The sequence below is a fragment of the Lagenorhynchus albirostris genome, chromosome 10 (assembly GCF_949774975.1).
Source record: "Lagenorhynchus albirostris chromosome 10, mLagAlb1.1, whole genome shotgun sequence".
Lineage (NCBI taxonomy): Eukaryota > Metazoa > Chordata > Mammalia > Artiodactyla > Delphinidae > Lagenorhynchus > Lagenorhynchus albirostris.
In genome coordinates, this window is record NC_083104.1 from 73,201,182 (window position 1) to 74,352,410 (window position 1,151,229).

At 41.7% G+C, this 1,151,229-nt stretch overlaps 3 protein-coding genes and 1 non-coding gene across 15 annotated transcripts; 2 read left to right on the top strand and 2 right to left on the bottom strand.

Moving 5' to 3' along the window:
• Window positions 1-100,022: 100,022 nt before the first annotated feature.
• On the bottom strand, window positions 100,023-549,192 carry SUPT3H (SPT3 homolog, SAGA and STAGA complex component). 5 transcript variants are annotated; one of them, XM_060163028.1, is made up of 13 exons: window positions 548,999-549,192; window positions 539,014-539,114; window positions 327,452-327,536; window positions 270,018-270,104; window positions 266,683-266,773; window positions 261,648-261,787; window positions 227,484-227,559; window positions 222,106-222,218; window positions 220,924-221,031; window positions 217,303-217,470; window positions 207,560-207,670; window positions 127,631-127,716; window positions 100,023-100,409 (listed from the first exon to the last, which is right to left on the bottom strand). In XM_060163028.1, the coding sequence occupies exons 2-12, from the start codon at window positions 539,112-539,114 to the stop codon at window positions 127,675-127,677; spliced, it is 1,122 nt and encodes a 373-aa protein (XP_060019011.1). In that variant the 5' UTR covers window positions 548,999-549,192; the 3' UTR covers window positions 100,023-100,409; window positions 127,631-127,674. The 5 variants fall into 5 exon arrangements, with proteins under 5 accessions (XP_060019011.1, XP_060019013.1, XP_060019012.1 ...); XM_060163030.1 differs by lacking the exon at window positions 100,023-100,409 and adding an exon at window positions 104,159-104,347; XM_060163029.1 differs by lacking the exon at window positions 100,023-100,409 and adding an exon at window positions 120,829-121,070.
• On the top strand, window positions 499,958-813,894 carry RUNX2 (RUNX family transcription factor 2). Of its 5 annotated transcripts, XM_060163020.1 has the most exons (9): window positions 499,958-500,095; window positions 500,296-500,419; window positions 586,998-587,353; window positions 595,992-596,148; window positions 601,904-602,008; window positions 656,962-657,135; window positions 677,053-677,214; window positions 707,292-707,357; window positions 708,963-709,522. In XM_060163020.1, the coding sequence occupies exons 1-9, from the start codon at window positions 499,958-499,960 to the stop codon at window positions 709,439-709,441; spliced, it is 1,761 nt and encodes a 586-aa protein (XP_060019003.1). In that variant the 3' UTR covers window positions 709,442-709,522. The 5 variants fall into 5 exon arrangements, with proteins under 5 accessions (XP_060019003.1, XP_060019005.1, XP_060019004.1 ...); XM_060163022.1 differs by lacking the exons at window positions 499,958-500,095; window positions 500,296-500,419; window positions 707,292-707,357 and having other exon boundaries at window positions 586,982-587,074; window positions 587,156-587,353; XM_060163021.1 differs by lacking the exons at window positions 499,958-500,095; window positions 500,296-500,419; window positions 707,292-707,357; window positions 708,963-709,522 and adding an exon at window positions 813,284-813,894 and having other exon boundaries at window positions 586,982-587,353.
• Window positions 813,895-1,015,388: 201,494 nt separating this feature from the next.
• CLIC5 (chloride intracellular channel 5) lies at window positions 1,015,389-1,125,921 on the bottom strand. Of its 4 annotated transcripts, none has more exons than XM_060163039.1 (7): window positions 1,125,565-1,125,921; window positions 1,069,296-1,069,405; window positions 1,065,409-1,065,534; window positions 1,057,481-1,057,587; window positions 1,030,523-1,030,707; window positions 1,026,658-1,026,817; window positions 1,022,874-1,023,045 (listed from the first exon to the last, which is right to left on the bottom strand). In XM_060163039.1, exons 1-7 carry the CDS (start codon window positions 1,125,625-1,125,627, stop codon window positions 1,023,005-1,023,007), a joined length of 792 nt encoding a protein of 263 aa, XP_060019022.1. In that variant the 5' UTR covers window positions 1,125,628-1,125,921; the 3' UTR covers window positions 1,022,874-1,023,004. The 4 variants fall into 4 exon arrangements, with proteins under 4 accessions (XP_060019024.1, XP_060019023.1, XP_060019022.1 ...); XM_060163038.1 differs by having other exon boundaries at window positions 1,026,658-1,026,901; XM_060163041.1 differs by lacking the exons at window positions 1,022,874-1,023,045; window positions 1,026,658-1,026,817 and adding an exon at window positions 1,015,389-1,015,807.
• A 3,035-nt stretch (window positions 1,125,922-1,128,956) lies between these two features.
• LOC132528275 (U6 spliceosomal RNA) lies at window positions 1,128,957-1,129,062 on the top strand. The gene has a single exon (XR_009543158.1). It is a non-coding gene; the product is annotated as a U6 spliceosomal RNA (small nuclear RNA).
• Window positions 1,129,063-1,151,229: the final 22,167 nt, after the last annotated feature.

A 1,151,229-nucleotide genomic window follows, 5' to 3' on the forward strand; every position in this document is an offset into this window, starting at 1 on the left:
TGAAAGATGATCTGAGCTGGGCACACCAGTCTCTGGAGAACTTTCCAAACAAAGCTTAGTCCTCAGTGGCTTGACTTATTACTTATTAACCAGTCGGTGTAAAGTTTGGAGTGACGTGCGCCTTTAATCTCTCCCGTGGAGGTGTGGTCAGAGTCACTGCACACAGTGCAGACTCCTGTTCCCAGACCTGCAAAGACTGAGAAGCTTGGAGGAAGTGAGAATGAAGACATTCCCTCCATTACCCTCCCCACCATTGCTCTGCCCGTCCCCCTCACACACACCAAGAAAAACAAATCCTACTTTCACTGGGTCACTAAACTTTAATTATTACCTGGGTCATTGTCTCCATCTCCCTACATCTGCTGACGAAAGAAGGAACTAACAATTATTGAACACCCTCAGTGGTCAAGAACTTGGCAGGACTTCTCATTTTAAATCTCATGGACCCTCTGAAGTGGGTATGGTTCCTTTTTCTCAGAGAAAGAAACTGAGGTTCAGAGTGATGAAAGTAACTTGCCCATGATCACGTAGCTAGTAAGTGGCTGAGATAAGACATAAACCCAGCCTGGCTCCTAACTGATCCTTTAGCCCCAAATTTCCTCTCTCTCTCTCTCTCTCTCTCTCTCTCTCTCTCTATATATATATATATATATATATATGTCTGTTTATTAAAAACAAAACAAAATAAAACACGGACTGGGGGCCTCTGAAAGCTCCTTGTGCCGTGTGAGAACCAACCCAGAGCACAGCGTGTCCTTTAGGGCAGGGAATGTCCCAAGTTAGCTGTGCCTGCTTCCCGACTGTAATCCAGACCAGCCCCACCTTTCACCACAGAGCCTAAAAGAAGAGCAGGAAAAACAAAGACAAAAGCAAAAACCTCCTGTTCTTTCCACTTGGCTGGAACCCACCGGCAGTGACACTCTTGGACACCAGGTGGCGCCCAAGTAAGGCCAAATGGGGAGCTTCAGGGGAGGCTCTTTCTGAGGGGAAAGAACGACCCACACACTGGCAGATGGAGTGGATTAAGGTGACCGACAGCCAAAGAGAGGTGTCCCAGCTCCGGTCGGGTGACACTTCGGTGAGCAACTACGTGAGGGTGTCCTGTCTCAGCATTAAGCCCCCGAGGCCACTCTCCGGCTGCCCCAGGCAGAGTGACCAGGCAGGGGTTGTGGCCGCAGGGTCCTGCCAGCCAGGTGAGCGGCACAGGACGCGGAAGGTGTGTGTGAAGGGAGGGCTCCTTCGGTTTATCTGGGACACCCCGTTCCCAGCCCTTCCTTGGCTCTGGGTGGCCCCGACGGTGCCCTTGTTGGATACCAGCAGATGCATGCAGTTACATCCGAGAGGCCAAGCTTGGACCCCAAGCTTCTAATCTCAGTCCAGGGAGGGCAGGAGAGGACTCTGACATGGGGGCTGCCCCTCAGAAACGAGGCTTTTCCATCCATGGCCCCCTCCCCTCTCCCACTGTCCACAGAGCCTTGATTCCAGCGTGGTACCACGTTTGGGTGCAAACATGGACATCTCGGGTCCAGGGAACACGACAGCCCCCATAACGTAGCAACGTAGCTCGAGTGGAGAAAGGATAACTTGATGTGTCAATATCCCCCCTCCCTTCCCCGTCACCCCATTACTGGCACTATCTCAGCCCTTCCAGGACATGTTAATTTCAGACGTCCCAGCTTTTCTCATAAATCACTGAAAATAGTCTAGAAAGCCCAATATTCAACATGGTAGTTCCCAAAAAACTTCTCTCAGCCAGAAGTAGAATAGAACTCTTCCGTCAGCCTAAATGTTCTGGGGTTTGGTTTAGATGGTAAGGTCTCCCAAGGCGCATGTTATCTTCCTAAGGGCTGGGAGCTGTGGGGCAGGGGAGGTGGCACTCTTTCAGCCATGGCGTGCCCAGAAGGACACGCCCCCTGCCACCTAAGCTTTCAGCCTGGAGACCCTTACGTTGCTCTCCATCTTCATGTTGTGGATTCCCAAGCCAAAGATCTTCTAGTCTCATAGAGACTGAGTTCATTCAGAGACTCATTAATTGCATGGCCAAGGGAAGGAAGGGGAAGGAAAAAAACTCATGAAAATGTTCATTTAATGTTAATTACTGCCCATACTCTTACTAATTGAAGTAGCTCTGTTGGTTTTCACTCACCTACCTGTGTGTATTTAAGATGGGATGTTGCACAGTATAAACTAAGCCACATCACAACCTAACGATCTGGAAAATCTCCGTTTAATAAACAAAGCTGGCTTTGAGTTACTCAGGAGAAACACCCGTGCCTGGTCTCTCTCTCTCTCTCTCTCTCTCTCTTTCACACACACACACACACACACACACACACACACACACACACACACACACACACACACACACTCGCCCAAAGCATGGGAATCTCAGACCTTCTGCTCATGTCTTTTCCTCCATCGTTCAAATGAAACACGGTCTCCATCCCTTGCTTGCTCTCTTCCTCTCTCTTTCTCTTATTAAATTTATTTTTAACAGCACCTTAAAAAAATAAACACACCCCTCTGTGCCACTCTTCTGCCAGGTGTAGCCAGGGGCACATTTTTACAGCTGAATTACATGACCTGAAATACAGAGCACATAATGAGGACATTGAGAGACACCCATCCACAGCACCGGGGCCAGCAGCTGGTGTAATAACATTCCTGGATAGAGCAGTAGCCGGGGCAGCGGTGGAGTCAGGGCTGGAGCCCTTACTCAGCACGAGGAATTATATATATCTTGGAACTCTTTCCCGAACCTAAACATTATTGCTAAGAAAGGGATAATAGTGTGAGCGGCCATCTCTCTCCAGCCGGGGCTCGCTCACTGCTGCATTTGTGAGTTTCCACGCGAGGCTGAAGGGAACCCACCAGGCCCAGCTCGGCTCAGGACAGGGGCGAGGACGCTGCTGACCGCCTGGGAAGGCCTTGGCCTTGGAGTGGCGTTGACACGACAGTAGGATGAAGCTTGGCCCTCTGCGAGCCCAGGCTCCATCACCCAAGGGCCCCCGGAAGGTGTGATGGGCTTTTGAAGTCTTGTGAGCCGGCTCGCTGTGATGACCAGGCATCACCCTGCAACCCGCAGCTATCTGGAGCTCAGATCAGAGCCGCCTTGAGCTCAGCCGTCTGTGATCACAGCAAGAGCTGGGAGGGATGGAGAGAGTGACAAGCTGCAGGGATTACAGCAGCAAAGATGGCTTTTATCAGGTGGCCCATCCTAGTTAGAGATTATTTTTTTGAGCTAAAATTCACATAGCATAAAATTAATCATTAACCATTTTAAAGTGAACAATTCAGTGGCATTTAGTACATTCAAAATGTTGTGCAACCATCACCTCTGTCTAGTTTCAAGACATTTTCATCACCCCAAAAGGAAACCTCTTACCCATTAAGCAGTTACTCCCTCCCACCACCCTGCCCCAGCCCCTGACAACCTGTGGTCTGCTTTCTGTCTTTTTGGATTTACCTATTCAGGATGTTTCATACAAATGGAATCATATGCTGTGTAACTTCTTATGTAAGATACAGACTTTAAAAACTTTTATTGATGTATAATATACATACAGTCGGATCCTAACTGTATAGCTTGACAGATTTTCATCAATAGACCCCCCCCAACTAACCCACACACAAATCAAGAAACAGAACATTGCCACCCCCCAGAAGCCCTTCATTCTACCTCTCAGCCCTGCTCCTCATAAAGAACCACCCTCCTGACTTCTGTGTCCTGGATTACTCTTACCTGTTTCTGTACTGTTGTGTGTGGTTGTAGCCTGTTCATCTTCATGGCTGTGTAGTATTCCATCGTGTGCCTACACCAGGATTTATAGATCCATTCAACTGCTGATGAACATTTGGGTACTTTCCAGCTTTCAAGCTATGTTTTTTTGTTTGTTTGTTTGTTTTTGCGGTACGCGGGCCTCTCACTGTTGTGGCCTCTCCCGCTGTGGAGCACAGGCTCCAGACGCGCAGCGGCCATGGCCCACGGGCCCAGCCGCTCCACGGCATGTGGGATCTTCCTGGACCGGGGCACGAACCCGTGTCCCCTGCATTGGCAGGCGGACCCTCAACCACTGCGCCACCAGGGAAGCCCCAAGCTATGTATTTTTAATTGATGTTCAAGTCTAATAACGTGTTGAGTGGATTTCTCAGACAATAGCAGATGAAAAGCATCGAAATAGAGGGGGTGGGGACATGTTGGTGGAGGAGGTTGGATTAAATGATCCCTGAAATTTCCATGGCTCAGACACACTATGATTTGACTCACAGTGAGAGAAGCAAGGCACCTCTCAGCATCCTCTTCCTAAATGAACTGGGGACCTTTATGGGTAAAGGGTCAGAGTTAGAAAAGCCCAGACCAGCTCCCAAGTTTCAGTCACCTGTTCTCCCCGTCATTTTGGACCCCAAACGGACAGCTGCTTCCTCTGCCCACAAGGGCACACCTCCAGGCCCACGTGGCCGTCTTGTCCTCTGCAATCTAAGTCATGCTAAGGGACAGAGAGCTCAGCGCACAGTGGGGAGAAGGTCTGACCAACTGGATAATTGGTGGTCTGGGGGCTGCTCAAGGCAGTGTGTTATGAATCCTGGTTTGCCCAGGGCTCACAGTCCTAGGATGTGGTAAGCTCCAGCTCTCACCCAAACCTGGCCACTGTGCACAGAAGACATGCTGTGAGTCCGTTGTCCATTTGGCCTTGGCCAGACCCAGGGAGACGCAGAAGGCAACCTCCAATACGTCCCTTTACAGTTTGGCTGAGGTGTGTTCTCAAATTATCCCACTTTAGAAATCAGTAGTACATCAAAATATATTTCTCTTTCCATATATGAAATTGTGCCTTTTCCTGTTACACGGTCTGTCTCATTAGCTGCACAGCTAAAGCAGACTTTTCATCTGCAGCTTCTGCCTTGGCCAGTCCTATTTCTGGAATGAAGAGGGAGAGCCCAGAGCAGGGCCCGATCTCTTGGTGACCTTGGCTCTGCTTGCTGTTTTGTCTACTCTGCTCATCCTTCAAGGTTTAAATCATCTCTGTTTCCTAGGAAACCTGCTCCAACTGCCCCCTCCCTCTGTGTCACCTCCACCTCCTGCAGCCTGGCTATCCATGGTCGCTCACTGGGCCCTTGGAGTTGCACTATGGTTTGTCTTTCCTCTGTATTTCCTTTCTCCCTTCCCAAATCATAAGCCCATTAAGTAGGAGGAGGAGGGGGGTGAGTGGGCCACATCTTTTGCCGGTACCTCAGCTCCTATCACAGCCCTCAGCAAGCCACAGAGTTGTTGATAACGACAGTGCGAAATAATGGTGTGATTGGGGTTTCTCCGGTGATATAGTTTTGATCAGGGCTTTTAAATTCAGCATTCCAGGAAATTGAAGGCCAGAGATAGTAAGGAGGTTTGAGTTCCCTCTGCTGGATTGTGGGGGCCTGGGACCCTCTGTTGAGTACACCCAGTGTGGCTGGGCTCAGTGGGGGAGGATGCTGAGATCAATTAGCAATGTCTGCTGTGGGCACAGAGCGGTAGGGAGTAGCAAGTATGCCACAAATTTGCCATGCTTGATCTCATCCAACTGCTTCATCTTACAGTGGAAGAGACGGAGGTGCAGAGAGGGGAAGTGACTTTATCCAAGGAAAATCAATTTCCTAAAAGGACTTTGCGTTCCGGGCGATGAGCTAACACATTGGCACCATTCACACGCGGCTGTCTTGAGCGCGGTCTCCCTAAGACTGTCTTCCGCTCCCCTTTGAGGTGGTGGATTTTGACACGGGAAGACATATTAGGAAAAGGCATGACTCAGATCTTCTGAAGCCGCTAAAGAGCATATTAAGCCATCGACAGCTTTTTCTGATTTTTGGTTTTCTTGCAGTAGTTGAACTGATATTTTTTTCTTTTTAGTGTAAACAGACTTTCCCCTCTGCAGCCAGCCAAGTACCCTCGGTGAATCTGTTCGAGTATGGCGGCTTTTATGACTTCACAACTCAAAGACGTGAAAAAAAAGCAACTAGATGTCATAAGAATTTGTGATGCTTTCACTGAGATCAGTCCCCAAGGTTTCAGCTGGGATTTTGCTCTCTTCATTCCTCGAAATCAGCCATCGCCTAGAGTCTACTTAGCATTGGCTTCATTCTGAATTATTTTCACGACAGTTGTCTAAACATCTCTGGCCCCAAGTGGACAGTGAACTTCTCAAGGGCAGGGACCTTGACTTATTTATTACCATGTCTCTCCCACAGCCCAGCAGACTACCTTGAACTCTGCCCATTCACGAGTTCATTCATTCACGGATGCCCGCATGCAAAAACCATCTGTGGTGTGTCTACCTTGCACTGCCAGGACTCATTGTGGAGAGCACTGCTGGGATGAGATGGGCCACGCAGATACCGTTGACTGTTAAAATTCTCATGAGGCAAGGACTCCGCGGAATGTGATTTCTCTTCGCGCAGCGTGATGCCTTTCAGGGTGGTGAGCGCATCAGCACAGGAGCCCAGAGGGATCTGATTAAAGGGCAGATTTGGAAAAGCTGGGGAGAAGTGACAGCAGTTCTTTGAGGAGAAAAAGGTATCTCCAGCTTCGGAATCCCGGCTACTATTTCCCTTCTTTTATTCTTTTTCTTTCTTTTACATATTTTTATGTGAAAAATTTTACACACACACACAAGAGTAGAGAGAAGGGTGTAATGAACCCCATGACCCCACCAGACATTAATGATCCTTAACTCTTGACCAATCCTATTTCATCTTTGTCTCACTCTCCGTCCCCCGCTCTGGATTATTTTGAAGCAAGGCCTGGACACCGTAGCATTTCATTCATATGTTTCAATGTGTATTGATAAAAGAAAAGGACTATTAAAGATACCCGTAATGCCATTACATGTAAAAATGAATGACAATTCCTTAATAAACTCAAATATATAGTTCTGTAGAGTCTCATGAATGTTTCCTTTTTATTTTTAAACAGTTGAATTTTTACTTGCTTGACTCAGTATCCAAATAAGATCCATGCATTGTGACTAGTCAGTATGTTTTTTAAGTCTCTTTTAGTTTATAGCAGTAGTTCTTAACTAAGGACAATTTCGCTTCCAAGGGGCACTTGGCAATGTCTGGAGACATTTTTGGTTGTTGCCGTCGGTTTGGTGGGGGGGATGCTACTGGCATCTAGTGCATGGGGGCCAGGGACGCTGCTTACATCCTACAATGCTCAGGACAGCCCTCACAACAAAGAATTATCCTACCCCCACGTCAAGAGTGTTGACATTGAGAAACCCTGACCTGGAGGTTCCACCTCTCTCTCTTTCTTCCTTGCAGTTTCTTGGTTGAGGAAACCAGTTTGTAGAGGCCCTGCAGAGTCCCCCTGCTCTGGATGTGCTCCGTGTACCTCTGTGATGTACTTCAACACATCCTTCTGAACTCGGAATGTTCTACAACTTGGTGATTCAATCGCCCCACGTTTCCTCAAGGTGGGTCCTGTGCCTGGGCCCCTCACACACACGGGCATGGTCCTCAGTGGTTGCACCCCCTGCTCGCCTTCAGCTGGGTCCCTGTGCTGTTGGCCGACCTGCCTTGCAGTCAGGGCCCGCCTGTGGGAACCGCCGCGGGAGCCCTCGGGTCACAGGAGAGGCACTGGCGGAGGGCACGGACTCTCCCGGTGGCCCCATTTGGCCTCCCTATGCATCCATCTCCCAAGAGGGCGAGTCATCCTCCAACTTAAGCAAAACATCTGTCCTTTTGTGGTTTTGAATTTGACACTAAGAAACTTGACATTTACACAGATGCAGGCTTTCAAAGCAGGTTCCAGGAATTAAAGTTATTCTTAATCAAATTAGCCCTTAGAACAACCTGGAAGCTCTGGTTTCTGCAGTGGGCACGCTGTCTGTCCCCAGATCTACAGGAGGTATTTCACACACAGCCCACCCAGCGTCCCCCACCAGTTGTCCAAAAGCCAGATTCCTGCCACCCCAACAGTTGAGGACAAAGCCACAGAGACAAAGGTAGAGAACAAGGCTCCTGCATTGGGAGGAAAACAGCTCAGGGCTCTGCAAGTTAGTTTTTAAGACGGGAGAGGCTCTCCTCCAATAATTGGGCATGAAATAAGACACAGGTCAACAGCCAGAGGTGAGAATTGACAGCAGAAGAACAAACAGGACTATTTTAAAGCCCCCGTGATCTGAGCCTGTTTAGGGTGGTGATAAATAGCCTTACTCGTGTAGCCCCAGGGCTGTAATTACGACCGCAGTCATCAGAACTGAGGGCGCCGTCTAAGGCATCAGAAAGGAAGGAAGGTGGTGCTGAGAGGATGGAGGGCTGACTGGTTGGTCATCACTGCTCTGAGCGCTGAGGAGCACAGGGAAAGGACAGCCCCGGCCCTTGAGAGGTTCAAGTGGGCACACAGGCGGGATTTTAGTGGGGTGAGATGAATTCCCTAGCTGAGGAAGCCCCCAAACCAGGTGGACAAAATGCAATCTTGGAAAGCTTCCTGGAGGAGGTTGAAGAGGAGTAGCCAAGTAGAAGGGGGACGAAAGGACCCAGTCACTCTTACCAGCAAGGAGTGTGGTCTGGAGTACTGCACACAGGCTGGAGGGGTGGGGTGGAGGGAGGGAGGGGAGGCCGAGCTAGGATGCTCTGTGCAACACACCAAGCATTCAAAACTTGTTCTCAGAGCCAGAGGGAATTCTGAAGATTTTAAGCAGGGGAGGGACGTAGTGTGATTTACATTTTGGAAAGGTTATTTTGGACGAAAGCATCAGGGAGAGGAGAGGGACAAAAGCAGAGGTTAACTTAGCTGTTGGCGGTAATCCAGGTAAGCAAGGGAGAGTGTGTGTGCAGGCAGAAGAGACACAGAGGAGGGAAAGGGGATGACAGGATTATGTCGTTTAATCCTCCCCACACCCCTGTGGGTCAAAACCTTCTCTTTGTGAGGAGACAGCCTCCTGGAACTGTCAAGGTCATAGATAGTAAGTGATACCGTCTGGATCTGAACCCAGCTCTGACGCCCAGCCCTAAGCCTGCTGCAGGCCACCAGGGTCATCCTTCATTTTACGTCTTCAGTTACATTATGCTCAACACAATCAATATGCAGGAAATAAGGCAGAAAGGCACAATATGTTTTAGAAAGATTTCCATAAAACAAAGTATCCAAGGGCATTGTCTGGGGAAAACCTGGTCACTCAGGAGCTGGTGTTCCCAGGCTCAGTGGGGACTGTAAAAGCCGTGTTCCAGCCACTGGGAGCACGGGCTCCCGGAGAGGCCCTGTCCTTCCTGGCAGGAGAAGGGGAGTTGCCAGGGCCGTGAGCTGATCCCCTAGAAGGCCTGTGTCTGACCTAGAGACTCATGGAAAGCAGAAAAGTCTTTGGGAGAGAAGGCCTGTGTGGGTGGCCTTTGTGGAGAGCACAGACCCGGTGCTACTGCTGCAGCAAGGGGCTTCCCGGCCGAACCTGCCGCCATCAGACCCACCCCCTCAAGGGGCGCTTATTGGAAAGCACGGTGGTGCTGTGGGCAGAGGAGAATGGTATATTTCAGCCACACACACACACACACACACACACACACACACAAACACACACAATCTTTGAAAATGTAAAGAGCAAGGGGAAAATGTCTCTTTGCACCATCTGGCTTGTTCTTTAAATAGCTCATTCCAAGAAAGAAATATGCTCTCCTTGCCTTAATTTATGTTTCTACCTTTTCCTTCCAATAGGCCTGCAGAAGGAAAGGGGGACGAGGGGGGCAGGTCTCATGCCTTGCAAGGATTCGGCAATGGCTTTGGTATGCTGCTGCCTACACAGCAGTATTTAACCCAATTACAGGATAATAAGGGCTCAGACAAATTATCTGCAAATAGATATGTCTATATGTAAACCCTCGCATTTGGAACATGCGTCTGGGGCCAAAGAAAAGTTAAGCGCCTAGCCCGAGAGGGACTGAGCTGAGCTCATGGCTTTTTTTCTTTTTTCCCCCAGCCCTGTACATGGAGATATTTGAGTTAGATAAATAAGAAATCCCAGGTACAGTCTAGATGGGCCGGCCTTGAAGCTGTCCAGATGAACAGTTTGGCTCTGAGACTGTTGCCTGCGCCGGCCCAGTGACCCGGGGGACTGAGGGCCTCTGGCGCTTGGCCCGGCGTGGCCTTCACACAGGCTGCAGCGCCCCCGAGGCTGCCTAGCCACCCTTCTCCGGCTCCCTTCAGAGCCACCAGGACAGCCCTCCCCAGAGAAATGCTCACAGCCTGTCCCAGATGGAAAGCCTAATAAGAAAAGGCAGCGGGCTGGGCTGGAAGGGCATGGGGGCAAAAGTGTAAATTGCAAAGGAGCTGAAGCTTGCATTTTATGGTTTTAAGCCACCACCCAATGCTGAAAGAGCTTTAAAATTTCACTTTAGAGCAGAGCAGGAAACTGAGGTCCAGAGACAATGGACTTGCTCAGGCCACCCAGCTGGCTGGTGGGGGAAGCTGAGACAGAACCCAGGCACCGGGGCCCCAGTGCTGGTGCCTCTGCAGGACCCGTGCTGCCCTCAAAGCAAGGCTGGGGGTGTTGAAAACGGTTCTCGGCAACATGGCTCTGTTCTGGGAACACACTTCAAATGAGAAACTGGAATTCATGCTCTTTTTCTCCCCTAATCATTTACACCCAGAAGAAAAAGATTTTAAATATGAGGTATATAATGGGTAAAATAAAAGTACAGATCGCATGATGCAAAATTCCTTTGTTGTCATGGCAGGGGAATGTTTGCATGTGCACGTGCGCACGTTGTGTGTGTGTGTGTGTGTGTGTGTGTGTGTGTGTGCGCGCGCGCGTGTGTGTGTGTCTGCAAGTGGGTCCCCCTTCTGCCCAGCACTACGACGTGTGAACCGTCCTGTTGGTTTAACAGTTCACACCTCTAGCACGGGTCTCCATCTGCCCCTCCATGACTTGCCTGTCCAGAATTTTCTCCATTATGGTGTGTTCTGCTGAACCTTAAAAACTGTCTCCCTCAGACGGGCTGTTTGCTATCTTACATAGGGCAATCGACACCAGCCCACATCCAGGCCTTGGAAAATAGTTTTGGTTCCCAGGGAGAGAGAGGTGGAGCAGCTGTAACAGCTCTCCCAGCGGTCAGGGGAGAGCGGGGCTTCTCTGGTGAGGCCTGCTAAAGACACCTTGACAATTTCCCCTGTCATTTCCAGGAATGTCTTAAATCAGTTTGAACATCTGCCGGGCTTTGAGGATGGTCGTGGCAGGGTCTGGGGGGAGGCTGGACCCTGGGGAGGGGGGTGTGGGGAGGAGGGGGAGGGGAGGGAACAAACCCAGTGGCCCAGCCCCAAACGTCCCCTGTCTGACCCCTTGCAAGATGCCCCCCACCCCTGCCACCACCCAAATCTGCCCAGGCCTCCTCTGGCTGGCTTCTACCACCTGTTTTTGTTTTCAATTCATTTCAGTTTCCAGAGAGCAGGGCTTCAGCTGAGCATGGAACGGGCCGGAACGGTGGAAAGACCAGGGTGCTGTGTTTGTAGACAGGAGGCCTGGTTTTCGTTGGACATGAGGAGGTGCCCAGGTGTTTTCATGCAGCCCCCCGTGCAGGCCTGGCCGGCCGGAGTGGATTTCAATTCTCCTTTGCCAAACTGCACTTTCAAGAGGTGTCAGATATCGAAAACCTTTTCCCCAAGCCAAAGCAAGCATTTGGGGGAGGAAGGGTCCAGCAGGAGCTAGGGACGGTAAGAGAAGATGCTGGTGAAAAAAAAAAAGAAAAAAAAAAAAGGAAAAAGCAAAAGCAGAAAGAAAAGTCCCTTCACATAGTGTTCCAAGTGGGCTGTTTCTTTTTAAAATAATTGGTTAAGCCGTGCATAAAGCCAGGTAAGTCTGTTCTGCATTGCAAAGGAGCCTGGGCAGACCGAACCAGAGCTTTGTAGGACAAGGGAAGGGGCTGTGTCCGGTGACCCAAGGTGACCCGTCCCTTAAGAGACATCCAGAGGGAGAGAAATGGCAAGAGAGTGTGTAAGGGAAGTACTAGGAGGGAGGGAGGGAAGAGAAGGAGAGGGGAAGGTAAAGGAGGAGGGGGCAAGGGTGAGAGTGGGTACAGGTCTCAGGCCCCCCACCTGCAGGATAGGCCCACAGGCTGGGCCTCTCTCATGCGAGCCTCCAAGCCTCGGTCCTTAAATATCACTCACTGCTGACTGCTGCCCCTTCTAGAGAGGGTTCAAAATTCTTCTCTCTAATGACTCATGAAAGCATAAAATTAAGACATTCTGGGAAGCCAAAGGAATCTGGTTGAAAATGTGTGTTTGGGGAATGGAAGGCATTAAAAGAATGCTTGTGTCTGGACTATTCTGTTGTTTTCTTCTCTTGTTTTCTCTTCAAATTAATGAATGAGTCACGGTCGTCTTTAGGCCTTTAAAATGCTCCAGAAAGGAGAGTTGGGGAGGGCTGGAGAGCTGACGATCTCATTTTCTCTGGCTTCTCCGACTCTTCAGACCCGCTGCTGTTTCTCTCTTCCTCTTTGTCTCTGTCTCCTGAGAAGGGCTCTTTCCCATTAATAAGGAACACGACTTGAGTACCTTTCTCCTCCCTCCTCCTGGCCCCAGGACGAGACCGCCCACCTTGGATAACATCCAGCCAAGTTACAGGGATGTGTAGCCGGCTTCTTCCAGAATCTGGGAGGCCAGGCCAACCCCATACCTCACTGCGGAGGGTCTTGTTGGAGTCCGGCTTCTCACCACCACCTCTGATTTATCCCCTAGCGTCTGCCTTCTATCGGCTCCCCAAACCAAGGGTACCCCCTCTGGGGGAGGAGGACTGGCCCTACTCCATCAGAGGGTTAAAGAACAATCCCTTAGCTTCTAGAAAGTGCAGAAGACCTCCGTCTTGCTTCTGGAGGCTTCCCCCAGCCTCCCTCCTATACCTTAAAGACCACCTTCTCCCCGCCCCACCCGAGCCCACTCTCCAAGCCCCTTCTCCCTGCTACCAGGCCTGCCCTGCTGCCTCTCTGCCCCCAGGCATCACTCAGCCATTGGGCACTTCAGAAATACTCCACATCCCATAATTACTTCTGGAGGGAGCCTCTTCCTTCTTCTACCCCCATAAAAACGCCTCTTCCCTTACTGCTGGCGCTAGGAACTACTCTGAGAAGTAACCGGCGGGGAAGAGGCAGGTCTCACATCTGAACACCCCCACAGAGGACTCCTCAGCAGAGCTTCCCCAAAGCCCTGTGTAGTTTCTGCTGACGACGTCCGGGGCCTGCCTCCCGTCCTGTGCCCCTGACCTTGCTGACGGGCTTCTGTGGCCTCTTAGCTTCTCTGGGGAGAGAAGGGAGAGGGCATGACAGACTTATTCTGTGCGCCCAGATTTACATCTTTCTGCCCCACAGATGCTGAGGTCGCATCACGGGGGCCCCTGAGCCTCGTGGAGGTTGCTAGGGTGCTCGAGGTCACGTGCCTGGTCCACACCTGGCCTCGTCAGCCTACAGGGCAGGAACCACCTGTCTCCTGAGGCCTCAGAAGCATCTTCCCAAGCTCTGACTCATTTTTCTTCTTCAGAAGACAGGACTGGGCATCCAGGGCCCACCGTCCTCGGAGGCCCGGCCCACAGACTCTGCCCCAGAAGCACATCTTGGAGCCGGAATTCGGCCTCCATATACCGGTACCGAATTGAATGTCAGAGACAGAGTTTTGGGTGAAGCAGAAAAGATCCCCGCAGGGTCCTGCTCAGTTTCAATGTTACCTTAAGGCGAGGCAGCCTCCCGTGCCAGGATCAGACCCGCTGGGGAGGGATGTCATGGGATAGGGCTCGGGGAGGCCCCAAACCCTCCCCGCCCCAGCCCCCGCCCTATCCCAGCCGATGTCCAAAACGCTTCCAGTTGTTATGCCCAGCATTTACGAAGATCATTGATGCCTTATTACCAAGCTGCCTAGCAACAACTACGTAAATGATTAAATATGTATCAGGTTCACACACTGTAAGTTTGATTTAATTACAACACTGCAGTTCTACATACATCTATTCTGATTTTATAGGTTCTTGCTTGTTGAGTATGGTCATTGGCTCAAAATAAATTGAGGGAACGCTGTTTGTATTTGCCAGTTTCAGAGCCAGGAGAGAAAAGCTGATGTTTATGCAAGCTGTGATTATAAAATAATGACTGTGTTTTTTCAGCAAACAGACTAGGACTCCAAAGACATTCCACTGGAAAGCTCCGTCCTATTCCAGGGAGGCTGCCGTTGCTCAAGTACCGTGTGGCATCTCTTTCGGAACTGCCTTCAGAGTCCATTTGTGTGGGCCACATGGAAAAAAAATAAACCACTCTGCCTCACCTCGTTATTGACCAAAAAATTCTATTACCCAGTTTGATTACTCACCTAATTCCCCGGGATTGGACTCAAATGGCTTTCAATTGCTTCTAAAGATCAGATCAACCCTCCAATAATGAGAACTAGCAATCTTTGGAGGATATTTCCAAGAATGCTGAGCAGGCTCTGGGAGCAATTCCAGAAGAATTGAGATCCCGGTGGGGTTGGAGGGCGAGGCCAGCACTGAGCTGAGCCTTGAAGGGCAGGAAAGCTCTGAATGATGATACAAACCCTCTACAATTTACCAAGTGCTTTTCTCACCCATTCTTTCTTTGGAGTCTCACAACCAGGGCAGGTGTCATGACGGTCACCCGATTATAGATGAGGAATTTCAATCCCAAAGGAAATCACGTGTCCCAGTTACACAGCTAGCAAAGAAATAACAGAGTCGGGACTTGAAATCAAGCTTTGTATGCCTGCATGCACAGCACCCACCGTTCCCCTATCTCCGTTCCCCTATCTCCGTTCTCCGTTCTCCGTTCTCCGTTCTCCGTTCCCCTATCTCAGGAGGCAGAAGCTAGTCAGCTCGGCTGCCTGGAGGAGAGGATTCCTACAGAGAAGAGGTAGAAGGCCAGGCCGAGGGAGCAGGTTGGGCAGGCTTCTGGGAGGCCTTTGGAGCAGATCAATGAGCACGGCCGACGCTGACGCTGTAGCTACTGGCTATAGACCAGTGTTGGGGACCACGCAGGTCCTGTAGCCTACCTCTTTCATCTGGACGTGGATGCCAGCCCCACAGGCCGGCTCACTAAACATCTGCCCCACCAGCCTTCCTGAGTCCTAGGATCTAACCTGTTGTAGCCAGAGTTCTAATGATGGCCCAGGTATGCCAAATGATGGTCCCACATAAGGCATGGAAGGCAGCAGTGAGCGAGATGAGGCGGCTGCTGGGTGTGGGGACGTCAGATTCCCCGGAGTAGGCAATTTGTCTTTTTCTGCAACCGTCCTGACTGGTCCCCAACATCACAGGTGTGGAGTTTCTACTGAAATTGTCCTACGGTGTGGTTGGGTGTTTCCTCGGTCTGAATTGTTCCTAGCTTGACTCCTTGGCCTTGCAAGACATTTTACAGACTCCCCAGTACTCTCTAATAAATCCTTTTTCTGTGGACCAGTTAAACTGGACTCTGTTGTCTGCAACTAAGACCAACTCAGGTCGATCCATCCATTGACTCAGGTCAATGTATCTGTTCATGGCCCAGACAGGTTCTTTTCTTCAAAGAATTTATTCAGAATCTACTGGTGTCAGAATTTGTGCTTTGACGCACATTTTTCTTATTTAATATGACAAGTACCTTGTGACATAATTACTCCCACTTAGAGAGAAACAAACTGAAGCTCAGAGAGGTTAAGAAACATAACTCAGGTCACACAGCTAGATGTGGACAAGATTTTGAATTTGCCTACCACTCCGTGACCTAAAACTTGCAGGGTAGTTTTGAAAGAAGGGTGGATTGGTGAAGGTATATGTGTATACCTGGATGGAGGTATATGTGTCTTTTAGAGAGAGGAGGTCCAGTATGCCAGTCTGGGGGCATTTGAGGGACCCTGGCTGCACAACTTTTAGAAGGATTAGAGGCTGAGCTGCTGAGGGAGGGACTGGAGAGGAGGCTAATTGAGGCCATTCTCCTGGAGATGTCATTAGATGTGCTCTATCTTTGGGTGTGCCTTGCTTTCTAATCAGCGATCGATTTTGTAAGAAAGGGGACCAGATTCCTGTAAACTGAGACCTATTTTGAAGACCCTTGAATAGCTCACTATTCACAGGACAACTATACAACCTCTCTTTGTCACAGAAAGCCTTATGTAATCATGCTGGCCCCTCAGTTCTTCTTTGTAATTCCAGACTTTCGCAGCCAGTGTCTATGTACATGGGGCCCCTTTCATCCTCTGGAGTCTCACTGAAGTTCTTCCCTTCACTCTCTGGACAAAAGGCTGAGGCAGGAGGTGTGGGAGCATTTTCATTCCATTGCCTTGTCCCTGAAGCAGGTGAATTCTTATGTTTCTGGAACAAGGGTCTTGAAAACCCAGGGCTTGCTTCCTCTGATTAAGCAAAGAGGAACTGAAAATATGGAAAGCAAAGATTTGCGTCAAAGGCTCCGTGTTCTCACTCCCGGTCGCCCCCCCCCCAAACCCTGCCCAGCAGGTGTGGGGTTGGCCGGCAGCCAGAGGGGCTCTTCCCAAAGCCGGCTGGCCTGGGGCAGCCCTTGGGAGGCCGCCTCCCCCAATTCCTCACCTTCTTCAATTCCTCACCCCCTTCCCTCCCATGCCCCCTTGCCTCCTTCGTGGGCTTTATCTCCCTCACCCCCTTATTCTCTCACCCCTCACTTTGTGCAACTCTTTAGCTCCATCCTTTTGTCCTTCCCTCCCAAACGCTCTCACCCCATCACATCCCTTACCCTTCTCAGGCTCCTACCCCCTTACTTCTCACCCTTCACCCCCTCAGCCTCTTCACCCTTCACTGCCTTCTCTCATCCCTCACCCATCACCTCCTTCATCCCTCACCTGCTCACGCCGGCTCCCTTTGTTCCCCTGTACCTTGGGTCCTCCATAGGACTCTCGATCCCCTCCATCTGCAATCTTCTGTTAGAAGTGACAAACCCAGCCAACTTCTTGGAGATTCTGGGTGTGATCATTTCTACTGCAATTATTAGAAAACCCAGCTCAAAAAATGACCTGAACAGTGAGGAAATAGTACATTAAGGAATGGAAGTCCAGGAGTGGTTCAACCTTCAGGCGTGGCTTTATCAGGGATTTCCCAGATGGTGGCAAAACAGCTGCAACAGTTCCAGGCTTCACATCCCCATACCACACCACAGAAAGCGAGAGAGAGAGAGAGAGAGAGAGAGAGAGAGAGAGAGAGAGAGAGAGAGAGAGAGAGAGAGAGAGAGAGAGAGAGAGAGAGAGAGAGAGAGAGAGAGCTTCCCTGGTGGCGCAGTGGTTGAGAGTCCGCCTGCCGATGCTAGAGGACACGAGTTTGTGCCCCGGTCCGGGAAGATCCCACATGCCGCGGAATGGCTGGGCCCGTGAGCCATGGCTGCTGAGCCTGCGCGTCCGGAGCCTGTGCTCCGCAGCGGGAGAGGCCATAACAGTGAGAGGCCCGCGTACGCCAAAAAAAAAAAAAAAAAAGAGAGAGAGAGAGAGAGCTCTCCTGCCCCATCTCACGCCCAGATATTCAACAAGAGTCCCATACTTCACTCTGACCGGGCCAGCCTGAGCCAGTCACTGTGGCCTGGAGAACGTTGAGGTCTCATTGGCTTAGGCCTGGGTTCCTTCCCATCCCTGAACAAATCACTGTGGCGAGAAGGATGAGACTGTGCTGATTGGTTTATGGATCTGGAAGAGGGATTAGTTTCCCCAAACAAACATGGCTGCCCCACGTGGGAGAGGGCTGGAGGGGGTGCTGGAAGGCCACCACACTGTCCACCTCCCCAGGGAGCTGGTCTTTGGTCTTAGATATAATCTGAGCTGGAGGGCATGGGCTATAGGTCCTGACAGACCCGATTTGGAGCTCAAATCATTGGAGCTTGAAACATTTGGTCAGTTACTCTCAGGTTAAGAAAGCTTTAAAAAGTCACTTAAACTCAATGGGCCTCAGTTTTTTCAGTTGTAAAATGGGCATAATTCTATCTGCCTTCCAGAGAAGTAATACATGCAGATCTGTGTGATGCCTGGACACCAAGGGCACCTGATAGGTGGTAACAGTAATTGTGATATGAGAAGTTTTAAACTCCTGAGCTCAGTGGCAGCCTCTGTCTGTCCCTTGCCCACCCCACCACTGCCCCCTACTGGAAGGAAAAAGCCCTGTGGGCTGCATCTGAGACAGAGGCCAATTCAAAAGCCTGAGGGGACCTGCTGAGCCTTTTCCAGTCCTTCTGGCATTTGGTGAGTCAGGGACCATGGAGATACAGCTGATCCCCACATCCGCTACCCCAGGGCACCCTGGGAGAGGTTGTTCCAGGTGACATACTCAAAACTGGCAGGCACGAGGCTTTGAAAACCTTGTTTGCTTCCAAAGTACCAAGAGAGATTCTGGGAAGAAATAAAGGAGCAGTGCTGATTCTGGACATGGATGTCATGCTTCAGGAGATGAGATGGGCTTTGGGGTTAGACAGCCCTGGTTCCAATTCCTGTGCTGCCATTGAAGAGCTGCATGGTTTTGCCCAAGGAATAATTTCTTCATTCGCAATAAGGAAATAATAATGGGGCTCACTTCATGGGTTTGTTGTGAAGACTGAGTACAATAAGGCATGCAATCAACCTAGGACTGTGTCAAGGAGTAACGGATTATAGATAAATATTATTTTTATTATGGTCAAATGCCAACAAAGTATTTGTATTTGAAGGGCCTCTCTTCATTACAGCTATAATATTCTAAGATCTTTTTTTTTTATTATATATGGGGTTCACTAAGATTTATAGGATGCTCATACCATCCTCTCAGGTTGTTGAAGTTGCATCAACAGGTATTCATTCAACCAATATTTGCTGAGCACCTAGCAAGCGCCAGGTACTTTGGCAGGAGCTGAAAACACCATGAGCTGCCATGTATGGTTGTACAGGTTGTGCACTGCACCATTCCAGGTGTCCAGTCACATCCTAATCTAAGTAAATGACCCCCTAGCACAACCTGTACAGCCACACAAAGTGCTCTACACACCCTCTACTCAAAACACCCACCACTATATAATTGAAGACTCAGATTCATGCAATGAAGAAAAAGTAAGGAGTACGATGAGATTTTTATCAAAGGAGGGCTTGGAGTGAGCGTCAAACCATGCAGGACCTTATCGGCGGGGTTAAAGATTTGAGTTTTTATTCCTGAAGCAATGAGAAACCACTGGAGGATTTTTAAAGGGAAGCAACACGATCAGATTTGCATTTTAAAAATACCCGCTGGCTGCCATGGAGAGAATGGATTAGAGGGGAAAGTGCAGAAATAGAATCCTCCATGAGGTTTTTATGGGAGAGAAATGGTCATGACTCGGACTAGGGTGGCAGGAAAAACAGAAAGGAGGGACAAATTCAAGAGTTAAGTGCTGGGGTGGAAAGAGGGAGAACTTGATGGAGGCTGGTGAGTTTTTCTGAGAGAAGGAACCTGGGAGGAAGCCCATGAACGCTCCAGACTTCCTAATACGCATCTGTGAAGGCCTTTATGGTGATCCTTATATTTCCATGCAGCTGTAAGAGCTGAGCTCTAACGGGGGAGCAGACCGGACAGGGTAGGGAAGGAGGCTCGGGGGCAGAACCCCAGCCCAACAGCCCTGCTCAGAAAGATGCTATGATCTCAATGAGGTCAAGGCCTTGCCTCTGTCATGAGCTGTGCTGACAGCCTCAAACTGAGCAGTGATCCTCGCCCACAGATGATAGCAAACCCAGCATCTGAATTCCCCAAAGGAAGGTGCCTTTATAGAAACCTGCCCAGGGCTGGTCAGATGAGTCAATCCCAGGCACCAGGTCAGATGAGTCAATCCCAGGCACCAGAGTCTGGGAGGATTGAACCAGCCTCAGGAGTTTACTTGTTAGAAAGTCTATTATTAGACTCCTAAATTGGCCTTAATCCAGCCCACAGAGGCGCACCCTACCTGGATGCAAGTCTCCACCCTTCACCTTGGGGCCATTAGTCACCCATGTCTCCTGGCTTCCAAATGTAGTTCTGCTCCACAGAAATGACCCAGGGTAGAGCTGACACCTCCGAGGACAAAGGTCCCACACAGATCAACCGCTCCGCTTCTCCACCACAAGCTTTGATGGAGAACCACTGCCTGGGACCCACGCAAACAGGCCACCTTCTCCTGGACGATGGCTGGACCTCTGAGCACCTCTCTCTCCAAAGCTCTGCTGTGGAGATGCAGACTCAAGCCTAAAAGCTGGGCTCAGGGGTGAGGGGCCTTCAGGATACTAGATAACCCAATGGATGATATTTCCAAAATGGCCTGCACTCTGCCACATCTGGGAAAAAAAGCTCCAATTGTCAGAGCCACGCTTTACCAACAAGTTCAATCTCTCGAAAAGAATGACAGTGAGATGTAGGCTTTCCAATGAAAGAGTCCAAAATACTTGCCTTTTATTGTGTGGTATTTCTCAGTTCATTTATCTGCTCATGCATTCACTCAATCATTCGGAAAACTTCAATCGAGCACCAAGCATCTGCTGGGCAGCGTGCTGGAGACAAAGGGAAAATGAAGAGAGCAGGATTGCCACCCCCATGGATTTGCAACCTAGTACGTTGAAACCAAACAGCCTCTCTGCCCAAGCTCTGAAAACTTCCGCGTGCTGGTCAGATGTGTCCCTGTCACTGTTCCCAGGCTTGAGGAAAGGTGCCTTTTTATGTTTAAAATGAGCAGTACTGTCCTTGAGTATAACGATAGCCACCCAGCAGGAATAAGGGACGCTCTTGGAATACGCAGCCAAAGAAGATATCAACCCTGAACTCAAGACCCTGTGGCCAGGTTTCTAGAATGGACTATTAAGGGAGAGCTTTGCCTATACCTAGAGAAGCAAGTAGTAAAAATAATCGCTAATACTTGGGCTTTCTATGCTCCTTCAATCCTCACAGCCACCCTATGAAATGGGTACCGTGCTTACTTCGACTCTGCAGATGAGGGTAGTGGGGCAGAGGGTGGTTAAACAGCTTGCCCGGTGAGCAGTTAGGACACACGGACACACAGCCCGACTCACATCGGGGGGCCCAGCGGCAGGGCCTGGGCCCTAACCACTGCACCAAACTTTCTTCCCCATGAGTGCCTCTTGGAGAGGAGCTTGACCTTCTAGGAGCAAGTATGTCAGTCCATCTACGTTGCGTTCCTCGACTGGGTTTCAGGACGAGCACATCAGTAAGAGTAGAAATCTCTTTGTTTCTGGCCAAGACTGAGAACTCTGCCCATGTGCTGCAGTTGCGGGGGAGGGTAACGGGTTGAACAGCTCTATTCATGGAGATGCAGAGACTGGATGGGTGTCAACCTGGAGGGCACATTCTAGAGGAGAACCACATTCTAGAACGTTGGAAGCAAGCATTCCGGCAAAGCTGTCCTCAACTCTGTCCCAATGAGCATTTTAGTTAGTAGCTTGGATGGAGTGGTGTGGCTGTGCCTGTGAGCCAGCACAGGCAGATGGAGAACCAGTGGGCCGTGTAGATCTTTGTCTTTCAACTTGGTCGTCTCCCAGGAGGAGGAGATGATTAGAAGCTTTGATGAGAAAACTTCCGGGAAACAAAGGCAATCACCACTTAACATAAGGAGGCATTTACCGGCAGGTCAGCCCTGGCTGGATCCTATGGGGATGCTGGCTTTGTGGTCTCCTGCCCCAGTCCTAAACACCCCGGAGCCTGGGGTTCAAATCCCATAAGACCCAGCTGAGTCAGCGGAAAGGGTGCGTCACTCAGCCTGCAGGCGACTTCCGGTGACTGGATCTCTCCGGAGTGATGCAGACGTGAGATCTATAAGCAGAGGTGGGGTTGGGACAGGGGTCAGCTCGGATGGCTTGGCTCGCACCCCCGCCCTGATGCCTGCCAACGCCACCGGCAAGTCTCCTACCCAACCTGCTCCAGAGCCTCAGCCGGAACACAGCTGCGTCACTGCCCTTTGCAGGTTAGTAGTCATCAGTTTATGATTCCCAGCCACGGGAGCACAGAATGGAGAGCGGGTAGTGTAGTTCTCCTACACGGTTAAGGAAGCAGCCAAGGCATTAGCCAGCGGGGCCCTGCACAGCCAGCTGGGGGGAGGTATCTGTTCCCATTGCTGCTGTGACATCACCACCAACTCCGTGGCTTGAAGCAACACCCTTTGTTACCTCCAGTTCCCCAGAGCAGAGGGCTGGCACGGTGTGGCTCAGCCGAGGGTCTCACAAGGCTAAAGTCAAAGCGTCCATTGGTCCAGGCTCTTATCTGGATGCTCTGCGGGAGGTTGTCGGCAGAATCCAGTTCCTCGTCGGATGCCAGCTGGGAGCCTCTCTCAGCTTCCTGAAGCCACCCCATTCCCCGTCATCGTGTTCCCTCCAACTTCAAGGGGCAAACGTGAGTCAAGTCCTTCTCAGGCTTCGAATCTCTGCCCAGAGAAAGTCCTCTGCTTTTGAGGACTCGTGCCTGGAATAGGTCCACCCTGATAATCCAGACTCGCCTCTCTGTTTTAAGGTCCCTGGCCGTAATTACATCTGCTAGGTTCCTTTTGCCACGTGACATAACATATTCACATGTGTTAACGTCAAGAGTGAAGGTCATAACGGCCAAAGTCCTGTTCCCCTGCTTCCCAGATCCTTCCTACTTTTGTGATTAGTTCACACCTTGTCAGAATGCAGGCTTCTCGCTTCTTTAACAATTAGGTGTATTGTATCTGCTAAAATGCCCTTTTAAAACCCACCTCCTCCAGGAAGCCTTCCCTATTGCCCCAGCTCTACCCTGATGCCCTATTATTTGGTGTCCATTAGCAAGGGGGCTTTTTGTTTTCCACTTGTGGTGTCGGTTGCTCTGTAAGCAGCCTCAAGCTAATTCAGAGGTGTGCAATCAGACTTGCCAGTAGAGTATAAGCGCCCCAAGGTCAGAGAGTACATCTCAAAATTACCGTTATTATTATCATTATTATTTGTAGCTCCTAAAAAGGCTACAATGAGGCTGGGCACTTGGTGACAAGACCCAAAGCCTTAGTCAATTATTGTAAAGATGTGACAGTGAGTTCTAGAAAGGAGGTGAGAAGGCAGAAGAGGGGTGGTGTGAAGCTGGGTTTTTTACTTCCCTATCTGAAGTGAGGATGCTGGGGATGGAGTTACTAAACTCAGGTCAAGCACTGGCTTCCCAGGTCTTCCACTGACCTGCTGCTGTGTGGCCTTGGGAATTTTATCCTAATCGGCCTCTCTCTTTCTCTGAGCCTCGCTTTTCTCATCCCCAGATGAGGAGACTGAGCCCACCTCAGTTAAATGAGAGCACACAGGGGTGACACACGAGAGGCACACGGCTGCTCCGTGGCTGTGCCTGTGGCCGTGTCTCCTCGCCTCCACACGATGTTGGAGTGTTTGTTCTTGGACTTTGTTTTGCTCATGGTTGTTTCCCCAACATGGAGACCAAGCTCTGCATACAGTAGGTGCTTAATGTTTGTTGAATGGAGAGACCTTTGGTACATCCAGCTGTCAGAGAGCAGTTACTTCCTATCACACAAGTGGAGAGCTTTCTGGGGGCCTGTTCCACTCCCTCCCTGCACCTGCGGCCGTTCATCCTGCTGGGGCCCCTCATTCATTCTCCAGTGTGGGCTCTGACCCCCATGACCCAGGAGCTCCTGGGCATCTCTGGCCGCGGTTTAAGCACCCCCTGCCTGCCCCCCCACCCCCCCGCCCTGCTCCACCGGGCAGGCTGCTCTTATAAGTCAATGCACATTCTCTGACCCAGCTTGTCCCTGTGCTCTGATCCCAGCCCTGTGGTCGCTGGGTCACCCTGTGGTTTGCTGAAGGTCAACCCTGGAGGAGTCTACATTTTCTTAAGCAGAATCCAAATGCTACCAGCTGAGAGTCCTCGCGAAGGGCACCGGTGCTGGGTCCCGCCCGGAGCGCTGGTGCCTTCCTCCAACTGGGGCCCACCCCACCCCACCCACATACCCAAGAGGCACCCAGCGTGGAAGGGGTCCCTCTCCTCTTATTTCTTATGCTTCAGCTCAACTGTGTCCCAGCCAATATCGTGACTCAGGAGAGGGAGTCTGGGCCAGCAGACCTGGATCCATTGGGGGGTCCCACGTCTTTCCGGAAAGAGTCATAGGGGGCACCTTCTGGTTCCCCAGAAGGGAAAGGGGAGCCTTCAGCAGAGGTAGGTGGTCCTTTCCTCGCAAACTCCACGGCAGCATCCTTGGTGGCGACCGCCATCTCTGCCCATGCTAGGGAGATGACCTCCAGAGCTCCTCGGCCAGAAGTCAGCAAGCACCCCCCCCCACCCCGACCCACAGTCTTCAGACTCACTGAGGATCTGGGCTTTCCTCTCCGTGGGATGGTCGTCACCCCTCCAAGCCCCTCAATAGTGGCTCCAGGGACGGAAGCCCAGACGTCAGTCCCAAGCTCTATCCAGGCTCCTGTGTGTCACTTCCTTCCCCTCTGCTTTCTTGTCGCTCCCTCCCTCCCTCCCACCCTCTGGCTTGCAAAGCCGAGGCTGGACTCCAGCCATAACTCAGACTTGTGACCGGAGGGCCAAGCAACTGAGGTGAACTCCAGTCAGTTGTGACATCACCCTTGTTCTAAAAACCTCCGCTTTGGCTCCTCTGACGAGTTCACATCCACTTTAGGGTTTGGCTCCAAAGCCACTGGTCTTACTTACTCCATATTACCTAAAAAGAGCTACTTAAGTTCTGCAAACCTCCCCAGCCGCTGAGGTCAACTGCAGCTCATGTAACGACCATTCCAACGTTCTGAGGGAAAGGACCGAGGCCCGTGATGCTTTTGGCTCCTTGGAGCCCTTCTGCGGAAATCCCTGCAACCACCAACCAAGTATTTCTCAAATCCCCTTTAAATATGTTCGTATTTTCAAAACATAGAAAGCAACAGAGGAGCTTGGCTGCTCGCAGGCTACACCAGGAGGAGAGAGGCAGAGCTCACCCCTCACCACTTTCATCCCTCCTATTGCAGGATCTAGTTTTCTGCCCGGAGTCGCTCATTGCAGTTTGTGTAATAAGCTTCATAAGATCGGGTACTTGGATGGTGAGGTTTGATCCTTATCTTTGGGGAGGGGGCCAGTAAGGCCACAGTAACAGTAGTAAAACAGTATTTCTGTAGCTCAGAACTGTGACAACCCTGTCTCAGGTCCTCCCCCAGCTCCGCAATCACAGTCATCCTGGCCATTCTGTGACATCTTCCTGTGTCTTAGCCTCGTGGGTCTCTGGCTCCAAGGCTGCTGCTCCACAGAGAGGCTTGGGTGACTCAGTGGCTCTTTCACTCAGGGTTCTTCTCCCCCTGACATCGGCCGGGAGCTCCCAGATTGCTACCTCTGTTTCAGTCCTGCCTCTGTGCTGAGTGCCGATGGACTACAGTGAACAAACATGCTTCCACCCCTTGACAGCCCCAAGGTGATCAGCTGTGACCCTGTGACACAATCCTTTTTCTCTCCCAACCTCTTTTCTGTGGAACTCTGGGCCAGGTCCAGGTAACTCATGTTGGAAGACTTTGGGTAAAGGAGCATGAAAAAGAGAGGATGATCTGAGTTACACACTTTCGAATTATTTTAAGAATTTCCTTGCTCCTCTGGACACAACCCATTGTCCTTGCACCAAGCATATGCATTTGTACCTCACTTCCCTTGGAGAAGTGATTCTCAAATGTGATCCTGTAGTAGGAGCACCCGGGGGAATTTCCAACCCTTCCACGCTTGCACAGAGTCTGACCCCTGCACTCTGCATGGGTGTAGGAAACACTGCTATTGTCTCCGAGGCAAATGGACTCTTGGTACTCAGCACCATTCGGGCCCCCATCTCCTCTGGAAGGCAGGGGCTGGGAGCCTGGGAACTACATTTCCCAGAATCCATTGCCAGCAGGCTTCCCGCTTAGATTCCCCAGTGAAGGACACTCATCTGAGAACTGGAAGGCAGAGGGGAGACACTGACCACATTTTTCTTCCCGCAGTGGTGGGCAGACACATTGGTTTGGGCAGATGTGGGTTTTGCAGCCACCTCTGGTTTTTCCCCTGTGAATCACCTGCATCAGTGCTATGGGTAGTTCTAGTAGCTGGAGCTCTAGAATTAGTAGTGGTTTCCTGTGGTAGTAACTTCCTGATGTCCTGAAAGCTAGCAGTGGATGTGAGAGCCAGCACCAGCCTTCCTTTCCCTCCTTTGGTCCTTTCAGCAGTCTTGTAAACACTCAATTCCCTGTATCAATTCTCTTTCTCCTTGAACTACATAAATTGGGTTCTGGTTTTCTGACAGATACACATATTCAATACCCTTCATACCTTCATACCTTCTTCCTTATGAATAGAATCCTGATTTTATCAGGGCAGCCATGTCCAAGCACTATTCTGACCAATAAACCACGGCAAAAGTCTACTGGAGATTTGGGGGAAACATTTTGCTTTTCCGATACCAGTATTGCCCCCTTTTCCTTGTTCTTTATTCCTATTTTCTACTTTCTGATTAGGATTTGGACTCAGTGGCTGGAGGTTCAGCAGCCATGTTGTGACTAGGAGGGAAAGACCAACGAAATTGCTGAGACCTCAACCTTGGAATCCGTAACCCCTGAACTAATACTAGGAACTTCCTCTTCTGGACTTCTTGCTTTGGGAAGGATAAAACCTCTATGAACAGAGGAAGTAGTAGAAGCTTTGTGAAAAGAGAATTTTATTTGCCTTGAATTATAATACCTACAAATAATGTCTCAAAAAAGGCAATGAAATGTAAAATGTAAAATTTTGCCAAAGCTGGTTAAGGTTTTCTGGGAAATAGAGCAAGACAATAGGAAAAAGACTACTTACTTTTGATTTAGGATATTTTATAGATCCATAAAGATAAGTGTTAACCCTTAGAAAACTAAGAGTGACACAAATGACTTTTGTCCAATAACAATGTAAATGAGTCTGGTTCAGAGGAGATACAACTAATTCTGTCTGGTAGAAAAGATAACTCCAAAGATTACAGTGTTTTTGCTCTGTGGGATATTAACCAGTTATGTTTCTAAATTAGTCGGTATAAATAGTTTACTCACTCCCGTTTTCTTTGAATCAGTCTTACCATCTTGCTCGTTCCACTAATGATACATGTTCACTTAAAAGCAAACAAAACCCTGAACACTCAGAATGAAAACACATCAAATTTGCGATAAGTTTCTTAACGTTCCTTTGAAAATATACATGCGAATCTTCTGACTCTGCAGGAAAACAAAGAAGATAGGATATTAATCATCAACTGTAGCCTGGAACATCTCCCAACACCATGCCACAAACCCAAACAGAATGTCTTATAAATATTGTTGAAGTATTGGTACAAAATAAACCAGATCATTTATATTGCTGGAATGAAAACCAATTTACAACTTGATTATTTCAACAAGAATGTGACTAGCTTATTTTGCTAGTAATGGAAATGTGGGATGCAAACAGTGCTCAAAAACTGCACCATTAAAAGTTGAAAGTGCTAAAAGCTTTATAACCAGACTGGTAATTCTCTTCCAGTGAAGCTCACGGTCCCGATAAAGAAAGTTTGCAATCATCAGGGAGGACGGAAGTAAAAGATTACCGGGAATCAGTTTTATATAAAACAGCATTTGAAATCATCAAAATTTGTGAAAAAAAGTTTATCAGTGACTGTCAATAAAGAAATAAAAAATTTGGAAATTACGATTAATTAGACTTTGTAACAATATCAAGTGGTTAGTTCAAAAAAACAGTATTTTCAGATATAAAATATCTAATAGACTTCAAAAACCAGTCATTTCAATATGGGCATATTATTATAGTCTAGATTTATGGTCCTAATTGTTATAAAACATTTACCTACTAAAACATGAAATTGTTTTTGGAAAACACGTATCAAAGCAATAAAAGGTCAGCCATCGCTGACAAAGCTTCAGCTATGTCACATTGAAGTGTTGTTAAAAATTTACTGATATGTGAAATTTAAGACTTTGAAATTAGTTTAATAGATTTTGTTTATCTTATGGAACTGGAAGTAGTATCACTTGAAATAATGTATCTAAACATCATCAGTGCTTAAGAAGAATAATTTTTCACTGAGCAATAATTATACGAAAATCTCATTGGATTTTGTACAGAGTACCAGTATAATGCTATGGAGAACATCTGAGATTTCAACCAAGGTTTTAGAGAAATTTCCAGGCGTTTTAACTTGGTAAGTCACTGTGTTCAGATATCTTTGAAAGATGCAATGAAAGATGTAAATAAAGTAAGTCACTTTAAACGTTTCTTCCATAAACTTTTATTCTGCAAATAAAGCGTGATTAGGGGTTGAATAATACGAAAAGCTCAGAATTTAAACAATAAAAGCTGGAAGAATATTGAGAGCTTGAGAGACCTCTTACAGCGTAAGAGCTACAAAAGCAGGTTGAAAATTGTGTCAACGTTTGGATATTTTTAAAGAGAAATCATGGATAGCAATAGTTGAACATTTTGAAAATAATTTTGTAGAGATTCAGCATTAATAAGTGGTATCCTAACAAAAGTACCAATTCTTTCTTGAGCTTTATAACAAAGAAAAAGTTTCTGTGATTAATTTGGGGACAGTATATACAAGTAAATACGGGAAACTAGGAAAGAGAAGCAGAAGATGTCACAGAGACAAAGCAGGTGACGCTCTTCTTTGTCCCCAGAGATCCTCTCTCCTTTCTTCTCTGCTCTGCTCTCTGTCCTGGCAAAGCTGATCTGATGGGGCTCATCGGGCTCCCAGGCACTCAGCCTGCCCATGGGATTCGGCAAATTGGAGGATCAGCAAGAGGTTTAAGAAAGGAAGAGGTCTGAAGTCAGAGTGATCATAGCAGCTTCCCTCCCTGGGGGAGTCTGACTAAGGGCCAGCGGCCGCCCTTCCCACCCAGCTCACTCTCCCTCAGGCCTGGGCTGAGTGAGGTCTCCCCACTGCTACCAGCTGTTGGGTGCCACACGCTTCCTGGCTACCCTCCTGAGTCCCTCTGCTAAATGCTACTCCAATCACCCAGTTTGAGTGTGAGGTCTGTTTCCTGCTGAGACCCTGACTGATTTATATCCATTTGAAACAACAAAAAAAAGAGTATCTATTCCAAGGGGGGAAGAAAAACTATTAGACTTTTTAAAATTATTTATTTACTAAAATTTTTATTTTTTATACCATTTGAAAGGTTACTTTCCTTTTATAGTTATTACCAAGTATTGGTTCTATTCTCCATATTGTACAATACATCCTTGAGCCTATCTTATACCCCATACTTTGTACCTCCTACTCCCCTACTCCTATATCGCTCCCCACCACCACCGATAACCACTAGTTTGTTCTCTGTGAGTCTGCTTCTTTTTAGTTATATTCTCTAGTTTGTTGTATTTTTTAGTTTGCTGTCTTTTTTAGATTCCACATATAAATGACAGCATACTGTATTTGTCTTTCCCTGTCTGACTTATTTCACTTAGCAAAATGCCCTCTGAATCCATCCATGTTGCTGCAAATGGCAAAATTTCATTCTTTTTCATGTCTGAGTAGTATTCCATTGTGTGTGTGTGTGTGTGTGTGTGTGTGTGTGTGTGTGTGTGTGTGTGTATACACCACATCTTTATCCATTCATCTGTTGATGGACACTTAGGTTGTTTCCATATCTTGGCAATTATAAATAATGCTGCTATGAACAACAGGGTGCATGTATCTTTTTGAATTAGTGTTTTTGTTTCTTTCAGATACATACCCAGGAGTGAAATTGCTGGGTCATTTGGTAGGTCTAGTTTTAGTTTTTTGAGAAACCTGCATACTGTTTTCCACAGTGGCTGTACCAATTTACATTTCCACTGGTAGAGTACAGGGGTTCCCTTTTCTCCACATCCTTGCCAACATTCCAATAAAAACAGTTATTTGTGTTAGTTTTTTTTTTTTAAGAAAAACTGTTAGACTTTTTTTCTTAAGGAAGAAAAATATCTATTGTTTAACAACAAAAAAATGAAAAAGATAATGAATGTTTATTTCTTTTGATTTATTGAATTCTGAAGTATGACTAAATAAAATTTGGGTTAAAAGTGAACAAAGTTAATAAAGTGAGGCTGATTAATTAAATATGACATTCCAGTAAATGATTTTGTATGACTCCTTCAATAATGGAGATGTAGAGTGTATAAAAGCATTAAATTTATAATATATAATGAGTGGTTGTATATTTTTATTAGTGCCCATGCATCTACCATAACAGAGGGTGCTCCTAATATAATAATAAGTGATAGATGGTAGAAACCAATTTAAGTACAGGAGAACTTAAAATAACACAACCCACACTTTATTGTTTTTCAACAAAGCAATATTCCGATTTCTTTTGGTCATTGTCTGGTGTTGAATCATAACCACAGTTTTTCATAAAACTTAGGAAATAGTTGAGGGAACAGGATCCATGATTGTTTCCAGGCATAGGTCTCAGGGGATGGAAATGGACTCCCCATCTTTGCTGGGAATGGAGACCCCTGACTTCAAGCCCAGGATGCTGTGCACAGCTGTAAGGACAGCAGGCCTCCTGGGATGGCAGAGACAGGACCCCCCAGAGAGAGCCTGCTCCCTAGGTCTCCGCAAAAGAAAATTGCTCCAAATCGGCGATAATCTGCTTCACCACCTTGCTCCTCCTGGGAGACCCGAGCTCCAAGTCTGGAAGGTGCAGGCTCTTCTCCAGTGATGTGGGGTGTCACCCGTCATGGGGATGCTGCCTGTTTCATTCAGACAGGAGTCTCCCTCCAGCTTCTTGTTGGCTCTGAGCCCCACCAGCTCACGGGGGACATCCCACAATCCTGGAGCGAGACCAACACGGACACAGGCCTGTTCTGGCCTCGCCGGGGACAGCGCACACCAGAGTCTTGTCTGCAGCGACTGCATGAGGCTCAACCAGACCCGCCAGGTCTGATGAAGTTCCTGAGTGAGGGGGGGCTCCCATGGAAACTTCTGACACACATCCAGTGCAGGAGGTGTGGGCTGGGGAGGGGGCTCAAGGGCAGGGAGGGCGGCGTGCTGGGGTGCAGAACAGGAGGAGAGGCCGGCGTGCTGCCGTGCTGCGCCTGTGAGGCTGGTCTCCAGATGTGCCTTTCCAGATGTGCCCCTCCTGGACCATGGATTCCCTTCATGCTGGAAGATTGGGGACAGGGGGTCTTGAGAGAGGAAAAGCTTATCACAGTCAGGACCAAGACCTGGACAGGACCCTAAGGACCGTTCATGTATTGCTTCAACCCTTTCTCCTACCCCGGGAGGCCAGAGGGATGTATGTCAAATGTTCATGGCTTAGAGTGGTGTGCGCGTGCATGCGCGCGCGTGCGCGTGCACACACACACACACACACACACACACACATCAGTCACGCTCCCGTTTTGAGAATGTCACTTACAAATGGTTTTAATGTGGCTGTGATGGTGACATCCTTACACACTGGAAAGGAATTCTTCAGGGACGCAGGCAGCTGGAGGGGGTAATAGGATGGGGCAGACAGTCGTAATCCTCCTGTGACTCTCAGAGCACACAGAAGAATCTGTCAGCTCTTTAGCAACCACAGTGTCAGGCCACGATGCCCCACGAGGAGGCTCAGAGACAGTTCACGAAGAGCGGCCCACGCCCGCGGTTTGGAGATGTGTCTCTGCTGAGCCGGCTGTCGGCGCCCAGCCCTGAGCATCAAACTATCTCGGAGGTGGGCCTGGGCCCTGGGGCTCCTCTTCTCAGGCTGCTAATTCTTACATCACCTCTGGAAAGAAAGGCGTGGGCAGCGAGGCAGTGAGCTCCCGGGCGTGACTCGGCTGGGCACACGTGACTTCTCTCTCTCAGGGGAGGGAAGGTAGCGGGGACAAGGCGGGCACCACCTCCACTCCTGGGGGATGACCGTGCACATGAACGTGGCTGCCTGGCCCAGTGGGCATGGAGGACGGAAGCAGAGAAAAGCAGCCGCCTTCCTCAGCTGTGTCCTCTGTTCGGGAGGGCTGGCCCCCCGCTAGCGGTGGCTGTGCTGTCACCCCCCCCCCATCTTCCCTGGGACCATAGTATCCTTTTCCTGGTAGTGAGGACAACAGCCTCTATCCACTGCACCAGGAACCACCAGTTCACATCTCCCTACTCGGCCTGGCCTGCTCTCACTCCACCCACTCATGTATTCAACACACTTATTGAGCACCTACTGCATACCAGACCCAGCGCTAAGCCTGGGAAGCTCATGAATTCAGGTGGATTTAGGTCCAGATTCCAGTTTGGCCGCTTACTAGTTGTAGGATCTTCAGGCGTTGCCTGACTTCCCTGAGCCTCTGATTTCGTAAAAGGGGGACAGTCACACATGCCTTAGGATGCAGTTGGGAGAATTAAGTGAAATGATACTTGTGGGGTTCTTAGCACAGTTGGCAACCTCTCTAACTTTTCTTCCTCAGTTCTCTTTCCCTTCCTCAAAGGTAGAGGCCTCGCTGTGCGTCCCCAAGTACCGGCAGCACCTAGCACGCAGAGAGCACCCCGCAGAGACTGGGTGAGGTCCAGACGTTGCCTGGTAATGAGTTGGGACGGAGGAATCATCCATGTGCCTTGTGCTGGGGGATCTCGCTGCACCTTGCAGCCCTGGTTATGAGCCTTAGGACGGTAGATGTCTTTAGACACTGTCACTGTTTCTTTGTTTTCTTCTTCTCCCTTTTGTTAGCAGACGAGCCAATCAGGACCCAAGGAGGTGGCAACTTGCCAAGCAGTGGAGCAGGGAGCATGCTGGACGGGGTGGGAGATCTGGTGCAAATCACGGATACTACGTGACCTTGGGCATCTCCTCTCCTACTCTTGGAACCCAGAGGCTGTGCCAGGTCATTGTCATGTCCCTCTGGGATTTGGAGGTTGACAATGTTGAAACCCTCCAAATCGACTTCAGCTCCAGACGCTTTGGAGTGACAGTCTGTTGGCATCACACTCGTTGGTTGCTTTAGGCCAGCCTTTCTTGGCGATCACCCTGGGGGTGCCTGGGGAGGGCTGTCTAGGCGCTTGCCGCAGCCCACATGCAAGGCACCAGTGGAGGTTGCAAGCACGTATTTGAGAGGAACATAATTGGCCTTCAACACAAAGTCTGGCAGGTGCAGGAGATGTAGGTCCCTGGTCCAGGGGTTTTCCAAGCCTGGTCAGACTTCTGACTCCTACCCAGTGTGTTTCTGCACCAGAGCTGCAGCGAGGGCAACCTTCTGATTCACCCACTCGCGGTTCTCGATTGGGGCTCTTGACAAACCAGCAAGTTACCCATCTTTCCGACCCCTCCCTGCTGTTGCATGCTGTTTTGCCTCTCAGTAGTCCCACATCGCATCCCAGCCCCACAAGGCATCACAGAGAATCAGGGGGCCACAGAGCCTCTGCACTGGAAGAATCTAGAAGCTTGATTCCACTGGTCTTTAAATCTTTCCACTAGTTTTGTCAAAAAAGAAAGTGAAATCACCAAAAGTGATACTTTTTAAAGTTCAATCTTATAACATTGGTGTATTATACAGCCCATAAATGAGCACAGGGGTGCTGTTTTGATGGACCTCAAAATGGAAAATTCGGGATTAGGGCTGACGGTTATAATCCCATTGACATCAGCATTCAATTTAATCTGCAACTGCTGTTGTTGCAGGTCATTAAGAAGGTAAGTAGCTGCAAATGGTAATTGTTTTTAATTAGCTTCAATCTTAGGTTACCCTTCAATTAAACAGAGAGAGCTAAGAAGCATCATTTGAGGTCTGTTTAAAAACAAATTCGCCTGTCCCTTTGGGAGTTTGGGTGGACTGGCAAGTTTAGAAACCACAGATGAGGTTACTCAGAGTCATGAACATGCTTTCCACATCTGTATCTCTCAGTGCCCAGCACAGCACCTGAAACCTGATAAATGTTTGTTGAATGAATGAACAGATGGTCAGTTTACTTGATGTTTTAAACTTGAGTCTATCTTTCTGCCCAACTTTCCACCATATTCTCAGTGAAGATGATGATATAGATAGATGGTAGATAGATAGATGATAGATTGATAGATAAATAGATGACAGGTAGATTGATAGATGATAGGTAGATAGATGATAGATAGATGAGAGATGATTGATTGATGATAGATAGATGAATGATGATAGATAGACAGACAGATAGATAGGGATCTAGGAGTGTCTCAAAGTCATCCTTGGAAGAATGAACTCTCATTGTCTAGCGCTGTCAGTGAAGAGCTCACATCCACATTTTTATACAAAACCTTAACTCCTGCAGTGACAGACCTTCACCTTACTAGAAACCACATTGCTCAGCCTCCCTTGCAGCTAGGTGTGGCCATGTAACTAAGTTCTCTGGTGGAATATGAGCAGAACTGAGGTGTGTAATTTCTGCATCACTTGTACATGAAAATAAATCGCCCTCCACTTCTACTATGAAAATAAATTGCCTTGTTTCCTGTGAGCAAAAGCTCTGACAGTATGGATGAAGACAACTCTCTGGAGGATGGCAGAGCAACGAGACAGAAGGAGCCAGGGGGCTGAGTGAACATGTGGAGCAGAGCTTCCCAGCTGGCCTGGGCCCCTCACCTCCAGGCTGTCATGAGACAGAGAAATAGTCTTCAGTCTAATTGGGCTCTTGGTTTCAGCAGCTTACACAGCCTCCGTCATAAATACTACCCCAGTCTGGGAGGTACTCCTCAGTTACTTTTTGCAGAGGTTGTATTTTGCTAAAACTATAGAAGGTCAAGGTCAGGGTGTGGGATGTGGAATCCAAGAGGAAAAGTTAGATCCCTCTCACCAGGATCCAACCTTTCAGGGACATGTAGAAAGGACCAAGGTGATGAGATACCAGCAGAAGAGGGGGTGGTTCTCAGGGATTTGGAGGAACGATACTGCAGGGGTCTCACGGGCCTTCCATAACCCATAGCTCTGACCGCTCACCTGAATCCCAACCAAGTTCTAACCTCAGAAGGGTGGGAGCAGCCTTTCAAAGAAGCAGTGTCTTTAAGTCCTTGTCATCCCAGGACTCCCCTCTGAAAGCATTACCAAACATCCCCTCTTGATGCAGAGCGAGAGAGAGAGAGAGAGAGAGAGAGAGAGAGAGAGAGAGAGAGAGAGAGTGTGTGTGTGTGTGTGTGTGTGTGTGCATGGGTGGTGCTGTGAGGGCTAGCTAGAGAGGGCTGAGGTACAGGAGCTAAGCAGTGCCCCCACAGAAGGCATGCTCTAACTTTCATTCTCTGTGTCCATCGCCCAGCTGTGATGGATTGTGGCTCTCACACCAGACTTGGCTTTTTCCCCAGACCTCAGGGGACAGCATCACTGGGTGATGCACCTCAGAGTGCAGGTCCCCTGGGCCCAGCAGGCAGCCCCTTCTTGGCTAGGACCTTCCACCTCCAACACCAACATACAAGGCCACGGAACCGGTAGCCCAGCTCGCTCACAGGTCCTCCCACCTGTTCCCTTCCAAGGGCCTATTCTTTCCTTTTTGATCTTTCTGAAGTTGACACAAAACCCCAGGACTGTGATGGGACTTCGATCTGAGTCATAGAATCAGGCAGAGGGAGACAGTAACATACGCTGAAAAGCCTTTTCGGCTGGCTTTGGGTTTGGATGTGTAATGAGAGCAAATTCTGGAAAAGCCGGGAAATACAAACTGAAAGATGTAAATAGGCAGAGAGATTATCGCTGAATTCTTGTAATTGTCTTACAAGTCCCTCTGGAGGGGCAGACAGTGACTAAGAAGGGACTCTGACATGGGATGACGATTAGGGCTTGGCAGGCAGAGGTGCGGTTAGAGTTGGTCCTGAACGAAGCTAAATGTTCCAATCCGGGTTTTTTCTATCACTGGGTTTGTCAGTTTTCCTCCTCCCGCCCCCGGGCCCGCAGGCATGTAAGGCGTGAGTCAGGAAGGGGATGCCCAGGATCTACGGAAACGGGCTGGGTCACTCCCGCTTAGCTGATCCCCACACGGAAGGGCTGGGTTGGTCCTCGCTCTGTCCTAACCAGTCACAGGAAGGGACAAAGGTTTCCTTTCACCTCTGTAGGCCTCTGCCTCCTCATGGAAAGGGTGGTTCCATTCACCTCTTACCATCCCCGTTGGCTTGTTTTTCCTTTTACCTGTGTGCCTGCCCTGAGCTGGACCCCAGCTACGGGGCCCACGGAAGGGGCGATCTCAGGTCAGGGGTGCCGCCGAGGCTGTGAGGCCAAAAATTGCATGAGCAACACCTGGCTCTTATCTGGAGTTGACCTGACCTCATCTGGCTGGGTGAACTTGGACATGTTACTGAGGAGTTGTGAGTATTAACATTTAGAGCAACGTGGATGGACCTTCAGGGCACCGTGCTAAGTGAGATAAGTCAGACAGAGAAAGACAAATACTGCAAGGGGTCATTTACATGTGGAATTAAAACAAATCAAACTCATAGAAACAGAAAATAGAAAAGTGATTGCCAGGGGATGGGGGCGAGGGAAATAGGGAGAGGCTGGTAAAAGGGTACAAACTTTCATCTATACGAAGAATAAGGCCTGAGTGTTTAGTGTGTAACAGGGTGACTACAGTTGATAACGCTGATTACATAATTGAAATTTGCTAAGAAAGTAGAACTTAAATGTTCTCATCCCACTAAATTTAAAAAATAAAGGTAGTGATGAATGCGTTAATTAACTGGATGGGAGGAATCCTTTCAAAATGTATACATATATCAAATCATCATGATGTACACTTTAAATATGTCATGATTTCATTTGTCAATTATACCTCAGTAAAGCTGGAAAAATGGGCATTGTGAGAATTAACTAGAATGTTCCGCATAATATGCATCGCATAGTGCTTGGTTGAGCACTACTGCTGCTCTTTTTTCTGACTTCTTACTGGGCCAAGACTGCTTCCTGCCAACCAGACCTGGCCTCTGGATTCTTCAGCGTCTCCCTGGCCTCTGACTCTGAAGCTCAGTGTTGACCTTGGTAAAGATGGTGTCACACAGCTTTAAAAGACTTCCCTCCCATCAATAGCTACCCAGCACTGCAATAGCCACTTTGCATCCTTATTTCCAATTCTTTCAGCATTCTCACAGGTAAGGCATTAGTTTCTTCATTTTACAGAGAAGGAGACTGAGACTCAGTGAGAATAATTGAACTGACCCAGGCCACGCACAGAGAAAGTGCGGGAGCCAAGATTTGTACCAGTTGGGTCCGGTGCCAAAGCCCACAGAACACCATCCCCCACCCCCCTGGGGACCAGATGGGCCCTTCCAACTTCACTCCATCCTCTGAGACCAAGTGTACAGTGGCTGACCTGGGCCAAGAGCACAGGACGGGGCCTATGGGTTTGAGGGGACACAGCAGGCCAAACACCTGATTCTGGCCACATGGACCTCACGCTCCAGGCAACGGAGCCAGACTGCAGGCTGGAGTCCTCCCAGGAACACTTGGAGAAGAAATAAAGACCTGACTGGCGACATCCATCCACAGACCCACAGAAAGATGATGGTGCTTCACTAAGGTGGAATTTTAAATTTGGACAGAGGCTGGTAATGAATTGTGTCTTGTTGCTATCTAGAAAGAACGAACTTGCCAAGCAAATTAATAATGTCAACAGGATTTCCCAGAAGAACCTTTAACCCATGTAATCCTTTACAATTCAATAAACGTTTCATAAGTGCATTGAAGATACAGAAATGAATGAATCTTTCCCTTTCAAAGGGAGCTCACAGTCCAGCCCAGAGACAAGCATCTAAGTGCGCGCGCACACACACACACACACACACACACACACATACACACACCATTTAAATTTTTTAATCAAAAAATCAAGTTCTGCATGAACACAGTGACCAGAGGAATGAATTGGGTTTGGCAAGGTCCAAAAAAGCTTAAGCCACAATCACCAATTTTAGAAACACATTTCCTTCAGAAACACTTTTAATTTGAAAGATTAACTTAGTGATTAGAATTATTCCCATCAAGTTGGATATCAAAGCAAGAGATCAAAAGGCTGATACCACCTCAACTTTAGTAAGCCTAGTTGAAATTATTATGTGAGCTTTTAAATAATAAGACTTGCCCCCTCCTCGGGATGTTCTAGAATTTAGATGCACATTCAGTTCAAACGTACGTTCCCCTAGTCCAAGTTAGTCCAGCTTCTCTGTGGGCCATGAGTAGAAATCTTCTGTTTTCTATTTCTCAGGGGGTCCCAGGGCGGTTTTTTGCAATGAACATTTCCCAGAAAAACATGGAGAATGTGGTACAGAGGGATTCAGGGTTAAGACCAAATGCAGAGCACGTGTGATGGTACCAAAGGGATGGGAACTGGACCATGAACTTGGCATTTAACCAGATTTCTTGGGGCAACAGAAGAGGAAGAACCTGGGTGAGGATGTTAAGTCAATAGATGCCAATGTCTGGAAGCAGAGTTGGCGAAGAGGCCAGAACAACGGAGCGGGAAGGGGCTCTGGGTCTGAGGCATCTACTTCGGAAGGTGGTTGGGAGGCCACGAACCCTCGGTGACAGACACTGGAGCCACAGGAGGGCCACACGACCAGTGGGCGCCCTCCGCGGTCACCTCCCTGGGCTCAGCCCCAGTTGGCCGTTCCGGTCACCCCCTCTCTCAAAACCCAACATCCCTCCTTGAAAGTTCACCCGGGCCCGACTCCACTGACTCAGCAGGCCGTGGAGCACTGAGAAACCCTTTGGGGGAAATCCAAAGCCCAGCTCTTATTCTGAGAACCTCCCACCACCGGAAGGAAGCAAAGATCATGACACTCAGCACTTTCCAGACACCATTCCTCTCTCCAGTGGTGGCACCGGCCGGGGGCTGGCGGCTCTGCAGTTATTTTTACCCTCCGATTTCCGGAATTGCCGACTAATCTTGGTTACAGGACACCACAGTCAACGCCACTCCGTCCACAGCAATCAGCCACAATGCGCAGCTGTGCACGGCCGCACTCATCCTTACCCTGGCCGTGGGGCCCCGGCCATGGAGCCAAGTGCCAAGGTCCCCGCTGGATGGAGAGCGGGCATGGGGGTGGGGCAGCTCCCTTGTGCCCATCAAGCGTCAGACGTGACGTGACACGTGTCTAGCCAACAGCCTCTGCTGGTCGGAGGATGACACCAAAGTCCAAGCTGGTGTTTTCATCCTTCAAAGCTGCGTGTTCTGATGGTTTGTGGCAGAGCCAGCCCAGTAGCCACAAAGAGCTACTTTCTTGCTCCCATCCTGTGTTAATAATCACCAACGCCACCATGGTTCCTTGCCCCCTGACCTCTCACCTATGAACCTCCAGGCACATTACCTTTTGTTTTCCATCTTCGCCTTTCTGTCTACAGACTCTCTGAGGTTCCAGGGGCTGGTGTATTTTAAGAAAGAACTACTTCCTCAGTGTAGATGGAAAAATAATGTTAAAGCTGGAGAAAAATTTGAAACCAAGATAGGATTTTCCTTCTGCCTGGAATATAGGGGAAAGAGTCCTATGAACTGTAAGCTCCCACTCAAGGCAGTTTCGGGCTGGCAGCAAGGAGGTGTTGAAGGGTAATGAGAACCATCACCGTCGTCTCTTCTCCAATGGCAGCCACGGGTTGATGGCTAGACAACAGGCGAAGAATAATTGCTTATAATTGTTAATAACGGCAATTATTACTGTAATAAGGAGAATCCTGCCTGAGGCCAAAGGCTGGCCCTGCTGTGCTCTCAGCCTTCTCCCGGGAGGAGGGCCTCACACTGAAAATTCCCCTAACTCCTCGTGATCAAAATGTTGTCAACCAAAAGCCATTGAATATCCAAACCACCATTTTCTCTTCTGTTATTGACCAGTGTTGTTTAAGTCTCAAAACACCACTAAATTAGAAAGCCTTTCCCTGTCGGATTTCCCGTAGAAAATTAACTTGGATCAAGAAGGATTCGGTGTGGGTCGGACTTGAAATCCGCCCGGCTCAGGGAGCTCAGATGTTGGCCCACGGCCTCCTCTCCCTAGGTCCACTTCCGGTGACTGTTCATCACAGGATTTGCAGGGCAGATGTTCTCCATTTCAGTTACCCGAGCTGGGACTCACTGGCTGCAGAGTTACCAGCCCCCCGGCCAAGGGCATCGCAGGGCTAAGGCCGGGCTGAGGGTGGGAGGAAGAGAGAAAAGAAAGTCACAAAAATAACAGACTTGATAGGTCCACTGTTTCATCATGCAATATTCAACTATTAGACGCTGGCCCAAAATAGCTGCTCACTTACTGCCTTTTCCTTTTGCGTTGGCTCCAAGAAACACGAAATGAGAGGTAGCCGAACAAAATGCCTCATTCATGAGAGTCTGGCGGATGCAAGCGAGTTCATGACTTGATAATCCCCGACAGCCCTCATTAAATCAGGGAGCTGCAGGTGTGAAGGCCGCTGGGGGCGAGGGCTGTAATCTGGGCCAGAGCACTGGGGCGCTGTCAGTTGAGGGACCTTGTCAGGATGGGGCAGCCTTCCAAGTTGATAAGGGAACAGTGCCAATTCGGAATGAATGCTTAAGGCAGAAGTCTCTTTTCACGGCAAGAAGTCAGAGGCTGTTCTCTTAATCTGATGTGTGTGCATAAATGCTTGGTTTCTTCAGCAAAATTGAACTCCCGATACCCCAAACCTGGCAGAAAGGGGGAAAAAAAATCTCCTGGTGGGTAGGAGTTCATACTTCTCCCAGGCCTGACGTTCATCCTTCAAAACTTAACCTTCCAGGGCTTCCCTGGTGGCGCGGTGGTTGGTGGTCCGCCTGCCGATGCAGGGGACGCGGGTTTGTGCCCCGGTCCGGGAGGATCCCACATGCCGCGGAGCGGCTGGGCCCGTGAGCCATGGCCGCTGAGCCTGCGCGTCCGGAGCCTGTGCCCCGCAACGGGAGAGGCCACGGCAGTGAGAAGCCCACGTACCGCGGAAAAAAAACCCCCAAAAAACCACTTAACCTTCCTCATAGGGACCAATCCCAACTGCTGTTTCCTGCACACCCACTTCAGGAGACAGCCTTCTTGTTTGGCTACAGGGAGAGAGCATCTCCACTTAGGAAGGAGGGCCTCCCTCTAGGGACCCTCCCTCCTCATCCATCTCAGAATTTTATTAGCGAAGTGAGTGCACCTCAGGGCATGTTTGTCTGACAAAGAAACAGTTTTATGGGATGGGTTGGTGCGGGTGGGAGGTGGGGGGCAGGATTAGCTGCCACCGTTGTAGTGTGATTTTAGGAATGCCTTTAGGAAAGTTTAAGGTCAAAACAATTTCTCCCATCCTGCCTTTTTTCACGGATCCCTGAAATCCCTCAGCCTAAGATTTTGTTAATTTTGGTAAATTGCAAGTACTAGTGAAAATCGTAACTCACTATGCTGTTTCTAGTATTACAAGGTGCCAAGAGGGGACACCCAGGCGTGAAAGAAACCAGGTCCTGGACCCCCACCAGCAAGCTTTTGATTGGCAAGGCAGAGTCACAAAAGAGAACTGAAATCTAAGGCAGCTTTGACAACCTCTTTGATCCTTAGTTTCTTTATCTATAGAATGGGGATGATGATAACAAAAACAGGACCTAACTCCAGAGGATTGTCAAGAAAATGTAATGAAGTCCAGAAATCTGCATGAGCACCTCAACATTATACTGGTCAAGTGGAAACTTCCTACTGGCACCATTTTCCAGAAAAGGGGATCCAGGGAAGCACAACCTTCCAGGTGGTTTTGGTTACTGACCTATATTGATCTAGCAGAGGATGTGCCCCCCAGGGATGGAGGCCACAGCCCGCGCCCTAAAGATCTGTCTTTGTGAGGTCTCAGAGTCAATTGCTCCAGAGAGGAAATACTGGCTTCTGGGTCTCTTGGCACACAAATTGTCTTGTATCTATGGGAACATCAGATTTTCAACTTCAAAATACACATATAAACCTATACTTAGTGAAAATGCCTATTACTAATTAACTCATTCACCTGGTCACCTAGATAGCAACCAGTATTTGAGGAACTGGGAACAAAAACACAGAAGTCATTTAAAACAATCCAAACCACTGAAATTCAACCACCGTGGCAACGCACTTTGCAAGCAGACAAGAAAAATGTAAAACTGAAGCTATTTCTAATGGCTTTAGCTAAACAAAATAAACCTAGAGGGGAAAATAAAATGATTTCTTCCAACTGGAGTTTTTACAAGGGGAGAAAAATCAAATGCTTTCCTTAAACTCCACAAAGCAAACACAACCCTTCAAACGTCCATGAGAAATGGCAGGTATTTCAGTGATTAAGTTTGAGTGGATATGTAAGAACTGTTTCTGGAAAACTGTGGGGAAGCGGGCGGGACAGCCCTCGTCAGAATCATCAGGGTTTGACAGTATTAGAAATGCAAGCCTGGAGCTACAAACTTGAAACCCAGGACTTGGAAACTGAATCCATTCTTAACTGCCCCCTATCCTCACCTCCCAACAGAATAAAATCCCAGTGTCCTCAGAAACCTATAATTGTTGAGAAATAACAGGCAAAGTATTTGAAATCATTAATATTTACTGGGGCTTTCCCTCTCTGTTTTTCTAATTGGCCTTTCTCTGTGTCGTTTGCTAGGGTTGCCATAACAAAATACCACAGACTGGGGCGGCTTAAACAACAGAAATTTATTTATTTTCTCACAGTTCTGGAGGCCGGAAGTCCAAGATCAAGGTGTTGGCAGGTCTGGTTTCTCCTGAGGCCTCTCTCCTTGGCTTGCAGACAGCTGCCTTCTTCCTGTGTTCACACCTGGTCATCTTTCTGTGTACGCTCATCCCTGGAGTTTCTTTGTGTGTCCAAATTTCCTCTTCTTATAATGATACCAGTCAGATTGGACTAGGGCCCATCCTAACAGTCTCATTTTAACTTAATTACTTCTTTAAAGGTCCCATCTTCAAATATAGTCACAGGCTGAGGCACTGGGGGTTAGGACTTCAACACGTGAACTCAGGGGGACACGATTCAGCCGATAATACTCTGTTCTTTTTTTTTTTAAGATTTTTTTTTTTTTGATGTGGACCATTTTTAAAGTCTTTATTGAATTTGTTAAAATATTGCTTCTGTTTTATGTTTTGGGTTTTTTTTGGCCATCAGGCATGTGGGATCTTAGCTCCCCGATCAGGGAAAGAACCTGCATTGGAAGGCGAAGTCTTAACCACTGGGCCACCAGGGAAGTCCCAATACTCTGTTCTTAATCTCTCTATATCTTTGCACTGGGAAGATTCTGCTGGGAGCTCTCTTGCCTGTTTTCAAAAATCTGATACGTAATTTCTATGTGCTTATTATGAGTGATGGCAACAGAAAAATACTGTTCTTGCCCTCAAGGAATTTTTATTCTAGAAGTTGAGAGGAAATGTGACCTCAATTAAGCATAATATAAAGGCAGACGGTGATGAACACCATAAAAGACTAGGGCAGAGATCGGCAAACTTCATCCTGAAGGCCAAATTTGGTCTGCCACCTGTTTTAATAATTTTTCACTGAAACACAGCCATGCCCATTTATGTATATATCCTTTACGGCTGCTTTTGCAAATTTGCATAACTGTAACACACACAGCCAAAGATATTTATTATCTGGTCCTTTACAGAAGCAATTTGCTGACCCTTGGACTAGAGTCAAATTTTATCTGAGATGAGAGGCAGAAGGAAGCCCATCTGACCTTTGTCCCGAGAGTGTGAGATTTAATCTGGGCTTTGAGGGATGAATAAGAGTTCAAGAAGTAGAGGTGGGAAGGGGGTTCTAAGCAAAATGAACAGCATGAGCAAATGTGTGAGGGAGTAGGAATTCAAGGCATGGTTGGAGCTCTAAGTGAAGACCCTCAGACATCAAGATAGGAGGCTGGACCTCTCTCAGACGGCTCTGGAGCACCTTGGAGGGTTTTGGAGCCAGGGCTAACTTATAACTAGCCCACTGTGTGAGAAGCCTGGCACAGAATTCACAGATGAATTAGACCCAATTCCTGCCAGCCAGGAGCTTATGACTCTAATGAAGTGAATAAGACAAGTTCCCAAACAATGACCGGACAGGGCAGAATACTGCCCCCCTGGGGGCAACTTAAGTTAGGAAAGAGTCAAAGGGGGGTTCAAGCAAAGTCAATGATTGGGTGGAGGATGGATTATTGATGACAATAATGATAGTTCAGGTTCACTCAGCCTATCATGTGAGTCAGGTCCTCTGCCACCTGCTCTACACACACAACAATCCTGTGAGCAGATACTCATATTATCTCCAATTAACCGATGAGGAAACGGAGGTTCAGACTGAGAGAGATTCAAACCCAAGGTAGAGGTAGATTCAAACTACTATGGTGAAAGGGAAGGCAGGGAGGTCCTATTAAAGGACTTTTGCAAAAGTCCATCAGTTGGAGACAAGAAAACAGGAAGATTTAAGATTCACAGTTTACAGTTAGTGTTCGAGTAGGCTCCGGTTTTTGAAAAAAAACATTTCAAAGTGTAGAAGGATGACTGATATGCCTCAGTGTGTATACTCGTCTCTGACATGTGGTTTGTGAAGGAGCGGATTCCCTGCTGCTCCTGTGGGTGTGATGTGCACCTCCATTGTACACACGGGCCCCAGGGCTCCCTGGAGAGACAGGCAGAAGGAAAAGCTGGACCTTCCAGGGGGAGCTCTAGAGAGGTGTAGTCCTCGATACCAGGCCGATAGTGTGTGCTCAGACCGTAATGTCTTGTGCTTGCATTTAAGGACCGTAAAAGTACTCAGAGAAGTCCCTCCGACCCCTCCCACCATCCACAGGTCTACCTTGGATGCTGCAACAGCTCCCGGAGATGCCTCCAGAGGCTTGTGCTTCTAAGAACCAGGACAGAGCAGGGGGCTGGCGCATCAACGAGGCGATATCCTCGGGGCAGCGATTCCAGTTGGTGGTAAAACAGATGCCATGCCATCCTGACAACAGCAGGGAGACAGCAGTGCTGCTTGGCTCCCCCAGGGTCCTGATGGGGAAGGTCAGGAGCTACCCCCAGGGTCTGAGGGGACACAGAGAGGATTAAACGTGGGAACTCAGTAGCTCTTGGTCCCCCCACCCCCGACCCCCTCGCCTCCTGGGTTCCTCACATACCACCAGGTCCTAAATGACAAGCTACAATTACAGGAAAGTGCTAAAGTTACAAGTTGATCTAAACACTATTCGACAAAGAATATTCAGTGAAAAGGAACCCCAGGCGGTTATAAACCCTTTTAGCTGTGTTGAAACCATAAGGTTTGCATCCAAGAATGTGTTGTCTGTTTGAGGCCGGCCTTTATTCTTCCCGTCGGGTGCCAGTGGCATGCATTTCAAATGAGCAGTTGTCTGTGGCCCCAGAGTCTGTGGCCTAGGCATATCTAATCGGGTTGAACAGCCGTTCATCCCAGCTGTCAGCTCGCTGGAAATCAGAACATTATCTGCAACCGCACACGACTCCAATAGAAGGTTGGCGCTCGGAGCCCTGAGCCTCCAACTCCCCCTGACCTGACCGTGGTGGCCCCTGGTTTTTCCTTTTCTTACGTGACTATGTGCAACAGTAGCAAAGCTATTGTAGGCATTAAAACAGCTAATTGCAGATTTCCATCAGGGCCAGCCGCTCAGAACACAGGTTTGGAAAGCACGTTGGTGGTCTCTGCCTGTGGGATGGTTTTGGCTTGTTTGCTTGAGAGGTCGCTCGTCCACACCCCAGACCCACAAAGCTGTTAATTGGAGGCTCTTCCATGTGAGCCGCTTGGTTCTGGGCGTGAGGAATTTAGTGTGAAATAGCGTGTGATGTTTTCTTGGCCCTAAATGCATGGCTGGAAGGGCCTTTAAAAGTCATTTCTTCAGCCTGCTTACTGGATAGATGAAGAAACAGCGGTTCAGAGAGGCCCACAGCTGGTAGGGGGCAGAGGTGGGAGGAGACTGGGTTTCTGGACTTCCTTTATCGTGTTCTCTCTTCTGAGATGTCTGCACAGTTCTGTCGTGTCGCTTAAAAGCTTCAGGGAGGGAGTAAAACAGGCTGGTTTACATCCAGGCCCTTCCATGCACAGCAAGCAGTACGACCCTCGGCGAGTTATTTAACCTCTATGAACCGTGCTTGCACCATCTATAAAATGGGGATCCTAGGCCTGCGTATCAGGGTGGTCAGTTTTACATGAGCTCATGACGCTTAGTGGCCCCCGACAGTGCTCAGTGGACCTATTACAAGTGTCACTATATGTGGCTGCTTTTGCTGAGGGAGACTCTGCAGCTTCTCCACGTGGGAGGGGATGTACTGCAAGTTGGTTTTCATGCCGTGACCCCCTCCAGCTTCCGAAGTACTTCCCATCATTTCTAAGAAGTGGCCTCCACAGGGTCAGGGAACCCAGCCCTGGGGACACAGGGGGATCAGAGAAATTCAGGAGAAAAAATATGCTACTTTCCACCAAGAGGTTATGAAGGTCTCATTTATTTTTTTTTAATTTATTATTTTTTTGGCCATGCCATGTAACTTGGGGGATCTTAGTTCCCTGACCAGGGATTGAACCTGGGCCCAAGACAGTGAAAGCACCGAGTCCTAACCACTGGACCACCAGGGAATTCCTGAAGGTCTCATTTATATTCCAATGAAAACAAGACCTTAGACTTAGGGGCCTCCCTTTTCTTTATAGTAGCGTAGATGTGCAGGATAATGTGCTCACCTCCCGTTCAAGGTCCTTGGCCTCTCGCAGGAAGCAGTTTGCGTCTCTCCCCCACCAGCTCGAGGATATACTGTGTAGAGCAGCAGGCAGTGGCCAGGGAGGTCTTCCTCCTCCAGAGAAAAGCGTTGCTTTCACGAGAAAGGAAAGCTTCCTGCTGTGCTCTCTCCATCTTCCCCGACTGACCGGGGACCAGAGAGGATTCAACATGGTCCGAGGGGCATCGAAGATCAGGGCGGGTACAGGACATGGTGGAGACCACCTGCCCCTTCCACCATCTGAGGACAAAGTCTGCAACCCAGAAGAAGGCCTTCACCGGCACGGTCATGTGTGCAACCTGACGCTGAACTGCCACCCTCCAGAACCGTGAGAAACACATTTCTGTTGTTTATCAGCCACCCAGTCTATGCTCTTTGGTTATAGCAGCCTGAAAGGATGAAGACAACCTTTTTTTTTTTGCGATATGCGGGCCCCTCACTGTTGTGGCCTCTCCCATTGCGGATCACAGGCTCCGGACGCACAGGCTCAGCGGCCATGGCCCACGGGCCCAGCCGCTCCGCGGCATGTGGGATCTTCCCAGAACGGGGCACGAACCCGTGTCCCCTGCATCAGCAGGCGGACCCTCAACCACTGCGCCACCAGGGAAGCCCAAGACAACCTTTTTATAAACTAGAAATAGATGGGTGCTCCCTCAACCTGGTAAAGGTCATATACGTCAAAAAGCTATAGTAAACAACATATTTAATGGAGAAACATTAGACATCCCCTTTAATATTGGAATAAAACAGGGATTTCACTATTTCTGCTGTGACTTAGCAAAGTACTAGTCCTGGAAACAAAACTGTAAGTACCCTCCCTTCTCCTTCCCCCGCCCAGTAGACACAATGGAACAAGTCAACAATAAGAAAAGGCATAAAGATTAGCAGAGAAGAAATAGCTATCCTTACTTGCAAAAAAGAAAAAAAAATCAGCATGGGAGAAAATGTTTGCAGATGAAGCAACTGACAAAGGGTTAATCTCTGAAATTTACAAGCAGCTCATGCAGCTCAATAACAAAAAAACAACCCAATCCAGAAACGGGTAGAAGACCTAAATAGACATTTCTCCAAAGAAGATATACAGATTGCCAACAAACACATGAAAGAATGCTCAACATCATTAATCATTAGAGAAATGCAAATCAAAACTACAATGAGATATCATCTCACACCAGTCAGAATGGCCATCATCAAAAAAATCTAGAAACAATAAATGCTGGAGAGGGTGTGGAGAAAAGGGGACCCTTTTGCACTGTTGGTGGGAATGTACTCTTAATAACTGGGAAAGATACTCCATACACTTAGTTGGGATGGCATAACCTTATAAGGTTGAAATATCTCTCCCAAATGATCTACAAATTCAATATGACCTTAATGTATAAAAATCTGTTGCATTTTTTGAGAAACTCAATATATTTATTCTAAAATTTTTATGGAGACAGAGAAGTCCACAGATAATTATATCAACAAAAGATGAACAAAAAGGAGAGACTTACCTTACCTGACATTAATATATATTACAAAGGAAACCCAAATAGAAAAAAAAAATAGGCAAAGGATGTGAATGGGCAATTTACAGAAAAGGGAGACCCAAATGGCTGAAGAAGCATGGCAGGTGGGGAGTGCTCGAACACATTAGAAATCAGAGAAATTCAAACTGAATCAGCAATAGTGTAACACTTTACACGCCCTGGGATGTCAAAATTGAAAAGCTGGATAATGCCAAAGTTGCATGGGTCTGGGGAAATAGGAAATTTGTGGACTCCTGGGAGAAGTGCAGATAGGTGTACTCATGCTGGAAAACCACCGGAAACAGTCAGTGAGGTGTGTTTACGTGTTATGTCTCAGCAGCCCCACTCCTGCACAGGTCGCCCAGTGAATTCATCCTCCAGGTCCATAAGGGAATACGTACGAGCATGTTCACGTCAGACTGCTGTGGAAGCAGGAGGTGGAGGTAACCTTGATGTAAACGAGTCAAATTGGTGAACGCACACTACGGAGTACGGCATAGCAGGGAAGCGTGGCCTGACGTGAGTATGTCTTAACAACATGGTGTTCAGTGGGGGTGACATCTAAGAAACAGAATGAAGTTCATGGGACCGTATCATTTATACAAAGTAAATATTTGCATGTTTAAATACAACATTGCACATTTAAAAGTGTGTATCCAAATTCAAGGATGGCTATAAACACACTAGAGGGTTGCCTACGGGGACAGCGGGCTGGGAGCAGGCCATGGGGACTCAGTGGATCAAGGACTAGACCTTGCAGATCGGCCGGTGACAGGTGCTGTGAACTGGGCATGATGCTCTGCACTTGGGGTCTGTAATAAATTCTAGAAATATTTTTGTTCTTTTTTTACTTTTTACTTTTTTGTGTGTGTGTGTGGTATGCGGGCCTCTCACTGTTGCGGCCTCTCCCGCCGCGTAGCAACAGGCTCCGGACGCGCAGGCCGGGCGGCCATGGCCCACGGGCGCAGCCGCTCTGCGGCATGTGGGATCTTCCCAGACCGGGGCACGAACCCGCGTCCTCTGCATCGGCAGACAGACCCTCAACCAGTGCGCCACCAGGGAAGTCCTGTTCTTTTGATCTTTGAGTGAGGGTCTGTGAGTTATAAATTCTCTTAATCTCTGTATTACTGGAAAAATCTCTATTTTAATTCCTTGAATGATAGTTTTTCTACACATAGAATTTTAGATGGAGTTATTGCCCATCAACACATTTAGGCTATTATTGCATGTTTACTGGTCTTTATTTATTTATTTGGCCATCACGCAGTTTGTGGGGTCTTAGTTCCCTGACCAGGGATTGAACCCAGGCCCTCAGCAGTGAGAACATGCAGTTGTAACCACTGGACCGCCAGGGAACTCCCGCCTTTATTATTGCTTAAGGAAGTCTACCATCAGTCTGTTATTCTTTTAAAGGTATTTCCTTTCTAGTTGCTTTTGTTATATTTTCATTGACTTTGGTGTTCTGGGTGGTGGATTTATTTTTATCTAGCTTGCTTGGAACTCTGGTCAGTTTCAGAGACATGATCCAGACACCCTAGTAAAACCTGGGACCTAAACAAGATCTACCCCTGGGCTGGACAATGCTGGACAGTGGGGGGCATGGTATGCATGGTACCATGGTGGGGGTACCAAGAATGGAGCTTCCACACAGGAGTTGAGAACCGGGGTCACGTAAGTACCTGGTTTAAACTGCCGTCTGTAGAAGACCCTTTTACAGGGCCCTTTGGTGCCTGCAGAATTGGACCCTTGGGTGCTGCTCAGGCTTGACCATCCTTGTTTTTCAAATAACAATCCTAGTGACACATTTTCCATCCGTCCATCCCTGTGCCATGGTTGGTGTGTTCATCCTGGACTCACCGCTCACATTCAGGTCCAGGCCCCATCCCCTCCTGGTGGTCTATCTCAATAGGCTTGGTGAGGGCTAACGGACTTAAGCCATAGAAGACACATAGAATGGGGTACATGCCCAAGAACTATTCCCTTTTATTACCAGAAGGTAGGCAGAAGAAAACAGTGATGGTTATGAGCATTTGCTTTAGAATCAGGCCATCCGGGTTTGAGTCCCAGGTTTTAATCCTCAAAAAACAATCTAATCTCTCAGACCCTCTGTTTTTCCTCATCTGTAAAATGGGGATTAAAAACTCCTACCCCTTGGGGTTGTTATGAAGATGAAGACAGTCAAGGTGAGTAAAGAGCTTAGCTCTGAGTTGGCACAGGACGGCCTGCATGCACAGAAGGTATAATAATAATGATCACGATGACGATCCTTAAGGAAACTGAAGCTTTGGGAGGTAAAGTGACCCGTCCAAGGTCACTCAGTCAGGAAATGGTAGAACTGGGTCTGGAACCAGGTTTTCTGAATCTCCCTTGGGAGCTCTTGCCCCAATCCTGGCACTTGCCTTGGAGGTCACTGCGTCCTTTGATGCCCAGTGTCCGGGAGTTTCATCTTTGTGATGCAGTAAGATGCAGGACCTGTTTTGAACCCTCAAGACCTTTTACTTTGGGCTTAGAGCAGCCATCCCAGCTCAGGAGGCAGCATCTTGAGCTAAGTTCAGAAGAGTGAATTTCCAGTCCGGGGACACCTTGCAGGAGAAGTGGGTCTTTAACAGGGTAAATTCTTTTGGAAAGAGAAGGGAGCCGTGAGAGCGGGAGAAACACAGCAGGCCTTTGGGTGAGAGGCTGGACCTGGAGGACCTGCGGGTCGAACTGGGCAAAGGTCTCAGGGAGACCGTCCCCTCGCCCTGGGAAGCCAGACGAAAGCTCTACCTGGTTTGTGCTCCTCGGAGTTTTTCCAATTGCCATGTGGAACTACCAACGTTTTCCACATTAAGAACAAATCAAAAGAGATTTTTCACTAAGCATGAGTTAGGGGAAGGGAATGAGAGCAAATCAAATTCATGCAAAAATAGAGGAAATTAATTTTTAAAAAGTCCAACCAAACACCCTGTAATTTTCGTGATTTCCTTTCAGGGAAACGGACCACTGTCACTATAAACAAAACAGAGAATAAATAAATAAAAAGGGAAAGAAGCTTGTGTCTTTTTTTTCTCCTGGCCTCCCTGATGGATGGTTTATAGAGGCCTCGGGATAAAAGTCAGACTCTAATTGTTCCCAGATGGCGCCTGCCTCTGCCCGGGCTTCGGTGTTTCCCCGAGCCTCGGCCCCAGCCTGGCAGACATGCTGGTGGTGACAGGAGCCGGACCCTCGTCCCCTCGGCTGTGGCCACAGCCAGATGCACAGGGGCAGCAGAAGGTCGAGGCCATTGGCAAGAGGGGCGGATGGCCACAAAAACCCCACCACCATCATGGAAGTGGCCAGCCACCGAGCCAGTGCCCTTAAGAGCGGCTGGGCTCCTGCGTCTGGTCCTCCGAGGGGCTATGTGCCTCCTTCCTCTGAGGGTCCCCTTCCTCACTTGCTCGTGGCCACGCTCTTGGGGCCCACCAAGTCCGGCCACCGAGGAGGGGCCTGGCTGGGCAGAGGTCCTCTCCTGACTTGGGAGGACTCTGCCCTTCCAGTGTACTGCCTGTATTGTGGCCTCTGGACCCGTTATTATAAGCAGCCTTAAACCCTTTCTGAAATAAGGCAGGGTGTTTGTCATAATTAGAGGAACCATCCCATATCATCTTTGGTCCTGTGGGGTCGGAGCTGGGGGTCTCCACGGATTGCCCTTAGCTGGCACCGCTGCCCCATCCGCTAGGAGCCCCTCACCCCAAGCTGCCACCCCCTGCACCACCGCTGGCTTTAGCACGTGACTCTAGGGTGATCACTTGGGACGTGTCTGCTCCCCCCTCCCTGACCCTGCGTCCCAGGAATGAAGCCTGGAACCCCACGTGAGCTGGTCCCCTTCTGATTCCTCCACAACTGGGACTTGGCAAAAATGGGGGTTAGGCATGCAGTCAGGTTCTGAACCTCTATTCTCACCGTCTCAGCTCCTCTGCTGACTCTGTTTTAGGGATTCGGGTACTTTGACAAGATCAGACACTCTTCTTTGCCTATGAAGAATCTGAAAGTAACTTTTTAGTTGTTGAATATCTCTTGCAAAACAAATATCATGATGAGTTGGGGTAAATGAATCAGAAACAGATGGATAAAATTTATCTGAAATACACAGAATTTCAACCCAGAGGGAGGGCGTGGGGAGGGGGAGTGTTTGGGGTTTCCATGAGCCCAAATACAAGACGAGGGGCTTGAGCCACTTGACTGATGAGACCAGCTCATCTGGGAGTCTCCAGCCCAGCGTCCGCAGCGGACATGTGCGCAGCCCTCCAGAAGCGTGGTTATCAAGAACCAGAGCTGCTATCAGGTTTCTAAGACGTGGCTTCTGAAAATAAGCTGTTCTAATTTACAGTATACCTTCTCTTAACGACGCCCCTGCAGTACATGGCCCCATGGGAGATGGAAAGCATTTTGGAGATAGCCAGTTGCTGGGTCTGGCATCCGATCTGCAACCGTTACATGTGTGGAAGGAGGCCCTGATTGGTGGGGTTGGGAGTGCGCTGGGGGAGCGGGGGCGGGGGCGGACACATCAGTGGTTTCAACAAGAATGCGAAAATACTATATTTTGTGACAAAGTTGCTCCAGGGTAGGCAGATTGCTCACAAATCGGTTACAGATTTCCCTGAAATATGTAGGGACTTCTGTGCAGAAGAAAGGGCGTTTGGGGCCCAAATGCATATGGGGTTCTGTTGAGCTCAAAAGTGGGAGTGGAGTTGGACACGATGACTCGTCCCAGCAGTGGCCCCTGGGCTCGTCTTTGCTCTTCCTACACACGTGGCCGCACTTGTTCCATATCTGCAGGGTTCTCAAGAGAAGCTACTGCCCCCCTGGTTCTCCAGTCTGCTCTGCAGGGTGACTCTCTCTAAAACTGACCCAAGTCTGTGATTACCACCTCCACACAGCTTTCTTCATCCATCAAAGGCCAAGCCTGCTTTCCAGTTTGGGATGTGGTATTTTGCAAAGGACAGCAGAATGAAAAGTGCTTGGAGATCACTCCAAGTCTGTCCTGAATTTACCCTTCTACTGAAAATTTTAGACACTCCACCGCAGGCCTAACTGTGGTCCTTCCATGAAAGTCAAAAACATTCATTCATTGATTAGTTCCCACTGAACCCATCTAAACTGTGACTCTTTGTTTCTGTTACTGTCTTACATTTCATCTCAGATTCCTCCCTGATTGTTCTCTCTTGCTCATTCCTCAGATCCAGTCTATCAGGAAGCCCCAGAAGTGTAACTCCCAGGCCCCCAATATTCTTGAATCGTCCAGGCCACCAGCGTCTTCTGCCTGGATAACCTCAATCCCCTCCAACATGGCCTCCACCGTCTCCACCTGCTGTTCTGCCTGCCTTTCCGCCAATTCATCCTCCACAAAACTGCCCCAGGGGCCGTCTTTCTTCTCAAAACATAATTCAGATCATGATGCATTTTATGCATTTCTCTGAATAAAACTGCTTAGTGGCTTCCCACTGTAGTTAGAATTAAATCCAAACTTCTCACTGTGACGGTTAAACCTTGCACCACCCAACCCCTGCTTCCCTGTCTTCCTCTGCACTCCATCCCAGCTTCCCGGGGATCACCTACGCCCCGTCCTTCCATCTCAAGCCCTTCACAGACACACATCACTGGTTCCTCCTCCTGCTTCCTTCAAGTCTCAGCTTAAAAGCCTTCTCCTCTTTGTTCATAGTTAATAATTATGACCCAAAGCCCCGAGACCTCTTATGGAACTCAGCTATTGATAAGAGTTGAATATAGAAAAGTTTTCTGGCACCAATCTTAATTTCTGTTTAGCCTTTGATACATGTTAACACACGGGTGTACGTTTGCCTGCACGTACACAAACACACAACATCAACACATGACACGTACATTAACTCCTGACCCCGGTGAGGACTGCACTGGTGAAGAGGGGCTGACAGGAGCAGTGTTGGGGGTCCATGAACAAATACTCACAATGAAAACACCAACTGTAACCCTGGACCCTCCCAGCTCAGGAACCCCTGGCCATGGTGGTCCTGTGAGCAAGGGCCTCTGTCCTCTTTCCTGGCAGTGGAAGATGGGATCCTGGGACACCGGCTGTCACTGGTGAATGAATTGGGAAGCATGAACATTCCATTGCACAGGGGGAAACAGGACAGTGTTGTCAAATCCAGATCAACACTCTGGAGCATGAAGGGGAGAAAGAGAGGGTGGGAGGAAGGCGGACCTGGGACAGACGAGGGGCGGGGGTGCCTCTCAGGGCATTTGACATTTTCTTCTATACCCGATCCCCGTTACCAAACAATGCATGCTGTCTTGGAAACTTTTAAACATTACAGAAAATTAAGATCTGTGGGGAACAAATCTCCTAGAGCTCTTATCCAAAGCCAACAATTGCTATTATTTTGATGCATTTATTCCAGCCTTTTCTCTGCAGGTTTTTGAAAGTGTTACACAGCAGACATCATATTGTATATATAACTTTCTGTCCTGCTTTTTTCATTTAAACCTAAACATTTTTTAGGTTATTACTTTGTCACCAAAAATATCAGTATTGGGACTTCACTGGCTGTCCAGTGGTTAAGACTCCGAGCTTCCAATGCAGGGGGTACAGATTCCATCCCTGGTCGGGGAACTAAGATCACACATGCCTGGCGTGCAACAAAAAAAGAAAAAAATATATATATATATATAATTATTAAAGGGATGGATATACTCAAGATTCAGTTTATCTTTCCCCCGTGAATGGGAATTTACTTTATGTCTCATAGTCAATTATTACACATAAAACAGTAAAGCAGTGATTAACATATTTTGCATAAAAGATTTAGAATGACTTTCTCAGGAGAGATGGATTCTTTAGGTTGGGCTAGTTATTTTAACCTGTAACTTCACATTTATTTAGTTCATTGTGGTCAGGAATCATTTTTATGTCTCTTTCTCTCTTGATTTCCTTTCTTTTCCCTTAAATTCTTTGTAAAGTGACTACCAAATGGTTTCAGGAGGTCTCAGGGATCTGTAGCTGCTCAGCAAAATCCTTTCTCTCCTTCTTCCTGGGACATGACCGGCCCCATCTCCCGGCTTCCCTCTCTGGGAAGACGTGTCACGCGGTTGAGTTTTAGCCAAGGGAATTCAGAGGAAGTGAGGTGTCCCACTTCCAGCCCTGATCATAAAGTCTCCCATGTGTGATCCACCATAGTTTCCTGCTTCCATGAGACAGAAAGAGCCTGGGTCCCTGAATGAAATGGAAGAGAATCACCCTACCTTTCTGAACAGCTGTCCAGAGCTACCTATGTGAGCAAGAAATAAGCCTGTATTGTGTTGAGACAGGACGGTTTGGGTCTATTTGTTACAACGCTTTAGCCCACGCTCACGAATACAGGGTGCAAATGGAGCCCCACCAACGTTAATAGCCAACATTCAATGGCCCAAGTCCCTATCAGCACGAGTGGAGGACCTTGTCCTCCTCACCCAGGTATTTCTGGAGGTCCTGGGCTCAGGCACAGGAACGGTTCTGCACATCCTCATCCACCTGCCTCTCTAAGAAATCCTCTCTCCTTCTGCAGGTCGATAAAGCACGGCTGTTATCCACCACCCAGGGGTGTGTGTGGCCTTGGAGTCGAGAGTTAGAGGGACATGCTTTGAGTTCCTCAGGGATGAGTACTGTTGGAGGTTCCCCTTGGCCAAAGGTTTAGGCCCCTCCCCTGAGCTGTCCCCTGGGAGGGGCCCCATGGGCCCAGGAAGGACCCCTGGGCTGCTGGATGGAGCCAGGGAAGTTCCGAATGGCATTGCCCAAAGCAAAGGCAAGGATGACCAAACGCTAGGCCGCCTTGAGCCTCTTTACTGAGAGGTGGGTGGGGGAGGCAACGAGCAGCCAGAGACAGCAGCTGAGGAAGCAGGATGAGCAGAGGAAGGGGGAAGGGCAGCATCCTCGAGATGCCCAGGAGCTCCACAGCGGGGCCTGGGGCCTTGCTCATGGGAGCGGAGGGGTCTTCCAAGGTGTCAAATCTGTTTAAACATGTGCCACAAAATTATAAGCTGCTATTTCCTGAGCTGTCTCATTTAAAAACCCACATCAATGACAGGGTAATAAAAATATCATTTCATATTCCACACATGATGAAAGCTTCCTCAGTGCCAATGTTTCCGCTAAGGAGCCTCTTGCTCTGTCCCACTTGTACAGTTTCACGGGCTGCCTCTGTCACCCGGGAGGTACAGCAAAGCCGTCAAGCGTGGCTCTGGTGGCTCAGCTAGTCGAGGGTGACTTCCTCACCTCCCTGTGTCCTAGTTTCCTCTTCTAAAAGATGGGGATAAAAATGGAAACGGTCTCATAGATATAGGGAAATTGAATGAATAAAATCATGAGAAGTCACCTAACTCCCAGGAAGACGACTCTTATTATAAGAAACAGGCTTTCTCTGACTGAATTCTACAGCTTAACGCAGACTATGACCTTATACTTACCAGACACCTGAACCAAGAAAAATAACTGTCTGATGTGGAGAGCACTTTGAGGCTTTGTTTTTGTTCCAGTTCAGGTTTTTATTTTCATTTTTTAAAATGTAGACAGGTCCAATTATTTTTTGCAAAGTAGGTTTGCTGGGCTGTTGGAAAATCTTTGGTTTGGTGAGTGGCAAACTTTGCAAACTAGCCTTTGGGTTTGGTTTGGCTCTTAGCTGCAGGGAGAAGCTTGGGCTGATTTGGGGGGCGCACAGCTTGGCTCGAAGTGGGATTTTAATACTCTTTCTCTGCTGCTCACCAGAGCACTCCCAAGAAGAGAGCAAAGTGAGGCTCTCGCGAGAGGTCAGCGCATCTGCGAGCCTGCAAGTTCCGGGGTCTCAGGCTTTTCGTCAAAAGTTCCTTGAAAAGCATGGCTCCTGTGCGTCTCGAAACACGACAGCCTTAGCGGCCTCAGAACCATGTGTCTCCCCCATGGAAGGACCACAGCAGAGACAGTTTTGGTTTTGCCTTTTTTTTTTTTTTTTTTTTTTGTAATAAGCAGCGTAAGAGTTTTACCTCCAAACCCATAGGCACCTGGGAGAGTCTGAGGCAGAACCAGGTCTTAACCTGAAAGCTCAGCAGATATCTGCTCTAAATTCATGCCCATTGATGTATTTTAATTTCCAGCTTTACCCTATGTGAAAACTGCTGAATTTATAGAAAATGTTGGCACCATCCACTAAAAAGTTGCATTTAGACATATTTTCCCAACTACTTTGAACCAGAGAGGTTAAGTGAATTTCCAAGTCACCCCACGTCACGTGAGGGCACGAGAAATACCAACGGGACTCCTGCTGTCTGGTGTCTGCTCCAACCGCCACCATTTTCTTGTCTTCAGGAGGGTGGATACATGTCTTAATAGGATCCCTTAGTTCCCTGGTAAGTCCCTGGTGATCCATCAGCCAGGAGTGTGTTTTCGAACTTTCCTTTAGCGTATCTCAAAAACTGAACAGAGATTTAGGTCCCTAACAGAACAACCATTAGTAATTGAACATCCTGTGATTTTATTTACATCACTTTTCCAGGGCTAATTCTTTTCCCCAGGGATCCCCACGTCCCCAGGCTACAAGCACGGAGGGAGGGAGGCCCACAAATGGTAAGAACCCACATCTCTCTCACTGGCTGTCACCTCTGTTTGCTCAGGAAGGATCCCTCTGCCCTGCCCTGCGGACTCTCAACCACTGCACCACCAGGGAAGCCCCAGTGGCCCCCTCTTATTTGGGATTGTCGAAGCCTCCCCCCGCTGCTCTGCTTCCAGATTTTGTTAGTGAAACATCTTTTGTTTGCCCTCAGCCTTCTATCTTCTTAGGTCCCCAAAACGAATCGATGTGTGTTTCAGAGGTGACAAACAAGGGTCACAGATTTTAGGCACAAACTCTTCAGAACCCTGGCTTCCCTCTGACTCCGGTGGGTGTTTTCTTAACTGGGTCAAGTTGGTCCCATGTAGCTGCCTTGTTTCTTGGGCTGTGTTCCTTCAGGTGTTCCCTGTTCCTCTGGTCATATCTGCTTCTCGTGACCCTGCCCGTGAGCTTCCCAGACACACCCAGATGACTCCAAATTGCATCTGAGGCCTCTTCTGTGTGTCCTGATGAAGATAGACAGTGGTTGTGGGTAAATAAAAATATCATGAACTTAGAGCCTGAGCTGTCAGCTTCTGAGATGGATTTAAATCAGACATATTAAATAAGTAACGGCAAGGCACACGGCGAACTTCAAGTGCTCTGCCAATAAAAGACTGATTGGCCAAAATTCAATTGCCACATACTCTGCTTGCCGGTGTTTCCCATCTCTCTGCAGTCCTCATTTGGAAGGTGTTGGAGGATCTGTGCCCCCTCCTGCCTTTGATCAGGCTGAATTACCTACTAACCAAAATTGCGTTTCTATTAACTACTTATTATGTTGTCAGTAATGAACGTTGCGTGAAATGGTTTCCGCAGCTTTGAGGGTTTTTCCTTGTTTTCACTTCTAGTTTTGCTAAGGTTTTCTGAGCTGGCCTATGGGAGAGGGGTTCCAGAGATCCCGCCTTTCAGAACAGCAGAGGTGTCCTCGCCTGCCACACCTTGCACCACGACTGCGCCTGTGTCTCGCCCTCACACACACCTGGGCGCAGCCTTCAAAGTCTCCCACGGAGACTGTCACGGATCCTGCCAGCTTGGAGCGCACTTGTCATTCCTGGAAAATTGTCCAGGGGTAAGGCTTATTCTTTTTTTTTTCCAGCTGTTTAATTGCATAAGAAAATACGAATACCGATATTTAAATACGTATTTGTTTTACAAGGACTTCGAGATGTTCAATTGAAAATGATTACAAAGCATGTCTATGTAGTGTCAGTCTGAGTTATGAATGAATCTGGTCCTGGGGCACACGTGGTCTTGTAAGACTATAATCTTCAGAAGTGGTCCTGAAGCGTATTAGTATGAGGATGTTAAAGCTAATGCGTATGGGATCTGCAAGTATTTGAATATTAGATTTCTTTTCCCTCTGTATTGCTTTTTTTAAAAAAAAGACTTATTCTTATTCGGGTAGATTGTCTGCAAATACAATCAATAACAACTCTTCCCATCCCTATGGGCATCGAGAGGGAGGGTCTATTCCTTCTCCCTTGAATCTGGGCTGACTTTGTGGAAGTGACATTCTGGGACTTCTGAACTGAGGCTTTAAGAAGCCTGGTGGCTTCCACTGTCTGAAACTCTGAGCCACCCCATGGAAGTCAGACTGCCTTCCAGAGAGAAAGGTTCCATCAGCCCTGGGCTGTTCCAGCCGCAGCAACTGAAGGGCCAGGCGTGCGAGTGAGGCTTTCCTGATTTTTTCAGCCTCAGTGCAGCCTCCAGACTATAGAATCGTGAGCAAATAAGTGGTTCTTGTTTTAAGCCACTAAGTTTTGGGGTAGCTTGTTACATAGCAAAAGATAACTGATAGACCGTCTATAGCAGGCTGACTGCCCTGGCAGCTTGCCTATGACCTAACTTGAAACTTACTGGGAAGATGTGACTAAATTTGCATAAGGAACCCAGGACCCTGCTGGGAGAAACCAGAATGTAACCTCAGTCCCTCTTCCCAGAGATGTCAAGTTGTGGACATTAGTCAGGATGGAGCTAAACCCCAGGCTATAATCCAGGGATGCGGGAGTGCATAACCTCCTGAAATAAAACCAGTGAGGAGGGCTGTGATCAGGGCTCAGGACTCTCATTAATGGCCACAGTACCTCCTACACTAAGGCAGTGGCCGTAAGCAGAGAGGGAGTCTCTCACTCCCTACATAGCTAGGATCCACTGGGCACAGCCAGACTGACATTTTGGAGTTTCCTTGACATACAAGGAAAGAGGGTGAAGAGAGGGACGGGCTTGAGAGAGAGACTTAACACACCACAGTTTCAAGCACTGCCTTTGAGGCGATCCTGGGGGGTTATATTTTGACTCCCAAACTGTGAAATTAGACATCCCAAGTGTATTCCTATGACAATTTTCAGGTTAATTTTCCATCTTCAGATATTTCATCTTGAAGAGGAAAAAGCTGTTGGGAAAAAAAAAATAAACACCAGTAACAGAAGTTATAAAGAAATATCCTCCCGTTCCCAAGCAATGCCACTCTTTCTTCCCAAATACATAGTGTGTGTGGAGCAGAACACAAAGAAATAATTTTTAGCATATGAGGAAAATTGTTCATAATAGTCCCACGACCTAATGTTTGAAAATAAGCTCTTGCCCTCCATGGATACGTGAATGGTTAAAATATTCAATTTTTTAAAAACAAAGACTCCAATAAGATGAGTGATTTTTCTCTTCTTTCCTTTTCTCCCCCGCAAAACTCAACAAATCAGAGCACACCTCCACCTTGCTGAACTTGAACTCCAAATGTATGCTTAAGGGAGACAGGGCTGACAGCCCAGTGGCTTGAGGGTCCCATTAGCAGTCACCCACACCCATTACCCTGTCTCTCTGGATTTCCTTTCATGCCACGGTTCCCACACTCTTTGCGAAGGGAACCGGCAGGCAGGTTCTGAAATTTGCATGCAGATCCTTCTTGATAGTAAAAATGCTTCAAGATGTGGCTGGGAGGACTGGCTTGTTGACTTCTGGGGCTGCGAAAGGCCCTTCCTGGTCTCAGCCTCATTTCTCACCGTGGCGTGGTACCCACGGTTGGGCCTCCGGAAGAGCAATCCCTCACCTCCTCTGCAGTGAGGGGTTCCCAGAAAGGACCATGTGACCTGGGGGGTGATGTTCTCCAGAGCACTTGGAGGTCAAAGCTCAGCGAGGTGGGATAGGCAGCAAGGGACTGCAGAGGGCAGAGTGCACAACGTTCTGCAAATCCTGGCCGGTGTATTTCATCATGGGTTGAGTTCATCCAATGACCAAAGATGGACTTGGGGTAACGGGAAGGACATTCACCTGCCAGGTCTCTCTGCCTTGTCACCAGCATGGTTGGAAGATGGACTCACACATCTGTCAGACCTTTTCCTTTAGCTTCAACCTGTCAAATTTCTAAGATTCTCCCCCAGGGATGTCCCTCCAGCACAGGTCTTCCGAATCAGGGGTTGAGATTTCAAGGGGTCCCCAATTTGGATAAGAAAAAAAGTACATTTTTATTTTTCTCTCCTCAAATTGAAATTTAGCACTCCTTTTTTTAAAAATTGAGATATAATTGACACTTAACATTATATTAGTTTCAGGTGTACAACATGATAATTCCATATTTGTACATATAATGAAATGATCACCACAATAAGACTAGTTAACATCCGTCACCACACACAGATGCAAAATTGTTTTCCTTGTGAATGAGAATTTTTTTTTTTTAAATTTTATTTATTTATTTATTTTATTTTTGGCTGTGTTGGGTCTTCGTTTCTGTGCGAGGGCTTTCTCTAGTTGTGGCGAGCCGGGGCCACTCTTCATCGCGGTGCGCGGGCCTCTCACTGTCGCGGCCTCTCTTGTTGTGGAGCACAAGCTCCAGACGCACAGGCTCAGTAGTTGTGGCTCACGGGCCTAGTTGCTCTGCAGCATGTGGGACCCTCCCAGACCAGGGCTCGAACCCATGTCCCCTGCATCGGCAGGCAGAGTCTCAACCACTGCACCACCAGGGAAGCCCAGTGAGAACTTTTAAGATCTGCTCTCTTAGCAACTTTCAAATATGCAATATAGTATTATTAACTATAGTCACTAGGCTGTATATTACACCCCCGAGGACTGTCTGGTCTAAAAGTGAGGGTGTCCAGTTTCTTCTGAAAGCATCCCATATAAGGGAAGGCCACTCGTGGGATCAGCCTGGTTTATAAATGGGTCTAAAGCTACATGAGACCTAAGATGTTGGGGTGCTGGGGTAGAGGCAGAGGACCACCTGGGAGACAAAGCTGGGGGCAGGGGCGTGGTTGGCTACCGCCATGTCTGCTCCAGCTAATCAGAGTGATGCCCTGGCACATCCTGCATGTCCTTAACCCTGTGCTGCCCCATGTCCCCACCTCCTACCTCTCAATTCAAGGGCACAGAGACAGGGAGACTGTCTCCCAAAGCGGAGACTCCGCTTCGGTCGTCCTGAACAGGATGGTACCACCAGCCAGCGGGCCAGGACTGGCATTTAGCAGGTGGCCAAAGGATGCCTGCCACCTGCCATTCCTGAGACTGTCCCACAGAAGGAACTGTCCCTTGGCCTGAACAACTGTCAAATGCCCAGCTTGGACAGTCATTCCGGGAGGCGGAAAGCCTGCTTTTCTCATCTTATACCAGAACCCAAGAAATTACTTTCGCATGGTTTTACAGTACATTCCGGGAATGCAACCAGTACCTAAAATTGTACTTCAACAAGGTTCAGGATTTAGTTAAATTTTTTCCCTGATAGAAATGCAGCTGGTAGCTGTTGAGTCCCAGGATGACCCACCTGCATCGCTGTGCATCAGTGGTGTAGCTGGTTCGGTGGGGAGGGTGCGGGAGGGGAACCAGTCCCAGGTACCACCAAGTTTCATTGGGGCTTCCAGAAGAGTCATGCCCGGGCATTCGCATGTGGCAACGCATATTAATTTATCATAAATTGCTTTCTTTTTTTTTAGAGTCAAGATGTTGTCGTTTTGAAATTTTGTACGTAGAAGCATATTACTTTTTCCTTTCCTTTCTGGGCAGTAAAGGAGCATTATGAACTACTCGTAATAGAGGAGAGGCATTGCATTTGAGAAGGCTGAGAATCCCTCCTCTGAGTAAAGGGAAGTTTCCTTCTTTTCCTAAGAATCATAGGATTTCAGGGTGGGAAGAGACCTTGAAAGGCACCCGGTCCTGCCCCTGCCTCCATCCAGGGCTCAAATCCGTGCTGTAGGAGTGAGGACTGGGGGTCTTCACACCCCCGTCTGCTTCCTTTCTCCTGTGATGTGACCCCTGTGATGCAGCCAGGATGGGGCAGAGCCCGAGATGAGCCTGGAGGACCAAGGACTCAAACTCCACGAGTCTTACGGGTCTCGGCAGGAGGTGTTATAGATGTTGGGGGTCCAAGAGCCACTTAAGATGTCCACTGAAAGCTCCAGGCACCAGCTCAGTGGCAAAACCCAGGCCTGCCTGCGAAGTGGAAATACTCTACTCTCAAATGCTCAGTCCATATCAGGGATCCCAGAACTCCAAGCTGGTGGATAAAAACGCTGTGTCTCAGCGCAGGAACTCAGTGCCTGAGTTCCGAATGACACCGGGAGTCTGATTCTCAGGAAGCACTGGGCTGGGTGGAGATGGGCTAAGGTCAGTGCCAACTGGAGAGCAACTGAGCGAAGGTGTCTACTCTTGGTGGTTTATTCCAGAGTCAAGCATCTCTGGCTCCACATTCTAGGATAAAGGGACTATATCAGAAGGTGAGCTTCCGCCAGGGCCAGCCCAGTGTTCTGCTGACTCAGTGTCCCCAGAGCTGCCTGGACAGGAGAAAGACACTGGGAGAAAGCATGCCTTCTGCATTCGGACTGTGTCAGCTCGCGCCACGCTGGTCCACACTCCATCCTCTCCCCTCCTTCCTCCTTACCTCCCCCTCCACCCCACGAGTTTGCAACTCCCTTGTCCAGCCCCACGCCCTGTGCGCTTTCCATGGGGCGTGGACAGCCTTCCTCCAGCCCTTCCCACTGCCCCCGGGGCTGACACAGAGCCCTCTGTCTTCCTGTGGAATGCAGTAGCGATTCTGAGCCTGGTGTCAGACAAGGAGTCCAGCTCCCCCTATAAACTTTTTATAGCTTAGGAAAATAAACATGCGGTTTAAGGTCTTTGCATAGGCAGCACTCGCCGAGTTTGAGCTTGCTTTACAGAACTACAAAAGAAAATATCGGTAGAGCTAATAAATGTCTGAGCCAGCCAAGGGACAGTAGTCCAGAAATCCTGGGGAGGGTTGATGGTTTAGGAGATGAAAGGAGAAGTTATCTCCGCAGCTGTCATCTCATCCACTCCCACTCAGAATCTGCCCGCCTGAGTGATGCGACGAGGTTCCTGAGTTCCCTGGGGCCGGAGCGCAAGGAGATAACTTTACAAACGAGGAAGCAGTGTCCAGAGAGAGATGTGGTGGAAGTGATCTGCCGAGTCACACGGTTCGTTAGAGCTGGGACCAGAGGACTTCCCTCAAGCAGCTTTCCAGGCATCTGCTGTGTGCTGGCAGGGAGCCCTCTTGTCGCACGTGCATGGAGAAGGGCAGCAGGGCTATTTCTTTTTTTATAAATTTATTTATCTTATTGATTTACTTTTGGCTGTGTTGGGTCTTCATTGCTGCGCACGGGCTTCCTCTGATTGCGGCGAGCAGGGGCTACTCTTCGTTGTGGTGCGCCGGCTGCTCATTGCGGTGGCTTCTCTTGTTGCGGAGCACAGGCTCTAGGTGCGTGGGCTGCAGTAGTTGTGGTGCATGGGCTTAGTTGCTCTGCGGCATGTGGGATCTTCCCAGACCCGGACTCGAACCCGTGTCCCCTGCATTGGCAGGCGGATTCTTAACCACTGCGCCACCAGGGAAGTCCCCAGCAGGGCTACTTCTGAGTTTACTTCCAAGGTTTGTGGAGGAGCAGAGACCCTGGGAGGAGGGAGAGTGACCAGCAGGTTTCCAACTGGAGCAGTGGGTAGTAATGACAAGAATGATAATAAACCTTGCTCCTGTTACCACGTGTTAAGCATTGACTCTGCATTAGGGTCAGAAGTCACCTCACTGAATCCTCACAGCCCTGAGAGGCCGGGATTACGATCCCTATTCTGCAGCTGGGAAAAACCGGAAGTCACTTTCCCACAGTCACCTAGCTGGAAAGTGGCAGAGACAGGAGTCCAACCCAGGCGGCCTGACCCCGACGCCTGGGCCTCGGCTCACGCAGCCTGCAAGAAAGGTGAGGTCAGGTTAGACCGGTGAGTGCGAGGCCCTTGTAGGACGGTCTGGCAGAGATGAAGGTCCAGGCGGGAGGTGGGCATCAGAGCAGGATGTGTGGATTTGGGGTTACCTGCTGGGCAGTGGCTATCAAAGCCGAGGAAATCCGGTGTGTAGAGAGGGCTGCTGGAGGGTCAGGTGGGAACCTGGGGCACATCAGTGGTCACGGGCAGGCAGAAGGCTCCTGGGGCTTTGAAGGTGGCTTTGGCCTTGCTCGCTTTTTGGGGGAGAGGAGAAGGCCGCACCCTGAGGACGTCCCTGCTCAGGGTGTCATGGCTCTCAAGGCTGACACGATTGCCCTCCAGTAAGGAAAAGGCGATCCCCACGGCCCGCAAAGACATGGGAGGACGTGCACCTGTCCCTCTGCTGCTGTGCCTCTGAGGGCTGCTCGTTCTTTCCAGGCCAGTCCAGCAATATCCGAACCAAACAACCCTAAATCTAGGCCTGCGTGCTGCACCTGGAACTTCCACTTCTAGGAGTGCGCTCGGAGGACATAACCAGGGACACGGGGTGAGGATACTCAACGCAACAGAATATGTGCATGAAAAATCCCAAATCGTATAAACGTCTCACACTAAGGGATCCGTCAAACGAGGAAACGCATACATGTAGCCAGTAAGGTCAAATTGAGGAATATTTATGATCAACATTTTCGACGTATCATTGAGTTTTATTTGACAGGCTGCGAACAGTATGAACAGCCTGAGACAATGTTTTGTAAAGAAGAGAATGGACACGTGTGGTATTTCAGCGCCCTTGCCAGGTCACTGGGCTTCTCTTTGGATGCTGGGATAGTGAGGGTGCCTTTTTTCTTTATCAGATATTGCAAGGTTGGTTTGTTTCTTTTTCACATCTAGTCTATATTATTTTTGTAAGTTGGAAGAAAGTTCTTTCTGTGAGGATTCATCATGGGTAATATTAACAAACGCCTGTGTGGTGCTTGTTTCCTGCCAGTGCTGTACGGGGATTGAACCCTCCAGAGAATTCAGACAGGGCACATGAGGCGCAGGAAGGTCGGGCAGGTGGCCCAGTTTCACAGAGCTGGTGTGCGCAGAGCTGGAGTGTGAAGCCAAGCCATCAGACAGCGGGGTCCATGCTCTCTCTTTTTTTTTTTTCGGTACGCGGGCCTCTCACTGTCGTGGCCTCTCCCGTTGCGGGGCACAGGCTCCGGATGCGCAGGCTCAGCAGCCATGGCTCACGGGCCCAGCTGCTCCGCGGCATGTGGGATCCTCCCGGACCGGGGCACGAACCCATGTCCCCTGCATCGGCAGGCGGACTCTCAACCACTGCGCCACCAGGGAAGCCTGGGGTCCATGCTCTTAACCTCTGCATGATATTCTTGTTCCCCACGGACCACAGGGTGTGGGAGGACCAGCATGGGCTGCTAGTGGTAGCAGGCGTGGCCTTGTGACACCTTGATCCCCTGAGTGCCCTGTGACAGCAGTGCTCAGGCACTGTATTCAGTGAACGAATGAAGTAACTAAAGAACGGAGGCATGCACGCAAGTGACAGGCCCCGCTTATTCTCCAGGATCCGAAAAGAGATCCCGGCATGCTTTATGCAAGATTTGAGCATGACCGTGATAAAGACTGGAAGAACCTTCCCCCATCTCGAGAGTGGGTAACTCTAGGGACAGTCTCTGTCTGCTGAGAAACCTGCCCTGTGCTCTGCCTCCTTGGGAAGAAGGGAGGATGGGGCAGGGTATCATGGCTTTGCCCTCACCAGGGGGGAGACCCACCAGCTGGTGGCCTCCAATGGACCACGTCTCCCAGAATTCACACTTTCGTGTGGTCCCTCCCATATAGACCCTGGGGTTGGCCATCTGGCTTGCTTTGGCAGAAGGGACATGAGCGAATGTGAAGCAAGCAGGGGCTTAATAAGGGCTTGTACGTGGGACTTGTCTTCTCAGGATGATCCCTCTGGGAACCGCGCCACCATGTTGTTAGGAAGTCCAGATGAGACCACAGAGACCCAGTCCAGCTCCTAGGTGAATGCAGCTGCTGAGGGAGCCCAGCCAACCCACAGATTCATGAGAAAGAATAAATCCTAGTTGTTTTAAGCCACTAAGTTGTGGGTGGTTTGTTTAGCAGCCACAGGTAACTGAAATACTATCTTCCTTTCTGGGACAGCTCTTGGAAACGAATCCACACGCATTTATGAAGCACCCGCTATGTGCCCAGCACTGGGGGCTGATAATGAAAGGACTCTGATGAGGAAGGATGAATCTGGGGAGCCAAGACGGCTGCACGCAGTCAGACTGGAGAAGCACCACAGTAAACTCACTGCATGGGGAGGAAAGACAGCTGATTTCCCCAACGTGTCACCGCACAGCAAAGCTGTTCTAGCTGATGTGTTTGGTAAACAAGGATGGAGCAGTTGGACACATTGACCTGTTACTTCATTTAGCCATACACCCGCTTTGCTAAATGATATTCAGGTGGCAGGACACTTGATTCCCCGTGAGCTTAAAAGGGAACCATTTACATGGGCCCGCAGAACAAAGAGAGCGGCTGAGATGGGGGACTGAGCAGTCGGCTCCGCTGTGTGTGGACTGCAACACCACCCTCATTCTTTAGGGGGCGGGAGGGGGACTCGCTGGTGCTTCTTGGCTCCGGCTGGGACTGGCCTGCCCAGAGTTTCATGAATATGCAGCTGCTCCTTGAAGACCCACAGCCTGGAACATGGAGCTGAGAGACCAGCGATTCCCGGGGCTGATGTCCTCACTGTAGAGAGAAGCACTCTGAGGCCCAGAGCCGAGAAGGGCTCCCTGGAGGGCACGTGGGTTTCCAAACGCCTCCACCCCTCAGCTCAGCTGTGGTCCGAGGGCCTCTCGGCCCCAGCTCCCACCCTGCTCTCTTCCCGTCCCCGGCTCCAGCTCAGGGTTGCTTTGGTGGCCAAGCCAAGCTGGATGGAAGGGGACAGCTCCAAGCAGGACTGGAAGAGTGCACCCAGTTGAAGCAATGCTATATACATTAATCTCTGCTTCAGACGATGCACAGGGTGCTGCGTGAGTGTGGACATACGATCCCACTTGAAGCAAACCGTGGAAAGGCATAGTGAGAGGAGTCCTTTCAGAAAGCAGGCAGCCTGTCCTTTACTCTCTTTCTTAATTGATTTTTAAGCTGGGTGCGGCTTCCAGGGAGCCTTACCTTCGGCACACATTCGAGGAAATGTGCGTTGTGCTCGGACTCCTACGTGTTCCCGGGCGGCCCCGTTTCCCACCTGGCCAAGCCAAGCACAGCAGGGGTGGTGGACACCTGGCTTCGGGGACCTCACTGCAGACACTGGTCCCACACGTCCTCCCTGAACCTCCCTGGTCACTTCTTTTCTCTGTTTCCCAATTTCCTCCCTGGGACCAAGTGAGGAGAGCCAGGATGGCGGGCAATCCCGTGAATCCAAGACGCATCTGGAATATGCTGGAGGGCCTGAGAGGCTGTGAAGCCAACCGTCACCATGTCACAAGCCGGGGAAGTACAGGTAGAAGGGCAGGGTTTTCTCAAGGCTTCGGGCTGGTGGCCTTCCTGCCGGGAGGAGCCTGGCGGGTGATGCTCCCGGCTGGAGGGCGGGATGAGTCAGGCCCTGAGGTGTTTTCCTCACACGGTTTCAGTTCTCAGGTCAGGACCTTGGCGGCCGAGGGGAGAGCCTGGTCCAGGCGGCCAGGAAATCCTCAGCGGCCGCAGCATCGCCCTTGGATCGGCGTAGCTGGGAGGAGAGCGGGCTGCCAATAAGTGATTTACAGCCTGTTCCCTCGTGTTTTACATTTTCATCATTTCATGTTGCAGCCCAATCCCCAGTAATGGGATCTGCAGAGGTGTCCGGCTCCCCAGACCACTGCCTACGGGAGAAGCCCAAGTGGGGAAGTCTGCCCAGTCTCGGGCACTTGGCCTTGACGTTCAGCGTGGCTCTGTTGTGTCTCAAAACTCTGTGTCCCAGAACCCCTATCATGACTGCCTCCCTAGAGCCCCCCTCCCGCCTCCCCTTCCTTCTCACTTTGGACTCTGAGGGCCTCTGAGCCCACATTGTGCTGGGCACCAAAGGCAGGGAACTTGGGGGCCCTGGGAACACCAGGTAGGGGTCCCATCTCAATCTCCTCCCCAGAGGAACCCTCCACCACTTGCTACCTGTCTGAGGATCCTCAGGACATTTCCACAGTGGAGACATAAATGACTCAGCCCCTGTGGAAAACGTTTCAGCACTTGCTCAAAAAGTTAAACATAGAATTATTACATCACCCAGCAATTCCTCTCCCAGGTATATAAGAATTGAAAGCAGAGACTCAGACAAACACTTGTACACGCATGCTCATCGCGGCATAATTCACAGCAGCCGAAGGTGGAAAAAAAACGTCCAACAGACGAATGGATAAAAAAAGGCGGCATCTACATACAATGGAATATGATTCAGTCATAAAAAGGAACGAAGTACTGACATGAGCTACCACACGGACGAACCTCAAAAACGTTACGCTAAGTGAAAGAAGACAGACACTAAAGGCCACATGTTGTAGGATTACATTGATATGAAACGTCCAGAATACGTAAATCCGTAGAGAAAGCAGAGGGGCTGGGGGGAGGGGGACAGACAGTGACTGCTTAATGGGTGCGCGGGGTTTCCTTTCTGGTGATGAAAACGTTTTGGAACTAGATAGAAGTAGTAGATGCAGAACATTGTGAATGTACTAAGTGCCCCTGAACTGTCCATTTTAAAATGGTTAATTTTATGTTGTGTGAATTTCACCTTAAGAAATTTTTAATCAAAAAACTTTTCCCACTGCCTACAAATCTCACGCGCCTTGGCATACACGTACGTCGTGCACGCCTCCAACTCCTCACCCAGAACTCCAGATTCGTGACAGGAGGTGGCTGGGAGGTTGTCAAGGCAGGAGTTTGGGACTGGCCTGTGACAGGGCCAGCAGGAGGCAGGGGGCGGGCCCACAAGGGCTGCTCTTAGCCAATGAGGGCACAGAAGCCGGCCCAGGGCAGGCCCTGCCCCTCCCAGCTTCTCTTCTCTCCTTGTCCCCAGGCACATTGGCACTGCGTTTTGAGGGGGGAGTTAGCATATGCACTAGTGGTGGCTGAGAACTGGGGGAACAGAGAAGTCCTGAGGCACATAACGCTGTGGCCCACTGGGAACTATTTGAGGCCAAATCTTCGGCTTGGGCTTCCAAGCTCAACTGCTGGGTCCCATCACTCCCTAATATCACCCACCTCCTTCAGGAGGACACACTGTCCCTCCCCTGAACTTCCCAGGGTCGTTACTACTGCCACACCTAGGCTCCCATGGCGCCCCCAGCAGGCCCGCTCCCTGTTTTACATAGCACCGCCTCTTCCAGGAAGACCCCCCTCCAGCCTGTGAGGTAACTGTCTGGACCTCCTCCTTGGTATTTACTCTACCCAGGTGTGGATGGAGGTTGGTCATCTGGTTAAAAAAACTCCAGCATCAAACACGCTTTGCGTTTGGTCTTTGAGAAAGTGAACTGCATGTTATGCATTGATTATTTCTTTGGCGCTTGGTCGGTATTCAGTACCAATAATTGCTGTTTAAATGCAGACCTGCAGCGTGTGGCTCCCTCCTCCGACACCAGGGTTTCAGGTTGGGCTTCTCAAATGGGCGATGTGACCTGGGCCTGTCGTCCCTGGACTGGTGGAGGCAACATCTTTAAGAGGAAAGCATTTCCCTGCAGGGCCATGATGGCAAGAAAGATGGAGCAGGGAGGCTCCGTGGGGCTGGGGATGTGGACAGTGGGGGATGCCAGAGGCCCCCCAATCCCACCCAAGGGTGAGTCCCTCTTGGCAGGGCTCCCAGTCTCACCAAAAGAAACCCCAAAAGAAAAGTACTGTTTCCCAGGAGGGCAGAGGGCGGTGTCCTAGCTCCTCCTGAGCTGCTGTGGAAGGTCCCCATATTTCCCTCTTTAGATTCCTAGTTATCCTTTCTATGACGTCAGACTTTGGATTTGGAAAAAGAAGGCCTCAGCGTGAAAATGAGCAAGGAGGCAGATAGGGCCTGGCAGAAGGTGGCACACCCAGAGCTTCAGAAAGAGCCAGCCCCTTGGCTATCTTCTCTCTTGTAGTGGTTTTGAAATTGGTTTTCCATTTAGAAGGAAAAAGTCCTTTGGCTTCATTTGAAAATAATGCAGAGGATTCATCTCATGGGGAGTTTCATTAGGTCCCATTTATTTATTTTTGTTTTTATTTTCATTTCTCTAGGAGGTGGGTCAAAAAGGATCTTGCTGTGATTTATGTCAAAGAGTGTTCTGCCTATGTTTTCCTCTAAGAGTTTTATAGTGTCTGGTCTTACATTTAGGTCTCTAATCCATTTTGAGTTTATTTTTGTGTATGGTGTTAGGGAGTGTTCTAATTTCATTCTTTTACATGTAGCTGTCCAGTTTTCCCAGCACCACTTATTGAAGAGGCTGTCTTTTCTCCATTGTATATTCTTGCCTCCTTTGTCAAAGATAAGGTGACCATAGGTGCATGGGTTTATCTCTAGGCTTTCTATCCTGTTCCATTGATCTATATTTCTGTTTTTTTTGCCAGTACCATACTGTCTTGATTACTGTAGCTTTGTAGTATAGTCTGAAGTCAGGGAGCCTGATTCCTCCAGCTCCGTTTTTCTTTCTCCAGATTGCTTTGGCTATTTGGGGTCTTTTGTGTCTCCATACAAATTGCAAAATTTTTTGTTCTAGTTCTGTGAAAAATGCCATTGGTAATTTAGCAGGAATGGCATTGAATCTGTAGATTGCTTTGGGTAGTATAGTCATTTTCACAATGTTGACTCTTCCAATCCAAGAACATGGTATATCTCTCCATCTGTTTGTATCATCTTTGATTTCTTTCATCAGTATCTTATAGTTTTCTGAGTACAGGTCTTTTGCTTCCTTAGGTAGGTTTATTCCTAGGTATTTTATTCTTTTTGTTGCAGTGGTAAATGGGATTGTTTCCTTAATTTCTCTTTCCGATTTTTCGTTGCTAGTGTATTGGAATGCAACAGATTTCTGCACATTAATTTTGTATCCTGCGATTTTACTAAATTCGTTGATTAGCTCTAGTACTTTTCTGGTGGCATCTTTAGGATTTTCTATGTATAGTATCATGTCATCTGCAAACAGTCAGTTTAGGTTAAGACGTCCAACTCTGTCCTTCTTTGGCTCTGATGTCGGGGCGGGGGGGGGGGGAAGGGGTTTGGAATGCGGGAGGAGAGAGCCAGCAGGCAGAGGGGACAGAGAAGGTGGACCCGGGGAATGGGGCTGTCACTGGGACAGGGGGCTATGGCCTGGGGGAGAAGACCGTGGAGGGTGCAGGACACAGGGAGAGAAAAAGGAAGAGAATGGGGGGGAGGGGCGAGAACCCAGAAGGAGGCTTAACCCTCCCCCACCCCTTCCTCTGCTCCTCCAGACACTGACGTTTGGGCTTCCCTCTCACATATGGGCCTAATTCAGGTAGAGCGAAGCCTTGCATTGCTCTGGTTAAAAATTATTGCTTCGGATAATGAAATCTTTGTCATTGGAAACTCTGAAAGAAAAAAAAAAGCTTTTGGAGCTGTGACTTATGGGCAGCGTGGTGATGGAAATGAATTCATCATCCCATTTTCCCGCATCGGAACGGGAGGACAAGCTTGATTCATAACGGGGCGTTGTGCGTGGGTCCCAGCGGACAGGGTGGCGACTGTGTGGGCGGGGCGCCGGCAGGGGAAGCTCCCGGGACCATGCTGGGACCACGCTGCGGCGGCGGAGAGTGAGTGATAAGCATCTCCTTGGCATGCTCTGGCCTCCGGTTTCCCTGAGGATTTGCCTGAGCTGTCAAAACATTTCAGGGCTGCGCAGACCGTCTGCTCCTACAGAGAAAATCCCATAATAGCTCTATGAAATGGGCTGCGTTTTCCCTTCAAACCCTAAACCTCACACCCACATAGAAATCGCCCAAAGCAATGTGACCTGCAGGGGACAGCAATGCGGCTGTGACTGTCTCTCTCACCGTGGCGCTTTTCATCTGAGATGCACAAGTGCTTCCAATTTTGTATTTTCATCGGTCCCCCGCCTCCCTGCAGGGCAGGTAAAGGAGCCCAGGGGATGGGTAGCTTGTGTAGAACTAAGGGCTCCCCCCAGCCCTCCCAGGCCTGCCTGCTTTCCTCCTCCCTGACTCCCTCCACCCTGAATCCTGTTGCCTGGGAGCCACAGCCTTGCCTTCTGCCAGCCTCTCCCCCCGGGGCCCTGGCCTGGTGGTCTTGGCCCAGCGCCTACAATGGGCTCTCTAGATCTCAGGATTGCCTGTTCCCTCGGGACTCCAGGCACCTCTGCTTGCTGCTTGGGCCGTGCAGACCCCCTCTCAGAACCACCGGTTCCTCCTGCTGTCCCCCCCTCTTACAGGTCAAGGCCTTAGCCAGGCCCAGGGTCAGTCCAGGAGGAAATGCAATTTTGTGTGAAGACAGATCCCAGTGGGATCCCAGCTCTGCTCCTTACCTGCAGTGTGACCTTGACTAAGTTACTTAGCCTGTCTGAGCCCAAATGTCCTTATCCGTAAAGAATGGTATTCTGAGAGGAAGAAAATGACCATTTCACCACAACCTGCATCAGTTTCACTTAGGAAAGGAACAATCTTAGTTTAGGAAAGTGCACAGACAGGACATTTAGAGGTGGGAGGGGGCTCCCCAAGGGAGGCTGGAGGAAGAGGAAGAATAGAGAACATCCCAGTCTATATAAGAAAGGACCAGGAGGTGATCATGGGCGTAGGGGAGAGAGGGCTGGAGCAGCGGAGAGGGAAAGAATTCCAGGAACTTTTAAAGAACTTCCAATTCCGCTATTTATTTTCTCTGCAGCTTGGAGTGAGACGGATGCCTCTTGCTGTTGCCCCTGAATCTTCAGAAAAATCTCTACACCCAACTTCCATGCCTGACTGTATGCAGAGGCTTGGGGTTCGGGGAAAAGTCTCCTCCCATTTCTGGGTCAGTGCTGGGGAGGCATCACAGGAAGAGCGACAAAACCCAGAGAGGAGGACATTGCAGCAGAAGCCTGGAATCAGAGCCAGAGGAGGCCAGAATAAATGTGAATCTCCAAGAATTCCCAAAGGCTTGGGTGGGGTGGGGTGGGGCGGGGCGGGGGGGCGGCCCTGGACGAGCCTGTCAGGTCTGTATCATGAGGGGCAGCAGGGTTATGTCACCTTGCAAGTCTTGGGGGAGGTTCGATGGCTTCTATGGGAATTTGTATTGTCCCAGCTGGGATTCTGGGGCTGGAGCCCCATCCTGGTCTCCCTCACCTGGCCTCTGCCGGATCGCGGGGTTCTGGCGATTTCCGTGAGTGAGAGCCGTGTCGGCATCTTCCCTGGAGCGTGCTGACGCTGGCTGGCGCCTTAATGCCTCCTGACAGCTCAGGGCCCCCGCTGCAGCCTGCGAGTGTCAGGCCGAGCCCTGGAGAGCAAATGGCACACACTGACGTGATTTCTGCTCATTTCTGCTGAGGGCTGGCATGCTGCGGGACCTGCCGGTTACCTGAGCAATGAGAGCTGCCAAGGAATTCCCTCCTGTCCGAGTGTTTGTGAGGTGGGGCCCCTCAGAGGGGGTGACGCAGCCAGCTTCTGAGAGCGAGCCGAGTCCTCCAGCCCCAACGGCCGTGTCGACGATGGGCTGGGGAGGTTGGGGGGCAGAATCTCTTTGACACAAAAGTCTTGGTTCTAGGCTTGGGGCTAAGAGGGAAGCCAGATGTTCGGGCCCATCCTTGGTCACCCTGGTGGCCCTGAACCAACGGGAGATGTCATCTGGTCTAACGTGGGGACAGGAGACAGAGGAGGGAGATGACATAGAGACAGAAAGAGATAAACAGACAGCTCTTGGCGTAGAAGGAAGGTCACACTTCATTATTTGCTGTAAATCAATTTAAGCCTGACCTTGAGTCCCCATTGCCACTTGGGGAGCTCTTCTATTGGGCTGACACCAGAATCAGGGAGTCTGTGGGGCAGAAAACTGGGGCAGGGTCACTTTTAGCTCCTTTTGGTTGTGGCCCACAGTTGGAGGCCCTCACATTAGGGTAAGTGGGGACACCTGCCCCACCCAGGGTGACCAACTGGGCCTGGTTTGCCCAAGACTTTCCCAGTTTTAGAGCTGAAAGTCCTTTGTCCGGGGAATCTCTTCAGTTCTGGGCAAACTGGAACGGTGGGTCACCCTCTGCCCCCCTCCATCACCGAGGTGCCCTGGGTGACCATATCTCTGGGACGTCCTGTCACCCCCGTGGGGTGGGAGGTGGGGGGCTGAAGGTCCTACTGACTAGGGGAAGTCCACAGGCCACCTCGCCTCCCTGCTTCTTGCCCTCCCTCCCACTGCCTGATCCCCTTAAGCTTCTCCGGTTTCTGGAAGGCAAAGGCCTGGAAGATGGATTGTCCCCAAGCAGCCTTTACCCCCCAGCCTGCACTGCCAGCCTCTCCAGAGGAGCAGGGCACAGAGGCTGCCTACGTGCCACAGAGAGAGACAAACACAGCACGCGTGAACGTCGCAATGGCTTCTCCCCCAATAAATCGCTTCAAATGGCTCAGACGTGGGACATAGGAGGGCGGCTGCAAGTTTGGGTTGCCACAAGAAGGGTTTTCCTGGGACCTCTGGGAGCACAGCTCCTTGAACCCAGGGCTTAGAGAAGGCCCTTCGCTGCAAAAATGTAACCTCAGGGGACCCCAGCCTCCTCCCTGAGCACCTCCACCTGCAAAGGGTGTTTGCTCACTCCCTGCACCCTTCCTGACTGGAAGGGTTTCCTCCACATGCACACAGTGCTAAAGTTACTCAAAATCAAGACCAGGAACCTCAGACACCTGTGTTTGCTACTGATTCGAGAAATAGTCTATGATTTAAGACAGTTCTGGGCAAGGTGCAGAAGCCAGCCTAGAGAAAAGGATGCGTGTTAGCAGGGTAACATCACAACTGGGGAGAACCCAGGGGTGGCAGGGAAGGGGGGAGATTGGGCCAGGGCTGCCTGTTTCACTGACTGCAGAAAGATGTAAGGGGGAAAAAAGAAAGATGGAGGACAGCTGTTTAACGCCCTTAAGAGAACAAATACCTTTTAAGTACTTTAGACACATTGTTTACACGTGACCAATTGAGGTGCTAATTCCACTTCACTCTTCACTGTTGCACCAGAGGCGGCACCACGGCTCTCTCCTGGCCAATAACCTGTGTCAGGCTGCTTTCTGTCCTTAGAAGGAATAAGCTGTATTTCTTTAGACAGTGTTTGATTGCCTTAAGAACAGTCTGTAATTGAGAGGTTTTTTTTTTTTTTTTTTTTTTTTTTTTTGCGGTAGCGGGCCTCTCACTGTTGTGGCCTCTCCCGTTGCGGAGCACAGGCTCCGGACGCGCAGGCTCAGCGGCCATGGCTCACGGGCCCAGCCGCTCCGCGGCATGTGGGATCTTCCCGGACCGGGGCACGAACCCGTGTCCCCTGCATCGGCAGGAGGACTCTCAACCACTGCGCCACCAGGGAAGCCCTGTAATTGAGTTTTTATGAAGTCCATTTATTTCCAGTGAGTTCACAGGCAGCAGGCCTATAATGATTGCCATCCAGCTGTCCCCAGGTCCCCTCTGATTTCCAGCGCCAGAGGCAGGGTGAGGGGGACGTGGCTGGAAGATGTGGTGACACCGCCTTCAAGAGGTGAGGGACATTTCCGAGCATATATAGCTTCCTGACTCTCGGGCCCCCACGTGTCACCTAAGAGATGATGTGGGTCTTCCGTGAATCCCCAGCTGGGAGAACTCGTCCCCACTTCCCCATGGAGGACATGACCTTCCTTTGATTTTCTGGAGCTCAACTCCATGGCCCCCACGGCAGAACCTTTCATATTAGACTCATGGGGTCGGAGTGGGGTGGATGCTGGTGTCTGTCTGCTCTCCTTGGACCTCACCCCACTCAGCTTCAGGTCTTGAGGGAACAGGCCCCAGGCTCAGGCTTCCTTTCCTCTCCTCTCACTTCTTTTTGGTCAAAGCTGCCCTTCTCTGCACCTTCTCGAAATTAACCACAGGCCAGTTCTTGGAGGGTTGGCCTGACCTCCAGAACCAGATGAAAGTTACTCAGCACAAAGGTTACTCACTCGCCAGGATTCCCAGTTCTCCTTCCAGGCACCTGGGAGGGTTACATTTCTCACCCCTTTGGAGCCAGGCTTGGTCAGGTGACATGCTCTGACCGGAAATATGTGAACCCAAGAAGCACGTGTCGCTTCGTGGTGGAGGTGTTAAGAGCCAGCATGTGATTTCCACGCCCGAGCGTCCCCTCTGCCATGAGAGTGGAGGCTCAGGAAAGCTGCTCAGCCCCCCAGGGGGACATAGTCTCCAAAGCTCACTCCTGACTTGGTCAAAGAGGATAATGAGAGACAAAGAATCTTCCAGACAGCTGATCCAGAGGTCTCAGAAAGCAACGGGAGCTTCTCCAGAGAGTGAAATCAGGGCCTAAAGAGGAAACAACTCGTCGGAGGATGGGCGTCCTTAAGCTGGGACCTTAGCATCTGCACAGGTCTCCCTTTGCTCCCGATCAGCATTGCAGTGTCATTCTGCCCCGGGGCCCCTGGTACCTTGGGGGTGTGGGGCAGATAACTGCCATCAAGTTCTCGGGAAGAGCCACACATAGACCTGGCGAGGAGCTACTGTGCATCACCCAGAGCCGCTGGACCTCCACCAGACGTCTGAGGGGACTTTCCAACTGTCTCCCCCAGGGAGGGTGAGTCACATATTCTGTGAACAGAAGGGCAGACTATGCCACGATGAGGACTTCCTGACCTCCCTCTGAGCACACAGGGGATTGTTCTCTCCTGGTGGTGCAGCCTGGTGACTTGCTTTGCTCAAGGACATGTGAACAGAGGTAAGGAGGGGCACTTCTGGGCAACGAACAGCTCAGCATTCTCCAGCTCTCCCTCTGCCATGATGGCAGGCATTGGTCCAGATGATGCTCCATCCACCCGAGTCCAGTGTGACGGCAGTTTAGAGCTCCAGATCCCTTTAAGGACATGTTTCACGAGCAAGAAGGCAACCTTTTGTGTCTATTCTAAGCCACTGGGATTCTGGTTTTATTGGTTACCACAGGATGACCTAATTCATTCTGACTAATACTAACACGTACATGCATTGTTTTATTGAACAAGTGTTGACTTACTATGTGCCATCCTGAACCCAGAGGAGACAGAAATTAATAAAGCTCAGTCTACTGCCTTTCAGGAGCTCACCATTTGGTAAAGAAGACAGACAGGGCAACAGACAACATTTTCCATTATCCTTCTATCTCATACATATATGCATTAGACATTACCACTCTTCAGCACTTTTCTGACTGTATTCTAGTGATATCTGCACATCTCCCCTCCACCCAGACTCAAAGCTCCTGGAGGACCAGGATTGGTTAGAGGATGTATAGATAGATGATGGATGGATACATGGATGGATGGATGGATGGATACCGGGATGGATGGCTATATGGGTGGATGGAATCAGGTGGAGCTGGTCCGATTGAAGAGGCATCTTCCCAGGGCCCATCCTGTATCCTTTCTCTACACTATATCAAGTTCCACGGCAATAGGAACAATGGTGTGGTCCTTCTCGGGCTCTCAGGTATTAGCAAGCCTGATGTTATTGATTCTAGAAATTTACCCGAGTGATAGCAATACTTACTTCTCTCACTTATTCATTCGACAGACCTTTATTAGGCACATTCTATAGCCACTGTGCCTTTGAAGGGCCAGGAATGATTCTTGAACAGATGGACCTCATTCTTGGCCTCTGAACAACTTCCTACAAGAACTCCCACCCCCAAACCCCTATATCCCACATTTATCTTTTCCATTTCATGCCACCACTGACTTTTAGGAATTTGGGGCAATTCCAGGAAGCCTTGAATCTGTCTTCTCTCCATAGTTGCTTATGACAGGATGGGTGAGTCTTTTAGGTCGGACTAGCACATCAGCAGGCAACTTTTAAATGTTTTGTTTGCTTCTGAACACAGTTCGAGGCCATTCACCATAAGAGTATGTTCTGCAGTAGGTGTTACAGTAAGAACAAAATGTTGAGAGCTTTTTGAGAGGCTGGTAGGATAATTTCAGGTGGGACTGGTTCTGGGCTAAATTGTGAAGTCATAATCACGGTCTTCAACCCTATTTTCCACATCCTTATCTCACTTATATCTGATGGTCTCCCCGATCCAGCCTGGATGCTAGAAAGGACACTGGATGGGAGGTCAAGGAGTCTGGGTTCCTCCAGGATCCGCCAGCAACGAGCTGGGTGTCACGTCATGACCCTTGACCTTGCCCTCCTCCTCTGTGGGAGTCCAGGGTCATAACTGATGCCCTCTCATGGGCAGAAGTCTAAAGTTTTGTGACTCATATAAGAGTAATGTTTTTAGTTCAAATTAAATGTTACTTACGACTGAGCAGGTAATACAATCGTGTGGTTCAAAACAGAATAATATGAACAGATATACCATAAGACGTCTCATCTGACTCCACCCCCAGATACCACATTCCCCTCTTCCCCATCTAGAACTGTGGAGGGTCTTAGATTCTACCCTCCTTGTGAGCTAACAAGTAACCCTGCCACTTTTTCATGGCAGGAGACACGTGACAATTCGGGAGAGACAGGAATTTCACTACCCGTGGCCCAGCAGGCAGCAAACCCACTGCTCACAGCGGTCCTCTACACCCCCCAGGTTCCATGGGGGCCACGTGGAGAGGCCCAGGTAGATGCCGCACACGCAGCGGTTTTGCCTCACAGCTGAGGAACACCGAGCTTAGGAGCCCCCAGTCTCTGACACCGGGCTGAGAAAAACAAACCTGCCCAATCTTTGCCCTGCAGGCAGATATTAACTTAATTTTATCAGAGAGCAAACAAACTTGTTTTCTGCTCTGGAGGGAGACACTATCTCTATCTTCTAAGGCTGTTTCTACACAAACGTCTTTGAAAACATAATTCACAGCAAAACAGTGTCGGGCCTCTGATCAGAAGATGTGCAGAGATTTGTCTCTCAACACCCGGACTCCAGTCATCCGGGTGACGGCTTTTCCTAGTTTCTTGAGTATCTGCCCAGGGCTTCTATAGGCAACTGTAAGCAAATATAAATATGTTTTCCAATCTTCACCTGTTGCTGCTAAAAGCAGAACCTGCACTCATCATTATGCATTTTGCTTTTTTTAGTTAGTAATCTAAGTTTTTCTCATTCTTTTTTACTGCTGTAGAGTAGCCATTGTGTGAATATCACTTAGCCAGTCCCCTATAAATGGACATTGTTTTGCTATTTCAAAACATGCTGCAATTGATTACCTTGAACATGTGCCATTTAGAATGAAGAAGGGTTGATTATTGGGCCAAACGGTCACTGGATTGTAATACAGATATTGTTAAATTGCTCTACGTAGGAGTTGTACCATTTTGGGCTTTCACCAGCTTTACCAATTTTATCAGTCAAGGGCCCGGGGTGATCCTCTCAAGAACAGTAAACGAGCAGGAAGCAGGCAGGAAGCAAAGTAGGTAGGAAGGAGCTAGTTCCTCCTCCCTCCTCCGACCTTGCAGGCCCCCTCTAGCGCCCCCTAATGGCAGAGATTGAGAGAGAGCTGCTGGCAAAGCCGAGGTGAGGTTTGCAGAGTCTCGGCCTCAGCGTCACAAAGGCGAAGAGAGAGGGGGAGTTTTGAGCTGAGTGAATAACTTCATAACCGGCACACCTCAAAGTGTGTTGTCAAACGTTTGCATTTTTGCCAACCTGATAGGTGAGAAATGGTACCTCAGTGGACGTTTCTCTTAACGCTGAGTGACACTGACCACTTCTCTCTATATGTAGGGGTCCTTTATATTCTCTTTTCTGTGAATTCACTGTTCATACCCTTTGGCCATGTTTCAGTCGAGCTTTTGGTCCTTCTTGGCAACATCTCAGTCCAGGTAAGTATGGGTAGCTGAGTGATTCCTCACCCAGGCTATGTTCATGTCAAACAGAGAGAGGAACCCAGGGGAATGCAGCTCTTCTGGGGGAATTTCAGACATGGTGAAACCCGGCTTGGGAGACCATTAGGCCTCCAAGTGGACCCCACTCATACTCTCTTAGCTTAGCCTATGTTCCTTGTGTCACCAGGCCCTGACCTTGGAAGCCACCTGTGACTGCCCTCTCCTCCCGCTGGAGCGGTGCCCTTCCACCCCTCAGACTGTGGCTTGGATGGTGGTTTGCATGCCTGTGGCCTCCTAGGTGAGTCCTTCCAAGACACACACCGGCTCCTTATTTATGTCTGAAATACAGGTGGTCCCAGCCAATGCCGCTTCCTCAACTGACTCACTGGGGTGGGAAATTCTGTCACAGAGCAGTTTTTTCAAAACCTGGAAAGTCCTGGAGAGTTTTACTCAAATTCAGGGCATGTGGCATTGCAGGTGAAACACACTTTCCAAAGGGGTAACAGAAACCTGTACCAAATGGTTAAATCACGCAACACGCTGGGAACTCCCTCAACTACTCTCAGCTGAGACTTGGGGAGGAGGCAGAACACCCAAGCCGCCGAGAGATCCGTGCGCCTCCCTCCCGCGGTTGAGCCCCTCAGGCCTCCGGCCACAGCCTGCTCACTCTTCCGTAGATGGGAGAGCAAATGCCACCAGGAGAGGAACCTTGGGCTTCGAATCGCAAAAGCTACCCTTCACCGAGTGACTGCACCCAGCGGTACTGCTTTGCAAGTTCTGTTTCTCATGCCTGACGCACTGGTGAGGCGGCGGGATTATCCCCATTTTACAGATGAGAAATGGAGCTCTTGCGGGATCTGGTGACCTGTTGCGGGCACACGTGTAGGAAGCCTGCAGCCAGGTCCGTTTCTGGGGATGAAGGCTGAGAGGTGGAAGAGTGTGCTAAGGGAGGGGTGGGGCTGTGTTCAGTGGAGGACACACTGGGCCCTAAGGCGGCCCCAGGAGACTTCCTGAAGGCAGTGAGGCTGGAGTGTGGCCTGGAAGGCTGGGGAGGACCAGGGCGGGGGGTGGGGGAGAAGAGGAAGGAGAGTGATGCTCAGGGCAGGGGAGCCCAGCGGGGGAAGGTGGTGGTCCTGGCTCAGTGGGAAACTTCCGGTTCCGGTGGGCACTTACCACCTGTGCGGTAACAGCCCCGGCACTGCCCATGGGTGCTCTAGCACTGCCTGAATTAACGGTGTGCATGGAGGGGACCGGGCCTGACACTGTACAGTTAGAACAGGAACCGAGGGGACGTGATCTCCAGACCCACTGCTGACCAGAGCTATGGCCGGGGGTGGGCGGCCTGAAGCCCTCTGAGCTTGGGCATGAGGAAGGGCCTTTGATCCCCATTTCAAAGGTGGGGAAGCTGAGGCTTTGAGAGAGTCAGTTAGACTGCCCAGGTTATGGACTTTGAGTCCTTAGTCATTTTGATAGGCTGTTGTTGGTCAGAGATGATGTAGGTCTGTGAGCGGTATATGATCTGTATCTTACGTGCCCCCCTTTTTGTATCTTCCTTTCTCATCTGACAATACAAGATGTCTATTTTCCTGTGTCAGTAAATATTCTTCGACCACACAAGTTTTAATGTCAGCATTTGGATGCATGATTTATTAACCAATTTCCTGCAATTGTTTCCAACTATTTTCTCATGTAACTGAAGCTGCTGCAAACCCTCCTTTAGCCAAAGCCCTGTGCACCTCCGGGACAATTTGTTTACAGCACACCTGTAGTTTAGGAATTAAGGCTTCAAGGGGCAGGTGTGTTCGGAAGACTTTTGATACAAACGGCCAAACTGCCTACCGAGAGTTGTGACAATTTAGCCGCAGGAACAGCTGTCTTACAACATCCTTGGTGATGCTGGATTTATATTTCAAAACATCCTCGCTGATTTGATGGGTGAAAAGCGGTTGTTGTTTTGGTTTGGTTTTTTTTTTGGGCGGTACGCGGGCCTCTCACTGTTGTGGCCTCTCCCGTTGCGGAGCACAGGCTCCGGACGCGCAGGCTCAGCAGCCATGGCTCACGGGCGCAGCCGCTCCGCGGCATGTGGGATCTTCCCGGACCGGGGCACGAACCCGTGTCCCCTGCATCGGCAGGCGGACTCTCAACCACTGCGCGACCAGGGAAGCCCGGTTAATTGTTTTTTAACTGTGTCTCTTCCACTCCCAGTGAGGCTGGACAGGGTCCCAGAGACCTGTGGTCCTCACTGCTGGTTTCCCTCTGAGTCTCTGTGTTTTCTACTGGAAATGAAAAAGTGGTGACACCAGACCCCTTCCCGGGTCCACAGGAGACTCCGAGGTCCTGTAGATACTCTAGATACCCCCAGGAAACGCTCCTAATTAGGCCCCAGGTGGAACCACTGAAATGTTCTTTGCTTGGCCCCTTTGAGGTTTTTTTTTTTTTTTCTTTAATACAGGATGAAACAAATCCACTGTTTGTTTTGGGGCTTATCCACAAATTTCATCAGGTATATAAAGCATCCATTACATACTCTCCTATAGGGAAGGATGAGGAAAAGAAAGAAAAGGGAAAACGTTTCACCCCTGAAACTGTAAGGGATTCTCAAGCACAGACAAAGTGAACGGGGAACCTTCGGAAACAAGATCCCTTACTCCCTAGGGAGGCTACTCGGAATTTTCCTCCTCCCCCGCCTCCTCAGGAACTGGACTGTGGCTTAGGAGGTGAGGGTGGAAGCTGAGTTTGAGCAGGAAATGCTAGACCCCGCCTCCCCTGGCAGTCCCGCTGTGGGCAGCTGCAGAAGTGACAGTCTCAGGGGCCCTGGCTGAATGGTTCAGGCTCCTGCCCTTGGTGTCTTCTAGGGCAGAGCTGGCCCTGGTGGTGGATTCCTAAAGTGGTGCTAACATCCTCCAGCTGGAAAGCAGGCAGCCTGGTGGCACGAGGGGGACAGGTCTCCCTTGACCTTCGCCTTCTCTCTGGGGCATTCGGTGCCTCTTTGGAAGCTTCCCCGTCAGTATGACTCACGCAGCACCGGACCCTGCAGGGTCCCAGGATAGTAGGGACCCAGGCGTGTTAATGGAGCCGTGACTCTCCCTCTCTGCTGCCGCCTGACGGCTCAGCCGGCCACCTGGAAGCCACACAGGCACCTGCCAGCTGCTTTTAGTGCAGGATGCTGACAAGTGATTCCATCTAGTAATATTCCTGGCTCAGTGGACGATAGTGTACACTAGTTAAGAACCAGCTCCATCACTTACTACCTGGGAGCCTTTCAGCAAGGGACTTAAACTTTCAAAATCTCGCTTTGCTCACTCGTAAAATATGGGTAGTAAAGACTCTCAAATTACATGCAGGGTGGCCATATTGGTCAGTGGGTAATTTCACTCCTCCAGTTTGCTTAGATCAAAACCTCATTGATCTTCTTGACCCTTCTCTCAGATTCCTTATCCAATTTATCGGCACATCTTATTGGCTCTGTCTGCAAAATATCCAAATATAGCCAGGATCTGAGCATTCTCCAGCGTGTCCACTGCTTCCTTTCTGGTCCAAGCCACCACCATCGCTTGCTTGCATCATTTTATTAGTTTCTTAATAAGTCCCCCATTTCTGCCCTTGGCTCCCCACACAACAGTGAGAACGATCCCAGTTAAAATGTAAAGTTAGACTCTCTCTTGTATCACTTGCTCTGGGGGAAGCCAGCTGCCATGTCGTGATGACACTTAAGCAGCCTTAGGCAAGGGCCATGCGGTGAGGAATGGAGGCCGCCTGCCAACACCCATGTGGGTGAGTCATCTTGGAAACAGGTCCTCCAGTCCCAGGCAAACCTTCTAACGACTTCGACTTCTGCTAATATCCTGACAATAACTCTGTGAGAGGTCCTGAGCCAGAACCTCTCAGCTAAACTGCTCCTGAATTCCCGAACCCCAGAAAATGTGCGGTAATGAGTGTTGCACAGTAATCCGTAACTAATACAGACTTTTGGTACCTGGAAGGGGGGGCGTCTACCATAACCAATACCTACAAATCTGGGAGTGGCTCTGGAACCAGGAAGTGAGTAGAAGCTAGAAGGACGTTGATGAGAGTGTAAATGAAAGCCTAAAGTGCCTTGAACAATCTGGGTGTGGAGAAGGCTCCTGGTGTGGGCTTAACAGGAAATGAGGAGCATACTATTAGAAACTGGGTAAAGGAGAGTCCCTGATATGTAGTGGCAGAAAGGTTAGCAACAGTGTCACCTGTAGTTATGTGGCAATAGAAGATGCACCCAATGAGCTGGGTGAGCTAGCTAAGATATTTCTAGCCAAAGTGATAAAAGTTTCCCTGATTCTTGCTCCTTGTGCTAAAATGCAACAGGAGGCAGATGCATGAAAGGGAAGATTATTTAAACAAAAGGGAACAAAGACTTGCTGATTTCGAAATTTCCAAGAAACTCCAGCAGCCAAATGGTTGTAAGGTTAAGAAATATCTTTCAACCGAAGAGCAAATTATGCCAGAAAAACATGGTCGACACATAAAGCTGTGGATGTGGCTATTAAATCCTTTGTTAAAACCTCAGAAAGACCGAAGAGAGTGCCTTAGAGTACCATTCAGCTAGACAAAAGGTGCTCTGACGTTTGATTCAGGTCCTCTCAATCAAACATAGGGCTTCTAAGAAGCTTACAGGTAAGCTTAGTCATTGAAGTAGAAGCCCAAGGTAGAGAAGAGCTTATCTCAAAGAGATTTGTGTGTGTGGCTTTTGTCTAATGGAGAAACCCCCAAGATCATTCATAGGAAAACCACACATTTTTAAAGTTAATTATATTCACAAAAATATCTTCAGGTTGGACTGAAAGGGACAGAGACAATACAAAATAGAGGTTTGAACCTCTAAAGTTCTACCAGCAAGAAAGAAAAAGCAAAAGGTAAAGGATGACTCAGAGGATGAAGCCGAGAGCTCCAGAGAGTAGAACGAAGACCCCAGAAGGTAGAGTCAAGAGGCATGGAGAATTATTTCCTGGAAGAAATAGGACTGAGTGCTTATCAAGGAACTTTCAACATTTTCTCTACTGGATTTCAGAATTGCTATGGGCCAGTGACTCCTTTGTACCTCCCATTCCCTGCCTTTTTGAACTGGAACACCTATAGTTATCCTACCATGTTCCCACATGATCTGTTGGGGGAATAAGTTGTCTCTCTTGTTTGGAGGTCTTAAAATAGAAAGGTACTGTATTCAAGGAGCTTACCTAAGGAACTATGTTTATACCTAGACCTCATTTATTATTTTATTTTATTTTTTATTATTTTATTTTATTTTTTTACATCTTTATTGGAGTATAATTGCTTTACAGTGGTGTGTTAGTTTCTGCTGTATAACTAAGTGAATCAGTTATACATATGTTCCCATATCTCTTCCCTCTTGCATCTCCCTCCCCCCAACCCTCCCTGTCCCACCCCTCTAGGTGGTCACAAAGCACCGAGCTGATCTCCCTGTGCTATGTGGCTGCTTCCCACTAGCTATCTATTTTACGTTTGGTAGTGTATATATGTCCATGCCACTCTCACTTTGTCACAGCTTACCCTTCCCCCTCCCCATATCCTCAAGTCCATTCTCTAGTAGGTCTGTGTCTTTATTTCTGCCTCGACCTCATTTAGATAATGAGATTCTGGACTTTGAGCTGATGCTGTACTGGGACGAGACGTTTGGGAATCTTGGGAGGGGGTGAGAGTGTTTTGCATGTGGAGGGGATATGGATCTAGGGGAGGGCAAAGGGAAGACTGTGGTAGCTTGTCTCATAGATGACCCCCATTAGGAGTCATCTTGTCTGGAAATACCTGGGATGTTACACCTGCCCCTGGTGTGACTCGCAGTACACCTGGCTGATACTGGGATACAGAAAAATGATCTCTTTGACTGTAAGAGGCATAAGTAAACTTTTGGTATCACCCATACTGCAGAGCACCCCATGGGATCAGAGGAAGTCTAGACTTCAGCTGAACCTATCTTTTGCCGAATTTCATCCCCTGTCCTATCCTGTATTCTTCACTCCCCCAAGAAAACACTTACACATAGGATCCTTGTCTCAGGTTTCGCTTCTAGGAAATCCAACCTAATAATTATAAAATGGTGCTCATTCAAGATATGTTCACTCTATGATGGAATTTTGGGACATTTAGCAAAATCATCATGGATACCAAGAACAAGAATGAAACAGCCTTGAATGTCAAGTTCAGGGATTTCTCATTGAGGTAACATTGGCAGCTTTTGTTTGTTTGTTTTGTTTTCCCTGTTAGACTTCAGGAGCGGGCTAGAGATAATCATGTGCCCTACTTCACTGTGTACCATCTTCACCAGCCCCAGCAAGACCCTTCTCTCATTCTATTTTATTCCATGTCCACGTTTTCTTTGACTCACATTCTCATTTATTTCCAATAGGTACTCACTCTAATGAGTTGGATGAATATCCTTAAATTTGTTTGTCTTTCTGATCTGAAAGGGAGGGCTTCTGGAATTTCAAAGGGCACCTGGGATTTCTGCAAATTCTTTGTAGATGTTCTGTGTCAGACTTAAGAGTTCTATTCTTAGTTCTATTCTTAAGAACCGTTGTTTTTGCACGAATTTTTGAATTTTACCTAATGCTTTGTAAGGAATTCATCCTCTTAGCCTCCTCAATGAATTGAAGAGGAGGGGATAATTTTCTCTTACTTTATTCCTTGGTTTGTATTGGAATGATTGATTCTTTAAATGACTTACTGAACTCACCATAAAGCCTTCTGGACTGATGTTTCCTTTTTGAAAATTAAACTAGCGATTCAATTTCTTTAATAGTTATAGGTTTACCCAGATTCTTTATTTGTGCTTAAGTCAGTTTTGGTTAAGTTTTCTAAAATGTATCTATTTCATCTGAATTTTTAAATTTGCTGACATAAAGTTGTTCCTGATATCCTCTTATCTGTTTAATCTCTACAGTATCTGCAGGTATGTTCTATTTTTCCTTCTTAAACAAGACCAGTGAGCCTTCAGGTGGCATTAGAATGCCTTCACACTCTTTCCACTACACAAGTGGTGGCGTCTCAGCGGAGACAGGCTGATCCTGGGACTTGCCCCACAGTTGACTGCTGGCCCGCGTCCAAGGCTGTGATGGGGGAAGGGGTGAGCCGCTTGAGCAGAGCCAGTTTCAAAATGGTGAATCCAGGTGTGTGGCCACATGTGAGTCTCTGCAGATGCCTGCAGCCTTGCTTGTGCGTGGGGGGGGGGTGCTTGTCAGGAGCGGAGAGGGAGCTCAGGGCCCAGGCCACCTTCCTCTTGTCTGGCGCCACCCAGGGTTTTGTGAAGGGCCACATCCCCCCAACCACCGTCCCCTTATGCATCACTGACCTAGACTGACCCATCTCACCCCCACCCCGCTCAAGCCCCCTCCAACTTCCCAACATCACTGATGACTCAGCACATGCCCAGATACCCACTGTAGGACCACTAGAGGCCTGGCATGAGCAGAGGGGCAGGCAGGATGACAGGGCTGCCCCAGGGGCAGCTTCCTGGAAGATGTTTTAAAGACAGAGCCCGACTCCCAAGCCCGGTCTCTGTGATCTTAATTTGTGGCTTTGTCTGATGGGATTTGCTTCCCTCTGCATCTTAGTCTGGCTGTTTATTTGGGTAAAGGATATTCTCCGCCCTTTCATGTCTGAGTGGTTTCCTCCTGCTTGTGTTCCTTGTGAGGTCTGTACTCCTGGCCCCGCAGGGAGGGCTGGATGGGTGCTTCTCTGGGGAAGGGAGCCCTCGAGGGCGAGGAGGTCAGACAGACCCTCCCTGAGGCTGCCTCCTGGGGGGCCACCCCTGCCCTGTGGACCAGCCCTGCACATCTGAGTGAAACTCTCGCAGATTTCTTTGGACTTGGGCTAATAAGATTTTTCCTCTGAAAGGAACTTTCCATTGTTTGTTTTAAAAGTGAAATGAGCATTTTTTCCAACCACAGAGGCAATGCTGAAAGAGCCTGTAATTTCTAGGATCCAAGACTGGAACTTAAAAACAAGAAGAAAAGAAAAATGAGAAAGAGCTTTCCAATTAAAACGGGTCTCTCCCTCCCTCCCCTCAGGCGCTCTCTCATCTTCAGTCTCGCTCAGGGCATCATCAGGGCTCGTATTTCTTTCCTTCTACCCCAAACTCTAATGAACGCAGTCTTCCGTTCTCTTTCCACCATTAAAGAGGTACCTGTGGCTAATTAGACACGGGGGAACCGGGTCGAATCTGAAACTGACAACGTCAACGCCGCCCAGTTCAATGCACACCTACTAAGTGCCATTTGGTCCGCACTTGACACTTACCCACAGCAAGGCCCCTGCTCTCCAGCGATGCACAGCCTAGTAGGGAAACTCGACTATCCTTTTTTATTTGCTACAAAAAACTGTAGCAGATAATCACAACGTGGAGAGATTAGAGCCACAGTGCAGGATGAAAAGGAACAGAGGGAGAGGGAAGAGGGCCCGGTAACTGTTGTTTGGTGGTTTTGTCTTTCTTTTCCTTTTTCCCTCCCACAGCAAACCAGTGGGTGCTCGCCAGGCAGGGTACCAGGGTGAGGAAGACGCAGTGTCTGCCTTCAGGGGGCCACAGGCTTTGGGGACCACAGATCCACTCACAAGTCTGGATCAAGGCAGTCGACAAAGCTCTAACCACCGTGACAGAGATGAGCACGGGGTGGGGGGGTGAGCGTGAGAAGGAGACCAAGAGCCCAGGGGTTTCCTGTAGGGGGAGAGGGTGCTGGCCTGGGGCAGACACACAGCTGGAGTCAGGGAGGTTGGCGGGGCATTAGGCTGGCATGGTTCCGGGGGAGAAGTGAGGACCCTTGCCTAGAGCTGCCCTGGGCTGAGCGCTCGAGTTCATTACCAGTCTCAGTTCTACCTTCCAGAGTCTGCCGTTCGGCTGGAAAGTTTATGAGAACTGGCTTATTCTCTGGTGTCTTGGCACCTTCCCTTCATGTCCTGATTGGAACCAGGGAGGCTGTAAGTGCAAACGTTTTTGTACCTTAGAGTAAATTCTATCTGCGTTCCTGGAGGAGGCCACGGTGAAAGTATCTCTTGTTTCCAGTGGCCCCGCTCTCCCCCCTAAGGAGACCTGAATTCCAAGCCGGCGCTACTATAAAGTTGATGAATGCGTGCCAGGCCCTCATCCAACAAGCAATTCCCCATCTCTCCTCCTCTCCTTTCTGCGGGGAAAGGAAGCTGGATTTTTAAATAAGGTAATAGCACCTCTTTTATATTTTCCTTTCATAAATTAGAAAGAATTGAAAGCAGAATAAGGCAGCAGCTTGGCATAATGGAAAGATTGCTGAGCTGAGTGTAAAGTGGTACAACCACTTTTGGGGAGCAAACTGGCAATAACTAGTAGAGCTGAAGCCATGCCTGTCCTGGAGCCCGGCGATTCCTCTCAGGAGAAGTCCCGGGAGAATCTTGGGGCCACATGTCCGGGAGATACTGCAGCACTGGCGGGGATAGCAACACACTGGGAAGAACGCATCCATGGACAGGAGAATGGAAAAATTTTGTCCCCCGAATGCTTATTGCAACATTATTTGTAACGGTGAAGAAATAGCGCTTAAATGTCCATCAACGGGAAGATAAATAAATCATGGTATCTGAGTAGTTAAAATGATTGAACCAGCCCTGCATTTATCATCATGGTTCAATCTCAAGACCATAATAGCAAGCTGCAGAAGAACCTGTGCAGTGTAATGCCGTTTACATCAAGTTTAAAAGCATACAGAATGATTCTACGTACTGTTTAGAGATCTATACATGTGTTGCAAAAGTATAAAAACATGTGGGAATGAGAACCACCAAATTCAGGATGGTGGTAACCTCTGGCAAGAGGAGAGAGGAATGGAATTGGGGAGGGCACCCAGGGACCTTCTACTGTGTCACAGTGTTTTATTTAAAAACAGAAACTGTAGCCAATTTTTGCAAAATGTAAGAATTCAACAGAGCTGGGACGCAGGTATATTATTCACTATACTTTTCTGTCTGCAGGTCACTGGGTGTCCCCCAGCTCTGTGACTAATTCCCCATGTGACTTGGGGCAAGTCAAGCCCCTCTTTGGGTCTTGGGTGCCTCATTTGTAGAATGAGAGGTTTGGACCAAATCATCTAATGTCCCTTTCGTGGCTCAAAGGCCTGACGGAAGCTTGGGGGTAATTACGTGATGAGATTCCGAGCAGGTGTCCAGTGGGACCGAGGAAGGGGGTCTGTGCAGAGGGCCGTCTGCAGCAAAGAAGCATCTGGTGCCTTCCTGTCCTGCCCAGGTCCTCAAACTGGGGACCTTCCCAGGGGATGGAGGACAGAACTCACAGCACTCAGGTGGTTTATTGCTCAGCCTTCCCAGAGGCCCACAGGTAGGACACGTGTTGTATGTGGTTATGACGGAGCACTGAACTGGGGGTCTGAAGATCTGGGCTCCAGACCCCCGTCCTATCAACTGGCTGTGTGACCTTAGGAATCACTTCACCCCTCCTGATCCCCTCATTAGTGAAAAAAATGAGGGATGACCCTTGTTCTCCCTCGGGAGGAGGTTTGTGACAGCCAAATAAGATGACACCTGGGAAAGTGCTACAAAACGCAAGGCACTGCTGCTTTTGTCCTCTCTCCCAGAGCCTCACAGCCAGCTTTCCTTCTGTGTATACCCAGCCTGGACTAGGTTCCCTCTGACCCCCACCCATTCTTGTCTTGTGCTCGTAAACCAGACTTTCTTTGAGAAAAGAAAGACTGACTCCAGCTACATATGAGTTTGTGGATTCCTTCATTCAATAAATATTCGTTGAATGCCTGGTGTTGGGGACACAAGGTCCTTGCTTTCATAAAAGTTGTTTTTGGTGAGAGGAGACTATAAAACAGTCAATTAACAAGATAGTCGTTGAATGATATAAAGAAAGGAAAAGAGTGTGATGTGGCAGAGGCTGAGTGGAGGGGAGCCTCGGGCAGTCAGGGAGGGATGCTGAGGAGGGGACACTGAGCTGAGATATGAAGACAGGAGGGAGCGACCACGTCCTGTCTGTAGGGAGGTAGGCACCGCAGCAGGGAGTTACTGAGACGATTCCAGGAGCTCAGTTCAGAAGTAGCGGGGTCTTAGGTTAGGGATGGTGCTGTGAAGATGGAGAGAAGTAGATGAATAAGGGGACTTTTTTGGCTTGATGTATTGGCTATGAGGTTTGGGGATAGAGGATGACTGAGGATGACGTCTTACATTTTGAATTCAAGCACCTGGGTGGATGTTGGGGACATTTGCTGAAAGTGGGAAGAACAAGTTTCTGGCATAAATTTGGTAAAGAGTTATCACGGACCACGTGGAGTTTGAATCGGATATCCAAATGAAGATGTCATGTAGGCAGTGGATATATCAGTTTGATGCTCATTGGAGAATATATCCTCACTGGAGGATATCAATGTGGGAGTTGCTGGCAAAGAGATGGTGCAAAGCCATAAGACCACAGATGGTCCTCGACTTACGATGGCTCGACTTACGATGGCTTGACTTTAGGATGGTGCGAAAGCAATACGCATCCAGTAGAAACTGTACTTTGAATTTTGATCTTTTCCCAGGCCAGGGATATGTGGTATGATCCTCTCTGGTGATGCTGGGCAGCGGCTTCGAGCCACAGCTCCCAGTCAGACACTCAGTCATAAGGGTAAACAGCCGATACAACCATTCTATACCCAGACAACCATTCTGTTTTTCACTTTCGGTACAGTATTCAATACATTACATGAGATATTCGACCCTTTATTATAACATTGGCTTTGCGTTAGATGAGTCTGCTCAACTGTGGGCTAACATAAGCATTCTTAGCACGTTTAAGGTAGGTTAGGCTAAGCTATGGTGTTTGGTAGGTTAGGTGTATTAAATGTATTTTTGACTTATGGTACTTTCAACTTAATAATGGGTTTATTGGGATGTAACCCCATCGTAAGTCCAGGAAGATCTGTAGGTGTGATCTCTAGGGAGACACTGTGGATGGAAAAGATCAGGACCAAGTTTTGGGCTTGTCAACAGTAAATGTGTGATCGGAGGAGGAGAAACCAGCCAGGAGACTGAGAAGGAATAGCTCCCGGGGTCGGGGGAAAGCCAGGCAAGGATGGCATCGCTGACGTCAAGAGAAGAGAGTATGGAAAAGTGGGGAGTGGTCAGCTGGGCCGCAAGCTGCTGAGAGGCTAAGGAGAGGAGTGGCACTGAACTTGGCAGTGTGGGGTCACTGATGACCACAACGGCAAGGGGTGAGGCTTGGACAACAGGTTTTGACATGGGGGGAACCAGAGCGCGTGCCGTTGGGGAGGAAGCTGTAGGCCAACCACAGATGGGAGGTATAGGAGGCTCTTGACCCAAGTTGAGCCAACTGGATTGTCCGTCCGGAGCCTGAGGACTCAACGCAGTGATTCCAGCTGATGGATCGGTGCCTCTGTGTCTGGGGTGGCTGGTTTTGTCTAAGAGGGCAGCGTTTCACCATTCTCTTCGCTTAGGGAAGGGTCCTGGGCTGTTCAGTCCCATGTAAAGGAAGGTGCTGGGGGCCTTCACTTCCATACTCTACCCCCTTCTGTGTGTCACTTCCGTTTGGGGAGCTCATGTGTGTCCTGCGCCATTACAGTAGATGCAGTTAGGATGGGCTGAGCAGCGTCTTGGGGCGTTACTCGGGCTGGAAGGCTGCTGCCAATGGAGGTACTTGACTTTAAATGAGACTCCCCACTGGGATTCCGGGCAGGCGATAGGACCCAGGAGTCTTCAGGCACTGGCTTGGCCGCCTCTAGGTAATGAGCCCACTTCCATCCGCTCACCCTGGACCCTGCCGATTTCCCTTTGTCTGTCCCGTCTGTTTCCCAGCCTGTGGATCAGTTAGTCTCTGGGACCTGGTGGTCTCTTTCCTCTCCTAGTCATCGAGGCCATCAGTCTAGCCCATGGCATAAGAGCTCTTCAGGATTTTGCCGTTTGTGTTTCCTAAATCTGGTTTTTAGAGTGCAACAGACTCTTTTGCTCCCACAATAGCCTGGCTCTTGCCAATCAAAAACCCTGGCTTTCAGCACTAATGTTTTTGCTATTAATGTCAGAAGTCTGTTTTCCAAAACCGGGCATTGATGGTTTCTGTCTGTTTCCCTTCCTTTTAGCTTAACAGCCCCAATACTCCGAGACAATGGATGCCACTGACTGAATAGGATCTGGTCCAAGGAAAGCAAATTGTTCAGCATGTTATCCCGCCATACAAGGGAGAGAGCACTGGTGGGCAGAGCTGGCAGAGAGAAGTTGTTGTGTTTCTACAGCCAACTCGGTCCCAGTGGCCGTCCCTCGTAAGGTCTGCCCTAGCTACTGCCCTGACCCCTCATTACCAAACCCCCTTTTCCTTCAGCCAGTTTGAGAGAATGTTTACTTTTTTCCCACCTGAGGTAGTGTGAAGGGTCCAGGAGCTCATGTGGCTGGAATGGGTGCCAACCAGGCTGGTGAGCACACAAATGCTTTTCATGGGGTGGGGTGTGGCCAGGGCTGGATGGACACAAATTATTCTCCCTCTCAGACACAAATGAGACCTCACTCCTACCTCTTCTGCCAAAGGAGTGTGTGATTTCAATGAGCAGGCCTTGAATTCCGCCATCTTTCTGGTTTACATTTCTGTTTCTTTCATGAGGTCAAGATCTTAGAGCACAAGGGCTCTGTTTCTGTTTCTTTCATGAGGTCAAGATCTTAGAGCACAAGGGCTCTGTTTCTGTTTCTTTCATGAGGTCAAGATCTTAGAGCACAAGGGCTCCGTCTAGCGATCAATGCCACAGTAGGTGCTCAAGAAACGTTCAGTAAATGAGTGATTTATTGTGCTTTCTGGAGAGAGCCCTTTACTCCTGGTTTGGTCCATGCAGAGAGCATTCAGCATCACGCTGGTGACTAGGAGCCAGCTCTCTAATCCACGTAACGTGTCACTCTTGGTGGTCTTTGGTCTGAGACCTCTAATCTCATGCTGTACCATGAAACCATCCTGTCCTTCAAACCCTCTCCTTCTCCCCTCAACTACTCCCCACCCTCCAGTCATTTTTCAAAACCCTTTTATTGTGGAAATTTTCAAATGTAGAAGTAGACAGAATAGTATAATGAATCTCAAAGTACCCATCTTCCAATTTCAACAGTTATTGATATTTTTCTAATCTTTCATCTATTTTTCACTTTTTTTCTAAAGCATTTTAAAACAGATCCCATATGCATTGTTTTCATTTACTGCTGTAACAAATTACCAAAACCTTAGTGGCTTAAAACAATACAAATTGATTATTTTATAGGTGTTGGCAGGGCTGTGTTTCTTTCTGGAGGCTCTCGGGGGAAATCTGTTTCCTTGCCTTCTCCAGCTCCTAGAAGCTTCCCACATTCTTGAGTTGTGGCCTCCTTCCTCCATCACTTATGTGATTAGACTGGACCCATTCAGGCTATCCTTCCATCTACAGATCCTTAACTCAGTCATATCTGCAAAATCCCCTTCGCCTTGTAAAGTAACATATTCACGGGCTCCAGGGATTAGAATGTGGACATTTTGGGGGGTTATTATTCTGCCTGTCACACAGGGACATCATTTAATTTCACCCTGAATAATTCAGTGTCCATCTCTAACGCTTAAGGTATATCTCTGTGACATCATGTTTTAAAAGTTTAAAATTATATCTTTAAGATCAGTAATAGCCAGTCCACGTTCAAAGCTTCCTGATTTGTTACAGTTGGTTTGTTCAAATCCAACCAAGGTCGACACATGGCACTTGGTTTCTATATCTCCCAAGTTTTTTTAATTTTCCATTCTTCAAAACCTCCCCTACCTACCACCCCCACCTTTTAATTTTATTTTATATTTTATAATTATTAATATAATTATGGGTGGGACTTCACCCATAATCATGTGAGCCAGTTCTCATAATAAATTTCCTCTTACACAGCTACATGTACTGGGTTGGCCAAAAAGTTCGTTCAGATTTTTCCGTAAGATCCTATGACACGAACTTTTCGGTCAATCCAACGTATCCTATTGATTTTGTTTCTCTGGACAACCCTGACTAATAATACACACATGACATACTTGGTGTAGAATTTTTGGTATTTACCTTAAACTGTATTCTCTGGGCTTCCTGGATCTGTGGTTTTGTGTTGTCATTGATTTTTCAAAAACTTTGGCCGTTATTACTTCAAACATATTTCTGTTCTGTTCTTGCTTTTTTTCTCCTTCTTGTATTCCAATTATGCATATGTTACACCTCTTGAAGTTGTCCCCCAGTCGATGGATATTCTATTCACCTCTTCATTTTTTTTCTTTCTATTTTGATTCAATTTATTTAAACTGAAAAATAAAAACAGTTCCCCTCTTTCTCCCAGCCCCACACCCCACCTCTGGCAACCACAAATTTGTCATCTGTATCTTTGATATCTGTAAACTTTTTTTTTTGGCCATGCCACACTGCACGTGGGGCCTTAGTTCCCTGACCAGGGATTGAACTTGTGCCCCCTGCAGTGGAAGCGCAGAGTCTTAACCACTGGACTGCCAGGGAAGTCCCTCTATAAGCTTTTTTATTTTAAAGGTTCCATATAGCTATAAGAGAGATCATATGGTATTTTTATTATTTGTCTTTCTCTGTCTGACTTATTATTATGCTTATTTCACTTAGTATAAAAAGGCCCTTGAGGTCCATCCATGTTGTTGCAAATGGCAAGATTTTGTATTTTTTATGGCTGACTAATATTCCGTTCTCTCTCTACACGCCACGGTTTCTTTATCCATTCATTCGTCGATGGACAGTTAGGTTGTTTCCTTCCCTACCTTTTTAACGTCATCTATTTGGTGGAGAAATCAGGTTATTTGACCTGAAGGAGGTCCCACACTTTCAATTTGGTTGATGGTTTTCCCTGATTTTTTCCTCTGTCCGCTGGACTTCCTGTACACCGGTAGTTAGATCTACAGACTCAGATTCAAGTTTGTTTGGTGATACTTCATAGGGGTACATCACATCATGAAACACACTGTGTTCAGCTGTCCCACCTTTAGTGATGCTGTGATTGACTGGGGGGTTGAAGTGGTGCCAGCCTGACTCTTCCATCACAAAGCTCCCCACCAACCTTTTACCGAATGATTTCAGCAGCCTTCAGTGATTGTTGCTAGATACGTTATTTCACTGAGTTTCAAAATGGTGATTTTTATACTTCTATAAGTCTTTCTTGCATTTATTACCTGGAATAATTCTACAAAGGAAAACTTTCCCCTAACAACAACTCGGTTATACCAAAATGCAGCAAAGATGGGATAAATGGTTAATTCCTCCCAATTTTTAAAAGCAAATTTAAAAGCAAATTTCGGAGTTGGTGGCTCAGTAACCTGCAAAGAGGTAACGTGTGATTTTTTGTTTTAGAATTGTTTTAAGCTTGTGGCTGAAATGTATATATAGACTTGATGTGTTTTGATCTTTGTGATGTTCAAATTATCCTTAGGCCAAGAGAAGCCCCTTCAAGAAGACTCTTTAATGTCCTCGGTTCTATTGAATAGATGCATTAAAATTAGTCTTTGGTTGTTTCCTTGCTTTCTTGTGCAAGATATCCAAGGCTCATCTTGTATATCTCTTGCCTTAGACCTGGAATCAACCATTTCACCATGAATCTTTGGCTCCTTTATTGTGGTCACTAAATCAGATTTAGAGACCACAAAACTAGGAACTTATTGCTACTGGGTTGTCAGCTTCTAAGCCTTTTCAATGGCTAGAGAGAGCTAGGAAATATGTTATTTTTTAAGAGAAAAAAGAATTATGAACTCATATTAATTTTCCAATGTAACTTTAAATTATAAGAAGGCTACTGAATAAATATTAAGATTTCTTCATGGTTCTTTTTGTCCTGGGAATATATCTTACTAGGGATGTATAATCAGAATACTGTATTTAAAAAATGACCTGAAATATTGTTTTCTCTGTGTGGCTGTTTCACCATACAATATTCAATTAAGATTATTTCTTTCAGTTTGAGTACTTTTATTTTTTTTAATTATTATTTTTTTGGTGTGGTACGCGGGCCTCTCACTGTTGTGGCCTCTCCCGTTGCAGAGCACAGGCTCCGGACGCGCAGGCTCAGCGGCCATGGCTCACGGGCCCAGCCGCTCTACGGCACGTGGGATCCTCCCGGACCGGGGCACGAACCCGTGTCCCCTGCATCGGCAGGCGGACTCTCAACCACTGCGCCACCAGGGAAGCCACAGTTGAGTACTTTTAAATGTTCATTTATATGTTCAATCATACATCTCCTCAGCAGTTATTACTCTTTGGGACTTACCTTGTTCATCGTTAGTCAGGTTATTATTGACCTTCCCCCTTTAGCAGGTAAGCTGCACAAGAGGAAGGTCCCTTTCTAGCTTGTTCACTGTTTACCTGCAGTACCTAGAATAATTCCTGGCACATAACACACCCACATAAGATGCCTACAATATGGTAACTGTTGACATATGAGAATATGTCATCCCAACCATGAGAAGTAGGTATTATTATCCCCAGTTAAAAGATGAGGAAATTAAGGCTCAAACAGAATAATTACTCATGCAAGCCCTCACATAAAGTAACAAGTGGAGACTTGGGTGAGGTTGGGCTGGTGGATGAGATCCGGGACTTACAGTGATTCCAGATTTGGATTAATTCCATCACTTACAGAAACAGAGGCCCTAATTCTCTGTGTTCCTGGAAAAGGAAGCTATAGCAAGAGTCTTCCAGCAAGTGCAGGAGGCAAGGCAGGCCTGGGTCACCTTGCCACCCAACTCTCATAACCTAGGCCATAGTCAAAAACTTTCCCTCTTGGATTTGCAACAGGGAAAAGGATTTCTCCCCGAAGAGGTTCTTTGTGGTGGAAGGAGCACTGATGTGGAGTCGGAGACCTGCTTTAGAGATCTGGCTTCACGTGTCAGCTGTGTGCCCCAGACAAGCCACGCAATCTCTGCGAACCTCGGTTTCCTCATTTGGAAGATGGGCTGATGGTCCCAGCTCTGAGCACTACCCAGGGCTGCTGTGGGATGAGCTGAGGCTGCAGGTGAGGAAGTACTGCATCTGTGAAAGGCTTTCTAGGTAGAAGGGGGGTACTATCCCTCCCTCCATTCTCTTTCCCGGTGGTATTTAGTAGAAGCGTGTTCTCCTCTGTCAAAGGCTTTCAAAGAAGTTGGCAAGGGATACGTTCACCCAGGAGCCAGGCAAAACGCTTTTCTGGAGGAAATCATCAAATGAAAAACAAAAAACAAACAAAAAACAGGGAGTAGATGGAACATTTGGCTTTTGCTGATTACTTAAAAGAATCTTCAGAATAAACCAGAAAGTTGGAGAATCTGATGAAAGCTGGAGGTGGGGTCACAGTGGCACCACTCAACTCCTGTGAGGTAGGAATTATCTCCTCCCTTTTATGGATGAGGAAACTGAAGCTCCAAGAGGTCAGGAGACATGCCCAAGGGTGCAGAGCTGACCAGGACCAGAGCCAGAACTCAAAGCCTGGAGGGAAGTTCTCACTCCTTCACCTCGTCACCATGTCCAGGAAAGTGCAGCAAACTCTGGTAGGCAGTAGGGCTGAGAGAATCACACAGTGAATAGTCTACACTGAGACGAGCTTCACTTTACTTGGCTGAGCAAACACTGCAGAAGCTGCATCCTTCCTGTGCCACGTGGCACAGTGCTTGACACATTGAGGGCTCACGGAATACAAGAGAAAAGGCTGTTTCAGAGGGTCCTGGATGATCCGCAGGAAGATGGAGTGATAGCCATGCTTGCAGACACTGGTAACAGCCATAGGAGCTCGTCCGGGGCCAGCAGTCGTATTTGGCTTCATGGCCTTGAGGTCAAAGAGGATTCATGGTTTCAGAGGAAAGGAGAGAAGCCCAGAGGGAGTCAATGAAAGGCCACATGGATCCACTCTGGGAGGGTGCGGTAACGAAGGCTGTCATTTTACCTTCTCCATCCCAGGATCAGGTAAAAATGCTGACGCTGCTCCTCCTGGTTCCATCACGTCTGATTTCATGAGAGCTGGACCGACAGGAGAGGGGAGACCTGCTCCAGGTTTGGTTTCAGCACAGATTTATGACAATGCCCTCGGCAAACCTACAACGCAACTCAACTATAACTGGACAAGACGCAAGATCACCTCTGAGCACTTTCTTTTTTTTAATTTTTACATCTTTATTAGAGTATAATTGCTTTACAATGGTGTGTTAGTTTCTGCTGTATAACAAAGTGAATCAGTTATACATATACATATGTTCCCATATCTCTTCCCTCTTGCATCTCCCTCCCTCCTACCCTCCCTATCCCACCCCTCCAGGCGGTCACAAAGCACCGAGCTGATCTCCCTGTGCTATGCAGCTGCTTCCCACTAGCTATCTACCTTACGTTTGGTAGTGTATGTATGTCCATGCCTCTCTTGCGCTTTGTCACAGCTTACCCTTCCCCCTCCCCATATCCATCTGAGCACTTTCTAAGCTCCTTAGGAAAAGGTTGAGCACTGAGGCCAGGTTCTATTATTTATTATTTATTTGCTTGTTAGTCTCCTGACAGTAGGGGGATTTGCTGCTGTTACTGTCTTTAACCTCTAGCTTTGCCTCCCTGACTCCTCGGAGCCCGCTTTTCTGTCTAGAACCACATGGAAATCTCCAGTTTGTTCCATGGTTGAATCTGTGTGGTCTTAAACCCTTCTGCACCCCAGACTTCCACCTGTAAAATAAAAATAACAGTATCAATCTCAGAGCGTTGTTGTAAACCTTAACTGAGAGGGCTTCCCTGGTGGCGCAGTGGTTAAGAATCCACCTGCCAACGCAGGACACGGGTTCGAGCCCTGGTCTGGGAAGATCCTACATGCCACGGAGCAACTAAGCCTGTGCACCACAACTACTGAGCCTGCACTCTAGAGCCTGCGAGCCACTACTGAGCCCACACGTCGCAACTACTGAAGCCCGTGTGCCTAGAGCCCGTGCTCCGCAACAAGAGAAGCCACCGCAATGAGAAGCCCGCGCACCGCAACGAAGAGTAGCCCCCTGCTTGGCCACAACCAGAGAAAGCCCGCAAGGAGGAACAAAGACCCAATGCAGCCAAAAATAAATAAATAAAATAAATGTATTAAAAAAAAGATTAAATGAGTTACAAATACATACACTTGTGTGTGTGTATATTTTAGATAACTTTATGTGGAACAGATGAGTACTTTTAGAGAGCCTTCTCTCTCTGTTCACTGGAGAAAATTCTGTCCCATTCTCTGATTCCCTTTCCCATGCTGTCATCAGAACACAAAATGACAAGGAGTCAGGTGGTACCTGGAACTTCTGATTCAGAAGTCTGCACTTGAAATCACAATAAGGAGAAATGTTTTCCTCTGGTTTGAGAGAAAGGGAAAAAGAATGATGACTGCAAGGGGCTGGAGTTTAATTATGTATAATTATATATTTATTATATACAGATACTTTTGTTACTTTAATTTTGCCCTAGAGGGATGGATATAAATGACTTAATTCTCTTTCCATTCTTTTCCTGATTGGAATTTTTGCTCGTTGGCCTCCCTGCCTATTTATCTTATACAACATATCTCAGGTGATGAAACCTGGGAGCTGAGTGAGCAGCTTGGGAAAACTTGGGGCTTCTGTGGAGAGCAGCGAGCCATTGCTAGGGAGGCTGGAGGGAGTGTATTTGTTTAACATCCTTCCTCCTGCCTTGTCAAGTCCAATGGCATGTTATTTCCACTGGGTGGGAGCCAACGCCGAGTTCCTCCCTGTTGCGTCCAACCTTGAACATTGCTCTGCGATTATGTTTCATCCAGGGATTAGCAAAACACAGAGGGGAAAAAAACCTGAGAAGGTGTTTGGCCCGGGGCTCAGTGCTGCGTTAGCACAATCCACGAGCATCCTCGGCTAATTGCAGAACAGCAACAAACAGACAGGCTCAGAAGCTCGCAGGAGCGCTTCGTCTTAGGTTACTGTCAATGGTTTATTTATTGTGTCGAGCTTTTCTGTGTGTGTTTTTGTTGTTTGTTTTTTATAACCCCCCCCAAGGAGACCCCAAATAAACAAGCAGTTCGCACCCCCTCACCCTGGCTGTACCATTTCTCAGTGATCCAAACATCTGGGAGCAGAGAGCGGGCAGCGAAGTATTCTTCTTTTTGGACTTGCCAAGTGTCATCATTCTGTCTTGAGCAAATCTTGAAGCGGCATTTTTCCTTTTATAAGGGGATACTGCTTCACTTAGCTGTTAAAAGCAGAAGACCCAGAGATTCCCAAAGAGACTCCTGAAAGATCAAGTTCTGCTACTGAAGTTCTGCTACCGGCAAAAGAGGCACAAAGGGGGCATTTCTGAGTCAGCCTCACTCTGCCCGTGGCCGCCCCTCCAGGGCTTCAGGGGAGCTGGGCTGCGGGCAGCGGATGATGTGTGAGGGGAAGGACAGCGTCCTTCTGAGGATGCCTCGGCATCTCTTTTCTTCACCCCAGAGCTGGGCCCTCTTGCTGTGGCTGCTGGTCTGGAGCACGTGGCCCTTAGCGAAGGAGGCGTCAGAACGAACATGTGCCAGGGAGGAGGAGAAAGGAGGCCTTCCTCTGTGGGCCCAGGAGCGTGAGTGCCACAGCCTCTGCCCACCTCTCAGAACCCTAACCTTTTACAGCCCTTTTGGGGGCCCGGGGGCAGGGGAAGCAATACCTTAGCAGGTACTGAGCTGCCCCCAAGTTGCTACAGACCCAGGAGCTCCAGGTCAAGTTATCAAAACTCCGAGGCATGGGGTTGTGCTGAAATGGTTTGCAGCACAGTTGGGGAGTGTGTGAGGTCACCAGCTGGTCCCATAAACGACTGCATAAGGGTTACAGTCTTGAGAAAACGCCAACGACCCTGAGATGTTGAGACGACATCAGGAGAAGGGGGAAAACGTTCGTGGTACCAGCGACAGGTCTGGGATTGAACGCGTAGCCGAAGATTGAAGTGCGACTGTGGAAAGGTTCTGTAGTTTCGCCTATGCAAGAAGGATGAGAGTCTGGCAGGTTAATTTGGTAAATCCATAAATCAAGAATGGGATTTTGACTTTGAACCATTATATTTACTGCATATTAGTTTAACAGATTCCACAGAAAGAATTCACTTGTTACAATAATGTTTTTATAAACGTCAAGGGAACGTTGGCTTTCCTTTCAGATACTGCCTTGCATTCACTAATATTATATTATTCTTTTAATATTACAGACCCACCTGAGACCTGACCAGGACACCACCCGATGAGCCATTGTGTCCTCTGCCCAAGAGTGTGGCCCAGGATTCAAATTAGGTGACGAGGAGGCCGGAGCACGTTCTCCTGTCCTGACAGACTTCTCTGAACTTCTCGCCACTTGCTAATTAAGCGACCGAAGGGACTCAGGTGAGCTGGAGGAAAGCCCTGTCTTTCTCCAACAGCTAGAACAAGGTGGCTGTTTTCTAAGACAAATGTGGGTAATGAACAGAAGGAAGGCCAGCGGGCCGATCAAGTTCTATAAGAAACACATGCAAACAGCGCACCCTTCCATGACACAGGCTCACAGGGATGACAAACCGAGTGTGTGAGACACGTCCCGAGCAGGGGCCTGTGTGACCCCCGGAGCAGTGGCGGGAAGCGCAGCTCAGCACAAACCACATGCGAGATGAGTTTCATTTCCCCTCTGGTGCATCCTGAGAGCGCGCTGGCAAACGAGCGAGTCTACTGTTTCTTGCTTCTCAGCACCTGTGACATCACCGCTGAATAAGTCAGGGAATCACAACCATATTTCAAAGAATCATTCAGTTTTCTCATTAAGAATTCTATAGGAATTTTTTTTCTTCCACAGCAACAGCCTTGCCAAAACAATGTTAAAAATAGACCTGGTAATACCTTTCACATTGGTAGGCAGCCATGAACGTCTAACAGCGTATATGTCCGGCAGAGGTACATAACTGTAGAATTAGGCACTGACTTTTACACAGTAACATAGAGGACATATATTTGCCAAAAGGACTTTTTAAAAAATGAAGCAAAAAACAAACCTTGGGCTTAGGTTGACCTAAGGGAAGCAAAACCTGTTAGCTGCTTCATTTTCTCGTAGGAAAGTGCTTGTTCAATGCACAGAGTATTTTGGGGTAAATGTATGTGTAAAAAAATTCAAAAGTGGTTAAAACTAGATATTTTGACTCATCAGCTCATATGGTAAGTTCCCCAAATTCAAGGGTCTGAATCCTGGCTCTCAAAGTATAGAATTATTTTTGAGACAAGAGGCATCATATGCTTGTCTGGGCCTGCACTGCTTGGGAAAGGGACACAGTTAAGTTGCAAAGTGGTTAGGGTCAAAGGACCCCCTGCTGAGAAAATATACTGAGTCTGACAGCTATGAATCTTTCAGCAAGATCAGGCCTAATGAGACACTACCTAAAAAGAGGTAATGAAGTAAAATATAATGATTAGAAAATGTACTTACATTAGTAACTATTCGAGGAGTGTCCTTTGTGAGTTCCAAGTAAACCACTGGCTTCCAGAGAAAGGGCTGAAAAATGGGCCAAGCTGGCCTCAAAGAATCTTCCTGCTTGACATTGGAAGTATGGGAAATATGCCTCCACACATTTGGAGGCTGGAGACATGGATGTTTCCTGAGTTCTCTACTTTTTGTCAGTAGTTGGAACTGATCAATAGATGATAAAGAATTGATGGCTTTATAAACACAGCTCTTAAATGTAACACAACTTTCGGATCAGCCTTGACTGGAACTTTTTAATCTCTAGAAGTACATCCACCAGTGAAAGTTTTCTTGCTTTTTGGGCAACAATATAGATGGAGATTAACCCTGTTCTTCCCACCAGGCTCTAAAAATTATTTTGGCCAAAATGTTTAAGTCAGGGGTTTCAGGCAGCTAAAATGAGCTTAAAGAGCTTAAATGAGTCATTAAGAATTTTACTGCTTAAAGTAGGCATATCTTTTCCTAGTAGACATAATGACATAACAGTAATAAAAATGTAATATTCAAGTAATTGCTGTAATGTAATTATAGTTTGGTCATAAAGTAAGATTAGAGGTCTGGGATGGCTGTTTGGTGGGTGTGTATTTCAGTGTCTGAATGTAGTCTTCAAGGTGCCTGTCCTGTCTCCCTGGAATGCTGGTGCAGTTCATCACGTAACCAGGTAGCCAGGAGCCCAGCTGAGCCAGCAATATCTAGGGGCTCTGTTTACCCCACCTGCCCTCTCTGGACACCAGCATCCTGCCTGCCACAGATACCTAACCACCACAGTAACTGGAAACAGTGTTTCTGGTCTTATACAGACAACACAAGGAGAAGTAAAGAAGGTCAGAATCCTCCCTAGGGGAGGCACCAGATGTAGTTCAGTGGCCAACCTGGAAGGGCCACCTCTCTGCCCACCCCGTGCTGTAGCTCTCGGGCTCCCTCTAATCCAAGTGCGGGGGATGAGGGGGCGGGTGGGTTCTGCTCCCTCATGTCTCTGCTGTGCTGCGGGGTTAGACTGATCTGGCTTTCGGAGGGGAGAACAATTTCATTAGGTCTGAACAAAAAGAGTGGAATTAGGCGTTTACCCAAAGTGTATCTTATCAAAGGATTTGTCATCATTGGAGGTATTCTTTGAACTGTTATACATGAATTTCTGTCTGCATTTCTTATTTAATGGCGTGACCTCAAGAAAGACAAAATTCAAGCAAAAGAAATGCTTAACATTTGTGACCCAAAATAATAAAAATAATTAATTAACAATATTTACAAGGAACAACCGAAAGAACATCAGATTTGTTGTTGTTGTTGTTACTAGTTTTCCTTTGTAACTAACAGGTAATTTGTGGGGAGGTAATTTGAGACTATGTAAATTTCTACTCCTTATCAGTCTTTCTCCCCCACTGATGATCTTTTAATGCCTAACTCCAGCTATATTTATTAGTTGGCATTCTATGGCAAAGAAGAGCTTTCATTTTCTCCCTTATTTACTTATTTATATTATTTATCTTATTCTATGCATGATAACCCATCACTATAATCACATTTTCCCAGATTTAGCCAGTGGGAGCCTCTTCAGGCTCCCATTTGTGATATTTCCCTGTGGTTCCTTGAGCAACTCTTTATTTTCTGGTGAATTAGGATGTTCCAGGCTAATTTTTCAAGGCCTCTTTCCCTGCCCCAGTCCTGGAATCAATCAGCCGTTTTTCCAAGGAGGCTGAATATCAGTGGAGAATACTTAGAAACTAAGATCTGGGTACTAGATGCGAAAGAGTATCACTTTTTAAGTGTGCAAAATTTATTTCCAGTGTGATTGGTCAGTTTGGAAGAATTCAGGGTGTCTATAGAGAGCTGAGTATCCAGAGGTGAAGGTTGCCTTTGGATCCTGACAGATCCTGGAAATTTAAAAGGAAATCAGCCCCTCACCCCCAGTATTACAGGTCTGTCACACAGGATGCCAATTCCAGTCTCAGCAAACTGATACGATCCTTAGGCTTTTCTCCCTCTGAGCAAATACTGTTCTCTAAGCCTCTGATAGCTCTAAATGTCTCTTAACCCATGGTTCAGTCACAAATCAGCAATGTAGAATACTTCACAAACTCAACTTCTTGCCAATATCTGTCACTTTAAATATCTGTGGTCTCTAAATGCCCTCTTAGGGACATGAATCTCACACCTACAAAGGCTGGCCATGAATACAGGTAGCTACCTGTGCACAAGTGCCTCATCATTCCTGCTTGTGTGTCACCTCAGTAAGCAATGTGTAGAGTCTCATTCTGCACCTTGAGTCTGCGGTCCTGTTTTCCACAATGGTGACTGCTGAGCTGCGGCTTCAGGGAAGGTGGGAGGGCCAGAGGGTGGCAACGGTGGCCAAGAGCAACGGTGGGCGTACAGGATTTCCTCTTCTTCAACTCCGTTGAGCGAAGTTGAAGGAGGGCAAAGCGTGGGATTTGACTGATCCTGGAGAGCTGCTGGCTTCTACTTGGCATCTACACTCTTAGGGCTTGAAAAATGTTATTTTTACCCTAAACTTCTATTTCATTAATCTTGTGTTAAGAGTGGTCTAACCCTGTTAGTTGGGTAGGCTGCTTCTGTTCCAATTAGCATATATTTCCATAAGTGTTGAGTGGAGAAGGGGATGGAAGAGGCAGAATTTCTAAACTATTGACCTTGGAGGGACTTGTACGAAGGTGTGTCTGACATGAGTGTAATACAACTGAAAAGTGTAATACAACCGGAAAAGCTCCAGTAAATGGTAAGTTATAGTTGGCGCTGATGATTTATGCTAAACAGAATAAACTATGATGGGAACATAAAATATTTCTAAGCTTACACTCTATTCACTCAATACACATAACATTCAATCTTCCTCCTTAAAAAATAGATATTTAGAGCACTGAGAATCTCCAGAGGAAATCAGGTTATTTACTATCTATCTTTGTGTTCGCCCATGTCATACATTCCAAGTTTAAGAGTTGGAAATGCTTTGATATTCTCAAATGAAAGGTACTGTGTGATGCCCCCATTTAAATGTAAATCCTACTATTATATTATCCCTGCCATTACATTAAGTGACTTTCCTTTCCACTGACAATTTGAAGGGGGAATGTCAGAACAAGTCTTCAGTAGCCAAACTGTTTCATTGTTCAAGTATTGACAGGCCAGTTGCCTAACCAGAAAATGCAGAATTAAACCAAGGAAGCTTATTTTGAGAGCAGGTCTGTGGCAATCTACCATATGTAAGACCAGGAGGTAAACAGGAAGTACTGAGTTGGCTTGGTCTACTCCTACAGGCAACAGATAGAAATAAAATCAGTGTTTACCAAATGGGAAAGCACAAAGCTGGTACAGAGAGAAATGCTATTTTCATGCTTCTAAAAAGGCATTACAAATAACACGAAGTTTCAAACCTATAATTAAAAACTATTTTTAAAAAGCTTTGATTAGGTTACCTTCAAAAATAGACATTGTAGGCCGAAATAAACTTCTTAAAGGTCAACTTTCACCTATGCTGGTTTCCCCTAATCCATTCTCTCTAATGCCCTCTTAAACAACAGACTTCAAAAGTAAAAAGAGTGTCTCAGAATCACTGAGTAGAAGTTCAGTGCTCCCACTTAACAGATAGGTAATCCAAGGCCCCAAAGTTAAAGCAATTTATAAAATGTCACACAGCTAAGTAGGGGCAGGGGGAATTTAGGATCTGAGTTATTCATGAGGCAAAAGTTACGGATAGACTGAACTTAGTGCCAGACACAAGGACACAACCCTTTTGGTAAAGGGGCTAAATGCATTGTTGGTGTAGTTTTGACTACACCAAAAGAGAGGTACCATGCATTCAAACTGAATAGACTCCCCACCTTTAGAAAGGACAAGACCCTTTCCTCTTTTGTTGTCAAAAGCCTCAACTGAAAAATGAGGTGATTCTGCAGTTCTAATATTGTGAATCTGAGAAAAGAAAGAATTGAAAAAGGTGATATGATCTAGGGAAGTAGAGAATAAACAAATGGAAATGGAGATAGATTTTTTTTTGGTGAGAGTAATTCATAATATTTAGAAATCTAGTTGGGTTGTTTGAGGTCAATTAAACTTTAGTAACCCAGTTTTCGGACCAACATCAGCACTCAACCCAGGAATAGCCCAAGAGAGGAATGGGCAAAGTACAAGATTAGGCAATTCAAAAAAGAACGGCGACACATGGCCATAAACACATTCAAAATATTCAACCTCAATGGTATTCAAAAATGCAAATAAATGAAGTGGTCAGACCTTCCCCTTCTTTAAACTGGAAAAGATTAAAAAAGGTAATGATACCTAGTGTTGGTGAAGGCACAGGGAAACTGACTTTCAAACATTGTTAATGAGAATGAAAACTGGAAAAACCCAACTGGAGGGCCATTTGGGTAAGTCTCAAGCTTTTAAAATGAGGCATACCTTCCATGGAGCAATTCCAATTCTGAGAATTTGCCTTAAAGAAGATAAAAAGAGATTTCCACAACCAGTTTAGTGGATTACAACCGGGCACAAATTCTTTGCTGCTCTTCTTACCAAGAGATAGAGCCTATTTCCCTTCCCCTCTAACCTGGACTGGGTTTGTGACCAGCTTTGACTGCAAAATATAGAAGTGATGCTGTGGAACTTCAGAGCCACACCTGAAGAAGAATCATAGTTTTCATTGCATCCCTCTTGGAAGACGACTGCCTTTCTTTTTTTTTTTTTAAATTGAAGTATAGTTGATTAACAATATTGTGTTAGTTTCAGGTGTTCAGCAAAGTGATCCAGTTATATATATATTTATTAATATATTTCAGATTATTTTCCATTATAGGTTATTATAAGATATTGAATATAATTCCCTGTGCTATACAGAAAATCCTTGTTGCTTATCTATTTTATGTATAGTAGTTTGTATCTGTTAATCCCAAACGCCTAATTTATCCATCCCCTCCCTCCCTTTCATTTTGGTAACCGTAAGTTTGTTTTCTATGTCTTTGAGTTTGTTTGTAAGTAAGTTCATGTGTATTGTTTTTTAGATTCCACATATAAGTGATATCATATGATATTTGTCTTTATCTGTCTGACTTACTTCGCTTAGTGTGTTAATCTCTAGGTCCATCCATGTTGCTTGGAAGGACTCATTTTTTAAAAATGTACATTTCTGGTCTCTCGCAACTACTGGATGTGAATCTCTGAGGGATGAGCCTAGAGACACACACACACACACACACTTCCCCATGTGCTTTATAAATGATCGTGGTCATAAAAGTGTGAGAGCCGTGGTGCAGAGGGAACACCACCAGCATCACACCTGACCAGCTGGGCATTTGGACAAATGCCTAGAACATTCTTGCCCTGAAGTTAGTGCTTCCTGGGCCACAGATAGAGTGCCTCTAGGGGCACTGAGGACCCCTCCTCACACGGGAGGACACTGGGAGTAGGAGAAGCCATGCCTACACCCTCTTAGTATGATATTCTTTAGGTCCATTCATGTTGCTGCAAATGGCAATATTTCATTCTTTTTTACGGATGATTACTGTTCCATTGTATGTGTATACCACATCTTCTTAAACCAATCATCTGTTGATAGGCACATTATCTTTTCAAATTAGTGCTTTCATTTTTTCCAGATATATACCCAGGGGTGGAATTGCTGGATCAGATGGCAACTCTATTTTTAGATTTTTAAGGAACCTCCATACTGTTCTCCATAGTGGCTGCACCAATTTACATCCCCACCTGCAGAGCAGGAGGGTTCCCTTTCCCCACACCCTCTCCAGCACTGATTATTTGTAGGCTTTTTGATGATGGCCATTCTGACCAGTATGAGGTAATACCTCATTGTGGTTTTGATTTGTATCTCTCTGATAATTAGCGATGTTGAACATCTTTTCTTTTTCTTTTTTTCTTTTTTGCGGTACGCGGGCCTCTCACTGTTGTGGCCTCTCCCGTTTGCGGAGCACAGGCTCCAGACGCACAGGCTCAGCGGCCATGGCTCACGGGCCCAGCCGCTCCGCGGCATGTGGGATCCTCCCGGACCGGGGCACGAACCCGTGTCCCCTGCATCGGCAGGCGGACTCTCAACCACTGCGCCACCAGGGAAGCCCTACACCATACACTTTTAACCGTATTATTAAATCCTCCAAATAAAGACAATAGCAAAATGCTTCCCCCTAGCATGACGCATGCTAACCCTCTCCTCCAAAGAGGATATGAATACCTTTGTGGTCTTCCTCCTGAAAATCTATAAACTCAGTCTAATCATGAGAAAAGCATCGAACAAATCTCAGTTGAGGGATATTCTACAAAACACCTGACTGTACTCAAAACGGTCAAAGTCATCAAAAACAAGGAAAGTCTGAGAAACTATCACAGCCAAGAGGAACCTAAGGAGACATGTCATAAGGAAATGTAATGCGGTCCTAGGTGTGATTCTGGAACAGAAAAAGGACATTAGGTAAAAACTAAGGAAGTCTGAATATAAGTATGGGCTTTAGTGAATGATAACATATCAAAATTGGTTCATTAATTGTAACAAATATACCATACTAATGTCAAATAATAATAGGAGAAACTGGGTGTGGGGTATATAGGAACTTTGTATTATCTGTGTAATTCTTTTAATAAATATAAAACTATTCTCAAATTAAAAGTTTTTTTTTTAAAAAAGGATATAGTCCAATATGACACATCCATTTAGGGTGATGTTTGTTCTTTTCTATGAGTTGATATCCTGCAACTTAAATACGGAGATATATGGCTAACCACTATTAATACCTGATAATAGGGGAAAGGGAGAGGGGGAAATAATAAAGAATTGTTTAATACCGAAACAAATACGCTGTATTCACATTAAAGTAAGGAAGAGATTCTCATAACCACTCCTGTCATCATTTCTGTAACAGGTCCAGTGGTCATAGCTAGAGCTTATAACTTCCTTCTTCCACTAGCCAGTTCATACTCCCTTAGCCCTCAATAAACACCTCAGCTGGTATGGTTCCTTGCTTGATGGGGTGAGCCTGCCTCTTTCTGTTTCAGTTATATTTTGCTGTATAACAAATCCCCCCGAAACTTAGTGGCTTAAAACAACAATGATTTATCATTTCTCACGATTCTGGGGAGTCAGAGATTCAGGCAAGTCTTGACTAGGTAGTTCTGCTCCGTATGGCATCATCTGGTAGTTATCAGCTGCATTCAGCGGGCAGCTGAGCTGGACCAGAAGGATCAAAAAGGCTTTGCTCATCAATTTGGAGATTTGGAGCCTCAGAGCTCCCCATGATCTCTCCTTTTGCTTCTGACAACCTTTGGCTTCCTCACACATGATAGTTTCAGGGTAGTTGAATTTAAAAGACAACTGGCTTCACACAGATGGCCAACAGGCACATGAAAAGATGTTCAGGGCTTCCCTGGTGGCGCAGTGGTTGAGAGTCCACCTGCCGATGCAGGGGACACGGGTTCATGCCCCGGTCCGGGAGTATCCCACATGCCACGGAGCGGCTGGGCCCGTGAACCATGGCCGCTGAGCCTGCGCGTCTGGAGCCTGTGCTCCGCAACGGGAGAGGCCACAACAGTGAGAGGCCCGCGTACCACAAAAGAAAAAAGAAAGAAAGAAAAAAAAGTGTATGGTGTATGGATACCAAGTTGACAAAGGGTAGACTATTCGGTACTGTGTCAACTTGGTGAAACTGAAACTACATTTCCAGAATTCCCTTCCCTATATGGTTCTGAGTAGAGTTGGCCAAAAGAGAAATTTATGCAAGATTTGGAAGATGGCAGTGAAGCAGTTATTAACCTTTGAAGTTCACTGTGGTTAGATGCAGTTACTGCCACAGAAGTGCTGGTGGTTCTAGCTTATCCTCCCTTTCCTCCACTCTCCATCCAGCTCTTCCTCCTGACTGAGGATCCTATTTCCCAACAAAGGCTCCAAGCTCACTACCAGACACTTGGTGGTAGACCCACAGAGGGAGCAGTTCTACAGAAGCATGGCTTCCTACAGACCTTTCTGTAAGCTGTCACTTTGCAACTGCTTTGTCAGGTGGTTGTGCTTTGCTTCCCAAATTGATGGGTTGTGGACTTTTTCTCTGATCCTCCAACTTCCTTCCTAGGGTTTCACTTTCCCAAATCCTCCCACAGCTCTGGAAGATCTGATTCCTATAATAAAACCTTTATCCCATAAGCACAGTGGTTCTGACTCTGACTGTACTGACTGATATATCGAGACTAATTGTTGACCTGAGAACAATTAGAAAAACTGGACAAAATGCAAAACAATTGTGTAATAGTTTTCTATGCTGCTGTTACAAATTACCACACATTTAGCGGCTTAAACACACATGCATCACCTCACAGTTCTATAGGTCAGAAGTCTGCTATGGGTCTCGTGGACTAAAATCAAGGTGTTGGTAGGTATGTTACTTTCTGGAGGTTGTAGGAGAGAACCACTTCCTGCTCAGATTGTCGGGAGTTTTCAGTTCTTGGCTGTAGGACCAAAGTCCCGGTTTGCTTACTGGCTACAAGAGCCATTTTAGAGCCCACCACATTCACTGGCTCATGACACCCTTACTCCATCTCTAAAGCCAGCAGTGTCAAGTCCTTCTGATGTCACACTATCTTCCCCACTTTTCTGCCTCCCTCTTCTGTTTTTAAGAGCTCATGTGATTAGATGGGGCCTACCTGGATCACCTAGGATAATCTCCCTTGATTATCAGTTGGTCAGCAACCTTAATTCCAGTCCTGCAACTTTAATTCCCTTTTGTTATATGACATCTTCACAGGTTCTGGGGATGTGAATGTGGACATCTTTGGGAAGCACACTTTATTTGAGGCATCAGTAAAAAGCCAAGGCAGTCAGGGTTTGAGGCACTAGAAATTGAAGAAGAGGAAAGTTCATTTTTTCCTTCAGGGAATTTGCCAATTAAATGTGAGAGTAAGAGAAGCTGCATGGGAAGCAGTGGTCTAGGGCTTGCGGCAGTCTCACTGGGCTGGAGAGGCAGAGGTTGGAGCTTGGGGCTGAGGTACAGAGATAATGAGGGACCACAATCTCAGACAGGAGGTAACTGCAGAGAAGTGAGCCTATAATTCTACATGAAATTTCTCCTTGAAATATACATCAACTCCAAAGCTGCACATGTATGGGGTAAGAGTAGAAGCTGGGAGGCGAATGAGGTGAACAGAAATTTCATCCATCTTATGGGTCCAGGGAGTCAGGGGCTGGATTTCAGTGCTCACCAAGGTTGAAGGGTCTGGTAAACACCACAGGCTCTCAGCTGAGACCCTATACCTTCTATGAATACGGGCAAAGTAGAAAAAGATCAACCTTGATCTGACTACATCCCTGTCGGCTTGCCAGAAAATTAAATCCTCTCTGGAAGAAATCATCATCCAGAGCTTCTACGTTTTTTCACATACAAGGTCTGGTATTCAGCAGAAAAAATCCTAGGCATAGTGGGATACAGAACAAAGTGATTGAAAACTAAGAGGAAAAAATCCCAGAGTACAAAAGCAGGTCTATAAGCAACCCAGACACTGGGGTAATCAGAAAGGGACTTTAAAATAACATTTTTTAAAAAGAATCAAATGGGGACTTCCCTGGTGGCCTGTGCTCCACTGGAGAAGCCACCTCAATGAGAAGGCCGTGTGCCGCAACGAGAAGAGTAGCCCCAGCTTGCCACAACTAGAGAAAGCCCGTGTGCAGCAACGAAGACCCAACGTAGCCAAAATAAATAAATTAATTAAAAAAAAAGAATCAAATGGTGATTGCATAACTGAAAAAAAAAACCAAACCAACCCTGAAATTAAGAGTTCACTAGATGGGCTTAATAGAATTTTGGATGCAGCAAAAGAGAAGATTAATAAAGATGGGTCAGTCAGTAGAAAATATCCAGATTAATAAAGAAGAGAGAAAAAGAGATGGGAAATTTCAAAAAGAGCATAGGAGACATCTTGCACATGGTGAAAAGTCTGACATACATGTAATTAAAATCCTAGAAGAATATTTGAAGAATAGTGGCTGAGACTGTTAAAAAAAATTGATGAAAGACATCGAGCCTCAGATTCAAGAAATTCTATAAACTCCAAAAAAGATAAATCAGATACATCTGAAGGAAACGAAAATGCTAATTCAAAAAAATACATGCATCCCAATGATCATTTTGTAATGTAAATAAATATCAAATAACTATGTTGTATACCTGAAACTAATATAATGTTGTAAGTCATTTATACTTAAATAAAAAAATCAATCAATGCAATGTACCACCAAAAAGAGAGAAACTATATTATCATCTCCAAGGATGCAGAAAAACCATTTGATAAAATTCAACATCCATTCATTATAAAAACACTCAGCAAACTAAGAATAGAAAGGAACTTCCCTGGTGGCACAGTGGTTAAGAATCTGCCTGCCAGTGCAGGGGACACGGGTTTGAGCCCTGGTCTGGGAAGATCCCACATGCTGTGGAGCAACTAAGCCTGTGCACCACAACTACTGAGCCTGCGCTCTAGAGCCTGTGAGCCACCACTACTGAAGCTCATGTGCCACAACTACTGAAGCCTGCATGCCTAGAGCCCATGCGCCGCAACGAGAAGCCAGTGCAATGAGAAGCCTGCGCACCACAATGAAGAGTAGCCCCCGCTTGCGCAACTAGAAAAAGCCTGTGTGTGGCAATGAAGACCCAACGCAGCCAAAAATAAATAAATAAGTAAACTTATTAAAAAAAAAAAAAGAAAGGAACTTCCCTCAATACGATAAAGAAGATCTAAGAAAATCTTGAGGCTAATTTAATGATGAAAGACTGAATGTTTGCCCCATAAATTCAGGAAAAAGGCAAGGATGTCTGTTTTCACCATGACTGTCCAATAGTGTACTGGAGATGCTAGTCACTGCAATAAGGCAAGAAGAAGAAATAAGAAGTATACAGATTAGAAAGAAAAAAAAACTGTCTTTATTTGCAAATAACAATCATCTATGTAGAAAATTCCAAAGAATACACAAAAAGAAAACAAAACAAAAATCCCTGAGAACTATTATAGCTAGTAAGTGAGATCAGCAAGGTTACAGGAAAAAAAGGTTCATATACAAATATTGATTTTATTTCTATATATTAGCAATGAACCAGAAATGGAAATATCTATGGATAAATCTAATAAAATATGTACTGGATTTACATTCTGAAAACTATAAAACCCTGATGAAGGAAATCAGAAAAGACCTAAGTAAATGAAAAGCTATTCCACATTCATTGATTAGAAGGTCTAATACAGTTAAGGTATCAATTCTCCCTAAATTGAGCTATAGATTCAAAGCAATTCCAGTCAAAATCCTAGCAAGTGTTTTGTAGAAATATGGACAATCAAAGAACCTAGAATAAAAAAAGATTTTGAAAAGGAAAAGCTGAAGGATTCATAAGACCTGATTTTATGACTTAGTAATCAAGACAGTGAGGTGCTGTCTAAGGATGAGCATATAGATCAATGGAACAAAACAGAATCCAAAATGGACCCACACATGTATGGTCAATTGGTTTTAGACAAAGGTGTCAAGGTAATTCAATGAGGAAAGAATAATCTTCCAAAAAATGGTGTTGGAACAGACATCCATGTGCAGGGGAAGAAAAAAAAGGGATCTTAAACCTTACTTTGCACCATATACAAAAGTAAACTCAAAATGAATCAAATACCTAAAAGTAAAAGTTGAAATTTAAAGTGTCAAGAAGAAAACATTGGAGAAAACCTTTGTGAGCTTGGGTTAGATCAAGATTTCTCAGATAAGACACAAAAAAGTATGATCCATAAAAGAATAAAAATTGATAAATCAAACTTCTTCAAAATTAAAACCTTCAGCTCTTCCAAAGACTCTTTAAGAAAAGTCAAGTCCCAGACTCAGAGAAAATATGTGAAAAACACATTTCTGTATCTAGAATACATGAAGAACTCTTATATTGTAATAAGAAGACAAACAACCGATTTCTGAAAATAGACAAAAGATTTGAACCAACAAAGAAAATATATGGATGGTAAACCAATACATGCAAGTGCTTAGTATCATTAGTCACCAGAGAAAAGCAAAGTAGAGCCCCAGTGAGATACAACTATTTGCTTATCAGGATGGCTAAAATTAAAACAAGACAAAACAAACAACAGAATAGATCATACCAAATGCTGGCAAAGATACGGAGCAACTAGAAATCTCATATTTCTGATGGTAGTGCCAAATGGTATGGCACTTTGGGAAAACACTGTCTGTTTCTTATAAAATTAAATATTCACTTACCATATGACTCAGTGATCCCAATCCTAAGTGTTTACCCATTACCGATGAATACATAAATCTACACAAAGCTCTGTCCACCCATGTTCATAGAAGCTTTATTCTTAATAGCCAGAAACAATCAAAAGGTACACTTAATAATGAATAGATAAACTGTGGTGCATCCACACCAAGGAATATTACTCAGCAAGAAAAGGAAATGAACTACTGATACACACAACCACACGGATGACTCTCAAAAGCATTACACTCAGTGAAAGAAGGCACAAAAACTTTACATCTAAATTTATATAGAATTATTCCATTTTATGTGATATTCTGGAAAAGGTAAAGTTACAGAGACAGAAATCAGACCAGTGGTTGCCAGGGGTTAGTGATGAGTGGCAGATCAATTACAAAGGAACATGAGAGAACTTTCTGGCACTCATGTATCTTGATTATGGTGGCAGTTACACAACTGTGCTTATTTGTCAGAAGTCACTGAATTGAACCATACATCTAAAAACGGGTTATTACTATATGTAAACTATACCACATTAAGCTTATTTTTTAAAAAGAAATAAATATATGTGCTGTGTCTAAAAAAAACCGACTGCAACGTAAGAGGTAATAAATAAATGCACTTAAAAAACTGCTAACCCAGGAATTCCCTGGTGGTCCAGTGGTTAGGACTCGGCTCTTTCACGGTTGGGGCCTAGGTTTGATCTCTGGTTGGGGAACTAAGATCCTGCAAGCCGTGCGGCGTGGCCAAAAAAAATTGCTAACTTGGAGTTGTGAAAAGAATTTAATAAGTAGTGAAATATATCAAAAACTTTGAAATAATGTTAATGAAAAACCAAGTACATCATAATAACTCTTGCTTGTGGTGGCCAAATTTCTCATTCTGTTGAAGATGTATTGTGAATTTGGAAGTACTAAAATGTAAAAAAAGAGTTATGTTGAAGAACACAGTTGAAGAAATTCAGAGGACTTTGGAAAGTCAAGGGAAAGCAAATAGTTGAGGCATGGAGTCAGACAACAAGCCAGGACAGAAGTGAGAAGAAACAGTTAAAGGATGGAGAAGAACCAGAGAACAATGACATGGGTATAATGTTGCAAGAATTTGCAGAAATAAGGACTGATCAATCATTCATTTATGTTGGAAAATACTGACGGAACATGCACTAGTGTCAGGCCCTGCTCTAAGCGCTGGGGACACAACAGTGGACAAAACAGACCATAATCCTGAATCTCAGACAGTCTATACATTCTAGAGGAAGGAGATAATAAACAAAATAAATAAGTCTAAGAAATGGTACGAAAGCGTTAGTGATAAAAAGGAAAACAAGGAAGCGGGATATTGTAGGTAAGGCAGAGGCTGGGGCTTCAATATTTAAAAGGGGGCTTAGAGAAGGCCTTATTGAAGAACAGGTACTTGAGAAAAGAATTGATGCAGGTGAGGGAGCCATGAGGAGAGCTTTTAAAGGTGGGTGCTTTTAAAACTGAGTTCTCATGGTGTACTCAGCTAACATCCGTCCACTTTGCTGAGACCCATTTAGCTTCCATAATAATGATATAAAAAGATACCACTTAATGTGATAACTGGTTATGTCAGTTTATAAAAATGATTTACAGAATAAATATAATCTTCATTTCAACCAAACAAGAAATATTAGAAATCCAACTGAAAGAAAACCACACACTTCAATTTATTTTCAACTACTACTACCTCTCCTCTCTCAAACCTGCCCTTCTTTCAATTTTCATTATACATGATTCTGAAAAAGCTGAATGGAACAGTTTAATAAATTTTTGAGTATTAGCTAGGAAAGGGGGTTAGAAAAAACAGGAGGAAATAGCCTATCCATATGAAAATAATAATCACATAATATTTATTGTCTGGGATTGAAATGTTTCAAATATGCAAAGAAATAAAATGTCAGGAAAAGCAAAACTTCCTAATGTTAAAAAGATCATAAATTTTCCCCCAAATAAGACATATGAAAAAAGTTCGGGTGATACTTAATGTCAAAAGAAAAAAATACCCTTAAATTTAAGCTAAAGAAGCTTAAAACCTTCAGAGGGCACAACTTACTCACCACTGAAGGGCTGCGGAGACAATGGCAGTTACTGCAAAAGCACAGAAGACAAGAGGGATCTCTCTCTTTTTTTTTTTTTGAGCTTGAGAATCACTTTTTAACCTTAACAAATTCCCTGACTCATGCATTCTATAACTTGTACCTTTGCTACCTCTTGAATGAAAAAAAAAATGTAATGTCAAAAAGCTACAAGGATTCAGTGTCATTTTTAAATAAATTTATGTTTGTATTTTATAAATGACAATGGCATGTATGTAAATATTTAGAGTGGCACCCATATGGGCAAACCATGTAACATCTTTAATCTATAGATAATTTAATGTAGGTGGCTTCTTGAGCCCTTTTATGTAACTCTACGGTTCCCCCTAGGGGAACCCCTTGCTTCACTGTTTGGGAACTGTCAACACCATGTTGATTGTTTGGCTTTCATAGGTGCTAAGAAAATTTGTTTTGAATGAATGAACAGAGATAAAGAAAGCAGACGTTTTAGCTGCAAGCTACTGTTGGGTGAAAAACTGTTGCTTCCGGTTCACAAAATCTCATTATTTTCAGTCTAAATAGATCTTCATATTTGCTCTAAGTTCAGTGAACATGTTATTTCCATTACCTTTAGGGAAATCTCATCCTAAAATAGCTTGCTGTCTTTAAAGTGAACTAGTGGGAGGCCTAGCAGGCTTTCAAAGATGCTGCTATAAACAAAAATGGAGTATGTCTCTAAGTCTTTTTCAAGTTTGTATAGATTCAAGTAGGACACAAAGGTTCTTAGGTCTTTAGTAGTGTACCAATGTGACTAAGGTTACCTCCCTCCCTGAGGTCATTAACCCCTTCAAATAAGACTGTAGTCAGAGCGACCTACTCATAAAGGCCACAAGAAATCTGACTCATGGCCTGCTTTGAATTGCTTTCTCTGAGACACTGTATTATTGTCTTTAAGAAAAAGGCTGTGATCATCTATAGTTCTTGAGATTTGCAGCCAAAGAAGTCAAACAAGCATCAATAAGAGATTAAACAAAGACTTAACCAAAAAAAAAAAAAAAAAAACCAGAAAGAAAGAAAAAGAAAGAATTTTGTGCTCACGTTTGTTAAACAACCAAAACATGTTTATTGAACACCTAATATGTGCATGCGGTGATTACAAAGAGGTACAGATTTAAGACTTGCCCTCAAGAAATTCTTAATTTCTTGAGGCAGGCTACAAAGCACACGGAGAGATGATTAGGGACAGAAAATAGGAAGTATAGAGACCAACAGGGGCATAAAAATTCAGAGGATGCAGAAGGCACTCTGCCCTGATAGGCAGGAAGCTTTATGGAAAAGAGCTAGAGAAGGAGAGCACCTTGAAAACCTAGGGAGGAAGAGGCGGATGGATTTTTCGTATGGTTCACAGAGACACATGACTCTGTATAGTGCAGGGGAAAGGCACCCTAAGTGACCTTGCATGTCTCCATCTGGATCACGTAGGCAACGTTCCACTTCACTCTGTGATCATCCAAGGGATGCAGCAAGACAGCCAGTCTTGGGAGGAGCTGCCACAAGGATCATCTGCCTCCCTGGCTCTGGAGAGACATGGGATTTTCCACCTCGACCTCCTTTTAGGTATGGACGAAAGCTGGAAAACTGCTTGACTGTGGTTTAGCGTTGGTGCCTCCATGACACAGTGACCCATCACTCTGGTCTTCTGGACCCTAGATCTGGTATATTCCTTTGGGATTACGACCATGGAAAGTTGACACCATGCTGATCTTGCTTAGGCTGCCCTGTAAGTCACAAACTCCCTGCACCATCTGGGCTCACTGTTTCCGCCCAGGCCAAACCTATGGAAGTGTGGCTGGCCAGTGTGCAGGAGTCACTGCTGCTTAGAGACTGCTCGATGGGTTGGCACATACAGGTCTGGAAGGAGTGATTAACTTTTCCCAAGTAAAGCGATTGGAAGAAGTAAATCAACGCCATTCAGAGGAGAAAGCTACAGGTACGTAGTACAACAGGCTGCAGTACTGCTAGTTGGCATCTTAACAGACAAAAATCAGAAAGCGACTTGTTCTGAGGCAGAACAGACCTAGGGTTGAATTAAAGAAGTTGCTAGTCACTGATGAGGGAGGAAAACCATCATTTCTTTCTTTCTTTCTTTCTTTTTATTGGGGTATAGTTGTTTTACAATGTTGTGTTAGTTTCTACTGTACAGCAAAGTGAAGTAGAGTTCCCTGTGCTATACAGCAGGTTCTCATTAGTTATCTATTTCATACATATTAGTGGATACATGTCAATCCCAATCTTCCAATTTATCCCACCTCCCCTCCCCCCTTGGTGTCCATACGTTTGTCCTCTACATCTATGTCTCTATTTCTGCCTTGCAAACTGGTTCATCTGTACCATCTTTCTACACGATATTTGTTTTTCTCTTTCTGACTTACTTCACTCTGTATGAAAGTGTCTAGGTCCATCCACGTCTCTACAAATGACCCAGTTTCGTTCCTTTTTATGGCTGAGTAATATTCCATCGTATATATGTACCACATCTTCTTTATCCACTTGTCTGTCGATGGGCATTTAGGTTGCTTTCATGACCTGGCTATTGTAAACAGTGCTGCAATGAACACTGGGGTGCATGTGTCTTTTTGAATTATGAAAACCATCATTTCTAATTCAAATTGTTTTCAGCAACTTTCTTTCCACTTTCTTCCTTTCTCTGTCCACCACTCCCACCAAGCACACACACATCCTGGGCTAGAAGAAACAATGACTATGTCACAACTAACGAGCAAACGTCTAAAAGGGACATTTGTATAAAGTCGCAAGGGGTTGCCATATGTACTTCTGTATCTGCCACTGCAAACACATGTACACAAGTTGGGGATTACTTTATAACATGAGATAAATACCTTGTATGAAAGCATAAAATAGTAGCCTATGTAATAAGAGCCTTCTGGAGAAGTCTGGTCTCCACAAAGGAGAGGCTTTGTACACATGGATTTTTGAGGAAGTTTTTCTCATAAGTTGTACAGGGATTCTCAGTATGTGCATTGATCATATGTATTTATCTTAAGGTTTAAGATATTACAGAGGACTTGGCATCATTCTATATAATTATAGTCTATTATACATTACATGATATTCTATTATATACATAATACTTGGCCTTAGGGAAGGAATGTTAAGTTAAAATGAAATTTTCTTGTAATCAAGTTTTTTTAGTAGAGAAGTGCTTCTAGGTTCAGGGCAGCAATTCTCTTTAATATGTTATCAGAACTCTTTAGTACAATCTGTGCTGCACAACTGTGGTTAAGAGCACGAGCTCTGGGGTCAAAGTGCTGGGTACAAATGCTAGCGCCATCTTGGGCACTTCTGCATAAGGCAGTGAAGCTTCTGTTCTTAAATTTGCGTTCTATCACCTCTGGGCAACAGGGAGAATGACCATGCATGTCTCATAGTGGGGTTGTGAGGATTTAATGAGATAGCCACACAAAGTGCTTAGTATAAAGGGTGGCACACGGTGTCCTACAATTATTATGTAAAACTTATTATTAAAATACTGATACAATAAATCATCATTTTTGATAGCAAGTAAATTGTTACTTAAACAGTTATAAGTTACAGTTATATTATATAAGTAATCCCCTTGTATAATATATAAGTATATTATATAAGTAATCCTCTTGCTTCTTGATTTTTCCTATACTTTTTTCTATTTTTATCTTCCTTTGAATAAAAGGGAACAGTGAATGAGTGGTGGTGATGAGCAGAAAAGGGAACATGAATATAATACTGTATACAGAGTTACAGTGGTTTCCAACAATGAAATACTGTATCTGGGTTTCTCATGACTTTGTAGGAATTGATTGTTTTAAAATATGCTTCAATTGCCAAAATTCCCATGACTTATGACAGGCTGAATATTTGATATTTTCTTCCAGAAGACAAATGTAAGTCTCTTTCTTTGTTTCTTCTTCTTCTTCTTCTTCTTCTTCTAAAGTGCTATAGTATCACTATCCTAGTCACGACACTAGAAACTTACTTTAAGAGATATGACTTTTTAATATTTGAGTTTTTAAAGGCATCTGGCCCTTATTTAACCATCACATTTACATCCAATTTCTGCAGGCATGGTTTTGCTGTTTAAGCTTGGCTTGATGCCCTCTGCAGAGAGCCTTTGCTTTAATGAACACGACCCCACTGAAACTGCTGGAGTCCCCTGGTCTGCCCCCTTTCCCTGCCCCCAACCAACTGTACAAGAAGAGCACAGAAAGTTTCACCTTGCATTTCAAATAAGAAGATAAAAGTAAGAAAGTAAATCGAGGGAGAATCAGCTTTATGTGGCTGCCACTGCTATGACATATTCAACTTGATGCCCTTATATTATTTGCAGAAGTGTTTATGTACTATGAAATGTTCAGCCAGAGCGTACAGGAGACTATAAAATATTTTATGAGATGTATACATGGTTGATGGTAGAATTTTAAATGCAACTTGGGAAGGTTCTATCTAAATTCCAGGAGGGCAGATGAGGAAATACTTTCTCTGTAGTGACTCAGTTTTACATAAGGGGTTATATGAACTGGAAAGAAATACCTGATTTGGGAACTATACAAAATTTTTTTCATAAAATTAAATTTTATAATTTATAGGCAAGTAAAATTGTTTTCTTTCAGACCAAGAATCACAAGTTATGTTTATTTGTCTTCTACGTGGTAAAAGCATTAAACGTGGATTGCTTATTATTTTATAGGAACAAAGAACATGCAGTAATAAATGAAGAATCCTCCCCGGATATAGGAAGTATATACACCATTAAAAAATATCTGTGCTTCTGATGGTTTTTAAATAACAACTTTTGGTTCTAAAACTGGAACATTATTTTTGAATCTCAACTATTGCAATATGTGAAGGCAGAAGGTTAATGACATATCCTCAAAATGGCATGTTTAGAAAGTTGCATTTCCAAATTCAGGTGAAGGGAGAAATATATTTCTGTTTCCTTTATCCTCAAGTCTATAAGGCAGTGCCAATTTCCCATAAGAGAAGTTATTTATTTACTTATTTATTTTCAAATTCCATCTCCCAAACACAGGCCTACGGAAATAGAAACTATTTTGTGCATTCACATTTGACTTACAATTAAGCCTGACTTTTTATTTTTGTTTTATTTATTTAAAATTTTAATTTTATATTGAAGTATAGTTGATTTACAATGTTGTGTTAGTTTCAGGTGTACAGCAAAGTGATTTAGTTATACCTACACATATACCTATTCTCTTTCAGATTCTTTTCCCATATAGGTTATCACAGAGTATTGGGTAGAGTTCCCTGTGCTATGCAGTAGGTCCTTGTTGATTTTATATACAGTAATGTGTGTATGTTAATCCCATCCTCCTAATTTACCACCCCTCCTCCACCTTTCCCCTTTGGTAACCATAAGTTTGTTTTCTAAGCCTGCGAGTCTGTTCTGTTTTGTAAATAAGTTCATTTGTATCATTTTTTAGATTCCACATATAAGTGATATCATATAATATTGGTCTTTGACTTCACTTAGTGTGATAATCTCTAGGTCCATCCATGTTGCCTCAAATGGCATTATTTCATTGTTTTTTATGGCTGAGTAATATTCCATATATTTTTATGTGGTATGTAAGTATCACATCTTCTTTATCCATTCATGTATTGATGGACATTTAGGATGCTTCCATGTCTTGGCTATTATAAATAGTGCTGCAATGAACACTGGGGTTGCATGTATCTTTTTGAAGTATGGTTTTCTCCAGATATATGCCCTGGAGTGGGATTGCTGGATCATATGATAGCTCTACTTTTAATTTTTAAAATTTTTTTGATTTTTTTCAATTTTTGGCTGTGCTGTGCAGCTGGTGGGATCTTAGCTCCCCGACCAAGGATCAAAACTGCGCCCCCTGCATTGGCAGTGCGGAGTCTTAACCACTGGACCTCCAGGGATGTCCCTACTTTTAGTTTTTTAAGGAACCTCCATACTGTTCTCCATAGTGGTTGTACCAATTTACATTCCCACCAACAATGTAGGAGGGATCCCTTTTCTCCATACCCCCTCTAGCATTTATTGTTCATAGACTTTTTTTTTTTTTTTTGCGGTACGCGGGCCTCTCCCTGTCGTGGCCTCTCCCGTTGCGGAGCACAGGCTCCGGATGCGCAGGCTCAGCAGCCATGGCTCACGGGCCCAGCCGCTCCGCGGCATGTGGGATCTTCCTGGACCGGGGCACGAACCTGTGTCCCCTGCATCGGCAGGCGGACTCTCAACCACTGCACCACCAGGGAAGCCCCATAGACTTTTTGATGATGGCCATTCTGGCCGGTGTGAGGTGATTGTAGTTTTGATTTGCATTTCTCTAACAATTATTGATGTTGAGCATCTTTTCACTTGCTTTTTGGCCATCTGTATGTCTTCTTTGGAGAAATGTCTATTTAGATCTTCTGTCCATTTTTTGATTAGGTTATTTGGTTTTTTTTTTTTATATTGAGCTGCAAGAGCTGTTTGTATATTTTGGAGATTAATCCCTTGTCAGTTGCTTTGTTTGCAAACATTTTCTCCCATTCTGTGGGTTGTATTTCTGTTTATGGTTTCCTTTGCTGTGCAAAAGCTTTTAAGTTTAGTTAGGTCCCATTTGTTTATTTTTGTTTTTATTTTCATTGTTCTAGCATCAACATCACGAAGTCATTGGGAAGATAAATGAACTACCAACGGTAAGGTTCCTGACACAAAGTAGGTGCTCAAAGTATGTTAATTCCTCTCTCCCCTGCTTACAGACCTCTTTTTTAAAATTGATGTATAACTGGCATATAACACATATTTAATTAACATCACAGTCCCTCTGAAGAAGATTTTAATATAACGCTTATGCTTCAGGATGTGTCCATAATTAGAATCATTTAAAAAATAAATCTAGGTTATTGTCTAAGATAAACATGCCATAAAACCCTGACGTGTCTTGGTAATATCTAATGCAAACCCAGTATGGTGGAGTATAAGACTAGATAGACTGATAATTAGGGTCCATGGTCTGGTCTCTGGTCTGTCATAGCATTGCTGAGTGACCTTGGTAAAGTCAGTTTCCCTCTCCAGGCCATCATTTTCCATCTGTAAAATGAGTGGTTGTTTCCAATGATCTTTAAGACCATCTTCCACTCTGACAGCTTATGATTCTACATAACAATTTAATCTTTAAAGAAATTTATTTAAGTCACATTTTCTGAAACTTTCCCTTTATAAATTTTTTCCCCCTATACTCACTGCTTAAGGAAATTTTATTTCACTTCAAATTTAGTGTTGTGGAAAGAGTCAGAAAAAGAACCTAAGTGTAGAAAAGAAAAAAAAAGAATTACAAATATTAATATTGAGCCATTACGGGGACATCTAGGCTGGTTCGGGACAGACATAAATGACCTTGTTTTATTCTAAATTCAGCTCACTGGCTTATGATGAAAAGTGAAAGGTTATTATATGGACTTACTGGGCAAAACCAGATTTTATAAATAATTACCTGTCAGACTGTTCAAGATAGACAAACATACGCCAGACCAACAAAAACACAGACCTGTCATATTTCTGAGAGAAATGTACGTTGAGTCTTCCTTCTCTGGGACTATAAGGAGATCAGGTAGAATAAAATGAAGGGGAAAAAATCTAAACCCTATATTTTCTGCCTTGTGCATACTTTAAAATGTATAATGTGGGAGAGGAGGAATTTCGATGTGAAAAATCGGCTCCTGAAAATTTTACACATCTATAAGCCTGGCATAGAAACCAAATACAATAAATGCTGTCGTTTTACAAGTTAGAATGTTTACTGCAAGCTTGTAATTTTCCATGATTAGGGATGCCAAGAAAAATAAGAATGATGATAAAAAGAAAAGTTTAATCATACATTTCACCAAGCGCAGATGGAACATCAAAACCCTTTGGCAATTTTTTGATATTATATATCTGCGTTTTTTTGTTCTTGACATGAAGATTTTTTCCAGAAGGACTAACATAGAACAGGTAAGTGATAGTTAACAAATGTGAAAATATGGCACAATCACGCTAACTGAGCCTCACTACGATTTGGTCACAGGAGGGAAACCTTGCATACTTCTCATTTCTGTTTTTATTAATTCTTTACAAAGGCTATCTCAGTGTGTGTAGAAACCATGATAAAAGTAAAATTATACAAAACTCCTAAAGAATTAAAGAAACAACTTCCTCCTTTGCAATTCAAGTTCAATCAAGAACTGTATATAACTGCTGTATTTTGGTTCGCTTCGTTACAGTTCCTCGTTTACTGGAGAAAGTACAGATGCCAGAAGGATAACTCAGCTGCTACCAGCAAGAAACTGCCCAGCCCACATTTCAGTCTAGGTGTTAGTGCTTTGGAGGGAGAAAGCAGATTACTTGGCTCCCCATCCATTGATTCTAACCACTTTGCTTCTAAATGGGTACAGCGTGTGTGTGAGGGCTGGGCCTGGGGATCGGAGGGACAGGGGAAGGAGAAAAATGAAGATGGGGAAGAGGGCCTACGAGGGGAAAAACACACGATAGGTACACACTCAGGAAGTTGGGAAGAGGCCATGAAAATGACACATATACTACACGTGGGGTGAAGGGAAGAGAAGATGGGAACAGACAGTTAGTTCATCAGGCCAATTAGGTCTTTGATTAGTGTGAGTTTATAAGATGGACATTTGTCTGTAAAATACACGTAGATCTAGACATCAAATGTCAGAAGGTAGAGTTGGTGGGACAGTCCAAGGGGAAAACTGACTGTTCTTTTAATTTTGTTTCCTTTGTCCTAAACCTGGATTACAAAATGCATCAAATAAAACATAGACTAAACACTGAGAGAAAAAAAGTCACTGCTTTTAAGTTATGTGAGCTGAGAGCAGTAAATCTATTCCAAATTAAAATCTCAAAACTGTGTGATGTGCATTCTTGTCCACCTACACACCATCCCAAACATCCTGCCATTAATTGGCTAAATGGCCCATCTAGTAAACAAGACTAAGCGTTGAGGGGGCTGGAAAAGGGCTGGAGTCAGCCAGTTGATAGTCACAACAAACCAACCCACTCCCAAGGATGCGGAGAAGGTAAACTTGTCTTTTATTTTGCCCAAGGAGGGGAACAGAAATCACCTTAATATAACACTGCCTTTCCTGTTGTCTCAGTCACAGTCACATCAGCAGGCCAGAAAAGCCATCCCATTCCTGCGGTAGGCACTCTGTCAAAGAAAAAGAAATCTGCAGTGAATTATCACATGAAGTCAAACCAGGAAAGGAAGCAAAAGAGCAAACAGAACTTTCTTCCTGTTTTGTACACTCTGCTGGCTGCAATCTAATAGGGTGCTTAATCTGAACATTTCTGGTGGCAAAGCTCTAGCAGCCACTTTGTTAAAAAGTCAGTGTGGTTAACAAGTGGTTAGTGATTCTATTTTGGGGGAGTGGGAGATACCTAAAATAAGACATCCCATTTTGTTAATTGATTGGGCTTGGTTAGGCCCAAGACATGTTGTGTTGAATCTGTTTGTCCTTTATAAACATGTGCTCTCTATTGGACATGCCCAAGAATCACTTCTAACTAAGTCTCTTAATAGTCTGTAAATTACTGACTCATTATATCCTTCCCAGGCCTAATTTACAGTCTCAGCGAAAAGGTATGGGAACAGATACTAACAGAGCCCCCCCCCCCCGCAAATATGGTGACCTCTAAGCAGTTCTGTACATTATAGACATTACAGAAAACCTGAATCTTACATAATTTTATATATGTTCATGTACATATAGATGTATAAATGGATATTCATGATGGGATAAAAATACTCCCATAAAAGAAAAATGGGAAAATAGATACTAATTGCAATAATGCAATATATTCCAGTAAAGAAAGTAAAATGGCGTGATTTCTCACCCCAAGAGAAATATTCTGCATTTCAGAGTCGGAAGAGCTGGGCCATACAGGGCCTCTGTGACTCGTCCTGATTCTCACAATGAGACCCAGAGTGAAGCAGAATTAAAATCCGGGATTTAGGAATAAAATACCCCTTTTCACCACCATAGTTTTCATTATTTAAACTAGGAACAGCAATGTTCAGAGAATTCATAACCCTCAATTAACTGGAATTTTTCTATAATCTGTTTTCAGAAAAATGGAAAAAATGACAAAATCTCATATCAGGGATCTTTTTTTCCTTTAAGCTAGTAACTCTGGGCTGTTCTGGAGTCTGTAAACTTTCGGTCCAATAAATTTACCTTCAGTAGCCATATTATAGGAAATACAGAATAAGCTTTTATGGTTAAGATAATGTTATGAAGGTGCTGAGAGTTTTATTCTAAAAACATGATTATTTTTAATTATACAAAAAAAAAAAAAAAAAAAGGAAAGTGGACCCAAGCTTTTTAGAAAGACTTCTACCACTACGAGGTGAAACAAAAATGGTTTTCCAGATAACTTTCTGTTAATCATAAAATTCAATTAACTTCAAAACCCTTCCCTTCAAATCTCCTGCTTACACAGGATTTACTATGGTTGTCAGGCTTTGGCGCCCTGGCTGAAATTTCATCGGTGGGTTATGCTGTTACACAGTTCACTCCAGATCAGCATATCGAGGATGAGAAAACAGTGGCAGATTCCAAGTTTCCTTTCTCAGGGATCTCTGGGAGCTCCACCTCACCATTGGACTCTTTGTGCCACAGGGCACTTTCAGATTGAAGCAAACATTCTAGCAAAGGCTAGAAAATTCCAGCTCTAGCTCCTAAGATCGTGCACCGGAGAACAGTGGTTAAGTGAGCTCCTTGGAGAGCCACAAATAAGTTGCAGGAACGGATAAGGTGTCTTCCCACAACTACAGGCAGGGGAGCCTCAGGCCTTGAAACAGCCCCTTCCACCACAGCCGCCTTCGAGAGGCTCACGCCAAAGTAATACTTTCAGCTTCTTAACCTTGATATTTTACAGTTTACAACCACAGTGACAACCTTTAACATAACATAATATTGAAAGCACAGGGATGGTTTACATGGAGATAAATGGACCTAGGACTAAAGCTGGGTTCCTCTTAAAGGTAAATGGTTGAGGTGAGCCTTCCTTGAAACAGCAGTCTTGGCTCGGGAGAAGACTGAGTCCTGGCTGAACTCACCTGAGAAATTACCACATTAAATCTTTCCAGGGTGGGCGATATGAAATGGTTTGCTCCAGTACTGAAAAGGTCACTTTTCAAAAATCTAGTCACCTTCACAGATAACTGATTACCGTTGTTTGCAAACAAGTAAAAGATGATGGGCTTATTTAATAACATAGACACTCAAGTAGCCAAGTTTAATGAGAAAACCAAAGTTTAGAGCTGACTCAGATTTCTGGAATAAGTTCTTCTAATTCTAAAGTAAAGAAGAAACAAACGAGCATGTGTAATTAGTGAAGAGCAATTTCAGCAAACCAATCCCCTAGGGTCCTCCACCCTGAGTCACTGCTTTTTCCTTTTTATGTATAAAGGATGTATGTTGTCTGTCTGTGTAGGGTAATTATGGGAATGTCCCAAATTTGGCATCCCTTCCAGAGTAAGCAACTTGAAAGGAAGATGGATGAAGACAACTCATCTTTGTGTCAACTGTGAATTTCTCTGTATTTGTGTTGCGAATGCTGAAACTAAATTTAAACATTGCTTGGTGTGAGGGCCTTCCAGAGGCCACGTTCTCATGAAACATTCTGTATTCAACTCACTCTCTACTGTCAGAGCCTATGAACGATTCACAGACACCCCTAGTTAGTAAAACCCAGACCTTGACCAGCAAAAGCCAGGACCTCCCCAACTACTGAAAAGTATAAATTAATCAATAACACAGACCTCGCCCCCCCCCAAACCAGCTCTTACTGCTATATACCACTTAAGCTTTACTTCTTACTTAATAGAGCTCTGTTCTCAACTACTGTTGGCTCCTATGTAAATGCATTGAACAGCTCAGATATTTTAGCATCTCCCAAAGTTACCAGCAAAGATGATATATATATATATATATTTTAAAGGGCCAATTGTAGTTCTTAGGCTTTTTTTTTTAATTGAGTATCAAGCTAGCTCCCCATTTTTGACATTCTTTTATCCATTCAGTTCAAAATTATGACCTTTTACTGGAATCTCAATCTACCTGGATAAACAGACATAGATTCTACTTGCTGCACTGGGCACTGGTGGGGAAATTAACTAATTAAGGGTGTACTTTAAAAATATGGCTTAAAAAAATCATATGGACAATGAACAAGCTAGAGAAAACATTTAAATCCCAAACTGGTTTACTTCTGCTTTTTTATGGTGCATCATAAATTACACATTTTAAGGAATGCAAATTAATATTAAAAAGCAAAAGGTTAATATTTATCTTAAGCAAAAGAAGATAACTATGCTATAAAACATATCCTGCAGTTTGAATATAATTATATATGTGTTATTTATGCCATTAGCCTAATTAGTAAGGCTTTAATTATAGATAAAACCACGCCCCTCAGTTCAGACCTGTATTTTATTCTTACTACCACATTTCCTGATTAATTTTGGCATCACTGAGGCTGAGCTGTTAGGACCAGAGTTAGGACTTTGACCCACCATCCCCAGGATGTACTGTTGCTGCACCCTGAGCTCAAGCCACTACTGTACCCTGTCACCCCCCAGCTTGTGCCACTGCTGTTCTCCCCACCCTGGGGCCCAAATCACTGTGGTAAGCCCCAAGAACTCAGACCCTGGGTCCTTGGAAGATATGCACATGCCTGCACCTCAGACACTGGCACTACCATCACTGCAAGTGCACCTGTGCCCCAGGACCAAGGCAGTTCCACACGTGCCTGATCCTAGAACCCCGGCTCCACTGCCACTGAGTGCCAGCTCACTAAACCTGGTACCAAAATGGATCCCCTTGGCTGGAACTTCCTTTCACAGGCAAAAAAGAAAGACCCCAGCAGCAGCCTCTGCCATCGGGGACCCCAACAGCCCTAGGTATCACTGCCACTTGCAGGACCTCTGCAGTCTGGGCCCCTGCAGTCTTGGCCCAAGTTGACCTCAGCTGATGGAGCTGCACAGAGATTATGCCACTGTGCTTTGCCCAGAATCAGAGCTGCTGAATCCCACCCTGCCAGAGCCCTCACAGACACCTTCAGGTGAAAGTCTTTCCCCTCCAGAGTCAGTCTGAAAAGGCTGCAAGAGTTGACTGCTCCCTCAAATGTGCAAAGCTACTGGAAACGTGGAAAAGCAAGGAAACGTATCACCACCAAAGGAACGCAATAATTTTCCAGTAACTAACCATAAAGAAATGGATATCTGTGAGTTACCTGGAAAAGAATTCAAAATAATTATTTTAAGAAAGCACAGTGAGATTAAGATAACTGACAGACAACTCAATGAACTCAAGAAAACAATGCATGAACAAAATGAGGAATTCAGCAAAGAGACAGAAGTCAGAAAAAAGAACTAAACAAAAATTTTGGAACTAAAATGCAAGAGAGAGCTTCAAAAACAGAATCAAGCAGAAGAAAGAATGTGCAAACTTGAAGACAGATTTCTTGATATTATCCATTAAGAGGAGAAAAGAAATAAGAATGAAAAAAGGGTGAAAAAAGTCTGTGTAAAATTAGGGGACACCATTAAGTGAAATAATGCAGTCAGCCCTCTGTATCTACTGATTCCACACCTGCAGATTCAACCAACCAAAAATACTTGGAAAAAAAATTCCAGAAAGTTCCAAAAAGCAAAACTTGAATTTGCTGTGAGCTGGCAACTATTTACATAGCATTTACATTGTATTTACAACTATTTGCATAGCATTTACATTGATTTAGTTATTATATGTAAACTAGAGATGATTTAAAATATATATGGGAGGATTTACAGAGGTCACATGCAAAAACTATGTCATTTTGTATAAGAGACTTGAACATCTGCAAATTTTGGTATCCATGGCGGGTCCTGGAACTAATCCCCCACAGATACTGAGGGATGACTGTATTTGATTTATGGGAGTCCTAGAAGTAGAAGAGCGAGAAAGGGTCAGAAAACTCATGTGAAGAAATAAGTTCTGATATCTGGGGAGAGATATGACCATCCAGAAACATGAAGCTCAGGAATTCCCATATAGATTTAGCCCAAAGAGCTATTCGCTGAGACATATTATAGTCAAACTCTTAAAAATCACTGACAAAAAGAGAATTTTGAAAGCAGCAAGAGTTTAAAAAGAGTCATCACATACAAGCAAACCCAGATAAGGTTATCAGCAGATTTCTCAGAAGAAACCTTGCAGGCCAGGAGAGAAAGGGATGATATATTCAAAGTGTTCAAAGAAAAAAACCTGCCAATCAAGAACACTTTACCCAGGAAAGTAGTTCCTGTGTAGAGATAAAGACTTTCCCAGACAAATAGAAGCTGAGGGAATTTATCACCACTAGACCTGCCTTACAAGAAATGCTAACTGGAGTTCTTCAAGATGAAACAAAAGGATACAGCAAAAGCAGTTCTAAGAGGCAAGTTTATAGTGATAAATGCCTACGTTAAGAAAAAATGAAGATTTTACGCACCTATGGTCACCTAACCTATGACAAAGGAGGCAAGAATATACAATGGTGAAAAGACAGTCTCTTCAATAAGTGGTGCTGGGAAAACTGGACAGCTACACCTAAAAGAATGAAATTAGAAGACTCCCTAACACCATACACAAAAATAAACTCAAAATGGATTAAAGACCTAATTGTAAGGCTGGACACTATAAAACTCTTAGAGGAAAACATAGGCAGAACACTCTGTGACATACATCACAGCAAGATCCTTTTTGATCCACCTCTTAGAGTAATGAAAATAAAAAGAAAAATAAACAAATGGGACCTAATTAAACTTAAAAGCTTTTGCACAGCAAAGGAAACCATGAACAAAACAAAAAGACAACCCTCAGAATGGGAGAAAATATTTGCAAATGGAACAACTGACAAGGGATTGATCTCCAAAATATACAAAACAGCTCATGCAGCTCAATATAAAGAAAACCCCAAACAATCCTATCAAAAAATGGGCGGAAGATCTAAATAGACATTTCTCCAAAGAAGACATGCACATAGCCGAAAAGCACATGAAAAGATGCTCAACATCAATAATTATTAGAGAAATGCAAAATAAAACTACAATGTGGTATCACCTCACACTGGTCAGAATAACCATCACCAAAAAAAATCTATAAACAATAAATGCTGGAGAGGGTGTGGAGAAAAGGGAACCCTCCTACACTGTTGGTGGGAATGTAAATTGGTACAGCCACTATGGAGAACAGTATGAAGGTTCCTTAAAAAACTAAAAATAGAATTACCATATGATCCAGCAATCCTGCTCCTGGGCATATACCCTGAGAAAACCATGATTCAAAAAGATACATGCACCCCAGTGTTCACTGCAGCACTATTTACAATAGCCAGGACATGGAAGCAGCCTAAATGTCCATCAACAGAGGAATGGATAAAGAGGATGTGGCACATATATAGAATGGAAGATTGCTCAGCCAGAAAAAAGAAGAAAATAATGCCATTTGCAGCAACATGGATGGACCTAGTGATTATATACTGAGTGAAGTAAGTCAGACACAGAAAGACAAATACCATATGATATCGCTTATATGTGGAATCTAAAAGAAAAGGGTACAAATGAACTTATTTACAAAACAGAAATAGAGTCATGGATGTAGAAAACAAACTTATGGTTACCAGGGGATAAGCAGAGGGAGGGATAGATTGGGAGACTGGGACTGGCGTATACACACACATATACACACTACTACTAAAATAGATAACTAATAAGAACATGCTGTCTAGCACAGGTAACACTCAATACTCTGTAATGACCTATATGGGAAAAGAATCTTAAAAAAAAAAGAGTGGATATATGTCTATGTATAACTGAACCACTTTGCTGTACACCTGAAACTAACACCACATTGTAAATCAACTATACGCCAATAAAAATTTTTTTAAAAACGGAAGATTTTAAATAAACCAAACCTTATATATTATATAACCTTATATATTTCAATTATCCCTCAATAAAGCTGGAAAAAAAGGGGGAAAATTTCATTATAGCAGGCCTCAAATTCACTTACAAATACTTCATTCCTCAAAGGCCTAAGACAGAAGATTTTGGTTCTGTTGTCTGAATTCCTATAAATTTGCAGAATTGGATTTTAGCAACTCTTTATTTAGAGTTCCAGCTTGGTGCTTGGTGGTGCTTGCTTGCACTAGCACTTGTGCTTGGAGGTGCAAAGGACACAAGGATAAGTAACACAGTCCCTGCAGTCACTAAAGCTTCCAATTTAATGCTAATGGTTTAACCACCACAAGTAAAATGCATTGAGAGGTCATTTTCAAGGGTGGGAAAGAGAAAAAATAAGACAGCCTTTTTGTTTTCTCTTTTCCTTTTAATCATAATATTTAATTTCGAATAACATTTAAAAGGGCATGAGATTGTATATTTCTTAAAGCGGGGGGCAAATATTAAAAAATACTACAATTTTAAAAAAATGGTTTATGAAGTACAATACTTTCATGTCCATATCTAATTTAGCCTTACCACGACTAGCAAAAAAAAAAAAAAGGTCTTGTTATTCTCCTTTTTAAAGTGACATGTCTAGTGGGTGATGAGTAGATTTATGATTCAAAACCCAGGGCCGGTACTCTTTTTATTATACCACACTGTCTTACATTAAACAAAAGAAAACAAAAAACCCCCTGAAATCTGACCTAATTTCTTCCATCCTGATTACTATAGATACACATATTCTCCTAGTCCTCATAAACTCAATTCTTGCTAAAGATCACTTGAAGTAGTTAAAATGAACTAGATTAGTCCGGCACAATCCTTCAGAGTGCAAAGACGGGACCTGAATCTAAGTCATCTTCAGTTTGGAGGCACTCTCAACTGGCGCTTATTTTCCAGACTAATTTAAAGAATAGTGTATAATAAAAAACACTGTGCACCCAAATAACTTGGGGCGCTTTACAAAAATAACAGATCCTCTGGCTTCACTTCTTTAAAGTCAATTGGTCTGAGTGGAGTTCGAGTTTGGAATGTTTGAGAAGCAATCCCAGTGACCTGGATGCAGGTGAGGGCTGGGAATGGTGGTGGAATAGGTGAGTACACCATTAACAGGATCCCAACATGGTTTGATCAATAAATGGAACCCTCTCAGAATCTGTCATGATTATACAGTGAACAATATTTCATAATGGAATCCTAATCTTACCATTTAATTTAATACAGAAGAAACAGAAATTAGGTTTTTGGACCGTGCCTTTTACGCAGACAGCAGACGGGTTACCTGTTACCTCTCACGTTTCTTACTTGTGGGTCATCTGTACACTAGTCATTGTTTTTCTCCTTCCCAGATGCTGGGATGCTGCTGTTAGGCAGCACGGTCCTTCAGACCGCCACACCGCATTTAATTCCATAATGACAAAGGGATTTGGAAATTGAGCCTACTAAACCAAGTTGAACAAACCTTTTGCTTACATCTAAAATCAAGGAACAATAAAATTTCGGAATTGGAAAGTATCTTTGTGAACTCCTCTAGCCCAATTCCTAATTTAACAAATGAAAAAACCATTGCCCAGGGAGAAAGAGAGACACATCCATGGTCATGTGGAGAGAACCCAGGATGGTTCTCATTCTGCCCAAAGCTGTGTGTTCAGCTTCTCTGACCTTAATGGGGAAAACAGATGTAGGGGAAAAAAAATCATTTTTCCAGATGAAGTACCCTTGGGAGCAGAACAAAAGTGAAGAGACTGGGCGAAGGGAGGGACTTCATGATGTCCAAAACAGGACAGCTGAGTAGTTAGAACAAGGCAGCGATCATGAGCTTTTAGTTCTACTTCTGCCTCTTCTGCTATATGATTAGCTCTCCCTTAGAGAATCACCTAATATCCCTGAGTGCCCCAAATTATAATTTTGATAAATGGATGAAACAGCAAACTAATTAAGATAAACTTGGCTGAAAGGTCCCGTGGCAAAAGTATGCACCTTTAGAACCTTCAAGGGAACGACGTACCATTTGTTCATGCTGAGGTCTTACTAAGGCTGTGCTCAGTGTCTGATTTAGGGCCAAGCAAATAATGTGGCCTGCCTAGGTCTGTCTGGAGTTGCCGAATTTGGGTTAAATCCAGTAGAAGAAGGACAAGGAAAAGATTTGGAGCATACATTCACCCTGTCCCAAACTACCGTTAACTCCCAATTAACTAAGTGTAGGGTAGACTCTCTGCATTTTGGATGATTTGTGGGCCACAGGAGCCGCCCTGGCTACCAAGGGCCTGGTGGTTTCCCAAAAGCTCTTTTCCACTCCACAGCGATGAAGAGGGCACAGAGGGCAGAGGTTCTACAGCTACTGGCTTGGCTTTGCTGGAAGGAAAAGGTGAGGGAGGTTGGAGAGTAACCGAAAGCAACAGTCTTTCCCTAGTCCTTACTAATTAAGTTAGCCTAAGTGTTCTATTTGTTGGAACACTCGGTTGGCTGGGGTTGGGAAGGTATGTACATCTCTGCATCTCACGTATAAATGCCGTTCCGCAAGACAGATGAATTAGCCCTCCGCTCTGCCCCAACTCACTCCCAAGTTACGTGAAACCAGCTGTGCTTTTATCTGGCCTTTTTCTACCTCTCTTTCGGTAGCAACATCGGAGACTACACCAAGTTGCCTCAAATTCCACTGCTCCCGTAAGCACAAATTCAGCCCTGCCCTCTGTGGGGTCACTGGATTCAGAGTCCAAGCCCTCTCTCGGCTCCTCCATTTGCTGAAGGAGGTGACAGTGCCCTGAGAGACATACTGTTTTGCTTTAATACTCTAAATCTTTGGACCTCTGGAGCTTCATATCAAAGCTACGTAATAGCTTTTGAAAAGATAAAATATGCCCCCTTTTCTTGCTGCCCTTGTGTCTGCGTGTGGGCAAGAGATTTAATTACAATGAATAAAACCGAATGGTGGTCTGAGACTCTTAAAATCAAAGTGGGGATCATGGCTGAAATTCATTAGCAAACATAAATACAAATAGGCACATCTTGTTTGTACCAATGCCATGTGACTTTCCCCTTTTTGATAATTTCATTCTAACTCTGATATTTCAGAGAATCTAAATTGAACCATATGATGTATAGCATTGTAACATGCAAAGCTCTTCATTAAACATTTTCCTTTTTTGTGTACTTCCGCATGTTATAAATATCCAGTGAAAATCATGGAGGGCAGCTTGTCAGACAGCAGAGCCTTGATTTAAGACAGTGGAGGGAGCCCTGCCCTTTAATAAGAGGTCTCCTCTGGCTGGCAGAATAGGAAAAAGACATAGCATTAACTCCCGTTCTATTCCAAGTAACTGGAGCCTATAAATCTTGAGGAACGTGTCATTTTATGCATGCTTTTCTCTAAGTCTGTATCATATTCTTCTTATAAGTTATTTCAGGATTCTGAATATAAACATCTCTAAATGAAAATTTAATTATTAAAAATTACCATTTCTAATTGCCCAAGTCATTGCAATCAAATTATAGGAGAGATGTATTAATTTCTTGTTGTTGCTGAGAAAAATAATTATGTGGTTGACACAAATAGCATTGCATTTTAGAGAAAAGATTTTTGTGAATGTCATTTTTAGCAACTTTACATGAGTCTAACTAAAAGTGTGCCATTTCTATGTTTAAACTATTCTTTCCATGATATTGTATGCACTTAAATACATCTATGGTAATAATAATTTAATGGCAATAATATTAAACTTTTCTTCAGCTACCTATACTGTAAACAACACAGATGTCCGAATTGTTCCAAGCTGCAAGCACATATAAGTATATGTATAAACAGTGCCAAACTGGCAGGAGTTAGTAATCAGAATCTCCATTTTTGGGGGAGCAGTTTAGTATAACAACAGTTAATTCTCATTTTTCTTGTTTGACCCAAAGCTCTCCAGAAGGCAGAAAGTTGCTATTATTATTATTATTTTTTGCGGTATGCGGGCCCCTCACTGTTGTGGCCTCTCCCGTTGCGGAGCACAGGCTCCGGACGCGCAGGCTCAGCGGCCATGGCTCACGGGCCCAGCCGCTCCGCGGCATGTGGGATCTTCCCGGACCGGGGCACGAACCCGTGTCCCCTGCATCGGCAGGCGGACTCTCAACCACTGCGCCACCAGGGAAGCCCCAGGAAGTTGCTATTTTATTTATCTCTGTATGTCCAGGGTGCAACCCAATGCACAGCACCTATGTAGGTGCTCAATAAACAAACATCTAACGAATGAATGCATTTGACTTGCAAGTACCTTAGTTCCCTCCGGACAATGAGAAATGCTAACATGTGTTCACCATGAGAGCAGGAGCTAGGGTATTCTCAGCTCTGAAAAATTAGGTTTAGACCACACACTTATCATTTCACCAGATAACCGTCAGCAGCAATTGTTAAGAAAAATAAATTAGTGACCTTAATAATTCAATCATAAGCAATGCAGCAAAGCAAAGGGTTACTCTGATGTTAGTTCACAGCTCCCAATGGGAGCATTTCTGGGCTTCTCATTACTCTTTTCTGCCAAGAGTAAAAACTTCTGCATCTATGGAGCCAACTGCATTGTTTGCCAGAAAAAAAAAATCCAAGTCATCTAAAACAACACTGTTAAATTGTTTTGTGGCATCTAAACATTTTAAGTTCCAATATTCTGTTACTGAAAAGTTTATAGTAGTATAAAATAATTTTTTAACAATCGTGGTTGGGTGGCAATGTTACCCAATTGTATTTCCTATTTTCAAAGTTGTCAACAATGATACAATAAAAATTAAAAGAAAATACTGCCTCAGTGGCCTTTGCCACGTCAAAAAACACAACATGAGAATAAGAACACGAATAGCAACAGCTGTTTACCCATGGTCAAGACACCAATTTAGAAGAGTAAATAAATTATAATTAAGATATTCAAGAAGTTTTGGAAGACAGTGAATAATAAAATTATGACACAGAACTATCAGGACACAGTAGTTAATATCAATCACTGAAGTAGCCACCTGAGAAGGTATATTTCTGGATGAAGCTACTGTCATTCATTCATTCATTTAATAATATAGGCTGTGAGGTGCAGTGGTGATCACAGCAGTGATCACAGAAGCGGTTCCTACCCTTCATATGTTGAACAGTCTAGTGGGGGAGACATATTGAATAAGAAATGACAAAAGTAATGGGAATTACAAAGTGAGAATAGAGTGTAATGGGACCATATAAGGGGATAGTTGAGGTGGGTGGTGGTGATCAAGGAGGCTTCTTGAAGGAAAAGACACTCAGCTGAGGCCCGAGTTGGGGATGGGAGGGGAATGCGTAGCAGGACAGAAAAATGTTCTAGGTAAGACCCAGAGGAGAGAGAGCCTGACTTATCCTATTCCCAAATGCCAGTCTACAGGCTATGCTTGTCACAATAAATATTAAATCCAAGACACCAACCCACATCATTTACCACCAACCACTGAATTTTTATCAAAATTCAGGCAAGAAATGCTCATGTTATATAAACATTCAACCAGTTCTTTTGAATCATTACTTTAGAGCCTGATACAAACTCCTTATATTAAATCAGAATAACTGGAGGACTTCTCGCTTCTGAGGTAGCACGTAAGAGGCTTGGAAGGTGCCACTCTGTCCTAACAAGTAAAAGTTGAACAAACAGAAAAATCAAAAATTCTTCTTAGATCCAAAGGAGAAGCGAAATGACAGGGAAAACCAATGCCCTTAAAATCAGAGAGACAGACAGGCAAATACAGAGAGTCACAATGTAATGGAGCACAAATCTATAAGCAAAAACCTCTGTGGGGACCAGTGCTGGGGTAGGGAAAGCTGAACTGTAACTGACAAACTGCTAGGTTTGTAGTGTGGACAAACCTGGGAGATAAAACTCCCGGGGGACTCAATCATGGGGGATGGGGAAGGGGACCACACTCTTCTGAGTTTCACCTCCTGGAACTCTACCAGGTTCTCAAAGTGAGTATCACAGAAAACTCTCCTCATGCTTTGGGCAGGGAGAGGGGTAAACAGCATTTTGAAATACACCAAAGCATACTGTTCTTCTTAACAAGGTCTACCTACAGGAGGAACTATTTAACCAGAGCTTAACCTGCAGAGGTTTTCTAAGAGCCTACCTGACCTGGGAAAAGGCAAATACCCAACTTCAGTCCACTGTAGCCACCTTGACTAACAGGCTGGTGGGTGGGACACTAAGAAGCACTTGTGAAGGTCACAGTTCAGAGGCACAGGCTCACTAAAAGACTAAGACCTAATCATAGTTGTATAGAATGCGTCCCCTCCTCCCACATCTTACCACCATATTAATAAAGACCTATTTATAGTTTTTCCTTTTACCCAGTATATCATGTCTGGGTATTAAGACAAAATTACAAGGTATATTATAAGGCAAAAAACAGTTTGAAAAGACACAGCAAGCATCAGAACCAGACCCATTTATGACAGGTATGTTGGAATTAACAGACTGGGAATTTATAACAACTATGATTAGGATGCTAAAGGCTCTAATGGATACAGTAAACAGCATGCAAGAAAAGATGGGCAATGTAAGCAAAGAGATGGAAATTTTAAGAAAAAATCAAAAAGAAATGCTAGAGATAAAAAACCACTGTAACAGAAATAAAGAATGCCTCTGATGGGTTTTGGGTTTGTTAGTAGACTGGATATGGCTGAGGAAATAAACTGAGCTTGAGGATACTGCACTATAAACCTCCAAAACTGAAAAGCAAAGAGTAAAAAGACTGGAAAAAAAGAACAGAATATCCAAGAACTGTTCTCTAGGAACCTCCAAAACTGAAAAGCAAAGAGTGAAAAAACCAGAAAAGATGGAATAAAATATCCCCAAACTGTAAGATAGCTACAAATAGTATAACATATGTAAAATGGGAATACCAGAAGAAGAAAAAGAGAAAGGAACAGAAGAAATATTTTAAAAAACAACATCTGAGAATTTTCCCAAATTAATGTCAGACACCAAACCACAGATCCAGGGAGCTCCGAGAACACCAAACAGAATAAATACAAAAACCAAACTACACCTAGGCATATCATACTCAAACTACAGAAAAATGAAAAAAATTAAAAGATGCCAGAGAAAAATAACACCTTACCTATAAAGGAGCAAAGACAAAAATCACACCTAACTTCTCCGAAACCATGTAAGCAAGCAAAAAGTGGAGTGAAATATTTAAAGTGTTGAGAGAAAAAATCCACCAACCCAGAATTCTGTGCTCTGTGATGTAATCATTTAAAGGTGAAAGAGAAATAAAGATTTTCTCAGACAAACAAAAATTGAGGGAAGTTTTTTTTTGCTAGTAGCCCTGCTTGCAGGAAAATGTTAAAGGAAGTTCATTAGATATAGTTCAGAAACCTGGATATACATAAAAAAAGGAAGACCACTGGAGGAGGAATAAGTGAAGGTAAAATAAAAACTTTTATTCTTAATTGATCTAATAGATAATGGTTTGTTCAAAATAATAGTAATAATGTATTCAATTACATTGCATATATACCCATGTTTCTGTATATTTATGTATAAGTGAAACGAATTGCAGTAACAATAGAAGGGACAGGAGGAAGGAATCAATCTTATTTTGTTCTTATAAGGTACTAATAGTACCTGTGAAGTGGTGAAGTATTACTGGAAAGTGGACTTTGATTAGAGGTCAATGTAAATTGATACAGCCACTATGGAGAACAGTAGGGAGGTTCCTTAGAAAACTAAAAATAGCATTACCAGATGACCCAGCAATCCCACTACTGGGCATATACCCAGAGAAAACCATAATTCAAAAAGACACATGCACCCCAATGTTCACTGCAGCACTATTTACAATAGCTAGGTCATGGAAGCAACCTAAATGCCCAATGACAGACAAATGGATAAAGAAGATGTGGTATATATATATATATATAAATATATATATATATATAAATATATATATATAATGGTATATTACTCAGCCACAAAAAGGAACGCAATTGGGTCATTTGTAGAGATGTGGATGAATCTAGAGACTTTCATAGAGAGTGAAGTAAGTCAGAAAGAGAAAAACAAATATCATATATTAACGCATATATGTGGAACCTAGAAAAATGGTACAGATGAACCTGTTTGAAGGACAGAAATTGAGACACAGATTCAGAGAACAAATGTATGGACACCAAGGGGGGAAAGCAGAGGGGGTAGTGGTGGTGGTGCTGTGATGAATTGGGAGATTGGGATTGACATATATACACTAATATGTATAAAATGGATAACTAATAAGAACCTGCTTTATAAAAAAAAAGAAACCCACTTTAAATATAAAGACACATATAGATTAAAAGCAAATGGAGAAAGATGTGCCATGCTAACACTAATCAAAAGAAAGCTGGAGTAGCTATATTAAACTCAGACAGAGCCAACTTTACAGCAAGAAAGTTATCAGAGACAGAAGGCCATCACATAATGATAAGGGGTCAATTTCCCAAGATGATGTAACAATCCTCAACAGATATATGGCTAACAATACAGCATCAAAATACATGAAGCAAGAAGTGACAGAACTTCAAGGAGAAGAGATGAACCCACTATTGTAGCTGGAGACTTCAACACCCCTCTGAGAACAAACAGGTCCAGCAGGCACAAAATCACTAAAGACATGGAACTCTACAAAATCACCAATTAAGTGGACATAATGGACGTCTTTAGACTATTCATCGAACAATCATAGATTATAAATTCTTCTCAAGCTCACATGGGACATTCATCAAAATAGACCACATTTGAGGGCATAAGACATATCCTAACAAATTTAAAAGAATGAAAATCATGCAATGTCAGACCATAATGGAATTAAACCAGAAATCAATACTGGAAAGATAGCTGGAAAATCCCAAGGTATTTGTAAGTTAAACAACACACTTCTAAACAACATAGGGGTCAAAGAAGCAATCTTAAGAGAAATTTTAAAATATTTTGAACTAAGTAAAACTGAAAACATAACATCTCATAACATTGTGGCATGCAGCAAAAGCAATGTCTAGAAGAAAATTTAAAGCACTGAATGCACATATTAGAAAATAAGAAAGATCTAAAGTCATTCATTTAAGCTCCCACATTAGGAAACAAGAAAAAAAAGAGCAAATTAAGAATAGAAATAATAAGATGCAGAAAACCTCAATAAATCACTAGCAAACTGAATCCAACAATACATTAAAATACATGATTACACCATGATCAAGTGGGATTTATCCCAGGGATACAAGGATTTTTCAGTATCTGCAAATCAATCAGTGTGATTCATCACATTAACAAATTGAAGAATAAAAACCATATGATCATCTCAATAGATGCAGGAAAAGCTTTTGATAAAATTCAACATTCATTTATGATAAAAGCTCTCCAGAAAATGGGCATACAGGGAACATACCTCAACATAATAAAGGCCATATGTGACAAACCCACAGCTAACATCATACTGAACAGTGAAAAGCTGAAAGCATTCCCTCTAAGATCAGGAACAAGACAAGGATGCCCACTCTCGCCACTTTTATTCAACATAGTTTTGGAAGTCTTAGCCACAGCAATCAGAGAAGAAAAAGAAATAAAAGGAATCCAAATTGGAAAGGAAGTAGTAAAACTGTCACTGTTTGCAGATGACCTGATACTATACAGAGAAAATCCTAAAGACGCCAAGAGAAAACTAGTAGAGCTCACCGATGAATTCGGTAAAGTTGCAGGATACAAAATTAATATACAGAAATCTGTTGCATTTCTATACACTAACAACAAAATATCAGAAAGAGAAATTAAGGAAACAATCCCATTTACTATCACACCAAAAAGGATAAAATACCTAGGAATAACCCTACCTAAGGAGTCAAAAGACTTGTACTCTGAAAACTATAAGACACTGATGAAAGAAACTGAAGACCATCAAAACAGATGGAACGATATCCTGTGTTCTTGGACTGGACCTAAATATTGTTAAAATGACCATACCACCCAAGGCAATCTACAGATTCAATGCAATCCCTATCAAATTACCAATGGCATTTTTCACAGAACAGGAACTAAAAATTTAAAATTTGTATGGAAACACAAAAGACCCTGAATAGCCAAAACAATCTTGAGAAAGAACGGAGCTGGAATCATGCTCCCTGACTTCAGACTATACTACAAAGCTATACCATAATCAAAACAGTATGGTACTGGCACAAAAAAAGACACAGATCAATGGAACAGAATAGAAAGCCCAGAAATAAATCCAAGCACGTATGGTCAATTAAGCTATGCCAAAGGAGGCAAGGCTATGCAATGGAGAAAAGACAGTCTCTTCAGTGAGTGGTGCTGGGAAAACTGGACAGCTACATGTGAAAGAATGAAATTAGAACATTCTCTAACATCATATACAGAAACAAACTCAAAATGGATTAAAAACCTAAATGTAAGACTGGATACTCCTAGAAGAAAATAAAGGCAAAACACTCTGACATAAATTGTAGTAACATATTTTTCTGGATTCATCTCCTAGAGTAATGGAAACAAAATAAAAAATAAACAAATGGGACCTAATTAAACTTAAAAGCTTTTGCACAGCAAAGGAAACCATACACAAAACAAAAAGACAACCTATGGAATGAGAGAAAATATTTGAGAAATATTTGAGAAATGATGTGACCAACAAGAGATTAATATCCAAAACACACAAACAGCTTATACAGCTCATTATCAAAAAAACAAACAACCCAGTCAAAAAATGGGCAGATCCACATCTTCTTTATCCATTCATCCGATGACGGGCATTTAGATTGTTTCCATCTCCGGGCTATTGTAAATAGAGCTGCAATGAACATTTTGGTACATGTCTCTTTTTGAATTATGGTTTTCTCAGGGTATATGCCCAGTAGTGGGATTGCTGGGTCATATACAATGGAATATTACTCAGCCATAAAAAGAAACGAAATTGAGCTATTTGTAATGAGGTGGATAGACCTAGAGTCTGTCATACAGAGTGAAGTAAGTCAGAAAGAGAGAGACAAATACCGTATGCTAACACATATATATGGAATTTAAGAAAAAAAAATGTCATGAAAAACCTAGGGGTAAAGCAGGAATAAAGACGCAGACCTCTTAGAGAACGGACTTGAGGTTATGGGGAGGGGGAAGGGTGACCTGTGACAGGGTGAGAGAGAGTCATGGGCATATACACACTAACAAACGCAGTAAGGTAGATAGCTAGTGGGAAGCAGCCGCATGGCACAGGGATATTGGCTCGGTGCTTTGTGACAGCCTGGAGGGGTGGGATGGGGAGGGTGGGAGGGAGGGAGACGCAACAGGGAAGACATATGGGAACATATGTTTATGTATGACTGATTCACTTTGTTATAAAGCAGAAACTAACACACCATTGTAAAGCAATTATACCCCAATAAAGATGTAAAAAAAAAAAAAAAGGGCAGATCTAAATAGATATTTTTCCAAAGAAGACATAGAGATGGCCAACAGGCATACGAAAAGATGCTCAACACTGCTAATTATTAGAGAAATGCAAATCAAAACTACAATCAAAACTTACACCAGTCAGAATGGCCATCATCAAAAAGGCTACAAATGATAAATGCTGGAAGGGGTGTGGAGAAAAGGAAATCCTCCTACACTGTTGGTGGGAATGTAAATTGGTGTAGCCACCATGAAGAACAGTATAGAGGTTCCTTAAAAAACTAAAAATAGGGCTTCCCTGGTGGCACAGTGGTTGGGAGTCCGCCTGCCGATGCAGGGGGTGCAGGTTCGTGCCCTGGTCTGGGACGATCCCACGTGCTGCAGAGCAGCTGGGTCCGTGAGCTGTGGCCGCTGAGCCTGCATGTCCGGAGCCTGTGCTCTGTGACGGGAGAGGCCACAGCGGTGAGAGGCCCGCGTACCACAAAAAAACAAAACAAAACAAAACAAACTAAAAATAGAGTTGCTATATGATCCAGAAATCCCACTCCTGGGTATACATCTGGAAAAGGAGAAAACTTTAATGGAAAAGATACATGCACCCCAATGTTCACAGCAGCACTATTTACAGTAGCCAAGACATGGAAGCAACCTAAAGGTCCACTGACAGATGAATGGATAAAGAAGATGTGGCACATATATACAATGGAATACTACTCAGCCATAAAAAAGAATGAAATCATGTCATTTGCAGCAACATGGATGGACCCAGAGATGATCATACTAAGTGAAGTAAGTCAGACAGAGAAAGACAACTGTCATATGATATCACTTATATGTGGAACCTAAAAAAAATGATACAAATGAACTTATTTACAAAACAGAACTAGACTCACAGACATAGAAAACAAACTTACGGTTACCAAAGGCGAAAGAGGGGAGAGTTAAATTAGGAATCTGAGATTAACAGATACACACCACTAAATATAAAATAGATAAACAACAAGGATTTATTGTACAGTACAGGGAACTACATTCAATATCTTGTAATAATCTATAACAGAAAAGAATCTGAAAAAGAATGTAACTGGATCACTTTGCTGTGTACCTGAAAAACACCGTAAATCAACTATACGTCAATTAAAAAAGTATAAAAAAACTAAACTGCTGTGTACTGACTGACAATGACAGGCATGCCTCCTCCATGTCTTTGTGTCTCCTTCCCTAATTAAGTGTTCTTGAGGCACTATGAACACATTTTTGTGCATATTATACACCTCTATTTCTGTAACAGAGTTGTTTTAATGGAATTTGCCACAGACATTTACAATCTGCCTTAGCCATTAAAAAAATTTACCTGCAAGTATCGTAAATAACCAAAGTGTGTTCTCCAGTGTGAAAGATTAATTTGAACAGAGGTATCATATTAAATGACTAAATCTCCTGAAGTATGGAATCACTCCACATCAGATATATTATTTCTACAGCAGTGACAGTGCTCATGTTATTGGGCATTATGCTAATTAACCCTAAAAGTTGGGCTATTCGGGTCATGGTAACTAGGCTACTGCACTGGTTCAGATCACCCCTATTCCACTGTTGTTTGAGTCTACTGTTTACTGGTTATTCTGTCTCTCAAAAACACTGAGAAGGTTTAGATTTAGCACGTTAAAAAGCAATGTTCTTAATTTCACTTTTAACAGAGTTATTACTATTAAAAATACTTACTTTTGAAATATTTTATTAGTCACCAGAAAAATTAAAAAATAGATCTTCAAAAGGCCTATGAAAAATTCAGCACCAATCATGGACCAGGGAACTAAGAAATCAGTTGAGATTCTTGTTGGTGAAAGTTGAGATCAGAGACATCCTTCTGAAAGAATGTGGCTGTTATATTTCAAGAACTCTTACCCTGATTTCTTTAGGAAGGGCTGCGTGAATTCTACCTTTATGTATTCTATTCATGGAGAACTCAAATGGAATGTAAGCAGGCATTCTATAAAGCATAGCCTCAGGATGTGTAATCTTTACTTTGAAATTAATTCAATGAATCATTTCAACCAGGTTTTAGGAAAGGGAAGGGAAAGCTCTTTTGTACACGAGTCTCTCTCTGTCTGTCTAGTCCATGTGGTGGTAGGAGCGATTGAATGGGCAGGTCCCGTCATTCCCAGGGTCCGCTGGCCCCCTGTGCATGCAGCCCGCCTCTTCTTGTACACCACAGCCGTGGGAGGTGAGGGGAGGTAAGCTAAGGCATGAATGGCTGCCAGCAGAAAAGATGGAAGGGAAAAAAAGCTAAAGAAATATAGTATTTCAATCAAAGTCTGAAATTTGTAGAAGTGGTTTTGGTCTCAATATAGTAAAAATATTTATCCAAGAAACTCCTACTCGGGTGTGAACATCCTACTTCTAGTGGGATTTTGTTTGGCAAAGGGCTGTGAAAGAGTGGAAGCTAATACAGAACATGTCTATAAACAAATTTATTTAGTTAGTACAGATTGACACATTCACTAGAGGATTTGAGCAATTACATGTGTAAAACTATTTCCTACAGTGGTTTCCTTTTGTGATTTTGCTAATTTATTCAATCTAGACCATTTTCATGCATTGACTGTTATAAGCCATTTAGCCACCCAGGCTGAAATGAACATATGGAGGCTCTATGCCTCCTTTCCAATTCTTCATGTAAACATAATTATATGGTGATATTAAAGAGTCAAACTTATAATGAAAAAAAGTCAAGTAAGGTTGTAATGCCTTAAAATACGATGTTGCAATCTAACTTTGGAGAAGAGAGATTTGGAAGTTTTGGCTATGATAAGGCACATGCAAGTATTCGATAAAATGCGAAGCCCTGTATAAGGGTAGGGCGTTTGGATTTGTATACAGTGTGTATTATTATCTCAGTTATAGTTATAATGATATATAATCAAATCATAAGCTTGGAGAATTTTTTAAACAAATGCGTATTCACTGAAATGCATATTTGCAACTCTGGAAGCACTTTGATTATAATTCTCTAATAATACATATTTCTACATGAAAAGGTTAATTCAATATATTAATTAATAACTTCTATCTTTCAAGCTCTGTTTTGGCCATTATTATAGATCTCATAATGCCTTACATTTGGATGCTCAATAAATATTTGGTAAATAAGAAAAAGCCTATTTAAACTTGGGTAGTCCTCATGTAAAGAAAACCAATATAGGTGGACACTTGTATGTGCAAAATGATTTAGTTCATAAATTGAAAATTTTAACTTCTCAAACATATACTACTTTATATTTGTGATTAATAAAACAAAATGCAGAGTAAATTTTCCTAAATAAAGGGTTGTACAACTGCTATTATGGGGAAGGAGGTAGGTATCCATAAAATATATTTATGTGAAGTCCTAATACTACAAATAGTTGGGAATCAGTGGCCTTGCCCCAGAGTATGGATGGGCCATCCAGGTAGGGTATGGCAAGAAATGGCAGGGTCCTGGCATTCAAGGGCAGAGGGAACTTGGGAGAGCTGGACGGGCCATGAACATGGATGGGCCATGCTCCATGGCCCATGGATGGGCCATCCATGTAGGGTATGGCAAGAAATGGCAGGGTCCTGGCATTCAAGGGCAGAGGGAACTTGGGAGAGCTGGTTCCTTGATTAGGCTGAGTGACCAGCTCCTAAAACCTCCAATCTGGACTCAGATCCTAAGGCCACCTGAGTGTGCTCTGTGCTGAGGCTGAAAGGTGTGATGAGACGATATCAATATCAAAGACCATTCTCGACTATAAATGAGCAGGTGGAGGGAAGGTATTCCATGACTGCATTGTTCTAGAGTTAGGTTGTACTGATATTTTTTCAGTCATTTTGAAAATTCTTATTAACAATGGAGAGGTAATGATGGTAAATTTGTTTACCCCTCATTTTAATGTTCCATGTTAAATTTCTTCTCCTTCTTCTTCTCATTATTTGTTTCATCATAATAAAATCAGCAAAGCCATTTCTATGGCTTTTATGCTGAGACTAATTTTGTTTACAATTACCATCTTGATATAATGGTAAGGAGAAGGTGTTACTGGTTAGATTGCATCCTCCAAAAAGAAAAGTTGAAGTCCTAACTCCCAGCAACAGTGATTGTGACCTTACTTGAAATAGGGTCTTTGCAGATGTAATCAGGTTAAGATGAGATCATTAAGGTGTTCCTTAATCCAACATGGTGACCTTTAAAGAAGAGACAGACACACAGAGAGGACACCATGTGAAGACAGAAGCAGAGATTGGAGAGATGTATGTACAAACCAAAAAACACCAAGAATTACTGGTCATCACCCAAAGCTAGGAGAGGCCCGGAACAGATTCTCCCTCAGAGCCCTCAGAAGGAACCAGCCCTGCTGACACCTTGATTTCGGACTTCTAGCCTCTAGGGCTCTGAGATGATAAATTTCTGTTGTTTCAAGCCACCCAGTTTGTAGTACTTTGTTATACAGCAGTCTTAAAAAACTAAGGTAACTCACGTACATCCACTATTTTCTTTTATAGATCAGTATGGTTTTAAACAAACAGTCTGGAAACTAAGGCCATTGCTGAAATCCTTTCCGTCTAAGAAGTAGAAACAGCTGCTTTTGCAAGAAAAAAAAAACAAACCACTACTTTTCTGGGCTGAGAGGGTCAAATGAGATCAGCTCTGCTTCCACTTGGCCAGACTTTTATCTTTGGCTTTCACAGCAGGTAAAGGGGTGCCACGGCCACTTGAAACAAAATGTATTTTTAAGCAAGTCTTTCCTACATAATAAATCTGGGGGGGGGGAAGAACTTAAAGTGATATCTTCAAAACTGTGGCATTTTCATCTCAAACACTGTGTAGAAGTATAAGAAAAGAGAATATCAAGGTATTGGCCTTTAAAGAAAGAAGTCTGAGATATTTTTAAAGCTAAGTTCCTGATAATGGCCACTGTACCATAGTCCTCTGCTTCAAGGCTAACCTAATAACTAAGATCGAGTGACTTTATTTATTTATTTTTTTTAATTTATTTTTTATTTTTATTTTTTTTTGCGGTACGCGTGCCTCTCACTGTTGTGGCCTCTCCCGTTGCGGAGCACAGGCTGTGTCTGCACAGGCAGGCTCAGCAGCCATGGCTCACGGGCCCAGCCGCTCCACGGCATCTGGGATCCTCCCGGACCGGGGCATGAAGCCGCGTCCCCTGCATCGGCAGGCGGACTCTCAACCACTGCGCCACCAGGGAAGCCCCCAAGTTACTTTATTTTTGACCTAGTGAAGCCTAGGATCAGTAATTCCCATCTTTATAACATATAAGAGAATATTAAAAACATATATTATGGTGAAAAAATTTGTGTATGGGGAAACACTTTAAAAAATTTAAAACACATATGGGAGTTGTATTTCAGGTAGCCACTTTATAGATAGCACTTACGTCTGTGGGTCTGGGGATGTCCCATTCTAACTATAAGGCTCTTGGGGAACTCAGGTTCACAGGTTTGAAAATGGTCCCCCCGGCTTACATTTGTTTATTTATTCATTTACAAGTATTTACTGAGTGCCTACGACATGTCATGTAGTGTTCTAAGTGCTGTGAGGCACGCCATGAATATACTAAATCTGACTTTCTAGTAGGTAAGTCAATAAATACATACATACATACATACTATGACAGTGGTGATAAGTGCTATGAAAACAAATACGGTAGGGGGAGGGGACAGACAGAGATGGGGTGGAAGTGTTGCCTCTTTGAAGTAAGGGAGGGAAGCCGTGCAGACACCAAAGCGCAGATGGCCTATGAATCATAGCAGCAGTGTGTGGGGGGCATAAGAGAAATCATATTTGAAAGGGAAACCTTCGTATGACAATGGTAACGCTGAAAATATCTTATCTTCCTTTCAGCATTTTCTTGTGTATATCCTGCGTGAAAGGCACCTGGTAGGCTCTGAGGATTTGAAGCAGTGATCCAATCATGGCTCTTCTTACTAGGATCCTGCTCTGGGTCAGCGGGAAAGGAGAGGGGGGAAGTCACTTAGATGTATATGTGTATGCCTGTGTGTGTATGCACATGCACTCGCACAAATAAACTATGAGACACAACCTTTTCTAGAAGGTTGGTTACAGCCTGGCTCAGTCCCATGTGAGTGACAGAGTCATAGGTTCAAATTTAAAAAAACAAAAACAAAAACAAACTGGTTGTTTTTCAGAGTTTGTTCTAATGCTCATTGGCAAGGGCTGAGTGTGAGCTCTCTAGTAACATATTTGCAAATGAGAAAGAAACCACCTTCCAAATAATTTTTAATGAAAAAAATCTCTCAATACAATTCAAGCAGTTAACATATCTTTCCCCAGAGATGGTTAGATTTTTAGTGATACCTTTCCCTCACAAAGTCCTTTAAACCAACCAGTGCCACACAGCATGGGAACATCAACATGCCAAGAAGGAAAATGTGCCCTGATCTCATCTCCACTGTGAAGTCATCTGGGAGGAAGAGATGGTGTATATCTGGGGCACTTACTTACAGCTCTGACCCAGATAGACCAGCCTACAAATATCACTTTTACGAGGAAGTCAAAGTACATCATACATTATGCATGACCTGCCATTTCTTTAATTTTGAGGTCTCATAGAGAGCTCATTGATCCACAGCAACTAATACAAACTCTTTCAATAGGAGACACTGGGGGTTTTAGTAACTGTTGAGGATGCTAGGGCATGGATAGTTGAAGTCCTATCTAAAGTACCTTGGGCTTACAAATAAATGTGAAAGTTCTGCGTCCTATAGAAAAATGGGTAACTGGTATCAGTTTAGTAAGAAATCTGTGAGAACACGAGATCATGAGGCTGCTCAGTGCTGCCCAATTGGGATTATTTCAATATAAGGAAATGACTAGAAAGAGACAGATATTACCAGCCATAAATCATTCAAAGGCTTCCCATGCTTTCATGTACCTATTTAAAAATCATATATATATATATATTAGAAAAATATATAAGAAGATATACAAAGATAAGAAAATTTTTTTAAATGATACTGATATAATAAGAGCAGTTTGATGGTCAGTGCTTTCACACAAGGAGATATGATTACTGTGTGGTAACAGACAGGCTTGCCTATCCAGTTTCCTGTAAGATACGAGGGGACCATGTATCATATTACCGTATATCAGCAAAGGTTATGGTAGTGGCTGTGAATAAATGCTCACATCAGAATGAATCATTTCAAATGTTCAATGATGTCACTTGCTTTTGGTGGGAACAAAGAGACATTGCTCGATGAAAAAGACTCAAGTCCACTGACTTTTGAAAAGAAACAAATTGCTACGTGGAAGGATATTGTTACCTGGGCACACTGTGGCCACCTAGATAACAAGATGGATTAGATAAGAAAGTATCCAATACTGGCAGACATTTTAGAAATATTAACAACTAAAAGTCTAGTTTCAGGACAGATACACTTTGGCATGATAACAAAAGTCTCCTTGGTGGTAGAATTACAAGCTGTTTTGTATTAGCACCCTAATGACATACATAAAAAAGACTTAGAAATTCCAAATGAGGCATACACATATACACAGAAAAAGACAGACTAAAAACAACAGTGTTTCTTAATCTGATAAAGAACATCTATGAAAAATCCACAGCTAACATCAATTTTAATTGTGAAAATTTGAACACATTCCTCATAAGATCAGAAATAAAGCAAGATATCTACTCTCATCATTCCTATTCACTATCAATACCAGTGAAATAAGTCAATAAAACAGAAATAAACAAATTAGAAATACTGCAATAAAACTGCCTCTATTTACAGACAACACAATTGTCTACACAGAAAACAAGAAAGGACCTAAAAAATAGATAGTAGAACTAATGAGTTTAGCAAGGTTTCAGAATGAGGTCAATGTAAAAATCAATTTTATTTACGTATTCTAGCTATGAACAAGTAGAAAATGAAATTAAGAAATTACAAAAGCATGAAAAAACATGATATACTTAGGGAAAATTTTAACAAAATACATCTAAGACCTGTACAATGAAAATTACCAAATGTTAATGAGAAAAATTTAAAAAGATCTAAATAAATGAAGAGCTATACCATGTTCGTGGATCACAAAGCAGTATTGCTAAGATATTCTTCTCCACAAACTTATCTATAGATTCAGTGCAATTCCTTTCTAAATCCCACCAGGCTTTTCTGTAGAAAGTGACAAGCTGATTCTAAATGAAAAGGCAAAGGACTTTAAACAGTCAAAAAACCCTGAAAAAGAATGAAGTTGGAGGACATACACTACCTGATCTCAAAACTTAGTAGAAAGCTAAAGTAATCAAGTCAGTGTGGTAACAGCATACACATAAAGATGTAGATGGAACAGATGCGAGAGTGTCAGAGCCACATGTATATGGTGCACTTATTTTCAACAAAGGTGCCAAGATAATTCAGTGGAGGAAAGAATAATCTTTTCAAAAGATAAAACTCAAACAATTGAACATCCATATGCAGCCCCCCCCCACAAACCCTTGATCCTTACCTCACACCCTATACAAATAGTCATTCCTTGGTATCTGTTGGGGACTGTACCAGGAGCCCCTGAGTATACCAAAATCCGAGGACACTCAAGTTCCACAGTTCACCCTTTGTATCTACGGGTTCCACATCAGTGGATTCAACCAACCTCAGATGGAAATTTTGATCTTTGGTGTGTTGAGTCCTCAGATGCGAAACTGGAAAATACAGAGGACCACTGTATATTTACTGAAAAAACTGCATATAAATGGACCCACACAGTTCAAAACCCTATTGTTTAAAGGTCAACTGTATTAACTAGAAATGAATCACAGACCCAAACATTAGAAACTATAAAACGTCTAGAAGAACAAAGGGGAAAATCTTTGGGATCTTACGATAAGCAAAGATTTCTTAGCTAATACTTAAACACAAAGAGAAAAACTGACAACTTGGACTTCTTCAAAACTTACAGATTCAAGGGAAATGAAAACATGCCCACATAAAGACTTATGTGTGAATGTTTACATATTTTAATGTAAACTTTATTCATAACTGCCCTAAATTGGAAATAACTCAAAATGTCTATTAATACATAGGTAAAGAATGGATGGGTTTTGAATGCATTATGCTAAATGAAAGAAGTCAGACTCAAATGGGTACAAATGTATGATTCCATATTTATACGACATTCTAAAGGCAAAACTATAGGGTCAGAAAACAGATCAGTAGTTGACAAGGCTAGGGATGGGAGGGGAGAAGACTGATTTTAAAGGGGCATGAAGATTTTTTTTTTTTTCCCAGCAGTGGAAATTCTTTGTATCTTAATTGTGATGGTGGTTATATGACCACGTACAGTTGTCAAAGCACATCAAACTATATACTTTTAAAGAGTGAATTTTATTGTATGTAAATTATACTTCAGTAAAACAACAACAACAAAAACCAAATAAATATGCTTTTCTGGGGATGGTCAGGATATCTACATCACAGGCACGAAGACTATTCGGACTTGAACAGTGTTAGGAAATGAAAGACGACACTTAGTAAGTTTCCAAGGCAGCATTGTATGTTTTCATTAGAAAGGTCGAGTTGAATAGAAAAAATATGTGGCTACAATTACTTTGTTAAAACCAAAGTTAAACGTGTATGTATTTATCAAATCAATTCAATTTGGCAAACATTAATTGAATGCCTACTATGTATCAGGCACTAGCTGAGGCACCATGTGGGAGGAAAACAGATGAGGCATAAAAAGCATCTCCAGGGACTCACATGTAGCAGATCTAAGCCATCCATTCACACCCTATCAGTGGAAATGATTAGCAATCAGTAAAATGCCCTGAAATGGTACTGCTTGGTGGAGTGCCTGAAATCTAATTCTGGAGAACTGTCCTTTGATAGAAAGTGCATGAAGCAGCAGGCTTTGAAAAATTGTTTTGGACCATCTCTGACCCTTGGTGCTTTTCACCAATTGGCTCTCCAACTTTGCTCCTTTCTGCACTATAATTTTTGACTTGACAATCATGAGCTTTTCCTCAACTTAATGCAAAAGGCTAGTTAAAAATACAAGCAGTTGGGTTCTCTGATCTCTTCAAGAGCTAGACTTCCAAATATCCCAACAAGCGAACCACAGATGACAGTGACAAGAGGCTGGCTCCGCAGTAGTATAGACACCAAAAAGCCTTGGGGAGGAACTTCAGTGCCCAACAATAAACCACGTGGAGCAGACAGCAAAAGAAACAAAGAGAGCTTTTAGAATTCGGGAAAACTGGGGAAAGGAGGTAAGATGGAGACAGGCGTGTATATACTACAGGGAAACTGAGAAGGGTCTTTGCAGAGAACATGGGAAGCCTGGCCCTTCCGAATATTTTTGTCTTTTCCCAAATGAAAATATTTTTTAAAGGAATGGAGTTTTAAGCATTACAATTTCTTTGACTTTATTGGCTTTTTCTGTGTTTAAAAACAGAACTTGAAAACACATAAATGTAACTTTTTCCCCGTAACTGACGTTAAGCATCAGATTGAACCCTTGGGCATAAATCAGGACAATGCTCTGGGAACTGGCCTGTGAGCACCGCAATGAAAGCCTAATACTTTGTTTCTTGCATTTTATTTTGGGACTGTGCTAACTACTATATACTTTTCCAAATGCTGATACAGTTACTTTGCTAAGCATAAAATGCCGCTGTCTTTCTTGCGGAAAGACTCTTTTTTGGCATTTCTGTAAATGACCTGAGACTACAAGTCTGGTCACAAGCAAAGTGTCTGTGCATTAAAGGGAACCGGCCATGATTAGTTATAACAACTCAGATTAGCCGTTACATAAATATTTACTAGAGGAAACAAGAATTGTGAAAATAACACTTAATGCTCATGTTTACGTATACCTATTGCCACTTGACTTACTCTGTAGCTATCATATTACTGGCTGGAAACTCATTTTTCAAATGGAAACTTGAACAATTCTGAGAAGATTTTTTATAACTCCCTCTGTCTTTTCTTCTCCTGCCCTTATTTCCACCAGGGGAGATGCCAGCTAAGCTCCTGTAAGACTACTGTTGGAGGCCTATGGGTCCCAGCAATTTTCTCTACAGTCATAAGACACATATATTCTTCTACTGCTGACAGTTACCTCTTTGTGTCCATAAATTTCATCTTTATAACTAGACTTTTAGAGATTTTTTTTTTTAAATCTCTCTAGCACAGTGATTTTTCTCACTAGCAGCTGACTCTACATTAGAACCACCTTGGAATCTTATAAAAATCCTAAGGCCCAGACGGCACCCCAGATCATGGATTTCTGGAAGTGGGGCAGGGGCATCAATTCCAACATTCAATCAGGGTGGAGAACCACTGACATAGGGGAAAAACAATTAAATCCTCTTTTGTCTTTCAGGCTCATTCTGAGTTTTAATTCCCTGCTGCCTGAATTCCTTGTGATTAAACACAAATAATACTACAGTTATATTCCGTGTACACTGTTGTGTGAATATCTGCAACTGGCCTCTACTCATCAGGGTTTTCCTGTCGGTTGGCTTATAAGTGAACTTTTTCCATTAGATGTTAAAGAAGTCCAAACTGCTTGCTTTTGAGACATTTTCCTTGATTTATCTTCATCATTTAGTTTTAGCTGGCACCAACGTTTTATGTCCATGTTTGCACAATGGTTTATGGTTGACAAGGTCCTTCTATAAGAATTAGCTCATGTGCACCTCACCATAATTCTGGAAAGCAGGCGGGATTATTATGCCCATTTTACATCAGAAAACTGGCTCAGGGAAATTAAATGACTTCTCTAAATCTCAGAGTTCAGGAAGGACTAGGGCACAGACACAGGCAGGACTAGAAGCCAGGACATCTAACTCCCAACCCAGCACAAATTCCGTGATTTCATTCCACCCGACCTTCCTTTGAAGGAGAATAGAGGTGAGTGAGAGATGACTTTCTTGTTATCTTGTGACTCATTTCATTTCAAATGTGATATTAGAGGCTAGGTTATAGCTGAAGCACTGGGTGCCGTATATGGAATCAGTTTAATGTAATTGAATGAGGTTCCTGGAATATAGTATGAGGTCAACAAATATTTGTTGACTGAATAAATGTGCAAAATCCTACTTACTTCTGGCAATGGATATGACCTTTCTATAGAGAACAGCTGTAGAGATAAGCACTCCAAATGAATCCCAATTTTCATCTTGGTTTGATCTGCCTATAACCCTAATGATCTGGAGAAAGGGTCAGAAAAAGTAATTCAGCACGGAGGCTGAATTAATCTTGCAGGAAGACAGAGGCAGACTAATGGACAATAAGACACACAGACACGGTTCTCTATAGGAAGTAACTAAATGTGTGCAGGAGAAAATATTAACTGACAACAGCTTATAAAAAGCTACATATTAAATGAAAATCACTGAGCAGGAAGAATAAAGGATAGCTATTCTGGCCGGTCAACCAGATCTATGACCTGAAGTACAACTATAGAGGCTGCGTATTCATACATTCATAAAAGCTAATTCATAGTGTTGGTGATGTATTTAGCTGGGGAGAAGATAGTTATTATGTATTTGTAATAAAGCTCCCAACACACCTGGCCAGAGGACCACAACTGGCTGACATCTGGAGCCGTGCACAGATGCCACTTCCTCTTCAGGCATTTCAGTCTGAGAAGTTGCAAAGTGGATATGAGGCCAAGAATTGGCCAGAGATGATCTGAGCATCAAAATGCTAGTTTGTGATAGGACAACTTCTAAGAAAATGAATCAACTGTTTTTAAAAATTACTAAAATAAGATGTATGAATGTTCAGATTAGATTTTAACAGAACAAAAAAAAGATTTAAAGAGGCCTAAGGGTCGATCTCATTCTTGAAAAATAAAAACTTACATAAAATAAACAGAAAGTTGTTTGACTCAGTCTCCCCACTTCTCCCTGCTCATTTTTCTTGCTTCTTTTCAGTTTCTTTAGTCTCTCAGAGAGTTCCTGGTGGGGTTTTGGTGGGACACACACTTCTTGACATATATTAGGCAGGTCAAATCCAGATGTATGTTTTTTGAATTAAGATGGCTTATTTAAAGCAATAAGAAGCTGCCACAGAGTAGCCAAAATGATAGATATTAGGGGTGGAAATGACCTATTAGATCATCAGATCTGTCCCCCCAGGGTCAGTGCTGGAGAAGCAATCGAAAGAAAATGACCCACTCACTCCAACTGTTCTCTGTGGTTAGCAAGACAAAAACATTCTCAAATAGAAATGAGTCTTGGAAATTTACGACTGAAATACTGAACTCTCTTTTTTCAATTATCTTGTTCTTTGTCAGAGTCTGGGGAAGCTGGGCTTATTTTGTTATTGGTTTAATATACTATCCATCTATCTATCCAAATGCATCTGTATTGGTGTGTATATACAACACATGTACAGGTGCTGTGGAATCACCACTTATCATGGTTTTCAGTTACCTCTTGAATAATCACATGTTCATAATAAGCTACTGATTCATCTAGCGTTACAGATTCAGATAACGTTCAAGATTTGCTAGCGAAGGGATCACACCCATAGAATAAGTCTTCCCCTTTTTGGGAGATCAAGATTTAATGAGGAGTCTGTGACCACTGGCAGGTGATATAAAATGAACCCCGAATGTTGTTTATGGGATGGAATTCTAGATATGAGCATCAAGACGTGAAGACTTGCCCATGTGCAGAGACCATAGGAAGGGAATAGCTGTTAGCTTTCCTCATTGGAATGGTTCCAATCATTCTGAATGACATCTTTCCATGAGGCTTTTTATCAATAGATATATTTTTTGAAGAATTTACATATAAAATTTACCTAAATACAAGAGCAGGATAAAGCCACACTAATATCTAAGGAATAAAGAGAGTTTCCCAAACTGGCTGGGATGAGTGGAACGAGGGGATACAAGAGATTCTCTTTCATTGGTAAACAGGAAATCTTGGAGGGACACAGATGTGACTCAGGGCAATGAGCAGGCCTGTGTTAGTATCCGCAGCAGTTACGGCTGGCAGTACAGATAGACTTATAAGGCAATTATGAGGAAATGAATCGGACCTCAAATTCCTCCACCAAAGCACTCATTTTCTAAAACCTGTGCTGGTTATAATGGAATTAGCAATGAGAAGAGTGTGATTTCTTTATCAAAGAGCCATCATTCAGTGGCCCTACATCTCCTTCAAGAAACTTGTCAAAATATTCTCCAAACAGCCTTTTAAATTTCCATACTAAGGCAGACATATTGTCGCCTTCTAGTTCCTTAAAATAAAAATGTGATAGAAATAATTTTTTAAAAGATTCCATATGGTCTACTATGACCTTACAGTAAAAATACATAAAAGTCTTAAGTTTTGGAACACCAGAGCCCCTTCTTTAATTGATTTAGTTGATGAAATCTTGGTGTCTGGAGTTACTTCTATAAAAAGCTGGGCATCAAGCCCTTGGTGAAGAATATAAACTCCTACTGAACACTTTCTATGGGAAATTTTAAGATTGACTCATACCATTTTGACTTGTCAGGTCTTTTCCGGGAACTTAACCTGCCAAAGGGATGAAGATTGACTCCTTGTTTAAAGAAGAGGGGCCCACAGGCATTTCCTATAAATTTGGATGCCAAAGGAAATGGAAAATCCATCATCCTCTGACATCTGAAGACCAATTCATGGTAATGATACCATATCTCCTATTTTCCAGCCTAGGGAAACTCAAAAGACCTTTGCTTCTAATTTTTATTGTATTCTAGTGAGGAAGGAAGAGGCTCAGAACCAACTATTTAGAAGTCGTTAAGCCAGAATAGGAAAATGGGCACCTGAGGAAAAGTAATTATTGATGACACTAGACAAACGCCCCACTACAGTCACTTTTTCCATTTTGCTTTCTTTCACCTTTCAACTAATTCCACTCTTCTATTTTTCCCCTAGTTATGCACTGTGCTTGGCTGTGACATGCTTAGACTTTGGTCAGCTTCATTAACTATCCTGAAAGCTACACCGTGGAGCTGTGAGGCTATAATACAGCACCCACCTTAAAACAGCTTTAGAGGTCGAGTTTTAGCAAGGCTTCCATGTTGCATTTTTACTTAAACTTCTGATTGTAAGGCTATTGAATCTTTTGAAAAACTGAGTGGAGAAGGAACCCTCTCTTCTCTTATGCCTCTTCCTCTCACTATGCCCCCTTCCAACCACTCCACAATAAACAGTACTCATGAACATCAGAACAGAATGAAAACATTTTAAAAGTTATGCTATGTTTACCTATTCTTCTAATTTGCAGATTATTTTCACAGAAGAACGGTTATGATATATTCTCTATATTTTTTACCTTTCAGTGTTTTATTAGTGACTATCAGCACACATAGAGTCCTGTTCCCCCACAAAACTCGCAGTTAATTTGCGTAAAGTGAATGCTGCGTCTTAAGTATTTTTCTTTGCGAGCTGACCTTAGGAGAGGCAGAGGGAAGGGGTGCTGGAGCATCATCTCACTGCCCAACAATGGAGTTTCACCCTTTGTCTTAGGGAGCTTCCATTCCACTACCCAGTTCAAAACTATTCTAAACAGAAAGGTTTAAAGTGATACCTTAAACATTTCTAAACAATGTCCTAGTGGCTGTCGAAGTATTTCACCTAGTGGCTGCCTTGCTCTTCTGGAGATAAAAGAGAAATAAGCTTTTGTTTCTTTATGATAATTATAAAGGCTAACATACTGTGTCTCCTTTGTGCCAGGCACTGTCCTAAGTACTTTAGTCATATTAACACACGTAATTCTGACAACAACTCTAGGAGGTGGGTGCTGTTAGGAAGGCTATATAACGTGCCCAAGGTCCCATAGCCACTAAGTGGTGGAGCCATGATGTGAACCTAGGCAGTTGCTCCAGAGCCCATGTTCTCAAGCTGTATTTCATACTGGCCTTGAATCACTGACACCCTCAGGAAGCTCTAAAATCATCTCAGAAACACGCACTCACTGAATGCATGCATGTAATAAACGCATGCTGAGCGTTGAATCTATCCCTAACCTTGGGCTGCGCACTAGAGATAGAAGAATGACTGAACAAGGCACAGACATCACTGGCATGGCATGTGGTCATTTCAACAAGTGAATAGTTACACAATGCCTGGGGCTGGGAAATGCACGTAGGGCAAATTACAAAAGTAAAGACAGAGGTGGCCCCAAGTAGGGGAATAAAAGTGAATGCAGAAATGGCAGTAACAGGCAAAAAAAGAACTGGCTGAAATCAACTTTCCCAGAGCAAAATACACTGTACCAACATCTCTCTGTGGACTCTTACAATAACCTCTGAACTCGTCTCCCTGCTTTTCTTCTGGCCTATGGGACACTCTCTTCACAGCAGTCAGTGACCCTGTATCATCTACTTTGAAAAGAAGCAATCAATCAGTCAGGAAAAACGAATACCGAACAGTAGATACTGTGAGTCATTTGGTCCTTGGTTGAACCTGGTTCCTACGTAGTGGGACTGCGTAGTGGGGTCGACATCACTGAATAGCTTCCCTCTGCAGAGGTTCCTCCCCTGTCCCCATGTGCTACCTCCCCCCAGCTAGAGTCCCCCTTTCTTCTCTTTATGCCTCTGTAGACCTGGCTCCAACCTGCTTTTGCCAGCCTCTCTCTGCGCCCTGTTCCTGTCTCTGCTCACGACCAAAAACACACTAAAGCAAAAGTGCAAGCATTTAAAATATATCTAAAGGGTGATTTAAAAATATTATTCATAGAAAAGATAAAAAGAAACTCATTTACCATTTAGATAATTCTTTTATCTTCTAAAGATTTTCGAACAGAATCTGGGAACAGGATAGCTGTCTTCAAATACCTGAAGATCTAGCTTATGAAACAGGATTAGCTGTATCCCTTAAGTTTCAAGAAGCCCCCCAGAGATAGAAACAGTATTTCCTTATCTGAAAGATAAAAATGAAAAGGAGGAAGCACAAAATGTATTCCTGATGAGGTACATGTTAGAATGAAAACAACCATAGAGTTCGTTCTTTTCCACTCAGTTCTGCGACTCACAGTTCTTGGGTTATCACAGAACAGTCAGGCCTGAAGGAGGAACTCATGTTTTCTGATTTCAAAGCTTAGGCTCTTTCCATCACACGGAATTGCATCTAAACACGTTGCGCTTTCTTGAGAGGGTCATAGGACACTGCACGCTGAACTCTGCCCGCCACCACCTGGATCTCTCTACCGTGGAGGAGGGGGCTGCTGATGGGCTTGAGCCCCATCTCTTGGGTTGGCCAGTTTTGACTGGCGGATGCTTCTACTGAGACAGCAGTTTTTCATCTCCCGGGCTTGATGGCCCACACTGTAACAGATAAGGGGTAGCAGACATCCTGTCTCTAGGGCGCTCAGAAACAAATGCAAACTAATGCAAAACAGAATCAGAAGGCACGGTTTTTCTTATTTTGCTCTCCTAATGAAACTGTCATTTTTAGTCACAGAATGGCTTCTTCACATCTTGCCATTCCTCCTACTGTGCAGCCACAGGTATTGACCTGAAATGTGCTGTATTTGACCCCTGGACAATTCCAGTTTCTCAAATACTGCAGGGAATCAAAAATTAATATACAGCAATGGTCACTGTGACAGAGATGGTGCGTGCATGGTCTTGTGAGCATGTGTACATAAGGCAGATAGATGTCAAATATATTCATACATTATACACACCCCTTATATAAGTGTTCGCATTTTTTTTTCTGTTTAGGTTCAAGAACAGCCTTTAGGTTTCCCCCTCCTTCCTATGATCAGGGACATTTCTGACTGTCTAAAAGGCAGTCCGACATTTATATGACCGTTACACTTATTTAATAACAAGACTGAAGAGCTTCCTACTGTCTGCCACTAGGCCTACTCAAGCTGATCGCCTTTTAATAGTTTCAATGGAAGTTGTGCAAGGAAATAATATTCTACAATCGTGGGTCCCCAGGGAAGAATATGGTCAGTCCCATAAGACAGCGAGACTTCGCTGAATCTGCTACTTTAGGAGTAAAACAGGAAGTTCAGTCCTCTTTTATTGTACCTTTTTCATTTTTGAAAAGCTGCCCAAATAGTTCCAAGTAGAGTTGAAGCAAAGTTATTAATGTCAAGAAGCCAAGATCTTTCTCCATGGTTTGCTGAATGAGGAAGGAAGAAAACGGTTTGTACTCAGCTGTCCTTTGCTTCTTCAGCTTGAGCCAAAGAAGCAGGAAGGAGAAGGAATGAATAAGCGAAAAGAGACGGTGTTTATCTTTTAACAAAATCATGATGTTCTGCACTCAGCTCCGGCAGTCAGATGTGGCCATGGCATCTTTAAGACAGAGAGTCTCTCCTCGGAGAGACGACACCCTAATTATAGTGCTGCTGCCAGAGGGAACTCACACATGCAAACCATTATGTAAAATATAATTTCTTTTTCTTTAAGAACACTCAAGATCATTAGACATGGTTTCTTCAATGCTAGAAAATCAGGCCAAAAATGAAAACAAACAGTTTCAAGTATTTGCAACATAATTCCCGCATACATTTATGGAAACAGAGTAAAAGTGCCCTAAAATGTGGTTTGACATTTCATGCTGCACTGTTTTTCTATTTTTCCAATTCTCTAACATTTGTCCTCTTATCCTATATCACTTGAGTTTCACTATATTTCAAATATTCACGTAGCAATAGCCACAGTTATTACCAAATAGCTGCACTTGGAGGGAGCTAGCAAACAACAGGAAGCAGCCCAGAAGCTTGTTGTAAATTAAACAAACTCCTTGTAAATTAAACACGGTAACATATGAACACAAACGCAGGGCACGACCACATGATATAACTTTTAAAAACAGCAATTAAATGTACAGCATTGCTTTCCCTAATGATGTGCTATGCTAATTTAAGGCTAAGGTGATGATTCTGTTAATTTAACAGTTTAACATGGAGCTCATGAATGAGAATAAAATCTGTAATAAAGAAATCTTGGGGACTGTAGCATTTATGAGTATAAAGTTAGGAATGTTATTATATGGGGGAAAGATATACATTTCAATTCAATCAATTTTCTATATCATAAACTAACCTAAAACATTTAGGCTGAACGGTAAGCAGTCTTTTTAGATTGAAAGAAATACATCCCTCTCTTAAATATTCAGGTGCTCAATGGAATACTGATGGGTAAATTACCTTTTTCATTTTTATTGTCTATGTTTTGCTTATTCCACACTAATTACCTTTTTAATCTTTCTAAAATAGATATTCTGAAAATACAATAGAAAAGTAAGACATCACTTACAATATCAGTATCAAACATAAAGTACCATAATGCACATTCAAGTTCTACCTCAGTAAGAGGACAAAAGGAGAAAGAAAAACATATCCTCTGAACGCAGATGGGTTTGGTGAAGGAAAGGGATGGTCTGTTTGGGGGAACAGTCTCACTGGAAGGGACCTGACTACAGCAATCTTTTGCATTCACTGGTTTACTCTGTTCAAGAGAAGAAAAAATCCAGATCAGTCAGGTTGATGTCCATGTTTTTAAACGCCATGTTTAGCTCAATGTTAACTGGCTTTGTTTTTTAAAAAATGTGCCTGTTGATTATTCAGATAAATGGGTCATCCAGCTTCTACAATCTTACTACTATTGCTATTATTATGTGGCATTCTGAACAGATTTTCTTTCAAAGTCCTTTTTTTATTCCAGAGGTCAGTTTTTTTTAGTCTATTTTTCCTACCTAGGACCTTTGCTATATAAAAACACCTTTATACACGTAGCCACTTCTGTACAGGACAAAAACATTATAGTTAGAATTCCTTGGTAAGAGCTCTCAAGCTATCCGAATTGGCAACTGGTAATAAGCTCTTGATCAGATGGGTAGAAATCATATACGTTTCTGTTGCGGTGGCAACAGATGAAACCTGCTGATGGATGGGGTAACGAGAGCGAAGCAGGAGGGAATTAGTGACCTCGCCTTTCGTTCCCTGCTCGGGGCCACATTTAACGACTTGCGGGTCTCCGAACACATGATGCTTCCTCTTCCTCAGGCCTCTATACTTTTTACTCATGCTGATGAGACCCGATCTTTCTGGTTTTCCTTGACTAACTTCCACTAATCCTTTGGGTTTCAGAATCTTCCCTGACCGTTATGACAGAGATAGGATTCACCTACGTGTGTCCCCAGCACATGCTGACCCTACAGTAGGCATTTACCACACTCCATTATAATTGCCACAGACATGCTCGTAAGCTCCTTAGGGTAGGGAATACAGCCTCTTCAGAAATTTGGTCCCAGCACCACTCAGCCTCCCATGCAGTCAAATACCAATAAATATCTGTTGAACAGATACATTAGTAAGATGCTGAGAATGACGACAATGCTTTATAAAGGCTAAATTTATTGAGCGCTTATCGTGTGCCAGGCACTGTTCTCCTAAGCCCTTTACATTCAATGTTCACAGTGATCCTCCAAGGCAGGCATCATGACCATCCCCATTTTTTTTTTTTTTTTTGCGGCATGCGGGCCTCTCACTGTTGCGGCCTCTCCCGTTGCGGAGCACAGGCTCCGGACGCGCAGGCTCAGCGGCCATGGCCCACGGGCCCAGCCGCTCTGCGGCATGTGGGATCTTCCCAGACTGGGGCACGAACCCGTGTCCCCTGCATCAGCAGGCGGACTCTCAACCACTGCGCCACCAGGGAAGCCCGACCATCCCCATTTTATAGATGAAGAAACAGAGAACTTTCTGCATCTTTGTGAGTTGCTTTGTTTTGGAAATCCTTGTCAATTGAGGTGAATTTAGCTAATAGGCTGGGAACAAAGTTGAAATGAAACAGATCAAAATAATTATTAGGTTGAACCACATGAAACTGTTGACTTTCAATTGGTTTTGACTTACAAATATGGCAATTTCATATGCTCTGACCTCACGTATGGAGTTCGGCTATAGCTTAGTCCTCATCCATGTGCGCCACCCCATTCACCCACAGCTGGGGAAACACCACAGTTCTACATACTGTCATGCTGGAGAGTGACAGGTACATGATAGGGACCACAGAAAGCATTTATGCATAGGATTCTTTTAAACTGTGTCAACAGAGCCTTGTTTCTGCGGTTGTCTGAGACTTAATGATCTCTTTGCCTGTGAACAATGACATTGGTCATGATACATTCTGCCCATGTCGACCAAGCCAAGGGCCCAAAAAAGGCGTAAAATCAGTAACAACATGTTTTTCCATAGTTTTAACTCATATACGATGACATAAAGCCAAAGGTAAAAGAACAAAAAGAATCTGGAGTTGAAAATCATTTAAATCTGCTCATTTCCAGCACTTCTGGAATACTGCCAGGGTTAATTTGGATTGGGCCTTGTGGAGCCTGCATTGCTCCAACCTGGTGTGGCCTAAAAAATGGACTTGATATAAAGAGGTTAAAAAAAAAAAAAAAGTCTACCTTTTTTTGAGTTCTGTGTAACTCAGCACAACTGACAGTCTGTTCTCAAGTTGCCCAGCCCTGAATAGGAATGTTTTATTTGTTTCACTCCAGAAGAGGGTGATACTGTGTCTCTTAGTGAAAGGTATTTGTGATGAAAATAATTTATAGGCTAATCCCAAACTCTGTAAGGCAAATGCTCACAGGAGGGAATAGAATTTGTTTTCAAGGTGGAAACATTTTTAAAGTTCGCTGGAGATTTTTATTTCGAAATCTCCAAATTCAACAATTCTTCAGCCTCTGTAAACTTTCAAATGGAAAGCTTCGATATTTAGAGTAAATAATGTCTAAGCTTCCCCTTCATAGCAAGTTTTCTTTTTCTCCCCTGTCATAAGAGTGTTATATCCTGGCAACTGAAATACAGAACCCCTTTGTAGTAAAGCTATCACACTATACCACTCAGAATGTGTTGCTAATGAGGTTATTGCTTAATAGGACCATAGAAGGACATTGAAAAAAAATACCCTGACAAATATGTTGACCAAAGGATGCCAACAACTCTCCCAGGGTCCTGTCCGAAATTCAGGGATTTAAAAAAAGAAAGTAAAAATGAACTTTACTGTATGTGAAAAATCATAACATTGAAACATAAGTCCATTTATCTTTTAACTATTTTTCTAGTTCTCTTCCAAAATTTTACTGGTTATTAAAACACTGCTGTGTAAATAAAAATGTTCTGCTTTATAACTCACCCCCTATTTCTTGTCCTTACACTATAATAATGTCATTGTTTGTTACATCACACTTATTCTTAAAGTAGTAGGGCTTGATGTGAAAGGACTTTAAATAGCACGCTGAGGAAGGGCTCATGCAGAAAAATGAGATTGGGGAATCAAAAACAGAAGGGGGAGTTCAGAGAAGGACTCTGAAGGACTTCTACAATTCTGAGTCTTGAAAGAGTTTATATACCATGATTTTCACAGAGATAAGCAGAGCTTTTCGTAAACATCCTCCTACCTGCTATGTGGGCTGTCCAAGGCTGAGTTGTCCATTGATAAGGTCACGGGGAATGTATTACTAGAATTTCAGTGAAGCCACTCAAATTCCCAGATTGGGAATATAGTTGCAAATAAAATTAACTCATTCATTAGCATATATCCTTTGCCTGATGAGTAAATGAGTAGATGCCCACTTCTTTTACAAGATATTCATAATCAGCTGCTTCATGTGCCCAACTATCTTGAGTCTTTAGGACCACCAAAAATGACAGCTTATGGCAGTCTATAAAACATTAGCACTCTCAAAGATAAAACACAACATGTGCTGTAATTAGAATCACAGACTGCAGGAGCTGCAATGGGCCTTTGAGGTAATTTAGTTCAATCTTCCCATTGTACAGTTGAGCTTGAGTGACTTTTCCAAATGTTATTCAGCCAGTTAATAGCTGGACTGGGAGTAACCAGGTCTCCTGACTCTTATTCCACTGCTTTTGCCATTAGAACAGGCTTCAGCCATGACATACTATTTAGACAAGGTTGGTAAACCCAGGCACTATCAACACTTAATGGGGGGGATTCCAATAACAAGAGGCCTTAACAGTAAACTCCCTGTATCTAATTCCTACAAATTCAAGTTGACGGATAACTTGGTACTTTCTCAGCATGAAAAGGCAAAGGGAACTGTATAAACTGGATCCAGTTCTAAAACAATCTAAAATGTTTAAAAAAAACCTGCATAAAATTAATAAGCATGTACTAAATGTAGAAAATTAACTCTAACTTGGACAATTATTGATATTTTTCTTTGTCTCATATATTGCATCTGCATAACAGGAGCGAGGAATTTCTGTTATATGAAATAGTAAATTTTTCTCCAATGATAGTATGTTATACTGAAAAAACCCCACTAAATTTGGAATCAAGAGACATGGTTCTATTCTGGGCTCTTCCATGAATTATCAATAGTTTAGATACTCTAACATCCTGAGTCCCAGTTTTCTAGTCTATAAACTGAAAGATTTTTTGTTTTAAAGTGTGCTCAGAAAAGCCATGGAGGTTCTATGACGGTGCCCTAGGAGCTGGCAAAGGGGCCAGGAGAAGAGTGAGGGGGGACCAAGCTAGGAAGCTCTGAGTTTTCCACCCCAACCTCAACTGCGCAGCTCCGCTTTGATCTGATTTTGATATTAAGTTAATATGTAAGATTTTGTTTGAAAAACAAGTTATGTGGTAAAGTTTCAAAACCACCAAAAAGTTAAAGCACTACAATATTCCTTCTAACTTTGATATTCACTCCCCAGCTTAAAGGTCCTGCAACTACACCCCATCAAGGATACAGTCCAAGCTCCTAAATACAGCATTCTCCATGCCTCAGCCCCCATCTCCCCTCTTTTCCTCATCTCCAGCCATTCCCACCATGTATTCCATGTGCTAATATTTTCAAACTGTTGGTCATTTCCTGACCATGCAATGCTGTTTCATACCTCCTTGGATCTCTACTTTTGCTCGTGTTCCCTCTGCATCTCATCCCTCTGCTTGGCTAAACTCCTCTTACTCTTCAAACTTCAGCTCAGGCAACCCTTCCTCTATGAAGCCTTCTCTGAACAGCCAAACTTGCTCCCATTTGGTCCCATGATGGATTATCAAAGTAATTAAACATTATAATGAAATCATGTAATTCTACACTGTCTCTTTCAACTGGGCTATAAACATCTTCTGAGAAAAGCCTTTCTCTTCTACATTTGTTAAATTATTAGTGCCTAAAAGTTCAATAAAGTCATTGAAAGGGAATAAAAAAAAATCCTGAACTTGAACAAAAAATTTTCATTTCAAAAATGCTGGGGCTTCCCTGGTGGCACAGTGGTTGAGAATCTGCCTACCAATACAGAGGACATGGGTTCGAACCCTGGTCTGGAAAGATCCCACATGCCGCAGAGCAACTAAGCCCACGCACCAAAACTACTAAGCCTGTGCTCAACAGCCCTCAAGCCACAACTACTGAAGCTCATGTGCCACAACTACTGAAGCCCGCATGCCTAGAGCCTTTGCTCCACAACAAGAGAAGCCACCACAATGAGAAGCCCATGCACCACAATGAAGAGTAGCCCCTGCTTGAGCAGAAGCAAGATGAACTACAATCCTGCAGCCTGTGGAACAAAAACCACATTCACAGAAAGATAGACAAGATGAAAAGGCAGAGGGCTATGCACCAGATGAAGGAACAAGATAAAACCCCAGAAAAACAACTAAATGAAACAGAGATAGGCAATCTTCCAGAAAAAGAATTCAGAATAATGATAGTGAAGATGATCCAGAACCTCGGAAAAAGAATGGAGGCAAAGATCGAGAAGATGCAAGAAATGTTTAACAAAGATCTAGGAGAATTAAAGAACAAAGAAACGGAGATGAACGATACAATAACTAAAAGGAAAAATACACTAGAAGGAATCAATAGCAGAATAACTGAGGCAGAAGAATGGATAAGTGACCTGGAAGACAGAATGGTGGAATTCACCGCCACGGAACAGAATAAAGAAAAAAGAATGAAAAGAAATGAAGACAGCCTAAGAGACCTCTGGGACAACATTAAACACAACAACATTCGCGTTATAGGGGTCCCAGAAGGAGAAGAGAGAGAGAAAAGACCTGAGAAAATATTTGAAGAGATTATAGTTGAAAACTTCCCTAACATAGGAAAGGAAATAGCCACCCAAGTCCATGAAGCGCACAGAGTCCCATACAGGAAAAACCCCAAGGAGGAACATGCCGAGACACATAGTAATCAAATTTGCAAAAATTAAAGACAAAGAAAAATTACTGAAAGCAGCAAGGGAAAAACGACAAATAACATACAAAGGAACTCCCATAAGGTTTACAGTTTCTCAGCAGAAACTCTACAGGCCAGAAGGGAGTGGCATGATATACTTAAAGTGATGAAAGGGAGAACCTACAACCAAGATTACTCTACCCATCAAGGATCTCATTCAGATTCGATGGAGAAATCAAAAGCTTTACACACAAGCAAAAGCTAAGAGAATTCAGCACCACCAAACCAGCTCTACAACCAATGCTAAAGAAACTTCTCTAAGTGGGAAACACAAGAGAAGAAAAGGACCTACAAAAGCAAACCCAAAACAATTAAGAAAATGGCAATAGGAACATACATATCGATAATTACCTTAAATGTGGATTAAATGCTCCAACCAAAGACACAGGCTCTCTGAATGGATACAAAAACAAGACTCATATATATGCTGCCTACAAGAGGCCCACTTCAGACCTAGGGACACATACAGACTGAAAGTGAGGGGATGGAAAAAGATATTCCATGCAAATGGAAATCAGAAGAAAGCTGGAGTAGCAAAACTCGTATCAGATAAAATAGACTTTAAAATAAAGAATGTTACAAGAGACAAGGAAGGACACTACATAATGATCAAGGGATCAATCCAAGGAGAAGATATAACAATTATAAATATACATGCACCCAACATAGGAGCACCTCAATTCATAAGGCAACTGCTAACAGCTCTAAAAGAGGAAATCGACAGTGACACAATAAGAGTGGGGGACTTTAACACCACACTTACACCAATGGACAGATCAACCAAACAGAAAATTAATAAGGAAACACAAGCTTTAAATGACACAATAGACCAGACAGATTTAATTGATATTTATAGGACATTCCATCCAAAAACAGCAGATTACGCTTTCTTCTCAATTGCGCATGGAACATTCCCCAGGACAGATCACATCTTGGGTCACAAATCAAGTCTCAGTAAATTTAAGAAAACTGAAATCATATCAAGCATCTTTTCTGACCACAACGCTATGAGATTAGAAATCAATTACAGGGAAAAAATGTAAAAAACACAAAAACATGGAGGCTAAACAATACATTACTAAATAACCAAGAGATCACTAAAGAGATCAAAGAGGAAATAAAAAAATACCTAGAGATGAATGACGACGAAAACACAACAGTCCAAAATCTATGGGATGCAGCAAATGCAGGCTTAAGAGGGAAGTTTATAGCTATACAAGCCTACCTCAAGAAACAAGAAAAATCTCAAACAAACAATCTAACATTACACCTAAAGGAACTAAAGAAAGAAGAACAAACAAAACCCAAGGTCAGCAGAAGGAAAGAAACCATCAAGATCAGAGCAGAAAAAAGTGAACTAGACACAAAGAAAACAATAGCAAAGATCAATAAAACTAAAAGCTGGTTCTTTGAGAAGATAAACAAAATTGATAAACCATTAGCCAGACTGATCAAGAAAAAGAGGGAGAGAACTCAAATCAATAAAATTAGAAATGAAAAAGGAGAAGTTACAACAGGCACCGCACAAATACAAAGCATCCTAAGAGACTACTACAAGCAACTCTATGCCAATAAAATAGACAACCTGGAAGAAATGGACAAATTCTTAGAAAGGTATAACATTCCAAGACTGAACCAGGAAGAAATAGAAAATATGAACAGACCAATCACAAGTAATGAAATTGAAACTGTGATTAAAAATCTTCCAACACACAAAAGTCCAGGACCAGATGGCTTCACAGGTGAATTCTATCAAACATTTAGAGAAGAGCTAACACCCACCCTTCTCAACCTCTTCCAAAATACTGCAGAGGAAGGAACACTCCCAATCTCATTCTATGAGGCCACCATCACCCTGATACCCAAACCAGACAAAGATACTACAAAAAAAGAAAATTACAGACCAATATCACTGATGAATATAGATGCAAAAAATCCTCAACAAAATACTAGCAAACAGAATCCAACAACACATTAAAAGGATCATACACCATGATCAAGTGGGATTTATCCCAGGGATGCAAGGATTCTTCAACAGATGCAAATCAATCAATGTGTTACACCATATTAACAAATTGAAGAATAAAAACCACATGATCATCTCAATAGATGCAGAAAAAGCTTTGGACAAAATTCAACACCCATTTATGATAAAAACTCTCCAGAAAGTGGGCATAGAGGAAACCTACCTCAACGTAATAAAGGCCATATACGACAAACCCCCAGCAAACATCGTTCTCAATGGTGAAAAACTGAAAGCATTTCCTCTAAGATCAGGAACAAGACAAGGATGTCCACTCTCACACCTATTATTCAACATAGTTTTGGAAGTCTTAGCCACGGCAATCAGAGAAGAATAAGAAATAAAAGGAATACAAGCTGGAAAAGAAGAAGTAAAACTGTCACTGTTTGCAGGTGACATGATACTATACACAAAGAATCCTAAAGATGCCACCAGAAAACTACTAGAGCTAATCAGTGAATTTGGTAAAGTTACAGGATACAAAATTAATGCACAGAATTCTCTTGCATTCCTATACTAATGATGAAAAATGTGAAAGAGAAAGTAAGGAAACACTCCCATTTACCATTGCAACAAAAAGAATAAATACCTAGGAATAAACCTACCTAGGGAGACAAAAGACCTGTATGCAGAAAACTATAAGACACTGATGAAAGAAATTAAAGATGATACCAACAGATGGAGAGATATACCATGTTCTTGGATTGGAAGAATGAATATTGTGAAAATGACTATACTACCCAAAGCAATCTACAGATTCAATGCAATCCCTATCAAACTACCAATGGCATTTTTTACAGAACTAGAACAAAACATCTTAAAATTTGTATGGAGACACAAAAGACCCCGAATAGCCAAAGCAGTCTTGAGGGGAAAAAACGGAGCTAGAGAAATCAGACTCCCTGACTTCAGACTATACTACAAAGCTATAGTAATCAAGACAATATGGTACTGGCATCAAAACAGAGATACAGATCAATGGAACAGGATAGAAAGCCCAGAGACAAACCCACGCACCTATGGTCAACTAATCTATGACAAAGGAGCCAATGATATATCATGGAGAAAAGACATTCTCTTCAATAAGTGGCGCTGGGAAAACAAGACAGCTACATGTAAAAGAATGAAGTTAGAACACTCCCTAACATCATACACAAAAATAAACTCAAAATGGATTAGAGACCTAAATGTAAGAGCGGACACTATAAAACTCTTAGAGGAAAACACAGGAAGAACACTCTTTGACATAAATCACAGCAAGATATTTTCTGATCTATCTCCTAGAGTAATGGAAATAAAAACAAAAATAAACAAATGGGACCTAATGAAACTTAAAAGTTTTTGCACAGCAAAGGAAAACATAAACAAGAAGAAAAGACAACCCTCAGAATGGGAGAAAATATTTGCAAAGAAATCAATGGACAAAGGATTTATCTCCAAAATATATAAACAGCTCATGCAGCTCAATATTAAAAAAACAACCCAATCCAAAAATGGGCAGAAGACTTAAATAGACATTTCTCCAAAGAAGACATACAGATGGCCAAGAGGCACATGAAAAGCTCTTCAACATCACTCATAGTTAGAGAAATGCAAATCAAAACTACAATGAGGTATCACCTCACACCGGTTAGAATGGGTATCATCAGAAAATCTACAAACAACAAATGCTGGAGAGGGTGTGGAGAAAAGGGAACCCTCTTGCACTGTTGGTGGGAATGTAAATTGATACAACCACTACGAAGAACAGTATGGAGGTTCCTTAAAAAACTAAAAATAGAATTACCATATGACCCAGCAATCCCACTACTGGGCATATACCCAGAGAAAACCAGGATTCATAAAGACACATGCTCCCCAATGTTCACTGCAGCACTATTTACAATAGCCAGGTCATGGAAGCAACCTAAGTGTCCATCGACAGACGAATGGATAAAGAAGATGTGGTACATATATACAATGGAATATTACTCAGCCATAAAAACGAACAAAATTGGGTCATTTGTAGAGATGTGGATGCATCTAGAGACTGTCATACAGAGTGAAGTAAGTCAGGAAGAGAAAAACAAATAACATGTATTAATGCATATATGTGGAACCTAGAAAAATGGTACAGATGAACCGGATTGCAGGGCAGAAATTGAAACACAGACGTAGAGAACAAACGTATGGACACCAAAGGGGGAAAGCTGCGGTGGGTGGGGGTGGCGGTGTGATGAATTGGGCAATTGGGATTGACATGTATACACTGATGTGTATAAAATGGATGACTAATAAGAACCTGCTGTATAAAAAAATAAAATAAAGTGAAAAAAAAAGAGTAGCTCCTGCTCCCCGCAACTGAAAATAAAGCTCCCGCGCAGAAAAGAAGACCCAACGCAGCCAAAAAAAAAAAAAAAATTCTGAAAAAGCCCTTGAAAATGCACAGCTTATTCTCTTGTTGTGAAAATCCTATTTCCAAGCTAATGAAGAAATGAGTCTCGACAAGGATTTGACTATTATTTTATCTGTTTGTTATGAGGCAGTAGGAAGGTTCAGTCAGAGAGAACAGCACTCTATTTAAAAACTGTTTTAAAATCTTTCCTCAAAGAAAAAAACTGAAAAAAAATCATTAATTAAAAACCAAAACCAAAATAATAAAGTTAACCAGAGAAAGGGTCAGTATGCATTCGTAGAGTATTTATAATGTATCTCTATTATATCTTGTAGCCAACCATTCGTTAATTATTTATCAAGCACTCTGCTTGGTGTTGGGAATGCATCTGTGAGTAATATAGGCAAAGTCCATGCCCTTATGCAACATATTACAGTGGAAGAAATACACAACACACAAACAATACACACATGGTATGATAGGGTGATAAGTGCTATGGGAAAATGTTAAGTTGGGAAAAGGCAATGGGGACCCTGAAGAGGGGATGGAGTTACTCTTACATGTGACTAAGGAAAGACCTGTCAGCTCAGCTAACATTTGATTGGAGACCAAAAGGAAATGAGGGAGTACGTCATGCACATATAGGACAAAAGAGCAATCTAGGTAGAGAGAATTACAGGTGAAAAGACCCTGAGGTAGGAGACAAAGTGAAGCATCTGAGGCACAGGAGACAGGCTGGCGCGGCTGCAGCAGAATGAGCAGGAGGGTGGGGATGGGAGATGAGTGAGGAGAGGTTGTCAGGGGCAAGTTCATGCAGGGCATTAGAGGGAGGACTTGGAGCACATCACACACACGAAGTAGAATGTTCTCCAACCTTCTAACGAGTTCTGTTGGAAAAGGGCAGTAATAGTAATAGTAAACTGAAATGTCAAAAACAGAACTCAAGACAGGGAGAGGGGAGTTCAGGCTTCCTGCTTGACGAAGCAGTGAGTACTTCTTCCTCAGAAACAGGTCCAAGAAAGAAAAAAGAAATTAAACTACAGAAATTTTGAGGTGGAGAAGAAAGTAATTTAGAAAGCCTACATTTGGCCTTGGGTTTCCTTTTTTTTTAAAGCAAAGCAAATCACCCGCCTGAGAGTCATGGGGGCAAACCTGGGGGCTTGGGAAGAGTTGTCAGTTTGGTATAGTTCCTATTGGGGATGCTAATGACATATAAACCCTTCAAGTGTCCATACTTCCCCGCCCCTGACTTAAGGGGAGATGGCACAAAAGGTCTGCATGAATCGTGTTTTACTGTTGAACTGGGTAGCTGGGAAGAAGGAAAAGATTAAAAATGATGAAAGCAGAAGGTTTTAGTGTAAGTTAAGTGAGGTTCAGTCTTTTTCTGTACCAGCTGGGGTGACAACTCCTTTTCTGGTCCAGGGGAAGCACGAGAAGACTTGAAACTATTTGCTCAACATAGGTCCTAAAGAAAGCTCTGGCTACATGTATTTATTATTCCCCACAGCCTTCCATGGCTGCTTGAGTGGAAGTTCTAAATTATTCTTCAGCTGGTAAAACATTAGCTCCCAGTCAGGCAAGTAGGAAGGAGCGATTGAAATCAGTACAAACACAAATCATTACCTGGGCTGCTCTTAAGTCAGAGGAATAAAACATTTAGTTAAGAGAAATTCCTCAGTTGCAAAGAATACCCAAACCCTATATATTCTTAGATATTATGGAGAGGAAAGTCAAAGGAAGCATCATCACTGTCCTTTAACTGTAATTCCAGTTACAACTGGAAGAAAGTATTCTATTTCTCAAATGAAATGAATTAAAAAGTCACTATAATTACTGAAATTCGGGCCACAGATAATTAAATCTTCAAAGAACTTTTTAGATAGTTGCTTATAAAGGAAGACATAACTTTTATTTTTAGTGAAATAAAAACACATCAAGATAAACGTCTACTAAATAGTCAATCTTCAACTCAGAAAAATTTAAATTAAATATCTTCCACTACAAGTATGGTTCACTAACATCTAAGGAAGATTCAGCTAGTCAGAATTCCAACCACCCTTGCTATCTCTTCTGGCAACCTCTTGGTGTTTTGTTTTGTTTTGTTTTGCTTTTAAGTGGTGATAAGCAATCCCACCCCAATGCCGATTTGCAATCACAGCTTGTCTGTGCAAGCCCGTGTCACACACGTGTGTGACACGTGGCAGAATCTCATTGGTTCACACCCCTGCAAAAACCACAACCCCCCAACCTGCGAGAAAGCAGAAGCCTCTTAACCTAAGGGCACCTTAACTGCTGGCTCAGGCAGGCTGGATGACACGGCTGCCCCTGCAGCTGGCAGACTCGCCACAGCCAGGCCCTCATTAAGCTAGTGAGTTTCATTCCAGGAACTGTTCAAACACATTCTTCATTGTACCAGAAAGTGTATTTGTTTGATGCTGCAACTTTGATTCTCCCCCTCCCACGCTTGCTCCATGCTCCATACCCCCTCATCCCCGCACCCCTGTTTTGGTATTTGTTCCCATGCTAACATACAAAAAATCAGTAATTCTCAATGGATCTCCTGGTCATTAGTGCAAATTAGTGAGGTTTCACTGAATATGGTCAGGTTTGACTTGCCAAGTTCTTTTCCCGTTAAGGTTTTAAACCCATGTGTATTTCAAGGGAAATCTAATTTGTAGGTTTCGGATTCATTTACACTCAACTCACAAACGTGGTTCTGTGAGCGCCTCCATAGCTGGTGTACAAGAAGCCACAGGAGCTGGTTTCCCTTCCTTTTAACAAGTTCTTGTTAGAATGCTTGCTTTGAAGTAGGTATTTGGATCGTGCTGGAAGCAAATAGAACTAAACCCCAAGAAAATGTAAAGTAAAATTTAAAAACCAAGTTCAAATGTTTTTTTCTTGCCCCAGTAATTATACTTTTTAAAGAAAAAACTCTTAAGCATGGAACCATCCATTTCAGCCTTTTAAGGATGATGTCACCACCTGCCTGCCTAGACGAGGCTGCGTCTCACAATGCTTCTGCCTTGCAGGATGACAAGAAAATCATTTGTGAGTAGGTGACTTTCTCTGCTCGGCCCCTGCCCTGTGCACTTTGCCACTCCACTGACTGTGCAGCTGCTGGGCCACCCACCCTGCTCCACCATTCCCAATGGGACTCCACTGCTGGCATCCTGTTAGCTGTCCTTTCTGCCATGGGCATTCCCATACCTACTGACTCCTGCCTGTGTCCCTATCTTTGGAGCTCCTTAGTTCTTGCACTTCACCCCAGCCACAGCTTCCTGTGCCCCAACCTCCTGATAGGATAGATTCCTTGTCACCCAGTCATAGATCCCCAGTGCTGCTTCTTGTCTGAGGTCCACAACTGCAGACCGATTGGTGCAATCCTTGATCCCCGTGCTTTGGCCTCAAGGCAAGGCTTCTGTGATGACGACTTCCTTGGTAACTGTCTATACCACCCCAGATGGAGGACCTACTTGCTGACTCTGGCTTCTCTCTGTCACTCTGGATTGCTCTGAATAAAAGAACCAAATGTCACCGACATTTCCATTACCCACTTCTACGATGTGAAGCCATCAGCAGTAGGATGAGAGTGTTGATGAGACTTCGTGTCCCTGTGGATGGCATGAGCAGTGCTTAAAAAGGCAGACCCTCTCTAGCAGTGCCAGCTCTTGTCCAAACATCAGAAGTAAACAATTCTCCACATTGAGAATATGCTGGTTTGTCTTTTTTCCTCCCCTCTAAGAGTGCCTGCTTGGAATAGCATATCACACCCCAAGGACTGTGGCAATTCCAAAACAGTCCTTTACCAACTGTCGCCTATACAAACAACTCCTTCCAGTGCTTTGGAGTTCACTTCAAGTGACTTTGCAGAAAAATAGCCCTGGATGCTGCTAAATGCTGGGATGACTCATTAAGACAGTGGTGAGCTCTGAGTGGTGAACAAAGAGCTGAAATATAAACCACTAAGAGCAACTAAGACTCCAGCAGATTCAGACAGACTTTAAACTGCAACTGTTTTGAGGAATCTACAACTAATTCAGGGACTAGCAAAAGAGGCCCGTTGATGACTACTCCTAGTATGCTCAGACAACGTGTGTCTGTATATAACTACAAATCCACATATGTTACATATAGCTGTATTATTTATGTTATATGTATTACTGTATATAAAAGCAACAAAGCTAAGCCAATTATGCATGCCTATGAATGATAAAGCCCTTTTCTAACCTGCCTGGAATCCCTTACTCTCACAGTTTTAGAGAGGGCAGTGCATGATCCATCAGAAGATAATCGTAATTATCTCACAGCCATCAGTTAAGGAGTCCCTAGAAAGGACTCTCTGACTGCTCACTGACGGTCACTCATTCATTTTCACTCATTCATCTATCCATCTTTACAAGGTGACAGCCACGTGTTAGGAAACATTTGAGATTCTCTCTTGGTTGAGAAAGAATTTCTAGGGATAAGAGTACAAGGAGAAACAACATCTTTTTTCCATTTCCCTATCTTCACATTTACAAATCAAAGCAAAGGTAGAAAGCAAATTATTTATATATGTATGTAAACAGTGCTCAAATGCCTGTAACCTGTTTTTTCCTAATCACCTGCCAAATTTGCCTTTTATTTAAAAAATAATTTTGACATTTTTCATTCTCCTACTTCCCAGCTTGGTCCTTTTTGGTGACTGAAATAATGATGCTTTCAAAGACTAGTATAAGTTATAAATAGCTTCTACTAATGGAGCAGTGTCTCTTTTCTCATAACATTAACTCTTTCAGTTAACATGTATATACAACATAGCATGATTTAAAATGGTGATCTAAAAGAAAAAAAATTGAACGTTAGCAAATAATATGCATGCTTAAGTACTGATGTCTGGAACTTACTTTGAAATGCTTAAAATAAAAAGAGATGGTTGATGAATGAATGGAGGATGGACAGATTTGCAACAAAACAAGAAGAGTAAAATATTAACTGTGGATACAGGTGGTGGGTATATGGGTGCTCACCATAAAATTCTATCAACTTTTCTGTAAGCCTGTGTGCTTTATGTTACAAAGTTTCCATAGTAATGTTGGGGAACAGGTTCATCAAAAAGTCATTTCCACTTCTATTTCTTTTACACATTTGTTGATGGTATATTCATTATTTCTCTGATTTTGGAAGCTTGTGAAATTTTATGTTTTTTCTTCTTAACCTAAAAAGGAGGATGGTGAGTACAAACCACCTGGAATGCAGAGAAGGTCTAGAGGGAAATATCGAGAGGAACTGCTATCGATTAAACTGTGTTTCCCCCTCAAAATTCCTATGTTGAAGCCCTAAGCCCAGTGTGACTCTACTTGGAGGCAGAACTTTTAGGAAGTAATTAAGGTTAAATGAAGTCAGAAGGGTGGGGTCCTAACCTCATAGGATTGGTGGCTTTATAAGAGGAAGAGGGGGATTTCTCCCATTGAGAAAAGACCATGTGAGGTGATAACAAGAAACTGGCCATTTGCAAGCCAGAAAGAGAGCTATCACCAGGGACCAAATTGGCCAGCACCTGGATCTTGGACTCCAGAACTGTAAGAAAATAAACATCTGTTGTTTAAGCCACTCAGTCTATGGTATTCTGTAATGGCAGCCTGAGCTGACTAATACAAAGCCTGGAAGTTAACCATCTGTGGATATTTAAGTAGTCTGCATGCAATTAACACAGAGGGAGAAGATCTGAATCAGTACATTCAGAATTAGAATGATGGAATGTTGTAGCTGGAAGAGGTTTCAGCAACCATGTCGTCAAAACTCTCATTTTACAGACGAGGAAACAGAAGCTCAAAGAGGTCAAGTGATTCATCTGAGATCCTTCTGAAAGATTAGTGGCAGAGCCAAGGATTTTAAGCCCAAGCCTCTTGACTTCTGCTCTTTTCACCACACCACACAGCTTCAGTAAATCAAACCCCTTGAGCCAAGTGTTAGCAGCCAAAAATCTAATTTCTTTCCTTTTACTGAAATCCATTTCAAGAATTTAGCTCCATTTTTCTGACTTTGTACTTTTCTCTCTACTCTTATTTTTTTTTATTACAAATCAATTTACTCACACAGAATAAAAACTAGAGCAAAGTCTCTGAACAAATAAAAGTGAGTACACAAAAGATAAGTATACACGCAAAAACATTTAAATTTGGACAAATGGTGACTCAATTATTCATTTACAGCAGAGGCCTGTGTGCCCAAAGATAGCATGCGTGTACATTGGAAGGCATCTTACTTCCCAACAGTCGCCTATATAACATACAAAGGCATTCTAGAAAAATAATAACAATGTATTCGTTTTCCAAATTAATCATTTATAGTCTAATTTAGCACAGTATTACATCTTTACAACATTTAAAATATCCACTTGATAAAACACTCTCATAAACAGACCAAGAAAACCAGGTTAATGAGCTTGTGTGTTTTATAGGGCAATAAAAGAATACGTTTTTATAACTTTTAAAAATAATATAAAATATAAAAATTGAACAGTATAATATTTGAACATTATTTTTTTAAAAAAAGTTCTTACAGAACATTTTATTTAACTTTTCCACTAGGTAAACTGGAGTGTGTGAAGATAAATATTCTTAATGATGTGGATACTGTGGAAATATGCCAGTGACGTCCAAAAATGGTAATAATCTATTATTACCAGTCGATATTTAAAATTTTTTCTTTAACATTTCTTTAATTTTCTGCATCAACTTAGTTTCACTATACACAGCTACTGAATTGAGCCACAAGACAATCCATTCCATAATTTTTCTTTTCATATTTATGTCAGCAGTAGTTTGAATCTACAACTATATGGTGTGCTAATAAAATAACTGATTCGTCACCACTGAATCTTTTCAAAAGAATGTGTTGCAAGCTCTGAAGATAATTACCAAAGAGTAATTTCAAAACTATTTTGAGTAAAGGCAGCACTGTTTGGAACTGGAGAGCTATTCAAGGACATTTAGTTTTGAAAGACACAGCCTCTGAGCAGTAATGCTCTGGTTATATTTGAAAATAAAACAAACAACAAGAATAATAAAACTAGTCAGATTGCTTCTAGCTTCCCCTGCCTTTTTAACGTGGCTAGAATGATGTTTGCATTGTCTGGGGCTGTGGTCCACTCCTAAGGCAATAACTGCATTGAAGACAATGAGATCTTGCTTTTCAAGCATTCACCCAAAGCAGAATCACGGTTAGTGGAAAAGACTGGAGAATTGGAGAACAAAGAATCTATTTTAAAACCAAACCATTATTTACTGCTTTAATGGGCTGTACAGTCTACAATGAAACGCATCCTCCTTATCCAAATAAGTGAGAAACGTGAAGACGTAACTGAGGTAGGGTAAAATGAGTGATTACCTCACAGGCAGTGTTAGCGCAACTGAGGCAGCTCAAATAGTCCTTGGAAACTAAGTAGGATTCTCTTCCACCTTCCTAGGTGGCGATGCCCTGGTGGGACTTAGTTTTAAAGGAGGCATTGCCATATGTCCCACAGACTCAGAATCCTAGGGACAAAAAACAGCTCATCTTCTCATTCCTTACCTTCTTCTGTAAGACAATCTTGGCGGAGCTGTTTAGATGCTGTGAGAATCAATTCTATATTTAAAAAATAGACAACAAGGTCTGAAAGATACATGCACAAGTAATGTGGTTTAAAAGAAGACCTGGGGCTTCCCTGGTGGCACAGTGGTTGAGAGTCCGCCTGCCGATGCAGGGGACACAGGTTCGTGCCCCGGTCAGGGAGGATCCCACATGCCGCAGAGGGGCTGGGCCTGTGAGCCATGGCCGCTGGGCCTACGTGTTCGGAGCCTGTGCTCCGCAACGGGAGAGGCCACAACAGTGAGAGGCCCGCGAAAAAAAAGAAGACGTGAATTCAAGTTCCAGCTCTACTACTGTGTGAGCTCAGAAAAAATTAACTTTCATGAATCTCAGCTTCCTCATCTGCAAAAGCATAACATCATCAGCATCACCATTGCTAAGACTAATGGAGTTCTTACTACATTCCAGGCACTGTTCTAAGGGCTTTACACATTTTAACTCACTTAATCCTTAACAAGCCCATGAGAAGGTACTATTATTAGTCACATTTTCTACATAAGGAAACTGAGTCATGGAGTAATCTGCTCAAAGATAACTCTTATTCCATAGGGTTGCTGTGAGATCAAATACAAAATCAATCAGATGATGAGGGATGAAAGGGATCTTTATGACCATCTAGTCAAACTCTGACTGTAAATACGAGGCATCTAAGGTTCACAAAAGAGCTTGTTAACTGAAACCACTGCACCTTCCTACATCTTATTCTAGTGGACTTTTAAAAGCACCTCTTTCCCATTTTGTTCTTCTCTAAGTAATTTTCATAATAGTCTTTCACTTACATTTCTCTAGAGTAGAAAAGTCTGAAGAGCTGTCTTCTACTTTTTAAAAAACAGGTTAGAAAACTCAGGATACCTCGAAGTCAGCATGTAGTACAGCTGGACAGAAGGTCAAGGTCAAGTGTATGATAGTGATAACGACAACACAACTAGGATGACTCTGACACCACCTTATTTATCACAACCTGATTCTTTTTAGGTCACTGTGCCAAAGCATCTTATGTACACTATCTCATTTAATGCTAAATCTACCTTAGAATATAGAACTTAAAATGTTATTAGCTTTAAAATCAGAGAATGGCTGAGCCTGAGGTTTAAAAAATGCAGACTTTCTGGCGTCAAGATTCCAAATCCCAGTTGTGTTGACTCAGCCCAAGGTCCTACGAAACAGGAGAAACTGAAGGCCAGGCAGATTAGGTAGTGTGGAGTTTGGGCTAGTCATGGAGAACGGAGCCTTTTCTCTGTGGAGAAGACACACAGGCCCTTCAGTACTTTTCAAAGAGTGGGGGTTAGCCTCAACTCTTTCAGCAGAATGTCAGCTTTCTTTGCCAAGATGGATTTTTAAAAACAATGGCTGAATTACCCTACAGTCCATTAGTCATCCTACAGAAATCTAATGATAGAAAAATGTTCACTTAAAATTTAGTGGGGGAAAAACTGAACCCATTCAGCAATTCTTGGCTGTGGTCCTTCACTCAGTAGAAATGTCCTCCTTTAAAATCACTAGTTATTGGATGTAATATGGCCTAATCTTCAGCACTTGTACTTCTGGTGATGAGATGAAGCTTCTGACTTTTTGTCGCATTTTTGTTGTTGTTGTTGTTGTTTTTTAAACTGAGCCCAAATTGCTCTTTTCCTAAAGACTATATCCTGCTTGGGTTGCTATGGCAGCCATCTTCCAAGACAGCGCTGGGTAATTCTTGCCCCCTGGCATTCCTGCCCTTGTGTAGCTCCCTCCCACACTGAATCAGGGTTGGTGAAAGTAACAGTATGTGACCTTTGGACTAGGTCGCAGAAGGCCCTGTGATTCCCACCATGCTCCCTTGGGTTGCCAGCTCTTGAATAAGCCAGCTGCTATGCAATGAGGACACTTAATTAGTCTCATGGAGAACTGAGGTCTCAGCCAATGGGCAGCACTAACCATGTTAGCCATGTGAGTGAGTCACCTTAGAAGTGGACGGTCTGGCCTCAGCAAGCACCTGGCTGACACCTGACTGCAATCTCATGGGAAACCACAAGCCAGAACTGCTCAACCATGCTGCTCCCAAATTCCTAGCCCACAATAATTATGTGATATTAAATGATTACTGTTGTTTTAAGACACTAAGTTCTGGGGTTGTTACAGATATTACAGATATGATACAGCAGATAATGAATACTGTTGCCAACCTTGAGAGCATGCAACAGCTTCCTGTGATTCTCTTATCACCCATAGACCACCATCATTCCTTCAGTTATTACAGACCCTACTACTGTTAATGATCACAGTTGGCCAAAAAGTCAGCAGTTACATCATTACATCCTGATTTATATTTGGTTGTTATAGGCATTATTATTTTGGGAAGTGATATTTTTCAAGATGATCATATATATAACATGGCTGTCTCCATTTTCTGAGATGCTGACTTCATGGGCTTGCAAAATTCCCAATTTGATACAGTTACTGGTAATATATGTTTATCTGTATTTTCTCCAATGTTAAGTTTTAAAAAAGAGAAAATGCTGAGTTTACTTTTTGAAGATAAGTTGTGATGTCGTGGCTCTGACTGTAGGGGAGTGAGGAAGGACCAAAAACAACAAGGAGAATTTGAAAGAGCGGCAAGAAACAACTCCCTCCGCAGAAATCCAGTCAGAAGTGACTTCCCAAAGGAAGAAATTTTAACAACTTCCCATGTGTTCAAAGGGCTTCATTTCAACCAGTGCAAAAATGTAGCAAGGTTTTCAGAAAGATAATTTAAAAACTAAGCACTGGGCATTGGATCTCAATTCTAAACAGAAAAGAAATGCTACACATGAATTCATGGAACTCGCCTGCCTGCCAAAAGTTTGATATTTCACACTGGTACTATGGGGAAAGTATTTAAGAGGACTGCCAACTCTGCAACCCTGCTTCTTAAATTAGACCCATTCCATAGTAAAGGAAAGTTACCTTCACAATCCAGAAACTCTTCACTACAAGCCAACTCTGTGCCCGGGACTATGCAAAGAATTGCAGAAAGGTAGGCTTATACAACTCCTGATACATTAAATACCAGTACACTAAAATACCCGAGGAAAAGTGAAAAAATCATCAAGATATTTCCTTTGTAAAATTTCCCATTGGCTCTGCCTTACTCTGAGCTACTATTTTCTTTAAAATATTTAAAAATAGGTAATACTTGAAATTGGTTTAAAAACTTCAAACTATAGCAAAGGGTAACATTAAATAGTACGCCTCCCTCTCATCTCTGAACTCACTCATTGACAACCACTTTTACCTTCCAGATAATTCTTTGCATATACAAGCATATGTGTATAGACAAAGACATATTCGTATAGACAGATATTCTCCTCAATTACTCCTCTTAATATAAATAATAACAGAATATACCTTTCTGTTGCTTTATATCTTAGGTTTTTTTGGTGGTTGTTTTGGTTCAGTTACAAACATATTTTTGGAGATGATTTTTCTATCTTTATCATGTGTTAAATTCACCATCCATATTTGGGTATATTTTTGGTCTTTCCAGGCTTCTCAATTAATCTATATATGCACCAACATCAAACTTTGAATTACTATAGTTTTGTACTATGTTTTAATATTTGGCCTGGCTAATTAATACTCCCTCCCCCGATTATATTTTTTGAGGATTTTCCCGGCTATTCTTACCTATTTGATTTTCTATATGAACTTTAGGATTGCCTATTTAGTCCATCCCCCACTTCAAACTTGGATTTTAAAAATTGGGGTCAGAAGTGATGTATCTTTATTTATGTCTCACACAATCCTATAAAGTAGGTACTCAGGTTAAGTTCTACCATATGCTATGCTAATATAATATATACCAATTATCTTAAAATTTACATTTATCTAGCATTTTACTATTTACGAATATTCACTTTTATCATGTCCTTTAATCTTCTTAACCACTCTGGGACTCAGCAGGACCTATATTATGACTCACATTACAGATGGAGAGAGAGGCTCGTGGACTTGTCCTCATGGCTGGGGGGCGAGGGTTCTTCCCCCCATACCATAGGCAGTGTGCACTGTGATTCTCCAAGGAACATTTTACAGACAGGGATGGTTTTAGTTTTAGTGTCATGCTACATTTTAGAAATGTTGGCAGACTATCAAATTATTAAACTTTTAATGAAGTTTAAAACTTATAATAATACTGGCATGAACACAGCGAAATTTGAACTCTCACAAATTGCTGGTGGGAGAGTAAACTGGCATAGCCCTTTTAGAATGCATTTGGGCGATACATACCAGAGGTCTTAAAATGTTTTAGAGGAAAAAGAAAACTGCTACTGGGATTTCTGGGCCACAGGCTACACTTCCCTCCACTGTGACCTCAGATCCTTTGCTGCAGTTGGGCCTGTTTCCTCCCTGTCTTCTGAGTGCCTGGAGCCATGGCTCATCTCTCCCCTATGTGCAGAATCTCCCTGCCTCTTCCTTCTTCTTCCTGCCTCTTTTCCCTCAGACTCTGAATCCTAGGGCTGTGAAGGCCTCACTGAATTCCCACCTCCCCTGTTTCCCAACCTTTCGCATTAGCTTCTCATTCTTACGTGCCTCTACCCCTTTCCCAATCTGGTTATCTTCCAAAGCTTCTCCACCACATATTCTGCTGGAAACAACTGTTTATTTCATATAGTTTATACTTCAAAATTAATATTGTTCTCCAAATTAAATGATAAACTTTTTCAAACGATGCCTATCCCCTTACTCACCCCATAGAATTTAAGTAACTTTTCCAGAAATAACAACAAAACAAATAAAGTGATAAGAGATTCATTGAAATGATTTTCTTAGAATAATATACCTTGATCTATAATAAACAGAAAATATTTTCTACAGAAATTAATTGTAAGATTATTTGTTTGTGAAAATTCTCCTTCATAATTAGGCAAATATTTTCATTTCCTTGTTTGAATTTACCTTTGATTTAGAAAACTATTTTCTTTTAAATTAAAAAAAAGTTAACTTCTTTTATAAGTGAATTAGCCAAACTTAGATATAATTTTTTGGTAAGCTTTGTTACCATTATTCACAATAATCAATAGTTCATACCAAGTAACTTGTGGATAGCACAATTTAAAATGGATTTCTTTTTCCTCCAAAGACCTTGGTTTATTCTTGATTTGAGAAACTTCTGTCATTCTCTTTTTGGTGCATCTTGTATCTTCTCATTATCATTCGATCATTAAATAGAATCATTTTAACTGTTTTTAGTCAGCATTCCCACCATGTGTTTGACGGTGATTGCGAGGTCAAATTTGATATCTATTTCATCAAGATGTTCTTTCTTTGGGTAGATCCAGAAAATATCATAAGTAACCTTCAAATTGTTCCAAAGAATGTCACTGTTACTTGCAGAGTCGTGACCACAACTTCCAGTAACAAATTCAAAAGACTATGCATTGCGCAAAGCATAAAAAAATACTATGGGCATTTTTCCAAAATTCTGTCATGTATACCTTTTTCCTTTACTAGCTGTGTTAATACCATTGTGATGGCCTTGCCCTTGATATGTTTTTAAATTATTTAAATAAAATTAAAATTTCTGTTTTAATTTTTTGAGAATTTAATGGAATCATTATATATTGTTATTAAGATAAATATATTTGCAATGTGAATGTTTAATGCCCATCTAGTTGCCAATATAAAGAATGACTACTAAACTTCATGCACTTATTATCTAGACCTACAAATATAACAACGAATTTAAGAGTAACATGAGTCATACTGTTTTTCAGCCAACACACGCAACCACTGTGGATACTGTTTTAATTTATGAGTATATACTGAATCTTGAACTAGAACATGAAGAGAAGGAGGATTTGATGAGTTAATTTGCCTTTTCTCTTATTAAAAGCTTCTGCAGCTCAAACCCTCCTCTTACTCTGACTTAAGCAACATCCCCCCAAGACTCTGGCAGCAGCACAATCCAGACCTTCATGGCATTCAGCAGTGGCTGCCGTTTTTGGGGGTGGGGAGAGTGAAAAATAGATATAACAAAAAAATTGCCTTTTTAACCAGTTTTAAGTGCATAATTCAGTGGCATTAATTATATTTACAGCATTGTACAACTATCACCACTATTTCCCCAAATTTTTCATCACTCCAAACAAAAGCTCTGTACCCATTAAACAATAATTCTCCCTCTCCTCCACCCCTGGAAACTTCTAATCTACCTTCTGTCTCTATGAATTTGCCTTTTCTAGATATCTCACATAAATGAAACCATGTAAGATATGTCCTTTTGTGTCTGGTTTATTTCACTTAGCATGTTTCCAAGGTTCACGGCTGAATGACAGTCCACTGTATGCATACACCACATTTGTTTACTCATCCATTAGCGCTTGCCTTTTGATTAAGGGCATGGTATGGAGAAGGGGGCCTGAGCAGTGTTTGTGATAGGAGGTTCTCCACACAATGTGGGGTCTAAGGCAGGAGGTCTTCCCACCAGGGTTTAGGGAGAGTACTGCTACCCCACAAAAATCACCGATGGAGATTCTTGATTAATCCAGCTGTATGTTTCCCTCTGAATTCCTAAAGCACCTGTAATCAATGAAGTAAAGTGTAATATTTATCTACAGAGTTACTGTTGCCCCTCCCCACCCCCAGCTGAACTTCAAGCTCTCTTTCTATTCCCAGGCGTTGGTGCTGGTAGTTAACAGAGAAGGAAGTGAAGACTGGCTCTCAGCCTGCCCGTTCCTGCACTAGGTGATGGCTCTCAGGAGATGTTCATTTTTTTCCTTCCTCTCTTCACCAGTGTCTAACACGGCACTAACCACATTACCAGGAATTCAAAACTATAGCTGATGAATCAATTAAATGGAAAATGATTTCTTCCTAACAAAATATGTGAATTACTCATGACGTTTATTCCTCCCTGCCTATCAGGGGAACTGATTTCCCTGCCCGGTGAGAAAAGTCGAACAAACATACCCGTCAGGGAAAAGACAGAGGGCGCAGAGAACTGGGTTTCCTAATTATATGCAGGAGGGGTGATTTCTTTTCCTTCCCAAGTCTTATCTCCATCTGCCTTTGGAACAGAATCACCATCCTTCCAGCTGACAGTGTACATCAGGACATATACTCCTTTGTGCTATTCTTCCTTTGTTACAATCCTGAGAATTCGATTTCTCCCAAAGCAGAATCACAGCATCCCTGTGGATGTCTGCTTTTCTTTGGCATAAAAAGAAAGATGAATTCTCCAGTGAGGAAATGTGAAGCTTCATCTTCAAACTGTAGCTGTCCAGTGATTTTCTTTAGTCTTCTAGCACAAAATATTATCTGCTGGGAATGTATTTCTTAATGGGGCGAGAGAAAAGCTGATCACTAAGAATGCAGACAACTACAGTCTGTGTGGGAACCTGACATATTTCATGGTAGCATGCGAAGCTGTTATCCAATGAGAAAACAGTTCTTCCAAATTTGAAAACAAGATGTCTAGACTCTTTTCCTAATTGATGGCCATGCATAAAAATGTATCATAAAAATGTGTCTGAAACTGTACAGGAGCATACCACTAACAAAGGCACTTTTATCAAAAACGTTAGGCTGTGTCTATGGGAATTCATAATCATCTAACAAACAGATGCATCTTAATATCCAAATAACTCTGTTATTTTTGGGTTCTTCACATCTTATTTTCTGAGTGGTTATTTCTGGTGCCTATAATTTTTCAGCCAAAAGCTTCCTGAATGGATAGCGATGTTTCATGCCACCTCTACCAGGGTATAGTTCCATATTTATAATTGTTATTAAAAAAAACCCAACCTATTAACTATCAACTTTAGTCCTCCTTAAATGTTATCAGTTTAATAGCTCATAAAATAGCCATACCAGTAAAATCTGACTTCATCTACAAAGAAGAATTTTCTATAACAAGGCTACTTCTAGAGCCCAATAATTGGGCATTGCTTTCCTGGATATATATATAAAAATATATATATAAATCTTGCCATCAAGAACAATTATGTAGGGCTTCCCTGGTGGCGCAGTGGTTAAGAATCCGCCTGCCAATGCAGGGGACACGGGTTTGAGCCCTGGTCCGGGAGGATCCCACATGCCACGGAGCGACTGGGCCTGTGTGTCACGGCTGCCGAGCCTGTGCTCTAGAGCCCCTGCTCCACAACAAAGAGAAGCCACTGCAATGAGAAGCCTACACACAGCAACAAAGAGCAGCCCCCGCTCTCCACAACTAGAGAAAGCCCGCGCGCAGCAACGAAGACCCAATGCAGCCAAAAATAGTAAATAAATTAAAAAAAATAACAATTATGTAAACAAGATTAGTTTCTGTGATAAAAAATAACAACTGTGAGGATTGGATGTTTTATATATATTATCTAATTTCCTAAAACCACTCTGCAAAATGATTGAAGAGTGATGTTAAAAGAAAATCCTTGCAGCCTTACGACCGATAGCAAAATTCCTTCTTATTGGTTATGTGGGGCTTTGTTCCTCATTGCTGATCAAGGTGCAGAGTGCAAAGGTCAATCAATTAAACAGGTATATGTTAGCTCTGATTATGGCTCCAACATGATGCTAGGAGCTGAGCTTCATACTTTCCCAATACCTAAGAATTCTTCAATATGACTGGTACATAACTACCCATCGAATAAATTAATTTTAAAATAGATACTGCTGATGAGATAACTTGGGCATTATTTTCCCTTAGATTCCAGAGGTATCAATGATTAATGCTGGATAGTAATAATGAAGCAACCATATTATTCTTTTTACTGCCCTGCGGTGATCTATAAACTGTTTAATCAAAGGTAGTGGAGTATCCACATTTATAGGCTATACCAAGTTCAGGGGGCCTAAAACTGATCAGGGAAATTAAGATTGGACTTTGTCCATTGGAAGGTTGTTCTCTCTTCAGACCATCATTTCGTCCATCTGTCCATCCATACATCCTTCTTTTATGTTGAGCTCCAATTAAGCAGAAAGCATTGTACTTTACTGAGGGAGATACAAGATGGTTAAAACATGGTCGCTTGGTCTACTGCAGATAGGTCCTCAGTAGGTTTTGATCAGACTGGGAAATAAAAAGTATCTTGGAGGAAAGTGGGTCGAAGTTTAGAATTTGGCTCTAAAGGAGAAAACATTTCAGAGAGAGTCAAGGAAATAAGAAAGAGATGGGACTTGACCCTTTCTACCACGCCCTGAATCACCAGGAGCTCCCTGGGCTTAGATCTTTGCAAGTCTGGAAAGGTTTCCTCCTCTAGACCCCAACCCCTAAAAGTATGGGTGTACAGAAGCTGTCTCGAGATTAAAGTGGAGACAGTGACAAAATTCTTCCAAGCGAGTGTGAGAAATACTGCTACCAAAATTAGAAAGGGCCTCAGAGAGTTTGTTCATATAATATTATAGTATTTCTCTTTCCACGAAGGAGACATAAAGAAAAATTTTCAATTTAAGTTGGAAGAAAAGTGTGTAAGCATTAGATACTGGAATAACCTGGGAATAGAGATTTCACAGCTAAATATTTAGGAGGGTTTTGGAAACAGTATAAATTCTCATTTATCTTGAATAACTTAAGTAAGATCCTACTGAAATGGACTGAGAGAATGCACCAAGACCATACTAGTTACTAAACCTAAAGTATCATCACCAAACAATTTTGTTGAATTATGAATCCTTTCACCTAGATATCTGAAGTTAAATCTTCACATGGATACAAAATATATTTTTAAGAGAAGTCAATGACTCTCCTAGTAGAAGTTTAGGAATCAGTGAAAGCAGGAGTAGGAACTTTTCTAGGTAAGGGTCCTTCCCTGATCCTCAAGTTGGAAACATAATTAAAATCAGTTTGCAATGTACTATACATTTGATTCTTTCCTTTCAATCTAAATCTTCCAACCTCTCTAAGCTCTCATTCCTGGAAAAGCTTTTGGCAGTCACTTTTTGCAACCCACAATTTCTGTAGCTTTTCATCTTTTTACCATACTCTTTCTGCATCTAAGCCTCACTTCCCATATGTGGTCAGTAATGCCACCACCACCGGAAGTAAAATGGTCCTCAGCATGGGCCTGTTTGCCCATACAAGGGCAGAAATATGGGGCAGGAAAGGAGTCCAGCGGTCATGAATCTCAAGGTACTCTGAAACTATAAAGAACACGTTATTACCCATTTTATACATGTGAAACTGGACACAAAAACAGTAGGAATTCTCTGAAGGCTACAAAGAAAGCCAATCAGTGGGTGTGGGTCTCCACCCCAAACTCACATATCAGACTGGGCCTCCCTCTGCAGTTCTCAGAAGGGCATTGTTGGGAAACTAGCCTTGTCATCTCTACTCGAGTTCTGTTCAGATGATAATCATTTTAAAAGAAAACACTGTGTTTGCATTTTCATGTTCTATATTTTAGGCACAGTGCTAGGAGCTTTCAAGTGTTATTACTAAATATTGATATTTGCTAAAAATCGCTTATATTTTACGAATGATTAAACTGAGGCTCAGGCAAGTCATCTGACTCTAACCATCAAAGACAGCAGAATGTTAAACAGTGATTTCCATGAAACAGCATCAGTGAAATTTTCGGTTCATTTAAAACAATCTTTTAAAATATTTATTTATTTAGGATACTAATAATCATGCTATCTTCTAGGCTGTTGTAATGATTAAATGATATCATACATTTAACACCCTTAGAAGACACTTTTTATTTATATTTTTAAAATAAATTTATTTATTTATGTTTGGCTGCGTTGGGTCTTCGCTGCTGTGTGTGGGCTTTCTCTAGCTGCGGCGAGCGGGGGCTACTCTTCGTTGTGGTGCGCGGGCTTCTCATTGCTGTGCCTTCTCTTGTTGCAGAGCACAGGCTCTAGGCGCGCGGGCTTCAGTAGTTGTGGCTCGCAGGCTCTAGAGAGCAGGCTCAGTAGTTGTGCACAGGCTTAAGTTGCTCTGCGGCATGTGAGATCTTCCCGGACTAGGGCTCGAACCCGTGTCCCCTGCACTGGCAGGGTGAATCTTAACCACTGCACCACCAGGGAAGTCCCAAGACAATCTTTTTAAATGAGACTATATATATGTGTATGTGTATACATACACATACATATATAAATTAAACCTATCTAAAACACTATATATACACACATGTATATTTTTTAATCAAAGTGACATGTTAATGGAAATACATTGCTCGCATATCTGGTGCTGATTTCCTAACAACCGCAGTCCCCCACGTCTCTGAAAAGCACGCCAGGAGGATGACTGACTAAGCTGTGCAAATGTGACTGACATACTCCTGAGACATCTTTCACCTTGGCAGAAGACAGGGAGCCCCGCCCAAAGTTTTAGAAGTATAAATGAAGACTCCTGAGTGTTTTGGAATAAATACCTCCAGGCTTGGTGGGACCACAGCAAAGTAGCCTAGAAGCTCTACCCTTTGCTTCCAGTAGTTTGTGAACTATGACACTGAGATCTGTGTAATCCAAGTATTTGAAATGCTTCCACATCATTTCAAGTACAATCATGAAATTTAAAAATACTCCCCTATCACCACATGGAACAGAAAAAGAGCAGCTCTTTGCAAAGCTTTTTTAAGTGAGATATTTGCATGTCTAAAAGCTATTTTAAAAATTCTATCAGTATTGCTTTGCTCTGTCAGCACAGTACTGGCTTCCTAGTCAGCAAATTCACCGTAAGTATTAAGGTTACCCCCTGTGGTGATAGCTGGTAACCTGCAAGATCAAGTTAAACGGCATGTTCAGTGACCAAAGAACTCCTGGAAAATTCGTTCAAAATGATGCATCATTTTGTCAAACACTCTTAAGAATTAGCTTTTCAGGATGTCTCTTCAGAAACATGAAACCCCTCGAAACCACTACCACGAATAGCCAACATTTAAAATAACTGCCAAGCCACCTGCTTTTCTCCAGGAAACATCATAAAACTCACAAGTTAACAAAAGACTTTACAAAGTCTCAGTCTTTCTGATGAAGTTTACTTATTTTGTTTGAGAGACTTTATTTCCCCTTTTCTGAGCAATGAAAAGTCCTCACATCAGATTCAGCTCAAGGCACAGACTTATGTGTAAAAGAAGGTCTCAGAACAGAAGGGGATGCTAAAGAACACTTCTTTGTCACTTTGGTCTTGGCACAGTGTTTCAGATGGTATTCATTTGGAATAAAGAGATCGATGACATAACATGCCCAATCCTCCTCTATAAGTGGCTTTACTAGAAGTGGGTAAGGGCAGAAAAACATAAATTCATCTGTCTGTAGGCAACCCCAAACATACCAGCTCGTCTTGGAGTAATTTAACCAGTAAGATGATTTAGAGGACAGTTCAGTGGCACCATTTTTGGAAAGTAAAAGCTTAGCAGAAGGAGCATAAATCAAAGGTGACTGGCAGGTAAAGGATATACGCAGCAATCAGCCAAACCACGTGCACACTGGCGCAAATTCAATAAGATCATTTATAAAATTTTTAAGTCAGGAGTACACAAAAGGGGGTCTGGTGCTAACTAAATCCACAGATAGCTTACATGCCACTGAAATAAACACTTCCAGATGCGGGTGTACAAAAACCTTTCACAGAAAGAAATGTTTTCTTTCATAAATCTGAAGGAGGGAGTCATAGCAGGGAAGGGCAGAAAGTCTGAAATTGAGACTGTGCTTCTTACAGATGGACGTGTTGTTGAGGAGGGAGTGTAGGGTGAGGATGAACTGCGCATAGCGCGTCTCCATTTAGAAGCATCACTACCATCAGTAAGACTGGATTTCTGTTAAAACAAGGGGAAGATGCTAATGACATATCATTTCATCAGTCCTCCAAAATCTGGTGACTGAGTCAGTGCTGCTCCCATTACTTCCCTTAGTTTCTTTTTTTGGGGGTGGGGTGGGGAAGAGATACTGGGGTCACACAGAGATGAAAGCCACTAATCAAAGTTTAGAAAAACGATGCTTTGGAACTTACACCAGCACAAAGCTATTGGAGGCATGGCTTTAATGATGAAAATATTTTCAAAATCTGCCTTGCTTATAGTCATCTTTCAGGAATGCGTGACCAAATTCATTAATGGATTAGAAAGTCAATTTGCTCATCCAAACAGCATAATAATTTGTGGGACTTTCTGGTCATATATCTAAACACTCCCAGAAGTTCAAACAGAAAGCTAGAATGTCTGTGTTTGTTTCCTTTTTTAGGTTCAGCTGAACTATGCATTGAGCTTTCCCCCCTTCCCCCAAGGAAGTCCTCTTGAAATTAGTTCTCTTGTTGAATCTTTAAACTTCATGCAAATTCTCTGTAAGCATCTGAGTAATGAATTTATTCTTGAGACTACTTCTAATTATCTGTTTTATGCATTGACCCAAATTACCAACTTGTCATCTACTATTCGTCTTTCGTTCAGGATCTTGTTCTACTTATTCTTTATGCCAAGTATCACTTGAATACATTCCATCTTCTCTGGTCTCAACATCACCGCCTCAACAGAGGCTTTTCTGCCCTCTTGCCTGCAATACTGCGGCGGCCACCCGATTGATCGCTCTGCCAATTACATCTCCTAACTCCAGTCCCTCCTCCATCCCATCAGCTGAGTTATTTTTTTAGAATACAAATTTGTTCATATCAATCCCTTGTTCAAAAACTCTAAAATCACTCCTTGATGACCGTATCTGTTGTTTAAAAAGAAATTTTCCAAACTAAATCTTACTGAAAACTCAATATTTATCAGAGATAAAAATTGATCTGTATTAATTAGGGAAAACTCCTTATTATTTTGCAGAATACCTGTAAAATAAGTCCGGGTTTCTGCGGAGCACGGTTAGATAACTGCTGGCCTGCGTCATGAAGGCCACGTGACTCCAAGTCCCGCTCACATTGTCATCAGCCTCCCTTTGATGCTTCACCTCCCCTCAGTGGACTCCTCGGTTCCTCACCTTGGCCCAAACAGCCACTCTGCTTTCCTGCATTTCCCCCCCGCTTCTTTCTGCCTGAATTATTTTTTCGCAGTTCTCACTCATTTCCCTCACCTCTGTCTCATAAACTCAGTTCAAACGTCAGTGATCCGAGGAAGCTTCCTTGACTTCCTCAGGCAGATCTCGGTCTCCCCTGCGCCAGAGGCACTGTGTCCCACCCCCCACCCCCCCTCCCCCGCAGCTACAGTGCCAACCACACGGCAGTGCTTGTACACACATCTCCTTCACTAGACCGGAACACCCAGCTACTCATCTCCATATCCCATAGCCCCCTTTCAACAGATTTCTAAAACAACGCTTGGCAATTGTTCATTGAATTAATAAACGGAGATACCAGAGCTATAAGGATCTTAGGCCACGTAGGGATGTCGCCACTGTCCTTCCACTTCTAAATCATGTCTACTTCAATCTTACCAATGAGGATTCGGCCACATGGACTGTCATTACCTAGTCCAAACTCAGAAAGGAAGTACTGTCCTTTGTATGTGAAGGGTGTCTCCATCTCTCAGGAAGGCAGGTACTTCGCACTGTTTTTCGGCAGCTGCAGGGGACAGACTGACTTGGAGCAGTACAGTCTTGCCTTGCCTCCTTATTCATTCTTTCTCTTAATCATTTGTGAGCTGGTTGTGTGGGTGAAAGATACTGCTGCCACCAAACGGAAGTGTAGTTAGTTTACCCACATGAGGATCAATCCCTAATGCTGTCTTCTTTAGACAGTGGCTTCAGAGAAAAGCACAGTGTGGAGCCTAGGCTGGTTTTCTTCCTCCTCTCCTCTCCTCTCTTTTTTCTCCTCTTCTCCCCCACCATCCCCTCCCCCGCTTTTTTAAACACCAAAAGTTTGCTTCAATGAGCAATGTTGTCAACTATAACTTATTTACTTATTAGGCTCTTACCTAATTAGTCCAGAATACGGGCGTGGGTGTTTTAGGTTAGATCAGGAATGTAGAATTAAATCGGAGCCAGAAATATAGTCTCTAACTTCTCTCCTGGAAACTATAAAACCTGCACAAGTGTTTGCATTGGAATCGACAGGAACCTGTGGGCCAGGCTGTGAGCTTCAGGAGCCTGAGAGGCAACTCAGGTACTCCTTCCCTGGTATTTCCAGCAGCGGCACAGCTGCCCAACTGTCACCTTGAATGCACCTGGGCAAATTCAGACACTGACACTGGGCTCTGCCCTCGTGACCTCTGCCAACTAATCAGCCAAAATATTTCCAGATCTGGAGCGCCTACTCTGCATTTTGGGTATATGCCCAGAACTGCAAATGCACTCCAGTCAGGTGGGAGAGCCTATCCAGGTGCCAGGGCAAGAATTAACATCTGACTGACATATGGGCTATGAATTTTCTCCTCTCACAGCTTGGGGTCATGCAGAGGTGGTGTGTGGGAGTGGAATATTTGATCTGCACATACAGAGCCAAGGGGATTTGGTTTAAATCAAATCATAATTAAAACACCCGTCAGGAAAACAAGGCATAATTATTTTTTTCCTGCGTTTTTTTTCCTACCTTGGATACAGCCTTAAATATATGTTGGGCACAATAACAGCTAGGTATCAATTTTGTTTTTGGAAGGTGTAAACTTTCCACTTAAAACAATCCACTTATTATGTTGTAGGATTAACTCTGCAACTACATCAGTAAATTAAATGACAGTTCAATGATTATATCTGTGTGACTAAAGTGTGTAACACTATTTAAGAAATCATCAAAAAGTAAATCATCTCCAGTTCAACAGGCTCTCATCATGGCTGTTTGGAGGGACTTTTTGTCACACTATCAATAAAACAGTACCCAAATGTTTCACTTAAAACAAAACATGCTTATGACTGTTAGATGTTTCTGGCAATGGTTAATAAAGAATCTATCCCAATAAAACCATTGTGTTCTTTTCTAATATTCATCTAGTTTAGATATAAAATGTTAATTGAAAAATTTAAATGGTATTTTTGCTAGGTGAACCTGACCAATGTAATGTATTGAGTTTATGTCTAACTCAGTGTTTACAATCTTATTTATAGACTTAAAAGGAAAATTTCTTGCCATTTGCAGAGCATAATTTTTAAGTTTAGAAATATCTCAGCTTAGTTTAGTTCCTCCCAACTAATCTTCTTGCTGCTTTCATGAATTTGTGAGTTAAAAGAGTCCTGTGATTTTTTTTTTTTTTTAAAGAAAAAACAATTTCCTTTCGGGAGTCACTCAAAATATTTTTCTATTCTATCTTCATTCCCTCAGAAGACTGCAAAAACCTAGAAACCATAATAACACATTCAAATCTCAAGATGTGGTCCTTTTAGAATATTTTGCTCAAAAAGTTTCTCTTAGTTGTCAACTACTCCTTTCCTTGTACTCATGTTCAAATTCCTCTGTTCTCCATGATACAGCCTGCCGTTTACAACGCATAGAGATATGTTACCTTCTTGAACAACTTCAAATTCATGTCCCCCATTAGAGAACACTGATTGTCTCCTTTTCAAATTATATTCCTGAAAATTCTAGGATTCTCTGCAGGACTTTTAGGGGCCTCATAGATGTTTGACGAGAATGTCCATTTCCAACTTTTTGTGCTACTCGAAATAAAGGTTCTGTCATCTTCTGTTTTATATTGAACTTCCTGTAAATGTTTTGTTGTTTAGGAAATTATGTCTTGGAATTCTGGCCTGTTAGTTTTGTTGTTTGGTATTTAAAGCAGCCCGAATAAATCCTCTATGTAAAACTGTGCAAGTGAGTACGTCACCTTAGAGTGTGTAGCCCATGCTGAACTGAATGTGAGGTCTTTACTGCTGATATAAAAGTGAAGGCAGAAAAAAGCAAAATGTGTTTGAATAGTCCCTGTTTACTGAAGAGACAAACCAGCTGTTAATAACATCATAATTTTTAAAAATGGAACTGGATAACTCTTTGTAAACAAATTCACTGTCCCAATTTAAGGTGTTGCTGCAGAAAGTTCAAATGACATAAGATCTCTCTCCCCTTCTCCCTGCATTCTGCCTGATGATTAAAAAGCATTAACTAAACAGTTTTACAATGCAACATGATTATGCCAACACAGAATTATGATGCTGTGCTTACAACAGCAGAAAAAAGTATCAGTAATGAATTCAGCAAATTTGGATTCCACAGGCAAAGCAAAATAAACATGACCCTGAAACTTTAAACAAGTATTTTTCAGGGAAGGTTTTTCAGGTGACTGAGATTTTCTTTATGACATCTTTGAATAGCTTATAGTGTTTTTAAGATACCTTAAAAATATTTCCAGAAAACCATGAAGAGTTATATACTGGATAAGAAATCCATATATTGACTCCCTTTAAACATTATCAGTTTAAAAATGTGAGCACTTGTTAGATACTGTTAGTGAAACAACTTTTGAGCAAAAAATTCTTACTATTTCTCTTTTGAGCCAAGACTATTGGAGGTCTGTGTAGATCGTTATTAAAAACTGCTATATCTGTGAATGAAAACTTCTCAAATAAAGAGAAGTGAGTAAATAAAATACAATATGGAAATAAAGTAGATACTGTGATGAATATAACATTACATCATAACTTTGATTTTCAAACACCTTCACTATTCGTATTGAATGAGATTTTAAGAGTGGATCTTCTACGTACAGAGTTGCTGGAATATTTGATAAAGAAACGCTTCTCTTATGGAGGTTTAATACCTCTTGCAACACTTGTCTTCTACGCAATGTAGTTTAGGAAATGCTATCTCACATTTTCAGGATAAGATTGCTTAAACAGTTAAGAATAGAGGCCAGTCTGCAAAGATGGAGTTTAATGAGGAGGATTAGTGAGAATTCATTGAAGCCTGTGGTCCCAGTTAACCACAGAGTATTTAGCTCCTGTCCACAGATAGAGCTCTGGTACTTACAATGTAACCTTCAGCTGGTTACTTGATTTTTCTCTTAATATCCGTTTTCTCATCTACAAAGTGGGGATAACAACACTCATCTTGCTGTGTTATAAGAATAACACAATGCAGGTGAAAAGTTTCTTTAAAAATATTATATAAGTTATTATTTGATCACCCAACACTTTTCTCGGATTCTAATGATTTTCTCTCCCAAATTCTTCTAATGTTTTTATTACCACATTTCGAACATTCTATCCCTAATTCTAAATTGAACACTGTGTTAGTTGAACCATATAAAATTTCTGATACTCAACTGTTTATGACCTAGGGAAACTTATTTTATATAATTTGACAGAAAAAGTTTTATAACTGTAATTTCCGCCCCACCTTATTTTAAAATTAAAAACAACTAAATTACAATATTTACATTTTTTTCTAGAGAAGGCCCACTTTTAGGGTATTCTTATATGATAAATATACCACGTTAATTTTTTTCTGAGAACCAGTGGCCCATAACTATGAAAAAGTACTCGGTTCCAACCTATAACGATAGACTTAGTACTTCCAAAAAATTTATTGAGAAATTCTTACTTCCAGTAAAAAACAAAATTCTTAAAAAATATTTAAGAATTCGTACCCAGTTTCTAATTGGTATTTACATTTGAGAAGTACTCTAATATTTTGTGACATTTAATTTTCCAGGTTGAACACATAAAATGCAGACAAAACCTAATACACTCAAGACATAAGAATTATTCATGAATGTGAAATTCTAGATCAAAATAGTCAAAGCAATCTGCTATGCCATTTTTGTTTTGAAAAGTTTAATGTGAGGGATTCTTAAAGGAAATTTTTTATTTTGATCCTTATTTGTCTATTGTGAACACTTCTGAAGGACCAATGATATGAGAGCATCCCTAGCACCCCTCATAGACATATATACATCAAGCTAAATGGCCACAGTGGAAGAGCAGTCAGCTGAGAGTCAGGAGGCTGGATTCCAGGGTCAGCCCCGGCATTCACTTACAAGGTGCCACTGGGTACAAGGCAAAGCATCTCTGAGACTGAGTTTAACTGATTTTCTCAAGTCTTAGCCAGTTTTAAAATACTTGGCCAGCTGTCTCACAATTTAATACAGTTGAGTGGACTTTGAAGCCACTCACTTCTAGGGATGCATTTAAGGTACCATTCAGATGAATGACCATGCTTAAATGAGAAATTTTATTGTTTTGCTATTCTACTTCAATAGAAAGACACCTGATAATATGGAAGCTTAGGGGGGGTGAGATATTTTTCTACTGTGAATATCACTCAGGAGAAACTAAAATATATTTAGGCGTTATACACGGGATTATGTCATCCCATTTGGTGTACACAGTTTGCTTTCTCTGGCTTTCAAAATTATAGACCTGGTTTTCTATCAGCCATTTCCAGCACTTCTCGCTGAGCGCTGGGATTGGGCTTCAGAGTAGGTAACCATGGGCACCACCCACTGCTTGTACACAGCAAGGATCCAGATAAAACACATGTCTGACCATCTTTTTCATGATAGACAACACAGTCCACTGGGTTACTCTTTGGGGGTATTTTCTCTGAGAGAAAAAACAAAATGCTCTAACTATAAAAGTCTACTTCATTCTCAAAATTTTTAAATGCTTCTTCCTTCTAGACCCACATAATTATAAGAATTTTTTTAAAAAAACCATTACCAAAAGCATTTGAATTTTTAGGCTGCAAGAAAATACTCTTCAGTTAAATAATTAAATTCAATTAAAACAATTAAATACCAGTTAACTGTCTGATAGGACAATTCATTTAAAGCTTTCGCTAAACTTTTTTTTTTAGGCCCTGAAGCTCTTTTTAATATAAGTTTTATTTTATCCTTTATTTTTCTATATTTTCTTAATTTTCTAACATCCTAGCATTACTTTCATAATCAGTAAAATGAGGAAATTTTAAAAACTGAGAAAAATGAGGCCAGTAATAATTAATGTTTAAAAAATTATCACCAACTTTGATATACACATCAGTCTCTGAAAACCTTTTTTAGTAACTTACACAAATATATAAATTCATATAAACTGAATGTGATGCAGCTTTATAAATCTGAGGCCGTGCTGTCTGTTCCTTAGATTTCTATTTCACAGGAGCTAGTGTGCAAAAATCCAGTGGAAACTATGTACACTCAGTTACTGAGACCTTATTTTTTAACATGACAGTGGTGATAAAAAAAATCCATTAAAGTTCCTCAACCACGATTAATTCAAAAAGTGAAAATGAACATTAATTTATTCTCAAGAACAATAATCTTTAAATAGTATTTAAGTTTTAATGGTATAAATTGTAAGTCTGTAAAGAAATCACATTATAATTCGAGTTTTAGTTTCTTCTAGCATTACAAAGTGAGGCCTCTGTGTTTGTTTGTATGTCTGTGTGGTTGGTGGTGGGGGGAATGGTTTCTACTTTAGTCCGTTTGTATCCTTATCTGAAACCTTTTAGAAAATATACTACAGCTACTAGTGCTATGATGACTTCCACTATTATTAATATAATACATTAAGAGCTTACCATTCAAGTTCATAGTACTCGTTGGATTCTATCATGAGGTAGGTTCTATTCTACCAGAGACAGGTTAAGAAACTTCCTTACGTTACTTTGCTAGTAGGCGCAGAGCTGGGATCTGAATCTGGGCAATTTGGCTCTAGAATCAACAGTCTTAATCACCACACAATATAACCTCACGTAATGCCAACTACGATGAGTAAAAGGACAAGATAAGATGACAAGCATCAAAATGACTTAGGACACCCCCAGTTTGCATAAGTACTCTAAAGTAATGACTACACATTACAGACTGAAGCGATTTTCAGAATTATTTAGGAAAAAATAAATAATAAGCAAAAGGTAAACTAGTCTCTTTGAATGTTCTTTAGCATGTGCATATGGAAGATCAGGAATACAGGGGTGGGAACAGTTGCAAAAAAATCTAATGAAGAGCTTAATGTCAGGAAAATTACTTTAATCTTCTAGGTATGATACTCTCTTCTGATCTTCTGCATAGGATTAAGAATAAATAAGAACACAGAAAAGAAATAAGTCATCAATTAAAACCAACATGCCAAAGACAGCATAGTTATAATTGGTTGAGTGGGGATGGGTAGTTTATAAGTGTCTCCACAGTCCTCATATGAGTGGCAGGAAACTGATGTTTCCGTCATGAGGCCCCTTCTCTCTCCACTCCAGCAGCTACTCAGTGCAAAGCATTGTTTGTACTCTTTTCTCCCCTCCACCTAATGTGGCTTTAATTATTCCTTTCTTCTATCATTTCAACTAATTCCCAAGGGGAAGAACTCACTTACAATTCTTTATACAATAAATTGTATTCCTGAATTTGATCATCGAAAGTCATACAGTAGAAGACAGAATGACGCCTCACCAAAAGCAAATTTTTCTTGGCTTATTGACTGATGTTGGAATTCAGCTGCCATGAAACCTACTGGTTCAGTCATTTTAATTCTCCAAATCAATTTCAAATTATTGGGAATTAGCTATATATCAATCAAGTTACAGATATTCTAAATTAGACATCTCATTTATATATACATTAGACAAGCACTTGAGATTTAGAATGAAATGCTGCAAAGACAAAAATCTCTGTTTCAAAAATGTAAACTAGTTATTCATGGCCATTTTAGTTTACAAAGGAAATTTTATACTGGAGGTAAGTTAGTTCAGCCTTTCTGTATAAAAATTCAGTCTCAGTCTATGATTGCTATAGACACAGCCCACATGCCTCCTCTCAGGAGCCGCAGCTCAAAGCCTAGGAAGCAAAGTGTCCCCAGTGCAGCATAAAGTATCGTCTCAGGGAGTGGGCACCAGGGAACTCAGCATCAGCATCTCCCCAGCATCAGGAGCACCTCCTTTTAGCACTGAAGGTAGGAGGGATCCAGGACAGGTGTTCACACTGTTAACATACACAGTCTGCAAATCTATTCTACTTTAAAGAGAATTTTTAACTTTAAAAGGCAGATTTAAGTATTGTAATATATACCAAGAAACTGTGTCTGCCTCATCCTACTACTCATGACATAAAATGGAATAGGTATATTCAGCCCTGTAGGCTGGGCAAATTCTTATAACTCCAGGTAATGGAGTAGACCTTTCAAGGTGGGTCCTTTCCTAGGAGTGATGAAAACTCAGTGTCCTTCTGTGGTGGAGTTCTTTCTCATCTGCTGTTGATTTTGCTCGTCTGTTCTGGTAGCAGCTAAGTGAAGCTTCAAGACCATGGCTTATTTGTTCTATTTTCCAGATCTATTTAAACTAAGCATTTTAAAATTGCATTATTAGTTTTAAAAACCATATTGGTTATATGTTTGTTAGACAAAAATTAGCTTAAACTATATCTGAATATATATATTCTGAATATTTCAAGTATATTTCCTGACCATATACTACAATCTTAGATTATAAAAGCAATAATACATGAGTAATAGAGCATCAGGTTAGACATGGAAGAATGAATACACATGTACACACACACACACACACACACACACGTCATCAACCAAGATGGTTCTCAGGTGATCTGTCCAGTCTTTTTAAAAATAAAAAAACTTGAAGAATTAAACAGCTACCACTGCCACCACTTCCTTTTGAGGAAACATCACAGACTTCATGATTAGATTTTCCCCTTACATTAGATATATTTTCCTTTATTTAATTTTATCCATTACTTTTAGTTACCATTTTAGGTTATTTCTCAAAAATCCTGTTTCCCCTTGCTACCCTTTAATTACGTCTAGATATTATCGACTCTGTCTTTTTCTTCTCTCTCTGCTCCACTGCCTCAGCCTATTAGTCATTATTTGGCTCGTATCTATGGATTTGATATTTTTAATCCTTTGTTATAAATTGGTTCTTTCAACTTCAGTTGGTTCTTAAATTCTTCCAATCATCTCATATTTTTCTAAATTTCATCTCTTTTGGCTTATTGCTTTAAATAGCCTCACCTGTCATGTAGGAAAAAATAAAACAAGAGATATTGATTTCATTGTTTTCAATTGTAATAATCTAAAACCATTCATGCAAAAGGATATATTGCTTAATCAGCAACATATGATTAATATAAATAAGATAAATCACGTTCTTATAATATATGACAAATTTAAGATATTAGTCAGAAGTAAAAATAATTGTCACCATTACAAAAAGCTTCTAGAGACATATATAAAAAGCTTTGACACATTCTTGCTGTCACACGGAGAATGCATACAATTAACAATAACAATGAAAACAAAGAATGGTAAGAAAGCATTCTCTTTAACTGAAACATAAGAAAAAAGGAGATGTTATAACTTAGAAGAACTCATGACTCCTATCAACAGATAATAGTAAAATCCACTCTTAGGAAAAAACACATATTATTTTCTGTACATATGTATGTGTAATATTATACATATATATTCTGCTTTAGTATGTTAAAGCAGATGTGAGTCCAAAAAAAAACCTAACAGGGCTTCCCTGGTGGCGCAGTGGTTGAGAATCTGCCTGCCAACGCAGGGGACACGGGTTCGAGCCCTGGTCCGGGAAGATCCCACATGCCGCGGAGCAACTAAGCCCATGTGCCACAATTACTGAGCCTGCGCGCTAGAGCCCGTGAGCCACAACTAAGGAAGTCCGTGTGCCTAGAGCCCATGCTCCACAACAAGAGAAGCCACTGCAATGAGAAGCCCGCACACCACAACGAAGAGTAGCCCCCGTTCGCTGCAACTAGAGAAAGCCTGTGTGCAGCAACTGAGACCCAATGCAGACAAAAAAATTAAAAAAATAACAAAAAAACAAACAAATGGTAAATTCTACTGTTCGTTAGTCATAAATCAAACCTAACTTTCTGAAAATCAAACCAATTCCTTATAAACAGAGAAGGACTTGGAGAAAGTTATACTGACATGAATAAAGATTTTTTTAAAAAGGGCCACAAGATGAGCACTTAATTAAAACACACACACACACACAGACACACACACATGGATACACACACTTTCTTTAGGCTGTTGAAATATAAAGTCTTTAATTCTCCATTAAAAAAAAACCAAAACAAACCTTGATTATAAGCTTTAAAACCATTTGAAGATGTGGAAGACTGTCTGCCTTTCAGCCTACTTCAAAGCCAGTAAAGAAATCATTTCTTCTTCTTCCAACTCAAAGTATGTTTAGGAGCAGAACATCTGATAGAAGTGGTATTGCCAATCTAACCAATTTTAAAATATAAAGTGTTTCTAGCAATATTTGGATACATATAATTTGACAAAAAAAGTTTTATAAACCTAAGCTTTAAAAAATAGAAAATATAAGCCCCAACAAAAAAAGCATAATTTGTAATTGAAAGAAAATAATATTTTGTAGAAAAAAAGTTGTCCTTCCAAAAAGAGACAAAAATGACTAACTTTTATTTCCCAAGAGAATTATGCCACTTTTATACAACAAAATTACAGTCACCACAAATTGCTTTCAACAATTCCACTGCTGCTTCATTTGACCACTTGAAAATCAAAATTCTTTCAGATTATAAATATAACTTTTTATAACTCTGTTATTACGTACTGTGAATGGGGAAAGGGGGCCAATCTTGTGGCCGTAGCGTCGAACGGCCTCTCTGATGTGGCAGGGCTGGATGGCATCGCTGTGAGCCTCAACACCACAGGCCGCAGTGCTCTGCGACAGAAAAACACATAAATTGTTACTAAATCAAAAACACACAACAGAACTACAGTGTATAAAATATGAAAATAAACTTTCATAAAATGGACGGTTTTTTCCCTTAGGATGCACATCATTGCTGCCATATACTACATCTAAAAAAAAATTCCATTAACAAATCAAAGATGACTTTTACATGACCCCTTCCTAGCAGACCAACCAAATGCAATTTTTATGCCCCCAATATTTCACCTGGGCCTACATGTCAAGGTACAGAAGAATACAGCCACTTGCGTGCAGATGAAAAGTGTCATAGGGGCTTGCTGAAAGAACCACAGGAAACTATTTTTTTAAAAAACATTTAAACATTTATTATTATAAATGTTTCTTGGGAGCCTGTTGGACATATTTCTGAAATAACTTGAGGGTCATCAATTTTAAAATTAAACATGTAAAATTGCTATATATTTATTTATAATACTGTGGACCGTCATAAAAGATCATTTCAACTTGGTTCCTAGTTTTCTAGGTATCCTCCATGCAGAAACAAAATAAAACAAAAACTTTCTATTTTAATCTGCCTCATCTGCAAAAGGCAGGTTTGAAAGTACAAAGAAACACAAGAAACAGAAAGATTATTTGCAATGACTATGGATATCAACTCAAGAAATGTGTGCAACATGATTTAAAAAAAATAAAATAGGGGCATTATAGTCTCATGATTCAGTTGTAGGCTCTGGCTTCCCAAATACCTGGGTCCAGATCCCAGCCATATCAGTTACCAGTTCTGTCAAGTTATGTAATATCTCTGCACTTTAGTTTCCTCATCTGTAAACTGGATAATAATTATAATTGCTCTATAGGGTTGCTGTGAAAATTAAATGAGTTGATATGTGTAAACCACTTAGAACGGTGCCTGACACGTTAGCTATTAACAACATTAGGCTATTATTTACATTAAAAATGGAACCTCCATGTTCTTGAAATGATAAGCTAATTTACTTAAAAGTGCAGTGGATACCAGATGCCAGGTCATCAACATTAAAGAATCAAGAGAAAGAAATAGTAGCCTGTGTGTTACTATAACTCTGGTCTAGAGGTACCACTCTCAGAATTCCTTATAGGAGTATATCTAGTACAACCTCTAGGGATAGCAATTTGGCAAATCTTATCAAAATGAAAAAACACAACCCTTTTTGACCCAATAATTTCACCTCTAAGAATTTACCCTACGGACACATTACACGGTACAAAATAATAGATAGATAGATAGATAGATAGATAGATAGATAGGTAGATATTCACCGCTGTGCTATCTGAATTCATGAAGCAAATGTTCATCAACGAGAGAACAATGAAGTCAATTATGATACATTCATTCAGTGCAACAGAAACCACAGCAACACCAAAAAGCATGAAGCAGTCCCATACACATTCCTGTGGAGGTATCTCTAAGATACACTGTTTGAAAAAATACTAGGTGACCAACTGGATAACTATGTTAACCAGCTGTTTTTTTTAAAAAAGCTGAACATTATATGCTCATTTAAGCTTAGAATATTTCCACAAAGGTACCCCAAAAATCAGTAACAGTGCTTATCTCTTGTAGTATAGGTGGGTGTCTGGAGGACATGGGTTAGAGGAAATATTTTTCATTGTATATCCTTCTGTACCTTTTAAATATACTTTTTGTGCTTCTTCTATTATAAACTAGTAAAATAATTGTAAAAATTCCTATGAAGAGCATCAGCTAATTATCCAAGCTGAACCTGAAATAAGACTTAAAATATAAAACAGAACAGATCTTGATTATTTTTATTATTTTAACAAGATTTGAAATAAGCCAGATAGGAATTTACTCTAGGCTATCTTTCTCAATTTCATTCCAACAATACCCTAAATAACATATCAGCTATGCCCACAATAACAAGGATTAAGTTATCTTAACCCCTCACTTTGGCACTCATATAGAAGTGCACACACAGAGTTTTTTCTTTCTTTCTTTTTTTTTAAATTGTGCTTTCCTGATTCTCATTCCAAATACTTTGTTTCAGTTGGAATATATTAGAATAAATGCAATTATCAGGTACCCAGTAAGGCTAAAGACTCTTCTGTGAAGTCCACTTGGCTCCAAGATGTGAACATGACTAATACAGACTCATTATCTGCTAGGGATAACAGATACTTGTGAAGTCGAGGCATTCTACTCATTTGTGGAAATGAATGCAAATAATTATCTGGATTTGGAATCTAAAGTTAAGTTTTCCAGTGGAAACTCAAGTGGAAACACAAAAGGGGGACATCAAGAGGGTCAATAACCTGCAGACTAAGTGGGTGAGGAGTCCTTCCAGCGCATTCTTCTGTGGAAGCTCCTTTCTGCTTGAAAATTGGATTTATTTTTCATTTCTTTTCTCCATGGCCAATGGAGAGTCTACTCTTCCTCTACTTTCCCCAATAAATTTGGTTCTGGTGTAGAACATTTTGGTCAAAATCTCTAAGAACCTCTGGCATGGCGATCCAATGGGACTTCAGCACACTGAAGTAGGAAGCATAAGTTAGAAACTACTTGTGGTTGCTATTTGTAAGAAGTGGTAACACGTAAGCCAGGCCTGTTTGAATCATGTTATTGCTGCTAAAAAGAAGCTAACCTACATAAAAATAAAAATATTCACTTTTGTGAAAAATGTCATTAAAATTTCTATCTTGCCAGTTTCAGGTTTACCTGCTATAATTAAGCAACTGCAAACATCAGCATAAGTTACTATGTGCACTTCTACACTTTCCTGATTTGCCTATTGAGTTCTTTGGAAGGAAACCTTTAAATCTAAAATGTTGTATTTGCAGTATGGTTTCTACCGCAATAAGTATCTTCTCATTTCTGTAAATATCTAGTCCCTCACCAAGGTACTCGAAATCTCTTTAAATTCAAAATTCATATTAAGTTTAGAATTTTTACTTCAGCAGTGACTTCATAAATCTTGTAAGAGTCTTCAAAATTGTTACAGGATTAGCATTAAATTTGTGTATTTGCTACCTAATATAAAAATATTATATGTTATAAATACATATAAAGAATATTACATTTATGTACCAATTCAGCTTTCTCATTCTGCTTGTGCCCACATTATAGAATATTCTTTAAGTTTTCAAAAATGAAACCCACATGTTTGATAAAATACTGAGTGCTGTTGTCTATAGTGTGTTTGTCAAAATCTCTGTGGGGACTAAACTCTTTATTTCCTAAAGTAAAGTACAAGGTGCTTCATAAAGTTCTTCATATGTCAGGTACTCTTCCTCTTGGCTGCATTCATACTCCATTCTTGTATTCTTCCATTTCATTTTTATTTATGTCTTTTTATTCAGAAACTGCTGCTGGGTATTGGAAGCTAAAGTATCATATAGAGTCCTCCATGCTTCCCACATTTGAGTATTGTCCCTCTGCTTGTACTTGCTGGCTTGTATTGAATAAAATTCCCCAACAGCTTGAACTCTCAACTGTGGTACAAGAAGTTACATTGAAACTTTGGTTGCCCCAGGATCTCTTACAAAAGTCTGTACCTCTCCTGACTCTTTTCTTCTGAACTTAAGAGTTGTTGGGAAGAAACAGCTTTTAAAGAAATTTTATCCTTTCTCAGCCTTCCCCTTGCCGGTAATCTAATATTTAAGAAGGATCTGGAATCTCAGATAATTGCCTCTTATTCTTTTCACATCCATAATGGTGGACTAGATCTTTTGTTAAACTTGAAACATTAGATTTTACAGAGGAAATAATACGTATCTCAGGTTAGAGCAAGTGAAAGGTTAGTAGCACTATTACTGACTTCTGTCACTCACCGACCACATGGGTTGATGTATGACTTCTTTCTCCTCACTCTCGTACATAGAGCTCTCTCAGTGCTTTGTGTCTATAGAGGATTTCTTTTCAGATGAAGTTGGGCCATTCTTTGGCCAAAGGCTATAGTATAATACAGTTAATTTTCTCATTTCAAAACTTAATTGAGATGTTAAATTTGTCATTCTATATAACTAGGAAGAGATTTTTTTTTAACGAAGGAAATTAAAACTAAAAAAGGTATTGAAGAGAAGACAAGAAAGAATCACCAAATTCAAGGATTCATAATTATAAAATTTAGAGAAAAACACACTATATTATCTATTCTAAACTTCTCCAACTCCTTCCCTACGTTATAGATGAGAGAGTGAAGATAAGGGACACTCCCATGATTAAAATGATAGTATTAAGATATGGTTATACATCAAATCCCTTGGCTTCTAGTACACATAGCTAGTATATAATAGAGGCTTTATTATTTTACGTAGAATGAACTGTACCATGTTACCAACATAGCTGAGGTTTCCAGTGAGTAAAAATCAAAATATAGCAAGAGCTTGAATGTAGAAAGATGTGGATGAGTAAATAGAGAAAAAATTAATTATTTTATGTATGCATAATAACCAGGTTAATTACAACTTCCTACATACTTTGTAAAGAAAATCCACTGAAGAGGTCTTTTAGGTAACACTTTATTAGCCTAGTTTTATTTATTGAATGAGTTGGAGAGCACTACAGCTGAAAATCTTTAAAACTACTTTATAATATAGAAGTTCCTTATAGTTCAGAGTTTCCCTTTATAAATAATCAGTGAGCTCTGTCATTTTGAAAACAAAAGGGGGAGTTCAGATGTGAGGATGAAATTTAAATCTGCTTACTATCAGTTATAAAATTATATCTTGGCATAGCTCCACTACTAGTAACGGCAAATGGTTCCTATTGTGCCAATGAACTTGTAGATAAAAGTATAAAGTTTGGACAAATTATAAAAAACAAGTATCTGAAAGCAAAAGAGACTGATCTAACACAGGCAGAAACTGAAAGGCGGCATACCCATATTTAGAAGAAGGGAATGGCTGTGGGTTGAGTTTTCTGTTTTTACTGTTTTAGCCCAAGGATAGGCTCCAGTCAGTATAGGGAGGACATGACCTTAGAGGCATGAAGAACTATAGGCCAGAGTTCAGGGCAACCATAGTATGTGTAAAGTGAAAAAGAAAATCCCAAAAAGGACAGAATCAAAGAAGGGAAGTTCCAAATTCAGTGTATAAATTTTACCCAGTCTTTGACTAACTTCTTAACTATTCCTTTGTGGTACCAAATCCAAAAAACCCAGGTAATCAGGTAAAGTTAAGTGAAGTGAAGAGAGAATCTAGCTGCTGAAGAGGAATTTGAGTTTGGACTTTAGAGTTCAATCTAGAAAAGTAAACTGCCTGCTTAGCACACATATGCACACACCACCACCACCACCAACTCTCTTCATAGGAATATAACAGAATCTGAAATCTCTACAATATATTACTCACAATGTCCAGGATATAACTTAAAATTACTAGACATGCAACAATACAAGAAACTGTGACTTATACTCAATGGAGACTAAAATAATCCAGGTATTTAATTTATCATACAAGGATTTTAAAGCAGCTATTATGAAATAAAATAAACTTGTAATAAATGATAAAAAATAATAGCACAGGGAGATCAGCTCGATGCTTTGTGACCACCTGGAGGGGTGGGATAGGGAGGGTGGGAGATGCAAGAGGGAACAGATATGGGAACATATGTATATGTATAACTGATTCACTTTGTTATAAAGTAGAAACTAACACACCATTGTAAAGCAATTATACCCCAATAAAGATGTTAAAAAAATAAATAGTAGAAAAATGTAAACTACAAAAAGAAATCAAAAGGAAATTATACAACTATAAAATAAAATATCAGAACTAATACATTACTGGATGAGTGTTAAGATTGAAGCTGACAGTAGATAGAGTTTGGAACATAAAGGAAGATCAATAGAAGTCATCCAATCTGAAGAACAGAGAGAAAAGATTGAAAGAGAAATTAAACAGAGCTTCAGGGATATGTGGAACAATATCCGAGTAACTAACGAATATGTACTTGGAGTCTCAGAAGGGGAGAAGAGGGAGCATGAGGCAGACAAAATATCTTAAGAAATAATTGCTGATAATCCCCCCCAAATTTAAAAATATTTCATTTTCAAGAAGCTCAGTGAATCCTAAGCAGAATAAATACAAAAGAAAACCATTTCTATGGATATCATGGCCAAACTGCTGAAAACCAAAAATAAAGATACAATTTTGAAAGCATCCAGAGAAAAATAATACATTACATACATAGAAACAAAACTACAAAATCTACTGACGTGATTAAAAGAAAAAGGATGCTAGAAAACAGTGGAATGATATAATTAAAGTACTGAAAATGAAACTGCCAATCCAGAATTCTATAGCCAGAGAAAATATCTTCCAGAAATGAAGGAAAAGTAAAGATATTTTCAGAAAAATGAAAATTAAGAGAAACCACCACCAGCCAGCATGTGCTATAACAAGTGCTAAATAAAATTTAGTAGAACAAAAAAGGAAAATGATACCAGAAGGAAAGTCTGATCATCGAAAAGAAATAGAGGGACAGTGGAAACGGTAAATGTTAAAGTCATTTGATTACTTAAGGCAAAAATAGTGTTATGGTTTATAACATGTCAACGTAAGATGTATATCAACTATAGCATAAAGAACAAGACTAAAGTAGATAAACCTATATAAATATAAAAGTCTTACATTTCATGTGAGTAAAACAGTACAATAACAACTCTAAGTACATTGAAAATTTAAGGATCTATATTGTAGTCCTTAGCATAGCCACTAAAAAATGATGCAAAGAGATATCACTAAGAAATCAGTAGATACATTAAAATGGATTTCTAAAGGAGTGTATAATTAAACCTAAAGGAAGATAGGAAAGAAAAACAGAAAAAAAATAGAGAAAACAAGTAGCAAAATAACTGACCTGTATCTGAACCATGTCAATACACACATTAAGCATCACAGATTTAAAGACTAAAATTAAAAGATACAGAAAGAAAGGAAAAAGAAGAGCCAACAATTTTTTGTTTACAAGAGATGTACTTTAAATATTAAACATACAGATATACTGAAAGGAAATGGAGAGAAAAACATATATCATTTAAATAGCATAAGAAGGCTGGAATAGCTATATTAATCAGATAAAACAGTTCAAGATGGATAGTATTCCAGTGATGAAAAGAGAGATTTCATAAAGATAAGTAAATGGAGAGATATGCCATGTTCATGGATTATAAGACTTGGTATTGTGAAGACATTTATATCCTCAAATTGATGTAAGATTTCAATCCAAACCCCTTCAAAATCTCACTAGGCTTTTCCTTTTTCTTTCTCTCTTTCTATATCTCCCTCTCTTTCTTTCTTTTTCTGGGTAGAAACTAAATTTTAATTCTAAAATTTACATAGAAATGCAAGGATACAACATATCCATATTAAACCTGAAAAATAAAGTTTGAGGACCTACACTACCTGACTTTGAGACCTACTATAAGCTACAGTAATCAAGGCAGATGACAATGACAAAAGAACTGACAAGTCAATAAAACAAAATTGAAATCCTAGAAATAAATCAACACAGATATACGGTCATTTGAATTTCAACAAAGCCACCAAAGCAATCCAATGGGAGAAAAGAGTCTTCAACAAATGGTTCTGCGATAACTAGATATATGTAAAAAAGTGAACATGGCCTCAACTCATAAAAGACACAAAACTTAATCTGACTCGGTTAATGGAACTTAACATAAAAGGTAAAGCTAAAAAGCTTCCAGAAGAAAACACAGGAGAACATCATCATGAATTGGGAGTAGCCAAAGCCTTCTTAGACAGAACACAGAAAACAATAAACAAAAGAGAAAATTGGATAAATTAGACTTCATTAGAAGTTCAAAACTTCTGCTCAACAAAATACACCATTAAGACAATGAACAGGTGAACTACAAACAGAGAGAAAATATGTGAAAAACATATATTTGACATAGGATTGTTATACAGAATATATAAAGAACTCCTACAAATTGTAACAAGAGACAACCCTACCTCAAAAATGTTGTGTAAAATATTTGAAGAGACTCCTTCTTGAGAAAGATATATGAATGGCCAATTGGCACATGAAAAAATGCTCAGCATTATCAGTCACCAGGAAAATACAAACTCAAACTATAGTGAATTATTATTAAATACCCATCAGAATGGTTAAAAGTAAAAACAATGACAACACCAAATGTTGATGAGCGTGTGGAGCAACTGAAATTCTCATATATTGCTAAGAAAGTATAAAATGATACAACCATTTGGGAAAAAAGTTCTTGCAGTTTCTTTAAAAACTGAACACGTAGCTACTCTATCACCCGGTAATTTCATTCCTAGCTATCTACCTAAGAGAAATGAAAGCATGTGTCCATAAAGACTTGTACAATAATGCTCATAACAGGTTTATTCATAATACCTCAAAAACTGGAAATAGCCTAGGTGTCCACCAAAAATGAGAATGAGTAAACAGATATATACAAGCAACTTACTCATCAATAAAAAAGAATAAATTATACTTATACTGAAAAACATAAACTTCAAAAGTGTCCTGAAAGAAATTTCACACATAAGAGTATACATACTATTCTCTTTATATGAGGTTCTAGAATGGAAAAAACTAACGTATGATGAAAAAAACAGAACAGTGTTTGCCTTTCTGAGGATGGTGACAGGATTGTCTGGAGGAGGTATGAAGGAACTTTCTGAACTGATGGTAATGTTTTTTATCTTGAGAGGGGATTAGAAAACAACAAATTTATACATTTGTCAAAATTCATCAAATGGTATACTTAAGAATTGAGTGGTATACTGAATATAAATGTTACCTTTAAAAAAAAGGAACCATAAACAAATTATACATAATGAAGTGTTTAGGAATGAAAAGTAAGCTGATGTATGCAGCTTACTTTTTTCAATGTATTAAAAAAAATGAACAGATGGATGGATTAAAGAACAACTGGATGCATATATATAGTAAATGCAAATATAGTAAATATATAGTTAATATATTAAATATAGTAAAATGTTAACTGTAGGCTTCCCTGGTGGCACAGGGATTAAGAATCCGCCTGCCAATGCAGGGGACATGGGTTTGAGCCATGGTCCGGGAAGATCCCACATGCCATGGAGCAACTAAGTCCGTGCGCCACAACTACTGAGCCTGTACTCTAGAGCCTGTGAGCCACAACTACTGAGCCCACGTGCCACAACTACTGAAGCCTGTGCACCTAGAGCCCGTGCTCCGCAATAAGAGAAGACACCGCAATGAGAAGCCCGCGCACTGCAACGAAGAGTAGCCCCCCACTCGCCGCAACTAGAGGAAGCCCGAGTGCAGCAGCGAAGACCCAACACAGCCAAAAGTAAATAAAAAAACAAACAAAACAAAACAAAAAAACACATTGAGATACCACTACTCAAAAAAAAATACCTTAAAAAATGTTAATTGTAGAATCTAGATGGCAGATATATGGTATTCGCTCTACAATTCTTTTAACTATTTTGTGTTTGAAAATTTTTATATTAGAAAAACTCAATTTTCTTGCTGTAAACTGGCTGCTTCTAAAAATTAGATTTATGAGAAAAATAGAACACATTTTCCATACTCAACAAGACCTCTCCATTCTGCACCAAAAAAGAAAGGAAAAAAAAAAAGAAAAAGAAAAAATATCACTGACCTTTTTTCTCTTCCTTTGTTTGGTTTTAGCTGAGTCTTGTCCAGCACTCCCATTCCCTAGGGATCCTGATGTGGTTCTCCCTGAGAGCTGTGATCCAGATGATGGAGTGCTCGGTGTAGGAGGAGGTGTGTTCTCAGGAGAGTCTGGGTAGGACCTTAGGCAAGACCCCTGTCCAAAGAGATGTGGCTTTGAAATCAAGCAACCAGAACTTCTACTAACATTTGAGTTTGTTTAACATCTCATGAATTCAGTAATATTTGGAAGTTATAAAAACACAGTTTATTATTATCCAGTCCACAGAAATGATGCCACCATCTTACCCCTAAGGGTCTAAATATATTAATTTTTAACCTGTCTGATCATTTAGATAAAAATCAGGATTCCTCAGATACAGCTTCCAAAATTTCTGCTGATTTTGTCAAACAGAGATATTTTTACTGAGAAGTTTTGTCAGTGTTTCAAACTTACTCAAAAGGAAGTTCTAAACTTTCTCCCCAAACAGGATGCCTTCTAGACATTCTTTGTAACATGGTGACCAGCCTTCGCCTAGTAACTCAAACTCAGTGCTTTAGGGTCACTGTAGATAGATCTCTAGCTCCTCCAACACCTAGTTCCTTCCTTCATTCAGAATATGCCTCCTATCTATCTGCTTTCTTTGGTTATGACTGCAAGTCTGTTCTCTCTTCCATGTGGAAGCACTTCAAATACTGAAGACTGTTTATTTCACAGCCTCTTCTCTTCTATAGGTCAAACACCTCAAGTTCCTTTCACCACTTATTATGAGACATGCTTTCAGGTTCCTCCTCCCGCCCATTACTCTCCTTTAGAGATCCTTCACTTTGTCAATATCCATGCTACAGGATGGTGCCTAAACATTGAAACAAAATAAAAAACATTTTCTTTTCAGTAACATCACAATATTGGCTCCTAAGAATTGTATAGGCAAATAAAAGTTTCTAAGTCTTTTTCATGTATGGTATTGTTAATTCTACATTATCCTCTTACTATCTACTGGCCTACAATTCTCTGTAATGTATTTTAAAAATTATGTTAGGCTTGGTAAAATGTTTTGCTGAAATTCAGATATTGTTTTCAATAGTATTTCTTTGATCTTCTTGCCTAGAAACATCAAACAAGAAGGAATAAACCTAATGTGGCATGAGTTGTTCTTAGAAAAAACAAGGTAACTCCTAGAGATCATTGCTTCCAGTATATGAACCATATATTAGAAAACAAAATCTAGAAAATTAATTAAAATTAACCTTGATAATCTGAGAAACCCAAGCTTAACTAGCTCAGTTCCTTATATAGTTAGTATTCAAGAACGATAATTATTAAAATAGAATACACTGTGTGAACTCCATGCCTTGAGTTTCCAATTCCAAGCTACTGTACATAGCACCTCCATCTGGATCTTCTTAAAATACCCTTTTGAACTCATCAACCTTTAGCCAAGAAACTTTCAATTCTTCCTTAATAACTCTAAGCGTCTAAGGCCTTTATTTTCTAATCTAACTCCCCACTACCCCTTCTCAGTGAATTCTTGGCTTGAATATTTTAATCACAGTTTCTTCCCCCCAGTACAATTACACTTATGCTGCCTCTGAGGCCTAGAGTATTTTCCCCACTTTTACCATCTCATAAAAGTCTTATTTTTCCTTCAACACCCAACTTCCTCTCTGAAGTCTTCTTTCATGGTAATTAGGGAGTTGTTTTTAATCTCTGAAATTTCTGTCTATGCCACTCATTTGGAAATTAGTACATACAATCTTGAATTGTTTGTCTGCTCGTTAATTTACTTCCTTGGTTGTTTTACAGAATGTTCTATCTCCCTAAATACAGATCATATTAGTCTCAGAGCCCCCATTTGTACCTAATTTGGTAAAGTCCTTAAAGCAGGCCTTTGATAGTGGTGGCTGATTTGCAATGTTGATGTGTATGATTCCTTCTCTAGAGTGGCCATTCTTTTTGTGTCGTGTCAGGTAATAAAGGGTAGAAAGACTTCCAGTCTCTCCGAATGTTCATTCTGACCACCAGTCACGTTGAAGGAGGGGTGTCTGGCAAGTCAGGGAAAAGCTTGAGGCTTGTACTAACATATTTAGCCAGGATACTTCCGGACACTCATGCTCCCACCTCCCAGAGAGCCCAGGAAATTCAGCACACATAAGCCATCTTTCTTAACGGCCGGGTAGCTGGGAATAGCAGCTGTGGTTGCTGAGCAGTTGCCCAGGGCAGCTTGGCCACCCTGGAGAACCGAGAAAGTGGGAGGGACATAAAGAGTTTTCCTAGCCCCGTAAGCAATCCCTTGAACGTTAAGGGAAAACTAGGCTTGTTATGTTCACTGTAAATTTCTTCAATTAGAAATGTTACAACGAATTTGTCTGATGTTAATGAAAAGCATACTTATACACATATTCATAAAGTGAACATGTATCAAAGACAGTTTAAAGGGTGTTCTTTGACATCATAATTTGGGTTTGTAACATAAAGAAAACAAATAGTGTTTAATCAACTGGGTAAGCTTTAGGGACTTTTAAAGTATATTCGCTGATAATAATGTATGACCTTTTCCAAGACAAAAATGGATTTTTAATGAGCATAAACATTTTAATTCTTACTTTAGTTCTAAGCCAATCTGGTTCTACAAGGGGCATAAAAAGATGTCAAACTTTTGGCATGTAATAAGATATAGGCATATATCTTTATATATTTTATATGTATCCTAGAGCAGAGATATACCTAAATTTGGAGTTTACTGGGTTCACAGATCCCTTATATCTGCAGAATGGTTTCAGAAGGTCTCTCAACACCCTGAAACTGTGTACAAAATTTGCAAATGTCTTTACGGAGAAAGGATTTACAGTTTTCTTCAGATTCTTTGAATGGCTTAGCCATTTTCAGGTTATATGTTTCACCCAACTTGATCCAAAGTTCACTTCACAATTATACATGCAGATGTTAACCTAACCTCCTTGCTTCCTTCTCTATGGTTATTAGGTTGAATTATATGAAACTGATGTTTATGTTAGTAAAAAAAAGTCAAATTATTGGCAAATTCATTAAATAGATATTACATTTCTGGTTTTTAGGCACATGCTGCTTAAAGAGAATATTTTTTATGCCCAAAATGATACACAGTTATTACACAAAGTCTTAAAGTTGGCAAGATGAATTTATAGTCCCCACAGGTGGGGATCCCAGCAACATAAATGGCATCAGAAAGGAAGTGATTATCATATGATAGGGCCAATTGAAACACAAAGGATAAACGGAGCCATGCTTCTTTAAATCATGTTTAGAGATAAATCAATAACTGGAAAGTAAAACTATCAATAAATGCCAGGAATTATTATTACACGAATAATAATGATTCTCTCATCTTTGAAGCAAAAAGAAATAACTTTTCTCAATGTTATTCAATTACCTAAACCAGGTGTTTTAGGGCCAGATTGTTAGGGCCTGGTACATAGTACGTATTTGTTTGAATGCTGAATGTATTAAGATTCTTTGACTGAAGGCTATATATTCCTACACAATCTTTTTCTTAGAACTACATGTAAATACCAGACGTGAGAAAAAAATCCACAGATGGGTCAAAGACAGATTTTTTTTAATACTTACCTCAGCAGAGCTGTGATACTGAATGAAGGTGGCAGAAATGGCATGGCTGAAGGGGTCTCCTGCCTTGGTTACCATGTCCTGCCTCACAAGAAGAGCCAGATCCACTAACTAGAAGATCAGAGCAATGAAACTAAAGTCACACAAATGGAAATAATCATCAGTGTCACTGAAATGGTAAAGCTAAAAGCAATATATCCCAAACGTTATCGATAATACTGTCTGCCTAAAAATCTGTATTGTGGACATGAACATATGCTTTCATTGGCTGGCAAATGGACCTACCCATGAACATAAATGATATATTCTGACCTCCTAGTGGAGTGGTTCTCAAAGTTTGTAATCACTAGGGAAACATTTTATTTAATTTTTTAAATTAATTAATTTATTTATTTTTGGCTTAGTCAGGTCTTAGTTGCAGCCCGTGGGATCTTTCACTGAGGCGGGGGCTTCTCTCTAGTTGTGGTGCCAGGGCTCTCTAGTTGTGGTGTGTGGGCTCCAGAGTACATGGGCTCTGTAGTTGTGGCACAGGTGCTTAGTTGCCCCGTGGCATGTGGGATCTTAGTTCCCCAACCAGGGATCGAACCTGTGTCCCCTGCACTGGAAGGCAGATTCTTAACCACTGGACCACCAGGGAAAACCTGGGAAACATTTTAAAATACGTATTTCTGGGTTCCAAGCTCCAAGATTCTAATTCAGTAGGTCTGCTCTGGGGTGTAGCTGAGAAATTTACATTTTAAACAAGAACCAAGGAGATGCTGATGCTTGTAGTCTAAGAACCATGCTCTGAGAAACTAGAGGGCAGTGATTCCAGACTCAGATTTTGGTAAGCACTCAGTAGACTGTACATTTCTAGAAAGCTGCTTTTCAAAGCTCAAAAATAATCTCTAAACAAGAGAGATGTGTACTTAGAATTCAGTGTTGAGGAAAAGTATGCAAGTATTCCATTTCTGGTTTGGCTAAAGTTGCAAGAAACAGTCACTTTTAGCCTAACACCCACCGGTGCTGAGGATGCAAATAAACATAACTGAACTAAATTTTAGAAAATGATGAGATTATCATAGGAGAGAACTCATGGCTGTTCTCATTCCTGGTAGAGCAGCAGGTGGAAGAAGAATTGATGATGGACAGGGATAGGGAGAAAGGAGCTATATATGGCCTGATACGACAGATTAGAATTCTTACCTGTGCCACAGTTTCGTACGCTAAATATGCTAAAATTTCCATAGCGACAACATTGGGCTTTATCTCCAAACTGCTGCAGTCCAACCAGTCTCGAAATTTGGAGGCTTTTTTGGCTAGCCATTAAAAAAAAAAGTATAGAAAATTTAGCTTTGGAAGTGTTTTAATACTGCATATTATTATCACAGAATGAAAAACATTTCTATTGAAAATTGCATATGAAAAACAATGCATATAATATGCAACGTTTTTGAACTTATATTCTAGCCCCCCCAAAATCCCTTATACATTTGCGTCTTTAGTATGTCTGCTACATAACACTGTATACTAAATCACTTAATGTTTAGCACTTCTTACAATGTGTCAGAATAAGTTATCATTGGCCATAGCTTATGTTATAACAGTAGTCAGAGAATTACTTGCTTGATGTAACTTTAATTTATTCTTGTGGAAAGAAAATCCTGCAAGAAAGAACCTGTGATAAAAAAGGAACATATAGAAATTGTATTTTTAATACCTTTCAAAATGTGTCTATTACTTGAATAGGCTCAAAGTTGTGAATTTAGACTTAAATAGAATAAACTGATATCTGGCCTGATCTAAATCCCTGGTTACATTTTCCTGATTGCAAAGATGTCCAAATTCTTCAGCCTGACTCTCACAACCACCCAGACTGATTCCAACCTGCCTTTATATTATTCCCTATTAAAATGTCACTGGCCTTGAGTATAATCCTCTGTGTTCACCCCTGCATGGGATTCTCTATCACTCTGTTTCATTCATATGAATCCTGCCCATACAAGCCAAAGGTATACATCCTCAACTCTAGTCATTTACTGAACACTTATATCATCAGAGATCCTTTTGAGTCTGCTTATAATTTCTCAAGCCAAATTACAAGTTTTTTGTGGACCAACACCATGCGTCACGTCTCTCTGCATACCTAACAGTACCAAGCACATATGGAACCTTCTGGTAAATATCTCTAAACCACCACAGTGCTAAGCAGAATCTAACTTGACATAGGTCCTTCATTAGATATTACTAATTTAACTAGTGACCCAGAGGGAAAAGATTGATGGTGAAGATTTTATCATATCTATAACATAATCATCTTTTTAAAAATCCAATGATTATTCTTTTGATTAATCTGGTCCCACAGGTCTATAAAACACTTAACAGTAACTCCAAGCATGATGTTTTGATCCTTATAGATAAAGTCTTCATGGATTCCACATACAGAAGAGTTTTCTGTGAAATAAATCACAGGAGACATTAAGCCCTGCTATCGAAGCACATATCCAAAGCTGTCAGCTGTGGCAGAATTATGATAATCCCGCTTAAAGCTATCTCCCTAAAGTAACCAATCTTCCCAATGCTCTCTGACATGCAACATTCCATCTAACTAGTAAGCTGCAATAGCTCACAAACACTTGGTTAACATCTGTGGGATACTTCTGAAGTTCAAGTCAACAGGCAGCAATTTGGCAAGATCAGTAAAACTTCTGATCACTTCTCCCTTTGCAGACAGCAACATGGAAACAGGTATTTTGTGACTGTGCTCTAAACACTTTATTTTAAAAGTAAGGGAAAGAAGAGTTCTTGGTATTCTGTCAGATCTGCCTACCTAAGCAACAGAATCGTCAGCTTTCTCACTAGATCTTACGTACTGAGAATGCAGAGGTGAGGACCATGGGTCCACCATGGTATCCCAGCACCCAGAATAGTGCCTGACATTAGCACACTCACCATAAATATTTCTAGAAGGAAGAAATGAATGAATAAATGAAAGATATTCCTTTAATAAAAGGGTAGGGTCCAAACTTTTCCATACATCAAAAAAGATGCATAAGACCACTTGGGTTACTACTATGCGAGCAATCTTCCAGGTGAGGGTTCTCTGAGCTAATTCCCTCCCTGTCACGTGGAGGACTGTTTCAAAGATGGACCTTTCCAGGGTGACGCTGGTTCCAAAAAAAAGAGGCACAGATACTCTTAGTTATGATAGTTTGTTTTCACCAGAAGTAAGGGGGCATGAAACTGAATGAGTTCCTTTTCCTTCACCCCTCTTCTCAATATATCAGGAGAAAGGGTAATCCTGGAAATTGATCAACAGTCTAAATAGAATCCTGACCAAAGGTCAAAAATTCCTGGGATTATCCTCTTTCTGACACAACCTGAGTTTTCAGCCTGTGCTGGAAATAAAACTACTTTACTTAATAATTTCATATGGAAATTTAAGGTTGTCAGTTCTCATACACTTTATCTTTCTCATCAGTGATCAATGGCAAAATTCAGGTTCCTCTCAATATTCCATCCTCTCACCCCTGCACACTATTTAATTATTTCTACCACATCCCTTCTCGCCAGCCTTTCCATTCCTGATCCTTCCCGCAAAGCCCTCTGTAATGCTCATTCCACTTCGAAGAAAACCTTCTGCAACTTCTATCTCTTCACAATCACTGTTCTTTGAATAAATTGAAAATAACCTTCCTCAGAGGGCATGGTTTTCCCTGGAAACTTCTATAGTAGGGGTTCCTTCTTTCTTTTCTTTTATATATATTTATTGATCGGCTACTGATTGCCAGCCTGTTCATTTCCCCATATACCTGAGGGTATATCTTCATTCTCTTTCTTTCTCCCACAGGGAAAACATAAAACAAGTAGACATCAGATTTCTAACCAACGACAGAGGCTAAAAGACAATGGAATCATGTTTTAACCAATAACTATTAGTCTACAATTTCCTACTTAACTAAACTATCATTTAAGTATGAGGGCAAAATAAAGCCATTTTTAAGACAAAAATGAGTGCTTTAAGCACTTACGGAGGCTTGGGAAAAACAAAATTAGGCTGAGAAGGGAAGTTTAGATACAGGCATACCTCAGAGATACTGTGGGTTTGGTTCCAGACCACCACAATAAATCAAATATTGCAATAAAGTGAGTTACACATATTTTTTGGTTTTCCAGTGCATATAAAAGCTATATGTACACTATACTGTAGTCTACTAAGTGTAAAATAACATTATGTCTAAAAAAATAGCTTAATTAAAAATAATCCTGTTTGAAAAATGGCACCCATAGACTTGCTTGATGCAGGGTTGCCACAAACCTTCAATTCCTAAAAAAACACACTGTCTGTGAAGCACAATAAAGCAAAGAGCAATAAAACGAGGTATGTCTGTAGTTACCAACTTAAAAAATTTTAAGTCAGGGTGTACTTTAGAAAAATTAAGGATAGCAACTAAAATAACAGCAACAGAATATATAATATACAAACTGGTTGATGAAAAATGGAATGAAGAAAACCCAATCAATCCAAAGAAAAGGAGGAAAACCAAATAAAAAATCACAGTAAATTGAAAACAAAATAAGACAGCATATATAAACCCAAATGTATAAGTAATTAAATATATATAAATTAAACTCATCAATTAAAATACAAAGAGACTCTCAGATTAACTAAAAAGAAAATTTAGGTATTTGTTTACAAAATCCACACATAAAACAACAGGTTGAAAGGACTGGAAACAGGTTTATCAAATTATAACTAAATTAAAGCTTTGTGAATTAATATCAGATTTTAAAAGACTTTAAGGGAAATGACTATCTGACTTACGTAAATGTAAAAACAAAACACTGGTGAACATGATCAGTGTCCTGGTTTTACAACTTACCCTCAGCCTATAAAGTTATAGACATGTTATTTTAAAGTGCACCAGTAGTCTCAACTAGTGAGTGCTATGATCAGATATTTAAAAAGACACAAATGGCTGGATCACAATTCCTATATCTTGGTAATCTATCAGGTAAGGAATGCAAAGAGTCTGGTTCTGGAATTGCTGACCCCCTTGGACTGAGCATTCCCAACGACAGTATTGTGGCATATAATAAAACAGATTCTTCCACGAAGGTTTCATGATGAAGCACTTATGGGTACCATATAAAGAAATATTCTTAAATGCACAAATTCCTCTTCTTTAAAGAAAAAAAAAAACTAAGCATAAGATACTCTTTATGCTACAATTATTTTATACAGAAATGGAATGTATTAATTTTTAATCTACTAAGTTATGAATCAAAAAATTGTTATAAAAATCAGATTTTTAAACAAAAGATGTATTAGGACGCGTCAATGACTACATGTTTTAGTGTGAAATAGCACTTCTGTTCCTTTAAATAAATTAAATTTAAAATATGATTTAAAAAAATAGTTCAATAGCACCAAATGTTACTTTATAAAATGGAGATTTATGCTTATAAAAGACTTGAATGCCATTTTTAAACCTAAAATTTACAATACAAAAACCTCTCATTTGCTGAAATTGCCATGATCTGAAGTGTCATTTACTTAATGCTTCACAGATGTATGATGCCAAATTGTTAGTCAGGCTGCAAAGTATATTTAGTTAGGAAAAAAAATCTTCCCAAACATGTTTTCCTATATTTTACTGACATTTACATGAGGCAGTACTTGAAATGTGTCATTTATTTGCACTTTATGATCTATAAATGAAGCTCTCATTTTCTTTTTCCAAATCAAATACATTGTTATTGTGACCACATAATAGCTTTTCGTTTAAAGACACCATTGTGTCCATGATCCCCCAGATTAGGGTCATGTGCTACTTTGTCATATTTTTAACTGGACTTTTCATCACACTTACGCTTTGACCATCACCCCGAGAGTCTTAGTCATCACTGAACTGTTGCTGTAAGGATGTTTTGTACACAATCTAGCCCACTATTTATCAAGAGCCTTTATTCTTAGTAAGCTGTGTGCAGGGGTGGGACAGCACTCATTTTGCCATAGGTACAAGAGCGTGGACTAATGAATTTGCTAACGTGGAATGCACGCCACAGCAGGAGCTTACAGACAAAGATGGAAGAGACTGTTTATGTTAATATGTTCTATTGTGGTAATATGAGAATGTACACATGAAGGGAAAGTGTGGTGTTTATTACTATTAGGGGCTTTTAAATGTCATGACTGTACTACTACAGTCCATTATGGGTCAAGTACAATCAGCAATGCTAGTGTAAAAATGACTAAGAAACCAAAAAAGAAATTTAAATGGGAATATTACAAAAATTGGAATTTTTCTGACTAAAAGTAACGTGAATAATTAACATGGCTTTCTGTGTATTACCAGCACCCTTAAAAACCTCTTAACACTATTAACTGCAAAACAGCAGAGTGGGGTAAAACCTTTTATAGGCTCCCCTACAATGCAGAGGCTGTTTCCATAATAGTTATAACTATGCATATATGTATTAAACTCGCCAATTTCTAAGGAACACAGATGTTGCTGTACTTTAGTGTATCTGTAACACATAATCTCAAAAGTATAATGAAGCAAAGTTAAATGCTTACTTACAGAAACTTAACTGTCGACTTTCACAGAATTCTGAATATTGAGCTGAATCCATAATTCGAGTTTGTCTTTCTGCTCTCTAATAGATAAAAATAAAAAGACACACAATTTTTAAAGCAAGTAGACTTTTATGTTTTCACAGCTAAAACCCAGAACTGAAGTTCCATTTCCTTTTCTTACTCTAGGTGAAGAGTTTAGTACCACCATAAATACCATGATACATAAAATTGTGATAACAGTAGTTTTGAAGCTTGTTTCTCTTGGAAATAAAGTTTTAAAACCATTTTCCAGTCCTCTGTTATTTTTATTACAGTGGAAGAAAAAACTAAAGGACCTCACTTCTTAAGACTGTGCACTTCTAAATTTTCTTTAACTGTACCACACTCTTGCAGAAAAAGAAAACTGTGAGGTGTAACAAATCAAACAGAAAATTTGTTATGAACTCTTATTGCCTATCTGCCTTAAAGCTGGGATTTTTCAATGTTAAAGTAGGAGTCAACGAATGGAATCCATATATTTCCCCTCAGTTAGAACATAGAGCCAGAGCTAACAAATCCATATTTTAAATTGCAAAGAAAATAAAGAAAAAGGTAAACACAACAAATCCTTTAATCTGAGTCCAGGTATGATTCACAGTTTGGTATAGTTTCATTCGTGGGTTTTTGGATTCAGTATAGCAGATGTTTGCTGCTTCATTGTCCCACAAGAGGTAGGATAATTATAATTCACCCATAGTTTGGTGGGAAAGAATATGACCGCTTCCGCTTCCTTGGCAAGAGAAGCATTTTGAAATGAGACAGGCTGGTACTTCTTGGAATGAGTTCCTGGCCAGTAAAGGAAAAAAAATTCCCTGAGATTTAAAATTTTTTTCTGCTTTGGAAGGACTTTCAGCAAGTTTTCTTTATCACAGTTGGTGGAACACATAAGTACCACTTCTAACGTCTACGGATCTTTTTGTATTTTTTTAAAACTGAAATTATTCTTTTTCATCTTGTTTGATTTGGGTGAGTAGACAATTTAATTCCAATGATCTATCAGTTGAATGAATAATGGCACACTAGCTGCAGTTCCATAGAGAAAAGATAGACGGGGGGTGGGAATTAAGGCAAAATTTACTAACTACTGTGGTTCCTGCTAAGACCACTGATTATTTTTTCCCTTCCTTCTCTCCCCTCCACCTTTTCCCTCCTAACCTCCTCCACACATACTCACAAACACAAATATGTGTTGACACAAACCCAGACTTCTCTTGTTTATTTATTCTCTAGGTTCAAGTATCCTTTTTGAACACGTACAAGTAAATATTACTCCCACACACGTGCAGGTGTATGTATGTGTTGTATGTGTACATGCATCCTGCTGTGTGTGTATCTGAAACATCATGTTTCCTTAAGGGTATATTACTGGATAAATTTTTATGTACTCAAAAGTATTTTTTGATATATGAATGCATGATTTAGTTTTGTCCTTTTTAATGTATCTGATACTTGACTCAATAAATGTTTGCTAATGGAAAACAGGAAGTAAGGAAGGGATAATTTATGTGTTTTGAACATGACAAATCAGTTACTAATGTGTTTATTAAAACAAAAAACCTCTGAGACTGATATCTTTAATGTATGTACATATTACGTATGCATGTCTGTATGTGCATCTGACTGTCTGTGTCTGACTATAGCAGGAATCTCTCAGGTTTGAATTTCTAGCTCCTAAGAAATATCTGACACATGGTAAATGGGCAATAAAACATCTGTGGAATAAACAAATGCTACCATCTTGGTCTATGATGCAGGCAAATGGCTATAGTGCAGCCAAATCCTTCATTATCCATGCGTTCCTCCAGGTCTTCTCTGCTACTCTCCAGCTAGGTAGCCTCATCCACCAAACACATGCTAGACAGAAAGGAACCAGACGACTACGGAAAAAGAAGGTTCCTAAGGAGATTCTTAATACTAACTTTCCTCCAAAAAATGGACATTCAAGATTTGGCTTCTGTATACATTCTTAGATAGCTTAGATGGTTGATGTATTTTATTTATTTATTTTTTCATATTTAAAGATTTATTTTTTAGAGTAGTTTTAGGTTCACAGTAAAATTAAGAAGGAGGTACAGACAGCTCCCAAATACCCCATGCTCCCCCACGTGCACAGCCCCCCCATTATCAACACCCCCAGCAGAGTGGTGCGCTTGTTACAACTGATGAACCTACACTGCCACATCGTTATCACCCCAAATCCACAGGTTACATTGTGGTTCACCCTTGGTGTTGTACACTCTATGAGTTTGGACAAATATATGACATGTATCCATCGTTATGGTAAGTTGATGTATTTTAAGTCCTCTAGCCTCTACGCAGTAACCTTTGATCTCGGGAGCCCCGTGAAGCTACTAGGGTATGCGAAGAAATTATTCACCAAGCGCCTAGCATACAGCAAACACACAATGTGAAGCAGTTGACTCAACAGCAAAGATTTATAGGCAGCACAAAATCACGGCTAGAGAGCAGCATAACGTTCATCTTGTTCAATCTCTCTCTTCTAAAGATAAGGAAATTAAGGTTCGGAGGGAAATGATCTGTGGAAGGTGACCAAGTTAGAAGTGAAGCCCGGACTCTCAATTCCTTGAGGAAGCCTATTTTCAATATAAAGGGCTGTCTCGAACATACAGTAATTGTTCACTCCAATATTTTTCTTTGGGTCCTCTAAACTCTACATTATCTTACTAAAAGGTATTATGGAGCCGCTGTAACTAACATGCCCAAACTGTTCACGAGAAAATGAAATTAGTGAGGCCCTGGATCAGCAAAGAAGGCAGATCCGGGGATAGCCTAGTACAGAGTGTACAAACTGTAATGTACCTGACAGTACACGGGGGTGCTGCAAACACGTCACAGGTGGGATACTGTTTCCCCTCAGCCTTCTGGGTGCCTCACAAGGCTGAGGCAGCAGAAACCCCAGGCTGGTAAATGTTATCATTTTCTATGCGTGCCATGACATAAAAGAGGTTGGGAAGCACTCCTACTAATGTCCTCAGAATATACACTGCATGTCACCGGGCATGCGTGCTATTCACAGCACGGTCAAGTGCGCTCAACAGGCAATCAGAGACACCAACTGGGACTTGATGATGAGGATGGTTCAGATCTGCTCCTCATGCTAATTTTTGTTTACTCCTCTCTTCCCCAGGACTTGTTTCAAATAACCAAAAAAATGGGACAAATTTGGTCTCATAAAAGCATCCAAATCATTCAGCATCTGATTACATTCTCTCCTGATCTTACACTATCACCTTAAATACCGGGAAAGTCAGAAAATACCTAATCTTCATGGACTATGTATTCTTCAAAGATAGTAACTATATTTTGCTTCTATAATGTCAGTGCTGGCTGAGATTTCTTAGCTTGGATTTACCTGGGCCTCGGTAAACATGTGCTGGCCGGCTGAATGACTGGGCAGATGGATGGGTAGATCGAGGCAGAAGAAATGCATATAAATCCTTGATGGCTGATCTCAAAACAGGAACTGTAATATTTGTAATCAAACCGTACAAATTCCAGAGAGGGTAGACAGTTTTTTAAGCCAAAGACCCATAAAAAACAAGACACTGGCCAACAATGAACTGAGGCTGGCTCTTATTTTCTGTGTTGTCCTAAATCCACGCCCCTTCTGCCTCTCTTCAGATCACCCTCTGTAATTCACACTAAAGTACACGGTGGCTGTCCTTTTCTATTCCTGGAACTTTAAGAAATCTCTGGAAAAAGATTCAAGCAGGAAAAAAACCATAAGCCTAATAAAATAGCATGACCAGAATAACAATGGCTACTCTTTACATAGAGCAGCACAATAACCTTTAAGATAAACAGGTTTTTTTCATAGCTCCATTTTAGAAGTTGAGCTTGAGCACACTCAGATGTAGAGAAGTAAAAAAAAGAAAAAAAAATTAAAGTATATAGTTAATAAAGAGGCAAAGTGAGAAGTAAAACTTGGGTTGCTCTTGAATGACCTATTCTGAGGTGTATCACTAAATAATCATATCAGGTTAATCACAGCTTTTATTCTTCCTGAACATCCTCACATGAGGATGATCGCAGACTGCCACATAAATGTCAGGTCATCTCTGGATTACTCATGCTTTTGCATCTGCAAGTCCAGTTCGTCTTCTGCTTAATCTGGTGCTTCTACCCACTCGTGGCTTTCTTTAGGTATCAGCAGTGCTTCTGAACGCTCCTAAGAATATGCTAATAACTCAGAGGTGTCTCTGAAATTGAACCTTACTGATACTACAACATAGCAAAGTATTACCATGTAGTGGCATACATGGATGAAAGAATTATTCCTAACATTTTCCAAATACCCAACAATATTTCAAAATTTAATTGAAATAACTTCCAAAAAAAGGTAATAGAGAATAGTTATGCTATAGTCATTCATCTCATTATCAAGGTTACAGGTCTTTCTGGTTATTGCAAAACAGAAGGCACAATTCTGTGTCAGATAAACTTACTTTCTGGGTCTTACCTAAATGAAACCAGGGGAGCAAATATCCCTACAAATGCAGTATGTAGTATAATTTGTTTGTTCAATACCTGAACACAACAGTCTGTCAGTATATAACTGTTAATTTAAATTTTTAGTGATAAGTTTTTATGCCAGTGGATGTGAAATTGCCGTGTCTTTGAAAAATACTTTCAAGGACAGCAGTGACAATCACCATTTGCCCTGCCTATATCAGTTTGAGGTATGAGGCTGGATTACTTCTGCAGCATGCAGTTTCATTTAAATTCTCTGCATGCTTTCACTGAAGCATACGTAGAGGTTATAGAAACTATGTGCTGGCGTATCTCTTGGCAGCTTCTCAAGACACATGACTTTCTTCAGCAACACAGAATCATAGAACATAACTTTGAAACCAAGATGAAAGTTTTCATCTGCTTTCACTTCCACCTTGAATTTTAAAAAAAATCTTATTTTGATTACACCTAGAAGCCTTACAATTGAAATGCAAAGTCTTTTCTGCATGGAAAAGGCCAAATGTCAATGGTAATCTACCAAATACCTCACGTGAGGCAGGAAATGGTTGCTGAACTTGAAAACTTCATACAGAGTGGCCGCAGCAGCACGAGCAATGTGACAACACGTGAAGTGTGGAATGTGTATGTCCACGTATGCTGTGGTCCACAGCAGAAGGGTACTCACAGATGAGTAAACGCGACAGAATGCTGAAGCACCCTGGAACCCTCATACACCTCCGACTCACTGTAGATAAGGAAGCTGAGGTCCAAAAAGTTTTAGGGTTTATCTGGATCATCGCAGAGGCAACCCGGTACGCGGGTGAGTGTCGGCTCGGCTTGCTGGGTCAGTTTGTAATTTACTAGATTCCCCTACCCAAGAGTTAGGTGAGTCTCCCTCAAAACATGTGGTAGCTTCCCCTGCTTTTAATGCCCACTGCCGTGCTCACCATTTTGGGCCTGGAGTACTGCAACAGGTTTCTGCTGGTTCCTTCCAAATATCTGAACTCTCCCAACCCATCTGGGTACAATTACTTTAAGTAAAAACAAAGAGAAAAGACCTTGGCACAAAGGTTACTCTTTGTCACATCTGCCATATTTTGCTGTCCCCTGCCCCTCCCTCATGATTGTGCTGGACACCCCCACTTCCATCCCCATGGTAATTTAACTCGTTCCCTTTCAGCATAAGTACCACCTCCTCTAGCAACTTTTCCCTCAAGATTCCAGGTCACATTGATTCCTCTCTTCCGAATCATACATGTTCTTCGAGATAATATCATACCCCTGCACTTTTCTGTGTGTCCTACTTCTGTCTCCCCTCAGAGATTATAGCTGCGAGAATGCATTATTAACTGAAAAAAGCAAGTTGAGAATCAGAATGTAGGTACCTTGATCCCATTTACGTTTAAACACACAAGCGTGCACATGAGACATACATACACGTATGCAAACATCTGGAAGTATATACATTATGCTTTTAATAGTATTAATCTTGGGGGTAACATTATAGGGAACTTTTACTTTTTCAGGTACACATTGCAGTAATTAAAATTTTTTTTCTTAACTGAATTACAATCAGGAAAGAAAAGATTTTTGAAAGTAAAGAAATCTTGTCTGACTTACAGAAGGTCATTAAATAAATGTCCATATGCAGTAAAATAATCAAAGTGGTTACTCAAGAGGCAGAAAATCACAGAGAGATAGCAGAGGCTTGGATATATGTTCTCAGTGAGATATAGTGAAAGAGGGAGAGAAAGGAGAATGTTACTGCAATGTTAAGGGAGCCAACTCGGAATTCTGACTGACGTAATCTTGAAATCAAAAGTTCATTTAGGTTTGATCCAGAATTTTCTAACTGAATAAATATACAATATATTTCCTAGCCTAAAAATAAAGGTTTCCGTTGGTGTTGATTTGCTCCCCCAGAGGGATTTTTATAATCCCCCAGTTTTATGTGTCCAAGGTATTAAGAATGTATTGTAATAGCTACATGAAGTTTCCCAAGGAAATAGCTGTAGACTCTAGGAGAACATTCAAGGGATTTAAAAGGAATTTTGTGCTAAAAATAAGTGAGTAATTCTCAGCAAGTACAAAGCATCAGTGATTGAGAAATACACAAAAGGATATTTGTGACATTAGTTCATAATAGAGTTGTTTCAAAATATTGGATTTTTTTGGGTCTATACTACTCTTTGGGTCTAAATATCTTAATGTTAACACAGGAGTTTTTTTCTTTTCTATATATTTTAAACTATGAAGAATGAGCATGATTGGTTATATAAGGAAAATAGAGTTGTTATTAAAAATCAAAATACTACACTTCAAATTGGGGTAATGCCTGCTTCAAATTTTTTAATCTGAATTTATTAAGCTAGTAGTGGGGAGAATTGTTCCCAATAAAATATTTCCTGTCTTGGGATAAAATGTGTGCTAAGCAAAGTATCACTTTTTTCCAATAACTTAGTACCAAACAACCTAATCCCATGTTTAGTTGTAAACCCTCACGTATTATTAGTACTAATTTTTACTGATGTTTTTCTGAAATTGTAAACATGCTCTGTAATAACTAAGTTGGCAAATACTATAAAAAGCTATGTGTTTCTGCCCAAACTAGTTCTTTAAAGTGATAGAAGACTGACTTCTTTTTTATGTTCCTGACTGAGGGTGCTATAACGCTTTTTTGTGGTTTCTATTTGGCTGTATATCCAAAAGTGAACATATCAGGTTAATGTATGTAGGCTCTTTAGGTATTCTGAATAATATTCCTAAAAATTCTCATAGGTTTATGTAACATCCAGATGAGTCGACATAACTTTGGAGTCTAGCAAATGTACAAGGATACAGTTAAATATTTTGGTCATTTAGGGTTAAAACTTTACAACTGGAAAATATGTATATAAAGCAACTATTGCACAAAATTTAATTCATACTTTCTCTTCAACCTTGAGTGAGAGCTGCAGACCTTTCCACTTTGATTTAGTCAAAATCAAATTCTCAAGCAGTCCAACGCACATACTGAGCGCAGGCTGGCTTCACTTATATAGCGGGAAAGTCTGGCACCTTTAAAATAAAATCCTGTGAAGCAGGGAGCCTGTCAGTGCAGCATGGCCCTCACCATCCTCTTCAAGGATCCATGGAACTCTGCACAGAACAAGGGAGGGTCCCCCTTGGAACTTCCCTTTGTTGCTACTATGTGATACATCTGAGTGTTTTCACCAAGGATTTTTTTTTTTATATATGAAAATAACACTTTTTATCTTAGTTCACGTCATTGATTAATTCCCTCTAAGCAAGTTCCATGAGCTCTACCTTTATTTTTATTTATATGATTATTTTTTAACATCTTTACTGGAGTATAATTGCTTTTCAATGGTGTGTTAGTTTCTGCTTTACAACAAAGTGAATCAGCTATACGTATACATATATCCCCACATCTCCTCCCTCTTGCATCTCCCTCCCACCCTCCCTATCCCACGCCTCTAGGTGGTCACAAAGCACCGAGCTGATCTCCCTGTGCTATGCGGCTGCTTCCCACTAGCTATCTACCTTACCTTTGGTAGTGTATATATGTCCATGCCACTCTCTCACTTCGTCCCAGCTTACCCTTCCCCGTCCCTGTGTCCTCAAGTCCATTCTCTACATCTGTGTCTTTATTCCTGTCCTGTCCCTAGGTTCATCAGAACCATTTTTTTAAAATTCCATATATATGTGTTAGCATACAGTATTTGTTTTTCTCTTTCTGGCTTACTTCACTCTGTATGACAGACTCTAGGTCTATTCACCTCACTACAAATAACTCAATTTCGTTTCTTTTTATGGCTGGGTAATATTCCATTGTATATATGTGCCACATCTTCCTTATCCATTCATCTGTCGATGGACACTTAGGTTGCTTCCATGTCCTGGCTACTGTAAAAAGAGCTGCAATGAACACTGTGGTACATGACTCTTTTTGAATTATGGTTTTCCATGAGCTCTACCTTTAAAAATATATCTGGAATAGACTACTTTTCATGCCCTTCCACTGTCACTGCCACTCCTCTGGTCCAAGCCATCATCATCATCATCTCTCCCCTGGATTACTGCGATAATCTCCTAATGGGTCTTCCTGTTTCCACTCTTCCTCCTCTCCTATCCCCATCCCTGACCATCTATTCACCAAGCAATGGCCAGAGTGATCTTTTAAAAAATGAAAATCAGACTATGCTATTTATGATCAAAACTTCCACGTATCTATTCCTTCCAATATAAAATAAAAATTAAAACAAACAAATAAAAACTTCCAAGAGCTTCTCATCACACATAGAAGAAAAGCCCAAATCCTCAGAATGGCCTATAAATCCCAGCGTCATCTGGTTCCCTATTACTCTCAGATCTCACTCCTACCACTCCCCTTCTCACTCCACTCTAGCCACACTGGCCTACCCTGAACTTTCTTGAAAATGCCAAATACATTCCCACACCAGGGCCTTTGCATTTATCATACTCTGTCCAGAATATCTTAACCCCACATCACTGTCTGGCTTGCTCCCTCACTTCCATCAGGTCTCTGTTCAAAAGTCACCTTATCAGAGAAGCAGTTTATGGCCACTTAATATAAGATAGCAGCTCCCCCAGGTCACTCTCTATCCATGACTTTGCTTCATTTTTCTTCATACCTCTTACTACCATCTGCCACAATAACATTATATACTTATTTGTTTATTGTCTATTTCTCCTCAACTAGAATGTAAGTTCCCTGACAGCACAGACTATGTCTATTTTATTCAGTGCTAAATCCTCACAGGCTCTACAGAGCTTGACACATAGTAGTGTTTCATAAATATTAGTGGAACAAACCCATAAATACTTTTTTCTATATGTTTTAAATATAAAACTTAATATCTCTAAGGCAGGGTTTCTCAATCTTGGCACTACTGACATTTTGTGCTGAATGATTCTTTGTCGTGGGTCTGTCCTATGCCCTGTAGGATGTTTAGCAGCAACCCTGACCTCTACCCACTAGATGCCAATAGCATTTGCCCACCACTTCGTGGGCTGTGAAAACCAAAAATGTCTCTAAACATCGCCAAATGTCCCACTGGGGGCAAAATCACACCCAGTTAAGAACCACTAGTCTAAGGCGAAGGGGACTAACATTGGTTGACTCACTACTATGTGTGGGTGCCACACTTCATCCTTTCATTTTCTCTTTCAATTCTTCCAATAATCTCAATGGGCAGATATAATCCCTGTTTTTAAAATGAGGCATCTATGGCTCAGATACGTTAGGTAACTTACCTAAGTTTGCTAAGCAGGTAAGGCACGTGCATTCTGAAACCAGGTCTGTCTCACTCCAAAGTCTATGCTCTTTTTACAGTGAATCCTCATTAATGAAACTGTTAAAACAGAGGCGATAGAAGGGAGGGAAGGAGTCTTAGAGCCTCCAATTTTCCTTCTCCTCTGCAAGATATTTCTCAATGTAACTCCAAAAATTGCAGGGCAGAACTTGAAAAGCACTGTGCTATCCTATGCTGCCTGCGCTTCAAGGAACAAGCACTGTGCCTCTACATCTGGTTTCAAAACAGAGGCCACTTCACCTGTGAGATTCACGGAATGACCACGATACTGAAGGAACAACTCATCCCCACATGCCAGCCAGAGTGACCTTTTAAAAATGGAATCATGTGTCATTTCTATCAAATCCCTCCTTGGTTCTGACATCATGGTCTGTTGCAAAAACAACACGCTTATCTGTGGAGCACGGACGAAAGAGAGCTCTGAAAACAGGGACCACAACAAACGCTGCTTCTTTCAACCCTTCTGAACCAATACACCAGGACCTGCCCTCGCCTCTCATCAGAATCTTATTCCCTATCTCAAAGCTACACTACTGCTACCAGAAAAGTTGAGAAGTAGCAGAGATAACTGGCTCAGTGATGGATTAGGATAACCAGTTCACAGTCTCCGCTTCCTATAATTTATGTTGATAGTTTCAATCTCTTAGTTTATAACACAATTAAAAACTTGGCACTTCAGGACTTCCCTGGTGGCACAGTGGTTAAGAATCCGCCTGCCAATGCAGGGGACACGTGTTAGAGCCCTGGTCCAGTAAGATCCCACATGCTGCAGAGCAACTAAGCCCGTGCGCCACAAATACTGAGCCCACGGGCCACAACTACCGAAGCCCACGCGCCTAGAGCCCGTGCTCTGCAACAAGAGAAGCCACCACAATGAGAAGCCCACACATCGCAACGAAGAGTAGCCCCCGCTCACAACTAGAGAAAGCCCATGCACAGCAACGAAGACCCAACGCAGCCAAAAAAGAAAATTGGCACTTCATATAGTAAACCTTAAGTACTCTAGGTAAGAAGGTATTCTAGTAAGATGGCTAAATTCTTCATTTAGGAATTTTCAACTGAAGGAAAATACTGCTGTAAACAAACTGTGAGATAAACAGGGATACAAAAAACCACGTTTAATGATAAATCTGAATCACACATGCTTTAAAAATTAAAAAAGAACAAAGACGAAATTATGAAAAGAGGAATAATGAAGTCTATTACATTATGCACCAGTGAAGAAACAAAGTCACCAATGTAGGAAAAATTCTCAAGGGAATATGTTATAGAGGAAAAATATGCTTTTATAACTGGACACCATCTGAGTTAGAAACAAAACCAAATTAAATTGTTTATTCCCCTGAAGAGAATGCTCTTAATCATTTTAAAGCTGACGTTTCTTTTCTCATAACTGGCTGAGCTGTTTTCATGAGTCAGAAATGAGCAAGTTCATCAACAGAAACCTGCCACAGAGACTGATGTAGCTGCAAGCATGAGTTAACCCCAAACAAAAAGAAAAGGATTTCCTGACTATGCCAAGATGTGATCACTGAAAAAAACCCAGAAACAGACTTGACCAAATATGACTATAATGAGAATACAAGAGAAATCATAGCTATCCAAATTGCTTTTGTTTCAAATGCAATAAACGAAAATTCCTAAATTATTAACAGGAAAAAGCAGAAATGTCTACACACTAAAAAAATTAATGTCTATTTTCACTTCTTACCTTAAAAAACTGTACCTAATTTAAAAAAAAACAAAACCAGAAATCATCTTTAAGATAACTGTGGGTTCAAAACCTTGGAAAGATGAAATCCTGTAGGGCCTTATCTCCTGAAGAAGCCCTGGATGTACTTAGATTCAGTATTTCAAGCAGCCTGAATGCTATGACAGCCTCTTGGGCTTCAAAGAATGCAGAACAGCAAAATCCCCTAGAATCATAAATGTAAAACCTATAATTATGGTTATTTAACAAAATGGTTTCTATTAAGATATTTGATGATGAAATTCCCATCCTCAGATGTCGGTGCCCAAATTTAAATCAGCCTTTACTCATGAGTAAATGTATCATAACTGTTATTTGATTAAATGTCAGTGACCATTAGGCTGGGTTTTTCAGTAAGAAGGCTTAAAGAAGGCATGCCACAGAGGGTGTGGAATGGATTACAAAGAGAGGAAGAAAGGGGAATTGTTTTAGTAACTGGTGATGTTAGGCAGTGCTTCACCTTACATGAAGTAACTACAAAAGTTTTAAAGAAACAAAGACAACTTGGGCAGCAAGAAAAATGGAAGATCAGAGGTGGTACAACGGGTGACCTCAAGTGAGGAAGACTCAGCGCAGAAGAGCAGCATTGTTGAGTTTTAGGTATTGCTTTACTTGCTGATTCTTTCAACTGTGTGAGGTGGGAAGCTCAGCTATTACTATTATCACCATTGTACAGATGAAGGCGCTGATGTCACTGACCCTCTGTGGCTTTTAAAAAACAATCTCTAATTTTGAAATAATTCTAATTTACAGAAACTTTACAAAAACAGTACAGAGAGTTCCTGTACAGTACAGAGAGTACTCTTCCCCCAGCCTCACCAGCCCAAAGACTTCTTGTCCCTTCTGATCTCAAAAGCCAAGCAAGGCCAGGTGTGTTCTGTTCTTGGATGAGTTTCTGTGGCCTTTCCTTAAGGTAAGGCATATTGCTAGAAAGAATTAAGACTGCTTCTTCAAAACCAGTGCTCTTTCCACTACATCTTGACTTCTAGAACAAAATTCCTTGCTCAGATCTAAAATTTTCTGCCTGAATATAGATAGAATTAGCCAAGTAAATTTTGCCCAAGTAAAATTATCCAAAGAATTCAACTGGAGATTGCTACTACATGTTATAACTCTAGACACCTATAAGATGTGCAATAATCTAAAAAATTCTACCCGAAATCCACTTTAGTGGCTCCGAAAACCCTAAAATTTGAGCTATGTGTGGCTTTGATAAGATTTAGAAATGCATTCTAACATAAGATATTTAACAAGATATTAGTGGACAAATGCTACAGAATTATCTTACATAGTGCCTTCTGAAGATACACTGTACATCTTCTGAGTCATTTTACTGAGAGATAGCAGTCAAAGTTAGAAAGATATCCCAATAACTTGATCTTTCATATATGTTGTAAATTCTTTGACCGGTTCTGATTGTAGTCACTATGAAAGGAAAACGGTACCTAAACTATATTCCATTTGTATGTATATCCACGGGAATGTAGCTGTATTATACATTTTTATAAAGAAGGTTTTGTCGAAGACAGATACTGTTTCTTAAGCTCACATGTGCCGGGCACTGAACTAGGTACGTTACATACGTTTTCACAAATCCTTCCCAACAGTTCTGAGATGTGCCTCCAGTTAAATAATCTGAGAATCAGAAACGTTAAGTAACTTGTCTAGGGTACTAACAAGGATACCCTAGACAAGATAAGGGAGGGAACCATGATTTGAGTACTTAGGTCTGTCTGACCCCAAAGCTGATGCTCTGATCATAATACCATGCTTGGTAATAGCTTGGTAAAAGATTTGAAAAAACTGTCATTCTATAATAAAGACTTTGTACTCTTTTGTGATGACTGACATCCTTGATTAGGAAAATGATGCCAAGGAAACAAATACATTGGCTAAATACTTCGAGAACATGTAGAGAGAGAGAGAGAGAGAGAGTGTGTGTGTGTGTGTGTGTGTGTGTGTTGTTAGTTTGTAGGGGTTTTTTTGTTTTAATAAATTTATTTATTTATTTATTGAATTTTTGGCTGCTTTGGGTCTTCGTTGCTGCACACAGGCTTTTCTCTAGTTGCGGTGAGCGGGGGCTACTCTTCATTGCAGTGCGCGGGCTTCTCACTGTGGTGGCTTCTCTCGTTGCAGAGCACGGGCTCTAGGTGTGTGGGCTTCAGTAGTTGTGGTACGTGGCACGCGGGCTCAGCAGTTGTGGCTCATGGGCTCTAGAGTGCAGGCTCAGTAGTTGTGACGCACGGGCTTAGTTGCTCTGTGGCATGTGGGATCTTCCCAGACCAGGCCTCGAACCCGTGTCCCCTGCATTGGCAGGCGGATTCCTAACCACTGCGCCACCAAGGAAGTCCAGTTTGTAGGTTTTAAGTGGGGAATGCACTGTAATGACATAAGCATGTTCTCATCTGTCTTGGATGATTCTCTTGCAAAGAGTAAGAAGCAACAAGAAGGCTCCACGTGGGAGGATCAGGGTGAAAGTGAGGTGGGGAGAGCAGAATTTAGTTAGCCAGTTAGAGAAGTCCAATAATGCTTATGATTACTGGGGTTTCATATTACAGGTTTCATATTACAGGTTTCATAACCAGATTGCCCAAATGTTAGAGGTGAATTTAAAAAAACAACAACACATAGACAACATTGAAATGAATGATGACATTTGTTAATGATGACCTTAACAAAATAACACATTAACATTCTTCATAGCACAAAAGCAGTCCTCTAGAGTTGTTTTATATTGGTGCTTTCCTTGTACATTTACAATATGATGAAATAAACAACAATTTGATTTATATACAACTTTTTTCTTTTTTAATTTTATTGAAGTATAGTTGATTTACAATGTTGTGTTAATTCTTTCTGTACAGCAAAATGACTCATATATATATATATATACACACACACATACATATATATATATATATATATATTCTTTTACATACTCTTTTCCATTATGGTTTGTCACAGGATACTGAATATAGTTCCTGGTGCTATACAACAGAACCTTGCTATTTATAAATTTATATACAATTTTTAAGTAATACTCCTATTTACCACATCAGGTATCCCATAAGTATAGTTAAATGAAGCATATGCCTTGTTAGGTTGCACACCCTCCTTTGCATAGTGTTCTTTAGAGAAGGTAGAAAAACACACAGGCCAGATGGTACTTATTTTCTACAGCCCAGTATATTAATTTCTTAAGTAGCAGGATGGATATTTTGAATAACAAACAAAAAAATCTAAAATCAAATCCTTTCCTGTATTTTCCTCTGGAATTTAAGCAGGAAACATATTAATAAATGGTGAGTGATTTCTTCAACCTTTTGATGTTGGTAAGTTTTGATAAACAAAACTCTTGTAATTAATACGAGACTTAGGCTGAAACACATCAAGATATTAATGCTTGTCCTGTGGCTATGACAGTTCTTTGAAAATCACAGGCTACATGACAGAATATTCCTTCAATATGAAATATAGACTTAACTTGTCAATTATATTGGAATTAACAAAGGGGAAAAAATCAATGCCCTAAGTAAAAGACCCAGACCAGGTCTACCCTATGAAACGAATTCCTTTCTAGAAGTATATTCTCAATTTTATCAACCTAGGGGTCTCATTCACAGGTTTTACTAGTTAAATATTTTTGGCTGAATACAATATGATTACAAATTATAGTTTCTTAATCAAGACAGAAGTTTATTTTTCCTCATATATATGAATTCTGGAGGCAAGTAGTTCAGGCTTAACATAACTGCTTGCTGACATCGTGAGAACTTCAGTCACTTCCAGCATCTGTTCGGTCATTTCTAAGCTGTGGCTTTTTTTTCACCTTTTATTTATTTATGTATTTATGCATTCATTCATTCATTCCCCGTCACCCCCTCCCCTGCTTTACTGAGATACATTTGATGTAAAAAATTGTATAGGCTGTAGCTTTCCTTTCATTATGCAGAATGGCTTCTAAAGCTCCAGATATCACATCTGTATAAAGTAATCAAATATAGGAAGATAAGAAAAAAGGTGTGCCCCTTCCCTTTTAAGAAAACTAACAGAAGTCCAATCGAATATTTATACTTATATTTTATTGGCCACAACTCAGTGGTACGATTAAACCTAGCTGCAAGGTAAGAAGAGGGATGTTATACTTAGGATGGCAATATATCCAGCTACAAATCAGAGTTTTGTTACAAAGAAAGATGGAGAGGATGGATATTGGGTGACAAGCAGCTGTCTCCATCATGTTGGTGTAAGACGGAAGTATAAAAGTCATTACACATTTATGTGATCTATTATATTGATTTCTAGACCTGATTTTTAGTAGTCGGAGGGATTGTGAATGAGCTTAAGAGTGAGGATTCTCTCTTCTCACAATACTCACCAACATTTTTTAAAAATGCAACTTATTTTATATATTTTTTAACTTCAGGGAGTGCGTTCAGGGGATAAGGACAGGACAACATTAAGTCAAACAAATAACCAATAATGTTATCCTAACTCCAGAAAGACTGAGATGCTCTAGTTTAAAAAGAAATAGATTTACTTCCATTTACCTATTCACAATTAGGGATAGCATAAAACAATTCAGCAAAGGTGAGTGACTTGACAAGGGGCTTGACAAACAATTCACTCCAACGGGTACTTAAATGTCTTTTTTTTTTTTTTTTTTTTGCTGTATGCAGGCCTCTCACTGTTGTGGCCTCTCCCGTTGAGGAGCACAGGCTCCAGACGCACAGGCTGAGCGGCCATGGCTCATGGGCCCAGCCGCTCCTTGGCATGTGGGATCTTCCCGGACCGGGGTACGAACCCGCGTCCCCTGCATCGGCAGGCGGACTGTCAACCACTGTGCCACAGGGAAGCCCACCATTTTTAATCTATGCATCTTACATAAATGTTGGCTGGCAGGATGGGGACATTGCTTTTTTTTTTTTTTTTTTGGTGGTACGCGGGCCTCTCACTGTTGTGGCCTCTCCCGTTGCGGAGCACAGGCTCCGGACGCGCAGGTTCAGTGGCCATGGCTCACGGGCCCAGGCGCTACGCGGCATGTGGGATCTTCCCGGACCGGGGCACGAACCCGTGTCGCCTACATCGGCAGGCGGACTCTTAACCACCGCGCCACCAGGGAAGCCCGGACACTGCTTTTGACCTGTCCTATTTTAATGCTTTACTGGCATCCTAGATATAGCCAATGAAAAGCCACCCATCTCAAACTTCATCAATGAGAGACAGGATGACTGAAGCAGACTGGGAGTGGTGAGGGCTGAAGTGATCCTGAGAACAACAGAACTTGAAAGTAATAAAGGATATCTTGAGAGATGGATATAAATAAATGCAGGATGGATTTTAATGAAGATGCAGGCCATAATGACTGAAAAATACTGCTTCATTTCTTAATGAAAAACTTAAAATTGCCAAAAAAGAAAAGAAGGGCAAACACTGTATACTTCTCAAGAAGTTCTCCTTTTATGCAGTTTTATTTTGATGATAAAAGATACAAACAGAAAGCAAATAAGATGGCATTCAAGATATATTTGAAGAGGAATGGATAGGGTACATTATAGGGTTAATACAATTCCAATTCAATCTCTATATATTCTAAATCAACAGTTCTTAATAGTAACTACTGAGTTTTAATCATAATCTAAAGCTCTGATATATATTCTTATATAATACTGAGATTCATTCTATTCCATCAGAAAAATACTAAAGTGACCACTGAAGAGAATGCTGACCTGGGAATCAGAAGACCTGTACTTTAGGTCTTGTTTTGCCTCTAACACAAAATGGGAATCTCTAGGTTAAGTTGCTTCATCTTACTGTGACTGAGCTCTCTCTTCTTTGTATAGAGCTGATGTTGTGTGGTTCTATGTGTATCCTGTACTTAGGGAAGTCCTGAAATCTTTAGAAATACTTCAGAGCCATAGTTCCTAAGATTGAAGAGATCAGACAAACTATTCAAGTCCACACAGGAAAACAGCCTCAGTCTATTTGCAGTGATTCTTATATAGAAGAAATATCACTGGGAGAAGCCATCAGGTTCCTAACTTCTGGGAAACGGTTACATATTTCAAAACTGAAAACGTGTGTGAACCACTTCACCTGTAGCAATGAGACAGCTATTTAACTACTGCACCAACTTTTGTTATGCTTCCCTTCTCTCACACAGAAGGGCACTGGATTTAGGAAATCAGGAGGCCTTGTAATACTGATAATTGAAGAGAGACTGTGGCATTCATAAGAATCTGTACTTTCATTATAGATGGAGAAAGGAAAAGGAATTCTAGGTACACTTTTTCCGGCAAGTTAAAGGTTAGGGAGATCACTACCACTTATGGTTTCAAATACCTCCCCCTCAAGGTGCTCTTACTGTAGTGAGTCAGGTCCAATATAAGAAACCTAAGATGTACTAATAAGCTTTGCAAAAAGTACAAGCCACTATGCAATTCATATGAAGGCTAAATAGTAAATCTACCTTTTTAAAATAAATAAGATATATGTTGAAAGTTATTAGTTCTTTTTAGAGAAGTATATCTAAGAGACTACAATATTCAAAGGTATACAAATGTTCTTTGAAAATAAGAACAAAATTTTCAAATGGATATTTGATCACATAAACATAGATGAGCAGAAGGAAAGGGAAACCCTGTAATCAAATAAATTACTGTAGCCTAATACTTTTTCATTGTACTAGTCTATACGGAGTCACTTGTTAGATAAAACTAGACACTCTACAATATGAGAAAAGTCTTTGGTATTTTGATTGTAAGGAAATAACAGTGAGGCTTCAAAAATGTAGGCAAATGTAGTGGACACGTTTTAAACTTCCTTTAAGAAAGTTAATGTCTATTTTCCAACAGCTAACAGAGTAGATACCTTCTGTAGGTAGGAAATGTGAATATACCTTTGCATATTCCTTAAGAGAAGCATATCCTTTACCATTAACTGAAGAAAGAAAAAAATCCCTACCAAGTCCCTATTAAAAAGAAATCAGATTTGGTATGCCTGTGACACTTTAAAGAACATATTATGTGGGAAAACAAAATAAACATTTAACCTGGCAAATGAAAATGGATTTGGAGTTTCAACATATTTGGCAGACAGGTAGAATTAAATTCAAGTCAAGTATTCAGAGAAACTAATATAGTATTTAAATATTTGCTTAAGTAATATAGTATTTAAAATAACATATTTGAAGAAATGTTTTTGTTGAAATGTTTTACAGTTTTAAGTGAGGATATTTTTTATGAGAAAAGGCTTGACTGAAGAATATTTTACTTTCTTTGTCATTCTGTGAACTTCAGCGGGATTTTTATATTTACTCTTTCATTAGCCATTTTCTTTTAAGTCTAAGATAACTGGATAGTATCTCCTGTAGCTTTTAAAATGAAATTAGATTTAGATTAAGATAATCATTTTTGAAGTGAAATACTCATAGTCTCAAGGTCAACTCTACCATATGTGTGGGCACGCTGTAAATGATGAGCGGATGAATGGAGGGAAGGCTGGGTGCAGTAAGCACCTAACGTACTGGCTGCCAAGTGTTGCTGCCTCCATCACTACAAGGCTGCCCTACAAACCTCCACAGCAGAGAGGTTACAGCATGGCCCTGGCTTCCACGCACGCTGCCAGGCCCCAGCCTGGACACCCAACACAAACCGGGTCAATCAGATGTCATTTGCTGAGGTTTGAGATTGTTATCCCAGAGAGCTGGGTCTGCCTCTCTCTAGGTGAGGAAGCTAAGTTGGGAGCATCTGCTGGTGGAATATTATACAAGCAGTAAGTTGACAGCAAGAGAAAAATTAAGCCTATGCAGATAAAGAGAAGCAAGACATCAGAAACAGTGAACAAAACATTGATTTCATTGGTGTCTGAGTTGCAGTTCCTGAGGCTCATCTCTATTTCCATTTTTGGGTTGCTTAGAAGATACAGATCCTTACACAATAAATTTGTCTATGTGCAGAGCTAAATATTTTTCTAAACAACATATCAAATGGGTTATAAGTGAATGAATGAACAAATTTAGCTTGTCATCCCTAGGCTCTAAATGAATCCATGATGTTTGTACAGTCTGTACACCAATCACAGAAAGAACAGTGGTAACTCTTATTGAAGTGTAACTCCCATGACAACTTTGCATCACTACCCTGAAAAAAACTGACCTCTTTCCTATATGTAACCAACACTTTTTAAATTTAATAGCACACTGAATTAATATACCTCTTTAATTCACCATCAGGACATTGCCAATAGCTTGGACATAAATTATATAAAGTCCTAAATGCAATCATGAAGTCCTTCACTCAGTAGGAAATATGATCATCCTAAATAACCTTACAAAATGTCAGGTGGAGGTGCCAATTTTTTTTACTGGTCTCTAATACCAGTAGTTTTCTGTTTCCAGAGAAAACAAGCCAGATAAAACAGTTTCTAGAGATGATAAGCATCCTGTTGCACTGAAAACGTGGAACATGTAAAAATTCACTTTGAAAACTAAAATACAAAATCCTCCAACTTATATCCTAAAAGTTTGTTCTAAATTCGGACTGTATCTTCTCACAGAAATATTATCTTAAATGGTGGGTAGATTCCCAAGTAATCTTACAAAAACCTCTTTAACACCCACATGCATCTGGACTATATCCAGTTTATGTTAAGGATCAGAAGAGGCATAATTAATTGAGAATTTTGTCCATGTCCAGTATTATGCAAAATTATAAAAACACAAAGTTGGCGTTTGACGTCTTCTCACTTTATTTCTGAAATCTCAACTTCCTAGCATATCTCTCTTGAATTTTCTCTTTCCTGCAAACATACAATATAGCACATTGCTTAATGTTTTCTACTCTTTAAATTTCTCTAAAGTTCAAAACTACTTTACCTATTCTCTTTGCTGATCTTTAAATGTCTTTAAAGAAAGACCCTTTCAGCTAATGATTAAGAGGTAAGCAATATGATTCACGTCAGTATGTAAATAACTGAGTGTCCTTGGCCCTGCATGTGTTTTTAAAAATTTTGAAAGAAGAAACAGTAATCTCTTATCAACTATGGCTTTGAAAATTGTGGATTTAAGATAATGAGGTTTCACATTTTTAAAACAAATATGAAAAAATCTGTTATCTTTAAAATGTGTGATTCTGTTCAGACATTACCTGAAATGGCCAAAGAAAAGCAAAAGTAAAACAAATAACTTTCTTTGCCTTGAAGCTAGGGAGGCTAGTAATCATATACAATATAACTCAATGTCTTCCAGATACATTTTTCCAGGTTGGAAGAAATAGGACACTTTCCTGCTATTTTCCTTTTCCAGATAGTGCTGGTACCCATGAATTTTCCTTCCCAGCACTTTTGCTTTGTAACTGTGATCTTCGGCAAGTGCTTTAGGGTCCTCATTGCAAAAGGGTAATAATAACAGAATCGACCTCATGAGTAGACTGTGACGTGAGCTGATGTCTGTGTTAGGATTTAGAACAGTGTCTGGCACTGTGTGGCAGGTACCGCATAGGACTCTGTTGTTATTACTACTATGTCTACTTCTCTGGTATATTACAAGTTCTGTCAAGAAAACAACTGTATTGTGAACACTACTTTATGTCCCCACGATCTAGTACAGTAGCTGGCATAAAAAAATAAAATAGGGACTTCCCTGGCGGTCCAGTGGCTAAGACGCTGCACTCCCACTGCAGGGGGCATGGGTTTAATCCCTGGTCAGGGAACTAAGAACCCACATGCAGTGCAGTATGGCCAAACCAAACAAAACAAAACAAAACCCGAATTCATTTTTAAGGTTCATAAACTAAGACATATAGATTTATGATTCCTCAGAATTTAAAAATAACCATTGAAAGATTTAACTACAAGTTAATTCTGAAACTACAGTTTAAAAAAAATGAAAGGAAACGGGCAAGGAAGCAAAAAAAGCAGAGGAATACAGTAAGATAAAAACAAACTAAAAATAGAATTACCATATGATCCAGCAATCCCACTACTGGGCATATACCCAGAGTAAACCATAATTCAAAAAGACACATGCACCCCAATGTTCATTGCAGCACTATTTACAATAGCCAGGACATGGAAGCAACCTAAATGCCCATCGACAGGCGAACGGACAAAGAAGTTGTGGTACATATATACAATGGAATATTATTCAGCCCTAAAAAGGAACGAAATTGAGTCATTTGTTGAGACGTGGATGGATCTAGAGACTGTCATACAGAGTGAAGTAAGTCAGAAAGAGAAAAACAAATATCGTATATTAACGCATGTATGTGGAACCTAGAGAAATGGTACAGATGAACCAGTTTGCAGGGCAGAAGATGAGACACAGATGTAGAGAACAAACGTATGGACACCAAGCGGGGAAAATCGCGGTGGGGTGGGGATGGTGGTGTGCTGAATTGGGCAATTGGGATTGACATGCATACACTGATGTGTATAAAATTGATGACTGATAAGAACCTGCAATACAAACAAACAAACAAAAAACAACTAATACTGAACTTTCTTTGGGTTATTTGTATGGAAATATGTTAATATAAATGTTTCAGACATTACATGAAAGTTCTAAAAATCTTACATGTTCTGGTATAATGTTATAAGTCATAATTCTAGTTATTACTTTAAAATGTATATCTCAGAAATAACTAAATTTCCTTGTCAACTGCATTATAATGAACTTTCATCAAATCTTTGATCATGGTCATTTTTAAGTCTTTTGTCATTTACAGACAGTTCTGGGTGTACTCTGATGCTTTTGCAAAAATGTTCTTATAAAAGGGTTTCATCTTCAAGGAATTCACGGAAAAGACTGACAAGTACAGGTTTCTGGTAACTGACTATACTGCTGAACTGAAGTAATAAGCATTTTCAGAACTCTAATGGAAAACTGATGAATTCATAAAAGTGCTAACAAAGATCAAGATGAAAAAAAATTAATTACATGGGACTGAGTGAACTGATGAGAATGATTATAATTTTTGTGACTTTGTTTGAATAATAAAAAAAATTCCACAAGGACTCAGAGGCAAAAAATATACAAATCAATTTTCACTGCAAAGTAAAGGAGCTGTTACAGTGGAGGATTACTGGACTGAATGTCAATATTATGACATAGTATGAGTGTGTTTCGTGTGTGGTAATTTCAATCATTGTTGCTTTTGTTGTGGTCATCCATTTACAATGCTTGGTGTCAGTTTATTTATCTCTTGTAAAAATAAAATACAGTGTGTGTGTGAAAAAAAATTATAGGGAAAAGAAAAAGAAGTAAAAAAAAAGAATCTGAAAAAGAATGGATATATGTATAACTGAATCACTTTGCTGAAACTAATACAACGTTTTAAATCAACTATATTGCAATATAAAATAAAAATTAAATTAAAAAAATAGTAAAAAGAAAAAACAACATATGTGCTATGTAAATAAAGGTAAATAGGGTAATGTCATCAACTGAAAGAAATTAAAGGAAATAATCTTAATATACTATTAACGACAGTTACATCCAAACTAATTGGTTCAGAAAGACTAACAGTAAAGACAGGCGAAGATATAGCAAGCCTGGTATTCACTGGACCAAGAGAACCAGTTTCTACTGATGAAGAGTCTATCAACAATGAAGAAAAACTCTTGAACTTCTCCCTCCTAATGTAGGAGAACTGGACTATATACAAGAAAAATGGTGGGACATTAAAGGTGATATTTACAAATACATCACAGCAATAAAAGGCTTACTTTTAAGAAAGAAGATGAAAAGCAAGGGAATACTATTAATAATAATGATCTAATAGATACATAAACATCTCCCTAGCCTGTCCATAAATCATTTACAAAAAGTCGCAACATATTAGGATAGGATACCTAGTAAGTTCTAATGAATTCCTAACACTAAAAAGAATATAGCTAACAATCTGACTACTATGCAATAAAGCAACTAAAACACCCAATAGAGGCTGAAACAGACAAAACATCCAGCCTGGAAAATATATACCCATATATGTCAAATATTCTCCTACATAAATTAGGCTAAAGGGCAATTCTAGAGGATATTTACAAAACAGTATTTAAATCATAGAAGTATTATATATTGTTAAAATCTATGGGCTATAGCAAAAGCTATGCTAAGAAGAAACTTTACAACTTTAATATTTCCACTGTTAAACAAATTTTTCTATAAATAAACAATGATACATTTGATTTTTCAAAAAAGTCTCTGTTCAATTATATCCTTAGTATAGTACCTAGAAAGGCAATTTCTGGATCAAAGGCATATAGGGTTTTTTTAATTAATGCGTTTGATAGAGATTGCTACACTTTTCTCCAGAAAGCTATGTATCAACTTATGCTCCCACTAGTATAGTCTATTTCTCCACACCCAAGTGAACATGAAATAATCCTAGGTACAATTTAAACAAAAACATTTTCTAGGTTAAATACCATGTGATTTCTGCACACCCCCCCCCCAACTTTGGTTTGGTTTCTGGGAAGGAAGAGGGTAGATTGAGAGATGAGGTTCAAGATTATTAAAGTGTATTAAAATGAGTTATAAATTTTCTTGCCTCAGAGAATCCACAATTCTTTGAATAACTCCTGAATACAACCAGCTGGCCTACAGTCATTAAATATGAAAGTACCCAAGTCCCACACAAGTGGATGGAAGGATTTAAAATAATACCAAGGGGTACTAGTAGAGGAATTTTTTAGAAGAGTTGATGAGTTTGAGATGACCGATAGCCCAAAGAAATAATATCCAGGCCATCAAGATACCTCATCACTCTTTGGTTACAATAAATTAAATGATGAGTTTCTATGAGTCACAGGAAAAGTTTAAGCAATATTTAATTATACAAATGATGTACTACATTTTCTACTTCAAAACTATATGATGGGGCTTCCCTGGTGGCGCAGTGGTTAAGAATCCGCCTGCCAATGCAGGGGACACGGGTTTGAGACCTGGTCCAGGAAGATCTCACATGCCGTAGAGCAACTAAGCCCATGAGTCACAACTACTGAGCCTGTGCTCTGGAGCCCGCGCGCCACAACTTACTGAAGCCTGCGTGCCCTAGAGCCCGTGGCTCCGCAAAAAAAGAAGCCACCGCAATGAGAAGCCTGCACACCGCAATGAAGAGTAGCCCCCACTCGCCGCAACTAGCGAAAGCCAGCATGCAGCAACGAAGACCCAATGCAGCCAAAAATAAATAAAAAACAAACAAACAAAAAACATATGATGGATCATCAATAAGAACTGCTTAAGGGACCTCCCTGGCAGTCCAGTGGTTAAGACTCTGTGCTGTCAATGCAGGGGGCACGGGTTCAATCCCTGGTGGGAGAACTAAGAACCCGCATTCCCAGCCGCCCCCCCCCCCAAAAGAACTGTTTAAGAGGATGGGGGAAATTCCCAAAAATTTCACTTGAAGACTTTTTGTTTTTTTTTAAACTAAGAGTGATAACTGTCTTACATTAGGCTATTTTATTTTATTGATTTTAATGAACTTATTGTAGGGCTACAAGGAACAAATCTTCCAAGATTCAGATATCTTCCCTGCTAAACCCAGATGGATAATAGAACTTTACACAGAGCTACCATCTAGGGAAAAAGGCTTCAATTCTTTCTTTCTTCCTCTTTCCTTCTCTCTCTCTCACTCTCTCTTTCTCTCTCTCTGTCTCCATCTCCCTCTCCCTCCCTCCCTCCCTCCCTCCCCCTCCCTCCCTCCCTCTCTTCTTAGTCCTCTTTCAGTCTCTCCCTCACTTGGATAATTTCTACAGATATAACAAAGGAATACAGAAGTATTTTGAGATATTTGTGTACATACTGAATTTTGGTAAATAAAGTCTAATTTTAAATTACTTAAAAGCTCTGATAGAGCTTTTATATAATAAGATATTTTTTCAAAATTAAAACAATTACCTCAGTGATTTTGGATTTTTCCACAGTGTGTCTTCCCAAAGGTGGTCACTTCTGTACTTACAGCTTCTCCATATTTGAGAGCAGGTCAATAAACCCACTATTAATGGCTGTCTTCTATTTAAGGTGCAGAATTACTACAAGAAATAGATGTCTTTTCTTCAAAGACTTTTGAAAGGACTTTTAAAATTTAAATTCTTTTCCCATATAGGCCATTACAAAGTATTGCGAAGAGTTCCCTGTGCTATACAGTAGGTCCTTATTAGTTATTTTATATACAGTAGTGTGTATATGTCAATCCCAAAAGAGTGGATATATGTACATGTATAACAGATCTACTTTGCTGTACACCTGAAACTAACACAACATTGTAAATCAACTATACTCCAATTAAAAAAAACAACAACTCCCCATGTGACTGGGAACCACTGATCTAAGCAAATGATATTAGACTCATCTGAGAAATGCAGCAGTTAACCATACTCAACATGAGGAATGATAAAGACCTATTCTGGTTGAGATTTTTTACAAAATTTTAATAGAATTAACATAATCTGTTGATTGATTTGTACAATGATGAGTGTCTAAGATATATTAAAATTTTCAAAAGAATGGAAACCAAAAGAATAAAAAATTTAAAAAGGGCGTTTAAAATAAGATTTAATAAATATTTTTAAAGAGTAGGATAAAATGCCCAAATTGTTATTATTTGGTCACTTTAAAATTAAATACCACACTTTAAAAAGTTCATTACATGGCTATGTTATTAACTGTGGGAGTATGGCAAAACACTTCCCTTTGTAACTGAATATAATAGCCAAAGTCGTGATGGTAAAAATGAATGATGAATGTAATATTAATTTGAATTAAATATTAAATTCAAGCCCACAGTCTTATCAATATAGTAGATGAGGCAGATAAATGCAAAAGTAACTTTTGTGAATCTGGTGATTTGTTGGTCAATTGTTCCTTAGTGTTAGAAGGACTGAGTGAAACAAGTTTCCTATTGTATGAAGTAGAATGAATGGAAATGCAAAATTTCCATGCCACAAAAAATTCAACAGTAACCTAAGGCATATGCAAATTCAAACTATTGATATTTTCTAAGTAGAAATCAACCAATAACTAAAAGAATTGTCCAGAGGAGATATTTAATGGATCAGAGAAGTGAATAAGCATATGTTATTATTTGAAGATGCTAAATCATAAGATCTTATAATAGCAAATACACAAGGAAAAGTGTATACCATTTACTGCCAAATGTTCTGAATTGGTAACTAGAGAGAATGAACCAATAGTCACATATGGTATTGATCCATTTGAAAAAAAAGTCTGCTAATTGAAATTAGAACTGATGCTCAGTATCAGCCTGTAGACAGATCCGGAACACTGCAGGTCAATACTGAAGCAGCGTGGTTAGGAGAACTTCTACAGCTAGAACTGTGGAAAAGCCACTACTCTAATTTGAGCAGGAAGTTATTCAAGCAATGAAAACTATTAGCAACTGGAAAGCACCTGTAAAAGATGTGTTGAAGAGCTCCTGACACAAAAATTTCATAAAGATCTATAGCTTTCTTTGTAATCCTACGTGAATCAGAAGAAAAGACTAACTTTATACACCCAGAAACTGCATTCTTTAAGCAAAAGAGAAAAGAAATTCAGATCATCCAAAGGATAGATTAATAATACTTGCATATATCACCTATTTTATTCACCATATTTGGACAAATATTTAATGAAAGTTTGTAATGTTCAAGGCACTGTGCTGGGTACAGAAGATATGAAAGTAAATAAAATAAGTCCATGCTTTCAAGGACCTTATTTAGTAAGTCAAACTAAGAAAAAAACTACTAGTTACAATCTATCACATACTAAAATATCAGAACTGAGATGCTGCCAGATAGAGAAAGCTCAGGGGAAGGGAAGAAAAGCTGAATGCCTATTTAGGGAACTATAAGTCCGAGGGGGTTCCTTAAATAGTGTGTGCTGGTGGTGGTTGTGTGTGTGTGTGTATGTGTGTGTACATGTGCCTTTTGGGAGGTAATATGGGAAAAGCGGGGGCAGCAGGAATGGTGGGAGATGAAGATGAAAAAGTCTGTTGGGGCCAGATCATGAAAGATGCATGAATAATGTGTTAAGGACTTAAGTTTCTACTGTAGAAAATGGAGTCATGAAAAGCAGAAACCTGGCAGCACCTGATCTGTCCTTCGGACCAATGCTTGTGAAAAGGAGAGTTCCCAACAGACATCCACATGCAACAGATTACACGGATCACTAAATATTTACAGCTTACTCCAGAATTCTAAATGAGGAATACAATGAGCTAAGAATAAGTCTAATTGCATTAAGCAGCCTGATTTGCATGATTTCCCATACAGTGGTGAACAATAAGAGCTGATGTTAAGGCAGCAAATAAATGAAGGGATAGAGGGTAATTATCTATACCAAACAACTAATGATCTGTTAATGCCACAAAAGAAGTGATAGCGTTAAAAAGACAAAACTCTTTCCACAGAATAAATTTATTTTCATATTTAGAAGGACTAACTTGTTGCGATTAAACCAATAAGATAAAAAAAGGCCAGACTGTGTAACAACAATCTGCCCGCCTACTGTGGGGAATGTGGGTGAAGGAGAAAGAATCGGGAAACATAATCTACAAAATATTCAGGGAAAAAACATTTTGGTTATTACAACAGCCACAACTCGAGAACTACAAACATTAAATGTAAATTAGTGGTAAATCCTGTGGCGTTCTGAAATTCGATGATATTTTAAAACTCTTCCCCGCCAAGGTGTTTTATAAACAAGCTGGTGGAGTGATCTCTGCGAAAACCCCTTGAAATGTATCTTTTAAAAGAGAAGGGTTTCATTTTCAAAAGGACAAACGGAAATTATTTGAGAAAGAAAATATTGATTGATTCTATTAAAAACTTAACTGGACAGTATATTCAGATGTGCTAGTCGAATATCCACTTAGCAAGACTGAACAGTGCAGCGCAGTAAGGCCCACGCCGGCACATCAGCGCTGGGAGACACGGATGATCAGTGTGCAGTACTGGTGCATATCTTCACCCTGGAAAGGATTCTCTACTTTACTGAAGCTGAAACTCCTCGGTGGGGAAGGTGGAAGTGAATGGCAATCACTGTTCCTATGTTTTACTACCAAGGCCTGATTTAAAATATGCTGTCTCCATAACAAAAGATACTTGTGGACATCGGATCATAAGCCCTGATTTGGATTAAAGGAAATATGACTACTATGAGTACTGCTTCAATGCTGTTACAATGTATTTTACTCCTCAATAGACTAGGGAAAGGGCAGGGAGAAGAATCTTTTAAATTTCACCCACACTAAATAGTAAAAAATTCGAAATGGGTCTGAGGGTGGAAGACAAAAATGGAAGTGATGCTAAATATTTTATCATAAAGATGGTAGTTATTTGACTGATCTTGTTCTAAAATTTTTCTATAGCAAAGCATAACCCAAGAGACTGATTAAACTACTACCGCCACCACCCAAGCACTTCTAGCTTCACACCTGGTATGTGGGCACTCTGAGCAAAGCAGAAGTCTGACTCTACCCTCAGTTCACATGGTTAAGAGCCCAGAGTTCACATGGTTAAGAAAAGCCTAAAAGAATCCCTTGAGAACCATCTGTCAAATCTGATGTGTTAAGCTATAGAACGATAAGTACCTGGGTAAGAGTTAGGGAGTGTTCTATTTTTATAAGATCTGTAACTTACTTTTCATGTCATTAATTGAAAAATGTCTTCTTCAGATGTTTTATGGCAATGAATATACAGATCTCTACCATTACATAATCAGAAGGTGTGGATAAAAAGTAGTTTGATAGAGTTGGAAATCAGTTTCAGAGCTCCACATTACACCAAACTTTGGGTTCTCCTAAAGTCACGTAATACTCCCTGTTCTGCAGTTTCTAGGCCAGAAAAACATATACTAAATTACATTAATTCTGCTCTGTGTAGCTAGAATTACCAAAGGTTTTGGGTGGTATTTCTATTAATATTCCCTGAAGAATGATTTCATAGAGTATTTTTAAATTATCTGAACAGAAGTTACTTTCAAAAGAATAAAAGACATACTGATGTGTTCTCTTGAATCTCTTTCAGAAACTAATCCTGACGTATTACACTATTTCAGGTTTTAAAATGGAGCCTACTTCTCATTTTTCTGTTCTGTGCCCTCTTCAGCAAACCACACTGAAGTTAATTCTATGGACCTGTCTGAAGTTAATGATCAAAAATTTCTTGAAGATGTAATGTGCTTTACTTCAGGATAAACAAAATTTCAAATAAAATATCAAGTGAAATAGAATATACATGGCTCCATCACACAACCAATAACCCACCTAGAGGGTTCAAAATTCAAGATCAAATAGCGTAATAATAATAAAAATGGCAACCATTTATTGGGCTTGTATTCCCCTCACCAGAGTACTTAGTTACCTTTTGATTTGCCAGTTACTACTAAAGGATTGTGAGGGCAGAATCCATATTTTGTTTTTTTATAGTCATAACCTCAGGACCTAGAAATAGTGACTGATTTACAAAAGAAGCTCTAATAAATGCTGAATGAATTAAAGAGTGAAAGGATGGATGCATGGTTTGCCTGAATCCAAAGAAAATGATTTCCACTCATTCTAACATGCTGTCTCTTCGGGAAAACTTCCCAGAGATCTGAGCAGAGAGTCAAGATTGTGATGCACCACTCTCAATTCTTACACATAACACAGAGGTACTTTACACTTAAGAACCCTCGTGGCTGCCTTGCCAGCATCTATTCCTTCTTGCGAAAGCTTCAGGGATCCACGCTTTTACAGAGGTTAACTGTACCCTCTTTGGAGATGGAGCATATGACTTAGGCTAAGCCAATCAGGGCATGTCATTCTATCAGCTGCTGTGGGTGGGATGGGTTTTGGAAGATACATACGTACACATGTACACATGTAGGCATATATACACATGTAGGCATAGTATATGCATGTGTGTAAATATATATGCATATTTATATATATCATGAATGTACATATGTATATAAACTATATCTCTCTAGTATATAAATTCTGCATTTCTTAATCCCATATATATGTATATTTTAAACTTTGTTTTGGGTTTCAGTTTTTTAACTCAATCTTTTCAATGTTTTTGGTATTTGTAAACATTTATCTTATTGGGATTAGCCTTTTTGTGATAAATCTTATCTAAGATATTATATTTCAACTCAGTCTTGAAGGCATTTTATTTTACTTTACTTTATAACTATAAAAACCACGACAGATAGAAAAGGGGAAGTGCTGAACTACCACATTTCATAAACAGGAGAACTTCTATAGTCAACCACCTCTCTCAACGAGGTTCCAGTCTACCTAGCTCCAAAAACTATAACACTAGGACCAAAACCCCCAGGGATCATAAGCTTATTACACTTAGAGCATAACTGAATGGTATACCTGATTTCTGTGATCATTCAACCTTTACGAGAAACTTTGTATTTAAAAATCTATGACTAGTCACTTCAGGTTAAATTCAGATGACCACCTGGGATCTTACTCAACTTTCGGTCAATTAAACAATTTTTAGGCTGCCTTACATTTTATGTATTCCATTCTGCTTTTTCTCTAGATTCCAGGATTAGGCTTCTAACTTGAAAACACAAGATAAACAGTCACTGGGGATTTTCAGCCCCCTACGCTGTTTAAAGGCTGCTCTTTGGTGAGCTCTAATCTTTGTTCTCCTGTTTATTTTACCAGTTTGAGGGTTAGTCAGAAGGTAGAGAGCTCACCCAATTTTTTAGGCGTTCCTTATTTACATCTTCTTCACAAAACCTAGCAGTTCAGTAGCCCAGATATTTTACTTGATTAATGACAAACTTGAGCTTCTCCAAGTTCCTTCACAGGAGAGCAGTAGGGTTTTAGGCAAGCTCTTCTGTGAGTGACCACAGGTCCTCTGGTAAGAAAACACAAAGCTACCTGCAGGCTTTAGTGACCCTTCCTTGGCCTTTGGTTGACTCAGTCACATTTAGTTGATTAGATCTCAAAAATTTAGAACGTGAGAAACAGGATCAACAGCAAACACACGTGGGTCACTCTGGGGTGGGTTTAGGGGGTCTGAGGGGTGGTTGGAGGGGAGCTGTGAGCATTTATATGTATTATGCTTATCATTCCCCTGCTTCTCTTTCCCAGCCCCTCAAATACACTAAAGCAATTCTGAACATTATTTAATCTTTACTTGATAATTTAGAAGGGTCTTCAGAGGTCATGGATCACAGATCTCTACTACACACACACCAAAGTGTTAAAAATTTGGTGCTGGAGAAAAACAAATGGGGTAAGTAAGCGTTAGTTAACTTAATATGATAATGGACTAGCAAGTAGAAATGGATATAAAAATTCAGACATTTTTTATATTTCAAATCACATAATACTTAATGAAGTAAATTATGAGTAAAACACAAAGCCAGGCACACACAGAAATCAGCTGAAAACAATGGGAAAGAACTCAGTTTTTCATATGCTTGCTCAATATTCTGAGAAAAATCTAGGGTCCCAAGCGAGCTTGTATCTATAAATTTTTTTCTCTTCTAAATTACATTTAAATAAAAGAAAAGAAAAAAGAAAAAAAAACCAATAACAAGCTTTGTTGGTAGGTCTATACCATTTTCATACATTCTAGGGGAGAAGGTAGTAAACAAAGTTTCTACAACTGTAAGTGATGCTTAGAGGAAAATTAAATCACTGAGTGATGCCAGGACTGATTATTCTACTGCACTTTAAAAGCAAGGGATTGCAGTCTGTGAGTCCAAAGTGGTTTCATATGGACTGCCACAGTTGTGGTTTACGCTTGAAACTATAACCTGTCAAATTAGAAGCAGGCAAGGCCTATGCTCTTAACGGTTCCACTTTTTACTGTCTATAGTTATGTCTACAAGTTCAGCATTTTTTTATCCAGTTTAAACTCTGTTATTTGGATGAACAGAATCTCAAAACTACTCTTTGTTATCCTGGTTAGAGATTTTAGTTATGATACAAAGCTTAGAGAAACTGCCAATCTAATTTTTATTGTATAGGTGAAGCTGACTTTCTTGTAACTATTTTTATCAACTATTGATATTTTATTATCCTGGTTACCACTATGTAATATACAATATAACTACAGGGAGAGAAATATAAACCACATAAGCTCCCAAGCTTTTTCTATCCTGCACTTCCAAATATTTTATTTACTTGAACTTGTACCTTACTGGCTCATCACTCTTCCAGGCCTACAGTAGCCTGCTATTATGAGCTCAGTGTTACAACATGCTCCATTTCTTCCCTTCTCCTTGACTGTGAAATGCCCTTCCGGGCAACAGGCGTGGTTGACAGAGATCTTCCTGTCAAAACTGAAAAGCTACTTGTTCAATTTTACTACTGTTTTCTGTAGAGTCCTTCCTTAATAAATTTTTCTTAATGCCCGTTTGTATAATATAAAAATGTTTAAAAAATAAAGCATAAACAATATTTGCTCTCTGTGTAATGCATCGTAAGTGAAACCATGCCACGAAACAATCATATCCTGTTTAGGCCATAATGACATCAGAAATACATGTTTATCATCTGCTTTGGACAACTTAGCATGTTTTTGGCCCAAGGCGAACTAAAATCATTTGCAGTTGCCTCAAACCAAGATAACCACACATTTCTAAGGTAATTGATACCTAAGAAGAACATTGCCTTTAGATCACAGTTCATGATCTAAGCATACTAATTCTTTAAAGAAGGTGGTTAAATTTTATAAAGCATATATGTCTATTGGACTTCCTCCAAAATTTAACATGAAATAATTATATTTTTAGCATGCACAGAGACTATGATAAAGTCAGCACTTAGCACGATCTTTCGGAGCTCTGGAATTACCTCTCTTGACCAATTTAAAGAGAAGGGGAAAAATGGAGGTTTGTTTTTTTACATGTAAAAGTATTATAAGAATAAGAATGATAAGAATAATGCCTTATATTTTAGAAGGCACTCAGATGAAATCAATCACTACTTTTATTTTTCCACAAGTATTTAAGGAAACCATTTTATGAATAGAAAGCTAGGGTAAATAGAAGGCATACAATTTTCATATTCATTGTTAAAACATACCCAGGGAATCCAAACACATGTCACTAACTGTGTTTTACAGTGATATAAAGCATGGAATTGCCCTGGATCCTACCTTATCTGGTGAGTCCAACCAGAGGCTGCAACTACAGCTGGAAAAATAGCTCTTCACACTATATGCCAACGCAAAAGCAGTAAGGATTACCTTTGTCCACAAAGATAACTGGATGGTTTGGTACAAAAACTAAGTAAATATTTAATTATAAACTAGCTTCTATGGAATAAAATAGTTTCAGTAAAAGTAAGATCCAGAAGGAAGCTTAGGGAAACCTACTCATATTCAAAGGAGGAAACAAAGAAACAGAAAACTGAAGTTGTTTCCCAAAGCCAGCTATGAAGGCAGAGTTTAACATCCTTTCCAGGGTTACTCCACTACACAATGCTGCCTTCAGACATGAAACCACTGATTTGGACATTTCAGACCACATTTAAAGAACATAAGAATAGAACCAAATAGTATATGCACTGCAGTTATTCTATTACCCTAAAAAGGGAAGCATGTACTATACCTCCATTCTTTCTTGTTTAACTTCATCAATTTCATCATCTTCAAACATTGCCAAGAGTTCTCCTGTTTGGTCAATGGAGTTGAGAAAGTCTTGAGCGATTTTTTGTCTTTTGTTCGCATTATTACTGCCACTCAATTTGTCTTCATGAAGATAAGGGAAGGAAAAAAGAAATGTTCTTAAATAGGTTTACATCTGCCCCAATCATATGTATTGAATACTGCATATAAAATTCAGAACTGGAATTCTCTCATAATAGTCTTCGTAAGGAGAATCCTTGTATCCAAAACAAAAGCATAAGTCATGCAGAATTAAATCATCTATTTATGTCATGAATAAGATTGAGAGAATAAAACCAAATGATCAATTAGCACAATAAGTGTGAATGGATTAAAATTCCTTACAAAAAAAAAAAGGAAAGACTCTCAGATTTGGAAAAAGAATCCTGCTACAGCAAGCCTAATTAAGAAAGTAAATAAAAACAAAGACATAAATAAAAAACATCAGGATTGAGACATGAAATTAAAAGAAGAAAATACTAGGTACACTACTGTGGCAATATATTTGAAACCTATGGGATGAGATCTTACTCTTTTTCTCATAAGAGATAAAACTACCATACTTATTTAAAAGCAAAACATAACTCTGAGAAAGTTACTGCAAAAAGTCAGGAAGGAAAGTAATGTTGCAAAAGGTAATTAATACAGTTTAATACACAAAAGTATCAGTGTGAATTAGTGAGGAAGAGCTACATTATTTTTTAATGTGACAAATTGTGTGCTCCTATACCAAATAAAGACAACCCAAACATCTTAGAGTGAAAAAATGCCTGTCACTCCTTACTCCGATACAGTTTTGTTACCACCCACCTCAATTATGTTGCTACTATCAAATATATTATACATCTATATATTATAGACACAATATTACAATTATATATCTTGTTTTATACAATTGCTTTTAAATCTATTAAGAAAGGAAAATAAATAACACAATTCTATATTCTCTTATATTTACCTACATAATTACCTTTTAGATACTCTTTGTTGTGTGTGTGTGTGTATGTGTGCGTGTGTGTGTGATGTGTGTAGGTGTGGATTCAAATTATTGTCTGGTACAACTTGCTTTCAGCCAGAATAACTTCCTTTAGTATTTTTTATATGGGTCTGCTAGCAAAAACATTCTCCAGTTTTTGTGTATCTGAGAATATCTTTATTTTGCCTTCATTTTTGAAACACAGTTTTGCTGAACATGTTTCTTGACATATTTGTTGTTGACAGTTTTTCTTTTCAGCATTTGGAATACGTCATCCCACTGCTATCTGACCTGCATTGTTAATGAGAAGTCGGCTGTTAATATTGTTGAGGTTCCACTGTATTTGATGAGGTGATTTTCTCTTGCCTTTCACGATTTTCTTTTTGTCTTTGCCTTTCAGCATTTCTACTAGAATGTGTCTGAGTATGGATTGCTATAAGTTTATCCTACTTGGAGCTTGCTGAGCTGTTTGAATGTGATTAATAATTTTCATCAAAGTTGAGAAGTTTTCCATCGTTATTTCCTTGAATATTTTTTCTGCTCTTTTTTTTCTTCCCTTCTGTAGTCCCATTGCATACACTGGTTCACTTAATGGTGTCTCATATTTTTCTGAAACACTATTAATTTTTCTTCATTCTTTTTTCTATTTGTTCTTTAGACTGTATAATCTTTAATAATCTGTCTTCAAGTTCACTGATTCTTCCTTCTGTCAGTTCAAAGTTACTATTGAGCCCCTCTACTGAATTTTTCATGTCAGTCATTGTACTTTTCAACCGCAGAATTTCCACTTGTTTCTATAATTTCTATCTCTTAATTGATATTCTCTATTTTTGAGACACAGTAACCACACCTTCCTTTTGTTATTTGCACATGGTTTCTTTTAGTTCTTTGAACCATTTATAATAGCTATTTAGTTTCTGTCTGCTAAGCCTAACATCTGGACCCCCTCGAAGGCAGTCTGTGTTGTCTGCTTATTCTTCCTGTTTTTATGGATCATACATATCTGTTTCTTTGAATGTCCAGTATTTTGTTGTTGTTGTTGAAAATGGACATTTTAGGTAATATATTGGAGCAACTCTAGCTAATAATTCCCTCTCCTCCCTGGGGCGTGTTGTTATTGTTTGCTTGCTTGGTTGTTTATTTGTTTAGTGACCTGGCTGGGCTAATTCAGTAAAGCCTCTTTCCCTCGCGGTATGCAGCCTTGGATGCTGCTCCTCAGAGGGTACAGCCTTGAGCATGAGAACAGTCTCCTCAATCACCAGGGATGACTGTGGTTTTAGTCAAGTTCTCTTTAACTGTCACTTTTCCTGATCTCTCCACTAAGTTTCTGGCTGGTATGACTCTATTGGTATGATACACAGCTGTTATCTTCCACTAACTGCTGGCTGACAGTTCTATTGTTTTGATAATACTCTTGTGCATAAATTGCTCCACAGATTGATCTAAGTGATTTCAGGTCACTCTGCAGAGTCAAGGTTGGCCAGCCTTTGAGTTTTGCTCTGACCCCAGGAAGACTCTTTTTAGCTATCTCTTTCCTTTGTTAAACTTCTAGCTGGTGCACTGTTTTGTTTGTTGTTACTAGTATCACAGAGTGACCAGCTTCCCCTTAATTCCTCCACCAGGATCTCCATTGTTTTAAAACACCCTTAGCCATGAACTTCAAATGCTCTTTCCCAAATAGTCATTCCCTATAGGGAGAGCTGCAGAGCTCTCTGATATTAAGGGCTGGCTCTCTCTTACAGGATGAATCTTTGTACTTCTGTACTAGAGCTGGGGTTGGGAGTAGCAAGCAGCTTCTCTCTGAAAGACTTTCCTGGATCTAAGAGTGAGGATCCGGACAGAGGTGGTAGCCCCTTGTCTTCAAGGCTTGTCTCTTCTGGTGCGAAGCTTATTCCCTGTGAGCAAGCCAGGATGTGGCAAGCAGGGTCCATCTGGGGTAGAGCTTCCCTATGACTAGAAGATGAGAGGAAGGCCCAGTCCTTTTAGCTGTGCTTGCCTAGCACAGAGGGTCTGCAACACAGAGATGAAGGAGATGAGAGATGCTGATCTCCTGCCCCTCTTGGGGTGAACCTGTCACCCTAGATTGGGAGGTACAGAAGCAGATGTCCATGGTTCTTGGACACATCTGCCCAGAGTAAAGCTTCTATCATTTTGATCTGGGGCAGCAGGGTGGGAGAGGAGGAGAGAAATGAGGGGAGTATATTGTGGCTCAAACACAACAGAGTCTCATTGTTCTTAATGAGATTTAGTAGATTTTTTTGAATATGTTCCTCCATTTGCTGTCTGCCCTTAGGACAATTTCTAAAGATTTTAAACTATTATTTTTAAAATGTTCACCAGTTAAATGTGTTTCACTGGGAAAAGAGTCTACCACATTCCTCACAAGGCCACTCTAGAACTCCCATCTCAGTATTAGATGTATTTTACCTGAGTATTTTACCTTACAAATTATATCAACTACAGTGAATCCTTGAAGAACACAGGTTTGAACCGCGTGTATCCACTTACACATGAATTTTTTTCATTAAATACGTACTACAGTACGTGACTCTATGAGGTTGGTTGAATCTGGGGACGTGGAACCGCATACATGGAGGGCCAACTGTAAAGTTACAGGCAGATTTGACTGTTCAGACAGTTGGCACCCCTAACCCCTGCATTGTTCAAGGGTCAACTGTATTTTAAAACTTTATATGAGACACACAAGATTAGAAAATTTAAATGATAAAGAGGAGAGGTTTGAAATAAATAAGGAGGTGAGGACATAAAACTGATATGATATAAAACGGAATACTAGTCTCACTACTCTGAGCTTGGTATTCAAAGCATAGTATTAACAGCTATCACTTATTCAGTGGTGGGAATGTATCAGGTGCTTTTCATACATTATGTTGAACTCTCATGGTCAGTAGTATAATTTATGACTTACAAATGAGAAAACTGACCCTCAGGGACACATAGAAAGAAAGCAGAGAACTGGGATTAATAGGAATTTAGGTCTGTTTTGCTCCAAGTCTAGATTCTTTATGCTCTCCATAAAGGGAAGCATTAAATTCATTTGGAGTTAAATTCTATGAGAACTGCAGGAATACTAAATAGACAACACTGATTAGACATTTGATCAGAATTTTTTTTGGCATGGCCATTACACTTGCTGACTTACTGAGGATCAATGAGAGTAACTGGGTCTCTTTCAAAGTTAGTTAACTCTTCAGTTGGTTTTTGTTGTTTTTTGATTCAGTTGGTTTTGAGCAATTTTCTGGAATTCTTCTGAATACAGTAGAGTTTGTTTAGCTACTTTAGCAGTGTATCTACCAGCAAAGGATACTACCATGCAGTGACTATATTCAATACAAAATAGATGAATTACTTCAAAAATACAACATATTTATTTTGATTAATAAGTATTATTTAATAATTATCTATTTTCAGCTTATCACTATTTGATTTTGCAACATAAATATTTTCTTTAAATATCCTAAAATGGGGAATTGAGTTGGAAAATCAGCTAAGGAAAATTTCCCATTCTGTGTCAGACTTTTTGTTAGATTTCAAACAGCACAGAAATAACACATTAAAATGAGGTGACTTTACATTATAAGACATATCAGATACTTTGTATAATAAATTAACAAAAAAACATACATGCCAATTTCAAAAATATAAAAGTTCTGGCTCCCTCCATTCAGGACAGAAAAATTATGCTTGCTAAAATCAATTATGTTTTAAATCAACACAATTTTCTTAGTTGCATGACATTCTGGTGTAAAGCAGGTCATTTTATTAAAAAAAGAATTAAAATACCAGATTACTCTGAAGTCACATAATTGGAAAATACAAGATTTAACTGCCAACTATATAAATATCTACACAGTTTCTAAACTACATTATTTAACAGAAGTACATATATTCTACTCTGATGGGAATATCTACATTGACATTGTATAAATGTGTCATCAGCATACATGTGTTGTACTGGTTTTAGCTTAGTGCTTTAAGTTACCTTCCAGAAGATCATCCTCGTCGATGCCTTTGACAATCTTTGATTTGTAGTCTCGGAAAAACATGTATTTTAGCAGTCTTCTAAGTTTTTTCTATTAAAAATATGAAATAAGTAAATAAAAAACCTTACACATACATTCGTTTTATTGATTAAAGACTACTATGATAACTAAATTTAATAACGTGTACCCCAGGATCACTGTGGGGGGGATATAGCAATTCTCAGCATAGTACTGTGAATACAAAATTTAGTCATCAAATTAAACATAAAAGCTACAACACTAGCATTTTTTAATTTTATTTTATTTTTTTTTGCGGTACACGGGCCTCTCACTGTTGTGGCCTCTCCCGTTGCGGAGCGCAGGCTCCGGACGCGCAGGCTCAGCGGCCATGGCTCACGGGCCCAGCCGCTCTGCGGCATGTGGGATCTTCCCGGACCGGGGCACGAACCCGTGTCCCGTGCATCGGCAGGCGGACTGTCAACCACTGCGCCACCAGGGAAGCCCCAACACTAGCATTTTTAAAAGCACTTTTCATTTGCAAGTATCCAGATACTCCAGAATCACAATGATTTTTGTTTTGGGGGTTTTTTTGGTTAAATTCCTTCTGAAGATTGTGATAAACTTTCCACACTATGCCGCAAATACTGACTTTATGGAATTTTGTACACATTCAGAACCAAATTTTATTTTTTAAAATGATTTACAAACAGCTAGACAAGGAGTTTGTAACAACTGCTTTAAAAAGCCAAGCACTCTCCTTTTTATTGTTTTTTTATTCTCTGAGAATCTTTTCTTTTATTTAGAAGAGTTGGTTTATGTTTTTTATTTCTGGAAAACATTCTGTAATCTGAGAAACATATTTTTATGAAACTCAAAGCTGATGAATGATAGTTGAGTCTTAATGATGGCTTTCTTTAGGTTTATTAGAAGACTATAATACTGTTTAACTTTAAAAGTAACTGATAATACTTCGTCATCTGTTGTATGCTTACATTTAGAATGGATTATTACTGGTTCCTGGTCTTCATGTTTAAGATTCCTAATGACAGCTGAAATAAATTGTATTTTACAAAGCTCTTTTACATGCATTCTATTTGAAATTTTCAATAGCCCTGAGATACAGACAAATATAATCATCTCCTTTTTATATATAGGGAAACCGAGGTTAAAGATAGTCTCACAACTGAAGCTTATAGCAGGACCAGAAGTAGAACATGACCTCTGAACCCCAGTTTCCTTATTTACAAAGTAAGTAAAGTACTTACCTTAGAGGACTATTGTGAGGAATAAATGAGAAAATGAGTGAAGCTGCCTAGTGCAGTATGGAAAACACAATAGGCAGTCAATGACTTCTGCTTGAATATAAACCAGCATTATTAAGAGAAAAAACATATACCTGTATATAGGTGTTTGCTATCCTTTTTTTCTCTTTCCTCTGATTCCTGAAAATTCAGTACTTTAGATTTTATTTTGTCTTATATTACAGTCATGTAAACTACTTTAAGTTCTGTTTGGAACACACCAGCATATAAATAAAATTATTATTTTGAGGAGAAAGATGAGAATACTGGCAACTATCATATTACAGCTAGGCTCTTGGTTGCTAAAAAGGTTCTGATTAACAGTCCTTCTAGACAATAGAAGGGTTTTGACAATCAGTGTGTATTCCTGAAGTTTCCATAGGATTTAAAACTTTGACTTCCCCGAAAGGCAGGAAAAAGTGTCAATGTGGACTATTTTTTGTGCTGGCTTGTTTACCTCTGTCGATGGAAAAGAAAAACTGACTGGACATATTCTGTAAAGTACTGATGCGAACTCCACTGCCCTCCAGCTGCCTTCGTAAAGGATCTTGGCTCAAGGTCCCTGTTCCTGCCAACGGCACCTTCAGGCTCTTTCCTCACAGCACCACTGCTATATGGTGCCTACTTCCCCGTCTTCCTAATGAAGTCACTAAATCCTGAACATTCTTACTCTTCACCATCTCTCTGAATTCTTCCTTCCCATCCACTTTCAGAGCCATCATACTAATCACAGTTTGCCTTGATTACTGAGCCTGCATCCTGGTTAGTTCCATTCTACATATAGCTGCATACAGCTGCATGAGTCTCACCCTAGGCAGAAACCTCCACTTCAACAAATCCTACAGCCTCTCCAATCTAATCACACAACCTTAAAATGCTGTGAGTCTCAAAATGCTTCTTCAACTAAATCATGCAGATTTCCTAAACCAGATTATAGCTTCTTGATAGTGAATACATTTCTTTTCTCTTTATAGTCCTCATACCATATAAGAGTTAATGAACTAAAAATTTATAAAATTTAATGGTAGACTGGTCGAGGTGCAATTTGTAGATCTCTGAATCCCACTGCAGAAGGAAGAGAAGTTTAGGTATCCAAGTTTAGTCAATCTCCAGTCAGTCAGAAGGAAAGCTTTCACAGATATAAAGTAACTGGGTATCACAGAAAGAATGTTAACCAGGATATCCAGAAGGTCAGATGGGATGCCTTCTGATAAAAACCAGAGCCACAAACATACAAAAATGGGTAAATGTAATTAAAATGCCAGGGGAAAACAATGGAGAAATGAAAGATGGAACATTAGGAACTAAGCACCGCGTGCTCACTTGGGTTAGAGTCTACCATAACATGCTGTGGTTATTCAGTTAGTTTTTCCACATGTAACTTTCAGATGAAAATTTTATTAAAAACATGCAAAATGTCACAAAATATTTTCAAACTAGCTACTCTTGGAAGATAGTTATGACAAAATTATACATGTAAATACCAGCATAAATATTTTAATGCCAGAGTTCAAAGAGTAAGAAAGATAGATCTTTAACTATTAAAAAACCTAGATATTATGGTGTATATTTATCTTATACAATATTCATCTTGATTGATTTGCTTTTTTCCTTTTAACCAGTGTCACAGAAAAAACTTTGTATTTCAAGTGAAAAAACTATTCTATGAAAGCCTGTATAAAATTAGAAGAAAAATAAATATGCCACTTAGTTATATCCCAGTTACCAAAACAAAGCACCTGGTCAATATCTAGTGAACATTATGTAGCAATGAAAATGTCTAAATATATATTTAAGGATAAGTGAGAATTCGTTGTCAGCATACTTTTATATAAGTGCCCTTGTCCATGTAAAAATAAAAAATAAATTCTTTTGTAGTAAACCATTTTCTTATGCAAACTATGAGGACTCAAACATTAGTTCAACAGTTATGATTCCAATGTGAAAGCTATAAAACAAGGGTAGCTTCCTTACATAAGTGTAATTAATCACCAAGCTTGGCATTTCAATATGATGAAATTATTTTATATTACCTTATCTTTGCGTATCAAAAACAGAAGATCTTCAGCAGAGATTACCCTTGCTCCCCGGAGCTGAGAAACTTCAGCAGCTTGCTGCAACTAACAACAAAGGAAATTTTTCTCAATAATCTAAATTAAATATACTACAGTCATGATGTCTCAAGAGAGATAAACATTCTAAGAGTTAAAAACCTTTGGGAATAATCCAGCAATCACAGTACTGCTTTTGAAAGCAAAATGTCTTATGTTTTAAGGTATAAAAAAATTGCAATTAAATTAACTTATACGCCTACCTGTAACTGATACAATAAAGAGAAATCCTTGACTTCTTTCATGCAAAAGAAAAATCATATGCAGCTTCCAGAAATGCATTAATGCACCTGAAAATAATTTTATGAAATTTTATCCTCATATCCATGTGAGCAATGGTTTCACTCAGTATCACTAGTTGAATAAGTATATTATTAATCTGAGCTCCCATGCTGGTATGATTTGAAATAGGCCCATTCAGAACTTTAAAAGATCAACAAAAACAGTAGCTGTTTCTAATATCCAAAGGAAAAAAAATAGTTTTAGTTTTGGCAAGTCTTCAGTGGGCAAAGGATTCAGTCCATAAATCATAATACTGGACTGCATTAATTTCTTTCCACACTAATCACATACACACACAAAGTTAACTGTATCTGGAATGCACAACACAAAACATACTGCATGAAAAGTTAGATTCCCCCTGAAATGTTCATCTGGGCACTTATATCTACAAAGTTGAGAGTTTTCTGGGATTCAGAAGTCCTAGAAACACAATCTTACTTGAAAATGACCTGGAAAATAAAAGAATGTGAAAAATGATAGTTCTATTTTTTGGCACAGGCAAAATCAGTTTCTTATTTTGATTAGTTAGAAGGAACATAAAATACATCCAGCTGAAAAAAATGAAGATGCTGGAGAAAACACTGCAAAAATGTGCCTGTAACTTCTTCCAAATTTGATCAAACCATGGTGATTGCACCAAACCAACTCTATCCAATATTATAAAAATATTTACATATAAAAGCTGTTCTTGAATGCATCTTTCTTTGAAAGGAATAAATCTAACACATATTCCTAAGAACTAATCTTTAAAAAATGACACACTGTTATCTTAGCAAGTATAAGAAATCAAATAGTGCATTTGTACTAAAGAAATTCTGAATGGTCAAGAGATTTTGCTAAGTAAGCTTCAAACCTTGTCTAAATACACAGACTACAAAATAGACTATAAACTCCCTATGTGTCAGCCTTACCACTGAATTTCCTGGATACTGGTGGTTGGTATATAAACATAATTCTACCTAAATATAGAAATTTAAATTTAACTGTGAACCATTTAAAAAGAAATCTTGGGGGAAAGGTTTTTCAAAAGATGATATATCTACCCAGAAAGAAACTAAGTTTTCAGTGGGAAAAATGTGAACATATTTTTCTAAAAACTCGAAGAATGTCAGGGAAATATGTGTACATGTGTTTTTTCAAACAAAAACATTTCTATGACAGAATAAAATACACATAATCAATGTGGAGAAGAATATGGGCTCAGTATCCATTTGTCTGGACACAGAGAACCAGGAGGCCGCACTGTCAAGTAACTTTTTATTTTCTTAAATGGAGGATGGTGATGATTTGAAAACTCTAAAATACTATACAGATATAAGTAATTTTACTCATGTTAAGAAAGGACCAGGATAAGTGTACCTCCCTAAATTGTCTTCCCAATAGATCAACTGTTTATCCACAACACATGTGAATAATCTGTATTTATAACACTCTCCAAAATGTCAGTGTATAAACACATTCAGTCGGAAAAAAAAAGAAGAAAATGGAAAATAAACACATAGAAGAGTTAGCCATTTTAAAACACCTTTTCGAAACCAGTACACAACTATTGTAGAGATCTGGATCACAGTTAAGTTGTCATAATTAGCAGGAAAGCTTTATCTTTAGCTTTCATCTACCTTATTTACTAATTTCCCTCACCCAACCTAGTGCCCTCACTAGCACTGGCACTGCTAGCACTCTCCAGGATGCCTTGGACTCCCACGTAGTGCGTCCTCAGGGCTGAAAGTTATCATTGTGTTACTGCACCGCAAGCCCATCTGGCCCTGACGTGTCCCACACTCCAAAATCTTCTCCTCCACACTCTCACCTCCTCTTCTCTACAAAGTGAGGAGGGCGAGCTTCTTAACTAATTACAGTGATCACACTAAAGTGTGTATTGCCCACTGGCTAACTTCTAGAACTTTTGTCTACAATTACCAAAGAGACTAAAGAAACTTCTCTTTAACAACGTAAGCTTAAAAAGCAAGTTAGCAGCTTGGCAGTCCAGTTCCACAAGAGGCTGAGCTCAGGACCAGTGCACTCAGTGTGAAAACAATACTAGCAGCAGGAAACCAAAATCAAGAAATATTTCTAATACCTTCAGTGTTCAAAAAAAGAAAGTTGATTCTATCAATATATCGTAAGAAACCCCTCAATTTTTTTAATCCCTGAAAATAAACGGAAGTTGTACTTCATTATTCACTGCAGCAAGTCAAGTATTTCTGGCAGTAACTAAAATGACATGAAATGATAGTAGATTTTATGATTTTTTTATTACAATGAAAGTAGTATACATTTAATTGCATTTATAAAATATGCAAGAATTGACATAGCAGAGGAATCCTTTAAGACCAATTACTGGTTGAATGGGTATACAAATTTTCTTAACTATATGGACAAAGGTATGATGATAGTAACTTTATAGAGATTTATTTGTAACTTAGTAAAATATTTTGCTAAAAGCATTATTATACAACAGGAACACTTTTACAGCATTGATTTGTTTCTGATAAATATTATTTCTATTTTTCAAAGTAAATTAAAAATATTATACTTGCAACAACTGTTTCAAAGAAAAAAATTTCCCCTAGCATATTAACACTCATCATGTTTGCATTTTAAATATTTTATGATGCTTTATTTGCAGGTTGAGCATAAAAGGTACACTTTCAATTTTACATCTTTCAGCCCACAAATAAATCTCTTCTCAATTTCTCATTTCTATCAATGACACTAACAATCGAACAATTTTTTTTTCTCTATTTTATTTTCACCAACTTCTGTTGATTTTGTTGGTTTAATTGGCTCAGGGTCTTGAATTTGCTCTCTACTTCCACAGTATTCATCTGAATGTAGGCCTCTGGGGCGTTTTGCTTACTGCTTTCTAAATCTCAATGTCTCCAAATGGTGATGTACCCTAGATTAAGTGTTAACATGATCTTCTTCAAATATAATGGCCACAATTCTTGTTCCAGGATCTATGATAATTCAGTGTACTGACTTCAGTGTGGTCTTTAAAGACTGACTGACTCCAAGATTTTTTTCCGTATACCTTCATTCTCTTCATTATATTTCTTGTTTTTCTGTCATTATTCTACATTTAAGCTCCAATAATTTCAGTTCTATCTTAAGCCTTTGTGTACTTGTGACAGTTAATTTTATATGTCAGCTTGACTGGGTTACAGGGTGCCCAGACATTTGGTCAAATGTTAATTCTGAGTGTGACTGTGAAGGTATTTCTGGATGAGATTAAGATTTGAATCCCTAGGCTGGGTAAAGCAGATTGCCACTCCCCACCGCCAGCCCCTGCTAATGTTAGTGGGCCTCAACCAATCAACTGAAGAGGTGAACGGAACAAAAAGGCTGAATAAGAGGGAAGCCCTCCTGCCTGGCTGCCTTGAACTGGCACATAGACCTTTCCAGCCTACTGACTTGGACTAAACCGTCTCTTAGTTTTCAGGTTTTTGGAAACTTAGTTGCACGAGCAACTAAGCCCGTGCGCCACAACTACTGAGCCTGTGCCCTAGAGCCTTCGAGCCACAGCTACTGAAGCCCACGCGCCTAGAGCCCGTGCTCTGCAACAACAGAAGCCACCGCAGTGAGAACCCGCGCACAGCAACGAAGACCCAATGCAGCCATAAATAAATAAATTTATTAAAAAAAAAAGAGGGCTTCCCTGGTGGCGCAGTGGTTGAGAGTCCGCCTGCCGATGCAGGGGACACGGGTTCGTGCCGCGGTCCGGGAAGATCCCACATGCCGCGGAGCGGCTGGGCCCGTGAGCCATGGCCGCTGAGCCTGCGCATCCGGAGCCTGTGCTCCGCAACGGGAGAGGCCACAACGGTGAGAGGCCCGCGTGCCGCAAAAAAAAAAAAAAAAAAAAATTATTATCTAAGTTAAAATGTATATAACAATAAAAAGTCAAACAATACTCTAAGTTTTATAATGACAGACAGAAATACCTAGCCATACTTCTTTCCAATCTGTAATTCTACTTCCGAAGGAAAATACTTTCAACTTTTCTAGCTTGTTCTTCTGTTATTTACCTCCACATTTGAAATACGCTTACAAGGCTATTTTATTTTTCAGCTTTAAATACTATCGATTGACTTTTTACTACGGAAGATGAAGATTTAGTGTTCACAGATGTCTCATATTTACCATTTCCTCCCTCCCCTCTTGATATTATTTTAAAAATGTAATTTTTTGTTAAATTAGTATCTAGTGTTTACATTATTATGACTGCATAAACACTGTTACAGCTTGGCCACCATGATCAAATTTCTTTTTATAAATTAAAAAAAATGTTTTTGTAGTTCAGAATTTCCTTTTCTTTTTTGCTTTATTTATTGTGAATCTAACACTATTTCATCTACATTATTTAAAAGATTTGAAACATGTAAGGATTTCTTTCAATTTCATTGTTTTTGTTTTTCCCCAGAGACTCATCCGGAGTCTGCCAGACTCTCTTCAACAATTACATTTTGGATTTTTGTCTTCTTGATCCCATTTTGTTCTTAATTTACTTCCTTTATTTTGGTAGAGCACATTCCCTGGATGTTTCTCTTTTTTGTTTTCGAGCGTAGCTATAATATTTGCTTTATAAAGTCCCTGTCTGCTATTTCAATACCTGGGTCATCTTAGAGTCAATCACCAGTTTGTCTTTTCTCTTGGCTGTGAGTCATGCTTCCCTGTTACTTCATATTTTAAGGATAATCTGTGATTTTATCTGAGATATTATAAATGATACATTGTAAGGACTCTGGATTCTGCTATGCTCCTCTGAAGAATATTGATCAATTTTTTTAAACAGGCAGATAAGTAAAATGAATTCAAACTGCAGTTATCTATCTCCTTCCTCCAGTGGTGGGCTGCAGCCTGAAAAATACCTCTGACAGGTTCCTGAGAAAGGGTGCATGGAAAATAAAGTTTTAAAGATCCTATGTCTGAAAATTCATTTATGCCACCCTTATATTCAATTTATAATCTACCTAGATATAGGATTTGAGATTAGAAATAATTTTCCTTCAGAAATTCAAAGACATTGCTCCATTGTCTTCTAGCTAAAAATGTTGCTGTTAAGAAGACAGGTGTCTTTTTTTTTTTTTTGATTCCTAAGCCTTTAGGTGACTTCCCCCCCACTGCCCACCCCGCCCCCCCCCATGAGAAACTTTTGCTACTGTTCTCTTTATACCTGAAATTTTAAAATTTCACAGTGCTATGCCTTGGTGAGGCTCTTTCTTCATATATTTTCCTGGTACTCACACGGACACTGCAACCTATATATTCTTGTCCTGCAAGTCTGGGAAATTTTCTGGGATTACTCTGAAAATTTCCTTCCTTCTGTTTTCTGGATTTTTTTCAGAATATCTATTAATCAAATGCCAGTGATCTTTTGTGCCTGGGATCTCTAATACCGGAGTTCTTTCTATTCAACCTCTCCAGAGGTAAACCTACATTGTTTTGTCAGAATGGCAAAAAGGTAGTTGACTGCCTATGTGGTTGTGATAGGGCATTGGAGTAAAACTGCTCCTTTACTTTCTACCAGTGCTCCTGTTTCTTCAGAGGTATCCTGAATGCTGATTTTTTTCTAGGTTCCAAGGTTTCATTTTTCTCAAATCTGTTAAACCTTTAAACGTTTCTACCCACTTTTAAACTTCCATAATTATTTGATATGTCTCATCTGCTATTTAATCTCCCATTTTCTTGATCTTCATAGATTTATGCTTTTAAAAATTATTTTGCTGTCATTTAGTAGGGTTTTGAGAAGGTTTGGAGATAAGCAGTGAATCACCTATGTTTAAACAGAAGCTGTTGCTCCTTTTTGTGTGCTGACATTTACTGAATGTACTATCCTGTGCTTCCTGCCTCCTATACATCATCTCATTTAACCCTCACAACAAACCTGTGAGAGATGTCCAGGTACACAAAACTGGTACTAATTAATAAATGCTTAACATCAAGCCATTCATCTTTCTCTCCAAGATTAATTTCTTATTCGGAATACAGGAAGGTATGTAAGGCTTAATGAAGTTTTACATTGCATAGAAAATCTACCCACAAAAACATTTATTTGCCTTTCAAAACATTTTCATTGCTGGCAAATAAATGGTTGCCAAAAAAAAGGTTTGGATCAAAACATTCAAGTCAGTTGCTTCATGCAGACACAGCTTAAGGATTGAGAACTCAGCAAATGTTTGAAAGGAAAGGGATTTGTAACTAAATACAGTCAACATTCAGAATACTATAAATGTAAGATATTTGACTTAGTCTTTTCCTATCATATGATCTCCTTATTCTTTTTGGTGACTAGTCTTCCACTGTCTTAGACATTTGAAACATAAACAAGTATATAAATTGATAAAAGATGTGCCTAACTTTTGAGAATTTCATTTTAACTCTTCTTTTTAGAATCGTAAGTCAAACACAGTTAGTCAAGTTTTTAAAAATATGATAAGGCTATAATTATCAGTATCTCATGACTCAAATAATTCATATTTATTTATATATGCATTTTAAACAATGACCAAGACACAATCAATATAAGCCTGCAATGCTTAAAAAATGTCCAATGAGAACAGCACCCCTGAGAAGAAACTAATTCTTTGGTTATTCTTATTTAAATGTGAAAGTGGGAGAACAACAGCCATTTGAAAGTTTTCTTTTAAACTATTTTGCATATAAGTTATTCATAAGCAATTTTCAAGTCTAAACACATCAAGTTTTGAAAGCAAAAGGATATTTTGAAAATTTTTTAAGGCTGAAATTAAAATAATAAACTAGACTATAATTTAAATATTATACTATACTATACCTTAAATACTATACTATACTATAAATACTATGCTATTAACTAACTACAGTTAATACTAATTAAAATTTATTTACTATTTAACTATTTAAACTGCTACTTATTTAAACTAAAATACAATTAAAATTGTACAAAGATGGTAGCAGATCTTCAATTTGTTCATGTTATATACAGCTATCTTTCCATTAGTCAATAACTGAAAAACAATAGTTTACATGTACAAGTATGTACATTTCATTTGCATTTCTTAAAATTTTAGAAGCATAATTTCTGGTAGCCTACAAAATGTATACTTTCTTTATCTACAATTAATAATGTCTCTTTTTTTTTCTCTGCTTATTTCTTGGCATCTTTGTGTCTCCTTCCATGTTCCCTTCTGTTCACACTTCTAAAAAGGCATCTACCAAAAGAACTGCAGCCATTACTTATTTCTCCAAAGGACAAAAAAATAACAAATATAAGACTCAGAATTCAAAATTCCTTTTCTTCAGAATGCTACCTAATTTTTCACATGATAACCTGGTTTCATTTCACCCTAGAATGTTTAGGAATAAACACAGGTCTTGTCCTAAATCTTCATGTTTAGATCAGGGTATTAAAAGCACTGAATTACACCAGACCACACACAGACCAATGTAATGACTGGAAAAATTACCAAATGGAAAGAATAATGTGAAAGAATTATCATGAGGAATGAGGAAAACTGATTTCTAATTTTATCTCTGTTACTATCACCCTTACTTTGACAAAAGCAATTTTATAATTTTGTCTTTTTGCTGAGAAAATATATGGATAAAGTGCCAACTTTAGAATTTTAGAACTGCACCCATGCTGGGTCTCAGAACCTCATCCATGCACAAGGAGGGCAAGGGTCTGCTATGAAACTCAGTTAAAGTTTGGTTTTCTCTGTCAGTACTGTGTATGCTGAAGAGAGTTCCAGAGAATTTAGATTATTGCCTCCATTTTAAGATCTAACTAACTCAACAGATTATCTCCATGTAAGGCACTATACAAATTGATTTCACAAGTAGTTTAATAAAGAAGCTTTAAAAAATCATTACTTTAAAAAATTTTCCCAAACCATCTTAACTTCTTTCCTCTCATAAAATTTTTAAAAATGCCTACAGTTTGATGTTTAAGGGAGATTATATCATGCGGCATATAGTAAGCCCTGAATAAAGGCTATCTACATTTATTTAGAAATGAGAAATTAAATTTCAGGTTCATCATAAAAAAGTTTATAACTTCTAGGCTACTATTGGACTATTACTTAGCACTTATGATTTTACCATAAACAAATTTAGAATGTAAATAATTTGTGTGGATAAGTTATATGTGTGTGTGTGTGTATATATATATACACACACACACATATATACATACATATATTATTTGTATGTATATACACACTCATATACACATGTGTATATATCACTAGAACCACTTTCTTACAAGTTTTAAGAAAGTAACTCTACCTAAATTTAACGGGGAAAACTATATGGACTTCTTTTGATAGAGAACTAATAGCTTCTCTAATAAATTCTCTTGTGGAATCAACTCACCATGAAATACAATGCATGTGTTAGTGTGCATACATTTTTGAAACTATACTTTTGAACAGAATAGCTGATCTTTCTGATCCTCAAGTTCTTCAAGTGGGAACTGAACAGATGTGAACAATGAAAAGGCTTTTGGCTTTCCCTTTCTGATTCTAGTATTTAAACCTAGGTGTACTTTACTTTTGGATCCATAATTAAGCACTTGCATCAATGAGAGAAGAAATAAAAAAGAAGAATGCAAGGAGAAATAGTACAACTTGGTGAGAGGCAGATGAGAGTCGATTTTCAAAGGAAAATCCTCTTAGTTATACCAGTGGAAATGGCAACCAATCCAACTATCTGTATGAGTGTGGCACAGGTGATACAGTTAACTATTCCAGGATCCTATCCAATAGTTCCAGATACATTTGAAAGCCAAAGAGAGCTGCAAAGTGGGATTAAAGCAATGCGGTTACTAATGCATAGAAGAGACTGATCTCTATCCATTTCCACTGTGCCCTATGCTTTTATCATATGATGAGCAGAGGTAATTTGTATATACTTCCCCCTTAGTCTGTCAGAGAAAGTAGCCCTTATTCAAATTTTGTATCCAAACACTGCTTACACAGGCAAACCAATCAATGTTGTACACAGTACTTATCAAATTTGCTGTAGTATATGTAAAACTAAATGAGAATCAGGTTTCCGGGCTCAGACGTCAGCCCCATATTCCACTCAAGAATTAAAAAGGTTATTTATTAAAATGGGCTCAAGAAGGTGATATAGTACAGATCTTGTTACACTCATAGGTCACTGTGAAGATGAGATGAAATGATGTGGGGCAGGCACTTGGGGAGCTACCAAGCACTCTGCCAGCATAAGATACTGTGTGGGGATGAATAAGGTGGAATAGCAGTCGACATAAGAAAAGAAAAAAAATTTACCGATAATTTGGTAGGCAGAGAAAATTTTAGGTTTGCTATTAAAACCCAAACCAGGATATTCTTAAAAGATTCATTCACATCAGACATAAAAGGTACAACTTTCCAACAATATTCATACAGTACATCCTAAGAAAGCAGACAGCATAGAGAAGATGGAACCCTACGTCCTTCAAAAATGCAAGGTAGATACGACCCAGCAGTTCCACTACTGGACATATACCCTGAGAAAACCATAATTCAAAAAGAGTCAGGTACCACAATGTTCATTGCAGCTTTATTTACAATAGCCAGGACATGGGAGCAACCTAAGTGTCCACTGAAAGATGAATGGATAAAGAAGGTGTGGCACGTATATCCAATGGAATATTACTCAGCCATAAAAAGGAACGAAATTGAGTTATTCGTATGAGGTGGATGGACCTAGAGTCTGTCACACATAGTGAAGTAAGTCAGAGGGAAAAACAAATACCGTATGCTAACACATATATATGGAATCTAAAAAAAAATGGTTATGAAGAATCTAGGGGCAGCAGGAATAAAGACACAGATGTAGAGAATGGACTTGAGGACACAGGGAGGGGGAAGGGTAAGCTGGGACGAAGTGAGAGAGTGGCATGGACATATATACACTACCAAACGTAAAACAGATAGCTAGTGGGAAGCAGCCGCATAGCACAGGGAGATCAGCTCGGTGCTTTGTGACCACCTAGAGGGGTGAGATAGGGAGGGTGGGAGGGAGGGAGACGCAAGAAGGAGGAGATATGGGGATATGTGTATATGTATAGCTGATTCACTTTGTTATAAAGCAGAAACTAACACACCACAGTAAAGCAATTATACTCCGATAAAGATGTTAAAAAAAAATGCAAGGTAGGTGCCACAGCCTCTGAGATCTCCTCTAACTCAAGCACAGACCTAATCATCCCCTTTCCATTGTGCTTCCGGGGGACCTTGTATGACTTCAGTCAGCTTACTATTATCACCGTATTTTGTAAAGATCTTTTTACGAGATAAAGGCTTCCCTTCCAGAATGCAAACTCTCCATTAAAACGTGTTAGAGAAAAGTGAAACGGTAGTTAAGCAATTTGGCAAAAGCCACGTAAAACAAGAAGCGGCATGACTGGTGCGTGGAAATTGGCACAGGGACTAGAGGAAGAAGGCTGAGGACTGCTGATCCTAGTATGAGCTCTGTGTGAATGTGGCCAATAACTAAACATAACTGAGACTGTGCTAACCAAAACAAACAAACAAATCCAGGAAAAATAACAGTTAACTTTTAACATCCTTTAACAGGGATGTTAAAAAGAACAAGTGAGGAAGAAAAAATGAACACAGAAAAGATAATGCCTAAAACATAATTCTCTGCCCCACAAATATTAGTCTTTTATTTCCTTCTGTGGATTTGCAGGACAGCGATATTACAAAAAGAGAAGCCACGGAAGGGGAGCCTTTCAAACTGTAGTCTTGTAGGTGAGGTGAAAATGAAATAAGTAAGCATGGAGGTTAAAAATCTATCACTTTTAATTGAACACTGGCCCTTGGTTTGTTCAATACGTATTTATTGAGCACCTAGTATAGGCCAACCACTGGGCTTGGAACCGGTCAGAAGCAAAGCAAGCAAGCAAACAACAAGAAAAAATATCAAAACATGGCTCCTAATCTCATAGATTTTATAGACTGTGCTTATTTTTTAGTAAAGATGCATAATAAATAATAGCACATATTACAAAAATTTTATTTAAAATAAGTTAAACAAGTTAATGCTGAAAATCAAAGAATTGGGAAATAAGTACAATAACTTGTATACTGTGTTGAAGAGTACAATCAACTAACACCTTTGCAAATGTTCCACAAGGAAGCCACACACTACATTAAGGTTATTAATCTGAAGAGTCCCAAGACATTGCTACAAATTATCTAAAATGTCTAAAAAATATATCCTGACTCCATTGGAGTCAGTTCAGTTAAAATATCAGCCACGATCAATTTCCAGCCTAAAGGCAAATCAAATTGTGCCTCCTAGTCTCTAATCAGGATTTAGAGAAAACCTCAATTTTTAGAATTTATCTGGCTGAGTCTCAGCTAATGTATGTATGTGTGTCTGGGGCATCTTTGGGGATGACCCACATGGGATTGTTGATAGTTATTTGATGTTTATCAGTCAGGGGCTTGGAAGGAAAAAGCATAGTTAAACCGGGAAGCTGGAGGAAGAGCTGAAACAGAAACTATTCACAAAGATGAGAGCAGGGTTTTGGGAAATTCCAAGGGATAGTGTGGTATCCTCCTGGATCTAACAACAGCAGGAAACCACTGTTAAATTAGGCTTAGAGAGTTAAGGGAAAGGCAGTTGTCCTATGAACCTAGAAGCTGGAAAAGTCACCTGACAGGGACACAAGCAACCTTGGCCTTACATTCATACCACTCTCAGGTCTCCTGCTGGTGTCTCCCACTGGCCACACTGAACCAGAAGTGAGAGGGCAAGCAGATTAAAAGAGATGAGCCTCCCAGGTTACAGAAAAGGAGGAAGGGTGAATAGCGGATCTGGAGGGACAAACATGAGATATCGACTATCACTGAGTCTTCAGATTTATTAAGGATAACCTTACTAGGGCCACTTTTCCCCCAAATACCTAAAGCAGAATGTTTTTCATCCCATTCCAAAAATATTTCTGTTCAGACAATTTAAATATAGAAATGGGTGGGAGGTGTTCTCCTCCAAATAAACTATGTGATCCAGCGATAGAAATTGTAATTACAGATTTCAATACTTAATTTTAGAAAGGATAGCACCAATACTAAGAGTAACAAGAACATAAACTAGCATTTATTGAATACGCTACAAGATGTCTGACATTTTTTACATATTTTAAAAATTGTTAGTTTTTCTAATCTTCACAAAAATCTTACAGGTTAAGCGATATTAGTATTTTGAGGATTTGTTATAGATAAGGAATCAGCAGCTCAGAGCATTAAAATGACTAAGATGGGATTAGACCAAGTCTGTCAGACAATATCTCTCTGTTTCCACTGTATCCTACAGCTAGTAGACAGCTAACTTTTCCATTTTCCTCATGTAAACTATACTTAATAGTATCCTTATATAAAATAATATTTAAATACATAAAATTCAGTAACTCGACCAGTCAACATGTAGCACTTTCCAGGACTTAGAATTAGCAGTTCAATATAGATTTAATGGAGTTTTTAAAGTCTCTGATAAGTTTCTGTAAATATTTTTGTGTGTGTTTTGTTTTTTTGGAGTAGAAAAAGAATTTTTCGTATGGCCCATACAGATCTACTCTTAGACACATAGCAATTATTTTAGAAGTCTTAACATGCTATTAAGACAATTATAACAAAACAGAAACAGACTCACAAATACAGAGGTCAAACTAGTGGTTACCAGAGGGGAGAGTGTTGGGGGGAGGGGCAAAATAGGTGAAGGGGATTAAGTGATACAAACTACTAGATATAAAATTCAAAGTTACAAGAATGTAATGTACAGCACAGGGAATAGAGTCAATATTTTATAATAACTTTGTATGGCATATAATCTATAAAAATATCAAATTACTATGTTGTATACCTAAAACTAATAATATAATATCGTATGTCAACTACACTTCAATAAAATAAAAAACTTTAAACTCAAAGTTACCAGTTGATGCTTCAGATCTGATACTGACTGTGTGACCTCGTGCTCAGTCATTAATGTGTCTTACCTGCAATTTCCCATTTTTAATATGGATGTGATGACATTTGTATTTCAGGATTGTGTAAGGACCATATTAAATTATATATGCAAAGTGGCTGGTACCATTTCTCATATCAAATTCTCAAGAAATATTCATTCCTACTGTACCTTAGTCATTTTCTTCCCAAAAGGATGTATGTAGGAGTTAATGTGAAAACTACTAGCACAGAACCTGACTAGAAGCTCTTCTCTCTGCCCCCTTATAGGTAAGGGTGGAGGGCGGAAGGGGAATTTTCACCAACTAATTGGATTCAGGTGTTATATACTTATAGATTTCCCTGCCCCTATCAATATTTACGACATGTATTTGTTTAAATAATTTTTTTACATATGTATTGCCACAGTCATAGCTATGAATTAGAAACGAAAAACCACCCCAAACGATTTACTTCTGTGATAATGCCAGTTGGTAAATAAATATAAGTAATTACTATAGATTAAAAAATAATCGTAAGTAGAAAACTCACTTTGCATTTTTACTTCTCCAACACACTTAACCTAGTATATAGTATAAGTAATTAACTAAGAAATGAAAAATTAGAGGATTAATCCAGGTCTACCATCCTGAAACAGAAGTCTGGAAGAGAAAAAGGAGGTGAAGAAATAATTCAAGAGAACTTCCCAGAACTGAAGAACAGAAGATTCCAAACTGAATCTACTAATTGCTCAACACAATGGATGTAAAAGGGCACACCAAGTCACATTCACTTATTCATTCATAAATTTCTACTGAGAACCAGGCACGATTCTAAGCAATACAGCATTGAACGAAATAGACAAAGTCTACACTGTCATGGAGCTTAAATTTTAGTGGTCAGGACACGAATAATAAATAAATTAAGATGTCATAATAATCCCTTTGCCAAAATAAAAAGAGTGAGTAGGATAAGGTGTACTGGAGGGGTGGCTGTGGGTTGTTATTTTATCATGGTGATCAGAGAAGGACTCATTATTAGTGTAACATTTGAGCAGAAATAAGGGGGTGAGCCCCACGGATATGTGGGAGAACATTCCATGCAGGGGGAACCAGAAGCACAGAGGCTCTGAGACAAGACCATGCATGATCATGCTGGAGGAAGAGAAAGGAGGCTAGTCTGGCTGTGGAGAGGAGAACAGTCAGGGTTAAAATCAGAGAAGCGGCCAAGGGGGAGTGGTGCATGTCATGTAAAACATTCTAGATGTATCATTATGAAATTTCAGAATTCTGAGGACAAAGAGTAGATACTAAAAACTTACAAAAGAAAGGAAAAAACGAGGTTACATGTAAAGGTTAAATAAGAATGTCATTACAACAACTTTTAACACCAGAAAGTAATGGAGAAATGCCTTCAAAATCCTGAGATAAAATAATTTCTAATCTGTAAGTTTTCACACATAGGCAAACCGTCGAAAACCTGTGAAGGTAGAATAAAGTAATTTAAGACACGCAAACTATATAAACATTCACCTTCCGTGGACTCTTTCTTAGGAAGCTAACGGACAATGTGTTCCAACAAAACACGGGAATAAACCAAGAAACAAGAAGAATTTTCCTTGATTTACTGTCTTGTAGGAAGTAATGTAAGACATAAGTGATCCCACAGAGAATGAAGGACGTTCCCATGATGTGAAAGTAGATCTACCCAGGCTGGCAGATGTATAACGAGCCGAAAGAGCAACCTCTCCAGACTGGAGGGAGCTGGGAAAGGTGTTCCTTAACAAAGATGGAATTATGGGACACACACCTTTTTTATTTATACTGAAAGGAGATACACACTTGAGGAGATCTGGGTAGGAATTACTGGTAGATAAATATAAAACTAAAAAGAAGTTAAGATGATTGTTTCAAGGAAACTAAAACAAAAATTACAAGTAAGAAAATGCAAATATGGTATACTACACAACTCAGCTAAGAAGTCAGGTGATCTGAGAGTCAAAACAATGTAAACAATGACTAAAAAACTTATAATTGTAATCTGTAATTACAATTTCTATCGCTGGATCACATAGTTTATTTGGAGGAGAACGCCTCCCACTTGGAGTCGAAGTGGCTGCAGTGAAAGAGGGGTGATAGATGGAGGGAGAAAAGGAAAGGCAAAGGAATAAAAAGGAAGAGGTTATGTGTGAAAGTAGAACAGAACAAGAAATAGATGAGGATTTAAGACAGAAGGAAAGGGACAGTTTATTTCAGTGAGAAAACAATTTTTCATCAATGGTTTGAAAAACAGCTAACTATCTGAAGAGAAAAATGATTTTATCTTTTTCAATACAAAAAATAAATTTCAGATGAATTGAAAACTTAAAATGGCAGGAAATGGAAGCAAAGGTTCTCAACTGTGAATGAAATTGAGAAAGGTAGTAACTATTCCTCAGCAGTTTGATTAGCTAGATGTGTTAATATTGAATACTTTTGGAACAAAAGAGTAGCAGTACTCTTCAGGTCTTAACACATAGGATATGCACTGATAGAAAAGCACAGAAGACATGGCAGAGTTTCTTTGTACATTTCACTACTGTCCCAGGGCACTGCTGTCTCTAGTGGTCATTTTAGGTTTGTGTTTGGATCTTGTACAAGTACCTTTTAATTTCAAATGTGAGAGCCCAAAGAACTGATTCTTTAATTTTACTTTTTTGCTAATTTCATTCCAAAGTTAGGACAGGAGACAGCTAACCTGACTTCCATTTTATAAATATTATAAACTGTTTTTCTTCAGTAATAAATAGGGAAGGAAAATAAAACCATGAACTATTTTGCATATACATATATTTGTGTATATATATATATATACACACAATATACATATTTTTTCTAATTGTTTTTGAAGTTTGCTTATTAGCTTAATACTTTATAAAAAATTTGTCTTTGCTAACTATTGATTCATACAACTCAGATTTTTAATTTTACCTGTTTAATGAAAATTTAAAAGTCTTATTTCAGAATAAAATGATTAATCAAATGGAATTATGGTTCATGTATTAACTGGCTTAAGTGACCATCAAAATAAGGGCATACAGTTTAGTTTGGATGGGAAAGGGAATAAGAATTGATTTCTTTATATTTCCCGCCTATTTCCAAAACAAGATTTGAAGTGTCTTCGATGCTGTGGAGACTAGGTAATGTTCATGGAAGATACGTAGTATTAAAACAGTTTTCTTGGGAGTAGGTTTTAGTCTGAAAAGGGTGAAGATATTTATGCTGAGTCACGTTAAACAAGTAATTTGGGACCTACAAAATCTGGCAGAAAAAAATTAATGAAATGGTTTTGCTAAACATGATATTCCACTTGAGACAACTGAACTTTAGAGTAAATATGATAACTAAATAGGTTTGAAAACTTTATTCAGTAATAATTTTTGTCTCATGTAAAATGATTTAACATTTAATTTTTACCTTAATTATAGCAGCGTTTTATTACTTTACCTTCTAGGGCATTTTAATGTTTAGAGAAAGACTGTGTAAGTAAACCATAGGAGTGATTCTGTCTATGGTAGTAATGAAGTTTTTGGTGCTCGTTTTGATTGTCAAACATTTAGGAAAAGCAGAAAAGGAACCCCAAAACCAACCTTGTTGGTGCACCTTATAGTTAAATGAATTGATAACCTTTAGAGTGGTATTACTTTTTGTGTTTCAGGGTTTATTACATTCTGACTGAATAGCTTTCTCTTTTCCCCTCAGTGTTAATGAAAGGATAAGGATTTTACTTACATTGATTTTCACTTATATTGAGTGTGTCTATCATAAGTAAAGGATTTCCAGTGACTCATGTCTATGAACCAGGAGTTCAAATGTTTGCAGGATTACTGCACTTCCAAAGTCGACTAGAAATGCCATCTGTACTCTCCACTGAGAAAATGAACAAAGTCCTGTGTCTTAACAGCTATGCTCTTTTTGAAAGCTTCTGATGTAAGTAACACCAGTTGAGAAATGAGAAACCTTTTACCTTAAATATGGTTTGAATGATGGAAGGTTTCCTTTGTATTTTAAAACATTTTTACAGTTGATTGTTCAAATACTGGCTTTCTGTAAAAACATTATCATGTTAAATTTACTCTTAGTAGTGCAATACCAATAAATTTTGCTGCTTGGGCAGTTTTAATTACTACCTTAAAAAAAAAGAAAAACTTAAAATGTAAAAGACAAAATGATAAAAATCATGAAAGATTATCTAAGGAACTATATATACAATCCAAAAGTATGGAAGACATTTGTAGGCGTGGCTAGAAACTCACATAGAAAATGTAGATATCGTGGTGGCTGGTCTCCAAAGAAGTCCCTCATGCCCACATGCCCTCATGTACTTCTCTCCAGCACTGAATCTGGGCTGCCTGCAACTTGTACTAATGGACAGAGTGTAGAGGAAGCGATGCTCCAGGACTTACCTGCCTAGGTAAGCAGGTAGCTGCGGAAGCTTCTACTTTCAAACTTTTGGGAGTTTGGTGATACCATGTAAGACTCTTTTGACAGACCATATAAAGAGACCAGACCAGAAGGAGAGGAGAGGCTGTGAGTCTACACAGTGAAGCAGAGAGGTCCAGCCTTCCTAAGAATACTGGCCAAGACTCCAGATGGCTTAGCTCCAGGTGCCACCAGAGCACAACCATGTGAGAGACCACAAGCAGGACGAGTGGAACACCCAGTCAAGGCAAGTCATTGAACCATGAGAAACAATAAAATAAATTCTGATTTTAATCCCACCATGTTTTGAGGTAGTTTGTTACACAGCAAGAAACAAAACAATAAAATCTTACAAGATGGTCTAGGACACAACGTATGCAATCTAAGTTTTAGAAAGACATCCTTACTGAAAGCTGGAAGTTCAAAAAGGAAAATATAAACACAATTGATTATATAAAAATTTAAAACACTTTCATGGAATATTTGAAAAAAAATTGCAATGTAAATTAAAGACATGTAATATATGTAATAAAAGTTTTTAGAAATTTATAAGAAAATAATCCAATAGATAAATGGACAAAGAATAGGAACAGGCAATTTAAAGAGTATCAAATCCAAATGTCAACCAATACAAAGACGCTCAGAGTTACCAGTAATCAGATTGCAAATTCAAGTAAAATGAGCTATTTCTTCCAGTCAGTATTCAGGCAAAAATGAAAAGGAGTTACAACTTCTATTGTTAACAGGAATATGAGGAAAAGAATCTGACTATATATTAAGATTAATCAAATAAACTAATGATGAAAAAAGAATGCTTATCAACAGAGGAAAGGTAAATAAATTATAGTGTCCCTATGTCATGGTACATCCTGCAGTCATCAAAGAACAATGAAATAGAGTTTCACTAGTTGACTGAAAGGAATTGCTATGAAGAATTTTTTAGCAAGAAAAACAAGATGCAGAAAAGTGTATATAATATTGTCCCATTTTTATAAAAAAAAGTAACAATGGGGGAAAACCTTATATGTGTTGATGTCTCTGTATATTTATACATACATAACCTAAGTATATTATGTTATAATATACATATATAACATAAATAAGTGAATATAGCATATTAGATAAAAAATACAATTTGAAAAGAAGGCATGATTTTTAGAAGCTTTAAGTACCTGCTTCTCTTGGTATAAAAACTAAGACTTACTTGATAAGGATTAAGTTGGCAACTAGTGAAATTACACCTCACTGTGTATATATTATGGCACTGATTTTTAAATGTTATTAAAAATCTTAGCATTATTTTCAGTGTAGCATTTAACTTAGATTTAACCATTAGATATTTCAGAAAAAAATTACGTTTCTGTTCTTAAAGTGTATTTTAATTAACATTCATTTTCCAAGAACACTGATTTGAAAGGGCTATTTTACTTCCCTTTAGTGCAGAGAGAAAGGATCCCATTTAAACTTTAGAAGGGCACAGAAAAAAATAAACAAGTCTGCTGAGCATAATTTCCCCTTTATTCCTTCTGAAAAGTTATGAAATAAAATCTATTATTTAATTACACTGGATCAAGAAACAGGAAGAAAAAGATGCATTTAAGTCACAACACCCCTAAAAGAATAAATTACTATACTTCCTCTGGGAAGAAAAGTGTTTTACTATGTGGATAGGCATTGCCTAAACATTTCAAATCTACTTTCCTAAGGTGTGAAAGGCTTTCAACAAAAATCAACCATAAAATAGCAATGTCAAAACTGAAGGAAGAAATAAAAAACTGCTTGTTAGGATTGATTTATGTGTATTTCTGTAGTATTAAAGAATTTAGGTTTTGCTCTGAAATGTTTCCATCAGTTTACTTAAAAAACAAACAAACAAAAAAACTCTGACATAACACAGCTAAGAAAATTTTATTAGACAAGTAGGATTTATCTTTGCCATGCTTGGATAAAATTTACAAGATGTACCAAGTTCAGGACAATGGTTATGGAAATAAGAATAAAGGCTTTCAGTTTTTTTAACCTGCAAGAGGATTTTGGAGTTGGCCAGACTCTAGCAGGGCACTAAGCAGATGAGCAGTGATGGACAGATCAGACGCGGTCACAGCCTTCATATGATCTGCAGCAGAGGCCAGCAAGCTCTTTGTGTAAAGGGCCAAAGAGTAAATATTTTCAGCTCTGCAGGCCATACTCTCTGTCACATCTACTCAACTCTGCCACTGTAGCACACATCTAGCCACGCACAATATATAAATGAATGAGCATGGCTGTGTTCCAGTAAAACTCTATTTACAAAAATAGGCAAAGGGTCAGATTTGGCCCACCGGCCATAGTTTGCTGGCCCCCGGTCTAAAGTATCATGGGGAAAATATAAAAATCTATTGTGTTAGAAAAACAATGCTATTCTGTAAAGTAAAACAAAATTTAAAAAAAGCACTCAAAACCCAACACAAACGTAAGAGTTTAAATATGTAATCCATGTATGTACATGCAGATACAGAATAGTCGGAAAAACACATGATTAGTTATATTAGCTGTTCAGAAGTTTTGATATGATCTTATAAACTATTTTATTAAAATAGCGTTCAGAACTTTTGAACTTTATTTGAAAAGTGTATACTTGCCAAGTCCTATTTCCTCTGAATGCTTTTACTCTTACACAGACTATAGCACCGAAAACAGAAACAAAAACCTTTTTCAAATAGAAATTTGTACTCTTGAGCAACACACTAAATATTGTATTTCTACTATATTCTCCTGATACTGATTATCAATAATTCTGCTGAATGACAGAGAATCACCACAACGTTAAGATGCATAATTGATTAAATATATTGCCAGTGATAAGGAATCCAGAATACAACCCCCCAATGGGCCAACAGCTTTGGGTTTGTTACATTTAAATTAATTATCCCCTCTCTCTCTCTTTTTTTTCTTTAAAGATTTTAAAATTTTTTTGATGTGGACCATTTTTTAAGTCTTTACTGAATTTGTTACAATATTGCCTCTGTTTTATGTTTTGTTTTTTTGGCCGCGAGGCATGTGGGATCTTAGCTCCCCGACCAGGGATCGAGCTTGCACCCCCTGCATTGGAAGGCGAAGACTTAACCACTGGACCTCCAGGGAAGTCCCAATCTCCTCTCTCTTGAGAGATTTTTCCTCCTTTGTATGTGTGGTCAAAAAGTTGGATGTCAAGATCTTGATGTGTCATTTATTTCTTCCGTTTCAAAAGTGAGTTAGTATTGATTTTAGCCAAGAAATCTCAACTGAGAACAGGTGGCAGTTTTGTGTCATGTCTTATAGAAGCAAGACTAAAGCAAGCTTTGGCTTTCCATTTGTCCTCATTCATTCATTTATTCAACAAGTATTTATTGAGTGCCGACTACACACTGTGCTAGGAGCTAGGTTACCATATTGAAAAAAATAGCCATGGTCTCTGCCTTCAAGGAGATAGATGTGTAAAGCTAAACTCAGATTTCTGGATATCTACCTCCTTAGTTTACAAAGACCAATATAATCAATAACATAAGGTTTTCATAGATTTGCAATATTTCATTAATTTACAAGTCTGTAAGTTCAAAGTTTAACTCAGATGCATTTCTTTATAAACCTTCAAAATTAATAAATTGTAAATGGCAAACTTTCCAAATCAGAAAATTGCTTATGAAACGGAAATTTCAAGGAACACAAAATGAAAAGAGAGAATGTGCCCTTATTCTTATCCTGCATTGATTGATAAAAAAAGAAGTCTAAACATCTCCTCCTCACTACTAGTCACAAGTCCTGAAACCAGGTAAAACTGTCTTGTGCCAATAGGACATTACAAAGGTATTTGCATATTCTTAGGAATCAGTGACTTTGTCTTTCTGGGCCTCAGTTTCCTCATTTGAAATATGAGATGATAATAATTACTTCTCCTTAGGTTATTAGAAGATGATTATGGGCTTCTCCTATAAGGGTACAAAGATACTCCAGAGACCTATGCAATAAGGTAAAAAAAGCTAAAGATTAAGAAACATGCAGCACATCTTCCAGAAGTGTCAACTGTATTAGATAGTAAGTACAGAATACATTACATTATGGTACAGAATTAAATTTCATTATTAAAAGATGTTTAAAAAGTCAAACTTACTTCAGAATCCATTTAGTCTAATTCCCCCTTAGAGTGGTAAATGTTTGCAAAATGCCTAGAACATGGTTTAAGACTGCTTACTATCTGCCTGGAACAGGGAGGGCACACCAGGTAAGGTATTATTAGGGAAAACTACCTTAGTGCTTAAGAAACTACTAGTACTAAGTTATCTACATGTAATTATTTTTATTAAAGAAGTATCCCTTTCTTAACATTTTGTCCTAAAAAGGACTTTACAAAATGGCATTATCTTCCTTTTCTAAATATTTAAAACAGTGTAGTATCTGACCTACATATGTAAAAAGGATCTTTTCTATCTCCTTGGTTATTTGGACTATCACGTAAAATGCATTCTGTTCTGGGAGACATATCTAAAAAACAAACAAACAAAAAACCAAGACTGACTACAAAGAGAATTTAAAATCCTTAACTCAATGAATCCCCATTTAATTGCCTTTTATTCTCTATCCATGAAAATAAGATAAACAACAACACCCATACACATAAGCACACACACACACACACACACACACACACAAGTAGAAATAAGTATTTTAATGTTGTTAGTTCTTTTGAAAAAGCCCCTCTCCTCCTTAGGCAAAATTCCCACAGGGAGCAATAATCAGACTTACACGTTAAGTTAAAAAAGACTTTCTTGACAGAATTCTGAACATTTGCTTTATTCTCCTTGCAGAGCACTATGTTACATGCTATGTAGAGTTAAGAATAAAAAAGAGTGGAAAACTGCAAAGCATAAAACCCCAGCCTGCCTTCAGGGAACCTATCCCATCGTGGGAGCCCATACATACGTCTCAGAAGCTGAAAATAAACATACAGAAATTCATAAATAAAGATGACCTGATTATAGCTCTGCATAACTATTATTTGATAAAATCACATTAATTTAGCTTTCACTAATTTCAAATTTGTAACTGTTGGGACACGCTGGTCATGGAATTTCAGGTTTTACTCACTGAAGAAAACTGACTACTAAATGTACTGAAGTTACAAACAAGCCAGCCTTCCAAGGTGGAAGGGCTTTCAGGAACCACGGAACCACTCATTCATTGCCTTTCTAAAGAATGAGAAACTCAGAAATATGTAACTTAGGAAGAGAATCTAACGATTTCAGGTATGTGAGTCAAGGAAAAGACATTTTTTCCTCTATGTGTACTTGCAACAAAGTGAGCTGCTACAGTTCCCTCTCATTCATCTAGCCATCTGAAATGATAATACTAAAATAGTAGTGGCAGTGTAGTATCTAGTTATTGATTTCTGAAGCCCCTGTCCAAATCCAATCTCTATCTTCATTGCCTACCCCTCTCCCCAGCCACTGTTCACTGCTACCAGGCCAAAAGCTCTCCACATAAGTCCTGCTGCTATGCCTTTGAATCTCTTGTTCCAGCAGGCTTGAATAACCTTTCCAATTGTGTCTAGCTGACTCCTACTCAATCTTCAAAACTCAGCTCAGACTTCATGTCCTCTAGGAAACCCCTCCTAATCCTCTGTTCTCAGAATGCCTGGAGCACTGCTGAATAAATGATGGCTCTGAACCAGAAGGGTAGATTTCCATTTCTATCTGTACCACTTATCTGCAAAATTCCTTGAGGTCAGGAATCACATCTTATCCAGCATCTAGCATTAGAATACACATTCAAAATATTTTTGTTGAATGAATGAATGTGTCAGGCACTATTCTAGGAATTTCAATGTGGCATAATAAATACTTCAACATTTTATGAGTAATTTCAGAGAGGGAAAATAACTTGATTAAGGTCTCATAGTTACTAGGTGATGGAATCAGGAATAAATCTAGGCCTGCTGGGTTTCAGGCCAGGTGACCCTATGCTGCCAACTGAAAGTATGATCTTAGATTCTTAGACACGATTTCTTCCAGTATGAAAATAGAGCCACCACCCTCTAGCCAGATGAAGAGTCATTTTAAATCATGCAAACTGGCATTTCACTTATAAAAAAATTATTTTAGTGTTTCAAATTGCCAGTGAAGACTTCTCAAAGCTTTAATAATCATATAAACAGTTTGCTATCTCTAAGGTAGCCGTTCTCAATTTCACCCTGTGGATTATTTCATGAGACGAAAAAAGAATGAGTGGACCACCAACCCCATCTATACTCACTTGCTACTGAAAAGAAACCTCATCATTACTCATGGGAAGAATGGCATCTGAGAAAATACTTTAGAAATGTCAGTAAGTAAATTACTAATCCAGGCCATAAACCAGACTACAGACACTGTCATATTATAAACCTTAGAGGAAACCAGCTGGGAGACCACCCAGAGACCCCAAGGAGCCCGTCAGCGGTCTGTGGGGACCACACTTTGAGAACCACTGTTATAAGAAATGAAACTGCTTCCTCCTCAGTAATTCAGGAACTCAATTCCCCACCCCCTTGGGGGAACACACTGTCCTCTTAAGCCAAAAACACCAAAGTATTAAAGACCTTTAAATTCTTCTAAAATACTGTCATAACCCCAAACTACCTTGTTTGTGGGACGTAGTTATACAGTTGTAATTAATAAGGCACTGAACTTCTAATATGTGTGAACATCGATATCTGTATAGAATATGTACACATTAACGTAGGTCATATTTAGCTTTTTAAATTTCTTTCTTTTTTAGCAGTGGAACCACCAGTCATTCTGGAAAAACAGGACTTATTAAATGAATTTTATCAGATATTCCTAATGTCAGTATCTAAACAAAATAAAACCAAACCAGTGTGTCACTTAAAGCAGCCTGTCTAGATGGTTATATTCTTAGTCTATAAGGCTGTCATCACTGAGAGCACTGCCTTCTCTAAAGGTTTATGAGCCACAGGAAAGCAGTCTTGATACTCTGCAGTAAGAACCCAAATATTTATCAGTCACTGGATACGTGCCAGGAATATTTAAGGAGCCGAAGATACAACAGTGGGAAGAGAAAAGAAAACAGTCTAAAATCATTTTCTCACCTTAGAACTTATATTCTAGTAAGGAAAAAGAGGTAAATAAATAAGGAAAAGACAGCAGTATGACAGGTGATCGTAAGAAGCGCCACTGGGAAGGAAGACGGATACTGTTGCTGTCAACAGAGTAGTCGGAAGAATTCACTGAGAAGGTGATTTGTAGGCAGTGAGGGAAAAAGACAGGCAGGTACCTAGGGAAAGAATGTTCTAGGCAAAGCAAATACAAAGGCCCAAAGGCAAGGAACAGTACGGAGGCCCACGAGGCAGGAATGCAGAGTAAAAGTCGTAAAGGATGAGGAAATGTGGCGGGAAACTAGATCTTGTAGGGCCTCACAGGTGACTGTGAGATTCTGGTTTTTATACTGAGTGAGATGAGAAAACAGTGGAGGGTTTTGAGCAGAAGAGTGACACTATCTGACGTACATCTAAAAAAGATCATTCTGTCTGCTCTGTTGAGAGTAAACTCTAGGGAGGACACATGAGAAGCAGAGAGACGAGTTGTAAAGCCTACTGTAAACTGGATATACAAGTCTGGAGACCAGTTAAGAGGTCTGGGCTAGAGATACAAATTTGGGACTTACCAGCATATATCTGGTATTTAAAGCAGTATCCTAGAAAAGGATAGCCAGGAGGGAGAGTAAAGACAAAGCAAAAAAGTGCTAAGACCGATATCTGGGAAACTCCAGACTGAGAAGAACAGCCAGCAAAGGAGCCTGAGGAAAGTGAGGCAAAGGAAAATAAAAGGGTGTAGTGCCCCAGAAGCAAATTTAAAAACTGTTTCACAGAGGAGAGAATGTATAACTGTATCAAATATGACTGATAAGTGAGATGAGGACTGAGAATCACCACCAGCCTCAGCAGCATGGAGGTCTCTTGTCTCAATAAGGGCAGTTTCAGAGGAGGTGGGGGAGGGTGAAATCTGACTGAGAGAGTCTAATAAAAATTGGATTCAAACAACAAAATGATTCAATAAGGCAACACAGATATATAACATTAAGATACAAAAATCAATAGCTCTGTGATGCACAAACAATAACTATAAAGAGATAATGGAAGAAAACACCCTTTTTCGGTGAAAAAGAAACCACTTTAGGACGAAACATCATAAAAAAATGTGCAAAACTTATAGGAGGAAAACATTTTTAAAACTCCTAGAAACTATTATAGACTTGAACATATGAAAAAAACATTCCTTATTTATAGATAGGATGACTCAATAGTATAAAGATGTCAGTTTACCTAACATAATTTATCAAGTCAAGGAAATCCCTATAGAAACACCTATGTGTTTTTATCTGGAGCCAAATTTATTCTACAACTCATGGAGAAAAATAAACATGCAAAAATAACAATAAAAACTTGAAAGAGAAGAACAATGAAGGAGGACTAGCCCTACCCAAATTATTAAAATATACTATAAAGTCTCTATAACTAAGAAAGTGTGGTATTAGCATATGAACAGCCAGAAAGACTAGCATAACAAAACAAAAAGTCCCGAAATGGATCCAAGTACATATGGAAATACAGTATGTTACATTTTTAAATGGTATTTCAAATCACTGGGGTAAAGGTAGAAATTATTAAACTCCATTTGATAAATGAAGCTGAGACAACAGGACAGCCATTTGGAAAAAAAAATTGGATCAATATTTCACATCATATACAAGCATAACCTCCAAATGGATCACAGATATGAATGTAAAAAAAATTTAAGTCATACAATACCTTAAGAAAATATGAGTAAACTTTTACAATCTGGTATGGAGAAATGCTTCCAAACTGTGATTTTAAAATGTGGATGCAATAAAGGAAAAGATGGTACATTTGACTACAAACACAAAAAGCTTTTACACGCAAAAATCACTGTAAGAAAAACCAAGACAAATGACAAACTGGGGAAAAAATACTTGCAACATATGAACGAAGAACTAATACACTTAATTTGTAGAGAACTAGTAAAAATCCAAGAAAAAAAAAGAAGCTACTCGAAAAATAGGCAAAAGATACTGACAGTTCATAGAAATGGATCTACAAAAAGCCTTTAAACATTGATTTCAACCTGACTCGAAATGAGAGAAAAACAAATTAACATTGCACTGAGATACCACTTCTTGCCTACAAGATGAACAAAAATTCAAAAGCTTGACTTTACTATCCAGGATAGAGAAATAGGAACTCTCAGCCATTGCTGGTAAGAGAGTAAAATGGTACAAGTCCTGTGGAGGGAAATTTGGCAACATCTAACAAGACTAACACATTGATTTACCAGGCAAACCCACTTTGAAAACAGACCCTAAAGATACAACTCCAATAGTATGCAAGAAACGTATGCTCAAATTATTCACCATCGCTTATTTTGTATACAAAATACTGTAAATACTAAAATATCAAAATAATGGAAACCACCTAAATGCCCATACAATAGAGACTGGCTGAATAAACTGTGGTACAGTTACATAATGTAGCACTATTTGGCTATGGAAAAAAAGAATGAATTCTCAACTTACAGAGAACTGATATGGAGTCATTCTCCAGATATACTGCTAAAGGTTAAAAAACAACAACAAAAAGGGGCAAAAAATTAATAAAGAATACTATCTTTGTGAAGATATCTACGTTATTTATATAATATATATGCACATGTATGCATATATGTAAATATGTCTGAATATGTGTATATGTATGTCAGTATATACATAAATATAAAAAGCATGGGACTTTACTGGGAAAACTCTTTAATATGTTTTTGACTTCTGAATCATCTTAGTGTTTTATTATATTCAAAAAATGACACTGAATCAATGAGATGTGTGTGGCTGGGATGAGGAGGGGCAGAAATGAACTAAACTGATATTCACTGATAACAGTCAAAAGGAAAAAATACCCAAATATGTTTTTTAAAAGTCAACTGTACTAAGGTATAATTTACATCTAATAAAATGCACGTTTTTAAGTGAAAATTTGATGTGTTGAAAAATATATACATCCTTGCCCTAACCACCACAATCAATATCTAGGGCATTTCTATAAGCCCCAAACCTCACAATGCCCCTCTGTGGTCAATCACTCCTACCCCCCAGTCAACTACTGATAGATCTTCCATTACCGTAGATTAGATTTCTCTGTTTTAGAGCTTCATACGAATGGAATCGTACCATATGTATCCTTGTATGGAGTTTTTCATTCCGAATAATGTTTTTTGAGATTCATCCTTGTTATCTGTGGTATCTTTAGTCCATTCGTTTTATTCTTGAGTAGTATTCCATTGTATGAATATTCCACAATTTGTTTATCCATTGCACTTTTGATAGATACTTGAGTTGTTTCCAATTTCGGACTATTATGAATAAGCTATTTAAAACCATCATGTAAAAGTAATTGTGCAGGTCTTTTTCTTTTCACTTGGCTTTTCGTTTCTCTTAGGTAAATATACAGTAGAACTGCAGGGTCTTATGGTAAGAATATGTTTATAAGAAAATGCAAAACTGATTTCCAAAGTGTTTGTACCATTTTACATTCCCATCAGCTCTTCATCCCCACCAACGATAACCATTTTCAACCTTTTTATTTTTAGCCATTATAATGGAGATATAGCAATATCACATTTTGGTTTTCATGAGTTTTTTGGTCCGTTTTTCATTGGATTGTTTGAATTTGTTTAAACACAGAGGGGAATTTCTTAGGTAGAACACAAAGGGGAATTAACACACATGCAAGGGAATGATTATAATTATTTACCATGAAATCTAAAAATAAGTGAGGGATAACGGGAGGTGGTGACTGGAGAGCAGAATACTTTAAAGTGAAATTGTAGAGGGAGTGCAGTTATTGTTGACAAGGTCCCAGGTATGACCATGGGAATTCTGGCTGAAGCAGGCTGGATGACCGTATCACTGGAGAAAAAGAAATGAAAGTGAAAGGCCAGGGTATTGGAAAGATCATGTATGTAACTACTGAACTGACCAAGAGAAGTATGATGGACAGGAAAATGAACCACATCTTTTAAGAAATCAGAGGGAATGATCTAGGTATTATTGATGGAATAATATTTTTAGTTATAATAGGGAGGTGAACAAAAAGGTTTTTTGAGATGAGTCAGTGATAGAAGACTTAAAACACATTTTCTGAAATGGGATAATTAATGGGGTGGAAGAATTATGCCATTATGGAGTTGTAAGTTTGAAAAAGCATATTTAAAATAAGATTGTTACAGTTTGTTTTGCCATATTTGATTCATTCAGAAATTTAAATTAACATTACAGAAGGGCATAAGATTTTGTTTCTCAGAGGTGTTAAGAGCTAACTAAGAAAGATTGTTAAACAGATACACATTCATACCAAATTTCACTCAAAGGTTCTCTAGGAATGTGCTGAATATAATTTCCAAATTATGGCATGAATATGTTTCAATAGCTTTGCAAAAATTCAGTCATACCAATGGTAGAATTTTGTACAGACTACATTTCTCAGTAGATGATGATTGTCAATATAATTAAACACCTTGGATGCAGACACTCTTATTTAACCAAGTTTAAAGCAATAGCAAAACAAAACCTCTACATAAATATAGCTCTTAGAAAATGCCCCATTATTACTAACAGACATTACCTTAGTCCTACTGTCAGGAGAAGCAAATCCACAGACTGACTGTACCTTACCTCACGCTCCTGAGAGGATCTCCAGTGTACTGGACGCTACACCAGAGGCTGGGAATGCAAAGATGACTAAAATGTGGTCCTCATCCTCAGGGAGGTCATATTTTGATGGGCAAGACAGACCAGAAAAGGAGGGATAGGAGAAGAGTATGAAAAAGAAAAAGAGTGCTCTAGGCATTAGAAAGTATAAGCAAGGCAGAAGGCAAGAAAAAGGTGTGTGTGTGTGTGTGTGTGTGTGTGTGTGTGTGTGTGTGTGGCGCAGGCAGAGAGAGTGGGGAGTAGGAGGGAGACGGGGAGAGAGTGAGGGGAGAGAGAAGGAGAGAAAATAAGAAGTCAAGGATGACTTTATGGTTTTTAGTTTTATTAACTCGGTAAAAGGCAGTATCCCCACATGAGAAATGAAACATTTGCTGGCAAAGAGGAATCTGAAGGGAAGCTAAGGAATTTTGTTTCAGATGCATACGTGAAGTGCTCATAAGTGTCTAAGACTAGGGAGACAGGCTCAGGCCCATCATAATACAGATGGTATTAACAACGAGAGCAAAGTACTTAGAGTAGTGTCTGACATGACGCGTTAGAGTCTACAGAGTGATTCTCAATTTTAGGGAGCACACATACCTGAAAGGCCATATTAGATGTACCTGTGGGGCTCTTTAAAACCTCACATACACATTGATTTTCTTTTATCCTAAGGTTCTAACCCTTCCCACTAAAAGGAGGGCATAATTGTCATTGAGAAACATTGAGAAGTCTAATAGTATGACCCCAGCTACTCTCCAGTTTCATTACCCTTTTCCCCTCATCGTTTTTAGCTCTAGCCAAACTCATTATTCACTATTTACTAATTAGTGAAGTTGTTCAAATGCACATGTTCACACTTATCTATTCCTCTTGGCCTTGAATGTCTGCCCTCTTCATTTATCCATCTTTCCACTTGAAATCCGATTCAAAACTCACCCCAAAATCCCCTATGCATTATAAAGATGTTTTTGATCTTTTAAGTAGATCTGATCTCTCCCTTGGTTGAATATCTAAGTGCCTTGTATTCTTCTATGGTACTTATAATGTTTCATAGAAATGAGACAGGAAGCATCAGGTGGGTAGGATCTGTGTTTTGCTCATCTGTGCTTTGCTTTCCTTCAACATTTAGCACAATTTTTGGTAGACTGCATAAGAACATATCCTATTCAGAAATTATCAATTGTTGATACTTTTAAAACTAGAATTTACTACAATGTATATCCATAATTTTTATTATTTTAAACTTTTGCAATGTTATATGTGTATAATAGTTTAAAACTCCATTATATATGAGTATATAAATCAACATTAGACTAATATATTTTAAATAACATTCATGTCTAAAGCTTTTTATCCCTGAGGTGCTTTTTTGGCAAGAGCCCAAATTCTAACTGAAGGGGATTCAACTGAGTGATAATGTGTTGTATGAACATCTACACACTGTTAAAATGAAAGAGTTATTCCATACCAAATTTTCTTAAACAATTTAAAAAGCACCCAAAATCAATCTACTTCCAAATATAGAGTACACAAATTTTCATATGAATATACACCTTACCTAGTGTTTACACTGGAGTCTGAAACGGTAAAGGATACAGATGCGTCTTTTAAGCTAATCATTCAATCCAGCCCATGATAAACTCAAGGCTGTTGTAGCACTTTTTTCAAAAGTTGAACCATGTATCTTACAAAGTAATTTATAAAGTACTTATGAAATAAAGTAACACATACAACACTGCAAAAATTAAAATAATAAAAATTAGTATACTGTAATAAATTCAATTTTTTTTTTTTTTTTGCCGTACGCGGGTCTCTCACTGTTGCGGCCTCTCCCGTTGCAGAGCACAGGCTCCGGACGCGCAGGCTCAGCGGCCATGGCTCACGGGCCCAGCCGCTCCGCGGCATGTGGGATCTTCCCGGACCGGGGCACGAACCCGTGTCCCCTGCATCGGCAGGTGGACTCTCAACCACTGAGCCACCAGGGAAGCCCAAATTCAATTTTTAAAAGCATAAATCAGAGCATGCTGGTAACTATCATAAAATTATTATTCTTAGACAAATTCCTTAGCATTATGAGATACTCACCAACATTACAGCCAACAAACATTATATGGAGCATCAAAGCAGTTCAAGTTTCTTAGGAGTGTATTTTACAGCTTTCGTCTGTGAGTCCTCAATGTACTTTACAGTGCCCAGAGCACAGCAGAGGGTCAATAAATATAGAATATGTGACTACAAAATGCTGAATTAGAAGTTGGGGAGATAAAGAGAATTATGGATCCTGTCACCAAAAACATTACAAAGATAGTAAAACAAGGCAGCAAATTGTGAATACCACCATGATAGTATCAACACAAACAAAGGTATTAAACGAACCAAAGCAGAAGGTGTTAAACAACAGTATAGCATTCTGAGTGGGAGGTGGGGGGCTCGAGTGTGTTGGGGGGAGGGTGACATGATAAAAGTTGTGTTTACGGATTAACAGCATGTATCAGAAGGGGAGCTAGAACCGAAATCCAGAGATCACCGCATGGACTAATTTTACAGTCATAGGAAGAGCGAAAAAAAAGGATGGATCTGCGGTCCTAATACTGCTCAGATTTATCGGCCCGTATAAATTGGCACAGCATATTTGGCCTGGTTTAGGAAGTCTGGGAGGGAAAGCATGTACGTATGATTCATATAAGTACATGTAAACTAATGGAAGGAAACAGTATACTAATAGTCGCCTCCATATTTCCTAGAAAGTTCCTGTTAAGAGTTTTAGAGAGTAACTGCTTCAGCACTATACCAAAAGAATCTGAGATATATGAGTAGAGTGGGAGGAAACCACCAAAAAATACACAGTTTAACAACATTATATTTTGTAGAGAACCCTTAAAGTAACTGAATTGGTTTTATTTTTTGAAAAATATTTGGTAATATTGAGCTACCTTCTCCTCTTCAGGTCTTAGGTAACTATCCTGACACAAAGGAAAAACACAGTAACTCCGTTCCACATCTTCAATTATGCCTAGAGAGGAGATCACCAGTAGCTACTGGTAGCAGCATTTGTTAACTGCTGGGAGAGGGAAATGGCTCCGCTCACTTCAGCAAAGTTATGCAACAAAGTGGCCACATGTAGAAGAGACCACAGATCAATGCCATGTATCAATACACTACGTTTGGCCAGTTGTTTCCAAGAAAGGACTTCTAACAGAGCCTGCTCTGAAGTTACCGAATGCATTGAAGAAAATCTGCTCATTTTCATTGGCTATGAATCTAGTAAATAGCATATCATTATTTATTTCATATAATCTGGAAATTTAAGGGGAAAAAGATCATTGTTTACCCAACAAACCCATGTTATCCAAGGAACAGTCACTATCTAGATGGGACTTAAAACACGTTGAAATTTATGAGAATTTATAGAGCTTTTAGATCAAAAGTAGATTTCTGAATTTTTCAGACCACCCCAAAGCCAGTCTGTAAACTATAGGATCAATCTATTCTTATTCAGTGTTCAGAGACATAAGTTTCTGCTGAAGGGGTTGCATGCATGGACAACAGCTGGGAAAACGAAATTCTTTCATCTCAAAATGGAAGCAATTTCTTTTTACAAACTGGAGTGATGACATGGAAGCAACTGCCACTACCAGTATACAGCAAGACGCCCACGAGTTCAAAACCACCAATGAAATCACAGGAAATGAAGCAGATGTATAAACAACAAACATCTGAGCCACAAAACAAACTTCATATTCCTTTACGTCTTCTCTTGCCATTTATTCTTAACATAATCAGTACGTTCACTATACTTAAAATAAATGTGATAAAGAGTAATAAACCTTTGATTGAAAAAGAAGTTTTTCAGTATTTTATTTCTGCCTACCCTTCTGGAAAATGTAAGATGAAGAAAAATGGATAAAGTAATAGAAAGATATGTATCTTCTTTTCAGGCAGGTTCCTATTTGGCAAGAGTTTCAAGTTTATTGAGTGACAGGAATAACGAATCCATGGTTAAAAGACATCTGGGAAACCCACATTTTTATTCATTCCGTAGGACAGTGAACTGAGGATTCCTTAAGGTCAACATCAAGAAGCTCCAATCTACATTTTAAAATTATTGTTCAGAAAACATTTAGAAAAGGCTGCAAAAGTCACAGGTGAGGAACCTACCTAACCAAATAACTCTTCATTAGTTGCCTGTCTTTGCCTTGCCCATTATATCTATTAAAGACCAGTAACCTGCAAACTCAGATCTTCCTAGGTATGGAGCCAATGAGAACGAGTCATCAGCCAAAAAAAGGCAAAAGAGAGTCTCTTGTTTTAGCTTGATCACCAGTGTGCACAATAAGTTCTTATATGTTCACATGTCAACCAAGACACAGCTTTCCCAGAACTCTGTCATGTATACCATACCTCCTGACCAGGTACCTCTTCTGGTTATTAGCATGCACTCCAGTTTTATTCTAGGGCTAGAGTCTTGTCATGAACATCAGTCTCTTAAAACTGAGTCCTGGTGACCCATCTTAGCTTTTATTGGATCCCTTTCCCTGGAAAGGCAGATCTTGACTTTGTATTAATTGCTTCCTAAAGACCTACTTCAGCCCGTATAGAAACCCTTCTTAAATCTGACACAGATACCTGATGCGCAGACCTACCAGAAGAAACTCACAGGCTGTTGGTATTCCCTGAATTAAACCTGACTTTACTGGTGCTTGATAGCCAGCTCTACAAAGAGAGGTAATCTCCTGTGACTTTTCCCAACTGGACCTAGCATGCTAATCACTCCTCTAAAGTGGCCTGTCATTGAGTTCCTAGGATAAAAAGTCTGGGTGAGAGTCACAATATGGCTTAATATATGTAACACTCCTACTATGTCATGCCAAGCAACTGCCATGAATTTTCTTATTTAATCATCAAAACAATGCAATGAGGTTAGGAATGATAATATCCCCACTTTACAACAAGGAGATTGAGGATACAGGACTTGCCCCCAAATTAATGAGGCAGTCTGACCCCAGAAACTCTGGTTTCAGAGAAATTATGCCATATATACCAAATATTTCATCAAACCTCTATTACCATCAAGTGTTAAGATCACCATTATTTTAGCACTAAGAAAAAAAATACACTGCCAATTAAACTGATACAATGCTTTCTTATCAGCGCCACTCAAAATACGGGCCCTGGGCTTCCCTGGTGGCGCAGTGGTTGAGAGTCCGCCTGCCGATGCAGGGAACACGGGTTCGTGCCCCGGTCCGGGAAGATCCCACGTGCCGCATAGCGGCTGGGCCCGTGAGCCATGGCTGCTGAGCCTGCGCGTCCGGAGCCTGTGCTCCGCAACGGGAGAGGCCACAGCAGTGAGAGGCCCGCGTACCACAAAAATAATAATAATAATAATAATAATAATAATAATAATAATAATACGGGCCTGACTAGCACCACACCACAAACTGTTGTCAGTCTTCAGCAAGACAAGAACAGAAAATGAATGTTTAGAAACTTTTATAATATTTTGACATCACTATGATTTTTTATTATATTTTATAAATGTGGTAAACGTAAAAAATACCAACAATAACAATAAAAACTGGACTTTTACTTCAAATAGTTTAAGAAGCACTGACTTAGAATTTTGACTCTTCCGAATCTGTTTCTGATGCAGAGTCATCTGTACTCATGTTCCTCTGTTACCAAGGCTGCTCCACAGTCAGCTCCTGGGTTTTAAGCCCAGACAGACAAGCACTCTTCAAACTTGGATCCCCTCTTTATCTCACAAGAAGGACTCAGGCAATGAGAACTGTGTCACTACACATTCAAACATCTGAAAGTTCCAGGGTAAAAAAAAAATCAGCTCAGAGTTCATAAAACAATGGTATCATTTGTTCCCCTGTCATTTCTAAAATTTTTTCATGCTCTCAACTGTTTATTTACCCAAATAAAAGTTTGAAAAAAATTACTTTTCCCCCTGTAGTCTGTTTTTCGTCCCTCATAAGCAACATTTTGGCTGATACTTCAGCAGACAGTCTTCATTATCTACATAGAAGATGTATGGGTAGTCCACAAGCAGTATTATTTAAATATACAGATCTATATAGCCCAAACAATATAATTAAACACACCAACTCAAAGCATTCTAGAAGCCCAATTTTCTCCATCTTCTATTTACATTAATTTGAAAATTCATTAGCCAAAATACTCTGATATCTAAATATGTCCTGTTAGTTAATTAGGCATTGACAGAAGTTTAGAGAACATATTCCACTCTTGGACATTGTTAATGGCTACTCCTTCTTTCCTGGTTATAAAAGTAATACATGTTTATCAAGGAAAGCTTGGAAACTATAGAGAAGAATAATAAAGATAAAAATCAGCTTTAATCCAAAGATCAAATTAATTATAATCAGTTAATAAGTTAAGTCTAGGGTGAAAATAGACTAAATTAAATAAGATTATTTAATTTGAAAAACTGCAAATCAGTGTTTTGATAACTTCACTTATGGGAGTCATCAAAATGTTTCTAAAATGAACACAGAAACCTAAGAAATCTTATATAGATGAGCAACTGGGCTTCAACCATTACATAACACTACACAACATTACATTACACAACCATTACATTACACCACACCTAAAACACGTCAGGGGCATCACGTTCGAAAAATTCAGCTGAATAGTTTCAGAAAACACTTAAGGTCTTATGGCTTGTGGGGATCGTCTTTACACTTAGCTTTGAGAAGAGTGGGAAAAACAGATTAACTGAGGTTCTGAGGAGAACTTTAAGATAGAAGTTAGATACAAATTCACCAAAAGTCACTCCATACTGACAAACAGAAGTAATTGGTCTACGAGTATACAAATGGAAGAGAACAGAGAACTAGAATGCATGATGACACGAACTCGTTGAAATGCTGTGGGCAGGTATTGTTTAGTGAATTCACTAGTGGACAAACTGTAATTAAATTAAAAGGAGCTAAGAGAATTGAAATGTTGATGAATTGTACAAATAATTTAAAAGTCATATGGTCTTTTATCCAAAATGTTGCTGAAACATGGGTAACAAATGTGGTTGTAACTACTGGATGGGAAAAATAAGCTCCAATATTTATCTTCTTCCACAAGTAAAAATTAATTCAATGTAGATCACAGACTTAAGCATAAAATCAATAACCATAAAAATACCAGAAAAAAACCTGAGAGAGAATTTTCATGATCTTGGTGTACACAAAGATTCATTGGACAAAGCACGGGAAGTACAAATAACATGAAAAAAACAGACAAAAAAACTGAACAGATATATCACAAGGTGAGATGTATGAATGGCCAACAAACATATTTAAAGGTACTGAATATAATTCATCATTAAGGAAACAGAAATAAAGGTACTGAATGTCATTCATCATTAAGGAAATATCACACTGAGATAACAAGACATACCCACTAGAATGTATGAAATAAAAAGACTAACAGACCCAAGGAAGCTAGATACAAGAAAGTACATTCTATACAATTCCATTTACATGAAATCTAAGAGCAGACAAGCTAATCTATGGTGAGAGCAATCACCTGGGGGCAGCAGGCAGGTTGTGACTGGAAAGGAGAATTTCCGTAAGGAATGGAAATGTTAGTCCTAGTTTGGGCTGATGGTTACTCGGTAATATAGAATTGTAAAAGCTCCCTGAACTGAGCAACTAAAATGTGCATTTTCTTGTGCTAATTTTAAATGTACAAATTTGTATATTTACTTATATTACATACATGTACATATTTATATATATTCTTTCTCTGCATATAAAACATATATATATATATGTAGTCTAAGAAAAAGTATTGAGTTTAGCTAAGCCTTCTTTACACAATGAGTAACTTAATAGACATACATATACTGAGTTCCTAGCATGTGCTAAATTACCTGTTTTTGTGTTAGAAATGAACATATCTTAAATTGACTTAAATGTTCCAATACAAATACTATGATTAAAGTAAAACACTCTTTAAATCTCCCTCCTAAGGAATGGTAACTTCTCAATTCTCTGATGGTAACATTGTTCAGTACTTCTTCTGCATACAAGAAAGATATCCTATATCTTTTAAAAACAGAATACGCCCCTATTTGCAGAAATGAAAACTACAATTACATTATTTTAATAATTATTAATGTTTGCTGTCAATTACTTTCTATTTATGTGCTTATACATTTTAGAATACCTTTCTAAAGCTAGATAGTTAACCAAGGCCTCAGAAAAGCACCTATACAACAGATTGTCAAATCTTGGTCACACTTGATATGGTGCTATACTTGGATGGTCAGAACTGTCCTTGGCTTCTCTGCCTAAATGGTATTTGTGAGCAATACTTAGGTTGCTACAGACTAGAACATTTCCAACAAAACAGTGCTAATCACTTGCAAAAGAACCACTGAATTTCAAAATATTTCTTTGGTAGAGAAATGCTTACTGTCTTCCGCCTAGATTGTTATGCCTGAGTCATTACATTATCTGCTGCATTTTCTTGATAGGAAATTCCATTTCATGATAGCAAATCCTCAATACTGTTGTTACAGATATTTCAAAAGTATGTGCTATTACAAATCATGTGCTTCTTTGTGATTTCAAAATTTCTATATATATAACAACTGCAAGTTCCAGGCAGAAGAAACTGTTATTAAACATACACAATGTACCAACAGTAGGCAAAACACGGCCCAGAATGTTCCGATTTCTCCAAATTCCTTAGTTCTTCTAAATTCAATTAAAGAAAACAAGTCATCTTGATTTAAAATTCTCTGAGTCATTTCTTATCATAACCAATAATGATCTAAAATTACTGTTTTGGCATGTATCTATAATTATAATAAATGCCATGTGTCAAAGGAGGTATTACTAGAGTAATTTTCATTATCTATAGAATTAGTTCACATAATACATTTAATGGCCTGTTACGTGTTTAGCTGGCGAGTTTCTACATTTACTAACCCCATAATTTTATATTAGAAAATTATATTTCAACCTACTGTTTTTATTTTGATTGGATCCAAAATATATTAATTGTGGCACATATAGTTAATAAATGAGCCATTATTTCTCCAAGGTGTGTAAAATACATACATAATGATGCCAACTGCATTAAATTTTCCTGCCAAACAGGAAAACAATTAAAGTTGTGTCAACTATAAAGTCAGGATTACATTTATTTTAATAAAAGGAAAAGATTTACCTTATTATTTTTTTTAAACTTCAGACATGCAGTTATGTGAATGGTAACCTAATGCTGACTGTATAAAATATGAACTATGTAAAGGTTTTACAGCTGGTTTTGATCAGCTTCCTTTGTTTAACATTAAAAGTTAACTTCCAGAAGACACATACAAGCTACAGGTAATGACTACCAGATGGAGATGTTCTTCCTGTTACTATGTCTGACATCATAGAGCATACGCTATATGAAGGGAAAAAAACAACTTGGGCAGAGATTCTGATGTTTTCTGTGGTACAGATAGGCTCTCCCCACCTAACACTGGCCAGCAAAGTCAAAGATTCTTTAGCGTCAGAAGGCTTTTGTACTTTTATAATAGAGTGAAATAAGGTTACAACCAGCATACATGGCCAAACGTTTAAAAAATTTACATGAACACTTTTAATTATTAGCTCTTCTTTCCTGTCAAAGTGATTAAGTTGCAGCCTATTGAGTAACATTAACGTTTGCTTACAATCAGCTCAGAACAAAAGGTTCGCTCTCCACTGCATATGCCATGCTCCCACACCATATCTTATAACCATCTAAATTAAGGTCAAGCCCTGGGAGTCTAAATGCCCAGTATCCTAGCAGGGCCCCCAACAAGAGTCTCTCTGCCCCAAATTATTCCATGTACTGATATTAGGTTGTCATCTAAAAACAGCAACTGAAAAAAATAAGGTCAAAACTTCAAGAGACTCTCAATTTCTATTAAATATGGTCTCAGAGTTTTAAAATTTCTATTTCGTTTCTCTTCATGGATGCTATATTTCCCTCAAAATGAACTACCCCTTTTTCTCGAACTATTCTCCTACCTATACCTTCCACTATGTAACTCCCAGATTATTTCTAGTCTCTTCGAGATCAGACAACATTAATTCCTAAGCCCAGCACAAAAATTATTTCCTTCATAAGGTTTTTCCTGATTCTTAGAGGAAGAACTAATTTCTCTCTCACTGAACCACTATAACATCTCATATATTGCATCTTCGTTAGTAGTATATTCATTTAATAATTTATCATATCCTCTGCTGGACTATATATAACCCCTCCGGTAAGGTATCCATAGAAGTCATCCTATATGGTACCTGTTGAAGGTTTTAGCCCTCATTGTACCCCTAAAGTATAATATAAGACTTTCAGAAGACCTCAATACAGTTGAGCCAAAGGAATGACTTAAAATCAGGTTTTGCTTTGCTTTTTGAGAATGTCTAAATTATAAAATAATACCTTAATCATTTTGTAGAATGCCAACCTACCTCACATTATATACTAGAAAAGCAAATCCTACTATATTAAAATTCTTCCCCTAAGTATAACCAACAAAAATGTGTTTATCAAAATACCTGTACAAGAATATTCACGTGAGCACTTTTAATAATAGCTCTAAATTGGATTAACCCAAGTATTTATCAAAACTGATAAATAAATTGTGTCAAATTTATACAATGGAATGCCATCTTGCACGAGAATAGCAACATGATGAATCTCACGAACATGATGTTGAGTAAAAGAAGCTAGATTCAGAAGAATATACACTGTAAGATTTCATTTATATTATTAGATCCATTAGAATAATAATCAGGTTCACTAAAATCCTCCCTTGATACCACATCCCCTCTCAGTCTTTGACGGTAAACGGAGTGCTGATAATAATTATGCTAGGATGATAGGCACCAAGCAGGACTCCCTGAGCAAGCCAGGATGCGTTTATACTAGTTTTAGAGCAAAAATCCCTTCAAGATTGACTATTACTTCTGCCTTCACTTTCTCATCTCCAGTGCTCTTGGTAATTAATTCTAAAAAGACTTTTTGTTCCCACCACTGAATTGGAACTATTCTTGCCACAACTTATCAAATGCAATAATCGACCCACTGTCCTCATTTTAGTCAACTTCTCAACAGGATCTGAAACACTCTCTTCATTTGGCTACCAGGATACCATACAGTTGGTGTCACTCATCTCCTGGCCTGTGTCTTCATTTCTTCAACTTGTGTGTGTTGGGATACCTCCTGGGGCTGCTCTCCAGTCTTCTCTCTTCTCTTCCTAAGAGACCTCATACCACCTTATATGACTTTAAATCCCATTAATATGCCAATGACTACAAAATTTTTACCTTTAGCACCAACCTCTCTCATGAATTCAAGTCATATATTAAACTGCTTACTCTACTCCTCCACTTAGCTGTCTTACAGGTTTCTCAACTTTAATATGATAAATGCATTTAACACATAAATGCTAAAATTTGGCCCCAAACCGCTACTCATCCAGCTGTTCAGATAAACATTCTAGAGGTCATCCTTGATTTCTTCTGTATCTTCACATCTAATATCCACTCTGTTATTAGCAAGTCCTGTTGATACCACCTTCAAAATAAAGCCATACTGGACCACTTCTCACCACTACAGTGAGTGAGCGACCAGAAACCACTACTGAAGTCTCTTAACCAGTTAGTCTCCCTGTTTCCACTCCGAAACACCTACAGCCAGCTGGAGTGATCTTTTAAAAATCTTAAATCATCCAGACGGTTCTGGGGATCTGTTGCACAACAAAGTACATGTGGTTGAAAATACTGTACTGCACATTTATAAATTGCTGGAATGGTGAAAAAAGAATTAGTGAATTTACTTCACTTGGACAAAAATATTTTTGAAACTCAAGTGCTTTTGTTTCAAAGTCAAATAAATTCTAAAAAAAAAAAAATCCTTAAATGAGAGCACAAATCACTCCCCTACTTATAAACTTTAGCAGTTTCCTATCAGACTTTGAACAAAATGCAACTCCTTAGCAAGATTTATCAATGTAAATTAAACCTTTTAAAAACTTCTGTCCGGGGCTTCCCTGGTGGCGCAGTGGTTGAGAGTCCGCCTGCCAGTGCAGGGGACACGGGTTCGTGCCCCGGTCCTGGAAGATCCCACATGCCGCAGAGCGGCTGGGCCCGTGAGCCATGGCCGCTGAGCCTGCCCGTCCGGAGCCTGTGCTCCGCAATGGAAGAGGCCACAACAGTGAGAGGCCCGCGTACCGCAAAAAAATCCCAAAAACTTCTGCCCGTACAAAGTCAAACAGCGAAAGTGACACAGAGAAACACAATGCATGCATAATCTGGCCCCTGCCTCCCTTTTACACATGATCTCCTACCATCTGACCCCACTCACTTCACTCCAAATGGCCTGATATTTCTGTTCTTGAAGCACATTCCAGTCTCAGAACCTTTATACCTCCTGTCACTCAGTCTAGAATGCTCTTCCCCTAGATCTTTGTATGGTATTTTATTCAACATTATTTAATTTTTTACTCAAATACCATCTCCTCTGAAGTAATCTAACTTTACCTCTCCCTTTCCTTATCCTGCATTATCTTCTTCATAGCAGTTCACATTATCTGATATTATTTATTCATTTATTCATTATCTTTCTTGCACACCAAAAGATAAGCTCTATGGGGGTAGGGGCTTTATGTACCATGACATCCCTAATGCCTGAAACAACGCTTTGGCACATTCATCAGTAAATCTTTGATGAACCAATGAATGATGGAACCCATGTGAGGCTAACAATCCCATCCAGTCTAACTCAACCTCTTGTATATACAGTATATTGAGGAGACAGGATTTTACTTATATCAGAATCCACATAATTATACACTATTTTTAACAGAGTTCTGCCTTGAGAGTAGCAATATAAAATTGCAGTAGTTGCAGAATATTTTACTATTGGGCCTGATAAAACATTAAACCAGAAACTATGCTAAAATAACTGCCTGTCCCAGCAGTTTCGACCAATTTTTGCGGCTGGAACAGAAAGGGGAAAGAGCCAGGTGAACTTCTACTCACTTACATGTGAGTGTGATGCCTTTCTTTAATTTTATTTGGGCTTCTAAATGAAATAAGCAACTTGAATAAAATGGGAGCCAGTGAACTTATAAATTTTAAAAGTGCCACATTATGCATTTTAATTAAGTGCCTGGGAAAAATGTGATTTGGAATCCTACTGCCCTGACTTACAACAGAAAGACTTAAATATTTTACTAAATATTCTGAAGTATCTATACACAGAGAATCACTGTATTTATGTACATTATCTACTACTGCTCCAATCTTCATGCAACATTAATGGATGCTGATATTCCAAATTAAAAACTTCAACACATTTAAGCCAAGGAAAAACCATGTACTCCACAACTGCTACCTACTTCATTACTCATTTTTGTTATATCTGACAAGGTCCTTTCACGTCACATAGTTAAAGGGACCGGGCACCTCTTTTCCAAGAACTTGGTTGATTTGGGGGTGAACTTGATAATCCTGAAAACACTAATTCAGAAATGTATTGAAATCTAACCCCCCAAATAATGTGAGAAATATACTGGAAATTATTAAAAATGAAGAAATGGTAATCAAAATTCTTTTGTAATTTCTTTCTACATTTCTTTATTCTTATCATTTCTGTTAACCAAAACAACATGAATGAAGACCTCATTAGACACTTATCTCAAGCATCAAAAACAGTATCTATCAAATAGCAGATGATAAATGTAAATTATAAATATTACATAATAAATATAAATTATATATAAAACAACAGCTTATGTGACAGAGTTCCCCTCTCAGAGTTCTTAGATTACCTAGAAACATCATAACTATTACTAACAATAAATCTAATTCAATTATGATTATCTCCTATATTTAAAATGTTTGACTTTTACTTACGAGAAAATTATATACTCCATTGAAAGATACATTTCTATATTCAAATACTCTGAAGTTTGTAGCAAATTAAATTAGAAATGACTTGAAATTTACTCTTGTCACTGACTTTGTAAATACTTAAGCAAATTACATGTTCAAGCTTCTTTAAAATTTTCATTTTACCAATATCATTCCCTACTTTAATAAAAAATATAAAAAATGAAATGAACAAATTTCACTATGTGCACTGGTCACCTGGATTTCTGGTTTATGCTTACTGCATAAATAAATTTTCTCCAACTTATATATACATTTTCACTTAATTGCAGATAATCTGATACTAACCTTCTAGATCTTTAAAGTATATTACCAGAAAGGCTGGAGTACTTAAAATCATCCTTAGGAAGTCACAGGAAATAGTAAACACATAACATCACAAGGTCACCCATTACAAAAATTAGAAACTGTACAGCATGGTGACCATAGTTAATAATACTGTGTCGCAAATTGGAAAGTTGCTAAGAGAGTATATCTTAAAAGTCCTCATCACAAGAAAAAAAATTTTTTTTAACTATGTATGGTGACGAATGTTAACTAGACTTACTGTGGTGATCATTTTGCTATATATACAAATATTGAATCATTATGTTGTACACCTAATATAATGTTCTATGCCAATTATACCTCAATAAAAAAAATCAAAAACAACTCAGTCTTATTTCCTGGTCAACTACTAATATCAAATCTTAAATGCTTACATGATTAAATCTGATTTGTTACCTCTATCACCAAGGAACAAAACTCACAGAAACAAAACCATCCACTTGGACTTGAAGGAATTGTGTACATAACAAAGCACTGGGGTCTTAAGAATCTTGGTTTTAAAAACCCCCTCAAGTTCCTTTCACCTCTAAAACTCCATGCTTCTTTGAGCTTTGCTGTGTTCAAAATAGTCTCAGCAATTGATTCATAATGGTGTCACATACATAACTAGAAAAAATTCTGTCTCACTGATGTTGAAAATAGGAGTTATTGGTCTGTGAACAGGTGCACTGCTAAAAAAAAAAAAAAAGAAGTTTTAATGTAATTCTAGTTCCAGAGCTATTAATAACTAAATTTCGATATTCAAGATATCAGGAATAGTGAACACTAGGTGTCAGTGTAAGAAATGGAAAAATATTTTTAAAAACTTGTTTCCAATCAGGTGTATAACAAAGAAATCAAAAACAGCTGTGACCACATTTACTTATAATTGCATAATTCATTTAACAAGCTCTTTAAAACAAAAATTCCTGTTCCAAAACCATCAAGAGTTTAAGATCAGATTAAGCTGATTATTAGAAGTTACAAGTCTTTTGTAACTTCAGTTACATAAAGCACAGAAAGTACTTTTACTTTTAAGAATACATATTTTGAAGAATGGTGTTAAATACCGGTATAAGTATGGAAGTATTATGTTGCATGACTTTAGCTGGTAGAAAACAATTATTTAAAAAAACAATGCTGGATGATTAATTTGAAAATACTGAATTTTAACTTTTTCCCCGAAGTCTCCTACATAAATACCAAGGCATTACAAGTTAAGATGCTTAAAGGGTCAATTCACAGAGAAAAGAACACAGGAAGGATGATTGACTCTCCCCAAATTTTGGTACCTAGAGGTTATAACTTAACTATGAATGCTAATACTGATAATAAAAACTGCATCTATTAACTATAACAATATTTCAGATAAAAAGCTTTCTCTATAGACTCTTCAGGGTAAAGATTTTCAAAATAGGTTTTGAAAATATTATTATTAGCAATAATCATAAAATATAGTGTCTCATATTTTATAAAGTATATTCATAGTAAATACCTGATTTAGGCCCCAAAATAATTATATAATAAATCTATACTCATTAGCACACTGGTCACTTTGGGGGCTTGAACTCTCTTTTCTGTCCTCTGAATCCTCTCTCACCTACCCATTTATCCACTTCTCTGTCTTATCTCTCAAACTCCATGTTACTATCTACTTAGTAAATCTTTCCATGTGTTTTTCAAGCATGTTGGGAAACTTTTTCATACAATATTCTGAAAGTCATTCATTTGGGGGAAAGGAAAAAACTAAACATAGTAGTCATCACTAAAATACAAAATGTTGGGACTCAAAAAATCATTTAGGAGAACATTCAAGTATTTGATGGAGAAACTCTTGTTTCACTGACAGTTAAGTTCTATTTGAACTGCAGTCATAAGAGGAGAAAGCATGAAGCTTATGGAAAAGCCTTCTAGGTCCCAGGATTCAAACAAAGGCAATTTAAACCACTCTGTATCTGATGGTTTCTTCTCAGGGACATAAAGTTAGATGGGAACAGACAAGGAAGAACAGGGAAATTCACATATAACAAATGATCTAAACTGACATCTAAGAATTTTAAGACATCTAAAGCATACCAGGAGTGAGAAGTAGAAGTAGGAGAAATCAAGACAGAACTGTATATAGTGTGACATTCAAAGCCAGGAAAGTGGCCCCAGAAATACATACAGCATATGATTCTTCAAGCTCTCTTCTGGCTCTTTAGTGTCTTTGCCCTTAACACTGTGTCACTCCAATTGTATAGTTTTTTGATTAGAATTTTGGCTGACATTAATTAAATCATGTTTTTATCAACAGTGTCGATGAGTGCTAAGCCATTTATGTACATCATCTTATATAATGCCTACGAGGTAGGTAAATTCCTACAGATGAGTAAACCAGGACTCAAAGGGATTAAGAAGTAATGCTCAATAATGCATAACTAGCAAGTTATGAAGGAAGCCAAAATTCAAACCCAGGGATGTCTGTCTTCAAAAGCTTTCCACTCTACCAGCATTTCCCAGCTGAAGGTTCAAAAGCTCTTGTGGGTTTTGCAAAAGTAACCAGGAGAGTCACATTTAGAACAAAGACTAGTAAGTGAGAATATGCCAAATTGGTACATCTAAATGTACTCAGAACTCAGAACTTCTACCTGTTTTTTACTCAAACACTGATGTCCGTCATAATGGATTTGATTGATATATTGTTTTGAATTTGTTTATTCTTACAGATACAGGATTTAATTTACAGCCATAGTGGATTACTGTTTACAGATGGCAAATGCAGTTCAGAAACCTGTCACCATCCAACTCAGAGGTAGTAATATCTCTCGCCTAAATACTTCAACATCCTTCTTCAAACAGACCTCTCTGGAAGTGGCATCTTGAGTCTTTCACTACCTTATATAAAACAGCCAGGTTATTTATTCACTTTCTGTGAATATTTATTGTGAATTTTTATTCACAATAAAAATTGTGAATAATAAATAAAAAATAAAAGTGAATATTTATTCACTTTCCTGACTGTGCCACTTTCTAAAATTTTCAATATCCCCAGCAATCTATAGAATTACATAAAAATTCCTCAGTTTGAAATTCAATGACCTTGAATATCCAGTGCCAACCTTCTTTTTCATCCCTTTCTACAGAATACATTTAAGAAACAATTATATTCCAGTGGGAAATCCACATGGCTTGATCAAGGTGATTTCATATAAACCAATGGCTAAATTTGATTTCTTGGCATAAAATGCAAGCTCTGGGCAATTTATATGATATTTAAAAATAGGAATTCTACTCCTGACAACATCTAAAACTTTTCTTGTTGAAGCCAATGACCAACGCAAGCAGCAAATGGTAAATTTCCAGAAAAGTTCACAATATCTTAAGTATCTTTTTTGAGTATGCTTTAATCTCTTCTTTCTTAACATTTAATTACCTTTGTCCAGAGACCTATCAAATGATGCCTACTTTAATGTTATAAAATTATTCATTATGCCCAAAATGTTTTGCTGGATATTACGACCATTTCTCACATTGAAGAATGTTACTTTTTCTCTTTATAGACTTAAAATACAGTTTATCTTTATAAGATACTTGATATTGAATTTGTATTTTCCACACCAAAAGAAGGTTCTACTTACTTTTCTTGGGGCTTCTCTTTTCTAACCATTTCTTTTTGTTCACTATTCTCCATAAACCCTCTGCAAAATATGAATCTATTCTGAAATCAATACTTTCACTACAGAGAACCACAGAATACTCAAAAGTAGAAGGGACCTTAGAGATACACAGTAAATTCAGTCAGTAAGTACCAGAATAAAAGAATCAGAATTTTTCATCCTAAAGACTCCTCAAACTCTCTGAAAAAGAAACTACTTGAATTTCACATCTCCTATTTTATAAACTGTGCGACTTTTGCCAAATTGCTTAATCTTTCTGTTCTACAGTTTCCACACCTACAAAATATTTTCTAACTATCCAGGTTTATCGCAAATATTAAGTAAAATGTTTATTATAAGAGATGTCATTCTCAAAGTATGCATAATTGAAAGTTTAAAAAGAAAATATACTTTTAAAAATTTCTTAAGGACATTACTAAATCAAGGAATCTTTATACAAAGTTTTAGGGAAAAAAGTTTTTTGATCTTTTAAGAAATATATGCTATATTATATATAACTAAATTTCCAGATTAAAAAAAATAAACTTTATTATTGAGAGACATCTTTCTAAGTGTATCACACACTATCTTTACTATCAAAGAGTATCCTGAATGTATCAATTTTTTCTAATTGTTTCAAGCCTTCAAAATGAATATCAATCAATATACTGGCTGTATATGAGTGATGGTCTCTACAACCAAAGAAATGTATTAGGAGACGTTAGGTATTTAAATGCATATTTTCTGAAATATAATTTATAAATTGTTCTCCTAGACCAATTAGATACTATAATTTTGTGTAGTTGTGTTTTTTAGCAATCATTTCCCTCTTAGCTCCTACACTCTCCCAACTTCTTGCTGCTTCTTATCAGCACCTGCCTCCACACCATTCTCCTGCATCTACTCTACTGTGAAAAAGAAAAATATATAAACTTTTAGATTAAACCCACTCTGAGCAATGAGCATGATTACAGTAGTGTCTATTGCCTTTCTGTCGCTTACTGTCAGATTCTTAGCTGGATTAGAAGTGCAAAGTCAGTAAGACTCTACTAATAATAAAACATTACTTTCAAAGTTAGTCTCAAAACATTCTTAACATGTTCTCTTAAGCCTTTTCTAATTGACACATTTATTTGATGGACCTTATTCCTCTTTCCATTCACTTTAAAAATCTGAAGTCAATTTTATATCAGTCTTCAAACATAAATAATATCTTTTGAATTTCAGATTATCTACATCACTTAGAATTTCAGAACCACTTACTCCAGAGAAGTATCTAAGGAGAGTTAGTGCATTCTTAGGAAACAGAATGTGATTTATAAATTCATCGAGAGATATAAAAATGACTAGAACATTTGAAATTATAAGCATAAACAAATGGTTCCCTATCACAGTCAGTAAAATAAAACCCCTAATAAAACATCAGGATGAATGTGAATATCTGAAGGGATAAAAAACATACTTAAAAAAAAACTGTTACATATTCTTCATGTGTAGACTAATATATAATACTTGGATCTGGGAAATAAATAAAGCTGTCTAATGATATCTATATAACACATAAGGCCATGTCAAATTGGGTTAAACTACGTTAGAAAGCTACATAGAAATAATAGCTGTTATTTTTTTAAACCTGGAAAATGGCCTATGTATCTACAATAAAATAATATATAAAAAATGTTTAGGAGACTGGTTGGCACATAGTAGATATGAACTAACTTTTATTTCCTTCTTCTCTACATAATCTCCACACTAATCAAGAGAAACAGCATCTCTCGGAAAAGAAGATATAGGGCTATGAATAAATAAAAGACTTTCAAAGACCTTGGAAAAGGTACTGAAGAACAGGAGTCTGAAAACAAGTCTCTTGGTTCAGATACAGAACAGAACACAAAATGCGATGAAGGAGAATACAGTAGTTGGGAGATACTTGCCAAAGTAAAAGGCATTAGAAGAACAAACAGATAGGGGAGGAGAAACTCAGTGCCTGCTAATCCAGATGGGAGGTTAGATAGTTACTCCTCACACATATTAAGTTTATTCTTTACTAGTTTTCATAAAGATTATGAGAATAACTTTGACAACCAATTCATATACACAGAATTCAACAGATTGCATGGTTTGCTACTTGGCTGATAAATTCATATAGTGAAAACCCAGTATGACTTTTAAGTAGAATGGTAGATAATTATATTCTGTGTATAAAACAAAGTGATTTTTCTGATATTTAACTGTGAGTAAATAGAGAAATAAAAGTAGCTATACAGCCATCAAAAATTATATTATTTTTTGAACTGCAAAAATGGGTACTATCAAAAGCATATTATTGACAGCATATAATATCAATTCAGTCACACAATTTCCAGTTGGCACAAATCTGTACCTATTTTAATTAACTGATGCAACTCAGTCTGCAGAGAGGGTATTTTATGAATGGTCTGCATGTCTTTGGTAAATCTGAAATTCTTGGAAACTACACATTAGGCATTTAATAGGAGCTGCAGCCAGAACTGAGTTTCAGCACAGGTCAGAAATCCAAACTTGGCATAGGATCCAAGTAGCCAGCAGAGCTTAGCTTAAGTTAGGTAACAGGATACTAGCTGACCGGCAGCAATAAATGAAGAACACTAAAGGAAAAGCCTTGACACACATGGAAAGGAGGGAAGACACTGTTCTATACCTCTGCTAAGAAAACCATGTATAATAATATGAAACAGTGCTTTTAAGTTACTTGGAACTATAAACAATTTGTACTCTGAGATTCTCTTACCTTGAAGAGTTGAACAATTGACTATTAGTAGAATATACTACAGGAAGAAAAAGAAGACATGCTGAGAGTTGGGAAAGGACTGGAAATTCTTTCCTGGTTGGTCCTCTAGGTTATGCCTGTAGCAAATTACCCAGGAGAATTGGCGGGGAAAACGTAGCTAAAGAGGCGATCTACTTAGAATATGCCCATTTTGTGTCACAGATTAAAAACTAAATATCTGTCATCTGCAATACAAACATTATTTCTTAAAAAAGAGAAGATACAATACTATTTCTTGAGGTATGAGGTAGTAATATGAGGGAAAATCCAGCTAAGTAACAGAAAATATTAAGAGCAATCGATCAGAAACAAGTGCTATTCAAAGCAATTAGTAAATTTTCCACAATACACTCTTTAAAAAGAAGCAAAAAGGAAGGAAAGGAATCACTTTTCAAGACATACAATGTTCTACATTTTGAACAATGCTGTGTGTGTATATGTGTGCACATGTGTGTGTATATTCCACAAAGCAGGTGTGCTTTCAGTCTGTTTATGCTAAATATGTGGTACTTCATTTACTCTACAGTAGAAACAGACAAATAAGCCAAGAATTTTTTCCCAGATGGTATTTGTGAATTTCTCTGTCCCATCCATGTAAACACAGAGTGGTGTGTTCCGGTTTGCTGAGTTACATATCCACGCTCTGACTTAGTACAAAGTCTGAATGTTTAGTCAGCTAAAAGACTGTTTCCATTCTGTGATTCATTAGGTCCCCATGGTACCTCTACTTCCTTTACTTTATGCAATCACAAATTATATTAGTTTGTCCTATTTTTATAACCCTTATAACTGAAGTTCTGCACAGGAAATTCTATTGCTATTTTAAAACATATTCATAAACCATTACTGAGGTGACATAAGTGACAGCCCCACAGAAGTGGTGATGAGGACTGAACATTGCCTTGCATGAGATCCTTCTACCAGGAAGATAAACTGTCGAATTAAAAAGCATTACAAGTAAGTGGGGTGGAGGAAGGGATGACTCAGTGTATGCTAATCCAGATGGGAGACTTAAGCAATCACTTTTGACATATATAAATATGTTATTAATTTTCATAACTAAAGACTATTAGAATAACCCTGAGAAAGTGGTTTTGATGTGAAAACAGTACAACAAATTGAGGAGCTTACTAGTTGCCTGGTAGATTATATAGTGAAAATCCAATATGTTCTGAAATGGAATGGTAGATAGTTATACTTTGTGCATACAATGACGAGGGTCCTCTGATATTTAATTTTGAATGAATAAAAAAATGAAAGCAGCTATACAGCCATCAGATGTCATGACAGTTTTGGAACTTGAAAGGATATTATTATTGACAGTATCATAATAGCAACTCTATCACACAATTTCAAGTTGGCATAAATCTTTACCTATTTCAAATAGATGTAGCTCACCCTGTGGAGTGGGAGAAGAGGGAAGCTTAGGATATGAAAATGTTTGCATCTTTCTGGAAAATTTGAAAGAGCATTTCAATGGATTTTTTCAATCCAATTCTAATGTAAATCATGCCATTAAATAGCCCTGTTATCTTAGAATTAATCACGCTAGTAACCATTTACTACTACTAACTTAGAGAAAGGGTACTATGCCTCAGAAACTTCACTAAGTCTTTAATATACAATATATCTAATTTTTATGACCCTCTATAACCACTGTAAAAAGTAAATATTAGTATTGTTATTTTACAAAATAAGAAAATTAAAAGTTTTGAAAACTCTCTCTAGTGACAACTAATTAGTATTGCACTGAATCATAAAACTGCTGATATTCAACCATTCATGACTTACAAAAAAGGCAATTTCATTTGGTTCAAACTATTATATAACAAATAATTTCTGAAGTATAATTCAACTTTAAAATCCTATGACTTTAATATTCTAACTTGTTCTTGAATAAAGTGAAAAGCTTTATATAGATTTTAAATTATATGTTTTCATGATTTAACATATTCTATAATCCTCACGCAGAACTCCAGTGAAGAACAGTTAACTGGGGCCTGAGCTGGTCACAACCTAGCAAGTGGAACAGAGTAGAGTTAGGTGGAATCACTCAGACTGGAAGGCAGGCCTGGCTGAAGAATTGAGAAAGAATCAGGGGTAGGATGAGAGGACACAGGTCTCAAATGGGAATCACAGGTCCAAGAAACAAGAGACAAAAGATTTAAAGAAAACCTCTTCCCAAATGAAACAACACGCAACCGCTGGCAAAATGATCCAAGAGACTGAAGAATGGATTTTCTTCCCCTTTAAAGTTTTAGATTAAGGTATTAAGGGCCGGCAGTTGAGGAAGGAACGAGTCAACTGAAGTTCTAGCTCACTACCCCAGTACTTAAAGGTGCTTTTTGAACAGGAGACACAGCACCACAGAGGTTGTAAGAGTGGAATCACTTTCTTCCCTTCTAAATAGGCTGTAGCAAGAATCTAAATGCTTTTTATTTCTTCTATAAGTTGTGTATTCCCTTTGATAGTACACTATCAAAGCACTTTGACAGATCACTCTGGCATTAACAGAGCAAAGTCATAGGGGGAAAAAGTATATCACATAAAAACAACCTCCTTATTATATTTGTCTATGAACTTCTGTGACATACATAACACTGTTTCCACAGCTTTTGAGGAAAACTAAAATTCCTTTAAAAAACATCATTTTCTTCCAAAATTAAAAAGTATGTTTTCTTGAAAAATTGAAATTGAAGATGGATATGGGAAATACAGCAACAATATGCTATATAAATCCATTAACACTGAATACTTTCCTGGTTAAGCAAACGAAGCCGGCCTGGTAAAAACCAGGTAGAAGTGGCTCCTGAGCTCAGATTTCCATATTAAAAGACATACCTATGCTGTCAAACATTCCAATTTTAATCTTTCAAGAATAGCCAGAAATCCTAAGTTTTTATGTAAAAGTGATCTAATTTTAAAATGTTGGCAACTAAATTTGTATCTTAATATAGTGCAAGTAAAACCAGATTCTATGCTACAGCTATGCATACTCCAAGAGTTTTTTACCTCTATTCTGATGCTTACTTTCCTCAATTAAATTTAATAAATATATTAAATATATTTATTTGAATCCTATGAAAGATTTAACATATACTTTTATATAGACATGTATATACAAAAACAAGAATTCCAGGCTAGATACCTCTTGTCAAAACCCCCATCTCTCCCTGTGAATATCAGCATTACCAGTTACCATAAAGTTTAAAAATTAATTTATTTAAAAAAATTTTTAAATTCAATTTATTTAAACTAAAAAACAGTTCATCCCACTCCACCCCCTGCCTCTGGCAACCACCAATCTGTTTGTTTCTATGAAGTTGATTTGTTTTTCTTTTAGATTCCACATATAAAAGGGCTCATATGGTATTTGTCTTTCTATGTCTGTCTTACTTCACTTGGCATAATATCCTTGAGGTCCACTCACGGTATTGCAAATGGCAATGTTTCATTATTTCTTATGGCTCAGTAATATTCCACTGCATAGTCATACCACAATCTCTTTACCCATTCATCCAGAGATGGATACGTAGGTTGTTTCCATATCTTGGCTACTACAAATAATGCTGCCACAAACATGGGCATGCATACATCTTTTTGAGTTAGTATTTTCATTTCTTTGGATAAATACCCAGAATTGGACTTGCTGGATGATATGGTAGTTCTGTCTTTAATTTTCTGAGAAACCTCCATACTGCTTTCCATAGTGGCTGCACAAATGCACAATCCAACAACGCACAAGGGCTCCCTTACTCCACATCCTCACCATCACTTGCTATTTTTAGTCTTTTTGATGACAGTCATTCTGACAAGTGTGAGGTGATCTCTCATTTGGTTTTGATTTGCATTTCCCTGATGGCTAATGATGGTGAGCATCTTTTCAGGTACATGTTGGCCAGCTGTCTGTCTTCTTTGGAAAAGTGTCTATTCAGATCGTCTGCCCATTTATTAATTGTTTATTTTTTACTATTGAGTTGTATGACTTCTTCATATATTTTGAATATTAGCCCCTTATCAGATATATGATTTGCAGACATTTTCCTCCATTCAGTAGGTTACCTTTTCATTTTGTTGATGGTTTCCTTTGCTGTGCACAAGCTTTTTAGTTTGATGTAGTCTCACTTGTTTATTTTTGCTTTCGTTTTTGGGGTCAGATTCAAAAAATCATCGCCAAGACCTATGTCAAGGAGCTTAGTGCTTATGTTTTCTTCTAGGCATTTCATGGTTGTAGGCCTTACATTTAAGTCTTTAATCCATTTTGAGTTAATTTATGTGTACAGTGTAAAAGAGCATCTAGTTTTATTCTTTTGCATGTGGCTCTCCAATTTTGACTGCTTTCTCATAAATTAATTGACCATATATGTGGGTTATTTCAGGGCTCTTATTCTGTTCCACTGATCTACGTGTATGTTTTAGGCCAACGCTTGTTAGAATGGCTATTATGAAAAAGACATGAGATAACAAGTGCTGGTGAGGATGTAGAGAAAAGGGAATCCAGTACTTTAAAACTGTTGTGCTATTTCCTTCTAGTCTCCATATTTTCATGAAAATTCTGCTGTCTTTCAAATCATTGTTCCCCTATGGTAATAAATCTGGGTGCTTTTAAAATTTATATTATGCCGTTCATAGTCAGCAGTTTGAACATGCATTTCTTTGGGCTCATCCTTTTTGGAGTTTGCTCTGCTTCTTAAATCTATAGATTTATGTATTTTAGTAAATTCCAGACGTTTTCAGCCATTATGTAATTATACAGAAAGCCTATTTGCAATAGCAAATAAGAAGGTTAAATACTTAGGAATATATCTAACAAGAAATACGTGAAACCTATAAAAAGAAATGTTAAAACACTCATGTAAGACACAAAAATAGTCTTGAAAAAATGTAGACATTCCTTTTTCTTAGGCTGACTCAACATTAAGATGCAGTTCTCTTTAAATTGATTTATAAATGCACACAATCCCCATAAAAATACCAGCAAGTTATTTTATGGAGCTAGAAAATTCAATACTAATGTTCACATGGAAAAATAAACATATAAGAATAATCAGGAACACACTGAGAAAAATTAGAAGGGGCGTCTAGCTGTAACAATCTTTAAGATATACCATAAAACCAATATAATTTAAAATGTTGTATTAGCACATGCGTAGACAAATAAACCATTGGTATAGAATATAAAATCAGAAATAGACCCCAATACATATGCTAATTTAGTAATGATAAAGGAGGCATCTCAAATCATTAGGGAAAGTAGATACTTTTTAATAAATGATGATGGTATAACTGGGTAGTCATTTGGAAAAATCTATAGTTAGATCCATATCTCACACAATAACAAGAATAAACCACAAATGGTTAGGAATCTAAATGTTAAAAATGAAACCATACAGGTACTAGAAAACAATATGGATGAACTTCTCTTTAAACTCAGTATAAGAAAAGTGTTCCTAACTATAACTCAAAATCCAAAGGAAATAAAAGATTGATGCATTTGACTACATTAAAATAAAAATACTTGTATACCTCCCCAAAGCTCATAAAAACAAAGTCAAAAGATAACTGTAACTGACACAGAAGAAGAATATATTTGTATCATATGCCACAAACAAAGGACTGATATACCTAATATTTATGAGACACAGGACCAAAAACTTGATAGAAAAATGAGGAAAGGACATGAAAGCGTTCCTAGTGGCCAACACTGAAACAACTTGAGAAATAAAAATAAATAATAGTATTACTGCATAATGAACAAAAGAATAAAATTTAAATACACATTAGTCCATACATACGTACATTAAAAATTTAATAAATAAATGGTGATAAAGAATAGCTATTTCTTTCAGAATAACTGCAATTAAAAGATAAAAGGAAAGAAGAAAATAGAAAATCATTACTATGCAAATACCACAGTAATAACGGTCTCAGACTACACCCACTGATGAATGTTAAAATTAATAGGCAAAATTTTTCAGAGAAACAGTATTTGCATAGTAACAAAATATCTCCCACAAGACATTTATTAACAACAAAATGAAAAAAAAAAAAAAACTTCACTATAGTGGAAAAAGTCAACATATACCACTTTACCCAAGTTATCAAGGTTAATTTAAGATCACAAACAACACATCAACAACATGAACCCACTGATATGATACAGTGAGAAAAGCCCATCACTTCTGTGGTATTCTTGACAAAAAGGCATAGCCACATTCTAACCATAAGAAAACATTAGACCAATTGACAAAGAAGAGCATTCTACAGAATAATTGTCTAGTACTTTTCAAAAATGTCAAGGTCATGAAAGACTTTAAAGAAAGACTGAGGAACTATCACAGATAGAAGACCACAAAGACATGACAGCTCACTACAGTGTGTTATCCTGGATTAGCTCCTGGAACAGAAAAGGAACACTAATGGGAAAACTGATGAAATTCATATAAGGTTGGTAATATTATTAACAGTATTGTACCAATGTTATTCCTGGCTTTGATAATTGTACTATGGTTATGCAAGATGTTAACATAGGAATGTGAATTGTTTCTGAGAATTCTCTGTAATATTTGTGCAATTCTCTTTCCAGACATCTAAAATTCAGAATAAAAGTGTTTTAAAAAGTTCTGAAAAAACTATACTGATATAATGATAAAAAACAGATCAGTGGGGCTTCCCTGGCGGCGCGGTGGTTGAGAGTCCACCTGCCGATGCAGGGGACATGGGTTCATGCCTGGGTCCGGGAAATCCCACATGCCGCAGAGCGGCTGGGCCCGTGAGCCATGGCCGCTCAGCCTGTGCGTCTGGAGCCTGTGCTCCGCAACGGGAGAGGCCACAACAGTGAGAGGCCCGCGTACCGCAAAAAACAAAAAACAAAAAAAACAGATCAGTGTTATCCGAGGTCAGGAGTGGGAGAAAAGACTGATTACACAGGGTTACAAAGGGATGTTTTTGGATGATGGAAATATTTCTATATAATGATTGCGTTGCTAGTCACATGACAATATTCATCTGTCAAAAGTCATGCACTGGTGAAATTTTGTTACATGAAAATTATACTTTAATACAGCTGACAAAAAAAGAATTCCAAATGTAAAAAAAAAAAATTCTTAAAAATATCTGGGGTTGTGATGCCAATATAAGTGGAATGCAGAGAAGAGATACCAAATAAGGTTATATGCTCTTACCAGGTTAATTAACTGAGTGTGTACTACATCTTCTACCAAAACTGCTGTTTCATGAAGAGGCCTCCTAGAATCACCTAGAGAAAACCTGCAAAGAAAATCAAACATACCAATATTAAGGACTGTAAAACTAAGAAAGGCAAAAGTGAAAAATATTTATCATGATACTGTTTAATAAAGTACAAATTGTCCTCTCAAATGACAGAGTACGTATACAATTTTCTATGGACAAAGAATTGCATCTTTCCTACATAAGCTGAAACTTCCAGAGAAAAGTGCAGTGTCATCAATGTTATTTCTTGACTTGTGTAGGCATTTTTGAGGGCATTTACTATTTCAAAATGCAAAATTTTAAAGACAACCACTTCATAATATTGGCAACCAGAAAACTGTTACCATATCCAAATAACCAATACAGCTGGCCCTTCATATCTTCAGGTTCTGCAGGTTCCTCGGATTCAACCAACCACCAATTGAAAATATTCGAAATAAAAAAAAAATCCACAAAGTTCTGAATAGCAAAACTTGATTTTGCCACGTGATGGCAACAATTCACATATCATTTACATTGTATTTACAATTATTTACATGGCATTTACTTTGTATGAGGTATTATAAGTAATCTAGGGACAATTTAAAGTATATGAAAATTTCCCCAAAGAAGATATGCAGATTGACAATAAACACATGAAAGGATACTCAACATCACTAATCATTAGAGAAATGCAAATCAAAACTACAATTAGGTATCACCTCACACCGGTCAGAATGGCCATCATCAAAAAATCTACAAACAATAAATGCTGGAGAGGGTGTGGAGAAAAGGGAACCCTCTTGCACTGTTGGTGGGAATGTAAATTGATACAGCCACTATGGAGAACAGTATGGAGGTTCCTTAAAAAACAAAACATAGAACTACCATATGACCCAGCAATCTCACTGCTGGGCATACACTCTGAGAAAACCATAATTCAAAAAGAGTCATATACCACAATGTTCATTGCAGCCCTATTTACAATAGCCAGGACATGGAAGCAACCTAAGTGTCCATCAACAAATGAATGGATAAAGAAGATGTGGCACATATATACAATGGAATATTACTCAGCCATAAAAAGAAACGAAATTGAGTTATTTGTAGTGAAGTGGATGGGCCTAGAAACTGTCATACAGAGTGAAGTAAGTCAGAAAGAGAAAAACAAATACCACATGCTAACACATATATATGGAATCTCAAAAGAAAAAAAAATGGTTATGAAGAACCTAGGGGCAGGATAGGAGTAAAGACGCATATGTAGAGAATGGATTTGAGGACATGGGGAGGGGGAAGGGTAAGCTGGGACGAAGTGAGAGAGTGCCATGGACACACATACACTACCAAATGTAAACTCGATAGCTAGTGGGAAGCAGCCACATAGCACAGGGAGATCAGCTCCATGCTTTGTGTCCACCTAGAGGAGTGGGATAGAGAGGGTGGGAGGGAGACGCAAGAGGGAGGAGATATGGGGATATATGTACACATAAAGCTGATTCACTTTGTTATACAGCAGAAACTAACACACCATTGTAAAGCATTATACTCCAATAAAGATGTTAAAAAAAAAAAGAAAAAGAGACATGGGATAGTCATAAGTAGATCACTTTCACTGAATTTCCTTGTCCAAGATTCACTTAGGAAGGCAAAGTGGGTTATTTTGAGGGGCATTTGAAGAAAATGCTAAGTTTAACATTACCATGGAAGACTATGTGTGTAAATATTACAAATAATAATTCTGTTTATTAAAGTAAAAAAAAAGTATATGGAAAGATGTGCATAGGTTATATAGTAAATGCTATGTCATTTTATATAAGGGACTTGAGCATCTGACGATTTGGGTATCTGCAGGGGGTTCTTAGAACCAATCCCCCTCAGACACTGAGGGACAACTGTACAGTAACACAATAATAGCCACATAGAAAACTAAAAAAAGCATGTGATGTAATTAAAATGAAAACTGCTAAGAAAAATGCATGTAAGTGGTGTAAACTATTATTTCAAATTATATACAAGCAGATTATCAGGAATGGATGACAAAGCTGATCTTAAAAGTCCTCTTCTCAATTTTCATATTGTGGACTAGATGGTCCTGGTAAAGAACATTTGAAAATATACAGTAATATATTAAAAACTTATATTTAAAGCATACTTTAACCAGCACTAGAGAGAACGAAAAAGAAGTCAGAGAAAATGAGAAAACACAGTTCCGCAGGATAAGAGAGCCCTGGAGCCAAAATTTATTCTGAAAGCATCTACTTCTTTATAGTAGCCTATAGCTTGGATTTCAACCAGCAGCGTTTTCAAGGTATAGGAAAGAACGCTGGGACCTCAAGAGAGGTTTGAGGAAACCACTCTGAAGTTGAGAAAAGCAATGCCCAGATGGTGATACTTTCAGTGTGTGAACTAGGAAAATACCACTCCAAGGAAGGCACTTTGCCTGTCTTAGCCCAGGCTGAGTGAAAGAGAAAGAAAATGTGGTATTGGCACAAACAGACTATAGGAAAAGAACAGAGAGCCTAGTAATAAACATATAATGGTCAACTGATTTTCAATAAGGGTGGCAAGAGCACCCAATCTGGAAAGGACAGTCTTTTCAACAATTGGTGCAGGGAAACAAGATGTCCACATGCAAAAGAATGAAGTTGGACTCTTACCTTGTACCATATATTAAAATAAACTCAAAATAGATCAAAGACCTAAAACTATAAAACTCTTAGAATAAAACAGAAGGGGAGATCTTCACGACTTTGGATTTGGCGAAGGTTTCTTAAGTGTGGCACCAAAAGCACAGGCAACAAAAGAAAAAAATAAATTGGACTCCATCAAAATTAAAACCTTTTATAACTCAAAGAACACTATTAAGAGAGAGAAAAGATAACCTACAGAATGGGAAAAAAAATGTTTGAAACTCATATATCAGATAAATAACCAGCATATACAAAGAACGCCCACAGCGCAAAAAAAAAACCAACAAACAACCCAACTTAAAAATGGGCTATAGACTTGAATAGATATTTCTCCAATGAAAATAAACAAACGGCCAATTTCAAATGAAAAGATGCTCAAAATCATTAGCCATTAGGGAAACGCAAATGAAAAAAAACATGGAGATACCACTTCAAACCCATAAGAATGGCTATTATCAACAAAATGGAAAACAGTAAGTGTTGGCTAGGATATGGAGAAATTGCAAATGCTGTACATTGCTGGTGGGAATGCAAAATGGTGCAGCCACTGTGGAAATGTGCATGATACGTAGACACCACCCGAAACTGAACAGCTGTAGTGTTATAGTCCCCTTCTGGAACATCCCTGAAAGACAGTGGTAAAGGGAAATCCTCCCAGTGCACAGAACTTACAGCAGTGCACTTAGTTGTTTACTTGAAACAAGAAATAGTTAGATGTGTAATTTTATACTGATTCATGGGCTATGACCAATGAGTGGCTAATGGTAAGGGACATGGAAGGAGTATGTTTGGGAAGTTGGGAAATTTGGGGAAGAGGTTGACAGATGTCTCTAAATAGGCAAAACAACAACAACAACGTGAAGACGTCAACTATATTTCAATTTAAAAAAACTAAAAAAAAAGTGAAGATATCTGTGTCTTGTGTGAATGCTCATAGGTGACCTCAGCAAAGGAAGATTTTAACAATCAAGTGGATACCATCAGCTTTTCCCAAATCACCCCATCATTGCTCAATGGGCTATGAACAAGGTGGCTGTGGTGGGAAGGATGGACTTCCACTCACCAAGGTCACTGCTGAGTGTCCATCTGTCAGCAGCAGAGATCAACACTGAGTTCCCTATATGGTATCATTCCCCAGGGTGATCAGTCAGCTACCTGGTAACAGGCTGATGCCATTAGACCACTTCCATCATGGCAGTGGAAGTGTATTATTCCTACTGGAATAGACACTCTGGATATGGAACTGGCATCCCTGCATGCAATGCTTCTGCAAAAATTACCATCTGTGGACTTAGAGAATGCCTATCCACTGTCATAATATTCTATACAGCACTGATTCTGATCAAGAAACTCACTTAACAGCAAGAGAAGGGCTACACTGGGCCCACACTTACAGAATTCACTATTCTTAACATGTTCCCCACCATCATGAAGCAGCTGGTTTGATGGAATGATGAAATGGCCTTTTGAAGACTGAGTTACAGTGCCAGCAAGTTGGCAATACCTTGTAGATCTGGAGCAAGGTTTTCCAGAAGACTATACAGTCTAGAACCAGCATCTAATATGGTGCTGCTTCTCCCACACATAGGATTCACAGGTCTAGGAATCAAAGGATAGAATGGGAGAGGCACCACTCATTATTACTCCTAGAGACCCACTAGCAAAATTGTTGCTTTCCATTCCCATGGCCTTATGATTTACTGGCCTAGAGGTCTTAATTCCAGAGGGAGAAATGCTTTCACATTTATGCCATTGACACAATTATTCCATTGAAATGCAACTTAAGACTGCAGCTGAGTCACTGTGGATTCCACATGCTTCTGAATCAACAAGCAAAGAAGGAGTTACTGTGTTGGCTGGGGTGAGTGATAGTGACTACCCAGTGGAAAATAGACTGGTACTCCACAGTGGAGGTAAGAAAGAGTATTTCTGGAATATAGGAGATCCCTTAGGACGTCTCATAGTACTACCATGCCCTGTGATTAAGGTCAATGGAAAACTACAACCTAATCCAGGAAGGACTACTAATAGCTCAGATCCTTCAAGAATGAAGGTTTGGGTCACTCCACCAGTTAAAGAATCACAACCAGCTGAGGTGCTTGCTGAAGGCAGGGGAATACAGATTAGGTAGTGGAAGAAGGTAGTTATTAATACCAGCTACAACCATATGACCAGTTATAGAAAGAGGACTGTAATGGTCATGAGTATTCCCTTATTTTGTTATGAATACGTTTGTGTTTGTGTGTGTGTGTGTGAATGGGAGTGTCGGGGAAAATATCTGTTTCCTTCCCTCTCTTATTCCCTCCTCATGTAACATAAAATGTATTGGCCTTACAGTATTTGTTATTCATTTTATATCATAGTATTTAAGCTAGGAACACCAAGGAGAAGTATAAACATCACTCAAGGACTTAACCTCATCTTCTGGGGAAGGGGTTAGCACATTTTCAGTTGTGTGCTGGATAACTACCACGTTAGGCAGAACTATGACCTTGTTATTGTCTTTATTTGGAGACTAAGTATAGTTTAAGGAGATATGGGTGCCCAAATTGATATGGGTATGGTTAATTTATGGCTCAGTTTGACTGGGCCATGGGGTAGTTAACATTAGTTTGATATGTATTTGCAGGTATTTATGCGTGAGATTAACATTTGAATCCGTAAACTGGGTAAGGCAGATTACCCTCTCCAATGTGGGTGTGCCTCATCCAATCTATTGAAGGCCTGAAAAGAACAAGAGGAGGAGTAAGGGAGAATTCACCCTCTGCCTATCTTCAAGCTGGGACATTGGTCTTTGCCTGCCTTTGAACTCATTTTGGGACACCATCAGCTCTACTGCTTCTCAGATTTTCATACTGTAGTTTTACCCTCCCCCATCACATTTTATGTTGTTGATTTCACAATGTACATCTTTTAGCTTGTGTATCATTAACAAAGTATTGTAGTTATGATTATTTTTACTACTTTGGTCTTATAACCTTCATACTAGATGTATAACTGATTTACCCACCATTAAAACATTGGTGTATTCTGAATTTAAGCAGTGGAATTTGTACTTTTATACATTTTACTATTACTGACTAGCATCCTTTCATTTCAGTTCAAAGAAGTCCCTTTAACTTTTCTTATAGGCTAGTCTAGTGCTTATGAACTCCTTCAACTTTCACTTGTCCGGAAAATTCTTTCTCTCTCTTTCAATTCTGAAGGATAACTTTGCTGGGTATACTTTTTTTGGCTGCCAGGAAAGCAAGAGCAAAACATAAATCTATTAGGGCTTCCCTGGTGGCGCAGCGGTTGAGAGTCTGCCTGCTGATGCAGGGGACACGGGTTTGTGCCCCGGTCCGGGAGGGTCCCACATGCCGTGGAGCGGATGGGCCCGTGAGCCATGGCCGCTGAGCCTGCGCGTCCGGAGCCTGTGCTCCACAACGGGAGAGGCCACAACAGTGAGAGGCCCGCGTACCACAAAAAACAAACAAACAAAAAAACCCCATAAATCTATTAATATAATTAACTCCATAAAATATGAAAATAGAAAAACTATATGGTCATATCAATAGACGTAGGAAAATCACTAAACAACCATTCACGACAAAAATTTTAGCAAAGTACGACTAAAAAGATTTTCTTTAATCTGATGAAGAGAATCTACCAAAAACCATATAGGGAACAACATACTCAGAAGCATTCAAACCTTTTGAAATTCAGACCAATATAAGGATTCCCACTATCGCCACTTTTAATCAATATAATACTTAAGATTACAGCGACAACATAAGGCAAGAAAAGGTGTAAACTGTATAAGTATTGAAAAGAAAAAACTAAACTGTTCTTATTCACATATAATCTGAGTATCTACACAGAAAACTCAAAATAATGGGGAGACAAATTATTTCAACTAATAAAGGAAGCCAGCAAGTTTTTCAACTATAAGAGCAATCTAAATATCATCAACACAAAGGCAGAACTCATTGAAACAGACAGCAGAGGGGTCCTTACCAGGGGCTGGGAGTGGGGGAAACAGGGAGGTGATGCTTAAAGGGTACAAACTCCCAGTTAGAAGATGAATAAGTTCTGGGAATGTTACATACAGCACAGTGATCACAGTTAACAGTACTATATTATACACTTAAAAGGTGATAAGAGAGTAAGTCATAAATGTTCTCACCGCAACAACGAAATGGTAACTGTGTGACGTGATAAAGGTGTGAGCTAAAGCTAAAGCTATGGTGGTAAACATTCTGTAATAAACAAGTATATCAAATCAACATGTGTACTCCTTAAACTTATACAATATCAATCATATCTCAATAAAGTTGGGGAAAACAGCACACAAAGATAGAAAATGCAATTAAAAATATATAAATTGGCTCTAAACTTTATGTGAGAGAGTCAAGACCCCAGAATAGTCAAGACACTTTTGAAGTACAAAGTAGAAGGAGATTTCCTACAAGACTTATTATAAAGCCATAGTAATTAAGGTAGTGTGCTACTGGTGCAAGGACAAACAAATAAACCAACAGAACAGAAAGAGAATAAAAAGTCCCCATCAGAGAGTAAACTCCACAATGGCAAAAATCTTCTGTTATGTTCACTGACATATTCAATATTTAATTCTTTGGGCTGCCGGAACAAAGTTTCTCTTCCATTATTTTAAGTTAATTTAAATCGCACCAAAGAAGAAGTACAAAGTTATCAAAGGGAAATAATTGACTCAAAGATAAAACAATGAATGCAATTCACATCTCTAGTAAAAAGAATACTTTAAAATACTTCTTATATAAAATGTACAAATAATTACCAAGTTTTACCTCAAGCTTTTATATACTTTTCTATTAAAAATAATCATTAACATAAACATGTAAAGTACTTAAAACCAGCTAAAGATATAAATACGGATGGGATTTTGATTAGTATATTATTTTAATTTTCAGGATTGTTAGTTCTTCAGCTTAAATTTGCATTTTTTCTCATATTACTTTTGCTAAGTTTATTTTCCCAAATGCAGAAAGCTAGATATTGTCTTAATGGTTTCTGGAAAATAGAAATGAAAGCCACTGTACCTAGCCATAGTCACCTCTTTTTGCTCTGCAATGTATATAATATTTTTAAGTCACTTAAAGACAAAATCCAGGTAATTGGTACTTATACATATCTTTTGATTTCCCCTCCCCCCATTAAACACCTATCTTATTACTCACTGATGCCTTGACTGATTTGTCTTGGGTCTATTCCCAACCAAAAGGTCTGATGCTCAAATCCTTCACATACTGCCTAGATGCCTGTAACAACACCAGTACTGCTGGACCAGCTTCCACTAAAGGTCTTTCAGGAAACGTTCCTGAAAAAGTTGTCCCTCCCCTGGTCTTCTGCAGTAGCTTCATTGCTATAACACACAAGACTCTATTTTAGTTATCATGTAACTTTGATAACTATGGTCACAACAAGTAAGTCCAGAGCATTCTTGCTGGACTCCACTTAATCAAGACAGTGGCACAGCTACTTATACCCTATCCTCTCACCCAAACAGGATTGGTTTTATTCAATTCCAGGATCAACTGTTTCAGTGATCACTAGGGCAGCTGACTCTGCAATTCCCTTGTCAAGTGCATAATGAAAGTATGAAATAAGCAAGACTATTCATGAGGTGAAGTTATACTTCTTATTCTGTACACTTAGAAGAGGATGTATGCTGAACGAAACCATGGGATACTGTTCCAAAAATTCTGCTGAAGTTACCACTAAGCCTTTCAGTATTTTTGGGTGCTATGTGTAAGCCTAACAGTCTAAAATTGGGAGATAGCCTTTACATAGACATCTGTTAAAGTAAAAAGAAAAATCTATTAATAGAAAGTACAGAGTAAAACAGAGTAAGACCTAGTTACAGAAACATTTCCAAAACACAGAAAACAAATTTTTAAAAATACACACTTAATATTACTAGTCACTATGCATTTCCAGAAAACAACAAAACTTCACTTCAATAGTTTCTAACCTCAGTTAAAAAAGAAAATAAAGTTTTTTTTAAAAAAGGAAGGAAGATGCTAGATATTTGCTATCTTACTCTCTGTTGAACCCCTATTTGACATCTTTAGTTAGTAATTTATGCCTAGATGCTTCCTGAGTACGGTGATACACTTTCAATATCTCTGGAAATTCTGACACATTATTCTTTATCAGAATCTTTTGCTAACCTCCAGATCCTATGTAAATGTATATATCTCATGATGTATCTACCCACAGACCCATTCTTCATACATCCACTTATCACCAACTGTTGAAAAGAAATCAATCCCAAATTCTATTTTTTAAAATAATTATAATAGACTTCATTTTTTAAAGCAGTTATAGAAAAAGTGAGTGGAAAGTACGGAGAGGTTTCATATATCCCCTCATCTCCCTCCATGCCCAGTTTCCTATTATTAACATTTTGCATTAGCGAGCCAGTATTGATTGATACGTTATTATTAACTAAAGTCCGGAGTTTACATTAAGGGTAACTCTGCATGAGTTTCTCTATTGGTTTTGACAGATGTATAATGATATGTATACACTATTCCAGTATCATACAAATGGTTTCACTACAAATCCTCTGTGCTCTGCCTATTCAGCCCTTCCTCCTTTGCAATCCCTGGCAATAACTCATCTCTTTACTGTCTCCATAGTTTTGTCGTTTCCAAAATGTCATAGAGTTGCAAACATATGGTATGTAGCCTTTTCAGACTGGCTTCTTTCACTTAGCATTATGTATTTAAGATTCCTTCATGTCTTCATGGCCTGATAACTCTTTCTTATTACTAAATAATATTTCACTGTATGGATATACCACGGTTTGTTTATCCATTTGACTACTGAAGGACATACTAGTTGCTTCCCAGTTTTAGCAATTCTGAATAAAGTGACTATAAACATTCATGCAAGTTTTGTGTGGACGTAACTTTTCAAGTCATGTGGGTAACCACCAAAGAGTGTGTTTATTGTATCATATAATAAGAGTATGTTTAGTTTTGTAAGAAACTGCCAAGCTGCCTTCCAAAGTGTCTGTACCACTCTGCATTCCCATCAGTAATGAAGGAGAGCTGCTGTTGCTCCGCATCCTCTCCAACACTGGGTGTTTGCGATTTTAGTCATTCTAATGGCTGTGTAGTGCTATTTTTTTTTTTTTTTTTCGGTACGCGGGCCTCTCACTGTCGAGGCCTCTCCCGTTGCGGAGCACAGGCTCCGGACGCGCAGGCTCAGCGGCCATAGCTCACGGGCCCAGCCGCTCCGCGGCATGTGGGATCCTCCCGGACCGGGGTACGAACCTGTATCCCCTGCGTCGGCAGGCGGACTCTCAACCACTGTGCCACCAGGGAAGCCCTGTGTAGTGCTATTTCATTGCTGGTTTAAGTTGCAATTAATTCCTTAATGATGTATGATGTTGAGCGTCAACCCCAAATTCTTTTAATGGCCGTTAACTGTAAGAAGAACAAACTTATCCAGTAAGCATATACAACACGTGTATATTTTTCTCTTTTTAAGTCATACAAACATACGTGTGATATTAGTACAAAAACACAGTATAAAACAAAAGAGAAATTTCAAAGAAGGTAAAAATGTATCAAACAATATTTTTAAATAAGTGTTATTTTCTTTATTGAAATGAGAAAACTTTTTTGATCTGATTAAATACATATATATAAATTATTAGCATTACCAACACTCCCAGTTTGCCTGAGACAGGGATTTTCCAAATTATTTTCTACCAAAGAAATCAGCCTAATTAATACTAAAAGGTCATGACATATTTTTTTATCAAAAAAAAAAAAGCCAGAAAATTTTCTTTTTTTAAGGGAATGAATGAATAATACATAAAATGTGTATACTATTTACTTTCAAACAAATACCCTATTATTTTTGTTCTAGAGTCACAAAAAAGCACCTGGGGAATTTGACCCTTCATTTGGAGATAATGCCTTTCCATGCTGTTCAGTTGAGGACTAAGGCAAGGTACTCAGTGCAGGAGGATTAGCAACCCAGCTGAGTCTCCTTGTAGTCACTGCCTCCGCTCAAAGAAGAAACGGCACCAGCTGAATGAGGGGCCAGAGATGGGAGCTGAGAATAAACAGATACAATTCATATGGCCAGTATCCAATTAGGAAGATTACAATAATGCAGCGCCAAGTCTCACTGCATCCTGGTCATCAGCTACAAAGAAGAGGCAATCAGCTATGATGAAAAGAAATTAGACTGAAAGTTAGATGACCTGGTTCTGGTTCCTACTCTGTGACTAAGTAGTACTGTAACCTCGGGCAAGTAGCATTTCTGGGTACCTCAGTTCCTCCACAATGAAAGGAGGGGACTGGATTCAGTGATTTTAAAAATGTGTTTTCAGATATTTATTCTGGGTATGCAAGCAGCTATAATCCTTAAATCCCAAAAACTTTTGTCTTCAAGAATTATAAGAAAATTATATTTTAAGAAAATCACTTTTATAACTCTTGTAAGAAAATTAAATCTTACTAAACTGAGTAAATTGGGCCACAGTCATGAAATTAAGAAAAAAGAAAAAAAATTTAATGGGTAACGCAGAATAAAATAAACAAATAAAAACAATTAGAGGAAGAGCAATAAAGCTAAATTTATTCCTGTCCTATATGTGGAAATAATTTCCAAGAAACATTCCATTGCCCTCTAAAAGACATTAAAAACAAAACAAAACAAAACAAGATAGTGCCTGTACTTGGGGGATGTATCACAGAATTCTATATTATTCTTCTTTAGTATATTTGACAGGGTCAGCTTTTGAGTCTAAAATACTTGTTTTCAAATTTTCAAGCCCTGATTAAGAACACAGTGGAAGGACTGAATAAGTTTTAATTAAAGGGATTCTTCAATTAAAAGATCCTTTCACAATGTATATCAAGGCATCACATTGTACACTTTAAATAACTTAACAATTTGTCAATAACACTTCAGTAAAGCTGGGGTGTGGGGACAGAGTCTGAAAAAGAAGCCAAGGAAGTAAGTTTAGTAAAAAGCCATGACAGAGAGCGTGCTAGAACAGTCCTGAAGAACACAAGGCCCACAAGCAGATCTGCTCATAAAGATCCAGGAACTAAACATAAAAGGACAAAGAGACATTTCTTTACTACCTTGTGTGCGTCTTCTTGGATGCTGAGTTGCTTTCAGTACTTACCACTGGCTATAAACTCTAATGTGGTTAAATTATTCTGGATACTGTGGTTAAGTAATTGCTGTGGTCTTGGGAGCTAGTAACTGATTTTTTTTTTTTACTTCTGGTTTTCTGAACATTTTCTACCTCAGGTAATTGATATTACTTTGGAATGGACACTGTGACTACTGCTTGATGTAAGAAGGCCCTGGGTGACTTTCTGTCCCCAAAAGAAAGTTTCCTTATTCTCTTAAAACCACTTATTTGATTATACTTTTATAGGCTAGGTATTACTATAATACCCAGGAATTTCTCCTAACTGGAATTAGAGTGAATAGCAGGCTGGAGTCCTAGCATACACTCCAGTCAGCTAACCTGGTACTAGACAGCACACGCAAACACAGACATCATACTGTTTATGTCATTCTTACCCAATATTTGTTGAGACTGATTTACCCTCTGTCCAAAGGGGAAAAAAAGTACAGAAGTTTGACCATGAGCAGTCACTTAAGGTAATCAGACAGTCATAAACACATGCAAATTCTCCTTACTCTTCAATTTTTAATACCACTAACCTTTTTAACTCTATGATTTTATCTACCTGTTTTCCAAAGGAAGAAATGAATTCAATTAGCAATGGCTCTGAGAAAGCCAAAGTGACAAGTAACTTAAAATAATTAAATAAATACCTAAGACAATAGCCAGGACATGGAAACAAGCTAAGTGTCCATCGACAGATGAATGGATAAAGAAGATGTGGCACATATATACAATGGAATATTGCTCAGCCATTAAAAAAAACCCAAAATTGAGCTATTTAAAGTGAGGTGGATGGACCTAGAGTCTGTCATACAGAGTGAAGTAAGTCAAAAAGAGAAAAACAAACACCATATGCTAACATATATATGGTATCTAAAAAAAAATGTTCTGATGAACCTAGGGGCAGGACAGGAATAAAGACACAGACGTAGAGAATGGACTTGAGGACACGGGGAAGGGGAAGAGTAAGCTGGGATGAAGTGAGAGAGTAGCATTGCCATATATACACTACCAAATGTAAAATAGATAGCCAGTGGGAAGCAGCTACACAGCACAGGGAGATCAGCTTGGTGCTTTGTGAACACCTAGAGGGGTGGGATAGGGAGGGTGGGAGGCAGATGAAAGAGGGAGGGGATATGGGGATATACATATGCATACAGCTGATTCACTTTGTTATACAGCAGAAACTAACACAACATTGTAAAGCAATTGTACTCCAATAAAGATGTTAAAAAAAAAAACCTAAGCCAACAGTTTTTCTAGATATCATTTATCTCATTGCTTGCTTGATTTTTCAACATCCATCCCCGGTCCTTTACTTTAGTATATATTCACATCTTATTAAAATGAACTTTGACAATATTTTTAGAATTTTATAACCCTTTATGAAATAAGTATAAATATCTTAAGACATAAGAAAAGCAAGATTATGATTCCTATACACTAATGATGAAAAATCTGAAAGAGAAATTAAGAAAACACTCCCATTTACCACTGCAACAAAAAGAATAAAATACCTAGGAATAAACCTACCTAAGGAGACAAAAGACCTGTGTGCAGAAAATTATAAGACACTGATGAAAGAAATTAAAGATGATACAAATAGATGGAGAGATATACCATGTTCTTGGATTGGAAGAATCAATCCAATCAATAGAATCATTGTGAAAATGACTCTATTACCCAAAGCAATCTACAGATTCAATGCAATCCCTATCAAACTACCACTGGCATTTTTCACAGAACTAGAACAAAAAAATTCACAATTTGTATGGAAACACAAAAGACCCCGAATAGCCAAAGCAATCTTGAGAAAGAAAAACAGAGCTGGAGGAATCAGGCTCCCTGACTTCAGACTATACTACAAAGCTACAGTAATCAAGATAGTATGGTACTGGCACAAAAACAGAAATATAGGTCAATGGAACAGGGTAGAAAGCCAAGAGATAAACCCATGCACACATGGTCACCTTATCTTTGATAAAGGAGGCAAGAATATACAGTGGAGAAAAGACAGCCTCTTCAATAAGTGGTGCTGGGAAAACTGGACAGGTACATGTAAAAGAATGAAATTAGAACACTTCCTAACACCATACACAAAAATAAACTCAAAATGGATTAAGGACCTAAATGTAAGACCGGACACTATAAAACTCTTAGAGGAAAACATAGGCAGAACACTCTATGACATAAATCACAGCAAGATCCTTTTTGACACATCTCCTAGAGAAATGGAAATAAAAACAAAAATAAACAAATGGGACCTAATGAAACTTAAAAGCTTTTGCACAGCAAAGGAAACCATAAACAAGACGAAAAGACAACCCTCAGAATGGGAGAAAACATTTGCAAATGCAGCAACTTCAAAAGGATTAATCTCCAAAACATACAAGCAACTCATGCAGCTCAATATCAAAAAAACAAACAACCCAATCCAAAAATGGGCAGAAGACCTAAATAGACATTTCTCCAAAGAAGACATACAGATTGCCAACAGACGCATGAAAGAATGCTCAATATCATTAATCATTAGAGAAATGCAAATCAAAACTACAATGAGATATCATCTCACACCAGTCAGAATGGCCATCATCAAAAAATCTACAAACAGTAAATGCTGGAGAGGGTGTGGAGAAAAGGGAACCCTCTTGCACTGTTGATGGGAATGTAAATTGATACAGCCACTATGGAGAACAGTAGGGAGGTTCCTTAAAAAACTAAAAGTAGGACTACCATATGACCCAGCAATCCCACTACTGGGCATATACCCTGAGAAAACCGTAATTCAAAAAGAGTCATGTACCAAAATGTTCATTGCAGCTCTTTTTACAATAGCCAGGACATGGAAGCAACCTAAGTGTCCATCAACAGATGAATGGATAAAGAAGATGTGGCACAGATATACAATGGAATATTACTCAGCCATAAAAAGGATCGAAACTGAGTTATTTGTAGTGAGGTGGATGGACCTAGAGACTGTCATACAGAGTGAAGTAAGTCAGAAAGACAAAAACAAATAATGTATGCTAACACATATATATGGAATCTGAAAAAAAAAAAAGAAAAGAAAAAGATCAGAAGAACCTAGGGGCAAGACAGGAATAAAGATGCAGACCTACTAGAGAATGGACTTGAGGATACGGGGAGGGGGAAGGGTTAGCTGGGACAAAATGAGACAGTGGCATGGACATATATACACTACCAAATGTAAAATAGATAGCTAGTGGGAAGCAGCCACATAGCACAGGGAGATCGGCTCGGTGCTCTGTGACCACCTAGAGGGGTGGGATAGGGAGGGTGGGAGGAAGGCAGATGCAAGAGGGAAGAGATATGGGGACATATGTATAACTGATTCACTTTGTTATAATGCAGAAACTAACACACCATTGTAAAGCAATTATACTCCAAAGAGATGTTAAAAAAAAAAAAGTTAAAAAAAAAGAAAAGCAAGATTATGAAATTATCATCACAATGCAAAATTTACAATACTGATGGGGAAAAAAGAGATATATTAATAAATACATTTGTTTAAAGTAAAACAAAAGTTAACACGGTAAAACTTTGAAAAAGCATTTAAATAACCTATCAATATTCATTACTATAGGTATTAATACTCAGTCAACAAATATTTACTGAGTACCTTGTATGCAACAGGTGCTGCTCAGTTGCTTAGGATACATCAATGAACAAAACAGGTTAAAAAAATGAGTGGAGTTTGCATTCCAATGAGGAAAGGATAAAACAAACAATATACATGATAAATTACTAAATAAATGATTTATATGATAAAAAGATGACAGAGGAAAAAAGAAAACATAGAACAGGATCAGGAAATGGGAAGTGTGGGATAGGGGAAGGGAGGCAGTGTGAATATTAAAATGGACATTTATTAATTTTTATGTGTAAAAGAAATGGCTTTTAAGAAATAGGAAAGAGAAAAACATCAGAAAACTTGGTAAAAACCAAATACTCACCTAGGAAAGCTCACTGAGAATTAACAGAGCACAAGGCATGGAAATATGCATCTGAGGAATTTTACAAAATTAGCCTAATATGTATATGAATTTCTTCTAACGATTCTAGGGCAATTTTTCTCACATATCCTACATTCCTAAGAAGCAAATAGCCCCATATTCAAACTCTAATGAACAGCAGCATAAAGCAAATGGTTATAAACACTCCTTATTTGAGGACAGAAAAGAGAATGAATGAGAAGTATACCAATCACTGCTTGTTAGATCAGGGAAGAACCTAAAAGATTTAGTCCATCTTGCTTTAAACAGACTGAAAATAAAGGTCGGAGAGGTTAAATAACCATCTCAGGGTCACAAATCAGAAGTTATTTCATCCATAATTCTTTTTCTACAATACCATGTTAAATGTGCAAAAACTGTAACAAATTAGACAAATTAACCTTAAATGCTCATTTATCTAAGATTACGATTAACAAAATAATATAAAGGAAACTCGGTTCCATTTGTATAACTAAATAATTTTTTAAAGCTTGTAGAGAGATACGTAATAACTTCAAGAAAGTTATTTTTAGTCCCTTAGGCCCTCAAAACATTAAAAAACACAAGGATTTAACTATCTTATTATTGCTGAAATTTAACAGTCAAAAATTAACTTTCTATAACATTGGATATAGACACAGTATAATCACAAATTTAACCCAAATTTTCAAGCACATTTCATGGACTGGGAATCAGAGATTCAAGAAAGTTAAAGAGATTTGCCCATGGCGTTAGCCATAGTAAACTTCAGAATTACATGCTGTGAGATGATCACTTAGAGAGAGGAGAATTTTGCACTATACAGATATTTAGAAAATTAGCAAAATAGATAATTGTGAGCATACTATACCAGCACTTCCCAAACTGTTACCCAGAAAAATACTACTCCGTAGTTAAATAAATTTAGGAAATATATTTTATTCTCTAGATTTGCAATGCATGTTACTATTTTAGACACTCTGAAAAGTTCTGGAGGAAAGAAACTTTTGGTTTTCAAGGTATTTACTGTGTATATAATCATTTTTCTAAGCCCACTTAGTTATGAAGCACTGAAAATCAATTTAGGCAACACCAACATAAGCAAAGAGAGTCCAATATGACTTAAAAACTTTAGTAATGGGATTCCAAATACACTGCAGCCTAAGGTGCTAGAAGGTCAAAGTTCTTCAGTTTTTTGTTTTTGATTTTTTTTGGCCACACCACGTGGCATGTGGGATCTTAATTCCCTGACAAGGGATCAAACCTATGCCCCCTGCAATGGAAGTACGGAGTCTTAACCACTGGACTGCCAGAGAAGTCCCAAGGTTCTTCAGTTTTAAACAATGAGATGATGGTTGTGATAATAACAAGCAGCTGGTTTGTCTGATTTCTCCCTTACTCATTCTATAGATACTCATTGTGGTTCTATATGTTAGGCACTGAAATTTACACCAGCTGGGGCTTCCCTGGTGGCGCAGTGGTTGAGAATCTACCTGACAATGCAGGGGACACAGATTTGAGCCCTGCTCCGGGAAGTTCCCACATGCCACAGAGCAAGTAAGCCCGCATGCTTAGAGCCCGTGCTCCGCAACAAGAGAAGCCACCGCAATGAGAAGACTGCGCACCACAATGAAGAGTAGCCCCCGCTCGCCGCAACTAGAGAAAGCCCACGCACAGCAACGAAGATGGAACACATCCAAGAATAAATAAATAAAATAAATAAATTTATTTAAAAGAAATTTACACCAGCTGAGAATTTTTAAAGTTATTATAAACTAAGGATTTTTCTGTAGCTCTGGTAAGCAGCCGCCAGAACCTGACTAAAGCTCATCTGGATCACCTAACAGTGGCAGCTCTTTACTTCTGAAAGTCAATTAGGAACGGACTCAACTTGCCTCTGAGTATCAACCAATGCACATCAGTCTCATCTGAGTAACCTCTCATCTACAGATGATGTCAGCCTCCAGAAAACACCAATCAATCCCTGAACTCCATGCTTCCTGAAAACTCTATGTAAGATGAGCAATCTTCCCTGCTGCGAGATCGTGCTTGACCAGCATATATCTTTCCTTTACGGTAATAAAAAATAAATCTAGTTTTCCCTATTTCAGATATTGAATGCTGAATGATGGTCTCATTACACTTTCACACAGTGTTTGAGAAAGACTGCTTTCACAACCCTGTCAGCCTAACCCCTCCTCCTCTCTTTTCTCCCACTTTTTATTTTGAAAGATTTCAAATCAACAGAAAAATTGAAATTATGGCACAATGAACACCTATATATCCTTCAGCTAGTATCACCAACTGTTAACATTTTAGCACATTTGCTTTCTCACACATATTTATATAAGTGCAGACAAAAACATATTACACACTACATACATATATACTTGGATCTTCACCTCTATTTTTCTTTGAACAGTAAATGTCTACTGAGTGCTTTATATGTGCCTGACATGAATTATGTCATTTAAACCTCTTAAAGACCCCATAACCCACTATCACTATGCCTATCCCTGCCCCTCTTGGAGAGACATTCCTTACAGTAAGGGAAGTTCTGTTTGCTAATTTCCATACACTGGGCTTAGTTTTGCCACCTAGAACTAGATTAAAACATCAAATCTATCTTTTACATGATGGGTCTTCAAAAATGTGACAAAAGTTTTCTTAAAATTTTTTTGGCTAAATAGGATCTTTTTTAAATAGTTTGAGATATTTATATACCATAAAATTCAGATTTAAAGTGTACAATGCAATGATTTTTAGTAAATTTAAAGAATTGTACCACCATCACCATGATCCAGTTTGGATTACGGAACACTTCCAAAAAGATGCCTCATGCCCATTTACAGCTAATCCCCATTCTCACCCCTATCCCCAGGCAACCATTAATCTACTTGAAGAAACCATGCACCCTCTCTCTAAAGGGGCGTATCCTTTTCCAATGACCACCACTTCCAATCCTCGCTTGAATCTGAGCAGTTCGGCATTTACTTGGCCTAGATATTGGGGTCCTGCCCAAGATTTCATTTGATGAAAAAAGGTTCCAAAATTTTTAAATAAACAAAAGAAATGAAAACCTATAATTTAAGTGTTTAACAAGTCATAAGCCAAATATAAAATCCTGTAAGCTAAGAGATATCCTTGAGACGAAAGATTCACCAATCAATGCTTTGTGGGCCGGGAAGAGTTGAACCAACTATCAAAGCTGCCTTTGTCTGGACTATAATTCTCCATCTCACCCATAAGAACATCTTGTTGAAATTTTGTACTCTACTGCCATACTCAATCAGGAAGGGAAATTATTTTACTCAAGTATGAATTGTGAATTCATGTAGGTTCCTACTCATTCATTACAGATCTCAGAATTTTTACTGAGATTGATGTCAAATTCATAAGGCTGTAATGACTAGAAACCTCCCTTCTCCTGTCATTTCTTTAACTGAAGCAAACTTGTGCCAAAATTATAACTTAATTACACTTCCTTAAATAGCATTCTAGAAAAACCACCTGGTAATAATTAATACCACTGTTGTAAATAATCTCTCTCCTAATGTACTTTTATTTCCAGGATTTAATTTATCACCCAAAACAATGGTTTCAGTCTCATATACTGTAATACTGACTAAATAAATCTGTAAATTAAAATATACGGAAAACAGTACAAAACTGTTATATTACCAATTAAGCAACTCAGAAATTAACTGTACAAATATTCATGCCTGCCAACAGGAAAATACATAATATATTCCAGTTGCAGTACATAATACATTCCATTTGCTCCTTCACAAAGGGCTTCAGTTTCAATCAGGAGGTGTACAAGACAATTATCTTTCTAGAATATGTAAACTGGACAATGATAGGTCACTTTCATTCTGAGAAAACGATGAAAAAGTTTATCTCTAGTTTCCACAATTTTCCTCAAATCAAAATAAAATTTAGTATGCCCAGAAAAAATGCATTTTAAGTCTTTCTTAAGAACATGGATAAAAAAGTGATAAAAGACGTTAAGACAATTATATATAACAATTCTACCGAGAATAAACTTATAGGATATAATAAATGATCTCTTGGTTTTAATTTAAAATTTTGGCATGTATAAATAAGACTCTTTCATAGATATTTACACACATTATCAGTGAAAGTCATGTGTTAATCTTTAAATTAGTAACATTATGAAATTCTTAGTCTGTATTTCTAGTTGCTTACAACAAATAACGTGCAGTCTTCTAAACGTGTTAAAAATATTAAAACATATGTCATGTACCAACTACCAGTCTATAAATTATCTGCATAAGGACTAGCTCCATAGTAGCAAATAAAAATAGTAATAATAATTAATATCAATAAAATAGAAGTTAACACCTAGGCTTAGAACCATCATTGAATCCTACAACTTTCAAACTCCTTTGCTTTGTATATAAAAACCTTAGAAATCTGGCTTCTGCCTTCAGTTCTGACCTTATTTCCAGCCATGCATCCTTTGTTCCCATTTGACATATCAAAAACTACCTGAAGATAGCTGACGATACAATGAGCTTCATATCTTCTGGCCTTTGTATGTGATGTTCTCTCTGGCCTTTGTTTCTTCTTTCACTCAACTAATTCCTCCAAAATTTAGTTCAAGGGGTACCACCCTTGGAAAGTTTTCCCTAATCCTTAGTTTAATTTAGATGCTTCTCTGTGGTATATTGCATTGATAGCCCTAACTCTTTACCACACACTATATCCATTCCCATTGCTAAGTAACTTCAAGTGTCTTCATGCTATAACTCTGAACTCAATCATGTTGTATGCTTTGGCCAATAGGATGTTAGCAAGCAGAGGAGAGGCTAAGAAGCACTGAAGCATTTCAAGTTGTGCTCCTGCACTCTGCGACTGCCATGAAAATGTGCCCAGGCTAGTACGCTGGCCGACTAAAGACACACGGAGTAGAGATGAGTCACTCCAGTTCTCTCAGTCGAGACACCCTAGATCGATCAGTCAGATGACAGAACCCAGTCAAGACTGGTAGAGCTGCCTAATCTACTATCGCAGACACATAAACACAAATGCTGAGGTTTTACCACTGACGTTTTATGGCTTTTTGTTATGCAGCACTATTGTGGTAGTAAACAACAGATCCACCCTCCTAGATGCTTCCACAGCACTTACAGCACATATTACATCACACGTTTATAGTGACTCATTTATCTCTTCTCCCCTAGACTGTAGAGGAGAGAGCATGTATTATTTAAATTTGTATTCTCAGCATTTAACACAATGCCAGTTGCATGAAATATATGTTTGTGAAAATAAGGGGGGAAAGGCAGAGGGAGGGAAGGAAGTAAAGATGGCAAGAGGGAGGGAAAGAGGTGAGAAAGAAAGAATCAAAAGGACTGTCGTGTTGAAGAAGAAAACATTCTTAAGGAAAAACATACAGGCGATGAAGGACAGCTATTTCGGTGGGATTTACCTCCCATCTGATTTCACTGGGATCTCAGGTTCCAAGGAGTCTTCTGCCCTGTGGGGCACACACACTAAATACTGTTAGAGCAGATCAAAACCTTAAAGCACATAGATAGCTGTCTCTTAGATTAGAAAAAATACCTACAATTCATGTGACTTGTGAATACGGTGTTAGCAGGAAAGAGCCAGTTAACTGTAGTACTCTGGCCAACAGCATGGGGTGGCATTATATTATGCAGTAGAAGATACCAGGGCAGAGAATAAAAGGGTGTACGTTCGAAATCTTAACATTTTCACATGTAGACGTAGCAGGCAGAACTGCAAAGATGCCAAAGGAAAAGAGCCCCCATTTTTTTCCTCCTGTAAACCCATACACATACACCACTGCTTCTACAAGTCTGCCTCTACCTAGAAGGCCTGGCTGTACTCCCTCAACATGCCATCTCCTTTTATCACCTGTTTAATATCATTATATCTTTTAAGGTCTTGATCAAATGTTTCCCCTTCTATGAAGTCATCTCTAACACCTATCCAAAGAAGAACTAATTATACCCTTTGAAATCTGTACACACATATTTATAGCATAAGAATACTACATTAGTGGTAATTACATGATGGTAGAGACTTGATCTTTTTCATCATGAAATGAAACAGCACATAGTGGAAACTCAATAAATGTTTACTGAATAAAACAACAGCACAAGGAAAAAATGTTAAAAATTTTATTATACTTGGTTTGCTTTGGGGAACAGGTAAAAATTATTCAAAAAAGTGTCAGATTATGATATAATTTTTTCACAGCAGCGTATACAAAAAAGAAAAAAAAATCAATGAATCTGAAAGGGCATAAGATTTATAGTCACCATAATAACAGCAATGAGGAAAGTAACAGCAAATGATATTTATAATACGTATTGAGAATTTACTATTTGCTAGACAGTATTGAACTGATTTAAATGTCAAAATGGCCCATAAGGTAGGTATTATTATTTCCATTTTTATGCTTGAAGAATTTAACTAGATTATCCAAGGTCACACATTTAATGAGTGGCAGAAATAGGATTCTAACTCTCACCAGTCTAACTGCAAACTTTAAAAATCAACCCCCTGATTACTCTGTAATACTGTCTTTCATAGGAACTGAAAGGACCTCATACATCATTTACTTCAGTTTCTAAAACAATAAAAAATAAAATAAAAAATTTAAAATGGGGCTTCCCTGGTGGCGCAGTGGTTGAGAGTCCGCCTGCCAATGCAGGGGACATGGGTTCGTGCCCCGGTCCGGGAAGATGCCACATGAAGTGGAGCGGCTGGGCCCTCGGAGCCTGTGCTCCACAACGGGACAGGCCACAATAGTGAGAGGCTCGCGTACCGCAAAAAAAAAAAAAAAAAAAAAATTTAAAACGATGTAAGCATATATCCAGTTCGGGTGCTTGCACTAGGTTGTTGGACGACAGATAAATTATGAATGACTTTTTGACAATTAAGTGTGGAACACATGGAAAAATAAACAAATGTATAACAAGCTACAATAGTTAAGTTTATAGGATTAAGAGGAAAAAAAATGGAGAATTGGAACATCAAATGCTTTTCATATCAAGACCCAGAAAAAGAAATCTACTGGAAGGTTAAACAAAAAAATCTTCCAAGTCAAATGCAAATCAATGGCTTCCTCTCTATTTATTCAAATCGCTTATGACACGAAATTCATCTTTTAAGTCTCAAGAATTATTGTAAATATTAAAAATGCATAACTGGGAAAATCCATGGCACCCTTACGCATAAATCACAGATGCATATGCATAAATCATTGGGGCTCTGGAACAAAGTTCAGAAATCACCCTACTAATTAATGTAAAATTTTCCCGAACTAAAACTTGGTAAAAATTATGATTTAATGCAGAAATACTAAAACAGTAAGTGTAGGGTTAATTTCATCATACTAGATGTGTTATAATAAAGATTACAGAGATTAAAATTGATACTTAGAGACAGGTTGATTAATTAGGTATGTGATTATTATTATATTCATAGTGAAATTTTCCTTGTAGCTTAAAGATACCAATACCATTCATATAACAAACACAGAGTGTTTGATAAACAGAGAAAAATCCCAGAAAAATCTCAGCCCATAAGAATTTGGCTTCCCCAAATAACTCCAGGTTCCCACAGAAGAATTCGAGCTTGTTTTGTTGTGAACAAATTTCACATCTCAAACCCCTTGGCGAATTTCTGCTTAGCCTTTATAGACAGAATCCTTAGGCCACTCTGAGAGGGAAAAGGGGAAAGTGTAATGCTCCACGCCCTGGAGCCCAGAGGTTCCCAAGATTCAAACAAGTGTAACAATTTGTCTCCCTCGGTATTAATAAGGAACCAGAATATGAGATAACACAATCTGAGTTCTCTCAGCTTCAGGGAGCTCCGCCTCATTCGAGAGATTCACAAGGCTAAGTAATTATGTTCAGGTGATTGTCAAAATAGATCTTTCCCAGGTGGATGAATCGAAATAACATTTAACATTTCAAATTATATTGTTCATATTGTACTATTCAATTCCTCATTAAGTTCAGAGAGCTTGTTTCTACTTATAGATGTGTTCTTAAAATCCTAAGTGAAAAAAGTTAAGTGAAAGAGATGTTTCATTTTTTAAAAACCAGAGAGGAAAATAAACAGTGCCAGAGTGAGGAAACACTAATTTTCTATATACATAAGCTTTAACTTTAAAAAAGAAAGTGTCAAATTAATCTGTTTACCCTTATTATATTTTCACATAGGTCTATTCGCTGTATTTCACAGCTTTATTATGCTGTTAAAATGCAATAGTCTACAACAATCTATTCCAGATTGGGGTGAGAGAAGGGGATTGGTGAGGAAGTAGAAAACTAACAAGGTTGTCTGTAGCACTTTTAGTAAATGTTATAGGAATAACACATAACAGAAAAACCATGGTTCAATTTAGTATAACTACCTCAATTTTCTTAAACTCACATACGCTTTATAGTTAAAGCCCTTACACATTTTCTCTCTAAAAAACTTAATTTAAGAACAATTTGGCGGCACCTCTGGAATAAAAATAATATTTATATTTATAAAAATATTTATATTTTTAAATGTATAAAATATTGATAGTTAAAATGTCTCTTTTTAATCTATTTGCTAAGAAAACAAAACAGCAGATTTTGAAAGGGTACTAAACCAGCCATCATTAACTTTATTCTGGCAACTAACTTCATCCTAATGTCCTAAGGCTAAATCACCACACAGATAATTAAAAGAGCAAAGATAGAAGAGAGCGTTGCTCTTATCCCCATAAAAGACTTTTGTTTTTAATTTTTGTGAAAAAGAAACAAAATGGGAGTACTGTTGGAGAGGAGTCACATCAGAAGGAGGTGTTTTTCAAATTAAACAAGGAGGAGAGTTTGTGTGTATTTTCTTTCTAAGATTAAATCACATTGAATACTAAACTCCCAGATCCAGTTAACAAGAATAATAATCATCTGCAGCTCACTAAATTCTTTCATTTTGGATTGTGTATTATAGATGAAAGGTGGAAATTTAAGAGTCTATATGTGCTCTGCCTTCAGCTTTATCATCAGTATGTTGGAGGACCTGGGGTAAATTTCTTTACGTCAGCTAAATATTCTAGGTATGCTACTTAGTTGTCCAACACACTTACACATCTTAAATTACATATAAATTTAATTGTTTACCAATATTCATTGACCCATAACCAGTCCTCCACTAAAGGCTGAGAAACACAAACATGAATAACACCAAGTCCTTGTGTTATATTATCTAAAAATAATATGTAGCAACTGGTAAACAAGCATACAAATAAACCAGTACAACTGTCCTTTTTATAGTCGAACATAAAATTATATTGGTTACCTACTTTTTTTTTTCATACGTGAGGTAGACTAACAGGTTGGGAATAAATTATTGGTAAACTTTTTCTATGGGAGGCCAGACTGTAAATATTTTCACCTTTGTGAGCCATGAGGTCTCTCTCGCAATTACACCACTGCCGCTGTAGCAACGAAGCAGCCACTGGCAATCCATTAATGAATGAAGAAGCACGGCTATATTCCAGTAAAACTTTACTAATGATCGGTAAAATGTGAATTTCACATAATTGTTACACGTCACAAAATATTATTATTCCTCTGATTTTTTTCCAACCATTTAAAAAGGTAGAAAGCATTCTTAGTTACACATGATGTACAAAAACGAGCAGCTGTCAAGATCTGGCCCTTGGGCCATAGTTTGCCAACTCTTGGTGTGATCAAGCACCAATACCAAATAATACATGAGTTTAGAGTGATTCTAGAAGGTACTGACCATAGCTGCTACTGGTGTTCAGAGAAGAGAAAGGAATAAGATCAAACAGTCAAATACTTCTTTGAGTAAGAAGAACTTGAGCTAGAGCCTGAGTTGATCTAAGGACAATGAGAACTCATTTATTGCAGCTTCTATCTAGTTAGTATACACGAGAAAGTTGTTCCACTCTGTGGAAAAAAATCATTATTTTGTCAAAACATGTAGTAAACAACAAGCGATTAAGCATCATACTGCTGTTTAAGCTGTATGTACAGCTTACCAATTTTTGAAATATTGTACATTCACATTTTAAATAATAAAAAACAAACGGTCATGGATTATCAAAAAAGATGTGTGGAGAAAAAGAAAATAAACAAAAATAAAAAAGATATGTGTAAGTCCTGAATCCCAGTACCTCAGAATATGACCTTATTTGGAAATAGGGTCTTTACAGAGGTAATGAAGTTAAAGCAAGCTACACAGAGGGAGGACCAGCTGCAGACACAAAGGGAAAAGACAGCAATGTGACTGGAGAGACGCATCTCCATCCTAAGGAACGTCGAGGACTGCTGGCAAACACCAGAAGCAAGGAAGCATTCTCCCTTAGAACCTTCAGAGAGAGCATGGTCCAGTTGACACCTTGATTTTGGAATTTTAGCCTCCAGAACCATGGAACAATGAGTTTCTGGGGTTTTCAGCCACCCAGTTTTTGATACTTTGTTATAGAAGCTCTAGAAAACGAATACACAAACATAACAAAGTATTAAGGCCATTTTTCGCTTTGTAAGACTATCATTACAGTACTCAAATAACACGTCATCATTTAATGAACAAATATTAAGTCTGAAATAAAATAAACTGTGCATTAAAATTGTTGTGTTAAAATTAAATGGACTTTCTTTGCATGATACGGCTACCAAACAAGTCATTCCTTGTTTTTTTGTTTTTCTTCAATACCTCAAACCAGATGTTCTTTGGCTAAGGTGGCCATCTAACAAGCAGACAGAAAATCAGTCATACTTATTTATCTTGCTGCCTCTTGATGTCAGGTGAAAGTTCCCTGAATGAAGCAGCTGAGTAATTAGGGGTCCAGGTGTCCTCAATGTCCAAATGGCAGATTTCTGCTCATTAGGCACAGCGTGCTCCTGAGTAATGTAAGAAATGACCATCGAGGCCACCTTCTCTCCCAATGGGGGTAACATAAGCAACCAGGAAATTCATCTGGATCCACGTCAATACTTTTTTCAAGATGGAGCTTCACATTAAAGAATAAAAGAAACCTTTTCCTCAAGCAAATAAAAGCATAGCTACCTTGCCCAGGAGCTCTTCTTGCAGTAGTTATGCTATAACATTTTCTTTAAATGGTCTGTTAATGCTTTAAATCTGAGCACAAGCCATACTTCTTTAGGAAAAAAAATAATAATCAGGACATTGTCTTGGACTGAGGCCACTCAGTAAAAATAAAGTCAGTCAGCAACATCAAGGCTACCACAGAGTTGTTAGATTGCCTTTTTGTTATTTTAAGAGTATACATCAATCATTTAACTTTGGCTTGTACAATGTAGAATATTTTAAGAGTTAAGAAGAACTCAAATTATAAGATACCACTTGTTATCTTCGTCCTATGTTTTAACAGAACATCTCTGAAAATGTGAGTTTACTAGGAATGTTAAAGAGAAAGCTGATGGATCTAGGCCAGATTTAGCTGTTATAACTCCTCATTTTGTTTTTCCTTCTCAGGTTTCCAATTTATACAAACACTTTATCTGGAAGTTTTTCTAATCTGTTTTCCCAATGTACTGTTTTCTATAATGTGTAGAATTAAAACAAGGTGGTAGGTTCCATCCAAGCCATTAACCATGGTCCCAAGATGACAATGACCTATAATGTACTAAGATAAGAAAAACTTCTTTGGGCAAACATTAGAGTCCAGGAAATGTACAGAAAGACCCCTGTGGTAGTAAATTAGTAGAGGCATACAAATTTGGAGACACAGATTCTATTTATATTTAAAGTAAATGTTAAGATTTCTACAATCAATAAAACTCATACTTGAGTTTAACAGTACTACGTTAAGATGTAGTAAGCGAGAACTCTACCTGAGACTAAATGTCACGAACACAACTGCATCAATACTCATCACTGGCACATAACCAAAATCATCCATTCTCATGAATGACACCATTCAGCCCCTAGGGAAAAATGTCTCCACATTTCTCAAAACACAAGGCTACTGCATCAGAATGCCACGAAAGTTTGTGGGTTGTGTTACTACTGACATGGGAAATGCACACCGCTCTTGGGAGTTGGGAGGATTAAGTGGTAGAAATGCTGAAGTTCTCAAATCTTTCTCTGAGATAGCATGAATGCAAAAGATTCTTGCATTACAAAGCACCATTTTCAAATAGTGCCAAGGATTCATTTTCTTGCTTCTCTTCCTGTTCTGATTTGTGATTTCAGGTATATTTATGATGACACATGGTACGTGTGCCTTCATTTAAATTCCTTCTCTTTGCCCTACACGTTCTGGGGAGCAGGTTTGAGCAAAACCTGAATCAGATACCTTATGGTTCAAATGAGGTATTATTTCTATCTCATTTCTAGCACAGATTTAACTTTTGGTAAGTAAAAAGAATAGATTATGCTTAGAAATTCTGGATTAAAAATATTAAGAACTACTGACCCTAACCTATTCCAAAAAAAGTGGACATCTTTCCTGTTTTTAAAGATTTCCAGTAAAAGGAAGTCCAAAGCTGTATTACTGTTTATGTTAAAGTTTCCATTTTCAGTTTATTTGTATTTCATCCATTTAAAAAAATGTTTTGAAAAAGGAGATTCGCATAGAATGTTGGCCAAATTTTGAAAGAGATCCAAACATGATCTCTCAAAACACAAATTTACAAGTTTCTTAATGTCTCTGAACTCAGATTTGTGCATTTCAATGTCACTGAGGTGCCCAAATTCAAATTTCAGGGATGCTTATCAAGCATAGTAACTGAAAACTTGAACTAAACTCACAAGTGTGCAAAGAAGTAAATATCCATTGGAAAAAAAATCCTGATTTACAGGGTGGCCCATTTAAAACAGTTCCTATTTAATAATGTGGCTGTGTACCGGGCCTCTTTTAAATGGGCCACCCTGTATGAAGCTTAAGTCCAAGATAAAAAATGTCCTCCCTTGAGAATTTTTAAAAACCAAAAACACTGTAGGTTTAGTGGTTATTTTTAAGGTTTTAGATGGTTTCTTTGGACTCCTTTAGAACTGAAAAAAGATGGATACACATTTTAAAAATGAAATGTTACAACCACACATCTGTAATGAGAACCAGTGCCAGTGGATATTTTTAAAGCAAATTAAAACGGTCAACTTTTTTTAACTTAGGCAAACAGCTGCTACACATACAGTGCACAGTAACTACTTTTCAGCAAAAGTTCAAAAGGAATTTCCTAATGAAGATTTATAGAATGTTCTAGGGTTTATAATTAAAGGTTCCCCCAAACAGATATGAATGACAGCATCAGAGATGTAAGGGTTAAGGCACTGAGCATGCCTGTCCTCTAAGGGAGGGGCCTGGAATTGAGAATAAAAAAAATACACAGTAGTTGCCACAAAGGGAAGTTAGGATGAAATAGACATGGAGCAAAGCTTTATTGTATATCTTTTCTCTACTGACTTCAAAGTGTTTTTGTAAGGTTCCACAGTGATTTCTAATGTTTAAATACCTCTATAATTTAACTTCTTCTCTTAAAAGGGGGAGTGAGAGGAGAAAAGGAGAAAAGGCTTGCCTGAAAAAAAATTACATTGATAAAAGAAGTTGTGGGCTCTGAAGACTCCGACTTACATTCTGTACCTGTTTTTAGTAATGCTTTTCCCCTCCAAATCAATAATGGTAATAATAATAACTATGAACCCTCCCATTATACTAAGTGCCAAGTACTCTTCCTAGGCACCTGCCATCATTAAATTATTTGATCCCTACAACAATACATGCTATGAGGTTGATACTGTTATCTCCATTGACACGTAAGGGAAGTGAAACACTAAGAGATTAAGTAATTTGCTCAAAGTCACAAACATAGTAAAACTGCCTGTTATGATTCAAACTGAGACTCGGGTTCCAGGGTCAGTGCTCCTAAGTATTAGGCTATTCCAGATCTTCAAAAAGAACAAGAAGTTGCATAGTTCCTTGAAAGTATCATTTTGGAAGAATTATATTCTGAACATGACATATCATGTCCCCTTACAAGGGAAGGAGCCACATTCAACCTCATCCTCAGAGGTAGCTCATTCATTCAACAAATTATTTATTGAACATCCTATTAGGGACAACTGTTGGTCTGGGCACTGGGCATAAAGCAAGGAATGAAATAGGCACTTACCCTGATAATCTCTAGAGTACTCAGGTTGTACCTGATTGGGACAAATGCTTAACCTTAAAGGCACATATCTATCGACAAGCCAGCGGATAATGAGGTGGACAAACATATCAGTTGTGCCATACAATAAAGTATTACCCAACTATATTTATTCTTTTGGAAAACTGACTAAGTCCACAGGAAGTAGAATAGGCAAAGTAAGGAAACACAAGAAGAAAAGCAGCCCAAGTAATCAAAAACCGCAAGACAGAAAAGAGGACAGTAAAGAGGAGGAATATAGCAAAAGAGAAAGAAGCCACAAGTACATAGAGAACCAGAGATAAGAATCTCAAGAATAGTAAACTGCTACAGGGTGTATGTAATGGTATCACATTATAGTTTTAATTTACATTTTCCTGAAGACTAATGATGTTCAGTAGTTTTCATGTGCTAATTTGCATTTTGTATGCCTTCCATTGTAAAATGCCATGTCTTTCGCCAATTTTTTAAATTGGTTTGCTTAACTTTTTATTGAAGTGTGAGTTACATAGATTCTCTGGATACAATTCGTTTGTCAGACATAGGTACTGCAAACATTTTCTCCCAGTCTGTGGCCTACCTATTCATTTTCTTCAATATGTGTTTTCAGTAGATCCAGCACAATTTGTTAAAAGCGTATCCTTTCACGGTTGAATTACCCTGGCATCTTTGTAGAAAATCAATTGGCCATCTATGTGCCTCTATTTCTGGACTCTCCATTCTGTTCCACTAATATATATGTCTATCTTTCTGCCACTACAATGTCTGGATTACTGTAGCACTGTACTTTTTAATGAGTCTTGAAATTGGATAATGTAAAGCCTCCAACATTATTCTTTTTAAAAACTGTTCTGGCTATTTTCTGCATACATATAAATTTTAGAATAGCCATGTCAATTTCTATTTTTAAAAAAGCCTACTGTGATTTTGATTGGGATAACACTCAACTGTAAATCAATTTGGAGAGAACTGACAAATTCAAGTGGTATAAGTCTCCATTTACTTTTGTTTTTACTCAGAAATATTTTGTAATTTTAACTCTATAGTTCTGTCATATTTTAAGTTTATTCCTACTGTATGATTTTTAATGCTATTATAAATGGGCTTTATTTTAAATTATACTTGTTTTTATTTTAATTATACTTATTATTTAATTATTATACTTGTTATCATTTAATTATAATTGCCATTATTTTTTAAATAAATTTATTTTATTTATTTTTTTTGGCTGCATTGGGTCTTCGTTGCTGCACACAGGCTTTCTCTAGTTGTGGCGAGTGGGGGCTACACTTCGTTGCGGTGCACGGGCTTAGTTGCTCCTCGGCATGTGGGATCTTCCCAGACCAGGGCTCAAACCCGTGTCCCCTGAATTGGCAGGCAGATTCTTAACCACAGCGCCACCAGGGAAGCCTCTTGTTATTATTTTAATTACACTTGGTTTTTAAACCCATAGTGGCTAGATCTTATTTTAAATGTGCCTATCACACACAAAAGAAGTAAATAAAGAGGACAGGAGGAAACTTTTGGAGATGATGTAGATGTTTATGGCATAGATTGTGGGGATGGTTTCACTGAAATGGATACATACTCACCTCCAAATTCATCAAGTTGTATGCATTAAATATGTATAGATTTTTTATATCAGTCATACCTCAATGAAGTGTTTTAAAAAACAAGTATAATTTAAAATAAAGCCCTCTTAAATTACATTTAATGATCTGCGGATCTGACTTGTAGATTTATTTTAGGAACAAGGAATAAGGAAGCCTCAGATCTATTAACTTTAAGTAAAGTGCAGACAAAATTCCCAAATAAGCATCATAATGGATCTCATGTATGTATATTTTAAATGATTGGGCTATTTTATCCTTATCCATACCAGCCAATTTTGTGATATTTAGAAGTCACCAACTGTAAAAGACCAATATCAAAGCAAACAGGCACTTGCAGCTGGCCTAAGAAAAAAGCCACAAAATGTGCAGCAAGAACTTGTTCAGTTGACTGAGTCAAAGGTACTAAATACAGAGTTCTAGGCCATGGGTTAAGTCCCAAATTTTAATGCAGATGCTTGAATTTGGTAGTTTTTGAAAGAATTTTTCATTTTCATATGACTATCTAGTACAATCAAAAATGTACAAATGAATAGAGAAATAATTATGAGGTATGCTTATTAGAAACATACATATATATGCATGTGTATATGTATTTAGAGTGGCACTAAGATCACTTGAAACTAATGAGATGAAATCAGAGAAAGATAATTTCAAACTTCTGTTAAAAGCATCTGAATATAAATGAGAAGGAAATAAAATCATACTCCTTAAAAAAATTTTAAAAAACTACCCTCTTAGAAAAATTTTAAGTATACAATGCAGTATTATTAACCATAGGTGCTATGCCATATACGTCTCTAGAAATTATTTATAACTGAAATTTTGTACCCTCTGATAACACCTCCCTGTTTTTCCCTCCTGCCAGTCCCTGGCAATCACCATTCTACTTTCTACGTCTATGAGTTTGACTGTTTTAGATTCTTCATGTAAGTAGTATCATGTAGTATTTGTCCTTCTGTGCCTGAATTATTTCACTTAGCATAATGTCCTCCAGGTTCATCCTTATTGTCACAAATGGCAGGATTTCCTTTAAGACTGAATAATAGTATCACCGTATATATGTACCACATTTTCTTTATCCATTCACCCATCGATGGTCATTCAGGTTTCTTCCATGTTTTGGCTACTGTGAATAATAAATTTCATTTACTAATTCTTCACTGCTTAGTTATAGAAATACATGAATTTTTGTTTATTAACTTTATATCCTGTGATCTTAATACATTCTTTTATTAGGTCCGGTAGTCTTTATTTTGCTTGGCCGCACCATGCAGCATGTGGTATCTTAGTTCCCTGACCAGGGATCAAACGCGGGCCCCCTGCATAGAAACGTGGAGCCTTAACCACTGGACCGCCAGGGAAGTGCCAGGTCCGGTAGTCTTTAAACTATTATTGTTTCAATCATTCTTTAGTATTTTCTATATACAAGATTATGTAATTTGTGAATAAAGACAATTTTACTTCCTTCTCAATTAGAATGTTTCTTTTCTCTTCAGTTGCCTTCCTGCACTAAGACTTTCAGTATTATATCAAATAGAAGTGGTAAGCGCAAACATCACACCTTGTTCTTGATCTTACAGGGAAAATGTTCTATCTAATATAGTAATTATGATATTATACGCAGGTTTTCATACATGATCCTAATCAGTTTAAGCATATTTCCATTTATAGTATCTTTTGTATATCTATTAAGATGATTATGGTTTTTACCCTAGATACTGTTAATGTGGAGAAATATACTGATGGATTTTCTTTATGTTGCAACAAATCTGCATTGTTGGGATAAATTCTTCATAGTCTTTACTTTATATATATTGCTGGATTAGACCTGCTGAGATTTACCTAAGAATTTTTGCATCTTATGTTCACGAGAGACAATGATTTGTCACTTTCTTAAAATATTTTGGTTTCAGTATCAGGATAATGGGGTATGCAACAAAAACAATACTGAGAGGCTAACTTATAGCTATAAATGCTTATACTAAAAATAAGAAAGATCTCAAATCAACACCTAAAAACAAGAAAGATCTCAAATCAACAACCTCCCTTTACAACTTAAGTAACTAGAAAAAGAAGACCAGACTAAACCTAAAACTACCAGAAAGAGGGAAATCATAAAAATTAAAGCAGAGATAAACAAAAAAGAGAATACAAAAGGAATTCTAAAAAGTCAATGAAACCAAAAGCTGTTTCTTAAAATAAAGTCAAGAAAATTGAAAGCCCTGTAGCTAGACAGACTCAGAAAAGAGACAGAGAGAGAGAGAGAGAGAGAGGACTGAAATTACTACCATCAGAAAAAAAAGTGGGGACATTGCTACAAATTGAAAGGAAGTAAAAAGGATTACAAGAAAGTACTAAAAGAACAGTATGCCAATAAATTACGATAACGTAGATGAAATGGAAAAATTCCTAAAAACATAAAACCTATCAAGAGTAAATCATAATGAAAAAGAAAATATGAATAGACCTATAACTAGTAAGGACATTGAATAATTAATCAAAAATCTCCCAACAAAGAAAATCCCTGATGAATTCTACCAAACATACAAAGAAGAACTAATACCAAACCTTAGTAAACTTCTTCAAAACTTTAAAGAGAAAGAAATACTTCCTAACTTGTTTTATGAGGCCAGCATTACCCTGATACCAAAGCCATACAAAGACACTATAAAAAAAAGGAAACTACAGACCAATATTCCTTATGAACATTGTTACAAAAATCCTCAAAAAAAAAAAATAGTAGCAAACAAATTTCAGCAGCATATAAAGGATTATGCATCATGACCAAGTGGGATTTATTCCTGGAATGCAAGAAAGTTCAACAAAGAAAAATCAATCAGTGTATATGCCACATCAACAGCATGAAAGAAAAAAAAACCACACATCAGCATCTCAATTGATGCAAAAAAGAAAAAAAGCATTTGACAAATTCAACACACTTACATGATAAAAACACTCAACAGGAATAGAAAGAAAACACCTCAACATAATAAAATCCAATACAAAAAACACACAGCGAGCATCATACTCAATAGTGAAAGACTGAAAACATTTAATCAAAGATCAAGAAGGCAAGGATGCCCACTTTCATCATTTTTATTCAACATAATACTAGAAGTTCTAGCCAGAGCTACTATGCAAGAAAAAGACACAAAAGGCATCCAAACTGGAAAAGAAGAAGTAAAATTATCTTTTTTGCAAATGATATGATCTAATGTGTAGAAAACACTAAAGATTCCAAAAAGAAACTGTTAGAACTAATAAATGAATTCAGTGAAGTAGCAAGACATGAAGTCAATACACGAAAATCAGGTGCATTTCTATACACAAAGAAAAATAATATGAAAAGGAAATTATAAAATCATTTCCATTTATAAAAGCATCAAAAAGAATAAAATGCTTAGGAATTATCTCAACCAAACAAGTTAAAGGCTTACACAGTGAGAACTACAAAACGTTACTGAAAGAAATTTTAAAAGATACAAATAAATGGACTCGTATCCCATGTTCATGGATAGGAAAACTTAACATTATTAAAATGTCAATACTACCTAAAGTGATCTACTTCAAATGCAATCCCTATCAAAATTCTAATATTGTTTCATGTAGAAACAGAAAAACCCATTCTAAAAATCATATGGAATCTCAAGGGACCCTGAACAGCCAAAACAATCTTGAAAAAGAAAACAGTGGAGGACTCCTAATTTCAAAACTTATTACAAAGCTACAGTAATCAAAACTGTGTGGTATGGGCATGAGGAAAAAACACATTAGACCAATGGAATAGACTACAGAGCCCAGAAATAAACCCTCACATATATGCTCAATTCAACAAGGGTACCAAGGCCACTCCATGGGAAAAAAGTAGTCTTTTCAACAAATGATACTGGAAAAGCTAGATATTCACATGCAAAAGCATGAAGGTGGATCATTACCTGAAACCATACACAAAAATTAACTCAAAAATGGATTAAGAACCTAAATATAAGATCTAAAACAATTATACACTTACAAGAAGAAACAGCTCATAAGATTCACAAAATTGGATTTGGCAATATTTCTTGGATATGACAGGAAAGGTGCAAATAACAAAAAGGAAACACAGGAAAAACTGGATTTCATAAAAATTTTTAAATGCTGTGCATTCAAGGACACTATCAACAGAATAAAAAGGCAACCCACAGTATAAGACCAAATATTTGTAAGTCATACATCTGATAAAAGATTAACATCCAGAATATACAGAAAACTCCTAACACTCAACAACAAAAAGGAAATGAACCAATTAAGAAATGTGCAAAAGACTTAAATTGACATTTCTCCAAAGAAGACATACAAATGAGTAGTAAGCACATGAAAGGATGCTCAATATCACTAATTATTAGGGAAATGCAAATCAGAAGTATGAAAAGACACTACTTCTACCATTTAGGATGGCTACTATCCAAAAATCAAACATACACACACACACACACCACACCCCAAGTGCTGCTGAAGATGTAGAAAAACTGAACCCTGTGCTCCACTGGTGGAAATGTAAAATGGTACAGCCACTACAGAAAACAGTATCATGTTCCTCAAAAAATTAAACATAGAATTACTATATGATCAATGGCTAAGTGAGATATGGTATATACATACAATGGAATGTCATTCAACTTTAAAGAGACAGGAAATTCTACAAGACACTAACATGAATAAACTTTGAGAATATTACGCTACTGAAATAAGCCAGTCATAAAAAGACAAATACTGTATGATTCCACTTACATGAGGAACTTAGACTAGTCAAAATCATCATAAAGACACCAAGTATAATGGTGGATGGTAGGGCTAGAGGAGGGGAGAATGGAGACATCACTTAGTGGGTACAGGGTTTCGGTTTTACAAGATGAAAAGTTATGTGGGTAGATGGTGGAGATAGTTACACAATAATGTGAATGTATTTAATACCACTGAACTGTATACTTAAGAATGGTTAAGATGGTAAACTTTATGTTATATGTATTTTACCACAGTAAAAAATTATTTTAAAGATACATATACAGGAAAATAGAAGAAATGGAAAACATATACTTTTGGATATAAAGGGTCACTATTATAAAGATGTTGATTTTCACAAAGTTAGTCCATAAATTCAATACAATTTCAAAAGGAATTAATATAAACTTTAAAACTAATCTAAGTAAAATACATAAAACTACATAAAAGACTTCGAAATAGATTAATGAGGAAGGTACTATCTTATATCAAAATATAGTATACTTAAAACAGTGTAACATTCAGAAATAGATAAATGTCTTGTAGTAAGCTCTCGTAGCATTAAACACCTTTCTCCTTTGTGGCACTTATTAGCGATTGTACATTATATATAAAACATTTACTAAATGGCTGTCTCAACTACTAATGTATTCCTACTTTGTAACATATCACCTGATACACAGTAGGTACTCAAGACCTATTTGCTTAATGAATGAATAAATAAATGAAACAAAACAGAATGCAGCAATATCACCATTTATATGTAAGAACAACACATGTATTCTCAAGTCAATGAGGAAAGAATGGATTATTCAGTTAGTGTTACTAATAAACTGACTAGCAATCTGGGAGAAAGAAAACTTAGCCTACAACCTTACATCATTTATAAAAATATTTTCAGATTGCTGGAAGATCTAAATGTCAATGTAAAAATATGAGCAAAGAACAAAATCAAATACCATTCTTAACTCATTACTTTATAACAATTGTAATTTAGCTAAGCATACAGAATAAATATTATTCCCAAGAAGCAATGTGAAATAGAGAAGAACAAGTAAATTACAGCTTTAGTTAAGTATTATTTCAGCGTAATTATAGTGACCAGACGTTTCAGGCTGGTTGGAACAATGTTGGATTTATTTTCCAGTCCTAGGTACTGGCAATTCCAAATCTCCTCTAAAATTGGATCACTGTATTCTGTGGAAGCAGTCCAAACTGAGAGGTAGGAAGTTTTGCCTCTTCAGACTATTTGCAAACCTCTCATTAACCTTGATACACAAACAGGCTGTCAGATAATAGTAAGGCCTTTTTCAATTCTATTTTCCCATTCAAAATTGCTGCAAAAGATGACTTCAAATGGCTCCATGGCTGTCTCCATATTAAACCAGTAACAAAAGCAGAAAATAAAGCCATGGATTTCACCTACTTTAAAGGTATACCTAATAGCCTACTCCAAAGTCCAGCCAAGGAAATAAAGGACAGAACAGAATAAAAAAAGAATCCTCCTTTTTTTTTTTTTTTTCACATCCTTACATTTCTCTTTGACCTCTGGACCTCTCCTGAGACCAATGCATTTTACATATTAAATTATCTGAAATAAAGTGTGTTAAACATTGACTGAAAATTGTTATAATTCTACAAAAGATTTATCAAATTAGCATTTCATTTTTCATTGGTGATTGTTCATAGGAAAAAAACCCAACTCCAAATATACTAGCACACTATGCTTTGGAACAACCTAATGGAGAGCGACTCATCTGAATTCACAAAAATAAACTTTCAGATAGAATGTAAAACAATGCACCTGAATTGACAAAAGTAAATTTAAGAAGTAATTATTTTCTTACAGAAATTTTCTTTGCTTTTCAACATTATTCAACACTTTGCCTAGAGAAGTGTCAGCCCAGAAATTAATAAAACTATAACAATAATAGAAACAATGTACTTCAATCCTCAGAGAATATGAAAATGATATTACTAGTATCATCCCTTTACAAAAAAGAAAAGTGAGACTTATAAGTCTCATGGATAATAAAGGGGAGAGGGAGAGTAGTCTCTTAAAAGTAAACACACAGGGGATTCTGCCAGCAGCTTTTGTTTGGGCTGCAATTCTTCCCAGAGTCTCCAGCCCGCTGGCCTACTACATCAAATTTTGGATTCACCAAGCCTCCACAATCATAGTCCTGGTGCTCCAGCCGGGTGTCAGGCCTGAGCCACTGAGGTGGGAGAGACAAGTTCAGGACATTGGTCCACCAGAGACCTCCTGGCCCCATGTAATATTAAACGGTGAAAGCTCTCTCAGAGATCTACATGTGCCTGCTAAGACCCAGCTTCACTCAACAACCAGCAAGCTACAGTGTTAGACACCCTATGCCAAACAACTAGCAAGACAGGAGCACAACCCTACCCATTAGCAGAGAGGCTGCCTATAATCATAATAAGTTCACAGACACCCCAAAACACAACACTGGACACGGTCCTGCCCACCAGAATGACAAGATCCAGCCTCAGCCATCAGAACACGGGCACCAGTCCCCTCCACCAGGAAGCCCACACAACCCATTGAACCAACCTTACTCACTGGGGACAGACACCAAAAACAACGGGAACTACGAAAGTGTAGCCTGCAGAAAGGAGACCCCAAACACAGGAAGTTAAGCAAAATGAGAAGATAGAAAAATACACAGCAGATGAAGGAGCAAGGTAAAAACCCACCAGACCAAACAAATGAAGAGGAAATAGGCAGTCTACCTGAAAAAGAATTCAGAGTAATGATAGTAAGGATGATACAAAATATTGGAAATAGAATGGAGAAAATACAGGAAACATTTAACAAGGACCTAGAAGAACTAAAGAGCAAACAAACAATGACGAACAACACAATAAATGAAATTAAAAATTCTCCACAAGGAATCAACAGCAGAATAACTGAGGCAGAAGAATAGATAAGTAACCTTGAAGATAAAATAGTGGAAATCACTACTGGAGAACAGAATAAAGAAAAAAGAACGAAAAGAAATGACGACAGTCTCAGAGACCTCTGGGACAACATTAGACGCACCAACATTCAAATTGGGGTCCCAGAAGAAGAAGAGAAAAAGAAAGGGACTGAGAAAATATTTGAAGAGATTATAGTTGAAAACTCCTCTAATATGATAAAGGAAAGAGTGAATCAACTCCAGAAAGCACGGAGAGTCCCATACAGGATAAATCCAAGGAGAAACACGCTGAGACACATAGTAATCAAACTATAAAAAATTAAATACAAAGAAGACATATTAAAAGCAGCAAGGGAAAAGCAACAATTAACGTACAAGGGAATCCCCATAAGCTTAACACCTGATCTTTCAACAGAAACTCTGCAAGCCAGAAGGGAGTGGCAGAACATACTTAAACCGATGAAAGAGAAAAACCTACAACTAAGATTACTCTACCCAGCAAGGACCTCATTCAGAATCGACAGAAAAATTAAAAGCTAAGAGAATTCAGCACCACCAAACCAGCTTTACAACAAATCCTAAAAGAACTTCTCTAGGCAGGAAACACAAGAGAAGGAAAAGACCTATAATAACAAACCCAAAACAATTAAGAAAATGGTAATAGGAACACATATATCAATAACTACCTTAAATGAAATGGATTAAATGCTCCAACCAAAAGACACAGACTGGCTGAATGGATACAGAAACAAGACCCATATATATGATGTCTACAAGAGACCCATTTCAGACCTAGGGACACATACAGCCTGAAAGTGAAGGAATGGAAGAAGATATTCCATGAAAATGGAAATCAAAAGAAAACTGAGTAGCAATTCTCATATCAGACAAAATAGACTTTAAAATAAAGACTACTATAAGAGACAAAGAAAGACACTACATAATGATCAATGGATAGATCCAAGAAGAAGATATAACAATTGTAAATATTTATGCACCCAACATAGGAGCACCTCAATACTTAAAGCAAATGCTAACAGCCATAAAAGGGGATATCAACAGTAACACATTCATAGTAGGGGACTTTAACAATCCATTTTCACCAATGCACAGATCATCCAAAATTAAAATAAATAAGGAAACACAAGCTTTAAATGATACATTAAACAACATGGACTTAATGGATATATGTAGGACATTCCATCCAAAAACAACAGAATACACTTTCTTCTCAAGTGCTCATGGAACATTCTCCAGGATAGATCATATCTTGGGTCACAAATCAAGCCTTGGTAAATTTCAGAAAATGAAATCATATCAAGTATCTTTTCCGACCACAACACTATGACACTAGATATCAATTAAAGAAAAAAATCTGTAAAAAATACAAACGCATGGAGGCTAAACAATACACTACTAAATAACCAAGAGATCACTGAAGAAATCAAACAGGAAATCACAAAATATCTAGAAACGTATGACAACGAAAACATGATGACCCAAAACCTATAGGATGCATCAAAAGTAGTTCCAAGAGGGAAGTTTATAGCAATACAATCCTACCGCAAGAAACAAGAAACGTCTCAAATAAACAACCTAACCTTAAACCTAAAGCAATCAGAGAAAGAAGAACAAAAAAACCCCAAAGTTAGCAGAAGGAAAGAAATCATAAAGATCAGATCAGAAATAAATGAAAAAGAAATGAAGGAAACAATAGCAAAGATCAATAAAACTAAAAGCTGGTTCTTTGAGAAGATAAACAAAATTGATAAACCACTAGCCAGACTCATCAAGAAAAAAAGGGAGAAGACTCAAATCAATAGACTTAGAAATGAAAAAGGAGAAGTAACAACTGACACTGCAGAAATACAAAGGATCAAGGGAGATTACTACAAGCAACTATATGCCAATAAAATGGACAACCTGGAAGAAATGGACAAATTCTTCGAAAAGCACAACCTTCCGAGCGTGAACCAGGAAGAAATAGAAAATATCAACAGACCAATCACAAGCACTGAAATTAAGACTGTGATTAAAAATCTTCCAACAAGAAAAGCCCAGGACCAGATGGCTTCACAGGCGAATTCTATCAAACATTTAGAGAAAAGCTAACACATCCTTCTCAAACTCTTCCAAAACATAGAGAGGGAGGAACACTCCCAAACTCATTCTAAGAGGCCACCATCACCCTGATACCAAAACCAGACAAAGATGTCACAAAGAAAGAAAACTACAGGCCAATATCACTGATGAACATAGATGCAAAAATCCTCAACAAAATACTAGCAAACAGAATCCAACAGCACATTAAAAGGATCAGACACCATGAACAAGTGGGGTTTATCCCAGGAATGCAAGGATTCTTCAATATACACAAATCAATCAACATGATAAACCATATTAACAAATTGAAGGAGAAAAACCATATGATCATCTCAATAGATGCAGAGAAAGCTTTTGACAAAATTCAACACCCATTTATGATAAAAACACTCCAGAAAGTAGGCAGAGAGGGAACTAACCTCAGTATAATAAAGGCCATATACGAAAAGCCCACAGCCAACATCATTCTCAATGGTGAAAAACTGAAACCATTTCCACTAAGATCAGGAACAAGAAAAGGTTGCTCACTTTCACCACTATTATTCAACATAGTTTTGGAAGTTTTAGCCATAGCAATCAGAGAAGAAAAAGAAATAAAAGGAATCCAAATAGGAAAAGAAAAGGTAAAACTGTCACAGTTTGCAGATGACATGAAACTATACATAGAGAATCCCAAAGATGCTATGAGAAAACTACTAGAGCTAATCAATGAATTTGGTAAAGTAGCAGGATACAAAATGCACAGAAATCTCTGGCATTCCTATACACTAATGATGAAAAATCTGAAAGAGAAATTAATAAACTCCCATTTACCATTGCAACAAAAAGAATAAAATATCTAGGAGTAAACCTACCTAAGGAGACAAAAGACCTGTATGCAGAAAACTATGAGACACTGATGAAAGAAATTAAAGACAATACAAACAGACGGAGAGATATACCATGTTCTTGGATCGGAAGAATCAACATTGTGAAAATGACTATACTACCCAAAGCAATCTACAGATTCAATGCAATCCCTATCAAACTACCAATAGCATTTTTCACAGAACTAGAACAAAAAATTTCACAATTTGTATAGAAACACAAAAGACCCCCCATAGCCAAGGCAATCTTGAGAACAAAAAACGGAGCTGGAAGAATCAGGCTCCCTGACTTCAGACTATACTACAAAGCTACAGTAATCAAGATAGTATGGTACTGGCACAAAAACAGAAATACAGATCAATGGAACAGGACAGAAAGCCCAGAGATAAATCCATGCACATATGGTCACACATGGACAAAGGAGGGAAGAACATACAATGGAGAAAAGACAGCCTCTTCAATAAGTGGTGCTGGGAAAACTGGACAGGTACATGTAAAAGAATGAAATTAGAACACTCCCTAACACCATACACAAAAATAAACTCAAAATGGATTAAGGACCTAAATGTAAGGCCAGACACTATAAAACTCTTAGAGGAAAACACAGGCAGAACACTCTATGGCATACATCACAGCAAGATCGTTTTTGACCCACCTCCTAGAGAAATGGAAATGAAAACAAAAATAAACAAATGGGACCTAATGAAGCTTAAAAGCTTTTGCACAGCAAAGGAAACCATAAACAAGATGAAAAGACAACCCTCAGAATGGAAGAAAATATTTGCAAATGAAGCAACTGGCAAAGGATTAATCTCTAAAACATACAAGCAACTCATGCAGCTCAATATCAAAAAAACAAACAACCCAGTCCAAAAATGGGCACATCTAAATAGACATTTCTCCAAAGAAGATATACAGATTGCCAACAAACACATGAAAGGATGCTCAACATCAGTAATCATGAGAGAAATGCAAATCAAAACTACAATGAGGTATCACCTCACACTGGTCAGAATGGCCATCATCAAAAAATCTACAAACAATAAATGCTGGAGAGGGTGTGGAGAAAAGGGGACCCTTTTGCACTGTTGGTGGGAATGTAAATTGTTACAGCCAGTATGGAGAACAATATGGAGGTTCCTAAAAAACTAAAAATAGAACTACCATTTGACCCAGCAGTCCCACTACTGGGCATATACCCTGAGAAAACCATAATTCAGAAAGAGTCATGTACCACAATGTTCATTGCAGCCCTATTTATAATAGCCAGGACTTGGAAGCGACGTAAGTGTCCATCAACAGATGAATGGATAAAGAAGATGTGGCACAGATATACAATGGAATATTACTCAGCCATAAAAAGGATCAAAACTGAGTTATTTGTAGTGAGGTGGATGGACCTAGAGACTGTCATACAGAGTGAAGTAAGTCAGAAAGAGAAAAACAAATACTGCATGCTAACATATATATATGGAATCTAAAAATAAAAAAAAAAAGGTTCTGAAGAACCTAGGGGCAGGATAGGAATAAAGACACAGACGTAGAGAATGGACTTGAGGACATGGGGAGGGGGAAGGGTAAGCTGGGATGAAGTGTGGGAGTGGCATGGATATATATACACTACCAAATGTAAAATAGATTTCTAGTGGGAAGCAGCCACATAGCATAGGGAGATCAGCTCAGTGCTTTGTGACCACCTAGAGCGGTCGGATAGGGAGGGTGGGAGGGAGATGAAAGAGGGAGGGGAAATGGGGATATATGTTTATGTATAGCTGATTCACTTTGTTATACAGCAGAAACTAACACACCATTGTAAAGCAATTATACTCCAATAAAGATGTTAAAAAAAAAGTAGACACACATACACAATTAGTAGTTAGAATCTTCATCTGTTTACTTTCAGCTCAAGTCTACTTAATTGCTCAGCCTGCAGGACTCACTTAGATTGAGGAGGCAGTATAAACGTTCTAAATTTGAGGAACAAATGATTTGACACAAACATCTTTTCTTCTTGCTAATACTCCATACAACTTGTTCAGATCGTCAACACAGATATTTAGTCTCTTGCAGTCCTAACTTCAAAAAGTGTTTTGAAATGTGAATTAATAGACTCTTTTCTTCCCTAGTGGAAATTTTCTTTCCAATACAGAATATTCAGAGAGCAGGAGAGGACAGACCCACAAACCTGAATTTCAGATTATCTATCATATTTGAATCATTTTAGGTCTGAAAATAAATTGCACCACATACTTGGTTAAAAAGCTAACGCAGATTCACTCCTGCGTGATGGGAGGACAAGTCTTCTGCTATTCCCGAACAAATTATACAGCTTAACAGAAGTGTCGAAAACAACCATTTCAGCACTCGGAACATTGACCATAGGCTCACAACAAACTGAGAAGTGGTTGTTCATAAAAATCACTGAACTACGAGTAAGAAAAGCACAAGCCTGTGGTGATTTTCCTGAGGGTTCTGACAAGCTCTCAGCTCTGTATACGCAGTAGTTCAATTAGGGCAAGACAAGATGAATAACTGGAAGTTCACCTGCTGCTGCTGAAGAGGAGCTCACTTGATTTAAAATGCTGTCAGTGAAAATGGTGACTTTAGTGGCACATGAAGAGGGAAGGCCGCTGCCTCCACTAGTTTGAAGTATTGTTCTTTTTCAGGCAAGCAACAGACTGTCAGGCAAGCAAGGAATTTTTTTTTTTTTTTTTTTTTTTTTGTGGTACACGGGCCTCTCACTGTTGTGGCCTCTCCCGTTGTGGAGCACAGGCTCCGGATGCACAGGCTCAGCGGCCATGGCTCACGGGCACAGCCGCTCCGCGGCATGTGGGATCTTCCCGACCGGGGCACAAACCCGTGTCCCCTGCATCGGCAGGCAAACTCTCAACCACTGCGCCACCAGGGAAGCCCGCAAGCAAGGAATTTAATAGGTAATTCTGGAAGGTGAGACAGCCATGGGGCTAGATGAGATCAACAAGTGTGTTAAACTGACTGAGGGTGATATATGCACAGCAGAAAACGGAGTGGTGCAAGCCACTCATATATCCTTAGAAGACAGAACCTAGAATAACACACAGAGGAGACACAAGAGAGCCCAACAGAAAATAAGAGCCAGGAGAAACTTTAAAACAGCATGAAATTTGTACCCCCCAAACCACGAAAAGATCAATAAGTAGACAGAGGAAGCCTTACTGGCTCAAACTATTTGATCACAATCTCTGACCAATAGTTGACTGAAGATGATGAAGCTAAGTAGAAACAGAGGAAAACACCTAGGTAGCCAGGCTTAAAAATAAAGAGAGTTAAGAAAAAAAAAAAGTTAAACAGAGAGATCAGTGGCCATACAGTTTGGGTGAAGATTTAGTCTAGATAATTACCAAACACACAAACAAAGAGAACAAGCCTCAGGGGAAAAAACTCAGAATCTGAAATTGCTATGCAATATTATCTAACATGTCCAGTATTCAACAAAAAGAAATTATGAGACATACAAAGAAACAAGGAAGTGTAACCTACTGACTCAGGAAAAAAGTAATCAATTGAAGCTACCTCTGAATGTTGGATTTAACAGATAAAAGATGTCAAAAGACCTATTATAAATACATTCAAAGAACTACATATGCTTCACCATGTTTAAAGAACTAAAGTATGACAACAATGATCTACTAAATAGAATATTACAAGGCAATATTACTTAATAAACAGTGGAAATTCTGGTGTTGATAAGTACAATAATTGAAATGAATAATTCACCAGAGGGATTCAACAGCAGATCTGAGCTCTCAAAAGAAAGATGCAGTGAATTTGAATTAGACCTATCCATTCTGAAAAAAAAAGGAAAAATGATTGAAAAAAAATTAACAGAACCTCAGAGCACATTAAGTATACCAATATAACTATAAAAAGAGTACCATAAGTTGTTAGAGAAAATGCAGAAGACAAAAATATTTAAAATAATAATGCCTGAAAACCAAATGATAAAAAAACATTAACCAATACATCTAATCTCAACAAACTCCACACAAGATAAACTCAGAGATTCATAGCTATACATTTTATATGCCAAAGACAGAGAAAATCTTAGAAGCACCAAAAGAGAAATGAGTAGTTCCATACAACATTAACAGCTGACTTCTCATAAAAAAACAATGAAGCCAAGAAGCAATGGAATGCCATGTTCAAAGTGCTAAAAGAAAAAAAATCATCAACCAAGAATTCTATAGCCAGTAAAACTATTTTCCATAAAGACATCTCCAGATAAACAAAGACTGAGAAAATGTGTTGCTAGTAGATCTGCCTTATAAGAAACACTAAAAGCAATAAAATGAAAAGGCAACCTACAGAATGGGAGAAAATATTTACAAATCATATATCAGATAAGGGGTTACTATGCAAATATACAAAGAATGTGTACAATCCAATAACAAACAGAAACAATCTAATTTTTAAAAGAACAGAGAAACTTAATAAACATTTAGTCTCAAAGAAGACATGCAAATGGCCAGCAGGTACATGCAAGGATGCTCAACATTAGTAATCATCATAGAAATGCAAATCAAAACCACAATGAGATAGCACCTCACACCTGTTAGAATGGCATCATCAAGAAGACAAGAGATAAAAAGTGTTGGCAAGGGTGCAGAGTAAAGGGAATCCTAGTACACTGTTGGTGAGAATGTAAACTGGTGCAGCCACTATGGAATACAGTATAGAGGTTCCTCCAAAAATTAAAAATAGAACCATCATCTATATGATCCAGTAATCCCATTTTTGGATATGTATCCAAAGAAAACAAAAACAGGATCTTGAAGAGGTATCTACTCTCCTGTGTTTATTGCAGTATTATTCACAATAGCCAAGATATGGAAACAAACCAAGTGCCCTTCAATGGATGGATGAATAAAGAAGATGTGGTGCATATATTACAATGGAATATTATCCAGCTGTGAGAAAGAAAGAATTCCTGTCGTTGGTGGTTCTGGATGGACCTTGAGGGTATTAGGCTAAGTGAAGTAAGTCTGACACAGAGACAAATATTACATAATATTCTCAATACGTGGAATGTAAAAAGGTTAAACTTGTAAAAATAGAGTAGAAGATGATTCCCAGGGGCTTTGGGTGGGGGAATTGGGGAGATGTACTTTAAGAGTATAGGGTAGGGGAACTGGGGAGATATTGTTTAAGGGTACAAACTTTCAATCAGTAGATAGCATCAAATGCACTGCATAGTGATTACAGGCAACAATACTGTATTACAGACCTCAAACTTGCTAAGAACTCAGACCTTAACTGTTCTCACCACACACACAAAATAATAATAATTATTCAAGGTGAGAGAGGTGTTAGCCAACACTACAGTGATAATCAAATCCCAACATATAAATGTATCAAAACAAAAGAAGGGCAGGAGGAAAGATGCTCTCCAGTGAAAGAAGGGAAAAAGTCCTTGAATCTTAACAGCAAATTATACCATCTGGAACCCTTGGCTGAGACAAGAGCTGGTGAAAAGCCTGCCAGAGTTTGCCTTGAAGCCTTGGAAAAGCCAGAAAATAAAATGTCTTGAGGAACCTAGTACCTAGAGAGGAAAGGCAAAGGAGCATCTCTTCTCAGGACAGTTCATAATAACTGAGAACAGTAGGAATGACTTACATTCTAAACAGCTACAATTCTAAACACTTTTCAACTCGCAGCTCATTTAATCATCACAATAAGCCTATGAGGTAAATGCTATTATTATTCTCATTTTACAGATCAAGAAACTATGGCACTGAGAAGTTTGGTAAATTGCCTAAAGTCATCAAGCTAGTAAGTGGCTGAGCTAGGAATCTACCCAAGGCAGTCTGGCCAGAGACTATTTTCTTAACCACTACATTATACTGCTAAGATATTTAAAATACTTTGTCGTGGTTGTAGAAAATAAAGGAATCTGAAGTTAAGTTAGACAATGAACAATAAAAGCTGATGTGAATAACTTACTAACATTGAACCCAGGTGTTCAAGTTTTAAAATCTTAATTTACATTTGGCTACATGTTTGTTCCTTCTTTCCTTCACTTAATTCCCTAATATTTATCAAACATCTACTATGTGCTAGACCCAAGAGATAACAAGAAATCAAAATCTCTGAAAACAAAAGGCTTAGACTTCTATGAGGCCATAAATTGGAAAAGAATTATTATATAGTGTAATTGTTGTATGAGAGATGTACATAAGGGTGGATGGGACTGGAACAGACAGATACACTCCAGACATCTCCAGCAACACAGGCCAAGGACTAGATCATCCAGGATGGCTACAGCGTATGGTGTCACAGGAAGAGATGGCTTGAAGGTGAGGAGAGCATTCTGAGCAAGGCAGTGGCCTTATCATTTTGTCACTTTATCAGCAGTATGGAGGACAGATGAATTGGGGCAATGGAGGAAGAAGGTACATCTTAGTACCAGGAACAGGGAAAGAGGCAGAAGACAGAAGAATCCAATTCCATTATGATAACACTAAAGATGAAAGATTAAGTCCTCAACTGAGACACTGGAAGTAAAGGGAAAAAGAAAAGAAGATGAAAGAAATCGTGTCAGTTAGTTAGCAGTTAAACAAATATGCTATTTTAATGAAGAAATTTATCATTATAGAGAAAATTAAGCAATAATCACACACTAACTTTCTACCATGTAGTCCCATAGTAAAGCATGGCATTATTACTGATAGCAACTGAATTACCGGCATAGGCTTAAACCACCTATAAATAGCTAAATCTATACTCCTACATCTTTGCCTAACTAGAGAAATAAAAATCACAAAAACATATCTTTTTACATTTTTAGTTTCCTCAGATAGCGCAATTTCTACACAGAGGTTTTAGGAAAGTGCTTCATTTTTAACAAATATATACCATATTCTACTCTAAACTTACAAGTATACGTTCATTTAACCCTCTCCCAAACCCTACTAAAGTTCAATACTATTATCCCTGTTTTACATATGAGGAAATCAAGGCTCTGAGAGGTTATGCAAGGTGCCAAAGGTCACTAGATGGTCCAGTTAGTTCTGCTGTAACACTTAATTTTGAAAATGTAAATTGATTCCAATGCAATTGATATAGTAGGGAACAGTGTGAATATAACTCACATTTTGTGTTTGCTTATGAGCAAGTGCATCCACAAGAAACGTAAGGTAAATGCAGAAAACTGCACCCCATTACACAAGGCCACGGAGGAATACGCCAAAAGCACATGCCTCAAACGTTTATCTACCAGCTACCAGTTCACCATGTGAGGTGTGAGTCACATCCGTTCACATCTGGTGTCACAACTTCCCTTTAGATTTCAGTAAGCTTCCTTCCATCACTCCAAGAAACTCACAATCTTGCAACCCTTTCCACAGCCACTCCCACAAGGGAATAACGTATTTTGCAATGTAAAGTATCGAATGTATTGCAGTATTTAGTTGTTAACCATTTAACATTTTAAAATTTTTAAATATATCACTGACAAGGTTTTGAATATTGTGCCATAATCTCATTTTTTCATAAGTCCTGTGGCTTTCGCTGTGTGATTTTGCATAGCATGATGATTCTTTTAGCACCATATATGTTATGGTGCATTATAGCAGAACTAACTCTTTTGGAGTGATATCTGAGTTTGCCCATGTCAGAGTCAATGCTCTTAAGTTAAAGGGGTCTCCCACCTTTATTTATGTACTCACCCCAAACTGTTAGCACACGACGTGCTTTCTGAACATCTTAAACTTCCAATTCTCTTTCACATGTACTACTGTGACTATAGATATTCATTCACCCAATTCTTCAGTCTTAGAATCAACTCTTTTTTTCTTACATCCCACATCTGATCTATTAGTATATCTTGCCAACTACCTTCAAAATATTTCTAGAAATTGACCACTTTTCACATCTCCAAATGCTACTGCCCTATTTCAAGCTACCATCATCTCCAGCCTGGGTTACTACAATAGCCTCCTACCTGGCTTTTCTGCTTACACCTTTGTCCCACCTAATGTCCTTCCTCCACAGTTAGACTGAGTCTTTTAAAAACAAACACATCCCTCCCCTAATCAAAGTCCTCCAATTAAAAAACATATTTAAATAAAATCATTACTCCTGGCCATGGCCTGCAAGGTCTGGCTTCTTTGCCCTTATCCACCAAATTCCTTCTGCCCTTACCAAACAGCCCTCTCACTGTTCCCTGAAGAGTCAAAATATGTTCCCACTTAAAAGTTCTTACCTTCACTATTCCCTAAGATGGGAATTGCTCCTTCCCCAAATATTGGCATAACTCCATTCATATCTCTGTTCAAATATCATCTTTCAGATTGGCCTTTCTTGGCCATCATATTGAAAATATTCACTTCTATTATATGGTATTCCCTTAGCCTGCTTTAATTATTCTTTCTAGGAGTTATCAGTATCAGATATATCATATAGCTACTTACTTGCTGTCTATCTCTGCAACTAGAATGTGAGCTTCATGAAAACAGAAACTTCGTCTTGTTCACAACTGCAGCCCCAGTGGCTAGAACACTGCCTCAGGCATGGTAGGTATACAATAAAATTTGTTGAATGAATTACCTCTTAATAAGGACATTAATCGGGACAAAAGAATTAGTCACTTTAATAGGGACAAGAGATAGACATTAGACTATATTTCTCATTAAAGTTGTTCATTAAACAACTTTAGATAATAAAGTATAATAAGTAATGGAATAATAAAGAGAAAACTGATGACTAAACCTTCGTAGGAACTATAATACATTGTTCAATATTAAATGGAAAACGACTGTGTATATTTGTGTTACCAGAGACAGGTCAAAAATTATTGCTAAACATTCATGAAGTACTATATTGTTTGACTTGCCAAGTCCATAGTTCCATAATTAAAATAGGTTTTAAAAGTTCACTCATTCCATTAGGTCTAGTTTTTTGTACTAACACGAGATGGGGATTTTTCTATAACCCCACCCTGTCTAACCATGTACTTCCATGAATCATCCTTCACCATACAAAATGTACTCAGACAATGACTTGTAAACATAAAAATCCTCTATATAATTCATCTACTTGTTGTTAACATGATATGGAAGAGTGTATACATCACGTAAGTTAAATTTCTAGAAAATTCAATTTGATTTCGTCCTCATATTTAGAATAATCTTAGAATAACAGACTTATTTTGAGAAAATAGTGAAGAAGGGAGGAAAAGAAAAGACCAAGCCCAGTGACTTAAAACTACTTTTCTTTTTTAAGCAGCTGGAATCTTATCCTTAACTGAAATCTTACATCAAAGCCCAATAGGTAAAATTTAAATGGATATATTTTAGGCACAGGGATGGAGGGAAAAGGATGAGTCTGGAAAGAAGAGGGACTTTGAAATCTTCACTGTTTATTCCCCTAGGATTCAATATCCATCTCACTTACTCCAAAGGGGAAAAACTCCAAAGGGGAAAAATGCCTCTTCCAGTCCACATGCTAGTTTATAGTGATAAGGAAATGGAGGTTCAAAGATGACTGCAGGAGTTAATATATAGGTTGAACCATAAATTTCTCATAAATAGTAAGTAGATTTTGCATTACAAATGAGTGATTGAGAATGTTGTTTTTCAATGAATAAAAGCAAATTAAAACAAAAGAAAGACTAAGGGACAAGACTGAGATCCTAGGGTCACTGTGAATTGGGGCAATGGGGTCAGCTAGAGGCCAGTATGAGGCATTTTGCTGAAGAGCATCAAAAACAGTTGCCTTAAACATGAGAGGCCATTCTACCGTCAACTGGGCAATCTTCATTTTCAAAATATACATTACAGCAAATAATTCATCTGACATTCAAATACAATAAGAATAAAGCCAAACTCAGTTCTTCTATCTTAAACAATATATTCGTAATTCCTCAGCATGACCTATCTACACTGTAGCCAAAAAAACAAAATAGAACATAGCTTGTCATGAAATGGTCAATAAAACAGATCCCATGGCCAATAATTATATTACCAAGCTACGTGGACCATAAAAAAACAGCTCCTTTTGCATATGTAACTTGTTTCCCTCAGTGTCTGAGACTAGTACAGCCAAAGAAACCCACATCCTAAGCCACAGAATAGAGCCACCTGGTCTTGCTCTTATCACAGGATGACAAAATGATTTCAATCCCCTAATGTCATGCAGACATCCTCAACATTTGTATAATGTTTTTTAACTAACAAAACTGTTGTATCCTTCCTGAGTTCACTAATGGTCAAAAGGCTCAATGCAAACACTTCTCTGGACAACCTTTATTACCACATTTAAAGGCACGGGCTCAATGACTGACACACATTTCAAAACGCTATCTCCCTTTCCTTTCCCTTTTCTGTTCTGCTACTCACATGACAACGATTGATTTCAAAAAGTTTCTGGGGGCTTCCCTGGTGGTGCAGTGGTTAGGAATCCGCCTGCCAATGCAGGGAACATGGGTTTGAGCCCTGGTCCGGGAAGATCCCACATGCTGCAAAGCAACTAAGCCCATGCGCCACAGCTACTGAGCCTGAGCTCTAGAGCCCGTGAGCCACAACTACTGAAGCCCACGAGCCACAACTACTGAAGCCCACAAGCCACAACTACTGAAGCCCGTGTGCCACAACTACTGAGCCTGTGTGCCTAGAGCCTGTGCTCCACAACAAGAGAAGCCACTGCAATGAAAAGCCCGCGCACCACAAAGAACAGCAGCCCCCCTCACAACAACTAGAGAAAGCCCGCGTGCAGCAACGAAGACCCAACGCAGCCAAAAATAAAGTAAATAAAATAAATTTATTAAAAAAAGAAAGTTTCTGGGATCTCTGCTTTTAGAAATGTTTAAATCAATGCAGCTTTGCAGTATCCATACATCAATCCAAATAAAATATTAACAATTTTATGAGCATGACAAGAAGCAAGTTTTTTTTTTTTAGTGCTCCAATTCCACGACAGGGTTACAAACAAGTGTCAGAAAAAAAAAATACATATCATAAAAAAGTATCTAGGACTTCACTACTATATATATTAGAATAATGAATTTTTTGACTTTTGATCAGAAAGACTTTTGGAATAACTAACTTGAAAGAATAATTTGTAATTTTTTTGATTAAAAAATGTAATAAGTAATTCTGTGACTTTGTTTTGACCACTCCACACGGCTTGCAAGATGTCAGGGACTGAACCCTGGCCCACGGCAGTGAAAGCACCGAGTCCTAACCACTGGACTGCCAGGGAACTCCCCTTTGTGACTTTTTAATACCATAATTTCTACAGTACTAGTGAAAAAATAACACAGGATTCTGAAAAATATGTTGAAATCAAGATACAAGTGCAAAGAATTTAACAGCCATCACCATATATCCTTGATCTCTGCTGATTTGATCAGAGAACACTAATAAGTAAATGGAATTCCACTTCTAATAATTTTCAATGAAAATGCAATTAGCTGGCAAAAGTAAATTTTTTTCTGTTATAAACAATGATGAAACCTTCATTTTTCCTTCTTTCCCCTTCAAAGGATTATTATTCAATTCTACTATGTTTATATATAACATTGTTTTCAGAAAGGAGTTTTAATAATGTCGTAATAATTTAAAAGGCTTAGCAACATATGACTCAGAAAAAGTAATGTCAATTTATATTTTAAAATGTCATATTATTTTAAAATGCAGTAATTAAAATCAGTTTCCAAAAATAAACATACAATTTAACATTTTACTTATAATGTATTATAAGTGAAATTCCCTCATTCCGGATTAGTCATCCTCAAACCTGGCTGCACGTTAGAATTGCCTAAAGATCTGAAAAACCTACCAATACCAGAACTCCATCCCCAGGATGTTCTGATTCAGTTGGTCTGGGTAGGGCCCAGGCATCGATATTTTTAAAAAGCTTTTTAGGTGAATCTAATATTTAGTCAAGGATGAGAATCACTGTTCTAGGTCAAGACCAGCATTCTAAAACTTAGATATCTAAAATTATAACTTTTGAAAACTATTTAATATAATTATTTTATAATTTCAAGCCCTACCAGTCACTTTTCCGAAACTCTGATCTACATTTATTTTCTAACCTCTGCATTCTTCTTTATCAAATAAAATAAAATGGATTACTTAATAAGGAATCCTCCAAACATCCTTTTTTGATTACTTTATACAGTGTACACATTTATGTATCTAAAGTAGTTCCACAACTGTCATGCAAAATTCTTTCAAAAACTGTCAAGTCATAATACCACTAAAACTTTCATTACTAATTCTTCCTTTTTAAATTGAAGTATAGTTTTGACTTACAATATTGTGCTAGTCTCAGGTGTACAGCAAAGCGATTCAGTTATAAATATATTTATTTTCAGATTATTTTCCATTATAGGTAATCACAAGATGTTGAATATATTTCCCTGTGCTATACAGTAAATCCTTGTTGCTTATCTATTTTATGTACAGTAGTTTGTTAATCCCATACTCCTAATTTAGCTCTCCCCCTTCACTTCCCCTTTGGTAACAATAAGTTTGTTTTCTATATCTGTGAGACTATTTCTGTTTTGTATGTAAATTCATTTGTATTACTTTTTAGATTCCACCTGTAAGAACTATCATATAACATTTGTATTTCTCTGTCTGACTGACTTAGTATGATATTTTCTAAGTCCATCCATGTTCCTGCAAATGGCAATATTTCATTCTTTTTTATGGCTGAATAACATTGTGTGTGTGTGTGTGTGTGTGTGTGTGTGTGTGTCTCACAACTTCTTAAACCAATTGTCTGTTGTTGGACTTCCATTGTTTCCATGTCTTGGCAATTATAAATAGTGGCAAAAGACCTAAATAGATAGTTTTCCAAAGGAGACACACAGATGGCCAACAGGCACATGAAAAGATGCTCAGCATCACTAATTATTAGAGAAATGCAAATCAAGACCACAATGAGGTATCACTTCACACCAGTCAGAATGGCCATCATTAAAAAGTCTACAAACAATAAATGCTGGAGAGGGTGTGGAGAAAAGGGAACCCTCTTGCACTGTTGGTGGGAATGCAAATTGGTGCAGCCACTATGGAGAAGAGTAAGGAGGTTCCTTAAAAAACTAAAAATAGAACTACCATATGATCCAGCAATCCCACTCCTAGGCATACAACCAGAAAAGATGAAAACTAATTCAAAAAGGTACATGCACCCCAATGTTCCTCATTAATAACTCTAATCCTAACCTACAAGGAACACTTTGAAAAGGGCTTTATGTAGAAACTAGCTTTTCGATAACTACGTATCAATGTTTAAAGCTAAAGCCTCAATAAAATAAAAGGTGCTTAATATTTCCTTGGAAAAATCATGTAGTATCATTTTTTTAAATAAATTTATTGATTTATTTTTGGCTGTGTTGGATGTTTGTTGCTGCACGCGGGCTTTCGCTAGTTATGGCGAGCAGGGGCTACTCTTCGTTGTGGTGCCAGCTTCTCATTGTGGTGGCTTCTCTTGTTGCGAAGCACGGACTCTAGGTGCGTGGGCTTTAGTAGTTGTGGCATGCGGGCTTAGCTGCTCCGTGGCATGTGGGATCTTTCCGGACCAGGGCTGGAACCCGTGTCCCCTGCGCTGGCAGGTGGATTTTTAATCACTGCACCACCAGGGAAGCCCTCAAGTAGTATCATTTTTAAAGTATCATCTCACTTGATTCTCAAAGGCACACTGTAAGTCAGACACAACAGGGTTGTATCCCTGTACAGCAAGAGGTTAAGGGTTCGCTTAAAGTAATGTGGCTTCTATGGCCAAATTCAGAATTGTCTTAATTTTCTATCGACAGAATTTCAAACAGGGAAATGAGATTCTTCAAACAAAAATAATCTGTCCAGGTATATTGCATTGTGCAAAGATAAGATGAAGTCCTAATCCCCTGTACCGTGTAATGTGACCTTATTTGGAAATAGGGTCATTATCCATGTTATTAGTGAAGATGAGGTCATAATGCAGTAGGGTGGGCCCCAAATCCAATATGACTATTGTCCTACTAAAACAATGACCACACAGAGACATGGAGAGAACACCATGTGAAGATGGGGGCAGAGGTGATGTGATTCATCTAAAACCCACAAGTCCCAACGGTTGCCAGCTAGAATCACCAGAAACCAGAAGAGAAGCATGGGACAGATTCTCCCTCAGAGCTTTCATAAAAAAACCAAGCCTACTGACACCTTGATTTAAGACTTCTAGCCTCCAGAACTATGAGACAATAAATGTATCTTCTTTTTTTTTTTTTCTTTTTTTGCAGTATGCGGGCCTCTCACTGTTGTGGCCTCTCCCATTGTGGAGCACAGGCTCCGGATGCGCAGGCTCAGCGGCCATGGCTCACGGGCCCAGCCGCTCCGTGGCACGTGGGATCTTCCCGGACCGGGGCACGAACCCGTGTGTCCCCTGCATCGGCAGGCAGACTCTCAACCACTGCGCCACCAGGGAAGCCCTAAATGTATCTTCTTTTAAGCCACCCAGTTTGTGATACTTTGTTGCCAGCAGCCCTAGGAAATGAACACAGTACAATTATACTTTATGAAACAGAGTACTATAAGAAGTGTTTCATTATTTACAAAGAGGGAAAAGATTTTTTTTAATTAAGAAAAAAAGACAAAGAGGCAAATAATATGGATCCTGATCCTAGCTCCAAGATTTACTTGTTGATTCTGTTTCTGCAGCTATAAAACAACTTTCTTTTCTCAGGGTAGCTCAGAGAGTTGTGAGGATAACATGATTCTCATAAACAATACACACAGTTATTAGGTATAATTATCATAATGTTGTAAATTACTCTTAAATTATTCCACATGAGTATATTAGTCCAATAGGACTTATAAACTCCCTAAAGACAAGAATTATATTGGTAATCCCACAGAACTCCAACCTAAGGCTGAGTAAAGACTAGACCTAAAATAAATACTTGATTTAAATTAAAAAATCAAGTCAGAGGTCTTAACATAGCTTATTCAGCAAACTATATATATGTATATATATAGATATGTAAATAGTGAAAAAAAGCTCTTACTACTTCACAATGCCATATTAATAAACTCATATTGTTTTGTCTATCTGCATTGTGTCTTCTTGATCCCGTAATAATTTTCAAGTTTATCTTACAAACACACTTAACAAACATACATGAGTAGATTTACCATGAAGGTAACGAAATTAAGCTTCAGGTCTCCTCGTTTGTATCAACTATTTCCCTGGGCCTGGTGAGATCTAAGATACATGGTCATATGATTTTATTTAAAAAATCAACAAAAGTAAAGTAATTTCACTATAGTCAGTTAAGAAAGCTGTCTCTTTCCATACTAACTTCCATCCATCACAGTTTCCTCTTGCTAGGTGACTTTGAAGTGGTCACAGGCAGTTTTAGAATCCAGCTAAGGGAAGGATGAAATGGGGATACCTTTTCTTTGGGGTTAGTGTGATATATTTAGTGGTTAACAGTCCTTGTATGGTTATTGCCAGTTGTCAGCATATAGGAATGGCTTCCAGAAATAGTCCTATTTCCCACTGTATTGACTCATCTGTTTTATGCTATGAAGGGGCAAAGCCAGAAGTCATACCGTGATATAAACACATGGTAGAGCTCCTGGCACCCAGACTATGTAGACAGTGGGAAAACAACAACAACACACACCCCACCACTACCAGTCACCCTGAGGCAGATGGTCCCTTCTAGGCACTGGGGGTCTCTCACTGGGGAAAGTGATTGCAATATCAAAGAAATAACAGACAGCAAAGGGGTTCAAATCCAAGTGGTAACGAATACGGCTCTTGACTTGACTGAGTATCCACCTCATTGCTGCATTCCACAATCCATAATGGAGTACGTCAACAAATCTGTGCAACTGTGTTGAAATCCTGCCTCACATCCTTACCCTCCCACTCCCACTGAAGGGCATGACCAAGCTATCCAGTTCTCCAGTCATCTTTGCAGGTGGCCAAGCCTCTACGATTCATGGTCAGTATGCCATCAAATATGACAGTATGCCAGATTTGCTCAAGCTCTTTGGCAATGCAACAGGCCCATTTTCCTACGATGCATGGCAATACTGAATTTGGTAAAGCCACCTTTCCTTCTGGTGAAAGATTACTGGGCATGTTTGAATGTACCTGCTCAGATTACTTCTCATGAGATCACAACCCAAATACTTAACTGGCTGCCAGCGGGGCATCTAAAGTTTCACAGTCAGTGAGACCTTTCAGATTATCTGAGGTGCAGATCAAAATTGGCATCCCAGGGAAGGAATCTACTGATAGGCAGTTACCATCATTGGATCTACTGTCATCTACAGCCTCACCCAATACCTGGACATCCACCTTTCTTCAGAGACAGGTGTCATCCTAGCTAGAACCATGCAGATTCTCCCATAACCCACAATTCAACTACACTGTTTCTGAAGAGTCATCAATTCCGTGTTAGTTTAAATAGATTACAAATTTTTAGTTTCTACACAACTCTTTCACAAATTTATGATCTTTAAATTAAAGTATTTTAATTATTTTCTTTGTTTCGCTATTAACACTGAGATCCATATTTAGTTAGCGTCTCCCTATTACATTTTTTGTTGGTTGGTGGGTCTTGCTCTTGAAATATTTTATTTTCTGTTGGTTTCAGAAATGTAAGATTGAAATATTAATACATTTCAGCTTAGTTCAGTAATGTCAGGAATTTTTCAAAAACAATTATTAGTCTAAGCCTGTTTCCTGAAGTAGAAACAGAAGCCACAATTTAAAAACACAGAAGTAACAACAAGATGGTCCCAACATCCCCCAAATTAGTTATAGGTTATAAATAACAAAAGGAATTTGGGTCCTTTATGGTCTAGTCATCAGAGAAATGAAATAGAACTTGAAAATATCATTTGAAATGTAGGGACCATAACGGCTATTATAAAGCATGGCATGTACTTCTCAAACGGTTAAAACCAAGATCATTAACAAAGATACCAATGTGTTTCTCTTAAACAGCCATCTGGCAGGCAATGATGTAAGTCATTTATGTTCTTCTCAATTAAGATACAAACTCACTAATTGTTTATTTTGAAAAATTGTTAGTATGAGGTAGGTCTCCAAACAAGGCAGTTAAAACTTTCTGGAATGTTAAAAGGGCCTTTACAAAAAGATCTATTGCAAGTATTTGGAGGAGTAGCACAAGAGTAGGGCTTTGCAGTAGAAAACATTTTAAATGCATGACCAAATATTTTCTTGAAAATTAGATGACCAAAAATATAAGTACTATGTCTACAGTCTAGAGATATAAAGATTTTCCATAAAAATGAATGAGCACAACACACAGATTCTGCAAGCATAGCAAAATCTGAAACTAAAAATATTGTTTTAGCTGGTAAAAACATTTTTTACATGTAAGTGAATTATGGTGAGTTTCCTAACTGCTTGAAATGAATACTGAATTGAAACAAAAAAAAATTTTGTAAAATTTCTATGTTTAAATGAGAAGAGTACAATAAGAAATTAAAGTAAGTACAAAGGAAAAAAAAAAGAACACAGTAAGACTGCTCACAGAAGCAAAGGAGGTATAATTTGTAGGAGATACAATGCTTTTGTTATACAAGGAAAAATCTAGATACCCAAAGATTCTACTCTAGGTCTTGATAAGAAACTCCTTCTACAAAATCTTTTAACCTGCCCACAAATTTTCCTGCCTCTGAAACATTTCTCTGTTTAACTGATAAATTATGGTGTTTAGAAGGAAGCATTACCTGGGCCTGGTTATAAACATGACTCTTGGGCCAGAGAATAAGGAACACTAGTTCATAGCCACATTCTAAGTTTTGGGTTGACTCCACTCACCTCAGGAGACCTGACTCCTATTCAGGGCAATACTTTTCTATAAGAGAAGTTTCTAAGAGCACAGACACCAGTGAAATCTCTCCATTGTGAGAATGGGGTTAGCTGCTCACCAGGTACAACCAAGGATCATGATCTTTCCACCTTACAGCTCTGCTCTTCATCCTCATGCTTGTCACCTAGATGTCAGAGGACTACTCCCACACTTTGCAACCTATATCAACATTCATCTCAGAAGGAAAAGGGTGATGCAGTCCCAGTCACTTTGCAACCGCTATTAAAAAAAGCAAAAGCCCTACAGCAGTCTTTTACTTACTATTCATCAGCTTACCCACCTCTAACTATTAGGATGATTGGAAAAGATACAATTAATCCTATTTCACGGATTCCATATTTGCAAATTCATCTACTCACTAAAATCTGTTTATAATCCCCAAATCAATACTTGTAGTGTTTTCACAATCATTCACGACATGTGCAGAAAAATCTGAGTTGCTGACATACGAAATCCCAGCTGAGGTCTAACAAGGTGACGGTGTGCCTTCTCTTTTCAGCTCTCATACAGAGGTGGCCAGAGGATGGGGACGGAGGAGGCAGAGGAATGCAGTGCAAGAAGCTCCTACTCTAGGGCCAGCTGGATGGGGTATGAATCTTAGGTCTGGGACCTGTCGGTGGGGAAGCCTCAGTGAGTGAGTTAACACTCTGAGCCTCGTTTTCTCTTTTATAAAATAAAGAAATTAGACTCTACTAAGATGAGTTGTTTTTAGGATTTACATTTATAGCCCGTGTGAGTGGAGTGTGTGTGTGTGTGTGTGTGTGCGCACGCGTACATATTTCCCATAGGAGCAATGGTTCAGGATTCCTGGCAACTTTACAGAACCTACCTTTTGCCAATAACAAGAATCAACCATATTTACTTTTTCCAGGCATCTCTCTACAGAGGTAGACATGGAAGGGGTTTGGAAATGAGTGGCCAACCTACAAGTGTCTACATCACTGATGACACACCAATGCTTTAAGGTGAATTTTTCTGCCTTTGTTTCCTTGGCCTAAGATTCAGTACTTCTCAAACTTTCCACAAACGTTCCCCCAGTGTCAGAGGAGAAGAACATATGTGCCAGACAGTTTGAGGAATGTGCCACAAAACAGCATGCCATCAACAGATTGTTCCTTTACAGACTCATATTTTACCATAAAAACTCATCCCAATATATAAAAATTATTTTGGAGTTCTGCTTCTGCTTTAGGATGTAAAAAACCACAAGAGAATGTTGCTCCAAACTGAAGAATGAGAAAACTCCAGATAACCTATAAAATCATAACTTTTCTTGAGCCCATCAGAGAGCTGGGGTTACAAGGCACCAAGTAAACAAATTCCACAGTAACAAAAGCCTCTCAGGAGAGACTGGACACACAAACCATCTCACCACTGACAGAGCAATGGAGAAAGAGGTGGCCCCTATAAAAGTGGGTAAGAAGAAAACAGGTAAAATTTTAATGAATCTTAAAGGGTGAGCATGGGCCTCAGTGGCACATATATAAAACCCCATCCACCTCCTCAGAACATTATCTGATACTAAACAAAAGCTTATGCTACTAGGGGAGAAGCAGAAAACCCTCTTGCCCAGATTTGGTGTAAGTCTGCTAAAGCCCAAGACCCCACAGATACAAGGCAAAGTGTGATTCCACAGGAGGATGAGCCAGTACACAGAGAAGGCCACACTCCCAAGGCCCATGTGCACAGGGCCACCTAAGATTAAGGCTGCACAAGAAGAACTGAGAAACTTCCATCCTGTCCTCACCACAAGCCCCACATTGAAGAAACAACACAAGAAACAGCATTCTACTGCTGGGAGAAAAGCAGGAGCACAGAGAGAGATGCCCTCTCTGTGATGCAGGCATGTCTGTGTTGAAAGAAAAACCCACCAGCACCACAGACCCCACAATAAGCACAAGGTAACATCAGCTCCTACTGGAGAAAATCAAAGTCTGGTGCCCTAAAGGTGACTGCAGCAACAAAAAAATCCAAACTCTGCTCAACTGCTGGTTGACTCAATCACCCATGCTTAACAGTAGAAGAGGTGTGCCCATCTCCAGGAGTAAATACTATTTAGCAAAATACATAGTGTTCTTCTACAAGCAATATACAGCATTCAATCACAGTTATGAAACACACAATAAAAGCAATTAAACAGCAACCAATTGTCAAAAGATAAAGCGGACAACAAATCCAGGATCAGAGATGATCCAGATGTGGGAAATGCTATATAGGAAATTTAAGATAACTATTAGCAATATATTAAAGGTCTAGTGGGAAAAGGCACAACATGCACAAACAGATGGGGAATTGCAGCAGAGAGATGGAACCTACCAAAAATGTCAAATGGAAGAGCTAAAAATAAAAACTAGAATATCACAGATTAACTCCTTAGATGGGCTCATCAGCAGTAAGGACACAGCTAAGGGAAGAATCAGTAAACTTGAAAAGGTGAACAGAAATTATCCAAGCTGGAATACAAAGGGAAAAAAAAAAACCCGAAAGAAAGAGAACACAGGATCCAAGAGCAGTGGGATAATATTAAATGGTCTAACATACATAAAATTGGAATGTCAGAAGGAGAAGAAAGTCTGATACTGGGGGGAAATAGTTGTAAAACATATACATGATAAAACAGTTGTATCTGGAATATATAAAGAAATCTCACGACTCAATAATAAAAAGACCACTTCCCCGAACACACATACACAAATAAAAAGAAAACCAATAAAAACTGAGCAAAGGATTTGAATAGACACTTCACAAAAAAAGATATTCATATGGCAAATAAGTACATGAAACAATGCACATCATCATTAGTCATTAGGGAAATGCAAATGAAAACCACACTTACATACCATTACATACCCACTAGAATGGCTAAAATTTAAAAGACACAATACCAAGCGTTGGCAAGGATACGAAGTAACAAGAACTCTCATGCACTGCTGGTGGGGAAGTCAAATTGCACGACCCCTCTGGAAACTACGTTGGCAGATTTTTTTATATAGCTGAACACATGCTATATGACCAAGCCATTCCACTCCTAGGTTATTTACCCAATAGGGTAACCAAATGGTTAAAAAAAAAATAGCCTTATATTTGAACTGTCAGGAGTATCTTGGATCTCTGAGACGATACAACCCTGTTGCCTAAGACTGCTCCTGGGCAGGATTCTCCAAATGGGTTAAATGCTTTGAATGAATAGGAATTATAGGCACTCTGAAGCCTAGCCAAAGTCATTATTTTCTTTCCACCTTTAAACTAATGCTATGGCTAGAAGGAAGAGGGAAAGAAGTGATGACAACAAAAAGTGTGTATTTCAGCTATACCAAAGTCCGATGCTCTCTTGGAATTTCCCTTGGACCTTTACGTCTGGCCCCACTGCTCTCAACGGGCTTGCCAAGTGATAACTAAGCATTTGTCTTCCCTGTAAAGCTGCTAGAATCCATAACTCTGAGCGACTGGGAGGCAGTCATGTTAAGAAACTTTTTAAGGGTAAGTTTTGTTGGTGTGACCAACAAAAGTGGGGGCTGAGGAGTGGGGGGTGCTTGATGAATTCTGTTTCACTAATCTTTTCTATCTTTGCTCAAGTGCTAAATTAGCTGCTTTACATTTCTCAAGTCGTAATCATCTGCATCTTTTGGTGAGACTCAACATTTATTTCTTTAGGGATTTTGGCATATAATTTAAAACCCTAGGAAGGAAGAGACTGGTGATTTGGGCTGATTTTTTTCCTTTCTGCCTGGAATAAGGAAAATTTAGAAGATGATGAAAACACTGAGAGAAATATTTACTGAACTTTTGATGAAACACGGCAATAGCCTGATTCAGGTCTTGATTCTGACACTGGCAATTAAAGCTCCCTTCTCAGATCATATGGAACTGTATCCCTAATCATGCTGTTAACAATATGTTTTGGTTTTAGTTTGTGATTAGAGCATTGTTTACCTGTGTTCCTCAAGAAACTACTGCTTTCTGAGACTTCCATAATTCATGCTAAGAAGTACTTCATTACAGTGGAAATTGTTCATAAATTAGCTAACATAAGTAGCATGATTAACTATCTGTGAGAATTTTCTTAGCCCCATGCTTCTCAAACTGGAACAAGGTGTATTTCCATCTCCAAGGACAACAGAAAGTCATAAAACACAAATGGCATGCCTTCAGTGGGCATCAGGTTTACTTCATATTATGTAATTTACAAATAATTTTTTAAAGGCAGATTTAGTGAGATATAATTTCCATGCAGTAAAATTCACCCTTTTTGAATGTACAGTTTAAGTTTTGCCAAATGAATATAGATGTGTAACTGCCACCACAATCAAGATAAAATATTTCCATCACTCCCAGAAGTCTTGTGTCTTTTATAGAAAATTCTTGCCCCCATCTCTGCCAACCACTGATCTGTTCTCTGTTCCTATAGTTTTGCCTTTTCTAGATGTTGTAAAAATAAAATCAGACAGTATGTATTCTTTTATGGCTTAATTTTTTCATGTAGTATAATACTTTTGAGATATATTCATGCTGTGGTTATCCATAATTTGTTGCTATTTATTGCTGGCTAGATTCCATTGTATAGAGGTACCATAAGTTGTTTATTGGTTTATCAGTTGATGAACACTGAACTGTTTCCGGTTTTGACTAATTATGAATGAAGCTGTTACAAACATACACTTACCCCTACCCCTAGGATATCCTTATGTCTCACTCCCTTACTTTTTCTCAAGACTCTGCTCTAATGTCATCTGTTCAGAAAGGTCTTCTCTGACCTACTCTATTTGAAATGGCACTTCCCATCACTCTCTGGTCCCCTATCTCCTGTTTTAGTCCTTCAAAGTGCTTAGGATTACCACCATCTACATTATACTTTTTACAAAAAAGAAAGACAGAGATCATATTAGCCATATTAGATCTTTTTTTACAAAAAAGAAAGACAGAGATCATATTAGGTTCTCCGGAGAAACAGAGACAACAGGATATGTCTTTATATAGAGAGAGAGAAACAGAGCCAACAAAATATATTTACATAATTTTAGACCTGAAATCTAGCCTAATTCATTCATTTACAGATAGAGAAAAATTAAGCCCAAGATAGTGATGTAATCTGATCTAACATTAAATCCATTACTCTTTTAACTACTCAAATGTGATCTTATTATCAGAAGCAACAACTATGCTACTGTTACACAAAAAGCAAAACAAAACAATTATTTTGGGAAGATAAACATCATTCTAAATCATAAAAATTATTCTAAATTACACAGAAATTATGTGGAAAAGGAAATTTATAGCTATTATTGTAAGAAGACTCCCTGAAGACTGATTTTTATTCAATAAATATTCTTGAACACCGGCCAAGAACCAAATGTGTATTGCACTAGATGTTACATTATTCCAAAGACTACTCATTTATAATTAATTAAAGGAATCACTACTCATTGAATAGGCACTTATCAAGTGCTTACAATATAAGAACTATGTAGAACATTGGTGAGAGGTCAAAACAAAGAAGTTAGTACCTTCGGCCCTCATCTTGAAGTTACTTAAAGTTTGATATCATAGCTAGAATCTTGGGACTTCCCTGGTGGTGCAGTGGTTAAGAATCGACCTGCCAATGCAGGGGACACAGGTTCGAACCCTGGTCCAGGAAGATCCCACATGCCGCAGAGCAACTAAGCCTGTGCACCACAACTACTGAGCCTGCTCTCTAGAGCCCGCGAGCCACAACTACTGAGCCTGCTCTCTAGAGCCTGCAAGCTGCAACTACTGAGCCTGCTCTCTAGAGCCTGTGCACCACAACTACTGAGCCTGTGCTCTGGAGCCCGCAAGCCACAACTACTGAGCCCACTTACCACAACTACTGAAGCCCGCGCGCCTAGAGCCTGCGCTCCACAACAGGAGAAGCCACTGCAATGAGAAGCCCGCGCACCGCAACGAGGAGTAACCCCCACTCGTTGCAACTAGAGAAAGCCCGCGTGCAGCAACGAAGACCCAACCAACCAAAAATAAATTTTAAAAAATAAATGTATTAAAAAAAATGCACTAGACTCTTTATGCGTTTCACATAACCACAATTTTGAAACAAGTGAGAAAAGAAAAGAGGATTTTCCAGTATTCGTGTAAACAGCCAAATTGGGAAGTGACTTTGATAAAGTAGAAAAAAAAAACCCACATGGGACCTGAGGCAGGAGACCAGAATCTCTTCTGGGCTCTGCCATCAGCAGTCTCCAGGCAAACCAGTTCACGTCTCTGGGCATCGCTTGAAACAGTCAAATGAAGCAGCTCTTCACTGTGAATGTCAGTCAGAATCACCTCCTCAGAAGCTTTATAAAAATGTGCCATGTACAGGAGCCACCTCAAAGCCATTCAATCAAATGAGCTGGGGAAATCTGTGGAAAAGCTCTTCAGATTCTTCTTCTATGGCTCCCTGGTCAGTGATCTATGGTTCTTTCTAACCTCTAACAGACTCAGTCTGTGAAATGTAGTTTTAATATTTTCTAGCTAGAACAATAATATATTTAAAATCTCTTTATTTCTTTTACAGTACATAAGACTCATCCTAGTATTTCAAGAACTGCAGTCAAAATATATGAAAAGTGACAAAAATCATGTAAGAAGGATAATCGCCCTGCAATATAATATATATATGTATGTATATATATATACATACATATATATATATATATATATATATTTTTTTTTTTTTTCCCCCGGTACGCGGGCCTCTCACTGTTGTGACCTCTCCCGTTGCGGAGCACAGGCTCCAGACGCGCAGGCCCAGCGGCCATGGCTCACGGGCCTAGCCGCTCCGCGGCACGTGGGATCCTCCCGGACCGGGGCACGAACCTGTGTCCCCTGCATTGGCAGGTGGACTCTCAACCACTGCGCCACCAGGGAAGCCCTGTAATATATTTTTAATTTATAAAGTTAAGCTACAAGCCACTATATAAAGAAGATGCTAAATAAAATTATTTACTTTGAGTCTGGCAACTCAAAAAACATCCCTAGGGCACAGTCCCAGGTGGGAATAGGAAACTGCCCCCTGTAGCTTGCTTTGATACTTCCCACTCCTATCTTTCAACACAGGAAGTATTACCAAGTTGCCTCACTTTGATTTAGGAAAGGCTATGATTTGGAAAACAACTCTTGGTAGACTTCTAGGGAAGAAATTTACCCTTTTAAAGGGCATACTGGCAATAACATATTTGCTACAGAGATGGAATTATTATTCGGGTTGGTGGAAAAAGAAAAAAAATCATTTTTGAACAATTCTGTTAGTCCTACACTGGGCGCAGATGTGAGCTTTATGGAATAGCAATGGAGGACTTTAGGTAGGACCTGTGTTTCCTTAAAGTTTTTTCTGACTAAAACAAAATCATAGCATATGAAATTTTCCTCAGTCTCCATATGTAGAGCATTTCTCTGCTCTCTCCTACAGAAAAACCTGTCTGACCTCTCCAGCCAAATGAAATGTTTATGTTTACTGACTGTTGACTAAGTCCACGATTCACTTGTAGGTGAAATGAGTTCAAGGAAATCCTGTTTAAGGGAGTTAAAGTACATCTGTGCAGTTTATCATCATCTTTAAAAGATGTATTAGTACATCATCACTACCTTTAAAAGGCATATTAGTACAGCATCACTACATGGAAAACTGGTGTTTTGGTTAGTTTTCCTTTTGTTTTTATTTTATTTTCCTTTAAAATACTGAATTTGAAATTCTTGCTTGGTTCTGTGTTGAGAATGTAAAAATAATTTTCTTTTACTTAACTTGGATCCTACAATTACTTAGATTTCCGTAGGGCCTAACACTTCCCCAGCACCTCCATAGTTGTCACTTCTGACTAGTAACAGAAGAATGCTGGGGTACCTTTTGTTAATTATTTTTTCCAAAATGCAATGGAAGATCAAACAAAATCATTCTGAGATATCATGAGTCCAATATTCAGTAAGATTAATTTTAAAATCAAGACATGTTCTTGGAGAATGTAGAAAAGAACATGGAATTTCTAGCCTAACATTTTGGTAGTGTCACTTACTAGGTGTTATGATCATGGGCAAATCAATTTAACTGGGATAATAATACCGCTTCATCAAATTGATGGTAGGATCAAGAGGACATCCTGTACATACAAGGCTCTATAAATAGTAAACTATTACATACATGTTAGCTGCTTGTGTTTCTTAATTTATATATATATATTTTGTGTGTGTGTGTGGTACGCGGGCCTCTCACTGTTGTGGCCTCTCCCGTTGCGGAGCACAGGCTCCGGACATGCAGGCCCAGCGGCCATGGCTCACGGGCCCAGCTGCTCCGCGGCATGTGGGATCTTCCCGGACCGGGGCACGAACCCATGTCCCCTGCATCAGCAGGCGGACTCTCAACCACTGCGCCACCAGGGAAGCCCTCTTAATTTGTATTTTGAAGTGAATCTATTAAAGTCTCTGTCTCTGGCCAATGAAGACTATGAACAAAAGGTTCTTACAGACTTGCTTCAAATCACAAAGATACCCAACTAAGCCCACTTCTATCACATCTGATTTCACTGATTATGAATCCTGAGTATTATGCTCTCCAGCAGAACACTTCATGTGCATAATAACTAAATTTCTAAAAAATAGTCAGTTTTTGTGCCTGTACTAGTTTTAAGCATCAGCTTTAAAATGATCAAAACTGCAACAGATTTTAATTAATCTCAGGGCTCTATTAATCAAAAGTACAAAAAGAGGCCAAAAAAAGGGCAACTTCTCTGATATTATCTGCAAAAACAAATACCTTATTTAACATGTTACAAAATGTGTATGAATTTACACCTCTAGTTTTGCTTTTTCTGTTTTTAACACAAACAAGACAAAAATACCCTTCAGAAATATTTGCTAGAAATAAAAGCAATACCAACACTGAATAAATGTAAACAAATATGGCAAGCACGCCTACACAGAAATCAGTACACTCTATTTTTAATCAAAACCCCAAACCACCATGGCATTTTTACGGCTTATAACTGAAGAGGACCTTTCAAACCAGTGCCCCCAACTCAAACAGTGAGTCACTTCAAGATTGATAAAAGTAAGATCACAATCTAGGGTAAGACCAACACATTGCTCCTTTAAAGTGTAGACAGCTCTTTGAAATTATCCTTTTCTAGTAAGGCATTCACCAAAATTCCACTTGCTTTTTTTTTAAAGTGATGGGATGGGATTCCAGTAGAATATGGTCATTTATTTATTTTCTTATTCGTATTATTTGTGAAATATTACCCTTAAGTTACTCTGTATATATTTGTAACAATCTTCCTCATCTCAGATTTCAAACTCTTTTAAGCCAGGAATCAACACTTTCTTATGATTAACAATGGACCCAATATACTGAAAAAAAAAAAAGAAAAACAAGTCTGAAGACATTAAAAAATTTAGTTGTTGAGCAATTGTACTGGGATCCTTCAACCCTGATAAAAGAAGAAGTTTCTTTATCAAAAACTTTTGGGCCCGAAGATGTGATGAAATAAAAATGTACACAAAGCATATAGACTTCCAACCATTGGAGAGGGCACACATAAACAATCACACGTTAAACATCCTGATGCCACACGCTGAAGAACGCTATGGGTAAATTCTTAGTGGTTTTCTTAGAAAAACACTATATAATATCTATTTACCAAAATAGGACTGCTCTTAATTCTCATTTCTTCACACGTGTTTATATTTACGGTTACTACTGGAAATATTATTATAAGTCTACATAAACTTAAATAAAACATTTTCCCAACTATTTTAAGCACAAATTTAGCGCTGAAGTAACATGTACTAATATTATATTTTTATAATTACAAACACAGTTAGGTAAGGCTCATTTATTAATAAAAGCAGCTAATGCAGTACTCAGTATACACCAGCACTGTGCTAAGAGCTTTATAAGCATAATCTCATTTAATCTACAAAACAGTAGTGTCCCTGTTTTACAAAGGTTATCCACTTTATCCGTGGTCACATAATTGCAGGATCCAGATTCGATCAGATCAGTTCTACTTAACTCCAGAGCTGAACTCTCACTACCACAAAACAAGCTATTTTTCATTAAATGGCACTGTCACAAACATCCTTCCCCTGTAGTGTATGATTCTTTTTAATGGTTCTAAACCAACAACTGCAAACCATGCTTTCTCAATTGGGGCTGAGAATCTTAGCAGGTTGGGGAGGACTGTTGTCAGCACAGAGCCAGGAAGGACCACAAATACATTTCAAAAGTCCTATAGATAGATGCTTCAGAGACAGTAACATGTCTTTAACGATGCTAAGAGCAAAATTCAGCTTGGCTGTCTCTTTTGTAGGGGACGATATCCCTCATGTCCTACCTTGTATACCCAAAAGTATTTCTATCACAGCGCCGATCGCACTGTACTGTCACTATCTACTTTATTGTTCTACTCAAACTACTGCCTTCTGCCTTTTTATCTTTGTGCCTCCCATACCCTCAAAATTTACTAGAAAATAGAACACCTGTATCAGACCTTCCTGGCTGAAGTATCCGACAGTCGTTGAGAGTCCACAGTTTTAATTGCTCATGAATTCCCTCCACCATCGTGGGCAAGATTACCCATTTTTCTAATTCTCTGGTTTGTCAATACACGAAATACATGAAAACATATTACAGTCACAAAATAAGTGCCTAATATATGTTAGGTTTTGCTTTTCTCTAAATGAATAAAATAAAAAATTGACCTTTTACATCTTTGGGGTTTGGTTCCTCCTTTATAACATAGGATATTTTAATCATATTATCTCAGAGTCTGACCCCTTTCTTGCTAATCTATAACACATGCTCCAAACCTAAGAAGACATAGACCATGAGGCATTTTAAGAATCACCAGGCACAAAAAGTGAGGTGAGTAAGTGGAAAACTGAGCAAACATTAACATCGACTGCCATAATGGTGCATAATGCTAACTGCTTAAATGGGCTTTCACTTTTATGAGCTAGCAATCAAAATATCACCTTTGCAAAACACTAACAGAACAACACATGAATAGTTTGTAGTAACAGACCCTGTTTAAAATGAACATTTATAAAAATGGTTTTTACATTACATTTCACCTTCTTAATGTTCTGAAACTGAATTATATTCTCCAAATGTTTTGATGAACTAACTTTAAAAATATATATGGATATCTTAGGGTACTGAACTAGGTACAGTAAAAAGATAAGTTTTTCCTAGGAAATGTGGGGCAGGGAAGGAGGAAGGATGAATAAGTAGTGCCCAGGGCATATTTAGGACAGTGAAACTATTCTGTATGACACTGTAAAGGTGGGCACATGTTATTATACATTTGTCAAAACCCACAGAATGTATATGTCACATCATTAGTTGTAACAGATGTAGCACACTAACGCAACATGCTAATAATAGAGGAAAGGTGGGGGAGAGGGGAGAAGGAAAAGGGTAGTGAGAACTTTCTGTACCTTCCACTCGTGTTCCTATAAACCTAAAACAGTTTTGTTTTGTTTTGTTTTGTTTTTGTGGTATGCGGGCCTCTCACTGTTGTGTCCTCTCCTGTTGCAGAGCACAGCCTCCAGCCGCGCAGGCTCAGCGGCCATGGCTCACGAGCCCAGCCGCTCCGAGGCACGTGGGATCTTCTCGGACCGGGGCACGAACCCGTGTCCCCTGCATCAGCAGACGGACACTCAACCACTGCGCCACCAGGGAAGCCCCTAAAACAGTTTTTTTTTAAGTCTATTAATTAACAAAACAGTTTTGGAAATATATAATGGTGATGGTTGTGCAACACTGTGAATATAATTAATGCCACCAAATTGTGCTCTTAAAAATGGCTAAAATGGAAAATTTTATGTTACATATATTTTACCACAATAAAAAGGATCTGATACACTCCTTGTTTGATAAGAAAATAATTCTGTGATTCTAGGGAAAAAATGCTAATAATGAATCACAATCCAATGTAGAAATCAGTGAAAATCTTCATGGAAAAAATTTTCATGAGATACTATTCCACTATAATAAGAATATTTAATTTTACTGTTAAGTGCTCCATGTCGACAAAAGCAGTATCTTGAGGGACTTCTGGTTCTGTCATGATGGAAAACCCCATATGTCCCAAGTCTTTCTTCTCACAACTAAAAAACCCTAGATGTAACACAACAAAGAAGCATAGGAAGTTTCTGAAAGGCAGAAAAAGAAGGCTGGCTGCCTAGAGACCTCACCTCTGGAGGAATAACATGGCAGTGCGTGCCCTGGGTTTCCTACTGCCCCCCATGTGTCCCAGGCAGGGTACTCTGCAGAAGACTGACTGCAGGACCTCCAAGAAAAGCCTCCCCCCGCCCCCCAGCCAAGGACCAGGAAAAGGGTAGACCAACAACAGAAAATATTTTTGGCAATACTTATCCCCCTCCAGCCAATCACTAATGGAAAAACCATGCTCCACTTTCAGCAGGCCAAATGAGAAGTTAAAGTTCCAGCCTCACCCGGCTCCCCACCCTATCCTTCACACACAGAAGCAGTCAGCCTCATTCACCCACCAGCAATCAATCAGGAAGTTGGGCGGGCAGGCTGATCTTCCATCCTCCACCAGGGAAAACCAAGGGGTGCACTAACTCCCCTGCTGCGAAACTGTCAGTGGGCCGAGAGGGAAGCTGATCTTAGATTCCCCTCTGTTGCTCATTCTCCTCAGTTGCTAGAATGCCCCCAGTGAAGTAGCATCTGTAAGGCAGAGCAAAAAGCTGAGCCTCCTCCCCTACCCAGCAGCAATGAGATGTACTAAGAAGGCAGTCCAAGGCAGAGCGAGTCACCATGATTCCTACTGTCAGTGCAGTCCACGAAGGAGCTGAGCCTCAACTCCCTCACAATCAATGAGACTGACCAAGACTGCACAAGGGGAGACTAGCCCCTGCTTCACTTTCCCTCTTCCCTTAGTGTCACTGAGGCCCAGTGGGGAGCTGAATCTCCATACCCACCCTGCAGTGCCAAGCAGGGCTGGTCAACACTCCTATTCCCCACTCCCCTGGTGTCAGCAGTGCTCAGGGGGAAGCAGAGTCCCAACTCTGAACTCACAAGGCCAATGGAGGTAGTGGGATGCAGAGCTAGTTGGCACTCCACTCCTTCCATCCCGACCCTGATGGTGGCAGGCTCAGCAGGAAACTGACACTATAACCCAAAACCCCAAGACGGGAAGGTGAATATCCAACCTACCATCTGCAACAAGGCAGTGGGAGTCAGTGTCCTACTTTTGCTACAGGGGTCCTGGAGTATGGTTTGGCGAGGAACCTAGTGGGAATCTGAACATACACAAACACCCAACCCTTGGGTTACACTTCAACAGGAGGCCTAGCTGATTTAAAAAAATATATATATAAAATTCAATGGGATCAAGAGTCTCATAATATCAGGATATAATTGAAAAAAATCACTGCCATACCAAGAACCAGGAAAGCACAACATGAATGAGAAAAAAAACAACAAATGTCAAGCCAAGATGAAACAGATGACAAGGATTTTAAAGCAGCTGCAACACATGCTTCAACAAGCCATTAAAGTTTTGTTAACACAAATTAATAAGTTTTTTAAAATAATCAAATAGAAAGCATAAAACTGAAAAAATATTATAAACGAAATAAACTCATTGGATGAACTCAATGCTATAGTTAAGATGACAGAGAAAATCTTCAAGCCCAGATGGTTTCACAGGAGAATTCTATCAAACATTGAAAGCAGAATTAATATAGATTTTACACCATCTGTTCCAGAAAATCAAGAAGGAGGAAAAATGTGCCCACTTATTTCAGGACTATTACTCTGATACCAAAACAAAAGGAGTCCAAAGCACAACAAATCCACAGCACAGTATAACAAAGGGGGGAGGAACTATAGACCAGTACCTCTCATAAATTTAGATGTAAAACTTCTCAACAAAATATTAGCAAATCAAATCCAGCAATATATGAATATAAAAAGAATTATATACAATGACCACTGGAATTTATTCCAAGTACACAGGCCTGTTCAATATTTATAAATCAATCAATGTAATCTACCATATCAACAGACTAAATAAGAGAAATCATAAGATCATGTAAATTGATGTAGACAAATCATCTGACATAATCTAACAACATTTCATGATAAAAATTCTCATCAAATGCTTTCCTCCTAAGATGTGAACAAGGCAAGGCTGTCTGCTCTTACTACTCTTATTCAACATAGCACTGAAAGTTCTAGCCACTGCAATAGGACAGTAAAAAGAAATAAAAGTATCTCTATTTGGAGATGAATGCTTCTCTACATGGAAAATTCCAACAGATTTGCCAAAAAAACTCTTAAAACTGTTCAGTTAGTTCAGCAAAGTCATAGGATACAAGACTAACACAGAAAATTAAATTTCTATATGCCAAAAAGGAACATGTGGAAACCAAAATTAAAATATTATGTATAATCACACAAAGAAAATGAACTATTTAGCTACAAAGTTAACAAAACAAGTACAGCATCTATATGCAGAAAATTAGAAAATGCTAAGGAAAGAAATCAAAGAATATTTAAATGAAATGGAGAAACACCTCATTTTCATGTATTATAAGGCACAATGAAGTAAAGACGTCAATTCCCAAATCAATCTTTAAGTTCAATGCAATTTCCTTCAAAATCCCAGCAATGTTATTTGTAGACATATAAGCTAATTCTAAAATCTATATAGAAAGGAACAGGCCCTAGAATAAACAATCTTAAAAAAATAATACAGTGGAAAAAATCAATCTCTCTACTCTTCAGGCCTACTACATGAACAAAACAGTATGGAATTGGCAAAGAAATACACACATTGGGCAATGGAACAGAATCTAAACCCAGAAGTATACACACAAAAATATGCCCAACTAATTTCTGAAAATGTTGCAAATACAATCTAATGGAGGACGGACAAACAGCATTATCAACAAATGGTACAGGAGCAACACAGAATCCATTGGCAAACTAAACCTCATACCCTACACAAAACTTAACTCAAAATGGGCCATGGACCTTAGTGTAAAACCTAAAACTATGAAACTTTTAGAAAAATAAATATAGGAGAAAATCTTCAGAATAAAGGGCTAGTCAAAGAGTTCTTAAACTTCACACCAAAAGCACAATCCATAAAGGGAAATTTTGATAAACTGGACTTCGTTCAAAATTTAAAACTTTTTTCTGCAAAAGACCCTAGTAAAAGGATGAAAAGACAAGTTACAGTACTGTGAGAAAAATATTTGTGAAGCACATATCTAATAAAGGATGAGTATCTACAAAGAACTCTTAAAATTCAACAGGAAACAATAAATAATCTAATGATAAAATGGGCAAAAGCATGAACAATCATTTCACCAAAGAGGAAATACATGGAAAACAAGCACATGAAAAATGTTCTGCATCATCAGTCATTAGTGAAATGCAAATGGAAGTCATAAAGAGATGCCATTACACACCTATTAGAATGCCTCAAACAAACAAAACGATAGCAGCACCAAATGCAGGAAAAGAGGCAGAGAAACTGGATCACTCATCAATGTCTGGATCACTCATATATTACTGATTGGAGTGTAAAGTGGTACAACCACTCCAGAAAACAATTTGGCAGTACCTCATAAAACTGATCATTCAATTATCATATGACTCAGCAACTGCCCTCTTAGGCATTTACCTCAGAGAAATGAAAACTTATGTTCACACACAAAAATCTGTACACAAATATTCATAGCAGCTTTATATAACAGCCCCAAACTGGAAGCAACCCAGATGTTTTTCATCAGAGGAGTGATTAAATTAACTGGTACAGTACAATGAAATACTACTCTGGAATTAAAATGAACAAATACTGATACATGCAACTACACTAGGAAATTACCATGAGAGAAAAAAAAAATCCCCAAAGGTCACATATTGTATGTTTCCCTTTATATAAAATTCTTGCATTGACAAAACTGTAGAAATGGAAGAGACTAGTGGTTGCTGGGTGTAAGAGCAGATGGGGGCTGGGGGCAGAGGCAGTGGGTATGCGTATGAAAGGGCAACTAGAGGGCTCTTTGTAGTAAACAAATTGTTCTGGACCTTGACTTTATTAATGTCAATATGCTGACTGTGATGCTGAAGTATAATTTTGTAAGATTTACCACTGGGGAAAATGAGCAAAGGGTGCCAAGGATCTCTCTGTACTATTTCTTAAAACTGCACGTGAATCTATTATCTCAAAAGTAAAAGTTTAATTTTAAAAATCCAGTGTAAGTTTTAAAGCCATAAGAACTTAACATATAATGTTCCATTATTTTTTTCCTTAGCTTTGTTAGAAGATATTCATGAAAAGGGAAGCTCAGTGTTATTTCAGGTAGGAGAGTATTCTTATTCTTTTTTTTCTTTTTTCACTAAGAGAAGGAGGGAAAAAACAGAAAACTTTAGAGCTACAAACAGGGCCAAATCATGCATTTGTATAAGGCTTCAAAATTTTCAAAGGTCTTCAAAACATATCATCTTTGAAGAGCTTTATTACAACATTTGGGTCTTAAAATTAGAGGGCAGATAATTTAATTCTAATCAAAAAAATTAACAGAAAAGTTAAGCAACTTGGCCAACATAACAATTTGGTGGCAAAGTGAAAATTAGATTCAAAGTTTACAAACAAGTCTATTTCTAGTATTTTTTTCTACCACGTCAATTTCTTAGTCATAATTCAGGGATAGTATGGTTCCATAAAATACAGTTTCAAGTTTATATTTTGTTAATAGTTAATTCATAAAAAAATAGTGTATGATTTGTATTACCATCATGTTCTCCATGTAAAGACATTTATAAACATTACAGAAAATATATGTGCATGCAAAATGTGGAACTCTGCAACTAAATTTTAATCTGAGATTATTAAATGTTACTTTTAAATACATACCACCAAAAAAAAAAAAAATACATACCACTAAAATAGATAACTGACATTTCTCCTTAAATCTGAGACACTGCTGATTATAAATATGAAACCACTGATTAATAAAAGCTACATATGTAAAATAAGAACAAATATCACTTTAAAGATACTTGTCAATTTAAGAGTCATACTACCTTCAGTAAGTTAAAACACATATCTTAGAATCAAGGACATATGATATTTCACAGAATCCTATAATTGTGGGGCTGAAAAAAATTATAGTGTTCTTTATTCTAGTCAAATGTGAAACACAAGTCTCAAATAGGTTAGGCAATCTGCCCAGTTACAATCACAAATCAATTAGAAATTAGAACCCAAGGCTCTTGACTCCTAGAGTCCAATGGAAAAGTTTTTTGTATGAAATAAATACTTTTAAAGGTACATCTTTAAAATGGTTGAACCAATGTCTTAAAGTATTTACTAGAATATATTCTTAGTGTCTATAAGTTCTATTAAATGATCTAGAATATCTGCTCTTGTGAGTTCTTTTTACCAGACTGCCAAGAATGATGTCAAGGAGCTTACCACCTATTCTTACAGGAGTTTTATGGTTTCCGGTCTTATATTTAAGTCTTTAACCTGTAAGCAAAAACCTATGGTAGATACAAAAACGATTAAGAGATAAAGCAAAGAACAAAAGCACTGGCCCTGCACTCTTAACTTACATTTTAACAGAGATAACAAAAAAAGTGAAAAACAAATAAATGTATAATATAATGACAGGAGTAAGAGCAATGAAGTAAAACAAACTAGAGTTAAAATGAGAATAAAAAGTGATGAGTAGGGCTTCCCTGGTGGCGCAGTGGTTGAGAGTCCGCCTGCCGACGCAGGGGACATGGGTTCGTGCCCCGGTCCGGGAAGATCCCACATGCCGCGGAGCGGCTGCGCCCGTGAGCCATGGCCGCTGAGCCTGCGTGTCCGGAGCCTATGCTCCGCAACAGGAGAGGCCACAACAGTGAGAGGCCCGCGTACCGCAAAAAAAAAAAAAAAAAAAAAAAAAAAGTGATGAGTATTATATTAAATAAGGTAGTGGCTAGTGTAGTAATCTCAGAAGGGGAAACATTAGGAGAAACCTGAGTAAAATACTGCATACATTGGGAGGGGTCAACTAAGAAGAGAATTCCAGGAGAAGGAAGCAGCAAGTACAAAGGTCTTTGGGGGGTGTACGCTAGATGTATTTCAGGATCTAAAAACCAGTTTCCTTGCATTCTGGTTCATATCCCTTTTCCTCTGTAGCACAGCATATACCTCAGAGTTTACCACCATTAAACCATGTTACTCATTCTTACAAGTAATTTGAATTCACCTTACAGCAGTCTTTTTATGGGTGGAAAAAAATCATTCATTGTATAATAAATCCTCTTTAAAGTGGCTAATAACGTTGGCACTTTCTTAGAAAGAACTTGAAAAAAAGGTCAAAGGTCATTTAATTTGCCTTATTGCCCAAACAAAATAAATTATATTAATCAAAAGCAAAGTTTGTATGTTAAAAACACTGGGAAGAAAAATAAAATCCTTTAGATAATTACTGTATCACTCAGGGCTCTTACCTAGTTATTCTAATACCCATTATTTGATAAAAGGTTGAAATAAACAAGTTTTCCCCATTTCCTCCTTTCTTTAAGAAATCATTTTTAAAAGTGAATCAGTTACAAACCATCCTCAACTATCTCCTACAACATGAAAATAATTAACCACATAATGTATGTACTGAAAATATTTAATGATGCAGCAAAAGCAAACTATTCAAAGAAAGAGAATAAGCATACGAGGAAACGCAAAGAACACTAGGTATAAATTTAATTTGTAAGTTTCAAAAGCATAAAATACTTTAAGGAATAATGAAAAACCAAAAGGAAGATGTTCTATTTTTTCCATGCCATGTTCATAAATCATAACTTGGCATTAAAGGCTCAGAGTCTTCAATCAGAAAGAAAACCTTTGAAATATCAGTCTCTAAAGTGACAAATACAAATTTTAATGCAATTATATTTCAGGTTCATTTCAGTTCAACTAATGAAAAATGCTAAGGTTCTCATCAATCCAAGACTTCAGAGAAGCATGGTTACATTTTTCAAAAGCAACCCTCAGAAAAGCACATCTGTCACTTCTACTCATTTCACCAGATCTACAGAGGAAACCATAAGATGGGGTTTAAATAAGAGAACTGCAGTAACTACTTATCAGAAAAGGTAAATTAATATTTTGTATCAACCCCCCAGCCTAAAAGACCACCCAAAGACATTTTCACTGGAAAAATCTAATAAAATCAAAGAGGAAGTCCTCACCACCAAAGAAAACAATACTCCTTCAAGGAGAATTTATTTGTGAGACAAATAAAAACCCTTAAGTTTCAAACCCCTTTTTTACACAAGAGCAAAATGATTTTATTTTGATTGGAAAGCCATTAAGTAGTAACTCCATGTTCCTTGATATCAAAAGCTATGTGTAACACAACTGGACACTATCAATAATAACAGAATTTTTAAAATCCCTTTATTCTCATACTAAAAATTACATATTTTAACTTTTTATCTTCCCTTTGGCACTAGGTGAAGGGAATTTCCCAGTGGATGCAACTTCAGGGCATCATTTTCCTCACTACTTTTCTGCAGAACAGCATTGTGAAAGCTACAGTAAGTGTTCACCCCAAAAAGCTTCCATCATCAAAGACTTCTGGGACCACTGCATTAAACAAATAAAATACATTTCTTTACTATACAGACTTTCTTTTAAAGATTTAATATGCATTGCAAGTCTTCAAATGCTGAGATAAAGTATGAATATTTCCCAAAATATATGACTAAGGAATAAAAACTTAGTGTGTAAAAATCTATATACACCTTGAAAAATATTCAAATTCCATGGAATATAGTTTGAGAAATGCTATTAGAAGTGCAAACTAAGGTGGATGAAAAATTCTAACTGGCCCACAGAAATCAGTGGGTTCAATGTAAAGCTTCCCAAAGCAAGACACAACAAATGCCCTGTGCTTTCAAATCAGATGTTAAACTTTTATGAATGTTTTTACATATATAAACTCTGTAAACAGGCCAATTATTTGTGCTAAACTTTGTGAAAATATACTTCACTATTTAGTTAAGTAGTAGACTTTCTTGGGTCATTCTCAATAAATTAAGAGTAGATACTTTAGGTAAGAAAGAAAATAGAGATTTAAAAAATATGGAGCGTCTATGAGTGAAAATTTTTAAAATAAATGTTTAAAGACAACAAACAGACAAGCCACATTGTGGGAGAAAATCTTTGAAAAACACATATGTGATAAAGGACTGGTAAACACACTATACAAAGAATTCTTAGAACTCAACAATAAGAAAACAAAGTATTCAATGTAAAAATGAACCAAAAGATCTATACAGAGAACTCAACAAAAAAGACATCTAGATGTCAAATCAGCATATGTTATCAGGGAAATGCAAATTAAAACGAGATACCACTATACACCTATTAGAATGGCCAAAATCCCAACACATTACTGTTGTCAAACACCAAATGCTGTTGAGGATGAGCAATGAGAATTCTCATTCATTGCTGGTGGGAATGCAAAATGACGCAGCCACATGGGATGACAATTTGACAGTTTCTCATGAAACTAAAATACTCCTACCATATGTTCTAGCAATCATGTTTCTTAGTATTTAACCAATGAGTTGAATACTTACATCCACACAAAAACCCACACATGAATGCTTATAGAAACTTTATTCATAATTGTCAAAACTTCAAGATAACTAAAGTGTTCTTCGTTAAGTGACTGGATAAACAAACTGTGGTACATCCAGAGAATGGGATATTATTCAGCAAAATAAAAAGAATGAGTTATGGAGCCACAAAAACACATGGAAGAACCTTAAATGCGTATTACTAAGTGAAGGAAGCCAACCAGAAAGGCTATATACTGTATAATTCCAACTATATGATATCTTGGAAAAGGTTAAAACTATGGAAACAGCAAAAAGGTCAGTGGTTTCCAGGGGTTCAGGAGAAGTGAAGGGATGAACAGTTAGAACACAGAAGATTTTTAGGGCAGTGAAACTACTCTGCATGATACTACAATGGTAGATACCTGTCATACATTTGTCAATACCCATAGAATATACAGCACCAAGAATGAGTGGCTAATTTAAGTTAAGGACTTTAGTTAAAAATAATGTATCGGGACTTCCCTGGTGGCACGGTCGTTAAGTATCCGCCTGCCAAGGCAGGGGACACGGGTTCCAGCCCTGGTCCGGGAAGATCCCACATGCTGCAGAGCAACTAAGCCCGTGTGCCACAACTACTGAGCCTGTGCTCTAGAGCCCATGAGCCACAACTACTGAGCCTGCGTGCCACAACTAATGAAGTCCGCGTGCCTAGAGCTCGTGCTCTGCAACAAGAAAAGCCACCACAATGAGAAGCCCACACACTGCAACGAAGAGTAGCCCCTGCTCGCCGCAACTAGAGAAAGCCCACACGCAGAAATGAAGACCCAACGCAGCCAAAAATAAATAAATAAAATAAATAAATCTATAAAAAGAATAATGTATCAATATTGGCTATTCAATTTTAATTGAAATGGGGGGAAGCAGTAGTGGCAGAAGGAGTATATGGGAACTGTACTTTCAGCTCAATTTTTCTCTAAAACTAAAACTACTCTTAAAAAATAGACTATAAAATTTTAAATAACACAATAAAATAAAAGCAAGCATTTCAAGGAAGAAAAACGTTATCTACACTCAAATTTTATGAAATAATTATTTTTAATAAATCACAAATTCCACAATAAGGCTAATTTTTAAATATTTATGTTGTCTACCCTAGCAGAATAGGAAAGAATATTATCCCAGGACTCCCAGTGTCCAAGGCTTAAAACAAGTCAGGTCATGAGAGTAAAAAATATTTTAAAACCTAGTGTCTTACTTGATGTCATCAAATTGTACGCCTGCTCTATGTGTCTGACACTTTTTATCGCAGTCGCCTCATATTCACTTAATTTACTGAGTAAACTGATGTCAGAGAGACTGCTGCATCCAAAAGGGTAACATTAGTTCACAGGAAAGCTACGACACAGTAATAGCATCACCTATCTTAGTCCACCACTCCCATTCTCTAAATGTCTTCTATTTAGATTTTTTAGAAATGTTACTCCCAGGACATTTCTAATAACTTTTGCAGCAGACATTTGAACTCTTACTCAAATTAAATTAGTCAATTGAATTCTCTTAGTTTTTTGATAAAAGGAAAAGTCTATGTTCTAATTATGACATAACAGATCCTGGTTCTAATATTAATTTTGTGAGGAAAAAAATCAGGGTTTTAGGGGGAAAAAACCCTCCTCATTTACATAGCGTTTTTATTAATACAAAAGGATTTGAAAAGCAAAAATCTGACTAAATGTAAGAAGTATGTGCTTTGAAATAAGAATGGGGAATTGAGATCATTTTAAAATTAAAACTGAGTCAGTTTTAATTACTTCAAAGAATAAGTTTATTTGATCTTTAATTTTAAAGGAGTATATTTAACTATATTTCAAATAAGTCAGCCTAATGATGGTGAATAATTAGGCATTTTTTTTGTTTCTCATATAGTTATTAGTAAATTAAAACTGCTTAAATAAGTGTTCTTAATCCTGGGTCTTAGGAAAGAAATATTTTACACATTTTATAAGATTGATCACATAAGAAAGCAAAATACAAAATGTTTCTGAATTAATATTTCTAGTCAGAGCAAAATGGTTATCTACCCCCGAGAATAAAAGGTACAATGCACTTAATAGCTTGTTGATTATGACTCACCACTTCACATTATGTTGGATATCTACTAGAGAAATTTTAGCTAAAATGTACATGTTAACTCTGAAATATAAAATTCCATAAAGTTTAAAACAGACCAAAAAATACAAACTCTAACTTCCAGTGTTCTAGAATACAGGCAAACATGAGCAATGTAAAATTCTGAGAGAACGTATCCCACTATTTTACTCTTTAGGCCATATAAAAAGACATGGTGAACCAGCTCAAATATTCTAGATTTGATGAGGGTGTTTATCGTACAAATCAGGACAAAAACAGAAATAATACTGATAGGGTCCCAAAGAATACTCTTTGACAGTGTTTCTCAAACACTGAAGGTTATGAATCATTAGGGGATCATGATCATCAGTTTTTCAAAAGTGAAATATCAAGTTCAATGTATGTGTAGTTAAGAATTAGTGTTGCTCTTTGAAACTTTTGATTCAAATTCATAAACACACACACACACAAACACATAAGAAAGATACCTACATACGTTTATGTATAAATATATGAACACTGGTCCCTAATAAACTAAATGGATTAAAAAACAAGACTCATCTATATGCTGCCTACAAGAGAACTCATTTTAGATATAAGGACAAACACAGGCTGAAAGTATAGGGATGGAAAAAGATATTCCATGCAAATGGAAACCAAAAGAAAGCTGGGACAGTGCTACTTATACCAGACAAATCAACTTTAAAAAACAATGTATTAAGAGACAAAGAACAGTGTTATATAATGATAAAGGGATCAATCCACCAAGAGGATATAACATTTGTAAGTATTATGCACCCAATATAGGAGCACCTATATATATAAAACAAATAGTAACAGACCTAAATGGAGAAACAGACAGCAATACAATAATAGGAGGGAGCTATAATATCCCACTTACATCAATGGATAGATCATCCAGAGGAAAAAATCAATAAGGAAACATTGGCCTTAAACGACATGTTAGACCAGATAGATTTAAACGATATGTAAAGAACATTTAATCCAAAAGCACAGAACACACATTCTTCTCAAGTGCACATGGAATATTCTTTAGGATAGATCATATATTAGGCCACAAAACAAATATTAATGAATTTAAGAGGACTGAAATCTTATCAAGCACCTTTTCTAACCAAAACAACATGAAACAAAAAATCAATTACACAAAGGACACTGGAAAATTAAAAAATGTGGAGATTAAAAGCAACATAAAACTGTACAACCAATGGATCAAAACAAAAATCAAAAGAGAAATCAAAAATTAACCTTAAGACAAATGAAAATGGAAACATAAACTACCAGAATTAATGGGATGTAGCTAAAGTAGTTCAAAGAGGGAATTTGATCATTAACAGATGTCTACTTCAAGAAACAATAAACATCTCAAACAACATATCATTACACAGGAAGGAACTAGAAAAGGAACAAACAAAGCCCAAAGTCAACAGAAGGAAGAAAAAAACAAAGATTAGCGTAGAAGTGAAAGAGCGAATAAAAAGACAATAGAAAAAAAGAAGAAAAGTAAGACCTGGTTCTTTGAAAAGATAAATGAAGTTGACAAACCTTTAGCTTGACTCACCAAGAAAAAAAGAGAGAGGACTCTAATAAATGAAATCAGAAATAAAAGAGGAGATATTACAACTGATAACACAAAAATAAAAAGGATCGTAAGAGACCACTATGTACAATTACAACGCCCACAAATTGGATAACCTATGTGAAATGGATAAATACCTGGAAACATACAACCTACCAAGACTGAATCATGATATAGAAAATCTGAATAGACTGATTATTATTAAGGAGATTGAACTAGTAATCAAAAACTTCACAACAAACAAAAGTCCATGACCAGATGGCTTCACTGGTGAATTCTACCAAACATTCAAAGAAGAATTAATACTAATCCTTCTCAAACTTTTGCAAAAAATACAAGAGGATGGGCTTCCCTGGTGGCGCAGTGGTTGAGAATCCACCTGCCGATGCAGGGGACACAGGTTCGTGCCCCAGTCCAGGAAGATCCCACATGCCATGGAGCGGCTAGGCACGTAAGCCACGGCCACTGAGCCTGCACGTCCGGAGCCTGTGCTCTGCAACGGAAGAGGCCGCAGCAGTGAGAGGCCCATGTACCACAAAAAAAAAAAAAAAAAGGAAGAGGAGGGAACTCTTCCAAACTCAATTTATGAGGTCAGCATTACCATGATACCAAAAACAGTCAAGGATGCCACAAGAAAAAAAAATTACAGGCAAATATCCCAGATGAACAGAGACAAAAAAAAAAATTCTCAACAAAATATTAGCAAACTGAATTCAATAATATATTAAAAGAATCATACACCGTGATCAACTGGAACTTATTACAGGAATGCACAGATGGTTCAACAGCCACAATTCAGCCAATGTGGTATCACATGAACAAAATCTAGGATAAAAATAATATAGTCACCCCAACAGATGCAGAAAAATAATTTGAAATAATTCAAATTGAAAAATTTAGCATCCATTTATGACAGAAACTCTCAACAAAGCACGTATAGAGGAAATGTATCTCAATATAATAAAGGCCATATATGACAAGCCCACAGCTAACATACTTAAAGGTGAAAAGCTGAAAGTTTTTCATCTAAGATTAAAACAAGACAATACAACCATTCTTATCAGTTTCATTCAACATAGTATTAGAAATCCTAGCAAGAGCAACCTGGTAAGAAAAAGAAGTAAAAGGCACCCAAATTGGAAAGGTAGAAGTAAAACTGTCATTATTTGCAGATGAAATGATATCATATATAGAAAACCCTAAAGAATCCAACAAAACACAGTTACAACTAATAAATTCAGTAATGTTGCAGGATAGAAAATCAATATTTAAAAAAACATTGCATTTTTTTAACATCTTTGTTGGAGTATAATTGCTTTACAATGGTGTGTTAGTTTCTGCTTTATAACAAAGTGAATCAGCTATACATATACATATGTCCCCATATCTCTTCCCTCTTGTGTCTCCCTACCTCCCAATCACACCCCTCTAGGTGGTCATAAAGCACTGAGCTGATATCCTTGTGCTCTGTGACTGCTTCCCACTAGCTATCTATTTTACATTTGGTAGCATATATATGTCCATGCCACTCTCTCACTTTGTCCCAGCTTACCCTTCCCCCCACCGTGTCCTCAAATCCATTCTCTAGTAGGTCTGCGTCTTTATTCCCGTCCTGCCCCTAGGTTCTTCATGACCTTTTTTTTTAGATTCCATATACATGTGTTTGCATATGGTATTTGTTTTTCTCTTTCTACTTACTTCACTCTGTATGACAGATTCTAGGCCCATCCACCTCACTACAAGTAACTCAATTTCATTTCTTTTTATGGCTAATAGTCCATTATATATATGTGCCACATCTTCTTTATCCATTCATCTGTCAATGGACGCTTAGGTTGCTTCCATGTCCTGGCTTTTGTAAACAGAGCTGCAATAAACATTGTGGTACTTGACTCTTTTTGAATTATGGTTTACTCAGGGCATGTGCCCAGTAGTGGGACTGCTGGGTCATACGGTAGCTCTATTTTTAATTTTTTAAGGAACCTCCATACTGTTCTCCATAGTGGCTGTATCAATTTACATTCCTACCAACAATGCAGGAGGGTTCCCTTTTCTCCACACCCTCTCCAGCATTTACTGTTTGTAGATTTTTTGATGATGGCCATTCTGACCGGTGTGAGATGATATCTCATTTAGTTTTGATTTGCATTTCTCTAATGATTAATGATGTTGAGCATTCTTTCACGTGTTTGTTGGCAATCTGTGTATCGTCTTTGGATAAATGTCTATTTAGGTCTTCTGCCCATCTTTGGATTGGGTTGGCTGTTTTTACCAATTGCAATTCTATACATTAATAACCAACTATCAGAACACAATCCCATTTACAATTGCATCACAACAAATAAAATATCTAAGAAAAAATTCAACAAGGGAGGTGAAAAAACTGTACACTAAAAACTACAAAACCATAAGGAAAGAAACTGAAGACACTAAAAAAAAAATGGAGAAAGAGTCCATGTTAATGGATTAGAATAATATAATTAAAATGTCCATACAACCCAAAGCAATCTACAGATTCAATGCAATCCCTATCAAATTTCCAATGGCATTTTTTCACAGAAATAGAAAAAATGATCCTAAACTTTGTATAGAACCACAAAAGACCCTGAGTAGCCAAAGCAATCTTGAGAAAGAACAAAGCTGGAGGCAACACGCTCTCTGATTTCAAACTATATTACACATCTGTAGTAATTTAATCAGTATGGTACTGGCATTAAAACAGACACACAGGGCTTCCCTGGGGGGCGCAGTGGTTGAGAGTCCGCCTGCCGATGCAGGGGACACAGGTTCGTGCCCCGGTCCAGGAAGAACTCGCATGTCGCGGAGCGGCTGGGCCCGTGAGCCATGGCCGCTGAGCCTGCGCATCCGGAGCCTGTGCTCCGCCACGGGAGAGGCCACAACAGTGAGAGGCCCACGTACCGCAAAAAAAAAAAAAAACCAGACACACAGATCAATGTAACAGAATAGAGAGCCTAGAAATATACCCATGCTTATATGGTCAATTAATTTACAACAAAGGAGCCAAGAATGTACAATGGGAAAAGAACAGTCTATCTTATAAAAACTGTTGGGAAAACTGGATAGCCATATGCAAAAGAATGAAACTGGACCACTATCTTACACCGTAAAAAAAAAAAAAAAAACTCAAAATGGATTAAAGACTTAAACGTAAGACCTGAAACCATAAAACTCCTAGAAGAAAACACAGGCAATAAGCTCTCTGACATAGGTTTTGAAGATATTTTTTGAATCTGATGCCAAATGTAAAAACAACACAAGCAAAAATTAAAAAGTGGGACGACATCAAACTAAAAAGTTTTTGCACAACGAAGGAAACCATTAACAAAATGAAAAGGCAACCTACTGAATGGGAGAAAATATATGTAATCATATATCTGATAAGGGGTTAGTATCCAAAATATATAAAGAACTCATACAACTTAATAGCAAAACAAAACAAACAAAACCTGTGAGATAAAAATAGGCAGTAGACCTGAATAGACATCTTTCCAAAAAAGACATATAGATGGACAAAAGTACATGAAAAAATGTCCAATATCCATAATTACCAGGGGAATGAAAATCAAAACTGTAATATGGTATCACCTCATACCTGTTGGAATGACTATTATCAAAAAGACAAAAAACAACAAATGTTAGCAAGGATGTGAAGAAAAGGAAACTCTACTGCAACTCTGGTGGGAATGTAAATTGGTGCAGCCACTACAGTACACAGTATGGAGGTTCCTCCAAAAATCAAAAAGAACTACTATATGATCCAACAATTCCACTTAGAGGTATTTATCCAAGGAAAATGAAAACACTGACTGGAAAAGACATCCACACCCCCACGTTCACTGCAGTACTATTTACAATAGCCAAGATATGAAAACAACCTAAGTATCCATTGATAGATGGATAAAGAAATTGTGGTACATATATACACAATGGAATATTAACCAGCCCTACAAAAAAATGAAATGTCATGCATCAGTGTCTTCACCTTCCTTTACCAGTTCATTCATGCATTAGAAATTAAGAACAAATTCTTACTGATCATTCGTAGGTCTTTACATAGACTGTGTTAGTGTTTCACAACTGACATGACTTAGCGATCAAAAATATACTGTCAAACTTTATATTTTGTAGTTTGTATTACAAATATATACAATTTTTCCATCTTCCAAATATACAAACCACCTTCTGATATTTAACTATATTTTGCAAACTACATACACATATGCCCCTCTCTTCAGGAGAACAATGCTTTACGGCCTTGCTTAACAAGAAAAAAAATCAACACTCCGAATGGTATCTAAAAGTTTTGTCAGTGGTGCAGGGAGGAAAAAAACACACCTCTATTATGTATTCAACCATACATATAAATTTACTTATTTTACTTAACCAGTTGTTTATTTAAAAAGCATAAGTTTAAAGAAAATCATCCAAGTGCTTATTGTATTGGTGATGACTGTTTATCACCAAAAAAAGAGTAAAATTTTTATTCAAATCTCTATAATTAAATTGTTACAGTAAAATTGGTTTATTTTCTAATGCCTTTATAGGTACATGCAGCAAAACATTTTAGTTAAATACACACATATATACACAATCAAAATCAGCTCTCCAAATTGGCATCAAAGCTACTATAAATACATATTTGGAGAAAATATACTATGGTTGTATGCAACAAAACTAACGAGTTTTGCAGTAGAAAGTTAAGCTGAATCTGCTGTGATGTTTTTATTACAGTGACTTAAGTCAGCCCCATTTAAGCCCAATATCATCCCAAGTAGTATTCATGTAATCTCACACTGCTTAGTAATTTTTACTCCAAAAGAGGTTGACTACTCATTTAGCAAATTTATGTGTCCATGATACCAAGTCACAAAAGATTCACATTAAAATGTTTAAACTACTGTGAAAAGACCTGTAAATAGCAGAATAGTGTCTCTTAATTGAAGACTGTGGACCTAATTCTTGGGAATTTACAAGTTTCCAGTAATTTTCCTGCATGATTAAATTTTTGTGTCAATAAAAAATAATGAAGTGGCAGCCAAAGCCTCTTTAATTGTGGCACAACAATGGGGAGTCAGGGAAAAGAGAACATGGAATGATGCTACCTTAATATGCAAACAGTGGTCAAACAATGTGAGGATACACTACAGACAGATTTCATAATAACAAGAATAAAGTCACAGGAAATTGAGTTATCACAAGGGAAAAGACAGCGATGAGCAGAGCTTTCCAACCCAGGTCCTTTGCATCTCCGGTGCAACTGGGTATAAGTGCATAGATTTCAATCCCCTCAGCCTGTGGAATGGTTGGCTGGGGCCAGCGGTACTCAGGATTCCCCTGGCCTGCTGTCTCCTGTCAGGAGCAACCTTGTGCTTATACATTCCATGGCCTTATGAATACTACTATCATTTTTACTTGTGCCATGATGTACAAAAAACACTGTAAACTACTGAAAAAACATAACTCTTATTCCACAGCAGTCACACTGAGGAAGGGGATTTATCCAGGAGTGAAAAGTCTGTCACATTAAATTAAGACCATTAATTTGTTTGTTATTGTTATTATGGATTTAGTTGTAATTTCTAAATTTCTTTTAAATTTATAGTTTCATTAGATTTAAATGCAATAAGAAGATGCTATCTATATTTTTATGTTTGTACATATTCTAGTAATGTTAGCACAAAAATATTTTACGTTAATACTGGGGTCGATGAGGATTTCTTTTCCCCTTTTAATGGGATCTCGACAAAACACAAGGTTGAAAAGCACTTGGATTAGTGCGTCTGGAGCTGAAGAGTACTCGCTTGAAGCTCAGGTCTACCACTTACAAACTTTGTGATTCTGGGCAAGTTATTTACCTTCTCTTTAAGCCTCGGTTTCCCCATTTGTAAGATAAGGATAATAATTCTTAGCCACAGAAGGGTCTTTTGTGAGGATTCAAGTCTATAAAGTGATTAGCCTGGTATATTAACAAACATCTGCTGGTTAGCAAAGACAGCTGACTCTAGGATGCTAAAAGTATGCTTCACATATAACAAAAGCATACTCTTCATTTCATTTATCTATCCTAGATAAAATACAATGGAACCCTGACTTTATATATGCGACCATATTCCATCTTTAAAGGGGGTGGGGGACAGTAATACTGCTGTAGAAGGACTCCTACCATTCTAAAAATACTGTCCCCACAGCTGTTTAAAATTTATTTTTTTAGACCATAGCACCACTGTTTGGTTGTTTCCAATTTCTAAAACCACAAATAGTAAAAGTGTACTCAGTCTACTGCAAACATAAATAGCAAATGCACGCTTCAGCACTTTTTAAAGGATATGGAAATTGGCAACAAAAATGCAGTTCATGTTGAAAATTTATGACAGCCCTGCCATATTTCTTCAGAAATACAATCAGGTAAAAATTAGGAAGATCTCTACCAGCTGGGTGGTATTTTTATGTTTTTTTACTTATATTTTCACTAACTGAAAGACTTTCATTATGCAACTTCTGGCACTTGATAAAATAGAGCAATAGTACCTTTGCTAAAACCACAGTTTCTTTGGTTATGTTTAGCATTACACAAACATCTTTCACCTTAGATATCCTTTTGCATTAGGGTGTTTAATTTTAAATTGACTAAAGGGGATTTCTTTTTTCAGAATATTATGCTTTCTGGATATCGTTAAGCAGAAGAATTGTGTTTTCATAACTTCTTAGAAGATTACGTGTGTGTTACAATTATTAGGCATTTGGTCCCACAAAAATATTGTGAAAACTACTGCTAAACGATGAGAATATGAAAGTGATTCAGGGAAACATAGAGAGGACTGATTTACTGTGATGTTATAAAGCACAAGAGAAAAAAGCCTGTTTTAGAAAATATGTAAAAAAAGAACAACATGGATTCAGTGTCTCTTCCCTGATACGGTTTATCTAACATAAAATATCCTCAGCTTCTGAGGCAGAGAAAGAAAAGAAAAACAACCTGGTGCCAAAGGTTGAAATAACTGTTAAACTTAACAATGGAGAAAGAGTTGTGTTATTAGGAATAATTCTTCAATACTCTATTTCTCCTCACAGCAATAAAATTCCTGCCGCTACATATTTAAACTGGTTTTTAAATACCAGTGCTAGGAATACTGGAGGATTATTTGTTAATCTTTTGATAAAATTTTTAAAAAGCTGAATAAATACTGAGTGAACAAATGATTAAATGGGGGAGAAAATGGCACTTGGTTATTTCAGATAATTTTTGCTTTTAATGAGTTTTTTTTAATGAATAATTCAAAAGTTGATGAACAATTAGTCTACACTTTCTTCTAATTACTTAAAAGATTTGAAAGGAAAATAAAACTACCAAGCAATTTTTAAATGGCTCCTAATTTTCATGATGGTTCCTCTTTATATGCGTTTTTACCAAAAATATTTACCTATGAAATATTTTCAAAGATTCGCTAAGTACATGCTTATCAGATTCAATGAAAACTTTTATATCTTCCTTATATGTTTTATAAAGTAAAAAATACATGTAAGGAAAAATTCAGATTAAAATATGCAATGTAAGAAAATTACAAACTGAATGAGAAAGACAAAAGTTCTGGGGTACTTGCAGAAAAAGAAACTAGTTATAATTTTTAGTTTACTGAAAAAAAAATAAAGTCAAGACTATAAAACTATTATGCTTTGTATTTTTAAGTCCGTATATGTTATGTAAACATTGCTCTTTCCCCATGCCTTGTAAGAGGCATCTGATTTTTGCGAGACAATTGCTTTCCTTTGAATTTACACACTGGAAAGTGAACCTAACTGCTAACCAAAATCTAAAAAGCAACCAAATTACATCACAAATTAAGAAACAATATATTTTTCTCATCTACAGTCAGCATCTATTCAGATTGTGAACCTTTAAAAGCATGCAGACTTAATTTCTTACTTTGAATGCTGTTTAATACAAACTTGATAATACTGCACCATTACATTTCTAGAAATTATCTAGAAACCTCTCAAAGTTCTCAACTTATCTTTTATCTTTTCTGCTGAATAAGATATCACTTGAAAGGTTAGCTGCTTTGAATTGCCCATTAATGATACGTAATCATATTTTCCTAAAGTAAGAGATGGTCGAATCAATATGAAAGCTACAAAGAAAATAATATTTTTAAAAATAGCTTTTCAAAATAGGAATATATATTCTAGTGATGCAGTTTTCTGATTTGAAATGGGATCACTTTCACAAAAATCGAATGTCATTTTTTATTCATCAACAGTAGAAAAAAGAGAGTAAAAGTATAAATGTCTACCTCATTTGCTATAATCACAAGTTCTGAGGTGGAAAGAAGTTAAGAATTAAACACTAGCAGCTTTTGGAACATACAAACCTTGCAATTTAAAAGTATAAAGTCTCCTAATATAACAGCTTTTGATTAAAATACACTTTAAAAAATTAACCGTAAGTAAATGGAGAGAAAAAAAGAATCAGTCTTTAATACATTACAATAATTTGCTGAATATTTCATTTGTGAATCAAATTTCAGAACTTGGGAATAACCATACAATGAATCAATGTGTCATCTATAATAACAGTGATATACTGAAAAGAACTTTCATTCTTAAGTTGTAAAATAACTTAGATTTTGAAGAAAATTAGTTTGATCCTAAGTTAATTACAATAGCCTACATGAATAGTTTTTGACCATGTAAAGAGATATAACTTGTTAATTCTATATACATAGTCCTTGAGTTACTCCGAGTTAAGTCACACTACCTGAAATTATAACATTTGGAACACTAATGTCTTAGTTATTGAAACAGTTACCTATTCTTTTTGAGTAGACACATTAATTTCTAATCATATCTTTTATTCTAAGCTCTGAAAAATATGGAATTCAATCACAGAAAAATGCAAGAAAAGCACAACAGACTGATTATAACACTTTATTTCCTGTACTGTTACTTCTTTTACAAATATTTGTGCTATTTTATAACATGTTAAAATCATAAAAGAAATATTAAGTGCTTATTAAGACTGCTGTCATCTTTAGGGATGGAGTCTCCTTAAAATTAGAAATATAAATAATTTTATATTTCAGAATTTATTTACCCAAGGATAATAAGATGGATCTATTTTAAAAAACTATTTTAAACGTTGTTATGTTGGAGTAAAGTATGTATATAGTTAATGAATACCTCTAATACAGAGTTAAGTCTATTCTTCCTTGCCAGAAAAAAAAAATTCAGCGTAATTTTAAAATATTTTATCACACCATTACAAACTTAAATCATGTACAAATAATGTAACCTGAGACCTACTCTGATCATCTGAGAAATTACCAATTAAAGCATGAATCTTCACAGTTCAGCAGCACTTAAAATAATTTTACGAAAAAAATATTATTTGCACATTTACTCTTTAACCACATGAAAAACATTTCATGGGCTTATAGTGAAAAAAGTCACTTGTTTTGGAACAAAGTATATACCAAAAATACTTGGTAATCCAATAGACTATTTTTCCTACATTATGGTCAGGCAACAAACCCCACCAAATATTGAAGATTGACATTTGTAGGTAATTCAATAGTTAGATGATGATTCTTCAGTAGTTTCACAGTAGCATAATTTTTCACATTACTTGAAACCACTGTTAAACCTATAACACATTTTCTGTTTCGCTATGGGTGTTTTTTTTTTCTATCTTTAACTCTAAAAGGAATATCTTTTATCTGTCTACAGTACAAAAAGCATTCATAATTCAGAAATGTTTTCCTTTTTTGCAATGCATGACTTTAAACTCAAGATTTCTCAAAGATCAGTTAAACATTAAAAAAAAAATTATGTTTCTTTAAGACCAGAGCCTTATTTGAGTCTGTGGCTTAACTGACAAAAATTTTTCTGTTCCAAGTAAAGTCAGTCAGTTTGCATCTTAAACACCATCTAGCTTCAATCCATATAGATATGTGCAAAGGGAGACAATCAAATGCTGCATCACCCTTCGATGAAATCATAGACTGTAACAAACATTACTCTATGCAACAGATAAGAGATAAAAGAAAAGCAAATTGATGGAGGAAATAAAATATTTATAATTTTAAAAATTAATTAGCAATAACACATCTATACATTTATATAATACATTTATGTAACATTTTCTATTTAACTCAGCAAATATTAATGAAACTAATATGTGAACATAATGAGCTCCATGTCTGATCAAATGCTATGGGTCTCCATAATAAGCATCTTGAAATTTGTTCTCTAATTGGATTACTGTAGAAAAGATTGTCCATATAATTGTCAGGTATATTTTATTGTCTATTTCTAAAAAGTTACCAATATTAAATGACAGTTAAATTGCCCAATGTTAAATGAAAACAAGTATAAATTAATACATTAATGAATAACGAGCCCACAATCAAAATGTCCAGTAAAATAGCTAAAGCAGATCTAATTTTGACTCACATTTTTTAAAATTAGCAGACTTTCAAGATTCCAAAATCACATATTTAAGTGCAGCTAGTATAATAATCTCACATATATTTTATGCTGATAGCACTTATTACATGCAAGGTACAGATGTTAAAGACTTTATATTTTTGAACTTAATAGTCAAAGCACCCCTTCACTTTATAGATGATGAAAAGTAACTTACTAGGAGTGAGTAACTTACTAAAAGTCCCACAGTTATTAATCAGCAGACTGTTTGGTTCCTAAGTCCATGCTCTTGAGGTCTGTCCTTGTAAGTAAGCATCATAGTAAAACATGACTTTTTAAAATTTGAAGAAAAATGTGATATTCATTAACATAATGCCTGGATCAAATATGTAAAAGATTATTATATAAGCATATATACATACCTTAAGCCTTATATAAAGTTATTGTACAGTACTTGTAATAAATGGCCATTCTATATATTATGTATCTTCTACATTCAAAGGAATAAAATCAAATGTTTACCTGTTCTAAAGTTTGAATAGACTTGATCTAAATTAAACAGTCATATGTGCACACATACACACAAGCACATGTACACAACTTCCTTATGGGAACAACATGAGGATTTCAATATAACTAAACTCATTAAAATCAAGCATAAAAATATTTTCTGATGATTAGTAACCTAAATTAATAAAATAATTCAATATATATTAAACCACATTTTATTTACTGAAATTTTAATATGTAAGTTTAAATGAATAATAATATAGATAATATAGCAATCATTCACTTTACTTTTACTGTGAACTAAAAGTTACCCTGTTCAACTGACTCAATTACCCTGCATTTAAAAAAACGGAAGGCCATTTAATACAAGAATTTAATACAAGAATTGTTAAATGCAAATAATATTGTTCAGCAATTCCCCTGAATGTCTCATTCAGCAAGAATTCATTTCTAATTGCTGGGTTGTTGTTCACTCAGGTAAATCTCTTATTTCTTTTGCAGTGAACAATGTTTCATGTTTGGCTAAATATAGGAAGTTACACCACCAATGGAATGTGATTATCTATAATGAGAGTACGTTATTCCATATTCCCATTTTGAAAAATAAATTAATATATCAACACACTCTATAACATTTATATAAACTTTAAAATACTAGCTAGCTAAAAGTGAAAAGAACATATAATCGGGATAATTTCATACCGTACATAATCACTCTTCACAAAATTTTTATTACACAGTATGGAATGGATTATAGTAAATGTATTTCACACATGCTATTTCTTATTCAAAAGGAAATACAGAATAGGATATAGAAAAGTTCTAGCCAAATCTTCATTCAAATCCAACATTCATGGACGCCACTGTAATTGAAAGACATTTCCAAACAGATAGCTATGGACCTCATTTTCCTTTAAAATAATATGTCTTTCACATCTGTTCCAACTAAAACATTCATGTTCTTAAACTTTACCAAAATGCCTTATGCTTAGTTTTTAAAATATTGTAGTTTTATTTTGTTTTAATTTACAACTAGTTAAGCTCATAAAATATAGTTCAAATTTTCAAATTATGTTAACATGTTAAAAAATAGTATCATATGCATACCTAATCAACATTTTACATCAGTTATTTCCAACGTTTCTGAAACTCCACTTGATTTTAACTGACCTTCAGGCAACTTCCTAAAATGGGATACATTATATTTTAGAATCAATGTGAATTCACTTTTAATTTCACTTTGAATATATCTTCTCCAATACAAAGTTCACAAATTCAGATGCTAAAATGAATCCTATCAATTTTCAAAATTTTACTTTTATTTTGATCTACTCAAGAATTATAAATTGAAAATAAATATGCAGTATTAAAATATGACCTAGGGATCTTTGAATTAACAATGATACTCTCACTGGAATGTCTACAAAATTATATTTCAGATAATTATGAATGAGTTCAAAGAAGTTTCAGATTGAGGGTGTATTCAAATCAAAGTAATTATTATAAGAGAAAGGATAAAGAGAGGACAAAGAGAAGAAAGGAAAAGAGTGAAGGCCTTATGCACTTCTTGATGAAACATATTTAAAAAGCAAAAATCTACAATAATGAAAATTTAAGGTTATTATTTATCTAACAGTAAATTCAAAAGCATTTACAACATTAATGGATTGGTTTTAACCAATAATCTCTTGCATAAAGCAGTCAAATGTCCAGTTTAGGAAGACTGCTTAAACAATTTTGTCCATAAGCCTTTCTTAATAAGCTAACTTCATAAAGTCTTACACACTAGCAGCAGATACAACCTGCTCTCTGTATCTCTTTATCTCCAACAAGCCCAACTGTAACATTCACAAAGAAGTCCTCCTTGATCACCCCTCCTCAATCCCTCAGACTAAGCAAGGTGTTCTTGTGGTACGCGGGCCTCTCACTGCTGTGGCCTCTCCCGTTGCGGAGCACAGGCTCGGGACGCACAGGCTCAGCGGCCATGGCTCATGGGCCCAGCCGCTCCGCGGCATGTGGGATCTTCCCGGATCGGGGCACGAACCCGCGTCCCCTGCATGGGCAGGCGGACTCTCAACCACTGCGCCACCAGGGAAGCCCTAAGCAAGGTGCTCTTAAAAGCTCAGATCAACTACTACTTCACTGTCACAGCACTTTACGGATTATGGTTATTTGATGGCCTTTTATTATCTTTTAAGTGGTGGCTTTCTATAATAATAAACTGTAAGTTCTATTGGGAAGGGACTATATCTTTTTTGTATTCTACCATTCCCCAGGGCCTAGACAAGCGTCTGAAATAATAAATATTTGCTAAATGCTAAGGCAAGGAGACACAAGAAGATGCTGTCGCCCAGAAAACTCAGAGGATGTAACAGACTCTCAGGTCACCAAACATTCAATCTAGAGGAGCATTTACAGATGATTTACTTCAGTAGTTTCTGACTATACTCATCAGAGCCCTCAGATTCAACAAGGTTCCTCAAAGGACAGGAGGAGGGCCAGCCAGCAAGATGTCGGTCCCATTTACCACAAACTTCTGCCCTGGATCCAACCAAATCAGCTTCACTTTTATGCATTTTTACATGTTGTGTCTTCACACAACATTTCATTTGGGAAGAAAAAAACCTGAAAACCTCTGTGCTAAATAATTTCCAAATTCTGACCTGTAGGCCATCCATTCATATTGGATCCCTTCCTCCAGCCATCACTTCTAACATCCTAACATACTAATAGAAACCACCCTGGTAACCCTGGCTAAAACCTCAAATCATCTTAATTCTCTGCTTCCTTTTTTCTTCCACATCTAATCAGTCACCAGATCCTGGTATTCCTCCCTCCCTTATCCCCATTTCCACTGCTGCCAGGCTAAAACAGATCTAGATCCTTTTTGTTCCTGGAATTACTACAGCAGCTACTGTAGTAATTACTACTACTACTGTAATTAATCCTATGCAGCTTACCTAACTCCAATCTCCCCTCCCTTAAAAACACCCACGTTGAACTCTCTTTCACGTAGTACTTTTGTTGTATCCGTAACAGAAATTTTTGATGGATTCCAGTTTAATATCATAACAAAACCAAATTCCCCTCCCTGGTTTTTAAAATCCTCCTTCTACAGCCTGCCCCAAACACCTATTCAACCTAGTAGACTTCCTTCTTCTTTGATCAGTTTTCTCAAAAGTACATCATTATTCAAGCAGGATGCTCTACACCTCTCCTCTCTGCCTATCTAAACCAGAGGTCCAAAGCTGCATGGCCTAAGTTCCCGAGGCACATCAGACACAGTAGAGTAGAACTTGGTGTTCTTAGTTTGACAAGTGTAAACTACAGGAGCCATCTTTATATCTGACGCATTCTCTGTACTTCTTAGGTACATTAAATCTTGGCATAAAATCTCACAATTACACAACATAAAATTACTGAGGTTATGAAAGACATTAGATAACATATACCCTACAACCTGCATTTTACAGATGAGGAAATGAAACTCAAAAAAGTAAGCAACTTGTTCAAGGTCACACATCAAAGTTAGTGGTAGGCCAGGAACTAGACCACTAGCAGCTCAGCACACCCCTTTTCCTTCTAGTCCAGCTCTATTCCAACTATCTTCAGAGGAGACCTTATAGTGTACAAGGGCTTATGACAGGGCTCTACACTCAGACTGCAGGAGTTTGAATATAGGTCATAAAGCTTACTGGAAAAAAAAACCTGGTTACAGTAATTTTTAGCTATTTGCCTTCCTACCTGTGCAGAATGGTAACATTCACTTAACAAATATTTACTGAGCGCCAGGGATAGAGCAGGGAACAAAACTGACTAAAATATCCACCTTCATGAAAAAAACACTTTAGTAGGGGAAAGTGATAAAATATGAAAGAATGAATGAATGAACGAATGAATAAGTTAAATATTTACAGTGTTCAGGGGACCAGGAGATGAGAAGCAACCAACATCCAAGAGATGAGTAGAAGTGACTAAATAGGTAAATAAATAGAAGAGTGAGATTCTCAAATGCAAATGAATAATGACTTTCAACAAGAAAGGTGATCAACTGCGTCAAATGCTATTAATAGGTCAAGGAAGGTAAGCACTGAAAAATGCCCACTAGATTTAGCAATACAGAGGTCACTGGTGACCCTGAGCAGTGCGCTTTTGGTGGAGTGATGGCAGCAAAAATCTGAATGAAGTGAATTCAAGGGAAAGGGAAGGTAACTGGAGATGTGAGAACAGACAACTCTTGAAGAGTTCTATTAAAAAGGGAGCAGAGTATTGGGGATGGTGAGAGTGATGTACGATCAGTATGCTGTGGTTGTTGCTGCTGTTTACTGTTTAAGAGGAAACTTATGCAACTTCGCATGCTGTTGATCAGTAAAATAAGAAACGCTGGTGTAATGTCTTTGAGGAGGTGAGAGAAAATAGAATCAAATGCATATGTGCAGGGGTTGGCCTTAGATAGGAGTACAGATAGTTCATCCACAGTAAGAGCTAGGAAGTGGGCATAGACAGATACAAATGGGTATGTATATTTGGTGCTGGGAACTTACTTAAATTTTCTAGTAAACAGTTTCATCCTCTCAATGAAATAGCAAAGTTAGCAACTGAGAGTAAGGATAAGGGAAGAGGTGTTGAAGGTTTACGAAGAAAGGAGAATGTATGAAATGGTTATTTTAAAAAATGGAATAGGGAATGGACTAGGAGAATGAGAGTTTGCAAAGAAGTACAAGTTGAGATTAGTGGTCATGATTTAAATCAGAACATCAGTATTGTGTGTTTTCTTCAGACACATTGACTTGTGCCTATGTAAGCACAGAGAAGGCAGAAAGGTGAATTTAATCCAAGGAAGGAGGGAGAGAGGAGCAAAAGAACTGAGGAGGGAGGAAGGAGAAAGAGCAAAAGAGACTGAAGAGTTGAGAGCATCTGCATTGTGATGATTATAATGACAAACTATAGTCTATAGATAGGTAAAGGAGGAAGGTAAGAATTCAAAAAGGACAAGGGAATAAAGAAGTGGCCAAATCAATGGGTTTGTTAAACTGGAATACTAAAGAGGTATGCTATAAAGAGAAACAGAAGTGATCAAAGAGGAGAAGTCTTGCAACTGAATTTATAAAATCGTTGCCAATACTGATAATAACAAGATTAAAAATAGGACCAGGGAAATTAGTAACTAAAGTAAGGTGAAAGAGAAGATGTTTGGATCCAGAAAGTATCCATTACTACACATATCCATTTACATATTAATCAACTCTACAGAGATTTTAACCTCACAAGACTTTAAAACCCAAAAGGGAAAAATTATTATCTTATGAGTAGAGAAGGTAAAGTTCAGGGAAGTTAGGTAATTTGATAAGGTCACAGATGTAAGAGGATAATATAATGATCTCATTTTCCCATTAAAATGCAATTAAATTTGAAACAAATAAAAATGTAACCCAAACTCTCAAATGTTGAGAAACTTAAAAATACAATGTCAAATAAATGTCTCAAAAAAGAAATTATAATAGGTATTAGAAAATATTTAGAATTGGCTGACAATGAAACTCATGTACCAAATGTGATACTGTGATTTATAATAAAAAATATGTATTTGATCTTCACCCCAGTTCCTGGCAGACCTCCTAAAACTCTGTAACATCCTAAGTGTTTAGAGTGACAAAGGTTTCTTTTTTTGTGTTAAAGAGGTGACTTGGAAAGCCCCTAGGTAACCTAAAGATGAGGCTGGTTGCCAAGGTGAGAACTTTCAGTCCAGCACTCCTATCTCTCTACCTCCACTGGGGAGGGCAGAGGCCTGGAAATTGAGTTCTATCACCAATGGCTAATGATTTAATCAATCCTACCTATGTATTGATGCCTCCATAAAAACCCAAGAGGACTAGATTCAGAGAGCTTCAGGGCTCTGAACACATGGAGATTCCAGGTGAGTGGTGCACTCAGAGAACATGGAGTTCTTGTGCCCCTTCCCACATACCAGGCCCTATGCATCTGGCTGTTCCTGAGTTATACCCTTTTATAATAAACTGGTGACCTAGTAAGTAAAATGTTTCTCTGAGTTCTGTGAGCCGCTCAAGCAAATTAATTGAACTCACGAGAGGGGACTAATGGCACGATGTGTGGCTGGTCAGTCAGAAGCACTGGTAACAACCTGGACTTGCGACTGACATGTGAAGTGGACGGAGTGGGGAGTCTTGAAGGACTGAGCCATTAACCTGTGGGATATGGCTTGGTGATGTGGAAAAAAACACACACATTGGAATTGATGTCAGAATCATACCAAAATGTGGGATACAACTAAAACTATAGAAAAAAGGCAAAAAAGCGTACTTTAGAAGATGAAATATCGATGTGATCTGTGTTCTAACTCAAGATGCTGCAGAGGTAGGGAGTGAGTCCAAAGAAAGGCAAAAAAAAGAAACAGCTATGAGGGCAAAAACAATGAAATAGAAAACAATGAAAAAAATTAGTATCATCAAAACTAAAAGTTACTTCTCTGAAAATAGTTTACACAAGATTGATCAAGCAAAAGGAAGACACCGTATTAGGAATGAAAAGGACAACACTGCCATACACAGAGAAAATACTATATATACCTTTAGTAAAATATATCTGAAAACAAGATGAACTGGACAGTTTCCTAGAAAATTGTAATTTAATAAAATGAATAAAAAAGAAATAGTGAACCTAAATAGACCCATGGCTGTTAAAGAAACTCAATCTGCAGGTAAAAAAGCAAACCAAACCCTTACTCCTCTACAAACACACAAACATACAGACACACACACAACAGGCCTAGACAGTTTCATAGCTGAGTTAAATAAAACCGTCTGCAAACACATAATCTTAACCTGATATCAATGGTTCTAAAGAGGCATTAAATGGGGAAATTTCTCCTCTCTGCTAGAATTGTTCATGGCTGTTTATAAGGAAGACCTAAACACATAAGGGTTTTGGTTGGTTTGCTTTCATATAACGAGAAGCCCAGAGGTAGGTGATTGCTGATATTGGCTTAATGGCTACATTATTTTCCTACTGCTGATGACACAAACTAGGAGGCTTAAAACAACACAAATGTACTATCTTATAGCTCTAGAGATCAGAAGTTGGAAATGGGTTTCAATGGGCGAAAAACAAAGTTGTCAATAGGCCTGCATTCCTTCCAGAGGCTTGAGGTGCCTTTTACAGATTCTAAAGCTTCCTGTGGTACAGTGCTGTGGAAAACAGTATGGCAGTTCCTAAAAATTTAAAATAGAATTATCATACGACCCAGGATTTCACTTCTGGGTATATAGGCAAAATGACTGAAAGCAGAGTCTCAAAGAGACATCTGAACACCCACGTTCACAGCTGCGTTGTTCATAATAGGTAAATCATGGAAGCAACCCAAGTATCCATCTAAGGATAAATGGATAAGCAAAGTGTGGACTATAACAATGGAATATCATTCAAACTTAAAAAGGAAAGAAATTTTGACACATGCTACAACAGAGATGAACTTGGAGTCCATTATGCTAAGTTAAATAATTCAGTCACAAAAAGACAAATGCTGTATGACTTCACTTATATAAAGTACTTAAAGAAGTCAAAATCATAGAGACAGAAAATAGAACGGTGGCTGCCACGTGCTGAAGGAGGGAGGGGATTGGGAATTATTGTTTAATGGCTCTCGAGTTTCAGTTTTACAAGACAGAGTTAGGAAGATAGATGGTAGCAATACTTGAGAAACATTATGAATGTATTTAATAACACTGAACTGTACACTTAAAGATGATTATGATGAAATTTTATGCTATGCGTATTTTGTCACAATAAAAAATTGGAGAAAAATTTTTCAAAAAATACACACACACACACACACACACACACACACACACACACACACACACACCAGTTTAGCCATACAAGTGCCATTCTCCTCAATGCTGCAAAACAAGAGTCAGAAAAAGAAAACAATTCTGTTTGCCACACAACTCAACTATGTATATGCCCTGTCAGTGTATGTTCAGATTCAGTGTATGTTCAGACTCATTTAGCTTGAGCACGTCACCACACAATGTGTCTAGAGAGACTGAGTATGATTTTGAAACAACAAGACCCCTCAACACAAGCATTCTGGTGTTCAACTGAATCTAAAGCAAACTGCTGGATGAAGAATACGACAAATGCATATTACAAAGTGGATTACTATCTATAACACATACTATAACACATAAAAAGCCATTTAAATTTAATATGAAAAAGATCAATGCCTCAAAAGAAGAATGAACTGTTTGTAACTCACAGAAGAGCAACTATAAATAGCCCAAACCTTTGAAAAAACGTTTATGTTTACTAAAAAAAAATTGTACATTAAATACACTATAATTCTATATTGGTAATAATAAAACAGATAAACACTAGTGTTGGTAAAGCTGTTGAAGAAACAAGTTTTCATAGCCACTGTTTTAATAAGAGTATAAATCAATACATTCATAAAGCAATTTGGTAAAATTCATCACAACTTTAAATGACCAACCTTGTCGAAACAGTGGTTTCACTTCCAGGTATATATCCTGTAATAATAAATTGAACAAATTATCAGGAACAAAGAAGTCCATTAAGTGTTGGCTAAAATATTTAAAAGCTGGAAACAATCCAAATGTCCAATAGAGACTGCCAAGAATAGATAACTGCAGATATAAAAATAACAAAGGAGACTTGTAAGTAATGACAAGGAAAGATGTCCACAACCTATCACAAGGTTTAAAAAGGTTTTATGTCTTTGTTTCCAAAATTAAAAGTTTTATTCATCTTTCTGATTATAAAGATAATTTTGAAATATATTGAATATGTGTGTAATATAGAAAAGATCAAAAGAAAAAAAATCATCCTGAATTTGTTTAGCAAATAATCTTCTTGGGTCACTAGGAAGATTTTTAGTCTAAGTCATAAAAAAATTACTCCAAATTGAGAATTAAGATAATAGTCTTCAGTACAAAAGCACTACCATTTTAACCTAAAGATCTCTTAAATTCTCATACAGGAATTACTATACTATGGAGAATCTTGAAAGTTGGTACTATTGAAAGTTAGTACCAACTTGAAAGTTGGTACTAGGATTTATTTCGAAGTTTCTAAAATTTGTGTAAATTTACAAAATTTACCACTCAAAGATAAAAATCCACATTAATAATGTGAACAACTATGCCAACACAACAGCATTCAAAAGACTTTTGAGATTGGGAAACTTAAAAAAAAAAAAAAAACAAGTCAATAGACTGAAAGCAATTAACTCCAGGAAGAGATTTTAAACAATAAAGCAATGTATAAATGAGCAAACATAGCTCACAGCTATGGTATCAAACGATTCAGTGACCACCCAAGTACATAACAGCTCAGAAGAAAGAAATGGGTTTTCCACAACACGTTATGAAAAAAATTTAAATATGTGACCACACACATTCCCAATCCATGTAGTTACAGACGAGCGAAAATAACAGGAAAAAAATAACAGGAAAAATGATATAAAAATGAAGAAAAGTATAAATTATGCCAAATGCGAGAGTGATTTGATGGACAGCAATCAAAAAACTGACAATAATAAAAAACTAATAAAAGGAAATCATCATTATCTGAAAGAAATACAGAAATTTTTGTCTAGAGATGAATTTATTAATTTAAAACACTAAAAATACATAAATTTTGATCATAAAGTATAGACTGTTTTGAAATAGAGAATAAATGTTATCCCATTCCAGACATTTGTGAAAATTCAGAAAAAACACATTTGTGACAACATTAAGGACAGTCAATAGCATCTGTTTATATAACTGAACAGAAGTCAAATGCTTTCACATAAAACATAAGTATCAACAATTTTTATAATCATAACTTACTACAAGGTACCAAAATTCACATGTAACTATTTACAAAGTTAACAGCCATCACCTTATATAGATATACTGTCAGAGAAACAGAGCTCCAGTTAATTTAAGAAACCCCAAAACAAGAAAGACCTTTAAAAATCACACTATTTTTTGACATCTCAACGTGAAAATCTTACTCTCTTTCACTTATAATATGAATTGGTGGGGAACATCACAGATTAAGTACAAACTGTGTGTATTATTAATAAGACACTATTAGTACAGTAGAAATCAGCACAGATGAACATATTAATCAGCAGCCTAATTACAACACTTTGATCTTCCCTTAATGTTAATAACAAAAAGTATGGAAAATAGCTCTTACTCATTCTTATCATCATTATTTCAAAGCTAGGACAGTGTAATCAGACATGTTCTTACAGCACTTTCTTACAATCCAAAAATATTTTCATTCATTCTCACCAAGTACAAAATATCTCATTTGTATAAGAAAATGTTTTAATGTTCCTCATACCACTAAAACATACAATGTCTTTAGTATATAGTACATTTACTTTGAAAACATAATCTTGTATTTAAAAACAAAATGAAGGAGTTTGTCCTTGATAACTGGCTAAAAAAAGTCTGTCAAAAATAAAAGAAATGGGCTTCCCTGGTGGTGCAGTGGTTGAGAGTCCGCCTGCCGATGCAGGGGACACGAGTTCGTGCCCCAGTCCGGGAAGATCCCACATGCCGCGGAGCGGCTGGGCCCGTGAGCCATGGCCACTGAGCCTGTGCGTCCGGAGCCTGTGCTCCACAACGGGAGAGGCCACAGCAGTGAGAGGCCTGCGTACCGCAAAAAAAAAAAATAATAAAATAAAATAAAATAAAAAATAAATGAAAAACAAGGAACCTCAGAGTGCAAGCAAGGAAAAAGCATCACTATGGGTATGTACAGTAGACTATCACTCCCCCAAGTTTTATAAATCGTATTTGATGATTAGAACAAAATCTATAACACCATCTGATACTAAACATGATATGTAAAAGGGAGGAAGGTAAAGGGACCTAAACAGAAATAAGGCTTCTACATGTCACTTGAAGTAAAAAATAGTTGATACCAGTAAATTAAGATAGCTCATATATGTATATTTTAATACTCAAAGCAACCAACCACTATGAAAATTATACAGAATTATAGAAAATACACTCAAAAATACTATAAAAATACCAAGACTTAATCCCAAAAAATGTTCAAGTACACATAGGAAAGCCAGAAAAGAGAAACAGAGAAATGAGAAGAAGGAAAATAACAAACAACAAAAAATAAAGTGAAAGATAAGCCATCACATATTAATAAGTAACTTAAACGGAAATGGTAACAATTCACCAATTAATATAGCACAGTTTGGCAGAGCGGTTAAAAACACATGAAAATAATTCTTTGAAAGCAAAAGCTTGAAGAAAGACATACCAAGTAGACATTAGTTAATAAAAAGCAGGAGTGACTATATTAATATCAGATAAACTAGATTCCAGAACAAAGAAAATTGCAAGAGGCAAAGGAAGATACTACATAATGATGAAAGGACCAATCCGCAAGGAAGACATAACAATCCTACAAAAGTTCACACAACAATAAACAAGAGTCTCCAAATACGTAAGGGAAAAATAGAGCTGCAAAGAGAGACAAATTCACAATTATGACTGGGGGCTCAACAACCCCTTCTCAGCAAATGACAGAAGTATTCATCAGAAAATTATAAAGGATATAGAAAATCTGAACAGCACAACCAACAGGATCAAACTGAAACATATACAATACTCCACCCAACAATGGTGCCTGTGGAACATCCACCAAAACAGACTATACCCTAGGCTATAAAGTAAATCTCAATATATTTAAAGGTCATACAGATCATGTCATCTAAACATAATGGAATCAAACTGGCATTCAATAACAGAAAGATAATGAAAAAAAATCTCTAAACATGTAGAAATTAAATAGTACACTTCCAAATAATCCATGGGTCAAAGAGAAAGTCACAACAAAAAATTTAAAATACATAAAACTGAAACAACATAAAAACAGAACACATCTATTTTTGTTCGATGTGACAAAAGCAATGTAGAGAAAGAATCTGAGCTCATTACATGCTAATAGCATCAGAAAAAAGTATGGTATAAAGTGAATGATCTAAGTTCTTATCTCAAAAAGCTAGAAAAAAGAAGAGGAAATAAACCCAAAGCAGGCAAAAGAAAGGAAAAAATAAAGACAAAAAAATTGAAATTAAGAAAATAGAGAAAATCAATAAAAGCTGGTTCTTAGGGGAAAAAATGCATGAAATTGATAAACTTCTAGGAAGACTGAGAAAATAGATAAAAGACAAATCACAAACATCTGGAATGAAAAGGAGGACATCACTACAAACAATGCAGCCATTAAAAGGATAATAAGGGGGGCTTCCCTGGTGGCACAGTGGTTGAGAGTCAGCCTGCCGATGCAGGGACACGGGTTCGTGCCCCGGTCTGGGAGGATCCCACGTGCCGCGGAGCGGCCCGTGAGTCATGGCCGCTGAGCCTGCGCATCCAGGGCCTGTGCTCCGCAACGGGAGAGGCCACAACAGTGAGAGGCCCGAGTATCGCAAAAAAAAAAAAAAAAAAAAAAAGCCAAAAAAAAAAAAGGATAATAAGGGAATACTACAAACAACTTCATCCTATAAATTTGACAATTTAGAAAGAGACTAATTCCTTAAAAATCAAACACTACCAAAACATAACCAAGATGAAATAGATAATATGAATTGTCCTATAATAACTAAAAAAATTTAACTCATAGTTTAAAAGCTACCTCCAAAATCACCAGGCCGAAATGTTTTCAGTAGAGAATTCAAGCAAACATGTGGAAAAGAAATAACATCAATTTTCACGATCTGTTCAAGAAAAAGAATAGAGAAACTGATTCTCATTTTATAAGACTAATATTATCCTGATACTAAAACCAGACAAAATATTAACAGAAAAAGATAACCACAGTTCATTTTCTCTCATGAATGTAGATGTTAAAAAAAAAAAATATTAGTAAATCAAACCTAACTACATATACATCATGGTCAAGTGAGATTTATTCCAGGTATGCAAGGATGGTTCATCAGTTTAAGAAACTAATGTAATCCATCATACTAACAGGCTAACAAAGAAAAATAATATGATCCTATCAATTGAGGCAGAAAAAGACATTTGACAAAATCCAACATCATTTCGTGATTAAAAACTCTCAGCAAGTTAGGAATACAGGGAAGCTTCCTCAACATGATAGAGAGTATCTGCACAAAACTTAGAGCTAACGTTGGACCTAATGGTAAAAGACTAAATTCTTTCTCCCAAAGACTGGGAACAAGGCATACATGTCCATTTCATCACTCTTACTCAACATACTACTAGAACTTCTAGATATTTCAATAAGGCAAGAAAAGGAAACAAGCGGCATATAGATTGAAAAGGAAGAAATATAACTGTTTTTAGAAAATACTATTTTCTACAAAGAAAATTCCACAGAGTCTACCAAGAAACCTCCTAGAACTAATAAATGAGTTCACTAAGGTTACAGAATACAAGATCAACACACAAATATCAAGTTTTTTCTAACCACTAAAAATGAACATGTGAAAATAATTTTAAATACGCCAAATTATAATAATTCCAAAGAAAATGAAATACTTAGATATAAGTTTAATAAAATATGAACAGGAGCTATATACTGAAAAGTATAAAATGTTGATGAATGAAACCAAGGAAGACCCAGATAAATGGAGAGACACTGTTTTCATGGACTGAAAGATAATAAACATAATAAAAAATGCCAGTTATCCCAAAATTTCAGGTTTAATGCAATACCTATTGAAATCAAAGCAAGGTTGTTTGTAGACATGAGGAATCTTATTCCACACTGTAGCACTAGAATAGATAAAATGATCTTTAAAAAGAAGAAACAGGACTTCTCTGGTGGCGCAGTGGTTGGGAATCCGCCTGCCAATGCAGGGGACACAGGTTCATGCCCTGGTCCAGGAAGATCCCATATGCCGCGGAGCAACTAAGCCTGTGTGCCACAATTATTGAACCTGTGCCCTAGAGCCCACGAGCCAAAACTACTGAGCCCACGTGCCATAACTACTGAAGCCTGTGCTCCTAGAGCCCATGCTCTGCAACAAGAGGAGCCACCACAGTGAGAAGCCCATGCACCGCAACGAAGAGTAACCCCCGCTCGCCGCAACTAGGGAAAGCCTGCGTACAGCAATGAAGACCAAACACAGCCATAAATAAATAAATTTTAAAAAAAGGAAGAAACAAATTGTAGGAAGACTCACTCTACATGGTATCAAGGACTATATTTAGGTACAGTAATCAAGACACTGTGGTACTGCTGCATGGATAGAGACACAGAACAGTGGAATGGAATGAAACAGAGAACACAGATATAGACACAAATATAGTCTACTGATTCACAAATACGAATCAGTACAATGGAGAAATTATAGCCATTTCAACAAATGGTGAGGGAGCATTTGCACACGATAGGCAAAGAAATATATCTCAACCTAAACTTCACGCCTTATACAAAAATTAACTCAAAATGGAACACAGTACTAAATGGAGAACATCAGAATTTTAGGAAAAAAAAAAACAGGAGAAAATCTTTGGGATGTAAAGGCTAGACTTGATACCCAAAGTATGATCCACAAAAGGAAACATTATAAATTGGACTTCATAAAAATTAGATCTTTTGCTCTATAAAAGACCCTGTTAACAGGATGAAAAGACAAGCAACAAGAAAAAAAATGGGAGGAAAATATTTGTGAACCACATATCTGACAAAGGACTAGTACGTACATCTAAAAGGAACTCTCAAAGCTCAACAGTAAAACCACAAATAATCCAATTAGAAAAGAGCAAAAGGTAACACTTCACAGAAGAGGATATACAGATGGCAAATCAGCACACGAAAAGATGTCCAACACATTAACCATTAGGAAAACACAAATGAAAACCCCAAAATTATCACTAAGTGCCTATCAGAATCACTAAAATAAAAAACAGCAGCAATACCAAAGGCTGGCAAGGATACAGAGAAAACAGGTCACTCACACACTGTTGATGGTAATGTAAAATAGTACAGATACTCTGGAAAATAGCTTAGCAGTTTCTTAAAAAGCTAAATATGCAGTTACCATATGATCTAGCAATCATGCTTTTGGGTATTTATTCCAGAGAAATTTAAAACTAATTTTCACACAAAATCCTATAAAAAAATGTTCACAGAAGCTTTATTTGTAATAGCCAAAAACTGCAAAAAAAAAAAAAAACAAAAACCCAAAACAAACCAAAAACCCAGATATCCTTCAATGGGTGAATATTAAACAAACTGTGGTACAGCCATACCATGGAATACTACTCAGCAATAAAGAGCTATGAATTATTGATACATGCGACAACTTGAATGAATGTCCATGGAATTATGCTGCATGAAAAACCTGATACCAAAGACAACATACTGTAGAAATCCACTTAACTTTCTTTAAATGGTAAAATTAAAGAAATAAAGAACAGATTCGTGGTTGCCAGGAGATAAGGATGGGGATGGCAGACATGGGAAGCAGCTATAGAAAGGTAATAAAAGGAATCATGTGGTAATGGAACTGTTCTGTACCTTGACTGTAGTATTAGATATACGGAACTATGCATAATGAAATGCACACACAAGTGAACTATATGCAATAAAAATACACACACACACACAAATGAGTACAAGTAAAACTGCAGAAATCTGAATAAGATAAGTGGATTTTATCAATGTCAATATTCTGATTGTGACAGTGTACTACACTTTTGCAAGATGTAGCTACTGAGGGAAACTGGGTAAAATATAAACAGCATCTCTCTGTACTATTTTTTACAACTAAATTTGAATCTACAAACATCTCAAAGTTAAAAGATAATTTAAAAAACAAATGAAAGAAAAAGAACCTTGTTATATAACAAATAAACTAAAGCTAAGCTGTATGCTATATCAAATTCCAGGAAATTCTGAATCAATGAAGTCTCAAAGTAGCAAATATTTTAACTTTAAGAATGTATTTACTATACTTACTGCACAAACATATTAATAAAATCAAATTCAGAATTCTATTTAAGAACTTACTGTGAAGCTCAAAATTCCAAGTTTATTTTAAATTTCTTAATCAAAAACATTACTGTAACTTTAATTTATACACACACACACACACACACACACACACACACACACATTTTTTTTTAGTTTTTTGGCTGCACTGCGCAGCTTGTCGGATCTTAGTTCCCTGACCAGGGATGGAACCCGTGCCCCCTGCATTGGAAGCACAGAGTCTTAACCACTGGACTGCCAGGGAAGTCCCCATAACTTTAATTTAATGATGTTAAATTACAAGTTACAATCTTATAAATATGATATACTTATCAACATTAAATTACATGAAAAAATCATAATAAAATATGCCTAAATATTTGAGTTGAAAAGTATATAATATGTATACACTAAGTTTAGGACACATAACTGATAATCCACCAAAAACACATTTCTTGAACCAAATTCCACAAAGAATCAAAGGTAGTATCTTTTCAGTTAAAATTCATTTAAGGATTCAAAATCAAACATAATATGTAGTCATATAAAATGTAAATATGTCCTCTTAAAATTAATCAACATCATTCTTACCATCCACTATTTCTGAAGCTTTCCCGTTCCCATTGTATAGCCTAATTTAAAATGTTGTCATTACCCATATGTAAGTACTCCCCCTAAATAGCATGAAATTCTCTCAATGGGATTATTAAAGGATCTACAGTATCTCATGGTTTGAGCAGAACCAACTATGACACAGTGAAAAAAATGTTTCTCCCTGTGTGGTTCTGCCACCACCCACATACAGAGTTTACTATCAAAAAACGAAAAAAGTACTGACACTTCACACTATATAGCATCTTGGCACCAATTAATCTCAAATAAATTAAATCTCTATATGTTATCATCATTTCACGAAAGGACAAATAGGGATATAACAGTTAATTAAAAGTATACCAAATTTTACAGAGTATTAATACAGGCAACAAAATTTACTTATTATAATGTCTATCATTAACATTACAGTAAATTTTGAATGAGGAAAGAGCAAAAAGTTATTCATAATTATGTATCTTTTTGAACACATACAACTTCCCAACTGTTTAGTTTATTTTTAAACACTTTTTAATAATCAACTGAAAAGGGATTTTTATGTTCTTTACTACAAAGCCAAAAGGACATTTAGGCAAAAATAGCTACCTGATTTAGTCTACATATTATGGAATTTCTTATATGCCTTAATTTTCAAGGCTGAGGTTCAACATCAAAGCACACTAAGACCTATTCAATCATATTGTCAATACCAACCCCAGCTGCAGTCACTAAGTGTTTTACCATTTGTTAAAATTAAAACGTAAAAATGTTTGTATCCATTTCAAATATGAAGAGAGATTAGCTGGTTGGAATTTACCACTATCTTTTTTCCCCTACCACCCTCTTCCTCATCACTAAATAGGTGCTTAGCTAGTATACTTTTTTCCAACCCTGATAATATCTTGAAAGTTTATCTCAGGTCATTCATTAAGAATGCATACTGCAACTCCATTTTTTCACAGAAGCTGCAACAATTTTAATATATTTGATCCTCATCATACTTTTAAATATGTATGAAAACCTTACTATACCCACATATCAGACACATTCCCAAAAGACACACAGACATACAGCTTTCCCTCCCCCTTTCCACATGGCTATAGTGGTTTATTAGTGAAACTAAAATACACAACTAAAAAACTCCCTATTTTACATAATAGATGACTAGTGTGAAGCAAACTGTTTAGCACAATTGGAGAGGGAGCATAAATCCATTACAGGAAAGAAAACTAACCTAAATACTATCATCCTCAAAAGACTTCAATATATCAAAGTACTCTTCAGATATGTGACAGTAAGTACTAGATTTACTGAGCACTTAAAACTACCAAGAACCATGCCTTTTACATGTATTAACTAACCTTATCCTCTCAATAGTCCTACATACTACTGCTACAATTTCACAACAGATATATCAAATCCAGGAAATAATAACATCTTTGAGTTGAATGTATTAAAACTGTAAATTCTGTTGCAGAAAATGTTCCTGTTTTAAGGCAGCTAAATTGTTCTAGTTTTCTACCATCAAGGATACCCTATGACTCATATATATATATGTATATATGAGTTTATATATATATAAAACTTTGTTTACTCATATACAGGAAAAAAGAACAAAGTGTGCATAATGATTCAATATGCTGGTAAAAGAGGCTTAACACATTTTCAAATTTTTGATCTCTTTAATGATTTGTAGTCTATGAAATTAAAGAATACTGAAAATACTCTCCACTTGCACTATCATAAAGCCTATTTAATTAACTGAAAAGGGAATAGTGAAAGAAAATATCCATTCAAAGTAAAGCAATCCAAGGACAGTTCCACATTCTATATCCATACAGTTATTCCAAGAAGCCAAAATTCTTACATCATAAAAATAGGTTCATATTCTAGTCACATTTAAAAGGCAATTCAGTGATTGAAGGAGACTACAATGATGTCTTCATGGCAGAAGAATTTCTAGAAAATAGTTACAAAAAATTACTTGTATTAGATATCCTAGGAAAAAAATTCTCTTTCCTCTCAGAAAGTCAGTATTTGTAAGATGTTAATTTGATGAATTCCTTAACCCTATGAAGTTCATGTGCTTATCCCTTCAAAACTATGCTTAAGTTATTTAACTCAGCTCTAGATCTCAGCCTTTAAAATACACAAATGATTACCAGAAAACAAGATACTACTCATTAAAAAAATAAAATTTATGGAATTTCAATTACTAGGTTTTTCTGTTAGTTTTAGACTGATTCCAAGAAAAAGAATATTTATATTTTGCTTTCAGTTTCCATTTTGTCTTTCAGATTTGAAACTTATATATAAAATTAGGTAATGGAAAGATGGACCAGACACCTGTTGCATTCCCAGATCACAACTGGTTTTCTAGAGAGGTAAGATACCAAGAGCCACCTGGTAGATTTATGCTACGAACAGTGAGAGACAAAGGTAAGAAATAAAAGAAAGACAAAGATACAGGTACTGGGTAAGTCACCAAGTAACTTAACAGTAACTATTCCTTAATTTACCATTTTGTCTGCCCGGACAAATTTTTTAAAAACACACAGAAATTACAGAGCACTTTAGAATGGCTAATGTTTTCAGATAGGATGGTGGAGACTTGGTGGGCGTAAAGAATATATTCCAAAAAATAAAAAATCTTTTCTATTTTTTTTAATCAAAATAAGGTGGATGGGGAAGAAAAGCTACAGCAAAACAAAGTATCTACACTCAAAGTACATATTAAGCCTCTGACAATTTGAAAACACACAGTAAGAGCAACGCCATGGCAAAAGCACATATGAAGGAGTGACCTCTACAAATAAATCACCTTCCAGCTGTTCCTCAAGTAAAACCAGTAAGTCAAGTCAATGGAGTTTGCTTTTATTATTTTCTGCTTATCTTCTATGATGGTTAATTTTATGTGTCAATTTGAATGTACCGGGGGTGCCCAGATATTTAATTCTGGGTGTTTCTGTGAGGGTACTGTGATGAGATTAACATATAAATCGGTAGACTGTAAAAAGCAGAACGTCCTCCATAATGCAGGTGGGTTTCATGCAATCAGGCGAAGGCCTCAGCAGAACAAATGGCTGACCCTCCTACAAATAACAAAAAATTCTCCCACCTGATGGCCTTTGACTGGGACATAGGCCCTTCCTGCCAGACAGCCTTCAAACTGAAACATCAGCTGTTCCTAGTTGTCCGGAAGCTTCCAGCCTTACTTGTCAGCCTCCATTGCATAAGCTTATGACACTGAAAAGAAATAATCCTGCACAAAAGTATTTTATTTGAATCAGTGAATTAACAAACACTCTAAAATGTATTAGGATGAATACTCACATTTAAAAAAATATGTAAAATCAAAATTATAGCATCCTGGGCTTCCCTGGTGGCGCAGTGGTTGAGAGTCCGCCTGCTGATGCAGGGGACACAGGTTCGTGCCCCAGTCCAGGAAGATCCCACATGCCACGGAGCGGCTGGGCCCGTGAGCCATGGCCGCTGAGCCTGCGCGTCCGGAGCCTGTGCTCCGCAATGGGAGAGGCCGCGGCAGTGAGAGGCCCGCGTACCACCAAAAAATAAATAAATAAATAAAATTATAGCATCCTGTTGTATGAAAGTCATGAATTTTAAAAAGAGTAAGTTTTAAAAAATATTACTGATTTTATTTTTTTTAACTTTTACTTATTATTATTGTAATAAGTATTTTCACTGAAGTAACTACTTATTTAATGAACTTCTTGGGACTCTGTATGTATCAGAGGAGGGGCTAAAAGCCTTTAGAAATCATTATTTCTCCTAGGAGAAGTATAAATCAACTTACACTGAAAGAGCAGTTTTCTGACTTAGGTGAATTTTTCATTCTGAGAGGTGATATGGTCTCCTAATCAGATAATACACAGAATGAGAAATATATAAATATGAGCCATGTATTTGGTTACAACAAAATAACAATATTTGACATGTACTGAGCACTTACTATGTTCCAGACATAGATGGTGTTCTAAATACTTCATACGTATTATGTCATTTATTCTTCCTAAACAGCCTCCAACCTTGATAACATCATCAGCCACACTTTGAATATGAAAAAACTGAAGCTGAACACCTCAACTATTCCAAAAATACACAACTAGTAACTAGCTAAAACTTCATTCAAATTCCAGATTGACTCTAAGCCCACATTCTTCACACTACACTATACCAACAGTTACCCTAGGGAGAAATGTGTTGCTTTCCAGTAAATCTAACAGTATGGCTGAAACCGTAAGTTACATTCAAGATAGTTGCCCTTTATTCTGAGACTCAGAGACATCACTTAAAAAAAAAAAAGACATAATCTCAAATATTTCTTATTGTTTAAAAAAAATGGCTGGGCACTCCTTGAAAGATATTCTCTACATATGTACCAGATTCTAAAAAAGCTATGAAGTTATAGCAAATATTCTCTTCGTGAACCTATAAAAACTCCAAACATTTTCTTTTAAAATGCTACCTATGTATACTCAACTCTTGCATAAAATACATTACTGAGTAAATGGTAATGTTTTGTTCAACTGTTTAAAATACTTTAATCTTTTGGTAAGCTACATCAAAGTTGTTGAATAAAAGCAGGTATATTACTTCAAGTTTCTTTTTTTTTTCTTCCCGATGCACAGGCTCAGCAGCAATGGCTCACGGGCCCAGCCGCTCCGCAGCATGTGGGATCTTCCTGGACCGGGACATGAACCCGTGTCCCCTGCATCGGTAGGCGGACTCTCAACCACTGCGCCACCAGGGAAGCCCAAGTTTCTTATTTTTTACTGGACTGAATACTTATTTTCAAATTAAACAATTACTGGGACTTTCTTAATCTTTGGTAGAAATACTATATATTTTGTTCTCTTTGTTTACCTAGCTTAATCACTACCTCTACAGCATAACAATTTAAAATTATTATACTTAAAGACTTTGAAAGTGTAAACAAATTATAGCTAGATATCAAGTTACTACCTTTCTAACCAATTTATAATATTCTTCATTTAAATGATAAGTTTTCCAAGGAGATCTCCGCTGATTGGAGGCTTCTCTAGGTTACAACAAATCTGTATAAAACTGAATAGTTTCATGTTCTTAAAACCCCTAAAAACAGTTCAATATAATACAAAGGTCTTCTTAATAAAATATAACAGCCAAATAAACCAGACATCTTGCAAAATTCTTCCCTAACCTCCCCAACAGGAAAATATCTCCCTTGGGAATTTTCTTCAGATTTAAAAAAAGGACACAGAAATTAGATTAGAAAGACAGAAAGGAAAGAAAGACCCTGGGGAAAAAAACATAACAGTGATCAACTAAATGGCTAAAAACTAAAAATTTCTCCTTATAAATACTTAGCAACAGTAGTAATGTCTGAAAAGTTTAAATTACTGGTAAAGGACAAACTACTTCACATCCTCTATATAATTATGTCTTTTCACCCAACATTACCAAAATCCAGAATAAACTCTTCTGAAACCTGCAAGGCTCAAGGAGCATCACTTCTGAGAAAAAAGTTTGTAGATACTAATCCAAATATTATTAGGGAAAAGAAGTAACTTCTTAGAAACAGTAATTTATTTTTAGTTTTTGAGGAACCATCATGCTGTTTTCCACAGCAACTGTACCATTTTACATTCCTACCAGCAGTGCACAAGCATTCCAACTGCTTCACAGCCTTGCCAAGGCTTCTTTTCTTTTCTCTCTCTCTTTTTTTGTGGTTGCTGTTGTTGCTGTTAATAGCCGTCCTAATGGTTGTGAGGTAGTATCTCGTTGTGGTTTTGATTTACATTTCTCTGATGATTAGTGATGTTGAGCATTTTTTCATATTCTTGTTGGTAATCTGTATATCTTCTTGAGAGAAATGTCTATTCAAGTCCTTTGCCCATTTTTTAATTGGGTTGCTTCTATGTTGCTGAGCTCTAGGAATTCTTGATATATTCTGCATATTTACTTCTTATCAAATATATGACTTGCAAATATTTTCTTCCACTCTGTGGGTTGCCTTTTCACTCTCTTGATAGTGTCCCTTGGTGTACAAAAGGTTTTAATTTTGATGAAGTCCACCTTGCCTATTTTTTCTTTTGTTGCTTTTGGTGTCATATCCAAGAAATCACTGTCAAATTCAGTGTCTTGAGGGTGCTCCCCTGTGTTTTCTTCCAACAGTCTTAACAGTTTTAGCTCTTACATTTAAGTCCCTGATCATTACAAGTGGACTTCTGAAATATAACTACTCAAAAGTAGAAAACTATCATTAAATTCCAAACTAATGAAGAGTTTTTACATTAACCTTAACTATACAGTGATCTACACTGAACCCCATTATAATAGACTTTGTTATAGCATAAAGTATTTCATTGTGAGGCCTAGGCTAGAAAAAGGAGATATTAACCCTTCGGAAAACAATAAGGATAAGGATCAGGCAAGAATACAGGTCATGACAAAATCTAAATTTACGCTTCTCATCAACCGTCAATCTGTGTAGTACAATGACTCCAAAGCACCATCCTATATGGGAGGTCCAAAAGCATGGTACTCACATCGTGACTTCTCCTGATCATGAAGTATGACAACTAAGATAGGGTAAGACAGATTTTCAATATATAACATTCAGCAAAAATGTAAATTTTTCTGTTTGAGAAATTCAAAAATCTTTTCCAAAAAGACAACTATTTTATCACGAAGGAAAGGGCAATGTTTTACAGTGATTAAGTTGACATGAAAATATTATCTAAATAAGTGCTATATATATTTATATATATTTATTTATATATATTTATATATATGATCAAAACAGAAAATAGAGTATAACTCTGCAACTAAGTTAAAGTTATCAGTTCCCTGGTTAATTTTCTCCAAATTACAAAAAGCATTTACTCTTTAGAATAAAGAAAAAATATTTACTTTAACTCCTACCAGGATGTAAAAATAAAAAGTAATGTGAATTTAAAATAGGAACACATGGGAATCCCCTGGCGGTCCAGTGGTTAGGATTCCACACTCTCAGTGCCGAGGGCCCACGTTAGATCCCTGGTTGGGGAACTAAACTCCCACAAGCTGTGCGGTGTGGCCAAAAATAAAATAAAATAGAAAAACATGATGCTATTATGTTGTATGAAACCAAAACACTGTACTGGGATCTCAGCCTCCACCACCACCATCACCACATACTTCAGGAAAGAAATGTGTAATAGTGAAAAGAAAAAACAGTCAAAAGATGTGAGTTCTTTTCCTAACTCTGTCTTCATTCATTCTCTTTAATTTTAAGAGAAAGTAATAAAATGTGAGAGTCTCACATTCCCCTCCAATTATAAATATATTTAAGGAAACAATGAGTAAAAACTTCCCAGATTCCAAGCCTGTACTGTCTAGAAAATGACTGTACAGAATTTGTTTTATTTTGTTTCATTCACTGAATCAGTCAATCGTTCAAAAAATATTTAATTTCACTTCTACTATGTGCCAACACTGTTCTAAGCACTAAGGATTACAGACAGATTAAAAAAACATGCCAAAGATCACAACTAGGATATCATAAAACTAGAACTGTAACTGCACGTAGTCTGACTCCCTTGTCTATGATCTTAACCACTATCCTCTGCTGAATCTTAAAAGAAGTGGAAATATTTATATGTAGAAAGTTCTAGAGTTAGGGAATAGTAGCCTGATTTAAGCATATCTTGAAGATACAGGTGAGAGGACTTGTTTTTAAGTAGATTTAGAGAATAAGGGAAAGAGAACAATTAAGAATTATGCTAAGGAGTTTGACATCAAACTGAGATGAAAAAAGTACAAAAGAAAAATGTTTGGTAGAAAGAATCAAGGATGTTGTTTTAAACTATTAAACATCCAAATGAAGATATCAAGTAGGCAGTTAGATATAACAACCTGTGTAAATCAGGAAAGAAGTATAGAGCAAAGACATAAATTTGTCATGAGAATATCAATGTTATTAATTAAATTGAAAAGATGAGATAATCTAGAGAAAGATTATGGATAATTTACTTTGTAGATACCCTTGATAAAGATTCTAGACAAAGTAAAGACCAGGGAAATTATTTCCCTATACAATTAGTATATAAGCACTGAGATTTGCATTTGAAAATCTAAAGTTCCATTTCCAAAAACACAGAAGAATATGTTATTATAACATATTTTTGTGATTTGTGTGTATATTCCCAGAAAAATTAATTCCACAAAGCTGTATAAAATATATGGGAGTGCAGATGAAAGAGAACAGATATAAAGGCAGACACAGGCTCTAAGCTGAACCTAATGTGATTATTTTAATGCTAATGTTAAAGAAATTACAGAGCACCAGGAGAGAAAGAAAAGGTTATAGATTTCCTGCAAACTTTATTTAACACCAAAACCATATGCCCCAAACATCTAGATATTACTCATAATGCTCTTAGCCCTCTGCCTGCACTTCAAATTGTCAGTGAGAACTGACACTGCTTATTTTGCTTAGGGATCCTAGGGATGGAGAGTGCTAAAAAGCCTGCAACCAAGCTTCAGAATAGAAAACCTGGTAACTGCTCTTAGAAGGAACTTTCTCATTCTTTTTACTACTTTACTGGACTGTGGTCCAGTGGTGCAATCTAATTACAACCATATCTAGTGGTTGTAAAATAAAATAAAATAAAAATAAAATCCATAATAACCTCAATTCCTTGTTAATCTCCAAACATCTCTTTTACTTCATTTATGGGTACAAAAAGACAAGTTTCTTCCTAATCCATTAAATAGATGAAGGCATCAAAAAGAAAAAAGGAAGGCTTAACCCAGCTTGAATAAAGTGATATGGATGGGTTAAAGTAAAAGGATGAAAAAAGACCTAAAATGTAAACAGTAATCAAGAGAAATGAGTGACTGAATTAATATCATACAAAATGACTTCAAAACAAGAAAAATTACAAGGAATAAATAAGAACAGTACTTCATCATAAAGACATAACAATCCTAAATATGTATGCACCTAATAACAGAGCATTAAAACACATAAAGCAAATACTGATTAAACTCACAGGAGAAATAGACAAATCCATTCATACAGATGAGCAATTCAACACACTCTTCTCAAGTAGCCAATAAAACAAGATGATACAAAATTAGCAGGATATGTATGACCTGAAGACCACCACCAAACAACATGACCTAAAATACACATTTTTTTTCCAAATGCACGTGGAAACTCATCCATACAGACCATATTCAAGGTCATAAAACAAATATTAACAGGTATAAAAGAATTGAATCTTACAACATATATTCTCTGACCACAAGTAAATTAAACTAGAAATCAGTACAAGAAAGATAACTGGAAAATCTTCCCAAATAATCAGATATTATGAAACAAACTTCTAAACAATTCATGGGTCAAAAATGATGTCTTAAGGAAATTGAGAAATTCTTTTACCTAAATGAAAATGTAAATAAAACAAAACAAAATTTGTGGGACACAACAAAGCACTACTAAGAGGGAAATGTATAGCATTAAATGCATATATTAGGGCTTTCCTGGTGGTGCAGTGGTTAAGAATCCACCTGCCAATGGAGGGGACACGGGTTTGAGTCCTGGTCTGGGAAGATCTCACATGCCATAGTTTCAATGGGGAACTCTACCCAACACGTAAGGAAGACATAACATTGAATCCACACAATTTCTCTCCCAAATAACAAAAGAGGAGAAACATTTCCCAATTCATTTACGGAGCCAGCATTACCCTGATACCAAAACCAGAAAAGACCAATACAGAAAAGAAAATTACAGATCAGTATCCCTCATGAACATAGATCAAAAATCCTCAACAGGGGGCTTCCCTGGTGGCGCAGTGGTTGAGAGTCCGCCTGCCGATGCAGGGGACACAGGTTCCTGCTCCGATCCGGGAAGATCCCACATGCTGTGGAGCGGCTAGGCCCATGAGCCATGGCCGTTGAGCCTGCATGTCCGGAGCCTGTGCTCCGCAACAGGAGAGGCTACAACAGTGAGAGGCCTGCGTACCACACACACACACACACACACAAAAATCCTCAACAACATATTAGCAAATTGAATCCAGCAAGCAATACATAAAAACAACAGTACATCACAACCAAGTATGATTCATCCCAGGAATGCAAGGCTGGTTCAACATTTAAGTATCATTTGGGGTTGGAAGATTCAGTACAGTTAAGGTAACAATTATCACCAAATTGATCTATAGTTTTAAGGCAAACTCAATCAAAATCTCAACAGAAATTTTTATAGAAATAGACAAGCCACTTTTAAATGTCATAGAGAAAGGTAAGGAAACTAGAATAGCCAAAAAAAATTATAAAAGAAGAACACTGGAGAATTCATCTTAAGAGATTTTTGAACTTACTATAAAGCTATGGTAATCAAGATGGTACAGTAATGGAGAAAGGCTAGGCTCAAATATCAATGAAACAGAAAAAAAGGGTCCAGAAATAGACCCACACAAGTATGGTCAATTGATTACCCAGAAAGGTGTAAAGGCAATCCGATAGAGAAATGACAGACTTGTCAACAAATAGTGTTCGAACAACTGAACGTCTGTAAGCAGGAAAAAAGTCAATCTTAACCCATACTTCACAACTCATATAAAATTAATTCAAAATACACTTAAACGTAAAACAAGAACTCTTTCAAACTCTTAGAACAAAACAGGAAAAAATGTTTGTGATCTTCAGATAGGCAGAGTTCTTGGATACAATACCAAAGGCATAATACATAAAAGGAAAAATCGATAAATTGGACTTAATCGAAATAAGAAATTTTGCTCTATAGAAAACAATAGTTTTCTATTATTTCTAAATATTTTCTATTATTTCTAAATTTTCTTGAAAACAATAATTCAAGAAAATTTTTTAAACCTGAAAGATAAGAGTACCCAGCAAAGTGGATGAAAAAAGACCCATATCATACCAACATTGTCATAAAATATCAGAATACAAAAGATAAAGAAAAGATCCTAAAAGTGTCAAGAGTTAGGGGGGAAAAAATGGTCACATATAAAGGCTCCTAGAGCTGAATGACATGAGACTTGTCAATAGCAACAATAATAGCTAGAAAATAGTGGGAGAAAGGCCTCAGACTTTTAAGAGAGAATGACTGCAACTCAAAACCTATGTCAAATGATTTGAAAAGTATACACAAATGATCTGAAATGTATGGTATGTATTCCATTCTCACTTGGCTTTAGAATTCATGTTTATCTTTCAACAATAGTTAACATCTAAATTATGTTTTTCTAAAATGAATGCTGAAATTAGTCTCTTCTTTAAGTGGATACTAAATGACTATGAAGGAAAGCTGCCAAGAAAAGTGCTCAATGCCAGCAGAAAGCCAGAGTAAGATTAAAAATTTGCTGTGGGTAATCCCCATGTACAGTTCACTATACAGAAATTTATGCCTGTCAGTTTCCATCAGAACAGCAAGCCAGTGACAGAATTTTCAAGTCCCAAAAAATCCTCTTTATAATAGAGTACGCTGAAATTGGGAAATTTAAATGGATAGATTTGATAGAAAAGATGAACTTTTCAAGTAGAAAATGATATGCTTCAATAAAGTATCACCATCTGATATTCATGAAACTGAATATAATTATTATATAATTATAATAATTATAATAATTATTTCTCTAAGAAGTTCAAAGTACTTCCACATACCTCACACAGGTATGTCAAGGCAGAAGGCTTCATTTTACCACTGACAAAAGCCAGGTTAATCGAATGAATTACCACGATGATAAACTATAGTGTTACTTCCACTAGGCTATATTGGTCTCCAAAGATTTAGATATTAACTTTTCTTAAGTGTAAAAGACAGGGCTTTGAGATAATAAAGATTATCTAAAAGAGAACATAATCAGACCATTATCTCAAATATTCTATTTCAATAAATTATGTTTAAATAAAGAAATATCATATGGGGGAGGGAGGTAAGGACTGGAAATGAAGGAAAAAAAAACGTCAACTGACTGGAAGATGAAGGGACATGCCCAAATTTAGCTCTAGGTCCAAAAGGAAACTGGATCACAACAACATGCAAATATTTACTTATTCTCAACTGTGTGCCATAATATTGTACTATAGACATCTCGCTCAATCCTCATCAACAGGTGTTAGTTCTATTTAAGACAGGAAATTATGATGAGACAGGTTAATTAACTTGTCCAAGATCACAGTTAATAAGGAGAAGAAGCTTCTGATTTAATTCTACAGTTGATGTTGTTCTGGTCCAAAACTCATTTACACACAATTTTAAAATGAAATTTTATACTTTCATCTGAATATGTGTTCAGCTTCTATGTGTTCATATACTTCTACTGAAATAATGAAACAACACAGATTCAAGGAAAAATGGTATTTGCCAGTTGTCTCTATGCTGTCTTTCTGCTCAATTTGCTTATCAGTTCAGTTCAATATTTGTCATTTTCTACTATATGGCAAGCACTGTTCTGGTGCTCAAAGTTCTCTCCAGTGGAATTTCAGATCTGGAAATGGCAGAGTAGACACTTAACCATATAAATTAGAAAGGATTAAAAGTTCTAAGGTATAATACAAATAGGCACCAAAAAAGGGGGGCGCTCTCAGAAAAGGTATACCGGAAGAGGTGACTCTTAAACCAGTTCAGGAAGTTTATTTCTCCATACAAAAATATTTCCTACCGGGCTTCCCTGGTGGCGCAGTGTTTGAGATGCAGGGGACACGGGTTCGTGCCCCGGTCCGGGAAGATCCCACATGCCGCGGAGAGGCTAGGCCCATGAGCCATGGCCACTGAGCCTGCGCGTCTAGAGCCTGCGCGGTCCGGAGCCTGTGCTCCGCAACGGGAGAGGCCACAACAGTGAGAGGCCCGCGTACCGCAAAAAAAAAAAAAAAAATTTCCTACCATTCTATTGTATGCCAGTCATATTTAGTGGCAAGTAACAGGACGGACATTAGTAAGTAACCAGGATTGGGGTTATGAAGAAGAGAAGAAAATCAGGGATAATGTATCAGAACACAGGAAAACAAGCCAAGAAACCAAATATTCTAAATCCTATAGATTATTCCTGGGAGAACTGGTTCAAGGTCTAATGAGCATTAAAAAGGACCAAAAATGCCAACATGTAAGCCTACCATCTTCAATGAGATATTCATATCAGCTATGAGGTGACTTTAAATACTAATGCTATCGAGAGTATTCACCAACCATGAGCCAAAGTCAGAAAACCACAGATAAGAATGTTATATGTGGGACTTCCCTGGTGGCACAGTGGTTAAGAATCCACCTGCTAATTCAGGGGACACAGTTTCGAGCCCTGGTCCGGGAAGATCACACATGCCACGGAGCAAATAAGCCCGCGAGCCACAACTGCTGATCCCGTGTGCCACAACTACTGGAGCCCGCGCACCTAGAGCCTGTGCTCCACAACAAGAGAAGCCACCGCAGTGAGAAGCCTGCGTACTGCAACAAAGAGTGGCCCCCGCTCGCTGAAACTGGAGAAAGCCCGCACACGCAGCAACGAAGACCCAACACAGCCAAAATAAATTAATTTTAAAAAAATGTTATATTGACATATAGATTTTAAAACTTCTGAATGAAGATCATATGATAAACATGCAAATTTATTATTTCAAATAATAAACTAATAAAGCTTTGGATTACAAACTGTGAAGGTTTAAAGACCTTCCCTTAATACATGGAGTTCTTATAACTCAATAAGGGAATATAAACATCTCTATTTTTTTAAAATGAGTAAGAAATAAATAATTCACAAAGAAATTAGTCTGTTTGAAGCAAGTGTCGGGATCTAGAAGTCACAAACATTTTGTACTCAGGGATAATTTGCTGACTACCTAATTACCAAGCACTACTGGGCAGTTTGAAGTAAACTCCTAGAAAAGAGCATAAATGAGCAGTCAAGTTTTAAATTTTAGTTAATCCACTTCTTCATCTGCCCCCATGCCATCCCCAACTCACAATCAAGACTAAATGTAGGGTTTCCCTGGTGGCGCAGTGGTTGAGAGTCCGCCTGCCGATGCAGGGGCCGCGGGTTCGTGCCCCGGTCCGGGAAGATCCCACATGCCGCGGAGCAGCTGGGCCCGTGAGCCATGGCCGCTGAGCCTGCGCGTCCGGAGCCTGTGCTCCGCAACGGGAGAGGCCGCGGCAGTGAGAGGCCCGCGTACCGCAAAAAAAAAAAAAAAAAAAACTAAATGTAAGCACTGAAACTCTCTCTCTCTCTTTCTCTCTGTGTATGCACACACACACATTTATACCTATACCTATATCAATATTTGAGCAATATATACCAAACAATAGAAATTATTTTGAAATGCTGAGTTTACTAGTATTTTGTACCTTTAAAAAATACATCTGCATTTTTTCTGTCAATGAGTATGTACTACTTTTATGATCAGGAACCAACAACAACAACTTCCTCTCTATATAGCAACTGAGGTAAAGGGCTGGGGCAGGTAACTACTAGCATTTTAAACATTTTTCTACTTCAATCATAATCTAAATAGGAACTCAGGTTGTATTAAATCTGCAAAGAGAGGCTTCAATCATGAAGTGCTGACAAGCGCAAGACAGAAGCAGAGGAAATGAGCATCCAAAAATAAGTCAATTTTATGGCAGTTACTGTAGTTGCATATTAACCATAAAATCATGACTACAAACAGACACATCCTAGAGAAGAATCATGATTTGGTGTCTATAAGCTGTTATATACAGTTTTTTGATGCTGCTTAGTTTAAATATAGGTCATTCTGTTGCAACTGAAACTGATTATTTTCCACTAACTAAAAAATATAATGAGAAAGATGGCTTTCATAATAAAGTATATTACTCTACAAAAATAAAAAGTCAGTTAAGATTATGCCAAGAAAACCTAGAAGTCACTTCCTTTTCTCTTACTAACAAATGATTAACCACAAACTATTAGCAACCACAGTCTTGTGCTCAGCAATATAAAGGACATTAAAATTTAAAACATAGCCCATGCTATAAGCAAAGAATTTTTAATTCATTGATGACATACAAACTCAAAATAAAAATACAGATATTAGCATATACAAAGGCCAAAGGTGGTAAAGCCTCTAAGTATAACGAGAAGGGGACAGCTAGCATGCACTGAGATAGAGTAAATGAAGGTGTTGTATCAGTAAGATGCCTTCAGCTTCAAGAAGCAGACCTGAATCACACAACTTATTTTATCACATAAGTAGCCCCAAAGCAAGGCAGCCTGAGTCCTTTCCAACTCTACGACCTTCTCTCTTCTGTATACTGTTTCCTGACTAGCTCTTCTCGGGGCTTTAATTAATTTTTAGTATACTTATCATTATTTGAGTTACTGCTATGAGCCAAGCACTATTCAAAGAACTTTATGCTCATTAACTTATTTCTTATAACAGCTATAAGGTAGCCCCATGTTTAACAGCTTTATTGAAATATAACTCACATATCACTTAATTCACTTATTTAAAGTGTACAATTCAATGGCAGCCATCATTATAGTCAATTTTAGAACAATTTTATCACCTGAAATAGAAACCCTGTAACCTTTAGCTATCACTTCCCATCCCCTGTCCTACTGCCACCCACAGCTCTAAGCAACCACTAATCTATTTTCCATCTCTCTAAATTTCCCTACTCCAGATCTTCATATGAGCGGAATAATGTAGTATGTGGTCTTTGGTGACTGGCTTCTTTCACTTACCATAATGTTTTCAAGGTTCATCTATGTTGCAGCATGTATCAAAGGTACTTAGGTCCTTTTTGTGGCCAAATAATACATTGTATTGATACACTGTGTTTCATTTACCCATTCATCCACTGATGGGACATTCAAGTTGTTTCTACCTTTTTGTCATTATGAATAATGCTACTATAAACATTTGTGTACAGGTTTCTGTTTTGACATATGTTTCCAGTTCTCTTGGGTATATACCTAGGAGTGGAATTGCTAGGTCATATGGTTAACCCCATGTTTAATCATGTAAGGAATTGCCATACTGTTTCCCAAAGCACCTGACCCATTTTACATTCCCACCCTCAGTGTATGAGGGTTCTGGTTTCTCTACATCTTCACCAATACTTGCTGTTGTCTAACTTTCTGACTCCAGCCATCCTACTGGGTAATGAAGTGGTATCTCACTGTGGTTTTGATTTCTCTAATTACTAGTGATGATAGTGATTTTTCTCTAATGACTGATGTTCCAACTGTATTAGCCCCATTTTTACAATAAGAAAAACTGAGACACAGAGAGGTGAAATAAAGTGCCCACGGTCACAAAGCTAGTAAGGGAAAAGCTATGGTTCTAACACAGGCAGGGTGGTTTCACAGCTCAATGTCTTACATTATAATGGTGCAGCAGTTCCAATGTTTTCCATCCAGGGGAAGAGGAGCAGCCTTTTCCAGGTAATTTGTTTTAACAGTGAGGGAACCTTCCCAAGGAGCCATTCAGACTTCTCATATCTCACAGACCATGTTTGGGTCACATGACTCTTCCTAAACCAATTACTGATAAGAATAGGGTCATCATTATTGGTTTAGATTATTCAGGATTTTTTTTGTAAAATCAGGACTCTTCCAGAAAGAAAGAAGGTAAGAATGACTCTTAATCAGTTGAATCAAAAATGTCTACTACAAATATATATGTAAAGAAACAAAACTCCTGATTTTCTTGTTTATACCATCTCAGAAATGAGTGAATTTAACAGGTTTAAAAAGAGTTACCACTCAGTTACTACTGTGCTAGTGTTACTTGTATGAGTAAATGGATAATTATAATGTCAGTCAGTGAGTAAAAGACTTAGATAACAAAGAAAGCAACCATTTCAATAAAGCAAAGAAACCAAGACTTGCATTAGGCTGAAATCTGGCTATGGAAAATTAAGCCTTAACTATAGAACCAAAGCATTAAATATGAAACACTTATTTGTACATTTTCAAACAGCCAAAACACAACTGCAGTTTAAAGCTGGAAAATGACAAATAATCATTAATAAAAAAATAACATTTTAAATATAAGGCTTCAAAGTCTCTCTTCCAATAAAATAACATTATAACAAAATTTTGCATTCACTTTAAGGTTCTGTGAGGCTTAGATAAGCTTTCCTTAAGAATGTACGGTTTAACTTAAAACAACTTTAAGTACTATTTTATATTACTTTAGCAACTATATTAGCAAACAGATTTCATAAATCATATTTTAAATAAAGCACTAATTCATAATCAACAAATGGTTTTCATTTTGCATACATTTTATAGTATATTACTTGTAAATTAGCATATATGCTCTAAAAATGATATAATACATATAAGCATTTGCTTCTTGGGAAGAGATTAGAAAATAAGATGAGTTTACCAGATCATTCAAATATATATTGGAAATACTTTCGAAGCATCTATGTTGATCCCTCACAAAAAAAAAAAAAATTAAGGTTGGGGGAGAAATTGAATAAATAATTACAAGCCAGGCCTGCCTTTAGAAAGAGGGTTTATCATGTAATTATAATGCTGATCATTTAAAAGTATCCAAAATGTCTCCATCATTTTAAAGAGCTAAGCAGAGTTATTTTTAAAATCAAACATATGTGCTTTTTCTGTTTATGTCTTTGGAAAGAACATTCTGTATAATGAAAAACACGACCAAATTTTTCACAGTACATCACTATAAAACCCTGTAATTGACTTTTGGGGTTGGTTTACTCTGTATCTATTTTTGACCACATAGAAAACAGCAATGATGTGGTGAAAAGCCCAAAATGTAAGTCCCATTGCAGGATAAGACTCCATCCTGATTAGTATAGAAGTATCATATTTATGCTGGGAAATGTGCCCATTTTAAAAGAGAAAATTTCAGTGCATAGGAGCCTCCTCTTTTTTAATCAAGCCATGTAAAAACTAGTTACTCTGGTGCCTGGTCTGGGCCTTGGCTGGAACCTAGATGTTGTTATACACAATGATCCCCTCCATTGAAGGCAGCTTAATACTGATGCTCAAAACTGATATTGAAAATAACAGGTTCATTTCTACTGGTTAATCTAAAGGAAGGTAACACTGGATATAACCATTTGACACTGTAAATTAACTATTAAAAATATAAATTAACACTGGATAGTTACTTTTCTCCTGTTTTAATAGAGATTATATAAAGAACTTAATCCCCTCCTAAAAGCTCTGCACTTACTCAGTGACAAAACTAATTTGTCATGCCTAACAAAAGTACCGTTTTCCTTCACTGAAAAGAAGTCTAAAATATCTCTGAATGAGCCCTCCTGGCTTCGTTAATAAAATTTACATATTAGCAAGTAAAATAAACTAAAAGAGGGAGATGGTGTGTGGCTTAAAAATCAGCCTGTAACACCTACCACAGATTTATCTCCTGTGAGTTGACTCAACCATTCCTTCTTCTCAATAAATAAACTACATTCTATGCAGTGTACTGCGGGAGAGTTTTTCAAGGGCCAAGTAAAGGAATACGTTTTAGATGGAATCTTCCAAATTGACAGCCTGCCCACTTCTGGTAGGTATTAAAGGGTCCACAGCCCTTTATGAATTAGTTGTGGTTTACCTAAAAAAATTATGGCCAGAGCCATCACAGTCACTGCACGTTCAATTTATTCCTATCAGAAATCAATGTGTCTTAAAAAAAACTTAACCTAGGGACTTCCCTGGTGGCACAGTGATTAAGAATCCGCCTGCCAATGCAAGGGACACGGGTTCGATCCCTGGTCGGGGAAGATCCCACATGCTGCAGAGCAACTAAGCCCGTGAGCCACAACTACTGAGCCTGTGCTCTAAAGCCCACAAGCCACAACTACGGAGCCCGCATGCCTAGAGCCCGTGCTCCACAACAAGAGAAGCCACCGCAGTGAGAAGCCCGCGCACGACAACGAAGGGTGGCCCCCACTAGCCGCAACTGGAGAAAGCCCGCAGGTAGCAACAAAGAGCCAACACAGCCAAAAATAAAAATAAAATAAACAAATGTATTTTAAAAAAAAACCTATTTAGAAAAAAGTTAAGCTAAGTGACAGTATTCTAGTAGTATTGTTGACTGAATGGCAATATATCATTATAAAACCTATAAGTATATTGAACAATAAGTCAATTTTTATTATTTAGGTCTTTCATAATACAGATCATTTGTCTTTTGTCCCTATATTTTAATTGAATGAATAAAACAATGAATTAACATTAACTGCATAAGAATATGTAATAGCTTTTGCTAACTTCTTGGGGAGCAGTGGTACAAAGATGTTCATAGAAACCTCACTATTTTATGAAAAATAGAAAACCCCTGAAAATCCTTACGTCGATTACCTATATAAAAGCTCATCTGAACAACAGAAGAGTTTCTTATCAAGCTGACTAAATAGCCAAACAAAACATCACAATCAGACACCTGCTCTCCCAGTAAGAAATACGTGAAAGGCTTAACTGGGCTACAAGGGAAGTCACCAAGATAAGAATTAGAGGGAAAGACTTGACCCAGCCATGTCAGTCCTAGTCCAATTCCTTGCAATAAATTCCTCATCTAAACAAATGAAATTATCCACCATTATATTACTTGCATCACTAAATGAGCCAGCTTTTATCTAAAGTGTATTTATACACATTTTTAAACTGCTGTGGTGAAGGAAAACGGGGAAAAGTTCATCAGCCAACATTTTTTCTTTCATTTGCTAACTTTCTCAAGAAAATTAAGCCTATGTTAAGGAAGGAAAAACAAATTATCTTCTCAATAAATGACATAAGAATAGTAATAAGTGGGACTAAACAGTTTCTTCAAAACCATTGCACGGATCCTTTTACTGGGAAAGCTTCCCACTATATTAACATTATATTTGATAACTAAAATTTTATTATTAAGCTCAAAGTATTAAGACATTATTAATTCTAAACCAGGGGCCTAGAAATGTCTAAGTTTCAGCAAAAATTCAATCTAACTGCTGCAAACTTGTAAAGATTCAAGACATTTTTACTTTCTCCATGTATACCCTACTATGTATAAAATAGATAAACAACCAGGACCTACTGCATAACACAGGGAACTATATTTAATGTCTTGTATTAATCTATAATGAAAAAGAATCTGCAAAGGAATATATATATATATGTAACTAAATCACTTTGCTGTACACATGAAGCTAACACAACATTGTAAATTAACTATACTTCAATTAAAAAAATGGCTTAAAAAATTCCTCTTACAATAGTGGATAGAACAATTAGAGAGAAGAAAATATAAGACTTTAACAACATTATAAACCAACTAGACCTACAGGCATCTATAGACCAATCCAACCAACAAGAGAATGCACTTTGTTCTTCTCAAGGCTGCATAGAACATTCTCCAAAAGAGATAATATCCTAGCACCACACAAAACAAGTGTAAACAAATTTTAAACAGGTGACGTCATACACAACCACAATGAAGTAAAATTAGAAGTCAGTAAAATTAATAAAAGACAGAAATTTGGAAAATTTATAAATATGTCAAAACTAATCAACACGCCCCTAAACGGCCAATTGGTCGAAGAAGAAACTACAAGAGAAATTAGAAAATACCTTGATATGAATAAAAATGAAAACTCAATATTTGGGCTTCCCTGGTGGCGCAGTGGTTGAGAGTCCACCTGCCGATGCAGGGGACGCGGGTTCGTGCTCCGGTCCGGGAAGATCCCACATGCCGTGGAGCGGCTGGGCCGGTGAGCCTGCGCGTACAGAGCCTGTGCTCTGCAATGGGAGAGGCCGCAACAGTGAGAGGCCCCGCGTACAGCAAAAAAGAAATAAAATAGAATAAATAAATAAATAAAATAAAATAACTATGACGAATGGAAAAAGTAGACAACTTGTAAGAACAGATGGGTAATATAAGCAGACCTGTAAATTCTAAGAAAGAATCAAAATGAAATGATAAAGAAGGAAACTGAAATCACAGTAAAGGAAATGAAGAATCCTCTGATGGGCTCTCATCAGTAGACTCAACAGAGACAAAAAAGGAATCAGTGAAATTGAAGATTGGTCTATGGAAATTTCCTAAATTGATATGCAAGGAGCAAAAAATAAGTATGAAAACAAAACAAAAACAGACAGTTCATCCAAGAAATGTGAAATAATATCAAAAGGTATAACACACACATTATTGGAACACCAGAAGGTGGAGAGAGAATAGAGAAATAGTTCAAATAATAATGGCCAACATCTTCCCAAACTAGTAACAGACAAGCTACAGATCCAGGAAGCTCAGAGGATATCTAGAAGAATAAAATACACCTAGAAGGGTGTGTGTGTGTGTGTGTATCACACTGAAACAACACAAAAATCAAAACAACAAAAAACAGAGAAAATCTTGATAAAAGCAAGAAGAAAAAAAATAGAGAGGTACAAGGATAGGAATTAACAGTTTTCTTATCAGAAACCATGCAAGCAACAAGAGAACGAAGTGAAATATTTAAAGTGTTGAAAGGAAAAAACCAACCAACCTAGAATTCTATATCCGGAGAAATTATCCTTTAAAAGTAAAGAAGGAATACTAAGGACTTTCACAGACAAAGAAAAACTAAGAAATTTCATCACCAGCAGACTACCCTGCAAGAAATGTTCTCCAGGCAAAATTTTAAAAGGAAGAAAAGAAAAAAGGGGGGAAATAGAAAATACAGGAACCAGTTTAAAAAGAAAAAGAAAAAGTATTTTTAAGTGAGAGAAGACCTGATATGTTTATATCAGAACAATAAATGTAAACAGGGCAAACTTACCTATTGAAAGAAAAAAAAAAATCTTAATTACATTAATTTGAATTGAAATTTCCCCTATGAAGTGTTTGGCTGAGAAGACAATAGCTATAATTAAAGTGTTCCTTGGCATACATACAATTATTTCAAGACCAGTATATTTCCTCAAGAGAATTTTTATTCTTTTGATTAATGCAGTATTTTTTAAGTGAACTGAATACATACAGTACAAAAAAGCACACAATAGACACCTAACATTATCAGTTTACTGTAAATGATCATAAATTTTAATAAAACCATACTAAATGACTAATTACATTTAGAGATTTTCTTAAGACCTTATATCTGTTTCATTCCATATTAAATTTCAATTCCATTTTATGGTGTCACAAAAATAAACATGTGCATTCCATTGTTTATGGAGAGTTTTGTTTATTTTCTTTTTTTTTTTTTTTGGCGGTACACGGGCCTCTCACCGTTGTGGCACCTCCCGTTGCGAAGCATAGGCTCTGGACGCGCAGGCTCAGCGGCCATGGCTCACAGGCCCAGCCGCTCTGCGGCATGTGGGATCTTCCCGGACCAGGGCACGAACCCGCGTCCCGTGCATCGGCAGGCGGACTCTCAACCACTGTGCCACCAGGGAAGCCCTATGTAGAGTTTTTCTAAATTGTTAATGGACGGAGAATGCTTAAACTGAACTTTGTCCCGTCGAATATAAGCAACTAACAATTGTTGTGGCTAATTTAGTAACATCTAGCATGACTTCAGTAGATGAGGTCTTAAAATATTTTTTATAATTTTTTAACCTTTCTATCTCCTAGGATGTAAGTCTTCTTAGCAATCACAGCTTTCAAGTAAGCAAGAAAGGACTGCACATTGAGCAATACTGATAATACCTTTAAACACATTAAGGTTAAAGTCAAGTAATTTTTAAAAATCCTTAAATATGCAAAGCACACCAAATTAGGGTTTCTACCTCCTGTCTTTGGAAATAATTCTTCAGAAAAAGTACAAATGATGTCACATGAAAAACCACATAAAATTTGTGTGGTCCTTGCAGCAATCTAATGAAAATTACACCATTTCTTTTAGTGGAAGTTCTGAATATATTATGCATGCAAGATATTATGTTTGATCAATTAATCTCTTGAAAATAGTTAAAAACAAGACTACACTAAAGGAAAAAAACAATGCATGTGTGAAGAAGATAGAAATATCAATATGTTAAAATTTGTCTTCTTAAGGTGATTAAAAATGAACTTTTGTATGCCTTTTGCCCAAATATAAATCAAATTTCTTTTCTTCCCAAAATTATCTTTCAGAAAAAGAGTTGTCTCATCTTAGAATTCTAACAAAGGTTCTCCTGTTACAGGGCACTCTACCACGATATTTTATTTAGAATCAAAAAAGTATAATTTGGGAAACATACAGGAGCCTGAATCAACCTCACTCAATACTAGTTCTGGAAGCTTATAAAAGTCACCGAACAAAATTAAGATTTAAAAAATAGAGAGAGAAAAAGAGAGAGAGAGAAGCAACAAGGTAATTCAATACAAGTTTAATTGTTATTCCTGGGAGAATTACTTCAAAATTAGAAATGCTAGATGTTACTGTAAAAAAAAATTTTTTAATGCTAAAAAAGAAATAGATCAAAGTACTTATCATGTAGACACCACAAAGAATAAATAGTTACTTAGGATTTGGTAAAAATTTCTAATTATTACATTAAATTATGCTGTACCTCGATCAAGAATCTTAAACACAGCTCTAGCACAGATGAAGATATTAAAGTCAGGTGCATGTGAACAATTTGAAGATTCACAAAATTTAAATGGGAAAATCACATTTCTAAATTACTTTTATTTATATAATAATTTAAATGTGTACAATGAAATTATCATGCACAGAAATTTTAGGACATCTATATCCCTCGTAGTTTTCACACTCAAGTTGGTAAAAATTCTTCAATCTTCTCATCCAGTACAAAGGAATTTGCCTTATATTCAGGGACACTATACTCAGGTATACATACCAACTTAAAAGCATAAGATGAAAACTGTATTTTCAAACATTAACAGAGAGCCATCATGGAAATTCTTCTTTACTAAAACTGTTGACAAATTTAATACAATAGTATTAATGAAAAGGCTGACTAAGGCTTCCCTCGTGGCTCAGTGGTTAAGAATTTGCCTGCCAATGCAGGGAACACGGATTCGAGCCCTGGTCTGGGAAGATCCCACATGCCGCAGAGCAACTAAGCCAGTGCGCCACAACTACCGAGCCTGCGCTCTAGAGCCCGTGAGCCACAACTACTGAGCCTGAGTGCCACAACTACTGAAGCCCGTGTGCCTAGAGCCCACGCCTGGCAACAAGAGAAGCCACGGCAATGAGAAGCTGGCGCACCGCAACGAAGAGTAGCCCCGGCTTGCCTCAACTAGAGAAAGCCCGCCTGCAGCAACGAAGACCCAACGCAGCCAAAAATAAATACATTTTTTTAAAAAGGCTGACTATGCCACACATATCTCAGATTCTAATTTATAAAATAGGTCTAGAGTGAAAACAAAATATTTTCTTTAATTCTCTCTCTACCACATTCATACATAAATACATATATGCACACACTCTTGCACATGCATTAAGTGTACTGTTTTTATTTTAAGCTTTAAAATGATCCGAACATTAGAGTATGTCAGGGCAGTTAATTGATATTTATTCAATTAAAAATATATAAATAAAAAAAGATATTAGGGGATGGTGATTAGGAGAATTTAGTTAATATTCCAAACACTTAAGTGTCTAATTAATTTATCTCCTTTGAACTCTCAAACTGTGGTAGTTTACATAATGGGCTCCATGTCTCCAGCCACAACACTGCCACGGCCTCACTGTGGGTGGAGTGTACTTCTCTGCCTCTTGACTTCAAATTGGCCATGTGAAATTTTTTTGCGAATGACAAATGGGCAGAAGTGACAAAATGTGCCAGTTATAAACCAAGGCCTGAAGAGGCCCTCTGGAGACTCTGCCATCACCAAAACAAGAACATTCCCTAGGTACCCCATGAAATAAAGAGGAAAGTCAAGGGGAGTAGAGCTGCCCCCGCCTACCCACACGTGTGCAGTCAGAAGCAGAGCTGACTGAGTAAGCCCAGTCAACTGATAAACAAATAGGCTGTGTTTGGGGACATTGTTGCAATAGCAAAATGAGTTATAGGTAGACTATTCTCTTTGGCACCAACTGAAACATCAACAATAGAAAATTATTCTCTTTCCATAGAATCAAATACCTTGATTTCCAAACATACAACCAAATGGGAATAAAATTGTTAAAGTAAACACACCACTGAAAAATATTAGATTTTTCCTTTCACTATCTCCATAATTGTATGAAGTCATAATCCTGCTGCTGTGACAAATGACAGACTCAGAAACCCAAACAATTTATATCTTATAACTCCAATAAACACATTTAGGAAAAAAATCAGAGGCATGTGAGGAACACTGCAATTAATACCTGTAAATCATCCAAACTATGAAAATTCAAACAAATTTTAATGATAAATGATGTGTTTTTCCATGGCTTAGCATCTAAGTAAACACATGGTTTGTATACCTCCTAACACGGTAAAGAAAAAGACACCTCATCCAACGTAAAAGTACAGTTGAAATGCCTTAGAATATTTTTAAATGAATGATGAAGGTAAACTGGAGGTCATTTAAAATATAATCTCCCTAACATAACCACAACACTTTCTTGTATAAATCAACATATGAATTTTTTCTCATTCTGAGCTATTATACAAATGTATAGTTCACCTATTTTCAAAGAAGTATTTAAAGTAAACTATAAGAAAGGAACAGATAAACAAAAACCGACACTATTCAACAAATCTAAAAGGCTAGATAACTAAGAAGATAGTTGTGATAGTTTCGGAAGGAAAATTATTTCAGACAACCTAGTCTGAGTTAAAAAACTGAACACAGATCTTTGTTTTGAACATCATGCCAATTAAACTTAAAAGAAAAGCATATTGGTTATGTGGCTGCCATTGTCTTACCTAATAAAATGAAGCACAAGCGTCTGTCAGGAAAATATAACTTTTTTTCAAATCTTCAAAAGGACAGGGTCATGCAGGGCTTTTTGATAGGGAAACGGGAGCATTGTAACTGAAGGTATTGTTCTGTAAAGTCACTCATCTAAGGACCCAAGTAAGTAAAGCCTGGGTATGTCATACTACCATCAACATACCTGGGAAAAAGATAAAGAAATTAGAGTAGCATTTACTAAAATGTGTTTCAGGGAACGCAAACTGCAAAACATCTTAATAGGTGTGGTGAAAACAAAAAAACGGTGGATAAACTAAGTTTGGGAAACCTAGATTTAAAACAACAGTTTCGTTACTGCAGGACTACTCAGAGCCTTTAATAGAGTACACATAGTGTTAAGCACCAAAAATACCACTTTCCTCAAACTTATTTAACCTTAGCAGCTTTTCTTCAAGAAGCACCTAAAGGGATGCCCGACTCAGGGCATTTAAGAAAAGGCTAATGTTGAGGAAGGACTAGTTCTGCAGACTATGCCACTTTAATTATTAACGTCATCACTCTGTTATAAAGCAGAAACTAACACACCATTGTAAAGCAATTATACTCCAATAAAGATGTTAAAAAAAGTTATTAACATCACTAGTATTGTTGTGTCATCGTAACTATCATGACAGGTACAATTTGAGAGTCACTAAGTATTGAATATTATTCACATACATTATTCCTACTTAAACAGGACTATCTGTCAATCCTTAAAAGTATCGTCTCCTCTCACACTTGTATGCTTAGCAGAGACAATTCTGTCTACAGGGAACCCTTTCCCAGGTCTCTCAGATAGGCAACTAGTCAAACTTCAAGCTTCACAATACCGTCACTTTATTTAACTCATCACATTATAAATTTAATTGCTTTACACATTTGTTTCCCATACAAGACAGATGTTTAAAGGGCAAAGGCTATTGATCATTTTTAACAATTTTATAGAGATATAATTCATAAACCATACACCTCACATATTTAAATCGCACCATTCAATGGTTTTTAGTAATTTATAGTTTTGCGACCATCACCACAATCTAAATCTAGAACATTTTCATTACCCCAAAATAAACTCTGTACCCATTAGTAGTTACTCCCCCATCCCAACCCTATTATGACCCTTGCCTACAGCCCTAGGCAACCACCAATGTATTTTGTTCCTATTGATTTACCTAATCTAGATACTTCAGAATAGAAGTATCTAGACGATATGGGAATCATACAATATGTGGTCTATGGTAATTAGCGTCTTTAACTTAGCTTAACATTTTCAAGGTTCATGCATGTTTTAGCAAATATCAGTAATTCATTGTTTTTATTGCCAAATAACATTCCATTATATGAATAATCCACATTTATCTATCATCAGTTTATGGACATTTTTGTTGTTTTTTACAATTATGAACAATGCTGTTATGAACATATGTGTACAAATTTTTGGATGGTATTCATTTCTTTTCATTCCCCCCTTCACTGGGTGTAAACTGATGGGTCACATGGTAAAATTGTTTATCCTTTTGAGGAAATGCTAAAATGTTTTCCAAAGCAGCTACACCATTTCACATTCTCATCAACAACGCAAAATGGTTCCATTTCCCAATTTCTCCAAATCATCAATGTTGTTAATGTCTTTTTAGTCACAGACAACCTACTGGGTGTGGAGTAGCCTATCACTGTGGTTTTGATTTACATTTTCCTGATAGCCAGCAATACTGACTGGTATCTTTTCATGTGTATATTTGTGATTTGCAAATCTTCTTTGGAGAGCCATCTATTCAGATCCTTAGCCCATTTTTTAATTGGGCTGAGTTTGGGGGTTTTTTAAATTATTTTTTTGGTTGCTTGTGATTTTGGTGTCATATCTAAGACAGCTTTGCCTAACCCAAGGTTAAAAACATTTATTTTTATATTGATTTCTAAGAAGCTTATAGCTTGAGTTCTTACATTTAGATCTAGATACTCCATTTTCAATTAATTTTTGTATATGGTGTAATAAGGGGTCTAAATTCTTCCACCTGCATATTGTCTCAGTATCATTCGTTGAAACAGCACTTCTTTCCTTACTGAACTGTTTCAGAACTCTTGTCAACAATCAACTGGTCATAAATGTGAGGGCTTTATTTCTGGATTCTCAATTCTATTCCATTGGGCTAAACTAAATGTCTGTCCTTATGCCAATACCACACTGCCTTGATTACTAACAGCTTTATACTAAGTTTTCAAATCGATAAGCATGAGCCCTCCAACTGTTATTGTCAAGACTGTCTTGGCTAATCTGTGCCCCATATGACCCAGAATACGGGCCATTTCCATGCTAGAATCTAGCATTAACATAAAAATTCCAGAATCAGCCCGTCCATTTCTATTTTTAAAAAGCAGGTAGAATTTTGATAGCAACTGCATTGAATCTATAGATCAGGTTGGGGAGTATACTGCCACCTCACCGAGTTTTCCAAACTAGGAGCACAGGATGTCTTCCCATTTATTTGAGTCTTGTTTTTTTCAACAGTGTTTTGTAGTTTTCAGGGTACAAATCTTACAGGTCTTTGGTTACATTTATTCCTGAGTATTTTACTCTTTTTGATGCTATCATAAAAGGTATTATTTTCTTAATTTCATTTTCAGATTATTCAATCTAGTGCACAGAAATACAACTGATTTTTGTATATTAATCTTGCATCCTGCAACCTTGCTGAGCTCATTTATTAGATTTAACAGTTGTTTTGTGGATGTCTTAGGATCTTCTTTCTAGGAGGTCATGTCATCTGAAAGAACTGAAAGAGTTTTACTTCTTTCTCTTTCTTCTCCTTCTTTCTTGCCTCATTGTTCTGCCTAGAACCTCCAGTATAATGCTTGATAAAAATGGTGAGAAAAGGGCTTCCCTGGTGGTGCAGTGGTTAAGAATCCGCCTGACGGAAGAGGGGGAAGATGGCAGAAGAGTACACGGAGATCACCTTCCTCCCCACAGGTACATCAGAAATACATCTACACGTGGAACAACTCCCACAGATCACCCACTGAACGCTGGCAGAAGACCTCAGACTTCCCAAAAGGCAAGAAACTCCCCAAGTACCTGGGTAGGGCGAAAGAAAATAGAATAGAGACAAAAGAATAGGGACGGGACCTGCCCAAGTGGGAGGGAGCTGTGAAGGAGAAAAGGTTTCCACACACTAGAAGCCCCTTCACGGGCGGAGACTGCGGGGGGCAGAGGGGAGAAGCTTCGGAGCCACGGAGGACAGCGCAGCAAATGGGGTGCAGAGGGCAAAGCGGAGAGATTCCCGCACAGAAGATCGGTGCCGACCGGCACTCACCAACCCGAGAGGCTTGTCTGCTCACCCGCCGGGGCGGGCGGGGATGGGAGCTGAGGCTCGGGCTTCGGTCGGATCGCAGGGAAAGGACTGGGGTTGGCAGCGTGACCACAGCCTGAAGAGGCTAGTGCGCCACAGCTAGCCGGGAGGGAGTCTGGGAAAAAGTCTGGAGCTGCTGAAGAGGCAAGACTTTTTATTCCCTCTTTGTTTCCTGGTGCGTGAGGAGAGGGGATTAACAGCGCCGCTTAAAGGAGTTCCAGAGACAGGCGCGAGCTGCGGCTATCAGCGCGGACCCCAGAGACGGGCATGAGACACTAGGCTGCTGCTGCCACCACCAAGAAGCCCGTGTGCGAGCACAGGTCACTATCCACACCTCCCCTCCCAGGAGCCTGTGCAGCCCGCCACTGCCAGGGTCCCGGGATCCAGGGACAACTCCCCCGGGAGAACGCACGGTGTGCCTCAGGCTGGTGCAACTTCCCACCGGCCTCTGCCACCGCAGGCTCGTCCTGCATCGTGCCCCTCCCTCCCCCCGGCCTGAGTGAGCCAGAGCCCCCGAATCAGTGGCTCCTTTAACCCCGTCCTGTCTGAGCGAAGAATAGACACCCTCCAGTGACCTACATGCAGAGGCGGGGCCAAATCCAAAGCTGAACCCCAGGAGCTGTGAGAACAAAGAAGAGAAAGGGAAATCTCTCCCAGCAGCCTGAGGAGCACCAGATTAAATCTCCACAGTCAACTTGATATACCTGCATCTGTGGAATACCTGAAGAGACAACGAATCATCCCAAATTGAGGAGGTGGACTTTGAGAGCAAGATTTATAATTTTTTCCCCTTTTCCTCTTTTTGTGAGTGTGTATGTGTATGCTTCTATGTGAGATTTTGTCTGTAGAGCTTTGCTTTCACCATTTGTCCTAGGGTTCTGGCCATCCTTTTTTTTTTTTTTTTTACGTTTTAAAGAATTTTTTTTCTTAATAATTATTTTTTATTTTAATGACTTTATTTTATCTTACTTCATTTTATTTTATGCTCTTTCTTTCTACTTTTTCTCCCTTTTATTCTGAGCCATGTGGATGAAAGGCTCTTGGTGTTGCAGCCAGGAGTCAGTGCTGTGCCTCTGAGGTGGGAGAGCCAACTTCAGGACACTGGTCCACAAGAGACCTCCCAGCTGCACATAATATCAACGGTGAAAATTTCCCAGAGATCTCCATCTCAACACCAACACCCAGCTTCACTCAACGACCAGCAAGCTACAGTGCTGGACACCCTATGCCAAACAACTAGCAAGACAGGAACACAACCCCACCCATTAGCAGAGAGGCTGCCTAAAATCATAACAAGGCCACAGACACCCCAAAACACACCACCAGATGTGGACCTACCCACCAGAAAGACAATATCCAGCCTCATCTACCAGAACACAGGCACTAGTCTCCTCCACCAGGAAGCCTACACAACCCACTGAACCAACTTTAGCCACTGGGGACAGATACCAAAAACAACGGGAACTACGAACCTGCAGCCTGCAAAAAGGAGACCCCAAACACAGTAAGATAAGCAAAATGAGAAGACAGAAAAATACACAGCAGATGAAGGAGCAAGATAAAACCCCCAGACCTAACAAATGAAGAGGAAATAGGCAGTCTACCTGAAAAAGAATTCAGAATAATGATAATAAAGATGATCCAAATCTTGGAAATAGAATAGAGGAAATTCAAGAAACATTTAACAAGGACCTAGAAGAACTAAAGAGGAAACAAGCAACAATGAACAACACAATAAATGAAATTAAAAATACTCTAGAAGGGATCAATAGCAGAATAACTGAGGCAGAAGAACGGATAAATGACCTGGAAGATAAAATAGTGGAAATAACTACTGCAGCATAGAATAAAGAAAAAAGAATGAAAAGAACTGAGGACAGTCTAAGAGACCACTGGGACAACATTAAATGCACCAACATTAGAATTATAGGGTTCCCAGAAGAAGGGAAAAAGAAAGGGACTGAGAAAATATTTGAAGAGATTATAGTTGAAAACTTCCCTAATATGGGAAAGGAAATAGTTAATCAAGTCCAGGAAGCACAGAGTCCCATACAGGATAAATCCAAGGAGAAACACGCCAAGACACATATTAATCAAACTGTCAAAAATTAAATACAGAAAACATATTAAAAGCAGCAAGGGAAAAACAACAAATAACACACAAGGGAATCCCCATAAGGTTAACAACTGATCTTTCAGCAGAAACTCTGCAAGCCAGAAGGGACTGGCAGGACATATTTAAAGTGATGAAGGAGAAAAACCTACAACCAAGATTACTCTACCCAGCAAGGATCTCATTCAGATTTGATGGAGAAATTAAAACCTTTACAGACAAGCAAAAGCTGAGAGACTTCAGCACCACCAAACCAGCTTTACAACAAATGCTAAAGGAACTTCTCTAGGCAAGAAACACAAAAGAAGGAAAAGACCTACAATAACAAACCGAAAACAATTAAGAAAATGGGAATAGGAACATACATATCGATAATTACCTTAAATGTAAATGGACTAAATGCTCCCACCAAAAGACACAGATTGGCTGAATGGATACAAAAACAAAACCCATATATATGCTGTCTACAAGAGACCCACTTCAGACCTAGAGACACATACAGACTGAAAGTAAGGGGATGGAAAAAGATATTCCATGCAAATGGAAACCAAAAGAAAGCTGGAGTAGCAATTCTCATATCAGACAAAACAGACTTTAAAATAAAGACTATTACAAGAGACAAAGAAGGACACTACATAATGATCAAGGGATCGATCCAAGAAGAAGATATAACAATTATAAATATTTATGCACCCAACATAGGAGCACCTCAATACATAAGACAGATACTAACAGCCATAAAAGGGGATATCAACAGTAACACATTCATAGTAGGCGACTTTAACACCCCACTTTCACCAATGGACAGATCATCCAAAATGAAAATAAATAGGAAACACAAGCTTTAAATGATACATTAAACAAGATGCACTTAATTGATATTTATAGGACATTCCATCCAAAAACAACAGAATACACATTTTTCTCAAGTGCTCATGGAACATTCTCCAGGATAGATCATATCTTGGGTCACAAATCAAGCTTTGGTAAATTTAAGAAAATTGAAATTGTATCAAGCATCTTTTCTGACCACAACGCTATGAGACTAGATATCAATTACAGGAAAAGATCTGTAAAAAATACAAACACATGGAGGCTAAACAATACACTACTTAATAACGAAGTGATCACTGAAGAAATCAAAGAGGAAATCAAAAACTACCTAGAAACAAATGACAATGGAGACATGACGACCCAAAACCTATGGGATGCAACAAAAGCAGTTCTAAGAGGGAAGTTTATAGCAATACAATCCTACCTTAAGAAACAGGAAACATCTCAAATAAACAACCTAATCTTGCACCTAAAGCAATTAGATAAAGAAAAACAAAAAAACCCCAAAGTTAGCAGAAGGAAAGAAATCATAAAGATCAGATTAGAAATAAATGAAAAAGAAATGAAGGAAACAATAGCAAAGATCAATAAAACTAAAAGCTGGTTCTTTGAGAAGATAAACAAAATTGATAAACCATTAGCCAGACTCATCAAGAAAAAAAGGGAGAAGACTCAAATCAACAGAATTAGAAATGAAAAAGGAGAAGTAACAGTTGACACTGCAGAAATACAAAAGATCATGAGAGATTACTACAAGTAACTCTATGCCAATAAAATGGACAATCTGGAAGAAATAGACAAATTCTCAGAAATGTACAACCTGCCAAGACTGAACCAGGAAGAAATAGAAAATACGAACAGACCAATCACAAGCACTGAAATTGAAACTGTGATTAAAAGGCTTCCAACAAACAAAATCCCAGGACCAGGTGGCTTCACAGGCGAATTCTATCAAACATTTAGAGAAGAGGTAACACCTATCCTTCTCAAATTCTTCCAAAATATAGCAGAGGGAGGAACACTCCCAAACTCATTCTACAAGGCCACAATCACCCTGATACCAAAACCAGACAAGAATGTCACAAAGAAAGAAAACTACAGGCCAATATCACTGATGAACATAGATGCAAAAATCCTCAATAAAATACTAGCAAACAAATTCCAAAAGCACATTAAAAGGATCATACACCATGATCAAGTGGGGTTTATTCCAGGAATGCAAGGATTCTTCAATATACGCAAATCAATCAACGTGATACACCATATTAACAAATTGAAGGAGAAAAACCATATGATCATCTCAATAGATGCAGAGAAAGCTTTAGACAAAATTCAACACCGATTTATGATAAAAAACCTGCAGAAAGTAGACATAGAGGGAACTTTCCTCAACATAATAAAGGCCATATATGACAAACCCACAGCCAACATCATCCTCAATGGTGAAAAACTGAAAGCATTTCCACTAAGATCAGGAACAAGAGAAGGTTGCCCACTCTCACCACTCTTATTCAACATAGTTTTGGAAGTTTTAGCCACAGCAATCAGAGAAGAAAAGGAAATAAAAGGAATCCAAATCGGAAGACGTAAAGCTGTCACTGTTTGCAGATGACATGATACTATACATAGAGAATCCTAAAAATGCTACCAGAAAACTACTAGAGCTAATCAATGAATTGGGTAAAGTAGCAGGATACAAAATTAATGCACACAAATCTCTGGCATTCCTATACACTAATGATGAAAAATCTGAAAGTGAAATCAAGAAAACACTCCCATTTACCATTGCAACAAAAAGAATAAAATATCTAGGAATAAACCTACCTAAGGAGACAAAAGACCTGTATGCAGAAGATTATAAGACACTGATGAAAGAATTAAAGATGATACAAATAGATGGAGAGATATACCATGTTCTTGGATTGGAAGAATCAACATTGTGAAAATGACTCTACTACCCAAAGCAATCTACAGACTCAATGCAAACCCTATCAAACTACCGCTGGCATTTTTCACAAAACTAGAACAAAAAATTTCACAATTTGTATGGAAACACAAAAGACCCCGAATAGCCAAAGCAATCTTGAGAACAAAAAACGGAACTGGAAGAATCAGACTCCCTGACTTCAGACTATACTACAAAGCTACAGTAATCAAGATAGTATGGTACTGGCACAAAAACAGAACTATAGATCAATGGAACAGGACAGAAAGCCCAGAGATAAACCCATGCACATATGGTCACCTTATCTTTGATAAAGGAGGCAGGAATGTACAGTGGAGAAAGGACAGCCTCTTCAATAAGTGGTGCTGGGAAAACTGGACAGGTACATGTAAAAGTATGAGATTAGAACACTTCCTAATACCATACACAAAAATAAGCTCAAAATGGATTAAAGACCTAAATGTAAGGCCAGACACTATAAAACTCTTAGAGGAAAACATAGGCAGAACACTCTGTGACATAAAGCACAGCAAGATTCTTTTTGACCCACCTCCTAGAGAAATGGAAATAAAATCAAAAACAAACAAATGGGACCTGATGAAACTTAAAAGCTTTTGCACAGCAAAGGAAACCATAAACAAGACCAAAAGACATCCCTCAGAATGGGAGAAAATATTTGCAAATGAAGCAACTGACAAAGGATTAATCTCCAAAATTTACAAGCAGCTCATGCAGCTCAATAACAAAAAAACAAACAAGCCAATCCAAAAATGGGCAGAAGACCAAAATAGACATTTCTCCAAAGAAGATATACAGATTGCCAACAAACACATGAAAGAATGCTCAACATCATTAATCATTAGAGAAATGCAAATCAAAACTAAATGAGATATCATCTCACACCAATCAGAATGGCCATCATCAAAAAATCTAGAAACAATAAATGCTGGAGAGGGTGTGGAGAAAAGGAACACTCTTGCACTGCTGGTGGGAATGTGAATATGTACAGCCACTATGGAGAACAGTATGGAGGTTCCTTAAAAAACTACAAATAGAACTACCATATGACCCAGCAATCCCACTACTGGGCATATACCCTGAGAAAACCATAATTCAGAAAGAGTCATGTACCAAGATGTTCATTGCAGCTCCATTTACAATAGCCCGGAGATGGAAACAACCTAAGTGTCCATCATCAGATGAATGGATAAAGAAGATGTGGCACATATATACAATGGAATATTACTCAGCCATAAAAAGAAACGAAATTGAGCTATTTGTAATGAGGTGGATAGACCTAGAGTCTGTCATACAGAGTGAAGTAAGTCAGAAAGAGAGAGACAAATACCGTATGCTAACACATATATATGGAATCTAAGAAAAAAAAAATGTCATGAAGAACCTAGGGGTAAGACAGGAATAAAGACACAGACCTACTAGAGAATGGACTTGAAGATGTGGGGAGGGGGAAGGGTAAGCTGTGACAAAGCGAGAGAGGCATGGACATATATACACTACCAAACGTACGGTAGATAGCTAGTGGGAAGCAACCGCATAGCACAGGGAGATCAGCTTGGTGCTTTGTGACCACCTGGAGGGGTGGGATAGGGAGGGTGGGAAGGAGGGAGATGCAAGAGGGAAGAGATATGGGAACATATGTATATATATAACTGATTCATTTTGTTGTAAAGCAGAAACTAACACACCACTGTAAAGCAATTATACTCCAATAAAGATGTTAAAAAAAACAAAAAAAACAAAATTAATCTAATTAATTAATTAATTTAAAAGTTTACCATTGCTAATTAAAAAGAAAAAAACAGGAATTCAAGCAGGTAGAGATTACATGGATCTGATTAGATCATCAACTTACAGGGACTTGGGAGAACAAAATTCTTGGTAGAATTCAAATTCTGTGTGCTGAGATTTATGCACACAATACCGCACACTACCCGGCTCTTCCATTAGGAAATATAAATTAATAATATTTCAAGTCTATAGAGGCCTTTTTCTAACTCTGATATAAAACACAAATCACATACTGACCATGTTAATTTAAGTATAAACTGTTGCCTTCTGAAAGTTCCATCATTATCTTATTCCATGAAGGTATTAGTAACTATGAAAATAAGTGGGTGGGAGTGTGTAATTTGAAAATATTTGGTCAAAGAAAAAGCCCAGTATGACTAAAACAAGATGGCAAATGACTTCATCTTCTTTTGGAAAATGACCTCATTATGACAACTAGCTAACCAACTAGCTTCCAAAGCCACTAACAGTAGCTTACAAAGTCACAGCTGTTACTTTTTCTAACAACTAAAAGTTGATTTCATTTTAAATGTCATTTCAAAAGAACTGAATGATTTCTTCAAAGCACTATAATTTATGAGCAAGAATTACATTGAGGAGAGTACAATGATAAGTCTGTGACTTGTTCAGTAAAGATGATTATAAAGAATGACAGAACAATCAGTTAAAAAACACTTGACTGTGGCATTCTTGGACAACAAGCAGACATATTGAGGAGAACTATAAATCATTCATGAATAAGACAGTAAACACAGAAAGTGCTTCTTTTGACCTTTAAGCAATATAAAAATAATTTAACTGACAGAGGAGTTGTGATATAAATTTTTGATAACTAGCTTATTTCATAAGTAAAACAAGATGAATATTTGAATAATCTTTCTGGAAAAAATATTCAAATAATTCATGAAATTTAAAACTTCCAGATCCCAAGTACAATGAGAAAACTATCACTAATTAAGATTCTGTGGAATCCTGTTCTTCACTTGTATTATTCAAAAGCCTGTCATAATGGAGCCCCTAATATGTCTGTAATCTCATCTTCCACGACATGCCCTGACCCACCTCTACTCCCTCCACTCAGAGAGATGTACCGATAAATGAAGGTAGACGTGGGGATAAATTCTGACTTAAACATAGACCAAGGGAACTAACATACAGACTGACATCCTCAAAGCAGTGGAGGATTTCAGGATAATGGTATATAAAGTCCTTCATTATCTGAATCCATCTACTTCCCAGTCTCATCGCCCACCAACCCTTCACAAATATCAGCCAAGGGCCAAGCATAGAACCTGCAGTTCCCTCAGAATGGCTGTGCTCTCTCAAGCCTCTATGACATTACACATGATGTTCCATCTAGATAGTCCATCTCTTTGGAATTCCCAAACTTATCTCCCTTAAAGACCCCACAATGACCACCACTTGTGTCACAACCCCCTCTCTTATCCCAACCCTGGGACTCCACGAGTCCTGAGATACACTGCAGCAAAATGTTTAAGAGCACAGATTTTGGGGCCAACTACCTGAATGTGAATCCTTATTCCAAATTGAACTAAATCCTGTATCATCTTGGCAAAGTCCTTATCTCTCTGTGTCACAGCTTCTTTATATGTAAACCTTGACAATAATGGTAGCTATCATGTAAGGTTGCGATGTAAATGAGTTAATGTATATAAAGCCTTAACGAGTATAAGCCATGCAAGATACACTTCAACTGTTAGCTATAACTACTCTCTTAAAATTCAGTTTATCGGATGAATGGATAAAGAAGATGTGGCACATATATACAATGGAATATTACTCAGCCATAAAAAGAAACGAAATTGAGTTATTTGTAGTGAGGTGGATGGACCTAGAGTCTGTCATACAGAGTGAAGTAAGCCAGAAAGAGAAAGACAAATACCATATGCTAACACATATATATGGAATCTAAGAACAAAGAAATGTCATGAAGAACCTAGGGGTAAGATGGGAACAAAGACACAGACCTACTAGAGAATGGACTTGAGGATATGGGGAGGGGGAAGGGTAAGCTGTGACAAAGTGAGAGAGTGGCATGGACACATATACACTACCAAACGTAAGGTAGATAGCTAGTGGGAAGCAACCGCATAGCACAGGGAGATCAGCTTGGTGCTTTGTGACCACCTGGAGGGGTGGGATAGGGAGGGTGGGAAGGAGGGAGATGCAAGAGGGAAGAGATATGGGAACATATGTATATGTATAACTGATTCACTTTGTTATAAAGCGGAAACTAACACACCATTGTAAAACAATTATACTCCAATAAAAATGTTTAAAAAAATTCAGTTTAAGTATCACATCCAGCCCAACTGTTATCCCCTGAGGCTAAGTTATGTACCCCTCCTCTGCCATCCTTATAACGTTGTTTTGCTCATCCATTTACCACCTAATACATTCTAATGTCTTTTATTCATTCTATATCTCCAGCACTAAGCACACGTACTATATATACTTAACCAGTACAAGGAATGAATGAAAAAAAATGAAGTACTAAAGGATAAGGCACATGGTTTTAAAGATATGAAATACAGAAATGAGCAGAACTATCAAGCATGGTTAGAGGATTTATACCCTGCACAAAAGCACCTGGCTGAGCGAGTAGGTACAAGCTGAACCATCCAGGGGTGCACCCTGGTGCGAGGCAAAGTACACCAGAAGAAGGGAGTGGTTGTTGTTTTTTGCTTTTTACTCCAAAGGTGTCATCTTCTCACCAGTCTGTATCGTCAAGGGTTTTTAGCCCTGAATGGAACTCTAACTGGTTTGCCCAGAAAGGACACCTATCCTAATTCACAGAAAGGATGAATAGATAAACAAAATGTAGTATATACATACAACAGAATTCAGCTTTAAAAAAAAAAGAGAGAAATTCTGAAACACACTACAACATGAATGAATCTTGAAGACATTATGCTAAGGGAAATAAGCCAGTCACAAAAGGGCAAATATTGTATGATTTTACTTCTATAAAGTGTCTAGAACAGTCAAATCCATAGAGAGAGAAAACAGAATGGTGGCTGCCAGGGTTGGGGAAGGGAAGAATGAGAAGTTACTGTTTAATGGGTACTGCATTTCAATTTGAGAAGATGAAAAAGTTCTGGAGATAGATGGTCGTGATGGTTAGACAACCATTCCATATACTTAAGACCACTGTACTGTACATTTTTAAATGGTAAAAATGGCAAAATTTATGTATATACATATAGATGTCTGTTATCACAATTTTTAAATGTGTATGAACATTAATAAATTTAAATCAAATTTTTCTTATTTCCAAAACTAAACTGCATCTTCCCAACTTTAACTGATTTACCCTATTACTTGTGGCAAACCACCACACTTAGTTATTACTTGTGTATCTTGTAACTTTTTAAAAATATTAAGCATTAATTTTGTATACTAAAATAATACATTATTCAGAGTTAGATATGTTGCACACTGCTTTCCTATTTTATCTTTTTATGGCTGAGAAAGACTAATTGTTCTATCTGCCTTAAAACGTTTCCAGGTTAACATTACTATGGTCACACTTTTATTATACGAAATTGTGGGGCCTCAAGTACTCACTTCCTACTAAAATTTACCTAATACTATTTTCTAAAGAAAACCCCAGTGCTGCCATCAGGTGATTCCTGAGCTCCCCTCCCTTATCTGCCACATCTACCTTCAGCTCCTCAACTTTCACAATATGATGTCAAATCTGTTCCACCTTAACCTCGAGGCGTAAGTCACTACTTAATCAGCAGCCAAGAAGGGCTGCAATCTACGTACCTTTCAAGAATCATCACTGAGAACTGAAAGTAACAATATTTAAAAAGAGACTTAAGCATATGCAGTTTGGCAATTCAACAATAGTGATTTCCAACCATTTTAAGTCAGCATATTGCTTTTTTAACATTAAAAAAATCACATGTTCAAACATAATAGCTATGTCACACTTATGAAGAATACAGACGACAAAAGCTACTACACATCCAGTAATGTTTTAAAACGTATTTGTACTTTACATGTAAATTTTACATGTAACAGAGGTACAGCAGCATGCGTATTTGGCATGACATATTAAAGTCTACATTCAATATTCTCTGAGTACTATTTATAAATCCAACTATTCCTTGCAATAATCGAGCTATGGGCTACTTTAAGATACTCTTAAAACCTATCCCTTGATAAAGACAAATCATTGGAAAGAATGCAACTTTTTGCCCATTTGCTGTCCATCAACCCATCTTCCCACCTAACATTCCTCTCCTCAACTTAACCGCACTTTGGGGTGATGTCAGTCGATAGTAAGGCACTGTAGGAGACGCGTACCTACGAGTGCGTCCTGCATTTATGATACAAGTCACACACATTAAATTATATACTGTCCTCCCTATAGGAGCCATAGGGAAATTTCTAGTCTCAGCATCAGGAAAGAATGAGCAACAAACTTCTTTTAACCTTGTAAGAAACTGAATCTTAAAACTTGGTGTTTCCCAATGTGTTTTTCATATTCCATCTTCAACAATTCTGCATACCAACATACTATTACATTCTTATTTACTTAATAATTTCTTCAAATATCAACCCTTTTTTTTTACTTCAATTTTAACGGGAATCTTTTTACTCACTACCATAAATAAAAATCCAGAATCATTTACTATAAAGACAACTGTAAAAATAAGAACATGTTATTAAATTCTAATGATACACTGCTACCTGCTTTTTGTTAAAACTTCTCATGCTAACATTTTTTAAATTATGAATTACTTTAAAGATAGAACATTACTGAGAATATACTAAGAAGTCACCACCAGTTTTCTTAAATACATTGTTTGCTATAACTGATATCCATTTTATACTATATTCCCTCATTCTCTCTCCTTCCCTTCTCAGAAATAACCACTAATCTATAGTTGGTATGTATCCTTCTCACCATGTTTTGGAATACTATTCTTATGCATAAAACATGGTATGGTGTTGTTTTAAAAATCTGCATCAGTAATGTCATTATTGTACATGTCCCTCTATAGTCTACTTTTTGCACTCCTTTGTTTTTAAAATGTATCCATTCATGTTAGTACCTATTGACTTAGTTCATTTAAACTGTCCAACAACAACCATGCTATGTATTTGTTTCTACTTACTAATCCATTCCCCTATTTGATATTTGGATTGGTTTTTATTTTTGATTTTACAAGCAATGCTGCAATGAATACTTTATACATATTTATTTGTGCTCAGTTTCCGGTCCTATGTGAGAGGTTCTCAGGTTTACTGCTGCTTCAAACTTTAACAAGAGTTAAACTTTTATGTTCTGTAGGCATTTCACATACAAACCTGACTCCTGAACACCATCCTATTTTCCGACTTTATATTCCTTTTGCCTCATTCTTAATGTATTCTATCTTGCAATGCTGTTCCCACTTTTAAAAGTCATTTTAAGTTCTTTTTGGAACAAGGAAGGTTATAAATAAACAATGATGCTTTCATGAAAATATCAACTAAAATCTGAGATCTGGCTCTGGGAATTAAATACACAATGGGACTTGAGTCACTTAGTCAAAGGGGGTGAGCCTCAAGGGTCTCATCAAACGTAATATTTTACTCCCACAATGACCATGTAAATTTTAAGAAAGTAATCTGTGAAATACTATCTAATCATTAGTGGTATTATATTCAAAAGATATCATAATAATTTATTGAGAAGTCAGATAATATATTAACTGATAGACTAATACACAGACTTTTTAGAAAATATTTATGCATAATTACCTTTCTTATCCTCAGTTCCTAAAAAAGAGGTAACTATAAGAAAATATCCATCAGTAATACCTGCATTATGTCATGTGTGGTGAGTCTGACAGCTAAGGGTGAGATAATTACTAAATATGCTTGCTGAAAGATTTTAAAGAAAAATCGTAATAGTCAGCTGTTAACACCAGTACAGAGAAGACTGATGTATGAATATTTTTTTAACAGTAACAACTTCTTATTTAAATATTACAATACAATTATCTTTCTTTGGACAAATTCAGTCTAAATTTTAAAATTATTTGCGAAGTAAAAAGGTCTCTTGCTTTCACTTGGAGACAAAAAGGAAGACAACTACTAAGCTAATGTGGCCTATAATTATCCCAGAAGACCTGAGACTGAGACTGCCTGCCAGACACAGGCTGCACTACACCTGCAGCGCTGGTCTGACCTGCAGTCAGTTCTGAACTGCACTGTCCTAGGACCAAATGAATCCCTTCTGGAGAAGGACCAGGACGCTGAAGATTTCAAAAAATGGCAGGAGTGCGGAGCAGAATGGGAGAAAAAGCTAACATTTATTTTGTATATACTCTTCTGGGCACTGTTTTTAATATGTTACCCTTTAAACATCAACAAAAATCCTGTATGGTAGGTCTTATTATCTCTTTCTAAAGATAAGAAAAAAATTAAGTTTCCAAACAATTAACTCACTCAAAGCTAAAAAGTGTGAAGAGTTATACCAGATTCCAGGTCTATCCAATTCCGAACTCTTTCCACACTATTGATTCTAATGTCAAATAATAACAGCAGCTAATGCCAACTGAGGGTTTATTCTATATACTGAAGGATTCCACAGTATGACATCACAAAATCCCATTGAGAGAGATACCTTGCTACTCCAGTTGACAAATGAGGAACCAGAGGGTCAGGGAAGTGAAGTACCTCGCATCCAGTCACACAGCAAATAAATGGAAAAGCCAGGTTTCCCCAAGAAGTCTCCCTCAACCACTACACTGCAAGCAAAAGAAAGAAACTGAGAAGGCTGGCCTTGAGAAAATAAAATCTAACAGAGATCTCACAAACATTTTCCGGTCTAAACCCCACCTAAAACATAACTCTTCTATATAGAATTCTAGTTAGCAATGGGGGCAGACAGATCTGGGTTCCAATCTTAGATCCACTACCTACTGGCTGTGTGACCTTGGTCAATTCACACAACCTTTCTCTGAGCTTCTGCTTCCTCATTTGCAAAACGGAGATAAAAAGAATCTTCACAGCTGACAAAGGAATGAGATAACTCATGAATGCCACATCTACTATGAGCTAAGCATTATGTCAGAGGGAGTTAAACTTTATCTCATTTTAGCCTTACAATAATCTTTCAAGATGCATTATCATCAGTTTTAATGATTTAGGATAGCATTTCAGAGGTTATGTGGTTTATCCAAAGTCACAGCTATTAAGTGATAGAAGAAAAATTTAAATTATACCCTTCAAAATTCAAAGATAACACAGCTTTCCTCTTATATCAATGGTATCACCAAGTAGAACAAAGAGTTCTCTTAGAAGTTAATCTGAACCACAATGAGATTATCAATCCTATGACCTTTCAGCAATCTAATAGTAATTCTGGACATACAGTATTTCTCCAGACTCTCTAGACTCTTGACCACCAGCAAATATCATTGATATGCAACTTCCTATCAACCATAACTGCCAAGGAAAAGCCACTGTGATTCTCTCCCCTCGCCTACTGCCCTGTGTAACACAGATCTGCATTAAAAACAACATGGACAAAACTTTGGTGACACCAGAAACTACAAACTCACAGAAGGCAGTGAGAGAGGTAGGTGGCAATGGCAGCTGCTTTTGCTGCCATTACTATTAACTGCAAGACTGTGGATAAGTCACTTAGAATTCATGTACTCCCATTTCCTCATCTCTCATAGTGTTACTGTGAGGACTTACAACAGCACTGTAGCACTGTGCTAATTTGTTTACATACATTATCTAATCACATCCTTACAGAAGTCCAAGGATGAGGGAGTACACTCTTAACCCTATCTTATAGATGAAAACACTGAGGTTGAGGTTTACCTCAAATCACACCATCCTAAAGCTGCCCTGGTTCCAAAACACCTAAAGATATGTTGATAAACATTCTGTACATAATCTCTTAAGCTGCAGTAGGAGTAGGTCTTTCTGACATTCAAGCATAGGGACTTTTGCTTTTGCTACTGAAAACATAAAAGACAATCTTACTTTCTCTCACCTTCATAATTCCCCTCCCCTAAATTGCTAATGGTATGTAAAATTTTAAAACTTCAACATCTACTTCCCTGTGCAGCTCATCACCTAGAGAAAACCCAGCACAGAGTAGACATCCCATATGTACTGAATGAATGATTCAACATAATTTGCTTATCAGCTCCTCGTATCAGGCACTTTACAAACATTATCTAATTTTCATAATATTCATAAAATGATTATGCCCACTTTAGAGATGAAGAAGCAGAAAATTCCAGAGGTTGAATCACAGAGTCGATCATTTGCAGAGCCAGGGGTGGAACACAGTTTTGACAAACTCCAGAGCTGTTTTCTTTCTAGAACCTCATGTTGTTCTCACTCTGAAGTTCACTAAAGTTTTAAGGAAAGGCAGGGCTTGTGATAACTTGGAGGATGACCAGGACTTCAGAAAGTGGAGACAAGCAAGCCATTACAGACACAGGAATAAAGAGAAGTGAAGACAGCAAGAAACAAGTTTGGAAAATGACGTTTAGCACCGTGACCTAGAACAAGCATTTAACCTACCTAACTATACATACGTATATAAGAGGTTTGTAGTAACAAAAGTTAAAAACAAAAAAGTGCTAGAGTGGATAAATTTCGAGACAGAGAAATGAGGTCATAATTCATAAGGCAAGGGTCAGGAAGTTTAGAGTATAAACCAAGTTGGAAAAACAGAGGGAAAGAAAGGCTATAGGGAAACAAGTGATAAGAATCAACTAAAATAAAGGAGTCAAAGAACAAAATAGCAAATCCAGTGACTGGAAGAATGATGGTGTCATTAAGAAATTTTGTTTTCTACATTTCAACAAAATACAGGTATAAACTTCATAACAGGAAAAACTACTGATAATATTCTTTTTCATTTAATTTTAATTTAATTGCTTAAATGAAGGAAAAAGAAGGGACTGAAGAAGAGAATTAAAGATGTTTCACAGTTAATTCCCAGACATCTGTGTCTTGATCTACCTGTAACATATCAAAACAATCATTTACAAAAACCAGGAACAAATCTTACAAGATATGTCTAACAAATGTAAAGAATATTTATTAAAATGTTACCTAATTCTTAATGACAAATAACTCAGAAGTCCATAACAATACATTGTAAAACATACACAGCTATTAGGTCTGCTCAAATGAGAAAAGTAAACGACTGATGATGAGCAACACAATCATTATTTCATGAACTAAGTGATAAAATTTGAAAATATCACATGTTGCAAATTAAACCAATTTATTTCTCAAAACTCTCCACCAAAATACTAGAATTTATCAAAATTTTTTGAAATCTCGTTTTATATTTAAATTTCCTGTTAACTTTACCTTGATCTCACAATACATCCATGTTTATAATTATATTTTAAAAATTACTTACCAGAAATTAAAGTTGATGCTTCAAAAATATGGGTCATTTTAATCTTGCGGCTTTTGATTATCCCTGGCACAAAGCCATAAAACCACAGAATTTGAAAGTTTAAAAAGCATCAAAATAAGTAAAAGTGTTTTGTATTCAATAGAACTACATGATGACTATTTAAAAACAAAAGCAGTAACAGGCTCTAAAACAAGCAGCCTCTGAAACAAAAGAAATCTTAAAATAATTGAAGATCCCAATAACAAAAACAGGTTTTAAATACACACATGCACATTAGAGAAAAACAGAGAACTAAAAGTTCAACCATGTGAAAATGCTATAATACCCACAAGGAGGAATACTATTTAGTAACTAAAATGGTATTATAGAGATTCTTAATATATTTAGAAAACATACCATAACTTAACTTAAAAATTAAGTTAAAAATTAAGTTAAAAAAGTCACATATATATGTATAAATATAGATGTCTCAAATATATACAAAAAGAAAAAACACTGATTTAAAAGTTTTATCTCTAAGAATTATGAGTGCTTTCTGTTCTTTATATTATGCAACCTTTTGCCATTTTTCTAAATTGGTATATAACCATGATTTGCAACAAAGCCTAACAATGGCAAATTCTGGTGAAAGCAGCCATTTCACAGGGGGGTTGGGGGAGAGGGGCGGGGGGGTGACCTTACCTAAAGAGGTCAAGGATAATCTTGGATAATAATTATATTGGACTTCTCTTCAGAAACTATGCAAGTAAGAAGAGAGATGAATAAAATATTTAAAGTGCTGAAAGAAAGAAGCCACCAACTTAGAATTCTGTGTCCATCAAAATTATTCTTCAAAACTGAAAAAGAAATAAAGACTTTCTCACACACACAAAGAAAAACTTAAGGGAGTTCGTTACCAGCAAACCTGCCTTGCAAGAAATGCTAAAAGACATCCTTCAAAGAGAAAGAAAATGATTAAGTCAGAAACATAGATCTATACAGAGAAAGAAACAGCATTATACAGGGAATAAAAAAGGTAAAATAAAACTTTTTAAAATTTCATTTATACTTAATTGATCTAACAAATATTAGTTTGTTCAAAATAATAATAGCAACAATGTATTCTGTGATTATAGCTTATAGAAAAGGGAAATGAATGACAACAATGCTATAAAGGAGGGAATACTCTTTTATAAGGTACTTGCACTGGATTTCCCTGGTGGCACAGTGGTTAAGAATCTGCCTGTCAATGCAGGGGACACAGGTTCGAGCCCTGGTCCAAGAAGATCCCACATGCCACGGAGTAACTAAGCCTGCGCGCCATAACTACTGAACCTGAGCTCTAGAGCCCGCATGCCACAACTACTGAAGCCCGCACGCCTACAGCTCGTGCTCCACAAGAGAAGCCACCACAATGAGAAGCCCACTCACAACAACAAAGAGTAGCCCCCGCTCGCCACAACTAGAGAAAGCCCGCGCACAGCAATGAAAACCCAACACAGCCAAAAACAGAGAGATAGATACATAGATAAATAAATTTATTTATTTATTTAAAAAAAAAAAAGGTACTTGCACTACCCATGAAGCCATATAGCGTTATTTCACGGTGGACTCACAATAGTTTCAAGCATATATTTCAAACTGCAGAATAACCACAAAATAACTTTTTAAAGAAAGGAAAGTATAATTGATATATTGAGAGGAAAGAAAATGGAACAATATAAAATGCTCAATTAACACCAACCAGGAAAGGCATAAAAAGAGTGGAAGCCAAGAAGAGAAAGAGAGAGAGAGAAACAAAGAACAAGATCAGTGATAGACAAGAGTTACAAATATGTAGATATTAAACCAACTATATCAATAAACACATGGGTCAAAGAAAGAGTCTCAAGATAAGTTTGAAAATATTTCAAAATATTTCAAACTAAATGAAAAGTAAAATACAACACACCAAAACTTGTGGATTCAGAAAAAGTAGTGCTTAGAGAGAGATTTACAGCATTATATGCATACATTAATATTAGAAAAGATCTAAAACCAGTAATTTAAGCTTCCACCTTAGGAAAATAGAAAAAAGACAAATTAAAACCAAGGTAGGCAAAAGAAATAATAAAATCTAGAGCTGAAATTAAAGATATTGAAAACAAAATCTATAGAGAAAACTGATGAAACCAAAAGCTGATTCTTTGAAAAAAAATGAAACTTATAGGGCTTCCCTGGTGGCGCAGTGGTTGAGAGTCCGCCTGCCGATGCAGGGGACACGGGTTCGTGCCCCGGTCCGGGAAGATCCCACATGCCGCAGAGCGGCTGGGCCCGTGAGCCATGGCTGCTGAGCCTGCGCGTCCGGAGCCAGTGCTCCGCAACGGGAGAGACCACAACAGTGAGAGTCCCGCTTACCGCAAAAAAAAAAAAAAAAAAATGAAACTTATAAACCTCTAGCCAGTTTAAGAAAAAAAGACACAAATTACTAATATGAGAAAGAGGGAACATTACTACTTATCCCATGGACATTTAAAAGATAATAAAGGAATACTGTTAACAACTCTATGCTCACAAATTTGATAACTCAGATAAAATGGACCAATTCCTTGAAAGACACAGGCTACCAATACTCACACAATGACAAATAAATCATCTGAATAGGCCTATATCTATTTTAAAAATTGAGTCAATAGATAATAATCTTCTAAAACAGAAAGTGCCAGGCCCAGATGGCTTCGTTGGTGAATCCTAGCAAATATAAGGAAGCAATTATCTTCAATTCTCTACAATCTGATTCAGAGGGAACACTTCCTAACTCATTCTATAAGGCTACCATTCCTCTATTACCAGACAAAGACACTGTAAGTAAGGAAAGATACAGAACAATATCTTCCATGAACACAGATGCAAAAAAATCCTCCCAAATTATTAGCAAATAAAATTCAATATTGTATAAAAAGAAGTGTTCACCACAACCAAGTGGGATTTATCTGAAAATCAACTGATCTAATCCATCATACCAACAGGCTAAAAAAGAAAGACCATATGCTCCTATCAATAGACAAAATTTGACAAGATCCAACACCCCTTCATAATAAAACATTCTCAGCAAATTAAAATTCTTCAACTTGATAACGAACATATGCGAAAACCCTACAGCTAATGTCATACTTGATGGTGAGAAACTAGATGCTTTCCTCTCTAAGATCAGTAACAAGGCAAGGATATTCCCTTTTCACCACCACTACTATTCAACATCATACTAGAAGTTCTAGCTAATGCAATAAGCTAAGGAAAGGACATAAAAGGTATAAAGATTGGAAATGAAGAAATAAAACTATCTTTGTTCACAGGTGACGTGACTATCTATGTATAAAATTACAAAGAATCAATAAAAAACTCCTAGAAACAATAGACAATTAATAATAGCAACGTTGTAGAATATAAGGTAAATATATGAAAGCCAATTACTTGCCTGCATACCAGGAATCAATAATTGGAATTTGAAATTTAAAAAATATGTACCATTTACCTTGACATTAAAAAAATGAATACTTATATATAATATTAATCTAATAAACTATGTAGATCTATATGAGGTAAACTACAAAACTCTAATTAAAGAGATCAATAAAGACTGAAATAAAATGGAAAGACATTCTGTGTTCACTGACACAGCTTTCCCACTCAAAATTGTTAAGATATCAGTTTTTTCCAACTGGATCTATAGATTCAATGCAATCCCAAAGAAAATCCCAGCAAGTTACTTTGTGAATATCAACAAACTGATATGTCACTGCACCATAATAAAGCTACAGTAATCAAGACAGCACAGTATTGGCAAAAGAAGAGACATCTAAGTCAATGGAACAGAATAGAGAGCCCAGAAACAGATGCACGCAAATGAGCAGGGCAATCCAACAGATACTCTTTTCACCAAATGGTGCTGGAATAACTAAACATCCAAATGTAAAAGAAATGAATCTAGACACTGACCCTACATCTTTCACAAAGATTAACTCAAAATAGTCCACAAACCAAATGTAAAATTCAAAACTATGAAATTTCTAGAAGAGAAGATAGGAGAAAATCTATATGACTTGAATTTGGAAAGACTTTTTAGACACAAACACCAAAAGTATGATTCATGAGAGAAAAAACGATAAGCTAGACTTCATTAAAATGAAAAACTTCCACTGTGCGAAAGATACCGTAAAGAGAATGAAAAGACAAGCCACAGATTGGGAGAAAATATTTGCAAAACACACATCTCATTTGGCAGCTCCTCAAAAAGCTAAACACAGAAGTACTATATGACCCAGCAATTCCACTCCTAGGTATACACTCAAAAGAACTGAATACAGGAACTTGAACAGATACTTAAACATCAATGTTCAATTACAGCATTATTCACAATAACCAAAAGGTGGAAATAATTCAAGTGTCCATCAATAATTCAAGTGTCACATTCACATTTGGAATGTACAAACCAAATGTGGTATGTACAAAGAACTCTTAAAACTCAATTTAAAAAATTTTAATTTAAAACGGGGGATAGATTTGAACAGATACCTCCCTAAGATATACAGATGGCAAATAAGCATATGAAAAGTTGCTCAACACCATTTGCCATTAAGGAATATACAAATTAAAACAATGATGAGGTACTATTACACACCTATCAGAATAGCTAAAATCCAAAACACTGAGAACAGCAAAAGCTGACAAGGGTGGAGCAATGGGAGCTCTCATTCTTTACTGCTCTGAATACAAAATGGTAAAAGCTACTTGGGACGACAGTTTGGCAGTTTCTTACAAAGTTAAACACGGTCTTAACAAACAATCTAGAAATTGCACTCCTAAGTACTGATATTTACCCAAATGAGTTGAAAACCCGATATTTACCCAAGTGAGTTGAAAACATGTCCACACAAAAACCAGCACTTATATTTATAGCAGCTTTATTCATAACTGCCAGAAACTAGAAGCAACCAAGATTTCCTTCAATAGGTGAATGGATAAACAAACTGTGGTACATCCATATAATGAAATATTTTTCAGCAGTAAAAAGAAATCAGCTTTTAAGCCACAAAAAAAAAGACACAAAAGAACCTTAAATGAACACTGCTGAGTGAAAGAATTCAGTCTGAAAAGCCTACATTTTGTATGATTCCAACTATATGACATTCTGAAACAGACAGTACTATAGAGTAAAAACACCAGTTGCTAAAATGGTTAAGACGCTGAATTTTGTTATGCGCATTTAACCAAAATTTGATGGCGATTTCTAGAAAAAAATATTCTGTATGATACTATAATAATGGGTATATAACATTATGCATTTGATCAAGCCTACAGAACTGCACAACAAAGAATGATGCCTAATATAAACTACTGACTTCAGGAGATAACATACCAGTATTGGTTCATCAGTTGTAGCAAACACAGGCCCCAATGGAAGATGTTAATAGTAGGGGAAACTGAGGGCTGGGGGAAGTATATAGAAGTCAGTACTTCCCACTCAAATTGCTGTAAAATTAAAATGGCTCTAAAAAATAAAACCTATTAAGTTTTTAAATGGTTCTTTTTGACACTTCCAGTATTAAGCTTTATAATGATTTCAGACAGTAACTAACTAAAGAGCAGTGCTGTCATATGTATCAATTATATGGAATAATCCATAAGCTCTTCCAGAAATATGCAAACTTCAGGATTCTTAATTTTTTAAAAACTGAACTGATAGCTAAAAGGACAAGAACCCTGGAAATTTAAAATTGTACAAACAGAAGGCAAAACATAATAAATAAATCTGTATTTAACCATTAACTTTTAGGCCAGGTTTTATTCCTCAAAGGTTCATCTTCCTAATAAACGAACATTAAAACTTTAAATGCCAAAACTCTTTTGAATTAATTTATAAAAATCTTGCTTACATATTAAATATTTCCTTAACTTTTTTACACAAAGTATGTTTAATAAAATGTTCTTCCTGTTTGTTAAACTGCTTTCAGCACAGTGCTACCTTTTTTAAAAATCTATTAAGGTAGATAGGGTAGTCTGAATCCACATTAAATGACCTTGGAGGATGCTTTTTGAGGTTTGGTTTATTAGTACTTTTGTGTGTTTAGTCCCCAGACAGGCTATTCTCATTACTTGCAATGATTTATGTGTCTGTTTTATAATTAAATATTGGGGAAAGGGGTGTGGTGTAAAAACAATCATGTTAGAACTTTATCATAAATGAGGGCAAGCAGGCAATGACCAGAGCTTGCAGGAGAGAAAGAAGGGAGGGAGACTTTATGATGAAATTTTATGAGATTTATATAGTAGTAATGATACACTAAAGGTATCAAATTCAGACCAAAATATGGGTTCATTTGCTCTTTACCAATTGAAAAAAATGTGTTCTTTTCCTGCTCAGTTGTTGTAATCATCATCATCACCCAATAAATGATAGTCAGTCGAGCTAATGTAGGTGAATCCTCAGAAAGCTAGTTTACTTTGGATAATATGTACAGTGATGGGAGCAATGAATGTTTTAGAGATTAATACCAAAAATAATTAATTCCTTTATCTACTCAGATTTAAATTCAAATATAAATGAAAAAGAGAGAAAATAGCTCATAATCTGATAAGATTTCTGTTAAATATTTTATGCTTGGGCATTAAATCCTGTGAATTCTGAAAAGAAAACATTTCTGTGGATAAAAGGCATAGGAATCTTACCATCCTTCTTACTAGTAATAATGAACGACTAATATAAATACTGAGATTTATGATAATTTGGGGATACATTAAAATCAAGATTACTTATTTGGATTCCAACCCTATTCCTAAAAGAATTTTAGTGTGCCTTATAAAACTATTCACAATACAATTATATGATCAAGATGAAATTACACTACTCAATTCAAAAGACAGTTATAAAGCCCCACAGATATGATCTTTCACATAACAATCAATTAAAACAAACAAAAAAAACCCCAGATTTTTAAAATACCTTAAGAAAAGATTTTCATTATAATAAGTAAATTAAAAGTTTGATCATTATTTCAAACTGTTCTTGCCTCTTCTATAAAATAGGCTATCCACTAGGCCACAAGTTCTATATATATAAAAGTACAGAGGTAGCAGGAGTGGGCAGACTACGGCACACCAGCTGCCCGTTCATGCATATATGGTTTTACTGAAACACAGCCATGCCCATTCATTCACCCATTGTCTAATTTACTTACTGTCTCTCTTTCAGACTACAATGGCAGAGTTGAGTAGTAAACAGGGACCTTAACAGCACACAAAGCCAAAAATCTTTACTATGTAGCCGTCTACAGAAAAAATGTAAACATCTCTGGTAGGGTGTTAATAAAAAAACACAAATTCAGAATAATTTAAATACAGAAATATAGGCTTCTGCTCATTAAAATACTTCTTCAAAGAGTATAATTTAATAGTATAAACAATTTAGTAGCGGCAGTACAATTCAGTAGTATTTATTTAATGTGAATGAACTTTTATAGGCATTTTTACATATCTTAGAAGCATCCAATTAATAAACAAGGACATAGTAATAACAGATGCTTATTTTGATCCTCTAAAAACCTCTAGCTTATTGGTCTAGACTTGAGTTACTACAATAAAAAGGTAAAAATTTTTATATTGCTATTTTCAAAAATATTTTACCATTTTCAATTTATATTTGCCACGTATAAATTTGTGAAAATTAGTTCTTTTAATGTGAATGGAATTTCAATGTAAAAAATAAAACTATAAACTAAAACCTAAAATTGCTATGTATAGCCCAGGCTATCCATATTCACTTCTTTACAAAAAAAAAAAACTTACTATTTATAAAAATAAATGAATTTTCCCCATCTACCTGATTGCATTTTGAAATCAAATCCGCATACACCTTTTCCAAAACATGTTTCACCTTTAAGAATTTATTGTTATATCTATATGTATAGCTGATTCACGTTGTTATAAAGCAGAAACTAAAACACATAATTGTAAAGCAATTATACTCCAATAAAGATGTTAAAAAAAAGAAGTTATTGTTTAAGATGAAAAATAGCAGAATGCCTAAAATAAATAGTAAAAAAAAAAAAAAAAGTCCCTTCACCTGGACTCACCAATAGTTAACATTTTGCCACATCTGTCTTATGTATGAATTTTAGTACTGACTTCATGAAAATAACTCATCATGCACCTCTTTTAAGAGTAAGGATATTTTCCTATATATGTGCAACAGCATTATCACACTTAATAAATATTCCATAGTATCATCAATATCAAGTCCATATTCAAGTTTCCTCAAATATCCTAAAAATGACTTACGAAGCTTTTTAAAAAATCTAGCATCCAGTCAAGGTTCACATACATGACCAATTTCTGAGAGACAAGGGCCAAATTTTTCTTTAAACAGTCTTTTTGTGTATACTATCTTCTCTCTTCTTTCCGAAAACTTGTTCTCTGGAAAAGCTGTAGGAACACAATTTCCCCAGTACTTTCCTGCCAGAACCATTCAGCAATGGAAAGGTACTGGGATAATGGTGGGGAGTAAATTGAATTTCCAATTATCTCAGTAGATTCTGTTTTCACTATGAAGATATCTAGAATGAAATTGCAATCTTATCATAGCTGATTTCATTTTTTATAAATATATACCTAGCCAACATTCATTGATCATCAAGTGAAAAGTCTTGTGACTAGGACATGCCAGGACTTAAGAAATTAAGCTTTAATACTGTTATCACTAATAACTTAATAAGAATCATGAATAACTATCCAAATACTGTATCTTATAAAAAGAAACAATATTTTCTAAAAGTCTAAAGCGTGCTCTTTACTGGTCACTGAAAAAGCCAGTTTTAGAAGACAAAACATACTTTTTAAAAAAAAATGTAGTCAATTTTTATAGTTCACTAAGTTAAATAAAGCTTTAATCATCCCATAAAAAGACTGAATAGCTTGCATATTACGCCCATACACTAAGAAACCGACTTCTTTGGCAATTTGTTTCAAAATTTTCAAGCTTTTACTAAAGTGTAAAACTTATATTTTGAACAATGCTTTATTATACCATTATAAAAATATGTACTTCTGAATAACATGAACCACAAATTTTTTATTATTAATATAATTAAAGTATATAAATATTTTCAAATTCTTTCATAATTTATTTAATCTTAAAGTTCAAATTGGAGCAATTTTTGACTACTAAGCTGTCTGGGAAATTGAGATTTCCAATGGGAATACTGTCAAATTTATAAAAACAAAAAGATCAGTATTCTAGTGATTCATTTCCAATATATTCTCTATATTGTTAATTATGGCTGAACTCAGAGTATTTTCCAGTGTAAATTATACACAAGGCTTAACAAATAGTGACCTAAAATCTGCAATTGCCTTTACAGAAACCAATGAAAAATCTATACACAGCAATGAAATTGGCATGCAAATAAAAGAACTGTCAAGACATGTATCCCTAAAAATAAGCCTACAATAACTATTTTAAAGGCTGTGTGTGGTCTCACCCATATATTTTGGCAAGATGCACTTTCTCCAACCACAGCTAGATTCATCCAAATGCAGTGGCACTGGAGAGCCTCTGTCTCACCTGTCAAAGTTGAAGAACGTTGTTCCAAAGACCACCATGAGTCCATGGAGAAAAGCCACAATGCTACAGCTGTTATTGATAAGCAGTCTCTTAAGGAGAAAATACTTCAAACAATTAAGCAAATCAGCCTTAATAGAGATATAGACAGATAGACAATATATTAATGTTTAAATGGTGAGATGACAAATACCATGCCAGGTCAGAAACAGTGACAACTTATATACTGGAATACTAAGGAATCTTTCATAAGTAACACTAACTTAATAGTCTTTTCTATTCTTTATCTAATACAATTTCTATACATTATTTACCAATTCAAAAGAACTATTATGTTTCCCTTATTTAAATATTTTAAAACCTCAAAATTCATCTAAATTACTAAGGTACTAAATTCATCAAAATTACTAAAGTCTGACAGTTAAGAGCACAGAAGATTAAGACTTAAAAACAGAAACCCTAAATATATTAAAACCTGATTTTTTTTTAGAAGATATCTTTGTATCTTTTTCAACCACATTATAAAAGCAGTTTTCTGCTTTAGATTAACCCCCCCCCCTTTAGTAAAGTATATAAACTGGTCAGGTAAGCTACAGGTAGGTTAAGATAAATAAAACGAAAGAGCAAGAAAAACAATTACTTTGAAAAGAAAAATGCTTCAGTGAACAATTCAAGCCCCATCTCAAACCTGGCAATAAAAAACAACTTAAAGCAAAATGTAAAGAAATATACCTGGCTGGGTGAAAAGTATAAATGATCGTGATGAACATCTCATAATTTAACTTATTTTTCCTACTAGATGACAATGTCCTCGAACCCTATATAATACTGCAACAATTCAATCAAAAAAGAAAAAGGGTGCCTTTTTGTGCCTTTTCCAGGAAAGTGAATATCCAAAAAGTTCTCATTATAAGAGAGCTTCACCTACAAACAAGTCCCATAGCACAAAGGCTCCAATGTACTATGATGTCCCACACTTTCATTTACTATATTCTCTAAGTACAAAGGTTCCAAAAAGATTAGTTTCACTTTTCCCTAGATATATTTAGTATGTTAACTAGTATAGTTGGGATATTATTTTCCTTTGGTTTTGTCAGTAGCATGTCTGATATAAATTTTATTAAGTGGTAGTATATGTAACATTGCATTGTGGGTAGTAGTTTCCTGCTTTACCCTAGCCACATCCTCAGCTGTCATACTGAGCATGTTTCGCATATTTTCTGCAAGTTCTCGACTTTTTTTTCTTCTTAGAAAAATGACAGCAGAAGATGAATTGTTCTAATAATTATAAGAAACATGAATTATTTATACAGTTACATTAAACAAGTATGGATCACTGTGTACTTTGAAAAACAGTCAAAGGGAGAAAAAAGTAATCCTCATAATTAAAGGGCTAAATTCATGTGAAACAATGTAACAGTAAATTAACACAGAGGAAGGAATTAAAAAATGTTAAAAGAAATCTCTGTAATCAGATGCCAATACCATCTAACAAATGAGGTGTACTATAACAAGATATAACAATGATTTGCCTTGAATGTTAGAAGCTTCAAACCTGTAACGTATTCATTAGTGAAGATTAATGTCAATATCCCCTACGAGAACCTTAAGAATCTACTTTGAGATTTTATAAATGTCAAAACAGAGAAAGAGAAACCAAAAAAGCCTGGAGGAGAGAGGGAAGAAAGGGGGAGGAGTGGAAGGGGAGAGAGAAGGGGAGAGAGAAGGGGAGAGAGAGAGACACAAAAGTTAACTACTTTCTCTTTTGGCATCCAACTTCCACATTATCTCACATTAGACAGAGAGCTGCTAATACTAACCAAATGAAGTTGTTCAAACAATCATGGATATGGTAGTGCTTTGGGTTTTTACAAAATTTAAAGAAACTGAGGAGAAAAACAAAGAATACTCTGATTACAAAAAATACCACTTTTTTTAGTATATATATACATACACACACATATATATGTAAATTTTTTTAAGTACCAAAAAATAATACCTTGTACACACATACAACCACACATGTGTGTGCAGGTGTGAACATGGATATATACCCCATTAAAATAAGGAAGTGTAATTAAATCTCTCATAATCATAATTTAAAATAGCAATAAAATTATACATATTTTACTAATGTAAAAATTTTTCAAAGCATCAATAAAAGGCCCAATAAATGCTATGTAAGTCTCAATAGCTATACATCAAATCCAAATAAAATTGTCACACACCAAGTTGAAGCAATAAATTAAGAAAATTCCTTGCTGAAACCTCATAATCAATGAGAACATTTTAAGCCAAAATAGGATTTCTACAATTTATAAAATTCCTACATCAAACCTATTTTGCTTCTATTGTTTTCAATTAAAAGAAAAATAGAACAGCAACAAAAATAAGTTTAAAACAATCAAAAAAAAATAGAAATGGGCACAAGACTGGTATTGATAAAACTACTGTATTATAATAGGATCATTAATTCAGAAAATTAAAAATGATTCAAAAGGTAACAATGAAGATATATATGTAGCATTTAAAACATTACAGTCTTATATCATATAACAATATACAATGTAAAAAATTCAACCACTGTTGACAAACTTATTAAATACAAGGCAATGGGAAAACAAATAACTAACTTCTTTACTTTTCGTGAAACTGTTTTCAAGTTCAAAGCTATATTTCATTTCCATGGCATTATAATACATAATTTATACAGCAGACTTAAACTCGATACTTACTTCAACATAGCAAATACTAATATATCCCCTAAAAGAATGAAGTTTTGAGGGTCTTTAAAAAACCAAAAAAACCCTGTGGTTTGCATTTCTGATTTTAAGCATAATCAAGAGCTTGCTTTATCTGCAGTGACTTTTCTGAGTCAGTCTCTCTTCAACACATGTGGTAAGCTAATTCTAATGAAACAGACTGTCAATTATCAAATGTGTACCAGTTATCACTGTTGTTTTAAAATTTTTACCACAAAGTAATATTTGCTCCGAAGAGGATAGATTTTCAATTTATAAAAAGAAAAAAAGTATATGTATGTATGTACGTATGCATGTGTTTGTGTGTGTACGGATAATGAACATACAGACTTTAAAGCACAAGACTTCACTACTTTCTCCTGCCAGAATTTGATGGGCCTCACACAGAACAGAAAGGGCATATTCAACAATATCTATTAAACTCTTAAGCAGTAAGAGTGATTACCCTGACCCAAAAATTATGTGCAGGAGGGTTACCTGCAAAAACAAAACAAGCAGTTAAGAGACACATAGATGTTAAAAATTATTCAAATACATATACAGTTAATTTGGAGGGCCAAAGTACACTTAATAAAAACAAAAAATTTTAAGGGAGAAAATATTTAGCAAAAAGTTTTAAGATGTCAGCAAATCCAAACGCAGAAACTGAAAACTCATTCTGAAAAAAAAGCATTTACTTAGCAGACTACTAAATTTTTTCAGTTGCCTGATTCTGCTGCTATTGTATGTGCATATGGAACTATGTTTGAAAATTCCACAAATTATATAGACAAAGCCCTCCTTTAACTTACTTTAGATATTAATTAGAGCTACAGATCCCACTGTACGCCTTATTTATGAAACAGAATCAATGAATAAATTTTCCCTTTTGCATGAATAACTGCATGTTAAATGAAAGCTTTTAGTTTTCAATGTAAAACCTGTTTACATACACAATGAGGCATGATAAATATGTATTTTAAATAAAACACTAAAACGTTATTTCTGGTTTTTTAATCACTAAAAATTTATTATGGAAAAGTTCTAGATATTTGAATAATAAAGGATTAAAGTCATTCCCATATCCTCCCAGTGTATTTTGGGCAAATTATTTTTTTGTAAGAAACTTATGAACACATTAGTACATTTATCTTTATCAAATATAAACCAAAAACAGATAATGAACTGTGCTAGGATGACCATACGAAGGGGTACTTTGGCTCTAACATCCTCCTCAGTATTTCCCAGTCCTTACCCCATTATACACCCCAAATAATGTTTTGTAATTCACTGTCTCCGCCCACCCTCCCACTCATTTACTTCATGCCACTCCTGGTTACTATCACACTAGGAAGAAGTCTAACATGCAAATTCAGAGTGGCGTGGATAAATGGCAAAAAAATGCCTAGAAAATTGGTCTGTTCAGCTTTATAATTTTTGCTGAAAAATACCCCATTTCTCTCAACTGATGAAAACAGGAAGCTCTATTCATAAATATGAAATTCTCTGCCTATGATATATAATCATCCTAATAAGAAAATGAGTTCTATACATACATGTCCAAAGGGGCAAAAAAGGAGATAGTTTCCCAAAGATGTTTCCAATTTTCTTCTGAATCAGAATTAGCAAATCGAGACGACTAACATACTCTGTGTGCATTATTCCTTACTACACACAGCGTTTTGTAATTTATTTCAAAAGCTTCTATTATAAACAAAAAATACAGCTTCTGTTAACCCACTCCATTCTGAGCTTAGAAAAATCAATAACATTGAACAATCTAAGTTACAACATAAGAATTTTACTTTATATTTGTATAAGACTTGCTATCAAAGGTTCTGTTAAAGTTAATATCCAAGTAAACGATACAAAATGAGTATACAAAATGAGTATATTTCCTTGAAAAATAAAAATTATTACACACATAAAGAAAACTAAGATTCATCCAATAAACTACGCCACAAGTTTTGCTATTCATTTTTATAAGATACTCAAACTAGCCATGAGATAAAGGTAAACATAATACAAAAGATACTAATTATATTTAATCTTTACTGTAGGAGCCGGCATCTAATATTGATCATACATAAACTAGACAGACGTGATTTAATATTTGTAAAGGAATCCCCAGACTAACACTTTCATGACGGCCAATTACAGTCAAGCCCAGCAAGCAGTTTGCAACCAGACCTTAAGAAAGGTAAACTTTTTTACAATGAGTTACAGATTCATGAGTTTAAGAAGACAAGAAAAAGGAAAACAGAAGGACTCCAATCACCCAGCAAATATGAAGCAGACCCCAGAATGTGATACAATCCAAAGATGTAAATTATTGTAAATCATCACTGTTGTTCAGGATTTCACACACAGCCTCTTGAGCCAATTTTGCTCACTTTTCCACAGACACAATAATGAACTAAATAAAAGGAGGAGGCACAAAAAGTAGGGGTGGGGGGATAGAAAGGAAAGCCCACAACAGCAGAGTTCTGCTCTACAAACGCTTAACCTTACAGGAGTTTGGGCTCCTTCAGCATTTGTATTCTATCCAAATCCTCATGAGTCACAAAAATTAAAAAGCTATATCCTTCTGGATGCCAGGAAGGGCCTTACCACAAGCCTTTTGTCAGAGAGAGAGAGAGAGAGAGAGAGAGAGCATGAGCAAGGGGGGAAAGCCACAGTGGTAGGCAGTCCCACTTGACTGTGAGTACTATGAGGTCACAAACCACATGATTCTGTCTCTCCAGTAATAGTGCTTTTGCAAAAAAAAGGAGTTTGAAAGCTTTTGCTTTTTTGGATTGTGTGAATGCTTCATTCGCCTCACAAACAACCACAGAACCACAAGTGCGGTGCAAACTTTCTCCAGGAGGACAGCAAGAAGTCTCTGGTTTTTAAATGGTTAATCTCCGCAGGTCACTACCAGCCACCGAGACCAACAGAGTCAGTGAGTGCTCTCTAACCACAGTCTATGCAGTAATAGTAGGTCCTTCCAATATTTGCTCATTCTCTTTTTGTTTTGTTTCCTTGCTTTTCACATGTTACCAGCTACATAATTTCTTGACAGAAAAAAATAAATATCAAGTCTATGTACTGCAGGCATACTGTAAAACTAAAACAAGGTTTGGGTATGGTTTGTGTTTTCAGTTTAAGGCTGCAAGCAGAATTTACAACAGAGGGTACAAGTTCTATCTGAAAATAAAAGGAGGGACTATGGCATCAAACAGCCTCTTCAGCACAGTGACACCATGTCAGCAAAACTTCTTTTGGGGTAAGTGTTATCATATTTTAAAATCCTATAAGAGATGAACCTGTTAAACATAAAGGTATGTTTCTCGGATAAACTTGCTAGCTTTGCCAGCTAACATTATATTAAAGATCATAATGATGCTGTTTTGTTGCACTAAAAGTTGAAAAATGAAATTGCTGTACAAATTTGCTTTTGGCATCTGTAACTTATCTATTTCTCGGACTAATGACTTGAAATAGAAAAAATTAAATTATCTCACATTAGTCTAAATGTTTTCTAGAGCTATAGAAATGAGGTAGTTGAAACAGTAAAGGAAAGTTTAATATCCTCATTAACCTTCACTGAAATAAAATTAGACACTACATTAATCAAAGTATTGTGAAGTATTCACCCCGGCAGCTCCCAATATTTGAGCAAACTTTTAAAAGGAAGCAATTTTACAAAATAACAGACCACAGAATTATCTTGACATTATACTCTACTATGTAAAACAGAGAAATAAATCTGCAGTATAACTTACATTTTAACCAGCTCAACTACAAGAAATCTACTTATAATTTTAGACTGCATCATAGATATCTGCACAAGTTTGTTTCTAAGCAACTTTACATAATTGAAGCATATATTCAACTGAAACAAAATTATGATAAGTATGTAATAGCCATTTTTAAAAGATCTTTATAGTTGCCCAGGATATCCAGGATATTAAAAAGCTCACAGAAGTCGTCAAAAACTTACATGCAATCATAACTTTCTATACAATTTTAGTTTACATCTACACACTATTATCCATAAGTAGAAATTGTTATAAACATAGCAAACATTAAAACGTCTAGGATTATTTTAATCATATTCTTTGACCTACCAAAATGAGTATCATTTAGTCTCATAAAAAAGAAAACTCTGTAAGGATACTCTGCATGATTTAAAAGAGCCATACCAATTAAGTCATGCTGGACTTTAAAAGAAAACAGGCATAATATAGTATTAATATTTAATTTGTAGTGTTAATACACAAAAGTAAACTACTTCAACATTCATCAGCTAAGATGGTATTATAGTAAAATATCTAAACACTTACAAGATTTTCTTTATGCTGTCCAACATGTTCTACAAGGCAAGTTTATAAAATTTTCTTTTATCCTTTAAAATAAATCCTTTTGCTGTGTATACCTGTATTAACTTTGCTTTATAACTTACAACTAACGATTGGAGTTTCTTTTACTCCTCCTACTTCACACATTTTAACTGGCTACCAGAGGATCAGTCTTAGTTTCAGTCGAAGAGAAATAATTAAACCTGAAGGAGAAAAAAGGTTTCTCTTAAAAGGGTGAGAAAATATACTATGTATTTTACAAAAAAATGTAAAATTGCTGTAGTGACTCCCTCAATAGTTCTAAGTGGGCCCCCTCAGTTATAACACATACAATACAATAATCACAGATTATTTTTTTTAATTTAATGGAAGATAATAAGCATTACTGTAAAAATTTCTGCATTAAGGAAGCAGAACATATACACAACTAGACTGCATTAACAACCCCTATTATAATTATAGCTCATACATGGAAACTTTTGCTGTTCCCACCCAAGAGAAGAGGGGAAAAAAATGCTTAAAACTATTGTTATATGGAGGGATAACTTGAAACAGCATCTCAAGCAGTTAAGTTACTCTTCACAATGTTACTCTATTTTTTAAAAAATAAGAATTTTTCAAACCAGATTGGGAACACAAATTTCAAGGGCTATTTCAGCATTAGATGTAAAGTTACTAATATAGTCACAAAGAATATGTTAAAATGTTCTTTATTCTGTCATATGAGGGAGTGTTACATTTCTGTGACATCCTTAGTAACTGTTTCTACAGTAAAATTTTCAAAACTTGACCCAGTTTCAAACAGGCATGATAATGAATTAAATAATCTATCACATCACATATTTTTATACATCATAACTAAGTCTTCCTCTTCTGAAATGTGGAATTTACCCTCTCCCACTCCCAAATAGTATTTGAGAGCCTGGATAGAGAACATAAGATGAACCCACTACACGGGACTAATTACAGGTGGGTGGTGGACATAGTGTATAGGTTATCATCACACTACAAACATTTCCCGCTTCTGGAATCTATCTGAAGTCTGAAACCTCACTTCAGGCTTTAAATTCTTAAGTAATTGATTATCAAAACAACCTAATGAAATGTCAAAAGTATGTGCTCCAATTTTGTAAAATAGTTTTAAAAGTTCAGGCTCTTCCTAGGTGAGGGACAAAAGCACACGTTGACCAACTGCCTCACCTCAAAATAATAAGTGAAAAGAGTGTGTGCGTGTGTGTGTGTCTGTGAATTTTCAATGTGCACTACTCAAAATATGTCCATTATTTATCATAAATGAAGTCTGTTAAAATGAATAGATGTAACTCATGGAGTATCTTACCATTAAGAACTTATTTACGAAAATATATCAGCTGACAGACTAAATTTCTACATAAAACCTTTGTCACTGACTGTAGTACCCGACTGAACGTGATGTGTGAAGACTGATTTCCAAAACAATAGTTGTGGTCCATATCAATGATAGTGATTTTATAGTTTCAAGATTTAACAGCGACAAAGTGTCACAACTTGCCTCTAAAATAAGAGAGCTAAATTCCAAAATCCAGGGAGATGATTTAAAAAGAGCATATATAGAAGACCACTCCTATTAAAAGCTAACAATGTCGGTGTAATTTCCAAAGACTCTTATTATGTATTATTTAACAATCATAATTTTACATGAAAACTGGTAAAGATTTCACTTTTAAACATTAAAAATATTTTAGAATGTAGAAGATTTAAAACAAATCACAGAAAAATATTGTTAGTCTAAATAAATCTCTTGATACTCTCTAAATCACAAGAAAGCATGAAATATACATGGTTACATTATGATATACTTTAGTTATTTTAAAAGAAGAAAAAATTAATCTCTTCAATTACACCCTTCAAACTAATCACTGATAGTTTGACTTGTTTAAATCAGTCATGCTAAAGTTAAATTCAGTAAGATAGAAATGTTCCAGTTTGTTAAAAGAACACTGAAATATTTGATGGTTAAATAAACTGCAGAGGGGGGAAAAAACTAACTCATTGAAGGCACTAAGATTTTATCAAACACACAGAATTAATCTTTATTGAATAGAACCATTCACAAATCAAAACTCACTGTACTTCAGTACTTTCAAGCAGCGCTAATCAATTACAAACCTTTTCTAGTGCTTCAAAACTCATGTGCTTTCAATTTTATACACTGGTGGTCCTCAAGTACTGTATTGGGGCTGAGTTAAGACATTCTGTATCACAACTTTTTTTCCAACAAATATTCATCTAGAGGGCTTTTTTTTTTTCCTCTCAAGAGCTGCTCACATGAAAACTGTGGTAATATTTTTATACTGTACTTCTTTGTTGAAGCAAAAGGTTAGGGGTTACCTAAATACCTCAACTGTATATACGAAAAAGGGAAAAGGTAAGTATTCATATAAAAAAATCCAATGGGACTGGATTATTTATTTTTGCATTTCCTATGATTAATGATGCACCCATGCATACTCGAAAACTGATGGCAAAACAGGGTAACATCTCAAACTCCTCTCCAAAGCATACAAATACCAACCTTCCATACTGTTCTAACCCGTTGCAAGATACTAAAATGTGACAATTCTAATAGTGAGGTCATGCAAATCTCCTCAAAAGCATTCATTGCAAATGCAATTAATTACCTAACAAAAGTCTACAGAGATATTTTTACATAAGGGATTCACTGGAACAGTCTACCTCTACAGTGTGTCTCTGTAAAAATAATACACATATGGGCAAACAAATACCTTCAATATGAAAGAATCCTTCCTACAAACAATAAACCTGTAAACGTGACAAAGCGTGACTATTTTTTCTAGTCATATGCCATGCAAGATTTATTAGTAAATGGGTGCTAACAAAACCAATGCTAATTTAAGCAGTATTCCCACTAGGTCACCCAAATGCACTACCTTTTTCTCCTATACCAATGAATTCCACTGAAGATAAAACTTCATCCAAAAAAAAAACCTGTCATTAGCCTCCCATAATAAGGATAACAATAAACTCCATATTCAGTATTTTCTAAAGAGCAAAATATTCTAAGCTGTCTAAAGTATATGGAAATTCTTCATGAAATATGAAATATTTAATCTTTTAAAACAAATCTTTAGAAAAGGAAGTCTCACATGATGAAAATATACACCTTGATACAATCTACTGCCATTTCAAAGTTTAAGGAATTCGGTGGATATGTATTTTGATTACTGTATTACAATTCAAAAAAATAATGGGGAAATTCTACACCTTATTCAAAGGGACTTTACTTACAATTTTAACCACAGTTGACCACCAGCTTTTGTCCATTTAACAACAAGCACACATACACTCCCACGTAATTTTTTAAAGATCTGTAGAGCAACTGAGATTAAATGCTCTTTTATTACATTGTATACAAAATCTTCATCTTACGTTGAATTCTTAGGAATTTCTCCCCTTTGTATTATTTATTAAGGATGTAGGATTCAACTTTGGACAGTGCTGAATGTAAGCAATACCATACCAATCATTTCGGGTGTTTATTGTTGTTGTTGAACAGGATGTTAACTCTAAAGTATATTTTTTCATAAATATGCTGTCTTATACGAATAAAAACCTAATCATTCACCATTATATGTTAAGATAATTCCCAAATAAAATGAGCCGTAGAATTGAGTCCAGATAAGCATTTAATACTTGCAGTAAAGAAAAAATTCATTATTGATACACCTCCTATAAGTACTCTTTATTCTTGTTAATACTCATAAATCCAACATCCAATATGTAGTCCAGGACTAAAAATCATACTGAGTGTGATTTTGCCTCTAATTAAGTGATTTTCAATTTTTAAATCAACTGCCCACAAAACAAGGAATTCTGCACCATACAGACATATATTAAGTAAATGCAATTTTAATGAGGTTTAAGATATTTTAAAATTATTATATTGATGTCAGAAAATTTACCAAGTTACATTATTCTCAGACATGTATTTAAGATTATGGTGGCAATTAAAGACTGTTATCTGCACTACTTCTACTCCCATCCCTTAAGAAATTATACATAAGAGTTACATTAGAGAAGTGAGAGTCTAACAAGGTACATCCAAGTATCCTGTGCAAGGCCAATAATTTTTACCACAAAATCAAATAAATTAATTTTATTTTATACTTTTCAGTCTTTATATCAATGGTGTCTACTGAAATCATTATACCCTCAACTATAAAAATATATTTACATAAAAGACTTAGCTAAAAACTCAAACATTTAAATACACATTTTCAGGTTCACAAAAATCATATGAAGCATGAGTGTGCCAGGCTCTGTTTATACATTCCTTATTGTTAGATAGTCCCTGCAGTCAGATCTCCTACAACTAAAGCCATTTTGTGGTTCAGTTAAAAGCAAAAGCCAAAAAACAAAGGGAAATAAAGGAAAAATGCTAGCCAAATCACAATAACAATCAGTAAGGTTCTAAGGCATGTATATGCAATGTCTTTCTTTGGAAAAATTCGAATAATGATGTTGCGGTATTCAACAGAACTTTCTATGGACATGGACATATTTTTATACAGAAGCTAAATATTTGCCACATAAATACAACTTCAATTTCTTTCAATTATGAAAATTTTAATATGTAGTATATGAATTTACCAGTGCATATGAATGCATACACACAAGTGACTAGAGAAACTTGGGATAATAACTGTAAACCAGGAAGAAAACAACTGTAAATTAGTTAACTGAGGTATCGTTTGCAGTTCTATTGGAAAGATAACCAATTACTTTTTGCATGTATACTAACAGAGAAATGTTAATCTGTAAAACCAACAACAGAGATTAGGCATCTGTTAGGGTATACAAGATTAAAATAATCAAAAACTATACTTGTAAAACACAAGGACACTATTTTCCAGTTATAAACTTAAATTAAAAACTGGTATCAGTTAAACAAATTATTACAGTTCACAAGGGAAAATATGAATGTAATTAATCTGCTAACAGATACCTATTTACATACATTATCTCAAAGAACAACTCCGGCTTGAAGCTAAATATGTATATTTTCTGCATATTTACTCATTGCCCATATAACCTAGGTAAACAAGTTAAATTAGGCATTGTGATTTTTAATTCGGTTATTTCATTTTGATAGTAATAATTATAATTAATTTTATTTTTAAATTTTTCTACTGAAGTTCCCAATTTAAACTTCAAATTTCCAGATAATCTTTAAGTGGAAAGGTATCATCATTTCTACCAAATGATTAAGAATTACTTAAATGGATCTAAACAAAGTGAATTCACTATGAACCTGAAAAGAAAAAAGTGCTGTATTTTACAATTAATATTTATCTCATTGGTTTTACAGTATTAGTGTAATTTGATCCCAGAATTAGACACAAGAGTATGCAAAAGTTACAGGGTACGTGTTCCCTTTAATCAATAATAACTTTTTTATAAGTTTTGTAAACACACCTTAAAGAAAACCTATTTTTTGAAGAAAAGTGAATTCTCACTTTATTTTGTAAACTTCTGTCAGATTACAGAAATCTGCAATATTATACTACCACAGAAAGAAAACTTTTTTATGCTAATAGTCTACATTATTATCAATCACTGTGTTTTCCATAAAATGTATAAATGTAAAAATATACAAGCATTTCATACTAAGGACCTTAGCACCCGATTCAAAAATATTAAGACACTATAAGAAGATATCTACGAGAAAACTTCCATCAAGACAGTACCATCCTAATATCAGGCAAGGTAACTGGTTACAAAAGGTAATCTAGCAAGATTAATTTTTACTTCTCACGAAACTTGTAAAGCTTTCAGGTAATTCGTCTTTTGACAAAATGCAGAAAAAACTGCTACTGCTCTTACAGAGTTCAAAACAAAAATTAAAATATTTAAGAAGATAATCCATAAAACAGATATACTTACAAAGACAATGTACTACACAGTATGTTTGTAAAGCAATATAAACGTGAAAGTCAATGTAATCCAAACCTTTGATCATTAATCCAACCTTCTCTTCATAATAGAAACTCCTCTTTTTCATATTATTAAAACTCCAGCGTTACACAGAATTCTTTACATTCCCTCAGTTGTTAAAACTAAACACACAGAATATATTCTATTTTAGGAGGAAAACTTATAACATTTTTAAAACTTTTTACCACAAGTATCCACTTTATTTTAAAAATACTATTATCTAAGCTAGATCAAGACAATCGGTATTGCCAGAACATCACTCTTGATTTAGTAATAAAGATTTAACAATATATTTCCCATATACTATGTATAAGCAGATTGCAGAATATTTTAGTGCACCAATAGGATCAAAGAAAACACATACGGAGATTTATTTTTAATCATCATTCACAAGTATCTAGAAAGAAAACTGAGACATATGCTGATTTTTCGCTTATTTTTATAAATGTTCTTTCTTTTTAATGTAATGATAAATCGGAATATATCAAGAGATACTATAACTATTTTTTAAGAGAGCAAAATATTTGGCTTAAATTGCTAAATTATTCCATTATTAAATGGTTAAACCATTCTATATATGTTTATATGTGTAAAAATCATTTTTACTCAGACATGTTCAAACTATTTTCTTGGCTATGAAATGAAATCATGTGCTCCAACAAATACCATAGTATTTTTGATAAAATATTTACGTACAAAGTAAATATATATTACATGTACAAAATGATAAGCGATTTTCTATAATGAAACTAATGCATGTAACTCAAATTCTCCACTTTGATTTAAACCTTATTCAGCCAAATACATGGTCAATTCATTGTGTTTCCATGATCAAAAAACATCTAATACCCTGAATGCTGTTTTAAAGGAAACTTTAAGAAAAATTATCTTATTATTGTAAGCTGACAGAAAGGAATTTTTTGAAAAGTAGCTGTGAAAAGTGTGTGATCTGAAAACTTACATATGAACTTAAAACTTACATACTCAAACATATGAAATGAACAAGAAAACAGCAAACAAATGGCATAAAATAAAACTCTACCTAGCAACAATACCACACTAAGAAGTCAACCCTGAGCATAGGAGAAACACATATGCTTTTTTAAATAAACGTTCAAATGCAAACTTGCATTTGAACATTTTGAACAGATAACATTCCAGTGATTACAGAATTTTCTTCTAAACTGGCAAGACTAAAAAGAATCACATCTAATTCCTAATTTTGCAATTATAATGTCTGATACTTTCTTTAATCATAAGACTACCATTTATTCTAAACTGGCTGGAAAGGCTTGCCCATTGCATTTTTCCTGTACGTACCTCTTCCTTATCAATTATGGTGTATCTTCAGCATTCGGAGAAGAGAAAAAAAAAAGCTTCGAACTTTAACAAAGTTTAAAACATATCATTAAATCAATATTCACAGGCTACTGTAAAAATATTCATTTCTAGAAGGCCAGAAAATCTTGCTTTTTTTAAGCTGACGCATCTACACATAGAAAGCAACTTTTAGTAAGTTCTTTTGCTACGCCATAATGATCTGCTCCAAAAACTCAAGGGTACCTAAAACAACGGGCTACCTGTTCTAGCCATGCTTAGGAATGTGTCCAAATCATTTTTATTGATTTAACCTTTATAGGAATGCTACATATCCTCAGAGCAAAACATTTTGAATGTATTTATAATATGATACACTTCTGAGAAACCATGAAAAAGAAAGCTAAAAACAAATCTAGATACTCCTCCACCCTTGGTTGTTATGGGTTTATTTTTGTTTACTTTAAACACTATCAACAGACCTAAATATTAAATAATTTTATTTAGGAAAACTTATTTTGGCACCACTGTAAGTAGAAATTAAAAATTTATTTTGGAAAAAAAAAGTGCATTTAAATAAATTCTAACTTTAAGAAATAAAATACCTGACTTGACAATAATGTCACATCTACAAATTTTAACAGATTCTAAATACTCCTTTTATACTCTAGTTACACATTAATCATGGAACCTACAAACATATCAAACTTAAAGAATTTAGTCCTTATTGAATAAACTAGGTTGTACTGTAGTTTACATTCTGAGAGTTTACAGAGAAAGTTCTGTGTTGCCTATCTCTCTAGCTTTCTGCAAGTGGTACTTTATTAATGGCTTCAGCAGCTAACGCCTGCATTAGTTATGTCTGCCAAATAATAATTCACAATATTATGCTTCCTCACATTATGGTTCATCATTCATTAACTTGAACCTCACCTCTGAAGAAGTTATACTTTCACTGCAAAATGTTCTCTTAAAAAGGCAAACAAGTTTTGAGCATTTCCAGATGTGGCACTCAAAAAAAAAAGAAAAATCATAGGCAAATTCTCAAAGAATTCTAAAATTATTAATAAAAGTATGGTAAAACTGGAGTTACCACTTATTGCTTCAATGATCATCCATAAGTTCAAGAACTGAATGTACTATTTATCAAATTAAGAAACTTATGATAGAGCACTAATGATTTCAGACAGCTGCCAGTAGATAAAACAAGCACATTTCAGAGTGAGACAAGATTCTACTGAACTGGAATTTCTGACACTCTGACAACTACCGAACATGCAAGAATAAAATCATAATATTATCTTTTTCAAATAGTTAACCTATTTTTTTTCTGGGTAATATAAATTTGGATTCAGCTACATTATTTTCATTGTCATTATTTTTTATGAAACATACAAGCATGCATAAGATTATGCTAAACTAAAATTAAAATAATTTATATGCAGCCTACTTCTCTGGAGCAAGGCTGGAAGAAGAGTGAGGCAAGCAAGCAGGCGCCTATGGTTCAAAATTTAAGGAGATCCTCAGGCAACTGCCCTGACAGTGAGTGCCTCCTTAAACGCTGTGCCCTGGACACTGCTTGCCTCACTCTAGGCCCAGGTTCTCCCCTGGAGGCACACTGGCGTAAAGCATTTCATGAGACATATTCTAAGCAAGGTATCATAAACAGAAATATGATAATATAAGAACAAGAAAATTAAAAATAAGTTTCTATCTTTACCTGATTTACATTTTTCTAAAAAAAGAAAAAAGGAACCGCTCCAACTTAAATGTAAATATTTTTTAAATAATCATTGTATACTATAATGAGTAGTTAAGAGTTCTGAGACTGCACAAACTTTCTTTAAAGGAGACTTATATTTGCCATAAATACCTTTCAAAGTAAACTAAGTTGCCTTATTGTTTTAAAAAAAAAAGAATTGAGTATGTTCCATTATAGGGTTCGCAGAGCTACACTTGAGTTGTTGTAGCCCAGTGACATCCAGATCTGACTGATCAACAGAATCACTTGAGGAACAGGTCTTGGGGAGGGGAAGGGAGAAGAGGCGGTCTTGGGAATTTTTTTAAGCAAAGCTCTCCAGGTAAATCAGCCAAGTTTGAGAGCCAATAGTCAACTTATAATAAACTTATTAAGACAAGTTATACATATTAATTGTATAAATTTCCAAATTGCCTCCTCCCTAAACATTTGTAAAGCTTGTTCACAAAATAGAAACCATTAAAATTTCAGTTTGTTACTTTACTTCCCCTTCTTCAAGTAGAGGTTAGTCAATGGTGATGTGTCCAACAAGTAATATTAATAAGGAAAAAAAAATCAGAAGCATAGACAATTCAATGAGATGAATAGAGCCGCCCAAATTAATATTTTTATTTTTATTTTAGGTTTAAATAGCTATTCTAAGTATATTATCTCAATCTATTCTACAAACCTAGTATTTAAACTTTAAATTCATTTAATTAAGTTTACATTAACATATCTTAAGAAAATATATGTGCCTAAAATACCTTGAAACTGTACTTTGTTTTTATGTTAGCTTTTCTTTCTTGACTGTTTATTGTGCCAGGCACTACACTAAACCCTTTATAAACATTATTTCCTTTAATTCTCACAACTCTTTTATATGAGATGGGCATTATAATTATTTACAGATGAGAAAACTGAAAATGAGGTAATAAAATCTGCCCAAGGTCACACAGTTAAAGAGCTGGGATTCAAACCCAAACCTTCTCACTCTTAATTACTACCTTATAGTGTTAAACCTAACCTTAATGAAGTGACTTCCTAATCCCCAATTTCATCTGTAAAGGTATTAGTTCTCAGAAACATAAAGTTTTATTAAATTGACAAATACAAAAAAAGAGAGAATCTTTGCATCTCCAAAGACTCCCAAAGTATAACTTTTAGTAATACTGATCAGTGAGAATCAAAAAGATTAAGAAAAAATGAAACAAGAAGATACCAAGGGATAAGATTTGGGTCAGGTTTAATCAGAAAATGCAAGTTCCAAGGAAATAAATAATTCTTAACCAATCATTATAATCAATAATCTTATTTAATGTCCACACCACACAGTATATACTTAACATGAGATGAAAATACCATTTTAGGAGTTAAAAATTAAGCTCTTAAATTGAACATAAGGTATTTATAATCCTCCTTATTTATAAAATTAAAATGATAATCATTTCGATCACAGGCTTTGGTGTCAGTCAGATCTGGAGTCAAATCCTAGTTCCTGTAATTATCCACAATATTCCCTTTACCACGGTCTCACTGTCCCACCTAAAATTTAAGGCCTATATGCACATACTTATGCTAAGTGACCGAGACAACTTTAATTTCTAAATATTAATTTCTAACTATACTTTCCTAAATTCTTACTCACTTAAATCTTTTATGTTGCCAAAGATCCATGGATAAGGGTACATTTTTCTTTACCTACCGAAGAGATTATATATATGATTTTAGGAAGTATATCTTTTGACATGCACTGTTCATCCCAATTTCATCCACAACCATTTCTCCATTATTATTCAAAACAAAAATCTTAGAAAAGCAACAAAAGAGCTCTAGTTGCTTTTTTTTTTTTCTGGCAGAGGGTAGGAATAAAGCTGTGAGATTACATTTCTCAATCTACATGGATCCACTGAGAGAAGATGCACTGACCAGAAGCCACAGGTGATAAGTAGATGAGATATTTTTGCAAAGAATAAAGAACTGAGGAGAAGAGAAAACTGTTTCAGCATCTACAAACATCAACAGACTTCTCCAGTCATTCTGCACCCATATTTAATTTGATAAGTAAAGTTTTAATGAACAAACCAACAACTTGAGAAAGCCTCAATAAGGTAGAGTTATTTATTAAAATTAAATAAACACACATGCAAGTATAAAACCATAGATACTACATTTTAGATAAGGAAATATGCAAACCAGTGCCCTATCTGGCAATGGAGGCAAGAAGTTAAAAAAAATTTTTGGTTAGAAATAAAAGCTAATAGGGTCAGGTACTTCACTGGCTTTAAACTCTGCAAGTATTCACACTGATTTCATCAAAGTCACTGAATAGATGTGAGAAAAGAAAGACTAAAGGTTTTGTGCCCAGCCAAAATAGTCAACCAATGAAGCAGAGAATGAATTTAAGAATTATATGGTGATTTAGTCATCATTAACCAGTAGAAAAACAATCTAGCCTGGATGTGAAAAACACAAGCAAGTTACAAAGAGAATACAAAGAAATAGCAGAATGGCAGCAATTACTGGGAGAGACGAAGAATAAGGAAAATCTGATTGCAGCCTAGGAGAGAATGGTGAGGTTGCCAATGATTAAGAGAAAAACAGGAAAGGGTAAAGTAGAGTTTTGTTATGTCTTTATTAAAGTTGTGCTTAGTGGGAAAAAATAGGTGTACACAACACAATTTTAATTTTTAAAAAATTATACAGGGGTATGCATGTGTATCAGAAAAAACCCAAAACAGTGGCAATCATTATGTTTAGATAATTCAGAAGAATTATGAAAAACTTTTTTTATACTTGCCAATATTTTTCCACTAAAGAATGAATGAATTTTTAAAATTTAGTTGACAGTATGCTTTAATGTTTAAAAAGCTCATTTTTCCTGAACCCATACAACAAATTTGGTACTGGAAACAATGTTGGGTTGTTATTTTCCCCCCATGCATGAAATAGAGTAAATTCCCACAATTAGAAACTATTTTTAAGCGTGAAAATCAGTTTCACAAAAACCACAGAATCTCATGGAAATATGACAGACCTAGGAAGGGTTTTGGTGTCTTTTAAGTTTAAATCCCAGTCACACCAATTACAAACCATGAGCAAGCTACTTAAGCTCCCTGTGTCTCAATTTCTTCATCCGTAAAAATATTACCACCTACCTTGAATGTTTTCTGTGAAAAGTAAGATAACACGTGTAAAGCACTCATACCCAGTCAGAAAAAAATCACTGCAGTTATTACACATAATCAACTTTCCAATTCTTAAATCCTCTTAAAAGACTAAATTTGACTACTCAGAGTGTGGTCCACAGACCAGCAGCAACAGCATCACCTGAAAGTTTGTATAAAAATGCACAACCTCAGGCTCCACCTCAAACTTTCTGAATCAGAATCTGTATTTTCACAAGATCCCCGGGAAAAACAAAATTTGAGAAGCCCTGTTCCAAATAACACTCAATTAAGGATTACCAGCTCCCTGAACTTGTCCACTCCATCTCTGTCCCAGAGTTCTTTCTGATGCTGAGTGAAGAGTACCTTATAGTTCACTCTTAATTCCTAATTCTGAGAGACTAGCAAGAAACCGATGGAAAGTCTAATCTACTTCCACTTCCAAAACATACTTTTCAAACCTAAAGAGAACTCTCATGTTCACCCCTCAATTAATCCACCAAGCAGGTCCTGTGGTACATAACTCTCTCTCGTGAAACAATGTCTTTAAGAATTCAATAAATTCAAATTTTTTAATAATTGGATAATTATACTTTAAAAATTATTAGGCTGCACAACTGTATTAACTAGGTACCAGGCTGTATTTACCCATTTTGTCCACGAAGTCTCACCGCAAACTTCTCAATTCCTTACTGAAAGTTAAAAACACTCTATGTGGCCCATGTTCCTGAGACGGCTCCCCAGTATCCCTGGCAGCACAGAGCTTGTGAGGCATGGCTACTGCTGAGTACAACCTTCTGGCTTCCAATACTCACCTTCTCGGTGGCTCACAAATCGTGTCTTTAAGAACCTATTCTAGAATCTCAGAGGCCTCAAGCTGAGAGGTATTCAGACTTTCATTTTGAAAACTAATTCCTCTCTTTGATATTTTATACTATTTACTGTTAAGTATTTTACATTTGCAGGTGCCCAGTCTTGTCTTTTTTCCATTCCATGACAACTAACTGAATGAAACAGGAAACACAGAAGACAACTGTATATATGAAAAATTGTCAGACAAAATATCAATTCAAATTTCCTAACTTAGAGTAATAAAAAGTGGCATGAAGTAGTATCACAAAGAAAAAGAACATCTACTAGATTCAGCGGTACACTAATATGATTTAGACTGTTACAGAGCTCCTAGAAGTTGATCTCCTCTGAAGGATTTCTTAGACTGCTTTGAACAGACTTTCAACTTTCTTTTACTTCTTCTACAGTTGAGAACTCCCTCACTTACTCAGCCTAAACTTCCCCTAACCTATATACTTATTCTTTGTCTCTACTCTTATAAAGGACATACCCTTAGTTGCCCATTCAGGTACTGCCTTCTTTCCGTTCTCCTACCTGAACTTTCTTTTCATTCATGTCCACATGAGCACTGCCTTAGATTCCAAACTTCCAGGGAAGGGTCCCTATGTGTAGGTTTCCCTTTGAAAATTACGTAGAATAGTAAAATTTAGGATGGGCACGCTATAATGATTAAAAGCCCACAGAAAGACAAGCTTACCACAAATTTAAAATTCATTAAAAATTAAGAACAGATAAAAGCATGTCAACTTTTTGGGTAAGGAAGTTGTGTATGAATCAGCATTTTACTCTTGGCTAGGAAGTCTTAGAGAAAAAGAAACCTGAATATGAAAGGTGAATTGGCCTTAAAGACAACAAGAAGAATATACTTAGTGGATGGAGAAAGGAAGCTCATTTAAGAAATAAAGAATGTGATGAGTTAGACAAGGGAGACAATAAAACAAGTGGAAGTTGAGAATTTTTAAATCTGATGTGTAAGGGACTATTTATAAGCACGGTGGTTTAGTAGTTGCTATATACTATTCTCTAAAGCTGGCTTCACTCTTATGAGTCTAGAAATGTCTCCATTGAACCTAATTGAATCAAAATCAAACAAACTGATTTATGCTAACAAAAGGGCTGTATATTAAAATGTTCCTCATGACCAGTATCTACTTTCTCAGCACATGAATATCTAATAGAAAGGAAACAAACTTAAAAATACAAAGTATGATAGCCAGCCAGGATATCAGAAAGTCAAAATGAAAGATTAATTATAGTCACAGGACATAGTCTTAATAAATTATTCCTTTTGATTTCTTTACATGGTTTAGTTTTCTTGTTTTTTTCCAAGCTTCCCACCTCATCCCAACTTTTTTAGTATGATAGGATTTTTGAAGGACTAAGCTGCAAGTCAGAGAATTAAGATCTAGTTACAGAGTTACGATGATATAAGACAAAACAGTTTTTCTGAGCTTCAGTTTCATCGCTTACCAGTACTGAACTACATAAAACTCTCTATGGCTTTTCCAAATTCTCTGTCTCTGCCATACTTATTACATTCAGGATAGAAGATTATTTCTAATCGTACTTCCTGGCTAGCAGAAGGCCATCCACAGCAGATATCATGGTAGAAGGCATTTTTTCCCACTGAGACCCTGCATAACCACAATCCTTCTCAATTCTGGTCTTCAGGGAGCCACTAATAAACAATAGGAATTTGCAGTTGTTTTTTACCATTACATGCCTGAGGGTTTATCTTTCCATTTAAAATTCAGTTTCTTCTTCCTGACTTTCATCTAACCATGCTCATTTCTACTGAATCCTGACATCAATCTTTTATTCTGAGTTTTTGCTCCTGCAGCCCTAGATGCATGCTTTAAGGAGGCATTAGCAGGGCAGTGATTAGAAGCAGAAAGGTAATGAAAAAGATAGATAGAAGGAAGAACTTCATTCTAGAGCCCTTTTACTTTCCTGCATGGCTTTTAGAAAAATAACCACCTCCTCATGCCTTAGTTTCCCCATCTGTGAAATAGGAGGAAAAATCCACCTACCTGCCCTGCCTTGCATGGATGTTTTGAGATTTAAATGAGATAAAATACGTCAAAGCTCAAAAAAACATCTCACGTATATCATATGAAGTCATTACAATTTAGTACTGTTAAAAAAAAAAAAAGTTCAAACTTGAATATGCCAAAAAAAATGCTTGTGCCTTTAAATGGCAATAGGGGATATGGGCTGGCCAGTTTTTTACCAAAGAATAAAACTTTAAAATTTTCAGCAAACCAAGTAGTTTTGAAGACTAAACTTTGTGATACAATATTCATTACAAATTATCTCAGAGTTACTCTGTCTATACATTCCTCTAGCTCAGTGGGTCTCCTCTGAGACCCACTTTTATATAATGTAACCCATCAATAAAATATACATGTAATGACCACCACTGTACATTTGTTTATAAATTTTATATATATATATAACCTTTCTAACACATTATTTACCTTATAAATTATTCATGAAAACAGAAAATTTAAGGCATGAAAAAATATATAAATATAAGTATTAATATTTTTTCCCTGAACTCTACTTTGACACCACTGCTATAAGCCAGTGGTTTCAAACTTTTTTAAGCTATGGAACGCTCTGTTCCAACACCAAATTTTAAAATGCAAACCAAATCTATAAAACAAATACAGAGCTGCTCTGATTAAAGTGGGAATAAGGGAACCAGAACCTGGAGGTCTGTGATGAAACACTTACGGTTCCAGAAAGCACAATTTGAAACAACTAATCTTGAGATCAGACTTTCCATTAACCTCTTTAAAAATAAATAAATGTGGATGGATCTAGAGACTGTCATACAGAGTGAAGTAAGTCAGAAAGAGAAAAACAAATATATATTAATGCATATATGTGGAACCTAGAAAAATGGTACAGGTGAACCAGTTTGCAGGGTAGAAATTGAGACACAGATGTAGAGAACGAACAAACATATGGACACCAAGGTGGGGAAGCGGCGAGGGGGGTGTCTGGGGGGAGGGGGATGATGAATTGGGAGATTGGGATGGACACGTATACACTGATGTGTGTAAAATGTATAACTAATAAGAACCTGCTGTATAAAAAAATAAAGTTCAAAAATTCAAAAAAAAGTACAAAAAATAAAGAAATGTGCTTTTACTCAATAGTGCTGTTTCCTTAGCTGGAAGTCAAAGATGTTATAAGAATCAGCTGAATACTCAGGACTATATTTACTGCCGATACACAGTTAAGGATACTGTTGACTATATAATAAAGTGTCCCTCTGCAGGCTTCCAGGGAAGAAAATTTTCTCAGGCCTCAGTACCAATAAATGTTAAACTCCTAATAACTATGTGTTATATCATGGACTGTGAATCTAGTTTCTTTGGAGACAGTATAGTATACAATGTTATCTTTCCTATTTTCTAGGAAGCTTAACAGTAAAACTTTTGTCCCAACTAGGCAATCAGAGAGGGACTTTATTATATGCATCTCAGTGCATTTTTACCACTTGTATTAATTTTGCATCTCCACTCCTTTTAGGTTTAATCTTGATTCTCATTTTTTCTATCCTATTCTATTATAAACAATTATGACAAACTCCTAAAATCTTTTTGGAATCAGTTAAGATACAAACGATAAAACTCAACACTCAAACCTGCCACTTGGCACCATCAGCTTCCCATTCCTCCAGGAGGGAAACCTCGGAATTATCTGTGGTAACTAATGCACTAATTCCATCAGCCCCCAATACCTAACAATCTAGCCTCTGCTTTATCACTTATAATCATTTCCTATTCTTCATTCCCACTGCCATTACCATTCACCTCGACTATTATAGTACAACAGGTCTTCCCACAGCCAATCCATTTTACATGCTGCTTACAATCAATCTTTCTTAATCATTATCACCACATATCACACCTTCATCTTTTCAAACACCTATTAAAGGTTTCCCACTAGAAAAGACTACACTCCTTAGTCTGGCATTCAAAGCTTGCCATATTCTGATACCAATCAACAGTTTTGTCCATTTTTCCTACAATCAAGTTTCTCTCTGGACACATTAAACTTTCTGTCGCATATGCCTCATCTCTATCTCTGGGTCTTGGATCATGCTGTTCCCATTACTTGCAGTGTTCCCCACCTACCCTCACTGCCACACTACCTCCAGATTTCTACAATGCCAAATATTAGCCATCCTTGAAGACAGAGCTCAAATGGCATTATTTTAACAAGCTTTCAAACTCCAAATTGAAAATCCCCTTAACCTACCTCTGTATTCCAAAACCAGTATATCTAATTTTTCACATATTCATCTCCTATCATTCTCTATCTGTGTATAAGACTATTTATCTCTCTACTTACACATATATGTAAACATATACAATTCTCCTAGACCAGTGACTCTGAAGCCTTTTTTGTTTTTTAGCTGTAAAATCCATTTTTCACATAAGATGCAATGAGAAAGCCCAGTAAGGAAGATGGACTTTTAAAGGAGCTTTTCTGGTTGCAAGGGAGAAGGGCTGAGAACACAGCTAGAACTTCACGCCCTCTGCAGACATCTTCACAAAGCACAGAGATACAGCACACCAAACCACACCGTCTGTGAAGACAAGCAGTATACTCACTTTATTCACCTCTCTCCCATGTAGGAAGGCAATACTGTGTAAAATCAGATAGTCCTGGAGTCAAATCATAGCTCTGCTGCTTATAAACTGTGTTCTCTATGCAAACCCCTAATCTCTCTGAACCTAAATCCTCATCTGTAAAATGGAAATGGTAAAATCTATCTCATGTGATGACCACATGAGATAAGACACATAAAAGTCATACTTCATACCTAAGACATGCATCAGTACAAAAGAATTCCCATTCCCTTTTTCCTCCCCGTACTTTCTTTCCACATCATGTAGTCAAATGCCTAGCATACGATAGGAATTAAATAATCATTTCTTGAATGAATTAATAAGTGGATGAACAGCTGAATGAACAGTTGTCTAAACAAAACATAAAAAGACTTAGAAAAGGGATTTGATAACAAGTACAGAAAAAAGACATGGTAGAGAAATACTATATTAGAAAAAAGGAAAATACCTTACACAGAACTTTTATGGTTAGAAAAGAAAAAAGTGGTACTTTATATATTTAAAAACTGGACACTTTTCAGTAAAAGTTTACTACCAAAGAAAGAAGCTAACATGAAAGAATTATTTACACACATCATTTTAAGGCTTATGTGTGAATAATACGATTATCTGGCTAATATCTAAATTCAATTTACATCCAACAGCTTAAAGATAAGAGTTAAACTAAATTAAACTATAGTGAACGATCAGCATGCTTTTTTAAATGAATTTTATTTCACTGATTTATGTATGACTGTTATGGAATGGTGTTCTGATTTTTTTTAAATGTGTTTCCTTGTTTCTCAAGTTACAAATGTAAAGTTCTGCAATTGTATTTAAAATCTTTTGGAGGTAGATGTACACAAAAGAAATACCTCAACACAAATCACTATGACATACAATGAACCCAAAAGGAATAGGCATATATCACTAAAGACAAGATGTTAAGTTTGATAAAACAAAATCTGACCTTTAATAGTTTTGAAAATTAGTTAATAAACATAAAATGTGGCAAGGCTTACAGTCCACAGATTTTTAAACTCTTCTGGCATCCTTGGGGGTCTGTCTACAAAAGCAAAGGAGTATATACATGCTAGAGACAAAAAAAAAAAGTCAAATAAACATGATCCCATTGGACTGCGGTTTAAATAGAGGGCTGAAATCTAAATGATTTTTCTGTATTCCCAAAACAAACACACAAAACTTCATGCAATGGATAAAAATCAATAAAAGAAAAGTAACAGCATAAAAAAATTAGTGACATTATTAGCACAATACTCTTGAATGGTAAACTACAAGTCAAGATTATATCTCATTCTTAAAGTTATTTATACTTCTTTAAAAATGAGAAAAACAGCTCAGAAACTAGATTACAAATATCTCTTTTAAAAACTTCACTCCATCAGAGCAACAAGGTTAAAGAATGATTTACCAAATTTGACTCCCAAAGATGACTATAACAGAATGCTTTTAATCTGACTTCATGAAATATGTGAAATCCCTTCCCCTTCTCACTAACTACATGAAGGCTAAAGTCAATACATTATGAAATGAAACTATTACAAAATTACTAGCATTCCAAAAACAGATGTATATCTCATGTGAACATTGTAGGTCTATTTATCAGTAAATAATTTTGTATACAAGGTATGATTACAATTTTTTAAAACTAATGAATGCCTAAATACTGAAATAATCAAACATAACAAAATGTCAAAATGATTATCTCTGAATGATGAAATTATTTCCTTCTTTTTTCTTCTAGAGATTTCAAAATCTCTCAAAAGTGTTACCTTTACAATGAGAAAAAGTTAACGTTACAGAAATATAAATACGTATGTATGTATAGATATGTATATCTGAATATGTATGTTTGTAAATGGCCTACTATAGCCTAATTTATAGAAACAGCAGGGCCCTGGTGTAAAAATGAGAAAAGTAAAATATGAAGTTAACTCATATAATTTGATAATTTAGAAAATATTCTCAAATCTCCCTAATGTAACATGGCAGTTAAAAGTTTGGATGTAGAGTCAGGAAGACCTAATGAAATCCCAGCTCCACCACTTAATAGCTGGGTAACTTTGGAAAAGTTATTTAACTTCTTTAACCTTCAGTTTCTTCATCTAAAATTTGGGAATAATATTATCCAACTAACAGGGCTAGTAAATGAAATCATGGAAAGATGTTAGTGCATAATGCCTATTTAGTGATGGTAGTAGTATTTCCTCTTCCTGTAACTCTTTGTGGCGCCAAGCTGCAGCTTAAATGAACTTCCTTAGAGAGGCTTTCCCTAAATTAAGTTCCTATATTCCACTATTTCATAGTGGCCTGTACATTTCCTTTAATAATCATCAGAATTTATAATTATTTATTTATACAAATGCATCCACAGTGCATAGCATACCATACATACTTAGTAAATTATAAATTAATTAATTTATGAAGAAAGATGTTTCAATTTGTAATCTTCCCACTGATATCATTAAAATTTTGTCTCTATATTATCAGTGGGATCTTGATTATAAATGTTATTGACTGTGATATGAATGGGTTATCTAAATTTGAGTTCAGTACTTCTGAGGGCAACTGCATGAGGGAAAGAAAAGAACATCCTCCCATCCCTGGTACTTCAGTCTACCTCTACGTAATTAGTCACAATGACAGAATCACAGTGACTACATTTTGTCCTTTGATCTTCCATTAATGAGTCTACTAAAAATGAAGGTTAAAAAAAATTTCAAGTTTCTTTGTTGGCTTTTAGCTTACCCACTGAGTTTTCTTTTAATCACCACCTGCTAGAACTGTGATTAAATCAGCTATTTACTGATAAGTCAGGGAGCGCTGCTAGATAACATTAGTGTGCTGGCTCTCAAAGTGTGGTCCCTGGACCATCAATACCAGAATCAACTGAGAATTTACTAGAAATGCAAATTATTGGGCTCACCCTAGATTTACTGAATCAAGAGCCTGGAGGTGAAGTCCAGCAGTCTTAGGGTTTAGCAAGGCTCTGGGGTGATTCTAATGCACATTGAAGTTTGAGAACCATCACATTAGTGGATTTAGTCTTTGTAAGCAATAGGCTGTTTCATCGGTTTTCATCAATTTGCCAGGCTTTATAGTTCATCATTAAACTTCTAATATTGGAGTATAATCTCTAAAATACTCTAAAATCAGAAATAGGACATGTGTCAGAAACATAAGACAGACAACCAAAGAATGACTGTTTAATACACTGTTCTATCCAGATATGCTGTGTAGTCAATTCATGATGTCTGTTTTCTTTTATTATAAATTAACTCCCTCTACATCTCCTCCTAAAAAGGTCCTTGCTTCAGAACCACTAACTTCGAGTAAAAGCTAGAAGGTGACAAAAAATACAAACACTGTTTTCAAAGGTTTTGTAAGTCACAGGAAAGAGAAAATGATCTAAGCCAAAAATGTAATTAAAAGTGTTACCACTACATGTAAAGATATACACAATTAAGTCAAAGATTCAAGTGGGTTCTAGATTAATCTTTAGAGATATAAAAGCGTTCTAGATTAATCTCTATTTCAGAGATATAACTCATTAATAAATGATAGTAATCTTCCACAAGATTGCAAACGTGGCTTAATGATAGGAAACTTATTAACATAATATAACACATCAGTAGGTCAAGTGTGAAAAAAGCAATCATCTCAAAGATATCCTTTTTGGCATTTGATAAAACTCAACTCCCCTTCATTTTCTTTTTTAAATCCAGAAATATAAAACTACTTCCTCAAAGTGATTTAAACCACTGTAAACCAAAAGTCAACATCATGCTTACTAGTGAATACGAAAAACATTTCCATTAAAATCAGGAATAAAAAGATCCATTATCCTCACTCCTAGTTATTAATGTTCTGTAAGTTCTGACTTAAAAGAGAAGCATTATTTGTGGACAATACAATTCTCTACCTAGAAAGCTCAGAAGAATCCACTAAAAAATTAAGCTGATTAAATTTTTAAAATTTAATTTTTTATAGTAGTATTACCACTATATGTAAACATATACAGACTTAAGTCACAGCTTCAAATGCATAAGACTGTAAACTGCAAAAATGCAGCTTTAATACAAAAACAACAGAACTTCTGAGAAAAGAGAAATAATAATGGTATTTCTAACAGAACTAGAATGTAAACTTCATGAGATCTGGGGGGGGGGGGTTGTTGTTTTATTCACTGGTATATTGCCTAGCAAACAGTAGGCACTCAACAGGCATTTGTTGAATGAATAAATGAAAAGCACTAGCATTTAATAATCCTTTATGTCAAATGTGGTCTGCCTACAAGTGACAGTCTCAGACTGTCTATTACAAGTCCACAATGAGTTAAAGAGTTTGCACCAGAATGTGCATCACTGTGCACATCATTTAATTCCTCTTGTAACACAGGAAAACTATCTCAACGAAGGAAGCAGAGGACTTTTACAATCCGGCTCAAGCTACTTATCTCATAAAAGACAATGAGAAATAGTTCACATACTGGCTACACTGGGTGGCACCTCTTTAGACTAAATGTTGGGAGTTGAAATGAGAGGGAAAAACAAAAAGAAACTAACTTCAAACCAAAGAATAATTTGTAAAAATAATGTCTGGCTGCTGAAATGTGGTCATAATTAGGTCACTGTGTCTTTTAAAGGAAGCTTATGAAACATGAAAGCAACAAAAAATTTAAGGATAAATTCTTTTTGTCAACCGAATGGCAGGTTCTAATCAGGAAATTCAGACATCCCAGTAGCGTCTAAATGAATGAAGTCTTTATACTTTCAGAGCAGATTATAATAGATAATCACAGGAATTAAGGCACGTAAAGAAGTTATGCTCTAAGTTAACATAAACACTTCAAGTATATACTTCATTCGTTACTTTAAAGTGGGTCCAATACCGTAGTGTCATCTCAAATGTAAAAGTAAAACAAAGAACTGAGCCAGTGCTGGCGGTTTAAAAAATGAGGAACAAGTGAGGAATAGTCAAATTAACACTAATTTATAGCAGACAGGCTCTGCGAAAGTAAACTGGGCTGATATTCAGAAAACCAGGTATATAGCCCTTGAACCCAAAACTAACCCAAAACACATTCTAGGGCAAATCACCTCATCTCACTGTTCTTCAGTTTCCTCGGGAGTTAATAAAAAGACTCTCAGATTTTCTATTCAGTCAAAGTAACTGATACTACCCGGATTCCTCTGTTTCTGAATAAAGGCAGATAGGTGGTCCTACAAAAATATGCTGAGGTTCAATTCTATCTATAACCCTGTAAAGTCAAACTAATTAAAAGGTATAGACATTTATATAGAGATCTACAATGAACACCTTTCTATTTTCTATATAAATGATTTACACAATCTGATTCAATCCACATAAGAAATCTGAGAGATGTATATGTTTATCTGAATTTTACAAATAGAATTCCCAGCAATATAAAAAAGAGAACTAATGGCACTCACTCAGATTTGTATGACTGCACAAGACCATCCTTCCTTCTACAAACCAGCCATGACATATAGCTACAATTTTCTAAGGAAGCAGTAGAGGTTTCAAATAAATCAAAGACACTCAAAATACAGAATGTTAAGGACTTCCCTGGTGGCGCAGTGGTTAAAAATCCGCCTGCCAATGCAGGGGACACGGGTTTGAGCCCTGGTCCAGGAAGATCCCACATGCCGCGGAGCAACTAAGCCCGTGTGCCACAACTACTGAGCCCGTATGCCACAACTACTGCAGCCCGCGCTCCTAGAGCCCGTGCTCCACAACAAGAGAAGCCAATGCGATGAGAAGCCCGCGCACCGCAACAAAGAGTAGCCCCTGCTCGCCGCAAGCAGAGAAAGCCTGCGCGCAGCAACGAAGACCCAATGCAGCCAAAAATAAATAAATAAATAAATTTTAAAAAGAAAGAAAGCAAAATAGATAGGTGATGAGTGACATAAAAATGTTCTAACCTCTTTTCAGCTTTAGCAACTCCCATGGAAATTATCCTCCTAAATTATACTATCCCATTCTGAACACAACTTCCTATTCATTCTATTAAATTCAACACCTACTAGGTACCTAACAGGTACCATGTAGTGTAAAACAGGAAAATTAAAACAAGCTCTGTACTCATGAAGCTTACAGTGGGGAACAGAAATACACAAGTAAATAGATCCCTGGAATACAGTAAAATAAGGACTTTTATAAGAGTATACTACAAGATGCCACGGCACACAGAAAGGAATTAACAAGACTGGACAGGCCAAGGACGTCTTCTTGGAAGATGAAACATCCAAGCTGATGTTCTCCATTTTGTTGTATTTTCTATACCTCCAGTTCTCTTAATTAATCTTCTATTTTACTTAATTTCATATCTCACTGAACCCTCCAAACCCTTCTCCTTCTCCCATTTATCTACAAATTGGTCAAATCCTTCATACCTTTCTATTCCATCCCTCCCCACCAGCCTAGGCTCAGTGATCAGAGACTCAAACATCTAGAATTTCAATATTCTTCTGTTACATCTGCCCTTCAAATCCCTAAATCAACCCAATCATCTTTCTTTTCCAGTCCTATGCCCAGCAGTTGATCACAGCTATAGAAAATTATACAACCTTGCTGTTAGAGCCCTTTTATAAGCTTTGCAGAGCCCTTGACAAATTAGGTAACACTAAGCATATTCCTAATTAGCTTTCTCTCCCTAACTCCACTGTTGCCATTACAAACCTTCACCACTCTCAAGCTTCCCTACCTCCCATCCTTGCCAACCCCAGCCAGTGGCCTTGCCTGCTTCTTCAAAACGGTATGAATGATAATTATGCATAGCTGAAAATATTACTTCAGACTATTTTTTTGTGGGTAAAAAAAAAAAATTTGTGTGTACTGAACTAACCCAGAAACCTAACATGCTTAACATGGTTTCATTGTGAAAACAGATTCAGTCCCAGACAAAGGACTTAAAAATAAACTCTGACCTGCTACCTGACAATTTCAGCTACTAAAAATACAGCCAAAAACCAAAAGTAATAAGTAAACTCAACTCTCAAAATTGATATTAAGTTTGTGCACCAAAGATCAAGTAACTTTTCTCAGAAGAGAAAGTGTATCAGGCTTTCCTAGAGTATGACTTCTTATTTTAGATACAAATCTAATAAATTTAATTTCTAGTCTATAGTAGGCTGGAAGCAGCATGCAAAAGGTGGGGGAGGTGAAACACTGCCAGAGCATGGCACAAGAACAGCAACAAAATTAGCAGATGCAAACGAGAGAGAAAACATAAAACTCTACCAAAAAAATTTATAAATTCAAAGAGCATAGCAAAGTAGGACTATTTATCATAGAAACAAACTACACTTTATGGCTCTATGGTACCCTAGGGCATCACTATAGTACAAGTAGATTGCAACACCTGATATTTACAATCAAATTTCAGTTAAAAAAAGATTAAACTGTACCTGGTATTCCATTTATACATAGTCATAAATGTGCTATAATAAACTTAATATAGAAATATCTTCATTAAAATGGTCAAAATAAGATCCATTTCATCACTTAGATTAACTCATGTATTTATAAAATAAATATATTAAATGTTTATTCTCTATGATATATATGGCATGGATGCCCTTGTATTTAATTCTATTAGTCAGAATACAGATTTACATCCCTATAAAAAAATTAAGCTAGTCTTTTGCTACTAGTCACGCTCTCCATTCAAAAATAAGACAATAACTGCACGATTTAAAAACTGAGGAGATAGTTTGGCTGATTTTTACATACTGCAGGCACAGCACAATTCTACATTCAAGCAAGAAAAACAAATACTAAAGAAAACTGAGAAGTTCTTCAGCATCTCTAATCACACACTAGTTAACCAAGTCACTCATTAGTCAGTTTCTATCCAGTGTTGTTTCAAATAAACTTTCTAAAAGTAAAATTATTTTATTAATCAACTTTAAAAGTAAAATGAATCACATAGACCAATGTCTGAAATTTGAGTATACAGCAGAAAGCATAAAAAGAAAAGAAAAATGAAACTGCTTAAAATTTGCACTTAGAATTTGCTTTGGAACTTGATAAAATGATTCCTTAAAATTCATCTGGAAGAATAAAAACAGGAAAAGAGACAAGAAATATTTTAAAAAGAAAAGTTATGCAGGTGACCCTGAACTGTAATACCAAATATTAAAACATATTAAGAAGCTATAATAACTAAAGTAATGTAGTACTGGCAAAGGAATAGACAATTCAGTGGACAAAGCAGAAAACTCAAAAATAATAATTTATTATCTGATAAAGGTAGCATTTCAATTCTGAAAGAAAAAGGAGGTTTATATAATTTGTGGTGGTGAGACCACTGGCAAACCAACTTAAAGTAAAATTGTTTTAACTTAGAACCCTCCCTGGCACAATACAACAAAATAATGGATTAAATATTAAACTGTAGAAACTAAAAGCCTGAAATATAAGAAGTACATGATGATTTGTACAAAAGTTGAGGGTAGGACTTTCTGTCAAAGTGGAAGTAATAAAGTACAAGGCTGATTTAACTACGTTAAAAATGAAAACAAACATATTAAAAAAGAAATAAACCTTAAGGAAACCAAATGATGAAGGGTATGGGGGACTGTGGAGAGACTGCCATATATGATCAATAAAGGCTCAGTGCCTTTAATATATTAAAAGCCCTTAATAAACAATGGGAAAAAAACAAGAACTCAGTAAAATTGTGCTAAGAATATGAACATACACCCACAAATGAAGAAATATAAATGGCCAAAATATTTCCAAACTCATTAGTCAAAGGAAAGCTGTAATATAAAATAGTTAGAGAAAAGCACAATATTTCTACTGTTTAAATGTCAGAGAGAGGTGGAGGGGGTACTCTCATAACTATTGATAGAAATGTAAAAAATCCAACTTTCTTGGAGGAAAAATTAGGAAGTTACTATCAAAAAAGATTTTAGACTCTTAGACTTCAGTAATTCACATGCACACACACCCAAAATATAAGCATCTCTTGGTAAAAGATTACAGATAGCTTTTATTTTCTTCTTTTTGCTTATCTGTGTGAGAACCTTATTACCTCTTCTGACTTAAGTAACTCATTTAGAAGTTGCCTCAGTTTCCTTGAAAAATAAAGGTCTCCCTTCTTTATTTAGGCTCCAGAGTTCATCAAACAGTAACTCATCTACAAAATGCTAGAAAAAGTTGATGCTAAAATGGCACTTGATAAAATATCTATTCCTGATAAAGTCTTTAAAAAACTAGTCACTCATATTCTTGGGTGTAGAGAAATACTGTTTGATTTCACTTATACAAGGTACTTAGAATAGTCAAATTCATAGAGTCAGAAAGTACACTGGGGTCAGGGGCCAGGGATGGGGGGAGTGGGGGGAATGGGGAGCTAGTGTTTAAAGGGGACAAAGTTTCAGTTTAGGAAGGTGAAAATTTTGGGAGATGGATGATGGTGAGTGCTGCACAACAATGTGAATGTACTTAGTGCCACTGAACTATACAGTTAAGTATGCTTAAAATAGTATGTTTTATATTATGTGACTTTTACCAAAATTAAAAAACATAAAAAAAGAGTGAACCCCCCCCCAAAAAATGCTAGAAAAACTTTAAATACATCCTCCCTCCCTTCCTCCTTCCCTCCCCGCCCCTCACACGTTGCTATGCAGAGATCTCCTGGTGTATTATTTTTTTACACCAAACATAAAAGAATGTCTACAGAATGGCACTCCACGTGTAAAAAGGAAAAAATAAGTGTATATTCATTATGTGCTTACAATGTGGATAAAGAAAGTCAGCAAGAATACCCAAGAAAGAATAAAAGTTGTTACTTAAAGGGAAGAAATCAGGCAACAGGAATAGGAAAACTTTTTACTGTATAACAATTATTAAATTACTACCAATTAAAAACTAAATTAAAACAATTCTTTCATGATAATACATATTTTAAATATCTATGAATTAAAAGATTATATATAAATATAAATGTATTTATATATAAATAATACATATCATATACATGTCACATTACTCAAACTTAGCAAGGCATACATACACTATTGGTAGGATTATAATCCATTAAAGCCTTTATGGAAGGTCACCAAAAACCTTAAAGGAGGGACTTCCCTGGTGGTCCAGTGGTTAAAAATCCGCCTTCCCAGGCAGGGGACTTGGGTTCGATCCCTGGTCGGGGAACTAAGATCCAAAATGCAGAGGGGCAACTAAGCCCACGAGCAGCTGCGGAGGATCCCACATGCCGCAACGAAGATCCCACGTGCCGGGACTAAGACTCAACGCAGCCAAAAATAAAATAAATAAATAAATATTTTTTAAAAAAAGAAACTTAAAGGAATTATTCCTAATGAAATATCCAGTCACATGCTCAAAGATATAGATACAGAGGAAGAGAAAGGGGGGGCGGAGAGGAGGGCAGGAAGGAAAGAGAAGGGGAAGGGAAGGGAGAAGAGAGATCTATACCTGTAAGTAAAGGAAGTTCATTACAATCTTATCTATAAAACCGAAAAATCAGAAATAACCTAATGTATCAATACTTAACAAGACTGCTTAAAGACATCATAATGGAATACAAACTATTGCAGCTACAAAGACAATGCCATATATTTATCAACATGGAAAGGGCCTATGATATTATATAATAAGTAAAAACCCAAGTTACACAACAGCAGCTATAATATGGGATCTTGGCATTTATTTTTTATGTGCATCAGAAAGGAATTGGAAAGATAAATAGCAAAGCATTAACAGTGCTTTAATTCAGCGGAGTTTTAAGTGTTCTTTATTATCTTTCTGTAATTTCTTTTCAGAAAATAACATGAACTGCTTCTAAAATATAAAAAAATACTTCATTTTGAAAAAAATATTGATATAATAATACCCCTACCCATAAAATTTGCATGGTTTGTGATTTTTTTTTTTTTTTTAGAGCGGACAGGTATTTTGTTCTTTTTTTTTTTTTTAGCTGCATTGGGTCTTTGCTGCACACAGGCTTTCTCTAGCTGCGGCGAGCAGGGTCTACTCTTCGTTGCAGTGCGCAGGCTTCTCACTGTGGTGGCTTCTCTCGTTGTGGAGCACAGGCTCTAGGTGCGGGCTTCAGTACTTATGACACACGGGCTCAGTACTTGTGGCGCATGTGCTTAGTTGCTCCGCAGCATGTGGGATCTTCCCAGACCAGGGCTCGAACCCAGGTCCCCTGCATTGGCAGGCAGATTCTTAACCACTGTGCCACCAGGGAAGCCTGGTATTTTGTTCTTAACATTATGAAGTCCACCAATACAAAAGTGAACCAAATCTTCTGGCTCCAAATCTACAATCCTTTCCACTGTACCATGTTATCTTAATCACTCACTTATATGTGGTATTACTGTCCTTAATTTATCCTTTAAAATATTTATATTTTATTACAAATTCCAGATAAGTGAAGTTTTATTGTATACTTAAAACAAATGTTATCTCTCCTCACATCCTTCTAAAGGATTAGAGACATAAAGGATGCTGATAATCCCAAATTCTAGGTTGGAAGAGGCAAAATTAAAAAACACAAACAGTATTTGACTTAGAAATGGGTTGTACTCCAAGTTCGACTGTTTGGAAGTAATTCCACACAAAAAGAATGTTATTTTTGTTGTAGAAATAAGTATTAATTGACTGCCAGGCCAGCCCAAAAAGTTTAACCCACAACTGGCAGAAACATATTACTAGTATATTGTTATCCCAATTAAACACACATTACCAACCCACGTAATCTAGGAATAGGTAGAAAGCCACAAAAGGTTAGTAACACTCAAAAACTGGTCATAACCTGCTTCTTTCAAGACAGAGAAACAGGAAGAAAGCAGTTATTCAAAGATAACAGGTTAAGGATTATTTCTCACTACTCTTCCCCAGAACCAGGGTTTGTGACTCTATTTATTCTGTCCTGGGAAAAAATGTTATGCCAGTTAGAAAACCTAATTACTACAGTATTTTTTAAAAGGCATATGGTGTTTTACTTGAGATTGTTTAAATGTCTGTGCAGAGATGTCAAAAAAAAAGAAAAAATTGCAAAAGGTGACATACTCATACCAATATATACTTTTGTGATGTATTTTAAATATGCTAAAAATATGCACACACATATTCATATGACATATTAAAACACACCACAGAATAAGTCAATTCCCATTTCTTTGGAGGTAATATAAAACTGCACATGTCTCACATCTAGAGAGAATCAGAACTGTGCCTCTGTAAACTTAAAAATAGCCATGGATCCTGACTCAACAGAGTCAATATCAAAAAGATCCCTTCCTCTATATTAAGAATCTACTATTCTTTTATAAAATCACACCTTTTTAATTTTAAGAGTTTACATTCTGTTTCAACAGAATTTATTGTAAGGAGGAAAGCACATAATCATAGATAACGAATTTTAATTTCCTACCCAAAATTACTAACCACTTTCTGATATATTTTCAGTACTGAAGAATCCATTTTTATCGAGTAACTTTTTCAAAGATTAATTTTGACCTATATACATTTAAAAATAAGTTTTCAAAATCTCAGCATATTAAAAACAATGAATTGACAAAATGCTACATAACATACTGGTAGCTAACTTATGGTTACCAGTAAATTTTGCAAATGTAGCTACATGAAAACGAGTGCCCAAAACTTACAACGCTGGTACATATTCAGTTACACAACTGGCATGATAATCAAGTGCAATACAATATACCCAGAGCTATAGTCACAGGATTTTCAGAAGGACTAAGTATAAATATATTAAGTAAATTCACAAAAGAACATTTTTAAGAAACACACTTCAATATTATCCAGACTGCCTACAAAATGGAACACGAATGTAATATTAAACCTCCCAATCAAATCTGATCTGCCAAAGTAACCAAAAATTAACAGCCCCAATCACTGAAGAACTGTGAGACAATGACAATCCAAAATAAGAGGAAGAAGTAAAAAGTAAATGGACGACAGTATTAAGAGTAAATACAGAATAAAATCATGTAACATGTAAAATGTATTTTCCCAATTTCAATAAAAATATAAGCGTACCAGAAAAGAAGTATTCTGTGTACTTTCCATATTTCTTCTGTGTTGTCCAATATGGTAGCCATTGCTACATGTAGCTATTTAAATTGATTAAAATAAAATGCAAAATTCAGTTGCTCAGTTACCTAGCTCATTTAATGTATTCAAAAGGTACATGTGGTTCATGGCTATCACACTGAAGAGCACAGAGATAGAAATTTCCATTACTATAGAAAGTTCTACCGGGCAGCATGCTGTAATAGACAAATCAATTTTTTCTCTATAATTATAAAAATTCTTCCCATAAAACTGCAAACATTTCTCCCTGCACCTGAAACATTTTTATAACTTCCTAAGTCAGTATGTTGATGATTATAATTATTATTTTAAATACAATGATAAATGCTAACAGGACAGTGTCTACTATGTGCCAGGAACAATACTATGTGCTTTGACTCTATACCTCACTTAATCTTCATATAAACCCTATAAGGTAGATACAAGTCCACAATGCCTTATCTGAAACATGTATTTCACAATTCGGAAGTTTTCAGATTTAGAAAGTTAATACTAGGAACTTCCCTGGTGGCGCAGTGATTAAGAATCCGCCTGCCAATGCAGGGGACATGGATTTGAGCCGTGGTCCGGGAAGATCCCACATGCTACAGAGCAACTAAGCCCGTGTGCCACAACTACTGAGCCTGTGTGCCACAACTACTGTAGCCCGTGTGCCTAGAGCCTGTGCTCCACAACAAGAGAAGCCACCCAATAAGGAGCCCCACTGCAGCAAAGAGTAGCCCCCATTCACCACAACTAGAGAAAGCCTGTGCAGAGCAACGAAGACCCAACGCAGCCATAGATAGAACTGGGAATACATTCTTTCACATAAATAAATAAATAAATAAATTTATTTTTTAAAAAAAAGAAAGTTAATACTACACAAAAACCATATGCTACATAACACCCTCAGCAGGGTCTAGGGAAGCAATCAGAAACAGAAGAATGCATGAATATTAACATCAAAGATAAGTGAAGTTAATAAATAACCACATATCAGTTAGGTCCTGGTTCTGCCATCAAACTAGTTCAGAACAGATATTCCCACTGACCAGTGTAATAATTTGCATTTATACAATACTAGAATTTTAGAATTACAAATCCATGAATTTTTACCTATTTTTCCCCACATAACTAAGGATTTTCAACACAGAATTATTAAAATGACTCTCCCTGAATTTCAAGAATTCATTTCTAAGACTAAACAAAATGTTCTTCCCTCTTGTAATTACATATCCTAAAATAAAAGGCCTAGGTATTTTCTTTTCATGAAACAATTGATAGAGGTATTTAATATAAATTCAAAATTGTATTTTGTCACATTTATAAAGTGATACATTCTTTCAATGCAAGCACTTAATTCAGTTGGATCTAGCAACTTAAACATTACCTTGTTTCATTTCTGAAAGGAAAAAAAGTATAAACAACCTTCAGTTACACAGTGCTTTTATGTTCTCAATTAACTTTTGCACATTTTCTCACTTTCAGGAAAGATTGTGACCAATTTTACAATTTGGAAATCTTCATTATTATTATACTTATAAACCAGTGCATATCTTAAAACATTCCAAATAGATACAGTTCACAAAAAGTACAAGGATAAGTTTATCCACATATTTTAATGTAATTTAAATGTCAGGAATTAAGATAATTATTTAATAGTGACAAAATATAAAAGTAGGATAGACATTTAAAATATTCAACAATATGGCTATGTTTATATCCAAAATTATGAACCATCACAAATATAAGCATCCAATAAGGAGTATATTAGTATTCAATTTCTATGAAATTATACTTTCTCTTGGTTACCGATATGGCCTTGCTTAAAAAGATTTGGTGGTTAGGAATAGGAAATTGAAATAAATGCTATGATAATATGAAAATAGCAACTTAATTCAATATTTACTATAAAAATTAGACCTCATCACAAATAACAGTAATTAACTGAACAATTATTCATCTTTCCCATTATTACCTCATTACACCACACTAGTCATACATAAGTTGGTAAAAGTTCATTTGTAAACTAAGTTATATCAATCAAAATAAGTTTTATTGGTTGAAATGTAGTTTAGCGTAATTTGTCAAGAGCATGGACTCCGGAGTTAGGCTTCCTGGTTCAAATCAAGGTTTTACCATTTGCTGTAATGGCAATTTTTGGTGTTAGGAACCTCTGGGTCTCAGTTTCCCCATCTATAAAAGGGACTAACAGTATCCTCACAGGGCTGTGGGAGGAGTAAATGAAATGGTATGTGGAAGTACTCAGGAGAATGCCTGGTACACATAAGAGCATTAGCTATTATCAATGGCATTATTAAAGCATCTCCGAAACTATAATATATTAATGTTAGCACTTTTTACCATTAAGAATTTCTTTCCTCCAGTTTCCTGAAAACCTTAAATGCACCAGGGAAACTCAATGTTTGAAGGAACCCTGTGGCAGTTTAATAAACATCTATTACTAATTGATTCATTTATATATTAAGTCCCTTTAAAGTCAGATTAAGGTAAGGATAGAACTGGGAATACATTCTTTCACAGCACATAACTTCATAATGTTAAATAACAGCCAAATGATACCATTTCACATATACAACTATGTCCTACTCTAGTGTAGCAACGAATAAATGGTTGTTGCTATTTATCTCAAAAATTCCCAAGAGAAGTGAATCTTACTGAGAAAATTATTAGTTCAGTTATGGATATACTAAGTTTGAGGTGCTAACAGAATACTTAACGGACGTTCAGGAAGCAGTCAAAAGTACAGATCTAAAGTTAGGAAGCTTACACTCAGAAGTTCATCACTCCCTCCTCTGTATTACCATGCAATTTTTCACATCCTATTACATGACAATTTTTAGTCTCCACAACCATTCTCTACTGCTAGACTATCTTGAAGGCATTTAGGTCCTGCTATATAAGGGCTTAATAATGTTGATTTTTTTTTAAAAAAATGCAAAACTTGCAGAATAGTATAACTAAGAGAGTGAATTTTATTGTTTATAATAAACTCTGATTTAGAAATTTTTTTTTCAATCTGTGGATTTTAAATAAGGATGAAATTTTCATTTGGAAGTATTCTTATAAAATATAACTAGCATACAAACAAAATCCTTTTTTTTTTTTTAAATTTGGTCACATGAGAATTACTAAACGCTACCAAGCAGTGAAACCTGACATTATCACCAGGCCTATAAACCTGCAAAAGTACAATATAACGAGGCAAAGAAATTTATAAATGAGTAAAATAAGGAAAAGGAAGTCCAGTGAAGATTCCTTGAAGTGAGTTTAAATTAATTTAAATTCTTAAGAAGTCTGTCAAAATACCTGCAATGTAGATTGAAAAGATTTCACTTTCTAATTTACAGGCTACTTGAGTTCAATAACTTAAAAATGAAAGGCCTCTGGACCCTTCCAGCACATGTTATTCTAAGAGCTATGATAAGGAGCATGTAGCAAACGTGCTCAGTTACATGCACTAGGTAAGGGAAAGATGCTGTCATCCGCAACCCACCAGCAACTGTCTGACCACCAATCCTTCAGTTTAAAATTTGTAGAAGCGTTTCCTAGAGAATGCTGCAGTTGTAGTATTTCTCACCCAAACTTAAAATGTGGTCAGTCCCATCAAGGCTCTAATAGGAGAACAAACCTGCTGCCAGTTCTATATTTAATAGCAGATCCTGACAATTCCATTTGTGCCTGACAACTAGATGCCTTTCAGTGAAGCCATTCCCTGGAAATGACACTACAATACTGTTACTTATTTAGCGGGCATGGAGCCAAGAAAAACCAGCTCATTAGTGGTGAATGAGTAGGGAAGACAGTAGCCAGAGGATTAAAAAACAGCAATATACCACACAAACAGGCTTAGAAGAACTGTGAAAATGCAGGAGAAAAAAAGTAGAGATCCACAGAATGAAATTCCTACAACACAAAATTAACACAGAGACTTAAGTGTGCACTTTCTCATTTAAAATCACATAAGCAAGGATCAAATGCATATTGATTCTAATTTTACATAAAAGCCTGAAAACCTCATGCCAATAGAAAATATTGGTAAATAAAAAAGGACTCCCCTAATCTTGGCCCTGTTTTCCTGTTCTATGAAGCAATTCATAAGAAGAAAAAATAACTTCAGACTATAAATGATGAATGTATAACTATTAGGAGTGGCCCCTCTATGAGGTCTGAAATAGAAGGAAAATGTACATTTCTTCCAAAGCTGTGGCCAACAATAACTTTCGCATTCTGAATCTAGCTTAAGCACATTAGTTGGGAAGATGTTTGCAAAAGTATTTCATAAGAAAGTGCTGAATTTAGCTTTTATTTTATTTTTTTCTGTTTTCTTAAGTGGCCTGCAGTATATCCAATGCGCTAAGTAGAACCTCTCCTAAGTATAAATGACCAAAGGAAATACAGCTTTCTTCTTACAGAGAACTGTTTCTACAGATCAGGGGTCATCAAACTTTCTGTAAAGGGCCATATAGTAAATATTTTCAGCTTTACAGGCCATATGGTGTCAGTCACAAAAACTCAACTCTGCCATGTAGCATGAAAGCAGCAATAGATAACAGATAAATAAGAAGTGTGACTGTGGTCCAATAAAATCTTATTTTCAGAAACAAGCAGCCAGTCTATGGCCACAGTTTGCTGACCTCTGCTATAAAGCATGTTTTTTTACCTACTAATAAATACGTTGTTTTAATAAATAACACCAAATTTGAAAGATGATCTCTGGGGTTTGCTTTAAAATATTTCATTAAAAAAAAAGTGAAGAGCAGAGAGAAAGGTTAAAGAAGACTGGCAAGGGGCTTCCCTGGTGGCACAGTGGTTAAGAATCCGCCTGCCAATGCAGGGGACACAGGTTCGAGCCCTGGTCCAGGAAGATCCCACATGCCACAGAGCAACTAAGCCCATGCACCACAACTACTGAGCCTGCGCTCTAGAGCCCACGGGCCACAACTACTGAAGCCCGCTCACCACAACTACTGAAGCCTGTGCACCTAGAGCCCGTGCTCCCAACAAGAGAAGCCACTGCAATGAGAAGCCCACACACTGCTACGAAGAGTAGTCCCTGCTGGACGCAACTTGAGAAAGCCCGCGTGCAGCAACGAAGACCCAGTGCAGCCAAAAATAAAATAAAATAAAGTAAATAAATTAAAAAAAAAAAGACTGGCAAAACACAATTAGCGTTAGTCTGATGATGGATGCATGGAGTTCATTATACTATTACAATAATTTTATGAGTTTGAAATTTTCAAAATTAAAAGTTTTTAAAAATACAAGGTAGATCAATGAATTGGCTCTACAGGAAAATTAATTTCCTCACTTTACTACAAACATTCTAAAACATATCTAGTATTTTTAAACATAATCAACATAGTACAACATAAAAGTTTAACATAAAGCTACTAAACCATAGCTAAAAAATTTAAACGTACAAAAGTGTATACAAGTATAAACCCTTAACATTTTCCATAATTTAACAGACAGCCTCACCTCATACAACTCCTAAATTGACACATTTTATTAGTCTCATCTTAGCTAACAAAATGTGTTACCAATTTTTGGTTTTAGAATATAATTATTTTATAGGGTATATATCACTTAACATATCATAGGTTTATTATTTTTTCAAATAAATTAGTAAATAAATTTTATTTCTCAGTTTTAAACTCTAAGCAATAAATATGAATAGAAACAATTCACATAAACAAACGCTGTTTAAGGTCTTCAATAATTAAGAGTATAAAGGGATCCTGAGGCCAAAGTTTGAGAACCTGTGACCTGAACGTTTTTGATGCTGTTTAAAGTATGTTTACCAAGCAACCATTAGATACATGCTCAAACTCATTTTTCCTTTGAACAATAATCATCACAAAGTGGAGTTAATCCACTATGAAGGCTATCAATATACAGCCATTTAAACCTTCAACAGAAATATTCTTTTAAAATTGCTGGGTATGTCATGAATAATGTATCCATAGGAAAAGAAGAGCTCTAATGTGTTGTCCCCCTTATGCAGAAAATTGTCTTCTGGACCAATAATAAAGAAAAACTAATATGCACCAGCAGACATTTCTAATAAATATGCTACCTCTCATCAAATCAAGATACGCAGTCTCACTCAATGAAAGAAGCCAGAAAGCAAGCTGAAAATAGCTTTAGCAAAGAAATGTTAATGACTATGCAATTTCTCAAAAACTAAAGAAATGTGTTTTTTAAATGTCCTAAGTTTTTTCTCAAGTTCTGAAACACAGCGATTTCAAATATTATCAAAACTGAAAACTACATTAGGCTCACAGAATTATTGTGACTGACACTTGAGAAAAACTGAGAACTCTGTGAAAATATTTCCAACTATCCAAGAATATAATCAACGTCAAAATTTTCTAAATCTAAAACTAAAATAGCAATAAGCAATCCATAACACAGATTTGGGCAAATAATCAGAGCACAAATGTCTGCATGAGTATTCATTCTTTTATGAAGATGAACCAATACTTACTTTTTGAATACAGTATCACTGTAGCATTTTTAACCAATTTGTCCCTTCCGTATACGGCTATTTAAAATGTTATCAGACTATTTCATTTTTACTTAAGTACAAATTTCCAAGTTAAGTTTTATAAATCTCGTTATTTCTATTGTCTTTTATCAACATGAATAAACTTAAAATAGTAATAACTGAGATACAGAGCCATACTTACATCATACTCTGCAATTCTGCTGCAAAGCTTACAGACTTCCCTGTACTTCTTCCACTACTTGAAGTGGCAGTAGACATTGGGCTGGCTGCAGTGTTATTCATCTAAATAAAAGAGAGAACTCAGCTTACAAAAATGTATCTACCTATAAGTAAATGCATGGAAAACGGAAGCAATTATAAGTTACTTCAAAAAGTATGGAAATTTTTTAAATTCTGATTTGTTTTACGTAAATCTGATTTGTCCATACTTGTTCTTCATTAAAATGAAATTGTAAGGTAGAAAACTGCTTAGTCAAATATGATGTAAAAAAATTACTCACTTGGGTGATAAACTTTTCATTACATATTTTGTAATAAGTATTGGAAGAAAAATACTCATTAAAATATTTTAATAAAGTTCAGTGGTTTTCAAAATCCATTCCATGGAGCCCAAAGATTCCCCAGCAATATTTCATTGAGCTCCCAGTGGCCCTCAAGCAGTCCCATCCAGAACACAAGAACTCTGATTTTTCTATTTCATATATTGGGGCTCCAAGTAAGATTTCATTTAAAGAAAGAGCTGCACAGCTGTAAGATACAGAATTAGAAAACCAAAACATAATCTAATTCCCATTTGAACCATAGCCTAAAATACAAATAATACAAATAAAGCCAATCAGTAGATCAGAAGTAAGCACTGTGATATTTTATAATCTTATGGTTAAATTACTCATCAATTTAAAATGTGACTTTTAAAAAAATAAAATGTGACTTTTTTCCCAATAAAATTAAGCTGGTGCATAATGGGAAAACTAGATGCTAATCCTAATATACGCCATTTTATTTATTACATGTGGCAGTCCCACAAACAAGAATTAGTGAAAATAACATTAAGGTAACAGAAGTAGATAAAAGCCTCAGGCTTTTACCTCAAGGACACAGTAAGTGCTCAATAAATGTTAGTTATTATTTCATGTTTATATAAATTTTGTAATACTACGATTTTCTTTAAAAAATACTTTGCTGATTAAAGAAGAATTAACAGATTTAAAATATATTTAAACAGATTTAAAATATATAATAAAGTAAAGCAGTACTGAGAACTTTAAGTACAGTAAAGTAATTAGGAGTCAGAAGTCAGACTGCCTAGGTTAGAATCCCAGCTCTACTACTTTACTAGGGCTCAGGGCAAGTTCCTTAACGTCTCTGTGCCTCAGTTTCCTCATCTGTAAAACAGGAATGATAATCGCACACTCAGGGTTGTTGCGAGGATTAAATGAACTAACATAAACAAAGCATTCAGAATAGTTCTTAGCACACAGTCAGTACACAATGTTAACTATTATAAACAGAAAGAACTCAAGAATTTTCCCTTTCTTGGTCTGCTAAAAGCTTTTATGTAACAAATTTGATTATCCCTATTTCATAATCACAAACTTTAAGAAACTTGAATATTTTCACTACAAGACCTCAATACAATTCAACAAATATTAATTAGTTTCCCTATAAAATAAGTTCTGTTTTCACACTGACATCACTACTGCTACTAGTCAGCCTGGCTTAAAACATCAGTCATCATCTTTGACTCCTTCTCCTGCACCCTATAATTTGTAAGAAGCCAAATAAATTCTACTTTATGTTTTTACCTCCTCCCTTTCTTGTTGAGCTCTATTTATAGCTTCTCTCTTTGCAGCTCAGTTCATTCTCCACACTGCTATCAAATTTATCTTCTTAATACATCCTCTAAACTGACCACTTCTGTGGGCAATGGAGGCTTAAAATTGATAACGGAAACTTGAACCAGGGTCATTCACTGATGGCTGAGATGGAAAGGCTGGGTCCCATGAATGAAAGCTGAAAAAATTAACTACTACAAACCACTGCCTGAGATGGGCCACATATGAAGCTTTTGAGAAGGCAAAAGGACAGAGACCTAAGACAAGCAGCACACTAGCTGGGTGGCTAGATCTGGAATGTCCCAATATCATTCTGTGGCAGGACCAATTCTCTGCCAATATAAGCCCTGGTCTAACCTAAGGTCCCTAGGAGCCAGGCGAAAACCACTAGACAGAGACTGCAAAAGCAGAGAAAGAGAAGGAAGAAAGTTTCACTCAAACTGAACCAGAAAACCAAAGTTCTAAAACACATAAAGAAGCTAGTGCTATGAAAGACCATCGGTCTTTTTAAGCGTAAATTTGTCCTATTTGTTCACAAAGACTTTTTAGGAATAAGTACTTTTTTTCTACAAATAACAGAGGAAAAGAAGCAACACCATTTGGAACTCAGGTTTAAAAAAAAAAATCGCATCATCAGTCCAAGGTTGAGGAATAATAAAACAGGAAGGAAGTTCAAAAAGGAACTTGGCTTTCCAGTGACCTTAGAAAATGGTTCACTTGTCCCAAGAGAAGACTGACAGAGATATGACATCCTGGAGAAGATGTTAAACTCAAAGATTATGTATTACCCTCAGTCTATGATTTAAGTTGACTCATGTCAGATTTGAAGGCATGCCATTCTTGGGATTATCCTGAGACACTGCTGGAGTTATTGCCCTCTTTCATTCTGCAAATCCAGTCACCTTGCTTTAACACTCTCTGAAGAAGAGACATTTCAGAAAGTAAATGCATACTAAAACCCCAGCTTTCTTAGGTTGTGCCCCTACTGCAAATGTTTCGTATCAAGAGTGTTTATTGGTAAGAGTGAAAAGATCCCAATCCTAGTTTATTATAACCACGATCATCCTTTCACAGTCAAGTTATTTACTTCTTAAATCAAACAGGTGAATAACATTTTTCTTGACATCATGAGCTGACAGTGCATTAGAATCTTTAAAATAATTATTTCCTGTGCACACATTTTGTTTGATGTTTTAGATAATTAACTTCTTTAGACATTAATTTCTTTACACATCAAAGTCCTATCATTCCAATGCTTTATTTCCTATCTCCCGGACATTTAAAAAAAAAATGTCGCTTAAAAGCAGAAGCACTCAAGTCAATTTTCTCTAATAAATACAGTTAACATGGAACTGAAAACCTACTGTAATCTTCTCAATGGGTTAATGTCCTGCAGTTGTTTTAGCTTTCAATTGAAATGCAGCTGTTTGCCATATTTTACAAAATGAATTCAGATGTGCAGATGGAGACCCAGATTATTTCAACATGCCACAGTTTAAATGTGAACTCAAGGAATAACTTCATCTCTGATTAATACTTATATTTAAACCTGATAATTAAGCCAGTAGCCAATACTATGTCACACCTGTAAAATTCTGTTCCAGAGTAGAAAAACTGACATCTTTGAATAACAATAATGAAATTTAAGGATACACCCCTTTTCTCAGAAAATACCACGACAAAAAAATTTTAACTGTAGTAAAGTTATACATCACAAATGTGAATTAAACAAAAATGTAATGAACATGTTACTGCATTTCTATTTATAGCTCTTTTTTTTTTTTTTTTTTTTTTTTGCTGTACGCTGGCCTGTCACTGCTGTGGCCTCTCCCGTTGCGGAGCACAGGCTCCAGACGCGCAGGCTCAGCGGCCATGGCTCACGGGCCCAGCCGCTCCGCGGCATGTGGGATCTTCCCGGACCGGGGCACGAACCTGTGTCCCCTGCATCGGCAGGCGGACTCTCAACCACTGCGCCACCAGGGAAGCCCTATAGCTCATATTTTTAGTGACTAAATGACCAAAGAAGAAATACCATGAAACATCTTCAGCTTAAAATACCTCAGAGTTGAAAACGTTATTACTAGTTACAACTAGTTACAACACCCTCAAAACAGTGTCAAAAATCTGGATTGTGAAATCCATCAGTCTACCCATTTACTAAAAGACAGTGGAATTTTTAAATTGTTTCACTCCTGAGAAATATTAATTCAGCATACCTATGTACTGATTCTGCACATCTACAGAGTCTCAATTTCAATCACTCATAATCTGAGCATCCCACATAATATAAATTAATAGAAAACTATTATAACCAGAACATTTTCATTTTCATAGAACTCCAAGGGCAGGAAGTGATTATGGTTAAGCCAACACTATTAAGACACAACATTTTAGTTTTGTTGTTAAAAAAAAAAAAAACTCAAGTTACATCATGATCTAAATTTCTCCTGCTGTGCAAAAGTAATACCAAACGATCATTCAATCACTGAGAATGCAAAAAATAAAAAAACAAATTAAAATCTGCAAAATTTTAAAACTTCTATACCTAGTTTTGGTATAACACAATGATAATTCCAATATATTTATATATGCCCCAATTCAAGTTAATCAACATAGTAGAACCTGGTAATAATGATCAACTAATCTCTCAAGTTCAGTTTCTCCATCCGTCAAGAATAATTTCTACCTGTCTCAGAGGAGTGTTTTAAAGAAGACAGTGGCTGCAACATAATGTGTGCTCAAAAAATATACGTGAATTGAAAACATCAAAACACCTGTAAATTATGAAAATTCCCTATAGACAGACGGATTGTAAACTGAGTTTCCTTATCTCAGTTGTCTACATGAGCGATTATTTTTTTAAACCTATAGACATAGAAGCCATGACATACTGCTCAGAGACACGTGAAGTTCTATCATTATATTTTTCTTCTTTAGACTGATATTAATGTAGGTTTCTACTCCATGTGCTTTCATATCCAGTACTCTCAAAGAAACACTGAGTTTCAAAAAAAATTTTATTCTTTGCAAAAATGGTTCTTAAAGTGCACTGCCAACATGCCTATCAGATCATCCTAAAATACGTGACATCCAAACCCTGAAAAAATGGCAAGCTTACTTTTCCAATATTGAAAACACTGTTGTTTTTACATAAAATATTATATAATTGAGTGACAATGGTTAACGTTCCAGATATATGCAAAAATTTGGAATCAATTATACTTCTAATAGTAAGAAGTAAGTGTATTTGACAAGGATGTCAAAAAAGGAGCTCTCTTAAACATCAAGATTCTCTTCCAGTCTAGATTCACATTTTAGAAATATTAAACCTTATGAGAAGTCCATATTAAATATAAACAATTCAATAAAAGATCTCATGTGGTTAAAAACACAGTTCATGTGACTAAAAAGGAGTGGGAGATTTACGGGAAGCATGTAAAAAAGAAGTGAATTTGTATAAGCATTTCAGAGTTTATAAGGGGTCTTTCACCTGTATTGGCTCACATATTTCACAACCACCCTCTTAGGCATGTATCTCCCCCCTATTCATGAAGAAGGTAAGAGTAAAAACACTGGGTGAAGGTAACAGATCTAACACAAAAAACAGGCTTTGATCCCAGGTAACCTGAAATATTCAGTCCATCTACATACATACTTTTAAAAAATTCACCTACCATTTTAGTGCCATAGTTTTAACACACTAAAATAATATGGAATTACTGAGAAGTTGTACACATAGTAGCCAGGGGACTTGTCATTAAGTTTTCTTGGAGACTGATGACTTTAAAAGTTAAGTTCAGGAATTCTTTGCTTAAAAGTAAATCTTAGGCAGACGGATAAACAACTATAACAAAGTATAACTATGGAAATTGGCGGGGGGAGGGACCAAAGACATCTGACGTTCAGAACTACAGTTTGAAAATCACTAATTTCATCCAAATCCCTCATTTTTCAGGTGAGGATACTGAAGTCCAGAGGGGTTTCTTGAACTGCCCAAGGACACATCACTATTTAGTGACACAGCTGGGACTAAAACTGAGGTCCCCTGACTCCTGGTCCAGAGTTCTTTCTACTATCTCACAAGGAACACACAAATAAAAGTTGATTATAATTAACTCACAAGACCTCCACAATGTGTCTGTCATAGTGAACTTTGTTGTGAAGTATCTGTCTATGCCGACTCACAGTTTAGCTGTAAAGAGCTGGGCTCTGGAATTCAAACACAGGCTCTAACACTTACCAGGTGACCTTGGGCAAGTCACATCACCTCCCTGCCTCAGTTCCCTCATCTTTAAAAAGGAGATTAAAAATACTCCTCTCATAGGTGACATCAAGTAATGTATACAAAGCACTTAGGACAGTGCCTGGTACCTAGAACGCACTCAGTTCATGATGATGATGAAGAATCCAAGCAAAAGTATAGCTTCTTGAAAACATATCACAAAGTATTATTATTAAACACATATACTCTCAGGGGAAGAATATTATGATTAGGAATAGTCTTTTAAAGATTCAGAAACAAATAATATGAATAAAGTAAAATATAAAGGATTCAGTCATAAAACTGCTATAGCATTTGAAATAGCAAAAGTACACTTCAAGATTTTTAAATAGTTTATATTTATGTAATATTTTATATTTACTGCCCTATGAATTCAATGAACACAGCAGTTTTTCAGCAACTAGTATATACTATAAGCCAGTTAGCATGTTATTTTAATATTCATAACCTTATTTAACCTTCAATATCCACTATCAGTCAAATTCTATCAGAGGCAGTAGTATAATGCAAGAAAAACTTACAGATCCATTCCAGAAAAGTAAGAGACTCATCAGTATCACCTATTAAGTGGGAATGACACGTTTGGATAAATGAGATGGAGCATTAGTCTGGAACACATCAAGTGCCCATGGAAACGTTGGTTCTCCCTTAGCAGTAGTATGGTGTTGTTTTGTACAGGGAATATACTGTAACCAGATCAATATAGCACCATTACTGGGGTGTACAGTATTATTTGTCAAAGAGAATGATCTTAGGTAACAGTGTCTATTACACTCTATGCTGTTTCACAAATTAAAATATGTGTAAACAGTTTTTGCAGATTTATGGAGGTAGTCGGTAGACAAGTTGAGAGGAAATCAATTAAATAGTTAAATGTCTGTAAAACCACACAACAATTTACGTAATTCTCATCTGAAGCCTCCAGCGATCCTGGGAGGAGGTAGGATAAGGTTAGGTACTAATTCTGTTTTACTGATGAGGAAATTGACTCAGAAAAGTTAAATACCTTAATTGAAATCACACAGAGAGAATTAGGGCAGAAAAGGGCTACATCTAGATTCTGAAATTAGTTTTAAGTGCTCTTTGCACCTATCCACAATGCATCTCAGAACATTAATATCTCTCCAGATCCATTATTCAATAAACTTAAGGCTAGAGCAGCCAATATTTATTGAGTACGTAATTCTTATGTGCTTCGCTGCACCCAACACACATCACATGGGTTACTTCATTTAACCCTCAGCAGTAAGTAATCAAACCAAATGTGTTTGACTCAATAAAATATTTTATCCACTACAGTATAAATTCAATTAATACAATAAAACATTAAGTTGAATTATTTTTCTTTACTATTTAGGTGAGCCATCAGCAAAACCAGTCTTTAATATAATAAGTAGATTTCTAACTAATTTCACTATTCAACCTCACCATAAAGTAAAACGGGTATTATTTTCAACAAGAATACTCAATGTTCTGATTTAACTGGCATGGCCTAACTTTCTTTGCAGATTCCTACACCAAAAATCAAGAGAGAACCAAAAATCAAGGTGCCCAAGATCTCTATCCAATTATATGGAGAAAAGTAGAAAATTTTAATTACCTGTGGCTTAAATGGACAGGTCACTTGCTGGCCTTACTCCAGATAGCTCATCTGTTATTTAAACACATAAGCAATAAAGTTGTCACTACTTTAAAGCAAGTACATTTCTGAGGTTGCAGTACGTTTAATCCTCCTAAAATCATATATTCCAAATTTCAACAAGCCTGAAAGGAGGGTGACCATATTATTAAGTAGACCCAAGTGGAACATTTTGAAAATGGAAGGAGTTCTATTAAGAATTATCCTGAGACAAACAGACTCTAAACCATGACTGCCCCAGAAAAAGCAGGGTATACGTAAGAGCAACCCATTGTGATTTGTGTGTTATGGGCTGCTCTTTGTATATGCTTAATTCGTGAGCTTTAAGTTTTTGTTCCAGATCCAAGGGTTATCATCGGCCTTGAGACCAAGGGTACCACTTCACAAACATCAGGCCAGAGTTAAGGGTGTGTTATCTATAAACAAAGGGGTTGTTTTTTTTTTTAGTTTTTCTTTCAAACTTAACTTTATAAACATTTGCTTGAAAAAAACCACTCTATGTATTTCAAAGAAAGCAATCTTGCAAAATATCGCCAAATTTCAGACTTATCTCTTCAAAAGTTTTGAATACCAATAATACAAAACTACTTCTGAAATGGCCCAACGCTCAGTTTTCTACTGTAATTTATCAAATTGTTTTTTATACAAAAAGTTAAGGAAAAAGCACCATCTTTCAAACTGAAAAAACTCAGGAGTAAAAGAGTTGAAAGGTTTTCACTGAAAACTGACTAAAGTGATAAAAGATAGTGGAAACCCACAGTCACGAAACAGTACAATGATTAAAGGAAACTCCACTTAGTATTATTATGACTCTCCAAACAAATCTGCCGTTAGCCGTACAACCTAGGAGTCAAAAGAATGCTTTGCTTTAATTTTCAAGCTGTAAGTAAGTATTAACAGACCCAAGCTTTGAACTACAGTATGTGAATGAAAGGCATTATTTGAATATAATTATAATTCCCTAAAGCAACAAATATTCTAAGAGTTGGCTTCTCTGACTTAAAACTCAACAAAATCAAGAACTGGAAAAGGTCTCAAAGGCTAGATTCTAGACCTATGCTGTCCAATAAGGCAGCCACCAGCCACATGCGGCTATTTATATTTAAGTTAATTAAAATAAAATTAAATACCTCAGTGCACTACTAGCCACACTTCAAGGCTCAAGAGCCACTTGTGTCTAGTGGATACCATATTAGGACAGCACAGATTACAGAATATTTCCACAAAGATAGAAAGTTCCATTGGACAGGGCTGCTCTAGACCTAGGCTGCTCTAGATCTTTTCTTGAATATTCCCAGAGATAAGAAACTTGCAATAACACAATGAAGTGCACTTTATTTTTGCAAAGTAGTAACTATCAGGAAATTATTCATAACATTCAGTGAAATCCAGCCTCTCGAAAACATCCACCAGAAATTCCACAAGTTCCATCCTCAATTTGGTCTTCAAGTAAATCTTTACAGAGGTAATTTAATTCTGTTTCCAAAGTTCTGTCCTCACATATAGTAAAACCCTACGTCCTCTCCTCCTAGATAAATACATCCTCATTTCTCTGGAACGAAAGAGTTTAAAGTTTCTAAAGCCTCACGGAGTTAAGCTCATTTATCCACGTGTACGTTAACAACACATTTCCAGGATCGCCTCTGAGTGTCAGATATTACATTCCACTGCCCCTATAAAAATCCACACCAGTTTTCTTGATTTTTCCACTTAGAAAGCCAGGTCACAGTCATTCTGAATTCCTTAAACAGGGAGATAAAAATGACAGGTAATTGACAGCTAATTGATCAGTGCCTGGAGCTTGTTATAAGCATTAACCTGTATTACCTCATTTAATCCTCACAATTCCGATCTAGGTTATTACTATCCCCATTTTACAGACCAGAACACCCAGCCAAAGACACGCTAAATAATTTCCCCAGGGGTCACAGATGTGGGCTCACCCCAGAGAGAAGGGAGTCGATCTTTTCCTTTTCCTGGACGCTACACTTCTACTAACGCTACCTAACTCTTCTTCCACCTCGCCCATAAAGCTACAATTTCCTTGTTTAAGAATTCTTCCCCCCAAAACACGACCTAGATGACACGCGGAAGGTGCTTCTGAACACACCCAGCGACGCCCGCTCCCGCTCGCCCGCCCAGCTCCCCTGGCCCCACGCCCACCCGCCTACGGGGAGGAGTCAAGGCCAACTCCACACGCCGCGGGAGAACCCGGCCGACTCGCGGGGCCAGCGCCTCCGGAGACGCTGCTTCTGTGTGTCCCTCAGCCTCCCGCGCTAACGACCGGGACCCCCGACGGCAGCTCCCGGGAGCAGGGGGGCGGGGCCCAGACACGCAGGGCTCGGCGCCTCTCCCGGCCCCCAGCCCTCTCCCCCGCCCGCCCCCGCGCCTCCCCCGGTCCCCCTACAACCTCTGTTCTAAGAACACTTGTAGACCCGGCTGCGCGTCCCGCGTGGAGAATGTGGGGATAGAGATGGTGCGGTTTCTGCGGCGGCGGCCCGGGACACGCTTGGAAAGGGGCGGGGTAGGGGGCTGACAGAGTCTAAAGGGAAAGGGTGGCTGGGCGCGGACGGGGGGGCAAAATGGCGTGAGCCCGATTCTCTGTGGGGCGGGGGTGGCGGAGGTGGAGGAGGGAGGGCTACAAACACCCCCGCCACTCCCGACGCGGACGCTGGCGCATGCGCGTTCGGCCAGGTGGCGCGCGGCCTCTTTTCTCTAGGCAGCCACTTCCGCCACGCTCGCTGGGGGCGGGGCGTCGCGGAGCGCGCCCGTCGCCGCTTTCCTTGCGGCGTTGGTGCGGGCGGTGCGGGCGGTGAGGGCTGCGCGGAGCCGGGGGCGGGCGACCCTGAGCCACGCGGCGGCCCTTAGAGCGGGGGCTGCTGGGAGATGAGTGGGGATGAGCTGAGAATCGGAGTGTGTTGAAGGCCATTCTTGGACTCCTGAAGAATGAGCTGAGAGGACTAGGGTTTTCGAGGGATTTAGTGACCGAGGCTGGAAGTTTGTTTTCAGCTTCAGGGCAGAGATTGACCTCTGTAAATCTTGTCCGCAGTAGGGGTGAACCGGGATCTTACCCGGACGATGCAGGGAAACGGAGACATCAGAAAGGCCCTCCTCCCCCAAAGGACCGCGGTGCTGGGGTATGGATATGCGACCCTTTCTGGGACCGTGAAACACCCCCTCTTACGCCGGCCCTCGCACATCACCGCTCCCCATCCTTCCCCTGCGCAAAGTCATTCCAGAGGCAGTGGGAGATGATAGTCTGCAGCGAATTTTTCCCTCCTATTCATTTTACCAAGCTCAAGCATTTAATGACCACGTTTTTATTGAAAACTATTTGCTATTTCAAGGCTTCTGAATGGATGATTCTATATTTATTTTTCCTTAGAATTTTAGCCTGCTTCTCCTTATTTTAAAATCTTGCACTCCCACTTTTGAGCTGTACATCCTGTCCTCTCAGAATTGATTGATACAGATGTATTTCTTTAAATAATACAATCATAAGACAGTGATTTCAGTTGCTTTCATTATTTTACGTGGTCTTGTTATTTATATTTTTAACATTCTTTTCAGCTGCTCAGGAAAGAAAACTATTACCCGCTTAAGTCCATGCCTATGACGTCAAATATTATATTTCAGAGATTCAACTACTAACCCTCATCAAGTCTTTTTTAAGCATTATTACTTCAATTATTTTCTTGCTTCTATGAATATTTGTGTTCTGAAATAATCCCTTCCTATTCGCTTACATTGTTTAAAATAGCAACTTATTTGGTTATTTCGTCTGTGGATTGTAGTTGAGTCTCTTGTTAATTTTGCTTTTAGCTCTCCTTTAATCTCCCCAACACTTAAATACTTGCCAAATAAAGTTCCAAAAGAATAAATTTGTTTAGGCTGTAAAAGCTCACCATAATGTGTAAATCAGGGCTCAGTCCACTGATGGGCAAAGTGTATAGGGGAAGAAAGTAACAGAGAGAATCGTCATAATTTCTTATGAAGGAAGACTGGTTTATACAATAGTTGAAAAGCCCTTTCAAGTACATTAGCAAGAAAAATAGAAGAAAATTAAGAAAAATATTAATAGTACGTCTAAGGAAATATAACTGGAAGGAGATCCTTTCAAGTAAAATTGTGTTCAGTCAGTGTTGCCGTACTGATATTTTCATGGGACTTTTACCTGCATCACATGGAGGCCAGATTTGACCTAGTTTTTTGGGACAGAACCCAGACCTTACTCTCAAGCCACTGGTGTCTAACCTACATATAATCACACACAGCAGGAGTTAATCAAAGTGTGCCATGGAGAAGGGAAACCGAGTTAAACAGGCCCTGGTAGAGGGAGCTCACAATTTCACTCTTAGGAAATTGTGACTTGCTGTTGGCGGAGATCTTAGCTTTGCAGTCCCATGAGTTATCTTAGTGTTCCTACCTCCTGGAATCTGTTAAAATCTATTTTAAAAATTTGATTTAGTCATAATTTTGTTTGTAGTTTGAGAGCACTCCTGCCCACAATGGGTCAAAAATATTCTCCATTCAATTAATATCAAAGATCCTAAATTATCAATGCTACTAAGATATCTTCATTGTAACAAAGCTAAAGCAATGGTGCTGAAATTAAGACATTGATGACTACCACCTCTCAGAAAAACACGTGATTTCCAAGGCATGTGGAAAAAACACATCAGGAGACCAAGTGAATTCATCACACCACAAAAATGTCTTCATCCCTTGAACAAAGCCATTAAAGGAAAATGAAGCATTGTTACTGTAGATTTTTACATTCCTCTGGTATAATAACCTTCATATAGACTGACTAATGAAAACAGAAAGGGTACACATCTAAGCAAAAATGCCTGTTGGCATCTTAGAGGATGACTAGATTAGATAATGAAAGAAGGCTTAATCCTCCAAATAATAGCAGAAGCCATACCTAGTATGGAGCCATCTCTGTGATAAAGTGGTTTCTTCTCCTGTGGACGCCATGCAGGCAGTTTACTCCAGGTGACCTGCAAATTCTTACTCTTTTGTGACCCATGACTGTCATGTATTAGGATGCTTGTGGAGGCTTTTTCTTTTCCTATTTATCAATTATTTCACCCTTTGCTATATTTGCTATTCTAATGTTTAAATATTCACCGTGGAAATAAACCAGTTAGAACTGAATGTTGTTTAGAATTGCATATTGAAATCGTTGCTATATTCAGTTAATTTCCTAATAGTAAGAACTCTTTTTCAATTGCAATCTCAGGGGTATCTTGTTTTATCTTTAGAACGAGGAGTTCTGACCAAAACAATTATTCAGCTCTGTGGTACCTGGGCAAGTCATTTTATATCATGGATCCTCAAGTTTTCATATCTGTAAAATGAGGTCATCAAACCAAATGAAATAAAACCTGTAACCCTAAAACTCTATGCTCCTTTAAAGTAGGAATAACCAAAAGATGAATCTTAAAGGTGTACAGAATAATTTCAGCATTTATATTTATGCTACCAAAAATTATGTGACTATGCAGGACTCTTGCTTTAGGCCAACTTGGATCAACTGATGTTATGTATTTCAAAAGAAAGCCCAACATGAAAAGATATATATTAATCAAATTTATTGACACACTGGAGGGAGGGTGTATCACATAACTGTTCAGAGTGTAATCAAATTGGCTTCCCATACCTTCCAATTATATTCATATGTTTTGAAGTAGGAAGAGCAACACAGTGGTGAGAGAAGAAATGCTAAGAATTGCAGCACTGAGCAGCTTGTAGGACTATAATCATGAACCATCCTCTTAGGAATCTCTCATTGCAGGTTTAACACTCCAGGATCTTTTAAAATTAGTGCTTGGCTGCTAGAAAATGATCATTTTTGAGACTTAGATGGGAAGGGAATCATAGAATATCAGGGTTTCATGGGGCCCCTGAACTCTCTAGACATATGGAAACTTAGTTGCTCCCATTCCTATAGAATCCAATATATAATACCTCTTGTACTGGAAACGAACAACTTTTACATTTCTCCCCTTGAAAATAAGGTCTATTTGCTGAGTGTTAGTGATAGGTGCTAATTATTTCGTTCATTCGACAATTATTATGATGGGCCTACCATGTGCCTGACACTATTCCAGGAGCTGCAGATATAGCAGTGAACAAAACAAAACTCCATGCCATCATCAAACTCACATTCTAGAAGGGGGAGTTGCACAATAAAATAAATATCCAAATTGTGTAATATGTTAAAAGGCTATGAGTGTTAGAGGGGGAAAATTTTATACAACAGGGAAGGGATTATGGAATGAGAACAAGCAGGAGGAATAGGAGAACTGTGATATTTGTAATGGGCAAGCAGGGTAGGGCTCACTGAGGAAGTGGCATTTGAATAATGACTTGAGGAAGAAGGTAGTTGTAGATATCTAAAGAAAGAGCCTTCCAGACAATGAGAACAACCTGTGCCAAGGCCCTGTAGTGGGAACGGGGCTGGTAAGTTGCAGGAGTGACCAAGAGGCCATTTTAGCTGAAGAATAGTGACCCAGAAAGAAGATAGAAGAGGTCACAGAAGAACTAGGAGACCAGATGGTGGAAGGTCTGTGTGCCTGGGACTAGGAGGCTGTTAGCAGAGAATTGACATGATGTGGTTAAGGGTTTAAAATGATTACTCTGGCTGCTGGGCTGGAAATAGTCTGTAGAGGCACAGAGAGTAACCAGGCAAGAGATGACGGTAGCTTGTATTAGGGTTGTTACAGTAGATTCCATGAGACGTGGATGGATTCTGGATATAGTTTGAAACTCATTGTGATTTACTGACAGATTGGATTTGGGATTCTAGAGAATGAGAGGAATCAAGGATGACTCTCAAGGGTTCTAAGTGGGAAAATGAATTTGCCATGAACTGAGATGGAAAGGACTGGGGATGGAGTATGTTGGGTGGGTATAAGAGATCAAGAATCCAGAGACTTCCCTGGCAGTCCAGTGGTTAAGACTCTGCACTTCCAATGCAAGGACCGCAGGTTCCATCCCCGGTCAGGGAACTAAGATCCCGTATGCTATGTGGCCGCGGCCAAAAAAAAAAAAAAAAAAAAAACCCAAGTGTAAGAGATCAAGAATCCAGTTTTAGGCATAAATAAGTAATTAAGTACAGTGTTTGTATTATCTTTAATGTTTTTGCCATCATAAGTTCTTACAGAAATGAAGGAAAGTTTGTATTTGTAACTCTTTTAATAATAATTTAATTTCTAATCCTGCTCACGTAATAGAGGTCCATCTAGACCTAACATAGGTCAAGGAATATTTTATTTTTGCTTTAAGAAGAGGTGAGGAAAGCTAAACATTCCCTTGTTTAAAAAGAAAAAAGAAAGAAAAGAAAAGAAAAGAATAACTGTTTTGGGGTTTTTTTTTTTTTGGCAGGTGGTCTATCAATACCTGAATATAAAGTCGAGAATTCAGTTGAGACAAATATACAGAAACATTCAATTCCCCAAAGTACTTTCATTGAAAAATTTAGATGTAAAACTGGATCTAATTCAGTGAATTATTTGAATAACGGCCTCCATTTTATATTATGCATATACATTTATTTTTCTATGATACATGGAAACAGGGCCCAAAATGAATCAGTACCATAAGTGAAATAAACCACAGTATAGCTAATGCAGCCTGCTATTCCTAGTTCATACTCTGAAGTTGGATGCAATAAACCTGTATCGACTAAGGAATGCTCAGATCAATTGCTAGTGATCAGGGATTTATACCAAAAATTTTGACCAAGTTACTTTATCTTTATTTTTAGTATTTCATAGATGCAGCATAAGGTATATTTTCTCTTTCCAGAATACACTTAAAACAACTTCGTTAACCCAAAAAATATGGGCTTTCATGCCACTTATTAGCATAATTTATGACAAGGCTGTTATAAACTTCAGAGTTTTGTTGTGAGGATTGCGTGTAAAGTGAGAATGTATGTAAGGTGTCTGGTACATAACATGCACTGAATGCATCTTGCTTTTTATTAGTATTATTACTATTGAGACAATGACTCAAAAACTCAGTCTTGAAAAGTAATAGTGGAACAAAATGAGGAAGGATTATTTAGGCAGAGGGAGTAACATGAGCAAAGCCACAGTGTGTTAGAGGGAGTTGCAAGTTGTCCAGTATGACGGGATCACAGGGTGTAAGAAAGGAAGCCAGAAACTTGGGGAGGGCCAGATCATAGAAAGTCTTGTGTATTACTTTATGGAATTTGGACTTTATCTAATAAAAAATGGGGAAACTTGGAAATATGTTTTTTTAAGGACATGATTAAATTTGCCTGTTAGTAAGTTGGCAGTAATGTGCAAGAAATATTGGAAGGGTGAAAAACTGGAAGAAGTTAACAGTTCAGGAAAGAGCTGATATGGGCTTGAGCTACGTCAGTGGACTAGGAAATGATAAAAGATGACAGATGGAAGAAATACTAAGGGAGTGGAATTTATAGGACCAGTAACTAACTGGTAAGATATCAGGATGGACGTAAGGCAAAGAGGAAACAGGATGATTCCAAGTTTTCTCAACTTACTGAGAGGCAAGTTAGTCTTGGTAAGTTTAAGTTGACCATAACAAAATTGTAGGTGGCTATAAACCAGTAGCCAACTGGACTATCCAGACAGAATGGTGGTGATAGAAGCCAGAATAAAGTTTGGAGTTCAAGAGAGTAGATGGACATTTAGGTTTGGGAACCAGTAGCGTACAGCCTCCCACACACGTCACTTGGATGTAGCATTTAGCCCTGTTCCCAGCTTTGGCCAGAAAACATTCTCATGAGGATCTGTGGGCACGACTGAAGCCAAGAGAGACAATGAAATGGCCAAGAGAGCATGCACAGAACAAAGAGAAGTGAGTCAAAGATTGAATTCTAGATGCCCACGTTCAGTAGGAGAGGGAGAGGAAGAGCCTATGAAGGACACTGAGGAAGCAGTGTTGTCATGGAAACCAGGAGAGCAAGGAGTTTCAAAGAGAAATTAGAGGTACTAAAATAAGAATCAGAGTTAATTGGATTTAGCCAGTTCAAAGTGACCTTTTCCAAAGCAGCATAAAGTGGTAGGATTAGAAACTTGGTTGTAGTAACTTGAAAAAGGAAGAGTAGATAAGGAAGTTGAGAAATCAAGTGTGTTATTCTTTCCAAGAACTTGGTCTGTGAAGAAGAAAGAGAATATCTAGAGAAATATTCAAGGTCACAGGATAGATTTTTTAAGATTATGGACTTGAGCTTGTCCACGAGCTTTGGAGAAGAAGCTGGCAAAGAGGTTGAACACTTGATATAAAGGAGGGCCAATGGCAAAATCTTTAGGACATAAAGATGGAATTCGATCCTGGAAGAAATGGGAAGGTTTTTGATCAAGAGTCCAGGAAGTGGGATGAACCTTAAAATGGAAAAGGACTAACTGGAAGAAAAGAATAAGAACTTGAGGCAGTTCATACCCAATGACCCCAATTTCTCCCTGAAATGTCGGAAAGTAGGGATGCTGCAAAAGTGGGGATGATAGAGTAAAATGGGTGTGAGGTGCTAAAGTTTGGTTAAACCACTATGAGGAATGGGAGAAAGATAAACAAGAGCTTGTTAAATGGAAGATAGCCCAGGGTATATAGAGCAGTGGTCCTAAAATCTGGTCCATCTTGTTGGAAATACAAATTTGGGCCCCACCCTACACCTACAGAATCAGGAACTCTGAGATAGAGCTCAACAATCTGCTTTCACAAGCCCTCCAAAGGATTTTGAGTTTCCCTAATGTTTGAAAATAACTTCTACAGAACTTGTGACTTCCCCCAACTAGCAAGCAAATAATAAAGCACAAACTAGGCTACTCGACCATATTCTAGTTATTTTTTAGTAACATTTTTCATATCATAGTAAAATATATTTATTCAGAACAATATTGTTAAGGATTTAAAAAACTCTGCTGGTTTCTCTCTGGAAATGGATGTCATATAAGATTAAAAATCAGAACCAAGAGAATTCTTTCTTCTAAGTTCTACCAAGCAAATACTGTAAAACTTTTTTTTTTTTTTTTTTTTTTTGCGGTACACGGGCCTCTCACTGTTGTGGCCTGTCCCGTTGCGGAGCACAGGCTCTGGACGCGCAGGCTCAGCGGGCCATGGCTCATGGGCCCAGCCGCTCTGCAGCATGTGCGATCTTCCTGGACCGGGGCACGAACCCATGTCCCCTGCATTGGCAGGCCCGATCCGATTTCTACATTTATAATAGAAATAATAAAATTGTTATTTACTCCATCAAAAGTATTCAATAACTCACCATATAGTAGCAGTTCTCAAATTATGCTCCTGCATTAGTATCATTCCATTCTAATTAATAATAGTGATCACTTCTCAATTCATGGGGAGAAAGTTTATGAATTGAATTTTCTCAATTTTAAGTTATTCTTCCATAAATTTTTCTTAAAACTTTGGCCCTTGTAACTGCTTATCTTGCAAAAAAAAAAAAAATGCTAATAGATTACAAAAGAGGTGAACGAATAGTAAATGTTAATGAAACTTGAAGTTAGCCAGTCATTCTTAGTTCAATATCTTCTCTATAATTGGACATGTTTGTGACTGTGATTTTTATACTACATACCAAAAATATAGTCAGTTTCTACTACCATTGTTCCAACAATGTTGCCTTTGCTCAAATATTTGGAACCTAACTTAGGACTGCTTTCAGGATCTGGGGAGATGTTCTTTTGAATACCTTAAACAATGGAAAAGCCAACAGTCACAATCTAGAAGAATCTTAAAGACGTATCTTACAGCCAGTAGGCAGGTGGGTGATCAGGCTGATTTATCCTGGTGTACCTTGCTTTAAGAAATATGACATAATATGTGGAAATCCATATTTACAATCTATAGGTGCAGATGACAGTGAGACATTTTTCTAATTGGCAATAAGACCAACCTCTGAAAGTCAATTTGTACAATAAACAAGAAATGGATCGCAGAAGGGATATAGATCAACAAAACAAGCCTTAATTATAACCTGATTAAAATAGTATGTAAATAAGAAGAGAGGTTAGTTACAAAGCACAGAAAAAGCAGAATTAGAACAAATTGGCATAACACATTCCTGTATGGTGGAGACGAGTGGGAAATGATAAATGAGTCAGGCTATCAGAGTCCTAATATTCAAGAATTCAAATTAGGTAGCTAACTCTTCTTATCCTGATTCTGTTGTGACCAGCAATCTTTAGCTATTTTGGCTTCCATGAAGCTTTCCAAGAAATAGGATGACCAGGCTGATAGGGTGGTTCATTCCACCCAACAGTTATATTTCCTCATTACCAATCAATAACTCAGCATTTCGGTTTTTATGCTGGGTCTCTTATGAGTCAGGGTGAGTCAGCTCTGAAACAGGGATAACATTGCCTGGTGAGCGCTAGGGAGCCAAACCCCAAACGCCAGCTCCACTGGGAGCGACTAAGACAGCCCTCCTTGGCAACACCCCAACCTGGAAACCTGCCTTCCTTTCTGAACTCCAGGAAACAGATAAATGAGCATGTGATTATTCACTTCATAAAAGGATCATTTACTTTATGAAAGTATTTTGAAGCACAGGGAACTTAAAGTGGATGAGAAACTGAGAAATGACTTCTGAGTTCAGTTAGAAATCCTTTAACCTTAACATAACTAGTCTTGATGCTGTGGTGGGGTTGGAAATGTGAATGTCTTGAAGATCGTGCATTTGAGAGGTTTAGCCATTAAAGAAAGGAAGGAAGCAAGATGGGAGGTGGAAAGGGTAATGGTGCAAATACAAAGAGGTTTGGTTCTTTTGTTGTTGAGTTCTCCCCCCACCCCCATGAAAAGGATGTTAGATCAGGAAAAAAGAGAGAAGGAGCCAATAGAAACAGAGATATGAAAGTCATTGGGTAGAAGAAGAGGGGCTGAGTGGAATCCAGGCTCCCTAAGAAGACTGACTTTGGGGGGCAAAGGGGTCACATCGCATCTCTGGGAAAAACTCCTTTAAAATTCCTCTGAGGGCTTCCCTGGTGGCGCAGTGGTTGAGAGTCCACCTGCCGATGCAGGGGCACGTGTTCGTGCCCCGGTCCGGGAAGATCCCACATGCCGCGGAGCGGCTGGGCCCGTGAGCCATGGCCGCTGAGCCTGCGCGTCTGGAGCCTGTGCTCCGCAACGGGAGAGGCCATACACACACACACACAAATTCCTCTGAAATATAACATTTAGGTACTTCTTTTAAATGCATAGCTTTATGACTATAGAATGGCTTTAGACTCTCTTTCCTCTCATCAGTAATCTCTCAACTTTTTATTTACCAAACGTGAATTAAGTGCCTCTCACAATTAAAAGAGGAAAAAAATGTGACCCCATCCTAGAGGAGCTTACACTCTAAGAGGCTAAATGGACTTATAAACAAGTCATTGCAGGTCTTATAAAGGCACAACATACTATGGGACCATAGAGAGAATGAGTTTTACTTTTTAAATATTTAAAGAATACTTCAAAACTATTTAATTCACTTGATTAATGGCTTTCCTCTTCACCAGGCTCCAGTCCCAACCTGCAGGTCCAGTGTAGTTAGGCTTTTACAGTGTCTTCCAACCAGTTAAAACAACAGGATGTCATTTGCTTCAACACTATAGATGGCACTACACACTCTAAGGGATTCAGAATTATGCAGTATATAATCCCTGCCTTCGAGAAATCTGCAGTTCATTTGGAGAGACAAAGCTAATAGAACATTCTATTTTTTGTTCTTTATATTTAAATAATTTCCTTATTAAAGAGGGAAATAATTAAGTTATACAGCCCCTGTAACAAAATTCTACCATATTCCCCAGACAGGAGACTTTAGGTTGTGGGGGGAAGTCAGAAGAAAAAGAAGGGAAAAAAAAAAAAAAAGAAAAAGAAGGGAGACCAAGTAGTTGTCATTTTTTAAAAATAAATTAATTAATTAATTTATTTTTGGCTGCATTGGGTCTTCGTTGCTGTAAACAGGCTTTCTCTAGTTGCGGCAAGTGGGGGCCACTCTTCGTTGTGGTATGCGGGCTTCTCATTGCAGTGACTTCTCTTGTTGTGGAGCATGGGCTCTAGGCACGTGGGCTTCAGTAGTTGTGGCACGTGGGCTCAGTAGTTGTGGCTCGGGGGCTCTAGAGCTCAGGCTCAGTAGCTGTGGCGCACGGGCTTAGTTGCTCCGTGGCATGTGGGATCTTCCCGGGCCAGGGCTCAAACCCGTGTCCCTTGAATTGTCAGGCGGATTCTTAACCACTGCACCACCAGGGAAGCCCTAGTTGTCATATTAATTGGAAAAAACAAAACAAAAAACCCTTTAAACTTTGGATCCATGCTCCAAGTTCCCTTTCATTTTCTGCAGTTTGAATACCACATGCCTAGGTGTAGATTTTTTTTGGTATTTCTTCTTCTTGGTGTCCTCTGGGATTCCCAGTCTGTGGATTGGTGGTGCCATTAATTTTGGAAAATGCTCAGTCGTTATTCAAATATTTCTTTTGTCTCTTCCCTCTTTTTCTGGTATTCCCATAACAGTTATGTTACACCTTTTCTCATTGTCCCACAGTTCTTGGGTACTCTGTCCTGATTTTTTCCCTCTTTTTTTCTTTTTGTTTTTGGAAGTTTCTATCGACATATTTTCAAGCTCACTGAAATCTTTCTTTGTCTGTATCATTTCTGCTGATGAGCCCATTAAAGGCATTTTTCAGTTTGATTACAGTGTTTTTTTTAATCTCTAGCATTTTTTTTTTTTTTGGCTGCGTTGGGTCTTTGTTGCTGCACGTGGGCTTTTTTCCGGTTGCGGCAAGCGGGGGCTACTCTTTGTTGCAGTGCACGGGCTTCTTACTGTGGTGGCTTCTCTCACGGGCTCTAGGCACATGGGCTTCAGTAAATGTGGCACACGGGCTCAGCAGCTGTGGCTTGTGAGCTCTAGAGCGCAGACTCAGTAGTTGTTGTGCACAGGCTTAGTTGCTCCACGGCGTGTGGGATCTTCCCAGACCAGGGCTTGAACCCGTGTCCCCTGCATTGGCAGGCGGATTCTTAACCACTGCGCCACCAGGGAAGTCCTCTAGCATTTCTTTTTGATTCTTTCTTAGCATTTCCATCTTCCTGCTTACATTATCCATCTGCTCTTGCATTTTAGTCCACATTTTCCATTAGAGTCCTTTACGTATTAATCATAGTTATTTTAAATTCCCAGTCTGATAATTCCCAAAACTCTGCCATATCTTAGTCTGGTTCTGATCCTTGCTTTGCCTCTTCAGATTGAGTTTTTAGCCTTTTAGCACTCCTTGGAATTTTTTGTTGAAAGCCGGACATGATGTATTGGGTAAAAGTAAGTGAGGGCATTCAATGTGAAGTTTTGTGTTTATCTGGCTAGGAGTTAGGTTGTGTTTACTGTTGCTGCAGCCCTAGTGTGAGAGAGTCCTTCTGTAGTAGGGTCTGAGGCTTGCAGTTCTTTTAGCTGTAATTGTTTGTTTTTATACAGGAATCTGAGTGACATGGTGGTGAAGTATGGGACAGGAGGTGTGTTCCATAGCCTATGATTACCTTTCAGGTTTTCAGTGAGTCCTGTGTCCCTGGGCTGTGGCCTTCCTGAGAGCTCATCTTTTCCTTCCCAACTCCCTGCTATTAAGTAGGAGAGGAAGGCTAGAGGGGTTTGGAATTTGGTATTTCTCTTCCTCCAGGTATAAGGCTAGAGGGGGCTGGAATTAGGTATTTCCTTTCCCTCAGGTCAGTTAGATTCTGATAAAATAGTTTATCTTGAGGGCAAGCAAAGGCATCTGTCTCTCCAGTGTTTGGGGCAGTGGTTTGCCCTGCAACCTCAATTCTCTGATAGATCTAAGAAGAATGGTTGATTTTCAATATGTTCAGGTTTTTTCTGTTGTTGTGGGGATGGGAGAGCGACAACTTCCAAGCTCTTTATATGTCGGACCGGAGACTGGAAGTCCACTCTAATTTCATATACAGAAATAATCTGTGAATATTAGAATCCTAATTTCTATCAGTCGAAGTCACTCTAGTATCCAATCGTTGAAGGACACACTGTTTTTTGCTCAGATATAATTGTTAACTCCCCTGGACGCTGAGTCACCCAACCCACTTGAGCCCATATTTACTCAACTGTAAAATGGGGGTAATATCCATTCTTCCTAAATCATAGGCTTACTGGAGGGTAAACTAAGACTATATAAGAAAACATTTGGACAAGAAAGAAATGTCACAAAAATTCAATGAAAAAGGAGGCAATTTCTATGGTTCTTTACTTTATACTATAGCCTGTAAAAGTAAACATTTCAAAAGTCATGCACTATTTAATCCAAGACATTTTTTTTTCCAAGACATTTTTAAACCACTATATTAATTATAAAAAGATTATTTGCTTTGTGAAATTATTTCTTAATTGAGTAATTGCTTTAAAATTGAGATAGAGTTTAAACCTGAATATACATGATCAAGTGACAGGCAATTCTAAAGCTTTAGTACAGAAAACCTCCATATTCTATTCTATTATGTAATCTATTATGTAATTATGTATATATTTTAATAATATATAATTATTATATATATTATTGAATATATTTGTTAAAATAAATATTATATAAAACAAAAATAGTTCCTATTAATAACTAAAATACCAGAGATTTTCAGTTCCATACTTGCTTAGGATTTTTTTTTAAAAAAATTGTTTGTTTTTTTGTTTTATTTTATTTTGTCTAGGATTTAAAAATAAGCTTTATTGAGGCATAATTTGCATATCATAAAATACACTTATGTTTATTGTATAATTCAATAGTTTTAAGTAAGTTTACCAAGTTGTGCAACTATCACCATAATCCAATTTTAGAACATTTCATCACCCCAGTAAAATCCTTTACGTGCATTTACAGTTAATCCTTGCTTTCATTCCCAGCCCTAGACAACAGCTAATTTATTTTCTGTCTCTACAGATTTGCTTTTTCTGGGCATTTCATAAAAATAGAATCGTATAATACGTGGCCATTGGTGTCTGGCTTCTTTCATTTAGCATAACGTTTTCAGGGTTCATCCATCTTGTAACATGTATCAGTATTTCATTCTTTTTTATTGCTGAATAACGGAAATCACTGAATAGATGTACCGTATTTTGTTTATCCATCTACCAGTTGATGACCATTTGGGTCATTTCTATTTTTTGGCTGTTACAAATAATGCTATGAATAATACTTATACATACTTGAGTACAATTTTTTTGTGTAGATGTATATTTTCATTTCCCAATTCTACTCATAGGGATAAACCTAGGATAAGACTTGCCGCGTTTAATGGTAACTCTTACGTTTAACTTTTTAAGAAATAGTCAAACTATTTTCCAAAGTGGCTGCACCATTTAACATTTTCCTACCAGCAATGTTTGAGGGTTCTGATTTCTCCACATCCTTGCCACCATTTGTTACTGTCTTTCTGATTATGGGCATTCTAGTAGGTGTGAAATTGTATCTCATAGTAGATTTAATTTGCATCTCCCCAATGACTAATGGTGCCAGATTTGTGATACTTGTTAATATTCCAAGAAAGGCATATTGGCCATTTGTATACCTTCGCTAGTGAAATGTATATCCAAATCTTTTGCTAGTTACATAATATTCTAAGGAACCCAAATTAAAGAATTACAGATACACCATTTAGATTCAGTTTGATTTTTTTATTCAGGAATTACAAATATACATAAATATAATTGTAGTACAATTAATTATCTTTAACCTTGTAACATTAAATAAGAACAACACAACAGAATATCAATATTGACCTGCTGAAGTCCTCAAAGGCAGGAATTTATCTCATCTTAGTATTTCCTGCATCTAACATTGAGCCCAGCACTGTGCCTAAAACACTCTGTGGGTTCAGTGGATGGTTATTAAATACTTTACACTTCGGTTTGGAAATTCAGCACGTGTGAAGTTATTTTTCTCCGTGGAACTTTGTCAGGGGTTCCACTGCGCTGCCTCCTTGGCTCTTGGACACATGCCAGTATAATGCAGTAGTTAAGTGTGCGAGCTATAGAGTCACATTGCCTGGCGTTGCGACTTTCTGTGTACACTTGGGAAAGTGACTTAGTTTCTTATATCAGTCCCCAGGCTCGTCACCTATTAACTCTACTTGCTGAATAGAGTTGTCGTGAGAAGGAGATGAGGCTACCCACGTAAAGCTCTTAGCACGATGCCTGGTCAAAATAAGTGCTCAGTACAGATTAGCTGTTACTACTCTTAACTGGTTGTTAGAGTCCGAACAGCCAGACTTCAGCTATAGGTTTGATTAACAGAGAGGTAGGTCAGCTGCTTTTCCCCCTCAGTTTTCCCCTAAAATATACTTATACGTGTATACTTTCTTTTGAAACCAAAACACATAACAACACTCTCAATATTCAAAAGGTGACATGTGAACAGCAAAGTTTCAAAGAGATTGGCAACTAGATACAATATGGTAGCTTTATTACTAAACCTTAAATATTAGCAAATATTACTTTACCACAGTCTGTCATCATTCCCCGGGTTTATATAAAGCATTTTCTTTTCTAATTCACCTTAACTCTTTATTTTGAAATCAGGCAGTCCCTCAAAAGAGCTCCTCAAACCTGAACACCAGTTTGTCACCTAGAGTTCCAATTTAGGGCTTACCACCTTGTAACAGTAACAGCTGTCTTTTATTGAGGGCTTGCTCTGTGGCATGTACTTTAATGCCCTTTTATCTCTAATCCTCACAACCACCTAGGAAAGGAGGTATTATTGGCCCTATTTTAGGTGCAAGGAAATTGAGACTCAAGGCAGTTATATAATTTTCTTCAGGCACGTAACAAGTAAATAAAGAGCTTGTATTTAATCCAGTGTTTGTGTGACTCTCATGTGACTTGAGAAGAGGTGTTTGAAGTTTTGTTTACAAAAGCAAACTGTAAAGAAATTTCTAATTAGGGATAAAAAGTCACTGAGGTACCTGTGACTGTAAGACTGACTTTCTGGGACTGAGTTTGGGTTTATGTGGGTAGGAATAATGCTTAGAAGAATTAGTGATTTCTCTTACACAAGTTTTTCCTCCTCTTCTCTCCCATTTTTCTACTGGCTCATCACCTCATCCCCCCACCAGGAGTAGTTTGTTTCCTCCTCTCTTTGTCTTACCTGTGATAATCAATGTCCTAAAGTAGGGGCAGAAATTGAGCCTGATCAGCTTGGAGGCAGAGAGAAGGGCCCAGATTCCAAAGTGACTTCCTTTTTTCTTTTCTTTTCTTTTTCTCTTTCTCTTCTTCCTAATTTTTTCTTTCTTCTATCTTCCCCTATTTCTCTCTTTCTTTCACCCTACAGAGAAAGAAAGGAAGGAGTAAGAGAAGTAGAGCGGGAAGGAGAGAGAGAGACAAGGAGAGACAGGGAGAGAGGAAGGAAGGAAGGAGGAAAGGAAGGAAGAAAAATTAGGAGGTGTAGGGGTGGGTAGAGAAAACAGGGGAGACCCAGGACAGTGGCTGGGTCTTGGGGTTCAAGTCAAGGTTTTCTTTCCTCTCTGCCTTGCCCCTTCCTTCTAATCACAGATGTTGCCTCCAGTGATGGAACACCTCTAGTTCTAGTTAGTGGTGACTGAGAAAGAGGTGGTAATCTACTTGTCAACTGGTATTTGCTTGGCCTTTCAAGGATCTGTGTAAGACAGCCTCAGATCCCTAATTCCGCCTTGTGCAAAGTCGGATGCTCTCCCTAAGACTCCTCCACAGTACAGGGAGCTGATAATTTTGTGTTCACCTCTAGTTCTGACTTCCTGATTCGACTAAATTTGGCTTCTCCCCTTTGTCTTGTATATTCTTTTATCTCAAATTCTACATCTACTTACACTTGGAAGTCAGCCACTTTCCTTGACTTCTATTATTTAAATATACCATTCTTACAAGGCCTCTTTGTGTAGAGTGAGCGTTACTGAAGGTAAGGAGACATGAAGAATTACAGTGCAGCGACACAGATAACTTTAAATGGAATACAATACATCCCTGTTTTTAAAATGCCTGCAGCTATACTAATGTCCACGATTTACTTTGAAATCCTTTTTTTTTTTTTTAGAAAGATGAATGGCTGGAGAGATAGAGGGATGATAGATGTACAGATGTGTGATAAAACACATGTAATAAAATATTAATGTAGAATATAGGTGGGTAAGAAAATGGGTGTTGGCTGTAAAACTTCTTTCAACTTTGCTGTTTGTTTAAAATTTTTTCGTAATAAAAGATTGGAAAAAACAAAACCAAAAAAATCCCTTCTGTCTCTTTGCCAAGTCATTCAGCCATTCATCCCACTCTCTCTCTCTCCAATTCTGGATTGTCTCTATAGCGGGGAAACCCTGCCAAAATTTCTGTTTATTTCTAATGGAAAGCAGTTCAGCTTTCTTTGTTGCATTATCTCCTACTAATCGTACTTTTGTAGTCTTTTCACCCAGCTACTTAGGATCTTCTCCTCAACAATTCCTTAAGAATTCTTTAAGAGCAAGAACCATCTTAGATATTTATATAATCTTTAATGCATTTAATGGTGCCTTGCCCAAAAGAGATACTGAACACATTAAATGAGGGCAAAGCCTAAAAAAGTTTAAGTCCTGGCTCTCTCACTAACTGTGTGACCTTGGACTTACTGTATAACTTCTCTGAGTGCATTTCCAAGTTTCGAATCTGAAAAAGAGGTATGATTTTTTTTAAATGCCTACCTCACAGAATTGCCCTAAGAATTAAATTGGATAATGTGAGCTTTTAAAAACTAGAACCAGTAATTGAACTATTGGATAATGAAAAGAGGGCAGAACCTGTTTATGTGACTGACTGTTGGGGGTCCCTGCCTTTCTGGCTGACGAGCAACAGGAATTCAAAAGCCAATATATTTTCCTCACGTGGCCGCTCAGCCTCTTCCAGTGGCATTCCTTCTCCTTTCCCATTTCTAAGACTAGTGGCAGCCCTCTTCCATGAGCTACTGTCCAGATGGTTCTAGTACTGTTACTGTCTGCAGTGCCCACTTGGCACAAACAAATCTCACGCATCCGTGTCAATACAAACAGTGGTAATGGGGATACCCAACTTCTCTTTTTTAGTTTTAGGTCCTAGTGCCTTGGGTTCTAGTAGTTATTTCTGCAGCATCAAAAAATGTCCGATTCAACCTTTTCAAACGCTATGAGAAATAAATTAGGTAATGCAAGGTGTTGGTTAAAGTGAAAACAGTGTAAGCATCCCTTATCCTCTTCTAACTTGCCTACTTCCTTAGCTGAAGATTGTATTAACGGGAATTTAAAAATAATTGTTCCCTCAGCAACTGGCAAACTTTGCAGATGGCCTCTTACAGATCTTGGGAGTTGCAGAAATTATATATCACAAGCTGAATTATGAAAGACCAGTCTATATCAGGATGTCTTCCCAGAGAAAGTCATCTGAAACCAACATTTAAAAAGAAGAATACAAAAGATTTCAAAGGGCCCTGAAATGGTTTCACCCAAGTTAGTTAAATACATATTAATATTTTCTATATTTCTTAGTGAATATTTTAGGAATTATAAAGCTTCTTATAAAATGTGAAAAGATAATAATCAGTTATATAGAGCATGTTTCAAAAATCTTGGACCTAAATATCAATACTTAAGTATCTATTTAAGAGGTTCTTTTGGAAAGGCAGAAACGTAGATTGTTTTCTTAAAGTACCTTTACCACAATGTCTGCAAAACATTTTGGCAGAACTACGTGATTTTAAAAAGTAACCCACACTCACAGGACATGTTTCTTCTTAGGATTATAAAACACTTACAAGGATATAATCACAACAACCTTAGAGTAAGGATCCAAGTTCATTGTACTATCTGTGGCATTAACACAAAAATAGGATTGAAGGATTTCTTTTGTTTTATCTTCAGCGGTTGGCAGTGGGCTCAAGCTGTCTTCTTCCATACTTAATCATTTTGATTTTCCTTATAATCGATAGAGGTGTGTTTAATCTAGCTGACCAGTGTTAGAGGTGTAGTCTATTTGAGGAACCAGAACATCTCTGGCTCATTTGATCACCCCATCTTCATTTACTTGTATTCACATGAGTGTTTATTGGGTACGTATTGTGTGTCTTAAGGCACTGTAACAGATGCTGTGGATTCAGCTGTAAACAAAAACAGAGACACTCTCATGGAACTGACGTTCTAATACATGTGTGGGTTGGCGGAAGAGGGAAGACAGATTATAAGGAAATAAACAGGTATACCAAATGGTGAACTATTAGAGACAGGGATAAAAACAACACAGGGGAAGGGACATAAGGGAGCCAGCTAGTGAGATGTGGGGTGGGGCCAGAATTGCTGTTTAACATATACAGTCTAGGGAGGCCTCTCAGAGAAGGTGACATTTAAAGGATGAGGGAGGGAATTCCCTGGCGGTCCAGAGGTTAGGACTCTGTACTTTCACTGCCAAGGGCTCAGGTTCAATCCCTGGTCAGGGAACGAAGATCCTGCAAGCTGCCTGGCAAGGCAAAAAAAAAAAAAAAACAAAGGATGAGGGAGTGAACTATATAGATATCCCGGAGAAAAGTGCTCCACGCATAAAGAAATGCAAGTGCAAAGGACCCACCTTCTTGAGATGGTCTCTTACTCTGAGAGGTCTCCATCCTCAATCCCTGCCTCTCCACCTCCTCTGTTCCCTTCCGTGGTGTTTCTCCTTCTCCCTGCTTAGAAAAACAGCCTGTGTGGGGCTTCAGTGGTGGCGCAGTGGTTGAGAGTCCGCCTGTCGCTGCAGGGGACACGGGGTCGTGCCCCGGTCCGGGAAGATCCCACATGCCGCGGAGCGGCTGGGCCCGTGAGCCATGGCCGCTGAGCCTGCGCGTCCGGAGCCTGTGCTCTGCAACGGGAGAGGCCACAACGGTGAGAGGCCCGCGTACCGCAAAAAAACAAACAAACAAAAAAGCAGCCTGTGTGGAAACCGGCTTCTGCTCCTCTCCCTATAAGCGCTCATTCATTCTTTTTGATAGCGTTGTTGTCAATTGACATTTATTAATTCATTCTTTAAAATATCCATGCAATTGAATAGAATTTCCAATTCTTAGGATATCTGTCAGCTACACACTAGGTATCAACATAACAAACGAACTTGATTGATTACTCACAGTTTAACCAAAAAAAAGGATGTGAAATTCGTATTTTAGCCAGAGGAAGATTCTCAGCATTCCAGAACCAGAACATTGCATTTTGAAAGATTAGATTTAAATGCTCTCTTCATTAACGTATTTTAAGATCAGAAAGGCTAAAGAGTTACAGCTATAGGAATTAGAAAACTTGGAAAAGATTTCAAAATGTCATCCGGTTCATCCCCCTGCCTCTTGGCAAATCAATGTTGAAGCTGATCTAGGTCACTGAAAAAAATTTCCATTGAGAGAGGGTCTACAATTTCCTTTTGTAGTCTGATTTAATGAATTGAACTGATTTCAAAAAACATTAATTCACTTAAATAGCGCTTTTTGTTCATGTTCTTACCCCTGTTTAGAATGCTTTCCTCTTCACCCACGCAAATTCTGCAATGATTTAATAACATTAATTCTCCATAAAACCTTACTTGTCCATAGAGGCCACTGCTATTTTTTTCCACTTCTGAACTACAACATTTATTTGACAATTAAATGTGAACTCTCATTCCTCTTATAAAGTTACATATATATGTTTTATTCAATATTTCATTAACGTAAATATGATCTCTCCGTTCATCCTGTCACTACCAGAAGGGCAGGAATTGGAGCCTGAACAATTGTTTTGCTTTAGCATGGTACTTCTTGTATACAATAAGCACTGATAAATCATTGTTCAGTTTTGCACTAGAGCTGGCTCATATCATTTTGCTAGAGCCAACTGTGCATATCCCTTTCCAACCCAGTGTTGGTGACATCATGTTGGTAGCTTAAGGTCAATTGTGATGGAAATATTTACACGACAGAAATTGGCAGATGCTACAAATCAATGGCCTGGGTTTGTATATGGCTTTACCATTTACTAGTTGTGTGACATCGGGTGAACTATCACTCTGCTTCTTAGTCATCTGATACTACTCTGCCTCTCAGTTTCTTCATCTGAAGATAAGGATATTGAATTATCTACATATTTCATAAAGTTGTTGTGAGTAGTATATGAGTTTGTGCATGTACACTACTTGGAAAAAATCCATGGTACATAGTAAATATTCAATAACTGATAGCTTAATTTTTATTAGATCATCCATCTACCTATCTCATAAATTCTCAGCTGCTCTGTGAAGCTTTCAAGGAAGTCCACAATATAACCATGCTTGATTTTTGCAACATCGTCTCCCACAATGCCTCAGCTGTATAGAGTAGGACACATTCTCTGCTGTCTCAGTGAATTCTTCTTCACCTACCCATATGATAAGGGAAGCTGACCACAGGATGAAAATCTCTCTCTCTGGATATTTACAGGAGAAGGGTCACTGGCTGAGAGATTGGGGCTATAGCAGTAGCTGGTATGTTCTAGCATCCTGACTTCACAGGCAAAAGTTAAACCTCATTTTCCACAGAATCAATGGAAGAATATAAGACTCGGTATTATACTTAGTTATACTGCAGGTTAAATAGGCTTTCCTGGGCCAGGTGGGAATTTGACCAATATTTATAATACTGTTTTATGGGAAAAAGTATTCCCAACTCCCCAAAATCCTTTTGCAAACAAAATTTAAGAATACAATTCTTCTGAATTGTATACTTGGAAATTAATGAATAGGTTGATTTTTCTGGGTTAACTGATTCACACAGGATTTGACTAAAAACTTTTTCTTCCCTAAGATCTTGGATCAACCAATAGAATAATTAACAGTAACAGGAAAAATAATGACAGGTTTTCCAAACCAATCTCCAGCCCAACCCCAAACTGGGAAGCATATGTGCTTTAAGTTATAGACTTTGGCTCTCAGAACCATAGAGTTTTTTTAAATAGCTTTTATTAAATATTGAGTAGTATCAAGAGGATTTTATAAAATATTGGTGAGTGTAAGGAATAGCAATACAATGAAAAGTTGTGTACCTACCACCCCGCATATGAGATAAAATATTACTTATATCTGTGAAACCCTGATCTGGTCTCTGATCCACTTTGGAGGTAAACACAAGCTTGAATTTGGGGGTTATTGTTTTCTTATCTTTATAATTTTACCAAATATTAGTTTCTCCAATATATTATTTAATTTTATACGTTATTGAATTTCACATAAATGGTATCATATTTAGCTAATAATTCTTTAGCAAGTGATTGTTGTTTTCTTTTTGAACTTTAATTTGATACATGACATACCTACAGAAAAGTGTACACCTCATATGTGTGCTGCTTGATGAATTTCTGCAAGTGAATATACCCATTTAACCTTCCCTGAGATAGAGAAACAGCATTATCAGCATCCCAGAAGCCCCTGTTGGCCACCTGACAGTCACTACCCTCCTTTCTGCCTGGGGTATGCAGTATCCTGACTTTTAACCTTGTAGATTAGTTTTGCCCGGTTTTGAGTTTTTTATAAAGAGAAATATACAGTATGCACTCTGTCACTTCTGGTTTTCCCATTCAATATTATTTTTATGAGATTCATCCTTATTGTTACATGTAGATTGAACTTAATTCATTCTCATTGCTCATAGTATTCAATTGTGTCAATATATTGTAATTTATCCATTTTACTGTGCATGTTGGTTGGGTAGTTTCCTTTCTGTTTATTATGAAGAGCATGGATATGATCATTCTCCTATATGTCTTTATACTGAAGCAACGTGTTGTTTTAGTTCAATACTGGTTTCCTGAGATTCATCTATGATACTGTGGTAGCTGTTGTCTATTCATTTTCACTGTAGATAGTTCTATGGCATAAGTATTCCACTGTATGTTTATCCTTTACTGTTGATGTTTCTGGTGTTGCTATGAATATTCATATATTCTCCTAGAGCACATATGTACAGGTTTCTTTCTGGAATAATATCCCAGCTGAAGTGCTATAGCTCCTTTCCCCCAATATATTTCTAGTCTCAATCATTCATTTTTTAAAAAATTTAATTTAATTAAAAATTGAGATATAATTCCTATTATATAAAATTCACCCTTTGAAGCACACAATTCAGTAGTTTTTAAATATATTTACAAGGTTGTGCCATGATCACTACTATCTAATTTTAAAATATTTTTATCACTCTTTAAAGAAATGTCATACTCATTAACAGTTGCTTCCCTTTACTCCTTCCCACCAGCCCCTGGCAACCACTAATGTACTTTCTGTATTCTGGACATTTCTTATAAACAGAAGCACACAATATGTGGTCTTTTGTGTCTGGCTTCTTTCACTTAGCAGAATGTTTTCAATGTTCATCCATGCTGGAGCATGGATCAGTACTTCATTCCTTTTTATGACTGAATAATATTCCATTGAATGGATATACCATATTTATTTATTCATTCACCAGTCAATAGACGTTTAAGTAGTTTCCACATTTTGGCTATTATGACCAATGCTGCTATGAATACCTGTGTACAAGTTTTCGTGTGAATGTATATTTTCTTTTCTCTTGGGTGTAATTGCTGTGCTTTATGGTAATTTTCTGTTTAACTTTTTTTTTTAATTTATTTATTTTTGGCTGTGTTGGGTCTTTGTTTCTGTGCGAGGGCTTTCTCTAGCTGTGGCAAGCGGGGGCCACTCTTCTTTGTGGTGCGCGGGCCTCTCACTATCACGGCCTCTCTTGTTGTGGAGCACAGGCTCCAGACGTGCAGGCTCAGTAGTTGTGGCTCACAGGCCTAGTTGCTCTGTGGCATGTGGGATCTTCCCAGACCAGGACTTGAACCCGTGTCCCCTGCATTAGCAGGAAGATTCTCAACCACTGCGCCACCAGGGAAGCCCTATGTTTGACTTTTTAAGAAACTGCCAAGCTATTTTCCACAGTGGCTACACTATTTTACGCTCCCACCATTAATGTTCTAATCTCTCCACATCTTCTCCAACACTTATTGTTCATCTTTTTTGTTATAGTCATCCTAGTGGATATGAAGCAGTATCTCATTGTGATTTGAGACCATTATGTAATAATATATAAACAAGATCCTTGTCAGTCAAAAGTTTTACATTGTTTCCTTTCATCCCACTTCTATCATACATCCTGCACAGAAAGTGTCTTAATGTAATATATTTTTATGCTTTAAAATCTTCAACCAGTAATGCTGGACTATTTTTCAGCAGCAAAAATAGGTACATAAATTAACAGGTACGTAAATTAGAAATTGTTAGCTTCCTAGGTCCATACGTTTCTAATTGTTAAAATACTTCTGGTTTGAGTTATTATATTATTAGTGTTCCCATAGTATACAACTGATGAAAACAACATAAATGCATTATATTCTTTTATAAATAATTACTGAACATGAAAGTCAAACTTCTTTTGGAAATGCATCTCTTAAGGAGTAGACTGAAATGGTGCTTTTGGTGTCTTGATTAATGGACGTTCTGTGTGGCAGCCAGGAGATTTTTAATTTGCCGTGGGGCAATGCGTAATACGAAGGGAAGGTGGCCAGGAGGTATCCTTTCTTTTGTGAAGTGGGAAAAGGGAAATATAAAGAGAGAAAATGCGAAGCACAGGCAAGTTCCCAGGAAGATCACTTTTAAGTATATATGACTTTGAGGATTTTAAAATTAATTCTTAAAACAATCTGTGTTCCTGGAAAGTTCTCATGTCCTGTAGGGGTACATGTAACCCAGCATTATGTGGGAAATTATCTTGATGCAATCAACGGTAGCTTCTAAGAACACTAAGGCAAGCTATTTGTCACTGAACTAAAGGCATACAGACCACATTAAGAATCTTGAATCGTGCAATTGATTGAAATTAATTGAAATCAGAGGAAGAAGCAAGAGGATAGAGATGGTATAGATTGATACACTTAGGATAGGGTGCAAAGAGGGTGCATATTTCCAAATTATGCAAAGTTTGTATATTTCATTTCTTTCTCTGATGCTTTAATATTCTCCTGATGGTGTGGTTACAAGCCAGAATGGAGGTTTATGCAACAGTGTTCTGCAGAAGGAAGGTTCCTAGAGCCAGTACACACTTGCTTGTGGTACACCTGGTCATAGTTGTAGCTTACCCATTAGATTGACGAGGAGCTATTGAGTTTATTGGGCAGAGGACACATGGGCCAGAATGGATGTCATCAATGGGATGCCCATTTAAGACCCTGGGAATATGGAGTGCCTCATATTTACGTAGTGTGTCGTGATTATTTGATGCTCTTGGTTCTTCTAACCCTTTCAATTGACGTTAAGTACACATAACGCTCTATTTCCTTTATGTCTAATGTGTCTTACAAACGACTAGCTTCTATATTTAGTTTCATTTATCCTCATTTGCTTCTCTGATTTTCTAAAGCAGAGTGAGTATTCTTAAATAATACAGCAAACCACATTACACCGGGTTTGAAGACCACTGATACAGCAAAAAGTATTGATCCCTGAGCACTCAGGACACAGGGTGGGCTGAAGTAGTGGAAGCTGCACTTCCTTGCCCGCAAGCACAAGCCTCTCATTTCTTTACTCCAGTAAAACATGTAACCTATCGTCATTTTCTATGTGTTCCCCATCCAGGGTAGATACTTAGGTGCGGAACTGCAAAGGCACAGAGCATATGTGCAGCTTCACCTTTGCTAGATATTACCAAGCTGTGATCCCAAGTCTTTCCCCGCAATTCAGTCTCAATAAAATGTAAGAAACTTCCCATTGGTCCACATCCTCATCAGTATTTGATCATTTCGGACAGAACTATAGGATTTAACGACACGAAAATTTCCTATTTTAAAGGACAGACAATTCAGGTCGAAACAGAATTTTAAGTAAGTTTATTTATACATTGACTCATTTAAACAAATATTTATAGGCACTTATTGTATTCTAGACATTACACTAAGTGCTGAGGATGAATGAAACCAATCCCTGCCCTCAAGGAATTTACACTCTCTTTGAGAGACATGTACGTGAACAGAGAATTCAGGAGACGAGTGCAATAATGGAAGTAAATGCAAATTGCAATAGCATTGATGAAAGAGAGAGAGAGAAAATGTGGCTGACATGGGGGCAAGGGATAGTAGGAGATGTGTAGGTTGGGGTTTTTCATAAGATATGTTTGTTTTCAAATTTGGGTTTCACCTTTTAACCCCTGTACTTGTGGCTCTGTGATGATAACGTGAGAAGGCCGGATCGTGAAGTGTTTTATCCCCTGGCCCATGAGATAGATGATATAGAACCACTGAAGAGTTTCAAGCCATGTAATGACATGGTTGACATTGTGTTATAAAAAGAGACCTCTGATGGGAGCATGGAGGATGATTTGGGATTGAGGCAGGCATGAATGGTGTCAGGGAGATAAGCTAGAAGTCTCTTGCAGTTGAGATTCAAGATGATAGAGGCTTGAACTAACACAGTGGTAATGGAGATGGAAAGAAAACAGATATGAATGATATTCAGGAAGTAGCATTAATAGAATTAGGTGATAGACTAGAAGTGGAAAATGATGAAGACTAGTTTATCTTAATACTCAAGTTTCTTAGTTTATCTTGATACCCAAGTTTCTGCCTAACAGGGAACATTCATTCATTCAGTCAACTGATATCTATTGGTCACATACTATAAGCCAGGCCTTACGCTAGCTGCCAGGGCTACCTAGGGCTACCATGTTACACCACTCCAGGGAACATTATTCACATTGTGTACATGTGGAACATAGTAGGAATGGAATTCCCTGGACTTCTTCTGTGGTATGGTTCCAGATTATTTGTGAGCGAAACAAATATAGTCCCTACCATTAGGGAGTTCACAATCCTGTGTTCAGTAGCAATATTAATAAAGATGGGGGGAAATAAGGACTGTGTACAGTGGGCCTTTGCAGTATAAATGTTGTCCCTTGTTTCCCTTTCTGCTTGGAACAATGAGCTAGGTATATTGGACATATTGACCTTGACTGGTTTATGGAATGAATCTTCAGATGGAAATTTCTGTGAGGTCATAGGACATGTTGGTCTGGAGCCCTTGTTCCAGGTTTTATGGTGAGTTAGTTAAAAAGATGCGCCAGGGGCTTCCCCGGTGGCGCAGTGGTTGAGAGTCCGCCTGCCGATGCAGGGGACACGGGGTCGTGCCCCGGTCCGGGAAGATCCCACGTGGCGCGGAGCGGCTGGGCCCGTGAGCCATGGCCGCTGAGCCTGCGCGTCCGGAGCCTGTGCTCCGCAGCGGGAGAGGCCACAGCAGTGAGAGGCCCGCGCACAGCAAAAAAAAACCCAAAAAGATGTGCCAGTACACTTCCCATTTTGCACCTCTACCCTCTCTTCTCAAACGTGCCGAGAAGAGCTATAGTTCACACGTGGTCATGTTGCTGTGCTCCTGGAAGGGAGTTCAGAGGGAAGAGACCAAGACTCCACTCCAATATAAACCTCCTGAAAGTTTTTTTTTTCTTTCAGTGGCTTCAAATTGCATGCTCTCTGACAGGGAAGAAAAGAGAGTTGAGCAACTTGTATTAAAATTATCAAGGCCACATAAGATTTTCACATAATACAATGATTTCAAGGGTGAAGTGAATGAATTAAAGCGAATTTCTTTTTCTTTTCATACTTGTGTAATAAAAATCGCTGATGGACTGTTTAGACTTTATTTAGATATAAGCCACCCTCCCCTTTTTTCAGTGACAAGTGCAATGCAACTTTCCAACAAATTTTCTCCCAGTTTTTAAATTTTGAACACTGACAGTAGGAAATCTTCTATAGAAAGTTTGGTTCTGAATAGAAATATTTTTGCCAGAGGGAAATTTTATTGTTGAGTTTATAAAAGTTTGTAAAACAAAGTTGAGAATTGAAAAACTCTCAAATTGCAAAGCTGACTCTACGTTAGGGCTCTATGTATCATACTTCTAGTAATTCTCGGCTTATTAATATATTTTCCATAGTTCAAGTTTTATCACAGATACCTTTGAAAAAAGATATTTATTTTTGTGTCAACAATACTGTTAGCATCAAAGAAGCCATGATTAAATCTTGAATGACAACATGTAATAAATTGTAACACCTCAACTAGTTTCCATGTTACAGTTATGGGCACACCATAATAATACCCTTCAATAAGGATAAACAGTGAAGCAAGTTAAAAACAGGAAAAAACAGCTATGTTCAATGAAACTACTAGATGCAACCCACATTTTCAGTAATCTTAGAGAAAGTAAGCTTTAAACTAAGCATATCAGATGAAGATCTGGAACGTTTCATCAGTTTCTTTTTTACTTGACAATAATGAGAATAGCGTCAAATAAGATTTTAGATCTGTTCATTAACCATATACACATAAGTCTGACCTAAATGTTGAAGTCAAAATCCTAATTAAGACTTGCTAGGAAGAGTCAAGTAAAAAGTTTGATTTTAAGGCATGTGAAAAATCCATATTTCAAAATGCCTAAGAATCAACACGTCACAGTTAAGCCTCAAACCTGGTCATCAAAAACTATAGAAAGTTAGAGATTTTACTTAGGAAAGAGAAATAAATATATTCTCTGGGCAAAGATTTGAATTAACAGAAAAAGAACTGTATTGACAGAAGAAAGAACAGTGGCCAAGTAACTTTTTTTTTTTTTAAATACCTTACTTTTTTTTCCCCACTCTGGTGAAAGTTTATTTCCACCACATTGACACCAGTAGGAATCGTCTCTTATAAAACTCCTATAAAGATTTGATAATGGAATCCATTTAATTTATTAAAAGAATCTAATGAATTTAACACCAATACTACACTTACAGAAATGAAAAGTAACAGGATCTAAGTGTATCGTGTTTGCAACGTATTTAATTTAAATAAAATTGAAGATAATTCTTCTAAAACAGAGTTAAACTACAAAGAAGACACATTTTTTGCCTTTTTTAAATTGCATACTAGGGAATTCCCTATCAGTCCAGTGGTTGAACTCTACGCTTTCACTGCCGAGGCCCCAGGTTCAATCCCTGATCGGGGAACTAAGATCCCACAACCAAGTGGCCAAAAACTTGCATAATTAAAAGCAGATGATTTGTATTTTTGTTGCCAAAGAGTGATAACCAGGTAAACACATACACAGAGTTACCCTTACATATTATTTATTATATTATTGAAGGTCAAACTCTTCTGTTATATCTGCTATTGAAACCTCAGTTAGGTACTGAAAGTCATAAGGTGTGTTCTTTTGTGGGAGAATATGGAATTATTGCAATTTGTATTTACATTTAGTAATATATTAAAAAAAGGAAAGATGGTGACAAAGCAGGGAGGTCAGGAATTGCTCTGTAAGTTCCACATCCCCACAGAGCTGGGCCAGGATTAGGATGAAATGAATTGAGGCACTGGCCTTGAGTGCAAAATTTAAGGGTGTTCCAAGAAACCCATTATTCAAGATGATATTTTCATGCAGTATTCTTAAAAATCAAATTTAATACCAAAAGATCCACGATTAGCAAAGTATCAAAACTTTAAATAAAGATAGGATGGGAACTTCCCTGGCGGTCCAGTGGTTAAGAGTCCATGCTCCCACTGCAGGGGGCACAGGTTCGATCCCTGGTCAGGGAACTAAGATCCCACATGCCCTGTAGTGTGGCCAAAAAATAAAAAATAAAATAAAATAAGATAGGATGGGACCCCGCCCTTGCAGGATCTTCTGCCTCACCCTCCTACTGGCCCTGCCCAGAAAAGCTTCCATTCAACTCTTCTGTTCAGATCAAGAAGGGTGAATGGGCTGGGATAGTGGGATGAGCACCAAGATCAAGGCTTCTAGAAGCAGCCTAAACATTCTCCCTCCTGTAAATGTGTACAAAGGTAGGAATCATGGTACCAAGGTCCCCGTGACCTAGCTATAAGTAGCTTAGCCAACTTTATTTCCCCACTACATTGTAATAGTCCCTTCTAGACAGGATAGTCCCTTTAATGTTCCAACAATTTTTTTCCACTTTGATTTAGCTGTGGATTTTCTAAAAATACTTCAAAGAACTTTAAATCTGCTCAGAAGAAATAAGTCAATTTGGGAAATGCTATATTCTAGTTTCTTCCGTGGAGGTTCAAGATACCTATAGCATATTAAAAGCTGGGAGAAAACTGGCAGTACTAAGTCTATTTATTTTGTTTCATTCAGCGTTTCTCTGGTTTATTTTACTGTAGAAACATAGCATCGCCTAGTCTCTGACTTCAAGTACAATAAGGCAGCATCATTTAATCCGGCTCCCTGTCTTTCCTGGGCAGTAGCATTTTGCTCTCCAGATCCTGCAAGATATCTATCCACCTTCCCTGATTCTGGCTTTTTATTGGATCTAGGCATGGAGCAGCTCTGGAATTTTTGTGTGTGATTTTATTTATGTATATTTTAATTGAAGTGTGGACGATGGGATTTCATGACAGATGTCAAGAGACTCTGGGCGGGAGGATATTGACCCATTTTACCTCTACTCGCTGTCCTCTTTTTTTATTTTTTGGCTGTGCCATGTGGCTTGTGGGATCTTAGTTCCCCAGCCAGGGTTCGAACCCAGGCCCTGGCAATGAAAGTGCCTTGAGTCCTAACCACTGGACTGCCAGGGGAATTCCCAATGTCTTCTAAGTATATATTTATCATACTTCTCAGGTAGAGATAAGTCAAATAGATGTGATATAATGTCGGAAATGCTCATCTTATAATGACCCAAAAGGTGTGACCACAAATGGAAAACACTGTGAACAAGGACATCATGGGGGCCAGAAAATTTTAAACCCTTGTAATATCAGTCTGGGAACAATGAGGAAAGACAGACCACACAGTAATTTGAACAAGGAAAGTTTAATATAATTGTGGCCTATAAAAATGGATTGGAGTAACAAAGAATTGGCTAGAAAGAAGTCAAGAGAACACTAAAGACTAAGAATAAGAGCATCCACTAGCCTCAGGACTGAAACAGAGCAACCAAGAAAGACTCCCCTTCTTTCCTCCCCCTGGGCTGAGATACAGATCTTATTGGGAGAGCACAGCTTCGACTCCCTGGATGGTAGAGAAGTCGCACTGGTGGAACTTGCTGGCAATCTGCCCTCTAGGCTGCTAGGGAAAGCTGTTCCCAAGTAGGTGACTTACCAGAGACACATTGCTATAAAACAGTCAAAGGTGGAGGGTGCTGGGGGAAAATGCTGGGTGCCGGTGGCGGCTGGCTGTGCACAGCAGGAGCCTGGCACTGGAGAAACCAACTTTGCTGCAGCAGCTGGGCCCTGGGGAAACTGCTGGAGTGTGTGCTGGAAAAATTAGGAGCTAGAGAAGCTACACTTGAAGGGCTGTAGCAACCTGCCCTGTTGAGCACAAGGGAACCAGGAAGCAAACCCTTTTCCCTCTGTAACGTTTCTCCAATGCCCCCTACTGACAAAATGTCAATGCCAGCTGGTAAGGAGAAATATTTAAAGGGCCCAGATCCATTTTCACAGAGCAGGTAAAAAGACGAATATGGACATGAGAGGTAATAAGTTGATAACTGGCTCCTCTAGGGAAGAAAAATGATCTGAGGAAAAATTGTGACTTATAGGAGTGTGATTAACAGATCTTGCCCGACAAAAAGATAAATCAGATAATTCATCTGAAGTTAAAAAAGATAAAAGAAACATTGCGTATAGAACTCGATTATGGCTAGATGGGAAAAAGAAAGTGCTTTCTCTGAGAAAAGTCTAGTTCAGGAAATCCTGGGGGCAAACACTGGAGGAAGAATTTCTGAATATGAAATACAGAGGAATAAAACACTTAGGATGGTGACCCAGAACTGGCATCCCCTAGGATTGCAGCTAAGAGAACCAGGTTGGATTACTGCTGTTCTGTTTTTTTTTTCCCTCTTCTATTTTTTCTGCCTTTCTAGTTGGTAATTCAAATTTCTCAGACTGAGCAAATGCTGGTTTTGTACTTTGTTATTTGGACTAAGACTACTATGATTTATGTTTCTCACCCTGAAGGCAAGTTGGAGAGAGCAGACAAATGGTTCAGGCCACCGTCCCAAAGTCTAGAGTGAAACTGTAGAACCGTGGGCGGTGGGATTAGAATTGGATAGCAACCTGCCTGGTGCCTTGAAAGTAAAATGCAAGAACATCAATAAAGAATGGTTAAATTACTACAGAAGTTAAATTATTACTTCCTTTAGGGTGTTCTTAGATGCTTCATCACAGACATTTGTAAACTTTTACATATAATATTGCACTACTTCTCGCAGATCACTGCCACCCACATAGGACAATTACCAACACCAAAATACCAAAGGGCTGATTTAAGAAGATGAGTTTTATTTCTCTGACTCTTGGGTAATAAATGAGATTTTTAGAAATTATATTGGTCGCCTGAGGTAAAAACGGTGTCATTTAGTAAGTTGATATTACCGTCAAACACATGTGCCACTCTAGTCAGCGTCGTTCCTGAAGTACAATTAGACAGGTGCTCCATCAATGTGGAAATGATATGGCGAGCTTCGGCCTTTTTATGACAATGCTGTACTCTCTTATAAATACCTGAAAATGGTCCATGGGAATGCTAACTGGAACAACAGGAAAGGTTTATGATGCTAAGCCCTCTAACTACAAACATTCATCTCTTGTTACAGCCATGCAAATTATTATAGGTCCATTGACAAAGGGAAACATTGAGAGAGCTTACAACAAATCATACAGTATTGAACTGTATAAAAAATTAAAATGAAAAAAATACGTCAGAAAGTTTTGGGGTCACTTAAGTTGTTAAGCTAACTATCTTAAAAGTATATATAGGACTTGTGAAAATCTTGTATACCAGAAAATTCTTGGTAAGCTCATTTACATTTCTTGTGTAATCATTTGTAGAGCACATGGAATAAACCTGTGCAAGCCATACGTATTTTTTTTCCTGTTCAGACTACATGGAAGTTTCTTTACTCTTTCCTCATCTATGCAGTTAATGTGCTCTCACTGTGAAGGATAATGGAAGATGCTGACATATAGAGATGTGTAAGACGATGGTACTTAAAGAGCTCATGCAAACGCACTAACTTCTCATTCTCTGATTTTCATTTTGGCCCATCTAAAATGATTAAGTGAAAAATACTAGTCTAACTGATTAACATTTTATACAGAAAAGAATAAGTTAAATGAAAAAATTTTCACTTTTAAAGAACTAATTTGGACCTTATAAACACTCCATCCTTCCATCTTCTGAAATAGCTACTTCTTTCTGCTGATCCATTCCACCAGAATCCTGCATCATTTTCTCTTCAGGGCAGGGATTGGCAAACTTTTTCTGTTTAAAAAAAACCCAGATATTAAATATTTTAGGCTTTGCAGACCATGCAGTCCTTTTCACAACTACACAATTCTGCTGTCTTAGGCAAAGGCAGCTACAGACAATACATAATAAAGTGAATAAAGCCATGTTCCAATAGAACTTTGTGGACACTGACATTTGAATTTACATCAGATTCATGTGTCATGAATATTATTCCTCTCTTAATTTTTTCCCAACTATTTGAAAATGCAAAAACCATCCTTAACTTGTGGGTTATACAAAAATAGGCATCAGGCGAGATTCGGCCTGTGGGCTGTAGTGTGACAACACCTGGTCTACTGGCAGTGCTATTTCTACAAGGGCTGGGTGACTTCCACTCAATTACGGTTCAAAGGAAAACTCTCTAAAGATGGTACTATTTATAAAGTTTTCCCATACAACCATTCAAAACTTTAGCAATCATCGATATGTCCATTATTTTTTACTGCACGTCTGAAAGGTTGTCCCACTTTATTAGCTGGCCCATCGAAACCTGTTTTACAATTTCACAGTGACTTTTTCATTTTTCATGAAGAAAAAAGTATATATAAAATAATTTAGTGGTTAGAAGATGAAACCTGAATGAAAGAAGCACGGATTCTGGTCTTGGTTTTGGGAGTTCAGTTCTTTGACTCGATAAATAACTTGACCGTTTCACATCTCATTTTCTTTGTCTGGAAAGTCAGAATTTCCAGGTGTTGTTACTAAACAGTTATATTAAACGTTAAAGGAGATGGAGGGGAAAATTAATGCTTATATTTTCCGGAATAGGCACATGTTCAGAAAAACGTGTGTGTGCGTGTGCGTGTTTTAATGCCATAACATACAACAGAAAAGAGGTATGCTTCTGAAGAGAAATCTTTTGGGTGATTTGTTCTGAACATTTCAGGATAGAAAAAAAAAATCTAAGCCCAAGAGTGAGATCATACAAACTATAGCACAAAATACACACATGTAAAATTTCACAGTTTCCCTCTGTGCCTACTATTACCAGGAGAGGTTCAGTTTAGGGGTCTGTAAAAATGTTTTCTTCCTTTAAGTATAACACTCTGAGCCAAGACATCATCAGTTCCAGGCTCAGTCAGCTCCAGCTGAAAGTGTGAATGTTCAGCAAGAGGATATTTTTGAAAGGAGACTGAAAATCCGCTGTGCCAGGTACCTGAAACGTTGTTAGGGTATTCAGTGGAAAATTTCATTTCCCCATTATAAATAACTGTAGGATATTTTAAGGAATCCAAGACTAGTAACTTCCAAGAGTTGCTTATATTAGCTCCACTGAAATGTGAAATGGAGGGAGGATGTCCAAGGATGGCTATAAAGCTGAATTACCGGATATGATTAATTAAAATAAATAATTCACCATTGATTAAATAGCCCTTAAAATCCCCAGTCAAAGCACCCAAACACTGAGGCCTGCATATTTTGCTATCCACCAAGTAAAACAAAGAACGGACAAAACAGCAATGGAGAAAGAAAGAGGAAGGAAAAGCCCCCATGATGGTTACTTAAGTTCAACTGCCTTAGAAGTTCTTATTCAAAAAAGCCCGTCTGGTCGCCCGTATTTGAAATATTGGCTGTTACTGAGCAACACATTTTCTGGTAGTTCCCGGTTCTGTGGATTTCCAGGGAGAAGGATAACTCCAAAGAAGGCGGCATAACACCGACTATGGTAGTTATTGAATTTTTGGGGGTGGGAGAGGACAACTCCAAAGAAGGCGGCATAACACCGACTATGTTAGTTACTGAATTTTTATCTCCCTTTGACCACAGAAATAATCAGCTTCCGGTAACTTCTCTCCTCCTTTGCAGCCCCTACACGTTCAAAAACGCAACAAAAAAAGTCAGAGATCTTTGATAGACTGAGGTGCAATGCGCCCGAAATAAAACTGTCTCGTTAAAAGGCAAAAAAAAAAAAAAAGAAAGTCTTATATGTGAGTTGTGTATGTGTATTTATGTGTCAGTGTGGGGATGTGTGAGGCGTGTGTGCTCCGGTGCATGTGACTAAGTGGGGGGGCGGGGGTGTAAGGTAGGAAACTAACGCAGGCAGTCTGGTCTCTCTCTCTCTCTCTCTTTTTTTTTTTTTGGAAGGGTAAGCCTGGCTTCCCTTGGCTGGTCGGCCGCGTGAGGTTGGGAAGACGCGACCCTGGCGCGCGCCGGCAGCGCGGCAGTGCCCGGGGTTAGAGCTCTCCCCTGTGACCGAAAAGATAATTAAAAATCACAGGCGCAGGAGACAGCTCCGTTCCTCGCTGCGCATCAAGTCCGTCGGGATAAGTGGGTCCTCCTCGCATGCCGGGGGCGCCCGGGCTCCGAGGCCAGTGGGCCGCGGCGAGGAGTAGGTTGGGCAGGGGGTGTCCCAGCGGGTGATGCAGAATGAGTCATCCAGGGTGGCAGGCGGTCGTGGGAAGGCCGAGGAGGCGGGAGGGGCGCGGCGAGGAGGCTCGCGTCTGCGGGGGGATTTCTGGGGAGAGGCGGGAACGTGGGGGAGAAAACTGGGGAAGGGAAAGCCGGACGAGGGACGCGTGGAGTTGTGGATGGGGAAAGGGAAGGTAAAACTAAAGCCCCAAAGAGGAAAGAACAGTGTCCCCTGGACCGCATCCTTACCCCCGCGAGGGCGCTCGCCGAGTCACCCCGCCCCACCTCCGCTCGCACGGCTGGAGGCCCCTCAGTCGAGGGAGCATCTATTTAGAGGGCAATCCTGGTCCCCAAGCCACTCAACTACAGCTCTCCAAGTTCATCTTGCGCTTGAAATAGGCTCCAGAGACCTTGACAGACACCAGGTCCCCTCTTCCGCGCCCCCCACGCTCTCCAGGCCCCTTCAAAGGCGCAGACCCCCAAGTGCCCGCTGGGCTAGTGGAAGCGACGCTTTAAAAAGCGGGAGAGTCGTGGCAGGTCGCTACCGGGGTGAGAGAGGCGTTTGCGCTGAGCAATAAAAATGCCGATTAATGGGTACGTGGATTGATTTAAGTAAGATGGGGGGGGCGATGAGTGATGACTCAACTATGTTTCTTCCTGAATACTCCGAAGAGGAGGCACTGTAACTTCATTTCTTTTATAAAATCACTTATTACTGTCTAGTGTCAGCTACGCTGTTAGGAATCTTTGAAACTTTGGCAACTGATGATTCTTTTTGCAGACAAGTTTTCAAGCTTTGCGAGGTTTAAAGGAGATTGACAGCAAGGAACGTAGCAGTACCCTACGAGGAGGGGAAACGGCCCGGTGCCCCCTTCTTAGGGGTGCAATAGCCTCAAGCGGATTTCCCGGTTTCTGCGGGCGCCCCACATTGTTTTGTTTTGAAGGCTCAGAGTTTGAGGCTGGTCGGAGACACCCACGTGCTTCTGACTCTCATCAGCGTAATGATCGCCTTAGCCAGAGTCGTGTCTATATAAACCACAAAAACCTAATCATTAGAAATCCCAGCCTCCAAAAACCACATTTTAGGTAAAACTGCCGTTTTTTTCTGCGCTCCTTCATCCTCTCGACCACAACTTTTTTGGGGATCCAAAGTCGCTTTTTAAACCCACATTGGGAAATAAATACATAAATAAATAGCCATTGAAGCATTTTGAATATTTTATTTTGTAGTTTTATTTTTTTTCCCCGGGAGTGGTGGGGGAGAAAGTTAAGACATTAGACCCAGTTTTAGATGCAAAATAGACAATAAAAGATTGAGATTCATGGAAAACTGCTGGGGTTTTCCCCCAGCGAGGGTTTTTGCAACTTACTTTAATCATCAAGCTGACAGTTTTCCAGTCCTTAAAAAACTCACCCTTGTTCTCTAGGAACGACAAGTCTGAATATAGAAGAAAAGTGTCCAGCCACCCACTTGAGTTTCTGAAAAGTATTTTGACAAGTGTCCCCTCCATCCCAATTTTTTGTGTCACTTAAGTAAAAAACAAAAACAAAACAAAACAAAAAAACCCCACCCAAACCCTGCAAAATCTTTTTTTCCCTCGGGAGCCGCTCCGGCAGAGGTGGAGGGGGGGTAGGGTGGGGGAAGGGTGAAGAGAGCTGAGAAGTCAGCACAGACGCTCAAGAATTTTCCTTCCTCCTCTCCTGAAGTTACAACGAAAAATAACGACAGTCAGATCAGCCGGCGGCTCTCTGGCGTCTCAGCTTCAACCTCCTCCGACCAAGAGGGGGTTCCTTGTCTTGGGGGGAGGAGGCGAGAAGCAAGAGGACGCGACCAGGCGAGATCCCCGTAGACCGGGGCCGCCTCTCTCGGCTTCCGAAGCTGCGCGCGGCGCCCCGGGGGCTCCTTCTCGCGGCCGGCGGGCGGCGGCAGCGGCTGCGATTCGCAGGCTCGAGATCCGTTGCCCCGAGATCCGCTGCCCGCGACTTACCTCCTGGCACCTCGAAGCACAAGGGTCAGGGGTGCTTTGCAAAGAGCAGGAGAGAGTGGATGCGAGGAGGTGGCGGTGAGAGGGCGAGAAGAGGAGAAGGGAAAGGAAGGAGCCGAGCCGGGGAGCCGGGCTGGCAGCCGCCGCGGGAGGAATCTGAGTGTGCAGCCGGCGCGGGGGGAGCGGCGGCCGCCGCGGAGGAGGCGGCGGCGGCGGCAGCGGCGCGGGCGGGCGGGCGGCGGCGCGGACGCCTGCAGCTGGGCAGCAGCGCGCGGCGCGGAGCGGCGGTGGCGGGCAGCGCGCGGCGATGCTGGCCTCGGGGCTGGACTGCTGAACCCACTCGGCCCCACCGCCGGACTCGAACTGGGAGGGGGCGCCAGCGCACCCAGGACGCGGTGCCCCACGGGACCCCACTACAAGCTGCTGCAAACTGAAGCCTCCCGCCTCCCCGGGCCAAACACATCCCGGTGCCCGTTCGCAGCTGCCACCCCGGGTGTTCCAAAGGCTCCGGCAAGATCTGCGCCTCCCGGGTCTCCCCACCCGCCAACCCGATTGCTCCGCACCGCCACCTCTGGCTCCCGTCAGACTCCGCCCGGCAGTCGGCTTCATCGAACTTGATTTCTCACCTCCTCAGCCCCATCACCTCCAGCCCCTTTCCCCCGTCTCGCCTCCACCCCCCCAATTTCCTCCTCCTCGCCCCTCATTTCCACCCTCCTCCCCCTCCCCCGGCCACTTCGCTAACTTGTGGCTGTTGTGATGCGTATTCCCGTAGATCCGAGCACCAGCCGGCGCTTCAGCCCCCCCTCCAGCAGCCTGCAGCCCGGCAAGATGAGCGACGTGAGCCCGGTGGTGGCTGCGCAACAGCAGCAGCAGCAGCAGCAGCAACAGCAGCAGCAGCAACAGCAGCAGCAGCAGCAGCAGCAGCAGGAGGCGGCGGCGGCGGCAGCGGCGGCGGCGGCGGCGGCGGCCGCGGTGCCCCGGTTGCGGCCGCCGCACGACAACCGCACCATGGTGGAGATCATCGCTGACCACCCGGCTGAACTCGTCCGCACCGACAGCCCCAACTTCCTGTGCTCCGTGCTGCCCTCGCACTGGCGTTGCAACAAGACCCTGCCCGTGGCCTTCAAGGTAAGAAGCTGCGGCCGCCCCCCGCTCCCCGCCCCCGGCCGGGCGCCGCTGGACCTGCCCGCCGGCGTTTCCAAGCCCACGGGGGCCGGGCCCCTGACTCGGACGGCCTCCAAGGCTCCTACCTCGGTGGCTCTGACCCGAGGGACCCCCGTGTGGCCCTCTTCCTCCGGATCCCACAGCGGGCTCGGGGCTTAGTGACCCCGCGCAGATCCTTCCCTCTCCCACCTGTGCCCGTAGCCACCATTTCAGCCCTTGTCCCCTTTATCCGTTCATCACCCCTGGAGCCTTCCGGCCAACTTCCCGACCCACTCCTCTGAGCGGTCTCCCCTCCCCCAGGAGCCCCCAGGTGCCCACTCTCGGCGGCGCCGCCGGGACGTGCTCCACCCCGCCCCCACTCCCCAGGAGCGAGGATCCCCGGCGTTCTCCCCCGAGACTCCCGCGTCCCCTTCCCCGGCATCCCGGCCTGGCCCGCAGCGCGGGCCGCTGCGCCGCCCCTCCCCGGAATTCCGCGCTCTTCCCTTCCCAACCGAACGCCCTCCGCCCGTCTCGGCGCCCCCTTCTCTGACCCGCTTGCGCCTCGGCGGCTCCGGCCCCTCCCGGACTCGGGGGCCGGTGTTGGTGGGGTGCCGGCGCCGGGCGTTTGCGCCCGGGGCGGGGCGCCGCGTGCCGGCTGCTGGCTGCGGCGCGTGGGCCGCATTATCAGTATCCGAGAGGGTCCCGGGCGAACCTAGGGACTCAGGGAGCCAGTGAGGGGCAGACAGGACGGGGGCGTTTTCTCCGTCTGCAGACCCGCGCCCCTTCCCGCTACCGGGAGGAAGGCGGGGCTGCAGGGGTCGCCGCGCGCCCGGAGGCGGGGGAGTCCGGGAGTCCCCGGCGCCGGACCCTCAAGTGCGAGGCGGCGCGGGCCAGTGGAGGGGGCGGGGGCTCCGGCCGCCTCTTCCACCCGGACCCGCTCCCCGCCTTGCTGCGCCTGGGAGGGAGAAGGGAAACCTGTGAAATGCCTTCGGCTCGCCCGCCTTGAAAACTGAGGTGATATTGTGCGATTCGCCTTATTCTTACTTTTAAGGACTCAGACCCCAAAGGTCCCTCCCGTTTCTGAGAGGTCGTGGGAGGCTCGGGCCCGTGGCCTGGGCGCCGAGGGAGTGACTCCCGGGCTGGAGAGCGCCCTGAGCGCTCCTCGCGGCCTCCTCCGCCCTCCCGGCCTGTTAGTTTGAGGGCGGGTCTCAGCAGCCGGAGTCGCGGGCAGCGGCTCCGCAGGTTGAGGGTGTAGGGTCCGGAGTCTCGCCGTAAGGCAATCGGGATCCCTCGGGCAGCCTTTGTCCCCTCGCGGAGCCCGCAGGGCCGGGAGCGTCCCAGGTTGCTGGGGAGATGGGGTCCCGGGCCGTGCTCCCTCTCTGGACTAGGCGCCTGGGATGGAGGGGGCGGTGAGCCAGACAGGGACGAGAGCGCTCCCAGGAAGATGCTTCCGGCCCTGTTTAGCCTCTGAACCCGCGAAGGTGGGCCTGGGTCCCCTGGGTTCTGGGATTGTGGAGAGCAGGGTTAGCCAGGCCTTGGGGGGAGGGGGGGAAGAGAGGAATCCTGCCAGTTCCTCCCTTGTGGACCCTGGGGCCAAACTCCCACGGGCCACTGGCAGTTCCCGGTTGTTGACCACCCTCTCCCCACGCGCACCAATTCAGATTCCGTGCGTGGGTGGCGTGGAAAGAAAGAGGAGTCCAGGTCAGTTAGAGCTGGTTATCTCGCTATGTCTTGTATCAGAACAGAAATCGAACGAATTGTTATGGAAAGGGGATGTTGCATTCTGGGGCAAGTTTCATTTTGTAGCTGGTTCAAGAAATGTGTGTGTTTTAACCGTCCCATTTCTCCTTTTATAAACCACCCATTTTGTAGGTTAAGCTTTTCTTCCTTGAAATATGAAAAGCTCAGAGTATAGGCGAATCGTAGAAATTTGGATTTTCACATGAGAGATATCTTTTACAATTCATCCTCCAAGGGCCCAGAATTTTCTAATTGGCCTTATGTGAGAGCGGAAATTTGCTTCCACGCCCCCCCCAAACCCTTAAGACACAAACAAAAAAAAAAAACACTGGATGAAAACAGCAAATAATACAATAGATATTTTATATATAAAATGCCACAAGTTAGGGTATGAAAAAATTAAGGATAGGTGCCTACATTTTTAAAAGATGTCATTTAGATGTCTGATGTTCTACATTCCGTTTGTCCTGCTAAACATGTTTAAGGTATAACTGTCTTGAACTATACTCTTACATATATGGTGCTGAATTGATTCTGAGCATTAATATTTTGGATAGAAAGGATGTTTTTGGCATAAAGATAGAATACAATTTAGTTAAAGCTATTCTCAGATAATTTGGCTATCTTCAGGTTTTCTCACTACCACCCTTTTAAAATTATTTTAAAAATAAATTGCTTTCTCTGCCATTCATCATACTTATTTTTAATTACAGATTGTTTACTTTTAACCAGTAAACAAGACCATAGATAACACACAGCCATATTAAATTGAATGTTTTAATTCATATTAATTGAAAGTTAAATTGAGTTAACCAAAAACTTGACTTTCATGTTTTCCCACCCCACTACCTGTGTTTAACAAAATTCAAATAGCGGGCGACAGCTGAGAGCCACTCAGTATAGAAGTTTTGTCTCTGTTGAAAACACGTGTAGGTATTTGGAACATCCAGATTTTGACAATAATTTTTTTGTTTTCATCTGAATGTTAGTAAAAACAACCTCTTTTTACCTTACTTTCAAGATAAAAGCCTGTGAGCTGTAGACTTTCTAGACTCTTGCAACATAATCAAATACATGTGCAAAGAAGAAGTAATATGAAGAAGTCTCAGTTTTAAAAGTGGTGACAGCAATTTGGCTGTCATATTTAGAGCTATGTACACAGTAAATTATAGTGTTGTTGGGTAGATAGCAGACAGGTAAATATATTTAACACAGGACTTAATTGTTGAGAAGTCTGGTATTCGAATCAATATAATATTTATTGAGCTCATATTTTATGTCCGTGACACTGAGCTCGGCAAGGTAGAGAATCAGAAATGCATTCAGTAGACTGTGTTGTGATACGTTAACTTAAAACAGCACTTCAGAATGATATTGGCAATGTATTGTATTAAGACATGTCATGTATTAGAGCTGTTCATCTGATCTTGTTTTAGGATTATACGAAAGTAGTTAATTCATTTATACTCTGACATGTAAAAGTGCAAAAACAACTTGTATACTTTAAAATACACCAAGCTGTTTATTAGCGTTATATTTTTAACAAAGTTCTGCAGTTTTGAAATGTTCAGTGCTCCCAGGTGTCAAGGAAATGGAAATAAATATTTTTAACCTTTCTCTCAGGTGTATCTCACTGAAAGCTTAAAATAGTTAAGGCATACTATTAGAAGATCCTAGGCCCTTTCTGTCCTAGGTAATTGTAGTGATGAAAAAGCAATACGCAAATTCAGCTCATTAGTTAATGGTCAGGTAGAAATAGTGGAGAGAACATGTTAGCCCTGTATCCAGTAGCACCCTTGTAAGTTAGGGGTCTGTCAGCATTTCCACCCTGAAGCCTGGTGTTCAGGGTTCATAACTCAGCTGCTTTAAATAGCTTCAAGCTGAAACACTATGCAGAAAATTTAAGTCCAGATGTATATTTTAAAGCTAAAAGTAGTGTAAGACTATTGCACTGTTTTAAGTTAGCAAACGCTGGACTATCTATTTACCAGTATCATATGTTTTTCTGGCAATGTTAAAGAAAAAAAAACACAGTTTTAGATATATGATCTATTGCTCATAGTTAATTCTGCATGTTTAATGATACCTTTTAGTATTTGTCATAAGTAGGGTTTCAAAATGATGGAGCAATTCCTATTTGAAAATAATTTTTCAACGTCATTGGCCATTTTTCTCTTCATAAGCAAGTATGCAGCTAATAACTATTTGACATAATGAGTTGTAGTTCCTTACATGTTTAATGATCAGATTTTATGTTTGTGTCTTTTTGAATGTAATTTTACCTAAACAAACAGGTTATTAAACCTGTTAAAACTTTGCTAAACCTACTGTGAGTTGCTGTGCAAAATTATGTAAATCGTAATAGATCTCAAGTTATGTAAAGACAGACACGTTTTTGTGTTATGCCTTTAAATGCAATAAAAATAAAGTTAAAAATTTTAGGATTGAGTATATAAAACTTACTGGTAAGGTAATGGAAACAAATAATTTTAGATGGAAAATAAACACTCAGAAATTTTAGAAAACTTATATTTGAAAACAGGCATGGTAAAATATCGTTCATTATTTTCTCCCCATTGGCATTGCTGTTTGTATCCTTTCAAAATTCCAGAATATCCATTGTTAGATGATCTAAACCAGCTTGATACATGGCTCATAAGTTTCTGGCTTAATTTGAAGTAATTTCCGTCAAATTTCTCTTTGACATGTATTTTAAAAATTATGAAATGATATTTTATATTGTATCTACACTTTTCTCTACAATTCAACCAGGTTTTTCTAAATTCTAAGTTAGATTCTAAGAAGTAACTGTAATATTTGTGAAACTTTTTGATAGTTAAAGTTATCTTTAAATAATTATCATAGAAATAAAACTTTTCCTTTTTGCAATTACTCCCTTACCTCTCTTTGTATTCCAAAGAAAGATTTGATAAGATTCTATCTTGAAAAATAATTATATTTCAGTTTTGCTGCAAGTGCAATGTGCCCAGTGATATTGGTCTGTAAGAGTAATTGATTAGCGAAGACTAGACTTCTGTACGTGGAAATGTCATAGGCAATTTAAATTTCCATATAATAAGACCACAAAAACAATTTTAAGGGCCTGAGTTAATTCTCTGTTGTTCCTCTTTCAGAGTAACTCACAGATTTAGTCGTAGGGAGTCTCATAAAAATTTTCATTAGCGTTTCTAGAGTTAAATATTCTTTTACTTTATTTTGCAGAAGCTCCGTATCATGTGATTTAAATGCTAGTTATAATGAGGTGTGCTAAATAAAGGAACTTCTTTCTCTATTCTAAAATGTCAGGACACAAAATTACTTCCCTCTTCCCCATGAAGTTTCTTGAATTTGTAGATTTTATATGTTAAAAGCACCTAGAAAAGTAACTGTCAAGTTTTCGTCACAAATTATTCTTTGCAGAACAACTTTTTGTATTGGGTAGTGTGGAAACAAATTTTAATGCGTGCTAACTCCTAACTAGTTAAAGGGCGATTTTTGACTACTCTCTACCCCTTAAAGTGTTTTCCATTGCTTGGGTTTGGTACAGATGAAATGTGTAAAAATGTCTTGATTCTTTTGGTTTTCTTTTAGATAAACACAGTCGAGAATCTCCAAGGGAAACTTTTTAGCTTCAGAGATCTACTTTTTGTTTAAACCCTCAGACATATAATTACACTTCTGATTGATATAAAGTCACATACATTACTTCTTATCCCCCCTTTTTTCCTCAGAAAAACATTAGGCAATCTGCTTTGGTAGAGTGAATAGCAGAAAGAACCAATATATTTAGCCATTAAAATAGAATTCAGCCATAACAGGAAAAGTTGTCACTATATCTTGTTAGTTAGCAATTTTTTTTTTTCCGGGCCAAGTTGTAAGCCTCATAGAAGACTCACACATTTTGTGATGACCTATTTGTTTTGTTATTAAATGTAATGCATAAAACATACCAATATTTAATATTTAATTATACTGCTTAAGCAAAGAAAAATGGATTTATGTATTTCACGCTTAGGGATCTTTTCTTTTGTATTTTCCCATATTGAATCAATTTTCCTTTTCTTCTAACTAAAAAAAATCCATTATGTTAAAAATATGCAGTAAAATAATAATGTCCCAGAGCTCTTAAAAATCTTTATATTGGGACAGATTTCTTCACTTTTTTTAGATGAAATTTAGCCAGCCTGGAGTGAAACCCATCAGCAGTCCTCCTGTATCTCTCAACAACACCAAAAAACATCTCAGGACATGAAGTAAAGAATTACATATTCAATTGAACCCTTTAAGGAAACTTATAAGTAAAAGCCTGTGTTTAGCACACAGCTGACTTGGAACAGAAGTTAGCCTGCTCATCTTACAAAAAGTACATGATTATAATCGTACTCTATACTTATATAGTATCTTCTACATTTTACAGACTTTAAAAAAACGATTTCCAATTTATATTGGAAAACGGTAGTTTCAGGAGATGAAGTTACTTGAGATCATAGCACATGTGTAACAGAGGTGGGGGAGAAGTGGGGCCTCTTGATTTTTGGTGCATTAATTCTCTTCTAAACAGTACAACTTTTCTACCTTCATTAGTGCACTTACTGGTTCCATATTTACTTTGACATAGAAAGCCTCACAGCAGGTGTTAAAACACAATATGCTGAGCGTAAAAAATGTCAAACATTCAGATGAATACTGGCAGTCAGTTTTTTCAGTATTTCAGTATTTTTCAAATGTGCACAGTTTTGGCCTTGTGAATTCAAAAAGTTGAAAAGTACATCGCCCCTATCAGGGGTGTACAGCGTTACCTGTGTTCAGCAGCTGCTTGAGGCCCTAGGTCAAGTATGCAGGAAGGAAGTCATGTTCTTAAGGGATTTACCCTTGACCTGGGAGACTTCTCAGATTGAATAGAGTAACCGTATATTCCGGGTAAAGGATAGTGGGCATGAGTCCCTCTCTTCTGGGATGGAAAAAGTTGTCAGAAAACTGGTTTGGAGCAAGGGCATATTGCTGCTAGCTGGGGATGCTGACTCAACCTTTAACTGGTTCTCTCATGGACTGTTGGCAGTGGGAAGTGGTGCTCTTTGTGGAGCTCTTTCATTTATTTATTTCAAAAATATTTATCAAACACTTACTCTGTGCCAGGCACTGTTTTGGGAGCTGGGTGTATAGTGGTGAACAAGACAGATGAAGGCCCTTGCCTTGTGTAATTTCTAGTCTAATATAATCTGGGCTCCTAAGAGGGAGTCTCATAGCTTTGGGCTAGCATATCAAGGAGCAGATGGGTCATTCCTATACATACTTTGAAATGAGGATCATTTGAGTCCAGTGGGATGCTCAGGAAGTGGTTTCTGTAATTTAAGGACGGCTTTAAGGTTTTAAACTGAATAACAAAGTGCTAAAGAAGGAATGGAACAGCCTAAGAGAACAGTAAGGGTGAAAAAAATATTGACACGTTTGTTTGTTTGGTTGTTTCCCTGGCTTGAGCAGAGGGTATAGTGGAGGGGTGCTAGGGTAGGGTTCAAGGGTGAGGGAAATGCAGCTCTAAAGCGTAGTGATAATGTCTGTTTCATCACATTGTAAAGAATCTGCTTTAATGAGAGTTACGTACAAATTGTATTGGGAGCATGGAATTAAATGCTTTGGTTTGCCTTATGGACATCTTGACAAAAGAGGGAGTAGCAGAAGGATGAGGGTAATATTTGCCAGACAGGCAAGCACACATGGATATTGTCATTGGAGGGTAGTGGGGCTACTGTAGCCAGAGCTGTGGCTTAGTCACCACATGGGCATCTGGAAGCCGAACGAGCAAGAGATGGAACTCATCTGAATATTATAGGATCCTGGAAGTTAGTTGAGAGAAAGGATGTTATCAAGGAGCAAGGCCTTAATTCATGGATTAAGAATAGTGTGTTTTATATATGACAGCAAAGACTCTGCACCGGCCTTCCCTTCCGGGCTCCATGTTAATCAGAGGCACCAATTTGCAAGTTAGCCGACCCTGGAGTGTGATCCATGCCTTGCAGCAGTGAAAATGTTTATTAGACTCAAAGACTGATTATTCTGGATCCTGACTTGCCCAAGTTAAGCGGCTGCAGGTTAATTGTTGAAGATTAAGGAGGCAAGCGTGTCATTCCAAGATGGCAGATGGGACAAGACAGAAGTTTGGCTACGGGTGTATTTTCTGTCTATACCAGTCATTTGTCGGTGGTCATTTTCAGCCTCTTATATATCTTTATCCTGTACCTAGACTTTAGGCTTCTTGATGGCTTTGTATATTCCATGGGTCCCACTGCAGAGTGGGCATTCCGTAGTTCTTTGCAGTGTGATTGAAAGCTGAATATCTAGCTCAAAGTAAGGAGATGAAATGTAGTTCTGGATACCACACTACATTTAGTCTTCCCTGTAGTCAGTAACTGTAAGGTTTCCCCTAAATATCTTCTCCCATAAAGCTGACCAGACTTCCTTTTTTTTTTTTTTTTTGGCCTGTGATCTGGATGAGACCACACCTCAGGGCGCTCCAGGCTGCAGACAGGCGGTGCCTTACTATGTACGATGCAATCTGCAGATGGGCCATCAGCTTTCCTTCTGTGGCATAATTCCTATGGACAACTTAACATGGGGATTTAATAAAAATGTACATGCATTCTGTGAAGAATCCAACAACAAATGAAGGAAACTTTTGCCTGCCTTTGGAATGGGTGGACCCTGAAACACTGGTCTCTTTGAAGTGGCATCCGAACGCATATGCAGATGCCTCATTCCTGTCTGCCATTACGGGACTAGAGCACTAAGTCCTGATAAGATGCATCATTTACCATGCGACTATAGTCTCAGTTTTTAAGCTTTTCTGATGTGCCATTATTTTTGCTGTGTTTCCTGTTTTACGTAGGTGGTAGCCCTCGGAGAGGTACCAGATGGGACTGTGGTTACCGTCATGGCGGGTAATGATGAAAATTATTCTGCTGAGCTCCGAAATGCCTCTGCTGTTATGAAAAACCAAGTAGCAAGGTTCAACGATCTGAGATTTGTGGGCCGGAGTGGACGAGGTAGGTCTCTGATTTTTAATATGGATAATGGAATAAACACATTAGGATCCTCTGATGAAATGTAGGCCTGTCTGTATTCAAATCAGTACCTTCTACCGAATAGAATTACTAAAGGTTTTCTTTAAATACGTCCAGATGAGGTTGAGTGTTTTAGTGAGTACTCAGGCCTTTTTCATTTGTTTTATGATATTGAAAATTCAAACAGTGTTTTCAGAAGAACCAGTTCCTAATTTCACTGGGTGTGAGCATATAAGGTGGAGGGAGGAACAGTTGGAGGTTCAAGTTCTGAGTTACAGGAGCCAAGTAACAGTACATTCAGTGGCAAAGGGCAAAGAAAAGGGAATGCATTGGATCAATTTCCTGATAATATCAGTTTTGCTCGAAGTTGTAGCAAGGACAGCAAGCATAATGCTCTTCACTTATCACATATGTTTGCTCTGTAGGATTTAATTTACTTCTATAAGAACCTATTTAAAAATCATGGTTTTTTACAGAAGGCTTTTCATTCGAATAAGTGAATAAGGTGTTACTTATGTTAGTATGACTGTGTAGATGAAAGATCAGGACTCTAAATATTCGTACATTATTTAAGAGTTTCCACCACCCACACCCCCATTCAACTATTAGGAATCCATCAAAAGATCATAAAACAGAAAATAATCCCTTTTAGGGTTTCTATAGCTGTTTTATAAATGCGGTTAATGTTCTTAAAAAAGTCTCAGAGAAAACCAATATTTGGCTTTTATTTACTTATTCTATAGAGAGACTTTTAATTGTCATTCATTAGAAGCATTATGTTCCTTTATTTATTGATTGAATCTAATATTTCCATGTTAAGTATTTCGATGAGAAGAGAGAAAATAGACCACTTTAGGACTGGGGTGAAATAAATTATAAAGACCTATGGGGTGACTTCAACCCAGGTTTGAATTAGGAAATAAGAAGCATCAATTTTTAAACCATGTCCAATAATTGCCCTTTAGTTTGGATCAGATGTCAAATTATTACCATTGTAAAAACTTGATAAGGGAAGTTCAGGCAAGGCTGTTTCCGATGAGTAGTTTTAGTGTACTTTCTAGGAACAGGGCCAAGAAGTTGTACTTTTTAACTTAAAAAAAAATGATGCATGCTAATGAGATACTGTTACTGAAAGGTTTGAAATAAATGAGGCTCAGAGCCTCTGGTAGAATCAAAACTCAAGGGGTTATCTCAGCATCAGGTTTAGTTCACTTTCATTAAAAGAAAAAAAAAGACGCATTCTGTCTCACTGTTGACTGATGAGGTGTGAAGTGTGTATGTGTGTGTATTCATTTTTTTTTCTCAGTTACTGGTGCAGGTCCACAGTACAATTAAAATTTCTTTTTTCTAGTAAGAATCAAGAAAAATTTGAACACGATGATGTACCTGTATGCTCTGAGTTGCATCTTTCTCCTTATGTAATATTACTTTGTTTTGAACTAGAGTAATGCATTTTAGTATTTAAAAGACTGGGCGCTATACTTCATTTTACAGATAAAAACTAGTGTTTTCATTTATCTTGCTTTTGTATTATATAGATGCTCTATAACTTTTCTCTGATCAATTTGAGTAGAAACTATGGCAAAGTGATAGTGTACTTTGTAAACCCTCAACATATTTATTTAAGAAACTTCAAAGAGAAACAAAGGGTGTGCACTGTTTTACTATATTGGCTTTCTGAGTTTTGGCTGGTTTCCCAAATAGCAATTTTTATATTTAAAAAAAAAAGACAGACTTAACTGCTTGCAGACTTTTCACGCATGGAAGATGAAGAAAGCTTCTTTTGATGAAGTGTAATTATGTCCAAACAGAGCTGACCCCCTCCCCCTATATTTCTTATGATCTTAACTGAAGAAAGTAGGATTTTTCCTTTGAAGCAGCCGGGACTTGGTGGAGGATCTGAAATGCTACAGTTTGCTGCCAGAGGCAGGATGGAGAAATTGGTCCAGACTTGTCTTCGAGACTTAGATTGGGGGTGGGGGGAGCGGGTGGAGAGAGAAAGAAAAATTGATTTATCACTAATAATAGATTTTTATATCATGACATTAACATTATATGAAAGGAAACAGTAATATCAAGCTGAAATGAAGAGGAAAAAAGGACAGAGAATACTGACAAGAGATACCACTCTTTGAAAAAAAAATGGGTCAGTTCTTCAGTGGCAGGAAACCCTTTAACCTGCCCGTGTACCTGACCTGCTTTCTAACAGACTTTTTCCAGCTTCCTCTTTGATTTTCACACTTCTACATTTCTCTCAGGTTTTTAAGTGTGGGTCAGCATGCTGCTACCATTGTATTTTTTCCCCAGCTATTTAAATTTTCTATTTCAGTAGCATTAAAAAATAAAAAAACACCAAGTTCCTCAAATGGTACAATTTTTTTCACTGGTAGAAATATAAACTCTCAGAAATTGCAAAGCAGTTTTTGATTTATAAGGGAGTCACATCACTATTTACTCTGGCATTATGGGTTATCCAGTGACCACAACTTTTATGAAGTACTTTGGAATAAAAGTAGAGCATCGGTGAAACTTGCATTAAGTGAGGAGTGGCTTATATTTTTAAATTGTCTTTTCCTTTTTTCTCCTTTATATTTTAAACAGAAGTATTTAAAGTGACTTTGGTCCTTAAGTTTTCTTGGTGTGTTTCCTCGCTTTTGACATCAAGCATGTTGCTTTTAATTTACAAGCACTTCTAAGCACCTGCAGTGTACAGAGCATAGTACTTGTCAATTTAGGATACAAGTCCTGCTTATAATCTTAACTTTCCCGACAATTTCTGACAGCCCCTTGGGCTAGGTTGGAATTGTCTTTCAATGACAGTTCCTATGTGTATCTCAGAAAATATATGACTTGAGGACACATTGCAGAACTAGTTCCTAGATGAAGCCAAGGATGCTACAATTAGTTGTCTAATGAGCGCTAGCTCCTTAAGAGCCTGCATTTTTATCGCTCATTATGGAAAGTAATAAACAATGGGATTTGGAATTTTTTTTTTAATTTAAGGAAGTCATGAATATACATATAAACATTTGACTTACGAAATGTATCACTGTTTATAGGGGGAAGAACAAATTACCTAGTTGGGTGGAAGTTTCTTGAACGTTACGTTCATGTTCCTTCTGAAGGGGCAATGAGAAGTGGAAGGAACCTCCTTGGTTTTTGTTTTAGTTGTTAAAGTACATCTTGATCCTTAGGATTGGATTTTAGGAGACTGCCGTCGGACTCAAATACTTGTTTCCTTTCCCCCAAACCCACCTCTTTTTAAAAGAGGTCTTTATAGAAAACTGGTTCTGTTTTGAACATTTAGATGCTTTATCTTGGAGGGTGAATTTTATATTTGGCTTTTGTTCCTACCTAAGGTGTTCCTCTGAATTTGGGAGAAGCATCGATGCCTTTTAATATCCTAAGTGCGTTGTAAAAGTCTCAAACAGCAATACTGTTAGAACCGGTTTATATAAACTCATGGGCAGTGTCTCTAGCAGGTTATTTAGGGTCATTAAGGACAATTGAGATGCGTACATCCTTGATTTATGAAGATTTGTGCCACAGATGACAAGTGTCTTCCAAGCACTGCCCTCAAAGCCACTGTTAGAAATGCGATCCTGACTCACAGACGGTTGATCCAACCCAGAAGGGATCTTTTTACGGTTTAATGCAAATTAACTTTCAATCTAGGGGTTCAGCCCATTCACTCCTCCAGAACTTCCCATTGTTTTAAGGTCCTGATCTGAATCCAGTGGCCTCCTATTCAACGTTCTAATCTCCATTTCTGTAGACTTTCAGTTTTCTGTGACTAGTTTAGACTCCTGGCTGCCTTATTCTTCTGGTTAGTCTTAATGTTTATAATAAATCCTCTGTTCCCCAACCAGACAATTAAATTACTTAAATCCATGTAACATTCAATATATAATAATGAATACGATATATCAGTGACACTTTAAGAATAGATGATTTCATCATTCTGGCTGACATACTACATTAGTAGATTTATATTTGCTTCTTGGTCTGATAGAGCTATTTGGGACACATGTCACAATAAATTACCTATTAATTTCTAAAAATGTTCTCTGACAAAGTTAAAAGGAAGAGCATTAATTTTAGGGTCTGGAAGACCTGGGTTCAGGTTCTGATTTTTTCCACTTATTAGTTGTGTGGTTAAATTACCAATACTCTCTCTGGGCTTCGGTTTCCTCATTTGTGAAGTGGGGGTGATAAACCTTACTGGGTAGTATTAAATGAGATAATGTCTATGAAGCGACTGGCACTTAATAGGTTTCTAATCAATATTCATTTTCCCTGTACCCCCTCCCCCTGCATCTCTCTCTTTCCTATTTTTTTTTTTTTCTCGGCCAAAGTATAGCCAAAGAGACTTAAAGCTATATATACAGAGTAACAAATGATATGTGTCTTAAACATTTTTTAGGAACTTACGTGGTCTGGGTTGAAAAGAAAACCCATTCACTAGACTTGACAGCCAAAGACCTGTTCCACATTAAGTCTTGTATATAACCTGTTCCATATTAAGCTTTGAAAAGATTGCATTAAACTTTGCATTGCTACATATTGTTTAAGATTTGTGTTTTGATTTCATAGCCTCTGCTTTCAGTAAAGGGAAAAACAGTCTCTGACCAAAAAACAAAGCAAAACGAAATGAGCTTTTTAAAGATCTGTCCCAGGAGCAGGCTAAATGAATGCTCTGGCCTGAGATTGCTGAATGTTTTATTGAGTCACTGCTTCACGCCCACCTCTTCCTGTCTTGTAACAGTTTGCAGTTTTGACTATCTGACGTGACTAACCGTTGCAAATCTAACTGATTACAACTGTCAGTGAGTCTGGGTAACAGAGTCTGGTATCTTCTTCTGGAGAAAGCAAACATCCAAATCTGCTCCTAAACTCCCCCCCCATCACCCCCCCCCACCCCGCGCCGTCTTCCCCCCAACCTCTGTTCATCACCTTTAGTTCATTAATTTGAAACATCAGATGTAATATTTCGATGAAGTACACCCTCCTCTAAAAGCAAGTATTCATATTTACATTGGGAGGTGTCATGTATATTTAGCCAAAAATAAGTCACTGTCAGGGAGTCATTTCAAGATTGCTGCTGAGTGAGGATGTATGTTAAGGAAGGGGTGGGCAGGGAGGAAAAAAACTTTGTTCCAGTAATGATGAAATCATCATACCACAGGCACATTAAGGCCAGGACGGGAGACACTGGCTCCTGTTAAAATGATTCCCATAAGAACCTTCCTCTTTCATCTTCTCACTGTAGTGCAGTTAAGCAAATGAAATGCTAAAGCCATGTGAAGTCAATAGCATAATCAACAGTGATTTACTATTGTTCTCTCACGGGGTCATGACCTAATCCTAAATAAAGACTTCTAAAATTTTCTGCTTGGATGTGTTCCTGATGTTGGAGAAAACTGAAGGGAAAGAGAACCCTCTTCAAGAGGTCCAGTTTTTGTTTTCATTACGGCTCTCGCTACTGAGCCGCTGTTTGGAATTGGAGCCTCCTTGCACAGGACTGCCGTGAAGATGATGATCTTAGCACTCAGTGAGCCTGGCAACTCCCTGAGGTGGCCATCAGAGGGTTTCTCATTAGAATAAGGAGTCCTGACCCTTGTTGTTTTGTTCCCTCTTCAGCGATGCTTAAATGCAGTTTGGACATCTGTACTGCTATTTTTGTCATCAGTACTGTCTTTTTATATTCACTGTTGATTTTCCCCTTTTCTATCTGCAGGCAAGAGTTTCACCTTGACCATAACTGTCTTCACAAATCCTCCTCAAGTCGCCACCTACCACAGAGCTATTAAAGTTACAGTGGATGGACCCCGGGAACCCAGAAGTAAGTGCTTGCCTTCCTACTGGAAATGGGAATAGAGTTTACAGAGACCCTGTGAGGAATTTATCCCAAATAAGTTAGTGCTACTTTCACATAGTTTCTTTGCCAAGTTTGCTATCTGCATATCTTTTTATGAGGGACAATTAGGAGAACTTCACAGTTAGTAGAAAATCAAATTACACTTTTCACCTTTGCCGCAAAATTGCTAAGCCCTACATAACTTTGTGACTTTCCGTCGCTGTAATTTTTTACTAAAAATTCTGTTCATCCAGTGGGCACAATAGACAAGGCAGAACAGATCCACGAGAGCTGAGGAAGAAAACAATACATTGAAAAATCCTGAGCTTAGTCAAAAAGCATTTGCGTGTGTTTCCCATGGTCTAAGAATGTGTTTTAACTTTTTACACTCAGTTCCCTTTATAAAGAGCACACCGCTTAATTACAAAGAATTTATTTGCAAAGGATAACTTGCTTGATTGTTACAACACTGTTGTTTGGTCTTGTTCTAGTAATTGCCACAGGTAGTTTCTTTAACAGAGTCAGGCCAGGTTTAAATCCACCTTGATTTATTTGTCTCCTGAGACATCTAGAAGGTTGAACCAGCATCATTTGAAGGCAGTGCACACAATCCATTTGGGCTAATATCATTTTCCTCCTAAACCTAAATTAAAACAGGTTTGCCTTCCCTGCCCCGCCCCCATAACTAATTTGAACATACTCACCAGAGCAGTATTTAAATATATTTAAGGATTAAAGACTATTTGATATATACAACATTAAAAATTCTATGCCAATGGAAGCATCATACAGAACTCTGCCTTTGATGAGTGAATTCATTGGAGGCCTAGCCATTGTGTTTGGAGAGTTTAATTTGGTTTGTGGTGGAGGGACAGCTGGCAGAAATATTTGTTATATAACAATACACCTACCTAGGCAGTGAGAATGGCATAGCTCTTCTTCCCCTAAAACCGAGAGCAAAGGGCTGGTGAAGTTTTGCCTCTACCCCTGGCAGCCTGTCCTTGAGCGGTGGGAACACGTGTTGCCTTCCGCTCCTCTGGCCGCTGTTTCATCTCACGAAGGCTGACTGCTTGCCTGAACTAGGGAGGTTTCCTGCCTCAAAAACCAGTCTTTGAGGTTTTTCTTTTCTCCGCCTTTCATGTGTACGGCGTTCTTCTAGATTTTCCAACGTTGGGAGTGCTGGGCCTGTCTGCTCAGTTTGAGAATGTCCCGTTAGGCTGTGGCCACACACACGTCTCTGGTCGCCCCAAGTCTCTGGTTGTCAGACTCTGCAAGTCTCTGGTCATGCAGTGCAGGTGAATCGATCAGCGCAGGGCCGTCTGGCCTGGTTTGGGGTTTTGTCTGACTTTTCTGGACTGCCATCCATCTGGGACGATGCCTTAGGATGGAAGACATCTTCTAGCATTTAATCTAATTAGCCCCTGCGTTCCTGGAAAGGCAGGGACATCCCTCTTAGTAATGCATAAAGCAGGATGGTAGTCTTTTAACATTTAACACGACTAATACTTGTCTTGTAAAGATGTTTCCTGCTGATCTCAGCTGCTTTTCTCAGTTCTTGGAAAAACCATCATTGTGTGTGTGTATATGTTTGTGTGCGTGTGTGTGTCCAGATGTTCACGGGTTGGTGCTCAGAGTTGATGGTTGGGAGAGGAAGCGGGGAAAGGTGGGTGCTGCCTCATTCTGAAAGCGGTGACAAAAGGGAGGAACAATAGCTCTGGGAAAGTCACTTCTCTTTCAAGCGAGGGTAGTATTACCTCATTCCCAAGAGGTTGTTGGAAGAATTAATAGTTGCTAGGTTCACTGCCCTGTGAAGGCAGAGAAGTGCTCTGAAAGCAATGAGGGTTACGGGTGGAGGGGGCGGCTGGTACTTGTGTGACCTGGGTGCTGCTGAGGGTGGGAGGGGGAAGCAGATACAGAAGTCGAGTGGCAGACCACCACCCTAGGTCAGCCTGAGTAACATTGCTCATGATCCAGAAATATCTGTGGAAATGTGATGTCATTTGTCTGACGTCACGAGGTGACTGGTCAAACTCAGTGTCTGGATGTAACGAAGGGTCTGGTATCAGTAACATTTTAATCCTACAACCTGGGTTCTCTGTACTGGATTATTTCCTTCTGCCCTGCTCTTGGCCATCTGGGCACTGAATGTTTGTAAGTATAGCTCTCATCTCAATATTGTTCTTTAATTTTGAGACTCCCAGGTGTGGAAAATGCCCAGGATTTTCAACTTCCTTCAACTGTGAGTATGATAGGATTTTGACTGTTTTTCGTGTATGTGATGGTAAATGGAGAATCCTCTAGAACATGGGTTGGCAAACTTTTTCTATAAAGTGCCAGATAGTAAATGATTTCAACCCTTTGGGCCATACGATCTCTGTCACAGGTACTCAGCTCTGCCAATGTAACTCAAAAGCAGCCTTCGGGCTTCCCTGGTGGCGCAGTGGTTGAGAGTCCGCCTGCCGATGCAGGGGACACGGGTTTGTGCCCCGGTCCGGGAAGATCCCACATGCCGCGGAGCGGCTGGACCCGTGAGCCATGGCCGCTGAGCCTGTGCATCCGGGGCCTGTGCTCTGCAACGGGAGAGGCCACAACAGTAAGAGGCCCACGTACCGCAGGAAAAAAAAAAAAAAAAGCAGCCTTCACCAATACATAAATGGATGGTTATGGCTGTGTTTCAATAAAACTTTACTTACAAAAACAGGTGGTGGGTGAGATTTGACACACAAGTTGTGGTTTGCCAATCACTGCTCTAGACTTCAAAGTGGCTTATTTTTTCGACCGTTAACAGAGAAGGACTTCAGAAAAAGGCTTTCCTCAGGGGAGAAAAAAAGACAATGAATGCAATTGTTTTAGCATCTTCTCCCACAAAATTTTAATTCTTTAAGTAGTGGTTGTCATCGAAAGAATGTACACCTGTTTATTGCTGCAGTGATTTGAAGGGGTTGAGTGTTTCGTGCTCTTGATTTCTGTTAATGGAATTTCAGCCCTTCTTTGGAAGACCATAGTATATATTGAACAGGCTACTTCTGGTAGATGAGCTGTTTGAACAAGGACAAGTTGTGCGTTAAGTGGTTGGGTCTTTACTCAGCAATAACATAGTGATTAAGGGTGTGGGCTCTTGTGTCAGGCTGTCTGGACTGAAAGCCCAGCTTCGCTGTTTACCAGTTGTGTGGTGGTAGGCAAGTTACCTAAGTTCTCTTTGCTTCAGTTTCCTCTGTTAAAGTGAGAATAATCATAATAGTGAGAAGAAGAATAATAGTATCTTTCTCGTCAGTTGCTGCAGAGATGTTCAGTGATGTCATGTATGTAAAATGCACAGCCCAGTGACTATCGTGTAGTAAGTGCTAATTAAGCATGAGCTGTTATTACATCAATTTCAGTGTCAGAAGTTTGCTGTAGTTTTGCTTAGCGTACGCTTCCAGGAAATAGATACCATCTAGATTCTGTTCTCTAGGGGAACATTTTTTTTTCTTGCGGATGGCTTTACTAATTTCTGCTCATCAGTAAATAACACTAATAAGTGCCATAAATTGTGCTTGAGCAGGTATTCGTGCTGCCTGAGGACAGCTGTACAGAACTGATGATAAACAATTTATTTGCAGCAAAGTCCACGAGAGGATGCTCTGGCACTAGTACCCCTCCTCGGAGGCCCTGCTTGTCAGCACATCTGCCAAGACTTGCTTTTCACTCAAAAATCAGAAAGGTTTCATCCTTCTATGTTTTCTGTCTCTGGCAGCTGAACTGGTGCTGTCACATCACAAACAACTCCTTTTCTTAATACACACATCTGGAGTTGGCAGTTGGACTAACTTCATAAGAGCACATGATCATCACTCATTACAAGATTAAAAAGTACCCCATGGCATCATTGATGTTTTTTAACTTTGATCTTTTGCAGTTGTGATTCATCTCAGTTATAAAACTTCCCTTTAAAGGAACATAGCCGATGACTTATTAGAACCTTCATCTTAAGTAGCGTAAACATGAGAAGGTGCACATCTTTACAAAATGCCATTGATTTTCTTTGCCAGCTTATCATTTTAAGACATGACATCATACTTAAGATCCCAAATTTGTAAGTCTTGTGTTTAGGCAAGGCGTTTTGACCTCCTGTTGGCAAGTTAGCTCTGAAGAGGTACTGCCGTATGTTCGCCAGCAGAAGTCAGTGGAGCGCAGCGGCAACAGTAATGCGTTTGGATACCTCTTTTAAGCATCAGTTTCTATTAGGATCCTTTGTTCCTTGTATGCACTTGGTTCCAGCTGCAGTCTGATTGAAAGAATGTCTCCAGGAAGGTGAAATCTTGCTCAGCAGTGTCATGTTCTATTGCAGTGGTTCTGAGTTAGGGAAGAGGACTGATGGGAAGGGTATTATTGGCTGTGCAGAGGATGGAAAAAGTAAATCACCTTACACCGTCAGAAGCCTTTTCATTCTCTTGCTGCTTTGTCAGTTATCTATTGCTAAATAACAAACCATCCCCAAACATAATGGTTCTTACTTTTTTTTTTTGTCTGCACCATGCCGCCTGTGGGGTCTTAGTTCCCTGACCAGGGATCGAACCTGGGCCCTCGGCAGTGAAAGCACGGAGTCCTAACCACTGGACCGCCAGGGAAGTCCCCATAATGGCTTAAAACAGCAACCAGTTTATTATTTCTCACGACTCTATGGGTTGACTGGGGTTCATCTGGATGGGTTTTCTGTGGTCTTGTTTGGCATCTTTCTTGTGTCTGCAGTAACATGGTGGCTAGTGCTGGAACGTGCATGATGGCCTCATTGCTATGTCTGGTGCCTTGGTGGGATGGCTGGAAGGTTGGGCCTGGTGGAATAAGGGGACAGCTGGGCCTTTCTCTCTCTCCTGTAGTCCCAGAGCCTCGCCCTCTCCATGCGGCTTCTCTAGCAGAGTCTGACTTCCTATATGGCAGCTCAGGTCTCCCTCAGGTGCAAAAGTGTGAGCTTTCAGGTCTTCGTAAGGCTTCTTAAGGCTCAGAACTACTATGGAGTTACTTCCTCCACATTTTGTTGGTTAAAGCAACATACAGGTGCAGCCTAGCCTCAAGGTGGGGTGGGTAACTCCACAAGGATATTAATGATGGGGGCAGTGGTTCACTGGACCACCAATATCACCAACTTCCATCAGTGCTTAGATGGGAAATGTCATTGTTGCAACAGGAGAAATAACTTTTTGAGGTACCATCTCCTGAAAAGATCTCTTGACTTTTTTGGGTTTTTTGTTTGTTTGTTTGTTTCTTTTGTCTTTTGCGGCACACGGGCCTCCCACCGCTGTGGCCTCTCCCGCTGCGGAGCACAGGCTCCGGATGCGCAGGCTCAGTGGCCATGGCTCACAGGCCCAGCCGCTGTGCGGCACGTGGGATCCTCCCGAACCAGGGCGCGAACCCTTGTCCCCTGCGTCGGCAGGTGGACTCTCAACCACTGCGCCATCAGGGAAGCCCGATCTCTTGACTTTTTAATCTGGGAGACATTTAAAGTTCTACAAGGTGACTCCAAGTTTCAGTGATAGTAGCTTCACTCTGAATTGGACCAGTTTGGTAATTACCAGATGAATTAAGGGTGGGTGTCACCTTGTGGTGCTTGGTATTAACAGGTCAGTAGCAAGCCAAGCCAGATCAATACTCTTATTTGAGAAGAACATTAGATCTTTGACCATAAAGAGGTTATTAGCCTTGCTTGGCAACACGGCAAGTCTGTAGCCAAAGTGTCTTATGACTCTTCAAATAAGCAAGCCTGGAGGCTTTGTATTCCACATCACCCAGCACTGAAAAGTCTCACTTGCCAGCACACCTGCAAACCTGATACCTAACACACATGGATGGGTTTCTAATAGCTTTTGTGTGTTGTGCCCCAGGGAAGTAAATCATAGTTAATAGTTTCTCTCAGGGAGAGGCCAGAGCCATCACCTGTGTCCTTACTGCTGGGACACTCCCGGTCACTGCTGGCCAGCTACCTGTCCTGACCTGGTGGGCGAAGGGGGAAGCCCCACCTTTTCTTTCCCACCATCCGGCTCCCTTCCTGTAGGCTTGGAGCGAATGGCTGCAGCAGTGCTCTGCTTGGCTCCGCTTGTGATTTCAGTAGGGCTGGGGCTTAGGTGAGTGAGAGCTTCTCTGGACGTGCAGGGTGTATGTGTGTTTCTAGAGCTGCGTCAGCACCCTGCTTCACCCAGCTTGTCAGGCTTGTGTCCTGCAGCCAAACTGTTTTCTTTTCCCCGCTTGTTCCTTCTCACCTGTGTCCAGTTCATCAGCACATTTTTAATTCTTTAGAGAACGTTTTATTTTTCCATCTTCTTGGGCACTTCCAGGTGCAGACATTTTACCTTATAAACTGAAGGTAACAGATGTAATCAAAACAGAGTGGTCTGGGCACAGAATCGTCTCATTTTTCTCCTGTGCTGTTTCACCCAGTTCTGAGACTGGATCACCTCCAGTCCCATGAAGGGTGGCGAGAATGGCGAGCCTGGCATTTTCTCTGCCTGATTGCCGATGGTGTCAGCGGCAGCTGGCTTTTATCCTCCACTACTCTTCATCCCAGTTGGGTGAAGGAATAGACTTTTGATGATGGCTGGCCCATGACCTTTCCTTATTTATCCATGGTGGATGCTGATATAAAGCTTGGTCACCTGTGAAAGAAAATGGGGGCATGTAAAGTGTGTTGGATGGAGGGACAGCGGAATTGTTTTAAAGCTATTTGATACATCTGGACACAGTTCTTGCGTTCACATCCTTGCTGTCTGTGGAGACAATTTGAGATACCCTTGCTATTGCTAAGCCTTGTAACATATTCCTGAGGCCACAGACCTGAATTTTAGTCTTTGGTGGAAAGTATTAGTAGAAAAGCCTTTAACTCTTTTAACAGGGAAACAATTTTTTTTTTTTTTTTCCGGTACGCGGGCCTCTCACTGTTGTGGCCTCTCCCATTGCGGAGCACAGGCTCCGGACGTGCAGGCTCAGCGGCCATGGCTCACGGGCCCAGCCGCTCTGCAGCATGTGGGATCTTCCCAGACCGGGGCTCGAACCCGTGTCCCCTGCATCGGCAGGTGGACTCTCAACCACTGCACCACCAGGGAAGCCCCAATTTTTTTTTTTAATGAAAGATTCTTTAAATTCTATAGTGCTTTACAGTTTTCAAAAGTTTCACACACATGATTTCATATAATCCCATAATAACCCTTTTCTTTTTCCCCTACCCCTATATTGTCCCGCCCCTCTTCCCTTTTCCCACCGGTAACCATTAGTTTGTCTTGTATATCTGTGAGTCGGCTTCTTTCTTGTTTTATTCACTAGTTTGTTGTATTTTTTAGATTCCACATATAAGTGATATCATACAGTATTTGTCTTTCTCTGTCTGACTTATTTCATTTTGCATAATGCCCTCCAAGTTCATCCATGTTGCTGCAAAAAAGCCCTTCACTTCTTGACTTGCAGACTTCCAGTGGTTCTTCCCTGTCTCTGAAGTGCCCAAGGAATGGACATGATGGGTACATGTCATGTTTGATATTTACAAGTCAGCAAACACAAGCAGCAGTTTGATGGTCATAAATATTCATCCTTTAGTCACTAGTATACAAAACATCGTTGAACATTTTTTTAAAAATAAATTTATTTATTTATTTATTTATTTTTGGCTGTGTTGGATCTTTGTTGCTGCATGCGGGCTTTCTCTGGTTGCATCGAGCGGGGGCTACTCTTCCTTGGGGTGCGTGGGCTTCTCGCTGCAGTGGCTTCTCTTGTTGTGGAGCACGGGCTCTAGGTGCACGGGCTTCAGTAGTTGTGGCATGCGGGTTCAGTAGTTGTGGCTCGTGGGCTCTAGAGCACAGGCTCAGTAGTTGTGGCGCACGGGCTTAGTTGCTCCGCGGCCTGTGGGAATCTTCCTGGACCAGGGCTCGAACCCATGTCCCCTGCATTGGCAGGTGGATTCTTAACCACTGCGCCACCAGGGAAGTCTTGTTGAACATCTTTGACTTAAGAGAATAATCACAGTTTTAAAAAACTGTTCCCTTTCCCCCTTTCCTTAAGGAGGGTGGTGAGGGAGAGTCAGAAGCGCTGGTGGAGGTTAAGTCTGGTGGTTGGTGGAATGTATTCTTGAGAAGAGCCTTTTTAAATCTCTTTCAGTACTATTTTTTTCTGTTGACTGACTGTCAGGGGCTGGGAAGATGGCCAAGAAGGAAATGACACATCGAGAGGCATTTTGGGTTGTGCAACATTCTGTGGAACTGATGCAAGGCTATATGGCCTGTTTACACATTCCTTTGCTCGCAGACGGCATGGCAGTAATTGAATTCAGCAGCACATGGCATGCTGCAGCAAGGAGCCGGGCCTTCACATCCTTTCATGGCAAATTGTCGCAGCCGTTAAAACATGCTCGTGTCCCTCCTTTGCACTCTCCCCTGGCTTCCCAGTTCCAAAAGTGCTTTCTCAGTGTATCGGACGTGTGTTCACAAGGAGTGTGGCTTTCCCAGTAAGAACACCTTGTCCACAGACACAGTTCCAGTTGATATATTTACTTGTAACTAAATATAGCATGGCAGGTTTTCAAGCAATATATGCTCTCAAAACACACACAGACTGGTTCCAAGTGTGTCACCGGTTTATAGCTCACTGTAAGTCAGAAATCATTCATTCTTAAAACAGTGTTAGGGACTTGAGAGAGAGGACAAAATTTTTTGGCTTTATTTATTTTATAAAAGATGAATTTTCCTTCCCAAGAGAGAGAATTCCCAGTAGATCACAGAACTACCTTACTTCTATTTTGTTTGTACTCTAGCATTTGCTTCAGGAAGGGATGGACCAGAGGAGAATGGGAAATACTTAAAAATAACAGAGAAAAAAGATATGTTATGTTGCTCTTCATATTCATACTTGTCCCTACCTCGCATGTTATAGCCCAACTTTATGGTGTCAACTAAAGCCTATCTTTCGTCTTCACATAAAATCTCGGCAGTTTTTATTTAGGCAGGCATGGAAAATAATTGCTCACGTTTTTCGAGAAACTCTTGGAAATTAAGGGAGTTCATAAAAAAGCACGTAAATTGAAAATATTAATTCAAGGTCATATGCAGGAGACTGTATTTGGGATGTGGTACTTACGTAGCAAAGGAAGGGCTCCCCGTTCCCCTCCAAATTTCTCTGCTGCTATGCGCTGGCAGTGAGACTCTTTGCTAGCAGACAGAAGGACTTCATTAAAATTCAGGATTACGGCTTATATCCAGACACCTCTGAGAAAGGTAACTCAGACTTAAATTTGTATTAAGAGAGAAAACAAGTCATCTTGAATCCTTTATTGGCAGCGGTCTTGGGGAGATAAAGGGAGAGTTATCAGCCAAGTCCTGTGTACTAGAAGTAAACAGAGAGTCAGGTGGGCAGGCAGGGCCTTGGCCAGCCTTGAAGGCAGTCATTGCCAAGTTCAAGTGTTGCAATTTTGCTGCAGGTCAGCTGTTGCAGTGTGGATTCCTGATGCTTTTCAGGTCTGGTGTATTACTAAGAGTGCAGGATTTTATAATTTCAAGCTGTGAGTTTGGGTTTTTATATTTCCATATTTCCCCCTTTTGCAAACATTTCCCTTTAATAAGAGTATTTCTCATCTAGTTTTGTTCTAGATATGTGCCGGCTTTTTTCCTCTCCTGGTTTGCAAATTATCATTCAATTTCTTTCTTTTCTTTTAGTAATTATCATTACTATTCTAAAGTGTATATCTGTCTTAATAAAACTCACCTGTCTATCTCTGTCTACCTCTTGGATAATAGAAGAACCTTAGCATACTTTTAACTGCAGTCACTCTCTCTCTCTCTCTCTCTTTTTTGGAGTCAGAGAGATCTTGTTTTATTTTTCTCCCTTTTTAATTGAAGTATAGTTGATTTACAGTGTTTCTGGTGTACAGCAAAGTGATTCAGTTATGTATATATATATTCTTTTTCAGATTCTTTTCCATTACAGGTTACTGCAAGATATTGAGTATAGTTCCCTGTGCTATACAGTGGGTCCTTGTTGTGTAATCTATTTTATATACAGTGGTGTGTATTAGTTAATCCCAAACTCCTAATTTATCCCCCCCTTTCCCCTTTGGTAACTGTAAGTTTGACTCTGTCTCTCCTAATGTCGCTGTCTGATTCTTTTTCCCTGTGGCCACGCGGCGTGGCATGCGAGATCCTAGTTCTCCAACCAAAGATCAAACCTGTGCCCCCTGCAGTGGAAGCGTGGAGTCTTAACCACTGGACCACCAGGGAAGTCCCTGTCTGATTTTTTTTTTTTTTTTGTGGTACGCGGGCCTCTCACTGTTGTGGCCTCTCCCATTGCGGAGCACAGGCTCCGGACGCGCAGGCTCAGCGGCCATGGCTCACGGGCCCAGCCGCTCCGCGGCATGTGGGATCCTCCCGGACCGGGGCACGACCCCGCGTCCCCTGCATCGGCAGGCGGACTCTCAACCACTGCGCCACCAGGGAAGCCCCCTGTCTGATATTTTTATCTGTTTTATGCTCCCCGAATTAGTCATCATCAGTATTTAAATTGTTTATTTCATATTTACCTGTATGTTTATCGATTTATTCGCTCACTATTCCTTCTGGCACCTCAGTTCTTCCTTCTGGATTCAGTTTTCTTTATGTAGGTCCTTTGGTAGCTCCTTCAGCGAGAACCTGTTTGTCGTAAACTCCGTTTTTTTTTCCTGAAAACGTTAGCAGTTGTGGCTGCTGGCTGCCAGCGTGACATGGTGTGAGAGGCACCCTACAGGGAGTCTGGGAGCCACACTCCTAGCCATTCTCTAGGCTGAGACTTTCAGGCCATTATGATCAGGTTAGTGGAGTAGTAGTTAAAGGAATGGAATCCAGGACAGGTATGCTTTCATGAACGATGGATGAAGGGAAATAGGGGCTCTGAAAAGTCCAGAGCCAGTGGGTGGAGAGGTGGTGGGAGGGAATGTTCCCACAGACAGAGTCAATGGAGGGGACATTTAGGGAGAGGAAATTCAACCCCCAACTTCACTGTTTTGCCTTCGGCAGGGCCCGTGGTGCTCTGGAACTTTCTATCCAAATTTATGGTAAAGAACTCCATCACTGCACTTGACTCTCTGAGGTCATCTGGCTGCTGCTCATTGAACAACCAGAGCGGCACTTCTTAGATGTTGTGTCCACACGTCTTCTGTCATTTTAGTGAGAGTACAGGACTCAGAGCCAAAAGATGCTTCATTTAGCGAAAGAAGGTCCATGAGTCACTGAATGAAGCAGGGGGAGAAAACAGATGTGTGGACTAGAGGAGCATGGTTCAGGAGAACCAGGGCCATGGTCTTGGGTAGTACTGTCTGTAAGCAAAGTAGATGGGGTGACTTCAGTGTTGGCTCTGTGCACGCCTCCTTGGAGTTATGCAGGAAGTGGCTGGTGGGAAGAGGTCAGCTGACTCTCAAGCAAGCTGGTACTTTCCACCTTTTCATGGCTCCTCGGACTGTATATGCACCCTGTGTGACGTGCATCTTCTCATTCTTTACCTTCTTGACACTAATTTTCACGAGCTACAACTTGGGTGAAAATGCCAGTATGTATTTTGCTGGGCAAAACTCAGGGTGATTTAACCTGGGCTCTATGCCTCCTTAGGGTTGGTCCTGGAAATTATTCGTAGAAAAATATGGGCCCTTCAGAGAGATTATGAAGGTGCTGAAACACTGTTATACCAGAAGTGAGGAGAAATATAGATGTGTTTAAAAAAAAAAGGCTGATTGTGAAGTCTGGGTTACTAATTCTAGAGCTTTGGTTTCTGTTTCACCTCCTTGCCATTCACTCTATTCTACAAAAACAAGTTACAATTTTTTTTGGACCATGAGGGCTATTTTAGAGCAGTTTAACGGGGATTTCATCTGTATTGGTAGTTTGTGTTGAAGATGTGGGTTCAGCTGTGGTTGAGGGAATTGGAGGACCTGGAAAGTCCTCTTCTGAGACCTCAATGCCATCTTAGTGACACTGAGCAAATCGCTACACTTCTCTCCAGTTCAATTTCTTCATCCTTTTAGTGGAAATAGACATGAAGACAACTTCAGAATATCTGGGAGTAACTCCTAAGGAATGATCATAAAGTACTTGGCACACATGAAGGGCAACTTAAGTACCAAATAGTAATTATGTAGCGCCTTCCTGCCAAGGAGTTCCAAAGGCTTAGACTGTTACCTCACTGATTCTCTTTACATCCCTTTGAGGGATGCATTATGCATTTTATGGGTGGGTAAACTGAGGCATGGGCACTTGAAAACTCATTTGCTGCATGTTGGTCTGCAAGTCAGCAGATGATTTATGGAGGTGGGCAAGGAGCCCAGGTCTCTTCCTGTTCAGTTATTCACTGCTCGGACTCCCTGCTGCTTCGTCATTAAAGTTGTGGGAGCTCCTGGTATCGTGCCCAGGGTATTCTTGGTTGATGTTATGAAGTAGTATTACCTGAGAGGCAAGCCTGGTGATGTGGTAGCCTTGCTGTATAGGAAACAAGTCCCAAGGTATAAGGCCTCACACACAGAAGACATATATATATATATATATATAGGTAAATGTGTGTGTGTGTGTGTGTGTGTGTGTGTGAATATCTATATGTTTGTTGAATGAGTCTTGAATTCATTAAGATGAAAGTTGAACAGAGCTGAAAACACCGAATTTTGTGTGACGAACACAAGTTTTGTAAGTTAACCCTCAGTAGAATCTCACTTTGAATACCATTGAAATAAAGCTGGTTAACCTTAAAAAAAAAATCACTCAAGTAGAAAATGCAGACAAGTACATGGTGGAAAAACTAGAGAATAAAAATTAATCAAAAGAAGAAAATTTTAAAAAGGTCCATAATCGCATCTCCGAAGATTTCCACTGCCAGTGATACATCCTGGATATTAATAAATAATATTCATTACTCATTAAATTATCATAGAAATTAAATGCCGGCTCTTCTGTGAAGGACTCAGCCATGAGGACATAGCATCAGCAAGATGATGGGAATGCTACAAGAGGCGTGACTATGTTGAAGCCGAAAGGAGAGAGAATAACTGGACACGAGATTAATTGTTTTAAGGAGCAGAAGCAAGACGATGGGACCGACCAGTTTCCAGTTAACCTTGGAAGAGGCAGCAGATGTCTCTGTGATGGGGGGCGGGGTAGGGCAGGGCGTGGCCCTGGCCATGTCTGAATGATTAAACCAGACGGATCTGGGTGGGATCCCTCCCTCCCTCCCACCCTCCCACCACCCTGTCCCACTGCTAAAAATACCACTCCCCCAGGGGCTTCCCTGGTGGCGCAGTGGTTGAGAGTCCGCCTGCCGATGCAGGGTACACGGGTTCGTGCCCTGGTCCGGGAAGATCCCACATGCCGCGGAGCGGCTGGGCCCGTGAGCCATGGCCACTGAGCCTGCGCGTCCGGAGCCTGTGCTCTGCAGCGGGAGAGGCCACAGCAGTGAGAGGCCCGTGTACCGCAAAAAAAAAAAAAATACCACCCCCCAAAATACCAACCCCATTTGTAGTAGCTGACAGAGCCCTTTATAAGACAGTTAGAGATGTTTTTTCCCTTCCAGTTTTATTGAGATATCACGGACTCATAGCACTGAATGTGTTTAAGGTGTACAGCATAATGGTTTGGCTTACCTACATCATGAAATGATCACCGCAGGAAGTTTAGGCAACATCCATCATCTCCTATAGGTACAACATTAAAGAAATAGGAAACATATTTTTTCCTTGTGATGAGAACTCTTAGGATTTACTCTTAACCGCTTTCATATATCATAGACAGCAGTGTTAATTAGATCACTCATGTTGTACATGACATCCCTAGTACTTACTTATCTTGTAACCAGAAGTCTCTACCTTTTGATGGCCTTCATCCCATTCCCCCTCCCCCCCCCCGCCCCCTAGATATGTTTTAAAATGTAAATATTTCCAGCAGTGGAGACATTTATTCCTTCAAAAATTGAGTGTGTGCTGTTAGCCAGTGCCAGTTATACAAAGCAGAGCAGACATGACCCCGCCTTTGAGGAGCCATTCGGTGGGCAAGACAGTCAAGAAGTGGGCAAACGAACCTTTATCTATAATTGCATCTAACTGCAAGTTGTGACAAGTGTTGTAAGGGGAACTGATGTAGTAATAAAGAAGGTTGGGGCATTGGGGGACAGCTGGGAACCTATTCTAGAGTGTGAAGGGAAGGAGGTTCCATTAGAGCAGAGACCTGAGGGTGAGACAGAGCCAGCTCTAGGAAGAGTGGGGAAGAGGCTTCAAGGAGAAGGGCACGGTCAGTGTCAGAATCTAATATTTCATTCGATGGAAGAGAGGCCATAGGGGATGCCTATATGGTTGGAGAAGGTTGCAGAGAGAGTTGACTAGAATCACACACCCCAAAGCTGCCCACAGTTCTACGCACGGATGGTGTGGTGCAGTTTGAGCAGCACAGAAGGGGTCTCCACGTCCATCCTGACTGACCCCAACCTCCCTCGTGTGATTCTCACCAGAGAAGGTGCCGGAGATTCTTCTTTGAGTTAAGGCTTTGAGGACAGGACCTTCATAGATGTTATCTGCAAGGCATAGCATATTTTAAGACTTTTTTTGGTTAACAACTTGGTTTAAATAAGTGGATCAGATTAGCTAGATACTCATTGTATAACAGGATCGTTTGGGGAAAGTGGGTTGAGAAAGGCCGTGAAGAGCTCTGGTGGGGAAGAACGCATAGGAGTGAGAACACTGGTTCCCAAAGAACATGTTTTCCTTAGAGAAGGAGCCGCCGGAGTAGGTTTGTACCGAAAAGAACCCAAACAAAGCCGTAGGTTTCCTATTCGAGTACATTCTGTGGGTTGTGTGTAATGCACTAAAGGCCTGGCTTTTTATAGACAACGAGAAGCAATTCCAAAGGTGAGCTGGGTTTCAAAACATAAGAGCAATGTGGAAAACTTAAGAATGTTTAGCAAAGAGCATTGATGATGATTAAAGGATTGTAAAATTGAACCTATAAGGATAAGTTGAAAGACTTGGGATTATTTAGCCTCAAGAAGAGGAGACTAAACAATGCCTTAATAACAGACTTCAACATTGAGGAGTTGTTAAGCTGTGTGTGGCGACCAGCTGTTTTGTTTCTGGCACAGACAGGGTGGGTTTGCACTGAAGCATGATAGATGTAGGTTAGATTTAAAGAAGAACTTCTTGACTCTAAGAGTTCTTAAATAGAACGGGTGGCTGAAGGCTGAGGTTTGGACTGGAGGGCTTTTCATTCGAGTCTCTTCCGTTTTCTCGATTCTCTGTGTGTTTATGAAGTGCAACACAGTGCCACCTTTCTGCTTTTAAAATCAAAGGCACGATTTCTGTTTCCCATTATAATTCTGAAGCTCAGAGTCACAGAGGTTTATAGACATAAATGATGAGGGTAATTTGTCTTGCTTCAATGGCCATTAGAATCTTTAATTGAGAAAAAATATGACGAACAAGAGAAACGGATCTGCCACCTGGTCCAAAAAACATTGTTATTGATAATCAGAAGAGATGCATTATTAAGAACTGGGGCCGAGTGAGGGTGAGAGCGTTTTATCCTTAGAAGGACTCAGGTCTATTTGATTTGGGCATGCCATATTCAAAAGGTAAAGTTTTAGGAAGTCGATTCGTTTTTCTCTGTTCCCTCCATACTGGGAGAAATTAAAAACATTTCCAGGTGACACCAAAGTTCATATAACCTGGAGCTTGAGAGACGCCATCCAGAAATCACCCTCAAGGAATTTATCGGCACGGAGAAGGAAGGAGAGGGGAAATAGGCAGGATTTATTTCTGAAAACAAACCTTCATGCATTTAAAAGCTAGCACAGCAGGGGAGAAGTTGAGCAGAGCGAATCTGAGAAGGGCTGACGTTATCCACTGTTCCTTTCCACCATGGAGCTGGAGCCGCAGGGAAGCAAAGAGCCCAGCTTCCTGGGTTAACCTTTCTCCTGAAGCCAAGTGTCAGAGTTTCTATTTTAAAATTTATGCCTTAGTCCACTCGTTCACTGATTAAATACCTGTCTGAGCAACTTGTGTAATCATAAATTAGCATGCCAGCAGATGGTTTGCTTGAAGCACTGTGGAAGACAAAGCACACACATATGTAGTGTTCTCAGATGGGTTCTTTGTTTTGAACTAAGTGGATATAATTTTCTCTAAAGGGAAAGAAATAATGAAAGAGACCAAAGAAACAGACTTTGAAACAGGTGACATGACTGGAAAGGCTAGGTGGGTGTGGTGCTAAGCTAGGGGAAAGGAAAAATACTCAGAAAACATATTTTTCTTTCCTCCCAAAATAACTTGGGCTCCTTGGTTCATTAAGCACATTTAGACCCTTGAGCCACTACACTTGACCTTTCCAAGGCATCGCTGACCATTGGAGAGCCACCCACAGCCCGCGGTTGGGTGAGAAGTCACAACCTGCTTCCTTTTACGGGCCTCCTTTCTTCCTTGACTGTGGTATTTTCTTAATGGCCTTGGCACTTTGGGACCTTATTGAGTTATTTTTGTGATTTCTACATTTGGGTATCCCTCACCCTCAGATAATTTATTTTCAAAACCCCATCCTAAGGATTCTTAAAACCTACAGCTGCCTTTTCCACTGGAAAAGGTGACCTAAAGGGGATCAGTGGCCCTTCTTTTCTGCTCTTGAGGGCGAGAGATTGATAGTGGGAAGGAAAAACAACTGACAAGAGATGTGGTTTACTCCTATTATAAAAAGGAGCCGTCTTCTGAATCCTTCTTTGTGATGGGAAAAGTCTCTTCATTATACAGATGTGGGCAGTGGAAGGGAATTTATTCCTTATTTTCTGTGATACTTTTGAAATACTGTGAACCGAGTCTAGCTATGTTTCCCCGAAGAATGAGCCGTGAAACTGATCATGCATTGGTTTATCTGAAGCAACAGAAAACCCGCTGGTGTGTCCACAAGAAACTGTCCGGTTGTCTGTTCTTCTCTGAGCTCCTTTCTTTTCTGAGGACTTAAGACTTGTGAACCAACCTCCCTTTCCTTTAGGAAAACTGTGATAGAGACAGAGTGAGAGCTTACAGTGGTCAGGACTTCAAAGAAGGTTGGACACATGGCCGTGGTAATGTCTAAAGCATAATCACGAAGGACGAAGGTTTTTATAAAGGTCCGAAGGGAGCAAAGGTGGATGATTTGGATAGCGTGTTGGCGGAAGGTCCTGTGCTTTGATCACCTCTCGGGGGTTCCCGCATGGGGTCTCCGTGGGTATTTTTAGACATTGCTGGCACAGATCAGACATAGCAAGGAAATTTGCTGGGGCCAGGGACACAGGAGTTTTTGGAGTCTATAATTAGGAAAACATAGATGGACCAAAATGTAGGATATATACCCATTTTATTATTTACAGAACATATTTTGGCCCCTTTTTAATCTGTTCTATGTTGGTTCTATATATTGTAAGCTCCGATTCCACCGTTCCTTGGTAGAGCCAAGTAGCTGGAATAACCCAAGCTGGACACGTGCCTTTTCCCTTTGCTTGAATCCAGGCTGTCTAGGAGTTGTACTGAGGATTTGGTTTGACTGTAGTTTGTCTGTCACATACTGGCCCAGTGGTGGCTTGCGAATTGAAGTTAGTAATAGAACGGGACGAGATATAGCAGTACCGGCCACCTGTTCTTTGCTGCGGGTCCACCTTCCACCATCGCCTCAGGAGAAGCCCTTATGTGGTGTGGAGGCGACCACTTCTGCATTCTCTGTTGTTGGGGGAACTGAAATAAAAGTAAATAAACATTTGCAACTGAATTGGAAGAAATCTGACAGTGAAGGATGAGTTGTAGCTTTTGCAGCGTGAGATTTGTGGCACGCATTGACCAGAGGAAGGAAATCTGATGATCTAGATAGATGCCTCTGGTTGTTACCACTTTTGTTGTGTGCCTCTGGGCTGGGCACTCAACAGGATGAGCCAAATTCAGCTATAAATATAGGCTTTTATGGGGGAATGGGGAGATCCTTGTGTTGGAAGGAGTAGGTGGCATTTCTGGCTCATTTATATATGTCTCCTTTCATTCTTTTCAAAATAGGAATAAATTGCACTAAAAAAAATCTATTGGAAGACAACTTAAAAAAAAAAACTTTTGCTACTACAAAGAGCTTCTGAAGGCGGAACATAGCTGAGCTCTATTCCTAGTTCTATCCCTGGTACTATTTGGCCAGTTCTGGGAATGGATTTTGATAGTCTTCACCTCAGGAAAATGTAGTCATACTAGTCTCTTCCACATTTAGCCAGACTATTGGATGACTCATGGTTTGTAAATTATTAAAAATAACTGCTTTAAAAAATATTCTTATTTGTACATTAGGATCTGAAATCCCAAGACCTCTGCACACTTACAAAGAACCTGTAGCAATGCAGTGAAATCCCAATGTTGATACTTCGACCCTTCTGTTCATGATGACTTTGGTAGTTAAAATAACCTTAGGAAGAAAAGTCAGCCTGTATCTATATTAATTGGGCAAACATTTCTAGCAAGCCTGCTCTGTGTCAGAGCCTCTGAATGCTGGGTGCTGATGGAATAACTGAGAATCTAACTTGAAAGAGCCAAAGGTAGTGCACAGTATTATTTTGAACACATCAGGATGTAAAGCGCTTAATTTGTAGGGAGAACGAGCGGGGTCCCAGCTTTTATTTTAGTAACTTAGAACTTTACGGTTTACTTGTCATACTTTATCGTCAGCTGTCCCCTCTCTGTGGCCACATCCGCATTTCCTTACAGCCTTCAGTGCCCTCATTGAGAACTCAGTCTCACCACCTCCCACTTTATCTCAGCTTATCCTGTCGCTCCATTCTCTTCACTTCTTTGTCCCTCACCAGACCCGCTTCCTTCCCGGCACCTTTGAGCTTCACCACTCCCTTCCACAGGAGCGGGGTTCTGCCTTACAAAACCGCCTTCCAAGGACATTTTGACTCTAAGAAAGGGTTCCAAAGCCGAATGGAGTGTAACAAAATTCATCCAATTTAAAGTGTGTCTGTGCTGGGGGGTGGCTTGGGGAGGACAAAAATTAATGTTCATTAGTTCACGAGGCTCTGGGCTGGATGCCTTATGTCTATTAACTTCTTTTCTACAAATGAGGAAACTGAGACCTCATGGGGTTGCATTTCCTAGTCCTTCACACTAGGAAAGTCGACTCTGTTTTCTCACTTCAGGTCTGTACTTTTTCTGCTGCTTTGCTTTTTTTTTTTGGCCAAGCCATGCAGCTTACTGGATCTTAGTTCCCTGACCAGGGACTGAACCCAGGCCCCAGCAGTGAAAGCACCGAGTCCTAACCACTGGATAGCCAGGGAAGTCCCCTTTTCTGCTGTTTGATAACAAAGGCTTTGAATATCTGTGAGTATTTTGAGGGGGAAGCTTTATAGAGATCTCTGTCAGGGGTTAAGACAAAGCTAGCTTAGACTCACATATATTTTTGTAGTCGTTTGATTTGTCCTTTGTTCAGTGTGACCTGTGAAGGACTAGGATGCAAGGTGGGGGACCAGGTAAAGAGTCTCGTGTGACAACCAGTGATACCACTTTGGACTCCTCTGAGCCTTGCTTAACTTTATGTAGCCATCTTTTCTTCTTAGCGAAATTAGAATTGTTATTAGTCACAGGAGACAAATAATCACACCTACTAAACAGGATTTGTTTTTTCCTGTTAGTCTTTAATGTCATCGTGGATAAATGCTCTGCCATGGTAGAGAAGTAATAATACTTCTATTTTTCGGTAGTTTAGATTATGTGGAAAATATGTTGTTTTGGTGAAAATACAACATTTGTGGGAATCGTAAGAAAAACATATATGATGTTCAGTGCTGCCCACTTGTTTCTTCTTACACTTTAAGTAGAATTTTTTTTTTTTTTTTTTTTTTTGAGCAGGGCAAGGTTTATTGCAGGGCCAAGCAAGGAGAACAGGTGGCTTATGCTCAAAAACCCCCAACTCAAATAATGTTTATTTTTAAGGTTTAATTTTTTAGAGCAGTTTTAGGTTCACAACAAAATTGAGAGGAAGATACAGAGATTTCCTGTATACCCCCTGCTCCACACACGCACAGATCCCCCATCATCAATCCCCCCCGCCAGAGTGGTACTCGATACAATTGATGATCCTACATTGATTAACACATCGTTATCACCCCAAATCCTTATTTTACATTAGGGATTGCTCTTGGTATTGTTCATTCTGTAGGTTTTCACAAATGTGTAATGACACGTGTCCACCATTATAATATCATACCGAGTAGTTTCACTGCCCTAAAAATCATCTGTGCTCTGCCTATTCATCCCTACCCACCCCACTTCAAACCCTGGAAAATCCCTGATCTTTTCACCGTCTCCATAGTTTTGCCTTTTTCATAATGTCGTATAGTTGGAATCATACAGTATGTAACATTTTCAGATTGGCTTCTTTCACTTAGTAATATGCATTTAAGATTCCTCTCTGCATTTTCATGGCTTGATAGCTCATTTCTTATAATGCTGAATTCCATTGTCTGGATATACCACAACTTATTTATCCACTTACAGTAACATTTGTTTGAATTTAATTACTACGTAAGAAAACATTTGCTGTGAAATTTCAGAAAATGCAGACAATATGAAGAAGAAAGTAAAAGTCACTTGAAATTCAGCACCGAATATAACCCCAGTTAGTATTTTCATGTATTTACTTTTAATATTTTTCCTAATGCATATTTGTATGTATGCATATATGTTCACACATTTTATTTGACAAAATTTTGCTCATATCTTCTAAGCTGATTTTATTTTTTACTTATTGGAAGGAATTGGGCTGCATCCCGATTCTCAATCTCAAAATGGTAAATCTTCTGTTTGGTAAAGATAAACATTGTGAAAATTAGCTTATAAAAATTGGCATAAAAAATTTCCTATTTTGGGCTTCCCTGGTGGCGCAGTGGTTGAGAGTCCGCCTGCCGATGCAGGGGACACGGGCTCGTGCCCCGGTCTGGGAGGATCCCACATGCTGCGGAGCGGCTGGGCCCGTGGGCCATGGCCGCTGAGCCTGCGCGTCCGGAGCCTGTGCTCCGCAACAGGGGAGGCCACGGCAGTGAGAGGCCCGCGTACCACCAAAAAAAAAAAAAATTTCCTATTTTGGTTCCTTTAAAAATATTATAGCTCCTGGGATTATTTAGTTCCTGCTATAGTTGCCTGTCTCAGAATATAACTTACATTAATTATACTTTCTCCTCCTTGCTTTTCTTGTCTCTTTTTCCTTTCACCTTTATTCTGTTTTATAGGTGCTCACGTGATGTCTGGTATGCTAAATGACCAAGAATATGCTATGCTGGGTGCCATTATCATGCTTTGAGGGTCTCTTCCCAAGCCTCTTAGAGGCTCCATCTCCATACGTCCTCTTTCGGAGTGGTTCTGTGTGCCTTCACTTAGGCTATCATATGCTATATTTGTGTAGTTTCCAAAGTTTACGTTAACTCTTTTGATTTCTCAATAACCCTGTGAAGCAGGCAGAGAAGATGTCGTTTTGCAGGTGAGGAAGAAGCTTGAGAAGTTAAGGGACTTACCCAGGGTCACACATCTTGATTGAACATTTAATGTTTAAAAACAGTTTAGTATGACTCAGAACAAATTCAAGAAAAGTTTCCTGCTGAGAATTTAAAGCAAAGTGCAGAAAACATTACTACAGTCAGAATGACTTTAGGTTATTCTAACTAGAAAAATGAATCCTTTTTATATGGCTTTTTTTTTCAAAAGTAAGTAGGGATCAAATGCAAGTAAAAAAAAAAATTTAAATCAATTCATGGAGGTAAATAGACATAGGAAAAAAAGATGGTCTCTTCAGTGTAGCAGCTCACACGTTATCAGGAACAGAAGGGAAAGATAGTGGTTTATCTTTCCCAACAGAAGGCTATAGGGAGAGTCAGTGGGTAGACCAGTTGTTCGTTCTCTCCTGGCCTATCTCCTTGGGAGCGAGGGTGTCTGGTGGAGGGCAAGTGAAAGGAAGATCCAATGTCAGACAGTGGCTTTACCTATTTCTGAAGTTCTAGAAGCGTGAAAGATGATACAGCGTATATTCAAACTTCTTAGAAATCCCTAAAATCTAAAACTTGCTCATTTCATAAAGACGTCTGGAAAAGAAAGAAGCATCCTGTTTGGCAGAAGCTTTGTGTTAAGCTACTTCATCGACCTGGAAATGTCATTTGAATTATTATTATTTTTTATTCAAAGCTTGTGAAAACGAAACCAGCCCTTCTAGTGTCAGACTTCTTACGTCGGGAGGCTGGGTTGGGGAGTCTGCCCCACAGAACCAGGTGGAAGAAATAAGCCAGGACGATAATGACTGGGCTGAGGAGGGCCTGTGACTGAGGGGAAAAAGTGAGAGGCTCAGTCAGTCTTCGTGGTCCAAAGCTCTGGGAAAAGTTGCAGAGGTCGTTCTAAAGTCGTTTTCCCTGTTAATAAGACAAGGAAGCTTATGGGCCTGGACTAGGACGAATAAAGGTGCTCTGATCCAATGACAGAGGCAGTGATGTGTTCTGGGGTAGGAAATTAAAAGCAATCCAAGCACTTCCCTGGAGGTCCAGTGGTTAAGACTCCGAACTTCCAAGGCAGGGGGTGAGGGTTTGATTCCTGGTCAGGGAACTGAGATCCCACATGCCGTGGGCAGCCCAAAACAAAACAAAACAAAACAAACAAACAAAAAACAATAAAAACAAGGCAGTGCTAACTCAGAGGCAATGCAGAGTGTTTGTTAAGCACCTTAAATTCTCGATGGAACTACCTAGAGTTCTTATTTCACTTTTGTAACCTTGAAAAATCACAAAGAAATACCGGGTTACTAGGGAACCAGCTACGATAACCTCCACCAGTTATACCTTTATTCAGTGCCAACAATGTGTTCAATGGCAAATACAGTATGCTCTTCTTCAGTTTCTAATCCTTTTTGCCATGAAAATTAAGTCAACAAAAGTAATTTCTTGATTATTTTTCCTCTCGGGTATAAAAAATTCTATTAAAAGTACGTGAATAGCAGACTGCTAAAGGAATCATCTAGTAGTTAGCTCAACGAACTTGTCAAGTTTCGCATGTTCATTTTGTAAATAAAACTGATTGGGAGTGATCTGTGGCAGGACAGAGGGACTGGTTTGAAGCATGATCTGGAAACATTACAGAACCTCCCAGCGCCCTGAAATTCCAGAGCTGCTGCTCTTTTATTAATGATTCTGATTCTCAAGTCAGTGGTGCCACTGATGCAAAACCTCACATTCCTTCCTCTGAGAACAAACTTGTCCACAGGGATGTGGGGCTGTGTTCTTTGGTCCTAACACCTGACAGGCACCTGTAGCTTTGGACTGCTACCTTCTTCCTTCCTCTCTCCGGATTAATTCCCCTCTCTTTGTATGGAACATTCTTCAGTTCTTATTTTTATCTAGATTGCTGGAGTTAAAATCCCATATTCCCCCTTTAGCCTTAACCCCTATTCTATCTTCTAGTTGAATTTCTTTCAGCGTGGGCTCTTGCCATAAGTGTTTGACCTATTTTTAGTTATTTATACACTTTTTAAAATTCCACATACGTTATGATTTTCCATTTTCAGTGTCATACAACCATATTCTCACAGGGCAGGGACTCTCATCAGTTCATTTTCTTTGTAAAAATCTGCACACATAGAGTTACCTAAAAATAACGACTTGCTGAATATCCTTGAAATTCTGGTCCTGCTTTTCTCTGCATTGCTCAAATCGGTGAGGCAGCCACAGTCTTTATTGAACACCTACCGCGTGCCCACAACTATGCCAACTACATACACATTTGGAAGGTAAGGCACAAGGTTCTCCCCTTAAGGAATTAAAATATGGTTCAGGTGATAGCATTTACAATTACTGAACAATTAGATGATACATACTTATTCATTTGTGTGATGTTATCATATGTTCATTCCTTCAACTAGTATTTATTGAGTCCTACAATATGTCAGACACTTTTCTAGGTGTTAGGGAGATAGTCTTTCACAAAAGAGACAAGTTTCTTTCCCTCATGGAGCTTGCATTCTATTGGAAGAGGCATAAGCGAACACATACATATATAAGATGCAAATATGCAGGGTGGTGATAAGTGGTTTAAAGGAAAAGGAGGCATCATGGTAAGGGGATAGAGGTCACGGACGGGAGGTGGGTGCTCTTTCATGAAGGTCAGGCATGCCTTGCTGATGGGGTGGCATTTGAGCAGAGACCTGAATTAAATTACATATCTGGGGAAGGATCCAGGCAGTGGAATGTCAAGAGCAAAGGCATTGAGGCTAAGCTCCTTGACATGTTCAAGGAGTGGCAAGGAGGCCCGTGTGCTGTAGCAGAGTGAGGGGGGCAGTGGTAGGCGAGGAGGCCGCAGAGTGAGTCGGGGGCAGAGGCCGGTGCTGGAAGGCTAGACCATATACGGGTTGGCCAAAATATTTGTCCATTGTATGAACATTTTGGCCAACCCAATAGATCTAGACTGTGGGGCTGGAGTTCAGGCTATAGAACAGGTCTAGAGTGGTGTTTAGAGCCATGGGACTGAAAGGAGTATTTTTATTTATTTTTTATTTACTTATTTTTAATGTATTTATTTATTGTTGGCTGCGTTGGGTCTTCGTTGCTGTGTGCGGGCTTTCTCTAGTTGCGGCGAGTGGGGGCTACTCTTCGTTGTGGTGCGCGGGCTTCTCATCGGGGTGGCTTGTCTTGTTGCAGAGCATGGGCTCTAGGCACGTGGGCTTCAGTAGTTGCAGCACACGGGCTCAGTAGTTGTGGCTCATGGGCTCCCGAGCACAGGCTCAGTAGTTATGGCACACGGGCTCTTAGTTGCTCCGCGGCATGTGGGATCTTCCTAGACCAGGGCTCGAACCCGTGTCCCCTGTATTGGCAGGTGGATCCTTAACCACTGTGCCACCAGGGAAGTCCCGAAATATTTTTAGATAGGGAAGGGAAGAGGGCCAAGGACAAAGCCCTGGGGTGATTCCCAACATTTGAAAATTGGAATTGGGAGAAGGGACCAGTGAGGGAAACTGAGAGGGTACAGTCAGTGAGTTAGGTGGGGCCCCAAGGAGTGTGGTGGCCAGAAAGCCAGGGACTCAGTTCCAGAATAACGTCACCAACCATGTCAGATTCTGTTGATTGGGTTTGGCCATACAGAAACTATTGGTGATCTTGGCCAGGAAGTGTCCGTGGAAGGACAGGTTCAGAAGATGGTTTGGTAAAGTTTAAGAGGAAACGGAGGACAGGAAGTGGGAAAGGAATTTAGAAAGTTCACAGCCTTTGAGTGTGTTCGCTGTAAGGGGATTGCAGAAGCGGAGAGGACCTGCAGGGGGAGGTGGCACAAAAGGAGGACCATTTGGACTTTGTTACACGCCTGCAGCCCCAGGGCCGATCCTTCAGGAGGGAGTGTCCTTGACAAACTGCTCTGCCTGTCTCTTGGGGCCTTGGCATCGTCAATGGAAAAATGGGAATGTTGAAACCTACCTCTAATGGTGATCATTAAGTTTGTAAGTTTGTCAGTTGTAAACTGCAACACAAATGTCAAAGTCTTAGCATCTTTAATGTGTGGTAGAAATTCTAAAGAAAGCTGTGATCATTTGGAGGAAGCTGAGTCCTGAAGAAAGTGGGGATGAATTACTGGGTGAACTGAAGACATTCATTAAAGGCACAGGGAAGGGAGGGACTGTGCGGTGTGAAGAGGGAGTCAGCAGCAAGGCCAGAGTGGGGCAGAGCATGCACGGAGGGGAGAAGAGGAAAATCCAGCTGATGGTAGACCTGGGTGAAGGATGCAGGGCTGGAAGGCCGTACAGAAGAGCCTGAGTTGATGGGGCAGCCGGAGGGCGGCTCAGTGGGTTTGCCAGCAGGAGAGGTGGGAGTGGAAGGCTTTGGATTTCTACATCATGTGGAATTGCAGGAACTGCAGCAAATTCGGCCTCCGTCTGTGGAAGAGCTCCAGCGGTGGGTTGTGACTGGAATGTTTTAATTTGGTGGGGGAAGCAGGAGGAACCAAAAACAAGGAGGAAACAGGAGGTAAGGAGCATACGGGGGCAAGGAGGCCAGCTGGAAAGGTTCTTCCATGACCCAAGTGTGGTGAGAATCAGGGTTGACTGAACCTTATTGTTTGGGAGTCTCTGTGCCATTGAAGTCAGTGTTAACACCGCGGAGAGGACAGTGCAGAAGGAAGGTGTGTCTCCATACAGTCAACAGGTATTTATTGAGCACCTACTATGTGCCATTGCAGTTCTTGGCCCTCCTCTGGGCCCTCTTCCCAGTGCCATCTGAGCATGGACTACATACCCTTGACGGCAGGAAATGTGTGGGTGGAAGCCAAACTGTGACAAAAATGGGCTTAAGTTTCCTTTTCTTTTCGTCTTTTTGTTTTGTGAGGGATTACATCTTACCAGGATTCTGTATATTCTTCTGTGCCTATCATACAGTTTGCTACATGAATCTGTAATACCTGTTAAATGAATTAGCCATGTTAATCTGCTGCCGCAGTTTTTTAAAAAACATGATTTGCCAGTAGACATTAATTACTAGCCTTAAAAATGTTCCCAGGGCAGCTGTGGTTAGGACGCATGACCACAGTTGGCTTGTCCAACTAGAATACTATCAAATTCAAGCCCCCCCACCCCGTCACCATTCATTTGACACTCACACAAGTAAACACTAAAAATAGAAGATATTAACTAAGATTCAGAAAACATACAGAGAAACATTGATTCAGAATAAAGGGAAAAAAAAGATTCCATTTCTGACAGTCTGTCTTAAGGAAATTGGTTTAAATACATGAAAGGTTTTAGACTCAACGAAGGGCACTGCAGAGTTATTTACATCAGTGAAGTAAACTGTTTTCTATTTCTAATCCGGTGGGAAGTGCTGGTTTGATCCTTACCAAGGGAATAGGAATGGGGGGTGGAGGCTGATCTGCTGTCACTCCTTCAGTGTTAAACGGATGGGTGTGGCAGTTCTGTCATTGTTCTTCCTTGATATTGGTGAGCTGATAGGTCTGTGTATATATGTAGAAGAAGACCGCATACAATGCTCCTGGAGATTTAGGTGAGAATGGACATATACATGAATAAGAGAACTCTTTACTGGCTAAAAACTAGCTTCCAGCATGAGGTCAGGAGCACCCACTAATTTGTGAACTATAGTTTTGAGTAATTCATCAGGACTAAGGCTCTGGCTTTAATGTAACGGCTTGTGTGGTGACAATGCACAGCTATTCACAGTAGAATTTTATAAACAGTGTACTTGTAATCGATGTCATTAAAATGATGGATTTGGGTTTGGGTTTTACAGCAGATGTTCAGTGGTTCAGATTAATTTCTAGCAATGGTTTCAGAGGTTGAAACCAAAATGTGTACAAGTGTAAACATTTCCCCTTCGGAGCAAAAGAATTTGAACTCAAACGAAGGAAACATAAGCAAGTGGGCATCAACTACTAGTTAATTTTGACACTGATGTCCGGAAAGCATCACCCATTTGCATACTTTTCATGAGCCATAGTGTAATATTGTCTCTCTGTACTCATGTCAGGAAAGACAAGTTACTTGCTTGAACCCATGCTTGTATAGACTGGCCAGGCCCGAGGCTGAAGTTATCCCCATCTGGACCTGTGTGAATGAGGCACTGAAGCAGGCAGCCTCTCAGAACCGCAGCCGCCGTGTGTCTGAGCTGAAACAGGAGCGTGTCACAGCCAGTTTCTCTTTCCACCAAATATTGATCAGTGACCTTTTAAAGGGGAGGAGTCTTTACCAAATCGTTTTGTTGCTGGTCACTTCTTTGTCTTCCTTTTTGGTTTTATGAGTACAGGAAACGAGACATTCTGATACCTTCTAATGGAAATAAAACGCATTCCATTGTTCTCCAATAGAAATAAAATCTTTCCATACAGAAGCAAGAGGAAAAGTCTATACAAGGAAGCATTTATATCATCCTCAGGCATGTTAAAAATTGAGTGAATTGACTAAGTAAATAGTAAACACTATAAGGTGGGTTATATGCTAAACGGGTTGACATTAAGGCATTTTAAGTTCCCTTATTATTCCAAAAGGATGGAGATATTTCCTTTGTAGCTGGGGAGAAAAAAAATCTTTCCCACATTAGTCTTTATTTCATTTGGTGCATGTTGGGTATTGTTTTTTCCTTTTGTCTTGCCAGTAGAGTTAAAACTGATGGATTCCTTCAGCATGAGTGTCCTGGTCATAAACCAAAGAAACTGATACAGTGATGCTCACATATATTTAAGTGCTTTTTATTTTTTTATTTTTATTTTTTGTGGTACGCGGCCCTCTCACTGTTGTGGCCCCTCCCGTCGTGGAGCACAGGCTGCGGAAGCGCAGGCTCAGTGGCCATGGCTCACGGGCCCAGTGGCTCCGCGGAATGTGGGATCCTCCCGGACCGGGGCACGAACCCGCGTCCCCTGCATCGGCAGGCGGACTCCCAACTGCTGCGCCACCAGGGAAGCCCTAAGTGCTTTTTATTAAAACATTAATTCTTCTCTTATTTTTTGTTTTTTTTTCTTTCAGTTTAGCTTTCCCTGGCAAGAAGAGGGTAGCTCAGTTTATTTGTTTTTCTTCTTTAACTAGAAGAATACAGTGAAGTATTTGCATCCAGGTCTTTATTTTATCCTGGAAATAAATTAATTAATGGAAATGTTTTTACCTTTATTAATTTGTGGGATAAGACCAACTAGACAATGAGTTGGACTCATTGTAGATTGTGTTGAAAATTAGAAAAATGTCTCAACAACTGAGATAGTTGAGCTCCTAAACAAACATTTATAGGTTCTTTATCAGGGACCATGATAAAGAATGTACAGGTTCTTTTTATTCTAACGTACAGGTACCTGGCTCAGTACATCAGGCACTAGTTAACTCTAATGTTTAGAATGAGTAAATGAACTGTTAAGTGATGGCTAAACCCAAGAAAGCACCCTAACTATAAGCATGTTTTTTTTTCTCTTTAGCGGACTAAGATGGTGACATGAGAATAATGTAACATGAAATGCAAATCCTTTATTTCATTTTGAGCAGTGTCAGCCTTCCGAAGCTGCATCTTCAGTGGTCCTTGGTTGGCATGAGCTGCCTCGAACCAGATTACTGTGTCCTTTTCTTTGCTCTTTACAGAGCTGGAAACACCAGCTGAGACCCGTGTCACAGCATTATCCGGTACTTGCTTTCTTACAGGAAATGGAGGAATTTTCTTCTTTAGAATCTGTACAGGATTGAGCAGATATATGTAACCTGTTCATTCACTTTGCTCGTTTTACCCTAATGAATATCCTCTTGTCATTAGTTATAGCAGACATTGTCGTTTTGATAACTATAGGCACCTGACTGTGTCTCAGTTGGATTTACAATTTTTAAGTTGTCTGGACAAGGCCTCTGCTGGGCGTGAAGCACGATCTCCCTCATTGCACAGTGAGACCACGGCAGCGTCTTGTGTATCTGGGACATTTGTCTGTAATGTGGCTGCATCAGTGCTTTCAAACGCAAGGGAACTCTCAGGAGAGCTTCACTGATACTTGAGTGTACGTGATTTGCTATCTTTTATAGCAAATCCTGTTTATAAACCAAGGGAAATGTTTTAGAGTTTACGTGTGACCCTCTTTCTTTTGTCTCTACTGTAGTTTCTTGTAATTCACCCAGTAGCTTTGGGGCCTGTTTCTGAAATCAGGTCACCTGTGTTGTGACATATTTATAAGCCTTGGCCAGGCCGCTGTTTGTGGGCATTCCATAGATACTCTGAAAACTGCAGTTTCCTATAGTGATCCCAGGGGGTCTTAGTCCTGAGAAGAACACACTAGCCAAACGTCCGGGACACCTTCAGGTGGGCCTAGTGCCAGCCAGTTGGACTCCCCTGGTCACCAGATCCCAGATGTCCTTCTCTCCCATACCCTGCTCTGGCCTGTGGGTAAGGTGGGTCGGGCTTCCGAGATCAGAAGACGGCGGTGGAATGGAAACATTACAGCTTTGAATCCGTTCTTTTGAAATATTCATCTCTCATGGTTAATTATATAGCATTTGGGGGTTTTGCCTGATGCATTTAGAAAGAGGTAAACATCGCTGGTCACAAGAGTCTTTTTCTTCAAAGACTCTAATTTTGTTACCACACCTACCTTGTGGATCACTGTCAATACTTTGTTGATCTGAGCTGGTACAAACTATGCAGTCAGTTAAGAAGGAGCCTGGGCTAGCTGGTATGGTCACTGTGATGCTAGCTTAGAAATTTGCCTTCCGTTCTGCATCTGTGGCAACTTAGGAAAGCCACTTCATCTTTCCATGCCTCAGTTCCTAGTTCATCTCTAATCTTGAGATGTTCAGAATACCAATAATAATACCTTACATTCTATAATATACATGACAGCCCTACGACTAGATGCTGGTAGGATCTCACTTTAAATGTGAAAGAAAAGGAAAGGGCTTGGAGAAGTTAAGGAACACGTCGAAGTCCTCAGACCCAGTGGGCTGCAAAGCCACGATTGGAATCCAGCACCGACGTCAGGGCCTGAGCTCCTGCCAGGCTGCGACGTGGTCGTGCAGTGGGCTCTCAGGTCCCCAAGCAAGGAGGCGGTCTGGCTTTTGACACCTCTTCAATGGTGGGCGTGGTGAGCCCTTCAAGTATTATAGTGCTTTGTAGTCTATAGAAGGAGCCTCATAGGAGTGGGACATTTGTTTTTCCCTCTTTAAATCTCATGGAGAAATAAACCCTGTTTCCATGACACAAGACTTTTGTTAGGATACTTTCTTTCCTAACCAGTGTGATCTGTACTGAGCCACTCATCAGAGCATCTTAGGGTTGTACCAAAGGCCCCTGGAGCTCAGTTCATTTACTTGACAGATAAAGAAACTGAAAACCAGTCCCTGCAACATTTTGTTGTTTATCTGGTCAGATTTATCATCCTAAGACGTCCCTTGTCTTTCCTCCTCCTTTGAGCTAATATCTTATTTCTCTTCTTTCTAACCACCAAACTTCTTGAAAGAGTCACTGAGACTTGTCGCCTCCGCTTCCTCACGCCCACTGGCCCCTGGCCTCCTGCAGGCTGGCTTCCGCTCCCTGGGCTGGACTGAGACTCTTCTGACGGCTGCTAGGAAGGCCTGAGCCGCTGGCAGCCGTCCTCCTGGTCTCCAGCCTCGACCTCTCTGCGCACTAACCCTGCCGATTACGTCCTCCGCCTCTGTCCTTGGCTTCTGCTGGATCGTACTCCGCTTTCCTCCTGCCTGTCTGACTGCTCCTCTTTCTATTTTTGCTATGGCTTTTAAACGCCCACCTCCTCCTACAAGTGGACGTCACCCAGAGTTCGGAACTTGGCTGTCCTCTCTCTGTTTCCTCGCCTGCTCATTTAAGGCACGTGTCACATGAGCAGTCACCTTGATTTTATGAACACCCCTCCAAATCTTTATCTTTCATCCTAACCATCTTCAGTTGCCCCATTTCCCTTATCCCTAAAACGAATGCCACAAAATCCTTTTGATCTTTGATCTTTAAATCCTTTTGACCTATGATCTTTAAATAATATATCCCTGTGAAAACTATCCCTTCCTTACTTTAACATAGAGATCTGTAGTGACAAGCCAGGGTTACTAACTGTTGTTGTCGCCACCAGACTCTTTCCTCTTAAAGTTCTCTTTACCCAGAGTTGCAGCTCAGTCCTCCTAAGGCTCAGCTTTGATCATGTCAACGTGAGGGCTTTCTATCGAGTCACCCTCGTGGGGTTCTAGTTGTTTCCCAGTCACCTACAGGCTTCTCAAAGCCACAATCACCTGGCCCTGTCTTACCTTTACATCTCCCATCACTTTCCTACACACTTTCTAGTCCAGTAGTTCTCAAATGTATTAGAGCCAGCGCCCTCTTTTTATAACAAAAACGCAATAGTCTCCCTTTACTTATCCTGAAAAGAAATCGTAGGTTTTCTATATCTATCTAGATAGTAATTTCCAAAAGAGCAACATAATGCCAGGATTGCAGTATAAAGGAAAAATCAAGGAACTTAATTTAAAACAAAATTATATTTATATATTTTAGTATCTAAATACTTGGAGAAGAATAGGTTAGAAAACATAACGAACTAACCAACTGCTTGAACGTGTATAGAACCATCTCACATGTGACAGCTACAAACTGAGATTGATCCAGGTGCGTGTTAGGGGCTCAGACACCCAGAATGACGTGACTGTTGGTGAAGATTTTCTGAAATGTTGTACAACTCTAGGTAAAATTCCTAACCAAAAAGTATGCTCTTCCTTTGACTTTTAGGTAGTTTTATTCCTAGAAAATCCAGTGTGTTAAAACTTTGGGGGAAAAAAAAAAAACCTTTATGTTTATATTTAAGTAGAGTTAGGTTGTAGGGTCAGGTAATTATAACCAGATTTTTTTCCACCTACATGAATGCCTGATGGGTTTTCCAAAAGTCCTGAGGGTTGTGGGAAAGCTACTTTGTGTAGGACTATCCCGTGCGTTGAAGGACAGCTAGCATCTTTGGCCTCTGCCCACCAAAATCCAGTAGTGCATCTTCAGCCATGTGACAATCAACACCACCTCCACGAATTTCTGAAGCTCCCCCAGGGGCTGGCACTCTCCGTGTTGAGAACCATGGCTGTAGCCAAACTGTTCTCACTGCTCCCTGAATGTGCCTTGCCCTTCCCCAGTCACAGGTTTCTTTTCATGCTGTGCCTTTTGCTTTGAATATGCTTCTTCAATTTCCATCTTTTGAAACCTCACCCACCTCTCTAGCTCAAATGGTACATAATCCATTAAGCTTTCCTTTAGGAGGAATGCCTGGCATCTAAAATCTTGCAGCATTCTTGACTGCAACACTACCATTCTTAAAACATATTGCTTTGTGTTAGTTACTTATGTATAGGTATTATCTCACTTACCAGCTTATAAGATCCTTGAGGATATAGACCATCTATTATGGGAGGTTATTTCTTCAGTGTTTGTAGCAAAGGGCCTTATGCATAGTACATACCCAATTAATGTTTATTAGGTAAATGAATGGATAGTTTGTAAAGAATATCGTAGAGAAAAAGAAAAGGAAAGATTGGTTCTGGTTTTAGCATTTAAAACTTACTTTTTAAGTGATATTTACATTTTACCTTCACGTCACAAATTTCTTATAGTACAAATTAATATCGGAAAAGCATATAACAAGTCAATGGGTCTACAATTTCACAAATTTCTTATAGTACAAATTAATATCGGAAAAGCATATAACAAGTCAATGGGTCTACAGGTTTGGTCTGTCTAAATATTTATATTTTATGATACGTGTTTGTTGGAATTATTATTAAAGATGAGACTATTCTTTATCCAGAGCAAGAGTTTGGAGCAGAATTAAACCAGCGTTCAAACATTGTAGGGAAAATGTGGATAAAGTGCTTCTTTTTCATTCAGTTCTGAAATGTACAGATAAAATCAACTTTTGAAGTCAGCCAGGATGCCTGTGCAATTTCCCTTGTTTTCCCTCTTTACTCCGAAACCTCAAAACCACTATGGGTAATTCCCTCAAGATCTACTTCTAACACATAGGGTCTAAAAGCATACGCAAGATTTCCAAGAACTCAGTGCTTTCAACTTTTCCACTTTATACTCCATGTTTGAGCATCTCTCTCCAAGGACATGAGCCCAGGGCATACTCCACACACACCTTTCATCTCTAACTAGAGGCGCATGAAGCATTTGTGCAGTCTCTCCTGCCACGGCTTCATTTTCTGTCATCTTAACTCCATCACCAATCCTCAGCTTCCTAACAATATCCGTATGAAAGAAATCAGACCCCTTCGACAATGAAAACCACATTTAAGCTACTGCACACCACCACTGCCACTGGAAAAGTAGATATTATTTTTTCTGTCAATCCAACTGCAGTACTCTGGCAAATTGTAGTTTTGATGGTTGTGTTTTCACGTATTAAATAATGAGTCAGGCCATAGGTGCTCATCAAGAAAGGCATTGTTACTGTTGAGGATGACGAGAAAATTAACAGCTCTTGGTTCACATCATTTTTTTGAAGTAGGAAGTATTTGTCTTTGAATGTGAAGGCCATGTAAAGTGATCTAAGAAAGTGATACAGCCAAATGACATCCTCAATTTTCATTATTTTCTTTCCCTCTCTTGACTCATGTGCATTTGAGCCTTGTTCAGACCCCATCTTGTTAGAAAAAGCTCAGACTTTGGCCAAATGAGTCAATTAAAAACCAGCTCTTCTTGTAGTTTGGGAGATATAATGGAGACTAAAGATGGGCTCTGTCTTCAGGGACCTCAGGTAGAGCTGGGAAGTTGAGAAATACTCTCCAGGGGAGATTACGAAGAAAAGAAGTATGTGATACACATCAGAGGAGTGATAGAGACCAGAGTTCTGCAGATTACTAGGACGAGATCACTGTGGACCCCAATACTCAGAAAAAGCATCGTGGCCTCTTTCTGAGTCGACAATGGCTCTTTGATCAGATTGTCCTTCTTTGATACCTGGAATACTTCTCTCGGTGGCTATTAGCTTCCGTTGGGGCTCAGACACTGTGTCTTCTGTAACACCGAGGTAGGGCATTAAAAATGGGTCACTCCCAGGCCCGTTCCTTTTCATAAAACACCTCTTTGAAGACATGCCCCAAACTGTCTGTAGTTCTTACGTTTGTTAGCTCAGGACTCTGGCAGGTACTGTGGCTTCTGGGAAGGCAAAAAGTTTCCATAGGAATGAAACGGATTCATTTTAACTTTCCTCCCTCCACCACCCAGGGAAATTTTTGCAGGTTTTGTGGATTCAAGTCCCCAAATTTGAGATTTAACAAAAACTTACATAATAATGGTATTGCGGTAATTAAAACGGTATAGCTGTTCAGTCTCGCCAGTTAGAACCAAGGAAAACAGAAAACCAACCCAGGACCCGTCTTAAGAAGGGGCGACGCTGGGGTGTTGGGAGTGGAGGTGGAAGATTACTGCGTGTGTTCCCGTTCTTTTTAGCAGAAGTGCCTCAACTTTTAAATTGGGTAGAGTGGTTCCCAGTCATTGGCTTCACCAGATTTGTTATACGTCCAGACCAGAGGAATTCCTGACTATGAGTCTGTATGGCTTTCGTGCAAAATGCTACTGTTTGGGTGATGTTTATGGATATAAATCAGAGAATTGTTCTATTTTTAAATTTCTAAAAAGCAGGGTCTGTGTTCTGTGCATGTGTTTTTTTTTTCTCTGAGGAACTCAAGCGATACCTGTATGCCTCACCCCAGGCATCTTCAAAGCTATTTAAATTGAATGGAATAAGCAAGAAGGTGGTGTCCTATTATTCCATTGAGATTGGAAGCTGGCTGCTACCTTCTATTAACAGTTAATTTTCCAGGCTTTCCCTCCTTTTCTCTATTAGCTCTGACTTTTTACTCTGAAGGACACACAATAGAGGCTGACTTTTTTAATTTATCAGGGCTCTGTTTTTGTTTTACTGTTTTAGCCGGTATACTGTCAAAGTAAAACTTTGGTACTGCTAAGTGTTTTGAGAAATCTGATCAAGGAAGGTAAGTCGCATTGTTTTTTTAATTTAAGAAAATTCAACCAAAACCTGTTTGACAGCATAGTTCTCAGGTATGGCTAGGCCGTTTCCAGTTGTTTCTGTCTTTAAGAAATTTCAAGATTTCCAGTTTGTTTTTTATTTAAACATTCTCCTGGATTGTTCCAAACAAAAATGCCTTAGTGTTGGCTGGTACAATAACGAGATGTAAGAGTCTTACTGGAAATGAAAGTGAGCAGAGAGATTTCGCCGCCCGATCAGTCAGCAGACAGCAGACACAGGGTCGCAAGTGAGAAACAAAATTTAAGTCTGGGGTGTCGGCAACAGAGGCAGAGTTTCACTCCGATGTGTATGATGTTGGAATTTCATTCCCTCTCCCCGCAAAAAGAACATCCTTGGGTTTTCTCCTGTTGTGCTAAGAACTCCCTCCCAAGCCTTTGAGACATTCTACAGGCCACACACACAGGAGCAGGGCTGTCTGTCACAGAACCCAGATGCCCAGCTGTGGAAGATATTCTTTCAGCAGCATCCGTCTGTTTCTTGGCAAGACTTTGAGGCAGTCTAAAGAAAACAGTCCTGGCCTGCCTCGTAGTGAATACTGTACCGCTTGTATCTGGTTCCTCCTCCCTGGGCCTGGACACTGCTTGCCCTACAAGGCTGTCTGTCTCTCTCTCTCAGGGAATATTTGTGATTTTGGTTCGATTTTGTGAAATTCCTGTGGACATCTCCAGAAATTTTACTTTTCTTTTTTTTGGTTGTTTCTCTGCTGATTCAAAGAGAGGTGGGTAGGTATTGGAAGGCAAAGATCTAATGTGGGGAAAAGAGACTTCCTGCAAGGTGCCAAGTACGCTAGCAAAATAAAAAATAGTTTTCCTGGGTTCATGTTCAAACTCGGTGATCTTTAATCGTCTGAAAGGGAGAAACTAGTTCATTTCCTAGCCAACTACTATAATAAAATTCAGATTCAGGGGCAACCTGGCGCAGCTCAGCATATTCCGCTCTTAAGGGAATATTCTTAGGCTTAAAGGGTGGTCTTCTTTGAAAGCCTATTTAATGGTTGTGTTCTTTGGTTGAAATCTTTATTTTTACAGCATTTGTGTTGTTCGGCTTTGGCACTGGAGGGATTTTATTTTCCTATTCTCTTGATTTTTTTTTTTAAAGTTAGCAGTTGAATGTTGCTAAAATTTACATAAGGGAGTGGTTCTCCATTACCCTCCCCCATACCCCCCCCCCCGCTGCCCTCCCCCAGCCCTCCTACCTGCCAATTGTGTCTGAAGTAATTTCACAGCAGTGCTGTTGACTTTGGGAGATGCAGTATTTCAGGTTCTCAGCGTGTGTGTGTGTGTGTGTGTGTGTGTGTGTGTGTGTGTGTGTGTGTGTGTGTGTGTGTGTGTGTGTGTGTGTGTGTGTGTGTGTGTTTGCCCTACTGTCTGACTGATAATTAGTTGTTACTTGCAAGCTCTGTTCATCTCCCTCCTCTTTCCTGACCTGCTCAGAGCATTAACATGTGAGAGTCAAAGTGTGGGACCCTTATGCATGGCGACAGGTGCTAATCTAAAGGGAAATTTCCCTTGCATTCTACCCATTAAGGGTACGGTACATAAAAATGGCTTAATGTCTCTTTGAAGGTGTCAGCAGGCATGTGTGGACCACACAGAATGGGTTTCACTGAGAGTAATAGAGTGAAATTGTCTGCATAATTATTTTCCTTGGATTGAGAATCAGCAGCCCTCTTTGGGTTCAGGAAATAAACCTCTGTTAAAACCATATGGCACTATTCTCAGAAGAGATGTTATTACAGGGCCACTTCCCTCTAAAATTTTGAGTCAGGAGTTCTTGAAAGGAGTCACATATGTCTGAGAACGTTTTCTGCCTCCTGCTTAGTTGTGAAAGTCAGATGTTCGTTCTCTTGCCTTTTTCACAAATGCCACCTCGGGCAACAGGTATAAGGTCTTGGGACGGGGCTGGCAGAGTTGCAGTGGTCCAGCCATCTCAGGTATACACACTTTGAATTATTATCTGGGCCAAGCGATTTTGTTCTTAAAAGCAAAGAAATATTGCCCTTAATCCAGTGAAACATGGGACTTGTCAACACCGACAGCACATCTTAAGGTCAGGATAATTATATTCTGTCTGCCCAAACCCTTAATGCAGATGCAGTTGCATTGCTGTGTTTTCCCCTTGTCCAGCATCAGTGGCTGTAAAATTTTCCTCTGAACTACTTGTCACAGTACTGGCGTGCTCTAGATATAGCTATCTGAGAGGGAAGGGTAAAGTGAATAAGAGTACAGTTTGTATAATGGCTAAGGGAATATTTGAGGGAGAATTAGGTTTGGTAAATATATTAAAGGATACAATATTTTCATATTATACATGTATATGTATTTAAGTATTTAAGGACACAATGCAATGTATACCTTGTGATGAATCACTGTGCATTTCATATTTTTTGGGGGGGATAGTCTTCCTGTCTAGTGTTTGCTGTAGAGGGAATATAAGTTGATATTTGTTCATTTCTGTTAATAAGCCTGAAATATGATCTGAATCTGTAGAGCTTCTTCTGGCTGTTGGAAATACTAGGAAGTTAGAGTGTCTCCTTAAGTGTCAGCCTCCCAGGGAGCACTTCATAGATATTAAGTCCAACTTTTCATTTCTTATCCTAGGAAAAGAAGGCAAGATAGGTATGGTTACGAGGCTTTCCTGTTGCCTTCGGTGTTTTTGTAACGAGAACTGTTTTTTACTAGAGAGAATGGTTGTGAGCATATAGATTCTGTCAGTCACTGGCCCATTTATTTATTCAACAGACACTTGTTGGGTACCTATATGTACTTTAAAGAGGGCTGTGGGGATGCAGAGATGACTTAGTCGTAGAGATTGCCCGGAAGGCAGCTCAGATAAGGGGAGAAAGCACGGGTATTCATGCCTGTGCCTGTGTAACATAAAGTGATAGGAAAAGAGAAGGGGCATAAGGTAGCGGCAGTGGAAGTGACAGGGAAGTTCAGGGGCAGCTTTACTTCAGTTTGGGGGCTGGAGGGAAGGTTTTATGGATGTGAAGGCCTGTGAGCTGGATCTCGAATATCAGCAGTTAAACTTACTGGCAGAAGTTCTTGAATATGAAATTCTAGGTAGATAGATGGTGACTTTCAGAAGACTAACATTAAATCTCTTTTATTTTTATGATTAACGCCTACCACCCCCTGCCAAAAAGACCCCCTAAAAACCCAAAACGCAAAAACGCCTCCATCTTGACTCTTTGCAGACCATTGATGGAAGTTATGACCTGGTGCTTTGGGTGGGGTGGTATTTTTCGGTTTTAACTCTCTTCTGCGTTCCTCTCTGTTCATCTGGGGCCTCCTAGACATTCAGGGCTAAGTTCAGATAGCATTTTGCCCCTTGTAGATACTCAGTTGAGGATAATTCCGTGGAACAAAGTCGATCAGGTAATTGAATTAACTTTTAAAACACACACTGAAATTTGTCTTTTCAGATTAGTGTTAAGGAATACAAATTTATGCTGTGACCTGGTACCTAAAATTATTGACCAGCCTAGGACCTCATTTTGAATTAACAGGAAAAAAAAAAAAAAGCCCACTGCAGAATCAGTAGAGGTGATAATCATGTTCTTTCAAGGGAAATTGTAAATTGGTCTGGACTTTAGCAACCTCTGGACTTCAGCGTTCATGGAGGGGAAAGGAAAAGGTCTAAAGATCTTCAGGCCAACTTGGTGGCTCAGACTTTCTTTTCAAAGTCCTTTGATATGTGTTTATTAGTTAAGTTTGCAGTTCTCTAAATGCTATCACTCCTACTATTTGCACTGGACCCCTGCCACATCTCCATCCATAGCAGATGGATTCTTTCCTTCCATCCCCATATACATTCTTCAGGGTTGGTTACTTTCTGATTGACACTGGGAGTGAGACTGCAGAAAGGGGGAGGGTGCAGAAGAGGGATTGCGTTTATTTGATTTTGTTTCTGTATTTCTCTTAAGCTTATTGGAGTGCAAATGGCAGGCTAAGAAGTGGTCAAATATACTGCCGCACAGGATTCTGGAGGATTGTTTTCCAAAGTTATACCGCGAAAGATGGTTAGTTTTAGAGATTTTTGCTGTCGCCTCATGTTTTCTTTCGCTTCCCCTCCTCTTGGACACTGGTTTAGGGGTTCCCGGTGTAATATTTAGACCAGAACACACTTTGCCAGTGACAGGTACAGAGTCACAGTCTGACTTGTGACTTGGCCCAAAGAGGGCTGATCGCTTTGCAGTTAGGAGGCTATAAAATATTCCTTTAAAATCACACGACCAAGATTGAACTCAGAAGACCCTATGCACACTTGCAGTCCCTGGTGAAGGTATTCTTATTAAAAAGATGCCCAGAGGCAACTAGAAATGTGAGTCTCAAGTTCAGGAGAGGCCGGAGATGCATTTGAAGCCATAGATGTGGATGAGGTCACTTGCGGAATGGGTACAGAGGGAGTGGAGGAGAGTTACCTTTTTTACCATTGTGGCTGAATTAACTTTGTGCCCTTGGTCCCGGAGTAGAAGGAGAGGATGCTTTCTCTCAGGCTTCCTCGGGCCCCTGAAGTAGCAGTGGGGCAGTGGTTCCTGGTTTGTGTCCTTTCAGGAGGAGGGCTGCCTGCTCCTTGGTTTCCACGGCACCACTGGCCCCTCTGTCTCTTCTGGCTCCTCTTGCTTGCCGACCCCTTAAGTGTTTGTGCTTTTTAGACTCCTTTTAAGATATTCTCCTCCACTCATTCTCTATATCCATTCCCTGAGGGACCGAGTCATTTACACCGATGGCTTCACGTTCCTGTGACCACTGAAAATGCATCTCCGTCCTCTTCGGAATCTCAGACTCTTAATTCTGGTTTGCTTCCTGGGCATCTCCACCTGAGTATGTCCCATAGGTACATCCAACTGATGTCCCCTACAATATTTGGGATCCTCCCACCTTCACTTTAACCAAACTTCTCCACCCAAATAGGAACCCCCTCTAGTTTCACCAGTTTTGAATGCCCCACAGTCACCTATTTGACCAAACCAGAAACCGGAGACTCATCCTCTCCACCTTACCTCTTTTTTTTTTTTTTTTTTTTTTTTCCGGTACGCGGGCCTCTCACCGTTGTGGCCTCTCCCATTGCGGAGCACAGGCTCCGGACACGGCTCACGGGCCCAGCCGCTCCGCGGCATGTGGGATCTTCCTGGACCGGGACACGAACCCGTGTCCCCTGCATCGGCAGGCGGACTCTCAACCACTGCGCCACCAGGGAAGCCCTCCATCTTACCTCGTACATCTTCTTGTTCTACTGTCCTGTCTGTCTCTGTTCTGTGTCTGAAATGCTTTCCTGCATACCCATCAGCCTGGCTGTAGCTGAGTTCACACTCTCAGTGTTTGTCTCTTGGTCTATAATATAAAAATAATCCCCTAACTGGTTTCATGCCTCAAACTGCACTGCTTTTTAGATCTGTTTTCCCCTTTAAGCAAAGTGGTCCTCTGAAACTATAAATCAGCCCATGGCACACCCTTGCCTACAATATCTCAGTGATCCCCTGTTATTTACAAGGTGAAGTTCTGATGCTGTGACATTGTGGACAAGGCCTTTCAGTATCTGACCTACCTGACCCCCTCCCTCCCACACCCCCAGCCATGCCAAATTGTTCCCTCTATGCTTTTTTAACCTCTCTGTCTTTGCACCTCCTGTTCCTTCTGCTTGGAATGTCTTTTTCTTCTGCACTTGCTTGACTGAATTCTACTCATCCTTTAAGTTTACTCAAATGCCATCTCCTCTGTGAGCTCTTCCTGTCCGCTCTTGGAAGTTAAGCATTTATTCTTCGGTTCCCCTTTGCCTGTTCAGACCTCAGTTATGCTATTTGTCACATTGCTATCATTATTTGTTTATACGATGCCTCCCCAAGTATATGCTGGGGCCCCTGGTGTAGCATAGTTCATGGTACGTAATAAGTGCTTAGGAAATTTTAATTGAGAAACGAATATTATATTTGCATCGTGGTTTCCCCCGTGTAGGACATTTTCACCTCTGTTACATTTCATCCTGATGATGTCCCTGTGATGCAAATACTTTGATCCTCATTTGATAGATGAGGAAGTTGAGTCATAGGAGGAAATTGAGTCATAGAGATGATAGATTATTTGCCTATAGCTCCACAACCAAGTTGGTGACAAAGCCGGGAACAGACTCCAGATTTTCTGATCCTTGAAAAGTCAGGCCCAGATTTCGATATGGGATTCTGCTTTTAGTCAGACGGTGGTTTGGTCTTTTAACTATTCCATTAAGTTCACTAATTGTGTGTGTGTGTGTGTGTGTGTGTGTGTGTGTGTGTGTAACCCATGGTGACAGGTGAGGCATCCATGGCGTCACTGATTCTTAGAATTGTAAGTTAGGTAGTTTGTTATCTTACAGATGAGAAAATTCTGTACCCGAGAAGTTCACAAGCTACTATTAGTGGCAGAACCCAAATCTCCTGACGGTTAGTCACGTGTTATCTTTCTTACCACATGTTGGGCAATCCTCAGTTCTATTGGACAGAGTTTTACGGTTGAACTCATGCGTTGTTAGTAGGACTTGTTGAGCCATTAGGCCAGTGAATTCTTGGGAAGAGCCTACCTTTGGAGCAGAAAGGATATCATTTCTGTGACCATTAAGGTCCATGAAAGTGATAGAACCCAGAAGGGAAGGAATAAAATGATGACGTTGTTTCATTGGTTACCCCACTTTGCAGACCATATTCCTTCTTTTCCAGTGGGCTTCCTGGATTCTTGAGCGTGTGCCATTTTGAAATAAAACCAAGGCATCTAATTAGGCTGATGGTGTGTTCAGTAGTCAGAAGGGTTGTGGTGTCCTGGTGTAAGTAGAGTATACAGCATGTTGGGCCTCAAGAAGACAACATCCCAGTTACCTGGAAAGAGACATGGAACTGACATTGGTGGTATCTCTGTCCCTTCCACTGGGCTCTCGCTCTCTGTACATATATATGTATGCATGTAATAGAGATAATGTAAATTTATAACCATATACACGTGTATGTGGAAAAGCCAATACTTTATACATTTTACGCAGACAAAAGAAAGATCTTCAACTGTCATTACTGATTAGATAATTCAGCACGAAGCCAGCAGACAAAAATCTTTAAACTTTATATCTGCTTTTGGAAAAAGTTTAATTTTAATCACCTGAAGGTTCTTTTTTTTAATATTTAAAAAAATATTGGGCTTCCCTGGTGGCGCAGTGGTTGAGAGTCCACTTGCCGATGCAAGGGACACGGGTTCATGCCCCGGTCCGGGAAGATCCCACATGCAGTGGAGCGGCTGGGCCCGTGAGCCATGGCCGTTGAGCCTGCGCGTCCGGAGCCTGTGCTCCGCGACGGGAGAGGCCACAACAGTGAGAGGCCCACATACCGCAAAAAAAAAAAAAAAAAAAAAAAAAAATATATATATATATATATATATATTGAGCTGGTATCTCTATCATGTTCTTTCATTGAGGGGTCGCTGATTATGAGCTCTGAAAAAGTGGCCACTGACCCACTTCCTTGGGTTTGACAAGAATGCACTTTTCTAGTCTGTTGTGCCTTGAAAAAAAAAAAGGTAAAACTTGCTATCTTCTAACTCCATTTAACACTACTTTAGATTCCCTTTTATATAACAGTAACTTGATCCTACTCAAAATACTTGGCACCTTTAGTGACAGAGTGGAATGTAAGAACACTTTAGCAGATCTGAAAGTGAGTAAACGCTGGTTGTTTTGGAATGAAGAGGGTAGAGTTTTCAGTTCTTTATTCAGAGTTCGCAGAAGATAAGAGTACCGGGATTAACACAATAGACTCCCTTCATTACACATGGCTGAACAAAGCAATTATCTGTCTATCAAGACTGTAGTACCTCGTGCAGCAGCGTTTAGGAAGGGTGTGTGGATGGGCGGATAAGCGCTATTCCATTGGAAAGGGCTGCTGATCCACGAGGGAATTTTTCTGAGTTTAACTTGTAAACTGTTTTATTTTGGAGTTTATATCATGTTACCCTTGCAGTTTAGAGAGAAATGAGGTTGTTATTTTTTTAATGTTGTTGATGGCATTTTTCAGTTCCTTACCCATCTGACTTTTATTAGGGGGGTTATTTCAAAGACATCTCCTGTTTAAGCATGTTTAAACAATCTGTTTGAGACCTGTTGTGTAGATATAAACACAATAGTCCTTTAATGCAGTAGAACAGACTTCTGACAGACACAGCACATAACAGACATCCATCCATTATTGCTTAAGCCGCTGTTCCTTCCATGCCTGACCTGAGAGGGTAACCGCAGAGCTCAGCTGACAGCATTGGCCGTTCGGAAGACACTGACATACCCCCTGTTCCTGTCTAGCGAGCAGAGAATTGCAGAGCGGCAGACAATTGGAGAGGCCTTAGACCAGATTAAAACTAAGTACCTTAAATCTGTCTTAATGGCTGTGTTTACCTCTCCTTCTTCTTCATTCCTTTAAAAAAGTAATCAGGTTTTGCAAGCGTTAAGAAAACCACCTCTTCTTGCCAGCTGGACTAGGTCCAGTTTAAGCAAGAAATTCTCCCCCTCCCCCTCTTTTTTCTCCCCTGTCTTTTTCTTTTTTCTTCTTCTATGATCTTCACTGCCATTCAGCACAGCAAGACCAGGCTGCGGGAGCTGGCTGACTTTTTCCTTGGTTATTACTTTTTAACATTTTCTTCCTGTTACAGAAAGGGGAAAATTGAAAATGATGTTCCTCGGCTGTAGCAGCAAATGTCAAGAGAGGAGCCCTTTGCACTTTTTAATTGCTTCGATGTAGTGCTTTTCTTTCTTTGCTCGAAACACACACACAGTCACACAGCACATGCCCCAAACCGTAATAATGAAAGAGAAACAGAGAAGATCGCATGCTAAGGAAACTCAGCCAGGATCCAGGAATTGCGTGACAGTCTGTAGGCTAGCTGTCACTAGACTCTTTGAAGAATAATGCCATCCATGTTTAGCTGGATTATTGGCAAATAAACAGTGATGCTTTTTGTTCGACTACGGAAACTACCATTTCCATTGCCTAAAACGTTACCGTTAAGAAAAAAAAATCTTTACATCTCTCAGTGGGGTCTCTGTAAAGGCCAGTAACACAAAACTGTGGTGTGTATGAATATATTATAGTCAAAGAAGGCAAAGGAAATGTTTTCAGAACTAACACACTCGAGTTTTACTAAGTTTTGTGAGTGAAGTGTGGACATAGAGAAAGAGATCTTTTGTTCATTTCCCAGAAACTGAAGGGAGAGATGCGGATTCTGATGGCCCAGGACAGTTGTGGATGTTGGGTTGTAATTAGTAGAACTAGATGTGTTGTGATAAAACGGAGTCGGTAAGACTGGGTATAATGTAACAAAATCTCTGAATTAAGCTTCTCGGCTTTTTCTTATTGTGTTCCTTTTAGGTCTCTTTTCCTTAGCCTTTTTTCCCCTTCTTTCCTTGTATGGCAGCCTGGCATATGAAAAAGAGGACAGAGGCTGGTCAGGGGCTAGTGTCCAGTGTCACTGCCTACTTCCGTGACTTCGAACAGGTCACAGGGGTTTTCTGGGCATCAATTCCTTTTCTAAAATAAAACATGGTCTGGTGAAATCCACATTCTCTTCCAGCTCTGAAAAATTCGAATTCATATAATCTTATTTTGAATGCGAGTAAAGATGGAGAAAGAAGCATCCCTTGGAAACAACAGGCAGGCAAAGTCAAGGGTAGCAGGATTGGAACTAGAAAGGAGGTGCCAGAGAATTTAGAGGTAAAGAGGCAAAAGTAGATTAGAGACGCATTAGGGCAGAGGAGAGGGGCTGAGTTGAAGTCAGCCAGCTTCCCGGTTTAGTTCTTTTTCCACCGCCTGCAAAAATACTACATCTCCTCCTGTATATTTCCATTACGCTTTCATCTGGTCTTTCTTTACTTTTTTTTTTTTTTTTTTTTTTGCGGTTCGCGGGCCTCTCACTGTTGTGGCCTCTCCCGTTGCGGAGCACAGGCTCCGGGCGCGCAGGCTCAGCGGCCATGGCTCACGGGCCCAGCCGCTCCACGGCACGTGGGATCCTCCCGGACCGGGACACGAACCCGTGTCCCCTGCATCGGCAGGCGGACTCTCAACCACTGCGCTACCAGGGAAGACCACTTTACATTTTTAAAATCCTTTTTTCTCCTTACCTCCCATGAATTTCTCTTTCTTTAGATATTTCAGGTTGCTTGACTCCATTATTTCAAGAAACAGGATTGTACTCTAAGCATATGTTTTTCAGGGGTTATTCCCTGGTGAGCGACTGTCCTTTCTTCCAGATACTTATTCTTTGATTGTCGGGATCTGCCACAGCCTAAAATCTAAAAATTATAGAGTAACTTGCATTTATATACATGCGAATGAATATCTCACAATTCTTTCATTTGTGTATTTATCGAAAGATCTTGAATTCTTTAACCTTTAGAAGCCTACATTTTGAAAGAGGCTGTCCTTCAATGATCTCTCTCATGCATCTAATTATATTTAAAAAATGACTCCATACGAGTTTGGAAGAGTGAACTTTTTACTCACTGATCTAAACTGGCGCCTCTTATTATTAAAAGAAAGCAAATTCAAGCTTTTAACATTTTTTTCTATGAACTGGAGTTCCTAGAATATTTCTATGGAGTCTATGGCTTAACTATGTAATTATGTCTCTTGAGTAGATTATGTTTTTCTTCCCATAATTATGTTTTTACCCAAGAGACTTGGAAGGCTTCAGACCTCTCTTGGGTGAAATTGTTCTTCTTCTCTTCTTTCCTGATAAACTCTGAATTCTACATGCCTGACTGTTCAAGGGCTCGAAAGAGAGCTCTTGAAGATATGTGGTAGTGATTATCATTTTTTTTTCCTTTAGAAATTGGTTTATATATTAAGAAGGCCCTTAGAGGGAAGATCTGTTAGTTCATTTTTGAAATGCCATCAGAGAAGAATCTCCTGGAAGGGGATTTGTTTATGATCTGTGGTCCTCTGTCTGAAGCCACACACTAACAGTGGTCTAGGGCTGTCTTGTCTCACAGGCCATCCTGTGTGAGCTCTGGGGCCCCCATCATATTCCACGGCTGCTAATTTCCAGTGGCTCGGAGGGGCTCCAGGCCTTCCTTAAACATGAAGATAGTTTCTTAGTCCATTTCATTATTCTAGTCCCGAAATAGTTTTTGACCTGAACCAGACAGCATAGTCTTAGGAAAAAGGATGACTCAGCAGCCTTTCCCAGCAAAGATTAGAGACTCATCAATTTTACTGTGGGAAATGTTGCCCAATAACCAGCCTTTCCCCCCCCCCTGACTTTTACTGGACAAAAGGAGAGATAATTCTAAATGTAACAATGTTCTTATTTACTAATTTAACAAGTATTTGTTGTGTGCCTTCTCTGTACCTAGGCTCAAAGTTACGTGTTAGATGTAGGACGTGACACCCATCCTCAGGGGGTTCACAGTCAAGTCCAGGAGAATCTAAGATATTAGGGTTTGAAATTTTATATAAATAGTTTATATCAATTCACAGAGAGTTAATGCTTACTGAATGCCTACTACACTTAAGTATAACCACATGTAGTGGACAAAAAGCAGTTGTAGCTGCTCTCAGTTTGCTGTGATAGAAACCAGAGGGCTCACCGAGGCCCTAGAGACAGAAAAGACCAGAACAAATGTGGTGACCAGGTTGAGACTGGGAAGGGATTTGGCCAAATGGAGGTGCTGGGGAGAGAGGCAGTTCTGAGTGGAGGAGGCGGCTTGGGCAAAGGCACAGGGACTCTGAAGAACTGTGGGGAGTCCAGTGTGAGTGGGGCATAGGCCGGGAGCAGTATGGTTGGAGCCGTTGGAAGAAAGTGTGATAAGGTACATTGAGACCGTCTTTTCCAGGTTCTTGTTTACTGGGTTCAGGGGGCTCTGTTTCATTTGATAGACACTGTAAGACGACTGAAAGGGTTTGCGCAGGTACATAACGTTAATGTTAGGATTTAGGGACTGAAAGGACTTTAGAAATTATGGAAACGAACTCTTCGTTTTTGCTAGGTCTCAGAGAGTTCCATTAAACCCTTCCTGTGGTCATACAGCTGGTTGGTGCCCTTTCATATATGCCAGCCTGCTGCTCTGGTATCTTAACCACAAGTGAGAGGTTAGGAGTGGTCCTAGTGGGAATGGAAACTAGGGGCTCATCCCTGTAGATGGGCTAGACCTGCAGAAACTACAGGCATGGGCTTGACCGGATGCTGGGGTCTAGGAAAGGGAGGTGGAAAAGACCTAGGCTGGATTTTGAGCCTGGGAGACTGGAAAACAGTTATATTAATGGAAACAGGGAAATTAGAGGAGAAGCTGGTTGGGACTGTTTGTAGTGGCACAGGGAGGTGTGTCAGGGAGAGGCGAAGAACTTATCTAAACATTGGGTGCATGACAAGGGTACAGGTCTTCGATTTTTAGACTTTCACAAACCGCCAGTGAAATGTAATCATCTGAATGTAAACAGATAAGAGTTTCACTTTTCTCAATAGTATTTTCATTTTCACATGTATGTAGGAATGCAGAAAATCAAGGTTTTTAACCTAGAGCCTCAATAAGGTATTTGGATCCAAACTTTGCATGGCTTCCCTAAGAACTCACTTGAGTCTGTGTCATCTTCCATTTTTGCGGGAATGTAGTGACTCTCATCCTCAGAGGTAAAATTCCAAGTAATTTCATTTGGAATTGAGTTATGACTTTAAAATTAGTCAACCTGTTCCCTAACCCCTCCCTGCAAACACTCTTTCATGTGCCACTTTCAGGGTAGAGAGATTAGAATTGAAGGCATCATTTTTGTCCCCCCAGAACTGCTGTGGAATAGCATCTCTGTTGCATATAACCAATTTACTCTGAAAAATGGTAATTCTAGTTCAAGTCCTCTTCCGTTTTCCTTTTTACTCACTAAGTCATCGTCACAACATTCTTAGATGGTTCTACCCTGTGGCTTGAGCCCTAGGGTATTGGACCAGATCTCATTCTGTCACTTGACTTGCTGGCAGCAAAGTTAGCTCATGTCTTCCCAGACCCCCCTCTCCTCCAGGTAGGCCTGACGGCATGGCACAGGAGTCTCAGGGGCTGCCAAAGTGTTGTTTTATTGGTCAGGGGATGAAAAGATCTGTCTTAAAAGACAGATTTCCATATATATTGCATGGTTGAAAAGAATTAATGTTGTCAAATGAGAAGTGTCAAGTGATTCGAAGATGGTTTGCCTCTGGTTAGGTTAATATCACATATATGTTCAGCACCATCTTGTCTCACAGGACGTCTGTTATCATGGTTCTGTCATTTGTCCTCCAACTAGCTTTTCTCCTTCCTTCTCTGCTTATCAGCATCCTCTTCCACCTTCAAGGACGTAATGATCTCATCGGTGAGGGTTTCCTCTTCCCTGTTAGTCAGCATCAGTTGTTCCCCTGTTCTTCCAATGGCATTTTATTACTTTTTAAAGTTTTTTTTTATTGTGAAAAATTTCAGACATACATTAAAAGAGATTATATTTCATAAAACCCCAGGTACCCATCGCCTTGTTTTATAATTAATAGCATTTTGCTGTATTTGTTATTTTGCTGAAATATTTTAGAGCAAATACCAGACATCAGGACATTTAACCTCTAGTTACCCGTTCTAAAACCTAAGGGCATACTACTCTTACATAATCACCAAAAGCACCTCTTCCTTAATATTTTGAAATAGTCCATATTTATATTTTTTCAACTGATCCCCAAACTGTAGCATTTCAGTGATTGTCTCACACAGTCCTTTGCAGTTAGACTTAACTTGCCTTTCTTCCCTACTAGACTGTGCACTGCTTGAGGGCAACGATGTTATCTTATATATTTTCTCCCCGCTCCTCCTTAAAATGCCTAGCGAGACTCACATGGTAGATGCCCAGCACACACTAGCTAGACTAACTGACCTGAATTTGGACGCCATACTGATTCCTGATTGATGCTTTATTGCAGATCTGCCTTTTAACTTTATTTTATTTAAACATTGTATCTTCCTGATACCCAGGATACAAGTAGCTAAATACCTAATAAAATAAGTGAGTGTTTAAAACTGATTTTAAAATACTACTGTAAATAGAGGAGCTGTCAAACATCATGCCCTAGTGACCAGCAAAATGACCCTTCTGTGCCACGTGAGAGCGAAGGGGCTGTGACACGCCCTGCCTGTTGTGAAAGGCGTACTCTTCTGTTAAGTGCACTTGGGCATCCTTCAAGAGGGCTCACTAATTGGCGTACTGCATCACGCTGTGAATACAGGGCACAGAGCGTGAGGTTCTGGCTGGGCGCCCACCCGCCTCTCCAGAGTTGTGAAGCGGTGCTCAATTGACTTTTATAAAAATGGGCGAAATGGGTTACATCAGAGTGGCACGTTTGTTTCTGTAGTTCACATACCACGGTTTCAGAGTCTTCACGGACCAGTTTCAGAAGCGTGATTTTTTAAGCAGAAGTTCTAAAGGCAACATTACCAACTTTCACCGTGGGTGAGTTGCCCTTGGACTGCAAGAGCTGGGTGGGGAAGAATGGGACCATTAGACTATTGGTTGGTGACTTAACCGTTCCTCATGCGTCTTTGCTCCAGGGATGTGTGAATACTGTGACCCTTCCATCACACTTTCTTCTTGTGCCCCTGAATTTGTTGCAACAAAAGTCATATTCAGCCAAACACACTCAACTTTTTGAATGAAATTTGTTCTGAAAACTACTTTTTTTTCCACTTGAAATTCACTTTTGACTGTGATTTTTTCTGAATGACTGATGATGTGCTGTTTTAATCTAACACAAGCTGGTTGGCAAATGGGAGGGAAAAGAGTCCCAGACCAGCAGTCAGAAGACCTGAGCTCTCATCCTGCCACTAACTATGTGACTTTGGGCAAGTCACTTCCCCTCTCAGGGACTCAGAGTCCTCTCCGTTGAAGAAGTACACTGCTCTAAGACTGAGAGTCAAAATGATTTCTCTTGTCCTTTTCAGCTCTATGATTCTAAATGACTTGCAGCAATGCTTAAGAATTATAGTAAGAGCAAATGCAGCTTTTTCAGAAAGGAAGCAAAAAAGCTTTCACTTAAATGAACGTTCTTCAGGGAAATTTCTTAGGAAACATCAATAAAGGCTGGTCTCTAAAAAAGGGATTTCCCTGCTGGATTCACAAGACTGCCAAATAAGAAGGGAATAGTTTTTCTGGGAAAGATAGTGGTATAATATGATATCCTGGGCCAGAAAAATTTCTCTCAACCAAGACATTTATCTAAAAGAGGAGACCATTCATTCATTTATTGTATAAACATTTATTGAGCACCTACTGTACGGCAGGGACTGAACTGGGTTGTGAGAATTACAGCTGTAAACATGCCAGAGCAGTCGTTCTTGTTGGACTCATAGTCTTGCAGGGGAGACAAATCAATGCATGAGATAATTACAGATTGTGGTTACAGCCGTCAAGGAAATAAACAGGGTGTGCTCGAGGGGAGGGCACCTATTCTGGGTCTAGTAGGCAGGCACCTCTCATAGGAGGTGGTGTTCACCCTGAGGTCTAAGGGATGAGAAGGAGTGGGCTGTACAGAGAATCCCGGGGAGAGCATTTCAGGAAAATGGAAAAGTCCTAGAATGGGACGCTAAGGGAGACAATGGCAGAGGCCCAGAGAGACATGATGGGGTCCTGGGTGAGGGTTGTGCTGGTGGAACTGAACAGATTCGAGATAGACTTTCAAGATGGAAATGACAAAATCTGTTAATGGATTGAATGTGGGGAGTGAGGGGTAAGGGGAAATCAAGGGAAGTGTTAAGGATTTTGGCTTAAGGGACTGAGTGACTGGTACTGAGATGGGGGACTCTTAGGGAGGAACAGGGTTTCTTGGAGAGAAGAAGCAAGAATTGTGTCTTAAATATGCTGAATTTAAGATACCTTTGAGATGTCCCAGGGGAGAGTCAAAGTCAAGTAGGCAGAGGGACACACAAACCTGGAACTCAGGACAGAGGTCAGGGCTCACCCTAGCGATCGGGGAGGCATGGACGTGAGTCGGTGGCCTTGAGTGAGTGGGGTTGTGGGATCGTCCTGGGCTGTGGCTCTCTACCTCAGCTGCACGTTGGACTATGTCGTGAGCTTTTAAAGAATAACTTTCCCCAGGACCCTCTTCCAGAGCTCCCGATTTAATTGAGCTGATGGACATCTATATTTTTCAAAGCTCCGTAGAGAACATTTTTATTCAGCTTGGATGGGAGAGCCACTGATCAAGGCAGGCAGTGCAACTAGAAAAGGAGATCCAGGACCGAGCTTTTGCGTAGTCTTAGATATGCAAGACTGTGCAACGTGGAGACAGCAGTTCTCCATTCTTTATAGCTTCCTCCTGCTTGGAAGATCCACTCTTTGGCCCTTTGGATGAGGTTTGGTTCTCCCTGTACCGTGGCAGAGTACCCTGCCCTGGATTGAAGTCGGTGTGCCCTTTGTCTTCCGAGTCCCCAGTTTCCGAAGGGACGGCTTGGGTGCTGAGGATTTAAGTACGTCTTCTTTCAGCCCGTCATTCCTGTGTCACCCTGATGGGGTTTAGCGGTAGCAGTTATTTGTCATGGTTGAAAGATGAAGAACCCGATCGGCTTTTGCTCTTCATTCTCCTGCAAGAATTTTGTTGTGGTCGTGGTGGTGGCTGTGAAGGGGCAGACATTCTAGGAGGAAAAATGGGTATGTTTTTTGTATAGATGCAGCTGCAGGTAGATGTTCCCCGAATTACTCTAGGGTGTGTGTAGATACTCGGTAGCTCGCCTTCGAAGATCATTTCCGAAAGGTGATTGAGGCTTTTCAAATTTCACCTGCTCTTCAATTTCTCACACACATCCGTACTCCTCCAGGTTCTTTATTCTTGCCTACGACCTCCTATCACTGCCCCGAAGCACCGGACTCAGAGAAAATGTGTCCTCACGCATTTGTGTACTGAGTTCACATCTCATTCGGTCTCCATGAAAACCTAACGAAAGGGCTGTAGAAAGCAGAGGCAAAGCTTATTAAATTTTCTTGTGACCCATGGCCCACATAAAGCCTCAGTATGTAAAGGAACCATGCAAGATCGTGTAGCCCTCCCCGCTCCCCCAGCCCTCAGGGAATCTGCCATTCCAAAAATATGGCCTATTAAATAACTTCCAGGGACAATTCCATAAGCTTTCTTGTTAATGTTTACAGCTGTATCAACACCACAGCAATCCTTTATTTTTTTTGGTATGTGTATGAGGAACAGAATCCATGGATCTAAGTGTGACAAGTACTGTACGATTCTCTAATCGTGAACCTTGTAAGACACAGCGAGGTATAGTGATGGAAGTTTGTTTAGGGTAATGGGTGAGCTGTTAACTTTGTAACTGAATCCTTGCTGCTGCTTCTGCCTGCCTTGAAAACCAGCCTGACGCCTCCCAGGGCTTAGTCCTCAGGTGCCTCACCTTGGCAATCTGAATATTTTCAGTCCTTCGTAGCAGCTGGGAGAGGAAGGGAGAAGCTGGGGTCCAGCATGGATGGTGCCACATGGTGTATGGAAGGCTGAGTCCACTAGGACCCGGGCTGCATCCTGGTCCAGACTGAGCTAGTCAATAGCTAAGACCCATGGGCTAGTTGTTTTCTCTCTGCAGGCCTTGGTCGCTTCATCTATGAACACCTCACTTCCCGGGGTCTGGGAGCTGCTTTGGGTAATCCCTAATAGATTTAGGGAATAATCCTTTAGATTTCTAAAATCTATGTGTAATATGGATTAAAAAGTCCTAAATGGTGGGGAAAACGACTATCAGTAAGCAATGAGTTTCCCTGGTTTTTCCTGATCATTTTTCTCCCAATCTTAGCCCCTCATTTGTAGCACATGCCCCAGACTTACACTGGCAGGAAATAGGGTGGTGGGTGCATTTCAGTTAATGGGCCTTAGTTGGAACATGTTTGGCTGGGGAGACAGCTACACTCCTATTACCAAACCTTGGCTTCCTGTCTGTTTTCTTTGGGCTGGGTACGCAATGAAAAAGGAGACAGGAAAATACATTTGGGGGCAAGTAAAATAAGGAATTTGTCTTAGGAAGACAGCTTATAGTTGGGAAATTCTAATGTTCAGCTTAACCCTGTCCTGATATATTCCTCTTGTCCTGTACTAAGTGGGAGATGAGGTGTTCTTGCTACTTGTAGAATCTACCTTCCCATTCTCGAAGGCTCTTAATAATCCTCCTTCAAGGGTTTCTTCTGTTATAGATACTACTCCTAATGCCCTTAACTTTTCCTGCAAATTCTTATTCTAGTCATCATCTGAAACGGCTCTTCTTTGAATCAGCTTCCGTTACGTAACATTTTACTAAACTGTTGGGGCAACGTACCAGGGCTTCACTGGTACAGAATATGGAATATATTTCTGTTTAGTCAGTAGGCATTATTGTACTTGTTCACCATAGTCCCACTCTACGGATTTACACTTAACTAATGTCACATCAAGATTCAGGTGTTTTCCAGTTATACCTGCACCAAGGCAATACCATGCTCTTTGCTAGGAATGATTGGATGATTTTTAAAAAGTCTTAGTACCTTGGTTATATTTCAACTTACATAGTTCTTTAATATCTAGAATTTCTGTGGATTTTACACTTGAATAAACTAGAAGAGAGACAAAGTGAGGTTTTTGTTTTTGTTTTTTTAAATAGTGGATTCTCAACATTCACATGGTAACCCAAAGGGTATTTTTCAGTTTCTCTTACAGAACCACAGTACTAGATTTAAAATAAAAAAAGCATTCTCTCTGATTTAACATAGTTTATTATGCGCTTTCAGGCTTTGGCGTATCACAAAATAGCCACATTCCTCTCGAGGATTTGAGTTTCCTTGCCTGTATTTCTGTTTTCCTCTTAAAGGGGTTTCTCGGTTTGAGTTTTCATTTTTCAGAAAGGAGTCTCCATAAGGTACAGTGGTAACATAAAAAAGAAAAAGTCACTTATGGTCATCACGGAAGTGTCCCTTTAACAGATGTGTTTGTCTCTGTTTCTGCCCCAAGTATGGCCCGCTGTGTGTCCCATGCACAGATTCTCAACTTTCAGGGGAGGTTTCCTCCTTCATGAAATGAGCAAACACAGCCCAGGACACAGTCACCTTTCCCAGCCTCCCCGAGAGGCCAGAGGGGGCGCCTAGAGAGTCCCTCTTGGGCTCTGGTGTCTGGGCCTCACTGCTGATACTTGGCCCCGAGTCACCCTCTGGGCCCCTCCGCTCTCCATTCCTAGAACAGAACCAGGGATGCTTGCCACCGGACGATGCTTATCACAAAGCCCTTTGAAATGGGAGGCATTATATAGACGCATCATTATAAAGATCAGTATTGACGATTCCTTCGCTTAAACCCCTAGTATGTATGTTCACGTATCTATTTAGCATGGTCAATTGTTCAGCTAATTAATATGCTTTTATTTTATGATTTGCTGTTTCCAGGGCACAGACAGAAGCTTGATGACTCTAAACCTAGTTTGTTCTCTGACCGCCTCAGTGATTTAGGGCGCATTCCTCATCCCAGTATGAGAGTAGGTGTCCCGCCTCAGAACCCACGGCCCTCCCTGAACTCTGCACCAAGTCCTTTTAATCCACAAGGACAGAGTCAGATTACAGGTAAGACAGACTCATAGGTCTCACTTTCGCAGACTCCGGCAGGCTGGGGGTGAGGGGCTGCCTGACAGATGAGACGCGTTCACTTCAAAGCTTCTGGAGCTGGGAAATGGCTTATGATGAAAGAAATCAACACTTGAAGACACTGGCCTTCTTTTTTTTTCTTTTTAATAAAAACCAAATACCAGTATCCACTAACTTTGGGATAAAATTTGGGGGAAGTTTCTACTGATGCTGTCCTCTGTAGCTATGTCAGTCTGCACACTGGTGGGACGGTAATACCATGCTGTCTGGGAGAATGTTTGTTGTCGGTTTCTATATTGTGTCCAGGTGGTGCAGGGGATAACATCACACCCTCACTGTTGGAAAATTAGCATTACCATCTCAGATCTGGGCTAATGTTTCCTACATGTATAACTGTTTCATTAAGTTGGCTGGAAAATTGCCCTGGGCTAACAGGTAGCCTTAATTGCTGGTTATAAGGCAAGACCAAGGAGCGGCCCATCGGGCAGACAGAAGTCCCCTCTGATTCACATTGAGCTCCCGTTCTCCATGTGACATTTCTCTTTATGCATTCCAGTGTGCTTCTTGCTTTGCCTTTCTTCTTAAAAATTAATATCAGCATCGCATTACAGACCAATCATTCACATTTGGTGCGTTAAGACTCCCAACCCTTTTTTTTTCCTGCCCCACTTGGGCAAAAGCAGATCTTCCTGTAGGACTAGTCTGCTTGCTTTTATGCCATGGTGACAAGAGAGTGTGCTAATCATCATAGGTCTTTCATTTGCAGATCACAGTACTGAGAGCAGCAAGGAACTCAACATGTCATCTAGTTACTATTGTCGGCAGAGCAACTAGATGGGAAGGAAAATAACTCAAAATGTACAATAAACTCTCAACTTGGATCTTGTCTAATGGTTAGGTTTTTGTCTGTAGCCGTTAGGTTTTGAGTGTCTTTAACGGTTTATAAGCATAATTGTTTATAAACGAAATTACCTGCCTCTCCTTCTGTCCTGCCCTTATTAGGTATATGTCTTTTTGGATATTTACTTAGGTTTCTGTGGGTCTATGTGTATTAGTCTGAATATATGGATATGCCTGAGTATGTATTTTTTAAATAATGTAGAACTATAAAAATAAAATATCTAAACACTGAAGAGAACCAGATATCTGCATGAGAGAAGAAACATAGAACGCTGTGAAGAATAGCCATGTGTTAGGTTTAAATAAATCTCCAGTTATTGAAATGTAGGAGTCAGGTTAGTGTGTTCACTAGACATGGGTCCTTGATGAAAATGCCAGGGTGAAATTCACACCAACTTGTGAATTTGAAGCTTGTCGCTATGCGGCGTGCTACTACATTTAAAGTAATGGACTGAATTTTTTTATTTTTTATTTTTTTATTGACATATAGTTTTTACAATATTATATTAGTTTCAGATGTACAACGTAGTGATTCAAAATTTTTATTGATTATACTGTTTATAGTTATTATAAAATATTGGCTGTATTCGCCATGCTATACAATACATCCTTATGGCTTATTTATTTTATATACAGTAGTTTGTTAAAGTGATGGATTTTAGATCATTGATTAAGGTTCATAATAGCTGTACTTTTGTCTTTATAGTAATCCTTAGATTCTGTGTGTGTGTGTGTGTGTGTGTATATGTGTAGAAGTATGTGTATACATATATAGAAGTGTTTATATATGATTTGTAAGGGTCTTATGATGGCTAATAAGATATATATAAGAAAAATATATGTTCTATGATTTGGCAACCCCTGGGTTCTTTAAATGTGTGATTTCTATATTTTAATCCTTAACTGTTTACTAATTATATTTTGCTGATGGCTAAAGCCTTTAAAATGGTCTTCGGAACCTGTGTGCTGCTAGATTCATTTAAGAAGAAGCTTTTCTCAAGGCTTTGTCCTCAAACCTAAAGATGACACCAGAAAATAGGACCCAGAGGACATTTTAGAATCCAAAGCTACCCTAGATATCATTAACCGAAAGCTAGGTAAACGTTGTGAAGAGGATCTACATTTTAGCAGCACCCCTGACCCCACATATGAGTGCAGAGAGGGAGGCTCCAAGGAGGCCCGGGGCACGTTGCTGCCGGATGAGCATGTGAGCCGAGCAAAAGCCTGGCCACCTCCACCAACCATGCTCACCTCCAGGCATCAGCCTCCCCCCCGTCAGGAGGCTCACGGAGGTTAAGCTCCTTGTCTGCAGTTTTTTTTTTTTTTGCGGTACGTGGACCTCTCACTGTTGTGGCCTCTCCCGTTGCAGAGCACAGGCTCCGGACGCGCAGGCTCAGTGGCCATGGCTCACGGGCCCAGCCGCTCCGCGGCATGTGGGATCTTCCCGGACCGGGGCACGAACCCGTGTCCCCTGCATCGGCAGGCGGACTCTCAACCACTGCGCCACCAGGGAAGCCCCTTGTCTGCAGTTTTACAGCACGTTAGTGACAGAGCAGAATTCGGGCTCTTGACTCCTAAGGCAGTATGTTTGGTCTTATACCATATCATGCTGCAATTCCATCATGATCATTTAAAAACAGTATTTCAATATTCACTGGATGTATTCTTAAAAACGAAAATGTCACTTTCTGGAATTATAGTACAAGAGTATTAGCTCTGCATTTTGGGATGATGGCATCAGTAGAACTGATTCATAGATGAATCTCCTCATTTTTTAAAGTATCCACAAGGTATTGGGCCCTACAACTTCCTTGAGCTTTCCAAATTTGCGGACGTACACACACATTCATGCTGCCCCTACCCACTGTTGGCCACATGCCCTTTCTTTAAACCCCCTCATGTCGTCAGTGAGACAATACAAGTATCCACCCATAACCAAAGATGTGCGGAGTTCTACAATGACCTGGATTATTAGGACAACCCAGAAACATCCGTCGCAGCAGCAACTTCAAAGTGAATTGAATAGATCATTTTTTTCTCCCTGGATTCATTTTCTTATTTATTTAATAAGTGTAAGTTAGAGTGAACCACATGTAGAGAATTGGGTCTTAGGGAACATGGGGGAGAGCAGAAAAGTTCTGCCGTTGAGTTAAAGTCTAAGTGAAGAGTTATCTCTCCCAGCCCTTGTACAGCCACATTCTATCCCAAGGCTACAATGTACACGTCTTCCCTCTGTACCCCCTGACTTACACTGTTCTATCTATGGCGGTCTCTTGCTGTTGACAAGGTCCACCCATCCTTCAAGGTCACTGTTATCTTCTTCATGAAAGTCTTGGAACCTTCATCTAGAGGCTGCCTGTCCATCCTCTAAGCTTCAGTTGAGGTAGCCTTATTTTATGGCTTCTGTATCTCCCCTCTAGATTAGAAATTCTCTGAGGGATTTATTCCAGGCGTTTATTTTCTTTTGTGCCTAGCACAGTGGTAGCTAGCGTCTCATTAAATGTCGAATGAATGAAAGTTTAGATAAGAAGAAATCATTGCAAGAAGGGTTGGACTATCATGCCTGGTTCGTGTTGACCGTTCTTTCTGATTTCCCACCCCAGGGTGCCTTTGTTCCCTTCCGATGAACAATAACAGCAGAAATCACATTTCAGTAGAACACGTACGTACACGTACACGTACATTTCAGTAGAACACGTACATTTCAGTAGAACTACGTAACCATGTATGTAGAACACGTACATGGTTAAACCATTTGGTATCATTTCAGTTTAGGGTCTACATTTTCACATGATTAAATTTCAATTCTCCTTAAGAAACTGGATTTTGTAACTTCTTTGCAATATGCCACACCTGCATTTTAGTTCACGTAATCCTTTGGCTAAAGGTATTTGTAACAGAAAGGGCCCAGTTATCTCTCATCGACCGGCTTGGCTCTCTTGATATCTCAAGCTCTTACCCCCAAACAGTGATCATGGTTGTATAGTCACTGTGAGTTCTCCTACATGCCAGCATAGAAGGCAAGTCGAACTCGCAGAAAAGTGAAATGAAATTAGGAATTGTAAAGTGAAGAAGTCCTAAGCCTTTAGTGTTTCATATTAGTGTGTCTTACAGTTCCTAGGGCTCAAGGTCCTGGCCATATGGTGGGCTGGCTTCTTTGCAGTGCAGGTCTGACCTGTCACTCTGTTGAGGTCTTTAATGGTGACGTTCTGCCTGAGGGCCCAGGGCCTCCCCATGGCTTCCTGAGGAAGTTGCTTCCTCTGCACCTCTTTTTTTTTTTTTTTAAATATTTCAGGCATCGGTTGCCTGTCTCTGGGTGCTAGGAAACACCTAGCTTGTCACAAATGTCCACTTCTTTTGATTCGGAGCATGGTGGTAGCAGTGCAGTAGGGAGGCTGTGCTAGGAGGTGTTGCTCAAGATAAGCACTGTTTTGAACTCAGTACTCTCTGGATGGGTGAGCCGCCTCTGGAGGATAAAAAAGCTGACTCAGGCCCTTGGTGGATTGGGAAATTCATGTAACCTTGGGGGTGGGCATTCTGCGATTTTATTGAGTGATTATTTTTTGCCAGGCATTGATGTAAGAGAACAAGATAGTATAGTTACTCTTCACCAGGGGCTCACATTTTAGTGACATAGAGTCAGCGATTGGGTCAATAAGCATACATGCAAGGTAATTTCAGATAATAATAGAAGCTTTGGGGAAATGAAATAGAGTAGTGGGAGAGAGAGCAGTGTAGGGAGGGAAGAGGCTAATTTTGGTTGGAAAGTTTGAAGAGCTTTGAAGATCTCTGAGGAACAGCATTTCTGGCCAAGGGGAAACTCAGGCAAAGGCTCTCAGGGAGCAGTGATGCGGTGTGTGCAGGGGACAGAAAGGTCAGGATAGGTAGAGCGGAGTGAAAAAGGGGAGCGGGCAGGGGCTCGATTAAGGAGAGTCTTCAAGGCCCTGATAAGGAGTGTGGGTTTTGTCCAGACCACAGTGGGGCGCTATTGAAGGATGTGAAGCAAGAGAATGACATTATCTTATTCACATGCTTTTAAGAACTCCTTTGGCTGCTGTGTGAAGCATGGATCATAAGGGGGCAGTGGTAGGAGCAGGGTCATCCTTTAGGAAGTGACTGCAGTAGCCCCAGAGGGAATGAAGGATGGTCGCACTCAGAACTCAGGTCAAATGTTGTCACCTCTGTCGGGCTTCTTCCAGCCCACCCAAGCTGAGTCTAAGGCTCCCACACCACCGTTGCACGTGGTGACAGTTATTTGTGTACACGTCTGTCTCCTCCGTCAGAGTTTGAACTTTCAAAGTCTAGGGCCATGTTTTACTGACCTCTGTGTCCCTGTTGTCTTCTGTGGTGCCCACTGCTCGGTGACTTTCGGTTTGGTGATGAATGGATGAACCGGTGTTTGACTTCTTCAGGAAGTGTGACCCATTATTATCCTACCCTGAATATTTTTCTAGTACCTATTTGATTGGATTACTCTTAGCTGCCATTTGTTGACTGTGTATCGTGTAGCAGGCATTTCTCACAACGGTTCTATGAGATGGGTAGCGTTGTTGTAAAAACCGAGGGTCCGAGAGGCTAGTAACTTGCTCAAGGTCCCACTTACACACCAGTGAGTCATAAATATAGGAATTAAGGCCAGATTTATGTAGCTGGGGGGTCCTGTGCACTCAACCACCAGGCACCCTCAGGAGGCTGTAGCATACGACCCGCTTGGCCCAGTTTCCTCCCATTTCAGACTTTCATTTGTGCAGCTCTTTACCATTTACAAACTAGTTTTACATAAAGTTCTTGTTAAAGCCTTAAAACAGTTCTGTAAAGTACATATTTTATAGGTGGAGGAAATGGACTCTTCGAGGAATGAGCTGCTAAAGGCCTCTTGAGCTACTATAGTTGACTGTGAGTTCCAGACTCTTAGTGGGCAACCAGCCTCATGGCCATTGAGTCGGCCATGTTGCTGACTGTCTAAGTGGCACGTGTCCTAATGGACCAATGTCTTTTTCTTTCTCCATCAGATATTATTTAGGATCCTCAGAGACGAAATGTTCATGAAAGGGATGCATTAGGAGTATCTGAACTAAGTTTTAAAATGCAATATAATTGCTTTTGCTAATTAAAGGACAGTTCTATACGAGCCTATATTCAAGGTCACCTTTTGAGGGATATCTTGAAAATCAACTTGCCAGGCATCATGTAGGATGATGATGATCTTATCAGCAGTGACCTTGCCTGAAGCGAAGTCGTTTCCGCCCAACTTCAGTCTGCTGCTGTGTCCCCTTGGCAAACATGCCCCTTTAAGCAATAAGAGGATCCTGGCCAGCTGGGCTTCAGCTGTGTATGTGTTTGGCTGTTTTAGCCCTCAGGCCGCTGTGCTTGCACGGAGACATTTACCAGCAAAGCCTTCTAGAAATAGGAAAGCACAGCTGAGCAGCCGTGTCCCAAACTACCGTCCTATTCAAGTGCCGAGTGACCCCGCAATGCTTTCGGGTGAAAACAAGTGGGGAGGTGAAGCGGGCGAGGGTGGGTGGCGGTGGCTGTGAGTGTGAGGAGGATGAACCCACGAGGGGCACAGTGACTGTTACTGAGCAGGAAGGATGACTGCGGGTGCCTTCAGCATGAGGAGAATTGTAGGATGTGGGGAGTGGGAGTCAAATGAGGTCCCCTGCTTTACGATCACTGTGGTCCTACTCACCTATAGGCATCTCGTGTCTTAAGGAACTGAAATCACCACACTCAAGGCCGGTGGTTGGAAGTTCTGTTCTCTCAGTTGGGTGGTGCTGTGTTTTCATTTCTGAAGTTACTGCAGAGGCTTGTCCTGTCTTCTTCCTTTGAGATCTTTTGGGCAGAATAACCAGGAAAATTTGCTGCTGCCACGCACACGTGTGAGCGGGAGAGCTCTTCAGAGGAGGTTGCTGGTTACAGTTCTTATGAAGAAATAGCACAAATCCTGTGTGTGAACACAATTTCACACCTCTTCAGCTGTGGCAGCCATCTACTAAGGAAGAGTGGAGTTCAGGTCCGGCCTGGGCTGCTTTGAAGGATAAAGCTCAGTATGACCCTGTGAAGAGCTGGCTGTCAGTGTGCTGTGTGGTCACTGCAACTGTTGGCATCGTTCGTAGATGAGCTCCTTAAAGGTCTCGGGACTTCTGTCGGTTGGAATTCCCTATTAACTGAAGATGTTCTGACTTTATTACGCTTTTGGAAAAACACAAGACGGGTAATGTTCCAAGAAAAATCAATTTCTTGAGTTCCAAAATCTTGTCTTCGTAATGTTCTCCTGTCTGGAATACAAGGTGCTCAGTTAATATCGAATCATGATAAGGAGAATCGATCTCCTTCATGATGCCTCTTCTTGTCCTTCCCCACGACTCTTCCATTTCTAGCCTGACTTAAGGACTCTGCCCAGAGGAAGTCTGGGTTTCGTTCTCTCATCCTTTTCCAAAGCATCATCTTTCTCTTTGTAGTTTTATATTTAGTTTGAGCTTTACGTAGATGTATGTGTGTATATGTGTACACACATGTATGCGTGTCTTTACTAGTTGCCTAGGGACCCTTCTTGCCCCTTTTTACCTCTTGCTATGGATTCTGGGAAGAATGATCAGAATAGGAGTCGAACTTTGAATGAAATATTCAACCTCCAGGGCTACCCCAGGAGAGGGGCGAGTCAGGCATGCGGTTTGATATAGTGGATGCTCTAATGGTGTATTTTGATGCTGAATTGTGGATGGGCACCCAGGCCTTCAAACAGAGAGCTGGAGTTTATTGTACTATGTGGTATTAATAGCAGCAACATTATATTACAGATGTTATCAGTTTGAAAAGTATTTTCATTCCATTTTTTTCATTTTAATATATGCAGAAGTATTCCAGGAATAAAATTGTATGGCACTGTTCCCAGTTAAGACCATCAGATTCTTTCCAGGGCTTTGTTTATTTTGATAAGGACTTGCTTTTTAACTGTTTAAAAACAGTTGGTTGTAACAGATTTCACAGAAGAGTCAGTAAGAGGACAGATTTCACAGAAGAGTCAGTATTGTGAACCGTGTTTAGCGAATAAGAAAACTTAGGCGGGCTTCTCTGGTGGCGCAGTGGTTGAGAGTCCGCCTGCCGATGCAGGGGACACGGGTTCGTGCCCCGGTCCGGGAGGATCCCACATGCCGCGGAGTGGCTGGGCCCGTGAGCCATGGCCGCTGAGCCTGCGCATCTGGAGCCTGTGCTCTGCAACGGGAGAGGCCACAACAGTGAGAGGCCCGCGTACCACAAAAAAAAAAAAAAAAAAAAAAAAAAGAGAGAGAGAGAAAACTTAGGCACCAGGAGATTCTGGAACTCTCAGGGCTGAAATTAGAAATCAGTGTCCCGGGAAGGTGAAGTTTGACAAGGTGGTTTTAGGTGGGGAGGGTGTAGGGGAAAGGATTAGAAGAACAGTACACCTTTGGGGCTGTCAGCAAGGTGAGTGGGGGGAAAGGAAAAAGACTTTGAGCATCACTGAGGACCCAGGTAAGGACAGAGATGCTGGGAAGAGCCAGTCAGCAGTGATTGTCTCCTGAAGTGGTTGCAGCTTGTGGACAGAAGTGGGCTCTGCAGTGGTGGATGGTCAGTGGGAATGACAGTTTCTCTAGGACTCAGTAGGACTCAGTGCAAGTCAGGGAAACGAGGAAGATGTTGAGCCACTTACCAATGTGGAAGAAAGAATGTTCTGGAGGTTGGTAGGTTAGGGTAAAGACAGAAGAACTTCTGAAGAGGAGTTGGCTCATCTTGTGACCTTGGAGAGTGAGCAACAGCTAAGCGGAAAGGTTAGGAGGAAGGACATGGGGAAATCCAAGCTTCAGTTCAGCTGGGAAGTAGGTGTCTCATGGAAAGGCTGAGGGTAGATGGGAGCTCTTGGCCATTCCTTAACCATTCCTCGTGTGACAGATGGAGGTCCCATGCCTTGTTCTGTCTTCTCCAGGGCTCTGGGCTGACCCTACCTCGAGAAAACACAACCCTCCAGCGCTGACCAGTGGGGCAGGGGTCCACTCATGCTCTGTTAATCCACCTCAAGATTGTGCTGACTTGTTGTCATCCCATCACACTGTGGCTTGCAGTCCATGAAAAACTCTGCTCTTGGGGCAGACTTCCCCTGTGCCGTCTTGGAGTTGACCAAATGCAGCACTGTATTCTTGTTCTTGGTCGATTTCATTGTGTCACTTTCACCTCCTCCTTCCATCTTGTAGGGTTATTTTATAGCTCTGGTTCCTCATCCAGCATGTTGACTGTTTCTCCCAATTTTGTCTCATCTTGAAGCTTAGGAAGGTTGCTTTTCATTCTTAAAGACTTTGCTGAAGATGCAGGACGTAACTAGGATTATCATGCCCTTGAATATGCCACTGTGTTCCTCTCTCGAAGCTGACCATGACCCGTATCAACAACCACTTTCTGGTGGGCCTTTTAACTACCTGTACATCACTTTAGAGGTAAGGTGTGTATCTTGCTGAGGCCAAGATGCACAGCAGACAAAGGAGCTTTCTTTTAAGCTATTGCTCTCGTAATCCTAGGAAACAAGTTTTTAGTGAACCCATTCTGCTTTCTGATAGTCACTTTGGGCATCAAGTGTGAAGTGTTGATTATACACAGGCTTTTGAAAGGGACTCAGGTGTTTTTAGTGGTCTGCAGTCAATGGCTCCAAAAAACTAGCTGCAATTTAGATTTTTATCCGAGGCAATGCCATTCTCAGGAAAGGTAGATGGGGAAAGAGATAAGAGTACTGTCTATCATGTAGTAAACTTTAAAGTCACTATCTTCAAATAATAACTGTCATGTGGATGAGGAATCCCAGGCAGCGAAGCTACAATGAGGCGTGAGTGGAGTTCCAGGGAGACACGTTTTCCTTAATACAAGGAAGAACTTTGCAGACCCTGCTCTGTCAAAGAGAAGCCCTTTGTCTGCCAGTCTCCATACATTCTTGCAATATTGTGGGGTGTAATTCATCTTGGAGCAAGAACCTGAATTCATTTAAAGCAGTGGGTTGCTCTCTCTTATCTCCTCACGTCTCTTGGGCCTTAAATTCCTCTTAAGCATGTTTGTTCTGCTCATTCTATTTGAAGGTCATTCTTCCTGATAGGGAAGATTAATTCAGAGTAGTGTTGGGTAATTTTCCTTTCTAACGATCATCAGTAAAAATGATGCCTGTTGTTCTCAAACTTTGGCGTGTATTAGCATCACCTGGGGAGCTTGTTCCATGTACAGATGCCCAGGCTTTACCCCTGAACCAGAAAGTATGAGGTGGAGGCTGCCCAGATCACAGCTGCAGGCCCAAGGCCCTTGATCGCAGGCTCACCCTGCCCACCCAGAGCCAATCTGGTCCAGCTGAGGCATCTCAGGACCTCAGCCCCCTGGTTGGACCATGTGCAGAGGCAGCTGAGTGCCTCAGGCTGCTTCCTGGTTCCCTGAGTGCAGCTCCTGGACTCCACCCTTGCATCTGTTTCAGCTGCTGTTTTCCCTACCCACCCTTCCCTGTGTGTGTCCTGGGCTGGACCTCTGCCCTGTTTCTATTATGATGCTGTCAGAGGGAGATTTTAAAAATGTGAATCTGATGATATCACCCCATACTTAAAAACACCCCCGTGACCTTCCGTTGCACTTTGGATAAAGACCAAAACCTCTCGCGTGACCCAGCAGGTTCTGCATAGCCTGGATCCTCCCTACCTGTTTTCCAGTCTCTTCTCACACTGTCTTGAACCTTTTGTCAGTCGTCCAACCACACTGGCTTTCTCAACTCTTCAAAAAAACTCTGCTGCCTCCGTCCCAGGAACTTGATATATGCTGTTCGCTTTACCTAAAGCCCTCTTAACCCCACCTACATATCCACTGGACTTCTGCTTGCCCTTCTCTAATCATCTCATCGTTAGAGAAGCCTTCCCCAGCCTTGGCTGGAGTCCCCCACTGTACATTCTTATGATGCCAAGGACATCTTCTTTTTAGCACTTATCACAGTTATATGATTAGTTGATTAATGTCAGCATCTCCCACAAAACTGTAAACTCTATGAGGGCAGGCAGACTCTTTATTCACCATTAATATCTCTAGAACCTAGCAGAGTACCAGAGGAGGTACTCAATAGATATTTTTTGAACGAAGGAGTGGGAGCTAGTTCTTGGAACCATGGACAATACCATCATCCATCCGACAACAGGCTTCACCATGTCTGGGGACCTTCTGTAACATCCCGACTGCTATCATCTCACCCACTAGATGTTAATAGCCTGATTTGAACTTGAATTTCCTGCATCCACTTCAATACTGTGATTTGAACTAAGGTCACTTCCCCTGGCCAGCACCACATCCCAGTTATTCCTCAAATTCTGGTCCTACCTGTTTGTAGCTAGTTCCCTTCCCTCTGCTACCTTTACACTGAGGTCCCGGATGTGCCGAGGCTGAGGCCAGGTTAGGTGTGACATATGGTATAGCCTTTTGTTTCTTCTATTAGATTTTTCTAGGTAAATGGAGTAAGAGAATGTAAAAGTATTGTCTATCGTGTAGTAAGCTTTAAAGGCATTATCTTCAAATAATGTAATAACTGTCATGTGGACAAGGAATCCCAGGCAGCGAAGCTACAATGAGGAGTGAGTGGAGTTCCAGGGAGACATGTTTTCCTTAATACAAGGAAGAACTCTGCAGACTCTGCTCTGTCAGCGAGAAGCCCTAACTAAAAAGAAAATAAGAAAATTCCCTCATTTTCTGTAAGACAGTGATGAGTTCCTTCCAGTCCCAAATTGGTGGTACTGAGAAAAGGCACTTCTCATTACCTTGTCTTAACTTCCTTCTGGTTTTTCTTTTGACATTTTGTTAGGGGCTGTGACGTCTCAGGCTGTACCTGTCAATTCTCATTCTCTTCCCCACCATGGTCCCCTAGGATTTACTAAGTCCCCGTCCTCCCATTGTTTGTACTGACACATGACTCATCATGCCTGGTGCACCCTGCGTAGCATCCGGTTCTATCCGAACAGGTTGCTGCTTTTTTCTCAGATTTCAGCCTTAAGCTCTGGAATCGGCTGGGCTGGTGGCCTGCCGAGCGATTCTGGTGGCCACTTTAGTCAGCTGGAGAGACCGCCTGGCTGGGGACAGGAGGGGAGTCAAAATCCCGCTCTCGGTGCCTTCTCTGCCGACGTGGGCCACAACGCTCTGTGATGGGACACACCGCGAGTGTCAGCCCCCATCAGTTCCTCTCCCAGCCGCCCCAGATCAGCTCAGGGTGGCTTTGGTCCTTGCTGTTGCAACTACCGACTCCAGAAAGGACTGAGGGTTGGGAGCCCAATTTTCCGAGTAGTTAGAATCATAGCATTTCATTGCTGGAAAACATCTTAGAGATAACCCATCCATTCTCATCTACACCTGACGACAGCGATACTCAGAGAAGGTGAACTGTTGGTGCACAGCTGCACGGTTAGTGCCAGAGCCCCCCACCCAGCGCTCCCTCTGCACTTGGAAGTACCTGTTTGTTTTCCGACGGTGTTCCCTCTTGGTCAGGAGAACGGGAAGTGAGTGGGAAAGCTCATTCTAAAACTCCAGTCTAGTTAGCAGGGTTATTAGAGAAGACATAGAATTTAAGATTTAGCATTTAGTGTAAATGTTTGGAAATGGGAATTCACGGAGGTAAGAATGTGAGTATATTTGTCTTATGAATGACAGTAATATGACAGAAATAGTCTAGGATAGGAAATTGTAAAGCTGCCTCTCTCCATTGAGATGATTGACTTTGACCCTGGTTTCAAGGGAGAGGCATAATCTTCAACTAGGAGAACTGTCTGTGCAGTTCATTTTAAGTACCCCAGTTTTCTCATGAAATATTGGAGGTTTGCGCAGCCCGAGTTGAGTGCTGAGGAGGGGGAAATGGGTGGAGGAGAAGGGATGGGAATGTGATGCTCTCTGAATGGACTGGGCTCCCCAGATACAGCAGGTGCTCACTGGGGCGCACATGGCAGAAATCACCGGCCCCTGTCCTGCCACATTACACAGCAGCCCACTGGCAGCACAGACAGGAAGCAGTCGCTTGTGTGCTGGTTCAGGCTTGGCCCCTGTTGACTTGTTTCCTCCCGTGTCTGCGTGAAGTTCAGCACCGTGTCCAAGGTGTGCCCTGTTGCGAGCGGTTCTTAGGAAAGCAGCCCTTCATTCACACCCACAGACGTCTAACCAGAGTGTTTACCAAAGGGGGCTCGTTAATAGCAACCACTGAGTTTCCACGTGTATCTTTCCCTGGGCTTTTCTAAAGCTGTCTGCCCACTCTGCTCTCCCCACTCAAACTTCTTCATTAAGAGACTTCTCCCTGTTCTCCTGGAGTCAGTTCCTTTTCCTATGGTGCCTTTTTTTCTAACCATCTGTCTCTTTATTCCTCTCTTATTATGACCCCAAGTGTTCAGAGTTCAAGTAGGCAGACATGAAATTTAGCTTCTCAGTCATTTGAAAGCCTGGATACTCTTAGAGCCCATGACTCCTTACAAATCATTTTAGGAAATGCATGGCCCTGCTTCCTTTTCCCCATATCCGTTATTGAACTTCAGAAGCTGTGGTCCAACTCAAAGGAGAGAGCTTGCTTTCCTCATATCCACGGTTTAGATAAATGGTTGTCTCCATTTTTTGCCTGATGCAAAGACCACTTAAGACGTGTGAACCACTTCTCCCCCAAGTAGCATCAATTTTTGAGCATCTCCTGGGAATGTTGCCTCCTGTACTTCTATGTTTTGGGGTCTATAGAATGGAAAGCGGATGGCTCAATCTCCAAGTAGCCTAAGCTGAAGGAACACCACCCTAGAAGGAGATCTTACAAAATTCACACTGATATTGGTGTCCTGTGGTTCATGTCTATCTTTAGAGCTTTTTGAAAAACACAGGGACATACTTTGAACATTTTTAAGTTACTTGTTTTATATCTGTTAGTCTTACTTTCCCCACCTGCATGTATAAGCTTTTGCACGGCAAGAAATGTCTTTTGTTACTTATCTATCCCTTAGGCCATTGCACTGCCATGTAGGCGTACAGAAGCTGTTCGTCACCATAAAGATGGATGGTTTGCTGACTCACCAGAATAGCATGTAAAAACTGCCCCCCCCACCCCAAAAGCCCTGTTAAGGTGGCAGTAATGACGATTGGTACTCTGTAGGTGAAAAAGGGATAGCTAAATAAGAACCTTGCCCTCAACTTTAGTGCGTTGGGAGAGAAAGTGCAAAGTGTATATGGGCCCCTGGACTTCTGGTGTCTTTTTTTTTTTTTAATTAAAAACATTTTTTAAGCTTTTATACAATATTTAAAGGTTACTTTCCATTTCCAGTTAGTACAGAATATTAGCTGTATTCCCCTTGTGATACAAAACATCCTTGAGCCTGTCTTACACCCAGTAGTTTGTGCCTCTCTGGTGTCTTTTTAAAATTTGTCCAACAGACATTGCCTTAGTTGGAACAAATGCTGAAGGGATTCTTTTTGTCAAGTGACTGGCTCCTCTTTATTTAACCTGAGCTCTTGGTAGCTAGATTTGGTCTACAGTTTCTTGTGGAATTGTACAGCTGTAGGTCTGAGGTGTCCAGTCACTAGCCTGACCTCGGAAGCCTGGTGGCGGTTCCTATCACGGGTTCCCAGTTAGACTGGAGACTGTTTTCTCCTCAGTGTCGTCCCCAGTGCCTCCAGGAGCTCTGCCCTGCCCTAGGTCTTCTGCTTCTTCCTCTTCTCTCGCATTAAGTCATTGTGATTAGTCACATCCTGCTGTGAGCACAGCAGCCCATTGTATAGGGAAGACCTGATCTTCTCTCTCAAGTTTATGTTACAGGTCATACTTGATTATGACTTCCCTTTAAACTCCCCCCTCCCCTTTGTTAGGTGAAAGGAGAGAAGTTTGGGGAGAAATAGGGGTGGAGTCCTATTAAAACGCCCCTGTGCTGTTTAGTATTTCAGGTTTCCCAAGCACAAAAGAGTATGTGCCCATAAAAAACCCAACACCCAGGGTTTTGTTTCTAAATTGTCATATCTATATAAAAACTCCTGTCAATGCTTTGAATTTCTAGAATATAGTAATAAAAGTAATACTGTTGCTGTTTCCGAAGATTGCCATGGGAAAATAACGAATTATCGTTTTTAAAGCACCCTAAGACGATTTCAAGTTCAATGGCAGTTTTCTTGTCTTTTGGGAATGTCTGTGAAATAGAGTTCAGTTATTTTCTGAAAACTTGTGGGTGCTCATAGGTAATCTCTGGTCACCCAGGATGTAGTATCAAGGCGATGATTGGCACCTCAAGCCTCTGAGACCCAAAAAATCAAGGATATTCTTGTTTATGTTGGAGTGGAAGGACAGGGTACTTCCCTCCATGTTTCTGCAGACTCAAAAGGACGAAACATTCAGTACAACTCTGCATGGGGTATAGGAAAGGGATATGTTCTATTAGCGCTGTGGGGCCTGAGGTTGATGAAGACGGTTTCTTGTTTGTTAATGGTTAATTAGTAGGTTTGTCTCAGAGCTAGGCCCTATACTCACTCTTCCCTATTAGTAACCTTAGGATTGACCGGCGGTGCCTAAAAACACCTGTCACCTGCTGTGACTCATCCAAGTTCAGAGTGAATCTCAGAAGTCTCAGGTTTCTTCAGGAAGTTGAGTTCAGAAATCGTTTATGAGATCAGGTTAAGGTGACTTTTCTCTATTGTAAGCATTAATAATTGTCCACAACAAAGCAAATATGATGTAATCATATATTTATGATAGGATTACATTTTCTTAGTGATTGGACGTTTTATTGCTATTTTATAGCCTTTTTTTTTTCTTTTCCCCCCACTAAAAGTTTGAAAAAAGTTGAAGCATACAGTATTAGAAAACACACTAAACAGATTAGGATTTCTTGGTCTGGGAGAAGCTTAAGACTAAGAAGGAACACGATTCAGGTTAAATGATTGTAAAGGGTATCAAAGTGACCGGTGCAGATATGGTCTCCAAATGGCAGACTTCAAAACTACAGGAAGCTTTCTAAAAATGGCCCTTTGCTAGAAATAAGAGGTTATGGGCTGGAAACATAAATACAGAATGAAGGCTCAGTAAAGTAGATGCTTTAACAGTGGTGAACATTTATTGGGTTCTTTCCATGTGCTAAGCTCTTTCCTACATTACCTCATTTAATCTTCAAAACAAATTTAAGAGGGAGCTCTTCTTATTTATTCCCATTATACACATTAGGCACCTTGAAGTTAGATAGGTTATGTAATTCGTCCAGTATCACACAGGCCAGACGTTGGGGAGCTGGGATTGTTGAGGCCTCATTCACAGGGTATTAGAGAAGCCCTGGGGTGCTTGGAGACCAGTATTATTATTATTTTTTAAAGAAGCCCTGTATGGCAGTTCTTGTGTTTTATTTTTCTTTAGTAACTCTCTCTCCTTAAGTAGGTCATTATCATAGAATCTTAGGACAGTGAACTTGGAAGAGAGATTGGCTGGCCTGCAGCCTGTCCTCTGAGAAAGAAAAAAAAAAAAAGAGAGAGATCGAGATCTTCTCACTTGTTTAGGGCTAGTGAGAAGTTCTTTTTGCTAATCTTGGATATCTTCAGGAAGGACCTCCACTCAAAGGAAAGCTATCCTTTGATAGACTGTTCTAGTATATATTCCAGCAGTCAGGAAGTTTATGTCAAAGCTAAAACGTCACCAATAACAAGTTCTTTTGTAGCCTAAGGGGAAGTTAGAGAAGGACTAATTACTACTTCATTATAAAATTCTATTATTCACTCCAGCCACCCTGGGAGGTTCATGCAATGATTATTTATTGAGCACCTACTATGAGCCAGGCATTATACTGAATTGTGCTGAGTCTGATCTTGGAAATCTTTGAGACTTAACACGAGACAACCCAACCACCCTGGATAGTTTAGAGTCAGATTTTTAATTTTTTTGAATAATGATAATTAGCCACTTGCTGTATGTTATTTAATCCTTACGACACGCTCTGAGATAGTATCCCATTTTACAGATGAGGAAATTAAAGCTCAGCAACATTAAGAAACACCCCATGAAACACAGTAGGGCCTTGGCCACGTGATATGAGCTCCTAGAGAGAATAATAATCATTTTCGTATAGTACTTTACAAAAGGCTTTTACTTGTATTATTTCACCTAGTTCTGTAAACAAAAATGATAGTAGTTATAATTATACTCACTTTACAGATAGCAATAATCATATCTATTTATTATATACTCAGTATGTGCCGAGAGTGTCAGATAACTTAGAAGTTAGGCCTTAGAAGAACTCGGCCTTAAAGAAGGCCTAGTTCATGTAATGCTCACAAGAGCCCTAATAAGTGTCATGATTCCCATTTTACAGATGAGCCATTGAGGCCCCCAAAGTTTAAGTGACTTGCTCAGCAAAGTGGGGAGCTGTGATTCAAGCCTAGGCTTGTCTGTCCAGCTAGCACACGTGAGCACTTTGCTATGTTCACTTTACCATGTTACGCTGCTTCATTTTTCAGATGAGGAAACTGAGGTTCAGAGAGTTAGCTAATACAGCTGAGGTCATCCAGCTCACAGATAGAGAGCTGGGACTCCAACTCAGATCCTCTCATCAGAAAGCCCCCTTCTTTCCCCCTGTACTGGCCTGCCTCTCAGCTTAAGGAGAAATGAAAGGCTGTATCTTACATCCAAGCTAAGTTCCTTGATTCCTTCGTGATATTTCTAAATGTCAGTGATTTTAGTCATTCTTTAGATTTCTTTGTATTTTTCCCCCACTTGCAGGCAGAGAGCCCAATACTGCTGGCAACATGTTATAGTAGAGGGATGGAGATAGAGGTTAGACTGCTTGCTCAGGGAGTCATCTGGTGATGTTAGATTAGAACTCAAATCCAAATTTGAGTCCCGTGTGCCCTGCTCATTTTGCTATGTGGTTCTTGTCCTTTTTGTCTATTGAAAATAGTGCTTGAGAGAAGGCCTTATTACTTTTGTGAGATTGCTTTCTGGTGCTGTAAGGAATGCATCTTTTTCCATCTGAAGATCATTTACCGTTTATCTGAATAGTGAATTACATTAATGGTTAAAGCAAGGAAGTATGGCTATATCAGATATATAACAAGGACCACTCACTCAGATTTGAAATGTTGCCGATCTATACAATGTCAGCCTTGAACATTTTAAAGCACAAAAGTTCATTACTTTAATGATCAAGCATCCTTTACATTTCCGAAGGAAAATTTTCTGTTAACCATTTACAGTGCTATACTTTTATTCAAATTGCAAACTCAGGTAAATAGTCCTTAAAATTGAGTTGGATGAAATTTTCCTATACATCTGTTGATACAGTAACCTTAGATAAATGTCCAGATGTATTTAATTATTTTGACTCAAGGAAAGTATGTCCTATTTAGATAGTCTTTAAATAAAATATTTCTGAATGGAGCAAATAAACAAGAAATAGCTGAAACTAAATGGCTTTGTACAGAAAAACTGAGAGGCTTTAAAGAGGCATCATCTCAGGAAAACGCATGTTTTGTTACACGCACTTTTATTTGTAGCAATAAACCTGAATTGACTTAAATATATTTATAGTTTTTAAAAATTGAGCTTTTCCTTTTCAGAGGCTCATAGGTGATATAGGAATAATTTAAAATCAGACCTATTCCAAATGTATTTACTCCAGTTCAGATGTGTTTTAACCATGGAACTATCCTCGTGTCACCAAGAGTTTTTCTAAAAGACAAGAATTAATACTTACTGAGTGCTTCCCATGCTAGCCCTCTCCACATAGTTTTCTCATGCAATTCCCACATCCCTGTGATTCGTATATTATTACTCCCCCACCCCCTTTTACAGATTAGGAAACTGAGGTTCAGAGTCACTGAGTAATTAACCCAAGATCGCACAGCTAGAAAATAGAAGTCTCAGAACTTGAACCTAATTCTGCACATTCCAAAGTCCATGGCTATTCTAATATACAAAGCTGTCTTGAGAACAGCCTGGTATATGAGAGTGTTTAAAATTTTTAAAATGTGAAGTTAGAAAAAAAAAATGATAAGAGAAATTTGCTTATGATTCTGTTTATACCTCCAAGAAACTCCATAAAGATAAATCAAAAGATATTGCTAATTCTCAGCAGGTCACTCTAACCAGTTGGTAGCCCATTATTTTTATCGTTATAGTGACTGTAGGTAACACTAGGCCACATTCCAAACATGTGACATCTTTGAAACAGATTCCAATAGGATTGAAGACATTTCCCTGTTGTGTTTTGGATCATTTTCTTACTGTCAGAAGCTCATGTGCTTAACATTGAAACTGGATGGTGATGAAGCTTTTCAGTTCTTAGTTGGCTTTGAAATTAAGTTTTGTTTTTTCTTAAAGGTTATTTTCTGGTGTAGCTTTAGCATGAGAATAACATAACTGGCTCCCCTCTTTCCTCTTCTCCTTACATGCTGCCCCTTCTGTGCTCATCTCTACCCCAGCCTCCTAAACCCCAGACTGGAAAGGGCACCCCCTCGATATGCCTGGAAAGAAAGCGAACCATGCTAAAATCATGGAATCATTTACAAACCAAAAAGCACAGCTGAAAGATAGTGGCTGGATGTGTAGCAGTAAAAGGCACAGTCTACCTGCTCTTTAATCAAATAAATCGTTCCCAAATTTTCTGACTTTTTAAAAAAGAGATAAGTAATACCTATTCATTGGAGTAATATTAAAAAACATACAGGAAATACAGAAAATAAACAAAATGGAATTCAACTTTGTGACGATAACCAAAGCAGATTGTTTTCTTAAATGACAGGCTTTCCAAATAGAAATATTTACGTGTGAGAGAGACAAATAGTCCTTACACACGATCCATTTTGTTACTTTCATAAAGACGCGAAGTCTAGAAAGCTCTGTGCCCTAGGGGGCCTGCAAGGGTGGAGTTGTGGGAAATAGACCGTCCTTGTATATTCTGATTTTCCCCTGCTTTATCCTTTCTGAGTCTGGGGTTGTGTGTTCGAAGGCCACAGCGGCTGGTGTGCTAAAGATGTTTCTTCTTTGCCCAGATCCCAGGCAGACGCAGTCTTCCCCGCCGTGGTCCTACGACCAGTCCTACCCCTCGTACCTGAGCCAGATGACGCCCCCGTCCATTCACTCCACCACCCCGCTGTCCTCCACCCGGGGCACCGGGCTGCCTGCCATCACCGACGTGCCCAGGCGCATTTCAGGTAAAGACCACACTTGAACTCAAAACCCACTCCGGTGCAGGGGTGGGGTTGGGACTGCGGGATGAGCCCAGCTGTCTCAGCTACACTCACAGTAACTCTCCATCAGAGGCATGTGGACAAGGGTCTGACAGCTGCAAACCAGGTCTTCTGAATTATGGGGCTGCTGAGTGCTTGAACTTAAACTGAAGTCGAGAGACTGAAAGTCCACCAGAGATGGCATCCTTGTCTAAGATGACACTCAGTGCCCTCCCAGTTTCAGTCCCACTGAATTGCATGCCCTTTGGTTGGCTCTGTCTCCTAACTGGGGCCTTCTCCTGAGGGTCTTGTACCAGGCCTTCCTCTGCTTGTGTTCCTTTCTGTTCCTAACATCTGCCTGAAAGCCAAATTACAGCCTGAGGGCACAGCCCTCCGTTTCTAGAGGCTCTTAAATCCCAGGAGTCCCAGGTAGCCAGTTCTGAGAGAGAGCGCCTGCAAACTTCAGATCCTTGCCAGACATGTGTCACTCCAAGTGCAGGGGGGCTGTAAGAGTCTTAAAAGGCCACGTATGGCCTCTGAGCGGCCAGCTCAAGACCGAGGCAGCCTCTCCACGAATCACACAGCTCACTGCTGTTGCTGTCAACGTGGCAGCCCCGGGGCTCACACACCCCCTCTTCCAAAGGCACCACAAAATTCTGTGACTCATGGTGGCAGCGTGTGTGATCAACATCCTGGCTGCCCCTCTCTCTCATGGAGAATTCATCCCAGGGAGCCAGAGAGTATCCACGAAGATGTCAGACTGACAAGTGGAGGAAAGTTAAAGGCTCTTGGCCAACCATATGAGTCCTGTGAATAAGAAAAAAAAATCTGTCATCCACCCCTTGACATCCAGACTGCAGCCCTGCCCCCATCAGTACAGAAGCAGCCCCCCAGAGACACACACAGTTGGATCCTCTATTTGTCAGACACTCTTCTCAGCGTTCGGGCGCCATGCACCTGTTTGACTCCTGGCCAGGTTAATGCCTTTCTTTCTTTGTCTTTGTGTTTCTGTCTCTGTTTTCTCTCCCTCTCTCATTTTCTGCAAAGCTCGAAGCCGGTACTCACTCCGCTGAGTTGCACCACTGGCAAGCTGACGGGCCGCCAGCAGGCTTGCAGGTTGTGACTAGCTCAGACTCCTTTATTTCTTTCAACTTGGGAGGAGGGAAGGCTTTGTTTCTCAAGCAAATAGCAGGAAAGGGCTCTCTGGTCCTAATGCCTTCACATTTTCTGCCACAGACGGACTCCCATAGGGGTGAGTAGGGAAAGAAGGGGCGGGGGAGGGAAACCTCAAGAGTCTTTGGAAAACCACGTGACCACTTTTCATTCCGACCGCTGTTCTTATTGTCATGAATCACATGGTATTTGTTGGGGAAGTGTGCAGAGTATAGAATTTTAGCGATCATTTCCCTTGACTGGAATGACTCCCTCCCATTGGCAAACATCAGTTAACGACACAGGAAAGGATGAGGAAGGTACGGGGGCGGGTAACCAGGGCTGACGCGGGATCGTAGGTATAGTGTTGGGTGGTGGGTGTTGAGTTAGTTCTGGTCATGCCTTCTGTAGTTTAGACTGAGTCCGTTTTGTCTTACACGGGGCCAAGGTGACACGTTGCCGGGACAGATTTGTGCAAACTTGGTTTCTGTTTAGGGTCCTCTGGGGCTTCCGTCTGTCCCACCCTCTGTGGCTGAAACAGATTTTGCTGTTTGTCCTCTGGCAGTACCTGGAGGAAAAAAAAAAAAAAAAAAAACCTCAGGGAGTGGTCACAGCCTTAGAGACACTTATCTCCAGCATTTTCTCGCTGAGGTGTATTCGCATGTGAATTCAGTGGGAAAACCGTTGAAAGTAACACTGAAGATGGCATTTTATCACTTACATGTGTGATACGGAGCAGCCAGATTATTTGGAGGCAATGTACTGATAATTAATTGAAACATTTCCATAAACGAACACAACACAGCTTTCCTCATTTCACAGAGGAGACAGAAACTGGTTAATTACCCAGCCGTATATTGATCTGAGGCCAATGGTGGGAACGGGCCTCTGCTTTAAACTAGTTTGAGACTGAGTTTAGTCCAGTTTTTTTTCCCCCCACCCCAAACATCTCTATGAGTTGTTCCTGGCAAAGTAACATGGTGCCAGGGTGGGAGGTTCTGTATAAACATTAAAGCGAAGAGAACAGAAAATCCTTCTTGTCAGCAGTAGGGAATCAGGAAGAAAGAACTAGAAGTGGACTGTAAGGGAACTAGAGGAGCCTTGCTTTTTCTGACCTTGCTCTTGGGTGTGGGCCTGTGTCTGCAGCCCAGGGCGCTGCCTGGTGGACTAGGGGACCAAATCATCTGGAGTGAGCCCCATTTTCAGTTCCCTGGGGACTGGTCCTAGGACACTTCTTGGAGAGGAGCCTGTCTCATAAGTTCTCAGGTACCAAGTTGCGTACTTTCTTCTTCTTATTCCCCTCAATATCTAAAGGTATCCCTAAGTTCCAGGATGCTATGTCTCTGCAACACGGACAGCTAAAATATTAACCTCTGTCTCCATCTCCAAGTAGCTCTGTGTTCACTTTTTAAGATGCTTTCCAGAACAGTTCCTGTTTCTCTGTGTAGAGACATCAGTTCTCATCTCGCTATATGAAGGGATACACGAAACATTCTCATATGATCTTGGGTGAGAAAGAATAAAATTCCTCACTTATACAGTAGGGTTGGAGGTTCAGACCCAGGTTTGAATTCTAACTCACACATACATCAGGCAAGTTTCTTACATCTCAGAAACTTAGTTTTATTATTTGTCAAACAGGGATATAATATTTATCTCTTGGGGTTACTGTGAGGATTAAATGAGATGCTTAGTGTAAAGTGCTTAGGGCAGGCCTGACACACAATATGTGCTAAACAGATTGTAGCTGAGATTATGAAGCTAACATTGTTTTGTAAAAATTGTATGTCTGTATATAATTTGCAGGCAAGTCCTGGTTTAAATGAATCAGTAGGTAAAAATCTAAACTTTTAGAGGGATTATTTGCTTTCTAAAATGGATGGCTACAGAGTATATTTAAAACAAAAATCACCATGAGATATTTAAACAAGTTAATACTCATATGGCATTCATAAAGCACTTAACACAGTGCCTAACACATAGAAGTACTCAATAAATGTTTGTCATTATTATTATTATTCCATAGACTTATAAATTTTTATAGAGCTAAAAGCAGTTGGGAGCCATTCACAAAAACTCAATAAAGCGCTAAGAGAATATAACTATTCAGTTATAGTGTCAGAAAATAGAAGATGTTAAATTACACTTAGATGTAACTAGGCATGCTAAGGTTCTTTTCCAAGGAGTTATAGGAATAAAGGGGACCAGAAAGATCTTTCAGAAAGAAATATTCCTAAAGAAATTCCATTTCATCCTAAAAGACCATTGCAAAGAAAGACCATGATTTAATCTGTTTAAAGGCCTTCAGAGAATCCATTTTTACAACTTCTTTTTTTGTTATCCTTTCTTCTGAGTAATTTTTCAAGTGCGGCTACAAATGCTCAAACTTAATGAATTATGATAATGACAGTGGTATTATACCACATAGCTCCTGTAGTCTCCCTCAAATTCTTTACGGAAGCAAGGAGTAAATAAAATAAGATGATAAAGATACATCACTAACATTCTCTACTTTATCGCAAAGAAAGATACAAACCCAGATATCTTGAAGTTCACGGGCGCAGTACAAAGATTCAGAAAATATTTCCTTAACCTTGAGTAGCCTTCAATAGTATAACAAGAGCAATAGCGGCGGTTATAAGTTATGGCTGAACAGTAAATTATTGTCGTCTGGTTGACTAATAGGGTCTACCTTATTGTATTGAGTTTAGTTCATATCCAGCCGAATTACAAAAATCGAGCAGAAACCAGTCTAGAGATACCTAGTGCAGCAGAAGCCCTGTAGGGGTTGGTTCCCCTCCCCACCCTACTTACTGTGGTAACGTACGGCCTTATCACATAATAATCTGTATTTAAGTGGCACCCCCCAATCCCCAGAGATTTTATACATTATCTCATTTCATCTTATATGATCCTAAAAGAAGATTCACTACACAGAGGTAGCCAAAGTTATTTCTCACTGATTCTATTAAAGAGCAAGGTGTGTGGCAAGACAAGCAAGGAACCTTGACAACAAACCAAACCGTTGCATGGCTTCATCATTGTAATATTATCAACCCATGGCATTTTTGATGCTCAAAGCACTTGTGGGGCTTAACACAAAGATGATAATTACTTTTCTGGAGCTCATTAAAAAAAAATAGTACGTAGATAAATAATTACTGACTTTCAAAATGTAATTTATGTAATTATACTCTTAGGAAAAGAAGCACAGCTGTTTATTGAGTCTTATTCTTTGACTGGTGGGTAAGAGTGTGAGCTATTGTTAGCCTCCTAGCGGAGACTGTACCTTGCGTTGGTTATTCACTGCAAAAAACTCCTCCTCGCCCCACCCATCTGAGTGAAGTATCTTAGATTAACCTACGTCTGTACCACTCTTTGGCATACACGAGGTGGAAGGGGTTTATACAGGCATTTTTCTGCAGTCTTGGTCATTGTGCCCATGGACCTCTCTGATCCTTTCTGGAGGTCTCTTAGTGTGGTAGGATACATGAATTAGAGATGCAAGGTCATACACATTGGCTGCCTCAGGTACCCTGGGAGAGGCCAATACAGGTTGTGTGGATGATTTTTCTCTGCAATTGTAGGATCATTTTACATGAGACAGAGTTAAGAACCGTAATCTTTTTGAAGTTTTTTTTTCCTGTTTAAGCAAATAGTCTTGAATTCCTTCTTTCAAGATATTTAAATATCGACGAATTCCACTTAACTGTACAGGACTATTAAAGATGTCTCAATTTTTATGACTCTTAGTCGCTCAACTATAATATTTCCAAAGGGCAGCAGAGAGTAGGGATGAGTCTAATAAACAAAGTTCCTAAAAATTATTTTATTACTACCACAAAATCTAGAAACCGCAGTGGAAAAACTCCATTTGCTCACTCAAGGTCTATCGGGAGGATTGTTTCATGTCATTTCAAAGCCGGAGGTCTTTGATGTAGTTCATTTTTGAAATGTCGCTTATAGCTGAGTTTCTGTCAGCTCCCCAGGTTGAGGGTTTGGAACCAGCAGCTTCAGTAATGTTTCAAGTGTATGTGGACATTAATTTTAGCAGGGCCACTCAACTCACAGAGGGAGTGATGCCTTAAGAGAGGTAAAAAGGAAAACTCCAGCAATTAATACTAATAAACCAGAAAGTTAAAGCAACTATAATAAAACACTAGACCATCCACTCTTTTTACTGTAGAACCCTTCCTTTCTTAAGACCCACCTATTTGGTAGACACACCTCTGCCATCGCAGCCATGGGCAAGTAATTAAGTTTAATAGGAGCCACTCTTATTTTGAAGACGTTCTCTGTTTAAAGCCACAGAGGGGGAAGTTACTAAATTTAATGGACCCTAAACAAAGGCAAGCCCTGTGTTACCAATTGAACATTCCATATTCTTCCCTATAACATTGACTGTGATCGGTTGGGTTCTTCTTGCATTCCGTAAGTTGCAATTCATCTCGCTTTCTTTAGAAATGGGCTATTTTCTGACATGAGCAGAGGATATTTTTTATCTTACTGCTGTAGGCCCGGTTTTCCAGGGCCTCCCTGGACCTCAGTTGAGCATAACTTTTGAGTTACTGGTGCTGAGGTTGCAAGAAGTGGTTTCCATTCCTACGACATCAGTGGGGGATAGTTGGCCCAGCTCACAAAGTTGACTAAACTTGGTTGTATGACTAGTTACTGCTACTTGTAGCTAGACTGAGCTACCGAAGCACAGAATGAAACCTGTGTACACGGTTCGACTCTGACTTTATACGTGGTTCTTGTCAGTTGTTTCTATGACGATTTATTTTTGATACATGTACAGCCACCCACATATGGAAAAAAGACTCAGTAATGAAAGCAATCATGCTTATGCAGGGATGGCAAAGACATGGTGACACATTTTATTGAAAGGTTTGCTCTAATCCCTTTCTTTTCATAGAAGAAAGCTTGGGAGCTTGAACCTAACTTCACCAAAAGTATTAAAGTTAATTTTTGAATGACACAGTGGCTTCTGTGGTTCGCTGTGATCTGAGAAGAGGGTGGAGACAGTTGAACTAAGGAAACTTGAGTTTTAGTTTCACTGTCACTAAAGACTCTTTGCACTGTTCTCAGGTATGTCAGTTCATTTATTGTGCCTCAATGGTCCTGTGTAAGTGAATTACTCAAAATTGCCCACCTACGTGTCTCAGAGGTTCTGCAGGGAGTACGATCATGTCTGTCCAGGGATTTGTTGTTCTTAGGACTTTTGGTAAAGAAAGCTCGCCTGACCTGATAAATGCCAGTGGAAGAACTAAGTTATGTCATTAGCTTCAAAAGAGTAGGAACATACTATCATATATATTTGCTTTTAAATGAATGCTCTATTTTTTAGAGCAGTTTTAGATTTACAGAAAAATTGAGCATAAGGTGCAGAGTTCCTATCTCTCTCCCCCACACCATCCCCACTGGCCACTTTTTCATATTATTAACATCTTGCATTTGTGTGGTACAATTGATGAACCAATATTGATGTGTTATCATTAACTAAAGTCCATAGTTTACAGTAGGGTTCACTCTCAGTGTTGTGTGCTCCTGTGGATTTTGCCAAATGCATAGAGCCATGTAGCCACCATTACAGAATCACAGAGAAGAGTTTCATTGCCCTAAAAAAATCTCCCGTGCCCCACCTACTTCTCCTTCCCCAACTGCCCCCCAGCCCCTGGCAACCACTGATCTCTTTCCTGTCTCTATATTTTTGCCTTTTCCGGAATATCATATAATTGGCCTTTTCAGTATGTAGCCTTTTCAGACTGGCTTCTTTCACTTGGCAGTGTGCATTTAAGATTCCTCTGTATCTTTTCATGGCTAGATAGCTCATTTCTTTTTACCACTGAATGGTATTCCATTGTAAGGATGTTATTAAATTTTAAAAAACATCCAGACTCTTCTCCCTGCACCTCTGAATACTACCACCCCATTTCCTTTTGTTACTGACTTAGTGATATTTCTTTTTAGAAAGCATTTCATGCATTCCTACCTGGGGGAACAAGTCCTCTGTCTCAGCAACTGTCCCCAAATGGTCCAGATTATGGTTTTCCTTATCTTTGGCCCATTTTAAAAAATATATATATATTCATTTTATTTATTTATATTTTGTGCTGCATCGGGTTGCAGCACGCTGCTCAGGCTCTTCGTTGTGGCACGCGGGCTTCTCTCTAGTTGTGGCATGCGTATTTTCTCTCCCTAGTTGTGGCACAAGGGCTCCAGGGCGCATGAGCTCTCTAGTTGAGGCGGCTTAGTTGCCCCGCGGCATGTGGGATCTCAGTTCCCTGACCAGGGATCAAACCCACGTGCCCTGCATTGTAAGGTGGATTCTTTACCACTGGACCACCAGGAAAGTCCCTGGCCCATATTTTATTTTATTTTATGTTTAAAATTTATTTATTATTATTTTTTGCGATACGCGGGCCTCTCACCGTTGTGGCCTCTCCCGTTGCGGAGCACAGCCTCCGGACGCGCAGGCTCAGCGGCCATGGCTCACGGGCCCAGCCGCTCCGCGGCATGTGGGATCTTCCCGGACCGAGGCACGAACCCGTGTCCCCTGCATCGGCAGGCGGACTCTCAACCACTGTGCCACCAGGGAAGCCCCTTGGCCCATATTTTAATTAAAATTTTTTTCTTTGGTTTTGCCCATAGAAACATTTACCTTTAGGTGGTCGTTCCCATCAATTCAAGTACAGCACAGACCCAAGCTAAAAAATACCAATCCATTTATGTTATGGATTGATAGCTGCCTCCACAAATACTCAACTCTTCTAGGTAAAGGATGCTCCTTTTCTTCTAAGAATGCCTGGCATTCCTCATGTATGCTGTGCTGCCTCATACTTACGGGCCAGCCCATTTCTCTGCATTGGCTGGACAGGGCCCGACTGATCCTTCTTCAGGCATCCGTTTCCCAACCACCACTTTCCTCCAAGCGAATCACTCTCTCCTCCATTTCTCGTCTCTGTACTTTGGGCACATCTCTAATGTGTATGTATTTTCCTTTAGTAATAATTTCATTATATGCCTTTCCCCTTTCGTGGAAGATAGGCTTCTCCAAGGACAGGACTGTGTCTCACACATCCTTGCACAGGATATTGGTGCGTAGTAGGTGCTCAGTGAATGTTTAATGGAAAAACTATTAGTGGAAAAGACAAGAGAAACAAAAAAAAGGAAGACTGGCATGTAGGAAAAAATGAAAGAAGAAAGGGGAAAAGGAGAACGAAGATTTTATTCACCTGGGAAAACAAATAAAGGACAAAACAAGAGAAACTTTTATGACTGATAAGGACAGGAAATAGCACAGTAAGAGTGTGCATGAGCAGTGTATATTTTTATTTCCCAGTCTCTTTGCAATGTGTTTCACATTTAGAACACATATCAAGACTGCATCTGTTTCCAGTACTTGCTGCTAACAGTTAGTAATCATGCCAAAACATACTTTAGATCCAGCTTGAAACCAAATGATCAAATAGAGTTTTTGATTTCTAATTTAGAGTCTGACATTAATTATAGCCGTCATGTAATAAAGTGTCAAAATCTTTTCTGAGAAAACGATAGAAATTATATTAACTAAGCCATAAAGTGAAGCAAAATTATTCCTCCAAAACAAAAGCAAGAGATCTGGTTTGGACAACTGTCATTTCTCACAAAGTCTTCTGAATCTTTCCTGTTTTCACCTATTCTTCCCCCCCTCTTTTTAAACTCTTGCCGTATGATGGGGTTTGGTGACATGTCACCTCACCGTCCTGGTCCGTGGTCTCTGGGCAAACTACACTTTCTCAGTGGCCCTCTTAATGCCTGGCATCGAGAACCAGGCTTCTTTATTCTTGGCCCCTGCTGGTGCCAGCTAACGTGGTCTTGGTTCTTTGGTGGCCATGTTACACTGTTTTCTCATATTTGCCACTTCCTGTCAAGCTGCGCTTCTCCCATTTCTAACCTCTGCAGTTTTTTTTTGTTTGTTTTTTAGATCCAAGTATAGAAATTTATAGTTCTTCCTGTTAGGTTTTATTTTATTTAATTCAGGTAATAGTTTCTACCTGTCAAGAACTTTGGATTTTTATTAATGTCACCCAATATATTAGTAGTCTCTTGCTTTCTTTCCAACCTCAAGTGTCTTTCTTCAATTCATTTCAGCCATTTCAAGTCGGGTCAACAGATACGTGGTATGTGACTTAAAATGTGCTTAGGCAGGCAGTGAATAAAAGCAAAACAGAAGACAGCATCTCTGCCTTCAGGAAGGTTTCAGTCTCGTTCAGAAGACATGATGGGAATATGACACGGTTACATTATGATACCAGCCCGTGTGGATGCCAGGATATGCAAAAACTGCTCAGGATTTTAGTGAAAGGAAATCTCTTTTGCCCCTGCATAAACTTAAAGTCTTCTCCTTCAGGAAATTAAAATTCAATTCCATTCTGCTCAGATTATATTTTTACTCTGAATTGCTTCGACAATTACGTTTTCAGCTGGAAAAAAAATGACACTTGTCGACACGTGTGGTTTCATAATGTTTCTTAAGATATGACGAGAATATATAAGACCTTGTCTTTTCCCAGCTAGATTGAAAGCTTCCTTTAGGCCAAGGACCTGGCCTTCTAATCCTTTGCTACCTCTGTTACTCTCTCTCTGCTCTGCATGTAGATGCTCATGGGAAGTCCGTGCCTGAAGAAGAAAAGTCTACCCAGTAGTCCGGGCTGCATGCCTCAGGGTTCACTATGCTCTGACCATTAGGAATTGGCAAATAGATCTAGAAGTGGGGCTGTATCGGAGACTAAGGATAATTGTCATTTACCTTAATTTCATATTCTGTATACACAGATATGGTCCTAGCACATGATGATGTTATAGAATTTTCCACTGTCTCTTTTAAAGTGAAGGAACACCGTTAGACATGTGCTCTAACATATACATACATTATGTGCATGTATTTACCTATTCACTACATTTAGAATGAAAATACATGCGAATATTCTTAACAGGTCTCTTATTTGGGATAATCCTAAATATCAACCAAGCTACTACTTACTTTTTTTCAGGAAAAATACATTATTAGCATTATTTTTTACTTTATGGAGCACTGCTTTCTCAGGAAATATTACTTGATCAGTGCTGGGAGAAAAAGGGAAAGAGAAACTGCATGATTATATTAAGTTAGTTTTTAGGTTTGTTACTATGTAGAAATAATCATAAGGGAGAACTTAGAAAGATAGAACTAAACAAGTAAAAAGCTTTGGAATAATTTAAATTCTATATGATAAAATGTAGATGACAGCACTTAAATTTGAATGGTTCCAAGTCATTTTTGGGTAGTATTTTATTTCGAAGAGTTCATTTTCATAAAACAAATAGGAAGGCATATAGTATTAAATTGGGTTGGAACATAAGTCACTTGGTCTGAGGTAAATCTAGGATCCCATTTGACTAAACTGTCTAAATTATTATTTTTTTGATGTGACTCTCAAGAAATTCATGGATGTCCAGTCTATGAACATCCTATAAATTAAAATACTGCTCAGGCAACATTGTCCCTGAATATCTCAAAGGATTTCTTCCTCAGAGAGGTGTCATATCTTTTCCAGAGAGACTTTCACCTTAAGTGACCAGCTTAGAAACTGCCAAGCATGGGGGACTGGGATAAGACCAATGTTTCTGTATCCAAACGTTGGCTACAGCTGTCTCCAACCCCAACGGTCACCATTCCAGCTCCCTGTTGTAATTAATAATAATGTTATCATTAATGGAATAATAATAACAAGTATAAGGATGGTTATAAACACTCCACCCTATGCCAAGGAGAGCAGTGATTCATAATAAATCAGTAATAAACCCATTGATGTGGATACAATAAATCCACATGTAATTAAGAAGAACCCTTTCTAAATAACAACTACAGAGGAAATAAAAACAGGCTTGGAAAAGAGGAAAAAGTCTGATAATACTGTTGTGGTACTCATCATCAAAAATAACAAACCTGTAAGCTCCCAACCTACACCTTGGGAAAACAGTGATTCTCAGTATTGCTTAAAGGTGTGGTGGAGAATTGGCCTTAAAGATTCCAAAAAGGAGGGGCTTCCCTGGTGGCGCAGTGGTTGGGCATCCACCTGCCGATGCAGGGGACACGGGTTCGTGCCCCGGTCCGGGAAGATCCCACATGCCGCGGAGCGGCTGGGCCCGTGAGCCATGGCCGCTGAGCCTGCGCATCCGGAGCCTGTGCTCCGCAGCGGGAGTGGCCACGACAGTGAGAGGCCCGTGTACCGCAAAAAAAAAAAAAAAAGATTCCAAAAAGGAAAGAGTTTGACTCCCTGGGCAGTTAATAGAACAAGTTCCATTTTTTCTGACCTTAGAAGTTTATAGTTTGTCAAGAGTACCACACCTTTGAAGCATTAGCTGGGTCTTGGTTTTCGATCCACTCTCTCTTTTAATTGGCGCATTTAGACCATTGACATTTAAAGTGATGACTGATACAGTTGGAGTAACATCTACCATATTTGTTACTCTTTTCTTTTTATTGCCTTGTTCTTTATCTGATTTTTGCCTTCCACTCTTTTCTGCCTTTTGTGGTTTTAATTGAGTGTTTTATATGATCCTCTTTTCTCTCCTTTCTCAGCATATCAGTTCTACTTCTTCTTTAACCTTTTTTTAGTGGTCGCCCTAGAGTTTGCGATGTACATTTATGACTACTCCGAGTCTTTCAATAACACCATACCACTTCATGGGTATTGTGAGTACCTCACAATATATAAACATCTGTGTGTAGGTTTTGCGTGGACGTAAGTTTTCAACTCCTTTGGGTAAATGCCGAGGAGATCAGTTGCCGCATCGCATGGTAAATGTCTGCTTAGTTTTGTAAGAAACGGCCACACTGTCTCCCAAAGTGGCTGTGCATTTTGCATTCCCACCAGCAATGAATGGGATTTCCTGTTGCTCTACATCATCTCTGTGTGCCTTTGTATTTAAAGTGCCTTTCTTGTAGATAACATACAATTGGGTCTTTTTTTTTTGATCCACTCCAACAGTCTCTGTCTTAATGGTGCATTTAGACCATTGGCATTCAATGTGATTATTGATATAGTTGGGTTAGTATCTCTTTGAAGGGTTAGTAAAGTCTTAAATAATCTTTTTAATCCAGCAAATGATGGAAGCATTTAAATTTGGGACACGCATCCCCAAAGAGAATAGAACCCAACAGTGATAAAATAACAGTTGTTCAATAAAATTGTGTTGAATTGACTTGGTTTATCAGAAAAACATTTCTTCTGAGGCCCAGGCATATGGCACAGTGATTAAACTCTCATAGCATCACTGGACGTGTGTTGGAAACAGCACTTGGCTAGGAATTGAGGAACCTGGCATCTAATTTTGGATGTGCCTCTGAGTTCTTGAGCAGGTCACGTAACTTCCATGGGTCTTAGTTTCCTCAGGTGTGAAATGAGTTAGTTGGGCTAGATATTCATGAAGCTTTGAATGTCTGTGATTCTAAATTAAGGCCTGAAAGCATATCAGAAAACTGGATACTGCCACCCATTATAAGAATAAAGGCTAGTATAGTATTTGATTTATGAACTAAATTTATAGGAATAACTACTACAGATGTCAAGGAAAGCTTTGTCTCGTGCTCCAGTTGATTCTGATGAGAAGCAGCCTAAGATCAGGTTAATTAATGCCAAAGAACTTGACACTTGACCACAGCTGAGCTTCTGTACATGGTGAAGCCTCATAGATGTGCATGTGTGTCAGGGTCTGCAGACAGATTTTGAAACCCCAGCTTTAATTTAAAATTAAGGAACTTGGGCTTCCCTGGTGGCACAGTGGTTGAGAGTCCGCCTGCCGATGCAGGGGACACGGGTTCGTGCCCCGGTCCGGGAGGATCCCACATGCCGCGGAGCGGCTGGGCCCGTGAGTCGTGGCCGCTGGGCCTGCGCATCCGGAGCCTGTGCTCTGCAACGGGAGAGGCCACAACAGTGAGAGGCCCTCGTACCGCAAAAAAATAAATAAATAAATAAATAAAATTAAATCAAGGAACTTAATTTCATTGACATTTTACACACCCTTGCGTGGCTTTATGCAACTTTTCTGTGTTACACACTCTTTACCAGAGGATGGTTATAATGAAGTGTACTTTATCTCACTGGAGAAATGAGAACCTTGTAAGCTAAAGGTTATTAAAACAAAAGGTGAATTTTGTAAATAACAGAATAAATGGGATCAGAGACCAGACTTTCTATATTAAAGAAATTAGATATATTTAGAGAAAATATGACTAGAATTATAACAGATTTCCTTTTAGTGATGCGTTGCTATCATAGTGTTTTACGTCCACATGATAAAAATCTTTATTAATACGGTGATGAATAAAAGCTTTTTCTAATGGCGTATGACGTGGTGATTAAACATTCAGTCTTTGGAGCCAGACTCCCTGGGTTTAAATACAGGCCTCTTCTCTCACTAGCTGTGTAATCTTGGGGTTATTACTTAGCTTGTCCGTACCACAATTTTTCTATCTGTAAAATGGGCTAATAATAGTAATAATAATATCGCCAATGTTGAAAGGTTGTTATGAGGACTCAAAGGTAGTTAATATATGTAAAGCCCTTAGAATAATGCCTGGCACTCAATACATGTTAGCTTTTCCTGGGGAAGGGTAGGCAGTTGAAAATAAGAAAATATTATCTAGGGATATGTGCTGTGAAAAAAATAAAATAGGGTGATGTGATGCGGAAGAAGCATTTAAGCTGAGATCCAAATAGCCCGGAGGTGTAGCTCTGCCCCATCACCCCAGGCAGTGGGCAAGAAGAATGCCCGGTGGCTGGAGTGTGTAGAAGGTGAGATGCCGTCAGAGGGATGGGATCCAGGCCATGCAGGGCCTCGCTGGTCAGGATGAGAGGTTTGGATTTGCAGGTACCTACAGTGATGAGCCACTGGCAGATTTTAAGCAAGGTCACGATAAAAATGAATTTCTGTCTTTCAAAGGTCACTCTGGCTGTTTGGGGGAGAATTTTGTAGGAGGATGAGGGAGAAAGCAAGGGTGTGGCCGGGAGGCTGTGGCAGTCATGCTGGTGACAGGACGGTGCTTTATGCTTACCTGGAAGGGATGGGGATGGGGAGACTGCGGATTGGAGGCGGTATTTGCAAATACCCCTGTATCATCAAAATGTTTCAGTAATTCTCCCTCCACCCCAGTCATTAGTTTACTTTAAAAGGAATAATCCTGCATCTTATAAAACCGTAGTTAATGTTTAGACGCTGTTCATACACCCCAGAGTGAAGTGGTAATTCAGGAATTGCTTGATTTATTAGGTGAATACAGAACCACCCACCTGGAAAATTCAGGCCAGCAATCCATTGTGAGAGCTGAAATGTTTGGTTTGGTTGTTTTCATTGACACGTTAATCTGATTATTTCCAGTAGCTCCCCTTCCTTGGCACCGTGCAAACCCCGACTACAGTGCAGTGAAGTGAAGTGCACTGATGAGATTAATTAGGAGGACTGACCCGCATTGTATGTCCTCCTCTTAAAATGTAGGTATTGTGTTTTTATGTCTTTCATGGCCTTTATATACTATATGCTATACAGTGCTTTTAAGATGGAGTGAAATGCTGTGCAGGGGCTATTAGATGATCATAAGGGAAGCGTGTGTGGCAACAGCCCTGACGGGAGGAGACCCCTGGGCAAGGGGCTGGGGGTTCCTTACATCAGGCTTGCTAGCTCATCTCCTGCATTTGAGACAAGGAAAGCTGGGTGAGACACCAGTACTTGTGCTCACTGGGAATGGAGTCAACAACCCCGGACACCTGCCTCCCAGAGGACTGAGAAATGGGGACATGGCTTAAACTGGGAAGACTTGAGTTGATAAGGGATGAGGGACTTGTTCTAAGCAGAATCTCATAAGCACAAACTAGGGTTAAAGGAGGAATCTTCAAACAGCTGAGACTCTTGTATAGAGTCACTGCTGTAGTCAGTGATCACTCCCTTCTCAAATCCTTTAACCGGGCCTTCAAGAGGGAGTCTTCCCTCCCCCCACCCCCAAACCTTCCATTTGTGGTTCTAGTAATTAGCTTCCAGATCTTACGAGGATATGAGCACTTTTGACATTGCCTGTTTGAAAAGTAACAAAAGTTCTGCTCTCCATGGACACCAGCGTCCTCTTCTTCCTGCAGTGCCAAGGTGCAGAGGGAGGTGTGTCCTGAAAACCGTTACCACCATTTGTTAGCTTGTTTTAAAGGAAAGGAGAGCAGTAAAATCAGAGTCTGGGGAGCATATTTCTCGGTGACCTGATCCACTTAAAATTTAGTTGATGGATTTATACTGAGTTTTGGAAGCCCAAAGGACCCAAAATAAGGTACGATTCAAAGGGCATCAGCATCTCCTGGGATGGGACATGTAGAATAATTCCAGGGGCTCTGAAAACTTCATGGATTGGAATTCCAGATAACAGGTGGGACATTTCTTTAGCTGTGGAAGCTCATTCTTAACCTTTCTCTCTGGCTTTGTCATTTAGAATAGAGCAGTCAAGGAAGATTGAAACCAAAAGACTCAGTGTAAGGAGGATGCAAAACCAGATTGAGAAACACCAAATAACAGGCTACTGGGGAAAAAAAAATAGGCACTTTTTAAAAGGAATAAAACTTAAAGACAACAGGCTTGAGAAGGAGGACTGTTTTCTCCCCAGGAGCCAGGTCTGAATCCTGATGGTCAGACTTGCTTCTTCCTCAAACGAGGGTGGTCTTTTTGTGTGTGTGTGTGTGTGTGTGTGTGTGTGTGTGTGTGTGTGTGTGTGTGTGTGTGTGTGTGTGTGTGTGTGTGTGTGTGTGTGTGTTGTTGTTTTTTTGCGGTACGCGGGCCTCTCACTGTTGTGGCCTCTCCCGTTGCAGAGCACAGGCTCCGGACGCGCAGGCTCAGCGGCCATGGCTCACGGGCCCAGCCGCCCTGCAGCATGTGGGATCTTCCCAGACCGGGGCACGAACCCGTGTCCCCTGCATCGGCAGGCGGACTCCCAACCACTGTGCCACCAGGGAAGCCCGAGGGGTGGTCTTGGTCAGGCTCATGGTCCCTTCCAGTTTTAAGGCTTTGGTCCTGTTCTTTTTTGCTATAACTTTGCAGTATTATGTTGAAAATCACTACAAAAGTGGGCAAGGAGATAGATAACTAGGCCTCTATTTAGGGACCTTGGAAATAGAAAACTGGCGATGTGGTTGTGTTTCAGCCCCTGTGCAGACCTTCCAAGCTAGTATTTGAAGTGTCAGCTAGAAGCCACAGCTTACGCCCTGGGTCCCTGCAGGTGGCTTCGTGGCATTGCCCAGCTCTTTGCCATGTTCCCTGGTGCCTAAATTAAGAGAAAAACTATTTCACCAAAGTGAACCCCACCCAAGGGTCTTCCTGCTAACATTTTAATACAAAGGTAACATTTCAAATGGTAAATAACAGAACTTCCGCTTGGAAGTTGGAGAAAAAAATCTTTCTGAAAGTTTGTAAAAATCGAATAAGCAAGTACCACTTGAGATTATGTAGAAGGCGGATTGGAGCCATTCACAGTGAGGTAAAGCTCTGCAGTTACTGAAAAATGTGGCAAGTGAGCTCTAACAAATAGAACAAATAAATAGGCAAGTTAGCCTTGAGGGAAACGGGACGAATAAAGAGATTTGTACAGATACAACCTGCGGGTTGGGACTGTGGATTCCGGTGGCATCACACTGGGTGTGACAAGGACCATGGCCCAGTGCAGTTTGAGGACGAGGGGCCTCCAGCAGCACGACAGGGTGCTGGTCTGAAGGCTGGGTCGGCCAGGAGACGCGGAGATTCGGGCAGGCGCCCCTGAACGTGTGAAGAAAAACTGAAGACACCACCAGGGAGGAGGAATCGTCTTCGTGGTGGGGAGGCTGGAGCTCTCCTGCTGCTCTAATTCAGCAACTCCCAGAGGAAATTGAAAAGACCCAGGACGCTCACATCATCGATAACAGTGGCTTTTCTGATGGCAGAAGTTACGTAAGGCCTGCAGAAGAAGAACACCGTGTTACGACAGATTAGGTGCAGAGGAAAACGGGAAGGAGTATACAATAGCAACTATATCCAAAGGTGATAGTAAAATTAAGTGCATAGCAAAACTCAGGATTAATAATGATAATAATATTTAGATAGTGTTTTAAATATATAGAAAAGACTTTCACAGACATTCTCATTTGACCTCACAGCAGCTCATCGGAGTATAGATGTTATTATAGTCCCTGTTTTGCCAGTAGGAGTTTGGGTTCGGGGACATTCAGAGACTTGACCTCTAGGTCACATGGGGAGACGGGGGAGGGAAAGACTCAACCCCACATCTCTGGGCTCCAAGTGTGCTTTCCCCAACATGTGTTGTCATAGGGGTCTCCACATCAGAGCCAGATTTTGCTACAAAACCTGTTGGGTGTCATCCTAAGAGGGATTTTTATCACATTGGTCTTTCCAGGCTATCTTTGGGGGACATAACACCAGTAATGCTTCCTAAGTAGCCAATGTTCATGCTTACAGGTCAGAGAACCCAAAATAAAGTAAAATTCACCAGATTCCTACCAGAAACAACAGTGGAAATAATCCACCTTCTGATTTTTGTAAACCTGAATTTTATTCTGAGATGAAAAATGTACATATTAATGAAATCTTAAAACCTGAAAGTATGTATTTTTATGTGTGGGGCAAGGAAACTTAAGCTACTTAAATTATGCATAACAATATATCCTATCCTGCAAGAGTTGGAAAGGTGGATATAAATATTTATATTAATTTCAGATAGGTCAGATCAAAACAATTTGCTGGAAAAGTCTAGAACAAAGAAGAAAGAGAAATAGCTCACATCATATCTCTCATTGAATGTGTGAGCCTAAAGCAAATTTTAACCCCCTTTACTGCTAAATTTAATGACGAAAAACTTTCTTGAAAAGCTAATAGTGTTCCCATTTTCTTTTGACCTCCTTGCAAACTGTTGTTAACAGTTATACTTTTTTTATTTTGTGAAAGAACTTAATTTTCTAATCGGCATTTTGTATATCGAGGGAAACCTGGTATTTTTCGCACAGTGGATTTATATACTTCATTTAAAAAAAGACTGTAATACTGTTTTTTAATGAATGGGCACCTTTCTTTAGAGGAACAGCACTTCTAATAGAATTTTAAAGGTACTTTTGGAATTCTCAAGGTTTTGTAATATGTAGCTGAATTCGAATTTTAGAGCTGGAAACCCATAAAGATGATTGAGTCAAGTTCCATCATTTTACTGACAAAGAATGGGGTGGGAGGGGGCTCCACCATGATCACCCTTCCCATTAGGGACACTGCTGTGACTAGAAGCCTCCCCAACCCCGACTGCTAGCCCAAGGCTCTAGAATCCTATTCTCCTGCTACATATCTAATAGACCACTGACATTATTTTGCTATTGCTGCACATGGCCATTGTGACCTGAAGGAAAAAAAAAAAGCTATCCCTGAATTATCTCCTTGGCCCCTTTCCTCTTTTCACCCTCGAATTAACTCCTTATGAATAGAACGAGTAGACTCTGCTCCACGTCGGTGACAGCACCATCTCTCCTGGCCGGTCATCAGCTGTTTTGGGCCACATCTAGAGTGCACTCAGTGGACAGTATGCCCAGGCTGGGGAAAAATCGGGCTCAGGTTTCGGGCAGGCAGAGAACTTCCACTGTTGGAGGAGCTACTGTTGGACTATTTGTTGTGTTTTTGTGTGTTTCTCTCAAGGATATGGAGCTGACCAGGCCCTCTTTTTTTTTTTTTTTTTTGTCATCAAAACAAGTAGCTCCTCTCAGACACCTTAATACATAATTAGGTGTGTCTGTTTACACTCGGGAGACAGCGGTCTTCATGTCCTAAAGAAGTACAAGGAGTCTGGGAGCAGCCACAAACAGATGTTGAAATTGTCCATTTGCGGCAGGGTTATTCCTCTAGCACCAGGAATAAACATTGAGGATGAAACCCCTCTGCAGGGGTGGGTGTGTGTGTTGAGAGGGCAATGTTATCGAGCAGAGTAGAAAGTGAAAGGAGGTCCTCTTTTTCTTTTTTTTTCCATTTGCCTTAGTATTTGTTTATCTCCTACAACAAGGAAAATTTCACTCTTTGGCTTTGGCTGTTTGAAGGCTTTTGCCAAATGCTTTACAATCTGTAGGGTTTGATTTGTGTCAAAAAAAACCCACTTTGAGAACAAGGTTCTATGTAACTAAGATGTGTTTGTTTTTGTTTAAATCACTCAGAAGAGAAATCATCTCTTGTCCATTGTGAAAAGAGAGGTTTCAATCAAAGGAAAATTCTCCATATTCTAAAATATACAAACAGCTCTTTGAAATGGATGCCAAATCAAACTCTAAAAGGGACGTTTTTCTTGCAGAAGTTTTGAGTTAATTCCGTGTGCAGGGCCTGAGTGGAAAAACTCAGAATGTCAGAGGAACGAGTTACTGCAACACTGTGTTTGGATTCGGAAGTTACATAAGGAGCATTGTCTCAGGACAGTATGAAGACTTGTACATGGTTTTAGGCTGAATCCTAGCAAGAAAGAAAAAGAAATTCTTTTCAAAGTGAGTCAGTTTTTCAGTTAAATAAAAGGTTGTAGTTTGGTTTCTGATATTACTGGATATAAACCTTCAGTGTGAGAAGGCATGCCGGTCATCACTTAAAAAAAAAAAATTCAATCGAGATCATCCCCGTTGTTAAAGAAATACCATCTTTCTCCCTGCCAGGACTTCTCTTAGGATGAAAAGTAGTAGACGCTAAAGGGACAAGTTGCGTGGGGAAAAGGGACAAATTAGGAAACGCAACAATTCCATCCTGGCTCTGCCGCTAATTGGCTGCGTCCTTGAGTTGGTGCCTCCTTTCCTTGACTGAGCTTCCACATCAGCTGGGCTTTTTGTGAAGGTAAAACCAGATGTATGTAAAAACAGTGACAACCTAAAAAGCAACATACACATTTGCAACATGATTTTTTAATTGAACTATTATTTTTGAGAGTCAGTGTCGACGTGGGACAGGACAGTTTGCTTGGGACTGAAAAAGCCAGAACAAATTTTTGCTCTTAGTATAAGGGAGCAAACCCAGGGGACAGGTTAGAACGAGAGATGCACCCCAGAACCGGTGGGCAGAGCAGTGCTGTGGGTCTGGGACTAACCTGAGCCCTTTCGGTGCAAGTAAACCACAGGGGTCGTAGGTCAGGAAGAGCCGTCGGCTGCAGATGGACAGGCAGAAATCAGAAGGCACAGGCAGAATGCAGTTAGAGGCAAGGCTTTAGGTCAAACCTGGCATCACCATCTCTTTCTCCTCTCACACATTTAAAAACTTCCCGAATGTCACTCTGAGAGGAGCTACAGTGCATTTGAAGATATGGAGGCCAGAGTTGTGGTTCTCGAGGAATTTACAGGCTGGTAGAAGTGGTGAGGTGATTGTAGGTCCTCTGCGTGTGCACGCCTGCCTAGAAGAGAAATATAAGTGAAGAACGAGGTGCAGAGGAAGGAGGGGTCACTCTGGGCCAAAGCAAGAACACGAGAAGGCTCTTGGAAGCGGAGGGGGATTGTGAGGTAGATTTTACAGGCTGCTTAGAATTTCAAGGGATTGAGATAGAGTGGAGGTGGGGACACTGAGGGCTGAGGGGAATAACGTAAACCCAGCGCCTGAAGGAGGGAAAATGGAAGGTGGACAGGACAGAACATGGACAGGGGTCCAGTCTGAATGGATTGTAGAGCTCCCAAAGAAGGAGAGTGAGAAACGAAACTGGAAAGGGAAGTTGGGACAGGATTGTTACTCCAGCAAATGTTTGCTGTGTTCCTAATAGAGAGATCTAGAAACATACACACAAACCCGAGTAAAAAGCGTGACCTGAAGTCACAGAACGGGTAGGAAAGCTTGAGGAACCAGCAAGTTGGATGAGACGAGGATTGATAAGCCATCTGGGCAGCAGATACAACACACACACAAGTGGACCTTGGATCTAAGGCTACCTTCTGTCATGACCAGGAAGCCTCTTACATGGTCTCCCTGGGACAGGAACCCCTCCCAGGGCATGGGCAGAGGGAGCCAGTAAGTGGATGCGTCTGACTGGAGAGGGAGAGAGGGCACGGGTAAGGACAGGTCCCGGCAGGACACAGCTTGAGGCTGAAGCCTGTGGCTTTGATCCCAGATTAACGTGGGTCATATCAGGCCCGGGAGAGCTGTAGCTTGTGGAGCTGACGTCGAGCCTGAACCAGAGCACTTTGGTCATCTGGTTCACATGCTGGGTCTTGGGACATCGGCTGGTTTGAGACACAGGCGTTAAGGTTCAGGATGGCCTCAGGGCTGTGGGACCACACCAGGGCGCTAAGCCCTTTGAAGGGAATTTTATTTGAAAAAAATGGTGCCCCGAGCTTGTCACATTTTGAGCGATGCTACCTCCAGGGCAGCTGCTGCCTGGAGCCTTCCTGGGTCTGCGCTAGAGTCAGTCACAGGGAGAGTCTGAAATTGCATTGGTGCTGGATTTAGTCTATCTGTTCCTACTTTAAGAAGGGGAGAATCGAGCTGGATCTGAAAACAGTCTGCGCATTTAGGGGATGGTGGAATGTGGTTGCTATGGTAGTTATTTGCTCTCCTAGCCTCCTTTTCCCACTGCAAGAGGCTTTTTTTTTTTTTTTAACAGAAGAGTTTGGTTGGGTCTGGAGCTGGGTGTGTGGAGTGAATCAAGAGTTTCGGGATTCTAATTCTCAGCTCACGTCTTTCCTAGCTTGGACCCAATTTTTAAATTTCCCTTCATCTCTGGCTCTACTAATTCAAATAATACCGTATGAAGGAATACCCTTTTGAGGTGGAGGTGTTTACTATTTGCTGTGTACTTTTGCCCGTTCTCACTTACAAGAGTCTTACCCAATGAGAGAACCTGGGGAATAAATAAAGTGACTTGCTTACGATCACTCAGAACATCAACGGTAAGGACCATATGAGAATTCTGGGGCTGAGTCGAACACGGAAAATAGGTGGCAGGAATCAGCCCCCCCACCCCACCCTGTTCCACATCCCATCCCCACCTCCATCCCCAGGCCTGTCACTGACAATTGATCAGAACCCTCTCCATCATTGCCCTCCAGGTAGGCATGGCCACCAGTATGTTAGAACTCGCATGAAAGTGACACAGAATCCCTGAACCGTGGAGGGGACTGTAGCAGCTGAGCCCCCTGGGTCTGGGGCCAGGTCCCAGGCCACCATTTACTGGTCTGTAACCTTGAGGAAATCACTTTGCTTCTTGGGGCTTCAGTCTGTCATCCATAATGTGGGGTCAGTGATAACTGTCTCCCTCCCAGGGCTGGGGTGAGGATTTAATGTGAGTAGACATCTCCCATGGAGTACAGATCCTCTGCAGGGGGGAACCTTCGAACCTCTTTCCCCGTAGTAAAACCTGTGACACCGTGGGATGCTGTGACTACAAAATCGCTTGGAGGATTCCTGTGCTTGGAGCAGAGACTGGTCTGTTAACCACCAGCCAGTGCTGGTACCCAGCGCATCCTCAGGGCATTCCTAAACGATGTGCCAAGCTTGAAAGACTTTCCCACTGGAGCACCCCAAAGGGCAGAGGGAACTCGGCTCCTTCCCCACTCTGCGGCTCCCAATCTGCTGACGTAACCCAAAACAGCCCCACCTCTTGCCTGGAGAGCATTTTCTTGTCTCTTGTTATACCTTAAAATTAATGTGAATTTTCCTCCATAGTGTATCTGCTTTGGTTTTAATATAAAAATAACGTCTTAACTTACTAATATCAGTTCAATGTCCCTTTTTAAAGTCCCTCCCCCATTTGTTCCCTTCTTGTATTTCATGCCTTCCTATCAGCTGAGCTTGATTGTCTAATATATAACATCTCAACCAGTTCATAAATTTCTGCTTTTAATATAGTCTGAGTTACCATTAGCACAGGCCACAGGAAAATACCAGGCTGTCCCTTCTGCATTCAGGCTTTTTGGAAAGATTTACTTAGGAACAATTTATCATTTAGTTGCAATTTTTAAAATAATCTTAATTGGCCACATATGTTATCGAATAAAAGCCGGTCTCCTAGCCTCTGCCTCTGTCCGCGTGGTCCCACCCCACACGTGCGCATGCGCACTGCATGTTGCCAGGATGTCAGAAAATTATGCCACCCTAGGCAGATACCGTCACAGGAAAGCCTCCCCCTGATTTAAGACAAGATTACTGATATTGAAGCTGTTATTTTTAGGAGGGAAAGGCTGTTGCTTCTAAACCTCTGTCCCTCTTTTTCCTAGTTCCTCCTGTCTTAATTGTGGCTCTGTGTTTTGGTAGCCATAAGTCATTAGTGGTTTTTAATTTCTCTGAAACTGAAATAAGGTCTGAAAGGGTGGATTTGTCCCTTTTTCCTCCTTTTCTTCCTTCTTTTTTTTTTTTTCTGGCTAATCGGAGGAACGCAACCACATCTGAAGCCACTTGGCTCATTATGAATTTCATGGAAACTGATTCTCTGAAAGTGTTTCCATATGTGTGTTCCCCATATATCCCATCCTCTCTAAATGGGAGCACAGACGTGTGCATGGGCTGGAAATGGCTTCAGGATGTGACAGAGCAGTCATATGACCACCGCGGCACTGTGGGTGGCCCCTTCTGAAAGACACGGTGTCCTGGGTGCTGGCCTCCTTCCTGTGGCGGATCTGGTTTCAAAGACTATCCACCCTTCCTAGCCTTTAAAAAGTTCTTAATCAAGGCCTAGCAAGAAGATCTCTCTCGTTTTTCCTCCGTTTCTCTCCCCCCTTCACCCTTTGGTTTCTTCCTTCTCGCTTACCCTCCCTCCCCGTGCACACACGGGGACACACACACACACACACACACACACACACACGCACTGCACATCTATGGCCTCCCTCCTTCTCACCGAGAGGAAATGTATTATTCCAACCATATCCTCAAAATTTGGGTGGGTTTAAGGGATGGTTGAAGTTTCTGAAAATTGCCAGGTTGTGCGTTTTTGGCTTTATTTTTATTTTTATTTTTCCTTTTTCTCTCTCTTTCCTTCAGCATAGCATACTTTCTTAGCCTTGGGATCAGCTGGTCTTTCAGAATTTGTGAGGGTGCAGTGGAAAAGTACAATTCATTACAACACGGAAAATAAATATTTATACTGGATAGTCGAGGCACTTTTCCTCTCTTTTGCAAAACCGTGGAGCTTGCTGGTCTGACCTCTCATTATCTTCAAAAAATCGATTTCAGATCCTCATTTTGCTGCTTTCTTCTCCATCAACGTGATCCATTACATTTCTCCCACGGGGGGGTATATTTTTCCACCCATTGTCTAATGAAATTAAAAGTAAAACTAATTTAGTGATTGATACTTGATCATTTTAATGTGAGGGGACAAATTCAGGGAAAGTAAGAAAACCGATGTAAAAAATCTCTTAAAACCTCAATGTGGAAAATGCAAAGTAATGTTCTGCGTAGAGTCCAAAGTTGATTTTTAGGTAATGTTTACATAGCATTTCTGCTTCTGTCATGTTGCTTGCTTGGGTCTGTGCTAGTAACTGATTCGTTTAGTAGATGTTTTAGAAGTACGCGTCTTTTTTCAGTGCCATACCGTGAACTAGGTAGGGGAGCTGCTTTTTTTTTTTTTTTTTTTTTTTGGCTGCACAGTGTGCGGGGTCTTAGTTCCCTGACCAGGGATCGAACCCGTGCCCCCTACAGTAAAAGTGAGGAGTCTTAACCACTGGACCGCCAGGGAAGCCCCTGCTAGGTAGGATCTCAAAGAAGGATACACGGTTCCTCTTCTTCATTTGCTTTCCCTTTAGCTGGAAAATGAAAATGCTTCTCTAAAACCAGTGATGATACTTTAAAATGCATGGAGTGGTAAATTTACATCTGTAAACGTTGCAGATGTATAGGGTAAGGAAAAGGTGATAGGGATTTGTATACCTGGGAAGTCCTTGTGTAGTGGTGAGCTTTGAAGGCAGTGCTTACGTACCCGGCTCTGGCAGAGAAAAGAGAGGTGGCCGTGAGTCTGGGGATGAGCAAAGCTGTAGTGAGGGTTCTGAGTACATGCCCCGCCCCAAAGAGGAAGGTTCATACCGAGCAGTAGTGGGACGTGACCGTGGAAGAGTAGAACAGAGGGCTCTGACTGTGCCAATAGCCTCACCCTTATTTTCCGCACCCCCTTTGCAGAGCTGCTCAGTCACGCCTGGTGAAGGGTGGCTGTGACCTGTGCTGGGTCGGGATGACACCCTGTGGTTTCAAGGCTCTGCTCCTGTGTGGCCTGAAAAGGTGGAAGATTTTCCCCTTCTGTGTGTGTTTTCATAGAATGCAGATCTCTGGAAGCTCAAGGCCGAAGCTCTACGTTTCCCCACCGGCACGCACTGTCAGGGATGCAGACAGGGAGTAGCACACTCGGGCCTGAGACAGGAGGACCGCGTTTTCATCTCGGGATGTCACGCAGATCCACGTGTCTCCAGGGTGCCATCTCTTCATCTATAAAGGTCATCCACAATTCTGGATGATGCTGACATACTGGCTCTATATACTACCTAGAAATTCAGACAGGAAGCAAGCTTTCCAGCCCACTCCAAATAAACCACGTGACCTTAGTGGCAACAGTTACCTTGGGGTCCAGAGGGAGAGGAGCGTGCTGACTCGCCTTCCCGCAGGCTGTACCTTTCTGGCCTGGCTGTCTTTCTCCTTCCTCTCGTCTCCCCGTGGCTCCCCAGTGTAGACTTACACACAGATACGGGCTCTCAGGATATTGGGAACAGCACGGTGGCAAAACAGAGGAATCCGTTCACTAGTGGCAACCGCCATTTGCGGGCCCCTGTCTGAAACGTGAGGTCAACTGATGTAACAATGCTCGGGGAGAGCTCTGAACACCCTTTAAAGAGAGCTTTAGGAGGTTTTATAGGTATGGAATCGTATTTGAGTTACATTTTAGGTTTGATGTCAGCATTACTTAATGTTTATTATAATATCTATTTGCTTGATGCGTCAAAAATGTACCAGCTGTTGTGCGGAGTTCCTGATCCCCCAACTAATTTACTTATTTGTTGATTTATCCATCCCTTCATACACTTACATTTAAAAAAAATTTAAGCTCTTATAATATAGACAGTTCTGAGGGATATGAAAGGAAAATAAATCATCTTTAACCATCCAAAGCTTACTTTGTAGTTGGAGAGCACAGGCTACGAAACAGCTAATAATTCAGTAAAGTAGTGGCTGAGGGCCCGAAAGAGTGACATGGAAAATAAATGCTATTTCGAACAGGAGTGAAATAGGAAATTATATAATAGAGCAGCTGGGAAGGTGGCAGCCAAAATGTAGAAGGGAAGAAGATTCTTAGAGGAGAGCGGCTCTGTGGAGATCTCATGTATTATATGTTCCAATAGAAAGGATGCTGCGAGGGGGTTAATAAAAAGTACCCGGACGTTGTTATTTGAGATTTAGTGTGGCGACAACTCCTACCATTTGGAAGGCCTCGATGAAGCTTTGAAGTTAACGCCTCATTGCCGAGAAGCATGATGGCTTTTCATTCTGTATATTTTTGCCCTTGCATTAAAAAAGGGCAGAGGACCTCTGCATTTGCCCATCTGTGTTCCACCTGGATTCAAGGCCCCTTGTCCTTTTCTCCGCCCCGACCTGCCCTCCTTGGCTGGGGCGTGTAAATTCCACTGCTGAGAGGGGGTGATACATGGGTACGATGTTTCCTAGCTGACAGCCCTGAATGGCAAGTACCCCGGTCTGCTATTCTTTTCAAACTCCTATTTCCATTCTTTTGATAGCTCTCCTGGCCCATTTTCAGCCAACCATAACGTCTTGAGGGTCTACTGACTAAGAAAATGCATGTGAAAGTACTTGGTAAAGGCCTAGAAACATCAAGTATCATTGTTATTAAGCCCCAAAGGGGAAAACGAACAGGGATTAGACTATCACTGCCCTCCGCAGCTCACTCTAGTTAAGAGTCAAGTATGACCCAAGATAACTCTCCTTAGCCATCGGGGTGTGGAAGGCACTGAGTGGAGGCTTGCAGGCTGCAAGAATAAAAGATCAGAGCTTCTCTTTTATTCTCCCTTATCTTGGTTTCACTCCTTTCCCCTACACTTTCCACTTGCTTGGGAGGCCCAAGAGACCTGGTTGGGTGAAGGGAGGCCATTTCGTTTTTCCCCATAGACTTTGGCGGATAGGAGCAAGAAATTTTTACTTTTTTTTTTTTTTTTTTTTTGCGGTACGCGGGCCTCTCGCTGTTGTGGCCCCTCCCGTTTCGGAGCACAGGCTCCGGACGCGCAGGCTCAGCGGCCATGGCTCACGGGCCCAGCCGCTGCGCGGCATGTGGGATCTTCCCAGACAGGGGCACGAACCCGTGTCCCCTGCATCGGCAGGCGGACTCTCAACCACTGCACCACCAGGGAAGCCCAGAAATTTTTACTTTTAACATTGATTTTATTTTTATTTGAGCTGCCGGGCATTTTATTAATATATTCTTCCCCAGGTACACTGGGTTGTGAAAAATTGCTGCTGCTGCCGTTTCAATGAGCAAGGTTCTTGCAGCTCTATTTATGATAACTACATAAATCTGCAGCTGTCTGACTGGCTAAGGGTGCAGCGAGCAGTTGTGGAATGAAATGCATCTGTAGGGAACCAGCAGGTCCTAAGGGAATCAAGCCCTTGACCTTGGTCTCATTCACATTATGCCACGAACAACTGAATTAGTTGCTCACTGTTGAGCAGATTAGATCAACAAGTCCCGAAAGAGTTTTTAAATAGTGTCCCAAGAACAGTAGCTCTCATTGGGCAACACATGGGCACCAGAAGAACCTACTTAAATATTTCTAGGCAAATTCATTTCGGCAGATAGGCTCGTAAGACAGCAAATGTATCTGTGGTTGTGTCCACCGAATTCCTTAAGGGTGACTAAGACTGCAGAGCGGTTAGAGGTCGAAGAGGTCTTGTCTAGCTGCGGTTCTGCCTCTCTGGAGCGTTGTGATTTTTGTAGAGCACATGGCTCCCTTCTCCGCTTAGCTTCCCTATTTGTCAGCGGGTTGGATTAGGATCATCTAAACAGTCAATGAGGGGTTTGGATTTGTTTTTCACCGGAGTACCCCAGACTAGCAGAGGAGGATAAATGGGTACCTTAGGGAATCCGGGGGCATAGTTTAAAGCTTCACAAGTGCAAACTTTTGTTGAAGTCATTTTTTGTTTGTCTGAAAATTCACCCAAGTGTTGCATTCTACTCCATATCACGTCCATGTTTACTGTACAGCATACGCTTGTCTCCATGCTGGGTAAAACAAGCCTATCAGGAAGATGCGTCATGTTTATCTTGGGCTTCAAGTAACTCCTGGCAGTGCTGGCTTTATTTAATCGGTAGGTTGTAATCTGGAGTTTTAAACTGGCTCTAAGGCTACAAGGCAGATCACTGGGGCCGTTACTGAGCTTCAGCATTGCATTTCTAAAATTAGACTGGGGTAAGAGTACTTTTAGAACTCTCCAGGCTTTCATCCTGATCCTTTTAGTAAGTAGATATTATATTTTCTTTACTTTAGTTGATATAATATCCAGGTCTATAGATAGTTTGTAGTTGTACGTAATGTGGCTGGTGACATGGGTATGAATAGTTTAGGACACAAGGTCGAAATAACCTGAGAAGATGGTCTAAAAGAAAAACTGAGTTCTTGTACAGAACGGAGATTAGAAGTACAGGTACAACCCCATTCAATGAAAGAAAATTTAGTTATATCCTTTGCTTCTGTAATAATTATTATAAATAATCGAAGGTTAGGAAGGGGTTTAAGTTCTTTCTTTTTAAGTTTAGAATTCCTTCCATCTCCCCATCATTGATTATTATATAAGAGCTCTCACGTGATACTGCAGCAAGTTGTTAAAATTTCTTCCTACAGAACACATTGCAGTGTAACACGAAATAACTAAGTTCTAGAAAATTTTATTTTTTGTAACATAAAAATTACCGTATCATCCCTTTAAAGTCCTCCTGAGCTCTCTTTGCCCAGAAGGAGTTAATCCTCAAGACATGACAGTCTCAAATGACTAGAAGTCATTGGTCAGAGTTCTGTAAAGCCAGCGGAAGTTTGTTGTATTATTTTCTATAAACCACAGCCAGAGCTCATTACTTGAAAAATGAATGTCCATTTGCATTAGCTGGCATTTAGAAGCCAAAAAGGTAGAGTGATCCTGGCATGTGATGGATAATAAAAACATCAGACAAATGTATCAGGTACAATCGAGAAGTTGGGGGTGGGAGGTAGAGAAATTCAAAACCACACTGGAGTTTACTGGCAGGGTCCCCACATAAAGGGTTTTAATGAGGTTTCTGCCTCAAAATCAGGGAAACCACCTGGAATTTTAATTATGGCGACAGTATATTTTAAGTATAAATACCCATGAGAAGCATTTTTTACATTGCTGAGCCTACCTGTGTGAGCTCTGTGCTCCCGTGGGGGGCAAACGCTGGTGTTGTAAGGGTGCCGTCTTTCCATTTGAAATTGCTCACATTGTTCAGGTACTACAGAAGCACAGGGCAGGGAGATGGCAGATCTCATCTGGCCCCGTTGGCGATTCTGTCCTAATCACTTCTTGTACCTTTTCACACCTGAGCTTGTCAGAATTTCCTATTTGGGTGGGGTTAGGGAGAGGCCAGCGGAGGATGGAAGAATTTATAAAAAGCAGAGAGTAACTGCCCAGACTGTGCTAGTTTTGGTTTGTCATCTTGAAAGTGTTTGCTTCTGGTATTAGAAGCTGCTCACCAGCTTTTGACTCTCTGCTTATGGGCCTGTGGATTCTGGGAAGGTACTGTGAGGGGTGGGACCTTCTCTGCCTCCCCTTCCCCACCCCCAAGGCCGTTGCTTCTCCTCCTGTCTTGGGATTCATGGTGATAGAACGTTAGAGCCGGAAGGGAACTTAGAGCTCATCCCCTCATTTTACAGATGATGACACTGCCACCTCTGACTTCTGCCTCTGGCCTTCCACTCTCAGTAAGAAGAGCCAGGCAGGTGAGACTTTTCACAATTGCTGGGCTGGGCTGGGTGGGGCTGTCTGATTGGGACTGTCCATGAGTGAGAAACACCTTGTTAACGATATATTGCTTTGAAGTAGTCACTTCTTGCTACCAGTGCACATCACGGCACTTGACCCGAGCATTTTATAAAGAACACAGGCAGTGTGCATTTTAACAAAAAATGAACAACTCTTGATCAGCACCTTGAAAGAGAAAAATATTGGGATGATTCGTTTAATAAATATTATAGTATCCAAGAACGTGGCTAAGAAAATGGAAGCTGAAGAAGTACCTGCTCACTAAGACCTTCAAGAATTACTGAGTGCTTTCCCTTACAGACAAAAGCGGTAGGAAAAGCAAATGTCTGAGAGCCAAAGGATTGGAAGATTTTAGGTGTGAACAAAATCTTAAGAACACTGGTATTATAAAACAGCTTGTCACAGTTCTGTCAGTGTTAGAAATTCATAACTCTGTCTTTAAAGATCACAACTATAAGTTTTTGGCATTTCCGAAAACTAATTTCCACATGAAGTAGTTTCTAACTGTGGTTTCATAAGTTAAGTGCCAGAAATACCTATTAAGGAGGCACCCTGTTAGCTTTAGAAGTTAAAGGACTTTACATTTGAGAGGAAAACTGTCTTTGCTTCAGGTTCCCAGTTCAAACTGGCCTGAAGCTAATTCTGTAGGATGTGGTACAGGGGTCCGGAGGGTGGATGGTGAGGTACCCTCCTGCTTTATCTCCTCTACCAGCGAGCCTTTCCCCAAAGCTGCTGTTGGCACGTGGCCTTAATCAGGTCCTACTTCTCCCATCAAGACTTGAAATGCAGTGATTCCTAGGTACCAAGCCTTCCCCCCACCCACTTTCAAAACCTGCTAGTTTATGACCCTTGGGAGAATTTCTAAGGGTCAGACACTCCCTATACACCCCCAGATAAGTAAGATAGTTCCAGAAAACATTGAAATCTAGTTTGATTTTTTTTTGAAATCTGTTACCAAGATGAGGAATAAAACAGGATTTCACATTATTTTAAGAGTTGAAGTGATAGGCCCATGCTAGGGTATCTTTTTGACGTTCCTTCATTGACAAGGGGCCCTGCTAAGAGTACCCAAAACAAAACGGATCACTTTGGAATTTCTTTATATTGGGTTGAGGAAAAGAAATGTGTCCGACTTAGTAAAAAGGTCACTTTCAAATATCTGAGGTACAACAAGGAACAAAAAGAGAGGGGGAAAAAAATCAATGAGGATTCAGTCTTAAAGTCTGGTGAGTGAATCTGTCTGATCAGAGTGTTGGGTTGGTTTACACACACGACCTAGCACACATTTGGGCTTTTAAAGCCCTTTGGGATTCTCTGGGGGTGAAGAACTTGAGGCTCAATGCTGCTAAGACTGTAAAGTGAAAAACAAACAAACAGAAAAGCCCCAGAAGTCTGTGTAGTGACCGGTGCATTTGAAAGTCTGTTTGTGGCTTGCTGTTCCTTTGGGGGAAAGCTGAAGTTTTCTTTCTTTTCTTGTAAAAAAAAATAAATTCTTTCGTGATTTTAACTGCTATTTACAGATGTTTCCCTCCCCCCTCCCCATCTTCTGTTGTAATTTTTAGGTGCTTCAGAACTGGGCCCTTTTTCAGACCCCAGGCAGTTCTCAAGCATTTCATCCCTCACTGAGAGCCGCTTCTCCAACCCACGAATGCACTATCCAGCCACCTTTACTTATACCCCGCCAGTCACCTCAGGCATGTCCCTCGGTATGTCCGCCACCACTCACTACCACACCTACCTGCCACCACCCTACCCCGGCTCCTCCCAAAGCCAGAGTGGACCCTTCCAGACCAGCAGCACTCCATATCTCTACTACGGCACCTCGTCAGGATCCTATCAGTTCCCCATGGTGCCCGGGGGAGACCGGTCTCCTTCCAGAATGCTACCGCCGTGCACCACCACCTCCAACGGCAGCGCGCTCTTAAACGCAAACCTGCCTAACCAGAACGATGGCGTTGACGCCGACGGAAGCCACAGCAGTTCCCCCACCGTTTTGAATTCTAGTGGCAGAATGGATGAATCTGTTTGGCGACCCTATTGAAACTTCCTCAGCAGTGGCCCAGCGGTCTCTGGGAGCCACATCCCAAACGTACCAACATATACATATATAGAGAGTGCGTATATATGTATATCAACTAGCCTATCTACAAAGTGCCTGTTTTTTAGAAGGTTTTTTTTTTTTTTTTTTGTCTTGGCATTCACTCACTCTGTCATGATCTTGCAACCCTCAGAGGGTAGCTCTTGAGAAGCAAGAGGCCCAAGAGAGACAATCCTAATCAGATTTCAGATCATTCTCTCTTTAAACACGTACCTTTGCGAGCAAACAAAGGAAAAAAAGGTACTTTTGTTGCTGTTGTCATTTGGTCTGTTATCCTCAGTAACCTGTTCAGATGCCAGTTCAGAGAGGTGGACTCCAAGTTCAGGAGGAAAAGCAAAGACGCTTGTCCCCTGTGCTTTGAAACCACACACCCTCACGGTGCCGCTGTGTGTGGACCAGTGCCCTCCGCAGACCCACTTACACAGCCGGTCCAGGTGCCCGCGGAGGGAAAAGGGGCAGAAAGAATGCTTCCGTTCCCTTGCCATCCATTCAGAGTAACTGTTCCAAACTTTGGCTTTCACACTTTCTGCAAGTACTCATTTGAACTGTTTGGTTCAGTTGTTTTTATTTTAATTTTTTCCTACTTTAAGAAAGTGACTTCAAAAAGTACCGATCAGGATAGATTATTTTATTTTACCTTTTTATACTTTTTTTTTTCCTTTTCCCATTTAACCAAAAAGAAATCCGATCCCGAACTGCCCCCTTCCCACCTAACCCCTTCTTCTTTTATGCAAAACTGAAAATGGCAATACCTTATTATAGCCATAATGGTAGAGATAGTGTTTGCGTTTGGCTGTGTGTTATTTGTCTTCTTTTTTTTTTTTAAATTATGAATATGTGTAAAATCTGAGGTAACTTGCTAACGTGAATGGTCATATAACTTTAAAGATATATTTATAATTATTTAATGACATTTGGACCCTTGAAACATTTCTTAGTGTATTGATATGTTGACTTCGGTCTCTAAAAGTGCTCTTTATTAAATAACAAATTCCTTCAGTGGGCTAGAGCCATATCTGAAATATTGCTAAGCAATTTCAGTTCATCCAGACACAATGTGATTTTTTAAAAATACTTCCATCTCCAAATATTTTAGATGTAGCTTGTTTTTGTGATGTATGAAGGAAATGTTATGTTAGTTCTTTTCCGATCTTTGATTGCCTCTAACACAGCTTTGCCTTTTAAAAAGCAATAATCAGAGATTTAAAAAGCAACCCTTAGTCCTTTATCACTTATGTTGCTCATTGTCAGCATAAAATGCTGGAGTGATGTGGTTTCCTAATTTCTTTGAAATAATGATGACTCTTGTCATATTAAAAAGACAAGCACAAGTGAATCCTTGAACTGCAGAACAATGTTCTGTGGTTTCAGAGTTAAAGCAAAACTCGACATCACCAGTGAAGACGTAGTCAGCTTAAAGCCACACATGTGGCTGAAGGATCAGTCGTGATACACACACGGTACAGGAAAGCAGAACTGCTCCAGGGAGTGTTACCCAAAACGCCTTACCAAACAGTAAGTCAGGGGAACCCAAATCTGCCTTAGCCCCGGGCCCACCGGCAGCTTCCCACAGAATTTGCATTTAAAGGAGCAGAGTTAAGTCCTTGTCTTCTGGGAGCAGGGTCGTCTGAAGGAGCAGGCAAGTTCCAGCAGGCAGCTGATCTGAGAACGTACAGGCAGTGGGGACCCATAATACAGCCTCTGATATTCATGTTTCTCACCATGGGGGGGCGAAGGGAAGGCAAAGCTAGGTGGAATTTGGTGTCTACTACTGCGTATGAATTTGAGCCGAAGCCCTCCTGTCGGATGCACTTTGACCACTCCTGGCGGCCACGTGGCAGATTCTCAAGTGTGGATCCTTGATCCAAGCCAGGACCACTTCACGACACCACCAGGCAGATCCCCACCCACCTCCCCCACAGGTCAGGGCCCTTTCATTTAAAGCTTGTGCCCGCCCCCAGGCAGAACCTTTAGAGATTTGCCTCCGGCCCCAGAGGCCCCTTGCTCCCGGGTCATCGTCCAGCCCACCTCATAGAGCACCAAGCATCTTGGGACGGCTCGTGGGGCATTGGACCTGTGCTCCTCGCCTGGGAATTCACCCTGACTCCTCCTAATAAAGATCGAGGGGAAAACCAAGCCCAACCAAAACAAAACACTTTGCCTTCTAAAGGTTGTATACCAAGTATGCTTAGATAAATAAGCCACTTTCCTATTACTGAAGATGGAAGTAGTAATTGATACTATTTATTATTTGTGTGTGGTAGCTTGAAGCAAGCCACTGTCCATTTATTTGTAAGTGTAAAATATGTGTGTTTGTTTCAGTAGCACTTAAAAAAGCCAGTGTCTGGTTACACATTTCAATCTTAATTAATTGACAGAAAAATGTCACTGCCAGTACCAGCTGTACCCTATTTAATAAAAAAGGTACTATATCTGTACATCCTTTTAATGTTGAAAGGGCTTTTTTAAGTTTACAGTACACATACTAAGTGACTTGAGGGATGCTTTTGTGTTGAAATGTTAGTATAGTGGCTGCAGGCAGCAACCCAGAAACACTTTAAAAGTTTTCTTTTTTTTTTTCTTGGGAAAAATTCAAGCACTTCTTCCTTCTCCCCTCACTCAAACCATTCCAATGGGGTCATTTACATTTCTTAGATCAAATTCAGCCCTTTTTTAGCCCGGGGGTTTAAATTTTTCTATCTTTTTTTTTTTTTTCTTTTTTAACCAAATCCTTAATTTGCACTGGGTCACGTGTATGATTTGTGATTTCAAGACCGAAGCAAAGCCTTACTGCTACTGTGGAACCATGAACTAGCCAGCACTCTACTTCCTTCAGATTAAAAAGGCATGGTTTACAGCGTGACCAATACAGCCACTTTTTTAACCTGTTCTAAACTATGTCAGAGTTCCAGGACAGGTACCGAAGCTTTAGTTTTTTTGTGTGTGTGAAATGACATCCAGGTTGGAACTGAAAGACTCAACAGATCAGCTGTGGTTCGCTCTTCAGGCCGTCTTACCCCCACCAGGGCCTTTTAAAAGTGAGCAGAGAACTGTACACCATTGGGGCCCATCCATTGCAGATTCAGAGGGGAAGAGATGTATGTGCTGGCTGAAAGAGTTCCCTCCATTCCCAGGAAAGGGACTGACTCAGAGTCTAGGTGAACGCATGGAAACACAAAGCATTAGCAAAAACAAGAATTATACCTATGACATTCGAAAGAACCATAATAAATAAAATAAATAAAAGACGACTCTTCCAAACCTTGAATTTGTTGTTCTTAAAAAGATAACACGTTTGAAACATATTTTCTATGTGGGAATTTTTTAGATGTTTGTTTACTTCATGTTTACAAATAACTGTTTGCTTCTTCATGCAGTACTTTGAAATATATCAGCCAAAACCATAACTTACAGTAATTTCTTAGGTATTTTGAATAAAATTCCATTTTTTTGGATATGCTTTACCATTCTTAGATTTCTGTGGAACAAAAGTATTTGTAGCATTTTGTGTAAATACAAGCTTTTCATTTTTATTTTTTTCCAGTCGCTGTTGCCCAAGATTTGCTTTCCGTGCACATATTGTACAAATTCTGCTTTGTGCCACAGGTCATGATTGTGGATGAGTTTACTCTTAACTTCAAAGGGACTATTTGTATTGTATGTTGCAACTGTAAATTGAATTATTTGGCATTTTTTCCATGATTGTAATATTAATTTGAAGTTTGAATTTAATTTTCAATAAAATGGCTTTTTTGGTTTTGTCATGTGTGTACACTGGGTCTTTTCTCATCCGCGGTTTCTTCTCTAGTCTGACACCTACTCCTGCGTACACCTGGGCACTTATTGGTCGTAGGACTTGCCTGGGCTGGATGAGAGCAGAGATCCTATATTACTGGTGAGAGGAAAACCGTCTTGGTAAGCGCTGGGCTCTTGTTTTGGCCTACCCCGAGAGAGGGGTGGGTGAAGAATCTAGCAGTGCGCTGGCTTCCTTATCAGCCTGTTGTCTGAAGGAAGGAGTGCTCACCCCATCCTTGGGTAAAGCCCCTTATTGCAACCAGGGGGACGAGTCAGGGTAGAAAGACAGCAGCCTCGATGGTTCCACGATGCTTATCTCTGGGCACATGAATGGGGCCGACAAGTGAACCCTTGACTGTAGTCACGAGAGCTCAGGCAGCCCAGCCGTAGGGGGTAGTCTGTTTGCCTTCTGACATCTCTTTTGGGTTCTTAAAAAGAAAGTCAACCAAAGACAAGGATGAGTAAAAACGGACCTTGGCCTGGAGAGCTCTAGCCTCAGAAAAATTCTACTACTAGTGAGGCTAACTCTAGCTTGGAAACTTTTTTTTCTAGGCCGCTGTTTATTTTTGGTAAGTCCCTCCCCTGCGAGAAGGTCGAGGGCCTGGGGTAGAGCGGTTGCTTGCTTTCTGTCCCGTGCTGTCCGTCCATATGCCTTGACTTATCACAGCTCTAGAGAGGGACGGGGAAACCTCGGTGCCGACAAGCGCAGTCACTGGCGGGGGGCCCACATCACGCTAGGAGTTAGAGGCTGCCTTTTAGATCTGCTCATTCTTACCCCTTTGGCACTGTTTTCTGAGAGACCTTGGAAACAGCTCATTTCTAAGCCTGGGAGACATCCTAAAAGTACTTGGGCGAACTTAGGCCAGGGAACTTGTTTGCAACTCTTTGAGGATGTATATTTATTTATCCTTTTAAATTAAACATCTGTGTGGCTCTAAAAGGCACTGCACGGGAGGTGGGCATGGTGGCCTTCTCGGCCTCTCCAGCTTTCTCCTGCAGCAGCAAATCACTCTCCTCCTCGGGGTCTCAGTTTCTTGGTTTATGGAAAGGCACTGGGCTAGACCTTGGCGCTACCGACACTTGAGGCTGGATAATTCTTCGGCGTGTGTGCAGGGAGGACTGTCCTGTGCATTGTAGGGTGTTCAGCAGCGTCCCTGGCTTCTACCTGCTACATGCCTGTAGCGTCCGCCCAGTTGTGACAATGAAAACTGTCTCCAGACGTTGCCAGGTGCTCCCTGGGGGGCAAAATCGCCCCGATTAAGAACGACTGGGCTAAATGCTCTAACTTCTTAGGCTTTCTGGACAGAGCTGGTGCGAGAATACGATGCTCATTGAAACAGGACGGCCAGATAGGAGACTGAGGGACTCCCCAGGGATGGAGGCCCATCCGCCTGTCCCGTCCCTCCACCTCATGGCACCCCGAGGGCTGTATGTGTCGGGACAGAGGCTCCTGACTCTCCAGTCTGCACTTCCCCCATCTTCCCCGCTTCCCAGGCCCTGCAGCCAGCGAACAGCACGGCTGTGGGGCTTTGCTAGGCCTGGCCGGCTGGGCTGTATTTATCATGGCTGCTTCTGTTTCTCACTGGGAACGACAGGCGGAAGAAGAAAGCAATTTCTCCAGTGTTTTTGACCCTTTGTGCCCCCTGCCCCACAAATATTTAATCATCAGACATTTCTTGGAGAGTGGGTGTTTCCTGTTAACTCGATCCCGGCCGAGACTGGCCCCATAAACACCTCGGCTCTCCGTCGCAGAGTTTATTTGGCTGGGAAATGGGTATTGCCGTGTAAACAGGAAGCCCCCTGAAGTTATTATCTACAGATGCGGTTGAAGAGCCACATGTTTATATTTATGGGATTTGAGAACAGTCTGAAAAGGCCGGGGAGGAGGTAGAGGAAGCCCTTGTTCACAGGGAGGGCAGGGCCCCCAGATCTGCACGTGTTGAGTTTTCATCCCCTCTGGAAGCGGGTGGTTCATTGCACTGACCCAGCCAAGAGCCAGGGTACAAATGCAGGTACCGGCTGGTCTGATGTGAGCAAACAACCCTACCTAGATGATCAGGTTAACAGTGGGCAATCCAGTTTCAATCTCTGACCCAATCACTTAACGCCATTTTAGAGACCTGTCCTAGGAAACAGGGTTTTTTTGGTGGGGGAGGGGAGGGGCGGGTGGTATGATAAGACCGCTATCTTACAGGCTCTAAGTTTTTCTGGGGACAACTGACTTCCTCCGTTTCGGTGAGTGGGGGCCAGCTCTCCTGTGAGACCCCAGGCAAACACACGCATCTGCTCCTCGAATCGGGTCCGAAGGGCTCGGGAAGAATCCTTCGAAGGATGCCTGAGCTGTCCGGGTGTTGGTGCAGAGAACATGTGGGTGACAACTGGCTGCTCACTGGCGCTGTGGGTACCGGGCTACTCCAATCCCTGCTCTACCACCTCTGCTCTTCCTTCCTGGGCTCTCTCCTTGGGTCTGCAGAAGATGCTTAAGTAAGGCCAGGTAGTAACCAATACGTGGATGGCTCTCATTTAAATTATGAGCTCTGAGCAAAGGCGAGGGCATCTCCCTCCTCCTCCAGCTTCTTTGTGGCTCCCCCGAGGGGCTTCACAGCATTCAGTCGGGAGGCCTTGGAAATGAAATTTTTTAAAAAGTTATTCATCAAAATTTGGCAAAGGATCTACTGAAGATGTAAAGGGCAGTATACTAAGGGTGTGTGTGTGTGTGTGTGTGTGTGTGTGTGTGTGTGTGTGTGTGTGTGTGTGTGTGTGTGTGTGTGTGTGTGTGTGTGTGTGATGGGTGCAGGCACACCTGAAGGGAGGGAGGCGGGCAAGGAGGAGGGTGGAGGCATGGGAAGAGGTGCCCGAGCAGCCTTCAGGGAAAGACGAAGCTCAGCACACACACAGATACCCCTTGACACAGTCTTTATATAAGCCTCAAATTCTGCAAAAAAGCACACCATCCCCCAAGCACCTACTCTTCTTCAAATAGGTTATTTAGAAGGGACAGGGGCCACTGGATGCCTCCCTGAGATGTCAGGAGCACGGTGACATGGACATCTGAGAAGGGTTATTACTCATTTTTGTAACGCATTTATTCACAAGCGTTTTGTGATTCACCCGGCCCTGCTGTCCTGGACGGACATGCTCAACCAGTTGGAAAGCAGAAGGATCAAGTTTCCGGAAACCCACTGAACTTTTACTAAAATTTATTTTAATTTCATTTGCTTATTATCTTGTTGCAATGATGTCTGACCACTCAGTGGGGTTTTCTGGAAAACCTGCTTTATGTTTTAGCATGGCAAAGGTAGCTCACGTCATGATTGCTGTCTTTTTGTCCCAGGTCTTTCTGTGCCACTCCACAGCCAATAGGATGGAAAGAATCCCACCCCTGCCCCCCACCCCCCAACCTGTCATCCTTATACAGAAACCAAGACCATCTAGCAAACTGCTAAAAAAATGGGAGGGGGGAGGGATGGGGACAAGCAAAAGTTCTTCCACACAAGCCCTTCAAGAACTAGTTTTGTCTTCACAACACTAAATGAGACCAGAACACAAAATTGCAACGAGGTCTCATGTGGCCCTGTACTCCTTCTGCCTTGGGACATTTCTACTGGAGAACCCAAAGTACCAGAGGTAGCCCGGTTGCGGGGATGGAAGGAAGATAGAGTGAGATCAGTGGAGTTAGGAGATACAGGATACAGTGGCAGAGCTGAAGGGGGTCTTTGAGAGCTGAGGGTACCAGGAACTCCCAAAATGCAATCGGATGATGGATTGATGTAAATGTGCAAATGTCTCATTTAAAAACAGCAAAAGCAAACACACAAAACCGCATGACATGTGTAATCGCGGGAGCCTTAATACAACGGTTTTATGATTTAAATCTCCTTGGACATCCTTTCCTTCCTAAATTAGGTCATTTATTTTTTTTATAACTGCATCCATCTCTGACAGTGCAACAACTCTGGCCAGTTTCACTTTCTGTTTCTCTGTGAGTTTCTCTCTATTCTCTCTATTCTTCTGCCCTGAAACGAGAGGAGCGTTTTGTGGGAATCATGACATATTCCAGCAATGTCTTAGACCGATTCTGTTTTTCTCTAACAGTCATTTAGTATTGAAATCTTGAAAATCACAATGACCTTTCTCCTTTTAGCGGTGTGCTCAGGGAGTCTTTCTGGGTGTGGATTTGGGGGCATAGAAAACCTGACTCCTTATCAAGATCTTATTAGTGGTTTTACAGATGAGAAATGCAGAGACAATTACTGAATGTAATTCTCCACCACAACTTCTGGGACACACTGGGAACTCAGATTATGCGGGGAGAGACCGATGGACCAAATTTCATTCTTCACGGGCGTCAGAGGGAGAGAAGGATCCAGGAGGGAAGAAAGGGCGGAACGTTAGCAAGGAGTTAAGTGGTTAATGGGAACTCAGTTTTTTTTTTTTATTGGCTAATAAAACCTCTCAGGGTTTTTCATATTATATGGTTCCTTCAGGCTCCTAGCCCAATGCTTAAAAAAAGCAAAAGACAAAAACAACAACAAAAAAGCTGGAGCCTGAATACTGATGCAGCTCCAGTCTTGTTTACTTTTTCATTTCCGCAGTTGTAAAAAAAAAAAAAAAAAAAATTTCCTCTGGTAGTTCAACTTTATCACACAGCAGGAGCGGGTCAGTGTTTGAACAACTCCAGTGATTCCTGCCTCCCAGTGAAAGGAAAAAGTACACTCCATCTCTCTGTTTCAGAAAGAGACCACGATGCAAATGACAGATGCATTGGGAAATTTTTAAACGAAAGCCTGGGTGGGGAGGGGGCGTGAGTAGGAGCGAGGGCAGATATTGAACCGAAACCCATCTTTGGGATCCTGGATGCAAATATCTCTGTCCTTTTCTTGCCAGTGGTGCTGTTCTCCCAACGGAGCAGGATGTTCTTGTTTTTAATAATAGCCAGACCAGATGCTAAATTCTCCTCGGCAACATGCTGGAGAAGTGAGAAGGCAAACAGCTGATTCCTGTTAAGATGAACACCAGGAGAATAAGCCAGAAAGTATGAGAATTCTCTGGAGGTTTTTGCTTTGTAAACCCCCGTTTGGCAGGGAGATCACAGAATCCTAGCTGAAAACACAGTCTGTCCTCCTGCACCCGTGCCTCCTTCATGCTGCTTGCTGGGGGCCTTTGAGTCTCCTGCCTGCTGTCCATCCAGCTCTTTTCTGAGTTATCCAGAGGACCGGCTCCCAGGTGCCCCGGGAGGGAATAGTCGGAAGCCCCGAGCCCTTTGGCTTTCACCGACTATAAAAAAGTACTCATCAATAGGAGGGAATTTTTTACTTGCTCCTTGCCATAGAAAATAGTGAAATCCTGAACCCAAGCCAATAATTCTAAAATGGCATCTTTGTTCCATCTTTTTCACTCCCTTCTTCCCCCTGTCAGAGTCCATCAAATCTCGCAGTTCTTATTTTGTTTTAGAATACGCCACACATGTAAGACGCTGCTTTCTTGTTTCCCGGGGAGATGCCAGAGCCGCTGTGGGGCTCTGTGGGGCAAGGCTGCACACTGCTGCCGGCTCATGCCACCCAGAAGTTGCTTCCCAGAGAGCAGGGGTGCCTGGTGCTCCCTGACAGTCTCTCCTTGGGGCTTGCAGGAGTGAGAGAAGGAAGGGACGTTAGGAGCAGGTAGAGAGGCTCGTACCGGTAATCAGGTCCCCAAAGTCCTCCTTATGGCCTTTCTTCTTCCCATCATCCTCCTAAACCCCAGTCCTTCCTTTTCCTGCTGGCCGCTCCCTCCCCTGCAATGCACAAAGGACACCCCAGCAACTATTTTCTCACTATTTTCGTCCTCTGTAGCTGTCCTTGAAGTTTGCTTGGCCCTCATCTCACTAATATGAACATCCCGGGGAGAAAGGAATGGGGACAGAAGATGATTTACCTCCTTCCCCTCTTGGGATGGCACCGATGGCCATTGTTTTAATTTCCTCTTGGGGAAAAGTTGTATTTGGTACTGGTGATGTGATCAAATAATAATAATACTTAACAACATTTAATTTTCATGGCACACTGGACTATGCCCTTGGCACTGGCTTAATGTTTCACATGACTTATCTCAATCTTCTCAGCAACCTATGAAGGAGGTAGTATTGTTTTTATCCCCATTTTACTGATGAAGAAACTGAGGCTCAGACTTGCCCAAGTTACGCAGCCATTAAGACTCAAGCCTAGATCTGCCTGATTCCAGAGACTATATTCCTAAGCTAAAACTTTAGACACAATCTCCTTTGTCATCTGTATAATGGAGAAAGTAAATGAGTTAATGAGATATGAGGAAGCCTAGCAAAGTATCCACAGCATAGAAAGTATAAAATTGATGGGACCTATTATCGTTACTCATAATAACTAAGATGATTCTCTTAAAATGAGTCAATAAGGTTTCCAAATAGTTTGAATCACAATAGAGCTGGAGCCCGAAGTGGAATGCTTTTTAAAAAATATTCTTTTAACACTTAAAAAAATGTTGCTCTTTGAAAGTAATATTTTTCTACATATTTTACAAACTAATTTTCTACCGAACATCATGGCTAAGTCTGGCAATTGGTTTAACATGGGTTCTTCCCTGTGGGAACTCAGAGACATCACATCACATAAACTATAAATTTAAAATACACGGGCACATTCAGAACAGAAATGTTGACCCTACCCCAACCTCAGTCCCCGGTCTGTAATCTCTTCCAAGGTTTTCCATTTAGGTGTGTTGAGTTTCATGTTAATTTTGTTACTGCAGAAGGTATTAATGAACCTAATTTGGCAGCATTGGCCTCATCTTAGAAGAGGAAGGCCCAAGCCAAGAAATTCCTGTCAACTTCAGCTCTTTCGTTTCCAGGAGTGGCTCTGAGATCCTTCTTACCACCTGATAAAGGGGCAGCACCCAGATCCCCCATTTCTGAAATGCATCACTACGAGGCAGTACTGTGTACTGGAGAGAGCTGATCCTGGAGGACCCAGGCCTGAGATGGGATACCTGGTGTGTGCACGGCTTTGTGTACTTGTGCAGGGGCCCGGGAATGGGGCGTCAGTGTTCTCTGCCCTAAATCATTTAAATCTCTTTAACTGAACAAGTAGGCTTCTCTCCAACTGTTTTAAAGCATTTTATAGACTATTTCCTTACGTCTGCTTTATGTGGAATTAATATCCCATTTTCCCCAAGTCCCAAGAGAACAGAAATGACCTCTCTCCCTCTCACTCTCTCTGCCTTCTTTTCTTTCTTCTTTCTGAAAATATTTATTGAACACCTACTCTAGGCAGAGCAGTATGGTGGAAGGCTTAAAAAAACACCATTACAAAGCACCTTGGAAAGCGTCTCTATTCAACTTAATCCATCCCAATAAGAGGTGTTTGTCATGCCATTCTTTATTTATGTGAATTCATGAATGTTTCAGGTTGCCCAAAACAGAGATTAAAAAGTTAGTGATTAGTTTCTAGAGAGAATTTGGATAGTTTTGATTTCTGCTTATAGCCAATTTCATTTCCCATTTCTCATTTCCTGAAACGCTCAAGTATTTGTGAGATACTTGGCATCTATATTTAGTCATACAAGCCTTTCATTTCTGTCACAGTATATGGGAGGCTTGGTGTTGAAAAAGTGGATGATTTTCATATAATCAAAGGGGGAAAGCTGGTCTTCCATTTTCTCTTTCTTGTTGTCACAGTCATGCAGCCAACTCTGCATTAAGGGGTTGAGTCGTATATTGAAAGAGGGAAGCAGAGGGAATTCCCTGGCGGTCCAGTGGTTAGGACTCTGAGCTTCCACTGCAGGGGGCACGGGTTCAATCCCTGGTCAGGGAACTAAGATCCCATATGTCATGTATTGTGGCCAAAAAATAAATTAATTAATTCAAAAAAAAAAAAAAAGAAAGAAAGGGGGAAAGCAGTTAGTGGCAAAAAGATCTGGGTTCCAGATCCCTACCAACTAAATGTGTGACCTTGAACAAGCCACTTAACCTCTCTTGACCTTCCCCCTAAATGTGGGCAGTGATATATTACCTTCTAGATGGTATGCTAAGGTTCCATGCAGCAACTCTTACCTATAGATTTGGAGTGGCTTTTAGAATGGAGAAATTATGGGGAGTTTTAAGAGGCAGGTAGAGTCTGCCTAGCATTAAGAGAGAGAACGAGGTCCATTGTTTCTCACAGAATTGGCAAAAATGGCCAATTTGTAGAGGATTAGTAAATGAAACCCCAGAGAGGTCAAATCACTTACGCAGGATCACCCAGTAGACAGATGAGGGGACCTGAAGGGTTGGAATCTATTTCCAAGCCGTTCTCATACTCATTCACTGGAAGAGACATTTCCTTCCTTTATAAGAGGAGCTTCTTCTGTCTTGTCTTTTCATTAAGCACTTATTTACTTTTGTACTTTTTATGAACCTATTTCCATATTTTATAAACTCATACTGATTCTGTTAAAAATTTCTTATACTCATGTGAATTAATTTCCAACATACGAATTTCCAACATACCATACTCCAGCTCAACTTATTGAAAAAGAAAGACCTGCTATATATGACTTCATTAAAATCATAGATAAAGCTCCCAGGTCTGACTTAGTGAGAACTTCAGTCTAAGAGCATCAGTGTCATTCCTTCCTGGATAAAGATGATCTATCTGTTGGCAACATGGTTCAAGCTGATGTCCCTAGGCCCCTTGTCCTCAATGCTAAGGGTAGATGTCATGACTTTGTCGTGGTCCAAGGTCTTTCTATTCGCTGTTTCATGCTCTGGCTATAGAGACAAGGCCACACTCTGGACTTCATTAACACGATATCCTAGCCATCTAAACAAATGGTACATGACAGCTAACCTTGAAAAAAGATTTTCCATCTCAATTTTACCTTTTATCTACTTACTATCTGAGTTACCTATAACAAAGATCTCTTCAATTTTAAAGAAGCAAGAAGAAAACTGTGCTAATGGGGCAAGGATGGAAGACACAGGTACTAGGTGTAGTGCTATCACACAAAACTTAGAACGTAATTAATCATCTGATGCCTGTTTAATGATAGACACAGCCTTATTGTGCCCCTTGATTATCAGACACAGGGTGGAAGGAGGTGGAGGGCTAAGAAGAGGAAGAATCTGTAGCTCTACCCTATCCCTTGCTTGAGAGAATAGCTGTCATTGTTTGCTTCACAATCCCCAATTCTCATCTGACCTTGAGGGAGGGGCTGCATTTTTATTCATTCAGTAAAGACTGATGTAAAAACACTTCTTAGAAATGATGGAAATGGCAGTGGATGAGACGTACCCCATGCCCTCAGGAAACTCACCATCTGCTCAGAGAGACAGAAAAATAAAGCTGTAAGTGACAACATGGCATAGAAGTGCCACAACAGTGATGTGAACCAAGGGTAGAGGAGCCCCATTCAGGCAGCAGCTCCTGGGCACAGCAGGAAGATGACACTTGAGCTGGATCTGGAAGGCTGAGTAATTCCTTGCCATTCTGGGTCTGCAGCTGAGCTCGTGTCAGCCCCACGTCCACCCTGCAGTGTAGCACCTGGCAGCAGATGGATCCCCACCGTGGAGATCCCACGGACAGCCCTCCAGAAAGAAAAAGAGGATGAGACGGCTGCCCCCAGCTCGTGGCGTTCGGTAGCATTCCAAATCACACTTCCACTGACAGGATGGGCAAGGGGGATTATCAGAGAGGTTAGAGTGAGGGGGGTGGGATAAGCAGTGTCAGAATCTCTGTGGAAGACGAGTCCTACTTCAGAAACCAGATTCAATATCAGATAATCAAAAACCAGAGGAAATACCTATGTTATCAAAATATATAACATGAAGAAAAAAACGTGCGATTCTTAATGTTTAACAAGAGTACCACTATAAAAATGTCGAGGGATGACAGCACAAAATATCAAAATTTCAGGACAAAGTATCGATATATTTTATCCGATTGCTTGTTCAACCTCTACTACCAAGTGAACCGGAGTCTTGATGAGAAAGGGAGGGATGACTTGGCACGTCGGACCCTTCGGCATTCAGTAGCGTGACAAGTATAAATGGTTGGGATATGTTTATGCTCCGGATGAGACACAGTCAAAGAACTTCACGAGAGGTATTCTCATGACCGACCCTGCATAATACTTTAAAACAGTACTTTGGGGTCTTCCCTACCCAGTCCTCTGGACCCCTCTTTTGGAGGCCCGCCATGGCCCTGAAGGACCTCCCATGGACCCCGCATCTCTCTCCGAGCCCACACCAGTTACCCCTGCGCTGTGGACGTCCTCTTTTATAGAACAAAAGTGTCCCGACCCTCACCTTTGAGGAGTCAGTGTATTTTCATTTCAAGGAAGGTTTTTTGGAACCACTAAAACCTTCCTTCCAAAGCCACACACCCTGCTCAAAGAGCAGGAAATTTCCTTGGGATGAATTTTTTGACATCTCGTCTTGGGGCTGCTGCCTTCCTGCAGGCTAATCTCTTCCTCCTCCAGTTGAAAGCCAATCCTCATTCTTCTGTCTCCCTCTCTTGCCCAAGAACCCTGCCCTGCCCAGATCCCTTGAGGTGATAGGGGATCCGTGCTCTTAGCTGCTATGGGCTAGAGTGAAAATGAGGAAGAGTGTCCTGGTTCTACCTGAAGCTTACATCAGGAACCTTGCATTTTATTCCTGTCTCTGCGAGAGGCAGTTTATTGATTAATGGAAATCTATTACAGTTATTAGGGCAAATAAAACACATGCACACACACATAAATCCATCTCTATGCCTCCCAAACCACTGGCTGGTGAAGCGAGTTCTATTTCCAGCCCTGACATTTTGCCCGTTCGTCATTCTCCGTCCTGGCCACATCAAGTTCCATCAGGTTTGAGTTTATTGGCTACGCAATGAAGTTTATGTTGTCATAGAAATTAACCTTGATGGACAGGGATACGGCCAGGGGATCAGGAGAGCTGGGCAGCCTCGTGGTGTTGGCATGACTGAGATGTTAGGGTGCCTGGAACCCTCTCCAAGAAAAATCAAAGCTGGCTCTTTGCAGCAGAAAACGAGAGCAACAAGACACTCCCGAGGGATGGGGGCTGGGACGTGATTGTGAGCCATCCAGTTCCCATTCCCCCCAACCCTCCCGGTGCCCCCCTGGTTCCAAAAATCTTTCCTCGAGCCATGGAGGCAGGGTGGGGAGGCCTGAGGTTAATCTGCCCTTCTACAGTTCGTGCTTAGCTTTCGTAGGCTCTTGGCTGTTTGACAAAGTTGGATAATAATTCAATATTTCTTACTGAAATACTTGACCTTATTGTTAGTATTTGTGACAAGGGGAATTTAAAGGAGCTGCAAAAAATGCAAGCAAGTGTGGCTGAGAAAGGCCAGGGTATGCCACTGACTAGCGCACAGTTTCTTTTTCTGACAACTATAAAATTTAGGTGAAAACAGGTCAACATTGATGTTGGCAAATGGGAAAGCCAGTTCTATTGTTAGCCAATGAGCTTCAGATATAAACGTAAGTCTGGTTCAATCAAAACCACGTTTGGTTTTAGACACTAGTGATGTGCTTTCTATTAAAAAAAAAAGCCTACTTATATAGACACACGAAGTAAAAATATTCTTCAGCCAAAGGATTCTTTTCTAAGTATCACATCGACTTGTTGGAGGACAAGACCTTTTTCATTTTCTTTTTAAAATTTATAGGGGACATGCTCCCAGCATCCTCTCTTCTCTTTATTTTGAACTGGCCAGGGCTGTTGAAGATGAAAATCATAGATTAAGAAAAATTCTGCATTGCCTGACATGGGGACTTCCTGGAGACTGCTTGCTGGTGGCAAAGAAAGAAATGAAGTTATAGGAGCCAAATATATAGCCCCCCCCCCGATTTGGCCTGAGTTTATCATCACTTTTATGGGCCCCTCTTGGTAGTCTCATAAGACACATTTGGGCTCACAGAGGAGGAACAAGAGAGAAGTTCAGTCCCTTGCCAAGTCCAGGTCATAGATAGGGTCAGTTAATTTTAGCCTACGGGGTAGCTTGCTGATTTCATTTTCTCTCTGTCCTGGGAGCCTCCAAAGCTCTTGTCCTGCTAGGACGTGAAACCATCGGATAATGTGGGTCCCGCTTCTTCCGCACAGCCTCCCATGAGCACCTCAGGGGACTGAGGCCCAGTCAGATGTGGACTGGTTAATAGGATTCTAGAAGGACTTACTCTTTCTTGGAAGATCCTTTTTTTTTTTAAAGAAAAATTGAGGTGAAATTCACATGGCATGAAATTAACCATTTATTAAAGTGAACAATTCAGTAGTGTTTAGTACACTCTCCACGTTGTACGACCACTGCATTCCTGTCACTCCCAAACAGACACCTTGCACCCATTAAGCCCTGACTCCCTGTTCCCACCTCTAGATTCTTTACTTATTAAATTAATTAATTAATTAATTAATTAATTTAGTTTTGGCTGCGTTGGGTCTTCGCTGCTGCGCACGGGCTTTCTCTAGTTTCCGCGAGCGGGGGCTACACTTCGTTGTGGTGCGCGGGCTTCTCTTTGCGGTGGCTTCTCTTGTTGCGGAGCACGGGCTCTAGGCGTGCGGACTCAGCAGTTGTGGCTCACGGGCTCTAGAGCGCAGGCTCAGTAGTTGCGGCGCACGGGCTTAGCTGGTCCGCGGCGTGCGGGATCTTCGCGGACCAGGGCTCGAACCCGTGTCCCCTGCACTGGCAGGCAGATTCTTACCCACTGTGCCACCAGGGAAGTCCCTCTAGATTCATTTTTGAATACAAGTTGGTTAACTGCCTTCCCGCAGAGTGTCGTTTTAGAGCTTCACGATTTTATTTTATTTTTTCTCCAACTTTATAGAGGTATGATTGACAAATAAAAGTTATACATATTTAGGTTGTACAATGTGATTTTTTTAAGATGTACGATGTGATGATTTAATATACACATACATTAGTTACTGCAGAATGAGCTTTAGCAAAATGAGAGAAAATATGAAGATAAATGACAACATAGAACCCAGGGAAAGGGGGTCCAATTCTTGAAAGGAATCCTTTCTTCCTTCCTGCCTGCGTGCCTTACTTATTTCCTTTTCTTCTTTCCTTTAAAAAAAATTTTTTTTAATTGGAGTATAGTTCCTTTACAATGTTGTGTTAGTTTCTGTTGTACAACGAAGTGAATCAGCTATATGTACGCATATATCCCCTCCCTCTTGGACCTCCCTCCCACCCCCGCATCCTACACATCTAGATCATCGCAGAGCACCGATCTGAGCTCCCTGTGCTACACAGCAGGTTCCCACTAGCTATCTATGGCAGTGTATATATGTCAATCCTAATCTCCCCATTCCTCCCACCCTCCCCTTCCCCCACTGCATCTACATGTCTGCTCTCCACACCTGAGTCTCTGTTCCTGCCCTGCAAATAGGTTCATCTGTACCATTTTTCTAGGTTCCGCATATATGTGTTAATATACGATATTTGTTTTCCTCTTTCTGACTTATTTCCCTCTGTATGACAGACTCTAGGTCCATCCACATCTCTACAAATGACCCAATTTCGTTCCTTTTTATGGCTGAGTAATATTCCATTGTATATATGTGCCACATCTTCTTTATCCATTCATCTGTCAATGGACGTTTAGGTTGCTTCCATGTCCTGGCTATTGTAAATAGTGCTGCAGTGAACAATGGGGTATGTGTCTTTTTGAATTATGGTTTTCTCAGGATATATGTCCAGCAGTGGGATTGCTGGGTCCTATGGTAGTTCTATTTTTAGTTTTTTTAGGGAACCTCCATACTGTTCTCCATAGTGGCTATAACAATTTACATTCCCACCAACAGTGTGAGGACTTCACGATTTTAAATAAGGCACGGCTGTATTTCCAGAAAGGACTGAGAGGAGAGAGTAGTTGTTGTGGGGAGGGGTGGAGGCCCTGGGCTGGGATGGGGGGTGGTGGGGTGCAAGAGAGACAGCATCTGGAATCACGCGGTAACCCAGAACCAAAGCCTTTCTGAACTAGAGGTGACCATCTGTTGGGATAGCTGCTCTTTCTGAGACTGATTTTTGGTCTCCTGCTGAGGTGATGATCCCTTTAAAATTCTCAGCATTCTCACTCTCCTGCGTCCCCGTCCTGTCTAGGAGGCAGTATATTCCTTTAATTTGTGTTGGTCGGCGTCCAAGTCTGGCACCAGGTAGTCCCCAGTCGAGAAGCCGGGAGGTAGTGCAGGCTCACCCAGGTCTAGGAAGGGAGCTCTCCCCGGGATGCTAACTGCAGGCCGTCTCCTTCAATACACATCATCCTGCTAGATAATCATTTTCAAATGGCAAACAATAATAAAAGCTTTCCTCTCTTTTGCTTCCAAGTGTCAACGTATCTACACAGGCTATAGATGTGAGAGAGAGAGAGAGAGAGAGAGAAAGAGAGAGAGAGAGAGAGAGAGAGTGTGTGTGTGTGTGTGTGAACTGTCTAAGAAAAAGAAATTTGGGGAGCATTCCAGTGTGTTGGAAAGGCTGAGAATCACCCTAGGTTGCTTTCCAAACACTCTACGGGTGGCTGACCTGGAGGGTGGATCAGAGATAGAAGAACTAAAGCATCAGGTGACTTTAATTTTTAATCCACATCTGGAGGGAGTCCTCCGGGTGTCTCCTGATTTGGGCCCCTTGTGAACCTAGGGCTAGTTTAAAGCTGGGAATGAGACAGGAAGCGGGGAGGCCAGAGGCTAGATTTGTCTGCTGAAGATGTGTGATTATGACGCCTGCCTCGGGGTGCACGTGTGTTCTGGGGCTACACAGTCTCATGTCTCATTTTGACCCCTCTTCCTGGAGTATCTATTTTCCTTGAACTGGTTAGGGTAGGGTGAAGTTAAATAATCTAACTGGTAAGGCATTTCAAACATTTTTTATATTAAGATATGGATGAATAAAGTATGGAAGGCAATATAGAATTCATGGGAGTTGGAGAGATAAAACAGGACTCTGGAGAAATCTTCTACTTGTAATGGGCTGCTTTGGGCCAAACTCAGGCTGATGTCCCAGAGTTAAGGGTTTGCTCTCTGCAGTCAGGTGGCTGCAGTAGAAATAAATGAGGAGTCCGGTGGGTGTTCAGGGCATTTTCCCAGAGGCCTGTGGAGTAGTTGGATCTTGTAGAATTTCCTCTCCCCACATCCTGTCCTTGCACTCATCCAACTCCATCCCCTCCTACAAACCTTCAGGTCCCCCTCCTCTATGAAGACTTCCTTACCATTCCGACCCAATTGCTCAATGACACCATTATGTCATCTGTACTGTGAGTTTGGTGCTCTAATCCTCTTAGACTCTGTTTCGGCTAGCTATGTTTCTGCTTAACCAACTACACCGTAATTTAGTGCTTTAGAACAACAGCTGTTTTATTGCTCATGATTCCGTGGGTCAGGAATGCAGGCAGGGCTCAGCCGGGCAGTCCTGTAGAACTACCTTGGGCTTCCTCACGGCATGGCGGTCCCAGGGTAGTCAGAATTCTTCCACAGCCCAGCCTTCTAAGAGGCACAGAAGTGGACGCTGCACATCTTTTAAGGTCCACCTTGGAAGAGGAGATGGGCAAGGCCACTTCCAGTGTGTTCTGTCGGTCAAAGGCAGTCACGGAGGCAAGCCCAGAGTCAAGGGGAGGGGAAGTGGACCCACAAATCTTCATGGGAGGAGAGGCAAAGCCACTCTGCAGCCATACCCTCAGATATCACAGTTCTCAATGACCCCTCTCAGTGCCCATCGCAGTGGCACTTGGTCAGCATTTGGTGATTATCTCAGGATTCAGACATCAGTAACAGGTGTGTGAGAAGAGATCTCGGGCATGAGGCATCCTGCACAGTTAGAACCCTCTTCAGCAAAACCCAAGGATAAGTAACATCCTGGCAATGGAGAAGGTGTGTGTTTGTCAGAGAAAAAGGAGTCCCCAGTATTTTGTAAAAACGGTCATTATATGCTTTGTTGAGTCTTGTGATGGACCGAGTATATGCCAGATAACCTAGGGTTGGGGGACTCTTGTTAAGGGGAAGATAGAAGCTCACGCCACTTAACAGTTCTGCAGGGAAGAGCTGGGTGGCAGGATTCCTCTAGGCTTGCCCAGGCCACCTGGGGGGCAGTCAGGCTGGAACTGGCTACCCTGGTTGTCACTCAGAGAGTCAGCAAGGGTCCAAGAGCCACCCTTCCAGGAAAGCAGAGAAGGAGTCTATTGTTTCTTGCCACTTGAAGTAGCTGATGATAGCGCAAAGGAATGTAGTTAGAACCTTCCCTCTTAACTGTGGAGGATTAGAACTGACCGAAGAGCCTCTGGGCACAAGGTGTGGGAACCACTGTGGGGCAGCGAGGGGAGGGAGCGTCCCCTGAGGGTGGCCCTGTTGATTCTAGAATTCCATCCCTCCACCTCCCAGCGGCTGAAACCTCCATCCCACTGGGCCTTGGTTTCCTCACAGGCAAAATGGGGACACTGGTTCTTAGGCTTTTGTTTGTTTTTTTTTTTTTTGAGGAGTAAATAAAATAATCTAGATAGAGGGCCTAGCACGGTGCTTGCCACAGGGCAAGCACTTAATAAGTATTAACTGCTTTCTCTCCAACATGTTAGAAAATGGACCTTGGAAATCATTGAGTCCAATTTGTGAATAACCAAACTGAGGCCTGGGCTTGTTAACACGAGCTGCCCAAGGTTAAGCATCATATTGGTAACTTCCTCCTCTCAGCCCAGGGCTCTTCCTTCTGTTCCATAGATGTTTGAGTCCCTCTAAGGACACAAAGTATTTGAGTTGCAAGGACACATTGCCACTCAGAATGGCCACTTGTGGCCTTCATTCTCGAGGAGCGTGCTCCACAGGACCCCGAAAAACACCGGGGTGACCAGAAGAGAAAATGAGAGCGAAACATAAGATAAAAAACCGTCTCCACCACCAGCAAATTTCAACATGAAAATCTTTGAGTAAAGTCATCCACTGAAATCACATTAGTAAGTCTTTGTTCTGCTATCGATTTCTTTATTTAAAAAAAATTATTTGAGGGCTTCCCTGGTGGCGCAGTGGTTGAGAGTCCGCCTGCCGATGCAGGGGACGTGGGTTCGTGCCCCGGTCCGGGAAGATCCCACATGCCGCGGAGCGGCTGCGCCCGTGAGGCAGTCTGCTGGGCCTGCGCTTCCGGAGCCTGTGCTCCGCGGCAGGAGAGGCCGCAGCGGTGAGAGGCCCGCGTACCGCAAAAAAAAAAAAAAATTATTTGACAGATCAAAGAGTCCAGAATTATACGAAAGCAAAAAAGAAAATGTCTTCTTCTGCCTGCTTCCCCTCCGCCACCAATTCTACTCCAGACGACTCTTACGTAGGTCCGGCTTTGACTCTTCTTCAATCAGCAAGTCCCAGCGGGAGCTGCGTAGGCCCCCCGTCCCACCCTATCCCTGACAGTCAAGCCATTCAGTCTGTGGAATTCAGTTTTCCAGACTCCTGGGTTCTGTGAGACATGGTACTTGGGCCCCGTCATCTGTTACTGAACAATAAATCACCCCAAAATATAGTGGTGCAGGAGGACGACATTTAATTACTCTCACAGATTCTGTGGGTCAGGAATTGGAACTGGCTTGTCTCCACTGTAAACAAGTGGCCTCAGCTGGGAAGACTTGAAAGGCTGGGGGCGTCTTCACTCCTGTGTTAGGTGCCTGGATTGGGCTGGACAAAGGGTAGTCTGAGCCGGGACTGCCTCCTGGGGGCCCTCTGCATGGCCGGCCCCATGTGGTGCCTCAGGGTCACTGGGTTTCTCCTGTACTTGCTTGAGCTCTGAGAACAAGTGTCCCAGCCGTCCTGGGGGGAGCTGCCTTTAATGCCGGAGCCTCAGAATCACACGGTGTCACTTTCACCATATCTATTGGTCCAAGCGGTCACAAGCTCACCCACATTCAAGGAGAAGGGCCCCTGTCTCTCAAGGGAGGAGTGTCAGAGGACGGCACTCATGGGGTTAAACTGTCACAGACCTACTGTGATTATGTTTTCTGAACACTGAAAGCCCACCATCTAACAAAGGATTTTGGTGCTGCTTCTAGGGGAGAAAGGCAATCTAAGAGATGAGACTTGGACGTTTGAACTCTGGGCTATTTTGAAGGGTTATGGAGACAATAATTAAAAATGGGACTACCTTGGGCAATCCGGAGGAAAGTATGGTTTTTAAGCAGTTTGCTGGAAATATTCATTTGCCACACCTGTGAAAAGGGGGGGTCACCACCACCACCTGCTTTTTAGGGAGTGAGACTGTCCCAGTGGACCCCCAGGCCCTCACGGGGATGAAACAGACTTTGCGTTTTTTCCACTGACAGCGGAGGAAACGGCAGCGCAGGGAACAGAAGGAGTTGTGGCTTCATTTTGAGGGGTGATGGGACCCCACTCTCTAGCCTTCCCCCAACCTGTGTGTACACATACCCAGAAGGAACATCGTTTGTATTGAATCCAAAGAGGAGTCTTTGAAGCCCTCAGAGATCTTCAGAGCAAAGTGCTGGGTGAGGTCAGGGCATTCAGGAGGCGTGAATGGAGGGAGGGCGGGAGGCTGGGTGTGTGCCAACCGGGCTGCTTTGAGGCTGGATGCAGCTAGAGGGATGCCCACTCATGGCCAGGCTGCCCAGCAGCCGTGTGGTCCAGGGCAAGAGACTTGATGTGCTGCCCCGCATCTCCTGTGTTTCCAGTGTGAAGGGAGAATTTGAGAGCTCACAGTTTGGTTTGTACAGGGCACTGTGTTAGGTACTTTGTATCATTTATCTGTTTCATTTACTCCTATGAAGCTTCTTTATGCCTCTGAAGTAGGCATTATGACTCCTATTTTATAGTTAAAAGACTGAAGCTCAGAGAGGTTAAATATCTTTTCTAAGGTCACACAGCACATAAGAAGGGATGCTGGAATTCCAAAGGGGTAGATTCTGTTTGCTTTTACAAAATCAGCAAGGCCACAGGGCAAAGAAACCATCCTCTCCTTTCCTTCTCTTCCCCTCTTCACTTCATTCCACACTTTTTCCTTTACTCCAAACCACAAGATTTCCATCACCAGGCGTCTTGATGCTTGCAAAACCTAATCCCTTTATGGTTAGGGCCAAGTAGGAGTTTTCTGCAAAACATGTTTGAAGCAATGATGCTTTAGAGCCATGCTGTCTGATACAGGAGCCTCCAGCCACATGACTGTTTAAGTCTAAATAAAATTAATACAGTTAGTTTAAAATTTGACATGCAGTTCCCCAGTCACGCCAGCCACATTTCAAGTGCTCAGTAACCACGTGTGGCTAATAGCTACTGTATTAGATAGTGCAGGTATAGAATGTTTGCATTATTGTAGAAAGTTCTACTGGACAGTGCTGCTTTGGAGAATAAGTGTAGAAAGATTCACATTTTTATAACTAATGCTATTGTTAGTTTTATTAATATTTTTAACGGTGCTCGACGTGTTTATTTTCTCCAGATCTTTCTCAGAGATAAAATAACAGACTATGTTTTTACAGTGCTTTAAAGTTTACAAGTAGCATGCGTATACTTGATCTTATTTAATGCAATAGATCTGCAAAGTATGGTAGGTAATGACTGTACAAGCAATGTAACAAAGGTTCAGAGAGGTTAAGCAACTTGGCCAAGTTTCTATAAACAGTAAATGGTCGAGCTAGGCCGTCAACAGAAGTTCTCTTACTGTGCACTTTCCACAGAGAGAATCTGTGTATATGATGGCTGAAATGATCCTTAGGCAAAATTATTAAATCAAAAGTAATTTACCAGGCTTCCCTGGTGGCGCAGTGGTTGAGAGTCCGCCTGCTGATGCAGGGGACACGGGTTCGTGCCCCAGTCCGGGGAGATCCCACATGCTGCGGAGTGGCTGGGCCCGTGAGCCATGGCCGCTGAGCCTGCGCGTCCAGAGCCTGTGCTCCGCAACGGGAGAGGCCACGGCATTGGGAGGCCCGTGTACCACACACAAAAAAGAAAAAAGTAATTTACCAGTGAGTGTCCTTGTAGGGGGAATTGTGCTTGTCCCTTTTTCTTATTTAAACCATCAGATTTTTCATGAGGTCTTGCCACTAACAAATACCTTTGTTTTCTTTCCAAAGTTGTCAGCAGCTTTTATAATTATTTTATTATAAGAACACAGTTTACACTGGTATATATTTATTAATTAGAAAATTACCTTTTCAGATCAGTTTATAGTGAGAATGATTATGCTTACTCTCACTTAGACAAGTGGTGAATAAAAAAGAATCAATTAACAAAAAAAGTAGCTTTCCAGAACTAGGTGTGAGGGAAGATACATGGACAAGGTAACCAACAATATGTAGCCAGGCATGATAAGTATCAAATTAATATATAAAGAGCAGTTCAGTTTTTCACTCATTTATTTATATAAAATACATGCCATCTGCTTTTCTAGACACTGCAGATTATAACAAGGGCAGATAAACAGTAACCCTATAATAAAACAGATAACATAATATCAAGTTGTGCTAAGTGCTTTGCATAAACAAAAAACAAAGAAAGGGGATAGAGAATAATGGAGTAGGCAGGGATTTTGTTTCACGTAGGGTTGCCAGGAATGATCTTTCTAAAGAGGCCATACTTGAATAGAAACTGAATAAAGTGAGCGAGTAAGCTATAACCCCTGGGAAAACTGTTGCAAGCAACAGGAGCTATAAGTGCAAAGGCCCTGAGGCAGGCATATGCTTTGTTTTTCTTCTTTCACTCACACATAATTGATCTTTATCAGATTATATATTATTGTCTGTTTCTCTAGTTATAATGCCCATGCTTGGTTCTAGAAACAGTGGGGAGGCTCATGAGCTTGGGGGGTGGTCAGAGAGCTGGGAAGTGGTAGGAGATGGAGCCAGGACCAGTTCATGGACTACCAGTCATAGGCTGTGATGGACTTTGGCTTTTACTCTGAGATGACTGGGGAAGCTGGTGGTGATGGTGGATGGAGGGTATGAGCTGCTTTAGGAGTTGTTATTTTATTTTTAATCCAACTTTTAATTTTGAACATTTTCAGATCTTTAGAAAAGTTGAAAGACTTTTTAAAATAAATACTCTTCACCTAGCCCGTTCACTAATTAATATTTCACCACATTTACTCCCTTTTTCTTTTTTTTCTCAACCGTTTTAAAGTCAGTTGCAGACATCGTGACACTTTACACCTAAATATTTCATCATATATTCCAAGATACGATGATCCCACCCAGGAAATGTTGATATATCATATTATATATGAGTATTTAAATATTAAAATATATTATTGAAATATATTACTATGTCACAAATAGTAATATATTAAATTTCTCAAATTGCCCCAATGATATTCTTTACAGCTACTTAAAAAAAATTATCGGGTTCAATCAAGGGTTTCATCTTGCATTAGCAGCCATGCCTCTGCTTCTCTTCTAATTTAGAATTGTCCTCTGTAAACAGCTCAGTGGGAGGTGTGTTTGAGAAGGGAGATTGGGGCCAGATAAGGGAGACCTTAGGCGCAAAGCTAGTGATTTGGGGCCAGAGGGAGCCATTGAAAGTTTGTGGCAGTGACCTATTGAAAGCAGTATTTTAGGACGGTTCATCCAGCTGCTGGCTGCAGAATGGATTTGCACTGAGAAAGCCCTCACGGTAGAAACGAGTAAGAAGGTGGCATTTGCTTTCATCCTCGTCCTCTCTTAGCGCCACCCTCTCCTCCTTCCTTCCTCTGGTTTCCAAAGCAAAGGTGCTGTCTCTGACTCTCCTCCTCCGCTTCTGGCTTTACCTCTATCCTCTGTTTCTCTTCCTCTTGCGTCCTCCTTTCTGACTCCCCTCTGCCACTCTTGCCTTCAGATGCTTCACCTAAATTGTGGAGCTGAGTGCAGAGGCACTTGGGGTCCTTGTCAGGAAGAGGAGACTCCACGGTACAGTGGGGGAGGGGCACGCCTGGCCTGGATTTTCTCAAATTAGAACAGTTCTTTCCCAGAACTTGGAGGGTGAAAAGGCAAATCCCAAACACAGGAGTCTGCAGTTTTAACCCAGCTTCCTGCCTCTGCAAAGTCCTTCCGTCCTTTCCCCAACTGTTCGTGTAGCTCCTTCCTACAACCAGGAATCTAGAGAGTAAGAAAGCTTCAGACTTAGGGCTTGCCTGGTGGCGCAGTGGTTGAGAGTCCGCCTGCCGATGCAGGGGACACGGGTTCGTGCCCCGGTCCAGGAAGTTCCCACATGCTGCGGAGCGGCTGGGCCCATGAGCCATGGCCGCTGAGCCTGCGCGTCCGGAGCCTGTGCTCCGTAACGGGAGAGGCCACGGCAGTGGGAAGCCCGCGTACCGCAAAAAAAAAAAAAAAAAAAAAAAGAAAGAAAAAAGAAAGCTTCAGATTTAGATGCTGTCCTCCTCAGCATGGACCCGTGGTCCTCCTGGGTCCTTGCCAGCCATGCCTGTGCTTCCAAGTAGCAGTTTCCTTATGGGGTCAAGGGGTGCTGGCCACTGTATCTGAGGGCAGGAGAGAAAGCCTGGCCTACAAGTGGGGTCCTAGGTAAGCGCGGTGACCAGGACATCCAGGAGAGCCCTTGCTTCTGTGGTCCGGTCCCCGCTCCTGAGAAGCGATCCAGGCTGGGAGTATAGCCCTCGTTGGTGGAGCGACAACACGGCTAATGAGTCTTGAGCAGGTGGGGCTTTGTGGGAGCCCCTCAAAGCCCACCATGTAAACTGGCTACTCAGATGTTTCTCATTATGCTACCCGTCCTTCCAAAAGTTGGTAAATGTTTCACCACTCGCTCGCCAGAACAAAGGCAAAAGCCCTTGTGTGTAGCTTGCCGATTTCTGTGGTATAAATACTCCCTCTTGGCCAAGTTCAAACTACCAATGTGACGCCACTACAACCAGAACTGAGAAGTGATGGGCACAGCTGACTCTCACGAGCTGCTGTGAACTGGCCCGGCGCACCTTTTCTTTCTGCCTCTGCAAAGTACCTGGGAACCTTTTCTTTAGGGCCTCTCTGGAGATCCTGGAGCCTCTTGTCATGTTTGAGCACACATAGACACCACAGATGAATCTTCTAGGCTACCCCTGGGAATGGCCTGTGCTTTGGGACTACGTTGCTGAAGTTGGAGGGCTTCCTGTTTTCGATTTGTAGATCCCGCCTCAAGCTGTATCTGTTCACTGGAATGTGTGTGTTCATCGCCATCATAAATGGTTACTGGGTCTGCGGTCCTGAAGGGAGAGCCCTGGTTGTCAGCTTCAGCAATATGATGAGAATTAGCTAAATACAAAGGTGAAGGAGGAAAGCTGGCTGATGGTCAAAGTTCTCCTTCTTGGTGAAGGGCCACTTGCACAAATCATCTCCCTGAAAAAACCTGGGGGAATATTGGAGCGTGCACAGGCTTTGAAATGAGGCAGTTATGATTTAAATCTTTCCTGGACCTTGGGTAATCGTCACTCTCTTTGAGTTCAGTTCTCACATCTCCCATGTAAGATCATGGTGCAGATCACGTGAGATAATGCACATAATGTATACAAGGTGCCTAGCACAGTGTCTGGCCCAGAATAAGTACTTCATTCTTTTTTTCTTTTTTTTAATTTTTTAATTTTTTTTTTTTTTTTTTTCTGGCTGTGTTGGGTCTTCGTTTCTGTGCGAGGGCTTTCTCTAGTTGCGGCAAGCGGGGGCCACTCTTCATTGCGGTGCGCAGGCCTCTCACTATCGCAGCCTCTCTTGTTGCAGAGCACAGGCTCCAGACGCGCAGGCTCAGCAGTTGTGGCTCACGGGCCCAATTGCTCCGTGGCATGTGGGATCCTCCCAGACCAGGGCTCGAACCTGCGTCCCCTGCATTAGCAGGCAGACTCTCAACCACTGCGCCGCCAGGGAAGCCCAGTACTTCATTCTTGATACCCCCAATGTAAAAAGGAACGGCCGTGTATGTGCAAGGAAGCAACCCCTAATTTATCCTCAACCAGGAACCTGAGAGGAACCAGACTGGAAAAGGTGGATTGAGGAAGGCCGGCCTGACAGATGCTGGGAGCACAGAGGACTAGATGGAACCGAGCAGAGAGACCATGACAACCATGAAGCCAGGGCCTTATTAGTCACCACTGCTCCAGCTGGTGGCCTTGCCTTCCTCCATAACTCAGTGGTGGCGTTAGTAGCATTAGATGGTTGATTTCTGAGGGGACATTGAGGAGGAAAATCCCCATAAGTTGCTTTGTTTGCCAAGCAAAATATCAATGAAGAGCCCCGCACATGGCACGGGTAATTAGCCGCGGATGCACTGGATGGAATTTCCTACGATCTTAGAGTCTAGAGAAGCTAATCGTGGTCTAGGCCCCCTCTTCAATGCTCTGGGACTGAAATGGAATTGCTATTGGAGCAGCTTCCTGGCTTAGAATGAAATATGACATTTCATAAGCCAAGCAAAACAGAAAGAGCAGACGAAGAACTAGAGAAAGCCAAAAGGGTAGGCAGGAAAACATCCCTTGAAACATGAGCCAGGGAGGGTTAGGTCTGAAAGGACAGAAAAATCTGAGCCCCAGAGAGTCTGGATGTTCTGTTATGAGCCAATTAGTAACACAAGCAACGAGGCTGCCGACCTGGTGAGGGACACCCATGAATAATGGAAGCAGGTGCAGAAACAAAAGCACCTTTCCTCCCAGTGCATTCCTGCGTGATCTAGTGTGTCTGAGACCAGATCTCAGGACACATCCCCGAGGTCACCCCTCCAGGCATGGCAGCTGAATGCTAACCACACACCCTGTTGAGTTCAGCATCCTGCTGGTTCCTATCGCCTCCAAGTGCCTCTACTACAACCTGCTGATCCAGGAGCTTTGCTCCCTTATAATGAAGGATGTGGACATGGTGTGGGATGGGCGGTGGAGCATGGGGAAACCGAATGTGTAGAACGATACCCTCTTCTTACCTCAGATAGACTGGCGAGTCCCTGAGTCCCAGCTGCAGACCAGTAATAAAGGAAAGCCAACGGGTTAAGAAGAAAGAAGAAAAGGCAGGCAGGGTGAGTTAGGAAATTCTCTGGTTCGATGTGGGAGGCTGAGTGAAGAGAGCCACATTCTCCATCAGAGTCCCGGGTTCTTGGTACTGCTCCGCCCTGGCTCGCCTTGCTAACTAGGGCAAGTCCCTCCACAGTCTTGAGGCTTTAGTTTCCATATGAATAAAATGGTGATGGTGGTAGCCCCATATGACTTCCAAGTTCCTATCTAGTCCCCTAATTCCCTTGTTTTACCAAGGCCAGTGCTAAGGCTAGCTTCTGAGGAATGCAGGGGTGGGTTGGAGTCCAAACTGGGCAATTCGCTAATGTGGGTGGGATACACTGGCATCACCACCTCCATCATCCAATGTTTGCCATTCTCTTGTTAGTTCCAATGGAGAAGGGCTCTAGTCTGGGACGGTCAGTACATGGCGCTCACATTCTGTTGACCACACCATATGCCAATGGCGTATGTTGCTAAATAAACCTTGGTTTCCCACTGCATCTGGGTTACGTGTCAGGATGCTTAACCGCATCAGAGGTGGCATTGAGATGAGTACTATGCCTGGACATGGTGGCCATCATTTTATATTTTGACCGGGCAAAGGGGACCTTGAGAAGAGTTTAGCTTGGGAAGGACTTCTGATCTTCAGAGACACACAAAGATGGGTTTTCACACATGCTAAAAATTATCCTTCTCATGGGACGCTGACCCACTTATCAGCTAATTCCTTGCTCGTGAGGCCAGTCCATCCTGTTACAATGTTGCTTAGCTTGTAACATGGAAATGATAATAGTCCAGGGAAGTGCTTGGAAAAATACCAAGTGCTCTGCAACTATGGGGTTATTAATACTGTTGCTATTATACATTTTGATTGATGAGATTTTGATAAACGGAAAGGCTGCCCTCCTTCCCCCGCCCCCAGCCACAAGACCTGTTCCCCGAAGTACATCTCCGTCCACACTCCAAAGACATTTCTTGGAACCACATCTTAGTGCGGTTCATCCAATAAAAAGCTCCTTTGGCTCCAAGTGGGCGTGAACGTTCATCACAACATTTGCCATCAATAAAAAACCAATTCTTTCCATATGAAAAGCATTACTGCTGTCGAATGGTTATTGAGTGATGATACCTGAATGATGGGAATACAGGAACGGGGAAATGTACAAAGGGAAACTTCACAGGGACGCCAAACTGTAAAGATAGAAACGCTGATATCAGAGGGAATTCGTTAAACTGAGCAGAGGACGTTTGCCTTCACCAAGTGGGAAGGATGAGGGGAGCAGGAGAGATGGGAGGTGGAGAGAAACAGGTAGACGTGAGAGAAGCGGTGCTGCCTGGCCGATGAGTCACAGAGGAGGGTGACACACAGAGAGTCACCGCGACAGCCCCCAGCTGTGTATGGCCAGCACTGGCAGTCCAGGAGTTTGCCAAAAATTATCTCCTGGAAAATTCTGCCACAACAGCCATTGCCATTATAATTAGAGCTCCCTTGGCCGCACAGGAGCCCTGGAGCTCGTCTGAGCCGCATCCATGCCTGGGGGGTGGCATCTGGGGCCGGAACACCAGACTAGCCACCTCCGTGGCCCCTGAGGAAGGTCAGCCTCTTTCAGAAACCCAGCCTGGCTGTCCACCCGCCTTCCTGGCTGGGACCTCCTGCCGGCTCCTTAATGCGGCTCTTCCTTCTGCCACCTTCCCATCCATCTTCCGGTTCTGCCACAGATGTTTACATGCTACCACTCGACCCTGTGGCCGTTCCTGGCTGACCAGAAGGAATGTGGGTCAGGGTGGTGGGTGAAGAATATGGCTCTGAAGAAGAGTTGTGGTTGAGCGTGGTTCTATCCACTGCCTGGTGGGCCTGGGGCAAGTGGCTTATTAACTTTGCAGCCTCAGTTGCTTCATCTGTTAGATGGGAATGATCCCTCCCTCGTGGGGAGGAGCAGATGAGATCAAATAGTGAATGTCCTGTGTAAAGAGCTATGCATTTGTGGGGTAGGGAGACCACAGTCCTGGTTTGCCTGGGACCGTTTAGGACTGTGGTCCTGTTGAAATCAGTAATGGGACCCCATTTCATTCACAGAAGTGTCCTGGTTTGGGTGATAAGTCATTATCACCCTGGGCATTGTAATTAGTGACAGATGGAAATCTGGAGGGACTAAATGAGGCTGGGAACTCTCCCCAAAGACCCCCAGGTCCCTAGAATCCTTGTCCCTTCCTCCTCTGTTGCAGAGCTGAACTTCATGTCTGTCAGTCCTGATTCATTTTCAAAATAAAAATTCTTCAGGTAGTCCGCTAAAAGAAATAACAACCCTGATTTAATTTCAGCAACGGCTTTGGAATGAAAAGACTACTAATTACTCCAATTAACCAAGCACATTAAGTGCGTGTGTTCAAACGAATATTAAAATACCGTCAGTCTTGGTCCTCAAGTCCCCGAAATGCTGGAATGTGTAAACATTTAGTGGAAGAAACTGACTTCAGAGAAAATACAAACATAGCAGCCTGTTTGTTTGCGCGACTGCCTACTTGTGGAGGAACAACCAAGAGATGCGGAAGGACACGAGGGTGTCTCCCCCACTTTATGTTTCCAATTATTGCCCAGAGGAGACAGAACAAAGAAGCTCCTATTTATAGCCAAAGTCTAAAGAGGCGGGAGGAAAAGAAGCTTAATCATGAGAAAACACACTCCACGATCGGCATTAATAAAATAAAATCAAACTGTAGTTTATCAGAAGAACCAGCTCTCTGCAGGGAAAAGAAATAACTCCTTCCACGTCCTGACTCCGTGCACAAGGTTGTCTGAAACCACTTTACTTACCAGTGATGAGAGCCAGGGCGGGCTTCAGCCTCTGGGGGACACTGGCTTTGGGGTGGGAGCCAGATCTGGAGCAGTGAGGGCACCAAAGCTTCAGCCTAGCTCGTGCCTCTGTACCTGTGACCAGCGAGGCCCAGGATGGCCACGCTTCTTTGAGCGCATCGCTAGCCCTTGGGTCGTTTCTTAGGGCTCAGACCTCTGGACATGCTATGAGGGAGCAGGGAACGAAGCTCAGGGACAGTGTCAGCTTCTTGGAAAGGATTCTGGTTAATAATGTCCAAACTGCCTCGAGGTTCAGAGTCCCTTCTTGTTTTGGAATAGATAACACGGCGGCACCCTCCTTGGCATGCGAGAGCTGCTATCCAAACCCTAGGAGAGGGCACCTGCCTTGTGTTATAGTTTGTGCTCTTTCCTTCCCTCCCTCGACCCCCTTTCCCCTCTCATTCGTTCACTCTTTCCCTTATTCATTATTTACTCAACAGACACTTTGAGTTTTTTAGAACTAAAATAATGTTTGACCTGTGCTCAATGCTGTGGTGAAGAATCACAGTTTCTTGCCTCAAACATCTTACGATCCCGTTGCAGAGACAAGACTTCCCCTCCTGACGTCTTTATTTTGATCACTGATAGCACACTTTCCATAATAGCCTAGGCGTATATTTTCTGAGTTCATGAAGATTCCGTTTCTTTCATTCCCGCTATTTCAGTCCTATTGATTCTACCCTTTAGTTTTCCTGTCTCCTCTTCCCTTTACGTTTCTCCTAGCACTTCTCCAGAAATAGAAGGGCTCTCTTTATCATCTCTTTTTAAACCACTAACTAAAAAAATAAGTGTTAAATTAATACCTTGGCCAAACCTCTGCCACCTGATTTCTATATCATTGTGCCATTTAACCCTTATAACAAACCTTTAGATGTCTGTTACTGCCATCCTTATTTACAGATGAGGAAACTCGGGCTCAGAGACACTCAGTGACTTTCTCAGGTCACACAAGTGAAGCTCTAGAAGGCCTGGGGAATGGCCAGTTTGGATACCATTATGGAGGCACCAGAAATGATGATAAATGTGCTTCCATTTTCAGGTAATTGGTTCCTTGCCTTTTGGGGCTTAGCGTCTCCTATCCAACCACGGGATAACGTGGCTCTAGGAAGAACCTGGTCTAGGGCATGGAGAGCGGACCTGCCCGTCCTATGCCAGGACCTGTGACATGGTTGAGGTAGTGTCCTCTCCTTTTCGACAGTTTATCTGGAATTCCAAGATCCTTCCAGATCCTCCAGTGTTGTGGGCTGGGATTAGGGGAGCTTTCAGGAGAATAGCAAATGAGCATTTTTGTTTTCCCATTCTCATCCAATTGGCTTGTGTTTTGGAGGCTCTGAAGGCTACAGTAGTGTTTGGTCCTCTGTTATGCCAAATTATTTCCAGGAAAGATATCAAGGAGGGGTTTACAGTACAACTGGGGGTCACTGCAAACACTCCAGAATGTCCAATAAGTAAATCGTTTGCTCTCCAAATAGAGAGTCTGAAGCTGGCTTAGGGTAGAAGTGACTCCTGCAGGGGCAGACTAGAACAAGCATTGTCATCATCATTCATTAAATAATTTTTGCCTCTTCCTTCATCTTCAGGAAGTCAGTTGCTCTCACTACCCCTGACCTGCAGAAACAAGAACAGTCAACAAAGACCATCACTTCTTTCCTTTTAGATTTTTCCTTTCTTTCCATGCCACTTTGATCATACTCGTCCAGACAATCGTTTTAGTTGTTCCAACTTATTTCTCTGATTCTAGCTTTTGTCTCCCGATCTCTCAATCCATCTTCTAGTCTATTCCCAGAATAATAACCCATTCTCAAGTCCCCCTGACTCAAAATTCTACAGTACCCCATTGCCTATTTTTGAGTTTTTTTGAAATCACAGAAATAACACTTACTGTCCCAAATTCAAATAATACAAACAGAAGTGTATAAAAGAAAATATCTCCTATCTATCTATCTATCTATCTATCATCATCATCTATCTTTCTATCATCAAACCAAAGGATTGGTCTTTTGAGATTCTTTCTTTTAGTCTTTTTTAATTTTAAAATATTTATCCTTATAATTCATGCAAATGTTAAACAAAAATTTATTCAAATAATAATAGAAAAAATCTTATAATGGAAAACAACAATCTCCTGTCCCATGCTTCACACTAGCAAGCCCTTTTAAATCAAAGTCAAATGCTAAGCTTTTATATCCCTGTGTGACATGGTAGTGCTTGCATCACCTTCTCAAACTTATTTCTGCCCTTCCTCAACTTGTACCAACTACTCCTTCCAGGTCAGTCTCTAGTCTGATAGTCTTTGTCTTTCAACTAGAGCGTTTAGTCCATTGAAATCATTTGTAATAATTGAACTCTTGGTATTCATTTCTATCATCTGATGTTGCACTTTCTGGTAATATTTTTCCTGTTTTTTCTGTATTTCTTTTTCTTTTTTCTCCTTTGCTTCCTTGTTTTGAATTGATTGGTTTCATTCACCACCCCCCAGTTTCACTTTTCTCCATATTCCAGTTCTTTCAGAGGTTATCCTAGACATTTCAATATGGATATTTAACATAATAAAGTAGAAAATTAATAGATTTAAGCTCTTTCCAGAAGATAAAAGAAGCAAAGAACCCTTGAATTCTAATTGCTCTCCTCCAATTTTACACCCAGTTGTCCAGAATTTTAATTCTCTCTTAATTTAAAAAAAACATAAGTTAGACATTATTGCTGTTTTATACCATCAATGTTTCTTAAGATTTTGCCGCATTTCAACCTTTTACTTTGCTAACTGAATTGCGTGCATCTTAGACCTACACTCTAGGATCGATTTCCTTCTTTCTAAAATGCATTTCCTTTAGAAGTTCCTACAGTGAGAATGTCCTGGTAGTAGATTCTTTCAGTTTGTGATGCTTTGAAAATTTTTGCTCCTCCCCCCACCTTTGGGAAATAGCTTCCCTTGTTTAGAATTCTAAATTGTTGGTTATTTGATATGAATTGGTTGATATTAATGCATCTAATTTTCCCTGCCGTTCTGAAGAATTCAGCTGTCAGCTTGTCATTCTCTTCCAGATTATCTGCGTCTTCTCTCTGATTGCTTTAAGATCTTCTGTTTGTTTTTGTTGTTGTGTTCATTGTGATATGTGTAGGAATGGATTTCTTTTTATTCACCCTGCTTGGGATTCTCTGGGCTTTCTCACCTATTTTCTGTTTTAGTCCAGTCATTAAAATTCTAATTTTATTGATCACATTTTTCATTTCTAGAATTTCTATCTCATCTTTTATCAAATCTGGCCAGATAGGATAGTCTCTTTTTTCCTTTGCTATACTTTCAATCTCCTTTCATATTTTTGAACATGTTAATCATACTAATTTTATATTCTGTGTTTGATTAGTTTCAGTATCTGTGGTCTCTGAAGGTCTGATTCTAGAGTTTCTTTTTCCAGCTGACTCTCAGTGTGGCTTTTTTCCTTGTGTGTTTAGTGACAAAAAAAAAAAAAAAAAGAAAAGGTCCTTTTCCTTGTAACTTAACGTGTAGGAATTCATTGAGGCCCCATTTAAGGGTATTTTCTTCCACAGAAAATTGGAATTTGCTTCTGTCAGGTGCCTGAGGGTATCACCAAGTTGAAACCAGTTTAAACTAACATTTCAACGTTTTCTTCCAGCCACAGTGGTTGTGTATATTCAGGCCCCAAACTCATGAAAGTCCAGGTCTGTAATTAGAAATAAGGGATGGGGGATTTTTTCTTTTTCTTACTCTGCTCCACACAGAGCTGAGGACAAGTGGTCACAGATCTCCACCTTCCCGTTCTGTGGGATCAGGGTTTCACCCGTTCACTTACTGAGAGGGTTCGCTTCAGTATTCTTGGTCTCTGCTCTGACCTTTCACTCAGCTTGGGCTTCAGGATTTGTCCCTCACATGTGGGAAATGCTAACTCCAGCATCTAATGACTCCGTTGGATTTGGGCTTTCTGGTCATTTCTGCAACACAAAGAATTACTTCACTTTCTAGCCAAATCTGTCATGCATTAAAAAAAAAGATTTTATATTTTATGTAGCGCTCTTAGGAATTCCCTGAAAGTCTAGTTGACCCTATTGTCAAAAATAGAAGACTTTACTTTTCTGTATCAGACAATTACTTCTGTGAGCTTTAGTTTGTTTCACTCGTAAGGCAGCATAATACCTATATCATTAAGATTTTTGTGAAGATTAAATAAGACACTGGATATAAAAGTCTACAATGTCGAAGTTTAATAAATGACGGTGATCACTATTACATTTAATAAATGATCGTAATCACTACTATTCTACTACAAGTGCTACAGCAAAAACTACTAAGAACACAAAATGGCCTGTTATTCCATGGAGAAGCAAAGAATTAGATAGAAGAAAAACAGTTAAAACTTTAGCTTTCTAAATATGTCTCTCATGTATATGATGTGTGAGAGCTGGTGTTTTTTTTTTTTTTTTTTTTTTTTAACACCACCCTGAAGTAGCGAATCACAGAGCTCCCTGTAGGACTTGGGCCCTGTCCCGTGAGCTATACCTTTGATAGGGGTATGTGTGTGGGCTTGAGGCGAGTTTCAGTCAATAACCAGTGTCAGAGTCCACAGTGGAAACACTTCCGCTCCATGCAGCATGGGTGGGCAAGCTGAAAGAACACCATTTATTGGAAGAAAGGTGCTACACATATACAACGAGGTGTTATATTTATTATTTCTATTTTAAATTATCCATTGAAGAAAGAAGACATGGCAAGAATTTTTAATGAGGCCCAGGGTCAAACTGGGTTCAGAGGCCCAAAGGGAAATGTGGCAGTGTTCTGACTGGGATGCCTATGACCTTGGGCAGGTCAAGTAACCTCTCAGCCTCATTCCCCTTGTGTGTGAAGCAGAATCGTGGGGCTGTAGTTTTAGGGAACGTTGACATCTCAAATACTATGATTCTTATCTCTCCCAACCCACACCCCCTGGGGCCCCTAGTTCACTGACTTCTAAGACCCACCATCACAGCTTTGCCAAAGAACACTGTTTACCCAGCACTATCTACCCAGAGTTCCCCTTTCTCTAACATGAGAGACAGAAATCAGAGCCACAGTAGACACACAGTCCTTCATGGGGCTTTGGTCTCTCCCACTTTATGAGATGCTCATTTATCTCAGATGTGTGGTTGGAACGTGAGGAGCTCCAGCCAGGGGCCCCCATTGCCATCTAAGGAAGGAAGCAGTTGGACCCGATAGCCTGTGAGTGAGGTGAACCACGTGCAAAAGTAGGCCACACCCAGAGACGGTTTGTAGTTGTGTTTCTAAGGAGACTTGAAAACCTGCTTGATCCTGCCAAGGGGATGGGGCCGTATCCCTCAGCCTGGGAGGCAACTCCAGGGAATGAAACCACAGTCATGGTGCATGACCTCTTAGAAGAAGGGGATGGCTGACGGGCAGTGGTCTCGTTGGGGTCTGAAAAATGGGTGGAGTTTACAGATGAGGAAATTGAAGCTTGGCTAGTCAAGTAAGTGTTTGCCTCCAAAGCCTGTGGGTGCTTTCAACTCTAGCTTATACTGTTACCCTCCAGAGCTGCCAGGTGGCTCCGAGTTCTGGTGAGTTTGGTGGAAGATAGTCGGGCTGTTTGAGCACCAGCTCTGACTTTACTGATGACCCCGGTTTCTGGTCTACAAAGCTCTCGGTGTGGCGTGGTGGTTGCATTGGCTTTGGTCTCAGATGGGCCTGAGTCCAAATTGTCCTCTGCCAGCTACTGGCCATGTGATGTGAGGCAAGCCACCTAATTTCCCTGGGCCCCAATTTCTTCATCTAGGCATGGAATGTTACAGAAGAGTGCACGCAGAAATCCCTCAGCGCGCTGCCGCCAGTGCTAGCTAGCATGCAATCGAAGGTATTTATTATTACGGAGAGGAAGCAAAGAGGACCTGGCTGGGAAAGAGAGGTCATTGGAGCAGGAAGACGGAGATGGAAGTAGAGTTCTTTCTGTTTCTTGGTAACTTTGGTGAAAGTATCAGAGGAGGCCTGGGAGAGCTATTTCCTCCTTTCTAGTAAACACCTCTGGTGAGCAAACCGTCCCACCCCGAGGGCCCCTGGAATGAGTCTCTGGTACTTCTAGTTGGTGGAGACATGGCCTCCTGAGGCACGTGGCCAACCCTGCTGGCTGTTCCCTAACCCGCCTGCGAGGCTGCTGTGGCATTTTAGGAAGTGAATTCCCTCACACGGCAGCCAGAAGCGGGTGGAACACCCAGAAGCATAGGCGGTGATGACGTGAGTGTGAGCCAGGCAGGGGGCACAGAGGAGGAGCCAGAGGGTGGCCTGGGTCTGCAGGGAGGAAGGGGCAGGAACTCCTGGGGTTGGCCTGGACTTAGCTGAGATTCAGCCCTCTCCAGCCTGGGCACTGGTGGCACCGTCCTTCCCCTGGCCCTCAAAGATCACTTCTGCCGTGAAGTGTCCATTCTTACCTTGAAGAGGACTCTGTCCATCCAACACGGCCTCTCTCCCATATCCCCCCTCCCCAATCCACCACTCCCCCTTCCTTCGACTCATGGCATCACCCTCATTTGCCTGTTTACTTGGTTTTGTGGTTTTTAACTTAGATGTGGTCAGAGAGAGGCGGGGTCAGAGGACAGGCTCTCCAATCCACTCTTCCACCTCTCCAGACAGACAAACGTGTCCTGCTCGGGCTCAAAGACCCGACATGGTACTGCTGGCCCAGCAGATGGGGAAGTTCTGATTCAGTTTCTCTGGGGTAGGGCCTAAGTATTGGTATTTGTTAAAAGCTCCCAGGTGATTGAGAGCCGCTGGTCCAGTTATGGAAAGAACTGGGACGACTAACTGCACTTAGAGGGCAAATCACTGGGAAAAGTTGGGCCCGGCCCTAGTAAGAAGTAGCATTCCTTATGCTTGCATAAATATTAGCTAAGGATGGTCTGATAATCTAGAGCCCTTTGACAAGCCTTTCAAGAGCTTCTTCCCAACATTTCACGGATGTAGACAAAGAGCATCTGTTTGTCCAGCTCGTGTGACTCCTGCCAAAATGGTGCTTGTTCTCAGCAAACCTGTGAGAGAACTAGGACATTATGATACCCATGAAAAGATTCAGCCCAGGGCTTCCCTGGTGGCGCAGTGGTTGAGAGTCCGCCTGCCGATGCAGGGGACACGGGTTCGTGCCCCGGTCCGGGAAGATCCCACATGCCGCGGAGCGGCTGGGCCTGTGGGCCATGGCTGCTGAGCCTGCACGTCCAGAGCCTGTGCTCTGCAACAGGAGAGGCCACAACGGTGAGAGGCCCGTGTACCGCAAAAAAAACAAAAACAAAAATAAAAACAAAAACAAAAGATTCAGCCCAGGTAGTGGTGGTGGTAACAGGGACCGGGCAAGACTGGAAACCTCGGGTGCTCAGATCATTCCAGAGTTCTCCAGATCTTATTAAACCGGTAGGGGTGCCCTAAGAATAATGAGCTCCACCCAGGGGGGTCTGCTGGATACTAGAGGCCATTCGATCTACCAGGATAGCTGGGAGGGTGTAAAGAGAAAAAGGGCTCTGTCGGTGCTGCTCCTTGCCCACAGATTTATAGCAGAGAGGACAGGCTTAGAGCCTCAGTGAGACTGCAGGGGATTCTTTAAGGGAAGGATGGGTTTCTTGGTGGGCATATGTATGTGGTGAGGCTGGATAGTCAGAGTGGTGGTGCTGTGGTGTCAAGAAATGCCAGGTGCATGCAGCAGGCCTGCAGGGGTCTCAGCTGTGAAGAGCATGGGACTCGCTGCTGGGTGACACAGATAGAGACGACTCCCCTGCCCCGCCCCACCCCCTCCCAGGCTCTTAGACCTCAGGTGTAGACTCAACTCCGTAGTTTGTGGCACGGTGATCTGTAAGAGGCTCCTCTGTGTTTTACTAACTTTTCCCCTTCCCCAGCACGGTGGCCCATATTCAAGATTCATGGCCCACCGGCAATAACCAACTAGAAAAGATGATAGGAAATGAGATCCCATTCACAGTAGCAGCTAAACCCATCACAAATCTGGGAATCAACCTAACAGAAGACTGCTCAAAACCTTTTTGGGAAATTTTAATAACTCTTTTAAAGAATGTAAAAATTAAAGGATGATATTACAGCAGAATATCTTTAATGTAAATGAAAACACATGCATTCCATTTTAAAAAAGGATAGAGACATACTCAAGGACTTCTGGTAAATAAGTGGATGCCCCTAGGCGGGGGGCGGGATGCAGCGGGCGGTGGAGGGGGCATAAAATAGGGGATGACAGACCTAGACACATATACATTGTTTCATAACACTTAAACCTATTTCCTCAGCAAATGATAGTTGCTCTCTTGAATAGTCAAACAAAATAGGCAAAGTCGGCATATTGTCAGCATCATTATGCATGTCCATTTTTTGTAAACTACCAGATTTTAGACTTCCTTGAGGGCGTGGATTATTTCCATGGCACTTAACGTAGAGCCTTGCATAGAAAAGGTGCTCAATATATATTTTTGTAGAAGTCCCATTAAAAGTCATATTTAGGGCTTCCCTGGTGGTGCAGTGGTTGAGAGTCCGCCTGCCGGTGCAGGGGACACGGGTTCGTGCCCCCGTCCGGGAAGATCCCATATGCCGTGGAGCGGCTGGGCCCGTGAGCCATGGCCGCTGAGCCTGCGCGTCCGGAGCCTGTGCTCCGCAATGGGAGAGGACACGACAGTGAGAGGCCCGCGTACCGCAAAAAAAAAAAAAAAAAAGTCATATTTAAACATTATAGAATATATGTTCTTGAAAACTTAGAACATGTGCATTACAGAGAAAATTTAGAAGATGCTTATTATGAAAATTTAGAAAGTGCCAATAAGTCAAAAGTATATTAAACCCATCCAGAATATCACTATTTATGGATAACCAATATGAACATTTTGGGTATGTGATTCCAGTTTTCAAGTAGGGTATTGTTTTTATGGTCGCTGGATGACTCTTAAATTTTTCATCTAGTAGTTTTGCCATTTTGTAGTTTGAATGACAAAGCATTTAGAAATGAATTCAACTTACAACATATTCGCTCTGCAAGGCTAAGTTCAGAGTGTACGCCACGGGAACCACCAGCCCGAGGGCTAGTCTGCAGGCAGCTCTGAAGGAGGAGGAAGGGGCTGGCCAGACTCAGCGTGGGTGTGCGTGGTTGACGAAGGGAAGTGGTGCAGAGGGCAGCAAGCTTGATCTGTGAAAAGCCAGGTGTAAATATCAGTGGGTCACACGATCTCCGTCACAACGACCCAGCTGCGCTGTTCTACCGTGAAAGCAGCCATAGACGGCATGTGAGATGAACAGATGAACACGGCTGTGTCCCAATAAAACTTGATTTATGGACATCCATGTCCGTAAATCTGAATCCATTCTGAATTTTCACACACTTTTCACAGTTTTCAGAGGGAAAATACTAGAGGCAGGTGAGAGCTCAGCAAATCGAAAGAACTAACAGAAGGTGGTCACAGGCCACTGAGTGGGAGCCGGAGGTGAAGGCTGTGGCTGCAGAGGCTTCAGCCGCTGGAAGCTTGGCTCCAGGTGCCACCAAAGGGGTTGAAGGTGTGGTGCTGGAATCAGATCAGCTGGAAGGAACGTAGAAGTGGGTTCATTCTGGGATGGCACTGAGGTCTGAACCATGGCTCAAAGTGCTTTGGTCCAGAAAGTCTGCTTTCAGATTCTTCTGTACTCTCTCAAGAAGACAAAGCACCCAGGGAAACAATGTCCCACCTTGGGAACACCCAAGATTTAATACAACTAATGACTTGGGGTTGGATGGGAGCCGTGTACGTCAATCACTGCACAAGGAGGAAGGATGGGCTGGGGGTCCCTGTGAAGTCAGCCCGGGGTATGTCTTCGCCGCTCTTCTCCTTATGACACTCTGCTACACCTGCCATTTCCTCCTCTTGGGTCCATGGCTACTGTGTTTCCATCAGTCTCACTCACCTCATCCCCGGGTCCCTGATTCAAAAATCAAATCGCATCGTCCACACGGCCTGCTACCTTCCTGATCAGTCTCATCCTGCTTTAAATGCTACATGGAAACCTTCAACCTACAGGCTCACTATTTCCTGAGTTATTTCCTCCTTGCCTTCCCTCACCTCCTTGCTACCCCAGGTGGCAAGTCTATACAATGACCTGGGCGAAACCGGGGTCAGATTACGTTTATTCTCATTTCATCCTATTCCACTGAAATTCAACATGTACCTCGATGGAACATGACACATCACAAAATCTAAGCGGGGTTGTTTTTCTACCCCAAGTTCCTGATCTCAGCCCGGTTCCTTGCACCTTTTCCCAGATTTCCTGGACCTGCATGGTGTTTTGGTGCAAATGCCTGCCTATTTAACTCCGGTGCTCTTCCCAGTGCAAGAGAGCTCTCGACATTTGGAGTGTGAGATTGAATTCCTCACCCAGGGGAGGTATGAAGAAGCGATCTCAGAGGCATGGTCTGCACCTTGCAAACTTGCTTAGAATTTTAAACCAGCGTTTTCAAAGCGGACTTGGTTTGCTGGCCTCAATTATGAAACAATTAATACACAGCACATAAAACTGTCCAGTCTGTTTGTTCTTGCTGTCATATCATCAGTAATGATGGCAGGAACTGACCTAGTAAAGCAGCCCAAGTGTCTGTGTACACAGAGAAAGAGAGGAAGAATGGGGGCAAGGGAGAGAGCACGCCTCACTAATATAACTCACGTTTCTCTGAGAACACGTCTCTTCCTAATGCTTTTCTCATGAATAGTTCAGGTCTTTCCAGAAAAAAAAAGACAAAAAAAAAAAAGGAAAAAAAAATCTATATGAAATTTAAGCCCCGTTTCTCATTTCATTGAAAAACCTTTCAGAAAAGCCATTTTTCATACTTAAGACCTTTTCAAATCTTTCCTAACCAGTTACACTCCGTATTGTATCTTTCAGAGCTGGCAGCCGTCCAGCGACAATCCTTAAAAATCCCTTTACAGTTTTCAAGGAAAATACAAGCTCTCATTTACCACTGGATGGAGTCAGAAAATAAAAGCTTAATGCCTTGACAGGCCTGGATATTTTTTTGAGGCCTAAGTCTGATTTATATTGGTAGCCAGCAAACCAGGCTGGTGAAATATTTGCTGCTGCTCCCAGGGATATGGAAAAATGAAGTGTGAAGTTCTGGGGAGACCAAGCCACAGCCTTCCAGTCACTAAACACTCCCACCAAGTTGGCAGTGGAACAGAGCCCTGGGCTGCAAGATGAACCTCAAAGGAATAGAGGGGGAGTGAGGGACCGCGCATCTTGTCAAAATACTGCCAAGGCTTAACCCTCGCCATACATTTTGCGACATGGGGTGGGATGTTTATGCGGGGCGGGGGGGGGGGGTTAGGGAGGAAAGAGAAGAGGAACATTCTCTTCCTCCTTTCTTTCTTTTATTTTCTTTACAGCTTCCCTGTAGGGGTTTCACTCCAAGTTGAAGAAATTAAGAGCAACAACGGGACTGTAGGAAGTTGCTTAAGCCCCCATCATAAAACCGTTCAGTTGGAAAAATACGATCTGGTTAGAGAGAAAGCACTGCCTTGCCCTAGGGCTTGTAGCTTCAGGGCAGGAAGACCGACCCACGTCCCCACGTCCCCAGATCTGAGCGCGTGGGAGCCGGGATTTTCATTCCCATGAAAAGGGAATTTTCTAGAGGTAAAAGTGAGGTGGGTTTTTCTCCCCTCACCGGATGTTCTTGAAGTGAGTCATCACAAACACACATGCCAGGTAAAACATTGGGTGTTTTGGTTTTGTTTTATCTTTCCTTTATTTCAAAATAAAAAGACATAGAAATGGACATCCACTGTTTAGAGGTGTTTTTTAACCTCAGGTTTCTGAGGTAGTCTTAGATACCCAGGCTTGTCCCAAAGGGCTTCATCTGTACTTGGTATTATTCACAGGGAAGGTGGGGGGAGGCCTGTGGAGAAGCAGGGGTTGATTTTTGTTGTGTTTTGAAGTGAAAAAGCTCTCTCCTAGGTGGTATTTTTTCAATAAAACAAGGCAAGGAAGGGCAAAGATGGAAAACATGCAACTCATTTTCTCCCCAACACGGACTTATCTTTGGAAGGTCAATGTCAAAATCTGATTCATTTGAGATCTAAAATGTGCCTCTTTATTATTGTTTTTAGAATTTTAATAACAGCATCTCTATCTGCCGGCTGGAGATTTACGTTACTGTGGATTCAGTGAAAGCAGGCTCAGCAACTACGGAAATGTTCATACCCATGTGTGGCCACCCCTCCCCCACCCCTCTCTCAATCACAGATAAACACACCTACTGTCACTCAGACAGACTCTCCCAGACGCACTTTAACACCCCCCCCCCAAAATCAGCCTCACTCATTCACTCCCTTATGGCAACGTTAAACTTAGAGATACTTCAAGTCCACGAACGTGTATTGATGGATGCCCACCATGTATAAGGTACTGATGGGCGATGGAGGGGGCAGGGGAGCTTGGAGTAGAATATAAAAGCAAGATTCTGGTCTTAGACCTCAAGACATTTGCAATTTAATGGAGGGAGAAACTGCTTTTTGATCCATTTACCTTGCAGTAAAACTTTACTGTGGTAAAACCATAAAATATGCTTTTCTTCCTCCCCACATCGGCAGAAGAAGAGAAACTAAGTGACTTGCCCACTGCCACCAACAGTAATGGCAAACATGACAGCTCGCGGTACGTGCTGGCATCACGCTAAGCACTCCCATGCCGTATCTCCTTTAATTCTTGACAACCCACTCAGAAGCTTCTCACTCTACAGATAAGGAGACCAAGGCAGAGAGGAGTTAAGTAACTTATCCAAGATCACTTGGCAAGGAAGTGGGGGGTGGAGATTCACAGCCTCTGTCCAGAGCCTGCTTAGTCCCTGCACAGAGCTGAGACTAAACCTTCAGTCTCCTTTCTTCTGGGCCACTGCTTTTCCTCCCTGTCTCTAGTCCCCAAACCTGTGATGATGAGGTGGAATTTAAAAGGAAAAAAAAAACAACGTTTATTGTTTATTTTGAATGGGTTTGGGGTGAAGAAGCTAGGGAGTGCTTTGCAAACTACTTTTGTTTATTTGGAAGCACCTAGATTTCAGCCTGCAGGAGGTTTGGAAGTACTTGAAGAAATTTTGAGTATAGTCATTTCTAAGCCATACTTCTTACAAAAACCTTGTTTTGGGAAACTGAGAAATCCAGGGCATGTACAAGGTGACTGTACCTCCAGCGTGGCTGCCCTGGCTTTTGGTAAGCAACACGCTGAAAGTGATCATGGGACTCAGAATTTCCTCCATGGCGACTGCCACACGCATACAGGCCTTAAAACACACACCCACAGTTCAGATATTTTAGCAAATGTCCTGGCTTTCCTCCACCACTAAAATGAAAGTGAAGGTGAAATCATTTGGGGGCCACTGGAGCAGACTTCTCACCCTTGATAGCTGCCCATAGATTTAAATGTCTCACAGGAGATCCAATTAAACATGAGTGAGATCCCAATTCACCAAAGGATCATATTTTCTGGCCATTTTCATCACTCACACTTCCTAGCAATTTAACAATGAGTTTAGGATATGACTTTTTCCCTCAGGCACCCCTTTTATTTTATTTTATTTTATTTTATTTGGAATCTGGAATTCTAGATGGCTCGTGTCTGGAAATACCGAGAGCAGGTTTTTCTACCCAAGTAACCAGTGGCTGTCTCTACACACACCCTGGTTTTGTTACGATCTGAAGTTATCACAAATGAGGGCTGATGGGAGTGTCCAGATTTTGTTGACAATGATCATTCAAGAGGATCCCTGGGACACAATGTCAAGGGAGCCTACAGAGCACTGTGGTTCATACAAAGCAGGTGTTTTTTTTTATTTTTTTATAAAGCAGGTGTTTGTTGAATGACTTAATGAGTGAGTAAAGAGGGGACACCTCTTGCTCGTGACTGATGGAATAACAGAGGCAGATGGTGGTGCAGCAGGTGCTTCTCGCTGCTGGCCCCTGAATGACCCCCATCTTGTGTGCTTGATCAAGAACAGCATCTTCAGTGTAGTTTGCATCCGTCTGGGGGTACCCGGATTCTCCAGGGGTTATGCAGATGCACATGGCTTTAAAGGCATGGTTTTTTTTTTTTTTAATAAATTTATTTATTTATTTTAGTTTTGGCCGCATTGCGTTGGGTCTTTGTTGCGGTGCGCAGGCTTCTCATTGGGTGGCTTCTCTTGTTGCAGAGCACAGGCTCTAGGCGCGTGGGCTTCAGTAGTTGTGGCACTCGGGCTCAGTAGCTGTGGCTTGCAGGCTCTAGAGCGCAGGCTCAGTAGTTGTGGCGCGCAGGCTTAGTTGCTCCACGGCATGTGGGATCTTCCCAGACCAGGGCTCAAACCCGTGTCCCCTGCATTGGCAGGCAGATTCTTAACCACTGCGCCACCAGGGAAGCCCAAAGCATGGGTTTTGAGATCCTTCACTCCCATCTTTTCTATAGCTCAACAGCCTGAGAACATCATTCCTTTACAATGATGTTACAAAAATAAGGCATCCTCTCACCCACCCTAGTGTCACTGTAGAGCATTGCCCCAGGGTCTAAATATCCTCTGGGTCTCTAAATGAAGGGATAATTTGTGAAGACATTTCACCCCAGGAAAAGTCCCAGGAGAACAAAGCAAAGAGAGCTTTGGGGAGAAATACTGAAAGGGGACAGAGCTTTATTCTACCCCATAACAAACTCATGGCAAGTCTCCATGTATGTGTGTCTGTATCTGCCATCACTATCTACCCACTCATCTGTCTATTAGAATGACAATTCAGAAATGAGTTAGTAGCCATGGGGACACGTATTAACACACTTATTTGAAATGAAAAATGAAGTTCGAGTTTCTCTGTGAGAAAGTGAGTCTGATTTGGCTAATTGGATTGGCAGTGAGAACTGCTTAGTCATTTAGGTCCTACGGCAGACATTTCCCATAAGTGGAATCACCTGAATCTGTTGCAATACGGGTTTGATGGAATAGAGTTAAAGTACAAGTAAGTAGAGAGCACCAATTGCAAAATGGTACATCCTTTATAACTACATGTACGATGATGAAATGTAGATGTTATCTGAAAAATTTAGTTTTAAAAATTTCTTTTGCGGGTACACAAAATCTCCTGAAGACCCCTGGTTTAGAGAAAGTTGAGAGACACAGGCAAGGAGGAAAACTCATTAATAGACAGAAAGGAGCCCGGGATTCAAAAAATGCTCTCAAAATTGCAGAAATCTAAGCAGAGATGGAAAAAAGGTGAAAAAGATAGGAGACCCTGGGGGAGAAGATCCTGCTGCCTGTACTTGGGCATGAATTTGTCTGTCTTATATGAGATCTTGGCGAGCTGTTCTATCTAGAATGAGAACACCCGTAGCACCAGGTTTATTTATTTATCCCTCAGAACACTCTGGAATTTAACTTTCTTCTTAACCAATTTGACTTTCAGAGAATGAGGTCATCAGAACATTTGTCCAAAAATCATGAGTTTGTTAGGGTGTTTTTTTCAATTCATTAGGGAGAGTATTTCTGAGTCCAACTAAGAAGTCACTGTTGTCACGTATACATGTGACCGTTCATCCAGTAATAGGCCATAGTGATATATTAGATGTATTAAGTAGGTGATTCTGAAGTAGTTGGGGCAGTGGAATGGTGAAAGCCAGGAGGACAAACTCCCCATAAAAGTATTTATGCTGAGGTACCTTGAAAAGAAAACACCTCCTAAAACAGATACACTTTGAAGAAGCTTTGCAAAAGACATGCAACTTGGTGCCGATGTCATGCCAGAGTTTGCTGTGTTTAGCTGCCTAATTTACTGCCATCTGGTCTCTGCTACACCCGCATCAATCTGTCAGCTGAACGAGTTCTAATTATGCATCTTGTAACCCGGTGTGCTACAGCACACTGCGTTCAAGTGGGGATAGATCTTCAAGATTTACTGCACATATGCTGATAAAATCCCTGGGTCTCCAAGCTGGGGAGGGTGAGGAGGGGGTGAAATCTACCTCCACCCACCACAGGCAAAGAGGAGCAGACGGGCATGAAGAAGCAGAAGAAGCCAAAGGTTCAGCCAGTGATTCAGTGCACTCTTAGTCTGACAAAATGCAAAATACATTTGAGATGAGCTTTCATGGACATGGGCAACGTATAGCCCAGAGTATACAGAATCTATAATCAGTTTGTTTGAGGGGTTGTTGGAAGCTTCACGCCTCCCGCTGCCGATCTGGCTGCCTCATATGTTCTGCCCCCTTCTGTGGCCCATTTCTAGAGGGATATGGCAGTGAGGAGGGAAAGGGAAGGCTTTAGGAGGGCATTGCCTTTTATTATGGATCAGTTATTTTTATTTTATTTATTTATTTTTTTACTTAGGTCATCTCCCTGAATCTTCATCAAAAATCCTGCAAGGTGTACACTGTAATCTTGAGTCCCAGGGAGGCCCAGATTGTGTGTGTGTGTGTGTGTGTGTGTGTGTGTGTGTGTGTGTGTGTGAGGTGTGCAATCCTGTAGCCCCTGTCTCCTTGGGAAAGCCGAATGCCTCTGATTTCTTTTTCCACCAGCTTGCTTTTTCCTGGGCAAGTCACTGATACTTTTTTTTTTTTTGCGGTACGTGGGCCTCTCACTGTTTGTGGCCTCTCCCGTTGCGGAGCACAGGCTCAGCGGCCATGGCTCACGGGCCCAGCCGCTCCGCGGCATGTGGCATCTTCCCGGACTGGGGCACGAACCCGTGTCCCCTGAATCAGCAGGTGGACTCTCAACCACTGCGCCACCAGGGAAGCCCATCACTGATACTTCTTAAAACAGGTTTTGTGGATTTCTGATTGGTGTTCCAAGCTATACGGCTGGCTTCCTCTCTCCTCCCTCCATCTACCAGGAGATTGCAGGGGATAAGCCAGATAATGCCCATAAAAGGCTTTTAACCCCCCAGGAGAAAGTTGTCCACGACAAACACTGCATCCTATAAAACTTCCATGTGTGTTTGTAGCCCCATCCATCCACAGGGAGCAGGAGACAGTCCCAGACGAGGAGGAATCCTGTGCGTCTGCTGCTGTGCCCACACCTTCTAAGACAGACAGTTGTCCTGAATGGACTTTGCACTGCCACATATCCCAAAATATATCTTTGTGAGGACTGAGAAAAAAACCTTTGTCTCACAAACACAATGACTGACTTTTTTTTTCTTGCTGTTTCTCCGTAACTTAAGCAGGGTCCTAGCAGGGACTTTAGGTAGCGTGAGTTTGACCTTTAGAAAAGGCCACGGTACAGGCTTATTTTCAATTTTAGTATTAAATCTCATTTGCTTTCAGCCTAATTTCTTTGAGGCTCATCTTCGCTCTGCTGGCTTAGAAAGCAAAAGATTTCACTTCTTTGCAATTCCATGGACTAAATAAAAAGTATTGAGAACCTGGAGTCTGGTTGAGACCCCAGGACAGGCCCCCAGACACTGGTGAAAGGAATCTTTAAATGACCCCAAATATATAAGACCTTGTGTTTCACGGACTACCCTCAAGCTCTCTGCCAGCAGCCCCCGAGCTCCTTTCGGGCACATCGGAAACCAAGTTCTCTAAACAGAAAATGTAACCATGATAAGTTGTGTCACTTTGGTGATATATCTCTGAGAATATTATAAACTGGGTAGCTGAATGTTTCATTGCCTTAGAGACGTCCACAGCCAGAGATCTGAGAATAGAAAGTTCACGTCTCTCTCCATTAAGAAATTTAATTCACATTTTACTCGGTCCTAGCCTTTGATTAATACCCTGGATGTGTCATGCAGCAGTCCTTAGGATTATGAAAAGTGATTTGTCTAATCTGCGTGTCAGTCTCCTCTGGGGTCTGCCTAGGGGGGAAAAAAAACCCAAGAAACCAACACTCTGTAGCTATTGATTTCATAGCATTTGCTCAGCGTTTGCCTTTACATTCCGGCCAAGTTAAGTGGATACGGAGCAATTTGATCCATGGAGTGTGGGGAGAGTGTTGTCACCATCTACAGACCCAATTCATCTGGAGGATTTCATGTTGCACATATCAAGACTGGAAGTGGGTTTTAATGAAATCTCTAGCAAAATGAAGTTCATAGAAAAGTGAATGTAAAAACATATGCTTGTGATTCCAGCTGGCTGGTTGAGGTGCAATCAAAGTTGCACAGCATTTAGGTCTTCGCTTCAGACTCCTGGCCCCAAGGCATAGATGTTGCATGATCTGAGTCCATGCTGGGCTGAAGGACAATTGTGAAGGACAAGTATCACATCCCTGGTCTACAGTGGGGTTTTCTGAATGTCAGCTAGCCCTCCTCTCTCATCAGGTTTTCCTTTCTCAGCCCCCATTGACTCATTTCTCCATTAAGGCAAAATCTCAGCCTCTCTATCTTCTTTTTTGTCCACCAATTGAATTTCTCCTGATCTAAGCTGGTATTATCTCAGAATCACTCCTTCTTTCCAAGAGATGGTTAGCCAGTTGGAGGTGCACATCTACTTAAATAGATGTGCCCAAGGTGATGCACATTCCTTACCTCAAAGTATTAAACCAAATAGGGGATTTTCGGTCAGAGAGATTAGCTGGAGCAAGTGGGGCTTTTATACGTCTCTGTATTAGAACTCGTATGGTGGCCTATTTCTTCAAGAGAGGTTTGGCCCTGCCTGGAGGGGTGTTTCATACAGGAGTCTTGCTTTAATTAGTTACGTGAACCAGAGAACGATGTGGCGGACCGGAGGTAAGCAGCATATGGAACTCAGACGCTGGTGGGCTTGGATGGGGAGCCTGTCATTCTAACTTGAGAAATGCAGGCAGGGCTGAAAGAGTCTTGGGAAGCCACTTTTGCCTTTACCTAAGCTATATATGAAGGAGACATGAGAAGCAATGAGTTACTGCAGAATGAGATCACATAAACTTTCGGGCAACAAACTTTAACATCTCATGAATCCTTGAAAGGAGTAAAATTTTCCCGATGAAATATTCAATAGAAATGCACTTTCTATTGTTTTGTTTTGCTTTTTCCCCTTCAGTGAAAATAATTATCTAGTGCTTACCAGCAAACCTTGATATCACTTCAGATATTAAATATTGTTATTTCAGCTCCTTTCTAGACCAATTAATCCCCAATATTTAAGTTTTCTATTCCTAAATCTTGCATTATTCTTATCAATTTTCTCAAGGCTCGTCCCATGTTCCCCACTTTATTTCAGCTGGATGACATCCCAGTTGAAGGAGAACATTGAACTATGTTCAACACTAAGCCGTAGAGTCTAAAGTCAGTGTTTAAATCCTATCTCTACCACTTAAAAACTGAGATGTTCCTAAGCCTCGTCTTCCACATCTTCAGAATGGGCATGACTAGGCTTCCCTCCCTGCCAGCATTGCTATGAAGATTAAATTTGAAATATGGTAGCACATTGCTTGGCTCCTGGACCATGTGTTGAACATAATAAAAACAATTTGTATCTGCATCTTGTATGATCAAGACCAAAATAGGTGAAGTTACCTGAACTACCAAGACTGTAGTGACATCTAGACACATCACAGTACAACTATTGAAAGACAGAGACAAAGAGAAACCTTAAAAGTAGTAAGAGAAAATAATGCAATACATACTCAGGAACAACATGATTAAAGTTGAATTTCTATTAGAAACATTGAAAGTCAGAAAGCAATGGATGACATATTCAAAGCACTGAAAGAAAAAAAAATCAACCAAGAATACTATATATAAAAAACTGTCCTTCAGAAGTGACAGTGATGAAACATTTTACCAGACAAACAAATACTAAGAATGTTCGTTGCTGGCAGAACTACCTTACAAGAAATGACATCAAAGAGTAACTTGAATCCACATGAAGAAATAAAGACCATTGCAAAAGGTAATAACATAGGTAAATATAAAAGACTGTATTATATATTTTTCTCTTTTCTTCTCATGTCAAGTTTAAAAGATCAATGCATAAAACAAAATTTCTAAAACTGTATTTTGGGACTTACAGAAAGATGTAATATATACGTCAAAAAAGCAAAAAGGAGTTACGTAACAGTTGTATTGAAGTAAACTCAATATTGTACTGGAATTAAGTTAGTATTAATCCAAAGTGGACTGTGATAAATTAAGATATAAACTATAATCCCTAGACTAACCACTAAGAAAATAATTTAAAAATCCAGTGAAGGAATTAAAATGGCACAGTAGAAAATATCTATTTGACACAAAATAAGGTAGTAAAGGAGGAACAAATAAATTAAAAAGAGCATGAGACATACAGAAAAGAAAAAGAACATGGCAGACATAAATCTAAGATTTCAATAATTGCATTAAAGGTAAATGAATTAAACACTCCAATCAAAAGGCCGTTTGTCAGATTTGATTAAAAAACAAGATCCAACCATGTGCTATCTACAAAGAGATGCAGTTTAGATTCAAAGACACAGGTTGAAAATAAAAGGATGGGAAAAGATATACCATACAAAAAGTAAACATAAGAGAGCTATAATGTCGAACAAAATAGACTGTAAGACAAAAAATGTTATTAAGGGACATGGAGGGACATTTCATAGTGATAACTGGTCAGTTTATCAATAAGATGTAAAAGTTATAAACTTATGCACACCTAAGCACAAAGTCCCAAATATATGAATAAAAACTGACAAAACTGAAGGGAGAAATAGATAATTCAACAAAAATATTTGGAGGCTTTAATATCCCACTCTCAATAATTGATAGGGAACCAGACAGAAAACTGGCAATGGTATAAGAAGACTTGAACAACACTACCAACCAACTTGACCTGATCTATAGAACATTCCACTCAACATCAGCAGAATGCATTCTTTTCAAGCATACATGGAACATTCTCCAGGACAGGTTATATGCCAGGTCCTAAAGCAAACTGTCGATACATTTAAAAGCATTTAAATGATACAAAGTATTTTTCTGGACACAGTGGAGTTACATTAGAAGTTAACAACAGAAATAAATATGAGTAACCTCCAAATATTTGAAAATTAAATGACACACGTCCCAATAACCCATGGGTCAAATGAGGAATCACAAGGGAAATTAGAAAATATTTTTAACTGAATGAAAACCAAAATACATCATCCAAATTTATATGAAGCAGCTAATGTGCTTAGAAGGAAATTGGTTTAAATAACAGCTTTACTGAGATAAACTTCATCTACCATAAAATTTGCCCCTTTAAGGTATACAGTTCAGTGGTTTTCAGTGTAACTCTGAGAGATTTGCAACCCTCACCACTAATTTCAGAACATTTCATCATCCCAGAGAGAAACCCCATACCCATTACCAGTCAATCGGTTTTATTCCCTTCCCCCATTCCCTGGCAAACACGAATGCAATTTCTATCTCTATGGACTGCCTATTTTGAACATTTCTTATAAATAGAATTATATGCTAGGTGATCTTTTGTGTTTGCCTTTTTTCACTTTGCATGTTTTTAAGATTCACCCATGTTGTAGCTTGTATCAGTATTTTATTCCTTTTTATGAATGAATAATGCATTGTATGGATATACCACATTTAGTTTATCCATTCATCGCTTAATGGACATTGGGATGTTTCCACCTTTTGGCTGTGATGAGTAATCCTGCTATGAAAATTCATGTACAGGTTTTTTAGTGTGGACATGTGTTTTCCATTATTTTGGGTATATACCAAATTGGGAAGTTGGGTTATATAGTAGATCTATGTTTAAATTTTTTAGGAGCCATCAAACAGTATTCCAAAGCAGCTTTACCATTTTATATTCCCACCAGTGATAAAGGGCATCTATGGAAAACCCAGAGCTAAAATAAATCATACTGGTGAAAGACTGAAAGCTTTACCCCTAAAGTCAGGAAAAAGACGCGGATGTCTGCTCTCACCACTTCTGATCATTGTTGTACTGGATGTTCTAGCCAGGACAATTAGGCAAGAAAAAGAAACAAAAGGCAACCAAGTTGGAAAGGAAGAAATAAAACTCTATTTGCAGATGACATGCTCTTATATATAAAAAATCCTAAGGAATCCACAGAAAACCTTCTAGAGCTACTAAACTAGTCCAACAAGGTTGCAGGAAAAATATCAATATGTAAAAATGAATTATATTTCTAAACACTAGCCACGAACAGTCCAAGAAGATAATTTCATTTATAATAGAATCAAAAAGAAGAAAGTACTTAGGAATAAATTTAACCAAGGAAATGCAAGAATTATCTATTGAAAACTACAAAACATTGTTGAAGGAAATTAAAGAAGACTCAAATAAATGGAAAGATATCCTGTGTTTGTGGACTGGAAAACTTAATATTGTTATGTCTGTAATATTTCCCCAATTGATCTACAGAGTCAATGCAATCCCTTTCAAAATCCCAATTGCCTTTCTTGCAGAAATGGAAAAGTTGATTTTAAAAGTCATAATACTCCTTGAATTGTTATGAATTCCAAAAAAAAAATTGCTTGTAGCATTTTTGCCAATGTTCTTGTTGCTTTTATGGAGGAGTTGATTTTCAGAGGTTCTTACTCCATCATTCCATAAATGTTTCTAGAGGGAATTTATACCTTTAAGTGTCTATATTTGAAAACAGGAAGGACCTCAAATTAATAACCTTAGCTTATACCTTAAGAAACTAGAAAATTAAGAGTAAACTAAGCAAAAAACAAACAGAGGGAAGAATATAATAAAGAATAGAGTGGAAATGAATGGAAGAGAAAACAGAAAAGCAATAAAGAAATTCAATGAAACAAAAAGTTGGTTCTCTGAAAAGATCAATAAAATTGACAAACATGTAGCTAGATGGACCAAGAAATGAAGGGAGAGAAGACACAAATTACCACCTGAGTGAGAGTGGGCATTACAACTAGAAAACAGAAGAATCCTTACATTAATGAGCTAAGTGTCCAACTTAGGAAGTTAGGAGAAATGCAAGCGTAAAGGTGAGGTGGAAGGAAGGGAAAAATACTAGCATGAACAGGGATTAAAGGAACAGAAACAAAGATTCAAGAGGGGATTGACAAAGTCAAAAGCTGGTCCTTCGAAAGACAAATCTGTGGCAAAATTAAGCAAGAAAGAACAGAAAGCATGAGCAAACCATGAAAAAAGGGACATAACTATACATACAAGGCTATCTTGAATAATTTTATGCCATAAATTTGAACATTTAAATAGATAACTTCCTATTAAATTACCAAAACTGACTCAGAATAAACTTTAAAAAATGAATAGATCTATAACCATTGAAGAAATTTAAAAAAAATTAGCGGCTGCATCTGGCTTATTCTAAGGAGATGTCTCCCAGCCCTGGTGGCCTATGAGACTCTCCCTCCCTCTCTCTGCCTCTCTCTTTGCCTGAGTGTTTTGAATATGCAGAATAACGCTAGAATTCTTTCTACTTGGGACGAAAACTCCTTGGTGGGGGGGCAAATTAGAAAATGTGTGTCCAGTGGGAAGTTGGTTGTCTAATGCCCTCAAAAGGGTAGGCATGGGGGGGGGCGTCATTTCTATGTTAAAATTGGTGCTCTAGCAGCATGTGGGTGTAGGGGTCATGGCCACACTTGGGTTTGCACGCGAGAGGGTAGGACTCCAGTTAGTTCCCAACTCCTGAGATGCAGCGGGGAGAGAAGTAGAGGGAAAGGCTGTGGGGACAGAGCTCTATGTGCGTCTCTCTATGGGGACAACACAGAAGGCTCCTGAACCCTACCGGGGACACCAAGGGGGTAGAGACAGTCTGAAGCCTACCAGCCTCTACCCCAGGGTTGCAGGCTCCGCAAGGATGAATACATTCTACACCTGGCCTTATGCTGTGTGGCCTGCTGACTCTTCTCAGGTCTTTCTGCAGAAAGGCATCCTTGGGGTGCTTTGTTCTGGGTAAGATGCTACAGCGGGGTCAAGTGGCCATTGCGTAGGGCTAGTCCTCTGCCGACTTTCTGTTTGTGCAGGATTGAAGGGGGAGGTGGGAGAGACTCCCTCACGGTGATGAACCGCAGGCTCTTCCTTGAGGAGCTGGAGAGGACAGTGTACACATCCCCTTCGCCTTCCCTCGCCCCATCTCCAAGAGCTTACAGGAGCCCGAAAGGCTGAAATGAACATTTCTGAAGTTTTATTCCCTATGAAAAAAAGAGAGCTATTTTTCTGAGACCACATTTTATAGGAAAGAAGAAAGTTTAGTTAAGCAGGTGTTGGGCTCCTTGAGTGAGGATAGGACCGATTTGGGGAGGACAGTCATGGAAGGGAACCTGGGTACAGGTGGCAGGGAACGCTTCTTCATGAGGCGGGGAGGGCTGGCCCCCCAAGAGTTGTTCTGCTCGCTGAAATGCTCCCGGAAAGTTGGCTCGCTGAAAATGGATCGTAGACAATGTTCTAATCCAACTGCCGTTTTTCAGGTTGGACAAGACAGATTTCATTTGATTGCTTTTGCATTTTCTTTTTATCTTAGATAAAGGGTGTGCCTGGTTTCTCTGTACTGAACAATGGCCCGATTGTTAGAAACCTTGCTTACATGTATATATGTGTGTGTGTTTTGCCGTCACTCCTGTGTTTTGGAAGTCTTTGGGGACAGATGATATTTATGAATGATGTCCCAAGGGTATAATCAGAATGACTCATTCTTGGAACCAGTTTTATCCGTTAAGAGATGTCAGCTGCACCCAGTTCACAACTGAACGTACTTGAGACAGCTTCTCGCGCTAACCTGCTCCTGGTTTGGGGTCAGAAGGGCATATTTTCGAGGCCTTTCTACTTTTCCAGAGATTTAATTTCCCATGATGGAGTCCCGGGGACTTTTAAGTGTTTTGACATTGTGAAGTCAGTTACATACTTGAGAAAAAAATTGTGTTTTGGGATTTCAGAAAACATACCCCGTAGGCAGTTTTATGAATTTCATGGTTAATGGCAGTAACAAAGTCTCCTATTTATTCTCTGTCATTCTTGAAGTAGTTCAGAAGAATTTCCTGACGTTATTGTCTCTGTATTTACAGGACATCAGTTAGGCAGGTAGAGTGGGGATTATTAATCATCTCTCTTATTCGGCCTCTTACCTTCCCAAGAGTCACCACCAAAGGGGGGAAATGGAGGTGCTCCTTGGTTACGTAATGTTCAAAAGCCCCTCCAGTAGGGCAGGGTCAGAACTGGAGACCACAATCTTGGGGTCTAGGTTAGTAAGTTTCATCGTAAGTTCCACCTGATCCAGTAAAGCTAAATTTCCTGATGGCATCTGAGACTTAATTTGAGATATTGAGGTGTGTCTCACGTCTCAGACAAACACTCCATGACCTATGCAGAGGGCTGGCCTCCAAGTCAGATTGGAGTCACCTCATCTCCAAGGCATTTTCACTCATTGCTACTTGTACTTTCCTGACTTTTTCCCATGGGTGACTGTCCTGGAGCACTTGCATCTGCCCAACTGAGGTTTCTCTGTCTCCTGGGGTCTTCATGACCACGGATTCATTTATCTTAGGGAATTTTCCGGTTTTCACTTTTTCCACCCACTTTGCCAAATCGGATATTGTACCAGCATAAGGATTAGGTAGGCACCCCCTCCTTTTTCTGGACTCATCCTCAAAATAGCTGTCTGATCCCATCTCTTGGAGAGAAGACAGGCGGAACATCGAAACACACTTCAACCTGCACATCTGGCAGGCGGGCGGGCAGATGAGAATGGAATTCCTGGACCGGTTCCTTGGTCTGTGGTCTCCGGGGACCGCTTGTTGAATAACTCCACATCGCATCACTTCACAGATAAGGAAGATCTCATCCCCACGGCATCTCTGATTTCGGCACAAGCTTCAGAAAACCCCAAGCAGCTAATCTAGAACATGATGTTTTAAGCTGCTATAATCACCAGCCAACTATGAACATGTGCCACGCACATGCCGGCCTTCCCTTCTTAACTGCAACACTCAACGGGCGGGACTACCTCGGTGCGCTCTTTCCTGGTTCCTGTCAGAGGCGGCCTATGTCATGCCTGTAGGACGGAGTCTTCTGAAGACACTGGCGTGTGACAGCAGGGCTTCCTGGAAAGGGCACTGAGTGGAGGTCAAGGCCCTTGATTCATTCCTCCCCACCGGCACCAACAATTTGTGAGATCTTAGGCAAGTCCCCTCTCTGGGACTAAGTCTCCTTGCCTGCCAAATGGAAACCTGTCTGGCTGGGAAGGACCTTGACTATTTCAGGAGCCAACTGAGGCAGGCTGGACCAATGGGTCAAACAGACTAACAAGAGAAGGTTTAATGGGAAGAGATTAAACATCCTAGGCACGGGCTCGGAAAACAGCTCAGCCAGGCAGGAACAGAGAAGAGTTGAATAAGCAGAAGCACGTGGGAATAGTTGTTGGACATTTTAGTTAATTGCAGTGGAAACATGAGGAGTCCAAAAAAGCAAGTGTAAACATAAGCTGCATTAGTAGAAATATAGTTCTCAAAACAAGGGAGTATCATATTGGCCAGACCAGTGCTGGAGACCTGGGTTCAGTTTGGGGCCTCACCCTTAAGAGGACAGTGATATCCTGGAGTGTATTTGGGGAAGACGGACCAGCATGGTGAAGGGTATGGAAGTCAAAGGCATCCAGGAATCAGCAGAAAGAACTGAGAATGTCCTTTTCCATTTCTGGGAAAGGGTCCATTTAGCAGGAGCTGGTAGTTGCCCAGAGAACCAACCCAGGACAAAAAAGCAAAAAGCTTCAGGTTTTTATTTTTGCTTTTCTCAGCTCAAGGAAGAACTTTCATTTCTTTTTTTTCTTTTTTCCTTTCTTTTCCAACTCCCCCCCACCCTCCACCACCACCCAGCTTGGAACATTGCTTCCTCGTAGCAACCAGAGAAAATTTTATTTAGTACGTGGTTAATATAGTCACGTGGTTAAAAAAGTTAACCAGCTAACCAACTAACCAAACAACCAAACTAACAAAAATTATAAAAACAAATACAGATACAGGGAAAAGCCTCCTTCTCACCCTTGTATTCTGGAAGGAACAGTTTGGCAGGGTCCTTAGAGCTGGATCTCTGAAGCTATGCTGCATGGATTTGCATCCCATCCATGCTGCTTACTAGCTGTGTGACCTTAGGCAAGTTACTTAACCTCTCTGGGCCTCAGCATCCTCATCTGAAAAATAGGAATAATGATGCGGGATTGTAGAGAAGATTAAATGGGTTCATACATGTGAAGCATTTAGAGCAGCTCCTGGCTCGCAGTAAATTGTACAAGACATGTTAGCTCTCATTCCTCTCATTATCCTTGGCTTCATTCTCCCATTCCCCCATAAGTAACCTTTATTTTTCAAGTTTCTTGTATATTGTTTCAGAATTTCTTAATTCACATACTATAAGCAGATATGAATGTCATTTCTCGTTTTTCTCATTTTTAAAAATTCCAAAGTTAGTATGTGGTACACATAGTTCAACACCAGTTTTTTGGGGTTGTTTTTTTTTTTCTTTCCTTTCACTTGATAGTATATCTTGGAGATTTCTCCACATCAGTACAAAAAGAACTTCCTCATTCTTTTTCACAGCTGCATATAAGGAAGAACTTTCTAACAATTAGGGCTTGTTTGAAAATAGAACGCTGTCACTGGGAGCATTCAGGCAGAGGACAGACAGGGATGATGGAGCTGCGATTATGTGTCAGCGAGGTAGCCAGGCTAGAATACTTCTACTGTTCCTCCAACTGAGATTTCCTGATCCTGTGTTAAGTTGTCCAAAGATTAAAGAGCAGTTTAAAAAACTCCAGAAACAACATTGTTGTTTTCTGTCTCTCACTGGGCTCTGAGTTGGGGCTCAGCCAGCCCTGGGTGGTTCAGACGCCAGAGGGCTGGCTTGCAGCGCTGACCTGGGCCATGTCAAAACGCAGGGGCTTCTGAGTCAAGGTCCTGGCTCATCATCTAGCCCCATCGGGAGCTAACCTGTCCCGTCATTATTACCTAGAGGGAAGAAGGATTCCATTCCGGTAGATTCCAAGCCACTCTTTGGCAGGCATAGCCTCGCAGGGAATTGTCCTCCACAGTGATACCTGTTAGGGTTCTTGGCCTTCCCCAGTCAATAGAAACTGATAAGAGGCCAGACAAGAAATTCAGTCAAGGCTTTATTGGGGCCCCTGCTGCAGCAGGGTGGGGAGCAAAAACAAGTAACAGTTTTCCCTGCTCGCTCCCCAGCAGGGGTGGTGCGCTAGCTTCTCACATGGGGTGAGGGTAGCGGCGTGTTCAGGGGTAAGGCTGGAAGGGTGACAGAGGTGGTTTGCCAGCCCCTTTGCTGCTGTTGTGTGCGGGGGGCATGCACAGTACCCTGCTTTTGCTCCTGACACCCTGCTTTTGCCCTCAGCTCTTCAGAAGTGGTAGTTGGTTTTTGTTTGTTCGTTTTTGTGTCTTGTTGGCCATACTTTGCCCCAACTGCACGTGCATGCAGTTATTTTTAGTCCCTTATAGTTTCTTTGTATTTTGTTGCTTGAGGAGACATTTGTCCAGGTGCAGGCGCTGCAGCAAAGGGTCCCAGCTCCCAGCCTGCCTCAATAGGACTTTGGGTTTGTTCCCCACTTCTCAGCCCGCAGCTCACCATCTCAGGTGGAACTTAGGTGGTGGCCAGCATGACTGGGTTCCCAACAGGCAGCAAAAGCTCCAGGGCTTTCCTTCCACCTGCTCTTTCCTGAGCGGTCAGTTTGAAAGGAAGCAAGAGATAAGTTCAACTTCCCTCTGCCAGCAACTCCCACAACTGGAGAGTAAGGGTCTCTTGTGATCGCAGAAGGTGAGAGGGGATTGTGGCCCATTGCCCAGGTGATGGAAAGGTCCCACAAGTCCCAACAGAGTCTGAAATGTCCCCTCTAGAAATGAATCCTTTTGAGTCTTTTTGCTCCACAGATCTGTAAAAATGCAGGTCCCATTGAGAGAAACAACACAAACATTCTTCAGGCACTAATTCCTCCGTGGATGGGAGTAGCTGAGAACATTGCTCCCCACAGGGCGCTCACAACAGCTAGCAGGAGGGAGTACAGGTGGGAGGGGGGGAGAAGGTTCTAGAGAGAGGTGGGAGGGCTGCTGGTGGCTGGCCCTGGACTGGGGCCATATAGGTCCAGATCTTAAAAGGAATCGATCTGGTCTACTTGCTAGGATTCTTAGCAAAGAATTAATAACTGCAGCAACAGTTAACCTTGCCTAACTCAAGGTTATAAATATTTTCCCCCATGTTTTCTTCAAAAGTTTTATAGTTTTAGGCTTTAGGGCTAGGATCCATTTGGAGTTAGTTTTTGTATGGTGTGTGAAGTATGGCTCAAGATTCGTTTTTGGGGCCTATGAATATCTATGTATTCCAGCAACATTTATTGAAGAGAATTTCCTTTCTCTCCTGAAATCCCTTTGCGCCTATGTCAGAAGTCCGTTGGCCGTATACCTGTGGGTCTACTTCTTTTAATGCTCCTGACCCCCACTCTGTCATAGCCCCTGCTCAGGGCTAGCACGTGATAGGTGTTTAATAACTGCTGGGTGGGGGGGGGCTATAACTTGATGGCAGGTGTTTTCAGGGCTTTCTCATTAGATCCAGGGGAATGTTGCTGGGCTTGGGGAGAGAAGTGCGGTAAGGAAGTCAGGTGGCAGGACAATAGCAGTGTGTTATTGGTGCTCTTTCTTGCTCACACTGTCCCTAAGAGTTGGCACTAAATAAGTCGGGGTCAGCCTGGGTTCCTGAAAGATGCTAAAGATTAGGGTTGGGGTTTGCCTTCTCAACAAGCCAGCAGACTTCAGAGACCATGCCCCCAGCTTGTGAAACTTAGGGCTAAATAACCCAAAATAACCTTCAGCAAAGGTTATCCTTGATTCCTGGTAACTGTCTAGAGCCGTGGTGTCCAACAGAAAGATAAGGCAAGCCACAGATGTAACTTAACATTTTCTAGTGGATGTCTTTTAAAAAGTGAAAAGAATCAGGTAAAACCAATTTTATAACATGATTTAACTCGACAGATACAAAGCGTCATCCAATATACAATCAACATGAAATCATCAATGAGATATTTTGTATTGTTTTGAACTCAGTCTTCCAAATCCGGTGCGTATTTTACAATTATAGCACAACTCAATTCAAACTATGCACGTTTCAAAGCCCAACAGCCACATGCATCCAGTGGCTACCACGTGGACAGATGCCTTTTGAACTTGCCTTAACGTTTCTGGCTTTAACGCTCTCCCTTTCTTCAAATCTTTGTTCCATAGAAAAAGCTCTTCCCTCTGGAGTCTAGCTTCCATTTCCCATCCCAATATCTCCTGTTGCCGAAAGACAAGATCAGAAGAGGAGGGGGAGGAGAAGATTATCTTGAGGATGGAAAATAGAGAAAGAAAACCTAGGAAGGCTCCACGGTGTGCAGGCTCACGAGAACCAATCTATTACTTTTCAGGAATTTTGCAAGCCAGTTGTTAAACACAGCCATTAATGAAAATTAAGCTATATAAACTTTCCATTGAATATATTAAAAACATAAGTAAGGGCTTCCCTGGTGGCGCAGTGGTTGGGAGTCCACCTGCCGATGCAGGGGACACGGGTTCGTGCCCCGGTCCGGGAAGATCCCACATGCCGCGGAGCGGTCCGTGAGCCATGGCCGCTGAGCCTGCGCGTCCGGAGCCTGTGCTCCGCAGCGGGAGAGGACACAACAGTGAGAGGCCCGCGTACTGAAAAAAAAACAAAAACAAATACATAAGTAATAAATATACAGCACACAACACTCACCACTTCCTAATTATGTGACTCTATTTTGCTATCATCTCTTATGACTATGACATCTGAGTGGCAGAAACACTATATGATGCTGTGCTCTTCTTTCCACCTCTGAGTCATAACTTGAAATCCATAGGAGTATTTACACCACAGAAAATGGCAAATGTTACAAGTCAGGGCTCTACCCCCAAATTTGCCAGTTGTTAAAACTTTACCATCACGCCCCTGGGAAGGCTCTAGAAGATGTCAACTCAATGAGATGAAGGATGCTTGGCACATTATACATGTTCAGTAAGCTACATGTGGAGTAGCTCTATTGATAATGATTGGAAATCTGAATAATTTCCAAGAGGGAGAGGATGTTTGGTTTGAAACAGCCTGTATCATTTCTGTAAGTTTTTTCCACACACGCCTACTGTTGGCTTTTCCAAGTGTCCAAGAGTGAGGTTGACCTAGAAGTTACAGCTGACTCTCAGTGGAGCCTTGGTAATAAAGTTATTCTCTAAGTACCCTCATTCCCATCACTCTAAAGGATTAAGACAGAGAAAGAAGGCTTGAAAGCCTACCTACTAGATATTCATAGCAATTTTCTCCAAGAGGTGAGAGTTTTTCTTTTGTTTACCTGCATTTTCTAATTTTTCTACAATAACATTCCCAGTTTTAACTAAGTTAATTTTAAAAACAACACATAAGAAGGTTTAAATGTCTTTAAGGGCCTATTTAGGTGCTAAGAGTGGGAAGAGAAGTATTAAAACATGAGAGAGTTTCAGCTGAACTGGATAAGTCTCCCTGGCTGGCCAGTATTTGAGATAAATCCATTAAAATGAGTCCAGGGACTCCCCTGGTGGCTCAGTGGTTGACTCCACGCTCCCAATGCAGGGGGCCCAGGTTCAATCCCTGGTCAGGGAACTGGATCCCATATGCATGCCGCAACTAAGAGTTCTCATGCCACAACTAAGGAGACTGCAAGCTGCAAGTAAGGACCCTGCCTGCCACAACTAAGACCCCGCACAACTAACTAATATATATATATATATATATATATATATATATATATATATATATAAAGAAATTCTTAAAAAAAAAGAAAAGGAGGCAAAACAGGAAGACTGTAGACAGGTGTCTGTGAGCTCCGGAGTGTTTCCGTTGAAGTACCCTTTCTCCCACATGAGAGCCCCCATTCATCTGCACAGATGACATATGGGATGTCGATAATGAATATGGATTTGATGTGATTTCATCTCTCTGCCAAACCAACTCACGGAACTAATTCCACTTTCGACTTTGTTAAATGAGGTTTTAAAAAGTGTATCAGAGGATAACTTTTGAAGTCTCTCAGCTAGATCAAGAGGTGCATTTGGGAGAAAACTTTGGGGACAACTCCTTCCCCCTATACCCACGGCTGGAGCCATATGCCGATGTCTTTGATTTATAAGGGTGAGAGGCTAGAGGGATCTGTCTTGAGAGGGCTTTGACTTTTAAGGGATTCAACTAGTTGAAACCTTATGTGCAGTTGGAAATACAGCTCTTTTACATCATAAAAGCTTGAAGGTGGGATGGCACCCTGGAGGTCAATACCCTAAACCTAGATTGGGTTCCTGAGTCCCCTCTTTATGTCTATGTCAAGTTTCCTTCTTTGCCTGACACACCTCCCACGACAGTGCAGTCCATTTTGGGTGTCATCCATAGAAAGGTCGGCTCACGTTGATCCTATAATGTACACCCATTGTTCCTAGGTCTACAAGGTGGGGACAGGGACACACATGGATGCAAGCTGGTGAGATCTGTATAAGAAAAACTATTTCTGTAGTAACTTAATGCAACATGGCCAGCACTCACTAAGCCATGCTTTATGTGCAAGGCAGTGATTTAGGCTCTGGGAGATATAGAAATAAATAAAATAGGGGCTCCACTCACAAGGAGTTCACAAGCCACAGTCTAATGTGTGCATACAACCAACTCAAATACAAGGGACAAGATAAACTGATCAAGGAAATGGAACCAATGTTTGTTGAGTACCTTTGATGTGCTATCCTTGTCATGGGTCTCCTGTCATCCTTGTGGCTTGTGCATTAAACTCCCTGAACCTTAGTTGTGAAATTTGATGTTGGATGAGATGCCCCCCGAAGTTGTTTCCAGCCCTCACATCCCATGATTCATCCCTCCTTTGCTGGTGGCCCCAGGCTTCCCTCTCCTGGTTTGGGCTGGCTAGAGGAATGGAGAGGCAAGAGATATATTGTTGTTCTTTTTTCCCCTCCCTGTGAGATGTACTGTTGACTTCAAACCAGTCTGAACAAAGCACTCAGGAATAAACCACAGAGAACCATCTAGAATTGGCAGAGGATAACCCTATGACCCCAGAGGCCTTTTCCGACTCAAATTTTTATGATTCACTAATTTGCTGCACCACACTCTGTCCGGGAACTCAGCGTTCAAAAAAAAGATGCAATGTAAATTGCTGGAGGTAATGAGAAGGCTGCCGGCACCGTGGGACCAGAAGCGTGGTTTTCAGTGAAATTAAATACAGAGAGATATTTAAAGAAGCCAGAGACTTTTTTTCTTCCCTGAGAGACTCCCATTTTAAGGCGGGTAGGGCACATTTCAGGTTTCCTTTTTTCAGTGGTGTGACTAGGTTTTTGCTATGTTATGACTCCAGTAGAGCTCCTTATCTGTGTTATATATAACCTCCCAAAAAGCTATCAGATGCAGACATGGTTGTTTAGCAATAAGTTCTGCTGTAATTAAAAGAAATCATGTTTGAAGTGGGAGATGCTGTAGGAAGACCAATGTTCTATAAATACATCTGTCTTCTTTGAGGGAATTGCTGAGGGCAAGGAGCAGTAACTTGGTGTTTGATGAGTTTCATGACTTTTTAGTGCTTTCTACATTTCCCCAACTTTGGGGAATCTTTATGCCTCTTTGCAACTTTGCATTGAAATTATGTGATGGAGATAAGAGATAAGCAGGATAATTGTTCCAGAATTACAGTGTGACCAGAAGACCAGAAAGCTAATAGCCTTTGGTGCCTATAGGAGTTCAGTGAGGGGTGGTTTAGTTGGGGGATGGAAGGAGAGGGCCGGCCAGCCAAGTGCATATATGTGTGGGAGGTTACTGAGTAGTCAGTACAGCGGAATCACATCTTTCCTGGGTCCATGTTCTGAAGTCAGCCATAAGGTGTATACCATGCATGCTTAATAATGTTGGTTTAAATCCCATAGAAAGGCACACACTGGAGAGTGTCAGGCATCCTGGTGATTTTTCCTCTATGTTGGAGTATGCTGCTATTTTGGGGGCTGGGCACCAGATGAAGAAGTGCACGTGTGTTCAGGGACCATGTTCCATAACAAAATATGTCTTTAAATGTTGGGTTTGTACTCAGAACATGCAGTCAGCAGAATCACCTGAGGTTGGATGTCCCAGAAGGAAGAGTAGATTCATATCCTTCATCTTATATGCTCTTTGCAGAAAATGACTATAGAGAAAAACACCAGACTTAATTACTAACACAATTTAAATAGTTATTTTCTGCTATTATGATCTTTCTCTCATTTTCTTTTCCCCCCAAATATGGAAAGTTGAAACGGCAAGATATAATAAATGGGTACGTGATGCAAACAAACTGCATAAAGATTGATGTGTATTATCTCCCTTGCTTTTCACAAGAACCCTGCATAGCAAGTGGGGTTATCCCCATTTTGCAGATGTGAGAACTGAGGAAGGTTACATGACTAGCCTAAGCTCAGCTAATGAGTAGTGGTGGAATTTGAGCTAAGGTTCCAAAGCCTGTGTTCCTTTTTCTATGCCCTAGAGACTGGATATATTTTTTAAAAGGAGGATGAGAACATAGAAAGCACACGAAGGAAGGAAGGGATGGAGAAAGACTTGCAAATAAGAAACAAACCTTTATGGAGTGCCTTTTATGTACCATTTCTTGCACCAGGCATTTTCACGTCTCTTTGTGTTCCAGACTGTGTTAGTTTCCTATGGCTGCTGTAAAGAATTATCACAAACTTAGTGGCTTAAACAACAGAAATGTATTCTGTCACAGTTCTGGAGGCCAGGAGTCTGTAATCAATATTGCCGGGCTGAAATTAAGGTGTGAGTGGGGCCATACTCTCTCTGGAGGCTCGAGGAGAGAACCTGTTTCTTGCCTCTTCAGCTGCTGGCAGCTGCCAACATTCCTTGGCTTTAACCACATCCCTCCAAACTCTGCTCTGTGGTCACATTGCCTTCTCCTCTTCATGTGTCAAATCTCTCTCAACCTCTCTCTTTATAAGGACACTTGTGATTAGATTTAGGACCCACTTGGGTAAGTCAGGATAATTTCTTCATCTGAAGAATCTTTAACATTTGCAAAGGCAATTTTGCCATATAAGGTAACATTCCCAGTTCCTGGGAACTAGGACATAGATATCTCTAGGAGGACCGTTATTCAGCTGACCGCACAGCCTAGCCATAAATGTTAGGAATGGCCTAGGTGAACAGCTTAGCCACTTATATATTTTGTTGTCGTAGTTTATTTTTCTAACTGCAGAGCCCCTTAATCATTAGTTCTATGCCTTACCTCTGAGGTCCCCTTGGGCTGAGGAGGGAGAGGAGTCATCCACTAGCTGAGTTTGCATCACACTGATGTTGGTGCAAGAATTTTTAAAACTCTGTTTGTTACACGTTGTTGACCCCTGGTCCATACGTGAGCCTTAATTTTTGCCTTTGGCGTGAGGTTAACTTTCAGTTAACTTAACATATGTCTGCCCTGGGTCATTGCTTTTTGCAGAAGGCTACAGCCTGTTTGGTGCCCACATCTTCTGAGAGCAACCAGTTCACATGGCAGCAAGAGAGACTGGGCGAGCTGTGCAGGATGGCTGATCATGGAGGCAAGGGATAGGTTTGATGAATGCTTCTCCGTGCGACGGGGGATAGAGTTAGAGGAAGTCTGAGATGCCCTCAGAGACTGAAGCTGCAGAACAGGAAGTGACTCTAGCATGTTCTATGACCTCTGAGTGGAGGACTACAGTTTAGAGGGCGTGAGGAGGTGTGCTCACGGGGAAAGGCCGATGGTTCCTCAGAATTTGAAGGTGTCAGTAGGATACTGGCACCATGATGAGGCCAGTGCACAGTTCACGCGGGCCAGCCAGCCCTTCCAGGTTATAGGAGGTGCTCCTTTGCACAGAGGGGACAAGTGCTGGCTCTGACCCAGAGATGTGCAAACGCAAATCCCAGTGATCTCTCCCAAGGGCTTGAAGTTCTCTTCTGACTTGAAACTTAGACACTTGGATGTCCCTCCATCACTTTAAATTCACGCTTATCCTACTCTCCTCCCAAACCAATCGTCTCTGCTGACGTGTCCATTTTGGACATTTGTACAAGCATTCCCTTAAGCCACTCAGGACTGAAGTCTTAGTGTCAATATTGACTCTAAATTTTCTTAGCTTTCTGCCTCCCTCAGCCCCCTTTGAGAAGAAGCAGATAGCCTAGTCGTAGGACCGTAGAATCTGGAGTAAACAGAGGAACCAAGAACACAAATTGTGTTCCAATCAGGCTCTTCCACTTATTTGCTGTGTGACTTACTCTCTACTATTCTGTCTCTGAAAAATTAGAATAACACAATAAACCCTACCCAGCAGGGTTACTGTGAGGATTATATAAAATAATAATAATAGTTATTATCGTTTTTGTTATTCTTTCTCACGTAGCTTCCACTTCGATTCAGGTCTTAATCACCCCAAATCAGGACTATAATAAATTCTTCTAAATCAGTACTTTTCAACCCTTTTAACGGTGACCCGGAGTGAAAAATTTATTTTAGATCGTGACATTACAAACACCTCCACAAAATGGAAGTACAAGTTTTATGAAATACTGATATTTTCTATCCTTTTCTCATTTATCGCATAAAAATTTTGTTTCAGTCTATTACACTGATTTCATGACCACTAATGAGTCAGAAAAGGGGCTGGGTCACGTAGAAGATTGAAGCCATTGTGAGGACTATGGATTTTATTTAATTAGTTCTTCAGAAAAGAACTCTACGGAATTTTTTTTTTTTGCGGTACACGGGCCTCTCACTGTTGTGGCCTCTCCTGTTGGCGGAGCACATGCTCCGGACGCGCAGGCTCAGCGGCCACGGCTCACGGGCCCAGCCGCTCCGTGGCACACGGGATCCTCCCGGACCGGGGCACGAACCCGTGTCCCCTGAATCGGCAGGAGGACTCTCAACCACTGCACCACCAGGGAAGCCCTGCTCCAGTATTTTAATAAGTAATATTGTCTGTGTCATATAGAGATAGCTTATGTACTTCATATATATACAATTCATTTTTATGTTACGTTATATTACATATATAATTCACTCATAGTGTCACAGATGGAGGATAGATTTTTAAGAACAAAAGAAGGCTATTGGCAAATTTGAGCCTCGTGTATATCAGTAGTGTGTTTTTATTAAATTTATTAACTTTTATAAATGCAGCCATTTAGTCAGTAAAACCTGATCATGTCTAAAGCTTCCCAAAGTTCACATTTTATAAAATCTTATTTTCTAAAGAGCACAACATAATATTCCCAGAATCTCTTCCTTGAAAGTAATCATGGTTCAATACCTTTTCTAAAAGAAGAGGTAGAGTCTAGTTCAAATTCAGAACATTGTCTCGCAGCTTGATTAACTCCAGGGCCATGTGCCGTGTGGTGTCTTTGAACTGGTGATGAGAAAGGGAAGCAGGGTTGAATGAAGTTATGAAGGAACCTCATTTCTTCCTCAGTGCTGCTACCTTTGCTCTCCCTTTCTGCTTTCTTTCTCCTTCCTTGATGGCCTGTTTTATGTTCCAGCTCATTTTTCTCTCTGTCTCTCCCCCTTTCTTTTATTTTCTCCCTCTCCCTCCCTCAACTAAAGAAAACCCAATATTGGGAAAGAATCTGATCAACATACAAGTGTACGTAAGTGGTCATAAGGTCTTAACTCTCCTGCAGGCTAGTCTATGGTCGGTGCACAACTGTTCATCAAATATTTAGAGAGCACCCCCTTACAGGCAGTCCTCGGGGCTGTGTGACTTTATTGAACCACCAAATTGCCATTATTCCTGGGACCTTCCTGGACTTCATGTACATAAGGGACGAGAGAGATGAAGTGAGTACCCAGGATCTCATAACTTGCTAACGGCAGAGCCGGGAGACAGAAGTCCCTGATTCCTAGTGGTGTTGTTCTCCCCACTATAGCATACGGCCTCTCCGATTTGCTTCTTCATATCCATCATGGTGAACCTCTACGTGGTCTTGAATCAGAATTGGAGAGTTCTTGGGATGAAGGAGGCAAACAACTGGTGTGGTTAAATTCCCATCATAAAGGAAATGTCCTTTTCCAGTTATTTTTAAGGTTACCCTTAAAAATACATTAACAGGGATTAATGATCGTACCCTATTATCAGTGTAGGGACCCAGGTCAGGCAAGTTTTGGTAAACGTTTGGAAAGGGCAACATACTCCCCTATCAGCAAGGTGATTGCACTGAGAATTCCCGGGCACAGAGAGGGCCCAGAGAACCTGGTGGGAGAGGAAAGTCTTAGAACACAAGGTGCAGTAAGGCCCACTTGACAGCTGCCCACACCACATCAGTACTAGCTGGCTCTTTCATTAATTGGGTCATCTTGAGAACCTTCCAGTAGCTAGTTCATCCCCAAGATGGCAGGTCAGAATGCTGCAGGGCTGAGCTAACTGACCCCTCAGATGCACATCCCTGCCCGGCCCCCAATTACCCAAGTGCTTTGAACTCTCCAGGCAAAATTCACTTTGCTTCTGGGCTGAAGCACACTGGGCACATTCTTGAACAGAGTTCAATCTAACAGGATTTCCCTAAAACAAGCAACTCCCTGGATGTCCTGGGAAGCACTGTGACTACTGGGGGGATTAACATAGCCAGAGCAATGTGGCTGTGGTCCAGAAAGAAAATGTATGTGCTTTTAAAAAAACCGGCTCAGAGTCTTGGGAACCCCATAATCAGAAGCATACTCATTCTGACAGTTTCAAAAGACCCAACACCCACCTCAATGCGACCTGGCGAGGGTTCAGAGAAATCCACCCCCTCTTTTGTCTTTTGGATGGAATGCAAGAGCCATATAAGACTTCCTGCCTAGAAGGCAGAGAGAGGGCAGGCCTTTGCCACCCTGTCTCAGCAAAGTGGGGGACGGTTGGAGGTGCCTTGTTTGGGGGCTGTGGTCTCATCTACGGCACGAGGCATTCTGTGTTAATTCTGCATGGCGCCCAAGCCACTGCAAATCTGCCGTCTAATCCTTATCTAGGTCTTTTGCTGGTTTCTGTCTTGTTTTGTTTGTCTCCTGAGGGAGAGGTACTCACAGTTTGAGGTGTGGGTGGCTCCTGTCAGGACCGGACATGCAGAGATGGATCACGAATGGAGACTAGGGGTCTGCAGGCCAAGAATGATGAACTTGACGTCTTCAGAGGTCAGGCCTGAGGCCCAACTAGTAGATTTGTCACGGCAGGACAGGGCAAACATGTCTTGGAGGTCAAGGCAAGCAAGGTCAGGAACCCCGAGGGTTGGGTACCTCAGAACAATAGCGCTGGCTGGTAGAAAAGTCATCCTGGGTCTAAAGTAGGCGCTGAGTCATCTCTGGCTTCCTGATTATTTCTGGTAGGCTGCGCACAAGTCTGGGCCCCACAGGAGTCTACCTTCTATCTTTAACAAGCTAGAGACCAAAGTTTAAAGTCTGGGAAAAGGGAGAGTCTTACAGCTACTAACAGACACCTCCCTGGGGTCTAACTTATCCTCTGCAGAGAGAGGGCATTGTCTGTGGGTGTTGGGTTTGCAGGACACTTTGGCAAAGGAAAACACAGGAGCCATCTGCCTGTAGTCTGTTGTGATCCATATTTTCTACAACTGGAAGTGCCAGTGGAAGATTTTAAAATATTGGATCCACACCCAACCAGCTTCATGGGGGGACTCTGCAAAATGAATTCTTCAGACCTTTCCTTAGACATCTTGATTTTCTAGAATTGGCTGAATTTTAGGACGAAACTAGTTTTGCAGGTCTGGTCACAGTTTTGCAGGTCTGGTCACCTCTGCACACCCTGGTCCTGGTCTGTGCCCAGGGATGGAGTTTCAGCGTTACTCCGCATTCCTCCTTGTAAGTCTTATTTCTGCCGTTCAGCTCTAATGATGATCAAGGGTGGAAGTGTTACCATATTGAAAGCAGGATTTCTAGACCAGTGCTTTGCAGACAACTCCTAGGGAATCCATCAGTGGTTGCTTCCCACTCCAAACCAATCATTTGTGCACCCACGCAATCATTCATTCAAAAAGTAAAGACTCATTAATGGACTTCAGTGTGTCAGAGCCTACCAGGTGCTGAGGAAAGACACAGAGCTGATTGAGAAGGAAGAGATGGAGGCATGATCCTAAGGGACTTGAAGAGTGGCGGGGTCAGTATCTGGCTTAGGGAAGGAGAAAGAGGGAAGATAAGCTCTTTTGAACATGTAAGACAAGGCAAGCCTTGAAGGTTTAGTTGATTAGACTGATGCATGATCAGAGCACACAGGGCAGTGAAAGGAGGGGCTGGAATGTCCAATCCCAGAAGAGACTGGGCTCTGAACTTTGAGAAGAAGAATATGGTTTCCTCCCTGGGGGTGCATGTCGCTGCCCTTTCTATCTGCATGACCTTAGCGATGGGCATTGCTGTGAGGTTGAACTTGAAGAGTCTAGCTTTCTGTTTATGAGCAGCCCTACCCAAGTGACTTCAAAGGTTTTAGTCTACAATGAACTGATCTGATTGGCTTGATTGGAGCAGGTCATTCTAAGCCACAACTACAGACTCCTTCCAGTGGGGCCAGTTGACTTCCCTCTGTTTTAATGGTAAGGGCTGATCCTAGAATGAGCACACACATGATCACACTTAACTACTTGACTGGACGTTTCTTGAGGTCAGTCGCGTTGTTGTCCATCACAACTCTCCAGGGCCTAGCAGGTCGTATGCTGGTGATTATATGAAAGCTGTGAGCTTCAGGTAGGACAGTGTGGAAACCCATTACTTACCATGAGTAGAAACCCATGGCCATCCCTTGAGAAACTCCTCTAGTACATGTCTGCTCTCGTTGGGTTAGATGGGAGACTTGAGTCAACTCTGCACACCCCCACCCAGAAAGGCTGGGTGCAGAGTTATCATTCAGTTTTCCTCTTCTGCAGCACTCTGTGTGTTGTTATCTACAATAATTTTACAAAATGATACTAGTCCAGGGAGCTTAGAAATCTTGGAAGGAAGTCAGCGTTGGCAAATTCTATTCCTCAGGGTTGAAAGCAAATGTATCAGCCTGGGTCTCTCAAGAAAAAACAAAACTCATGCAGAGTAATATCATAGCAGAAATTTAATATGGGAAATTAGTTACAAAGATTTTTAGAAGAATTGCAAGAGCAAGCTTGGAAGGTAAGGCAACCCCAATATTAGCAAGTACAGCTTACTCTTCCTTTCTAGGGCTGGAGGAGTAGAGGCATTACCTGAGCTCAAGAGCCTGGGCTATGTCTTGGAATCTGGTTCCATGGGAAGTTCAACAGTTGTGCCGAATGGGGAAGACTCGGCCCGAAATACAGGATGGGGTGAAAGTGAACACCTGGCTTCTCTTTCCAGTCCACCCTCCAATCTCTTGCCTGTGCTTCCCGTTGGCCAAACCAAGCAGGTAGCAGTGGGCGAGGTAGCCTTGGTAGTTTCCTGGGCTCTCCCCCTTTGAATACAGAGAGCAAGGAAATGGTGGGGACTGGATCTGAGGGCAAATAGGCAAGTGACCAGCATTCATCCATAGACGCCCCAGTTCTCCTTATGGTGTGGATTTGAGGCAATACGGCTGCACTCATCTTAGATAAATGGTGGCCCCTTGGGAGGATTGTACTGAACCTTTTCTCTCTTTCTTCCCGATTTGGCCTTTCTTGGAAAATATGTAAACTTCTTAGTGAGTCCACTGCACCCCAAATTAGCTTCACCCTTGACACTGGAAATGTACATGGGTGGAGTATCTTTTAGGCAACACCTCATTAAATAAACACTTGACCTGTAAGAGTACAGGCTGGGGTCACTGTGATGGGAGAGAGTATGAGGGAGCAGAGGGGAGTGGGAATGTGCTTTTGGGTTAGAATTCCGATTCACAGGTCTTCTGATCCTGGTTCCCGGGGGAGGAGGCCAAGCAGACTACCTACAAGAGACAAATGGAGCCATCCAGCCTGTGTACCTCATCGTACGTGCCTTGTAGGCTTCCTGGGGTTGAGATCCCTGGTGGGGGCCCCACTTTGTTTGGAGGTTCTATGATCGCATAATTAGTCAAATACTCTGTGTCAGTTAGGGTTTGATCAAGGAAGCCAAATCACTATGAGTGATATGGTCAATAAGAGATTTTCTGTAAGGATTATAGCTTACCCATCTGCAGCTGGTGAAGAAATCTGTGGAAGGCTGTTGCCTCTGTCTGAGCGTGGCCTGAAGTCACTGCAGGTCAGTGTCGACAGTTGGGAAGAAAAGCTTGGATTTGAAGTGTGGGAGGGCCAAGGGCAAACTGGAACGCACCTTCAAGAAGCCCGTGAAGACATCCTGGAACCTGTGTGCATCACTCGTCACCTCTAACCTCAACCATATGGATGCCCTGCAGAAGCAGGTGCCCGTCTCTCCATGGAATGGCATGCATGCCCGGCCCAGGACTCAGAGAAGCTGAAGGAGGCGATCTTGTAGGATCTCCTCCCACAAAGTGGGCTGGTGGACCAGTGGCAACAGGTGCAGGCCACCAAGGTGCTTGGTGCTCCACACCACCATCCCCGTGTGATGGAGGCTGCTTGCCTTCCACCCCCCAAATCCCACTCCAAGTTCTTTGGTGGCCAACCCTAATCTGGAGTCTTAAAGGGAAGGGAATTCTGGGAATCCCAGTTACAGTTTAACTGAGTTGACACTAGACAAAGCCAGCGTGTGTTGCAAGAAGACTCTGAAAACTAATGGTTGGAGGAGAGGTCCCCATTTGGGTGCAGAAATGAGCTTTCCTTACCCCGAGAGAGAGGAACTGTGTCTGTCCTTGGGGACAGCAGCTGTAAGCTGGTGGCCTCCTCTCTGGGTGGCTCCTACAACAGAGGCGTCACCTCTCTCTCAGGCCTGGGGAAGGTGGAGCCCTCTTTGGGCCACCTTACCTCTCTCTCCAAGACAGAAATAATCACACCTCCCCTCCCAGGGTGTTGGGAGGATTCATTAGTTAATGCTGGCGAAAGGGCTTTAAAGGTGAAGGGTGTGTTGGAAATGCTGTCATAATTGCACCCAGATGCCTGAATCCAGATTTACAGGCACTCTGCTAACAGTAGAATTTGTCAGAGTTGGTGGTGACCTTTCCTCCCCACGACATTTCTAAATATTTCGGTTGTCAATTGTAAACAAGTCCATCCCAAACCAAAAATCAGACTTTCTGTTGGTGCTTTTTAAATGGTCCTTATTCCATTGAGTATTTACGGCTCCCTTCTTTCTCCCTCATTTTTCTTCTGTTAGGGGTGGCCAGATGAGGCTGGCTTCATTTCTGCCTCCACCTGGAGAGAGCCAGCCTGGTGATAAGACTTGAACACACCCTTTTCAAGCAGGCTACCTTCATACCAGGTGGCTAGGATGTCAAAACTTTCAGTCTAGTTTGTCAGGATGGCAAACACATTAGTCAAACATTTGGATTATTTTTTTTTTAATGGTGAGAAATAATTGGTCTTTTCTACTGAACGTTTGACATCGTGTAAGCAGTGCTGCTGCACTGTTTGCACTTCTGTCCTTTCGACCTTCATCCCTTTCTTTCTTGTCCTAGTTGCTCCTACGTTATCATCTTAAAGTCTGTAACAAGGACAGCAGATTGTGATAATATTCATAGCCTCTCTCCCCATCCATCTCTCGGAGGAAGGCTTTTAATTTTCTGGGATCTTTGATATTGGACAGGATAAGATGGGTTAAGCCTAAGACAGCCAGGGTGACCTAGTTGATAATAGAGAGCTGAGCCCCAGAGGGGAGCAGGAAGGGAGAAGTGAAAGCAGGTGTGAAATGGGCATTTGGGAGAGTTTGAGGGCCATAGAGAGAGAGGGAGTAAGTGGATTTTTTTGTGTGGGGAAGCAATGACAGGTATGAGAGAGAATAAGCATGAAAGACATCTAAAGAGCCTTGTATTTGTTTGCCACGGTTGCCATAACAAAATGCCACGGACTGGGTGGCTTAAGCAACCAAAATTTACTTTCTCATAATTCTGGAGGCTGGACATCCAAGATCAAGGTGTTGGCAGGGTTGGTTTCTCTTGAGGCCTGTCTCCTTGGCTTGCACGTGGCTGTCTCCTTGCTGTGTCCTCACATGGCCTTTTTTTGTGTGCATGCATCCCTGGTGTCTCTTCCTCTTCTTATGAGGACACCAGTCATATCGGATTAGAGCCCACACTTATTACCTCATTTAACCTTAATTACCTCTTTAAAGGCCCCATCCCCAAATACAGTCACATTGGGGGTTAGGGCTTCAACATATGATTTTTAGGGGGAACACAAGTTAGTCCATACAAGGGTTTTAAAGTTGTTTTATTATATTAAACATGTGTCTCCCCCCACCGTCCCCAATTTAGTTTTTCTAAAAAGAAGCAAAAATGATTTAAATTGCTTTCAAGTATATTTGTTTTCTATTGAATTGCTTTTAATATAGCCCTGTACCAAGCCGGGGTCACAGGGGCCCTGAGTTTATAGGGGCTGTATGTAGCTTTAGGCTGCTCTCTGTTACCCAGTTTTCAAAGGATCAGAATATAATAAAACAAACTTGATAAGAAAATCAGAAGGAACATAATTGAATCTCTCATTTGTAATCTGAAAGGCCTCGTAGGAGTGAATTCACCCCCAAATATGAAAATTACATCTGAAAAATATCTGGATATAGTTATGTTGTTGAAAAAAACTAAGCCATAGAACACTTTTGGTTTTTGTAGGTATAAATAAGTATGGATAAGCACATGAGGTCTATATAGTTATAACGCAGGTTTTCTTTTGCTATTAAGAAAAGGAATTATAGCCTCAAACTTTACGAGTTTCATTTTTGATAATCATCTAAATGAAACCTGTCATTTAGTGACTGCCATTTGGAAGTATCAATAACTGTTTGAAAATAAGCAAACCACAATCTGGCTGGAAAAGAAAAAAAAAGCCTGTCCTCCAGTACCGTGTTGGGCTTCTCTGATTACTGCTGAGAGCTGCTGCAGAGTCACAGAAGGGCCCCTTTTTCAGCGCTTGGTATGGTGACTGTGAAATCTGGAGCGAATTTTACCCAGGCTGCAGACACAGGTTGCATGTCAAACACACGCTGCTTGTCAAGGTGCTGGTCTCAAGGATCGGTGGCCTCATGTCTTCAATGAGATGTGTGTTGAGAGCACAGGGAAATGCACAGGTCATTTTCCATGGGGAGTGAGAGCCTGTCTGTAGTCACTGGACACATCTGAGCTACTGCATCGCCTTGAGGCGGTTAATTGCAGGGTCTAACCTTAGATCATATCGCTGAGGAATGTCTCAGAGCAAATGTTAGCGGTGGGACTGGGACGGGGGTGGTGAGGTAGGGTGTGGTCAGGATAAGAGAGGGGGAGAGAGGGAGGGAGACAAAGAGAGAGAAACGCGAGTCCTGTGCCGGGTGTGCATGGGAGAAGATATGGATCTCTTATTTATTCAGGGGCAATTTCTAGGCCAATCAAATCAACACTGTCCTAAGGCTAATCTGGTGCCTACTTATGCAGTCGGATGGTAGTAAGACGTGGGTCCAATTTTATGAAGACCTTAAAAGTTTGTCTACGTTTCCCTGGTATAGGCCTGGGTTTTTTTTTTTTCTTTTTTTTTCAGTCATTATTATTTATATTCCCTTTATATATGGAACACGACTGTTCTTTATGGTCCAAATGATTTAAATCTGGGCCTTTAGAGCCATGCGTGATTTATTTGCTCAAGGAAATCATGTTTTCTTTGGAGCTTTTCAATGGAGGCATAATTACAGTGTTGCAAATACAGTGCTCTATTTAAGGGTCTGTCAGCATTTCCATAATAAACCTCTATTTTCAGGAGTCCAGAATATTGCCAGAGAGAGACAGACACACACATGGAGGGATAGAGAGAGAAAGAAATCCTTCTAAAATATAAGCTTGGTGGGGTCCATCTGGGGACTTTATTTCATCCAAATCTGTACAGGTATCTGCAAGCACACATCCTTCTTTGTTTGTGTGGTGGTACCATTACGGGCCAGGCATCTCTGGACCCTGCCCAGGGGGGTTCAGCTTTAAAGCAGTATCTTCCCAGGAAGCAGCAGCGTGCTGGGTGGCTGGCCGGCTCCCTTTCCAGACCCCAGCCGACTGCCAAGTTGCATCTCAGCTTTAAGAAAAGAAAAACATTTTTTGCCCTTTCTTCTGGTTTGTTTGTGTGTGTGTTTGTTTCGGTTAACTCAGGCGTATGCTAACTTGAATCCTGAATAACAATATTAATAATGTTAATGATATGAATAATAATAATAAACATATAATATTATTGAATATTAATACTATCATTGAATATCAATATTGTTTGAACGATATCAATATTATATCAATATTATTATTGAATAATATTATTGAATTATTAGCTTGAATAATAATATTGATCATGATGATATTCTTATTAATACTAGCAATATTAAGTACAATTTAAGTGCCCAGTATGTGCTTGGCACTTTGCAAATATTATTTCATTTTTCTACCTTATACCAACCCTGCAACGGAGCAATTATTACCCCTGATGTTCAGAAGATGCAAACAAGCTGAGGGGAGATAACCTGCCTGGTAGAGAACTGGGGAGTAAAGTTCAGGGTGACTAAGATATTCACCGAGATAGCCATTTCCAGGCTCCACGAAGGCTCTAAAAGGCATCTCTCAAGCTGGAGTAGCCCGTTTAGAGAGTGAAGCTAGGAGAGGCGGGTGCACTCAGAGGCAACATAGGCAGGACCAGAGAGGGCTGGGGGAACTGGCCAATCAGGAAGAAAAAGCTTGAAAGCCATTTAATGACGCCCGAAGCATGGTTTAATAGGTGAGTGTGGGTCTGGTTGAGCCTGGATAAAAATATCTGACGTTTTTTTCGAGGCTTACTCTGTGGCAAGCTTGCAATTTTACGTGGGTTATCTCATTTATTTCCCAATCTGAGCAATGCAGAGAGCGAGTTTTATGGAGATTGGATAAAACGCCAGGATTATATAACCAGGAAGTGGCAGAATTCCCAGGTCTGGAATCCTGGTTCCTGACTGTTATGCTTTATGGCCCCTCAGGACTCAGTCTCTCTCTCCATTTGGAAGGTACATTATGAATGGAGACAGGAAGCTGGAACTCAGGATCCTCCTGCCTTATGTGGGGGATCCTGTCTTGGAATTGCTGATGGACCATTTCCAGGAGTTTGTGTGTTGGCATTTAACAGAGGGAAAGGTAATATATACCCCTGGCGCACAGGGAGGACGCGGGGACCAGCGATGGAGGGAGAGACCACCCTCCAGACGGTGTTCGCAGCCAACCACAGGGAAACTATATTGTAAACTCCTGATCCCTTGTGGGTGGTGTGATTTAATTCTTTTTCCTTCTCTTTTCTGGGGCTGCTTTTGGGTTGCTAGTTCCAGCTGAGGCTAGAAGTGGTAACACAGCCCAGGGAGCTGCAAGAAAAGGAAGATTTTTCACTGAGAAAATGTTCTTCCTTCTTCTTGAAGCAAAATCCAGAAACCGTATGGGCGGGTATTACTTATTTTCCTGTGTTTTCCTGCTCTCAAAGCTGGGGGTGAGGCTCAGACGTCTGAAGAAAGGATTCAAATAGACTTTAGAAGGCAGAATGCATTTGCTTATTGAAAACCACTCTGGGAGGCTGCAAATTCTGTTCAACAAGTATTTACTGAGGGTCCTCTAAGGGCTCGGTGTTGGGTGTTATCTTCCACAAGAGGGGTGGCTTGAGTGGCATAAAAATCTGAGTCAAGTTAGCGTTGGAAGTAAAATGGTGGAGTGGCCTCTCCACATCCGCAGAACCTAAACACTACTGGGAGTAAGAAACAAAGTGACCAGTGTCCGTTTAGAACCAGAGCTGTTCACTTAACCAACCAATATTTACTGAGCAACTACTATATGTTGGACAGTGAGGGAGGATCTGAGGATTCAGCAGTGAACCAGACAGAGGTGGTTCCTGCCTTCACAGAACTTAAAATGTAGATGGGAATAAAGACATTGAGCAGATAATTATACTAAGGATTGAATAATATATTAAGTGATTATAACTGTGATAAGTTCTACAGAGGAAAATACAAGGTCATATGAAAGTGGCTAACAGAGGAACTGATGTGTTCAGCTGCAAGGAACAGAAAACTGACAGTGACTTATACAAGTAGAGTTTATTTCTTTTCACATAACAAGAAGTCCAAAAGCAGGCATTTGTTGGCATTGGTTTGGTGATGTCTTCAAGGATCCAAGCCCTTTCTATGCCTCCTCCCTCCCCTCTTCAACATATGGACTTTTTACTCTTGGGCTTGTGGTCTCATGATGACAGAATGGCTGCTGCAGCTCCACTAGTCTCATGATGACAGAATGGCTGCTGCAGCTCTGCTTTCAAAGTCAGGAAGCACAGGGAAGAGGGTATACCAGAGAGCTCTCTTCTCTAACCTCAGTATTTCATCATCAGCAACAATTCTTTCCCAGAAATCTTTCAGCAGACTTTCTGTTAATTCATTAGCCAGAACTGGGTTTTTTAGGGAAGACTATAGAAAAGACAAAATGGTCAGCAATTACGCAGGTATAACTGTAAGTAACCCTTGTGGAATGTCTTACAGACCACATTCATGTGCATTAAGTTGTTTGAGTCTCCCATCAAGCCTGTGAGAAACACAGAGCAATTTCTCAGATGAGGACATTGAGGCTTAAGTGGGGGACTTGCCGAAGAACACACAGTCAGTCCTCCTACAGCCAGGTGTCCTCGGTTCATTCCTGGGTGCGTGCACCGCCTGATCCCTGGGTTTTGGGACAATCCTGAGAGCTAAATACATCCCGAAGGGACATGCAAGAGTGTGAGGGTTTGCAAAAGGGTGAGGTCTTGCTTTCTGAGATGTGTGCTCTGGGACTCCAAATTTAGATGGTCTCTGTGACATTTTCTTACGGCCATCGCTAGGGTTGAAAGTCACACAGTGGGAAGACAGTCCATCGGGGAAGCAAGAAGCCTTCTTCTGATAGCAAAGTCAGAATCTCACAGTGGAGCCTTTGGGGTTCTCACTTGCTAGAATATAAAAACACGTATAGCAAATAGCATCTGCTGATGGGACTGTGACCTCATTTCCAGACAACTTTGGAAATATTGATTTTAAATGTTTTTGAGTAACCCTCAATCCCTGGCATCCAACTCAGGCCAAAGGTGGTATGTTTAACAACTGGTATAAATGACTAAATATTAAAACCGCAGATTCTCATGGTATTTTAAAGCCACCCAGAGAAGTCATGCTGCCCCTCACACGCGGCACCCTAGTCTGTGCCTCCTCCCCTGTCTCCCAGCGTGCCGTGTGCGCCTGTCACGGCAGGAGTGATGTCCTTGGCTGGCTCCGCTCCCCCACCATGTCCCTTGCCTCTTGGATCTAGGTTCTGAGGTTTTCTGTTGTCTGTTGCTGGGCTGGTGGAAGGAGAGATGACCTGTTGGCTTGGGACCATCCCATGAAAATCAGGATGGGCAGGATGCCCGGAGACGCACCAGTATCCTTGAGTTACGCCAGTGGAAACAGGAGTCATGTACCCTGTGCTGGAGAATGTGTAAAATTGACACCGTTTACCAGATGTTCCAGGGTTTTATGGGCTTTACAAGGCCTTCTGTTAAGAAACACTTACTTGAAAAAAGTAAAGCTTGCCTGCTCTGAGTGGAAAGCTTTTGTTTTGGGTTTTTTTTTTTGGGGGGGTGGGTTTGGTCAAGTCTTTTGGATGAACTCTGCCGCACCTGTTTGCACAGCAGAGTTTCAGCCTGCAGGGGGCCGCTTCTGGTGAGTGACAGGCAGAAGAGAGGTATGTGGCAGGCAACCTGGTCCTGATTTAAAAGGCCAGAGACCAGAGGCCCAAGCTTATGGATGCAGAAACACACACAGACAGACGGGGACCCAGATACGCTCCCGCCCCCGCCCCCATCTCTCTTTAATGCAACAAATGTGCTCCTGAAATGTTGGGTGCAAATCATGTATTTTTGTAGCCCCATTTAGGATATCCCTGTCTTACGCAATAAATGGATTCTTAAACAAATAGCCACTATCAAATTCATCTTTAGTGTACATCTGCATTTTCAAAACATAGAGTTGATTAAAATGACATCCGTCTTTACCACATGCTGTGGAAAGCAGTGCATTAGGAAGTGGCCATTGAGCATGGCTGATGTCTTGAGGATGTTACACAAGATGGTGAACGACCTTAAATAATTAGAAATGAGAGAAAGCAAGAAGCTGCTCTGTGGGAGCAGAGGGGAATTCTGTTTGGTAGGGTTGAGGAGTTCTTTGCAATTGTGGGGAGACCTGCGTGGGCAGTGGAGCCACCAAGGAGGCTAGTGACACCCCGGTTTGGTACCATCCTGACCAGATCCCTGCCATACACACAGAACAGACTGGAAGGACCATCTAAAGGGGCTACAGGGTGTGCTGAAATCCACATAGGATGCCCTCTCCCACCACACCCTACCCAACTTGGTTTTGGGAGGACTAGGAGAACATCTGGGGCTGCTCTGTTTGTCCTTCCAGTCGGTATATTTTGAGCAGAACTCAGTCTAGCAACAGTCTTTAAAATGATAGCACCACATCCAGCATCTACGGGTTAGAGGTCTTCTGACTTCTTATCGGAGATTCCTTAATTGCAAGCGTGGATCTCTGCCTTGGTCTCTTTGTCCAGGGTCCATTGTCAAAATCTAGAACTTTCCCGGGAGCAGGGCTTTTATCATGCTCCACTGCTGTGTGGAGAAAGCAGCGTGAAGATCAGGGTGGGAAGAGGGCATATAGGCAGCATTGGTGCCCTGCAGGGGAAGCGTTGAAGACGGGAAGGTGGGAGATAAGAAAAAAGACCATAAAAGAGAAAAAGGTGTGCACCATATAAGAACACCAGTACCTATGACCTCCCGCTTATATAGAAAGCGTACGTATGTTCACGGACAGAGATATAAAGAGATGGATTACCAAAACGTTAGTGGTGATTAACAGATTAGTGGATTTCAGGTTAGTTTTAGTTTCTTATGTTTTTCTAGAGTTTGAATGTTTTGCACTGTTTATTATTTTTGAATCGGAAAAAAATAGACTATTTTCAATGTAAAAATTAAAAATAGCAACAATAAGATAAATAACAAGGTCCTACTGTACAGCACAGGGAACTATATTCAATATCCTGTGATAAGCCATAATGGAAAAGAATATGAAAAAGAATATATATGTATAACTGAGTCACTTTGCTGTACAGCAGAAATTAACGCAACATTGTAAATCAACTACACTTCAATTAAAAAAAATAGCAACAATAAGACAAAGTCAACATGTACATTTCAGAGCTCAGAGGGTATGCCTCTGCTCTTTTCCCCTCTCAGAACCCTGGACCCAAACTGGAGAAGTGGCCTCCAGGAGAAACAGGAAGGAGATACAGAGCCATTGACCCCACGATTGGGGCCTGTGACCTCCCTCTGGAAGACTAGGTGTTGATACCGAGGTGATATCTCAGCAGAGTATCAGTATCATCCCTGTGGAAGCTGGGTTTGCAGAGGCTGTGGTCAGACCCAAGGCTTAGCCTCAGTTACTTCCCCCAGCATTGCTCTTTCCAACAGATAAGAACCACGAAGAATGCAAGTCACCACATAAGGGCAGGTCCACTAACTGGCTGCAGCGAGGGGAACATCCCCAAAGAGCCACGGGCTTCGCAGGAGGAAGGCCTGGGGAGGGGCTTGTCATAGGCTCTGGGCTCAGACTGAATGATGGCAGGGAGAGACCAGGGAATCGAGGTCTACTCCGGACTGCGGGCACACAAACACAAGGTGCTGCCCGTTTAGTAACTTACTATCTCACCAATCTCCCAGGCAGGAGGAAAGAAGCAAGGCAATCACTAAAAGAAGGGGGTTGGTAGTCACTTTGTAGCGTGGTGTGGCACACTGAATTTTGTTGGCTTTGCCATGGGGCTTGTCTGAGACTTTTTGGCGGGGGTGGGGGTGGGGGGTGGGGGGTGGGGGGTGTCTCTCTGTGATGAGGAACAGGGCTGAATTTCATGTTTCCACTCTCTGGGATCCAGGGGCCCTTAGGGCTGGGGTCTGATAGAAATTGCTCTGTTCATAGGCTTGGCTCAGCGGGGTAAGGATGGAATGCATGGTCCTTCAGCTGCTGTCCAGGACCTCATCCTCCACACGTTGGAGAGGCATTGAAGTTTATGGGTGCATGGAGGAAGTTATCCATCAAGTTCATGGGTTAGGTTCACGGGGAACCCTTGACATTGAGGCTTTTGGAGACAGGTGCTTAACAAGCAAGTACAGATTTCTCCAGGTTTCCTGAAAGATCTTCAGGGCCCCTCCTTATAGGCCAGGAAGCCTGCCTGGATTCCTCCCGAGTCTGTACCTCTCTGTACCTTTTTCTCACCTGTGAAGAGGGAAAATTATACCACCTTCTCTAAGTAAGGCCAAAATGGCATTGAGTGAAACCCGCATTGTATGCTCCAAGAACTTCTCATTTCAAAGAGAACGATGAGGCAGACGTGTCAGTGTCTTAACACAGGTGAAATCTTATTCTGTGGAAGAAGCGAACAGCAGCCTCATGGATGGTAGCACCTACCTGCCTGGTGTTCCCTGGGCCCCTTGAGGCATCACAGCTGCAGCTGCTCCTGCTTCGTTTCCCTCCCCTGCTCATCCTACGCGGCCCCCCTTCAGGTGAACCCTTCTGAACCTTGACTTTGGCCCTGTCTCAGACACGCCTGCTCTCCCCTATGGCTTCCCAGCCTGAACTTGGCCTTGGCCTCCTTCTGCAGGCAGGAGGGCGGAGGGCCTGCAGCTGAAGGGCTAGAGGGGAAGGTCTGAGGCTTGGTCTTCTGACTCAGGCCACTAGGCTGCCCTGTGTGTGGAAAACAAGAGGGGCCAAGTTAACAGCAAAAGCAACAGCCGCACACACCAAGCGCAGACCTTCCCTTCCCCTGCAGAGGGTGGTGAGCAGACATGGGAAGGAGGACACAGTTTCCTGCCCTATTAGAATAAGGTGAGCCGCGGTTATGTGGGGCTGGGCTCCAGCAGACTCTTGGAGAGCACCTCAGAACTGCAGGTGAAGCCCCAGGTTGATCTGATCGGGGCGATTTCAGCACTGCCAAATATGTGCATCGTCAAGAAATCATAAAAGGTACCAGTGGTCTGGGCGCTGGATGGGGTACACCCTGCATGTACTCGAGACGGCTTGGTGATCTGCTGACAGGTCTGTTTGATCCCCCTCACCCAGAAATCAGTTTAGATCTGCCAGAGAATGAAATTCAATGTCGATGGCCCTGAATCCATTTCTTCTGCTGCTCCCTTTTCCCCTTATCTGGAGAGAGCAAGGATTTTTGTTTGTTTGTGTGCCCCCAGGCGCGATTTGTATTTAATTATCACAGTGCAGATTTTTCTCTACCCGCACTGGAGGCCTGAACCCGCTTCCTGTGCATCCCCGATTCTGGAATAACACTGCTCCCTGTTAGCGATTATCGCTGCCATTTGGGAAGTCTGCAGCAGGCCCCGTGTAAGGCTGATCAGTTTGCTTTAATTAAGCTTCAAAGGGGAGCGGGAGCCTCGCTCTTATCTGCAGTTTGCTTCTTTAATTCCTTTTCCACGGTCCCTGCTGTAGGTGGGAAGCGCAGCCTGGTCTCCGATGGGCGGAATGGGGACCCTCGGGGGCCGGGGGGGGGCGGGGGGGGACCCTCTTGGTCTGGCCCAGCCCTGCCTGGTGAATGAATTTCTCTGAACCTCCTCCAAGGGCCTCCTTTCGATTTTCCCCGATTTCCACAGGGAACTAATTGCTAATTATCTTAAAAAAAAAAATCCCCTTGGGCGTTTCTCACTGCTACCAGCTCAGAAGGAAGAAGAGGGGGCTAGCAGGAAGAAAGGGGGTGCGGGGCAGCCGCTAACCCCACCACCCAAGAGCTTCCGGCAACAGGAGGCCTGTTTCCAGCCCCATAGAGAGCACATTGCCCTCAGCAACGGACGCCTGCTGCTGGCCCCCCCATCCTTTTGTAGAATTTTCCTTCGGAAACTAACACGGTGGCCCCGCCCCACTAGCGGCAGCTTTTTGTCCACCGGTTGGGATTTTTAGTTTTTTTACATCCAGCCACCAGCTTCTGTGCTCCTGAGAAGGAACATTTGTAACCCTGCATTCTTGATGTGGTCTTTGATTAATAAACAGGAACCCACCTTGCGAGGCCGACTGGGAAACCATTTTTTTTCCTGTTTGCCGCTCCTGCGCATAGGGTCCATGAATGGGGGCTTTGAGAACTAGCCCTTCCTCGGCCAGATATCACAGTGCTGTTCACACCTACACCCCGGCTTTTCTGAGGTGCGGCTGAGCCTCCGCCCCTGCGGCCGCCCTGCGGTTCCACGCCGGCCACCCGGTCGGGCCGCAAGGCCAGGGCTGGCATGGCCCAGGTTTCCTCCCTGGGATGAGCGCCGACCCACCGGGAAGAAGCTGGAGACCACCAGCATCTATTCCCCACCAAGCCCTAAAATAACTGTATTTATATTTACTTGTCTGTGCTCCCTTTCGTGGCCTTCCTCCCCGTTACATCCCTCTGTTGGGGAAGAGAGTTCATTTTTAAAGGTTTTGTGGTGAAGTGTTCCTCCCTTTCTCTTTTTCTTTTTCTTTTTTTTTTTCCTTTCCTTTCCTTTCCTTTCCTATCTTTTCCCTTCCCTTCCTATCTTCTTCCTTCCCTTCCCTTCTCTCCTACGCCTTCCTGTCTTTTCTCCTTTCCTTCCCTGTCCTGTGTCCCCCCCCCACCCCGCCACTTCTCTCCTGTCTTGGTTATTGGGTCCTCACCCTCCCACATTACAGCCTGGTGTCTTCCCTGTGTCACCCCAAGGCTCTGAGCTCGGGCGGTTTTGCTGGGACTTCAGGGAAGGGAAGTACGAGGCCGAGAACAATGACCACAGTCAGGTCCCTGCAGACAGAGAGGGTGTGTGAAGGGCTGGGACTCCTTCTACAGATGCTGCAGTCTGAGACGGGGCTGATGAAGGCTTTGTGAGTTACCATCAGGAGGATAAAGGAGGTGCAGCACAGAAACAGGAAGGGCTTATCCTGAGCTCTTTGTGGGTGCCCTGGAGGGCTCCTCTGTCTGGGGAAAGGCACCTTCTCTACTTGGGCGTCTTCCATGTGACTTATATTCTGGGAACCAGCTTCAGAGCGTCTGTAACTGGAAGCACTGATCTGGAGGCTGGCTTGGGGGAGTGGGGAAGGAGCAGAAATGAACCCATTCTGTTCTCTCTTCCCTGGGGTCCTGTCGTCTCACTCCATGCGGACCAGTTAGGAAGATGGAGGTAGGGTCGCCTTGGGTTCAGTCTTGTCAGGGTCAAAGCCACACGTGCTCAGCCACGGTCCTGATAGCTTCCCAGGAAAGAGCTTGGCAGAGAAGACGAGACAGGCATCGTTAGAGCGGGTAAGTGGTAAGGGGGCGGGGGCTGTCTTTTCTCTGATATGATCTGTAGTCCCAGGTAAGGCAGCTCAGGGGACTCTCACCGTGTAATTCTGTGATTGGAATCTCACGAGGTGGGACCTTTGGTCTCCTGCGGCCTCATGTGTTGGGTGAGAGGGAGTCTCTATTTGATCTTCATGGGGGACAGAGGCTGAGGTGCAGGAATGGAAAGCTTCGGGGAAATGGAGGGGAGGCTGGTCTTTAGTTCTCTCAACCCCCTCTCGCCATCGTGCATCTCAGAGGCCCCTGTGAGACAAGCCAGGAGGGAACCACTGTGCCCATGTCCCAGATGGACACACTGAGGCTCCAAGCTGCAAAGCGACCACGCCGTCTCACAGAGCCCGGGCAGCTCCTGAGCTGTGCTTCTTCGCTGCCTCCCTGGGTACTCATGCCCGTGGAGGGGAAGAGGAAGAAACATGAGCTGGCCGGCAGCGGCTTGGCGTGATTCTTAGAAACCCTGATGGTTGTCCAGAGGATATCGTCTGCCTGATTCTCACCCAATTCCCATCCTTCTTCGTAGGGACAGTGTCAGGGGGAAATGAGGAGGAAGTGATGGGAGTAAACACTCTGCCAGCAGCGATGCTGCAGTGGCCAAGTGAGCTCTGTTTACAAAGCTTCCAGGTCGGTGCCCTGTGGGAACTGGCCTGGCTTCTCCAAATGCCCTGATCCCGTCTCTTGGATTGGCCCCGACAGTTCCCCCGTCCCTACCCCGACCCTCCGACATCACCAACGTTCCCAGGAAGCTAGTAGGCCACTCCTCTCTTCCCCCGGATTTGAAGAAAACAAAATTGGCTCAGGGATCCATGTCCAGGCTGTAGGGCAGTTCGAAGCATCCTGAAGAAGGACACAAGTCCCAGAACCTTGTCACATGGGCCACCAAAGAGAGCCTCTGGGGCGCCAGGAGGTGAGAGCTGATTAACCAGGGGCCTCAAAAGCAGTTAGACCAAGTCCAGAAGGCGGCCAGCACCAGGGTAAGAGTTGTATTTGAAAGAGTCATCACGGCTCACTGCCAGATCTGGACTTTTCTAGGCTTTGCAGTGCTTCTGTTGCCCTGATGCTGGTACTGCCGGTGATGAACAGCTGAGGGCTCTGGCTTTTTATGAGGGCCTCTGGTGGAAAGAAGAGCTTTGGCTATTCCCTCATGATGCCAGGCTGAAACACAAAGGCCGGAGCAAATCCCTCATTTGCCAAAGGGCTTCTTCCTCCTGTAATTGTCAAAAGTTCTGGGAGATGAGGCATTTCTGTTCTTCTGGCTTGAAGGAAGGCAGAGGCGTTGGTCTTTCATGAGCATTGGCCCGTGCACGATGCTTGCTGGGTGCTGTACGTCATTCACGAGAGGAGCTGATGTCCACTGAAGCATTGACCAAAGCGATGCCGGTTCCTTGAAATATTCCTCTAAAGACGGGGTTTTGAGGTTAAGCAGATTTGGAAAACCCTGAATTCTACATTTCTTGTGGACGATCGCCATGCCCTTTATTGTGTTAAGATGCCGAAAAGTCCTGTTTAACTTTGTTCAGCTCCGAATGTTCCAGCATTTCTACGTCATGGAGCTGAATTTTCATGGCACTCCATTTAACAGGCCTTGGGAAATGTAAAGTAAAACACAATAAAAGAGAGCAGGGCGTCCCTGGTGGCGCAGTGGTTGAGAGTCCGCCTGCCGATGCAGGGGACACAGGTTCGTGCCCCGGTCAGGGAGGATGCCGCAGAGGGGCTGGGCCCGTGAGCCATGGCCGCTGGGCCTATGCGTCTGGAGCCTGTGCTCTGCGACGGGAGAGGCCACAACAGTGAAAGGCCCGCGTACCACAAAAAAAAAAAAGAGAGTAAAATATAGATAAGGAAGACACAAGTAAATACTATTTTTCCCAAAGCACACGGGATTGGGAGAGATTTTATATACAGATACACACGGGATTTAACACGTGATGTTTTTCTGATTTGGTTTTTATTTCCATAGGGATGAGTGAAACACTGTTGGTGTAATGGCCTATATGGCAAAAGAATCTAAAAGAGAGTAGATACATGTGTATGTATAACTGATTCACTTCGCTGTACACCTGAAACTAACACAACATTGTAAATCAACTACACTCCAACAACAACAAAAAACGATTAAAAAACCCCAAAACAGCCACTGTTGGGGGGCTGCTGTATGGCTATAATGGCACAGTCCCTACTCTTGTCTTGTTGAGGAGGCAACACACACACAGGCGCACAGACACGCACACACACACGCACAGACATGCACACACACGCGTGCGCACAGACACGCACACACACACGTGCACACGCACAGACATGTACACACACAAACACACACACACACACGCGCGTGCGCCCCACCAGGGTAACTAACTCTCCCTGAGAGGAGGGTGGGCTCTGGGAGGTGAGAAGCTGGGGCAGGTAAAGGAGAGAAAGGCTGGAGGGGTGACAGAGGGGACCCAGGGGCAGGAGGAAGGTGCCTGGTTCTGTCCTGTCCCCAAGCTTAGGAAGTGTGGTGTGGCAGCCTCTTTGGAGCCGTGATCAGAGCCAGCCAGTGAAGGGTCAGCCTTGCCCTTCTCTGGAAACACCTCCTTCCCTGCAGTGAGGCCGGGAAGGTGCCTCTCATGGGAGGAGCTGCTCTCATTTGAGCCTCACGCGAGGGCGAGGGTGGAGCAGAGGAGAGGTGACTCGGGCTGTTTTTTGTCACCTGGGACTGTCTTGTGCCCGAATCTCTGTGGCCTCAGGACTGGCGGGGTGAATGGAGAGAGGTCATGTCGGTCGCCCTGATCCGGGATGTTTCTGTGTGTCCAGAAGAGGGGGTGACACATGCAGGCATGCCCGGCGGCCCACCTGTTGAGGGCACAGCTGCGGCCAGGGCCGGGGGCATTCTTGGCCGCTGTCTCACGGCCGCCCTAGCAGCTGCCTGGGTGTTTTCCCACATTCCACGTGGGATGCTGACGTCGGGAAGCCCTGAGTAGGGAAGAGCCTCCGTGGGGACAGCCGGGCCCTGCTCCATCACCGCCCAGTGGCCCACACTCCCCAGGAGGCACCAGGCTCCATTTCAGAGAGTGCCGGTCCAGGAGGACGAAGCAAATTTTACAGCCAAGAATTCAGAGTCACATTTGTTTCAATTTATCGAAACGTCTGGCATGTGAAAAACAGGGGGTGCGGGGGCTTCCCTGGTGGCGCAGGGGCTTCCCTGGTGGCGCAGTGGTCTAGAGTCCGCCTGCCGATGCAGGGGACACGGGTTCGTGCCCCGGTCCGGGAAGATCCCACGTGGCGCGGAGCGGCTGGGCCCGTGAGCCATGGCCGCTGAGCCTGCGCGTCCGGAGCCTGTGCTCCACAACGGGAGGGGCCACAACAGTGAGAGGCCCCTGTATGGCGCAAACAAAACAAAACAAAACAAAACGGGGTGCGAAGGGAAGCACAGGCAAAGGAGAGGCAGGGATGAGAGACAAAGAGGAAAGAGCAAGATGGGAGGGGGGCCCGTCTCCAACCAGCTGGCTCCTCGTCTGATAACCCACATTAGGAGAGAGAAGGTTTTGGCTGCGTGAAGAAGAAGAAAAGCGGGAGTAGAACTAGAATTTATTAAAAGGTAAAGAAGAGCAGAGGCCAAGAGATGACTTAAAGGCGTTCTGAACCCCTCATAGCTCACGGTCCTTGTTCCAAGTCAAGTAAGACACAGGGGTGGGGGCAGATTGGGTGGCGGGAGGGACAGAACACATGACCACCGAGTGGAATTCCACTCTGGAATCGTATTTTCTTCTCTCAAGTAAATTCTTTAATCCAAGGACCTTAAAACACTTGACAGATTTGCAAGGATTCCACCTCATCTCCTGCCCGTGGGAGGGAAGAGTGTTGTTTTGCTCATTTTGTATAGAGGGGCACCACAGCATGATGGGGCGGAGCTGGAAGGAAAAGGTTTCCAGGGCCTGCCAGTAAGAGAGGCTGGCCCCGGGCTCAGAGAAATCCCGGCTCCCCCAGTGCCCACCCCAGGGCCGCATCTCAGCCAGCAAACTACAAAAAAGATGGTAGATGGTCGGCTAGGAAAAGGAAAGGTTCTATTAGTTTAAAAAATAAATTATAAATATATACATATATAGTTATAATAAAAATAATTTAAATCTATAAAAAATCTACAATATATAATAAATTTTTTTAAATTTAGAAATCATAGTTCACTAAGATTTGATTCCTTCTTACCCAATGGCCTCATTTAATTCTCTGGTTTTGCCTTCACTAGGCAGTGAAAAGACAGCAATTCAGAAAAACAGTTTTTTCCAGAACGAGAAGAAAACTGAAGAGTTGTCTCTTTGGATGGTGGTGAGAAGACAGGAAGAGAAGGAGGGGGTTTGGGGGAAGGAGAAGAAACGGGGGGCAGGGAGAGGAAAGTTACCTTCTTCACTTTGGTTGAAAGAGCCCCAGAAAGTATTTATCTTCCATTTACCTCAGAATAGCAGGAGGTGTAGGAGCTCTGAGAGCTTCTGCTTCAAACTGGGATTTTCCTTCCCAAGTTCGACTTTCTACAACCGAGGATGCTCTTCCTGGGGGTCTAAGGAGGGAAAGGGGCTACGTAGGCAGATGGGGTACGAGGTGCCTCATTTTCCTCAATGTCTGGGTAACTCCCCTAGGGTCTGCCCTTCGTTTTCTGCATTTGAAAGAGAGGTACTTGGCCCTACTAGGACGGTTAGAAATTCTCTGCTCTATTTATAAAAGACTTAATCTTCTTTGGTCCCAAGGTGGGGTCTTAATACACCCTAAGGATGGTGATTCCTTGCTGTTTGCGTAGCATATGACAGTTTGCAAAATGCTTCCACATACGTTCCCAAGAACCCCGAGTGAGGCCAGTCTCCACAAACATTTAGCAGTCTCGTTTTAACACTTCATTTGTATTAATTAATTGAAGTGTAGTTGATTTACAATATTACATTAGTTTCAGGTGTACAGCATAGTCATTCAGTATTTTCATAGATTATACTCCATTAAAAGTTATTACAGGGGCTTCCCTGGTGGCGCAGTGGTTGGGAGTCCGCCTGCCGATGCAGGGGACGCGGGTTCGTGCCCCGGTCCGGGAAGCTCCCACATGCCGCGGAGCGGCTGGACCCGTGAGCCATGGCCGCTGAGCCTGGGCATCCGGGGCCTGTGCTCCGCAACGGGAGAGGCCACAACAGTGAGAGGCCCGCGCACCGCAAAAAAAAAAAAGTTATTACAAGATAACAGCTGTAATTTCCTGTGATATACAATATATCCTTGTTGTTTATCTGCCTTATCCATAGTAGTTTGTTATCCCTTATTCCCCTACTCCTAATTTGTCCTTCCCCCTTTTCTTTCCCTTTTGATAACCACTAGTTTGTTCACTATATCTGTGAGTCTGTTTCTATTTTGCACATACACTCATTTGTATTATTGTTTAGATTCCACATAGAAGTGATATCACAGAGTATTTGTCTTTCTCTGTCAGACTTATTTCACTCAGCATAATATGCTCCAACTCCATCCATGTTGCTGCAGATGGCAAAATTTCATTCTTTTTAATGGCTGTGTAGTATTCCCTTCATTTTAATTCCAGCATCTTTTGAAAGATGTCCTTGATCTGAGCACTTCCCCCCCAGACTCTGGGGGGGAATTATAAACCATCACTAGCAGATACTGGTTGTAGCTGGTCTCCACTGGCAAGTGATATCCAGTCCTAGCAGTCAGATAATTCAGATAATATAATACAAAATTATAATTAATCTACTTTGTTTGGCTATTTCAGATTGGTTGTCAACATCAATAAAGTTGAGCTGATAAATCTACCTGCCTACCTAGTCCGGTTCACCTGGACCTTTCAGCGGATGTTCTAGGATCTTGCCAGGACTTTGTTAATCTGAGCAATCTCTTCTCTCCTCCACGGCTGTTCTCATCCGCCCCCCTGCCCCATTCTCTAAATACCTGAAACGTAAAGACCAACAAACATCATACAAGAGAGCTTAATTCTGCAAAGGAAGTCAACTGCATCAATACAGATCTTTCCGTACTTCTAGAGAATATTAATATCCTGATAAAATATGGTTCCATATCTCCTCTCATTTGGAGACAATATGGAAGGAGAGTTGGGGGGAAGGTGGGGGGGCCTTATGGATTTTCATCCTCAGTTACTCAGGTGGGAGATGCTTTTCACGGTGTTCCAGAAGGGAGGGGAGCCACTGCAAGGCACACCATGTGTCACAGTGCCTCACATTGACTCATGGCCAGATCTTGAGAAAAATTCACAGAAGTCAGGAAATTCCGAGAGAATGCTCTCATTTCACCCTCTGCTGACCCTGTAGTGAAAGTGTAGGTAGGGTCAGGCTGGAGGACGTTTTTAGAAAGGGAAAAATCAAAGCACTACTGTTGCTCTTGCATGCCTGGGGCAGGGCAGGGTCCTAACAGGCCTGGTTGAAGATGCAGCATCAGCCTTCAGCCCCAGTGCCCTGGGGGAGCCAGAGCTGGTCTGTTTCTTCTTTTTTTTAAAAAAAGAAATTTATTTATTTATTTATTTATGGCTGCATTGGGTTTTCGTTGCTGCGCATGGGCTTTCTCTAGTTGCAGTGAGTGGGGGTTACTCTTCATTGAGGTGTGCAGGTTTCTCATTGTGGTGGCTTCTCTTGTTGCGGAGCACGGGCTCTAGGCACGTGGGCTTCAGTAGTTGCGGCACGCGGGCTCAGTAGTTGTGGCTCACGGGGTCTAGAACACAGGCTCCATAGTTGTGGCGCACAGGCTTAGTTGCTTCGCATTATGTGGGATCTTCCCGGACCAGGGCTCGAACCCACGTCCCCTGCATTGGCAGGTGGATTCTTAACCACTGCGCCACCAGGGAATTCCCTGTTTCTTCATTCTTGACTTTTGCAGGAGATTCCATCCCCCCATCCTTGGCTTTGTTTCCCCTTGGGGAACAGCATCTTTCTTTCTGGGTAGAGTAAGATGCCCAAGACCTCCCCTTCTAATGGACAGGGCCAAGTTTAGAGTTGGGGCTGCTCATTTGAGCTTTGTGTGTAATTGAGCCTGGCACAAGGGGTTATCATTAGGAGGGATGGCATGGAATGAAGGAAAGGGAAAGCTCGGACCTAAATTAGAAAAGCTTTCCTAAGGAGAGACACAGTGACACGGCTGGGTGATCTAATCTCCAGGGAATTCTCAAGAGAAAGGATCAAGTATTAAAAGTGTCCGGATGGGGCAGTGAGAGAACTCACAGGGCCATTTCTTGGGGTCATTTGCTCCTATGTGCAGGGGGTGGGGTGGGGGAACTGTGGAACTAGGTGACAGACACCAGAGGCGTCAGACATTAAGAGCGAGGCTCTGCTCCCAGGGCTGCATGGAATGCTGAGAAAAACAGGGTAATCCACTTAATAGATGTTTACCAAGCGTGTCCAGAGCTGGACATTGCCACTTAGGTCCAGAGGACAGTGAAGTGTCCCTTTCCTCTGCTCTGCCATTGACTCAGGGAACACCCTTGTTGAGAACCTCGCTGCTTATGGCTTTGGGAAATGGGACCATCGCCCCTCCCTCCTCTGCAGGTGGGACGCTCCACTGCTTCCTTACTTCCTGTAGGTCAACAGCGTGGCAAGGAGGCGTCGGAACAAGCCAAGGAGGCTTCCTCCTTGAGGTGCTGTACCTGCTGAGCTGGTGAGTGGACACGCGTGTGTGTCCACCTGCCTTACCCCAGGGGTCCTGGAGCCTGGTCGTGTGAAGAGGGTCCAGCCGAGCCCCGCGCTGCGGGCACAGCGCTGCTCCCGCACAGCTGTCCTGGCCTCTCCGTCCGCCTGTTGACTTGCGTCAAGGAGCTGGCAGCGCGGGGCCCCAGTGATCCCCAGCGCCGCCCGCCCCCCCCGCGCCGCCCCGCCAGACCGTCTCTCCTGCCCGCATTCCTGGTGGCGTCCCAGCTCCGGGTGACCCCAGGTTCTAATATTCTTGGGTTGGTTCAGACTACCCAGCTGGCAGCGCTCGCTCCGGGCTCCTGGCCTTGTTAAAGCCAAAATGCCGTCTTTTACAGCCTGGCTCTTTCCATCAAATTCATCAAGCAGCCCGCGGGGTTTTTTTTTGTTTGTTGTTTTTGCAAGCAAGATGGCCCCTTTGCTTAGCTCTCTTGTTGGGGTATGGGATAGGGGCGGGGAGCCTGGGCTGCAGTAGGGCCTGGTCTGGGCTGTGCGATTGTTATTTTTTTAAATGATAGTTTTAAAAAATAAAGTTCAAAGGTGAGTGCCCTTCCAGGAGGAAGGATTAAATGGGTGGATTTGGAAATCTTTCAACCCTGGAGGCATTGCTAGGGAACATAATCTATTTTGCATTTTTCTTCGTGAGCCAAAGTCGGTTATGGTGTGGGAATCGCTTTTGCATTCTGTCTCTCCCTTTCTGCATGCTACAAACATATTCATGCCAAGGAATATACAGGTTGTATAAACATCTCTTCAAAAAATCACATAAAGATATTATATATAGTCACATATGTCTCCTTCCAAGTGGGTGTGCTCATAAAGACACAGAGAGATATCCCTCACACCCTATATGCAAAAAACGGCCAATTTAGACGTTGGCAGAGCCGTTCTGTCTGAGTAGAAAAGCTTGGCTCTGCGCTTAACAAACAATCCCATAAAACCCACGCTCGCTTTTATTGAATATTGATGCATGAAAGGCCCAGGGTGGACAACTTGAACCAGGGCAGAAGGCAGCCCTCACTGTATTGTCCATAAAGGGTGGCAGGAAAGTCTCTTTTTGCTGAAATTCAATCCATTCCTAGAAAAAAAAATTTGCTTCTAATACTGGTTGGCTGGACTTCACGCTTGTGTCTCTTTCTGGTGTGATATCATTTGAGCTCCTTGAACAGCCAAGAGGTTCCTTTTACATTTGGTCTTCCTGCCTCCAGCCTCACCCCCTGTGTTCAGCCTCCACAAGGCCGGCTGCCAGAGTAATCGCTTAAAAATGCAAATCAAATCTATCGCTCTCCTGCCTACCATCCTTCAGTGGCTCCCCTCCGCCTGCTCAAGCTCAAATTCCTTACCTTAGCAGACCAGCCGCTCAGCTCTCTGTCCTTGTTACCTAGTGAGTCATTTCATGCAAGTCTCCCAGCCCTGGGCACCCTACGCTTCAGCTCTTTCAAATTGTCTTTCAGGCCACAATTCCCAAGCCTCATATAACTCCCTCCACCTGGAATAAGCCCCAGGGTATGAGTGGGACAGTGACAGCATCTTTTGGGCAGGACGAGGGGTACAGAAAACTGATGTGGGGGAATGAGGGTAGTCCTTTCAACTAGGGTGTCCAGAAAAGACCGCTGGAGAAGGTGACCTTGAGCAAAGGCTGAAGGTGGTAACATACGGAGCCATGGGGATGTTCGAGGGGGGAAGCATGCCAGGCAGAGCAGCAAGTGCAAAGGCCCTGAGGTCAAAATGAGTCTGATACCTTCAAGAAATAGTTGGGGCAGGGTGAACGAGGAAGGGGTGGGGCAGCTAGGGGCCAGGCTGAGGACCTGAGGCTCTTGAACTGAAACAATCCCCACTTGTTCTCGGTGGCCAGTGGTGCTAGTGAGAAAGGGGGACCCTGAGGAGCCAGCAGCTTGGCTGCGAAATGCTTGGAGGGTTGACATCACTTTGCTTCCAAAAGTAGAATGAGTCTAAAAGTGGATCTAAAAGTGTCAGACTCCAGGCTTTCCTTTCTTCTAACCTATGTCCACAGTCTCAGCAAAACTATTTTAGAACTTTTCACCCTGCTGATTGCGAATGGAACAGTCTTTAATGATGCAGTAATGTTTAGGTCCAGATCTGGGTAAAGGGTCCTCATTCTTAGGGGAGTCTTCAGGGTGTTTACATCTGATCTATAATGTTCTCAACAGTAATTTACTTTACCAGTTTTTCTTATTCCTGTTTTACAAACCGTCCCAGAAAGTTCGTACATAGACCTTCCTTCAAGTGTATGGATAAAATTGCGAAATACCGTCACACCTCCCCCAGCTGTTTTTTTTTTCTATTGTGGTAAAATATATACAGTGTACATTCACTATTTTACCCAGTTTTAAGTGTACAGTTCTGTGGCATTAAGTACCTTCCCATTACTGGGTAACCCTCACCATCATCCGTCTCCTGGAATGTCGTCATCTTCCCCAACTGGAAGTCTGCACAGTAAACACTACCCTTCCACTCGCCCACCCCTCAGCCCTGGCAACCCCCATGCTCCTCTCTGCCTCTATGACTCTGACTGCCCCAGGAACCTCCCCCAAGAGAAATCATATAATATTCTGTGTATCTGCTTTTGTGACCGGCTTGCCTCACTTAGCATAATGTGAAGCCTTATCCATGTAGCAAGTATCACAATTTCCTTCCTTTTTAAGGTTGAGTAATGTTCCATTATATCAATATCACATTTTGTTTATCCACCCATCCATGGCCACATGGGCTGCCTCCACCTTTTGGCCAATGTGAATAATCCTGCCATGAGCATGGGTGGATAGACCCCTGCTGTCACTTCTTTCTCTCCCCTCTTTAAAAAGTACTCTTTGCGCTTCCCTGGTGGCGCAGTGGTTGAGAGTCCGCCTGCCGACGCAGGAGACGCGGGTTCGTGCCCCGGTCCGGGAGGATCCCACGTGCCGCGGAGCGGCTGGGCCTGTGAGCGGTGGCCGCTGGGCCTGCGCGTCCGGAGCCTGTGCTCCGCCGCGGGAGAGGCCACAGCAGTGAGAGGCCCGCGTACGGCAAAAAAAAAAAAAAAAAAGTACTCTTTGTGCCGGAGAATCTTTTGGCTGCTCAAATCAGTCTCTGGCTGCCCTTCTGCCTTCCCAGCTGCGTTTTTACTAAGTTGATTGATGATGAACACCCCTTCTCATTAGCGCAGCCCTCAGCCACTAGGAAATTAGAGGCTCGGCTAATGCACACGGAAGTAAAAGGGTGATGACTTTTCCCATGTCATCCTTGGGAAGTCACTAATGCTTCTGGAAACAGAGACTAAGGATTTCCCCAGGGCTGGGCCTTCTGATCTTCAGAGAGTGGCTCCTCAGAGGCAGGGACTCCAGTGAATGGGCGATGTTCTGGGAGAGTCCACAGGCACATCCTGGCCAGGGCTACTGGGCGTCTCTTCAGGTGTCCTGGTCCATTGGCTGTAGCAGAGCCTGGATGAAGCCATAGCCATGGTTTCGGAGGCCCCTGGGCCAGCCCATTCTACTCAGTAGCTGTAGACTGCACTGCTACTCTCCAACAGCTCGCGTGAACAGTACTCGCCCTTGAACAAAGAAGATGCAAATTGCAAAAGAAATTTACATTAAGAAAGTTCACACGCTTTCAGAATGGAGGAGGCCCAGATATGAGAGAGAATGGAATCGCCGTGAATGGCATGGGGGTCAGCCAGGTACCGATCAGGTCTCGGTGGCTGTGGGCTTTGTCTAAGCTATCCAAATTCTGTGAGCCTCAGTTTCTCCGTTTGAAAATGGGAAGAAGGCCACTGTTGGGATTAAATAAGAAAACGTATGAAAGTTGCCTTTGTCGAATAACCCTAGCTGTGTATTAGTGTTATCTTATAAAATGGGTGCTTTTGAAATATAAGATGCCCGGGCACCCTCCCCAGAGACCGTGATTTAATTGGCTGGGGCAACAGTAGTGTTTATAAAGTTCCCCAAGTGATTTTAATATGCAGTCAGGGTGACAAATCATCAGCCTAGAGTGTAGCAGACCCTCCACAAATGTTAGCTCTCCTTCTCAGCCCTTGTCTCATCCCTGTAAACTCCGTAAAGCGTGTGCCCTCCTTCACACACGATAGCCTTTGGCATTAGCTGCCTGGATTCATATCCTGGCTCTGTGACAGTGAGCAGGGTACTTAACATAACAGAGCCTCAGTTTCCTGCACAAGAAAATGGATTACAAACAGAATCCACACCATGGTCTTCCATGAAGAGTAGAAGAGAGAATTTAGCATGTGGCTTGGGGATGGCACTCGGTCAATGTTGGCTGTTATTGGGAGCTGTCAGTGTCAAGTCAGGAATCCCATGGTCTGTACTGCAGCCGGCCCTTTTCACCCCCTCCAGAGACACCAGCCCTTCTCTCCCCTGCCAGGCTGTCCTGCTCCGGCTCTCCTGCTGAGCCACGTTCCTGGGAGATGCCTGGTGAGGGCTTGGGATCACATTGAGTCAGAGGTATTTGTAGGCGTGACTCACCAGGTCTTAAAACCAGAAGATTGCCCTGTGGGTCTCATGACGTTTCTGGAAAATAAAAGGAGTGAATATTACTGGGTTTAGTTCATCCGACACTCGCCCTCCCTTTTGTGTGCCGGGGGTTCTGAAAGAAGTGGGCAGTGGCCCAGCCAAGTCTGAACCATCAAAGGCCAGGGCCTGGCTGCACTGCTGAGAGATGATGCTTCTCCCCCAGACAGGTTTCATCCTTTTCCCAGAGACTTCTGCTTCTCTGGTTCCCTGCCCAAAGCTACCCTGTTTCTCCTCCCTCCAGGCTCCTGGGAAAATGTTCCCACGGGCTGCCTCTGCTGAGGTGTGTCAGAGCTGAGCTATGCTGCATGTCCGGGTGTGGGCTGGGAAGGGGCCACCCAGACTCCAGAGCATAAGAAAGGGAAAGTTCCCCTTCTGCGGCCAGAATTTCTGGAACCTTGCACTGAAGCAGCAGCCAGGAGTGCACCCATTTCTCTGATGCCTTTTCCCCCACCTCCTGCATCCCTGCTGATAGTGAATCCTAATGTTTCTCGGTCCCAGCTGTCTCTAGAAGCTGTCTACTTCTCTGCATCTCTAGCTACCACCCTAGCAAAAGCCCCTGTCATTTTGTAATTTCTCACCTGCAACGGCAACCTCCTAACTTGTGTCCCTGGCTTCTATTCTGTCCACTTCTTGCCCAATGCAGCCAGGTGAACTTTTCAAAATACAAAACTGATCTCACACACACATACAGACACACACACTTATGTTTAAAACTTTTTCAAAGCTTTCCATCGTTCATAGAATAATGACAAAACCCCTTAATAAATTCAGCAAAGCCATGTTTATCAGGATTTGGTTTGGCTGTGAGTGACAGAAAACCCAATTTAACAGGAGTTTGAATAGATAAGATTTTATTTTCTCATACAAAAAGGCTACAGTTGAGCCAGCTAGAATTTGTATAGCAGTTCTTCAAAATTCTCAGGGACTCAGTTCTCTGCTCTTTAATCCTTAGCATGTGGTTTCTACCTCATGGTCCAAATGGGCTGCTTGAGCACCAGCCATTGCAACCAAAACCCAGGCACAGGAACAAAGAATTGTACATAGCACTTCTACTGACATTTTTCTGCCCAGAATTTAGTGACAAGCCTAGAGCTAGTTGGAAGAGAGGTTAGAAAATGTAATCTTTGTTCTAAGTGGTCATGGACCAGCTGAAAAAGAGGAAGAAAATGGATATTGAGCAATACTGGCAGTGTTTATCACACACTCCATCTCCTGACGCCTACTCTCCTTTTTGAGCTTCATCTCACCTCACACTTCCTTCCCCTGGCTCTCTCCACTCCCAGCAAACTGGCTTTCTCTGGAAGTCCCACATATTTGCAGCACTCCCTTCTGCCTCAGGCCCTTGCTCATGCATCAACATTCTCCCCTCTTCCTACTTAACTACTCATCCTTACTCCACTCCAACAGCATTTCCTCAGGGAATCTTCCTTGATTAGGTCAAACCCTCCCTTTTCTTTTAGATGCTTATAGCACTGTTGCAATTACACATCTGTTTATGCAATTATTTGATTAATTTCTGTCTCCACAGTGAGGTCAGGATTTAGGTCTGGCTCTGTACACTGTGGAGCATTCTGCTGGGCATATTGTAGGTGCTCAATAAATATTTGTTGAATGACTTAATGAATAAATGTAAATGTAATGTAATAAATTATCTTATATAAAAAAGAGGCTATGACTCAGCAAACAATTTTCCTGGGCAAATGGTGGAGGGTGGCCAGGAGGGCTGGGGAGACACAATAGAGCCAGGGGAGAGTTCTAAATGATTCATTCAAATCCAGTAAGCTTTTGGGTGTGGCAGAGGAAGCACTGGCCTGGAACTCAGGAGCCCCGTTTTCTGGTCTCAGCTCAGCCACCAGTAGCTGGACCACTGCCTGAGCCAGTGAGAATTGATCAGATGCTGGATACACTTTGAAGGCAGAGGCTATAACCACTGCTGGCAGATTGGATGTGGGGAGTAAGGGAAAGAGATGGGTCAAGGGTTTGTCCTGGGTGTTTGGCTAAACAAAGGGAAGGTCACTTACTGAGAAGGGGAAGGTAGCAAGAGGGGCAGGTTTTAGGGGATGATCTGAAGGGTTTATTTGCAAACGAATTGCAGGTTCCTGTAGCCAGCTGCACACTTCACCTCTTCCACAGGCGTCCCCCAGGGAAAGCCTAGGCCCAGGCAGGTGGGTTTAAGTGGTGGTGATAGGGAATGCCAAGTGGGTGTAAAAGAGATAGAAAAGGTCAGCCGTTCAAGGTACATAGTTACCAGCCGAGCAATGATTCAGCCTGACTCAGCAATAGGATTGAACAGAAAGTACTCAGAAGACCTTGACTTACAGGCATGGAAAGAAGCAGTCACTTTCTGCTAAAGGTCAGTGACAAGGCAAGGCATGTTCATGCATGGTCACTGCAGAAATCTTTGAAGTTTTAGCTTAAACAGCAGTGAAGGGCTTTCCTCTTTAAGAACCCTTCACTCCTCCCTAAGCCAGTGCTCACTCGTTCAAGGCTTTGCTGGAAAACCATCAAACTAACAGTAGAATAGGCCACCTCTCTTATTCCTCTGATGGCTAGGCGAGGTCATCACATCATTACTATTACTATCTTCATGATCACATGAGGCTTCTAGGTCGCTCCTCTACCCCTGGTTACTCTAGTTTCTATGATTGTGAACCCTAAGCTTTATTGCCAACCTTGTATATTTGGTCTACACCTTTGCTCTGCAAGGTGTGGTCCCCAGACCAGCAGCACCCACATGACCTGGGAGCTGGCTAGAAATGCCGAGTCTCTGGCCCCAGTCCTGACCTGCCAAATCACAACCTGCCCTTTAACAATGTCCCAGGGGAACGGACTGCACGTGGAAATTCAGGAAACACTGCGCTAGAACATTTTGTGTACCCGCCTCTATCTCATTTTCCTTGTTAGACTTCTATTCGATTATATATAACAGCCTCTTGTCTGCTGTGTGTGAAGCTTATTAACATCGTGCTCAAGCAAAAGCAGAGCCAACAGTTTGTAGGATTTCTCTTTGATTCTTTTCAACTCACGAGGGTTATGTGCCCAGAAGTGTCAGAGATGCGTGGTTAACGAAAGAAGAGCCTCACAGAAACCGGAGGAACTGAAGTTCTGGTGGAAGAGAGGCAGTTCTGTGAAAGCCAATAGCAGAAAGTGCCCATGCGATCTCCATCAGAGGAGTTTTCGGGCACACGGGTGGCTCTCCTCAACTGCGGTCCCCGAGGAGCCATTGCTTCTCTGCTCCCATCAGACCAAATTCACAACCGTACCGACCGGACATTGGAACATCTGGGACCTGTGAGTACTGTGAGAATGTGGTTGAGTTGAAGTCAGGGTGAGGGAACAAACTCTCGCCAGATGATTGCTCTGAGTCTCCGCAAGACTCAACTCCCAAATGACGGAACAGCTCACCCATGAGGGGCAGCGAGAGCACACACGTTCACAAGCAATGGGGAACGCGTTTACTCACCGGCTCTGTCATCATGTCATTCTCCCACCCACACCTCCCCAAGATAACAGGCCGAGGTAATAGAGCAAGCTCTGCCTTTGAAAGGCTTGGAACCCCGCAAGGGCAGGGCATAAAGGTGGGCACCCAAACTGCCAATGAGGAGAGCCAAGAGTAGACACTCCAGCTGGAGCTGGGAGCAAGCCTTCGGAGACTGGGCTCCAGTAAGACTCAGAACCGCTTCCAGAGTGAGCACGAGCCGTCTACCCAAAGGCGGGAACAGGGCGGCCGAAACAGCTGAGGTCATTGGCATTGAGGCGGATCCTTTGATCTGAGGTTGGTAAACCTTGCTGCCATACCCAGTTGCAAAGAGCTGCTGCCCACTTTCTACGTGGGGACTCAGGGGATTAGGGGAGAACTCACAGCAGGAGGCTTATAGAGTCTTTGAGTGCGGCCCCCTGTGAACTTAGACCGTTGTTTCAAGCTGAAGACTTTTTTTTTTTTTTTTTTTTTTTTTTTTTTGCGGTACGCGGGCCTCTCACCGTTGTGGCCTCTCCCGCTGCGGAGCACAGGCTCCGGACGCGCAGGCCCAGTGGCCATGGCTTGCGGGCCCAGCCGCTCTGCGGCATGTGGGATCTTCCTGGACCGGGGCACGAACCCGCGTCCCCTGCATCGGCAGGAGGACTCTCAACCACTGCGCCACCAGGGAAGCCCCAAGCTGAAGACTTTTGAAGGCAGGTTGATCAGTCCTGGTTGGGACCCAGGGGTCACTGGGATAGGAAACCAAGTCCTCAAGGGGGGAAGGGTCTGGCCTGAGGTTCCATGGCATTTTCTGGCAGAGTGGGAAAGAGCGCTGAGATCTGGCTCCTGGCCCCAAACTCTTTCAACTTCCTCCTGAGAGCTTGGTTTTGCTGGGACAGTGGAGGGAGCCCTCTGCTTAACACACTTCTGCTTCTGAGGGGGGTGGAGGGGTCCTCCTTTCACAGCCTTGACCTACTGTCCTTGGCAAGACTGCCTGCGAACAGGCTGCAACTTCCGCCCCTGCCTGGAACTCCCTCGCTGTCTTCCCAGCAGTGCCCCTCTCTAGACCTCAGGAGAGAGCCTTACCCACCAGGATGCCTTGCTGGACTCCATGGTCTCCCCTGCCTAGGGATTCCCGTGCTCCTGAGACCCACTCTTCCTTATCGGATCTAGGGGTAGGAAATAAGTTTCCACCTTCTAACTCAGTTCCTTTATACCTAGCATGGAGCCGGACATACAACTGGCGCTCAATAAATGCCCGAGTGACCCTTTCTCATTTCCTCCTTGACAGATTCAGAGCCCAGCACCTTGGACTCCCAGTCTTCGACCACCTTGTTCCTCTCCTCCGAGGACCCAGGCCCCTCCACCACCGCGCTTCCTTCTCCCTCGTCGTCCTGCGAGCCCCAGGCGTTCTCCCCGGGGCCCTCGGTGCTGCCCCCGCTGCTGCCGCCGCTCCCCGCCGCCCCTGCGCCTCCCGCCTCGGGCTCAGGCGCCCCCCGGCGCGCCGGCCTCTACTCGGTGGTCGCCTCCTCCCCGGAGGGAGCTCCGCGCCTCGTCGACTGGCTGCCCGGCTGCCCCTCGACCACCCCTCCCGGCGTCCGCGGGGATGAGCGTGATCGGCCGGCTACCTGCGCCCCGCGCCCGGGCGCAGCAGGCAGGGAGGAGGGCGCGGAGGACCCGGGCGCTTCCCCGCCGCCCTGCGCCCGGCCCGCCGCCGCCGCCGCCGCCGCCGCCGCGACCTTGGAAGCCAGCGTCGGGGACATCCTGGTGGAGTTGCGGACGATGAATGGCCACCTGGACGTCATAGCGAGGGCCCTCACGAAACTGGCCTCGTCCCTGGGGCCGCAGCCGCAGCCTCAGCCGCAGCCGCAGCCGCAGCCGGATGCCCGGGATGGCAACTGATGGAGCTGCCCCGGGACTGTGTATCCGAGCCGCGCAGTAAAGGGATCCTGAATGCACCAGGCATCCCTGCCTGTGTCACCCCTGAGCCTGGCAAACCCAGCAGAGGACGGAATTACTCTGCTCAACCTACTTATGGGAAGGAATGGACCTCCCCTCGCATTTCAATCTGAAATGATGGTGCTTTTCACGCTCTCTGCTGTGCCAGGCTCGTTCTCAGCTCTCTCCCGCCTGCGCCACTCTTGGGAGCTCTCCTGGCCTTCAGGTGTCCTTCTCTTGTTTTGGAGAAGGCCTTGAGCTCCTGGCAGGACAAGTGCCCGAAGATTGCGGTGGGACCCTGGGCAGGATGCTCAGAGAACCATCCTTTCCCGACCCACATTGGTGACTTCTGAGTCCTGTGGAGGAGGGAAGGCAAGTGTGAAGCATGTTACAAAATCAGTCGTTCAAGGGCAGCTCCGGTGTTCCTTGCTTGAGTTGTTGATGTGGTATCTGATCTCTGGTGACTTTTACACATTTCTTTAAAAAATAGTTTTGGGAAAAGAAGTTTATTTTTTCCCATTATAACCACATTTCAAGAGGTTTGGAAAACAGAGAAGTGAGAAAAACCTGATGTATTTGGAGAAGGGAAGTATTTAAGTCTTTCTTATGAATAAGAAAGTATTTTGTGTAATAAACAAGATTTTTATATGTACTTTCTGGGTGTTGGCCTTTCGGTGCCACATTTCTTCCTTCCCCTGCTCTTCCTGTTCTCAGTTACCTATCCCAGCCTTACTTTACTCCCTGAGTCTTAGTTCAACTTCTCTCGTGCTTGTGAAGGATAAGCTTTTAAAGGTTGGCATGGTTCTTTTCGAAAGCTCCCAGACCTCCCTAAATTTGGTAAATCCACCCTTTTCCTCTGGATTGGAGCAGAAACCGATTCACTGGCCAACGAGGTGGAAGCCAGCACCCCTGGCCTTTCCTCCTAGATGCCGGTAACACCATCCTTCCCAGTTGTGACAAACAAACACGTCTCCAGACTTTGCCAGTGTCCCCTGGTGGAGACCTAGATGGAATTTCAGAAATCTGGAGGAACCTATGCCCTCCAGGATCTGACTTCCCGTAAGGAAGAGGGCCCTTCTCTCGCCTTCCTGATTGAATTAGAATTTTAATCAAGTGTGCTCATTTGCCAGAAGCAAACCTACTGCTCTTTTTCCAGAAACAAACCAAGCGTTGGAAACCACATTGCACAGAGTAAAACCCCACCCCGAGCATTTGCAGGGCGCACAGCTGGTGAGCTGCCTGGTTTCTGCAGTTTCTGCCACCCCCCAGAGCTTCTCAGACTTTGGCACGGAGAGCTTATGATGCAGGTTCTGCTTCGGCGGCTCCGGGGTGGGCCTGGGACTCTGCATTTCAAATCAGCGCCAGGGGATGCTGATGCCACTTGCCCAAGACACATTTTGCGCAGTAGTGAGTAGGGGTCGTCTGCTCTGGGATTCCTGCTGGTTGCGTTGCCACTGTTCCCCAGAAACCGCTGTTTGCCTTTGCCCCTGCAGAGACCTGGCTTCCTCAACCTTTAAACTTTCAAAGCAGCTGTGTGGGGGACTTTTCTTTTTAAAGCCAGGGTGTATTAAGTCTAACCACCCACTTCTAAGAAAGCTTCAGTGGAGTTCAAAGCAATTCCAGCAAGCATTTATTGGATACCTACAATGCTGATGCCCTGGGGGACACAAGATGAATAGAATAAAGGCCCTGCCCTCCAGGGGTTCCCAGCCCAGTGTCCCACAAGGAGAGGGATTATTAATCCCAGCATGTAAACAATTTGAAGCAGCAGGGAGTGATGAGAATGGCAGTCACAGGAGGCCAGGCTCCTTGAGGTTTGACTTTGGCAGAGTTATTTAATCCCTCTGAGCCTCGGTCTCCTGATCTGTGTCAAATGGGGATGATGGCATCTGCCTATCAGAATCAGACATGGACGCGATGGCGGCTTTGCACTCCCGGAAGTGCAGTCCAAATGCCTTTTTATGGTCAGCGGGCATTTTTACTTCCTCTCTCCTGGGTCCTAAGTCAGGAGGCGCCAGGTGGAGTGAGGATCACACACTCAGGTCTGAGTTGCCTTCCGGCTCTGAGGGACTAACCCCTTCACTTTTTCAGGAAGAGAATCTATGGCCCAAAGGGACCAGGCTTTGTTCTGCTCTTTAGTGGAAGAAACAGCTGAACTGGAATGCCAGTGCCACACCTGAGGGCATCAGCTTCTGGTTTTTACTCATTTGAACAGTCTTTTGTTTTAATTTTAACTGACTTCTTTTGTGTGAGATTAAAAACAGCAACAAAAAACTGAATCTTTCAGGAACCAAGAGGGGCTGGCATAGAAATCCTAAATTTAGATATAGGGACTGAATCATTTGATCAGAATCCCCATATATATTTATATATTTATACTTCTATGTATGAGATCGAGATCGAGGCTATCAGAGGAAGGAACCGACATAACACTGATTCCATCTGGGCAGACCAGAGGAAAGTCTGAGCTCCCGTCCTGGGTGAGTGGGGCCTCAGAGACTGGGCCTGCTTTAGGGTTTTTGAAGCTGGGGCTGAAGGAGGTTAGAAGGTCAGGATGGCCTTCATCTTGCAGAAGGTACAGCCAGGGTAAATGTGACAGTTTCTGGGGTGGGATGGAATTGAGTTCAAACAAAATATCAGTCTGAAGGTGCTGGACAGAAAAAAGGAAATCCAGTTTTGTAGATTCTTTTTTTTTTTTTTTTTTTTTTTTTGCCGCGCGGCTTGCATGATCTTAATTCCCCAACCAGGGATTGAAACCAGGCCCTTGGCAGTGAAAGGGTGGAGTCCTAACCACTGGACCACCAGGGAATTCCCTAGTTTTGTAGATTCTCGATTGAAACTTCCCTCCGGTACCTGTCCTGATACCTGTTTTTCCCAAGGCGTAGGGTGTCGTTCGGGTGGGCATATCATGAGACAAGCACACGATGGTTCAAGGTGGCAAGCTGAAGGCAAGCATAAGACCTATGGCGGAGGATAGCAGGCTTCAGCCAAGGAAGGATTTACCAGCAGTTACCGGACTCAACCGTGTGAGGTAGTGAGGGGCCTGTTTTAGGAGGGCACCAAGCAGAGACTGGATGGGTGCTTCAGCAGAAGGGATTGTCCACTCGGTGGGGCAGTGATTTAAGGACTCTTTCACTCTAACTTTGAAGTAATTCTTAGCTCTTCCCTGTCTCTCATGCCTATATCCAATCCAAAAGCACATCACATTGGTTCTACCTTCTAGAGAGTTCCATGATCCAGCCACTTCTCACCACCTCCATTGTTATTACCTGGTCCAAACCACTCTATCCTTTCTCACCTGAGTTATTGCCATTGGCTCCTAAATGGGCTCCCTGCTCCCTCTCCATTCTCACAGAGCAGCCAGGGTGGTCTTTTAAAAATATTTCTGACTAGATTATTCTTCTGCACAAGACTCTCAGTGGCTTTCATCTCACTCAGAGTAAGAGCCAAAGTTTTACATAATCTGGTCTCCTGTTACTTGCCTGACCTCATCTCTTATGACTCTCCTGCACTCTGGTCACCCACGCCTCCTTGATGCTTCTCCCGTGTACCAGGCACATTCCTACCTCAGGGCCTTTGCACTGCCTATTTCTTCAGCCTGGACCACTCTTTCCCAGATATATCACATGGCTTGCTCCCTCACCTCCTTCAGGTCTTGGCTCAAGCAACACTATCCTTTTATAAGTTGTAATCCGCTCCCTAACCATCAGCCTCCTCTCCCTAGATACATTTCTTTTTCTCCTTTTTTGCCTTGCACCAATATCCACCTTACCCAGATATATGTCTTACTTTATTTTTTGTTCTTAGAAGGTCAACTTCCCGTGAGGGAAGAAATTTTTGTCTGTTTTGTTCACTGCTGTCTTCCCAGCACACTGCCTTTTAAAAAACAAAGTGTTTTGTAAGAGGGACCTGTCAATTGTTGTAACAATTCAGACAACACAGAGGAGAACAAAGAAGAATATAAAACTCACCCCAAATTCCACCCCCAAGAGATAACCGCTGTCAGTATTCTGGCAACTACTATATGAAACATCTGTGTTTCAATAGAAACACATACATGTGTGTCCAATTCTACAGATGGACAGTATGTCTGCTGCTCTGTAGCCTGTTTTGTTTGTTAACTTGATAATAGATGATGAAAATCTTTCTATTTAAAAAAGTAGACGTTATATACGAAGCAAGATTTACTTAGCCCATTTTCTATTTGTGCTTCCAGATTTTTCACAATCGTAAGCAGTCCTGTAATGACCGTGTCTGGGGATACATGTTTTGTCTCTTCTGTGACTATGTTGTTCATGTAAATTCCTGGAGGTGTAATTGTGGAGTCAAAGGCATAGGTTCCTACTTCTTGTTCTTTTTTTAGATGTTATTATTATTTAACATCTTAATTGGAGTATAATTGCTTTACAATGGTGTGTTAGTTTCTGCTTTATAACAAAGTGAATCAGTTATACATATACATATGTTCCCATATCTCTTCCCTCTGGCATCTCCCTCCCTCCCACCCTCCCTATCCCACCCCTCCAGGCGGTCACAAAGCACCAAGCTGATCTCCCTGTGCTATGCGGCTGCTTCCCACTGGCTATCTACCTTACATTTGGTAGTGTATATATGTCCGTGCCTCTCTCCCGCTTTGTCACAGCTTACCCTTCCCCCTCCCCATATCCTCAAGTCCATTCTCTAGTAGGTCTGTGTCTTTGTTTCTGTCTTACTCTAGGTTCTTCATGACATTTTTTTTTCTTAAATTCCATATATATGTGTTCGCATCCGGTATTTGTCTTTCTCTTTCTGACTTACTTCTTGCTTTAGGCTGTTGCTGTGTCTTCATCAAGGTTCCAAAAGGGGAAATGAGTGGACAGCAGGAGGAACATGGGGACCTTGGGCTGGTTGCATCCAGGAAACTGGAAAAAGGGGGAAAAGGAAACAAGTCTGCCTTCTGAAGGTGGAACTTTAAAGTCGGCGCGTGGGGGGCCAGACAGAGGTGGGCTACCACCCTGAAGATGTGAATCTTGGATGGTCACTTGAACAGTGAGTTAGTCTGGGTCTGGTCAGGAAACAGAGGCCATCTGGGTTCTGCACACAGAGGGGACTCATTCAGGAACCGGGAGCAAGGGTGTTGGAAGGCTGGAGGAGTGTGGAGGGGAAGGTGGGTACCCCAAGAGGAGTGACTGCAGGAAAGCGCTACCAGCCCTGGGCTGGAGATGCCAAGGGGACTCAGGACCAGTGTGATGCCAAGACCCCGGCGGTAGAGCTGAGCTGCTTCAGCAGGAACCCAGGAGCGACCCTGCCAGGCTGCAGCCCCTGCCACCGTCATCCTCGGCTGTCACTAGTGCTGTCGCTACTGCCTGACACCCGCCACCGGGGGCCACGGGGGAGGAAGGGAGAGAGTTGCTTCTCCCCGCCTCCCGCCTTCCCTGTCAGCGCCTTCTCTTCCCAGAACCTAGCTGGGGGCCCATTGGAGGGAGTCTGGGAGGTGCAGTTTGTGGGGCTTCAGCCCTTATGACACAGGACAGAGCAAAGAAGAGCAGGAATGCAGCTGACAACAAATAAGCAGGTGACAGTCCCAGCAGGAACTCGCGTCAAAGTAGTGGTGTATCTGAAGACAGCAGCTCTCCATCCGCGAGCGGAACGGATCGGCCACGGGAGCACCTGAGAGCAGGTACCAGGGAGACCATGTGGGCAGTGCCTGTACCAGCAGCTGAGCGCTTGCTTGACCCCATGGGCCCAGCCAAGGCCTCACAGAAGGCACCCTGGCTCTCTCATCTGATGCCACTCAACAGTCCAGAGTGTGGCAATGAGATGCTGTCCCCAGGAGATGGCCTCGCTGCCAGGTGCAGACGGGCTGGGTTTCTGAGCCTTCCTGGTGGGCTGTTAGGCTCTGGACCATCGTAGGTTAACTGGTGTGTGCTGCCGCTCTGGGAGCAGGAAGCCAACCCCGGACTTGCCCTTGGCCATCTTCCTTTATCTAAAGGACGTCCGCGCTAACACTGATCGGGCTCCTATGAGGTGTCGGGCCCTGTGCTGTGTGCTATGTACAGGACTGGGTTTAACTCTCACAGCACCCCTGTAAGCAAAGTTGGGAGCTAGCGCCTATAAGGCCCATTTCACTGATCAGGAAACTGAGGCGAAAGGGGGTCATGTGACTTGCTCATGGCCGCATAGCTGGAAACCGACAGAGCCTGATCTGTCTGTCTCCAAGGCCCTGGCTGTGGACCACCTGGGGCTGCCTCTTAAACTGGACTTTCTCTTTTCAGAAGTAGGTCAAGGACCCAGGACGGTTGAACTGTCTTTGGCTGATGATTCTTCCCCAGGGTGACAGCAGAATTGCTCTCTGGAAGTAACAGGTCCCCGAAGAATCAGAAAATGTCAGCAAACTGGAACAATAAACAGGGGACCGCCCACCCCCCGGGCCACAGTACCAATGATGTCATGTGTACTGGGCCTGGAGAGGCAGAGGAGATACTGGAGGATGAGGCAAGGCACAGGAAAGAGTGGATGAGGACAGGCCGGGAGGGTTGTGCCCCCTCGGTGGCTCTGAAATACTGATAACCTTCGGGTCCTTTAAGGTCGATGTCATTAGCCACGTTACGCATACAAGGGGACTTGCCCGTAACTGTATTTTTTCCCCTTCATTCCTTACCCCCTCGGGCCACCTGGCTTCCAACAACCAACGCTGTGTAGAGAGCCAGGAAAATGCAAGGCTTCCTGCAGGTCACTGTGACACCTGCACCAGAATCCCAAGTCCCAGGGGGCATTTGCTAAGCCTCCTATAGAGCGAGGGCCCCAGCAGGCAGCAAACAGGCTGACTCTAACCTTGGCTTTCATGGATGAGGCTGGCTGGGGGGTACCGGCAGCTCAAACCATTTCCATAAAACGACCGTGCAAAGCCTCTGATGAGGGGCCACCAGGGGCACCACCCAAGGCTCTCTGCTCCAGCTGCTTCTTCCAAAATGCGCCAAGGGTTGTGTCTCTTGCCCTCGTGCTCTCCGGAGGGCACTGACTCTGGCCCAGCCATCTCTTCTGGAGCAGGCATTTCCCCCCGTTTTCTCCATCCCCACGGGGCCTGGCAGCATTGAGGCACGGAGCTGGTGCTCAGAAATGTTGACGGAGGGAGCAGTCCCCGGGCATCCAGTCTGGCAGCGGTGGGTGCCACCTCCTGCATCCCGAGGGCCGCCCGGGCCGCCTGGATGGAGATGAAGACCTGTTGGCCGGCCAGTCTGGTGCTGGCCCGGGAGGGAAGGTCATGACGACCTGCCTCCGCTGCAGCTTCCAGGCCTCGCCTTTGCTTGTTTTCTGGGAGCCTCGGTGTCTGCCCACAATGGCATGGCTCATTCAGCAGCCTGGATTCTTGGCGTGGTGCGCGGGCCGCATGGCTCTTTTCCGTGGTGAGCATGGCAGGGAAGGCTGGCCCTCCCGGGCAGAGCATTCCTTCAGGGTCTCCCCGGGCAGGGCTCGTGCCAGGGGGCTCTGCTCCCAAAGCGGGGTGTTCCGATGGGGGATGGTCTCCTTAAGTCACCTCAAAGTTAGCTGGGCTTTGTGCTGGAGTGAACGGATCTAACAGATTCTATCCATTCCTTTCTCTTGCATCCCACTTGGTTCCCAGAAGCATTTGAGATGGCCAAATGGACTGTCGCACTTGGGAGGGAGCTCAGACGGCACCTGGCCCGTCACTGTGCAGATGGTACAGGAAGCGTCACAAAGGTCGAGTGACTTGCTCAGGGGTGGCAGGCAGAACAGATGTCTCCTGAGTCCTATATTCTTTCAACCGCCACTCTTCCGGGCTCCCCAGAGTGAACCTTTCCATTTGCTGGATGAGCTGTCAGTCCACCTCCTCCATCACAGAGTGGGCGCACCTACACTCAGCACACACGTGTACACACATGGAGGATGCATTAGCATTTTTTTTGCGGTACGCGGGCCTCTCACTGTTGTGGCCTCTCCCGTTGCGGAGCACAGGCTCCAGACGCACAGGCTCAGCGGCCATGGCTCACAGACCCAGCCACTCTGCGGCATGTGGGATCTTCCCGGACCGGGGCACGAACCCGCGTCCCCTGCATCGGCAGGCGGACTCTCAACCACTGCGCTACCAGGGAAACCCCGCGTTAGCATTTTTAAATGAAAACAACATTTTTTTAGTTTTCTAAACCAGGGGTCAGGCAACCCTGGCCCATAACCTGTTCTTGTTTAGCTTGGGAACTGAGAATGATTTTTACATTTTCAAATCCTGCAAAAAGAAGAATATGTGACAGAGACCGTATGTGACTGACAAAGCCAAGAATATTTACTATCTGACTGTTTGCAGAAAAAAAGTTTGCTGATTCCTGGTCTGGGCAATCCATTTAACCGCTCATCCGGGGATGGTAAACCATCTTCCCAGGATGCTAAAAACTCCCTTTATAGGTCGATCTGGTCATCTCTATAGGGCTTGGACTCTGAAATTTAGAATTTGCAGCTTCTCTCTTCATCCCTCAGAGGCTGGTGCCTTCTCTGAGTGGTGTCTTGCTGTTGCTAGATTTTTCTCTTCTAAGGGCAAACCATGCAATGACCTCCTTGTCTGGAGACTTGCAACGGTGAATTAGGGGGTCAAGACTGCCCATGGACTTTGACTACTGGTACCCACTGTGGGGTTGCTGCCGGAGGCATCCTCAGAATGACCAGCCTGGGAATGACCCACGGGTGGTGGCTGAGAACAGAAAACTGCCCAGAGGGTGACAAGGAAAAAATGTCTTTCCCATCAAAGAGGAACACAGAAATGCATGCTCTCTGAATAGCTGTATTTCCTCTTCACCACGGCAGGCAGGCTTCTCCACGAGTTCCTGTCTCTCCAGGCCACTCATTTCTTTATAGTTACTGAAGCAGAATAACCACAAGTCGAACCGGAAGCACACGATAACCCGTTGAACTCTGCATGGCCTCGGCCGGGCGCACATTCAAATCCTGCCCTGGCCCGCGCAGCTGCGAGGTCTCCAGCCAGCACCCAGCGGTGTCTGCAGCTCCAGGCTCGGGCTAGTAACTTCCACAATCAGAGAGAGACCTGGGGGGGCGGGGTTGGCGCGGGGGAGGAGAGTGACAGGCAAACGGAACCAGGAACGTTCCCAACTGTCGGAGCCGTTCACGGTCATTACAGATTTACGGGCAGGCAGTTTGGAGTTCAAATATGAGATGACACCAGAAGCCTTTAATGTACAGGGGAGCTTTAAGCATGATCTGGGAGCAGAAAATGGTCTGTGAACACCCCTCTCTGAGATCTTAGAAGTTCTGTTCTATTGACTCCAGGCTGGGCTGCAGCCCCGGTGCACTTCATGGGCTCATAAATATAACATTATTGGACCGAAAAACCAATCCTTCTCCAACAGATTAGGCCCAGATTGGTCAACCCATAAATCAATGCTGAATAAGAACTATAAAGTTGTGAATCAATGTGTCCCAGATCTCCAAACTGGAATGAAAAAGTTGGAATAAAATAGCTGGAGTTCTTCCAAGAGCCTTCTTTTCATCCCCTCCTCCCACCAGCTCCATATCCTAGTACGTTAATTTTAAAAGGGTTTTTTTTTTTTTTTTTTTTGGCTCCTTGGCCTGGCTGTCGGCGGCATTTCAGGGCAGGAAATTCGGTCTAGAAGGGAGGCTGGGGAAACAGAGGCCGTCCTGTTGTGTTTCCGGTCAAGACTGATCTGCAGCTCCATGGTGTCTCCCTGGCCGGGGTCTCCACCTGTGGCTGAGAGGTGACGGCGTTTATCATCCGTGGCATGGAGGCAGAAAGGGAACAAGATGCCCCATGTGTCACTGGCACATAGTGGGTGATCAGGTCATGTTTGGTCAATGACTGGATGTTTAGATCTAATTCATTCAAGGGCTCTGAGCCCCGACATTGAATTACTAAATATAATAATCTGCTCTCCTCTTAGAACTGTACATCTGGTTCAGAAACGCCTTTGGCTATCCCTGTAGGATGTGGTCACCCTTTTGGATCTGGGAGCTGAGGCTGTCTGCTGTGAATGCTGCCCACACGTATGCAGAGAGAATTCCGTCTCGGTTCCTCTGGAGTTCTAAAGCAAAGTTTGTTTTCCGAACCACCCCCTCTCTTTGATGTCCTCACCTGGGGGACACACCACACAGCCCCTTCTGCCCTCCTGAGGTCTTACTGTAAGGGGTCTGCTCTCCTGGGCTGGGGCCTCTTACTCTTCTCCAGTCATGCCAATGTCCAGCTTACCTACCATCTTCTCCCCTCTGGGGAGGACACATGCGTGGTACCGTACACATCCCTTGAAGTGATGGCCTCCAGGTTTTCCCCAAACACAGACTCCAAGGGCTAGAAGGGACCTCCGTCCCGCCTTGCTTCATCTGCTTGTTTGGGGAAACTGAGACCCAGAGAGGGGTACTCACTTATCTAAAGTAGAACTCAGGCCTCTTGCAACCCAGTCCGCTTCATCCTAGTGCAAGCCTTATGCTGACTACATTCTTGTCCTCCTCCCTGGGGGTAAAGAAGGTCCTTGTCACGTTCTCCTGAAAGCACCGTGTTTGTACAATTGGCCGTTTCCTTTGGCCAGTTTCATTTCTCCCATGTTTTTCTCTCTCCTTGCTGAGACTTACAAGGTCAGGAGCAGACAAGCCCAAGGCTTCAGAGGAGAAGTTCTCTCCTCCAGTGTGTGCCCCTAGGAGCAATGGAGCCAAACGACAGCGCTCTTTGACGAATGAGCTCCATGTTGGTGTTTTACCACCAGGGGCCACAGAAACCTTGCAGGATGTGTCCAGGGAAATGGATTTTGTAGGGTTAGCTAAATCTGTACCACCCACTGCACAATAGCTGCTCTGTGCAGAAAGGCAGCTCTGAAACAGCTTTAGTTTTCCATCAGTTCCAAGTTTAGGTGAAGGGCCATTTCTGCAGCTAAAGGATTTGTATTTCCCCTTCTCACCCTGATGCCGCTTTTGTCGTCCTGGCTCTTCCACCCCTCATAAATTCTGACATTCTCTCTCTACTTCCTGGAAAAACATTTAACTCCCCAAATGAGCTCTAGGAAATAAAGTGATTGTGCTGCTTGGATGTACTTTTCTATGAGCAGACCTGTGGATGAGTGTGAATGTGATGAACACTACTGCCTAGAGAATACTTTTTAGCCACTTAGTTCCACTTTTAACCCCTAGGTCTGAGGGCCCATGGCCCATGGAGGGGGATGGGGAAGACTGTCAAAATGATCCTAATTCTTCATCCTTCCTGTAGCCATGCCTTTGCCATATAACTTTGCATTGACCTCCAAGGCTACATCTGGGCTTTGTCATGAACTTGTTTTGGCCAACAGGATAAAGTGGAAGTGATGTGCATTGGCTCCAAACCTGGATCCCAAGAGGACTTGCATGTTTCCTCTTGCTCTCTTGTGCCTCTCATTGCCATGGAAACATGCTCAAGCTAACCTGTTGGAGGAGGAGACACTGAGAAGCAGAGTCAGATCATCCCAGTTGTCCCAGCTGAGGCCAGTCTAGATCAGCCAACAGTCACTCCCAGACATATGAGTTAGCCCAGCCTAGATTAGCAGAGCCTCTTAGCTGACCCCCAGCTGACCCTAGATGTTTATTCTTGCGTGTCACTGAGGGTAAGTGAAGGCAAGGCAGTGAGACAGGCTGGGACCTGGGACTCTTTACTGCAGTGCTTGAACCTAGATAAACATCTCCTCAAGCAACAGAATACAGATAAAGGACTAAAAATTAATGCAGGCATGTGCAAGTGGGGCAAATTTTGAACAATAAGATACAAAAAGTCCAAAACCCAGCTGCCACTTTGCCTGGAGCAGAAGTAGGGTACTGAGCATTGTCCCTGCACACAGCACCACCAAAGGGGTGGGCATATCACCTAAGCTACCCCTCTGGCCTGACCCACTGATCCACCCCTACCCTCACCTCATTTAAGGGACCAGCTCCCCCCGCACCAAGGTAGCGAGCAAGGGTACTTGCTACCTGTTTTTACTCCCTTGTGCTGCAGCACAAGCCCCAGTAAAACCTTGCCTGGGGCTTCCCTGGTGGCGCAGTGGTTAAGAATCCACCTGCCAATGCAGGGGAAACGGGTTCGAGCCCTGGTCCTGGAAGATCCCACATGCTGCAGAGCAACTAAGCCTGTGTGCCACAACTACTGAGCCCGTGCTCTAGAGCCCACAAGCCACAACTACTGAGCCCACGTGCCACAGTTACTGAAGCCTGTATGCCTAGGGCCCATGCTCTGCAGCAAGAGAAGCCTGCACACCACAACCAATAGTAGCCCCCACTCGCCGCAACTAGAGAAAGCCTGTGCGCAGCAATGGAGGCCCAACACAGCCAGAAACAAACAGACAAACAAATAAATTTACAAATTTATAAACAAAACAAAACAAAATAAAAACCTTCCCTGAATTCCTCATCTGGCCTCTTATCAATTTCTATTGATTAAGGAGTCCAAGGACCCTGGTCAGTAGCAGAAGCCTTACTGTGGATGTAGATGACTGATGTGAGGATTTAGACTTTTTATCACTCCTTTATCCCTTGTGTCAATCAGCTGGTCACAGACACCATCTGGTCTACACTGCTAGGTGTCTACCCAATAGCCATTCCTCCTTTCTTCCTTACTATCGGAACCACGTGCCTAGCTAAAAACCTACATTTCTCAGCTTCCCCGCAGAAAGCAGTTGTCACGTGACACTCCTTTGGCCAATGAGAAACAAATGAAACATTGAGTGGCACTCCTTGAAGGGGTGGTGGGGACCCCCTTTGTCCCACTCCTTCTTCCTGCCTGGAGTGAGAATGTGATGCTGAGGTGACAGCACAATATAAGAATGGCTGAGGGAGAAGACAGAAAGGGCCTGGGTCTCTGAGAGTATGGCCACAAGACTAATGCTGAGAAAGCCTTCTTTGTGGACTTGTAGTTACATGAGGAAAAATGAGACTTCTAAGTTATTTATGTTCCTGTTTCTCAGGCTTCTCTTACTTGTAGCTTACTGTAATTTTTTTAAAAATTGAAATATAGTTGATTTACAATATTGGGTTACTTTCAGGTGTACAGCAAAATGATTCAGTTTTGTACATAGGTATATATGTGTATATATACATATATATCAGATTATTTTCCATTGTAGGTTATTACAAGATATTGAATCTGTAATTCTCAGTAGCACACTCTAGTACCCACTTTGTCCTCATTTGAAGAAAGTGCTTAGAACAAATGAGTGAAAGTACATTCTAAAGACATATCACAACAAGGACATACTGTATAGCACAGGGAACTATATTCAATATCTTGTAATAACATATAATGTAAAAGAACCTGAAAAAGAATATATATGTATATATCTGAATCACTTTGCTGGTAAGGAAACTGAGGTTCTGAAAAGTTGAGCAAACTAGCTCATACAGCTAGTGAGCAACAAAGCTTAGATTTGGATCCAGCCTTGCCTGATTCTCAGATCTTTGTATTTTGTCCTGCATTTTTCTTAACATGCGAATTCATTGTCATCAGTGCAGAAGTAGCAGAGATAGTGGTACTCGCCAATTAGTTCATGGGTTCCCCTAAATTTCTCACTCTCGCTTCCAGTTACATTGGGGCCACACGATTGGTTTCTGACAATAGGATGTGGGCAGAAGTGATGTACAACCACCCCAAGCATGACCTTTGATAACATCCTGGATGGGTCACCATCCATCTCTTCCTCTTCCACAATACAGGAAGCCAGATGTTGAGGTGTTAGCATCTCAAGATGGAGGCAGCCTGGATCCCTGAATCACTGCGTGGAGGAAAGTTGCCCTCCAGAGCCACCCAATCCACATTTAAATTTAACTAAACAAGAAATGACTCTTTGTTGTATTCTTGGAGCGTAGTGTCACCTAACCTAACTAATATAGCAGAAATGAACAGAAAATTTTCATATATTTATTTTATATAATTGTTTATACTGCACAAAATATTTTCTTGATCCTCCTAACCTTGCGAGATAAACAGGTATTCGAAGTCCCATATTATAGGCCAGGAAACTGAGGCTTAGAGAAGTGAAATGATCTGCTCAGGACCATAGATTTGGTAGGTGGTGAAAACAATGTAAGGGGCTTGGTATTTTTCCCGCACTCTGCAATTTTATAACTTCCAAGCCTGATGTTACAAAAGCAAGCAGTAACCTCAGAGGCAATGAGGGTCCCCTGTATAGAGCTCTGCAGATTAAATTAAACACCTTGAAGGACTAAAAGTCTAGGTAGCCAGTCCAGACAGGTGTAGTACATTCCAATGGTTCATATTCTTAAGTCAACAAGCTGCAGGCGTCCCGTGGCTGCTCGGACTCCTGGGTGGTCCTGGAGGGAGATTCCAAGCCCAGCCCTCAAGGAACCCAGTGTGCAGATCCCTGATCTGAATCACAGGTCTTGAATGAAAGACAAAACTTTGCACTCTCTGAGTGAAAATCCTCACTGTCTCCAGGAGGATTGGGGGCCTGAATTTCCTTCCTCATTCCCACTCAACAATCACCATTTTATTCTTTAGAAAATTCTTCCCAGGATACAAAGCGCTCCATTATCTCATTGAATTCTCATAAAACACGGTCATGCTTTTTTGTGGGAAAACTCAGAAAGGTTGATCTGTTCTAAGTTAATGATGGGATTCTGCCTCTGAGAATAAACTCTGACATTTAGTGAGCACTTACTATGTGTAGGATCTTACTCGACCCTATAGAAGTCCTCCAAGGTTGGTATTACTGTGACTGTTCTACCAGGAGGAATCTGAAGAAGGAGGGATGGAAAGCTTGCTCAAGGACACTTGGCTAAGAAGGCTCCCAGTGGGAATCCGTAAAGCCCATGGAGGAGTCCTCAACCAAGACCAAAAGGGAAGGGATGGAGGGTAAAAACACTCAACTCTCCCATCCTGTACAAATACCCAATAACCTCTGGTAACTCTATCAGGCATCATCAACTGAACACTTTAAAAAATCTATTGTAGTCTTTGATTTTTCCTCCTCTCAACAATTTTATGTGGTCCCTTTTACAGGAACTAGAGTTTCCATTTAGTTGACCTCCAATAACCTCTTTATACTAAGAAGAGGGGGGAACCACCTCTTGACTTTGTAAACATGGATCTTGTCCACGTTCAGTCCCTTTCACTGACTAAATTCTCCAAATCCTTTCCTCTCTCTCTAGGTCAAGCTCCTGGGATTCTGCTCACATAGACCTGATAAGCTGTCAATAGCTTGAAAGTGACAAGGATCTAAGTCACCTCTACGTATGGTTATCTGGCTTCTTCCATTCCTTGCTGTAGCGAGTCCTCATTTAGCACTTTCCCCTGTGAAGCTCAGGCTATTGCCAAGGGTTTCCGGGCAGGGCCTCCAGCTGTCCAATACCAGGGCACTATTCACTTTGCACTCTGTGTAGATGTCCCCTTGGAGTTGGACACTGAGGTAAGACTACGGCCCTATTCTTGACTGATGCATTGATTCATTCAGAAATAAGTTTAAGCACTGGCTATGTCTCAGACATTCTAATGGCCTCTGAGGTTGGAGAGGCGAATAAGGTACAGATCTGTCCTGGTTGAAGGCGACAGGCCATCCACACTCGAGCCACTTTAGAAACCCGAGAAGCTCCGTCTCCTTTGCCTCCACACTGCCATCAAACACGGAGTCTTATCCATTTTACCCTCGAAACGTTCATCATACTCATCTCTACTTCTGCATCCCATCCAAGACTCCCCTAGTTTAGGTCCTTGATACCTGTTTCATTGATGATTGCAATTTCCTCGTAGCCGGTCTGTCTGATTTGGTCTCATCCGCCTTCTTCGCTTTCCCACCCTGATGTATGAGTGATTTGCCTAAAATATGCATCTAAATCACTTAGCCAAGCTTTCAGATGGCTCCCTTCGGCCCACTTACCATGGAGTACAAAGTCCTTGGCGCCCTGGCTGGTACCCGCCTCTCCAGCTTTGTCCCTTAGTAGATGCTCCTGTCCACCAGACTGACCGTTCAGCCCTTTGCATTGGCCTCTGGTCTTCCTGGTGGGTAAGTGTTTTTTTGGTTTTTTTTTTTTGCGGTACGCGGGCCTCTCACTGTTGTGGCCTCTCCCGTTGCGGAGCACAGGCTCCGGACGCGCAGGCTCAGCGGCCATGGCTCACGGGCCCAGCCGCTCCGCGGCACGTGGGATCCTCCCGGACCGGGGCACAAACCCGTGTCCCCTGCATCGGCAGGCGGACTCTCAACCACTGCGCCACCAGGGAAGCCCTGGGTAAGTGTTTTGACCCTTCCTTTTGCACCCATCCCCCACCCCACCACCTCTCTGCCTTTGCTCCCTGCCCCCTGCCTCCTTTGTCACACAGGATAACTGCTATTATGAGCTACTGAAGAGGATAACTCCTAGTCATTCTTTAAGCCTTATTTTAGGGCCCAGCTCCTCCAGAAAGCCTTTGTTATTTCCCTGCCCCCCCCCATGACAGACGCCTTTCCTCAGTGGGCCCGTGGTACCCCTGGTACATTTCCATCATTGCTCCTAACACATGGTCAGATAAGTTGTCTTCAGTGTCTTTGGCTTCCCTAGACTCTGGACCCCATGTGGGGAAGGACCAGGGTGCTTGGCACATGGGAGACTCCCAATAAACTCCTCGAATGAATAAACAAATAATTTCAATGAAACGGAAAACAAGGGGGACAGAGGTAGTGACTGACCCCAGCTGGAGAGGTCAAAAGTGGCTTTAAAGAGAATACATGGGGCTGTATGTTGAAGGAAGCAGAGAAGCTTGTGGGAGGGGAGTGGGGAGAAGGCTACACTCCTAGTGACCCACCATCAAAGTTTTTGCTGTCCGTTCCTGTGATTTTATGCTCTGCTGGCTTAGAGGTCTTAGTTCCAGAAGGAGGAAGGCTTCCAGTGGGAGACACAATAATGATTCCACTGAAATGGAAGTTAAGACAGCCACCCAGCCACTCTGGCTTCCTCCTTCCTCTGAATCAACAGGTACAGAGTTATAGTGAGTTATAGTGTTGGTTGGGGTGATTGAACCTGACTCCCAAGGGGAAATAGGACTGCTCCTCCATAGTGAAGGTAAGGAAGAGTGTGTCTGAAATATAGGCGATTCCTTAGGGCTTAGTATTCCGTGCCCTGGATTATTCCATGCCCATGAAATTAGTCTCTTAGTATTTCCATGTCCTGTGATTAAGGTCAATGGAAAACTACAAGAACCCAATCCAGGCAGGACTACTAATGACTCAGACCATTCAGGAATGAAGGTTTGGGTCATCCCACCAGGTGAAGAATCACAACCAGCTGAGGTGCTTGCAGATGGCAAAGGGAGTACAGAGCGGGTAGTGGGAGAAGGTAATTAGAAACAGTAGCTATGACCACGTGATCAGTTACAGAAATGAAAACTGAAATTGTCATGAGCATCCCTCTTGCTTTTATTATGAACACGTTGATGTGTGACCCATGAAATTAACCATCACAGCTACTCAAGGACACAGCCTTCCCGAATGTAGCAGCCCCCAGCTGGTCTGCCCTGCGGTCATCTGATTTCTGTCTCTGTGGTGCCGGGCAGGAGCTGAGCTATTTCAAAGAATCTGTAGGCCACAGCGTTTGAGAAAGTGTATTGAGAATTTACCAGAGTGAGCGGCTGTGGCGAAAGATGAGTCAGCCATAGATTCTACCCTCCAGCAGTTTCACAGTCTAGTAGCAAAGCAAATACCGTGTTTGTTTGCTGTTTGTTTTTTTGTGATTTTATAGTTAGATTTGTGTGTATCAATAGAATGTTCATGCATGGTTACAGGGAGAGCAGATGCAGCCCCCAGCACTTGTTGGCGTGGTCTGTATTGTCCCAGAGCCCTGCTCATGAATGCCCGTTACTGCCAGCAATCAGAGGCTGATTTAGTGCAGGTTCCTGCCAGCAGTGCAGTATCCAGGAAACCAGTCCCTTCTGGGCTTGGAGGGCTGAGGTGGGAACCATCAGGACCCCCAAAACCCACGGCTGCCCTCCCCAGCCCTTCTGCTCCTGCATGTTTTCTTGGCCTTTTTTATTTGTTTCTGGTAATTCAGGTTGGAGGCCAGGCAGTTCAGGAGGCAGAATGGTGTCCTTGGGACAAGTGGCATTTCAGTGCTAGCTTTTCAGGGGTGATCAACTCCAAATCACTGTACTGTTAGGATGGAGGGCCTCAAGAAGATCCCCACAGACCATCTGGTGGTATGTATCAAGAATGTTAAAAGTGTGTGTGGAATACTACTCAGCAATAAAAAGGAAGGAGCTATTGATATGTGCAACAATGTGAGTGAATTAAAGAAGGGAGAGGGAAAAAATGTCCATACTGTCTGATGCATTTGCATAAATCGCTAGAAAATGCTAACTACTCTGCAGTGACAGAAAACAGAACAGTGGTGCTGGGGAGGGGGAGAGTGGAGAGAGGAAGAGATGACAAAGGGGCACAGAGAAACTTACGAGGGTGATGGACACGTTCATTACCTGGATTAGGGCAATGGTTTCATGGGTGTGGACCTATGTCAAAAATGACAGAACTTTAAATACGTGCAACTTACTGTATGTCAGTTATACCTCAATATGTCTGTTTTTTTTTTTTTTTTTGCAGCACGTGGGCCTCTCACTGTTGCGGCCTCTCCCGTTGCGGAGCACAGGCTCCAGATGCGCAGGCCCAGCGGCCTTGGCTCACGGGCCCAGTTGCTCCGCGGCATGTGGGATCTTCCCGGACCAGGGAACGAACCCGTGTCCCCTGCATCAGCAGGCGGACTCTCAACCACTGCACCACCAGGGAAGCCCAATATGTCTGTTTTAAAAATGTAAAGATGTGTGCACCTTTTGACCCAATAATTCCATTTCTAGTCACCCTCCTAAGGAAATAATTGAAGGTTTAAGATCTTCAGCACACTGTTTAGAAAAGTGAAAATGTTCAATGAGAGGGCAGAGTTAAAAAAAATTAATGTCTCAATAAATTCCAGATGATGATGGACTACTCTGTATGCTTTTAAGATAGCAAAATCTTATTTACTGTGATGAAGAAAATGTTTACCATGCAGTGCTTGGTGGAAAACCCATTTACAAAACAGTCTGAACGTTATGAGATCAATATGTTACAAAATAAAGATACACGTAGAAGAAGAAACTGGAGGATTTGTAAAAAATGTTCACAAGCTAGGTTGTGGGTGGGGTTACAGGTGATTTTAGTTTTCTTCTTAGTGCTTTTACGTATTAGTCAAATTTTCTACTTTTAAAATGTATCACTTTTTAAAAACTTAATTAATTAATTAATTAATTTTTGGCTGTGTCGGGTCTTCGTTGCTGCGCACGGGTTTTCTCTAGTTGCGGCGAGCAGGGGCTACTCTTCGTTGCGGTGTGCGGGCTTCTCATTGTTGTGGCTTCTTTTGTTGCAGAGCATGGGCTCTAGGCGCGTGGGCTTCAGTAGTTGTGGCATGCAGGCTCAGTAGTTGTGGCTTGTGGGCTGTAGAGCGCAGGCTCAGTAGTTGTGGTGCACAGGCTTAGTTGCCCCACGGCATGTGGGATCTTCCTGGACCGGGGCTTGAATCCGTGTCCCCTGCATTGACAGGTGGATTCTTAACCACTGTGCCACCAGGGAAGCCCAAGTGTATCACTTGGCCTTCCAATCCCTCCTGGGACCCTGGAACTCCTTCACTGATGCACGGTCAGCTTTCACAATGGCACACGTGCTCCCTGTGCTGTAAGTGGCAATAACTGAGCAGAGGATGGTTATGGCCAGCTCCCCAGGGGACCTGGGCACGGGGGAGGGAGGCCAACCTTGGACTTCCTAGTTCCTTCCCAGCTCTGTTTCATCTGGTCAAGTGCAGCTCTTAGCTCTCAGAAAGCAAGCCACCCTAGGCTTGGCCAGGTCACGTGTCTATTACCTTCCAGCAAAAAACGGTAGCCACGGTGGGGAGGCTGGGTGCGTTTTGAGTGTGTAGGTCAGCCTGCCTTTCCCCGACCTCCTTCTTCACTTTTCTTCCCCCAGCAGCGGAAGCTGAGGAGTTGCTGAAAGAAGGGCTCTCAGCCTCATTCTCGTTGAAAGTGGTCGGCTTGCTGCTCTCTGCATTGCAAGCTGGTCCTGGTGGTATTAGTCCCTGGTCTGGACCAAGCTGAGATCAAGAGATTTCATGCAAGAGGTTTAATGCACGTTGAAAGCACACCTGCTTGTTTGGCCAAGGATGGCAGGGTTGGGAGGCCTGAGGTGCCTTGTCTCAGGTGGCTGCCAGTGAGAGATTGCTCCTGAATGAACATTGGGATGAGCTAGGACCAGGAGGGTCTGTGACCTGAAGACTGGGTTTGTCCAACTGGGTAGAGAGGCTTGTGGGGGCAAAGCCAGGTGTATACCATTGGCAGCCCTGAATATTTGGAGAGAGGATCACATGATGGATGGGATGCCTACCCTTGAGGAGGCTCAGTTTGCTCGTCTGTAAAATGGGGTGGGACTCATTCATTAATCCATTTATTCTCTAAATACTGGTTGAGCACATACTGTGTACCAGGCACTGTGCCGGGGGCTGGGGATGCAACAAATTAATTAGACACGGCCCTTAGTTCCTTTTGGTTCTTCCTAATTAGGTTGCTGGAAGGTCTGGGGGGATTATATATATCTATGAGTGATACATAGTAGATGCTCAAGAAATGCTACTGTTATCACCAAGCCAAGGACTCCTGCAAGGGAACAATGCCTGAACCTGCGGCCACAAGGCAGAAGGCTGGATACTAGCTCTGGTGCATGGGCCAGTGAGGGTCAGCCAGAGAACCTTCAGGAGAGTCAAGGGTTGAGCTATAGGTACAGAGATGTGGGGGATCCAGGCAGTACTGGAGAAAGGTTTTGATTGGCTGCTGGATCTTCTGCATGTTTGTACACATGTGCTGATTCATGTGAAAGGATGCTCATGTGGTATATCGTTCACTCATTTAAAAAGCATCTCTTCACTTCAACAGCATTTCTTCAGTGCTAGGTGCTGGGCTTCAAGCTGAGGAAGACATAGGGGATCATGACACGATACTCTGGGATCTTGCAGGCTGGTGGGACGATAAGTGGATGCACACAGACAAGGCAAGGGGTGGCCTTGGGGTCAGGATGAGTGAGACAGGTCGGTGGAGTGGGAGTTCAGAATGGTTCAGTGGGGCGAGAATGGTTTTGTTTGGAGAGGGCAGGAAGTTGGAAAACATCTTAGAGCAGATGGGTGGGCATGGAACCTCAGCTAGGCCTTGTGGACTGAGCCACAGCCGTGTTCATAGGAGTGGAGGGATGGCTGGGGGCATTCATTCATTCATTCATTCAACAGATCTTCACCGACTGCCTACTAATACCAGGCACTTTTCTAACCTCTGGGGATAGTGAACAAGACAGAAAACAGCCCCTGCCTTAGTGTAGTTTCCATTATAAAAGAGGAAGACAAAAAATAACTAAGAAGTTATATATAGCAGCAGTTCTCAAACTTTCTGGTCTCAAAACCCCCATCTATCCTTAGAAATTATTGAGGATCTCAAAGAACTTTTTCTCTATGTAGGTTAGCGCTGTTGAAATTTACAATACTAGAAATCAAAACTGAGCAACCAAAAATATTCACATATGAAAATTTAAAGGTGACAATATGCTCATGACATTTTAGGATAAATAACATATATCTAGTGAAAAATTGCTATTTTTTAGAAAATGGAAATTTAGAGGAAGAGTGGCATGTTTGACATTTTGGCAGATCTCTCTTTTTTTAAGATTTTTTTGATGCCGACCATTCTTTTTCTTTAAGTCTTTATTGAATTTGTTACAATATTTCTTCTGTTTTATGCTTCGGTTTTTTGGCCCCAAGGCATGCGGGATCTTAGCTCCCTGACCAGGGATTGAACCCGTACCCCCTGCACTGGAAGGCGAAGTCTTAACCACTGGACCAACAGGGAAGTCCCAGATCTCTTTATTTTCTGATTGAAGTGGGAGACGGCTGGATTCTCATATCTGCTTCTGCATTCAGTCTGTGCTGATGTGTTGCTTTGGCTGAAGTAGACAGAGAAAAATCTGACCTCACACAGATAGGTAGTTAGAAAAAGAGGAGTATTTGAATAGCCTTTTTTTTTTCTTTTTTTTTTTTTTTTTGCGGTGCGCGGGCCTCTCACTGTTGTGGCCTCTCCCGTTGCGGAGCACAGGCTCCGGACGCGCAGGCTCAGCGGCCATGGCTCACGGGCCCAGCCGCTCCGCGGCATGTGGGATCTTCCCGGACCGGGGCACGAACCTGTGTCCCCTGCATCGGCAGGCGGACTCTCAACCACTGCGCCACCAGGGAAGCCCTTGAAGAGCCTTTTAATTGTGGATATTCTTCTCTGATACTACACCAGAACTCAACAAGTAGTAGTCTCTTAAATGTTGGTTGCAATGTCGAATCTGAAACCATATCAATACTCTATTTCATTAAAATCTGTTGGTCTACCTTGGACTTTGAATGGGTCTTTTACCCACACCTTACGAATTGATCATTTGCAAAGAATGGGTTCACCAACTTATGCAGATTCTTCCTAATGTTCATACCTTTCATGATCCAATACCAAAATCATATTTATGCATGTCATCTTCAAACTCATCAGAAAAGTCTTTAAGTTTTGGGAAGTGACAGATACAAGTCTTCCAAAAATTTTAATTTTTGCTTGAAAGCCAGTATTTTATCTTTGGCAGCAAATACCAATTATTTTCCAGAAAATATCTGTCAAATGCCCAAATCGGAATGATCATAATTTTTCTGTCAGTCATTCTTTCGAGTGAAACGTAGTCCATGAAAGAAGCAGCTGATTCAGCCTGTAACTCAAACAATCACATGAATACTTTTCCTTGAGACAAAAAAAATCATACCTTGATAGGTAACAGAAGGGCTTTGTGCATATTCCTCAGAATATTAGAAAGACATATGCTCAGGAGTCAAGATTTAATAGAATTAATAATCTACACCGTTTCCTCAGGGACATTCTTAGGTGTAACTAGCACCTTTTCTATTGTGAGTGTGGCAGTGAAGGACACAGTGGCCAAAGGTACAGTTTGGTGTGCCTAACCCAGTTCACGCCAAGGTGCTAGCAGTTTTACCCCCACTGCCTTTGTACCATCGGTGCAAATGTCAACACAGGGAAAAGGGCAAATAGCATCTTTGTATTATCATGAAAATAGTTTGAATGTGTCTTGGAGACCTTCAGGATTGTTCGAAGGAGTGAGTTATGGCAGGGAAGGGGTACTGGAGAGCAAAGGAGGAAGGTTCAATTCAAATGGGTGGTCAAAGCAGGCTTCAGTGAAGAGGTGACACTTGCGCAAAGACTTAAAGGAGGGGTGGGAGTGAGCCCTGTGGTATCTTGGGGAACAAGAGTCAAGGGAGAAAGAACAGCAAGTGCAAAGGCCCTGAGGCAGGGGCACATTTGGCATGTTTCAGGAACAGCAAGGAAGCCAGGGTGGCAGCAGAAGTGGTTGATGGAGGGGTGGTAGAAAATGAGGTCACGGAGGAGACAAGAGCCAGACCCTGTGGGGCCCTCCAGGCCATCATAAAGGACTTGGGCTTTAATTTTAAATTGACCGGAGAACCATTGAAGGGCTCTGAGTAGGAATGACATAATTTGTTTCTGTAGAAGAAGGGGCTAACGCTGAATGGCAGGGAGTGGTCAGATGCTATATTTGTAAGGTTTGTACATGTATCCTTGAATAATGCCTTGCACAGAGTAGGTGTCTAAAAGAAGTATGTTGGGTGAAAGAAAATCCTACATTCCTGTGTCTAACAAGGAGCAGAGCTGTGTGTGTCAAGCAGCTTTTGCTGCAGTAAAAAGCACCCCCAACAGCTCAATGGTTTAAAACAATAAACACTTCTTTCTTGTTTATGTCATGTTACTTGTTTGCAGCTCTGATGGAATGAGGAGGGGAGGGTAAGTATTTGGGAATGAGAATATGATTGATAAGGTGCGCCCTGAGGGGGAGGAGTGGCCCCAGTCAGCTAGCTGAATTAGTGCATTTGACTATCTCTTTTGCTTATGGGGCCCCCAAAGGCCATCTTACAAGAACGCTGCTGTCAGAGTTGAGTCACTGGCTTGTGCACGCAAAGAATAAATGCAAAGTCCTCCTTCCGTGATTCATTCCAAAAGAAGGGCCGAGAAACCATGGCCTTTTCACCCTAGGAGCGCGGAGCTTATCTGAGGGCTGCTCGCCTCTGAAAGTGTTATGTTGGGGCCACGAGTGGAGCCACGCTTGGTGCTCTGTCTGGGGAGTCCTGGTCACAACGGGTCCTCAACCACGGATATCAGAACCATGGGATGGGGAAGGGGGCTGGTTAACATCACAGACTCCTGGACCACCCTCGGGATTGTTGGCGATTGGACCTGGGATTTCCAGCCTTTCTTACCCACTCTAAAGAGAAGGGGCATCTTAATAATAGTTAGAAAATCAGCTTTATCACAAGCGCTTGCTTCCTGCTGTTCTGCCTCGACCTCTGTTCTCTTCATCGGTGAAGGCTAGAGAATGGACCCTGGGGTGGGTTCATCGTACCAGGCCATGCACCGGCCTGAGTATCATTGAAGACTCGCGTGAAGCAACTTCAAACCCTAGGGAACTGTTTTAATTTAAAGTGACGCCCGTGACCCGGCCAGGTCCCCATCTCAATGGCCAGCCTCTCAACTTCTCTCTCTGGATTTAGCTGATTGCTTGTCTAATATTAAAAGGAAGCCTCTCCCAGAAAACTGAATATGGTCCTCCCCTGACCCGGACCTTTTAACCTTGAACCACAGCCTCTGAGTCTCAACACATCTTCACTTTTGAGAAACGCTTCCTTAAAAATCTCTCGACTACCGAAACACTACACCTGCCAGGTTCACTTTTGCGGGGTGATTTTGTGGGACCAGGGCCATTGCCTTTTAACCACATCAGGTGGTTAACACTGGCCTGTAGTCCGTCGTCCGACCCCTCCCGCGATGGACGGAAGTTTCTTCTTTTCAGGCTTCACCAAGCACAAGTCGCTCAGGGACGCCTCCGTGGAGGCCCTGTTTGCGATTTGCAGTGATTTACAGCTGCACTAAAACCTCTCGCAACAGACAAATTAATACCCGGACACCTTTTCAGCGCCTCCTCTGAGAAAGCCGTTTTCACGCGGGGCCAGGATGCGGCAGGCAAGATGCTTCCCTCGAACTCCACTGGGTGGCAGCCTCTGGGATCACACCCAGCTCATCCTGAAGTCCTGCGTGCTCCAAAATTGGTCTCTGCTTTTGACTAGGTCTCTGTCTCTGTCTTTATTTCTCAGTTTTGTTTTACGTGAATTCATCGTTCCTAATAAAAGAACACCGAAGGAGCAGGCTTGGGTTCAGGGAGATGGAAGAGTTTTAAGTGTTCTTTGCACATCTTGGGTTTGAGCCAGGTTCACTTTTCCTCCTTGGAGGATCCCATCAGCGATTCCCAAACACTTTTCCTTTGGTGGATGTGTAATGTTCTATGACTAAAATTCCAGTTACCTCCTTGAGGTTCATGATTAAAACTGATGAGACCCTCTCCGTGTCTTCCAGTAACAAGACTCCAGAGTGCTGGCAGTGGGACTTGTAGACGGGCTCAGCAAGGGAAATACTGAATAAAAGGAATAAAAGTCCACATGGGGAAGGGCTAACTTTCAAAGGTCATGTAAGGTAAAGGCAGGACTTTTAATCAGTGGGATCTCAATTTCCATATCTTTATGTGGGACGATTTTAAAAAAAATTTAAGTGAATACTTCAAAAAAGGAACTAGGAAATGAACTGACTGCTGTTATGAGTTTTTCCCCCTGCCAAGAGGCAAGGGTTAAGAATAGGCCTATTGCCTGCAGTTTTCTTTCTTTTTTTTTTTTTTTTTTGGCCTTGCCATGCGGCATGTGGGATCTTAGTTCTCCGACCAGGGACCGAACCCGTGCCCCCTGCAGTGGAAGTGAGGAGTCTTAACCACTGGACCGCCAGGGAAGTCCCTGTTGTCTGCAGTTTTAATAGCAACAGATAAACAGAAAGCTCAGGAAGACCTTCTCCAAAATGTGTTCCTGCCTGGAGTTCCGGTTGATCAGAAGCAGTGATTATCAAGCAATCACCTAGCAACTGTCAGGAGCCTGGGTTTTAAATAAATGCCCAGATAATCCTGTAGCAGTAGGTCTTGTGTTTGGGAGCTGGAATGCCAAGAAGGTCAAGATTATTGGTTCATAAACTTGGCTCTGGTCCACCCTGGACCTTGGCTCCCCGTCTTCCAGACCCTGGACTCAGAAATTCCTCTTCTATGATTCCATCCTAAGGAGAGTTTCCCAAAACTGGTGTGTGACTGGGGCAAACCTTTGCACACAGAGTCATTTGCTATCATAATTTAGAAATGGGCAATGCTAGAAAAAAATGTCTTTCAAGAGGGGAATGAGTAAGCGGATACGGTAGCTCTTCTTAACGGGATGCTCTGCAGATATTACAAGTGATGTTTGCTAAATCTGTATGATTACAAGAAAAGCTCATGATGGAACAAAAACCAAGACAAACAAATGGTAACTGAGGTTGCCTTTGGATGGGGGTCTTTGGAATGTTTTGCTTATTTTCTTTTACATTTTCTTCAATGATCAGTTATTGCTTTTATATTCTATTAAATAGACACATGACTCTATATCTATGCATATCTTTATTTCAAAAAGAAAAGAACTGTACAGATTTGATGCTGAAATAGGACCTGGTGCCTAAGTACGGGAGGTTGAGGCCAAAGCTGTCCCTTTCATGAGGGAGTAGGTGGGCGAGCTAGTCAGTGGCATGTACCTGCAGGTCGCAGACAAGCACTGTTATCCTTGGCCGGGAAAGACGTATGTGTGTGTCAGTGTTCAGAACTGAGGCTCTCTCTTCCTGCACAGAGATGGACAGATGCCATTTCTGAACACAATAGACCTTGAATTTGGTGTGGGATCCTTGAGGATCTTGCTGAGGTTGTTGTAGCTCCAGGGGATACCTGGGGCAAAGCTGCAAAGGATGGATGGACCCCCTTCAGAAAGCAGGGCGGCTCCATCCTACTCAGAAAGCCACCAAGTGTCCCCTACAGGACACAGCTGCTCGGGAAGACCCGGTAGGTAGTCAGGTCATAGACCCTGAACCTTCCCAACGACATTAGAATGATCCTTGACTGTTAGGGTAGGGATAGAGAAGAGTGTTGATGACAATTCTGGTCGCTTGAAGCCTCGTGTTGGAAAAAAATTGTGAGCAAGTCTGGGGATTAAACAAAAGCCCAAACCCCACATCCACATGCTTTCATTATCCAAGCTGGTGCCACGTGTGTGCTGTGCTCGAGGGGACTCTCTGAGCTGGTCCTGGGTGTCTCGGGAGGTTCTGTCTGCCCTGTTCCCTGCCCTGAGTGACCAGGATGGAAGGGCTCCTTGAAAAGAGCAGCTTTTCTCTCCAGGCTCCCCTGGCCTCAGGCGCACCCCTGACTGAGCTTCCCTGCTTGTCACCTTCAGCACCCTTGTCCTCCTTCCATGATCACGAAGGCTGAACTGTCCTTCTTGAGCCAGATCATTGCCCAGCTCCCCTCCCATGCCCGGGTTTGCCGGAGGGCCTTTCCACTGGCTTCATTATTCACTCATATCAGGGCAGAAGTAAATTAAAACAAAAATAATGCTGCTGAGTTTTCAAAATATGTGTCCCTTGAGCTTCAGACGAGTCTTTATTGACTCTTATTTAGCACCTTGTTCAAGACCTGTGTTGTCCAGGACAGTAGCCCCTAGGCACACATGGCTATTTAAATTTAATTGAAATTAATTACAGTTAGATAAAATGTAAAATTCAATTCCTTAGCTGAACTACCCATACTTCAAGGGCTCAATAGTGGTAAGTTGATAGTGCACAGAGAAATTTCCATTATTGTAGAAAGTTCAAAAGTTCTATTGAGTTATATCACAATTTCTTTTATCTATCCATGTATGTATGTATGTATGTATGTATCTAACTTTTAGTTTCCCAACCCACAGAAGATTAGGAATAGCAAATTAAGGGCCAAGGAAATGATGACAACACACGACTTGATATAAAATGAGGAGATGAAATAATTAGAAAGCAAAATACTCATCCACTGAAAAAAGTCTGGATTGCCTACTCCTTTTTGTTTCTTTCTAAGTTGTGTAACTGTAATTTTATATGTAAAGGGTGATAGAAAGAAACAAGGAAAGAAAGAAAGAAAGAAAAAAAAGAAAGAAAGAAAGAAAAGAAAGGAAGAAAGAAAGAAAAAAAAGAAAGAAAAGAAGGAAGGAAGAAAGAAAGAAAGAAAGAAAAGAAAGAAAGAAACTCCTGTCATTTTAAAAGCTCCTTTTTGCAGATGAGTTTATACTGACCTTTCTTTCTATTCCTTTTCATGCTGATATCATTTGCTTTTCAGTTCTGTCCCTTGATACTATATGATTCTGGATAAGTCATCTGAACTTTTTAAATGCCTCAGTCAGAAGGTGAAAAAGATACAGAACTAATACAGACAAAACCGTGGGTGGCATATTGTATCAACAAAGTGCCTGAGAACCAGTACAAAGGTTTTGAGAGCTTTTTACTGAAGCAAGCAAGGACCAGGGGGGATTTGATGAAACCATATGATTTCTCTTTTTTCCCCATTCTCTTTCCTGTCTCCCACTCAAAACCCATAATGAATTCTCTTCTTACCCTTCATACCTGGTGAAAAACACAGAAGCCAAGCAGTATTAAGTTTAAATATTTCCTTAGAGAAATAATTCAATTCTGGTAATAAAAAAGAAAAAAATTGTGTCAGAACAGGTGAGGAAGAAATTAAGTTCTTTGTAGAACACTCCAGGGCTTGGCATTCATAATTCTTCCAGGTGATGGAAGGAGTTCTGTGAAGGAAAGGGGCGACATATATCTAAACTTCTTTATAAGAGTGTAGGTCAGAAACCCCATATATATATATATATATATATATTTATATATTTATTTATTTATTTATTTATTTTTGGCTGCGCTGGGTCTTCGTTGCTGCGCACGGGCTTTCTCTAGTTGCGTCAAGCGGAGGCTACTCTTCTTGGCGGTGGGCGGGCTTCTCATTGCGGCGCGCGGGCTTCTCATTGCGGCTTCTCTTGTTGCGGAGCACGGGCTCTAGGCACGCGGGCTTCAGTAGTTGTGGCTCGTGGGCTCTAGAGTGCAGGCTCAGTAGTTGTGGCGCATGGGCTTAGTTGCTCCGCGGCATGTGGGATCTTCCTGGACCAGGGGTCAGACCCGTGTCCCCTGCATTGGCAGACAGATTCTTAACCACTGCGCCACCAGGGAAGCCCAGAAACCCCTAATTTAAAAATGATGTCAAAGACAGAGTCCAAGGTCATTGATGGATGGGAGACAGGACAAGGTAGTGGGGAAAAACACAACATTTGGAAACAGGCAAACCTTGGTCAAGTTCCAGGTCTAGCACTTATTAGCTCTGATACCCTGTCTAAGTAACTTAGCCCCTCCGTGTCTTAGTTCACTGATTCGAAAAATACAAAGAGGGTTGGTGAGAGTACCTACCATGCAGGGCCATTACAAGGGTTTAGTGAAATAATTAAGATCGTGCTAGCTGTTGTAACAGTTAAGTGCCAAATTCCAGTGGTTTCATATAATTAAAGTTTATTTCTTGCCCATGTAATAGACTCAACAGGGAAGCAGGAGGCCTTCCTCCACGTGGTGACTCAGGGATCCAGGCGTCCATCCTGTGACTCTCCCACCTCCTAGACATTCCAAGTCCTGTGACTTCAGGTGGCAAAGGAGAAAGAGACAGTGGAGAAGCCCTACGGTTCCTTAAAATCCTTACAGGTGAGATGCATCCACTTTCATCAGGTTACATTGATGAGAATCGGTCCTATGGCCTTACCTGGGTACAAGGAGAGCTGAGAAATGTTGTCCCAGCTTAGCAGCCCCTCTGAGCAATAACTCCGCACTCTCTAAGGGGTGCCAAATGCTTCTGGCCAACAGCTAGCCATTTTGCCACAAGGCTCAATAAATGGTAGCCATGCTTATGTTATTTGGTATGAAACACACAGCCTGGTGAGCAGTGAGTGATTTTCTTGGAGAACCCTGTGTGCTGTAAAATGCTAAAGGATAAGGGAGAAAACGCAAAACCCAGATGATAAAACTAGATGAGTGAACTAGTTTATAAGGTTCTATAGTATCTTGGACCATGTTTTATTTGATCCTATTGGAAACCAAAGATGGTAATGTTTTCATAATCCATCAGACAAATATTTATTAGAGTGGTTATAGGCAAGACACTGGGCTAGGCTTTGGGTGTGGACTGAGAAAGGGGTACAAAGATGAGTAAAGCTTGGACTTGCCTTCAAAGAGTTGATACTAGGGGAGGGATGCACATATTCAAAGAACCACAAAGACAGGCAGTGTGGGCAGTGCCCCAAGAAGGGCAAAGTGCTATGGGATTTGAGAAAGTGCAAAGGGAGAGTTGGTCTCCGTCCAGCCTGATTCAGAGAACATTCCAGACACACAGAGTGTGAGTCTGTCCTTATCCATTTCCCCCTTGAGACCATCTCTACTGACTCCACGAAACCCCCAACTTTGTTCTCAGGTGTCCCATCTGATCCATCCCTGCTCTCATAGCTCAGAGTCCTTTTCTGCTCTGGGTCCTTCGCTCATCCCTCCTCCTGGTCAGGACCTGCATTTCCAGACTCCGCAACCTGCACTGGGTCTCTCCTCATGGCAGCTCTCAAGAGCTCCATTCCGGGGGGGTGGTACCTCCTAGGTATGGCCCAGTGTCCCAGATGCCACACAACCTCCTTGACTCTTTTCTGTCTTGGGGTTGCGGGGATGGGCCACTTTGTGGATAAAATTGCATTTGAATTAGGTCTGGAAGGATGCACCGAATTTTGTTAACTAGAGCTGAGGCTTTTGTGTGTATCATGCTTGACTCAACAAAAAGGTCCTTTGTCATTACTTTCTCAATGTAACTGCCATCTTTTCAGTGTCATCTATGTTTTTGGAAAGGCTGTTATAGATCAGGCTTTGTATTGATGGCCAAGGATACTGAGATGAATAAGATACAGCAACTCCTGTAATGTAGGCAGGGCAGTTGGTATTGTACCTATTTTATGGATAAGGGAGATTGAGGCTGGGAGAGGTCATGTGACTTTCCCACGGTTAAGTAGGATAGACGGGATTCCTCTCCAGTTCTCCTTAGTCCTAGCCCGGTGCCCTTTTACTACATCGAAAAATACCATGGAGGGTCAAATGAAGGAACTGAATTTTATCAAATTCAATGGCATTCAGTAAGACATAATTTCTTGTGAGAAGATTTGCAGTGTAACAGGGCATCCTTGAAAGTTAGATTGTAAAACCTTCAGCAATCAAATAACGAAACCTCTCAATCGCTATTTGCTACATAACTGAAGGATGACATAGATGAATTAATGGGTGCACGATGCCCTGCTAATTCCTCTAATCGGAGGGTGTGGACAAGTCCATACCCTGTCCATTCCAAAGCAGGTACTGACTCTGACACCCTAGGCTGTGGTGTTGGGGACATAAAGTCCTCAGCTTTCGCTCTTTTGGATCCCTATCTGCCCCAGGAGCCAAGATCTGAAACACCTGGTGAAAGTGTGCCTGGCTCAGGTGAGCTGAAACTGACATATTATTTCAGTTCTACCATTACTCCTTCCTCTCCAGATTGTCGGGGATAGGTGGCAGGAGGGAGGGGCCCTCCTTGTGAGACCACAGTAGAAGGTTTCACTTAAGAGTGAAGAGGGATTTTGGGCTTCCCTGGTGGCGCAGTGGTTGAGAGTCTGCCTGCCGATGCAGGGGACGTGGGTTCGTGCCCCGGTCCGGGAGGATCCCACATGCCGCAGAGCGGCTGGGCCTGTGAGCCATGGCCGCTGAGCCTGCACGTCCAGAGCCTGTGCTCCGCAACGGGAGAGGCCACAACAGTGAGAGGCCCACGTACCGCAAAAAATAAATAAATAAATAAAAAAGAGTGAAGAGGGATTTAAAGGGAGGGAGGGATTTGAGAGCAGGGTGGTTTGATAGAGCAGAAGAAACGGGTCATCCTAAGTACAGGGGACAACTTTGCAAAGGACAGAGCTGTGAAACCAGTGGAAGGAATGGAGGCAGGAAGTGGGGAGACTGTTTGGGGTATTTATTGTGTGAAAACTACAAGGCCTTAAACACGAGCGAAATATTTGGAGCTACTAATAGCAATGCTGAGCAGTCATGGTCGGGGAAAGAATTCAGAGATGTGGTGTCTGAGATGAAAAATGATCAAGTTCTCTGCTGTCCCGGGGCTCAGACCCTGTCCTATGTGCGGAAACACAACCCTCCCCTGGTTAAAAAAAATGTGCTTTCCTATGTGGGACCAAGCTGCAGCCCTTTCACCCCTGGAGGTTGGGACCAGGAGGTATGAAAGAAGTGCAGTCAGTTCTGGCCATGAGCACTTTTTGAAAAGACTGCTTTTCTTAAATGCTCCATATTTTGAAAGGTAACAAAAATCTATATCTGAGATTAGAAAAATAAATGAGAAGGAAAACACGTTCAACAGAATGTAGCTCACATGGCTGTTGGGAGGTGGCGTCTTAACTTTGAGTCCCCCAAGGGTGGGGCCTCCTCCATCTGAGTAAGTGATGGCTTCGGTTAAAACAATGGACAAATGCACGACTGATGGGGAAGGAAACTCATCTTCTGGATTCACTGAAGAAATGGGAAGTTGAAACAGGGCGCCTGTCTCAGATCAGACTTTGGGGGCCGTGGTACACCCCAAATCTCTGGAGACTGAGTTTCCCGGTCTCTTCCTCTAGAGGGTGCAGGGGCAGCGTTAGCCTCGGCAGAGACAGGTGGCCAGGAAAGTGCTGGGGTGGGATGTGCATCCCTCGGGATGAGCATTGGGAGGAAAGGAGGTGCTTCACCGGTGGAGTCACCGTTTGCTGAGCTCCTGGTCTGTGGCAGGCAGGAGGGCACAGCCGCGAACCAAGCAGACACCGCCCTCCCCACATGGTGCATCCCTTCCAAGGTGGGGGAGAGACATAATACATAAACAGATACATAATAACTAATATAACACCTAACATAACAGTATGTTAGATGGTGGTACCTGATGGAGGAAATGTAGCAACGAAGGGGCCAAGGGAGTGCAGGATTTGGGTCAGGGGAGGCTGGGAGAGAAGGAGACATTTAAAGCAGATGGCAGAGCCGTGGCTCTCTGGGGGTGGTGGTGGTGGTGGTGGTGGTGGTGGAAGAGCAGGTGCACAGGCCCTGGGGGTTTCCCTGCCAGGAGTGTTCTAGAAGCTGCAAGGAGGCCGGTGTGGCTGGAGCTGAGTGAGGGGGCGGAGAGTCACAGGGATGAGGTCAGAGAGGAACCCAGCCTCTGAGCCTCACAGGCCAGGCCTCGAATAGGGGCTTTTCCTGTGAGACGGAGCCTCTGGAAGGTGAAAGGAGCCAGGCCAGGATGTGATGTAAGTGAAACGGGATCATGCCTTGTGGACTTCCGGCTGAATGAAAATCTCGTAACACACTGCTGAGAACGTAGCACTTAACGAATGCTGGCTGCTGTCGCTATTATGCTTATTAAAACGTGGCAGCGAGAGAGGATCACCGAGTGGTAAACGGTCTCCTGTGACATGGGTGCTACACGCTGGTTCCCCTGACTCCTCACACACTGGTTCCGATAAAACTCAAGGAAATCAGATAGTAAGTATGACTGGGGGTTCCTGGGCCTGAAGCTAGACTGGCAAGTACCCGATTTTGTGATGAACTGCCTCCTGGGTGGAAAAAGCATGTTTTGAGCATCTCCTATATGTCAGGTGCTGAAGCAGAGGCTGGGGATAGAGTGGTGAACAAGACTGATGGCTTCCTGCCTCACGGGTGTCACTTAAGTCAAATCTCCCTCTGGGCGGGGTGTGAGATGACAGTCAACACACGATCATGCAGGTAACTGTCTCACTCTAACAGTGATAAATTAGAGATCAGGGCGAGGTGCCCTGGGATGCGCTGCAGGGGGCCTAAGCTGATCATCATCAAGAGTGGCTTCTCCGAGGAAGGGACATTTACGCTGAGACAGGAAAAGGGGGAGGAAGGTGGCCTGGTGGAGAGCAAGGTGGGATGGGGCTCTCAGGGAGGGGGATGCACGTGCAAAGGCCCTGCGGCAGGAAGGAGGAAGTGAATGCCCGGTGCCTGGAGAGCAGAGAGCATGGGCAGAAGGGGGGGATGAGGCCAAAGAGGTGGGTGGGGCCGCTCAGGTGGGACCTCTGACATGTGGGGATTGGGGTCTTTATTCTGAGTGCAATGGGTGGTGCTAAAGGGCTTTCAACAGGGCAGTGACCTCCTCTGATTGACATTCAATCACTTTGGCTGAGCGTGGAAGGTGGCCTAGAGGGGGACCAGAGTGGGCTCCTGGCTGGTTAGGAGGCCCCTGCAGCATCCAACTGGCCAAGTTGCTACACAGTGAGAATTGAGGTGCAACAGGATGGTCTCCCCAAATATCAGCCCTACCCACTGGCCTAAAAGCCCTCCTGGTTAATCCCTGGTTTGGCTCCTAGCCCTGTTAAGGTGTTCATTTCCAACCACCACCATTTGAACTAATGCTGTTTGTCCTTGAAATAAAGATAATGGGCATTGGACTCAGCCTGACTTGGAATCCCAGTTCTGCCCCTTCCTATCTTTGTGGCTTGGATAAATCTCTCTGACCCCAATTTCTCATCTCCTAAAAATGGGCAAAATTACACGTGGGAGGATTAAATGAAATAAAGATTAAGGGTCTGTCCCAACGCCTGTGGAGGTAGGCAATTCACCAAATACTAGTTTCAGACTATTCAAATGAATCATCTTCTAAGGAGAACTAGTCTCTTAGTTAATACAATAGTTTCTATTTCACAAAAGCCCCTGAGAGAGAGAGAGTGAAAAACGTGATGGTGTGAGATATTGGAGACCATGACCTTTACCCTGGGCCTGGACAGCCCATTGGTGCTCTGAAAATTGAAAATATGGACAATGTCAATGAGATCTGAGTGAAAGGTGTTGAACAAATTCAAGATATAAAATAGTTTCTCTTTCTGTATAAACTCATTTCTAGGATTAATGAACACATTTAAAAAGGAACAAATACCAGAAAAATCGTAAATAGAAAAATGGTCCCTAAGTATAGTAAGATTGGGGCCTGTATTTCAACTTGTAGAGACTGTATATTTGAGTGTTTGCATATATGTATTTATCATTCATTCAGCGAATTATCGATTATGTCTTCTGTTGCTGACATGATGCTAGGTGCTATCTAACAGTGACAAGACGTGGCCCCCCATGTCTATTTCTTCCACAAGAGACTATAGTCTGACTTGATTCCTCAGTTAGAAACCAAAGGGCAGAAATCTGGTTTTTTAATTGTTCCTTTAAAGTGTCAAGATTTAATTGTGCATATCATCAGCTCTTAAATTACATTATCCTGAAAGTTTCTACTCAAACTCCTACCATTTAAACATTCAAATTTCAAATCCATTCAAACTTTTAATACTTTTCATGGTGGGCCAAAGTAATTAATCTCATGAAGTTACAGAGGATGAAAATGTGGCTCAGAGCTGATTAAAAAGCAGACCAAAAAGACACCCGTGGATACATCAAAACTTGTACCCCCAGGTCCGCTGGGACTCATAACCCATATAAATGACTGGTTTCTAATCTTGAACATAAGACATGAGGTGGGGGCTATGTGTGTCCCACCATCCCCACAGTCACGTACTTGTGCCAAATATTCTATCCTGATGTCTCATCACCCCTGAAAAACATGCAATGGTCAGGATCATGATGCTACAGTAAATTTGCCAGGCAAATTGTGAAGTATGAGTCATGGTTCTATTTGTTCTGCAATTTTGAAAGTTGCAAAATTTTTCATCAATATAGAAACTGAAAAACTCTGAGTGTCACCACACGGGGAGCCCTGACACTCTCACGTCAGACTGTTCTTCTCACCCGCCCCCTACAACGCTAGTCACGCTATGCTTCTGCCAGGAGTTACCCCCCGTTTTTTGTGCTCAGCTACCAGAAGCCTGCCTGCCCTAAGGCCCTTCCAAATGGGCCTCACAGGCACCTTGCTCTTAGCCTGATCTCCCGCTCGCCCGCCAGGCAGGGATCCTGGGGTCTTGCAGGCGCCATTTCTCGCATCACCCTCTCCTCCTACGATTCAGACCCTGGAGTCCAGCCCTCCCTGGACCCAGCTCTGCCCTTGGCAGCATCCCTGCCCTGAGGCTGGGATGTCCCCATCACTACTTCCCTGGACTTAGAACCAGGTTTTTGAAAACGGTTTCATACTAATGCACTAACATGTCACTCCTTCCAAGAAGAAGGTGTTATCGTAAAGTGACCCTTGGTAGATAACACCTCAATCCAATGGCTTTAAAGTTGTGTTTCATGGAATTCTTCCGTGGATGTGCCTGAGGGTGACCCCATCCCCATGGAGCCTGGAAACCCTGCCCTCCACGTGGGATCCGACCACGGCCATGCTGCCTTCTGCTTTGGGACCAGCCAGTGGGGTCAGTATTGGGTGGGCTCTGGAGCCAGACCACCCTGATTCGAAGCCCAGCTTCACCACCTACCAGCTGCGTGATGTTGGGCAGCTCATTTAACCTCTCTGTGCCTCAGTTTTGTCATCTGGGAAATCTTGACAGTAACAGTACACTGTATCCGTCTTACAGTGTTGTTGTTGGACTAAATAAGTGAAAACATCTGGCACGTAGTAAATACTATTTAAGAATCTGCTATTATGATTTTATAGGGGGCGCTCTGCAAGACTTCCCATGAAGGAAGGTTTCTACTGCTTTATATATATACAAAAGAAAAACAAACAAACAAAACCCCCAATTCCCACTACCTTCGCTCAAAATATGAATAACTTATTGGAATTCTGCCACTGAGGGTAGGTTTCTCGGTGCCTCTCAAATCCTACCTACGTGCGGGGCTCAGCTGGCTTTGGATCTGCACGTAGCCTGGCTCAACCAGCTTAGATCCAGCGTTCACACTCAGAGTTGCTGACTTAGGGAGGGGGTTAAGTGCAGTGCCTGGGGCATTTTATTCATTCTATCCCTCTATGAGGTTTTTAAAAAATTAGATTCAATGAATGATATTACGCTCTATTCCTGACTAATAGCCAATTGGCTTACCATGTGACAAGAGGCCACGTGAAGAAATGTTTCCTGATTTTCAAGGAGAGAGGTCAGATATTATTATCAAAGAACGCTGAGGCATGTGCTTCGTTAGAGAGCTTTGAAACCTCACACGTGGCCTTCATTTCAGTGTTTGAGGGGTAGCGTCATAAACTTCCTAGGAAACCTGAAGGTCTTTTCTGATTCCAGAATAAGCAACTACATTACGTTTTTTTCAGATTCAGTGATAATTGTGCTTTGACTGTGCATTTGGAATATAAGTGTAACTATCAGAGACATCGTGAGTGTGGGAGAGGAACGTGGGCTTTGGAATTAGCGTTCCCCCACCTCCGTACAGGCTGCGATGCCCATCACAGGCTCCTACCTCAGAGCCTTTGCACTTGATCCTTCTTGCCTTTGCTGGCCTCAGGTGCTTACCTGAGCCTGTCTCCTGCTCCATGTCCCCAGGAGGCCTCCCATGCATGCTGGCTCTCCCATCTCAGGACCTTGGCCTCCTGGCTCAAGGCAGAGTTGCTTACAACTAACAGTCTCTCCCTCCTGTGGGCTCCACAGTGCCCTGTGCTTACCCTGCACGGTGCCTGTCACCCTGCACGGCACCTGTCACCCTGCATGGTCGGCCTCCCCTGTACCCTTGTGAGGTCTTTGAAGGCTGAGCCTGTGCCTAATTCATTCTTGATTCTCCAGGGTCTGGCACAGGGCATGGCACATAGCAGCTGCTTAATAAAAGTTTGTGAGATGAACGAATAAACCAGCGCGCTTTTCAGTTGTGAGCGGCAACATGCTATTGATCGCTCGGGACACGTGTCATAGCGAATTTCTTGTTAGAAAATCTTGAGGTCTTCAAACTCGGAAACCACGCTCTTTCTTCCTTCCCTTTTCACTATTTGTGCAAACTCAAGGTTCTAATCCCACGATAATGTGACTCCCATTTGCAGGAGTTAGAGCTGGGCTGGGGTTAGAACCCTCGGGAATCGTGCTGCCCCTGAACTGCTCCAAGAGCATCTACTTGACCTTGACTGAGAAACAAGAATGGGAACGAGGCACATACCGTTTAACACCACCAGGGCAGTGTCTGCCCACCTCAGGACTGTCGGCACACACCCCACACAGATCCCATACTCCACTACGATCTTCTAAGTGGGGGCCAAAATATTCCATAGCATGAAGGTAGGGTCATTTTATTATAGTCCGGGCTGGAACAAGGACGGACCCAATCTCTCGGTGTCTGGTTTTGGTTTAGAGGGCGAGGGTGTGGTGTTTTCACAGGGTTTTGCTGGATCTGAGAAATAGTTGTTATTTGGTGAACATGCTGCCATTTATAATGACCACGTGGCTTCATCGGTAGAACTCCAAACTCGTAAGGGCTGTTACGTAGAACGGGAAGCAAATTTTAGGGAGCACGTATCAAACGCCCCCGTGACTTTTCTTTGGGTGTCAGTCTTAAATTCCACAAGTGTTAGTATGCTAATCCTAAAGAAATTCCTGTAGCCTGTGGGAAGAGAGAATTTTCTCATACATCTCTATTTCTACTTAGAAGGGCGTTGTGGTATTATTTTATTTGCAAAGTAAGATAGTAGCTAACATCTGAGCGCTTACTACATGCCAGGCACCGTGCTGAGTGCCTTTACACAGATTATTTCATTGACTGTTGGCAATAATCAATCTATAAAAGATGAGAAAATGAAGATTCAGAGAGTCCAGGTGACTTATCTAAAGTTATCCAAGCAGAAGCTCATGGGGCTGGGATTTGAACCAACATTTGGCCCCTCCCTAATATTCAGCAAAGCTTGAATATTTCTTCCCTTTACACACACAGGCTCTCCTAATGAACATGGGGCAATTATCTCTATACTGTGGCCGCAGTCCCCAAGCAGCTTGGAGCTTTGGAAAATATTTTGAGAATTCTCACTCAGATGGACCAGCAAATACTCCTTATTTTGCTTGAGAATTTTCCCCATTTCTTGCTCCTTTGTCTATTCAGCTTGGAGACCAACCTCAGGGAATGAAATCTCCCTCCACCTACAGCACCTGTTCTCATCCATCGCTTTAAGACAGCAGCCGAGCTGCCATTCGCAGCTTCACTCACCAGGACAGGTCCCTCTGGTTTCAACAGAAGGGGTGCCTGCCAGACGGTCGCCGTCCTCTGCTGCCCTCCCCCCTCACCTCCCAGTGCTGAAAAGCCTGGGGCCTGGTGATGCTAGTGAGGCTGGACCCAGGTATGCCCTTGAGCCTTAAGCCTTAAATGAGCCATTTACAAGCAAAAGAGCCCTTCTGTGGAAGTCTCACCGTGAAGTTGCAAAGGATGTGCACCCTTCTGTCCCCCAAAACTCCCACGGTGGGCACGCACAGCCCGGGGCCTTCCTGACATTTTACTCTCATCTTTACTTCTGAAGAGCTGAAGGGAGAAATCATAGGAGTTGGAAATTCCGACGAACCATTTGCTGTCAGTTGTGGTGCTGAGGCTGGGTGAGTCTTGTTCTCAGAAGATGGTGAGAGACTGTGGACCAAGGCTGCCAATCAACCTTCATCTGGGGAGGAGGATTTAGTTCCATCGTCAACTTGGGAAGGAAAATGAGGCTGTTAGGAAAAAGTGAATGGCGGGGATGCACTTTTATTTCCTTAAAAGCAGTCTGTTTCCAAAGAGGCACGCGGCCAGGGTCTCAGGCAACCTCGGTGGACTTTGAAAGTTTTCACTGGGGAAGGAGAGGGAAGGCAGAGCAGGGGAAAAACCCACCTGGGACAGGAATGAATTTTGAGCTGGTAAAAAGTTGTTGATCGTTGTCAGGTTCCAACTTTCGACAGCTGCTAAATAAGGCACCGGAGAAAATAGCTTCAGTTTTACAATTTGGAAGGGGAAAGGGAAAATTCATCAGGGCTAAAGGCACACAAAGGGCACGAGGGGCTTTCCTGGACCTGTACTGAGGCTTCTAGCGGTGACTCATTAAGTCGGTATATGGAGAGATTTGGGGTCCTGCAAGGACAAAAGAGACACATTTCCTGCCCTCGGAGCTTGGGCACTCACTATGACAAGCAAAGCCTGTCAGGACGTCGCCTCTATGCAGCAGCCCCATCTACTGGATTCTTGCATGGAAAACAGTAGCCCAAGGGTGCTGCCTTAGTCTCTTCAGAGGTTTTTCTCTACATTAAAACATATTCTGATGTTGGCCAAGGCAATCTCCCCTGCCCTCTCCACCATGCCCTTGATCAAGATGAACATTTCTCTAAATGCACGCACACCCAAGAAAGATAAGACACAGACCCACGAGAGATGAATGAATGGAGGATGGGGTAGCAACGAATTTTCGGGCTTCAGAAGACAGAATGGCTTCCCTAGTGGGGGATTGAGGGCCAGAGAAGAGGAGTTATTTGCTGAAGACACACAGCTAGGAAAAGGCAGCCCTGGGGGGCTTCCCGGGTGGCGCAGTGGTTGAGAGTCCGCCTGCCGATGCAGGGGACGCGGGTTCATGCCCCGGGCTGGGAGGATCCCACGTGCCGCGGAGCGGCTGGGCCCGTGAGCCATGGCCGCTGAGCCTGCGCGTCCGGAGCCTGTGCTCTGCGACCGGAGAGGCCACGACAGTGAGAGGCCCGCGTACTGCAAATAAATAAATAAATAAATAAAAAGTTTTAAAAGGCAGCCCTGGGGATGAAACCCCCTTTCTGATGCCCATGTTAGTGCTTCTTCGTGACAAAGTGACTTGTAAATATTCAGCGTGGCTGAATCTCGAGAGAGGCTCTGGTCGTAGAAACCACAGCACCAGTCTAGCAGGGAGGTGGTCCTTTCGGCTGTTGCTCTCTCAAAGTCTCCAGGTCCTTGGGGACCCACAGACTCGGAGTCCATGCAGAGCCTGGGTGACGTGTGAAGTACCTCCGAGCCCTGCTCACTCACAGGGTCTGGACTCTTTCCTGTCAAAGTCACTGCTTCTAGACCAGCGTTCCCCAGTAGAAATTCCTGCAAGGATAGAAATGGTCTATAACTGCACGGTCCAGTAGGTAGCCACCAGACACAAGTGACTACCTAGCACTTGAAATGTGGCTGGTATGAATGAGAAACTGAATTGTAAAGTTTAATTTTAATTAATTAACTATCCACATGTATTTACCTAATGGACAACGTAGTTTTAGAAGGGCCTGTTGACATGTATCCATCATTTGGCTAACAAGGTATAGTTTCCTTGTTCGGTGTAACCTGGTAATTATCAGGCATGTGTGGAGAGGACGGGGCCCAGGATGGGACGAAGCAGCTCGAACAAACAGCACTGGAGGCAAAACTCTGGTTGTGATATGGAATCTTGCTTCTACTCCAGAGAAGCTGCTCGGGTTTGGGAGAGGCCTAACTCCTGCGACTCTATTTCCTCACCTGTAAAATGGGACAGGTTGGTGGGTGTTGCCCCTTTTGCCACTAAGGAGCCTTTTCATCATTTGTTTAGAAAAGAAAAGTTCGTCAGTGCTACAAACAGCATTCATTAAGTAGCAATTGCTGCATTTAAAAATTATATACTTATTAGAAATTTTATCAGCACCAGCTAACCAGAATGATCATATTGAATTGATGCAATTCCATCCAAGAAAGACAGAGACATAATTAGCCCGTCCAGTCTCACATGGGGCACATGTATGTCCTATGAACAGCTTTTTAAAATAGAGTCTCTAGTGCCCCCATTACTGCCTGCCAGGGTGTTTAAGGGGCTCAGTGACCCAGGTTAGAATCCAGACAGGATGCTCTCTGAATCCCATCCGGGTCCCAGAGTTCCGATCTAAGGAGGCTTTGACAGGAGGATCTGGAGGCCTTGTTGGGGGGGAGGGTGGTGAAACACAGATGGGCACACCGTGCAGGAGGATTTCTTCCAATTCCCCCTTCTGTTTAGGGCACTGCTTGGGGGCCGCGGGAGATGCTAGAGCCTTTGGTCCAGAGCTGCCACCAGCGACCACCTCAGGCCATCTTCCCTCCCCTCCAGCCACCACCTCTACCAGCAGGGGACAGAGCGTGAGGCGAAGGGCCATTTGCTTCCCAGTATGTGACCCTCCAAGGCTTGTGGGAGTGCCACAGAGAGGGTGGGGGGAGGAGACCCAGAGCAATGAGGCAGAACTTGAGACAAATTTCCACAGGCAGCTGTAGGGAAGCTCCTCCTCCCCTCTGAGGGTCTCTGAGAGCAGAATGGTTTCTTTGAAGGACAAACTCACAGGATGAGCTAACATCTGTGCAGCACCTCTGTGCGCTGGCCTCCGTTCCCTCATTGGATCCTTACATCTGGCTGTTCTCTGTGAGGGAGGAGATATCAGTCCACCTTGTATGGAAGGAGGTGAAGGGCCCGGGAGGCCAAGGGGCCAGCTCAGGTTATGAAGTTATTTAGCTGGTAGATGACAGCTCTGGGATTCACATCCAGGACAGCCAATGACCTGAACCTGGGTGATAGGACAGAGCCCTCAAAGGAAGAACACAACCCGTGATGATCTGAGCATCCTTACTCCTGTTACCGAGTACCATATTGGCAAGGAACTCCCGCTGGCTCTCTTTGGTACCCACGTCATCTGTCCTTCACTGGTGGCTGCCAATTTATATGTGTAAGTTTCCATTCTTGAAAAGAAGCTTTCTCAGGCTGTCTAATTTTATTCTCCCAAGAATACCAGCAGGGAGATAAGGCAAACCTCTTTGTTCCCATTTTATGGATGCAATAAACTGAGGCCCAGGGAACAACATGACTTGGGCATTGGTTTCAGGGTTGGAGTGGCTAAGTGAAAGGGAAATTTTCTGGCTGGTACATTGGCCCTTTTGACCAAAGGGGCCAAAGTGTCCCTCCTACAATGTCGGTACTCTTCTGACATACTTTTGGTGTTGATGTTGGTGGTAAAGAGGTTTTTGTTCACTCTAGTTTTGAGAAGGAATCAGAGCTCCGATCTCAGCAATTTCTGTAGTGCTGACAGAGATTCCAAAATCTTTAGATGCTTCCAAAATCTTGCGAGAACCAGATTTTCCCAGTGTTTGTGTGTGTCAGGGTGGGGTGTCTGCATTCATCCTGTCTTTGAGGGACCTGGGAGAGGCCCCCTTCTCTCAAGGCCAGGTGCAAGCTTCGATACGCTGCATTAATCAAAGCAGCTAGTAAGCATGAAGGTGCTTTTGAAGAATCACGGCACCCTGGGTCCAGGTGGGGACTGCAGTAACAGTAACCCGTCTTGTCTGTTCAGGCTGGGGCTTGACAGAGCGTGGTGCATGGGACAGCTTGTACGGATGCTCTTATTTATTTCTAGATAAACATTAACTGAGCACCTACTATTTGCCAAACCTTGTCTCAGACACTTGCATGGTCATCATCCCTTTGAATAAGGCTCACGTTTAATTTGGGTTTTGTTTGGGAGCGTACTTGAGCATTTGGAATAAGATTAAAATAATCACAGCCCTCTCTTTTTCCCTTCTTAACTTTTCAGATTTTATTTCCCAGGAGATGGTGTTCAGTTGTTTGATGATGAAGGACTTTTTTTTTTCACGTGAAATGCTTGCCAAGGAGGTGTGTTCTATGGAGGGTGTACATCAGACTGGAATGAGATTCTGCGGTGAGGGCAGCTTAACCAGGGGGAGGGGACAGCAACATTAATAAACTGAGATCATAGAGGAACGGGGGTGGGGAGCTCAGGGCCTTTGTTGGAAAGATATTAATGGGGATCATGCTTACATTCTTAGCTGAAGAAACTATTTGATCTCCTGAGCATAGCTCTGATGTCTCTTATGATATGTATTAAATGTAAAACCCTCTTCCACTCAGAAAGTCATTTGTCAAATCAAGTGGTTGGAAGTTTCTATAAAGTCCTGGAGACTCAGAAAGAAAGATGGACATGGCTGGTCCATCAGCAGCTGTAGTGAGACTGTGATGTTATACATGGGCTGGGGAAGGTTCTGGAGGCTGGGGATCTTCACAGCCAGTTCAGAGCCTCTGAAGATTGTCTTTTGGGGTCTGAACTTCATGGTTTTGGTGGGCAAACATGGGGGATGGGAGAGACAATTACCCTGACATTAATAAAGGGCTTATTATGTGCCAGGAGCAGAGCGGGGAGTTTTAAAAATCCATTTTCTCATCTAATGTGGACAGTGATCTCATCAACCACGGGTCATGACTCCTCTTAAGGGGCCTGGTAGGGACAGGGGAGGAGGAGAAATAGGGCAGGAGGGGTAGAGAGGGCCTCACGCTGCCCTTGGGGCCACTCTAACTCATGGACAAACAGAGAAAATGAGGCATCATTCACTGTCATTTTGGGGTGCCTCTAAAGGATATTCTGGACAAAACTATCTCCCCCACTGGACTAAAATTCCAAACAACTGGGCCACTAGTGAATCAGATTTGAAACATGAACCACGCATGCCACGAACGCACGAACCTGGCATCGCCACGTAATTATTTCTCAGGTTAGTGGAAATCGTGGGTGTTGGTTTAAATGAAAGGGATGGAGACCCAAAGTTTTTTCTTAGATAGATCTCACCTCTCTCTCTGGGCATCCAGGTACCAGCAAAGACCAAGTTTCCTACCTGTAGCCTATGAAGTCTTCGTTGTTCTCTGCAGGTGAAGTCCAGGCAGTAGTTTACCTCTGTGTCGTGTCCATCATGAAGGCAGCAGGCAGGGCTGATAATTTATAGGACACTGGTTTGGCAGGGCCGCCGCCTGTCTTTGGGATGGCCTGGCAGTCGGAGGAGAAAGGCGAAGGGTAGTGAAGGGAGGAAAAGAAGACCCCTGCTCACCTGCTTGATCCCCACAACCCACTGGACAGCTAAGGCACTCGAAGGGAATGTTGGGAAAACCAGGCAAGAATCAGAAGCGAGCAACACAGTCAGTTGGAGCCTGAAAGGAGTAAGTTCTTCCAGGGAAAAGTAAAAGGTGAGCAGTGATCTGGTAAACGGGATCTTGCACGTGGACTGAGGTTAATACAATTTCTCAGGAGTTTCTTAGGCATCACGTGAAGTGCTTTATATGGAATGTCTGATTTCCTCCTCAAAACTACCCTAAGAAGATACGCCTGACACACACAGACACCTGCACACTGTGTTTGTTGGTTTTTTGTGTTTTTTTGTTTGTTTGTTCTTGTCTGTTAGCACCCACTAGAAAGTAAGCTTCCATATTTTACAAATGGGCAAACAGAAAATGTTCTAGTCTGTGGAATGAAGGAAGAAATATGACCAGTTACATCGTCACTAGGACAATACAATCTGGACAATCCAGTAGCTTATGAGAAACATGAATATGCCTGGCATTGAAACCAGAGAAAAAATGTCTCTGTGAAATGTATGAATGATCCACTATCACCAAATTGCACAATTTTAAACCATATTATACCCAAATCTATACACCCAGATGAGGGCTGGGCTGTTAAGAAGACGACCTCTGCCCAATATGAGTGGCATCATAACTGGAGCTTCTGGAGGGAGGTGGCTCTCACCTCCACTGGATGGGGTACTGGTCTGTAGAAGGAAATTCGTCCTCCCTGGAGATGGTAGCCGACTTTTCCAGTGACATGGCCACAGCTAGAGATGTGACTGTCCTCCGTGGTGGCCAATTATCATCCTGGGAAAATGGTTTTAATTCTTTGGAGGTTGAGTCAGGTCCGGTGAATAAAGTCAATGTTCAAACTGAACTTCTGAGGGAGAAATGACAAGCCTGACGTTCTTTACAGCCCGTAACTCAATCCAGTTCATAGAAAGAAGTTCCAAGCATGCTTTGGCTGTGTGGCTGTTTGGGCAGCAGCCTTGGAATAAATGTATATGGCTTCCCGAGATGACAGCTTTGGGGATAGTGGTGTTCACTTGTAAGTGTAAGTTTTGATGTATCAGAAGTAATCAGGTGTGTTATCTTGTGTGTCTTGATTTCCCAACTGAAATATAAAATCCTGAAAGCTGGGGGCCAGAGCAGAAGCATTAGCTTAACTCTGGTGGGTGGAAGTATTACCTGATTTCATCCCTCCCCACCCCTTGTTTCTTTCAGCGTCTTTCCCTCCGATGACAGGCAACTCCATTCTCTGAACAAAATCCTTGAATCACACAACTCTTCTCTTCCTGCCACCCTCCACGTCCAGTGGGTCAGGCAATCCTATTGCCTCTACCTTTAAAATATACCCGCAGAAAGAAGGCCTCTTGAAACTTCCATGGCTCCTATCCACGTCCTCTTTCCCCGCCACCTCCCCTGTCCTGGGTACTTGCAGCAGCTTGCTAGCTGGTCCCCTTGCCGCCCGCCCCCCGTCCCCGACCTTTGCCTCCCGTGGTCTGTTCCTTGCCAAGCAGCCGTTTAGAAATCAGGTCACTCTTCTACCAAAATCCTCCAGTGGTTTTGGTGGTTGGCAGACTAATGGTCCCCAAATGTCCATGGCCTGATGCCTGGAGCCTGTGTGTTGCCTCACGTGGTGAAAGGGATGCTGCAGATGTGATTAAGAGGATGGGCCTTAACATGGGGAAGGGACCCTGGGCGATCTGAGTGGGTTCAACCCTAATCCCACAAGTCCCTAAAAGTGAAGAACCCTGCCAGGCTGAGATCAGAGAGGTGGACCTGTGGGTATGCAAAGATGGTCAGAGGAATTTCAGGTGAGAAGGACCTGACACCCTGCTGCTGCCTTTGAAGGTAGAGACAAGGGGGCCAGGAGGCAGGGAGCGACGTCAGCGTCTGGAAGCTAGCAAAGAGGAGGCAAGGGTTTCTCCCCTGGAGCCTCCAGGAAGGAACCCAGCCCCACTGACACCTTGATTTCAGCCCCAGTGAGACCCATGTCCTACTCTGACCTCCAGAACTGCAGGATGATACATTTGAAATATTTGAAGCCACAAAGTTTGCCTACAGCAATTTATTATAGAGTAATGAATAGAGATAAACCCAAATGATCATCTGGTCCTGCCATCTTTCTGACTTCATTTCCTTCTACCCACCCACAGACCTTATTACAAACAGCGCCCCCTGCTGGCCCTTGTTTTCTGTCTCTCTCTTACCTGGCTTTGCTGTTCTTCATAGTGGTCGCTACCACTTGACGCACACAGACACCTACCTACACACTGATATTTATGTGCTTGTTCGTTTTTTGTGTTTTTTTGTTTGTTATTGTCTGTTATCACCCACTAGAAAGTAAGCTCCAAGAAGGCAGGGATTTTCGCCTGTCTCCCCTCCCTCCCCCGCTCTCCTGGGTGCCTAGGATACGGCACATAGCAGCTGTTCAAGAAATACTTTTTGAATGAATGATGGTATGAACAAGGTATTCATTGTCCTATGCTATAAACAAACCGCTTGCTATAATGTATTGATTATTGTCTGCTTTGGTTGGATGTAAAATTAGCCCTCAAAAATCAGTTCCCCAAACAGGTGATTCATTGGGGACAAACTAAGTTTTCTTCTTTAGACTACGATGAGACTCGCTGTTTGTATCCAAAAACCAGAATTAGAATAATGTCACCCCTGTCCCTACAAACTGCCGGGATGGTAACTTCTGCTCACAACACAGGACTTATTGTTCCAGCCCAGTGGCCCCTCACTGGCTTGGTGACCTTGGGCAAAACACTTTCCCCTCTGGGTGTTCATTTCCTCCTGTGTTAAAGGGGGAGTAGACGATGATTGCTTGGACCTCTTCCACCTCTAAGATGTTCAGCGCCCACTGACTCTGTCACTGCTTGGCTTGTTCACGGTGGTTAACCGTAGGGGGGCTGGGGCACCATCTCTCCACATGCCTTTGAGAAAGGAATGTTAGTTTCTACTCTGCCCCTGGAAACACACTGGATTCCTGGAGCACAGGTAGGGTGTGGGTGTGTGTCAGCCAGTGTCATCACCAGGAAGGTGGGGAGAAGTGATGGTGGGAGGAGACAAACAAGGTAGGGTGGCCGGGCAAGGGGGCAGGGAAGAGAAACAGATCATGACACATAAAAGATTCTTAAGCTCTTGGAGAGAGAACATTTTGAATCTGGGTGAAGAATGTTAATGGGAGGCATACTGAAGGAGGCAGGTGGCTGAGTTAGGAAGCAGATCAGGAGCATGGAGTTTGAATTGACTTCTTTAGACAACAGTTTGGCAGTATCTAGTAAGTTTGAAGATAGGTGTAACCTATGACCCAGGAATTCCACTCTGCTTTGGACCAAATTGTGCTCCCCTCCTCAATTCACATGTTGAAGCCTTAACCCCCCAGTGGAATGGTATTTGGAGATGGGGCCTTTGAGACATAGTTAGGTCTAGGTGAGGCCATGAGGGTGGGGTCCTCATGATGGGGTTAGTGCCCTTATAAGAGAGCTTACTGTCTCTTTCTGCCATGTGAAGACACAGTGAGAAGGTGGCTGTCGACAAGCAGGAAGAGAATTCTCACCAGATAATGACCATGCTGACACCTATATTTTGGACTTTTAGCCTCCAGAACTGCGAGAAATAAATTTTTGCTGTTTAAGCCACCCAGTCTCTGGTATTTTCTTATGGCAGCCCAAGCTAAGACACACTCCTAGTATTTACACTCTAGGGAAACTTTTGCATATGTACACCAAGAGATAAGCATATTTACAGCACCATTGTTAAGCAAAAAGTAGGAACAAACTATATATCCACCAGTAGTAAGAGAAATAAATAAACGGTGATATACATTCATACAGTGGAATTATATAGAAGTGAAAATGAATATATCCCTCTAGTCAAATTAATAAAGATGAATCTCGCAAGTTGCAGAAGAATATGTGTAGTATGAACCCACTTAACTGAAGTTCAGAGTTATGCACAACTCAATAATATATTATTACACACATCTATGTATAATATATACACACATAGTAAAACTACTGAGAAAAAAGCAAGGTGAAAAAAATACCCATACAATTAAGGAGAGTGGATACCCCAGAGAAAAGGGTGGAGGGAATGAGAATGGGGTGGGCACACAGGTGGATTCAAAAGCATCTAGAATGTACTATGCTTAAGGCTGCGTGGTAGGGATTATTCTTTATACTTCTATACAGTGTTATGTATATGATTCTGTATACATATGAAATATTTCATCATTAGAAAAACAATTTAAGCAATGAAACAAAACATAATAAAAGCATAGGTTTTGGAGGCAGGCCAACCTGGGCTGTGCTCCAGACTCTGCTGCTTTATGAACTTGGGATCTGGGCAAGGCTCTTCCCTCTGAGACTAATGACACCTCCTCACGGGCATCGGAGGGGAAACCCAAGAATGAAGTGAGCAGAGCCCACACACAGTAGGTGTTCAGCCATGGAAGCAATGATGAGGAAGATGGGAAGAAGGCCTAAAAGAACTATTAAAAAGCCTTTTAGGGGACTTCCCTGGTGGTGCGGTGGTTGGGAGTCCGCCTGCCAATGCAGGGGACTCGGGTTCGAGCCCTGGTCCGGGAAGATCTCACATGCCACGGAGCAACTAAGCCCGTGCGCCACAACTACTGAGCCTGTTCTCTGGAGCCCGTGAGCCACAACTACTGAAGCCTGCTCTCCTAGAGCCCGTGCTCCGCAACAATGGAAGCCACTGCGACGAGAGGCCCTCGCACCGCAACAAAGAATAGCCCCTGCTCGTTGCAACTAGAGAAAGCTCATGTGCAGCAACGAAGACCCAATGCAGCCAAAATAAATAAATAAATTTTTAAAAAAGGCTTTTATTCTTCTCAAGATGGTGAGAGGTGTTGCGAAAATTTTCAGCAGTAATAATTAACCTGCATGGGGTGCTTTGTAGTTCACAAACCCTCTCTTCCCTGGAGCTGACAACTCTTTGAGGCAAGTGACAGCAGATAATGTTTGTCGAGAAAGAGTGAATTAGGAGGAGAGGCTGTGAATCTCACCATCACAGGGGCAGACGTTAAACACAATGGACTTTAGACTAAGCAGACCATGAGTTAGTACAGCTGTCGAGGGTTTGAACAGCTCACAGAACCAGATCGATTTGGTGGACATACAGGGAGCCCTATGCCCCACACTTGGGGCTTACATAGTCTTTCCTGTGTAAATGTTTATAGAAATTGGCCGTATATTATGCAATCAAGGTTACTAAGTTTCCAAAAAACCAGGAAAACACAAGACCACGTTTTCTGACTATAATGCCATTAAATTAGAAACTGATGACAGAAAAATAACACACGTATATTTGGAAATTTAAATTTGGGAGTCAAGATAAAATGACGGGGTTTCCCTGGTGGCACAGTGGTTAAGAATCCGCCTGCCAATGCAGGGGACAGGCCCTGGGCCCCTGCAGGTTTCCAGCCCTGGTCCCGGAAGATCCCACATGCCGTGGAGCAACTAAGCCCGTGTGCCGCAACTACTGAGCCTGTGAGCCACAACTACTGAAGCCCACGGGCCACAACTACTGAAGCCAGTGCGCCTAGAGCCTGTGCTCTGCAACAAGAGAAGCCACCGCAATGAGAAGCCCGTGCACCACAACTTAGAGTAGCCTCAGCTCGCAGCAACTAGAGAAGGCCCGCGCGCAGCAACGAAGACCCAACGAAGCCAAAAAAAAAAAAAAGATAAAATGACATCAACTCTGGCAGAGAGGTTTTAGAAGTTGTAAGTGGCTAGCAGTCTTTGCTAAGGTTGGGCTGACCTGGACTTGGAAGGTGATGCCGGTCCTCAGTTCTTACCTTTTATGATTTTTCTCCTGGATCCAGGCTTCAAGTGACTGCTTGCTGTATTCCGACCAAAGTATGTTACTGCTTTTACCCCATTCTGCCCCATCACTCCTTTTTTCCATATCAAAGTCTCCTAGCTGGGCTTCCCTGGTGGCGCAGTGGTTGAGAGTCCGCCTGCCGATGCAGGGGACGCGGGTTCGTGCCTCGGTCCGGAAAGATCCCACATGCTGTGGAACGGCTGGGCCCGTGAGCCATGGCCGCTGAGCCTGCGCGTCCGGAGCCTGTGCTCCGCAACGGGAGAGGCCACAACAGTGAGAGGTCCACGTACCGCAAAAAAAAAAAAATCTCCTAGCTGACTGTCACGGGTGTCAGAGAACACGTATTTGTTGAAAACTGGCTGTGGCTGTGTAGTCGGTGCTGGGATCTGCGGCAAACAGATGAATGAGACAAAGTCCTTGTCCACAAAGAACTCAGAGTAGAAAGAGGGAAGAAATATTACCCTACCTATTGTGTGTATATATATATATATATATATATATATATGTATATGAAAGAATATAATATAATCTATTCTTTATATTATATTCAATAGACCCAAATATAATCATGGGGCCCTGGGATGAGTGTCTTTCTAGAGGGATCCAAAAAGAATCTTTGGGTGAAGAGAAAGGCAGGACAGAGAGTGCATGGAAGCATGGGGTGGGATGTGGAAACCCAGCCCAGTAGGGATACAATTTCAGGTGCATCTCAACTCAGGACGGGAAGAGGACGGGAACACCCTGGGGAAGAGAGATGTGAAAGAGGCTTGTTTGTTCGGGAAACAAATGCTCAGGGTGTGGGTGACGGAAGTGAAGAGTCTTCATCTCCATGCAGGGACTAAAAAATGAGAGACCTTGAACCCTAAGGAGTTTGAGTTGGATTCTATAGGAGAAGGGGAAGTTGTTAGGCAGGAATGCAACAAGGACTGAGTTTTTTAAAAGTAATTGCTGGCAGAAGAGGAGAAGGTGAGTGGGAGGGAGGAAAAAGCAGACCAGGGCAGCTGGCAAGGGGGCTGCTGCGATGGTCTGGGTGAGGGTGACGAAAGCATGATGAATGGATTCTAAGATGCTGGAGACCAATTCTCAGTGTGTTATCCCCCCAGGAATTTTTATACTTTGACAGGGATCACTGCCTTAACCCAAAGGTATGAAACGGTAAAGATGGCAATTCCTTGGATGGTGACAAGCCAGCTGGAGAGAGGTTTTGGGGGTGAGGAGCCCTTAGGGGGTCCTTTAAGTAGATATCGTGTAGTGGGGGGTGTCACTACATTGTCTTCTATGAGGTTCTGGTTTGTGGTCGACACGGATCTTTGTCTATGTTGCACTGTAAGTGCGATCATAATAGTTATAGCAGAAATGGTATAAAAATATAATTCAACCAGACTTGAAAAGGAAAGCTTTCTCCACCTAGATCATCCAACCTTAGCCAGCTGATTCTGAGAGCATCCACTTCCGCAAGGCGGTCAGTGCAGTGACATGATGGGTGGAAACCTGGGCCCCGACCAGCCCAGAGGTAGGAGGCTCTTCTAATCGGTGCCATCACAGGAGCTGCTGCAGGGCTGCCGCCTCCAGAGCTCAGGACCAGAGGAGAAAGGCCCTGGGGAGGAGAGCCTTATACTCAGGGAAATCTCTATGTTGCTTTCGGGTCTGGGATCAGGACCCTCACTGATACAGTTTCTCCAACCCTGAACGATCATCTACCATCCTGGCCAGCACTTGAGTGGGTAGAGAAGGTGTTTGCTACTCACAGTGATGGAGCTGCTGAGAAGAGTCATCCTTTCCACACTTAAAGATGATGCTAGCCTATCTCTACCCCCAGGGCTGCTTGGGTTCTTCTATGGTCGTGGCGACGAGTTTCCCTGAGCTACCCACACTCTCACCTGGCTTGTTTGTTGTCTACACACAGGTATTATGAAGACAGCTGGCTGGAGTTGCAGGTGAAGGGAGGATGCATCCGTGGCTCAAGGGTATGACCTGCTTGGGCTATCCAGTATTCCCACACTTGGCCTTGTAAGCATGGCTCTTGTATACACTTGACACAGGCTCCTCCTGGGGCATCTCTTCTTCATTCCCACATGGTTCTCTCAAGGCACAAACGTGAATAAGACAGGTGCATCCAGAGTCAACACAGCTCCAAGGAGATGGAAGCTCAGATTTCCTTGGGACCTAATTTCACTGGAGGCCAGCTGATCAACACGGAGGCCCAGCCATGGTCTAGTCATTTCCAGGACCAGAGTGAGCTGATAGCCCAGGTGGGGATCCACAAGCAATTTGCTTCTTTCTGCAGCTGTCTTGGCTCTGACCTTAACTTACTTTTGCACAAATGGGTCTGCGGTCCATCTGATTAAGCAGATGTGACAGGAGATGGATCCTCTGGGCAGGGGAAGGGCAGGCTGGGGTCTGGCCGCTTCTCAACCTCTACGATTTACATCATATCCTAACCAAGCCTAGGATGCCCCTATGCAGTCCAACCAGTGGAATTGGTAGTGGCTGGTCCCTGGTTCTCCAGAAAGCTAGAACCTGGTGTGAGGGATGCAGAAGCCACCCAGAATCCTCTGAGTGCTTGGCTCAAGTGGGAGGGGAGACGGAAGGTACGTAGAAGATGGGTACAGAGTTTTATAGCATGTACTCTGGAGGCAAAAGATGCCAATTTTTTTTTTTGTTCCTTCTAAATGTTGACAGAGTGCTTGGCTAAAGGCTTGAGAACTTCCAGGAAGACTCTGGAGAGTTCTGGAATACTGATGGTCATTTGGACTCTGGCATTTGTCCTCCGTTGTAAAGGGGCTCACAGAAAGCATTCCGCTTCTAAACCTACTATGGCCCCCACTCCTACACCCCACTGCAGGGACGACAAGGAAGACAAACCCTGCGTGCGACATTCATACCTCAATCCCTGATCCCATGAAGGAGGATAAGATTCTCTCTTTTGCTCCTCCCAGCCTTCCCCAAGTCAGACTTAGACTCTTGTAGCCAGAGGGACCCTAAGGAGACCCCCAAGTCCAAGATTTTCAATCTTAAAGACCCTTGCCCTCTACTGAGAGCATGACAATTTTATGCTGACTGAACCCTGACTCCTGCTGCGGACAGATCTGGGCCTTTTTTCAATTTGCATCCCTACTGGCTAAGGTTTTGTTGAACTTTGTATCTTATGGTGTGTATTATGACAATAAAAAACATCAATTTCTGAATATAAAATTAAATTACAATAGTGGATATGTTTGCATGAGAGTTCATAAGCATGGAGTGAGGGGTTTGCCCTTGATCCCAGAGACAGTAGAGAATCATTTATGTAGCTCAGGATATGGCCAGGCTCAGGGCTGAGTGATTTATGCACATCTAGCCACTAATCCTCTCATCAACTCTCTTGAGATAGATACTGACAGTCCCATTTTGCAGATAAGGAAACTGAGGCTTTGGAGGTTGAGCGACTTTCTCCAGTTGCCATAGGTCAGAAGGGCAAAGGCAGGATTAGAACTCATGACTATTGGACCTCAAAACCTACGTGTTTTCCAAGATTCCAGGTGGGCTGGGGAGCTGTCACACCTTTGCGGTCTCTGTCTCATCATTATCAGGCTGGTGCAATACCCCACGGGTCCCTTTGCAGATGTAACAGTCGGTTCAGGATTTCTCAGCAGGCCATCTCCTTTTTTAAAAAAATTGAGAGGTAATTAACATATACTATTATATTAGTTTCAGGTATATAACATAATGATTCGGTATTTGTATATATTGCAAAGTGACCTCCACAATTAGTCTAGTTAACATCTAGCACTATACATAGTTACAATTTTTTTTACTTGTCATGAGAACTTTTAGATCTGCTCTCTTGGTAACTTTCAGATACGCACTACAGTATCATTCACTATAGTCACATGCTGTACATTACACCCCCAGGACATTTATTTTACAACTGACCCTTTGTACCTTTTGACCCCCTTCACCCATTTGCTCACCCCACTCGCTACCTCAGGCAACCACCAATCTATCTGTCCTCTGTATCTAGGAGCTTGGGGTTGGTTTTTTGTTTTGTTTTTTCAGATTCCACATGTAGGTGAGAATATATGGAATTTGTCTTTCTCTGTCTGTTATTTCAGTTAGCATAATGCCCTTAAGTTCCATCCATGTTGTCACAAGTGGCAATGTTTCCTTCTTTTTTAAGGTGGAGTAATATTCATATCTATATCTATATCTATATATATCTCACATTTTTTTATTCACCCGTTGATGAACACTTAGGTTGCTGCAATGAACATGAGGGTGCAGATATCTTTTTGAGTTAGAGTTTTCATTTTCCTCTGATAAATACCCAGAAGTGGAATTGCTAGATCATATGGTAGCTCTATTTTTAATTTTGTAAGAACCTCCATACTGTTTTCCATGGTGGCTACGCCAGTTTATCTCCTCACTCACAGTGCACCAGGGTTCTCAGTCAGGCATCTCCTCCACACCCAGTTGGGCCTGTCCATATCCTACCTGTCTATTTGCCCCTCCATCACGAAACCTTCTCCAGAACACCTGTCCTTTCTGCGGATGCTCCGTCCCGTCTGTGCGTCTTCCCTCGTTGCCTTCTATTGTCATCCACTGTGCTGTTGTCTCAGTTGCCCTGGAACCACGTGGCCTTGGCTTGGGCTAGGCAACTTCCAACCTAGGCCCCACCCTCAGGAAGTGCTCCAGGGTGGGGCTTGGCCAGAGAGGTGAGGAAAGGGGAGGCATGTGGTGAAGAGGAGAGCAATGTTCAGGGGTGGAACCAGCTTTGTTTTCGTTTTTTTGTTTTGTTTTGTTTTGTTTTGTTTTTGCGGTACGCGGGTCTCTCACTGTTGTGGCCTCTCCCGTTGCGGAGCACAGGCTCCGGACGCGCAGGCTCAGCGGCCATGGCTCACGGGCGCAGCCGCTCCGCGGCATGTGGCATCTTTCCGGACCGGGGCACGAATCCCGTGTCCCCTGCATCGGCAGGCGGACTCTCAACCACTGCGCCGCCAGGGAAGCCCTGGAACCAGCTTTGGCCAAGAAGAGGTGTCGGTCTGGGGCCAGCAGTCTTAATCCCTGAGATTTAAGGGGGAAGGAGGAAATCCCACGTGCAAAAAAGTGTCCCAGTATGAATGTTATCAGATGGGAGTTGAGATGACTGTGGGAGATGAGTCAGAGGTAGGAGACAGGAGCATCCTTCCTGCTGGTGGGTGATGGAGGGGGCCCATATGCCCGAGACGGAAGCTCTGTGGACAATTGCACAGCGGGTGGCAATGCTTTCTTCCTAGTGGGGAAGCAGGCAGGCCCAGACCTCAGAGCCTCAGAAAACTGCTGGCATCTGGCCTGTCAGTTTCAAAGCCTGAGGGGTTTTACATTCCAGAGCAGGCCAGAGGGACACAGAAGTTGTCTGGTAAGTAGGGTTTTTAATAACTTCCCTCTTCCTCAGTTGCCACGGCCAAGTCTTGGGCATCATCTCATCTCTTGCCTGTAAGACACGGGTCATCTGGGAGGGACCTGCTGCCAGGCGAGGCAGGCAGAGCAACAGCGTGCCGGGTAATGGGACGGCGGATACAGTGATGAATAACCCCAAGTGGTCCCCTTCCTCACTCACTAGCCACCCGTGTGAGGGCAGCATCTTAGTGTGTCTGAGCCATGGTGGTTCATCTCTCTGTAAAATCAGGAAATGTATATCTATCCCAAGATGTCTGGAAGATGTCAAGCTCTTGGTGGGTACTTGAAACAAGGTTAGATTTTTTTTTGGAAATTTTTATTGGAGCCTAGTTGATTTACAATGCTGTGTTCGTTTCAGGTGTACGGCAAAGTGAATCAGATATACATATATATATACAAAACTACTTCTGTGTCCCTCTGGCCTGCTCTGGGACATGAAACCCCTCAGACTTTTAAAAAGATAGGCTAGATGCCACTGTTTTGTGGGGCTCTGAGGTCCCGGCCTGCCTGCTTCCCCACTAGGAAGAAAATGCCGCCTCCCACCGTGCAATGCATATACATAACCATTCTTTTTCAGAAACAAGGTTAGATTACCATGCCTTTTTGCCCAGGGCTTACGCTTAAGGTATGCTGGGCACAGCTATTTCTCCTGAGCCCCCTCCCTTCTTCCTCCCGACTCTACCTGATAAGAATTAGCTATTATGCATTTTTTTGGTCTTTTACCAGTTTCTAAGTGCTTGCTGTCCTAAGTTCTTTACATCCATTATTTAACTGGATCTTTAAAACAACCCCCAATATTATTATCCCTATTTTAGAGATTTGGAAACCAAGGCACAGACAAGTCAGGTAACTTTCCCAAAGTCACACAGCTCATGAGTGAAAAGGTGGGACTTGAATTCAGGGCCCTTCGGTGTCGGTTAGGTTAATCTCAAAGACTAGGTTAATCTGCTGCATCTGGGTGCAGGACTGAGTGAGGAAGCAGCCTGACCACAGGCAGAACTTCAGTGGTTTTGGAGGGTCAAGGTTTCATTCTGAGGAGCTACACCCAAACGTCAAAACAAGGACTTAGGTACAGGATATTGACTAAGAGAAACCACACACAAACACCACTTCGCTTAAATGGCTTTCACTTAATTTATTTCCATCAACAATCTAGGCAGCAACTGTGGGCTGGCAAGAGGGTCTGGGGGGCACATGCTGTGTTGTCTAGGATGGACCAGTCTCCTCTCAAGGCCTTGGCCACCCCTCATTCTCAGCTCAGCCGTTGCATCTGCTGCTGCCTGTGTTTCTCACTCGGAATCCTCGGTCCTGATCCGCACAAGGGGGTGGAGCCCCTGAATGGTCATCGTGCAGTGGTGGCTACTAGTTCATGGCGCTCCACAGAGATCCAGGGAGCTGATGTCTCCCATAACCTGGGGGGCCGGGCTTGGCACAATGAAAGGAAATGCTGATGCAAAATGTGATGGTTAAATGTATGGGGCAAAAGCAAAGCATTGTTACCGAGGGACTGGGTGTCCTCTCCCTTGCAAAGGACTAACCTGAAGGTCAGAGGGGCTAATCCTTGCTTGAGGTCACGGATGAAGAAAGTAGCACCAAGACTTGAATCTCAGTGTCCCCAACTCCTTGTCTCTCCCAGCTGGGGTTGGATTCTGAAATTCTTGACTCCAGAATGGGCGGAAGACATGAATGCTTTGAAATGCATGGCTTTCCCTGCAAAGAATGCAGCTTTAGTGAAACACGGAAGATAAGATGATTTTTTTGTGTGTATGGGAGCCGTAGGTATCATCCTCTAGAATGCAGGTCGGTGGAAGCAGGGGCTTTGTTGCTACACATAGGACTGTTGCCGGCACATGCTGGGTGCTCAGTCCCCACAGGCCCACTGAAACGAGTCAGGCAACTATGTCATTTCCAATCAATACATTATCCACTTAACCCAGGGTTTCCAAACTGGTATTGCCATAACCTGGGGCCTCGGGAAAAACTCTTGTTTCACAAAACGCTTTCTTCACAAGGGGTATTGTGAACAGGAAACTTGGGAACAGAAGCTGTCAGGAGGTAGAAAAGTCAAGACAGAAGTGAAACAAAATGTAGAGAGGAAGGGGAAACCGTCAAGAACTCAGCTTTCAAAAGATCTGTTTGTAAGTTCATTTATTTATATTACACACCTCCTTTTCTGGAAAGCATTTAAGAGGACTGAAGTGTCCACGAGATGCAGCAGAAATGTGCACTGTGGTAGGGAGGTATCCACGGATCCAAACCCTCTGCCTTTTACTGGGGCTGTGACGTTAGCCAGTTACTTAACCAGTCTGATCCTCCATTTTCCCAGCTAGAACATAGGGGTTGTTAAAGATTAGACACAATGTCTATAAGGCGCCCATCAGGGTGGTTTCCTGGCTCACAACAGACCTCAAGTGACTGGAATCTATTATTATTGTTATTTTACCAAAAAAGGAGAGAGAAGCATCCTTGCTGTCATGACCATCATCACCTCCACCCTTATCATCATGACCATCCTTAGGATCAATGTCACAAATACCTACTGAGCGTTCACTGTGGGTTGGATGCTAAATGCTTTACATGCGTTAACTCATTTAATCCTCACAACCTCACATGTAGGGACATGAGGAAAGAGATACAGAGAGAGGTTAAGTGATCTAAGACCACATACACAGGACGTGGCCTCAGTTTCAGTAGGGTGACGGCTCTTGCTAGCATCAGGCTGTGTGCGTAAACTGAGATGCCCCAGGATGTAACCAGACCAGTAGCCTTTCTGATGCCCAGTGACATACAGAATGCATGTGCAAAAATTCTAACTGCAAAGCAGTATTCAAACATTACATTGATGGCTTGGATGAAATATAGCATCAGCGAGCACCCTAGACTTCGGACTGAAACTAGCCCCTTCCTCTCCCTGGTTGCTGAACAATGGAGCACAGAGGAACCCCACCGATTTCCAGTTCACTCCTTGTAGCCCATCATTCAATGTCCTCAGGCGGGCCAGTCATCTTGTCCCAAAAACCACAGACGAGAGGCAACAAACTTACCACCCTTTGGCACTTCTACTTTTGGAAATAAACACACAGCGGAAATCTCTGGTTAAAATGCATTCAATGTTCCTTTAAAATACACAGGCGCTTTCTAAGACAGGCATTTCACTTGGCAGTTGGACGCTCAAGCCTCCAAATTAAACAAGAGTCTTAGTGAATTGAGCCAATTCATCTGCTTGGTCCCAGTGTAAATGTATACGCCAGTGTGGCCGTGGGTGTCCGTGTGCAGCCAGGGAGTGTTTACATGGTGAGAGTCAAGCCTGGACAGTTAGGATTTGATCCCTCCTTCCTGCTTTTCCTCTGTTGCTCAGCAGAGTCTACTCTTCCCTGTTCAGAGGTGTAAATTCTCTGCACGGGGTGAAGTCGCAGCCTGGGGTTCTGGCCCCCAGCCGAGGAATCAATGTACCTCTTATGATGTCCTTTTCCTTTGAGGTTTTGGGCCGTTGCAACAGGTGTGGACACCAGACCCTCATGAACTGAAGGAAGAGCAGACTTGAAAGCTCCTTCAAACTAAGAACGGGACTGTCCTTTAGAAAGACAGTGGAGAGATTTGAAAGTAAAACTTTCAGTACGTGAACAAAATATTGTAGAGAATCTTTAAACCTCCATCACACTTCTAACCTTATTCCGTCTCCATTTTACAGACGAGGAAGCCAAGGCACAGAGAGGTTAAGCCACTTTTCTAGAGTTACACAGGATGCAGTGGCAGATCTGGGATTCACACCTAGGGAGCCTGGCTCCAGAGTTCATGTTAAAATTGCTAAGTGTTCTGTCTGCGGCTTCACCATCTGGAGACGGCACAGTCAGGATTTCAGCTTGAAGGTGTCTGCTCTAAGGGCTGACTCTTTTACGGAATGACTACGAACTTGGCCAAGTTAATTCATGTTCCTGGGTCTCAGTTTCCTCCTTTGTAAAATGGGGTGACATTATTCACGTGACACATCCTGCTGGATTGTGATAAGGAATAAATGATAGAAATGTGTGTGAAAGAGGTTTATGAAGATTATAAAGAGCAGTTAAGAATTATACATGTTTTTTTGTTTGTTTGTTTGTTTTTGCTGTACGCGGGCCTCTCACTGTTGTGGCCTCTCCCGTTGCGAGCACAGGCTCCGGACGCGCAGGCTCAGCGGCCATGGCTCACAGGCCCAGACACTCCGCGGCATGTGGGATCTTCCCGGACCAGGGCACGAACCCGTGTCCCCTGCATCGGCAGGCGGACTCTCAACCACCGCACCACCAGGGAAGCCCTATACATGGTTTTAGTGCTTTTTGATCTACAGCGTGGTATAATCATGCTACTTAATCTTCATACCAACTCTTTCATCCAAGTCATATCAATCCTAACTCAAATATGAGGAAATTGATACTCAAAGAGGAAAAGTGACTTTCTTAAGGTCCAGGAAATAAGCCAAGTTCTTCTGAATTCAAGCCTAAGACTCTTTTATGCTAAGAGTTCACAGGGTTTGGGGGCAGGGACAGTGTCACGTTCTTGTTATTTTATTTTATTTTATGTCTCTCTCATCAGGTAGCATAGTGACTTGAACGTGGAAAGGATTCTGTTGGTTTGTTCTTGACTGAATGAAACATGACTGGATGGAGATGAGGCTTGATTCATCAGAAACTTGGGAAAATGCAAGTTCTGCCTGAGTTTCTGATGAATCTAGAATCATCCTGTAACAAAGGCATTGAAAATATATCTAAAAGGTTCCAGTTCACTCTCTCTCTCTCAAGAAGAGAGGTGTGGTACACATCAGTGAATCTTCACTGGTGGCCTAAGGATCTTACAATGTCTCCTAGTCATGCAATTACGGAACTTTTAGAACCAGAATGCATCTTGGAAATCATCTGATCCAACTTTCTGCTCAGTGGATAGATTCCCCCCACCGCGGTGAGCCTCAGCTGGTAGCTGAAGACACGGCCCAATCCATCCCTTTCTCTTACTTTTCAGAGGTGAAGTTAGATAATTTGCATTCAAGTATCAAACCATCCGTAAGAAATGTAACATCAAGTTATGCCTCAGTTTCCTGATTGGTAAAAGCACACTTTGATAGCTTGCCTTTTTCACTAGCTACACATCTGGGAGATTGTCCCATATCAATAGAGAGAGCTGCATAACCCTTTCACACACACACACACTCAATTAGTCAATCAGTCCCCCATCGGTATAGTTTATTTCCTATGTTTTTGCCATTGCAAACATTCTCATGATAAATATTCTTGAACAGAAAAAAAAAAAAAAAGAAGCAGGACCTGCTTCACAGGTTGTGGTGACAAATAAATTCATTCCTATAAAGCACTTAGAAGAGTGCCTGGCATATAATAAACACTCTGCAAAGGCTAGCTCTGATTATTTTAACTTTGTTAACTGAATAAGTGAAATGATTAGAAGGGGAAATTTTGGAATAACTGGAAGAGGAAGTGAAGTGAGAAAACACGCAGCATGTTAAGGGAATGCATCAGTCATGATTAAGTGTGGGTGTGAGCAACAGTGTAAACCGGGTAGAAGTTTCTTTACACCTTACATTCAACAAGTTTAGAGGCAGGCAGTCCAGAGCACCCCTGGACTCCATGGCAACAGGGATCCAGGCATCTTTAATCTGAATACTCTGTGATATGTGGCTTCTCTAGAATGTGTCATGGTCCCAGTTTGCTGCTGGGGCTCTAACCACGATAGCCACATTCCAGCCAGTGGGACGGAAAAAGGCTGGGGAGAGAGATGGGGACAAAGGGCGTGACTTTGCTTTTAAAACCACTCCCAGCAAGTTGCACACACCACTTTAACTCCATTGGCCAGGACTGAGGTACCCAATCACACAACTGCAAGGAAGGCTGGGAAATGCAGTCTTTAATCTGGCAGCCAGGTGCCCCACAAAGAGTCACGCATCTAAGGACTGCAGAAGAAAGACAGAATAGGTATTGGGGGACTGTCAGTGATCATTGCCACAGGGAGTATTTTGGACTCTGGGGAAACGCTGTTCAGCAACCTTTGCTTTGGTAACAGGGAGTCTTTGGGTTCAAGCTAAGAGTTTTGGATTCATGCCTCAAGGATTTTCATTAAAACTACCTCCATACCCCCAAACCATTGCCTCTCTGAGTCACCGTCCAACAGGCCATGGCACAGGGTGGGGGCTCCCCACTTCCCAAAGTGGGTGTGTATGCTTCAGTCGTTGGCCCTTGGGTTGACTTTGCAAGGGTCTCAGACGTACCCACGAGGAGCTGAGTATCCTGGGTGGCTTGTGGAGTCGGCTCCTGTAACTTACATCGTCAAGGATGAGCTTGACTCAGTACTGAGCCCAGGTCAGACCTTGAACATTTGAGCTGCTTTTCTTCTAGAGAGAAAACCATCCCCGATAGAATCTCCTTGAGGCTCTTCTAACCATGTAATGTAGACCTTCTAGTTACAGGAAACATTGAGCAAACCCCATTCTCACTGACCGGGGCCTGTCTGTGTTCATCAGAATTCCTTCTCTTATTCTGTACCCGATCTTGCTTTCTCGTTCCAGTAAGTGATCCCTGTCTACAGTGGTTCCACGTGCAGCAGGAATTTTGTCAAGATGCACATTAATTAATTTCTGGAAATCAAAGCAACCTTGGGAGCAGTGATTTCCCCTACGTGGAGGATAATCTCTCTCTTTTTCTCTCTCTGTCTCCCTCCTTCCCTCCTTCTTTCTATTTGGAAATGCCATGGAATGTGGGGCAGGGGTGTTGGCTGCCCTGTGACCCATCTCCTCAGCGGGACCCTCAGAGGGGACAGGATGTAATTTGGAAAGAAAGATGGCCTCAGTCAGACCCACGAGAGGCTCTCCTGCGGTCACAGTCTCCACTGAGGGGCTGCTTGGTTTTCGGAGGAACCGAGTGCATTTGTATGAGTGCAACTCCTCTCTGGGGCCAAATTGTGGAATAAGCGGCGTTAGCTTCAGCGCCCTCTAGCTCTACTTCATAAACCTCCTGCTTCCTCCTGGGTTCCCCGCGCTCAGAGTACTCTGCCCATCTTCGTTCCTCTCTGTTGTCTAAGAGTTTCCCATTCTCCCATATGTTTCTTAACTACTCCATTACTGACGTCTCCCCAAAGCACTTAGCATTTTAAGGGTACTGGACTAGAGATAGATGAAGGAGTCCTCACTAAACATGTTGAATAACTGAACCAAACTTGGAGCAACAATGTGATTTTGAGGTAGTCAGACGAGTGTTAGGAATTTAAAGAAATCATCAACATTTGCATCAAGAGTTTGGCGATTGGGCTTCCCTGATGGCGCAGTGGTTGACAATCTGCCTGCTAATGCAGGGGACACGGGTTCGAGCCCTGGTCTGGGAAGATCCCACATGCCGTGGAGCAACTAGGCCCCTGAGCCACAACTACTGAGCCTGCGCGTCTGGAGCCTGTGCTCCGCAACAAGAGACGCCACCATAGTGAGAGGCCCGCGCACCGCGATGAAGAGTGGCCCCTGCTTGCCACAACTAGAGAAAGCCCTCGCACAAAAACGAAGACCCAACACAGCCCAAAATAAATAAATAAATAAATTTAAAAAAATAAAAGAGTTTGGGGATTAACAACCTTCCCCTCCCCCACCCCGCCAAGCTCATACAGATAGTAAATTGTGGAGGTGAGGTTCCAACCCCGATTCTCTGCTGATCACCGTCCCAGGCCCCAAGGGGGGGTTCCAGAAAGGTCAACAGAGTGACATTTGGGGACAGGTGGGTCTTTCAGGATAGGTCTTGCCCCTCCCTCACAGACCGACTCTGCTCCCTCTGGGGTGGGCTTGGGCTCGGGGACTGGGCCTCCAGGAGAAGCTAAATAAATGGGAATTTGGGTTCCTAATTCAACTCGAATCTAGCTGGGAGGACAGCTGACCAGGAATCACAGAACTGTGGAGGTGAACCAGTAACAGGTTTTTGTAGGAGAAATTGGAAGGAGGCTGGGGCAACCTTTCCACCTCTTTCTTCTCCTAGACTCAACCTGAAAGTACATCAAATAATGTGGTTTCAGCTCCGTTTAGCTTCTTTCAACCTGAAAGTCAAAGTTTCTCTCCAAAGGAGGGAAACCTGCATGAATGGAAACTGAAAGAAGTTAACTCAAAGCCCTGTGAACTGAAACTGATGAATTTCACACAGCTCCGGTTCATTTTTCTCTTCTCCCATCCACCCCAACACCTCCGATCATATTCATTCAGGGAACAAGTCCGATGTAGATGTTTTTCCAACTGCCAGGCTCAAAACACCATCGACACACCAAGCTTATATTCTATAGTTACAATGGCTCAAGATGGCAAGGAATTATGCTTGCTTTATCTACCACTGGCTTTGCCATGCTGGACTCATCGGAAGGATGGTTCCTTTTAGGGTAGAAAACCCTTTGCATAGAGGGCTGGGCAAATTCCTGGGATACCCGGGCTATTGGAAGGAATACCGCTTTCAGAGATGGCAAGAAAATGTCTGCTTTCCTTTCTGCCCTCTTTGAATGGTCTCTTCCCTCCCATGAAAAGATGGAAGCATCAGGTCTACCCAAAGATGCTACTCAGAGGGCCTGACCCTGATGCAATGAAAGGCAGTAGCTGAGACCAGTCGGGCTCATTTAACACCGGAATAACCAGTGGGTGACTGTGGAATGTGATTTGGAGGTTTCCATCCAGGGCTTGCCTCCAAACCATCTCTCCCGTGGCCCCCAGTGCCCACCATCAGGGTCCCCAAGGGGGTCATCAACTCTAGGAAGCACATTGAATGTTGAAGGCCTACTGACAGCATGAGCAACTCCCTGCCTCCTTTGGGCTACCTGGAGAGAAAAGAGTAATTTACTGGACCAAAAAAAATGTGCCAAAGTAGAAATTCCTTCATCCTTTGGGTGGGTTTCTTAACCGCTTCTTGTATTTTACTTGAGTCTTCTGTCAACTCAGGAAGGAGCCTGAGGGGAGGAAGGGAACCAAATGGAATGGAAATGAATAGTTAATTGTGTCTTTTGCAAAGAGGCTTCATGCATGCCATCTCGATTCATTTTCCCAGGACGTGTTTACCAATGGCTGTTCTGAAACAGAGACAAGTCCAAGATCTAGGAAGGGACCGAGCTGGATTCGAACTCCCATCTCTCTGACTCCTTCCATAATTTCCATGCTTTCTTTCTAAATGAAGGGATTTTCAAGATCGCCTAGTACAACCTGCCCATTTTATTGAGGAGCAAGCTGAGGCCACAAAGGCCTCACCTAAAATCATACAGCTAGTTGATGTCAAAGGAGGGGAAGACCATGTTTCTGGGTTCCTAAACCGCGATTTCTTTCAACTACTCCCCACGACTGCAACAAGAAGAGTCAAAAGGCCTTTTGCAAAGGCCAGTGAAAATCAGGGTATGACTATGGGGTGGAGAGGGAAGTGATTTATATTTTAAACATTGTTGGAGGGAAATTATACATGAGCCTTCTTGTTGCAAGTTTTCATTATTATAAGCAGACTATTTCTTTCTGTTGCAAAAACAAACCTAGCAGAGTGAACACTGGAATTTGCTGTCAACAGATTCTCTACAGGTATGGATTAAAAACACCAAGGTCCCGGTGATTCTAATGTGTACCCAGAGGTGAAAACCACCGTGAAAACTCATTCAGAGTAATTTTATTAACTTCTTTGCCTTTCAACTCACCTTAAATGAAAGTGTTTTGAAATTAGTTATCATAATTCAGCCTGTGAATTAAGATCCTACCTTTGTTGAGTGCCACCTGCAGAATTTCAGCAGACTGGCCAGATTGCAGAGGGGTAGATGTTTCTCCTTGGCTGTAACCCATGTTATACCTCATGCAGACGTAATTCAGAACGCATTACGGCGAGAGAAGGGCTTCTGCTAGTCGTACCCTACTGACCCAGAGATTATGTGATTTAGTGTGTGTATATGTGGGTTATGTCAGACTCCCACATATTTTTAAACATACAATATAGATATCTGCATACTACCTAACTGAAATGATTCTAGGTTTTTCTTTCTTTTTCAGAGTCAATGATTTTGAAGAAATGTGACAGTATGTCGGGGGGGAGATTTCTCGCCTCTTCCACTGCCCCGGTGAAAATCTCACTCGGAACAATACATCTTCTGTGAAACACTCTGCACAGAAAGTTGTGGAAATAAATCTTCCCTCTCACCACTGGAGCTGAAGTCAAACCGAGTAGAGCACAGAGGCTTTGGAAGGATTGACACTCCAAGGAAGAGGGAAAAGTGTCCTGAAAATGGAATAGGTTGAGGGAGAGCCCGGCAGAGAATTCCCTTCTGGCATCTGTGCTGTGGCACTGTAAGAGTGTGAGTTAAGGCAGAAAAGACTATAAAGACCCCCTTAATGGATATCAGGCTCTTACCTTTCCTGCCCCTTTAGTGGAGAATCATAAAGGGGACCTTGGGCTTCACTTGCTTTACAGTGGGGAGAAAACCCACAGGCAAACTGGCCCAGACACATCTTATGGCTCCAACTCCTGGGGCAGTCGCAGGCCGGGTCTGGGGTAACAGGCCCAGCAGGCTGGGGAGCCGGATCTTAAATGCTGGGGGGTCTCTGAGACACCCGCACACTCTCCAGTTGCTCACATTCATTTGGAGGAAGTCCCTTGTTCTCAACTGTTAGGGCTAGGAATTCATTGGAATTGATAGATGTCCCTTGTGAATTAAGGGGTTGATAGACATCCTTTATGAATTAAGATAAGATTGTAAATCACATTTCTTTTATTGAATGAATTTTATTTATATTGTTTTAAAAGGACCCTTTATTTATTTTTGGCTGCCTTGGGTCTTCGTTGCTGCACGCGGGCTTTCTCTAGTTGCGTCAAGCGGGGGCTACTCTTCCTTGCGGTGCGCGGCCTTCTCATTGTGGTGGCTTCTCTTGTTGCGGATCATGGGCTCTAGGCACGTGGGCTTCAGTAGTTGCAGCACGTGGGCTCAGTAGTTGCAGCACGTGGGCTCAGTAGTTGTGGCTCACGGGCTTATTTGCTCCACGGCATGTGGGATCTTCCCGGACAAGGGATTGAACCCATGTGCCCTGCATTGGCAGGCGGATTCTTAACCACTGCACCACCAGGGAAGTCCCTTGAATGAATTTTAAACTCGCCTTCTTCATAGGGCCTGCCCTTACCACCCAATCCCCTTTACCGGGCTTTCTTTTCCCTTTGCTGTAGCACGTGTTACCACCTTTGCACACACATTTGTTTGCCTACTTATGATGTTTACCCCCTTTCCCTCCAAAAGTAAGTTCCTCGGGGCCAGGATCTTTGTTTTGTTCACAGATGTCCCCAAGCCTCTAGCACAGATGGCATACCAATATTTTTGAACTCAAGAATGAATCAAAACCCTCATCTGTGACAGGAGCTGTGCTAAGCGCTTTCACAGTGATTCCATCAAATCCTGAAAATACCCTTCAAGGCAGGTTCTATTAATAACCCCACTTCATACGCGAAGAAACCAAGGCTTAACCAATTTAACTGATTGCCAGAAGCTCTCCAAGCAGCCTGACGGGTTAGTCCCCACAGAGGTCACCGGCAAAGACGCTCCAGGCAGGCGGCTGCCCCCTGGCTGCCCATTCCCGCCTGCTCTGCGGTGAAGGCCTGGGCTTCCAGAAATTTCTTTGAAGGAGAAGCCCTGTTCTCTGTGGTTCTTGAGGCACTGCTGGCCTTGCTGTGGGTTCCTGCCACCTGACGTTCCAAACAGAGGCATTTGCTAATTTCCTGGGGAAGGCTCCAGGAAGGCTTGTCCTCGGGTAAAAGCTATTCCCAGTAGGTGAAAAAAAGGGAAGTTTTCAGACCACCGCACACTTGGAGGTTTCACTTTCAGCGTTGTGTGGAGCCGACAAATAAACCTCTTCTGAGTTGGCGCTCCTTCCCCTCCAGCCCCACCCACTGCCTCTCTGCTTTTCCAGATTCATGCGAGTGTTTTGGTTAACTTTATCCCCTCCTGTGTGACTGTTGCTCTACCACAGATTAATGCGGGGCTTCTGGAGCTGACAGGACTAGGCTGAGTTACAGGAACAAGCTACAAGCCGAAGGGAAGCACTGCAGCTTGTGGCCGGTCCCGTCCCAGAGATACACCCGCACATCTGGACAAGAGATCATGTGACAGCTTGAAAAGCCAGAAACATATCCTGGATACCATAAAAAATAGCTCCGTTAAATTAAAAAGCCTTTAAATACTGGCTCAGCTGGTTTGGGGGTCTTTATGTCTCTTCTCTCTTTTTTCATTGTTCTGGAATTCTCTGTAGGATTTGTGATTGTGGAAGACTGTGAACCCATCGGACTGTGAATTTGTTTGCAAGTTTTTTGAAAGTTCAGCCAGCCCTTCTCTACTGTCATAACTTTGGGCATGGCTTGTTGATTTGGGGATCGGGACTTGGTATCTTGGTAAAAAACAAAACAAAACAACACATTCGAATAAAAAAAGAAACTCTCCCCTTTCCCACTTGCCAACCCCTCCCTCAGATGCCCCCAAGAAAACCATCAAAACCCTTGGCCAAATCCTGTCTCCTTTGACAATATTTAAGAAAGATCCTGTAGGGTATTAAGCTCTAAAATAGTATCGGTGAAGAGAAATGTCATAGTTGTCTTTGGATAGAATCCAGAACAGATTGGAAATAAAGAGATGAATGGATGTGAAACACCAAAGTATGGTCAAGACTTGATTCCTGCAACTCGGAAAAAAAATCTCTATTTTCTTTTCCTTACACAAATAAAACATTCTTGTGTTGCCCACTGGACATATCTTTCTCCCTGATTTACCAAGATTGCAGAAACCAGGATTAAACAAGGCACCCATTCCAAAACCAAAAATCTGTTTTCTCAAACTATCGAAGAGTGAATGACTTTGAGAAGGGAGCATGCGATTAAAAGACAAAAAAGGAAAATCGTGCCTCGTTTCTTTTTCAAGAATGGACAGCCAATCAGGCAGAATGGTCTCTGTTGACATTTGCCTTATCTGCTTTTAATTTAGGAAAAAGTAGCCAAAGCAATATTGGTAAAATACCACCAGCTCTGGGTTTTCTAAAATATGTGAAATCATGTTATTTTCACCTATTCATTAGTTCAGTACTTCTCTTCCCACCATTGGACTGTCACCTTCAGCCAGGACCTTGTCTGCCTTGTTCTCTATTGAGTCCTCAGCCTCCAGAACAAGGTCTCGCCAACGCTGCTGCTGGTTTCAAGCTGGGTGTCTCTGTTTGCCCCTCCAGATGCACTCTGTACCTTTGCTCACCTCATTCTGTGCCCCGGGGCTGACGCCTATGAACCGTGTCCATGGGCTCTGTGATGGTTAAGTTTATGCTCCAGCTTGACTGGGTCAAGGGATCCCCAGAGAGCTGGTAAAGTATTGTTTCTCGGGGGTGTTTCTGACCGTATTTCTAGAAGAGATTAGCATTCGATTTGATAGACCGAGTAATGTGGGTGGGCATCCAATTCATTGGGGGCCCAACTGTAACAAAAAGGCCAAGGAAGAGTGAATTCTCTTTCTCTCTTGTTGAGCTGGTATGTCCACCTCTTCCTGCCTTCAGATATCAGAGATCCTGGTTCTTGGGCCTTTGGACTCCAGGATTTACACTGTGGCCCCCAGTTCTCTTAGACCACTGACTTTCCTTGTTCTATAGCTGGCAGACAGCAGACTGTGGAACTTCTCAGCCTCCATAACCACACGAGCCAATGCCTATCATCAATCTCATGCATGTCTGTATATATCCTATTGATTCTGTTTCTCTGGAGAACCCTGGTTGACACAGGCTCCCTGGCCCTCCAGCTTCCCCTTGGAAGCCAATGAAAGCACCAGGGAGTAACAGCACCGAGCTGGCTGAGTCTCTGGGCTGCAGCCACAGCCCCTGTCCACCCCAGGGATGGTAAAACCTCCCTCCTTCTACTCCCAGGATCCTGTACTATCCCTTGTAATAGCCTCTTCATTAAACTCAGAAAATGACTCCTTTTGAGTTTCTCTGTTTCTACCATTATCTGTATTCTGCTGGGGTCCTGACCCAGGAAATTAAGATTTATTGAATGAACAAATGAATGAGGCTTCACTGTAGTGAGCCTTACTTCTGGATAATTGTAGCACGTTGGTTCCAGAGCCATTTCCTCCCAGGTTCAATTCTTTAGAAATGTAGTTGTCACCATTAGTTCAAGACTCCAAGGATGCGCCGGAGTTGTTTTTCTCCAGTAAAAAGCCACAATCTGCTCCAACCCCTTATTGGTTTCTCTTGTGATCAATGATATGAACAAACGGCAGTTTGCAGCATTTAGAAAGATCCATTATTGAATCATCTACCTATTCATCCATTAATTAATTAATTAATTAATCATTCAAGAAAAATTTAATAAGCCCCTACCATGTGCCATGCATCTGGGGAGGGCAATTTTATTTCATCTTGCATGCCACCTGGTAGATTCATAGAGCATGGCATTGAAGTAAATTCTGAAGCAGTCTGAAATCAGTGGGAAAATGTGCCAAGATCAATTAGTAATGTCTGCCACGGATAGAGGAATGGAAGCACATACGATCAGTTTTTACAGGACCAGTATTTGCCATCTGTGTGTTAATGAGTAAGCAAAAAAAGAGAAAAGCAATATAAACCCTAGTAACAAGCTTATTTTTGCCTCCCGTTTTGCTGCCTCATGTTAAAACTGCGTGCTTGCTCAAAGGCTTCTGATATAAAATAACTACCTCTCCTCAGACGCACCCAAATGATTATTTGATTGTACAAAGACATCATTGACCCGAAAGTGCCTATTTTCATTATTTACCTTCTGGATTGTATTTGCTGGGTTACAACACACAATTAAATGGAAAATTTTTCTGTCTACTTTCCTGAAAGGGAAACTGTGGACTGCAATGACCAGCCAGCCCCCAACCTTAGTTAAGATGAAGATTTGCTAGCAGGTTCTCATCACTTTTCGGTAAATTGTCACAACCATCACTCAGGAGTCAAAGGCATCCTTTACAATAGCTTTTCTCTCCAGACCGGTTTTCCTGGATTTTTTTTAATAAGGAAAAACACATGAGGAAACTTACTCTCCTTAGCTTTTCATTCTCGATTCATCAATTTTGGTTCTATAGCCAGCTCAACTCATAAGACACTGGATTTGACCTACAGATTCCTTGAATTGAACTTCCTGTGTCCTGGGTACACATTCCTCTGGGGGCAAGTTTCCTGATTGCCCTGTTTGGCACCTAATTCTCTTTCTTAAACCCTGTTTCTTTAATACAAGCTAGCTCAGCAGCCCTGGGAAAACCACTTACCCTCTCTCTGGGCCTTCATCTGATAGAAGGGGGTTCCATAATAAAGGCCAATAATTGTTGAGCACTTACTTTGTGCCAGGCTGTGTAATAGATATTTAAATGCGTACATAGTTAGTACTAACTTATTACACTGACCATGTAATAGATGCTTCACATCGAGCGTCAGCAACTCTTCCTATAAAGGACCATACAGCAAATACTTCCAGCTTTGCAGGCCATACGTTCTCTGCTGTGGTTACTTAACTCTGCCACTGCAGTGTGAAAACAGCCACAGACAATGTGTCAGCAAATGAGTGTCATTGTATTCCAGTAAAAGTTTATTTACAAAAACAGCCAGTAGGCTCAGGGTGGCTCAACTTTGCCACCCTGGCTTGATAAGAATTTTCCCATTTAATATTTGTAACAAGCCCATAAGATAGGTACTAGTTAACTAGATAAATTAAGTCACTTTTCTGAGGTCACTAAGACAGGAAGAGCCAGGATGCAGACCCAGACTAGTGGTCCCATGTTTAAACCACCCTTCTGAGTTTCTAAAAGCACAAAACATTGACCCACGCCCTGCACAGGTGCCTCCTGGGACCCTCAGCATCCCAGCCTGAGTCCTATCAACTCTCTCCTATCCCCCTTAACCTCTCTCAAAAAGGTCACCCTTCTCAGGCATTCATTTCCTCTTAACTCACTGTCTGTCCTCAGCACGGAGTTTGGCATCAACCCCAGAAAGTCCTAAATCCTCTTACATTCTGAATATTAAGTCCTCTGCCAGACTGGGGTTTCTCTCAGTCTACATACAATTGGAATGAAATCACCAGATGAAACCAAAGAGCTCACATTTGAACAATGCCTGTTCATTGAATATGTTGACTATCTCGTGGTTTTGAGTTTGAACCTGTAGTTCCACTGTCAATTTGCCATGTGACCCGAGGTGTATCATAGTCTCTTGGTTTCTTATCTATTGAGGGGTGATTTAAAAAAAAAACAACCCGTAAGTTTGTGGTGAACATTTGCCAATAGAAGCATTATGCAGCCATGGAGATATGGCACGCAGTGACGCCAAGCCAGACCTCATTTCTTTTTCCTTTCTTATTTCCGTGTTTTGAGGGATGGCTGTAGACGTATTTTACTCACTGCCAGTTAGTGGTTTGTGTCCAGTGGTGCTTCTGTCCCAGGCGGGTGAGCATGAGTGGTGGAAGCATCGCTTTCAAGCTTTGGTTCCTGTCATCTATGTTGGGTTACACTCCAGCCGAGGGTGGACCCATGGATCCACCCACTCATTGGGTCAATATTTATTGTGTACCAGCTCTGTGCCAGACACAACACAGCCTGGGAATATGGTGGCGGACAACACAGACTAGATTCCTAGAGTCTAGCTAGACCCACAGACACTCAACCACTCCTTAGCCAGGGTTGTAATGACATGCATGATAAGTGCTGCGAGGCACGCTTGTGCCATGAGCACTTAGGACAAAGGAGGACTCCAAACAGAGGTGAGGAGAGTCCAGGGAAATACTGCCTAGAACATGGCTGCCTCCTCCTCCTGGCTGCTGACCCTGGCTGTGTAAATGACCTGAGGACAGAAGAAGCTGGAAATGAGGCCAGGTGCTAGGGGCCTTGAGTGTATGAGTTGAGGCCAGAGAGGTAGGCAGAGGCCAGAAGGGGCAGTGCCTTGTAGGTCATGGGAGGGAGTATTGACTTTATCCCAGTGATAATAGAAAACTATTAATAGTTTTAAAAGGTGATGAATAGGGAGTAACATGATCGTGGAAGGGTTAAGAATGTATAAGCTCAAAAGGATATTGATTGATCTTAAAGCTTTTGAGGTAAAAATGTGACACCAGCCAACTTTCTCAACCTTCTCTCTCTGTATTTCTTTCTATTCTCCTTCCCTTCTCTCAAACAGATGGGTCTTTTTTATGTTCCTTGAATCCCCACTACACTGCCACACCCTGCTCCTCACTGGAGGGTTCTCTCTACTTCTAGGTGCTCATCTAAGCCCTGCCATCCTTCAGAACCAGTTCACGTCTCACCTCCTCCATGAAGCCTTCCTGGGTGGCCCTTCAACAAATTACAAAATATAGTCAGCACTGTAAACAAATAAGAAGGGGAAAGACTAATCTCTCACTTCAGTCTTTCCCTCTAAAATCCTTTCCAAAAGTCCCAGTTCCAGGCTTTCTCTCCAAACCAATTTGTATTTTCTCTCACCAGGAAATTGTCTGCTGGCCATGAAACACTACCTGGCTCATCCAAATCCTACTCATCCTTCAAGATGGACCTCAGAATCACCCCTCACAGGAACCCTCCCTGACCACTCCTGTGGGAAGAGACTTTGATCCATCCCTCCTCTCGAGTACTATCTACTTACTGATTAATGTCAGTTAAGAAGACAAAATGAAACAAAGCAAACAAATCCTTGTTTGCACATCTATCCTGTTCCCTTGCTTGACATAAGAATCTTGAAGTGTGGGGACCATGCTCTGTGACTCTTCCTACAATTCTTTTCACTGACACAGCATCCCGTAGATGCTCAATAAATACCCGTTTCTTGATATTTCTTGGTCTGTGGTCACATACTCATTTGTATGCCTGGCTTTGTGGAAGATGAGAGGCTTCTAACCTTGTCCCTTGAAGTCCTTCTCCATCGCTGTTGTCAGAGTGACAATCCTAAAACTTACTTTTGTATCATTTCCCTCCCTTGAGCCATCATCTTGGCTCCTCACTAACCATGTAATAAAATCTAGACTCCTTGAAGAGTGCCTCCCCACACTTTTACTGTGTTTTAATTTTCTACTGACGTGTAACACGTTACCATGAACTTAGCAACTTGAAACAACTCATATTTATTATATGGGAGCCTGGGCCTGACTGAGCTCGGTTCTCTGCTTCAGAGCCTCAACCAAGTTGCAATCAGGCTATCAGCTATAGCTGTGGTCTCATCAGAGGCTCAAATGGGGAAGAATTCACTTCTAAATTCACTCTGATTTTTAGCAGGACTTATTTCCTTACGGTGGCAGGAGTGAAGTCTCCTTTGGCTATTAGGAACATCCTACAGTTTCTTGACATGTGAGCTTCCACTTACTTAGAGAGCACTTGCTTTCTCACAGCTGACAAGGGAAGGAAAAACTCCAGGGCAAGTTTTCCAGGAGTCTTATGTAATGGACTAGAATCAATACCGTCACTTTTGCCATATTTTATTGGTTAGAAGTAAGTCATAGGACCTTTCCATTTCCAAAGGGAGAGGATTATACAAGGGTGTGAACAATAGGAGGTGGGGATCTAGGGTCTGTCTGCCGCAGACTGTAGCTCCCTCTACTGCTTCTGAAAAGTGGGCTCCAGCAATGCCAGATGTTTCTACTTCTGAAAAACATACCACCTCCTTTTACGTTTCTAGGAATTTACATATGCATTTGTATCTGACTGCAGTGTCTTCTATCTTAGAGAAATTGAATCATTCCTTTCTCTGTGATATTTCTGTTCTCTGGACCCATATCTGTGGTCATGCTCATCAGGCAGTGGGTACCTTACTTGTATATCTCTGCAGTACTAGACTCTAATTTCTTTAAGATTGGGGAATATGTGTTCTTCATTTCTTTATTTCCAGTGCTCACATCTAACATAAACCTGGAGCAGAAGTGATGTATGCCACAGTCGCACAAAATGTGTAAAAGTGGTTTACTTAATGGGAAATGAACATTGATCTAAACTGGAGGTTGGCAACCTTTTCACTCTCATACTCCATAAATAAATTTTGAAAAGTTATTTGCCCTTCCCGTCAGATGTTTTTGAGTTGTTATCTATAATTAGTCCGCTTCCTTTTTTATTTTATGTTTTAAAATTTTTATTTTATAATTGAAGTATAGTTGATTCACAATGTGTTAGTTTCAGGTGTACAGCAGAGTGATTCAGTTATACATATACATATATCTATCCTTTTTCAGACTCTTTTCTGATATAGGTTATCACAGAATACTGAGTAGAGTTCTCTGTGCTATACAGTGGGTCCTTGCTGATTATCTATTTTCTATATATATATATTTTATATATGGTAGTGTGCATATGTTAATCCCATCCTCCTAATTTATACCCCTCCCACCTTTCCCCTTTGGTAGCCACAAGTCTGTTCTCTAAGTCTGTGAGTCTGTTTCCATTTTGTAAATAAATTCATTTGTATAATTTTTTAGATTCCATATATAAGTGATATTATATGATATTTGTCTTTCTCTGTCTGACATACTTCACTTAGTATGATAATCTCTAGGTCCATCCATGTTCCTGTAAATGGTGTTATTTCATTCTTTTTTAATGGCTGAGTAATATTCCATTGTATATATGTGCCACATCTTCTTTATTCATTCATGTCGATGGACACTTAGGTTGCTTCCATGTCTTGGCTATCGTAAGTAGTGCTGCGACGAACATAGGGGTGCATGTACCTTTTAGAATTATGTTTTTCTCTGGCTATATGCCCAGGAGTGGGGTTGCTGGGTCATATGCTAGCTCTATTTAGTCAGCTTTTATTAGGTTATGATGCTACAACAAATGTACCCAAATCTTATTGGCTTATTGTAACAAGGTCTTATTTCTGGCTTACCTGCTATGTTGGCTGCAGGTTGTTTATGGATCTGTTCCATATGTCTTCTCCTTCCAGGACCCAGGCTGAAGCAGCACCTGCTGTTTGGAACATGACATGCTTGTGGCAGAGGGAAAAAAAGAGCTCTGGCAGAACCATGTGGTGACTTTTAAAGCCGCCGTGCAGCTATGGCATACGTCATTTCTGCTCACATTCCATGAGCCAGAGCAGGTCATAGGGCAGAGCCTGACCCAAGTATATCCCTTCTATAAGAATGGGGCAGCAAACAATTGGAAATAAAAATACAATCCATCACACCGTCTAAAACTTTTTAGTAAGTTTAATAGTTGCACATGTTATAATTTCTGGCATATTGCATATGTGCTTTACATATATTTTGTCATAACCTTAGAAACTCATTCAGTTTGAGAACATTTCCACTCACATAAAACCCCCCTGGCAAAGGTGGTTCCCAGGTTCAAATAAATCAGTCGGATCAGCCTTGCCTTTTGTCAGGAAAAAAACATCTAACTTAAAATTTTAATTCAAATATACTTGTTGATATGTTCCTTGGCAATTATTATTTATTTCTAATTTGTAGATAGGTAGATAGTCCCACAGTTAAAGTCAGAGTCCTGCCATTAACTGGTTTCCTGGAAGAAAAAAGGTTCTGCCCTTTTACTAATTCTTACTAAAGTCCTCATTGCTTTGCTGCCAAGGAGTTCCTTTCGGAACAATGCATTATCAAATTGCTCCTCGTTTGGTGTCCCAGAGGTTTTTACTCACCAAAGTCATACCCCAAAGCAAGACTTGGATGGGCAAGAAATAGACCATATGTTGTCAAGTAAGAAAATGGTGACCTTGAAAGGGGAAGTGAAAGCAGATGCCACAGACTGGTGGTGCTGATCTAAGAGAATTTATGGAAGTTTAGGGTCTGGAAAAGTATTCTCTTACATTATTGTTTTTTTAAAAAATTTATTTATTTTATGTTTGGCTGTGTTGGGTCTTTGTTGCGGCGCGTGGGCTTTCTCTAGTTGCAGCGAGAGAGGGCTACTCTTCGTTGCAATGCGCGGGCTTCTCATTGCGGTGGCTTCCCTCGTTGTGGAGCACGGACTCTAGGCGCACAGGCTTCAGTAGTTGCGGCACGCGAGCTCAGTAGTTGTGACGCACGGGCTTAATTGCTCCGTGGCATGTGGGATCTTCCCAGACCAGGGATCGAACCCGTGTCCCCTGCATTGGCAGGCAGATTCTTAACCACTGCGCCACCAGGGAAGCCCCCTTTTACATTATTCTTGCCTGAAAGAAAGTCTTTGGACCTTGTCGGAGTACACACACCCAGTTTGACGATTATTTCCATAAGATATAAGATGCTATAGACATAGGTGAAGGTAAAATGAATGGAAAGACCTCAATGAAAAAAAGAACCAGAATGAAAAAAGTGGAGTAAAAGTCTCAAATCATATAGAAAATGTGTGAAAGTTGAGAAATAAAAACTTTCCTTGGCTGAAGCTGGCTAGGGAGATGACACAAATCTTCCCCTTCCAGGAGAGAAGGAGAAATCAGTGATGGGGTTGGAGAAGGAGGGAGAGTTTGGGGGTGGATCCTGGAGTGAGGGGTAAGCCTAAGAGAAAAGGGTCCTGGACACCAGCCCATGAAGGATGACTACGTTGATGCCAGTTTGAGGAAACATCACGTACGTGGTCTCTTGAGTTGATTTCAGAGGAAGTTTCAGGAATCATTGATTTCATCTGCTCGTCACCAGCGTGATTAATACATGTTTCAGGACACACACACACACACACACACACACACTCTTATTAATGAAGCCCGTATGCCTTATACAAGAAACAGATCACAAAGCTCTGGAAATACTTTCCAGGACATTTCCTGTCCCTGCCCACACCCCTCCATCACCCACAACCCACCACTACTTTTCCTTCCTTTCCTCACCTCCTCTTACTCTTTCTTCTCCTTTGCTTGTTTTCTTCCCGTTTCCTGTTGTTCCCTTTTGTCTTCATACTCATCCCCCAAGGCTTAACCCTGCCTCAGTTTTTTTAGTCAGCAATTGACACCGATTTAGAAAAACAAATGAACGTTCCCTGCGCCCCGTCTCAGCAAAGCTCAGGAAATTTTTAGTTTTGGAAGAGTTTCTTGGCTGGAAAAATGAATCAAGAAGGTGATAAGGTATTGTTGAAAGTCTCTAGCCAGGTACGATGTGGCACAGCACGCAAGGGCTTACTTAGGACCGTATCTATATTTATTACTAAAAAATACGAGTTTGTACAGAATTGTGAGATGTCAGGAAGTGACAGAAACTTAGAGACCATCTAATTCAAAGTGTTCATTTTACAAAAGAGGAAACTGAGGTCAGAGAGGGGAAAAGATTTGTCCAAAGTCACATAGGACTGGCAACTTTCGACCTTATAGTCCATTGTCTATGGGGAAAGCTGGGATCCAAGTGTCAAAAGTCCAGGGACATCCATTTATTAACATGCAGAGGTAAGCAAGTCCACAAACATGTATGTAGTAATTATAGCAAATATAGTAGACATAGTGGGCACTCTCTGCTCTTTACCTCCTTTCTTTGATTGAATATATTCAGCTCTTATTTATCTAAGAGTGGGATACCTATGGTGCTTCAGTGAGTTATTTGTCTATTTGTAACCATGTGGTTATATTTTAGGTCCAGCTGGAAGGGAATTGGGGCTGCACACAGACAGGGGTATATATCTGGGGCATGTATCTCTGATGGAAGTCTTAAGCAAAACTATGCCTGATAGCGAGGTCGTCCAACATTATCTATTCTCCTAGGAAGCATTTGGCTGGGAATTAGGAGAACCGGGTTCTAATCCCACCTTGCCACTGGGTTTTCTCTGAATGGACTTGCGGAAGTCCCTTCCCCTCTCTGAGCCTCCATATCAGCGTCTTTAAAGGGCAAATAACACCTCAGAGAGTAGCGAGAAGCTAATGAAGTGATGAGTGTAAAGCGTGTGATAAGTGATTAGGTGCTGCAATAACGCAGGAATTTTAATTTTTATTACCACCTTTCATTGCCATAGGGAATTCAGGATTTTTTAACAGGTGAACAGTGTCCTCGTGCAGGCTTTCTGATTGCACTTCAATCCCTGCCAAGTGTCTCCCCTTCAGAGGGACTCCTCTGACAAGCCCCTTGCCATCTGCTGTGCTACCCAATCCCTTTAGTTCACTCTCAATCCTCTTAACCAAGTCTATTTTTACCTCTAGCCCCTGTCACCCCCTGCCATGTTATGAAGTAGTTACTTTCTTTTCCCACTATTTAACTGTAAGACCCAGGAGGGCAGGGACTTTGGCGGTGTTGCCTACCGCCTTATTCCCAGGGCCTAGAACAGGCAGTGCTGGCGCGCAGTGCATGTTCAATAAACACTTACTGATGCATGAATGAGCTCGGGAACCTCTTGAAGGAATTTGACGCAGGCATCTGCAGCTGGAGATGAAGTAGGTACAGGAGGACAAGGGGGGGTGATTCCAGGCGGCGGTGACAGCTTGGGCGATGCACAAATTCAGATTTCATGGCCTCTGTGGATATTTTGAATGCCCAGAGATACTGGAGCACTGTTTTCGGAATTTTATCTCTACATCTCCAGTGATATAAAAGACCAGGAGGGTGAGGCATCAGCAACCCAGCAGAGTGAGGTGTGCTCCTGCCGCCATCCATCTAGAGACGTGGATGGAGCTGGGATGGTGGTGGGGAACAGCTCATTCTTAAAACACTCTTGCAGGAGAGGTGAGGTGAGGAGAAGGTCAGGAAAGGAGGCAGAAGCTTGTGGCACTGCGAGGAGACCCTTCCCCATCTTCAAGTGTGAGCCAGCCTCTGTCAGATGCTACCAACTGTTTGCCCAACCTTGGAAGCTTGTTGATGTGACAGTCATGGAAGCTAATGGAAGCTTCTGGTTTTGTGAGCTGAGTAAAAGAATCCACTCACAGAGAGCCTTTGGAACACTTAAGGGAAATACACCTGGTTCCTCCTGAAAACTGGTAGCACAGAGATCTCAAAGTGACCCTGCTCTGAGCTGATTTTCAAAGGGCTGGGCTGATAAAACCGGCCGTTGCCCGAAAGTCAGTCTCAAGGATCTTGACTTCTATGCTGATACACAAGGATCTATTGTATTGTATTATACTATGTCATATTTTATCTATGTATAGTATTCTATATGTATGCGCACACACACACACATCTTCTGTGTGTAAGAAAAAGGCAGCAGAGAGAAAGAAGCAGGAGAGAGAAACGAGGCGATGTCCTGTTCATCGCAATGAGTGGTGTTGACCACAGGCAAGGGGCCTCGTGGCATCCTCTCCTCCTGAATTTTCAGCACCCCGAGTGCCCCGGCGGTGCTCTGGAATCCTACGCGAGGCCCTGATCTCGAGATGGTCCGAGCAGCATTTGCAAGAAATGACAGAAAAAAGGCTAAATGCCGCTGATCCCTGCTGCCGTCCCGGTGGCCGTGCTGGTGGAATGCCAGCCACCCAGAACCCCACTCTGGTAGCTGCTCGGTTTGTGTTTGGACATTACCCCCGCCCCTGCAGTCCACGGACCCGGGGCTGCCTGTCGGCAATCTGGAGTCATTTTCTTTTCCGTTCTAGTTTCATGCCTGGGCTTCCCGGGGTCCCGCCAGGCACATCCATTAGGGGTCTGCCCTGGGCTGGGGGCAGCTCTGGGATGGGATTCTGTGGGGTCAGCTGGGCTTCGCCTGTGCTGCTCTCTCCTGAGGAAACAGATGACTCTTCTGGGTGTGTCCAAGTGTGGTAGATGAAGGAGGAGATGGGGACATGGTCCCTGGTGCTCCCTAGGGGCCTGGGAGAGTGTGGGGGAGAGCCTTCCTCCACCCCTGTGCTCTCCCTCCACGTTTTCTCTCTCCTGTGGTCAACCACAGGGTTTGAAAAGGCTCCTTTGGTGTAGCTCTGGGGTCCCTGACCTCTCTCCAGTCCTCCTGCCTTAAAGCAGTGGGGCCCATCTTGGGATCTTTTCAGCTTTCTGTGAAGATCTGGGCAAGCTGCTTTTCTCCTCAGGAGGCTTTGTCCCCGCCAGCCAAGTCATGTTCCACTGAGGTCATGGGAGATGGATTATTTTACACAGCCATCTGCAAATGACGGCTCAAACTTGAATCTACAAGTAGGTGTTGATGGCAGAAACTCCCAGGCATCTGTTTCCATCCCTTTGGCACCCCCATCCCCAGCATCTGCTCCACACCTTTCCTGCCTTGCAGAAAATTTCTGCTCTCCTCTGAGTTTCAGTCTTCCCTGGTGGCCAGTAGGAGCTATGACACAGGGAACCCAGGGCCGAGGGTTCCTGGGAGCCTCCGGGGGCCGTGGGGTTGTCTGCCCGGTGCAGTGGGTTAAAGACTCGAGCTGGATGGCATTTGAAGTAGCCCGTGATACAGAAACTCACCCATCAATTACCAATGTGTGTGAGGAGGACCACACACGGCTGTTTCCTTTTGTAATAGTCGCCCCTCCTTGCCCTCCACCTCACGTTAGACTCAGGATCGTGCTACACCCAGCGGAGTTTCTCTTGGCACAATCCTGGATTTGTCTCCATTTTTGACGTTAAGGCACAGAACGATTGTTCTCAAAGACAGTGAAAGGGAAAATGGAAGAATTGTGACCGAGTCCCCGCATCCACCTGTTCCTTCATTTCCTGCCTCTAAGGAGGTTTAGTTGGTACCATGGCTGCTTCTCCCTCTCCTTAGCCCCACAGCCTGCCCCTCCTTCTCTAAACTCTTTCAGACATTCTGCTATTAGAGAAGGAGAATTTTCGAACAGCCCACAATAAAGATTGGACAGCTGGAATATGTTCTATTCTGAGATTTTTCTCCCCAGTCAGCTTTGAAAAATTGTTAACTCGGACCAAGATTCCTTAAACTCCAAAGGTGCAGAGACTGTGAATCGTAAAGAGGCCAGGGCTTTAAAGCACCACGACTTCCCTCCTTCTCCACACCCAAATTGGTAATTGATGGTCAGTTATTCCATGGAATTGGAATAACTGACTTCTAAAACTCTTCCAAGTTGAGTGCAATGTCCTCAACAACATATATTAAAATCAGACCCTGATATCTTACTCGAAAATCTTCAGTGCCTCATGGCCACCTGCAAGATGAAGTCCAAAGATTTAGCCAAGCTGCTAAGGACAGTTGTTTAGGTTGTACACTGCACAATGCTAATGACTAATGACTCATACTCGGCACAGTCAGGCTAAGGCCCCGTGATAAGCAAAGCATTCAATGCTCTTCACAGTGCATGTTCAAGCAACTCTTCTAATCTTCTGTTCCCTAAGCCTGTAGGTGTACCTTACCTTTAGCCAGGCTGGTTTCACTGCCTCTAAACACATCTTAAAATCCCTACATCTGGGACTTCACAGAGACTCTTCCTTTAGCGTAAGGAGTGCTGCTTCCTCATCTCCACCTAGTTGAGTCTTCCCAGTGCTTCAAAACCTACTGATTTTTAATTTTTATGCAATTTTTAAAGGTTACTTTCTATTTACAGTCACTACAAAATATTGGCTTTATTCCCCATGTTGTACAGGACATCCTCGAGCCTGTCTTACACCCAGTAGTTTGTGCCTCCCATTCCCCCACCCCTATGTTGCCCCCCCCACCCCGCTTCACTCTTCCACGGGTAACCACACGTTTGTTCTCTGTATCTGTGAGTCGGCTTCTTTTTTTATTATATTCACTAGTTTGTTGTATTTTTTAGATTCCACATATAAGCAATGTCATCAAGTCTGTCTGACTTGTTTCACTTAGCGTAATACCTTCCAAGTTCATCCATGTTGCTGCAAATGGCAAAATTTCAAAGTCTCCTTTAAGTTTCACCTTCTCTGTGACATTTTCCCTGCCCACACCACCTGGAAGGCATCCTGTTTCTTCTGTACTTCTGTAGTTTTTGTGATCAACAGACCCCTTGAGACAGACTACCCACAGCTGGAATTTTAGTTTTCTTCCCGTGAATTCTATGTCTCTAAGTAGACTGTGAGCATTTGAAGACCGAGCCGCGTCTAACATGGCCTGGATTTCCTGCGGCACCAGACACAGCGCCTGACACACAGTGGGTGCTCATTCAGTTCGTGACCCCCGGGCTGGTTGGTTCCAGTTGCTTTGTGAGCCATCCACTCACCCTCTCTCCCACCCCCTTGTTATTTTATTCCAGTTCCTGGAATTTCATAATAACAGAGATGGTTCCAAAAAGCCGATACAGACCATTTCCTCCAAATAAACCCATGTTTTCATATGACAAACGCTGGAGCTTTCTATAAAAGAAACCCCTCTGTTTGGGTTCCATCAAACATGCCAAATAATAATGACAATAAAACAATATCCATTTATTTAGTGCTTCCTAATGATAGGCACATGGACTAAATACATACATTAGCTTCTTTAATCCTCAGCAAACCCTATTTTCCCAGCTTTACACATGAATAAATGAAGCCTAAAATAGGTAAAGCCATTTGTCTTAAGTCACAGAACTAGTTGGTGATGACCCCAGGATTTGAACCCAGTCTTTCTGAATCTCAAGGGTCTTTTTTTTTTAATAAACTTTAAAAAAATTAATTAATTAAGTTATTTACTTATTTATTATTTTGGCTGGGTTGACTCTCGAGGGTCTTAACCACTGTGCTGATAGGCAAGGTCTCCAGGGTCTGGCCTCCAACACTTTTGAAGGGCATCCTTGTTGTCAGACGTTCTGTGGGCTCAGGGCTGACCTGGCTGCGGACAGAGGCCTCAGTCCTCAGGGCGTGTGTACCAGAACTAGTTAACAGGCCTTATCTTTAGAATGAAGCCATTGGATCTGGTCCCTTCCTGTTCTAAGAATTTATGAAGCTGCAAAAAAGTAAAGACATGGCCCTTGCTCTCAGGAATTTACAATCTTGTTGGGGGGCGATGGGGGTGGGAGGCGGCGGAGCTGGGCAGGGAATAGAAACCTCAGGAGAGAAAGAGCCAGCTAAGGTAGACTATGTCCCAGCCAGGTGAGTGCATGAGGTCCACTGGTTCAAGGACATCAGAGGATCAGAGAAGCCGGTGCTATTGCTTTGCAAGGAGAGCAAGCTTGGATCTGTCGTCAGAGGGATACCTTTTTCCCAAGGACAATGAACTTGACCTAGGGCCGGGTTGGGGGCAGTGGAACTGCCGGAGGAGAGGCACATATCACAACCCCCAGGATGTTTATCAGCCAGACCAGTTTGACCCTTCAATAAGATGTTTCTTGAGCAAATTTTTTGGAATTTTGGTGGGCTCTGACCTGCAGTTTTCACTTCCAAAATAACTTGACTTTTCTAAAGTGGTAATTTCATTTTCATGATAATACTAAACTGAAGCCACATGATCCCTAATTGGAAGCAGGTCCTGGGCCGCAGAGTTGCCAAGAAGCAGTAAGAAACATGCTTATTCTACTACTTTGCTTGAGGCACTCAGCATTTTTGAATGCCTGGGCAGAAATATAGTTTTTTAAATAAAGCCAACCCCTGAGAGAGGAGGGGGCGAGGGGAGGGGGTGGTTAGATATGGGAGAAGGAGTTTTCTGTTAATCCAAAGAGAGGAAAATAACACTTTCTTTTTGTGTTTAAATTTTCCCGTCCGTCTGCGCCATCTTTTGACATGAGTGAAATCGGGATGTGTCCTATGGGTGTTGGGGTGGGTGTGGAGCTGATGTTCTTTCAACTCTCAGATCTGCGGTTCTGATCTCCTTCAGCCCAGCAGAGTGCAGGGACGACTTCGTGAGGGACAGTGGGAATGATTCCTCTTTCTATTTTCTTTCCCACATCACTTCATTTGTTCTGTTAATTGTATCCTGATGAGAGACGCAGAAACTCCTTCTCCGGTGGCAGTCGGGAAATTGTCTGAATAATGTCTGAATAAGTGTTTCTGGAGGGGGACAAGAAAGCAATCACAGCTTTTCTTTCACAGAGAAGCAGAAAGTTTCCCAAGGAAGGTGACTACAGAAAAGACTGACTCAAAGGAAATCTTTTTAATGATGTTTTTTTTAAAAGAAACAAAACAGACCCCTTTCTGAAAACAAAAATTAGATCATGGATTGAAGGCAGATCTGAACTTTCTGATGGAAGCCGATGCTGTTTTCTAAATACAGTTGGGAGCTCGGTAATCACATGGTGGTAGATGAGACTCTTCCTTTCCTGCTGCCCTCAGTTTCCTGCGAGGCACCATTTTAGACAAATCTGCTGGAGGGGATGCTGGGTTTTGTGGCTGTGTCCCACCCTGTCAGTTAATACCCGCCTGAGGGCTGCTGGAGCCTCTGCTGGCTGGCTGGCAGCCACGTGGGTCTCTTCCTTGTGCAGGGCAGCATCCCTCAGCATCCCAGTCCCTCTGTCCCCTCTGCTCGCCCTGCCAGCTGTGGCACTGGACCTTTCTGCCACGGCTGCCCATGGCTGGGCTGTACCAGAAGAATCCCTGGTTTGATTCTGATTCTCCCTTTCCTACTTAGCACACCTCTGTAGGAAAGAAAAGATATAACAGGAACCATGAAGAAGGGAGCAAGGCAGGGGCCAAATTGATGTGGGGAAGCAGAGAGCTGTAGATTTCAGCGTTAACGGTTGCCTGTAAAAAACCACTGCCCCCTGGGTTGGGTAAGGGTAGCCCAGAACTTGGGTTGAAAGAGAAAGTCTCAAGGGGAAGCATATTTAGATATGCAACCACAGTGCCTCAAGATAGATGTGACTCAGTGACTTCCCAAAACACGGATTTCAGATAAATATCACATTACTGGCCTTCTTGTACTTTTCCCTTGCTTTTTCTAAGGCAGTCCTTGACGTTTTTAATTGAAACCCCGCTGTGACACACCCACTTCAGTTTCCAAGGAAGGCATGCAGGTGGTGAAGGTCGAGAGGGAACATTTGCTTTCTCCTGCTGTCCCCAAGGACCCCCTAGGCTCCGAAGCCCCGAAGAAGCCAGAACATCTGGCCCATTTCAGCAGTTTATTCGCAAGTTCAGCCAGTCATCTGGGTGTTTTGTCTATATAGTGCCAAACATCTGGGTTGACTTTTTTTTTTTTTTAAACCAGACTTACTAGATGTTTGGCATTGTGTAGACAAGAATTCAATTTTTTAATAGTTATTTCTCTACTCATCTGAGAGTCTTAGTAACTGGTGCTCTGGTACAATGAAGGAAAGAGATGGAAGGCTTTTTTTTTTTTTTTTTTTTTTTTTTTGCTGATTGCTTTCCTCTTTGGAGGTATCTGCACCGCTCGAAATCAGTGGTTTGACTGCTTTGCTTTTTCACCAGTAGATGAAATTGACCAAAATAATATGGTGTGTGGGTTTCACAAAACACAACTTTGGCTCCAATTCATTTTAAAAGAATTAGAATTTTAATGTTTTTTTGCAAGACCTTAAAAACAGAGAGTTAAGTGACTCTTAAACACAACTTACGAGGATTAGGTTATGTCTGGATTTTCATACTTAGCCTTTCAAATATAAGATCCTCTGTGTCAGGGTGGAGAGCTTCTTCCTATAGTTATTTACGGTCTGCTCGTGGGAATTTCACTTTTCCCTGGGGAAATCTTACCTTCACTGATAGTGTTATCATCCTGGCAACTGCCATGAGAAGAGCTGGGTTTTGCCCCCATGTTCAAGTTTCCTGTCCATCTTGATGGATAAAGTACCCTCAGATTTTATTTTATGGCCATATTGAAGACAATTTTTGTGTCTTCTATAAAACTCAAGGTGAGGACATCCATTATATTTTCAACGTCTCAAATAGAGGACTCTGGGTAATATTCCAAGTATATTTTAGCACAGGGGAAAGGCTTTGTCTCATTAGGATACATGTTTCCCTTTTTGCCAAGGCTGCAAGGGAACTTCAAGCTTAACTTAGTTTTCAAATGTTTTAACTCTTACATTGCAGGCATTTAACAAAACAATATCCCCTCTCTAATTAAATTTTTTTAGAACCTCTCTTTTTAATTTTCTATCCTGAGTCATTTTATTGCATTATAATGTTGCAAGCTCAGTGCCTAAAGTTCTAAAGTATTGGTAATTATATATGTACAAACATAAAGTAAGTATGTAAAGGATAGCTACCACTAAGAAGAAAGAAGCATACAGGATATTATCCATATTGAAAATTTATTGAAATGTGTATAAATAATATAAATTAAGCACTATATAATTAAGTGCTAAAAAAATCCTACTAGTAGAACAAAATGTAGGTTATGAGATATTAGTGGGCAGTATCCCCAGTTTATATTCTTTTGTATTTTTTTTCACAAAAACACTGATGGAGGCAATTAAGCTTCGCATAGAAGCTACGTTCTTCACAAAACTGGATTGCAGCAGGAGACTGTAGAAATGAACTTCTACCTGGATGACAAATGATTATTCTCTAGGGCCACATGACAAATGGAGGTTTAAGAAACAGAGCAGGTTCTCCTAGGATGACATTTTCCCAAGTTCAGTTGCATGGATTGAGTTCTGATACCACAACTTTCAATATCTTTTTTCATAAGTCTTAAGACATAGACAAAGCATTAGATGAGGTTTTTTTTCCCCCTCATGTCCATTTCTTACAATTCCTCAGGGGATGTCCTCTAAAAGTTCAAGTTTGGGACCAGTCTTGCTATGGTACTTCAGCCCTGAATTAGATCTCTCTGCCCCTTTCCCTAGTTCCTATTCAATACTTTATTGTAGTGTGAAATGAGCATTGTTATGTCTGTGAAATCAGGTTGAAACAAGTCAAGAAAAGTAAATTGCAAACTCAGTACCACATTATCACTTTATCCCCTCTTCACTGCCCAACCAGCTGGTCCCTGGGGGCCCCAAGGTTGAGCAGGTATCTAGGGAAGATTCCAGCAATCTGCCTTGCTGTCGGCTCTGGAATTTGTCTTCTAATATGCTTCCCTTCCATACAATGTGAACATGCCTGCTTCAGTCACTCAGGTCTCTCCCATCTTTGAAGATTCCTCTCCCTCAATTTTTATAATACAAGTGATATAGCAGAGGCTCCATGTGATTTTTTCTGCATTAAAATTGCTCCTTTGCTATAGAAATAGTGGGCTATAAGTTAGCAGTGTGCTTTAGGTTAACTCTCTGTGGTCTGATCTTCACTCCCTTGTCCAAAGTTCTGCAGGGTTTCCAATCAGCTGAGCTTTTCCATACATCTATATGCACACTTCACAAGTGCCCAAGGTGAACAGGAAGCAGAAGAGAGGAGAGCTAGGGAGTTCTCTAACTCAGGCAAGGGAGATAACTTCAGCTGGTCATCTGAATGAAGTAAGAAAGAAATTCATTAATTTCTGTTATCTCCCACAATATCTTCAGTCTAGGGTGTCTTGGACTGGTGAATTCCAGTCAGTGTGTTGAATTAAACACTTGCTATTAAACTCCATTGAATTATTTAAAATGACGGCGAGGCTATGATGGTTCACAGAGCCCCCAGGCTGAGAACGTGCTCTTTATGAGCTCCCAAGCCCAGGTATAAGTGGAATTAACTGCTTGCTCTATAGAAGTTAACAGAAGTCATGAGGGAATGACTTTTTTTTTTTTTCAAAATATTGTGTCCAGCTAAAGTGAGAATTTCCAAATTAACTTAAGAAATGATTAAGTCTTTTAGGAAAGAAGTTTGAATTCTCCCAGAGACAACTGGGTCAAAACCTCAGAATTTAGGGAGATACACCAACGCTCTCATCAGGCTCAGAGCAATGCAGTGATTTGTGCTGACACCCCAGAAACCTCTTGGTTCTGTCTTGTAGACCACAGGCCTTTGCCTGTCATTCTCCCTCCTCAAATAACTTAAACTCCTGGAAATTCAATTTTTCTGGAATAATTAGAGTGGCTAACAGAGCACTCTGAGCCTTTTTTTTTTTTTTTTTTTTTTTTTTTTTTTGCGGTACGCGGGCCTCTCACTGTTGTGGCCTCTCCCGTTGCAGAGCACAGGCTCCGGACGCGCAGGCTCAGCGGCCATGGCTCACAGGCCCAGCTGCTCCGCTGCATGTGGGATCTTCCCGGACCGGGGCACGAACCCACGTCCCCTGCATCGGCAGGCGGACTCTCAACCACTGCACCACCAAGGAAGCCCCGAAACTAACACAACTTTGTTAATCAACTATACTTCAAGATGAAATAAAAATTTAAAAAAAAAACAAAGAGACTTTAAAGTTTATACTATTTAATGAGCAAGTATTAAAGTTTAATTTCCCTAAGATGTTTTTACTGCGAACATCACTTACTGTTTTTTAAGGGGAAAATATGTATCCAGCTCTTTTGGAACAAGTTCTAGATAAGATCATTTTATGTATTTTAAAGTTGGGTAGTGGTTTTGCTACATTTATTAATGCTCTGTGTTACCCACTTCTTGGATCTTTTCAGTGGGAGGGTACACTTGCTCTCTGCATTTACTTGATTAAAATAAGCTAAGAATTACTTGACAATTCAGTTTATGGAAATAAACAGCTATTTAAGATGTGAAAAAAATGCAAGAAAAAATTGTAAGGAGAAAAGCAAAGCTTTGAAATGTAAAAGTCAAATTATAGAAGACTGGTAAGATTTCATATTTTAGCCACTCAATGGAATAGTACGTAGCCATTGAAAGTCATTCATGTGTATACCTGTTGACATGAAAAGATTTTCACATTATGCAGTTAAGTGAAAAAAGGTTACAAGACAGAAGCCTTGTTCTTTTTAGTTTTTTATGATTGATTGCAAGATACAGACACCCAATGAAGAAGTTCTATTAAATAAGAGAATCATTCTAGTTCAGTAAGATAAGGTGATTATTTTAGCTACAAAGGAATACTCATGAAATCTAGGGGTAGGAATTGCAGCACAGCCAAACATCCTGGGAGCAGGCATACAGAAGCTATCAGACCCTGAAGACAAGGGAAATACAAAACTCTAAGTGTTACTTTAAATTATTTCATTGCAAGGCTTTCAACCATGGAGTTTTTGTTTTGCAGAAAAATTTCAGGGTATAGATTACAATTAAAAAAAGAGTTAAAAAATTTAAATAAATAATGGAAAAGAAAACTATGCTTAATGCAAGAAAACTAATTAATGTCTGAATATGGGGATGTTTTTAACATGCTTATAATTTATACTTGTTTTTTAAAGTCCATTTTTGTGTGTCTTAAATTGAGGACTGTAACCACGTGATGATATTTTCTTATGGTTTCAATGATTACATATCTTTAGAATTATAATAACATTATTTGTTTAGCAACGGTTCTATGCCAGGCCGTGCATAGAACTTGTTCTCTCTTTTTTAAAAAACTATTCCGTCAATAAATAATTAATAAATACCCTCTGTGTGCCTCTTCTCTGGGTTCCAAATGTACAGGGTTGAACAATTCCGTGTCTGCTTTGTAGAGCTTACAGTCTACCCTGGGAGATAAGACAAGACAGATGTAATACGTTAGAAAGTCAAAGCTCTTATGAAGTAAAAAAGTTAGCTGGTGATAGAGAGGGATGGGGGGGCGCTGGGGACTGTTTTAGTAGGATGGTCAGAGAAGGCCTCTCTGAGGAGGTGACATTTGAGCTGAGGATGAAAGAAGGGAGGCAGCCATGCAGGGGAAGTAGATTCCAGGCAGAGTATATCAACCGCCAAGTCCCAGAGTCGGGAGTGGGTTTGGCGTGCGGAGGAAATGGCAAAATGTCCAGGGTGGCTGGAGTGGGACAATTGAAGGTGACAGTGGCAGGGGATGAGTTGGAAATGGTAGCCAAGCATCTAGGCTAGGCTCCTAGGGCTGCTATACCAAAGTACCACAACTTTGTTTGATCAGCTTAAACAGCAGATGTTTATTTTCTCACAATTCTGGAGGCTAGAAGTTTAAGATCAAGGTGTGGGCAGGATTGGTTTCTTCTGAGGCCTCTCTCCTTGGTGGATAGATGACCATCGTCCCCTTGTGTCTTCTAAGGTCTTCCTTCTGGGTGTATCTGTATCCTAATCTCCTCGTATGAGGGCATCAATCATATTGGATTAGGGCCCATTCTAATGTCCTCATTTTAACTTAATTACCTCTTTAAAGACCGTGTCTCCAAACACAGTCGCATTCTGAGGTGGTAGGGGTTAAGATTTCAACAGATGAATTGTGGAGGGACACAGTTCAACCCATAATGTCTCATTTTAAAAAAATACTTTGGCAGTTTCTAATGAAATTAAATATTCCTGTACCTATGACTCAGTAATTCCACCCATAAGTATTTATCCAAGTGAAATCACATGCCCTCCCACCAAATGCCTTGTGCAAAAATGTTCATAGTAATTGTGTGATAATAGCCTCAGAATAAAAGCAACCCAAATGTCCATCAGCGGGTGAATGGGTCAATTCGTATACATTCATGTAATGGAATACTCCTTAGCAATGATCTACCGATACACGTAACAGCATGGACAATCTAACAAATGTTATGTTACATAAAGAATCCATGACGCCAAAGGGTAAGTACTGTATGATTCCATTTATATAAAGTTCTAATGTAGGCAAAGCGAATCTACCGCCGAGGGGATCAGAGCAGTGGCTATTTCTGGTGGTAGCAGGGGAGGGGTGTTGACTGGGAGGGAACTTTCTGGAGTCATGGAGTGTACCTTGATAGGGGTTCCTGTTAAATGGATGCATGGATGTGTGCGTTTATTAGTATCAATCACCTAAGATTCATAATATGTTACTTATACCTCTAATAAAAGCTTAAATAAATAAAATCTCAATAATAATAAAAATTACCCAAGAACAATCACAAAGTCCAAACCGTGTACTTGTTTGTGGGCCAGCTTTGCTTACAGAAGTATGAGCAGGCGCTCTTGGGGCTGATCTGCTGGCCGGCCTCGCTGGCTCAGGGTGGCTTCCAGGCCTCCAGAACTCCTCACCCAGCTTCTTCAACTCCCGGGCCAGGCCTGAATGCAGCTCCCCAGGGAAAGGCCTCACACCATCAAGACCGGAGGTGGTGATTGGTCAGAATGGTTGTCATCAAAAGAACACAATTGATAAATGCTGGCAAGGACGTGGAGAAAAGAGAACCTTTGCCCACTGTTGGTGAGAATGAAAATTGGTGAAGCCATGGTGGAAAACAGTATGGGGGTTTCTCAAAAAAGTAAAAATAGAACTACCACATGACCCAGCAAGTCCACTCCTGAGTATACATCTGAAAAAAACAAAAACACTAATTCGAAAAGAGACATGCACCCCAATGTAGCACTATTTATAATTGTCAAGATATGGAATCAACCTAAGTGTCCATCAAAAGATGAATGGGTAAAGAAGATATGTGTATATATATATATATATATATATATGTATATATATATATATATATATATACACACACATATATATATATATATATATATACCACATCTTCTTTACCCATTGCCGTTAGCAGTGGGGGGGTGGATAATATAGGCGTAGGGGGAGAAAAGGGTTATTATAGGATTATATGAAATCATGTGTGTGAAATTTTTGAAAATTGTAAAGCACTATGGAATTTAAAGAATCTTTCATTCAATTAAAAAAAAAAAAGACTGGAAGTGGTAAGGGCTGTACACCGTTCCTGTTGGATCTGACCTTTCCCACTTCACCTTCATCCTCCCTTCCGGATTGCCCACATTGACGGCAGGCAAAGGATTTAGAGAAGCTCGGTAAGCCAGTTCCATGACAGTAAGACGTACCCGCAGAAGATATCCCGTCCTCCATGACATTCACAGAGGCTGTGCTTCTCTGACTGAACCCACACTGATACAGGATTTGGCTTATTGGTACAGATGTGGTGCTGGGTAAAAGGAACCACGAGGGAACTCACAAACAGTGGGGAGAGAAGAGCACACCGTCGTGAAAGCACGCGTTCATGTTCCTGCATCCTCATCCTTTCTGTGTGACCTTGGCCAAGTCACCTAATCTAGCTGAGGCTGCAAAGGTGGGTCATCACACCGCCTCTCCTGACTTGCTGAACTCCCAAGGGCCGTACCAAGTGTCAGTCGTGACTGTGATTCCTTCCTTCTTCCCCTCCGGGAGCGTGCGTGGTCTTATGCAACCCCGGGCCAGGGAGTGGGTAGTTAGGCCTTTCCTGATCTGTATTTGGATCCTCTCAAGACCTTTCAGTGAGAGGGAGGAAAAGTGAAAATAGAGACTAAATGGAAAAAAGGAGGATCTCAAGGAAACAGGAAACCTGATGTGCTGTGGGATTTCATTTCTCATGTGCAAAGCACATTTTCTCCAACCTATCATTTCTGAAATAAACGATCCGCAATCATTTAATGTGAATGCATCCCAGACCTGGGTTGGGCCCGTGTAATTTGGAATCAGAAATGACTGACGGGTTGACAGGAAAGTTCTGCCAATAAATTACATACATCCTGTTAGTACAGTCTCATACCTAAAAATATCTTCAGAGACTAAAGAGAAACTGGCAGTGGCTATGGATTGACTGAAAACACATACACACACACACACACACACACACACACACACATAAAAACTAAGCAACATTATATCCATATCCCCTAAGCTGTAGTTAAAATTAATTTGCTTTTAGACCAAAGTCAACTATGCCGGTGCTATAGGTCCTTCATCGAATGCATTGAGTAAAGCGTTCATTCAAATGAGATTTTTGGTGTTGTGTAGACTCAGCAGATAAGATTTGTGTTTTCTTCTTATCAGAACTTCAGGGTGTCACCCTCCTGTGGATGTGGGCTGCGTGTAACTCCATGAAGTGTTTCTGTTTCAGGAAGAAGAGCTGACTCATAGCAGTAAAGACAACAGGATTCTAGTTCTGGGCAATCAAATTTGCTTATTTGCTTCATTTTTTCCACCCCAAAAGCAGGACCTTTCATTCCTGTAATACCAGTTACTTGCTAACTTGTAGCAAGAGTCTTCTACACAGCTGGACAAGGTACAGTTCGCCCACAGGAAAGAGTTTGGGGCTTTAGACCTTCTAGGGTAGTGCCTAGGAATTGCTTTCTACCTACCTGTTGGAAGACCAGCCTCTGGTTGCAAAAGCACTCAAGGTGAGCATAATCTGGGCTGGAATTGGGAAGGCCATTCCTCAACTACTGCTCTCCATCACTGTTGCCAGTTCAGGTCAGGAAAAGCTAAATAATTTGTTTAACCCGATCCCCTTTCCCTACCTTGAGGGAAAACTCCTATAAGCTCACTGTAAACGCAATTATGCCATGTGGGGCTTTCATTAATCTAGTACAAACCACAGCCTGACATACACTGGGCAGGATTTACTTTATTATTTTTTTTCTTAGCCTTTTTTCAGCACCAGCTTATCCTTACGCTTCCTACCCAGTGGTGGTTATTTGTACAGTGTGAATTTGGGGGAAGAAAGATGTTACTGGAACCAAATCTCGCCATGGCAAAAGCATTTTCTAGGACCCAGAGATAGTCATGGATTCTTAGGGTAGGGTTGGAGGGGACTCAAAGTTTACCAAGAAGTGCTGAAAATTCATTTTATAAATGAGGGGACTGAGTCTCAGAGGTCACCGAGCCAGTGAGTGGTTTTCATTCATTTAGCAAATATTTATTAGACACCTACTTCATGGCGATACTGAGTGAGGATACCTAGGTGAATAAGACGGACGCGGTGTCTACCTTCAGAATCCCTCTTTCTATTACATAGCCCTTAACTAGGGACAGCCACAGCTTTGGGCTGGCAGAAAACTCTGTTTATCAAACTCTTTTGACCAAAACCCACAACACTAAGCCATTTAATATTTCAGTGCCTGAAGAATATTTATGTACTTATAGGACATATTTGTACATAACTAAAAAATATTACTGTATATAAAAACCCAAAATTCCAGAAACCGTATTTATGTTTATTAAGTATGATGAGCTCAAATGCTTTCTGTTTCGCTTTTTAGAAATATTGACTACGATCCTCTGCTTAGAAGGTGGAAGGTTGGTTTGTAGCCGAGCCTTCCCTGAAGCTTAGGGGTGTGGTGACATTGGTGGAATTGTGATTTGATGATGGCTTTCAAGGATTCGAAGGATTGTGGTGTGGAAGATGAGGAACCAGCTGCTTTTGCTCGCTTGAGGCGCTGGGGACCAAGCTGGAGGAAGTGGGCTTAAATGGTAGTGGCTGCGATTTAGAGTAGACAGGCTAGTGTAAAGACTGCCAGCAGGGCGCTGAGAAATCTCCTTCCTGGGAAAACGCCATCTGATGGAAATGGAAGCAGTGGGAGGATGACAGGTTACATAGATCCTCCTACAGCATGGGAGTTTGGGAGCTTGCGGGGAGAAAGGATCAGGTTCACTGGAAACTGGCCAAGTGGCCTCAGCTGTAGCAGGGTCAGAACACACAGTCCAGGGAAGCATGGCACGTATGTAGAAGTTCAGGGACTCATTGATCTAGCCTCTGGGTGACACCTCCCCCTAGAATCTATAACCCAATCCCTTCTGCAACCCATCTTTCTCAGTGAATTAAGAGGGAGAAAAGGGAATCCAGCATTATTCACAATAGCAAGTTGGTTCCTTTGAGCTCTAGGAAGGAACTGGTGGTGTTTAGTTGGAGAGGAAAAGGCTAAGATCCAACAAATGTCTCCAAATAGTAAAAGAGCAGGGACATGGAAAAATGAGTACATTTCTTTTGTTTCTTTGGATGACAGGACTAGAGCCAATGGGTGGTAGAAATAGGAGGACAGAATTTAACTCAAAGGAAGAAAGAACTTTCTAAGAAATAAATGCGGCTCAATCCTGCAAGTGAGATCCAAATGGCCAAGGTTAAGAAGTGGTTGAATTCATTTGCTTACTCACCAGCCTTTCCTGAGTCCCTCCTGCTTTCAATGTATTCTACCAGCCTGGGGAATACGTTGCTCTTGAGGGTCTTGTAGAAAAAGTTTCTGCATTGATAAGAAATAGATTTGGCAACTTCTTAGACTTCTTCCAATTCTAGGATCCTCCTCACGTTTGCAAAGATGCCTGTAATTTAGGAAGAAAATCTGTTAAAACCACATGTGATGCAGGCAACTCCAAAGAGTGTTTCTATGGTTACAAGGAGCAAGGACTCAATGGAACAATGATCAATATTTTAGACTCACTTAGGGAATTTTGGATGACCAAGAGCCTAGCTTACATTGTTTATCATCAATTTCCCTACTACTCACAGGATAAAGTCTGAGTTGCTTAGTCTGGCCAACTGATCTACCCAGTCACTGTAAGGTCATATCTTACTGCCACCAAATGGTGCTAGCCTGCTTGAACTGGTGCCTATCTATACTCACTCTTCTAGCTTTTTGGAAGTCTCTCCTTTCATCTCCACTATGCCTCTCATGCCCACAGTTCAAAGCCCTTCTCCATGAAAATGTCCCCGATCTGCTTACATCCGCATTCTTCTTACTTATCGCACATACTGTCTGTACTAGTCTTTTGCTATTTCTTACATTGTCTGATGGCATCTCTTGGGTAGGTGTTTACCTTTGGGCGTGTGCATAATTTACTTCACCCATTGGATTGTGATGTTCTTGTAGGTAGAGTCCTCATATTCTATTTTGTTATATCCTCTTTCGCCACAGGGCAAAGCATGTCTCCAGGTCCTATGAAATTGGCTGCAAGGGCACAAGACCTTTCATCATCCGTTCTTGTTAGGACACAGTCACAGCTAAGGCCTATTGCTTATATGAATGGAAAAGTCTTGTAGATAGCAATGCTGAAAGCCTTCCAAGATATCCGTGGCAGGCTCTTATTTCATGTGGGTTTTGAACTACAAGGGTTTTTATTTCTATGTTATTTATTTACAAACACTCTTCATAGCATATTTTAGGAGCCAATCACTAGCCATGCTGGTCCGTGAGACTTTGAAGAGCATGCCCTTTCTTGTCCTCATCTTCTTTGTCTTGGCCCATTGCTACAGTGCTGCATGGCACGTCATTCATTGATGTCCATTCTATTTGCTGGTAAAGAACTGGAATTCTGGAAGGACTGTAACATCTTCTGAGGCAGGCTTCTGTCTTGTGGGTTTGCAGCTATCTCGAATAAGCCTCACCTCTCTGACTTCTCCAGCAAGACTTCTATTGTTTCTCCATGGCCAACTTCTTTTTACAGCTCTCTTAGCCCCATTCTTTCACATAGGACTCTGCTTTTCCACTTCTTGAACCATTTCAGGACTGTGGCCTAAAGTGTCTATTCTCCAGGAGTTTTTCATCCAGTAGTGCAGTAGAGGATAGATCTTAAGAAGATTCTGAGAAGGAATATTTCTTCTTTAAGGGCTGTCTCATTGATAAATATGAACATGGAAATATATGAAGTGTGGTCACATCACAGAGAAGATTGGTTTTCTTCTCAAATCAGGGGAGTTGAAGGGGAGGGTAGTATTAAACTCTTGCCTTATGCAACCCTCCCCGCCTTCCCCTCCCCCATCCCCCCACACAACCTTTTCTGGGCTTCCAAATATCTCATGGAGCTGTAATGAAATCAGAGTAATTTAGAGAATCTATATTCTCAAATATAGAAATCAAAACCTCACTTTCTGGAAACAGAAAAAAGTCTAGTTTTCTTAACCAATAGATTTAAGAGGATCCAGTTCTGGGACTTGGGTGTTATGACCTGAGTCAGTAACCTCTACACTTTACAAATGAGGAAAATGAGGCCCAGGGAGGCTAAATCTTTCACCTGAGGCCACAGGTACCTTCATGATAGAACTGGGCTTAGACTTTCCATCTCTCACATCCGGGTTGGTAGCTCCTCAAAGAACATGATGACAAATCCTGAGAGCTCACAAATACTCCTTTTCCTTAGCAGGCTCAGCACCAATGGTCATGCTCTGGAGAAAATTGCTGGTTGACTGCCATTGTGTTTGGATGCACTGACTCTGGGATTTGTTTTGAAATTGATTGGCACTGGCTGTTTCCTAGTATCACAATAGGCCAAGGCTACATTTATTCTGTTGTTATTCAAATCACATACTTTTATAAAAGGCTTATTAGATGGAATGCTTGGGGAACCAAATAGGTTGGATCTTTTCAAGAAGTTAAAAAACACAGAAAGAATGTTTTCCAGATGACAAGAAATGTAATGATTATTAGGGACTGATCTTATGGATCCAAAGGGAACATTGGAAGTACCAAGAAAGCTTGTATAGGGAATTTCCTGACTGCCCAGTAGTTAGGACTCCATGCTTCCACTGCAAGGGTCACGGGTTCCATCCCTGGTGAGGGAACAAAATTCCTGTAAGCCACGCAGTGAGGCCTCCCCCCCCCAAAAAACAAAAAAAGCTTGTAGAGAGACCATACTTACCAGCTCTTTCAATGAATCAATGCACTTAACTTTCTTTCAGCAAATATAAATGACTGCTGAATATGTATGAGGTACTGTGCTGGACAGGAGGTTTCAAAGGACATAAAGGAGAGTAAGAGCTGATCCTTGCCTCTGGACATTAGCAAACTAATGGGGAAATGTGAAGACTTTTGAGTAGTAGTCTCCAGAATCATGCTCCAGGTTGAAGATGACAACGTTCCCTATGAGAAATGGACTGTTCTTTGGCCAAAGATATATGAAGAGCTGCATTCTCCTTAAACCAAATTCTCAAATTTATCTACATTTTTTTCCTAACTTTTCTTGACTTATTTATAACATCTGTTGAATTCTCCTGGTGGAATAACCAGTTCCAAGCATTTCCTGTGGATAAATGTGAACACTATACCTGTGAGATATCCTTTAAATATACGTTGCTTTATTGGATAGAGTACGCTTTTGGTGAGTCCCCACACTCTTTTCTCTAAGGACTTATGAATGGGGTTAAAGACCGTGGCCACCTTGTTTTCTCCTTTGTAATTCTGTTGATAGTTTGTGAATATTGGTAACATCCCTTCCAAGCGTTCTCTGTTGAAGAATCTTCTATCACTCTAATTATTTCAGTACCCCTCTTTGAAATACTTCAGTCTGTCCTTCATTTCTCCCTCCCTCCCTCTCTTCCTCTGCTTCTCTTGCCCTGTTTTCTCTCTTTGTTTTCTGAGTTGCCTTTTGCCCAGCTCATTACATCTTTCTGAGGTATAAGAATGAGAACGATGCAAATTACCTTAGTTGGGTTGTGCCATGTTTTTATTCAGGAGTTGGATAAAGCATCTATGTATTTTTTAAAAAGCAGTCATGCTGATGATATGCCTGAAATTTTATTGGTCATTTTGATGCTGAATACACATTGGGATCATGTCGTCAGAGAATAACTATGGGGTCTTCTGCATTCCTTTCTTGTAACCAGTTTCTTGCGGGGATGCCAGTTGGGTTATGGACCTACTGGATGTCAAATGTTTCTTTTTGTTGTTCTTAGGCTTCCACATTCATGCAGAAATGCTTATGTATTTTGGCTTATTTTCCATACACTTCCTTCACCAGTTGGTTGTCTGATTAGGTGTGCAAATAAATTGTCCCAATTTCCTCTTAAGGATTCTCTCCAAATTTCTCTAATAAGAATCCTGGAGCCAGGGCTTACATTCTTCTGGATGGAATCTCATTCTGTTAGAGTGGAAGGCACCTCAGCATCTAATCAAGTGGTATCATTTGTTTCTTTCCAGCTTAGGAAGACTTTTTACAAACCAAATTTTAAATCTTAAAGGGAAGTTCATTGTAATAGCTTTAGTTCATGCATTTATGGAACCATATGTATGTTTATATGTGTGTGTGTGTGTGTGAGAGAGAGACAGAGAGACAGAGAGAAAGAGAGAGAGAGAAGTCAGCCTGGCCCTTGGCTCAATGATGGCATATCCCAGAGTCAGGGTGAGACAGGAGAGGTAACTTTGCTTTTCTTCACTTGGTTTTGGTTCCTTTGAACTTATCACAGTATACATTGGGGTGACTTAAGGGTTTTTTAAAGAGTGATTTTGGTTCTATGTAATTTTCCTTTATGAGCCCATTTAGGACCTTAGAAAGATAGCTACTTGGATTGAATTAGGAACAAGGACTTTATCCTATCCTCATCCCTCTCTCTTTCCTCTCTTCCTTAATACAGGTTCTAAGGAACAGGATTTGTAAGTCAGTGAACTAAACTGATTCCATTCTATGTGCAAGGAAATCTAGACTTAGAGACAGCTTTGAATTACTCAAGGTCACACAACTTATTAGTAAGATCTAGATGTTGAATTTCTATTTTCTGAGACAATCAGGCCATTGCTTTGGAAAGAGTATATTGGCTTCCTCTGCCTTCTTTGGTTTAAAACATCCTCTACTACCTTGTAAATATTTATTGTCCATGATCTGATACCATTTTAGTTCAAGCTGAGATCACATTTCCTATCTATCTGTTGCCGAAGATCTCCCCTCAAATCCTACCCACTTGGTCGTGTATGGAACGTCACTCCCCATGCATGCTTTTTTCATGCATTGAAGCTTAGATTATTCTTTGTCAACCACTTATTTAGACCCATGCTCACGATATGAGCCATGATTCTAGAACACCTTGCCCATTAAACTCTATCCAGTGTCATGGCATCCGTTAACTATCACCGAACCAACCACTAGATTTGGGGAGGTATTTACAATGTCCCTGGCTTGTGTTGGGCACATTCCAAAATTTACATCAGTCAACTCTTATAACAACTTCTGACGTAAGGACTGTTTTCTCTTTTCCAGATGAGGAAATGAGACTCAGAGAGACCACAAGAAAATAGCAGAGCTGGAATCGGAGCCTGGGTTTGTCTGACTCTAGAGCCCAAGCTTTAGGCCTTCAGGCTCTCCTGACTCTCAGTTATTTGAAGCCAGGACTTTCTTAACAGCATCAGCTTCCACATTTATTGCACAAGTAACTATAACGATTAGGGGAATGGCGTGGGGTGGGCTGCTGTTTATGAAGCAGCCTAAAATGATTTTAATTCCAGTTTATAAAGCAAAGACTGTGGATGAACTTGTTCACCCAATTCTGAAATACCAGGGCAAGCAGGCAGTTTGGAAGCTTGAGGTAAGTTAGGGCAAACAAGGAAATAATACTCTCCTAGCACATAATAAAGTTATGGAACTCATTACCCTGAGAGGCGGTACAGACAGGAAATGTAAATGGATTAAAAAAGAGTTTGGACAAATTTATGAATGACAGAGTCATAAAAGGCTTCTAACAGGAGCTGGAATATACAAGGTGTGATTATAAAGCAATGAAAATCTTTTTTTTAAAACATACACCAGAACTTGTATATCCAAATAAATATATTTTTCCTTCAAAGTAGTTGCCTTAGGAGAATACTCGATTATTATGATATTGCTTGCTTGCTCAGAACATAGAAATTTAGAGGTTTAAGTCCACCCCCTCCCCTTTTACAGATGAGGAAACTGAACCCCAGGGTAATTAAATAGGTTGCCCATGGCCACACAGAAGCAATTCTGGGGTTAGAATCCAGTTGTCTGACTTCTGGTTTAATTGCCCCCTTCATTCTCACATGCTGTCTCCTGCTATAGTTTTTTTTTTTTTAGAGTCTGTGACTAATTCTTTAGGCCATCCTAATGGGGGTAAATCTTTACCCTTTGTAAATGGACTTCTGGGACAGCCAAAACTGATTTAGATTTAAGGTTGATGATTAAGATGTGCATTCAAGCTTTATATTAATATTATTTGTTCAAAGCCCAAGAAGAATGTTTTTAAGAAAGAGGCAACAAAACCGTGTTTCTTTTGCTATAAACTGGCTTCCTGCTGGCCACCTTCAGCCAGTCCCAAGGAATGCATAATACATCTTCACTTTTAGGCCACTTTTCCCAAGCCACGTTTGAGCCGAGCTGCTGTGGCTCGTCTTTTTCCACGACAGCTAATGAAAGCACCACCGAGGGAAATTACTGTCTCGAGGGCAAAAGGAAATGAGCAGAGAAGCAGCCCGTCTGGGCAAAGGGAGATGGCTTTGGAGCTCTCAAAACTCCTGGAAGGAATGCAGCAGGTACCCTGGAGTCTGACTTCAAATAGATCAAAGATCTTTTGAATAATGACCAAGGAGAGAAGAGACTTGACAAAGCAGGGTTAAAACCTCAGCACAGATTGCTGTTGCCATTGAAAAGATAAAAAGAATCACAGAGCTCAGATGAAAAAGCGGAGAGATGGCTGCGGTCTCCCCAGAGGCAGCAAACGTGGGTACCAGGGATGGATCTCATCAAGATCCAACCAAAGACAGAGGTCACCGGGAGCTCATTGGTTTGTTTCATTCATGCCCTGCCAGTTGAATTCCCTTTGATCACCAAATATCCTTTTCACTTGGATTTCTAAGAAAAATAAGAGGGGAGGGAGAGCAATGGAAGGAGGGGGCAGGCATTGAGAAACCCCAAAGTCCATGAAGCAGATTAGAAGACTTTTACTTAGGCTTGGAAATGTCGATTCTCCAAATGGATTCACGGCCTTGAACCAAAGCTAACAAAGAAAAGACAAACATGTCACTGAAAGTAACATGTTGACATGTGTCAATGTCTTAGCCAAAATTTATAACACAACCCAGAAGGAGGACTTGAGATGCCTGGCCATGCAACCCGGTTGATGGCGTGTTTCTGGGGAATTCTGCTGGGAGATATCCCAGCGAGGTCAAGGCCAAGCAAGGAAGGGGAAACAGCAGTTCTAGGTCCTATGACTGAGGCTGTTAAAAAAAATTAACCTTTGTTTTGTGATGTTTGAAGCAGACATAACAGAAAACCTGGTTTGGATAGGAATGGAAAGGAATGGTTATCAGATTTGATGAAATCTTTGGAAGAGAATCAATAAGGAGAGAAAGAATATATATTTATATGTGTTTACACACACATACGCATACGCAGAAATATGCACACATGCATACACGCTGAAAACACTTACGCAGGCATCCAAAATGCATGTTTTCTTTGGGGCTTGGCCAATTCTACAGTGCAGGGAAGGTATGGATATAGCCTTGCAGTTCTTGTGTATTGAGGTGCATACACATATGTGGCCCACTACACACACATGCACACACATCCACACACACACACAATTTATCTCACATGACAGAATTATTATATACACTTCTTGGCTAAGAAAGGGAGGGGGAAACGTTGAGCCTTTGCTGTAGGTGCAAAGTTGCTAATACTAGGAAACTGTTTATTCGGAAAACCTCTACAATTCCACTTAATCCCACCTTGGCTCCAACCCAACTCTATGGAGCCTTGCAGATTTAGCAGAGATACAGAGGTTTAAAAAGGACCCCAGAATGTTACTTGGAAAGAGCTCTCACTTCTTGGGGCCCCACTGGGTTTCTGGAGTGAGAATCCACGTCCTGGAGCCTTATGGAGAGGCTGCTGAGGCTGTCTGCTACCCAGGGATGTTATTGGGGACGGGGCATGAACATACTATTGTGGGGCTAGACTTACTCTGCAGTGTGGGGAAGGTGTAGACATGGGTGTGGCAACCTTGCTGTCTTTACTAAGGAATAGGGCAGTTTTCTGGCTTAAAACTATATTTTGTGTGTCTTATCTGTTTTTTTTATTTGTTTATTTTTTGTTTTTGTCTATCTCTATCTTGCTGATCACCAGGATGGATGAGAATTTTGTCTTCTTCCTGACTCTTTGGCAGATGTGTCTCTGGATCCAGGAAGCCAAAGCCCACAAGCCTGTGTCACAATCAGGCCACAGTGGACCCAAGATGCTCTGAGTCCGGAGAGCGGCCTCCAGCCAGCCCATTTTCCCCATCTCCATCCAAACCTCTAGCTACTTGTGTCTTAGTCTGGGACACAATAGACCATTTTAATCGGTGGCAAATATTATTTCTTTCCAAAAAACTCATTCGCTTTCAAATTCGGATACATGTTTCAAAAAAAAAAAATCTTGACAGACACTGAGAAATGAGGGACAATCATTGGTTGTCAGACTTGAAGGGGCAGAGAAAACACTAGAATCATTTTGTCCATGAGTAACCTCAGGGCTAGAACAAGGAGATACCTACCTGGTCTGTTCAGTCTCTTGCGTGCTCATCAAATGGGAAAATGACTAACCATGGAAGCTTGTTGTTCCTTGACAAAGTAAGGTAAAAATTCTTGCCACCTCTCCCCCATTTCTAAAAAGTTGAAAAGAGAGTCAGTTCTGGTTCATTATGGCCCTCCTCTTGAGATTGGTCGGAAGGATCTGTTGCTTCGTGCATTTAGGTTTCAAAGGAAAACTTCATCAGTAAAGAGGAAGGAAAAGAAACAGGGCTTTAGCAAGAATCTGAGTTCAACAAGCCCTCATGAAAACTACAGCCCGAGGATGTCCTCAAGTCCCGTTCAGGCCTTGGCGGACTCTCCTAGAGGGATCTTCTCGCTGTCCCAAATTCCAGAGTTTCTCCCCCGCACGAACACCTGACCATGCCCACATTATGTAAACAATTTCAAAGCAAGTGGAAAATAGAAACTGGTACCGTGGATCCATTTCCCTGATCCTCGTGTTATACTAAAGGCAGCAGTATCTGGTCCACTTTAAATCCATGTGAGTTTGAGAAAAATGACACCTGTCAGAAAAGAAAGCTTTTTCTTGTAGCATCTTATCTGACCTCATTTTTTTTTTTCCATTTCACAGGAACAATTTTTTTTCCAGGCAATTCCACACAATAAGCTACTGGGACATTTACAGTTAAGGCTGCTAAGGGACTGATTCCAGCTGGTTCATGATTCTGGACACGAAAGAAGATCTGCATCCCGGCCCAGGCCGGGGGTGGGGAGATGGACGGTGGTGGGGCTTCCGGGGTGCGGGGATGAAAGGCAGTGTGGTGGAGTGGAAAGCCACGCACTCCAACAAACCAACATGCGTGGCTTTGGAGCCCTGGCTGCACCACGATCTAGCTCTGGAAACGTGGGCCAGTTATTGAATCTCTCTGGACCCTCATCTGTATAATGGGGATAATGGTGGGTAATATGGTAAGTTGACTCGGCGCTTTGGTAGCCATGAGAGATTTTGACATCCACACTACAGTTTATGACACTAAAAGAAAATCCTCCAAGTGTTAGCTTTTAAAAGTGATCGAATAACTTAGATGGAAGACACTTCCCTCCCTCCCACCCATGTCTGAGCCTCATCTTAGGTGTGAGATGGGGTTTGAGGATGGAATATGCTCGGGGATGGGAGTGAGGGTCCCAGATGAGCTGAGGGTTACAGATCAAATGGGACGTTTAACGATACGGCTTCTGAGATTTAGCAAGAGGGCTCTCTTTAAAATTCCCTTCTTCTTCAGATGGTAAATTCCACAGGTTTGAGGGGAGGCTTCAGTGAGATCATGTCTGGAAAGGGCACGGCACATGGCTTGGCACACAGATCGTATGGAACTGGTATTAGCACTTTCTCTCCCTCCTTCCACCCTTCCATCCTTCTTCCTCCCTCCCTCTGGCTTCTTTCAGAGCTGATGCTCCTAACCCCAAGCTCTATTGCCTCTTAAGTTTAATATCTCAAAAACTGAGCCCTGTCACAGCACAGAGGGACTGGGGCTGATTTTCTTGGTATCTGCAGGGCCTGCAGCCCTAGTCCTGGGTCAATTAAAAGATTGTGTTTGTTGGGTCCCTCCATCACCTCAAGCCCCCTCTTCTCAAGGATGCTTTAGGTCTATCGACTCTCCCCTATTCTGGGTCTTTAGCTAATCATTTATCGTCCCCAGCTAGATGAAAGGAGAGTGTAAGACACAGTCCAGGGTCCAGAAACCCACAGTGGAGGTGAGCTGGGTTCACAAGGAAAAGGTCGCCAACAGTAGGGGCTTAAAAGCTGCACTGTATGGGAGGAACCAGGAAAACAGGGTGAGGATGGGGTGTTGAGGGAGGAGGAAGCCAAGGTGACTGAGAATCCCATGTCCTGCCCCTTGGCTCAGAACCACACTGCTCTGGGTCCTTCCCTGAACAGAAAGAGGGTGTTGGGAGACGTTCGCTCTCCCAACGTTGAGATAATCCTGTGATTGACGTTGAAATAATCCTGTGATTATTTCAATATTTTAATTTTGCAATTACCCAAGTATAGCAAGGATTTTCTTCTTCCCCGTAGCCTCCTTTCCTTCAAGTCGTCATCCCTGTTGGGGAAGAGATCCTAGAGAAAGACATCGAAAAGAGACATTTTTCTTTCTTCTTCTTTCCTTTTTTTTTTTTTTTTTTTAAAAAAGCATATCAAAGTTACACTGCCCAGGCTTCCCTGGTGGCGCCGTGGTTGAGAGTCCGCCTGCCGATGCAGGGGACACGGGTTCGTGTCCCCGTCCGGGAAGATCCCACATGCTGTGGAGTGGCCGGGCGCATGAGCCGTGGCCGCTGGGCCTGCACGTCCGGAGCCTGTGCTCCGCAGCGGGAGAGGCCACAACAGTGAGAGGCCCGCGTACCACAAAAAAACACAAAAAATTACACTGCCCGAAGGGGTGGCAACATGGGCAAGAGACAGCTGTGCTGGGTTTGTAGACATCCCCTTCTGAGGATCCCAAGGACCTACAGCTCTCTCAGCCCCGCAGGGGTCTCGGAGTTCTCCCTGCAGACGGGGCTGGGCTGGGGGCAGGCAGAGGGCTGGGATGGTCCCAGAGGTTGGATGCTGGGTTGTGGATGGAAGAACAAGGTGGCTGCACCCATGCTGACGTAGACCATCATGCAGCTGTTTTTTTCTTATCAAGTAATTTCGATTCCCTTCCTACACTGAGATGTACTTCTCCAGCGCTGTTCTTAATGGGATTCCATGGGATGAAGAACCTTTTTAATTTTACTTTTTAACTTCACAGCTTGTCTTTCTAGGATACTTGAGGTAGAGTCCTCAGACCCTCCCTGCAAAGTCCGCTGAGCTGGGAAACGTCCCCTGAGAAGGAAGCAGAGGCTGACTCGGCTGATGTGAGGTCTCGCTCCCAGGGGTTGATTTTGGCTCCAGCCCTGGATCCCCACAGTGGGGGTTGGTCCCAGGCCCCCAAGTGTACACCCACAGTACTCACGCGGAGTTTCAGCCAACACACACAATTATACTCTCCCTTAATTAGAACCCTCTCTTTATACCAGGGAAAGCCTCAGCTGCTTGTCAACGAAAACGTATTTGTACCGTGCCCTTAGACACACACACATGAATTGCCAATTATTCCCCATTCACAGACTCTGGCAAGACACAGGGGCGAGCTCTCTGCTTTCCCTTAGGCCACATTAAGACTTGCCTTTCATGGCAACTTATTTGCGGGAGTAATTTTCCACCTCTTTTAATTAGGCTAATTGATTTAGCTGTTCTGTCGAGGGGCAATGGAGCGCTGGGTGTTTGGGGTGGATTACTCCCGTGTTCTTTGGATTCCCATGGGGCAGTGACTTGATTGACTTTCCTGTTTTTAAGCCGAGGTCAGCCGACCCTGTGCCTCTGACTTTGTGGCGCATGAGTGATACGCGTGGAGAGCCACTGATTTATTGAGCCCTTTGAAGAGAGCTGGGTGCTGAGCCCAGGGGTGAGTCTATTTAAGGGACAATGAGCCCACTGGGGCATGAGAGTGAGTTGTAGTAGCTGCATCCAGGGAGATACTGAACTGAGCAGATTCCAGTGCAAATAAGTATTATCATTCTTGTTCACGGTTAGTTTGGATTTTATAGGAGCTATTCTGCAGGCCGTATCCTAGAACATCCAGTTCATGGATTGTTATGAATGATTTTTAGAAAAAATAAATAACAGGTAGGAACTTAGATCTTGCTAAATTGCCAATGGGTGACTACCTCTTTTTCGTGCTCTCCTGTCACCCCTTTTCTGAGAAATGCATGTCTCGTGGATGGTGGGTGTTGAGAGATGGCTCAGTAATGAAAAAGGACCACTCAACAGCCAATGTGCATGGAGGCTGCACTATGGCCAGGCACTGTCCTTGACTCTTGACGTGAATACAAAGGGTGTGTTCATTCACGTAATCTCATTACAACCTTATGAGCGGGGTGCAGTCGCCATCCCACCTGCCATCTCATCCACCGTACGCGGATGAGAGAACTGGGACTTGGGAGGTTAAGGGGCTGTGGCCCAAAGCTACACACCTGGTGAGCAGGGAGGCAGATGCTGCCCTTTACCTCCCCTCTAGGACATGCTCGTGGGTGCAGAAGAACAATGACGTGATCATAAGCTACAAGGGAGGGTCCTAGGTTCTACTTTTGCACTGATATATAAATGTTCTCCTGTTAAATTAGGAAGATGAGACTGTGTCTCCACGTTGGTCTAAAACGAGATTTGGCAAACTTTTTCTGCAAAGGGCCAGATAGTAAATATTTTAGGCTTTGTGGCGCACATGGTCTCTGTCACAACTACTCAACTCAGCCTTGGAGCATAAGAGCAGCCATAGACAATGTGTAAACAAGTGGGTGTGGCTGTGTTCCAATAAAACTTTATTTATAAAAACAGATGGCTGGCCAGATCTGGCCCACAGGCCAGCGTTTGCCAACCTGTGGTCTAAAACATGGTATTGTGTGGGTGTAAACCATCACAAAATATTTTGAAATCTTAAAAACCCACCAAAACCTGTAACCCTTCTATTTTCCTTACGCTATAAATGCATTCATGTTCTCCTTCCCAGATGAACTGATTTCTTGAGGCTCTCTCTCTCTCTCTTTCTCTGTTTTCTTCTCACAGGTGATAATTCAGTGTGTTCCATACACATGGTCCTGAGTTTGCCATTTTCCCAACCTAAAAGTGAGGGTGGTCATGCCACCCAGGGCAATGGTGAGTGGTGGGGGAGAGGCAGAGCCCCTCTCCAATAAATAATCTGGACTGTTTATTGGTTTTTTGAGGCAACGAGGCCTCAGGGAAATTCTGGGAGCCTGAGGTTGGCAGTGGCACAGAGTGGGGTAAACCTTGTTGTCACTGGCCAATGGCAAATGTGCCTTCATTCTGGATGCCATCAAGAACACCTCTGTAATAATTTCCCTGTCCTCATTAAGTTCAAGTTTGCAAGGAGACTCTCAAAAGCCAAGTTAAATACTCTGAGGCTTTATGTCTGTGATTCAGCCACCCAGAGAGGGGAAATGCTTGGCATTAGAGCTTCTCCCACAGAACAAGATCGGGGGCGGACGGAGGTTTTCCTCCCAGAGAAATCCACATTACTCAGCCCATATTTTAATTAAAATGATATAGTCTTAAGAGGAAAAAAGATAAAGCAACTTGAACATTCATAAGTATAAGAATCAACCACAAAAATAATCTATGACAATTTAAATAAATTAAAAAATGTAGCTTCAAAACATGAAAGGAGAGTTGGGGGAGGAGGTGATGTATTTTTTTCCCCCTTTATCTCTTCTCTTTCTCTTGTAACCAAATCACTTCTAATTTTTGTAGAAAGTCATTAAATATAAACCCATTTAGAACAAAATAATATATAATAAGATAATGGTCTCATGTTCCAAAATAAAGAAAGTTTCCTTTCACAGAGTTGATAGTTATTATTTTTGTTATGGAGTCAGAGATGCCTTCTCGAACAGAGCTAGAAGACCAAGGCCATATTAACAGCTATAAGGAGAGTGACACTCTGATTCTTGGGTGGAGGAGGGGCAGGGTGGTTAGCCCAGCCACATGTGGGTGCCTCTGCTGGCTCCAAAGATGTTGCTCTTGGGGATGGCTTTAGATGGGTGTGTGGAAAGGGCTGCAGGTACCTGAAGAAAGCCTACATGGGAGAGGAGCTGGAAGTCCCTGAGAAGGAGGGTAGCGGGGAGTCGGTGAGCTTTGACAAGCACTGTGAGGTACCACCTACCTGGTACCCGTCAGAGATGATGTTCAGAGCTTGTTCTCAATTCTTTCCTGGCTGTGGACTTACCCCTGTCTTTGGGTATCTTCTTGACTTTTACTCTCTTACTTCTCTCTTCTGTATCCCTTCATCCACCAACCCTGGCCATATTCTATTTTTTCTGCTCTGTTTTATTATCCTGCAGCAGAGGATGTCCAACCACAAGGGAGGGAGACCACATTTCTGCCTAAATTCCTGACATAGGATTGCCAATATAACCCTGTAGATAAGGGCTGAAATTCCGTAGAAATTGAGAATGACAAATATTGTAAATGAAAGAGTCTCATTAGAAATAAAATATGCTGCTTTGGTGCAGGTTATGTTTTAGGCTAAATTCTAAGCAGGGTACTTTCCCAAGCTTCAAAATTCTCATTGCATTGTGTGGGCAACTTGATCAGCAAGACTGTAAAGTATCTCTCAGAATAATATGAACCTTTTACAGGAAAAAAGATTCCATGTTCACATGTTAAAATTAACTACATTTTTTTTCACCGAGATATTGGAGCTTGTTATATTTTCATTTATGTAACAGATATTCATTAGGTGTCTCCTATCTGACAGACACTGTGAAAGACTCCAACATATAAAGGTGTACAAGACACACTTCCTTCCCTCAGGGAGCTTGTTGACTAATCTGTGGTTCACTACATCATAAATGTACCTGGTACAGCTGTCTACCCACTCTTCCTTCTTTGGCAATTCCTCTGGGTTGGATGAATATATATATTGGTTTGTTCAGGACAGTCCCAATGTATGCTATTTTCCCTGGAGAATTATTGGTAACTCTACCTCTTGCTCTCTGGAATGCCTCAGTTTGGTTGATGTGATGATACCATCATTCTAACCTAGACCCTGGTGAATGAGTGGGACTATGAAGATGTGTTTTCACGTGGGGACCTGCTCTTTTGTTCACATTAGGTTGAAACTGTAGTGAACGTCTGTTCAGGGCAGAGCCAATCAGATTCCCTCTCTTGAAAATTTGCACTGAGACCCAGAGATTGAGGTAGTTGGAACTGAACAATAGAGTTGAGGTCAGGTGGACTGGTGGTCGGATCTGTTAGCATAGCAACCCAAAGCCATATTTGCAAGCTATCATTGTGGAAGAAAAAGAACCAGGAGACTTGGAAAGAAGTCATGTAGTGGGGGAGTGAGATCCTGTTTTCACATCATTAATGGATCAGACACTCCCATCGGGCTTGCCAAGAGGCATGGCTTCTGCTACTCTCCATCCCTCTTCCCAGTAGATATCAGAGGGCAATGGGGGGTGGAATGAGACTTCCTACTTGAGGGAGTGCCATGAGCCTCTCAAACCATCCTCCCTTTCCCTTCCCAAAGAAGTTTTACTTTCTGAAGCCAAAGGATGGAGACCTCAAGAGAATCCCTCATAAGTTTTCATGTAATCCCTTGAAAGTAAGTCCAGCAAGTAGAAGAAGTTAGACGTTTAATTCTCTGGTTGTGACATCAAGTCACCAGACTTGAGAAGCCATACTAGGGTGACCAGAAGGGCAGAAAGAACCCTGGGGGCAGATGGTACAGTGTGCTGCCAGCAGAGACAAGGACTGCCTCTCTATAGTTCCTGAGAGTATGGGAAATAGATCCTATATGTGTCATGGACCCCACATTTGGGGTTGGGAAGGGTAATTGGGAGTTGGGACCATAGTCTTTCCAGAGACCAAAGTATTGATAGTTTTGGAATATCAGAGCAAGTAGGTGAATCCATTGGCTGGAGGACAAGTGAAAGAGGTGGCTTCATCTCTTGAGAGACCACCTATGCCTAGCAGAGCATCTCTATATTGAGCCCCTATCAGCAAGGCTGTTGGAACCACCACCTGACCATTCTGAGTTCATAGATAATGAGCCAAGTCAGCAGGTAGGACCAACCAAGATGAAGTTGGGAAAACTCTGAAAGCTCACTGTGAGCAGTCACATAAGAAGGTATATATAGCTTCTAACCCTCTGCTCTCCACCCCAAAATGAGAGTGGAGAAGGGGAAGGAGGAGGTGTGTGAGAGCAAACCATGTCTCACTTTCCCTCCCCTGCCTAAGCCAGTTGAACTCCCACTGTAGCCTACCCTGAGGTCCAGAAGGTGGAAAGAGAAATGTTCCCCTTGAATACGGAATTGGAGATTTTACCTTGACAGCACTGACTCTCACAGAGCTGAAATGAGACTGCTTTGATAATTGAAGGTGATGGGACACGTATGCTGCCATCTCAGCTATGGTTAGCAGTACGGCGTCCAGAGGAAAGGGCAAGTCCACAGAGCCTGGTTGGTGGCAGATACTCAATAAAGCAGACTGTGTCAGGTTTATCTCCCAATGAGTTGAGACTCCTCATGAAACCAGTTTGTGGAGAGATTGTTAGAGTTGCCCTCAAACCCAGCAACTGTCTTCCCTGGCAAACCTTGGTACCCTGGTATGCTGAGCTGCCACCACACAGCTTTAGATTCCCTGTTACCTGATATCATTGTTATGGCTGCTCAAGTCCAATAGAAATGAATGAAAGAAATCTTTAATGTGGGTGAATCAGATACCCAACTTCATTACCACATTGCAGTTACCACCCTTGATAACTATGTCATGGTTCATGTACCAAAAATCTGTTGGACTCTGAGTCCAAGACATAACGCCAGGTTTTATATAATGTCATAAGTAAAGCTTGTCCACTTAAACATCTCATCTGAGTCCAGCCATCCAATATTGCAATAAATGGTACCATATAACTCACCCTCTATTACCCCTCATCCTTAACATAACAGTGAAGGAACATTGGAAGTTTGTGTGGATGAAGGATTTAGGCATTTGGATTTTGCAGGAGACACACAGCTCTGGGCAAAAGCAGGTGGGAGCCTTCACCTAGAACTTACTAGGTTAAGGAGAAGGTAGCTGCCTGATCGTGACTTTCCCAGTCTTTTAGGACTTTCTGAAACTGACTTCCCAAAGCTGACTTCCCTGACATTTCTTTGATTATAATAAATCTCTTTTTACTTGATTCTGGACTAAAGTATGTATACTTGAATCCAGATAAAGGAGAATAATTGTCATTGCAATTCTGAGGACAATATATGGGAGCAACCTTAAAAGTGGTTTTAGAATATTCCTTTCTTCTGCTTTTGTGAAGAATTTAAATACTCATTTATCTAAGGTATGTATTCTTAACAAGGCAGTATTGCTCCCCAGGGGGAAAAATTGGTTGGGAGAGAATTAGATATTACAATAACTTTGGCCCCCCAAAACTCAACCTTACCCATCAAACTAAACAATATATCTGTGGTATCCAAATTTCATGGAAGCAGGGGGACAATTAGGAAAGAAATGTCCTAAAAGATGCCTTAGAGGGAGATATAATGAAACATGTTTGAGAAATACTGATCTAAGGAAGAAAAAATAGACAAAAAATGGAACCCTTTCCATCTAAAATGCTGGACAATGTTTTCCCACTTTCACTAGACATATATAATTCCTCTCTAGATGACGTTTGTGAAAGAAGTAGATTTACAGATGGCCTCTGCTTCTAAATGGAGATTTGACTCTATCTTCTGGCTTCCCTTGGGGTCTTAGGTGCAGAGAGAGATCCTCCACACACAAAATCTTGCCTATTTTCTCCAGGCAGCTTAACTGTTATACAGACGTTGGGCTAAAAGGCAGAGTTTCTAAATTTCATCTTTCACAGATGCATTACTGGAGCCTATGAGTTGTGTTCAAGGTCTATGGGTATTTTTATGACTGAGCACTACATTAATGTGACAAAGTCTGGGATTTGTTGAGGACAATTTGTTCCCCACAGATAAAAATGCAGAATATATTCTTAGAATGTAGCAAGGCAAAGTAAGCTGATGGGAGAGTCTCTGCCCAAGTGCTGCATTCCATTGATAGCTGGATGCATACTCCCTTCATGCTTTGCATGTTTATCGGCAAAGTTAGTCAGAATTAATCAGCCACATTGTTCCCAAGTAGGAATTGTTGGCCAGCTGAAGGCTGGTATCCCATTGGGCTCTGCAGGCAGCTAACTTGTCATGGTGGGCATACCTCCTTACTCCTCCTCCCCGCAGCCTGGTGCCTCCACAGCACTCTCTTCTTTGGCATGCTTGCTTCCCTGTGATACTTGCTGGGACCATGGCCTGGCGATCTTTGGCTGGATCGGTGTCCACTGCAGCCAGCCTTTATAACCTCTTCAGCAGGAGAGAAAGTGTGGTGGAGCTCAGAGAAAGAACATTTTAGGTGAGGTTCAAAGATACCACAACCTATTTGCATTAATAATCCTTGTCATTTGTACCTCCCAGGGATACAAAGCTGCTTCAATACTCAGAAGGTAATCGATGTAATTCATCACATTAACAGGCTAAAGAAGAAAATCACATGATCATATCAATTGATCCTGAAAGAGCATTTGACAAAATTGAACACTCACGCATGATAAAAACTCTCAGAAAAATAGGAATAGAGGGAACTTCCTCAACTTAATAAAGACCTCAACTACAGTTGACATTATATTTAATGGTGAAAGACTGAACACTTTCCCCCCAAGAGTGACAACAAGACAAGAATGTCCATTCTTACCACTCTTATTCAACATGGTTCTGGAAGTGCTAGCCAGTAAAATAAGGCAAGAAAATGAAACTAAAGGCATGCAGATTGGAAGGGAATTAATAAAACTGTTCTTATTTGGAGATGACATGATTGTCCATGTAGAAAACCCTAAGGAATCTACAAAAAAACCCAAATCTCCTAGAACTAATAAATAATTTCAGCAAGCCTGCAGGATACAAGATAAACATACAAACATCAATTGTATTCCTATACACTAACAAGGAGTACATGGACAACAAAATGAAAAATACAATACCATTTAAATCACTCAAACTAAATGAAACACTTAGATGTAAACCTAACAAAACATGTTCAGAAATTGTATGCTGAAAACTACAAAATGCTAATGAAAGAAATCAAAGATTATCTAAATAAATGGAGAAAAATATCATGTTCATGTGTAAGAAGACAACATAGTAAACATGTTGATTCTTCTCAAATTGATTGAGGTACAGGTTTAATTCAATCCCTACCAAAATCCTAGGAAGGCTTTCTGTAGATATAGAGAAGATTATTCTAAAATTCATATGGAATCACTTCTTGGCCTTTTGGCTCAGATCAAGTGTAAAATTTATACAGAAAGGCAAGGGAACTAGAATAGCTAAAACAATTTTGAAAAATAAACAGGGAGGGATCAGTCTACTTGATTTAAAGACTTATCCTATGGCTATAGTAATCCAGACTGTGTAGTACTGGTGGAGTGACAGACATGTACATCAATGAAAGCCATTAGGGAAATGGGCACAAATATGCCCAACTGATTTTTGACAAAGGTGCAAAAGCAATTCGAAGGAGGAAGGGTATCTTTTTAAACAAATGCCGCTGGAACAATTGGCCATCCATGGCCCCTTCCAAAAAAAGAAACTTGACCTAAACCTCCCATCTTACACAAAAATATCTCAAATGAATAATGGACTTAAGTATATAACATAAAATTATAAAACTTTTAGAAAAAAACATAGAAGTAAACCTTCAGGATTTTGGGCTAGGAGAAGAGTCTTAGATTTGATACCAAAAGTATGATTTACAAAAGGAAAAATGATACATTGGATGTCATTAAAATTCAAAACTTTTGCTCAGCAAAAGACCATGTTAAGAGAATAAAAAGAGAAGCTACAGACGGGGAGAAAATAGTTACAAAGTACATATCTGGCAAAAGCCTAGTAACTGAAATATATAAAGAACTCTCAAAATTCAACAGTTAAAAATAAAATAAAATCCAATTAAAACATGTGCAAAAGACAGGAAGAGACATTTCTCCAATGAAAATATGCAAATGGCAAATAAGAACCTGAAAAGTTGTTCAGCAATCATTAGCCATTAGGAGGATGCAAGTTACAACCACAATGTGATATTACTAAACATATATCAGTTAAATTAAAATTAAAAATACCAACACCAAATGCTGGAGAGGATGTGGAGAAACTAGATCATTCTTCCACTGCTGGTAGGAATGTAAAATGGTGCAGCCACACATCTGGCAATTTCTTTAGAAAAACTGCAACTAGTATACCACACATCAGTTACCCTTTTGGGCGTTTAGCCCAGAGTGAGAAAAACCACTGATGTTCACACAAAAACCTGTACATGAAAGTTTATGGCAGCTTTATTCAAAATAGCCCCAAACTGGAAGCCAACCCTATATCCTTCAATGAGTGAAAGCTGTACCATGAAACTTATTCAGCCATAAAAACAGCAAAGTATTGATACATGCAGCAACCCGGATGAATCTCCAGAGAATTATGCCAGTGAAAAAAGCCAATTCAAAGAGGTTACGTAATATATGATTCCATTTGTGCAACATTCTTGAAATGTCCACTAGTGGCTGCTAGGGGCTAAGGAGGGATTGTGGGTGAGAGGGAAGTTGATGTGGCTGTAAAGGGGCAACAAGAGGGATCCCGTGGTGACGAAAATATTGTCTTGACTGTATCACTATCGGTATCCCAGTTGTGATAATGTACTAGAGTTTTGCAAATTGTTACCACTGGGGGACTCTCGGTAAAGGATACAAGGATCCTCTGTATTATTTCTTAAAGCTGCCTGTGAACCTACAATTACCTCAAAATATAACGTTTAATTTATAAAAGGAGGTATATGGTGAAAAGTAAATGTTCCACCATCATTATCTCTTAGTCATCCACTTCCTCTTTCCAGGAGCAATTTTCCTACTTATCTGTCCAGAATATTTTATGAATATACAAGTTTGAACAAGACTATATCTACATGGTATTTCACCATAGTTTTAGTTTACATTAATCTTTTTATGAGTTGAACATCTTTTCATACAAGGGTGATAGTATTCTTTTGCCTGTGAACTGTTCTTTTTTTTTTTTTTTACATCTTTATTGGAGTATAATTGCTTTACAATGGTGTGTTAGTTTCTGCTGTATAACAAAGTGAAGCAGCTATACGTATATGTAATCCCCATAGCCCCTCCCTCTTGCGTCTCCCTCCCACCCTCCCTATCCCACCCCTCTAGGTGGTCACAAAGCACCGAGCTGATCTCCCTGTGCTATGTGGCTGCTTCCCACTAGCTATCTATTTTAAGTTTCGTAGTGTTTATATGTCCATGTCTCTCTCTCGCTTTGTCACAGCTTACCCTTCCCCCTCCCCATGTCCTCAAGTCCATTCTCTAGTAGGTCTGTGTCTTTATTCCTGTCTTACCCCTAGGTTCTTCGTGTGAACTGTTCTTATCTTTCGCCTATTTTTCTCTTTGAGTCAAGTCTTTTTTTCTGTACCAATTTGTATGGATTTCATTATATATTGAAGACATTGTCTTTTTATGATACGAGTTGCAGCTATGTTTTTTTTTCACAGTTTGTCTTTAATTATTTGACTTTTTATGAGGTTCTTTTTCCTGTACTGTAATTTTAAAGTTTTAATTTATCAGATATATTAATCTTTCTTTTTACGGCTTCTGCATCTTCTGTCACACTTAGAATGGTCCTTTCTCCTCCAAAACGATTTTTTAAAATTGCCCCACATTTCTTTTAATACTTTTATGATTGTATTTTTCCTGAAGGATCCAGGCTTTTTCCACTCTTCCCTATTAGCGTCTTTATTATGTAAACTGTGGTCCTTTTGGTCACAAGATGGTTGTGAACCTCCAAGCATCAAGTCCACATTCTGAGAAGCAGGCAGGGGGAAGAGCAAAGGGACAAATGGACAAAAAAAATCAGGCTATTGACTCTGTTCCTTTGAAAAACCTATCCAGGAAGTTCCAGTTATCAGCTTCTGCTTACACTCATTGGCCGGAACTGGGTCATATGCTCACTCTTAGCGTCACGGGAGTCTGGTGATGTGAATAATTTTAGCTGGGTACACTGATACCCCCGTTCCTAAGAAAATGGTAAATAAGGCAAGAAACTAGCAGTGTCAGCCCCCAGATTACTTTATGATACACAGGTGCATTTTCTGGGTCCCTACTTGTCTCCAAACTCTGTGTTTGTACTGCTTTATTGATTTCTAGCATCTACTGTAACCGTAGTCTGATGTCACTCTGATTTAAATTCCCTTATAAAAACTGCTTTTGCACTCAGAAGCTTTTAAGCCTTTCTCTTTATTTTTCAAAATCCTGAACTCTCTTGTACCTTTAGGTGGGATCTTTTTAGGCATACTTCTGAGATTTTATGGGCCCCTTCCTATCTGGAGATTCTTATCATTCCTCAGCTCAGGGAACATTTATCCTTCCCTCCTGTCTTTGATTGTTTTCTCCTCTCCCTTGTCTCTGTTCTCTCCTTCTAAAACTCTTATTGGACATAGACTGGATTTAGTAGATTTTTCTTCCACGGTCTCTTAATTTTCCTATCACATTTTCTATCTCTTTGCTGTATTGCTCTATATTATGGAATGTTGGCCCAGTTATAGATTCCAGACAACTACCTTGGTTCTGTTATTAGTGTGACTGTTATATTTTGAAAATTATTATGTTTTAATTTCCAGGAACTCCTTCTTGTTCCATTTCTGAACGCATTCTCTTCTTAAAACTCTCTGCAAATACTAATTATATATATATTTTTTAAATGTCACTTCTGTTCTCTGAATAACAGTTGATCTCTTTATTCACCTGCTCCTTCCCTGTTATGGAATCAGCTTTCCTTCCGCATTGGATGATCCTTGGTTTTAGGGTTCCCCTGCTTTTGTACAGGACTGTTTGCCTAACGGTCCCCTCCCATAAACAGGAGGACAGCCTCCCTACTCTGCTTACGTGGGCAGGGCACGTGTTTCCATATGGGGTACCCTGCATGGGCAGGCTGGGCAACCCAAAAGAAGCAAAATAAAGAGGACTTCCATTTGGGGATATTAACGTTCACTGTGTTTTACTCCTGGGTGGAGCTGATTTTTTTTTGTTGTTTCCCTAAGAATCGAATGGGAGTGATGGCTAGAGTTACCAAACGATTTATTTTAATACTATCTCAAACTCAACCTCACCTGTATCCTTCCCAAGCAGAACACCTATTGTCTTCAGAGATCAACCCTCAGGTTTTATTCTGAAGGCAAAATTTACCATCAAATGCACGGCACTGAAGGACGGGGAGAGGTCTCACTGCCTCAGCCGTTCAGAATGCAGTTTAAAAATAATAAATAGCCTGAGGATTGCTAAAAAATCCTCAACAGAGTCTGAGGGCCCCATAAAATGACTGATGTTCATAATTAGAACCATCATGACTCATTGCTTACAGTTTATACTATATTGAGAATTTTATGTTTAAGAAGTTTGAGTAGTGTGTATTTTCTTTTAGAAAGTTTTGTGATTCCAATTAAAATATATAACTTTCAGTGGGTGAGCTTTATTTATTTGGGAAATGTACTAACAATAATGTCAGATAAATGAGGCATTAATCTAACTACAGATGTGAGTGTCTCTGTGGTGTGTGCGTGTGTGCGTGTACGTGAGAGAAATACAGATAAAGGCTTAACTTGGCTTGACTGAACTTGGTCAAGAGTCAGGCCTTTTTTCAATTACCTGTTAAGGTGCTTAGCTTTGAGCTATGTGCTGTGAGCAATTAATTCCTAAGGAAGAGGACAGGTGAACAGAGGCTCTGGGCCATACACTAAATTTATAATCGGATTGCACATTCATTATTCAAAGGTCTGTTTATAGTTCTATTCTGAATTTCTTGGCTTGAGTATGATTTTTTTGTCTTAATGCAATTTTAAGTGTATCTTTGGAGAAATAAATGTATTGTATAGTTTGGTTTAAACTATCCAAAATATATGATTCAAACTATCAATAGACATGAGTGCATGTCTCTAATTAATTAAATCTCCAATTACTTGTTCCTCCTTAAACACCATTAGCCTAAGTAAAACTTGTTATATACACAGATATATAGCATAAATCACTATATTCCTTCACTGGGGATGGGGCTGTGTGTGTGTGTGTGTGTGTGCATGTATGTATGTGTTATATATGTATATATACGTATATATATATATTTTGTATATACATGTATGTGTATATACATATATTTTTGACAGAGATTATATCAGTCACATTCCATAAAGAATTCACAAACTTATAAAAATTCATGAGAGTTTATTGATAGACTTTGATTCGTTTTGTCCCATTTCAAGACCTGATATTTCTCCCACACTTTTATCACTAATTTTAGCTTTGTTTAATTTGCCCCATCTATATTTATTGATATCAGTAAAAGACAAAAACTTTTACATCATATAAAATATATATATGTTTATATACATACTGCTATGTATAAAATAGATAACCAGCAAGGACCTGCTGTATAGCACAGGGAACAATCCTCAAAAATATATATATATATATTTATATATATATTTTTATATATAACTGAATCACTGTGCTATACACCTGAAACCAACACAATATTGTAAATCAACTCTACTTCAATAAAAGAAAATATATGTGTTTAAAATTTTGTAACTTCTGGCATTTATTTACTTATTTATTTATCTATCTTTCAGTTTTATTGAGATGTAATTAACTTATGGCACTGTATGAGTTTACAGTGTACAGCATAATGTCTTGACTTCCATATATTGTAAAATGATTACCACCATAAGTTAACATCTGTCACCTCATAAAGATACAAAAAAAAAGAAGAAAGTTTTTTCCTTGTGATGAGAACTTTTAGGATCTACTCTCTTAGTAACTTTCCAATATACTGTACAGCAGTGTTAATTATAGTCATCATGTTGTACATTACATCCCCAGGATTTATTTACCTTGTAACTGATAGTTTGTACCTTTTGACCTGATAGTTTTTGACCTGATAGATTTATTTACCTTGTAACTGATAGTTTGTACCTTCATCCAGTTCTCCTGCATGCTACCTCCCACCTCTGGTAACCACATATCTGATCCCTTTTTCTATGAGTTTGGTGGGGTTTGTTTTTTTGTTTTTTAGATTCCACATATAAATAAAATCACACAGTATTTGTCTTTCTCTGTCTGATTTATTTTACTTAGCATAATGCCCTCAAGGTCCATCCATGTTGTCATAAATCTCAGGATTTTCTTTTTTATGGTTGAGTAGTATTCCATTTGTGTGTGTGTGTGTGTCTGTGTGTCTGTGTGTCTGTGTGTGTGTGTGTGTGTGTGTGTGTACACATTTTATATACATATATGATATCGGGAGAAAAACCAATGGCTGGGGTTGCAGAATGACTTAACTAGGTACCTTCTCTCTGCATTTCTCCTCACTTCATTCCCTTCCTACATGGTCAATTTCTTCTTTTGCTTTGCAAAGTACGAATATGCTTCCTCTTCTCTATTCCACTAGGTCTGTAGACCCACTGAGTTTTGTTGATAGAGATTAATTCAACACATATTTTTTTGGACATTTATTGTGTCCTAGTTACTGCTGCCAGACTACACAGTTTGCTCCTTCACCAGAGAGAATTCATAAACTCATCTTACTAGTGTATCATGTGTCCAATGGCCCATGTCTGGAAGCTGCCCAAAGAGAAACAAACATGGAGGAAGATCAGAGTTTCTATGCTTGTGAGGGCTGCTAAAGGTTTGTCTTAATTCCAAATGGCAGGAATCGAATCCATCTGGGCAGGGTGTCTTGAGAAGCTACAGTAAACCAGAAGTAGTGTATTCGTGTCGATTTTATGGGATTCCAGAGCAAAACCATGAATGAGTGTTTATTTTTAGTCCTCCTTACAAGGGTCATTTCAATTAAAGTCAAGTTAAAGGGAGTTGGTGAGTTTATCAGCCTAAATTTGATCTAACGTATCTTCTGTTTCTTTGCAGGGCCATGAAATTCTTCATGCTCCAGGATTTTTGTTTTCTTGAAAGCTTTGACACAGAGCTTTCATTGAGAAGGGGAAACGAAGAAAGAAGCAGTGGTTGCAAGTACCATGAGTAGCCCGACCCTAGGGGGAGCACCCCAGGGTGAGTCAAGGAGCTGCCATTTAGCTGACAAGAGGCTTACTGTAAATTATGGAGGTAAAGGGAATTTCAAGGGAGGGAAAATGAGCCAACAGAAAAACATCCTTTTTGAACACATCCTATTTTTTAGTTCAAATTCATCTCAAAGGCCATCCTGGACCAGCAACCCTGCCTAGTCCAAGCATTTTCACACTGAACTGAGAGTTGAAAAACCAACTGGGGCAGAAAGGTTCTTAAGAATAATGAGAAAGCGTTGGACCAGATTTGGCCCAAACTTCACCATTTCTTAGTTTCAAGTCGAATTTAAACCTTTGGGGGCTCAGCCTTTTTTTCTCTTGGCAAGCCACACCATCCTATTTCTAAGAAAAGAGCTTTAAGAATAACTTCTTGGCCATCAAATAGCTGTTAGAAAACAACATTTTGATGAGTTAAGTGTAAATGAATCAGAAACATGTGGATTAGATTTACCTCAAAGTCCATGTGGGTTTGAAGGGAACTGAGGAAAAGTCTTAGGCAGAGTCACACTTGGGGTTTTGCTGATCATTATATGAGTGAGAAATAGGTTTGAGGGGTCATCAACCAACAACACTAGGAAGATATGGTTGGTTGGTCCTGCATGGCCTGTTGTCATTGTTGTTGTTATATTATTATTGATTGTGTATGTGGACATTTATACTTTGTAGTTTTTTGTTCTTTCTCATCCTTGTTGCTCAGACCATCCCTATGAAGTGAACTACCTGGCATGATGAAGCCCAAGCATGGGCTTGGGACACAGAACTTTCTCTTGCTTTACCATCAAATGATGCTCTGTCTCTTCAAACATATGAGAAGAGAATGTGTTAAAATGTCCTTACATTATTTAAAAAGAAATTTGTTGTAAATACGATGGAGGTGCTCCCGTGTCAAAACTATCTACCACCTAAGGCTCCAGTGACTCCTCAAAGTGACATGGAAGTCAAAGGGAATTTCAAGGAAGGATACCTCAACTTGAATATCACTCCTTCAAGAAGGATTCTATGACTCCCACGGTCTAGATTAGTCCCACCTACACCCTGTGATCATCTCCCATAGTGCTTTGCACATTTTCTTCATAACATGTCTCACAATTATACAAGTATGTGCCATATCTCCTCCCCAACATGTTAAGGCTTCTAAACGGGACTGCGTCGTACAGCTTATATATACCTTTGGTGAAGTAGTGTTTCTTACAACTGATAATGTTCTAGAATCAAAGAAATACAGCATTTGTCTGTGTTTGTTAATATCTATTTCCTTCACTTGGCTGTAGCTTCATCTGGGCAGGGGTTGTGTTCCCTTAGTTCTCCATCTTATGCCCCCAGCTGCCAGGACTGTGTCTGGCACACACAGAAGGTATCGTGGAAGGATACTTGTGGAAGAAATGGGTTGAATGAAAGAAGGAGGGAGGGTTGGCTATGGACCCTGCAAAAGTGACCACTGCAGTATGCTGTTTTCTCCAAGTTTGTCTCCCAGACTTTGTACTCACAGGCCCTGAACTCAAGCCACATTTATCTGCCCCACGCCCAGCCCCTCTTGATTTTGCCTTTCCAGTTCCAACACATATATGAAAATTGAACATGATTTGCAGATTCTCTAAGAAGACTTCTCCTTTGCTCTAATCCCTGGGTCAGAACCCAATGAGATATAATTTTGAAGCAGATGCGACGGGACAGGCCAGTGGATTAGAGGTAAGGAGGGGTAGGATTCATTTCCTGAAATGGTGAATCCTCAAGAATTTAAATTTGGGCTGGATAAACTATGACTATAGTAGTCTGAGGTTCAGAAAAGAAGTCAGATGCTAGAGATGTACATTGTAGAGTCATCAGTGTACAGATGGCATTTAGAGCCATAGGGACAGATGAGAAAGTCTAGGAAAGAAGGATAGAGAGAAATGAGAAGAGGGCCCAGGGGAAAATCCTGACATTGAGAGGTAAGTAGGAGGAGTAGAACCAGAGAAGGGACATGGGAACGAACGGCCAGAGAGGTAGGAGGAAAACCTGGGGAGGGTGGGTTTCATGGAATCTAGGAGGGAGCAATGTTTCAAGATGTAGGGACCAGTTCCCTGTATCAAATATCGCTGCCAAGGTGATGAAGATGAACCAAAAAAAGTATCTATGGAACCTGACTCCATGAGGGTTGTTGGTCACTGTTAAGAGATGTTTGAGTGGGAGGGGAGTGTAAGTTATACTTGTAAGCATTTTGTTTTTAAAGAATAGCAAAGATTCTGGGGCCAAGAGAGGCACCTTTTTATAGATGGGAGATAGTAGAGCCTGTTTGCTTGATGATGGGAATGGTCTAGAAGAGGTAGAGGCATAAATGAAGCAGGAGAGTAGGACCTGTGTCTAATCCTCCCTGAAAACCAGCGTTTTTTAAATTTAAATTTAAATTTTATTTATTTATTTATTTTTGGCTGCATTGGGTCTTCATTGCTGCGTGAGGGCTTTTCTCTAGTTGCGGCAAGTGGGGGCCACTCTTTGTTGCCGTGCGCGGGCTTCTCGTTGTGGTGGCTTCTCTTGTTGAGGAGCACAGGCTCTAGGCGTGTGAGCTTCAGTAGTTGTGGCACGCAGACTCAGTAGTTGTAGCTCATGGGCTCTAGAGCGCAGGCTCTGTAGTTGTGGTGCATGGGCTTAGTTGTTCCGCAGCATGTGGGATCTTCCCGGACCAGGGCTCGAAGTCGTGTCCCCTGCATTGACAGGCAGATTCTTAACCACTGCACCACCAGGGAAGCCCAAGTGTTTTTAATATCTATTTGCAGAGTGACAATCCCCATGGTCACTGTCCACTCCTCTTTCATCTTGAAATCAGCTTGGAGGGCATACATTGGTTCCTTTAGGTCAAATAAAGGTCTTCTTGGGGTTACTCCTTGCCTGGACTTCTGTGTGACCTCTGCAGACAAGTGACTGTCAGAGTTACCCAGAACTGAGCAGGGACGTTTTGGTCTCATGAAACTTCCTCCACCGAGCTCAGAAACTGCAACTTTCCCTTTGAACACAATATGAGTGCTACTGTGGACCTCAGAGGTTAATCCATTACAATGAAGCAATTAAATTTAGGGACCGTTTGGAAGATAAAAAGCAGCGAGTAATAACCAGTTCAGAAAACTCAGCCATGATGGATTTCTATAATTTCCTCTGGCTTCACGGAGCCAAGTCTGGTGACCCAAGGCAGGATGGTGTGACTGCCCGGTGGTGTCAGAAATACGAGGGGGAGATGATTTTTATTAAGTAAGTTACTTCTGAAACATTGGCCTCTCTTGCTTCCTCTTTCTCTCTCCAGAAGGTTGTTTGCCAGCTGGTAATGCATTTAACCCTTAAGCATAGTCAACCTTGTGTTAGCCAGTGGAATCGTTTTACAAAGGGAAGTGATCTAAACTGCTTTTTCTCCTAGCTAGGATTCTCGGTTTTGAATTTGGACTGCTTCCCCTCTGTTGTTAAAGTGGTTTAATTGCTTTGCTTGCCTACGCACCTCTGGCAGATTTTGTATAGATTATTGAAAAATAAATGCTTAGCTTGTCCTATTCTTCACTAAAGCACTTTACCCGTGAGAAAGAAGAGTAAAATGCTCTCACAAGGCTGGAGCTGGGAAGAAAACCCTCAGACCTTAATTTATTCTTCTTTGGCTCTGTTCTCTGCACCTCTTTCTAGCTCACAAATCATGTAACCATCCTGAATTGTTCATCTCATAGACATTCCTGGGCACCCACTCTGCCTGTGGCACTGTGCTTGGTACCAGGGAGCATATAAATGTGTAACCACGTGGCCCCTGCCCTCTGGGAACAGGTCCCTGCTCTGTTTCAGTGGGGAGTCCAATGAGGTTGCTGACACAGTCATTTTAGAAGATTGTTTTCTCTGTGCCAAATTGCCCTGTCTCATTAATGACAGGCTCAATTTCCATCAGGTTCTTTGATGGGTCTTGCAAGGCGTCCAAGAGGGAGCTTCCTTCCAGCCCAGAATTGTAATTCCCTGCAGATACGCATTGGCATCCGCCACTCAGGAACATAATGAAGTTAATTTTAAGGAAAAGCAAACACAAATATAACGGTGATCAGGAGAACAGCCACGACTGTCTGAGCCATTTCTTCAATGGAGGAATTAGCTCATTAAGTAATCTGCACTTCTCCCCTTTTCCCCGAAGGATTTAAGGGGATGATTGTCCAGTTCAGAGGGCTGTGGTTTCAGATTTGCAATCAGGAGACTGAGTTGAGTCTCAGCTCTGATTATTTGTGCTCTGCCCCTTCTCAGCCTAGAGGACCCAGGTGTCATTAAACTCTCCGTCCTACCTACTTCATGGGGCTGGTGGGAGAATAAAGACATAATAACATGCATAAAGGACTTAGTTAAGAAATAAAGCATGACGTACATATTAGCTATTATTTCAGAAACCAAAGTTAAGAAGAGATACAAATCTTAATTTGGGGAGAATTTTCTTTTTTTTTTAATTGAAGTATAGTTGATGTACAATATTATATGTTACAAATGTACAGTATAGTGATTCACAATTTTTAAAGATTATACTCCATTTATAGTTATTGTAAAATATTGGCTACATTCCCTGTGTTGGACAATATATCTTTGTAGCCTATTTTATATGATAGTTTGTATCTCTTAATCCTCCACCCCATCTTGCCCCTCCCCCCTACCCTCTCCCCACTGGTAAGCACTAATTTGTTCTCTATATCTGTGAGTCTGTTTCTTTTTTGTTATATTCACTAGCTTGTTGTATTTTCTAGGTTCTGCATATAAGTGATGTCATACAGTATCTGTCTTCCTCTGTCTGACTTATTTCACTTAATTGGAGGAATTTTTCCATAGAGCTAATTGGCAGATCATTTCTTTTTTTCTCATTTCCTTTTTCTTTGCATCTCAGAGAATTAGCAACCAGATAGGAAGGAAATGTCATTATTAGAATATAAGCTGTCTGGGTGGAGATGAGGTTCCAGCCCAGACATTTTCAGTGGTGTGGTTTCCAGAACTCTGATTTGCATACCTGCAACTGTCTGGCCCAGTGATGACAAAAATACACCCAAGTGATAATATATTAAGCTTTGGTTGTCCAGGGTGTCTTCAGTTCTTACCTTGAAGTTCATTCCTTTGGGTGGAGGCATTGACTCCAAACAGATGGTTCTGAAGAGTGCTCAGCCCAAATGTCTCTAGAGAGTCTGTACATCAGAGGACCAAGTGTGGCCTCTGCCAGTACCAGCTGCTTTGTCCTCCGGAGAGGCATTGCCTGCATCTGACAGGACCTGCAAGTGGTTCGTTAAGCTGCTCATTAAGATGGATTTGTGAAATCCATCTTAGAAATTTCTTATTTGAAATTTAAACATGTATGTGTGCCTACATACACATATAGACATCCATATATGTATTTTTTCTTTTTTTTTAAATCTCTAATCTTTTCTTTTTTGTTTGTTTGTCCACCAGTTGTTGGTGTTGACCAACTGTTTGCTCACCAATTGGTTGCTCACCAGTGTTCTTTAAAATAGTGTTTCTCAAAGAGTGGACATTAAAGGTCCACCTTTAGGGGAATGACTTGGTGTGTTTATTGAGACTGCAGACCCCCAACTTTGAGACCCATCGAATAAGACTATCTGAAGGTGGAGCCCTGGAAGCTGCGTCCTTAACAAGCTTTCCAGGAGGACATCAAGCACACTCAAGTTTGAGAACTCTAAATACTGTCCACAGGATTTGGTAGTTTCTATTGCTGTTTCTTTCAGGTTCAAAGTTCCTGGGTTAGCACTCTTGATTTCATTTCAAACAGCTGGGTCAATTCTTATTAACTCTACATCCATCTTGAGCTTTGGTAGACCCTTAACCAGTTTTGCTTTTATTCTTCTTGGCCTGAAGATCATTCTTCTTTCCAGACAGAACAAAAGCAAAGCAGGGGTTTGAGCACTCTACTTTCAGTATATCATCCTTCAAATATACAGCATGGACATCAGCTCCTAGGCTTCTCTCTGACTGTTCAGTTAGTCTGTGCTGGCCACACAAAAAAATCTCTTCTGACTCTTGCATTGTCACTAACCTCACTCATCGTAGACCAGGGTGACCAACCATTCTGATTTATTTAGAACTCTCCCAGTTTTAGCACTGAACACTCCATGTCCTGGGAATCCCTTCAGTCCTACACAAACCAGAACAGCTGGTCACTCTGTCAGGACTATGACCTCCTTGATACTCTTCTTCTGTATGTATATTCACATGATATTCATGTTTGATTTACCATTTATCTTTTGTCTCTACTTCTAAAATACAATTCTGAGTTGTGTAAGAATACTGATTTATTTCAATTGCATTACCTTTTTTTTTTTTTTAAAATCAGGTGGAGACATCACTTGACTGCTATTGAATAAAGGGATACTTGGGACTTTCCATGTGACCATCCTGTGTGAGGCGTTAGAGCTGCTCATGGAATTGGCTTGCTACTTAGGTTCTTTTCCTATTTGCAGATGAATTCTAAACCATACAGATCCTTCATTTGACTAAGAGAGTGACACAAAGGATCTGAGACACCAAGAGGGTGACCCTAGATAAGGAAAGCAAGCCAGCTGATCTGGCGCTCAGTACAGAAAGGCAGGAGGCTAAAGCACAGCCAATTCCTGGAGCTTAACAAGCCACCAAATGCTCACAAGGATGCCCAAATATCCCCAAGCTGATCCCATGCCTTCTGCTAATATCCTGCTTCTTGCACCTCTTGCTTCCACCCTCTGACGTGGGTGGTTCTAATATCATTTGGGGAAGGAGCAGAAACCACAAGAAGGCTGTGTTGTATTGAGTTAAGACAGGGGATTTCTTGAGATCTATATTAGTCTTAGTCAGAATGCACACATTTGCAACAGACTTTATACTCTCTCCTCTGTGATTCTTTGTCTTTAAATGGATACTAAATTTCTTAAAAATGACTTCAAGCTAGGCCAACTTTTAATTTTCTTTAAAGTTACATCAGGTCCTCTACTATTTAAAAGGGATATAGGAATCAGTACCAGGGGCTAAAATTAAATAAATCCCCCAAATTAACCATTCAATCTACTTGAGGCATTTTCCTCTTTCCTTTCACTTGAGATCAAAAGATGGTTTTCCATCACAGCGATAACTGCTTCCCCACTCCTTTTTAAGATCTTCCCAACATTTTCTCTTGGCACTCTGCTCTTGGCACCTCCCATTATCTGCATCTGGGTGGCACCGTCCGTGCCCTCCAGTAGAACACAGTCTTCTCTGACCACAACACATCCTCCCTCCTGTCCTGATCCCCTCGCTCACTTGTTTTCTGGAAACCTCTCCATAGCAGATCTGTGAATTTTAACATAACTGTCTATCTCCTTGACTTGTGTTACTCTGCCCCCTTTTTCCAAAAATGTCCTCTTCTTTGGAATTCTAGTTTTAAGATCCATCCCACTAGGTTGTAGACCCATCTCATTAAGACATGGGGATGCCTGGGAGAATATAGTCCATGAGATCATCTGAACTTCTCTTCGTTTATGCATCAAATCAAAGGCTATCTTGGTTTGCAGGTAAGGTCTCCTCTCTCTCTTCCAGATACAAGGATACCTTTAAACTCCACCTGGAAATGCTTAAGAAAACCTTAAGCACCCTAAAATCCCTCCACCATGATTGGAATAAATCCTTGGATTAATTTATCACGGTGGAACCAAAGAAAGAAAGGTGCTGCCTTTCAAAGTTATAGTGTTGCCACCTCCTAGAAGGAAGGCAGACCTTATACTAAGTGGGGAGCTGCTCTTTTTTTAAGAAGACACTTTAATGAGCCTTTGATTATACATCCTGTTCTATTTATATGGATGTCTTTGAGTCAAAAAGAGACCTAAAATGGTTTTGCATGATTTTTGTGAAAATATCGGTGTCCTCTGGGTTAGCCCAAGGGCTCACCATTGGGGGAAGGGAGGTAATAGCAGGCAGAGGCTTGGGCAAGAAAGATGATGAGAAAGGAGCCCTGATTTGTAACGGATCTGGAGTCACCATCTTGGATAGTGGACATCCAAGCCCTCATGAAGGGCTAAGACAGCCAACTTTATTAACATTCATATCAGATATCCAATTTTAAGTTGTTTCCTGTCCTCTGTTGTAATCCTTCAAAGTCTGTTCCACACAAGATTGTTGGGTTTGCCTTGGGGAATAAAAGGAGGCTGATCTGCCCTTGGGGGCAGTGTTACGGGTGAGAGGAGCATGGGCTGAAATCAGAGATGACTGGGGGGAAACCAGGAACAAGGGTTTAGGGCTGGCAGGTAGAGGCAAGCTCCAAAAGATTGTAAATACCGTCGAAATCCTGAGAAATACTGGAGAGGCACTGGATTCCCCATAGTTATGGAAGGTAAAGACTTGAATTATTTTATCTGACTATTAGACAGAAGATAACACCCAAAGCTTGTAGACCTGGGGTCACTTGGGTTATATTATTTACAAGAATCCTTCTTTTTGAACAGCAGACAAGCTAAAACCTTCAGGGAAGATATCAAGTCTCTCAAAAGACTTTCATAAACACTGTTACTTGGACCCCCGTCCAATGAAAATTTAACTTGCATAGTAATTTTCTCATGTTTTGCTACTTTCCTCTGACACAACACAGATACATAGCGGTGTTCAGAGACAACAGCTCCACTTTTGCACATGTACCGAGTACTTCTATTATTATAGCTGCAGGGTGATCTGAAACGTCCGAGATAGGGCAACAGATGAGGGGAGTTGTCAGAATGTTTGAAACCAACTCAAGGTCCTGAAGGAGGATGGCTGAGTGTGTGTCACAGAATCAGTCCCTGAACTTGGGTTGCATGTGTGTTGATGAGTACATCTTAGGATGCCAGTGTGGTGAGTGGGGCTTAGCAGCAAGAATGTTTAAGTAGCAGTGATATTTTTTGTCTGGAGGGTAAGGTTTCTTGTGCATCCAGGAACTTCTGTTTGTGAGAAGCAGGACCCCAGGCAATGGGGAAGAGTATGGTAAACATGCCCTGAACCCAGGGAAAGATGCCTGGCTAGAACCATGTGTTCATTGAAATGTCTCTAAGATCATGAACATCTAGTACCAGATCAGCTGCTTACCATTGCCACAGACTCCTGAGGGAGAGCAACAGAGGAAACGTACTTTATTTCTAACCTAGACTTTGACCCCATGTCCTTATCTGGTGTCATGCCTGAGGCACTGGGATGGGTCATATGTGAACTGTAAAGACATTTTTCTCCTGTAATCCAAGACCTAAAGTCATGGCGCTTTGTCCTCTTCCCACTGGTTTCTACTCTCACCTCTCTCTTAGTGAGGGTGCACCCAAAATGATGAACCCAAGAGAAAGAGAATATTGGCCAATTTCAAGCCCACATCATCTCCTCCTGTCCAAAGCTCACTGCCCAGAGCAGAGATCCAACTGTCCTAAGACTTTGTGATTTCAGAACTCTTCCTCTTGGAAATGGCAGAGAGATGAGAGTGTTGGGGAAGCTACCTAGAGAGGAGTAGGAGTCTTTGAGCTACTTGTAGACGGAAGAGGCAGCCACAAATATTATGTTAGGGTGGAGACTCACGTCAGTGGGCGGTGCTTCAGAGCAGGGCACCCATCCCCATGGAAATAACAGGATAAGGGGGGAACAATGACTGCGAGGATGAGGCTAAGGCTAGAGGTTTGGTGGACACAGAATGCTCACCTCGTTCCCATCAGCTCCCAAGACTAATTCTAAACTAGTACCAAACATGCCCATTGGTTGGGATGGGGCTTCTGATTTGCTGCCTGGCTTGCTTAGGGCTGTATTGGGGCCAGAATGGGTCTGGGATGGTAATGAAAAGAGATCAAGTCTTGCAGGTCATGAGGCTGGGACAGGAGGGAGGGATAAAAGAATCATCCATAAGATACTATGGGCTCTGTCTTTCTTGACCATGGAGACCCACATTAGTCCTCTTTAAGCTTTCCTCTTCAGGCAGGATTGGGACAAGAAATTCATCTGTAGCAATTCTACAATGACATCTCTGATATACCTGGGAGAGGGTCATATTTTCATACAGCAGCAGGAAACTGTCAGATGAACTGCTCATTGAAGACTCAGCCATGTCTTTGGTTAGTTGTCACCTAGCTATTCTGATATATTGTTTGAACATATTGGTTTCTTGGCTGGATTTATTGCATTTAATACACTTACAATATGTACAAATCAGTGCAGCGCTGATTCAAACAGTAAGAAGGGACGCCAGGACCAATTGGATAGATGCCACACCCAATCAGAAGGGATGCCATGACCCATCAAAACTGATAGCACCATACCAGTGTAGACCGGCCGAGGGGCAGCCCGGTTCCCAGGAGAGCTTGGAATAATTCATTCCAACAGGAGCCTTCTACGAGTGAGAATTTCAAGAAAGTATGAGAGGCTTGTCGAGTTTATAGTTCCTTAAATTCTTGCAAGAGGTGCCTTGAGGCAAGGCTGGTCTTCTTAGCACATTGCAGGGCAAATGCAGTGAAAGTTCATGAGGGTAAAGTGGCAACCAGATCTTGGCCACTGGCCACCACCCTTCTGCTGAGAACTTTCAAGCAAATGTGCGTGGGGGGCGGAGGCAGAAAGATACACGCCAAGTTTAGCCTGAATTCCGTCGAGACCGATATGCACACTCAGGCACATGTGTTGTTGCTCACGTGTGGGAGCTCACACGGCACTCCTTGCTGGCTTGGGCTGTTGTGGTTCAGGGGAGCTGGGCCCAGGCAGAGCCAGCGGCTGGCGAAGGCATTGTTCATTGTATTGTGAGTGACATGAAATCCATGTTTGCCAGCCAGCCCACATAGCTGTGGCGATGCGAGAGGCTCGCTTTAGATCACGCATTCCACTGCCGTGCATGGATTAATATGGCTTTGAAAGGGCTTTTATTTCTTTCTTTCAAATTTAATATGAGAGTATATGAGGAAGAACATGGTAGCAATTAGCCGCTGCCATGAATTTTATGAGCAGAAACCACATTAATGACGCCACGGGTAGTGCTGAGATCAATTTTGCTATGTTATTTTTTCCCTTTTTCCCCCTTTCCCTCTTAAAAGGCCAGGCCAAAGCTGCAGGATGGTATCAGGTGGGTGGTCCTAATGGTGAAGGTTCTTTCTTTCAAGACAGGTAGCCTGGCTCGTCCCGACCTTGGATCTCACACAGAGCCTGTCAGGTGGGTCTAGTCTTGTTCTGGAACCTGGAGCAGCCGTAAGGATGGGAAATAGTCTCGCCTTGGTTCTGACAGGTGGAGAAAAATCCTTGCAAGAAGTGTCCACAGTGAAGCTGCTACCAAAGTGAAATCAAGTATCCTGCATGTTTCTCAGTTTCAGCAAAGGGAAGCAGAATAAAACATGGGTATTAGCTAGGAAAAAATAAATGGAAGCGAACAGTCTTTATAAATTCTCAGGAAGCGTGGCAATGGTTTAAAAATATTTTACCTGAAGCCAAGGGAAAGGGTTGGTATTGGATAAAGCGACTGGATGCAGGAAGCCAGCCTCTGCATAGCTTTTTGGGACCATGTGATGAAGCCAGCTGTGGTCTGTGTTCAAAAAAGATCTGGATTCTTGAAAGAAACGAAAATAAGTGTGTTGCCAAGTCACAAACCTTGATCTAGTCATGAAAGGAAAACCTGTAAACATAAAACAAGTGAGATAGAGTCCCAGCCATGGTAGCGAAGCAGCTGGCAGGAGAGGTAAATAAAAAAACCAAACCCAACAACAACAAAAATAACAAAAAGCAAGAAATGCCTTAGGCTGCTTGAGGAAAAATCGATATGAAGGTGGTGAGAACAGAGCTTTGACTTCTGATCCTTTTCTACGACAGGAAAAGTTAGCAATGGAGAGCTCTGGGAAAAGCAGAGCCGAGATGGAAAACTGAGGCTTCTTCTGAGATTAAGGAGAGACGGATATATGTCCAGGAGTGGAATTGCTGGATCATATGGTAATCCTATTTTTAGTTTTCTGAGGAACCTCCATACTGTTTTCCACAGTGGCTGCACTAACTTGCTTTCCCACCAACAGTGTAGGAGGGTTCCTTTTTCCATGTGGACAGAACTATAATTCAAAAAGATACATGCACCCCTATGTTCAGAGCAGCACTCTTCACAATAGTGAAGACATGGAAACAACCAAAATGTCCATCGACAGATGAATGGATAAAGATGTGGTACATATATACAATGGAATACTACTCAGCCATAAGAAAGAATGAAATAATGCTTTTTGCAGCTACATGGATGGACCTAGAGATTATCATACTGAGTTAAGTAAGTCAGACAGAGAAAGACAAATACTATATGATATCATTTATATGTGGAATCTAAAGTATGACACAAATGAACCTATCTATGAAACAGAAACAGAATCACGGATATAAATAGACTGGTGGTTACCAAGCTGGAGGGAGTTGGGGGAGGGATGGATTGGGAGCTTGGGGTTAGATGCAAACGATTATATATAGGATGGATAAACAGCAAGGTCCTACTGTATAGCACAGAGAACTATATTCAATTTCCTGTGATAAACCATAATGGAAAAGAATATAAAAAGGAATGTATGTGTATGTATAACTGAATCACTTTGCTGTACAGCAGTCATTAACACAACATTTTAAATCAAAACTAGACTTCAATTTAAAAAAAGAAAAAGAAAAAAAGAAAGGATGGGCCGCCTATGGGTGAGAGAGGGAATCACAGCTGCCTCTGGAGAATAAGCACATGCACCATCCTTCGCGTCAGCTGAACTGAGGGTTGTGGTTTAATGTCCAGGAAGCCTTTGGGCTTCTGACTCAAGCAGAGATTCGGGATGACCATAAAGGAAGATCTGATTAACACAGATCAGATCTGTGTATTTTCCCCTAAAATACACAAAACGATAGTGGTTTGCTCACTTTGCCTCATGTCAAATGTTTGCCTGAAGCAGCATCTTTCTGACCAATAGCAAGGAGAAAAGTCACAATGCTACATCCACAGGGGCTTGAATCTCTGACTCACTTGAATGCTGGGCACATCTGATACTTGGCAGTTTGTTTGGATGATGGAAACAATACCATCAAATATCATCTGCTAGAAACATGATTAAATGGCCTGTTTCCTGACATTTCCTGATGAAAACATTGTATTTAACTCAGACATGAATATTTCAATAATAGAGAACTAGACTGTTAGTAAACTTGGCTCGATGAAAACATTCCCCATTTAAAGGTTTTTTTGATTTGGGTTCAGCTTTTTTTAGAATGGGCCACCTTATAAAATTTCTGATGCCTTAGCTAGATATTGTCAGATTGGAAGGAGGCTATAACAAACATGTGTGAAGGAGTTTAAATAGCATCATTGGTTTAAAACATAGTGTGATTTCAATGTAAATGTAATTTAAACTACAAACAATGATGAAATGACTCTCCATCTCCTCTCACATAAAGCAAATCAAACACAAGGTCAGTGTTAATAGAAAAAAGAACTTGTGCTGGTATGTGAGTTCTCACTGTATTTTGTTTTTTAAACCATGCATGTATGTTATATAAATTCTTTCTGCTAGTTTTCACAATAAAAGAGTTTACAAAATTAACTTGTTGGAACTGTGAGCTCAACCTCCCTCCTATACATGCATGTACACATGCACACATTTAGTCAGTATGAGGCAAATCCTCGTACAATTTCTAGATTTGAGTGACACAGAGAGTCAGGAAAATAATGAGAGGAACCAGCACGATGAGGGAACTCTGAAGGCGTTGGCATCCATCGTGTAACGTAGAGAAGACAAGGACCTGGTTGATTTAATAATGGTCTCCCAGCTTATGCAGGGTTTTTATGTGGAAGATGGTGTCCAGCTGTTTTTCATTTCTAGTGAAGACAGAAAAAAAAAAAACAAAAACTGGAGGAGCTGGAATTGCATCAGGGGAGATTAGGTTGGAGATGAAGGAGCAGGTCCTGGTTGAAGGGTTGTGAGACATTGGAACGAACAACCAAGGAAGATTATGAAATCCCCATCTCTGGAATTCTTAAATGAATGTGATCTGCGTGAATCAAGGCGGTGGATTGGTTTAGATATCTGCCTGGGATGGCTGAGCCGACCGTTTCCGTGGGCCAAGTCCCCCTGGGGCGCCCTGACTCTGCTGCACTGAGTGTATTGCACGTGGCAGGGAACCCAGTGCGTGGAGCCAGAAGCCTGCTGCCTCGTGGCGAAGCTGCTGGTCTGTGTGCTGGGTAAGCTGACACTTCACGATCCTGTAGACTCGAACGGCTCCAGGGGCATTTAGGATCGTTCTGACTGCCAACTGCCACCTTGAAATAGGAAAAGTATTTTAAACAAACCCTCCAGGACATGCAGGCTGAGGGTGTATTTGCAGTGCTCAGAATACACGGTCACCGGACACCTTGGAGAGGCAACTGAAAACTATTAGCGCAGCAGAACCCCTGCGGAAAAGAGATGTGGGAGCTGGAAGATCTGAACGTTAAACTTATCTCCTCTCTTTCTCTTTCTAAAACATTTTTTGACATAGAAGCTAAATGTTCTTGAGGACCAGATTTCTCTCTCCCTCTTTCATTTTTCTTTCTTGAGTTCTTTCAAGCTTTTTTTTCAACATAAAAAAATATTTAAAGTACGACAATTAGGTCTCATGGATGCTGAGAGGCAAACGCAGAGAATTTGAAGGAGGCAATTCAATTTTTTTGTTAAAAAAATAAAGGCCCAGAGCTTTGCTTTCCTTATAAAGGGATACTTTTCCTTGTGTCTGTTTTAAATATATTTCTTAAGGTGATGAAACATCCCAGGGAACAGAGCTGTATGTGAAGAGATTTGTGTGGAAAGGAGGATTTGAAAAACTTTTTTTTTTTTCATCTTCCCGAGGCAGCCCAGCCTCGTACTTCAAAAGAGCTGAGTAGAACTTCTACCTAAGGGACAGCTTACCTCCCCCGGCGGGCTTGGTTTCCATACCATGGTTTTTCTGGAAATGTCCTCTTTCCATACGCTACCTCTGAGTCACGCCTCATTAAGAGTGATGATTATGATCTCCTCTGGACGTTCTGATGCTGCTGAGAATCGGGAGGATATTTTGAGCCCTGGAATTCAGTCTCTGCCACATGTTTGGATTAACAACCAGTTAAACTTGCTAAGGCAATATTTTTCTATGCAGTTAGTTTTTATACCAAACAAAGTTTGTAGTAACTGGATGCCCTACTTGAGCAAAACTGTTTACCAGAAAATAAATCACTCCTGGCATTAAGAAAACACAAGCCCAGGGATTCGCCAGCCGAACCTCATCCCGTTCATTTCTCATAAACCTAGCCCCAGACATGTGCATTCTCATCTACGATGACTTATGCTTTGAATTGTGGTCTCTTTATTTCCATGCCCATTATAATGCTTACCTAAACATTTCCCTCTGTTTAGCTGCGGTGCTTCTGGTAATGACTTCTATTTGGATGCTGGGAAGCATTTGCCAGCCTTCAGCAAGCCCTATGGAAAGAAAGAGAGAGAGAGAGAGAGAGAGAGAGAGAGAGAGAGAGAGAGAGAAGGCAGGAAGAAGGGAAGAAGGAAGAAGGGAGCAGGGAGGTGGAGAAGGAGGGAGGGAGGGAGAGGGAAAGATTGATTGAGGAAGGAAGGGGAGAAAGGGAAGGAGGGAGAGCAGAAAAGAGGCATAGTTTTTTCCTAAGAGGCCATAGAATAACAGAGAACTTGAAGCGATTTCAGGCTTATCTAATTTCACCTCTGTGATGTGTAGATGAGATACCTAGGAGCGTGACTGGCTTTGGGTACCACAGGAGGCAGAAAGGTGGGCTGTGAACACAGGTCTGCCAACTCCTGTTGACCTTTGCCCTGCGCTGAAATTTCTTCTCTCCTCCGGTAGTTTTCTTTTCCACCGGACATCCTGAATGCCTAAATAAGAGGTTAGAAAAACAAGATATGGTTGGCCAGGTGCTCCTGGGAAGAAATAATGGAACTAAGCTGAAGTTGGCAGTCTTTCCATTATGGTAACCAAGACAGTCAGTGGGTTCCCGGGATCAGCTTCACGCTGCCCATATGGGACAGACAGGGCCTCTTATGAATGGTCCCGTCCAAATGCTGGCAGGCACTTAACACCAGTCAAAGCCATGTTGGAAGAAGCTGTTAGTTGTGCAAATGTCAGGGAAAAACAGGAAAATGGTCCAAACATATGAGTTTGTCAGATTTTGAGGATTTTGTTGAAATTCTTATAAAAAACTGGAAGAACATTCATTCCTTGAGTAATGATTTGTTTATTCTATTGACCTCAAGTCAGAGCTAGTAGCTCTAATCACTTGGAGTAAATCTAATTGGCTTTCTACCACTAGGCAGGCCCGATCCTACTCAATTCTGTTCATAAACCATAAATGCCATACAAAGGAAAAGGCACCCCCAAAATAATCCAAAAGGTTTAGAATGAGCTCCCTCATCATTTCTTCAATCTGACTTTGGCATATTGGAATATTTTGGGAGAATTTTCTACTCATGTGTATTTTGGACAATAGGTGCAAACCCATGGGTTTTGAGAATCCAAAAATGAGTTGTTGAGCATGTGAAGATTTAACCATTAATGAAATAAATTTTTTTTTTTCTTCCAAGTTGACTTTTTCCTTTGCTTTAACTGAGTACTGTCTTTTGTCAGAGAGACTGGGGTCATGAATGTAACTTCAAGGGAGTTCCCCCGGTTCACTTGTTTCAGTGATAAAGCCATATACATGGAAACACACTGAACTTGGATTCTAGCGTTGAAACCACTTCTTTAGGCCTAATTTGCATAGGCTACAAATATCTTGAGAGCTGGGGCAAGATTTTGGAACGGACTACATTATCCAGCATTTTTCTTTGCAAATACAGTAGACGAAGGAACCCGTAAATGAATGAAGGCCAGGATGAATCATTTCATAGCACAATGTGATTTAGATTTTCCTATGCACATAACCATACAGCAGTGATTACTGGGCCCTTGCTGTGTGTAACGCTCTGTGAGAGGCACAGAGTGAGACAAACAGATGCATGTAATAGCAGATGGTTTCTGCCCTCAGGGAGCTTACACACTGCACAGGGCAGAGCCCCAATTCTCAACCTGTACCTCTTGGTGACATTGTGGATCAGGTCAGCTGTGGGGGTCACCATCATCCCCAGGGGTCCCCCATCACTCATAAGAGGTCTGGCTTCAACTCTCTTCTCCCTGTAGGTTTTCCTCCACCCCCTCTCTCTCCCTTCCTACCCACTTCTGATGTCAAGGCACCTGGCTGGAGGACCAGTGCTGATGGGTGGGAGTCTTCATGTATTTGACAGTTACTGAATATTATTAGAGGAAACCCATATGAAATTGCAGTTTTTGTAGGTCAGAAACAGTCAGTTATCAATAGGTTCATATGATTAAATCAAATATTTAGCACATTTGTATGAAGTGGATAATCCATGAGCTTTGGAGGTGTTTTAGATTCTTCCATGAAGTCTGTTTTTTAGGACTCTCCCTTAGCCAGACAGGCCCAGTGTCAGTGGCGAAGGGTTTTGGGTGCACTGTGCTTCTAGGAGAGGAGAGTTGATGAGGTTTTGTTCATTCCAGATGAGGTACCCTGAGCTGGAGGGATGCCTTTGGTGTGAAGAATATTTTGAAAACTCTTGTTTGTTTGCCAAAATAATCTGATTTGGATAATTACATCATAAAAATTTAAACATAAGTACAATTATATGAAAAGGTCTGAGAGCTCAGAATGATGTGACTTAGTGAGTCCCTGTTTTTCCTGTAATCCCTCCTGTTTCACTCATAGTGCTGGCTTGAAAACCTACTGACTTCGTTTGGATCTGAAAACATCCAATTTAAAAAATAACTCAGGTATTAGCATTCTTTCTTTAAAGATGAAGAAGCTGAGACGGTGACTATAGTTAATAATATTGTATTGCATATTTGAAAGTTGCTTAGAGAGTAGATCTTAAAATCTCTTATCACCAGAGAAAATTTTTCGTTACTATGTATGGTGATGGATGTTAACGAGACATACTGTGAGGATCACTTTACAGCATGTACAAATATTGAATCATTATGTTGTATACCTGAAACGAATAGAATGTTATATGTCAATTATACCTCAGTGAAAACAAAAAATTACTTTATCAAAAAATGCATAAAAAAATAACTCAGGGGGTTTCCCTGGTGGTACCGTGGTTGAGAGTCCGCCTGCCGATGCAGGGGACACGGGTTCGTGCCCCGGTCGGGGAAGATCCCACATGCCGTGGAGCGGCTGGGCCCGTGAGCCATGGCCGCTGAGCCTGCGTGTCCGGAGCCTGTGCTCCGCAACGGGAGAGGCCGCAGCGGTGAGAGGCCCGCGTACCGCAAAAAAATAAAAAATAAAAAATAACTCAGGTAATACATGAGCATGTAGATATTAAACGGAAGAAAAAAGGAAGAGGAAGAACAGGTGTAGGGGGAGGAGGAAACGAAGAGGAAAAGAAAAACCGTTAAACCTCTATGAACACAGCCTAGAGAGAGCTGAGTTTCATGTTTCGGTGAAGCTGCTTCTAGACTTTTTTCCAAACAGGTTATGCTTTGAAAATGCAAATATTCTAGGGAGGTGGAGGGGAAACTATTAATCACTTATAATTTACTGCAGATTAATGATAACAAGCGCTTCCAGAACTGAACGTGTCTTGAAAAATATTTCAGACCAATCCTCAACCAGGGGTGATTTTAGCCTCCAGAGGACGTTTGGTGTGTCTGAAAACATGTTTGGCTGTCACAGCTCCTGGCATCTAGAGAGCAGAGGCCAAGGATGTTTCTAACCATCCTATGCACAGGACACACCTCAACAACAAAGAAGAATTAGCCCCAGATGTCAATAGCGTCAGTAGGTGAAAAAGCCTGTTTTTGACCAGTTCCCTTATTTTCAGAGTAAGGAGTCCAGAGTTGGAAGATCATTTACGCAAAGTCACTCAGCCAATAGCAGGAGAGGGATGAGAACCCTTGCCTCCTGATTGAGTCCAGGGTTCTTTTCACTGCACTGGAATGAAAGGCTTTTCTCCCAATATCTTGTTGAGACCAGCAGTGTGAGTTGAGAAAGTAGAAATCTTGATAGCTAATGGGGGACTCAGGACAATATGAGGGGATAATTCCAAACCAGAGGTCTGGGAGGAGAGACAGATCCAGTTAGCGGGAGGTGAGAGCCTGCAAACGGCAGAAATGGAATAGCCACAGAACACAGAGTGGGTGATGGAAACCAGTTCTAGAAAAGGCACAAAAAGAGCAGTGGGGATAGATCCCCCCCAAATATTGCTTGCTTGGCAGTTTTGTATGGATATTTTTAGGGTGACTAACTTGTCCCTGTTTGCTTAGGACTGTCCTGGTTTAAAATCTAAAAATCCCATGTTCTGGGAACCCCCTCCATTCTGGGCAAACCAGGAAGGTCAGTCACTCTATTTCCCATTCCCTCACATGACAAGACCTGATAAAAGTGATTCTGCCACATTGCATATGAGTTTGGTGAATTGGAGAAATTTGGTGAAGGGTACCTGGGACCTCTCTGTACATTTTTGCAACCTCCTGTGACTATACAAGTATTTCAAAATGCAAATTTAAAAATAGATTATTAAATGTGATATGAATGAATAACTAACCCCTCAACTGAAACTTCAGGGCGATTTCATGGGGCCAGTTGGAACACCCAGGGTTGAAGGTTCTTTCTGAGTGTCACAGGTACCACACCACCACTGTGGGCAATGACTTCATGGGGTATGTGGAAAGAGCAGTGAGGGTGACTTTTGGTCACAGTACAGATGGTGTGGTCGGCATATAGGCGTTGTCATTTTATCTTGAAGTAGTCCAGATCTCCTTGTGATGCAAACAGTGTCGTTTGGGGAATAAGCAAGGGACAAGGATTTATAGGAGAGAAAAATCACAGAAGCTTTCCACTGAGGTAGCTGTTCGTTCATTCATTCATTCTGGTACCAAACCCTCTGCTAAGTGATAAAATTTGAATTGGGAGCTCTTCTCATCCCTGCAAGGGGTTTTGGTTTGGGGGCCAAAAGAAAGGCTTGAGGGGCTTCCCTGGTGGCGCAGTGGTTGAGAGTCCGCGTCCCGATGCAGGGGACACGGGTTCGTGCCCCGGTCCGGGAAGATCCCACATGCCATGGAGCGGCTGGGCCCGTGAGCCATGGCCGCTGAGCCTGCGCGTCCGGAGACTGTGCTCCGCAACGGGAGAGACCACAACAGTGAGAGGCCCACGTACCGCAAAAAAAAGAAAAAGAAAGAAAGGCCTTGAGCAAAAAGGGCCCAGGTTGACTTTAACAGTGTAAATTTTACTTTTTTCATAAGAAGAATGGAACATTAGTTGAGTACCTTCTGTGTTCAAGTCATTGCGGTTGTAAGTTAGACAGCTCAGCATCTGTGTCTTCAAGCAGATGAAACAACTGCACTTTACAGAGGCCCTTTCAGTTTATAGACATCTTTAAAAACATGTTTTAATTTAATGGAACTTCCATTTTTTAAAGGGGACATCCACAAATTGAAACACATCAAGTAAAAAGTCTCCCTGATGGGTTTGGGAGCCTGAGCATGGGGCAGAAATGTTTGACCAGAAGACTTCCCAATCCACTCCAAATTTCTTAGCTTTTTGGCTGAAATCCTGGAGAAATTGTGTCTAATTTTCCACTGGAGGTGGAAGGCATACAACTCTTCCGCATAACTAGGGAATGTACTATTCCACAGGGCTTGATTTTAGCCTTGCTCCAGACTCTTAGAAGTGTCCTGTCCTATTTGCTTGAGGACTGTAATTGCATTCTCAGGGTTAGAGGGCCTTTCATCTTCCTGTTACGGGTCATCCTTCCTGAGAGCAGGAACTCTTTTTAGCTTCAAATGAATGCTACTGTATGCTTTACCAAAAGCAGAAGGAAAGTACAGCGGGCAGTAGGCCATAGCAAGTGGGCCAGGAGAGAAATGGAGTCAGGAAACAGATGGTAATGGGGGAAAGGAGGAAGGAAAGCATAAATATGCTAAAACAGGAAGTGGAAGGAAGGGAGGCGAGCCTTGCTCTCTTCTTTTTGTTGAGAATCGCCCATGGTCAGAAAGCCAGAGCTGCCATCTTGTTTTAAGGTGAGTCCCCTCTAGCATTTTGTCTTTAGTCTTTAGCAAAGAAGATCAAAGAGCTGGAAGAATCAGTGGGAGGAGCTTTTAAAAAATACCTGCTCCCAAGTCCCACCTCCAGAGATTCTGAGACCATTGGTCCCAATAGGATTCAAGCATAGGTATATCTTTGACGCTCCCCAGGTGAAAGCCATAGTTGAGAACCACTAGTGTAACCTCCCTAATTATCATGGATGGAGAAATCAAGTCCCAGAGATGTTAGACAACTGATAGGGGTCCACACAGCTAGACCCAGAGGTGGATCTGCCACTCAGGTCTCCTGACCCCCGTGGAAAAAGTTTCTAATAATGCAAGTTGAATCCCTAACACATCAAGGACAAGGCCAGGCATGCTATAGATGTCAGAGGAGTACTTCTTTCCCTAATGGACTTCTTTTTTTAAAACACACCTGACATGGGGCCTGTCACATAGCAGCACTTAATAAATATTTGCTGAATGAATGGCACATGAGATTTTCCTCCCCACTTCCACCAGAAGCGTTACAATAACATGTTCAAAGGTGCGAAAGCGAAATGGAAACGACTTTCACATTCAGTCCCTTTCTTGCTGACCACTGGTTACCTTTTTGTGACTCCACCTACAAGCCTGTGATTGAGCGGATGATGGAATTCAAGGGGATTTCCATTCAAGTAATGAAGGAGCTGTTGGGTTTTCAGCTTCAAATTCTTTCCCTTGTTAGAGAAAGTGAAACATTATCTTGAGTATTTAAATCCTGCTGAATGGTTTTTCAATAGAAGTGATTGAACAAAAAAACCATTTTTTAAAATAATTTTTGGAGGAATTTGTTCCATTCTGTCTTGTGTTTCACTCTAAACAAGTTTTTTTTTTAGCAAAAATTATTCTCCGTGCCATAAATGTGTGGTGAGTGCCTCCCAGCCATATTTCCACACAGAACACAGGTCTTTGCCAATTTTTTTTGTATGTAGAGCCCCAACGGGTGATGGCCCAGAACTGAAACCCTATCTAATGCTACTAAAGTCTTGGATGAGAAAGGTCTTAAAATCACCTTTGGTGGTTTAGAGAGAAATCTCTAAAATCAACCCAGGATCTCTAGTTTCTCTTCTTTACTAGGACTGTTGACGATGCGAGACAAAGCCTTCTTCGTATTGGACTGGAAGCTTTGGAAGGCAAGGATCAGGTCTGTTTTCTACTTTCATATCCTTCACACATGGTACGTCCTCTAAACCATGCATTCTCCACAGAGGTGATAATGCCCCCAAGGGGTGACAGTGATTCTTGGGGGAGGGCAATGAAAATGTCTTAGAAATGGCCACAGTACATAAAGAGGTATACAGTATATCGGTGGTATTAAAGTTTCATGAGGAGATTGGGCGAAATTTTTCTAAAAAGGCTCCTTAAGGGGAGTCATAATGAGAAAGAGGTTGGGAAACCCTGCTCTAAACATATTTACTGACTGAATGAATGAGTGTGATGTTGTGCTGGAGACAACGAATATTCCTGGAAAATTGCTAAGAGACAGTGTTTCGTGGCTCTGTTTTCTAGAGCTGAACAACTAACCTGGGCAAAGACTCCCGTGTGCAGAGATTTTGCCGAAGACCATGACATTTTGACTTCCACTGGACCTGTTCTCTACATTTCTCATCGCCATTTTGATTTGAGATTCGAAGTTAAACCACGGGCACCAGGGATGACTCCTTGGCCTTTTGCTTGTTTGAGTGTAAAAATAGGAGAGTTGGATCCGTGAGAATCACCTGAAGGTCATAAATCTGGGTAGCATGAGAGTCGCAGTGGCAAGGAACAAAGCAAAGCAATTTAATAGGGACGGATCCACCACCTTTCACTTACAGAGCATCTGTTCAGCTGTGTGTTACCTCCACTATGGCTCCACCACTTACCAGATTCTATTAACACATGAATCTCAGTTTACTCATCTCTAAAATGGGGACAAGATGGGTACCATAGTCACATCATAGGGTTCTTGTTGGTATCAAATGAGACAATAGGTATGGACAAACATCCTAAACTGCAAATTATTAATTTTAGGGTGCTATTATTATCCTGACGATTGAAGTATTATTAGGAATAGATTCTGTATGAAGAAGCAAGGGAATATTTGAAGGAATAAAATTTTCCCATGCCCAGGGCAGTTAGTGGGCCCTGGAAGACCCCACGTGGCCCTACTTGAATGCAAGGGGGGCTGGGAAATGAGACCTCTGATAGAGCAGTGACCACCCAGAAATGATGGGGGCACAAGGAGGATGGATAACAGGCTCTGCCACAAGAGACAACAATGTCCCTAAATATTAATCTTCCCTAGTGCAAGGGCATCCAGGAAGTTAAAACATTATAGGATGGTCCCCTTGAAAGCATTCCCAGTTCCGAATCTTGCCACCCCCTGACCCTCCTCATCTCTGTCCTTGGGTCTCTCTTCCTCTTTGCAAGAGCACCTCCTTCTTTTCCACTTTCACCATGTAAATTCCTAGGTTTGAGGAAGTGCAACTCCACCTGGTAGGAGTTTCTCTCACCAAAGGATCCAGCCCTTACCCTCCAGGAGATTTCCCCTAAATTGGAGTTCTTCAGTCTGGAATAATCTGCTATCTTTGGTGGTTCCTGAGGGGATACTAGGACAGTAAAACATTCCATGGTGATCTTTGACATCCCGAGACCTTCAGATGTATCTATGGGGGGGGGGGTATGGGCACAATCAATCTGGTCCCCACAGAGCTTTCCAGGTTCAAGATAAGGAGCAGTTACACTTTCTTATTTTTCCAGGTTTCTAAAGTACATATTATTGGAAGAGGCACACCCACGCACATCTTCTGAGGATGAAGATGAATTTTCAGAGAAATTCTGATTTCAACCGATGAAGAAGGGTAGAAACACTTTCTTAATCACCCCACATTTGGTGGACTGCTTCTCTCATAGTAGAATTAGTGATTCAAGTATTAACACAAAGTGTTGGTTGGTTGGTTGATTTTTTCCATTCTTCTTTGACTTTTAAAAGTACTCTAAAACCTTCTGAGAAATGTGAAGCATTGGAATTACCATTTGCAATCGTCTAGTTCAATTCCTAGACATATGCCTTCCCCTTGCCCAATCCCCGTAGGGGGTGGGAATAGTTTCATTCTTCCACTTCAGACGTCCTTCCACTGTGCTTCGTCCTGCCATGCTTATTCGTGCCTCAGTACCTTTGCCTATCTCATTCCCCTGACTAGGAATGCCCTTGAATAATATTTCTTTTCACTTTTCAATACATAACCTAAGTATTACTCTCTCTGTAAAACTCTCCCTGGGTTCTCTGGCCCATGCCGTCCTGTTTCTCTGACCTTCCATTATATTCCACAAAGTTGAAAAAAATAATCATTCTATGTATTTTTTTCTCTGTTGCCAATGTTGTATTTGCAGATACACATAGTATGTGTTTAGGCATATTTATTGGCCGAAGGAATGTTAGTGAACGGCTAGAAGTAAGAGAATCCTGGGTGATTTTTTTAAAAATTAATTAATTAATTTATTTTTGGCTGGGTTGGGTCTTCATTGTTGCCCACCGGCTTTCTCTAGTTGTGGCGAGCGGGGGCTACTCTTCGTTGTGGTGCGCAGGCTTCTCATTGTGGTGGCTTCTCTTGTTGTGGAGCACCGGCTCTAGGTGTGCGGGCTTCAGTAGTTGTGGTGCACGGGTTCAGTAGTTGTGGCTCGCAGGCTTAGTTGCTCCGCAGCATGTGGGATCTTCCCGGACTAGGGATCGAACCCATGTCCCCTGCATTGGCAGGCAGATTCTTAACCACTGCGCCACCAGGGAAGTCCCAATCCTGTGTGATTGATGAGAGATGGTTTTCTTAAAACTCCTTGGGAGCAAGAAATGTTCATATGATTTCATTATTCTCACTAGCTGGGCAACCTTAAGCAACTTACTTAACTTCTGAAAGTTTCAGTTTATCGGTGTATAAAACAGGTAATGACGACCACTTTATCCATTTTTCAGAAGAATCAGAAATAAGATACGAAAAGTGGCAAGCTCAGTGCCTGGCACGTAGTAGGTGCTCAGAAAATAGTAAGTGCCCTTGCTATTACTGTTGTTGTTGTTATTTTCCACAGTACCTGGTACCGTGGGGGGTATGTTGATTAGATCAGGGGGCAAGAAATCAACGGAGGGAAATAATTTGGAGGAGAAACAAGAAGACCCAGTAAGAGTGCCACATCTTAGCACCATAGCCCAAGCCAGGCAGAAGTGAAATCTTTCCCACTGCATTTCCTGGAATGGTGTGCACTGCTGCGCCCATACCTTAGCTCAGACTACGTGAGGAGTGTGATAAACCAGTACTCTGAATAGTGCCTTTCATGAGGTGGTTCAGATAAAAATCTTACCATTCAATTTTTTATTTACAACTTCGAAATTCTAGATCGGTTGACATTGGCTCAAACCTTGAAACCAACTGATGGGAAGGAAAATCTGTTATTGATTTACTGACTTTCTCTCTCTCTCTCTCTCTGTCTGTCTGTCTCTTTTTTTCTTCTGAGCACAGACTAAAATTCTCTCCAAAATAAGTATGGGGGCCTCACAATCCTTGGGAACTGACGGGGGAGGCGTGGGATGGGAAGCATTTACATCTCATTGCTGGCTCCTAGGGGTATCCCCTCTTCAAACTTTCACTCTCTGGCAAACCAGGCTTCTTCCACATCCCTAGGGAAGCCCTTGCCCAGCAGAGAGTCCTACAAACAGGACGCAGCAAACTTGGATTCTCTTCTGGCTGGGCTCGCTCTATAACCCCTTCCACCATGTATACACATTTTAGCAGACGCCTTCCCTGGGCAGTCTCCTGCCTTTGCCATCACTTTCCAGAGGGGAGGGTCTAGAGGTGGAATATTCCAGTCAAGTAGGTAGAGTCACAAGGAGAAAGAAAGGTTTAAATCCAGCCCTGTAGGGAGCCTCACACTCCAGGTTAGGGTTAAGCCTGATACAGGGCACAACAAAAGAATGATGGTAATTTTTTTTAATTAATTTTTATTGGAGTATAGTTGACTTACAATGTTGTGTTATTTTCAGGTGTACAGCAAAGTGAATCAGTTATATATATCCACATATCCCCTTTTTTTAGATTCTTTTCCCATGCAGGTCATTACAGAGTATTGAGTAGAGTTCCCTGTGCTATACAGTCGATCCTTATGAGTTATCTATTTTACATATAGTAGTGTACACATGTCAATCCCAATCTCCCAATTTACCCCTCCCCCTTCTTCCCTCTTCGTAACCGTAAGTTTTTTTCCTACATCTGTGAAGAACGATGGTAATTGAATGAGTGCCAGATACCGAGCTGGGTACTCATGTATTCTCTTATTGATTTTTCATAGTGATCTTGGATAGTGGAACTTATTACCCTGAATAAATTAGTCTCGGGCAGCCTAAGCGACTTGTGCAATATCATAAGGCTGGTAAGTAGTGGGACCAAACAAAGCATTTCCCCCGGGCTTCACCATCCCTTATAGGAAGGTGTTTCAGGGGCTCCCTGGACTCACTGGGGACTTACAGATCACAGTGGAGAATTGTTCCCAGAGAGACTGATGATGGAGCTCTGGCCCGAATGGTGGAGCCCTGGGTCCTGCTCCTACGTTGCCAGTCCTTTAAAAATACCCGGCATCCATCCCACTGTATTTTATTTGTTAAGTCTTTGCAGAACCAACAAGATTGAAGGGGAGGGAAAATGAACTCCCCTTCTCAACAGGGAAAGTGACAATGATTGGGTGGTCATATCTAACCCACACCAGGTCTCCGGAACTACTAATCCCTGAGGGGTCTGGAGAGCTGAAGTTTTCCCTGTACTTTATCTCTCTGTTGTGCTTTGTGCTTTTCAAAACCCCTCGGCAAATATTCTTTCACTGGATTCTCTTTTCTAAACGCAGCAGCTGGAGAGATTCTTTTCAAACTCAAGTCAGACTATGTCATTCCTCTGCTCCAAACCGTCCAGCGACTCCTGTCTCCATCAGAGTCCAAGTCAAAGGCCTTACCAGGCCCTACCCTGTCTGCTCCCGCTTCCCTGGGACCTCAGAGCGACCGCTCATCTCACGCCCTCTGCTCCAGCCACTCTGGCCTCATCATCTTTGAACTGCAGACTCACACTCGCTCCAGGGCCTTGGCCCCTGCCATTCCCACCACCTGGAATGCTCTTCTCCCAGATATTCCCTGGACCCACTCCCTTACCTCCTTTGGGTCCAAGTCCCAATTGCAGCCTCTTAGAGTTGCCCTGCCCAATTCCTGCACAGCACTTCCCCCCTCCCTTTTCTGCTTTACTGTTCGCCGAAGCACTTAGCACCACTAGAAATTCTGTATGTTTGGCTCATTCCCTTATTTCTCTGCTTCCCCCAGTGGAGCTTCAGGGGCAGAGAGACTTTTGCCCACTTTGTTTATGACTGCATCCTCCCCTCCCCAGGGACTACAATGTGCCTGGCTCCCTGGCCCTTAGCGATGATCCATAAAGACTTAGAATGAACTATTGGATAAAAGCATGAATTCTCATAGCAATGATACTTATTGGTCAGTGTAACTCTTGTGTTCTCAGCTTTGCAGGTGAAGAAACAGAAGCCCAGGAGTTTCCGTGCCCGGTCTGAAGTCCGCACGTAGTGGCACAGCCGGCTTTAGAACCCAGCTGCCGTGCCTTGGGTCCTTTGGACAGCAACTTGTTCAGTTCCCATGTGGCTGTTTTCATGCAGAGATGTGAATGGTTCAGGACAGGCGCGATCCACAGTCATACAGGTTGTTGCCACAGTGAGAAGAGGGTGCCACACTGCTGTCATTTCCTGGACAGAGAAATATGCACCCCTGCCAGCTGGGTTCAGAGCAGTAGTAATTACAAAAGTCTGGAGGGAAGTGAGAAAACGCGTCACGGACGTTTAACAACCCTCACTGACCTACAAATTATTATTTACAGTAACACAGAGCAGTTCCTCTGCGGAGGCAAAGACATAGACCCTATTATACATGTGCTTTTTTTTTTTTTAATAAGCTGAATCCCCATAGGGCTCTCCGGAAGCAGATAGAGAACAGAAAGGGTGACTGGGCAGGTCAGAATGGACTCACCCTTAGGAGACGAAAAGAATGAATGATTGCTGTTCTTATTAAATTCCTCCCAGGAAGTCTATGAAGATGATATTAAATATTCATCAGACATCTCCTGCTGGGTGAGCACACTGCTTGGAGATGGCAGATCTGGAGAAGTGTGTTGGGATTGACTGCCAGGGATTGGGGGTGAGGAGTGGGGGGCTTTGATTCTGGTCTCTTCCAACCTTGTCCCTGGGGTATAGACCTTCCCTGGCCTGTGACTGCCCGAGCTGTAACACTTCCACTGACGGGGAGCTCGTTACCTACCACAGCCCTTTTGTCTTATGACACAGCCTCTGTTGAGCCACTGTCTGCCTCCTGTACATCCCCCCTTTCAGTTTTAGTTCTGTGCTCTGAAGTGACAGAGAATAAATCTACTATGTTAGGATCAAATAAGCGCTCTTAACACACGACCAACAAGTTCTTATTGTCTCATTGGCTCTAAAAGGCAGAACGTGGCAACTAGCAGTTCTTGAAAGCAGGAGTTCCCTGACAGTCCTCCAAGGGCGTGTGTGTGTGTGTGTGTGTGTGTGTATGTGTGTGTGTGTGTGTGTGTTATGGGGTAAGGACCATATTTCTGGTGTGATGGCACAGAGCATGGCATTGGAGGCAAGCTGTCTGTGCTCCTGACTCTGTCACACAGCTGTGTAACCTGGGTGTAACACTTAGCCTTTCTGTGCCTCAGTTTCTCCATCTGTAAAATGGAAATAATAATAGTGACACTCTCACGGGTTTGTTGTGAGGATTAAATTAGCTAGTGCCTGTGAAGTATCAGCACAGTGCTTACGTAGTGCGTAGTGCGCTTACCTGTGCACTTACCTGTGCGCTCTTATATGCTGTCCATCCAGCATCCTTCGGGAGGATGCTGTTTCTACCTGGTCATAAGGAAGAAGAAACCTGGGGGGCTGGTGGAATAGTCCTTGGTGCCTCCCCTTCAATGCTTCCCTGTTTCTCTCTCTCTTTTTTCTACATTCATTCCTCGGTCCCTCCCCAGTGGTCTAGTCCCCAGAGACTGTACTCTCAGCTGGATACCTGCCCCTTCCAGTCGTAGCCAGAGACCCTTGCACTGTCACAGGGGATTGGAGAAATCCAAAATTCTTCAAGGTCCAAAGGAGTGAATCCGAGGGTGACATCTCAGTATCATGAGTGAGAAAGGGATATCTGGGGATAACTAAACGTCTTCCCAGTACCCCTTCACATCACACGCCCATAAACTCACCTACTTGGAGTGTTGGTTGGATGTGTCAGTGGAATCACAGCTTCCTGCCAAATGTGTTCAACTTGACACCCTCCACCTCCCTAAGGGCATGACAAGCCCTTCGATACAGCCAGGCCTGCACATTAGAATGAATTGATACATCACATAACATGATAAGAAGAAAACATGATTGATAGGTGGTATTAATGTTCCAAATGTTGGAAGGGTTAAAGAGAAATATAATGAAGGAGTTATATTCAATATCTTGTAATAACGTATAATGGAAAAGAATCTGAAAATATATATATATTCTTTTTTAGTTCTTTATATGTATGTAACCGAACTATTTTTCTGTACACCTGAAACTAACAAAATATTGTAAATCAACTATATTTCAATTAAAAATAAGCTACAAGGATATATGGTACAACACAGGAAATAAAGCCAATATTTTGTAATAACTACAAATGGCAGAGGGTGATTGCTAAAGCGCTTTGTTTTTTCTACAACGCCATCTTCAGACACATTTAGTCAAATTGTTCTTCAAGGTCTTGAGACCAGTGACAGTTCACAGGTCCACATGACCCCCAGGAAAACCGGCACGTCCCTAGGCCTCCAAAGTCCTAGGGTAGCCCTGTCTTGTGCCCACCAGCTTCTTGTCTCCAGATATGTTTTCCAGGGGTGAGACACATGTCACCATGAGCTCCGCAAATTCCCTGAGGTCAAGCCCTCTCCCCCACTGAGGGATTGGAAGCTCCACCCTCCCTGGCTGTGTGACTTTGAGCAAGTTACCTAACCTCTCTGTACCTTAGTTCCCCCAGCTCCAAAACGGAGTTAACAATAGAACCTGCCTCAGAGGGTTGGAATGGGAATTCAGGGAGTTAGTTTATACACGAAAAGCCCTTAGGACAGTGGTTCTCAGCTTCAGTACACTTGGAATCTTGTTAAAACACAGATTGCTGGATCCCTACCCTCACCCCAGAGTGTCCCTTTAGTTTGCATTTCTAACAGGTTCCCAGGTGATGCTGATTCTGTCCAACAAAGCATGCTGTTTTATTTTACTTTATTTATTTTTGAAAGGTAAGAAGTGGATTTATTTAGAGAGAAACACACTCCACAGACAGAGTGTGGGCCATCTCAGAAGGCGAGAACCCCCGAAACATCAAGCACCACGTTTTAGAACAGTGCCTGGCACGGGACCAGTGCTGCGTGATTTATTTGTTCTTCGTTATTTACATGAGAAACGAAAGAAAGAACACACAGTATCTTTGGAATACATGACATGATTAAATGTCACATTTAGAAGATTTTGGATATCAGGTGGATTAGCAAGTCCTCCTACTGCAAGAGAAGGTCCGTAGGAGGATTTGAAGATGATGGGACACGGAGAGCAGCCTGATATGTCTGTGTCCAGGAGTCCCACTGGTACTCCCTCTGCTGCTGAATTTATGGGTAAAACCTGAGACAGGAGCTGGAGAGCCAGATAAGGCCTGCCTGGCCTCACTCCCCAAGTATTTAGGGCTCAGCCTGGCACCAGGTGCTATAGGAGAAAATGACACAAATGATCGGGCCTCTACCTTAAATGATCTCAGTTAAGGAGCTGCATCCGACACACACCAAACAATGAGAAAACATTGTAGGCACTGGAGGGCAGACACGGTGCCACTACAGACGCTGTAGGAGGTGACCCGTGTGTCCAAAGCTGGAGAGCCATGCGTCACACTGACCAGTGTCTAAAGCTCTATCCCCCGATTACCAGTTGTACAGCCTTGGAGAACACGCTCTGGCTGGCTGAGCTTCCGTTATCCCATCTGTAAAGAACAGGACAGCCTATTGATTCCCAGGGTCCCCGGCATGCTGTGAAGCGCTGCAGAGCCCAGCGAGGACAGGGCCCCAGCCTGTCCCATGCATTGCCGAATCCCTGCTCCTGGCTGGTCCCCTGGCCTGTCATAGGCGCTCCTTACTGTTTTTTTTTTTTTTTTTTTTTGCGGTACGCGGGCCTCTCACTGCCGTGGCCTCTCCCGTTGCGGAGCACAGGCTCCGGATGCACAGGCTCAGCGGCCATGGCTCACGGGCCCAGCCGCTCCGCGGCATGTGGGATCTTCCCGGACCGGGGCACGAACCCGCGTCCCCTGCATCGGCAGGCGGACTCTCAACCACTGCGCCACCAGGGAAGCCCCTTACTTTTTATAGAATGAGCGAGTGCACGGCTGAGTCCAGTGCTCACAGTGTCTGGCTGGTGGGGCTCCGCATGGGTGACTGTCCTTACTGATGTTTTCATTTTGGTTGATGACTGGCTTGATTCGGGGAGGCCGGTGGAAGATGAAGAGAGTGCTCTGGACCCGGAGGGCTAGAAGGCATGAGGAGGATGAAGGCATTTCCCACGTCGCCGAGGGTGGAAGCCATGATGGGGAAGCAAGAAGGAGGAAGGTGTGTCTGGGGAAGCGAGAGGACAGGAGGGCTGAGGACCAAAACGGCCGGGGAGGGGTTGGGGGAGGGGAGCTCCAGGGACTATGCTTCCAAGAAAAGGCATTTCTTGTCCCCCACCCCCTTCTCAGGTCCATGTGGTTACGCACCGCAGAAGGAGGCAAAGAGCCGAGGTCAACGTTTCTTCTTGTTTCCATTCTAGTAAATCATTTCGGTAAAGGGGGTCAACCTGGCATGGAGGGGCATTTCTTAACGTTTTCAAATCAGCTCTTAGTGTCTTAGGTCAGCCCATAAACACAACTTGAGCCCCAGGGACCCCCATCTAGCTCACCCTGATATTTAAGATATTAGAAAGATAGCCTCAAAATAAGTTGTTATTTCATCTTATTTCATTTGAATACTCCTTTATTCTTCTAGACTTCTGCAAGGTCTAGACACCGATCTGGTCTCTCACGTACCCCCAAGATGAAGAATCAGAGGGGCAAGATGCTCCCTGCAGGAGGATACCAGCAGGAGCTATTGGCACGTGGAGAAAGAAAGGAGAATAGAAAGCTGCAGAGAGAGAAAAAGTGCATCTTCACGGGCCAATGGGGTAGCCCTCCGGACATGGATACTGTTAACTTTGATCTTGTCGGATAACTGCCCACACCCAATCCTCCCCCGCCGGCACCTCCATCATCTACCCTCCACACTGCCACAGGGAACCTTTAATAAATGCGTGCCTGATTGTTCTAGCTGCTTTTTATTCCTGGCTTATAAACCTCCCTTGGGCCTCCCAAACTGCGAGATTGGGTAGGTTTGGCATAGAAGGCTTTTCACAATTTGCCTCCAATTTAACCTTCCAACTTCATTCTCATTTGCTTCTATCCTCTTCCTAGACTTTGATGTCTCCTTTCACTGGTGTCTTACCTAGAAAACTCCTATTCACCCTTCAGGTGAATTCATCCCCAGCCGATGCCTCCTCCCTTCCCAGGCCTACTAAGAGGAGGATACTTCTTCTGTCACCTGCAGTTCCTCAGCCTCCAGCCTGGAGGGAGAAATGCAATCAGCAGAGTTCACTTCTCCCTCTGTCACTATGGGAACCTCAGCCGTCCTTCAGTCTTTCAAAAGCTCCCTCCTCTAGTTTTCCTTCTAGTCTCCAGAAGATGTCGTCTGAGTGCTCGTGTGTGCGGCTGTCATCTCCCTCATGGCAGTTGCCAGTTTCCTTCTCTGATGAGGTGAAGCGAGTTCCCAGGCCCCCGCAGCTGCTGTCAGCATGCTCTGGGGTAACTGTGGCCCCAGTGCTGTCTTCTGCTGCCTGTGGAAGCCTGTGCTTTCTTTCCTGTATCCTATGTGTGCCGGTCTGGCTCACAGCTCTGTGCTGCTGAACCACTCCCAAACGGGGACAAGGAGAGAATAATCCTCATACAAATATACTGTGAAGAGCTCACACGCCCCTCACCTTTCCTGTGCACCAGACACGATGCTAAACACTTCTGTGGATTCTACATTTTAATCCTCAGAATTACCCTGGAAGCAAATATTATTGTTCCCATTTTACAGGTAAGGACCACAACAGTGGAGGCTGGGAGAGACGAGGTACCTTGCTTGAGTTCTCACAGCTGGTAAAGGTTGGCTATGAGTTTAAATCCAGGTCATTTGGCTCCAGAGTCCACAACCTTGACCTTTGGGTGGCGTGCCCTTCCACCTGGTTTGTACACCAGCTTCCATGAGATGGAGAGATGCCTTAGCTCAGAGGCGGCCAGTTCCCTCGGCAGCCTATCACCTGGAACTCTCTATTTTACCCCCGAACAGTGCCTGCATATAGTAGAAGCTCAACAGGTATTAAATGGATCAACGAATAAATACGTAAGTAGAATCTCATTCTCATCTGACCTCCTCGCCCCTAACTGATGGGCCTGAGGTTGCCCTATCCTGCCTCAACCTTCAGAATCAGAGCAATAATATTGCCTGGATGGGTTCCTTCTAAAAAGCAGCCTAAGATGCTAATGTCCGTGAAGTGGCACTCCCATCTCCCCAGGTCTCAATGACAACAACGCGACCTGAGCTGGGTTTTGCCCTCACCTGCTCACAAGGGTCTCCGCGCTCTGCACAGCCCCACCCAGTCACTTTGGGGATCCTGGGGGGATGTGTCACAGGTGCCAGCCGTGGTCAGCACATGGTGTCCTCCATCTCCCTCCTCTCCCCATCAAGGCCCTCCCAATGGTGTGCCCTCTGTGCCCGGCCTCCTGAGCTGCCTCTCCACCTCTGGAGCACCACCGTCCACGTTCAGGGCCATCTCCTTGGAGAGGGGCGGCTCCTAAAGGTGTCAGAGCCGTGAGTGTTCTGTTTAGATGGGAAAGGGCTGCTACCCTACTCTTCGTCACACACCCAGTCACCTGGGGCTTGACCAGGTGATGATCGGAGGGCCCATGGCTTACCAAGTCCTTCAGCAACCCTCCCCTCCAGCTTCACGCGGCAGCCGCTGGCTCCGCACATTTGGGCCTGGTGGGTGTGTTCGTATGTGTGTGTCTCTGTGCCGTCCTCCTCCCCCTCCCCCATCCCCTGCTTCCCACACTCCACGCCAGGCTGCTCGCTGGTCTCCTTCCCCCACAACGCTAATCAACCCCTGAATATAGATGTTTGCTGGTCTTGGTTCCTCACCCTCCTCCCCACTCATCCGACAGATCCAGCAACATATGGATTCATTTTAAGGATTATCCAGGACGCCCCCCGCCTCCATCCGCGAGCTACAGACCTAGAAGATCAGTTCCTCAGCCCAGACATCAGATCAGCCAGCCTGCTGGGAGGAGGGGGTCGCACTGAGCTTTATCAACAGGTCTGGCATGTCCAGATTTAAGGGCTGGATTTACTATGAAGCTGATGAGGCTTAAGTTTTAGGACTTCCCTCCCCCGCTTGCATGCGAGAGGCCCTGGTGCTCATATGTCTTTGTAAAATTGGCAGAAGTAAGCTATTTTAAGGTAGTCAAGGTTTCTGTCTTTTCTCCCCAAACTTCCCTCCAATACCTCCCTTCCTGTCAGGTGACACTGGAGTGGCCGTGGGCACTTGGGGGATCTGGATAAAGGGCAATTGCATTGGGGATACATAAGTTCAGGTTTCTTGGGTATATATTAGTGTCGTTTGTCATCGTAGCCATGTACGATTATGTAATTGCAAACCCTCCTCGTGTAGGAATGTCATGGAAAATCCTACTACCCGCTGGGTGGACTTGCCCCCCATCATGGCCTGAAGGTGCAGAGTCAAAATCATTTTGACTGTGTCCTAAGGTGCCTGGCAGTGGTAGGATGAGACTGAAGGAGAAGCCAGGTATAATGGTGTGGAGCCAGAAGCCAATCTGTGGGAAAGTCTTCCCAACATCACATATCTAAAATTGTAAGTAGAAGACTTTGGCATCTCATCACCGGAGGACCATTCCAGACAGGGACGGGAAGGGAGAGAGCATGTCAGATCCAGACTAGCTTCTGGTTTATACATCAGCCTCCTATGTGTTTGATTATCAAACACCTGCCTGTAAGAAACTCATCTTTCATATCTGGGTACGTGTGGCTAAATCTAACTGCTGCACGCACCGGGCTGAGGACCAGTGTGTGGACGACTGGAGTTTCATCAGGCAACTGCTTCTCTGGGAGCCGGCCAGCCTGCCCCTGACGACACCGTCCCTCTCACCAAGCTCCCTCTTAAGTGTAATAGACCTCAGAACATTTTGCAAAGAAGTAAGTGTCACCACTGTGCTTTGGAATATACTACTCAGCCAATACAAACAGGTTTTTGGGTTTTTTTAACCAAATTTGGTAGCCTGGCTTATCGCTCCCTCCTGTCCTCTTGCACGTCGCAGCGTGTGCTGCTGCTTTGCTGCAGGGCACTGGCTCTTGGGGGTTGATGATTTGTCGCTTGGGTCTATGTGGCAATAGAGGTGGATTCCAAGAAACACATGTTTAAGAAATTCAGGAAGGAGAAAGGAAGTGGATATGATCATTGGCTAATTGGTCTGTTCGGCCAAAAATGCCCTTTTCAGTGCTCATCACGGCACCGTCGCCAACTCCTAAGTAGTGGTGACCTCCCTTGAGGTCGTTCTGTGAATGACTGTGATAAATGGCTGGTTTGGGAAGGTTAGGGATTTTTCTCCCTTTGCTTGTTCTTTTCTCTTTCTCCTCCCCTCTTTGGTTGTTCGGGATCTTATTGAAAATCACAAACCAGAAAGAAAACGCCTGCCAAGATCAGTGGTGAACATTCCAAGAATCAGGTTACTGTGGCCTGTGGTTCTCAGCTCAACTTAAGTTCAGGTTGCTTTGGTGATCACTCAGTACATTCTCCTTAAAATACACACTTACCCTTGGTTTACCAGTAAGCAGGGGGTGGAAATGGGTGGAAGGGTCAGGCTCAATAATGTGGCAGGATATATTTTTATATATCTATCTATATATAAATATAGATAGATAGATAGATAGATCGATCGATCTCCTCTACCCTCCCCACCCCTACCTAAACATTGTGTCTCTATGGGGCCGCCACTGAGTCAGATGCCTTGGACCAAAAACAAACCTAGAGGCTAAGTACATGGTTTTCGGAGGAAATTGAACAACTCTGTAGGCAGGCTCTCAGTGTAACTTCAACAAGGGACTCTGTGGCTGCTTGGTGTGAAGGCACCGGGTCAGCATAAGAGCATTTATGACAGAGCAAGATGGTGCTAGTGAGGTTTCCCCCTTTCATCACATAAAGACTGGGTACTGAAAAAGCCCGAACCCATAGTCAAGAGCCGTACTTTCTACGTATTGCTCCACTTCCTGCTAAACTGAGGAGGGAGCCGCATCGGTTTGCTTCTCTGGGCCTTACTTTGTTCATAATGAGATGATTGGGTCAATTCTTTGACAACATGCATTCCTTCTGCGTTTACCCAAACTCAACTCAAGTATTCTTCCCACCACAAACGCTTTCATCATTACCCTGGGGTGAGTCATAGAAAGCAATTTCACACTGTGATCAAACATGTCACATTTTCCAACATGGTATATTCTGTAGCAGTGATATTATTAATTTTTACTAAGTTGCGGCACCAGTACACCCAGAAAGGGAAAAGCTAGAATTGCAGAATGTATAAAAGAATGATTTCTGCTATAAACTGTGTCACAGATAATGGCCAAAAATATATTGTACAAAGAGGGGCTACTGTGTCAGCTTTGGAAATTAACTTAGGATCATTTGTATGTAGCACCCTTTTCTGTTTTTGAAATGCAAGAGTTGTTGGTTTTTTTTAAAACTATGTCTTCTTAAGAACGTTAAAAATTTCTTAAATGTCATTTACACTACTATTTGGCTTAGGTTTGCCTATGTGCCCCCAAGGTGCCCAAATTCTAAATTAGTGAGGTCTGAATTAATGAGATATTATCACACTTACTTTTGGAATGTGTTGAATCAATTGATAACTAACCCTTGAAATACCCTAAACTAGAGAAATAAATATGATATGACCTAGGAGACTACATCTGAAGCAGAGAGTCCTTTATCTAACAAATGCTGGGATATACAGAGTTAAATTCAAAACAAAATGAGATCTGCTGAGGTCCTGAATGCTAATATGTACTGCATTAGCCTTGAGATGGGTAGGGTCCTTCATAACAAAATAGAACACTTGCCAAATCTGGTATCTTAAAACAGTAATGTAGACTCCAGCCTTCTGATTAAATTCTTTGGATATTAAAATTTGGTTTGACCTAGATTCGAAGTGACTAGATTTTTTCTTCCCCTGTAAATTTCAGGGACCTCCATAGCGAGGCAGAGGGGCTGAATCTAAGTCTCGCTTTTAAAGACACTCATAAAAACACACTCAGCATTAAAAGTTTCCACCCGAGGCAAAGAGCAAAACAAGTTTGATTCAAACAGCAACAACAGCAGTAAAAAAAAAAAAAAAAAAATTTAGAAAATTCTGTAATTAGACCTCAACATGGAAATATGTTCTAAATAATTTAAGTGATTGTGGTCAAATAAAGAACAGAAATGGCAAAGTTGTCCCATTTTTGCAGGAGCTACTCTTCAGTTCCCTTCCCTGCACTCACCAGCACCATAAAACATTAGTGTTGGAAGGGTCATTAATGACCATCTACTCCAGCCGGCCTTATAGAGAAGGAGATCCAGAGAGGCAATGGAATTGGAATTGGCCAGTGTCGGGAATCAATTAGTGATGGAATGCCAACTAGAACCCAGCTCTTTCCGAGCTACCACATGGCATGGCAGTGTCTAACAGGCACTTACTAGATGTTTGTGGAATTGAATGAACATACCCTTCGAGTTTTTACTGGGAACCGAATCAGTCAAAAGTCACCCATCTTTTTTCTCATGTGTGTCTTTTCTCCAAGACACCTTTTCCGAGTCTGATTTCCTGGATTCAAGGAATGATTTATGGAGAAGGGAGTTGAGTTGGGGCCACTGAAGGAGGAGGTTTTTCTTCACACTGAAGTTTGGGATGGGAGGGAAGGGAGAAAGGTAAAGAGAAAAAGGCCATGAAAATCCAGTGATTTTCCGAAACAAATTCTTGAATCTATTTTAATAGGATTGGTAGTTAGGTCTGCATTCTCATGTTTTTGGGGGAGTTAAAAGTCATCCCGGTGTAGAACAGAGTAGGCACGTACTAATTGTTGAATGAATGAATATGTGTTTTATACACAGTATCTCCTTGAAGTGGGAGCAGCTTTCATCCCCATTTTCTGAAGAAGGAAACAGAGGCTCAGAGAACATAATGGCTGGCCCAAGGTGTTAAATATCTTCTTTGAATATTTCATACTTTTCCTCTTGCCTCTTAGTGAAAGAGTTCCAGTCTTCCCATCAACTTCTTGCTCTACTATGAATTTTTTTTTTATGTGGGCAAAAAGGAAAAACATAGGCCTCTGATGCATGGCTGAAACCACAGAATAGGAAAAATCAAAATGGCTTTGGGTTGGCATATGCCAAATGCCATTGCACAAAGGAAATTGCATGCTCATTTGGAAGGAGAGAAGGGTGAAAGTAAATGACAGCTCAAGTGCTTTGCAGCTGCCTTACTTAATCCTGTTTCCAGTTTAATAGCATGCTCTAGGTCAAGAGTCCTACGTTCAAAGAGACTTTGTGGGGTCTATATAATGAGGCTGGTATTGAGTTCCTGGGTTCCCTTTTCTGAAGAACCCAGCATAACTCCATTGGCATGGTCTCTTCCAATGGGAGGAGAAGAGCAACTTTGTTTATGCCTGTATGTCTAGCCTCTGTTTCAGGGAGTGACATCACCTCTCAGCAAGTACTTCAGCTAATGGAAGAGGTCAGGAAAAATGACCGGCATCGCCCTTTTCTGAATCCCACCTCATCTGCAAAATGAGTTTTTTATGAAGGAAATGATTTGCTTATTAGGTAAAGTAAACAGAGACACAATATCAAGTTAAAAAGGAACAGGTTTAGATTCAGAGTGACACTGAGCAAATAGCCAGGCTGGACCTCTCAGGCCCCCATGGGATGTGGGGAGGCCAAGACAAGAATGACTCCAATTAACCTCAGTGGGGAAGGGCTTGCAATGTGGCATGTTCGCTCCACTGATGGCTAAACTGTGCAGCCCTGGAGAGTAGAAGGGCCGAGATGGGGAGACAGAAAGGCATCTGATTGCAGCATAACTTCAGTTTTTAAACTCTGAAAACCAGACTCTGATGAAGAACTGAGAGTCTCCAGGTGAATTCTGTCTTTCTAACCACAAGGAAACTGAGGCTCAGGGAGATTTAGATGCTTGGCCAAGGTCCCAGAATAATTAGCATCTGAGCCAAGTCTTATACCCAGGTTTCTTTGTTATCATAGTAGGGGTTGAAACTTCTACCTTCAAGCATTCCAAGCAAAACTCACCCATGCTTGCAGGAAACACATCTGTCTTGTTCACCAAAGTGCTGGGCACATAGCAGATGCTCACAAAATATTTGAAGAATGAAAGAAAGAAATCCAGACCTGAATATTGATTGGGACCAAAGAGTGAAGCAAACAAAAATTCCAGATTATAACCAGTTTGAGCCCTGAGCTGGTTCCCAGGATGTAGGTTGAAAATTCTATTCTGGTCCTGGACTAGACACACACCAAAGAGAACCTGGAAACAAAAGGTTGTGGTGATCAAGTGTAAAGGTCAGCCACTTTCCTCTAGCTTATAGTATGATAAGGAAGAAATGAGTCCTTAGCAAGTACCTAGTGGGGAGAGTGAATGCTCGATAGTTAGTTAGTGGTGATAATGATGATGATGACGATGATGATGACGATGATCGTGTTGGTGGTGATGATGGTGATGATGATGGATGATGATAATGATGATGGTGATGATGGTGATTATGATGATGGTGATGGTGATAATGGATGATGATTATGATGATGATGGTGATGATGTTGATGGTGATGATGGTGATGATGATGGATGATGATAATGATGATGATGGTGATGATGATGATGATGATGATGGATGATAATGATGATGGTGGTGATGATGATGGTGATGATGTTGACAATGATGGTGGTGATGATGATGAATGAGGATGACGGTGATGATGATGATGGTGATTAAGATGACAATGACGAAATTTGTACTACACCAGATTCAGGTCCCTAAATTGAGGTTTCTTCCATTTTTTAGGAACTTGTGTGACTTGACCATAGCCATTGTTTTTCATAACTAGAACTAGTGTAGATATATCGTTCATAAAAAAAATTAAGAAAACAACAAGAAAAAAGGACGTTGGAACTGCATCCCAGGCTTCTTTATAATTTGTGATGAGTGAAGGTGAATAAGAAGTGAGAAGATTCACAGAATATTCAGGATTTCCAACTGTGAAGAAGTCAGGGCATATGGCGTGTACAATTTCCTTTTCCATAGAATGACCAGATTAACTTTCCTAAACGTTGCGTTCATCACGTCACTCCCCTGCTCAAAAACCTTCAAGGGCTCGCCATCACCCACCCAGAAGCATGCAGAGAGCACCCATTCATTAGCCTGGTGCTCCAGGAGGCTTCAGTCTCACCTTGACTGGTCCCCATGATCTTCAGGGAATGTGTACTATAGCCTCGATCCACTTGTCCTCATCTGAACTCACCTTGCAACTTCTGCCTTCAGGTAGTTGACTACCTGTGATACTGTATTAATAGTAAGCGTTCCAGCTGCAGGCTTCCCACTTGATTCTGGCAGGGGAAGACTGTCTTTCTGCCAAAGACTATGTGAATTTGATATTTTCTACTGTATCAGATGCACTAAAGATGGTGGAAAGATCCGTGTCCCCAGGTGTAACACCAGTGAGAGAACGAATCCAATGCAAGCCCCATGTCTGCTCAGCGTGCTTTTCCTGGATGAGCTGCCTCAGCCCCTGGGGGCCCTCTAAGTATTTTCTTCAGCTGGAGTCTTCAGCTCACTGACTTTAACGTCTGCAATGCCCACGGTCCTCCCAGCAAGGTGCTCTTCTATTCACTGTCAAATGACTGAGCAGCCAATGCAACAGCTCTGAGTGAGTGTCTGTATGTGTCCATGTGAGAAGGGTCATGGAAGCTGAGATATTTCAACTGGAACCTGGCTATGTGACGAGGACTGGGGAATGGCATGAACACGGAGGAAGGATTGTACAGACGTGTTTAGGCTCAGGGAGTAACCCAGTTTGATTGGAGCTTCAAGGGTTAGAAGAGTGGAAATTTGAAGTGAAAGAGTGAAGTCACGTTAGAGATGGCTTGAAAGCCAGGTCTGAGGCTTCAAATTCCAGGGAAAGGAAGGCAGGCCTGGTGACAGGAGGATCTGAACTAGGGTGGCAAACAAGAAGGTCAACTCTTGCTCTAGAATTTAACCTCCTGTGTGATGCGTTTTTTATCAAGTGGGACTATGGTAGTTTTCCTATAAGATTGTCATGTAGATTAGATTATATAGCATACGTAAAATGACTCTTTGTGAAATGAATGGTAAATGAATTTGGCAAATTATTGGTCCCATTTTCATAAAGGGTAAGAGGATAGATTCTACTAATTGCAGAACAATCAACATGGTGGGGTTCTTGGGTGAGATTCTAGATCAGACGATGGGGAATTTGGTTAGTGGTTTGCAAGCACGAAATAAGGAAGCTGTCATTGTCAGGAGGCAGCTTGGGTTTCATGAGAACTCTTCATGTGAGCACAGTATCATTCCCTTTGTTGTGATGGTTGCCTGTCTCACCCAGAAAAGGCAGCAGAAGTAGCATGTCTGGATTTCAGTGAGACAACTTGCAACATTCTTCTTCATAACGGGCTGATGACCAACAGAGAAGAGGGCACCGCAGGACAGTGCACTGGCTGGTCTGAAAACTTGTCCCCCAAAGTGGTGGAATCAGTCAAAGTGATGTCAAGCTGCAGACGTTTTCTAAGTGGCATGCTCCCCATTTAGTTCAACATTTTAAGAAAAGAACTTAGAGAAGCATACAGGTCTGCTTATCGAATATGCAAACGGCAAAGACTCTGGAAGGAAAGTAAAAGTTAAGTAATAAGACCAGAATTTTAAAAATTCTATTATTTAGAGATTGCTACAGTATTTAGGTTTTGACAATAAACACTTTATTTCATGATGAGTTTTCAGAACAATATTATCCATGCATCCAAATCACAGACACTCTCTCTCTGTCTCTCTCTCTGTCTCTCTGTCTCTCTCTCTGTCTCTCTCTCTGTCTCTCTCTGTCTCTCTGTCTCTGTCTCTGTCTCTGTCTCTGTCTCTGTCTCTCTCTCTCTCTCTCTCTCTCTCTCTCTCTCTCTCTCTCTCTCTCTCTCGGCTTCCTGAACTTCTATGAATATTCTGTTCCCCTGACACAGAACTAGCCCCATAGGAATGGAACAAAGACAGAACTCTCCTTCTAAAAGACCAAGCTGTAAAATTAGTAAAGGAATAAAAACCAGCTGGAGAAATATGATAGCTGTTATTCCGAGCCCATGAACCTGAAAAGATAGTTTATTTTAGAAGACAAACAAAATCTGCCTTCTGTTTGATCTGGGACAGCATCCACCGTCAGAAGCCATCCGTTTGCATTTAGTTACTCTGGAGGTTTGGGACAAGCCGTACAGGCACTGTAAACAAAGAACAGAAAGGATCGGTTTCCATCTTAATTTGACAGTAAACAGTACTAATTTGACTCTGCAGCTGTTTATCGATACCCAGGAAAAAAAGAAGTTGCAATTCAATAGAAAGAACAGTAGCCAGTGTGTTGGGGCAGAATGGTTCATAAGATGGCAAGAGCCAGGCTGTCTTGAATCTGTCCATGTTAGAAGAACACAATGTAAATTGCCACGTGATGTGGTTTTCATCTGGCAGCAGGGCCAGCAGTGGGAGCGTGTAGTTTTTCGCCTTCAGAGAAGGCTTTCTGTAGTGGCTTCATCTTGACTTGTCTTAGCAGCTACCAATGGGTCCCCTGTCAGTCACTTAATATTTTACAGAAAACCGTTCTGACCCCAGGGAAGTTTTTTTATTCACTCACTCACTTATTTGATAAATGTTTATTAAGTGCTTACTATATGCCGAACGCTGGGTTGTTGGAGATAAGAAGATGAACATAGGGGCTTTCCTGGTGGCGCAGTGGTTGAGAGTCCGCCTGCCGATGCAGGGGACACGGGTTCATGCCCCGGTCCGGGAAGATCTCACATGCTGCGGAGCGGCTGGGCCTGTGAGCCATGGCTGCTGAGCCTGCGCATCCGGAGCCTGTGCTCCGCAACGGGAGAGGCCACAACAGTAAGAGACTCGCGTACCGCAAAAAAAAAAAAAAAAAAAAAAAAGAAGATGAATATAGCTATAGAGAAATTTGCAAACAAATAATGGTGACACAATAAGGTAAGCACAGTAATAGAAGCATACTCTAGTTAATCAGAGTCTGGTTAGTTGAGTTCCTGTTATGTGTCATCCATGAATTAGTCATACAGAACTAGGCTTTAGTATCATAGATTGGATTTGAAAGCTATCACCAACATAGCTCATTTTTTCCTTCCTTCCTTCATTCATTCATTTGCTATATTTTGGGTGATTCTGACAAAAACTAATATGCCAGACACTTTGGAGAGTGCTTTTCATGCATTATCTCAGTTAATCCTCAAAACCACGTTATAAGGTAGGCACTATTGTCACCATCCATTTGGCCAATAAAGAAGCTATGGTGTGGTCTCTATGGAGAACAGTATGGAGGTTTCTTAAAAAACTAAAATAGAGTTACCATATGGTCCTGCAATCCCACTCCTGGGCATATATTTGGAAGAGATGAAAACTCTAATTTGAATAAAATACATCCACCCCGATGTTCACAGCAGCACTATTTACTATAGCCAAGACATGGAAACAATCTAAATGTCCATTGACAGATAAATGGATAAACAAGATGTGATATATAGATATATATAATGGAATATATATATATAAAATATATATAATGGAATATTACTCAGCCATAAAAAGAATGAAATAATGCCATTTGCAGCCACATGGATGGACCTAGAGATTATCATACCAAGTGAAGTAAGTCAGACAGAGAAAAAGCAAATATTACATGATATCACTTACATGTGGAATCTCAAAAAATGATACAAATGAACTTATTTACAAAACAGAAACAGACTCACAGACATAGAAAACAAATTTATGGTTACCAAAGGGGAAATGGGGGGAGGGATAAATTAGGAGTTTGGGATTAACAGATATACACTATTATACATAAAATAGATAAACAACAAGGTCCTACTGTATAGCACAGGGAATTATAGTCAATATCTTATTGTAACATATAATGGAAAAGAATCTGAAAAAGAATATATATACATATATATATATATATATTCACTTCGCTGTACACCTGAAACTAATACAACATTGCAAATCAACTGTACTTCAATAAAAAGTTGTTTGTTTGGGGGAAAAAAAAGAAGCTATGGGTGCAGATGTAGCATTTCTTGCCAGTGGTCATGCAACTACTACGTGGCGAAGCCAGGGACAGAATCCCAGTTCTGTGGACTCCAAATTCCATGCTCTTTATAATAATGTTTCCTTTTAAGGTACTTAGAGGTTGTGAATCCCTGTGGCTCATCATGTACATCAATTATCACTGTTATATATTTTTGAAAAATCATAGGTTTTCTAATAAAGACAACATTTATCCTAGTACTTTATTACAATTTACATCTCAGACCTGTTCACAGAACATTAAACTGCCACCTTGAGAGGACACTCAGGGTCTTCTGCTTAGAATAAACAGGATACTGTGCTTTAGTTCTTTCAAACATATTTGTTGAGCACTTACTATGTGCCAGGAATGAATGCAGGCTTTGTCATTACTGAAAGTCACAACTCCGATCAAGACATTATCCCTGTGACATTTTCCCGATTCTTTACCAGGAACAGTTTCCTGCCTTCCCAATACAAAATTTAAAACAAACATAATCCCACAGGATTTTAAATAATTTTGAAGATATTGACCATTTGCTGTCAACCCAGGGAAAATAGTAAGAGTGAACAGCTATTAGAAGAAAAAAAAATCCTGTCATAAGTTCAGTTTAGTAAGAACATGCAATTTTACTACTTATATCTTAATTTATGTTCCTTTCGGATGCAATTGAATCTCTGTCATTAGGTCATATCTGGCCTGGCCAAATCAAGCATTCTATTTAGAAAATGGAACACTTGCCGCAGCCAGCGTCTCTCTATTTCACTTTTTAAAAAGCTGAAGCAATGGACTTGTGACTTCCAGATGATTTCATGCACTTGGTTTGCCTATGTTCTGATGCACAGTAAATGTCAGCTTTGGAAATCTGGATGGCAAGGGAGAGGGCATATGGATTTCGTAAAGTGGCAGAATGTGTTCCTTTATCATATGTTATTTCTTTAGGACACTCTTTTGTTGAACATAAAAATATGGGGGAGCATAGTTCTGAACATCATTACAGGGAAATAAACTGAAGCTCGGTTAGGCTGGTTTTGTACCAAGGTTCTATCCTGCATCACTGATCTACGCCTTGTCACCTGAGTGCTATGACCCGCTGCGGTTTTGCTGGGTAATTTGTTGTTATTCTCTCACTTATGCAGAGAGTTTGGAGGATTCACTGCAAAAAATAGTTCCACAGATTCATAAAATAGTACTTTACAGTGACCTATCACCTGGGGGACACTACGGCACCCTCAGACGTAAACAGCACCACACACTGACTCCACTGCCCTTAAAGAATTTCAGAGATAGGACATCTTAGGATTGGCTAATTAAGTGGCTCAGCAACACTGTCCGAGACCCGGGTGCTTCCCATCCCTCTTCTCTGCCATCTTCCCAGAGTTAGCATTATGCTCGGGCGTGTCAGCCTATGGTAGCAAGACACCTGCTGCAGTAGGACCAGTATCACATCTAGATGCACCATGTCCAGGGGAAGGAGATACCATTTCTTCCTATGCATCTTTTTAAAATCAGGAAAATCTTTTCCCCAAGTTCAAAGAGGACCTGGCCCCACATCCCAGTGGTCAGAAGTGAGTTACATGCCTGACTTCCACCAGTCACTGGTAAGAGGAATGGATCTGCCTTTATGAGCTTAGACCAGCCAGAGCACATCCCCTAAAGGAAATGACTATGGAGAAGAGCAGAACATGAACAAAGTCAGGGTTCAGTTATCAAGAAGTTGGGGTAAGTGGCTCTTAGGTAGGCAACCAAGAGTGTCTGCTAGAAGGGGCATGCTTGGTCTGTCTAACCTTCTAACAGCCTCATGTAGAAAGTAAGGCATGACAACCCCCAACACGCAGAAGAGAAAACTGAACAGTTCAGTTATTTGTTCAAGTCCACTTGGAATTAAATGGCAAAGTAAAGATTCCAACCAAAGCCTTCAGTCCTGAGTCTACTGTTCTTTGCATTACTGGTCTCCTTGGTCTTGGGATAGTCATGGACTATGACTTTTCGTTCCTCTAGTGCTTACTACTCCCTTTCCTGGTGCCTGAACTCAGCTAAGATTTGTCTTCTCACAATGATGGATGAGGAGCTAACATTCAGAGAGCACTTACTGTGCCAGGCACTGTGCTAAAAACTTTACACAGTTAGTCCCACAAAACCCCAAAATCATACAACTAGTGTGAGGACCTGGGGCTTGATCCTGAGCTATCAGTTCTAGAATCATGTTCTGAGCCATTACACTATTAGGGAGGTGATTGTCAGGGCTGCATTGGGCTAATGTGAAGTGAATTCAACATTGCACAAACCAGAGAGAACTTCTGAATGGAAGTGGCTTTACAAGGATAGATCAAGTGCCCTTGAAGACCACTGTCACCTGGGATGGTGGAAGAGTCCTTTTAGTGAATCCACTTACTCCCAGTTACAGAGCCTTCCATGAAGGCTCCACCCTTCCTGAACTTTGTCCAGGAAAAAACAATCCCAACTGATCCTCGGTTTTCTTATTTGCAAAATGGGAATAAAATGTAATTCCTACTTCACAGCTTTGTTACTGCCAAGATTAAGGAAGAATCTACACAGAAATGTTCTGTACCTTGCAGAACATTCTAATGATTATTAGTTAGTAATCATCATTACTCTTGGCATCCCTTGCTTTCAGAGATCAGGGTGTTTCATGCATGTGACTCATCTTCTCTGCCCTCTGAGACGGGCAGAGGGTTAAGAAATGAGAAACTGTGAAGTGCTACTGGCAGTCTTGCAGATGGCCAAGGACAGTCAGCTTCATCCCTCCCAAGGGCCCTCTATTCTCTGTAGGAGTTCACCGTCCCCCACACCTCCCCTCCTCCTAGGATGTCTTCCTCACCTCTCCTGCTGATCCCCACCTGCCTCACCTCTTGCCCTCAAAGCTGTATAGTTCCTGGGTCCCACCCCCTGAGTTTCTGATTCTGCATTTCTAGTGAGATCCCAGGCGGTGCCCGTGCTGCTGCTGCAGGGCTCGCAATTGGAGAATTGCCTTACACCCCCTTGGCTCTCCTGTTAGGGGCTATGGCAGAAAACAGGTGTATCAGGTTTCTGATCCGAGGAGAGCTGTGACTTCCTGGATGCTGAAGCAACTTTCTACCTAGATAGAGCAAGCACTTGCCTTGTGGTGTGACGTAGGGGCACCAGCAGACCAGCTGGGCCTTCCATGAAGTCTCCACCCTTCCTGAACTGTATCCCTGCTCTTTGCCTCCCTCCCTGGAGCCCTACCAAGGAGAGATTCATCTTCCTGCTTCTTTGTTTCATAAATTGCTTTTTTATAGTGTAGATGCTACCGGAAGCACTGAGGAACATCATCTGTCACTCACACGTAAGATTTAATTAAATCAGGCTCCCCTTTGACTTGGTGGAGAATACCTTCACGGGAGAAGGGGATTTTTGATTTGTTTGGAGAAATTGCAGGAGGAAGACCTTTTTTTTTTTTTTTTTTTTTGCCGTCCGCGGGCCTCTCACTGTTGTGGCCTCTCCCGTTGCGGAGCACAGGCTCCGGATGCACAGGCTCAGCGGCCATGGCTCACGGGCCCAGCCGCTCCGCGGCATGTGGGATCTTCCCGGACCGGGGCACGAACCCGTGTCCCCTGCATCGGCAGGCGGACTCTCAACCACTGCGCCACCAGGGAAGCCCGGAAGACCTATTTTTAAAGGATGGAGGGTTGCTGGGTGCCCGGTGGGTGAGCATGCCCAAGGAGGCCACGTGCCATTTTGAGCTGAGCTGTTCCTTCTTGCTGGGAGGAGCTACTGAATCTGGGTGGGTGAGGGAGAGAGAGGGATGCAGATTTTCGTTTTCAGATCACAAAGGCGCGTCCTCATTCAAATATGGGAATCAAAGGTCAGGGGGTGGGCAAACACGAATGACTCCCAGGGCCTCTGCTGACCGAGATACGCCTTCTGGTGACAACACCCCAGCATCTGGCAATGGTGTCTGAGCGCTGGGTGGTCTGTGCCCTGCGTTCGTGGGAACGTCTGTTGGCTTCTTTGCTGAATTCTATTTACTGACGAGCCTTGGGTTTATTCCCAAGGACTGTAACAAAGGCCACTCAGCCTCTGTCTCCAGTTGCCTCTCTCTGTGTCTCCCTCTGGGCCTCCTCTTTCTCTCTTTTTCCTCTCGTCAGCCTCTCCATTTCTCTGTGTCTAGTCTCTCGCTCTCTCTCCCCATGAAGGGAGATGTGAAGAAACTTCTCTGGACAGAAGATCTGAATTGCCAGCCCCTGAACAACTCTGTCCATTTCTAGAAGGTGCCATTTGCAAAGAATTCCATCAAAATGGTACCCTCTGAGTCGAGATACTTTGGCAACTGTTACATCTAATGGGCAACTGTGGCTTTCCGTAGTCCCTGCTCCTAACTAGTTAGGAAGAATGAGGATAGGGTGAGCGTACAGGTGGGTTGAGGAAGAGCAGAGACCCCCTTCAACAGGGCCAATACCAGGGAAAATTCCAGTTCCCTTTCATCTGCTCCTCTGCTTCTCCAGGACAACAGGCAGCTGTCCTAAGTAGCAGATGGGATTTCAGACCCCTGGCATGCTGGTTGGGGAAATACTCTAGCTCAGAGATTTGGGGCTGTCCATAGCTTTCAGAGGACCCGTCTCACACTGTATCTAGGACAGGGATCTCCAGAGGGCAATTAACATCTGCTACCCCAGTTGCTGAGGTTTCTGGATCCCTTAAAGGAGAGTCTTAAAAGCTGTCTTCTCTCTGCATTCCTGTCTTTTGTTCCTGAGACACAGGGCCATGCACAGCAAGGACAAACAGCCATGGAGAAGTGTGGAAATCATTTAGTATAAGTCTCCCAGAGGAATGCAGAATTTCGGATCAAAGTTAGAATGGACCCGTCAGGCAGTATTTATCCTCCCCTTTCTGAGTTCTGATGACTGACATTGTTCTGTTTTCATTACTGGCCCTTGGAAGCAATTGTTTTAGAAAAATATTGTCTAGACCTGAAATTGAGTGAATATGACATTAATTACAGAGGCTTTCCTCGGAGTGTCTCTTTGCCAGCTGTGTTTTCTGTGCGGGAGCCGCTGGGGGCTCCCAGAGAGATGCTGATGGCGAAGGGAAGGAACCTCCAGGGTGGAGGGCCTGCCGTCCACCAGGTTTTGAGCTACGCCTTTAATACTGGTTCCTTCATTTCCCCTTCATGAGGACCTTATGAAGTCGGCACCAATTTCCCTGTTTGACAGATAAAGAAACTAAGTCTCAGGGAAGTTCAGAGGGCAAAAAAGGTGAAGTCAGGATTCAGATCCAGGTCAACCGAGCTCTGAAATTTATGTCTTTCTATCCCATCCAGACCACTGCAGCAAGGTAACTTGGGATGAGATGTGAGATATCCATTTAGTAATAGATTCACTTAAAATGATAATTTGTTTGTATAGATTTTTAAGGAAGCTTTTTTCTACTGGGAATCCTAATGCATTACTCGATCACTGCATCCATGTAGTGGGCTATAATGACCAGCATTAAAAAAAAAAAAGGAAAGAAAGAAAGAAAATCTGTGTTTTAATAACACACAAGTGTGTGTAAGTATGTATGTACATAGGCCAGATTTTGTGGGCCTAAAGCTGACTTGACCTGGGGGCCCCTATTTATGAAAAAGGGGATACAATTTTTTTAGAATGAAGGTAACATCACAAGACATTACTAATTTTAAAAAGGTGACCAGAAACATCACAAAATCCAGAAAACAACATGATGTTTTTATTAATTATTTGATGTGCTCTATAATACTAGTTTTCCTATATGTGTAGGCTGCATGCTCTTTGAGCATTTCTTTATATAATTGCAATATTATATCATTTTCTACAGAAAGAGACATTTTCTTTCTTTCCCTTTCTTTCTTTCTTTCTCTTTCTTTCTTTCTTTCGAAGATTTGAAGTATAGTTAATTTACAATGTTGTGTTAGTTTCAAGTGTACAGCAAAAGAAATATATATCTTTTTTTCAGATTATTTTCCATTATAGGTTATTATAAGAGAAATAGATATTTTGACCTTTTCCAGTGTGGTTGATTGAAAAAAATTTTTATTATTGAGAGAAAAGGTTTTTTTTAGCATCACAACTTGTAATTAAGAGTGCCATCTGACATTTTTAGACTGTTTGCAGATTTGGGGGGAAAAAATCTATCATGTTTTTTTCCATTATGTACTGTAAGCCTGGGTAGAATTTCCCATAGACTAGCTTCTGGCTTCACACATTTCACAACATTTTCTCCCCTGCAACCACACACTTTCAACGATGGATGTCACAGGATGTATCCGCTGTGCTAGGACAGTTAAGCCTGTACTTTTATGTCACAGTGACAATGGCTTGGCGCAGTGGGCGGTCAGAAGAGTCCTGAGAGTTATTCGTATCTTGGGAGGACTGGCAGAAACTTAACCTAAAGAGAAGTGCCTATGAAATAGCATCTCTCTGTCTCTCTCTATCCATGTCTCATGAAATCCAATTAGATGTATCCCCAACTCCCCATCTCAACTTCTATTTAATTGGATCCACAAAATTCCCACTTTCCTTCCAGCACTACCCAAGACATGGAGAAGATTAGCGGAAGGGAAGCTGGAATGGAAAGACACAATAGTCTCTATCTCTTCTGTTTTCAAATGTTATAAAAACATCTAACCGTATGAACACATCCCTAGGGTCCTTCCCAAGACCTTCTGCAAGTGAGTGACACGAAGCTTAAATTGCACTAGCTTCATGGAAAATCCTTACTTCTTAGAGGAGGTAGATGGTATTACCGATGGATATATGTTTTTTCCCTAAGGTGTGCTAGGGTTACAGAAGGATTGAGAACCAGAGTTTGGGAGTTGATAAAATATCAATCTTGGTGCTCTGTAGCTGGTGCCCTTTTTGGGACAAGAGTTGGCTAACTTTTTCTGTAAAGGTAGTAAATTTTTACCCTTTGTGGGCCATGTGATCTCAGTGGCAACTACTCAATTCTGCCTTCCCAGTATAAAAGCAGCTCTAGACAATACATAAACAAATTGCATGACTGTGTTCCAATATACCTTTATTAAAAAAAAAACAAAACAGGAGTAGTTTGCTGACCCCTGTTTTAGCAGATCTCCCTTGAGTTCCTTTACTGAGGGCAGGGAAGCCCTCAAGGAGGGAGTGTGCCTTCCACTGCTGCTATGTGAGGGGGTCTTTACTGGCGTCTGCCATCTCTTGGTGACTTCAGGACAGGAGGAAGGAAGAGAGATGCCTTATGAGATGGACAAGATCAAGCACTTTTTAGAGACACAGACTTTATTTTCTGCTTCCTCCTGCCATTTTTAAGTCAAACATACTCTAACATGTAGAAGCAGACTTGTGGTTCTCCCGGCTAACCTGGGTCACCTCACCAGATGTAACTGAAATACTTGGTGAGTCGAATTTGTTTTCGTCTATTTCTTGAGGTTGTGAGGACCCCAGGAACCTTCTGGCACTGACCTTTATCACCCAGACCCGCCACTGTTGGTCCATGTCTATTTCTGCAGCATCTGTGTTAACATTAGCAACATCTAAATTTTCTTGGGTCAGAATATTAGAATGATTAAGGCATAGTTTCTGTAATTATCTTCTCGAAGAGAGGCCTTAGAGGAAAAACACAGAACTCTTCTTTTTCTTTTTTGGGGGGGAAACTTCAAACTATTTCACCAAATCACTATGATTTGTATACTTCAGAGTTAAAATTAGGAATAAATTTTAGTATTACTTTCTCTTTCTCTCTTCCCTCTCATTTTAACTGAGTTATAAGAAAGGACTTGATTAAATAAAGTGGGAGGCATCATGTTGTAATTTAAAGCATTTTGGAGTTCAGTTTTCCTCATATATACATTCTCTTTATTATATTATATTTCCACTCCCCCAATTAGATGTTTAGCATCAGTAACAGATGCCTATGTTACATCTAATGTGCACTGATGGGATAATGTCCAATATTAGCCCAGGGAGTTAGCTAATGCTCAGTGTAAATAGTATAAAAATATTTTATTTAACCCTTCAGATATGAGCAGTTCCATTTACCAGCCCTACTAAGAAAATGAATGACGTTTCAATTACATTTCAGTTATGGCAAAGACAGCAAGTCTTGGCTAATGGTAAGTTAGTTCATTAGAGAAAGTTAATAATCATAATTTTTATAATTGCAAAGTATTTTGATTTTGTTTTTTTATAATCACTTTCCTGGAAATTATTTGAGAAGATTTTATATTTCTTCTATGAATGGTACAGGATCTATCAAAAGAGATGGGTCCGAGGTTACACTTTTGATAAATGGTCAAGTTGGGACCATTTAGCCAAGTTGGTACCCTGTCAAAAAAATTCCCCTATGGTGAGTGAATTAAGATTCAGTGTTGGCTCTCTGATAGCATGAGGTAGTGATGGGTAAAGGGCAGGGCTTCTGAATCACGCTGAAATATATTAGCATCCTGTCCTTGCTGCTCTGATGGTGTGAATTTGGGCAATAATTTAATCTCTAGAACCTCTGTTTTTCATGTGCGATTGGGAACAGTAAAACTCAACTTTTTAAGACTGAAATGAGATTATTATGTCAGAACATTTGATAAGCTGCCACTTAGCTAGTTATGTTAGCTATCTTTTCTCTACCCAGTTTCTATAAACAGTGGTTATTGACCTTGGATGCTCTTGATGCCCTGACAAACTCCAGATATTAAAATCTAATAAATAACTGAAAATTAGACTGCTTGTCTCTGAGATCATTTAATTGTCCCCACACCAAATGTGGGCACAAGGGAGCCAGAAATCTTAGCTATAAACCCAACAATGTTTCATTTGTGTGTGGAAATTTGGTAGGAGGGAGGGAGAGGTCTTGTAACAATAGATTATATTTTCACAGCTCTTTTATGTTATGTTTTACAGAGCTCTTCATATATGTTATTGATTTTATTCTCTTGGCAACTGAAAGTTTTTTCAGCTTCAAAAATATTACACCCCTTGCAAAAGTTCACACAATTTTTAAGTGGAAGAACCAAGACTCACTCCCAGGTATTCAAACTCTAATTCATTCCCAGTCTCCAAACTTTATGTTAAATCAGTGTCGAAGATGCTCCGTTATCTGTTTTGCCAAGTGTTTCTTCCCTCTAAGCAGACTGGTGAAGGGAGGAGCAGAGAGGCTTCCCATGTCAGGAAGAAAGTTACCTGCTCCCACACTGGCCAGCCCCGGGAATCAAAGGCTGTTTTTGCAGAAAGATGCAAGAAGGGACTCAGTTACTCAGGGGTATCCCAGCTATAGCCTGAGAGCCCAGGGTAAGTGATTCTTGGGTGTGTGGCTTTCCAGAGTAGAACAGTTTCCCCCCAAATTGGAGGACTAACATGGGATTGCCAACTTTTTAATTTTACTGAACAAGGACATAAAAGACAAAAGCAAAAGCAAAGCAACACAAAATCTGTCCTCTTACTACCAATATCATCTCAATGAAGATATCTAACATGACCTCCAAAAAAGACAGAGAGAACATACGCTCAGAATAAAGGACATCTTTTTCACAGAATAAATCTAGCTTTATGAATAATGCCCTCCCTCCCTCCCTTCCTTCCTCTCTCCCCTTTTCTTCCTCTCTGTCTCTCTGTCTCTCTCTCTCTCTCCTCATTACAGTGCAGTGCAGTCCACGAGAAGGTCTTTGAGCTCCAGAATCGAAGCTTTCCATTCTCTCTGGAAACAGATACCTCTTCGATTTGGTAGAGGCCCAGGGGTAGGAGTGAACTAAACCGATTGTGTGTTTCTTGGAGTCTCTGAGATCTGTGTGTTTCCAAGAAATGTGCAGGATTAAAAATATGAGAGTGCACCATGATGTAAGAGAGCATGTAGCAGAGCGGAGGCAGGGCACCAACGTACTGAAATGTGCCCACTGAAAACCAAAGGGACCCACCTCTCCTCTTCCCAGAGGAGGTGAAAGAGCTCAACTGCCATGGAAAACACGAAGTCTGAGCACTGCCCATGCATTTGACAGCCCTGAGGGCTCCTTGGGGGAGAGCCTGGGTGGGTCCGTCAGGAGAGGGAGGGGGCTGTATTGCTTGGAGAGCAGTGCTCCAAGTTGGATATTGCCCTTTGCAATAGGGAGATTGGGTTTCCCTCTGATTGTATTTAATGCTCATGCAATCGCAGTTGAGCATGAATCACTTCATTTCCTTTTGGTTGCCCCACCCTCCTACCCACTCCCTTCTACACACACTTGAACCTCCCCAGAAAGTTTCCAGAAACTCTCCACCAAGCCCAGGTCTTTGGTAGTCAGGGCTGTCTCTTGGGTTGGTTCTGCTGTGCCTTTCGAAGGGCAGGGGGTGGTGGGTGGAGGTGGGGACACAGATTTACAGATCCATCCAGTCTTTGGTGAAGACTATGTACATTCCACAGCCTCAGTGAAGGGTTGCCCATGGCCCAGCATAGCGGGCATCCCTGGGAGGCTTGTGAGAAGTGCCCCACTCCAGAACCACCAAATCAGAATCTGCATTTTAAAAGGTCCCCAGGTGATTCGTGTGTCCACTAGAGTCTGAGAAGTGCTGCCCTACAGCACTCTGGGTCTTAAAATACCTCTGACATTGGCCTCTGCCCACAGCTGAGACGTAGCTGAGAGTTTTCAAAAAAAAAAAAAAACTCGTAATTCCCATACAACTGTAGAGTGAATTCATAGATTCATTGAACTCATTCATCAAGAAAACTGCAGGATGCTAAAACTACTTTACAAGAGAATGAAAGAGACTGCAGTATATATAGTCAATGCAAGACAGTTTGATGAAGTAAGATAGACACTTTAAATACAAAATTAGGTAATGTCCTACAGGACCGTACAACTCTATCCCTTGAGATTATGTTTTTTATTAGACAGACTTCACTTACATCTCTACCAGATAAAAATTATGTGTCATCTATCAATCTTCTATAAATTAACAACTAACTTTACAAAGTCCGGGCTCGTAATCGGTATTAAATAAGAAGTCAAAAAGGCTATATCCCCAGGACAAAATCAAGGCTTGTGAGGCAGTGCTCTAGTATGACTCCAAAAGGGAACTCAGTCATCTTTTGTGTTATTTCCAAATTTTGGATCATCTTTCTTAACGTGGAGTATGACTAGAGAGAGGGCGACCAGCTTCTTCGTGCCACAAAGCATCTTCTTCTCTGACCTTCCCAGGAGATACACCCCATTCCACTAGGTTTCAGTTCCTCTCACCAGAGGCACTTCAGGACTAAAAAGTAAGATTAAGGTCCGGTAGAAACAAGAGAAAGGAGAGGCTTGTCTATTTCTCTTCCTTTATCATGTTGACATGGATCCCTTTAACTATTACCTTAGATGGCAGAGAGAGCCCAGCCCTCAGGAGATAAAATGCAAGACGGGCCCAGAACAATAAGAAGATGGATTCAAGAAAAGGACAGGTTCTTGGATACCAGGATAGGAGCTGGAAGCCCAATGGGCAAGTTCTGTGAGAGTCTTCCACACTGACATCCGGATCAGCAGGGAACTTGAGTCTGTGGCCCCAGGAGGGCAGATGGACGGAAGTCCCGACGGCCAAAAAGTGTGGGGGAACACAGAATTCATTCCTATTCGTTCAACCTTCAGTGACCAACTAGTGTGTTCTGCACATCAGGCTACCATGATAAGTCAAAGTCAATCTCTGTCTCGGGGATGGTTTAGTCCAGGCATTTTCACCTGGGTTTCATAAAGAGGCTTCTGGAAGCCCTTGAAATTACAAGCATCATTTTGTGTTCATGTGACTTCTTCTAGGGAAACAGTCCATAACTTTTGTCAGAATCCCAAAGTGTTTGTGTCCACAGACAGATAGAATCCAATAACTAAGTAGACGCTAGATTTTAAGAAGAAGGCTCGAACTCAAAAGATTGGCATTATTGGCACCAGAGGCCAACGAAGCGGGCAAATTAGTCCATCTAGAATGTAAGTAATGCTTATTTAGAAAGTGTTCTTATGGAATGTCCCACCAGCCCTCCAGTGTTGAACTGGCCCACAGGACAACCGTGAGTGACATGCTTTTAAAGTTTACGGCTTCTTCTGTTTGAAAAGTTCTCCTAACTTCTCACTACTCTTCCTGGGCCCCATCCATCCTTCAGGGCCAGCTCTTCCATGGAGCCTTCCTAGAATCTTCCAGCCCTCAGAGGGCCCTTATTTCCTGAACTCCTACGGCCCTTGACCTGTCTGGCCTTATTAATGGTTCATGTTTTCCTTTTTTGCACATTGTAAACATTTTTAGAGCAAGGAGTGGAATGGAGGAGGGTATTATTCCTCATTGTACCAAAAGCATTTGACTCAGTGCTCTGCAATATTGCCTTTGAAGGGTATTATGCTTTTATTTTTCTATTTTTTGTCTCTTAGACGCCCTCCCGCTCCACCGGCTAGGAAACAGGGGCCTCTTGCTGGGATCCTGTAGACAGGAACAGAAAATCGAGAAAGGCACAGATGCAAACCAGAGGAAATGAAGTGGTAACGACCCGAAATCCTACATTGTGGTTACAGCCTCCATCTTACTCCATTTCTAACTCGAACCATTTCCTTTGCAAATTGTTTGGCACCCAAACGTCGCGATGCTGCTCCAGGGAGGTGGGAAAGAAGGTAAGTTCAGGAAAAGGGGAGCTCGAAGAGACAGAAGCTGTACAAAGGAATACAAAGGATGGATTCCAGAGGAAGGCAGGAAGCTGTGTGAATAAACAAAGATGGGGAGAGACTTCTCCAGACAGCACAGGCTCATCGCTGTGCATGCATCGCCCACAACTATGTTTGCACAAATATATCAGGGGTATCAAGAATGTTATAATGATACTCCATCATCCGTGGTGCTCGTTTTAACCACTGTAATAAGCAAAACATACAGAGCCCATTGCTGGCTTTCAAGACTATAATTTTCTCTGAGGAGAAATATTGCAAAAAGGGAAAAAAGAGAGAAAGAGAAGAAAACATGATATTTTGTTCTGTTCCTAAAAAAAGCATTTTCCCCCTTTCTTTGCTGCTCTTTCCTTTCATTAAACTGTCCTTAAGTGCTTTAAGGGAAAACTAAGTAGGCCACAATTCTGGGCTGCTGACTGAATAATTATAAGTCTGGAAGGCTGTTGGGATGGCCAGAGAAAGAGGCCCGGGTCCCTTTTCCTGAAATCCAGAGACCCAGGGGGATGGTGTCAGCTGCCGCCGAACTGCTCACGTTGAAATGATTTCTCATTTTGAAGGAAAATCAGGGACATTCTTATCCTTATTAGTCCTCTGAGAACTTGGGCCAGGGCCAGATTTTATTGGAAAATTGCAACAAAAGAAATTAGAGATAGGGAGTTCTGCAAGGGTCTTATATTTTCGAAGGGTTACACGAGAGGCATATCGAAACCAGATTATTTCCAGATCAGCCCCGCTCTATGAGCTGAAATATATTCTTTGCTTTTTAAACATTCACGTTTCCCTCAACTGAGATTCTTCTTGTTAACTATTGCTCATTTCTGTGCATACGTGTGTGTAAGTTGTTGTAAGATTAGCATAGGGAAATTTACAAAAGGGAGGCGGGTGGGGACTTGGCCACCATGGGGTTCAACTCAACTGGACAAGCCTCTTCTTGTCCACTGGGGCCCAGGGAATGGCTGGACATAAGGGGGTGGGGGGAAACCAGGGAAGAGACACAACAGGAATTAGGACGTGCTACCCACTGTAGGACAGGACAGACATTTATGTTCTCAGGTAGAAAGTGGCCTTTGCAAGTGGCCTGAGGAGAAATGGGTCTGACGCTTGAATCCCTCTGTGGTGTCAGTGTCTGAGCATCTCAGGGGTGGCTCAGCATGGAGAAAGAATCTAAGCTTGGGAGCCAGACACACCTGGCATTGTATCCTAGTTTCGCTCTTTGTTGTGACCTGGGTACATTCCCTATCCTTTCTTGGCTTCTGAGAACGGATTGTAGCAGAGGATCTCTAAGTGGCTCCTTTATTCTAAAATTCAGAGATTCCTCATTTTCTAATAACTTTTCTGCCAATCTGATAGATTTTCTCCTGCTCATAAGTATAGTTTCAAGGGGGCAGGAGGGATTCGAAGTGGGTGAGTAGCCCCTCTACATCCTAGCCCACGCTTCTCCCTCCCAGTACTCACGTATCAATCGCCCACCCTGGCGATTCTTTTTTTTTTTTTAAGTATAGTTGATTTACAATGTTGTGTTAATTTCTGCTGTACAGCAAAGTGATTCAGTTATACATATATATACACATTCTTTTTCATATTCTATTCCATTACGGTTTATCCCAGGATATTCCCTGTACTATACAGTAGGACCTTGTTGCTTATCCATCCTATATATAACAGTTTGCATCTGCTAACCCCAAACTCCCAATCCTTCCCTCCCCAATCCCCCTCCCGCTTGGCAACCACAAGTCTGTTCTCTATGTCTGTGGCTCTGTTTCTGTTTCATAGATAGGTTCATTTGTGTCATATTTTAGGTTCCGCATATAAGTGATATCATATCGTATTTGTCTTTCTCTTTCTGACTTACTTCACTTGGTATGATAATCTCTAGATCCACCCATGTTGCTGCAAATGGCATTATTTCATTCTTTTTATGGCTGAGTAGTATTCCATTACATATATATATATATATATACACGTATGCCACATCTTCCTTACCCATTCATCTGTTGATGGACATTTAGTTTGTTTCCATGCCTTGGCTATTGTGAATAGTGCTGCTATGAACATAGGGGTGCATGTATCTTTCTGAATTATAGTTTTGTCTGGATATATGCCACCCTGGTGATTCTTAACGTAGTGTCCTCATGCGTCAGAAGAAAAATGATTGCGGGGAAAGGGGTAAACGTTAGAAATGTGAAAGAAAACAAATCATAATATTACATAAACTCGTCATAGTAAATTGACATCTGTTACGTATGTCTTTGTTCTCTGATAGTATAAAGATCACAAATATTAAAATCCGGAGAGAAACTAAAATACAAAGGAAGACCATGAGCACAGTCTCAGGAAGAGACCTTTCACCTATTTAGATTGTGTCTCTCCTCCCCAGCTGCCACGAATTTTTGTCACTCAGCATCTATGGAAGAAGGTAAGATTTGAGAGAGACAAGTTATTCTGGCGCTAATAGAGAAACACCTTTTTACCTCATTTGGCTCCGAGTTTTGCATTGTGATTAGGGCCTTAAGTTTTCAAATCTCTGTTGAAATTTCCAATTCTTCCCTCTAGAGCCCTTGGGGTTAGATGTCCATTCTAGATGCCAGAGCTTCTGAATGTTCATCTTTGAGGATCTCCGCCATGCCTGTTGCACAGAATGAGCTGAATGTCAAGAGCCCTTGAACACCAAGACAATGGCCCGACGCTCCTAAGGCTAGTCTAGGTCAGAGCCATTGGTTTGGGCACTCTTCATTTGCATAAGGGGTTTCCATGAGTTGTCATGAACTTGAAGGACCAATATAGGCAAGGTTAAAACATGGTTGGATGTGGGCTAGAGATCTTGTCGTGTTAATGAAGAACTTCAGCTGCTTAGAACAAGAATCAGAGAGCGCAGGGCAAACATTCTCTCCTCTCTTCTACCAACGTGATTTTTGGAGATCACAAAGCAGTTGACTCTGCTGAGGAACCTCAGCTAGAGATCTGTCCCTCCCACCTCCCTGGCTTGGAGTGAGCCTGGGTGGCACACTGTCCCTGGCCTGGTACTGGGAGGCATGCATCAGGCCTTCTTCCAATAGATGGTCCATTCATCTCTACGTCCCAGTTTCTCCCACACCAATTAGAGTTCAGTGCACATGTTTAAATCCCTCAGAAAAGCAGTCCCCTTGCTATTGTTATCAAATGCTGTTTCCAAACCTCCAGGCTCCTCTCTTCCTGCTGTCTTTCCAAGAAGAGGTTTTCACTTGAGGCTCCCACTTTAGAAATGTCAGGCTGGCTTCTCTCATTGTTCTCTCCAGGAGAGCTCCGTGAAAGGAGGACTGGGGCCATATTTTGCAGATTCCCATGGGAGCTATAGAATAACTCTCCCTGAGTATTACAAGGAAGCGTGGAGCTACCTTGCTTGTGGTCCCACAAAAAGTTGCACAGGAGCAGAGACAGGGCCCCCATGCTTTGCACAGAGAGAGCATTCAATAAAAGCTTGTTGGGTGCGTGAAAGTAATGACTGACCCTCCTTTTATACTTCCTTTTGCATTAATAATGCTTGGAAATGGAGGGTATTGGTTAAAGGATTTTATACTTTACCAAGCACCTTTCTTGGCTAACTTTTTGTTGGCTGAAACTTGAGTCCGCCCCGGACGGAATTGTTGGTGAAGAATGTCCCTTTGGTAGTGTGCTTGCCTATTCGCTTCCAGCACTTGCTGTCACAGCCCCTTCCCCAGTCAGAAAGAGGCCCTTCTATAGCCCCCCCAAGGCCTGGACCACATTGTCCCCATCAGTCTGTCACCATGTCTGAGTTGGTGTTTCTGCTTACACCTGTTCTGTGACTGTTAGCCAAATCTGGCTGAAATATAATGCATCACTTCTGTTCTCTGTCCAAGGATAATATATTTGCATTTAATAGGAACCTTTAGGAGATCCTGTGCTCTTACTCCCAGAAGTGGCTTCCGAGTGAGGATTTTGGCAGGGAGAATTTAAAAGCAAGTATTAAAATAATTTATCTCTCCTTCTGGATTAAAATCCTCTTGGCGGAAGTCCCCTGTTTTATACATCTAGTTTGCCTGGAAATACTTACTGCTATACCCTCATCAATAATATTTCATGAATAAATATGAGATTAGCTAACGCAGTAAAGTAATTTGAGAGGTGGTATATATGGATTAATGTAATCCTGCCCACATCATGTATTTACATTATCCACACTTCTCTCCAATGGTTTCACCCACTTTGGCTGAGAGAGAAAATTTTCAATATGGAGGTTCCCGATGATCCCCATGTACTGGTTTTCAGAGCCTTGTATGTTCCCCTTCCCTTGAGTAAACTGCTTCTAGCCAATAGAATACAGCCATGTTAATTAGGTTATATGATCAGGTTATACTTCTATAATTAGGTTACAAAGGTTGTCACTTCCTTCTTGGTAGCAGACAACTTTGTGGGCTTTGATGAAGTTGCCCCTATGATCAGAGACTCTCAGAAGTCTTCCACTAATAGCTGACAAGGAACCAAGGTCCTAATCCAACAACTTGTAAGGAGCTAAATGCTGCCAACCACCACGTAAGCTTGGAAGCAGATTCTTCCCAGTCAAACCTTCAGGTTAGACCTCAGCCCCAGATGACATCTCATTTGCAGCCTCGTGAGAGATTCTGAAGCAGAGGAGCCAGCTGAGCTGTGCCCAGACTCCTGACCCACAGGAGCCGTGAGATAATAAATGTGTGTTTTCCTAAGCTGTGAAGTTTGTGGTAATCTGTTATGTACCAAAGAAAACAAATACAAGGGTCTTTTAGCCCATTTGTCCTCCAAGTGTCAGACTTCTCCAGTGACATTTTCCATGAATTAGCCCTGGAAAAAAATGCCCAAGATTGAGAGCTGGGTCATAAAACAGGTCTCAGGAGAGTTGCCCCTTCCCATCTTGTCTCCTTCCCCAAGATGATTCCTTTGAGAAAATTCACGGCATTGGACAAATTTCTCAGTCTCTAAAATCCCACAGGGCTCTGACAGACAGTGATTAAATAGACCCAAGAGATCCTTACCTTGCGCCTTCCTGGCTAAGTTGTAATTTCCCATCTCCATGGAGGTCTGCCTGGGTCCTTAGCGATATCCTTCTCCCTATCCTAGGTCTTGTCCATGTGAGTCTTCCCTGGAGGAGATGCCAACCCCTCTGGCAGCAGGTACCAAGTTTCGGTTCATAAAACATCTGGACAGTTTGTTCAAATAGCAGATGTGAGCCTCACTCATAGAGACTCTTATTCAGAGAATCTGAGATGGGGTCCAGGAATCATAACTTTTAATAAGCACCCAGAGGATTCTGATGAGGATTCTGATGGGGGTGACGTCCCAGGCTTCGAGAAACCCAGATCCAGAGGTCCAGAAACATTTTACAAAGTTTCCGAAAGAGCACCCTTGGCACCAAAATGTCTGTAGTTCAAGGACCTGCCAGCAGTACGTAATTGCTCCTGTGACCTTGAAAATATCCGTTTTAAACACTCTAGACCTCAATCCACATAACTACCATGTGAATGGATAGATCTGGATATTCTCCTTCAGTCTTGTAACCTAGGATTTAAGTAATGAAAGGGATAGTTTAATAGTAAAGTGAGCGTATACAAATGGCGTTCACTATGTGTCAGACGCCGCTCTAAAGTCATTTACATTAATCCCTTTAGGCCTTACAACAACCCCGTGAGGTAGAAGCCATTATTAACCTCATTTGACAGATGAGGAAACTGAGGCCCAGAAAGACCACGTGACTCGCCCAAGGTCACACAGCTGGTAGATACTATAGGCAGGAATCAAATACCTTCAGGGTAGCGGTGTAAAGTCCCTGTTTTTAACCACCATGCTAGACACCCTTTCTTTCAAATTCTAAATGTTCCCAAGTTTATAAAAAAGCAACACTGGTGTGGACTGCGTTTATGGGGGATGAATATGAATGATGACGGTCCTTGATTGTAGAATAGAATTTTCATTGGCACAGGTATAGGAGAAAGATATTGTAAACAGAGGGAACTCCAAGAGAAGAAATGTGCAAGTGGGCCTGAGCATGGCATATGGGTCAAGTAATGAGGAGACTGGCTGGCCAGAGCAGGGTCCGATGGGAGAGCAATGAAAGGTGGGGATGAGAAGGGGAGTGGGCTATGAGGTAGGGAGGGGAGTCGGGGCTTGAATACTATGTAAAGGAATCACTGACCACCCAATACTGCTGACTTTTCCCCCTTCCCCTTGCTAACCAGAACTCCAATTTTCTTCCTGAAGTCCCAGGATATGGATTTGATTGTTCTAGTTCAATTACAGCCACTCTCTTCCCCTTGCCACTGACTCAATTCAGCCAATAAGACATAACTAGAACTCTGTTGGGAGCCTCTGGAAAAGATTTTTCTCATAATAACAAAAAAGGAAGTTGCATGAGAAAAAGCTCTTCTGATCCCTCCCCTCCTTCCTTGTTGGGATGCTGTGGTGTGAAGATGTGACCTTTGGCCCTTTGGCAGCCATCTTGCAGAAATGAGGGGGAAGATCAGAGAATCAGAGAAATGCCAACCGAGCTCCTTGGTGTTCCGACTTCACAGAGCTGCTGAACCTAGCACCACCTTCCTCCATCCTTGTGTTTGTGTAAAATAATATAATGCCTTTATCACCTGGGCCACTGATAACTGAGTGTCCTGTTGCATGTGGCCAAATGAATGGAATCCTAACTGATAGACATTATACTAGGAAGCCAGGGTCTTTGGTGAAATAATACTGGTAAGAGTTATCAACAATATTGTATGTCTGTGCACGTTACTTTATTTAGTTAGAAATGAAGGAGCACCAGCTTGGGAGTTAGAGGGCGTGGGTATGAATCTCTGCCCCATCTAGAGGACCTGAGAAAGAAACTATCTTCTTGAGCCTCAGTTTCCTCACCTGTAAAATGTGCAAAATAATACAGTCCCCGTCAAGTTGTGAGGATTCAGTGAAATAATATTTTCATGGCATCCAGCTCAGCATCCAGCACTAACTACACCTAGAAAGGAGACAGATTGACAATGATAACAATAGCCAATAATTTTTGAGCTCTTACTGCATGCCTACCTCTGTATCAAGAACTTTAGGTGTATTGTTTTATGAAATCCTCTTGGAGACGGGTGTTGTTAAAAGCCCACTTCCACTTATTATTCCTAGTCCCCAGAGCCTTTTAAGGAGGGCAGGTGCATCCTCATACTTTCCGTTCTGAATTGAGGAGGAGGTCTGGTGAGCGGAAGTGGCTTGCTGAGGGTCACATGATGGCAGACCCGGACGTAGCTCTGTGTCCCTCCACCTAAATCCTAAGTCTGAACCACGATGCATCAGTGACCTGTCCCAGTATCTCGGTGTCTCGTGCCCACGAGTGATGATTTGCCTTGCTTGTCAATAAACGTGGTAGCATCTTCGCTTGTCATTAACAATATCCACCTCCACAAACTTGAAAGGAGGGGAAATCGTAATGCCTTCCGTGTCTTGGGAGAGGCCTGTGGCTTCTACCTGATGTGCCCAGAGCATCCGTCTGACAAACCCAATCTAATGAGGTTGTTAACAGGTGCCCCACAGTGGTCACGAGGGACCTTGTTAGGAGAAGTGTCCCATCCCTGAGGAGTTCTTTGCCAAGTGATGGACAAAGTTGTCGGCAGTGGAAAGTCTGGAGAAAGATCTGGGGCTCTTCTTATGTGGAAAAGAATCCTCTGAGCGGGTACACGATCTTTTCCACTTCTCTGTGGGGACCACCCCCGTGTTGTGTGCCCTGGAAAGGGGCGGTGAAGTGGCCGTGTGTTGTCACTTAGGCGTGCTAAGGGGTGCTCAGTTGTGCGAGTGTCACTGCCTACGTGGTTTCGGTCCCATGTGGACCCGGGGTTCTGAACAGTGGCTCTGATTCCTTCGTGCTGTTTTTGATCACGCAAGTTGAAAAAGAATCACAGACGTTACAGGAGGACTGAGTCATGAGGGCAACTTCCTTGCTGGTCAGAGGGTCATTTCCCAAGTTCACAGAGCCAGTTAGCAACACAGCCCCAAGTCAGAGCAGGATAAGCCAGACACACCAAGGAGCACCAGGGCCCAGATCTGCTTTCTTTAAAATACCAGTGTGGCAGAGTATAATCAACATTGATATTTCCGTTATCTGGTCTGGTCCTCACAACAGCCCACGAGGCACGTGCTGCTTCTATATCTACTGTACAGATGGCCGTGGTCTGAGGTCACAGAGCCAATAGGAGACAGGGTTTTTTCACCCTGCTCAAGTCTAGCCAGCTATTTAAATGGATCCCAAGAGTCCCGGGCTGTCCTCCCTTCTTCTCTTCCAGTAGTGGGGTTGGCTGTGGTGTGTGCTGGGAACAATGCTTTCCTAGCTTTATAAAGACCTCAGGGATTCTGGACTGTCCTTGCCGGTGTTCTCATTACTGCTCATTTTTTTTTAACATCTTTTTTTTTTTTTTTTCCAGTACGCGGGCCTCTCACTGTTGTGGCCTCTCCCGTTGTGGAGCACAGGCTCCGAACGCGCAGGCTCAGCGGCCATGGCTCACGGGCCCAGCCGCTCCGCGGCACGTGGGATCTTCCTGGACCGGGGCACGAACCCGTGTCCCCTGCATCAGCAGGTGGACTCAGCCACTGCGCCACCAGGGAAGCCCTTAACATCTTTTTTGGAGTATAATTGCTTTACAATGGTGTGTTAGTATCATACTGCTCATTTTTGCCCTTGGTCCTCTCCCCGCCCCTTGCGGCAGCTCCATATGGACGCAAAGTGTGGGCTGCGCGCCGTGATGTGATTTGAGGGCTGCTGGAAACCCCCAGCCCTGAGCCCCTTCCCTGGAGTCTTGTTGCTGAGAGCTAAAATTTGAAGCCCAACTCTGGATTCCAGCCCCCTGTGAATACAGCCCTTCCTTACAGAGAGAGTGCACCCCATAATTCTTTTTTTTTAATGTTATCTTTTTTCTTTTTACATCTTTATTGGAGTATAATTGCTTTACAATGGTGTGTTAGTTTCTGCTTATCAGTTATACATATACATATGTTCCCATATCTCTTCCCTCTTGCCTCTCCTTCCCTCCCACCCTCCCTATCCCACCCCTCTAGGTGGTCACAAAGCACCGAGCTGATCTCCCTGTGTTATACAGCTGCTTCCCACCAGCTATCTATTTTACGTATGGTAGTGTATATATGTCCATGCCACTCTCTCACTTCGTCCCAGCTTATCCTTCCCCCTCCCCATATCCTCAAGTCCATTCTCTAGTAGGTCTGTGTCTTTATTCCTGTCTTACCCTACCCCATAATTCTTGACCATTCAACCTCCCTAATTTGTATCCGGAGGTTTCCCGGCTCCCAGACTGGAAGATGAACAATGAGGGAACGTTCGGCTCTCAGGGGTGAGGGAGGAACTGGCCTGTGGGGGGAAAGAGATAAACGGGGAAGCTGAACTTGGACTTGGACCACAGCCCCATTGGGCCACATCAGCGCCACATGAACCTGAACTCAGAGCTTCTCCGTGTCCAGTCTGGCTGAGGCCACAGCAGGACTCTCGACCATCAGCACTCAGGAAGAAGGGACCCAGCAGAAAGGAGGGACCTGCCATGCATGGGTGTTTGCAGAGGGCTCTGGGGAGGGTGCTGTGGGTAGCACAAGAGCCCAGCTCTGGTACTGCCGCCCGATGAGGCCTGGCAGCCGGGTCTTCCCAGGGCAATTCCAGCACAGCTCATTTGTGCATGTTTTACAATAGTGTTGATAAAATCCCCATGGAGCCCTGGAGCATGTGTGAGGAGTTCCCACCAGAAATCTAAACAACGCCCTGGTGTTGCTGACAGCTTAATAATGTGACAAAGTTCAGCTCCTTCAATGACAGGGACAGGAATGCAGCTGGGCTGGGCTGACCTAGAGCTTTAAAAATACCCACCCTCCCCCTCCAACTCTGACCCAGCATTTGACAAATAACCTTTTCTTAGCCTCCTTGAAGGCACCAGACAGAACCGAGTGCCACGCAAGGGCCACACGCCACCGTTAAAATGTTAAATGGAGTGGCAGGGGTCACCGGAGTCACTTGGGGCTGACATTTATCTTTATTATTATTATTATTAATAATGCATATATTGCTTCTTGGTGCATTCCAGGGTTTTTTGCACTCCAGAATCACGTGGCTGGACATCAGCGGGCCCGATAAATCACCCCACGAACCCAAATTCAATGCAGCTGTCAAGCCGGAGCGGAGAGAAGCGGAGTTCGCTTAATTGAGCTGCAGCCGGGAACCGATGGGCGTTGCCCAGAAAATCAGAATAATAGCAGTGTTGCTGGTGACATTTCAAGAGCGAGATGTGAACTGCTAGCTTCAGCTCTAATTTTACAAGAGGGAATGGGCGGGGCGGGGTGGGGGTGGGGGTTGGTGGGGACGGGTGCAGGGAGAAATCCAGACTTCAACAAATATTTAAACTCTTAGGTTTTTTTTTTTTTTTTTTCTGCCTCAAAGCCAGTACAGACAATGAGTTCCACATTGAGAAATTTCAGTAGAAGGAATTCCGTTTTTTCTTCTTTCTCTAGCTTCTTCTCATGTCTCTTGCCTGCCCACTCCTCTGCTCCATGCCCCTTCCCAGCAAAAAGAGAGCTGAAAGGACAGGAACCATGGGATCTGAGTTGGAGCCAATTTAACGGGCCAAGGGGTTACATATGGAGCCAGCAAATCATGGAACCATGAAGGATATTACTGATTTAAAGTTATGTATGTTAAAGACCAAATCTTGACAACATTCATAAAGGTAAAGGTAACTAATGGAGAGGCTTAACGGACAGAAAATGGGCTTTATTCCCCGGCTGCCCTGACTCCCTCTTCAAAATTTTGGGGCATTTCAGTGGCAGATGGGCTCCCAGCCCCAGATTCTCGTGTTCGCTGATGTTAGCTGCTCCAAGGGGAGGCCTTAGCCTAACTCAAGGACAAGTTCAGCTGAAGCCTGCATTTATAGGAGCCCTCAGACACCATTGTTTGGTTTATTTTTGTGTGCCCGAGTGTGTGTGTTTCTTCTTCAGATGTTTTGGGGTTACCAGAAAACCCATTCCCTTTCCCCCCTTAATTTTTAAAACTGTGTGTAATTTCAGGCAAATTTGATCCATGTGTTTCAGATTCATTTGCACTTAATCACGAATATCCCTCTGGAAAGAGTTCTTTTCTCTCCCAGAAGATTTTGGAGTCCCTTTGAAGAAGCCCTGTAAGTGCCCTTCTACCCCAGGCTGCCCCGTCCAAGTGCAGAAGGTTGTGTTTGGCCAAAGGAAAACCAACCTGACCGCTGAGGCCATGGGTCTGGTTTGAAATGTCGAACTCGTGAATTTGGACAGTGTTCTGGCAATGGGGAAATGAATTCTGGTCCCAGTGTTTACACAATCAGAGAAAGAAGCCTTCCGTTAAAAAAAAAAAAAATAGTGAAAATGTTCAGATCAACTCTAGAGCATTACCCCGTGGCCATTGGCAGGTCAGTCTCAGCCTCTGGTTCGCAGGTTCAGAATGAGCAATTGCTGCTTTTGTTTGAGGTTGTTTGAGAAAATGTTTTTAACCCAGAGACTCCCAACTACCAAGAAACACCCACGAACCCTCTTGGCTAGCTTCCAAGGGCCATGGCACAACTGTACCCAGGACACACATTTCCCCACCCTCCGTCCACAACAACCCAACCACTGCACTGAAGCCACAATGGCATCCCTTCCATCCAGTACAAACATGTCATTACCGATCTCAGATTAAGTGATGCCATTTGTGTGCCCTGCCTCTTGGGTTTCAGCTGGAGTCCGCCCAACGGCAATGGTCACCACCCTTGAAAACCTCAAGGCACTTACAACTTTGGCCTTTGGCAGAATTCCCTTCACTGTCCTTCTTTAGCCCTGTGACTACAGACCTTTCTTTCTCCCCACTCCCTGCCCACTCCTCTCCTACTTGGAGGCTTTGGGAAATTTCGAAATGAGTTTCCAGTGGAACGAGGTTATCTGTAGAACTGAGTTTTGCTTTGAGTAAATGTCTTCGCTGTATTTCATCAATGTTTTAAGATACAGATTTGTTTTTAACAGCCCTGAAATTAGGGCACTCCTTACAGTTGATGATGGGGAAGTATTATGGTGAGGTCATGGAAAGCATTTTCCTGTTTAGTGGAACATAGAATAATGATGGTGCATCTATTCTAGTCCCCAAAGAGGTATATAAGATCCCTTTTCAAAACACTGTGATAAACTTTTACCTCCCTCATTCATTTCTTCGCCGTTCTGTCTTCGGTCAGAGTATATTGGCCCCGTGCCTGACTCTCTGCACTCAGGAGGAGATGAGGAGAGTGTTGAAATGGCCCCTCCCTTTAGGAAAGTTATAATTTCGTTCTAGACAGAAGTGCATACACGACCAACCATGCAAAGCGCTAAATTAGTGGTGTGGCCAGAAGTGGTGGAGCAGATCAAGATGGAGCCTGAGTGAGATGGAGAGACTGAGCCGGAGGCAGGCAGCCTCACTGCTGGGTTGGCGCTGTGATCCAAGGATGTGAATTCCCGCCTGCAGGACGAGGGGCCTGTGGTGGGTCAGTGTCCCACGGTGAGTTCCACAGAACCGAGTCCAAGGGGAAGCTTTGAGAGAAAAGGGTTCCACTGTGAGGGTGCAGTGAGAGGGCATTGAGAAATGGCACTCTATTCCTTTCTCAGAGATTCCCAACACATCCTAGCATATCATGGGCTAATATAATATTAGAAGTTCACTTCAGAGAAGTTCTACAGTGAAGGACTTATTCAGATTTTCTTTCACTCAGTGTTTTCCAACTATATTTGTTCCTCAAATCCTTTATTTCAGTCAATAGCTGCTCCTGCTGTAATAAACCTTAGGAAAACTCTAAGGTCTCTTTCAGCATTCCAGGAATTCGTGAGCCGATGTGGAGCTGCAGCACATGGGAGAGGAAAGCCTCAGAGAAATGATGTGAGTGAGTGCTGGGCTCCTGGCTCAGGCGTAGAGTGTCGTCGCTGAGAGGAACCCTTTTACCAACTGATCAGTCAAGAAACATGTATTAGCTATGTGGAATCTAAAAAGCAACACAAGGGGCTTCCCTGATGGCGCAGCGGTTGAGAGTCCGCCTGCCGATGCAGGGGACACGGGTTCGTGCCCCGGTCCGGGAGAATCCCCCATGCCTCAGAGCGGCTGGGCCCGTGAGCCATGGCCACTGAGCCTGCACGTCCGGAGCCTGTGCTCCGCAACGGGAGAGGCCACAACAGTGAGAGGCCCACGTACCGCAAAAAAAATAAATAAAAAACAACACAAATGAATGGATATGCAAAACAGAAACAGACTCACAGGTATCGAAAACAAACTAGTGGTTACCAGTGGGGAGAGGGGAAGAGGGGAAGACAAATTAGAGGTATGGGATTAACACGTGCAAACTACTATGTATAAAAATAGATAAGCAAATATTCTGTACAGCACAGAGAATTATAGGCTTGTAATAACCTAGAATGGAGTATAATCTGCAGAAATACTGAATCATAATGCTGTACGCCTGAAACTAATAAAATGTTGTAAATCAACTATCCCTCAATAAAACAAAACAAAACAGAAACCAAATATTACTTGGACAAAAAGAAACATTTATTAAGTACCTATAGTGTACTTAATAAATAGAGTTAAATAGGTATCATTTAATAATAATAGTATATAGTTTGATAAATGTAGTGTTCTGTTGCCAGGAACACAGAGAAATGGAAAACACTTCCCCTGACCTCAAGTGGCTCCTAATCATGGAGAAGACTGGGTGTTAACAAGTGGCCCCAGTAAAACAGCTGGTAGCTGGTAGCTGTCACCGAGGTAGAAGAAAGGTATCCTAAGGAGACTATGCACGGCATAGAGAAAAAGAAATATGAGGCCATGTCAAGAAGCTTCAAGTGTGGAGATGGCCCAAGACGGGTGGGAGGCCCTCCAAATTCGGAAGACAAAATAAAAACATGAGTTTGGGGAGGGAGCAGAGGTCCCGACCTAAAGAAACCAATATAGCACAAGAACTTCTGCAAATTTCCACAGGATGGAAGTAGGGGAACATAACTGAAGATGGATGCTTAGGGCTGGGACCAATTGGCTGGAACAGTATCTGAAAGATTAAGTCCCAAGTGAGCTGAGCCTTTTGAAATTCTAAAACCACCCTAAGGGGCTCTTTGGGGGTCTTGTCGGAATAGGTCCTGACATGGATTGGTCTGTGGTTCGAGATGGTACCACGTGGCCAAAGAAAGCAGAATCCCCAGCACCTCTCCCGGGTGCCACCCACCGTCCTAAGGCTGCCCAGGCTTTTGCCTCAGCATCCGGGTCAGTAAAGAAAGGTGAACCCGGGGAAGAAATTTGCCCATCCCCTCCAGCGCTCGCTGTGCGTCCTGATCGAGTGTGTCCTGTCCCCATCTACCCAAGTCACACCTGCACAGACCCTTTGCATCAGCCCAGCTCCAAGTGGCAATTTAAACCTCTTAAGGCCACCTGTCGAGCACCCACTGGGTAGATTTCCTCTTATCACCGGCTCACGGGGAGTTACTGGATAACGTAATTATGGGGCAGGAGGATGGGGCGTTTTGATTTGTGTTCTTTGAGGATTCGCCAAGGGCATCTCTGCCAAATCCATGATCACCTGAAAGGAAATCTGAAGGAATAAGCTGCTAAATAAATATTCCAGGTGCTCTTCAGGCAAATGGCTTTGAAAATGGGTCTTCTCTGCCCTTCGTCACTGCAGAGCTCAAAGGCGTTTGGGGTGGACAAAGCCGTGTGGGTGCGTCCTCGCAGGAGGAGGTGGAAGGAAGCAAAAGAAGACGTGTTTTCCAAATTGCCTGGAGCCAGGGCATGACAGGGTTGAGAAGCCCTTTGGATGTGGGATGATGCATAAAATAACTTCATGGAGCCAGACCTCTGATCTCCTGGGACTTCCCAGGACATCACCTGCACCCGTTCAGTGCAGATGCCCTCCAGTGCTTACGGGGGGGGGGGGGATGCCAGGGAGGTGACATGAACAGGCCACTTGGTCTCAGACTTGAGGGCACAGGACACGGAGATCCCACTTTTGATGCAGCCAGACAGCCTCTCTGAAGATGCTTGACTGACATCCCGTTTTGGCTGGACTATGTGGAAACAGATTTGGGAAGGGGCACACACAGGACCTTTTTAGAAATGAAACAGATGCATGGTCTATTCATTTCCTAGGGCTTCCGTAATACAGTACCACAGTCTGGGTGGCTTCAAACAACAGAAATGTATTCCCTCGCAGTTCTGAGGGCCGGAAGTCCAAAATCCAAGCCTTGGCAGGACCCTGCTTTCCCTAAGCCTATAGAGGAGAGTCTCTCCTTGCCTCTTCCAGCTTCTGGTGGCTTCTGGTGGCTCCCTGGCTTGTGGCAGCATCACTCCAATCTCTGCCTCTGTCTTCACATGGCTGTGTTCCCTGTGTGTCTGTCTGTGTTCAAATTTTCATCTTCTTATAAGGTTGCCAGTCATCTTGAATTAGGGCCCACCCTAATCCAATACGACCTCATCTTAACCTGATTACATCTGCAAAGACCTATTTCCAAATAAAGTCACATTTACAGGTCCTGGGGTTAGGACTCCAACATATCTTTTGGCGGGGGACATAATTCAACCCGTAACACATGGATATGTGAAAAAGCAAAGATGCTATTCATATGATTTATTGGATCTATTGTCACTTCAACTTTGGGTTCATCCTCTAATAGAGGCAATGGCTTTTTATTTTTGGCTTTAATTTCAAAAAATAGATAATCTTGTGTGATGTAATATAATGTAGAATAAACTCAGGTATAATGAAATTATAATATAGAAGGGGGCTGTAAACCTAAGGGGCAGGGAAGCTACTAGGGACCTAATTGTCACATGAAGTGTTGTTAGAAGAGGGGGAGGAGGACTGAGAAGAGGGAGAAAAATGATCAGAGACGTTTCATGGATTGAATTCCCCCAGTACCTTGGGCAGATTGTAGCCTGACATTGACGAGGGAGCACGGTTAGAGAAAAACAAACAAGGCAGCACCAGCTTACAGTGTGTGGTCCTAACATTCCAGAAGATCCTAGTGGTGGGAGACTGTTGCGTGCTCACAGAAGTAGTGGTGCCAAGAAGAGGACTGAGGTGAGAGCAGGTCCGTGGGGTTCCATCAAGGGGTACCCGTGGGGCATGAAACACAAAGCAGTGCGTGGTTCCATATCACATGGGCCAAGTGGGCGGGGCCTTGCAAACCAAGGCTGCCCTGGGATTCCCCACAGCCAGGCATCATCTCTTCACCTGACCTTGGCTCCGATCTACATGTGATAAAGGGTATTATCGATCGATTCCAGTTCTTAACTGAATTCTGTAGAAGGCCCTCTTAGCTGGTGTTTCTAATGTTCCTAGGGTTCCAGGAAGAGGGGCTAATGCTAGCAATTAAATTAACCACCTGGGGAAGAAAACACGTGACAATCGATGCGGATGGCCATGCTACAAGCCAGGTTGAGCACTAAGGGCTGAATCTGGGGGAGAAGCATTATGGCCATTTATAACTTTGCTTCCGGAGCCTGAAGATGCCGTGAATGGTCTGGCTTTAAAAAATAAACCCTATGAGTTCATCCGAACCTGTCATAAACAGATTCTGCCACATATTACATAATTTTCAAAATTGGTGGGTAGCACTGTAGCATGGTCACATGATTCAATTAAAACATATAAAAATGTGTACAGAGAAAAATTTCCTTCCTACCTTTTCTGCTTCCGTTCAGTTCCTATCCTTCCCAGCAAGGAACATTAATAGTAGTTTTTTATTTATCCTTCCAAGGAATTATTAAAAATTTGCCAGCCAACACAGATATATAATTCTGTTTCACCTTACTATTTTACACCAAGGTAGCATGCTATATGCTTTTTCCTAGAACTATTCCTATGAGTGTAAAATGGGGTATGTACATGTTTATTCATTACAGTGTTGTTTGCAACATCAAAAATTTGGAAATAACTCCAGTGTCCATCAAAAGGGGACTAATTAAGTTATGGAACATCTCCACTATGGAGTAATACACAGTTGTAAAAAAAAAATAATAATGAGGATGAGCCCTATGTACTTATATGAAAAGATCTGCAGGATGCATTAAGTAAAAAATTTAATGTATAAATAGTGTATTTAGTATGTATTTGGGGTAAGAGAAGGAGATAAGAATAGATATATTTTCATTTTCTTGCATCTGAATAAAGAATAATCTAGAAGGATTCACTAGAACCTACTAAAGTCTTTACTTACAGATGGTGAAGGTAGTAAAATGATCCGAGACAGGGAAGGGGGTGAAATTTTCCAATATTTATTTTGTTAGAGTATTTTAATTTTTGAACCACGCAAAGTGTGTTTTCTCTTTAAAATAAGATATACAATTAAAATAAATTAATTAAATGCACATCCCCATCATCTGATAAGCATACCACAAGGAACTTACCCTACAAATATTTCTCACACATGTTCAAAAATACCTTCAAGGAAGTTCACTGTAGTGTTATTTCAACAGCAAAAGACTGGAAATGACCTAAATACCTATTAAATGTAGACTGGTTAAGTGAATTAAGTTACATTCAAACAGTGAAACACCATGCAGATATTCCAAAGAATGTGAAATATGTATTGATATGGAAAGGTCTCCAAGATATAAGTAAAAAAAATGCAACATAAAAACATTGTGCCCCCATTTTTGATAAAATAAATTTGATGCATGCACATACTCCCATGTATCCTGTATTTCTATTAAAAAAAAAAAAACTTGAGGGGCTTCCCTGGTGGCGCAGTGGTTGAGAGTCCGCCTGCCGATGCAGGGGACGCGGGTTCGTGCCCCGGTCCGGGAAGATCCCACATGCCGCGGAGCGGCTGGGCCCGTGAGCCATGGCCGCTGAGCCTGCGCGTCCGGAGCCTGTGCTCCGCAGCGGGAGAGGCCGCAGCGGTGAGACGCCCGCGTACCGCAAAACAAAACAAAACAAACAAATAAAAAAACTTGACGTGCAACGCTGTGTGTGTGTGTGTGTGTGTGTGTGTGTGTGTGTACACACATGGAAAATTTCCGGAAGCAAATACAAAAAATTGCTAATGGTGGTGGCCTCTGGGAAGGGGGTGAGAGTGTGTAGGGTAGGAAAGTCACCTATTTTTCATTGTAATGACTTTTGAACTACATGCCTTTTTCTGTGTGCATTTTTTTTCGATTAAAAATATTTACAAATAAATCAACAAATAAAAGTATATCCATACAATGAAAACTGCAGCTGTAAAACCAACAACTGAGGGAGATTTCAATGTACTTACACAGAACAGTTTCCAAGATACGTTGTTAAACAATATATTTTTAAATTTTAGCTGCTTCAGGGTTTCCCATACTATGTGTTACTTGGTTGACACTTCTACCTGGTGTTCAACCCACACCATTTTTCATTACTTGAGGTATGAACATGTCACATCCCTGCCTTTCAGATCAAGGATGACTCTTTTTGTTCTGGTATGTCTTCCTCACCTCTAAGACTTGATACCAGTCTTTTGGGTTGAAATCCTAGCTCCTACTGGCTTGTGGACACAAGCGACTTAACTGCTGTGTGCCTCAGATTCCCCATCCGTCAAAAAAAAAAAAAGAATACATTACAGGAATGCTGTAAGAATTTGCAATAACTATTTAGCACATAAGGACCCAAGGGTAAGCATTTTTCAAGATGGTGGCTCTTGCTATCATTAATATTCCTTGGGATGTGGCCATCGGAAGTGTAGACAGGAGGGACCACACCCTGGTTTTGCACGAGGGGAGGCCAGGCTTTGTGTGTCATGGCCAAGGCTGTTCCAGAGGAAGCCTAGCATTTGGCTGGTCTATTTGGCCACAGTAGCCTTGAGCCTGTATCTCAGAGAAGCAGCAACTAATAATAGTTCAGAATTCAATATTCTCTGGGTGCAACTGGGGCTGTGTTTTGCTTATATGGTGCATTTAAAGCCCCTCTTAGGGAAGCTTATTCTCATCTTTTAAGCATGAATTGTATCTAGTGGCTCCTCCCCACTCCCACAAGATGCCTCTTGCTGCCTTCTGTTGCCCTGGGTCCATTAGTCCTATTTGTGTTTGAGTCTCTGTTTATAACAATGTCTTTCAGAAGAGGAAGTGAGGATGCCCATGTTGTCTTTCTTCACTTTTACAGAGTTAAAAAGAAGAAGAACTGCCTCTCCACTGTCTCTCCGTTTCATCTCCCAGGGCAGCTCTGGGTCAGCTGGTCTCACTGATGATCCAGTAGGCTTTCTGCCTTGATCCATTGACCAGGGTCTTTTATTGCTGACTTTGGAGCTCCTTGTAAGGTACTCCAAAAAAGCATTTTAAAATAGTGTCTAGTGGGCAATTTACATTTTAACTGCTCCTTTCACTACCCCTCGCAACACCCTCACGTAGTTCCCTTTTCTAGAATTAAATAACCACATCATAGCTTTTGGGCTCCATGTCTCTTTTAGATGTTGAACTTGGCCCTGTTATGGTCTTTGTTTATATAGTGGTTCAGTTAGGGTCTCATCCTTGTCCCCATTCCTCCTCTTTCTCCTAGTGTGTGTCTTCAGGTTATATGGCATCTTGATAAATTAAGGGCCAAATAGTACTATCTGGGCTTGTTTTTCTGAGAATCCTCTGAGAATCACTGACGCTGTGATAAGCGATTGTGCTCAAGGAGTCATGTGATCGTGAGAATGTGGTGGGTGTGAAAGGAAAGACTGAAGACCACCGTTTTCCAAAAGTCCTTTGGTTCCGGGTGAATGTCAAGTGTCTTTTCCCCATTAATTAATCTAGGATTTAAGATCGAAGATCTGCCTGTCTCTTGGGTTTTATTTTAGATGTCACAGTAATTTGGAGACCATTACCCTAGAAATACAGACCTGGATTTCAGGTTCTCTCTCGTCACTTTCCTACCACACTTTTACAAATCCCAGTGGGGGACCTGCCAACTTGCCATTTTCCTTTCTCTTTCCTTTATCCACACTCATCTTCCCTAAGGGTGGGCCCAACCTTATTCTGAAGGTCAAAAGCTCAATGAATGGTGAGAATTTCTTGTGGAAATTTCTAGTAGAAAATAACACTTCACAAGCCCAATACTAATGTTTCCAAAGCTGCAAGCCAGCGAGGACCCCCTGTCTTTCCCCACCACCAACACACAAATACACCTTCCCCTATTATGTTCCCAATACCCTGAAGACGATACTGGCAGGGTGTACACTTGGCTTACTCTTATGTGGCCTCAAGTAAGGATGTGTTTTTTATTTTTTAATTTTCTTTTATTTAAAGGAGGAATTCTACATTTTTTCCCCTTCTACTTTAAAACTATACCAAGAAGTTACGAGGGGATCAGCAACTTCCTCAAGAAACAGTTTATACTCAACTCATTCCATGATGTGGCAGCCTCATGGGTATGTAGCAACTGAATTACAGAGGAAGACATGAGCACAGTTTCTTGTGCTCTCCAAGAGAGAGAAAACCTAAAGTCAGTAAAGAAAATGGAATTGTGCACTTGGGAGAGATCTTCAACAAGTAGACAAATAGATAGCAGTCAGATATATTTCACTTCTCAAACTGAGAAGAATTGAAAAATAATACAACCCGATACTGGCAATGATGTGAAAACATAAGCACTCATATTCTTCTGGTGAGAGAATAAGTTGGAACAATCTGGAGGCAAAGTTAGCAATACTATATATCAGGAGCCTTAAAATCTGCATGTCTTTTGATTTGGCAAATCACCTCCAGAAATCTATTCCAAGGAAAAAAATAGAGGTAACAGAGAATCTCACCAATCGGAACTTCATTATAGCATTGATTATCAGAGTAAAAAATTAGGAAAACCCTAAGGACCAAGTAATAGGGAATTGGTTCAATGGATTAAGATACATAAGACTGATGTCATAGATGAAAAGGGGCTTTGGAAAGATGTTCTTGATATATAAGCAAGAAAAAACATTAGAAAAACAGTATAAAGAGTGTCAGCTGACAATTACACCCCCCCAAAAAAACCCAAACCAAACTAAACAAAAACAAACAAAAAAAAACACACTAGAGAAACTTGATTAAGAAAAGCTAAGTTTATTAGATTTATTTCAATAAAGAAGAATACAGAGTCTTAGCAGTAGAACAGAAAGGGGAAGCTGTAGGAGGAGGAGGTTCACAGGGCTTTATGCCAGAGCTGAGTGATTGATTATAAGATGAGTCTTACCAGGTGGGGAACTGGTGGGGATTGAACGACTTATGACATAGCAGCTTTGGATTGATGGACACAGTACGGTACGGTCTTGAAACAAACATTGTTTAGCAAACTGTTGATCTTGATAAGTAAGCAAGTATTTTCTGGAGCAAGCAGCAGGTTATTTGTGCCTAGTCCTGGTATAGTTTGGCACAGAAACAGGAATATATGTTTTGCTCACAACTGTTTACCATAGAGACAAGAAAGTATTTGGATTTCAGTTGTCAATAATAGCTCTTTTGTTAAAAAAAATTGTCTATATTTATATTTCAATCTCACTAGATAATTATGTGTAAATTAAATGTGGTTATCTCCTGGTGGAGGGGTTACAGGTATTCTTTTAGTTTCTTCTTTCTTGCTAGTTTGTATTTTCTAAGTTTTCTCTAATGAACATATATTCAGAAAAGAAGATGCATTCGTTTAACTCATATTGAGTTAATTGCAGATAATTGCAGGACTATAGCATCCATAGTCACTCTCACTTCAGAACTTCTAACCCATTTCTGAGTACACCAAATCGAGGCAGAATGTTGTGGCCTACTTGGGAAACTGGCTAGATCATCACCTAATCCAACCATGCGACTCAATGTGCATTAGACGGCTTTTCATCTGTTCAGACAGATAAGCACTGTAAAGACTGTATTAGAAGGATCCATTCTTCAGATGTATAATGAAAGCATACTTAGCAAACACAGACATGCATTTCTGTCCCGGACTCTGTTATCATTCCACATTCAGAATTACGATACAGTGGGGATCAGGGACTCCAGGGAAGCGGTGAACCAGAAGTCTCGAATACTGTCTCATGACTCTCCAATCAACCACTGATAAATTTTTTTGAGCTTCTGATATTAGCTGAGGCATGGCACAAAAATTGGATAACCTACGTTCCAGTCCTTAAAGGAGCTTAGTTTTTCATTGGGGAAGGGGCTATGAGGAGTGATTGACACACAGGGAACAATGCCAAGTAGCTACAAGATGGCATATAACCAAGCCACGGGTGGATCAGGTGTTGATTCTATGCTGGTCTCTATCATGACACTTGTACTATGCATCTTGTGTGGTCTAGACTCCAAGTCCTATACAAATTCACTGGTTTGAAGGTTTGGGACATTGAGATATTCTAGTTAAAGACGGGTTAAACTCAAATTTTTTAAAATGTCCTTTCTTTATATTGAAAATCTTTCCAAAACTTGAGTCTGGTTTACTTTCTGCATAAGTAACTGTAGCTCAGTGAACCTAATTGTGGGGCCCACAGTCATTCTCATTGCATCTAGATGTAGATTTCATTCAGGGTAGATGAGAAAGATAGGAGGCTGATGTGGACATGAATTGACTCCAAAATAGCCTGAAATTTACAAGACACCCCCCCAACACACACACACACACACACACACACACACATTCCTAGTATCCATGTGTTTTCTGTTGATCATCTCTTTCCATTAAAGACTACAGTGACACCTTCCAACAGATGGAAGATTCCAATTGGCCAAAATGTCATTCTACTTGAAATAACCCTTTATTATTCATAAATACTCTTCATCAGGGATTTCATCATCTCATAGGCAAGAGGCCTTAATAACCCCTGCGGGAAACTGAGACTCAGAAAGGGACTTTATGCCAAGTCACATAGTAACTAAGTGATGGACCTACGATTAAAATCCTGATCTCCTTGTTTTTAATCCTCAGCCTCCTACCTCTCTAGTCTGACACCCCATGCCTTTCCCCACAAGGCAAAACTTACTGGGGACTCCGGCGATCTTAAGCTACTAGACATAAGAGTAAAAAAGACACGGCCCACAACACCTTTGAGTATATGAGATGCTCCCATCTCCAAGTCCACCTTTTGGAAGCTCCTCTGGAACAAGGCGCAGTTCTCCTCAATGCCAAGCACAGGGATTGCCACTCGCATGCCCCTTGGTTTTGTCACAGCATAGGGAAGGAAACAAAACGCAGAGAGATGAAGACCCATGTTCCCAGCCCTTGGTCAGCCTGTAGAACAGACCCTCTACACGCAAACAGTAGAAACACAGAACACCTCCTGGGTGAACAAGCTGATGATCTAACTGGCTATTAACAGCAACAACAAACTTGGCTAATATACCACTTAGGATGTTTTGGCCACTCATAATAATAAACAAAGAAGCAATAAACATCCTCAAACAGTCTAGGATGTATCACAGGACAGGAAGTGCAGAGGTAGAACCAGTCTCAAGATTTGACATTTCAGCAGCTCGGGGTCCCATCGAGGACCCAGGCTCTCTCCACTCTTGTTGCATTTTGCAGTGTATTAGTGCCTTTGCCTGAGGCTTGGCCCTCATGGTCTCCAGAGGGCGGCAGCGCTTCCAGACCTCACACCCACATTCCGAGGGAGCACCAGAGGCAGTGACTTAGGGAGTCACTTTCTGAAAAACGAGGAAATCTTTCTCAGCAGTTCCTGAACAAACCTCCCCTCACAACACTGGGTGAAACTTGGTCAAGAGTCCACTCTGAAACCAACCACAGCCAGGAGGACAGGCTCAGACCATTCATAATTCACCCCTGAACCTGGGGTTGGAACCATCCTCACCTGAGTCACAGGAGGGTGGGGAGAGAGTGGGCAGGTGGGGAGAAGGGAGGAATGGGGAAGTGGACTCCGACCCCATCAGAGATCACCAGAGGAAGATAGGGGTGGTCGGGATGGAGAGATGACCACCAATAGTATCTGCTCTGAGCTGCCGGCTGCCTCTCCCACCAGGACTTATTCCCTGAGTCAAGGGTCTGATCTCTTCCAAGGAATGAGAAGCTGTTCTGACAGAGCACGGAGAGCACAGAGGACTGCCAGGACCTTTGCACCTTTCAGCAGTGTGAATGCTCACAGAGATCCTCCTCAGGTGCAACGTTGACTACAGGTAAATTCTTTCTTTTTAATTTTATTTTAATAAATTAAATAATTTATTTTTTGGCTGTGTTGGGTCTTCGTTGCTGTGCGTGGGCTTTCTCTAGTTGCGGCAAGCAGGGGCTACTCTTCATTGTCGTGCAAGGGCTTCTCACTGCGGTTGTTTCTCTTGTTGCGGAGCACAGGCTCTAGGCACGCAGGCGTCAGTAGTTGTGGCTATTGGGCTCTAGAGCGCAGGCTCAGTAGTTGTGGCGCACAGGCTTAGTTGCTCCGCGGCATGTGGGATCTTCCCAGACCAGGGCTTGAACCCACGTCCCCTGCATTGGCAGGCGGATTCTTAATCACTGAGCCACCAGGGAAGCCCCTACAGGTAAATTCTTACTGAGGATTCTGGGGACCTTAATCCAGAGTCAGTGACATGATGCTAAGGGTGGGAATTTCAGGCCAGGAAAGCTGATAGGGCGAGGCCACCGAGGGCCAAGAGAGAGCTTTGGGTGCAGATAGACCAGTCTTTTAAGGTGTTCGTTAAATCGCACCTACACTGTCACTGCTGGCCCACCCCCAGGTACAATACACATAGGAAATTGAAATAAGACCCACGAAGGAACATCAGTATATTTTTTTCACCTGGGCCATGTACCATGATAGAATTTTTAGCCTTGCTAAAGTAAAAATCTGTTTTTGGATGGCTGAGTCACAAGCTTTTTGCTTTTCCTTCTGTTCTTCTTCCTCCTTTTTTTTTTCTTTTCTTTTTTTAATTGAAGTCTAGTTGATTTACAATGTCATGTTAGTTTCAGGTGTACAGCACAGTGCTTCAGTTCTATATATATATATATATATATATATAAATATATATATATATATATATTCATTCTGTTCCAGATTCTTTGCCCTTATAGGTTATTACAAAATATTGAGTATAGTTCTCTGTGCTATACAGTAGGTCCTTGTTGGTTATCTATTTTATATACAGTAGTGTGTATCCGTTAATCCCATCCTCCTAATTTACCCCTTCCCCCCTACACCTTTGGTAATCATAAATTTGTTTTCTATGTCTCTGGGTCTATTACTGTTTTGTAAATAAGTTCATTTGTATCTTTTATTTTTCAGATTCCACAAGAAGCGATATCATATGATATTTGTCTTTGTCTAGCTTACTTCACTCAGTAGGATAATCTCTCGGTCCATCCATGTTGCTACAAATGGCATCATTTCATTCCTTTTATTACTTTTTTTTTGCCTGCACCGTGGGGCTTGCGGGATCTTAGCTCCCCAACCGGGGACTGAACCCAGGGCCTCGGCAGTGAGAGCACCAAATCCTAACCACTGTACCACCAGGGAATTCCCTATTTCATTCTTTTTTATTGCTGTGTAATTTTTATTTGCTTTTGATTTTTAAGAAGAACATATTTTCTTTTACAATGGGAAAATAAAATAACAGTTGGGAAAAAAGAGGTATTTCGTACACATTTCAAACAGCATAGGAAATTCCCACCTCCAGTAAGAAGTCTGATGATCGCCTTTGTAATATTTGAAAATAAACCAACTTTATTTGAATCAGTCAATATCAATCAAGACTGGAAAACAAATTTATGACTGGTTCAGGTTCATGAGGAAGACACTCAGCAACATCTTCATTAAAAGGCATTTTACATTATTAAGGCTTGAAAGCAAGACCTGCAATTTTATCACCACAGTTAAAGGTCCTGAGAAAATCAAGTTACCATCATTGGGAGTGTCTTTATAAAATGATACGTTTGATCTTTTATAAAAGCTAGGCTTCTTTTGCTAAATTAGTTAGCTCTCCAGCTTATAAAATGGGATAGGCAGGTGGTCAGGAAAGATAGACAAATTCAAACATCAGCTGGGTATTTTATATTTTAAATATATGCATAGTCAGTATTGCAAAATCTCTAATTATACATAAATACCTTAGACAACTGTATCCTTAAAATTGTATTTTGCCGAAAAAACAGATTGCTTTTAGAGAAACACAGATTAGCCCAAACCCTACAACGAGGCAACTTTAAATTTTAGTTTTAGTTGCAGAGGGTAGCATTGGATTCATTTCCTTGAGTAACATTAAGTAAGATTACGCACACTTTGGATCATACCTAATTACGAAATGAAAGTATCCTGAAAGTAAACTGGGAGGAGAATACCGACAAAGGGAGAGGAAGATGCATTCATAGGAGGGCACGTGTTGTTTGGATTAAGTGCCAAAAGCAGTGGATAGAAGCTAATGGGCCTTGTGTGCTAGAAGGGCCCCAAAGCCAATGATGTGATCACTTCTGTCCCAACATCAGAACCAGGATGCTTCACAGGCACACTCCTTTCTCTAATGCTTTAGGTTCTTTTTAATGTTACATAAAAGATAAGAAAGTGATCCCTTGTGAATCATCGAGCTTAGTTTTAACCATGAGTTACTGCTTCATCTTTCCAAGGAGGAAGACACCGGCATCTTGATTCCCTCTGCTGTTGACCTGGCTCCTGATCAGTGGAAACAGGAACCACAGACGTACCTACTGGATGTCTTAGACCAACTTAATTTCAGACAGACTCTCCCTGCTTCCTCCTGATGGAAAACTTGCTGGGTAGACCTGCACTTTCCTGACTCTGCCTCCCTTTTAATTCTCTTTGTCCAGACCTTGCTGATTTCTAAGACTCTTAGATCTTCAGGGTCCATTCTGGGCATGATGCATTTTGCAACAATTCTAAGATGCTTGGTCTTGTCTTTCTGCAGAGTGGCCAGTGGGCACAGGTGTTGTGAGCTTCTGTTATTTCATTCAGTGCTAGAAAATTCAGCCCAGGAAACCTCACTCTTGCCATGGCCCCTTTCTAATGAAAAGATCAAACTCCTCAATGGCCCCACCAGCATGAGAAGTGAACGCTGAAGACGGTGCCATTTCCTAGGAAGCTGAAACCGGTTTGAGATGCTGCGGTCCAATAACCCAGTGGAGCGTGGGTTTCACTTTTCAACTCATGAGCTTGGTGCCAGGCAGCTGTATCCTTGTTCAAAACAAGACAGCCGTACTCATGCCTGTGATTCTGAATTGTCAGGTGATGAAGGTGTGCGATAGAAGGAACTATGCTCTGGACCAATCCAGACTTTACTGACCCAGCTCATCTTTTATAGCTATTAAAATCTTATCCCATACCCTCTCGGGGCCACCTGAGAGGCAGGCAGGACTGAGAAGATGGGTAAATTCAACACAGTCGTTCTGAGTATGATTCTTGTTTCTCCCCCACTATGCTACTCCACCAAAAAAGCCACAGTGATGTGAAAGTCGAAGGAGAGAATTAAATCCAGAGTAAAACAGGATCTTAACCCAAATAAATCCCCTTTCAGCGTCATTGAAATGCTTTCTGAGGCATCGATATGCATTCCAGACCAATGACAAAGGTCACCTCCCATCTTAACACTCTGGAGTTCAGGGTCAAACTGCAGACCATCAATACTCCCTGAGTTGGTTCTGGGGACACCTAAGGACGTCTCCACACTGTTGCTGGGAGATGATAAGCTGTGTACATGACAAGGTCATGGCCAAAACCCGGGGAGGCTGAAAGATCTGGAGAAAAATCTCTTTGGAAAAAAATAATCATAAGGCAATATTATTATTATGTAAAAATATTCTGATAAATCTGGTCATAGACATTAAAGCTTTAAATCAATAGTCAGTTGCATCCCATGATAATCTCCTGTTGCAAGAAAAAGATAGTCCTGGATTGAGTACCAGGAAGTGCTGTCCATCTAGCACTCCTCTCCCTATTCTACGTGGTTACTGTCCCAACCTCACCCCCTTGCCTTAATATTGTTATTTATGTAAAACGAAGTCAACCACAGAAAGAACATCTAGAACCAACAATGTGGATTTGGTTTGGCTTGTTTGTTTTTAAAGGCTGGGTTTAAAGACTCACCAGTTGCTGAATTCTGAATATCAAAGCAGAGTCTTGGGGTGCAAAAACTCCTCTGGGGGAGCTACTCCACTTGAGCTCCTCCTGTTTTCTCTGTCGCTATGCTCCTCAGATGTGCTTTAAGACAAGCGCCTCTCTGGGTCTCAGGAAAGTAAACTGCCTCTTAGATCATCACGCTTGTGCTGTGACGTTGAGGGAAGGATTTCTGGGATAACGGGATTTCACACTACGTAAAAGGCCTGTGGGATCATTCAAGCTTTCACCTCCCAGGAGGCCAGTTTGGGGCTTTTCCCTACAGTCAAAAGGACTGTCTCCTTACCAGTTCTTTTCAAACATCTCCAGGGACAAAATTACCAGGGAGTCTGTGGAAAGGTTCGCTTAGAGGTGAAAATGCATCAATTCATTCTGCGTTTTGAAAGGTCTCAGGCTTATAGGATGTCTTGCTGAGAAACGTCGTCTTCCTCCCTGGGCTAAAGGAGACCCTCCTGCTTCTTCTCATTGGCTCTGATCAGGGGCCCCTTTTATCTCCAGAGATCCCTGGAGGCAGGTAGGTCCGGGGATTGCTTGGGTTAGAATCTGGTGATGTTTCTACAGGAAGGCCCTGTGCCGTCCTGCCCTCACTGACCAGTGAGCCAAGTCCTGGGGCTTTCGGGCACTTGGGAGCCTCTCTCTCCACCAACAGGCAACACAGAAGGAAGGATTGTTGGACGTGAGGGTCTGTGGCGGGTGGACTTTCTCCCAGGGTGTTCACGGGAAGAGGGAGCTGATGACTAGCTCATTTTTCTTCGTTTCCTCTGCACAGGTCCCCGTGCTCAAGCAGGGTGAGCTTTTAAGGAGCTGAAATTCAAGGAGAATGACTACAGAGCGAAATATTAGCTAAAAAACAGTTTCTTCTTTTTCATCTTGCAGTTGAGTCAGATGGTAGGAAAATTGACCCAGATGTGTATGTATTTTCTGTTCGAGTTTAAACCACATGGTTTCCCAATCAGAAAGGCCCATGGACCTTATTCCTAAGGCTCCGTGATCAAGCCACCTCCTAAATGTATCTGTCACCCATCAGAGGCTACAGTTGATTCAGAGAGCACCCGGCTTAGCAGACTCACATCCAGGAACAACTTGAAGAGACCGGACAGTCATTTTTGGCCAATTCTTGGATTTTGGTGGGTAGTTACATGACATCACCAGTTCAAGACTTACTTAGATCATAAGAGAGAAGACCTATCTAAAAGATTCCTGGGAAACATTGAGCCCTAAAGAACTTTTTTTTAATCCTCACCCATCCCTCCACCCCCCCACTCCCATCCGCTTTCTCAGAGACCAAAATTCCCTCGTGGATAAACACAGTCAAACCCAGGCATGTAATCTCCAATGAAACCACTCCCGTAAGCAAGCAAACCCCATGGCTGGTAGACCCCTTGGGCCTTTTGGCATTGACACTGTTCCCCTCCCCTCCCCTTCCCAGTCACCCCAGCTTGGAATTACATGCCAATTGCCCTTCCTGGCAAGGCCTGGACAGATAAAAATGGAGATCAGCATCAAGCCAGGTACTTGATAGCATCAGACAGCGCCTGGCACTGCAGCAAACTGAGACTGTGTCTGAAATAGTTTTCCAATCTGGCCTTCAGTGCCCAAAGGGACAGGAGTGCCAGAAAGCGGTGAGGGACTGGAGGTGTGTCTGCCGGATGCCCAAATGCACACCTGCTCCATTCTTTCCATTCACTCTCTGTGTCCCCCTAACAAAGCACTGCATCTCTTTCTAATGAGAACTAAGATGGCGTTTGGCCTTGGCCTTGGAGTTACTGACAAAGAGGTGAGTGGACGAGGACAGGGTGTTGCACGTGTCTAACACAGCCTAGGAGATATTTTGATATTGGCAAAAGGGGCCAGTGACAATCCCACAGACGGGTTCGTTCTCCCGCACTGACCCCAGATACACTGAACCCAGCCCAGGCCCGAAAGGCTGAGAGCTTGACGGTTTCTCTCATTTCTGCTTGCAGGTTCCTGCCTGATCAGATGGGGGTGGTGCCGACCTTCATCAAAGACAGCAGGCTGGGGTTCCAATGATGCCAGCAAGATGCGGCCTGATAAAAACAGAAGTCTCTGGAGGTGCTGTGGAAAAGGAGTCCGTGAAGCTAGAGTCCTTGGGGAGATGGTGAGTCTTTCTGCAGCAGTGATGGGGCAAGACGGCCAAGTTCAGGATCGGCTGAGGCGCTTGGCCACGTCCGCATAGGCCAACTCAATCTCACTGTCGGCCGCGCAGGTGTTGGTGAACTCGTCCCGGGCATAGGCGTTCTTAAGGTACCGCCACAAGCCCGTCATCTCAGCCGGGAAATCGTAGTTGCGGTATTTCTTGGCCACAGTCTACAACAGAGATGGCAGGATGGAGACGGTGTTAAAGCATGAAACAAACCACCGGGAAGGTGTTAGTGGTGTGACCGAGTGTGTGCACAGAGGGAAGACCCTCCATGCATCCCAAGGGGCCGGCAGCAAGATGCTTGTCATACAAGGTGGCAGTGCTGCCTTTTAAATGCAATTTATTTTATTTTATTTTATATTTTATTTATTTTTATTTTATTGTATTTTCTCAAGCAAATATAATTTGCCCTTTGACTTAGTAATTCTGCTTCCAGGGATTTTTTTCCTTAGGAAATACCACGGGTGTACAAGACGATTTAGCTACACACATAGGACTGCTATAGCAGGACTGCTATAGCAGGACTGCTATAGCAGGACTGCTAATAGCAGGACTATTTGGAATAGCAAAAAAAGGACTCCAACACAAATGTCCAGCAACACGTGAATGGATAAATACGTTATCATACATATCTGGAGAGCCATGAAAAATGATGCTGCGGGGGAAATCCCAGTGACTTGGAAAACGCTTCAAGAGAGGCCGTTAAGTTTGAAGTGTAGCATAAGGCATTTGGAGAAATATGTAGGATGACTAGAAGTATATACACCAATCTATTACCAGTGGTTACGTCTGCTTGATTGAATTATAGACAACCTTTTTTTTTCTTTTTTCCCCATCCACTTTGCTTTACTAAGCATCCTTATTTACAGAAGAGAATACAAAGCATAAAACGTAAGTTAGGTATAGCAATGTATATGGAGGTTCAGGGTATGTGGGAGTGAACAGACAGTGATTTCTGTTCTCTCCTTAGCTTACCACACTCGGGGCTGTGGACTTGGGCGTTCTGGGGAAGTGGTGTTTGTGTTGAGAGACACAGTAGCATAGTGGTTAAAAGCGTGGGCTCTGGATCCCAGCTGACTGGATCTGCAATCCTGACCACACTACTTGACAGGTGTGTGACCTTGGACTAGTTACTTAACTTCTCTGAGCCCCAAATTCTTTTCCTCTAAAATGGAGGTAATAAGACGAGCTACCTTGGAGTAATAAATCAGTTAATACACATAAAATGATTGGGGGTGGGGAGGGCTGGCTCATACTAAGTGCTCAATAAAGATGACCTGTTGTCAGAATTCACTGAGACCCACCTTTTGCCCACTGCATGCATTCCTTCCTAGGTAGGGGCTGCGTGGTCTCTTTAATAAGGTCTCTCTAGCCAGGGAGGGCTTCAAAGACGTGAGACCTGTGAGTCACGGGGGTCTCACACTCGGAAGGGCCCTGCTCTTGGTTTAACACTCTGCTGTCAACATCTGGAAACTGACGACTTTTTTAACGGGCACCCTTTTAGTTTCGCTGGGCACTGGGGCCTGCACATTGACTAGTCTTGCCTCTACCCCTCGGGAACTGGGGAGGAGAGAGCAAAGAGTAGCCTCTCTCCTACACCACTGACTTCTGACTCCTTTCCTTGCTTTCTTTTTAAAGAGGTCACCAGATCACTGGCCCAGGGATCCTCCCACACAGGGAACCCCCCAGACCAGCCACTCCGGGCTTTCATCTTCATCTGGGCGCCAGTGCTGTGCCGGGTTCCCCAGAAAGCAGTTCTGAGTGAGGGACACCGATGACCTATTGTGTGAACAGCTCAGTCGCATAGACACGACCACGTTCCAGGGAGGATGCATTTCCCCGCTCCGATCTCCCGCATCGGTTTTGAACTTCCATTACGGCCCTAAGCTCTATTCTACTCCGAATCACAGTCAGTTCATATCCCCGCCCCTCTTCCCTAGCTTGTGAGCAGTATGAGGACAGGAACCACAGCTTCTTCATCTCTGTCTCCCTGATAACCTCAACAATGCTGTTGATAAGAGTAACAACAATAGCAAACATCTATTCCCTCTGCTCTGCACCAGGCACTGCCTTAAGCACTTGGCAAGCTACTGAAATCCCTAAATAACACTACAAGGAAGAGTGTGTTATATTCCCATTTTACAGATGAGAAAAATAAGGCAGAGAGAGGTTAAACAAGCAGGGAGGGATTCAATAAAAAGTTGTATTTAATCTTTACCATCTTGTTATCCGAACATCAGACAGAGTGCATCTAGTGTCAAACGTATATGATCACTTAACTTTAAAGCCTGCAGATCCTTTGCAATGAGCAAACTGGAGTCACAAGAGATTTAGTGGTTTATACAATATTACACAGGAAAATAATTCAACCAGTATCTGTTATCTATAATTTTCTATTAATCACTAATATTTATTACAGTCTCTGCTGTCTAATCCAATTCTTTCCACTTTGCCACTCAGCCTTATGTAAATGATAAAGGAATAGCTCTACTCAGAATCCCTCCTGTGCCAATTATTCAGCTACTGTTGCTTTATCTCCAGACCTACCGGTGTAGCTGTACCGGCTTCTTGGTGATGCTGGGACTGGGACTGCAAGCCTTACCTCTGCTTTGCCGGCAACTCCCGAGGCTATGACAACAGGGGGTGCTAGAGAGAGGCTGCGCGACTGGAGGAGGGAGCAGGGACTGGCCCCTTCCTGTGGGTTTCCTGTTCCTATGAGAGTCTCCTTTTCTCCAGTAGCAGCAGCTGAATCCGGTTTGCCATTCTGCAAACGCTCACAGGACCCGTGTCCTCACACCAGCTCAGAGAGGCCAGCACACAACAGTGAGCCCACCACCGAGCTTGGTCCCAGCCCCACAGGCCTCTCTGAACCCAGTCCTCAGCCCCAGCTAAGCAGCACCCCACCTCGGAGGTCCAAGGTGTAGCTCTGTGGGATCCCTCATGGAGTTCTAGGGGTTTTTTGTTCTTTAATTTATTTTGTTGAAGTGTAGTTGACTTACAATGTCGTGTTCATTTCTGCTGTACAGCAAAGTGACTCAGTTATACATATATATTACACATTCTTTTTCATATTATTTTCCATTATGGTTTATCCCAGGATATTGAATAGAGTTCCCTGTGCTGTACAGTAGGACCTTGTTGCTTATCCAGTCTATGTACACTAGTTTGCATTTGCTCATCCCTAACTCCCAGTCCGTCCCGCCCCCACCCCTGCCCTTGGCAACCACACGTCTGTTCTCTCTGTCTGTGACTCTGTTTCGTAGATAAGTTCATTTGGGTCATATTTTAGATTCCACATATAAGGGATATCATATGGTATTCGTCTTTCTCTTTCTGACTTGCTTCACTCAGTATGATAATCTCTAGGTCCATCTATATTGCTGCAAATGGCATTGTTTCATTCTTTTTTATGGCTGAGTAGTATCCCATTGCATATACATATGTACATATACGTATACACACATATATATATATTACATCTTCTTTATCCATTCATCTGTCAATGGACATTTTAGGTTGTTTCCATGTCTTGGCTATTGTATAGCTCAAGTTTGGATCATCCCAACCTCTTCCCTCTGCCCTGCTGCCCTGAAGGAGGAACCTCAAGGGACATTTTGGCTTCCTAGTTCTTAGTACTTCTTCATATGAAATTATCTCGGTTAAAATAACTGGTTTGGGGTGGTCACTACAGAAGCCACCTGGCAATGTGTGTCTAGCATAGGTGTGGCCGATAACGCAGGGGATGGAATCAGGGTCCTTCGACAGAACCCTCTGCTCACTGCAAGACGGCGGCTCCTTGGGTTTGCTCGCGAACCTACAGGAAAGGCTGTCTTGGGTAATGAGAAAATCCATGCAGGGCTGGAGGTTCCACCAAGGGACGCAGCTGGAAATTGCCAGAGTGAATGAAAAGGGCCCATACGATGCAAAGCGATGCAGCCCCTGTGGAAAACAGTATGACGTTTTCGCAAAAAATCTAGAACTAGAACCACCGTATGATCTGGTAATTCCACTCCTGTTTATACCCTAAAATAACGAGAACAGTATTTCAAAAAGATACATGCACCCCAGTGTTCATAGCAGCACTATTTACAAGAGCCAAGACATGGAAGCAACCCAAGTGCCCATCAACAGATGAATGGATAAAGAAGATGTGGTCTATATACAATGGAATATTACTCAGCCTTAAAAAAGAATGAAATAAAAAAATAATAATAATTAAAAAAAAAGAATGAAATAATGCTATTTGCAGCAACCTGGATGGCCTTGGAGGGCATTATGCTAAATGGAAGAAGTCATACAGAGAGACACAAATCATGTGTGTTATCATTTATATGTGGAATCTAAGAAAGGGAACAAACTAGTGAATCTAACAGAAACAGATTCATAGATACAGAGAACAGACTAGTGGTTACCAGAGGGAAGGAGCAAAATAGAGGCTAGGAGATCAAGAGGCACAAAATACTACGTATAAAATAAGCTACAAAGATGTACAATATGGGGAATACAGCCAGTATTTTATAGTTAACTGTAAGTGGAGTATAACCTTTAAAAATCATGAATCACTATGTTGTACACCTGTAACTTACATTGTACATGAACTATACTTCAATTTAAAAAATGGGAAAAAACAGAAAGAAAAAGCCCACAATGAGGTCAAGGCATCGATCAAAAAATATTTTTCAAAAAAAAATATTTTTCAAAATTATAAACTGATCCGTGGGGCAGCCTCAAGTCTCTACGTGCTGGAATGCATTTTCAAGTTTTTAAAGCATATATATATAATGTGAGCTTGAAAACGGCAGAGATGCACCTTACGAATATATATTTGTATTTATATATATAGCTCCCTTCCTGTTTGCTTCAGCAGCTGAACAGGTCCCTGTGCCACGTGAGGGTCCAGGGGCCGAGGGTCCCAGGGGCAGCCACAGGAGTCCCGTGTGTCCCTCCCTGCCCGGAGGGACCATGACCTTGGCCAGAGCTGGTTCTTTCCTCACATGTTGGCTTGTGTGGGGAGATGAGAATAGAAGGCAGCCAGGCAACGAAAGTTCAAACCAGGCTGTCCGTGAGCAGCGGGGCCAGAGCAACTCAGCCTCCAAGGATGCAGACATACCGAAGGAGAGCCAATGAGAGAGAGAGGGAGAGGACGCGCACGGCAGAAGCTCTGACGTCCGCAGGAACGTCCATGCTCATGTTCTGAATTTGCTTTCATATGAAAACAGTTAGCTCCCCCAGCCCAGATTAAGTCTTGGCGTCTGAAGCCAAAATGGAGGTCTGACTTGGCTGCCCCTTCGCGCTTTCCACACTTCAGAGGTTTGCCAGGGCTCTGGGATCTGATAAGCTGGGTCAGCAGAAATCCAAGAAGACGGGAGGTGAGGCCCAGCCTTTGTCCCCTCGCGGGCCATCTTCCCTCTGATCCCCAGCTCCTCCAAGTAAATGACACACTGAACTTCATCCCAGGACAGGAGTGTAACTTAGTCGTCCAGGGCTGGAAGGAACTGGAGAAACCAGAGGATGAAGCTTGAGGCCTGGAAGATCCATTTGTTCACCTGATCAGACACGTGGTTCTTGAGTGGGTGGTCAACCCACGCGTGAGTGACAGGAGGAGGGACGGAAGTGAGGGGAAGAGGCGAGGAGGAATGTAATCCACATCTCTTCTTTTGGGCATGAGAGAAATGATTCCCCCAAAGAGTAAAAGGCCTGGCCCAACTCCTGCTGCACCCACGGGACCAGAACTTGGGTCTCCGGACTTCTAGAACAGGGTTCTTTCCATTACCTCATTCTGACAGTGTGACTGATAGAATCATATCACGCCTAATGGTGCCACTTTTTCCTCAGGAAATGAGAACAAAAGATGTTTTGGAGGTGGGGAGGGCGTGCAGTAATGAATAACTTCAAAGACATAGCTTGGCTGGACCTACCAGTGACCATGGGCTTGGCCCAAACCCAAAGTGTCTTCTTATTAATAGACTGAATCTGCTCTGCCCATCAGCCCTGGCAAGCATGATTCTGTACCAGCCTCCAGCCCTGACGTGTCCCGCAGGAGCACCGGTGTGTGCACAGCTAACGTTTCAACTCAAGCTGGCGTGTGTTCTGATTGGAGGGCTCTGATTTCCAGCTCAGGACATCAGCTGAAAACCAGTAGGCAGATATCCAGCTGATAAATGATTGAATCTGGTTCTCCTTAGTGACAGGTGGAAAGAAACTGGGGATCACAAGCTAGGTGATCAAATGGTCAATCAATGAGTATTTATTAAAGGGCCACCATGTACCCACCATCATGCTTGGAGAAGACCTGTCCTCACAGAGCTTTTTGTCTGAGACAATAAGATATTAACACATATAAACGTAGAGAGCAGTCTAGCTCTACGATCACACTGTAATTTTCTCTGGTCTGGTGAGAGTCAGAAAAGGATGTGATAGAAAACAAACTATGGTTACCAATGGGGATAGTTGGGGGGCGAGGGGTGGAGATAAATTAGGAGTTTGGGATTAACATATACACACTACTATATATAACATAGATAGACAACAACAGTATAGCACAGGGAACTATACTCCATATCTCATAATAACCCATAATGGAAAAGAATCTGAAAAAGAATATATATATATAACTGGATCACTTTGCTGAACATCCGGAACTAACACAACATTGTAAATCAACTATACTCCAAGAAAGATGATTTTAAAACAAACAAATAAAATGGTTAAAAAAATAAAAATGAAAAAAAAGGATGTGAGAAGAAGTATTAGTGTAGAGAAATGTGGGAGACACAACTGCTGTCTTCAAATGAGACGAAGAGAGCAGCCCTGTTTCGTGTTGCTCCAGAGAACCAAGGGAGCAGGGAGGCACGTTTGGGCTCCATATAAAGAAGGATGGTTTAATAACTGGAACCGTCCAAAATAGTAGGGCTGGCTCAGTAGGCAGAGGGCTCTTCATCATCAGAAACGTGCAGTCACAGCTGCACAGAAGCCTGTCACAGACACACAGGAAGGGGTCCACTTTGGGGTGGGAGATTAGGGTGACCTCAGAATTTCCCCCTTCTTTCCAATTCTCAGATCCTAAGGCTGGTATAGGAAAGGATTACACTGCAGGTTAACTGTGATCAGTAAGTGCAGCAGTAGCAAGAAAATCCAGCTCTTCAACTGGTAGATGAGGAAGATGGCTGCCTGCCCCAGAGAGTGGCTACAGGGAATCAGAAGGTGCATCTGCCCACAAAGAAAACATGCATATGAGGGCACGCTTAATAGAGATGTCGGGGTGGAGGTGTGGCCAGTGAAAACCTATGAGGAAGAGGTAAGGAAGAGGCCTGTGGAGTGACAGGACTATATATAACAGGACAATAATAGCAACTATTATCTATCGAGCCCTTACAATATGGCAGGAACGTTCAGGCCACAGTTAGTCTCCCAACAGCCCTAGTTAAACAATACATGCCTATGTTACAGGTGTAACCTGGAGCTCAGAGAGGCTATACAGCCAGCATGCCGCGGAGGCTGACTTGGGGTCCTGGTTCGCGTGACTTCCGAGCTCTGACTCTCCGTCAGCAGGCGGCACTGCCCTCGCCTCACCTCCACAGGTGACCCGGGCCTTTGATGGAGCTGGACCTGGGGAGCATCTGCAGATAGATTAAGCGTTTTTACCTTGACCACGTGGAGCTTGGGCAGCAGGTTGCAGTCGGCCAGGGTCAGCTCGTCTCCATCCAGGAACTTGCGCCGGGAGCCCTTGTCATCGTCCCCGCAAGTGCTGGAGTCGATCTCCTCCGGCAGAGGGGTGCTCAGGTAGTCATCCAGTTTCTTCAGTGCCTTGGTCAGGCCTCGCTCAAGGGCTGGCGTGGGACAGCAAAAGAAGTGTCTTTAGTCAACCTTCCTGCCGCTGGAGACAGCCACGGGGTCTTCAGAGCAAAGGAGCTTATCCAGAATCCTGTCCGCCTCATGATACTGGTTCCCCCCATACTACAGAGTACCTGACAGCCACGTACACGATGCCATAGAAGAGTATTAAACAGCCTGAAAAAGCAAACCTTAACCAAACAATAAACATTTGCTCATCCTTTTTTTTTGGAAAAGATCATATAAATACAGAAATACAACCATCAGGATATCTGTCAAAGCTTGTACAGTTCCTCTCCAACAGATGCAATAATAATTGTCAGTTTTCACTTTCTTCTTTTGCTCATCTAAATCTTGCCGATATTCCGCAATCAACCCGCATAATAAGTTTGTAGAAAGAAAGAACTATTAAATAAGTAAACAACAACTGCAGAGAGGTCCTAGGACAGAGATAGGCACCAGATTTGGGGGCAGCCTTAGCTATGGCTAACCCAACCTCAGGAGGAGAGGTGTGAAGGCTTCCAGGAAGACATGACATACGACAGTGAGCACCCATGTCCGGGGCTGCCCCCAGGGAACCAGCGGGTATCAAGGAGGCATCCTTGAATTTAATCTAGAGGGGTTGTTCTAAAAATCAGAACGGTCCAAAATGGAATGGCCAACGCACCGGGCAGCAGGCTCCACCAGAAATGTGCAACCCTGCCTGCATGGAAACCTGTCGCGGATACAGCTCAAAGGGTGAAAATCCGAGGGAAGACAATGCGGCAGAAGATTTTTCCTGTCTTGCCCCAGTGACTATCTAGCAAATAATTCACTTACGTATAAGAACAGAACAAAATACTCGAAAGAGCAGCTATAGAAAATCACTATCACTCAGAGTCATTCCACCCGAAATCTCACCGACCACTCCAGTCAGAGAACCCTAACCTAGAACCTGTCCACCGGAGCGCTGGAGGAGATGGCTAGCCAGGTCATTGGCCAATGCACCTGTCATCAGCCCACCCTCCAATGACTGTTTTTTCCAGACTCTAGTTTAGAGATTGACACCGAGACAGTGGGAATCAGGCTGGATGTTAATTTCAGCAGCTAAAAGGAGGGAGCTGCCTCTGGAGGAAGAGCCCAGAGGACTGTGCTCTCGCTCAGATTTTCCCCAAATGTGACTTCTGTTAGCTCCTCCTCGCATAACCCGTGTTTGTCTTTTCATAGAAAGACTTTGTCTGAGACAATGAAACGACACCAGCCCAAGATACATCAACTGAACGCTTACTGGAACATGTGAAAACAGGCTGGAGGTTGGATGTGGTTTCTCAACACTTCCTTCTCCCTGGCATTTGAACTTGGACTTCATCATCTGCTTTGTGTTTCCAGTTTGGGAGAACAGAGTGAGCGGGGCTGGGAAAAATGCTTGTATTCCCCTTAGTAATTGTCTAGACTGGGATGGGACGGCAAGCCTATGCAAGCGCACCAGCAGAGGGCGCCAACAATACTTCTTAGCACCCCAGCTCACCCCCACTGAAGCAGCTGTGATTTATACTGGGTCTCTTTGCTTCCACAAATTCCGCTACCCCTTTCAGTTATGGAGATGATGACAAAATCTTGATTCTAATGGAGAAAGGAAAAATCGGATAGAATGCCTGCTGAAATGTGATGAGCTGATATCACCCGAGGGAAAGAGACATTGATGGGATACGAGACATTGCAGGTTCTAACTCCAAATGCCCCCAGACACCTGAGCAGGTCCCTGCCCGAGTGCCCAGTCTTGGAAACGTGAAACTTGGTAAGAGAGGCCTAGAACAGCAACTGAAGCTCTTTGGGAGGATAGTTCTGGAGAAATTTCAACTCTCTCTCCAGCCGTCTCTTAAGGTGGAAGGGTAAAGTTTGGCAATGGGCAGGGTCATTGCCTTATGTTACAACGACGACACGCCACGTAACATATCAAGTCACGATGTTCTGAGGACATCTTCCGAGTGTCAGTTGCATCACTCGTGTTTGTGCATTTTTGATCAGGAACGTGAAGGCCAGAGTTGGCGATAATCACGGTAGAGAAAAGAGGAGACGAGGCAGCAGGGAAGGGCCCATGTGACAGAGCTAACCCTGTGTTTAATTTTTGACCCCTCCCAGGGTGAATTTACTGTGATGCTGCTGAGGCTTACCCTCCTAGGCCTTGAACTTGACTTTTCAAATTCCCTATTTATTGTATTGGCTTCCGACTCCACAAATCCTGGAAATGACCCTGATCCTGGCATTTACGAAGTGTGACGGTGGGCAAGTTCCTCAACCTCTCTGAGCATCGCTTTTCTCATCTCAACTGCAGGATTAAAAATCCCTAACTCTCATAAGGCCATCGGGAGGATTAACTCAGCCAATGCGGGGAAAGTGCGTCATAACTCAGCCAATGCGGGGAAAGTGCGTCACGCAGTGCCTGGCTCCTATTAGGACATCAGTTAATGACACTTACTGCCATTGTGTTACCAAACATGGCAGTCACCCCTGCTCTGTCCCTCACCCCACACTCTTGGTAGTATATTCCTCAAAAAATCCGAGGTACGGCAGAGCACGAGAGATTCTAAGCTCCGATTCTGAAGCCCAGTCCCTAGAAGGGGAAATTCAATGGCCTGCAGCTTGGCTTCTCTTACTGACTGAATGTCCAGCCACAGCCCTGTCCCTTACCCTCCCTCGGGATCCTTCTCGGTGACAAGCCGTGCTGAGAGGCAGGGCCAGAGGGAGATAGGAGTTCCTGTGTGCTAACACACTGCTGTGTTGTTGAATGACAAAGACCAGCGCCAATACATTCTCTGCTGCTTCTTTCCCCCCTACCTGCCAACTCATTCCTTCTTCTGACCCCCGCTCAATCTGGCATCCATAGAATTTAATGATCTCTTTTGGCTAATGGTACCCAGGTCATGAAACCGTTGCTGTTAAACTTTCTGCTCTGGTGAGAGTGAAGGGGATGTGAAAGAAACCAGAGCGACAAGAAGATGTTAATTCCTTCTGTGTTGGCATTTGAAACCCTCCCTCCAAAAGACTTCCTCTGAGTAGCAGGACGGCGTCGGGCGGGGAGGGGGGGGGAACCTCAGAGAGCAGCAAGCAAGCCTGAGGCCAGGGGACCCTGAGACCCGGGACCACTAACGTCCCAGGCACTGGATGGATCCCCAGTCCTTGAACTGCTTTCTTCCCCTCTCCACCCCACCCTTCCCGTAAAGATTTATTCCGTACCACACACAAACACACTGGGTGAAATATGTGATGAGGAAACAAGGGGAAGAGTTCGTAAATATTCTCAGCCATATGCAAACAATCTCAAATTTATTTTTCTCTTTTTTAAGGAGGAAAAAAAAAATCCACCCATTCCATGATCACTTCCAGATTCACTGAGGTTGATATTACATAAGACCCAATATTGTTTTCTCTTCGTAGAGAAATAATGACTTGGAAACGGCAATTTGAGCTAAGAAAATAATATACTCTTACCCGGGCATGGAGGCTGAATGGGGACCGGGGAGCCAAGACTCAGCCTCCAACGAGCTCTTGCAAGCAGGGCCCAGCCCCGGTTTGCTGGCATGCTTTGTGCAGCGGGATATCAAGCAGCAAAGAGCCACGCAGACCCCGGGGGCTCAAAATTCACTTGGAGCTGAGCGATGTCACAGGTGGCCTTTGAAAGGACAGGAGCAGCCCTGTGGGCCCAGGTTGCTATGTTTTCAGTTTCTCGTGTGTTATTTTTCTCTGGCACGTGAACTTGCAGACAGGTAAGAACCAGGGGTCCACCTCTGATCACGGTCCGCAGCCCGGATGGGGGTCTGTTCACCTCTCCCGTGGAGAAGGAGATGGTGGTCACTGGGAGCCTACCCCAGAGCGGGCACCCTGGACCCTGCTGTGTTCCTTTCCCTGCTCGAAACCTGTTCCCCAACACCGGCACGAAATACACTCACTGATGTTCTGAAGTGGACCAGGGGTGTTTACGCCGCTGATCATTTAAATACACAACGATGTTATTGAGATGAGAGTTATTATTCATCCCCACTGAACAGATAAAGACATTGTGTCTTAGCCCCATCCAAGGCACACAGGCCTCTGCCAGCAGGCTGTCCAAACGACTCCTGGGCGTACCATGAAAAACGTACCTTGTTTTTTGTTTGTTTGTTTTGCGGTACGGGGGCCTCTCACTGTGGTGGCCTCTCCCGTTGCGGAGCACAGGCTCCGGACGCGCAGGCTCAGCGGCCATGGCTCACGGGCCCAGCCGCTCCGCGGCATGTGGGATCTTCCCGGACCGGGGCACGAACCTGCGTCCCCTGCATCGGCAGGCGGACTCTCAACCACTGCGCCACCAGGGAAGCCCTAGCTTCCAGCTATTTGATAACATATTTGTACTCTGCTATTAACGGGTTGATTTTAGCCATAATCTTTGGTGCTCTCAGTAACCAGGATTGGCTCTAGAAGGAGTAATCTCTGAAGAGAGAGCCTACCAGGGCCCTTTACATCATTCCTCAGTAACAAATAGCAACTCTGCCTGTACTCGGGGCCAGTGCTGTCCCATTGCCTCAGTGACAGCAAAACATCTGGGTGAAGAAAGAAATACATTTGGGTTTTGCCTATGAAGGAAGAAATATCTAGATATTGAGAAATACCTGGCTGACTGAATGAAGTTTTTATTTTCATCTTCTCATTTGAGACCATGTCAATATAAAGGATGCAAAAAAAAAAAAATGCTGCTGTGGTTTGAGGGAGACCACAACAGAGATGCTTCTGGCCATCACATATTCTTGGAGGGAAAATACAAAGATGGCCTCACCTTGTTGATATTTGATAGCTTTAAGCATGAATGAAAATGTGATGGGAAAAACAACAACAAAAAATCAAATAGAATTTACTATCACTTCTTCCTCACCTTTTGGAGAAAGAAGGCTTTCTTTAGAAACCAAGGGAGGTCAAATTGTTCTTCCGTGAGATGCCCAGGGCCAAAGATCCAGGAGACAGGAGTGGGTGGGGGCAGCAGAAAGGCCCAGGAGACTTATGGGAGGTGGGGGAAGAGAAGCGGTGGGCCAGGTGAGCAGAAACGTAGATGCTGTCATAAAGAATACAATTTTGAGGAGAGAAAAAGATGTTCTAAGGGCATATTTAGGACTTTCAGCTTTGTGACGGGCAGTGTAATTTCCTCTCACTAAACATCTGTAAAGATCTGAATCCCTCTTCCAGGTTTTGGAATTAGAGTCATGTAGCTTTTCTCTGTTTGCAAGAGTCCTTAAAGAGAGGAAGGTGGCCCAGTTATATCTGGGTTACATGAATATGAATGACCACATAGAGGGAAAATTATAAAGCAGGTAGAAACTGGGGGCCACATCCACTCTGATTCACAGTGACCCTTCTAGAACACAAAGCAGGTAAGGGGTGACTGATCCCCTGAGCCCCTTAACTCTTAAAGCCGTGTCTCTGCCGGGTCCTTAGACCACAGTGAGGCAGAAATGGCAGCAGGGTTGTAGGAGATGGGAACGGCTTTCCTTCCGGTTTGCTGGGCCCTTCTCTGCTGTGCCTGGGTCCTCTGGCTATGTTGGCATATCCCTGGTATCATCAGGGAAGGGATGGAGAGAGCCTGGGTCGGGGGTGTCAGGCAGCCCTGGACCATGCTGCCCAAGAGGGCCTGTGATGACAGGCATGATACCAGGCAAGGTGGTCCAGAGCTCCGGTGTTCAGGAGACCTGGGTTTGAATCCTGCCACTTGTTCTACAGAGTCTGGTGGGACTTAATGAAACATCATTGTTATTATACTAATTATGATCATTATTATGGCTGTAGAATGTAAGTTTGAGGATGGAGCAGGGACAGAGTGGGGAAAGGATGAGAGCAAGAGATAAACTCAAGGCAGAAGCTGGCTGTCTGAAGTGAGGCTTATCCCATCACCCCAGAACTTCATAGGTCCAAGGAGAATCGAGGGAGCTCAGAGGGTGAAGCCCACTCCTGCATTCCCCAACATGCTCAGGACCCCAAGTCTCCTGGAATCATTTCTTTGGGTTGAGCGTTTTTCTCTCTGGGCTCTTTGGGTGCGTCAAATATTCTTGGTTTGATGGTTTGGAGAATTCACGTCCACTTTGGCATCAGACCAGGAATGGTGGACTTGGCCTCACAGAGGGGAGGATGCTGTCAAATGGGCTCTGTCTGTGACGGGCTCATATGTGGGAAGCAGTTCCCAGGCCCCCATTTCTAGGCACTGGTGAAAACAGGAAAGGCAGAAAAACAGTGCTTTATGAGAAAGCAAAGAGCAATGACAATTTCAGCAGACCCCCTAGTGTTCCCTTGTGTGGCGTCCCCTGGTCTTGAGGAGAGTCTGCAGCTCATGCTGCCATGAGTATTATTCCTCCATTCTAGAAGGGATTTTGGCCTTGAATGAGACGGACTTTAAATGGCAAATTCTTGTGGTTCTTCCAATAAGAGGCCAGTAGATAATTCTCTACTCCCAAGGCAGGATTCAACTCTTACAACTACGGGTGGATTGGGATCTAGGACATCGTTGGATGCCTCCTTACCCCCCTTTCGTGGAGCGAATCACCGAGTGAATGGGGCACTCTCTGACAGATTTCCAAAGAATTCCAGAGGATCTTCCTTGAGGAAGAGACAGATCCTCTGCATAGCTCCCTCCTCAAACCCTGCAGGGCATCATCGTGAATAATCATCTTATTTATACAGCTCCACAAATCAACTTCATATTTGCCCTTTGTTCAGAAGTATTATTCCCAACAACAACAAACAACGATAACAAATATTTTTCTTTAAGAAAGATGAGTCTTTGGCAATTATCTGGCTGTGTTTAAAACACCAGCGTGGTAAAGAAGTTAGGACAATCCAACATGCCTTTCATAAGCTATGATTTTAAAGTATGAGGGGAGGTATGGATCACATAGACAATTCCAGATTCAGATAATTTGCTAAATCTCCTAAAAGCCACAGTAAATTTGAAGAGAAAGATTATCACTTAGCTCTTCACATGTAGGTTTCCTTTTGTGGACACAGTCTGTACCATGTAAACGCCCCAAATGTTTATTTATGAACAGGAGGAGAAAGAGAGACAGAGAGACACTGAATGCAGCCAGCTGAAGAGGAAAATGCAGAAACTCACCAGGGAGGGTAAAAACTAGCTGGAGCCGCCAGGAGGGAATGTGGTCCGCATTAGGGAGCCTGGCCCCGACTTTTGTGACGGGGAGGTGGCGCCCCCTACTGGCTAAAGGAGATTCAAAAAAAAAAACTCTTCTGCAACTTCCACAGGGAACACGTATGTGTGTTTTCTATTAGGCTTTCCAGAAACTCATAAATGGTTGTAAAACCCATTGTGCTAATAGGAAGAGCGACATAAATGCTGACTAAAGCTATTAATGCTGGTTGTAGTTTATGCAGCGGACTGACTCAGGCTGAAAACTGGGAGTTTTTCTACAGTGACTTTCCAACAGGTTATTTTTAAGTACCAGGCCATAGATTAGCTGGAGTGTTGATGTTCAAACATTTGGAAGGAGCTGGTCAAGGGAGGTTCTAACTTTCTCAGTCATCTGTTCCAGCGTTTAGACCTAGAGACTTTCATTCTCAACTCTCAACCCCTCCAAACAGGCTGAAATGATTTAACCACATTCTGTCTTGCTTCATCCTCAAATGGCCACATCTTTTATGTAAGAGCTATTAACAGCTTTAAAAACGGCCACCCTGCTGTCACAGCTCTGTATTTAAATGATTACTGGTTCTAGTCGTTTTGTGATTATAAATTCCTTTCCCGTTGGTCCATTCTTTCATTTGTTAAACGGGTATCTATGGAGCGCCCTCTATGGGCCAGGTTTGGGACTCCTAGTCCCCCACAGATTGCTGAGTTAGGACTCTAGAGGTGAAACTGGGATGGTTGGGTATATATAGCGAAACACACATGGTAGTTGTTCAATCAGTATGTGTTGTTTTATGAGTTGATTTGATCCCAATTTCCGAAATGACCTACCTACTCTTGTTCAAAAACTCCGTACCACATGCATTTTCAATAATGAAGTGTATTAAATGTATATACTGTGCCCAGATCAAGTGCACAGACCATGGGACCAGCTGCTTGGGTTGGGACCCCAGCTCTGCCACGTACTACCTTAACCTCTGGTGTCTCCGTTTCCTCATGTGCAAAATAGACATCATAGCACAGCACACCTTATAGGGTGGCCGCGAATAATGCCTGCAGAGGGCTTGGGACAGCGCTTGGCAGGCAGTAAGTGGTCGTTATGTGTAGTGTGTGATGATGCTGGTGTATAAGGATCAAAGCTACAAAACAGCTAATAAATTCTCAGAGTTGCAAGGAAAAGGAATGTTTGATAAATATCGTGCTTGACTGGTCGTCTGCCTCGAGAAAGTCACCCCGGATGAATTAGGCAGAGTCTTTTTTTCTTGTGTTCAGCTGGTCCTTTCACTCTGACTCTGCTGCCGTGACCACAGTCCCACCAGAGCGGGCCTTCTTCCTAACAGTCATGCAATGAGGCAAACTTAGAGGCTAAGATGAGCGGGGGTTGGGGGTGACCGACACTTTTGCAGGATTTTCCAGATAGGCCACAATAACACCCGCCCCCTCCCTTGCTCAGAGCAGATCTCTGGGTGCCTGCTCTTGCCCCCCCATGGATTACAGTCTGGGGGGGGGTGGAAACTCTCCACTGTGTATTATAACTTTTACTAAACAGCTTTTGCTACGTGAGTCTTGTATTTTCTAAAGTTTGAAGTAAGAGTATTGCAGATTAAGTGTGCAATTTTATATTTCTGTTGCCTAAAACCTAGGTGGGGTAATGATTCAGAATTGGTCAACCCCAAGGGAGAATTTGAAATAGTATGCCTTTTTTTGGCATGGATAGCTGAGATATTTTCACCGCAGTTTTTTTAAAAAATCATACTAAATTGAAAGTGAATTATATGCAAGAATTCACTCTTACCTTCTTTGTTACCAAGAGAACCCAGATTTTTTCAGAGTAGCAACATGCTGGGTCACAAATACTTATTTTCCCAGACTCCCAGACTAGAGGAGGCCAAATGATCAAGTTCTTGCCAATGAAATGTTAAGTGGAAATTGATGGATACGCTTCTGGGAAAGAAAAAACAAGACATAGCTGGCAGTGCCTGAACTCAGATGTAATGTCTGGAAGTGGAGCAACTATCTTGTGACATGAGAATGGGAGTCACACACTCAAGATGGAGAATCAGGTGCTCTAAGGAGCTGGATGCATGACTTCTTGAAGAACTACAACTGCCTGGAATTCTCTCTTCTCTGGACTTCTTGTGATGTGAGAAAAGCAAACTCCTATTAAGAAGTAAACGTTTATAAAGATAAAGAATAAAATGCCTAGGAATAAACCTACCTAGGGAGACAAAAGACCTGTATGCAGAAAACTATAAGACACAGATGAAAGAAATTAAAGATGATACCAACAGATGGAGAGATATACCATGTTCTTGGATTGGAAGAATCAATATTGTGAAAATGACTATACTACCCAAAGCAATCTACAGATTCAACGCAATCCCTGTCAAATTACCAATGGCATTTTTTACGGAACTAGAACAAATAATCTTAAAATTTGTATGGAGACACAAAAGACCCCGAATAGCCAAAGCAGTCTTGAGGGAAAAAAACAGAGCTGGAGGAATCAGACTCCCTGACTTCAGACTATACTACAAAGCTACAGTAATCAAGACAATATGGTACTGGCACAAAAACAGAAACATAGATCAATGGAACAAGATAGAAAGCCCAGAGACAAACCCACGCACCTATGGTCAACTAATCTATGACAAAGGAGTCAAAGATATACAATGGAAAAAAGACAGTCTCTTCAGTAAGTGGTGCTGGGAAAACTGGACAGCTACATGTAAAAGAATGAAATGAGAACACTCCCTAACACCATACACAAAAATAAGCTCAGAATGGATTCTAGACCTAAATGTAAGACCGGACATTATAAAACTCTTAGAGGAAAACGTAGGAAGAACACTCTTTGACATAAATCACAGCAAGATCTTTTTGATCCACCTCCTAGAGTACTGGAAATAAAAACAAAAATAAACAAATGGGACCTAATGAAACTTCAAAGCTTTTGCACAGCAAAGGAAACCATAAACAAGACAGCCCTCAGAATGGGAGAAAATATTTGCAAATGAATCAACAGACAAAGGATTAATCTCCAAAATATGTAAACAGCTCATGCAGCTCAATATTAAAGAAACAAACAACCCAATCCAAAAATGGGCAGAAGACCTAAACAGACATTTCTCCAAAGAAGACATACAGATGGCCAAGAAGCACATGAAAAGCTGCTCAACATCACTAATTATTAGAGAAATGCAAATCAAAACTACAATGAGGTATCACCCTCACACCAGTTAGAATGGGCATCATCAGAAAATCTACAAACAACAAATGCTGGAGAGGGTGTGGAGAAAAGGGAACCCTCTTGCACTGTTGGTGGGAATGTAAATTGATACAGCCACTATGGAGAAAAGTATGGAAGTTCTATGAAAAACTAAAAATAGAATTACCATATGATCCAGCAATCCCACTACTGGGCATATACCCAGAGAAAACCATAATTCAAAAAGACACATGCACCCCAATATTCATTGCAGCACTATTTACAATAGCCAGGTCATGGAAGCAACCTAAATGCCCATCGACAGACGAATGGATACAGAAGATGTGGTACATATATACAATGGAATATTACTCAGCCATAAAAAGGAACGAAATTGAGTCATTTGTTGAGACGTGGGTGGATCTAAAGACTGTCGTACAGAGTGAAGTAAGTCAGAAAGAGAAAAATAAATATCGTATATTAACGCATGTATGTGCAACCTAGAAAAATGGTACAGATGAACCGGGTTGCAGGGCAGAAGTTGAGACACAGATGTAGAGAACAAACGTATGGACACCAAGGGGGGAAAACCGCAGGGGGCTGGGGATGGTGGTGTGCTGAATTGGATGATTGGGATTGACATGTAGACACTCATGTGTATAAAATTGATGACTAACAAGAACCTGCTGTATAAAAAATAATAATAAATTTTAAAAAAGAAGTAAACATTTATAAAGAGTGCTTAGAGCAGGGCATGGCACATAGTACTGATAAAATGCTACATAGGTTTTTGCTAAGTAAAATAAAATAAATATTTGCTTTAGGTTCTGTGATCAGGTTTGTATTCTATGCAGCCAAACACAACCATTGCCAGTACGCATAGATATTGCCAATACTTCATTATTACATTATTATTCTAGCACCTTGGGCAGTGTCTGGTACTGAATACGTATTTGTTGAAAGACTGAGCTATTCAGTAGGGTTTGAGGGAAGATGAGAGGCCCTAAATTGTAACCCCATGTCCCCCTATGTGTATGCAACTGGCTTCCTGTCCTTGGAGGACCTAGGGTGGCTCCCTTCTTTGTGTGCTGAGAGCCCTTGGTTTCTGGGGGATGGATGCAGGGATTCCATTTGCTTGGCCTGGCATGCCCTCTTGCAGGGTCATCAGAGCCAAATGAGACGCAAAGGCCGTCACCAATCCGCAGCCCCTGACAAGCGACGCAAGCAGTACGGAGGCCAGGGCCGGACCTGGGCAGAGTGTTGAGGAAGCTTGCTTTGAGATCTCCACCGTGGAAACAAAACATGGGTAGCTGTCAATGCAAATGCCAGCGGGCATGTGACCATCAGAGTTAGGGCTGGGCAGGGCGGTGCTGAGAAATCATTGGGTGGGACCCTCTTCCCTGGAATATTCAGGAATGGAAGGCGTTCTGGACATGCGCACAGAGAAACGCATTTCTTACTACGATCCAGATCATTAAATGCTTCTTCAACTAGGAGTTCCTAGAAAAATAGTTTGACCCCTGGCTTCTGGCTGGAAGAACACTAGAAGTTAGTCTTGGGCGCTCACTCTTCCCGCTCTTGGTGATGTTTCACCTTTAACACCGAATATAACGTTCCTTGAATGTAGTTATAAAAATGAGGGTGAGAAGAAAAATACCATTTAAGCCAACACCACCACCCACACTGACAGTTTTCATGGGGGAACTGTTCAGATTTTTACACTTTTATTGATTGGTTTTTTTGTTTGCTTGTTTTTTGCGGTACGTGGGCCTCTCACTGTTGTGGCCTCTCCCGCTGCGGAGCACAGGCTCCGGACGTGCAGGCCCAGCAGCCATGGCTCACGGGCCCAGCCGCTCTCGGCATGTGGGATCTTCCTGGACCAGGGCACGAACCCATGTCCCCTGCATCGGCATGTGGACTCTCAACCACTGCGCCACCAGGGAAGCCCTATTGATTGGTTTTAAATGAGGTTTTTCTTTTTTTTTTCCTATCATGATACTGGATTTAATAGAACAGGGGTTATATAAGCATGACATATTCTCAGCTGAGAGACAGTTCTAGCCCTAGAGTATCATAAAATTTAAAAGGAGACTGGGAAGTGTCAGGGGTAACCAAGAGAATGGAAAGGGCTGTACAGTGGGACAGGCTTAAAGGTGAGTGCGGGATGGGCTGGAACAGGAAGCATCCTGGAGGAAATGCTCCTGACACGGGTGAAGCACGGTCAGCCCTTCCATCCTCTCTCAGTAAGTGAGCAGAGAGGGTTGGGGGCATCTCGAGGTGTTTGGGATATGGTTCGTTCATTCATTTAGCAAATGTTTATTGAGCACCTGTTCTGGGCTAGATGATGAGCTGGGCTCTGGGGATGAGGATAATGAATGAGACACAGGCAGCTTGTCTCCATGGAGACTGCTGCCTAGACCCTACTTGCCAAAGCTCCCTCCTGGACCAGCAGCATCAGGAGCACCTGGGAGCCCTCAGGCCCCACCCTAGACCCACTACATCAATATCTGCATTGTCACAAGACCCCTGGGGGATTCAAATGTACGTTCAAGTTGGATAATGGTCTGGATCACAAGGCAAAGTGAAGCGCCACTTGAGCCTTAAGTCCTGAACTTCTGTGTCTCTTTAGTGCATGAGGCTTCTCAGGCTGAACTCACCAATAGGCTGGAGGCGGGTTGGGATGCCTTCCGGAAAGACAGGTCTAGAGCAGGGTTTTAAAGAAAGCTAGAGGTTTTAAAGTCAATATTCTGTGTAGCAATTTTGGTTTTCAATAAATTATCCTCGGGACTTCCCTGGTGGTCCAGCCAGTGGTAAAGAATCTGCCTTCCACTGCAGGGGAGGCGGGTTCCATCCCTGGTAGGGAACTAAGATCCCACATGCCGCGGGGCAACTAAGCTCGCGTGCCACAACTACTGAGCTCGGGGGCCTCAACGAGAGAGCACGCGTGCTGCAAAACTACAGAGCCCACGCTCTCTGGAACCCACGCGACACAACTACAGAGCCCAGACGCTCTGGAGCTCGCGTACTACAACTAGAGACAAGCCCGCACGCAAAAAACGAAAGATCCCTCATGCCTCAACAAAGATGTGCGTGCCGCAACTAAGACCCGACGCAGCCAAAAAGGTAAAGAAAATAAATAACAAAAAAAAGAAGGAAGAAAATAAAGTATTTTAAATAAATGAATAAATAATCCTCTCTAAGTTGCTGATAAATACCAGACTGGATTTAACCCCAATTCTTATGTTATAGTATTACTGGTTTGTAGCAAAAGAGTTTAAAAGCTGAGAAATGCCTGGTTTGCCCTACGTCCATCGCTGGCTCCATCGTGTCTTCTGAACAGTTTATCCACGCTTCAGCTTTTCTCATGTGAAATGGAGAGAATGTTGCCCATCCTGCCTGGATAAGATCACGACAGATTTGACAAGGAGGATTCATAATTGGGGTGAATGTGAAGTTTTGGTTAGAAGGGTCAACCCACTACCTGGATTTCACATCTTGTCATTTTCAGCCCCAGCTCCACCACAAATGGGGAGCCCATTCTACGTGCTCATTTCCCCAGAGCCATTCTCCACCGAGAGTCAACAGAGAAGAGGGGGACTTTTCCCTCAAAGCTACGTTCTAATCACAGATGAGAGACTATGAGTGCAGTCACCGTATAAACCAACTACAGCCCTCCAGACCGGTACGCGCACAGTGACATGTAGACACCTGCACCCACACGCACCCCATGCTTCTGTGGTCTGAACACCATGGGGCTTAACGGCAAAGCTACCCCATCGTGTCTTGGCACTAATACAACTTTACACGCAAGCACTTTTTTTTTTCAGATTAATTGATCGATGACCCTGTTTATTTGAGGAGGCGTGTAATGGCCATAGCTGGCACATAGAAATATCAGAACACACACTAGCTGTTTGTGTGTGTGTATGTCTGCATGGAGGGGGAGAGAGAGAGAAAGGTAGAGACTGAGTTCCCACGTGCAGATTGTCTAAGAGTCTGCATCCGTTGCACAGGATAAAGTAACGGTAGCCCGAGGTGCAAGAGCACTGAACTCGTGTTCGAATTAGTCATTTAATGTTCCTTATTCCCCAGGCCTTGATCCGAGGCCAGGCCAGACCAGGCGAGCTCGTTCTGGTCAGACGGCGGGAAATTCCAGCACATGGAATGGTGTTGGTGGTCTCAGCTCTGCTGCCGGGAGCCCACACAGCTAACGGCGGCTCTCTCCACTAATGAATGCGCCCACCCACGCAGGACCCTGCTTGCCATCCCCCTTTCCCCCTCCTCCCTCCCCAGGCCTGCCGCCTTCAACAGCCCAATGCCACCAACCGCCTTCCTGAAGACTTCATTTCAGGAGCAACATCTGTGAAATTAGACATGGCCACAGCGACGGCCTTGATCATACGCCAAATCCAAGACCCTCTGGAGGGATGCTCTGGGCAGCCGCTGTAGGTGCCAAAAGGAATTGTTCGACCCTTCCCCCCCCTCCGGCTCTTAGCCTCAAGGACCCTCCGCGGGTGTGAAGACAGCCGAGCATCTCTGCAGGGCGCTCCACACCTCGGAGGTGGGTCCCACCGAGCCTAGGTGGTTTTTCCTCGTAAGACTGTTAATCAAAGCAAAACGGTAACCCAACAAACAAACAAACGAAATACCCCAAGTTGGCCCCAGGCACGCAAGGGTGGCCAAGGAAGGCAGCCTGAAGGGCTCCTTTATGACCAGAGGCGTTTTTGAAATGAGACAGCAGTGGCTGCTTTGTGAGGAAGTGGGAAGACAGTCCCCCGCGTTACCCTCTGCACTGTGGTAGTCCAGGGACCACCCCGGAGATGCCCTCGTGATAACAGCTTGGGCTCGGGCCTCCTTCCAGGGAACCCGTTGTCCCGAGTTGGACACAGCTATCTTCCTCCAAAAGAAAACGTTGGGGTTTCTTATAGCATAGATCTGGAAGCCCACGCCACCTCAGGACCTCTGTCTCTGAGCAGCACGATTACAACGCACGTTCCTTCTCCTTTTGACATATTGCCTTAGCTTTCATCTCTGAGCACGAGGTTGAATAAGGGAGGGTCGTGCCCATCCCCTTGGGAAGGCCTGGCCTCCAGCCTGGGCCCACCGTGACCTGGGGCTGAGGGCAGAAGGGAGGAAGAGGTGAAGGAAGGAAGGGCCTGGGATGGAAACGGTTGGCTTGGAATAATAAATGCACACTGGCTTCTGAACGCGGCTTGCCACATCCTGGGGAATCTGGAGAAACGCTCCACCCCTGCCCCCCACAGAAGCTGGCTTTCACGAGGCTGCAGGAAAAAGCACAGGGGGCTTTGATAGTAAGGGGCTTGTTAGTTCTGGGCTAACGGCCCTCCCAGACCGCTCTGACTCCTTTCAAATACTTTCCTACTTTAGGTCAAGGAAGTTCATAAAAGCAAAGACTGGAGGTGATGGAGTGGGGAGAGGCAAGGGAGGAAGAAGTAGTTGATGGAGGACAGCTTATCACCAGGCAGCCAGCGACCTCTGGAGGATACATCAGGCCTGGGACACATGCCCCACCCTGGGTGCAGGGGACAGATAAAGCAAGATGGCTTCAAGCCCCGAAGGAGACCTGGCGTCTTCTGGAACTCCCAACTAAAGCTCAGGATAACCGAGCCCCTGAACGCAGAAGATGCTTAAAAGTCCATAGGCTTCCTTACACTAAAACATGAGGAGCTCTCCCTCGCGCTGATTCCTCCACCTGCCAGAAGAGGGCAGCACATACTTCTACATTACCGGGAAAGCTGGACTGCCCAGTCCAAAGGGTGGGTACCATGGGATCTGGGGGAGGATTCATGAAATGAATAGCAGAAGCAGTAACAGCCATCACCTATTGGTGCCTACTGTCTGAAGTGCTTTAATGCATGCATTCGTTTAACTAACATAACAATGCAAAAAAGGACACTATTATAGTCTCTATACCAGACATGAGGAGGATGAGAGGCATAGAAATTAAGAGAACTTGCTATTGTAGCCCTGGACTGTCTAAGACAGAGCTCAGCAAATTACAGTCCAAGGGCCAAATCCAGCCTACTGCCTAGTTTTGCACTGCCCTGAAGCTACGAATGTTTTTTACAGTTTTGGATGGTTGGAAAAAAAGTCAAAAGAGAATAATACTTTGTGATCCCTGAAAATGTTGTGAAATTCAAATTTCAGTGTCATAAGAGAAGTTGTAGCAGAGCACAGCCACGCCCATTGGTTTACGTATTGTCCGTGGCCACTTTATTCTTCCAGCAGCAGAGTTGAGCAGTGGCGACATCCTGCAGAGCCTGAAAAGTCTAAAAGTTTGCCAAACCCTGAGCTAAGAGATAAGCACTACTTGTTTCCAGGCAGGAGAGACAAAGGGATATGGGGTTAGGACAGCCATCCCAGAGGGATCTGGAAGCAGTATTGACCTCAATTCGCTTTCCTTCCAACAGGGTAGCTCAAGGTCAAGCAGAAGGGAGGGTTTGACATTTCATGCTTAGCCTCTAGGAAGTAACAGAATGTTAGATTTAAAAAGGGCTATGGGAGGGCTTCCCTGGTGGCACAGTGGTTGAGAGTCCGCCTGCCGATGCGGGGGACACGGGTTCGTGCCCCGGTCTGAGAAGATCCCACATGCCGCGGAGCAGCTGGGCCCATGAGCCATGGCCGCTGAGCTTGCACGTCCGGAGCCTGTGCTCCGCAATGGGAGAGGCCACAAAAGTGAGAGGCCCACGAAAAAAAGGGCCATGGGAATTGCCTTCCATATTTCATCGAGACTAAGATGCACATTTTTTCACATTTGACATCTTCGAAATCAGACTGCGTCTTACCATGAAAATCTTAGAGTTTAAGTGAAAGCATTTTTGTTTACTTGAAGGCACATTTTGTTTCTTAGTGGTACTTAAAATAAGTGTCTTATAATAGTCGACCACTTAGGTTAGGAAAAAGTCCAACCTCTGAAGGTCCAGTCTCTTTTTGTACCCTTCCGTTGACGGGACCCTCTCTTCTTTAGTTGGTGGCCCATTCTGCAGATTTAATTGTAAACTTCTTAATATTGAGCTGAAGTCTTGTGATCCTCAATTTTCTATACATCCAATGGGGATTGTCTTGTTTAATATATGTACTTAAGGGCTCTTACAGATCTTATTAAAAGGGAGTGAGGGGGCTTCCCTGGTGGCGCAGTGATTAAGAATCCGCCTGCCAATGCAGGAGACACGGGTTCGTGCCCCGGTCCGGGAAGATCCCACATGCCGCGGAGCGGCTAGGCCCGTGAGCCACAACTACTGAGCCTGCGCGTCTGGAGCCTGCGCTCCACAACGGGAGAGGCCCTGACAGTGAGAGGCCCGCGCACCGCGATGAAGAGTGGCCCCTGCTCTCCACAACTGGAGAAAGCCCTCGCACAGAAACGAAGACCCAACACAGTCAAAAATAAATGTAAAATAAATAAATTAATTAAAAAAAAAAGGGAGTGAGGGGCATGTGCTAGGGAAGAGGCACTTTGATGCAGGGGCAAGCATGAGCAGAGCTGGACGCAGGAGGAGTCTGTGTGTTGGTCTGATGGAGCCAGGCAGGCTGCGGACAGGGGTGAGCTCATGCGGACACGAGCCTGGGAGAACGTGGCAGGGAAAGAAGATCGCCAGTGCTACAGGCAGATTCTTTTTCTACTAGCATCCACCCGGAGCATGGCCCACTTCGGGGGGCACCTCTTAGAAGAGAAGACAGGAGTGATTTGAAGATTCGGGCCTGAATGGAGGAGGGAGACAAGGAAGGAGTAAGGAATCCAGCTGTGGCTGGTTTGATCAAGCTGCCTTTCCTGAGGGCTCCGGGAGATGCTGGGGGCGAGAGAGGCAGGATGAGAGTAATTGATATTGTGTTGATAACCACGATGTAGGCCTTCAGTCACATGTCCATCTAGAGAGAATGACCAGCCCAATGATGAGATGAGCTCACCGAGGTTTCTAGATACCCTGAGGGTCTCTTCTTCAGGATACATGGCTGTGACTATCAATTTTCTCAGAATAAACCCAGGGCGCCTGCTACCTGCTTCCAGGTCCCAGGAAGTGAAGCCGCTGACACAAGCCTCAGGAAGGGAGGAAACCTTGATCCTTATTTGGAAACAGAACCAAGACTGCTCAGAGAAGCTCATGGCTAATGGAGACTCATTTGTCTGGTCAAGGATCTGGGGCCAGGAGGTGGCAGGAAATGTGATGCACTTGCCTTCCCCTCCCCGCCCCCCACAGTGGCAGCCAGGTGTGGATTTGGACTGGGGACCAAAAAGCCAGGTGCTTTTCATTTGGAGACATATGTCCTGGATTTTCTGGGACAGTACTGATTTCTTATAATTTGATTATTTTCAATGAAGGCAATTTGTTAGACATGTGATTTTTCAGTTTGGAAAATATGGCCACTGCACTTACAACTAATAAAGGTCAACAGCTAGAGAGACAACTCAGTGCAAGCATGGGACTCTGAACACATAGCACTGGGGCCAGCACATCATGGGTGTCCAAGGAAGGGGCTTTAGGACTTTATGTAGGAAGTTAGAAGTATCTTACTAGGGCAAATATTTTAGCAGGAGTATGTTAGGATATCCCAGTGTCTTCCATAGCTAGAAAGGGGGACATCTTTGCAAACACAGCACAGGGGCCCATCAGTCATAATAAAAAGAGACAGGCATGACCCAGCAATTCCACTTCTGGGTATTTATCCAAAGAAACAAAAACACTAACTTAAGAAGATATCTGCACTTCCACGTATGCTGCAGCGTGATTTACAATAGCCAAGGCATGGACATAACCTAAGTGTCCATCAACGGATGAATGGATAAAGAAAATGTGATATATATGTGTATACACACACACACTGGAATATTATTCAGCCATAAAAGGAGGAAATCTTGTCATGTGCAACAACATGGATGGACCTAGAGGGCATTATGCCAAGTGAAATGAGTCAGAGAAAGACAAATACTGTATGATCTCACTTATATGCGGAATCTGAAAACAAAACAAACAAAAAACAGAGCTCATAGATGACAGAGAACAGATTGGTGGTTGCCTAAGGCAGGGGGTGGGGAGCAAGCAAAATGGGTGAAGGGGGTCAAAAGCTATAAACTTCCAGTTATAAAATAAATAAGACCTGGGAATGTAATGTACAACATGGCGACTATAGTTAATAATATACCGTATTGCATATTTGAAAGTTGCTAAAAGAGTAGATCTTAAAAGTTCTCATCACGGGCTTCCCTGGTGGCGCAGTGGTTGACAGTCTGCCTGCCGATGCAGGGGACACGGGCTCGTGCCCCGGTCCGGGAAGATCCCACATGCCGCGGAGAGGCTGCGCCCGTGAGCCATGGCCGCTGAGCCTGCGCGTCCGGAGCCTGTGCTCCGCAACGGGAGAGGCCACAACAGTGAGAGGCCCGCGTACCGCAAAAAAAAAAAAAAAAAGTTCTCATCACAAGAAAAAACTTTGTAACTGTGTGTGGTGATGGATGTTAACTAGACTTATTGTGGTGAACATTTTGCAATGAACACAAATATTGAATGATTATGTTGTCTACCTGAAACTAATACAAGGTTATGTGTCAATTAAAAAAAAGGGAGGGGGAGGGCTAAATTGGGAGTTCAGGATTAACAAGTACACACTGTTATATATAAAACAGATAACAAGGACCTAGAGGGAACTATACTCAACATCTTGTAATAACCTATAATGGAAAAGAATCTGAAAAAGAATAGATATATATACATAAATATATACATGAACTACTTTGTTGTACACCAGACACTAACACAACATCGTAAATCAACTATACTAAAAATAAATTAATAATTAATTAGTTAATTAATTAATTAAATGCCTGTTGGATTTAGCCCCACGTGCACCACTGATGACACTTATGAAGGTTGGTCTAGGCCATCCTTGATTGGGTTGCATGGAAACTGAATAAATGGAGGTACAGAGTGTAGTGTGGATTTAAGAATCTGTCTATGGGGGACTTCCCTCGTGGTCCAATGGTTAAGGCTTTGCCTTCCAGGGCAGGGGGTGAGGGTTTGATCCCTGTTCGGAGAGCTAAGATCTACATGCCTCGTGGCTATAAACCAAAACAGAAGGAATATTGTAACAAATTCAATAAAGACTTTAAAATTCGTCCACATCAAAAAAACAAAACAAAACTTAAAAAGAAACTTAAAAAAAAAAAAGACTCTGTCTATGAAGGAGATTAAAAAAGACAGAGAGAGAAACAGGCCTAGGCAGGAAAAAGAAGAAAATGGATGTCAGGTGTAGTGAGGACTGACGAGGAGACGGGCGGGGAGGGGTGCAGTCCAAGGGCGGGGTGAAGACGGAGGAGTCATACTGGCATGAAGTCAGCGGGCCTGGGCTCCAAGAGAACAGGAAGGGGAGTCACAGGAGGGAAAGGACAAAGACGATGACAATAACAGCTCCTCTATGACTACGACTCAAGCCCCAAATCGGGAATACTTGTCATTCTCCTGGGAGGCTGGTTTGCTTTCATCTTGACCAGGGTCTTGTGGTCTGCCGTCTGCGTTCAGCACTGGGGCTCTGGGAGCTGCCTTTCCCGTCGTGCTCGCCCTGAGCTCGTTTTATGACCCGGCTTGTTTTTCTTTCTCACCTCCTTCTAGGGTATGTTGCTTTGCAGAGCTTTACGTGTCCCTGTGAGTGGCTATAAAGCCGTTCGTATACATTTCAAAATTAGAAAGAAAGCCCCCAAGACGGATGCATACAGAGGCAGAAATAAGAGAGAAAGCCAGACTTGAGGGGGGATGAGATGAGGGAATTTCGAGGGAGCGTTGAAAGACCAACGGTGGGAAAAACACCACTTAGCACAGAAATAGGTGGTACAGGCAGCCTGTGTCAGATGTGTGAAAAAGGAATATGCAAATGTAGGAAGGAAAAGCCACGAGGCTGCATATGGTCTATGGATTAGATACAAACAGAGGGGTTTGGGACTTTTTAGACCTCTTAGCAGGGGAAGAGAGCCCCGTGGACATGGGCTTGTGCAGAGGATAAAGGAACGGTGATGGGAAATGGGGGAAAGTACATGAGAATGAGACACAAGCCAACAATGAGATGGTCACGTGGGCAGGGATATTAACTATATCTAGGGACACGTGATAGGGCTGTAGGAATTAAAAAAGGACTTTAAAAATAGCGAATAAGAATAGAGAACTAAAAACACACATGAGATCCATTTGTTAACTGCCTGGACCCTGTAGTATGTACAAAAAGTGAAATAAGCCAGTAGAATGGACAGCATTGAAGCAGAAGAAAAAAGAGACGTTGGGGGAAAAGAAAGTAAAATATAGTAATTTATGCCAGGATTAGAATAAACAGCTAAAATGAGCTTCTTGAAAGCCAAGGGGTTTGGCAGAGGTTTTTAAGAGTCTGTTCAAACAGCAGCTTGAGGGTAACAAATGCAAAATACAAGATGGATATTCAGAGAGAAAAGCCCAGGTCCTCTTACAAGATGACAGAGAAGAGTGGGAGTGACAAGGTAAAGGAGGGTGTCAAAGAAACCCCTCGAGGGAAGGGATACACCAAACTGACATCCCAGCGGGCAGAGCGCTGAGCAAGTTGTGGGGTTGGGAAGCGAGGGGAGCCGGAACTGCTGAGTCTGGGGGCTGCTGCCCAGTCTTGGGTCGCCTGGGGTCTGTGTGCCACGGTGGCATCTCTGAGGAAGGTGAACGGAGAAGGGCCAGGATGGGTACTCGCAGAGAGGGAGGACATTAGAGATGGGGCCACCAGCATGGCTGAAAAGTGGCCTCTGCCAGGCAGAGGCGGGATGCAGGATGCAGGATGCAGGGCAGAGCTGAGCACGGCTAACTCCAGGCTCGTTACCGGACATGCCAAAGGTGGGATGGATCGTGCTGGCGCCCTCCCCACCATCCTCTGCTTCAGAACTCTATAAACCTTCAAGACTCAACAAATGACAAAACCTTTCCTTGCATGATTGAAACACGAATGTGCGGGGCCCAGGGCAGGGACTCCTGCAGCCACATCTAAATGCAGGGCTGCTCCCTCCCATCTCCAAGACGCCCTTCCTCGGGCCACGTGGTTTCTTGGTCTCTCGCTGCACCTCCGAGTTCCAAGGGAGAAGGGCCTGTGCTCCTGGGTCAGCCTGACTCTCCTGTTGAGTAGGGTCTGAGTTATGGTGCAGAGGAGAGAAGCAGTCGGAGAAGGATGCCTGAGGACAAGTCCAGGAAGCTGAACACAAAAGGCAAAGCCTCCCATGACCTGGGCAGTGTCTTATATCATAGATCAATCTTTTCCGTAAAGTTTTTCTTCCTCATCTTCACGACCCCCCAACCCCCTGCCCCCTTCCTCACTTGCTACTCCTTCTTTATCTTCCTCCCTGGCTCCGCTCCCTCAGACCCTCCTGACCCCACAGCTGTGGGTGATCCCTGGGTGTCATCCCTAGAGCTCTTCTCACTCACGAACTCCCTCGGGTATCAAAAATCCACAGATACTCAAGTCCCTTTTATAACGTGGCACAGGACAGTCAGCCCTCTGAATCCGCAGATTCCACATCCATGGACCAAGGGAGCAACTGTATACTTTGGAGAGGAGGAAAATGTACCAAGAAAATGGGAACCAAAATTAAACAAGCAGAAAAGAGACTAAATGAGTGGGAGATTTGGAAGTGCTGGTTAGGGGTCAAAAAGTAAGGGCTGAAGCAGCAGCTTCTGATGCCAGTATTCGTGTGTGTCTCATTTTTGCTCTAGTAATAATCAAAGTTAACATTTAAAGAGCGTTTATGACGTGTCAGGCAGTGTGCTAAAGGATTTACGTGCATTAACTTATAAATAAATGACTGCATGACAAACCTTGGATATGCTATTAATGGCCTTATTTGTCAGATTGATGAAATTGAAAGCATTATTAAGTATGTTTTACAGATGCAGAAACGGAGGCTCAGAGAGAAGTCTCTCAGGCAAAGTGGTACAGCTATAAGTGGCAGATCTGGGACTCAAACCCAGGTCAGTAACTGCATGTTTGCATGTTTCACAGGCCCCTGTCGATGGTTAGTTTATCGAGGACAATGGTGGTGTCTCATTTGTCTTGCCACGGCCGCAACACAGCCCGGTGCCTGGCACACAAGGAGCACCCTTTAAACACTAGCTCAGACTTGGATCCACTTCGTGTAATCTGTGTTTGTTGAATGAATCAATGAATGACTGAATGTACTAACTAATGGACAACTCCCTTGGGTGCTAGCTGTGGATGGCTCCTCCAGGATGGGGTCTTGAGTTCCAGTAGCTGGGGTCTTTTTTGAGGATTTGTGAACAACAGGGAGATTCTGAATGGTGGTTTCTGTATCCACCACGGGAGTGGAGAATTGATCCATCATGTAGAACCAGGTCACCGTGTGGGGTGTTTTCACGCTTTGTTGTTGACAGGGCAGAAAAGGACCAAGAAGACAGTCAGTGTGATTCGGGGCTGGGTGGAGGGTGCTGGGGTATTATGTGGAGGGAGGGCTCTGCTCAAGAGAAAAAAAACAATTGAAAACACAAAAGGGACAGTCTGAAAAAAGGATGTTGGAAAAACAAACGCAGAGCTGAAGATGCAGAAGGCTGTCAGGGGAAGCCTGGGGGCTGACGTTGATGCCCTTGCAGAGACCTGTGAGTACAGAGCTCGGACAAAGCAGAGACAGGGTGTGGATGGGTGGGGTGGGGCCGTGGGGCCAGCTCTCGGACGGGCCCACCGGAGCTCCGGGTGCTGCTGGCTGAGCCTGAGAACGCGTGGAGTCAGCTGACCAGCTGACCGTGACTGAGGGTGTGGGCTTGGGGAAGAAGAGTGAAGGGGGAGGGAGGGGAAGCTATAGTCACACTGAAGGAAGAACTTGGTGTCTTGTTAAAAGGCAGGAGCAAACAGCACAGAGGACTGTGATCTGGGGGACAGGCAACTGGGGACAAGGGAAACACTGGCGCTTTGAAATGTGCAAATGAGTTTTAGGGGAGAAGGAGTCACAAGCGCAAAACCCATCACAGAGGAAAACAGGGTGAAACAGAAGCAGCGGAAACAATGAAAATCGGCGAGTGTTCAGTTTACGAGAGACTGAGACATGATGTTCAGTGGTTGCTTTGGCTTTGGGGGCGGGAGAACTGTAAATACGGCTCATATGTAAATACCACTCACAACCTGAGAAGTCTGCAAGGCTCGGCTAAGACAATCTGTCTGCTGGTGCTTCAGCGACTATGAAGGAAGATATCTGCGGCTGAAAGGACGCCGGATGTGGAATCTGAAAACTGGGGTTGAGAGCCAGCTTAGGCCCTGGGGGCGAGGACAAGCCACTGCCGTCCCATTGCTTCTGGGTCTGCAGCAGGGCAAGGGCAGGGGTTGCCTTTCACACGATCGATGGCTGTGAGGGCTGCATTAGCCACCCAGGGCTGCCACCACAAAGGACCACACACCGGGTGGCTTCAAACAACAGAAATCTCGCCTCTCCCAGTTCTGGAGACCAGAAATCCAAGTCAAGGTGTCACGGGGCTACGCACCCTCCCAAGGCTCCGGGGGGATGCTTCCTTGACCCTTTGAGCTTCTGGTGGCCCCGAGCGGTCCTTGGCTTATGGCTGCAGCACTGTAATCCCTGCTCTGTCTTCACATGCCCCCACCCCCATCTCTGTGTGTCCCCTTTTCTTCTTCTAAGGACACCAGTCATTGGATTTAGGGACCACACTACATCAGTATCATCTCATCTCGAGACCGTTACCTAACTACACCTGCAGAGACTCTATTTCCAAATAAGGTCACATTCTGAGGTCCCAGGTGGATACGGACCGCGGGATAATACTCAACACACCACAGGCTGCAAACGTCAACGAAGCAAAAGCGCTAAGTAAATTTAAAAGGTTTCCCTCATGCTTCTCCTTTTTCTTGCCCCTAAAGGGCCACTCTCGCTGCAGTGCCCCTTCATGCACCTCTGATGGCTGCCTTGCCCACAGGATAACATCCAGTGCCCCAGCTGGCACTGCAGACTCCAGATGCTTCTCTGGTCTCTGTCACTGGAGTTTTCTCACCCTCCCCACGTCTTCCATCCTATGCTCCCGGCCAGCTGACTCCCCCTGGATCTTCACCACCCAGGCGAAACCCCTTCAGGAAGTCTTCTCAGATGACCCAGAGGTGACTCCTTGCTACTCCTGAACCCCTTTGGCAGATACGCTCTCCTCCTCCCACAGGGCAGATAATCAGACTCCCTTTGGTGAAGCCACCATTTATGTCTTGTCTTGGTATTTTTGTGAACTTAAGCCTTTTCTTCTGTACCAGTCAGGAGGCCTTGAAGCCTGCGTGTCTTTTTCTAGTTCTTTTTCTAGAATCCAGTTCTGTGCATGGCACGATCCAGCTCCACAGCGGCTGTTAACTGGATCATTTACTTCCCACCACACCACCGTTCCTGCCAAAAGTTCATCCTGGCTGCCTTTCCTGGTCACTTTGGTCCAAAGAGATGTCTTTCTCTTCTGAGCTCCTGCAGCAGTTAGCTCCAAGGTGGTCCAAACAAATGGACCACCTTGTTTCAGGATCCATTGCGTGTTCGTCTGATATACATTCAGTTCCTTGTTCATTCATGAAGTCTCAAGGAGTGCTGTCCAGCCCATCACCATTCATTCACTCACTCATTCACGAAGTTTTCGTGACGCCCTTGCTCTGCCTGGCTCAGCCCTGGGCTCCATCCTCCTATTCGGAGGGCAAGCAAACTTCCTCCTCCTTCTTCCTTCTCCTCACAGGAGCTAACACTGTTCTAAAGTTACACATGCTCGATGTGACAGTTCTATTCAAATTGCTTCAGCTCATGCTTAACGGACCAAGTCAAGTGAGGGACTAAAAGTGCTACCAGCTTAAATGAGGAGCTCAAACCCCTCTGAGAAGGCACCAGAAGAGAACCAAGTCTGAGTTCTATGGCCAATGCTAGAAATTAAGGGCCGGGCGGAGGCTGAGCCAGGCTTGGAGAAGAGGCTTCCCAGCACCTTCTGCACTTGCCGTGGGGGGGAATGCAGAGGGCCAGGCTCTGCCTTGAGCATTTACCACCACGGTGACTGCCCTGTCCCACCATGGGCTCTGGTCAACCCCCTGGAAGCCGCAATGTGTTGTTCCAAACAGGACTTCCTGTGAGCGCAGCAGGGTCATGAACTGGGGACAAACAGACGGTAGTACGGCCGAGGCAGGACCCTGTGTGCGGTGTATCATGATGTGCACTATGGCAGGCTCAGACACAAACTGCATCCCTCCTCCAGTTCCACAGTAAGGCTCACTGGCCGGTTCTCCTGCACTGGCCAGAAAGCAAGACCTACCACCCACTCTCCTGCAGCAAGGGGGCCTCAGGGCGAGTGAATAAAAGCATTGATTCCAGCTGCTTCTCTGGTCTGAGCGTCTGAAGATGCCCAGGGCAGGGGACAGTGCCACCAGGGGCTCTGGGTAGAAGGGAACCACTTACCAGCGTTGTTCTGCTGCTTTGTGTTTTTGATGTAGGCGGAGAACTTGGAGAAGATGTCGATGCCCGCTGTGTTGGATTCCCGGTGCTTCGCAGCCAATTTGGGGTACCTGGAATGCAAGACCAGTGTTCTAGGGTCAGTGAGAACTCAGAGCCCCTTCCCATCACCTCACGATGAGTTTCTAGCAGGAAACACTCTTGTTTCTAGCAGGATCTACAAATCTTTTGGTGTTTCTCCAACCCATCCTCTAGGGAGGGTGGGCACTTGCATCTCTAGTTCAATGATAGAGGAAACTAGAGTCCAGTGAGGTGTGGAGAACTGCCCAGGAATGCAGCCTGTGGGCAAAAAAGCAGAGCACCACTCAGAGGGTCCAGGGTGTATTCTCTTCCTGGGACCACAAACAATGATGCGGCAATGCCCAGGCCTTAGTCAAAGTTCTCAGTGAGTTCTCCTCTGCATCAGGTGGGGTCCCAGACTTTTCCCCAACCCGTGTTATCCACTGCCAGGCCTGCGATTATAATCCTAGCTGCACGGAGCTAATTCTAGGAGCAAGGAGGTGCTAGGCACCTTGGCACTGAGGCCTTGAAATCGTCTCTTGAAAGGAATGGTCCTCTTCTGAAATATTCTTCTTTGTGTGCAGGAATCAGATGCAGAAACTACCAGGCTACGTCAGTGGGACAAGCATTTACAATTGTTTTATTTCCAGGCATGGAGATATATTTGCAATGACCCAGCGCCTCTCCCTCATGCGTTCTTCCATTTTGAAGCTAGAAGAGTATAAGAGGCAAACTGGGGTGAGGGCTCTCTCCTACTGGCCTTGAGACCAAATGAGGCAAACTTGCTTTGACCCCACTGGCACCATCAAAACAAGCCATTCTGATTTTCAAAACATATTATTTCACAAACATTTTACATGGATGGCCAGGCAAGGGTGGGAGGAGACGGGGGACAATTGCTAGGTCATCGTTATCACCAAGTATGTGGACCTTTGTGATCTCTGGGTGAACAGTGTGGACTGAGAACTATTTGGCTACTTTATGTTTAAAATGCAAAATCTTTTTTTTTTTTTTGGTTTAATGTTTTAAATAACTTGAACCAAAACGCCTGTAACAAGTATTTGTGCTCTTTCATTTTTTGGCTTCTCCACTGACCATTAGCTAGGACCGCCCACTCCTGGGCCACATTAGGTGGCTGTCAAATTTCAGATACTGCCATTGGACGAGTCCACGGAAAGTCACTGGGTCCAGCCCTCTGGCAAGAGTCAGATACAGAGGCATTATCGTCCTCATTTTATGGGGAAGCAACTGGAGACCAGAGACGTTAAATGGCTATTTGAGGGCTCATGGGGAATAAATACTGGAGGGACCCTGAGAACCCAGTTTTTGGGCGCTGAAGCAATGACCCTCCCACTGCATCACACCACTTCTCCAATATCAGCAAAAGCTAACTTGTACTGTGTCCACTACATGCCAGACACTGTTCGAACCCCTTCGCAGTTTCATCATTTACTCCTCACAGTTTCATTGGTATTGTCATTAGCCTCATTTCCCACAGAAGACGAACGAGACACAGAGAAGCTAAGCAATTCGTCTAAGTTCACGTGGCCAGGTGGCAGACCCAGGAGCCCAACCCAGGCAGTTTCACTCTGGAAGCCCAGATCTTAAGTTCCACGTCTTGTGGCCTCTCACCGACTCTGCTGTTTACCCTACAAGCTCCAAAACATCCCCTGGAGCTGGGCTGAGCACCATGGAGGAACTCCCCTCAACCACCAGGAGGGGGCGCTCTGCACAGGTTCTGCACACATATTTTCCTGAATACCCTGGGAATCATCAATTCATCTGCTCTGACTTGGGGTACAAAGCAATCGTTCCTGCAGGATGCTCGGTTAATCTTCCAAGATGAGGGAATTTAGGATCATCCATCCCTATTTTGGCTTTCTCACATAGAATTAGGCATGCTCTTAAAATGGAATGTCTTAAATTATTTTAATATATAGAAAGTGCTCCTTGTTTTTGCTTGATAAGGTAATAATGTAAAGAGAGAAGGGCCTAGATAATGCATTTTTCCTTTGGGTTTGTTGGGGTTTTTTTTATTTATGCCATCATTTGATCAGACTTCCACTAATCTGACCATTTCTTCATGGCCAGTGTGGGCCAAACATGATTGGGGGGCAGCAAATCCAAGACAGGCAAAAAAAGGGACATGTGTTCAGGGAGACCGTGCGAGGGCCATCCTGTTTTCTAAGCACTATGATTCATCGAGATTTGACTTTACAGCATAATGTCCCACTTGAAGACTGTCCTTGTGGGAAGTGTGTCTTCAAATATTAACCTTACAGAGTTTGGTAACTAGATTTGGGGCAGCTACTGTACAGGATGTTAAGTGCTTTTATTTTAGCTCCATATTTACACTGCATTTTAAATATGCAAATAAGTGGGTTCCAGGGTACATTTTGTTTCTCTAAAAGGCTAACAAATAGTACTTCATTTATAGAAACATCTTTGAAATAAGATTGTGATGTCATCTGGTGACAATCAAAGAGATGGGCAATTTCTCTAACTCAAGGGCGAGCAAATGATGGCCTATGGGCCAAATCCAGCTCAACATTTGTTTATGTACCTCCCAGGAGCTAAGAATACTTTGTATACTTTTAAATAATTGAAAAAAAATCAAAAGAAGTATATTATTTTGTGACATGTGAAAATAATATGAAATTCAAGTTTCAGCATTCACACATAGAACACAACCACATCCATTTACTTACATACTGTCTATGGCTGCCTTTACTCTACTAAGACTATATGGCCGCAAAGTCAAAAATGCTCCCTGGCTCTTTCCAGGAAAGTTGGCCAACCCCTGCTCTCAATAATGAAAATTTCTCCCCACTCTGTTTTTAAGATATCTTATTTCAAATGCATTCATTTTAGATATGCACTTAAGCTTCATTCTGGGAAGTAAAACAGTTGGCCGCTCATCAAAACAATTTTTTTTGGTAAATAGTAGCAAAAAAAAATAAGATATGATTGCAGATGGAAATGCTCTGATTGGCTTAGAGTCCCAAAAGACGTCTCACTGACTAACCATAGGCCACCACGCCCCTGAACAAAAGGACTCCATGCAACTAAACCAACATGCAGTAAGCACCTACCAGGGGCCAAGCCCTGTCCCTGGCATTGGGGATACACTGGAGAAAAAGAGAAACAGTCATCTCGCCCTCATGGGGTGACCTCTGCTGATTCCAGGGGCTCTTCTGGCAGCCTGAGTGTTGACCCTCCGTTTTCAAATAAGCTGAAAAGTGGAAGGATGTCCCCTCTCTCCCTTCTCTGTTATTCCTGCTTCCTCACCTCACCAAACCCTCACTGGAGAAGCAGATTAATGCTTCTGACTTTTCTGCTCCAGAACTGGGAGCTTGTCTTATCCCTGCTACTTAAACAAATGATCCCTGGAGGTGGATGGGGTCTGGCTTATTCATAAAAAGACAACCCCTGGGAACTGTGGATTTAAGACCTAAGCTCACCAGTAGTTTTTATAATTACTGGGAGATGGTCACAAAAGAGGCACTGACCTCTCTAGCTCTTCAAGCTGCCATATAATGAGCTCTGACTCTACGTCAGGCGCTAGGTTAAGCAGTATCATCTTCAATAATAGTCCCTCGAGATCAACATGATGTCATCAGTTTATAGATGTGAGAAGTGATGATCAGAGAGGGAAAGAGTAATTTATCTGCAGCAGAGACCACACATGCTCATTAAATACCCACGTGCCTCTCAGCATTTCCCTGCCCCTCCCTCTCAGATAGGTTGGGGTCATGTGACTGGATTCTGACCAATAGTATGGGAGGAGAAGTGATGTAACCACTCATAACCCTGGGCTTTAAAAATATTTTGCATCATCCTTCTCCTCCCTCTTTCCCTGCTGAAGGAGTCTTGGAAGAAATGTATTTCAACAGCTACAAAAGAGAAGAGGGCCACACTACCCACTCAGACTCTGCATGAGTGAGAAATAAACCTGTATTCTGTTAAGCTACTGAGATTTTGTGGTCAATTAGTTACTTCGGTGTAGCACAACCTGGTGGTTCAGATTAGAACCCAAGGCATTCTGACTCCAAAGCCCATACAGTAAGCCCCCTACATACGAACCTTCAAGTTGCAAACTTTCAAAGATGCAAACGTGCATTCGCATGTCCAATCATGTAAGTTAGTTCACATGTCTGGCATACACTGTCACGTGCATGCATCCTCTACAAGTGGTTGTGCTTTTTGTGTACTTTACTATACTTTACTGTATAGTATTGTATAGAGTACAGTAGTACAGTATCTTTACTGCAAGCCCCGGATGTCCGGAAGCAAGCGTAAAAGCAGCAGTGAGATGTAGCTGGTACCGCTAAGAAGCACAAGCTGTGGTACTGTACTACTGCACTTTCCAAGGTACTGTACTGTAAGATTAAAAACGTTTTCTTTATTTTTTGTGTTTGTTTGTTTTTTATGTATTATTTGTGTGAAAAATGTTATAAACCTATTACAGAACAGTACTATATAGCCGATTGTGTTAGTTGGGTACCTAGGCTAACTTTGTTGGAGTTAGGAACAAATTGGACTTAGGAACACACTCTCAGAACAGAATTCGTCCATATGTAGGGGACTTACTGTACTTTCAGCCACTATGCCATCCTGTGCTTGGTACTGAGGCTGCTTCTCCACCTCCCAGAGGATCAGAAGAAACTTCGTGATTTTTACTATCATGAAATATCCATAAACATTTCTTAAAATAATGAATTCAAAGTGTCTTCCAATTCTGGTATGGCTCTGAACACTGTTAATACTTGAGTGATAGTTGACTGACTAAATGACAAGACATGTAACTAGACTTTACCCGTTCACTCCCCTGAATTTTTACCACTGTTTATTTCGAACCGCAACCGGCTCTGGGAAAGCACTTTGAAAAATTCGTGGAATCACAGAACTTCTGCTGAAAGGCATCTTAGAGACTATGTAGTTTCAGAGATGAGGGAATGGGGAGGGTCTGAGAGGGCACGAGGCTTGGCCAAGTTCATACAACAAGCGCTGTGTAGAAAGGTGGCCAGACTTTGGTCTCCTGACTCTCACTTCTGGATCCCACTAACTCGGGCCCTTCCATGAGGATGAGGATGAAGGGTAAAGGCAGCATGTCAACAATAATCCTGACGCTTCCCTGTGCAGCATCAACTGGGTCAGTCTAAGGAGAAGGATGGAAGTTCGTCTCATTTGGAAACTTCTTGAGACTTCCTAGATTCCTCACTTTGACACCAAATGCTTTGTGGAACCCAATGTGATCTTTTAAAAAGATTGCTGGAGTGTTTGTGTGTGGGTTTTTTCCTTTAAAAAATAGAGCTAAGGGGAAAAAGGCTCCCACAATTTCTTGGCTCTCTGGCAGCTTTAACAAACAGCAGTGTGATGAGAAACACATGCCGACCAGCGTTTGTGGAACAGAAACGGGGGTTTTGCTGCCCCCTAGAGAACCAGAAGGCCAGGCTGCCCTCCTCCTGGGGCCTCTGGACATGGGCCACCTGACCGACCTCCCAGCTAGAGTTGGTGGGAAGCCAGCCGAGGTGGGTAGCTTTGCTGTGGGCAGAACAGCCGGTCTCCCTTTGCAGGGCTGAAGCACAGGTTTGCTGACATTTCCTGGGAGGTAATTATGGTACCTACCCCAGTCTGATCCATACAAAGGCAGCTAAAGGACACTCCTGGGGGCTCTGAAATGGTTGATGGCCTCATCACTAGGGTCCCACCTTGGTGCCCTCCTGGAGTTGTGCATTTTCAGAGTTTTGAGGTTCTGCTACTGTGGCGTGGCGGACCGTAGGGTCACTGACACGTCAGGAATGGACTTAGTAAAACGTCCTACACACATCGCAGTCCAGAGGGACCTGGACCAGATGAAGCAGAGCTCAGGACAGGTGGAGAGAGAAGTGAAGAGGCGGCGTCTATGTCCTGCATAGCTTAACCTGATTGGGATCATGGAAATTTTCCAGAATCGGATGATATGGTGATGAATCTGATCACGGCCCTCGTCTGGAAGAATCTACCTGTACACATGGGCATACAGTTCTGGGGGGGGGGGGATCCTCATGGGCCCCCTTGGTCCTGTTGCGGATATAGATTAGAGAGCCCTGGGTTAGAGAAACAGCCCCCCAAAGGCACCGCTGAACAGGAACTGAGGGAGCCTGGCTAAGATGGGCATGAAGGGTCATCCTTTCACAGGGGAGGGAATGGAGGCCGAGAGCAAGAAAGAGACTGGTTCGAGGGGTCACAGTGCATCACTGGCAGATCCAGGAGTGGACCCAGGCCTCCAGGCCCAGCCCAGCCCAACCCTGCACGCCTCCACCCACCAGGCTGGCTATCCATCCTCCGCATTGTTTCAGTTTCCCATTCCCTACTGGCCTTGATGGAAGCAAGGACTCCTGCGTGCGGGTATTACTTCTAGAAGGGAAAATGTTAACTTCATCGTGGACTTTCCCCTCTCGATCTCCCAGACAAAGTCCAAACCCTATTTAGTTATTGAAAACAGCATTCATTTTCTGTTGTTGGATTCCAAACCAGAGCCAGCAGTGAGGTTGAGTCCCAAGGGAGGAAGCAGGAGGCTGAGCCCCCTGGGGGTCTTCTCAGCATAGGGGCTGGCCTGGTGGGGCTGCCCAGCTGATTTAATCAATGCATTTATTTTAAAGTCTATTGGACTTGAGGCAATTTTCCACACTCACTATGGAGATAAACTGTCCTAATGTGGATGGCTGAGGATACATTTTTAGGAAGAATGTATAAATGGTTGAGGCCTAATTAGATCACGACTGGGAGTTCTGATTTAACAGTGATCTGCTAGATGTGTGACCTTGGGCAAGTTACTTAACCTCCCCGATCCTCAGTTTCCCCAGCTATCAAATTAGGATAATGATAGCACCTACCTTTAAGGGCCCACTAAGTGAGGGCTATATAAATATCAATTAAAAAATAAAACTTTAAAATAAATGCAAGATGGTCATTTTTATAGTCAATCCCACTTATTTTACCTACTGAGTATGTCCTAAAATCCTTCCTACCCCTCTCCCCCCATTTCCCTGTCACTGCCTTAGCCCAGCCCTCCAGTCTATCTTACGCAGAATGTCACCAGTTGGCTCCCTCCTAGTTGATTTCTAGGAGCTTTTCCTCCTCTGCCCTCCCCATCTCCCCCCATCCCCCAAAGTAAGCCTGAGAACGGATTCTCCAACACTTTTGCTTAAAGCTTTTCAGTGACTATCCCACAGGATAAAGTCCGTGCACACCTTACTCTATATGCAATATTATCGTTCCAGTTTTTTTTTTTAAAGGTGATTGTTTGAATCCCTGATTTCAGTAGAGTATAATGAACAAGTCTAGCTTCCAGCAGCTTTTAGAATTCTCCTCTCTTCTGTTCACTCCTTTTTCCCATCAGGAGCAGCTTATCTACCGGACAAGGACCCACAGCCCTCCGGTCTCTCCTCCCCCTGAGCCTGTTTTCAGAAGAGGAACTGCCTTCAGCCCGTGTTTTTCATGTTTAATTATGGGCTCCGACCTGACAGGGTCAGATTTATGACTCTTATTCATACCTTGGTGTGGTTTTAAGTCATGGGATTACCTCTCTCCTAGCTGACTTTTCACTTCGTCGGCCTTTCAGCTCTTGTTCTGCAATGAGGGAGCCTTGGCCTTCACTCAGGCCGAAGGACCTGGCGTTAAGGGGCATCAGCTCTTGGGGTTGGACTTTGTGGAGGAGGTTTGAGACTGGCATCCCTTTGGGGGTGGGGAGGGCCACGCGGGACTCTCTCTTTGCAAAGAGGGTCCTGGGCTCTGGATTGATGAGGCTCCTTTGGAAATCTCCCCCAGGATCTAGAAAAGCACAAGGACCCCCTCCCTGTCATTAGCTCCAGAAACAAGCAGCTCATTACTTTTCGGGGGTCAAAGTCTCCTCCAGGAACTCCTCGATCTTATTGACGTCCGTCTTCACGTCTCCGTTGAAGGTCAGGAAGGGCGGATGGGTGCCAGGGGCGAGGTTGTGCAGGTCAGCTGGCTTTCTGTGGAGAGAGCAAGGTTCAGGGGTGGCTTACACCAGGGTGCTTCACGGACAGGGAAGCCCAGGGTGTACTGTCCATTAGACGCCCGTCGGCAAAAACAGACCCGGTGTGAGGCGTAGGGCAGAGGAGGTTGGAGAGATTCTGGAAGGATGTGGTGTGACACAGGATATCCGACCGGTGGGATTCAGTGAGAGAGGAGCAAGTCAGATGGACTTTGAAAAAGCAGTGTGATCACAGGTGAATATTTAAGCTAAAGCCAAGCTTCTGATACCCAGGGAGGAAGTTGGGCTTTGCTTTCAAAAGGTCCTTCACCCATCAGCTTTACAAAAATGCACGAGGCAGAATCCCAAACTTTAAACATTCATGAATTCAGTCACGCTTTTACACGAAGAACCATCTTCTCTGTTCTTTAAGGTTTGCGCAATGGGAAGGGAGTGACCTTGTGTTTGCCATGGGCCCCTATTCACGTCCAAGGCTGAGCTTCTGGGCTCCCCACAGCCGGTCAGAATGGAGGTGCAGAGATGGAGGGAAGTGGGCAGGGAGAAGGCTGCACAGAGGACAGAGGGAGGAAAAGGAGAGATAATGATGGAAACTTCCCCGGGCAGGGCTGGACCATCAGTCACCCCAAACGCTCTCTCTGAGAATGCCACACTCCTGTGGGAGGCAAGCGTGGAAAACATTAGATGGAGGAACCCAAAAGGAGTAAACAACGGGGAAGAGGAGTCTGTAATGAAACACATTCCTGGCGTAATCAGCTTGGGAGGGGAAGAGAAGAATTTCAATTAAGGTGCCCCTCCCACATCCTTGCCCAACAGGTACACTCTCCAGCTGCCTTCTGCGGCACTTGGAACTCCTCAGACAATTGACACTGAGAAAAGCATTTCTAAAATCGAATTTCCTTGGTCCCTGTGTTTGCTTTGTGAGTGTTCTTCCTTTCAGACATTCTTTACCTTCTCCTCCTGTTTTCCAAAGCTCACCTAAGGCAGCAATGCTTGGGTTCTCAGCAGGGCGGGAAAATCTATACTGATTTTATTTTTCAGCAATGACTTCTCTGTGGCTTAAAGATCCAGAAATTACGAAGGATGGTTTTCTTTTTCTAGGACTCAAGAGAACAATGGGCTCTGGAGTCTGGCATCCTTGGGAAGTACTGCCCTGACCGCTGGAGCTCAGCTGACCTTGCCAGTGGACACTGGTCAGGGGTGGCCCCCTCTCCTTGTTGACCCTCTTCAGTAGTTATGAAATTATGTAATTAGAACTTAATTACATATTGCCAAGTCTAACTTACAGATTATTTAATGTATATCAGTTCTCCTTCCCTGCCTGGATTGCCAGCTCCGGGAGGGCAGGATGATGCTAAGAAGAGGCAGCACGTGCGGTGTTCTTGCTACAAGCCAGCACAACACAATGCAAGTGGTCCATGGCCTGCCTCATCAGATCCTCGCAATAACTCTAGAAACAAGGCATAACTTTTATCCCCATTGTACAGGTAAGGCAACGGGCTCAGAAAAGAGAAGATTCAAGGTCATTCCACCAATACATGGTGATGCCGGGATAAGAAATTAGTTTTATTAGGAATTGCTAAACTTCACTGTATCATACATTTTTTAAATTCCTTAATTCATATACATATATATATATATATAATTTTTTTTTCAGTAAGCAATTCTCCTTATCTATAAAACTGGAGTCGTGATACCTGCCTGGCCCACCTCAAGGGGTGTTGGCAGGATCGGATGTGATGACAGCTAGGAAAGAGCCGTGTGAGGATCTAAGGAATGCTGGGATGGTTCCCTCTCCCATCCTGATCCCCAGACAAATACGAGTCTACTTTCACAGATGATACTCCAAAGACCTCCTGTTCTCCACTGAAGGAAGCCAATCTTTCCAACTGCAGGAAAGTCTGCTCTCTGTAGTTGTCACAGACAATGTCTGCATTTCGTGTGTGTTTTCATTCATTTGACAGAAATTAGTCAGGGCCCCGAACGAATGCATTGGCTGCTGTGGCAGATACAAAGAAACTCAAAACATGATCTCGACTTGCCCTTGAGGAACTGAAGGTCTGATGCGAATGACAAGACAAACTTCATAACTGACGTGTCCTGAAGAACGTGCCATTTGAACCAAGAAGATTGGGTTTTTAGTGGCAGCCCCTCCAATTCCAGGTGGGCGCCTTGGACAAGTCATTTAAATGTGTCTGTCTTGGTTTCCTCATATAGAATGAAGAAATAAGATCTCCGTCACAGGGTTACACTTTATGTGACTTTTTTATGGGAAAGCATGCACTAGTTGTAAAGCATCGGGATTGTAGATATCGTAAACTGGTGAGATACAAAATGGACCATAGATGCTGGGTGAGTCTGGAGGGAGGCTGAGTGATAGATTTGCCTGAGAGTGGTAGGGTGGGAGGGGGAAGCTTCCCAGGGGAGGGGGTTGCTTCTGGGGGCTGGGCACCATCTCTCCATTCAGGAAAAACAGAGAGCCTCTGTGAGACAGAGGAAGCATCCCAGGCAATGGCTGGAGGCCAGAGGGACAAGGGCAGCAGAAGGTGGTCCAGCCTGCCAGAGGCAGATAGGCCCTGGGAGATCATGTTGGGAAGAACCAAGGCAAAGACAAAGGAGGGCTGCAGATGCATTTATGCTGCAGGCAATGGGAAATGTCAGGAGGTTTTCTGAGTAGGGAGAGCCACGTGATGAAAGGATTATTTTAGGAAGACTATCCTTATGATAATATAAAGGATGGATCAGAGAGAGACAGAGAGAAACCAGAAGGAGGAAGACCAGTCTGAAGAAGAGAGAAACAGTCCAGCTGCCAGTGGTGGGACCCACACCATGTGTGGGCTTTGGGAATGGACAAGAGAGCCTGGAAGTAAGAGACAGCACGGTGAGAGAATGCCCTGGGCTTGGTGACTGATGGACAATGGGGGTGGCAAGAGAAGGGAGCTGGAAACGTTTCAGTGCCTAGGAAAACGGAAGAACAAAGGAATTCAGGAGGGGACCCCAATTCAAAGGGAGAATGAAGGTACAATTTTTGACACACTGATTTCAAAGTGATAACAGAAAATCCAAGTGGAAATATCTAGAAGAGAGCAGGGCTCTGGGTATGGAATAATTGACATAAAGGTAACAGGGAGAGTATGCTAAGCTCACTGGGGGAAAGCTGTGGCAGGTGATAAAGACCCAGGGAGGGAGCCTGAGCCACTCCGCATTTAAAGGACAGGTGGAGGAGAGGCAAGAGAAGAAAGATGGAAACAGTGAGGCTTGTGATGGTGAGCAATGCCCGTATTTTCAACAGCCATTAAAACTGCACTTTAAAAGCAGAACACGAGTAACTCTCCATCCCAGTCTCTAATCCAGAGCTCTCACACTAAGGAGTTCTAAAGATGTGAACATAGTGGGAGAAACAGTATGGAGCCCAGCTCCTCGGAAACTCAACCTTTCACACCTGAAGTCCGGCTGGGGTCCCCTAGGTTGGGGGCACTAGTAGGACCAGAAGGGCTCCCTCCCAGATTTTTAGATGCTGCGCCCATCTCAGTGCCAGACACTCTCAGTCGAGATACCCGTTGTCCATTCCCTCCTCCTTCCTTGCTCATCGGGACTTGCTCTGCTCCAAGGGTGTTGCTCGCTCTTGCAGCCTCCCTTGTAACTAGGGCTCTAGGGCTCTGGCCAGCAAGGTGTGAGCAGGAGGTTGCTGGGGGCCTCGAGGTTTTCGCCCTCCCTCATGGAAGAGTCTCTCTTCCTGCTCATGAACGTATGATCCTTTACCTTTTCAGATCCACAGTGGTGACATTGAACACAACTCCTTTCAGCCAGAGGATCATAAAGAGGCGCTGAGAGAAGGGACAGTTGCCAATGCTTTCCCCATCGATTCCAGCCTAGAAAGAAGAGCACCAGAGTCCTGAGTTAGCTCGTGCACATCAGCAAGAAGGAACATAGGACTAACAGCCAGACACCAGTCTGGGCAGAGCCGAAAGTCCATGCCCCAGCCTTACTTTAAAGTTGCCCTCTAAGATTTATCCTTGTCTTCCTAATGTTTATGCAAGGTGACACCTGGCACAGGGTAAGGGCTCGATAGACACGTGCAGAACTGAATGTGAGTTTCCAGCATGGTGATTACGGAGAGTCATAACTTTCTGAAACCATTGAACCCTTGCATCTCAGGGTAAAAAGAGACCTTCAGGGCTTCCCTGGTGGCACAGTGGTTGAGAGTCCGCCTGCCAATGCAGCGGACGCGGGTTCGTGCCCCGGTCCGGGAGGATCCCACATGCCGCGGAGCGGCTGGGCCCGTGAGCCATGGCCGCTGAGCCTGCACGTCCGGAGCCTGTGCTCCGCAACGGGAGAGGCCACAGCAGTGAGAGGCCCGTGTACCACAAAAAAAAAAAGAGAGAGAGACCTTCCACATCACGTAGTCTAACACAAATGATGTCGGACCAACTTCTATACTCTTGAGTAATCATCTTGTCTATGCTTGAATATCTCCACTCACCGGCAATATATATCTCTCAAATCAGTCCATTCTGAGGATAGCTCTAAACCAGTTCTAACCAAAGAAATGCTTTGCTTTGGTTATACCTCGCCAAAGTATGTTCCTCTGTCGTTTATCTTCTATCCTTTGGTCCTTACTCCGTGAAGACGTCATGAGTATAGACCCTCAAATTTTGACCCTATGTCTTTCTATCTTGTCAGCAGGCTCGAGACGTTACTCAATGTCCCACTAGGTTCTGACTACTACTTGACCTGGTGTCAATAAACCATTCATTTGTTAAATTATCCTTTTGCTCAACGAATACGTATTGACCATGTACAAGGCACTGGAAGAAATTACACAGGGGATTCAAAACTGCATTTACTCAGAAGCTTATGGCCTCCTGTGGGGTGGGCTGGGGGATGAGATGGGAACACATAGGAAAGCATGACAGATAGCATTATTGAGGACCTGCACACTTCTGCTCTCCACATTTCCCCTTCTCAGTACCCTCCTCAAAACAGCAGATTTTTTTTTTTTTTTGTCTGAAAGGCAGGTCTATCTTTACCTCTGAGTAGGCTGCAGAGATGTGAATTTTATAAAGAACACACTTTCAGAAACATACGAACAAAAAGTTTGGGGAACTGATCTCTGTGTAATTTTTTTTCCAGTGAGTGGTTTATTGGCCCCAAAATGGTACTTGGAGGGAGAAATCACCCATTCATTGTAGTTTGCTGTTGGCTCCCCTGGAAATCGTGGTGGCATCAGGACCAGGCTCCACTAACAGGGAGGGTTCAAAGAGGGAAGGCCCCCCAGCCTCGTTTGCAAAGCTGCCAGCAATCCAACCAACATCCTGGAATGGGGGCTTACTAAGATTTTCTTTTTCTGAAAGAGAAGGAGAAGAACACTACCCTCCAAGCTCATCACGTTATTTTTCCCCTCGAGGTTTGTTTGCTGTGGGGTTCGGGTGGGAAGGCAGGTTTGTGTCCTTATTTCTACCCGGCCCATCGCTCCCAGCAGAGGCTCAGGTTTATAATGGAAAACTGGCGCCTTTGACGGTATTGCTTGTAGGTAATTGCTATGAAATTACAGTTATTTTACCTCTCTCTTAACTCCACCCAGAGCCCCATCCTGATCCAGTTCTCACTTTCCTTAGTGCTGGAGACAGACCCACCCTGATTGTTTCAGACACCACGGCTAGGTTATAGAAAATCAGAAAGGTGGAGGGCAACAGGGCGGGCGCCACCCCTGCCCACAGGGCTAAAGTTACCGATAAAGCCACACTCAGACAGGCGACTATGAATTTAATAATAGCTCGTTGCAAAACTTGAGTTGATGACATCAGTTCCCTAAGACTTTCTTTCCCAAGAAGCACTCATCTGACAGGTTCCTGGTCCTTTAAGACATCCCGACAAAGGAACTTTTCCCCAGGGCCAGTTACGGTGTAAGTGACAAGTGGAGAATTAAAAAACAAAAAACAAAAGCCAGGGTCCACACACTCTCATCTGTTTTACTTCTGGGGGTGGTGGTGGTCATAAGGGGATTGAAGGAGGTACTACTGAATTACTGGAATTCTTATTAGCTGGACCAAAAATTCATATAATAATGTTAATAATACCAACGAATGTCTATATAGTCAGGCACTGTTCGAAGTGCTTTACGTATATTATTAACGCGTTTATTGCTCATGCGAAACCTGTGTAGTGAGATAGTGTCACCATTTTACAGATGTGGAAGCTGAGTGGAAATTACAGAGAGGGGAAATCACTGGTCTGAGGGTCCCTGGAATGAACCCAGGCGATCTGGCTCCAGATCCTGAGCTCTTAACTGCCACGCGCAGACTCCACCCTGAGGGCCCAGCCCAGACGGGTAGCACGTTCACCCAAGGTCACAGAGCAGGAGGTGCGGGTGCTGGATGTGCGTGACGCATCCCAGCCTTCAGTCCACGTGCCACAGCTCTGCGGGGGTGTACAGGCTGGTGGTTGTCACAGCTCCCCACATTTCCACTATTGTCTTATATTATGATTCTAGACCTAGTAGACAAAAATTGCCGAAAGACCGAGAGAAATAGTATGTGAGGATTTTATGATTTACACCCTTACTGTCTTTGCATCTCTCTTGAAGCTTCCCCTTCCCTTCCCTTTTCTTGTGCTAAGAACATTTAACATGAGATCTACCCTCTTAAAAAATGTTTCAGTGCACAATGCAGTATTGTTGACTGTAGGTCCAGTGCTGTAAGCAGCTCTCTAGAGTTTCCTCACTTTGCTCAAATGAAACTGTATTCCCGTTACTAGTAACTCCCCACTCCCCCCTCCCCTTGCCTCTGGCAACCACCTTTCCACTCTTTGATTCTATGACTTTGGCTATTTTAGTTACTTTATATAACTGGAATCATGCAGTATTTGCCTTTCTGTGATCGACTTAATTCATTCACCATAATGTCCTCGAGATTCACCCATGTTGTTGCATATTTTAGAATTCCCTTCTTTTTTAAGGCTGCATAATATTCCACGGTGTGTGTATACCACAGTTTCTTTATCCATTCATCTGTCAGTGGACATTCAGGCTGTTTTCATATCTTGGCTATTTAAATAGTGCTACAATGAACACAAGGGTGTTAAGATCTCTTCCAGATTCCAATTTCAATTATTTTAGCTAACCACCCGGAAGCTGGATTGCTGGATCATATGGTAGCTCTATTTTTTATTTTTTGAGGACCCTCCATACTGTTTTCCATGGTGGATGCACCACTTTGCATTTTCACCAGCAGTGTGCAAGGGTTCTAATTTCTCCATATCCTCACCAAGACTTGTTCTCATTTGTTTTTTCCAGAATGGCTACCTTGACAGGGGGGAGGTGAGATCTCATCATGGTTTTGATTTGCATTTCTCTCATGATTAGTGACATTGAGAATTTTTTCATATACCTGTTGGCCATTTGTATGTCTTCTTTGGAGAAACATCTATGCAAGTCCTTAGCCGTTTTTCAATTGGGTTATTAGGGTTTTTTTTTTTTTTGCTATGGAGTTGTTTAGTCTCCTCTTTTCTTCCTTCACAACTCACCAGTTGCCCATGGAAACCATTTGCTAAACTCATGGCTTAAATGTGGTGAGCTTGTGGCAACCACTTAAAACATTAACCAAGAACTTGGGGGGGCTCAATGGGACCCCAGGCCCTGAAAAGTATGAGGGAAAATCCAGATGGGCTGTGGCCCAAAGAGGCTCTGAGCAATGTGGGCTGGGGACAGGCAAAAACATGGTGTACTGGGTTGAATAATGTTCCCCCCAAATTCATGTCCACACAGAACCTGTGTGCGTGACCTTATTTGGAGACAGAATCTTCACAGATGAAAGCAAGTAAAGATGAGGTCACGCTGGATTTGGGCGGGCCCTAAACACAACTGGTGTCCTTATAAGGAGAAGGAAGTTTGGACACAGACATAAAGGAGAAAGTCATATGAAGAGAGATTGGAGTGATCTGTCTGCAAACCCGGGAACACTAAGGATGGCCGGCAGACCCCAGAGGCTAGAGGAGACAAAGAAAGGGTCTTCTCTAGAGATTTTAGAGACAGCATGGCCCTCATGATAACTTGATTTCAAACTTCCAGCCTCCAGAACTGTGAGAATACATTTTTGTTATAAGCCACCCAGTTTATGGTGATTTATTTTGGCAGCACTGGGAAACGAAAGCGAACAGTAGGGTCAAAGGAGAATGGTGTACAGCTACTGGCAAACTTCCCAAGTTCACAGTTCTGCTTTGCCATGGGCCTTGCGTGCACACAGCTGCCAGCCAGCTATGACCCCAAAGTACTGTCTGTTCCCTAGATATAGTACATTTATTTACTATTAAGCGTATATACTGTACTATACCTTGTTATACTATATGGTATTATATACTATATTAAGTTGTAATAAAACATAAAATATTATACACTGTATAATATTACATACTATAATAGTAATAGCATCTGTGACAAAGCGAGAGAGAGGCATGGACATATATACACTAACAAACGTAAGGCAGATAGCTAGTGGGAAGCAGCCGCACAGCACAGGGATATCAGCTCGGTGCTTTGTGGCCACCTAGAGGGGTGGGACAGGGAAGGTGGGAGGGAGGGAGATGCAAGAGGGAGGAGATATGGGAACATATGTATATGTATAACTGATTCACTTTGTTATAAAGCAGAAACTAACACACCATTGTAAAGCAATTATACCCCAATAAAGATGTAAAAAAAAAATAGTAATAGCATGATGTAATTATATAGGTTGTATGATTATACTTTATATGTTGTATGCCAGCTAAGTCATATTATATGTTCTGAAATATTGCCTTCCACATAGTCTCTCCCCCATATGGTGAGACAGCTTGGCTGTCCCCAAAACACGACTATGTTTTATTCACGTTACCTTCAGCAGTAACAAGCACAGGTACCTGAAACTGAGTCGATATTCAGTGCCTGTTAGAATGGATACATGTTGAGGGGAGGGTGACACTGCTCCAATTTTATGGCTTGAGTATCCCCAAATTTTGATGGTGGCCCTCTGAAGAGCATCCTGAGAAAAAAGCTTGGGTTGTAGAAGACATTATAGCAGGAGATCACGGTTCTAGACCCACCTCTGCCTGTAATTCACCGTGTGACCCTGAGTCTCAGTCTTTGCACTTACAACTTCCCTCAGTGTTGTGAATTCAAGTGCCTAATGAAATTAAGCAGTTTAAGACAGCAGTTTCAAACTCTTTGGTCTCAGAATCCTTTTATGCCTTTCATGATTGGTGAGAATCCCAAAGAGCTTTTGTTCATGTGAGTTATAGCTGTCGATATTTACTGTATTATAATTAAAGCTAAAAAATATTTCAAATATTTGTTTACTCATTCATTAAAATATAATACTAATAATAAACACATTACATGTTAACATAAATAACGTTTTAATTAAAGAAACCATATATTTAAAAAAAGAAATTTAGTAAGTAGAGTGGAATTGTGATATTTTTACAAAATCTTTAAAGTATGACTTAACCGAAGTTGGCTTCTGCATTCAGTCTTTTGCTACTTGGTTGAAGTATATGAAGAAAATCTGGCCTTACCCAGATCTGTAGTTGGAAAAGGGAGGAGTAATTTAATAGCCTTTTTAGATAATTGTGGGTATTTTTCTTTTATACCACACCTAAACTCAACAAGTGCTAGTTTCTTAAAGGTTAGTCGATAAGTGGAATTTGAAACCCAATCAATGAAAGTCTTCTGTTCCACTAAAACCCATTCATCTATCTCACACTTTGAATGGGTCTTTTACCCATGAATGATATTGGCACGTCACAAATTCATCTTTTGGAAAGTAGCATTTCACGGAGTTAAACAGATCTTCCAAATGGTGATACATCTCTTTATACAGTAGCAAAGGATCTCCTTCAGTAATATGACCACCAAGCTCAACAGAAAAGTTCAAGCAAAAAGAGGCTGGCAAGATCCTGGTGGCAAACCCCTGTTTTCCGATATTCTCATTTTCTCTTGAAAGCTTGTCGTTTGTCATGGACAATGAATACTGTCAGCTGTGAGTCTTGAAATGACAAGCTCGTTTCCTTGACTTCCCAGGAAATGTCTGGCAAATAAATACCAAGTAGTAAAAACCATAGTTTTTCTGCTGGTTGTCTTTCAGGTAAAAACTGTTCTGCGAAAGAAACTTCTGGTCACAGCTCAGTCGCACAAGTGCTTCTCCTGAGACAACCATTGTGCTTGGCAATGAGGCCAAAGAGCTGGATGTGCATGTCCCATTTCATCTGCCAGAATGTTTAAAAGACATGTACTTGTGAGTTGAGATTTAATTACATTCGATAATTTTTACTGCTTCATCAAGATCGTTCACAAACGAGACTGGCTTTTTTTTTTTTCTGTCCATGCATGACTCCTCCGTTACACCACTGCCTCTATTTGCCCTAAAACGCCAGCAAATTTTACCCACAAAATAGCAACTCCAGGGGAAAATGATGACTTTGAAAATAGTTGTGACCTCTCAGCAACCCCCCCCCAGAGGATCTCCTGGACCCAGGAGTCCGTGAACAACATTTGAGACCTGTTGGGATAAGATACCCCATGAACAGACCAGGTACATAGAGCTTCCTCTCCAGACAACAGAGTGAAGTTGATAATTGCCCCCAAATCGTCTGAGGGCAGCAAGGTCCAGAAGAGGGAAGAATTATTCAGAAAGGATCCAAACGGAATAGCAGAATGGGGAGAGATGGCATTTAAGCTTGACAGATGTCGTGTCCCTTACCAATTTACTGTCTCCCAGCTCTGAAGGCACCCTTCAATAAATGCTGGGTGAGAAACAGTGGCAATTCCTCTCGGCATTTCTAAAGTGAGCACGAAGGTAGGATTTCCCAGAAGACAGGACTGGAGGGACCCTGCAGGAAGAAGGGGCTCTTCTGCTGCCTCTGGCATGGACTGGGGCGTCAGCAGTGAGCCTGCGCCCGCCCCAGCCCAGAATGTGATCCCTCCGGTTCCCTGCAGCCTCATCCTGCTGCTAGCCCTCTGGACACAGAAGGCAACGCCTCCATGTAGCCTGCGTAAGTCTGCCCGTGGCCAGGGTGTCCACACAGATCTGCCACTGACTCCGCAAGCCCCGTGTGGCCTGAAGCCCCCCATTCCCGCCGGCACCTGGACCCCAGTGCACACCTATGCCCCCACTGCTGACCGTCTGCTCCCGTCCTGAGCGCTGGAGGGTGGCTATTGCTTGCCCAGCGACTCCAAACCAGCTCTAGTCTTGCCAGACCGGTGGACGTCTACGCTTTCTGCTGGGCTGACCACACTTCCCCTGTGAGAGTTGAAATCCTTCTCAGTTTGTCATCCCTTGGCTATTCTCCTTCAACTCTAGGGTACCATGTAGTGTCCTTATATGTAATGGTTACTCTCTTAGCACAGCTAACTATTGCTCTATGTGAAACTCCTGCTCAAATCACTGTGTGGTTTCTCTCTCCTGATTGGACCCAGACTACGACAGATGCTTAGACGTCAGATATTTCAAAATGGAAGATTTTTAGGCTATTTGTCTGATTCCTTTAAAAATCTCACACGGTTAAGTCCTAAATGAGGTATTAGAAGAAAGAAACCTGAATTTTCTCCAGAAAGTTAATTAAGTCACCATTTATGTCACATTTCAACTTTGTGTTACTTTAGTCCATGAAAACTATCCTTGAAGACTCAAGTGGTTAAAAATTTTTTTCAAGTTACAGATAAAAATTCTACAACAGCTGGACTAGAACTGACCTCAAGGTTGATATGGTCCAGCTCTTTCTTTTTACTGGTAAGGAAATAGGCCCAGAAAGTTTAGACGTTTTGCCCATGGTGGTACAGCCTGGTCCCATGGCAGAATCTGGGATATAATTTTTGTTTTTAATGCCACGCCCTGGCTTATAGGATCTCAGTTCCCCGACCAGGGATTGAACCTGGGCCATGGCAGTGAAAGCCCGGAATGCTAACCACTAGGCCACCAGGGGACTCCCAGGGATACAATTCTTGATTCCCAATTCCTACCTTTTCTCTATGCCAGGCTGGTTTTTCTCTTATGGAAAGAGTGTTGAAGCGACAAAGACCACAGGAAGAGGACTTTCTTTGGATATAAAATGACTCATCTTTATAGCACTAAACTGATGCATATCACGTGGAAGAGAACATTTTTCTTCATAGTAGCGATATCTGGATCTGCCCACTTTCTCTTATTCGTGTAAGTCAGATAATATTCCTTACTATGACTACTTTTTTTAATACCCAATTATCTGCTGTTCCAATAATTTGGCTGGTCAGCCTCCCATGAACAGGGATGGGATTTGGGGCGGGTTGTGGTCCGCTTGAAGATGGCGGGTTCTACCCTTGAAGAAACAACATTCTTTTTCTCAGTAGTCACATAAGGCTTAACTCACTGGGGTCACTCAGGCATTTTTCATTCAATAAGCAGTCAGGTAATAAGTATACATTTGAGGCTTCAGAGATTCTTAGCATTTATCTGAAGCTGATTATAAAGGCTGAATCAGCTCTATGCAGAAGGCTGCCTATATAACGTCATATGAGGAATTTCAGGTGTATTCGTCAGGGTTCTCCAGAGAAATGAACCAATAGGATTTGTGTGTGGATAGAGACAGAGATAGAGATAAAGAGAGAGAGAGAGAGAGAGAAAGATATATATATATATATATATATATATATACACACAGAGAGAGAGAGAGAGAGAGAGAGAGAATTGTCTCCACCCAATTGTGGAGGTTTGGTGAATCTAAAATCTCATGGGCTATATCATCAAGTTGGAGACTCAGGGAAGAGTCGCAGTTGAAGTCCAAAGGCAACCTGCTGGCAGAATTCCCTCTTCCTCAGACGTTGTCAGTCGTTTCTCTATTAAGGCCTTCAACTGACTGGATGGGGCTCACACACAGGACAGAGGGTCACTTGCTTTCCTCAAAGGCTACTAATTTAAATGTGAACCTCAGACAAATAAACACCTGCCTAGAAACAGTCAGCATAATATTTGACCAAATATCTGGGCACCACAGCCTAGCCAGGTTGACACATAAAAATTAAACATCACACCAGATGAATTTAAAAATATTACCTGAGACAGGTAACCCATCAATTTAGTATGCGTCATCAACACCTCAACTGAACATAGTTATGTAAATATCCCCTCCCAAAGGACCTCATAGGCTCCATGCCCAGAAGGCTACTCAGCTCAAGTGTCTGACTAAGAGAGCAGGGTCCAGTGGTACCTTGGACCCTGAGTTAGCAGCCTGGTCTGATAGTGGCCTTGGGGCCAAGGCTGCCTACAACTCAATGTGTTGCATAATATTACTGTGCTTGAGGCCTCTTGGGAGTGACCTTCAACCTACGCTGAGCTTTATGGCCACTGAGTCTGTACTCACCCTCCTGTTTGTTCACACACCCTCCGGGAAAGAACTGCCCTCTCCAGCCCAACACCACACCCTAACACCATGCCCCTTCTTTCCACTCCTACATGTTTTCCTTCCTATCCTTTCATGTCCAAACTATTTGAATAGGTTACTGTGTCTCTCTTAAAATTCTTGCCAGTCTTCTACCTTAACACCCTCTTCTAAAGCGATTCTCTTTCAGTCACTTTCTGGGACTAAGCAATTTCCCTTCCCTCCTTCCTTCCTTCCTTCCTTCCTTCCTTCCTTCCTCCCTCCCTCCCTCCCTCTCTCCCTTCTTTCCTCTCTGACTTACCCTTACTTAACTCTGGTAGCTAGAACTTTCGATTATCTCTTCCTCTTAAAACTCAGCCCTCTGCTACCTGCCTTGTCACCTGGTGCCTCTCCCGTGTCCGGGGCTGGCTTCACACACATGCCATCTGTGCGGATGCACGAGACCCTGAGCTCAGAAGGGCCTCACAGTTGGCTTAATGCTCTGTTGTTGCTGTCTCGAAATTCTTAATCATTTTTGAACAAAGGATCCCTCGTTTTCATTTTGCAGCGCGCCCCACCAGTTGCAGCCGGTCCTGCATGTGACTCTCCTGTTCATTTACTGACATCCTCCCCTTCCTGACCTTTGCCCTCTCAGCTAATTGCTCTTCCCCCGCCATACTTTGTACGCTTTTGAGAACTCATCTACTCCTAAGAATGTGATTATCCTCCCCAAGACAGCAAGAACTCTGGCTTTTAGACCCATAAACATGTTATTTACCCAGAGCTTAAAAAAAAGGAAAAGGAAAGAAAGGGAACAAAGAAAAAGAAAAATGTTGAAATGCTTCAGGGCTTGCTTGCTTTAAGTCTTCCTTGTTAGTTCCTTCTCCTTTCCTAGTGTTCTCACTCTAGTGTCACTAGACACTAGAGTGAGTGTTCTCACTCTAGTGTCATGTATTGTTCTAGAATTTGCTTCATTTCTATTAGATTGTTTTAGAGTTACTAGAAACGTGAGGTTTTCTTATTAGTAAGTCAGACACTATTCCGTATTATTTCTTTTGATACCAAATGATCTGTCCTTCCAACCATCTAGTTGGTAAGCCTTCCATTAGCATGGATGTGACTTGGTGACTTGTTTTATTTTGGTTCTTTATTTTATGAAACCCTAGGAACCCAGTAAGGGCTCAAGAAATGTAAATTTGATTCCCCTGATATGTCTTCCAAATGACTCCATCGTGCTCAGCAAGGCAGAATGGCTCTCATTCATACCAAAAACCTGCACCAAGGCTTAGAAGGTCCCAAGGTCCAAATCCTCTGCCTCTAAGTTTGACTCTTTTGCTGCACTGGCCCCACGTGTAACATTTAAAAACTAAATTCCATTGCACTAGAGGCAGGCTTGTGTCCTTGACTTCACAGAGTTCAGTAGTACAGCGTAAAGGGCCTGGTGTAGAGTCATGCAGACCTGGGTTCAAACTCCAGCCCTGATATCAACCAGCTGGATGTGGCAGATTTTATTTCCCAAAGTGGCTACAGTACTATTTTCAGTCCCATATTCTCTCCAGTGGAAAAGCCTATATTTTCTTTCTTGAAATCGGGTGGACCTTTGTGGCAGCGTAGATGAATAGAAGAAGGTCACAGTGTGAGATCTGAGACCAGATCATTAAAGGGGATGCAGATTCTGCCTGGCCCTTTCTCTCCTTTGGGATGCTTACCCTTGGACCCCAGCCACCATGTTGTGAGGAAGCCCAGAGCCCATGAAGAGCCACTGTGTAGTGTTCTGGCTGATCCCCAGCTAAGTTCTCAGTTGACAGGTGCCCTCAACCACCACACACATGAATGAGTGAGATTTCAGATGATTCTAGCCCCCAGCCTTTGAGCTGTCCCAAATGATACCTAGTGACGTAAAATGAGTCATCCCCACTAAGCCCTGGCCAAACTGCAGGTTCGTGAGCAAAATAAATGCTGTCATTGTTTAAAGCCACTAAGTTTGGGGGGTTTATTATCCAGCATATAACTCACATACACACTTAGCCTCAGGTTCCTTATCTGCAAATTGGGGGCAAGAAACGTCTACCTTGCAGGGTTGTTCCACAACTAGATGATAATATGTACAAAACACATAGTTTTCGCTTTATAAATTCAGAGCTATTGTCATCATGAGCACAGAAGACAAACATTTAGGAAGAGCTAATTAAACATCCCTGTTTGTGAAATGCTGTGCCTTAGTAAAGAGTCAGTAGATCTCTCTCTCTTTTTTTTTTTTAAACATCTTTACTGGAGTATAATTGCTTTACAACGGTGTGTTAGTTTCTGCTTTATAACAAAGTGAATCAGTTATACGTATACATATAATATCCCATATATGTATAACTGATTCACTTCGACGGCACAAAAATTCAGCAATACCTCCATGTTCAGGGTTTCGTGTGTGGAGCAATACATTCAATGGAGAGAGTAAACACAGGAAGAACTATGGCCACTGTCCACTGGCCGGAGATGGGTGATCCTAAGCTAGGGCAGAATCCCACTGACCATGAAGGGGAAAAGGGAAAGTGATTCATATTTGGTTAGCTGTTGGTACAGTGATGGGCACATGCACATCTGCTCTCCACAAGGCCATTGAGTTTCTATGCAGAGCAATGTTCTGCAACCAAACAAGGTTTTCAAGTAGCTCAGGAACCAGACTCAAAGGTCTGGAATTCAAGGAAGATGGATGGGTAAAGCTAAGGGATCAGGTCTGTGACAGATTCCTGGCGGTTTTATATTGAAGCCCAGTGGAAGCCTTTGTGTCCTCTGCATACCCAGGAACCTTCGCCACAAATATTTATGGGACCGTCATGCTATTCTTTAGGCCTGATTATGGCTCTCTAAGCTCAGATCAGGAGAACTGAAAGCTGGAATTCTTCCACCTCAGAAATGCACCAAAGCACAGGAAACCAAAGAACAACACAAATCTACAGCCTCATATAAACAGAACTCCTTCCCACATGGGTTTAATTTGAAGAAGACATCTTCTTACTTAAGCCTCCCCTGGAGAATACCAGTCCCTAATGGAGGAAACATGCCTTCCACTTAATTAGGCCGCTGTCAGAAGTTTTGCTTTCCTCCCTTGACATACTTTTTATTATTTAAGATGCTATAGAAATTAGTTCCAGCTTTTGATCATGAATCCATTCCCCCTACATTCATGGAATGAGCCTGCAATTCCTATAATCTTCATACCAAATGAGGGTATCTTGATACTGATTCTCTGACAAAGAGAATGGTGTTTGGGATCCTGTGCTGATGGAGATTCTGCAACTGTTCTTCATCCTGCCCTCTGCTCTGGATGTCTGCGTTTTTTTGAGCATCTTAATATCACAAACTGGTCTGAAAAGACTTTAGAGAAATCACAAAATCTGTCACCGGGCCTCTCAGTTGGGTTCACTAAGCTCTCATCGATCCAAACCTCTCCAATATGAGAGATTAAAAGCCTTGTGGCACTAAAATCAAATCTGAATCATGAGTTTTACTAAATAGGGTGATGTAAATCCAGGACCCTACGGAACATTCTTTGCAAAATTAGTATTTTATAACATGTCCGTGAAGTAGGGCTTATAGGGCTTGAAAAGTCTATTCTAATATTCATTTAATAATGCCATGGCCAGGTCCCATGGTCAGATACTCTGATTTATTTAATCTGGGGTAGGACTCAAGTGAGTTGTTTTTTTTTAAAAAAACTCTTAGAGTGATTCTAATGTTCAACAACGCCTGGCCATCTCTGACCCAGTGGTGCTCAGAATTGGGGATGGACAATAGAACCCCCTAAGGAGCATGATAAAAAAGAAAAGTGACGACAGAGCTCCCAGAGCCCACTCCAGACACAGGGAGGCCAGAGTCTCAGGAGACCCTTGAGGTGACCGCCGCTCTGTTTGTTCCCTATTTCCCTATCTAACCTGGAAACTCCTTTGGATCACAGCCCCCTTCTCCCCCAGACCCCACTTCTACTGCTGTTTCTCCCCACCATCAGTCCTTGCCCTGGAAGAAGTGCACCACTTTGAGTCCTTCAGGGAATGGAGGACACATTTTGGATGAGAACATTGGTAGAATCTCAAGTCAACACAGCCATGACGTCAGGAGCTTAACTCACAAACTGACGTCTTTCTAGTTGCCCATCCACACAGAGCTCTGCAGGTGGGTCCTCCCTGAAGGTGACAGCACTGTGACCAGGTCCAGAAATCCTACCCGCTTGGACAAACTTCTCACATGGTCAGATGTGCTCAACCACCTTCCTCTCCCCAGGCACCATCCTCTACTATCCTCTAGCCAACGGTGGGGGGAAACTTCGCTGCTTCTGCAACGCAGGATTCCATCAAGTCCTATGTTCGGCTTTCCTGGCTGTGGGGGGCACCTAGGAGGCTTTAGCTCCACCCTCAACGATGTGTAATCACCCAGCCATTTGGGCAAGGTGGGTCCTCGCAGTGAGGGGGACAAACATCTCCACTAACGGCCTCCTCGGTGCAGAGCCCAGGAGGGTGGTGCTGAATGAGACCTGGTCATAAGTGGAGTGATAGAGCCTGGGTGGGGTGGGAGCAGGAAGGAGACCCCCTGAGACCTCAGGGAAGGTTTTGGGGCAGCAGAGGCTCCTTCAAGGCTCTACTTTCTCACAGCTTGCCTTGATATGGGACTTGAAGGGTAAGAGGATTTGTTCAAGCAAAGTGGTGGGGAAGGACATCAGAGCAAAAGTGACCAAGTAAGAATGGGTCTGGAGGCTTGATGACATGATGCCAGGTGTGTCAGGAACCATGAGCACGTGGGCTTGTTCTTCGTGCTCTATCAGGAAAGCCCACACAGGAATTCTCCAGTTCCCTTTCTTCCTCCAGCTTGAGGATGCCAGCCCAACCACACACCAAGCCACAAAGCAGTCAAAAGCCTATCTTCTGGGAACCACCTGTACCCTGGGTCTGCTATTCCTACCCTCACTAGTCTCTAATCCCACCAACCACCCTCGGCCAACATGGCATCTTTCCCACTTTCCTTTCTCAAAGCCAACTCTGAAAGTATTCCCACTGAAGTGGGGATTCTGGATAACGTCTCAACGTTGATCGTGGACCAGATGTAAGCAGAGGGCATTAAAGCTCCAGTGGTGGGTTTTCAGGCCTCTGGCAGGGGAGTGAGGAACCGGGAAAGGAGGAAGAAGGACTGCAGGAGCTTCCTGGAGTCTTGAAACAAGACACATGGGCTCTCACCTATCGCATCCTGTGTGAGATCCAGTCAGTTCTCACCTCTGCAATTTACAAGGACAAGCGTCTATAATGGGTGCCCGGGCCAAAGGGCAGCACTTCTTATTGCAAAGCTGCTTTCATTTCCATTCAAAATTCTCTATTTAAAATCACTTCAGGGCTGGTTGGAAGAGTAAGACTTAAAAACAAAAATAACACATTCCTTTCTAATTAATTTGGAAGTGGGAAACTATAGGCATATTAAGTGTTGCCTTTAATATCAGTACTGTGAATTTGGGATAGTTATGTTTTCCTATACGCTGTGCAATAAGGCCTTAGTCAGAATTTTTGGAGAAGCAGGATGGTCGGGTGAACTGAATGCCTTAGGTAGCCCTTTAAGCAAAAGAGCGTGTAATGAAAAGCAGAGGATCCAGAGTCCTGTGTTCTAGACCTAGTTTTGGCACAAAGAACTGTGTGATCTTGGGCAAGTAATTTCCCCCTCCCTGGGCCTTAGTTTTGTTATTTACAAAGTGGATGAATTAGAAGAGATGATGTTGAAAGATACTCCAAAATATTTCTAAAGTGTGACTGGGAGAAGGTGAATATCACTGAATCGTTTATTTGCATTTAAGAATTCTGATGGTGTACACCTGAAATTAACACAACATTGTAAATCAACTACAGTGGACCTGCGGGGTAGCGGCCAGCACTGTCAGTTGGAGGGCAAATGAAGACATAAAGCAAGAAGCCTCTGTGACCACCTTCAGAGGCTCCTTCAAGGCTCTGCCTTCTCACAGCTTGCCTCTAACATCTCTCCAGAGTGTTCTCAGTACATCACCTTCAACAGCAGTTAAAGAAGCATCCCTCGGGGAAGGCTCCCCACACCCACCCGGATCCCTCAAGCTTCATCCAACCCTCTTATGTTTCAGACCCAGCCAGCTGGAGGTCCAAAGACTTTAGATGACTGTCCAAGACACCCACAATCAGTGGGGGTGGAGTTTGCAGTAGAATGGAGATGGCTGAAATCTCAGTTGAAGTCATTAATGTACGTAATTCAGCCATAACCACCAAAGCCATGAGAACTGAATCCTTTCAAAAGTCCTCGCTTACCGGCCCTTTGATTCTCTTAAGAGTAAAATGGTGAAGACATGAAAAGAGAAGTTCTGATTATTGTAGGCCACAGATTCTAATCAAGGTTTATGCTGCTTTAATGTGGAGGATTCCCTCAGGGGAAAGACCAGAAGCCAGTCTCACACTGAAGTTCCTCATCCCCCAGGGGGCAGATAGAAGAACAGCCGGGTAGCTAAATCCCTCCTCTCCAGAGTCCCTCCCCAGAGGTGATGGGGGAGATTAAGGAGATAACACAAGTAAAACGCGAGGGCAAGGGCTGGAAGAGAGCAAGCACTCAATACGTCAGCTGTCAGCTGTCATCGTTGTCCCTCTGCTTTCTGGACCACCTCTCCTTCCTCCTTCTCACACCCCCAGGTCACTAAAGGTCATGGGCCTGGAGGGTCTTTTCTGCCAACCACGCAAGACAGGAATATTCTACTAGCCAGGTGCCTTCCGTCCCATGAGCCCACCCTACTCATTTCTTTCAAGCTCCTGCAGAACTTACTGTAAAGTGTCATGCCAGATGATTCTATTTCCTGCTTCAGAGGGGGGCTTTTTACAAACAGCATCCCGGCTACCGACACAGAAACGGAGCCAGGTTGTGCGTCAAGGAGACCTCATTTCATTTTCTCCGCCTTTAAAAACTTCAGTCTGAGCTCGCTCCTGGCTGAGTTATATATTCAAGCTCAAGCCAAGCTATAATTGAAAAGAAGTCTGTCTTTTGTAATTCCCTAGGCCCAAAGGGAAAATGAAAAGCTTTCCCAAATGGCAGACTAAGGCAGGAAATGTTCTATTTATTGTACTCCCATTAAAAAAAAAAATTTAAAAAAAAATGACCCCAGTAATTATGCCACACACACAATAGTCCAGGTCTTCACCCAGGAAGCCACAACCTGAGATGGAGTCTGCGTTTCTCTCCAAAAAGGGAATCATTCCAAGACCTACCATATTTATTTATTTTTCACAAGTTCTACGGTTCCAAGAGACAGATTGCCCACCCTGCTTTCTGCCTGGCCAGTGGGAGTCAGAAGAATTTTCGGGCTGGTCCTAGATGTTCTGCAAGGTAAATATGTCTTTGAGAAAGTCACTGCCTCAGTGTGGTCTTGTGCATCCTCGCCTGTAAGATGAAGGGATGACTGGACAATGTCTAGCTCTGAATTCTCTGCTTCTCTCCATGCTCACTTGTTCAGCATTATTAATTGGGCACTAAGAAGTTAGAAATAACCCTTGCTTGTGAAGAGCTATAATGCAAATTCTCCACTTCATGCCTAGGAGAAAACACTGAAAGTGGCCATCATAAAGAGAGAAAACTGCCCCAAATAACTCCAGAATAAGTGAGGTGCAGAAGTTTTCTCTTCTTTCCTTTCCTTTCTTTACCTTTCCTTTTTTGCAGAAGTTTTCTTCTCCTCTACTGGATCTTTTCTGTACATCTCAGAATTTGGTGTGATGCTTCTGGGTACCTCAAGTTCACAAGTACCACAAAACCCCTGGTCTGGGCTTCTGTATCCTAATACTGGGATCCACAGAGAGAAACCCTCAGATCAGCCATTTGGTAGTGCAGAAGATGTGAAGACACGTTTCCAGTTCTAACAGAGATTATCATGGAAGTGTATGTCACTGTAGATAGTCATCAAAGCATATCATTTGTATTTCCATTTAGTATAAAGGTACCGAGTAGAATTGTTGCACCTGTGTGTTAAAAATTGCACTAATGCGGGCTTCCCTGGTGGCGCAGTGGTTGAGAGTCCGCCTGCCGATGCAGGGGACACGGGTTTGTGCCCTGGTCCGGGAAGATCCCACATGCCGCGGAGCGGCTGGGCCCATGAGCCATGGCCGCTGAGCCTGCGCGTCCGGAGCCTGTGCTCCGCAACGGGAGAGGCCACAACAGTGAGAGGCCCGAGTACCAAAAAAAAAAAAAAAAAAAAAAAAAATTGTACTAATGCCATGTCCTCCACACCCCAACCCCCATCAAACAGTATCCACCCTTATAAGCCAGGACAAACCAAAGTCACAACAGCTTCCCTTTACTTGCAAAACCTATCTAAGGAAGGAAGCCTGCTATTGGGCTATGTTTAGTCTAGATGAGCTAAGCAATGGCCCGCAGGGATTAACAGCAAATAGTCTTCGAGATCGTACCTAATGTTTACGATCAACCCCTTCCAATGATCTTCTGATGGAGGCTCAGAAACGACAAAGACTTTTCAACTCCGCTTCATCTCCCACCTATTAGAAGAGGCTGCCGGAAGCATGATGAAGAAAATTCTGAGGTCTCAGCTAGGATCAGTGGGCAAGAATGTCAGTGTCCTTTGGTGATCACGTGCTTTATTGATCATGCTAACATTAGATGGAATTCTGCAGACACTTCCACGCGTACATTTGAAGAGGTAGAAGAAACAGGGCAAAGCTAAAAGAAGAAGCAGCATTTTCCTCTGTGTTCTCCCATTTGGCTCTTATCACATCTTTCTTGAATGGAATTTCTTTCTGCTAAGTCATAAAACAGACCCTGTTTTATTTTTCTCTTTTCAGTCCCGCGATATAGTTAAGGGCCGGATATAACACTCTAGTTGTTCAACATATGGCTTACACGCAAAGACCACAGTCTTGGAGACATACGGTAGGGCTGAAGAGAAACAAGGCCTTAGGAACACTATAACGTGAGTAGAGTATATGATTATCCAGGACTTCTGCTCTGTCATATTTGCAGTTCTGGAACCAGCTTTGAGCATGGCATTTCTTCTCTCAATTGTTTCTCCCAAAGGGGAATAAAAGATGGCTTGAACTGGCCTCAGAGCTCTCTCCCTCATCTGTCACTGGGGATAAAAACTGCTGCCCGCCTGCTTCAAGTTCTCTGTGAAGTTCAAACGAGATGATGTACATGCAAGTGCCCTGCAAGGAAGGGGCACAAGAATGACACTATGACCCCACATCTGGTCCTTCATCAGCAATTACAGCTAGACTATGATGCCCAACAGCTCGACAGCAGGGGAATGAACGTGCACCCAACCCTCCACCGAGTCCCGGTAAGAATGTCCGGTCTCTCCCACAGAATTCCCAGCAATGGCCCTGAAGGGAACAACTGTCTTCAAAGGAGGGAATTCTAGGCTGTTTACAGCCGCGCTACTCAAAGTTAGGTCCGCGGACCAGCAGCAACAGCCTCCTCTAGGTGCTTGGTAGGTACGTAGATTCTCAGGCCCTACCACAGACCAACTGAACACGAGTCTCCATTTTCAACAAGATCTCTAGGTGATCTATGCCTATTAGCATTGGTGAAGGCTGGTCTTCAGAACCTCTGGATGACAAAGGCCTCGTAGAGCAACAATGCAAAGACGTTCACGATCGGTGCACGAGGTCAGTGATGTCCAGCTTTTCTGTTTGATCTTGAAAGGTACATTTTTGCACATCTGGATTTGACATCACTCCTGTTTGGGGGGGGGGGAAATCTCTACTCTTGTACCTAGGAATCTGGCCCTACTGGGTTCTAGAAATGTGAGTGAATCTCAGCCAACTTTCCATACCTTGCACAGAGGAGGGGAGCCTGAATGCAAGTAGCAATGGCAGCCCGGCGCTGAAAGCGAACACTGCAGCTGAAACTGGAGCCAGGGCTAAATTATTGATTGAAATTCCATGATGTGGCTTGTCCATCAGGAGCCAGCAGAGCCTAGAGTCACTGAGCCTATCCATGCCGTGCAGGCCTCATCCCTGTGAAGCCCCCTGCCTCTTTGCCTGTGGGGACCAGTCAGAGGTTGGACCCTCTCCTGAGAGGTTAAGTTATGGAAAACTGACAAGTCTTGGTTTGTGACCTGGGCTTTCTGAAGGTGTCACATCAGCGCCCATTGCTGTGCCGTGCAGGCTTCCTGCCTGCCTGCAAGCCCTGGGGCATAGAAAGCTTACACAGAGAGGGGCAGAAAAACAAGAAAGCCAGTTGCAACTTACTCTTAAAAAATAAAATAAAGGATAAAACAAAACCAGAAAAACATTCTCTGCCTCAGGGTTTCTACTTATACAATGGAGAGAAAAAGTTTCTTGGCTAACCAACGTGCCAATGTTTATAAAACAAATTAACCTCCGTCGATAACTTGTCCTTTTATAATCACGAATGCTCGATCCCCCAAAACAAAATACTGTTAACAACATGTCCGTTGAGAGCAGAATGGTTGATTACAGGACGATCCAGCCGTGTTTAATGCAATAGCATATGGCCAGTAAAAGGAATGAGTTGGAGTCTTAAGTCTTATCCTGGAATATCATGGTGGGGGGAAAACACAAGTCACGAAGTGTGAGTGGTATGATCCCTTTTTATTTAAAAACAAAATGCTGTGTTACACTGGAACACACACACAGGGCTTTGTTTTTAAGTTAAAAACGTGTGTGTATGTATGTGTGGTGTGTGTGTGTGTGTGTGTGTGTGTGCGTGTGAGAGAGAGAGACAATAGACGGAGGGGAGTGGAGGGCAGTACTTAACACCAATAACATCAGCTTTTCTCCGGTAGGAGGCATTTGAGGGATGGGGAAGGGAGAGTCTTCATATTTTCTTTATGTGGTTTCAGATAAGGAAATATCTGAAACCCTTGGGCCGGATATGTTGCAAAATTTTAAATATTTTGGCATGTAGAAAGGTAACAAGATGCAAGTAACCTCATACCATCCTCAGCAGGCTCTGGGCACCACCCTGTAATCAAGTCCATTCACATTTCTGCAGCACAAAGTGGGACACATAGAGGCAACGAACAGCCTCCAAAAATTTAGGTCAGTTTTGCCTTCAAATGAATTAGCCACAAATTTCCAAAAGAACTTTCAGGTGTCAGAGCTTTTTGAATTTCAGGATTCTGGATCCATATATCTCTTTAGGGTCTGATTTGCCACACTGATCGTGTATTTGTAATTTAAACCAACAGAATAAAATAAAAGGGAAGGGACAAAAGAGAAAGGAAAAATGAAGAGGAACCCCCTTTGATGTACCCTCGGGTACTTGCACTTGTGCCTCCAAAGGGCTCTGACTTAGAACTTGAGAGTGATCCCGTGGACGCAGGTTTGGTGAAACACATGCAGAGAGTGGGTTTGTGCATTTGAGACATGAGCAAATTCAAGCCGGCTGGACTGCTGTGTAGCAGATACAGGAGAACACAAAAGAAGATGAAAGAAATTGTTTTAACAAAACAGAAAAAGTAACTTAGGTGCTAGGGAGTAACCAGCTCCTAAGATGTGGTTCCTGTTATTCAATGTGCAACTGAAACCAAAGCATCTGTGTCAAAGTTAAAATGCACATTGTGTGAGATCAACAGGGAGAGGCCAACATACGTATCCGTGGCAGCCCTAGTGCACCATCAACTTGTTCAGTGATGGTCTCGGATCCTCACTGGGGCAGGTGAGCTTTTGCTTTTTGTGGGTCTCCATCAATCTAGACACTTCTTTTAAAAATATAAATAGTTATGCTGTTGATCTTTAAAATATCTTCAAAGGTGCCAAGTGTCCAATTATGCCAAATCACAAAGAACAAGACGGTATTTTAACTGTCAGTCTCCAAGCTGTAAGTCCTGGATAACCTAAGCCAGGGCAGTTGGAGCCTTTGTTTCTCTTACTGTGAAATGGGGGTTCGTACCATTCACCATGCTCACCTGGAAGGTAATCAGTAAAATTGAAAGGTGTTTAAAAGCCTTTGGATTAATACATGTTGTAAGTTATAAATGACCTATTTCTCTACATTATGGAGGTGAAGGATCAGGGCCTGAATGTCACAAAGGGAATACAAATGATCAGTGGTGGTAAAATCACTGGACCAGGAATCAGAGATCCTAGGTCTGGTCGAGAGGCTCCCCTAAAAGTGGGAGCTGCTTTCATACCTGGGTCTCTGACACCTGCCCTGTCCATCTTTCAGAGTGACAACAAAGGTCAAATGAGACCATGCAAATGGGAAAGGGCTCTGATCACTGGAAGTGGTTCCAGCTTCCAGCTACCTATAAAAAGATGAATATAATAATAATAATAAAGTTATATATAAGGCAGAATGGAATAAATGGTAAATACAGTCCCACCAATGTGTTCTACGTATCCAGGGGAGCAGTGTTCACTTCTGAGTGGGAGATTAGGAAAGTGTCCTTTCATTTTCACCATGTCCTACGGATTTATTTTTTTGTCTGCTTGCTTGTGAAATGTGTAGGGTGACCAGCCATCCCAGCTTGCCTGAGACACAGGGGATTTCAGAGCCTTCAGGGCTTAAAACTGGGAAAGTCCCTGGCAAACTGAAATGAGTTGCTAACACTATATCTGCACATTTCTACCTTCAAAGTAGGATTTAAAGGGACATTTAAACATAGACGCTCAATTTAAGAAACTCATTCCTACAAAGCCTACTTGTACACAGAGTTCATTCACTTCAAAGCAGCTTAGAAATTTCAAATAATCCTTTCTTAGCACTTTTGGTCTATCATCCTGCAATTTTATCCTTCATAGGATCAAATCTAGTGATTCTCAGTATTAAGATTGGGAGTTTGGGATTGACACGTACACACTGCTATTTCTAAAATAGATAAACAACAAGGACCTACTGTATAGCACAGGGAACTCTGCTCAATATTCTAATAACCTAAATGGAAAAAGAACTTGAAAAAGAATAGATACATGTATATGTATAAGTGAATCACTTTGCTAAACACCTGAAACTAACACAACATTGTTAATCAACTATGCTCCAATATAAAATAAAAATTAAAAAGTAAAAGATTAAAAAAAAATCATTCCAGACTTTGTTTAAGTGGGTGATGGACATTGCAGTGGCTCAGACCTGTGAGTTTTTCTAAAATAACTAGAAGAGATAAAATACAGCTAGTCAGAAAAACAACAATAACAGATGGGTATTGCTGATTCTCTCGAGAGGTGGAGTTTCTGAGTGCGCCATGTGTAGGTGAGGTGCGTACCGTATTGCCGTATTCGCTTGACTTTTGACTGAATGGGCAGTGTAGTTCAAACAGATCTGCCCACATATCAAAAGAGGAAGTTAGTTCCTTTCAGAGCTTTCTGCTTTGCAAGGAAGCTGTGTTTAAGCTATGTGATGATTGATAATAAGTATTTGTAATAGACATTTATTTTAAATAAATAGATTGGGTACTTGCTTTTATTCTACCCTTGAATAACAGGGATTATAGCAACGTCTCCATTCTTCATTTTTGACCCTGTCAAAAATGGATTTTGCATCCCTCTTTTCTATGACAGCCCTTCAGGCTTCAGAAAAACCTCATTTTTATCAAATGCCACTGCAAGCTTTACAGACAGGCATATTGTAATTGTTAGCACTTCATGAAAACTATAATGAATCAAAATGGCTATGTGACTCTTTTGGAAAGATTATCTTTTTGCTGTCATGCCAGCAAACTCTCCCAGATCTGTAGTCCAGCTGACTTTCCTCTGTCATCTGTAAAATTAAAAATAACAGACATATATACTAGACTGTTCTAAGTTGTTTCCTTGGCCCTCTGGAGCCCATATTCAGAACCCTCCAATGACCTCTCACTGATAACAGGATAAAGTCCAGCTCTGTGGGCTGCCTCTCAGGGGGGGTCCCACTCTCTCTTCCCAGTTTTAGCAATAGTCCCCTTTCAGGACCCCTTCCCTTACCTCCTCACTCCTCCAGGCAAAACGCTTGCCCACCACCTCTGTTGGAACTTGATTTGCTATAGTTGTACTGTTATCTGTACCCTTTCTCTCTTCTGCATTGCATTTTCCCTACGTTTCCATTTTCAAATACCAACCCCGACCCGACCCTCCCTGGAAGGCTTTTTATGCCCACTCCTAATAGGATTCTTTTGTGAACAGTTCATTTCATTCATTCACTAGACACATATTAGGTATCAAGAATGTATTATGTACTGTTCTAGGGACAAGGGATGCCCAGTAAGTCTCCACTCAGCATCTCTCCCTACGACGTGCTACATACAGCGCTGATGTTCTCTGGAAGATGCAGAACATAAGAAGGCAAAATACAACAGTATGTAAGCTCCTGAGCTTTGGACTCTTACTGGGCTTTGCCACTTACTAACTTTGTAATCTTGGGCAAGTTTCCTGGCCTTGGTTTGTTCATCTGTAAAGTGGGAATGCAATGTGGTACACACCTCATAAAGTTGTGGTGAGGATTCAATGAGATAGTTCATGTAAAGCATTTAGGGATAGTTTGTGGTACAAACTAAGAGCTCAATAAACGTTATTTACATTACGTTCTTCTAGCTGGTCTGATTCGCCCATCCATATCGTCTGTGTCTGTGATGCCTTCTTTTCTCTCTGTACCTTTCACACAGAGAAACAGGGCTGGGCCCCGTCTTCACTGTATGATAAAATACTCCTCTCTCCCACTGGGGATTGGTTAATAAGGGGTCATTGGAAGTTTTCAAATAAAAATATAGATGGGAGTTCTTAAATACTTTAAACATGTTAATGAAAGACTATTATTTAAACATGTTGAAAGGAATTCTAGAAAGTATTTATTCAACAATATTTATTGAAAACTTTTAGAACAGTGGTCCTCAAACTTTAGCATACCTCAGAGTTATCTGGAAGGCTTGTTAAAACACAGTAGGTTTGGGGTGGAGCCCAAGAATTTGCATTTCTAACAAATGCCCAAGGAACGCTTCTGGTATAAGGTCCACACTTTGAGAACCTCTGTGCTGGTGCCAGAGAGAGAAAACAATTCAGCCTTCCAAAAAAGTCACCAGAAAGGTCTGAGGAAAACCCACAGCAGAGTGGGACGAACCCTGGACTCAGACAACCCAAAGTCTAGCTCTGGTTCCATCCTTCCCTGGAATATGACCTTGGACGAGTCATTTACCTCCTCTGAGCCTTGGTTTCCTTATTCATAAAGTTAGGATAAGAATATTCCCTTTATACCTCACAGTGCTGTCAGGACCCGGGACAAATGTAAAGTATTATATGTATGGACTGGAGATCAACTTAAGAGTCATGGGTAAAACAAATAACACATGTTGACGAGGATGTGGAGGAAAGGGAAGCCTTGTAAACTGTTGGTGGGAATGTCAATTGGTGCAGCCGTTATGGAAAACAGTATGGAGTTTCCTCAAAAAAACTAAAACTAGAATTACCGTGTGATCCAGCAACCCCATTCCTGGGAAAAAATAAAAACACTAATTCGAAAAGATACATGCACCTCAATGTTCATAGCAGCATTACTTACAATCGCCAAGATACAGAAGCAACCTAAGTGTCCATCAAAAGATGAATGGATGGGCTTCCCTGGTGGCACAGCGGTTGAGAGTCTGCCTGCCGATGCAGGGGACACAGTTTCGTGTCCCGGTCTGGGAAGATCCCACATGCCACAGAGCGGCTGGGCCCGTGAGCCATGGCTGCTGAGCCTGCACGTCTGGAGCCTGTGCTCCGCAACGGGAGAGGCCACAGCAGTGAGAGGCCCGCGTACCGCAAAAAAAAGATGAATGGATAAAGAAGATGTGGTATATATATACAATGGAATACTACTCAGACATAAAAAAGAATGAAATTTTGCCATTTGCAAAAACATGGATGGACTTGCAGGGCATTATGCAAAGTGAAATAGGTCAGACAGAGGACGACAAATACTGTATGACATCCCTTATATGTGGAATCTAAAAAATACAACAAACTAGTGAATATAACAGAAAAGAAGCAGACTCAAAGATATACAAGACAAACTAATGGTTACCAATGCGGAGAGGGAAAGGGGGGAGGGGCGACGTAGGGGTGGGGCAGTGGGAGGTACAAACTACTGGGTATAAGATAGGCTACAAGGATGTACTTACTGTACAACATGAGAAATATAGCCAATATTTGGAGGCGCCATATCTTCCCCCTTTCCCAGTCCAAAATGACCCCTTGAGTGGAAGAGATACCCTCTAAGCAGGTTGCACTCTTTTCCAGTTCACTGAAGTATTATTTAGTATCTTAAAGACCCAACTCCCTGAATAGATTCCCCAGTAACTCAAAACCTTAAAGCAGCTTTGAATCAAGAGCCCCTCTGGAAAGAGACATTTAGGGAAGGTGTGCCCAGGGCTACAAGCAATCCGTCTACCCCTCAGGCCTTCTGCCTCGTCTGGAATCACCTTGCACTGCCAATAGTTAATTAAACACTTCTACCGCATAAGATTAGCACCTGTGAAAATCACCCTCACTAAATTACATTTTAATGTCATGGCCTCAGCCTTTGCCAGCTGTCACAGAAGAAATCACCACACAAAGCTTTCTACTGCGTTTATTGTTTTTAAAAAGTTGACGACATTATTAAATTCTTCAGTGTTTCCCCACACACAACACATAAAACATCATTTGAGAAGTGACCTTAAGACCCAGTGCCACATATAAAAAGACGCTTAATGTTCAGGGGAAATGCAAGTGATATAATGCTGCGAATAAGGCATCCTGCTAAATGTATAGGCTATACGATCCCAATACTTAAAAAAAAAAAAAAAAAAGACTGAAAGAAAGAAACCAAAATGCTATCAGAAATTATCTTGGGGTGGTAGATTGTGAGAGATGGTCTATATATTTATCTGTTCCCAATTTTCTTCAAAGAGCATGAATTACTTTTATAAATAGAAGAAAATTAAATTATTTTTCGAGGTAATGCAGTGGTAGGGAATTTTATTTAGATGGCTTCTTCCACTCTCAAGAAGAGAATTCTATAACTGATTTTGTTTTCTTTCCTCCCCTTGCCTTCCAAGAAGCTCAAAATCATATTTGAAACACACTCTCAATAGCTATGCTCACTTTGATTGTAGGTTCTTAGCGTCCTTATTTTCACTTTCCATTTCCTTGTAATTTCCTACTATAAGCTTTTACTTATTAGACAAGTAGAACCTTCCTGTCCTATACAATTTCTGACATTTCTAAACACTCTGGAGTGGAAAAAAAATGCAATAGGGAGCCGCCACGTCAAGCGAAACATTTAATTCAACAAGTTAAATCATGCAGCTTCTAAACACCTCTTCCTTAAAGGCTTATGTTTACAACCAGGGAGAATCTGAAGCAGTGGGCAAATCTGAGTCAATGTTTTTGATTGTCAGAGGCCACGAAGTGTATAACATCCATCTTCTGTACGCGGGTGATACTCGGAGGGGGTACAGTGAGGGCTCCTCTGACCATGGACTCTGCGGGGCTGCACCTCGCTATGGCTGTTCAGTGTTGACGGCGTCAGCCAAGAGGACCACGCTGAAGGAAGACCTGCTGTCTGATGGAACACAGAGAGCCGTCAAGGGTGACCCTGAGACTTTGCTCTGGGAGCCTGGGGGATGGCAAAGCCAACATGAGGGAGCCTGGCTTTGGGGCAAAGTTCAGATGTGAGAGGAGGTGGCCGCACAACAAGCAGTTCGGAACAATGAACAAACAGCGGACCACGAACCCAGCGGGGGCTCCTGTTCTTGTGCCAGGCCCACCCTATCCATTTGGGTGGCTTGGGAGAAGTCCCTCCTGCCCCCCCCGGGACTCAGTTTCCTTATGAGTTGAACTAGTTCATCTCTAAGGCTTTTCCGGTTCTTTTGGTGGTTGAGTCTATGACATTATATCCACGAGTGAATATCACGAGAGACTGCGCACGTGGAGATGCAGACTTGGATCCACTCTGTTTGTCTCAGATAGCCTGGCTGCGTAGATGAGTGGTTTTAATAAGAGACATTTAAGAAGGTAATGATTAGCGTTCAGAGCTGACTGGCATTTTTCTCTCTCATTTATCTCAGTCTAAATGACAAGCTACTGGAGTTGGGAAGAACTGAAAAGAATAACGATATATCCAGAAACGGAATAGCCTTGGTAAAAGATGAGAAATAATTCGAGGATAAGGTGAATAACTGAGGCTGCTTGCCTAATTTTATGGGCTGTCCAGGGAAAAGCCTGCACATTGTAGGACAGGGAGAAACATGGAAAAGCAATAAGAGAGGGGCTGAGCATCCTTATGGCATATATTCGGTGACAGCCCACAATTCTCAATAAATCTGCTAAATCCTCAGACCTCTACCCAGGGACTCTCTCACAGCCTGATCGCACCTGATGGAAAGTTCCTGCAGCGGCGCAGAAAGGGAGGAGCAAAGGGAATCACTGGGTAAGGCTTTACCGGCACTCTTACTGGGAAGCTGTAAAAAGCCAGACCTTAGGGAAGGGGTGTGTGCAGTCATGCACCGAGCCACCAAAGTGTCACTGAACGAGTAATGTCCCTCCTACCCTGCTGAGTGGGGGTTGGGCTGGCGCATGAAGTCAAGACAGGAAACGTTCCTGCACAGCACGTGGTCCTGTTGCTTTCATCACAGCCTGCTGGGCAGGTGACAGTGGCATCCCCCAGAGCCCAGCTGGGGTCACACTGCTCCCCTACTCAGCTCTCCACAGGGAGTTATGGGATTACGGGGCAGAGGGAGGGTGAAGAGCCACATGCAAGAGTTAGGTATGGACCAGCTGGGACCAAAAGGCAACAGGTAGGTCAAGGTGGGTTGAGGGCACGTCTGATTTAAAAGAGGATACAAATAACCATTCATTCACTCATTCATTCATTTTAATTTATGCATACATGCATTCATTCACCAGACATCTCCTCAGCCCCTAATAAGGGCTAAGCCCTGAGTTCGGGGCTAAAATATAGTCTTTCCCAGATAGCTCTGTACCTTCCTCCCCCCTTCTAAATTAGCCCCTACTTATTTCCTTCATAGCACCTTATATATATATTTAAAATTTTTTTATTGACGTATAGTTGATGTATATAACATCATGTAAATTACAGGTATACAACATAGTGATGCACCATTTTAAAGGTTGTACTCTATTTACAGGAGGAAGAGGGGAGAGGGAAATATAAGGGTGGGGATTAAGAGGTACAAACTATTAGGTATAAAATAAGCTACAAGGATATTTTGTACAAGGATGGGGGAATATAGCAAATATTTTACAATAACTATAAATGGAGTATAACTTTTTAGTTCTTTATGTCCTGTCTCATCCACTAGAATATAAGCCTCATGAAGGCCAGGACCCCGTCTGCTTTGTTCACTGCTGTGCTCTGGCACCTAGAACAGTGCCAGGCTCATAGCAGGCCCTCAAAAAACTGCCTTTTGAAGGAATGACTCACAGAGATGAACAGACCTTGGTCCTTCGAGAAGAGATTCCAAGAGAGTGTGGAAAAGCATGTAGTGAGGCAGAAAACGAAAGGGAAAACCAGCACAGAAACTGAATTCCACCACCCTCCCCAAATTTAAAAAGGTACTTGGCATCAAAAAACAAAGCATCAGAGGAATCATCAATGCATTGGTTCCTTGTGTTTGAGATGCAAGGGTTGAGCAGAATTAAGTCTGCAGTAATTTCCAGGCCTCCTGGTCTGTGATTCTACTGTCTTCATCTAGATGATGCCAACACTCTTTCACGTGGCCCGGGCCATCCTTAGACCCACCGTGCTCGAGCGGAAAGGACACTGGCAGAAATCAGGAGGCCTCTATCAATAAAATGGGGATGATGACATTTGGACTAAGTGCCCCCCCTCCAACAGTTCTGTTTTGAAGGACACATTAGATAATGTAGTGTCTGTGCTCCATAAACTGTGACATCACGTGTAGACAATCACAATTTGACTGTCACCAAGATGCCTTCCCCTGGGACTCACTGCAGGCAGAGGCCTTTGCTAGGGCTGGTTACTCACAAAATGGGGTTCTAAGAGTGGACTTTTAAGGAAAAAAATCATGAGGAGCTGAGTGCCTTTGTTTACAGCCATCGCTCAAAACCACTCAAGAAGAATTCATTGAGTTTCCCATGATACTTTGTTTTCAAGGGTGAGAAGACCAGGATGCAGGAAATCCTTTCCATCCGCAAACGCTCACTGAGCAGCTCTGAGTCAGGCACTGTCCTAATACAAGGGCAATAAGGTTAATAATCACCATCCTTGACCCCACGACTGCCTCAAGGGCAGACACAGAACATTCAGTCTTTGGTACCATTGGACAAAGCCACCCAAAGGATGAAGAGCACCGGCTGGGAGTCAGGAAACCCAGCTTCCAGTCTCATCTTGGCCCATGAGTAGCTGTGTGACCTCAGGCAAGTACAAATCCTGCTCAGCATCAATTTTGGTGAAAGGACTTTGTTGCCTTAGAGGGCAGTGGTATCTGCAATTGGAAAGGGTAGGCATGAATTGAAGGTTTTGGACCATGTGGTCTCTGGAGTTCCAGTGTTCTGTGGAGGTACCTCAGGGCCCCTTGGGGTCGGGGGGGAAGGGGAGTCAGAGCTCCCCTCCTCTTATCTTTTTTATATATGAGGTTCTATATATGATTTAGTGAACTCCAAAAAAGTGGAGTCCAAAAAAGAATTCCTTGCCACCAAGAAATACTTGAAAAATACTTGAAGCTGCGAGGTCCTTTCTGATTTTTAGAGCTGAGATTTCCCCTCTGCTCATTCATTGGGTAGAGAACCTCATAAGGATGCACTCTCCTCTACAATCCACAGGTATTGTGGCCACTAGCTCAAGCATGGATGGCATCACTTAACTGCTTAGATTACAAAGAGACAGTAACTGTGACCTTGCCCAACATAAGGAGGCTTGTGCAGGGACAGACGACCTGGAGCCATATTGTTTGTGCACAATTTCAGAACAGCATTAACGTGAGTCATTTTCCACGAACTACTCATACGTATCAGTGGCAGTTGTGTCTCACTTGAAAGTCGGTGTGGCTCCAGTGATGCCATGAAACTGGAGACCTGATACTCTTCCACTGGCAGCCAGTGGAAGATGCTGAGAATAGCAACATGAGTGGTACTGTGGACTTCACCCAAGCATTTGACCCCATTAACCTAGCTGGTATGTGGGAAGCTCTGCAAAAAGTTTGCTTCCTAAAGACATTTACTAGCATCGCTTCTCACTCTACAAAACCTGACCTGATAATGCCCCTGCCAGACATATCCTTCTCAAGTCAACATTTAGCACGATCTTCTGCTGCCCTTTGAAGTTAGATACCTGTGGGTGTCCGCATCCACATTTACCTCTTCTGCTGAACTGCAGTCTCCATTGGAGAAAGGAACATGATGTATACATCTCTATATTCTCTGCAGTGTTTATTGTTTATTGATTTTAGCTGATGGTAAAAGTTGTTCAGAGAGGGACTTACAGAATGCATTTTTTTTGTTTTTTGATAATCACAACACTAAGGTTTTAAAGGGGTGTCTTATTCTGCTTGGGCTGCTATACCAAAGACCATAGACTGAGTGGCTTAAACAACAGAAACTTGTCTCTCATAGTTCTGGAGGTTGAGAAGCCCAAGATTAAGATGCCAGCTCCTATGGTTCCTGGTGAGGGCTCTTTTCCTGGCTTGTAGATGGCCGTCTTCTGACTGTGTCCTTACACAGTGGAGAGATCTCTCTCTTTCTCATTTTGTAAGGCCACTAGTCCTATTGGACCTGGGACCCACCCTTATGACCTCACTTCACCATAATTACCACCTAACAGCCCTATCTCCAAATACAGTCACGTTGTGGGGTTAGGGCTTCAACGTATGAATTGAGGGGGGGCACAATTCAGTTCACAGCATTCCACTCCTAGCCCCCCGAAATACATGTCCTTCTCACATGCGAAATACATTCATTCCACCCCAATGGCTCCAAAAGTCTTAACTCTTTGCAGCATCAACCCTGAAGTCTAAAGTCCAAAGTCTCATCTAAATATTATCTAAATCAGATATGGACTCCAGGTATGATTCATCCTAAGGCAAAATTTCTCTTCAGCTGTGAATCTGTGAAACCAGACAAGTTATGTGCTTTCAAAACACAATATGGGACAGGCATAGGATAGACATTCCCATTCCAAAAAGGGAGAAATACAAAAGAAGAAAGGATGATGGGTCCCAAGCAAGTCCCAAACCTAGCAAAGCAAATTCAGCTAGATCTCAAGTCTCAAGAGTAAACCTCTTTAGCTAGATGTCTTGCCTTTCAAACCACGCAGTCTTGCCCCCACGGCTCTGGGAAGCCTCCCTCCCAAGGCTCTGCAGGGAGATTTCACCACAGCAGCTCTGTTTGGAGGCTGTCTGACCTGCGATGACTTGGGGAGAAAGTTTAAAGACCAGTCTCAGTCCATAGGGCCCTGGCTGTGAGTTCAGAGGTAGCAGCATGAATCTCCTACCCACCTGGGTAGAACTGCTTTGCAGTCTGGAGGTGCTGATGTGCATGGGGGACTTGGTCTGCCTTCCTAGGCTGCACCTGACATCCATTTGAATTTGTTTCATTCCATCAAAATGTCGGGAGGAAGAGGGTATATAAGTATGATTGGCTTTAACTCTGAATACTCTCCCTGCCCCCACGGATGTTTTCCAGGTATCATTTTACATGAACTGTGTCCCCACTCCTGACTTTCATCATAAGACCTCAGAGATCCCCTTCCAGGTTCTCCTACACGTAGCCCCCACCATCCTGCTAAAGCTGTATTGTTCTGTAAGTATCCTAATTCCCAAGACTACCTCTGTAAAGAAGGAATAATTTTGGCTGATAAAAGTCAGGGCTACTTTGAAATTTTGGAAAAAAGTATTAAGGGAAATACCCCGATTAAGATGTAGATCAATGGAAGTAGTTTTCTAGAGTCACCATTTTTCTGTGCCTAACATCACTGCTGGATCAGTATCTCGGGCGCTGCCTTCACAACATCACATTCACAAAGTCAATAAACATGTAAATCAGGTATACAGTATAACCTGAATGGGAAAATGAGAAAGGCCCATCTTTCTCTCTACAAGGATTCTCAGCTTTGGCTCTGTTTTGTAAATGAGGGATATTAAAATACACAAAAAATTAGCTTGAGCAAGCTAGGCATTCCATTAAAAGTACCCAAATCTCCCAAGGATCCCCCAGGGCAAGTCACACTGGCCTCCAGGATGGGAACCAGCAGCAAAGTACCAGACCTGGGCTAGTGTTTTGAGGAGTTTCACCAACAGGATGATGGCTGAATTCTGGGGTCAACTCTTGGGTGTTTCTGTGGGTCCAGGATGGGATTTATTTCACATCCGTAAGCTTTCTTCAATGACATCTCCCCCCATATATCCATCTGTGCTCATGAGAGGGGAGTGGATGGGGAACTTGGCAGTAAATGCCTAGGCAGGAGACCCAGCTCTTCCTCGTACGCACTGTGTGACCTTGGCCAAGACACAGAGCCTCTCCCTGAAACCTTCCCCCATCTGCAAATTAGGGACATGGAAACAGAGCTGTTAGGACAATTCTATGATATAATTATGCAAATATTCTTTATAGGCTGCAGTCTGTTTTACAAACAAAAGGTATGATGAAGATAAGCGAAACCAGGTAGATTCTTTGCACTCCTCTAAAAACCTCACCCTCTCTGTCACTGCAGGTGGCAATGACAGACCAGTGCTGACCAGTGTTGGACCATTATTTTTTAAAGTGGTTTCCATTCATGCTTAAGTTACCAGTTTCCATTCCAGCAAATGGGTCAGTGAGTTACAGAGTTGGCTAAAAATATAACTGTCTAAAGCAAACAAAAAGAAACCTCCATGTTGACTGTTGTTTCCATTTGAGCTGGCCCGTAAGTGTCCGATGGAATGAAGTGTGACAGACAGATGGTGGGTTTAACATCTCACTCCCAACAACTGTACGTGGAATGTCACAGAACCTCCCTGAGCCTGCGGGGGAGTTTCCTGGTAGAGAAAATTTGGATAACAACATTTACACTGCAGAATGTTTATAAGAGAATATATGCAAAAAAAAAAAAAATCCTGTCACATAGTAAGGGTTTCCTTCCTCTCTCAGAAAACAGAATCATGCCAACTCCAAGGTCTTAGATGTGAGCTCATCTAAGCTTGGGAAGAAATATAAATAAAGTTGGTGAGCATCTAGCAAGGTCAAAGTAAAACCCAAGTTTCCAATGTAATAGTGTCCTCTGAGTACCTAAGACTGTCAACTCCCTTAAGAGGCCCATAAGTTTTGGGGTGATTGGCTTGATGTACGACACACCTAAATTCAAGACCAGGTTCTGCCCCTTAGAGCTGTGTGACTTTGGGAAAGGGACTCGATCTCTAAACCTCAGTTTCCTTTCCTATGAAATGGGCCCATATCAATTCCTTCCTCATGCAGCTGTGTCGATATGAGAAGATGGTATATATGAAGTGCTGGGCTGTATTATTATTGGTAGAGGAAAGTAAGCTCAACCTACTTGTGACAGACCCTAAGGTAACAGCCCCATGACCCCTGTCTCCTGGCATCTATGCTCTTGTATAATCCCCTCCCTTGAGTGTGGATGGGATCTAGGACATGTTTCTAGCTAACAGAATATACTAAAGGTGAAGGGATTTTGCAGGTGTAATCAAGACTCCAAATCCGTCGAACATAAGTTAATCAAAAGAGACTCCTAAGCAGACCTCACTTAATCAGGAGAAAGCTCATGAAAGAGAGGCTCTCCTGCTGGCCTCGGAGAAGCAGGCTGCTGTGATGTGAACCGCCCATGTGGAGGCCATGTGGTAGGGAACCGTGAGGAGCCTCAAGGGGCTGGGGGCTTCAGTCCTATTTCTGTCAACCCCCGTAAAGGCTTGGGAAGGACTCTGAGCTCCAAGTGAGATGCAGAGAAGAGGACCCAGCAAAGCAGTCAGACTCCTGGTCCACAGAAACTCTGATATAAGAAATGTATTGGTTTAAGGAAGATGTGGTACATATATTCAATGGAATATTATTCAGCCATAAAAAGGATAGTAATCTGTAGAGACGTGGATGGCCTAGAGACTGTCATACAGAGTGAAGTAAGTCAGAAAGAGGAAAACAAATATCGTATATTAACGCATATATGTGGAATCTAGAAAAATGGTACAGATGAACCAATTTGCATGGCAGAAATAGAGACACAGATGTAGAGAACAAATGTACGGACGCCAAGGGGGGAAAGCAGGGGAGGGGGGTGGGATGAATTGGGAGATTGGGATTGACATATATACATAATATGTATAAAATAGATAACTAGTAAGAACCTGCTGTATAAAAAAATAAAATAAAATTCAAAAAAAAAAGAAATGTATTGGTTTAAATCACTACGTTTGTGGTAAATTGTTACATGGCAATAGAAAACGAATACACCATTGCTTCTGGAAATCACTTCTAGAGACAGGCTTGGATGGAAGGAGGACAGAGTTTTACTTTTATCCATCTACAGAACTGTTGGGTATAGGGATAAAGGAAAGGAAAGGAAGCTTCCCCAGACGCATCGGTCCCTTTTTCAAGGACTGTGCCTGGTGTGGCCACTGGGAAGACTTCAGCACTCTGGAACCTCACCTGGCCCTTGCCACCCCAGTCATGCCCAGGTCTCCATGAGGCTGCCCAGTGGCCACCTGGCTCTGGTTTGCTGACCTGCCCTATAAGTTGGGTTAGTCTCTTATTCTCAGCTGTGTGTGTGTGTGTGTGTGTGCGGGGGTGTGTCTTAGTTTCCACATCTGCAAAATGGGTATAATTATATGAATTTTGCTCAGTTCAGAAGGATGTTGTAAGGATAACATAAAGTAATCACTGTGGAAATAGATTTTGTAAAATTAAAATAAAAAAGAGTGGCAGCAGTCATTCTTCTGAAGAGGGGGGAGGGGCAATCTCTGGCCCCTTAAAGGGCGGGCTTCTAATGGAACCTGGAAACAGCCACTGCTCTCACCCACAGGGGACAGTCAGGGTCAATAGCTCAAAGCTAAGTAGAGACAGCAGCTGTAAATTGTTCAGGAAATTTTTAAAAATTAGTCTTTAATTTCATGTTATGGATTTTATATATTCCACCAACTCCCCCCAAAAGTTTTGAGGGCACTCAAAATCAAAACAAGCTACGATCATAACAAAAATAATTAACAAATATAATAGTTCCAAACTCCTCTTCCTTATCGTCAGGAACCATCATGACTTGATCACAAACGGAACAGATATTCAGGCCAGTTGTTCAAGGACTGAAGTATCTGCACTGGTTGGTCAGCCACTGTTGTAGAGCACCTCCCCACCCCCCACCCCATTCAGGACCCCCCTGATTCCCCAGCGTCCAGCACAAATGGATTAACGGCAGACATGGCATGGGGCAACCCAGACCTTGCCCCAGCGCTGTAACTGATGCTAAACGTTAGAGCACCTATTATCTAGACAACCAAGCTTTCTAAGTGTAGCTCTTACTCATCCCCTGGGCATAACCAAATGGGTTTCTCACTGGAGGCCCCCACACCCACCCCGTGCCCTACACTCTCATGCTCTGTCATATTTCCGCTGCTGCCTCTGCCTGGAATGTCTTCTCTACTCCCCACTGCTCTCTGCCTGGAATCAGTCTTCTCCACCCACCACTGTTCTCTGCAGACCATATAGGAATATGACTCTGAGATACCGAGTGCTGGCAGCCACCTCTCTAAGCCTCAGTGTCCCCATCCGTAAAGTGGGACTTCTAAGAGGACCTACAGTGCAGGTGATGCCTGAGCACACTTCTAGGTGCAAAGAGGTAGAGCGCGGCCTGTTCGTATCACCAGCCCTGCTCTTCCCAAGGCTTCTCCTCTAATGCAGGCATCCATGCAGCCTTCCCCCAGCCCCTCAGCCTCAAGTGGCAGCTCCCTGCTCTGAACTCTACAACCGTCTCCATCAGCCTTCCACCTGGCTCCGGCTCCTTCCATCTCCCAGCATCAGGCAGGTGTGGAAGTGGTCTCCCCCTCCAGTCTGATCAAGAACAGACACCCTGATTCATTTTGTCATTGCTAAGCCCGGCGTGGTGACCACCTGGGATGCTGAAAGCCTCAGTGAAGCTTTGCTGACATAAGATGAAATGCCGAGATAAGTGCCTGTTGAAGGAGTAAAGGCCAGAAAGCTTTCAGTAAGAAATGCCATGGAGCTCTGTAGACAGGAGAGCAGCACAGGGTCATGGACAGTCCAGCTCTACTGAGCACTTACTAAGAGCCAGACACTGTCTGAAGCACTTGGCATACTTGAACTCACGTAATCCTCCCAACAGCCCTGTGAAGGAGGTCCTGAAATTGTGGATCATCTGCTGCACACCTCACAGGAAGCGAGCTCACTGTGGGCAGGGACCGTGCCCTTCATCTCCTGCCCTGTCTCGACACACAGCGGCGGCTCACCAGCCAAAGGCAGGCGTGTTCCCTTCCACCATCCTGGGCGCCTCCCTTCCCCCCCGCCCCCCCCCCCCGCTTCAGGGTCCTGTCTCGTGATGCACCTCCCCAACCCGTACCCCACATCTGACTTCGGATGCTTCACTCACACTAAAGTACGATAACCGTTGAAGTCTCCAAGGGGAGGCGGTACCATTTGGGAAAATGCAGGAGTTTTTCTTTGTGTCCCTGAAATCACACCTATTTTAATCATACGTAAAACTAGTACTGCAAATCCATATTCTATTAACTAAGAAAGAGGGTGCAAGGAGCCAGAGGGATGCAGGAGAGTCTGCGTGAATCAGCAGGGGGTTTCTTTGAAGCAACACAATCCTGAGCCGGTTTCTAAGAAGGTAAAGGGGAGAGAAGAAGGAGAAGAGCATTCTAAGCAAAGGACAGGGTGCATCGGGGGCCGAGGCTGTCATGCGAAAGTCTGGCATTAAGGCAACAGTAAACACAGATTTGTTCCCATACCGGAGTTCCTGGGTGGAGCATAGCGGCTTGTATTTTTCAGAAGCTCCCTGAAAGGTTCCGATGTGCAGTCATTTGAGGACTTAACGGATTAAACCAGGGATGCCCAACTCTGGTTGCATTTGGAACCCCCCGGGGAGCTTGTAAGAAATGCTGAAGCTTGGGCCCCAGCCACAGAAATTCTGATTTAATTGGTCCAGAGCGGGGCCAGGCATTGGCATTTGTTGAGGCCTCCCAGGTGCTTTCTAAGGAGGGTTGGGAATACAGCATCGAGGTAACAGGCAGGGATGAGTACGAACAGAGGGTCAGGATAATGGCAAAGGAGCTTAATGAGATAGAGTGTGAGGGATTCAACATGGACACTTGACAGCCTGGTCCAATACGGGTATTAATTGAAACTGCTTTTAAGAAGACCTTTAAATTTTTGACTTTTATGGATTTTGCATATACCATCTATTTCCCAAAAGGTATGATCATAGCAAAAAATAATTAACAAGAGGCCTCAGAATAAGGTGGATAAAGGGTAGTGATGCAAGAGAAAATTGGATCCAGAGTCCCAGAGGAGGTGAGGTAAGCCCCTTCCCCTGTCTCGGGCTATTCAAGTCATCAACCACCCTTCGGCAGCATCTGGGGTGCTCACACCTGTAAGTTCCATCCCTCACCCTCACCCTGCCTTGGGTCCCTGACCCAGGGCCCTTGTCCTCCATCTTTTCACGTGCCATGGGAGGCACTGCAACTCCACCCACTGAGGAGGCGCTTGGCAGGTGACTGGTGAAATGAATTGCTGACCCAGCTCATTTTTAACAGGCAGTCTTTCCAGAGGATGACAGGAATGTGGATTATAACATAGATTATCCGCGTTTGGAGACTGTATGCCAGGTCAACTGAAGTGTTTGCAATTTAAAATGAGAATGACAGTTCATGAAAAATCATGAAAGTGAATGCAAATCCTTAGGTGCAGAAAGTGTCAGAAAGAACACGGAATTCAGTCCTGCCCCTGCCACCAATTCAAATTTCTAGGTGAATCTGTTAGAGCATGTGTTACCCCTGATAGGCACACGTGTATGCATGGTGTACATAGGGATGCCCACATCCATGTGTATTTATGTGTCAGCCCATCTGCTGTATATCAGTGTTTCTCAACTCACTTTTTCATTATCACCTCTTCTAAGGAGACTTTTTAGACATTTTTTTCCCTCATTAACCCCCCCATGAAAAGTTAATACCACAGATATACTGTCTATCTGTTGATGTGCTGTGTGTGTATTTGTGCTTTATATATAAGCAGAGTAAGATTTTTCACCCCTCAAGAACCAATTTTATCCCCCTTGGGGAGATATTGCCCCCGTTGAGAATGTGTGGCCTTATACGTTCATCTGTGCACACGTGCAAACACACACACACACGTGCACACCACTAGCCAGCTAGCTAGCGGGCTCCTGGGAGAGAGACCCGCAAAGCACGTTGAGCTCTTAGAGGGGAGGCTCCCCACTGATCACAGCCAAACCAGAGAGCAGCCCTGGTCCAGCGGTTCTTGTAGGAAACAGACACCAGCAATTAGAAAACCGGGGAACTCTAGCCAGTTCTGAAGCTCACTGGGCATGACCTGGTTTCCGGATCTTCAGAGTTGGGAGAGATTTTATAGGCCACACAAGCAGAAGACATTTAATTGTTTATAAAAAGAAAATACCCAAATTCTAATTTTTGCATTGCCCTTGCAAACTACTATGTTCAAATGCCTATTTTAAAGTAAGTGAACAAAACACATTTTGGACCAAAAGAACCATCAGCATATTTATCATTTCACAGATCTGGTCATCAGGGCAGGCAAGATTTTATTGAACAGTCAACCAGTCAATCCCTGAAAAACTCATTAAGTATCTGTCAAATGTTTAGTTCTGTGCAAAGACTTGCAGGGGCTGTGGAAGTAAAGGTCAATGTCTTCAAATGTCTAATAGCCCAGTTTTGTTGTAACTTAAACCAGGTATAATATCTGAGGGGTAAGGAGGCTCTCGGGAATTATTGTAACCTGTTTCCACCCAGTGAAAAGGCTTTACTTTGGTGGTACGAAAGGGGGTGAGGAGGGAGGAGAAAAAACTCACAGTGTGATCTGCTTGACCCCAGTCTTTCCCCCAGTGAGTCAGACGCTCCACATTCATAGCAAGAACTACATAGGAACCTGGATCTACGTTTCCGTCAGTCTCCAATAAAATCACCCCAAAGAATTTACTGAAGTTATAAAAGAAATATTTGGTGTTAAATATCCTAACAGGACAGTCTAAGCACTCAAACTAGGTATTATAATTAATATCGTAGGATCAGTAAGACTTAAAAGAAGATTCTGTTGCACAATTCTTTCTAAGGAAATACTGATAAGGTAGCAAACCACAGGATTCACTGTAGCTAATTTAAGCAGAAAAGGAAATGGGCTGGAAAGTCCATTTCTGGCTTCTGCCTTGAAGAAGCAGGGCCCAGAAGAAGGACGTTCAGATGGTGCTGGGTCACCACAAAGTAGGACAAATGTCCCCTGTATGCGTCAATATTGAAATCAGTTGAAAATACTCTCCAAAATATAAACATGTGAATAGTGAGCAGAAGTTCCCTTTGTTATTACTTTGTTGGCATCGAAAGAACCAGTGTCCTGCCAGATCACTGTATCTGAGACTGCTGAAAAGAAAAGACCTTGAATTTGAGGAAACAAGGCATACACAGACATACACACACAGATGCACGGACACACACACACAGACACACACATGCAGACACAGACACATGCAGACACACATACAGATACACACAGAGACATACACAGACACACACACAAACACACATAATGAAACTGGCCAATGCAAAAGTTAATCAAAATAAGTCAACGTAGCCAGAGACCATAAGTGGATGCCATGAATTTATATAATTTGAATTGAGGCCAGGATCTAACAGGCCCAGGAATGTAGTTCCATCTATTTCATAGTTGAAGAATTCCCCAGAGAGGCCAAGTGTCTTGGTCAAGGGCCCAGGGGAGTCAAGGACATAAACCACTCCAAGTGTTTACTGTTAGGAATGTTTGCCTTATAAGACAACATTCTCCTTTCTCAGAAAATCTACCTCTTGCGGCAGATTATGAGGCCTCACAGATTGGCTTGCCTGTTTGAATCGCTTACCTATCTCATGTGGGTACAAAACTGGTTGGGAAATGCAGTCATTATTGTATTTTTACCCAGTGACGTTCCTGGACAAACCCCCTAGCGACTCCCCATTGCCAGGTGGCTGTGTCCCAGCACACAGATGTCAGGGCACTGCCCAGAGAAGCAGCATGTGTCAGCAGCACGGGGCTTGGTGGAAGGCGGGCCAAGCAGAAAATGTCAAGGGGATCGTTTGACAGAACGACACCCCAAGTGCAGGGCATGAGAGAAAACTCATGCTGCCAGGAGCGGGGAATGAGTTCTGTTCACACACTGCTCTCCCACACAAGGACTTGAGTCCACAGCCACAGAAACCTTTTCCTGGGTCTGGTAACAAAGTCTAGAGCCTCAGTTTCCATGAACATTTCATCCCGTGCAGAACAGGAATATTACTAATTTGGATTCACCCAGGAACATTCTCTAAGAAATGCAGAATGCTTCATCTTACAGCTCCACTCTGGGGTGGTCAGATCTCAGTGCTTAGTGGCAAGGACAGTGACAGGTGAGTATAGGCACCTCCACAGAAAGCAGCCCCTCCAACCTCAGCACATGACAGCAAAGGCTAAGACCTTTGCTCTGGGTAAGCTGTAACACCACGGTCAGTTCATTTCCTTGTCAGCTGGGCCCCTTGGACAGGGGTCAGCCCAACACCTGCTTTTGTAAATAAAGTTTTATTAGAACACAAGCATGCCCATCATCTATGTATTGTCTATGGCTGCTTTCTTGCTACAGCAACAGAGTTTGGTAGCTGTGACAGAGACTGTGTGGACTTCAAGGCCGAAAATCTTTACTATGTGACCCTTTATGGAAAAAGTTTGCTGACCTCAATCTAGGTTATGGGAGCACGAAAACCCCTCACCAAGTAGATAGTAAACTGCTTGAGAGGGTCCTTTTGGAATCTCCCACCAGGCCTCCCACAATGCTCAGTACACAGTAGAATCCATCCAAGAATCAACTTGCGAGCTGAAAGGGACCTCAGATATCATTTCATCCAATCCTCTTATTTTAGAGATGAAGAAACTCAAACGACCAGTCCACAATCCTAGAGTGGCAGGAAGCAGTAGCAAACAGCAACTTTCCTGAATTCCACTGTATTGCTATGTTCCCCAGTAAATACTCATTAAATAAGGAATAAATGCAAAGATACATATGGATCTATATAGCAATATCATTAGTTGAGCATATGGTATATGCTAAACACCATATGAATATAGGCATTTCTGTCTTGGACCTCAAACCTTGGGAGAAGAGTGTATACATAAAAAGTTTATATGTATATTATATATTATGTATAATATAAATATGATAATATATGTATGTCTGTGTGTGTGTGTGTGTGTGTGTGTATAAAGCAATAATAAAATGATGGTGCACATGCTCCCTTGTAGGAAACAGCCAGCCATGAGGAAAGGCTCCATCTAATCTGTGAGTTCACAGTAACCATGTCAGTTGGATACTGTCCTCCTTGCTTGAACCCAACAAAAGGAAATCAGCACGAGCCCAGGGGGCAGAACCATGGCACGAGCTGACAGCTGTCTTCCATCCCTGGCCTCTTTTCCCAGATCCTCGTAGACCATCCTCCCCCCACATTACAAGTCCTTCATCATCGAGGGGCATCTGATAGCCGCTCCTTTGCCCTCCTTAGCTGATGTCTGATCACACATCGGGAGGTACTCCTTCACCCCAAAGCGTTAACCCGTCAGACCTTCCCTCCAAGGACCCTTTATCTCCACTCAGGAATGAAAGGTGCCTCACCCTTGATAATGTAGTTCTTGGCACACAAGTCGAAAAATGTTTTCTGAAGAGCATCAGGCCTAGATAGGCTCCAATTGCCCTTTACGATGACCTAAGGTGGGAGCGGGGCCAGAGGGATAGGCCTTGGGCTTTCTCCAGTGGTGCCCTTGCTCTCCTGGTCAAGAGCAGCGCCCGGGGTCCTGATGGAGAACAGAAGGTCCTTCACCACCTGGTCCTCCAGAACCTGCCCTGGCAGCAGGTCTGTTGCGGGGAGAGGTGGATGGCCTCATCACCCTTCTTTGCCTCAGCTTAGCCGGGAGTATCCCCTCACACCCTGCCCCTGAACTGAACCCCAAACCCTTATCTGCCTATGCCACAAAGCTCAGCTCAGTGCCTTCCTAATACCAGGTGCCCTTGCTTCCAGCCTTGTATGTGCCCTTGGGTCCCAGTCCTCCTGCATACCCAGTGGATGCCCTGCCCACCCCTCCACCCCAGACTGCAAGTTCTGCCCAGCCCTGACTGTGTCTGCCTTGTGTACCTTATTCCCTTCCAGACCAGGGGCTGGGCACCTGCTCGACCTCATGCAAAAGCTGCCACGTGGAAGAGTGCGTTGCAAGCACGTCTGACTTGAATTTTGTTATTTTTCATTACTAACATATGTTACAAGATGTGGTTTTGTAGTCAGTCAGACCTAGCTTTGAATCCTAACTCTACTACTTTCCATGGGACCCCAAGTTAAGCTCTAACTTTTCCAAGCCCTAGATTTCCCATCTGTAAATCAGTCACAAGGTACCCACCCCATGGCATGTCTGCCTCAGGGATACTGAATTAAATGGAGTGGTGAGCACAATGTCTAGTGCATAGGAGATGCTCAAAAAATTGAATTTATTATAAAAGCCTCCCACCGCTTTGCTACCTTTGACTATGCCATGTGTCTCAGAATGATTCAGAAAGGGCCTAGCATCTGTGAGGCTGGGCCCCCATAAAGTGAACCACAGCCAATAGCTCTATTCTCCCTGCTGACTTCAGTCTGCTGTGTGTGGCAATATAATAGCCTACCCTCTCTGGGCCTCCACGTCCTCTTAACAAAAGCATCACCAGGCTCCTCAGAAGCTGCTGGAATCCCGTGAGGACTCAATGGAACCCACTGAATTCCAGAAGTAACACTGTTAAATTTATTTTGATGTATTATTTTTCATCCTTAGAGGGCCCTGGCAAGTTGTCTGTAATTATTTTTATTGTAGGACTCTATCGTCCCTCTTTAAATGAGTCTAGTTCTTAGTAATGGAGTAGGGGCAGAGTAAGTGGAATAAACACAGGTTTCCTTCAAGCCAAGGGTTCCATCCTTGCAAAGATGAGTTTCAAAGCCTACCCTAGAATCCTGAGGCACTTTGGCCAATGGCCATCTCTCGGCAAGGGGATGGGGTCCGCTTTGGGTAGCTACCCCCAGGTCGCACAGCAAGCATGACCTCTACTCCTGGCCTGAAAGATAGCAAGCTCAGTACACAAGCTGTTCTCCTCGTCTCTCTCTGCCCCTCCTTCGGATCCTCTTCTGCCTGCATCCTGACCTGATAAAGCAATCCCAGGCAATGAACGTGGCAGTGGGGGTTACAGTGTCCAGGTATAGCCCATCTGGGTAATACTCACATTTTAAAAAGGACCTCTGGGGGACAGGCCTTAAAGCAAAGAGGCCGAGCAAAGGGTGGGAACTGATTGACATCCAAGTGTGGGAACTGATTGACAGTGGTAGAGAAATAGGAAGAAGACTTGAGAACAGGTGGGTCTCTAGGCGGCTCTACCTTCCATGTCTGGTCATCGCCTGGTTTGCCTAAGTGTAGAGATCTGACGTGGCCTTGGACTATTTGTGGTCACCTATGGAGAACTAAGGAAAGGCGAAGCCTTGGGCACCCCACTCTAGCTGGCCATTTAAAAAAATGTCTCTTCACTCAGCACGAGCACTTCCTCTTCACGGGGCTGGGAGGGTCTGGGTGCAATGAGAAAGCAGAGAGCACAGATCCCATTGCCTGGGGCTGGGGGCCAAAGCCTAGTCCTACCGTGTCCTAGCTCTGTGGCCTTGGACAGTGGACTCGGTCTCTCTGAGCTTCACTTTCCTCATCTGTAACTTGGGAGTAATAATAGGACCCACCCATAGAATTCAAGGAGCTAAATAAGCAAGGCATTCAGACCAGCACAGGGCCATGGCTATGCTTATTTAGTTTCCAAACGTATTCTCTGACTTCGGAAAGTGCAGAGACACTCATGGGACCAAAGAGGACTGGGGAATGAGGGGTGATTTTTCTACTTCATAAGTCAGGTCAGCTCCCCTCTGTTTATCTCACCTTATTTCCCCTGACATCCCCCCACCCATCAATTCCCGACATTTTCCACTTCAAGTGCATTATATTCCGGGGATAGGGGTGAACAGCTGTGCAGAAAACACGAGCCCATGACTGTTTTTTAACTCCAAAGGCCATGGAGCAGGTTCTAAAGACAAGGGTCAATATTTAAGATGATTGGAATATAATGTACATTGAGGTGACCCGGGAGCAGCTGGAAGACCCACTGCCCCTCAGATTTCTCTCCAGTGCGTGTCACGGTCCTTCACATTCCCACTGTCAGACTCACTTCTCTGGGTTCAGGGTATCCACATGGGCCCTTGTTAAGTCATGGGCAGTGTTCCCATAATGCACTGTGCATCAGAATCCCTGGGGCACTAGTTAATTACAGATGCCCGGGACCTCCTCCCCACAAGACTCTGATTCCTAAGTGTGTGCCGGAATTCGTAAAGCGTCCCAGGTAGATCATGTGATCGTGCGAGGCTGGGACATCCTGTGCTGGTTGAGGTCACTCAAGTCTGGGGTCAGGATCTCCAGGTTTCTCCCTCAGCTTGTGCAGAAGAAACCAGAGAACAGGCCCCAGAAAGTCTTCTTGTCTGTCATGAGGATTAAACCTCTTCCTTCCTCCAAGGGACTGTGTGAGGATAAAATCAGATGAGACTCGAAAATGCTTCCGAAACTGTACGGACACATAAGGAACCGTTTTAAGGGAGTACAGGAAATCAGGCTGGGAAAGGGAATGCAGGCCTGGTTAGAGTGTCCCCAGTGTCAGGTAGAAGCAGGGGAACTCGATCTAGCAGGTAGAGGAGTGGCTATGACAAAGAGAGTATTCCAGGAAGATTAAGCTCATTGTATCAAACATGGCAGACAGGAGAAGAGAGAGGCTGTCGGCAGGATGCCGTCCTAGGGAGTGATGAGATGACACAGTGGTAGGAAACAAGGAAATAAATCATTTCTACGGTAGAGACTGGTTTGTTGTTTGTCAAACCTGCTTCCGCTTTTCCTGAAAACACAGCTCAATGACACTTGAGCTCTGGACTATGGAAAGAGGCTGGAAGTGACTGGGCTGCTTCCAGGCACGGACCATGCACACTTTCCATGTGGTCCTCCGCCTCTTCCCCATGACGCTCCATCCTTCCCCCTGTGCTGGTCGAATGCAGAGTCCAGCAGAGGAGTTGGCAGCCTTAGGGAGTGGCAGGACCACAGGGCAGATGGAGCCAGAAGAAGGAAGATCGTTCACCAAACCCTCCACTGAGCTATCGTGGGAACAAGGTGATGGGTGCCTACTGACCAATACAATGCCCTACACTTAAACAAGGAAAACTCTCGTTTACAAAGGTTCATGTTTCTGATTTTATTTGACCCTTATAATAATCCCACCAGACAGCTAACACCTCTGACGTACTCCTAAAGTACTCCAAGGAGGAGAGGTCACGTAACCTTCCCCACGTGGCATCCTTCTCTCCCGAAAGCCCTGTGGTCCAGCCCTGCTCAGAACCCTTTATCTCCACAGGAAAAATCTGAGGCATTTGTGATAAAGGACCACAGACATATGGCTCCTTTGGTTTCCAAGGCGAAAAAACAAAGACAGAGTGGATGCTAGATTTTATGATATGACTACAAAACGCCACAGAATCCAAATGTGAGAATGAATAAAAGGCAGGTGAGATTGCCCCTCCCTGCAACCACCCACCTGCTGTGTTTCCTGGGTCTCTGCTCCCTGTCAGCTTTGGGAAACACAGGTGGGCAGTGAGGGGAGAAGAGCCTTGGGCTGAGTCAAGAAGTCTTTATCTGCTGTCATGCCAACCTCCCAAACTGAGTTTTTAAGCAACAGTAACTGGGACGTGGTTTTCACTTCCTCTGCGCTCTAGGTAATGGGTTCGCGGTTGGCGTCCATTCACTACACACCCTCCCCTCCTTCACCTTTTGTGTTATCTCCAGTCTGATACTTGAGTCTTCCCCACTTAGCCTAGAATAATGATAAACTGAAGTGGAAAGCATCACCTTGAGCTCCGTAGAGTCTGGTATAGGGTATAGGGTAACCAGCACCAAACTTCTACACACCACAGCCTGGGGGTCACCCGGGACACAGTGTGATGAACTCCACTTCAGAATACCTCTCCTTAGATACAAAGGGGCCAGGCACGCCACGTTCAGATTATTAAGCACTTTCCTCGCTTTTAAAATATAATTGCCCCACAAGCAGGAGGTAACACATGCGATCTTCTGCATTTTAAATAAAAGCCCAAATCGCTCAGTTTGCCTCACGATCTGACCCAAATTTATATATCTGTCTGCCTTTCCCACATCCCTTCACACGCTTTGCCAAAGAACAGTAGAATGCTTAGTTCTTCTAGACGCTTCCTGACACTCCTTGCCTCTACAAGCCATCGTCCATACGATGGTTTCCTCCGTCTGGGACATCATGTTTATTTCCTACCGCTCTGCTTCTTCATCACCTTTGCTAAATCCTGCTGGGCCTCATTCCTCCCTCTCAAATGGACATTTCCTAAAGCACAGTCCTTACCTCTTTACCCCTTCTCCAAGCTCCCTTGTCCGAATCCATGCCTTCAACGGTGGTAGGAAGGAAACACAAGTTCAAATCCACGCCCCTAGCCTGACCTTTACCTCTTTGTTAGCTCTGGTTTTCCAGCACCCCAGTGGCCATCTGCCCTCCACTAGCAGGCCATCACCTCAAACAGAACAGTTCTAAAACCAGAAGATTAGTCTCATTACCAACAACTCCCTTCCTCGCGGCTCTATTTCTATCCTAGATCCGCAGGGTTTCCAGGTTTAAAAGGAACCAGAAAGCTGAAGCTCAATTCGTTCATCTGCACTCCATCCATTCACAACAGCCTGGACAACAGTGGCCAGGCCCACCAATAGCATCACCATTCCAGACCTGGAAACCAGTCTCTCCAGAGGTGAACTGACCATGAACCTGAACTCGGGCCTCCCTCCTGTGTTTGCACAGGCTTCTTCCGAGGCCTGTGCTCGTTCTGTACCCACGTCACTCCTCCCCAGCAGGCTCCTCCTTTCAGCTCCAGCTTGGGCTCACGGTGGCCTCCCCGCAGCAAACACTGGAGGAGCCTCCTCCCCGGCCTCTGCTGCAAGGCCCTCCTTCTTCATAATCACCGTGAACACAGTCATAAGAGCAAAGGCAGAAACAGCAGCAGCTCACGTGTCATCTCGCTTCTCTTCCTTAAACCCATATAGCAGGTAACCGGAAATGTGAGACTGTGAATTTATCTGACAAGAGGGGGTCAGACCAGAAAAAAAAGAAAGAAAGAAAGAAAAAAAAGAAGCCATGGAGGGCTTCCCTGGTGGCGCAGTGGTTGAGAGTCTGCCTGCCGATGCAGGGGACGCGGGTTCGTGCCCCGGTCCGGGAGGATCCCACATGCCGTGGAGCAGCTGGGCCCGTGAGCCATGGCCGCTGAGCCTGCGCGTCCGGAGCCTGTGCTCCAGAACGGGAGAGGCCACGGCAGTGAGAGGCCCGCGTACCGCAAAAAAAAAAAAAAAAAAAAGAAAGAAAGAAAGAAAAAAAAGAGGGGGTCAGACCAGATGACTTCTAAGAGGCTTTTCCCAATCAGAAATTCTATGATTTTATGACTGTGGAGCCCATCTTACAGAAGAGGAAGCTTGGCCTTAAAGAAAGCCACACAACCAATATGTAGCAGAGCCAGACCTGGAATCCAGGTTTTCTTACTTTTAATTCATTAATCTTCCCACCACATCGTGCAAAATAGCATAGGAACCATTCTAACGAAGCAGGGACCAAATCAAGCTCCTACCCTGGGTAGAACCCTCTGGTAACTCCCCATTACTTACCAGGGGACAAAAACCACTTACCTGCCATTCAAAACCCCTTCCCACTGCTGTGTTTCTATCTTATTTCCAACTGTGGCCCTCCATATACCACTCCCTTCAGCCAACCTCGTATACCCACTGGGCCCAGCACATCCTCATCTCCATACTGTTTCTGGACCTGACATGCTTGCCCACTCCTAGTAACTCAGTGACTCTCGTCACTCTTCAGAGCACAACTCAGGCCCCACCTCCTCGCAGACTAGACCTGGAGACCTCATTTGAGCCACATGGGTCCTTTCACCGGCTCCCCTCATTTCATTTCCTACCACTCACGGGGCATGATGTTGACATTTTTACCCCTCAGCTGCAAGTTCATGGGCTGCTGAGACCCCATCTTCTTTGATCTCCCCTCCCTGATTTCAGCTTTCACTGAGCCTGGCACAGAGTAGGTGGCTCCATAAACATGCTTGTTAATTGGTTAATTGATCGATGGATTGTTTTTAATCTCTTAACTCCCTACATTTCTTATCTTACTAATATTTCCTTCATGCCCAGCTTTTTAAATTACTTGTCACACCTATATCGTAAAAAAATTACAAAGGAAGAAAAGCAAGTGTAAAAGAAAGGTCAAAAGCATTCCTGGGCTTCCCTGGTGGCACAGTGGTTGAGAGTCCGCCTGTCGATGCAGGGGACGCGGGTTCGTGCCCCGGTCCGGGAGGATCCCACGTGCCGCGGAGCGGCTGGGCCCGTGAGCCACGGCCGCTGAGCCTGCGCGTCCGGAGCCTGTGCTCCGCAAGGGGAGAGGCCACAACAGTGAGAGGCCCACGTACTGCCAAAAAAAAAAAAAAGCATTCCTTTCTTCCCTTTTCTGGTTTATTTAGGGTCAATCTGGGGTGATTCATGCTAATAAGCATATCTGCCTCAGCCTCCTCCATCCCAGGAAATGCACACTTCCAGTGGGGAGTCGACTTTCTCTTGCCCTTTGGATCCTCCACTGGGTAGGTTCAACCCTATTTACCCATGATCTAGGCCAGTGGTTCTCAATCTTTGATGAATCCCAGGATCACCCAGGGGTAGATGCCTGGGACTCAACCCCACCTCCTCAATGTGAATCTCTGGGGACAGGGCTGGGCAAGTCCACATGAAAAAGCTTTGCGGTGACTTTTTCATTCCCCAAAGGTTGTGCGCCAGTGGCCTAGCCATTGTTCACCATAAGCGCTGCAATAAACATAACTCAAAGAAACTTCCCGTGCTAACAGAGCTAGAGGGGACTTTGTTTTAGAGGTTAAAAACTCCATTTCTTTTTACCAGAAAGAATTCACTTTAGTTCTGACAGCAGATTATCTATCTTATTTATCCTTAAAGCACTTCACATCTCAGAACTAAGATACTCCTTGAATAAATATATGAGTGTGCAAAGTAGATTCTCACTCAGGGAGCTGGCAGAGACACTTCCTTGGTAGTTGGAGCTGACCCCTCACAAGCAGCGTCAGATCTAAGATGCCCCGGGGTGGAGACACACCTTCAGGAAGCCCATGCTTTAAACACTTCGCCTCTTCACTATTTCTGGTCTTCCAGCTTCGATGAAAAAGACAACTGAGAATGTCTCCCGGGTAACAGTTTTTAAAGGTACCAGATATTGAGAGTCTATTATGTTTTTCCTATAGTCCAGATAGATAATACATGTAAATGTGTGTGTGTGTTTTCTAGGAGAGTAACCATGGCTAGGCAGAGCTTGAAGTTTGCAAGCAAGTGAGAAAATCTACCAGGGGTCCTCTTGGAACTAAAGGACCTGGACTCCAGAGCCTTCTCCTTATTGAAGGGTCAAAGTTGTAGCACCTACAGATGAGCCTGGGAGGCCCCACCTGGCATCCAGTGACAAGAAGGGGATAAAACCCCGGAAGTATCATCCCCATGGAGCTGAAAGGGGAGGGGCACCCCCAGTGGTTTGATGCACCCTGGTCCAGCCCCTCGAGCTATGTGGGAGCAACTACAGGAGGAATCAACATCCCTTGAGTTGGAAGAACCCACCCATTGGTCAGAGATCTGCACTCTCCCTGTGGTTACATTACTTCAGACAGTGGCCTGTGGGGGACTCCAGTTCCTGAAGCAGCAGCCCTGTGGGAGGCGATCAGATCCAGAGACAGCTGCCCTGTGGCTCGGGCTCCCAGCGGCCTTTGTCCCGGCTCCAGCAACGAGGCAGCACAACATAGGACTGAGTGTCTGAGTTCTGGGACACATCAAGGAAGGGACAATCAAAGGCTTGGCTTCTCACTTTTGGGGCTATTCTGGGCCTGCAGAGGAGGCTTTACTTAGACCCCAGATTCATACACAGCTCATTCAGTGCTCACACCCACCCCAGCAAATAGGTATTGCCATTATCAGTACTGCACTGGTAAGAAAACTGTGGCCCAGAGAGGTCAAGCAGCCTGTCCTAGCTCACACAGCAGATGATCCTCAGTCTGACACCGAAAACTGCACTTTTCTACTACACCTCCTGTCACCACTCACATGAGCCCAGCATCTGGAATCTCAAAAGGAACCAAGAATGGAAAGCTTTTGACCTGACCGTCTAAATTGATGGGCTCTTTGCCCTGGGTGGAGAGAGCCACCAAACACGCAGAGAAACAGTACAAGTCGGCAGGGAGGCAGGACCTGACACCACTGGCTTGTGGGCTTTAGCATCTTGAGACCCTCAGTCCTCACTCCCACCCCCTGCCAGGGAACCTGGGACGTGTATGAGTCGCCCTTTGACACTAGCACTCCCATGGGTGTGTTACCAGGTAAGGATGCACTCGCTGACACAGCAGGGCAGATGAACTGGTGTATTGGATTATTGACCGAAGGTCAAAACCAGGAGGTAGTGGGAAAGAAACACAGTGGCATAATGTGATCAAAGGAGCTTCAAAACCTGATAAACCCATGCTTGGGCAGGCGACCAGGCAGCCAGTAGGCAGCTGGGGTCTGAGAGGCAGCACAACAAGATTTGATCCTGTCTGTTCTGGAAGTCAGATGACCACACCACGGGTCACCACGTCTTGACTGGCGCTCTGCACCACTGTCAGAGCCTTCCGGATCACTCAGTAAATGAAAAGACTAGTCATTTCCATCAGACAAACAGCAGGACTCCGTTCTGTTTCCCCCAGGCTGAATTGATGATCATTTACTAGACCGACCCCATGCACGGATTGTTCTGGAGTCCTGCGGATACGGCTTTACAGTCCGTCAGCATCTGTTCACGGAGCACCGGTTGGCTGCAAGCTCTCTATCAACAATGCTCCTGATCGGGATGATCACGATGCCCAGAGGCTGTTAGAAGTTCTAGACGTTCATCTGCACTAACAGGGCCGCCTAGTTCAGCTGTGGCAAAGCTGACTGCCTCGGGACCCGCCTCTGATGAGGACTCAGTGGCTCTCCACCAGAGCTGCACGCCGAAGTCACCTGGGGGTGTGATAAAAAATACCACTTCTGGGTCCCACCCACAGAAACTCTGCTGTAATTGACCTGGGGAGCAGCCTGGCATCAGGAGTTTTAAAATCTCCCCCAAATGATTTGAATATGTAGCCAAAGTTGAGAACCACTGGTTTCTGTTGAAACTCACACCCTTGGCCCCAAGAGACACTTGCTGCCAACTGGTGCACCATCATCACTTCACTTTGGTGGCTTTCTACCTCCGGGGTCTAGGGGTGGCACCGGGGGTGAGGGAGTCGACACAGATGGAGATCTAACTACGCAGCGCATCCTGTATTTGTCTTCCCAAATCACTTTCTGTTTTGCTTTTATTTCCGTGCTCTTTTTTCTTTCAATAAACTACACTCACTGCCACTATCAACTCTAACCTGTTGTCCTCCCTTTGTGATCAAAGTCCCAGCTGCGTATGATCTCACTTATTCTCAAAATAACCCTGTGAGTGAGGAATCAGCCAGGCCATTGTTCTCTAAGGCAAATCAGGAACCTGCAGATCAAGAAAGGTTCTATCTGCCATGGAGCTCATATCCTTATCGAAGTCAGTGTGTTCATGGCAATTTCCAATTTACAAAATGCTTTCCTCTACTTGTTCCTGTGGCATCCTCACAGCCAGTCTGTGCGGGAGGTATTTTCATAACCAGGGTGGCCACATGTCCTGCACAACATCGGTGACACCTGTTCCTAACCATTGGTAGCACCTCCTTTCTCTCTCAGAAGTGTCTTGGTTTGGACAGTTCAAGATACAGGCACCTTATTTGTAACCACCCTCTTGTTTTAAGAGGGGTGTATTGGGACTCATACACTTGTTCATACACTCTGAACTTGTTCAGAGTCACTCGACAAATGAGAGGCAGAGACAAGATCTGAACCCAGGTCTCTGTCTCCTCTTCCCCATCCACATTAGTTGGGAAATGAGAATCAGAGCTGACCTCCTCAAACCTTTGTGATCTCTTAAACATCCCCATTAGAAAGTTCCCTGGACGGGAGAGACTTGGAGTACAGAGCAGGACTGGGCAGGAGCGTTGACAGCGTTTTATGACCACATTATAATGGACTAGTAAGTTGCCAGGAAGTGTCCTCTTGGAAGCACTTGAAAGCCTGACTTGGCAAAAGAAGGTGCAAGACCTGACATATGGGTGTTTGGAAAAGAGTAAGAAATTTAGAGTCTAAACTGCTAGCTGAGGACTGGGTCTGAACGCTCTTTACTGCCATCTACTTCTGGGCATTTCTCATACGCTCACTGAGCACCTCAGTTCTTCAACCATAAAACGGGACAAATCATCGTCCTTAGTTCCTGAGGTTGTTACAGGGAGAGCAAACGGCCGCTTGCCAAGTGCTCTGACAGCATCACGTCTCAAGAGGTCCCTGGGAGCCACATTTACTTGTTGACATCACTTTTCCTGAGTGAACCAAGGCTCACGAACAAGGATGCTGGGGATCTGATGAGATAAGGTATTTGAATGCGCTCCTTAAGTCCTAAAACGCTGCCATTTAGTATTATTATTAGCAGCGGCAGTAGTAACAGATGATTATCAATTGATGTGGCACAGAATCGTATGTCCTTGAAACTCTCTGGATTACGGAGGTTTTGAATGACACACCCAGGGGACAGGCCAGGTTCGGGGGGGAGGGTGTCCCCTTCTGTTGAAGATGACCACATCACAACTCTTAACTGGGTGAGGCAAGCCTGCCTGGGAGGCTTCCTAGAAGCCAACCCGCTGGGCCTGCAGAGATTACCTCGGATACCTGAGCCCTTCAACAAGAAGGACTTTCTCGGGCTTCCTTGGTGGCGCAGTGGTTGAGAATCTGCCTGCTAATGCAGGGGACACGGGTTCGAGCCCTGGTCTGGGAGGAGCCCACATGCCGCGGAGCAACTAGGCCCGTGAGCCACAACTACTGAGCCTGCGCGTCTGGAGCCTGTGCTCCGCAACAAGAGAGACCACCATAGTGAGAGGCCCGCACACCGCGACGAAGGGTGGCCCCCGCTTGCCACAACTAGAGAAAGCCCTCGCACAGAAACGAAGACCCAACACAGCCAAAAATAAATTAATTAATTAATAAACTCCTACCCCCAACATCTTCTTTAAAAAAAAAAAAGAAGGACCTTCTTCTGATGGGAATCATACAGCTAAGAGACACGGCAAACTATGGAAATGCCTGATTCTATAAATCAGGACATTGCTTCTCTAACACGAAACCGTTCAAAGCCTGGGCAGTGTCTTTATTTTCACAATTCTTTTCAGCCTTTACTTGTCCCTGTAAATGATAACTACTGACCAGAAGCTCAAAAGGGGGGTGGGGGAATCAAAAGAGCTTTCCTATCTGATTTTTTTGTTCCCTCATCAATCTGGTTTCTGCGCTGACCAAGAAGGCCTGCCTGGCTCTCATGGGTTCCTTTCCTTTAGGGAAAAAAAAGCAAATGACAACACGGGTACTTTAGAATTCTTGCGGGCACTGGGGGCTGCGAAGTGAGCTTTCTACACAAATGGAGAAACCCTCCAAGCTGCCAGCATGAAATTCAGAAGGTGCAGGTAGAATGGTCTTCTCACCTAGGAGCGGGGCAAAGGGCTCCTTTGGCTCTAAAAGAGTCAATTTGTGTTTCAAATATCTTTCAGGAACTTGACACCGTGAAACTACCTGCTCCCAAGGAATCTGAGAAAGTCCTAGAATAGCTTTCCTCAAGAAGAACAGCAAGGCTCCTTGCTCAGTAAAAGCTCTCCGTATTCACTCCCTAGACCGCAGGCTTGGACGCTGGGGGTCAGGGCAGACCTGCGGGGCCCTGGGTCCAACACTGCCCAGCCTGGGAGGACATGATCTCTTTCATTACCTGGTCTGCCAGAGAGCCTAGAAATCCTCCCAGAGGGGTCCCAGAAACCAAATGAGGGAGACAGAAGCCTCATTTGGGGGGAGAGAAACAGGCTGAGGAAAGTAAGTCTCGCTAAAAAACAAATGTAATATCTATGGATAATTTTGAAAAATAACTCTCCAAAATGAAAAAATCCAGCCGAAAAAATTTAACAGAGCTTCGTGGTGGGCTGGACCGACTGAGACAGAGCAATTTCCAAGTGTAAGTCACAGCTGCTTTACTATTATTTAGGTGACAAAAGGTACCAAAAACCAAAAGGTCATATAGATCTTATACTTTCTGTGAAACTCTATTTGTTTAATTAGTTTGTATTAGATAAGGATCCTTTGGCCAAAACAAATTTAAAAGACGTGTATATTCCCCATCCCTGGGGAATATATATGCCTTTTAAATTCAGCCAGGAGGCCCCTGACAGGCACCAAGCTCTCTTCCCTTCTCAGTTACCTGTATATGTCTAGGGAAACTGCATTCTGAGGGATTTTCCCTTTTGTGAAAGGTCTCTGCGCTCAGGCAGCCAGCCGACGCCCCCTCCCCCAAGTTCTGGCGACTCTGCACCGCCCCGGAGGCAACTTCCCTGCGCCTCAGGTTTCCCCGCTTCTGCTGCACGAAGACCTATCAAATGTTTCTTTCTTATTACGCTCGAGGACCGGGAGACGCTGCCTCGGCCTCCATCCTTCCCCCTCCAGGTTGCAAAGGAAGTGCAGCAGGTTTGGATGTTAGCCCGTCTCTGCCCAGGGAGCAAGGCAACTTAATTTAAGTTTTTCCCCTGTGCCCCTTCCTCCCAGTCTGCCCCAGGTTACCCTTAGCCTTTCCTGCTACAACCCCGCGGAAGCATAATTATGACAATTACAATAATATGGGCGAGTGGAGTGTTTGGTTTCTGCTTTGCCGGTCACAGAGCAAGAAAACGTCTGTTTCCTTTTGCTTTTCTTTTAATAGCACTGAGTAAAAGAGAAAAGGGGGATTTTAAGAAATGTTATTTTTGCTTTGCCAAAGGTCATATTATTAGTAATGCTTTCTTTTCTCCCTCTTCCTTCCCCTCGCCCCGCAACTTTAGAAGAAAGCTTCAGGGGTCCAGCCAGGTTCCTGCCATCTCCCTGCACCTGGAGATGCCCTTCAGGGCAGGCCAAAATCGCGCCGGGGTAGGGTGACGGCTGGTCTTGCGGCGGGTTTGACAAACTGCCTAGCAGACTCTCCGAGAAGACAGCCACCTGCCAGACTGCACCTGACTCCATCCCTCCTGGGAGCCCCGAAGCAACAGAAAGGCCACCCAAGGGACCGTCAGGGCTGGGCTGCGCTCCCTGGGGAAGGTCCGCGTCCCAGAGCGCTCAGCGCCTGGGCACGTGAGCCGCGAGCCTGGAGGCGCGGCAGGTGCTGCGGCGCCGGGACGCCGACCTACCTTCACGAAGAGTTCGATCTCGGGGTCCCTGTCGTCCCCGTTAGCCGTCGCCGCGTCCGTCATGCCGTCGGCGCCCGGGGCCAGCGTCCCGGGCCGGGGAGGCGCCACCTCTGCGGCGCCCGGGCCAGCGCTCCAGCTCCTGCCGCTGCTGCTGCCCGGCTGGGCCCCCTGCGGAGGGAGTTTATTTCCTTTAATCTATTTCTCCAGCCGGTGACAGCGGTGCCTGAGAGATCGGTGTCCCGGGCGATCGCACGGAAAGGAGAGAAGCCAGCAGGGGACAGGGGGCGGCGAGGGAGAAAGGTGGGCTCAGGGATGGCCGGCAGGTCCTGAGAGCAACAAGTGCCGCGCGCTGAGAGGTGTCACCGGATCCGCGCCCGGCAGCGATCCCGCGGTCGCCGCCCGCGCCCAAAATAGCCGGCGCCGCGGGGCGGGGTCAGCCCCGGCGGGCGGGAGGGGCTCCCCGCGAGCGCGGCCCCCGCCCCGCACCCCAGGCCCTGCGGGGCGCGTGCAGACCGGCCGGGCGGCACCGCCACTGGGGTAGGAGGATGCCCTGAGAAAGGTAAAGGGGGATGGGAGTGGGGGGATGGAGAGGATGAGAGAAGAGAAGAGAACAGAACAGAAGAGAAGAGAGAGAAAGGGAAGATGGCTTTAAGCTTTACGTTCATTAACGAAGCATCAGTTCCTCCAAGTTACTCTCCTAGCAGCGTTACCCACGAGGAAAGCCCCTTCTTGCCTTAGGGATGCTCAGAGTGGGGAGAGGCTGCGGGTAGCGCGGAAGAGAACGGAAGGACCCTGAAAACCATGCATTCGCCATCCTCGTGCTGGATCAATAGAGTAGGGCTGGAGGCAGGGGGAGGCAGGGATGGGCAGGGGGTGATGTGTAACCTTCTGGGCTGTTTTTCTTCCTCTTCCTTTCATTTTGTCTTTTGCATTCCCTTCTTTTTTCTTTCTTTTCTATTCTTATTTTACTTATTTTCTCTCTTTTTTGTTTTTTTGTTTGTTTGTTTAGTGAAGGATAATACACGCATGGGGCAAAAAATGCATATATTGTAAGTGGACAGTTAAATAAGTTTTCACAAGCTGAACCCATCCATGAAACCAGCACCAGATGAAGAGGTAAAATGTTAGCTACCCGCCCAGAAGCTCATTTTGATCTCTCCTCTCTAGCTCTCCTCCCTCTCCAAGGCTCTCACCCACCTGGGGTGAGACTTGTAACAGCACAGGGTAGTTTTGCCTGGAATCTTATAATAAACGTAGTATATTCTCCTCCGTGCCTGGCTTCCTTTGCTCACCAGCACGTTGGTGAGATTCATCCATTCTGCTGTGTGTAGTTGGAAACCACCCATTTTTATTGCCGTAATTTATTTATCGATTCTTCTGTTGATGGACATCTGCATAGTTTCCAGTTAATGACTACCATGGGGCTGCTATGAACATTCTATAAAAATCCTTTCACGATACGTGGACACTTTTCTGTTGCCTATATACTCAGGAATGGAATTGCTTGGTTCTAGACTATTAGAATGTTCTTGAATAAACATTGCTATGGGGCTTCCCTGGTGGCGCAGTGGTTGAGAGTCTGCCTGCCGACGCAGGGGACGCGGGTTCGTGCCCTAGTCGGGGAAGATCCCACATGCCGCGGAGCGGCTGCGCCTGTGAGCCGTGGCCGCTGGGCCTGCGCGTCCGGAGCCTGTGCTCTGCAACGGGAGAGGCCACAACAGTGAGAGGCCCGCGTACCGCAAAGAAAAAAAAAAAAATTTGCCAGACAGTTTTCCAAAGTGGCTGTACCAGTTTACATTCCCAAACTCCATTTCTTTTAAAAAAGGTGCTAAGTCTTTTGCATCTGGAATCTGGTCAACTTCTATTTGTGTTCTTTGCCTTCTCTTTAGCTGCTCTTGTCTGTGCTCTTTCTTGCCTTACTTACAGATATATATTTGTTCCACAGCTTTCTAAGAAAAAAAAGTAATCACTTAATAAAAATAAGTAACAGTACTTATTAGGTACCAGGCAAAAAAATGCTAAGCACTCTCCATGTCTTAACTTATTTAATCTTTACAGATAGTGTTAGTGTCCCAATTTTACAAGTGGGGAAAGTGAGGCATAGAGTTATTTAAGTAACTTGCCCCAGTCATGCAGCTAGGAAATGGAGGAATCAGGATTTGAACTCAGACAGACTAAACCCATGCTTTTAACGACTCTACTAACTGCCTCTCTCAAACTTCAGGCACACTGGGTAAGGCACTTTGGGGAAACAAAGGCACTGCCCTGGTCTTAATGTAGATTAAAATCTATTTCAGGAGAATAGTCTCGTGAGAGGAAGACTAGGGCTGCCACACATGGCACGTGGAGGGGCTGCATAAGTCAGCACCTGGAGAGATTATTCACCACAGTTGGAGTGGCCAGAAAGAAAGACCTCCTAGAGCAGAAGGCACTACAGCTGAACCTTCCTGAATAGTCAGGCATCTGATAGGCAGAGAAAATGGCAAGGTATCCTGACCGCCCTTTATGGCAGGCTGTTTCCCCATAAACTCCAAGGGCAAATGTCTCCTATTCACTGAAGAAAGCAGTCACCAAGCCTAACTTGCAACCCTCATGGTACACTATAGCTTCATCAAGGTGAGGCTTAATTGCTCTCCTCCTCTTTGGTTTCTGGCTTACATCACCAAAGCCTTTAGAGAAGCAGTCACCTTCATAGCTGTACATTCCAAACCAATGACCTCATACTCCGGGAAGGACAAGGTTACAGAGGGAGACTGCTACGTTCACTGCATGCCGCACAGACTCATCACTTTCCTGCTCTGGACAGTGGACAATATTCACAATAGCAATGTGAAAGAGGTAAATAAAATTATATGCCAAAGTGCCTTTGAGGGTTTTTTTTTTCTTTTTTGAATGAAAGATGCTTTACACATGTGATTATTTTCTTGGCTATGAGCTAAACAATGTGTGGTATGACCTCTACTTTCCCTAATCCCAAACCTGGCAGAGTTAGCTTTTATGTCATCTTCTCCAAAGATCTACCACTTACTGAAAAAAGGAACAGTTCCCTTTAATTTCTAGATAATACCTCCCATTTGGACATCTCTGCAGATAACTGATAGTTTTGATCTTATAAACTTTCATTTTGCAAAACAAAATTCTTCTTTGGTTATAAAATATTTCTGTGCATATTTCTAGTTTTTATTTCCACATTCTGTTTTAGTTCATGATAAAAAAGACCTTATTTTGTACCCTTTCATGTCAAAGCATAATTGGTTAAGCAATTCTAGCTTTCTTCAGAGAAAAACACTTCCCTGATCATATAGATGGTACTTCTAATAATCATAGTTTCACAAACTTGTTGCAAGTTTTGGATAAATGCTTATTAGGAAAGCACTTCAAAAACATATCCAGTGCTCACTTTAGCAGCACATATACTAAAATTAGAACAATACAGCAAAGATTAGAATGGCCCCAACGAAAGGATGACATGCGCATCCGTGCAACACCCATATTTTTGTATGATCGTTGAAATAAGAAATTATAACATATGTGATTGGATTTTCAATATATTCAGATTTAATGATATGACATAAAGGGTGAAGGCAAAGGAATTTATATAGCTGTCATGTTTCTATACTTTACTTGAAGTGGTGACCTATGAACTCTAAGCAGATTGAGAAAAGTTAGGTATGTACATGGTAACCACTCCTAAACAACAGCTATAAAAGTTACACAAAGAGATATAGTTAAAAAAAACCAATAGGTAAATTAAAATGTAATGACAAGAAATATTCAAATAATCTAAAAGGGGGAAAAAGAGAGCAAACAGAAAACTAATAAACGGCACATTACAGAATCTCACTTCAAACATGATGATATAGATAAAGTAAAAAGATGAGGAAAAATGCCATGCAAATGCTAATCAAAAGAAAGTTAGGCACCATATTAACACCAAACAAAACAGACTCCAGAAAAAGGAAATCATCATGAATAAAGAGATGGGTATTACATAATGTTAAAAGAGCCAACTCATCAAGAAGCTATAACAACCCCAAATGTGTATGTACCTAATAACAGAGCTACAACATACATGAAGCAAAAGTGATAGAACTGAAAGAAGAAAAAGACAAATATGCAATTACATTTGGAGACTGCAGCACTCCTTTGTTAGAAATTGATAGCACAAGAAGACAAAAAAATCAGCAAGAGTATAGAAGACATAAGTAATACTATCAAACAATTTGATCTAATAAACATTTATACAATATCCCACCCAAACAACAGAATACACACTATTTGCAAGTACACACAGAACATTCACCAAAATAGACACACGGAACGTTCACCAAAATAGACAAAAATAGACCATATTCTGGGTTACACAATAAACCTTATTATTTTTAAAAGAATGAAATCATACAACATATATTCTCTGACTATAACAGAATCAATTAGACCAATAATAAAGATATATGGAAAACCCCTAAATGTCTGGCAATTAAGCAATACAGTTTAAGAAATTCACTTGTTAACAAAGAGGCCTCAAGGATAATTAGAAAATATTTTGAACTAAATACAAATGAACAGAGAACATACAGAGATGCAGCTAATGCAGCCCCTAGGAAGAAATTTATGTGTAAAGTGTTCCTTTTAGAAAAGAATAAAGGTCTCAAATCAATAACCTAAGCTTCCACCTTAAAAAAATTAGAAAAAGAAGAGCCAGTAAACACAAAGCAAGAAGAAGGAGTAAAATAATAAATATAAGCACAGAAATTAATGAAATTGAAAAAAAGATAAAACAATGGAGGAAATCAATGAAACCAGAAACTGGTTCTTATAAAACATCAATAAAATTAATAAACTTCTCACTATATTTACAAGAGAAAAAGAATATATCATCATGAAACAAAGATGATCCTTATAAGGAAATTTTCCAAAAATGTTCACCTTACACAGTACCAGAGTATATCACTTAGTTGTAGGCTCTGACTTTTATGTACCTAATGGTATTTAGTTGAATCTGCTCATTCTGCCCAAGGTAGCTATTTATATAGGAATCAGGTTGTTCAACCCTTACATTCTCTGCAGAGGATCTCTTGGACAAGCTCAAGGGCTTCAGGTTCAAGTTGAGGAGACTGGCAGATTTTGATGACAGCTGCAGAAGCACCAGTCATATTGTGTCTCTGAAGGAGGGTCAAGGGAGGGTAGACACAGAGAGATGAGGGCTTCCACCTGCATGAGGTCACAGGTCGGGCCCTGAGGAGGACGGGGTGGGTTGCTAATTCTATTCCTTCATAAACTAATGTGCTCTTGGGCGTGCTCAACATCGCCAGTGATCTCTGTCCTAGTAGCAACCTGCCTACTTGTGCTCAGCAAAGGGAGAGGCCAGGGAGTAGGCTGGACTGAAGCCAGGGGTCCTTGTCAACAACTGTCACTCATCCCACTGATTCACTCATTACTCCACTAGAGTTTTGGGGGTGCCATGCTCTTTCTAGAACCCTCTGAGAACATGCAGTGTGCATATCACTTCCTGACAATGAGCAGATTTAGGTCCTGCATTATTTCTTCATGGAATTCCTTCAAGGATTGAGTCATGTCTTTCTCACAAGAGTGAAAGCTCCTTGAGGAGAGGAATCCAGTTTTATGTCTCTTCTGCACACCCCACAGAATGTAATGGCCCCCGGCTATAAACTTGCATACAAACTGATAATATTCCCAGTACAGTGTACATGCTCATTAAATAATGGTTGATGGAATCAGTGAATAGATAACTGCCACCTATTTTATTCACAGCCTCTTTTTCCTCTTGGACTTCTGTACTCATATCTCTCAAAGGCTGATATTAGTGAAATGGACATTACAGTGTGAAGTCTTTATAAGTATTCTAGCTTTGAACTGAAACACAGGAAAGGGTTCTGTAACAAAAATAATAGTTAACATTTACTAAGAGGCCACCATCTGTGGGAACTCTGAATCTCTTATTAGCTTGCTTCATCTTCATAATAACCCAAGGCAGGTGCTATTAGTCTCATTTTGCAAATGAGGAAGCTAAGACTTAAAGAGGTTAAGTAACTTGCCCAAGGTCACATAGATAATTATAAGCAACACAGCTGGTATTCTGACCCAAGTCTCTCCATCATTAAAGCCTATTTTCATAACCACCAGGATTTACTGTGTATGTGAAGTAGGATGTGGCTGGACGAGGTTGAGATGCTGATAGAGACTTAGAAATTGCTTATTGAATTGGTAGGGTCAGTGAATGGCTGGTCTTAGATAAGGAGTGACTGGATTTGGGGACTCTGGAATCCTAAGAGACAGCCAGAGATAAGCTGAAAAAAGAAATCGGGACCAAGAAGTAGCACATCAAAAATAAAAAATACCCAGCCCCGCGCTTCCCTGGTGGCGCAGTGGTTGAGAGTCCGACTGCCAATGCAGGGGACATGGGTTCGTGCCCCGGTCCGGGAAGATCCCACATGCCGCGGAGCGGCTGGGCCCGTGAGCCATGGCCGCTGAGCCTGCGCGTCCGGAGCCTGTGCTCCGCACCTGGAGAGGGCACAACAGTGAGAGGCCCGCGTACCGCCCCCCCCCCAAAAAAATACCCAGCCCCTAGGGAAAGGAAAACCACAGGAGACAAAAGGCAAGAGAAAAGTGATCTCAGGTCATGTTCTGTTGCATCACCATGCATTTTTGACAGAGTTTACTACTCTGGTGACTGTCCTCACTTAATGGCAAAGCTCATACTTCAGTCACAGCAAGATCACATAAAAACACAACTATTACACAAATGCACTTAAAAAACCTTGGTCCAAGGTAAATACATACAACAAAATTCCAAAACAACTGTTGACCCATATTACTCTTACCCACACATCTGATTTTATTTTGGCCAACAGGTTCATTTTGCCAATTGACCAGAGACAGCCTTTAATAACTCAAAAAAGGGTGTGCTGTTAAAGAGAGTGAGTGTTGGAGAAGAAGCAAGGTGAGGGACATTGGGGATGGAAAGTCAGCATCTATACAAGTGGGAGCAGAATATAGAATGTTTTGAGGGAAGTGGGCAAATGTCCATTACCAAACAGATTACAGTTCCGAAAGGAAAAGTTAGGTGTTGTTATAATGATTGACAACTAGAATCCATTCTTTTTGTTAAAGGGGCCCCTAATTTTCCTTAAGATTCTACACCTCCTCCATTCACAGCCTGTTAGCTTCAAGTGGAGTTTCAGGGGAGGGTAGGTGACTCGTGTTGGCCAATGGGAGCCTCTGAATCCCTCTGGGCACAGTGATTGGTTCAAAATGGACACACGATCAACTTGGATCCAATGAGATCCAATTCTGGGACTTCTGTCAGAAAAGAGACAAGTTTTCCTTCTGCTGGACTTACGGAGAAACTAGGATATGACCCTGGAGTTGCTTGCACTATCTTGCCACTACTAAGATGGAGTCTCACTGAGAGTAAAGCCAACAGAGAGAAAACAAGGGCCAAGAGATGGACAGAGGAGGACCATGTTCTGTGAGGGACTGGACCTCTTTGTGCCTAGAATTTCCTGTCCTGATGGTCAGTAAAATCTCTTTTTGGCTCAGACCATCTTCAGTTGGGTTTTCTGATGTTTGCAACTAGCTATTTATATCCACAGCAGTTAGAACCTGCATAGACTAAAGAGGGCCATGGGCAAGAGATGGTCCATATGACAGAAATAAGATCTCAGCAACAGCATGATGCACTTTAAAAAAGAGGCCACATCCTAAGATGAATAAAAAGTATGATTTTTAAAGGTCTAGTCCTCATAAAAACACTATGTAGTCTTCTCAGGCTCATAAGCTAAGATCTAAGATGAAAATAAAAATATGTTCAGAAATTGACAAAGCTATGAGAAAAGTCCTATGTGTAGATTGAAGGTGATCATAGATAGCTACACAATAAAATGACAAAATCATAAAACAATGTCTCTAGGAACTGATTTTTTTTGAATGTCTTACAATACAGTGCAAAGAGCACTGGGCTTAGATCCTGAAGTTCCCAATTGAAGACTTGGCTCCTGCCATTTTCTAGGCTTGTAACCTGGTCATCCAACCCCTCTAAGTCTCAGTTTCTTTATCTGTAAAATGGGGATAACTGTACCTTGCCTCAAGTTTATGTAAAGTTTAAATAATTCTATTTATGAATATCCACAATGCAGCCAACATACTGACTGACCCATAAACAAAGGACAAAAGAGCTCTTTTCCCCCAAATGTATATAAGGCAGCATTGCATTTCACAGGCAGCTTCTCACTTAATCCCTCACTTCAACCCCACACACAAGGTAGCTACTATCATTACTCTATTTCACAGATGAGGAAACTGATACACACAAATTAGTCAGTAAGCATAACTAACCACAGAGCTCTAGAGCTGGGGTTTGAATCGGGTCTGTTTGACTCCCTAGTGTCTACTTTTAATGACCTCAATAAATAAGCACTATTTAATATTATTTTATTATTATATTTAAATGCATAGAAAAGTGAGAGAAAGAGAGACAGAGACAGAGAAAAGAAGTAAACACCCGGTTTGGAAGTGAAAGCTGAAGATCAGCTACTGGAACATTCAAAAAGCAATGCTCCCAGGTGAAGAGTGGAATTTGTACCCTGTAATTACCCTGACCACGCTTGATGGCCTTCATCCTTTATCTTTATCTGACTGTCTGCCTGCCATCGTGTCAGCTCTTCAAGCTACATAAGAAATTATTTCCTGACAGGCATAGTATATTATTTAGAAAATTACAAGTTCCTTCTTGGAAATGGGCAGAATTGATCTAACTGAATTGTTATTATTATTTTTAAAATAATCTATCCTAAAAGTGGGAGCAGCAGTATAAGTCTGTTCCTCTCCTAGAATTCTAGGAACGTATCTGTGTTTCAGTCTTTCTTCCTTTCCGTATATTTCCTTGTATCTCTCTCTCTCTCTCTACTTTAGGAACCCAGAGAAACAGAACATAACATTTCTGTGCATTATTACCTGGTCATAGCTAGGCCGATACAGAAGAAATTTATTTCTGCAGCACAGTAATAAGTGGTTCTCTTTAATCTATATTCAGGGAGAAAGATTTGATTCTATTTTTGTCATATATTTTCGCCAACCGTGCAATCTTTTACAAGCTGCCAGGAAGATTAACCCTACTCCCACAAAGCTTGGACAGAAAAATCAGAGAATATTACCTTGAATTGCTTCAGTTTTCTTCTTCCAGGGAGAAGGCAGAAAGCACTTCAAATATCTCACTTTGGTTAAATTAAGCAAATATGGTCGGCTGTTCTGTGCCAGGCACTATGCTCAATGTTAGGGATAAATTTATGAATAAAACCCAGCCGCTCGCTGTCCCACGGAACTCACAGTGCCTAAAACAAGTGTGTGTGTGTGTGTGCGTGCGTGCGTGCGTGCCTGCGTGTGTGTGTGTGTGTGTGTGTGTGTGTGTGTGTGTGTGTGTGTATGGTAGCGGGGGTGCTCCCATTCCTCAGCCCGGCTAGTTCAGTAGATACAATGTGTTTTTAGGAACACAGAATCAAAATAGATCTGATAGTATTGAGAAAAGATGCTCATTACCTACATTTTTGTAACCAGATAGCACTTGAATCTATACCAGCTGCCTCATGAATGAGTCCTCTTCCACTGAGACTTCCATGGCCGGGGTTACTTTCACATTCCTTTATCTATTGAGTACCTATTATGTACCAAATACTCTTAGAAACACTGGATGTACCTTGGGGGAAAAAACCATTGTGCATCCCTTGCCTGCTGGGTCTTGCCATTCATTGTGGGAGATAGAACAAACACGTAAACAAATAAATAGATGTATAGTTATAAAATTGCTCAATATTATCTGGGAATCTGGGTTACAATGCTAAAGAGTCACAGTGAGGAATGAGGGAACCTCCTTCGTAGGGTGTTCCTGAGGAAGGCCTCTCAGGGGAGGTGACATTTAAGCCCAGATCTGAATGATAAAAGGGGGCCAGTCACTTGAAGACTGAAGGGAAGAGAGAAAGGAACAGCATGTGTGAGGGCCCCTGAGGTAGATAGAACAAAGCATTTTACGTTGAAGAACTGAAAGTCTAGCTTGAAATCCTCCATGATATCCCTATGTGACTTTGCGGGGTCACATTTTCACCTTTTCTTATTTAGTTACATTATACAACCTTTGTAATTTCAATACATTATTGGAATTGTTGGAGAAAATCTGCCTGGAGGTTTTCATTCAGTGAAAAAGTTCCAGCCTGAAGAAATAATGACAGCTCCACTGAATGTATATTGAGTTTGCAGCCGATACACTTTCTGTATTGCTCTGTAATGATGCGTAATTTCCTCAGTTAAATACACTTTGGAAAGGTTTGCAATGCACCCCCATACAAAAGGTAGACATTAGTCTAAGACTCCTTTGCAGTATCTGTTTTTCACCCCAAGATCTCTCCCACTTGCTTTGGCTCATTGGCTGCATCTAGACCAGGCTAGGACATTGACGGGGTGGGGGGGGTGAGGGGGGTGGGGGGATGGCAAACCCACTTCCAAAGGCTGATATTTTATCTAAATGATTTTATGTTTAAAAAATGCATTGAAATTCATTCAATTACAGTGGAACTAATTCTTTTTTACCTTGCTCTTTAGGAATCTTGTAAACCCAACCGTTGTCAACTTTTCCTCAGTCATAAAATTAAGCCCCCAAATGAATAGAACTGAATATGGACTCAGTCACCGATCTTCCGTCCACATAGCACAGGGTAATTGCATCGCTAGACACCAGACCTAATGCCCTTAATGGAGCCTCCCAATGTTTAAGGCCCAAAGGGACAAACGCTGACCTAAGCTCTGCCTTTCTCTCCACACCCGGCTCCCCATGGGAAGTCATCAAATTAAAGGGCAGAGGGATGCAAAACAGCCCCGCCAAAGTGGTCTGGCTGAGTTCATCCGTCAAGGCCAACTCCTCTGTTCCTTCCCTCTGGTTGCAGGGCTGCTGTGCACCCAGCCTGGTGGATGCTCTCCACTCAGCACCCCTCACCCCTGTCTCGGAAGGCCACAGGGATTTTGAAGCTGCTCGCCCTGCAGTAAATAAGGCTGAAGCAGGTCTTGTCTGAATGATAAATAGTACTGACCCTCTGCATGCACCTGTCACAAATGAAGACAAAATACCAGAACAACAAAAAGGGAAGGCGCTTGCTTGCACTGTATGCACGCAGGACTTACTGCCGTTTATCGACGTCTGAAGATTTGTTTATGTTCCTCTCTCCTCTAGTAAGCTGTAGGGGCCTAAAAGGCATACAGCATCCATTCTCTCTCTCTCTCTCTGTCTGTCTCTAGGTTTACTAAAAAACTGAGCAGTAAGTACAGAGTTTCCATGAACCCCCTGTCCCCACTCTTGCACAGCTTCCCCACTGTCAGCGTCCTGCACCAGATCGGTGCATTTTTTACAATCAGAGACGCCACACTGACCGTCATTATCACCCAAAGCCCACACTGACATTAGGGTGCAGTCCTGGGGTTATATATTCCATTGGTTTTGACCAGTGTATGATGACATGCGTCCACCATTGCAGTATCTTACAGAGTCGTCTCACTGCCCTAAACATCCTCCGTACTCCACCGATTCATCCCTCTCTCCCCCTAGCCTCTGGGAACCACTGATCTTTTCACTGTCTCCATCATTTTGCATTTTCCAGAATGTCATATAGTTGGAATTGTGCAATATGTAGCCTTTGCAGACGGGCTTCTTTCACTGAGCGTTGTGCATTTAAGGCTCCTCCATGTCTTCTCATGGCGTTCATTCTCTTTGTCACTAGCAGTGAGCACAGAGCCTCACACAGAGGAGGCACTCAACTGGCATCTGTTGAGTAAATGCGTTGATAAAGGAGCAAACGAATGAGCGTAGTTCTTGGAGTTCCTTTGATGACTGCTGACGGAGGCCTGGTCAGTGCAGGCTCTCTGCCGGGCATCTTCAGACAATAAGAACATTTGCATGGGCCCTCCAAAAATATTTCTCATTTTATCATACCAGCAGTCATAGAAAGTAGGAGAACAGGTATTTTTCTTATTATCCCCATTTTAACGAGATCAGAAAACTCAGATTCAGAGAGGTAAAATAACTCATCCAAATTCCCTGTGCTGGAGAGCAGCAGAGCCACCACTGGCCTCTGGAACTCTCTGATGTACTCTGATGTCTTTATCCTATACAGAGTCTCCCCTGAAGCCAGGCTCTTGGTCATTCAAACTAGCGAATAGTAAACAAGAAACTAATTCATGCTGAGATAGTGACAGGTGAGGGCCACCCAATCCCAATCTTGTTATTCAGGGGAGCGCGTCTTCTCACAAAACAAGAGAACCCCAATTTTCCTTTCACCACAAGCAAACTATTGTTGGGCTGTGGAATTGAGCTCTGGGGAAGGAAACTTGAACAAGGAACTATGAGCAGCTCATACTCATTCAACAGCAAAGAATGCACTGCTGGGCTTCCTCTGCTCGTGTTAGAGATCAAAAAGCTTCAAGAATCTAGGCCCAAATTCATTTCAGATCTGCAGTGTGATGGACCATCAGGGGACAATGAACTTCTGGGAGTGATGCCTGGTTATGAGTGAGTTATGAATGAGGCTTATGCCATGAAATCCAAGGCCATCTGGAGTTCCTTCATTCATTCCCAGATCTTAGATGTTAGCCTTTATCTCGTCCCTGAGAGCCTCATGCTAATATATCACTGTGCTGTGTAAATCCCGTGGGTATCCCAGTTTCCTCAAAGTCAACATTTCCAAAATACCACACAAATAATCCTCTCCTTATCCTGTATTTTTTTTCCCGGCCAGTGACATCATCATCTATCCAGTCACCCAAACCAGAAACCAAGCCCATATTTTGGTTTGATTCCTCCGTCATCCCAAATGCAATTAGTCACCAAGTCCCTACTCTCAAATCGCTCCACTTTCCATTTGCACTGCCGCGACTGCATTGCCTCCTGCCTAAATGGTCACAGAACATCCCTAACCGCCCTCCACCTCAGCCACTCACCTTGCCCTTAAGTCCATCCTCCACCCGGTGGCCAGAGTAAGCCATCTACAAACCTAAATGTCCATCGACAGAGGAATGGATGAAGAAGATGTGGTACACAGATACAACGGAATACTACTCAGCCATAAAAAAGAATGAAATAACACCATTTGCAGCAACATGGATGGACCTAGAGATTATCATACTAAGTGAAGTAAGTCAGACAAAGACAAATATCATATGATGTCACTTATATGTGGAATCTAAAAAAATGATACAAATGAACTTATTTACAAAGTAGAAACAGACTCAGAAAACAAACTGAAGGTTACCAAAGGGGAAAGGTGGGGGAGGGTTAAATTAGGAGGTTGGCATTAACCCCTTATAACTACATATACAATAGATAATCAACAAGGACTTACTGTAAAGCATAGAGAACTCTACTCAGTACTCTGTAATAACCTATGAGAAAAGAACCTGTAAAAGAATAGATATATGTATAACTAAACCACCTTGCTATACACCTGAAACTAACATAACACTGTAAATCAAATATACTCCAATATAAATAACAATTTTTAAAAAAAGCACATTGGGTCACACCAGCCCTTGCTCAAAACTCTTCAGTGGCTCAGTGTGGACCATGATGTGACAGGTTGTGACCTGCCTGCCCAACTGGACTCATCTGGCTTCAGGCCCTAAAGATTCCGGGAAGCCTATGACAGTTGATTTCCTATATACACACCCTGCTGTTTCCTATCTCTGTGTCTTTGCTCCCTTTCCTTGAGATACTTTTGCACGTTTCCTCACCCAGCAAACTCTTTCTCATCCTTAAACTCATGCTTCCGTAACCCATCACGTAAATCTCTCTTCTTGTTCTACTACATTGAAATTATTTATGTATCTGTTGCCCTCTAGAGCTAAGATCTTCGAGTACAGGAGGCATCTATTCATTCCTTTACTTTAACCACCTTTTGTATTGTACTCATCACTTTACACAGCGACAGCCCCAACAAATTTTCAAGCTTTGAGAAAGCAGGGTGATGTTTCTTATCTTTGTTTCCCCTCATGCCCAACACATGGTATATGTTTAGCTCTATCTGTCCACATCTACTCATTTGTTCAACAAATCCTTATTAAGGTCCTATTTTCTTCCTGTTCTTTGCAGAATATAAGATGTTGCTCCAGTTCTTAAAGGTCTTACACACTAAATAATATAAGCAGTTTTTTAATACTGAGTTGGTGGTTCTGATATCTTGATTAATTGGGAAATGGCTCCCTTGCCCCTCACCCTCTCCATGGCATTTACTCTTTCCAACACAAGACTATTCACTCTTTGCCAACAGATGCCATAGTGAAAATAAGAAAACACGATGTGTGAAAACACAAAGGTGAGCCTTGACTCTGGGTAAAAGATATGAACAGTTAGTTCACAAAAACAGGAAGTTGGGGACTAATTAATATTAGTCATGTTAATGAAAAGGCATACCACTTAGCTAAGAAACTGAAATTGCACCAATGAACAATTTCTCACTTATTTAGTTCGTAAAATTTTTTAAAGATTCATGATAAAAATTGTGGGTAAATATGCAATATGGGTAGGGAGTGTAAATTGGTACATCTTTTTGGAGGGCCTGTTATCCATCAAATTTGAAGACAAATTTGGGTCAAATGAAGACCCAACAGGTCCACTGATAGGAAACTCTTACGTGAGCAAAGAGTGTAGATTCAAAGATGTTCACTGCATCATTGTTTGAAATAAGGAAAAATTGGAAGTGAACTAAATGTCCACCAGAAGGAGACCGGGTACATTTTGGTGCGTCCACATAATGAAGGCTATCACAGGAAAGACGTAGATTGTGTGACATGGAAAGATGTCCAGGATATATTGTTAAATAAAAAAAGATAACAAATTGTGGAAAAGTGCATGCATTTATTTTGTTTATTTTGTTTTTGTAAAATATATGTCATTCTACACAATTACACGTATTGTTTGGAAGGCTATACACAAAACTTTAGTGATTATTTCAGAACAGTGGGATGAGGGAGGGAGAATTTTTTTATTTTCACTTTTTACAATTTTTGCTTTGTATGTTGCTGGAAATTTTTTTTCAGGCATGTCAGGAGACTGTCAGAGCTCCCTGGGCGATGTGGGTCCCCCACTGCTGCAAAGTCAATCACGTTTGTCTTTGGGAAGCCAATTCCCTCTTCTACAGAGTTGCCCTGGATTCAGGACCCTCGTCCCCCACAGACATCCTCACACTCGAAGATCCTACTTTCCTCTGGAGACCCTCCCACTGCCCTTGTTTGTACATCTGCAGGCAGCACAGAGGAAATTAGCCAATGGCTCAGTCCCGTCACATCTGCATTTACAAAGGACAATGCAGGTTGATGGCCATAAATAGCACAAAAGTCAGCCTTTCAAGAAGGGTGTGGGGCCAGCAGAGTTTCCTAGGACAGTCCGTTCCTGAATCACTCAGGGAGCATCTTAAAAATGGGCTCCTCTGAGCCCCTCCCACAAGCACTGAATTGGAGGGTGGGGTCTGGAAATCTGCATTTTATAAGTTCCCCCCACCTCCCCTTGTGATTCTCTTGCCCACTGAAGCTCTGTAGCCCCGCAGCAGAGGCGGAGAGGAGAGGAGAGGAGAGGAGGGGAGGGGAGGGGAGGGGAGGGGAGGGTGTGGCGGCCCGACACTTTCCCGTGCCCCTCTACAGCTTCTACCTTTATTCTGCACACACAGGAAGACCCACCCTGTTTCTTGATAATATCAGCCCAGGAAGCTTTAAGTCTTGACTTTGAGAGTCCCACAAAGACCCTGTATAGAGAAGAGAGAAGAAATGCCAAAGGGTGGGAAACTAGCATCACTTTGTAACAAATAAACTTCTATCCATAGATGCATTTATCTGTAGATTTATCTATATCTGGGGAGCATCTTTCCGGCATGGTCCTCCCTGCACTGACTTCCATCACGATAGCCAGAACGGCTGATCACCACCAATTATCTATTTAATAGGAATAAAATTTAAAAACAATCAACATTTGATCCTTAAATGGCATCTGAAGAGCCAGCTTTGACAATAACCCCAGTGGATGGCCATCAAATGCTAAGTTAACACAAGAGGCTCTTAGTGATTTTTTTTTTGTTTTTTTGTTTTTTTTTTTTTTGGTACGCGGGCCTCTCACTGTAGTGGCCTCTCCTGTTGCGGAGCACAGGCTCCGGACGCGCAGGCTCAGTGGCCATGGCTCACGGGCCCAGCTGCTCCACGGCATGTGGGATCTCCCCGGACCGGGGCACGAACCCGTGTCCCCTGCATCGGCAGGCAGACTCTCAACCACTGCGCCACCAGGGAAGCCGAGGCTCCTAGGTTTTTAAGGCAACAATGGCATCTTAGAGTAAGAAGACTAAGGGTAGAGCCCTGGGACTGCTACTCTCCACTTGCTAATATATCAGAAACAAGCAAACAACAAACAAAGCTACCAATGGAGATGGTGTCAGAGTAGCTTCTCCCTGTTTCTGGAGGGTCTGGATCGTAAAATACTGGAAGCTCTGATTTGCTCTTGGGGAGAGCCTTCCTTTGTTCTCTAGGTCAGTGGTTCTGAAAATTGGCTGCATTCAGGGCCCATCAAAATATTTATTCCCATCTTCCATCACCAGAGACTCTAATGTCCTTGGTCTGGGGTGTGGTCTGGGCACTGGGATTATTTTTAAAGCTCCCCAGCTGATGTAGTGTAGCCAAAGTTGAGCCAACTACTTTTAAGAGAGTCTTTTTAGGTCCACAGAAGGAAGGCAAGACGTCCCCTCCAGGTAGCCCTGAGCCAGGGGATAATTCTAACACAGTTGCTTCAGGCTGAGCCGGCGAACACATCGCAGCCCATGCTGGGGGCACTCCATGTCACATCCCAGGAGCCCACCCCCTTTTTCTGCGGTAGCTTCATCGGGTAGTTCAGTGTGAACTTGACACTCCCACCTCAAGGACTACACTCTTTCAACGTTCTGTCTCAGACCTTCTCGGAGCAAAAGCAGCACCCAGCTGATGGAGGAGAGGGCAGGCATGCAGTGCGCCGGCTCAAACTGTGTCCTTTGGACAATAAAGGGAAGAGTGACTCCTAAGGTTTGGAGAACTGGGGTTGCAATGGCTGTGTGGCTTTTCACAAATCAGTTAACCTCTCCAATTCGTAGTCTCCTTAACTGTGAGTAGGGTTAATCATATTTAATATGGACTCTTGTCTTCAGCATTCAACGACATAAAGAATGTGAAAGTACTTGGTTAAAAGGAGGTGCTCAAAACATTACAAATTTTTACCTTACTTCCAACCCAAATAACCCTGTAAGATAATTAAGGCAGTCCGTGTTTTCATCATCTTGTGGGGCTAAAGGAAATCTAGAGCGTTTAAGTGACAGATCTCAAATTTCAAAGGGTATCAATGGCAGAACCAGGTCAGGAACTCAGATCTCTTGGCTACTACCAGTCAGTGCCTTTTCCCTATTTTGTATTCTGCTGGGATCTTTTCCTCAAAAGACAGTAGGAATTTTCAACTTATTGACTAATGTTAGAAGAAGAAAAAACAAAAAAAAAGCTAATGGAACAGAAAATATTTTCCTTCAAGTAAAAGGCACTTTGACTAAGTGACAAGTACAGTCATTTGGTTTAGGATATGTTATTTAAACAAACCTGCTGCTTAATATTACCTGGCAATTGCTCGATGCTTCAATTCCTTTTAAATGATATAACCCGGCCTCAACTTCCCTCATAATGCCTCCATCTCTACAGTTCTCTGGGTCTGTTTGCCTCTGGACGTTGAATCTCTCAGAATTGTGTTTGAAAAACCAGCATTGACTTACATCAAGCCTGGGCACTCTCTGCATCTATCCCAGGCTCTCACTTGGGGCCTTTGGGCTGATGTACCTGGTCAGTTTGCACAATTAGTCAAGTCACTCTAAGGGCCACTTGTCTGATGGGGACACCAGCCGACCCGGTGACTGCATCACAACCAGACTTGGCTCTTAGTAAGCCCTCTCCACTCAAACAGCCTGGTCTGTGTCCTCCTTGGTTTCAAATGCTCAAGTCTCACCTCTCCAGAAAGGGTCTCCTACCCCTTCAGCCTGCAGTGATTTTTGCCTTTTGAAACTCAGAGTCAATTTTATTGTTTCATTTGGCATTTGTTTAGCATTTGGCGATTTATTTATTTTTACCCTTATTGTTTAATCCTAAACTGTGTTCTATTATTAGTTTTCCTTTTGCTCTGTAAATCTTGTCTCCCCAGTGAGACTGCAGTGTTTTTGAGCTTAGAATAATGTCTTACGGTTCTTTTCATTTCCCCACAGAGCACCCACAGTGCTAGAATCGTGCTCAGGAAGTACTTGTTGAATAAATGAACGGATGGTGACTGAATTCGGTGGCATTGCAGAATAGCAAGTATTTTATTAGAGGATTCCCAAGGGTTCAAGGTTTATAAACCTTGTGTGTTTTGCGGTATAAGAGTTATGATAGCTTGTTTTGAAAAGAATATGGGAAGTTTCTTCTTGGAAATCACTGCCCTCCAAATTCTGTCTACCATCTTACTCCAAAATTAAAAATAAAATAACATAAAGTCTCCATAGTATATTCTATAAAAGCTGAAAAACTGATTTTAGATTCCTGAAGAAAAAGAAGCATGGAAAAAAATACCCCCTAAAATCTTTTTTCCATTCTTAGTTTAACAATTCTTATTTAACCTCAGGTCTTAACATTTAAAAAATTATTGAGATATAACTGACACAACATTATGTCATCTTAATTTCAGGTGTACAACATAATATTTCGATATTTATCTATATCAGGAAGGTCTTAATATTTTTGCCTGTACTGTATTTTATCTCCTTTTCTTCCCTTATGAGAATTCAAGGGACCCTCCCTCCCATAAGAAGAACATCCCTGTGATTCTGGTTGGCGACTGACTATTAATTATTCCTCGCACCCCTTACTCAGAACAGTGCTAAGAAGCTCTTTTGCAAATGAATACCCAAACCTCGGTCTGGTTCAAAAATCAAAAGCACAAGCTTTTGATCACAGTTTATCAACTGAATGACATGCCTTGGCCAGTTTGAAAGAACAAATTACTTCAGTTGTGATATTGGGCAGAAAGGCCTGAGGGTGTGGGCACATGGGTTGTGCTAAGAAATTAATGAAAGCACAAGGACTAAATAAGTAAGTGGATGGACCATCTGCAGAATGGTCAGAGAGCTCCCCCGGTTTGCTGAACGGTGCTTGCCCATCTTGGGTGTGTACTAGAGAGGTGGTCATTGCTGGGTGGCTGAAAGCACAGGGGAGCATATAACGGGAGAATCACAGCAAGGATTGGTATTGGGTTACAGACAGGGATTCACCAAAAGGCAGATTGCTGAGTCGGTAGAAGATACTGAAATTGTATTGAGAAGATTAAGCCAGTGACAATGAACCTCCGGATTAGAGGCTGGGTCTCCGCCCGAGCCCGGGACTTACTGCACTCAGAGGGCCCACTTACCAAGACTAGCTTTCTATTTGGGAGAACGCACTGGCCAGCCCCTCGGGCAGCCATTCTGTGATATCAGACATACTAACGCTAAAGTGAAGGGGACCCAGGAGCTCACCCGGTCCAATGCCTTCGTTTCCCCCCTTTCACTTTTATCGATGAAAAAAAAAAAAAAATCAAAGCCAGGTCCATAGTTAGTGGCGTGTGAGACTCAATAATATTTGTTGAATAAATGAAAGGAAGCTGGACTCATCTACTTTTGCTGTGACTGCAAATCTAGTCTCCAAACTTAAAGACCTTGCCTGTCAGAGAAGTATTGCCCACCCAGGGGGGACCCCATACCCCCAGGATCTCATTAGGACCCAGGGGCAGGGCTCCATCTTCGGGAGAAAGGGGGTAGACAAGGGTGGAGTGGGTTGACTTCTCAGAAGCCCTTCTCTGGAACCATTTTTCCAGCTTACACCCCAGTCTTGACCGTTACTCTCTGCCAAAGTCAGAACATAGGAGCCCCAGATGATGGAAAAGGAGGGAACTGGGAGAAATGGAAGTTTAGTAGCATCAGAATCCCACTTCACATCACAGTGTTGTAAAAACTCAGGCCTAGTGGGCTCAGCTATTTACATTAGTGAGTATCCATGTGCCAGGAATCTCTCCTCCCCCCACCCCCCACTGCACTCTCTCTCCCAGAATGGCTCATCTGGGGGCCTTGCCTTTCTGAACTATTTTGGCTCTAAAGAAGATGTCATTGTTTTTACTAATTTGAGTGTTGCTTTTCAAGAAACACAGAAAACTGAACCATTTATCTTCCTAGATTTTGCTGTTATAGCAAAAGTTGATGAGTTGGGAACAGATAAATTCACTAAAATTAGTTGTTTCCGGATACTTAGGTGATGAATAACTTAATAATGCTATAAAATCTATGTACTGTGGTGATAAAAATACCATTAATGCTCAGATAATAACTTAGCTCCAAATGAGAAAATTATTTTGAAAGGAAAAATATCTTACAAGAGAAAAAGAATACTATGAATAAATGAGAAATGAAAGCTTTTTCATGGATGGAAAACCAAGTATCCTTAAGATAACAAAACTCTATTCATATGATAACAATTTAAGTCTTCATAGTATTTTTTTTTTTGCGATACGCAGGCCTCTCACTGTTGCGGCCTCACCCATTGCAGAGCACAGGCTCCGGACGCGCAGGCTCAGTGGTCATGGCTCACAGGCCCAGCCGCTCTACAGCATGTGGGATCTTCCCGGACCGGGGCACGAACCCGTGTCCCCTGCATCAGCAGGCGGACTCCCAACCACTGCGCCACCAGGGAAGCCCCATAGTATTTTTTGATTTTATGTTTTAGATTTTATAAAATTTGAAACACTGGTTTTAAGATTCCTCCAGAAGAACAAGCAGGACAAATATCCAAATTGTTTTTTCCCAAAAGGATTGATAAAGGATTTAGTGTTTAGGTTTTAAAACAAGTGACAATTACCAAAACTATATGATATTGGGTTAAAAGCAAGAAAAAATATGGTATAGAATAGATATTTCAACGGTAAATAAAATTATTATAAGAACTTATTAATACATGAACAAAAGAATATACAAATGCAAGAAATAATTATTATTTACTACATGAGGCAATCAAGTCACAGTAAGGAGAATATACTAGATTCATACCTCATTGTATACTATAATACATTTTGGTCAAAGTAAAATGATGAACACATAAAGAAAGCTAGACGAAAATAAGCATATTCTTTCCAATTAAGAAAGAAATACTTTTGATTCCTAATACATAATTAGACGTAAAAGCGTTAGAATACAAAAGGGCTTAAAAGATAAAATATGAGTGAGAACATTATATGTTATAAATGTTAAAAGAAAAGCTTTACCATAGAGAATGGAGAATTCATCTAATTAGTTAAGATCAATATTCAGCTTTCATTCAAAATGAGGTCACAGGAAATAAATGGAGAGTTTACACCCGAGGAAATGCAGACAATAAATCACCACATGGAAAAATGTTCAGTCTCCATAGAAACTAAAGAAATGCAAACAAAAGAACGTTGCAACACCACGGTACATCGATTAAAGGAAGCAGAGGCATTGGCTGTTCAGAGGATGGGCTGTGGAGTAGACAGATATAGACATGGATCCTGGCCTTGACACTTTTCAGCTGTGTCTTTGATCAAGGGTCCTAAACTCTCAACATCAGTTTTCTAATCAGTAACAGGAGGCTATTATATACTTACAAGAGTTACTGTGGGGACAAAGTCATTAACGTCAATGACTACAGTATTTGGCACACATTGAATATTTCCATTAATAGTAACAGCAGTGATGGAGTATAGTAATGGTGGTATTGGTGCTGGTGCTGGTGAAGGTGTTGATGGTGTTGGTAGTGAAGATGATAGTAATTGTAGTGTGGATGACAATCTTGGTGTTGATGCTCTTGGTGAAATTAATGGTTGGTAGTGCTGGTTTTGGTGGTGGTGGTGTTGATGGTGATGATAGCTGATCATGGTGATGGTGCTGGTGCTGGTGCTGGTGGTGAAGGTGATGGTGGTAGTGGTGGATGAGGACTAGTGATGTTAAAGATGGTGGTGATGGTAGCAGATCATGGTGATGGTGGTGGTGGTGATGGTGTTGGTGGATTTGACGATGGTGATGGTAATGAATGATGGTGATGGTGGTGGTTGTTTTACTGATGAAGGTGATTGTGATGATGGTGACATTGGTGCCATGGTGGTCGTTGATAAGGTGATGGTGATGGTGATGGTGGTGGTGGATAAGGATGCTGGTGGTGGTATTGATGGTGATGGTAGCTGATGATATTAATGGTTCTGTTTTTGCTTGTGTTGATTAAGGTGATGATGATGGTAGTGGTCGTGATGTTGGGGGCAGTGGTCGTGATGTTGGGGGCAGGGGCCGTGATGGTGGTGTGGTCAAAAAAATGTTTAAATAACTACAATTCTTGGTGGATAAATCAGAAAAACGAAGTGTTAAAAATTCAGTGCTATTGGCCTCATAATTTATTCTGTAGTCTTTCTGGAAAGCAATCTAGAAATATATAGAAAAGATATAATATATTGTACACTTTGATATAGAAATTAAACTCTTGGGAATATACATCAGAAAAATATCTCCCAGATTAAAAATGGTCTGGAAATGGGATAGCAGTGCTCTTTATAACTGGGAACAATCCAAAGCCTCAACAACAGGGAAATGACTAAGCAAATCATGATACATCAAGATGATGGAATAATATCATGCAATTATTTAAAGTGAAACATGAGGAAATATGCATATAAAAAACGGCATTAGACCAACACAAAACCATGTGTTCAGTCAGTGTGCTTTTAGCAAGGAACAGAAGAAAATATAAATACATGTGCTTAGAGCTCAATAAAGGTTTACGAATTAAGTTTTTCCCTTTTTAAATTCTTGCTCAATAGACTCAATTTAGGAAAGGTCATGATTAAACTCAGGCTATACCTCACTCCAAACAACTGGTCGCTAACTGCCTGGTTCTGGAGTCCATTTATCACCTGTCTTTTAGCCCCCATCCCAACTCTCATTTTATCCTCACAATGGTTAGAAAGAGCTTTCAAAACCTAACAATTTTTTGGTTTCAAGGCCCCACCCCCAAATAAGAGGTCAGAAAAGAACCTAGAGGTATGTATGTATGTATCAATTAAGTCTGTATCAATTAATTTGAATGTGAGTTAGGTTTGTATTTGAATATAAAAATCCCACAGGTACTGCTAAGTTGTGAAATTGGGAGTACTTACTTGACTTCTCTGTGTCTCCATTTCTCCAGCTGTAAAATGGTAATGACAATAGTAGCAAATTCATTGAGCTGTTGCGAGCGTTAAGTGAGGGGCTCCATGTAAAACATGGCAGAGTGCCTGGCACAGAGTAAGTTAATGTCCATTATTATTTGTATTGAATACAATCATTGCTATTATTATATGTACTCTTCCAGAAAGTACCAAGAGCTCTGGACCAGAAGCAAAAGCATTGAGTTTCCAACTAATTTATACAATGGGAGGGTTAGTTCAGGTGATTTGTGACATTCCGTGTCTAGGAAAGAATAAAGTTTTCTTTCTTTTTGCCTCATGTCAAGAAGAATAATAAACTCAAGAAATAGAAACTAAAATGGACTTCCTCCAAAACTCTTATTTTTAAAAAATTAAATATTGCATTAATAAAATACTAAAGTTTACCTCGCTTAAATATTCTGAACATTTTCTTTACTCTCTTAATGGAAGCACCAAAAGGACTGTATTTCTTCTTCAAATGTTACTTATCATTGAAATAAATAATAGCTGCTTTCTCTAAGTTGGACTTAATATTTTTTTTTCAATAATTTCCTCCTTGACTTGAGTTTCTGTATCTTCAATTTTTCACTAGGGTTTTTGTTTTTTCTGGAGTTTTTTAATTTTTCAAAACAAATTCAAGATAGAAAAAAGGATGCATCAAGATAGAAAAAAGGATGCAAGGACCGCTTAAGAAGCAGGCAGGTAACGTAGGCCCTAGGAAGTACGGCGCCCCCAGGTGTTCACCCAGGCGTTTTTCATACTCTTACGTCCTCAATAGAGACATGCCTCTGAAAACCCCTAGAGGGTGCTGTTTTCCGACTTGTTTTCACCTCCCCCTTGTTTTCTCAATTGGAAAAGGCAAGGAAGAGTGAAGTAAACGAAACACAGAGGCTGTGCACGCCCAAGGGGAACGAGAGTATGGACGCTAAATTTCTGTTTCCCCGGTGAGGATGCAGAAGCCCAGAGAAGTGCGGTGCTTGGCCAAGGTCACTCTGCTCTTCATTAGAAGTAGACAGGAAGCTAGGATCCAGACCTCAGACCCAGACCGTCTCTGCTCCACCACTTGCCCATTTCAATGGGTAAAACACAATATCCATCAGGCGGGAACCTTGAACACACACTTTGGGTGCACATTCTCCCTTGCTTTATAGTTTTTGTTTCCAAGGAGCACTGTCGATGACTGACAAGCAGGGATATATTTAAAAGTGAATAATTCACCGGGATTTTCTACCTTGCGACTCTCCCCAGCCTGCTCATAAATCACACCTAATGATTTTGCCTCATTAGCACCAACAGAGTTGGTTGCTGCTACTGGATGGTATGGTGATGTTGAGACCATTGATGATGATGATGATGATGATGATGATGATGATGATGATGATAGCTAACATTTACTGAGCACCTTCCGTGTGCCAGGTACTGGGCTAGGTGCTTTACATACCTCTCTAGAAATATACATAAATTTGGAAATTTCATGCTGTGATTCTGAATCCTTTTGCTTTCGTTACTGTTATGAACTTTCAGGGCACAGGTAAAATGTAAATGGAGACTTGCCGCCCACCTGGAGAACTGGGAATCTAGATTCCTTCAGGTGACCTGAACGAGGATGTTTTGGGGAACTGGATTCTCTCATTAAACAGTCATAGATTTCACAGGGTTTGTCTTTGGGGGGCCATAGAGGTACTGAAGGTGTAAAAATGCATCTCCAGTAATTCCTAGGGTTACAACACAATGAATAAAAGCTATAATCTACGTTTTATCCTATTGAAGCCAAAGAAAGTGAGAAATTCTCTGCTTGAATTCGAAATGGATCTGGAAAAATCATCGAACAATGAAAATCAAATGCAAAACTCTCTCCTAAATCATCAAGGCTGTGGGAATTCATTTGCTGTGTTTGAAGACTTCATTCTTGGGCACTCAGCTTCCCCAGAACCCCGCTGGTACCTAGCACACTTTCCATAAATAAATAATTCTGAGTTTGCTGACCTGGAGCAGTGAGGAGGCAGCTGCCCCTTCTCCACCCTGCTCTCCTCTGAGAGTAAAACGCCCTCTTACATTTTTAATGCCACTCCCAAGACTCTGTGTCAAGTTTCCACAAAGTTTGCCAGAGTAATTAGCTGCCTTTTTTTAATAGGCAGTTCCAAGTGTTCAGAAAATAAACGAATTTGACAACAATCTTTTTTTAATTAAAAAAAAATCATGACTCAACACAGTTGATTTTACACTTTCAGAAAGATTGGCTTCTATAATTTTACCACCTGGCCTGACACACTGAAATTTACTTTATTTAATACAATAACAATAAAGTTATTATTATTTTTCTTACTTCCTTCTCTTCCTTCCGCTCACAGATATGGGAAGCATGACTCACC

Excerpts from the sequence above, each read along its gene's own strand:
- RUNX2 (XM_060163020.1), top strand. The coding sequence starts at position 499,958 with ATGCTTCATTCGCCTCACAAACAACCACAGAACCACAAGTGCGGTGCA. Across the intron at positions 657,136-677,052 it reads AGGACAGAGTCAGATTACAG|ATCCCAGGCAGACGCAGTCT; the intron begins GTAAGACAGACT and ends TTCTTTGCCCAG. Across the intron at positions 677,215-707,291 it reads CGTGCCCAGGCGCATTTCAG|ATGATGACACTGCCACCTCT; the intron begins GTAAAGACCACA and ends CTCATTTTACAG.
- SUPT3H (XM_060163028.1), bottom strand. The coding sequence starts at position 539,114 with ATGAATAACACTGCAGCCAGCCCAATGTCTACTGCCACTTCAAGTAGT. Across the intron at positions 222,219-227,483 it reads AAGTCGACAGTTAAGTTTCT|CCAAAAAAGCCTCCAAATTT; the intron begins GTAAGTAAGCAT and ends TTTAATGGCTAG. Across the intron at positions 207,671-217,302 it reads AACAAAGGAAGAGAAAAAAG|AGCACTGCGGCCTGTGGTGT; the intron begins GTCAGTGATATT and ends TTTCTGTCGCAG.
- CLIC5 (XM_060163038.1), bottom strand. The coding sequence starts at position 1,125,627 with ATGACGGACGCGGCGACGGCTAACGGGGACGACAGGGACCCCGAGATC. Across the intron at positions 1,069,406-1,125,564 it reads AGATCGAACTCTTCGTGAAG|GCTGGAATCGATGGGGAAAG; the intron begins GTAGGTCGGCGT and ends TCTTCTTTCTAG. Across the intron at positions 1,030,708-1,057,480 it reads AAAGCAGCAGAACAACGCTG|CCCTTGAGCGAGGCCTGACC; the intron begins GTAAGTGGTTCC and ends GTCCCACGCCAG.